Genomic DNA, 983,041 nt, shown 5'->3' on the forward strand with positions numbered 1-983,041 from the left:
AAAAGCATTAGCTCAAGCTTCTGCAAGATCTATCACTCAGTGAAATTACCAAAGGGCTAGCACCTAACATTCCAGCAGATCAATGGGTACTGCAGTCACAAGAATCAAGTGTACTCAAGCAAGGAGCCACGGGTGGCGCTGCTAGTGATTGAATGTCAATAACCAACCCTGTGGAAAAGGCTAGCGACATTCAATCTCTTCCGAGCGCACAATTTATGAATCTTCCCGAAAGGAGAGTATTTTAAAAAAGGTACATTCATACAAGTTGATCATACTCAACAACTGATGTCTCTTCAGGTTGCTGAAGAACCAGTGACAAGTCAAGTATCTCCACCAATGTCATCACTTACATACCAAGGATCTCCACCAATGCCATCATTTACAACTCAAGGTCCTACACCTATGGCACCAGTTCATGTTCTGTATGCTCTATTCACAACAAGTCAACCAGTCACAAGCCATGGTGGACAAGACAATATATTATCACTTATGGCAAAACAAAAGAAATTTCTGCTGTTAGCGCAGCAACAAGGTTTATATGGTTTACCTAAGAATGAAATTCCAGTTTTTAATGGAGATCTATTGCAATATCTGATGTTCATGAAATCCTTTGAACATTACATTGAAAGTAATACGAAAAACGCTAAATTTGTTTGTTTTACCTGGAACAGTATACTGGAGGACAGGTGAAGGAGTTAGTCAAAAGTTGCCAATATATGAATCCAGACCAAGGTTTTAAAAGGGCCATTGAGCTTGAAAAACAGGAATAAAGCAGTAAGAGACATCATCCAAACCTTAGAATTACCAAATTCAACTGAAAATTGCAAGAGGACCTGGAGGCCAAGGAAGACCTCCACAGCTGATGTCAGAAGAATTCTCATAATGAAGAAAAATCCCAAACACCTGACTGACAGATCAGAAGCACTCTTCACAAGCCAAGTACAGATGTGTCAATGACTACTATCCCCAGGATACTTAATGAACAGAAATATAGAGGCCACTCTGCAAGATGCAAACCACTAGTTAGCCACAGAAATGAACAATCAAGATTACAGTTTGCCAAGTATTTAAAAGAGACTGCAGAATTTGGAAAAAGATCTTATATTATATTAGAGTGTTGGCAAAAGCAATGTTTGAGCCTTAAAGGAACTGCCCAAGATCCAAAGCATACTATCTCATGTGTGAAACATGGTGGTGGGGGTGTTAGGCCTGGGCATATATGGTGGCTGCCACAGGTACTGAACACTTGATGATGCAACCACTGATGGCAGTACCAAAATGAATTCTGAAGTATACAGAAACATCTTATCTGTTAAAATGTGAGCAAATGCTTCTAGTCATTGGACAATGCTTCATCCTACAGCAAGACAATGATCGCAAACATGCTGCTAAGCAACAAAGGATTTTTCAAAGCTAAAAACTGGAAAATTCTTGAATGCCCAAGTCAGTCATCCAATCTAGATCCAATCAAGCATGCCTTCCATATGCTGAACAAGCCCCTGAAACAAGCAGGAGCTGAAAATGGCTGCAGTATATGCCTGGCAGAGCATCACCAGAGAAGATGCTCAGTACCTGGTGATGGCCATGAATCACAGACTTCAAGCAGTCAATTCATTTCAAATCAATAAAGGGATATCCAACATGACATATATACATAACATTGCTATTTCCCAAATATTATAGCTCTGAAATGAGGGCACTATGCATATAAAGTGCTGTAATTTCTACAGAGTCCAACCAAAATTAACCCAAATATCTGGAATGTGCACATTAATTACATGAATGTTTTGATTACAAGTTTAAAATTGAGGAGCACAGGGCAAGTTAAGGAATAAAATATCTTTGTCCCAAGCATTATGAAGGGTATTGTACATTTTAAGAACTTCTTTCTATAAACTCTTGGGTCCTATTCAATCTTCTTCCAATGCACAATGGACAAAGGCATCTACACAAAATGCTGGAGTAATTCAGTTGCTCCAATTTTCCAGTATTTGCAAACTTCTTGTTTACAAAAAAAATTCATCGGTTCCATCTACAAGCATAATAAACCATCTTTCTACATTAATCACTCATCAGTCACAAGCCCCCTTCAGTGAATCAATCTTGTTTATCTACAAATCAATGACATGTAAGAGGTATTATTTACAAGCTTATCATTTGCACAAGGTTAACATCTTGTTGATTTGCATTCTGTCACATGAAATCACTGAAATAAGTCCCAGATGAGAAATAACATCAACCTTCTGTAAATAGTTCAGCAATCAATGGATAAATTAGTTATGGTGAATTATTCCGCACACATAATCTTGACCAGATGAGTCGTTTCAATGCTGCAACATTGTAACACTGCAATGAAGTGCAGTGACTTGTAAACAGTTCATTTGTTCACAGAAATTCTTAACAAACAAAAGTGTAGTAAAAACCAGTTGATCTGTTTGAGTGATGTTAATTACAGAAAAACTCTTCACGTTTATCTATTGTAGTTCACTAGAATCACGAGATCTTTGAAAATGCAGCATTTTCTCAACTAATCTGCTACGGTGACGTGAATGCACAATTTCTTCTTTCAAGGCAAATGCACTAGGAATTGAGCCATAATTGACAGAAATATTTAGCAGTTATCTAAAAGACAGCAGATTAAACATACTGTAATTCTTACAAGCATTTGAGTATCTGAAAGCAAAATATACCCAAGAATATTGTGTGGATGTTAAAGGGACAGTTTCAGGTTTTGTTTCACAATCACAATAATAACTAAAAGTAGAAATTCATCAGCGATAAAATGAAAAGTTGAACCACATGAGAAAATGGTCTATTGCAAATCGGTCTACCAACATGGTAAATAGCAGTACCAACATGGTAATTATTAGTACCACTCAGGCACTGTCAGATGATGACACAAGCTTTGGCTTAATGAATAATGTAGAGAGTTGAAACACGTTCACTGTTTCATTCTTTTCTATTGTGTCTAGTTTGCTGTTTCAACCCTAATCTAGATTAATTTCTTTAGTCACAAGTAACAGGTTCTAATCAAACAATAAAGTACCTGTTCTGGACAAGTCCAAGAGTTAAAATGGAGTAAACAATTAAGAGGAAATCATACCATATTAAACATTTGTTTTCTAATATAGTTTTTCATAAAATTAAAGACACTTCTTTTACATATTTGTTCTTCTTTGAAGATTAATTGCAGGATAACATTGTAAAACAGCATGGATTATAAATGCTGTACACTATATTCAACATTATAACCTATTACTTTTCAATATTTGACGAGTTCCATTATCTATCAAATTGAGCATGGGAGGGATAGAGTCAATGCTCATTCGATTCAAGATTTCAGGAATTTTCATAGACCAACAAAGGTGGTTCACAGAAGGACAACAAAGATTCCTGCAACATGAAAGAAGTTCAGAAATTCTGATAATGTTCTCAAAGTTAGTTAAACAAGAAAATTTGCAGATGTTGGGGTTGAGTGTAATACACAAATATGCTGGAGAAACAGCATCCACACAAAGTAAAAGAAAACTAATGTTTTGAGCCTGAACCATTCATTTGGCATCAGGAAAAACGTTGACGCCTGAAAATAATTTTTTTGGGGGGCGGGGGGAGGAGAGAGAGGAGGGTTAGGAGAAGGAGCAAAGTGTCTGAAAGTGTCTGCAAATAAAAGTGGAAACTTAAATGATGAAAGAGGAAAATTTGCAGTGATGAAAATTTAGATGCCTGCAGAATGATTGCAATCTTACATACAAAATGAAGCAGGAATCATCTTAAATTATTGGAAACATCTTCGAGAAGTAAAATATTCAAATGTAAAATTTTTAGCAATTCTTTTATTATTTATATTGTATGTTATACTTTTCTTCTGCAACAGCTTTGTCTCAAAAATCAAATTCTTAAGATTCTTTCTGATAAGATTCTTTATCATCCATATGTATATTTGCCAGAGTTAAAGAAATAATGTATTCAGAATTAATACCACTTAGCTATAACCCTTGAAAATCTATAATCAGCAATTACAGCACCTTCAGAACAAATCTACAACAGTCTCCAACTTTAGCTGGATCTGAAACAGAAGAATATTTTCGAATTTGTGATTCAACTCCCAATGATTGAGCTAGTTGCAAGGCATTTGAATCATCACTTATAATTGTCCCAAGAGCCACCAAAAGTCTGAAAATAGCTTCATAATCTTGGAGGACTTCTATGGCTGCACTTATAACCGATAAACAATTTGCTTTACCTTCAATATCATTTCCTGCATGCAGATTTACTGCATAGTTTAATATTAAAGTGGACAGTGCTATGTGAACATTCTTGTTGCTGGCTGATCTCATTTCAATTGCTTTGGAGAGTACTGCTTCCCTCAAGGACATCATGAGCTTTGAACCATGCGTTTGGTTTGCAAAACAGTTGCAGACTGTTCGGAGGACAAGTATTTGATTAGCCGGTTTTCCCTGTAGATTGATTTTGTTTAAGAGGTAGTTGCTGAACTGTTTGCTGTAGTGTTCACTGCAGAAATGTTCATTTACTGCGGGATGCCTTATAGCCAGACGAAGAACATCCAATACAGGAAATACTATATCTACGCGAGGAAAGAGATAAAAACAAGTTAAAATTACATCATTAATATTTCATAAATCTTTGGAAAAACTTTTAGTCCTGACTAATTTAATCGTAATGTTGCTATAAAATTAATTACACTTCTACAAATACTTCTCCTAATTTTCCACCATATCAATACATAAAAATCCGAACTCCCAGCTTAAATATGAAAGATCATTGACTGAAATGTTCCACTTTTCTTCAGAAAAATCACCTGACTTCTCATTTTAAGATTTCTAGAAAGTGCCAAATCTTTATTTTTGCATACTAATTCTTGTCACGACAAATTATTTTTCAGAACATTAATGCTTTGCAACTAGAAATATCAGGAGTTAAGAGTGTTCAAACAGACTGATGCAAAAAAATGATATAGTTCAGTCAAACTTGCTTGACTGGAAAATGCAATATCTAGCAAAACAGCAGCATCTGAAGCAAAAGTTTCATAAATGCAAACTTCTTAAGATAAAAATAAAAATGGCTGCCTCTTCACTATGATATAGCAGAATTTTTACCAATTATAACACAGGACAATGCCATCAGTCTTATTCCTCCTCATCTTCCTGCAGTTTTGCAACTTGATCCAACTTACATACCTTTTCAACTCACTTTTGTCACTTAACTCCATTTAGTGTTGATTTACATTAGCTAATTAACCTGTCAGCATACCTAGATGTGGGAGGAAATTAGAAGACCCAATGGAAAACCTCGTGGTCACTGAGATTGCAAGCTCCACACAAATAGCACTAACATTTGTACCACGATTTTGTCCTTTAAAAAAATGACATTATTGGCCCCTATCATACTGAAAATTTGATGGTGTACTACAGCTACAAATAAAAGAGAGCAATCTTTTCTGGGACTAAATGCCATGCTCCAATAAAAACCAAGTCATTGTCAGAATCAGAAATTCTTCCTATCTGCCTGTAAATGAAAGCATATTCTTTGTCATTCAGAATAAACTTACAGCAATCTTACAGCCAAATATTAGGCCTATACCACTTAAGAAAATCTATTTACAAATGGAAGATAATGTTTTAAACCGGGGTTGAACAATCCACATGAACTAAAAAGCTACAGTCTATCTCTTTCCTTTTCTGAGAATGGGCTTTTTACTGAACACACAATGAGTCTCGTGATTTGGTTGGTTCCTTTAGTCCTCAAAGTTGGTGCTGATTTTCAATGGAAATTATTTTTGAGATTTTAATTATTTTGCAATTTATATGTACAATATTTTGATTTATATGTAGATTTCTGTTTGTTTTGATTACTGATTGCTGCACATTTAGAAATCATGCCATTAAAAACAAGTTTGGATACTTTGGCTAGTTCAAACTGCAATTCAGAGGTGGAAGATAAGGTTTTAATGACCTGATATTTTAAAGGTTTAGAAGGATGGCAGATTTGAAGATAACATCAAGGGTAGAAACTTGAATGTTGATATGGACCCTTTTCTCAATATAACAACACATTAAGGAGACTTTGTGTACTAGTATTAACTTTCTTTCTCTAATCTTCAGTCAGAAAATTGGATCCCCCTGCAATCTGGTTGCAAGAGAAGAATTGATTATTTTCAGATCTACCCTATTGTAAGAGCTGACAGAATCAATGCAAGAACTTTATTTAAACAGTAACAGAATTCAAAATGTTTCTAAAAGAAATGGTAAATATGATTGTGGACAAAAAAAGCATCTTTTCTGCATTGTAATTTTATTCCACTCTTGCATTTCCACTCCCACATTCTTTCCAAGATCAATACCCACATCTACATGTGTAATAGTTGAATTGCGTGGACCAATTTTTAGGGTAAAATTTAGGGAGTGGACTATTACATGCTTACTACTTTTGACTGCATAGTTTGGGGTGTTGTGAGCTCCGATGCACAGTGGGTAGCAAGTGTCCGTGCTCAAGACTTCGGAAGCTTAGATGGGCAAGAAGTCAGCTGGGACTAGGCGCCAATCTGTGTATGGGGCATCAGGAACTCAAATAGGCAGGTGAGTGACTGGGACCTAGGCGAGAGTCCACGTTCGGGGCGTCAGGAGCTCCAGAGGGCAGGCAGCTGGGGCTAAAAGTAGGAAGGTCAACTTTAACATGGGAGATATGAAAAATATCAGATTTTGGGGCCAAATATAGGGAGGTAAACTTTTACACAGTATTGATTATCACACACATATATAAAGTCCTCTCCCAAAAGTTGTTTAATAGCCAGTGATATATTAACAAATATCAAATGCAATTCTTTCAAAAGTTCTTAAGAGATACTAATCCTCTCATTCTTACACAAGCATTTATAAGCAGAAATCAAAATTAATATACCAAAGTAACGTTATTAGATCAGAGAAGTGAATAATAAAATTGCAAAGTCTCAGTAATTAAACATCAATATGAATAAAATTTATGGCAACATATACATTTAAATCCAGTCCTTGATAATAAAACCCCATCCTCATCTGACAAATTATTTTAACAGCTGGTAGAAGCTAACTAGAAAAACCAAAGCCATCTCCATAAAGTAAATAAAATTTGCTTCCCTGTCACAGAAAAAAATGCTACTGATAAATATCAAACAAGCATCTTCTCTGAAGCAATAAAATGAAATGACATATTTCTTGTCACAAAATGTTTTACTTTAGAGGTCTTCTTGAAAATGTAAATCATAAACACAATTTCTAAAGATTTAGATTTATCTTTTCACTTTCCGTTATTCAAGTGTCATAAATATATTTGGACTATTTTAAGAACAGGTTAAGTTCATTTGTGTCATTTGTATACCTTCAGGCCACTGTGCAGCTTTCCATAAAGTGTCCAATTGTTGTGATGTGGGTGTCTCCAGCATAAAAGGACGAGATACAACAGAAAGAAACTTCTCAAGCATTTTGAGATCATCTTCAGACAATTTTTGTTCAGCAGATATAGTCTCATTCAGTTCCTTTAACTTGCCTGCATTAATAATTTAAGAAACAACCATTATTTGTAAAATCAACTTTAAAAGAATTAACCCATGGCAATGTGCAGCAACATGAAAAATATTAACACAATGTTTCCCAAAACTTTGGGAATAATGTATTTGCTTATCAAATGAAAAAGGCTTAAAAAGGTTGTTTTAATAAAAACAGAAAAAGGTCACTTACTTATTATCTGAATTGCATTTGCTTGATCAAAAGTAACAGGGTCTTTTTTGGGAAAGTAAGGATTACTGATGGGTGTAATGGGTGCTCGTCCATCAGCAGAAACATAAGCATTTCCTCCTGTGAACAATAAAATTTTTAAAATGTAAAAGTAGCTTTCATATATTAAGAATATTGCATTATCATTTTGTGACTGAGTAACAGATACAATGAATAATCCACAGAATTAGCAAATTCAAGGATTCCAGCAGACATGCAATGATTTTTAAAATTATTTATCTCAAGATAACAATTCTAAAAATCTCAGGTTAACTTTAAAGACTTAATAGAACCCTTTCCAAAATTCCAAGAGTCAGAGAATAATTTGCCTTCAGTGCCAGATCACTTTGATCCATTGCCTACAGCTTGAACTCACCTGCCAAATTATTTCTTTACAGTAATTTTAAGTTCTTGTAAAATATATCAAATTTTTGTTAGGTCATAAAACCTATTTTTTTTCATACAAGTCATTTACAATATGGAGGAAAAAAATCCCATGCTTTCTCAAACTTTACCTGTAAAAGGGTCACCACCCGCAGAAGGTGCAAGGCTAGATGTTACAGAGCCAGGTACATAACGACCAGATCCTTGAATAACAATAAAACAATAAATTTCTTCTTAGCATCAAAATGCATAACATTAAAAGTACATGATACAATCTCAGCAGCATTGGATAAAGAGGATATTCCCAAGATTTTTTAAAATATATTTTCCAAGAAGGAGGACTACTTCAGTGAATGGGTCTGACAAAATAGATCACAAATCAAGCACAAAGGTTCACTGTACCAACTACATCTAAACCTGGGACTTTAATTCGCACCCAATCTCATTTATATTTATTTTATAGTTAATCCAAGTGGCCTAAACAAATGACAAAGAATGCAGATTCACCAAACTAACTGGAATTAGCGGTGTTACAAAGGTCCAGGGTCAAAGCAGAATTACTGGGATTCATTATCCAAACTGTCCCTATGCATGGATGGTCTGAAGAAAAATTTTGTCCTAAAAATTTAAGATGAGCAAGATGAAAAGTGAGAATCCAAACAAGGACATTCACTCCCATGCCAATTACATTATGGGTGATCTTTATCACCAGCTCACATCACCGATTTTACCTCAATATTTCTTAACACACATTGTTAAACAACTTAGAAATTCATGATTTCAAATGAACGAGCATTTCAGTTTTACTAAGTTTTAGATTTCAATACCCTTTACAGAATAACATGCATCTCCAATCAGTTCAACTTTAAGATCATGTCGTTTTGTACTGATTTTGCACAGCAAATTAAATTGGATATGAAAAATTATGGGATTTAAAGGATATGATTAGAATAAACCTACAGAAATAAACTCAAGCAATTTTCTGAAATAAAAAGAAATTTTTGGATACAGAAGGGCATTAGTATTTATTCAACTTCAAAGAGAACGGATAAATATTCGATACATTTTCCAGAGGACTTTAATAAAACAGTAATGGTGGAAATAAATTGTTGTTTAACATAATTAAAGCAGAACTTTCTACTGTAATTGACCATTGCTATAGTATGATGGATAAATAAAGTCCAAATTAGGTTTCATAAATACATTGATTTTAGGGAATTCTGAAGATTATTTGTCAGTTATAAAATTTTATAAAACCACTTGAATTGCATCTCAAATGTATAAATTGAAAAAGATAAACAATACCTGTAAAAGGATCCACTTCATTTGTGCCCTCAGTTCCCAATCCAGCGCCTGGTATATAACGACCCGAACCTGTAAAATGTCAAAATATTATGAAAGATCAAGTTTTCCTCACTTGATTACAACAAAGAACTCAGACATTCTGTGATCAAGATCAATTGCGACAAAACTGGGTTTAGGGTATAAAGAAATTCATTGGTTTTGCACTGTCAAAAATCAACAATAAATCCTTGTACAAATGTTACACAAAAATAAATGTTATCCGGGGAGTGCCACGTGATGACGTGGCATTAGACTGATAATTCCTGCTCTTCTCAAAAAAGTTGAGAAAAAGTGATAAAAAGATTATAAATGTTACAGAAAATATATGAAAGAACTGTCTGAAGACACATGAAAGACATCATCAATGCCACCAAAGAAGGATACAGGACTTATTTTTGTACAAGAAAGAGAGGCCTACCTCAAGAAAGAATCCTGGAGCTGTCTGTAAGGTAACATCCAAAGGAGAGCAGCCAGTAGCCGGGGAAACCTTGGACACTGCTGCACAAGGTCTCCCCTGACAACGGCCATCGCCATCAGGTGAAGAAGTGACTGCGCATGTGCGAGGAGTCGCACAGAGCACAAAAAAATGGAAGAAATTTAAAAAAAAGATTCCAGACACTCACAGCTCCAGTGATCAAGAAGAAGATCTGGAAAAGCAAAGGAAAGAGCAACAACGACCTACAATCAGGAAAAAAAGTAGAAAAAGGTGAAGAGGTTCTTTATCTTCTGGTGAATTAAAGCAAATATTAGATTTTTTTTCAACAATCCATGGAAGGGTTAACTGATGAAGTAAGGAAGAATGGTGATAATATGGAAAGATTAGTCCAACAGGTGGACACTAGATTTGAAATATGGAATGGAAATTCTTAAAGATCAAATGAAGAAAGCACAGCAGAAGCAGCTGCTAAGCATGATCAGTTAATGCAAAAGACAGACATTTTGTAAAATTTTAGTGGACGGAAGAATATCAAAATTGTTGGACTTAAAGAAGGGGATGAGGGTCAAGTCTCGAAAAAATTTATACAATGGTGAATTTCAGAATATTTGGGTCAGGCTGCATTTCAAGGTGATTTGGAGATAGAATGAGCCCATACCTCAGCCTGACTTAAACCTCAGCCTGCCCAAAGGTCGCGTCCAACACTTATCAGATTCCTTCGATATGAAGTAAGAGAGAAGATATTGGAGATGGCAGTGAAACAAGCTAAAGATTTATAATGGAAATAAGGATTTTTTTTTTTAAAACCAGATATAAGTTTTGATTTGTTGAAAAAGAGAAAGGAGTTTAATCTGGTTAAAGATGTACTGTGGAAAAAAAAGGCTATGCCTTTGTTTTGAGATATCCAGCTCTTTTGAAAGTATTCGTCCCGGGAGGTGTTAGGTCTGCTTTGTTCATGAATGAGTGAGACAAACACCAGGCTGAGTCGAAATCAGGGTTCTTTGTTCTTTATTACCGGATTGTAACACTTGCGACTAACCATGTTAGTCGGAGAATGCATTCTGCCGTTATCAGCAAAATGGTGATTTTTTATACCCTTGGATATGTGCTTAGAACATCATCATATCATTACTTGTCCAATGACTAAAACTGTTGCTATCCTTTCCCTGCTAGCTTCCTGCCTCTCAATCCATCAATGTCTCTCTTATCTTGTAAGTACAAGGATGCATTCACATCTTGTTACAGCCCTGCACATTCCCATCTCATGATGTTTTACCTAACAGGAGTACAAGGACACCTCCCCTTCTTGTTACAGCCCTGTACAGGGTAACTCCTTACACATTCCCATCTCATGATGTTTTACCTTACAGAGGGAGGAATAGATTTTTTACTGATCCTAATGAAGCTAAGGTATATGCAGATTCATTGCCTGTTAAAAGATTGCAAATGGTTGTAGACATTGAAATTCATTATATAATTGAGAGGTTTTGCTGTAACTGAAAATACATTGAGTTTTGAGAGAGTTTAAAAAGGGGAGGAAGGTTTAACTTATATTGTGCATGATCCAATATACTGGATAAGATTAATGGATTAAAAGGTCTATTGATAAGTTTATAGTAAGGGATGGTATGATGTTTTGAGTGAGTTAGTGGGGAATGTGATGCTGATTACTATGCTATCATGGGCACTAATGCGACCAGTTTTGCATCCCATACAGATCAAGGTGATAGTGACGCTTTTAACATCACACATCTCTGGGTGTTTTTTTTATATATATAAAAACACATCTTTCTCCTTTTTTCTTCCTTTCTTATCTTTTGTTTAGTTCTTAGCCTGGACTGTTTATAAATGTTAAGATATTATATGGGGAAGGTTGAATTGGATGGGGAGATGGAGGGATACAGGTTTTAATTATGATGTCTAATGGCAGGGAAATCGTTATTTATTAGTATTAATATTAATGGAATTCAGAATACAATAAAGAGAAAAAGGTTATTGAATTATATGGGGGAAAAAAACTAATGTAGATGTGGCTTATATACAAGAAACTCATTTAACAGAAATAGAATATATGAAATTAAAGAGATTGGGTAGGATGGTATTCTCTTCTTCATTTAATTCTAAAGTTAGAGGAGTAGTGATATTAATAAATAAAAGCTTACCAATTGAAATATTGGATATAATGACTGATAAAGTGGGGAGGTATGGGATGATAAATTCCTAAACATATTCTGAATATTTGACCTTGATGAATATACATGCACCGAATGTAGATGATGGAAAATTTATACAAGATGTTTTTATGCAGTTAACAAATGCAAAAAGGAAAATAATATTGGGAGATGACTATTTTTTACCTTTGATTCCAAGTTGGATAGATCAGGAGGAATTATGGTTCAAAATAAGTTGACAAAAGATGTGAAATTTTTTATCAATGAAATGAAACTTGTTGATAGTTGGAGAAAGATGTATCCTGGTTTTAAGGATTATTCATTTTATTCTTATAGGCAAAAGACATATTCCCGCATAGATATGTTTTTAAATCGCCTCTCAACTCGAGTAATGAATATCAGGCAAGGATATTGTCTGACCATTTCACCTTTAGTTATGTCAGTTTTAATGGAGGAGCAGCAAAATATAGGTTACAGATGACAATTTAATGCAGCATTGATGAGAAGGAAAGATTTTTGTGATTTCATAAGCCAACAAATAAAAAGTTTTATGGACCTGAATGAACATTCTGTAACTAATAAGTTTGTGGTATGGGATTATTTGAAGGCTTATTTAATAGGACAAATAATAAGTTTTGCAGATAATGTTAAAAAAGAATATATGTCTGAAGTTAATTCTTTGGAAAATAAAATAATAAAGCTGTAAAAAGAAATGCAAAATCGAGGGAATGATAAACAAAGGAAAATATTGGATTTAAAGACATTGAACCTTAATACAATCCAAACATATAGAGTAGAGAGAGATAGAAGACAAGTCCGACAAAAAAATATTACGAATTAAGAGATAGAGCTCAAAGTTTTAGCATGGCAATTAAAGACTGAACAAGTATTGAGAACAATAGTAGCTGTATAAGAAGATTTGGGTCATCTTACTAACAAAGCACAAGGTATTAATGATGTGTTTATGAAATTCTATAAGAAATTCTATAAATTGGAATCTTTGAAGGATGGGGACAAAATAGAAGAATATTTGTCCAAAATTACTTTACCACAGTTAAGCATAGAAAAGAAGACAGAATTAACAAATCCATTTACAGTTACAGAATATGATATATTGATGTCTTTACCAAACAAGGCTCAAGAGGAGGATGGTTTCTCTCCGGAATTTTATAAAGAATTTAAATAGTTATTAATTCCAATATTTATGGGGTTGTTAGATCAAATGGAAGATCTTTGGGACTTACTCAAGTTGTTTAAAACTGCATTAATAACAGTTATTCCAAAAAAAAAAGGACCCCTTGCTTCCATCTTCATATAGTCCAATTTCATTATTGAATATTGATTACAACATTTTGTCCAATCTAATATCTAATAGATTAGCTAAATGTTTACCTAAATAGATTAATATGAACGAAACACGTTTTATTAAAAATAGATGTTTAAGTTAATAGATATGGCTCAGAAAAGAAAAATACCATCAGTGGCTTAAGCTTTAGATGCAGAAAAGATTAGAATGGGATTATTTATTTAAAGTACTGAAGGCTTTTGGGATTCCGACAAATTTTATAAACTGGATGAAAGCGTTATATAATTCTCCAAAGGCTAAGGTGATTACAAATAGTCAAATAACAAAATCATTTTTGTGGGAAGATCATCTGGACAAGGAAGTCCATTCTCTCCTTTTTTATTTGCATTAGCTACAGAACCTTTAGCTGAGGTGATTAGAAGTGATAATGAGATTGAGGGCTTTATACATGATAAGGAACATAAAATGAGTCTTTTGCAGATTATGTAATATTATATCTTACAAATCCCGAAAGCTCATTATGAAAAGTAAATGATCGATTTGCGAAGTATGGGTTAGTATCAGGTTACAAAGTAAATATTGATAAAAGTGAAGTGATGCCAATGATCGAGACAGACTATGTTCAAGTTAAGAAAAGGACAAAAATTAAATGGCAGATTGGTGCAATTAAATATTTAGGAATTAATGCTGATAAGAATTTAAATAATTTATTTAAATTAAACTGCATACCTTTATTGAGGAAAATTAAAGATTTATTAAAATTGAAAGATTTGACAATTTATTTAACAGGAAGGATTAATTGTGTGAAGATGAATATCTTTCCTAGAATACAATACCTTTTTCAATCTTTACCAATTTTTGTACCAATAATGTTTTTTCAGGATTTAAATAAAAATGTATTAAGATTTATTTGGAGAGATAAAATAGCTCGGATGGCATTGGAAAAATTAACATGGAAATTTGATCAAGGGGGACTTCGATTGCCTAATTTTAAAAATTATTATAAAGCAGCTCATTTTAGATTTTTGTCTTCTTGTTATCAGACCGATGAAAAGATTGCATGGGTGCAAATTGAAATGAGTAAAATAGGACAAAGTAATTCTGAACACATTTTATATAAATGGACTGAGCGGTTATTAAAAGAAAAATCAGATCCACCAATTTTGAAGCATATACTTAAAGTATGGAATGCAGAACATGTAGAAAGAGGAGTGAAGAATTATCAGTTGGCTAAAATAATATTAAACCAAAAACCTTTAATTCCTTTTAAAGTTAATAATAGTTATTTCGATGTTTGGAATAACTGGAATTTAAAAAAAGGACTTTTGATCAATTGAAAGATTAGTATCACATAATACTATTTTTTCTTATCATCAACTTAAATCATATTTAAAAAGAAAATTAGGGAGGAATTTTAAATTACCAGAACAAAGTCCATCTGAATAGATATGTTTATTGAAAGATTTATTACTAACATGTATATTAAATTACAAGAGACTATTCACAGAAAGGATTTATTCAAATACAAATTCAGGTGGGAAAATGATTTAACTATACAGATTCAAGAAGTATGGTCAAAATTACACTATGAAAGTATAACTAATACAATTAATGTTAGATATCAAATGGTCCAATTTAATTTTTTACATCAATTTCACATCATTTGTACTCCATACAAATTGCATGCACTTCGTTTGAATTTTTCAGATTAATGCTTTAAATGTAATAAAGTATGATCTTTCCTGCATGCCACGTGGTAATGTGAAAAGATATTGGGACGGGTTTTGAAGATGCAAATTTTGAAGGATCCCAGAGTATTTTTATTGGGAGATATTTCCCAATTAAGTTAGATATTTATCAAAAGAAGTTTTTATGTGCAGCTATAGCAACAAAGAAATCTATAGCTGTAACATAGCAATCTGGTGATATTGTGGGGTTGAGTAGACGGTGAACAGAATTATTAAATTGTATACATTAGAGAGAATAATGTATAATTTAAGAAATCAACCAGAAAAATGTTAAGATTTAGAAACCCTACATGGATTTTATTGCTACAACTTTACCAGCAGCATCCACCTGCCCTAATTAGTTATAGCTTAAGATTGTTATGTAAACTGCAATTAATTAAAGATATAGGTTTATTAGACAGGCTTTTCTTTTTTTCCCAACTTTTTGGAGAGGGAGGGTGGGAGAAAATACATAAAAACTATTACTTTTGTGTTGTAGTTTTTATTATTTTTATGTTATGGATACTTTATGTTTTGATGCAAATGGAAAATAAAATGTTAAAAGTTAAAAAATAAATGGTATCCATTTATAAATGGAAATAAATATTTCCATCAGATGAGCCATCAGTAAACAGAAATTACAGATTTAAGATACAAGTTGCAGAGGCAAGAGGAGAATATTCTTTTTCTACATAGAATAAATTGATTTAATCTGAAATGCACTCTGACAAGATGGTAAAGCAAATCAAATAATAATATTCAAAATGAAATCATATTCAAATACACTAGAGAAAAATGCACAGGGATATAGAACCATATAACTACAGAACACTACAGCTCAGAAACAGGCCCCTTTTAGTCTGTGCCAGACCATTTCTTTATTTATATAAATTGAGCCCTCATTCACCACCTCAGCTAGCAGCTTGTTCCACTTTCTGTGTGAAGAAGTTCCCCCTAAACTTCTCCCCTTTCACTCTTAACCCATGTCCTCTAGTTTGTATCTCACCTATCATCAGTAGAAAAAAGCCTTCCTACATTTACTCTATCTATACGCTTTAATTTTAAATACCTCTATCTAATCTCCCCTCATTCTTCTACACTTCTGGGAATAAAGTCCTAACCTGTTTAACTTTTCCCTGTAACTCAGTTCCCAAAGTCTGGGCAACATCCTACTCAGTCTTCTCTGCACTCTTTCCATCTTATTCACATCTTTCCTTTAGTTTGGTGACCAAAACTGCACATTATACTCCAAATTTATCCTCGCCAATGTCTTATACAACTTTAGCAAAACATCCCAACTCCTATACTCAGTACTTTGATTTATGAAGGCCAATATGCCAAAAGCTCTCTTCACAACCTTGTCTACTTATGACACCACTTTCAGGGAATTATGTATCTGTATTCCCAGATCCCTTTGTTTCTCTGCACTCCTCAATGCCCTACCATTCACCATGTTGGTCCTTTCTTGGTTTGTCCTTCTAAAGTGCAACACTTCACACTTTTCTGCATTAAATTCCATCTGCCATTTTTCAGCCCACTTTTCCAGCTGGTCCAGATCCCTCTCCAACCTTTGAAAACCTTCTTCACTGTCCAGACTACCTCCAATTTTAGTGTCATCTGCAAATTTGTTGATCTAATTTAACACATTATAATCCAAATCAGTGATATAGATGGCAAACAATGGTCTCAACACTGACCCCTGAGGTACACCACTAGTCATAGGCCTCCAGTGTAAGAAGCAATCATCCCACACTACTCTCTGGCTTCTCCCGCCAGCCACTGTCGATATCAGTTCACTACTTTACCATGAATACTTAGTGTCTGAACCTTCCTGACTAACATCCATTGTGGACCACATCAAACACTTTACTGAAATCCATGTAGCAAAAAGATTGGTGTAAAGGTTAAAATGAATTAAAGTTATTTGCAAACATATATTTGCAAGAAATCAAGCAGGTAGAATATTGTTTACAAATTCTTTGCATGTCTCTATAGTGACAGTCTTTAGCCAAGGTCCTTTTTTTTTGTGTTTAATACATTAAAAAAAAACATTAGTTTTCAATTTGCTTTTGTGCTGTGTCGAACCAGGGCAATGTAGGCTATCAAGAGAATTTATTTGACCGTGTACTTTTGAAAGTACTAATGTATTAATATTTTATTGTCTCTTAATTAACAATTTTAAGAATGGTTTAATAGTTAAAATAATCAGTGAAAAATTCAATGCACTTTTGATGGACTTTTCATTAATAAGTCAAAACGACAACACCTGCATGATGCTCCAGCAATTATAAAGGGAAATTTATTTAGTGAAATAAACTCATTTGTCAAATAAATTTAGGCTTTTGTCTTGTTAGTCAATAGAAGACGGATCTTTAAGCTAGACAATTTAGTCAAATGAATTGTTAGTCAATAGTAGATGGAATAGAAGACGCTGAAGTTGGAAATTGGATTTGTAAGAGAAAACTGGATCAATTGGATTAGAACACAGTTTGGTGCATTTGATCTGCGTGTCCTACAAGGACTGTTTTGGTTATGGAGAAATTGTTATGCACTTTTGATTTCTGAGTGTGATAAACAATGAATGAAGAAAACAGCAGCCACAGCTGCTAAGGAGCTATATGTTGAGAAGATGAACAATACAGAACTTATTGATGAATTGCAAAGGTGGCAATCAGATATGAAGGGAAACAAAGCAGCTCTTCAAGCAAGACTAAAGGAGGATATAGAAAAGGAAAAGAATACAGCTGTTAGGGATAGACATCTCACAAAATTACTGTAAAAACCATTAACAGAATTTGAGACTGACCTCTCAATTGTGGCTGAACCTATAACCACAAAATGGCAGAGTGAAGGAAGAACAATCCAAAATGTAGACATGGTCAGAGATTAAAGCATAGCATTTAATAGGACCTAGCAGAAGTGTATCAAATACTTCCAGCAGGAGGAGTTCTAGAGCAGGCTCCAGAGTTACAAGTACTGTATCTATGTGTTTAAAGATTCAAGCAGTCGTAGAAGCTTTTAAAAGAGGAAAAGGCAATGCTTCAGTTGAAATTGGACTTGGAAAACAAGGAGGAGCTGATAAGAATGAGACAGGTGCAGCGACAACAAGGAACTACAGAAGGTACAGCAACAGAAAAGGAGGAGCTACAGGAGGAGCAGCGATGGAGAGAGGAAGAACTACAGGAGTAGAAGCGATGGAACGAGGAGGAGCTACAGGAGGAGCAGCGATGGAGCGAGGAGGAGCTACAGGAGGAGCAGCGATGGAGCGAGGAGGAGCTACAGGAGGAGCAGCGATGGAGCGAGGAGGAGCTACAGGAGGAGCAGCGATGGAGCGAGGAGGAGCTACAGGAGGAGCAGCGATGGAGCGAGGAGGAGCTACAGGAGGAGCAGCGATGGAGCGAGGAGGAGCTACAGGAGGAGCAGCGATGGAGCGAGGAGGAGCTACAGGAGGAGCAGCGATGGAGCGAGGAGGAGCTACAGGAGGAGCAGCGATGGAGCGAGGAGGAGCTACAGGAGGAGCAGCGATGGAGCGAGGAGGAGCTACAGGAGGAGCAGCGATGGAGCGAGGAGGAGCTACAGGAGGAGCAGCGATGGAGCGAGGAGGAGCTACAGGAGGAGCAGCGATGGAGCGAGGAGGTGCTACAGGAGGAGCAGCGATGGAGCGAGGAGGAGCTACAGGAGGAGCAGCGATGGAGCGAGGAGGAGCTACAGGAGGAGCAGCGATGGAGCGAGGAGGAGCTACAGGAGGAGCAGCGATGGAGCGAGGAGGACCTACAGGAGGAGCAGCGATGGAGCGAGGAGGAGCTACAGGAGGAGCAGCGATGGAGCGAGGAGGAGCTACAGGAGGAGCAGCGATGGAGCGAGGAGGAACTACAGGAGGAGCAGCGATGGAGCGAGGAAGAACTACAGGAGTAGCAGCGATGGAGAGAGGAGGAGCTACAGGAGGAGCTACAGGAGGAGCAGCGATGGAGAGAGGAGGAGCAGTGATGGAGAGAGGAGGAGCAGCGATGGAGAGAGGAGGAGCAGCGATGGAGAGAGGAGGAGCAGCGATGGAGAGAGGAGGAGCAGCGATGGAGAGAGGAGGAGCAGCGATGGAGAGAGGAGGAGCAGCGATGGAGAGAGGAGGAGCAGCGATGGAGAGAGGAGGAGCAGCGATGGAGAGAGGAGGAGCAGCGATGGAGAGAGGAGGAGCAGCGATGGAGAGAGGAGGAGCAGCGATGGAGAGAGGAGGAGCAGCGATGGAGAGAGGAGGAGCAGCGATGGAGAGAGGAGCAGCAGCGATGGAGAGAGGAGGAGCAGCGATGGAGAGAGGAGGAGCAGCGATGGAGAGAGGAGGAGGAGCAATGGAGAGAGGAGGAGCTACAGGAGGAGCAGCGTTGGAGAGAGGAGGAGCTACAGGAGGAGCTACAGGAGGAGCAGCGATGGAGAGAGGAGGAGCAGTGATGGAGAGAGGAGGAGCAGCGATGGAGAGAGGAGGAGCAGCGATGGAGAGAGGAGGAGCAGCGATGGAGAGAGGAGGAGCAGCGATGGAGAGAGGAGGAGCAGCGATGGAGAGAGGAGGAGCAGCGATGGAGAGAGGAGGAGCAGCGATGGAGAGAGGAGGAGCAGCGATGGAGAGAGGAGGAGCAGCGATGGAGAGAGGAGGAGCAGCGATGGAGAGAGGAGGAGCAGCGATGGAGAGAGGAGGAGCAGCGATGGAGAGAGGAGGAGCAGCGATGGAGAGAGGAGGAGCAGCGATGGAGAGAGGAGCAGCAGCGATGGAGAGAGGAGGAGCAGCGATGGAGAGAGGAGGAGCAGCGATGGAGAGAGGAGGAGGAGCAATGGAGAGAGGAGGAGCTACAGGAGGAGCAGCGATGGAGAGAGGAGGAGCAGCGATGGAGAGAGGAGGAGCAGCGATGGAGAGAGGAGGAGCAGCGATGGAGAGAGGAGGAGCAGCGATGGAGAGAGGAGGAGCAGCGATGGAGAGAGGAGGAGCAGCGATGGAGAGAGGAGCAGCAGCGATGGAGAGAGGAGGAGCAGCGATGGAGAGAGGAGGAGCAGCGATGGAGAGAGGAGGAGGAGCAATGGAGAGAGGAGGAGCTACAGGAGGAGCAGCGTTGGAGAGAGGAGGAGCTACAGGAGGAGCAGCGATGGAGAGAGGAGGAGCTACAGGAGGAGCAGCTCAGAATGTAGCAAAAGGAGCTAAAAAAGCAAGAAGCAACTGGAACGAGAAAAAAATTGCTGTGAATGAGGCCAGGCGACAGGCACTAGAAGGCTCAGTGGCATTTCGTGCTCGAAGTAAATTATCAAAAGCATCAAGTTTTGATGAAGGACTTCAGAAAAACAAACTATTAATTACCAAAGCTGAGCCAGTGTGACAGCCACAGTGCAGGCTTGGTCCCTTATATAGGCAGGTCAATACACAGAGCTGAGCCAGTGACAGAATCACAAGAAGGGCTTAGTCAAGGACAAAGCAGATTAAGACACCATGCTAAGCCAGTGCTATAATCACAAGATGAGCTTGCTCTTGGACCAGGCAGGTTAAGACACTGGGCTGAGCCAGCACTGAAGATGTGAGATGTGCAAGATCCCAAATTAAATGGGTAGATCCAAGGAGCCAGAGATCAAAGCCTAATGATGGCCACATAGGACAACGAGCAAAATGCCAGTCATACCAAGCGCTTCCAGGAAGTATTAGAAACCCGGGTGGACAAAGTAACGTACCCCTAGGGATGACAAGATGAGATAGCTGCATCATTAACATACTTTCTTTTCTCTGCCTAAGAGATTTCATATTTTTATGCTGACCTCCCCTTGAATTCTATTTGTTTATAAAAAGATTTGAATGCATTTTTGAAAATAAGCGTCAAAGCCAGGATTGTTTATATTTTTTGCAGCAGTACATGAAGGGACCACCACAAGAACTCAAAGAGCTGGCAACATATGAATCCTGAAGTAGGATTCAAACAGGGTAAGTGGTTACTAGAGAAGCATTTTGGTGACAAGTATAAAACTTCTAGTGCTTATTTACAGAAGGCTCTTCCATGGTCGTTAATAAGACCAGAAGACATGAATGGTTTACAAGCTTACACCCTCTTTTTAAGAGGAGTTTGGTATCTTTGAGAGCTTAATATAACTCAGAATATGGTAAACATTGTGTATAAATTACCCAACCAGATGAGAGAATTATGGAGAAATCAAGTTGTTGAATAGCAAAGAAGAGATAATGTGACAGCTACTTTTAAGGATTTGGTGGAATTCATTAAAGGACAAATAAATGTTGTCACAGATCCAGTGTATGAAATTAAAGTTACTCAAACAGTGAGTAAAGAAGTTGAAATGTCCAAATCGTATCCTCAAGCAAAATTGAAAAGTACATTTGTCACCTCCCTAATAGTTACGTTTAAAGAAATTAAGGAAACTGAAAGTTCGCCTGTTGTGAAGAAATGTTTGTTATGTAATGATAAGTCCGATTTGGAAAAGTGCACAAATAGAAATATATGAAGAAAATCGCCTTATTGAAGGAAAATTAAGGGTCTTTTCACTGTCTGCGAAGGACACATCAGCAAAACTTGCAAAAAGTGACTCATCTGTGATACATGTAATCAAGAGAAGATCAGAGAGCAGTTGACAAAAATGGAGAATTAGTTATAAATAGAATTTGTAAAACCAAGCAGAAGAATAACTGCTAAAGAAATGAACACAGTAATCAAAGAAAGGAATTAAGTCTTTTCAAGATGCATACAGTTAAGAGGAGATTCATTTTTTGAAAGAGAACAAGTCATTGCTTCATGACACAGGACAACTGACCATGGAAAACAATCAAGGTACATTTTTGACGACTCAGTTAATAAATGTAGAGAGAATACAACCATAGAAGCTACAGCACAGAAAACAGGCCATTTAGCCCTCAAGCCTGTGCCAACCACTATTTTGTAAGACCCACTGACCTGCTCCTACTCCATAACCCTCCAGATGTCTCCCATCCATGTATTTATCCAACCTATTTTTAAAACTCAAGATTCAGCCAACATTCACCACATCAGATGGGAGCCCATTCCACACTCTCACCACTGAGTGAAGTACGTTCCCCCAATGCTCCCCTTTATTCCCATAGTGTCCCCCTTTAATCTTAAAACTATGAATCTAATTAAAAAAAACTTCAAGATAAAATGTCAGAAAATGAGAGCAAATTGAAAGTTGTAAAATTGGATCCAGAATTACAAAGGACAATAGAAGCCAGAGTGGCTATTGATCAAATTGAGGAATCAATGTAGTTTGAGTCCTTCCTTTTCTACAACAAAACGCAGAAGAAAAAGAGATAGAAGACGTGTCTTGTGCCCGCAAGGAAGTGAATACCTTGTAAACTAAAAATGGCTTTATGAACAGACAGATTACGAAAATCTGTCTTTTACAAGAAGCAGAAAGCTTTAATGATTGACTTTCACTTTCTTTTGAAAATTTACCCAATGTATTACTGTTTGATTTTATTTTCTTTGTAGTGGTAATTAATTTTAGATGTAATAATTAGGGGCTGGTATTGTAAGGGTTAAAATGACTTGCAAACACATATTTGAAAGAAATCCAGGAGCTAGAATATTATTTATAAATTCTTTGAGTGTCTCTATAACAACCTTTAGCCAAGGTATTTTCTCTGTGTTTAATATAAACAAGGTTCATTCTGAATTTGCTTTTGTACTGTGTAGAACTAGGGTTGTCCTGAAAATTTATTTCACCATATACTTTTGAAAGTATTAACATATTAATATTTTATTGTCCATTTATTAGTCTAAATTGGTTTAATTATTTAATAGTTCAAATAATCAGTGAAAAACTCAATGCTACTTTAGAACAGACTTTTCATTGATGAGTTAAAACAATGTCTGCATGTTGCTCAAGCTATTATCACAAGATAAAGGAGCAGAAGTAAGCCATTTGGCCTATCAAGTCTGATTATAAAGGGAAATAGTCTCAATAATTGGTTAAACACAACGTACTATGCACAAAACCACATTGACTATTCCTAATCAGTTTATGGCTATCCAAATAATTGTATATCCGATCTCTTATGGCCAATAATTTCCAGGATTACTTTTGGAGTCTTTTTTAAACATAAGCTACCCTCCAATTTCAACACTAGCATCCCTCAAGGTCTGAGGGAATATCTTGTCAGCCCCTGGGTATTTATCAACCCTTATTTGCACTTCTTCCTCTTTAATCTGTACAGGTTCCATTACCTCACTGCTTGTTTTCCTTACATCCCACAATATCAGTTTTCTGAGTGAATACTGATGAAAAAGCATTTAAGATCTCCCCCATTTCTTTTGACTCCATACAAAACCAACCACTTTAATCTTCAAGGGGACCAATTTTATCCCTTACTACCCCTTTACTCTTAATATACCTACAGATACCCTTAGGATTTTCCTTCACATTGCCACAGCAACCTCATATCTTCTTTCAGCCTTCCTGATCTTTCTTGAGGTTTTTCTTGCATTTTAAAAAAAATTTTGCTCAAGTACCTCATTTTCCCTCAACATATATACCTGCTATAGACCTCTCTCATCTGAGCCAGAACCCCAATATCCCTTGAAAACCAAAGTTCCTTATATCTTCTATCCTTGCCTTTGATCCTGGCAGGAATATACAAACTCTGTATTCTCAAAATTTCACCTTTGAAGGTCCTCCACTTACCTTGCACATCCTTGCCTGAAAACAACGTATCCCAATCCATGCATTCTAGATGCTTTCTCATTTCCTCAAAATTAGCCAGTCTCCAATAACCCAAGGTCCAGACCTACCCTTCTCCATAATTAACTTGAAACTAATGTAATTCATGGTTGCCTCCTGTGTTAGCTCCAGAAGAGGTCCTCTGATACAAGGTCAATCAGGACCACAAAGGCACTAACCCTCTGCAACTTGTCCCATCAATGTCGACAGCAACAAGGTCCCTCAGCTTCTTTCCTAAAATCCAGAATAAGTTCCTTGGTCTTACTGATGTTGAGAGCAAGATTCTTGTTCTGGCACCACCCAACCAGACTCTTGATCTCTATCCTGCATTCAACTGATTAATTCCAGTTATTTGGCCAACTATGATGGAGTTGACAGCCAATTTATAGATTGTATTGATGCCAAACTTGTCTATGCTGTTCTAAGTGTAAAGGGAATAGAAGAGGGGACAAAGCATGCAGCCTGGAATAGCCTGTGCTTATGGTCAGCACGGAAGAAGCAACAGCACCAATCAGCTGATTTGGGTCTGCCGATAAGGAAGGGAAGTAATTGTGATTATTAAAGCATGGATTTAAGGTAATAGAGGAATGATTTTTATCTTGGATATTCAAGCGGTAGAATAAATTTGGAAATTTATAGAAGAAACCACATGAGGCATATAATGTTGGTGGGAGTTGCCAATGGGACAGCACACAGTGATAGGCACAATATAAATGGGTAAACAAAAGATCATATAATAGTAATGAGAGATTTCAGTCTACTTGGAGATTGATGAAACTACAAGCAATAATTATGTGCTTGACACATTCATAGAGTGCATAACAGAGAGTTTTCAAGATCTGCATTTTAAGAACTCAAAGGAATAAATCTGGTATTGCATGATGAAAAAGTTTTTTTTAAACGAAGTCCTGACATTTAAGGGATTGTTAAGAGACTGTGATCATAACACAATTAAACTTTACATAAAATTAGAAAATAATTTAGTTCCGTTGAAACCATGGTTTAAACCTTGATCAAGATGCCTCTATCTTTTTATAGATATAAAAAGGAGAAAACACAGCAACAAAAAAAAAAAGATAATAACAAAATGGCAAATAATTTCAAAAAATGCTTGTGTGTTGCCCGTCATCATAAAAGGCATAGTAAACCTATGAGAAATAATGCAAAGCTATGGACTCGTGAATACATTAGTTAAAAGAAAAATTAGCATGAAGCGAAAGGCAATAAGACTCCAGGATCTGATAGTCTACACACTATATTTTGAATAGTGTTGCCATTGAGATGCACAAGTTGTCATCTTCACTTTTTCATATACTGAAATGATTCCCACAGGCTGAAAAATAGCAAATACAAGCCTACAATTTAAGTAAGGACAAGGAGAGAAAACAGGGAACTAAAGACATTGGTAAGGAAAATGCTGGAATTTATTATTGTGATAGGAGGTCAGATCTTAATATGGGCTTAAACAGGAAAGTGTGAAGAAGCTGGGATTGTCGTGCAAAACACAAAAGGCTTGGAGAAACTCAGGTCATACAGCATCTATGAAGTACAGGATAACCAACTTTTGAGGCCTGACCCTTTCCTCAAGGTGTGAGCAAAAAAGCAGGCCAGTGTCTGAATAAAAAAGCTGGCGTGAAGAGAGGAGGGAGGAGCACTGCTTAACAGGCAAGAGATCAAAGGTGAGAGGGTAGAAGAGAGGGGGTGCAGAATTGGTGGTAAGACAGAGGAATAGGGAAAGATAGAGATTCAGTGGAGAGATTTAATGGAAACAGGAGAACTCGGTTAATGCCTTCTTGTTAGAGACCGCCCAGCCATAATATTGTCATTCCTCCAATGGGGAGATCTCTGTTAATGCAGTGGACAAAACAAAGGTGCAAAATGCAATGATCTCCCAGTCTTCGTCAGTCTCTCCAATGTAGAGATGACCATGATAGGAGCACCAGATGGAGTAAATGACAAATACTGATTCACAAGTATTGCTTCACTTGGAAAGACTGTTTGGGTCCAAATGTAGCATTTCTTGCTGTCACAGGAGTAGGTACTAAAAGGGCGATCGTGGAAAGGGATGAGTGGACAATAAGGTTGAGGGAGCAGTCCCGACAGAAAGCAGAGAGCAAGATGAGATCATGTTGTCGATGATAAAATCATGTAGGTGGCAGAACTTGTGGAGGATATATTGGCTGATGGGATGGCAGGTGAGGACAAGGGGAATCCTGTCCTTGATGTGTCTCAAGGAAGAGGGGCCAAGGAAGATTTGCAGGAAATAGAGGAGACAAAGGTAAAGGGCTGCTTTGATGGCAGTGGAGGGGAAGCCATGTTTGTAGAAGGAGGACATCATAGATGTTCTGGAAAGGAAGACATCATCCTGGGAGGAGATGCAATGGAGCAGAGGAATTGAGAGAAAGGAGACAGGGTGTATATTCAAATTGGCTGTGGGAGTTGGTAGGTTTGTAGAAAATATCTGTAGAGTTGGATCTTGAGATGAAGGCAGAGAGATTGAGAAAGGGGAGTGGGAGATGGATCAAGTGAATTTGAGGTTGGAGTGAAAGTTATTGTTTAATATATTTGCTACAAGCAGCAAGGATATTAATTTTGCCTAACAATATTTCATGGCCCCTCATTGCCCTCCTACTTTCTTTTTAAAAGTATCCCAACACAATCAATATTCATGAAGGGCCTCACCGGTTTTCAATACTTAAATTACCTTCCAAATTCTTTTTTTTCCAGTCCTCTTTATCAAACCCTCAATATTGCTTGATATCCAGATAAGCTGGACTTGATTTCCTCACCTCTCACCTTTAAGGCAACATATTTGGCACAAATACTTAATATTTTGCTTTTAAAATAATATTTTTTTGTAAATTTACCCACAAATGGCAGCTCCCAGTCTTCCTTTGCCTGATTTGGTCTACTGTTGTTGATATTGGTCATCAATTCAGGGTCTTAATTTCTGCACCCCCATTATCATTTTTCATACCTTGAAACTAAAAGTAATGGGCTATGTACCAAAATGCTAACGCCCGACTTCATTCCCTTGTCCAAGACTGCCCCTTCTCTCGTCGAGCTTTCTGCTTAGTGGCTCAAAAAGCTCTCCTGGATGTGTTTTTTTTTCCTTTAAATATTCTGCCCCCCTTAAGCCTTTCATTTAAAGGCAATCAGAGTCAATGTTTGGAAAATTAAAATCACATACTCCAACCTTATTGCTCTAAAATCAGTGATTTTCCTGCATAAGTGCTCTTCTATCTCTGGATGTCTGTTGGAAGCCAATAGCACAAACCCAGCAAAGTAATCACCACTTTTTTTATGCTGAAGCTTCACCCACATGGACTAATGTGAAAAGGTTTCATTACTATAGTAATGGTCTCTTTATCAATGTGACAATGCCTGCCCTCTTCTGCTTTCTTCTTCATCATGCCTGATTTCTATATTTTGGAATGCTCTAGTGCCAACACAATGCCTCTTCTAACCAAATCTCTGTGGTTGAAACATACACAATATTAATAGAATATTTATATTGCTTCAGCCAGATGGTCAATTTGCAAAGGCCAAATGCAGGAATATTATATTATACACCTTATATTTAAAGTATAAAGAAGTTTTGAACTGGCATGTGGGTTCATGTGCAGAAGCGACAAAATTAATTAAAGTTTTGGATATCCAAATCTATTGTTGCATTGTCATTGGATTCTAAATGGAGCATGAGCTCGTTGAGATTACCTAGCAGTTATGCCACGTAATCTTCTCAAAGCTCCTGCGCCATAGAACTTTACAGCACAAGCCCTTCAGCCCACAATGTTGTGACGACCTATATAAACCTACTCAACAATCTAAACCTTCCCTATCTCACACCTATAACTCTCTATTTTTTCTGAAGCCATGTGCCTATCTAAGAGCCCTATTCAAGATTCCAATACCACCTCGCCAATGCATTCCAGGCACCCATTACTCTGTGTAAAAATACTCATCCCGACAACTCGCTTAAACTTTCCTCCCTTCACTTTACGCAGATGTCTTCTGTTATTTGCTACTGTCACATAGAAAAAGGGTCCTGGCTGTCCATCCTATCTCTGCCTCTCAATCCCATAGACCTTTATTAACTCACCTCTTATCCTCCTCTCCAGAGAAAATCCCTAGGTCTGTTAATCTTGCCTCAGAAGAGACGTTCTCCGAACCAGGCAACATCCTGGTGAATCTCCACTATCAGGTCATACACAGCATAGGATTGGCAGACCAATTAATTTTTATGAATATTAATACTACCAACTTGAACAGCAGTACTTGGGTGGAACGGTTCACATAGTTGTTAGCACAAGGATGTTAAAGAGCCAGCAACTGGGTTTCAAATCCTGTGCTGTCTGCAAGAGCTTGTACGTTCTCCCTGTAAATGCATGGGTTCCCTCTAGGTGTTTTGGTTTCCTCCCACATACTTAGGGAAATATGCTGATTGCTTATATGCTTGTAATTGAGCAGTGTGGCCCATGGGCCAGAAAAGCCTGTTACTCCAAATTTTAAAAACCAACACCAACCGAGGGCAGACATAGAAAACTATAAGTTAAAAACATACTGTGACAATTTTGCAATTAGAATAAAAGTCAATAGTTCCAAGAACTTTTCCCCCAGGCAACAAGAACAATCCATTAACATTTTAATATAAAAATCTATTAACTTTTCTTCTACCAAATTTGTAAAATTCAGAAAGCATTTATTCAGTTTTCAAGACTATCCAACAGTTTACTGCAACTTTTTAAAATAAATATTTAAAACTATTTGGAAGCTTACAATCATTCTGGTGAACTTTTAAAATATAGCAGTTCAATATACGAGCCCTGCATTGGGCAAGTACACTAAAAGGATTTGGTCCCTGTCACAATGTTTCCCCTCAAAAGCATTACTGTAGTTGTGAGATTTGGTCAAAAGTTTTCAGTGCTGATTCTGAAAGCAAGTTATACCCTTTGCATCTAATTCTGTAAGCAAGTATGCATGTATACCATATGCATAACTTTCAACACATTAACCCACTAACCTGTGAAGGGATCCGAGAACCCAGTGCCTGTTGATCCTAATGTATGCCCTTTTGTATTCTCAACAATGAAATTCGCAACCTGATCTAGGAACATTGGATTCAGGTCATTCTTTTGCAAGAAATTGTGCGCAACAAGCCATGGATCTTCAGTAACATTATATGGCAGTTTCATTGAAGGTCCGCTCTCATTAATATCTATGGTAAATACATAATCAAACTCCTAAATTGGGAAGAAAAACATTCTTAGCTTTTAATGTCATTTAAGATTCAAGATTAGTCACCTTAAACATAATTACACATACATTGACTGTTTTATGGAAAAAGACAGAATATCCAGAGCAATCAATCAGGAAACATCCATAGAAAAAAGGACAGCCAACATATTGGGTCATGTTCCTTTTTCGGTCTTGACTCAAAAACAGTGACTGTTCTTTTCTCTCCATTAATGCTACCCAAGTCACCATCTCCCTCCAGCTTCTTATTCTTTGCTCAAGATTCTAGCATTTGCAGCTGTTGTTTCAGAAAATATCTATTTTGATATTGAACACAACAGATGACACATTAAACGGTCCAACATTAAAGCTTAAGGTAAATAATAGAGAAGATAAAGCATTCAGAATACAATATGTATGTGTTCCATCATTTTAGTCCAGGCAACATGGTACTTGTACAATTAAATGGCACTCAGAGGTGTGGACCTATGTGGATACAACAAGAATACTTGGAAGCAGGATAGGTTAAGAAGAAATACAATTGTTCAGTCACAAAGGATTAGGTTTTCCAGAAATATGCTTATTGAATATTTTATTTATGCATTGGGGAGGGGGAAGAGATAGATTTGGCAAAGAACTCATGATGGATTGCAACTAATAAATCATTATATGATTATCAGAGCCTACACTTGAATGATCCAGAAACCAAATAAAATAGAGATGGCAAAGATTATCTTGATTTCCATTAATATCCTTTCTAACATGCAAAAACCATTCATTTGAAAATATCTATAAACTAATTTATATTATATTCTATACTAAAGGAGACTATTTTGGATCAAGCGCATTAGATGCCGTTCCTTAATTATAAAACATACTTTGCCTTCATAAAGAACTTTGCCTGAGGTCCTCTGAGTTCCTCCTGATGAGCCAACCACATCACCAATCTTTATCCACCGCTGATCAACACTACTCCATTGATAAGCTTGAACAGTATCTCCAACCCTGATAAGTCGTGTTTGACCTTCCTTTGTGCCTGAAATAAAAATCAAATTCAAATACTGAATACTGTGGCCAAAGCAGAATCAGAATTTGTCATGAACAAGTCATGAAATTCAGTGTTTTGTGGCAGCACCATAGTGCACATGTTCATATAACCATTTTACATTACTATTAAAAAAAAAGTAAAATTAATAATGCACAAAAAGTAAGGCAGTATATATGGTTCATTCAGGAATCAGATGGCAGCGGGGAACAAGCTGTCTTTGTGCTCGTCTTTCGGCTCCTGTACCTCCTTCCCAATGGTAGCAGAGTGAAGAGAGCATGACCTGGGTGTTGTGGGTCTTTGAGGAGAGAGGCTGCTTTTTTAAGACACCACCTCTTGTAAATATCCTCAATGCAGTGAAGTCTGGTGCCTGTGATGTTGCAGGTCAAGTTAACAAGCCTCTGTAGTTTATTATTTTCCTGAGAGTTGGTGCCTCCAAACCAGTGATACAACCAGCAAGAATGCTTTCCACAGTACACCTGTAGAAGTTTGAGTTTTCAGTGATACACTGTACCTCCTCAAGCACCTCACAAAGTATAGCCTCCGACGGGCCATCTTGGTGATTGCATCAACATGAAGGCTCAGGACAGATCCTTAGAGATGTTGACACTCAGGAATTTGAAGTTCTTGATCCTCTCCACTAATGAGTCCTCCATGAGGGTTGGGTTGAGATTCCCAGACTTCCCCCTGAAGTCCACAACCATCTCCTTGGTTTTGTTGACATTGAGTGCAAGGGTATTGTTGTTACACCATTCAATAAGCTGATCTATCTCCCTCCTATACACTTCCTCATTGCAGTTTGTGATTTTGCCAACAATTGTGGTGTCATCCGCAAACTTGTAGATAGCATTGGAATTGTGCCTGGCCACACAGTCATGGGTGTATAACAAGTAGAGCAGTGGGCTAAGCACACATCCTTGGGGTGCCCCCGAGTTGATAATCAGTGAGGTGGAGACTTGGTTTCCAATTGGTCTGACTGTGGTCTTCAAATGAAAAAGTCAAGGATCCAGTTGCAGAGTGGGGTACAGAGGTCTAGAATTTGTAGCTTCTTGACCAGCACTGAAGGAATAACTGCATTGAAGGCCAGCTGTAGCTCATGAAAAGCAGCCATATGCATAAATTGCTGTTTTCGAGGTGATCCAGAACTGTGTGGAGAGCCAGCGATATTTGCATCTGCTGTGGAGCGATTGTGACGAACTGATGTCACAGGTTGAAAAATTTTAGAAAAATCTCCAAGTTGAATTTTGAGTTTTTGGTGTTGGAGTCACTCTGTTTGGATTGTGTTTTGGTGAGAATTAAACATTATTTCATGCTTAAAATGCCTTCCGTTCTTGTTGTTTAAGCACTGTTACAAGTGATTTGCTGTTGCTACTGGGCTGCTTTCAGTTATCTGAAAATACTGTTTATCCAAAATAGGCCCAGTCCCAACCATTTTGGATAATTGGAGTTGTACTGTATCTTATTCTAGGTTTGTCCCCAATTTGAAGTTTTTGTTTAAAAAGTTCTCTTTCAAAGCACAGATATGTTAAAACCATAATTTGTGTCATAAAACTGGTGGGCTGGGAAGCCTGTTGAAGTCTTGATTTTCTTTAGAATTAAAGATATTTGTTCACATTGAAAACAAACACAAACATAAACATTACTCTTTCATTATGTTCGAAATTCATTGTAATTCACAAACAATGAGATAGTGTTTCTTATTTTGTCATAAAAAATAACTTTGATTGATGAACGTATCAATCTCTCCAATAGGTATAAGAATTATGCAACTTTGACCAGTTTAAAGTACATCCATATGATTAAACTGCCAATAATCTAATTTTAATACAGTCAGAAAGCACTGTCTATTGATATATACAGTTTATTTCAAGCTATTATAGATATATTTTTTAAAAAGATGGTATGGAAGAATGATTATGGTTTTTCCTGTCATCCCAATGATCACATGACAAAGGCATCCAGGTCTAACAAGACCGTATTTGAGAGTATAGTTGTTTTACCAAAGCTAAATAACTAGAGATATCCACAAAAGTAGAAGGATTAACGTGATTCCTCAAGTTAGAATATTATCCAACAAGGAGAGATTATGTTGAATAGACATGCGTTTTCAGGAGTTTAAAAATATGATGAAATATATTAATTATTTAAGATTCTTGGAGCTATTCTCAGGGTAGATGTTAAAAGGATATTTTGCTGAGCTGACAGGACAACTAGGTTGAAATTATCACCATAATGATTTAGCAATTTAAGGCATATTATTTTCCTAAATCATTGGGACTCTCCCGTTTATTCAAGATTAGAATCAATTCATTTTAGACATGAAGTGAATTACACAAGAAGAAAGACGGCACAGTGGAATAGAGGTCGATCTGCCGTAAAATATTGAAATTGCTGAGCTAGCTCAAAGGAACAATAGCACTCCTCCATTTCTCACTTTTTTTTTTAAACAAAAACAGTAAACCCCTGATATCCAGAATTCAAGCAACCAGCAAAAAAAAGGAAAATAAACAGATTTAAAGAAAAAGGAATAAAATAACAGGTTAAAAAAAATGCAAGTTTAAAATTGTAAATGTTCTCTGAAGTGACAAACTTTTGGTGAAGATGGGAGCAAATATTCAGCCAGCAGAGTGACTTGGTTGTTCTTTGCTTCCAGCAGCTGTTTGAATAAAGTTGTGTGAAACAGCAAATGGTGTCACCCAGAATGAAGAGCTGGTTGATGTCGCTCGCTGATGGGGTGACTCTCTTAAGGAGTCTCCTCATCCTTGCTTAGTAAGAGTCGCCCTGTAAACTTTATCTGTAAACTTGGGGGAGGGAGGATTAATTATCTAATTATTGTTCATCTTTTAGGTGGTTCAATGGAGGGGGAGGAACCTACAGTTGCATCAATGGTTAAATGTTCTTAAAGAATGGGACTGGAAATAAAATTAAATGCTTTAAGATTTACATATTACATAGAAACATAGAAGATAGGAGCAGGAGTAGGTCATTCGACCCTTCGAGCCTGCTCCGCCATTCAACGAGATCATGGCTGATCTTAAAGTTCAGTACCCCATCCCCGCCTTCTCTCCGTAACCTTTAATACCCTTATACTGAAGAAATAGATCTAATTCCCTCTTAAATATATTTAATGAACCTGCCTCTACTGCCCTCTGTGGCAATGAATTCCACAGATTCACCACCTTCTGGGTAAAGAAATTCCTCCTCATCTCGGTCCTAAATGGTTTGCCTATTATCCTCAAACCATGGCCCCGGGTTCTGGATTTTCCCATCATTGCAAATATCCCATCTGCATTCATTCTGTCCAGTCCTGCCAGAATTTTATATGTCTCTATGAGATCCCCTCTCAATCTTCTAAACTCCAGCGAGTACAATCCCAATTTGCGCAATCTTTCCTCATAAGTCATTCCTGCCATTCCAGGTATCAGCCTGGTGAATCGCCTTTGCACTCCCTCCATTGCAAGAACATCCTTTCTCAGATAAGGTGACCAAAACTGCACACAATACTCCAGGTGGGGTCTCACCAAGGCCCTGTACAGCTGCAGTAAGGTATCCTTGTTCCTATACTCAAACCCTCTTGATATGAAGGCCAACATACCATTTGCCCTTTTAACCACCTGCTGTACCTGCATGCTCGCCTTCAGAGACTGATGTACAAGTACCCCTAGGTCTCTCTGCACTTTCCCATCTCTTAATCTATTGCCATCCAAATAGTAATCTGCCCTCCAGTTTGTGTTACCAAAGTGGATAACCTCACATTTATCCACACTGTAGTGCATTTGCCATGCATCTGCCCAGGCCCTCAATTTATCCAAATCACACTGGAGCTTCCTGACCCCCTCTTCCATGCACACAACCCCTCCTAGCTTAGTGTCATCTGCAAATTTGGAGATATTACATCCAATCCCCTCATCCAGATCATTAATGTAAATTGTGAACAGCTGGGGTCCCAGTACAGATCCCTGTGGCACCCCACTGGTCACCGCCTGCCACTCAGAAAACAAGCCATTTATCCCAACTCTCTGTCTTCTACCTGCCAGCCAGTTCTCAATCTACATCAATACTTTGCCCCCAATCCCTTGAGCCTTGATTTTGGAAGCCAGTCATTTATGTGGGACCTTATCAAAGGCCTTTTGGAAGTCCAGGTACACCACATCCACTGGCTATCCCCCATCTATTTTACCTGTCACCATCTCAAAGAATTCCAATAGATTTGTCAAGCACGATTTACCTTTTGTAAATCCATGTTGACTCCGTCCGATCCCTTCTCTGCTCGTCATATGCTCCGCTATTACATCCTTAATAACGGATTCCATTATTTTGCCCACTACTGATGTAAGGCTCACCGGCCTATAATTTCCCCGCTTTTTCTCTACCCCCCTTTTAAATAGTGGGGTAACATTAGCTACCCTCCAATCCATGGGTACTGATCCTGAGTCTATCGAGTTCTGGAAAATAATTCTTAAAGCATCTTATTCATGCAAGTAAAGTGTGTTTGGTGTAAGTACAGTACAGTATTTTTGTCTTTTAACCTGTTTATTCTTAATGCAGGTATATTAGTTATGTAATGAAAGAACAAGTCTCCAGGAACTGGAAAATACACTTATCCAGCATCTACCAATCTTCAGAGGTGCTGGATACTAGAGGTTTTACTGTATTTCAGTCCCTCTGTAGTACTACACTTCAAAGAAAAATAGTTTTAATGATATAAAGAATTCTTAAAGGTTACAAGATAAAAAAAAAGTTAATTGTTGATGACAATACGTCTGGTTTTGAACGAGGCAAAGACAAAATGCAAATACAGTTCTATAAAGGCATCCACATTATAATGTTATACAATTTACACAACAAACAGTAAGGTGAAATCATATAACAATTACAGCACTGAAACAGGCCATCATGGCCCTTCTAGTCCACACTGAAGCAAGTACTCTCCTCTCATCCCACCTACCTGCACCTTGCCCATAACTCTCCATTCCCCTCCCATCCATATACCTATCCAATTTTTCCTTAAATGACAAAATGAACCCTGCCGTCACTACTGTATGGAAGCTCATTCCATACAGCCACCACTCTCTGAGTGAAGAAGTTCCTCCTCAAGTTACTTCTAAACTTTTGCCCCTTAACTCATGACCTCTTGTTTCAATTTCTCCTACCCTCAATGGAAAAACCTATCTACATCAACTCTATCTTTCTCCCTCATAATCTTAAATACCTCTATCAAATCCCCCCTCAACCTTCTACGCTCCAAGGAATAAAGACCTAATATGCTCATTCTTTCTTTGTAATCTAGATTCTGAAACTCAGGTAGCATTTTCGTAAATCTTCTCTTCACTCTCCCTACCTTGTTGATATCCTTCTATAATTCGGTGACCAGAATTGCACACAATATTGCAAATTTGGCCTCACTAATGCCTTGAGCAGTCTCAACATCACTTCCCAACTCCTGTATTCATTCTATGCTTTGATTTATTAAGGCCAGCATACTAAAAGCCTTCTTCACCCTATCCACATGAGATTCTACCTTCAGGGAATGATGAACCATTACTCCTAGATATTTCTGCTCCACTGCATTCTTCAATGTACTCCCATTTACTACGCATGTCCGGTTTTGATTATTTCTTCCAAAATGGAAGCACTTCACACTTCTCAGCATTAAACTTTATCTGCAATCTTTAGCCTACTCTTCTAAGCAGTCCAAATCATTTGGCAATTTTTTGAAATCTTCTTCATTATCCACAATTCCACCTATTTTAGTATCATCCGCATATTTACTAATTCAATTTGCCACCCCATCATCCAGATCAAACAGCTTCCATGCTGGAGTGCTCAGACACAAAATGCACATGTGGAAGTCTGGAATATTCTGATGTGCTCAGTATAGCTGGTCTGCAGAAACCTTTGGAATTACCAGCTAGCTGTAAGTGCATTCTGGGCTACTAAATTTGTAAGCCTGTTTTGCCTTTAATAAGGATAATTGTATTTTTTTTTTCCACAATTTGTTGCACTCGAGTAAATGTAGTAACTAACTGGAATACATTCGGAAATAGAAAATACAAAGATCATTCAATAGCTTAATTCAGTGAATTTTTCTCAGCAAGGAAAATGTACAGTTTCACCTCAAAATATTGCAAAGAAATAAGCACTTGTACAATATACATTTTTTTTTGATTCTGTAGATAAAAATATTAAACAAAATCAAATTATTTTAGCATTCATAAAACAGACTTCAAATTTTAACCAAATTCAAAAAGAAATAACATCACGTACCAGGTTCATTCAGGTGTTCTTTTCCTGGAAGTTCATTGATATTTATATCTCCCAAATTACCAGTCTTGAGGTCAATAATTGTGCTGGACAACTCATTCTCAAAAGTCTGAATCTCTTCTGCAGAGGCTGTCCTATCTTCAGCTTCTGTAAATACTCTTATTACACCATCGCTGCAATGAAGTTCATCACCATATCAAAGAAACACAAATGAAACACAAATGAACAGTTAAACCTAGCATAATTTTAATTCTGATGCCACACCATACAAGGAGATATAACAGCTTGCAACCATCAAGCTTCATCAAAAGGCACATTTTAATGCATCTTAAAGCAAGGAGCAAGAAATAGAATTACATAGGTTTGAGCATTAAGAGTTTTGAGAAGGTCTTTGCTACCAGTGGAACAAAATTCAGAACTGGAAAGAGTTCAGCTGCAGAGATGTCACATTGTTGTGGAAGAGGGGGGAGGTTAGAAAGATAGCAAGCTGGCTGGTTGCATCACTGCCTGGTTGCATCACTGCCTGGTATGGAAGTGCCAACATTCAGGACAAGAAACAAGACTCCAGAAGGCAGCCTGCAACATCGCAGGCCAAAAACCACTCCATCAAGGACATCTACAAGAGGTAGTGTCTTAAGGATCTATCCTCAAGGATCCCCACCACCCAAACCATGCCTTCACTCTACAAGAGCCTAAAGATGAGCACTCAAAAGACAGCTTCTTCCCTGCTGTCATGAGATTCCTGAAAGATCAATGAACCAAAAACATTGCCTTACTTTGACTTTTCATGCACTATTTTTATTCATTGTATGGTAGTTTATATGAATGTTTGCACTGTGATGCTGCCACAATATAACAAATGTCATGACTTGTTCATGACAATAAATTTTGATCCTGAATATATCAAAAGAATAATAAATTTGAAACTGAGGTCATTGTAACTCAGTAACAGTAGAAAGTTCATACAAATTTGGATTTGTGCAAGAATTCATCCAGATGAACTCATCTCAACTGTTCTAATAGAATATAGTATACATAGATGATTGATAAATCTTTAAATCATTACAAAAATTATGTGTACACAAATAAAAGGGTTGGGCAAACATATTTCTTTTAAGATGTAGACATTCGCATCCAAAAATGCAGAAGGCCAAGGAATTTTCTGCTGTCCACATATCAGTGATTAAGTAACCATTTTACAAGTTCTGGCATTGTAATTGTCATCCAAGTTTATGTTTAAATTTTATTACTTAAATTGCTGCTTTCTGACTTTAAGAAACGGAACATTTTTATAATTTCAGGGTTCAAGTCCATAACTGTATGCAATTATATGTACAAAATTAATATTACAACAGGTGTAAATGTAAGTCAACAATGTAGATTTATTTATCTTGGCATATCACTCAGAACTCAGGAATAGGTGTTCCTGGAACAAGTGTAACAGTGCCAACCACATTTAAAAAAATTATCCCATAATAAGAGTAAGGCTGAACTAGAAGTCTGCAGATGCTGGAGAGAACAAGAATAATACACAAAAATGGAAGAGAAACTCAGCAGGTGGAAAGTAATAGGCCATATCGAGAACCAGGTTGCGGATTCAGCCCTCAATGAAACAGTAAAAGAAACTCAATTGGCACATGGCTTGTCGTGGAATGAGTCACTGAAATGATGTGCAGCAGTGGCCTTTGAGAGTTTAGCATGGGCTAAAAGTAGTGCAGCCACTCAGCATTGAGGCAGAGTTGACAGCTGTCCCCTGGATGACTATGCATGTACTATTAGGAGGACTGACAATGCTGTAGGATTTCCTTCCTTTCGTTTTGCTGCACACCACTCAATAACCTTGAGACTTCTCTCTGGTAACAAGGATATTTCTATTATTTACTCAATGATCTTTTTGCTTAGCACGTGTTCATCAGTAAATCAACAAGTTCAGATCCCGAAAAGAATCTACTAAATTCGTAGTACATTCATTGCAAACAATTAGTCAGAAACTTTACCTTGAACCCACAACAATATCACCATTATCCATGACACAGCAGGACCAAATAGACTGAGCTGGAAGCCTAATAGTTTGAGTGCATTCTCCATCCTTCCAGATCCTCAAAGATTGATCCTCCCCAGTGGTAACAAAATCTAAAAAGGAGACCAATACACAATATTGAGAAAAAAGTACAAATTGGAGCGAATAGACAAAGAAACTGACTTGATTACCCAAAGATGTAAAGCATTATTTTAGGGAAATTTTCCACTTTGATGGAATGAAAATACAAACCTAATAATGTAAACTTGCTCTAGTTAAATGTCATATTTTATCTCAAGTGGAATTCCCTGCTGTACTGAAGTTAAAATAAGATTTCTCTGCTACAATTAATTGTTTGACCCTTTTAAACATTTCATTACCACACTGACCTGTTCATGATAAACAATCTCACTTCCTCTCCCAATAATGAAAAAAAATTCAATGTAGGCCATGCTAAAGAATAGTGGAGCATCTAGTTTGAGTCATTGCATGTTTACTATGATGTGCCATGTATTCTTAATCAGAGCAATTTTGTGTTTTTTTTACATCAGTTCACTGTTTTACCATGAGATACTATTACCACAACAGCTAAAGGAAACAAGATCCTTTCAAAAATTGGAAGGAAGAATTAATGATGGGGAATGTCAAATGGCAAAGTTGTATTTTTTGGTAGTCTACAGAGCATTAGGGGTGAGGAAATTCTCCCTTAACCAAGGCCTGGATGAAGCTTCCCTGATGAAATGTAATGACTGACTACAGAGGTTAACACTGTAAAATATCATGTTTAAAAAAAGTTTCAGAATATAGCAGCTGCTCCATCAGGATTACTGGTGAAGACTATATGTTAAGGAGGAAAAGGGAGTCAAGGTCCTTAATATAAAAAAAAACTGCAGATAATTAGAGGATATTAGCTTAACATCCATAATTGGGGAATCTATGAAGCAATCATCAAGAGACATCTGGATAAAAATGGTTCCATCAGGCAAATGCAGCATGAATTCAGAAAGGGCAGATCATGTTTACCTAATTTACTGGAGTTCTTCAAGGATGTGCCATAACAAGCACATGGGTTAAAGGGGAATAGATTGAAGTGGTAGACCTGGATTTTCCCAAAGTGTTCATTAATATACAGCATAAACTGCATAATGCAAGGATGCATAGAATGGATTGGCATGCATAGAGGACTGGTTAACCAATAGAAGATAAAAAGCTGGAAATAAATGGCTGTTTCTCTGCTGGGCAAAGGATTGTATTATGCATGATTTGGAGGAAGTATTATATGGTCCACCTTTGATGATGATACCAAATTGAGTAGAAAAGAAAATTTTGTAGAGGACAGAGTCTAAACAAGATATAGATAGGTTAAGTGAATGGGCAAGGGTCTAGCAGATGAAATACAATGTTGGTAAATGTGAGACCATGCGAGGTCACTTTGGAAGGAAAAAATAGTAAAGGTGAAGGTTCCATTAATGTCATGTAATTCTACATTTAGAATTTAACTTTGTCTTCTTTAAGGAAGTCAGAGTCACCACCTTGAAAATCTATTATTTAAATTGTGAAAAATTGCAGCATATTATTGTGCAGAGCACTTGGGAGTGCTTGTACATGTATAAAAATGTGTGCAGATAATTTAGAAGGAAGAGGGGATGTTAGCCTTCAATGCTGGAAGAATTGAATTGAAAGGCTGGTAGACTCTGCAGAACTATACGGTATACTGGTGAGGCTATGCCGTGAGTAATGTGTGTAATTTTGGTCTCCATAATTGAGAAAGGAAATTCTGTCTTTGGAGGTGATACTGAGGACAATCACCAGATTTACCCCATAATTCAGGTTATTTTACAAGAGATAAAATAGCCTAAGACAATAGTCATTGGTGTTTAGATGAATGATGGAATAGGTTCTAGAAACAAAATTTTGAAAGGAATAGATAAAACCAAGGAGATTTCATCCACTGGCAGATGGGACCAGAACTATAAGACATGGCATCAAGAGTTGAGAAGAAAATTTAAGACAGATGAGGAGGAACTACTTCTTCCAGAGATCACTGTATCTGTTGAGTTCCCTACCCAAGGAATTAGCATCCAAGACACAGATGAATAATTTTTGTATACCAAGGAAATTAATGGTTCTGGATAATTGGCTATTAAGTGGAGCAGAGTCCATGGCCAGATCAACCATGATCTTATTGAATGCTGGAGTAGACTCAATGGGCTAGATGACCTACTGCTGCACTTACTTCTTATGTTAAGGTCTATCCATGATCAATTTTATGTTTTTCTTCCTCATGAAACCACTGTAACAAATAATGTATATTCTTGGATTATCACTACCAAGTCAGCGCTACTAGTGGAAAGAGTATTCACAAATTTTTTTTAAAACTTTCGCAAGTTTGGTTAAGAGGTTTAAGATCATCATATTACTTTGGTATTTACTTTTCCTGTCCAGTTCTCAAGATTTGCATCAACAATGGCATTAGCACGGCTTTTCTCCTGCACCTTGGTCATTAGGAGCTACACGTAAACACTATTTTAAAAAGTGCTTGGCTCACACTTGAGACCACAGTCACGTACTACAAACCCCCAGCTCTGGTCCATAGCAGTCTTGTGACTGCAGATGCCCATGACTGATTTTTTTGGCACCTCCAGAAAATATTTCAAGTAACACCCTGGGTCAGCCTTATGAGTACACAGAACAAGAGATTAAAAAGTCAGTGGACAATCTGAATGTGAAAAGCACACCACAAAAAATTAACCAGAGAAAGTAAGTTATAATGTTGTCAGGAAATGCATGCCCTACAAGACTGGATTAAACACATACAATAGAAGACATTTCCAATGATATTTATAGACAGATTAACCACATAAAACAAAATCATTTACTTCATGTAAAAATAATGCAGAGTTCTTAGACACAGGTAAATTTGGCGTGAGAACTGGGGGTGATTGATGTGGTTTTTAATCACTTGCTTAATTCTCACAATTTTTTTTTCTCTGCCTACAAACTGGGCCAACTTATTCTAAACACCAACTCTGAGTGAGCTATCATTCTTCATAGAATGTGTCCAAATTCCACAATACATCTACTAAATCTCATTTTGTCTCTCCAATAATGTGAGGGGATTGAGAATATTCTTGTTTATCATTGTTCTCTTAGCATAATCATCAACTGTTCTTTAAAAATGCTTTAAACCTAAAAAATTTGCTTTTTGAATTAATAAACCACTTCAAGTTAATAAAACTTGATGGCACAATTTACCAAAATTATTTTTTAAGATATAGAACAGTGGTTCTCACATACCACTTTAACTATTCCCAATGCATAGGTGCTCTATGATTAGTAAAGGATTGCTTAAGGTGGTATGTGGGTGGAAAGAAAATGTTTGAAAACCACTGTTTTAATCATCCCAAATTGACTCGTTATGTGCAGGGTTTCATAACTCCAAAGGAAATGAGCCAATGACAATTTTTCTCAAGCAAAATATTTCAGTAACAATTAGGTCTAGAGCAGTGATTCTCAACCTTCCCTTCCCACTCACGTACCACCAAAGGCAATCCCTTACTAATCAGAGCACCGATAGCATACGGATTACTTCAAGTGGTATGTGAGTGGAGAGAAAAAGGTTGAGAACCCCTGGTTATAAACAGCATGGTAAAGGCCCATCCAGCTGATTAGCCCAATTACACCAAACTAATCTACAATCCCTGAACATTTTGAACGGTGGGAGGAAACTGGAGCACCTGGAGAAAACCTACGCAGACACAGGGAGAATGTACAAACTCCTTACCGACAGTGCCAGATTCGAACCTCAGTTGCTGGCGCTATAAGTGTTGTGTTAACCATTATGCTAACTGTGCCACCCACATGTCAAATTATTCTTAAGGCTGTTAAGAATATTTATTTAAATGACATTTCCAAAATGAAATATATATTAAAAATAGCAAATAAAAAGAACAATCCTAATCAAGGTAACTGAATCTACAATCTGAATTATTTTGCTCTGATGGTATAAGATTTATATTTAAACGATTCTGTCTTCAGAAGTATTGTAACTTCTTCTTTTCTTCTTTGGCTTGGCTTCGCGGACGAAGATTTATGGAGGGGGTAAAAAGTCCACGTCAGCTGCAGGCTCGTTTGTGGCTGACAAGTCCGATGCGGGACAGGCAGACACGATTGCAGCGGTTGCAAGGGAAAATTGGTTGGTTGGGGTTGGGTGTTGGGTTTTTCCTCCTTTGCCTTTTGTCAGTGAGGTGGGCTCTGCGGTCTTCTTCAAAGGAGGTTGCTGCCCGCCAAACTCTGAGGCGCCAAGATGCACGGTTTGAGGCGTTATCAGCCCACTGGCGGTGGTCAATGTGGCAGGCACCAAGAGATTTCTTTAGGCAGTCCTTGTACCTTTTCTTTGGTGCACCTCTGTCACGGTGGCCAGTGGAGAGCTCGCCATATAACATGATCTTGGGAAGGCGATGGTCCTCCATTCTGGAGACGTGACCCATCCAGCGCAGCTGGATCTTCAGCAGCGTGGACTCGATGCTGTCGACCTCTGCCATCTCGAGTACTTCGACGTTAGGGGTGTAAGCGCTCCAATGGATGTTGAGGATGGAGCGGAGACAACACTGGTGGAAGCGTTCTAGGAGCCGTAGGTGGTGCCAGTAGAGGACCCATGATTCGGAGCCGAACAGGAGTGTGGGTATGACAACGGCTCTGTATACGCTTATCTTTGTGAGGTTTTTCAGTTGGTTGTTTTTCCAGACTCTTTTGTGTAGTCTTCCAAAGGCGCTATTTGCCTTGGCGAGTCTGTTGTCTATCTCATTGTCGATCCTTGCATCTGATGAAATGGTGCAGCCGAGATAGGTAAACTGGTTGACCGTTTTGAGTTTTGTGTGCCCGATGGAGATGTAACTTAACATTGAACAAAATAAGGATGCCCAAAACTCCAAGATAATCCAAAAGACAAACACCTTAATACAATTCCATCTAATCAGATTTAGCACTTAAGTGTCAGCACTTAAAGTTGTATAACATGCTTCCTGATTCTTGCAACCCAACTCTTAAAATTAAGTACATAAAATATATGAATAAAGACATCAATGAACAAGAAAAATATTTACCTTTTCCATTTGGTAAGACTGATAAGCTGTAGATATAATTTGTATGTCCATAATAAATGTGCAAACATTGCCCAGTGATTTGCCATCGTCGAATAGTGGCATCATTACTGCAAGATAGGAACTCTAATTCACTCAAAATGGCCAGTCCTCTAACACAGTCGTTATGACCTAAAAAAGGCCAAAGTTAATATAAAAAATAAAACTGCAAAATGGCTTTCATCAATTGTCACTTAAAGAACAATTTAGTTTCATGAGAAGCTATTTACCTGATCCAATGAGTGAGGCATAAATGTACAATGAGGAAAAACGACTCCTCAAATAAAAGGTTTAACAGTAGGTTTGGTTTCAAAGTACATTTTATTAGTTAGAATAAAAGAATATGGAAAACAAAATTAGTAATTTAACTCAACCAATTCATCCCCCTCATTCACCCTGATCTAAACCCCCAACCCAAAATACAGATACCCCTTGAGGTGATGGAGTAGAGAATATTCATGTAAAAGAGATTAAAAAGATCATGCTGGATTTTTAAAGTGACAAGTGACAAAGGAAACTTCAAATTTGAGCTGCTATTTTCTGGGACAATTTGGCTCAGGAAGCACATGGTGATTGGTAAATGCTATCAACAAATATCAAAGGACAAAGTTACTTCAGGTGTAAGTATAGGTTTAAAACAGTCCAGGACAAAAAATAAAATGAAAGAAACGTGGATAGAAAGGCCAATTAAGAAAAAGTTGGTGAGGAAAACCTTGGCAAGATATTTCTACCTGATTTGTAGTACTGGATATGAAAGATATGAAAAGATAGATGAGAATTTTTAAAATCACAGAATTGTTCAACTAGGAATCACTACACAAAGCTGGGCGATTTCAGCTTCTCGTTAATAAAAAAAAAATCCCAATACATTTATCGGAATCAAATAAGTATTTGTACAGGAAAGTATTGATGTAAAGTTCCTTCATGATCTATCTGAATTGGCTAGTAGGTTCAAGGGGTCAGCCAGCTCCTTGTTCTATTTCTTAAGTAGAGACAGTCTTGAAGTGATATAGCACACAACAGGGCCTTCAGTCCTCCAAATCCATGACCAACCACCACCCATGATACAAACTTTTTAATTATTGAATTTTATTGATCACTATTTTGAATATTAAACTGAATATTAAGCTGCAAATATCTCAATATTTGCACAACTTAAAATGTTTTTAAGGTCACTAATAGATATGTCTTGGACCTTCTCTTTTTAAAAATGAGATTATTTGACAATATGTTTTTTTCTTCACAACCCTATTCTCTTGCCTTTTTCCCTATAACCTTTGATGCACATTAAATAAACCTAATATGGCTGTTGGGTATAACCGCGCCCTCTGATGGACATCATGATGCCTACTCGGACTTGTTAATCACTACCAAAAACATATCCCTATGCAGCCCGCTGAACCAATTACTTAAGAAAGATCAAGCATGGTATTGGAACACAGAAATTAAAAAACTAAAAACACAGTTGATCAACTAAAGGACATATTAACGTCAACAAATCAGGTGCTGATCCACTATGACCCAAGTAAAAAAGTTACACTAGCCATGGATGCTTCACCAGTGGGACTAGGAACGGTACTATCCCAAATCACCGAAAAAGGTGAGCAACCAGTAGTGTAAGTTTCGCAAACGTTAAACACAAGCGAACACAATTACACCCATCTAGAAAAAGGATTGGCAACAATTTTTAGCATTAAAAATATTCCACCAATATCTTTATGGAAGAAAATTCACCCTGATCACAGACAATAAGCCTCTTAGTTTAATCCTGGGGCCACACAAAGGTATTAGCTGCAGTCAGAATTCAAAGATGGTCCATGCTATAATGGCATATAACTATGATATAAAATGTAAACCAGGAGCACTTAACAGTCATGCAGATGCCTCATCACCCGAGACAGAACAAGGAGAAGAAATTATTAAATGGACAGTAGAGGCAGCAGCCGTCAACCAAGAACAACTTCAACAACTGCCCATTACAGCCCAGATCATTGGAAAGGAAACCCAAAAAGAGGCAACATATACTTCACCCTTAATGGGTGGCCCGAATATGAAGTCATCTCAGAAGATCTAAAACCTTAACACACACTGCCATAAACCATCAGTCAAAGAAATATGTTTACTATAGGGTACTCATACAATTATTCCAGCCAAATGGCAAACTACCATGTTATCAGGGCTGTATCACAACCATCCGGGAATGGTACGAATGAAGGCATTGGCCCGATGCATATCTGGTGGCCCTCCATAGACAAAGACATTGAAACAAGAGAATGCAAAATATGTCAGTCAATGCAGCCAAAAGTGCCGCAAGCCAAAGCAAACCCATGGAAATGGCCATCCAAACCCTGGCATCGGATGCATGTAGACTTCACTGGACCATCTATGGGTGAGACTTTACTAATAGTTGTGGACGTAGACTCCAAATGGCCAGTAGTTTCACAGCTGAAAAAACACCAAAGCAGATCCCACAATTGATTGTCTAAAAGCTATCTTTGCCACTTAGGATTGCCTCATGTATTAGTTACGGACAATCAGTCTCAACTTATATCAGAACATTATTAAAAATTTATGTGTGACAACAATATCAGACATATTTTGTCCGCACCCTATCACTTGGGTACTAATGGGGAGACAGAACATTTTGTACAGGTACACGATCCTTTATCCGACATCTAAAATCCGGAAAGTTCCAAAATCCGGCGGTCGGGGGAGGTGGCCGAGGGACCGGCGGTCGGGGGAGGTGGCCGAGGGACCGGCGGTCGGGGGAGGTGGCCGAGGGACCGGCGGTCGGGGGAGGTGGCCGAGGGACCGGCGGTCGGGGGAGGTGGCCGAGGGACCGGCGGTCGGGGGAGGTGGCCGAGGGACCGGCGGTCGGGGGAGGTGGCCGAGGGACCGGCGGTCGGGGGAGGTGGCCGAGGGACCGGCGGTCGGGGGAGGTGGCCGAGGGACCGGCGGTCGGGGGAGGTGGCCGAGGGACCGGCGGTCGGGGGAGGTGGCCGAGGGACCGGCGGTCGGGGGAGGTGGCCGAGGGACCGGCGGTCGGGGGAGGTGGCCGAGGGACCGGCGGTCGGGGGAGGTGGCCGAGGGACCGGCGGTCGGGGGAGACTGCTGGGCAGCCTGGGGACCTGCCGTGGCCTGACCCAACCATCCCACCCCTCAGGCTGAGTGGGGAGGGGCAGAGACAGTCATAGAGCTGAGGAGTCCAATAATTGAGACACGTAGCCAAGAATGCAACGAAGACGGGCAGTTGTCGCCGAAGGGTCAGCGAAGGCGGGCAGTCGCCGTCGACTCGACTTCCGGCTCAATTAACTACAGGTCCTGAGGAAAGACCAAGTCAGTCCAAAAAAAGAAAGACCACCTGAATGCTTTAAGGACTATATGCACTGTATACTATTAAATATTTTCCCTTTTATAATTACTCATGAGATGTATTCTAATTTTCACTTGTAGTCCTGGGCCCAATGTAATCTTATTAGTTTGAAGGGGCCCAGTCAGCATTTATCACAAGGTAGGGGAAAGATTGTTGGGTATAAACCCACACACGTCATGATGTCATCCTTCCATGTAACCTTGTGTGTCAGTAGCCATGTTAGTCTAATAGAAGTAAAAGGATGAGAAAGCATTAAGTCTCCGAGTCTTAATTGTGTGAGTGCATACATAGCAATGGCCTCTACAAATGCCACAGATTCAGTACCCTTTGAATAAGGAAATGCCTCCCCATTTCTGTTCTAAAGTGTCACTCTTTTATTTCAAAGCATTTGTCTCTGGTCCTAGACTCTTCCATTACTTGAAACAGACTCCACAGTTTCTCTCTAGTCCTTTGAATATTCAATTTGTTTCATTGAGATACCACCCACCCCTCCCCCACAACCAAAATTCCAGAAAACACAGCAAATCAGACACTTCTCATACTTTAACCCTCTCATCCCCTGAATCATTCTTGTAAATCTCCCTTGGATCCTCTCCAATACCAGCTCATCCTTCCCAAAACTTTACTACTGTATCATTCTCTATGACAACCTTTAAAGAATCCTGCACTCAGATGATTACACCCAACATCTTTAAATACTATCCATTTCCAACAAATTTGTTTTGCTTGCCTTTGCTCTGCCCTTACTCTCACTTGGAAAAGTCTTCTGTTCTACAAATATAATGCACTGTACTTCAATGCACTTTATGACATGAATTGTTCTGGTATTTGGAGCATCCAATGTGCTTTGGACAATTGTCTCTGAATACACTGATTCAGAGACAAGCATTACAATTAATCTTTTTTCTAAGGATATTCAGCATGGTTACAGGACATTTCAGTCCACAAGTCCATGCTGCCCAATTTACACCCCCAGTACATTTCGATCAGTGGGAGGAAAACAGAGCCCCCTGGGGGAAACCCACTCAGATATGGGGCGAACATACAAACTTCTTACAGGCAGTGTGGAATTCGAACCCTGGTCCAGATCGCTAGTGCTGTAAAGGCGTTGCACTAACCACTACGCCAACTCTGCCACCTTATCCAAGAAATTTAGTTCAGAGACCAGATGCTTAAAAAGACATCATCCTTTGTAATAATATTTTTATAACAACTATTTTCTTATACATCTTTAAATGCATTTCACATATGGAAGAGTCTGCCATATCACCCATAACTATCATGTCCGAGATCAGTTAATTTCTTAGATACTCTATGAATCCCAAAACAAAGCAAATTTCCCAAATCCCACCAGCACACCACCACCCCCCTCCCCCCCCACCCCACCAATGCCATTTTGAAGGGAAGAGTCATTATCTCAAATTTCAGAATTATACAATTCTGTTAACATGTTCGAAATGCACATTATGGTGATAAAATCACAAACTTACCCGTAAATGTTCGCTCACATCGACCAGCCTTCCACATCTTGATTGATTTGTCAGCAGATCCTGTCAGCATGAAACCCTGTTCAGGCAGTATCTTTACTGCCCATACAGCTGCAGTATGGCCCTAAAAGCAAAATATACTTTAAATAATATTAAAGCATGAGAATTCAACATATAATATATTGTAAATTATTAACAAAGAGAAAAGATATACCTGTAAAGTCATCAAACATTTCTCATTCAACCAGACTTTAGAGGTTGTATCCCAAGATCCACTGAGTAAAGTACCAAATTTTCCAGATGACAGGCTGCAAACTGAAGAGAAATACATGCATTTATGTGAAGCATGTGGAACTTTTAGTCTAATTTTTTGAATAAACCATTAGCATCCACAAATATTTTTACTTTGTTCTTGCAGACACCAGATTCTGTTTCAAGTTGTTATTTGGGCTGAATTCTGCACTCATAACCCAAACCCTAATCTTAATGCACGCGAGTTCTAACAGTAAGTCAAGATCTGGTCCATAGCTGCTGTTCAGCAAATTTCAGATCAGAATAAAGATGATCAAAATTCTGGCATTCATTTACGAAAAAAATCTTTTCAAAATAGAGAAAAAGCCAATTCATCGAAGCTGGTATGTTAAAATGGTCAGCACTTAAAAACTCACAAATCAGGAAACAAAAACAAAGCGAGAAATCGGAAATAGAAATAGAAAAATCTCAAAACCTCCCGATCACATCACTCCCGAGGATAAAGAGAAAAACTTCATTTTTCCAGCTTTAATCAGAACTGAGAAAAAAAAAATCCAGTCCACAACTTACTTAAAATTAGAAAGAGAATAAAATATGTGAGGAGGAACAGCACAAAAGATACATTTTTTTAAACTTCACAGTTCTGATGAAAGCTCATCAGTTGAAATGTTAACTGTTTCTCTGATCCTATCTCAAGTATGTCTTGTACTTTCCCAAATATTCCTTTTATTTCCAAAATTCATTATCAGATAAAGTTTGGAACAGTTTTATAAATTACCAGAGGCCAACTTGACTTAATGCAACAACTTTGCATTATCAAAAAAATTATGGGTCAAAGCAAATCCTATAGACTTGAATACAATTTAAATTATTACTTTAATGTCACACCATGGTTCAGGTGAGTTGAAAAAGTGGGGAGTTCCCTGAGAAAGTTGATCTTGCTGCTGGCTGTACATGAGCACTAAGCAAAACCTGGTTGCCACATGTATATTTAACAATTGTGACTTATTTCGTGAAACAAATCAGCTGTGTAATCGTGGATTGACTTGCACAGTACATGCTCGTTTATAAGCCTAATTTTGTTGACCATTTTATATATTTAGGGGGTTGACTATTACATAGATGTTACTTTTGACCACGGTAAGTATCTCCATCGTCAAAGACAGCACAAGTTTGATGGGCAAGCAGCCGGGATCAAGAGGGAAGTCTATGATCGAGGCAGCAGGAGCTCAGATGAGTGGGCAGTTAGGGCCAAAGTCGGAGTCTGCATTCGAGATATTGGGAGTTCCGACCCCTGGGCAGCCGGGGGGGGTGGGGGGAAAGAGATGAGAGACTAGGGTTGACTTTTACATGCGATTTATGGAAAATACCAGATTTTTTGGCCAAACATAGGGGCTTTGACATGGTATTGACTTTTGCACGAGTACATGGTAGATGTGAATCAAGATATTTTTTCCCTTTAAATTTCATGTGTCCTTCTCTTCTGATTCCTTCTCCAAGTCTGGAGCTATTGATTACTGAGGTACCAATAAATTTAAAAAGGCAATACAATACCATTTAACAGATTAACTCTGAGGCCTATACTCTGTTATCTGCTCCATCAAGCCTGCTCCAACATTCAATAAGATCATGGTTGATGTGGCCGTGGACACACCTGTTCCCCATAAACCTCAATTACCATATTCTTCAAAATTCTGTGCCTTAAATACATTTAAAGAGGCAGGCAGCACCCCCCCCCCCCATTCCCCCCCCCCCCCATTTCCCCCCCCCCTCCCGCCGCTTCATTGGACAGAGAATTCCCCTGATTCACCATTCTCTGGGGGGGAATGGTAGTTTAGCCTCATTCTACACTTGAAAACTATTCTGCCAAAACTTAAGGCTATGCACTTCCAACCCACCCCCTCATCCAACTAAACTCCAAAGAATATAGTTCCAGCTCAATGAATGTCTCCTCTTCCCATCTACTTCTAAAGGGCATCAATCATCCCAGTGTCCAAGAACAGCAGAGCGAGCTGCCTCAACAACAACTGCCCGGTGGCACTCTACTGTGATGAAATACTTTGAGAGATTGATCATGGACAGAATTAACACACACCCAAGTAAAGGGCTGGACCCACTGCAAATTGCCTACTGGCACAGAAGACAAAATATCACAGGCTCTCCACTTGGTTCTGGAAGCTGAGACTACAGCAACTCATACATACAACTGCTCTTCATAGACAACAGCTCAACCTTCAACACCATTATTCCCTCAGTGATGGTCTACAAGCTCCAAACCCTGGGCCTCTGCAACTGGATCCTTGTCTTCCTCATTGAAAGATAACAGTCAATACAAATTGGAAGCAATATCTCCTCAGTGACAATCAACAAGGGCACACTTCAAGGATGCATACTTAGCCCACTGCTGCATGCACTCTCCATCCATGACTCTGAGGCATTGCACAATTCAAACACTATATCCAAATTGGCCAATAACATTACAGTTGTCAGGAGAATTACAGATGGCAATGAGGAAGCATACAGGAGGATGAAGATCAGCTAGTGGAGTCACAACAACAATCTTGCACTCAACGTTAGCAAAACCAAGGAGATGATTGTGGACTTCAGGAGGAAATCAGGAGAAGACGAACCAGTCCTTACAGTAGAGAGGGTCAAGAACTTCAATTATAGGTGTCAACATCTGAGGATCTGTCCTGAAGTCACCATATTGATGCAATCACGAAGAAGGCTCAACAGCTGCTACACTTTGTAAGAAGTTTGAAGAGATTCAGTATGTCACTGAAGACTCTTGAAAACCTCTACAGATGTACCAGGAAGAGCATTGTAGCTTGTTGCATCACTGTTTGGTACAGAAGTGTCAATACTAAGGACAACAAAAATTTCCAGAGGGACATTAACTCTGCTTGCAACATCACAGGCACCAGTCTTCACTTCATCAAGGACATATATGAGAGGCAGCATCTTAAGAAAGCAGCCTCTATCCTCAAGGACCTCCACCACCCAGGCCACACCCTCTTCACTCTTGCTACCATTGGGATAAAGGTACAAGAGCCTGAAGTCAAGCACTCAGTGGCACAATGACAGCTTCTTCCCCTCTGCCAGATTCCTGAATGAACAATGAACCTAGACACTACCTCAATTAGTCTTTTTTTTTGTGCATTACTTTTATCTATTTTGTAAAGTGGTTGATATAAATGTTTGCTCTATGATGCTGCCGCAAAACAATGAATTTTATGACGTTCTCGACAAGAAATTCTGATTCTCTTCATTTCCACAGTTGAACTTCCTTCATATTACCTTCAAAGCCAATATAGTCTTTCTGAAGTAAGGAGACAAATACTGTATCCAGTATGTCAGGTGTGGCCTCACCAGTACTCTGTATATTTACAGCACTCTCATAAATTCAATCCCTCCAGCAACGAAGTTCTATGCTCCATTTGCTTTCTTGATTACATGCTGCACTGCTTTAGTGCAGCAATTTTGGAGCAGAGGTACAGTGCATAATGTATATAACATTAAACTCAGAATCAGAACTTATTGCCATGAACAAGTCACAAAATTCAGTGTTTTGTGGCAACATCACAGTGCAAATATTCACATTAACAGAACTATATATATATAAATAAAAATAATAGTGCATGAAAAGTAAGACAGTGTCTTTGATTTCTTTAAGCAGTCCTTGTACCTCTTCTTTGGTGCACCTCTGTCTCGGTGGCCAGTGGAGAGCTCGTCATATAACACGATCTTGGAAAGGCGATGGTCCTCCATTCTGGAGACGTGACCCACCCAGCGCAGTTGGGTCTTCAGCAGCATGGATTCGATGCTTGCGGACTCTGCCAACTCGAGTACTTCGACGTTGGTGATGAAGTCATTCCAATGAATGTTGAGGATGGAGTGGAGACAGCGCTGATGGAAGCGTTCTAGGAGCCGTAGGTGATGCCGGTAGAGGACCCATGATTCGGAGTCGAACAGGAGCGTAGGTATGACAATGGCTCTGTACACGCTCATCTTTGTGTGTTTCTTCAGGTGGTTGTTTTTCCAGACTCTTTTGTGTTTAATGAAATAGCCTCAACCCTTTCCGTGGGCAGAAAATTCCAGATTCATTACTCTCTGGGAAAGTTTTTCCTCATCTCAGTCTTAAATCTACTCCCCTGAATCTTGAGGCCATGTCCCCTAGTTCTGGCCTCACCTACCAGTGAAAACAATTTTCCTGCCTCTACCTTATCTGTCCCTTTCATAATTTAATATGTTTCTATAAGAAACCCTCTCATTCTTCTGAATTCGAGGGAGTATAATCTCAAACAACTTAGTCTCTCCTTATAGCTCAACCCCTCATCTCCAAGATCAACCTGGTGAACCTCCTCTGGACTGCCTCTAACCCCAGTATATCTTTCCTCAAGGATGGTGACCAAAACTGCACACAGTACTCAAGGTGTGGCCTCACCAGTACCTTGTACAGTTGTAGTATGGCCTCTGTGCTCTTGAATTCAATTCCTCTAGTGATGAAGGCCAACATTCCATTTGCCTTCCTAATTACCTCTTGCACCTGCAACCAAACTTTTGGCAATTTGCAAGCACTCCCAAGTCCTTCTGCACAACAGCATGTTGCAGTTTTTCACCTTTTAAATAATAATTTGCTCTTCTATTTTTCTTGCCAAAGTGAGTAACTTCACATTTACTAAAATTGTTCTCCATCTGCCAGTCCTTTGCCCACTCACCCAACTTAACTATATCCTCCTGCCTCTCCACACGCTGTTCAGTTTGCTTTTCCACTTAATTTAGTATCATCTGCAAACATGGCTACACTACACTCTGTCCCCTCTTCCAAATCATCAATGTAAATGGTGACAGCTGTGGGCCCACCATTGACCACTACAGCACTGTCTGCCAATCAGAAAAACACCTCTCCTGTACGCTTCGTCATTGCCGTTTGTGATTCTGCTGACAACTGTGGTGTTATCGGAAAACTTGTAGATAGCATTGGAATTATGCCTGGCCACACAGTTCTGGGTGTATGATGAATACAGCAGTGAGCTCGGCACAAATCCTTGGGGTGCACCTGAGTTGATAAAAAGTGAGGAGGAGGCATTACTTCCAATTTGTACTGACTGTGGTCTTCTGATGACAATGTCAAGGATCCAGTTGCAGAGTGGGGTACAGAGGCCCAGAGTTTGTAGCTTCTTGACCAGCACTGAAGGAATAATAGTATTGAAGGCTGAGCTGAAGTCAATGAAGATCAATGTATAAGTTGCTGAGTGGAGTGATTATGATGACAGGCAAATTGCAGTGGGTCTAGATCTTTGCTTAGGTTTGTGTTAATTCTGGCCATGACCAGCCTCTCAAACCATTTCATAGCAGTAGATGTTAGTGCTACTGGGTGATAGTCATTGAGGCAGCTCACTCTGCTCTTCTTGGGCACCGGGATGATTGATGTCCTTTTGAAGCAGGTGGGAACCTCTGAATGCAGCAATGAAAGGTTAAAAATGTCCGTGAACACTCCAGCTAGTTGGTTGGTACAGATTTTCAATACCTTGCCTGATGGTTTGCAAGGGTTCACCTTCTTGAATTATGTTCTAACATCATCCTTAGAGACAGATATCACAGGGTCCTCAGCCTTTGCAGGAATTCTAGCAGTTCATATTCATTGATTTAAGTACATCAAATGCACTTTCCAATTTATTGAAATTTTCCTTTAATGGTTAATTACTAAATATCCTATTAACTTATTTCAGCATTTTTTTTGCATTCTAAGACATTGTGGATAAATTCCTTAAACTGTAAACTGCTGCCAAGCAACCACTGTATATTGAAAACAATTCCAAATGGGCCTTTAATGAATATCCCTCAGATTCAATGATAACGCAAACAGTAAATGTTTCAACACAAGAATTTTTTAAATTGCCACAGAGCACCTCCAAATTGCTGCAAGTGAGCATTGCTCAGACTCATGTTAAGTGCAGAGATTAGCAAGATCATTGATAACTGAGCACAAGTCATTCCAATAGCCAAGATTAAAAATCAAATTTCTTGGTTCCATTATTCAGTATCTTCAAACAGAAAGCATGCACATGAATTAGGACAAAGTATAATGCATTGATTTCTGCAGTTGAACAGTGTACCAACATTCACTATTGACAACTCAGTTAATGACTCCTGGGTCAACATGCCTATGGGGATATGGTAAGAATCTTAGAAAAATGGAATAAGATAAATATCAAATTAGCATAGATTGCCTTCAGTTTTAATCACCCTTTCTATGGGTTTCTTTTACATGCTAAAAAGTAACAACTGATGTTCAGGCAGTAAAACTGCTGAATTTTGGTTCTTACCAACAATTTAACTTCAAAGTAATAAATCAATATATCAAAACTAGGCTCATTTTAACAGCAGCATTAAATATCATTATTTAAGGCATCTTTAACTTGAATCATGAAATTACCTATCAAAAAGCTAGCTTCAAAAGACCATGAAATAATACACAATTTAAAATGATAAACCAAATATTGAAAATAATTACCTTACCTGTATTTTTATGACCTTTTAAAATGTATAGTGGTGCTGGGCTATCCAATGTAAAAACACAAATGTTATGGTCATTCCCTCCTGTTGCAATCAGTCCTCGGGGATACGTGTCATTAGGTGCAATGATACACACACAGGACACAAAATTTGAATGCCCATTCATACAGTGCATCTCCGTAAAACCCCTGTTGAGCCTGAAATAGAAGTTATTCAATTACAAATGAAATAATATTTTAGATGGCTTTTTAAAGTAAAAAATTCAAAATGTTGCCATTTTTTATACCTGGGTAGACTTTCAGAAAGGATAGTAACAATAGTACCCGAGAAATAAAAACATATGTCCACAATCTGATTTGGACTGCAAGTTTCAAAGAGAGTTGATTACTTTTCCGATCATTAAAATGGGAAGCCTATCAATAGAGGTTTGGAAAATTCAGAAGACACAGTTTTCAATCGGAATAAATACAGTGCCCCATTCATGCCTCTTGAAACATGGAATCAGATTCCATTAATTAGAAAAATGTAATGAATAGAGATTGAATGGATCCACCATTCAATAAGATCATTGCTGATCTGGCTGCGGTCTCAGATACACCTTCCTGCCTTTTAACTGTTATCCTCAAATCCCCGGCTATGCAAAATTCTGTCTGTGTCTTAAATATATTTAATAAGTCAGACTCTACAGTTTCCTTATGTAGAGAATTCCATAAATTCACCACTTTCTGGGAAAAGCAATCCCTCCTCTTCTCTATCCCAAATCTACTCCACAGTATCTTGGGGCAAGGTCTCCTTGTTCTATTCTCACCTAACAGTGGAAACAACTTTCCTGTTTCTATCTTGTCTAGCTCTTTCATAATTTGACAGTTGTAAATATCCCCTCTCAATTTTCTGAATTCCTGCTGGTATCATCACTGGTAAATCCTCCTCATCTCCACACTCAACTGGGTGAATCCAAAACTAGTATATTCTTTCAAGAGAACTGAAAGTAGAACTCAAGCTCCAGCTTAACCTGTACCCTGTAGTTTTGCTGCAGAACCTCCCTGCTCTTAAATCCTTCTAGCAATGATTTGCCTCCATTGATGGAGGCTATTGAAACATTAACAATTAGTTCAGCACATAATTAACAAACATTGCTATATTTTGAAAGAATAGTTGAAAACAATCCAGGTCATAAACAAGTTCAACAAAAAGAAATAATAAGATCAGACAAAGCAAGATAAAAATCAAATGAAGCATTCACAACTAAATACTATGTAGGTGTGTAGGTTCCCAGACAGTATCAAACAAAAACCACCTTTTCACCTAAACAGAAGCTGCTTTATTTTCACCCTCATTCTCAAACAGGAAGTTGAAATCATCAAGCTCCACAGCAATGGAAGCAGGCCCTTTGGCCCATCTTGTCCTTGCTGACCAAGCTCATTTCAAATGTCTGCATTCAACCCACATTCCTCTAAACCAGTGGTTTCCAAACTTTTTCTTTCCACTCACATACCATTTTATGTATCCCTTACTAATCAGAGCACCAATAGCATAGGGATTACTTAAAGTGGTATATGTGGAAAGAAAAAGATTGAAAACGATTGCTCTAAACCGTTCTATTCATGTACCTGTCCAAATTCCTTCTGAATGTCACAACTGTCCTCACTTTTAATACTTCCTTTAGCAGGTCATTTCCATACACAAACCACCCACTGTGCAAAGAAGGTATGCACAAGTCAAAATGGCATAAACTGAAATTCAAGCTGGCTTCTTCTGATTCCCTTAGTTTATGTAACTGATTTAATCAAATAATTAATGGCTAAGCATCCAAGCAGTCTGACAAGTTTTAAAATTAATTTCAGGTTTCACAGTTAAAAATGTAAAAATCAAATAACAGTTTTGTTAGCTAGACACATATACCTTCCTTCTGTGTAGTTATTTGAGAAATGTGTCCACGAGTCTATATACTGATTTCACTTTTTATTCTTCTGGCCAAATATAATACTACATTTCAGGGATCTATTCCACTGCCAGGCTATACCTTTTGATACCAACCTTATCTTGCTTACAGTTCACCAAGTTTTCCAGTTTTAATTCATTTTCAATTTGTGCTCTGCATACCCAAGATCAAGCTATTAATATACATTAATATTAGCTTGGAATGGCTTTGTTTTAAGACAACAGAAACTGCAGAGTGGTAAATGCAGCTAGAGCCAACATGAAAATCAACAACCCCTCCATCAGCTTTCTAAACTTCATAGTCTCCACAGATCCAATAAAATATTTAAGACTCTAACCTCCAGATTCAAGAACAGTTTCTTTCTTTATGTTATGACTCCTGAATGGATCTCACATTCTCTCTGTTCCCTGCAGTATATTTTTGTACTTTCTCCATACCCTGTAGTATCTATTGTTACATTACCCTCTGAATATATTTATTGATTTATTTATTTGTCATTATTGCACTGGTTGTTGATCGAATTAGATTGCCTGGATGGTACACAACACAACTCTTCTTACAGTACTGTGGTGCATGTGACAAATAAATAAAGAAAACAATGATTCAAGCACTGATCCCAGGACAGAGAACTTCTTGAAAAAGGGTCACGACCCAAGGCATTAACCATTTCACCTGTGGATACTAATTGATCCTCTGATACCAAGGTTTGACTTGGTGGATGTAGTGACAATCAATTCCAGTTGGAACCAAGAGTCACAGCCTCAAAAAATAAGGAATTTACAATTTAGGATTGAAACGAAAGTTTTCTTCACCCACAGGTTAATAAATTTTTGGAATTCTCTACCTAAGGGGGCAATGGACACTCAAATCAAAAACCAATAATATTCTGAAAATGAATGTAATCAACAGACAATAAAGCAAAGTGTATACTGCAAGGTAAAATATCAGTCATGATCTTATTGAAAAGCAGAACTGGCCCAAGGGCCTCATGACCTACTCCCATTTCTAACGTTCTACAGGAAAGGACAGATTTTTGGAGATTGCTTTGAAAGCGAAATATATTTCCAACAACGTTATACTATAAAAAGCATTTGGAAAACAAAGGGCCAGCTTGGTAACTAAGGCTAAACCTGCTCCCTCCTTTGCTCATCTTGTCAAGTCATCAGAGACAATGGCGGGACCTCGCACAACACGCCTCTCCACTAATACATTCCTTACCCGTTGGGAACCCATACCCGTGCAGTACGGTCTCTCGACACCGACACGAAGGCTCCAACCGGAAACAAAGTAGCCGCCAGTCCCCTAACGTCCATTTCGTGGCCAACTAAGGAACAGCTGAGCCTGAAGCCCGATGACGCCATGTCGGCCGCGAAACTCCCTCGGCCCGATAGCAGCGCCATTGCATTCTGGGGAAGGAAGGCGATCAAAACTTATTCTTTTTTAAATTAAAAAAAAAATCTTCCGCTGGAATTAAATTATTAAATTATTTGTACGTTTATACATTTTTTTTCATAAAAAATACACCGTCCATTATCAACGTTGAAAGGGACGGACAGAGGTGTCGCTATGGTAACCGACATCAAAGGGTAACGGGACCGGGCCACACCGAGATGATCATTTAATACCGGCTTGGAAAGAAATTAACAGGTTGAAGAGGAAAGTTAAGTCAGGAGCACTGAACGAAGGGAATAACTTCGTTCGCCTGAGCTGAGCCGGCCGGAGAAGCAGACATTTCTGGGAGAAGAAAACTGGGCGCCTTTGGCTTCCGCAACGACACCTAGAGGAACGGATGACCAAGTGCAGCAACAGGCGTCTCGGTCCCGATCCCGCTGCCGAATGAGACAGGTCAGTGGAGGGGCCCCAATACGGTGACCAGCAGAGCCTCAAATGCACAAAAGTCCGTCGCGCCCAGCATTGTAATCATCAACTATTGCACGATGAGCAGGGGAGCAACTGCATTGAAAGTGGAAGAGTTGATGTTTTCAGCAAGAGAGGTGTTTTGAAATGGGAGTTCTTGGGTGCTCTTTTCGCTGGTGTTTGCACAACCTCATTGGGGACGCTAAGATGATCACATCTCCAAATAATTTGATCCATCTCGTTTATTCCAATAATGTGAAGGACACTAATGAAACGAAGCGTTTATTTTCTTTCCCACTTGTTGAAGTTGTCTCATTTTCATGAAGTTTTGATGGCATCAAGCGTGATTTATTCACAGAATCACCAAGGAAACCCGACGTTCCCTTGATGCTCCAAGCTGTTGGTCTGCAAACAGCATCTTTAGTTTCATAACCAGACACTGCAATTAATTTGTGGTTTCCTTTTATTGTTCGTGCAGACTGGTGAATCTGTAAAATGCCTCAAAAGGTTCTCAAATGCGTAATTCAACTTGAAATCCACGCGGTAAGACGTTTCTTGTGAACTCTTTACAGTTTTAAAAATATTAGAGCTGCACGTTTAGTGGGCGGATTTTGTAAAATTGAAATCTCAGCGCGCACCCAAAACTATCCAACTGAGTTGACTGTATTCGAACTCTTTTAAAATAACCTCTTGCCAGCATTACTAACTTCCAGAAAATCCCGGTTGACAATCATGCCCTTTTTTTCGCTCGATGGCTGTTTCGCTGAATTGTTTTTATATTGTGTAATTATTAACAATCCCGTGTGTTCATGTTGACCATTGGTTCATATTCATGTTACTTGCAATTTACACTTGAGTGGAGAAAATAGAGCCTGTGAAATTTCCATTTTTTTTCCCAAATTCTCGAGAAATGCAAGAACAAATTATTTAACTAGTATGACAGAACTCAATTTAATCATCACTTATAAAAGTACATTAAATATGGGGTGAAACACGAAATTCTGCAGACGCTGTGATTGAAGTAAAATACAGAAATGCTGGGTCACAGGTCTCACATCGTCCATACTATGTAAGGATATATTACCGATGTTTAGTCCTTAGCTTTTCAAGGTATGGGAAGAAGCCGGCAGCGCTGAATAAAAGAAATAGCGGGCGGGGAGTGGATTACAAATCAACAGATAAATGGATATGGAAAAGAGGCCAGGAGAGAGGAAAGGTGAGAATTGACAAGAGCTGAGGAAAAGGGGGTAGCAACTGTTCCTGAACCTGCTGGTTTGGTCTTGAGGTACCTGTACCTCTTTCCTGATGGCAGCAGCAAGAACCAAGCATGTGCTGGGTGGTGTGGATCCTTGAGGAGTGCTACTGCTCTCCAACAGCAGATATTCTTGATAGTGGGAGAGTTTTGCCTGTGATGTCCTGGGCGGAGTCCACTTCCTTTAGTTGTTGTCAACCAACTAGCTGGAGTGTTCATGGTCATTTTCAATTAGAAGTTTCCACTGCTTCAAAAGGGGATCAATCATATTGGTGCCCAAGAGGAGCAGAGTGAGCTGTCTCAATGACTGTCGCCCACTGTGATAAAATACTTTGAGAGGTTATTCATAGCTAGAATTAACTGGACCCACTGCAAATCGCCTTCCATCACAGTTGTTCACGGGCTCTCATCTCAGCTCTGGATCACCTAGACGAGAGCAACACACAAATCAGGCTCCTTTTCATTGACTTATAGCTCAACTTTCAACACCATTATGCCCTCAGTTCTGATCAACAAACTCCAAAGCCTAAGCCTCTGTAATCCTTAACTTCCTCATTGGAAGACCAGTCAGTATGAATTAGAAACAACATCTCCTCCTCACCGACAATCAATACAGACACACTTCAAGAATGTGTGCTTAGCCCATTGCTATACTTACTCTACACCCATGTCTGTGCGGTTAGGCACAATTTGAACACCATCTACAAATTTGCCGATGACCCCATGGTCGACAGCAGAATTACAGATGGCAATGAGGAAGCATGCAGGAGGGATATAGATTAGCTTGTTGAGTGGTGTCATGACAACAACCTTGCTCTCAACATTAGCAAAACTAAGAAATGATTATGGACTTCAGTAGAGGAAAATCAAAAGAACACAAACCAGTACTCAGTGAGAGGTCAGCAGCAGTGGAAAGGGTTAAGAACTTCAATTTCCTGGGTGTCAACATCTTTGAAGATCTCTACTGTGGCCTCCATGTCAATCTAATCATGAAGGCTCACCAGCAGCTATACTTCTTGAGGAGTTTGAGGAGATGTGGTAGGTCATCAAAGACTCTTGTGAATTTCTACAGGTATACAGTGGACAGCATTCTGACTGGTGGCACCACTTTCTGAAATGGAGGTCCCAATGCACAGGACAGGAAAAAAAAACTACAAAGAGTTGTGAACTTGGCCATCTACATGAGGCAATGTTTTAAGAAAGCAGCCTCTCTCTTAAAGGAATCTCACTACCCAGGCCATGCCCTCTTATCATGGCTACCATCAAGAAGGAGGTACAGGAGCCTGAAGATGAACACCCAGGTCAAAAACAGCTTCTTCCACTCAGCCATCAGACCTCCACAAGAATATATGATACAGGAGCAAAAATAGACTACTCAGCCTATCAAGTCTTCCCTGCCATTCAATCTTTAGCTGATTTATTTTCCCATTCAGCCCCACTGCCCGGCCTTCCTCCCATAACCTTTGATGCTTTGGCTAAACAAGAACCTATCAAATATCTCCTAATTACACCCAATGACCTGACCTCCATAACTGCCTGTGAAAATAATTTCCATAGATATACTACCCTCTGGCTGAAGAAATTCCTTAGCATCTCTTTTCTAAGTGAATGACATTTAATCCTGAAATTGTGTCCTCTTGTCCTGGATTCTCCTACCATGGGAAAAAAAAGTTTTCAATGAGATTCCCCTCTTCATTCCCCTAAATTTCAGAATTTCTGAATGGACAATGAACTAGACAGTACCTCACTTTCTCTTCTCTTTGCACTCATTTATTTTTAAATGTAATTTATTTGCACCTGTGTGCTGCCACAAAACATTGAATATCATTACATGTTTATGACAATAAATTCTGATTCTACAGAAATAGTCCTTACAAGTTTAGTAATTTTAGAAAAGCATCTATTTAATGACACTCACATGCAAAAAATAAATCATTTTGCATAATTAGTAGAGGCAAATTTGGCCACAATTTGTACTTTGGTCTCTGGTAAAACCAAGAATTGATATTCTAAGCCCCAACATGACAAACATGAGTGCATTAACAAAAAGATATATATAACTGAATGCCTGTAACTCCATCAATCCCCATCCTGCGATTGTGTGGCTGGGAATGACCATAGCATCATCTACAAATTTGCCAACGATTCTACGTTAGTGGGCTGTATAAAGAAAGGTGATGAGTCAATGTACAGGAATGAGATTGAAAACTTGGCTGAATGGGGCACCAACAACAACCTTGCACTCAGTGTTACAAAAACTAAGGAGCTGATTGTTGACTTTAGGAAGGGAAAGCCAAAGGTATACAATCCAGATTGGGGGATCAGAGGCAGAGCAGATGAGCAAATTTAAGTTCTTTGTAGTTACCATCTCAGAGGATCTTTTCTGAACCCAACACAATAATGGTATCATGAAGAAAGCACATCAGTGCCTCTGTTTTCTCAGGAATTTGTGGAGGTTTGGTATGACACCAGAAACCCTGGCAAATTTCAACAAGGTGTGGTGGAAAGTACGCTAACTGGCTGCATCAGGTAGTGAAGCATCACAGACGCTTATTGTGTTCTTTCCTTTTAGGATATAATGGCTTTCAATCTCTGCCGTAGCTGGCGAATATTTGACTCTGTGTCCAGCTTCCCTCGGAATTGTATCTTTGCTGCTAAGATTGCCTTTCATAGGTCATACCTGGACTTCCAGTATAGATCTAGATCACTGGCCTTAAACACCTTCAAACTTATTCTCAGCAGCATACAAATGTTTTTATATGTCCACAGCAACTGGTTGGGGTACTCATGGTCTGTGAACATGGGCACGCACTCATCCGCTTAGGTCATGATGAAGTTCATATTGACAGCTGTGGCATATTCATTCAAGTATGTGGGATGAGTCCTTGAATATGGTTCAGTCCACCAATTCAAAGCAGTCCTGCAAGCGCTCTTCCTGCCTCCCTAATCAGATGCTGTTTAGAGTCAAAGGTGGTTGATCTTGCAAAGCCTGATTCTGTAACATCTGATAACAAGGTGTATCTAAGCATGAAAAGCACTAAATATCCGTAGCAAATTTCCAAAGCTAATGCTACCATGGTAAGCAGGATTTTACTCTAAAGAGTAATGCATATGAATAAAGTAATATCTTATTAGACTTAATATACTAAATAAGTTTTTATTCCCTATGAATTCAGGTAACTTGTCCAGGTGTGATATTGCCAAGAAAAAATGATGTGTACCTCAGTATTTGTATCCTTGGTCAGCATTGGAAAACAAAATGTTTTATTCCAGTTTTTCCTTTGCTTATTCATGAAAAACTGCAATTTGAAAAGGTGAGTTGAATGATAATTTGATTTCGTGTAATCTCTGCCAACATTTTAAACATTTGAATGTAAATTTTAAAGCTTATTTTTAAATGACCAAAACTGTGATTCTGGTTAAGAAATTTTATTTGAAAGGGGTTCATCTGATTTAAGACCAAGTGGTGCTATGTGTTAATGGGTCAGAGGGAATAGAAATAGGGAATGATGGGACAGCATGTGAAAAGTGTTGAGGGAGATAGGACAGGGGAAGGGAAGAAAAGTTGTGACAGAAACTGGAAAATTAGAGAGAAACATTGAAAGGGAGGCACAAGAGAAGATGAAATGTGGAGGGAAGATATGGAGAGGGTGAAGGAAAAACATGTAATGTAAGGAATATATCAAAGAAGGGTGGAAAGGGAAGTAGCTAATGCAGTTCTGATGAGAAGCTATGAACCTCAATTGAAGTTCGCTTGATTGCCTGTAGGAGTCAGTTGCTTCATTCAGTTCTCCTGAAGCAGACTCCTCAACATTGGGGAGACTGGATGCAGATGAGGAGATCACTTTGTTAAGCACCTTCGCTCTGCTTACTGCAACAGCAAGGATCTTCTAGTAGCCAACCACTTCAGTTCCATTACCCATTGCCACACTGACGTGTCTGTTTGTAGATTTGTGTACTGCCAAGTTGAAGTCTCCTGCAAATTAGAGGAGTAGCACATGTCTAGACTGGGTCCAACCAGATGGTGTCAATATAGACTTCTCCAATTAAATCTTTTTCACTCTTTCTCACACTCACTCACCTGCCTGCTCTCTCTGTCTTGTGTGCTTGCTCTTTCTCTCCCTCTCTCTCACTAATTCAGCTCACTAAAGACATTTCATGTCTCCTTCCTAATGCCTTCAATTGCCATAAAATTTTAGCACAGGAGAATTTCTTACTATATTAAAGTATGCATGTAGGGGCCAAAAATTAGTAATTTAAAACCATTGAATGTTACAGCACAGAAAAATAGGCCATTCAACCATTCTGGTCTGTGCCAACCAATTAAACTAGCTAGCTACTCTCATTCCATAACCCTCCAGACCACTCCTATCCATGAATTTATCCAATTTATTTTTAAAACTCAAGATTGAATCTGCATTCACTCCATCAGATGGCAGCTCATTCCACACTCCTACTGCTCTCCTAGTGAAAATCATTCCCCTAATGTTCTCCTTATACCTCTCTCCTTTCGGCCTAAAGCCATGACCTCTTGTATTTTTCTTCCCCAATCTAAGTGGAAACATCTGACTCACATCTACTCTGTCCATACCCCTCATAATCTTATAAACCTCTGTCAAGCCTCCCCTCATCATCCTTCTTTCTTCCAAGGGGTATAGTCCTAACTTGTTTAATCTTTCCCGGTAACTCAACTCCTGAAGTCCCAGCAACATCTTATTAAATCTTCTCTGCACTCTTTCAATCTTATTTATATCCTTCCTGCTGCTGGGCGACCAGAACTGCACACAATATTTTAAGTGTGGTTTCAACAATGACTTGAATAACTTCAACATAACATCCCAACTTCTATACTCAATACTTTGATTTATAAAGGTTAAGATGTCAAATGCTTTCTTTAAAACCCTGTCCACATGCGACATCACCTCAGGGAACAATGTATATGTATTCCCAGATCTCTTTGCTCCTCTGCAATCCTCAAATGCCTACCACTTACATCCGACCCTGATTCGCTCTTCCAAAGTGCAATACCTCACACTTATCTGCATTAAATTCCATCAGTCATTTACTGATCAAATTTCCCAGCTGGTCCAGATCCCTCTGCAAGCTTTGGAAATCTTCCTGACGATCCACTAAACCTCCTATCTTTGTGTCATCAGCAAACTTGCTGATCCAATTCACTACGTTATCATCTATGTCATTTATATAGATAACAAAAAATAATGGTCCCAACACAGATACCTGAGGCACACCACTCAACACAGTCCTCCAGTCTGAGAAGCAACAATCCACTCTTTGTTTTCTTCCACCAAGCCAATTTCAAATCCAATTTGCAACCTCTCCATGTATACCTAGTGTCATAACCAACCTCTCATGTGGAACCTTGTCAAAGGCCTTACTAAAGCCTATATAAACAACATCCACCACCTTTCCTTCATCGACCTTCTTGGTAACTTCCTCAAAAAGCTCGACAAGATTTGTTAAACCTACCATGCATAAATCTATGCTGATTGTCTTAGTCAGCTGATGATGGTCCAAATTTCTATATATCCTATCTCTCAGAAATCCTTTAAATAATTTACATACTACTGACGTTAGGCTCACTCTTTACTCTTGGAGCCCTTCTGAAACAGGAGGGCAACATGAGCTATTCTCCAATCCTCCATCACCTCCCCTGTGACTAAGGGCATTTTGAATATATCTGCCAGGGGCCCTGCAATTTCAGCACTTGTCTCCCTCAAGTTGTGGGGGAATATCATATCTGGTCCAGGGGATTTGTCTACCTTTATTCATTGCAAGGCAGCAAGCACATCCTTCTCCTTAAACTCCATATGTTCCATGACACTTCTACTTGTTTTCCTTCCATCCTTATTCACACTGCCAGTTTCCTGCGTAAATACCGATACAAAAAAAATGTTCAGGATCTCCCCCATTTCACGAGGCTCCACACATAGTTAACCACTCTCATTTTCTAGGGGTCCAATTTTGTCCCTTATTATCCTTTTACTTTTAGTATACTTGTAGAAATCCTTTGGATTTTCCTTCACATTATCTGCTAAAGCACCTTCATGTCTTGTTTTTGCCTTCCTAATTTCCTTCTTAAGCAATCTCTTATATTTTCTACTCTGCAAGTTGCTCATTTGCTCCTGTTGCGTATACCGCATATTTAGTCCCCTCTTTTTCTTAACCAGCTCTCCAATATCACTTGAAAACAAAGGTTCCCTATTTCTGTTAACTTTGCCCTTATTCCTGGTAATAATCTCTGCACTCTCAAAATTTTGTCCTTGAAGGCCTTCCACCTGCTGGATGCATCCTTGCCAGAAAATAACTTATTCCAATTGACTTCCTAGATCCTTTCTCATTTCCTCAAAATTGGCCTTTCTCCAACTAAGAAACTCATTAGGTCAACTTCCTTCTAGGTTCCCATGAGCGCCGAAGATATCTGCAGGTTCATTTGGCTTTCCGTGTCCACCTTTGTCTTTGCACGCATGAATGAGTTCCAGGAGCATGTGCTGTGAGTTAGTATGTTGGAGTGCCATTGGGAGCATGCGCGGTGCATTTGTGTATTGGAGTGCCATTTGGAGCAGGCGCAGGAGTGTATGAGGCAAATTGGGAGCTTTAGATAATATATTGTAAAAATGTGGCAACATAGAGAAGGGTGAATGAAACTCTCATAACTTTCGTTGACCATCTTAATAAATGTTGCTCTGTATTTGTGGAGCTTTAATGCAGATGTTATTTATAGTGTGACAGAGTATATAGAGTCTATAGATATGTTTTGGGGAGATAAATTGGGAAAGGTTTGTTAGAGTAAGTCACATGCAAACACTTTAAAACAGATCTTATTTAAAATACTGGAACTCTGCCCCATGCTAGACATATCAGGGCCTCAGAGCTTTTGCAAGAGCTTTGAAGAGTGCTCATGAGACTTCACTAATGGACTGTTGTTTACAAAAGGCAAGAGATGAAAGATCTTGACTGAGCCACAGACAGTCTGAAGGAGAATTTGTTGTTCTAAGGTTGTGTGGTTTTGCAAGCAGAGAGAGTCAAACAGGCTTTCTCTCAGAGAGAGAGAGAGAGAGAGAGACACACACACACACACACACACACACACACACACACACACACACACACACACACACACACACACACACACACACACACACACACACACACACACACACACACACACACAGACAGAAATCAGTTCTACAGTGTTACAGCCAGCAGAAGTAGATGGTACTAGAACAGGACAAGCTGACAAACTTATGGAAAGCCCATTTGTAAGACTGCTTGGTCAAAGCCCTTATGGTTCATGCAAGAGGTGAGGACTGGTTGTCTAACGTTTCACTTGGAATAAGAGAAACAAAAAGGAACTCTGTGGTGACCTGAAAGAAAGAGAATCCTGAGGGGGCAGGTTTCATCAACAAGACACAAAAGGAACAACAAATCTCTCTCTGATCACTGACAAGAACCTTCCAGAGCAGTAACCATTTACCTTTCAAGCACCAAACACTGCTGAACCTTATAAATGTTAAATTGTGTGCACATATAAGAATTGCCTGCAACCAGTGAACTTGGAGGAATGAGAAGTGAGATTGGACTGTGAACCAAATAACATTTCTGAACATACACACACACATTACACATGTGTGCTTAGAATTAGAAGGGGGTTAAGTTAGGTTAAAATAAGTCAATAGTGATAAGTTAAAGTTTGGTTCTATTTTCATGTTTAAAGATAATTAAAAGCAACTTTTGTTTAAGTAACCATTTGTCTTGGTGAATATCCATTGCTACTGGGTTTATGGGTCCTCTGGGCTCTTAACAATAGTCATTTCACTGAATGTAAAGGAAAATAGTTACCAGCTTATGTGTTAAATAAAGGCTTTAAATACATCTGGATTTGAATTGGAAATAATTGAAACCTGTTATAAAAAGTGTCTCATCTAGCCTTCAAAGTGACTGTATATTTAGTCAATGATAATTTATCGCTTGGAACAAAAAAAAATTGAAGGTTAGAAATTAGAAAAGAAACAATGTGCTTTGGATTGATTTTGAAAATTATATGATGGGCTTCTTGGAAAAGCCTCGAGTTGGGGGAAGTTTGTAATCCATATCCATCGACCATGAGTATCGGCCAGAGAGGGATTTAAAGCTCACAGCAAAGTGTCTTATCACATTGGTGAAGCTATTTCTTGAAAATCAGCAATCTTGTTGACAGATTTCTACGGTGGAAACACGTTTGTTAAAAACAGCATGTTACAGCCATTAGAAGCAGTAGGCTTAAGTTTGAGGGCTCCTGTGTGATTTGTAGAAAGTTTGAACACCAGTTGGATTTTGCTGCTGCTAGTCCATTGGGGACTGTTGATTTGGCTTCTGTTGTGTGTGCTTGAAGTACGGAGGAACAAGATGAGTAAAAATGGCTGCAACATCTGCTGACTTTGCTGTTAAGGAGCAACATATTAAAGACATGAAGGTTGCAGATCTTAGAAAGAACTGAGCCAATGGAAACTAGATACAAGTGGAAATAAAAGTTTCCTCATGGCAAGACTGAATCTGGCAAGGGAAGAAGCTGAGGGAAGTCGATGGGAATTAAAACATTGCAAAACCATTGCAGAAGACAACAACTAAATATGAAGAGAAGGTGGAAATGGCTGAAGATGGGTCACCAAAAGTTAATGAAGAGCAGTTTGAAGATGCGTCATCAAAAGATGATGAACAAGAGGCTGAAATACAATTTGAATTGGAGAAATTAGAGAAAAAGGTAAGTAAGAAGATGACATATGATCTGCAGGATGTAATAAAATCAAGTGATTGTGTGACAAATGTTTAAAAAAAGAGAAGCAAATGAAGTTCTTCTGGTTCAAGTTCCAGAGCTTCTAGTACAACATCAACACATTTCAAAGAGCTGAAAAGGCTGCTATTGATGCAAAACAAGAATGGCTTGAGGATAAATATGCCTTAGAAGAACCAGAGGAAGTGCAGGTGGAGCAGCTACAAATAGAGAAGGGACAGCTACTGAAAGAAGAGGAGCAGCAAAGGAACCAGCTAAAGAAACAGCTAAGGAGACAGAAGGAGCATATAGAATTGAGAAAAGGAAATGTCGTTGTTGATTCCTGGATGAATGTACTGGAAGGTTCAGAAGTATCTGATGCTAGAAGTAGATTACCTAAAGTATATGATGGTATGAAATCATATTTTAAGAAAAAGCCACAGGAAATGAATCAATTATTAAGACAGATATCTTAGTACTTCGGGTACAAGACATGCATATACAAGGACAAATCCTTCCAGAGTGTGCTGTAGCCTAGTTACATGTACCAGTGGTAACATCCGCTGATAGAGCTGCAGCTTGGGTTCAGTCAAATGTATTCTTTGGTATTCGAGACAAGCATCAGAAATATGGGTGAACCTAGACGTGATGTTTTCAGATGCATTACCTTCTACAAGAGGCGGAGAAGAGAGCAATGAACTATCATCCTTGAGAAGAAACAATGAAATTTCTGCATCATTGATCCAGCTACAGTCTCTATCTTCTTTGTCCAAGAAAGAAATTTGAGATTTTGATGGAGATCGACTTCAGTACCAAGCATTCATGAGATCTTTTAGACACAATATTGAAAACCAATGCCAAGACTCTGAAAATTATCTTTATTATTTGGAAATGTTCGCAGAAGGACAGCCAAAGAAACTTAAAGAATTGTCTTAGGGTGACTTATTTTTTTTGTTTATTATGATCTTGTATATGTTGATTAAACAAAATATTCAAAAAATTGTCAACATATGTCCTCAGAAAGAGGATTCAACAAAGCTAAGTCTTTACTAGAGAAGTGTTTTGGCAACAAGCATCGAATTGCTTTACGCAACTTAAACTTAATTATCTCCCTTTGTTCTGGAAATTGAGGAGGACTCTGCCCATAACACTGGTGGGCAGAGTTAACTATCAGAATGAAGGTGATGAAGAGACCCCAGTATCGTTTTCAGTTGTTACCCATTTCATTGCCACGGGGTTTCTCTAAGATGCTTGGTGAATGAGTCGGAAGTTTCCTGTGGAAAGGTAGGGTGGCTAGAATGTCTATGGAAAAGTTGACATGAGATCACAATTGGCGGGGGGGGGAAGAGGTTAACATTACCAAATTTAAAAAAAAAGTTATTGGCCATTCCCCCCCACCTTCCTTGGCACAAATTTGACTAGATGCAATGGATGAAAAGATGGTACGAAAATTTGAATACCAATGGGACACCAAATTCATTTCAAGGAAAACAGATGACCTCATACTAAAGCACATACTCCAGATATAGTAAAAAAATAAATCAATGTATTGGATTGGAAGGTGGGGAAATCTAAAACACCTTTGCCCAAGAACAAATGGGTACAATTGACTCTGGGTAATAAGATCCTGGATACCTGGAACCAGAAGGGGATCAGGTGTATCAAGGACTGTTACAAACAAAGGGAGCTTGTGTCATTCGAGCAGTTGAGAAACAAATATGGTCTTTCTAATAGAACATTCTCCTGCTATCTGCAAATAAGATCTTTTTTGAGGGAAAAATTAGGACCATCTATGATCATGTCTAGTAATGTGGAGATTCTAATTTGACAAAGGAATTTATTTCCTTAAGGTGTGTGAATTTATTTCTCAAATGTATTACATATTCAAAAGTGAAGACCCGAAGCCAGGCTTCCACAGGTCATGGGAGAGATGGGAATCGGACTTGGGCACAACAATCAATAAAGAGTATTGGCAAGATCTGTGTCTGGATAATGTGACTGGTCATTAACGCCAGATACAGGTTGGTGCAATATAACCTTTTGCACCAGCTGTACCTCACAACACAAAAATTACATAAATCAAAGCTGAAAATTTCAAAAATGTGTGGTGTGAAGATTGGAATCTTTGTCCACTCTACCAGGGCTATGTACAAAGGTGAGACCCTTCTGGGAAGAACTGGGGGACATTTTGAAAAAAAAAATACAAAAGTGGATTTTGTACAAGATCTGGAGTTGTACCTTTTGGGAGATATTGGAAATGAGAGTTTTAGGCTGTCCAAATATCAAATTCAGTTTGTGAAGGTCACCTTGGTAGTAGGCAGGAAGTCTGAATCCCAATTAAATACCACACGATAGAATATGGAAATGCAGAATTGCATTCCTTTGGAGAAAATGACTTACAATCCAAGGGGGAAAGTGTGGCAGCCATATCTGAAATATATGGCACGTAAATTGACTATCTCCTTCTCCCTGTGAAATATGGATATTATAAAAACCTGTCTTAGTAGGGAAAGGATCGGAGTTAAGGAAATGGAACATGGCACAGGCAATGTGCGTGTTTTCTTTTAGCCCTTTTTAGTTTGTTTTATTTTAATTTGGTTTTTCTTTTAGTTTTTTAAAATTTTTCACTTAGATTATTTAGTTAATTAGGTTGTTCCTTTTTTTAGGTTTTTGGTGGGGGCTCTAAACCCCACTTGTATTTACTTGTATTTGTATAATCAATATGTTTGTGTGTTTGGTGGCAGGGGGTGGGGGGACAAAACACAGACAGTGTAAGTTCTATAAATGTGGAAAAAGATTGTATTGATTGTTGAAATTAGTTTGAGTCTGTAAAAAGTCAAAATAAAATATTCAGCAAAAGCATTAAAAAGAAACAAAAAGATAAAGTAACTAAGGAAAAGAAGAGTTGACCTACTGATAAGAGTTGTTTGTTCTGTAAAGGTGGAAATCTGTTTACGATTGGAAAAGAAGGAACACAAAGAGAAAATCACTTTTAAAGGAAAATTGAATATGTTTTGGCTGTCTATAGGGCACATCAGTGAAAACTGCAAGATGTGACTTAGTTGTAACATGCAATTTTAAGCATCCTAAAATACTGCATATTCATCAAAGGATCAAAGAATTGGAAAAGGAGCAAACAGAAACAAAAGAAATGTCAGAAAACTTATTGCCTTGGTTCAGACAAATGGTCTTACTGGGGCTGGTGTGGATAACTGCAAACTCTAGATAATGCCTGTACAAGTCAAGAGCAAGAATGGGAATGCACTAATATGCACATGCATTTCTTGACCCAGACAGTACTGCATCTTGTTGCACGTTGGGACTGATGAACAAACTTAATCTTCAAGGAAGAAAGTCAAAGATTATGTTGAAAACCATGGGACAAGAAAAAAGTCATTGAAACCAGAGGTTGCTGGATTGCATGACAAAGATTTTTGTGACTTTCTAATTTTATACATTAATAAGACTATGCCTGTGCTCAAAGGAAATATTCCACCTCAGAATGATAACCATCAGTTGTCTAATCTGTGGATGATTCATCTTCCTGAAGTTAATTCTGAGGTAGAGATGCTGATTGGTTCTGATGTATCAAAGGCTTTGGAACCACTAGATGTAATACAAAGTAGGGGAGATAGACCTTGTGCTGTTAAAACTAGGCTTGGACCTTTAGGAGGAAATAATAATCTTGGTCAGGAAGAGTTAGAGACAAGTGTCAACCGGATTTCGGTTGTGAAATTTGATGAGTTGTGGGAACAACAAAAGACTGTATATAAGAAATTCATTTCTGAAGAAAACAGATCAATGTGAAAATAAGTCAAAGGCATTTAAAACAATAATGAAATAATTATTTTCATTAGGAATGGATGAAAATGAATTATTAGAAGATGTTGCAAATACTGCTGCAGATTATTCCTGTGTAATTGAATCAGAGGCAAGACTAAAACAAAAGACAGAACAAATTGGAAAGTAGCTTTTGTAGCTCAGAAGTTAAAGCAGACAAAGTCAATGGAAAAAATATCGCAACGTGCTTCAAAACTGGCAAACACAGAAAATTGCATTGATGGAATAAAGGAGCATGTGATTGACCATTTGGTGCAACTGCATTCAGGGAAAAAAATGTTGAAAAAAGTCTTGGAAATATTAGATAATCACAAAAACGGTGAACAGAAAGTCTTTAACTTTGTACTTGGGAACATAACTGGATTTCAAAAGGATATGAATGAATCCAATGATTATTTAGTTTCAAAAGTGATTAAGGGAAAGATCCAAATAGAGGTTGATAAGAATAAAGATTTAATTGTAAATAAAATTTGCAAGGTCAGAAAGTGAAAGAAAAGAATAACTGCTGAAGAAATTAATATAGTTACTGAGGAAAGTGATTCAGCATTATCAAAATGTAAAAGGTTGGAGGAAGAGAATTTTTTGAAAGAGAACAAGTCATTGGTTAATGTAACGGTTAAAACCTTGTGTTTTTTTAACTTCTTAGTTAATTTTGTGCCTCTTTAAGAGACTATTGTTTGTAGTGTTACCATAGTGACTAATGGCTTGCTCATTAATTGACGTGAAGGAAGCGTGAATATGAGAATTTTTTCTTTAAATACCTTTTCTGTGCATCTCTTTAAAGTTTGAGATTTATATACGTTTTGGTACGAGGACTGCCTAAAGAAATCTCTTGGGGCCTGCCACATTGACCACCGCCAGTGGGCTGATATCGCCTCAAACCGTACATCTTGGCGCCTCACAGTTCGGCGGGCAGCAACCTCCTTTGAAGAAGACCGCAGAGCCTACCTCACTGACAAAAGACAAAGGAGGAAAAACCCAACACCCAACCCCAACCAACCAATTTTCCCCTGCAACCACTGCAACCGTGTCTGCCTGTCCCGCATCGGACTTGTCAGCCACAATCGAGCCTGCAGCTGACATGGACATTTTACCCCCTCCATAAATCTTCGTCCGCGAAGCCAAGCCAAAGAAGAAGATATCTCAATCATACAGTAAATGCTTTGTTATTCATCGTTATGAAAGTCTTAAAGTGAAGCTATGTAAAAAAAATATTTATCGGTTTTATCAACGAATTAAAGCTACATAAGATAGCAGTCACAGTTTGATTTGTTGGATTAAAGAGATCAAAATTCAGAATATCGTAGCTCATGCTTTTGGAAGATGATGCTTGACGTCCTGTTTTGTGGAAACTGCCAAAATGTTTGGCCTGGAAGTCAGCCTGAAGAAAACTGAGGTCCTCCATCAGCCAGCTCCCCACCATGACTACCAGCCCCCCCACATCTCCATCGGGCACACAAAACTCAAAACGGTCAACCAGTTTACCTATCTCGGCTGTACCATTTGATCAGATGCAAGGATCGACAACGAGATAGACAACAGACACGCCAAGGCAAATAGCACCTTTGGAAGACTACACAAAAGAGTCTGGAAAAACAACCAACTGAAAAACCTCACAAAGATAAGCATTTACAGAGCTGTTGTCATACCCACACTCCTGTTCGGCTCCGAATCATGGGTCCTCTACCAGCATCACCTACGGCTCCTAGAACGCTTCCACCAGCGTTGTCTCCGCTCCATCCTCAACATTCATTGGAGCGACTTCATCCCTAACATTGAAGTACTCGAGATGGCAGAGGCCGACAGCATCGAGTCCACGCTGCTGAAGATCCAGCTGCGCTGGGTGGGTCACATCTCCAGAATGGAGGACCATCGCCTTCCCAAGATCGTGTTATATGGCGAGCTCTCCACTGGCCACCGTGTCAGAGGTGCACCAAAGAAGAGGTACAAGGACTGCCTAAAGAAATCTCTTGGTGCCTGCCACATTGACCACCGCCAGTGGGCTGATATCGCCTCAAACCGTACATCTTGGCGCCTCACAGTTCGGCGAGCAGCAACTTCCTTTGAAGAAGACTGCAGAGCCCACCTCACTGACAAAAGACAAAGGAGGAAAACCCAACACCCTACCCCAACCAACCAATTTACCGCTGCAACCGTGTCTGCCTGTCCCACATCGGACTTGTCAGCCACAAACGAGCCTGCAGCTGACGTGGACATTTACCCCCTCCATAAATCTTCGTCCGCGAAGCCAAGCCAAAGATATTAGAATAAGGAAAGTATCGCCTATAGTTAATAACACAAAACAATTGACGACAGAAAACAAAAAAGAATGAAACTTGAAGGATCAGTTGCTAATAATGCAAAAAAAAAAGAAATTGCATTTTAGCAATGGGACAAACCAGATGAAGAAATAGTGTCATCTGAATCTTATTTATGACCAACTGCAGAAAAGGAAGAAAAGGATGAGCAAATCTTTTGCAGGGAAAATTAAAGAGACTTGCTCATTGAAATCGAGAGAATCAAATAAATTTTCAAAATTTTGTGTTAAGAGTTTGAATTCTTCCTATGAGAACCAGAATGGTGAAGAAAGGAAGAAAGCTAAATGACATGCTGAAAAAGTACCTCGTGTTAACCTTAAGTGGAAAGCTGTGTCTCTTTTGTCTGAGGAAGATTTGAAAGTTATTGGTCGACGTTTTAACTTAGTTTCTGGAGACAAAGGAACAAACTGAGTTTATTTTGTTGTTTGTATACTACACAGGTTACAGACTTTAATAATCCACAGTAGAGTGGTAGTGATCAATCACTTTCAAGGCTAGTTGCTGGTAACCTTTGGCCTTATGAAAAAAGAAGAAAGAAAATCTGTATAAAGCTTGAATTTTATGCTATTGTTTTGTTGCATAATTATTATTTAAGATATTATGTCTAATTATAATAATTAATGGCCTGTTCTGTAAGGGCCAAAAAGGAGTAATTTGTTTACTTGTTAGGTCAGCGTCTCATTGGTTCCCATAAGCATTGGAGGCCTCTGTGGGTTGGTTTGGCTTTCGATGGGCATCTTTGTTCTTGTGCTTGAGTTCCAGGAGCATGCCCAATGAGTTAGTATTTTAGAGTGCTGGCTGTAGCATGTGCGTTGCGTTGGAGCATACGCAGAAGTGTATGATGTGAATCGGGAGCTTCAGATAGTATATTATGAAAACATGGTATCGTAGAGAAGGGCAAGTGAAGCGCTCATAACTTCCATTGACTGTCTCAGTAAATGTTGCTCTGTATTCACGAAGCTTTAATGCAGATGTTATTTATAGTCATTTCATCGAATGTTAAAGAAAGTAGTTACCAGTTTACATGTTAAATAAATAATTTGAATACATCTGGCTTTTTATTGGACATAATTGAAGCATGTCACAAACAAGTGTCTCATCTAGCCTTCAAGTGACTATTTATTGGATTGAAGTTGCTGTATAATGCAGGCAAATTAGGATCAAGAGTTGGCTATTCGGCCTTTCAAGTTTGATTTGCCATTTTACAAGATCTTGGCTGATCTGTTTGTAACCTCAGCTGTCCATTCCTGTTAATCCTCTCTTTCTACCTCTTTCTTAAAAGTATTCACAAAATCTCTATGGTGGAACCATAGTTCCATTTAATAAAATGGGCTCAAATGTCTTTGCTAGGTGAGGGGCGTGGCAAGATGGCGTAAAGTCTAGACGTGTAATCTCAACCTCTCTGGCCAGACTTTTAAGAACCCGTTTTTAACTCTTTGTTTTCAGGTTTAAATTTTTTAAAACTTAGTTTAAAGTATCAAGGAATTGTTATGGCCATTAATGGTAAAAAGATTAAACCTCAAGTACAGAAGAAACTACATTTTCGGAGTGTTGAAGATTTAGAGCCTAAACAATCCGCTACAACTTCAGGTTTGCTTTCTTTCAAGCCTAAACCACAGAGATTGCCTGTGGGAGCTGAAAAATGACTACTACTCACCAGGAGAAGGACATCGCTGGAATTACCCGTCCTCAGGAGGAAGGTGCGTGTGCCCCCGATGTGGATCCTGATCCTGGCAGCCTGCTGACTTTAACGGAGGGGGCACGCAAGAAGACGACTCCATTGCTTGAAATACCCCAGGATATACTCCAATCTGAATATTTTGGTCTTTTTTGTGAGTTTTTGAAGCAACAATGGGTTGCGGGGGGAGAACAGCATCGGCCCCCTGAGGAAGTCGGGGTGCCGTCGCTGGGAGCCCAGACCCGCAGTAAAACTGTTAAACTGCCTGTTGTTGAAATGCAGCAGGAGCTGCAGTTACCTGGTTCTGCCACTAAGCAAGAGAAAGCAGGGCTGAGCTTTTCTGAATTACAATGTAAACAGCTAAGCCTTATCATTCAGCCTATGTTGAATGAAATGTCTCAGAGGCTCAATTTGGAACTGGATACAGTTAAAATACGTGTGGAAACATTTTGTGAGGATTTTAAACAATTTCAGGCTTTTTTTTTGAAATGTCAATAACAAGTGGCTTCTAATACAGACAAAGTGTTGGAGGTGGAAAAGTCCGTTAAAGAATTGCGAGAACGTGAGAGGGAGTTAGAAAGGAAAGTAGATTATTTGGAGAATCAAAGTAGAAGGAATAATGTGAAGATTGTTGGTTTGCCAGAAGGTATGGATGAACAAGATCCTCTTCGTTTTTTTACCAAATGGATTCCACAAATACTGGGGCAGGAATTTTTCTCTGGAGGTCTGGTATTGGAAAGAGCTCATAGAGCCTTAAGAAGAAGACCTCTGCCTGGTCAACCACCGAGACCCGTCATAATTCGATGTTTGAATTATTTGGACAGAGAAATGATACTTCGTTTAGCAATGCAAAATGCGAGACAACGACAAGCTCCGTTAATGATTCAGAATAGTAGAGTTTTTTTTCTATCCTGATTTGAGTCAAGAGGTTATTCAGCGTTGGCGTCGATTTAATCCAGTTAAAGAAGTTTTGTGGCATAAAGGTTATAAGTCTACTTTTCGCTATCTGGCAGTGTTGAAGGTGTTTTGTAGAGACTTTCAATCTCGGTTTTTTGAGAATGAGTGTAAAGCAATGAGTTTTGCTGACTCGTTGCCAGACGTAAGAGGACAAAGACGTAGCCCACCATTGTCTCCTAAAGAAAAATCTGGTTGTTCTGGAAATGGAAGTGTGATAGTACAGACCTATCACCAATGTATATAGTTACAGTATCTAGAGTGTAATGACTGTGCTTACAGCGATTGGCTGAGAGCTTAGCCACGCCTACTGTCTGGGCCTTAAAGGGTTGTGTCCCTAGCCAGGTCGGATCATTCCGGACTGGTCGGCCACCTGTGAAGAGCTCCTGTCTTTTGCTAATAAAAGCCTTGGTTTGGATCAACAAGTCTTTGGTTCTTTCGACGAGCTCTACAGGAAGAAACGGTTGAAATGGGAATGGAAAGAGTCTGTTTCCTTGAAATGGGGTCGCTGAGTCTGGAATTTCTTGGATGAATAGAAGAACTTTTTTATTTTTATTTTCTTTTTTATGTCATTATGATATCTTGTTGTTATTCTTTGTTTGGCTGGGGAGGGAGAAATTTGCTCTATGTTCTACTAGTCATCAGCCACTGGTGGGTGATCCACACCAACTTTTGTTTAGGGATTACTACCTTTTGGTAGATTCTTTGGGTGGGGGGGGGTTTCTTTTTATCTATTTTTATTTTCATTTTATTTAGACTTTGATTTGTGGTTTCTTTTTCTCCTATTGGAGGGCCTATTTACATTGATCGGAGTCTTTATATATTGATATTATTAGTTTTTATTAATATTAGTGGATATGTCAAAGTTGAAATTTGCTACTTTTAATGTTCGGGGTTTAAACAATCCGATTAAGTGTATTTTTATCACGTTTGATCTTTAGTAAAACGTGTTCGGTAGAGATATGATTTTACCTGAAATTATTACATTTGAGACTTTTGGCATAATGAGATGAAATATTGTTTAATAATGGAAAAAATACATATGTTTCGCAGATAACTATAGTTTTTTTATTAATAGGTGGTTGTTATATTCAGAATATTTACATTTTGATTTATATTGACTAGATTTTAATATGTATGCTTTACTTTTCTTTTTTTCCTTTTTTCTTTATGGCTCTCCTTAGGAGAGTTGGCTGAAGGGGGGGGGGGGTTCTTTCCTTTTTTTTTAAATATATATATAAAATATAACATTCATGCTTTGTTTATTGTTATATATGTTACTTATTATCTCTATTTTGAATGAATAAATAAAGTTTAAAAAAAATACCAGTGATGCCCAGTTCTGTACAAGAAGAAATATCCTATCAAAATTTTCCATTATCTTATTTGAAACATACAGGTTATTCCTACTTTTCTAATCTCCATACCTTTATAATACTGATCCCAGGTATTATCTGAGTAGACCTTCTCTGAACATCCAACCAATTTATATCCTTTCCTATGAAGATCAGTACTGTACACAATACACCAGGTCTTTGAGAAACTGATTTACTGGGAAAGGTTAAGCAGATTAGGACTTTATTCCCTGGACCATAGGGGAAATTAGATTGAAATATACAAAATTATGAGGGGTATAGATAGAGGAAATGTAAGCAGGCTTTTTTCCATTGAGATTAGAAGAGATACAAGCCAGAGGACATGGGTAAAGAGTGAAAGGGGAACATTAGAGGGAACTTCACACACAGAGTGGTGAGAGTGTAGGACAAGCTGCCATCTGAAGTGGTGGATGTGGGCTCAATTTTATCATTTAAGAAAAATTTGAACAGGTGCATTGATGGGAAGTGTATGAAGTAATATGGATTGGGTGCAGGTCCATGGGACTAGTCTAGTGGTTCTCAACCTTTGATTTTCCAATCACATGCTGCCTTGACATCCTATGCCACAGGTGCTCTGTAGTTGGTGAGGATTGCTTGGAGTGATAGGTGAGTGGAAAGAAGGAAGTTGAGAACAACTGGATTTGGCAAAATAGAAGTTTGGCACAGACTAGAAGGGCCAAAGAGTCTGTTTTCTGTGATGCAAAATTCTATGGTTCTTATCTCTGCATCTCTCCACGACTCTCCACATCTCTTCCTTGGCTCTCCTTTTCACTTTTGCTTTCTCTATTCCTCTCCGTTTCCCCCTTTCCACCCCTCCGCACTTTGCCAGAGTTTCCGATATCATACCAAACCTCCACAAATGCTTGAGGAAGTAGAGTTGCTGACAGGCAATGTTCAAGAAAGATTTGGAGGGATACGTGTATAGGATCTGTTTAGAGGATATGGATCAAACAGAGGAACGTGGAACTAATTTGGGTGGGACATTTTGGTCAGTGTGGGTAAAGTGGGCATTTTTTTACATTGTGTAACTCTGACTCTACATTCCTTTCAATAGGTATTTGGGAAAGATATCATTGATCCTGCTGATGTCACTGCGTACTTAGAATGTATGTATAAAAATCAATTATTCTTTCATAATAGGTAAATATTTTTTTCTGTCAAAGTGTTAGTTAATCATTATTGTTGGCTCACTACTGAACATTAGAAATTGATATCTTAATTTCATTAAGATCTATGGAAAACTTTGATTTGTTGTTTTCTCTGCAAAGATGAAGTTGGATTAAGACTGAACTGGTAACTCATTTTGAAATAATTATGGCACTCTTCACTTTAAATGATGAGATTTAAATCTATTTCAAGCCTTTAAGGTGTCATAGAACAATCCCTGAAACAGAGTTGGAATCATAATATATAACATACTCTTCTTTGGCTTGGCTTCGCGGACGAAGATTTATGGAGGGGGTAAAAAGTCCACGTCTGCTGCAGGCTCGTTTGTGGCTGACAAGTCCGATGCGGGACAGGCAGACACGGTTGCAGCGGTGCTCTAGTCAATGCCAACAATGTACTGGCTTACTGCTGCATTCTCATTTGAATTATTTCCATATTCGAACAGCAGTAATTGTGTTGTTAGTTGGCTGAGCACTCGACAGGGTCCAAAAATGTGAGCAGCAGGCTCCAATTGAAACTACCATGCAATGTATAAAGAAGATTTGTATTTTCACTGGAGCAAGTCTGCCAATTATGAAGAAAAAGAATATGACCTGGAATAGTGTGGAGAATAGCTTAACTTGGAAGGGAACTGATGTTAAGAAGTTCAAATGCTGCACTGATTGATTTGTGTTTTTTTTCAACTTTAAGATTTTATAACATGAATAACATATAGGATTACATTAAAAAAATTTAAGAATAAAATTACAATACAATAAATAAACTATACCCTTCCCAATAATTATTACACATTAATAACCCAACTCAAATTAGTCCAACCCCCCCTTTCCCCCCCAAAATAAAGAGTGAAGAATTAATAAAGTTAATAATATATGTGAGAAAAAAAACCCACACAAAAAAAACCAAAAACATAACCGATTAAAATACTAACAAAAAGAAAAGTAATTAATACTAAGATATCAGACTTAAAAAACATTTTTAAATCAAACTTAAAAGGATATATTTAACAAACGGAGTTAAGATGAAACATATATTTAACTCAAACTTAATATAAAAAATTAGTAAAGTTAGTAACATTATCTATCAAAAATTCTTAAACAATAATCAATTCCTAAAAAAAAATTGTAGCATGAAAAAAAGATGAAAAAAAAACTTTCTCTATAGAGATAAACCTTCACCAAATATTAACTAACTTCACATCTATCATCATATTAGTCACATAAAACACCATCTTAAAACAAAATTCAAACCTCATTAAGCATTGTACAATTCAATTTTAGTACTCTTCCACCATTTTTCCCTTTTACTCTTTAATAGTTATCCAATAAAAGCTCCAATACCACATTTAAATATCCCCAATCATTATGTTAAAATTCAGATATCCGAATAATAAAAACACATCTACAATGAAATCTATATCTTCAACAAATGGAGCATAAACCACAAACAAAATTCAAGCCTCATTAAGAATTGTACAATTCAATTTATAACTTTCACCATTATTCCCTTCGTTCTATAACTAAAATAGCAAAATAATATACACCAGAATTACCACTCCTTTCACCTTAAAGTTAAAGAAAAAATATTAAAAAAAACTTATCCATCCCATTCACATTTAAATTTCAGATATTCCTTATCTACTGAATAAACTTTACAAACAAAAACACATCAATTTTTAGTTTTTTAAACAATCAAATACTTTCTTATGCTTTTTAAACAAAAAAAACACCCTTCACTCTTTAATCTAATAATACAAAAAAAAACGGGTAGGAGGTTAAAAATACTCTCTCCCGTCTAAACCGCGCAATGCGGTAACTCCCAAAAAAAAATGGGTGTGAGATAACTCACACGTAGCAGATGACTTTCAGGAAATAGTGCCTATCCAGTTCTCTCCCCCAACTCTCACTACATCTTAAACTAACATCATCATTATTTAATATCCCTTTTTTAAAAAAAAACATTAGAAAAAAAAAAGAACAACTCTTCTTTTAATCAGCTCCAACTGCCGAGTCACCATTACAACCATTCCTTCTTGGAGCACGGCTCTTTTCTTCCATCTCTTGTCTCCTTAGAGATCGCGGCGGACTATGTCTCTGTTGAAACTGAGTAATTGGCAGCTCTTGAGCAAATGCTATAGCTTCCTTTGGAGAATCAAAGAACTTTGGTTGGCAACCATCTTGAAAAACCTTCAAAACAGCTGGATATCTAAAGGTTGCCTTGTAACCTTTCTTCCACAACAACTCTTTAGCAGGATTGAATTCCCGTCGTTGGAACATAACTTCTTGACTCAAATCTGCATAGAAGAAAACTCGATTATTTTGAATCATCAAGGGTGATTTTCTCTGTTGTGCATTTCTAATAGCCACTCATAAAATTATTTCTCTGTCGTAATAATTCAAGCAACGAACCAAAACAGGTCTTGGACTTTGACCTGAAATAGGTCTTCTACGCAAGGCTCTGTGAGCACGTTCCAGAGTTATACCTTCCGGGAAATGTTCTTGACCCAACACCTGTGGAATCCATTCAGTAAAAAATTTTCTTGGGTCTGGTCCCTCCATACCTTCTGGCAAACCAATAATCTTTATATTGTTCCGTCTGGATTGGTTTTCCAAATAATCAATCTTTTTCACCAAATTTTTATTTTGAGTTTGTAAGTCTTCGACCATTTTGGTCACATCAAAAACTTGATCCCGTATTTCGTCTATATCTTCTTCACACGAATTAAATTTATCTCTCACTTCAAGCTTAAAAGCTCCAAACTCAGCCATCTGTTGAGAATGTATTTTCACCAAAGTATTAAACCTAGTACCAAGTTCAGTCATAATCTTGAATAATCCCTGCATTGTATAAGATAATTTAGATTCAAGATTCACAAAAATCTTTTCAATTGGAAGAGATTTTGGCTCAACAGATTCCTGCTTCTTCTCCAAAGGACCTTCTATTCCTTCCTTCATTCTGGTTGCCTTCCTAGTAGTATGACTGCGTGTGGAAACTCCAGCCACAGCCTCTCCAGCAATGACTGGAGGACGCTGGCCGGGGTTTTCCCCAGTCCATAATATATTAAATTCTCCCAGTACATCAAGTTGTATAGGTTCTTGTATCTCAAAAGATGCAGTTTGCAGCACCACCTCTACAGTTGACAAATGCCTTTGAGTAACTCTTTGTTCTAAAGGCTGTTTGGCGCTGAGTCCTGGTGTCTTTCCTGTAGGTAGGCTCCAAAACTTGAACTTTTTTGATGATCTGTTGTCGGTTTTTTTTTTGCTCTTTTCCACCAATTGTACCATCACAGCGCTGAAATTATCTAAACTTTTAAAGAATTTTAACGGGCATTTCTAGACAAAACAATAAGATAGAGCTAGGAGAGGACTGGAAGGCACGTCTGATCCTTACGCCATCTTGCCACGCCCCCCACTGATTGATTTGTACTGAAAAATGGAAACAATGGGGTAAGAAGCCTCATAGCCCAAAAGGAAGTAATACTTTTATAGATCTCAGTGTCTGGCGGTTGATGAAGAGAACCGGCTACATGCAGCATAAAAGTATACTAGCCTCACACTAGGTGAGTGAATGCATCCTTAAAACCATTTCTTGCCAACTGCTTAAAGAGTATCAGCCACTGTTTTGCTTCTCTCTCTCCATCACTTACAATCAGTCTCTTATCAATTAGAGATGACAAGAATGTTGTGAGAAAGAAGAGGTGACAGGAGTGGAGCCTACCCAAATGAGATTCCAGTCCTAAGCTTGATAATGAATGGTGGCAATTCTATTAAATGTGAGTGCCCAATGATATGTGCATCTCTAAGCCATGTTAACCAATATCCTGAACAACATCCCAATGGAGGATTGCCTGGAATATGGTGCCATTCCATATTCATCTTCATGCAAATTGAACCATCAGTTCAAGAGTGATTTTTAAATTTAAATTTTCTATTTAAATTTAGACAGACAGCACGGTAACAGGCTATTTCGGCCTGAGTCTGTGCAGCCAAATTTACACCCAATTTTGAACGGTGGGAGAAAACCAGAGCACCTGGGGGGATACCCAGGCAGACACGGGGACAATGTACAAACTCCTTACAGACAGAGCGGGATTCTAACCCTGGTACAGAATGCTGGCGCTGTAAAAGTTTTACGCTAACTGCTATGACGACCATACCCTGTGAGTGGAAACACCAAGCTGGAGTGACACAGTTTAACATGGAATTCTTCTGCTGAAGAATTCTACTCTAGAATTTATCAATTTTCATGTACGTAGATAATAATGGAAGAAATGGAACTTGTACATAAGAATTCCTCGGCCGAATTACAATATAAATAAGAAAAGTGGCTTTGTTAGTTTTGCATTTATTGAAAGAAAAATTGATACAATTTGTTCATTTTTAGTTAACATATTTATTTACATGAATACCAAAACTTTGCTAATGATACCTTATTTAATTTCAGGTGACAGTACAAAATTTGAATTAATACAGTTCACTCCTTCAGGTATTATCATTCTTTGAAGTACAGCTAATTTTTTTGCAAAAGCAGATGCTGTTTGTTCAAATCTCAATTCCTTGTACATGATAATGGCAGCGGGACATTTATTTTGCATATATTTCTGGTCTACTTGTTACTTGTTCTAACATTGTTTACTTATGTAATGAGGAAATTGCATTCTTCTTAAATATATTTTTCTATATCTTTATGCCAAAAAGTGGAACTGTTTATTTCTGCAACATATTCAAAGAAATCAGAAACATAAGCTTTCCAGTACTGTACACTTGTTGAATTTGTCTTTTACTAGGGCTGTATACAAATTCCCTTCAGTTATAATTATAGCATTAATTGTAAAAAAATGAAAGTTCAGTATAATGCTTGAATTTCAGTGTACTGCTTGTTCACCTTCTTTCCGGATTGTCAATATTAGTCAATTTTAGTTTAATCCTTGTTCATCTTCTTCCAGTCTGAAAAGTGTAACAATTAATGGTTTTTCGACTGCAGGCATGTAATGGCACAATCAAGGAATTTTGCTGCTACACAGGCAGTCTAAAAAGGAATGTACAGGAATTTTGAGTCAATTCCTGCACCGCCATTTATCCTGCAGGATCCCTACAATTTTTTGGAGGAAGCCTGCAGTGTAAATTGTACCAGAAAAATTTGTTGTCAGTCATGCCCTCTACTGCACATCCAACCACTGGGACTATTGCACTCAGGTACTTGCAGTCAAAGTGTGAGCGACCATATGGGCAGTAATTATGTTAATTTTTTCAGCGAATTTTTTTTTTTCCCTGACACTGCAGTCAAAAAAAATTAGTGTTTGTGCTAGAAATTTTCCCATGATTATATTTTGGGCACTGTGGTGCAAGTCATTCCTGCATGTTCTCTTGCTGTCTGAATGTCCATGTTGGTCACTTTCTAACTGTACTATACCATAATTCAAAGAGCATAAAATTATAGTCTTGTATCCAAGAGGATTTGCCTATGCAATTTTGCTCTGTAACCTTCTAATTCAGATGAAAGATTTTCTTAGCATTTTATTTTTAGAAACCAGTTTAAAGCTATGTCTTTCTCCCTTTGTTCACTCCTCTGTGTTGACAAACTGAGCAAAGAGGAATGTCAGACAGGCAGAAAGTACATAACAAGGTACTTTCCAGTAGAGCTTTAAAATTTAAGAGATTTATTCAAGGCCATATCCATGCCCTTTGATATTCTCTCTCATATTCTTGTTACTTGTGTCCACACTGTTTTAGAGGACACAGGCTCCTGATGTAACCATAGAAAGTTGCTGTAGTGCATCATGTGGATCAGACTTTCCATAGCCATACTCTAGTAGTTAAGGAGATGGATATTGGGTCTAATCATGAGACACCAGTCAGGTGAACTTCATTATCCTACTAGGCACCTCATCTTCTTAATCTTTATGTTGCTGCATGTTTCCAAAGAAGTGAGGAATATTCCATCATAATTCTGACTTAAATATTGTAACTAGTATGGAGGCACTATAGAAAAGAAATGTATCAAGCATCACAGATTTTCCACTATCCTGCCTCCCTTGAAGCCGTGATGGGCCGGTTCTGTCTGTCCAGCTGTCACCTACAATGTAAGCCATTCTTCATGATGCATTCATTGGCTGTACTGTCAGTGAGGTTTTGGGTGAAAATGTTCTTGCTGGAACCTATATGCCACATGTGCTACCTATTTTTTGCCAGCCATGTCCTGGATGTTAGTCGGGTATAATCGGGATTCTGCCTTGGCCTAATTTATTGCAAAAAGACGTGAGTGAAGCTCCACCTTGTCGTCAAGCACCCCTGCTCTTGATGTAGTGGCTGATGATGGCTGACTTTCAGAGAATGATTTTGAAGAATTTCATGCAGTGATGGTTTTAGTCCTCGATTTCCAACAAAGGCCAACCTTTCTCCATCAGAATGGCTACAGACATTGGATCTTTCCAAATATCTGAAATCTATTGGAAATGCCCTTCCGATTCTAATAATGTCAAGCACATTTACTCTGATCATTTCAGGTCTTGCACTCGTATCTGGATTCTATTAAGTCAGCTGTTCTACTAAAGCTCAAATTGAGCGAATATGAGCATGACCAGTTTATGGCATGACTGATGACACTTAAACACATTAAGTCTGGATTAAGCTCCCCTTTAAAGTTGAAAAAATATTGTAATGCAGGAGAACTATCAAGCAAAAGGTAAAACTCACCTGTGTTAAGCATTAGAAGTGGCTCAAAAAGGTTGATTAGGGAAACTCCTTAAAAAGGAGAGAGGTTTTCAGCAGTTGGAGCTAAAGATATGGCAACTAACACCAGAGTGATTAGATTTTCAGTGCAGAATTGCAACACTTGGAGATTTTGAAATGATTGGGGTCACAAAAGAGGAGAGTTAAACAGGAAAGTCTGCAGATGCTGTGATTGCAGTGCAATACACAAAAAATGCTTGATAAACTCAGCAGGTCAACTAACATCTATAGGAAGGAAATGGTAACCAACATTTCAGGCCTGAGGTCTTTGTCAAGGTATGAGCACAAAGCAAACAGGTAAGTGAATAAAATGGTGAGGGTATTCAGTGTGCTACACCCTTCTCCCTTTCACTTCTCAGCATTTTTTCTCTTCTATACTCCCATGCTCCCACCCATATCCTCCTATGACCTCTTACCTGTTAGTATGCCCCTCCTGCTCCTCTCCTCCCCTCAGCTTTATCTTCAGGTGCCTGCCTGCATTTTTCTCTTACCTTGATGAAGGGCTCAGGCCCAAAACATTGGTTACCTTCTGCTTCCTATGGATGCTTCATGACCTGCTGAGTTTCTTCAGCTCAATTGCACAAAAAAAGAGAGGATGAGGAAATTAACTTGGATATTGGAAATCTGAAATAAAAACAAAACATGATAGAATAATATAATGGGTCAGGTAATCTGTGAAGCAAGGAATGGCATTAAAATTTCAGGTAAATGGGCTTTCATTTCAATTGCTAAAAGCTAGGGATAACAGGTTATAAGCTGAAGGAAAACTGAAGAGTGTAAATGTAAAGTATGTAGCAGGCCAAATCGCCGCAGAACGTGGCTGGTCCAAGATGGCATAGGCACCCCTTCACTGCCGAGAAGGAGCCCGTGCCTAGTGCCACGTGCAGGCTAAGGAACCCTCCATTTCTGTGTAGCAGCCCGCCGGCCACAGAGTGACATCACGACATGATGACGTCACTTCCGGAAGCCAGCAGGTATGTTTCTGGAAGTAGCCAGGCCAGCGCGGAGATGCAATTAATTCAAATCAATAAAGTCATTCTTTGGTTCATCCTCATGCAATGTGGATGTCCCTTTACTTGGTAGAGCTGCTGCAGCAGTCGCTACAGTGGTGACCACGACAGTTCCAGCATTTTGGAACCAGCATTGATCACACGAGAATGCAACAATCGGCTGAATCCACAGTCGCAGGCCTGCAATCAACGTGGTGGGAATACATCTTCCACCGTTCTGGGCAAGCCAGCCCAGGAACTTGCTACAGCTGGCTGAGTCACAGTTCTACATCAGGGGAATTGTTTCAGAGGACACCATGTTCTGGCAGTGCCCTGGATGCCACAGCTGCCAAAGTAAACTTCTTCATAGAAAGTCCACTGATGGAAAGAAAGTGCGAGTAATTCTGACGTTTCCTCCTTGACACCCTAGACCTCAGCTGGCACAGGCATGCTAGTAGAATCCTCAACATGCAGGGCCTGGGCGACAGAAACCCCTCTGATGCACGAGATGGTGGCCTTGGCAGACGGGCATACAGACTGTTTCCTGTTTGGGGCCCTATTCCTCTCAAAGCTACCAGTACACATATCCTCAGTGGTTTTGGACATGGATTTCAGCACCCTGCACCTCGTAGCCAAGGAGGCAGACTGGCTGTTCTGCACTCCACAGCAGAACTCCCTCAACGTGCAAACAGTCTACGCAATCGTCGCCGCCACCCTGTCCAGTCCACCAGAAACACCAGCGGTAGCTGCGGCACAGCGGCAAGACAAAGGGCATGCAGAGAAGAACAGCAAGTACTGTTTCTACCACCGCTGATGGGGCAGGAACACCCAGTGGTGCACCCCCACCCCACCCCATGCTCGTACCTCACTGCCAAAACCAACATAGTGATTGGAAAAGGGCAGGCCAGCTGCCAATAGTGGCTTCGGGAGTTGACATAAAGAAAGCCCTACTCTATCTCGGAGACCAGAGGAACTTTCTCGTCGACGTGGGCATGGAGATTAGCCTCATCCCGCCCATGTACTTTGAGGCGAGACCCAACACCAAAGGCTTTCCCCTGCAAGTGGTCAACGGGTACTGCATTCCCAGCTAAAGGATCTGCCTGATCACCATTCATGTTGCAGACACTCTTTTCCAGTGGGAGTGCACCATCACGGCTGTGGGACAGGCAGTATTTGGAATGGATTTCCTCCAGGCTTACGAACTGCTGATAGACATGACCAGATGCCAGTTAGTAAATGCCACAACTTTCCAGTATTTCCTCCTCACCCTGTGGAGTCGTTCTTTCCTGCCATTGGGAATCCACGCCCTGGACCAAGATGAGTACGCCTCCCTACTGGCCAAATACCTAGCTTTATTAGCACAGAACGTCCATGACTCCAAGCTGCCACATGGCGTGGAGCATCACATAGAGACCGCCGGCCCCTCATGCATGGACGAACCCAGCACCTCCCACCAGACAAGCTCCAATGAAGTCCAAGTTCACCACCATGGAGGATTTGGGGATTGTCTGTCGTTCCAACAGCCCATGAGCCTCCCCACTCCACATGGTGCAAAAGAGCTCCAGTGGTTGGTGTCCGTGTGGTGACTACTGACATCTAAACAAGGCGAAGATCCCAGATAGGTGCCCCATCCCACACGTCCAGGATTTGACCACGAGGCTGCAGGGTATTCTCCAAGGTGGACTTGTAAAGGGATACCACCAAATCCCGGTACACCCCAGCAACATCCAGAAGGTGGCCATCATCACACCCTTCAAATTTCTAAGAATGCCTTTCGGACTCAAAAATGCAACCCAAACATTCCAGCAGTTAATGGACGTGGTCGGCAGGGATCTGCAACTTCATCTTCATTTATTTAGACAAAATTGTCATCGTCAGCCCCAATGCCAGTACTCACAGGACGCACCTCATCCGCCTCTTCGACAGACTGAAGCAGTTCGAGCTCACCGTGAACCCGGCCAAGTGCCAGTTCGGCCTGCAAACAATAGACTTCCTGGAGCATCGCATCACCCCAGAGGACGCCACGCCACTACCCAACAAGGTGGAGGCCATCCAGAACTTCCCTAAGCTGAGAACAACCAAAGGACTACAGGAGATTCTAGGCATGGTCAACTTCTACCATCACTTCCTCCTGGGAGCAGCCACCTTCATGCAGCCCCTGTTCGGCCTCGTCAAACTCAGCGACAAGATGTTGCAATGGACACCGGAGGCCACGGAGGCTTTCCACGCCACCAAGTCAGCACTGGCAAAGGCCATGGTACTGGCATACCAGATCCCACCTCCCCCTAGCCCTCACAATGGATGCCTCAGACAGAGCAGTGGACGTGGTGCTAGAGCAATGGTGCAAACACCAGAGCTCAAATACAGCGTGTTCGACTGCGAACTACTGGCCTTGTACCTGGTGATAAGGCACTTCCACTACATGCTAGATGGGACAATGTTCACCACCTACTCAGACCACAAACCGTTGACCTACATCCTGAGCATGGTCTCGGACCAGTGGTCGGCAAGACAACAATGGCATCTCTCTTACATATCAGAATTCACCACGGATATCCGGCACATTGTTGGCAAGGCCTGCTGTCACCACAACCTGTGGAGGGCTCGATGTCACTCAGCTCGCCAAAGACCAGAGGGAGGACGCAGACGTCCAGGCGTACTAGATAGCCATCACCAGCCTGAAGATCAGAGATTTCTGCCCCACAGCAGGAGAACCGACCCTGCAGTACAACATCTACACCGGGTCCCCAAGGCCGATCCTACCCACAACCTGGCAATGGTGGGTTTTCAACCAGATCCATGGCTTATTGCACCCCTCCATAAGGTCCACAGTTCACCTGCTCTCGGACAAGTTCGTGTGGCATGGACTCCACCGAGTCGTTACCTTGTGAGCTCAAACCTGCTTACAGTGTCAGTGCACAAAGCCCCTCTACAGGCTATCGAGCTGGCGCCACGCAGGTTCAAACATGTCTACGTCAACATCGTTGGCCGCCTCCCAGTGAGCCAAAGTATGAGGTACCTATTCACGACCGTCGACAGGTTCATCCACTGGCCAGAGGCAATACCCATGGCTGCGTGTGACACAGAGACATGCGCCCGGCTTTCCTTGCCACCTTGGTCACACGTTTCGGAGACCCACATCACATCGGACCGAGGAACGCAGTTCACCTCCTCCTTCTGGTCCAACCTGGCAAAATTCTGCAGCAGCCAGGTCCACCATACGATGGTCTACCATCCCCAAGCAAATGGACTGGTTGAAAGGTTCCACCACTACCTGAAGGACGCGTTGAAAGCCCAACTGGCTTGGAGCTCCCGTGGGTACTGTTCGGGATCCGCACGACACTGAAGGAGGACCTGCTAGCATCGTCAACAGACGTTTTGTACAGCGCACCCCTCTCCATTCCTGGGGACCTACATTTCAACCCCACTCCCAGCCCACAGACCAGCAAGTTAGAGCTCCTGCACAGGCTGAGAAAGCAAGTGGGCAGACAACCTCCCTCCGCCACCCTCCAGACACGGCTTGCCACCCAGCCACATTCCAGCAGATCTGCAGTCCACCCATTACATTTTCATATGCAGAGGACAGCAAGGGACCCCCCGCTACGGTGCCCGTATGAAGGCCCTTTCAAGGTACTGCAGAGAGCCAGCGTGGTGTTCACATTGGACATTGGTGGCCAACAGGTCAGATTCACAGTCGACCGCCTCAAAGTCACGCATCTGGAGTCTGACTTGCCGGCTCTGGATCCCTGGTTCAAACACAGAGGTAGACCACCCAAAGACTATAAGTCAGACCGCTCAGAGAGCAATGGCGATTCTTGGGGGGGGGGAGCGGTGGTGTAGCAGGCTGAACGTCTGCGTGAGTAACTGGCCAAATCACCGCAACATGTGGTCGGTCCAAGATGGCATGGGTTCCTCTTCACTGCTGAGAAGGAGCCCGCACCTAGTGCCATGTATGGGCTAAGGAATCCTCTACTACAGTGTAGCAGCCAGCTCGCCGGAGAGTTATACCATGTACAATGACGTCACTTCCAGAAGCCGGTGCGTACGTAACGGAAAGTGGCAGGCCAGGACAAAGATATGGCGAATTGAAACCTGTAAATTCATTCTTTAGTTCACTGTGTGGATGTCTCTTTACTCGGTAGTGCTGCCATAGCAGTCACTAAAAGTAGCTGCTTGAGTGGAAGGTGAAAGATGGATCAAGTGACAAAGAATGAAAGTACACAAAACTGATATGGGAGCAATAATCAATGTATAAACGTTAATGAGAATAACAGAATCACTATCTGAAATGACCAAAGGAAAATGCTGTGATCTATAAATCTAAAACAAAAACAGAGAATGCTGAAAAGTCCATTATCTAACATTGAATTCAGTGGACCATATCATAATAGACCCAGCCTTTGCCTCAGTTATTCCCCTCCTTTAGCCTTCCTGGTCATTCTTGCCTTTACCAGCTACCTGGTTCCGAACATCCCACCAATGTTGCTGTTACAACTCTTTGTGACAGAAATGAAGATCCCACCCTCAAGGCAAATTAGGAGCTGGTGCAATCAATCCCCTTCTTTCTAAATGTTTCTGATAATGAGAGACACTTAAGAACAATTAAAGACAAATGTTTACAAGATTAAAAATCTTAAAATTACATTAAGATTTTGAATGTCTCAAACAATGTTGATTAAGCTAAATATTTCAAAAAGAAGAACACTCCACTTCATATTGAAGTTCGATTACCCCAATTCACATGGCCTTGTTCAGCCATGGGTGATGGAATACGAGAGGCCAGAAAGAACATGTTTCGGGTCCCTCAGTTTGGTAGTTGTCGAATAACCTTGAATTGATGATGAATCCTGGCCAGAATAAGAGATCTGGTGTACTAGCTTCTGACTTTTGAACTTATTCTTACATTTCACAACATGCTCACACAGACACTGAAACCAACAGGCAGACTACGGAACTATTGGATTGCTTATAGAGTGATCTGGCCCATAGTTGAATTGGAAAATAGTGTCTGATATACCCAGTCCAACAATTAGTTGCTGTTCATTAGTTTTCAGACAATTGTTTGTTGTCTATATCAATGATCTGGATGATGTGATAAATTGTATTAACAAATTTGCTGATGACCCTAAGATTGGCAGCATTGTGGACAGTGAAAAAGACTTTCATAGCTTGCAGAGGGATCCGGACCAACTGGAAAAATGGGACAGAAAATGGCAGATGGAATTTAATGCAGACAAGTGTGAGGTGTTGCATTTTGGAAGGACAATCCAAAGTGGAACATGTATCATAAATGTTAGGGCACTGAGGAGTGCAGAGGAACAAAGGGATCTGGGAATACAGATAAGTAATTTACTAAAAGTGGCATCACAGGTAGACAGGGTTGTAAAGAAAGCTTTTGGCATCTTGGCCTTCATAAATCAAAGTATTGAGTACAGGAGTTGTGATGTTATGGTGAGGTTGTATAAGATATTGGTGAGGCCAAATAAGGTTCTTTCCACTGAGATTAGGAGAGATAAATACGAGAGGACATGATTAAAGGGGAAAGGTTTAGGGGGAACATTATGGGGAACTTCTTCACTCAGAGAATGGTGGGAATGTGGTGCGAGCTGCCATCTGATGTGATAAATGTGGGCTCATTCTTGAGTTTTAAGAATAAATTGGCTGGATACATGGATGGGAGAGTTCTGGAGGGTTATGGAATGGGTGCCGGTCAATAGGTTTAACTGAATGATATTTTGGCAGACTAGATAGGCTGAATGGCCTGGTTCGTTATTCTTACATTGCTCTTCATGGTAAAATTGTAGAAAGCTAAGGGCAGAAAGATCAGAATGGATTTGGGATGTAGAAGAAAATAAGTAGTGACCAGGGGTTATCTTCACAGAGGTGTTCTGTGAACCAGTCATGACATTTGTATTTGATGTTTCCAATGCGGACTGCACTTTGAACATCTTCTCATCATTCAGTTTTTGTTATTAAACTTTTGGGATTGTAATTTGCCAAAAATCACCATTTCTTCTGACACGACAAACTGGTTTATTGACTTAAATTTGAGAACTCAGCATTTTCCTTACAATCGTGACCTTAGACCAGGGGTGTCAAACTCAAATTCACGGAGGGCCAAAATTTAAAAATTGGACTAAGTCGAGGGCCGAACTAAATATTGATTGAAAATTTTCAACAACATCTGCATGTTTTCTCTTCTTTCAACATATGTAATGTTAAACTTTTTCTTATTAAAATAAATGTTTAATAATAGTTTGGATAAACTCTTTCCAGAAGCATTAACAAATGAGAAATAAAATATTCATTAAATAATATTTCTCTATAGAGGATTTGTCAAATGTTGCTAGTGTGCTGTCGAATAGTAAAATCTGAGGGCTATTGAGAATGTGGGAGAATAACATGATTCCTGAAACAATCAAATGGGTGACTAATTGTGGGCACGAACTCTAGCAGGGTTATTTGCCATGCCCTTTTTCCATTGGTATAGATATCCTTTGATTTACACACTTTTTAAGTTTTATGCCTAATGAGCTTGTATCCAGGTGCAGGACCATTTTTAACCAGGAATATATTTATCATTGTGACATGAAACTATTGGAAGATCGTTTTATCCTGAGATTAAAGTTCATAATCCTTACTCAGGCCTGTGTGCGGGAGGGCGGGGTTTGCGGGCGATCGGGTTGGACAACGACAGTGCAGGGGCATCGGCTCCCGCTGCAGGGCGGCATCTCGGCGGATCAGCGGCCCCGTCACCGTGAGTCGCGGGTCGGCCTGCAGCAGGGAGGGGGAGTGGGCAACGGTCCTGGCGAGGTCAGGCCCGAGGCCTCCGGTTCCGGGCGCTGGGAAGCGGCCTTGGCTTCCCCTGACACCAGCCAGGCCCCAAAACCAGAGTCCATGGTGAGACCCTGCAACGTAAACAGAGGAGGTGGGGGCGATTAGCGGGCTGACGCCAATGCATTCTGGGATTTGTTGTTTTACTGTGCATGTGCTATACTGGCGCGGCGGCCAGTGGGCCACCTCTAATACATTTTTTAAATGATCTTGCGGGCCAAATATAATTATATTGCAGGCCAAATTTGGCCCGCGGGCCAGAGTTTGACATGTGTGCCTTAGACCTTTGATGATGGCCTAAAATTTTCAGGTTACAATTTTTCTTGCTGAATTTCTTGAACTATGTTAGATACCAAATTAGAAATTTAGATTTATAATATTATTTCTGAATCAAATCTAGATGTGCTGTCTGAAATGTATAGCAACTTGTAACAGAAATAATTTTGCCATGCCCCTTTTTGTCATTAAACATCAATTTGCATCAGCAACAATTGGGAATTTGGAGAATTGTTACTTATGATTTGAACTACTTGCTAATCATCCTTCCAAATTGGAGAATTAATGACTACTTTGTATCTGAGATGCAGCCAAGCCAAAAAAGCATTGCTAACCTAAATTAGAAACAATTTATAAAAGAAACAATCACCACAGTTAATAAAATAGTTATTTCTTTCATCACCTATTACAGTTGCAAATAGTGCTGTATTGAGCACGACTGACACTGAACACAAAAGCTTTGGCTTATTTTAGGGGTACCTTTTATAAGGCCATACAATGCTGTGCACGTAAAGAACATTGGATATATCATTGATATCCATTCTTTGATACCAATAAATGGAAAATGGATCTTATTTTCATCTATCATCTATAATTTAAATCTGCCTCGGCATCTGCAATTATGTTAGACATACTCTCTTTTCCTGTAATCAAATTTTGTTCGGGTTGTGTTTTTTTTTCTACTTGTGGCCATTTTCAATTGTTGATCAGCAAACTTTTCAGATTTTTTTTAACCCTCATGAATATTTTCTGTTTCCCAAAATATCCAGTTGTAGCAACTGTGTTGCAGTGCTCAATGAAGATCGAGAAAATGATCAGACATAGTCGAGTCAAAGTTCAGAAAAAGCCGTTTACTCAGTCACGCCCAGCTTTTAAAAGCACTGCATGTTCCAAATCACATCATCGTATTGTGACATCATAACATCACTTGGAACCTCCCGAGCCTGTTCAATTAAGCCTCCGGTGAGCCACTATGTGCCCCCCGGAAGAACCAGGAATAGGAGGTTAAACCTCTGGTGCCATTACTGTCCACCGCTCTTGAGCGGTCATCCGCTCCTTCGTTTTGGGGGTCATGGCAAGGTCGAGATGAGTGGGCTTTAGTCGGTCAATTGTAAATGTCTCTGGATGCTCCCCAATGTACAGTACACAAGTTTTACAATTGTTTCATAGCACTCTAAAGGGGCAACCCCTCTGTAAGGGTGGCCCATGTGCACCTCTATGCACAAACACAAACTCACAGTCCCGGAGCTGCTTTGAGATGAAGGGTGTCTTTGTTCCATGCCTTGACGTGGGAACTGGGGCCAATTTTCCAAGCCACTCCTGCGGATCTGCCCAAGACTTCAGTCACTGGCACCTCCTGTCTGCATGCTGCAGGCACGAATTCCCCAGGTACAATGGCAGGGCTTCATAAACCAACTCTGCCAATGAAGAGTTGAGATTCTCCTTGGGTATCAAGGATCCAGGGCAGCTCGTCTACCCAATCATGTTCCTGGAGGCGGGCCATCAGTGCAGCCTTCATGTGCATATGGAACCGCTCCACCAGGCCTTTCAACTGCGGGTGGTAGGCTGTCGTGTGGTGGAGCTGCATTCCCAGCAGTCATGACAAAACGTCCCAGTGTTCAGAGGTAAACTGTGAGCCTCTGTCGGAGGTGACATGTGTGGGTAGGCCAAACTGAGATACTCAGGCAGAAATAAAAGCTTTGGCACATGAATTGGTTGATGAGTCCATCAAAGAAACTGCCTCCGACCACCTAGTGAATCTGTTGATGATAGTTAACAAATACCTAAACCCTCGTGATCCCAGAAGCGGGCTGACAATGTTGACATCCAAATGGTCAAATCTGAACTATGGTGGCTGGAAAAGCTGAAAAGGCGCCTTCAGGTGCCCTTGCACTTTTACAGATTGGCAGTTCGTGCTCATCTGTGCCCAGTATGTGACCTGCTTTTTGAGTCCATGCCACTACAAACTTGTCAGCTATCAGGCAGACCGTCGCTCGAATGGAGGGGTGGGACAGTCCATGAATAGCATTGAAAATGTAATGTCTCCATGCAGCAGGGATGATAGGGTGCGTCTGACCTGTGAAAACGTCGCACAGGAGAGTGGTGAGGAAGTAAAGGGTTAAAAGTATCTCAGATGTATGCAAGTAAGGGACAAGTCAGCACAAAGACGGTGCTTGAGCAATGTCTGATAAGAGGCTGCCAGTTGCAATCCTACGTGTATGTTCAAGTTTTGTATTGGCTTAACTATATCTTGATAAACTTTGAATGGACCAATGTGAAAATGCCTCTGTAAAAAAGAGAATAAAAAGGACTGTTCTGGTATGTTCGGGGGGGGCTCTCTCCTTGTTGACTCCAGAGAGATCTCTCTGTAGTAGTGACAAGTAGAAGCTGCCATTTCTGCTGCAGAATAAATTAGTCTGACCAGGATGAAAGTTTGGGTATCGTCATTTCGTGTGCTCCACCGACTGAACTGGAGTCTACAGTGGTACCTTGCAGCCCAAAGGCTGCAGCCTTGAGTTGCAGGCTCGTATCAGCAATTCTATAATCCAGAGTTAGTCGACCTGGCGCTGAGCTTTGTTGAGTGCCATGTAGACTACACCTGGAGAGAAGGCACATCCTGATTGAAGGAAGGAGATGTGTTTAATCCTGGTTGAAAACTCAGATACACAAGATAGGTGGTGTTCCTGGCAAGAGGACCATGGATCTGATGCCTTCATGAAGGCAAGTGTCAGCAATTTGTGGTCAGTAAAAAACCGTGAAGTCCCTGCCTTCCAAAAATAATAGCGGAAGTGTCTGACTGCCAGCAGTTCCCGAGTGAATGTGCTATATTTTATTTCCAAAGGGAGCAGGTGCTTACTAAAAACTGCCAGAGGCTTCCATTGTTCCAAGACCCCGCCTATTGCCACGTCAGACATGTCTATCGTCAAGGCAATTTGTTCAGCCATTTGTGGATGGACCAGCATTGTTGCCTTTAATAAGGTGTTTTTGGTCTGCTGGAATGCTCCTGTTGTCTCCTTTGTCCACTCGAGTTCTTTGGCATCGCTGGATATGAGATTGAAGAGGGGTTTCATAATATGAGCTGCAGAGGGTAGAAAGTGACGTTAAAAGTTGACCATCCCCACAAATTCCTGGAGTCCTTTGATGGTATCAGGCCTTGGGATTTTGAGGATGGCTTCCACCTTGTTAGGCAATAGAATGACACCCCATCTGATGTCCCAAGAACTAGATAGAGGACTGCCTGAGTTTGGGTTCACAACCAGCCCAAACTCCTGTAGGAGGCGGCAGAGTAAATGCAGATGCTGTAGGTGCTCTTTGTGGGAATGGCATCCAAGTATACGAAAAGGAAGTCCATAGCACACCCCACTGCATCCATCAGTCGCTGGAATGTTTGTGCAGCATTTTTGAGCCAAAAAGGCATACTCAAAAATTCCAAGAGGCTAAATGATGTTGTGATGGCAGTCTAGGGCACATCCTCTGGGTTTACAAGTATTTGATGGTACCCATGCACCAAGTCAGTTTTAGAAAATACCCTAATCCCTTGAAGATTAGTTGTAAAGTCCTGTATATGGGGCACAGGGTAATTGTCTGCATTGGTAGCATAGTAGAGATCCCTGTAATCCCTGCAAGGTTGGCAGCCTTCCATGGCTTTGGGCACCATATTTAGTGGGGAAGCACATGGACCATCAGACCAGCGTATGATTCCAAGTTCCTTCATTTTATGTAACCCTTGTTTTGCAAGCCATACTGTTGGGCGTCGGGTTCGGGTATGTATAGAAGATCCTTGGGTGAGGATGTGGTGTGTGACACCATGTTTGGGTGTAACAGTAGAGAATTGGGGAGTGACAATGTCTGGAAACTCTGCAAGAAGTTTGGTAAATTTGTTGTTTGAGTACTCCATGGTCTCTAGGTGCAGGATGGTTAGTTTGGCTTTTCGAAGACAGAAAGTCTGGAATGTCATGTTCACCAACCACCGTGCTTTTAAGTCCACCATCAGTAAGTGGCCTTTGAGGAAATCGGCACCCAGCAACAGCCAGGACACAGCAGCAAGAATGAATTTCCATGTGTAATGGATAAATATTGAGAGAATTTGGTAAGATTAGTGGATTACATACGTACACACATTTTAAAACAGATCTTATTTGAAAGACTGAAGAATTCATACTCAGTAACTTTGCAGGATCTTTGGAGACTTCGATGCACATTTCACAAGTAGGTGCTAATTGAAATGATGTCATAAAATGAATGACCATTGTTTTGAGGAGACATACTGGCTGTTTAAAAAATACTTAGTGTGCTCAGAAATGTCACCCCTGGGTTTTGTTTATCTAAGACAACAGCTTGACCAAGGAGAAGAACTCCTGTTGTTTGCTGAAGAAGGTGGGGGTTTTGCAAATGAGAGAGTCAAATAGGCTTTCTGGCAGTCTCATTTGGAGAGAGAGGGAGAGAAGACGAGCCCTCTCAGCTAGTGTGTGTGACACTGAAAGAGTCTAAACAGTGCAAGCCAGGAAGAACTGGTTGGAAAAAGAAAGTTCCAGAGCAGTGGATGGCTGGAAGTGCTATCTAACTGATGTTTCTCTTGGAATAAGTGGAACAGAAAGGAACTCTGTGGTAGCCTGAAGAAAGAGGTTACCATCTGGAAAACCCTGATGGGGCAAGTTTCATCAGTGAGACCTGAATGGTGGTATCTCAGTTGTGGAAATCCTGGAACAACATATCTCTCTCTGCAAACCCTACAAGAACCTTCCTGAGCAGTAAACATTTACTTTTTGAGCACCAACACCAGGTGAACTTCATACGTGTTAAATTCTGTGCACAGTATAAGAATTGCCTGCATCCAGAGAATTTGGAAGAAGGAGAAGTGAGATTGAACTGTGAACCAAATAACTTTTCTTAAATTTGCACACACATTACATACACATGTGCTTAGAATTAGAAGGGGGTTAAGTTGGGTTAGTTAAGTATAGAGATAAGTTAAGGTTCGATTCTGTTTTCATGTTTAAAGTTGATTAAAAACAACTTTTGTTTTAAAAACTACTTGTCTTGGTGAATATCTATTGCTGCTGGGTTTTGGGGTCCTTTGGGCTCGTAACACATGTGAACTTAGTGTCACCAAATTTCAGGGGTATAGTCTGTGTGCTGTATTTACAAATCAAACTCCTATTCACCACAGTGAACGCCGGACCTGAGCTCCTGGTACAGATGTCAAAGCCCGAAGGTGGAAGGACACTAACCTCCACATCCGTGTCGACTAGTAATTTGTGCTGGGAGAGTTCAACCCTGACGTAGAGAAGTCTGTTACAGTGGCCAGCTGCCATAGGCATTGTCTCAGAGTCATGCTTGTCCAGGGGGACGTCCACCCTTGTCGCCGATAGTTGAGGAGCCTGGGCCTTTGGGTGTGATACAGCATTAATTTCTGTGGGGCTTGCACCTTGATGTTATGTGTGCCACAGAATGTCTGCATGGGCAGCCACTGATTGAGGGTTATCAAAGTCTTCATCGGTCAACATGAGGCAAATGTCTTTTGGCATATGCTCTTAAAAACAACTGCTCGAAGAACAAGCTAAGGCCAGTGGCCAGCTGCCACTGCCAGTGCCTGGCCATCAATATGGAGGAGCCATGCACTTGCTCACATCGTGAGGGACTGTAAATCTGGAGAAGGAGGTGTTTTATGGCTTTGTACTTGCCAAAAGCTGGTGGATCCTGATGGAAATCCATTACTCGACTGGCTGTGTCCTGGTCGAGGATGCTTACCACATGATAGTTCTTAGTGGTGTCCACTTCTATCTTGCGAATGTGGAACTGTGCCTCAGCCTACCCAAACCAAACTTCAGGTTGGGTGATCCAAAGGTAGGCAGTTTGAGCGAAACTGCTGCATTGCCCATATTAGGTCCAAAATGTAGCAACTGTATCACAGTGTGAAATGAAGAACAAGAAAATTATCAGATGTAATAGAATTGAAGTTCAGTAAAAGTCATTTACTCAAACAGTTACACGCAGCTTTTGAAAACCCCGCGCATTACAAATGACGTCATCATATTGTGATGTCATGACATCGCTTGGCACCTCCTGAGCCAGTTCAATTAAGCCTTCAGTGAGCCGCTACGTAGTCGTAGTGATCAATTATTTACAATTAGTTATGTATGACCTCTCATGAGCTTAAATTGATGGTTTACTGGTTTAAACTGTTTACAGCCTTGATCAATTTGTGCACCAGCAATAATACTAATAAATATATCCTAATATCTAGTTTTGTAATGTTGTTGAATAACAATGAATAAATTGTCTGTTGTTGAATAACAATGAGTTTTCATGTACAATCTAGATGTTTCAAATTGAATACAAACAGTTAACAAAATATGTTTAGGCAAATAGCAAGGAAGGCTACGTCAGGCAGATTTCTGTTTCTGACCATGCAGTTACATTACATTAGCAAAGTTTTTATTTCAGTATGATAGATATTGACATTTTTAAGACTTTGCTTGCATAATTTAATAAAGCAAGAATTAATGATATGCCATTTGAACAGTTATTTGCAAAAGATGACAGAAATAAATTTGCCAATTGCAGTAAAAAATCTAACTGTGTTTTCATTCTCTGGTTGTAGCGAATGAAACATTAGCAAATTATGAAGATAATACGAGGAATTTCTTATTCCCTGAGCCAAAGTTAACTCCTTCATACCCTGGAGTGGATAGAGAAGTGCTGATGAAACGACGTTCAACAGCTTTTGTAAGACATTTTCATTTGACGGAAATAAAGAAGTATAGTTTTGTTTATAATTGTTTCCAAGTATGATAAATCTTTGGCATTTATAATAAAAATAATTTGGCATAGATACCAATATTGAAGCAAGGACAATTAACGTGTTAGTTTATTCATTCCTCTCCCCACCGATCAGACTTGTGTTGTAAAAGCTGCACTGCTCTTTTAATTATCCATTGAAAGGATCCCCCAGTGAATAAAAAGTGCATCCAGTTTTGGAAGACTTATTTTTAAATACTCTGTTATTTCAGACTTTGTTTCCACATTTATTGTCCTTGCTAGTGTAGGATTGACTCTGGGACTATCCAAGCATCATCTCTCAGCTGATCATAACACTGCAAATATAAGGTTAAGAAAAACTATCCCATAATGTGATATATGCTTTATACAGTATGTCATAAAGCAGCTGTATCAGACCTCTCATTTGCTTCCAGATGTTTAACATATGGCAATGATTGTTAAAGGTATAGAATATTCATTGGAACGTAGACAGTTGAGTGGAGATTTGATAGAGGTGTTTAAAAATTATGAAGGGAATAGATAGCTGGACTAGATGCAAGTAAACTCTTCCCCCTGAGAGCAGGGGAGGTTGAAACAAGAGGACACAAGTTGAGGGTAAGGGGGCAAAATTTTAGGAGAAACATTAGAGGATGTTTCTTCACTCGGAGAGTGGTGGCTGAATGGAATAATCTTCCGGAGGAAATAGTTGAGGTCGAGTCAATTCTTTCTTTTAAGAGGAAGCTGAATATATACATGGATAAGAGGGGGATGGAGGGTAATGGGCAGAGAATAGGCGGGGGGATCTAGTGGAGTTGTTTGAGTGAACCGGCATGGATTTGAAGGGCCAAGATGGCCTGTTTCCATGCCATAAACTGTTAAATGGTTATATAATTTGAATATAAAGCAATATCATGAAAAGAATTTTAAAATGGAAAATGCTGGAAAATATATCCTATCAAATTGTAACTGAGCAGTGAGAAAGAGATCTTCGGATGAAAGATTATTAACATGAAAATGTAGCGACTGCTACACAGAATGAAACACACCACAGCCACGTTGGATGTTTCAAATGAACTGTTTATTCAAACTTCACACGTACCCTTTAAGGGCAGCATGAGCTCTGCCACTGCATCGGCGGTGACATCACCATGCTCGCCCGAAGCATGCACCCTGGCCTAAGCCACGAGGCATGGAGGTTTCCCAACGGCACCATTTTTTCATGGCTGCCCCACTGCCGCGGCAGTAAAAGCGGGGCTAGTTCGCCACAAGGATGTGTGCTGCCACAGAACCCCCCCCCTCCCAGAACTGGGTTTCACGTCTCATCACCTGGGCGGCCGACCTCGTCGTTTCGGCCAGGCCTTCACTTACGGCTGGCTAAGGTCTAGGTGTGCCGCCTTGAGTCTGTTGACTGTGAATAGCTCCCCCTTGCCCCCGCTGTCCAGGGTGAATGTCTTGCCTAAGTGTTGCATTTGTAGGGGACTTTGTAGGGGCTTCACCAGACAAAAACAAAATCAGCCGTGGCCAGCTCTTTGGGGATGCAGGATGGGTGACTGCCATGGTGAGTCGGTGGTGGGGACACGAGTGAAGCGAGCTTTCCCCGCAAGTCTGCCAACAAGGTCTGACTCTCAGTCGCTGAACCAATGCTCGGGCCGATGAACTCCCCGGGTAGTGACTGTGGTGTGCCGTAGAGCAACTCCATGGAAGATACCTGTAGGTCTTCTGAGCCATTCTGATGTCGAGCAGGACCCGGGACAATTCATCCATCCAATTGGGGCCAGTGAGGCGAGCCATGATGGCTGACTTTATGTGTCGGTGGAAGCACTCCACTAGACCGTTGGCTTGGGGATGGTATGCTGTGGTGTGATGGAGCTTGATCCCCAAGAGATTTGCCAGCTGTTTCCAGAGAGCGGATGTGAACTGGGCACCCCTGTCGCTCGTCATGTGTGCCAGGACTCTGAACCTGGCGATCTAGTGGGCAAGTAGGTTCCTGGCGGAAATGTCTCTCAGAGGGATGGCTTCCAGCCACCTCGTTGCGTGGTGGACCACTGTCAACAAATAGCAGGCATCCCTGGACACCGGCAGGCGGCTCACGATGTCGATGTGTATGTGTTCAAACGTCTTGGTTGTGGAGTCAAACTGCTGTCCCAGGGCCTTTACATGGCTCTGGTCTTTGGAGGTCTGACACTGCATGCAGTTTCTTGCCATCTGGGCTACCTCTTTCTTCAGGCCATGCCACACGAACCATTCCACCACGATGCGAACTGAGATCTTGACTGAAGGGTGAGCCAAGTCATGGATCATGCTGAAGGCCTGCAGTCTCCATTGCGGTGGGACTACCGGGCATGGTGAGCTGGTGGAGACATCTCAGAGTAGCGTGTCGGGGCTGTCCGGCAGTTTGAGGTCCTGGAGCTGGAGGCCCGTGTTGGTGTGACACACAGAAAGCTTGTGTGTCTGCATCCTCCTTCTGCGCCTGTGCGAGCTAGGCATAGTCAAGGCCGGGGGCAAGGCTGTGGGTGATGGGCCTTGAGAGCACATCTGCAACGACATTATCCTTACCCGCTCTGTGTTGGATGTCGGTGGTGAACTCCAATACGTAGGATAGATGCCGCTGTTGGCATCTTTGACATTGCGAGGGCCTGAGTGAGCAGTTTGTGGTCGGTGAAAATGGTGAATAGCCTGCCGTCCAGGAAGTACTGGAAGTGTCTGATGCTCAGGTACAAGGCCAGGAGTTCCCAGTCGAAGGCACTGTATTTCAGTTCCAGGGGGCGAAGGTGCCTGCTGAAGAAGGCAAGCAGGTGCCAGTGGCCCTTGACTGATTGCTCCAGGACGGCCATGGCTGAAGCGTCCACCGAAAGTGAAGTGTGGGCGTCTGACTGCGGGTGGCACTCACCAAGGCGTCTCTCATTGCTATGAAAGCATTCTCGGCCTCTTCTGTCTATTCCAAGGTTTTGTTTGTTGTGGCTATCAGTGCAAACAACAGCCGCATGATGCCAGCCACACCCGAGATGAAACGGTGGTTAAAGTTGACCATGCCGGCGAACTCCTGTAGACCTTTGAGGGCATCAGGCTTCGGGAACTGGCATACGGCTGAGACCTTTTCAGGTCCCGTGGCGGCCTGAAATCTATCTATTTATCGAGATAGATAAACACAAAGTCCAAATCTCTGCCCACTACGTCCATCAGTTGTTGAAATGTCTGGGCTGTGTTTTTAAGGCCGAAGGGCATCCGCAGGAACTCGAATAGACCAAACGGGGTGATGATCGCAGTCTTGCGAGGACGGAGATGTGGTGGTAACCCCGTAGTCCCCAACATGGGCGCCAAATCCCGTAAGCCTTCGGGACCATGTGGAGGGGCGAAACCTAAGTGGTATCCAATCTGCGGATGATCCCCAGCTCCTGAAGTCAGAACTCCTCCTTTGCCAGTTGCAGCTTCTCAGGGGCAACCGCCTGGTTTTGGCGTCGAAATGTGGGGGAAGACTCCATGTTGGGGCATGGTGGAAGTAAACTGGGGCTGCAGGATGGAGGGGAACTCGTCGAGCATGCAAGAATACTCGCCCTTGGAGGTATTGATGGAATCTATTCTTGGGCCGCACGCGTCTGTCAAGCCAAGTCGGATGGATTGGACGGTGTGGGCATGTACCAACCACTTGCCTTTGATGTCCACCAACAAGCTGTGTACCTGGAGGAAATTGGCTCCTAGTAGCACTGTGCCCATAGAGGCCAGTACGAATTTCCAGTGGAACTTATCCTTGCAGATCTGGATCTGTGCGCTGCATGTGCCGAAAGTCTTGATGGAGGATCCGTTGGCTGCCTGTAGGGTTGGGTCCCATACACGGGTGCAGGTCTTGAGGGCAGTCGGGGGGGAGCATGCTCAGTTCTGCTCTGCTGTCTATCAGGAAACGATGACCACTGGACTTATTGATCACATGCAGAAGACTGCGTGGCCAGCTGCCACAGCCATTAACAGCAGCTGGCCGGGTCGTTTCCCTGGAACGAACAGGGCTGCCTGCACTTGTGGGCTTGGGCCCCCCAGCGTTGATGGTATATACACCAGGTGGGGTGACGTTTGTGGTTGGGGGGGGGGCGCTTGCCCGCTCTGGGCGGGTGACCTGGCTGAGGGTGGCCTCGTTTAATCGCTTGGTCCACCAGAGGACGTCTGCACAGGCTGAGACTCTGCGTGGATCTGAGAAGTCCTCATCTGCCAGCAGGAGTTGGATGTCCTCAGGCATTTATTTGAGGAAAGCCTGTTTGAACATCAAGCAGGGTCTGTGGCCCTCTGCTACCGCAAGCAGTTCATCCATGAGGGAAGATGGGGTCTGTCACCCAAACCATCCAGGTGTAGGAGCCTGGTGGCTTGCTTCTGAGAGCGAGGTATTTACCCTTCCTCTGGTGGGTTGTGGATGAGATTGTCCACCCTGGCTGCGGTTTCTTCATCGAATGCGCTCACAACGTGGTACAACATCGTGGCATCTGATGTGATGTGTCAGAGGCGAAACTGTGCTTCCGCCTGCCTGAACCAAGTGGTTGGGTGATGTGTCCAGAAGGGGGGGGGAGGGAAGTTTCACCGCGTTGATTACTCCAAATCTATATCGGGAGGCCAAAAAGACGTCTGGACTTGCTGGGGTCACCAATGTAGCAATTGCTACACAGAATGAAACACACCACTACCACGTAAGAAGTTTCAAACGAACTGTTTATTCAAACTTCGCATGCACCCTTTAAGGGCGGCGTGAGCTCTGCCCCAGCGTTGTTCACCTGAGGCGCGCTCCCTGGCCTAAGCCCAGTGGTGCCATTTTCTCGCGGCTGCCCTGCTTCGCCACGAGGATGTGCGCCACCACAAAAAGTTATTTTTGTTTCTCTCTCACTCCAGATTATTTTCAGCATTTTCTGTTTTTTTTTTAATCTTTGTATTTCAATTCTATTAAGTTAATTCTGCCCATGACTTGCCAAAAAAATTAATCTGAAAATTGTAAGAATTGTGAATATATTTCTGACATGCATTCTTTAGAGCCTCACCTGTTGCAAAGCTGAGTTTTACTATTTGTATATCAAAACATATTTCCAAAACAGTTAAGTATATTAGATTATTATTTCAACATTTCAATCTATATTTCAGCTAATTTCACCAAAACTGGAATTTTCTACTACAACAACAATTACAGAGTTTTCTCCGAGAACTGCAAAGAAAATTACCTCTACTTTATGCCTGGTAAGTACTTCATGTAAATCAGTGGTTTTCAAACTGCCCTCCTAAACTCACATTCCACCTTAAGCAATCCCTAAGCCATAGGTGCTCTATGATCAGTATGGGATTGCTTAAGGTGGTATGTGAGTGGAAAGGGAAGGTTAAGAACCACTGCCCTGAACCCAATTGTTACTGAAATATTTTGCTTGAGAAAAATTGGAGTTATGAAACCATGCACATAATGAGTCAATTAGGTACGATTAAAATAGTGGCTTTCAAGCATTTTCTTTCCACTCACATACCACCTTAAGCAATCCCTACCAATCACAGAGCAACTATGACATTGCTTAAGGAGGAATGTGAGTTGGAGGGGGAAGTTTGAAACTCACTGTTCAGTTTTCAGAGGCTCTTCATTATACAGTGTTCATCATTAAAGCTTTAAAACCATCTGATTTCATTGTAAAGTTAAACTGAAAATTTGATTTATTTAATTATGTACGATTTGATCCTCATGGTTTGTAGTATCCACAGTAGCTTGATTTTATAATGCCAGAAATAACTAAATAATCTGTGAAATGCAATATATTTATTTATCTTGCAATTTTGTCAGACATGGTAATATACTCACATTTGGGAGGGGTTATGTTCCTGGTGAATTACCATATCACAGTTTTCCAAGGTATGAAACCCCTTTTCTCATTATATCCTATATTATAAGTGGAGATGTCTTTCTCTCTTGTTAAGCTCTTTGATCAGCGATGGCCAAGTATCCAACTGCTGTTATTTAATAGCTGAGGTCAACTTTAGACTCAAGGTATGGACAAAACTCCTGTGAAAGAAGCAAACATTTTATAATTTTTAGTCACTCGATAACTTGGCACAATAAGATTTAGATTTGACCTCACCATCTCAAATGAGTTGGTAGTCACAGTCAAATCCTTCCTGTGCCACATTCACTCCAGTCAGAGGGTTTGTGAGGACAGCACTACTCCGCTCCTCATGTGCCAGGCATTTTTTTTTTTCCTGATGCACCAAAATCATGGATTAGGAATGGGTTTAAGCAGTGAGGATATGAAGGAAAGGCATGATGTTTGAGGGTCATCGTTTGTGGGGAAAATGTAGAAGGTGTTCAGGCGGGGTAATGGGTAAAAGCCATATGACTTAATACAATTGGAGAAAAGGCAGAGGATTTGTTTAAGGAACTTGTTGCAGCTACTGTACCTAAATTTTTTATTCATGCAAGGAATATGGGATTTGTAGTCAGAATCAACATTTAATTGTCCATCCCTAATTGCCCTTGAGAAAGTTGTGGAATGTGAACATGTTATACACTGAGGAAACTTAAGACTATTTTATGCTAGAGCATGAACACTAACACTGTAAGAGCCACATCATACTTGAGAGTGGTGCATGTGTGGTGAGACACACTGTATCAATATGCAACCCAGTAGCTGAATGTGAGTAAAGAAATGTGCTGTTAAAGTTATAAGCCTTTCTAGTGTTTATTAAGACCTCTGATGGCACAACCCGGACACAGGGTGGTGGCAGCTGTGGGATAGATCAAAACCCAAACCATAAACACGGAGAGAAGGAAACCATTATCTGATTACCAGTGTGGAGAAGAAAATGGCCACAGCAGCAGCATCACACCCAGTAAGGGACTGGGAAGCCAATTACATCATAGAAGCTTTCAAAAAGTTCAAGCAGAAGGTCAACCTGACGTTCAAAAGAGGAAAAGGTTAGTTACATCCTTCTTTGGACAGGAGAGCGAGAACTAGACCTGTTTAATAGCTGAGAGCTGGCTGAAGAGGAAGAAAATAACGCAGAAAGGATATATGAAAAATTTTCCTCTCATGGAACCGTAATCCAACCATAGAATATGAGTTCCAGGGATTAAAACAAGAGCCTAATGAGTCAGTAGATAATTTCCTCACAAGGCTAAGGAATATTGCAGAAAAATGCAAGTTCAAAGATATAGAGGAGAGAATAGTCGACCAACTAATCTGGGGAAGCGCTCATCCCGAAGAGCAGAAAGCTTTCATGAGAAAAGATAGCTTGAAACCAGCAGATGCAGTAGACACAGCTAGGGCCTTTGAGGCCACTAAGAGGCAAATGCAATCCCTCTCCATGCAGGCCAACAAGCAGCACAGTGACAGAAGGGTCGATGCCATAAAGCGCACACAAAGAAACCCGCAGACATCTGAGAACTGTATGAGGTGTGGCAGACTACACCTTTTGATGACAGCAAGAAATGGCCCGTGTATGGTTTGAAGTGTAGGACTTGTGGGAAGGTCATTCAGTGGGAAAAGATGTGTAAGTCTGGCACAAAAAGAGAGAGAAAACAAGAATACAGAAGGAAAGTACATCATGTTGAGGGAAGCAACAGCAGTGACGCTAGACGTTGAAACAATACTCCTCCACGAGACATCCAAGAAAGGGAAGGATGGAAAAAGTGAATTGCGCACCACAATCCAAGTGAAAAGAAATCGTAAACAAACTGACAATATTCAACTTGAAAATAAAGTTGGACACTGGATCACAAAGCAACGAAGAAATGGAAGAAAAATGAGTGATAGTGAAAGTGGTTGAGCCAACCGGCTGGGTGAATTCCATTGTAATAAAGGAAAAACCGAATGGCCACCTGAGGATATGTCTGGATCCCAAAGACATTAACCAAGCAATCAAAAGAGGTCACTATCCAACACCAAAACTGGAAGACATCACTTCTGAACTAGTGGAATCCAAAATCTTTAACAAGCTGGTTGCAGAGAATGAATATTGGAGCGTGAAGTTGGACAAAGAATCGGCACTGCTCACACCATTTGGCTGGTACAAGTTCCTGCGACTACCTTTTGGCCTAAAGGTGAGCCAAGATGTCTTCCAGCAAAAGATAGATGAGACCTACAGGAGATGCAAGGGTGCTGTCAGCATTGCAGACGACATCTAGGTCTCTGGTGGAGACAAGAAAACTCACTATCTTCACCTACACGAAGCCATGGAGAGAACAAGAGGCACCGCCATCAAACTCAATGCCAACTAATGCATCATTAAGGAGAAGGAATGCCATTCTTTGGAATAGTTTACACACCTGAAGGGGTCAGGCCAAGCCCAGAGAAGGTAATAGCCATTGCTGAAATGGAACAGCCAAAGTACATAAAGGAACTAAGAAGCTTCCTTGGCCTGGTCCAATATATGAGTTCCTTCACCCCACACATGTCAGACCACACAGCCAACCTCAGAGAGTTGCTGAAAGAGGATATGGTCACCATCGCATCAACAAAATTTTGACAAGTTTAAGGAATTAGTCTGCAGAGAAATAGAACTGAGCTACTACGACAGAAAAAAAAAAGCTGTCACATTACAAGTAGGTGCTTCCATCAGAGGACTTGGAGCAGCATTGGTGCAGGAAGGAAAACCAATAGCCTTTGCCTCAAAAGCCCTGACGGCAGCAGAGACCCAATAGGCCAATGTTGAAAGGGAACTGTTGGCAGTCGTATATGGATGCAAAAAATTCCACAAATTCCTTAATGGGAGACAGTTTGTGATAGAGAATGATCCTCGCCCGCTGGAACACATCCAGAAAGAGAACCTCAGCAAGGCATCAGCCAGATTACAGAGGCTACTCCTCCCACACCTATGTTATGACTTCACCTTGAAGTACAGGCCAGGGAAGAAAATGGTGCTCACCGATGCCTTGTCACATCTTTCCCCAAACAAAAAATACAAAATGAAAAACATGGAGATCAAGGTACATCACCTCGTCAGTTTGACCAGTAACAAACTAAACCTGATTAAAGAAGAAACCGCTAAGGAAGAGGTGCTGCAGCTGCTCTTGCAACAGGAGATACTGAGATGGCCAGAAAGGATAAAGCAGGTACAGCCTACAATATGTCAGTATTGGTCTGTCAGGGACGACATATCCCTGGAGAATGGTGTACTGCTGGCAGGGTCTCGGCTAATAATAACAGAGACAATTCAAAAAGAAATTCTCCAGAAAATACACCAAAGCCACATGGGAATGGAGAAATGTAAACTCAGGACAAAGACAGCAGTTTACTGTTCAGGCATGCATAAGGACATTGAAAAAATAGTGGCTACATGTCCAGCATGCCAAAAATACACAAGGAAGAGATGATATCCGCAGAAATACCCACCAGGACTTGGCACACTTTGGGAGCAGACCTATTCACAGAAAACCAAGAATGGTATCTCATTGTGTCCTGCTACTACTCCAAATTCCCCTTCATTAGGAAAGTGAAGGACCTGAGAGCACCAACCATCACTGCTGCAGTACGAACGCTTTTCACGGAACAAGAGATACCCGAACAAATGATATGTGAGACATGGCTTCAAGGGGACCAAGGCTGGGAGGTTAACATTCATGGATTTTCAATATTCAGGAGGGACAGACAGAAAGGAAAAGGAGGTAGGGTAGCATTGTTGGTTCGAGAGGAGTTGAAAGCAATAGGAAGGAAGGATGTTAGCTTGAATGATGTGGAATCAATATGGGTAGAGCTGAAAAATGCTAGGGGGCAAAAGACATTAGTGGGAATTGTATATAGACCACCTACCAATATTAGAGAGGTTGGGGATGGCATTATAAAGGAAATTGTAAATGCGTGCAACAAAGGCAAGGCAGTTATAATTGGTGACTTTAATCTCCATATAGACTGGATGAATCAAATTGGTAAGGGTACTGATGAGGATGATTTCTTAGAAGGTATACGGGATAATTTTCTAACCCAGTATGTTGAAGAACCAACAAGCGAACAGGCCATTCTAGACTGGGTTCTGAGTAATGAGGAAGGGTTAGTTAATAATCTTGTTGTCCGAAGCCCTTTGGGCAAGAGTGACCACAATATGGTGGAATTTTACATTAGGATGGAAAGTGACAGGTTTAATTCTGTAATTTAGGTTCTAAACTTAAAGAAGGGTGACTTTGAGGGTATGAGACGCAAATTGATTAAGTTAGATTGGCAAATGTTACTTAAAGGATTAACTGTAGAAAGGCAATGGCAAGCATTTAAGGATCACCTGGATGAAATACAGCATTTGTTCATCCCGGTTTGGAAAAAGAATAACTCAAGGAGGGTAGTACATCCTTGGATAACAAGGGAAATCAGGGAGAGTATCAAGTATAAAGAGGAAGTGTATAGACTAGCCAGGAAAGACAGAATACCAGAGGATTGGGAGAAATTCAGAGTTCTACTGAGGAAGACAAAGGGATTAATCAGGAAAGGCAAAAGAGATTATGAGAGAAAGTTGGCAGGGAACATAAAAAAATGACTGCAAAGTTTTTATAGATATGTAAAGAGAAAGAGACTAGTAAAGACAAATGTGGGTCCCTTGCAGTCAGAAACAGGTGAATTGGTAATGGGGAACAAGGACATGGCAGACCAATTAAATAACTACTTTAGTTCCGTCTTCACTAGGGAAAATATGAATAATCTTCAGGAAATAATAGGGGACCATGGGGCTAATGTGATGCAAGGACTGGGGAAAATATGTGTAAGTTATGAAAATATGTGTAAATTGAAGGGATTAAAGGCAGACAAGCCCCCAGGGCCAGATGGTCTGCATCCCAGAGTGCTAAAGGAAGTAGCCCATGAAATAGTGGATGCATTGTTGATAATTTTTCAAAACTCTTTAGATTCTGGAGTAGTTCCTGAGGACTGGAGGGTGGCTAATGTAACTCCACTTTTTAAAAAGGGAGGGAAAAAGAAATCAGGGAATTATAGACCAGTTAGCTTGACATCAGTAGTGGGGAAAATGCTAGAGTCAGTTATTAAAGATGTGATTGCGGCACATCTAGAAAGTGGTGAATTCATTGGTCAGAGCCAACATGGATTTATGAAGGGAAAATCGTGTTTGACTAATCTTATTGAATTTTTTGAAGATATAACTAGTAGAGTGGATAGGGGAGAACCAGTAGATGTGGTTTACCTAGATTTTCAGAAGGCTTTTGATAAGGTCCCACACAGGAGATTACTATACAAACTTAAGGCACACAGTATAGGGGATATGGTATTGAGGTGGATAGAGAATTGGTTGACAGATAGGAAGCAAAGAATAGGAATAAACGGGTACTTTTCAGAATGGCAGTCAGTTACTAGTGGGGTACCACAAGGCTCAGTTCTAGGACCCCAGTTATTTACGATATATATTAATGACTTAGATGAGCCTGTCCCGCATCGGACTTGTCAGCCACAAATGAGCCTGCAGCTGACGTGGACATTACCCCTCCATAAATCTTCGTCCGCGAAGCCAAGCCAAAGAAGAAAAAAAAAGATGAGGATGGCAGTCTCTTCAATCTGAGGCGCCTGCAAGCTCACATCAAGACACAAGAGCAACTTGTCCGTGAACTACTCTTTGCAGACGATGCCGCTTTAGTTGCCCATTCAGAGCCAGCTCTTCAGCGCTTGATGTCCTGTTTTGCGGAAACTGCCAAAATGTTTGGCCTGGAAGTCAGCCTGAAGAAAACTGAGGTCCTCCATCAACCAGCTCCCCACCATGACTACCAGCCTCCCCACATCTCCATCGGGCACACAAAACTCAAAACGGTCAACCAGTTTACCTATCTCGGCCGCACCATTTCATCGGATGCAAGGATCGACAACGAGAAAGACAACAGACACGCCAAGGCAAATAGCGCCTTTGGAAGACTACACAAAAGAGTCTGGAAAAACAACCAACTGAAAAACCTCACAAAGATTAGCGTATACAGAGTCGTTGTCATACTCACACTCCTGTTCGGCTCCGAATCATGGGTCCTACGGCTCCTAGAACGCTTCCATCAGCGTTGTCTCCGCTCCATCCTCAACATTCATTGGAGCGACTTCATCCCTAACATCAAAGTACTCGAGATGGCAGAGGCCGACAGCATCGAATCCACGCTGCTGAAGATCCAACTGCGCTGGGTAGGTCACGTCTCCAGAATGGAGGACCATCGCCTTCCCAAGATCGTGTTATATGGTGAGCTCTCCACTGGCCACCGTGACAGAGGTGCACCAAAGAAGAGGTACAAGGACTGCCTAAAGAAATCTCTTGGTGCCTGCCACATTGACCACTGCCAGTGGGCTGATATCGCCTCAAACCGTGCATCTTGGCGCCTCACAGTTCGGCGGGCAGCAACCTCCTTTGAAGAAGACCGCAGAGCCCACCTCACTGACAAAAAAACAAAGGAGGAAAAACCCAACACCCAACCCCAACCAACCAATTTTCCCTTGCAACCGTGTCTGCCTGTCCCGCATCGGACTTGTCAGCCACAAACGAGCCTGCAGCTGACGTGGACATTACCCCTCCATAAATCTTCGTCTGAGAAGCCAAGCCAAAGAAGAAAGAGATGAGGAAATAGAAAACAGCCTTTCCAAGTTTGCAGTCGACACAAAGCTGGGTGGGATCGTAAGCTGTGTAGAGGCTGTTTAGAGTGTGCAGGGTGACTTGGACAGGTTGGGTGAGTGGGCAAATGCATGGCAGATGCAATATAATGTGGATAAATGTGTGGTTATCCACTTTGGAGAAAAGAATGGAAGGGCTGAGTACTATCTTAATGGTATCCAATTAGGAAAAGGGGAGATGCAAAGAGACCTGGGTGTCGCTGTGCATCAGTCATTAAAAGTGGGCAGGCAGGTGCAGCAAGCAGTAAAAAAGGCAAATGGTATGTTGGCGTTCATATCAAGAGAATTCGGGTTCAGGAGCAGAGAGGTATTGATGCAGCTGTATAGGGCCTTGGTGAGACCTCACCTGGAGTATTGTGTTCAGTTTTGGTTTCCTTATCTGAGGAAGGACATCATTGCCATGGAGAGAGTGCAGAAAAGGTTGACCAGATTGATACCAGGGATGGTGGGACTTGCATATGAAGAAAGGCTAGAACAACTGGGCTTGTACTAGCTGGAGTTTAGACGATTAAGAGGAGATTTAATAGAAACGTTCAAAATTCTTGAGGGATTTGACAGGCTAGATGCAGGAAGATTGTTCCCATTGTTGAGCAAGTCTAGAACTAGGGGTCACAGTTTAAGGATAAAGGGGAAGTCCTTTAGGACTGAGATGAGGAAGAATTTTTTCACTCAGAGGGTGGTGAATTTATGGAATTCTCTGCCACAGGAAGTGATTGAGGCCGGTTCCATAGTTATATTTAAGAGAGAGTTAGATTTAGTACTTGTGACTAGGGGGATCAGGGGGTAAAGAGAGAGAGCTGGAACAGGGTACTGAATGGATGATCAGCCATGATCAAAATGAATGGCGGTGTAGGCTTGAAGGGCCAAATGGCCTACTCCTACACCTATTTTCTATGTTTCTATGTGACAATGGGACCCAATTCACATCGCATAAATTCAGAGAAATAGCTGAAGAATATGGGTTCATCATCAAGGCCCATTGAGAGGCATTCACAGACAATTAAACACACTCTCACAAAGTGTTGAGAAACCAAGGAAGACCCTTACCTTGCTCTTCTATCACTGCGAGCAATAACCTGACATGATGTCCCCGGCAGAGCTTCTGAATGGCAGAAAATACAAGACAACCCTGCCAAGCAAAATCCATCCACCAGACGACCAAGAGGAAATAAGAATAAAGTTGACTAACATACAAGAGGGAAGTCGTCAACATTATAACAAACATACATTTCCAGAATTCTTCACAGGCCAGCATGTGGATGTTGAAGAGCCAGTGACAAAAACCTGGAGTCCAGCAAAGACTGTTAGAAAAGCTGAGATGCCAAGGTCATATATCATTAAGACAAAATCTGACAGGCAACTGAGACAAAACAGGACCCACATTCACCCAACATCAGATCTGACACCAAAAGCATGAGAAACATTAGCAGATTCTGAAATTCCAACAACTTATGAGGGAACGCGAGGTGAAACCCCAACCAACAACACCACAACGACTGCACAGCCAGCAGCAGGACCACAGAATCAAATAGTTGCAACAAGGTCTACGAGATGGAGAAGCAACATCCTACCACCAATGCGATTCTGCTGAAAAGAATATAGAACCACAAAAGTGTAAATAGAATAGTTGATTCTTAATTGCAATTGCAGATAAAGAAGCAGTAACGATTTATTTTTAAGAAATTTTAATAAATTTTTAAAAATTTTAATTTTTTTTTAAAGAAGGAGAAATGTTACATACTGAGGAATCCTGTGACTATTTTATGCTAGAGCATAAACACTGTAAGACCCACATCACACTTGAGAGTGGTGCATGCGTGGTAATACACATTGTATCAATACATGACCTAGAAGCTGAATGTGAGTAAAGAAATGTGATATTAAACTTACAAGCCTTTCTAGTGTTTATTAAGACCTCCAATGGTACAATCCAGACACAACAGAGCATATCCACAATGATGAAGGGAAGGAGTTCCAGGACTTTGACCCAGTGATGATGAAGGAACAGGTCATGAAGAAAAAATTGCACTGCTGCCATAATGACAGCACTGCTGCTGATGCGGATCTGGGGAGAGCAGGGAGTGGAGACTCAGCACTCCCCCCAGAAGAATCCAAAGGCCCAGTCCTACTGCTGACGGCTCTGCATACGCTTTCAATGGCCTGTTAATGGAGTTGATGGTATTATTTTAAATCCCAAAATGGTGAAACCTGTGTTCTCAATGACTTCAAGGGGTTGCAAACTCTAGGGAAGTAGCAGACTGGCTCAAGGCTCTAGTGACGGAGAACATAGCTCTTTCCCCTCCTTGAGTAAGAGAAGCAAAGGAGTCAACTCCAGGGGTGGTGACCATGGTGGTGGATCTGTGAAGAGCTCAGAGGCTGAAGGACACACACGGACAGCATGCTGTTGGTGATTTGCAGGCGAGGAACCCACGCAGGCTGTGGGCTGGTGGCGAATTAAGGTCCAAGGGCTTGCACTGAGCTGTGAGCTGCTAGGGACTAGCTTACTCAACCAGGTATTGAAACTGGCATTTGAGAGGGTGCTGAGGGCAATAAGGACTCCCAAAGGGATCTGGGTGCTGAGGCTTCAACATCTTGTTGGAGGTTTGGATCGAGGCTGGGGTTGCAAGTGGGTTTGAACTGAGCTGGAGTTGTGTGTTGCTGCAAAGGTCGCAGGAATGCTGGAGGCAAATCCACGAACACTCAGTGAAAAGACTCTTTTGCTTTTCTTTCTCTGACTGCAAAGTGTGTCGGTCCAAGTTAATAGCAGACTAAAAGCAATTTTGTGCATTTCTGTTTCATTACATGACAATAAATAGCATCTGATCTGAGAGAAATTTCAAAATCAGGATTGTGTGTGGCTTGGAGAGAAACTTCCCTTTGGTGGTGTTCCCATGCTTCTCTCTCAATGCAAAGCAATAGAGAAAATGCCTCACAGATGAGGAGTGTTGTAGTGCTGCATTTTGAGATGCCTGTTCACATTTCCTCTGCTGGGGAAGGTGTGGCACAGCATGAATTTGGCTGTGACTGAAATTCAGTCACCACAGTGACATCATGCCCATCATCCCACAATATTGGGTGACTAAAAATTGTCAACATTTGTTGTTTATTTCATATTTTATGTTCATTTATTTTTCCCTACATGGATCATTAAGACAGAATTTTATTCTGGATCTCAAATTTTGGAAAATGATTTGTGAATTCCATATGGGCAAGTTTACTGCATCTATGTGAACTTGTGGCTTTGATACATCAATGTTTCAGAGGATATTAAAGCCCAAGAAGATAAAACATTTAAAAAAAAATCTATCTTCTAAAACCTCAGCATCATTTTGTCCAAACTAGGGTGGCACGATTAGCATAGCGGTTAATGCAATGCTGTTACAGCGCCAGTGATTGGGACCAGGGTTCGAATCCCATGCTATCTGTAAGGAGTTGTACATTCTCCCCGTATCTGCATGTGTTTTCTCCAGGGGCTTCAGTTTCATCCCACCCGTCAAAATGTGGGGTTGTAGGTAAATTGGGTCTAATTGGGCGGCATGGGCTTGTGAGCCGAAAGGGCCTGTTACCATGCTGTACATCTAAATTTAAAATATTTACCTTTTTAACACAGTCGGAAAGTGGAAGAAAAGAGAATCAAATTAGAAGACCAAGGTGCGCAAAATCATTTAACCTGACAGGAAGATCATCCACTGAAAGAAAGTCTGAAAAGGAACCCAAGAGGTCACTAATACCAAGCATGTCAAGGTACCTTCCTCCTTACTGTAGGAGGTGTTTACTCGAGCTTTGTCAAGATGATGTGCAGCATCGATCACCACTGAAGTCAGAGTCCATTTCCAGACGGTCTTTTATGACCCAAACTGTAAGTATTTTGGAAGTGACCCTTTGAAATATTTTCATAAAATTCAGTAAAACATGTACTGTATTAATATTATCATTTATGTTGTAATTTTGCAGCTTTGCCTCAACATGAAACCAATACTTCCTTAAATTTCTTTACAGAATAATCTCTTGGGGAAAACAATAATCCACATTGTAAAGGTTGATTAATAGGCGACATCACGCATCATCCAGTCCATCACCTTTCCAGCAGCTGCAACACCCTTGCAACACCAAGGGTTCTCTTTGATCCCACAGGTTAAGATGATCAGAAACAGTTTGCAAGTTAGACTCTGCTCAGGAGGCCAGATCCGAAAGCCACAGCCCTGACGACCTTTGCATATTTCCTTATAACATGTATAGATAGAAATTATGAAGCCTGAAGCTGTCAGAGTAGTTCTATCAAACCCATTTCCCACATCTTTCCCTGCAGCCCATTTCATCTCACAGGCCTCAATTCTCCCAACAGCCACTTCGACAAGGGGTAATTTAAAATTGTCAATTAACCTAACCAACAAAGGATACCAACTACTGTTTGTGAAGAAAAATAGATCTAGATGGTCTTGATATAGGATTTGAAGCTCGCCTCATATGCAGTGAGAGAACAGATAAGGATAGGATATGGAATAACATTAAACTTTTTCAGCATCTTTTGTTTATATTAGTGTGACAGAAGGAAGTCGGAGAAGAATGCTTCATCACTATTAGGTACATCATTTGATAAAAACACAAGAACCAGACCGAGAACTGCATCTCCAACCAGATTCAATTGTGGTAAGATTTTATTGGCTATGTGCATTTTAGACACTGCCTTGTGCAATAGAATTTCTGGCCTGCACTTTGTATAATTCCACCAATGTTTTCATTGTGCATCTTACTGATGTAGATGATTGGTGTTCTTCAGTATCTTAATACACCAGTAGAGCTATTCTGTTTCATTCTTTCCCTACTTGTTTGAAGGGCCTAAAGCCTGCAGCATCCAGTCTGAGTGCCTTGTCTGATGAGTACGTGAATATTTCGCAAATTGTAGTTTACCAACTCTATAATCGTTTATTGCAAACTCAGGAAAAATGCTTAATTCTTCCAGTCCACATCCCTTGTTCTGCTGAAACTCTTGTGACTTCAAAAACTATATTATCCTATGTTCACTTAAGACATAGAAGCAGAAATAGGCTATTTAGGCCATCGAGTCTGCCCTGCCATTCATTCATGAGCTCATCCATTTTCCCACTCAGCCCCACTGTCTGGACTTCTCCCCGTAACCTTGGATGCCCTGGCTAATCAAAAATCTATCAATCTCTGTCTTAAAGACACCCAATGGCCTAGCCTCCACAACCGCATGTGGCAACAAATTTCACAGATTTACCACCCTTTGGCTTCATTGGCTTCTAAATGTCTTTATAGTATCCAACAGGTATGTCCATTCTACTCCCCAGTAAATTAAATTTAAATGCTTCCATCAATACCATTAGATCATGATTTTTTTTCATACCTTCTCAACTTTTACATCTATTTTTCTTCTTTCTAAACTTTCCCATCTTGATAACATTTTAACTTTCACTGAATTCTTCCTCAGAATCTACCTTTTTGACCAAGTATTCAGTTCTTTGCATTACCTTGCACTTTTTTTTAGCTTGAAAAATGTTCATTAGGTCAAACAGCCTGCTTGTATGATGCATGGAAATATGGGAATTGAGTCAGCCTGTGGGCATAGCCTTGCTTTTCACTGTTTTATTTTTCATTTATATTATCATCCTCTAATTGTCCACATTTAAACATTGACCACTAAACTCAAAGACCTATGCCCTTGGCAATCCTAGCCTCACCAGGGCTCAGTTATTATCGAGCTCCATCATTGGGTTGGAAACTCTGTAGTCATTATTCCAATCCATGTCTTTTGGACCTGTGTTAACTCTAACTTTGGATGCATAATATCTTCTATGACACAATGTCAAAATATCACTACAATCTCCTTTCTTCAATCATCAGTTCTCTTCTGCTCTTCCTGCTCTCTGTCAATGACCTATGACCTTATCAATGCTGTACCTGCTCTCAATTCTTTAAAGTATTTAGAAGGGCAATAAAAATCTGAAAATTCAAGAATTGCAAAATACATGCATACCTTTTTTTTTGCAGAGTACATTAAAATTAGAGTGTTTTCTAGGGTGGATTACACAGTTCTGAAAATTTGATTGGACATTTGCTGCCATTAACACTTGTGCTGAAGATATGTCAAGTATAGATTCTTAATTTTCCATCTTCCTGTCCAGTCTTTGTAGAAAAAAAGCAGTTGACTTGGTCCAGAATCACACTTGTAATTGAGTGATTTGATTCTCTGAAATTATGATATATGAGTTGTCATTTCATTACATAAATTGGGCCTCCATTAGCAGGTCCCATTCTTTGAGTTATTATCTGACCCACTTCATTTGAGAATCAATCTGCTTGCCATCTATCACACTCAGTCCCTCCCCTCCCCCCTAAAATAATACCTTGATCTCTAGACCTAAATTCCTGCAATGACTATTGATTTCCATCAGATCATCAACCTTTGACATCAATGTAACACATGATTGCTAATTGCCCCATCTTCTCTCCATTGAACCTTTAACCAGCAACTGTTGGCCCTAACACCACTGATCATAGGCATCTAAGGGAATATTTCCCCCTTCTGCATCATCCTCCACTCCCTGGCTCCAGCTTTAGCTGAAGACTTCACATTTTCCCTCATTGGTCTGCTTAGACTTGGCACAGGTAAAAATGGCCTTACCCACATATAAGGCTAATTCTGTGGTGTCTGATGTTTTTATAGACACCAATGAATTATGAAGTCAAAATCTTTTGGTGGTCTTACATTCCTTCCAGGTAGTTAGAAGTATGTTTAAGTATATTAACACTTCTTGCCTAAAGTAATTGATCCAAAAAGTTTTCACCTACGCTGATTTCTGCTCCACATTCATCTGTGTCTTGAATCACTGGTAAACTTCGGTGAAAATATATAATCAGCATAAATCCAGGTATAGATATCTGGAAGATTACGGGCTCCCATTTCAATATTTTGCAATCAGGTAGCATTCTGATAATAGTCATAGCCCAGTTGAACTTAGAAATTGAAATTCTTTGTTTTAGAAATAAAGATGAGTATAATTGACTCCCTTACCAGTTGTCTATGGATCAGGTGAATGGGCATAATTTGATACCCCTGAAAATTGCATGGAATTTTAAAATCCAAACAATATGATAGATGCATTGTAAGTCTTCATAGAACTAAAAGTTTGGTAATAATGACCAAACTTCATATGGGAAGGATGATAATTAATTCACATGCATTGAAAGGAAACAGGTTTCCTTTCAATGAATTTCAGTTCTAAATTCTAGAATATGTTTCTAATTATATGATTGACATAATTAGCATTCTTTCTAGTTTTAATATGGGAGCATTTCATACTATCGAAAGTAATTGATGTTAATGCGTAAAATAAATAAATATTTGGAAGGAACTCCAATGGAATTAGTTTCTAGAGAATATGTTGGTCTTCTTTGATATTTTATCACATAGAAGTCAGAAAACAGAAAAGGTTTTAGATAGACTGTCAAAACAATATTTTCTCATTAAGGGTTCAGTTACCTTTATGCGCACCTCATTTTTTTAAATTACTTTATCTAGATGTTTGCTTAACAAGATGTGGTACAGATAAGGTAAGAAAAATTTAAACTTGTACTATAAATGTCCAGTATGGATCTATAACTCAATGTACTTTCTACCTACCAGGAAATTCCATATTGTGTAAAAGTATGGAAAAGTCCAATACCAACATGTGTGTGGCTGAAATGTATGATAAAGAGACTTTTCAGTGGTTACCACAGTAGGTGTTATGCTGGGGTCTTATTTCAAGATTTTGTAGCAACCATAGTTGTTCCTTGCAGATGTACTTGTACTGGACCCATTAACCTCTAGGTTTCATCATTGGAATTATACCTTCAGTCCTCTTATGGATATACTGTTCCATAGTCTCCCACAGCAGCAATGTGGAACAGTTGCCTGATGCACTTGAATGCCATATAGACATGATTGTGCACCTAGACCAAGAGGGAGGGGGGCCTAAGGTCCTCTTTGCCACTCTTGGGATCCTGTGCATTGACTTCTGATCCATTTCTCTGTAGCCAGCCAGGACGTTCTCAAAGGAGCTCCTAAGAGAAGTTGACATAATGGTGGCCGGTAGCCTTGCCCATTTCAGTCTTCTCAGGAAGTGCAGTCACTGTTGCGCCCTCCTGACAAATGAGGAGATGTTAAGTATCCACGATAGGTCACTAGTTACGTAAACTCTCGGAACTTGGTGCTCTTCACTGCAGAGTTATTGATGTGTAGTGGAGAGTGATTATTCCTGGTCCTCCAAGTCCACAATTATCTCCTTCATTGTTTGGTTTGCAACAACACCATGCACTGCACTATCTCAGTGGAAAGACATAATTTTGGCTTGCATATTTTTAACACTTATTCGTGATAATAAAGAAATGACACTTTTTTTAGAAGTAACCTAGTCTTCATATAAAATTGGAGTTGTTATTGTGTCCATGCAATAATTTCAGGAAGACAGGTTACCAAAGCTGAAATTAACATCGCTAAGGAAGATAATTGTTCTATACACATGGTAAATATCAGTGACAAAACTGCACTTAAACCATCCTTGATGTGGTTGAGAAGGTTGTAATGAACAAGCTTATTGAGCACTTACAATCCTATTTGTTAGCTTGCTGGCTCCAGGATTTTCACTAGTGAAATGATTCCAAGCCATGCCTACTAAAACCACGATTGGGAGAACCATTCTATATGATTCCTGTCTCAGCTAATATGTTTCTACGAGCCACACATTATATGTCAAAGAGCCGCATGTGGCTCGCGAGCTATGGTTTTGCACTCCTGACATATTCCATCGCTCAACAAGTATCCATTGAAGTGTCAGAATGTACTGAATGTTGATTTTGTGTTGTTTGCACTCATCAAAAACTTCTGGGGCAGGTTCTTGTAGCTCATCAGTAAGGAACATCCCTAACAAGCTTGACTTGGTCATGACAACCTGCAAATTCAAAAGGGGTGTGGGACCACAAAGGAGAAGGAGAGTAGATAGAAGAATATTTCAACTGGACTTTTGGGGTTTACAGTGATTGTTCATAAATGATCTTTTATATAAAGCTGTAAAATTGTAAACTTGACATCATTGCGTGAAGAGAAGTTCCCTCCATTGACATAAATATCAGTTGTGTTTATTCTTCAGTGTGTATAACATAGGCTGCCTTCACACCCTTTTGTCCTCCTCAAGATGGTGATTTCCTCTTCCTCGTTCTTTTAGAATTCAAACTTGCCTAAGGAAGAAAATGTCCATAATTAAGTCCTTGGACATGTTGATATCAAGAAGGAGTTGTTGTTAGATCTCTTGTAAAGCATTGAAGCGGACAAGTCCACAAATCTTGGTGGAATCTATCCCATGTTATTGAAAGAGGCAAAGCAGGAGATCATTGAGGCCTTGAAAGAGATCTTTGTTTTATTTTTAGCCAGAGGCAAAGTCCCAGATGACTGGGAAATATTGTTTTCCCTTTTATTTCATAAGACTAATAGTGGTAATCCACCAAATGGTAGTGATCCTTATACCAGTGGTAAGGAAATTATTAGCGAAGATTCTTGGGGGAAGGATCTACTTCCATCTGGAAAAACATGGACATGTTAGGGATAGTCAATATAGCTTTGTGTGGAGAAGGTCCTGTCTTATAACTTGATTGAGTTTCTTGAGAAAGTGACAAAACTGATATATGGGTGTTAGGGTAATGGATGTTATCTACATTAATCTCAGTCAAACAGTCAACCAGGTCCTTCACGGCAAGCTGATTCAAAAGCTTAATCCACATGGAATCTACAAAGGCTTGGTTGATTGGATGCCAAATTGATTTGGCATTGGTAATGGTGAAGGGATGTTATTTTGACTGGACATCTGTGACCAGAGGTGGTCTGTGAGTATCTATGCAGGGACTGTCGGTTTGCAATGTGGATACATTAGTTGGGACTGATTAATAATTTGCAACTAGCACAAATATCCTGAAGTCGGGTGACCAAAACTGCACATAAAACTCCAAATTTGGTCTCACCGATGTCTTATACAACTTTTTCATAAAACTTCTGTACTCAATAATTTGATTTATGAAGGCCAATGTGCCAAAAGCTCTCTTTACAACCCTATTACACCTGTGATGCCACTTTCAGGGAATTATCTATTTGTATTCCAAGATCCTTCTTTTCTACCGCACTCCTCAGTGCCCTACCATTTACCCTGTATGTCCTTTCGTGGTTTATACTGTATTTCTAAAGTGCAACACCTCACACTTGTCTGCATTAAATTCCATCTGCCATTTTTCAACCCATTTTTCCAGCTGTCCAGATCCCTCTGCAAGATTTGAAAACATTCTTCACTGTCCACAATACCTCCAATCTTTTAGTGTCATCTGCAAACTTGCTGATCCAATTTACCACATTATTATACAAATCACTGATATGGATGACAATGATCCCAGCACTGATCCCTGAGGCACACCACTAGTCACAGGCCTCCAGTCTGAGAAGCAATCATCACCACTATTCTCTGGCTTCTCCTGTCCAGCCACTGTCGAATCCTGTTCACTACTTCATGAATACCTAGCATCTGAACCTTTCTGACTAACCTCCTGTAATAAAGAAGCTGCAGCCACCACAGGGTGACACTGCTGCACTCTTATTCGGAGGATACATTGCACGTCAATCAAGGTCAAGACTCACCCCAAGCCATCAAATATTGGCTGCAGAACAATAAAGAACCATGTGCCCCTTTGACCTCTCATGGCACACAAGAATCATCTATCGCACTGGGTTGAGGTGACTCCTGAGGTTAATTAGCTAGAGCTATGTCCATACTGGTCAAGGGGTAGGGATATATAGTATCACCTTGATTCAGTCTGTTGATTGTATTTACCCAGTTTTTGTTGGTTTCTCTCTCGTTATCTTGTGTATATTCCCCCTTGCATATTGTGTATCTGTTTTATAGCATTTCGATCCTGTTGCCCCATTTGTATCCCCAAAATAAATGTGTGCTTTGTACCTCGACTTTGGTCTGGTTCTTAAGCTATGGGATCCACACAAACCCTTACAATAATAGGTGCTGCGAGCAGGGTCTCATGGGTCTTAGCTGAACACAGGTGTGGGGAAATGTTCTAGAACAGGGGCAAAAAAACCAAGTGCAGGCACAGAGGATAAGATTCCTGGGTGGACCGACGACAGGGATTCGTGAGTCTAGCCAGCAAGCTAGCAGACCCTTGAACTGGTCTGAGCAACTGGACCCTCATGGCGAGCAAATGGGGCACCACGCTGTAGCCCTCCTTAAGAAGTCGGGTTCCCCAAGGCAGAGGAGTCAGAGGAGTGCTTACTGGTTGCTGAAGTCACTGCTAAGGCGCCACGTAGGGATTGTCAATCAGCTGGTGGGAAAGCTGCAGATCGTCTCTAACCAAAAGGACAGGGAAACAGAAGCCCTGGGGCAGGGGGCACTTCTTGCTGCCCAAAGCAGAGCAAGCGACCTGGAGACCCGAGGCAAGGAAGTCACTTGCCAACTGGTGCAACTCCAGCAGGTGCAGGCAGCTCATCGGTCTGGTTGGCGACCAGACCTAATCAAAATTAGAGCCTTGGATGGAGAATGGGGACATTTGGATGGAAAGTGATGAGGAAAGGACACCTGGGTGATCAGGGACCCGCCACAACTCTTCCATTCCCCCCTTTTGCTGAGTCTTTATAAGCCCGACCTGTTACCACATGGTCCCAGGTCCTCTGTAGAAAGGAACTGAGTGATGAGGAGATAGCTTAGGGGAGGGGGGGGGGGAGTGGGCACACTAGGGACCACTTGGAGACTGCAGAGACCTGGGATTCAATACTGCCCTCTCCCATCAGGAGGCCAGCGCTCTGGGGAACCTCTCCGAATCTCACTTTCAATAATGCCCTGCGGCACCACCAGAGGGGATCCGCAGCCATACAGTTTTGGTATCCCACCCGCTGAAGTGGAACCTCCACGGAAAGCCACACTGGACCACAGTAGGGGAGGGTATCCAGGTCATCAGGGAATTGGCCCTAATCAATGGGATTTACGAGGGTGCAATTGACCAAAATTTTATTGAAACTACAAGGGTGACCGGCGCACTCGTGGGGCACCTCGTAACCACCGCAGCCCTCTACCTCATCTGTGGTCTTGCCCCTCATCGCACTGGCTAATGGGAAGACTGTGCGGAATGCCATCACCCTCCTGGAAGGGCTAGAATACATGCAGTGGGGGGCACCCACCCAGAGTCCTTGCCTTTGAGACCTGTCAAACCTGTTTCCTTATTCACAGCACTTCCCATGAGGGACTTTGCCAAAGGCCTTAATAAACTCCATGTAGACAGCATCCACAGCCTTTCCTTCGCCAACATTCCTGGTAACCTCCTTGAAAAACTATAAGATTAGTTAAACATGGCCTACGACTGACCAACAAAGCCATGTTGACTATCCCTAATCAGTCCATGGCTATCCAAATAATTGTATATTCGATCTTTTAGAACACTTTAGCAGTGTACCAAATGTTAGGGGAACCATTTATCTGGTAATTTAATTTTAAAGCTTCATTCTCAAATGAAATAATCTTGTATTTTTCTGAATTCTAGAGTTCAAGTTTCAGAGAACCGATTAGTTGGGAAGAACTCTCTAGAGACACTAATGAACTTGTTAGTTATCCACTGAATTCATCTATTCGAGATAATACAAATGATCATTCCTCACCTTCTTTGTGTCTTCAGAGAAAACCATCCAGCCATATCAACAGGTAATGATTGCAATTGAAACTGCATAATATTTTTTTTCGATCAGAAAGAGTTCCATGGATTAAGAACCTAAAATGTAATATCCTTGCACAAATAAAGATAGAAAATTCTGGTCATACCTCGTAAGTCATTTGTGGAAAGTGAAATCAGCATGAACCAAAAGTGGCTACTTGCTGATCTGCTGAACATCTATGGCATTTTCTGATTTAATTTCAGATGGTTAACTGCCAGAGCCTTGTTGCTTTTCAACATCCAAACACAGATTATTTCATAGCTTCCTCATTTATACAACATCAAGTAACATTACATTTTACGGAAGGAAAGAAAGAATATGAAATTCACCATTAGAATGAATGAATGGCAATGGTGTTGCAATATTTCAATTCAGTTCCTAAAACAGCTGTTGCTGAATGAGTCCCCACCAAATCATTCAGGGTTTTCCTTAATCGAATGCCCTGGGTGAACAATGAAATCCAGAACATGCTGAGAGCCAGATTGCAGGCATTTAATCCAGAGATCGAGACCCCTACACAAGGATCAGGTGTGGCCTATGAAAGCCATCTTTCAGTTGAAATGGAAATGATGAAGGACCTCCGACACCTCTGGCAGGGCCTAAATAACCTTACCTGCTATAAAACCAAATTCTCAGCAATAGCAGACAGAAAAGCTTTAATCACTGATGAAATGAATGCCTTCTATGCCTGATTTAACCACCAAAACAAGGAAAATCCACTGCATACCCCCATGTCCTTCACTATCACTGAAATGGATTGGAGGTCTACAGGTCCATAAGAGCAACAGAGAGGATCACTGGAGTCTCCCTCCTTACCCCCCCCCCCCCCCCCACCAAGCCCCAAATAATCTACTAAGATTGTTGTCAAAAGAGGATGCACAAAATCATTCAGGATCCCTTCTACCCTGCACAGAACATTTTTTAGCTCCTCCCATTGGAGAAGAGATACAGGAGTATCAGAGCCACTACCACCAGGCTGAGGAACAGTTTCTTCCCACGAGTAGTGAGAATGCTAAACAACCGAAGAAAATGCTCTCATTAGCCATCTGATATTCTCATGTATACAAAACTATATTTATTTATTCATTGGTATAGATGAAATACTTGTTCTGTATAGGTATTGTTTTTATTTATATGTGTATGTCTGATTGTGTGTCTGCATGTTTTGCACCAAGGACCAGAGAACGATGTTTTGTTGGGTTGTACTTGTACAATCAGATGACAATGAACTTGACTATTAGGGGAGGAAATCCAAAGAAAGAATCCATTTGGGCTAGAGTACCTGGCTGACTACTAGAAATCTATGCAGACCAACTTGCCAATTTAGTCACGGATACCTTCAGCATCTCACTCCATTAGGGTGATTCCCACCTATTTCAAATGGGTCTCGATCAAACCTGTGCCCAAGAAGACCTGCCTAAATGACTACCAACCAGTGGCACTCACATCCACAGTGATGAAGTGTTTTGAGAGGCTGCTGTTGAAGCATATCATCTCCTGTCTGAGCAGAGATGTGGATCCATTCCAATTTGCCTTGGGCAGTAGCAGGTCTATGGCAGTTGACATCTCACTGATTCTGTACAAAGCCCTGAAGCACCTGGTCAGCAAAGATCCATGCATCAGGATGCTTTTTATCAACTACAGTTCGTCATCCCTCAAAACTATTCAACAAATTCCATGACCTGAGCTGGATTTCCTCACTTCAAGACCACAATCAGTGAGGATTGGTAAGAACATCTATCTCGTCCACAATCTCCATCAGTACCAGAGCACTGCTGAACTGCATTCTTAGCCCTCTACTCTACTTGTTTTACACCTATGCCTGCGTGGCTCAGTACAACAATAACACCATCTACGAATTTGCTGACAATACCCTGGTAGTGGTTTGTGTGTATATATATATATATATATATATATATATATATAAAAGGCCGATGAGTCAGCATACAGGGGAGAGATTGAAAACTTGGCCGAATGGTGCATTATCAACAACATTGCACTCAAAACGGAAATGATTATGGGGTGTTGGAGGGGAAAACCAGAGGTATACGATCCAGAAATCATTGGTGAATAAGAAGTGGAGAGGGTGAGTAAACTTAAATTCCTGGGAGTCACTATTTTGTAGGGCCTTTCCTGGACACAAAACACGAATTTTGTGGTAAAGAAACATGATAACACCTCTACTTCCTCATGAGTTTAAGGAGGTTTGTTATAACATCAAAAACTTTGGCAAACCTCTACAGATGTGTTGTGGAAAGTGTGGCTGCATCATGGCCTGGTATGGTGTCACCAATACCTCTGAGCAGTAAGCCCTGCAAAAGGTAGTAGACACAGCCCAGTACATCACAGGCAAAACCATCCCCACCATCGAGAAAATCTACATGGAACGTTGCCATCATGAAGCAGCACCAATGACATGCTCTGTTGTTGCTGCTGCCATCTGGAAAGAGGAACAGGTGCTACAGACTTGTTACACCAGGTTCAGGAATAGTTGTTACTTCTTCTTCTTTGGCTTGGCTTCGCGGACGAAGATTTATGGAGGGGGTAAAAAGACCACGTCAGCTGCAGGCTCGTTTGTGGCTGACAAATCCGATGCGGGACAGGCAGACACGGTTGCAGCGGCTGCAGGGGAAAATTGGTTCGTTGGGGTTGGGTGTTGGGTTTTTCCTCCTTTGCCTTTTGTCAGTGAGGTAGGCTCTGCGGTCTTCTTCAAAGGAGGTTGCTGCCCGCCAAACTGTGAGGCGCCAAGATGCACGGTTTGAGGCGTTATCAGCCCACTGGCGGTGGTCAATGTGGCAGGCACCAAGAGATTTCTTTAGGCAGTCCTTGTACCTTTTCTTTGGTGCACCTCTGTCACGGTGGCCAGTGGAGAGCTCGCCATATAACACGATCTTGGGAAGGCGATGGTCCTCCATTCTGGAGACGTGACCCATCCAGCGCAGCTGGATCTTCAGCAGCGTGGACTCGATGCTGTCGACCTCTGCCATCTCGAGTACTTCGACGTTAGGGATGTAAGCGCTCCAATGGATGTTGAGGATGGAGCGGAGACAACGCTGGTGGAAGCGTTCTAGGAGCCGTAGGTGGTGCCGGTAGAGGACCCATGATTCGGAGCCGAACAGGAGTGTGGGTATGACAACGGCTATGTATACGCTTATCTTTGTGAGGTTTTTCAGTTGGTTGTTTTTCCAGACTCTTTTGTGTAGTCTTCCAAAGGCGCTATTTGCCTTGGCGAGTCTGTTGTCTATCTCATTGTCGATGTTACTACTCCACTATCAGATTAAACAGCAGACTCAATCAGAGACTTGTTTTACTTTGCACATTATTTATTATTGCATATTTCTGTATGGGACAGTCAATTTGTTTGCACTCCTTTCTTTGTTTACATATCACACTTTTGTATACCTATCCTTTCTTGAGTACTGTTTTTAACATGGCCATCAAGTAGAAATTCTACCTGGCCCAGGGTTGTATGTAATGTCATGTAGGTACTCTGACAATAAATGTTAACTTGAAAGAAAATAGAGAGTTGAGTTTGGGTGAGTTTCCAGACATTTTGACCAGTTCCATCATGAGAAAAAGGGAAATGGGTGCTAGATTTGAAGACCATAGGTTGTGCAAGAGCATGAGGATGTGGTATAGGCAGATACAATACTTAGGTCATTTGGACATGTACTTGGAAAGGAAAGGAATGGAGAGATATGGACCCAATTAAGAAAATGGGATTAGCATGTAGAGCATCACCATTGGAATGAGAAAGGTAGTCTATGATTTTGCTCCCACACCAACCTTGACTACACTTCTTCACACCTTGTTTCCATTCCTTTCTCAATTCCTCTGTCTCCATTCTATCTGCTCCCAGGACAAGGTCTTCCATGCCAGACCATTAGAGAGAACCTCCTTCAAACATCATCATCTCAGCCCTCACCTATATATCCTCCAATACCTGCACATCCGCCCTGACCCCCTATGCCCCAAAGCACAACAAAGACAGGATTCCCCTTGTCCTCACTCCACCAGCCTCTGCATCCAGCATATCATCCTCCATCATTTCTGTCACCTTCTATGTGAACTTGACATATACCCCTCTCCACCTTCTGCAAGAACCATTCTATTCATGACTCTGTCATCCACTCCTCCCTCTCCACCAATTATGCCCTTGCCACCTACCCTATGACCACAAAGGATACACCACTTTTGCCCTCATTTCCTCCCTCACCTTCATTCAGGGCCCCAAAAAGTCCTTCCAAGTGAAGCAACACCACTTGTGAATCTGCGGGGGTCATCTACAGCATCTGGTGGTCCCATTGTGGTTTCCTCCACATCAGAGAGACTGGAAGGAGACTGGGAAATTGCTTCATTGAGCACCTCAACAATAGCTTGCATGTCCCAGTCGTCACCCATTTCATTTCCCCACCCCATTCCCTTGCTGACATATCTGTCCATGGTTTCATGCACTGCCAGGCTGAGACTGCCCACAAACTGGAGGAACAACTATTAATCTATTAATCTATCTTGATACCTTCCAACTAGACCTCACCTTCCAACTAGACCTCTCCTTCCACAGAACCAAAATCAATTCTCACCTTTCCTCTCTCCTGTCCTTCCATACCTAATTCAGCTTTTGCCTCTTGCTCTGTACTCCAACCCCTCCCATTCTTCAATTTTTCCCCAGCCTTTAATACGTGTCTGCCTTTTTTTTTTACTAATACCTTGAGGAAGGGCTCAGGCCCAAAATGGTGGTAATATATCTTTACCTCCCATGGATGCTGCAAGATTGACTTTCCTCCACCATCTCTATGTTTCAACTACAATCACTGCACCTGCAGACTTTTTTTTCCTCACATGATTCATTGAGTTGCATGGCTATATGAGATTTCAGAAAAAAGGCAACAGCAAGTTATGAAAGTATTGAGAATCAATGGTAGGCCAAGACAGGGAGCTAATATAGTTGAATGAGAATATTTTGATAGGTGAGAGCATCTTGACAAAGGCAGAATAATCCACCGAAATTTTGAATTATTTTGGATTGTTACAAGAAGGAATATTGAAGGCCGTCACAGAAAATAAAAATAAAGGTTTTCATTGCTTGTTTTCATTTGAAATTAGTCAGGACATCAGAAGAGAATGGAGAAAAGTTTATCTCCCTACCACTTCACTCCACATCCTAAATTTTCTTTTCTCCCTTCCCTGCAGTGAACAATACTAGTGGTACCATTTTTCATGTAAATAGTGGAGTATTGAGCTGCTGTGATGGCACAAAGAACTCAGACCCCACTCCACTTGCATGTCAAACTAACCTTTGGGAATGGGGAACAGAATTGAAATGCTTTCTTCATTGTACCATGAGGCCAGATACAAACTGGATGAATAGCATCAAATATTCCGAGATTCCACAATTGGCCTACGACCCAGTGATTTCCAGTTTTTGGTAGCCCCTATGTCCAGTATTTCTTTCCCACTCTCACCAGTCCATCTAGGTTCCCTCTTCCTTTGTTTGGCTGCTCCATTGCCCAAACCTGTAACCCAGGTTTGTCACCAACTCCATCTAATACCATATCTCCATCAGCTCTATCTTTCCCCTGGGTTTCTTCTCCTGTGACCAACACTTTCTATCCCCTCCCCCATTCGGCTCCATCTCTTCATCATCCCTCCCTTATCTGGTCTCACATCACCTTCCAGCCTATGTGTCTATCTTCTCCCTCACTTCCTCATATCTGGATCTATCCAACTATTTTTTTCCTTGTCTACTTCCAGCAATAAACGACCCTCAGTCTTTAAACTTAAGTTCAAGTAATAAGTTCTGGCATGCAACATTAGCAATACTGAGGGGGAAGACATTGATAAATATTACCAAGAAGGCTTCTAGCTTTCTGAGAATGGGGTTTCTCTCCAATAGCAAAAATGAAATCTATGTATTAAAACTGAAGAATCCCAGGAGCTGACTTATCATTTTCCCTTTGGTCTTTGTGGTCCAAAAGCTATCAGTCTTAAGTGAGGGTGCATGTCTTAAAAATGATACTGACTGTCTTTTTGTGCACATCAAAAATAATCAAATACTCTGGCTCCATTTGAACAGATATGAAAGCAGAAAGTTGCTTATCTGACCTATTATTATAATGTCTCAACAGCAATGCTATGGTCTCTGTAACCACATGACTCAGCACATTTTGCTTCCTGCATACTTGCTTTTCAAATCACTTTGTTTCCATCTTCAGAAACTTTCAACTGAAAGTGCCACAAGGTCCTCAATGTAATCCTTCATTGAAAACCAATTTAGAATCAGCTTTAATGTTATGAACATGTGTCATCAAATCTGTTGTTTTGCGGGAGCAGTATCCTGCCGAACAAGGTGCAAAAATTACTCTTAATTATAGCTTGTGCAATTCTTTTCGATCTATTGTTGAATGTTATTGTCATAGAACCATAACAGAATTTTAAAATGAGTCAGGATAGAAACTCTCAACCTTGTGACATAAAATTAAATATATGCTAAGATAGCTATAAGCCAGAATTTTCTTTTAACATTTCTTTGAGATAATCTTTTCAACTCTCTTTTGAGTCTCTTTCTCCACCTCATTCTCTGCATGAATTAGTCAGTCAACGTGCTGCTTTACTGAATCTGTAGGAATTTTGGATTTTAATAATTTGTTGGCTTTGTCCTACATTTAAGCAGGGATACCAGAATGTTGTCTAAACTTGAGCATTGCTGCACTAATTCTTGCCATCTTTGAGATCTTCAGGTTGCTTTTAAAGAAAGCTATCAGATATTCCTGATTACTAGTTCAAGTTGATGGAAAAATTAGGATTTTAAGAAATAGTAATCTCCACTTTCAGAACATCTAGTCTGTGTCTTATCAGTTTTGTTGAGTGGAAACTCAGAAAGGAATGTGCGTAATTAACATTTGATGTTAATTAGGCACGTTAAAATTCTTTTAATGTGATCAGCCGATTTCAACTGGGGATATCCACTCAAACCTGAGAAAATATACATCAGATCTTGGTTCCAATTGGCTATAATTTTCTGCCTATGCCCATTACAATACATAAATGCAAACTTATTGAGACTACCACAATATTTGACTTTTTATGCTCACTGAATATCATGAAGGAGAATATCAGATTCCTTTTGACAAAAGGCAAAGGAGGAAACACCCAACCCCAACCAACCAATTTTCCCCTGCAACCGCTGCAACCGTGTCTGCCTGTCCCGCATCGGACTTGTCAGCCACAAACGAGCCTGCAGCTGACGTGGACTTTTTACCCCCTCCATAAATCTTCGTCCGCGAAGCCAAGCCAAAGAAGAAGAATTTGAATGACACTTGGATTTTCAAGAACTGATTTGAATTCCAAATATGGACTAATTCAAATTGTAAGAGTTGTATAATAATGTAAAGTGGTATAATACACAATGCAAGGTACTCCATTTGCCACTATCCTTGACAGCTTAGTTAGCTCCAGACGGGTTAACAGTGGAAGAAACTGAAGATTAGAAAAGAAATTGGATGAGATCCTACTTTTCTTTTTTTTTTCCATTTTGGTTTGTTCTTGACATAATTTCTGCTTAATATAATGATAGTGTCAAAGTTTATGCATCAACATTTCACTACAACTTAGTTCATTTGAAATAGATGATGGGATAACAAAGACAAGCTAAATGTGCTTAATTGTAGGTCAGTTCCAAAAAATATATTCTTAGAGGAATTCTCCATGCACATCAATTAAGCTGCATCTTATTGCAATTTGTACATTTGGTTTTCCAGTATATTTAATACACATGAATTAGTATTATATAGTTACTAATCTTTCCTCTTATTTCTGGTTCAAGTTCTCATTAGGCCAGCTTTTTACTCTGGGGAAACTAGAACTGAACAAATGTAAAAATTGCCAAGAAAATATATTTTTCATTCTATGACATGATATTATTTCCTTTATCTTGATAACTGAGAGGAAGACCATTGAAGATAAAGTTCTCTAGAAACGTCATCTTTTTTCTGTTTGTTTGTTAAAATAGGTATTACTTCGATCCAGTCAGCCATCCCGCATGGGATAGAATCCATGAAAGAGTACAAAATCTTCTGGCTAATATTGATGCACAGGAAAAGGCCTCCGCAGTAAGCATTTTTGGTTAGCTATCAAACTTTTTTTTTAAATTAACTATATTCATATTCTGAATCAAGAATAATGTATAGTAATTCTAGAGTAAAACATTTATCAAAGTACAGTATACAAATCTATGTTTATGACATAAAAAAGTCATGAATTAGTTCTCTCCTTTAATATCCATGATATTTAATTTTTAAATTTATTGAATATTTTTGTCAAATAGATTATTTAAAATAGAAATATTACTATTAGTGCTAGAAGATATTTTGCAATATATCACTTGATAATTAGAAGGAATCAGTTGGACGCAATATCTTTTTGGTGCAGGGTGCTAATTATTTTTAAATTGATTTGACCCTTAGAAAAATGTTAGTTTCACCTGTACATGATAAGGCACGCAGGACAAAAATACAACAAATGCTACGAAAGTCAGGTATGCCACTAATTATGTATTTAATTCTATGTGTGATTTTTGAATGTAGAAGTTGAGAATAAAAATGTAAGCTATAATATTAAAGCATGATAAATTTCAGGCTGTAATTGCTCGAAAGATACCTTAACAATGATATCAAAACAACATTAATAAAGTGAGATATCTTAACAATGATATCAAAATAACATTAATAAAGTGAGATATTTTAACAATGGCATCAAAACAGCTGAAATGTTTATAGTACACAGAAATTAAATAGTTGTATAAAGAATTAGAGCTTTAAGAATATAATTATTAGGAATAAGAATAATGCGAATAATGGTCACAGAAAACCATCAACAGGTTATATGCTCAGGAACAATTTTTTAAAAATTAGTTGTGTAGCAAACTATTGCCAGTAGGTGGCAATGTTTGTCACAGAAAAGATTTGGCAGGAAACTACAGAAAGATTTAGTGAAATGAAAGTAATAATAGATTTTTTTGTTTAAATGCAAGGAGTTTTTGAAAATTGCAGGGAAAAATAATCTGGCATTATCAATAGAACTTGTATGAATTTGATAAGGAAATAGAAGCAAAAGATCTAGTCTTTCGCATCCATCATTCTTAATGATGGAACAGACTATTGTCTCCATTTTAATCTCAGCCATGATGTTAAGATCTTCATTAACGGAATAGCATTTTTAATACTGTATCTATTAATACACAGGATAACAGTAGTAAAAGGATACTAATACTGATCAAAGCTTTTGACAGTGTGTCCTTTTGCCCTTAAGAATCACATTTACATGGTCAAGTCCCTCACATTTAATGCCTTCAAAATCATCATTTATCAGAAATTAACTGGACCACCACATAAGAATGGAAAGAAAAAAGCAGGTCAGAGGCTGGGTACCATTCAATTCCCCAAGAGCCTCTCCAGCATTTGAACAGCAGAAGCCAACTGTGTTAGGGGAGTACATTGGACTGAATTAATCCAGTTTCAGTATCACTCAAACTCAACATTCATCAGGACGAAGCAGGTACTTCATGATACCTAATTTTTCATTCTGAAAGATGATTGATCTGAAACCTTATCTCTGTTTCTTACTCTACCTGGCCTTTAAATACAGATTACCCTTGTGTTATGGCAGGAGGAAGTGGGGATTATTTGAGTTTCTTGGAGACCTCTATTTCAATTTTCCATTCAACCATTAAACATTCTTTGGCTTGGCTTCGTGGACGAAGATTTATGGAGGGGTATGTCCACGTCTGCTGCAGGCTCGTTGGTGACTGACAAGTTCGATGCGGGACAGGCAGACACGGTTGCAGCAGTTGCAAGGAAAAATTGGTTGGTTGGGGTTGGGTGTTGGGTTTTTCCTCCTTTGTCTTTTGTCAGTGAGGTGGGCTCTGCAGTCTTCTTCAAAGGAGGTTGCTGCCCGCCGAACTGTGAGGCGCCAAGATGCACGGTTGGAGGCAAGATCAGCCCACTGGCGGTGGTCAATGTGGCAGGCACCAAGAGATTTCTTTAGGCAGTCCTTGTACCTCTTCTTTGGTGCACCTCTGTCTCGGTGGCCAGTGGAGAGCTCGCCATAGAGCACGATCTTGGGAAGGCGATGGTCCTCCATTCTGGAGACGTGACCCACCCAGCGCAGATGGGTCTTCAGCAGCATGGATTCGATGCTTGCGGACTCTGCCAGCTCAAGTACTTCGATGTTGGTGATGAAGTCATTCCAATGAATGTTGAGGATGGACCGGAGACAGTGCTGATGGAAACGTTCTAGAAGCCGTAGGTGATGCCGGTAGAGGACCCATGATTCGGAGCCGAACAGGAGCGTGGGTATGACAACAGCTCTGTACACACTGATCTTTGTGTGTTTCTTCAGGTGGTTGTTTTTCCAGACTCTTTTGTGTAGTCTTCCAAAGGCACTATTTGCCTTGGCGAGTCTGTTGTCTATCTCTTTGTCGATCCTTGCATCAGATGAAATGGTGCAGCCAAGGTAGATAAACTGGTTGACTGTTTTGAGTTTTGTGTGCCCGATGGAGATGTGGGGGGGCTGGTGGTCATAGTGGGGAGCTGGCTGATGGAGGACCTCAGTTTTCTTCAGGCTGACTTCCAGGCCAAACATTTTGGTAGTTTCCGCAAAACAGGACATCATGTGCTGAAGAGCTGGCTCTGAATGGGCAACTAAAACAGCATCATCTGCAAAGAGTAGTTCACGGACAAGTTGCTCTTGTGTCTTGGTGTGAGCTTGCATGCGCCTCAGATTGAAGAGACTGCCATCCGTGCGGTACCGGATGTAAACACCATCTTCATTGTTGAGGTCTTTATTGGCTTGTTTCAGCATCATGTTGAAGAAGATAGTAAAGAGGGTTGGTGCGAGGATGCAGCCTTGCTTCACGCCGTTGTCAATGGAGAAGGGTTCGGAGAGCTCATTGCTGTATCTGACCCGACTTTGTTGGTTTTCATGCAGTTGGATAACCATGTTGAGGAACTTGGGGGGGCATCCGAGGCACTCTAGTATTTGCCAAAGCCCTTTCCTGCTCACGGTGTCAAAGGCTTTGGTGAGGTCAACAAAGGTGATGTAGAGCACAGAAAAAAGACCCTTTGGCCTTCTAGTCTCATTGACCTGCACCAATCGATAGCAGTTCATTTCTCTCCCATCCATGCACTTGTCCAAATTTTTCTTAAATGTGAAAATTGACCCTGCATTCACCACTTCAGCTGGCAACTCTTCCCACACTTCCACCACTCTCTGTGTGAAGAAATACCCCCTCATGTTCCCCTAAATTTTTCCTCTTTCACTCTGAACCCATGTCTTCTGGATTATATCTCATCTAACCTTAGGGGAACCATTCAACTTGCATTTTCTCTCTCTATTACACTCATAATTTGTACACCTCTATCAAATTTCCCCACATTCTTCTACACTCCAGGGAATAAAGTCCTAAACTGTTTAACCTTTCCCTGTAACTCAGATCCTGAAGTCCTGGTAACATCCTAATAAATCTTCTCTGCACTCTTTCAATCTTGTTGATATCCTTTCTGTGGTTAGGTGATCAAAGCTGCGTACAATGCTCCAAATTTGGCCTCAGCAATGTTTTGTACAACTTGACCGTAACATCCCATCTCCTATACTGATTACTTTGATTTATGAAGGCCAATATGCCAAAAGCTCTCTTTATAACTCTATCCATCTATGATGCTACTTACAGGGAATTATGTATATGTATTCCCAGATCTCTCTGTTTACTGCACTTTTCAGTGCCCTACCATTTACTGTGTATGTCCTACCATGGTTTGTCCTTCCAAAGTGCAACACCTTACACTTGTCTGCATTAAATTCCATCTGACATTTTTCAACCCATTTTTCCAGCTAGTCCAGATCCTTCTGTAAACTTTGACAGCCTTTCTCGCTATCCACAACACCTTTAAACTTTGTATCATCTACAAACCTGTTGATCCCATTTACCACGTAATCATCTGGATCATTGATTTTGATGACAAGCAACAATAGTTCCAGCACTGATCCCCGACACACAGGCCTCCAGTCTGAGAACCATTCATTCACTACCACTCTCTGGCTTCTCCCGTATAGCCAATGTCGAATTCAGTTTAGTATCTCACCATGAATACCGAACATCTGAGCCTTCCTGACTAACATCCCATGTGGAGCCTTGTCAAAAGCCTTAAAATCCATGTAGACAACATCCACAGCCTTTCCTTCATCAACATGCCTGGTAACCTCCTCAAAAAACTCTATAAGATGATTAAACACCCCCTACCACGCACAAAGCCATGTTGACTAACCATAGTCAATCCCTGGCTGTCCAAATGCTTTTATATCCAATTTCTTAGGACACCTTCCAATAATTTACCTACTACTGACTTTAGGCTCACTGGCCTTAATTTTCGAGCCTTTTTTAAACAACAGAACAGCCCCTCACCTGCAGCTAAGGACATTTAAAATATTTCTGCCAGGCCCTATGCAATTTCTTCACTAGCCTCCCTCAAGGTCAGTCCCTAGGGCTTTATCCTTCCTTATTTCCTTTGTCAGCAAGCACCTTCTCCTTTGATCTGTACAGGTTTCATGACATCACTGCTTGTTTTTCTTATTTCCCTAGACTATGTGCCAGTTTGCTGAGTAAATACTGATGCAATAAACGTTTAAGATCTCTCCCATCCTTTCTGGCACATACATAGCCAACCACTCTGATCATTAAGGTGTAAAGATTCACACTTTCTATGTGTGAAGCCACATCATTTGCACGTACATCAAGAAGTACAGGTTGAAAAAAAGTATCATATTTATATATTTGTTTTTAAACATTTTTCTCATAAATTCTGTGACAGCCAAGTTTATTCCATATCACCAATCTTTGGATAGTGATTTGGGAATTCTGTAAGAGAGAATGTGGATTCTCATGTATTTTTAGTATTGTCTATTTTCACTTCAGATTTCCAACAACTTTGGTATGTTTACTTAAAATCATTAAATGCAGAATATGAGTGAATAAAATAAATTTTCAAAATATTTTGAAGGGTGGCGCACAATGCTAGAACAGCACCAGTGAACCAAATGCTAATCCAGTGCTGTCTGTAAGGAGTTTGTTCATTCTCTGCATGTCTGTGTGGGATTCCTCCCACCTTTCCAAACAAACACAGATTGTAGGTTAATTGGTGCCCATTATTGTGCTGTGTATCCAATTTGAAATTAAGATAACATTTTTCTTGTCCACCATTCTTCTCAAGTGCTAGCTTATCCTGAATTCAGATGTTCAAAACTTGTCCTTTGCCATCCTTGTTGGATTCTCATGACTCGTATTTGAGATTCTCATTCTTGAATGTTGTTCACCTATTGGGTTGTTTCCTTTATTATAACCTCATACTGAAGAACAATTCTTTATTAGCTTGTACAAGGATACTTTCAATTGCCTTTATCCAAAATTCTGTTATTCCTTCTTTAACTACCTCCACCTCCTCATTCTTAATTTGATATTCTTAGCTGTTTGGCTAAAATTTTGGATGTTTTACTTGACATCTTCTATTCTTCAGTATCTCTTCTTTTGGTTATGACACCTTCAAATATTTGAACTTAATTTTCTTTGTCAAAAATATAAATAAAATTTTATAACTAAATATCAGGCTGTCATGTATCATCATCAATAATTGGCTTTGTTTCCATTAAACTGGCTCAGAGGCAGTTTGCAGATTAAGGATAATTTGCCACTGTTTTGTGGATTCTTATATGGTGGAAGACTTTGTTAGATTCTGAAGATATGGAATAGATTGTTGAGTTATTTAGAGTGTGATGCTCCCTTTCAGTTGACTGAATGCAGCCCTTGTGTGTGTCCATCTTGGGAACTTGATAAGCTCAGCACCTCCCTAGTTGCTGCATCTCCATTGAAACCAGTCATAGGCCAGGAATTCCTCTGAGCCAGCCAAGACATTGCTTTGATAATGCGATAATGAGAAGGTACATGATTCCTCTCTGCGTGAAAATTGGTGCTGTTATATTACTAGAGTTAGGCATGTGAAATGCGTATATGCTAGCCCATGAGAACTGTTTAAACACCAGCAGAGCCTCAGTGCTATCATTTAGATCTGGGAGATGATACTGACATTGGTTCATTTATCCTATCACTGAATTTGGACAATTTTGCAGAGACTGCATTGATGGTTTTTGGTCAAAGGCTATTCAAGTTCATTTATCATCTTATGAAACAGTGTTGTCCAGCCAATGGTTCAAAAACAATGCATAAAGACATAATCCTTATATAAACAAGCAATACATGCGCACAGAACCTAAAACAGGCATGAAATTCTGTGTTTTGCTGCAGCATCATAGAGCAAGTGTGCATATTATAACAAAAAAAAATTAAAAATAGTGCATGAAAAGTACGGTACTGTCTATGGTTCATTGATTATTTAGGAACCTGATGGCAGTGGAAGAAGCTGTTCTTGTGCCATTGAGTGCTCATCTTTAGGCTCCTATACTTTTCCCTGATGGTAGCAGAGTGAAGAGGGCATGACCTGGGTGGTGGGGGTCTTTGAAATAGAGGCTGCTTTCTTAAGACACCGCCTCATGTAGATGTCCTCGATGGAGTGGTCTGGTGCACGTGATGTTGCAGGCTGAGTTAACAACCCTCTGGAGTTTATTCTTGTCCTGAGAGTTGGTGCCTCCATTACCAGGCAGTAATGCAACCAGCCAGAGTGCTCTCCACGGTACACCTATAAAATTTTACAAGAATCGTTGGTGACATACTGAATCTCCTCAGACAGCTTACAAAGTATAGCTGCTGGCGAGCCTACTTTGTGATTGCATCAACATGGAGGATCCAGGATAGATTCCAGAGAATTTGAAGTTCTTGATCCTCTCCACTACTGAGCCCTCGATGAGGATTGGGTCGTGTTCCCTTGACTTCCTCCTGAAGTCCACAATCATCCGCTTGGTTTTGATGACGTTGAGCACAAGGTTGTTGGCATTACACCATTCAACGAGTTGATCTATCTCCCTCCTGTACTCCATTGCCATTGTGATTCTTCCGACAACTGTGGTGCCATTGACAAACTTGTAGATGGCATTGGAATTGCACCTGGCCATACAGTCATGAGTGTATAATGAGTAGAGCTATGGGCTAAGCATACATCCTTGGGGTGCAACTGTGATGATCAGTGAGGAGGAGACATTGTTTCCAATTCGTACTGACTGGTCTTCCGATGAGAAAGTCAAGGATCTAGTTACAGAGGGGGATACAGAGTCCGAGAGTTTGTGTACATATGGTAAAAATATATATTATCAATATATAGGAGAGTCATGAGAGTTCTTTAGTAGTCATTTAGCAGTCTCTGTCTGTGGGAAGAAGCTGTTCCTTAGCCTGGTAGTTCTGGCTCTAATACTTGTGTATATCTTTCCCGACCGAAGTAGCTGTAAGATGCTGTGTTCGGGTGGTAGGGTCCCTTGTAGATTTTGTGAGCTCTCTTTAAACAACAATCCTGGTAAATTACATCCTTGGAGGGAAGGAGTAATCCCTCTGCCACTTTTATGGTCCTGTGGATTGACCTCCACTCTGATGCTTTATAACAGTGGTTCTCAACCTTTTTCTTTCCACTCACATACCACTTGAAGTAATCCATATGCTGCTCTGTGATTAGTAAGGGATTGCTTAAGGTGGTATGTGAGTGGGAAGGGAAGGTTGAGAATCACTGCTTTTGACCTAATTGTTAGTGAAATATTTTGCTTGAGAAAAATTGTCATTGGCCCATTTCCTTTGGAGTTATGAAACCGTGCCAAAATGAGTCAATTTGGTGAAATTAAAACAGTGATTTTCATACTTTTTCCTTCCACCCACATATCACCTTGAGCAAACCCTTACTAATTATAGAGCACCTATGGCATAGGGATTACTTAAAGTGGTATGTGAGTAGGAAGAAAAAGGTTGAATATTATTGCTTTACCACACTGATGCAGCCACCCAGGATGCTTTCGATAGAGCTTCTGTAGAAAGTTGGCAGGATGGTAGTATGTAGCCTCGCCCACCTCAGTCGTCTCAGGAAATGCATTCACTGTTGCGCCTTCCTCACAAGTGAGAACATGTTATATGTCCAGGATAGGTCGATTCTTAATTGCCTTTGAGGAACGTGGTGCTCTCCACCCTCACCAAAACCAAGCTATTAATGTGAAGAGGAGGGTGGTCATCTCGTGTCTCCCATTTCTCAACAGGGGCCACAGCACGTTTATGGGTGGCGGGGGGTGGGGGGGGGGGGGGAAGAGGGTGGAGGCACAGACTGAAATAATAAAATAACTTTTATGTTTCTTATGTGGTCAGCAGGAGAAAATAGTAAGGAAGAAACCATTGAAATTTGACTGTTTCCACAGATGGCCAATAAACTGCAAGCAGTCATAAAGGTTCCATAGCCAAAAAAAGAAGGCTAACTTAGAGTAAGGCCCTACCTCCTGTACACATTGCATTATTTGTTCAGGGGAGGGGGATATCATACCAAGGCAAGCACTTGTTGGCCATTTGTAGAGATCCATTATTAGTGAACCACACTAGAGGAGTTAATGTCATGTAGAGGCAGATAGGAATGGCAATTTTTTTAACTGAAAGATACAAAGAGAGTAACAGCTATTGATGCTGGATAAAGTCACTCTCTTACAGAACACACTTCCGCATTCATAACACAACCACTTAAACATTACATTTATTGCTGGACAGAATTACATCAATCCTTAATTTAGTTCCGCTTTGTCTGGAGAAAACAATTTCCACTGAAACTCTTTTACCATTAAAGACCTCATATAGATTCTCCTCAATCTTCTAAGCTAAAGAGTTTTCAATCAAGTTTTCACAACTTTCTCAGAATCCACCTGAAATTCAATTAGTATTTTATTTTTTTACTTTTAAATTATTTGCATGCTACCAATGAAGAACTACATGGTTAGCTGATTCCTTGTTTAACATGCACATTTTGAGGATAGCATTTTGAGGATAGCATTAGAAGAAGTAGATTACACATCTATACATGGCTGAATGTATAGAAACATTAAGTTGAGCAAACAAAATATGCAATTCTGGCTGGAATCATTTTTCATGGTAAACTTATCCAATGGAGGATGTTGACAGCAATAGAATTCCAACACAAGGTTCTCCCAGGTCAAATAATCATACCTTTATTTTTTTTTAAAAAGAGTCAAAAAGGTCCAATGCTAAAAAAAACAGGTACAGTGCCACACAAATTATCCAAAATCCTTAGTTATCCAACATTTTTTTGTCCCAGAAGTGACATCTGTTTGGCTTCGAATTTTTTTTGGACAATTGAAGATTTCAGCCAAATCAGAAATCCTAATTTATCTGAAAAATTTTGAAGATGAAATGACGTCATTTCGCCTCTGAAAAAAATTTGGATAAATGAGGATATCTGAAACAATCAGAAATCCTCAGTTATCCGAAATTTCTTCTGAGCCAAATTGACATCACAGCTTGAAAAACTTTTGGAGTTTTTTGGAGACCTCTGAGTAGAATTTTGAGCTTTTGGTGTTATTTTGTTCAGGTTGGTTTTTTTTGGTGAAATTATCATGCTTAAAAAGCCTTTCCTTTTTTGTTGTTGTTTAAACACTGTTGCATGTGATCAGAATCAGGATTTATTGTCATGAACGAGTCATGAAATTCGGTGTTTTCCGGCAGCGTCACAGAGTAAACATTCATATTATAACCATCTTACAATATTACTATAAAAAATAAAATAATAATAATATTAATAATAGGGCACGAAAAGAAAAGTAAGGCCATGTCTTTGGTTCATTGATTATTCAGGAAGAATAATTCAGAGGAGAAGAAGCTGTCCTTGTGCCGCTGAGTGCTCATCTTTAGGCTCTTTTTCCTTGATGGTAGAAGAGTGAAGAGGGCATGGCCTTGATCGTGGGGTCTTTTGAGGATAGAGGCTGTTTTTTTAAGACACCGCCTCATGTAGATGTCCTCAATGGAGTGAAGTCTGGTGCCTGTGATGTCACAGGATGAGTTAACAGCCCTCTGGAGTTTATGCTTGTTCTGAGAGTTGGTACCTCTATACCAGGCGGTGATGCAACTAGCCAGAGTGCTATCCATGGTACACCTGTAAAAGTTTACAAGAGTCTTCGGTGACATATCAAACCATGTCAGACACCTCACAAAGTATTGTATCAATATGGAGGCTTCAGACAGATCCCCAGAGCTGTTGACACCCAGAAATTTGAAATTCTTGACCCTCTCCACTCCTGAGCCCTTAATGAAGATTGAGTCATGTTCACCTGACTTCCTCCTGAAGTCCATAATCATCTTCTTGGTTTTGCTGACATTAAGCACAAGGTTGTTGTCATTACACCATTCAATCTCCCTCGTGTACGCTTCCTCGTTGACGCTTGTGATTCTGCCGACAACTGTGGTGTCATCAGCCAACTTGTAGATGGCATTGGAATTGTGCCTGGGCACACAGTCATGGGTGTATAATAAGTGAGCTAAGCTCGCATCCTTGGGGTGTGCCTGTGTTGATAATCAGTGAGGAGGAGATGTTGTTTCCAATTTGTACTGACTGTGATCTTCCAATGAGAAAGTCAAGGAACCAGTTGCAGAGTGGGATACAGTGGCCTAGAGTTTGTAGCTTTTTGACCGGCACTGAGAGAATAATGGAATTGATGGCCGAGCTATAGTCTATGAAGAGCAGCTGATTTGCTGTTGGTACTGAGCTGCTTTTAAAAAATGACCAGTTATCCAAAAACATCATTTATCCAAAATGGGCCCAGTCCCGACATTTCGGATAATTGGAGTTGTACTGTATAACTAACAATTATTTCTTTAAAAATTCAACCACCCTGATGGTTTTTGTGCTCAATGTGAATGATTCAGATCAGTTTGCTATGAAATCACCCATAGATGGTAGCATTTTGCTTCCTTTATGCCATCACATAATACAGACGAGGAAACTTGTTGTTCTGCATTTATTCATGAGATAGAGCTGATATCTATAAAGTATGATGTTTTGGGCAGATGTGATATGTTTTATTTTGAGATTGAACCAGAACCACAAATGAAACCTGTCATGTGCTATTTAAGTTTGTTTTGAAAGCTACGTTCTTTCTGTCGGTCTTGTACAAAAATAGGGTCATCTGCTTGAGTTTAGGAGTTATTTATTATGCTTCACTTATTTGTTATATAGCATTAAGATCTGACTTCACAATATCCAGATGTGCTCTGACACATCTCCCTGTTAGAAACGCTATATCATACTCTAATGGTATAAATTTATGCATAGAGTTATACAACACAGAAACAAGCTCTTCAATTCATCTTATCCATACCGACCAAGATGCCTAGCCACACTAACTCAATATGATGGCATTTGGCCCATATGCTTCTTTTCTGCAACCCCTCTACCTTACCTTCTCGAACCTCACACTATGCTCCAAGTGTGGTCAACAACTAGTATAGTCAACAACAACATAGTGTCCCAGCTCCTACACTTAGTACAGGACATTGGTGAAATCTCACTTAAGGTATTGTATATGTTACAGAAATATGTTATATATATTTTATCATAAAGATTAATAATATTTCTTAGTAAAGTTACTGGGTGGGTTGGACACAGAAAGACACATCACACATTCATGTTAGCATATAACAAAGCTCTTCCAGAGATAGTGTCTAATAGTTCAAAGTCAAGCAGAAGCCATCAAATCCTTATCATTGTTCAGTTAAAAGCCATAAAGCTAGAAGGATTGTTCCATAGAAATACTGAAGACAATGAATGTTTGCTGGAGAAACACCTGTGTAAGCAGAAAGTAATTTGCTCCATGTCCTGTGGAGACAAGTCAGAGACCACTGCCATGAGTTGTGTTTTTAAACTTTAGAGCCGGTAGTGATGTCATATCATGTAATTGGGACATTTCAAAAAGGCATCTTTAATATTGAAATATGTTTCATCTGAAGTCAGAGATGCAGAAACCTTCAATGAGAGAGGTACTGTTGTGCATTCTCCCTTTGACAGGGAAGGAATGCAGAACCAGTGGTTTCAAAGGAAAGGGCCACTTTGACTGTCTCTTTTTCAAGAGAGGACAGTTCTGCATGTCCATTTGTAATGGTCACCATTTAACCCTTACCTGGGTTTGTGAAATCATTGTGGAAATCACAAATCGTTCAACCTCCATACAAGAGAGGGGAAATTGAAAAAAAAGTAACTGTATGAAGAAATATTTCTCTGAAAGCAAATCTACAAGTATTTGTGAGTTTGAGAACTTTTGAACAACAGTTTAAAGACTGAGTTTCAACATAAAACATTTCTAAGACTGAACTTTAAATTTGAATTATCTCTTCAGAATTGTGCCTAGTTTGGGATCTCCCCGCCCCCACCAGACACACACACATACACACACACACACACACACACACACACACACACACACACACACACACACACACACACACACACACACACACACACAGAGAGACACACACACACACACAGAGACACACACACACACACACACAGAGACACACACACACACACACACACACAGAGACACACACACACACACACAGACAGACAGACAGACAGACAGACACACACACACACACCACGGTTAGAGTTCAGTAAGATTTTATATTATTTAAAAGTTATTAATAAAAATTATTGTTTTGAATATACCATTGAGTTGGTGAATTTCTATTGCTGCTTGTCTATGTCGTAACATGTGCAACTTTGGTCACCCAGCTGCATGAAAACTATCATTAAGTTGGAAAAGTGGAGAAAAGAATCACAAGAATGTTGCTGGGACTGGAATACTTAAATTATTAGGAGAGATGGAATTGGCTGAAATTTTTCACCTTGGAGTTTAGGAGATTGAAGGGACATAAGAGAGATATATCTAAATTATGAGGACCATAGATAAGGTCATAGAGTAGGTGAATCTAAAACTAGAGGGTGAGAGGGGAATGATTTAAAGAGGATCTGAGGGACACCTTCTTTGCACAGAAGGTGGTGGTTATAAGGAATGAGTTGCCAGAGGGTGATAAAAATGAGGACAATTGTTGCATTCAAAAACCATTTAGAGAAGTTCATTTAGATAGGATAGTATTTAGAGGTATATGCGCAAATGCAGACAAATGGGACTAGCTTGATCAGAATAGGCAAGATGTGCTGAAAGGCCTATGTGTTGTAGAACTTTATGACTGACCAAAGGTAGAGTCCACGAGTATGTAAATGGAGTTGGTTGCCACATCTTCTAAAGAAAGTATTGGCTCCATAGTCTGCAAACATTGTACCATGTCAGTGCTGGATATTCAATTCTCCCAATGATTCAGCTCAGGTGTTCGTGCGAATTTCTTAATGCACCAAGCATTTCATTGCCATACTCATCAACTTTAATCTGTAGATTGCACTATCAAAATTCCCATCTGAGTTTTCTGCATCAGAACTAGTGGACAACTTTGCCTTCTAAGTTGACACCTGTCCTTTTAACTTGTCCAAGCAGATCCTGACCTAGAAATTGTCACCTAGAGTGTGCATATTGGCATATCTGAAATAATGACAGTAACTGTTGAAGGAAGACATGAATATCCTTTTATTGTCCCTGTATAAATCTACCTGATTGGAATGCTGGCTATCTGAAATGAAAATGATATGAATATAAGATTGATAAATGGAGGAAATAAAGGTGTACGATTTCATTCTGTACAGCTTGTAAATCAGAAGAGGTAGGAGACATTGAATTTCTGAATTTCAGTGCCATCACCTTCAATGCTTCCCATGCAGGTCAGAATCAGGATTTATTGTCATGAACAAGTCATTAAATTTGGTGTTTTGCGCAGCGTCATAATGCAAACATTCATATTATAACCAGCTTACAATATTGCTATATATTTTAAATAACAAAAACAGGGCATGAAAAGTAAGGCAGTGTCTTTGGTTCATTGATTATTCAGGATTCTGATGGCAGCGGGGAAGAAGCTGTCCTTGTTCCAATGAGTGCTTGTCCTTAGGCTCCTGTACCTTTTCCCCGATGGTAGCAGAATAAAGAGAGCATGGCCGGGGTGGTGGGGGTCTTTGAAATAGAGGCTGCTTTTTGAAGACACTGCCTCATGTAGATGTCCTCGATGGAGTGAAGTCTGTTGCCTGTGATGTCGCAGGCCAAGTCATCAAACCCCTGGAGTTTATTCTTGTCCTGAGAGTTGGTGCCTCCATACCAGACAGTGATGCAACCATCCAGAATGTCCTCCATGGTACACCTGTAGAACTTTTCGTGGCCTCAATAAAAATAAGGAGCAGACTTCTCCATGCTTGTTAAGGGACACAAGCGAGCTTTTCCCCTACTGATTCAATACTGCTACATGTTATGCAGTACCACATTGTTTAGTAAGAGAGAATTAGGTATGTCAGTGAGTGTTCTGCAATATATTTGGAACCCTTAATTAGAGATCAGTGAAAGGTACTGATAAAAGGGGTCTTCAACCTGAAATAGAATCATAGCATCAATCAGTGTGGAAACAGACCCTTTGGTTTACATGCCATCCAAAATGTCCCATTCACACTATTTTCATCTGCCAGCATTTGACCCATTTCCCTCTAAACTAATCCTGCCCATGTGTCTCTCTGAAATTTTCTTAAACATTGCAATGGTGCCTGTCTCACCCACCCCTGGCAGCCCATTTCATACACTATCACCCTCTGTGTAAAAAAAAAGTTACCCCTCACCTATGTCCTCCAGTTACCAATCAGATTCCCCTCCCCAATTTGGCAACATCTTTCCTATAGCATGGTATTCAAAATCCATGGTATTCAATGCCCTCAATGTGAGCTCACCAACATATTGAACAAGTGCAACATGACTTCAAAGCTTCTATGATCACTGCTCTGACTGAAGAAAGCCCATGTTCCAAAAGCCCTTTGATCATCCTATCTATCTGTCAGAGCACTTTCAAGGTATTATGTACAGTAGAAGCCTGAAAATCTAGACTGCTTGGGGATTGGGTCATTTCAGCTTTTCCGGATTCTTGGGCAGTACTTTTAAAATTCAAATTTAAGGAGGAATAAAGAAGTGATGATAGTTTATTCATTAGCAAATACAGCATGCTTCATTTAGCAAAATGAGCAGTCTTAAAAAACAATAAAGTTAACAAGTCTGGTCGATTGTTGCCACTGTGCATCTGCGGCGCTTACACATGCATGCATACAAAAGCCCACTAAATTTAAAATGTTTGAGAGTTTTTGAAAAATCCAGCATCTGGATTTTTGGACCTCTACTGTACCTGCACTCCTAGATCACTCTGCTCTACAATACTCCCCAAATCCCAACATTTACTGTGTAGGTCTTACCCATGTTAGACTTCCCAAATGCAACACTTCATATTTTGCTGCATTAAACTCCATCAACCCTAAATTCTGCCCATTTGCCCAGCCGATCACGATCCTAGACTGGTTTCTCTTTCCTCATATGCTGCTTGACTGATTGAGTCTTTACGGCATTACTGGTTTGGATAACTTGCTTGTAGCTTTGACCACTCATAAGAATTCATTGAACTCTTGCTGCATTTCCTTTATGTCTACATTCCTGCCAATGACCTCCATTTTCTGAGGCTATTTAGACTCCCTTATGAGCAAGTCATGTTCTCAATCTACTCAAATGAATTCTATTTGTCAACAACATGACTGTTTCTCAGACAATCAAAATAGTCAACATTTTCTAATTCTTTATTACATCCTTTGCTTTTTTAAAAAAAATATATTTTTCACACTGTGAATCATGTCGACCAAAATATGTACAAATGTTTCTCATTAAATTTAGTGACCTTTTCTCCCTTTTTTCCCCCTTTCCCTCCCTCCTCTCTACCCAATCCCCCAAAACCCATTAGTATTCAACATATACAATACAATAAAACCATAAATCAATATCTTCACACAAAGGAAAATAAACAAGAAAAATGTGTCATCTATTTTTTACATACTGAATCTAATCGTTTTGTCTTCTTATCATTTTCATTTTAGGGGACGGAGGTCCTAGGCATGCTCTCTCTGATATGTTCCATTTATGGTTCCCAAATTTGTTCAAACCTTGTGACTTTGTTTTTTAAATTATATGTTATTTTTTCCAATGGAATACATTTCCATGTACCATTCCTGTATACTCATGCTCTCTTCCATCTTCCAAATTGATCTTATACATTTTTTTGCTACTGGTAAGGCTATCATAATGATTTTTTTTTTGTGCTTTGTCCAATTTAAGGCCTAATTCTTTACTTTTTATGTTATTTAAAAGAAATATCTCTGTTTTTTTAGGTATGCTATTTTTTATAATTTTATTTAGTATCTGATTTAGTTCTTCCCAAAACGTATTCACCTTCGCACGTGTCCAAGTTGCATGTAATGTTGTTCCCATTTCCTTCCCACAGCAAAAGCAGGAATGTAGACATAAAGGCAATACAGCAAGAGTTCAATGAATATTCCTTCTCTCTTGGGTGCTGCCTCCTCCATGTAATGTTGAGTCCCATTTTTTTAATTTTTGAGGAGTAATATATACCTGTGTAACCAATTATACTGTATCATGCGATACAGTATTCTTCATAGTTCCAGAACATAACTTTTCCCATACTTCATTTTTTATCTTTATGTTTAAATCCTTTTCCCACTTCTGCTTAGGTTTATAGTTTATTTCATCATTCTCCTTATTTTGCAGCTTAATGTACATGTTCATTATAAATCTTTTAATTATCATTGTGTCTGTAATCGCATATTCAAAGTTGCTTCCTTCAGGTAATCTCAAGTTGTTTCCCAATTTATCCTTTAAGTAAGTTTTCAATTGATGATATGCAAACATTATACCATGAGTTATTCCATATTTGTACTTCAACTGTTCAAACGTTAATAAATTATTTCCCAAAAACAATTTTCTATTCTTTTGACTCCTTTTCTCTCCCATTCTCTAAAGGAAAGGTTATCTATTGTAAAAAGAATTAGCGGATTTTGCGTCAATAATAATTTTGGTATTTGGTAATTCGTTTTTTTTTTCATTCTAAGTGGATCGTCTTCCATGTATTAAGTAAATGATGCAATACTGGTGAGTTTTTATATTGCACCAGTTTATCATCCCATTTATAAAGTATATGTTCCAGTACCTTCTCGCCTATTTTTATCTAGTTCTATCTTAGACCAGTCTGGTTAAAATCTGATAAATACCTCAATTGGGTGGCTCTATAATAATTTCTAAAATTTGGTAACTGCAAACCACCTTGATTATACCTCTCTGTTAATTTATCTAACACTACCCTTGGTTTCTTCCCTTTCCACAAGAATTTCCTTATTGTTCTCTTTAGTTCATTAAAAAAAATTCTGTTAAGGGAATTGGAAACGTTTGAAATAAGTATTGTATCCTTGGGAACACGTTCATTTTAATGCAGTTCACCCTATCAATGTTAACGGCAGTTCTTTCCAATGTTCTAAGTCTTCCTGCAATTTCTTTATTAGTGGCTGATAATTTAGTTTGTACAAGTGGCTTAAACCTGATTCCTAGGTATTGGATTGCTTGTGCTTGCCATTTAAATGGTGATTCTTTTTTAAATTCTGTATAATCTGCATTACTCATTGGCATCACTTCACTTTTATTTGCATTTATCTTGTACCCCGATATTTCTCCATATTCCTTCAATTTCTTATGTAATTCTTTTATTGATATCTCGTGTTCTGTTAAGTATACTATAATGTCGTCTGCAAATAAGCTAATTTTATACTCCTTCTCCTTTATTTTTATCCCTTTTATTTTATTTTCTATTCTTATCAGTTCTGCCAAAGGTTATATTGCTAAGGCGAACAATGAGGGGGTTAATGGACATCCCTGCCTAGTTGACTTACTTATTTTAAATTGGTTTAATACATATCCATTTACTGTCACCTTCACCAATGGTCCATTATATAATGCTTTAATCCAATTAATATATTTTTTCTGGTAGGTTGAACCTCTGTAAAACTTTGAATAAATAATTCCATTTTACCCTGTCAAAGGCTTTTTCTGTGTCTAAAGCAACAGCCACTGTTGGGATCTTATTTCCTTGAACTGCATGAATTAAATTAATAAATTTACAGAAATTATCCGCTGTTTGTCTTTTCTTAATAAATCCAATTCGATCTTGTTTTACTATTTTAGGTACACAATCAGTAAATCTATTTTCTAATAATTTCACTATTATCTTACAGTCTGTGTTAAGTAGAGATATTGGTCTATATGATGCTGGTGTTAATGGATCCTTCCCCTTCTTTGGTATTACTGTAATTATTGCTGTCTTACATGAATCTGGCAAGTTTTGTGTTTCTTCTATCTGGTTCATTACTTCCAGGAGAGGAGGAATTAATAACTCTTTAAATATTTTATAAAATTCTATTGAAAATCCATCCTCTCCTGGTGTTTTATTGTTTGGCAGCTTTTTTAATATATCTTGTACTTCCTCTATTTCAAATAGTTTTATTAGTTTGTTTTGTTCCTCTTCTTGCAATTTTGGCAGTTCAATTTTAGCTAAAAATTCCTCTATTTTGTCATCTTTTCCCTTGTTCTCAGTTTGGTATAATTGTTCATAAAATTCCTTAAAATTTTCATTAATCTCTTTTGGGTTATGGAATTTGTTTGTCCTTTTTCCTTGATGCCAATATCGTTCTTTTAGCTTGTTCTGTTTTAAGTTGCCAGGCTAATATTTCATCCGTTTTTTTCTCACAGTTCGTAATACTTTTACTTTGTTTTCATTATGTTCTTCTCCACCTTATACATTTGTGATGTTTCGTATTTTATTTTTTTGTTCCCCAATTCTCTCCTTACTATTATATCATCCCTTTTTACTAATTCCTTTTCTGTACTTACCATCTCCCTTTCCAACTGCTCTATTTCCCGATTGTAGTCCTTTTTCATCTTAGTCACATGACTTATTATCTGTCCTCTAATGAAGGCTTTCATTGCATCCCATGATATAAATTTGTCTTTCACTGATCCTGTGTTTATTTCAAAATATGTTTTAATTTGGCGTTCAATAAACTCCCTAAATTCCTGCCTTTTAAGTAGCATGGAGTTTAACCTCAATCTATATGTTCTTGATGGGATGTCCTCCAGTTCTATTGCTAATAATAGGGGTGAATGATCTGATAGTAGTCTAGCTTTATACTCAGTTTTCCTAACTCTCCCTTGCATATGGGCTGACAATAAAAAACATATCAATCCTTGAGTAAGTTTTGTGCCTACTCGAATAATATGAATATTCCTTCTCTCTTGGGTGCTGCCTCCTCCATATATCCATAAGTTTAATTTCCTGCATTGATTTAACCATAAATTTGGCTACTTTATTTTTATTACTGGTCTTTTGTCCAGTTTTATCCAACATTGGGTCCAAATTAAGGTTAAAATCTCCTCCTATCAATATATTTCCTTGTGTGTCTGCAATCTTCAAAAAAATAACCTGCATAAACTTTTAATCCTCCACTTTAGGTGCATATATATTTAGCAATTCCAAAATTCTAAGTATATCTGACATTTTATCATTACATACCTCCCTGCCGGATCTATTATTTCTTCCTCTATTTTAATTGGTACATTTTTGTTAAATAGTATAGCTACACCTCTAGCTTTTGAATTATAAGATGCTGCCGCTACATGTCCTACCCAGTCTCTCTTTAATTTGTTATGTTCCGCTTCAATTAGATGTGTTTCCTGCACAAATGCTATATCTATTTTTTCCTTCTTCAATAAATTTAGTAGCTTCTTCCTTTTGATTTGGTTATATATTCCATTAATGTTTATAGTCATATAGTTCAACATGGCCATCTTAAATCTCCGTTTTTGATGTACCTGTTGTTTCGGAGCTAATGCTCTGTGAGCCCTTTCTATTTCCATTTATTTCTGTATTTCTGTTGTTCCTAGGACCTTTGGGATCCATCCTTTTATAAATTCCTTCATGTCTGTGCTCTCTTCACCCTTCTTCAGGCCCACTATTTTTATGTTGTTTCGTCTACTATAATTTTCCAACATATCAATTTCCTGAGATAACAACTTTTGCGTCTCTTTAATTTTTTTTGTCACTTTCTTCCAATTTTTCTGTCATTTACTTCCATTTGTACAGCCGTTTCCCACTCTTCCACATTCCTTTTCCCTATTTCTGTCATTACCAGTTCTAACCTTTGCATTTTATCTTCTGTTCTTTTCATTTTCCTTTTAATTGTATTAAATTCTAATGATAACCATTCTTTTAATGACCTAATTTGTTCTTCAAAATTTTTTTTATCTATATTCTGTCCATCAGTTTTTCCTTTTGTGCTCTGTGAAGATCTTGGTCTTCTTCTTCTGAGTCTGTACCTTTGTTTGTGTCTTCTTCTCTTCTTTGTATCTGTGTCTCTTCTGTTTTTCCTGTGGATCTGCTTGCATCTCTTTGTTGGGCCTCTTCTTGCTGGGCCTTTTGTTGCTGGTCCTCCCCTCTTGGGCTACTCCTCTGTTGTGCCTCCTGCCGTTGCTCTTCTTGCCGGTCGTCTCTCCGTCTCTCTCCCATGTTGCTCCCTTCTCTGCTGCCTTTCACATCCTCCAGCTGAGCACCCTGGTGTCGGGCGTCCCTCAGCTGTTCACGCTGCAGCTTCCAGCTCCTCTGCTGAGCCCCCCTCCCACTGGTGTCCTCTTTTTCCCTTATTTCCGTTGGTTGCGCAGTGCGCACTTTTGTTTGGCTCCGAGAGCCATTTTTGAAGTCCACTGGCAGATGAGTCGCAACTCTACAGGGCAGGCACTGACCTTGGGGGTCGGTCGCTCTTCGCCACCATAGCGTCCTGTTCCTTCGTGCAGGTAAGGCCTTCTTCTTTCTTCGGTGATTTTTCTACTTCTTTTATTCCAATTGTTTTTATTTTCTCCTTCTTGAATGCCATCCCTTTTCTCTTCTCTGTAACTTTATCTTCTATTTCTTATATTTTATCTTTGTTGTGCTTTGTCTTTTTCTAACTTTTTTCCTGTTTTCCTGGAGAGGGCTGGCTTTCCCATCCGGCCACTACTCCATCACGTGACTTCAATCCATCCTTTACTTTTTGATACAAGATCATAATGGTTCCAATATTCCAATCTTTTTAGAATCTACTGATCATAAGCTAGGATTGAAAAGGCCAAATTATAACTGGTTTTTCTTCTGTTGTTTTTGGTCTTGGTGTTCAATTATGGACTCTGTGATGACAACAGATGACCTCTTGAGATAAAAGTTATATATATGTTTTGAACTGTGCCTTCTAATTGAATTTTCTTTGTGGATTTTGCATACTGATGATGGTATTCATCTACAACAACTGCAATTTTATGTCTAGCCTGCATATCAAATTAATAAATAACTAATCCAGAAAGAAATTGACATTCATCATAAAATAGCCATTTTACTGTACAATCTTTATGGCCTTTTAATTTTTTTGCTGTTCAAATGTTCTTTAAATCCCTACATATTATCTGTTTTCTTCCATTAAAGTTAATGGGGAACTTTTTTAATGCAAGTTGTGTAAATTAGTTTACATTTATTTAAAAAAACACAATTTAATTATTTTAACAGCACGTCATTCACAAACTACTACAAACAAGAGCTTCCCGGATACAATTGGTGCTTCAACACATGGACAAATAAAGCAAGCACAAATTTGTCAACAGCGTGTAATGTATACTTACCTTATCTGCTACTATTTAACGTACTGAGACTGCTGTTGGTACTATTTTGTAGTATACTGATGCACCAGATTTGAATAACTGGTTTGACTTACATCATATGAATTTTTCAACAATTGTTTGGTTAGCTTCATTAAGTAAGTTGGATTAAGACATTAATTGCATCAATGTAGAATTTTAGAAATTGTAATTTAATGCTACACTACACCATTATCGGTGAAAATTCCTGATGGTTTCTTGTCCTCAAGAGGCCTATTTGCTGATTAATATTAGTTGGCTGAAGACAACATACTAAAATCTGCAGGAGATTGTTAGCTCAGCACTGTTGAAGGGCCATTCAATACATAATCCTTTGCAACTAAATGATTTGATATTTAATGTTCCAACTTTAATGCATAGATTTTTAGGTGGCTCTCCTTAAAACAAGGGCATGCATTCTATGCTTATTTATGGACTGTCAGACGAAGAATGGGATGGGTAGCTCATTTAATTCGCATCAGTACGAAGAGCCAAGAATATCTCTTCACTAGTCCTGAAGTAATTTATAGCATCTGCAGTTAGCTGAAAGGCTGACTGCCCAATTTTCTCTTGTCTCAATCTTAGTTTGTTCTGAATATTGTGCTACAAGACAGAATATTAAGACTATAACAACATTTGCAGTACTGATTAGATTAATTTATTTTGTCCTATTTTTCAATAACATATGGGTGATTACAGGATTGTATTTTCTAATTATTTAATGGATGTTTTGTTGCATTTTAGAAATTTAAACATCTTCCAGACCCTAGTAGAATTAAGGGCAAAAGTTAATTCACTGTGTTTGGTATGGTATTTCATTTGGCAGCAGACACAGAAGGATATTGAGGCCCTGGAACCAATAAGTCCCAGTTCTGAATCATTAATGTTGTATTGGTCCTCATGTGGCCCAATATATTAGCATCATGGTTTGCTGTTTTTTAATAATTACGGGACTTTGGAAATGAGGTCTTCTGCATGAATTATGATAAATTCTTTTGAGGTGCCTGAATATTGTGCAAAATTAAAAATTAAATTAGTTTTATTTACTCATTTTTCTGTGTACAAGAACAAGAGAAAATTAAAGTGATTCCTAATTTATAAAAGGTTACTAAACTAATAATCTAAGATTTATAGTGATTTTGTTCATAGAATCAACCATTATTTGAAATGTGAACAAGAGAATCTGTATGACTACACGAGATCACAGTGACAAAAGTCTCTTTTTTTTATTGCTGATAGCTCAAAATGTTACATTCATAAGGGATCATTGGTTTTTGATGTGGGTGCCTGTCTCAATCAGGGGTAGCAATTTGAAAGGCTCGTCTTAAATTAACAATCTCATAATAAGATCACGTACTAAATATGGATATCAGGAAGAACAGCTGGATACTAAAAGGAAATAGATTCCTGTTATAGCCAGGTGGTTTGAGACTAGTTGCTGGAGATTAGCTGAACAGTTTCAGACCAAGTGAAGCAGTACAAAACAAGGAAAGGGCACAGTGATGTCTATGGAAAAGTAAATCTTTGATTTCCATTTGCCTGGTTCTAGAATGGACTGCAGAAACTTTGACCTATTATTTTCTATGGTTTTTGGTTTGGTGCGGACTAGAAGGGCCTAATGGCCTGTTTCCGTGCTGTAATTGTTATGTTAAATATGTTATGTTTTTTTTTATGACCGGTACATGGATTGGAGGGGTATGGAGGGATATGGTCCAGTTGCAGGTCAGTGGGACTATGCAGAATAATTTGGCACATACTAGAAGGGCCTTTTTCCATGCTTTGGTATTCTCACAGGCTCAGATTTTTTTTTAAATCAGCCAGGCCAGAGTAATATTATCAAATTAAAGAAGACATCCATCATCTTAAAAATTAAGAACAGAACGAACAGGTATAGGAGTAGACTAGTTAACCCATCATCCTGATCAAACCTGATGTAACCTTATCCACACTCTTCTTATACCCTTTAACTACCTTGTGGTACAAATGATGGTCATTCTCCACCTCCACAGCTCTAAAGGATAGAGAAATCCAAAAATTCATTATCCTCTGAGAAAGGAAATTCCTCCTCTTTTCTGTCTTAAATAAATTATCCATTATTTTGAAGCTATATCCCCAGTTCTAGATAATGATGAGAGAAAAAAAATCCTCACTGTATCCTATCTCTCAGTATTTTATGTTTTAATAAATTTACTTGTCATTCCTCTAAAATCTGAGCCCAGCTTCTCAGTCTTTTTTTCATACATCAATTCCTTCATCCTAAGAATCAACCTGGTATACCTCTAGTTCTCCTTGTGCCTTGCCACTTGATATTCAAAATTGGAATTGTTCAAATTGGGACTAAAAGTGCAAAAATCAGTTTCCTGCTTTAATTTTATCTCAACGTGGGACATAGATCAGTACAGTACAGGAAAAGACTCTTCGGAAACTCAGCAGACACACAGCAATCTTTGTGGCAAAGATACATAACTAACATTTTTGGCCTGAGCCCTTCATCAAAGTATGCCTGATGATTGTGACAAGCACTATGCCAAATTGAACTAAATCTCTTCTGCCTGCATATCATACTACCCCTTCATTCTCTCCCTATTCAGTCTCAAATCCCACCTTCATATCTGCTTTCACATCTGCTTCCACTACTGCAACTTGTTCCAGGTACCTACTACTACTTCTCTCTCTCTCTCTCTCTCTCTCTCTCTCTCTCTCTCTCTCTCTGTCAGAAAAAGGCTTGCCCACACATCTCCTTTAAAATTTACCTCTCTCACTTTCAATACATGTACTTTATTCTCCTTCCGTGGTGATAGCCAGGTGAAACAATTTGTTTAAACTCTTCATGATGATTTTATTTAAGAAGTACCAAAGTTATGATATTGCAGTGAACTGGCTGGCTCCTCCCTTGGCTCCACCCTCACCTACCCCAATATAAACCCTGGTTTTACTGCCTTACCTCAGATCAACCTGAGGATTAATTTATCTACTGGCCATTGATTGTCAGCTATTAAAAGTGTGTTTGTACTCCTCACTTGTCTCTCAGCTTCTTCAGGTGCATTCTCCACTAAGAATGCGCCTGAAGAAGCAGAAGCTGCCCTTTGAATTGCCGTTCAGGTGGCAGCGCTGAAAATCGTATAGGTGCAATCAGGAGAAGGTTCCTACAAAGGTTGAGGGCAAGAAGGCAGCAGTTAGCGGTTGAAAGGCGTGCGGAACATAAGTGCCACAGACAAATGCGAATGCTGCTGGTCAGTCAATTAGCTATGGTGACAGATCAGTCTCTCTGGAGGTTGAACCGATCCCAGGTCGCTGAGTTCTGGAGTAATGTCCTCACCAAATTTGATGATGCTGAGTGGAGGAGACACTTTCGTATGTCGCGTGGCACCTTTCACTTCGTGCTGGAACTCTTAGAACCTCACCTGAAGCCGCCTAGACCAGACTTACAGCGACCATTGGAGCCTGGTCTTCGATTAGCTATGGCCTTGTGGTGATACGCCACCCCTTGTGAGAATCGATCCATCAGTACCATCTTTGGAATAGGTATCAGCACTGTGTGCATGGTGGTGCAGGAGGTGACTGCCACCTTGAGGAAGTTCCTCAGTAAACGTTTCATCTCCATGGCAAGTGGAACTCGTCTCCAGGAGACCATTGACGGCTTTGCGCAAAGGGGATACCCAATGTGTGCTGATGCCATTGATGGGTCACACATTCCCATTATCACCTCCAGCATGGATGCTACAGCCTACTACAATCGCAAAGGATGGCATTCGGTGGTTCTGCAAGTGGTGGTCGACCACAGATTCTGGTGAGTTAAGCCTCTATTGATCTTTATCACATCACATCTCAAATTACTATAACTTCACTGTGCTTTCCATTCATGTTACAACTTCTCAAATGTGGTTGTGGGGTGGCCGGGCCGCATGTATGATGCCCGAGTGCTTGCCAACTCTCCTCTGTATAGAAAGGCAGAGGACCAGGGCGGATACCTCTTCCCACGTGACGTGAGTGTTCACCCTTCAAAGCTCCATGTTTCAATATGTTATGCGTGCTTGTTGTGTCAACTTTCAGGTGCATGAATTAACTACATTTCTGCATTGTTGTGCCTGCAGGTATCCAAGGATGTTGATGGAGTGGATGTTCCAGCACATCTTGTGGGTGATGTGGCATACCCCCTACAAAACTGGCTGATAAAGGGGTTCACACAGCACTGAGTACTGGATCCGGATCAGCAAAGATTTAATTCTGCAAGGATAGTGGTGGAACATGTGTTTGGCAGTTGAAAAGTTCGCTGGCGGTGCCTGTCCAAGCATCTAGATATCTCTACCACTTTAGTCCCAGATGTTGTGTTTGCCTGCTGTGTACTGCACAATATATGTGAGATTAACAAGGAAGACTTCCCTTCAGAGTGGACATTGGTTGAAGCAGATGGTCCCGCACCTAATAGCACAGATTGTGCTGATCAGCAGGGCCATGAGCACCAGGCCATCCATTCTGCCATTATGTCCATCCTGTGAGAGAATGTCCCTGCTATCCAGCTCCCTATTTTCCACAACGTGTTCCCCCCTCCACCTCCCCACCCAATGTGGCGACATGAGCCTGCTGCCTAGCATGTTATGTGTTCTCGCGAAGGAATGGATGCACATAAATGAAACATGAGATTTGTGTGCTTGTTAAAAATTTAATAAAAAAACGTTCTTTGAGAAATCATACTGCTTCATAAATATCTGAGGTAGATATCGTAACGTAACCATTTCACATCATGCTTAAACTTGAAGTAAACCATGGAATGGACAAATAACAGTGCAAATCCACTCCACACTTGAACACCACAGAACAAACAGTAAACAGAAGAAACACAACCACCCGGCCACATAACATCTCACTGCTGAGGGTTTCCATCCTTAAAATGTCGCACAGAACATTGCACTTATGAGGGGCTTCATGAACAACAAAGTGAACAGTGAGTTAGCAGCATTAAGGATGTTTAGTCCGACACAAACCTCATTCCAGCATTGAGAGGAACGAGTTGGAGGGGGGGGGGGGGTAATGAGGAACCTGTCCCGGAACCCAGCATCTCAGTCATGCCAAAGCGTCCACTATCGTGATGCACTGGCATGGAATGAAATGGCATGCTGGATGGAGGGGCCAGGTACATGAGATGAGGCTGACCATATGACTATGGGGATGGGGAGGTCTCCATTAGCGTGACCAATCTGTTGAAAATGACTGATTGTCTGTCCATTGTGGCCCTCAGTGCTGTAGGGAAGCTGCAAACTCAGACATCGACTGGGCATGCTTCTCCACTTCGGAGCAGCACATTGCTTCCTTGTCCTCCCTCAGATCGGCGAGCATGGCTCTCATGATCCAGCGGCTCTTCTGCACGCTGGCGGTCTCTGTCCTCCCTGTCAAGTGCCAACATCATCGCCTGCAGCTCCTTCGCAAGAACCTGACCCCTGGTCAGTCGCTGGCGCTTGCATCTGGGACCAGAGGCTGTGGGTGGAAATAGGAAAAGTGCATCAGCATTGGGCTAAGGTGCTTCTCCATAAACCTCAATGCCACTGTACCTGTGTTCTCTGTTGAGAGTGCCACTTCGCCACTTCCAGGGACAGTGACCTCTGCGCTGCTTCTCTCGGGGGCATCCAAATCCTCAGCGGTGGCCTCCTCTTCCGGGACCGGCATGTTTCCTGCATCATTGCTGCTGGGTGAACCCTGAGATACCTCTGAGATGACCTCTGGGGAATCAGGGCTCTCCAGAGCGCTGGCTACATTCAAGGGAGTAGCTGAGCAGCTAGCCCCGCAGAGAGTGTGCACTGGTCAAAGTACTGACACTCCTTGCACCCGTTGCCACTTCTCCTATTGTGATCCAGGACTGCGTGGAATTTCTTCCTCATGTTCTTCAGCTTTACGACCACCTGGTTTTTACTGCGGATGTGCCCTTGTGCTGCGAGCACTCCAGACAGCTGCTCAAATGTGGGACCATCCCACACTGTCCCAGTGAGCTCCCTTTCCTGGGATTCCTGAGTCAGATGGTCTTGAAGCAGTCTTACCCTCTTCACCAGACCAGTTACAAGCCTTTTTTGGAGCCATTGTTCAAATACATTTTCCTGCATTGCTGAAACAAATCGACTGTATCTACTAGCCTGCCTGCACAATGTGCTTCAAGATTCGCGCCAGGAGTCTCAAGTTGACGACGTCACTGCTACGTCAGCAGCCCACACCTTCAACAGCCACTTTCAGCCAGCTGCACTCTGATGGCTGGGGGGAGCCACTGTTCTGTGATGATTATCCCTCTCGGAGGAGGGTTACCAAGCTCGCCTCGCAGGTGCCTCCTGCGCGTTCATGTGGCCTCCCCACAGCCGCATATTGCCAAAATATGCGGCTTTACAAGCGGGGCAATTGGCCACCTGAAAGTGCCTTCTGAGTGCATTCAGTCACGTTAGAGGAATTTAATGTTTTAGGTCGACAAAGGAAACCAAGAAATTGAAAAAAAAAAGGGAAAGTGAAATGCTGGTGTAAACTGCTGGGAAAAATACAAACCGGCTATAAAATCCTTCATCGACATGTAGTAAGGAAACAATTAGTAGAAGTTAATATTGATCCATCAAAAAGTGAGACAGAAAAAACTACATTGAGGAATATGTAAAAGGCAGTAAATTTAAATCATTTATACCTATCTTCCACAGATGTAGAAATCCTGTCAATAATGGAGTTTAACAAGTCTAGAGCAATTAAGGCACCAAACTATATTAGCTTTGGTTAAAATAAATTATATTGGAGAAGTGAATTGAACTTAGTTGATAAAATACTCAGGACCTGAAGACCTTCAGTCCCAGGTTTTGAAATAAGTGGCAGTGGGGATAGCAGATGGACTAGTTATCAATTACCAAAATTCCACAGGTTCTAGAATGATTGAAGCATATTGGTAGGAAATCTAGCCCCACTATCATAGGATCCAATAGGTGAGATCCATAGAAGGGAAAATGCTAAAATGTACTTTGAAGAAACTTGGTGCTTGAAAAGAAAGAGATTACATTAATTTATGAAAGGAAAATTATGTTTGACAAGTCTGTTGAAATTGTAACTCTGTTGGAGTTGTGTTCTTATCCTTGTCTCCTTAGTCTAGTTATTAATGGACCCCAGTACTCATTCCGTGGCACTTCACTTGGTCATAATCTACTCATACTGGTATTTCCAGGTTTTTTTAAAGATACAATGTTTGGTGGCTGTGGGAATACTTAAGGGGATATACCCAGGGTAAATGAATGGACAAGGAGATGATGCTAAAATATATCGAAAAAAATGTGAAGTCATCCATTTTAATAGAAAAACAGATTCGTTTTTGAATGTTGAAGGATTCAAATGTTAGTATACAAATCACTGAAAGTTACCATGTACAATACTTACAGTAAGCAATGAAATAAACAATAAATACGCCAGCCTTTAGTGTGAGAAGATTTGACCACAAGAGTGAATACACTTTACCATAGTTGTGTAGGATCCTGATGAGGCCACACTGGGATATTGTGTACTATACTAGTAGGTCTCCATTTAGAATGAAAGATAAATGTAATAAAGGGAGTGAAATGAAGGTTCAACAATTTTATTTCTGGGAAGGTAGAAGGGATGGGGGAAATTGTCTTGTGAGTAGGATAAATATAGACATATACCTGCAGGAATTCAGAAGATGAACTCATTTAAACAAACAATTTTAACAATATTTACCAATGCCATGACTAGAGCATGTGTCACAGTCTCAAAGTAAAGAGTTGATCACTGAGGAAGGAGATGAGAACAAAAAAATTACAAAAGGGCAAATTAATGTTTGGATTTTTGTTTCAAAGGGAACTTTGGAGATTCAGTTAATGAGTATATTCAAGACCGTGATCAATAAATTTTAGATATTGAGCCAAGGAGGAAAATGTGGTTACCACGGGAAAGTGGTGCTGAGCTAATAGATCATCTGTGATTTTAATGAATGTTAGAAGAAGCAAAATCCTGGATAGTCTACAGTTGTTTCCATTTCTGATGTTGGGTAAATAGTGTATCTGAAACAAATCAACCAAGTAGGTGATAACAATAATAATGTATTATTGTTGAATTCTTCCACAGAATAGTTTCGTAATGCATCTTTTTCATTATTTTGGAGATAATATTCAAATGTATTCAGCTTGTCTGGCTGCTGCTGCTCTCCATCAGTATGGTTCTCTACCAACCCATTAAGACCATATTCAAATTAATCAGGACTTGCCAATAGATTCTCTGGTACCTAAGTTTGTTTAATTTGGCCCTTTTTTTTTGTATGTGGAGGCAATTAAAGAACTTTATTTCATGATTTGACATTGCACCCCTAATTTTAAACTAACACACTTTTTGAGGGCAGTCCAGTGTGAAGTTGATTTGTGTGTCATATGATTTTCAGTTCCATTAAAGTCAATGAAGCATAAAATCAGTGTGTAAGTCAGACAACTGTCCAAGTATGCCCAGGTTAAAAAGAAAATTAGAACTAAAGGCTGTGGAGAAAATGCCATAATTTTTCCCAATTACTTGATTACAAGATTGAACTTCATAGATTGGCCTATTCAACAAGAAAAATCAAGTGCAAGGTGCTAGAAACACATAAAATATTTTCAAATTCGCTAACCTTGCATAATACAGTGTTGTCAGCTGTTTGCCCTGCATGTCTGCGTTGTTCACTTAATCAGTCCCAGAAAGCCATGCATAACAAACCTGAATCACTTTTGATATTTTTACTGTATTTCTTTGGAATTGTTTTAACTCCTGAGCTATATAAATCAAGACATATATATTGAAGAAAAAATGGCACCTAGCCAAAATAAGTTAAAAAAAATCATCTGCTTCACAAATAAACTTTGATTATTTTTATATTATAAAAATTACACCCAAGTTTCTCCATAAGATATTGGATTGTGCAGCAGTATGATACACCATTTAATTTCCATGAAAAGATCATTTAAAAAGGAATAGGAAGGACATTGCAAGTTTATGGAAGTCATTTTCACAAAGCTTTGTGTCCTCTGTTCATCTGTCAGGCCCAAGCATGGGAGAGCTTGGATATTTCCAAAGGCATAAAACAAGAGACCTTGTACATTAGGAAATCACGTGTGATTATTGGACCAGCAATGCAAAGGCAGGTTTGTAAGGTTTGCTTCAGCATTAAGATCAGGGGTACAGCTTGTGCCGGTCTTTAGGTCTGGAATTCAGCATTCATAAAAGTTTTTAAATTAAATACTCACCCTTCAGATATGCCTACTTTCCTTATCCCACCATCCACCCCAACCACCAATTTGTAGCCAGTCTTTATTCCCTCTAAAAGGCAATGTGGTAAACCACTGTAATGTATAATTATCTGGTCAAGCATGCCTATTGGCCAGTTGTACTTGTGGCCCCTCCCCATAGGCTCCTGTATAAAGGTGGCTGTTCCACAGCCCACTGCAGCTCAGTGCAGGACAACCAAACAATAAGGATGTGCGATGTTCTCAGGTGAATTGAAGCCTATTGGTTTCTCCGCAATAGTCTCCTGAGTGGTTGATGGTGCATTAGGAATTTAAAGACTTTTTTCTTTATCATAGTCCATGAATCTTCTTCCCTAATCATTAATTCCTTACTACCTACTTATTTCCTGACTGTGACACCACAACTGACTCTTTGAACTCTCTTCCATCATCGACTCACCCCATGTAAACTCAGATTTTGCTGAAGTGCTTTTCTTTTACAATACTGTACTGATGTTTTAGTTTCTGGATCATTTGACCCTAACGTATTTCCTAATTTGTCAACAAAACTTTCAATAATTCATCATTGTTTATGGCCCAATTTAATTTCCTTTTGAACTCTTCAAAAGCTATTTTCAGCGGCATTCTTCCCACTGAACTCTTAAGTTTAATATTTATTCTGTGGATTTGAATTCACAATTCTAGCTGATACTTCAGTGCAGTACTATTGGAGATGCCATGTTTTGAGGGCAAATCCTTAAACCCAGGCTCTATCTGCTCCAAACAGAAATGTAGATCCTATCTTTTTTTCTTTGGCTTGGCTTCGCGGACGAAGATTTATGGAGGGGGTAAAAAGTCCACGTCAGCTGCAGGCTGTATTGCTATGTAAAAGGGAAATTTGGTGTTATCCCTACTATCCTAGACAATATTTATCCCTCACATGAACACAGACCTGGTTGTACCGCATTACTGTTTTATGGGCATTTGCTGACATTATTTGGTACTTGCATTTCCATATCTGTGCGTTGAATTTGTGGGTGAAATTTCACATTTCCTTTTGCCGATGAATCTTTTCAGAGAATTTACAGTAAGGAGTTTCTTGATGTAATCTGTGCATGGCAATTAATTCAGATAAGGCAATGGCCTGGTCTAGGAGTTTATAGGAGAGAAAGCCTCGGGGTAAGAAGTAGAGACATTTTTTTTTTACACAGACGCAATTTCCTGGAACACAGTCTGTGTAAAAAGATCAGAATGGGAATAATAACTCATTCCCATTCTGATATTTTACCTTCTCGACCTCTAGTAAATTTCCATGGACATTTACAGCCCAAAGTTAACTGCTGGCATTCTGTGAACAATGGACTAATGAATAGCAAGTATCGTCTCTTAAATTACCAAACTTCCAGTATGCTGTCTAAACTCGCGTAAGGAAACAGAGATTTTGAATTTTGGTAATTCGTGTGTGAACAACCAATGCTGAGATCTCGAACATTCTTCAGACTGGTAAAATCACGCAAATTCTATCTAAAAAAAAATTAATTAGGTCAGAAAGGTGAGGATCTAGGTTGAAGGTCAGTTGTAAGGTTCAATGATGAGGGAGTGTGAGTGGGACCTTTTGTGATCATTGTTAGGAGGTGAGTATCAGTAATTAAGTTTTTCTGTTGATGTTAGAGCAATGAAATGGTTGAATTACAGATCACTGCTGGTGTGGAAAGAGGAATAAAGCAAGGGTCATGGGCATGGTAGGGAAAGGTGATGGAAATGCATGCTACAGGTGATGAGAATCCAGCTGAGAGCCAGGTCATGATATCAGGAATTTACAAACCACATAAAAAGTCCCACATTTTCATTAATGTCTTACAATTCATAGAAATTAGGTTGGATAGCACATGAAAATGTGGCATTTCATGGACTATTTTGATGGGATGCAAGTGTGGTATTCTGAGGGTATGAAGAATCTTGCGTCAAAGAATGATTTATTTATACCATTTTGTAATGATTAAAATAATACAAAAAAATGCAGATTTGACAGTTGTATTTTCTATACTGTTTGCCTCACTTTCTCAAATAATAGCATTTTGCAATGTTTTTCATATATCCCTCGTGTTGTATAAGAATAGCATTACTTAAGGCTAACCCTGCATTTCCTTAATGTTGCTATTTTGGGGAAGCAACATACTGTTTTGTACAAAAGCAGAAAAGATTTTTAATAAACTTGCTATTTGGGATAATTAAAATTTTTCACCTGTCGGACAAACCAAATGAATAGACAATGTCACTATTTTTAAAAAAACATTAATTGTTAATTTTACATCAGTTTATTCTTTACTTTGAATTATTAATTATTTAAAGTGATGTAACTTATTTTATCAATCAGCATTGATCTGTATGAAGATATAATAACTTGTACACATTAACAAAACAAATGTTCACATGTAAAGTGCCACTGATGAATTTTTTTTAGACAATATTCTTTTTTGAGGAGGTTCCATTTTCTCCATTTTATGAAATTGAAGATTATTCATTTATTATTTTAAATAGATTTGGTTTGGCTATCCAAAATGAATCTTTATGAATTAAAGTAAAGAAATAACAATGGTTTATTGTAAGTAAATTACAGATTTATGGAAAGGGGATTGTAGATATCGAAGATAGATTTAGTCACAAGGGTTTTATAAGCCTCAAAATTACTGACAAATATACTTAGATAGAGAAAACAAATATGACAAATGAATATTTTTGGCATCGTGTTTTGTCATCCATTTCACAATCCGTCATTCGGAAACGACCCATTGAATGCAATTCAGATGAATAAATAAAAACTGTGCCAAACAGTAGAGTTTCAAGAAATTAATAGGAAAATTAGATCAAGTTGGAAATAAATTAATATTAGAACAAATAAAAACACCAAATCTGGATAAATACAAAAAAAAGGAAAGCTTATCAATAGGAATATTGCAAAATTAGAGAGTAAATTACCAAAAGGATATGAAGAATAAAAAAATGAAAACCAAAATACTGCAAATCATAGAAAATACACACCAGCTAGGCCAACACCTGTGGAAAGAGAAACAGTGAATGTTCAGGTCAGGGATGATTCATCAGAACTGAGAAAGAGAGAAATTAAGTTATTTTTCTGGAGGAGTATCTAAATTTCAAGATTCTTTATTGTCCTAATGAAGCAGATGTAATATTATATTTATAAAATTATATTTAGTCTGCCATAAGGCAGCAAGGATTGACTATCAGCAGAAATTGGCCAGCACCTCTTACAGACAGAGAAAGAAAAGAAAAAGAGAGTCCCTTCAGAGTCTCCAGTGCCCTGCAGCACCGCAGACTTCAGTCCAAATCATCAGCTCCCAGAGCTCCAAATCAAAACTTTTAATGTGATGGGGGAGCTTTCAACACCTGCGGCCCCTCAGGAACCTCTCACATCCCAGGTCCGATACCTAGAATCCTATCAGTAAGTCTCAAGGCAGTCTACAGTAGTCTTCAGCCTGGTGTGAGTCCTTTGACCAAAAGTCACCAGTAGCCCACATCCTGCATGCTTCCTCATTCCAATCACCAACAGCCCCCCCCCGCCCATGTGTTCTTAAATGGCAGAGCCCCTCACCATGGCCTGCCATGGTTACCGTCCTTGGGCTCATCTCCTCTACTTCTCCTTCTCAACGTGCCAGTGCCAGTACAGGCGCTGCCATCTTGCGTCCAGACCAGAGTCGCAAAAATAAAACACTTTCAGTTCCTTTAGCAGGTGGTATAAAGCCTGTACAGAGCTGTCAGTAGGTGTACTGGGCAGTAGGACCCCACGGGGGTATGCTGTTCCTCCATTCCCCACTCTTCGTGGGTCTGCACCAGCACCAGCGCTGCCATGTTTTTTGGTTAGATTAAGGGAATGTAGCTCATGGGATGAATTAATAAAATTTAGGAATAGCAGTTAGGTTTAGATTATGCCCTTTTGTCTGTGAATCATGTGAATCATGTTGCTGTAAGCAAGGCTGTGTGACATGTCCAGTAGGAAATTAGGAAAAGAAAAGCAAAACCAAATTGATGGTAAGCTTCTAACAAGAGTTGTTGGAAATCTAAAATAATAATTAAAAAACAATGATGGAAACAGCGGGTTGGACTGCATCTGTGGGGTAGGGTGGGAGGGAGAAAAACAGTTAATGCTTCAGGTCAAAGGGATGGAAATACTGAGAAAATCATTTAGTTCTGAAGCAAGGTTCCAATGCAAAACATCAGCCATCCATTTCCCTCCATGGATTCTGCCTGACCCACTGAATTCCTCTAGCATTTTGTCTTTAGCTTTATATTATAAATGGTCACTTTTGCTACAGATGAACTTAAGTTAGCTGAAATTGTTGAATTCCATATAGAGCAATGTGCCCAGATGGGAGATGAATTAACATTGGACCTTCCTTGGATATGCTCAGAAGGCTAGAAACAAAGGCCAGAGAGGGATGGAGAGTTAAAGAGATAGGAACTGGAAAAGCTGTCTTCTGGGCTGGATTTATCAGCCACAGTATCTGGTTTCACCTATATGAAAAAGACTCCATTGTGAGTACCAATGCAGAAGCAAATGATATATTGTAAAACTATCAGACATGACAAACAAGTTCCGTATTTAAAGAAAGATGATATTTAAGAAGTTGGTTTCATTGTTTAAGAACAAAGGAGCAAATTTATGTCTGGAGCCAAAGAAAGTTAGGAAAGTACCAGATATATATTTTGATCAGTCTTCTCCAGGGAGAAGGATTTGGAGGTTAGTGAGATCAGTGAGACATATGGTGATATTGTCAGGCATGTTGATTTCAAGAAGGAGGAGGTGTTCGGCTTTTGAAGAATATTAATGTGGAGAGACCTCCAGGGACTGGTGGAAGATATCCCAGGTTATTCAGAGGGGTAAGAGAGAAGTTTGCTTCGGCTTTGACAAAGATCTTTGATTCCTCTTTAGCCAGAGATGAGGGTCAAGGGGACTGGAAAATAATTCACAAACAATCTGTTGGAAGGCTTCAGCAAGTCAAGCAGCATCAGTTGGACAAAAAGAAGTTAATATTTCAAACTGATACTCTTCATTGAGATTCCTTGATGAAGGATTCTGGCCTGAAACATTGACCATTCTTTTTCTCCCAATGATGTTGCTCAACCCATCAAGTTCCTCCAGCAGATTGTTGGTCTAGATTCCAGCATCTTCCGTCTTCTATATGTCTGGAGGAGAGTCACCAATGGTGTTCTTCTGTTTATGAAGGGAAATAAGGATAAACCAGCAAATTATAGACCATTGAAACTTATATCTGTGGTCAGGAAATTATTGGAAAAGCTTCTTAGAGATAATATCAACCCACATCTGGAAAAGCATTGACCTATTAGAGATGGTCCAATTTGCTTTAAGTGGGGGAAGTAATCTCATGCAAACTTTATTGTTTTTTGAAGAGGTGACAAAGGTGATTGATTATGGTAGGGAAGTAGATGTTGCAAATGTGGACTTTCGTAACGCTTTTGACATTGTTGCTCTTGGTAGGATTATCCATATGATTAAGGAATATAAGGATTCAAGGAGAATTGGTGATTAAGGAAGATAAGGATTCAAGGAGAATTGGTGGAATGGATTCAGAATTGATGGCCTTAGAAGACAGGGGGTAGTGGTAGAGGGGTAGTATTCTGATTGGAGGCCTATGACCAGTGACACGAAAAATGAAAAAGTTATCAAAAGATCAGATGGAAATGTGGAAAAAACAAAAAGGCAGATGGAGTATAACCTGGAAAACTGTGAGCTGATACATTTTTGAAGGTCAAATTTAACAGGAAGGTGTATAATTAAAGGTAGGAGCCTTTGGAACATCAAAATACAGAGGGATCTTGGGATACAAATGTATAGCTGCTTGAAAGTGGTTGTATAAATAGATGGAGTGATATGATACTTGCTTTCATCGGATGACCTGTTGAGCATGAAAGTTGACAAGTAATGTGCAGCTGAATAAAGTTTTGATGGGACCACAATTTGAGTCTAGTATGCATTCCTGGTCATTATGGGGGCTTCAGAGTGGGTTCAGAAGAGGTTCACCAGGTTGTTCACTAGATGAGAAAATATTAGCTATTTATATTCTTCTGAAAAAGAATCTGTGTTGTATGTGAAGTCATATATGTACTCTGACAATAAATTTCAAAGAGAGATTAGACAAACTTGAATTGGTTTCTCTGGAGCATTGGCAAAATCTGATAGAATCATATATTCATAGATAGGGTGTAAAGGTTCAGGATGAAAGGCAAAAGTTCAAAGAATATATATGAGGCAGTTTTTTTTTCCCTAGAGATTGATAGGTGCCTGGAAGACACAATAGCAGATACAATAGCAACATTTACAAGGCATTTAGACAGATACATGAACAGGCAAAGGATGACAGTGGATGGAGTGGTGGGGTTTATATAGACCAGATACAGGACGATGGAATTGGTTTAAATTGGCATCATGGTTGGCATCGACCACATGGGCCAAAGGGCCTGTTTCTGTGCTGTACTATCAGGTTCTACTATCAGCTCACAGCTGAGCTCTGTCCCTGCTGCTGCCATCTGAAAGGAGGTATAGGTGCCACTAAACTCGTACCACTAGGTTCAGGAAAAGTTGCTACCCCTCCACCATCAGACTCCTCAACAACAAACTCAGAGACTCATTTAAGAATTCTTACTTTGCACATTATTTTTAAAAATTCAATAATAAATATTTGACAGTCAGTTTGTTAACATTTCTTTCTTGTTTATATAGTATTTCTCTTTTGTATATGTATTGTTATGTACCAGACAGCAGCAATAAAAATTAGCCCAGATGATGTTATATTTAAAATAATATTTTAAATTGGTAATCAACAATTATATTACACCTAATCTAATTTAACTAACTTATCTAAACTTAACTAAATGTATATACAATTACCTAACTTTATCTCTAACTATATGCAAATATATTGGTGTGTGTGGAATACCCCAAGCCACTACAGCTTAAGGCTCAATTCTCAGAAGGCAGTTCAAAGTTCAGTTTCAGAAATTCAATGATGGATTTGAAATTGATGCGACACGCAGGCTTTAAGATGATTAAGATGCACAGGCCTTAGAATGGTGAGGCATGCAGACTTTAGAATAAATTTATCAGTTCTTGAAGTGACTGTCAGAGTCTGGGGTGACAGAACATTGATTACTCATGGCACTCTTGTAGAGGAGCTTCAGAGAATTTTTTTTAAGACGAATTCCTTCTTCTGCAATTAGAATCCTTTTTGTGGGTCAGTCAAAGTAGAGTGCAATATTTCTTCTGCAACTTTAAAACCATTTTCGTGGGTCATTCGAAGTAGATGCAGTATTTCTTCTGCAGCTTTATAACCCTTTTAAAACCCAGTCGAAGTGGTCTCTCATCCCTCTATATTAACAGGAGGAACTCTGATAATTTGTCTATAACCACACAATGAGGCTAAGTAGGTTTCTCAATCCCACAAGAGGTTAAAGCACTCATTACTCTTGTGCTGCTTCCTTAAAATGGCCACCTCAGCAAAATTTGCACCTCCTTTCACTAAGTTAGTCACATGCTCTCTGCACCTGGCTTCTCCAGGGCTTCTGTGTTGACTGCAGATGTATCCAGTAAAAGGAACATGATGTTCAAAGCTGGCTGCTAGTTTCACAGTCACTTCAAATCGTGTTGGCACTTTGTTAAATCTGTTCTCTTAAATGGACAGTCCCACACTATAAAATGAACTGAAAAATGAGAGGATGTCACAGGATCTTTTCTTGAGTATAGTTTATTGCACAATTAAGTAGAAATTCTGCCTGGCCCACTGGAAAGATAATCTGTGTTGTATGTGAAGTCATATATGTACTCTGACAATAAATTTCAACTTTGGAATTGGAAATGTAATTGAGCATTGTGCAATCATTAGTGGACATTCCCACTTTTAACCTTATTATGAAGGTAAGATCATTGATGAAGCAGCTAAAATTTGTTTGGCCTAAGGCAATGTCCTGATAATGATAGAATGGTGAGAAATTCTGTTGTGCAGTGTAATGCTTCTGTGTTCTATACAGCATTAAAAAAAAATTATAACACTTAATCATAGCTGTAGTTTATTTAATAATGCCAATATCTATGGAGACCACTGGGTACAGTCACATCCAATAACATCCTAGTGGAACCATTTTTTTCCTAATCCATATTGAGATGGTTACTAAGAAGGCAGGTGATGAGGGGAAGGCTGTGAATGATCCAATGCTGGTGGTTCAACCCACACTTTTGAAATTTGAGGATGACATATCGGATATACTCATAATTGTGGTTTTTTGGGTGTCAAATTTGGGGGAGGCCAGCTTTTACACAGGTCAAACCTTTGACCATGCTAAGTACCTGTGTCGTTCAAGGTGTTGGGAGCTTGGCCGAGGCGAAGTTCCATGGTTGGGACCTCAAATGGGCGAGCGGCCAAAGTGAGGGTTCGTAGTCGGGGCGTCAGAGCTCTGATGGACGGGCAGCCGGGGTGAGGATCCACAGTCATAGCATCAGGAGCTATATATATATTTTAAAAATATATATATTTTTTTATATATAAAATATGTGTATCTATATATATCTATATCCATATAGATACAGATATATATAAAAATGCAAGGAGCACATTGACGCATGGAACTAAGATATTGCAGCCATCAGTGAAACTTGGTTGCAGGATGGGCATGATTGGCAGCTAAATATTCCAGGGATAAAAGGTGGAGGAGTTGCATTGCTTGTGAGAGAAAACATTACAGTAGTGCTGTGGTGGTGACAGGGCTTGTCCAGTGAGGTTATTTGGGTGGAAGTGAGGAATGGAAAAGAAATAAAAACACTAATGGGAGTATATTATAGACTCCCTAATGGACAAAGGGATTTAGAGGAGAAAATTTGTAAGGAGATAGCATATGTGTGTAATAAACATCAGGTGGTGATTATAGGAGTTTTAACTTTCCACACATTGACTGGGACACCATATTGTAAAAGGGCTGGATAGGTTGGAGTTTGTCAAATGTGGTCAGGAAAATTTTCTAAATCAATACATAGAAGAACCGACTAGAAAGGGCCAGTATTAGATCTCCTATTAGAGAATGAGATGTGGCAGAGGTTTGTGTTGGGGAACACTTTGGGTCTAGTGATCATAATACCATTAGTTTTAGCTTAATAATGGAGAAGAATAGAGCTGGGCTGAAGGTTGAGATTCTTGATTGAAATAAGGCAAATTTCAAAAACATACAAAAGGATTTAGAGGAGGTGGATTTAGATAATTTATTTTCAGGGAAGGATGTAACTGATAAATGGAGGATGTTCAAAGGGGACATTTTGAGAGTACAGAGTCAGTATATCCCTGTGAAGATTAAAGGAAAGATTAGAAAAATATAGGGAGTCTTGGTTTTTAAAGGATATTGGGAACATGGTTCAGAGGAAGAGGGATGTGTAGACCAGGTATAGAGAGCTGGAAATAGATGAGGTGCTTGAGGAACATGAGTGGAAAAAAAACCTTAAGAAAGAAATTAGAAAATCTAAAAGGAGATATGAGGCTGCTTTGGCAGGCATGGTAAAAATAAATAAATCCAAAGGGTTTTCTAAAGGTACATTAAAAGTAAAAGAATGACAAGAGATAAAATTAGGCCCCTTGAGAATCAGAGGGGTAGGCTATATGAGAAGTTAGAAGAGATGGGGGAAATTTTAAATGTTTTTTTTTCTTCAGTATTCACTAAAGAAAAGAATAATGAGCCAAGTGAAGTGAGGAAATCTGGTAGTGAGGACATAGATAATGTCCAGATTAATGAGGAGGTAGTATTGGCTATTTTAAAGAGAATAAATTGGGTAAATCTCCAGGTCCTGACAAGATAATCCCTAGAACTCTGCGGGAGGTTAGTGTACAAATAGTGGGGGTTTGACAGAAATGTTTAGTGTCACTAGCCATGGGGGAGGTGCTGGAAGCTTGGAGGGTGGCTCATGTTGTTCCGCTGTTTAAAAATGACTCCAAAGTAAACCTGGTAATTATAGCCTGTGAGTTTGGCATCAGTGATGGGTAAATTATTGGAGATTGTTGTTAGAGATGGTATACAGAATTATTTGGAAAGACAGGGATTGATTAGGAGTAGTCACCACAGTTTTGTATGTGGTAGATCATGTTTAACAAATCTTGTAAAGTTTTTTGAGATGGTTACTAAGAAGGCAGGTGATGCGGGGAAGGCTGTGAATGTTGTTTATATGTACTTTAGTAAGGACTTTGACAAGGTTCCGCAAAAGAGGTTGATTAGGAAGGTTTAACAATGGATAGATGGGAGATGCCAGAGAGTAGTGATGGAAAATTGTTTGTCAAATTGGAGGCCAGACACAAGTGGAGTGCCTCAGGGATCAGTACTGGATCCATTGTTGTTTGTCATATGATCTAGAATACAGGGTAGTAAATTGGATAAGTAAGTATGCAGATGATACGAAGATTGGTAGTGCTGTGGACAGTGAAGAAGGTTATCAAAGCTTGCAGTGCAATATAGGACAGTAAGAAGAGTGGGCTGAAAGATGGCAGATGGAGTTTAATACTGATAAATGTGAGGTGCTCCATTTTGATAGGACTAATCAGCAAAGATCATATATGTTAATAGTAAGCAATTGAGGAGTGCAGTAGAATAAAGGGATTTGGGAATTCTGGTACAAAATTCTCTGAAAGTTGAGTCACGTGTAGATAGGGCCTGCAAGCTCACACCAAGACACAAGAGAAACTTGTCCGTGAACTACTCTTTGCAGACGATGCCGCTTTAGTTGCCCATTCAGAGCCAGCTCTTCAGCGCTTGACGTCCTGCTTTGCGGAAACTGCCAAAATGTTTGGCCTGGAAGTCAGCCTGAAGAAAACTGAGGTCCTCCATCAGCCAGCTCCCCACCATGACTACCAGCCCCCCCACATCTCCATCGGGCACACAAAACTCAAAACGGTCAACCAGTTTACCTATCTCGGCTGCACCATTTCATCAGATGCAAGGATCAACAATGAGATGGACAACAGACTCGCCAAGGCAAATAGCGCCTTTGGAAGACTACACAAAAGAGTCTGGAAAAACAACCAACTGAAAAACCTCACAAAGATAAGCGTATACAGAGCCGTTGTCATACCCACACTCCTGTTCGGCTCCGAATCATGGGTCCTCTACCGGCATCACCTACGGCTCCTAGAACGCTTCCACCAGCGTTGTCTCCGCTCCATCCTCAACATCCATTGGAGCGCTTTCATCCCTAACGTCGAAGTACTCGAGATGGCAGAGGTCGACAGCGTCGAGTCCACGCTGCTGAAGATCCAGCTGCGCTGGGTGGGTCACGTCTCCAGAATGGAGGACCATCGCCTTCCCAAGATCGTGTTATATGGCGAGCTCTCCACTGGCCACCGTGACAGAGGTGCACCAAAGAAAAGGTACAAGGACTGCCTAAAGAAATCTCTTGGTGCCTGCCACATTGACCACCGCCAGTGGGCTGATATCGCCTCAAACCGTGCATCTTGGCGCCTCACAGTTTGGCGGGCAGCAACCCCCTTTGAAGAAGACCGCAGAGCCCACCTCACTGACAAAAGGCAAAGGAGGAAAAACCCAACACCCAACCCCAACGAACCAATTTTCCCCTGCAACTGCTGCAACCGTGTCTGCCTGTCCCGCATCGGACTTGTCAGACACAAACGAGCCTGCAGCTGACGTGGACTTTTTACCCCCTCCATAAATCTTTGTCCGCGAAGCCAAGCCAAAGAAAAGAAAAGTAAGGACTTTAACAAGGTTCCGCAAAAGAGGTTGATTAGGAACATTTAACAATGGATAGATGGGAGATGCCAGAGAGTAGTGATGGAAAATTGTTTGTCAAATTGGAGGCCAGACACAAGTGGAGTGCCTCAGGGATCAGTACTGGATCCATTGTTGTTTGTCATATGATCTAGAATACAGGGTAGTAAATTGGATAAGTAAGTATGCAGATGATACGAAGATTGGTAGTGCTGTGGACAGTGAAGAATGTTATCAAAGCTTGCAGTGCAATATAGGACAGTAAGAAGAGTGGGCTGAAAGATGGCAGATGGAGTTTAATACTGATAAATGTGAGGTGCTCCATTTTGATAGGACTAATCAGCAAAGATCATTTATGTTAATAGTAAGCAATTGAGGAGTGCAGTAGAATAAAGGGATTTGGGAATTCTGGTACAAAGTTCTCTGAAAGTTGAGTCACGTGTAGATAGGGTGGTGAAGAAAGCATTTGGAGTATTGGCCTTCATAAATCAGAGTATTGAATACAGGAGTCGGAATATCATGTTGAAGTTGTAATAGGCATTAGTGAGGCCAAATTTGGAATATTGTGTGCAGTTTTGGTCGCCAAATTATAGGAGAGATATAAACAGACTAGAAAGAGTGTAGAGGATATTTAGAAGAATGTTACCTGGATTTCAGGGTTTGAGTTACAGGGAATGGTTGAGCAGGCTGGGACTTTATTCCCTGGAGTGTAGAAGGTTAAGGGGTGATTTGATAGAGGTATTTATAATTATGAGAGGGACAGATAGAGTCAATGTGCACGGACTTTTTCCATTGAGAGTAGGGGAGATTCAAACAAGAGGACATGGATTGAGATTTAAGGGGGAAAAGTTTAGGGGAAACATGAGGGAGTATTCTTTCACTCAGAGGGTTGTGCGAGTGTAGAATGAGCTTCTGGCCGAAGTGGTAGATGCGGGTTCTATTTTAATATTTAAGGAAAAGTTGGATAGGTATATGGATGAGAGAGGTGTGGAGGGTTATGGGTGGGTCAATGGGACTAGGTGGGAGAAGATGTTCAGCATGTTTCTGTGCTGTAAATGTTATATGGTTATACCCAGATATTAGACTTAAATTTATGCTGTCTTGAATGCTGTTAGGTCTGCTTTGTTCATGAATGAGTGAGACAAACACCAGGCTGAGTCGAAATCAGGGTTCTTTGTTCTTTATTACCGGATTGTAACACTTGCGACTAAACATGTTAGTCGGAGAATGCATTCTGCCGTTATCAGCAAAATGGTGATTTTTTATACCTTTGGATACATGCTTAGAACATCATCATATCATTACTTGTCCAATGACTAAAACTGTTGCTATCCTTTCCCTGCTAGCTTCCTGCCTCTCAATCCATCAATGTCTCTCTTATCTTGTAAGTACAAGGATGCATTTACATCTTGTTACAGCCCTGTACATTCCCATCTCATGATGTTTTACCTAACAGGAGTACAAGGACACCTCCCCTTCTTGTTACTGCCCTGTACAGGGTAACTCCCTACACATTCCCATCTCATGATGTTTTACCTTACAATGCTGATGCCCAATTAGATCTGCAACAAATTGTGAAGTAGATCAAAATGATGAAGAAAGCAGGATTATAGTGGCTTATACATTGAAACATGCAGTTAGTTCCTAGTGGAACCAGACTCATTAGAACACAGCTTTTGGTAATCGGATGCACACCAAGGTGAGAAGGGCAGCAGCCTTAAAAGCACACTCCTGATGATAGATAGACATAAGGAACACACACTATGACTGCCATGGAGTAGACACAGTGGAGAAGAGAGGAGCTTCAAATTTAATTAAAGATACATGTAAGTCATTATCAGTGGGATAGATGACAGGAAGGAGATTGTGTGTAGCAACTGGCCCAGGGCACGAGCAAGGGCCACCCTCGGAAGAGCGTAGCAGGAAGTGGCTCCAACTGTTTTCTTCAGCTGTGAGAGTATCCATTTATTTAAGCAATGCAGGGAAATTTCATGCCTTCAGAAGATAGAGTCAAGGTGAGCTGCAGACAACTGAATGCAGTTGGAACAATCTGTTTCACTATTAGATCAGGAAGTTATTTATTCATGAAAGAGCCTGTGAAGGACTTTTTAATTGTGATTTGTTCTCTCTAGACCAATTATCAATAAACTATATTGATATAAAGGATTGTACTGTGGAGATGGTCACTTGGACTGTATTGTGATTTATGATTTTAGCAGATTTTATAAAACGTGTCTCTGTGAAGAAATCCCAAATGGTTGATATTGTAGTGGCTGAGCAACCGCGCTGGTAGATGGACCAAATTGCCAACCCAGTTGGCCGACTCAAGATGGCATGGGTTCCCCTTCACTCCTGATGAGAAGCCCATGGTTGATGCCACATGTTGCCCAGGGAACTCACGCTTCCAGGTGGCGCACTGCCAGCCAAGGAGTGACGGCGTGACGGCTGATGTCACTTCCGGAAGCCAGCACTCATGTCATTGTAAGTGGGTGTTCCTCTACACACAGCATGAGAAATTCAAATAATAAAGTCAGTTATTGGTTCACCCTCGCACCGTGTGGATACTACAATGGTGACCCCAATGGTTCCAACGTTTTTGGAACCCTCATCGAAAGCAACAGGATGCAGAATACTGCTACCACTACAGATGCAATTGCTGCGACCAATGTTGTGGGCGTGCATTTACTGCTCTTCTGGACAAACCAGCCCAGGAACTGGATGCAACTGACCGAGTCACAGTTACACATTAGAGGCATTGTCTCAGAGTACACCAAATTCTGGCACATCGTCAGCACCCTGGACGCTGCCCCGCAGCCAAAGTAAGTTCCTTTGTGGAAAACCCTCCCATGGAGTATAAGTACGAGCAATTCTGGTGTTTCCTCCTCAATTCCCTGGAACTCAGCCGGCATGAGCACACCGTTTTCATCCTAAATATGCAGGGCCTTAGCGATAGGAACCCCTCCAAGCTCATGCATGAAATGATGGCTCTGTTGGACAGACACACAGACTGTTTCCTTTTCAAGGCTCTCTTCCTTTCCAAGCTGCCGGTACACATCTCCTTGGCAGTTTCCAACATGGATTTTAGCGCCTTACACCTGGTAGCCAAGGAAGCAGACAGACTTTTCCACACCCCACACCAGAGTTCCATCCACGTGTAGGACGTCTACACCGTTGGCTCCGCCACCTCAACAACCCCGCTGGGACCCCAGCAGTGGCTGCGGCACAACCACAACGTGATGGGCGCCCAGAGAAACAAAATGAATACTGTTTCTACCACCGCTGATGGAGCCGAAATGCCTGGCAGTGCACCCCCCCACACCCCACCTCCGTGCTCCAACCCCACTGCCAAACCAAACATGGTGAAGAAAATAGGCAGGCGGCCGCCATTAGTGGCCTCGGCAGTCGGCGCACTTAAAGGCCTACTCTACCTCGGACAAATGAACAAAGAGGGACTTCCTAGTCAGCATGGGCGCAGAGATAAGCCTCATCCCACCGATGTATTTCGACACCGAATGCAACCCCAAGGGCCTCCCACTGCAAACAGCTCCTCCATCCCGAGCTATGGCCTGGTCACAATCCACACAGCGGACACAGTTTTCCAGTGGAAATGCACAATCGTGGCCGTGGGACAGACAATCGTGGCCGTGGGACAGACCCTACTCAGAGCAGACTTCCTCTGGGCACATGAACTTTTGGTGGACGTGACAAGATGCAAGTTGGTGAATGCCACCACTTTTCAATCGTTCCCCCTCACCCTGTGGACAGCGCCCTTTTCTGCCGTTAGAAATCTATGCCCTGAACTGAGATGAGTATGCCCGCCTACTGACCAAGTACCCAGCCCTACTAACAACTAATTTCCACAATGCCAAGCCACCACATGGTGTGGAGCACCATATCGAGACTGCTGGGCCTCCAGTGCATGTACAGGCCCAGCACCTCCCACAAGACAAACTCCAACAAGCCAAGGCTGAGTACGCCACCAAGGAGGAGCTAGGGATTGTCTACCATTCAAACAGCCCCTGGGCCTCCCCACTCCACATGGTACGGAAGAGCTCCAGTGGTTGGTGCCCAAGCAGCGACTGTAGGCTGAACGATGCTACTGTCCCAGACAGGTACCCTATCCACGTGTCCAGGACTTCGCCACAAGACTCCAAGGCTGCCGAATTTCCAAGGTAAACCTTGTCAAAGGATACCACCAAATCCCAGTGCATCTCAATGTCATCCCAAAAACGGCCATCATCACACCCTTCGTCCTTTTCGAGTTCCTACGGATGCCCTTCGATCTGAAGAATGTAGCCCAAACATTCCAGTGACTGATGGACATGGTCGGTAGGGAACTTGACTTCATCTTTGTCTACCTGGACGACATCCTCATCGCCAGTCCTGACACCAGTACACTCAGGATGCACCTGACCCACCTTTTTAACAGGCTGCAGCAGTTCAGACTCATAGTGAACTCAGCCAAATGCCAGTTTGGACAAGAGCCAATAGACTTCCTGGGACACCGCATCACCCCAGAGGGAGCCATGCCACTGCCGGACAAAGTAGAGGTCATCCAAAACTTTCCCAAGCTGAGCATGACCAAAGGCCTGCAGGAGTTCCTCTGGATGGTAAACTTCTATCATCGCTTCCTGCCAGGAGTGGCCACCTTCATGCAACCCCTGTTCGACTGGAATGAGACTAATATGGTATTAACTTTCTGGAAGAGAACAATGCAGGCGTGAGTCCGTTGCTGAAGATACTGCCATGGAATTTCACATCCCTTGGAAAATCTGAGCCTGCAAATTCCTTGTTCATCAGAGAACTGTTGGTAGGCAGTGTGATCTCTGAGGACTCTGTGAGATCCCCATGCCTTTGCCTCCTGCCCCAGCCTACTTTGTGAGAGATCTTTTATTGCCATAATAACACCTGGATGACTGAGAGTAGTGCCATTACTGAAGCATTCATTGATTACGTGGGCAGCTAAACGATGGATAAAGCACTCCAAATGAGTTTAGTCACTCTCTGTGAATATTGAGAAGATTTTAATGGCCCAGTAGTCAGTTTTGAGGCTTTACCATTAAATATCCCATCATATCAGCTAAGTATCCCTTTAAGTACAGAATAAAAGACAAGGTAACTGCTCAATGACAGACAACACCCTACAACTCTCCTATTTACGTTAATGTCAGCAGAAAAGGGTGTCTGCAAAGTGATGCATGAAAGATAATAATAAAAAATTCAAAACTACAACATGAATTTCAAACGTACAACATGAATTTTGCACAGAAGTGTGCAGACCAATTTCCAATATAATTACATCTAGAAATGATCAGTAGTGCAGTCTAATCCAGTTAAATTAGTTTTATATACATTTTAATATAATTAATCTAATTTTAGGCTAATATATTTAAAATGCAAGAACAGCTCAAAAGGTGTATTATATCACCCAATTTTAAAATTATTTAAAAAGTAATACAAATGCTTTGTTTTTGTAATAATTTTTGCTACAAACATCAATAACCAGCCAAATGAAATCACAAAGAATTTGCAGAATAATTGTAATTCTGTTCCTGAATTAGGTAAAACACATATGGACATTATAGCAGTGCAGCAAATGGAGTCGCTGTCTCACAGGACCCAACCCCCACCCCCAGACCTAGGTTTGATCCTGACCTCAAGTGCTGCCTGTGGAGGGTTTGCACAGTTTCTTTGTGAAAAATCGGATTTTTTTTGGGGGGGTGGGGGGGCGAGAAGTCCAGCCATGTCTGTTCCACTGCGTCTGTCTCAGAGACACCAAACAATAGAGAGTCCTTTAAATTCAGTTCATAAAGATCAAGATCATTTGATTGGCCTGAAAGATATGAAAGCTGAAAACCAGGATGAGTAAAAAAAAAAATTAAGGGATATGGGGAGAAGGCAGGTAGGTGGAGTTAGGTCATAAATTAGATCAGCCATGATCGTATTGAATGGCGGAGCAGGCTCGATGGGCCATTTTTGGCCTACTCCTGTTCTCACTTCCTATGTTCCTAACTCTAAATTATCTCTGGCTACTCTGCATTCCTCCAACATGCCGAACATGTTTAGGTTGTCATGTTTCCTGGTCACTGTTTGTCAGTGAGTTGTTTAATTTGGGTCAGGGGCACAATTCATAGGAATGTGGGGAGAATAAAAAATGGGATTAACGGAGGGTGGTTGATGGTCGGTTCGGACTCAGTTGACTGAAGGATCTGTTTCAGAGGTGTATTACTCTGTGATTACAGAGGCAGGCAACCTTTTAACCATGTGTGAGCAGGATGGTGTGTTGAATAACAGGCCGCACTGATGCTACCATAAATTAAATACTGAAACACAGACATATGTAATTTAAGTTTTCGATTGTCTCTGCTTGAAGTATGTAATGTACAATGTATGAACATAACTGATGATAATTTATCAAAAAACAATCCACAGGAAAATGTTCAAGGAACAAGATCAACCATATTCCTTCCAAAAAACTAGGCTGATGCATTTTAGGTCAAGGAAGGCATCTTCAAATCTAGAAATGCACCAAAAATCATGAGTTACTCATTAAAATGATACAATGACACCAGAAACCATGGATGACTGCAGAGGTGCATGTGCTGTTGAAGAGCTGTGACTCTGAGGCGATAAGGCAGTCTTGGCCAATGCAAGAGCCAAGCTGTCCAAGGCCATCATACTAACTATTTCTGTGCAGAGGAAGCCCTCAGTGTCCTGTCTTAATGACTACCGTCCTGCTGCACTCATCTCCTCTGTCATGAAGTGCTTCAGAAGGCTAGTCATGGAGCAGATCAAGACTCAGCTGCCCCCCCCCCCCACCTCACTGGACTGCCTGCAGTTTGCGTACTGTCCCAACCAACCTACAGATGATGCCATTGCCACCATACTCCACCTAGCCCTCACCCACCTGGAAAATAAAGACTCGTATGTTCAAATGCTGTTCATAGACTTCAGTTCAACATTCAACACAATCATACCACAGCACCTGATGCGGAAGCTGAACCTGTTGGACCTCAACACCTTCCTCTATACCTGGATCCTAGACTACCCAACTGGAAGATCTCAGTTAGTCTAGATCAGAAACAGCTTGTCCAACACCATCACACTGAATACAGGCCCCCCCCCCCCCCAGGACTGTGTACTCAGTCCACTGCTGTTTGCCCTGCTGACCCATGACTGTGCAGCAAGACACAGCTCTAACCACATTATCAAGTTCGCTGACAACATGACCGCGGTAGGGCTCATCAACAAGAATGATATGTCAGCTTACAGAGAGGAGGTACAATCGCTAACGGATTGGTGCAGAGACAACAACCTACACCTGAACATCAACAAATCAAAGGAAATTGTGGTTGACCAGGAGAGCCGGGGGGAGGGGGGGGAAATCACTCTCCACTGATCATTGACTGTTCCACCGTCAAAGTATTCAAGAGCATCAAATTCGTTGGCATGCCCCTGGTGAAGAATCTCTCCTGGTCCCCTAACATCAGATCCATTGCCAAGAAGGCCCAACAATGCGTTTACTTCCTGTAGAGGTTGAGGAAAGCCATTATCCACCCTCTTTACATTCTACAGGGATGCATTGAGAGCATCCTATGTAACCGCTTGGTTCAGGAACTGCACTATCCAGAACGCACGTCCCTGCAGCAGATAGTAAAAACTGCTGAGGGGATTATTGGGGTCTCTCTCCCTGCCATGATGGACATTTATTACGGCCGCTGTTTGCGGAAAGCCATAAACCTTGTGAAAGATTCCACACACCCATCTGCAATCTATTCTCCCTCCTGACATCCTGGAAGAGGTACCAAAATGTTCAGGCCCTCATGACCAGATTATGAAACAGCTTTCTCCCCCAAGCCGTGAGGCTTCTGAACTCTGGCGGTACACTGGGCTAGCACATGTAATATGATATTTATAAGTGATATGCTATTTATAAAAAAAGTTTCTGATGTAATTTATCCATCTAAATAACCAGTTCCACGGTCCAGAGAAGCGCGATCTTGTTTTTCACTGCAGACTACAATGTGTATGGTATGAATGACAAATAAACATGGCTTGACATGACAATTTAAAAATACATAAAAGTCAAAAGGAGTAAAATGAGTCACAATGAAAGCAAAATAACTAACCCCAAAACAGACAGCAGCTCAATCAGTGGGAAACTTGATGTTGTTCGTTATTTGAAAGCATTTTGATATTGGGTGACATAGTTGTTGATGTCAATAGCAAGACATCACCTCAAGGAGTTGTGCCATCAATTGTACTACAAACGACTTAGCAAGAGTGATAAAATCATCCCTTGCTGAATATAATATTTCAGACAGATATTTGGAGGCTGCAAACTTGGTTCCTTTAAAATAGTTCAGGAGTTTTAAAATAATTAGTAACAATTATTTTTGTTGCAAAACTGTGAGACATGTAAACTTATTGAATACAGCTTCTTGAATCTTTCTCAGCAGAAGCTATTGTGTATTCCTCTCAACTTCTGACTTTGATCCAGATCTCCTCTTTTATTTAATTTTTGAACTATGATTGTGTGAGGTAAATTCCATTTCTGAGTGAACAAAATTTGCTTTGTGCTAAATGAGTTTTATTTGCAGCCGGAGTCATATGAAGGAACATTGTAATGTCACATAAATGGACATCTGGCTTTAAGCCTTTTTGAGCTGCTCAGAGGAGCGAGGGGGGAGCAGGGAGAGGGGGCGGCTCAAGAGCAGGGAGAGGGGAAGCTCAGGGAAGAGGGGGTTGGGTGGCAGTGGCTTGGAGGAGGGGAAGGGGTGCTTTGGGTTAGCCCTGGTGGTCGCCTGGCTCCACATTCACCAGTGGGTGAGTGGCCTGGGACCAAGAGCGGGACTTATGGCTACTGATGCACAGCTTGTCTCAGGCCCATCTTGAGTCAAAAGCATGTTCCCAGGAGCGCCAGAGTAAGTTATTTTTCCAGGGCAGAAAGTGATGTGGTTGATGATCAATTCCTGGTTATAACGATATGGAGAGACTTCAGTGAACATTCCACAGAAACACAGTAATTTCGTTGCCCAGTTCACAACCCTGAAGGAACAGGTAACATTTGTATAGTCACAAAGTATTTCCTTTGCTGAGGTATGTTTAATCCACATGCACAGTCCTTGGAGCCCCTGATGAGAAGGGCTGACAGTTTTAGCGCAGCGGCCGGTGTATGTTGGAGCAGCTAAGGGTGACTGGGTGAGCGCATTGAGTTGCAAGCCCATGGGCCATAGGTTGCCCACCCCTGCTCTATAATTTTTCACCTCTTTGACAATAGATCAATTTTATTTACATAAAGTTTCTAGCATGATGAATTAGCCTGTGCATTTTACAGATTGAAGAATAACATTTGAGTCACCTGAATAGAATTATTACACATGGATTTGTTCACACATATGTGAAACCACAAGATGGATATTTAATTACATAGGATGCTTTTTATGTGCTAAAATGTCCCTGGTTGTGAATAATTTTTATTGGCATATTAGAGTGCATCTTATGCAACATGAGATTTAGAATCTATTTTTCTTTCATCCCTGGAGCATTCAAAATATTATAGGATCATAATCATAGAGTTTTACAGAACGGAAATAGGCCCTTCATCTGAACTGATTCATGCAGATCAAATTATCCAATTTTCCTGCATTTTGCCCATATCTCTCTAAATCTTTCCAATCTGTTTACTATGTTTTTTGGGAATTGCAATTGTTTCTGCCTCTACCACTTCCTCTGGCAGTTCATTCCTCAGACCTACCACCCTCTGGTGGAAAGGATGCTCTTTAAGTCCCTTTTAAATTTTTCTCCTCTTTTGTTAAATCTATTGCCTATAGTTGGACACATGCCTACCCTGGGGGAAATAAAAACATGTCTATATACCTTATCTATGCCTCATATGATGTGATTAGATCTCTAGAAGGTCAACACTCAACCTATTATATTCCAGGGAGAAGAGGTCATGTCCTACACCTTCTACTAGGGCTGCATGGTTAGTATAGCAGTTAGCACAATGCTATTGCAGCACCAGTGACCTGGGTTCGAATCTGGTGCTGTCTGTAAGGAGTCTGCATGAGTTTCCTCTGAGTAGTCCTGTTTCCTCCCTGCTTTCAAAATATGGAGGGGTTGTAAGTCAATTAGGGTATTGGGTTGGCAAAGACACATGGGCCAGAAGGGCCTGTTAGTGTGTGTGTGTGTGTGTGTGTGTGTGTGTGTGTGTGTGTGTGTGTTTAAAAACTCAAGCATTCCAATTCCAGCAACAACCTCATGATTCTTTTCTGCACGTTTTCCAGTTTTAATGCATACTTCCTATAATTGGACAAACACAATGATACTCAATATTCCAAATGTGGTCTCACCAACATCTTTTAGAGTGGTAACATGACATTTAAATTCTTGTACTCTATGCACTGACCAAAAAAGGCCTGTATGTCAAATGCTTTTATCACCATTCTGCCTACCTATGTTGTCACTTTCAGGGAATGATGTATCTGTATGCCAAGATCTCACTGTTCCACAACACCTTCCAAGGTTAGGTTAGGGTCCTATCACTTACTGTGCAAGTCCTTCCCTTATTTGACTTACCATAATGCATCACCTCACAATTACCTGAGTTAAATTCTACATGCCATTCCATGGCCTAGTTCTCCAGTTAATCTTCTAGATTCTTTTCGTATAGCAGTTAACGCAGAACTATTACAGTGCCAGCAATCCTGGTTCATATCTGCTGTTGTCTGTAAGGAGTTTGTACATTCTCCCCATGTCTGCCTGTGTTAATTGAATATGACAAGGGACTAGGTTGAATTTATCATGTCTGTGTGAAATGAGACAGGAAATGGAGAGACAATGATGGGGGGCGGGAGGGAAGAAGGGGGTGGGGATCTTTTTAACAACACCCAGGGAGGTCAATATTAATGCCATCTGGTTGGAGGGCTCCTAGTTGGAAGATGAGGTCTTACTCAGGCAGCACATGAGACCATGGACAGACATGTTGGCAAGGGACTGGGATGGAGAATTGAAATGGGTGGCCACTGGGGGAGATCCACGCTATTGTGGGAGACTGAGCCAAGGTGCTCAACAAAGCGATCTACCAGTCTGCGTCCAATCTCTCTGATGTAGAGGAGGCCACAGTGGGAGCACCAGATGTAGTAGATGACCCCTGTAGATTCACAATTTAAATGTTGCTTCACTTGGAAGGACTGTTTGGGGCCCCAAATGGTGCTGAGGAAGGAGGTGTTGGTGCGAGTGGAGCATCTCCTGTGGTCACAGGGGTAGGTCCCAAGGAGATGATTGGTGGGGAGGGAGGAGTGGACAAGGGAGTCATGGAGGGAGTGGTCTCTGTGGAAGGCAGAAAGGGGAATGTGTCTTATAGTGGGATCACAGTAGGTGGTGGAAATGGCGGAGGAAGATGTGTTAAATTCGGAGGCTGGTGGGGTGGTAGGTGAGGACAAGGAAATCCTGTGTTTGTTGCATTAGGGGATGGAGGGGGCTAGGGCAGATGTGCAGGTAATGGAGATATACGGGTGAGTGCCGAGTTGATGGTGGTAGAGGGAAAGCAATGTTGTTTGAAGAAGGAGGGCATTTCTGATAATCTGGCATGGAAGTTCTCATCCTGGGTGCAGATGCAATGGATACCGAGGAATTGAGAGAATAGAATGGAATCCTCACAGGGGACAAGATGGGAAATGGAGTAGTGGTGGGAGTTGATGGGTTTATAGAAGATGTCTGTCGGGAGTATTCTGTGGAAAGGGGACTGAGCCCCTGATTTCACAAAGAATTTCTACCAAATATAAATCAAGGTTTTGCACTCTCTCCTCAAACTTCTTAGCCCCAATGTAGCCCCAAATGAGAGAGAATTACTTAAGTGAGCAATTTGTAATATATTCCATGTGATGTGCCTGCCATGGTTGAGCAGCTGCATGTTGAGGCTGTGTGGCACGTGTTCAAGTGTTGGAACAGAAGTAGAGTATGAGTGTCAGGGCACATCGCCATAAAGTAGAAATGGTAGGAATGGTAATTATTGAGTGTTGTTGGGTGAGTAATGGAACTGAGATAAGTGAGCAATGCTCAGGTGTCATGATGGAGTTGTTAGAGGCTGAAGTATTTTCTTACGCTAATGATGGTTACCATATGCAAGGTCATTAAACAGCTTGTGGCATTGGGATGAGGATCTCATGTGACATCCACCTCCAACTTTCACCCACTCTCATGCAGCTTTAACTTTGAGAGTATCCTGATAACCAAAGATAGAGATTAAAACAATCCAACCCAAGCAAAGAATATTAAACACTGAACAGATGCTGTCAATAGAAACAGAAATGTAATCAGAGGAGCCCAGCTACTCTTAACCTACTTTTTCAGATGCTCCTTTAACTCAATTGACTGGTTTTGATTTTGCAACCCTCCATCATGATGAATGACACAGTGGTGCATCAGGTCATTCTCCAGCTGTGCACTGCAGGGACCTGATCATGACCCTGACTTTGTGTGCTGTTTTTCTAGAGTTTGCTTATTCTCCTCTTGACCCCATGAGTTGTGTCAGGGTACTCTGGTTTCCTTCTGTGACCCAAAGACATACTCATAGGTTGGTTGACTATTGTCCTGAATATAGGAGGAGGGTAGGAGAGAATTGAAAGATATTTGAGAGATAATAGGTTAAAGGGAAATAAAGATAAAGGTGACATGAGAATGTGCTAGAAGTTAACATGGACTCATAAGATGCAATGACCTTCCTTCTGTGTCATATAAAATATGAAATATTAAAAATTATGGTAGGTTGCTCATAACCTATTTTTTTTCCCTCCTGCCTTAGTATTAGTGTGACATTTGTAATGTTATAATTTATAATTTAAAGACAATCATTGAATCCTAAGTGCTTTGGAAAATTGCCTTGAGTTTATCTGAAATGTCTGTCTACTTTAGTTAAACATCTAAGGGGAAAAGCCATTACATTTGAGGTGCAGCAGTTAGTGCACCACCTTTACAGTGTCAGCGATTGGGATCAGGGTTCAAATCCCATGCTGTCCATAAGAACATTCTCCCCCTGTCTGCGTTGGTTTTCCTCAGGGGCTCTAAGTTTCCTCCCACCATTGGAAATGTACCAGGGGTGTTGGTTAATTGGGTGTAAATTGGGCAGCATGGACTTGTGTGGTGTATGTCTAAATTTTTAAAAAATCAAAAGCCTTAAGATTTTTAGAATTATTTGTACCATTGGTATTTTGTCCTCTTAATCTTTTTTTTAAAAAAACAGATACAAAGTACTGATTTAACAAGTCTACCATTATTACAATGTTTTATGTATTTGTGATTAATTGACCTACAGGCCTCTACTATTCATTTTTGCTGAACATAATCAATAAATCCTTTGCTATTAGATCATAAATCCCTTGTGAAATTTTTCTTCATACTTTGTGTTTTTACTTTGCATCTTGTTACTTCCCTTGTTGATACTTTTATAGCTTCTTTGGTCTGCAGGATTTCTTAAAACTGTTTGCAGAACCATGGGGAGTCTTTATATGGACCCATACAGTATTTGCATAGAATGGATAAGTAAAGTGCTACAGGCTGCCATAATTTTTTTTATCCTGATATACAGTATAACCATTGTATTCACAGGACTATGGCATGCTTACATGGAACTGATATATCATATCATGAACAAATAAATTGCCTGTGTATGTTAGTGCCAATTCCAACATGTTAAGAACTGGCTTCTTAATTTAACATATCCTCACCATTTATGTGCTGCCAAAATATTTGTAAGTTATACTTTTAAACAGTTAACTCATCTGCAGATTTATTTTCTAAGACTTGCTTGAAGGCACTTTGGAATACCTCCAGCCATGAAAATAAATTTGTCTCAAAGAAATCCTCTGAATCTGTAGCAAATCTGTAAAATACAATCCTTGGACCTGTGATGCTGGAATCATCCTCATAATTGGATTGTCCAGCATGAATTTATTTTCACTGATATGGTGGTTACAGTAAGTTAGATTCTGTCTGGTGAGATTGGAGGCTTAAGGGGCAACTGTCCCTTGAATTTCAAGTCTCTTTTCTTCCTCCATCCCGACCATCTATGATGCCAGTGAAAACTTTAGGAAGTTTCCAAGTTTAATTGACTACCAGCCTTAATAAAAGGCGAGTAACAATTGGACTAATTGAATTGTGGTTGCTCTCTGATTGTTTTTTTCTATTGCTACTGATGCTGTCTTGCCCATTTATTTGCCTGCTCAGAACATGCAAGTAAACATACAAATGTACAAATTATGAGCAGGAGTAAATTATTTTGCTCCTCAAGTCTATATCCATTTAATAAAGTTTACTTAATTGTAAACTCAGCTACACCTGTCACATTATTGCTTATCAAATATCCACCCATTTCTGCCTACATAATATTCAAAGACTCCACAAATTTCACCATGTTGTCTTCTGAACTTGCTTTTGTTCAGGACATTTTAAAAAATTGACTTTATCAGTTGTAACAGTCTGTACCTTTAGTAAAGGCTGAACTAGATTTCAAGTCTTTTGCACAATTGCTGACAGGAAGATGCCCAGAAATTTGGTGGCCTGAAGATGTTATAAATTGATCAGACCTTGTATTCATCCCTGATTTTATTAACATAGCTTTTCTGTTGTGCCCCTGTACAGAACTCTTGGTTTATTTCCAAGCCTTGAAATCACAATGTTTCCTTGCAATGAGCAAAGACATTGAATGCAAGACATTGGTTTAGTACATTATAATCTTTTCAAATCATACATTGACTAAATCTGCTTCAACAATGTTTAATTGCAGAAAATATACAATTCTACCCACCATCTATATAAAGTAATTTGATTTAACGTGTTTTGTTTTGTTACCATTAAGATTCCCAGAGGGTGGTAAAGCAGTAAAATTTGTTTCCTCAAGTGGTTGTGGAAGCCAGGTTATTGGGTGTATTTAAGGCAGACATCGATAGGTTTTTGATTAGCTAGGGCATCAAATATTATGGAGAGAAGGCTGGGCAATGGAGCTGAGTGAGAAAATGAATCAGCTCATGATTATACGGTGGGGCAGACTCAATGGGCTGAATAGCCCATTTCTGCTCCAATGTCTTGTGGTCTTATATAAAGTTTTCCAAAGATCCCATGGAATAATTCCATTGGGAGACTCAGAATGTCATAAATTCTACAGTGGAAGCCATGGAAGATTTTTCAGAGATATGATATTGGGAAGAGAAGGAGATACACAGGAGAGGGGTAAAGCTGGAGATCTGAGGATCATGCATCAATGCAGTTACATTTTCCCTACATGAAAGATGAAAACCATACCAGTCTTCTCTACAAACATATGCAATATAAATGAAACCCCCTAACTTAGAATAAGATCGTTCCATTCTACAACATCACAGCATCTCTGCCTAAGATATGGTCAGTTCCTTCAGGAAATGGAAGCTCGTATTTCTCTTCATCATCTGAATCACTCACTTTACATCAAAATATTAGTCCTATTTTTTCTTGATTTACAAATTGCAAACTTCATTACCTTTACAGGCATTGTCAACATTCATAAGAATCCCTGGGCAATGTACATCTTGCCGAAAATCTATATACCAAATATTTTCCAGGAATGGGTTATCCAAGCTGCGGACCCTGCTATAATAATGCATTCATCTTTTCTGTCTGGGTGCCCAGCCAACTACATGAGTGAGCCAATCATAGGATTTGGGCCTGGGTCTTTGATAAATGTGGAACAAATTTTCCAGAACTTTATAACCTCCTCAAATTATACAAGTATTCAGGGCTGGTGCCAAGACTATTTTGCGCCTTCGGGGGTGGGGGTGGGGGGGGGTGGTATGACCGGCTGAAGCAGTGGGTGCAATACTTGTTGGGATGTTAATCATGTGCCATACTACTTCCTCCCTCCAGACTAACATGCATGCTTATAGTGTGTTAGTCAGAACCGCGTCATTCATGATGTCGAGGTGCCGGAGCTGTTGGAATCTCTCTTCAACAGTGTCCCTCTAATGTCTGCATCTTAGACAGCTGACTAGTTGGCCTAATGGTAGCGCTGGCCCTGCAAGTATTCATAAAGAGGATATTTTTGTTTCTGTGACATCTTTTTCCATAAAAGGCCATGCAATACTAGGGGTCATGAAACCATCACTAACCAATTCAATGCAGGTTTTTAGAGAAGCTTCTTTCTGAGAGGGAGATCAGAACATTAACACCTTCTATCACATGAACATTTGTTGTAACAACAACAAATACATTCAATGTTTGAATGGAATAAAAAGATATGATAATAGATGGAATTAAGAAACTGGCTTACAGAGAGGCTTGATAAACCTAATTACCTGTTCCTGTGCTATAAATTCAATTCAAATGCCTTCCTGTAAACTGTAAAATCATAGCACACTTTCACTTAGAGGTCTTTGCATCCCTTCTTGAAAATTATGATAACTCTTCAGTTAAAAGGTCCCTGCTGTCAAAATGTGTATTACACAAATGAAGTATAGGCCTTTGGCATTACTGTCACTGGTAATTCATTTTGTTTTTCTTTAATTTCAAACTAATTACATTGTCAACACAAGAGGCACACAGGAGACTGCAGATGCCAGAATATGAAGCAAAAAGCAATGTACTGAAGGAACTCCTCAGGTTGAGCAGCATCAAAGGGGGGAAAAAAGAATTGTTGATGTTTTGGGATAGAATCCTTCATCAAGATGACTAATTAAACTGTCAGCCTGCCCAAAGATGATTGAATAGAATTACTATCTGAAATAAATATACTGATGTCAAAACTGAATCTGTAGACATCTGGAGATAAATGGTTTGGAACTTTTAGATATTTTACTAGTTGCCACTCTGGCAGATTATTTTTCATTGCAAAAAAATCTTCAGACCGTCCATTTATCTTCTTATGGGATCAGTAGTTGACATGTTCTTGAGTGGGACCACCTGAATTTCCCAATATACCTTATTTAGATCTTAAAACCAGAGCTTGCTGGCTCAAAAGATTGACATTCAGAAATATTTTAAAAAGCATCACAAATGAAACAAACAATTAAGAATAAATGATGTTTCATCTTATCAAAAAATGAATGCAAATATATTAAAGTAATTAATGCATACAAACAAAGAAAGAATTAATTCATTTCTAAAATGTACAAAACTGTCAGACAAAAATCTGGTAAAAAATGTAAATATGTATAAAAAAGCCATCTGTGTGTGAAATTATTGACTTAGTCATTGCACATATGTAGATGGAGGTCTTTTTTCAATAAAAAAAACAAGATATAGAAATATCCTCCATGGTCTCTTTTTTTTTGTCCCAACTGCATTCACTGTTGAGAGTTTCTGATGGCTTTAAACCATTTCTGCTGATTGTTTCCAAATTACAAGTACCGCTGATTACTTTAATATGACATCTTTTTCATACTCATGAGCAATTATTTCAAATGTCCTTCAATGCTAAGTATAGTCTGCTCAGGATAACTATATGGGTTAAAGCCCTGCAGTAAAATTCCTATTTACTCCTCATTTTGTGGAAGATTTGAAGATGGAGCAAAAACTGTTCAGAATAGTTATTCCCATGAAATTCCAATGGTGGCTGCAAGCTTGTAAATAATCAAAATCACCATTTTGTTCATGTAAAGCTTTGTAAACAATGGTACCTCTGAATCAAATGTATATGCAAACAATTCCAGATAATGCTTCTCAATTTCTTGCAGTTTTGTTATATTGTTATATTAAATACTGTTATATTTTCTTTACTTTTTTTCAAAAATACAATATTATTATTTATTACTCACAAAAGATCACAAGATCAAAAGAAAATTCCAATTTTGCACATGTAAAATGCATTTAAACAAGTTTATTTTAGAAGCTTCTGCAATGACATCATAATAACTTCGATAAGACGTTACATGTTTGAGGATAATTTATTAAAATGCGTTGAAATACATCATTTTCAAAGAATTTATGTACAAGGTAAGAGAGGGAGGAGGGTTTAACTGTCCACAGACAGAGCTGTGGAGCAGTTAAAAGGGGTGAATTCCATTTCCTGCCAACATTACTGCTTAATTACAATTTTAATGATATAGGTTTTTCATGGAAGATGAAAATGTATCTGGAACCTAATAAATACCAAGTTCCATTTCATTCCTTAACTTAGAGTCAGAAAGATTATGGCTAGTTTGATTGGATGGAATCCTAAACTAGCTTTACCAGAGATAGATGGAGTGCACATCACCCACCCTAGGTAAAGCTACTCTCCAGAACCCAAGTTAACCCAGGATATGGGGAAAAGGCAGGTAGGTCATCAGATCAGCCCATGATCTTATTGAATAGTGGAACAGGCTTGATCGGCCAGATGGCCTATTCCTGCTCCTATCTTATGTTCTTAACCAACAGCCTACACACCCTACGAAACATTAATAACACCCACCTTCTGCCAACACCCACATTTTGCCAGTGAGCAGCCTGTACACCATTTCACACCCTTCCCCAATACACACTCCTTTCAGATGGTGCTTCTCACTAAGAACTAAGAGCTTCCTAAGCTTGCCACTTGTTTTATATTAAGTCATCCAAGATAGCAGTGTGTGTGGCAAATAGCTCAAATACCCATGTTCTAGTGAGAATATATCAGCCAATAATGCTTCTTCCAATTCTGGAAAACTAATTCTTGGATAAAAACACAATTACATATTACCGTGCCATCTATCTATAATCTAATAATTCACTCATGTTCACTGCCGTCTACTTGCACAATGACCAGTGAAGGGAGGTAAAGGTTTGAACCAGCAGTCCTCTGTTGTCATACAGATAACATAATTTCAAAGAGTATTGAAGAAAATCTGGGAGGGAAGAATAAGTAATAATAAAAAGCAGTTAGGAAAGTGTTCAATCACCAATAATCTGACAATTAAATACAAAGAGCTATCTATCTTGTACTTAAATGATAAGTGATTAATTACTGAAAACTGGAAGAACACCTTTGTTAATATAATGTCCAAGATCTGCTAAATGGAATCTTCAAAAAAAACAATCATGGGACAGTAACATAGCACACAAGAGCAAAGAACTACTGCTGGAATATGCAAGGTAATGTTCCATGTTGGTTGTCACAACCCAATTGCAAAATTCAAATGCCAACAGGAGAAAGCTTGAAATGCATTGCCAGTGCTTTTTCATGGGAGTGATCAAACTAAAGATCTCCAAGCAAAGGCTGCTCAAGAAAGTGAAGGTGACACAATTGAGGCCCTCTTTGGCCCATAACAATCTGAATTCAGGGGAGGGTGTTCCTTGCTGAGACTTTACTTGCTGGCCAGCACTATACCACATGGCTCATTTTCTTGTCCTCTCTCACTGATGAACCAACAGGCTGCCAACCAATGACATTCAATCAAATCTAAATCCAAATTTTGCAGGGCGGATCCGTTTGATCTGCAAGCTGTTCAGATATGGGGCCTCGACTGGAAATGCTGACAATTTTTCCCACACGTATCGGGGGTGTAGGTTAATAGGGTGTAAATTTGGCGGCATGGCCTCATGAGCCAAAATAGCCTGTTACCATGCTGTATTGTATAAATTTTAACTTGAAACAGAGGTTTCTCAACCCACTGAGTTCCTCCAAAGGTTTGCTTTTTGCTCCAGATGCCAGTCTCTTAAGTCTCCATTTTACTATTCCACTGCAAAGTCTCTTCAAGGTATCGGGAAATACAAAAAGTGCAGATGATGTATCAGCCTGCTGACTTTGAAGACGTTTCCTTCCTCTCTTTAATGGGAGTTCAGTGAGACCCTTTCTCACTGGTCTCCTGTTCAACTGCATACTTACTACAGCTTGCTTCTTTAACCACATCTCCTTCCTCAGTACTTGTCCTCACCACCATCTTGTCTCACATGTCATTAGCTCTGCTTCCAGGCCTCCCAGTTTGGTCCCAGCCAGGTTCTCGGGTACATATATTTAATTCAGATCTCTCAATGATTCTCCACCCTCTCCCCCTCCCCTCCCCCCCTCCCCATCATGTGTGCCATGCATCACCACCTTCTGGCCCTGTTTCTTTCTCTGCTACAGCTGCTGGGTTCACTTTACCAAATGTGTCAGGACCTGATATCATCTTTGTCAACCACTGGATTCATTAGTTAAAGCAGCTGCTCTTTGTGTTCATGACCTCCACAGAGGATCAGGAATGCCCCCAATTCCAGGCTCATGTCAATCCAAGGGAGTTTCCCTGATTTCCCGCCTAAATCCAGACACCCAAAGCTCCATACTCACTCTCCCTTCAACTTCAGCACCTGAAATTATATAGGTCGTACTTTACCCTCCCACCTAACCCAAGGGTCCTAACTCCTCACAGCCTTTCTTCTTTGCCACAATTCTCACCATTGGTCCCACCCTCCTCTGACTTTGTAACACACCCCAGCCCCAATACCATTCCTCCCCCTTTCTCCTCCCCACTTTTCCCTCATTTGATTCTTTCCACATCAAATTGATGTCACAATATCAACTGCTTCAACTTCTTCACTCCCATCACTCACTCTAACCTCACCCTATCCAAATGCACAGCACTCCACTCACTTTGCACTAATCCCAACCGGACAGTGCACAGAGACAAGGGCACTGTAGTCTGGCAGGCTGACCTCTTCCTTGCAGAGGCCAGAGAACAGCTCTTGGATACCATCTCATACCTGCCATGTCCCCATCAATGAATAACAAGCCACTGTCTACCATACTGCCACAGCTCTCATCACATCAGCAGATCTTGCCTCCACAGTGCTCAATATGATAGTGTCTCTCTTCTATCTCTTACTCAAGGAGCATAAATAGTATTATTGAGGTAGGTCCATTGTTTCTGGCTGCTTGTGCCCCACTGAACTTATCTCCTCAACCCTTGACTCTATCCTTGCTTTGCCCCTTCCCACATACCTTGCATGCCCTCCACCATTGTGAAAATGTCGTCATACAGGGTCTCAATCCAAAATATCAACAATGCTTTCCCTCAATGCCATTTCCCCACCTCCCCCACCCTGTTGCTGCTTGACCCACTGGCCTCTTCCTGCAGTGTGTTTTATGCTCCATATTCCAGCATAGCTCTCTCTGTGTCTGCAAATGGCTTCAGTTTTTGATTGCACGTCAAATCTCTTGGCCTCAGGAACAGAATGAATTCTATCAACATTTAGTTGGACAGTTGCTTCAGAGCTTTTATGTCATGATCTCAGCAGTTTGGTGTCAATGAATTTTTTGATTAAGTTTGTTTTGGTTCTGAGTGACATTCAGAATTGTTTTCATGTTTAAAGAAAACCTTTTTGACAGCATTTAAGCATGTTGAGCCTTTTGCTTCCATCATTAACCAATTTTTGATTTTTTTTTTCCTTCTTGGATCCTGTCTATATCACGAAAGTCAAAAAATAATCCTTTTTTTTCTTTTAACCATAACCATATAACCATTTACGGAGCGGAATTTGTCATAATACTTTGGAGTTTGGTGATAAATCCCAAGTATTAAAATGTCTGATTCATTAACTAGAAATCTGCAATAGGCAATACAGTATATAAATGAAAATGAAATCTGACATTGTGCTCAGGATTATTTAATATAACTGCTACATTTCTTATGAAACCCATATGACTGATCAAATTACAGGAATAAATATAAAGCAAAAATGTTTCAGCCTGAAGCAATGGTAATGTTTTATGCAAGAATATCAATCTATTTCAAATGTGTATAAACAAAAAACTCAACTCAAATGCAAATTGTAAAGGATGTGAGGATGGGGGATAATAGAACTTAAAAGAATGCAAACAATTTTTGAAATCTAAAGAAAATACTGTGGAAACTGGGAGTACGTTATTAAAACAGAACAAGGTCGAAATTCTCAGCAGGTCAAGTAGTTTGAAGAAGTAAAATGGAGTTAACAGCTTGGATTTTGCTGAAAGGAGCCCTGTTTGTAGTTGCTTGTGACATTCCTCACAGCCTGGTTGAGAAGGTGCTGTAACCAGATGGTAAGACCATGTGTGACACATGGGTCTCGGCCAACTTTATTGGGTTATAGGGGCATTTCAAAACAAGTCACAACCACATCTGGTGACCTTACGTTGATGGCAAAGCCCCATTCTCGCCTTGCTGTCTTGTCAAAAACGATAGAAACATTTTATTAAAATGAAATGAGACATTATTTATGAATTATTTTTCAAAAATACAGAAACCTCAAAGAAATTTAACAAGGACCTATTTAATAGAAAAAGATTTAATGAAAATATAATTAATTAATTATATCTCACAAAAAATTTTTCTCACGATCAAGAAATGGGAATTCAAATGAATGAGTTCCTATGCCACGCACTACGTGGTTAGTGTGGCAGTTAGCATAATCCTATCACAGTGCCAGCGACCTGAGTCGAAACTGCCACAGCCTATAAGGAGTGTGTGCACGTGGATTCCTCAGGGTTTCCTCGCACATTCCAAAAAAATTATTCCAGTGTTAATCAGTAAAATTGTTGCATTTGAGCAGTAAAATTGTTGCATTTGAACAGTGTGGGCCGGATGGGACTGTCACTGTGTTGTATTTCTAAATTAAAGAAAAATCTCTTGACTACATTAGAAAGGTTGGATAATAAGTTTATATTTGGCCACTGGAGCCAAATTGTTTGAAGAGTAACAGCTAGTGCTTGTACACTGGACATTCAATTCCAATTAAGTCAATAACAATGAACAAATGTAACCAGTTGCTGATACTTCCGCACGTTCACATGCTGGAAGGCTGCTCTGACAATAGCAGCAATGTTCATGGGTGTGACATTGCTTGTGGTAGTGATGTCGATGTCACTCCTCTACATGAAGCGAGCATATAACATGTTTAACTCATCATGGAGTGTTGTGCTATTGCATTCTGTGCTGCTTGGCTTTGCTTTATTCTTGGTGATAGCATGCATGCCTTGCCATTGTCGGCATCTATCCATGATGTCCTCTTGGAACTTTATCTTGCTGCAGTACCATCTCTTGGTTTCTCTGATTGACTTGTCAGATTATATTTGGATTTCTTGTAGCTGGCCAGGTTTCCTGAATGGAATGCCTTTAACCTGGCCTTCAATGGTAAGTCAACTTCCCAGTTCATGCATGGGTTACATTTGGGGAATACTTTTAGAGTTTTCTTGGTCACATATTTTTCATCACACTTAGTGATGAAGTAAATTTCTTCTTTCCTTCTTTTAAACAGATTAAAACAGCAATGGGCTGTGGTATTAGAAATTGCCCTGCACTTTATACTACATGTTTAGTGGTGTTCTGTGCTTTTTAAAAAAAAAATTGACAGTACTATCATTAATTGTAGCCAATTAAATCAGGATGTGTAGACATTTTAATTAAAGACTATGTCATGTCACTGTACAGTTAAAATATCTGCAAAGTTTAATTCAGATTGGCATTGGCATCTGAGTATAATTACAGTTCCATAATGGGTATAGAGGAAGACAGTGCAAAAGGTCCTCTTTGCACTGTTTTTTTCCCTCCCTGCATTCCCAGCCTTGATGAAGGGCTTCAACGGGAAATGTCAACCATTCTTTTTCTCCCACTGATGCTGCTTGACCCACTGGGTTCCTCCTGCACACAAAAAGGGTTCCCATCAAACTTCCAAACCACACAGTTTTATCACAAGGAAATCAAAGCTGTGCATGTTATTCTACAGAACCAATACAGACGGCACCATTTTGAATTTACCGATTTTATCCTGGAATTTGCATACTGGCTCATACTAAAGTCAGGAATTGTATGCCTAAGGACCTTACTTCACTGCATTTTGAAATACTGCAATCATGGTTTTCTCAGACATCAAATGTTGATTTTTTTTTGTTCTTTGAAACTTCACAGCTGCCTGTAATGGCTAATTCAGCAATGGAATGGAATGGCTAATATAGCAAATCAAGGGTTGAGACAATTATCATGAACTAATGCACATAGTTATGAATTCTTATCTGAGCCAACAATTATGATTGCCACCCAACACTGATTCTTGCAATCTAATATTTCTTTTATATAGAACAAAAAAAATTATTTCATAAAATCATCATTCTGAGTTCTGTTGGGGCCAACAACTGACTTGCAACAGTTATCCTTTGGTTTCCTACTCCATGCATTTAGACTGGAGATTTAACATATCTTGATCGCAAGCTTATGGAGAAATAATTTGCAGTTGGTCATCAGTGTTCAATGGTCAATATATACTATATGTTCAAAAGCTTATCTTAATGCATTTGTTGTTTGTGGGAATAAATTCATGGATTCATTCAAATTCACAGCTTTGCCAGTGCAATCTCTGTGATGTCTCAATCATAAATTGTCATTCTTATTCAGTCAAAACTGTGACGTTTCTGTGACAGCAACAGAATCTGATTTATCTACATCAAATGCCCCATTGACATACGCTTCTTTTATCTTCATTTCTTCTTTCTCCGAAGCAGGTGTTTCCAAAGCAAAGGGGTTCACTATGTCCATTCCACTTGAGAGATCCATCTGTTGTAGTTCCTTTCTAGACAGTTTCTCGACAATTCCAGCTCCAAAAGAATCTCCAAGTACATTCACCATTGTTCGAAATCGATCCCTGAGGAAGCCAATGTAAAAGTTACGGATTGTAAGCAGAGTATCTCTCTGAGTACACAGTGAAGTACATCCACCAATGGTTAGAAAAATTTGACTTTTCCATATGCTTTATCCAATATGATTCACCAATTCTACATCACCAGTTGCTTCTATTAATGGGCTAGAAATTCTTTAATACATAAAATCATATGTTGAAAGGACACAGTTTAGAGGTCTCATGGCAATTTTTATTGAAGCCTTAGTGGATCATTATATTCTTGGGAAGGAGTGTGTACGTGGATTGCACATTGTCCACAAATAGTTGTGTGCAATAGAACTGACAATCCTTGGACTCAAGTTAATTGGCCCAAAGTTCCACAGAAAGCATAATCTTGTCTCTCCAATCACCAAGGGTGTAGGAAACCTCTTTGGGGTAGATTTTCTGTTTAGTGGCCGAGGATGTGAATGAAGATAGAGGTATATTCTAAGCCACCAATTCTTTTGGACTTGCATAAAGTTCATGAATACAAATTTATAATAGAAGTCATTCATTCTCTCTTTCTAAAAGCTAGGAATTTTATTAATATTCTTGTAAAAAGGCAACTTTGAGACAAACCAAATGTTTGTGTTTTAACTCACATCAGGGATGAACTTATCAGTTCATCTCCAGCTGCAGCACTAAATGGTGGCAGCTCATCACATTCCAATTCCAAATTTGGTTCTGTGGATTTAATTGGGGAAGAGGGGCTGCAATTAGCCAACTGAACTATTAATCTGATTGCTTGCTTATTGCAGCACAGGAGGACATCCGGCTCATGGGCCAGCTCCCAGCAGAACAATTGCATCTGTCCTTATCACCTCTGTTCTTTATGTCAGTAACTTCTCTCTTCCCCTTTGATTATTTCACTATTCAGCAATATGAAAAGGAAAGTTACAGTCACCAGTAACAAGTTAACCTCCAAAACATCTGGGGGAGACTGAGAGGAAATCAAAACACCCAATAGAAACCCACATAGTCACAGAGAAAATGCACATACTCCATGTAGATGGCAACCAAGGTCAAGTCGAACCCCAGGTCCCTGGAGCTATGAGCCAGCACCATGAATTGCTGTGTGACTACCTCTTTTCATGTGGCTGTCTAGTTATCATAATTAAATCCCCAGCTGAAGAAACCTGAGCCTGACTTTCATTCTACTTGCCATAATGTGCCTTGCAATTTTACATTGCTGATCCCAATCATTAAATAATTAAACATGTAGAACCATCAGTTTAGCTTTGCATCTGATAATTACCATGTTTCCCTGAAATTAACTTGGTTTGAAGCTCCATTAACTATGATTCATCTCATGTAGAAATAGGTGAAAACATAAAAACGTTTTGGTTTGACATGCGACAACCTTTGGTTGTCTCTGAAATGTTTGCATCATGAAGTGTATCTTTCTCCTCTGCACCTGCTTTAGCAGAGTTGCTAGACTCTGTAAGCATGTATACAACCCCTACACGTGCATTTGGAGTAGTGATTAAAGTGAAGATTGTTGGAAATGGAAAGAGCATGGTACATTGATATGAATCACAGTGTGACCTTGGGGAAGGCATTTCTGGGTGAAGAATGCCACATCCGATCAGCAGAGGATTGGTAGTGCGCCTGATTGATTCAGCTGATTGCCATGACTGTCATGCTTTAGGAATGTTTAACAAAGCATCTGAAAGGCCTGAACATTGTCCAAGGTCAGTGATGAAAATGCCATAATCTTGAGTCACAGTCCACCTCCCTCAGTGAAGCTCAGCTCAGGAAATGTAGTAAGCCAAATGTAATTAGACCATATTCCTGACACTTCTCTTTTTAGAATTTTAACTGCCTCCATTTCAGGGGACAAGTTATAAAGTAACATTCACTGCAAGGCCACTGACTCCCACAGTTACCCTGTCAAAACCTCCTCATCCCCTTCTCGCAGTCTCTCCGCCTCTGATGCATCTGCCCTCAAGGTGAGGACTACCATTCCAGGACATCTGAAATGTCTAACTTCTTCAAGCAACGTGACCACTCTTCTGTGGCCAATTGGGCCACCTCCTGCATTTCCTCTGTCTCTCTATTTGCATGCCATTTTAACTCTCCTTCCCACTCCCACACCGACCTCTCTGTTGTTGGCTTCCTCCACCACCAGCATGAGGCCCAATGCAAACTAGAAGAAAAACACCTTGTATTTCACCTGGACATTATACAGCCCAATGGCATAAACATAGAATTTTCTCATTTCAGGTAATGAACCTCTCTCATTCTGTACACCCTATGCTCTCCCTTTTATGCCACATTTCCAGAACACCCACACCCAGCTGTCCACCCATTCTCATTCCCCTTCATTTTTGATTCTTTCCTCCATCCACCCCCTCTCTCTACTTATTCTTCTGCTTTGTCCTTTTCCCTCCCCCTCCCTTCGGTTCCATTGGTCTCCCCTTATACCACCATTGTCACCTTGTCCACATCATTCTCCAGTCTTCGAGCCAACCACTCCTCCAAGTATGAATCATCTTCCTCCACCTGACCCCTTTGTTTTTCTTACCTCTTTCTCCCTTTGGCAGCTTCCAATCTACTGTCTTTGCCGATTATACAGGTATTTCACCTCTGCCTGATTGGTCAATTCGGATTGTGTCTCCCCTCCCACCCTGTCCTCTTTCCACTGCTCCTCTACTAACTTTCCTCAGTCCTGATTAAATGTTTTAACTTGAAACCATTCTTTTTCCTTCACTGTTGCTGTTTGACCTGCTAAGTTCCTCCAGCAAATTGTGTTTGGGTGAGGAAATGTAGTGTCAGGTGCTAAAGAATTTTTCTAGATGGCACCTTACAGAGGTGACTCTTTGCACGCTGTTCCAATGGGAATTATCAAATATTTCTGATCAGAACTGTTAAAACACAACCCCAAATCAAACTTACCTGTGAATAAGGATGTCTTAAGATCAGTAGCAGACCTCACAATTGGCAGAAACGGCAGATTCCGTCGGACCACCTCACCTTTAAACAGCTGACGCTCAGGCAAGATAAACAGCCAGCAAATGGCCCATTTCAACTCTGTGGGAGTTGCAAGCAGTAGACGCTCAGTCCATTTAAACATCTCAGGAGATTTAAAGAGCCAGTGCATTGACCACTTAAGCACAACAGGAGTTACCAGCAGCTGACCCACGGGCCATTTAAAGAAGACCCAACAACGTGGATGCAGAGGGAGGTTACAAGTGAAGCTAAGACATTGGGCCCTGAGGTTTCCATTCTTTACCATCCTCCTGGCCAACATTAAATCCTCAGAAAACAAATATGATGAACTCCAAAAAAGATTAAAACATCAGAGAAATGTGCTTCACAGAAACATGGTTAAACAAGGATTCAGCATTACAGCCCAAGTGCTACACCCTCCACCTCATTGACCAGACACCAGCATCAGGAAAAACCAGGGAAGGTGACATTTGTGTTATCATCAATTCATCATGGTGCACCAACATGAGAGTTATGTTCCAGTCCTGCTCCCCCGACCTGGAACATCTGGAGATCAAGTGCCACCCATTCTACCTGACGAGGGAGTTCACCGCCATCATCCTGGCTGCAGTGTGCTTTCCGCCACAGGCTAACATTAGTCTGACACTGGAGGGTCTGAGCACTGTGATTAGCAGCCATGAGACCCCACATCCTGATGCCTTCCTGATCATTGTAGGGGACTTCAATTAGGCCAACTTGAAGAAGACTCTTAATGTACTACCACCAACAAGTCACATGTGAGACCAGAGGAGTCACTGCTACACCTCCATGAAGTATGCCTACTAAGACATACCATGACCATATTTCACCAAGTCTGATTACCTAGTTGTACTTCTACTCCCAACATACAAGCAAATACTGAAGACCACAGCACCATTGGTGAAGACAGCAAAAGTATGGTCAAGGGAGGTGGAGGAGTCTACAGGACTGCTTTGAATTGGTGGATTGGAACATATTCAATAACTCATCCTTAGACTTGAATTAACATGCAAGAGATGTCACTGACTTCATCAAGACCTGCGTGGATAAGTGTGTGCCCACACGCGCAGAAAAGGTGTTCCCCAACCAGTAACCCTGGATGAATCAGGAAATTTGCAACCTGCTGAGGGTGTGATCAAGGGCAGTTAAGGCCAGGGATCCTCTTCAAGAAGTCCAAGTATGACCTGCGTAAAGTTATCTCTGCAACATAGTGGTAATTTCGGCAGAAGCTAGAGACAGAGATAGATACACACTAACTATGCCAAGGAGTGTAGGCCATTATAGTCTACAAAGCAATGGTGAACACCATAGATGGCTGTAGTGCTTCATTACCCACTGAGTGAACATCTTCTGTGCCCGCTTTGAGGAGAACCCTGCAAAGGCTGAGGACTCTGTAATATCTGTCTTTGAGGACAATGTCAGAACATCATTCAAGAGTGTGAACCCTCACAAGGCACCAGACACTGAAGACGTACCTGGCAGGGTACAGAAAAGCTCTGTCTTCAGCAATGAGAGGTTAAAAATATCTGTGAACACTCTGGCTAGTTGGTTGGCAGAGATTTTCTGAGATTCCCACCTGCTTCAAAAGGGAATCAATCATCCTGGAACCCAAGAAGAGTAGTGTGAGCTGCCTCAACAACTATCGCCCAGTAGCACTAACTTCTACTGTGATTAAATACTTTGAGAGTTTGGACATGGCCAAAATTAACGTAATAGGACTCAACCCACTGCAATTCACCTTTTGTCACAATCGTTCCACAGCAGACACAATATCACTGGTTCTCCACTCAGCTCTGGATCACCTCGAAAATAGGACCACATACATATGGCTGTACCTCATAGACTGCAGCTCACACTTCAATATCAACAAGTTCAAAACCCTGGGCCTCTGCACTCTCCTCTGCAGCTCAATCATGACTTCCTCATCGGAAGACCACAGTAAGTATGAATTGGAAGCAATGTCTACTACTCATTGACTACAATACAGGCACGCCTCACAGATCATGCTTAACCCACTGCTCTACTCACTATACCCCCATGACTGTGTAGCCAGGCACAATTGCTGATGACACCACATTGTTGGCAGAATCATAAATGTCAATGAGGAAGGGTACAGAAAGGAGATAGATTGCTTCATTGAATGGTGTCACAACAACAACCTTGCACTCAATGTCAGCAAAATCAAGGAGATGATTTTAGATTTAGGAGGAAGTCAGGAGAAGATGGACCACTCCTCATCAAGGGCTCAGTAATGGAGAGGGTCAAGAACTTCAAATTTCTGGGTGTCAACATATCTGAGGGTCTGTCCTTGAGCCTCCATGTTGATACAAACATGAAGAAGTCTCACCAGTAACTATACTTTGTGAGGTGTTTAAGGAGATTCAATTTTTCACTGAAGACTTCTGAAAATTTATACCAGTGTACCGTGGAGAGCATTCTGACTGGATGCATTGCTGTCTGGTACAGAGTTGCCAACGCTCAAGTGAAAGGTCCAGAGTGACATCACAGGCACCAATCTTCACTCCATCATGGACATCTACAAGAAGCGGTGTCTTAAGAAAGTAGCCTCTATCTTCAGAGATCCCCAAGTCCCAGGCCATGCCCTCTTCACTCTGCTGCCATTGGGATAAAGGTACAGGAGCCTAAAGATGAGCACTGAGCTGTACAAGAACAGCTTCTTCCCTGCTGCTATCTGATTCCTGATTGATCAATGAACCAAAGATACTTCGTGTGCACTATTTTTATTTATTTTTGAAAGGTGGTTTATATGAACGTTTGCACTGTGACGCTGCCGCAAAACAATGAATTTCGTGACAATACTATCTTATTTTGATTCTAATTCTGCAAGGAGAAAGCATCCCTTCGAGGAAGCTTTAATCACATTCTTGAATCACTTGATTTTTTTTCATGCTAGACTCAGACTATGGTCTCTCTTTTGGCTGCCTGGTATGGGTTATGCAAATGATGTGGCCTGCCCCACAAGCTGAATGAGAAATGAGAATCTCTATATCAGGGTGTGCCTTGGAAGAGGACACTAACAATGATTTACTTTTCCTTTCATTGAGTGTAGAGAATTTCAGAAGAATGAGTGGGGATCTTGTAAAATTATGAAAGAATATATAGGATAGAGGCAGGGATGTTGTTTCCACTGGTCGTTAAGACGAGAACTGGGTTACATCACCTCAAGATTTGATGCAGATGAGGAGGAACTGCTTTTCCCAGAGAGTAGTGAATCTGGAATTCCCTGCCCAAGGAAGCAGTAGAGGCAGGCACACAGGTACATAGAGCTGAGTCCAGTGCCAGATGACCCATGATCTTATTGAATGGTAGACTAAGATCAATGGACCAGATGGCCTAATCCTGCTCTTATGTGTTATGTTCTTATTTTGCAAAGTCTTGAATGATAGAACACTTCTTACATTAGTGAAGAATTGCACTGGTGTAATCCTTCCATTCATTTTCTTAACCTTTATTCTAAGAAGAAGGTCATGTTTATTACCTTCAGCTCTTGTTTTCATATAAACAGAAGGTTTAGAGAAGGGATGATGTTGATGCCAAGGAACAATTGGATAGTTTTGTTTCTTTAAAATTGACTGTGACACTGATGATGAAGAGGAGCAGAATAATGAAGACCACCCACACAACCTTCTTCCTGTTTTATTCATTCCAATCCTTCAATATCACCAAAGTTCATCTCAGCCCCAGAAACTAGTTTAAATATGTTCATTCGGAGACAATAACAATTTGTGGGACAATGTAACACGGAACATGAATGACCCATGGGAGTTCTCATTGGATGAAAATGTGCCATATTCTGAATGGAGACTAAATAGTAGCCTTGATCTAAATCTCTTGAGAATTTACCTAAATGAATTTCAAGCATCACACTTTATGCAGAAACTGAACTTAGCATCCAAGGATTTGCTGCAACTGACCGGAGTCTGGCATGATGATGGACAAGCTCTCTATCCACAGTCGGGATCAAGCTACTGCTAGAAGGTGGCCAGCTCCTGAAATATGAGCAACCAATCCTCTTAAATTGGCTCCAAGAGTAAAGTTAGAAGACGTAGCGGACTAGAGAAAAGAAAGACACGTGCAAACCATTCAAGAGATGCACAGTGCAAGTAAAGATTTTGTATTGACTAGGACGTCATTTGGATTTAAAATTTATCAAGTACAACAAGCACTGGCTTTGAGCTTTATAATTTATAATAATTAAAGCTATAGAGCCTATCAAATCAAGTAGTATTAATTGGCATTATGATGTAAAAGGATATTGTGTTGACATATTATTATTTTCCTCTATTAGGAAGTAGAGTAAAGAGATAAGACTCTGACTATATAACGCAGGAACAATGTCTTCAGTAATGTGGGGCATTTTGGTATCCCTTGATCAAACTCAGCAGACTCTGAATGTACAGTATGTCATTGACATTTTCCTCGACTAATTTCAGCTTCAGTAATGCTTGAACTATTTATCCTTTGATGACATGGTCAAGTCCTAACAATCTCCAAATATGTACCCCATGCAATGCCTGATTTAGAACAATATCATTCCTTTTAAAACTTGATAGCACTCAATAACCAATTGTGCCCAAGATGGCGCCTTGACAACTACTGTGAGGGGTTGCAGACAGCATACCCATGCAGGGCTTCAGAAATGGGGAGAACTCCTCGCCCACCCTCATTGAGAAGGAGAAGCAGAGGAGAAGTCCCAACATGACAGTCACCACAGAAGCGGAGGAGTGAGGGGCCTCAGTGGCTGGAGCCACACAGGCTCCAGGCAACTTGCAGGCAGGGGACTCGTATGGACTGCAGGCTGCTGGAGACTGGCTTATGGAAACCAGATATTGGAGCCAGGATTTGAGAGGGAATTGAGGGCAAGAAGGGCTTTGGGTGCTGGTGGCATCCTGATCATGTTGGAGGCTTGGATCTGGAGCTTAGCTTGTCAATGATTTGAACTGAAGTCTGTGCAGTTGCAGAGGCTGCAAAGGCGCTGGATGTGAAGCCTCAGACATAAGGCTTTTTCAGTTGCATTCTACGCTAAGAATGCGCCTGAAGAAGCAGAAGCGGCCCTTTAAATTGCCATTCAGGTGGCAGCGTTTAAAGCGCAACGCTGGCCACCTGAAGGACACAGCTGCACAGGATGCGGCTCTGAACACACTCCGTCTCCTGCCCAGTGTCAGCTGTGATCAGAAGCCTGACCCTTTAACATCCGCTTTCAGCCAGCTGCATTCAGGTGACTGGGGGAGTCACTGAGCTGAGCTGATTATCCCTCTCGGAAGAGGGTTATGTAGTTCGTCTCAAGAGCACCTCCTGCACATTCAGGTGGCCTCAAAACAGCCGCATATTGCCTAAACATGCGGCTTTACATGCAAGGCAATTGGCCACCTGAAAGTGCCTACTCAGTGACTTTGAAGGTACTTTTTTTTTGCTTTTCTTTCTCCTTTTGTTAGGGGTACCAGGATCTTTTCCTAGCAGACAAAAGATAAAGCACAGTAAGACATTAATAATATATTATTGTGACAATAAAAGGAACCTTGAACCTTGTGGGGATAGGGATCTTGCTGTTACACAAGGTGCTGTTTAAAGAGGGTGTTAAAAGTAGTTAATTAACTGTTAATTATTAACAAACAATGTTAATTGTTAGAACTGGTCCTGGAGCAGTCAGGTTTTGAAAAATGAATATATTCTGACAGCCTTCCAGTCTGTTTCAAATTGACAGTCTGGTACATGGAAGATATTTACAGAGGAAACGGAAGCCTAGTATCTGAGGAGATGTGTGGGAACCTGCATAGCACCAAGGGCATCGTTAAGGGATCCTGGGCCTAGGAGAAACTTTGTCAAACTGGATGGTGTTAAATAGTTGCTGCTTTTCCATGATATCAAAAGTTGTGGATTCCTCAGCAAGTGCCAGTTACCTAAGGGGTGCATGGGACACAAATTTAGAAGATGGGCAAAAATCTTCATAATCTGGAATTTAATGCTCTTTTGCATAGTGAACTCTAACTTGCTTCTGTGTTGTAATTATTCCATGATTCTGACAGTAATAATGATACAAAAAGTAACATGCATACCCATCAGATACAATTCCTAATTGCCCTTTCAGAATTATAAGGATTTTCGGGTGCTCCGCCACTTACAGAAGCCAATCCACAGCAATAATCAGCGTGACGTCGTTCGCAGGCAATCCAACAGCAGTGAGAACAATCACCATGGTGACCATTCCAGCCTGAGGTACTCCAGCTGCTCCTATACTAGCTGCTGTGGCTGTGATGCTAGAAATGATCAGACATAAATGTAAAAAGTACCATTGAAAACCATTGTGAGCATGCTTTCTGGCATTTAATCAGAATATTTCTAAAACCCTGATAAGCAGTGTCCATGATTAGCACGTACCTTCAAAGTGGGTAATTATATACACTGATGAAGCCCAGAAAATTCCTAATTTCAATCAGTAAGGAGAAATACTGTAATGTTGCAATATGCTGAACATAGATTATGGAGAACTTGCAATTTTCAATGTTGCCTTCCATTCGTCCCAGAATTTCCACACAAAAAAAAATGTGAATAATAGATTATGATCATGGCTTCATTTATATTTGATCACAAGTTTGGAAGTTCATCAGCGTTCCCATTCCAGCCCATTAAAAAGAATGGCCATTTTTAAAAAATGGATTTGGAATGTGTGGACTGGGATAAATTGTTTTATGGGAAGGATGTAGAAGGAAAATGGAGGGCATTCAAAGGTGAAATTTTAAGGGTATAGAGATGGTATATTCCTATTAGGATGAGAGGAAAGGTTAAAAGTTTTAGGAAGCCTTGGTTTTCAAGGGTTATTGGAAATATGGTTCAAAAGTACAGACAGCTTGAAATAAATGAGGTGTTAGAGGAATATAAAGAATGTAAAAAGACTCTTAAGAAGGAAATTAGAAAGGCTAAGAGGAAATAGGAGGTTGCTTTGGTGAAAATAAATCCAAAGGGTTTCAACAGATATATTAGGAGCAAAAGGAAAGTGAGGGATAAAATTGATCCCCTAGACCAGGGGTGTCAAACTCAAATTCACGGAGGGCCAAAATTAAAAACTTGGACTAAGTCGAGGGCCGAACTAAATGTTTATTGAAAATTTTCAACAACATCTGCATGTTTTCTCTTCTTTCAATATATGTAATGTTAAACTTTAGGATATAACTTTAGGGGGATAATGTTACAGGTCAGGAGTAGGTAGCTCAAGTTCACCCTTTGCTTGACCTGAGGGAAACATATTTGGTCCCTGTGGAGATGTAGTCAGCATTCACAGGCTGTGTCCATTTTGGCCTGCATCAGGACTCAGTATTTCCTGCTCACTCCTCAGGCTCTAGGCCTCTATTCACCCTCGACCCACCATCCCTCTACCTGACCAGTCCTTTACCCAACCTCTACTCACCCCTCACTCCCCTCTACTGCCTCTCTCCTCAACCTGTTCCTCCCTCTACCCATCTCTCACCCTCTAATCACCCCTCCCCTACTCACCCTGCCCCTCCCCTTTTACCTCTTCCCTATCCACCCCTCCTTCTACTCATCCCTCCCTCTAACTGCCCCTCGCACCACCATAACTTCCCCTGCCCATTACTCCTCACCTACACCCTCTGCCCACCCCTGCTTACCCACCCACTCAAGCCCAGCGTGCTGCCGATCAGCCTTTGCGGACAGCCACCATCTCTCTCTTCACGTGCAGGGCCGAACCAGCCGTCCCTGGGGTCCGCCCGGGTGCAAGTGCTGAAGGCCGTGGCGACCGGGAGAAGTGCGCTCACGCTGTGGAAGGGCCGTCCGGTGCCAGTTGCGCAGGGCTCGCGCTGCCCGGGGGCCGTGCGCAGCCTGCCATGCCCGTCGCACCAACAGGAAATCACAGGCGCTCGCCCATCCGCCGCACCGCTCGACAGGTGGGAGAAGTGACTGGTTGTGCGGGGAACCTTCCAACTGGCTTGCCGGCTGATGACATCGACAGACTTCTCGTGTTACAATTTCTCGTGTTACAATGGGGAAGGATGTGCAATGAAGGGGGAGGATGGTGGGGGTGACATTACCAAAAAACAGCATCGGCTCTCGCTGCAGGGTGGGCCACCTCTAATACATTTTTGAAATGATCTTGCGGGCCAAATATAATTATATCGCGGGCCAAATTTGGCCCGTGGGCCAGAGTTTGACATGGATGCCCTAGAGGATGAAAGTGGACAGTTATGTTTGGAGCTAAAGGAGATGGGGGGGATTTTGAACAGTTTTTTTTTCCAGTATTTACTAAGGAGAAGGATATTGATCTGTGCAAAGTAAGGGAAATAAGTTGGGAAGTTATGGAAACGATGAAGATTAAAGAAGAGGAAGTACCAGCACCTTTAAGGAAAATAAAGGTGGATAAGTCTCCAGGCCCTGACAAGATATTCCCTAGGCCCCAGAGGAAGGTTAGTGTAGAAATAGTAGCGGCTTTAACAGAGATATTTAAAATGTCATTTGTAACAGGAATGGTGTTGGAGGATCGGAGGGTAGCTCATGTAGTTCCATTGTTTAAAAAATATGCTAAGAGTAAATCTAGTAATTATTGGCCTGTAAGTTTGACATCAGTGGTGGGTAAGTTCATGGAAAATATTTTTAGAGGTGGTAGACATAAATATTTGGATAGGCAGGCTTTGATTAGGAACAGCCAACATGGATTTGTGAGGGGAAGATTGTGTTTGACAAACCTTATTGAATTTTCTGAGGAGACTATTTGGAAAGTTGATGAGGGCAAGACAGTGAACGTTGTACATGTGGACTTTAGTAAGGCCTTCGATAAGGTTCCTCAGGGAAGGTTCATTAGGAAGGTTCAATCATTAGGTATTAACATTGAAGTAGTAAATTGGATTCAAGATAGTTAAATGGGAAATGCAAGAGAAGAGGTAGATAACTGTCAGATTGGAAGATGGTGACTAGTGGTGTGCCTCAGGATACAGTATTAGGTCCATTTCTGTTTGTCATATACATTAATGATCTAAATGATGGGGTGGTAAATTGGATTAGTAAGTATGCAGATGATACAAAGATAGATGGAGATGTGGATAGTGAAGAAGGGTTTCAAAACTTGCTGAGGGATTTAGGCCAGTTAGAAGAGTGGACTGAAAGATGGCAGATGGAGTTTAATGCAGATAAGTGTGAGATATTAAATTTTGGTAGAGCTAATCAAAATAGAACATATATGATGAATGGTAGGGCATTGAAGTGTACAGTAGAACAGTGGGATCTAGGAATAATAGTACATAGTTCCCTGAAGGTGAAATCGCATGTGGATAGTATGGTGAAGAAAGCTTATTGATGGGCTTTATAAATCAGAGCACTGAGTATAGGAGCTGGGATGTTATGTTAAAATTGTACAAGGCATTGGTGAGGCCAAACCTGGAGTGTTGTGTACAGTTTTGATCACCAAAGTATAGGAAAGATATCAACAAATTGGAGAGAGTGCAGAGATTTACTGGAATAATACCAGGATTACAGGGTCTAATTTATAGGGAAAGTTGAAATAAGCTAATTCTTTATTCTTTGGACCGTAGAAGGTTGAGAGGGGATTTGATTGAGGTATTTAAAATTATTAGGGGTATAGAGTTGACATGGAGAGGCTTTTTCCTTTAAGAAAGGGAGAGATACAAATGAGAGGACATGACCTGAGAGTTAGGGCCAAAAGTTTAGGGGCAAAGGTTTATAGGCAACATGAGGGGACACGGCTTTACACAGAGGTGGTGGGTGTGTGCAACGAGCTTCCAGATGAAGTGGTGGAGGTAGGCTCAATATTAGCATTTAAGTAGAAGTTGGATATGTATATGGACTGGAAAGGAATGGAGGGTTATGAGTTGAGTGTAGGTCAGTGGGATTAGATGGGAGAAAGTGTTCAGCATGGACTAGAAGGGCCAAGTTGGGCTGTTTCTATGCTGTAATTGTTATATGATTATATATGATTATTGGGTTGTGCTCAAGCATAAGTGACCTCCTTCATTAGGTAAAGGAATAAAAATACCTCTGTTATAATTCTGATGTTCTTTAATGTACTTGGAGTAGTGAGCAGTTTCTTTCATTGGATAGGCTAATAAACCAAATTGATACATTTTAGATATGTTTACTATTTAAGAGCAGAGTTCAGTCATGGAAGCAATAAAATTGGGAAATATTTCAAATAAGAACTGATTCATAATGAAACCAAACAACCTGTCCTCCCTCCCCTTCATAGATTCTGTATATATTTACTGCTGTCTTGGAAAAGTGGCCAATATGTTAAAAGACTCATCCCATCCCGGCCACATTCTCTTCACCCTTCTCCAATCGGAGAGTAGGTTCACAACTGTGAGATCACATTCTACCAGATTCAAGGCCATTTTCTTTCCTGCCACTTCCCTGAATAAAACTCATACTAGTGAAATTATGTTATCTTTGTTATGTGTACTAACTGATCTCGCTCTGTAACTCTGCACTCTGTGCTATGTTTTACTTGCTGTTCTATATATGGAATGTCCAGCTAGAATGCTGACCAAACAAACTTTCCCACTACATCTTACTACATGTGACAATAATTTGAACTAGAACCTCCAGTGGCACTCAGGGAAAGTCAAGAGTGGCACAAGAGTTATACTGTTTCTCTGGTTGCTTAATTCCAATTTTTTCTGCCATATTGCCCAGGGTCTTCAGAAGGATAGCCCAGATCCCTGCCTGATTACAGGTAGGATCATCAGTAAATTATGGAAAACAGGATAATATGATGTAGTAGAAAATGTATGGTCCTGAATTAAGCTATTCAGCTCCTAGTGTCAGTACTGGTCAAAAGATAGCTGCCAAACCAAATCCAGCCTCCAGCGTCACCTTGAAATAAGTGCAAGAAGATTTCTTACATTTTGATTGAAGCCTGAGAAAGAGATCACACCTGATAGTAACAATCTGCCCTGCATCCAATGGGTAGTCATTCAGCTGAGCGATAAATATAGCAGCAACTGCTTCATATAGAGCTGTTCCATCCATGTTTATGGTGGCTCCCACTGGCAGCACAAATCTGGTGATCCTTTTGTCCACTTTATTCTTTTCCTCTGCACATCGGAAAGTCACTGGTAAAGTTGCTGAGCTGTACATGAAAATGAGTATTTTTGTAACTGTAAAAAAAAACACTTGGGCATTCTTATATCATCTCTTGCTCTGTGGTAAGTATGTAGTTCATAAGTTAAATGGATCAAGTAACTACAGAGCTAGAGTTCCCCTAGTCCTTACCTTTCACCTCTGAAAGTTTGACTCTGAAAGTCTCTGCATCCAGCATATCATCCTTTATCATTTCCATCAGTTGCAATGTGATCCCATCATTAGAATATCTTCCCCTCCCCACCTATTCCTGCATTCTGCAAGGCCCACTCTCTCTGTGATTCCCTAGTCTAATTATCCTTTTTCATCCACCCCTCCCTGGCCCCGGCACTTCTCCTCCAACCGTACAAGGTGCAACACATTTTCTTCCTACCATCCCGAGATCTAACCAGTCTTTCCATTTGAGTCATAGATTTATGTTCACATCCTGAATCCTCATTAAAAGCATTTGGTGCTTGTGATGTGGCCTCCTCTACATTGCAAGAATAACTGCATACTTAGTGATCATTTTGCAATCTATGTTCTGTCCACAATAGCCATCCTGAACCCCCAGCAGGATGCCACTTCAATTCTCTTTCCCATTCCCATCCCAAACAATTCATCTCAGCCTTCTCCACTGCCAGGATGAGGTCTAATAAAAAATAGAATAACCATAAGACCATAAGATGTAAGAGCAGAAATAGGCCATTCCATCATGAGCTGATCCATTCTCTTTCTCAACCCCACTCCAATGGCTTATCCCTGACTATTCTGATGCCTACCCTGATGTGACCTGACCTCCACAGCTGCCCATGGCACCAAATTCCAGAGGTTCACCACTCTCTGGCTAAAGAAATTCTTCAGCCATACAATCCTGAAGTTGTGCCCTCTGGGCACCCTACAATCCTGAATTTTAAATTTAGACATATAGCACAATAACAGGCCATTTTGGCCCATAAGCCCATGCCACCCAATAACATCCAATTAACCTACAAAAGGTGGGAGGAAACTAGAGCTCCCGGGGAAAACTCACACAGACACAGGGAGAATGTACAAACTCTTTACAGTCAGCATGGGATTTCAACCCTGGTCCCGATTATTACTGGCGCTGTAACAGTGTTGTGCTAACCATGGTGCCAAAAGTTGTGCCATCTTGTCCTTAACTCCTCTAGTATGGGAAACAACTTTGTTACATCTACTCTGTCCAAGCATTTCTACATTCAAAATACTTCTATGAGGTCTCCCCTCATTTTTTTGAACTCAATGTAGTTCAGTCCAAGAGCCAACAAATGCTCCTCATATGCTAATCCCTTCATTCCAGGAATCATTCTTGTAACTCTTCACTGAACCCTCTCCAATGGCAAATTATCCTTTCTTAAATAAGGAGCCCAAAACTGTAGCCTGTACTCCAAGTGAGGCCTCACCAGTGCCTTATAAAAACTCAAGATCACATCCTTGATCCTATATCCTATTTCTCAAGATATGAATGCCAACAATGCATTTCCCTTCTTCACCACTGACTCATCCTGGAGATTATCATAGGATATTCAGTATGAGGACTACCAAGTCCCTTTGCACCTCTGAATTTTGATTTTTTTTCCCATCCAATAATAGTCTACCCTTTTATTCTTTCTACCAAAGTGCATGAGCATAGACTTTCCAAATTTATATTTAATTTGCCACTTTTGTACCTATTCTCCTAATCTATCCAAGACTCTCTGCAGCCACCTATCCTTCCACCTATCTTTGTTTCATCTGCAAACTTAGCCACAAAGTCATTTATTCTGCAATCCAAATCATTATCTTACAACATAAAAAAGAAGTGGCCCCAATACTGACCTCTGTGGTACACCACTGGTAACCGATAGCCAACCAGAATAGGATCCCTTTATTCACACTCTCTGAAGCAGCCTCATGTTCAGCATCTTCTCAAAGATCTTTTTGAAAATCCAAATATACAACATCCACTCCATGTCCTTTGTCTAGCCGGCTTGTGATTTCCTCAAAAAATTGCAACAGGTGTGTCAGACAAGATTTTCCCTGAAGGAAACCATGCTGACTTTGGCCTATCTAATCATGCACCTCCAGGAACTCCACAATCTCATCCTTTACAATCACTGATGTGAAGCTAACACCTCTTATGTTCAATATGACTCCACCTGGGCAGTCTACAATCCAATCTTATCAACAGTGAATTTTACAAATTCAGGTAACCTTTACCTTCTGTTTCCCATTCTTCTCTCCTTCCAATCTATTTCCATCCTCCAGTCGTGTTCCATCTACCCATACATTTTATTCAATGTGTGCCATCCTCCATCTGTTCCATGTGCCCTCCATCTTTCCTTTAATTACTATTTTCCTTTCACATGAGATTCTAGTACTTGCAACCTTTGTATCTACATATATCGCACTCCTCCTACATCTTCAACCTGTCTACATCTACCTGGATCAAATCTCATTTGAGATCCTCCAGCAATTTGTTTTTCGCTCCAGATGCCAGTCTCAAAGTTTCTTGCATTTTTAATCTCAACTTGCATTTAGGTTAGTGAAGGAACGTCTAATCACAAAAAAATTTCAATCAAGTGTTTTGAATTTCAGTTAGTTTTATTGGGAAGACCTCAAATTATGTTTACGTAATGGAAGAATATATTGATTCTGTTCAGGCACTATAACTTACAACTTAAATTATTCATGAAGTAGTCATTCTGGTTGTAATCAATTCTTAAAATCTGCCCAGTTACCTGGAGGAAATCATCACCGACGTCAGTAACGCCTCAGCCATCCCACCAATAAATGTGAAGGGATTTTTCCGTACCACAACAAAGTAGATCATGGGCAGGGTGATAATACCATGGATGGCTAATCTAGAAAACAAGAATGTACATTCATGGTGTTAATGGAGACATTTTTTTCATAACAATGTTTTAAAAATATTTATTCTTCATCCTCGCGGGTAGTTTTTCCAGTATTGCTTTGGGAGTTTAAACTAGATTTGCAAGGAGAGGGGAACCAGAGTATTAAAGTAGATAGTAAGGAAAATATCACAGCTATGCATAGACAGGATAGCTGTGAGGACTCATTTACAGGAACAGGAAGGGCATGAGCATGCCAATAGGGTTGTATTACAGACCACCCAATAGTCCAAGAGAATTGAAGCAGCAAATCTGTCGGGAGATAGCAGACTGGTGTAAGAAACAGAAAGTTGTGATAATAGGAAATTTTAACTTTCCACACATAGACAGAGACTCTCATATGGTAAAAAGGACTGCATGGGTTGGAGTTTGTCACATGTGTACAGGAAAGTTTTCTACATCAATATGTAGAGATACCAACAAGATGCAATACTTGATCTTTTAGGGAACCTGGTAGGTCAGGGGGCAGAAGTATGTGTAGATGAGCATTTTGGGTCCAGTGACCATAATATCATAATTTCATGTTAATTATGGAGGAGGATAGGTCTGGTGCTTGAGTTGAGGTTCTGAATTGGAGAAAGGCCAATTTTGAGAATAAAAGGATGGATCTCAGAAGAGTCAATTGGAATAAGTTATTTTCTGGCAAGGATGCATCCAGCAAGTGGAAAGCCTTCAAGGATGACATTATGAGAGAGCAGAGATTGCATGTTCCTATCAGGAATAAGGGCAAAGTTAACAGACATAGGGAACCTTGGTTTTCAAGGGATATTGGAGAGCTGGTTAAGAAAAAGAAAGGGCTATATATACGGTATAGGCAACAAGGAGCAAATGAGCTAATTGCAAAGTATATAAAATGTAAGAGAATGCTTAGGGAAATTAAGAAGGCAAAAAGAAGACATGAACGTGCTTTGGCAGATCATGTGAAGGAAAATCCAAAAGGTTTCTATAAGTATATGAAAAGTAAGGGACAAAATTGGACCTCTATAAAATGAGAGTAGTCAACTATGTGTGGATTCTCATGAAATGGGGTAAATCTTAAAACAATTTTTTTTTGCATCGGTATTTATTTCAGGAAACTGGCATAGTGAATAAGAATGGAAGGGAAACAAATAGAAGTGTCATGGAACATATGGAGTTTAAGGAGAAGGAGGTGCTTGCTGCCTTGCAACGAATAAAGGTAGACAAATCCCCTGGACCAAATAGGATATTCCCCCACACCTTGAGAGAAACAAGTGCTGAATATATCTTGATGAATAAATTCAAAACATCCTTAGTAAATGGGGGAGATCCTGGAGGATTAGAGGGTGGCTCAAATTGTCCCGCTGTTTAAGGATTCCAAGAGTAAACCAGTAGTATTTAAATTATTTGAATGATTTCTGAGAGATAGGATATATAGATATTTGGACCATCATCAGCTGATTAAGGACAGTTGGCATGGATATGTGCACAGTAGGTCATGTTTAACAAATCTTGTAGAGTTTTTGAGGAAGTTACCAAGACAATTAATGAGGGAAAGGCTATGGATGTTGTCTATATGGACTTTAGTAAGGCCTTTGACAATGTTCCACAGGAGAGGCTGGTTCAAAAGGTTAGGAAACTAGGGTGCATAGAGAAGTTAAAAACTGGATTTGAAATTGGCTTGGTGGAAGAAAACAAAAAGTGGTACTGGATGGTTGCTTCTCAGACTAGAGGTCTGTGTCGAGTGGTGTGTGCCTCATGGTTCTGTTTTGGGACCATTATTGTTTATTTATATAAAGGACGTAGATGATAATGTGGTGAATTGGATCAGTAAGTTTTCCAATGACACAAAGAAAGGAGGCGTCGTGGACTGAGGAAGATTTTCAAAGCTTGCAGAGGGAACTGGACCAGCTGGGAAATTGGGCCAGTAAATGGGTGATGGAATTTAATGCAGATAAGAATGAGGTGTTGCACTTTGGAAGAGCGAATCAGGGTAGGACGTACACAGTAAGTGGTAGGCCATTAAGGAATGCAGAGGAACAAAGAGATCTGGGAATACATTGTTCCCTCAAGGTGGTGTCTCATGTGGACAGGGTTGTAAAGAAAGCATTTGGCATCTTAGCCTTTCTAAATCAAAGTATTGAGTATAGAAGTTGGGATATTATGTTGAGGTTATTCAAGTCATTGTTGCAACCACACTTAGAATATTGTGTGCAGTTCTGGTCGCCGAGCAGCAATAAAGATAAAAATAAGATTGAAAGAGTGCAGAGAAGATTTACTAAGATGTTGCAGGGTCTTCAGGAGTTCAGTTACCGGGAAAGATTAAACAGGTTAGGACTATACTCCTTGGAAGAAAGAAGGATGAAGACATGACAGAGATTATGAGGGGTATGGACAGAGTAGATGTGAGTAGGATATTTCCACTTAGATTGGGGGAGATAAATACGAGAGGTCAGAGCTTTAGGCTGAAAGGAGAGAGGTATAAGGGGAACATTAGGGAAAGGTTTTTCACTCCAAGAGTGGTGGGAGTGTGGAATGAGCTGCCATCTGATATAGTGAATGCAGATTCAATCTTGAGTTTTAAAAATAAATTGGATAAATTCATCAATAGGAGTGGTCTGCAGGGTTATGGAATGAGAGCAGTTCAGTGGGACTAGTTAGTTTTATTGGTCGGCCCAGACCAGAATGGTTGAATGGCCTGTTTTTCTGTACTGTAATGTTCTATGGTTCTGAAACAATGATTTGGAATTTAGAAGCCTTGAGCATATCGAAATAGAAGGGGAGGTATACATCGTTCCAAAGCGAAAAAGGGTGGGAGATAAAAAAGAATAACCTTAGCTATTACCATGTTTTCTTGGAACTCTTTTCAAAATAGAAAGAGCATAAGCTACCTGAATGTTTCCCATATGCTGGATCAGTCAGGAAAGGCTGATTTAAGAGAGAAGAGGGAAAGAGGACAGCAGAGAATGGTGGAAATACAATGATTTCTTAAAGATATTCACCTGAAAGATCAAATTGCCTATCACTCCATTGTTGTTCCTTACAAGAGAATCTTATCAACAACCTGATTTCTAATATAGTCAGAAGTAGTGTAGTTGGTGTGCATGTTACAGACTTACAGAATTTTGTTTCGGGTGCTCCATGTACAAGATGGATGAAGGTAAGGTCACTGCGGACCTGGGCATTGGTGGCAGAAATCATGCAATGGACATTCTAACCTCCGTTGCCTAAAGTTCCAATGTGAAAACACACATTAACCAATATTAGTTAATGGAAGAGTCTGGCTTTACCTAGTCTGTATGATGCCCGGTCTTTGCTCTGTACACATTGCCACACTTGAAAACAAATCTTTCAAGAGCAGAATAGCCAGCTGATTTCACAATCCTGCTCCACACTTTAATAAGATCATGGCTGGCCTGACTGAAACCTCAGCTTTGCTTTCGTTTCTATAGTAACCACTCACCTATTTGGATATTACATGTCTGTATAATTCTAAATCAAAGATTCTACTGTCAATATCCTTAGAATTGTTTTATAGTGCAGCCATTCACGACTTGGGGACATCCTCATCCGTTGTGAAATGTTCAGAACAACCTTTCCAAATTTTTTCATTACCTTATTACTATACATTCCTTAAGCTCCAACAATATGGTGACTTGCTGAAGCTACAAATCTCAGCGAGTTTAATGTTATATTTGATTTTCCAGAGTAATTTATAAGTAAAAACATAGCAGCAACAAGCAATTTAAATTTGGAATCGGACATTTTGGTGCCACAGTTTGGTGCCGGATATTTTGCCGCTCACATTTATTATAATTTAAATTAAATATAGAGAATATATATATTAATGAATATTAAGTGTGATGAATATACAGTCACGTTCCCGCACTTCCTTCTTACCGTGGTCCCACCCCCGAGCTCCCCTCTCCCCACCATCCCACCCCTTCACCCCCTCACTCACCCTGCGGTCGCATCCACTATGCACTCCCCTCCCTCTCCCCGAACTCCACTCCCTCTCCCCGCACTCCCCTCCCTCAACTCCACTCCCTCTCCCCGCACTCCCCTCCCTCAACTCCCCTCCCTATCCCCACACTCCCATCTACCCCGCACTCCCCTCCCTCTCCCCGCAGTCACAGCCACTGTGAACTCCCCTCCCTCTCCCCACACTCCCATCCACCCTGCACTCCCCTCCCTCTCCCCGAACTCCACTCCCTCTCCCTGCACTCCCCTCCCTCAACTCCCCTCCCTCTCCCCTCACTCCCATCTACCCCGCACTCCCCTCCCTCTCCCCGCAGTCGCAGCCACCGTGAACTCCCCTCCCTCTCCCTGCAGTCGCAGCCACCACGAACTCCCCTCCCTCTCTCTGCACTCCCATCCACCCCGCACTCCACTCCCTCTCCCCACACTCCCATCTACCCCGCACTCCCCTCCATCTCTCCGCACTCTCATCCACCCCGCACTCCCCTCACTCTCCCTGCACTCCCATCCACCCTGCACTCACCTCCCTCTCCCCACACTCCCATTCACCCCACAATCCCCTCCGTCTCCCCACGGTCACATCCACCCCACACTGCCCCTCCCCGCAATCGCATCCACCCTGCACTCCCTCTCCCCACAGTGGCATCCACCCCACACTCCCCTCCCTCTCCACGCAGTCACATCCCTCTAACTCTTTCTTTGGCTTGGCTTCGCGGACGAAGATTTATGGAGGGGGTAAAAGTCCACGTCAGCTGCAGGCTCGTTTGTGGCTGACAAGTCCGATGCGGGACAGGCAGACACGGTTGCAGCGGAAAATTGGTTGGTTGGGGTTGGGTGTTGGGTTTTTCCTCCTTTGCCTTTTGTCAGTGAGGTGGGCTCTGCGGTCTTCTTCCAAGGAGGTTGCTGCCCGCCAAACTGTGAGGCGCCAAGATGCACGGTTTGAGGCGTTATCAGCCCACTGGCGGTGGTCAATGTGGCAGGCACCAAGAGATTTCTTTAGGCAGTCCTTGTACCTTTTCTTTGGTGCACCTCTGTCACGGTGGCCAGTGGAGAGCTCGCCATATAACACGATCATGGGAAGGCGATGGTCCTCCATTCTGGAGACGTGACCCATCCAGCGCAGCTGGATCTTCAGCAGCGTGGACTCGATGCTGTCGACCTCTGCCATCTCGAGTACTTCGATGTTAGGGATGAAAGCGCTCCTATGGATGTTGAGGATGGAGCGGAGACAACGCTGGTGGAAGCGTTCTAGGAGCCGTAGGTGGTGCCAGTAGAGGACCCATAATTCGGAGCCGAACAGGATTGTGGGTATGACAACGGCTCTGTATACGCTTATCTTTGTGAGGTTTTTCAGTTGGTTGTTTTTCCAGACTCTTTTGTGTAGTCTTCCAAAGGCGCTATTTGCCTTGGCGAGTCTGTTGTCTATCTCATTGTCGATCCTTGCATCTGATGAAATGGTGCAGCCGAGATAGGTAAACTGGTTGACCGTTTTGAGTTTTGTGTGCCCGATGGAGATGTGGGGGGGCTGGTAGTCATGGTGGGGAGCTGGCTGATGGAGGACCTCAGTTTTCTTCAGGCTGACTTCCAGGCCAAACATTTTGGCAGTTTCCGCAAAGCAGGACGTCAAGCGCTGAAGAGCTGACTCTGAATGGGCAACTAAAGCGGCATCGTCTGCAAAGAGTAGTTCACGGACAAGTTTCTCTTGTGTCTTGGTGTGAGCTTGCAGGCGCCTCAGATTGAAGAGACTGCCATCCGTGCGGTACCGGATGTAAACAGCGTCTTCATTGTTGGGGTCTTTCATGGCTTGGTTCAGCATCATGCTGAAGAGGATTGAAAAGAGGGTTGGTGCGAGAACACAGCCTTGCTTCACGCCATTGTTAATGGAGAAGGGTTCAGAGAGCTCATTGCTGTATCTGACCCGACCTTGTTGGTTTTCGTGCAGTTGGATAATCATGTTGAGGAACTTTGGGGGACATCCGATGCGCTCTAGTATTTGCCAAAGCCCTTTCCTGCTCACGGTGTCGAAGGCTTTGGTGAGGTCAACAAAGGTGATGTAGAGTCCTTTGTTTTGTTCTCTGCACTTTTCTTGGAGCTGTCTGAGGGCAAAGACCATGTCAGTAGTTCCTCTGTTTGCGCGAAAGCCGCACTGTGATTCTGGGAGAATATTCTCGGCGACACTAGGTATTATTCTATTTAGTAGAATCCTAGCGAAGATTTTGCCTGCAATGGAGAGCAACGTGATTCCCCTGTAGTTTGAGCAGTCTGATTTCTCGCCTTTGTTTTCTCAAACTTGTTTTCCACTCACATACCACTTTAAGTATTCCCTATGGCATAAGTGCTCTGTGATTGACTAAGGTGGTATGTGCATGGAAAGAAAAAGTTTGAAAACCACTGTTTCAATCATATCTAATTGTTTCATAACTCCAAAGGGAATGGGCCAGTGACAATTTTTCTCAACCAAAATATTTCAGTAAAAATTGTGTCTAGAAAAGTGATTCTCAACCTTCCCTTCCCACTCACATACCACCTTATGCAATCCCTTACTAATCACAGAGCACCTAGACATGGGGATTACTTAAAGTGGTACAGTGGGTGCCAAAATGTCCAAGACCCATTTAAATGTCCCCTCTATTGGGAGTGATTGATATAGAACAGATGACCAAGGCTGCATCAAAGAAATTCATTTAAAGAGCATCTTGACGAAATAATGTGATGTGGAGAGGTATAAGGGATGGAATTTCTGAGATTAGGGCCTGGGTACCTAAAATTATGATGCAAGATGGTGATGTTTTTAAAGTCGAGTTAAAATAGAAAATATTGGATATATTCAATAGTGGCGCTTAGCGCAATCCTATTAAAGTGCAAGCAACCCAGGTTAAGATCCTGGGTTTCCTCCAGGTGCTCTAGTTTTCTCCCACCCTTCAAAATGTAACAAGGTTGGAGGTTAATGGGGTATTTGGGGAGCATGGGCTTGTGGGCCAGAAGGACTGTACGTCTAAATTTAAATGTAAAAAATAAGTAGAATTTGCTTTTCAGATGGATGACCTTTCATCAGAACAATTAAAAAAAGCATCAACAATTTTTTTAAAGTGGCTGAAAGCAGGTAAGGAGAGACAGCGGAAATGCCTGTATCTCCCAGCTGAAGATCAACTTTCTCCAGGTGACAGAGGATGATGAAATCATGTCAGTCAGACAGAGCTGATCCATCTGGAGAGGTGTAAATATGGAGAAATAAATGAGCATGATCAGTAAAGGGAACAAAAATTGCTGATGTTGGCAGATGCAAATCATATCAATTGTCAGAAATCAAAAATAAAAGAGCATTATGCAAATATTTCCCCGCTTTAGACTTTACACTGTCACTTTAGAGACAGGAAAACTGAGATAATGTTATAGATGAATTTTCTTACATCAGAGCTAGCCAGTTCCAACACAGACATGAAAGACGGGCTATCTGAATTTTGTATCGACTCCCATGGCATCAACATGCCAAATAAAAAATGTTATTCCTCACGTTTATATTAGTCTTTTCTGGAACTTGTACTTCAATGACAGGGAGATCAGCATGGGAGTCAAAGTCAGTGTCAATGCCACCCATCAAGTAAAGGTTCAAATATTTAAATTTTATTTTGATTGTTTAGGTAATAATAAATGAATAATTTTAGATATACAGCACTGTAACAGGGCAATTTGGCCAACGAGCTTGTGCGCCCAGTTACACCCAATTGAACTATAGTCCTCCAGTACATTCTGAACAGTGGGAGGAAACTGGAGACTCAGGGAAAACCCATGCAGACATGGGGAGAATGTACAAACTCTTCACAGACAGCGCGGGATTCAATCCCTGGTCCCGATCGCTGGCACTGTAATAGCATTGCACTAACCTCAATAAGGTAATATACATGATATAGTTCAACTTTAAAGAAATAGAGTCATCATGAACATTGCTCAGTGCCCCTAACAAGAAGATTCAAGATTCAATTTATGATCATAGTAATAAGGCAGACAGATTTGCCACCAGCAGGAATTGCCTAACTGCCTCTTACAGACTTATAATCAGAGCGGGAGAAGCAAAAGAGAGTCCTCGCAGTCACAGAATGTCCATAGATTTGCCTCCAGTGCTTCTGCAACCTCTGCAGCCACTCAGAGTTTAGCCCAAACCACTGGCAACCTGAACTCCAGATCCAAACCTCTGACACAGTCAGGAACCCTTCAGTACCCTCAGCACCTCCTTGCATCCCGGTTCTGAAACCTGGTACCCCTCCAGCCAGTCTATAGCCTGGTGCAAGTCTCCCATCACCAGTCTCCATCAGACCACAGCTTCCACAAGTTCCTTGCCTCGAGTCACTAGTAGCCCACTGGATGCACTGGTCCCTCAGCCACAGAACCCCCCTCACTGGCCCTCTGCCTTGGTCACTGTCCCCACGGGTGGTCTCCTCTGCTTCTCCTTCTCAGATGGTGTGTGATCTTCCCGTCCTCTGGTGCCCTGCTCCAGTCTGGAGCCCCTCGTAACTGCTGCCAATGGCAGCTGTGAAATTTTAACTAAAATCACCGTTGGGTCCCTCAATAGGCCATTCAAAGACCGTGCGAGTCGACAGCAGTCGAATGGGCAACTTCATTCATGGGAGCACTGCATCTCCGCTCTCTCTCTCACAGGTCCACACCAGCGACAGTGCTGCCGCTACAGTGGCTCTGGTAGTACCACCATCTTGCAAAGAAGTGAAAGAGAAGCAAAAGAGAGTCCCATCAGAGTTAGTGAGTGTCCTTGCATTCTCCTCCAGCACTGGCGCAGCTTCTGCAGGTGCACGGTCTCCAATTCAAATCACTGGCAACCCAAGCTTCAGATCCAAACCTGAAGGCTTCCCGATATGATCAGGAAGCTTTCTTGCCCTCAGCAACCTCTCGAATACTGGTTCTGTTACCTCGTTCCCATGAGTCAGTTTACAGCTAGCCACAGTGTGTGTGAATCATTCAACCACAATTCGTCAATAGCCTGCACCCTGAGTGGGTCCTTTGATCGCAAGTCACCGACAGCCCCGTAACAGGTATGGGTCCTTCAGCCACTGAGCCCTTTCCTCATCCACTGCCCATGGTCATCTTCCTATAGCATCACTCCCATGCTTCTCCTTCTTGGGTGTGGTGGGGTGTTCTCCCTGTTTCTGCACCGTTCTATTGCTCCCCTGGATTCTGCAACCCCTCATGGTACGCTGCCCAGTAGTCTTGGATACAAGCTTCCATATTTTCAGGATTTTAAAAGAAACACCGTCAGCTCCTTTAACAAGCCGTTTAAAGACTGTATGGAGTCTTCAGGATTAGTACCTGGTGGTAAAACCCTGTGGAGCAGCACTGTATCTCCGCTGCCCACTATCCTGTCCGCACCAGCAGCAGTGCTACTGTTTGAGCAGCTTTATATACTTTGGTGTTTCAATTGCTCATATAAATGCTTCTTATCTGCATCCACCACCCACTTAAGCCCTGCTTTATAGGTTTCAAACACTATATAAATTAAAAGTATTCTTCTTCAATCCTCCTTTAAATCCCTTAATCTATCACCTTAATTCAGATCAGGAGAGATGTTTCTCACAAAATACCTGTAATTTTTTTTTAATGCCCTAACAATGGTAACCCTACCATTAGGTTTAGATTTAACATGGAACTTAACAGAGCAACTTGTTACCTAAAGTTCAAGAACTTCAATTGCGATCCAGCTCTACCATATGACCAACCTTCAATTTTTTTTTAATCTGAAAAAATTCAATAAATAGAATACTTTCTTTAAATTTGATTCAATAATTTCCAAAAGCATTTTAAAGAACCATGATACATACCCACTCAGTACTGTAGCCATATAAAGCCCAAGTCTACGGAAAATTTCCCAGTCATCCACTTCCATTACTTTCGCAGCAATGAGGAATAATATGCCAATTGGCATGTACCTGAAACAAGAGGAAAAGTAATTGGAAAAGTCATTTCAACCCAATTTTGGAACATTTGCATATCTTGAAAAAGTTATTTGATAAGTACTTATTTTCATTTATTTTGTTAGCCAATAAATATTCAACTGAATCAGGCAAGTTTCACATTGAATAAGGCCAAAATTGTTTGTGACTAGAAATGATATAAATTCCTCTTAAGCTTGACTTAATATATGCATCACAGCAACTAACTCCTTGAAGTCTTTATTCAGACATTAAATGGCATTTGTTTCCATTTTAATTCTTACACAATGATTGACAGTACATTTTCACTGTTCAAATGTAGTTTGACTGAGAATTTGATCCCAAAACCCTGGAGGCTCTTCAACAGGAGGGTGTCTTTTACTGACTTGCATAGTCAAGAGTGGGCATATCAATGAGAATTCTTTCCCCATGATTCTGGAGCCTAGTTCGACCCTTACTCAAGAGAGGTGTCTCTCATATAAGGAGAAGAATTTAATTAATCAGTGGAAAAAGCCAATAGGGTGATAGCATTGAAGCCTCTTTCTCTTTGTACTGGAAAGATTGTGTGAAGATATGCAGAAACTAATTTTAGTGCAACATCCTACTCACCACATGATGATCTGCACTATTTTCATGGTGGCTTCATTCAATGCATCAAAAAAGTCCAGCAGAATTTTGCCTTTTTCTCCCATTTGTCCAATGACAATCCCAAATACTAGGCAGAAGACAATAAGGCCCAGCACATTGATTCCATCAGAGTATATGCCAATCACTTTGTAGTCCTTGGTTTTATTCTGTTAAGATTTTTAATATGGTTTAAATTAAACATATTTAATTTATACTCCTTATCGACATTTGATAAATATTCCAATAAACAACACATGGAAAAAGCCAGCTGCTGAAGGAACTCAGCAGATCAAGCCACATCTGTGAGGGAAAAGATGATTGACATTTCAGGTTGATGATCTGCATCCCTCCATGTATGTTATTCAACCCATTGTTCCTCCAGCAGTTTGCTTTTTTGACCCAGATTGTAGCATCACTCAAGTCTCCAAAATTGGCACGTTTAGTAACTTGCTGTTTCACTTGTATGTTGTAATGTGATCGATAGTACTCAGAGAATTGTATGGAGCATAAGCACACTTTTATTAGCTTTCAATTAACAGCCAGTATCTACAATGGTCTTCAGGTAATTTGGTCAGGCTGATGGGGACTGTGATAGTACAGATTCTATCACCAATTATGTACAGATGGTCGTGTAGGATGACTGTGATTGGCTGAGAGTGTAGCCACACCTACTGGCAGGTCTTAAAGGATTGCTCCTAGCCACACCAGGTCATTCTGGACTGGTCGACTTACTTGTGATATTCTCCAGTCTTTTAGTTAATAAAAGCCTTGGTTTGGATCAACAAGTCTTTGGTTCTTTCGACGCGCATTACAGGGACAGAGCCATGAGGAGGGCCAGTTGTCTAATCTACCCACAGACAGTGAATTCCAGTTCACTGCTTTCACCCCTTCCATCAGAAGAGAGCCTGTGGGTGAAAACTGAGACCCATGTTCAGCAAGACAAGCTTTTTCAATTATCTACAAGTTGAGTGTGTTTGGTGGGGGGCTGGTTATTCTGCTAAAGTGCCTTAAAACTGGTGGACTTTGCTCCTCCAGAACTTCCTGTGCCTCCTGTGGATCTTGGATATTGGGACTCAGGGGTTCAGGATCTGATGGTTGCGTGGTTGGAACCATGTCGTCTGGAACTCTGCGTGGGACATTTGGAAGTTCCAGGCCTATTGTGGGCATTGGGAACTCAGTTCCTGAAGGTGCCAGGTCTCTGATCAAGACGGTGTCCTCTCTGCCATCCTTCAGATTGTGTCCGCAAATGGTGAAGTGGTTGAGATAGGGGAAGGTAGCCCTTAACTCGTACTTATCTACCATTTCATCCATCTGCCTCTGGAAGACCGAGACCCCGTTTGTAATACCAAAAGGAACCCTCTGGAATTGATAAAGCCATCCATCTGCCTTGAATGCTGTCAGCAGCTGGTGATGCGCAGCTTTCAGGTCAATAGTTGAATACACCTGGTACTGTGCAATTTCATTCACCATGTCCAAGATTTGGGGGAGGGGGTATCCATCCAGGAGTGTGAAGCGATTAATAGTTTGGCTATAGTCAATCACTAGCCTGGGCTTTTCTCCCCCTCTCATAACCACCACCTGGGCTCTCCATGGGCTGTTGCTAGGTTCAACATTTTTTCTTTAAACAGCTGTAATAAATTCTCGGTCCCCTGCACTGTATCACCTGCTCTTTGTGGCTATCAGCCTACAGTTGGGGGTTAGGTTCTGAAACATGGGATAGGGGTCAATATTTAGCGTGGAGAGACCGGATGTAGTGTTGGGCTTTTGGGGTCTTCTGTTCTGCACCGTAATTGGGGGGAGTGGACCTGAGTACTCCATGCTCTAGGCCCAACCACACAGAAGCACACAAATCCTCCAATACATACAATCAGAACTTACAAAATTTCCCCCCTTGTATAGTTAAACGTACTGTACAATACCCCTAAATAGTTGCAGAATACAATTGTGATGGTAGATAAAGAGGGTAGTCCATTGGGTAAACCTTTAAGTTGTACTGCTGAGCAGTTGCAGAGTTTATAAAGTTCTCAGTTGAGCCAGTGTCTATTAAGCAATCTGTCAGATGACTGTTTACCCTCACCTCCATCGTCAAGTTGGTCAGCTGATGGGGTTTTGCCTAGTAGAGGACAACTGATTTCTCCCTGTCAACGTCATCTTGATCCGAGGGCTGGGAAGATGACGTCGACCACGAGGAGCGGAAAGATGGCCACCGTTCCCATCGTTGCTTCACTTCTGGGTTTCCTCGATGCTTCACTTCCTTTAGCGGTTCCCACCATGAGGCACAGCAAGATGGTGGCAGTAAACAGCATGGAGAGGCAGGGACCCATACTTCTGGGCTTGAGCACGGTGCATATGACTGTTTGGGTGTTGCACATGTGTTCACCTTCCTGGGGTTCCCCTTGGCCCGACAGACTTTTGCCCATTGTCCTCTCTTACCACATCCTGAACACACAGAATCCTTTGTAGGGAATCTGGCACGGGGGTGTTTGGCCTGTCCACAGAAGTAGCATCCCTGGTTGTGTGTGGCCACGGTAGTCGGTACCAGGGATTGGTACAGGCCTGGTCTTCCAAGAAGGCACTGCTTTTGTTGGAGAGGTCATCTGTTCCCAGTTGGACCTGTTCAAGAGATTTTGCCAGATCTAGGTCCTTCTTCCCCAACTCTAGCAGACACTGCCTCATGTACCTCGATCTCACTCCTGCCACAAGTTTATTTCAGATTTGCTCTTCTTCTCTCACCTGGGCTGAGACGACTTTGTAGTGGAACTTTCTCGTCAGTATCCATAGTTTCAAAACATAGTCATCCAGCGATTCACCTGGTCATTGCCGACATTGAGAGAATTGGTTTCTCACCAGCATATCGTTCTGAGACCTCATCCAGTGGGGCTTCAGCCTTTCGATGGTCATCTCATTCGTCGCACAGTCCTTGGTGACTGCATATCCTTTGGGACTGACTCAGGAGAAGAGGGCCGATCTCCGGTGGCTGTTGGAGTGGAAGACTTCTTGGGTGGCCGTTAGGTAAGACAAGAAGCACTCCAACAAGTAGGCAAATTCTTTTGAGGACCCTGGGGCCAGAGGGTCGACCTGGAACATGCCTGGCTTCAATAGGGTTTCCTTCCCGTTTCAAAATGTAAGCTAATAAAATTGTAACATGATTGATAGTACTCTGAGACTTGTGAGGAGAACAAATGCACTTTTATTAGCTTACAGTTAACGGCCAGTATCTACAATGGTCTTCAGGTAAAGAAACACTCCCAAACCTGCAGACTCTTTTTACATGTAAATATTACCATGGTTCACAGGAATCAGCCACACCTCTTGAAACTCAGGTAGAAGTACCTGTGTAAACTAGAACCATAGAAAACTGCAGCACAGAAAACATGTATCTATCCAATTTATTCTTAAGACTTAAGAGTGAGCCCACATTTACCACATCAGATGACAGCTCGTGACAAACTCCCACCACATTCTGAGTGAAGATGTTCCCCATATGTTCCCCCTAAACCTTTCACCCTAAAGCCATGTCCTCTCTCCCATTCTAAGTGGAAAGAGCCACCTTGCATTTACTCTGTCTATACCCCTCATAATTTTGTAAACTTCTCTCAAATCTCCCTTCATTCATCTTCACTCTAAGGAATAAAGTCCTAACCTGTTTAATCTTTCCCCATAACTCAACTCCTGAAGACCCAGCCACATTCTAGTATATCTTCTCTGCACTCTTTTGATCTTGCTGATATCCCTCCTGTAGTTTGTTGACTAGAACTGTACGCAATAATCCAAATTTGGCCTCACCAATGTCTTATACAACCTCACCATAACATCTCAACTCCTGTACTCAATACCTTGATTTATGATGGCCAAGATGCCTAAAAAGCTTCCTTTACAACCTGTGACACTACTTTCAGGGAATTAGATATCTCTATTCCCAGATCCCTTTGTTCCTCCGCATTCCTCGGTGCCCTAACATTTACTATATGTCCTAACTTGGTGACTGCTTCCAAAATCCAACACCTCACACTTGTCTGCGTTAAATTTCAACTGCCATTTTCTGGCCCATTTTCCAGTTAGTCCAGATCCCTTGGCAAGCTTTGAAAGCCTTCCTCACTGTCCACACCACCTCCAATCTTAGTGTTATCAGCAAACTTGCTGATCCAATTTCCCACATTATCATCCAGGTCATTGATAGAGACAACAAACAACAATGGTTCCAGCACCGATCCCTGAGGCACACCACTAATCACAGGCCTCCAGTCTGAGAAGCAATCACTCACAACCACTCTCTGTCTTCTCCCATTCAGCCAATTTCAATCTATTTTACAATCTCTCCATGGGATACCTAGTGTCTGAAACATTTGAACTAACCTCCCATGTGGGACCTTATTAAAGTCCATGTAGACATGTCCTTCATCTACTTTCTTAGTAACCTCCTCAAAAAACTCCATAAGATTCATTAAACATAACCTACCCCACACAAAGTCATCCTGACTACCCTTAATCAGCCCTTCACTATCCAAATACTTGTATATCCTATCTCTCAGAAAACCCTCCAATAATTTACCCACTACTGACGTCAGGCTCACCAGAATATAATTTCCTGGTTTACTTTTGGACCCTTTTTTAAACAATGGGACAACATAAGCTACCTTCCAATCCTCCGGCATTTTGCCTGTGGCTAAGGTCATTTTAAATATTTCTGCCAGGACCCCTGTAATTTCTACATTAATCTCCCTCAAAATCCAAGGGAATATCAGGTCAGGCCTGGTGGATTTATCTACCTTTATTCCTTTTAATGCAGAAAGCACCTCCTCCTCTTTAATCTCTGAATGTTACATGCCACTTCTGATTGCTTCCCTTCCTTCTTTATACACCATGCCAGTTTCCTGAGTAAATACTGAAGGGAAAAAACTGTTTAAGATCTCCCCCATCTCATTAGGCTCAACACATAGGTAACCTCTTTGATCTTTTAGCATATCAATTTTTTCACTTAGTGTCCTTTTAACCTTAACATACTTGTAGAAATGTTTAATGCAAAGATTTGTAACACTCTCTTAAACCAGCACTTACCACCATTCCCAATGAATATGAGTGAGCCATAACTGGAGAAGGTGTTAGGATAGAATCCAGTTGGCTAAAATAGATTGGCAAATGGTACTTAAAGAACTAATGGTAGAATTGCAATGGCAATCATTTAAGGATAGCTTGGAGCAAGTACAACAGATGTACATCCCAGTTTGTAAAAAGAATAAATCAAGGAGGATAGTGCATCCGTGGCTAACAAAGGAAATCTCAGGGAGAGTATTAAATCCAAAGAACCACCATATATATATTAGCCAAAAAAAAATAATATTCCTGATGATTGGGAGAAATTCAGGGTTCTGCAGAGGAGGACAGAAGGATTAATGAGGAAAGGTGAAAGGGATTATGAGAGGCAGCTGACAGGGAACATAAAAAATGACTAAAAGCTTTTATAGATATGTTACGAAAAAGAGGTTGGTTAAGACAAATGTGGGTCCATTGCGGACTGAAACGAGTGAGTTAATCATGGGGAACAAGGGTATGGCAGGCTGATTGAATGACTAGTTCTGTCTTCACCAAGGAAGACATAACTAATCTTCAGGAAATTGTTGTGGATCAGGGATCTAATGTGAAGGAGGGAATAAAGGAAATAATTGTAAGTCGAGAGGCTGTATTAGTTAAATTGCAGGGATTAAAGGCAAATAAATCCCCAGGGCGGAAAGTGCTGAAGGAAGTAGCCCAGGAAATAGTGGATACATTAGTGATAATTTTTCAAATCTCCTTAGATACTGGATTAGTTCTTGAGAACTGCAGGGTGGCCAACATAACCCCACTCTTTAATAAGAAGGGAGGGAGAGAGAAACTGGGAAATTACAGACCAGTTAGCCTGACATGGGTAGTAGGGAAGGTGCTAGAATCAGTTATTAAAGATGCAATCGCAGTACATTTGGAAAGTAGTGGTACCATCGGACGGAGTCAGCATGGTTTTATGAAGGGAAAATCATGTCTGATGAATCTAATAGAGTTTTTTGAGGATGTAACCAGTAGAGTAGATAGGGAGGAATCAGTGGATGTGGTATGTATATCTAGACTTTAGTAAGGCATTTGATAAGGTACTGCACAGAAGACTAGCGTACAAACTTGAAAAACACGGTATAGGAGGTGTGGTATTAAGGTTGATAGAGAATTGGTTGATGGACAGGAAGCAAAGAGTAGATATAAATGGGTTCTTTTTGGAATGGCAGCCAGTGATTAGTGGGGTACTGCAGGACTCTGTGCTGGGGCCACAGTTGTTTACAATATATATCAACAACTTAGATATGGGAATAGATAACAATATCTCAAAATTTGCAGACGACACAAAGTTGGGTAGTGGGGTTAGCTGTGTAAAGGATGCTAGGGGGGTGCTGAGTGATTTGGACAAATTAGGCGAGTGAGCCAAGACGTGGCAGATGCAATATAATGTGGATAAATGTGAGGTTATCCGCTTTGGAGGTAAGAACAAGAAAGAGGACTATTATCTAAATGGTATCTTGTTAGGAAAAGGGAAGATGCAGAAAGGCTTGGGTGTTGCTGTGCATCAGTCACTGAAAGTGGGCGTTCAGGTGCAGCAGGTGGTGAGGAAGGTGAATGGTATGTTGGCATTCATAGCAAGTGGATTTGAGTACAGGAGTAGGGAGATCCTGCTGCAGCTGTACAGGGCCGTGGGGAGACCACACCTGGAGTACTGCGTGCAGTTTTGGTCGCCTTATCTGAGGAAGGACATTCTCGCCATGGAGGGGGTGCAGAGAAGGTTCACTAGACTGATACTAAGGATGGAAGGACTTGAATATGAAGAAAGGTTGGATAGACTAGGCTTGTATTCTCTGGAATTTAGAAGATTGAGGGTGGATCTTATAGACTAGATGCAGGAAGGTTGTTTCCAAGGCTGGGAAAAACTAGAACCAGGGGTCACAGTTTAAGGATAAGGGGAAGTTTTTTAGGACTAAGATGAGGAAAAATTTCTTCTCTCAGAGAGTGGTGGATCTGTGGAATTCTTTGCCACAGGAAGTAGTCCTTGTCAATATTTAAGAGTAGGTTACATTTGACCCTTGTGGATAAGGGGATCAGGGGTATGGGGAGAAGGCAGGATCTGGGTACTGATCAGCCATGATCATATTGAATGGTGAGGTAGGCTTGAAGGGCCAAATGGCCTACTCTTGCCCTGATTTTCTATGTTTCTATGATTATTTGGCTAGTATTTAAACATTATATTTCACTTTGCAAATCATTGGTGATCTGATTACATTGAAAATGGATCTGTTTCTTCATTCTTTCATGCTATGGAATGGTGTTAGAACCATAGAATATTACAGCACATACACAGGCCCTTCAACCCTTCGAGCCTGTGCTGAACCAATTTTTTTTTAGCAGTCCCACTAACCTGCACCTGACTGTGGAACTCCATTACTATTGCATCCATGTACATGTTCAATTATTCTATGTTAAAATTTAGCCCACATTCACCACTTCAACTGGCAACTCATTCCACACTCCCACCACTTTCCATGTTAAGGGATTCCCCCTCATGTTACCCTTAAACTTTTCCCAATCCACCCTTAACCTTGGTCCTCTGATTTGTACCTCACCTACACTCAATGAAAAAGCCTACCTACATTTATATTCTCTATCCCCCCTCATAATTTTAAATATCTCTAACAAATCTCCCCTCATTTTTCTATGTTCCAGGGAATAAAGGCCCGTAACTCAGTTCCTGAAGACTGGGCAACATCCTAGTGTGGTGCAACATCCTAGTGTGGTGCGTTATCGAACAGAAGTAAAAACACAAAACATAAATTCTGTTCTATAGGCTTTATTCAACATAAACTTCCACAGAGCCGGCTGTGGGAATGCTGTTGCAAGCTCTGAGACTGTTTTTGAAGGGCCGGATCTGGCTTATATCCAGGAGGGTGATTGACAGCCAACTGGGTGGGGCTTGGTCCATTCAGGTCGGCTGATTGACAGCTGGCCCGGTGTTGCCTTGTCCCCCGTGCTCTTCTGCAGGTACAGTGGTTGCCCCCTGCAGTAGGCTGGTGGTGTACCAGCACACCAAGTCAATCTTCTCTGCACTCATTTTATCTTATTGATGTCTTTCCTGTAGGTAAGTGACCAAAACTGCACACAATACTCCGAATTTGGCCTCACCGTTATCTTTTACAACTTTACCATAACATCCCAACTCAATACTTTGATTTATGAAGGCCAATATGACAAAAGCTCTCTTCACAGCCCTATCCAACTGTGACACCACTTTCAGGGAATTATGTATCTGTATTCCCAGATACCTCCATTCTACTGCACCCCTCAATACCCTACCATTTATCGTGTTTGTCCTTTCTTGATTTATCCTTCCAAAATACAACATCTCATACTTGTCTGCATTAAATTCCATCTGCCATTTTTCAGCTCATTTTTCCAGCTGGTTCAGATCCCTCTGCAAGCTTTGAAAACCTTCTTTGATGCCCACAATGCCTCCAAACTTAGTGTCATCTGCAAACTTGTTGATCCAATTTCCCACATTATCATCTAGATCATTGATATAGATGACAAACAACAATGGTCCCAGCACTGATCCCTGAGACACACCACTAGTCACAAGCCTCCAGTCTGAGAAGCAATCAGCCACCACTAGTCTCTGAGTTCTCCTGTCCAGCTATTGTCGAATCCAGTTTACTACTTCATCATGAATATTGAACGTCTGAACCTTCCTAATTAACCTCCCATATGGGATCTTATCAAAGGCCTTACAAAGGTTTATGTAGACAACATTCACAGCCTTTGCTTCATCAACTTTTCTGGTAAACTCCTCTATAAAATTGGTTAAATATGACCTACCACTCAAAGCCATGTTGACTTTCCCTAATCAGTCCTTGAGTGTCCAAATAATTGTAAATCCAAACTCTTAGAACACCTTCCAATAATTTACGTACTACTGACATTAGGATCACTGGCCTATAATTTCCAGGGTTACTTTTGGAGTCTTTTTTAAACAATGTAATGTTGTGAGTTACCCTCCAATCCTCTGGCTCTACGCCCGTGGCTAAGGACATTTTAAATATTTCTGCCCGAGCCTCTGTAATTTCTACACTAGCCTCCCTCAACATCCGAGGGAATTACCTTGTCAGGCTTTGGAGATTTATCCACCCTTATTTGCTTTAAGACAGCAAACACTTCCTCCTCTTTAATCTGGATGTTTTATGACCTTCTTTGATGCCCACAATGCCTCCAAACTTAGTGTCATCTGCAAACTTGTTGATCCAATTTCCCACATTATCATCTAGATCATTGATATAGATGACAAACAACAATGGTCCCAGCACTGATCCCTGAGACACACCACTAGTCACAAGCCTCCAGTCTGAGAAGCAATCAGCCACCACTAGTCTCTGGGTTTTGCTTCCCACGACTCTATGACTGTTTCCTGAGTAAATACTGATTTAAAAAAAAAACATTTAAGATCTCCTTCATATAAAGCCAACCACTCAAGGAGGCCTATTTTGTCCTTTACTATCCCTTTGCTCTTAATCTACCTGTAAAATCCCTTAGGATTTTCCTTCACATTGTCAAAGAAACCTCGTGTCTTCTTTTAGCCTTATTGATTTCTTCCTTGAGGATTTCCTTGCATTAGTTTAATACTCAAGTACCTTATTTGCTCCATGTTACCTATACCTGTTATACACCTTCCTCTTTTTCCGAACCAGGTCCCCAATATCCCTCAAAAACCAAGGTTCTCTATGCCTGCTAACTTTGCCTTTAATCCTGATATGAATGTACAAACTCTGTACTCTCAACATTTCACCTTTGTATGTCCTCCACTTACCTTGCACATCCTTGCCTGAAAACAACTTACCCCAATCCGTGCATTCTAGATCCTTTCTCATTTTCACGAATTTTCCAAATTAGAATCTCAAACCAAGGTCTCGACCTATCCTTCTCCATAATTAACTTGAAACTAATGGCATTATGATCACTGGAGCCAAAATGTTCCCCTACACAAACTTCTGACACCCGTCCTGTTTCATTCGCTCATAGGAGATTCAGTACAGCATTGCCCTCTCTAATTGGTATCTCTATATATTGATTTTACTTCAATTCATTGCAGTTGAAGTATACTCAAAGATATTGACAAGATAAAACTATTCAGCAAGTTATACAGCCACAGTGATGAGCAAAAAATAGTTACCTCATTCATTTGTGTGGTCATTATGACAGTAACTGTTACCCCAGTGGTAATGTTGGCATTGGATACAGGTTCAATTTCTTGTCGTTTGCTTTTATACTGGAAATAAAAAAAGAAAAGTAAATCACACACAACTTGGTTTTGACATGTCAAGTCAGATCATGACTTTATACATACTGTAAATAATGAGGAAAGCAATTTATTTCAGTTTTTGCTCTATCCTTCAAATGTCAATGGAACAAATACAAAACAATTTGTGAGACAATAATAGGTTATAGGCTCAAATTTTCACCTGCTGGGGTAATGCCTCTCCCTTGCAGTTAGCTTTATAAGTCATGTGAAGGGATTTTAAATGGCCAAAATCTCGTACTTAGCAGCACTGAAATTATAGAAATACCGCGTAAAATCATAAGAACATGAGAAATCAGAGAATGGGTTTATTAGATGATGCAGTGGAAGAGCTACCTTAAGGTTAAAGCACCGAATTAACATTGTTATGGCAGATTACAAAGAACCCATACCTGTTCTGGAAAGAATTACGTTCTATTCACTTGTTCTGATACTTTCAATGAGAATCACAACTATATCACAATTAAATTGATGGAAAAAAGTATTTAATGATTTATGGATGACCTAAAATGGCACCAGGTTCACTCAAGGAAATGCCATTTGTTGAAATGCAGCAACACCATTGAGCACACTTATGGGAAGACCATTAAAATGACAAGTTTCTCTTGCGCCACTTTAATAACGTCAAGGAATGTGTAACAATTGTTCTGAGGTAAATTTCCACACTCTTTTCTTGCATGAAGGCAAAATGTTTGTGTTCACTGATGAGTTTAGAAACACAAAATGTTATAGATTAATTATTACTTAGTTTTATTGATGTCTAATGGTGCAAATTTATTAGTTAGGACTTGACATTTAAGGTGATTTTGTCGGGCATAACAGATAATTAAATGAATGCAACATTACTTGGATTGCCTGTCTTTTTATATTCCTAAAATATTATTTATGACATTGTTTACAAAATCCAGCAAGATTTTGTCATTAATTATTTTTATGATGTCTTCAATTGCAGTTTTCAACTGAAGGTTTACAAAAGTTAATCCCTTATTATGCAACTGGCTGATTCTGATTGCTTTGAAGTACCTACAAGAGAAAATAGATAAGTAGTTACCTGTTGGAAGCTGGCCTGGACTAGGTTTTCTGGGAATGCATTTCTATGCAAAACAAAAACATACACAATTATAAGATTATTTTCATGGGATGTGTGCTCCTGAACAGAAGCACTCGGTTGACTGCCCCTGCAAAGTTTATGTATATTCAGAATTCGCAGAATCATAAGGTGACAGTGCGCTCCAAAGGATGCTTTTCTCAATGACACAGAAAGGAAAAAAAATGTGTGTGAAGCAGGGGAAAATTAGATTACATAGCTTGGCACATAATCATAGGTTGAAGGGCCTGTACAGTATTGTAATATACTATGATCTAAAACATACTGTAGCACGGATTCCTTTAAAAAAAGTTTGCCCTCCTACTCTGGCACTTCACAGACAAAAATGTACTTTTGAATAGTTGGAATTTTGGAAACGTAAGAATAAATTTTACGCACAGTGATCTACTTTTCAGCAAATTACTAATGATCATGACCAGGGGTGGGCAACCCATGGCCTGTGGGCTGGATCTAAATTTATCCGACCCAATGTGCAGCTGCCCCTCGCCCCCCCCTTGGTGTGAGGCTTCCCCTCCCCTCGGTGCATGGCTCCCACCCTCGGTGTCCAGTTCCCCTGCTGTCTGTGCGCGACACTTCCGCTCTCAGTGCGCTGTCCCCTGCTTTGTGCATTGGAGGCCCTCACTCTGTGCGCAGCTCCCCCACTCTCTGTTCCTTGGCGGCCCTCCCGCCCTCTGCTCAAGACTCTCCCACTCCCCTCTGTGTATAAGATCCCACCTCTACCCTCTGCATGAGACTCCCTCAGCCCTCTGCTCTAGACTCTCTGTGTAATTCTCAATCCTGTCATAGTGACATTATCCCACTGTCAGGGAGAGCCTTCTCCTCTGTGTGAGACCACTCTTTTCTATGAGAATCCACATCTCTCTCTCAGCAACACCACCTCTTTCAGTAAAGCTTTTTCAACTTATCTATGTGTGGTACCTCTCTCTCTCTCGCTCTCTCTCGCTCTCTCTCTCTCGCTCGCTTTCGCTCTCTCTCGCTCGCTCTCGCTCGCTCTCTCTCTCTCTCGCTCTCTCTCGCTCTCTCTCGCTCTCTCTCGCTCTCTCTCGCTCTCTCTCGCTCTCTCTCGCTCTCTCTCGCTCTCTCTCGCTCTCTCGCTCTCTCGCTCTCTCGCTCTCTCGCTCTCTCTCTCTCTCTCTCTCTCTCACACACTCACTTCCTGTTTATTTATCATCTGCCTCTCTGTGTTGGAGTGACCTTCTCCTATGCAGGTTGCTTAACCGGGCTGAAGAGTCCTGCCTCCCCTTTTAGGTCGAACCATTTCTGGAGATCTACGACCGCTCTCCCCAGTTATGGAGTGGTGCTCCCTGGAATCGGCCTGCATGCGTTTACTCCTGCTGCGGCCGAGTAAAGGGGATGCAGCATTGGTTGAGGATCAGAAAGAAAAGTTCTAGTAGAAAATTTTTTAAGACTGGAGAGAACTCTGCAATGGAGTTCATAGTTGTTAGTGTTTAGACTAGAGTGGAAAGAGACTGGTCGTGTTATGTAAACATAGTATTGTGCTTGTTCTCATTGACCGCTCCCGGCCCGGGGCTCGGCTGCCAACGGTCGGGCTGTGCGGGCTGCCGGGGTTTGCCTGGCGATGGCGGCCTGTGTTCGGTGCTCGGGCAGCGGTGCGGGCAGGCCCGGTCTCGGCTGGCTGTCTCTCCCCGCGATGCGGCCGTTACCTTAGGCGGACTCAGGCAGGATCTCGGGCCCCCCGGGTGGCAGCGGGTCCTCGGGACTCCGGCGACGGCAGCATCAGGACTTCAGGCCCCCCGGGCGGCAGCAGGACCTCGGGGCTCCAGCGGCAGTAGCAACAGGACCTCGGGCCTCTGGCGGCGGCAGCAAAGGCGAGAATTCAGACTGCTCAAACTACGGGGGAATCACACTGCTCTCCATTGCAGGCAAAATCTTCGCTAGGATTCTCCTTAATAGACTAATACCTAGTGTCGCCGAATATGTCCTCCCAGAATCACAGTGTGGCTTTCGCGCAAACAGAGGAACTACTGACATGTTCTTTGCCCTCAGACAGCTCCAAGAAAAGTGCAGAGAACAAAACAAAGGACTCTACATCACCTTTGTTGACCTCACCAAAGCCTTTGACACTGTGAGCAGGAAAGGGCTTTGGCAAATACTAGAGCACCTCGGATGCCCCCCCAAGTTCCTCAACATGGTTATCCAACTGCACAAAAAACCAACAAGGTCGGGTCAGATACAGCAATGAGCTCTCCGAACCCTTCTCCATTGACAACGGCGTGAAGCAAGGCTACGTCCTCGCACCAACCCTCTTTACTATCTCCTTCAGCATGATGCTAAAACAAGCCAATAAAGACCTCAACAATGAAGACAGTGTTTACATCCGGTACCGCACGGATGGCAATCTCTTCAATCTGAGACGCCTGCAAGCTCACACCAAGTCACAAGAGCAACTTGTCCGTGAACTACTCTTTGCAGATGATGCCGCTTTAGTTGCCCATTCAGAGCCAGCTCTCAAGTGCATGACGTCCTGTTTTGCGGAAACTGCCAAAATGTTTGGCCTGGAAGTCAGCCTGAAGAAAACTGAGGTCCTCCATCAGCCAGCTCCCCACCATGACCACCAGCCCCCCCACATCTCCATTGGGCACACTGAACTCAAAACGGTCAACCAGTTTACCTAACTCGGCTGCACCATTTCATCTGATGCAAAGATCGACAAAGAGATAGACAACAGACTCGCCAAGGCAAATAGCGCCTTTGGAAGACTACACAAAAGAGTCTGGAAAAACAACCACCTGAAGAAACACACAAAGATCAGCGTGTACAGAGCCATTGTCATACCCACGCTCCTGTTCGGCTCCAAATCATGGGTCTTCTACTGACATCACCTACGGCTCCTAGAACGCTTCCATCAGCGCTGTCTCCGCTCCATCCTCAACATTCATTGGAATGACTTCATCACCAACATCGAAGTACTCGAGCTGGCAGAGTCTGCAAGCATCGAATCCATGCTGCTGAAGACCCAACTGAACTGGGTGGGTCACGTCTCCAGAATGGAGGACCATCGCCTTCACAAGATCGTGTTATATGGCGAGCTCTCCACTGGCCACCGAGACAGAGGTGCACCAAAGAAGAGGTACAAGGACTGCTTAAAGAAATCTCTTGGTGCCTGCCACATTGACCACCGCCAGTGGGCTGATCTCGCCTCCAACCGTGCATCTTGGCGCCTCACAGTTCGGCAGGCAGCAACCTCCTTTGAAGAAGACCGCAGAGCCCACCTCACTGACAAAAGACAAAGGAGGAAAAACCCAACACCCAACCCCAACCCACCGATTTTCCCTTGCAACCGTGCCTGCCTGTCCCGCATCGGACTTGTCAGTCACCAACGAGCCTGCAGCAGACATACCCCTCCATAAATCTTCGTCCGCGAAGCCAAGCTAAAGAACTCTGTGTTGGACTTCGTCTCAGGGTATTACACTTCCTCTCCCTGAGTTGGACTCAATCCCCCTCTTTGTGTGTGGCTCCCCCTACCTGTGTGTAAATCCCCTCTCTCACTTTCACTTCCTCTCTCTGTGTGTGACTCAGCCACTCTCTATGACATCTCCCTCTCTCTCTGCGTGAGAGCCCCCTCTCTTTGCGTGAGGCTCACCTTTACTTTGTGTGACATTCCCCCTCTCCACTGTGACATTCTTCCCCTCTCACTGCAGTCTGTTTTGGGTTAGTTATGCTTGGTTTGAACTGAGCTAATGGAGCAATTTGACTTGAATACTACTGATTTTCTAACACAAAATACAACTACTGGCACTTTTCACACAATCAATTGAAGACGAATTTCCATATGAATGTGCGCAATGTTACCTAATATGTTAAAAATATTGTAGCAAGAAAATACTGTCCATTGATAAAGTAGGGAAATAAATCAGGGGAAGAGAAGGTAGTCAGAAAACCAAGAGTCACTTGACTAAAAATATAGCCTGAAATTTACTGAGAAATTTTAATTCAACAAGAATTCAAGAAGGCTTGTGTATCAGAAGGATTAAAAAAAAGCAACAAAATAGGATGAACATTTTCAGCGTTAATTAAGAGGAAAACTTGAAACTTACCACCCTCTGAAGAAAATTATCCTCATATCTATTCTAAAGGGATGTTCTTTTATTCTGAGGTTGTGCCCTCTGGTCCTTGACTCTCCCAATACTAGAAACATCTTCAGCACATGGATATATTTATTCCTTTTATTATTTGATATGTTTGGATGAGATTCTCTCCTCATCATTCTAAACTCCAGCAACTACAGATTAATGGTAGGTAACTTGGCATAGAGCTTCAAGGATAAGTGATTAGTCTTCATGATGCATGGGATTTCAGTAATGCAAACATCATTTGACACTTATCAATCCAAGCCTGAATATTGCCTTACTGCTTCCTTTAGTGAAGAATTTCAAAGGATATAAACACTGTGCAATTTCAAGGTGCTTGTAAATAAGGCATGAATATTAATTTTAGGCAATATATTTGGAGACAACTGATTACAAATGGCACGTCCCATGTGAATGACTAACCTAAGGAGATCTAACAAGGCATCTACTGTCGTGACTTCAGGGGTGCTCCCACTTCTGTCAATTTCTTCAGCTTTTTGAGAGACACCAGGTTTGATGGTCATCACCAACACAATTCCTTGTAAGAAACAGATAAATTATTTGCTTGTGTAACATGCCATTGAAAATACATTTAAACTTTGTTCTGTAGAGATATATTTAGCAAATGAACTTTTGAATGAATGAAGTTGATTAAGACATTTCCGTCTGTTAATTCTACTGTGTTGATATAACAAAAACAAATGCCTTTCTAAAATAATCCCATTTCCCTGCACTTATCCCATATCCCCCTCTACCTTTTGTATCCATATACTAGTCCTAATGTCTGTTAAATGTTGTAATTGTGTCCATCTCTACCACTTCCTCTGGCAGCTCATTCCATAGAGCCATCACTATATCTGCCTCACAGGTCCCATTTAAATCTTTTTCCAGTCCCCTTAAGTGGAGGAGGTGGAGAGGGTGAGCAAATTTAAGTACTTGGGAGTCCCTATCTCAGAGAATCGTTCATGGACCCAACACACCAATGGCATCATGATGAATGCACCTCTACTTCCTCAGGGGTATGTGGAGGTTTGGTAAGACATAGGATTCCCTGGCAAATTTCTGCCGATGTCTAGTGGAGAGCGTGATTACATCATGGTCTGGTATGGGAACCCCAATACCCCTGAGTGGAAAGCCCTGAAAAAGGTAGTGGACACAGCACATAACAGGCAAAACCCTCCTCAGCATTGAGAACATCTAAGGGGAACGCTGGCATCAGCGAGCAACAGCAATCATCACGGATTCACACCACCTAGCCCATGCTCTGTTCTCACTGCTACTATCAAGAAAGAGATATAGGTGCCAAAAGACTAGCACTACCAGATTCAGGAACAGCTGCTACCCTCCACCATCAGACTCCTCAACAATAAATACAATCAGGGACTTATTTGACTCTTAATTTGCACTTTATTGTTTGTTTTTTTTTCCTCTGTATTTCACAGTTTGTTTACATTTCTTTATTTGTTTAAATGTGTACATTGAGTACAGTTTATTTTTGCACTACCAATAAGGGTTGTATGTGATCTCATGTATGTACTCTGACAATAAATCTGAAATCTAAAAATATGCTCTCTGGCTTCAGATTTCCCTCCCCCTGGGAAAAAAAGACTGTGATGATCTACCCTGTCAGTGTCCCTCAGGATTTTATATGGTCACCCCTCAGCCTCCTTTCCTCCAGTGAATACAGTCTTGGCCTATCCATTTTCTCCTTCAGTCCAGTACAGTTTGCGGTTCAAATGTAATGGGGCTTATGTGATACAATTGTACAAACCCGACCATCTACATGCACAGCTCCATGTACCATGTGTATATCTTCACTGGAGGGGCAGGATCCAACTACTGCTGATCTTCCACATTATTGTTTTGAAATGTGGTTTTAAGATAGGATGAATTTTAAAGCTTAACTTTTTGCATATCATTTCCCAAATGTTTATAATCATTATCCAAAGTGAAAGGTTAGCATTTTATTCTTCATGAACTTTAAAAGTGAAGTTGCGAGAAATGTTAGCATATACATAATATTGTATAGCACATATTACCTAGAATTACAGCAATAATGGTGGTTGAAAAATAATACACCACTGCCCGCACTCCAACTTTCCCTGAGACATCTGAATCCAAAGTAGCGACTCCTGTGAAAAATAATTTGGGAAGCTGGTTAGCACTATGTTTTCATTAAAGCTGCAGGGTAGATCATTTCAATTAATTACTTGCTGAATTAAAATATGTAAAGACAAACCTGTTGTCTACCTCTCTGCTGCAATGCTTTCAATAATATTGAAAAAAATGATTCATTTAATACATAACATTGGTTAATTTTTTTCAAAAGATTTGTGTCCTGAAAAACAAAATTGGGATTATGGTAGACAACTTCTATCTGAACACAAAGATAATTTCAGACTTGCTGTATTACATTGGAAGATGGAGAAACAGTAAATTAACTTTTATTGAATTTCGCATGATAAATTACATCATGATGCCGACACATTGTGTTAGTTCAACTGACTTAAATATGTTTTGCTGCTGCTTTTCATTTGTACTCAGCATCTGATGCCTCTCTTGTTAGTGTCCAACCATAGGCAGCCAGTATTGATGGATTCCAGTTGCCCTGTTAACCCTTTTTCATGGGCGCAATATACTAGTGAAGCCATTCACCATGTTCGTCATCAACTGCACCAAGATCACCAAGGAATAAAACAACCATGTGGACCAACTTGATCTCTTTTCCCCTTGTGACAATCCCTGAGCTCCATTCCAGATTACAAGCCACAGGCAATGCTGGAATACCAATTGTGAGGAATCCGATCCAGGTTGTGACTTCTGGGTGACACTGGAGAACCAGTTGTAAGATGAATGCCGGTAAAGGGTGAGGGTAATGTGGCATACATCTGGTAGAGACTGCAGCATCTCACCCATTAAAATTGTAACTAGATATGTGTTGCACTGCTATTCAGTGTGTTGTGCCTGCTTGTTATGGAGGGAGTGGCGGGTAGCATTGTTTAATCTTCACTTAACAATTGGCAGTTGCAATTATTGGTGATTTATCGGGAGTTGCGATTATCAGCCATTAACCAGCATCCATTGTTCATGACTTGTGAATTATTGCTTTGTATATGTGGGAGTGTATTCCCCCATGTGTAAATAAAGGCTATTGTTTACTAATAACAAGTGTCCAGGACACTTTAAACTTGTTTTCACCATCATAAACTATGAACACTGTTTTTGAACATGGGTGAGGTGGGGATGGGGGCAGGCGTTGTGGGGTGTGAGGTTGCTAATCAAAGATAGGCAAACAGAAAATTGCATTTGTTCCCATTATCAAATTCTCATACATTGAAGTAAAATAATTTTTCAATATCAGTCTTCCTGACTCCAGTGATTTCTTTCAATAAAATAACTCATGAAGATTACCTACCTGTAATCATACTGGAAACAATTAGAGGTAAAATAATCAACTTTAGCATTCGCATTAAGATCTCTCCAGGAAACCCAAAGTAGAATTTGTCCAAGTTTGATAAAATGACAAACTCCCTCACCAGAACTCCTGTCACAATACCTGGAACATAAAACATTATTAAGCCAAGAGAACAATATTAGACAGTTGTATCATTTCTGGAAATGTAAGATCTGTTATATATTGGGACTTCTGATCATTTGTGGGGGTGTACTGCACTTATTTTGATCTTAACTGGCACTGAAGTGCTGCAATATGAAACAAATTAAGTTTGCTAATCAAAATGCAAAGAAACTTAAATACTAGAATCATTATTGCTTGAAATAGTCAGTATATCCAGCAGCTCCAAGAGAGATAGAGAGAGAGAGAGAGAGAGAGAGAGAGAGAGAGAAAGAGAGAGTCTTCCCAAACATTTCAGCTTGAATCAAATAAGAAATTAAACAGTTTTCATTTGACCAAAATGATAGCCAAACAAAATTAATTAACAGTGTACAGAGACTAAATATGATTATACAGAAACCAGGAAGGTGATTTAAAACAGACTGCTCAAGAATGAAACCTGCGGTGAAACTTAGGCATCAATCATAGAAAAGGTTCTCTCTGATAGGTTGATTTTACATACTAACAACACAAGCACTAAAGCTACTTTGGAGATTTAAAAAATACAAAAAGTATCTTGAATATCTCAAATTTCCCTAAGATAGATTGCACAAGTACACAGGCACACATACAAAAGATGCAGTATTCAGTTTAAGTCACAAGGAAAGTTGATTGTTAGGTCCCTGGATTTGTTTATTGTTATAATTAAATATTGATCTGCAGAGGCAGACTTCATAAAACAAGAGAGTTAGGATAGAATGCTCTCCTTGAGGAAGGGCTCAGGCCAGAAACAATGGGTAATATATCTTTAACTCCTATGGATGCTGCCAGACCCCCGAGTTCCTCCAGCATCTTTGTATTTTTACTCCCCTATTGTGCATGCTAAGTGTGTCATTGGAGCTAAATTTCAGAAGCAGAGTTCATTTGGTTGACTTTAGACATTCACCTCTTGTGTTGTCATATCAATACACAAATGTGTTGGAAACTCAGCAGGCCATACAGCAACCAAAGGAAGTAAAAGATAACCACGTTTTGGGCTTGAGCCCTTCATCACGAATTAGTTGAGCTTTCAATCCTGTGAACTGTCCCAGTTTTGCTTCACAGATTACCTGAGTAGCTGAGATAGCAGTTAATGGCATGTTGTAATAAAACATAATATAAAACCAAACAACCTCCCGCTGATCTAAAATCAACTTGATGCAGATGGATTCAGAAGATAAATCAGTAATTAAGGTGAAACAATAAAATAAATGAACAATTAATATGCAAAAGGCACAGAATGCTTCCAAACAAATCACTGTCATGGGAAATATTTAAATTGCCAAATATTTTCAGACTGAACTGAAAGCACTAGTTTAAGTTTAGGGTTCCTCACCATTCAGAAAGAATGACACTCAAAAAAGAATAGCTAAATGCAAACACCTTTTCGGCCCCTTTTTACTGAGGCCCGCTGAAATGACTGAAAAGTCAGGAGGTAACTCAGTCTAAATGCCAATTGGATCTTCCAGCTAATTCAGGAAAACCGAATGGAGCACATGCCCCCTAGCCTTGTCCTGCAGGTAAACAATTTTATGTCAAGGATTCCAGAAATGGCCATTTTCAGTTCCCCCTTTCTCCATGATGTTCAGGGCACCCCATCCCCAAGTTCTTGTCCCATCTGCATGCTGATTGCAATTCGTCAGGATTTAATATTGGTAGTCAACAAGAAATTTGCGCATGCTTGAAAACTGGAACAACACACAAAGTGGTGGAGGAGCTCAGCAGGTCAGGCAGCAACCATGGGAAGCAATAGACAGTCGAGGTTTTGGGCCAAAAACCCTTCACCAGAAATCAGCAACCTGACAAGGGGTTTTGGCCCAAAACGCAGACTTTCTATTGCTTTCCACAGATGCTGCCTGACCTGCTGAGATCCTCCAGCACTTTATGTGTTGCTTTAAAACTGGGAGGTTGCACTGAAGCTCATTTCACACTTTCAGTTTCACGGTCAATTTGAAGTAAAAGTTGTCTGTTGAAGAGCGACTGTCAATCCTGAAAAATTCCACGCCCACCTCTCTCTGCTACCGATGATGATGATCTTGGTTCATTCTGTTATTTGATTCAGAACATGCCTGCCAATAATATTAATAATTCTTCCCTATCTCATTGCTGAGCAATTTTGTCCTTTATTGAAGTAAAATAGACACTTTAGCCCGCTCTCATCCAAAGAAAATGCAGTGAATGTTTGTGGTTTATGTATAACTAAAAATCAATGCCTGAAACTATCCTTTCACCTCCTTGGAATTATTCCAAGTCTCAGGAGATGAAAGCTGATTTATAAAAAAGACAAGAGCAGGATGTCTGGCAACAGATTACACATTGTTTCAATGGAAACCATATGTTAATCAGTCCAAATATCGATACTCAAGAGCCACAGAACCCACACATTCAATGGCATCCTCATCAGTTTAACTTAGAGATAGTGTCAAACAAAACCAAAGGTCCATATTTCTCTGACAATACTTTTCAACTTAACTATTGTTAATCCATAACAAGTTGCCTTTATCAAAATAACCAATGGTTCAGTTCTTGTGTAATTTGTTGAATATGCATTTTGGACCAAACATCAATTCAACTTCAAATATAATCAAAAAAATTCCCATTGACGGACAGGACAAGAACAAGAGGACATAAAATGCAAGAACAAGCACTAAAAACATACGTTTTTGCACTTCATCATTTCTTGCACAAATGATTTTGAAGGGTTTGGAATCTGGAATAATTTGTCAGGATTGGGGATGGTAAGATCGACTCCATTGTCGTGTTCAAAAGGTTACTGGATCAGAAAAAATGCAGACCTCTGAACAAAGGGCAGGTAATGGGATTGGCTGGGTAGATAAGCAGATTTACAAAGAAATGAACATTGTTTTTTTGCTTAACTGAGATTGTAACAATCATTACCAGTTGTTGGCTTGTGATAAGAAGAATAAGCAATGATTTTTAAATAATGCAATTTTTGATGCAATTTTGCTATATGAATTCACTTTGTAGGAATATTTAATGTTATTATAATTTAGACTTACAGCATGGTAACAGCCCTTTCAGCCCATGAGCCTGTGCTCCCCAATTACACCCAATTGACCAACAACACCTGATAGGTTTTGAAGGGTTGGAGGAAACAGGAGCACCTGGAGATAACCCACGCAGATACAGGGAGAGCGTACAAACTCCTTACAGACAGCGTGGGATTCAAACCTGGGTCCTGATTGCTGTAATAATGTTGTGCTAACCGTGGTATATCGCGCTAACCACTGCGCTTGAGATATTTTCATCCAATATCATACTGGACCGGAAGAAACCAACACTTCTTCATCTTTTGGTTAAGACTACACTCTGGGGGGCGTGGCAAGATGGCGTAGGGAACAGACGTGCCTTCCAGACCTCTCCTGAGGTCTCCTAAGTGCCCGTTAAAGTTCTTTTAAAAGTTTATAAATAATAAGAGGTGTTGGATTAGTGCCTAATGGTTTATATGCAAAAAAAAAGGTAAAAGAAAATATCAACAGACTGTTAAAAAACTACATTTTCTGAAATTGTCTGAGCCTACTTGTTTACAAGAAGCCAGGTCTCAACGTAGAATGGATCCAGAGGAGGACGTGCAGAGTTCGGCATTGAAGCTTTGTTTTAAGCCGGTGAGGCTCTCTGAAGGTCGCACTCAACAGCTTTCAGAACAAGGGGCTGGACGGGTGTTTTGCACGGTGGCCACTGCAGGTGTTGTTGCTGAGGCTTTAACAGTTGAATCAGCTGGGGCGCCACCAGCTGGAGAGTTAAAGAGTTGTCATTCGACTGCTATAGTGGTGACGCTGCAAAATGCATCTTCAATTACAACGGTTTTTTCAAACATCGATTCAGTGAAGATGATGAAAGAGATTTGGCTTAAAGATAACCCTGATCTTCTGTCTCCTGGCATTGCTGGGGGGACTTTGAGGGGATTTTTATACGAAGTCAAACTGCTAGAAAAGATACTAAATTAAGGGAAGGGACAGAAGATCCCGTGGTCTCTAAGGAACAGCAAGACCCCATTATGCCTGAATCTACTTCTGTTGAAATGTTTGTTAAGGATCTTGAAGATAAGAAATATTCTGTATCGAGTCACTTAGCTAATTTTGTGAACCTGTTTATTTCCAAGATTAATGCGATGGCGGAAGTCATTAATGGAGCTTTTAAGCTTGAAACCATTGAAAGATTTGAAATGTGTGATCAAGGTTTAGTCGATGCACAGGATCAACTGCAAGATGAAAATAGAATCATTGAAACATTGCAGATCCAAAATAAAAATTTAGCAAAAAAGGTTGATTATTTGGAGAATCAATCTAGACGGAACAACGTGAAAATTGTTGGTTTGCCAGAAGGCATGGAAGGACCACATCCAAGAAAATTTTTTACTGAATCGATTCCACGAGTGTTAGGACAGGATAAATTCCCTGAAGGTTTAATACTGGAACGTGCTTATAGAGTTTTAAGAAGAAAATCTTTTTCAGGACAGAAATCCAAGATCTGTTTTGATCCGTTGTTTAAACTATTGTGACAGAGAGACAATTTTACGTACGGCTATTAGAAATGCCCAACAAAATAGATCTCCTTTGATGGTTCAGAATAATCCTGTTTTCTTCTATCAAGATTTGAGTCAAGAAATTATGTTTCAACGACACGAATTTAATTCTGGGAAAGAACGGTTGTGGAAAAAAAGACATAAGGGAACATTCAGGTATTCTGCAGTACTGAAGATTTTTTAGGATGGAAATTAGCCAAAGTTCTTTGACAATCCTAAAGAGGTTATGGACTTTGCTCAGTCTCTACCAATCATGCAGTTTCAGGAACGATGTAGTCCTTCAAGGTCTCCAAAGAGAGTAGAGATATAAGGTGGGATCCAGTTTTTTAAAAGAAATGGAAGCAATGGTGACCGAAGTGGTAACGTTGATTTAAAAAAATAAATCTTTATCTTTTTTTTGAGAAGAGTTTAAATAGTTTAAATAATGATGATAGTTTAATGAAATAGGAGTTGGGAGAGAGAACTGGGTGGGTACTAGTTTCCAGAAGTCATCAGCTACCTGTGAGTTATCTCACACCCAATATTTTGGGGGAGTTACCGCTTTGAGCGGTTTAAACAGGAGGAGGTAGTTGTGACCTCCGACCTGTTTTTTTTTCTTTTTAATTTTTGGGTTAAGAAGCGAAGGTTTTTTTATTATTTTTTTTTAAATAAATAATTTTTTTTAAACTCTTTTTGTTTTCTGATTGTAATTGAGAGGGAATTAGGAGGTTTTTTTTCTCTCCTTTTTTTCTCTTTTTTTGGGTTTTTTTTCTCTTTTCTTTCTTTTTTAAGAGGATGATGTCACAGAAGATAATAAGTCAAAAATTGAGGATGTTGAATTAGATGAAGAGGAAGATGAGGGGAAAGGTGATAAGAAGAAAAAGAAGAAAATTAAGTACAAATACATTGAGGGAGAAGAGTTTAATAAAATTGTTAATTTCGATAGAGAATTTTGAAGATGTTATAAATGAAGAATATGGAGAATTTTATAAGAGTTTGAAATTTTTTTTTCTTTTTTTATATAAGGGGAAGGGAAGGGAATAAAAAGTTTATCTGATTGTTTTTCTAAGGGATGTTTTTGTTCTCTCGATGAATTATAAAGGAAACTTGATATTAATGGAAATTCTGTATTATTAATTATGATTTTTTTTGAATAACAGATATGTGGTTGATATATGATTTTAATATTTGAACTTAGTTTTAAAGTGGATTTCACTTGTTAAATACATGTATTATGTTTGATTTAAATATATGTTTAAGGGTATTATTTTAGTATTGATATTTTTTTTTGTTGTTTGTAATTTTTTTTGTTGTTAAGTTTTATCCTTTTTTTGTAAGTGGGGTTTTTTCTATTTTATTTACAATATTGTTAATTAATTCTTCACTCTTTATTTTGGGGGGAGGGTTGTACTAATTTTAAATTAGATGATTAATGTTGTGTTATAATTATTGGGGGGGTTAATTTGTGTAGTTTAATGATGTAGTATTCTAATTTTTATTATCTTATTTTTTATTATTTCTTTAAATGTAATTTTTATTTTATTCATGTCATAAAATTTTAAATAAAGTTTAAAAAAAAAGACTACACTCTCAGCTCAAGTTTTAAAATTCAAATATATTCTTCAACTTTCATTGAATAACTTCAAATTCAGCATTGCTATATTCAGAAAACATTCTACATTTGGATTTTGATATACTTTTATCTCTACATTTGACCATCTACAATTTGTTATATCACTAAATGAATCATAAATATCCAGTGTGAATGTCGCATTCTGCGCAGTTAGATTTTATTGTTTACAGCTGTCCTTGTCATATCTATTATGAAATAACTTGCGGTGAGCACACAATAATAAAGTACTCACTCATGAATTTATCTTTTCCATTATTTTATTTTCTGCAATTAACCATGCCAAAATTTAATTAAAACTGTTCCTCTTTAACCAAGATATCATTTCAATCTGGAGTTTTATAGTTGACTTTTTTTTCCGTCGAAAGCAACAGGACTGTTATCTTTAGCACAAATTCACCACATTATTACATGATGCTACCTTGTATTTTAAATTTAATTCCGCTGCATACATTAAGATGTAAAAATTGCAGGGGGGCATGGCAAAATGGTGTAGAAGAAAGACATGTATTACACCTCTCCCCAGCTGGATCATTAAATACCCGGTTTTTAAATAGCATAAAAGTGGTTAAAAATAAAATTTACAGTTATTTAAATAACAGTGCTTTATGATGGCATCCAATGTGAAAAGATTTATACCTCAGCTTCAGAAAAAACTACCATATAAAAGTGCGGAAGAATTGAGGCCTACCTGCATAGCTGAATCCACGGAGATGTCGCTGGGAGTCTCCAAGCCTCAGAGGACTCCAGCCCGTTCAAGTCTGACTCCGGCGCCAATCCTGCATCCACAAGATGGCACCGGCACATCGGTGAGCTCGGCCATTGCCGACCCGTGTTCATGTGAAGCCGCACGCGCGGGTGGCACAGCCGATAATGGGACCCGTGAACTAGCAACCTCACTGGGCGGCCCAGTGGCGTGCAGTGTAGCATCAGAGGATGCTCCTGCGCGTCCAATGGCTTTGCCTGGCCTGCATGGGGCATCATGGGTCCAAGAGCTGCTGGAGAAAGTTTGGGCTGTGGGGGAGCCCGAATGCCAGCGTCCCGAAGAGGTCGGGGTGCCAGCGTTGGGTGTCGACTTGCAGCCGTTCAGCCAAGGGACCCTCGATGACTGGGGAAGAAGAGGAACTTACCTTATTGGAATTCGTCCAGGAGGAGGAGCTTGCAGTTAAAGAAGGTGGATCTCAAAAAGTGGAAGTGGAATCTGGACTGGATTCAGTGTTTACTGTTTTGGAAGCGATTGCTTGTCAAATGCATAATAAGTGAAAACAAATATCAACTCAAATGAATCAAGGATTAATGGAGATGAAAATAAAAATGAATACCTTGTGTGATAAAATGTCAACTGTGAAGCAGGAAATTACTGTAGTTAAAAGTGATATTAATAAATGTATAAAATCAGTTGATACTGTGCAAGATAATTTTAAGAAAATTGAAACAGCTTTCTCTGAGTGTCAAACTCAGGTAGAACGTAATAGAGAAAAAATGGAAAAAGTGGAAGGTTCTTTTGTAGATTGGGGGATTCAGAAAAGAGATTTAATGAAGAAGATTGATTCGTTGGAAAGTCAAAGCCGAAGGAATAATGTGAAAATAGTTGGTCTCCCAGAGGACATTGAAGGTGCTGACCCTATAAAAAATTTTAAGCACTGGGTTCCAGAGGTGCTGGGTAAAGAGCTTTTCCCTGAAGGTTTGGAATTGGATAGGGCTTACAGAGCACTGAGAAGAAAACCACATCCAGGACAAACAATGAGAGCAGTCTTGATTCGTTGTTTAAAATATCAAGATCAAGAAATTATTTTATGTATGGCAGTGCAGAACGCAAGGAAGATTCGATCTTCATTAATGGTTCAAAAAAATAGTGTTTTTTTTAATGCTGATTTGAGTCAAGAGGTTATTAGAAGACAACGAGAATTCAATACAGCCAAAGATGTTTTGTGGCAAAAAGGCTACAAGTTTGCTTTTCATTATCCTGAAATTTTGAAGGTTTTCTATGGAAATTTTCAATCTCAATTTTTTGAGAATGTTCATGATGCTTTGGATTTTGCTAATTCTTTGCCGGAATTGTAAAGAAATGAGCATTCTCCTCCGTTGTCTCCTAAGAGGAGGGTAAATGGAAATGGGAAAAAAAGATGTCAAATTTTCACCTAATTAGATATGGGTACTTTTCACAGTCTATCGCAGCGTCATGCAGACGTATGTGAGGGGATCGTAGAGATTGAAGGAGACACAGAGGTTTAGATCCTTTTACGATGAATGTGTTGTGAAATTAAAGAATTTCTTCTGGGTGTACATGATCAAGTCTCTCCATTCCCTGCATATTCATGCATCCATCATGAAACCTCTTAAATACTTGTATTGTGTCTGCTTCCACCACTACTACAGGCAGCCTGTTCCAGATACCTACCTTAAGAAGTATATGGACAAGCTGACGAGAGGAGAGGCTACACTGGATCTACTACTGTGTAATAAGGCTGGTCAAGTGACATACCTCTCGGAGGGGAAGCGTTTTGGTGACAATTCCCTCATCTTGAACAATGATAGGAGTAAACAAAATGGTAAAGTGTTTAATTGGGGAAGGGGTCATCATGATAGGATTAGGCAGGAAATGGGAAGAGTAAATTGGGAACAGATGTTCTCTGGGAATAGCACAGAAGTAACACAGAGGATGTTCATGAATACTTGTGTGGTGTTCTGGGTAGATATGCCCACTGAAGCATGGAAAAGATAGTGGGATCAGGGAACCAAGTTGATTAAAGATGTGAGACAGCTACAAGAGGAAGAAGGAAGCATACGTAAAATTTAGGAAGCAAAAATCAGAAAGGGCTGGATCTTCTTAAAAACATTTGGTTGGATATTTTTGGGACGGGATGGGATTATTCAAGGTTACTACAGGAAGTGAGTGAAGAGATTGCTGTCAGTCCCCTTGTTTAAAAAAAGTAATCAGGAGTCTCCTGCGAATTATAGACCAAGTTCAAGTTTCTTATCATCTGATTGTGCAAGTATAGTCCGACGAAACAACTTTCTCTGGTCTTCAGTCCCAAAATATGCAAACACTCAATGAGACATATCACATAGACAAGCAATACATATTCAGTACATGCATACATAAATAACAACTGTTTAATAAATAGAAGAGTCTCAGAGGGTTAGTATGATCAGTTCATTCAGTCTATCAGCAGCATTAACTGCCCATGGGAAGAGATTGTTTCTCAACCTCGTGGTTTTAGCTCTGATACTCCTGTATCTCTTTCCCAATGGGAGTAGTTGAAAGATGCTGTGTGCAGGGTGGCAGGGGTTTTCGAGGAAGATCATGTCTGTGGTGGGGAGGGAAGCGCCTCTGCTGCCTTCATGTCTTGTGGATTGACTTCCATTCCAATGCTCTCCAACAAACAAACCGCACTACCATGCAGCTGGCCATGACACTGTCAATAGAGGTTCTGTAGAAAGTTGGCAGCATGGTGGCTGATAGCCTTTCCCACCTCAGTCTTCTCAGGAAGTGCAGTCATTGTTGTACCTTCCTGACAAGTGAAGAGATATTGTGTGTCCAGGATAGGTCACTTGTTAAGTGGAGTCCAAGGAACTTAGTACTCTACTCTATCCACTACTGAGATATTAATGTGTAGTGGAGGGCTATTCCTAATCCTCCTGAATCAAATGATCATCTCATTCGTCTTGCCCACATTGAGACTCAGGTTGTTATTCTCGCACCATTTCATGAGATTTTCCACCTCTTCTCCATAGTGCAACTCATCATTGTTGCTGATGAGGCCAACTACTGATGACTCTACTGGAGCACGATCTAGTGTTGCAGTCGTGGGGCAGTAGTGTGAATAGGAGCAGTCAGAGCACACAGCTCTGAGGTAATCCTGTGCTCAGAGTGATGGTACTCGACGTTCTGCTACCGACCTGGTGTTATCTTTCCATTGGAAAATCCAGAGACCAGTTACAGAGAGGGCTGCCAGCAGAGGCAGCTTCTCCATTAGCCTCTGGGCAATGATCATATTGAATGCTGAGTTAAATTCAATGAACAGAAGAGTGGCATTCAAGGTGTCTTTCTCGAGGTAGGTGAGGACAGAGTGGAGGGACAAGGTTATCATATCATCAGTGGAACAGTTTCTTCTACAGGCACATCGAATTAGGTCTAGTGTCTCTGGGAGGTGTGCTTTGATGTGTTCCATTACTAGATGTTTGAAGAATTTTATAATGGTGGAGGTCGGTGCCATGAGGCAGTAGTCATTGAGGGCCTCTGGTACCAGGATGATAGCTGGTATCTTGAAATCCATGACATTGATGGACTGTTGCAGTGAGGTCTGTGAAGACCCCCATCAGTTCATCTGTGCCATCCTTCAATACCGAACCAAGTATGTTGTCTGTTCCTGCTGACTTGTGTGGGATCACCTTGGATAGGATTCTCCTCACCTCAACTACATCTAAGAAGTGAGCCTTACATTAGTGGTGGGCTATCTATTTGAGAGGATTCTTTGGGATAGGATTCATGAGAATTTAGAGAAATATAATCTTCTCAGGAATAGTCAACATGGCTTTTGAGGGGAAGGCTATGCCTCATGAGCTTAATTGTGGTTTTTGAGGAAATGACAAATGAAATTTGTTGACACTCCTATCTGAGGATGTCTTTTGGAATTTCCTCAGATCCAGAAGTGTTCCATAGGATAATGGAGCACATTATAGAAGGCATAAATGGGGTACGGTTGTATATAGATTACTTGATCCTATGTGGATCCACATAAGAACAACACAATGAGAGGCTCATCAAAGTGCTACAATGCATCCAAAAGTATGGATTAAAGTTAAACAGAGAAAAACGTCAGTTTGGTGTGAAGGAAATCACCTTTCTGAGAGATACACTGTCAGAGGCAGGTTTGGAGCCAGACAAGGGTATGGTGAAAGCAATTCTAGAGATGCCCAGACCCACTGACAAAAAAGGCATATTGAAAGTGCTGGAAATGATTGATTTCATTGGTAAATTCATAGCAAACCTGTCTTCCAAAACAATGTACTGAAGGAAGTTGTCACAGGACAAATGTGAATTCAAGTGGACAGACAACCACAGGGATGACTGAAGACCACTAATTACAAAACCAGTGCTTTTGATGTTCTTTAACCCATCCGGAGGACAAAAATATCTATGGACACTTCAAAAGACAGAATAGGTGTCATACGACCTCAGGCTGTAGGAGAAGATTGGAGGCCAGTAGTATACGCATCTGGGATGATGACAATATCTGAATTTTGATATGCACAGATTGAGAAGAGTGTTTAGGTCTGGTCTACAGACTTGAGAAATTCCACAGTTATGTGTACGGTCTACCAACATTTGTGGCAGACAGACCACAAGCCATTAATAACCATAATCAAGAAAAAATTCAGTGAGATGTTGCCTGTGAATCCAAAGACTGATTATGAAGCTACAAAGTTATGACTTCGAATTGGTATACACGCCAGGGAAACTTATTGTGTTAGCTGATGCATTATCCAAGGCTACAACACAGAATGAAGCACACAATGAGAGTTCCACAGAGACAGATGTGAATCTCCACGTGAACCTGATCACTGAATATCTTCCTGTGTCTGACATGAAATCCAAGCAGATCACAGTTGAAACAGAAAAGGACACATCAAGAACCTGAATGAAAGATGGCCTGGAGGTGAATGTCAGCCACACTACAACATCAGAGCTGAGCTGAGTGTTGTCAATGGGCTTCTGCTTAGACAGAGCAGAATTGTTATTCCTCAATCACTGCAACAAGATGCTGAAAAGGACATCTTGGAATGGGAAAATGCAAGAGGAAGGCCAGAACTGCTATTTATTGGCCAAGGATAAACGCTGACATTGACAAGATGGATTCAAGCTGTAAGACTCGTTTGAAACATCAGGAGAAGGAACCCATGACCATAACTGACTTACCAGCAGAACCATGGCAGAAAATAGGAATGATCTGTTCCACATGGATGGAAAAATTACTTGCTGGTAATTGACTATCTACCAAACTATCCAGAGATTGTGTTGCTTCCTAACATGTTTGCTGCTGTGTGATCAAATATATGAAGTTGATCCTTGCAAGACATGGAATTCCTCAAATTGTCTACATTTGCAATAGACCATGCTAAAGCTGTAGAGAATTTCAGAACTTTGCAAAAGAGTATGATTTTTGACATGTGACTTCAAGTCCTCTGCATCCACTGTCAAACGGTAAAGCAGAAGAATGAGTTCACATACTTAAACAGTTGCTTAAGAAGGCATAAGACAGTGGCTCAGATCCTTATCTAGCTCTATTAAGTTACAGAGCTTCACCACTTCAACATGGCATGTCACTGGCTGTGATTCTGATGAGATGTAGACTACACACCACACTTCCCTACTCTGCAGCCCCAATCAAAAGCAGAGATGTTGTAGATGTCAAACAGAAACAAAAATGTCTGTAATGGAGACAAAAAAAAAACTATGACAAGTCAGCAAAAACCTTAGGGCCACTGGCACAACATGACCTAGTGAGACTCAGAGATTCCAACACTTGGAATGAAAAGACTACTGTTCTGGAGAAAGTAAATCCAAGATTCTGCATTGTCAAACAGAGGATTGTCAAATACTGAGGAGGAATCAAAAGAGCCTGTTGAAAACACAAGGGACACTGTAGGAACTGAAAAATGCAGAGGATCCAGCCTGCACAACAGCAGAGGCAACATTACCAGTGCTAGAAAGTAGTGGACCAGCAGAGCTGATCCAACCACTTATGTTAAGAAGATCCACATGCTTTATCAAAGCACCTGACAGACTGAATCTCTAAAAGAAAAATAACTGGTCTCTTAAAAAGTGATGCCTGTGTTTACATTTGTGTTGAACTGTAAATTGAAATACTGTATAAGTGTGTCATATTGCTTGATTAAACATCTCAAGGAAAGGGATGTAATGATAGGGTGCAATGATAATCCTGACCACTAGAGGAAGTCGGAGATGAGTTTGTTGCAGCTAGGGGTGGATTCAAAATGGTCATGAATGGTCATGAGTACTGGAGCTAATAAAATATAGTTGTTTTAAAAGAACCAAGTTTCTTTATTATAATAAAAGAAACGTCACAAAGGTAACATGCCAAACACCTTCTTCCCCATCCTGTTTCCCTATGTCACCATTTCCATGGAATTACCTATGCACCTTCACTCTTGGATCTTTCTGTTCTACAACCCAATCACTGACCATCCAAGTCCTGCCCTGGTTTAACTTAGCACAAGCACCAAGTCAGAGAACACCCATTATTTAATCTGAGCTCCATCACTTTCTAATCTTTCAGGATAAATCAATATGTGGCAAAAGAAACTGGTCAGTATTCCCTGGATAATGAAATCTGCAAAATCCTATCTTATTTTTAGAGCAGAGTTATTCATTCTTTGAAAAGTTCTGAGGTTATGAAGGACGTTAGTTTTTTTGATTTAATACAATCAGCAAGATAACAGTACACTTTTGACTCATAAGAGTTCTTAATTACATAATCTGTAACTTAATTCAGTACAAAGGATCACAGCAAGTAATAAATATGTAAATCCTGATCCATAATTCGAATGTAATAAACATGCACAATCATCCATTGCTAAGGGCAGACAAATTTATGAAACTAAAGCAAATGGATGCAGATCACTAATTGATGAGGAAGCAGGCAAGGAGGCCGAAAGACTTGCATACGTTTCAGCTTCTCTCAATGATTGTTTTGATTGGTATCATTTTGTAGAGTGATGGGTGATTTAATATCAATTATGATAATCGTACAATAATGAATGATCAGCGGTTCTTCAAGAATGGGTTTTTCTTCCCATTTCTGCAGATGTAATTCAAATAAAATTTGAGTGAATTTTTTTTAGCACTATCCACTGATAAGCATTATGGAAAACCTTTTGACAGCTGTCAATTTGCATTGTAAAATATATATTTTTGAAATTTTAGACAATATTTTACAAAGACTTTACCCAGAAGATGGCTGGAAAATGGAACTTGTATCCACATGATGTACTTGACGCAAGTGGAGTGGTAGTTGGTTAATCAAGTTACTGAACAAATAGTAGAAAATTTTTGGGAAGATACAAGTATTTTATTGGGACAAGTTATGAAGATCTGAAAGACCCAAAAATATTTTTGTTAGGCCAATATTTCTGATGTAAAATGAGATATTTTTCAGAGGAAGTTTTTAAGTGTAGCAGTAGCAAAGAAATGTATGGCCATAATGTGGAAACTAGACAATAATGTGGGGTTGAATAGATGGCAAATGGAATTTTAAAAACTGTATACCGTTAGAGAAAATAGCGAATAATTTACAGAATCAATCTGAAAAATTTTATAAGATTTGGAAACCTTATGTGGACTTTATTGGTAAGAGTTAATCTGCGGCGTCCGCTGCTCCCACCCCAACTCACCCTAGTCAATTTAAGGTCTAAGAATATATTTGTAAATTTGAAATTTATTAATCAATGAAGAATATATGATTAATTCTTTCTTTTTTGGGGAGGGAGGGGGAGGGTAGGGGAGAAAATATAAATATAAAATTATGCATTCTTGCATCTTTTTTTATTCTGTATGATTATGGATAAGTACTGTGTTATTGATGCAAATGTAAAATAAAATTTTCAAAAAAAATTACTGAACATATTTAAATTATATTCTAAAAGGTTTGATAAAGTAGTGTAGATTTATAAAGATCAGAAACATCAACATAGACAGTTAAGCCATAAATGACTTCTGTTATTATATGAATGTGATATTTTGTCATTTAGGATGACATTTCAATGCAAAACTGAAGGGATGATATCTCTGGGATCAGCTATCTTTCAGAAAAGATGTAAAACTGAGGCCCCATCTTCCTCAAAAATGCTTTGAAACAAATGAGAATAGTTGATGAGATTTCCCTGTCTTTTGGACATCATGAAATCTCAAAACGAATGTGTGGAAAACAGATTATCATGACCTGCTTTTGGATCTTATCACACACACCGGTTTACTTATTGCAATTGCACAGTATTCAAGGTAAGTTTACTTTGTTTGATGAAAAAAGCTTGCATATATGTCTTTGGTCACAAAAAAATGCCATGTAATGATATCTTAAAATAAAATTATTTTTTCACAGCTCTTTTAATTGCCCATTCATTCATTTTGTATGACAACTTGATGGGGCATTGTCCTTTTAAACTTTTTATACTTGTTACTTCATTAATTCAAGCTACTTGATGCATCAGACATCTAGTTTTTGTGGCCACATAGATTGAGAAACCAAATCTGCTAAAGATGGACCATCCCCTTCTTTTTTTTACCTATTCAAGCAGTGAAAGTTAGGACATAGATAATGAGATAATGGAGTCTCACTGTCTAACTCTCTAAATGAATAGTTACAGATGGAAAGCACAGACCTAGAATAATTGAGTATCCAGGTCTGCTGAAGAAAAAGAAATGTGTGCCATAGGGCCCATTATCTTCAAGCAATTTCTCAATATATTAGGCTGTGCTCCAGGGAACCACAGGTGGAATTGACACTCTGCAAACAGCCATAGTCATCTCAATGCACATTATATATTGGGCTTCCCACTGGGGTTCTATGACATGATTATAAACAACCATGGGGTCATGCAAATATGCCTTCCACTTAGCAACAGGTAAGTCTAAGTCCTGCATATTAGTAACTGGATGACTAACCAAGAACAGGATGAATCATTTATTCACAATGGAACCCATATCCAGATGGTAACTAGTGTGCGGACTTGTGAGTCACTTAACCAATGCCCATCTAATCCCAGAAAGCTGGGAAGTACAGTCTGGCAGAGCAGTATCTGAGCTTGCAAACAAGCAGCTAAGCCCTTCTGGCCCAAACCTCCAGAGCTTGTTGACCATCACCTTTCAAGAACATTTTGTAGCACTAAAACAGTGAAGTGAGGATTTATGACCAGGCATCAGAACTCAACATGTGAATGACCAATCTTAACCATTTTGCACGAGTCCATGAATCAATAACATTTACAAATCTTAAAACACAGAAGGATGACATTTGGAAAAAAAAAACTGAACATGTTTGTTTATAAAAAGGACCAGATTGTCCTTTGAAAGTTGCCCTCGATTATTTGCTGCCTTTTGCATGATAGATTTCACGGAGTTCAACTCAGAAACAGGGCTTTTGGCTTGTTCATACTGATTCAGATGACTATCCATGCTAATCCCATTTTCTTGCATTTGTCCCATATCCTTCTATTCCTTTCCTTTCTACATACCTTCGCAAATGTGTTTTTTTAAATCTCTGCCATTGTAACCACCTCAATGACCTCCACTTCAGCTTGTTCCGTATACCCACCACCCTCTTTGGAATAAAATGCCCCTCAGATCTTCTTTAAATATCTACCTTATCACCTGAAACCAATGTTTCTCAGCCTCCCCTTCTCTTGGAAAAAGACTTGGACTATCTTTATCAATTTATGCCCTCATAATTTTATAAACCTCTATAAGTTTTAACACCACAACCTCTTGCACTCCAGTTACAACAATCCCACTCTATCCAAGCTCTCCTTGTAACAAAAGCTCTTCATTCCAAGCGACTTCCTAGTACTTCTGAGTGAATCTCTTTTGCATTCTTCTAGCTCTGCCACATCTTTTTCACAGTGTGGTGAACAGAACTGCGCACGATATTCTAAGTGTGGCTAATCAATGTCTTGTACATCTGCCACATGTACCCAACTATATTACTCAATATTCCTGCCTATCAAGTCAAGCAAGTTAAACACCACTTCACTACCCTATCCACCTGTGTTGCTATTTTCAGAGAGCTATGAATTGTATCCCAAGTTCCCTCTGTGCATCATGGATTCTAAGGTCCCTGCCATTTATTGTAGGTTAACAAGAAGTTTGCAGGTGCTGGAGAATGAGAACAATATACTGAGAACAAAAGCGCTGGAGGATATCAGCAGGTTCTGCAGCGTCCATCGAAAGCAAAAGGCCCAAAATACACTACCTCACACTTGTCTGGATTAAATTCCATCTCCTGCCCCTTCACCAGCTTTCTAGCTGATCCATGTCCCACTGTATCCTTAGGCAAACATCATTAACATCTTCTCCCTTTTTATCCAGATAGTCCTCACTGAGTGTCAGACTATGTTTTGCCAAGTAGAACTTCATGCAGAGCAGAGCTGGCCTGACAGGAATGTACAGCTCACCAAGACATTTTGTCAGATGGCAATTTTCTGCATTTGGTTGAATCATTAGTCTCTCTGATCCATTGAAATAGGGAAACAGCATCTGGAAAGGTCAACTCTGCCTCATCACCTTTAACTATAATCATTTTGTCCACAACAGTCTTTCCCTAGATAAACCAAGAAGTTACTGAAGGGACGCTCTGTTGTGGACTAAAGGTTGGTTTAAAATTCTAACTGTAGCTCTTTGATAAATGTACTCCAATTTCCATTTTGATATTGATAGAATATATCCAATGTATTTTGCAGTGATGCAGCTGAAGACATTAAGTATGTAGGACAACAGTCTTGTTAGGAGGCCTGGTCCAATGTCACGATTCATGCAATTTGTACCAGATAAATAAGACTATCCAGAAATGAATTACCCCACTGTGGCTTCAAGTGGCCTGACCATCCTTTAGGCTGGAGGAAGGAGAGATCCCGGGAAAGGGGCTTGATGGGTGGCTTAATTATGTGGAAAGGTGGATCTTCAACCACTCAGCCTGAAGATTTGTGCCTGGAGCATCTTCTGGACATCCATCCAATGAAGGAAACCCCCCTCTTCAAATGACCTCTCATTTGATTTGGACAGAGTGTGTGAAGCACATTCTGCCCAGCTGATCTAAAAATAACTTCTAGAATTCCTGATTGTCAAGGAGCCTATTAGCACTCTACTGCCTGACTAAAGGGACTACTTCTGCAATATTGCATTAGCCTGGGGAATCATTATCATGTCCACAATTATAATGGAAATGGTGGGTCAGCACCCATCATTTTTAAGTGCTATTGTCACATTTCTGCTAGGCAGAAGCTTCAACACTCAACCCAATCCAGCTAATTACAACCATACACTTCTTGCTGGCTGAATTGCACGAAGCCTCCAGATGAGAATAAATTATGTCCAAAATCATTCCTCAGCTATTGAAAGAAACTCATATATAACTGAATTTATTTCCTGTAAATGAAAAGATTGAAAGAGTATGACCCAATGCTCTTGAAATGCTGAAATGCATAAAGGATGCAAAAGGGATAAAGGATCATTGATTTGACTGTGAAGCAATGATTTAAAAATACAAGCCTTGAAGGAGCCTAGAAAAAAAAATGCTTATCATTTCACTTAACACAATTGAGCCTAGCTACTACTAAAGTAGCTAATTTTTAAAAAAAAACTTATTTAATATTTGATTGTGAAAGGGGTTCCTGTTTGAGAGGATCAAGCGCAATATTCCCTATGGGTTCTGACCCAACAAAGTTACATAGAGGTGTGCTGCCAATGGGTCAGAGACAAGTGGAAAAGTGGTTAAGTGTGACAGCTACTAAATTTCATAATATTGCTTTGCCTTTCATTGATATGTTAATTCATCATTACTTTGTAATTATTTTAACCACAATTTAACCTTTATAATTCCAAAATTTGTTGTCCCCTTAGTCAATGAAAATTTCACAATAAAATGAAGTTCAATGGTAACAATGGTAATGTGTGCTTAATGTGTCTGAGAAGTAGATCCAGTGATTCAATTTATAAATAAAACTGGCTTGGTGATCAACTCTGATGTGTCCAATAGTACAGTTTCTCTGAGGGCGCGATACTTTTATGGGCAGCTGTTGCCTCGGAGTTCCACCCATCAGATTCGATTGTGACCTTGCTAGAGAGTTTATACCATAGAACCATGGAACATTAAAGCACAGAAACAGACTCCTTCAGCCCCTCTAGACTGTGCCAAACCATTTTTCTGCCTAGTCCCACTGTTCTGAACCCAGTCCACAGCCCTCCATATCCCTCCTGTCCAAATTTTACTTAAATGTTAAAATTGAGCCTGCATTCACCAGTTCAGCTGGCAGCATGTTCCACACTCTCACCACTTTCTGTTTGAAGAAGTTCCCCCTTATGTTCCCCCTCAAGCTTTCTCCTTTCACCCTTAACCCATCCCCTCTGGTTACTGGCAAATTTCTACAGAGGTGTGGTGGAAAGTGTGCTGATCAGCTACATCATGGTATGGGAACACCAATACCCATGAGCCCTAAAAGGTAGAGGACACAGCAAAATCCTCCCCACTATTGAGTAATCTACCTGGAACGCTGCCGTCGGAGCGCAGAAGCAATCATCAAAGATTCACAGCACCCAGCACATGCTCTGTTCTTGCTGCTGTCATCAGGAAAGAGGTATAGGTGCCACAAGACTTGGACCAGCAGGTTCAGGAACATCTGCTACCCCTCCATCATAAGATTACTCAACGACAAACTCAATCAGAGACTTATTTAAGGACTCTTACTTGTGCATTCTATTGATTGCTTTTGTTATCTCTGCATTGCACGGTCAGTTTGTTTACATTTCTTTGATTTGTATCCATGTTTCAGCAGTCTACATTTTGTGTTTTGCTCTATCAATTAGTGGGAATTCTGCTGTGCCTGCAGGAAAAAGGAATCTCAGGGTTGTATGTGATGATATGTATGTGCTCTGACAACAATTCTGAAATCTGAATTGCATTAAGTCAGCTAGAGTTAAACAAAGAACAATTAAAACCCTTGATTTATGCCAATTCAATTCGGGCAAGTATATGTGCAATGGATAAAGTTGCAGGTGCATGCATCCTGCAACCATCATTAATGTTTTAGAGATAGAGGCAAATGCAAATTATACAATTATTTCTGAAGTGCCACCTCAAAACCAAGTAAATTTAAACATCCCAAAGTAGATTTGCTTGGATTTTAATGAAAGAAAGAAATGAATGGGGCAAATAATCTCCATGATTTGCACTTATCTTTCAAGACAACCTAAGTGAATCTTGGTAAAAAATGGAAAAATATTAATAAATGGATACAAACGACTTCCATGAGATGACTTGTGACAAAAGCTTTTATTGAATAATTAACTGATTTAGAATATAACTTTACCCTCCAGCAGTGTGAGTGCAATTCGTGATGCAAAATATAAATTGCACAAAAGCAAAAATATTTTATTAGGCAGCTCACATAATGAGTCTCTGATTTTTTTTGTGTGTATTTATGCTGAAAATGTTCACCTGTTTTTCACTTTTGGCCTTAACTGACTTGTTTTGAATTTCATTTGCCTTTTTATTCAGTTTTTTTTTATGCTTTAGCTATAAAAAGAAACATTTAAATCTTGTTGGATTTTTGTATTACTAAAGCTTGTATTCTCTCAGTTAGTTAAAAATTATTCAAATTGTAAACAGTATTATCTGTGGAGGAATGGTCAATTTTTGTTTAATTGATTTTCATGTCAAACTTGATATAAATTTACTTTTTTTTGGCAAGAATCACTCAGAAGGGTTGATATACAAGTGAGATCAATGCTCAGTGGAATTTAAATCTTCTACATCAGTTTTCACCATATCACTTCTAATAGTAGCAGAAAGACATTCAGTTAGATTGAGAAACAGTATGAATTGATTTATTTAAATATAATATGCTCTTGGCATTGAAGGACACAGAATTTGCAAAAGCAAGCAATTTATTACTTAAGCTTTCATTCATAGGTGCAAGGCAACATGAATTTAGAGCAAATAAATCCTGCCCAGTTTGCTTTTTAAAGGTCATGTTGGAGTAACGCAAAATTTAAGAATATGATGAGGGAGTGAGATTTTGCATTAGTCAATGGGGTTTAAATTGATGTCTTCAAATGGCCACAATGATTAACTAGCCTCCACTAACTTTATTTCAGACCAAATGCCAATACCATACTGACTAATGAGTGCAGCCTTGGCTAACATACTGCTAAGTGGCTGCATGCTACAGCAATGACCAATATCAAATTTAACCGTCATCATCCAGCATCCTCAAAAGGAGAGGTTCTGTGGAGGAGATCAAGGATCCCAGATGGTATGTTGCCTCCCTGGTGCCAGGGTCCAAGATATCTCAGATGGAGTTCATGGCATTCTCAGGAAGATGGGTAACCAGCCAGATGTTGTGGTCCATGTAGGGACCAATGTGTGGGTAGGAAGGGTGAGGAGGTCCTGCAAGTTCAGGGAGTTAGATGTGAGGTTGAAGGATAGGGCCTCCAAGGTAGTGATCACGGGATTGCTACCCATGCCACGTGCTGGTGAGATTAGAAAATGCAGCTTTACACATGACTGAAGAGATGGTGTAGGAGGGAGGGCTTCGGGTTTCTGGATCATTGGGCTCTCTTCCAGGGAAGATGGGACCTGTTCCGATGGGATGATTTGTATCTGAACTGGAAGGTGACTAATAACCTTATGGAAAGGTTTGCCAGTACTGCTCCAGTGGGTTTAAACTAGATTTGTAGAGAGAAGGAACCAGAGTGCCAGAGCAGAGAGAGGAGTGGAGGAGGGAAAAGATGATGTTAAAATTGCATGTACTGTTAGAAGTCAATGGGTGGAAGTGTTCTCAGGTGCATCTATTTCAATGCAATGAGTATTGTAGGAAAGGCAGACAAGCTTAGACTGTGGATTGGCACACGGAATTATGACATTGTGGCCATCAGTGAAACTTGGTTGCAGGAGGGGCAGGACTGCCAGCTCATTGTTCTGGGTTTCCATTGCCTTAGATAGGATAGAACGTGGGGGTGGGGGGTGGGGGATGAAAGGGGAAGGAGTGGCTTTGCTTATTAGAGAAAATATCACAGCTGTGCTCAGGCAGGACAGACCAGAGGGCTCGTCTACTGAGGTATGGATGGAGCTGAGGAAAAGTAAAGGTTTGACCACACTCATGGGGTTGTATTATAGACTGCCCAATAGTCAGTGAGAATTTGAAGAGCAAATAGAGAGATAGCAGACAGCTGCAGGAAACATAAAGTTGTGAAAGTAGGAGAGGTTAACTTTCAACATATTGACTGTGACTCCGATACTTTAAAAGGACTGGATGGCCTGGAATATGTCAAATGTTTTCAGGAATGTTTTCTCAATCAATATATAGAGATAGAACTAGAGAGGGTGCAATACTGGATCTCATATTAGAAATCGAAACAGGACAGGTGACAGAAATATGTGTAGGGGAATATTTTGGGTCCAGTGATCATAATGCCATTAGTTTCAAGTTAGTTATGGAGAAAGATCGATCTGGGCCTGGGGTTGAGATTTTAAATTGGAGAAAGGTCAATTTAGAGGAAGTAAGAAAGGATCTAGAATGCATGCATAAAGATAGATTGTTTTCTGGCAAGGATGTGCGAGATAAGTGGAGGACTTTAAAAGGTGAAATTTTGAGATTACAGAGTTTGTATCTTCCTGTCAGGATCAAAGGCAAGGTTAGAAGGTATAGGTAATCTTGATTTTCAAGGAATATTGGGGATCTGCTTCAGAAGAAGACAGGTGTATAGCAGGTATAGGTTACATGGAGCAAATGAGGTACTTGAGTATAAAAAATGCAAAGTAAGGCTAAAAGAAAACATGAGGTTGCCTTGGCAGACAATATGATGGAAAGTCTTCAGGTTTTTACAGGTATATTAAGAGCAAAAAGGAGAGAAAGGGACAAAATTAGTTCCCTTGAAGATCAGAGTGGTTGGCTTTGTATGGAGCCAAAAGAGATCATAAATGGTTTTTTTTCTTCAGCATTCACTTAGGAAATGGGCACAGAGTTGAGGGAAATAAGGAAAATAAGCAATGTGGTCATGAAACCTATGCAGATTAAACAGGAGGAAGTGCTTCCTGTATTAAAGCAAATAAAGGTGGATAAACCCCAGGGCCTGGCAAGATATTCCCTCAGACCTTGAGGGTGACTAGTACAGAAATTGCAGGGTCTCTGGCAGAAATATTTAAAATTACCTTAGCCACGTCTGTGGTGCCAGAGGATTGGAAGGTAGCTCATGTTGTTCCATTGTTTAAAAAATGCTCCAGAAGTAATCCTGGAAATTACAGACTGTTGAGCCTAATGTCAATGGTAGGTAAATTATTTGAAGGCGTTCTAAAAGATCAGATCTACAATTATTTGGATAGCCAGAAATTGATTGGGGTAATCAGCATGGCTTTGTGCACGGTAGGTCGAGTTTAACCAAACTTGTTGAGTTTTTTGAGGAGGTTACAAAGAAAATTGACAAAGGAAAGGAGGTGGATATTGTCTACATGGACCTTAGTAAAGCTTTTGACAAGGTCCCACATAGGAGGTTAGACAGGAAGGTTCAGACACTAGGTATTCATGGTGAAGAAGTGAACTGGATTTGACAATGGCTGGATGGGAGAAGCCAGAGAGTAGTAGTCGATGATTGCTTCTCCGATTGGAGGCCTGTGACTCATGGTATGCCTCAGGGATCGGTACTTGTACTATTCTTATTTGTCACCTATATCAATGATCTGGATGACAATGTGGTAAGTTGGATCAGCATATTTGCAGATGACACTAAGATTGGACGTATTGTGGACAGTGAAGAAAGTTTTCAAAGCTTGCAGAGAGATCTGGACCAGCTGGTAAAATGGGCTGAAAAATGGTAGATGGAATTTAATGCAGACAATTGTGAGGTGTTGCATTTTGGAAGGACAAACCAAGAAAGGACGTACATGGCAAATGTTAGGGCACTGAAGAGTGTGGTAGAACAGAAGGATCTGGGAATACAGATACAAGTGGGCTCACTGGTGGATCAGGTTGTAAAGAGAGCTTTTGGCATTTTGGCCTTCATAAATCAAAGAATTGAGTACAAAGTATTGAGGACTAGTGAAGTTATTTTAAAATTGTATAAGACATTAGTGAGGCAAAATTTAGAGTATTGTGTAAATTATAAATCACAAAAATCTGTAGACACTGTGGTTGAAGTAAAAATGCAAAATGCTGAAGAAGCTCAGCAAGTCAAAGATGGTCCTTTATGTACCAAAGGCATCTTCCTGGATCTCTCTGTCTCCTTCATGGGAGACAAGCTTTCCACCAACATATATTGCAAACCCTCCAACTCCCACCACTACCTTGACTACACTTCCTCACACCCTGTCCCCTGCAAGGATTCTAAATTTCTAAGGAGAAATAGATTCTATTCCCTTATCTCAATTTCTCCATTCCTGCTGCATCCGTTTCCAAGACGAGGTCTTTGAGTCCAGATCTTCTGAAATGTCTGCCACCTTCCACAAATGTGGCTTCTCTGCCACCACCATCGACTCAGCCCTCACCTGAATCTCCTCCATTTCCCGCTCACCTACCCTGGCCCCCTCTGCCCCCAGACACAACAAACATAGAAACCCCTCATTCTCACCAACCACCCCACCAGTCTCTGCATCCAACATATTATGCAGCAGAATTTCCGGCACTTACTACAGGATCCCACCACCTGACACATTTTTCCTTCTCCTCCCCCCTCGGCCTTCTGCGGGGACCTCGTGCACTCATCCATCCCCACCCATCACCCTCCTCCCTGGCACCTTCTCTGCCCACAGGAGGTGCAACCCTTGCATTCACACCTCCTCCTTCACCACGTTCTGAGCTCCAAACAGGCCTTTCAAATGAAGCAACACTTCACTTGTACACTAACAAGACTTATTTACTGCATCCGGTGCTCCCTTTGTGGCATTCTCAACATCAGAGAGACCAGTCACAGATTGGGAAATCGCTTTATTGAGTCTCTCCTCTCCATCCGCAACAACAGCAACCTCCCAGTAGCCAACCATTTCAATTCGGAGTCAGACTTGTATGTCTGTCCATGGCCTTATGTATTATCCCACCCAGATCACCCACAGGTTGGAGGAACAACACCTTATTTTCCATCCAGGCAATTAGTCAGATGGCATTAATGACTTCTCTACTTTCTGCTAAACTTGATCACTTTTTCTTTCCCCTCCCCTTTCCTGTCTTTCCAGTTCTCCTCTCCCTTCCCCTTATCTATCCAGCCATCTCTCATTCCCCCCCCTCATTGCTGCTGTTCCCTCCCTCCTTTCTTCACCTATTATCTCCTGCCTTTGCCACCCCTCTCTCCTCTACCTTTTTGATGGCTGCCGACATTCTCCATACCTTGATGAAGGGCTCAAGCCCTAAACATCGGTTATGTGTTTTTAACTTTGCTAACTTTCCCCCTGCAGTCGCTGCAACCGTGTCTGCCTGTCCCGCATCGGACTTGTCAGCCACAAACGAGCCTGCAGCTGACGTGGACTTTTTACCCCCTCCATAAATCTTCGTCCGCGAAGCCAAGCCAAAGAAGGATAAAGGATACTGTTTGACCTGCTGAGGTTTTCCAGAATTTTATGTTTTTACTTGAAGTATTGTGTTCAGTTTTGGTCACCTAACTACAGGAAAGATATCAATAAGATAGAAAGAGTGCAGAGAAGATTTATGAGGATATTGCTGGACTTCAGGAATTGAGTTACAGGGAAAGGTTAGGATTTTATTCTCTGGAACGGAGAAGAATAAGGGCAGATTTGATAGAAGTATTTAAAATTTTGAGGATAGACAGAGTAAATGCAGATAGGCTTTTTCCATTGAGTGGAGATGAGATACAAACCAGAGGACATGGATTAAAGGTGAAAGGGGAAAAGTTTGGAGGAACATGAAGGGGAAATTTACACAGTGAGTAGTTGGAGTGTGGAATGAGTTTCTAGCTGAAGTAGTAAATGCAGGCTCAATTTTAACATTTATTAAGAATTTGGACAGGTACATGGATGGGAGAGGTATGGATGGCTATGGGCTGGGTGCAGGTCAGTGGGACTAGAAAAAAAAATGATTCAGCACAGATTAGAGGGGATGAGGTGGCCTGTTTCTGTGCTGTAATTGTTCTTTGGTTCTAGGTGTGATATATCTGCAGCAGTTGACAGATTTTAATTAGGGTGCCGTTATTCAAGTTCCAATGTTTCACATACTGATTCTCACTGACATTTGGAAGAAGAGTTCCCACAGAGGGCAAATATTGCCTCTTCTTCTCTAAGCAGCCTGACACGTTGCATGATTTTTGAAAATTCTCCCAAACAAAACAAACACTAACTGACCCATCCATGTGTGAGATCAACTTGTTATTGATCAAGTATAGATTTCAGAACAAATTATTTCAGCTCACCTCCTGTACACATCAGTAGTTTTAAAATGAGACTGCAAAATCCAATAAATGTTTGTGCAATTTATAGCAACTATGAGGAAAACTGATAATCATTGTGAAGAGTGAAGGGATGTGCTTTTCTTGCTGCTCAGCACATGGCCATTTGTGTAAGGGCAAGGAAATGGCATTTGAGCACTAAAATCAATATGGAGCTCTGTGTCCAATCTGCAGAAGGCAACCACTAATTTCAACCTTACTTCTCTGAATGCTTCTGCGCACATATTAATGACTTGCCAATGTAATGAGATGCTCAGTGGATCATGTGGCATCCATGAGACTCGATCAACAATCCAGACACAAAATGCTGACAGACTATTTTCTACCTCTGTTTTCTCAAGGTTCCACCATATGCATTTTTTTGTGTTTCCCTCACAAAATTGTTATCTCTGCTATATTTCTAGCTGCAAGTACTCACACAACCATTTGGTGATATTCTGGTTTGAAAATGGCCTGGATCTGATTAAAATAAAGTACAAATCATGGACAAAATTCAGCACCCACAATGGGGAAAAAAAAACATAAATGCATTAATAATTATCCTTTTTGATTGGTATTTCTGTCATATTGGTAATACTAACCAGAGGATAACTTTATGAAGTCTCTTTTAAACAAGATCCAACTATTCTTTTCATTGTAACTTTCATTTTACTATTATTCTAAATCAATTGGTTTCAGTGCTGCTTGGGGATTGATGAGCCGAATGGTGCATCTAAAGTATACCTATTGGGCCAGCTGGGATTAGAACCATAGAACATTAGTGGCACAAAAACTGGCTCCTTTAGCCCTTCTAGTCTGTCTGGAACCTTTTTTTTGGTCTAGTCCCACTGACCTGCACCCAATCCATAGCCCTCCATACTTCTCCCATCTATGTACCTGTCCAAATTATTCTTAAATGTTAAAATTGAGAGAATGGAGAACAACAAGTTCCTTGGAGTTCACTTAAAAAGTGACCTATCATGGACACTCAACATCTCCTCACTACTCAGGAAGGCGCAACAGTGACTGCACTTTCTGAGAAGACTGAAGTGGGCAAGGCTACCTGCCACCATTATGAAATCCTTCCATAGGAACTCTGTCGAGAGTGTCCTGTCCAGCTGCATTACAGTGTGGTACAGTTGCTTCAGAAAAAAGGATCGGAGGTCAATCCATAGGACCACAGAATGGCAGAGAGGATCAGTGGAGTCTTCCTACCACTCCCCCTCCCCCCCACCGATCAACATGATCTACCAGGATCATTGCCTGAAGAGGGCATTCAAAATCATTCAGAACCCTTTCCACAGTTGGGGAAGAGACGCAGGAGTATCAGAGCCAGCACCACCAGTCTGTGGAACAGTTTCTTCCCACAGGCAGTAAGAATGTTGAACAGCCAAAGGAACTGTTCACACTAATCATCTGAGATTCTCATTGTACAAAACAAAATTTATTTATTTATTTTAATCGCTATAATAACGTGTCCTGAATATGTATTATTTGTCTGTATTTGTGTTATGTCTGTTTGTGTGTCAGCATGTTTTTGCACTGAGGACTGGAGAACACTGTTTCATCAAGTTGTACAGTGAGATGACAATAAACTTGTCTTGAAGTTTGGGCAAAATCCTAGTAAATCTTCTCTTCACTCTTTCTATCTTATAGATATATTTCCTGCACTTAGGTGACCAAAACTGCACACAATAATCCAAATATGGCCTCAACTATGTCTTATACATTAGGGTTTACCATAACATTCCAACTTCTATACTCAGTACTTTGATTTATGAAGGCTAAAAATACAAAAGTTCTCTTTTCCAGGAGTCACAGGCCTCCAGTCTGAGAACCAATCATCCACAACTATTCGCTGCCTTCTCCTGTCCAGCCATCGTTGAATCCAGTTTACTACTTCATCATGAATATTTAGCATCTGAACCTTCCTGACTAACATTCCAAGTGGGACAATGCAAAGGCCTTATGAAGGTCCATGCATACAAATCCAGTCTTTTCTTCATCAACTTTTCTGGTATCCTCCTTGAAAAACTCAACAAAATTAGTTAAATGAGACCTAACATGCTCAAAGCCATGTTCACTATCTGTGATGATAGTGATCATGGTTGCAATGCAACTAGCAATGCCTTACCATTTGATTATACTTGGCTGACACAGAGGAGACACACAGTATGTTGGACCTGTAATGGAGACTTGCAGCCTCATGGCCTGACTCATGGTGCTGTTTACAACAACTTTAAAGTAAAGAACCTTTTCCTTCATCCATGTGTTGTCTAAGAACTCACACATACCATATGAAATATGGTGTCAGAAGTGAGATGAAGGAAATTAGAAGGAAATACTTTAAAAGGTAAAAAGCTAAAGTCAGTAACTGATCAGTGAAGAAAAGATTACACAGTGAAACATGGAAGGATTATATCAGTGAAACTTCAACTGAGGGGTAATGTGGCTGAAAATTGGAACAGATTGAAACAGCATTTTAGATTGTATTTAGTGGCAGTCAAAGCTAATGAGGAAAGTGATAAAGTGAAAACATCAGATTTCTTGCATGTCGTGGGTGATAAAGCCCAGGAGGTGTATAATAACTTCACATTTGCTGCTGAAGGAAACAAAATGAAACTGGAAAAAAAACAATTATGGAACAGTTTGAGACATGCTGCATACCTAAACGTAATGTGACGTTTGAGAGGCACAGATTTTTCACTTGTATACCGAAAACAGAAGTATTGATCAATATGTGACTGAATTGAGAAACAGAAGCAAAATGTGTAAATTTGGTGGACTGACCAACTCACTGATAAAAGACAGACTTGTGTGTGGTATTCCAGATAATAGTCTAAGGGAAAGACTGCTAAGAGAGCAAAAGCTAGACCTGGAAAATGCCATAGCACTCAGTAGGGCTACAGAAACTGTGAAAATGCAGGCAAAAGAGCTGTTCAGTGAATGCAGTGAGCAAGAACAGATATAAACCGTTTTAAAAAAAGCACGCCAAAGTGGAAAGTGAGGCATGGCTAGCAAAAAAATGAAAGGGACAATCAGGAACCATGTCATCGATGCGGTAAACAACACCTACCAAAAAAATGTGCAGCAAATGATGCAACAAAAGCAACCATTATGCCCTCTGTTATAGGAACCAAGAGCAACAAAGCAAGGTTCATGCAGTAGATAAAAGGGAGATAGAGGAATTCTATGTAGATGTTGTGACTGAAAACATGAAAGAAAACAGAGACTGGATATTGAGATTAAAAGTGAATGACATATACATTTCAGTTAAATTAGATACTGGAGCACAAATTAATGTAATATCAGAGACTAATTTTAAGAAGATTAGACCCAGACCAATAGTGCATGGAACAAAAGTGAAAGTGACAGGATATTCAGGTAACGATATACCAGTGCACGGAGAATGCATGGTCAAAGTGAAACACGTGGACAAAGTGCCCATGCGAGTATTCATCGTGGTACCAAAGGATGTAAAGTCCATATTAGGTTTAACAGCCAGTGTGAAACTGAACCTGGTAAAAAGAGTCCTCATGGTGAAAAGTGAAGGAGAGACAGTTGATGATGAACTCATGAAAGAGTACAATGACCTATTTCAGGGTCTAGGCTGCCTTCCAGGAGAACACATGATCAGAGTGGATAAATGTGCCATTGATAATACATCATGCAGAAAAGTTCCATTTGCGCTTCAAAAGCAACTAAAATCAGAGTTGGACAGGATGGAAAGCCTGAATGTGATTCAAAAGATAGATGAGCCAACGGAGTGGGTGAGTTCACTCATTGATGTGGATAAAAAGAATGGAAAGCTTAGAATTTGCTTGAATCCAAGAGATCTAAACAGCAATAAAGAGAGAATACTTTAAGCTTCTGATATGTGAAGAAATCATGTCACATTTTGCATATGCAAAGTTTTTCCGCAAGTTAGATGCATCATCAGGATTTTGGCAGTTGAAATTGGATGAAGCAAGTTCAAGACTGCATTTTCAATAGTCCATTTGGCAGATACAGATTCCTAAGGTTACCATTCATAATTGCCTCATCTCCTAAAGTGTATCACAAAACTATCTATATGGTCTACAAGCACCTGGACAGAGTTGATTCCTCAATGGATGACATTGTAGTATGGGGAATCATGAGAATGGAGCATGATGAGAAACTAAGGAAAGTGCTGGAAGCAACAGGAAAAGCAAACCTGAAGCTGAATAGATAGAAATGCCAGCTCGGGGTGACAGAACTCACATTTGTAGGAGATATTATTGGCAGTGAGGGCATCAGACCAGATACTAGAAAGGTGTCTGCCATTGGGAAAATGCCAAGGCCACAATGCAAAAAGGACATACAGAGGTTTAATGGAATGGTCAACTATATGGGTAAATTCATATCCAACCTCTCAGAAAAGATGGCTCCATTGAGAAGATGAACAGAAAAGAACATTGAATGGGAGTGGGATCATGACCATGAAAAGTCATGGAGGGAACTAAAGAAACTGGTCACAGAGGAACCAGTTCTGAGGTTTACGACCCAGTGAGACCCATCAAGATATCATCAGACACATCATATAGTGGGGTCAGTGCAGTTATTCTGCAAAAATATAATAACTGGCATCCCATTGCGTATGCATCAGGCTCAATGACAGATGTGGAGACGCGAAACGCTCAAATTGAAAAGGAGCTGCTCAGCATCACATACACCTGTGAAAGATTTGATCATTTTGTGTCAGGACAAGCAATCAGTGTAGAGACTGGCCATAAGCCCTTGATTGCATTGTTTCAAAAGCCATTAAATGAATGTCTACTTAGAATACAAAGAATGATGATTAGGTTGCAATGCTATACACTGAATGTGGCATACACTGGGTAAGCTAATGTATACAGCAGACATGTTGTCTAGAGCTGTTGACGCGAGAGAGCCTGGAAACACCAAAATGGATGAAGATGTGAATGTCTTCATGCACAGCCCATATCAAATGCAAAGATGCAAGTTCTGACACAAGTGAGAAAAAAAAACATCTTAGATGGATGGCCCAACATGAAGCAGGACTGCTCACCTGATGTTTCAGAGTACTGGAACTGCAGGGTGGAACTATCAGTGGTTGAAGACATCATCTACAAAGGAAGCAAAATCCTTATCCCAAAGAGTCTGAGAAAAGAGATGCTAAAAAGCATCCATGGAGGACATCTTGGAATCGACAAATGTAAGAAAAGAGCACGAGAGATGATGTACTGGCCAAGAATCAACAATGATATAACAAGTGAAATGTCAAACTGTACAATATGCAAGAAATATCAAGCAAGCAATCCTGCAGAACTACTAAAGCCACACCCAGTACTATACAGACCTTACCAGAAGGTAGGCGCTGACCTATTCAAATGTCAAGGGAAGGACTATCTTGTAGTCACAGACTATTACTCCCTGTATCCAGAGGAGTATAAACTGAACACCACCACTACAGATGCTGTAATAACAGGTATGATAGCCATATTCTCCAGACATGGCAATGGCAAGCGAGGTCTTCACAGACAATGGACCCCAGTTTTGCAATTTAAAGTTGCGACAATTTGCCAAAGAGTTGGACTTTGTACACACCATGTCAAGTCCTCATTTTCCACAGTCCAATGGTCTAGTGGAAAAATCAGTACAGACAGTGAGAAGACTGATGAACAAGGCAAAATACAGTGGAACACACTTCAAACAGAGCATGCTAGTATATTGCACAATGCTGCTCGAATGTGTTATGCCACCAACACAACTCCTTATGGGATGCAGGCTAAGATCAAACCTACCCATTCAGGAGAACCTCCTAAAAACAAAAGAGGGAGAAAGTGAGGAAGTTCAAAGAACAACAGAAAGAAAAGTAAAAGTATTACTTTGACAGAGGAACAAAAAACCTACTGGAACTCCACACTGGTGACCAAGTAAAGCTGCAAGACTAAAAAAATTTATGGACTCAGAAGGGAAATGTCCTTAGTGAAGTCCATCCAAGATCATACACCATTCAGACAGATGAAGGTGCTGTTTTGAGAAGAAATCATCAAGATCTTCAAATGGGACCAGACACAGTAGATGGAAAGATGGATACTGTTGAACATCTGAGAAGACATCATCTGAGGCAACAATCAATCAGGAGATCGTCAAGACATGTGAATCCTCCTAAGAGACTCATTGAGCAAATTTAAAGACTCCTGCTATAGAATGAAGTAGTTCTATCTTATTCACTCTTCAAGTTTTAGTGCATGTAAATGTGAACACACAAAACAAGTTTAAAAAATGTTAACCATGTTGATAATAATGAAAATGTAAGTTCTTGGTGTTAAAGTTAAAATTGCAGAGTTATACAAAGAAAATACGTTAGTTGAAAGTAAGATACTTTTATTTTAAGAAAGGGAGATGTAATGATAATGATTATGGTTGCAAGGCAACTAATGTGGTGGTACAACACAGGCCTACTGCAGGGGGAAACTTCTGTACCTGCAGGAGTGTAAGGCGACAGGACAACACCTGGCTGGCTGTCAATCAGTTGGCCTGAAGGGATCAAGCCCCACCCGGTCGGGTGTCAATCACTCTCCGGGATATAAGCCTGCACCGACCGGCCTCCCGAAGCTCACTCAAAGTTACTGCAGCTACAGCCAGCCTGGCTCTGTGGAAGTCTTTGTGGATTAAAGCCTGATGTACAGTCTTTACCTTGCGTGTGTCTGATTCTGGCTAACAGCGGAGCACAATTTAATCCACAAAATTTTCCCACAGCTGCCATGGAAAAACTCCTGAGCGCAGGGAGCCTCGAAGTCGACCCACACCACCCGGAAGCCCAGACATGACCACCCCTGCGGACCCCTCCACTTGCGCGTGCTGGGCAGCGCCATTGTCCCCGAGATGACTTCCGCCTTCCCCGACTTCGACGGTGCAATATCTGACCCCGCCAGCGACTGTTGCAGCGTGTGCCCCAAGCACGTGCACCAGCCCCCGCCCTCGCCAGCACCGCTTGCTGAGAACTACAGTAACGTCACTTCCAGCTCATGGTGTGACATCACTTCCGGGTGGCATAATGACATCACTGCCACTGGCTGTGATGACATCACTTCCCCCAGCGCAATGGATACGGCTGGGGAAGAAGGTCCCCATGTGCTGCTGCCATCTTGGGCCAGGCAGCGGCCAACACGGAGGGCCTCTGATGACGTTGAGAACGATGTGGTCAACATGGGGATGACCAGGCCGCCTTACCGATGCTCCCCACTCCTCCAGGTGCCATTGGCTGCCACACACCACACCCAGCAACTGACATCGACGTGGTCAACATAGGCGATGTCTAGGCCACCCTACCGATGCTCCCCATGCCTCTGGATGCCATCAGGTACCGCACGTCGCACCCCGCGACCGACATCAACATGGTCACATGGGCGATGACCAGGCCGCCCTACCGACACTCCCCATGTCTCCGGAAGCCATAAACCGCTGCACACAGCCGGAGAGCAGTGACTCTGACTCTGGGACGGTCCTGGCCGCCTCGACGCTGACCAGGGACATCTCTCATGACCTCGGGCACTCGAAGATGGACATGCAGGTCAACGGGCAGGTAGTGAAGTGCCTGTTCGACAGTGGCAGCACCGAGAGCTTCATTCACCTGAGCGTGGCCCACTCCCTGAGATTAAAGGTCCACCCCACCACCTGCTCGATTGCCCTCGCCGTCAAGGATAAGACTGTTGGTACCCTCGGGCACTGCTTGGCGGATATAACTATGGGAGGGGAGACTTACACAGGGTTTAGGCTCCTGGTCATTTCCAAACTCTGCACCCCAATCCTCCTGGGCCTAGATTTCCAGTGTCACCCTTGCCTTCGGGGGACCCAACCTCCACTCACATTACACAGAACGCCAACCTACCAGCCCCGGCCAACCTGTGGCCTCTCCACACTACGCATCACCCCACCAGTGCTCTTCCCACATCTTGCGTTAGGCTGCAAGCCGATCACCACCAGAAATAGGTGCTATTGCACCGCAAACAGAGACTTCATCAAGGTGGGAGTGCAGCGACTCCTGGCGGAAGGTGTCATAGAGCCCAATAACAGCTCTTGGAAAGCCAAGTCCTGGTGGTCAAAGGAGGAAATAAGCTGAGGATGGTCGTGGATTACAGCCAGACAATTAACAGGTATATCCAGCTGGATGCCTACACCCTGCTGAGGATCACCGACATGGTCAACGAGATAGCCCACTACTAGGTTTTCCCCACGATTGACCTGAAGTCGGCGTATCACCAAATCCCCATCCACCCGAAGGACAAGCCCTTCACTGCCTTTGAGGTGGATGGGCATCTGTACCAGTTATGCTGAGTTTCCTTTGGGGTCACGAACAGGGTCTCTGTTTTCCAGCGAGAGATGGATCGCATGGTAGACCGGCACAAGCTAAAGGCGACATTCCCGTATCTGGATAACGTCACTATCTGCGGCTGTGACCAGCAGGACCTGGAAAAATTCCTCCAGATGGCCAGGGAGCTGAAACTCACTTACAACAAGAAGTGTGTGTTTAGCACCACCCGCCTCACCATCCTGGTGTACATCTTGGCCCATGGAGTCGTCGGCCCAGATCCAGAAAGGATGCGCCCATTAATGAAGTTACCCCTCCCCTCCACACTAAAAGCCCTCCACAGGTGACTTGGCCTGTTCTCTTATTACTCGCAGTGGGTCCCTTGCTTCTCGGACAAGGTCCGCCCACTGGCCCAAGCTACAACTTTTCTCCTCCCACCTGAGGCGCAGGCAGGCTTCATCCGCATCAGGCAAGACATCGCGGATGCCACGATGCAGGCTGTGGACAAGTGAACAAGTGTAGCATAGTGAAGAAGGTAGATGAGCTTAGAGCATGTACAGATACTTGGTGTCATGATATTGTGGCAATTAGTGAGACCTGGCTACAGGAGGGGCAGGACTGGAAACTTAATATTCCAGGATACATTTGTTTTAGATGTGATAGATCAGGGGGTAAAAAAGTGGGAGGAGTTGCTCTGCTTGTTAAGGAGGACATTATTGTCGTGAGGTGGCAGGATGGTCTGGAGGGATCGTCCAATGAGGCTGTTTGGGTGGAATTGAGGGGTGAAGGAGGCATAAGGCTGCTAATAGGGGTGTATTACAGACCACCAAATGCACCAAGAAAATTAGAGGAACAAATTTGTAGGGAGATAACGTATATGTGTGAGAATCATAAGGTAGTGACCATGGGAGATTTTAACTTCCCTCACATTGATTGGGATACCCATACAGTTAGAGGGCTGGATGGGCTAGAGTTCGTTAAATGTGTTCAAGATTGTTTTCTAAATCAATTTGTAGAAGAACCGACTCAGGACGGTGTAATACTGGATCTCCTGTTAGGGAACGAGCTAGGTCAGGTATCGGACATTCATGTTGGGGAACAAATTGGGTCTAGTGATCATAACTCTGTAGGTTTTAGGGTAGCTTTAGGGAAGAGCAAGGAGGGGCCTAAAGTTGAGGTTCTGGATTGGAGAAGAGCAAATGTCGAAGGAATAAGAAGGGATTTGGGGAGTATTGAGTGGGACAGGATATTATCAGGTAAGGATGTAAATGAAAAATGGAGGATATTCAAAAAATAAATTTTGAGGGTACAGAGTAGATATGTCCCAGTGAGGATCAAAGGAAAGGCTGGAAGTCATAGGGAGGCTTGGTTTTCGAGGAATATTGGAAATTTGGTTTGGAGAAAAAGGGAGGTGTACAAGAGGTATAAAGAGCAGGGAGCTGAGAATTTGAAGGAGGACTATAAGGAGTGTAGAAGGAATGTTAAGAAAGAAATTAGAAAGGCCAAAAAAAGGCACGAAGAGGCTTTGGCAGACAGAGTAAAACAAATCCAAAGGGTTTCTATAGGTACATTAAAAGTAAAAGATTAGTGAGGGATAAAATTGGACCCCTTGCAGATAGCGAGGGTAGGCTGCGTGAGAATTCAGAGGAAATGGGGGAAATTTTGAATGATTTCTTTGCCTCGGTATTCACTAGGGAAAAAAATTATTGAACCAGTTGAAGTAAAGAAAAATAGTGGGGAGGTCATGAAGCATATAAGGATAACCGAGGAGGTAGTGATGGCTGTGTGGAAAAGATAAAGGTGGATAAATCTCCAGGACCGGACAAAATATTCCCAAGGACACTCAGGGAGGCTTGTGGACAGATAGTGGGGCTATTAACAGAGATATTTAGGATGTCACTGGCCATGGGGGTAGTGCCAAAGGATTTGAGGGTGGTGCATGTGGTTCTGCTGTTTAAGAAAGAGTCCAAATGTAAACCTGGGATTTAAAGGCCTGTGAGTCTGACGTTTGTGGTGGGCAACTTGATGGAAAGTGTTCTGAGGGATAGTATTTACAAATATTTGGAGGTATAGGGATTGATAGGGAGTAATCAGCATGGTTTTGTCAGGGGTAGATCATGCTTGACAAAACTGATTGAGTTTTTCGAAGGGGTTACAAAAATGGTTGATGAAAGGAAAGCTGTGGATGTTGTCTCTTTAGACTTTAGTAAAGCTTTTGACAAAGTTCCCCACAGGAGGTTAGGAAAAAAGGTAGGTATAAATTAGGTATAAATAAGGAGGTAGTGAAATGGATTCAGCAATGGTTGGATGGGAGATGTCAGAGTGTAGTGGTAGAAAATTGTTTGTCCAATTGGAGGCCGGTGACTAGTGGAGTTCCTCAGGGATCGGTCCTGGGTCCACTATTGTTTGTTATATATATTAAAGATCTGAAAGTAGGGGTGGAGAATTGGATAAGCAAGTTTGTGGATGATACAAAGATTGGTGGTGTTGTGGACAGTGAGGAAGATTACCGTAGATTAAAAGGTGATTTAGGAAGGCTGGAGGTGTGGGCTGAGAAATGGCTGATGGAATTTAATACAGATAAGTGTGAGGTGTTACATTTTGGAAAGGCAAATCTAAATAGGTCATATACATTAAATGGTAGGCTATTGAGATGTGCAGAGCAACAAAGGGATTTAGGAGTTGTGGTAAATAGTACCCTCAGGGCTGATACTCAGGTAGATGGTGTGGTGAAGAAGGCATTTGGAATGTTGGCCTTCATAAATCGGAGTATTGAATTCAAGAGTAGGGAGGTTATGATGAAATTGTACAAGGCATTGGTGAGGCCAAATTTGGAGTACTGTGTACAGTTGTGGTCACCAAATTATAGGAAAGATATAAACAAAATAGAGAGAGTGCAGAGAAGGTTCACGAGAACGTTGACAGGATTTCAAGGATTGAGTTACAGGGAAAGGTTGTGCAGACTGGAGCTGTTTTCTCTGGAGCGTAGAAGATTGAGGGGGGACTTGATAGAGGTGTTTAAGATTTTAAAAGGGACAGACAGAGTAAATGTGGATAGGCTTTTTCAATTAAGAGTGGGGGAGATTCAAACTAGAGGGCATGGTTTAAGATTGAAGGGGAAAATTATTTAGGGAACATGAGGAGAAATTTCTTTATGCAAAGGGTGGTAGGGATGTGGAATGAGCTTCTGGCAGATCATTGGTTACATTTAAGGAAAGACTGGATAGTTACATGGAGAGGAGAGGACTGGAGGGGTATGGACCGGGTGCTGGTCAATGGGACTAGGAGGGTGGGGATTTGTTACAGCATGGACTAGTAGGGCCGAACTGGCCTGTTCTGTGCTGTAAGTGGTTATATATGGTTATATATGGGTGATGACTCCCCCTTCCAGCTGGAGAGCGATGCCTCCGAGGTGGCCCTCGCTGCTAACTTCAACCCAAGGGGGGGGGGGGGGGGGGCGCTCCGTCTCTTTCTTCTCCAGGACCCTCCATGGCTCTGAACTAGGGCACTCCACCATTGAAAAGGAGGCCCAGGTGATTGTGGAAGCGGTGCCACTACCTGGCCGGCAGGAGGTTCACCCTCCTCACAGACCAGCGGCCCGTGGTGTTCATGTTTAACACTACCCACATGAGCAAGATCAATAACGACAAGACCCTGTGCTTTAGCATCGAGCTGGCAACCTACAGCTACAAACTTACTGCCCTGGGAAGATTAATGACTCCCCCGATGTCCTCTCTCACACCTGCGCGTCTATGCACGACGACAGGTTGCAGGCATTGCATGAGTCCCTCTGCCATCCGGGTGTAACCAGGTTGTACCATTTCATTAAGTCCCAAAACCTTCTGTACACCATCAGGGACATGACCGAGGCCCGTCGGGTCTGTGTGGAGTGTAAACCCCGCTTCTTCCGCCTGTCCCAGGCCCATGTTGTAAAGGCATGGACTTCAAAGGGCCCCTACCTTCCACAACCGAAACGTCTACTTCCTCACAGTAGTGGATGAGTATTCACGCTTCCCTTTCGCTATCCCTTGCCCAGACATTTCCACGGCCACCAGCATCAGGGCCCTGGGGCAGATTTTCACCATGTTTGGCTACCCCACCTTCATCCACAGCGACTAGGGGGTCTAGTTTCATGAGTGACGAGCTGCGCCAGTACCTGATGGTGAGGGGCATCGCACGATGAGCTTTAATCCGAGAGGCAATGGGCAAGTGGAATGTGAGAATGGGGTGGTCTGGAAGGCAGTCCTCCTGGCTTTCAGGTCGAAAAGGTGGGCCATTGAGTACTGGCAGGATGCCCTGCCCAAGATGCTCCATGCCATTCGGTCACTGCTGTGCATGGCTACCAATGAGACCCCTCACAAATGTCTGTTCTCATTCCCAAGGAGGTCGGCAACTGGAATATCCCTCCCAGCATGGCTCACGTCCCTGGGTCCAGTGGTCCTTCGAAAGCACGTACGGACACAGAAGGCCAAAGCCCTGGTCGAGCAGGTCTTCCTCATACATGCAAACCATAACTACGCCTACGTTAGGTTCGGCAGAGGCAGGGAGGACACCGTCTCAACCAGGGAACTGGCACCAGCAGGAGCACCCACCACACCACGCCACCCTCCAGCCCAGGACGATGTTCTCCGGGCATACATCGCCGTCCCCAGGCAGCTATGGGGCACACAGGACCTCCTTAACCACCAGGGACCCACCAGCCTTGGGAGACGAACTCCCCCCCCACCCATCCAATACGACCCTCATACGTCGATCCTGGCCCCCCTGACCACCCCTCTGCGCGGCACCACACCAGCCACACAGACCCCTGCCGCCAGCCCCCCCACTTACTCTCTGACCAGTGAGCAGGAGCCAGTCCTACGACGGTCACATAGACCCTGACGGCCGGCAGATCGTCTCAACCTGTAAATATTGTATGTATAGTGGGTGCGATTCCTTGTTACTGCCCCCCCGGGACAATTTTAAAGAAGGGGTGAATGTGGTGGTACACCACCGGCCTACTGCAGGGGGAAACCTCTGTACCTGCAGGAGTGTAAGGGGACAGGACAACACCTGGCCAGCTGTCAATCAGTTGGCCTGAAGGGATCAAGCCCCACCTGGTCAGTTGTCAATCACCCTCCGGGATACAAGCCTACGCCGGCCTCCCGAAGCTCACTCAGAGTTACTGCAGCTATCGCCAGCCTGGCTCTGAGCAAGTCTTTGTGGATTAAAGCCTGTGTGTGTCTGATTCTGGCTAACAGCGCACCACAACTAGCAATGCCTTACTGTTTGATTATACTTGACTTCTACCAGGGGCTGACACAGAGCAGGAGACACAAAGTAGGCAGAGCTGTAATTGAGACTTGGAGCCTCATGGCCTACCTCATGGTGCTGTTTACAACAACTTTAAAGTAAATAACCTTTTTCTTCATCCATGTGTTGTATTAGGACTCACTCATATGAACACAACATGAAACACTATCTTTAATCAGTTTCTGGGTATACAAATATTTTTAAATCTGATCTCTTAGAACACCTTCAAATAATTTACCTTCTACTGATATCAGGCTCACTGGGCTTTAGTTTCAAGTTAGTTTGGAGCCTTTTTTAAACAACAGAACCTCCAATCCTCCAGCAGCACACCCATGGCTAAGGACATTTTTAATATTTCTGCCAGACTCCTTGCAATTTCTACACTAGCCTCCCTCAATATCTTGTCAGGCCCAAGGGATTTTGCCACCTTATTTGCTTTAAGACAGCAAACACTTCCTCCTCTTTAATCTGTATAGCTTCCATGACCTCACTGCTAGTTTTCCTTACTTCCCATGACTCTGTACCCATTTCTGAGTGAATACTAATGAAAAAAATACATTTAAGATCTCTCCCATCTCTTTGGCCTCCATACTAAACCAACAACTCTGATCTTCAAGGTGACCAATTTTGTCCTTTACTATCCTTTTGCTCTGAACATATCTGTGGAAGCCCTTAGGACTTTCCTTCACATTGACTACCAAAGCAATCTCATGTCTTTTAACCTTCCTGATTTCTTTCTTGAGGTTTTTCTTGCATTTTGTACTCCTCAAGTACAGTACCTCATTTGTCTCATATTGCCTCTGCTTGCTATACCCGTCTCTTCTTTCAAGCCAGATCCCCAATATCCCTCAAAAGACAAGGTTCCCTATACCTTCTAATCTTGCCTTCTAAACATGCAAACTCTGACAAACAAAATTTCACCTTTGAAGCTCCTCCACTTACCTTGCACATCCTTGCCTGAATACAACTTATCCCAATTGCACACATTTTGGATCCTTTCTCATTTCCTCCAAATGAGCCTTTCTCCAATTTAGAATCTCAACCCGAGGTCCAGACCTATCCTTCTCCATAATTAACTTGAAACTAATGGCATTATAATCACTGAACTCAAAATGTTCTCTTACACATACTTCTGTCTTGTTCCCTAATATGAGATCCAGTATTGCATTCTCTCTAGTTGGTACTGTGACAAAGTATATAGATATGATTATGGGAGATAAATTGGGGAAGGGTTTTGGTGTAGGTCACATACAAACACATTAAAACAGATCTTATTTAAAATACTGGAGCTCTGCTAATGCTAGATATATCTGCCCCACAGCCTTTGCAAGAGCTTTGGAGAGTGCCCAAGAGACTTCACTAATGGATTGTTGTTTACAAAAAGGCAACAGATGAAAGATGAAAGCCACAGATTGTCTGGAGCTGTTCTAAGAGGGTCATTTGGTTTTGCAAGCAGGGAGAGTCAAACAGGCTTTCTCTCAGAGAGAGGGAGAGAGAGAGAGGGAGAGAGAGAGAGGGAGAGAGAGAGAGGGAGAGAGAGAGAGGGAGAGAGAGAGAGAGAGGGAGAGAGAGAGAGACGGATATCACTTTTACAGTGTACAGCCAGCAACAGCAGCTGGGACTGGAATAGGTCAAGCTGGCAAGCTTGTGGAAACCCCATTCAGAAGATGGGTTGTAAGTGCTTTGTTCAGCCTGGTCAAAGCCCTTGTGGTTCATACAAGAGGAGAAGACTGTCTGTCTGATGTTTCACTTGGAATAAGAGAAACAAAAACTCTGTGATGACCTGAAAGAAAGAGGTTATAATCTGGAGAACCCTGAAGGGGCAAGTTTTGTCAGCAAGACACTGAAGTGGCTGATGGAAGTACATCATTTGTGGATGTCCTGGAACAACAAATCTCTCTCTGAAAACCGACAAGAACTTCCTGAGCGGTAACCATTTACCTTCCAATCACCAAAGCCTGTGAACTTTATAAATGTTAAATTCTGTGCACAGTATAAGAATTGCCTGCAATCAGTGAATTTGGAGGAATGAGAAATGAGATTGGACAGTGAACCAAAGAACATTTCTGAATTTACACACACATTACATACACGTACGCTTAGAATTGGAAGAGGGTTAAGTTAGGTTAGTTAAGTCAATAGTGATAAGTTAAAGTGTGATTCTGTTTTTATGTTTAAAGATAATTAAAAGCAACTTTTGTTTAAGTAACCATTTGTCTTGGCGAATATCTATTGCTGCTGGGTTTATGGTCTTCTAGGCTCATAACAGTACTTCTATATATTGATTTACAAAACTTTCCTGAACACATTTCACAAACTCAAAGTCATCCAGCCCTATTCTGTGCATAATCACTGAATCTACTTTCTACCCACCCACAGTTCCTAAGCAGAGAGGTGAACAAGCTGACTCTGCACTCAGCTGGCATTCAACGTAGTTGGTCATGCTCATCCACTCTCAAATATTGGAGAACAGATTGTACAGTTTGTAAATATCCTTGATTGAAGCATTTATAAACTAAATATATCCAGATCATTAAAAAAATAAACATTAAAGAACAAAGTTAATTAAAACATGAATATTTAAATATAATAAAGTAAAAGGAGTAAAACATTTACCTCTCCTTATCTTTTCCCAGAGCAGGGAAAATCACAATGAAGTAAATGGGTTTGCTAATATTATGTCAGCCTTCTCTGTTATGTCTCAGGCCAGCAGGAAGACCACCTGCTGGTCTCTTCTGTCATTTGAGCTCCAGAGTGGGCAGTTACATAAGTCAGCATCTAAATTTCTGGATGTCTTGGTTTCCTGCGTTAAGCCGCACTTGCCTAGAAATCTGAGTCTAATAGTGGACTGTTTCATGCACACTGCTAGCTATCAGTCAGCATAATTGAGCCCAATTACACTAGCAAGGATGTTCACAACATTATTTTTGATGGTACACAATTTCTTTTTTACTCGATTCTGCAATCACGTTTCATCATCTGGACTGAAATGAAGTGAACACCAACCATTTAAACAAAATACTTGTTGATTCAAGTCAAAACACCATCTCATCACTGCTACTCCAAACAATACTGTGGGTGGGATTTATATCTCTATTCAAGGTGGTTACTTAAGGGACATCTCTTCTGATTTTCATTGCTTATTATCCACATTATGCGAACAAAGCCTTTTCACAGACAATAACCAGATCCATTCTAATAAAAGGAATCACAGATAAGACTTCTATCTGAAGAAACATAAATCATTAGGTTCACCTTAACAGGCATCAAATAACCTACCAATTGAGACAAATGCATCTTTTGGCATCATAATTATCATGATGTAATAACCATGTGATCATTGAATATGATGTATTAACCATGTGATCATGATGTAATAACCATGTGATCATGATGTGATAACCATGTGATCATTGAATATCTGTGATACTTTGGTTTAGGACTTCTGAGTTAGCGACATGATAACGAAATTGAAAATTATGTTTTCTCCCATTGACGTTCTAAATTCTAATCATTCTCATATTCTCCTGTTGAATTTTCAACAAGGCTACAGGAGGATCAATTTGTTTGGTGGATAAAGAGATAATAATCTTGTTCATATCATGAAAAATATAATGCATAACTTTTTTCAAGTAGCTGACTATGACAAAATATAACAGAATGAATTAATGCAGAAAATAGTAGATGCATAAATAATTCCCAAATCAAATTCCCCTTATTTATTGCAGGGAAGCAAAATCTACCTATACAGGTCTGACTGAGCTGAACTGAGAGAATCAATTGATGAATAATCCTGCTTCTCAATGTGGTCCTTGAAATGGAATTCATCTTAAAAATAATTAAACAAACCACTAAAATATTTATAGAGGTTTTTTTTGTCATGTTTATAATATGCAACCAGTCAATAGGTCTGCAAAAATAACTAATTTGTAATGTAATAAAACAGAATAAAGAATATTTAATGGCATTGATAATTGTGAACAAAGTTCATAGTTATAATCAATGAATCAGCTATTTCTGATTTGCTATTAGAACCATCAAACACTACTCACAGAAAACAGCCCATTCGGCCTCTCTAGTTTGTACCAACTTCTGGTGAAATGCTGAACTGTATTATATTCCTGATTACCTGGTTCCGCCACATCCTGTGACAGTACCTGTGGCCCCTCTCTCCTTTGATCTTGTATAAAGCCTCTAACACCTTGACCCTTCCCCAGAAAGCCCAGGTCATGGCACAGGATGAGGTCCCTGTCCATTGTGAATAAAAGCCTGAAGATCAGTGACTCAGTCTCAACCTCTCGAGTTATTTACTGTGTGTCAATTTTATTCACAATTTTTGTGTTTTTATCACTAAGAATGGACCAACTCCTGAAACCCGTCAAGCTGGAGATAAACCTACAGTCGCCCGATGCCTCAGACAGCTTCGAACTCTGGCTATGCTGTTTCAAGGTCTTCCTTCAAAACTCAGCCACCATCATGGCCATTGATGCAAACAGACTGCATCTTCTCTTCTCCTGGGACAGACCCCGAGTGTTCCCAATGATGTGGAAGCAATGGATATACTCAAGGAGAAAGATAATGAAGTATACATCAGACATATGCTGGCCAACCGCAGACAGCGAATGGGAAAATCGGGCAATGAGTTCCTCCAGGCCCTGCGAGGACTTGCCCGGGCATACAACTTCCAGGCAGTATTGGCTGCCCAAGATACAAAGGACATGATCCGGGACGTGAATGTTGCAGACATCAGGTCTGACTACATGCACCAGAGGTTGCTCAGAGTAAGTTAGACTTCAAAGGGGTAATAGATCTTGCAAAGTCACTGGAGATTGCCCTCCACAATGCAGAAGGCCCACACATGGGTCATCATCCTGGGATGCTGGTCTACAGGCCACTGGTCTGCTACTGTGCCCAATTAATGACCCCACCACAGCCGCTGTCTCCCGGGGTACCTGAAGTGCTACCGTGGCCAGGCAAACAAAAAACCTGAAAATGCAACCCAGCAAGAGATGCAACATGCTCCAAGTGCAGGAAGAAGAGCCACTACGTGATTGTATGCTGATCACACTCCAACCCCAGTGCCGCCATGTTCGCAGCATGGCATCCACCATCTTGGATGCAAGGATCTTCCAGAGACGACCATGCCGTAACATGGGGGCCACCATCTTGGAAACCACTGACTTCCAGGGAGACCCATGCTGTCACATGGATGCCGCCATCATGCCCCTTGATGGAGACTCAGCGTGGATCAGACCACGAACTGACCATGTCTTCAGTGGTGCTCGACCAGAACAGCCCATATCAACTTGCCTGCTCCATGATGGACATCTCCATCAATGACCAGGTGACTAAATGCCTTTTTGATAGCAGGAGCACCAAGAGTTTTATTCATCCTGACACTGTCCAATGTTACTACCTTGAGGCTAAACTGGTCACCTACAAAGTCCCTCTAGCTTTAAAGCCTCACTCTGCAGAAATCCACAGTTATACTATGGTAATGCTGACTGTGCAGGACACAACATATAGAGGCTTTAAGCTCCTCATTATGCCACAGGTCTGCGCACAGGTAATGTTAGAGCTAGACTTCCAGTGCTACTTAAAGAGTGTCAGCCCCCTTCCACCACTCATGGTCGGCAACCCACAGTTCCTTAACAGGCCTCTTTGTTCCCCCCCACCCGCACCCCCCACTTGCCCAATCGATGCGTGGTCTCTTTACTCTCCGCATCAACCCCCTGCCACTGTTCGCCCATCTTACCCACAACTATAAGCCAGTCACTACAAAAAGCAGGTGATACAGTGAGGAGGACAGGGTGTTTATAAAGATAGAGGTACAACAACTCCTGGACAAGGGGATTTTCAAGGCCAGCACCAGCCCCTAGAGAGTCCAAGTAGTGGTGTTCAAGGGCAGGACGTAACGCAGAATGATGATTGACTATAGTCAAACCATTAATTGCTACACACAGCTGGATGCATACCCTTCCCTCGCATTTCAAATATGGTTAACCAAAGCGCCCAGTATCGTGTGTTCTCCTTGAAAGACCTAAAATTCGACTATCACCAACTCTCCATCTGCCCTGAGGACCATCACTACAGAGTTTTCGAGCCGGATGGCCGCCTCTACCACTTCCTCATGGTCCCCTTGAGTGTCACCAATGGTATTTCCGTCTTCCAACTGGATACGGACCAGATGGTAGATCAAAACAACCTGTACGCCACCTTCCCATATCTTGAAAATATCACTGTTGTCTCTGTGTTACTTGGGAGGCTTTTTAAATAACTTAGAGATACAAGATTCAAATAACAGAAGAGATTTTACTAATTGATGTCTTCCACCATCTCAGGAAACTGTTCACACACACTCCTATACATATGCATACGCACCAGTTACTATAGTGAGAAGGTATATTCTTACACAATTACAAAATAGTTCACATTATCCTGATTATATCACATCCTTCCTTCTCAAGATAAATAAAAATGTAGTGTTCTTTATCACTTTCTTTCAGTGCAACTGAAGTAACTGAATTTGTACACTAGTTTATTTACACAACTATTTTTAAATAGTTCTTATCAATATTGCACTGGTGGCAGTATGTTCCTTCGCCATCTTGTGGCTTTGGCTGCAACCATTGGGCTCTGTGTTGCTGATACATGTGTAGGTGATGTGACTTGTTGTGCTTCACCTGACAACTGCTGTGTTGATGTTTCAGTATTAGTGGTTGTGGTCTCTTCACTTGATACCTCACTTGATATCGGTGTTGCAGGCTTTGCTGGTGTTAAAGGTTTCTGCTTCATCACATCTTGTGTCGGCCGGATGTGAATTCTGTTCCTCCTCAGCTGATTGCCAGAGTCTGTCTCGAAAATGTATGATCTTAGTGTCTCATCTTCTCTGATGATCTTTGGTGGGGTCCATGTTTTCAACATCGGCTCTTGAATATGCACATGCTGCCCTCTGAAGAGTTCTGGCAATGTTTGTGTTCATTTGTTATAATGCTGATATTCTTCTTGCATGTCAGCCAGTCTTCTGGTCTCCTCCTGGCCTTTTGGAGGGTGTATTTTGCTTGGCAGAGTTGTTTTTTATCTCCTGGCATTTAGAATTTCTGCCGTGGACTTCATGTCAACACTTAAAGGTGTTGCTTATTATGATAGAAGAGCTAGGTCTGGGTCTTCTTTTGTTTTGCGACACTTAACTAGTGTGTGTTTCACAATTTGCACTTGTCTTTCAATGAACCCTTGACCTTTGGGGTAGTATGGGGATAATGTAGAGATAACAAACCCATACTCTGCAGCCAGCTTTCTGAATTTTTGTGACATGAACTGTGTTCCATTGTCATATATTACTTGCTTGGGTATTCCTTGTTCAACAAGGAGTGCTCTCATTTCTGAGGTGATAGCTGATCCTCTCAGGTCTTTCACCCTTTTGACAAATGGAAACTTTGAGTAGTAACAGGCTACTATTAAATACCACTCTTGATTCTCGGTGAACAAGTCTGCTCCCACTGTGTACCATGGCCTGGCAGGTACTTCTGTGGAAATCATTTCCTCTTTTTGTTTTGTGTTTCTGTATTTTGGCCAATTTTACATGTAGCCACCATATTTTCAATGTCTTTGTATATACCGGTCCAGAACACAGCTGACTTTGCTCTGAGTTTGCATTTGTCCATTCCTATGTGACCTTCATGTATTTTCTGGAGATTCTCTTTCTTCATTGTTTCAGGTCTTGATCCAGTCAGCAGAGCACCATTCTCCAACGATATGTCATCTCTGATAGACCAATATTGACGAATTGAAGGCTGTGTCTGCTTTATCCTCTCTGGTCATCCTTGATTTACTTGTTGAGAAAGTATTTGCAACACATCATCCTTACTGGTTTCTCTGATGTGGCTTTACACTGACGAGATGATGTATCTTGATCCCCATGTCTTCCATTTCATTGTTTTCCATTCAGAGAAAGTCATGACAAGGTATCAGCAAGCACCGTCTCTTTGCCTGGTATGTAAATTAAGTTAAAGTCATAGCATTGTAGTTATAGGAGTAATCTCTGCAGTCGAGTTGGTGCCTTGTTTAGGTTCTTTCTCTGGATGTGATCCAGTGGGCGATGATCACTTTTGATTATAAACTTCCTTACATACAGAAACTTGTGAAACATTTTGCATCCGTATACGACCGCCAACAGCTCTCTCTCACTCTCCCTCTCTTGTTATTGGCATATCAGGTCTCTGCTGTTGTTAGTGCTTTTGAGACAAAAACTATTGGTTTTCCTTCTTGTACTAATGCTGCACCAAGCCCTCTGTTAGATGCATCTACTTGCAGTGAGGGGTTTTTCTCTATCATAGTATCTCAACTCCACTTCTCTGCATATTAATTTTTTTTTGAGATGGTCAAAATTTCACTGAAATACCACGTCTTCCTTCAGCAACTCTCTGATTTTTGCTGTGTGGTCTGACATATGTGGTATGAAGAAACTTGTGTATTGGACCAAGCCAAGGAAACTTCTGAGTCCCTTTTTATCCTTTGGGTCCTCCATCTCGGCAGTGGTTTTAATCTTCTCTGGGCTTGGCTTTATCCCATCTGGAGTGTGCACCATTCTGAAGAATTGGCATTCCTTCTCTTTTATAATGCATTTGTCTGCATTAAGTTTAATTCCAGCTTCTCTTGTTCTCTCCATGGCCTCATATAGACGAAGATCATGAGCTTTGCCATCTCTGCCAAAAACCTGGATATCATCCGTGATGGCAACAGCACCTCTACACCCTCTGTAGGTCTCATTGATGTTCTGTTGGAACACGTCCTGGCTCACCTTTAGACCAAAAGGTAGTCTCAGGAACTTGTAACAACCAAATGGAGTATTGAACGTTGCTGAGGTTTTGATTCCTCATCTAGTTTCACATTCAACTATCCATTTTTAGCATCTAGCCTGCTAAATATTTTGGATCCTGTTAGTTCCACTGTGATACCTTCTAGTGTCAGTGTTGGGTAGTGACCCCTTTTTTGTTGCTTTATTTAAGACCAGACATATTCTCATGCAGTCATTTGCTTTTTCTTTGACCACTATGGAATTAACCCAGTCAGTCGGCTCAGTCACTTTGGCTATGACTTTCATCCTTTCCATGTCCTTTAGTTCTTGCTCCAGCTTCTTCTGAAACTCTCGTGGTACTTTCCTTGGAGCATGAACGACTGGTTTACAGTTTGGATCCATGGCGATGTGATATTCAAAGTCTCCAAAGCATCCAACTGAATCATCAAAGCATTCCAGATACATGAGCTCAGCCTTGTTTGTGAATGGAGGTTGGTTCTCCAAAGGAATGTCTATGTTGATCTTTTAGGATATCTTCTTCATCTGGATCTCATAATTGACAGAGATCAATTGCAACTCCCGGCAGCTATCCAGACATAGAATTGCTGGTCCATCTGTGTCGACCGTGTAGAATGTACAGAGGATGTTCTTTTCCTTATGGCAGCCATTGATCTTAGCTCTCCCTAGCTTCTTGATCGTGGGTCCACCATAGGCCATTAATGTGACATTTGCTGTTTCTAATGTTCCGTCTTTTGGATATTCTTTTATTATGTTCTCTGGGAACATCTGGTTGTAGAGCCTGAGTGCTTTGAGATCCAGTATCCAGCTTCACCTTTAGGTTAAATATCATAGACTTGTTTTGGATTATCCTCTGTATTTGGATCCTTGTGTGCAACTCACTTCCTTCCTTCATCTCACCCGACATCTTGTGAAGGTGTATGGATTCTATGTCTAGTATCTGGGTGTTAGAGTTCTCATTGTTGTTTCCCTGTATGTGGTGGATCTTCTTGTCTTTTTTCTTCACTGGTATTATTGTTTTCTTCATACCAGATTTGCACATCTTCACCCAGTGGTTTGCTTTACCACAGTATTTGTTTCGGACATCGAAGGGGTGTTGTCTGCCACACTTCCTGCACATCTTGGGGGTTTGCACTTTTCTGATTGTGTTCTTTATAGCATCAACCCTTCCTTCTCTTTGCTGTGGGTGGGTCTGCACAGATAAAGATTTCATTTGCGTCCTTGTGACTTCGAAAGCTCTGGCTGTGTCTATAGCTTCAGCTAGTTTCAACCTATCCTTCCCTATAAGAGACTTCTGCACTTCAGGATGGACACTCCCGCATATTAGTTGATCAACTAATCATTCCTCTGTATCCTTAAATCTATATTTTGCTGTAACAATTTTTAGTCTAGTGAGAAAGTTATCAAAATTTTCATCACTCTCTTGCATTAAACCTTGAAATTCATAGCGTTTAATTCTATGATTAGACCTGGGTTCAAGGTGAGGAGCAAACTTTACAAATATTTGCTCTGGATCATTTTTTTCCACCTCTGTAAGCTCCCAGCTATTAAGTGTCAAGGCTTCACTCCCCTGTCCAGAGACATATATAATTGACCTTCTCCTCTGCTGTTGCATTTTTAAAATAGCTTTTGAAAGCTAAATTGCACTTCTGCTGAAACTTTTTAAAGAATTTAACAATGTCTTCAGCCTCCCAGTCTATCACTGGGTGAACTGCTATTGCTCCAGCTATTTTTTTCAGTAATTTTTCTTCTCTTCTTCCTCTTCGTATTTCAGTGACTTACAATCAATTGTATGGCTTTATTCTTGTTCTCTTATACCACTGCCACCATGTTATGTCTCTGTGTTTCTTAGGAGGCTTCTTAAATAACTTAGAGATGCAAGATTCAAATAATAGAAGAGATTTTACTTACTCATGTCTTTCATCATCTCAGGAAACTGCTCACACATGCATACACGGTAGTGCACTATAGTTACTACAGTGAGAAGGATGTATTCTTACGCAGTTACAAAACAGATCACATTTTCCTGACTATATAACAGTCACAATCTGTGGCCATAACCTGCAAGACCATGATGTGAACCTCCAGAAATTTCTTCCCACCACCAAATGCCTGAATCTGACTTACAATAAGAATAAGTGTATTTTCTGCACTACCTGACTAGCGATCCTTGGCCGTGTCATGGAGTATGGGGTCTTTGGCCCCAACTCTGACTGCATGCGGCCTCTGCTAGACCTCCCCTTTCCCCACAGCCTCAAGGCCCTGAAAAATGTGCCTGGGGTTCTTTTCTTATTACACCCCGTGGGTTTCAAATTATGTAGATAAAGCCTGCCCCCTTATCAGGTCCACCTCCTTCCACCTTACAAATGAAGTACAGGCAGCCTTCTGCCGTATAAAGGAGGACATCGCGAAAGCCACAACGGTGGATGAATCTGCCACCTTCCAGGTGGAGAGCGATGCATCTGATTTTGCCCTGGCCACCACCCTTAATCAGGCAGGCCGCCCTGTTGCCTTCTTCCCCTGCACCCTCCAGGGCCCTGAAGTCCGATACTCCTCTATAGAAAAGGAGGCTCAGGCGATAGTTGAGGCAGTACAGTACTGGAGGCACAATCTGGCCAGCAGACATTTTATCCTGCTCACGGACCAATGGACTGTGACATTCATGTTCAACAATAAATAGCGGGTTAAGATAAAGAATGATAAAATCTTGAGGTGGAGGATCAAGCTCTCCACCTACAACTACACCATCCTGTATTGGCCAGGGAAGCTGAATGAGCCTTCAGATGTCCTGTCAGAGGTCCCTCTGCCACCCCAGTGCCATGAGATTTTTTTCAGTTTATCAAATCTCAAAATCTGCCATACTCCATTGGGGATGTCAGAGACATGACTAGGGACAGCAGGGTCTGGGCGGAGTGCCAGCTGCACTTCTACCAACCAGACAAGGTACACTTGATAAAAGCCATGTGCCCCTTTGAGCACCTGAGCATGGACTTCAAGGGCCCTCTTCCCTCCACCAACAGCAAATATACTTCCTCACAGTTATTGACAAGTATTCAACCCTCCTGGCTGATATCTCCAGGGGCTGGTCCTACTATGAAAACACGTGAGGGTCCATAAAACCAACCCCCTGGTTGAAAGGGTTCAGCTCCTCCACATGAACCCCAAAAACACATATGTAGCCTACCTGAATGGGCACGAGGAAATGGTCTCCATCCAGGACCTCACGTATGTGGGAACCCCCGAGGAGCACACCCACCAAACAGCACCCTCCCCTCCTTCCATGGACACGCAATATGTACCGTTGCACCATCCCCCCCACTCCAGTCACTCCGGCTGAGCTGTCATGCCCCCAGCTGGCCAACACAGCACTGGAGGGTCAGGACAAGACACCAGCCCTAGCCATAACCCCACACCAGACCAGCTTCATCTGTAATACTTTGTGTCCCACATCACCCAACCAGACAATAAAAAGAAAACAAGGGGTGAATTTGGTGAAATACTGAACTGCTGTATTCCTGATTATCTGGTTCCGCTCCATCCTGTGCCTGTACCTGCAGCCCCTCCCCTTTTTGACCTTGTATAAAGCCTTCAATACTCTGGCCCTGCTCCAGAAAGCCTGAATCACAGCACAGGATGAGGTCCTTGTCCATTGTGAATAAACACCTGTAGATCAGTGACTTTGTCTCAGCCTCTCGAGTTATTTACTGTGAGTCACGACCATCATCTCACTTGTCCCACTGACCTGCTCCCATTCCTTAACCCTCCAGACCTCTCTCATCGATGTATCTCTCCAATTTATTCTTAAAACACAAGATTGAGCCTGCAACCACCACATCAGATGGCAGCTTATTCCAGATTCCCACCTCTCTGTGAGTGAAGAACCTCCCCCTAATGTTGCCCCTAAACCTTTCCCCTTTCAGCTTAAATCTATGACCTCTCATATTTATCTCACCCAATCTGTGGAAAAAGCCTACTCATATCCATTCTGTCTATACCTCTCATAATCTTGGAGCGTAGAAAAATGAAGGGAGATTTGATAGAGGATTACAAGATTATGAGAGGTATAGAATGAAGGAATAAAGTCCTAACCTGTTTAATCTTTCCATGTAACTCAACTCCTGAAGACCTGGCAACATCCTAGTAAATCTTCTCTGCATTCTTTTAATCTTATTGATATCCTTCCTATAGTTAGACAACCAGAACTGCACACAATATTCCAAATTTGGCCTCGCCAATGTCTTAAATAACTTCAACATAACATCCCAACTCTTATACTCAAATACTTTGATTTATAAAGGGCAAAATACCAAAAGTTTTCTTTATAACCCTGCCCAAAAGTGATGCCACCTTCACGGAACAATGTTTCTGTATTCTCAGATCTCTCTGCTCCACCACACTCCTCAGTGCTCTACCATTTACTGTTTATGTCCTACCTTGGTTTGCCCTTCCAAAATTTATCACCTCAAACTTGTCTGCATTAAACTCCTTCTGCCATTTTTTGTCCCATTATCTCAGTTGGTCCAGATCCCTCTGCAAGCTTCTAAAATATTTCTCGCTGTCCACAATGCCTCCTATCTTTGTGTCATCAGCAAACTTGCTGATCCGATTTACCACATTATCATCCAGATATATACAACAAAAAACAAAGGTCCCAACGCAGATCCCAGAAGCACACCATTAGTCAAGGCCTCCAGTCCACTACATCTCTCTGCTTTGTGCCATACAGGTAATTACAAATCTATTTATTAAATTACATTTGTTGTAGCATGTCTAATAATTTCTGAAGCAATAACTGTGATGAGTTGCCCTTTAGAAAACTGATATTACTTATAGTTTTCAATCACAACATGATCTTAGACTTTATTTCAAAATAATATTTTAATTGTTATGTTTAATATTATCCTAAGCTTATATTTGCAGTAGCTTCAAAAGTTGCTTTGTATTTTTGTAACTCTGGAAACTGCAATGGGTTTATGTATCCAAAGACAGGTTGCTTTGAAATGAGCTATTTTGCATTATAATCCAAGAAAAATAAATGAATAACATTTTTGTGAGGCTTTATTTTGATGACATCAAATTATCCCAAAGGCTTCTACACTCATTTGCACACTTTTGACATGTACTCATTGCTACAGTGAATGGATAGTTAACAATTCAAGAAATCAGGCATTTATTTAATGGAGTGAAAACACTTCTGTTTATAACTCTGTCATATCAAATTTATATTGAAACATAAGTCCATTATCAACCAAAGCAGAAGTGCCAGTGTAATTAACTAAGCCAGGATGACTTTTCCAAATTGTAATTTAATATGTCATTTCACATTAATCATCAATAGTTAATTTTTCAGTTAGTAGAATGTTTACCTTGTGAATTCTCAAACAAACCATTTCTTCAGCTGCTCTGAAGATCAAAAGCTTGGTTATAATTTAATCCCTTCCATCTCTCATTGGAATGACAGACTAGTTTCCCTTATAAAAGAATGTGTTCATCTGAATACCAGGAGCAAGGGCAACGTCAAGGGATTTGTAATATTGCTGAGAAATATTGATACAGTCCTAACATGTAGTCGACTCAATGAACAAAGATCAATATAAAAAGAATTTGCTTTGCAGATTTTATTATTTTTTTGAGCTTGCATAACTTTTATAGATAGTTTGAAAGCATGCACTCTGGCCATTAGGCCAATTTGTCAAGGTCAACCGTGCTATTACCCAAGTTAGGCGCATTTGCCTATATTTGGCTTCTCTCCCCCTAAACCTTTCCTATCCATGCACGTGTCTAAAAATGTCTTTTCAATATTACAAATGTAGCTGTCTTTATCACTTCCTCTGGTAGCCCCAAACGTGTATAATCCAGTGATCATTGGGTGGAGAGGGTGAGCAAACTTAAGTTCTTGGGAGTCACTATCTCAGAGGATCTTTCCTGGACTCAACGCACCAATGGCATCATGAAAAAAACACATCAGCACCTCTACTTCCTCAGGAGTTTACAGAGGTTTGGTATGACATCAGAAACCCTGGCAAATTTCTACAGAGGTGTGGTGGAAAATATGGTGACTGGCGGCATCATGGACTGGTATAGGAACATCAATAACCCTGAGCATAAAGCCCTGCAAAAGATAGTGGACACAGCAGGCAAAACCCACATCTACAGGGAACGCTGTAGACGGCGAGCAGCAGCAATCATCAAAGACCCACATCACCCAGCACATGCTCTGCTCTCACTGCTGTCCTCAGGAAAGAAGTCTCAATGCCACAAGACTTGCACCACCAGGATCAGGAATATCTCCTACCCCTCCACCATCAGACTCATTTAAGGACTCTTACTTGTGCACTTTATTATTTTCTTTTTGCTCTCTCTGTATTGCACAGTCAGCTTGTTTGCATTCATTGTCTGTTTACAGTTCTTTGTTTGTTTATATGTTTTATACTGTGTAAAGTTAATTTTTTGCACTACCATTTAGTGGTAATTCTGCTGCACCCGCAGGAAAAAGGAATTTCAGGGTTGTATGTGATGTCATGTATGTATTCTGACAATAAATCGGAAATTTTAAATCTGAATCTGAGCTTGTTCCAGATACTTATCACCTGAGTGTGAAAAGGATGCCCCTCACATCCATTTTAAATCTTTCCTCTCTAACCTTAAATCGATGTCCCTTGATTTTAGACACCCCCAACCCCTCATCTCATATCATACAAGAAAACATTTGACCCTGCAGATCAATACCAGGAAGTGAATATCAATGAATTTATTATCAATCCTTAATTGTCCAAAACCAAGGAGGTAACTCAGGGTCAATCTCATTAATATCAGATGAACCAAATGAGGTATAGGCCACAGATATTTTTTTCCGTGAAGGACAGTTATGGCCAACATGTTGTAAAGGATTTTTACAATATGTTGGCATTTATTCCTGAGTTGGCTTTCTTTTTCAAATTTAATTATTTTACTTTAAATATCCCAGCTGCAACCATGTCTCTGTGCCAGTGATTTAGGGTACTGACGACCAGCCTAGTAATGCAGCCATTATGCTACTATGATATTGTGGACACTAATTAGTGGATAAATATTTCTCAACTTAATAGCAGGCAAATCCAACTGACAAGTTGCATCGATGTTTTTGCAACGTGCACCTGGATATGTTAATTGTTAGTGGCTATATTTATTCTTCATTTTGCATTTTATTTTAATTTCATTTCTTAGATTCTTTTCCATTAATTCCAAAGGTAGAGGCAGAAGAGATTTTGTACTGGGCATGCATTGCATCAAATTTATCTGAATAATGTTCAGAAATTTGTCCCTATTTTAACTACTGCAGTTTGGTTGCAGGTTTAACTTTGATATACTTAGAGAAAAACAGGGTAGATATTAATATTTGGACAGACAATGAGTAGAAGATGACTTACATGACATCTTATAAGTATATAAGAAATAAAATATATATCATCATATTGGGAATAGATGTTCAATGATGACATCTATGACAAATGAAATATTGGCTTTCATTGCTAGAGGGATTGAATTTAGGTGCAGGGCGGTTATGCTGAAACTGAGCAAGGTACTGGTGAGGCAGCATCTGCATGCAATCGTACAGTTCTGGTCTCCTTATGTGTGGAAGGATGTATTGGCTTTGGAGGCGGTGCAGAGGAGGTTCACCAGGTTGTTTCCAGTCATGAGGGGGTTAGCCTATGGGGAGAGATTAAGTCATCTGGGACTGACTCACTGGAATTTAGAAGAATGAGAGGGGATTTTATAGAAACATATAAAATTAAGACAGAGGTAGGTAAGTTATTTCCATTGGTGGGGGAGTCAAGAATTTGGAGACATAGACAAGATTCAGGGTACTAGATTTAGGAGGGAGATGAGGAGGAATTGCTTTTCCCAGAGGGTGGTGTGTCTGTATTAATTCGCTGCCCATTAAAGCAATGGCGGCTACTTCATTAAATAAATATATTTAAGACAAGGTTGGATAGATTTTTATATTTTCTTCTTTGGCTTGGCTTCGCAGACGAAGATTTATGGAGGGGTATGTCCACGTCTGCTGCAGGCTCGTTGGTGACTGACATGTCCAATGCGGGACAGGCAGGCACAGTAGCAGCGGTTGCAAGGGAAAATTGGTTGGTTGGGGTTGGGTGTTGGGTTTTTCCTCCTTTACCTTTTGTCAGTGAGGTGCGCTCTGCCGTCTTCTTCAAAGGAGGTTGCTGCCCGCCGAACTGTGAGGCACCAAGATGCATGGTTGGAGGCGATATCAGCCCACTGGCGGTGGTCAATGTGGCAGGCACCAAGAGATTTCTTTAAGCAGTCCTTGTACCTCTTCTTTGGTGCACCTTTGTCTCAGTGGCCAGTGGAGAGCTCGCCATAGAACATGATCTTGGGAAGGCGATGGTCCTCCATTCTGGAGACGTGACCCACCCAGCGCAGTTGGGTCTTCAGCAGCATGGTATCGATGCTTGCGGACTTTGCCAGCTCGAGTACTTCGATGTTGGTGATGAAGTCATTCCAATGAATGTTGAGGATGGAGCAGAGACAGCGCTGATGGAAGTGTACTAGGAGCCGTAGGTGATGCCGGTAGAGGACCCATGATTCGGAGCCGAACAGGAGCGTGGGTATGACAACGGCTCTGTACACGCTGATCTTTGTGTGTTTCTTCAGTTGTTTGTTTTTCCAGACTCTTGTGTAGTCTTCCAAAGGCGCTATTTGTCTTGGCAAGTCTGTTGTCTATCTCTTTGTCGATCCTTGCATCAGATGAAATGGTGCAGCCGAGGTAGGTAAACTGGTTGACCGTTTTGAGTTCAGTGTGCCCGATGGAGATGTGGGGGGGGCTGGTGGTCATGGTAGGGAGCTGAATTAAGGGATATGGGGAAAAGCAGATGGGTGGAGATGAGCCTATCATCAGAATGGTGGAGCAGGCTTGACAGGTCAGATGGCCTAGTCCTGCTCCTATTTCTTGTATTCTAATGTTGTTATCTATTCAGGTTAAATTACAAATTAAGAATGAAATTGGTTAATTTTCTATTTCCAATTATTTAGTTGTCTTAAATTTGCAACTACTAAGATATATTATGCAAGCAGTCATTGCATGGGCCATCACATGTCAATCCATTTGCTTCTTAGAAGTGGGCTGGGGTCAGTATCCATCATCTTTTTCCAGATGTACAGTATATCATGTTACAATAAAGAAAGAGAAACAAAAGTGATATTGGCTGCCATTCTTTGATTGCAAAGCTTTGTCTATAACAGTGGTTCTCAACCTTTTTCTTTCCACTCACATATCACTTTAAGTAATCCTTGTGCCATCGGTGCTATGTGATTAGTAAGGGATTGCTTAAGGTGGGATGTGAGTGGGAAGGGAAGTTTGAGAATCATTGCTCTAGACCCAATTATTGACTGAAATATTTTGCTTGAGAAAAATTGTCATTGGCCCATTTCCTTTGGAGTTATAAAATTGTACACATAACGAGTCAATTAAGTACAATTAAAACAGTGGTTTTCAACCTTTTTCTTTCCACCCATATCCCACCTTAGGCAATCTCTTACTAATCACAGAGCACCTATGGCATAGGGAATACAGTGCAGAGCAAAGAGGGGAGTTAGAGTAATCTGCTGAAGTTTTATACTGCCATTTCTGGAGTGTTTTTGGTAAATGTTGCAGAAGTAACAAGAATTCAGATAACAGAAACAAAACCTTACAGATGCTGAAAATACGAAGTAAAAGTAAAATGTTGGTAATGGTCAGTTGGTCAGGGAGTATTTTGGAAAACTGAAATACTCGAGTGAAGCTTTCGGCAGCTAGCTTGGTCCTCGCTGTTGCCCCAATAACAACCTTCCACCTCCCCCCACGCCCCCCACCCTCCCATCCCAGACTTCCGCGCTTCACCTCCACTCCAGGCTGTGCTATTGTAGCCATGCAGTTGTCAATGACCTTGAGGCCTTGTTGTTGAGGCCATTCTGCAAAACAGAATAACAACTCAGCTTCAGACTGCATAAACTTGTGACCCACCCATGGCCATCCTTGATGTCGCCTTGCAGCTTTTGCTGTTGGAGATCTTTTCTGTTGCTTCAATTGTCTCTGCTGCCTTACATTCAAGTACGACAATTAGAAGCAACTAGAAAAAAATGGGAACATGTAAAAAAAATCAATTAAAGCATTGATCTTAATTGACATAAATACAATTGAAATAAAAGTGTGCATTCACTACTTATCTTATTGGTAATGTTTGATGATCTAATTCTAAATGTTTGATGCATCGTGTCTGTCTGGCTTAAAGCTGAGGAATCAGACATGAAGTGCATCCTGCACCTTAGCTCAGGGACATTAAGGTACATCAGATGACTTAATTGTGAATTTAGGGACATATGTAGGACAGTTGTGGTGACATGGCCACTACCTCAAGCTGACAGTTCTATAGGGTCTCACCAGCTGGCTATCAGCAGATTACATCCTCCTTTGTCTCTCCACAATTGGAGCCAAGCAGACCAAGACATTTCCAGACATATTTGCTCGTATTTAACAATTTTTAATAACTTGGCTAAACATGCAGGCAGTATTTCATCTTTGCTTTAGGAACTTGTCTATCCTTACAGGCTTTGGTTCTTTTATTTCAAAGTTTATTGCTCCAAATTCATCAGAGAGTAGGCAATTTGGAACAACAAAACAAACTCTATGTTTCTTCCTGCAAAACTTGTCTCTAAGTATCACTGTGAAACAGCATAGGGTGAATGATCAGTGGCAACCCATATACCAGTCATAATTCATTTTTGTTGAGATGAAATATGGGCCATATACAAAATTTAAATCTCTCTCATGATCAGAGATAACAGACTTGACTGGCTCTTTTACATACATAATATATATAGATACAGCCACTAGTTGCAGATATACAGGTACAAAGCAACATCTAGCAATCAGAAGACATGGAGCTATGGTTATCTACAGGTAATATGGGATCTTTTATTGAAAGGAGGTGATGACTGGGAGTTTAGAGATCATTATTGATTTTGCAGGAACTGTTCCAAATTAATTTTATAAAATCACATTATGAGAAAAAAATTTATAGGCATTATTTAAAAAATCTAGAAAAAAGAGTTGTTATATTTATGATATTTCAAGATGAAAAGAAACAACTTTATTTATAGATAAAATTATAATTTAGTTAAATAACAAAGACCTGCAGCTTTTAAATAAATCTAGTAGGATATAATTTACTGCATCACTTAATACACATCACATTTGTCAACTATATTATTCCTGTGGGAACATTGAATACATTTGCAAAGTCAATACTCTCTCTACTCTCTCACTGTCTCTCTTATACACACACACACACACACACACACAGACACACACACACCCTTGACAGTAATGTTTCTTTGCCCAACAGCCTAATAGTGGATATTATCAAAACATAAAGAGGGGTGTCCAGCACTTAGATTCATTCATCCAAAACTGCACTCGTCTCTCAAAGTGATATTTTAGCTTATTTTTTTTAAAGATTCTCTGTCCTCTAGTTTGCAAATTGATTCCAAATACTTGAGAGCATTTCAATTCAAACCACTTCTGAAAACCTCCTAGCAATCGCCAAGCCATCAGTCTGGTAAAAGATTGTTTGGTCATCTTCTGTGAATATTAATTGAATAAAATATAACCTAACAAATTAAATGAACAGAAAAAAAGATTAAATAGCGAGAATAAAATTGCAAGACACCAACTCAGATGATGTGACTATTCACTCTTCCTGCCCCAGCCATATTTAATTCCAGTGATACACATTGCTATCAGGTATTTGTTATGATGTAGGTTTACAAAGGATTGGGATTCCTAGATAATGGTATCTTGCATAATTTGTCAAGCCAATCATTTTAAGCATGCAAACTCAATCAGCTGTGCTGTTAGGTGTTAATATTATCACAGAGCTATTTGCACTAAAAGATCTTGAATATTATGATTCTTCCTTTAAAAAGAAATAACCAGTGCACATGAACAAAGTATTCAGGAGACTACACATGCAATGCTTACCTAATACTACAGCGAGAATTGTACTCATGAGCAACCAGTTCTTCCTCAAAACAGCTTTAAAATCACATCCTTTCTTGGATTTCTTCCCCATGTTTGTTGATAATTAGAATTCAAAGGAACAAATTAAAAATACACACATGCACACACACTCTCTCAAAGACAGTGCAGAATTCAGTGTGAAATCCTGCTGCCTTTACTCCTCTGCACTGTATTCCGTCACTGCAGTCACAGTTGTAACCAAGCACCACCCCCTTTGAATGCAGAGAGAGGAACCTAACAATGGCTACCTCTGAACATAAAATCACATTTTTAAAAGACCCTCTCCATCATTCCCACCAATTATGGTAAAATCAACTCCACCAGTTCCTGGAGTATAATTCCTTGAGGATTTTACATGATAAATTGTGAAATAAAAACCCTTTTATATACAACAGGCCTTCTGAAAAAGAGTAATCTTTTAACCTGAATGTTTGCAATTTACAAGCTCTGGCAGAAGCATTTGCACATGATTAATATTAGATACATTTCAGGTGATATTAATGACTAGAAAGAGTGACGTTGATCACATAGGCACTAAACTAAATCCAGGCAGTGCACATTAACCTAAACTTGAATCTCACTCAAAAGTAATGCCTGTTCACATATCTGCTTCTGTTAAAAACTGTTTTGTTCTGCTCTCCTGCACAAAAAATCCAACAGTTCTGAATTGTATGAGTAAACAGGATATTTCTATAAATACCCAACACCTACAAAAGCTTTTGTGCAAAACTATTTATAAAAATTACGCGTAAGTGATCGAGAAAAGCAGCAAATCACACACCTATGGGAAGCAAAGGCTACCTGCATTTTGCTCAGACTTTGACAAAGGGCTCAGGTCAGAGTGTTGGTTACTCTTTACTTCCTGTAGATGTTGAATTTCTTGAGCACTTTTGAGTATTGCATTACAATCCTTGCATCGGTAGACTTTACTGTTTAACATTTATAAAAAGTATACTTGGCCATTGATGAACAGATACTTTGAACCAGGGAATCACCACTTTGAAAGTGGCCTTCTACCAAAATACAAGTCAGAAAGCAATCTGATGTTGACACATACTTCAACAGCAATAGAAATAAAGTGCACTACATTCTTCCCAGAAAATGTACAACTTTGAGCCTTCAGACTTAAATGTACTTGCACCAATTGGAAAGGTGTATAAACATAGAGTGAGAATTCTACAGCGTATAAAGGGCTTTTATAGCTCAACTTGTTCATGCCATCCATCCTATTTATTTGTGTTCAACCCATACTCCTCTTAACCTTTCCTCTTTTTTAAATTTTTAAAAATTTTTCACACTATGAACCATACTGACCAAAATACACACAAACATTTCCCACTTGAATATGCACAGTGTCATTTTCTCCCCATTTTCCCCCCTCCCTTCCCTCCCTCCTTCACCCCCCCCCCTCTCACCCACTCAACGTTCAACCTATATGATACATTAAATCCATTAAACAATGTCATCACATAATGAAAATAAACAAGAAATTTGTGTCTTCTACTTTTACATACTGGGTCAGTTCATTTCATCTTCTTCTCCTTCTGTCATTTTAGGCGGTGGAGGTCCGCGGTAGGACTTCTCTGTTGTGTTCCATGTACGGGTCCCAAATTTGTTCGAATACTGTGATGTTATTTCTTAAATTATATGTTATTTTTTTCCAATGGAATACATTTATTCATTTCTATGTACCATTGCTGTATTCTCAGGCTATCTTCTAATTTCCAGGTTGACATAATACATTTTTTTGCTACAGCTAAGGCTATCATAATAAATCTTTTTTGTGCTCCATCCAAATCGAGTCCAAGTTCTTTACTTCTTATATTACTTAGAAGAAAGATCTCTGGATTTTTTGGTATGTTGCTTTTTGTGATTTTATTTAATACCTGGTTTAGATCTTCCCAAAACTTTTCCTCTTGATGTCCCTGCCTTTTGAACATTACAATTGCCCACACAATTACCACTTTTTCTTTGGCTTGGCTTTGCGGACGAAGATTTATGGAGGGGTAATGTCCACGTCATCTGCAGGCTCATTTGTGGCTGACAAGTCCGATGCGGGACAGGCAGACACGGTTGCAGCGGTTGCAAGGGAAAATTGGTTGGTTGGGGTTGGGTGTTGGGTTTTTCCTCCTTTGTCTTTTGTCAGTGAGGTGGGCTCTACAGTCTTCTTCAAAGGAGGATGCTGCCTGCTGAACTGTGAGGTGCCAAGATGCACGGTTTGAGGCGATATCAGCCCACTGGCGGTGGTCAATGTGGCAGGCACCAAGAGATTTCTTTAGGCAGTCCTTGTACCTCTACTATGTCAACACTTTCCATTCACCCAGCACCCTCTGAGTGAAGAAGGTCCCTTTTAAATCTTTCCCCTTTTCATCATAAATCTATGTTTCCTAGTTTTAGATTTCCCTTCCTGAGAAAAAGGCTTCCACTATTTGTCTTATTTTTACCCCTCATTATTTTATAAACCACTATAAGATGTCGATTCTGCTGCCTGTCACCCAGAGAGAATAATACCCCTTATCCAGACTCTGTTTGTAATTCAAGTTTGCCAATCCCAGTAACAAATAGTCTCAGACTAGTGGCAAGATTGTCAGGCAAAACTCGTTGATGGAAGTATTATAATACTATGATAGAGACTCATACCCATTCTATGCCCTGAGTCATTCATCTGCAAAGCTTGCTTGTCATTTTAATACCTTCACTGTAGTGACCTGCCATCTAATTATGAAAATTATGATAATGATTTTATTGTTATATACACTGTACAATGTATATATGCAACAAAGTTCTTACTTTCTGCTGCTGAACAGCTACTTTGTAATAAAAGGTAACTGTAAAAACAACTAAAATAACCATAGAACCATATAACAATTACATCACGGAAACTGGCCTTCTCCACCCTCTAGTCCATACCAAACCAAGTACTCTCCTCCAGTCCCACCTACCTGCACCTTGCTTATAACCCTCCATTCCCCTCCCATCCATATACCTATCCAATTTTTTCTTAAATGACAAAATGGGCCCTGCCATCACTACTTCTCCCAGAAGCTCATTCCATACAGCCCATACTCTCTGAATGAAGAAGTTCCCCCTCATGTTACTTCTAAACTTTTGCCCCTTAACTCTTAACTCATGACGTCTTGTTTCAATCTCTCCTATCTTCAAGGGAAAAAGCCTATCTGTCTATCCCCCTCATAATCTTAAATACCTCTATCAAATCCCCCCCTTAACTTTCTACGCTCCAAGGAATAACGACCTAATCTGCTCAATATTTCTTTGTAATCTCAATTCTGAAACTCAGGTAACATTTTCATAAATTATCTCTGCAATCTCTCTACCTTGTTGATATCCTTTCTATAATTTGGTGTCCATAACTCCACACGGTATTCCAAATTTGGCCTCACCAATGCCTTGAACAGTCTCAACATCATCTCCCAACTCCAGTATTCTATGTTTTGATTTATAAAGGCCAGCATACCAAAAGCCTTCTTCACCACCCTATCCACATGAGATTCTATCTTCAGGGAACGATGAACCATTACTCCTAGATCTTTCTGCTCCACTGTATTCCTCAATGTCCTCCCATTCACTACGCATGTCCGGTTTTGATTATTCCTTCCAAAATGAAGCACTTCACACTTCTCAGCATTAAACTTTATCTGCAATCTTTAGCCCACTCTTCTAAACAGTCCAAATCTTTTTACAATCTTTGAAAATCTTTTTCATTATCCACAATTCCATCTATTTTAGTGTCATCCTCATATTTACTTATCCCATTTATCACCCCATCATCCAGATTATTGATGTAAATGACAAACAGCAGGGGACCCAATACAGAACCCTGAGGCACACCACTTGTTACCTGCCTCCAGCATAACAGTTATCCACTGCAACTCTCTGGCATCTCCCTTCCAGCTACAGTTGAATCCATTTGACTACCTCAAAATTAAGACCTAGTGCTTGAACCTTCCTAACTAACCTTCCATGCGGAACCTTATTGAAGGCCTTATTGAAGTCCATTGCTTTCCCCTCATCAACATTCCCAGTCACCTCTTCAAAAAATTCAACAAGATTGGTCAAACATGACCTTCCATGTACGAACCCGTGTTGAGTGTTCATGATCAAACCATGTCTCTCCAGATACTTATATATATATTATCTCTAAGAACGCTTTCCATGAACTTACCTACCATAGACATCAGACTTACAGGCCTATAATTGCTAGGCTTGCTACTTGAATCCTTTTATACAAAGGACCACATTAGCAATATGCCAATCCTCTGGCACTATACCCATTTCTAATGACATTTGAAAAATCACTGTTAGAGGTGCGGCTATTTCCTCATTAACTCTTCTCAAGGAAAACCCCATGGGACCTGGACACTTATCCACCTTTATATGCTTCCTCTTTCTTAATCACTACATTTTCCATAATTACTCTATTTGCTTCCTTTACCCCGTACAATTCAATATCCTTCTCCTTAGTGAATACTGAAGAAAATAACTTGTTCAAAATCTCCCCTATCTCATTTGGTTCCACACACAATTGTCAGCTCTGATTCTCTACGGGACTAATTTTATCCCTCACTCTCCTTTTGCTATTAACATATTTATAGAAACAATTGGATTTATTTTTAACCTGTTTGCTAAAGCCACCTTGTACTTTCTTTTAGCTTTTCTTATTTCTTTAAGATTCTTTTTATATTCAATGTATTCTCCATGCATCTCCTTTATTCCTTATTTCTTATATTTTATGAACCAAGTTTCAAATATCCCTTGAAAACCATGGCTCTCTCAAACTTTTGACTCTGCCTTTTATCCTGACAGGAACATAAATATTTTTTACCTTCAAAATCTCACCTTTAAAAGACCTCCATTTCTCTACTACATCCTTCCCATAAAACAAATTGTCCCAATCCATTCCTCGTAAATCCATTTGCATCTCCTCAAATCTAGCTTTTCTCCACTCAAAAACCTCAATCTTAGGTCCTGACCTATCCCATTCCATAATTACAGTGAAGCTAATAACACTATGATCACTGGACCCAAAGTGCTCCCCAACACATATCTCTGTCACCTGACCTATCTCATTCTCCAATAGTAGATCTAACACTGCTATAAAAAAACTATCCTGCACACATTTTACAAATTCCAATCCATCCAGCCCTTTCACAGAATGGGTTTCCCAATCTATATTTGGAAGATTAAAACCTCCCACTATCACATCCCTGTGCTTGTTACAAATATCTGCTATCTCCCTACAAATTTCCTCCTCTAGTTCTCATTCCCCAATAGGTGGTCTATAATACACCCCTATAAGTATGACTACCCCTTTTCCATTCCTCAATTCCACCCATACAGCCTCCCTAGATGAGCCCTCTATCTATCCTGCCTGAGCATTACTGTAATATTTTCCCTGAAAAGCAATGCTACACCACCCATTCTTACCCCTCCAATTCTATCACACCTAAAGCAACAAAATCCAGGAATATTCAGCTGCCAATCACATCCCTTCTACCAAGTGTCTATCCACACCTTCATCTCGTCCACTTTCTTTAAAATGCGCCTACCATTAAAGTCTATGCATTTCAGAGATTTCCCACTACTTGTTCTCTGTTTGTCCCTATCTTTACAAACAACTCCATTATGTTCTTTTTCTATCATCTCCCCTCCATCTTCGTGTAAAGTATCTTTCTTCTCTATCACTTGCCTATCCACCCCCCAAACTTTGTTGATAAACTTTCTCTGTTTGCAATCTATCCTTCTCCTTGCTGTTCTCCTTTGCTTGGTTCCCTCCCCTCAACCATTCTAGCCTTAGCTAATGTCCCTGCCAGGATCCTGGTCCCCCTGGGATTCAAGTGCAACTGTCCATTCTGTACAGGTCCCACTTCCCCCCAAAAAAGAATCCCTGCCCCTTGCTCCATCCCTTCAACCATGCATTCAACCTCCACCTCACTGCCACGTGGCACAGGCAGTAATCCCACGATTAATCCCTTCATGGTCCTTCTTTTCAGCTCTCTACCTAACTCTCTCTACTCACTTTTCAGGACCTCTTCACTCTTCCTCCCTACATCATTGGTACCTACATGTACCATGACCTCTGGTTCATCTCCCTCCCACTTTAGGATATTTTGGACATGAGCAGCAACATCCTGGAACCCGGCACCAGGAAGGCAAATCACCATCCAGTTCTCCTTACTATGTCCACAGAATCCCCTATCTGTCCTCCTAACTATTGAATCCCTTCCTCTTTCTTTCCTTGCCCTTCTGAGCCACAGGGGCAGACCCCATGCCAGAGGTACAGCCACTGTTGCTTTCCCCAGCTAGGCTGTCCCTCCCAAAAGTACTCAAAGAGGAGTACCTATTGTTGAGGGTTACAGCCACGGGGGTCCTCTTTAGCACCCTACTCTTCCCCTTCCCTCTCCTAACTGTGACCCACTTATCCTCCTCCCATAGCTCTGGTGTGACCACCTAGATGTAACTCTTATCTATGATTTCCTCATTTTCCCTGAGATGGGATACAATTGAATTAAAAAGAGACAATATATAGAAAAAGTAGGTAGATAATAAATATTCACTGTTATACTAGTGCAAAAAAAGTGACTGCAAACTGCAGACAATAATTTTGTGCTGTCAGAGAAGCACCTTATCAATGTGTAACAAAGGAAGTCCTTTTGAAGCAGGTGGGGACTTCTTACCACTGTAATGAGAAGTTGAAGATGTCATTTAAACTTCAGCCAATTTTAAGAATATGGCCAGGTATACCATCCGATACTTTTCAAGGATTAAGCATTCTCAAGGTTCTGTTCGTGTCAGCCTCGGAAACTGGAAGCACAAGGTCGCCAGCAGCTATGGAGGGTCGTGAGGGTTCAAAGTGAGTATGGAAGGCATGAGCTCATCCAGGAGAAATGTATCACTGTTAATGAGACTGCCTTGTAGCATAAAAGTTATCGTGAACTTCAAACAAATGCCACATGAATATTATTGGCAAAGTTATTATTGGCAATTAACCTTGCATGTCTCTTTTTAGCAATGATGGACACAACAAAGTCCATGGCACCAGACAACATCCCATTTCTAGCATTGAATAGCTGCAGTCCAGAACCAACTGCACCCCCTGCTAAGTCGTTAAAGTCCAGTTATAATTCTGGCATTTACAAGACAGTGCAGAAAATTGTTAAGGTATATTTTGTGCACAAAAATGAGGAAAATTAAATCTCTGCTCCAAATGATCAACAAGTAATGGAAACTGCCAGTTTGCTCTGCGATCACGTGACATCTACTAGCCAATAATTAACTCACTGAAGCCCAGTTTGGTGTTCGCCGGGGCTTCTCAGATCCAAACCACAACTGTGTCAACCAAAGTGCTCAGTTCCAAAATTAAAGTGAGAATGATTGTCATTGGCAACAAGGCAGCAGCATGTAACTTGGGCATTCTGGCAAAAATGATCTGGTTGGCATCATAGGATGTGATGGATGGAGATGAATCGTCCCAGCTCCAGGACTTCGTTACAGGCATTCCTTCGATCATTTTTCCAGGCCAATCACATTTGACTGCTTCATTAATGACTTTCTTTCCATCATAAAGTGAGAAGTGTTGACACTTGATGATTGCACAATATTCAATTCCATTCACTGCTCCCCAGCAAATCAGCCCGTGCCTGCATTGAGCAAGATGCAGACTTTGTTGATCTTTCAGTTCATGGAGAGGTTGGTGCAGGAATGCTGCTGACTGGCACATTCCAGGCTGTAAGAGTACATGTTGAGGGACACACTGAGGCTTGGTGCAGCCAATGCAAGAGTACAGTATAGAGTCCTACCATTAGCAGGCATTGAGGGGCTGAGACTGAGGTGAAGCCCCTCAAACAACAGAGGGGCAAGTAACACAGTGAATGCTATTGAAAATAAATTAATTTAACAATGTACAGTGATGGAAAGTTATGGATATGAAACTAAGGGTGGGAAGAGGCTTTGAATGGTTGTCTTTGTAAATAATTTATTGTGAATATAATCTATTTTTGGTATAAAAATGCAGATAAAATATACGCATGGGAGGATAAATGGCGTAAAATTTGTGCCATGCACTGACCATCTCCAGAGATACAAACCATCAACGTTTAACAGCATTACCATTGCTGAAACCCCACCATCAAAGCCCTACAGGTTATCATCAATTAGTAACTCTACTAGCCACATAAGTACCTTGGATACAAAAGCAGGTTAGAGACCAAGCATCCTGTGGCTAATGATTTACCTCATGGACACTCTAAAACATTTCAGAGTTAAAAGTGCGAGGGAATACTCTCTACCTGTCTGGATGAATGTTGCATCGATAAGCTCAACACCATGTCGGAAAAAGCAGTTTGCTTGATTGGTATCCTTTCATTCCCTTCACCACCAGCATCAAGTGGCTGTTGAACTTCTATTGAGAAATTGCATTGCAATTACATGCCAAAGCCAATGTTCACTACCAAAGGACAAGGGCAGCAAATGCAAGGGGATATCATGAACGCAATCCTAACTTGGAAATATATCACTGATTCTTCATCAGAACAGAGTCTCAGTCCTGGAATTCCCCGCACAATTAAACTGTGGGAGTATCTTCACCAGAACATTGCAGTGATTCAAGAAAGCAGCTCAATTGTACCTCCCTGAGCTAATCTTGCTAACAACATTGAGATCTTAAAAATTATTTCAGGGCACTATAATATTTTGGACATAGTAATGGTACAACAACAAATCATGCAGCAGACCCACGAGCAAGGTAAAGAAGACCCAACTATGTGGACATGGGGGTGGGGCGTGGTGGTGGCTATGTGCCAAGCTGATACATCGGAACCTGAGGCTTCCGCTCCACTATCCACCTGGCCAATGTACAGTCCTTGGAGAACAAACTTAATGAACTGCAAGCCAGACTTCAACATCATAGAGACATAAATAATACCCTTTTTTTTTGTTATTATCAATTACAGGCTTATCTGAGAGATAAACTGGGTCCAGCAATGTCATTACTGAAAGGTGGTGATGTAGAAATACTGATATATGGTAGATATATTAAGATATTAATTTCAGCTATGTATACTTTATTGGAGAAGGAAATTATTAAACAGGGGATACATAAGTCCAGACAGCATTGGCAGAGAGATTTAAATGTTAATATTGATAAAATAAATTGGTCAGAGTTGTGTCAGGACAGTATAACAAATACCATAAATGTTAGACATAGTTCAATAAATTTTTTTACGTCAGTTAAATCTTACTCCACAAAAGTCAAATAAATTGAAATCAGATTTATCTGATCAGAGCTTTAGATGTGGTCAATGTAGCGCACCGAATGAATCAAAGACTTGTAGACTCAAACCAAGGCTTTTATTACGAAAAGACTGGAGTGTGATACATCAAGGTCGACCAGTCCAGACTGACTTGAGTCTGATTAGGTGCAGCACTTTATGACCTGTCCAGTAGGTGTGGCTATGGCTCTCAGCCAATCATTAGTACTATATACAAATATATACAGAGGTGATAGGATCCCATACTATCACAGTCAGGAGGTAGATACATTCTACTTGGTCTTGCTCCAAAGTGAGACACTTTTGGTCAAATTTGGCCCTTTATTTAGAATAGGCTATGGGAATTAAATTTCCACAAACTCCAATGTTATTTTTCTTAGGTAATGTTGAGGGGATAAGATTGAAACTGAAACTATCTATACATCAAAAACAATTTTTAAAGATTGCTTTAGCAGTAACAATAAAATATATAGCAGCGACATGGAAATCAGATACCCACTTGGAATGCAGAAATGCATAGCTGTGTTCCTTTGGAGAAGATCACTTATAATTTGAGAAATAAGTATGATGTATCTTTGAAAATTTGGTGCCTGCACATAAGAATCGAGGGAATTAATATAGAGACCTTTTCTATGAACCTCCTTGAAATATTAAAAGTGATAACGATTAATTCTCCATGGTAAGGGGGAAATTGCGGCAACCAGGTTCCTATTCTACTTTCTTACTCTTTCTTAGGTTTTCTACTTATTTAATTTCTCTTTTTTCTATTTCTATTGGGGTTAGTTTAGTGGGCGGAGAGAGTTGGGGAAGTTGGGGTTTATATCATCATGTAATAGATTTGATATTAATATTTAATTGTTATATTTTGTACTTGGATATTATTACATGTATGGAAAATTTTAAATAACATTAAAAAAAAACAAGGAACATTACAGCACAGTGCCAACCTATAACACTGGACAATGAAGATTTTGCTTCCTCAACATATTAAGGGCTGTTGATCATAAAAATCACACTGCCTTAGTTTTTGTCCACTAGTATTGTTAATATTATTTTATTTTTTATAGTAATGTCATATGATGCTTATAATATGTATCTTTGCACTATGATGCTGTCGGCAAACATCAAATTTCATGTCAATAAATCCTGATTCTGATTCTGAGATGTTTCTCTACACTTCAAAGTTCATTTTGCTACCGCTACCAGCAGTTACATCATCAATGAAGATAAGTGCGGCAGCCATACATACCCAGGTCGTAACACCCCCATCACTATTTCACAGATGAGGTGCTTTGCTTTGGATCTTGGATTGTTCCTTTACGCCCCCCCACACTTTGCTCTTGCCATCCCTCTGATACAGGTTAATCTTGGTCTCAGCTCTCCACAAGCCTCTTTTCCAGAATTCTGTAGGCACTTGGGGATTTTGCTTCATTATTCTGTCATCAGCAGTGGAAATCTTCCTTGGAATACCAATCCCTTTGTGTTACTGAGCTCACCAGTACTCTCTTTCTTCTTAAAGATTTTCCAAACAGTTGAATTTAGTAATCCTAAAGATTTTGGGCAGTCTCTTATTATTTTATACTTGTGTTTCAATCTCATAATGGCTTCTTTAACTCTCATTGGCACAACTCTGGTCCTCATGTCAAAAAATGGTAACTACAGACTCCAGAGGTGATCAAACACTTAGAAGCAAGCCTAGCTCTCTTATACCCTCACCAATAAATCAACTAATCATACCTGTGAAGCCAAATGTCCCAAACATTATGGTGCCCTGAAATGAGGGGACTATGAATAAAAAGTGCTATAATTTTGACATGGTCAAACCAAAATTTATACAAATAACCTTGAATAAACTGTGAAATGAGCACTTTAATCTCTTGTGAATTTTTTGATTATAAATTTAAAACTGTGGAGCACAGGAGAAAATAAACAAAAAAAAAGTCTTTGTACCAAATGGTATGGAGGTCGCTGTACATTATGTATTTTTATCCTTTTAAAAAGGATGGGCATCGCAGTTAGTGTAGCAGTCAGCGCAACAACATCTGGGTTCGCATTTGTACATTCCTCCCATGTGTGTGTGAGTTTCCTCCGGGTGCTCCAATTTCTTCCCAACCTTCAAAACCGTACGGGGATTATAGATTAATTGGGTGCAATTGGGCGGTTCAGGCACATGGGTTGGAAGGGCCTATTACTGTCCTGTATATCTAAATTAATGTTTTATTTGTACATATTGGTCAAATCATATGCCCAAATAGGTGAAAGAAGACGAAAGTTAAACATGATTTGTTGGCATTAACCATGGCTGGACTGTTACTTTTGGAGTAAATGGTCTAATTCTGTGATTCTCTGGCTCCAATAATGTAATGTGCCCATTCATAAGCTTGCGAGAATTGCTTCTGATTGCCCTGAAACATCCGAGGAATCTGAAATTTCCACCATGAACTTGTAGAATTCAGGTGAGATTCAGACAGGTTAAAATTGAAGCTTGTCTCCACTCGGGCATTGGATGCTTCATTATAGAGTTCAAAGAGAATTTGCAAGACTTTGAGTTTTGCGAATAAGGATGCTGTCTGCTTTTAAGATCAGTTTGAGATAATAAAAGTATTTATGCAGGGAAAAATGTGACGTTACAGATGTGAACTATATGTGCATTCAAAATGAAGGAGAAAGGGAAAGTTTAAAGGAGACATGTGGGGGAAAAAATTGTTAACACATATTCAAAATAATAAAAGGAAAAGAAAATATGGATGGGTGGTTCCTCCTCTCCCCAACCCCATCCCGCCTCCACACGCACGCGCACACACACTCAAATTCTTAAAGGGCACTACTTTACAGGAGGTCCCGTAAATAGATTTTACATGAAGGAATAGATTCTTCTAATTGGTGCACTCTGTTCCTCTAGAGCATAGAATTAATTCAAACACCACTCCCCCCCCCCCCCCGCACCCAATACAGATTTAACAAACACATGTTTGCACCTGGTCACTCACTCACTCCTCCTCCTTCTTTGGAAATTAAAGTGAACTTGCAAGTTAACCTCATGAAACATTTTAACACACACAAACCATTCATGATTCAAACCTGCCTGAAAATAACAAGGATTAAATATTTAACAAAGTAGTTTAAAATGTAATTATACATAACTTATGAAGTTTTTTAAACTTTAAAGTTAAACAAGAAGAATGCTCAAAGTTATTGGTCATGGACAAGCAGACATTGAAACACCACATTCCAATAAAAACCTCAACATTTAAGATTTCTCAAATTCCAGTCATCTTAATTATGTTAATTATCTTCTTTGGCTTGGCTTCGCGGACGAAGATTTATGGAGGGGGTAAAAAGTCCACGTCAGCTGCAGGCTCGTTTGTGGCTGACAAGTCCGATGCGGGACAGGCAGACACGATTGCAGCGGTTGCAGGGGAAAATTGGTTGGTTGGGGTTGGGTGTTGGGTTTTTCCTCCTTTGCCTTTTGTCAGTGAGGTAGGCTCTGCGGTCTTCTTCAAAGGAGGTTGCTGCCCGCCAAACTGTGAGGCGCCAAGATGCACGGTTTGAGGCGATATCAGCCCACTGGCGGTGGTCAATGTGGCAGGCACCAAGAGATTTCTTTAGGCAGTCCTTGTACCTTTTCTTTGGTGCACCTCTGTCACGGTGGCCAGTGGAGAGCTCGCCATATAACACGATCTTGGGAAGGCGATGGTCCTCCATTCTGGAGACGTGACCCATCCAGCGCAGCTGGATCTTCAGCAGCGTGGACTCGATGCTGTCGACCTCTGCCATCTCGAGTACTTCGACGTTAGGGATGTAAGCGCTCCAATGGATGTTGAGGATGGAGCGGAGACAACGCTGGTGGAAGCGTTCTAGGAGCCGTAGGTGGTGCCGGTAGAGGACCCATGATTCGGAGCCGAACAGGAGTGTGGGTATGACAACGGCTCTGTATACGCTTATCTTTGTGAGGTTTTTCAGTTGGTTGTTTTTCCAGACTCTTTTGTGTAGTCTTCCAAAGGCGCTATTTGCCTTGGCGAGTCTGTTGTCTATCTCATTGTCGATCCTTGCATCTGATGAAATGGTGCAGCCGAGATAGGTAAACTGGTTGACCGTTTTGAGTTTTGTGTGCCCGATGGAGATGTGGGGGGGCTGGTAATCATGGTGGGGAGCTGGCTGATGGAGGACCTCAGTTTTCTTCAGGCTGACTTCCAGGCCAAACATTTTGGCAGTTTCCGCAAAGCAGGACGTCAAGCGCTGAAGAGCTGGCTCTGAATGGGCAACTAAAGCGGCATCGTCTGCAAAGAGTAGTTCACGGACAAGTTTCTCTTGTGTCTTGGTGTGAGCTTGCAGGCGCCTCAGATTGAAGAGACTGCCATCCGTGCGGTACCGGATGTAAACATCGTCTTCATTGTTGGGGTCTTTCATGGCTTGGTTCAGCATCATGCTGAAGAAGATTGAAAAGAGGGTTGGTGCCAGAACACAGCCTTGCTTCACACCATTGTTAATGGAGAAGGGTTCAGAGAGCTCATTGCTGTATCTGACCCGACCTTGTTGGTTTTCGTGCAGTTGGATAATCATGTTGAGGAACTTTGGGGGACATCCGATGCGCTCTAGTATTTGCCAAAGCCCTTTCCTGCTCACGGTGTCGAAGGCTTTGGTGAGGTCAACAAAGGTGATGTAGAGTCCTTTGTTTTGTTCTCTGCATTTTTCTTGGAGCTGTCTGAGGGCAAAGACCATGTCAGTAGTTCCTCTGTTTGCGCGAAAGCCGCACTGTGATTCTGGGAGAATATTCTCGGCGACACTAGGTATTATTCTATTTAGTAGAATCCTAGCGAAGATTTTGCCTGCAATGGAGAGCAACGTGATTCCCCTGTAGTTTGAGCAGTCTGATTTCTCGCCTTTGTTTTTGTACAGGGTGATGATGGTGGCATCACGAAGATCCTGAGGCAGTTTACCTTGGTCCCAACAAAGCTTGAAAAACTCATGCAGTTTGGCATGCAGAGTTTTGCCGCCAGCCTTCCAGACTTCTGGGGGGATTCCATCCATACCTGCTGCTTTGCCACTTTTCAGTTGTTCGATTGCCTTATATGTCTCATCCAGGGTGGGAACCTCATCCAGCTCTAGCCTTAGGGGCTGTTGAGGGAGCTGGAGCAGGGCGGAATCTTGGACTGAGCGGTTGGCACTGAAAAGAGATTGGAAGTGTTCTGACCATCGGTTGAGGATGGAGATCTCGTCGCTGAGGAGGACTTTGCCGTCTGAGCTGCGCAGCGGGCTTTGGACTTGGGGTGAGGGGCCGTACACAGCCTTTAGAGCCTCGTAGAAACCCCTGAAGTCGCCAATGTCCACGCTGAGCTGGGTTCGTTTGGCGAGGCTAGTCCACCACTCATTTTGGATCTCCCGGAGTTTGCGCTGAAGATGGCTGCATGCGCGACGGAAGGCTTGTTTCTTCTCTGGACAGGACGGCTTTGTAAGGTGAGCCTGGTGGGCAGCTCGCTTCTTTGCCAGCAGCTCCTGTATTTCCTGGCTGTTTTCGTCAAACCAGTCTTTGTTTTTCCTGGAGGAGAAGCCCAGTACCTCTTCAGTGGATTGCAGTATGGTAGTCTTCAACTGATCCCAGAGGGTTTCGTCGAGCTTTGCTTTGAGGTTTGCCTGGAAGTTTCCTCTCGCTTCGTCTGACTGCAGGTTTCCAACATTGAACCTCTTTCTGGGGGCTTTATTGTTCCTGGGCTTTGGTTTGAAGTGAAGGTTGAGCTTGCAGCGAACCAGCCGGTGGTCAGTGTGGCATTCCGCGCTAGGCATGAACCTGGTGTGGAGCACATCTCGTTTGTCACTTTCTCGCACCAGGATGTAGTCCAGGAGGTGCCAGTGTTTGGATCGGGGATGCATCCAGGTGGTCTTAAGGCTGTCCCTCTGCTGAAAAAGGGTGTTTGTAATGACAAGCCGCTGTTCTGCGCAGAGCTCCAACAGGAGGCGCCCATTGTCGTTGCACTTGCCGACGCCATGCTTGCCCAGGATTCCTGGCCAGGTTTCTGAGTCTTTGCCGACACGAGCGTTGAAGTCGCCCAGGATGACAACCTTGTCGGCTGTAGGGGTGCGTTGGATGAGGTTGCGCAGGTCAGTGTAGAACTTGTCCTTTTCTGCTGGTTCCGCCTGGAGGGTTGGAGCATAGACACTGATGAGGGTGATGTGATGCTTGTTCTGAAGGGGGAGTCGCATGGACATGATTCGGTCCGAGAGGCCTGTCGGAAGGTTTTCGAGTTTGGAGGCAATGAAGCTCTTGACCATGAAGCCTACACCAGATAGGCGTCGTTCATCCGAAGGCTTGCCAGACCAGTAGAGTGTGTAGCCCGCGCCGCGTTCTTGGAGGCTGCCTACATCTGCCAGGCGGACTTCACTGAGAGCGGCTATGTCGATGTCAAGTCTGAGGCGTTCATGTGCAATGAGGGCAGACCGACGTTCAGGTCGGTGGCTGTCAGCCTTGTCTAGCATGGTTCTGATGTACCAGCATGCTAGCTTGAGTTTGTGAGCATCTTTTGAGGGGGAAGGCGTGGAGGGAGAGGACGTGGAGGGGAAGGACGTGGAGGGGAAGGACGTGGAGGGGGAGGACGTGGAGGGGGAGGACGTGGAGGGGGAGGACGTGGAGGGGGAGGATGTGGAGGGGGAGGACGTGGAGGGGGAGGACGTGGAGGGGGAGGACGTGGACCTGTCCTCGGGCCTGCGCAAAGGAGCTTTTAGGTGGAGTGCAGTGCGCGCAGTACTCGCCCCACCCTTTACACCCATGGTTCGTGTGCCGTGGCCAAGCAAGCTGGGACGTGGCAGCGAGGTCCTTGGGTCGTAGGTTTTATATCGGAGTGGCCTTCTCCTATGAAGGTTTCTTACCCGGGCTGGAGGGGCCTGCCTCCCCTCCTAGGTCGGTCCATACTGCCCGGACCGGGGCCGAGGCCGCCGCAGCTCACCCTGTGCCTGGACTGGGGCCGCCGCCTCCCACTCTCTGCCCGGATCGGGGCCTCCCCCTGCCCCACTCGACCGAGGCCGGGGCCGCCGTCTCCCCCTTGCTCCTGCCCGGATCGAGGCCGCCGCCGTCTACCCTTCGCCCGGACCCGGCCTCTTATTGTCTTGTGTAATATGCACCACTTTTGACCAACTAAAACTTGTTCTTCCAGGACCTTCTTTTATTCCAGGTACTTGCTTCCCTTTATGTGTGGGAAATGTTTGAATGGATGTGTATGATTCCTCTTCTAAATGAATCAAATCTATTCTTGTTTTGTTTGTGTTAGGCCCACACGGGACCTAACTCCAGACATAATCCATACACATCAAAATGGTTCAAATTCCTGCTGATCTGATGATGAGGACTGCTGTACTTCTTGAGTTATGTTGTCTGTTCTGTGGATGGTGTTTGCTGACCTGACCAATCCATGTAATTTCTCCCTTACCTGATCAATGATAGCCCCTGACTTACTCAGTGTATCTATCCCCAGCCAGTACCTTTTTTGTTTGAGCACATTCAGACCTTCCCTGAAAGCTCCACTCTTCCGCAGCCCCCTACCCCCCTCCCCCCTCCCTTCCCCCTCCCTCCCCCCTCTCCCCTCCCTCCCCCTCTCCCTTCCCCCCCCTCCCCCCTCACCTCCTCCCCTCCCCCCCTCCCCTCCCCTCCTTTAATTTTGGAGGTGGCTGTGGAGATGTCTGGGCACGGGATGACGAAGGGAAAATGGGAGTACTCGTCTACGAGTGCGAGGAAATAGACGTTCCATTCTGTGGAAGGCAAAGGGCCCTTGAAGTCTAAGCATTTGAAGGGCCGGGTGGCCTTTACGATGTGGGCCTGGAGCGGGTGTAAGAAGTGGGGCTTGCATTCTGCGCGGACCTGGTATGCCTCAGTCATGGTCCTGACATCCTGGACAGTGTATAGTAGGTTTCGGGACTTGATGAAATGATAAATGCGAGTGACACCCGGGTGGCAGAGGGACTTGTGCAGGGCCTGTAGCTGGTCATCGTGGAGCGACGTTCAGGTCCGGGAGAGGGCATCAGGGGAGACGTTAAACTTCCCCGGTCAGTACTGGATGTAGTAGCTGTACATTGCTAGCTCGACTATCCAGCACAAGATCTTATCGTTCTTGATCTTGCCTTTGTGGCTGGTGTTAAACATGAAAGCCACTGCATGCTGGTCTGTATCGGGAGGAATTTAGTGGGTTACATACATGCACACATTTTAAAACAGATCTTTTTTTGAAATACTGAAGAATTCATATTCAGGAACATTGCAAAAACTATGGAGAATGCTATGCACATTTTACAAGTAGGTGCTAATTGAAATGACGTCATGAAATGAATAGATCTTTGCTTGGAGGAGACAAACCAGCTGTTTAAAAGTTCCTACAGTGTGCTCACAGAAAGGTCACTCCTGGGTTTTGTTTATTTAAGACAACAGCTTGACCAAGAGAAGAGAACTCCTGTGGTTTGCTGAAGAAGTTGGTTTTTGCAAGTGAGAGAGTCACATGGGCTTCCTAGCAGTTGGAGAGAGAGAGAGAGAGAGAGAGAGAGAGAGAGAGAGAAAAACAAGTTCAACAGGCTCTCTCAGCTAGTGTGTGTGACACTGAAAGCAGCTGAACAGTGCAAGCCAGGAAGCTTGTTGAAACAGAAAGCTCCAGAGAGGCGGATGGCTGGAAGTGCTATCTGTCTGATGTTTCTCTTGGAATAAGTGGAACAGAAAGGAACTCTGTAGTAGCCTGAAAGAAAGAGGTTATCATCTGGAGAACCCTGATGGGGCAAGTTTCATCAGTGAGACTTTGAGGTGACTAGTGATTATACCTCAGTTGTGGAAATCCTGGAACAACAAATCTCTCTCTGTAAACCCTAGAAGAACCTTCCTGAGTAGTAAACATTTACTTTTCGAGCATCAAAGTCTGGTGAACTTTATACATGTTAAATTCTGTGCACAGTATAAGAATTGCCTGCATCCAGAAAACATGGAAGAAGGAGAAGTGAGATTGAACTGTGAACCAAATAACTTTTCTTAAATACACATACACCATGCAGGTGCACTTAAATTAGAAGGGGATTAATTTGGGTTAGGTATGTATAGAGATAAGTTAAAGTTTGATTCTGTTTTCATGTTTCAAGTTAATTAAAAACAACTTTTGTTTAAATAACTACTTGTCTTGGTGAATGTCTATTGCTGCTGGGTTTTGTGGTCCTTTGAGCTCGTAACAGGTCGGTGAGGAGGATGAATCTCCTGCCAGCCAGGTAGTGGTGCCAGTGGCAGACCGCTTCCACGATCACTTGGGCCTCCTTTTCAATGGTGGAGTGCCCTAGTTCAGAACCATGGAGGGTCCTGAAGAAGAAGGTGACAGGGTGCCCCTCCTGGTTAAGGGTAGAGGCGAGGGCCACATTGGAGGCATCATTCTCCATCTGGAAGGGGGGGACCTCATCCATGGCATGCATCATGGCATCCATGATGTTCTGGCTGATGCGCATGGAGGTTGTCTACACCTCAGGTGGGAGGGGAAAGTTGGTGGCCTGGGCCAGTGGGCGAGCCTTGCTGAAAAATGGGGACTGTGAGTAGTACAAGAAGAGGCCAAAGCACCTGCGGAGGGCCTTGAGTGTGTGGGGGAAGGGTAGCTCCATTAATGGGTGCACCATTCTGGATTTGGGCCGATGACACCATGTGCAATGATGTACCCTAGGATAGTGAGGCGGGTGGTGCTGGGCACACGCTTCTCTTTATTGTACATGATGTTCAGCTCCTCGGCCGTCCGGAGAAATCTCTCCAGGTTGGCATTGTGGTCCTGCTGGTTGTGCCCACAGATGGTGACATTATCCAGGTACGGGAAGGTCACCTTTAATTTTTGTAACGGTCTGCCATGCAATCAATCTCCCTCTGGAAGACAGAGTCCCCATTTGTGACACCAAATGGAACCTGGCGGAAGTGGCAGAGGCACCCGTCTGCCTCGAAGGCAGTGTAGGGCATGTCCTGTGGGTGGATGGGGAGTTGGTGATAGGCCGACTTCAGGTCAGTAGTGCAGAAAACCCTGTAGCGGGCTATCTCGTTGACCATCTCGGCTATCCTCAGTAAGGGTAGGCATCCAGCTGGGTGTACCAGTTGTAATCTATAACCATCCTCGGCTTACTGTCCACTTTGACCGCCAAGACTTGGGGTCTCCACAGTCTGTTGTTGGGTTCTACGACATTTTCCGCCAGAAGCTGCTGCACCTCTGCCTTGATAAAGTCTCTGTTGGCTGTGCAATAGAGCCTACTTCTGGTGGCTATTGGCTTGCAGTCTGGCGTGAGGTGTGTGTAGAGGCTGGGAATGGGGCGATGCGCAGTGTGGAGAGGCCACAGTTTGGCCAGGGCTGGTTGGATGGCGTGCTGTGGAGTGTGAGTGGGGGTAGGGGCCCCCTGAAGGCAAGGCTGATGCTCTGCAGATGGCATTGACAGTCTAAGCCCAGGAGGACCGGGGCACAGAGTTTGGGCATAGGAAGTTGGAACAGGGGTAAGCCAAAAATGGCCCATCGAGCCTGCTCCGCCATTCAATACGATCATGGCTGATCTAATTTTTGACCTAACTCATGACCAGGAGCCTGAACTCGGTGTATATTGCACCCCCCACCCCCACAGTCAGATCGGCAAAGCAGCGCCCGAGGGTGTTAATGGTTTGGTCCTGGGTGGCGAAGGCGATAGAGAAGGTAGTGGGGTGGATTTTGAGTTTCAGTGAGCGGGCCATGTTCATGTGAATGAAGCTTTTGGTGCTGCCACTGTTGAATAGGCAATTTGTTACCTGCCCATTAATCTCGATGTCCATTATTGAGTGCCTGAGGCCGTGAGGGATGTCTCTGGACAGTGTGGTGGCCGCTAGGACTATTTTGGGGTCCAGGTCACAGTTCCCTGATGGTGGAGGCGAGTTGCAGCTGGTGTCATCCTCTACAGCCATTGGGTGCATTGAGAGAGGTGAGTGTTGGCCGGTGGCGTTCTTCATAGGCGTGGGTTGTGATGGGTGGTGATTGGTGGCATCCGCAGGCATGGGGTGTGTCGGGAGGGCCCGTGTTGACCACGTTGTCATCATTATCATCGGTTCTGGTGAGGTCGGCAGTGTAGGCCTGAGGGGCCTCGAGTGGCTGTGGAGCCTGCGCCCACCCAGCCCAAGATGGTGGTGCCACATGGGGATGTGTGGCGGTGGCATGGCTGGCCTTCTTCTTTCATTGTACTAGTCACGCCAGAGGAAGTGACGTTGTTGTGGACGGCGGAAATGATGTCACTCCATGAAGCAGAAGTAACGTCATTGTAGTCCACGGATGTGGCATCTTAGCGGGGTAGAGCTGGCGAGGCCCATGACTGGTCTGGACGCATTGGGAGCACACAGCGAAGTAGGGCTGCCAAGGCTGGGGAGGCTAGAAGTAGCTGCGGGGGCAATGGCATCGCCCCTCAATTGCACCGCCCCTCAATTGCACGTAGCCATGACCGGGAGGGAGGGGTGTTGGTTGTAGAGGGCCACTGAGCTGCTGGGAGGCTTAGAAAGGCATACCTTAGCATAGTGGCTTTTCTTGCCGCATTTCGAGCAGGATTGGTTCCTAGCTGGCCAGTTTCATCGTGACCGCCGTTCCAACCCACATTGAGACCCACAGTACTTACAAGGGCTTGGGGCGCCCGCTGCGACGATGCTCTCGTCCACCAGCTTGTTTTGGGCCATGGCCACGGCCACCTGCGGGAGTCTGGATTCGAAAGCTTCTGTGTGTAGGACTGCTGCCTCCAGGGCTCAGATTACCTCTGCAGTTTTAGCAGGGAGTAAATATTGTCTCTAATAGCTTCTGCCTGATGGCTCGCAAGTGCAGACCTTGGACTCAAGCGTCCCTGATCAGCCTTTCAGCTTCTTTCTCAGTCACCCTGGGTTCAGTCATGCATGGCCGGGCCAACTCACGCAGGGGTCTCAGGTAGGACTCGGCTGTCTCTCCGGGCTGCCGGGCACAAATGTTTAGGTACCTGGCGAAGACCATGTTCGTTGGGGGTTTATACATGGTCTCCAAGGTGTTTATCGCCTCCGGGTACTCGGTGCAGTCTTTGAGGGCCTGGAAGGCTCAAGAACCCAGCTTTGAACATAGCAGGATGAGATTTTTCCTGTTGGAGTCTAGGACATCAGCGTGTGTTTCGATGATTCAAAGTATGCTTGCACTTTCGGGTGACGTGGGTCGACTTCGAGGGTTCTGGCGCTTAGGAGCTTCTCCATAGCAGCTTAAATTTTAAGTAGAATAAATTGTGATGCACTGTAGTGACAGTAAACAGACACAAGATTCGGAAGACTGAACAACAGGCTTTATTCTACTTAAAGTCTTCTGCTGTAGTTAGCTGCAACTCAGTGTGACTGTCCTAGAGCGGCCAGATGTGGCTTATATCCCGGCGGATGATTGCCAGCCGACCGGGTGGGGCTTGATCCATTTAGGTCGGTTGATTGACAGTCGGCCAGGTGTGGTCTGTCCTCCAGTGATCTTCCTGCAGGTACAAAGGTCGCCCCCTGCAGTAGGCTACAGGGGACAACCTGTACAACTGTGGCTGGGCCACGGTTGGAGGTGCTGTCCACAGGAAGAAGGTATGAAGTCTCCCAATAAAACAGTCTGAAAACACAGCAGAATCTTACCTGCTACTGCTGACTGAATTATGGAACGAGTGAGGACAATAAACAAGTCAGACAGACAATTGGGAATGCCTCCCAATGCCAACACAAGTCACCCCTAAATGTACACAAGATCTTTATTTGGAGAGGGCGCAGTAATTGTGGTTTATTACATGATTTTAATAGGAAAACACTTGAGGGAGAAATTCTACATAGAAATCCCTGTTAGGATGGAACCGACTGAGGCTCAAAACCCCAGCATCCCCAGTAAGCCCTTGAAACTGATTACCTGTAATCTAGAATCCTTTCAGCATTGGGGAGAAAAAGAGGATTTGGTCTCAACTCTTGGAGTTGTGTGTGATAATGCAGAGCTTTGTCATAAGATAGAAGAAATTATTGAATTCCAACTGATGCACCCGAAAGAGTTATATGTTTGGGTTAAAATCAAATGCTGAAGAAGTATATGGGCCTGGGGGTGTGGGATAGTACTTAGCTAGAGTGCCAGTAATATTCAACCCTTAAGCTGCTGAGATTACCAGCCACTCAAAGAGAATATTCTGGAATATTCTCCAAATGTGGTGGTGAATGAGCCACGCAGAGACTGCTGCTGTAGAAAGAAAAGGTTTTTATTCAGCACAACTAGCCAACAGTAAATCACAAAAATCTATAGACTCTGTGGATGAAATAAAAACACAAAATGCTGGAGAAGCTCAGCAGGTCAAACAGTGTCCTTTATGGACCAAAGGTAAAGATACAGAACCGACATTTGGGCTTGAGCCCTTCATCAAGATATGAGAGAATGCAGGTAGGCATCCGAACAAAAAGGTAGGGGGAAGGGAGAGATAGCAAAGGCAGGAGTTGCTAGGTGGAGGAAGGAGGGAGGGGACAGCAGCAGTGAGGGGTAAGAGGTGGGGAAGGGGGAAGGGAGGGAAAGACCAGAAAGGGAGAAGGGAAAGAAAAGGCGAGCAAGTTTAGAAGAAAAAAGAGAAGTCAATGTTAATGCCATCTGGCTGGACAGTGCCCAGACTGAAAATAAAGTGTGGTTCCTCCAATCTGTGGGTTGTCAGGGTGGGATAGTACACAAAGCCATGGACAAACACGTGAGTCTGGGACTGTGACAACTTCATCCACTTCACGGCCAAATTCCACCCTGATCTCAAACTCATCTGGTCCATCTTCGTTAACACTCTCCCCTTCCTGGATCTCTCTATCTCCATCTTGGGAGACAAGCTTTCCACTGACATATACTACAAACCACTGACACCCTCAGCTACCTTGACTACACTTCTTCACAAAGCAAGGATTTCTTCCCCTTCTCTCTCTTTCTCCACCTCTGCCACATCTGTTCTCAAGATGAGGTCTTCCAGTCCAGATCTTCTGAAATGTCTACCTTCTTCCATAACATGTCTTCCCCTCCACCACTATCACCCACATCTCCTCAATTTCCAACTCATCTGCCCTGACCCCATCTGCCTCCAGACATAACAAACATAGAAACCCCCTCATCCACCTCACCTACCACCCCAACAGCCTCCGCATCCAACACATTATCCACCAGAATTTCTGGCACTTACTACAGGATCCCACCACCAGACACATTTTTCCTTTTCCCCTCTCAGTCTTCCACAGGGACCGCTCCCTCTGTGATTCTCTCACGCACTTATCCCTCCCCACCTATCGCCCCCTCCCACTGGCTCCTTACCCTGTGACCAAAGGAGGTGCAACACTTGAATCCACACCTCCTTCCTCACCACGGTCTGAGCTCCAAACAGGCTTTTCAAGTGAAGCAACACTTCATTTGTATATCCAGAGGACTTACTTACTGCATCCAGTGTTCCCTTTGTGGCATTCTCTACATCGGAGAAATCGGTTGCAGATTGGGAGATCGCTTCGCTGATCACCTCCTCTCCATCTACAACAACAGCGACCTCCCAGTAGCCAATCATTTCAATTCTCAGTCACACTTCCGTGTTCACATGTCTGTCCATGGCCTTGTGTACTATCCCACCCAGACCACTTGCAGATTGGAGAAACAACACCTTATTTTCAGTCTGGGCACTCTCCAGCCAAATGGCATTAACATTGACATCTCTGCTTTCTGCTAAACTTGTTCTCCTTTTTCCCCCTCCCACTTTCCTGTCTTTTCAGTTCTCCCTCCCTTCCCCCTTATCCCTCCTTCCCCTCACTGCCTTTGCTACCCTTCCTCCCTACCTTTTGTTCTCCCAAACCTAGATGAAGGCCTCAAGCACAAAAGGTTGGTTATGAATTTTTACCTTTGCTACATAAGGAACACTGTTTGACCTGCTGAGTTTCTCCAGCATTGTGTGTTTTCACAAGAAGACAAAATTCTGATGAATCTATATCTCTTGGAGAAGCTCCATGGAAACTGAAGTACAGTCAGATTTTATCCTTCTTAAACATAAAAATGACAAGACCAATTGAGTATAGTTTCAATGTTTGTAATTACCTTCTTAACTTCAACATTTTGCGTGTAGTCATGTAACCTGGCAGAATTACATTTTTTATATTGAGAGCGCATCTCAACAGAGAGGACACTTTTGTTGATTCAAATACTGATGAAATGATCAATTGGGTTCTGAGTACCAAATTCCAGACGCTCAAGATATAGTGTTCTTACAGTGTTGAGAGATGGCTCTTTGGATATACATACAGCCAGAATATATTAATTGACTGAAAAAGTTTTTACTGTATGTTGAATGACAAGGATAAATCTTTATCTGTATGTTAATACAGGAGATGGCCAAATTATACCTTCCCTGGTATTGTCCTGGCAGTTTCAATGAGAAAAGATTAACATTAGCATTCATTTATTGTCTTTCCCTGCATAGTTGCAATGGTACTGTGTCAGATCATCCCACACCCAATGGCTGTTTTCAATTATCTTAAAGTATTGATGAGAGCCAGATCACAGGTATTGGTCAGGAGACGCAGAACACGACACAAGGAGTAAGTACGACCTACGGAAAGCCACTTTGTGGGTAAAGTGGAGGTTCTGGATCAGAATGGAAACAATGAAGAATACCCGAGAGCTGTGACAGGGCCGAAGTGACATAACCTGCTACGATACCAAATCCGGTGCAATAGGAGACAGCAAAGCTTCACTCCCAGATGAGTTCAGTGCCTTTTTACACATGATTTAACCACAAGAACAAGGAAGATGGATCTCAAGATTAATTGTGATGTCATGTATGTACTCTGACAATAAATTTGAACTTTGAATGTAATATTGCTTAAAATAATATTGCACAATTGCTAATAGGAGAAATTGTCAATTTCCAAAGCATATCTTCTAAAGTGGCCTCTCACAGTGAAACAGCAGCCTGTGATCTTTGCAGATATTGGTATTTGATTAATGCTGAAAAGTTACAGGGAAGAGTTTTATTTTGAAGACTACTTTGTATTAACTGATTCAACCTATTGTATAACTGCAGAAATTTGTCCCATGCCTAATGGTCCCAAACATGGACTTCTCAGAATTTCACAAGAATGCAACACATTCAATTCTAGAATTGCTGTGTTTAGCAGAATGTGCCAGTTAGTTCATGCATGAAAAGGTTGGCAGGTGCACAGAATTGATCAACTAATCACCGTTAACTCTGCAGCCAAGTGGAAAATGGAAAGTTGCAAATTCAAAATACATATTATGAGGATTGCAATTAAACACCACATCTCAGCTACACCAATCTGAATAGGAATGTGCTAACCATACAGCACTGGGTTTCGTGCAGTCACTTAGATAAGAATTAATTTACAGGCTACTGCCCTTAAACTCTAAGGAGCAAAGACAGTCAATCGACAGGAACAAAGAAAGATGCTCTATCCAACGATTAATAAAGATCTGGAATGAAATTGAGTAGTTAATTAAAGTGAAAATGGATATTGATAGCTTGGAAGGATTCTGATTCCATTGTGAATTAGACAAGGAAGGTATTTCACGTCACTGTATTTCAAAATGTTCCACTTCAGATGTCTGGAACTGTTTGTACCTTTCAAGCGAGTGGTATTTCAGTTTAAGCAACACTGTAGAGGTTACTTTTTGACTTTGTACTCCTGGTTGGGGTGTGTACTTGTTAGGAATTAATTCTGGAGTTTGTTCCTTGAAGCCTGGTTTGTCAATGAAAAATTATTTCTATTGCTTGAACTATTTACTGATTAAAATGATCCTGACAAGTCTACAGAGAATTGTTAATTCGACCAGGGCCATCACTGGCATCAGTCTGCACTCCATTGACAACAGTGTCCTAAGAAAGAAGCCTCTATCCTCAATGACCCTCAACACCCAGGCCATGCCCTCTTCACACGGCTACTACCGGGAAGGAGGTACAGGAGCTTGAAGGTGAACATCCATGGGCACAAGACAGCTCTTTCCCCTCTGCCATCAGACTCTGAATGGACAAGGAACCATAGATGCTGCCTCACTTTCTCTCATTTTTGCATTTATTGATTAATTTTTAAATGTAACTTTAAAGCAATGTTTGCCCTGTGATGCTACTGTAAAACGACGAATTATGTGACATGTTCATGACAATAAATCTGATCCTAATTCAGCATTACATGGATGTTCTCTTCCACACAAGCTGCTAAATGTGGCCCCCATGGTGTAGTCATCTCTCAAAACATCAACACCCCCACCACCAAGAAACAAATATCCACAGAATAAGTCTATGAAATTAGAACATCAGTGACTTTTTCTTCAAGAATTCACTTCATACATAAGGTCTGGTTCATGTTAGGGATTATATGGATATAGGAGCCATTTATAGTCTTTATAAGCATGTCCTAAGGTATATTAAAAAAAAAACTGATCACTTTTGAAGTTTAAAAGTAACAAACCTTACTGTCCCCAGAGTGCAGCTGCAGTCTCACAGCTGATGGGTGAGTTGGGGGGGAGGGGGAGGGATGTGGCAGATGTGAATACTCAGGTTCATATGCATCAAAGGTAAAATGGTTGATTATGGGAAATCTAGGTTAAGATATTTTGCACCATTGAATTGATATGAAAGAAACTTTCAGACCACATTTAATTTTGTCACATAGCACTTCAAACATGGTCATAGCTATTTGCTCTATCAACAAATGGAAAACTTGTGAACCCAAAATCAACCATTGCAACACTTCTATGTGTCTGGATTCTCTGCGTTCAGAAGCTTTTAGATTATCCACGTGAATTACTTGGTCCTCCAAAATGTGCAGCGGCCTCTTTGGTTAGGCCAATCTGTTGGAATACTGTGGTCACCTTATTACTGAAGGACATGGAGCCTTAGGAAAGTATTTCGAAGAGGTTTACCTGGTTTAGAAGGTATAAGTGATGGGCAAAGGTTGGATTGTTTTCTCTTCAGCATAGGAGGCTGAAGGATGACCTGACAGAAATCACAAGAGGCAACAGGAGTAAATAGAATTGGAACTAATATTTTTTGCACCTTGTGAAATGTCAGCATCTTATCAGTCAAAGGTAACTGATTTGGAGCATCACTGACTATAACAGGTCTAGAGTTTGGGCATGCAATGGAATTCCTTCTGTGAGAGATGGGAAAACTGATCTAAAATTATAAACATGAAGGAAACTAAAATTCATACATCAGTTAATGGCTGTAACCAGTACAAACAGGATGAGCTTGGGAATTAGGATGCAGGAAAGCAGAGTCAGCACGATTAACATAAGAATCTTCTAGTCTTTGTGACAAGATCAATCCACCATAAGAATAAGATAAGGAGCGGTAAGGAACAATAGAATGTAGGAAGTTGCGTAGTCTGGATAGACAGAAGTGCCAAGTTCTACATATCTAATTAGTTAACCTTACACAGATTTACAAAGTTATACATATTAAATTAGCCAACCCTAGACAGGATGAGCCAACTCTACATACCAAGAGACTGTAGCTCCGAGAATCAGGAAGGTGTGAATAAGGACAATAACATGAAGGGACACCGACAGGATACCCCCTGGTCCTCCAAGTATACTGAAACTGCACGTAGGCAGGAAGGATTGCCTCTGCCAAACCCATCCAGGGGGCAGAAGAATGTAAGGGGGAGGGTATTCTGATACTGAAATTTACTGTATAAAAGTTGGGTGAGCCCCAGTGTATGTGTGTATTCCCAGGGTAAGGGGAAGCACCCAACTTTGCATTGTTGCAATAAATGTTCTTTGTTCTCAATTTTTGTCTCGAGCAATTTCTTTAAAGGTAATTCTGTTTCTAACACTTCCATTGACCTGTTTGGAATCGTGGTGGTCGAGGATGCGGAACAGGTGACAGATAACGTTATTGTCGGAAGCAACAAGGATTTGGTGCTGCTGCCTGGTCCTGTCAACCAACTTGCAACTTCTACAGATGGCAGCCAGGAAATGACCAGGCCCAGCAGTAGAGGCAACTGCTGCCCATGGGCACATCACCCACCATATTTTCCTCAAAGACCATCTCTTTGGAGTTCAATTTCTTGTCGATTCCAGAACAGAGATTTCAGGGATCCCTCCAACCATGGAAGAACGTATACACCCCAATATATCATGTGTTCTTTCATCCATGAATGATTCATATGGCCAGAGGTTATTCACGTTGGATTTCGGTCTCAAGAAACCTTTTAATTGGTTTTCATGGTTGCAAATGTGGCAAATTCCATTTTAGCAGCAGATTTCTTGTCACATTTTTCTTTGTTTGTGGATTTGAAATATTGCTGTGTTGTGGACTGCAGCTCTTGTATGAAAGTGAGCAGCATCTGTCATCCCTCCAATGTCGTCAGCCACCTGACGAGCCTTCAACCTGGCTCTTGCCCTTTCCAAGCCTTGCTCAAGTGTTTCCCTCACCAAGTGACCTCATTGTATCATCATACAGATGTTAAAAATAGAATAACCCACCACCATATAGAGACTGGGAGTCTTCTGGTGGTAATGTGGGCTCATAGATTACCAGACAGTCTTTAAATCATGAAATTGGAATTCGGCCACACCCACAGATCTGGCAGCTGCTGGGCTTCATCGCTGCATATGGTTCTAAAAAAAAGATCTCCTGGGAATTGTCGGCCTTGTGGTGATTATCTTGCCCTGAATAATTCTACTGTGCCTGAACAATACAACATTCCCAATTTACAAGACTTCGCCTCAAACCTCCACAGCAAACATGTATTTGTGACAATAGATCTAGTATGTGTTTACTATCAGATTCCAGTTGAGCCTTCTGCTATCACAAAGATGGCAGTAATTACCCCTTTCGGCACATTTGGGTTTCTGTGAATGCCATTCAGTCTACAGAATGCAACTCAGATATTCCAGTGGTTTATGGACCACGTACTTGCTGCCCTCAATTTTATATTTGTTTACATCAATGTTATTTCTGGTCGCAAGAGTGGGTAAAGAGGAGAACAAGTGCTACCTTATCTCATTGTTTCAGAGGCTTGATGAGTTTGAGATTGTGATCAACACCCTGAAGTCTCCAGGCATACAAAATCCAAGCTGGGGGATTTTATTGCTCTGGATTCCCATTTCCAGCACATGCACCTAGACTTGGTCGGCCCGCTTACCCCGTCTCAGGGATATACTTATTGGCTCACATGTGAAGACCGGACTACCAGCTAGCAAGAGGCCATGCCTATCCCTGGCATCTCTGCAGAGACAGTCGTTAGGGCTTTTGGATTCCATCTTTCGGTGTTCCGGTCACTATTACACGGATCGAGGGTTTCAGTTTGAGCCAACATTGTTCTGAGCTCTCACTGATCCTCTGGGCATTACCCGTATTTGTACTACAATTCCCACCCATAGGCCAATGGCGTCATTGAGTGTTTCCATCGACAATTAAAGGCAGCATTAATAGCAGGTGGTGATGCGTCTACGTGGAGCCAACATTTGCCCATGGTTCTCCTTGATGTGCGTACTGCTGTTAAGGCAGATCATGAATGTTCAGCGGCAGAACTAAAACATGGCACTATGTTAATCTTTCCAGGCGAGTTTGTGAATCCAAGTCCAAGCACATCACTCTATGATCTGGCTAGTCATGATAATCATCTTTGTGAAAACATGAGATTACTCCAAACTACCCCTACTACTCCTACACCTGCAGTGTATGTGCTGAATGATTTGCAATGCTGTACTTAGGTGTTCCTCTGGCACAAAGCTGTTTGCAAACCACTTCAGCCCATTTATGATGGTCCTTTTCAGCTCTTACGACACCACCCAAAGACTTTTGTGATTAATAGGAACGGGAAAGCTGTCATGCTTTCCATCGACAGGTTGACGTCGGCATATGTGTATCACCTGTCTTGCACTATCGTACAAGGTCGGGCCAAACTATCAGCCCTCCAGACCGTTACATAGAGGACCATTCCAATCGGTCACCTCCTTGCATGGCTCGGAGGCTGATTGGGGGGAGGATGGTTGCCACCGTCGCGTACTTACCTTCATCAGGAATGGTGCCGGTTGCCACTGATGATGTAAGCAAAGCAACACATGGGTAATAGTATGTGTATAAAGTGCCTGTAAATGGGTGATGGGTCTTAGACGCAGGAGGAGGAGAGTGAGAGCATCAGGATCAACTGTGTTGTGGTGAGCCAATGAGAAGATCAAAGGAGTTTAGCTGGGTGGTATTTGGGAGTTGAAGAATGCAATGTTGTGTCTAGTGAATAATAAAGAAAATTGACTTCATGGTGTGGTGAAGGAAACGTGAGCATATTCTTTTTTTGTTTTTAAGCTGTGGTAAATCAGTGTTGTTACTTTTACAATTTTGTCTTTGGTACTCGGAGGAAAATAAAGTACTTTGAGGAAACCCAAGTGATTGCAAGCTCCGCACAGACAGCACTGAGGTCAGGCTAAAGCCCAGGTGCCTGGAGGCATGAGAGAGGAGAGTTCACTCCTGCAGCACATTGCCACTTAAACTTGTTTCCTTCTTTTCAGTTTGACTTATACATGGTGCACAATATTGAAACAAGTAGGTGAGATCAAACATGGTTATATGAGAGAGCTCCATAAATTACTTTGTGATGACAGAATGGTTAAGCAGATTTCATCAGACTGAATTTAATACAATGAGTTTGTGAGGGCGTTGGGATACTGAAGGACTCAGGCAGTTAAGTTAAAGTCATCACAATGTTGAAGAAATCTGATCGGATCAAGTTTTCAGAAATAAGAATTGCTTCTAATTTGTCAACTACTATGAATTTTCCTGCCGTCTTTAAGAAAATTGTTAGAACTTCCATAAGTTGCTGAATCATAGATGAAGAGGAAATGGAAAAGGATACAAAAAGGTGTGTTCTTGCTTTTGAATTCATAATTCTTGTTCATTATGATCTAGTGAACTCATTACTTCCATCCTGTAGTTTGTTACGCCAGGTAATATTTCAGATAACCTGTTCACATTTGTCTATGTGATCATATGTATACTTCTGTGCTGTTTGGTGTATAAGTGGCTGGCCCGCCCTCTGATGACTTGATCCCCTTTAACCCCTCCCCCTGTGACCTGGCCATAAATGTTGACCTCCCTACCCACTTCCATTCATTCGAGCATATTGTGCTAGGCCATCAGAAATCTAATGTTTATTAAAGCCTATCATTCCTCACTCAGTCTTTGGAGTCATTGATAGTTCATATCAATTTAATACACATTAATTTTCCACATGGGATGAGCTGCTGAGACCAGACAGACTCAAAATCGATCCACAGAGGCCCAGAACTGCCGAACGATATGAGCAGTGGATCGCCTCCTTTATAACTTCGTTGAAGTCGGAGTGGGCCTGGTGGACACTTACGAGAAGAAACTCAAGGTTTTGCAAGATAGAGTTGGCCACCAGGCATACCTAGCGATCCAGAACTTCATGACCTACCCGGAGGCCATGGCAGAGCTCTGCAGCCTCTACCAAACCCGGATGAACGAAGTGTACTCACGGTACCAGCTGGCCTCAAGGAGACAGCAATCCACTGAGTCAATGGACGAGTTCCTCTGAGCACTGTATGACCTGGGGAGAGACTGCTGGGGCACTGCTACAGCCCCCCATGCCCATAGCCCAGTGTGTGAAGGAGCTGGTCCAAGATGCCTGCATGGTTGGAGTGAGGTCTGACAATATTCATCAGCGACTGCTCAAGGAGGACAAGCTGCCCATGAAGAGAGCCTTCCAGCTTTCCAGGACCCTTGACTTGGCCCAACGCAACACTGATGAGATCGCCGATAAGAACGGGGCATTCACGTGAGGACCATGGGCGCCTCCATGTTAGGACCCGGTATCACAGACGGCCTTCACAATAGTGAGCCACGATCCCACTGTTGCTGCTGCCGGGATCGGACATCCGAGATGTCACTTCTGGGCCTTGACTTCCAGAGGCAATGACGATGGCATTCAGAGGACCACAACCCCCGACTCACAACCCCCACCCCTCAGGATCCAGCCCTCGCCTGCGACCTCTCCACCCTCCGCATATCACCTCCATCACTATTCAAGAACGTGACCCCGGACCACAGGCTCATCAAGACGAAAAGCAGGTGCTATCGCGCCGAGGACCAGGCATTTATAAAGTCTGAGGTGCAAGTGACTCCTGGAAGAGGGGATCATAGTTCCCAGTTCGAACCCGTGGAGAGCACAAGTCATGGTGGTCAGGGATGGGAGCAAACTCTGTATGGTGATCAATTATAGCTAGATGTTTACCCCCTCCCCTTGATAGCCAATATGGTCAATAAAATAGTCCAGTACAAAGTGTACTCCACAATTGACCTGAAGTCGGTATACCACTTCGTCTTCCTTCACCCGGGGGACTGCAAATACACTGCCTTTGAAGCAGATGACAGATTCTATCATTTCATCAGGGTGCCCTTTGGAGTCACCAACAGGGTCTCAGTGTTCCAAAGGGAGATGGATCAGATGGTAGACAGGCATAAACTGACACCAACATTCCCTGCCTTGACAATGTCACCTTCTACGGCCATGACCAGCAGGACCATGACGCAAACCTGGCAAAATTTCTCCACACAGCCATGTCCCTGAATATGACTTATAACAAGGAGAAGTGTGTGTTTAGTACCACTCACCTGGCCCTCCTTGGATGCGTCATGGCACACGGTGTCATTGCCCCCAACCCCAAATGCATGTGTCTCCTTATGGAGCTCCCAATACCACACAACCTCAAGGTGCTGAAACGGTGCCTGTGGATCTTTTCTTACTATGTCCAATGGGTCCTCAATTTTACCAATGAGCCCTACCCCTTAGTAAGGTCCACAAGCTTCCCCTTATTGGCAGAAGCCCTGGCAGCATTCAACTAAATCAAAGGAGACATTGCTAAAGCCATGGATGAATACATTCCAATCCAGGTGGAGAGCGATGCCTCTGACTTTGCACTGGTTGCCACTCTCAACCAGGTGGGCAGGCCAATAGTATTTTTTTCCCACACCCTCAAAGGCCCCAAGACACGGCACTCCTCAGTCAAGAAGGAGGCACAGACAATCGATGAGGCCATGCGCCATTGGCATCACTACCTGGCTGGGAAAAGATTTAACCTGCTGACGGACCAAAGAGCCGTCACCTTCATGTTCAACACAAAACTGTGGGGTAAAATCAAGAACGATAAAATCCTGAGGTGGGGAATCGAGGTCTCCACCTATAACTATGATATCCTGTACCAGCCAGGCAAAGTCAACGATCCCCAGACGTGTGCCAGCCCACATTTCAACCACCTCCAGTCCCTCCACAATGACCTTTGTCACCCTGGAGTCATGAGGTTGTTCCACTTCATAAAAGCCCAGAACCTCCCATCTGGTCTCTGACCAGATACTGTCCAGTCTGCGCGGAATGTAAACTACAGTTCTTCAGGCCATGCGCTCCTTCGAACGACTGAGTGTTGATTTCAAGGGACCCTTACCCTCAACCATTAAGAATGTCTATTTCCTTAACGTCATAGACTAGTTCTCCAGATTCCAATTTGCCATCCCCCTGTCCCGACATGTCCTCTCCCATAGTTGTCAGGGCACTCTGCAGCATATTCACCCTGTTCAGGTACCCGGATTATATCCATAGTGATCGGGGGTCCTCGTTCATGAGTGACAAGCTGCGGCAGTACCTGTTGGCTAGAGGCATAGCCATTAGAAGGACCACGAGCTATAACCCAAGGGGAAACGGTCAGGAGGAACAAGAAAACGCCACCGTTTGGAAGGCGATCCTCCTGGCCCTTAAGTCAAAAGGCCTAGTGGTATCTCACTGGGAAGAAGTTCTCCATGCCATCCGATCCCTCCTATGCACTGCTACAAATATGACTCCACATGAACACATGTTTTCCTTACCCAGGAGGTCAGTGACCGGAACCACTCTGCCACTCTAGTTCTCATCTCCAGGACCCATCTGTCTTGGGTAAACTTGTACCTCTCACTTTGTTCGTTTTAGATTGGTCACAGTGTTTGAACTACCGAAAGAAAATAGACGCACTCACCGAGATCAGATTATACAAATGTTTATTACAAATTCAAAAGCTGATTTCACACTACAATATGCAAGCCCTTCCCAACTATACTTATCAACGCTTGGACTGGTCCCAACTGCCGAAGCGAGGCAACGACTGCACACTTGTAGTAGGCTGTCAGGGTGCCGGTAGCAGCTTCTCCACTTCCCCTGACCGGGACGTTGGCTGGACTCCAGAAGTTCTTCTTCTTCTTGCTGAGAGATGTTGCCACCTCTCGGAGAGTCTCTCACTTCAGCAGCGGGACCATGGCTTATATTACCCAAAAACTGCTTACCCAAGCACCTATTCCCAGCACAGCAAGAAAGATAAGCAAGCAAGCTAGCATGTTAGGCTATTAACGAATAACATAATTTTCAGCTTATCACTTTGAATACAATGGTTTATTTTGCATCAAGGCTAGGCCTCTGACAGTCTGTGACCAAAACAAGCAGGAAGATTAAATGTTCTCGGTACACAGATGTCCTTTCGTCAGATAACTGCATCTCTGGCCCCTCGGTGGAATTTTGCTTATGTCTGCTGATTCTAAAAACAAGTAGATTCTCAGCCTTGCAGAACCCAAAGCTGCAAGTTAAAAAAAAGGTTCTCAGCTCTGCAGAACCAAGAACTGGAAATTAAGAAAAAACAGGTTAAAAAATAGGTTAGAATCTTCCATTACATTCCACCCCTTGGTCACAGGCTGTCAGACACGAGACTTGACAAGCATTTGAGTACAAAAAGAGCGTAAAAGCGAAATCAAAACTACAATAATCACAAAAACAAGCAATAAAGCGAGCAACCAACGGAGAATATTGTGGCCCAACCCCCCAAATGTACCAGCTAACCATGAAAAAGGATTCCAACCAAGACTCAAACTATCCTTGTTGGTCACAATACCCAGACGCTGGAGATCACGAACAGACTTCGAGACATGCTGAATAATAACAGAAATATTAGTGGTTACATTAGGAACATACGAGCAACATTCAGAACCGACAATGGCACACGTGCCACCCTGTTTTGCTAACAGAAAATCCAAGGCCATACGATTCTGTAAAGCCACTGTCCTAACGGCAGAGAGGTCATCATTAAGGTTACTAAGGCCCTGATTTACAGACAAAAGAGCAAAGGATGTCTCATTGGCAATAGAGTTCATCAGATCATATAATTTGTGAACCTCTAGGGAAATGTGAATATCGCCATAACCTGGCATCAAGGTGCCAAGGACAATCTCGGCACCTGAAAGGTGACGTTTATGCCGAAGGACAGTGAACCTATGCATAAGCGAGGGATAGTCCTGTAAACGGGAAATATGGTGCAGGTAGGGGACGGCATATGCTAAATAGCAGCAACCACCCCAGGTAAGGGGCAGCCAGGCATAGGCGCGAGACCCACAAACCCAATAAGTCCCGTTCACAGGGGGCTTGGAAATGAAAAGGGAATATGTCAGACAATCACTGAATCCCAGTGAATCGGCAGGTTTGGCAGGGAATTTACAAAAACAGACAGAGCCCTTCACATATTGGGAAACAATAAAATAGGGGGTTGTGATATTATGAGAGGAGGTAGAAATATGCCATCCTCGGAAAATACCCAAAATATCACTCAGATTAAAGAAACGAGCCTCCTCAGGCACAGGCTGATCAACATCAATGTAAACTCTGCCTTTAGAGGGATCAAAATATTTCCAGGCAGCAACTTCCTTTCGGGTGAAAGGAATGGGGATCATGGGAATGCCTGTACCAGTATGCAAAGGGCCTATAGTACAAACCCAACAATCAGAAATATTTAATCGGTAAGCGTATGCATAGGAAACATGGAGAAAGGAATTGTCAGACAAATCTGAAGGAATGTTTGATGGCGAGGTAGACCACCAATCCTCCACAGAACTGGAATCCTTCTGCCACTTAGCAACAGGTGGAGCAGAGTTATTACAAGATACAAAGCGAGTACAAAAACGACCATCACAGAAGTAGGGGGTGACCCCTTCAGTTGGTCCATCTACAAACAAAATATAAGAACCGACACTGGCAATAACATATCTATATAAGCTGCACTTGAGGCGGGTGACCGAGGACTTCCTTGATGTAATGCACCAGACCGTGTCTCCCACGGACAATGCCCTCGGAACGTCCTCGTTATTACAAATCCAATTGTTGGCACCAAAGCAGTTGTTAAGCCAGATCACCAGGAGTGTAAAACGGAGAACCTGGAACAAAGAAGCCTGACACATGTCACTCATGATACCGTAAGCGTTCAGTGTTTAAACAGACTAAATCATCCTGTCCATCAATAGCTACCCATCCAGTGTTACCCTGGGCAGGTGTCACTATTTCTCCGTTTACAGGAGGGCCACTACCTGGTGGTGCCACCCATACCTTTTGTCCGGCATTCTCTAGTTCAGGAGTGGGGGGTAATGATTTTTTTCCTCTGGAATAGGCTGTAGTTCAGAGGCGTGAAGAAGTCGGTGGAAAGGTGTACCTCCTTTTAAAGGGCAATGATTTAAATTGTCGACTGCTTGCCGTAGCACGTGACACCACCCCTTCAGCTTCCCAGTGGTGTTAACAAACTAATTTGTTCCTTCAGTAAGCCATTCATTCATTCAACTAACCCAGCAGCCTGTGGGTAATAAGGAATATGGTGAACCCATAAGATACCATTGTCATTTGCCCAATCACAGATTGCTTTCCCAGAGAAGTGCGAGTCATTATCAGACTGAATCTCCTCTGGAACATCATAACGAGAAATTAAATGATTTAGTCCTTGGATAGTACTAGCTTGGTCAGCCGTCTTGGTGGGAAAGGCAAAAACCAGGCCCAAAAAGGTGTCAACCATTACTAGGACGTAACATTTACCCATACAGTCTGGCATGGGGCCTATGTAATCAATTTGCCAAACCTCAGCTGGGTGAGCACCCCGTTTTATTCAGCCATGAGGACCAGGAGGAACGACATGGGACTTCACAAGTTGACATTCTGGGCATGTACGCACAACCATGCGGACATCATCCTGATGTACGGGTAAAGCATGTGTACGGGCCCACATAGCTGATCCCTTCTCCCCCAAATGACCACTCTGTTCATGTGCCCATTGAGCCAGGGGGACGGTATCAGCACAGCTGATAGTGGCAAGCTGATCTGCAACTGCATTATGTTGTGCCATGTTAGTCGCCACATTAGTATGGGCATCAACGTGATACACAGTTATCTCACAGTGGTGGGAAGCATCCCACAACAGCTGACACAGTTCTTTGCCCCACACTGGGTGGTCATGTATCATCCAGTCATTCTTTCGCCAATCAGGCATCCATACCACAAATCCATTAGCCACAGCCCAGGAATCAGTAAACAGGCGAAGAGGGTGATCATGGGGATCTAGTGGTAAAGTGACTGCCTTCAACTCAGCATACTGACTGGAGCCACCATCCCCCTCCTCTGATAAGTGAGTTCCTGACTTGGGATGGTAAGCCACTGCCTTCCACTTTTGCTTTCCTTGCACCCACCGGCTGCTACCATCAGTAAACCAGGCATCCTCTTGTTCTGCTGAAGTGAGCAAATCATAAGCTTTACCCCTCTGAACTGGTGAAGGGTAACTGGATAACTGGGACCTTTTTTGGGGGAGATGTGACCTGTACAGTAAGGACGGGTTACACTTAAATCCCAGGGGGACCAGAATCCTGGCAGAGGTATTTGCTAGGGGTACTCAGGATCCTTTAAACTAGAATGGTTGGGGGGAGGGAACAAAATAGTACAGAGCAGTAAGGAGAAGGTTAGAATGCAAACAAAGAAAGTTTGTAGTAAGTATTTGAATATGGATGGGCAGGTGATAGAGAAGGGAAATGCTCTGGAAGAAGATGAAGGGCAATTGGCAGGAAAAGTAAATAATGTTGTTCTTAAAGATGAGGGAAAACAGGGATTAAAAATTGGGAAAAATTGGGAAATCTCTGAAATTCATATATTTTAATGCCAGGAGTATTGTAAAAAAGGTGGATGAGCTGAAGGTGTGGATTGATACTTGGAAGTATGATGTGGTAGCGATTAGTGAGACATGGTTGCAGGAGGGATGTGATTGGCAACTGAATATCCCTGGGTTTCGTTGTTTTAGGTGTGATAGAGTCGGAGGGCCAAGAGGAGGTGGGGTTGCATTGCTTGTCAGGGAAAATATTACAGCGGTGCCTAGGAAGGATAGATTAGAGGGCACATCCACGGAGGCTATTTGGGTGGAACTGAGGAGTAGGAAAGGAGAGGTTACACTTGTAGGGGTGTATTATAGACCACCCGGAGGGGACCGAGACCTAGAGGAGCAAATCTGTAGGGAGATAGTAGATATTTGTGATAAACACAGGGTTGTAATTATGGGAGATTTTAATTTTCCACATATAGATTGGGAAACACATTCTGTGAAAGGACTGGATGGGTTAGAGTTTGTGAAATGTGTGCAAGATAGTTTTTTACAACAATATGTAGAGGTGCCGACCAGAGAAGGAGCAGTGTTAGATCTACTGTTGGCAAATGGGATGGGTCAAGTGACGGAGGTTAGTGTTGGCGAGCACTTCGGGTCCAGTGATCATAATGCCATCAGCTTCAATGTCATTATGGAAAGAGAGAAATCAGGGCCAAGGATTGAGGTTTTTGATTGGGGAAAAGCTAGATTTGAGAAGATGCGAAAGGACTTGCAGGGTGTGCATTGGGACAATTTGTTTTATGGGCAGGATGTAGTAGAGAGATGGAAGTCTTTTAAAGATCAGATTTTGAGAGTGCAAAAGCTTTATGTTCCTGTTAGGTTAAAAGGAGGGGCAAAAGGTTTGAGAGAGCCGTGGTTTTCAAGGAATATTGGAAACTTGGTTCGAAGAAAAAGGGAGGCGTACATTAGATATAAGAAGCATGGAGTTAAGGAGATGTTTGAAAGATACATTGAATGTAAGAGGAATCTTAAGAGAGGAATTAGGAAAGCTAAAAGAAGGTACGAGAAAACTATGGCAAGCAGGGTGAAAACTAATCCAAAAGAGTTCTACAAATATGTTAATGGTAAGAGGAAAGCTGGAGACAAAATTGGTCCCTTAGAAAATCAGAGCGGAAAACTGTGTGTGGAGCCTAGAGAAATGAGGGAGATATTGAACAGTTTCTTTTCTTCGGTATTCACTAAAGAGAAGGATATTGGGAGATGTGAGATAAAAAAAGCAAATTGGGTAAATATGGGGAATATAGAGATTACAAAAGGTGTAGTTTTAAGGCTTTTGAAGAATATAAAGGTGGATAAGTCTCCGGGACCAGACGGGATCTTCCCCAGGACATTGAGAGAAGTGAAGGAGGAAATAGCAGAGGCTCTGGCGGTAATTTTCCAAATGTCATTAGATATGGGGATAGTGCCGGAGGATTGGCGCTTTGCGCATGTGGTTCCGTTATTTAAAAAGGGTTCAAGGAGGAAGCCTGGCAACTATCGGCCTGTAAGTTTGACGTCTGTGGTAGGTAAATTAATGGAGAAAATTCTTAGAGATAGTACTTATAAACATCTGGATAGACAGGGTCTGATCAGGAGCACTCAACATGGATTTGTGGGAGGAAGGTCATGTTTGACCAATCTGATTGAATTTTTTGAAGAGGTGACTAGGAATGTGGATGAGGGTAGCGCAGTGGATGTTGTCTATATGGACTTCAGTAAGGCCTTTGATAAGGTACCACATGGAAGGTTAGTTAGGAAGGTGCAGTCTTTAGGTATAAATTTTAAGATAGTCAAATGGATTGAACATTGGCTGAAAGGGAGAGGCCAGAGAGTGGTAGTGGATAATTGTCTGTCAGGTTGGAGGCCGGTAACCAGTGGTATGCCTCAAGGATCTGTATTGGGCCCATTGTTGTTTGTTATATACATTAATGATCTAGATGATGGGGTGGTGAATTGGATTAGTAAATATGCAGACGATACTAAGATAGGTGGAATAGTGGATAATGAAGAAGGTTTTCAAGGATTGCAGAGGGATTTGGGCTGCTTAGAAAAGTGGGCTGAAAAATGGCAGATGGAATTTAATGCTGATAAGTGTGAGGTGCTTCATTTTGGTAAGAAGAATCAGAATAGGACCTATGTGGTAAATGGGAGAGCATTGAGGAATACAGAAGAGCAGAAAGATTTAGGAGTAACGGTACATTGTTCCCTGAAGGTAGAAACTCACGTGAATAGGGTGGTGAAGAAGGCTTTTAGTATGCTGGCCTTTATCAATCATTGCATGGAATATAGGAGTTGGGAGGTGATGTTGAGATTGTATAAGACGTTGGTGCGGCCTAATTTGGAGTTCTGTGTGCAGTTCTGGTCGCCTAATTATAGGAAGGATATAAATAGAGTGGAGAGAGTGCAGAGAAGGTTTACCAGAATGTTGCCTGGGTTTAAGCATCTAGAGTATAGGGAGAGATTGGACAGATTAGGTCTTTATTCTTTGGAGCGTAGAAGGTTGAGAGGGGATTTGATAGAAGTATTTAAGATTATGAAAGGGATAGACAGAGTGGATGTGGATAGACTATTTCCGTTAAGAGGAGGAAAGATTAAAACAAGAGGACATGAGTTAAGAATTAAGGGGCAGAGGTTTAGAGGTAACATGAGGGGGAACTTCTTTACTCAGAGAGTGGTAGTTGTGTGGAATGATCTTCCGGGAGAAATAGTGGCAGCGGAGTCAATTGTATTATTTAAGAAAAGGTTGGACAGGTATATGGATGAGAAGAAGATGGAGGGTTATGAGCATTGTGCAGGGAGGTGGGACTAGAGAGGGGTGTTTGGTTCGGTGCGGACTAGAAGGGCCTAATGGCCTGTTTCCGTGCTGTAATTGTTATGTTATGTTATGTTATGAATATCTCTTCATCAGGGCTCCCCCCATGCATCCATAGCCTCAAACGCCCTGCATACAAGGCAGAGGCCAGGGCCTGTTGACGAATTACTGCTATACCCTCCTCTTGGGTTCTCCAATTGTTCTGCAAATGTAAATCCCAATCTATTGGTGATGGGTATACTCGTAGCAGGGCATCCCCTAGAGTGGCAAGTAAGTAATCCATCTCTCTCCCTCTACCCCGCAGCTCAGCAGTGACCCGGATATCAGTAGTCAATGTTCCTAATCCCAACAATTCCTCAGGGGTTAAATATACATTACCCCCTCCTTGCTCCCAAACACGCAGGAGCCAGGCTGCCAGAGTTTCTCCCGCCTTTTGCCTATATCGATCTCCAATGGCAGCCAGCTCTTTTACAGAGAAGTCACGGATCATTGATTGCTCTTGACCTCTGCTCCCACTTTGGCCCACAGGGCCCTCCACCCAGTCTAGGGGAGGAGGTCAAGGCCAACCTGTAGAGGGAGTAGGCCATAGAGCATAAGCAGGGGTTTGGGTATTTTTCCCTGGGTCCACGTGGGAGACCGGGGTATCTATCCCTTCAATCTCTTCCCTTACATCATCCCCCCTTCTGTCTGTTTGGGAAATCTGCTGCCTTATGGGTTGGGCATGAACAGCAGGTGGAGAGGGCAGTATGTTAGGCACATGCTGAGGAGAATCTGCATCATTACCATTGTCATTCCAGATATTCCCATCCCAATCCTCAATTACATCAGGATCGTCACCATTCATTATCATGGCACGAATACAATATGGATCAGGTTCTACTCCATGGCTTTCCTTATCTGCACAGAGCTGCTGCCGGAGTTTAATATTACGGCAGATCGTTTGGACACGCTTATCTTCCAATTCTTTGGCTCTGTCCTGACTGGTATGAACAATCTCGCTCATTATGGAACAGCGTTGTCGCATGGCTTCTAGCTCCTCCTCTAGTTGCTCTCTCTTGTGCTGGGATTCTACTTCTCTTTGAACTGATTCTGCTTCACGCTGAACGGAGTGGCGTAAGGCTGTGGCCAGCAACCAAAAACCATCCGTCAGCGTCCCCATTTTATCAGGAAATTTTCTTTCTCGAAGGAGAGTGGCATCCCGCTCTCCCAGAGGTGCACTTGATGGGTCTAACTTCTCATCCCAACTAATGGGTGGTCCCAACAAAGACAGGGTATTGGCCAACATGCCAAACTCATCATCTTTGGAAGTCCATCCAGGAATCAAGAACTGCTCAGGGCTCACCTCTTTCTTTCGGCGAAACATCTTGAAACCAACCCTGCTCGCAGCGCCAATTGTCTTGGGTAAACTTGTACCTCTCACTTTGTTCGTTTTAGATTGGTCACAGTGTTTGAACTACCGAAAGAAAATAGACACACACACCGAGAGCAGATCGATTATACAAATGTTTATTACAAATTCAAATGTTGATTTCACACTACAATATGCAAGCCCTTCCCAACTATACTTATCAACGCTTGGACTGGTCCCAACTGCCGAAGCGAGGCAATGACTGCACACTTGTAGTAGGTTGTCAGGGCGCCAGTAGCAGCTTCTCCACCTCCCCAGACCGGGACATTGACTGGACTCTACAAGTTCTTCTTCTTGCTGAGAGATGTTGCCACCGCTCGGAGAGTCTCTCACTTCAGCAGCGGGACCATGGCTTATATTACCCAAAAACTGCTTACCCAAGCACCTATTCCCAGCACAGCAAGAAAGATAAGCAAGCAAGCTACCATGCTAAGCTATTAACGAATAACATAATTTTCAGCTTATCACTTTGAATACAATGGTTTATTTTGCATCAAGGCTAGGCCTCTGACAGTCTGTGACCAAAACAAGCTGGAAGATTAAATGTTCTCGGTACACAGATGTTCTTTCTTCAGATAACAGCATCTCTGGCCCCTCGGTGGAATTTTGCTTATTCGAAAAACAATTAGGTTCTCAGCCTTGCAGAACTCAAAGCTGCAAGTTTAAAAAAAAAGATTCTCAGCTCTGCTGGAAATTAAGAAAAAACAGGTTAAAAAATAGGTTAGAATCTTCCATTACACCATCCTGCTGAGGAAACACACGAGACGCCATAAGACCGACCCATTGGTGGAAGAGGTGCAGCTCCTGCACATTAGCCTGCAATAGGCTTACGTCCAGTACCACGACAGCCATGAGGACATAGTCCCTGTACGGGACCTGGCACACGCCAGAGATACCCACCCACCCCCGGCCCCGGCCACCACATTAACACCCATTGTCCTCTACAGGGACTTAATGCAGGCTGGCAACACCCCACCCCGGGCCTGGTCCCTGGTCCCTCACCCAGCTGAGCCAACCACCACGACCACCCCCAAAGACAACCAAACCCCACCCCCTATGGCGAAAGCCTTGCCTCAAGACACCTGACCAGCAATGGAGCCGGCCAGTACGCCACTGGCAGAGCTGCACAGGTCACAGAGACAGAAGAAGCCACCTGACCGGCTGAACCTCTAGGACTGTGTTTTGTTTTTTAAAGAGGAAGTGAATATGATGATATGTATATTCTGTTGCTGCTCTGTGTACATGTGGATGGCCTGCCCACTGATGACTCGATTCCCTGTAACCTCTCCCCCATGACCTGGGTTGACCTCCCTATCCCCTTCCATTAATTCGAGCAAATGGAGTTGGGCCAGCCGAAATCTATCGCTCCTCACTCAGTCTTCGGAATCATTGATAGTGCGTATCAGTCTACAAACTGAAATTCCAAAATGGTCAGCATAATCAGAAAGTGAATGCATGGCGTAAAATATTCATTGGTACATCACCATGTGAGATATGTAAGGTAAAACATCATGAGATGGGAATGTGTAAGGAGTTACCCTGTGCGGGGCTGTAACAAGATGTGAATGCATCCTTGTACTTACAAGATAAGAGAGACATTGATGGATTGAGAGGCAGGAAGCTAGCAGGGAAAGGATAGCAACAGTTTTAGTCATTGGACAAGTAATGATATGATGATGTTCTAAGCACGTATCCAAGGGTATAAAAAATCACCATTTTGCTGATAACGGCAGAATGCATTCTCCGACTAACATTGTTAGTCGCAAGTGTTACAATCCGGTAATAAAGAACAAAGAACCCTGATTTCGACTCAGTCTGGTGTTTGTCTCACTCATTCATGAACAAAGCAGACCTAACAGATACCAGTACTTAATTAGATTTTTTCGCTATAGGATGATGCCAGGCATCACCCAACAGCTTGCCACGATGACAAAATGTGACTGAATTTCTCATGGGTCTATGTACTCATCCAGCACAGAATGGAGGGGGAATGCCAGAATTACACATTCTTGCAATAATACGTTAATCTCCCAGATAAACAAGAAAATATATAATGCTTGGGTCTAATTGTGGTGGTACACCACCGCAGGGGGCAACGTCTGTACTTGCAGGAGTGTAAAGGGGACAGGACTACACCTGGCTGGCTGTCAATTCATCGACCTGAATGGATCCAGCCCCACCCAGTTGGGTGTCAATCACCCTCCGGGATATAAGCCTGCGCTGGCCTCCAAATTCTTTCTTAGAGTTACTGCAGCTTCAGCCAGCCTGGCTCTGTGGAAGTCTTTGTGGATTAAAGCCTGCTGTACAGTCTTTACCTTGTGTGTGTCTGATTCTATCTAACAGCGCACCACACTAGTGCAGTACACAAAAGTGCTGGATAAACTCAGCATGTCACACACTATCCATAAAAAGTAAAAGGGATATTTCAGGCATGAGCCCTTCTTCAGGAGTTCTGAAAATCAATCAGATACCTGATTAAAAAGGTGGATGGAGGTGAGGGAAAGGGGGAGGAGAAGCAGGAAGAACACAGGCAAACAAATAAGAGGAAATAGGTGGATGCAGGTAGGAAGCTAGAAGAGGAAGTAGTCAAGAAGATGGGAAGAGGGAAGTGTTATGGGAAAATGCATGTGACATCATAAAAGCAGTGACATTCATATTGCATGCTCAGTTAGATGCCATCTTGATCAGAATAAGAAGTGTTTCTCACGTGTGAGGCGATTCTTTAAGAGAAATACACAACAGAATTGGCGACGAGGATCAAAACAAAATATTCTACACTCAGGATGACAGAATCTATGGGATTTCAAGTAAAGAGGACATCAGAGGTGAGAATTTTGTGGCAAAAACATCGATCAGCACAACTGGACAAAAGCACATGTTCATCAGCAGTGAAAAAAGGAAGAAATTTGAGAAGAAGACAACAAAAGAGTGAGAATAAACAGCACTGGCATAGCAGATTTACTTTGTTATTAAATAATGTAGTGAAAATGGCAGAAAGATGCTTTGGGGAGTATAGAGAAACTGAAGACTGGTATGATTCTGCAGATAGGTTCAATATGTATTCCATGAAGTGCCCTGCAATAAAAAAAGACAGTTTTAACCGAAGTGGGAAGCTGAACATATGGTCTGATCAAGACTCTTTTGGCACCAGTGAAACAAAATACTAAGTCTTATAAAAAGTTACATAACCTTGTTGGAGATCATCTATTCCCAAAACCAATAGCAATCACTGAAAGATACAAATTCTAAAGCAGAAAGCCAAAGGCTGGCGAAACATTTAGCCAATGTTTGCCAAATGGCGTAAGCTGTCCGAGCCATGGAGTTTTGGTAACTTCTTGGATGAGGCTTTGAGAGACAGATCAGTGATCGGCTTGGCAGACCGTTATGCCCAACAAAGATTGTTGAGTTCAAAAAAATTTGGACATCAGGTCCACCTATGAGATAGCATTGAGTTTAAATGGCCAATCATAACATACAGGGGCAGCACATGGTGAAGAGAATGGACTGACGAGACTGCTTCTGCTGTGGGAGAAATAACCACAGCCCTGATAACCGTTACTACGAAAGGCTAAGTGTTAGTTATGTGACAACATGGAACACATCAAGTCAAAGCATCCAAGACAGAAAGAGAGAAAAAGAGGGCCACAGAAGGAAGAAAAACCAGAAATTGAACTATATTAAAAAAATCTTCCAAAGTTAAAAACCTCATGGAAAATGACAAAAATTCTAGCAGTGAGCCAGAGAACCAAAGTGACCCTGAGAATGACATGTATGGGCACTAATGTATATCGTATTGTATTTGATCGCAGGTCAGAAATTCTTGTTTGTATTAACAATGAACTGGTCCACGTGGAAAACTCAACACAGGAGCTTCTGTATCATTAATGCCAAAAGATCTGAAAGAATAACTACTGCCCAAACTTAAAATGAAATAGTCCAACATTGTGTTAAAGATGATTACAGGAGAGAAAGTTAAAGTGCTAGGGAAGTGTAAAGTGGATATCGAGTATAAGGGACAGTCAGAGAAAGGGTTACCTCTCCACATGGTAGATTCAAAGGGACCCGCCTTGATTGGAAGGGATTGATTGGTGCACATTCAACAATTGGTACGATGAAGAGTTTTTTACTATTGATGATTTTAAAAAATCAAAGCTGCAACAGGTGCTTCAGAAGTACCAGGCAGTATTGGAGACAGTGTTTGAGGGAGACCAGGTCAAATTGCAAGTGAACCCAGAAGCAAAACCTAAATTCTTTAGGCCAAGGCCAGTACCTTTTGCTATCAAAAAGGGAATTGAAACTGAACTCAATAGATTAGAAGGTGAAGGAATAATCGAGAAACTTCAGATTGGGCAGTTCCTATTGTACCAGTCAGAAACCCAGTGCTGAAATACAAATTTGTGGGATTATAAGGTCATAATTAACCAAGCCCTGCAAGACCCCAAACATCCAATGCAGAGACCAGAGGAATTATTTTCAAGCTCTGAATGGTGGGAAAAAGTTCACAAAATTAAACTTAATACAATTCAAATTGGATCCTGAATCAACTCTCACCTGGATTGTTCACTTATACCAGGATGCCGTATGGAATATCATTAGCTCCAGGGATGTTTCAAGCTGTTATACACAAACTATTGCAAGGACTGAATGTTGGATGTTACCTAGACGACATCATCATTATGGGTTGTGAAGACGCAGACCATCTAGGAAACGCAGAAAACACCCTAACCAGGTTAGAATAAATTGAAGTTTGACTGCGTCAAGGCAAGTGTATATTTATGGTACCCTCAGTAATGTATTTGGGATTTACGATTGTCAGTGAAGAATTCAGGAAGGTTGCAGCTGGCACTGAAGCTGTTCACAGTGCACCCTGACAAAAGCTGAGTTGCTTTTGTTTATTTTTAATGCTTCCCTTTAGGGATCTGTTGTGGGAGGGGGAGGGGTGGGTTTGTTTTACTGTTTTATTATTAGACTACTTATTCTGTAAAAGTCTGTTTATTCTTATTGAAAAAATACTAAATAAAGTTTTTTTTTTAAAATTGAGCTGAGTTGCAATTGTTCTTAGACTTGGTTAATCAGTATTGAAAGCACATCCCTAACATGTCAACTCTGTGCAACCCGCTCAACCAATTGTTGAAAAAACACCAGAAAAGGTGTTGGAAGGCTGAACCCAACAAAGCTTTTAATCGCTTGAAGAAACTGCTGACCTCAAGGGATAATGTTCTCATTCACTACTACCCAGACAAGGAAGTGACCCGGGTTGTTGATGTTTAGGTGCAGTATTATTACAAGTCAATGAAAAAGGCGAACAACCAGTTGCATACACTTCCCACTCTCTAATGGCCTGTGAATGAAACTATGTGCAACTGGAGAAGGAAGAATTGGCCATAATATCTGGTCTCAAGCGATTCAATATAACAGTTTATGGCATGGAAAAAGGCCATCTCGGACCTTCAAGACCACGACGGTTCACTCAAACATCTCCGCTGGATCCACCCGCCTATTCTCCGCCCATAACCCTCCAACCCCCTCCTATCCATGTATTTATCCAGCCTCCTTTTAAATAAAAGAATTGACTCTGCCTCAACTATTTCCTCCGGAAGATTATTCCATTCAGCCACTACTCTCTGAGTGAAGAAGCATCTTCTAATGTTTCTCTTAAAATTTTGCCCCCTTACCCTCAACTTGTGTCCTCTTGTTCCAACCTCTCCTGTTCTCAGGGGGAAGAGTCTACTTGCATCTCATCTATCTATTCCCTTCATAATATTAAACACCTCTATCAAATCCCCTCTCGATTGTTTATGTTCCAATGAATAAGGTCCTAATCACTTCAATCTTTCTCTGTACTCTAGGTATTTTAAGCCAGGCAACATCCTTGTAAATCTTCTCTGCACCCTCTCCACCTTATCTATATCCTTCCTATAATTTGGAGATCCGAACTGAACACAATACTCCAAACCTGGCCTCATCAACGCCTTAAACAGTCGCAGCATCACTTCCCAGCTCCTATACTCTATGCTATGATTTGTGAAGGCTAACATAACAAATGCCTTCTTAACCACCCTGTCAACATGGGAATCCACTTTCAAGGAATGCTGCACCATAATTCCAAGATCTCTTTGTTCTTGTGCATTCCCCAATGTCCTCCCCTTTACTACAAATGTCCTATTTTGATTATTTTTACCAAAATGAAGCACCTCTCATTTCTCTACATAAAATTCCTTCTGCCATCTTTCAGCCCAACTCTCCAGGCAAATCAAATCCCTCTGCAATCACTGAAAACCTTTCTCGCTATCCACCACTCCCCCTATTTTCATATCATCTGTGTATTTACTTACCCAGTTAACCACCCCATCATTCAAATCCTTAATATAAATTATGAACAACAGGGGACCTTGCATCGATCCTTGAGGCACACCGCTCATCACAGGCTTCAATCCTGACAGATAGTTGTCCACCATGACCCTCTGCTGTCTATCCTCCAGCCACCTCTGAACCCATCTTACTATTTCTATATTAATCCCTAGTGACTGAACCTTCCTTACTAACCTTTCATGTGGAACTTCATCAAAAGCTTTGCTAAAATCCAGATAGACTACATCAACTGCCCTACCTTCACCAATCTTCCTTGTCACTTCTTCAAAAAACTTAACAAGGTCCGTCAAACATGACTTCCCCTTCACAAACCCAAGCTGGGTGCTCCTGATCAATCCCTGCTTATCTAGATATTTTTACACACCATCTCTAAGAATACCCTCCATAACTTTCCCTACCACCGAAGTCAAGCTTACAGGCCTATAATTACCTAGCCGACACCTCGTGCCTTTTTTAAACAATGGAACTACATTTGCAACCCTCCAATCCCACGGCACCACACCCTCTTCCAGTGATCATTGAAAAATCACTGACAGTGCCTCCGCTATTTACTCCTGACCTCCCTTAACCTCCTGGGGAAAATCCCATCAGGACCAGGAGACATCCACTTTTACTGACCCTAGAAGCTCCAAAACCCTCTCTTTACTAATCCCTATCTTTTCCATAACTAAGCCATTTGCCTCAATTATCTCACATTGTCCAATGTCGTTTTCCTTCGTGAACACAGATGAGAAAAAAATTGTTTAATATCTCTCCCATCTGATATGGTTCCTTGCACAGTTCACCACTCTCATTTTCCAGCGGTCCTATTCTATCCTTAACACTCCTTTAATATTATCTGTAAAAACCCTTAGGATTCACCTTTACCTTATCAGCCACTGACACCTCATACCTTCTTTTTGCCTTTCTAATTTCCTTCTTAAGGTTTTTTTCTTCAATCTATGTAATAATCATGCATCATCTATTTTTTACTTCTTAAATTTAGTAAATGCTCCCCTCTTATCATGAACCAACTTCCTTATTTTTCCGGAAAACCATAGTTCCCTTAAGCTTTTGGCCTTGTCTTCCAATCTGACTGGCATGTAAAAATCCTATACTCGCAATATCTCTTCTTTAAATACCCTCCAAATCTCCTCTACATCCTTTCCAGAAAAAAAATCAGCCCATATAATTTTCTGCAAATCCCTTCTCATTTCTTCAAATCTAGCCTTCCCCCACTTGAAGACCTTTAACCTCAGACCTGACCTATCCCTTTCCATATTTAAGTTGAAGCTAATGGACCCATAATCACTGGATCCAAAGTTCTCACCAACACACACTTCCGTCACCTGCCCTATTCCGTTCCCTAACAATAGATCTAACACTGCCTCCCCTCTAGTAGGCACCTCAACATACTGCTGTAAAAAGCAATCCCGAACACATTGTACAAAGTGTAAGCCATCCTGTCCTCTCACTGATCATGTTTCCCAATCAATGTTAGGAAAATTGAAATCCCCAACTATCACAACCTTATTTCTACAACACATCTCATCTATTTCCCTGCACATTTGCTCTTCCAGTTCCCTATTCTCCTTTCGCGGCCTATAATATACCCCTATATTTGTAGCCTCACCTTTCTTATTTTTTAGTTCAACCCACAGAGCCTTGCACGATGAGTCCTCCAGTCTATCTTGCCTCAGCACCATTGTAATATCTTCCCTGACAAGCAACGCCACCCTCCCCCTCATACCCCGCCAATTCTGTCACGTCTAAAGCAGCAAAATCTCAGAATATTTAGTCCAGTCACAACCTTCCTTCAACCATGTCCCACAAATTGCTATCACATCATATACCACATATCAATCCACATCATTAGTTCATCCACCTTGTTTACCACACTCCTTGTATTGAAATAAATGCATCACAGAGATCTTCCACATTTAACTTTCAGTCTCTCACCCTCTCTACAATTGTTACTATGGCCACTATTTATTACCTGCTGCTGTTCCACCTCCAGATTGTGTGAAAAAGCCTTTTTTCTTTGCTTCAAGACTCTGTTCTTGCTATCCTCCCTGACATGAACCCTTGTCCCCAAACCTACTAGTTTAAAGCCCTAGCAAATGCCCCTGCCAGGAGACTGGTACCTCTGGGATTTAGATGTAACCCATCCTTACAGTATAGGCCCCATCTCCCCCAGAAATGGTCCCAATGGTCCAAGAACTTAAAACCATCTTTTACTCCACCCCTTCAGCCACACATGCAGTTTCCATCTGACTCTATTTTTGCCCTCACTATCGTGTGGCACAGGAAGTAATCTGGAGATTACACCCTTGGTGGTCCTTCTTCTGAGCTCCCTGCCTAACTCCTTATATTCATTTTGCAGGACCATTTCTTCCTTCCTACCAATGTCGTTGGTACCGACAACCACCAATACCTACATGGTAGGAACTTCACCTTAGTGGCAGACAATAAACCACTAAGTTTGATCTTAGGCCCCAAAAAAGGCATTCATGTGTTAGCGGCGGAAAGAATTCAAAGATGGGCGATGAAGCTTGTGGCGTTTGATTAGAACAGAACAGGCTGAAGGAAATATTAACTGGACTGTGGAAGCTACAACCATAAACCAGGAACAACTGTGCCACTTGCCCATTAAAGCTAAGGTTATTGGCAAAGAGGTACAAAAAGAGGCCACACTGTCGAAGATTCTGTGCTTCACCTTGAATGGGTGGCTCAAGGCCAACAGAATTACCCCAGATTTGAAAGCTTTTTATATGTAACAAAACAAAATATCGATTGAAGAGGATTGCCCATTCCCAAGAAATGGCAGGAGACCTTGCTAAAGAAACTCCACACCAATTATCCAGGAATGATCTGAATGAAGGTGCTGGCATGCATGCATGTCTGATGGCCAGCGATTGACATAGATATTGAACAGATGGTTCAGAGATGCCACATATGCCAAGAAATACAATCAAAAGCACCCATGCAGAAGCTAACCCATGGAAATGGCCATCATAATCATGGCATCCAATTCATATTGATTTCACTTGTCCACTTATGAGGGAAAACTTTCTGATCATTGTTGATGCACACTCCAAATGGCCCATTGTGTGGCAAATGCAGTCAACAACAATGGAAAAGGTAATGGAGAGACTACGAGGTGTGTTGGCAGGTTATGGATTATCCATAAAACTGGATCTCAGTTTATACCAGACGCTTTCAAGCAGTTCCTGTGAAACAACAATGTGCAGCATATATTTCTGCACCCTACCATCCGAGTACGAATGGAGAAGCTGAGCATTTCATGCAGACTTTTAAAAGGGTGATGAAAGCAAAGAAGTCATTAAAAACATCATGGAGTCATAACATTGCAGAATTTCTGTTATCAGACAAAAGAACACCACCCTCCACTACAAAGCACATGCCGGCAGAACTGGTGGTTGGCCTCAATTTGAGAACATGACTTGCTGAAGAGCACCCAAACATCGGACTTCATATTCAGCAGTCAAGAAAGCCAACAAGATCTCTGGAAATCGGAGAACAAGTTTTAGTAAGAGGTTACAGGGAGAATAAAGAAACATCGATGAGAGGCATGCTTCTGAAGAAACAAAGTCCTTGTTCATATTCGGTACTAGTGGGTGACAAGATATGAAAACAACTTATCGACCAGTTAAGAGCAATCGAGGACCCCATTTCCCATTCCGATTTTGGATGATCCCCCTGACGTTCCGCTTTTGGCACAACCAGACTGTGCTGCCACTTGGATAGCCCCAGTACCAGTCACTGAGACACCATCATTGATGGCTGCACAAGGGCAAGATGCCGGCCAAGCACTAGACTCACAGCCAGCAGTGTCAGCCAGCGAGAAGTTATCGGCTCCAAAAAAGTCAAAAAGTCGTACTCCTGTTCTGTGTTCTTCATTCCCAAGAAGATCCAAGAGAAACCCACCAGTACAGCTCAAAGATTATGTGCAGTGACTTAAAAACAGTTAATCCATTTTCAAGGTAGAATGTGTGTTATCTATAATTACAATTATTAATTGAAGTTATGCTTAAGTTCTCTGTGGAGTTTTCAATTGCTAACATATTTAAGTTAAACTCCATATTTATTTACAAAGAAACACAATTTTTTTGAGAGGAAGAGTGTTATGGGAATGCACATGTGCTTGTAACGTCATAAAATAATTTATATTCATATTGCGTGTTCAATCTTGATCAGAATAAAGAGTGCTTGCTGTTTCTCTTGTGTGAGGCGATTCTTTAAGATAAATAAATGATAGGCAGAGAACTAAGTAAATTAGTTCTCACACAGAAGTAAGAAAAGTGGATGAGGAGCAAGACATAGGGAGTCAGAGGAATGAGGGAAAGAGAGAGACCGGTGGTGGGTGGGTCAGGGGTAATGGAAATTGGAGAAGTCGCTATTGATGCCATTTGTTGGAGACCGCCAAGAGAGAATATAAGGTATTTGTAGCACGATCAATGGCCCACTCACAGGCATGAAGTAAGAGCCAAAGGCTTTATTGATCTAAAGATCCAAGCATGCCTCAGCATGCTGCTGGCTCAAGTCCAAGGGCAGGTGTGAGGGAGGAGACTAGGCCTCTCGGCCTTTATTACGGGTCTTAAGGGGAGGTGCTACGGGTTCTGCAGGCGGGCCATCCTGCCCAGCTCAGTGAGGAATGTGCTCTCAATACCATGTTCCACCACAGTGTTGTTCCTCCAATTTGCAGGTGACCTCAACTTGACAGTACATGAGACCATGGACAGACATGTTAATGTGGTAATGGGGTGTAGAATTAAAGTGACCACTAGGAAGTCATTGCTGTTGCAGTGGACAGAGTGACAAACTCCCTGACTGCATCTCATCTCCCCCGTGTAGAGGAGGCCACATCAGGAGCACCGGATGCAGTAGATGACCCCTACAGATTCACAAGTGAAGTGTTGCCTCACTTGGAAGGACTGTTTGGGTCGTGAATAGTGGTGAAGGAGGAGGTGTCAGTACAAGTGTAGACCTTCCTGCGGTCACAGGAGTAGGTACTGAGGAGGCAATCTGTGGGAAGGAATGAGTAGTCAAGACAGTAGCAGAGGGAGCAATCACTATGGGAAGCCAAGTGGGAAGGGGAGAAGGTGTGTCTGGATGGATATGTCAGAATCCACTTGGATTTGGAGAAACAAGAGGGCAATGTTATCATGTGCCTCAAGCAGAAGGAAAACTATGATACAAAAACTTATGATCACCGCATTGAAACATCTTGTCCTGCACTGGTAATAGACCCTTCCCCCTGTCCCCGTCTTCCCACGAAAGAATATGGATGTTGAGACCCACAATAATCCCATTGAACCAATTTTATTTGCGCTTCATATGTTAGGCAGTCACTAAAACTGATATAGTAAGTAATTTAATAAAATATTAATGTAAATAATGGAACGATTTCAGTGTGTATAAAAAACTGCCGATTGAGAAAACAACTTTGGATGAGTTACTGCAATCTACTGGTTGTTTTCAGTGCCATCTGTTTGCATTGAGGAACGAAACCAGCATATACTTGATTTTTTTTTGAAAGAAGGGATGTTAATTTTGCTATTTATTTGTAACATTAGATTATTTTTTTGCATGCATTACACTAAAATGAAGAGAGAAGAGATGTGATAACTTGATGATAAGCTTTGGATACCCTGGGAACCTTATGTTGCAATCATATCTTTATCAAGACCCCATTACAAGTTGGCTACACATAAAAATGGCTTCTTACACAGAATTCCACTCATTTCAACGAGTGTGTGGTATTTTTTTTTCAATGTCTGAATACATACCACAGGTTTATATTGAGACATACAAGTTAAAAAGAAAACACTTTCTTGTCTTGATGAAGGATTCGGACCCAAAATGTCAACCATTCCCACTGATGATGCTAAACCTGCAGAGTTCCCCAAGCAGATCGTTTTTTGCTCCAGGACCCAGCATCTGCACTTTCTCAAGTGTCTCCAAGATTGTATTTATTTTAAGTGTGAAGGTTTGTTCAAATATATGGTGCTAAACTGAAGATGAGTAATAGCAAAATCTGCAACAGCTTATTGATAGTGACCAGCATCAAACCACACAAGATAGAAACATAGAAACATAGAAGATAGGAGCAGGAGTAGGTCATTCGGCCCTTCTAGCCTGCTCCGCCATTCAATGAGATCATGGCTGATCTTAAAGTTCAGTACCCCATCCCTGCCTTCTCTCCGTAACCCCTAATTCCCTTATACTGAAGAAATATATCTAATTCCCTCTTAAATATATTCAATGAACCTGCCTCTACTGCGCTCTGTGGCAATGAATTCCACAGATTCACCACCCTCTGGGTAAAGAAATTTCTCCTCATCTCGGTCCTAAATGGTTTGCCTATTATCCTCGAACCTTGGCCCCGGGTTCTAGACTCCCCCACCATTGGAAACATCCCTTCCGCATCCATTCTGTCCAGTCCTGCCAGAATTTTATGTCTCTATGAGATCCCCTCTCAATCTTCTAAACTCCAGCGAGTACAATCCCAATTTGCGCAATCTTTCCTCATAAGTCATTCCTGCCATTCCAGGAATCAGCCTGGTGAATCGCCTTTGCACTCCCTCCATTGCAAGAACATCCTTCCTCAGATAAGGTGACCAAAACTGCACACAATACTCCAAGTGTGGTCTCACCAAGGCTCTGTACAGCTGCAGTAAGGTATCCTTATTCCTATACTCAAACTCTCTTGATGTGAAGGCCAACATACCATTTGCCTTTTTAACCGCCTGCTGTACCTGCATGCTCACCTTCAGTGACTGATGCACAAGAACCCCTAGGTCTCTCTGCACTTCCCCAACTCCCAATCTATTGCCATTCAAATAGTAATCTGCCCTCCGGTTTATATTACCAAAGTGGAGAACCTCACATTTATCCACATTGTAGTGCATTTGCCAAGCATCTGCCCAGACCCCCAATTTATCCAAATCACACTGGAGCTTCCTGACCCCCTCTTCCGTGCACACAACCCCTCCTAGCTTAGTGTCTTCTGCAAATTTGGAGATATTACATCCAATCCCCTCATCCAGATCATTAATGTAAATTGTGAACAGCTGGGGTCCCAGTACAGATCCCTGTGGCACCCCACTGGTCACCGCCTGCCACTCAGAAAATGAGCCGTTTATCCCAACTCTCTGTCTTCTATCTGCCAGCCAGTTCTCAATCCAGATCAATACCTTTCCCCCAATCCCATGAGCCTTGATTTTGCACGCCAGTCATTTATGTGGGACCTTATCGAAGGCCTTTTGGAAATCCAGGTACACCACATCCACTGGCTCTCCCCCATCTATTTTACCTGTCACCATCTCAAAGAATTCCAATAGATTTGTCAAGCATGATTTACCTTTTGTAAATCCATGTTGACTCTGTCCGATCCCTTCTCTGCTAGTCATATGCTCCGCTATTACATCCTTAATAATGGATTCCATCATTTTGCCCACTACTGATGTAAGGCTCACCGGCCTATAATTCCCCGCTTTTTCTCCACCCCCCTTTTTAACATTAGCTACCCTCCAATCCATGGGTACTGATCCTGAGTCTATCGAGATATGGAAAATAATTCTTAAAGCATCTGCTATCTGAATGTCCATTTCCATAAGTACCCTAGGATATAGATTATCAGGCCCTTGGGATTTATCAGCCTTCAATTTCCCCAAGACCATGTCCTTAGAGATACTGATTTCTTTCAGCTCCTCCCTTGCATTAGTTTCTGTGTTTCCCAACATCCTTGGGAGGTTATTTGTATCCTCTCTTGTGAAAACAGAACTAAAGTAAGAATTTAATTGGTCTGCCATTTCCTTATTCCCCATTATATATTCCCCTGATTCTGACTGCAAGGGACCTACTCTGGATTTCACCAATCTTTTCCTCTTGACATATCTATAAAAGTTTTTGCAGTTGGATTTTATGTTTGCCTCAAGCTTACTTGCGTAATTTATTTTTGCCCTCCTGATTAATCCCTTTGTTCTCCTTTGCTACATCTTGAACTGTTCCCAGTCTTCGGATTTGGTACTTTTTTTGGCCAATTGATATGCTCTCTCTATGGACCTAATGCTGTCTCTAATTTCCCTTGTTTTCCACGGTTGAGTCACCTTTTTTGGTTTATTTTTATGCCAAACTGGTATAAACGATTTCTGCAATTCTTCCATTAGATCTTTGAATGCTTTCTATTGTCTATCCACCGTCAACCCCCCCCCCCCCCATAAAAACCCCCCAATCAATCTTACACAACTCCTGTCTCATACCATCTTAATTCCCTTTATTTAAATTCAGGACCTTAGTCTCGGTTTTAATTTCTTCACTCTCCATGTCGAGTGAGAATTCGATCATATTGTGATCACTCCTACCCAAAGGGCCTCGTACAACAAGATTGCTGGTTAGCCCCTTTTCATTACATAATACCCAGTCTAAAATGGCCTGCTCCCGAGTTGGTTCCTCGACATATTGGTCTAGATAACCTTCCCGTAAACATTCAAGGAATTCCTCCTCCTCAATATTTTTACTAATTTGGCTAGTCCAATCTATATGTAAATTAAAGTCTCCCATGATGACAGCTGTTCCCTGATTGCACACTTCTCTAATTTCTGTTTTTATGTCTTCCCTCGCCTCTACATTAGTATTTGAAGGCCTATATACCACCCCCACTAACATTTTCCACCCCTTTCTATTCCTCAGTTCTACAGAGTGCAGGTAAAATGCTAGTTTTAATAGACTTATACATGTAGCTAGGCCTTGCCTCTGTGCAAGCTGAGGCCAGAATGAAGGGGGATGGGCTGCAACCGGTTTAAATATACAAGGCTGAGCTACCTGCTGACCTAGTGGTGTAATAACATACAACCACATTGAACCTGCCTTAAAAAAAAATTTGGCCTCGCCCCCCCCCCACTCTTTTCTCTTTTCATGAGTTCACAAGTCCAGTATCTGACGAGGTTTCCTTCTCCTTCAGGACCTTCGGGGTGGAGGGGCAGGGAGGTGGAGGATATAAGGGCCGGAGGGTCCTGACATTGGGCAGGGGTATGTTGCGGGGGTGTAGGACTTCCAGTCGTTTGCAGGGTGGGAGTATGCTGAGGGGGAGGTGTAGGGCTTTCCATCCACGTGCTGGTTGTTGGGGGTGCGTTGCTCGGCGGGGCTCTATGGGTGGCATGATGATCGTCCATCGCTCTTCATGGTGCTCCTTAGGTGTCTGCAGCTTTCCCACGTCATCCATGGTTCCTTCCTGCTGGTCTGTAGGGGCTTTGGCCCTCCTGCGTCGTCCACACATTCGGCTGGTGCGAGGTCCCTGGTGGCCACCGAGTCTCCCTGTCGCGATGTATGCGTAGTGGGGGTTCACATGCCTCACTTCCACTGGCTCCACCAGAGGGTCCGACCTGTGGTGCCTGCAGTGCTTCCGGAGGAGCATTGATTCTGGTGTCATCAACCATCTAGGCAGCACAGTGCCTGTCGCTGCTTTTCTCGAGAAAGAAAACATATGGTCATTGGGTGTCGTATTAGTGGCAGTACGCAACAGCAAGCGTATGGAGTGCAAGGCTTGCTGTTGTGTACTTGCCTCCTTGCCACTGGTAGGTCCTTTGCCTTTAGGGTCAGTAGGGCCATTTTCCAGATAGTGGCGTTTTCCCTTTCTACCTGTCCATTCCCCCTGGGGTTATAGTTTGTGGTGTGACTGGTGGCGATGCCCCTATCTTTCAGGTACTGCTGGTTGGTAAAACTGTGGTTTGCACTCCACGCAAATGGGGCAGCCCCTGCTTACCGTCCTTACCTCCTCTACCAAGAATGGGAGGTTTTGGACCCTTATGAAGTGGAACAGTCTAGTGACTCCTGGGTGGCCCAGCTCATTGTCCAAGCTCTGCAGCTGGGACATATGGTTAAGGGCCGCACAGGTGCTTCTGGACAGTGTTTCTGGGGGGCTCATTGAGCCTCCCTGGATGGTATAGAATGTCGTAACTATACGTAGACAATTCTATCCTCTAGCGCAAGATTTTATCATTTTTTTATCTTCCCCCTTTTCTGGTAATTAAACATAAAGCCACAGATCATTGGTCCGTGACGAGGGTGAAGCGTTTACAGGCCAGATAGTGTCTCCAGTGCCTTACTGCTTCCACAATGGCTTGAACCTCCTTCTCCATCGTCTTACCTCAGACCCCTGCAGGGTCCATGAGAAAAAAGCCACTGGTCACCCCTCCTGGTTCAGAGTGGCAGCCAACATCATGTCTGAGGCATTAGTCTCTACCTGAAAAGGGATTGTCTCATCTATGGATTGCAGGGTTGCTTTTGCAATCAGATCCCTAATCTCCTTGAAGGCTTTGATAGCTGTTGGGCTGAGAGGAAAAGTTGAGGCTTTTATGAGTGGGCGGGTCCTGTCGGCCTAGTTGGAGACCCACTGTGTGTAATATGCGAAAAGCCCCAAACATCTCTTTAATGTTTTCTGTGAGTGTGGAATTGGGAGGTTTAGAAACGGGTGCATGTGGGCTGATTTCCCTGTTCTGCACCAAATAGCCCAAGATGGCCAGTTTCCTAGTGCTGAAGACTCATTTATCCATATTATACATTAGATTATGTTCTTTTGCTGCCTGAAAAAAACGTTGAAAGTTAATGTCATGGTCAGTTTGTGAGTGGCCGCAAATCGTAACATTGTCCAGGTATGGGAACACCGTCTGAAGATGGTACTCGCCTACTATGTGATCCATCTCCCGCTGGAACAGGGACACCCTGTTGGTGATGCCAAATGGGAGGCGGAGGAACTGATGCAGCCTGCCATCTGCCTCGAACACTGTGTATATGCGGTCGCACTCTCTAATGGGCAACTGGTTGTTCGCTCCCTTGAGATCAATGGTAGAGACACTTTGTCCTGAGCAATGCTGTTTACCATGTCCGCAATACGTGGTAGCGGGTAGGCATCCAGCTCTGTAAATTTATTGATCGTCTGACTGTAATCCACAACCATGCACCACTTCTCCCCAGACTTCACTAGAACAACGTGCTCTCCAGGGGCTGGAGCTCTTCTCTATAATGCCCTCCTGCAGGCATCTGCAGACTTCTGCTCTAATGAACTCCTGTCTTTCGGGCTGTACCTCCTGCTCTTGGTGGCCACTGGGGTGCAGTTGGGAGTGAGGTGTGTGAATAATTGGGGTGGGGTTTCTATATTCAGGGCCGTCAGTTTACAGTGCCGTCTATTCTTAAGGAGCAGTGGGGTGGGTGGCCCATTGTGTCCTATCGTGATGCTTTTCAGCTGGCACTGGAAGTCCAGCCCCAGCAGTACTGGTGCACAGAGGCGCAGGTGCACTAGTAACTTAAACTCCTCATACTCCGTACCCTGTATCTCCAGTATGACCCTGCAGAAATGTTTTTACCTTAGTTATGTGTCTGTTAGACGCTAATAAAATCTGGTGGTCACTCGGGTATGTGTTTAGAGCAAGGCATTCTACCAGCCTTTGGTCTATGAAACTCTCTGTACTCCCACTATCCATCAAACAATTTACTGTGGAGCCGTTAATTTTAATACTAACAGTAGCGTCCCATAAATTGTGTGGACTCGCCTGATTCAAACGCAGTGAGGCCAGCATGGCATGTCCTCCATTCTGGTAGTAGTCTGCATCCTGGTCGTAGTAGCACTCTGTATCGTATTCATTCCCCGGTCGCAATGTTCTCTGTCCTTTTCCTAAGATGGCCAATAACACATGGCACTCTGCTTCTGCCTGCCTGAGGAGGAAGGAGAAGAGCTTTCCCGCCTCTCATTTGCATGAGAGAGGGCTTTGGCGGGAGCCTTGAGGCTTCTACAGACTTTCGCATAATGCCCTCTCTTTCCACACCACGAACAGTCCTTCTCCCTAGCCGGGCAGTGAGCTCTGACATGCTTTAGCTGCCCGCAAAAAGGCCACTTGGGGCGCTCTAGTGAGACTGCTGCCGCTATGTGCTGTCCTTGATCACTCATATATCTCTCCTTGTGAGGGGCTAACAAGTCCAGCACTGAGTACTCTTCTAGTTCTCTCCTAAAGTCCTCCAGAGCCTTCACAATAGTTTCTGCCGCTTCAGGCCTAACTATCCCCTTTACCAGCAGCCTTTGTCTTATTTCCGTCGATCTGACACCAGCTACGATTCTGTCCCTTACCAGGTCATCCGCATACTCTTGGGCTGAAACTGCTTTAAAAGTACAGGCCCTCGCTAAGTCTTTCAGCGCAAGTATAAAGTCTCTAACAGACTCCCCTGCCTGTTGCGACCTGGTCATGTCGATGGCTAGAGTGTAGCTCCCTGTGCCCTCTATTATAATGTCTCTGCAGAGTGCTCATCGCCTCTTGGTATGACTTAGCGTCTTATATGAGCGAGTACGGGCGATTCCCCAGCTGGGCTAACAATAGCATTAGCATCTCCTCTTCTGACACTCCTTCCACCTCCGTGTAATTTTAAAAACACCTCTGCCATCGGCTGAAGTGCATGCTCGCCCCGGGGGTTCTGGGTTCCAGCTCCAGCCTGTCGGGCCTCAGTACTTGGCTAAACTTTAGCCTCTGGTTCGGTGGCTGGGGGGGGGCGCATACTGATCCTGATGCCTCTCCCACGTGGCCACCCGGTCCTGCGGAAGTGCAGGCCCCCTCAGGGGAATCGGGGATGATTGGGGGTGACTCTGGGGTAGTACTCCATCCCCGCAGTCCTGCCGATAAATCGAGATCAGAAGGGCGACTTGCCGTACACCCTCCACTCGTGCTTGGCGCAATCCTTTGTTGTAAACCAGGAACCCCATGGACTGCACAGCCAGTCTCGGTCCTGGCAAATTAGTTAAAAGGTAAGGCTCTTGGCCACTCATTACCTGCTCTGGGATACTTCTGCCCCTCTCATAGTCCACGATGATGACTGGGTGAGTCCCTCGCTCTCCCGCAATACCAATCCCGCAGCTCTCCGTCCAATCCATTTCTAGCTGCACATGCATGGGGCCTGTCTCCGTTTCTGGGTCCCTGGATCAGGTCTCAGCTGAGTCGGGAGCATGGGCGAGGGCAGGTGGAGCATCCATTCTTGATATATGTTAGTCTATTAAATTGATGCCATCTAGCATCAAACCACATGAGACAGAGTGCAGGTAAAACGCTAGTTTTAATAGACTAATATATACAGTTAAGCATTGCCTCTGTGCAAGCCTAGGCCAGAATGAAGGAGGATGAGCTGCAACCGGTTTATATAAGCAAGGTCACCAGGTGAGCCACCTGGTGACCTTTTCTTTTCTTTCTTTGACTTGGCTTCGCGGACGAAGATTTATGGGGGGGTAATGTCCACATCAGCTGCAGGCTCGTTTGTGGCTGACAAGTCCGATGCGGGACAGGCAGACACGGTTGCAGCGGTTGCAAGGGAAAATTGGTTGGTTGGGGTTGGGTGTTGGGTTTTTCCTCCTTTGTCTTTTATCAGTGAGGTGGGCTCTGCGGTCTTCTTCAAAGGAGGTTGCTGCCCGCCGAACTGTGAGGCGCCAAGATGCACGGTTTGAGGCGATATCAGCCCACTGGCGATGGTCAATGTGGCAGGCACCAAGAGCTTTCTTTAGGCAGTCCTTGTACCTCTTCTTTGGTGCACCTCTGTATCGGTGGCCAGTGGAGAGCTCACCATATAACATGATCTTGGGAAGGTGATGGTTCTCCATTCTGGAGATGTGACCTACCCAGTGCAGTTGGATCTTCAGCAGCGTGGATTCGATGATGTCAGCCTCTGCCATCTCGAGTACTTCGATGTTGGAGATGAAGTCGCTCCAATAAATGTTGAGGAAGGAGCAGAGACAACGCTGGTGGAAGCGTTCTAGGAGCCGTAGGTGATGCCGGTAAAGGACCCATTATTCGGAGTCGAACAGGAGTGTGGGTATGACAACGGCTCTGTATACGCTTATCTTTGTGAGGTTTTTCAGTTGGTTGTTTTTCCAGACTCTTTTGCGTAGTCTTCCAAAGGCGCTATTTGTCTTGGCGAGTCTGTTGTCTATCTCGTTGTCGATCCTTGCATCCGATGAAATGGTGCAGCCGAGGTAGGTAAACTGGTTGACCGTTTTGAGTTTTGTGTGCCCGATGGAGATGTGGGGGGGCTGGTAGTCATGGTGGGGAGCTGGCTGATGGAGGACCTCAGTTTTCTTCAGGCTGATTTCCAGGCCAAATATTTTGGCAGTTTCCGCAAAACAGGATGTCAAGCGCTAAAGAGCTGGCTCTGAATGGGCAACTAAAGCGGCATCGTCTGCAAAGAGTAGTTCACGGACAAGTTGCTCTAGTGGTCACGGACAAGTTGGTCTATTGGTGTAATAACATACCACTACACTTATTAAAATGAGCTGAATAAATATCTTAAGTAGAAATGTACTAAAGTGTATCAGGAAAGATCATAGGAATGGATTTAAGGTGAAAGCTCATTTAGAGAGTGTATAGATGTATATATGTGCTGTATGGGCCGGCCCCTGAACCTCCCAGATATCCCCATAAAGGCTGTTAAGCACAAAGGCCCCCCCCCCGCCCCCCAGTACCTGCCTTGGAACCAGGCCAACAGCATGCAAGTTGTGCTGACACTTTAAGGTGATTAAAGCCTATTAATCATGACTCTCTGTCTGATTGTGAGTGATTGGTAGTATAATTTAATTTCCTTAATTTTAGACCTTGGACAAGGTAGTACAGACAGATAAATTAGACACCGATCCTAAGGATTTGGAGGCCTCGATTAAATTCGACCTTACCTTAATGCATTCATGAGGCACAACAATGTGCAGAATGAGGAAGTGCTCTTCGCTCAGATCAGCCACCAGATTTTCCAAGCTATGAGACTACTACTTACTCTGAAGGGATGGTGTTCCTGAAGAAGCAGTACCAGGCCCCGACGAACGTCATATATGCAAGATTCCTCTTGTGGAGCCGAAAACAAGCACCAGGTAAGGCAATTGACAAGTATATGAGGGCACTGTGACAGCTGGGGCGAACCTGCGACTGCCAAGAAGTCTCTGCAGCTGCCCACGTTGAAGGCCTAATTCGGAACATATGCATGGCTGGGTTCAGCTCTGACTACATCAGACAGAGACTCCTAGAAAAGGGCAATCAGAGCCTACAGGAAGTAATGGACTTAGCTAAATTGCTGGAGACAGCACAAAAAAACGTGGAAGCATTTTCTTTGGGCAATGCGGCTGCTGTATGGGGACAAAGGTGCCGCCATCTTGGGATGTGGGGTCCCACATCACTGCTGCTGCCATTGAGCACCAGAAGTGCTACTTCTGCAGGCATGGGAAGCACCTCCATAAAAGCTGCCCAGCTCAAAGAGCCACATGCTCTGCTTGCGAGAAGAAAGGGCACTACGCGTAATTGTTTAGGTCCAAATTTTTCCCCAGCAGCACCGTGTGTGGCCAACAGTCGCTGCCATCTTGGACGGCCCCATTTCTGGCTTCACCTCAGGTGTCGCTTCTGGTCACTGAGGATGGATTGACAGAGCCCTGGAGATGACAAGCCAGGGTGGCATCACTTCTGGCTCCACTTTTGACAGCAAGGGGCAGCACCACGTACACGACATGTGGGCAGCCATTTTGGCGAGTGCCCCCGAACCAACAGAGTAGTGACTAGATGCTTGCCTCCATTGTCCTCCACATGACATCAACTGGCCAAAGCCATGATGAACGTCAAGATAAACAGCAACCCTACAAACTGTTTATTTGACACGATGCACCGAGAGCTTCATCCACCGAGCTACTGTACAGCAATACCCCCTTGTTGTAACCCCGATACAATATAAGGTCTCCTTGGCCTCCAAATCCCACTCAGCCAAAATCAGTGGCTGCTGCACTGTGACACTGATGGTGTGGGGCACGGAGTACAGGAACTTTAAACTCCTGATCATCCAGCAGCTCTGCGCGCCAGTCATACTGGGACTGGATCCACATGCAGTTCAACAGCCCACACCCACCCCTCACAGTCTGCAACATCAAACTCCTGTGCCGGCTGACCTCCCCTGAACTTGACCTGTGGCCTCTACTCTCCGGGTGCCTCCACCACACCCATTCAAAAACCTCACCCCTACTGCAAGCCAGTAGCCACTAAGAGCAGACGGTACAGCCTTGGGGGTCAGAGCATTCAATAAAGCAGAGGTCAAATGGCCCCTAGCGGAAGCTGTCATGGAACCCAGCACCAACCCATGGAGAGCCAAAGTAATGGTAGTAAAGAGTAGAGAGATACAACAGCTAGTCATTGACTGCAATCAGACCATAAACCACTTCACCCTGCTGGATGCCTACCCTGCATTGTCGACATGGTCAACAAGATTGCCCAGTCCCCAGTTCTGGGTTTTCTTGACCATTGACCCCCAAGTTGATTTACCACCAACTACCAATCTGCCCGGAGGACAGCCCATACATTGCCTTTGATGCAGATGGCTGTCTCTACCGCTCCCTCCGTGTCCCTTTTGGAGTCACAAACAGGGTCTCTGTCTTCCAGAGGGAAATGGACCACATAATTGATGACTATGGACTCAAGGCCACATTCCCCATGCCTGGACAATGTGACCATCTGCGGCCATGACCAACAGGACTGTAATGCCAACCTCCACAATTTTCTCCAGGCGGCCAAAAGCCTCAATCTGACATTTAATTAAAAGAAGTGCATCTTTAGCATTTCACAGCTGGCCATCCTGGGGTGTGTGGTGGAGTATGGCATCATTGGACCAGACACGGACCACATGCGCCCCCTGTTGGAACTCCCATTACCCCAGACCATCAAGGCCCTGATAAGGTGTTTGTGCTTCTTTTTCTATTATGCCGAATGGGTCCCCAAATATGTTGACAAAACCCACACCCTGGTGAAATCAGACACTTCCCCCTGTCGGCAGAAGTTCAAATGGCGTTCACATGCATCAAGGGAGACATCGCCAAGGTGGTGATGCATGATGTAGATGAATCCATCCACTTCAGGGTGGAGAGTGATGCATCCAACTTCGCCTTGGCCACCACGCTCAACCAGATGGGCAGGCCCATTGCATTTTTTTCCAGAACCCTCCAGGACCCTGAGCTCCGGCACTCATCCGTCATGAAGGAGGCCCAGGCTATAGTGGAAGCTGTGTGCCATTGGAGGCACTACCTAGTGGAAAACTGTTCACCCTGCTGACTGACCGCATGCAGTCGCTTTTATGTTTAACAACAAACACTGGGGAAAATTTTAAAACTATAAGATTCTGAGTTGGAGAATGGAACTGTCCACCTACAACTACAAAATGTTGTACTGGGCTAGGAAGCTCAATGAGCCTCCCGATGCCCTGTCCCAGGGAAAATGCACCAACACGCAGCTGGATCATCTCCAAGTCCTCCACAACAACCTCTGCCACCCCGGAGTCACCAGGCTCTACCACTTTGTTTGAGACCCCAACCTCCCCTACTCAGTTGAAGACATCAGGGACTTGACACACAACTATCCGGTCTGTACTGATTGTAAACCCCAGTTCTATCAGCCGGACAAAACCCACCTTGTCAAAGCCACCTGCTTCTTCAAGTGATTGAGCATAGACTTTAAGGAGCTCTCCCATCCACCAACAGGAAGGTATACTTCCTCAACATCGTGGATGAATCCTTTCACTTCCCCTTCTCCATCCCCTGCCCAGATATGACCACTGCCATGATCTGAAAAGCGCTACATGGCATCTTCATTCTGTTCGGATACCCCTGCTATATCCGTAGCCACTGGGGGCTCTCCTTTAGGAGCGAGGAGCTGCACCAAGGGCATAGCCTCAAGCAGGACCATAGGCTACAATACCCTGGGGGAATGGGCAGATAGAGAGGGAAAATGCTACCATTTGGAGACTGGTCCTCTTAGCTCTTAAATCAAGAGGATTACTCAGTTCCCGATGGCAAGATGCCCTCCCCGACGTGCTCTTTGCTACCAGTCCCTTCTGGTATGGCCACAAATGCAACACTGCATGAAAGGCTCTTTTCCTTCCCCAGGAAATCAGCATCCAGAACTACACTACCATCTTGGCTGACGAACCCTGGGCCGGTACAGCACCGAAAGCTCATCGGACACCACAAAACTGACCCTCTGGTTGAGAAGGTCCACCTCCTCCATGCCAACCCCCAATACACCTATGTGGCGTATCAGGATGGTCGACAGGACACTGTCTCCATCTAGGACTTGGCACATGCAGGAGACCAGCCAATCCTCTCCCCCTGTAACCCCAACCAACCGGCCCAACTATTGGTGCCCAAATTCATGCCCCAAACTCCAACTGACCAAACAGCATCTCCTCAGCCACTGGAGGTGCCACCTGTTGCACAAGACACCACCCAGGAACTGATATCTGTGCCATAGCAGACCTTGCGACAGTTACAGCAACATACAAGACCACCGGACAGGCTGAATCTGTAAGAGACTTTGAAGCATCGCGAAGCTGCAATGAACACTGCAGAATTTTTTTGAAAAGGAGGGGTTAATGTAGTGCTACCATTATGTGTATAGATGTATATATGTGCTGTATGGGCTGGCCCGCTCTCTGAACCTGTGAGTCCTCCCTTCCAGATACCCCCATAAAGGCTGTCATGCCCAAACCCCTCCCTCAGTACCTGCCTTGGAACCGGGCCAGCAACATGCAAGCTGTGCTGACATTTTAAGGTGATCAGAGCCTGTTAATCAGAGTTCTTCTGTCTGATTGTGGTTGATTGGTAGAATAGAGAGCCCATGTGGTAGTAATTGAGCAAAGGACCCTTCAGTACTGCAAAAAGCTCAACTGAAGACCAATGTTACTCTTATAGAAAGGCAACTTATTCCCATCCGTTTTCAGGAGTAAAGTCAGGAAATGAGGGTAAGAGCTTGAATATTTGATTCATTATGTGATAGTTACGTTGGAACTGGATCAATTAATGAATGTTGATTCTAATGAAATTTTGTGTTGGGTGCCTATTTGTCTATTGTTTAAATATTGGGAATCAAACATATACCTGACTCAAGGACCCAAATACCACATGAACTCTATGAATGCCTGTTTGCGCCACTCATCAGCCCGTCTGACCTATGCATTTTAAAGGGACCAGTGTCACCCTGTTCCTCATATCTTACACATGACATATCATCATTTGATTACCTCTGCATGTTCTTTATGATAATATCACTAAAAATTCTCTTCTCCTTAAGGAGAACTCACTCATATCAGCACCAGGAGGTTGCCACTGATCCCACCAGCACATTCTCTCTCCTGGAAGAAGCATTGCTGGTCTGATGAGAACCGTGAAGGTCATAGGTATAGGGTTTTCTCTTTATTTCCACATCATAGTCTCCACGTCACAAACTGCTGATGCTTTTTCTTGCCTCAAAATGCTGAATGGACAACACCAGTGCAGCCAAATTGGGTCTTCATGCTCCAGCTAACACCCTCATTTAACCTTGTACACCCGAACACACATTCAGCAGTCCGTCGACTTGAAGAGATCATTTAAGTGGTGCAGTGGTTAGCATTATCGCCTCACGGCCCCAGTGATCTGGGTTCGATCCTGACCTCTTGATTCTGTCTGTGTGGACCTTGCACATACATTGTCCTGGCAATGGCATTGGTTTGCCCTATATGCTTCATTTCTTCCCATGTCACAAAGTGCTGGCATGTTAATTGGTCATTGATATAGGTGAGTGGTAGGATAATCAGGGTGGAGCTGATGGCATGTGTGAGAGAACAGTAAATAAGAAACTAATTTATCTGAGTCAATACGACATATCAAATAGTCTCCTTTTACATTGTATGAAAATATAATTTTTTTAAAACTTGGCTGTTTAGTGGTGGATAGATTCCATACCACGGTTGCTTTGATTTTACATGTTTGACCCTTTATTGCAGAAAGCGATGGAGGAAAGAAATTGTCACTGGGCAACATGAGCCTGCTTCACCTTTTAGTGAGTTCATGGCTATCTGATTACAACTTCAATTCTACATTCCAATATTTTTCTGAGTCGTACTTCTCTAATCCAAGGAAAACATAGCTGATCTTTTCTGATTCTTGATCCCAGGCAGCATCCTGGTGAATTTCCTATGCACTCTCTCTAGTGCAATCACATCTTACCTGGAACTGTGCATGTTACTCCAACTGTGCCCTAACTAATGTTGGATCATTGCAGTGAACTGAGATTCACTGGTGGTGTGTTGTACTGATGGCTGGCTCCGTTCCCATCTACCCATCCATAACCCTAGTTTCCCGCCTAAACTCTGAGACCTTTTGAAGACCACTTTAAGACTTTACCCTCCATTACATACTAATAAAAATGTATGTTTTCTTTCCAGTCATGAGAGATTTTATTTGCGCTATAACCATAACCTCCGTGCTCTTATATTCTATGCCCAGCCAATAAAGACATGTGTCCCATTTGTCGTTTTAATTACTTTATCTACCAACATTGTAATTGCAGGGATCATTGGGCTTGTACACTATGTCCCTCTGTTGTTCAGTACTTCTTACTTTCGCACCATTCAACGTGTACTGTATACCCTAACCTTAATAATATGCCCTCAGGTGTTTAAGGATGAAATTTATCTGCCATTTCTCTGCCCACTTTATCAACTGGTCAATTTTGACATCAAAAATTTTTCTCTTCTCTATCAACAGTTATAACAGTATTCCTGTAACCTGCAAACTTATCAATCATGCCTCCTATATTCACATCAGATCATTAATATTTATTTTATAAAACAAACTGTGAGCATCTCAACACAGGCCTCTGTACAGTAATGCATTACTGATAATAGGCTTCTAATTGCAAAATAACTTTTGATCATCAACCCTTTATCATGAAGCTAATATTGAATGATGAGAAGGGAGCTGTGTTAAGTGTGAGAATACTGCATATTTCAGTTTCAAACTGGTCACTCAAATAATAATAAGAGTTGTGTTCTTTTTCAAAATCGAAGATTCAGTCATGTTTTACCATGAATTGCTACTACCTGAGATAATGCACCACCGTTAGCCTGAAAATTATGGGGGGAGGGAGATTGTTAATAGTTGTAACTCCTGAGGTTAACAGGATGATTGTTATGGTGTGCTTGTGAGCTTTACACTACTGCTCAGTGCGTAAGGATGTGGCAGGTCACTCGAATATTATAAACATATCAGAAATGTTAGGCATTTTAATGTTAGAGAAAGAAGTGGAATGATGGGGAATGCTGCTTTGAGCAGTGTATAAGACTGATGTGACAGTCTGTCTTTGAAGATGCCATCCCTGACTATTTTGAAATAGTGTACTATTTAAAGCTTGGGCCACCCATGCACAGGAGGGCAGGCTACCATTTCACTTCAAGTCAGTGGTTGGCCCTGGACTTTAATTGGGCAGATCAAACTTGCCCATGTTTCCCAACTCGGACATACTTATCCCCACCAATTAGCTACTACAATTAATCTGAGTGTGTTAACTCAGCACAATGAGGTGAATAGAAAGAAACTGTTATCACAAAGGCATTTACAAAAGTTCAGCCTCACAGAATGAACATGATCAAAATGAAGATGCAAAGCTGGATCACATCAGCTGGAATCAGTCCCCAAATGTAGACTGGCCCTTGAAGTTAGAAATCATGTGGCTAGAGTCTGCCTGCCAATGAATTTGGCAGCTCCCCACTCAGAGGAAAAACAGCTCATTCTCGTTTTGCAAATTTTCTGATGTCATAGACTTAAGAATGGATTCTAGCATTGTGTCAACAGCTGATATAACACTGACAGGCCTAGCTCTTTCTCTCCTTCCTCTCTTGAATCGTGATCTTTCATTTGGTTTCTTCAGATCTGTAAGGACTCTTCCAGAACCTAGGGAACATTGGAAGATTATCACAAAAACATTATCTGTCCAAACACCTCCATTAGGCAAGCTAGCTGGGCCTAGGGTCATGTCAGTTATTAGTTCAATTAATTTCTCCAGTATTTAATATTCCTAATATTTAATGAGCAAATCTACACCTTCTATCCTTCATTTGCCATATTGATTCTACATCTTTCTGCTTCTTTTGGAGATATAGAAAATGATCAGATTAAACTTTACAGCTCTCCGAGCCTGCTCTACCATTCAACACAACCACATCTGTATCCTGTCTCTCCCTCTTTCCCATAGTCCTTGAACCTTTTTTCATTCTGAAAAATGTTTACTTCATTCTTTAACGTATTTAACAATTTGGCCTCCAATCCTATCTATTTTAAAACCACCAGTTTCACTGTTGAATAGATTTGTTTTACTGAAGGTATTTTTTTTTTAAACTTTGTCGTTTGTTTTCGGGTTGTATATTTGATTTATTGTCAGACTACATGCATCACATACAACCCCGAGATTCTTTTTTCCTGGAGCAAGGCAGAATTACCACTAATAGGTAGTGCAAACAAAATGACTTGATGTACACATGTAAACAAATCAAGAAATATAAACAAACTGTGCAATACGGAGAGAAATAAAATCAATAAAGTACAAAAATAAGAGCCCTTAAATGAGTCCCTGATTGAGTTTGTTGTGGAGGAGTCTGATGGTGGAGGAGTAGAAGCTGTTCTTGAACCTGACAGTGTGAGTCTGGTGGCACCTGTAACTCTTTCCTGATGATAGCAATGAGAACAGAGTGTGTGTTGGGTGATGTGGATCCTTAATGATGCTGCTGCTCTCTGACAGCAGAGTACCCTGTAGATTTTCTTGCTGTTGGGGAGGGTTTTGCCTGGGATGTTCTGGATTGTGTCCACTACCTCTTACAGGGCTTTCTGCTCAGGGGTTTTGGTGTCCTCCTATCAGATTGTGGAGCACACTTTCCACCACCCCTCTGGAGAAATTTTCCCAGGTTGCCCACATCATACCAAACCACTGCAAACTCCTGAGGAAGTAGTCTTCATGATGCTCTTAATGTGTTGGATCTAGGAAAGATCCTCTGAGATAGTGACTCCCAAGAACTTCTCCATCTCTGATCCACGAATGATCACTGAATCATATGCATCTGGTTTTCCCTTCCTGAAGTTCACAATTAGCTCCTTGTTTTTGGTGACATTGAGTGTGAGGTGGTTGTTGGTGTGCCATTCAGTCAAAATTTAAATCTCCCTCTTGTATGCTGACTCATCGCCTCTTTTTGTACAACCCGCTACTGTGGTATCATCAGTGAATTTGTAGATGGTGTTTTCGAACTGGGCCACACAGTCATTGGTGTATATCAGGTAGAGCAGGGGGCTAAGAATGCAGTCCTGTGGTGCTTCAGTACTGATGGAGACTGTGGAGGAGATGCTCATACCAATCTCAGATTGTGATCTGAGATGAGGAAATCCAAGATCCAATTACACAGTGGGGTGTTTAATCTTTAGTCTAGGAGTTTGCTGATCAAATTTTAGGGAATGACTGTATTAAATTTAGACATGCAGCACGGTAACAGGGCATTTCAGCTCACGAGCCCATGTCACCAAATTATACCTGATTGACCTACACCCCCATTACATTGTTGAACGGTGGGAAGAAACTGGAGACCCACACAGACACAGAGAAAATGTACAAACTCCTTACAGATAGCATGGGATTCAAACTCCAGTCCTGATCGCTGGTGCTGTAACAGCATCCGCCACAGACCTGTTGCTATGTAGGCGAATTGGGACAGATACATGTTGCTGTTCAGACAAGATCTGACCAACCTTTCAAAGCACTTAAACACTGTTGATGTGAATGCCACTGGTTGATACTCACTTAGTAAGGTTACCACACTCTTCTTGAGTACTGATACGATTGATGCCTGTTAGAAACCTGTTGATACTATACCATGCCAGAGTGAGATTTTAAAGATATTAGTGAATTCATTGGCATGTTTTTCTTTTCAAGATTTCTGTATCTGCATAAAAATGCTTTTGTTCAAGCTTTCATTTGAATCAGACAAGAGGAAATATTTGACCGCTTTCTTGTTTTTGATTGTTAAATCTTCTCATGTGTATTCCAATACTTTATCAGCATTGTTAAGAGTATTAATAAATACAGATTACTAATATGAAAATAGCTCTTTTTACCTTTTACCTGATTTTTCCATTTTACAGCGGAGCACCCACAAATATACATTTCAGCTAAATTAAATGCACATTTTCAATTTGATGTCTTAGCCTTATTATTTTTATTTTCTACTGACTATCCCCAGATTACAAATGACTGACTTGTATGAATAACCTCTCATAATATTATTACATTAAAAAATTCAGTGCATCTATGCACATTTGTTCCTAAGGGTTTTTTAATTTAATTCCCTCTTTACACTTTCAGCAATTGTTCTTTTAAATGTCACTCATTTAAGTATAGTGGATGTATGTTAACAACATTGAGTGATTTTTTTTGTGTAAGTTTCAACATGATAAAATCAAAAAGGTCTGTAAATAGATAATTGGTTTGTTATCCAAAGATGGCCTGTATCCTGTTTCATTATGTAGCCACATGCTGTGGTGGTTGTCTGCCCCCTTGCGTTTTTCTTAAGCAAATACATAGATTAATATGTCTGAGGATAAGAAAACCGGTAACTATGGTTGCGACAGATCCATTTTGTCTCCCTGAATGACACACAGAAATTTGAGACACAAAACTCCCCACGATATTTAGACAGGAACGGGAGCAGGTCATCGTTTACTTGGAATAAATCTTCCAACAGAAAATGCTGGTATTATCTTGTGATACCCAAGTGTTCAAGAAACTCAGTAGGTCATGAATGGTGAGACCCTTCCAGTGCACAAACCCAGGTCATAAATGTTACATACTACCCATTAAAATTATAACTTGAAGAATGAGAGGGGAATCTCATAGAAACATTTTGAATAATGAATGGATTGGTGAATGTAAATAAGATGTTTCCCCGTTGGGTGATTCCAGGACAAGAGAGCACAGTCTTAGTATTAAAAAGTACCAATTTACAACAGATGAGGAGAAATTTCTTTAGCCAGAGGGTAGTGGAATTCATTGCCACATGCAGCTGTGGAGACGGCTATCATCATGAGAGGAGTATAAAGGGGAAATTGATAGGTATCATGGAGCAGACTTGATGGGCCAAATGGCCTGCTTCTGTTCCTTTTTTGTGATCTTGTTAAGCAATATTCCCACTTTTCCTGACTGTTGAAATTGAAATAAATCTTTGATATTTGCAAATATTTAAAAGTTATTAAAGTAATCCATTAAATGCTTTAAAAGTTCAAACATAAAACACATGAAATATATTGTTTAATGAAAAATTATGTAATTTGCATCTGCCTTGCATTTGATGCTCATAATCATTTTGCTCAGTTGAAAAGAATGGAGTCATAGTACCATACAGCATGAAAATATGCCCTTTGGCCCACCATGTCAATGCTGACCAGTGGGCACCCATTCACATTAATCCCACCTTCCAGCACTGGGCCAGTAGACTTTGGTGCCGAGATGCTTAAAATACTTGTTGAGAAACTTCTTAAATCCTTTCAGTGATACTGTTTCCATCTCTCTCCCAGACAGTGTATTCTAAATACTGCCTTCAGGAGAGTGAATCTGAGGAAAGCATCCAGCCCGGATGGAGTACCTGGCTGAGTATTAAAGATCTGTGCTGATTAACTTACCAAGGTGTTCACAGATATCTACAATATCTCACTCCAGCACGGTGTGGTACAATGATACCGGTGCTCAAGAAGAGTGCAGTAACCTGCCTTAATGAATATTGACCAGTGGCATTTGCATCAACAGAGATGAAGCATATTATCTCCCGTCTGAACAGTGACATGGATCCATTCCAGTTCACCTATCCTAGAAACATGTCTATGGCAGATGCCATCTCACTGGCTCTACACAAAGCCCTGGAACACCTGGACAGCAAAGATACATACATCAGGATACTTTTTATCGACAGAAGTTTGGCATTTAACATCATCCCCTGAAAACTGATCAGCAAACTCCAAGACCTGGGAGTGAACACCCCACTGTGTAATTGGATCGTGGATTTCCTCACCTCCAGACCTCAATCAGTGAGGATTGGTAAGAACTTACCCTCCACAATTTCCATCAGTACTGGAGCACCACAGGGCTTTGCCACTGCTCTATTTACGTTACACCTATGACTGTATGGCTTGGTGTGACAACAACACCATATATAAATTTGCTAACAATATCATGGATGGGGATGTGTCAGCATACAGGATGGAGATTGAAAACTTGGCTGAATAGTGCACCAGTAACAACCTTGCACTCAATGTCACCAAAACTAAGGAGCTGATTGTTGACTTTAGGAAAGGAAAGCCAGAGGTTTACAATCCAGTGGTCATTGGAGGATCAGAAATGGAGAGGGTGAACAAATTTAGGTTCTTGGGAGTGACCATCTCAGAGGATCTTTCCTAGTCCCAACACACCAATGGCATCATGAAGAAAGCACATCAGCACTTCTATTTCCTCAGGAGTGTGTAGAGGTTTGATATGACACCAGAAACCCTGGCAAATTTCTACAGAGGTGTGGTGGAAATTGTGCTGACTGGCTGCATCATGGTCTGGTATGGGAACACCAATATTTCTGAGTGTAAAGCCCTCTAAAAGGTAGTGGACACAGCCCAGGACATCACAGGCAAAACCCTCCCCACTATTGAGTACATATCCAGGAAGCACTGCCGTCGGAGGACAATAGCAATCAGCAAAGACCCACACCACCCAGCACACACTCTGTTCTCATTGCTGCCATCAGGAAAGGGGTGTAGGTGCCACAAGACTTACACCACCAGGTTCAGGAACAGCTGCTACCCCTCCACCATCAGAATCCTCAGTGACAATCAATCGGAGACTCATTTAAGGACGCTTACTTGTGCACTTCATTGATTTTCTTTTTGTTCTCTCTGTATTGAAGTTTGTTATCTGTTTGCATTTTTTAATTTGTTTACATATTTACACTGTACAGTTTTTTTTGCACTACCAATTAGTGGTAATTCTGCCGCACCCACAGGAAAAAGGAATCTCAGGGATATATGTGATGTCATGTATGTACTCTTACAATAAATCTAAAATCTCTGGGTAAAAAGGATATCCTCTAAACCTCTTGCCCCTTGACCTAAAACTATGCCCTGTCATTTTATTTATTCATAGTAAAGAGAGTGTGTTCCTGCTGTCTACCTTCTCTCCACCTCTCATAATTGTAAATACTCTCTCTTATTCTCTCTCTTAACCTCCTCCATACCAGGTCCAGTCCCTCCAATCTCTCATCATAACTGAAGTAATCCATCCCAGGCAACATTCTGGTGAATCTCCTCTGCACCTTCTCCAGTGCCATCACATCCTTTGCATAGCATGTTGACCAGACCTTCACCAGGTACTCCAGTTGAGGTCAGACCAAAGTTTTATAAAGTTGGAGCATAACCAATTGTATTCAATGCCCCAAGGAATGAAGCTCAATATCCCTTATGCTTTTATAACCATGTGCTGCTACCTTCAAACATTTTTAGATGTGCAAAAAAGACCCTCTGTTCCTTAATATTCCCTAGGACCCCACCAATTATCATGAATATCCTAGCCTCATCAGAAACTCACAAAATACATCACCTCAAAATGATCGGGTTTAAACCCCCATCTACCATTTCACCAACACATCAAAGTCACCCTGTAGCCTAAGGCTGCCCTCTATTCTTACCAATAACTCCACCAATCTTCCTTTCTTCTCTGAACTTGCTGATTATATCTCCTCTTTTCACATTCCAAGCAATTCACATGCATAACAAATAGCCAAGGTCTACTAGTCACAGGCATCCCTCTATCCTCAGCCGCTGTCTCCTAATGCTAATCCAGTTTTAGATCCAGTTTACCAACATGCTGTGAGCCCTTATCTTTTGGATCAATCTTCCATGTTGGACCATGTCAAATGTCTTACTGAAATTCATGTTAACTACTCTTTGCAGACGATGCCGCTTTAGTTGCCCATTCAGAGCCAGCTCTTCAGCGCTTGACGTCCTGCTTTGCGGAAACTGCCAAAATGTTTGGCCTGGAAGTCAGCCTGAAGAAAACTGAGGTCCTCCATCAGTCAGCTCCCCACCATGACTACCAGCCCCCCCACATCTCCATCGGGCACAAAAAACTCAAAACGGTCAACCAGTTTACCTATCTCGGCTGCACCATTTCATCAGATGCAAGGATCGACAATGAGATAGACAACAGACTCACCAAGGCAAATAGCGCCTTTGGAAGACTACACAAAAGAGTCTGGAAAAACAACCAACTGAAAAACCTCGCAAAGATAAGCGTATACAGAGCCGTTGTCATACCCACACTCCTGTTCGGCTCCGAATCATGGGTCCTCTACCGGCATCACGTACGGCTCCTAGAACGCTTCCACCAGCGTTGTCTCCGCTCCATCCTCAACATCCATTGGAGCGCTTTCATCCCTAACGTCGAAGTACTCGAGATGGCAGAGGTCGACAGCATCGAGTCCACGCTGCTGAAGATCCAGCTGCGCTGGGTGGGTCACATCTCCAGAATGGAGGACCATCGCCTTCCCAAGATCGTGTTATATGGCGAGCTCTCCACTGGCCACCGTGACAGAGGTGCACCAAAGAAAAGGTACAAGGACTGCCTAAAGAAATCTCTTGGCGCCTGCCACATTGACCACCGCCAGTGGGCTGATATCGCCTCAAACCATGCATCTTGGCGCCTCACAGTTTGGCGGGCAGCAACCTCCTTTGAAGAAGACCGCAGAGCCCACCTCACTGACAAAAGGCAAAGGAAGAAAAACCCAACACCCAACCCCAACCAACCAATTTTCCCCTGCAACCGTGTCTGCCTGTCCCGCATCGGACTTGTCAGCCACAAACGAGCCTGCAGCTGACGTGGACTTTTACCCCCTCCATAAATCTTCGTCCGCGAAACCAAGCCAAAGAAAGAAGACATCAACCATGCTTCCATTATCAAATTGGTCAGGCAGGATCTGCCATTGACAAAGTCAAGTTATGTATCTCTGATTAGTCCCTGTCTTTCCAAATGATCATTAACCCTATTCTCAGAATTTCCAACATCTTCCCTACCACTCACAGGTATGCAATTATTAGTCTTTTCACTGCTGCCCTTTTTTTTAAAAAAAAAAGCTACCATATTTACTATCCTGCAGTCATGGGATACCTCATTTGTGTCCAATGAAAATATAAAAATCTTAGCCAGAGTCACTGCAATCTCTTCCCTTAGCAGCCTGCACTACATATCATCCAGCTCTGGGATTTATTTACCTCCATACCTGCTAAGGCATACCATACTTCTTTATTTATGGAGACTTTCACTTGAAATACAGCTTCCCCTTCACTGAATCCTTCAACAACAAAGTCTGTTTCCTTCATGAATACAGATGAAAATTATTTATTTAGAATCTTTCTCTACCTTCTGGCTCATCCACTGATTGCCTCTATTATCCCTGGTGAATCCTGCTCTTTCCCTGGTTATTCTTTTGCCCTTGTATACTTAATAGGATGCCTTCAGATTTACCCTAATCCAGCTTACTTGTATCTCATGACCCCTCTTCCATCAACCTCCATTAGTAAAACTACAGTAAAATCCCCATTATCTGCAATTCAAGAAACCGGCAGCCTCAAGCAACAGATAAAATAGTGCAGAAAATAAATAGATGGAAAATAAGGAAGTTTAACATTGGTCCCGTATTTCGCACTCCTCCCCTGCTGCCCCCACCCCCACCCCACCACCCAGCCAATTCATGCAACATGTAGTCTCAAGCAGCCAGAAAATTCACTTACCTGACATCTACCAATCCCCATAGGTGCCAGATACTGGAGATCTTGCTGTATTTCAGATATAATTTGGTTAGATTCAGTAAGCAGCTTTTCCTGCATTTCTGCTGGGAAACTGCAGAGGATTAGTGCTATATTAGTGGATTTCATGAATGTCAAAGCTCCATAGAATGACAGTAATGGGGACTTCTCTAGAAGTTCAGGATTTCTCTGTTCGCAAACACTCACACAGGAGTACCAATTTTTCTGACAAATTGGTGAGGTTATTATTTTTGTCATTGGGCTTTAACTTTCTAAATGTCACACAGGTTGACATAGGAATAGGTGTTACAATCCCTGACATTTCAGTATTGGTAAGATTGATCTTCTCTCATTAGGTTAGTATGGTCAGTTGCTTCAATTACAATAATGGAGGATTGACCACTAGGGAATGTTATCCAGTATCGGACACATCTTCATTTGTATTCCCTGGTATAATTGGGTGTTTTAACCTTTTAAATACAAGACACCCTCTGCCAAAGAGGGCCAACCACAGGCTGATCAGACCTGAGTGTGTCCCATATCAGTTTCTTCTAGTGGTCATTTAGAACCCAGATAAAATCTCTCCTTTTTAACCAGAGCCAATAACTGCTCCTTTCAGCTGAGTCGGAGAGAGATTTAATTGCCTTTTTGACGGCCTGCTCTAAGATTCCAACTTCCCTCAGATTTTTGGACATGGATTTGGCAACAAATCCTCTACAACCAACTTCAACCGGGTGCACCCACACTTTCCAGTCTCGCTCTTCTGCAGCAAGATTAGTATAGAATAGGGTCTTCCATCCTTGTGCCTCATGCATGGTTCTCTCCCAAGGAACCATCAGCTCAATAATGAAGACAATCTACTGAGAGCTGGACCAGAGGCCCAGATCTGGTCTTGGGTCGGTATAAACCAAGCCCCAAAAATATGGAGAAGTCAGGTTTAATGCTAGAAGTGGTATTTTAAACTCTTCCTGTAAGTATAATTTAATTAGCAATTAAATTACATTACTTTAAAAATCCTTGGGAGTTCTTTAAAATATTGAGCTGAAATGAATACAAATATGATCATCGATGATTTTATAATTGTTAGAACTACACCTTCAGGCAGTTAAAATATGTCCTCAGAACATGACTAATGTAATATTTACTATAAGCTACAATTAGTTTGAACAATAGAAGGTGGATTTTTTTAACATAACTATTTTCTTTGGCTTGGCTTCGCGGACGAAGATTTATGGAGGGGGTAAAAAGTCCACGTCAGCTGCAGGCTCGTTTGTGGCTGACAAGTCCGATGCGGGACAGGCAGACACGGTTGCAGCGGTTGCAGGGGAAAATTGGTTGGTTGGGGTTGGGTGTTGGGTTTTTCCTCCTTTGTCTTTTGTCAGTGAGGTGGGCTCTGCGGTCTTCTTCAAAGGAGGTTGCTGCCCGCCAAACTGTGAGGCGCCAAGATGCACGGTTTGAGGCGTTATCTGACAACTGGCGGTGGTCAATGTGGCAGGCACCAAGAGATTTCTTTAGGCAGTCCTTGTACCTTTTCTTTGATGCACCTCTGTCACGGTGGCCAGTGGAGAGCTCGCCATATAACACGATCTTGGGAAGGCGATGGTCCTCCATTCTGGAGACGTGACCCATCCAGCGCAGCTGGATCTTCAGCAGCGTGGACTCGATGCTGTCGACCTCTGCCATCTCGAGTACTTCGACGTTAGGGATGAAAGTGCTCCAATGGATGTTGAAGATGGAGCGGAGACAACGCTGGTGGAAGCGTTCTAGGAGCCGTAGGTGGTGCCGGTAGAGGACCCATGATTCGGAGCCGAACAGGAGTGTGGGTATGACAACGGCTCTGTATACGCTTATCTTTGTGAGGTTTTTCAGTTGGTTGTTTTTCCAGACTCTTTTGTGTAGTCTTCCAAAGGCGCTATTTGCCTTGGCGAGTCTGTTGTCTATCTCATTGTCGATCCTTGCATCTGATGAAATGGTGCAGCCGAGATAGGTAAACTGGTTGACCGTTTTGAGTTTTGTGTGCCCGATGGAGATGTGGGGGGGCTGGTAGTCATGGTGGGGAGCTGGCTGATGGAGGACCTCAGTTTTCTTCAGGCTGACTTCCAGGCCAAACATTTTGGCAGTTTCCGCAAAGCAGGACGTCAAGCGCTGAAGAGCTGGCTCTGAATGGGCAACTAAAGCGGCATCGTCTGCAAAGAGTAGTTCACGGACAAGTTTCTCTTGTGTCTTGGTGTGAGCTTGCAGGCGCCTCAGATTGAAGAGACTGCCATCCGTGCGGTACCGGATGTAAACAGCGTCTTCATTGTTGGGGTCTTTCATGGCTTGGTTCAGCATCATGCTGAAGAAGATTGAAAAGAGGGTTGGTGCGAGAACACAGCCTTGCTTCACGCCATTGTTAATGGAGAAGGGTTCAGAGAGCTCATTGCTGTATCTGACCCGGCCTTGTTGGTTTTCGTGCAGTTGGATAATCATGTTGAGGAACTATAAAATCACAGAATAATAGTTGGCTGTATTCCCTTATTCTAACAGTTAAGCATTTTGCTTGTTTAAGGGAGATCATATAGTATGTCTAAAATTATCCAGCCTAAGAGAATATGATGGTTTATTGTTTTAATAAAAACAAGAATCTGTTGTTCCTATGACAATGAAAAATGCATCAAGAATCCGGTGACTATTATGTTATGATCATTTTTGTTGATGTCACTTTAAGTTCTTTGAAAAATAAGTCTGTTCTCACAGCAAAGAATTGCTGGAGGACCAGGGGTGGTGGGAATACCTAAGATTGGAAAAATGTTGATGTTCATGCCGTTTATTTTAAACCTGTCCAAGAGGAATATGGTGTGTTGTTCCTCAAGTTTGAGTTTGACAGTGGATAAGGCCGAGAACAGATACATCTTTGTCACAGTTTGCTCATGTCCCTGTTATAAAGCACCATCTGGTGGTTCAGGAAATAAAGCATTTGAAAACTCATTCCAATGTGACTACTGCATACTTTTTCTCCTTGTGTAATAGCTTTATTTGGGGCCAGAAATGAACCAACTCTACTTGTCACACTTTTCCTCTGTTGTATTTCTTGCTAATAATTCTGACCTATATCTTTTCATTTCCCAATCAAGGAACAATTATGCCCTATTCATGAATATTGGAAATATGATACAGTGAGCACAAAAATTTCAAACTATTGCATCAATCTCTGAGAATTAAATAAGAAAAAATGATTAATTTTACAAGAATATCCCCAACACCAAAGGATGCCAGATCAACATATAACACCAAAGTGATTTCAAACAGTTTTGTGTTGCCTGGAGAAGTCGCCTCAAATAGGCTTAGTACATACTAATGAGGACATAATTACAATCTAGCTTTAATTATACCTTTGATGCTCTGATGTTTTTGGGATCGTTAAACAATACAGTGCATCCTTCAGTAGTTTCACATTTAGATTTAATTTTAGAAATGCAAAACCAGTAGAAAACAGGATAGTTGGCAGTTTGTCGAATCTGTCCACAGCAGTGGTTAATAGTTACCAGTCAGGCAGCTGTGGGGGATTGTCTGAACAGAAAATAAGTGCAGCAAGTAGGATCCAAGTCAAAAATTATAATTTTTGTTTCCCTTGTAAAAGGGTATTGGAGTAAACTCTCAGAGAACAGAAGGAAGAAACCTCTGGTTTTACTCACCTGGGGTGTTTTTTTTTAACCGTTTTTAACATTTTTTTTTCATTCACAGCACAAAAAGGGTGACTCTACTGATCAATTTCCTTGGGAAAGTTTTAAGACTCAGGAACAGGATTTGTAAGAAGCTGGAGGGAAGCTTGGAGAAGAGTGAAAAGTAATGGGATGATGGAAAGGCAAGGGACAAGAATGAAACAAAAAGGAAGTTGGGTTGATTACCTTTTGGGCTATCACTCGAGGTGAAATGGTGACCTATTTGTTCCATGTTACTGCACATGGTGTGGGCTTTGCAAGAGGCACAAACTCAGATCAGCGGATGGCTTTGTAAAATTCCTCCATTCACTCGGAAAACACAAACTGGAGCTCGACCCCCACTTACTGCCACCTCTTTTTCCTCAATCTCCAACCATGTTCCAGTAAACCTCAATGAACATCCTTCAATTACACATAAAGCTTTCTAGATTCAACAATAGATATCAGTAATTTCATTTACTGTGCTCCTTTTCTGCTGTTGGTTCAGGATGGAACCATTAGCCAACAGCATGGTGGAGATCAGCACATTCTATCCATCTTTTTGCTGATGGATTACCTCATTACTATGAGATGAATGAATGAAAATGCTGAGATAATAAAGCAGTTCCATTTTGTATTTGAGCTCTCAGCTTTATGACAACTGTCTTACATATCCAGTACTTCAGAAAAAGTTTCAACTGTTTTATATAACCAAAGAATAAACTTCCTACTTTAGTTTTTTTCTCTCACATCATTTATATATGCTTCTGTTTTATTTTTTGGTAAAATTAAAAGCAGCTCATCACTTATCAGGCAAGCCATATCTTGATGATGCATCCACATGGACCTGGAGCACATCCATCAATTTCCTCGTTATCAGTTCCCCTTTAAATGTAATTTTGCTGTATTCTTCCCTCCAGTCCAGCCACTGATGAGTAAAAATGTAGAGTCCAGTGGAAGTAAAGATTTGCATCCAATATTTTGGGCTTGCAAGGGTTGGATATCTTTGCCTTCCATGGATGCTGTGAGACCTACTGAGATCCCGCCGCCCCCCCTCCAGCATTTTTGTGTTTTTCTACAATCACAGTGCACTCCAGCCAGTGACTGTGGATCTCCAACAGCAATTCACTGAGTGAAGATGCCCCCATAATGTTCTTTTGCTAAGAAATCAGTGTTTGGGTGAGTGACTTGTTGTCCTTGTCCTTCCTGGTGGTAGATCCCATAGGTTTGATGAATGACTGCAATGCAGGATGTGGATACTATAGCTTCAATTGGTAACTTAATGGAGTTGATAATAGACCCATTAAAGAAAGTAAGTAATTTTGCACAATCATGCAAATCATATCGCATTCACATTCATATAATTTCATTTCATTGCTACTTGAGGGATAATAGCGGAAAGTGGTGAGGAAAATCAACTCTGAGTTTGCCTTATTCATAAATCAATAAAAAAGTGCTTGTTCATAAGAATGGAGAAGTAGTTTTCAGTTCAAATTAATTTTGGGCAAAAATGACACAGAAGTGCACTGCATGTTGTACTTTAAAAGTCAAGAGTTTGTTCTAAAGCATGCAATGGCCCTAGCATTGCCTTTTTAAAAGTCACTGGCAATCTTCTGCTTAGTTTTTTGGAGTTTTCCTAAGCTACCTTTGAATGTCACCCAGATATAAACAATGGTGTTGCCATGGATGCACTTCAACAGGACTGGCTGTGCAAATGTAGTGAACAAACATGCTCCAACAGCCATCAAACAACCTCAGCACTAAAGCAAAACGGAAGCACGGCCAAGTGGCTGGAAACAGCAGCCCTAATTAAAACTCATCTCATCTCCTCCCCTGTCCCTTCTCCAGTGTGTAGTTACTAATAATTGGTTCTGTGGATTAGAGTGACGGAGTGCTAACAAAACACTGAAGATCCATTGACAGTTATTAAACTCCGGTAAATCAAATTATAGTGTGAAACCAAAAGAGATGTGGAATTACATTTTAAGCAGACAGATAAAAAAGTATTTTTAAACAAATACAAGCATTTAAAGTCATCAATGCATTTTCTCTTCATTCTTCATTTGTACTGTAGTTTTGACTCTGATGGATTCCAACTATATGCATGCTGCTTGGATGCACAATGAAAGATTAGAATGGAGTCTGATGAATGCCTTTATATATGAAAACTTGACACCTTCAAACCTTCTGACTTAATTAATAGTGCGCATGAAAGCAGAGTTTTGATGGTGCAGTAGAATGAAACTGTCTCCTCCAGGAAACGGTAGAATGCCATGCAACTCTGCCTTAGATTGGGACTCGTCTCTCATGCTTCCCTTGTACCTATATATTGCTGTAAAATGTAAACCATCTTGGGTGAAAGAAGTTAATACATTTATGCTTAAAGCATTGGCCTGAAATGACTGGTAAGAATTGGTTTAGGTATTTGGGGTTAACTTGACAGGACTAGATAAACACATTCTGGAAGCTGTATGGAGGTTTATACTGTGCTTGTTCAACCGAGAGTCAACAGAAGAGTTTCTGAAAGAAGATCAACATCAAAGCTCTCAAGGAGCTCACAAAACTGGCTCTTCTCAGACAGCCCATCACAAAAAGACCTGTCAACTGAGAGCTTACATAAACTAATGGGCTTCCCTGAAATACGCTGCTGGACTCTTGATTTCTCAACTAAGAGGAACCACGACTGATTTTATGAGAATGACCAAGAGTTCAATGAACTAATTAATTTTTAAAAATGCATTCCTGGATCAGAAGTTTCATCCTTCAAGAAAAAAGAAACAGTTCTTTGGGCATAGAAGCTCGAGGTCTTTCGTAAAACTCAAGACCTATAGTGACCCAACCTCACCTACTTCTGAAATATAGAAGAGGCTGGGCTTTACACTCAACATTCTTCATCACACTGCTCTCCAACAAGAAAGGTTCATGGCAAGACCCTGAGACACAAGTATTGATGATGAAATTCACCATCAGTACAGCCTTTGTTTAATTAAGGAACTGGGTACTTGAAGATCAATAATTTTGGCCAGGAAAAAACTAGTGATCTACCTTGCACCAGTAATTTCTTCCTTTCACTCTGCTTTTGAGACCTGGACTATCTACAGCACTTCACCTTGCTGGATAAGTACCAAAAAGAGTCTCCAAAAACCATACTAAATTCATTAGAAGGCTAATCATAAGAAATAGGAGCAAGAGTAGGTGATCCAGCCCATCGAGTCTGGTCTGCCAGTCAACGGAATCATGGCTGATCTGATGATAGGCTCATCTCCATCTACTTGCCTATTCCCCTAGCCCTTAATTCCTCTATTTTGTAAAGATCTATCCAACCATGTCTTTTATTTTTTTTAATATCCTCTCCTAGGACATCATCCCTAATTTTGAGATCCTAGTTAAACTTATATATAGATGGTGGGATGCCTATATGCATTGATTAGAGAGGGATCTTGGGATGCAAGTACATAGCTCTGTGAAAGTGATACAGGTCATGTGTTGGCAAATGGGATTAGTTAGATTGGCATTATGTTTGGCCCAGATATGATGGCTGAAGGCACTGTTCCTGTCAATGTTCTATGCAGTCATCTATGCTAGGTAGGCTTACGTTTACATGCCTGACACCACACATCTGATACAAGCAGAAAAGCTGCAGATACTGAAATCCTGAGCAGACAATTGCTGGAGGAACTCAACAGGTTATACAGCATCGATGGGTAGAAGACTTCAGTCAAGGTTTCAAGCCAGAACCCTTTATCAACACTTGGATTTGATAAAAGGTTCTGACTGGAAACATTGACTGACCTGATACATGCACTCTAATATCTGCTATCTCAGATTTTGAAAAGATTTAAGTATATGAGCAAAGCTTCCTTGAAGAAATGTAACATCCTGATTGACTTTTGGAAATCTCTATTCCATGATTGCCCAAAGTGGAGAAGGATTGGCTGAGAGCAAAGAAAGATTCTGCATAAATGGTGGAAGGAGAAGACCACCTCTCAAACAGCTTCCCAAATGATTCATCAGCCATTATCTCTCCTGTGTGTTTGTGTCTATGATTCCCTTATTTATTACCCTTGTATTTTAAACAACTGGGGTAAGAGGAAGTCATCAGTCATCCTCAATATCAAGGGGCTGCCCAAAAATAAGACATTGAACACAGTGAAGGCCAAAAAATAATTTGGGCTGCCCATTGATCATCATGAACTCAGCATTAAATCAAAACTTCTTTTGCCTTTGATACCTTCAGCACATCACCAAAAGGGCAAATTTTCTGAACGGCTTGCAACAATTAAAGTAATTGTGTGCTGGTTGAAGCCAACCCCTATTTCTTGAACCCCTATTTCTGCAGGAACAAGTGATGGGAGTCATTTTACAGCTTGTGGATTAGACCACAGCAGATGGTAAGTTCCTTGTTTTCTGAACACACTCGAGGAACACTTTGAAGATGAGATGAGAGACCCTCTGTTCCAAGAAACACAACATATGACCTACAGACCACAGCTAATCCATAGGATGCTTTCATCTGCCCTACCTCCTCTCGCAAAGGGTGGAAAATCTCTGGAATTCTCAACCCATAAAGCTTGGAGAGGGAAGATCACTGGAGGTAAATGAGGTAGAAACATTTTTGTAAGTTCATGGAATTCAATCAAATTGAAGTTTGCAACAAACAAAAATTTCAGACCTAGGGCAGATCACCCATGATAATATTAAATGGCAGAATAGGTTTGTGGGCCAGATGACCTATTTCTGCACCTATTGTCCTGCGCTGTATGTCTTGGTGAGCAGGAACCCACAAGTGTTCCCAGGCATGTATTGCTTCATCGACAAAGAGAGTGGAAACACTTCGCTGGAGCAGCAAGAGACGCAAAGGGACATAGATGACAGTTACACACGTGCATGCATATTGATATTTTGTTTTGACATATTTGGTCATTTAAGTAGAGTCAAGATGCTGACTTGGTGCTGGCTTTTCTTTTTTTTTCTTTGGCTTGGCTTCGCGGACGAAAATTTATGGAGGGGGTAAATGTCCACGTCAGCTGCAGGCTCGTTTGTGGCTGACAAGTCCGATGCGGGACAGGCAGACACGGTTGCAGCGGTTGCAGGGGAAAATTGGTGGGTTGGGTGTTGGGTTTTTCCTCCTTTGTCTTTTGTCAGTGAGGTGGGCTCTGCGGTCTTCTTCAAAGGAGGTTGCTGCCCGCCGAACTGTGAGGCGCCAAGATGCACGGTTTGAGGCGATATCAGCCCACTGGCGGTGGTCAATGTGGCAGGCACCAAGAGATTTCTTTAGGCAGTCCTTGTACCTCTTCTTTGGTGCACCTCTGTCACGGTGGCCAGTGGAGAGTTCGCCATATAACATGATCTTGGGAAGGCAATGGTCCTCCATTCTGGAGACGTGACCCACCCAGCGCAGCTGGATCTTCAGCAGTGTGGACTTGATGCTGTCGGCCTCTGCCATCTCGAGTATTTCGATGTTAGGGATGAAGGCGCTCCAATGAATGTTGAGGATGGAGCAGAGACAACGCTGGTGGAAGCGTTCTAGGAGCTGTAGGTGATGCCGGTAGAGGACCCATGATTCGGAGCCGAACAGGAGTGTGGGTATGACAACGGCTCTGTATACGCTTATCTTTGTGAGGTTTTTCAGTTGGTTGTTTTTCCAGACTCTTTTGTGTAGTCTTCCAAAGGCGCTATTTGCCTTGGCGAGTCTGTTGTCTATCTTGTTGTCGATCCTTGCATCTGATGAAATGGTGCAGCCAAGATAAGTACACTGGTTGACCGTTTTGAGTTTTGTGTGCCCGATGGAGATGTGGGGGGGGCTGGTAGTCATGGTGGGGAGCTGGCTGATGGAGGACCTCCGTTTTCTTCAGGCTGACTTCCAGGCCAAACATTTTGGCAGTTTCCGCAAAACAGGACGTCAAGCGCTGAAGAGCTGGCTCTGAATGGGCAACTAAAGCGGCATCGTCTGCAAAGAGTAGTTCACGGACAAGTTGCTCTTGTGTCTTGGTGTGAGCTTGCAGGCGCCTCAGATTGAAGAGACTGCCATCTGTGCGGTACTGGATGTAAACAGAGTCTTCATTGTTGAGGTCTTTCATGGCTTTGTTCAGCATCATGCTGAATCATGGTCAAATAGACTCTGTTTAATCAGACCATGATTTGAATAAGCACATTCCACAGCAGAAGGAAATTAAGATGGGAACTGATGTGGAATGTTTTTATTCAAATCACCATCTTAATATTAAACTGCAAGTCTGCAGGCACTGTGATTGAAATAAAAACACAATACTGGAGAAACTCAGCAGGTCAAACAATGTCCTTTATAGCAAAGATGAAGATACATCATCAATATTTTGGGCTTGAGCCCTTCGAGTTGTCCTTTCACTGTCTTATCAGTTGTTTTCTGACTTGCTGATTTCTAGCCAGCAAGTTGGCTCTGAATGTTGCTCATCCATTCATTTTCCTCCCAATGTCTTTCTCTTCCTCTTTTTTTTTGCCTCCTGTGCACTTCCTCCTGTTTTGCATTTAGTGATCAGAGTACCCAAAATTGCATAGCTCGAACCTGAACAGTTGTCTATACAATACAGGTTATACAATTCTTGATCCGCTGTGCAGTGTAATATAAACCTCCTCCACAGCTCAGATGGCAAAGGCGTTGCTTGTGATGCCCAATGCTTTGGCTATGATGGTTGGTTAATGTACATGCTTATTTTATGTGCATGAATTGGACCTTGGAGTTAAAGGAATCATTTCACTGCTATTCTGTTGGGAGACAGAGCAGAATTCTTCTGGCTTGAAGCAGGGAGTATCTGTGGGCTTTCTAATACCCCAGTGATTTGCAAACCACAGGCTGTTACAGATATTCTTTGCTCCAACCAAAGTGTAAAAAGTATTAAATATTTTCATTGATGATGTGGTTCTTTCCCTGCTATGTGGCCAAGATCGAGGTTTTATTTGAGGCATTCAGGTCCAATGTATTGAAGAAGAGTATTCTGTCACATATACTAGAACTGTTTTCTGAGGTAAAATGCATATCCTCTTCCCCTTCCCCATTAGAATAATTTTCTGTATTGTACCATTGCATCATCCTTTCTATTGAACTACATTTGAAGAAAGGTAAATAAAGAACTGAGCACGTTAACAGAATTATTTTGCTGACGTTTTGAAGTGGGTACTACCTTCTGCTGCAGTACTGCCTATAGACTTCCCAAATTGCCATGAAGTCTGGAAAGAAAGCCATGTCAACCAATACTTTTGAAGATCGATCAATCAAAAACAGGCTTAAATGGGGTAAGGGGTCCTTCCAGTTGATGAACAATTGTTCATGTGTGTTGTGCTCTAGCTGCATTGTTGAAGTCCAATTTGGTAATCTCATTATCAGTAATCTACACTGATTAATGTCACAAGGTCTCTTCTCCATATACTTCTAGCACATATCCTAAGTTGCTGCATATGATAGTTTCGGTTCCAATATGGCAACAGTGTGACTTGTCCTACAAAAATTGTCATTGTGGCTAACCTTTGAGGTCGAAGAAAATGGACTTTGTTCCTTTGATCCGCAGTGAATGTGTATTCGGTTAACGTGCACTTGATGTTGCACTCCAAGAAGCAACTAACTAATTCCAATGGCACGGAAACCAAGATGATTGGAGCTGATGGATTTGTTGCAGCCTTCATTCGCTTTCACAACCGTTGAGATCGGAGTAAGTTTGTCGGCCTCTTCCACTGTTGAGGATTTGGATTGTTCTTTATCAGGGACCACACCCTCAATTTTATCACCATGGGTGACCCTACTAGGAGAATAGCTCCAGATGGCATCACCCTCGGGATCACAGGACCACCAGCTTCTCCAACACAACAAGGTGTCAATCCACAGAGAAGCCTACCAAACTATTGTATGCCTTGCAAACTATATTGGAACCAAATCAACTCCTTCACTAATCAAATAGATACTGAATAGTTGAGTTTGCTATGTTTGATTTAAAACAGTAGGATATGAACATATCTTAGCCAATGATAAACCCACCTGTTCATTCATGTGGAGGGAAATCCATTCCAACCGCACAACATGACTGCAGACTGAATTCTGTATAATCCCAAATAACAATGGCTAGGGCAGAATAGAACTTCACTTGGGCTGAGAAGGTTCTGAATATTGAAATCCTATTTGCGCCACTTTTGATCAATGCCTCAGCAAACCTGAAACTGGTTTACACTACTGTTTTTTTTAAAACTTTATTTAAAATTTTATGACATGAATAAAATAAAAATTACATTTAAAGAAATAATAAAAAATAGAATACTACATCATTAAACTACACAAATGAACCCCCCCCCCAATAATTATAACACAACATTAATCATCTAATTTAAAATTAGTCAACCCTCCCCCCCAAAATAAAGAGTGAAGAATTAATTAACAATGTTGTAAATAAAATAGAAAAAACCCCACTTACAAAAAAAGGATAAAACTTAACAACAACAAAAATTACTAACAACAAAAAAAATCAATACTAAAATAATACCCTTAAACATATATTTAAATCAAACATAATACATGTATTTAACAAATGAAATCCACTTTAAAACTAAGTTCAAATATTAAAATCATATATCAACCACACATCTGTTATACAAAAAAATCATAATTAATAGTACATAAATACAGAATTTCTATTAATACCAAGTTTCCTTTATAATTCATCGAGAGAACAAAAACATCCCTTAGAAAAACAATCAGATAAACTTTTTATTCCCTTCCCCTCCCCTTATATAAAAAAAGAAAAAAAAAGTTCAAACTCTTATAAAATTCTCCATATTCTTCATTTACAACATCTTCAAAATTCTCCATCGAAATTAACTTAATTTTATTAAACTCTTCTCCCTCAATGTATTTGTACTTAATTTTCTTCTTTTTCTTCTTATCACCTTTCCCCTCATCTTCCTCTTCATCTAATTCAACATCCTCAATTTTTGACTTATTATCTTCTGTGATATCATCCTCTTAAAAAAGAAAGAAAAAAGAGAAAAAAAAAACCCAAAAAAGAGGAAAACTGGTTTACACTACTGTATAATATTAGTGCATATATATGTGTGTAATTGCATAATTCTACTTTACTATTGGGTGATACGGTTAGTGCAACACACTTTCAGCACCGGTGGAAAAGGGTTGAAATCCGGCTCTGCCTGTAACGAGAATGTTCTCCCCGTGTTTGCGCAGGTTTCCTCCCACATTCCAAAGATATTCAGGTTGGCCAGTTAATTCATCACATTGGGTGTATTTGAGTGGCATGGACTCGTGGGCTGGAAGGGCTTGACACTGGATTTTAAACAAATTGTGAATTCAAATTAGATTTTTCACAATATCGGTACAGTACCCTGATTCAGATAACCCAAAAAGACCCCAAATCCTAAACCTTTGAGTGCCCACAACACCGAGCCCTGTGGTACCCCACTCGTCACATCCTGCCATCCTGAAAATGACCCGTTTATCCCAACCCTTTGTTTCCTATTTCTTAACCAATTTTCTATCCATGTCAGCACCTTACCCCCAATACCATGCTCCTTGATCTTGCCTACTAGTCTCCTGTGCTGGACCTTATCAAAGGTTTTCTGGAAGTACACCACATCCACTGGCTCTCCCAAGTCCACCCTCTGTCACATCTTTGAAAAATTCCAGAATGTTAGTCAAGCATGATTTTCCCTTAAGGAATCCATGGTGACTATCACTGATACTATTATTTCTGCCTAAGTGTTCTGCTATTTCTCCTTTTATGATAGATCCAACATCTTCCCTACCACTGACGTCAGGCTGTCTGGTCTATAATTTCCTGTTTTCTCTCTCCCTCCCTTCTTAAAAGGTGGCACTACATCAGCCACACTCCAATCCACAGGCACCTCCCCCGAATCTATAGAACTTTGGAAAATGTCAACCAGTGCCTCCACAATTTCCAGAGCAACCTCTCTAAGCACCCTGGGATGCAGCCCATCAGGCCCTGGGGACTTATTAGCCTCAGTTCTAACAATTTATCCACAATCACCTGCTTCTGGATCTGGATATCCATCAGATTCTCCATTTCACCAAGTCCCTAGATAATGAATGACCTCTACCCCCTATCTGACCATAACCTGCATCTTCCTTGGTGAAGACAGATGAAAAGTATCTGTTCAATTCCTCAGCCATCTCCTCTTTTCCAGTAATAATTTCACCTTTTTCCATTTTTAATGGCCCAATTTTGGTCCTATCCAATTTCTTTCTCTTTACATAACTAAAAAAGCTTTGGTTATCACCTTTTATATTACGGGTACTTGCCAATTTACTCTCATACTTCATTTTCCCCTCCCGTATGTCTTTCTTAGTTTCCCTCTTTTTTGAAGGTTTCCCAGTCCTATAACCAATCTGCTTTGCTATCTTATACTTACTTCCTTTTGACTTGATACTGCACTTGATTTAATTTGTCAGCCATGTACTTTCCAGCCAGTGTTAGGTCAGCGCGATAGAGGATGTAGCCCTTGGGCTGCAGCGTCATGTCTGGAATGTCCATGTTTCTATAAATCATGTCAGGCAGCTACTCCCTGATGTCTCTCTGATGTTGAAGTGTGGCAGGTTTCCAAAAGGAGTTAAGCATGAAAGATCCCATATAATGTCCAAAATAATGCATTGCAGCGGCGACTCACACTGACAGGAATAGTCGAATATTCCCATTTATAGAACTTTTTATTTTAAAAAAATCACGAACAAAAAAACAAACATAAAATCAAATTTACCCAACAACATCAATGTCCTAAGATTGCTGATGGAATCTATAATTAACAGTTTTCTATCAAGAGACACCATTAAACAGCTTGTGCAAGTACAACAACACCGCGGGAGTTTTAAACAGCCAGAGAATGGACCATTTAAATTTCATGGGATTCGCAGACAGCAGATGCTCAGCACATTTAAACATCGCAGAGGATTTAAAGGGATAGCACACAGACAATTTAAACTCCATACGAGAAGCAGACCCACGGGCCAGGTAAAGAAAGACCAACCACATGGACGTAGAGGGGGTCTACAGGTCAAGCTGAGATGATGGTACCTGAAGCTTCTACTCCCTACTATTCTCCTGGCCAATGTACAGTCCCCAGAGAATAAACTTGATGAACCCCAAGCTACATTTTAACATGGCTAAACATGACATTCCAGACACAGCGCTGCAACCCAAGGGCTACATCCTCCATCACGCTAACCAAAAACTGGCATCTGGAAAAAACCAGGGGAGTTGGAGTTTGTGTTTATCATCAATTCATTGTGGTACACAGATATGATAGTCATGTCCCAGTCCTGCTCCCCTGACCTGGAACATCTGATGATCAAGTGTCACCCATTATACCTGTCAAAGGAGTTCATTGCCATCATCTTGGTCGCAGTGTACATTCCGCCCCAGGCAATCGTCAGGCTGGCACTGGAGGGGCTGAGCACTGTGATAAACAGCTATAAGACAGCACATTCTGATGCATTCCCGATCATTGTGGGAGACTTCAATCAGGCCAGTCTGAAGAAGTCTCTGACAAACTACCACAAACACGTCACATGTGAGACCAGGGAAACCAACACGCTCGACCACTGCTACACCACCATGAACAATGCATACCGAGCCATATGATGACAGCACTTTGGAATGTCTGATCACCTGGCTCCCAGCTCCCAGCGAACAATCAGACTAAAGAGCACAACACCTGTGGTGAAGGCAGCAAAAAATATGGTCAAGGGAGGCGGATGAACATCTGCAAGACTCCTTTGAATCAGTGGATTGGAAGATAAACAAGAACTCATCCATAACTTTTCCCATGTTTCCTTTTTTATCTTTATGTTTAAATCTTTTTCCCACTTTTCTTTGGGTTTCTAGATTATTTCATCATTTCCCTTCTCTTGCAGCTTGATGTACATGTTTGTTATAAATCTTTTTGTTATCGTTGTTTCTGTAATCACATATTCAAAGCTGCTTCCTTCTGGTAACCTCAATCTGCTTCCCAATTTGTCCTTTAAGTAGGCTTTCAGTTGATGGTATGCGAACATTGTACCATGAGCTATTCCATATTTGTACTTCATTTGTTCAAATGTTAATAAATTATTTCCCAAAAAACAATTTTCTATTTTTTTAAATTCCTTTTCTCTCCCATGAAGAATATAATAAACACGAGGTTATGCATGATACAGTATAATTGGTTACACAGGTTATATATCACACCCCAAAAGTTTAAAAAAAAATGGGATCCAACATTATCAGACAGATGTTTTCGCTGTAAGAAGGAAATGGGAACAACAGTACGTGCAATTTGGGCACGTGAGAAAGTGAAAAAGTTTTGGGAAGATCTAACTCATGTATTAAATAAAATCACAAAAAGCAACATACCAAAAAATCCAGAGATCTTTCTTCTAAGTAATATAAGAAGTAAAGAATTTGGCCTCAAACTGGATGAAGTGCAAAAAAGATTTATTACGATAGCCTTACCTGCAGCAAAAAAATGTATAATGTCAACTTGGAAATCAGAAGAGAGCCTGAGAGTACAGCAATGGTACATGGAAATGAATAAATGTATTCCATTGGAAAAAATAACATATAATTTAAAAAATAAAGTCACATGATTTGAACAAATTTTGGAACCGTACATGGAACATGTACATGGAACCTCGGATCTCCACCTCCTAAAATGATAAGAAGACAAAATGACTTGATCCAGTGTGTAAAAGTAGATGACACATTTTTCTTATTTTCATTGTGTGATGACATTGTTTGATGGTTTTATTGTATTGTATATGTTGAACGTTTAATGGGTTTGGAGGCGGGTGGGAAGGGGGGGAGAGAAGGTAGGGGGGGAAAAGGGGGGAAAATGCCACTGTGTATATTTAAGAGAAAAATGTTTGTATCTATTTTGATTGATATGGTTCACAGAGTGAAAAATTTTTAAAAATTTTAAAAAAGAACTCATCCATCGACTTGAATGAATATGCAACAGGTGTCACCAACTTTATCAAGTCCTGCATGGATGAGTGTGTGCCCAAGTGCAAATACAAAGTATTCCCCAACCAGAAGCCCTGGATGAATCAGAGAATTCGCAACCTGCTGAGGGTGAGATCAAGGCCGGAGATTGGGATATTTACACGAAGTTCAGGCACAACATGCATAAGGCCATCTCTGAAGTAAAGTGATAATTCTGGAGGAAGCTAGAGACGGAGACAGATAAATACCAGCTATGGCAAGGAGTGCAAGACCATTACAACCCACAAAGTGAGGGTGAACACTATAGATGGCTATGATGCTTCACCACCCAATTTGCTGAACACCTTCTATGCCTGTTTTGAGAAGAACTAAACAATGCTTATTGTAATCCCTGAAAAGCCTGAAGACCCTGTGATATCTGTCCCTGAGGATGACGTCAGAACATCCTTGACTTTCTCATCAGAAGACCACAATCAGTACGAATTGGAAACAATGTCTCCTCCTCACTGATAATCATACAGGCATACTCCAGGCATCTGTGCTTAGCTCACTGCTCTACTCGTTATACATCCATGACTGTGTGGTCAGGCACATATCCAATGCCATCTACAAGTTTGCCGATGTCACCACAGTTGTTGGCAGAATCACAAATGGCAAGGTGGAAGCATACAGGAAGGAGATAGATCAGCTCATTCAATGGTGTACCAACAACAACAGCCTTGATCTCAATGTCAGAAAAACCAAGGAGATGTTTGTGGACTTCCGGAGGAAGTCAATGAAACAAAACCCAGTCCTTATTGAGGGGTCAGTGGTGGAGAGGGTCAAGAACTTCAAATTCCTGGGTGTCAACATCTCAGAGGATCTATCCTGGAGTCTCCATGTTGATGAAATCACAAAGAAGGTTCACCAGCGGCTATACTTTGTGAGGTATCTGAAGAGATTTGGTGTGTCACTGAATGGAGGTGCCAACTCTCAGGTCAAGAATAAACTCCAGAGGAGTCATGTGATGGAGTAGTGGCCGGTAGGAGAATACCAGCCCTCTCTAGAAAAGAAGGAAAAAAGTAAAGAAAAAGCAAAGCCACAGACACACAAACCACAACAAATAAAAAAATAAAGGTGTGGAAGAAATGGCACCAAGGAAAGAAAAGCCAAAAACAACGGGAAGAAAAGAAGGAAAGACGTTGGAAGAGAAAGGTGAAGGCCTTACCTGTACGAAGAAGCAGGGACCAGCTGTAGAAAGAGGAGCCCACTCCCTGAGGTCAGTGGAAACCCCAAAGGGTCACGACCCACCGAACGCAAGACTACAAGGGTGGCTCACGGAGCCAAACAGAGATGCGTGATGCGCACGACAAAGACAACACCGACGGGAGGGGGACCAGCTGAGAAAGACCCGACAGCAGGGCTCCCAGTGTTAGGTAAAAACATCATGAGCTGGGAATGTAGAAGGAGTCACCCAGTGCTGGGCCGTAACAAGATGCAGTTGTGACCTTTTACTTTCAAGATAAGAGTGGGGATGACAAATTGATGTGCAGGAAGCTAGCAGAGAAGGATAGCAACAGTTTATTCATTGGACAATGTAATGGTATGATAATTTACTAAGTACGTATCCTAAGGTATAAAAAAACACCACTTGCTGATAACGGCCTTCTCCAACTAACACTGTTAGTTGCAAGTGTTACAATCTGGCAATAAAGAACAAAGAACCTTGATTTCAACTCAGTCTGGTGTTTGACTCACTCATTCATGAACAAAACAGACCTAACACCAGCGGGAAGATATAGAAAATAATGGGAACGGGAGGGAGGAGAATGAAAAAAGGAAATTAGAGACTCAGCAGATGACCAGCCCAGAGGAAGAGGACCAACATCAAGACACCATTAATTTAAAAAAATGCCCAGCAAATTGAGATAAACAGCCCAACAAAAAAGTCAGAAGAGACACAGATACAAGGAAGAGAGGTAGAGGACACAGGTCCTGGAATGGACATAGGGGAAGAGGAGGGACAGCATCAAGCTCTGTACAGAGAAATGGAAGATGAAGGGAATGGACAGTACATGGATTAAAAAAATTCAAGAATATATGGAAGCATTAAAAGAATGGTTAACATGAGAATTTAGTGAAATAAAAAGAAGAATAAAAGGTACAGAAGAAAAAGTGAGTAGATTAGAGATGATAATGACAGAAATAGGGAAAAGAGTAGACAAGATGGAAGAACGAGAAACAGCCGTAGAAATGGAAGTGGACGACTTAAAAAGGAAACTGGAAGAATCTGATAAAAAAAGTTAAAGAAACACAGGAGTTGTTAGCTCAGAAGATGGATATAATGGAAAACTGTAATAGGAGAAACAATATAAAGATAGTGGGCCTTAAGGAAGATGAAGAAGGTAAAGATATGAAAGAATTTATAAAAGAATGGATCCCCAGGGTCCTAGGAATGCCAGAATTACAGGAAGGAATGGAAATGGAAAGGGCACACAGAACATTAGCCCCTAAACCACAGCCACAACAAAAACCAAGATCCATTCTAGTAAAATTCCTGAGATATACGACAAGAGAAAATATATTGGAGAAGGCAATGAAAAAAAATGAGAGAAGACAAAAAGCCACTGGAATACAAAGGTCAAAATTTTTTTTTTCTATACAGACATAAGTTTGGAGCTCCTGAAGAAGAGGAAGGAGTTTAATGCAGAAAAATCGATCCTATGGAAGAAAGGCTATAAATTTATGTTAAGATATCCAGTGGTGCTTAAAATAGTTATCCCGGGGCAGCAAAGCAGATTGTTCTCGGATCCGGAGAAAGCACGAGAATTTGCAGAACGCCTTCAAAACAGACAGAGAGATGAAGAGATGTAACAAGAACAAGAATGACGACAAACTTCATATAAAGAAGAAAAATAATGCACAAGTAAGAACTAAGAAGGGGAAGAAAGGGAATTAAGAGGGTGAGCTTTGTTATATGTGAAGATAAAAGTCTTTTCTGCAGGGGGCTGGGTGGAGAGAATAACAGTCACTGCAAAATCAGTTGACGCTTGTGAGTGGGTTCGCAATCCAAATGGAGAGGGGAGATGTGGTTGCCCGGCAAGGGACAAGGGGCAACTCGGAGAGGGGGGGGACATTTGGGGTTAAGGGAATTTTAGATGTGGGAATAGTGGAAATATTTTATGTTTTAGAAGTATTGTCTTACAGTGTGTTTAAAAAAAAAACAGAAATGGATAAGGAGGAAAGGTGGTGATGAGGAAGCGGAAATTAAAGGTAAACAAAGTATGAAATGGCCATGTTGAACTATATGACTATAAATATTAATGGATTACATAACCAAATCAAAAGGAAGAGGCTGTTAAATTTACTGAAGAAAGAAAAAATTGATATAGCATTTGTACAGGGAACACATCTAACAGAAGTGGAACACAAGAAATTAAGGAGAGACTGGGTAGGGCACGTAACGGCAGCATCATATAACTCAAAAGCCAGAGGAGTAGCTATATTAATCAATAAAAATGTACCATTCAAAATAGAGGAGGAAATAATAGACCCAGCAGGGAGGTCTGTCAGATATATTCAGAATTTTGGAATTTGCTCAATGTATATGTAGCTAATGAAGAGGATCAAAAATTTATGCAAGGTATCTTTTTGAAGATTGCAGATACACAGGGGAATATACTGATAGGAGGGGACTTTAACCTTAATTTGGACTCAAAGATGGATAAAACTGGAAAAAAGACTAGCAGAAAGAACAAAGTAACCAAATTTATCGTTCAATCGATGCAGGAAATGCAACTTTTGGATATATGGAGGAGACAACACCCAAAGGAGAAGGAATACTCATATTATTCGGGTAGACATAAAACATACTTAAGGATAGACCTTTTCCTTTTGTCTGTCCACATCCAAGGGAGAGTTAGGAAAATTGAATATAAAGCTAGATTGTTATCAGATCACTCACCCCTGTTATTAGCAATAGAGCTGGAGGACATCCACCGAGAACGTATAGATGGAGATTAAACTCCATGCTACTTAAAAGACAGGATTTTAGAGAATTAATTGAGTGACAAATTAAAATGTACTTTGAAATAAATACGGAATCAGTGAAAGATAAATTTATACTAATGGGATGCAATGAAAGCGTTCATCAGAGGGCAGATAATAAGTTATGTAACTAAGATGAAGAAGGACTACAATCGGGAAATAGAACAGCTGGAAAGGAAAATAGCAAGTACAGAAAAAGAATTAGCAATAAGGGAAGATACAATAAAAAGAAGAGAATTGGCGGACAAAAAAATAAAATATGAAACACTACAAACATACAAGGTGGAGAAGTCAAAATGAAGACAAAACAGAAGTGTTATGAGCCAGGAGAAAAAACGCACAAAATAATAGCTTGGCAGCTTAAGACAGAACAAACTAAAAGAACAGTATTAGCATCAAGGAAAAAGGACAAACAAATTACATATAACCCAACAGAGATCAATGAAAACTTCAAGGAATTCTATGAGCAACTATATCGAACTGAGAACGAAGGGAAAGAAGACAAAATAGATGAATTTTTAGCTAAAATTGAACTACTGAAATTGCAAGAAGAGGAGCAAAATAAATTAATAAAACCATTTGAATTAGAGAAAATACAGGATATATTAAAAAAACTACTGTACAATAAAATGCCGGAAGAGGATGGACTCCCAATATAATTCTATAAAACATTGAAAGACTTATTAATTCCTCCTCTCCTGGAATTAATGAACCAGATTGAAGAAACACAAAACATGCCAAATTCATGCAAAACAGCAATAATTACAGTAATACCAAAGACGGGGAAAGATCCACCAACACCAGCATTGTATAGACCAATATCTCTATTTAACACAGATTATAAGATAATAGCTAAACTATTAGCAAACAGATTGGCCGACTGTGTACCAAAAATAGTAAAACTAGATCAAACTGGATTTATTAAGAAAAGATGAACAACGGACAATATCTGTAAGTTCATTAACTTAATCCATGCAGTACAAGGAAACAAAACGCCAACATTGGCAGTTGCCTTAGATGCAGAGGAAGCCTTTGAGAGAGTAGAATGGAATTATTTATTCAAAGTACTACAGAGGTTCAACCTACCAGAGAAATATATTAATTGGATTAAAGCTTTATATAAGGGACCATTGGCGAAGGTGACAATAAATGGATATATATCAAGCCAATTTAAATTAAGCAGATCAACTAGGCAGGGTTGTCCACTATCTCCCTCACTGTTCACGTTAGCTATAAAACCACTGGCAGAACTGATAAGAACAGAAAATAAAATGAGGGATAAAAATAAAAGAGAAGGAATATAAAATCAGTCTATTTGCAAATGACATCATAGTATACTTAACAGAACCAGAAATATCAATAAAAGAATTACATAAGAAATTGAAGGAATATGGAGAAGTATCGGGGTACAAGATCAACACAAATAAAAGTGAAGCAATAATGAATAATGCGGATTTCACAAAGTTTAAGAAAGAATCACCATTTAGATGGCAAACACAAGCAATTTGATACTGAGGTATACAACCAGATAATAATCTCAGCCATCTATACAAACTAAATTATCAGCCATTAATGAAGAAATTACAAGACGACTTAGAACATTGGAAAGACTTACCACTAACACTGATAGGAAGGGTAAATTGTATTAAAATGAATATCTTCCCAAGGATACAATACCTATTTCAATCATTACCAATTCACCTAACAGAGAAATTCTTCAAGGAGCTAAAGAAAATAATAATGAAATTCTTATGGAAAGGGGGGAAACCGAGGATAGCGCTAGATAAATTAACAGAATGGTACAAACAAGGGGGATTACAGCTACCAAACTTAAAGAATTATTATAGAACAGCACAATTAAGATACCTATCAGATTTTTATCAAACAATGGAAAAACCAGATTGGACCAGATTAGAGCTAGATAAAATAGAGGAGAAGGTACCTGAACATATACTATACAAGTGGGATGAAAAGCTGGTGCAACATAGGAATTCACCAGTACTGCACCGTCTGCTCAACATTTGGAAGAAGATTCACATAGAAAGGAATAAAATGAATTATCAACTACCAAAACTAATATGGATGCAAAATCAACTAATCCCTTTCACAATAGATAACCTTTCCTTTAGAGAATGGGAGAGAATAGAAAATTGTTTTTTGGGAAATAAATTATTATCTTTTGAACAAATGAAGGACAAATATGGAATAACTCATGGTACAATGTTTGCATACCATCACCTGAAAGCCTACTCAAAGGATAAATTGGGAAACAGACTGAGATTACGAGAAGGAAGCAATTTTGAATATGTGATTACAGACACAATGATAATTAAAAGATTTATAACAAACATGTACATCAAGCTGCAAGAGAAAGAGAACGAGGAAACAAGCTGTAAACCCAAACAAAAATGGGAACATGATCTAAACATAAAGTTAAAGAATGAAACATGGGAAAAGCTATGCTCCAGAACTATGAGAAATACAATAAACATGAGGTTACGCATGATACAATATAATTGGTTACACAGGCTATACACCATGCCCCAAAAGTTAAATAAATGGGACCCAACAGTATCAGACAGATGTTTTTGTTGTAAGAAGGAAACAGGAACAACAGTACATGTAATTTGGGCATGTGAGAAAGTGGAAAAGTTTTGGGAAGATCTAAACCAGGTATTAAATAAAATCACAAAAAACAACATACCAAAAAATCCAAAGATCTTTCTTCTAAGTAATATAAGAACTTGGACTCGATTTGGATGGAGCACAAAAAAGATTTATGATAGCCTTAGCTGTAGCAAAAAAAATGTATTATGTCAACCTGGAAATTAGAAGATAGCCTGAGAATACACCAATGGTAGATAGAAATTAATAAATGTATTCCATTGGAAAAAATAACATATAATTTAAGAAATAACATCACAGTATTCAAACAAATTTGGGAACTGTACATGGAACACAACAGCGAAGTCCTACCGCGGACCTCCACTGCCTAAAATGACAGAAGGAAAAGAAGACGAAATGAACTGACCCAGTATGTAAAAGTAGAAGACACAAATTTCTTGTTTATTTTCATTGAGTGATGACATTGTTTAATGGGTTTAATGGATCATATAGGTTGAACGTTGAGTGAGTGGGGGGGGGGGGGCGGGGGTAAAGGAGGGAGGGAAGGGAGGGGGGAAAAAGGGGAGAAAATGACTGTGTATATTCAAGTGGGAAATGTTTGTGTGTATTTTGGTCAGTATGGTTCATAGTGTGAAAAATAAATTTTTTTTTAAAAAAGAATAAACTCCAGAGGGTTGTTAACTTGGCTTGTGACATCACAGGTACTGGACTTCACTCCTTTGAGGACATCTACATGAGACGGTGTCTTAAAAAAGCAGTGTATATTTCAAAGTCCCCCATCACCCAGGCCATGCCCTTTTCACTTTGCTACCATTTGGAGAAAGTAAAGGACCCTAGAGGCGAACACTTAACGGCACAAGGACAGCTTCTTCCCCGCTGCCATCAGATTCCTGATTACTTTTTGTGCACTATTATGTTAATTTTTTCAGGGTAATGTCATAAGATGGTTATAATATGAACATCTGCACTATTGACGCTGCCACAAAACACTCAATTTCATAACTTGTTCATGACAATAAATTCTGAGGAGGACATCATATGATGCCATGAGAGACAACACACAATCTCACAACTCCCGGGGGATTTAATTTAAAAAAAGTACCCAATTAGAAAAGTTTTATAAATAAAAAACCATTAATGCAGGTATAAAGTCATTAACTACTTTTCAACTATGTCACCTAAGAAAGAAAAAGCTTCTACATCAATAAGTGCTGAAGATGAGATAAAAGAAAAAAGCCAGGTCTACCTTGCCTCTGAAGCAGGCCACTGAGTTACCTTCAGGATCCACTGGTGAAGATACAGGTGAGGAAATGTACTCCGGAGCCATCCTAGCATCATGTCACAAAAATGGCGCTGGCGAAAGACCTAGAAGTGCTTCGTGCATGCACTTGAAGTTGCGCGTGCATGGTGCAGCTGAACACCAAGCTACGAAAAAATAATCCAGCGAATCTTAAAGGGACGGTCCAGCCTGTCAGTTTCAGAACAAGAAGGTGATGCTAGCCCAGTAGAAGAAGGTTGAGAAGACTCTGAAAATGAACAAGATGTATCAAGTTCAGAAGTTGAACAAACAGGAAGCAAGAAAAATGTTTCTAAGAAAGAAGTAAGCAAGATTGAATAAGAAATTTGAATTTCAAATTAAACCTAATACAACTTTGGAAAATAATTTCAAGTTATTAAAGTCTCAGAGGAATTAAAACAAGTTAAAAAAAGGTTTGACAGAAAATAGATAAAGTTTTCAATATGATGGATAATACACAGAGAATGGATACTTTGGAAAATAAAGTTGAAAATTTTCTATATCATGTCCAACGTATTGAAGAAAGATCCAATGTATATAAAGATTCGAGGACCGGTTTCATTTCAATGAATGAGAAACTGATGGATAAAGTGGACACTTTGGAAAATTTTAGTAGAAGGAACAATGTCAAGATCGTGGGATTATCTGAAGGCAAAGAAGGATTTAATGTGATTCGATTTTTCAAGAGTGGATTCCAAAGATATTTGGAGAAGAACATTTTGAAGATGAGATTTTAATTCAATGAGCCCTTAGAGCTTTAAGACCCAAGGCATTTCCAAAGCACAGACTTTTATCTATCTGAGTTGGATTTTTGAATCATCAGAGAGAGCCTTCTGGGTTTGGCCATGAAAAGGACTAAGGAAGATGGTCCATTGTTTTATGAAGGAGATAAAATTTTCTTTTATCCAGATTTGTATATCAATTCAACAATGTGTACAGTGATTCCACAATGTGTACACCGATGTCTATAGTAGATCAGTAAAGAATACTTCACTACATTGGAGACCCCAACAGTCCAAATGATATTTGGACCCCAATGTGGAACATTTTTCTTTGATGCATGCTCTGGCTCTAAAACTGCCAACATTTTGGACTTCACAACCACATGTATGATTTGACCAAGCAGAAGCTCAATTCCATTTGAGGCAGATAACATCTGACTCCACATGGTACTACGATGTAGTAAGCGTGCTGGGTCAAGAGATGGCATACAGAGTTTCTGATTTTCTGCAGCAGCGTCCAGAGGAGGGCGTGTATGACGCTCAAGAGTCTGCTCATCTATACCTCTGACCTCACGATGTGAGCTTGGATAGCTTGGGAGACAGGACCCTTTCCACGCTTATGAATAAAATTCTGGCACTAGCAGGTCATAGGCCCTGCCTCATGTTCAAGCAAGATTTCTTGGAGCAATTGCCAGAAGGTATCCACATGCTGCTGACCGATGAGGATTTCAGTGACCCACAGAGAGCTGCGACACGTGCAAACATTCTATGGTGGGCTAAGCAATAAAGCATGACATCTGCAGGACAGGTCACCAGATCCCGCTAATAGTAGCAGGACCATGCAGCTCCAACATCAGACAGGCAGCGGGGCCGATCAAACCTGTTGTCAGACCACCAGTTGGCCAGGAGACAACAGGTCGAAGGTAGCACCCATTGGTGTTTCTACCATCAATGATGGGGTGCAGAAGCTCACTGCTACTGAGCTCCCTGTGCATTTCAGGGAAAATGCCGGGGCCAGCTGTTGCTAAATGGCGGCTTGTCATCGAGACAGTCTTTTATACGTCTGTGGTAGACATTCCAGCCAGCATTTCTTGGTGGATACAGGGGCTGAGATCAGCGTGCTTTCCCCCACCCTTCAGGGCATGACACATGGAACAGAAAACATGGGCCATCATTGAAAACCACAAACTGGTGCACTATCCAGACATTCAACATGTGTAGGATCCCATTCCTGTTTGGCGATACTAAGTTCACGTGGACGTTTACATTTGCTGCTATCGCACAACTGCTACTGGGGCTGATTTTCTCAGAGCACATGGCCTGTTGTTTAATCTAGAAGGACAAAGGCTCGTTCATACCTACACTTTCTAAACCTTCGCTCTTGGTGAGACCAAGCTACCAGCCCGGAATTTAGACTCCATTACTCTTTTGGAAATTGAATTTGCCACGTTATTGGCAGAATTCCTGGCTATAATTACACTGCAATTCACATTGGTAATGCCAAAACATGAGGTACATAACCACATATCAACCAAAGAGCCACCACTGCCTACCTGAGCTTTCAGGCTCCCTCCAGATAAATTTCGTCTGGCCAAAGAGTTTGAAAGGATGGAGGACATGGGTATTGTACAGTGGTCTGATAGCTCCTGGGCCTCACTGCTCCACATGGTACCCAAGGCCACAGGCAGATGAAGACCTTGTAATGATTACCACAGGTTGAACAAGGTTATCGCACCGGATCATAACTGGTACCGCATTTACAGAACTTTCCATCCAACCTGCAGGGAGACTGCATCTTTTCCAAGGTGGACCTGGTCCTGGTCCATCTGGATGACATTCGAAGATTGGAATTATTATGCCCTTTGGCCTTTTTGAATTCAGAAAGAATCCTTTTGGGTTCAAATGCTGTGCAGACTTTCCAATGTTTAATGGACAGAGTGGGATGTGAACTTGTTTTACCTTCATATACCTTGATGATATACTTATCGCTAGCCCCAGTCATCAGGAACATCTCTCCCACCTGCACAAGCTTTTCACTTGTTGGAATGAACTTGGGCTGATCATCAAGTGACACCAAGTGTCAATTTGGGTTAGATACCATCGACTTTCTGGGGCATAGAATCGACAAACTCAGAGCAAAACCACTATTGGCAAAGGTTGAGGAGATCTGGGCATTCACTAAGCCCAGCACAGTTAAAGGCCTTCAGGAGTTCATTGGAATGGTGAACTTTAATCACCAGTTTCTACCACCAGCAGCTCTCATCATGTGTCCCATCTTTACCCTGGTGTCAGGCAAGGCATGTCACTTGGGACGAAGGATCGTTTGCAGCATTTTAGAACACCAAGGAAGCACTGGCTAATGTTGCATTGCTAGTCCACCCAAGAAATTATGTCCCGACAGCTCTGACAGTGGATGTGTCCAAAAGAGCAGTATATCGATGGGAATTGGAAACCATTGGCTTTCTTTAGTGAGCACCTAAGACCATCAGAACTCGAGTACAGTGTTTTTGATCGAGAATTGTTGGCACTGTACCTAGCTATCAGACATTTCAGGTACTTTCTAGAAGGTAGGTATTTCACAGCTTTTATGGACCACAAGCTGCTTACATTTGCCTTCACTAAGGTATTAGATCCATTTTGGCTTGTCAACAGAGACATCTATCGTATATTTCTGAGTTCACGAAGGCTATTGAACACATCTCAGGAAAGGCCAACATAGTGGCAGATGCGCTGCCTTGCCCAGCCATACAATCTGTGCAGACTTCAGCCCAAGGGGTGGACTATGCTGCACTCATGAAAACACAGCAGGCAGATGCAGAAATTCTGTGTTGTGGAACAGGAGACTTAAACCTGCAGCTGGAAGAAATTCCAGTAGGCCCGGGGGAGCTCAAACTCCTGTGTGATGTATCCATAGGTCATCCTCACCCAATCGGTCCGGTGGCCTGGAGGTGGCAGGTACTTTTTTTTTTGAAACTTTATTTATTAATTTTAACATATGAAGAAAGTAAGTAATTCACGTACAGAAAAAAATACAAAATAAAGTAATACAAGTACAAAGTAACATAGTTAATACAATACCAATCTCGGCATCTCCCCCTAACAACTAAAAACTAAGACTAAAGAAAAACTATTTTTAACCCCTAAACCCCCCCTCCCCACTCCCACGATAAAGAGTGAAGAATTAATACTATTAGTATAATTTAAAAAAAATAAAAAATATATATCTTAAAAAAAAGAACAATATATATTTAAAAAATATTAAGTAAGTATTAATTATTAATCCAAAAAAAATTTATTATATAAGAATATATATGAAAAAACAAAAACAAGAAGAACTTAAACCAAAAAAACAACTAATAATAAAAAAACTAAAAAAAAGAAAACACATATATATAGAAAAAATATATAATAAAAAATAGATTTTTAAAGAAAAAAAATGATTAATTCAAACTTATTTAAATTGTATTTAATCAATAAATGGGGTCGACTTTAACTCATAAAAAGACATCTTATCTTGTATAGAAAAAGATATTCTTTCCATAACCAAACAAAACTTCATCTCTGAATACCACCTATCTAAAGACAATACATTTCTATTCTTCCAAGTAATCGCTATACATTTCTTGGCCACTGCCAAGAGATCTGGTAATTATCTAATTCTAAATCAATCAACGGTTGCATATTCCCTAATAAAAATATATCAGGGTCTAATACAATATGAAGATTATATAGATTATTAAATACAGATTGAATACCTTTCCAAAATTGTTGTAACCGATCACACAACCAAACAGCATGTAAAAAAGTACCAGAAACCTGATCACAATGAAAACAAAGATCTGACTTACTAAAACCAATTTTTTTAAATTTTTCGGGTGTTAAATATAATTCTTTTTTTCTTTTTTTAAATTTTTTATTTTTCACACCATAAACCACATTAACCATGATACATACTTTTTCCTTTTCAAATATATACAGTCCCATTTTCTCCCCCCCACTCCCTCCTCCCATCCCACCCTCACTACCTCCCCCCTCCTGTCCATTTAAAGTACAAAATCTAGGATACATTAAACCAGTCAAACAATGTTGTCATTCAATAAAAATAAACAAGAAATTCCACTGAGTCAATTCTTTTCATTTCCTTCTCCTTTCGTTAATTTAGGTAGTGATTGTCCCCGGTAGGTTTTCGCTATTGTGTTTCATGTAAGGCTCCCATATTTGCTCAAATATTTCAATATTATTTCTTAAACTATATGTTATTTTTTCTAATGGAATACATTTATTCATTTCTATATACCATTGTTGTATTTTCAAATTATCTTCCGATTTCCAGGTTGATATAATACATTTTTTTGCTATGGCTAGAGCTATCTTAACAAATCTTTTTTGTGCATCCTCCAAATCAATTCCAAATTCTTTGTTTTTTATGTTACTTAGGAGGAAGATCTCTGGATTCTTTGGTATATTGTTTTCTGTTATTTTATTTAATATTTGGTTTAGATCTTCCCAAAATTTTTCTACTTTCTCACATGTCCAGATTGCATGAATTGTTGTTCCCATTTCTTTTTTACATCGAAAACATCTATCAGATACTGTTGGGTCCCATTTATTTAACTTTTGAGGTGTAATGTATAGCCTGTGTATCCAGTTATATTGTATCATACGTAACCTCGTATTTATTGAATTTCTCATCGTTCCAGAACATAACTTCTCCCATGTTTCCTTTTTTATCTTTATATTTAAATCTTGTTCCCATTTTTGTTTAGTTTTACCATTTGTTTCCTCATTCTCCTTTTCTTGCAGTTTAATATACATATTTGTTATAAATCTTTTGATTATCATTGTATCTGTAATCACATATTCAAAGTTACTTCCCTCTGGTAAACTCAGACTGCTTCCTAATTTGTCCTTCAAGTAGGATCTCAATTGGTAATATGCCAGCACTGTATCTTGAGTTATATTGTATTTATCTTTCATTTGTTCAAAGGATAATAATCTATTTCCTGAAAAACAATTTTCTATTCTTTTGATCCCTTTTTTCTCCCATTCTCTAAAGGAAAGGTTATCTATTGTAAAAGGGAGTAACTTGTTTTGCATCAAAATTAGTTTTGGTAATTGATAATTTGTTTTATTTCTTTCTACATGAATCTTCTTCCAAATATTGAGTAGATGATGTAATACTGGAGAACCTCCATGTTGTACCAATTTTTCATCCCATTTATATAATATGTGTTCAGGTATCTTTTCCCCTATTTTATCTAATTCTAACCTAGTCCAATCTGGCTTTTCCCTGGTTTGATAAAAATCTGATAGGTATCTTAATTGTGCGGCTCTATAATAATTTTTAAAGTTTGGCAGTTGTAAGCCTCCTTGTTTATACCATTCTGCTAATTTATCTAGTGCTATCCTCGGTTTCCCCCCTTTCCATAAAAAATTCCTTATTATTTTCTTTAACTCTTTGAAGAATTTCTCTGTCAGGTGTATTGGCAATGCCTGAAATAGGTATAATATCCTTGGAAAAATGTTCATTTTAATACAGTTTATCCTTCCTATTAGTGTTAGTGGTAAATCTTTCCAATGCTCTAAATCGTCCTGTAATTTTTTCATTAGTGCATAATAATTGAGTTTATATAGTTGGCTGAGATTTTTATTTATTTGTATACCTAGGTATCTTATTGCTTGCATTTGCCATCTGAATGGCGATTCCTTCTTAAATTTTGAGAAATCCGCATTATTCATAGGCATTGCTTCACTTTTATTTACGTTAATCTTATAACCCGACACTTCTCCATATTCCTTCAATTTCTTATATAATTCTTTTATTGATAGTTCTGGTTCTGTTAAGTATACTATAACATCATCCGCAAATAAACTGATTTTATATTCCTTGTCTTTTATTTTTATCCCTTTTATATTATTTTCTGTTCTTATCAATTCTGCTAGTGGTTCTATAGCTAACGCGAACAATAAAGGTGATAGTGGGCATCCCTGCCGTGTTGACCTGCTTAAGTTAAATTGCTTTGATATATATCCATTTACTGTCACTTTCGCCAATGGTCCCTTATATAATGCTTTAATCCAAGTAATATACTTCTCTGGTAAACTGAATTTTTGCAATACTTTGAATAAATAATTCCATTCAACTCTGTCAAAGGCCTTCTCTGCGTCTAAAGCAACTGCTACTGTTGGCGCTTTACTCCCTTCTACTGCATGAATTAAGTTAATAAATTTACAAATATTGTCTGTTGTGCGTCTTTTTTAAATAAATCCAGTTTGGTCTAGATTTACCATTTTCGGTACATACTCTGCTAATCTGTTTGCTAATAGTTTAGCTATTATCTTATAATCTGTGTTAAGTAAAGATATTGGTCTATATGATGCTGGTGCGAGTGGATCTTTCCCTTCCTTTAGTATTACTGTAATTATTGCTGTTTTACATGAATCTGGTAAGCTTTGTGTTTTATCAATCTGGTTGATTACTTCCAGGATGGGTGGAATTAATAAATCTTTAAATGTTTTATAGAATTCTATTGGGAATCCATCCTCTCCTGGTGTCTTATAATTTGGTAATTTTTTTATTATCTCTTGTATTTCTACTATTCCAAATGTTTCTGTTAATTTATTTTGTTCCTCTATTTGTAGTTTTGGTAGTTCAATTTTAGTTAGAAATTCATCTATTTTCCCTTCTTTCCCTTCGTTTTCAGTTTGGTATAATTGTTCATAGAATTCTCTAAAGTTTTCCTTGATCTCCTTTGGATTATATGTGATTTGTTTGTCTTTTTTCCTTGATGCCAATACCATTTTCTTAGCTTGTTCTGTCTTAAGCTGCCATGCAAGAATTTTGTGCGTTTTTTCCCCTAGTTCATAATATTTCTGTTTTGTCTTCATTATATTCTTCTCCACCTTATATGTTTGTAGTGTTTCATATTTTATTTTTTTTATCTGCCAATTCTCTTCTTTTAATTGTATCTTCCTTCATTGCTAATTCTTTTTCTATATTTACTATTTCCCTTTCCAACTGCTCTGTTTCCTGATTATAGTCCTTCTTCATCTTGGTTACATAATTTATTATTTGCCCTCTAATGATGCTTTCATTGCATCCCATAGTATAAACTTATCTTTCAATGAATTCTCTAAAATCCTGCCTTTTGAGTAACATGGAGTTTAATCTCCATCTATACATTCTTGCAGGGATGTCCTCTAACTTTACTGTCAATATTAAGGGTGAATAGTCCGATAATATTCTAGCTTTATATTCTGTTTTTCTTACTCTATCTTGCATACGAGCTGATAACATAAATAGGTCTATTCTTGAGTATGTTTTATGTCTAGCCGAGTAATATGAATATTCCTTTTCCTTTGGGTGTTGTTTCCTCCATATATCCAAAAGTTGCATTTCTTCCATCGATTTAATTATAAATTTGGTTACTTTGTTCTTTCTGTTAATTTTTTTCCCAGTTTTGTCCATATTTGAATCCAAATTCAGGTTGAAATCCCCTCCTATTAATATGTTCCCTTGCGTATCTGCTATCTTCAAAAAAATATCTTGCATAAACTTTTGATCTTCTTCGTTAGGTGAATATACATTGAGTAGATTCCAAAACTCCGAATATATCTGACATTTTATCATTACCTATCTCCCTGCTGGATCTATTATTTCCTCTTCTATTTTAATTGGCACATTTATACTAATTAATATAGCTACTCCTCTTGCTTTTGAATTATACGACGCTGCTGTTACGTGTCTTACCCAATCTCTCTTTAATTTCTTGTGCTCCAATTCAGTTAAATGTGTTTCTTGCACAAATGCTATATCAATTTTTTCTTTTTTCAGTAAATTTAGCAGTTTCTTCCTTTTAATTTGGTTATGTATTCCATTAATATTTAAAGTCATATAGTTCAGCGTAGCCATTTTATACTTTGTTTATCTTCCCTTTCCGTTTCTCCATCATTACCTTTCCTTCTTATCCATTTCTGCTTTCTTGTTTTGAACACTTTATAAGACAACATTTCTAAAACATCAAACATTTTCCCTATTCTCCTATTTAAAACTTCTTCAACCCCAATCTCCCCTCCCCCTCCTGAATTGTCCTTTATCCCTTGTCGGACAACCACATCTTCCCTCTTCATTTGGATTTGCGAATTCACTCGCAAACGTCAGCTGATTTTGCAGTGACCGTAACGCCTCCCCACCCAGCCCCCCCCCACAGAAAAGATTTGAATTTTCATATGTAACAAAGGTCACTCTTTTAATTCCCTCCTTATTCCCTCTATTCCATTTCCCTCCCTTATTAATTCTTGTCTATACTCTATATATTTTCCTCTAAATACGGATACATTCATGTATGCACACTATATATATTTACACACATACATATAGATCATGGTCATTTTTACTCTTATTACATGTCTTCATCTCTCTGCTTGTTTTGTAGTTGTTCTGCAAATTTCCTTGCTTCCTCTGGATCCGAGAATAGTCTGTTTTGTTGCCCTTGAATAATTATTTTAAGTACCGCTGGGTACCTTAACATAAATTTATATCCTTTTTTCCATAAGATCGTTTTTGCTGTATTGAACTCCTTCCTCTTCTTCAGAAGTTCAAAACTTATGTCTGGATAGAAAAATTTTTTTTGACTTTTATATTCCAGTGGCTTTTTGTCCTCTCTTACTTTCTTCATTGCTTTCTCCAATATATTTTCTCTTGTGGTATATCTTAACAATTTTACAAAAATGGATCTTGGTTTTTGCTGCGGTTGTGGTTTCGGGGCTAAAGTTCTATGTGCCCTCTCTATTTCCATTTCTTCCTGTAATTCTGGTCTTCCCAGGACCCTGGGGATCCAATCTTTTATAAATTCTCTCATATTCTTGCCTTCTTCATCTTCCTTAAGGCCCACTATCTTTATATTATTTCTTCTATTATAGTTTTCTATCATATCTATCTTCTGAGCTAACAGCTCCTGTGCTTCTTTAGCTTTTTTATTAGATTCTTCCAATTTCTTTTTTAAGTCTTTTACTTCCATATCTACAAATGTTTCTCGTTTTTCCATATTTTCTACTCTTTTTGCCAATTCTGATATGGCCACTTCCATTTTATTCATTCTTTCTTCTGCATTCTTAATTCTTCTTTTTATCTCATTAAATTCTTGTAATTGCCATTCTTTCACTGATTCCATATATTCTTTAAAAAAAGATACATCCATTGTCTTGCTTTTCTCTTCTTCTTCCACTTCTTTCTGTTCTTCTTCTTCTTCTTCTTCCTCTGGGTTGACCATCTGTTGTTTTCTTGTTTTCTTTTTACCCTCTTCTTTCTTGTTGTCATTATTGTCTGTGTTCTGCACCTGCTGCTGTGCTGCAGGTGTCTCTCTCAGCTGTGGAGATCGACTCCGCAGCTGTTCCCCCCTCCAGTCAGTGTGTTTTTTTTCATGCGCATCACGCATTCGCGACTCCTCGCGCATGCGCGGTTGCGCACTTTTACTCGGCTCTGCGAGCCATTTTTGTAGTCCCGAGCCCGGGACCTCCACTGACCTGAGGGAGCGGGCTTCTCTCTCTGCGGCGGGCCTCTTCGGACAGGTAAGGCCTTCACCTTCTTCTTCCGACGTCTTTCCTTCTTCCTTTCTTCCCATTGTTTTTGGATTTTCTTTCTTCGCTGCCATTTTATTCACACTTTTACTTTCACTTTGTTTTGGTTTTTAAGTTTGTGCCTTTGTTTTTTCTCTATCTTTTTTTAACTTTTCTGGAGAGGGCTGGAGTTCCCCTACCGGCCACTACTCCATCACGTGACTCCCTTGGGTGTTAAATATAATTGATGTATAAAACTATAATTAATCATCGCCAATCTAGCATTAATCAATTTTCGAACACTACTACGGCAGATTTCAGACCAATCTTCTTCAGTTATTGTTAAACCTAAATCTTTTTCCCATTTCATTTTATCTTTATCCCAATCTATTTTACTTTCACTTTCAAACAAAATACGATACAAACCTGATATATAACCCTTTTTTGGAAATGAGAGCACATATTTCTCCAAATCAGTTTCAGACAGTAAATTCATTTGACGACCGCATACCTGTTTTAGAAAAGATCTTAACTGATAATACACAAATATAGAATAACCACTGATATCAAATCTCTTTTGCAATTCTACAAAAGAACAAAAATGACCTAAAAAACAGTCAGATAAATTATGTATTCCTTTCTCCTCCCATTGTTTCAAAATAGTATTAGATACCGTGAAAGGAACAAGTTGATTATTATATAATGGTAATCTTCCTGACCACTTATTTTTCAATCCCATTTTATGTAATTTATTTGTCCATAAATTCATTAAATGTTTCAATATTGGTACATCATAAGCTCGTAACAAATTTTTATTCCATCGAAATAAAAATTCATTCAAAATTTTTTCAGAAATAACTGCCAATTCTATCTGTGCCAAACTAGGCATATCTTGTGTGGTCATTAATGCGCTAAGAAATCTAAATTGAGCTGCTTCATAATAAAATTGAAAGTTAGGTAGCCGTAACCCTCCAAATTGAAAATTCCACATCAATTTTTTCAACGCCACCCTAGGAAATTTTCCTTTCCTCAAAAAATCCCTAATTACTTTATATAAATCCTTAAAAAATCTTTTTTGTAAACAACAAGGAATTGATTGAAATAAATATTGTATACGTGGAAAAATATTCATTTTTATAGTATTAATTCTTTCTAATAAACCCAAAGGTAAATCTTTCCATTTAACTAAATCTGCCTTAGTCTTCTTCATTAAAGGAAGATAATTAAGTGAATATAAATTTTGGTAGTCAGTATTAACATTAATTCCCAAATATTTAATTTGTTTCGTCCACTTCAAATTCATAATATTTCTAAACATTGAATAATCATCTTTACTAATTGATAAAATTTCACTTTTAGTCCAATTAACCATAACCAGATAATTGACCATAAATCTCTAAGGAATCTTGAAGTGCTGGCAGAGAAACATCAAGATCCACCAAATACAGCAAAACGTCATCTGCAAATAAATTTATTTTATCATCTTCATTCAAGACTCTCATACCTTTGATACTATCATTCTGACGTATTAATTGTGCTAGAGGTTCAATAACTAAAGCAAACAAGGCGGGTGATAATGGACATCCTTGTCTAGTAGATCTTGTTAAATTAAAGGATTCTGAAAGCAAACCATTAGTAACAACTCTAGCTTTTGGACCATTATACAGAGCCCTAATCATACCAATAAATGAGAGACCAAACGAAAACTTTTCAAGTACTTTAAATAAAATCTTCCATTCTACTCTATCGAATGCCTTTTCTGCATCCAATGAAACCACCATTGGATAATTCTTCTGAGATTTAGATCTATTTATCAAAGTAATTAATCGTAGAATATTATCCGAAGCATACCTATTTTTTATAAAACCTGTCTGATCATGATGTATTATCTTTGGTAAATACTGAGCCAACCTATTAGCCATAACTTTAGCCACTATTTTATAGTCTACATTTAACAAAGATATAGGACTGTAAGAAGCTACCTGTAAGGGATCTTTATCTTTTTTTGGTATAACTGTAATTATAGCATTAGAACAGGACTCAGGTAATTGAAAAGTATCATAAAGTTGTTGTATTACATTCTTAAATAAGGAAGATATATCAACATAAAAAGTCTTGTAAAACTCAATAGAAAAACCATCTCCACCAGGCGCTTTTCCATTTGGCATATCTTTTATAGCCATTTCAATTTCACTATCTGTAAAAGGTTTATCTAACTCTTGTGTCTTCTTGAGATAACTGTGGTAAATTAATATTTTTCAAAAAAGAGTCTATTGCATCTTCTTTTATCTCTTTACATTCAGTCAAATAAAGTTTTTTGTAAAAATTACAAAATTCATCATTAATTTCTTTTTGACTAAAAGTAATACCCGATTTATTTCTAATAGCTGGTATAATCCTAGATAACTGTTCTTTTTTTAATTGCTAAGCTAATACTTTATGAGCTTTCTCACCCCATTCATAAAATTTATTTTTTGAACGATTCAACAGACATTCAAATCGATATGACTGTAACTTATTATACTTCAACTTTAAATTATTTAATTGGATCTTTTGGAATTCAGTAGCTTTCTTTTGAAATTCTTTTTCACAGATTGTTATTTTCTTCTCCAAATCCTCAGTTTCTCTAACTCTCTCTTTCTTCAGTTTGGATGCATAACTGATAATTTGACCTCGTAAAAAAGCTTTCATTGCGTCCCACAAAACAAACTGATCAGAAACAGAGTGAACATTATTAGCAATGAAATCCTCAATTTGTTTTCTCAAATAAACAATAAATTCTGGCTTTTGTAGTAACATAGTATTAAATCTCCATCTTAAGGTATGTTGTGTAACTTGAGAACTTTGACATTCCAGTAATAACAATGAATGGTCCGAGACTAACCTTGCCTTATAATCCACAGATATAACCTTATCCTGTAAATGTGCCGAAATTAAAAAATAATCAAGTCTTGAAAAAGAATTATGTCGAGAAGAATAAAAAGAAAAGTCTTTTTGTGTAGGATTAAATCTACGCCAAATATCAACTAAATTCAAATCTTTCATCATATTAGCCATATGTATTGCCATCTTAGATTTCTTAATTACCTTTGGATAACGGTTCTAATACCATTTTTAAATCCCCCCAATCATCACATTGGAATTAGCTTGTCCCAATAATAAAGATATTTCTGTAATATAAGCAGTGTCTTCAACATTTGGAGCATAAACATCATTCAATGTCCAGGCTTCATTAGAGATCATACAATTCAACTTAAGTAGTCTTCCTCCATTTTTCTCCTTGTCTTGCAATTGAAACGGTAAATTCTTATGTACCAAAACCGCAACTCCTTTTGCCTTTGAATTAAATGAAGAATAGAAGACTTGTCCAACCCAGTCCCGCTTAAGTTTCAAATGTTCTTTATCTGTCAAATGAGTTTCCTGTAAAAAGGCCACATCTACTTTAATTTTTTTTAAATAAGCAAGTACTTTCTTACGCTTTATAGGATTATTCAAACCCTGAACATTAAGAGAAGCAAATTTAAATTTCGACATGTCTTACAACAGTTAGAAAAAAAAACCCAACTCTTACCCCTTACCCTCTCTTAATACGATCAAAAAAAAGAAAAAAGAATTAAAAAAAATAAAAAAAAATTTCTTTATTATTATTTAAACCAAAAAAAACCCCTTCACTCTTTAATCTAATAATACAAAAAAAAAGAAAAAAAAACGGGTAGAAGGTTAAAAATACCCGCTCCCGTCTAAACCGCGCAATGCGGTAACTCCCAAAAAAAAATGGGTGTGAGATAACTCACACGTAGCAGATGACTTTCAGAAAATAGTGCCTATCCAGTTCTCTCCCCCAACTCTCACGTCATCTTAAACTAACATCATCATTATTTAATATCCCTTTTTTAAAAAAAAAATTAGAAAAAAAAGGACAACTCTTCTTTTAATCAGCTCCAACTGCCGAGTCACCATTACGACCATTCCTTCTTGGAGCACGGCTCTTTTCTTCCATCTCTTGTCTCCTTGGAGATCATGGCAGACTATATCTCTGTTGAAACTGAGTAATTGGCAGCTCTTGAGCAAATGCTATAGCTTCCTTTGAAGAATCAAAGAACTTTGGTTGGTAACCATCTTGAAAAACCTTCAAAACAGCTGGATATCTAAAGGTTGCCTTATAACCTTTCTTCCACAACAACTCTTTAGCAGGGTTGAATTCCCGTCGTTGGAACATAACCTCTTGACTCAAATCCGCATAGAATAAAACTCGATTATTTTGAATCATCAAGGGTGATTTTCTCTGTTGTGCATTTCTAATAGCCACTCGTAAAATTATTTCTCTGTCATAATAATTCAAGCAACGAACCAAAACAGGTCTTGGACTTTGACCTGAAATAGGTCTTCTACGCAAAGCTCTGTGAGCACGTTCCAGTATTATACCTTCCGGGAAATGTTTTTGACCCAGCACCTGCGGAATCCATTCAGTAAAAAATTTTCTTGGGTCTGGTCCCTCCATACCTTCCGGCAAACCAATAATCTTTATATTGTTCCGTCTGGATTGGTTTTCCAAATAATCAATCTTTTTCACCAAATTTTTATTTTGAGTTTGTAAGTCTTCAACCATTTTGGTCACATCAAGAACTTGATCCCGTATTTCGTCTATATCTTTTTCACACGAATTAAACTAATAGCTTAAAAGCTCCAAACTCAGCCATCTGTTGAAAATGTATTTTCACCAGGGTATTAAACCTAGTGCCAAGTTCAGTCATAATCTTGGATAATCCCTGCATTGTATAAGATAATTTAGATTAAAGATTCACAAGAATCTTTTCAATTGGAAGAGATTCTGGCTCAACAGATTCCTGCTTCTTCTGCATAACCAAAGGATCTTCTGTTCCTTCCTTTATTCTGGTTGCCTTCCTTGTAGTATGACTACGTGTGGAAACCCCAGCCACAGCCTCTCCAGCTGTGACTGGAGGACGATGGCCGGGGTTTTCCCCAGTCCATAATGTATTAAGTTCTCCCAGTACATCAAGTTGTATAGGTTCTTCTATCTCAAGAGGTGCAGTTTGCAGCGCCACCACTACAGTTGACAGATGCCTTTCCCCAGCCGGTGTTTCAGCTGGTAATACTTCAGCTGATGATACTACAAGTGGTTCATTCATAACATTACCGTCAGATGCTACTGCGCATGTGCGAACCTGAGTAACTCTTTGTTCTAAAGGCTGTTTGGCGCCCTCTTTAGGGGGCTCTACCGATGTAACATAGAGCTCTGCATCCGAACACTGTACCTCTCTCTTGGGATCCATTTCACGCTGAGTCCCAGTGTCTTTTCTACAGGTAGGCTCCAAAACTTGAACTTTTGGAAAATGTAGTTTTTTGATGATTTGTTGTCGTTTTTTTTTTGCTTTTTTTCACCAATTGTACCATCAGAAGTTAAATTAACAGCACTGAAGTTTTAAAGAATTTTATCGGGCATTTCTAGACAAAACAATAAGATAGAGTCAGGAGAGGACTGGAAGGTATGTCTGATCCTTACGCCATCTTGCCACGCCCTGGCGAGGTGGCAGGTACTTGACATAGTGCATGGGTTGGCACATCCATAGATCATTACGACTGTCCGGATGGTAGCTCACAGATTTATGTAGGATGGCCTTTGAAAACAGGTCAGCAATTGGGTGAAGATTTGCACTTGTTGCCATACATCCAAACTCCAGCCACACACAGAAGCCCCACTACAATCTTTTGAGCCGATGTAGCGGAGGTTTGACCACATACATGTGGACTATAGTGCATTGGGCCATGTGGTGACCAGAGATGGTTCCACTGGCAGATATGACTACCGACTCCTGTGCCGGGGCCCTCATTTCCAACTGGATAGCACATTTCAGTCTGCCAGCACACATACGTCTTACAGAGGAGCCTAATTCACGTCAAGCCTTTGGTTGGCAATGGCCACCCTGTTTGGAACCAAGTTGCACTACACAGCTGCATACCACCCACAATCCAACAGACTAGTAGAAAGATTCCTCAGGCATTTGAAATCAGCCTTCATTGTACATCTGCCATGGGTATTCTTGGGCATACGAGCAGCACCTAAGGATGGTATAGGTGCCTCATTGGCAGAGCAGATCTACAGCACACCCATGATGATTCCAGAATTCCTGCAGCGGTCCTAAGCCAACTCTGCGAGAACCTCGATTCTCTATTGCCCATCTCAACCTGGTCAGGCCAGGTCCCAAATACCCCAGAACATGCAAGACTGCAAGTACATTTTCATACAGAAAGGAGCACACAGAGCACCATTCCAGCATCCTTATGAGGGTCCCTTTGAGATACTAAGACACAATGGTTTGATGTACATTTTGGACATTGGAGGTAAAGAAGAAGCTTTTGCAATTGATTGGCTCAAGCCTGCCCATCTGTTTCTGGATCGACCAGTCATGGTTCAGGTGCCTCGCCCAAACAAAAAAAAACAGACTTTGGGGAGTCTGCAGTGGAATTGCCAGTTCTGGAGGGGAGGGGGGGAGTCATGTGGTGACCCACTTACCAGCAAGTGAACCAGCTCCCAAAATGGCAGATGTGCTGTGGAAAGTGTAAGAAATTGACCTGCATCCAACATAGGTTTTTAATCTGAGCTGATGACATCACTTCTTGTCCATGTGACAGAATCAATGATGTATACAAGCCCAGCATGCAAGCTTGGAGGTGTCAGTCTTGCACTAGACTCTCGGTGTAATCATCAACTCAACAAAGTGTACAGCAATTCCACAATGTGTACACCGACATCTGTCGTAGCTCAGTATAGAATACTTTGCTGCCACGTTGTGAAAATTTATGATGAACCAATTGAACAACTAGAGCAGTGAGCATTCATAATGGAAAGAGAAATCATGTCAGTTTATAAAATCAGAGAGACTTCTAAGACAAAAAACATTGTTAATGAGGCAGATGACTCTCGAGGAAACATTGGAAAAGGTCATCCAGGAGAATTTCTAGTATTTGTGCTGCATTTATTTTCTTTTGTAAGCAGAGATCAAGTGTTTTGGGGAATAAGTATAAACATTATTTCATGTGAATTTTCCACTTGTCGGCACTCAAAAAGCCTGCTGTTGTTTGTTGTTGCTGTTTAATAGCTGATACAGGAATTCTGCTGATGTTACTGTGCTGCTTAGTGATGTGTGTTTACACATTGTTCCAAAATCTGAAAAGAATCTGAACACTAAAATTCTGGTCCCAGGCATTCAGATATGGGATACTTGATCTTTATCTTAGATGATCGTTGTCTGGAGTAAGAACATTTTATAAGCCATTAAGGATATTAATCATGGGCAATTCAGTTATTGTATCAAAATGGTGGCTTAGATTATACTAGGCAGGAGAATTAAAAACTAGAGAGCATAGGTTTTTAATTTTAATTTTTTTTTAAATTAGGCATATGGCATGGTAACAAGCCCTTTCGGCTCAGGAGCCCATGCTACCCAATTGACCTATACCCCTGGTACATTTTGAAGGGTGGCATAAAACCAGAGTCCCTGGGGGAAAACCACACTGACACTGGGAGAATGTACAAACTCCTTACAGATAGCATGGGATTGAAACCCCTGTCCCGATCGCTGGCGCTGTAACAGTGTTGCCTTTACTGGTATGCTGTGCTGGGGAGAAGGGAAGGAAATGTTTAAACATGAAGAGTAACTTCTTCATACTGAGGGAGGTGTGTGAATGGAGCTAGTGGCCAAAGGAAGTGGTAGACCAAGGAACAATTGTGACATTTAGACAGATACATGGATAGGAAAGATTTAGTGGGATATGAGGCTAAATGCAAGCAAGTATGACTCGTTTGGTCAGTACAGAAAAGCTGGGCCAAAGGGAGTATGGATGTCATTATGTCAGAAGCCCACTAAACTTATTTTTAATTGTAGTAATCTATCAAGAGTGTATACCAGTATTAATCTTGGATTGTTGCAGGGTTGCTCGTCATAAAGAAACCAAGCCAATCAGCAATATGTCAACCTTAGTTTCACAAATGACAAAGTAAATAGAAACTGAAGCAGGAATGAATGCGACATCAAAATGAACAAGGAAGTTTCTGCAACTAAATGGTGAATAAACCCACTGTGGAATAATTTACAAGAACTTCTTGTTATAAGTTCACTTCAAACTGACAAGCTTATGTTAAACAAATTATTCAAAAGTTAAAAATTATTAGAATTCCCAGACACCTGTGCATTCCCTCCCATCTGATAAAGTCTGTCTGTGACTTACTTTCCCAGATGACTAAGGTACATTATATATCTGATGAACAATTTGAGCAAATGGAATGTTTTAATTTTCAATTGAGCAAAAATGCAGTATCATTTTTCAGTTTGCATCTGTTCATCTTGTCCCAATGTCCTTATCAAGGTACATTATTGAACTGTATGGAGGTGATAATTGTTCAAATCAAATACATTATGCCTATATGCTCCATTAAAACAGGGCCCAGTTGAATAAAGTATGTTACCATTGATCATATGGTACCATAGAACATGCTTGTAAAATTATAAAATAACTTTTAAAGTGGAACCATCTTAAAGATCAACCTTAGAATTTACAGTTTTTATACATATATCTACATGTTTGAATTATGTTGCAAAAATTAACTTACTAATATTGAACAAAATCAAGTAAACCATATTTCAAGAACAAAATTTAAAAAATTACCATGAGCACTTAGCAGGTCAGACAGTATCAGTGAATAGAGAAATAATCAAAACTTCACCTTTCATCAGAAATATACTTCAGATTTCAGAAGTATTTCAAATTCACTTTAAATTGAATTAATGTGTTTATTGTCATATGTACCATGAATCAGTGAAAAACATTGTTTTCTATGCTATTCAGTCAGGTCCGCCAAACACCTGTAGCAGGGGAAAACAAGAGTTGTTAAAATCAGTACAAGATCATCATCATTTCATTAATAAGAGGTCAAATGAATCCAGCATGGAATAAATTGTCCTTTAATCTGCTGGTGTGTTTTTTAAATCCATGCATCTTCTGCCCAATGGAAGAGAAAGAGGGGAAAAGATTTGGGTGAGATGTGCCTTTTAATGTATTGGCTGCTTTCCTAAGATAGTGGAAAGCGTAAATGGAGCAGTTAAAGAGGAGGTTGGTTGACCTAATGGCCTGAGCTGCATTTAAAATTCTGCAATTACTCTCCCCAAGAGTAATTCCTGTACCAAGCTGTCATGCATCTTGGAGGAACATTTCTATTGTGCATCTCTAAAAGTTGGAAAAAGACATTGATCTGCCATGCATCATTATAATAAATTGCACATTTTATTCTTATGGGTTCTGTGATGTGAATTTTTCAGTTGAAATCTTCAAGAGTGAGAGCTAATTGATCCCTTCTTTGTGATTCCTCCTGAAAGGGAAGAAAGGGGAAAATGAGTACTGACCAAATCACTTCACTAATTCTATTTTCTTCTCAATATCATGTTGAGATGAATAGTATTTGCATAATAAGAAAATTAAAAGATAGAGGCTATGGATGTAATGCAAGGAATGGAATAGAGTAGAGGGTACATCAGGTGGAGGGGGTTTTGAGGCCTGATGAGCCTGTTTCTGTGGTCTATGACTCTAGGACTATTAAGTAGTGCATTTCCTGATATTGGGATATTTCAAAAATTTGCACTCATTGAGACTAATGTCATAAATGCAGCAACCAATTTGTGCACAGCATTTCCCTAGACTCCAGTGTGATAAGTCATAGTAAGATCAACTGTAATTATCTTGATTGAATAATAAATATTGGCAGGAACTTCAAAATAGTGCAGGGAACTTGTATAATGGAGTCGTAACTGAAATTTTACCTTTCAATCCTATAATTTGATTCCATTTATACCATACATACAGCAAATGTTTCAATACTGGCAGTTTTATACTCCTATAAAAGCAGTGGGTTCTACTTGTATATAAAGTGATGTATATTTCCTGAATCTGGTCCATCTCTACCTTGGCCACATCGGAGGTTGATCAGTATCAAACAATCTATTTATAAACTTTAATTGTGCTGCTTCATAATAATTCTGAAAATGTGGTTATTGGAGACCACCTAAGTCATACCTCCATGTCAACTTTTACATAGAAACTCTAGACAACTTACATTTCCATTAAAAAAAATGAACTGCTTTATTTAATTCCTTAAAACATTTTCCCGGTATAGCACTCAGAATGAATTGAAATAAATACTGAATACGGGATATATATTCATTTTTATACAATTTACTCATCCAGTCAATGTTAATGGTAACTCCTTCCATCTTTTTTAAAATCAAATTTAATCTTATTTAATAAAGGCAAATAGTTTAAGGTGTATAGATTTTTATATTCTTTATCTACTATTACACCTATTAGACCATTTAAACTTCGTAAGCTGTGTACAATCTGAATAGTCTTCATCCGATATTGGTAATATCTCACTTTTATCCCAATTTACATTATAATCCAAAATTATCCCGTATTGTTCCAACAAATTTTGTAGTGATTCTAAAGAACTTTTAGGATAAGACAAATATATCAACACATCATCTGCAAACAGATTAATTTTATACTCTTGCCCACCAATTGTAATTCCCTTATTATTAATTTCTTGCCTAATTGCTTGGGCCAAATACAAATAAGGCTGGTGACAGCAGACAGCCCTGTCTAGTTAATCTGAACAAATTAAATACCAGCGAAATCTGCCCATTCATCACCACCCAAGCGGAATGATTAGTATATAATGCCTTAACCCAACCTGTAAAGAGTGGTCCAAATTTAAATCTTTCTAACACCTTAAATCAAAAATTCCACTCCACACGATTGAAGGCCTTTTCCACAACTAGCGCAAGTATCATTGGTTGGTTGAGTTGCTGACTTGAAGCATTAATGAGTGTAATTAATTTATTAATATTATCAGCTGAATACCTATTCTTGATAAATCCTGCTTGATCCACATTTACTAGTTTCGGTAAGAAATTAGCCAATCTGTTTGCTAATACCTTAGAGAGAAATTTGGTATATCACAAAACACTTTATTTGCTTCTTATCAAGTGCGAGATTTATTGTTAGAATGTTTTGGTAGAGAGTTAGTATTATCTGGTCAAATGAAATTTGAGAAATTAATTGTTGATAAGGGGTAAAAGGGACTTGTTTCAGAAATGTACCTGTTACTACAGGAAAAGATGACAAAGATGGATATATTTAAAACAAAAGATAAATGGGAGAAGGACATATCTATTCCTATATCCATAGAGGAGTGGTCTGATATGTGTCTTGACAGTGTTACAAAGTTAATTAATGTAAAATATAGTTTGTTTAACTATAACTTTTTGCATCAGTTATATTTAACTCCTGAAAAATTGAAAAAATATTGATTTAGTAGGCTAGATTTGTTTTCAGTGTGATGAACAGACAGGTACTTTCTTATACTCAGTATGGGAATGTACAAATGTTAAGCGCTTTTGGGAAAAAAATAATTAATTTTTTGTGAGATTTATTCAGAATATGTTGACCCATGGGTATGTTTAGTGGGATATATGAATACAATCACGACAGGTTTACGACTAGAGAAACCTCAAATTGCATTTATACGTCTAGGATTGGCAGTAGCTAGAAAATGTATAGCTGTCATTTGGAAACATGATGTTGAACTGAGTATACAAAGATGGCATAACGAAATTCAATCATGTATTTATTTGGAAAAGATCATGTATAATGTGCAGAATAATTATTTTTTTTTGTTAAAATGTGGAGTTTGTATTTGGAATGTATGGGTTTAGATGTTAAGTAAAAGTTTTATTTGTGATGAAAGATGTAAAAAGATGGCACACCATACAGCAACCTGTTTTAACCTGGTATTATTGTGGTTTTTAAATAAAAATCTCCAAAGGGGAGAGGATTGTAGGGGGTGGGATATGTAGCCGGGGTGGGGGGGGAGGGAGGGTAATAGGAGGTAGTTTTAGATTATATTTTGTATTTTTTTGGTTTTGTAAAATTCTTAAATAAAATTTTCAAAAAAAAAAAGTCCAGGGAATTAATCCCCAAAAAACGCAAACTGTTGCAGGAACTCTGTGGATTAGGCAGCATCCATGGAGGGAAATGGACAATTGATGTTTTATATCAAAACCATGCTTTAGGATGTTACATGTATGTTCAACTCAGAGTCCTAATCCTGTATCTGAAAGATGGTACATCCAACCGTGCAGCATTTCCTCAATATTCATTTGTGAATGTTATCATAAATATTGTGCCTCAGAATAGACACCAGAATCAAGAGGGTGTTGAGACAGCAGAACTGTCAAATGACCCATATCCAAACTGAACTCAAGTTCCCTGAGCAGACCAGATCAGCTTGGACAAAGAAATAGTGTACTGACATAGCCAATTTAATGCACCCATCAAGACAGTCACATTGGTCTCAGCAGATGGCTGGAGTCTGAAACATTGCCTGAGGAGGTGGAGGAGACAGACACTCTTTCAACATTAAAAAGCATCAAGGCAAGTATATGAATCATCAAGGCACAGAAGGCTACAGATGTAATACAGGCAAGCAGCATGGGTGCAATGGGCAGTATGGCCACATGGCCTATTTCTGTGTTGTATGGTAAACATATTTTTCTCAATAATTGTCTTTAATTTTATGCCAAAATTCATTTGAACTTGGATAAAGTGTGTGAGTAATACAGGGTTCAGCCAGCTTTGGCTTCAATACAGTAGTTTCTAAGGTTTGGCATAAACAAAATGATTGGCAAAAATATCTGTACTTGCAAATATTCATATTCTTATGATCTTATCAACCTAACAACTTTATCACCTTGTAATTAGTAGAAACTTGGGCAATTTTACACTTTAAATTAATATATTAAAGGAATATTCAATAACAATGTAGATCAGGGGTCTCAAGGTTGCAGCCCACGGGCCAACTGCGGCCCTCGGGATGATAGTTTGTGGCCCGCCTTAATATGAAAGTTTAATGATAGTGCGGCCCGCGAGTTTGATATGATTGGCACTTTTCAGTGTTGTGTGCGGAGCTGAACGAACCTACCAATCATGGTGGGGTATATTGCTCTCGGGGACGGGACATTGGCTGGGCTTATTACGAATATAAGCATATTTGTGTGCATTTTCTATTTGTCATTATATGCACGCGGCACATGCGCAATTTCCGCGGCCGCTCCCGCTTCACGCGCTTCAACGTCCAGTCTGAACCCGGAAGTTGTTGCTCAGCGGGACAGAAAAGGCGGAAAAGACGCATCGGCTAAACACTGAAACTTCAACGCAACATTGACACCAAGTGGAATTATATATATTATACAGCCCCAAACATGTCTTTTTCAAAGCCTGCAGTGAAGAGAAAGGTTGGTGATGAGCACAGACAATTTCAGGAAAAGTGGAAAGTGCAATATTTCTTTGTTGAGCACAGGGGTATCCCAACGTGTCTTATTTGCACAGAGAAAGTTGCAGTGCACAAAGAATACAATTTGAAACGTCATTACACAGCTAGACATGCTGAGGAGTATGCAAAATACCAAGGAAATGAGAGAGCCAACTGGGTTGCTAATCTTAAAACATGTCTAGTGAGGCAATAAGATTTCTTTAAGAAAGCAACCAAAGAGAATGATGCAGCAGTCAAAGCTAGCTACGTGGTTAGTGAGATGATTGTTAAAGCAGGAAAGCCATTCACAGAAGGTGAATTTGTCAAAAAGTGCATATTACAGGCTGCAAGTATTGTCTGTCCAGAAAAGAAAGGTCAGTTTAGCAACATCAGCCTTTCTGCCAACACCGTGGCAGAGCGCATTTCTGACCTGTCAAGTGACGTTTATGATCAACTGTGTGAGAAAGCAAAATGTTTCAGTGTATACTCAGTCGCTTTTGATGAGACCACAGACATCACCGACACTGCCCAGCTCGCCACCTATGTTCGTGGTGTTGATGACAATTTTGAAGTCTCAGAGGAGTTGCTCACAGTAATTCCAATGCATGGCCAGACCACCGCACAGGAGATATTTTACCAGCTGTGTGATGCCATTGAGAATGCCGGTTTGCCATGGAAGAGGTTTGTTGGAATTACAACCGATGGAGCGCCATCAATGACAGGGAGGAAAAATGGACTGGTGGCACTTGTTAAAAAAAAACTGGAAGAGGAGAGTGTGGAGGAGGCCATTGCTCTGCACTGCATTATCCATCAGCAGGCTCTTTGCAGCAAATGCCTGAAGTTTGACAATTTGATGTCTGTCGTTGTGAAATGCATCAACCAAATCAGATCCAGGAGCTTAAAGCACAGAAATTTCTGTGCTTTTTTAGAGGAAATGGAGTCAGATTATGGGGATGTGCTCTACTTCACCGAGGTACGTTGGCTCAGCAGGGGAAACATATTGAAGAGGTTTTTTGAGTTGAGAGCGGAAGTAAAAGCCTTCATGGAGAAAGATGGGGTTGCTGTTCCTGTGCTAAGTGATCTAAAAGCTCATGGATTTAGCTTTTCTTGTTGATATTACACATGAGCTTAATGTACTGAACAAGAAGTTACAAGGCCAGGGGCAACTTGTCAGTGCTGCCTATGACAACGTGAGAGCATTCTCTGCGAAACTTATGTTATGGAAACCCCAGCTTTTTCAGACAAACCTTTGCCATTTCCCAGCATGCAAGGCACTCATGGATTCAGGCACACCATTCAGTGGTGAGAAGTATGTGGATGTCATTTTGAAGCTACAGGAGGAATTTGATCACAGATTTGCAGACTTCAAGATGCACAGAGCCACATTTCAAATTTTTCCGGACTCCTTCTCCTTTGATGTGCAAGATGCCCCTCCTGTGCTTCAAATGGAGCTCATTGACCTGCAGTGCAACTCTGAACTCAAAACCAAGTTCAGGGAGGTGAGTGGAAAAGTAGACAAGCTTGGGCAATTTTTGAGAGAATTATCCCCCAGCTTCCCTGAGCTTTCCGGAATGTTCAAGTGGACCATGTGTCTTTTTGGGAGCACCTACTTGTGCGAGAAGCTCTTCTCTACCTTGAACTTCAATAAGTCCAAGTTCAGGTCCAGACTTACTGACGAGCATCTTCAAGCCCTACTGAGGGTCTCAACTGCCTCCTCTCTTAAGCCAAATGTGGCTCGGCTATGCGAGAGGAAGCGCTGCCAGATCTCTAGCAGTAAGTAGGCAGAAGAAGACATGTTCATAACAGTTTTTGTTCAATGTTCCATTCATGTTCAGAAAGTTAAAGGTTAAAGAACTGTTAATACAGACATTTGAATCTGAATAATAATAATTACATTTCTCCAGTCAGCAACTATATGTGGTTTCTTCAGTCTTCTATATCTGCTGTATTATTATTACTTTCATTTTATTTATTTATTTCTGATTGATTTTATTTTTTTTCTTATGAATTGTTAATTTATTTATTTTTTTCATCTTATTTTGTGTTAAAAAATAAAAAATAAAGACATTTGATAACATTGGAATGTTTTTGTAAGAGCTTTTCTTATAGAAAACCTGATGCAGCCCAGCCTCACCCAGACTCTACCTCCAGCGGTCCCCGGGTAAATTGAGTTTGAGACCCCTGATGTAGATTATTGCTATCAAATAACATTTGTTTCTCCATTGCAGTTATTTTCAACTAATTCAAAGACTGTGCAATGAAAGATATAAAAGTAAAATACTTTAGATACTGTAAACCTGAAATAAAAATGGAAACTGATGGAAATATTTAATTGGTCAGGCAGCAAATGCAGTGGGAAAATAGGGCAGCAGTAATAATGGAATGCAGATGGCCTTCAACTTATTTACACAAAAAAGGTCAGTAAAGATCCAGTTAAAGTTAGTCAGGTGAAGAGATTTAAAAAAAAAAGATTTGGTTCAATGATACACTGTTTTCATTTTGGTTTAATTACACTCTGGCTAGAGGTAGGAAGAGTGACAATTAGACTGTTGCTAAGGTGTGTGAGTTAAAATACTTTGTCACAGTCTTAACCATTTACGGAGCGGAAACAGGCCACGTCGGCCTTTCGAGTCCACATCGGTTCACTGGAACAACTCCACTAGCTCAAACCTCCCACTCACCGCCAATAACCCTCCAACCCTCTCACCTCCATGTACACATCCAACCTTCTCTTAAATGCAATTATCTCATTCGGAAGTTCTTCATTCCATTCTGCCACTACTCGCTGAGTGAAAAAGCCACCTCTAATATTTCACCTAAAGTGTTGCCCCCTTACCCTTTTACTCATCCCTTACCCTTTTACTCATCCCTTACCCTTAACTCATCCCTTACCCTTAACTCATCCCTTACCCTTAACTCATCCCTTACCCTTAACTCATCCCTTACCCTTAACTCATCCCTTACCCTTAACTCATCCCTTATCCTTAACTCATCCCTTACCCTTAACTCAACCCTTACCCTTAACTCATGGGTTCTTGTTCCTTATCTAACAGAACTTCAAAGGAAAATTATGATTACAATTTCTGTGAAACACTTAGTGGAATTAAAATGATCAGATCAAAGAATGATTTAGATTTTTTTTTCCTTTTTCATTATAGTATCACACATTCAACAAATAACTTAATAAAGAGTTATAAACTGAAGAAATTATAAAATGATAGGATATTCAAGTTAAAAAATAATTAAATATTAATATTTTTCTTTCAATCTGGTGCACAGCATGAATTTGCCTACCACAAACATATCCTCGTATTCAGTATTTATTTCAATCCATTCCGAGTTCTATATGGAAATTTTTTAAAGGAATTAAATAAGTTACAGAAGCTCAATGCTTCTCAGTTATTTTATTATGAAATTTATTCCCAACTGCTTCACACCATTGCATCAGCTCTGATCAACATATCAAATTTTAGCATTAAAAATTGCAAGCTTTTCCCAAGAACATTGGAATACAAGAAGTGATAAAATGACAAATATTGGTGAACGGGATTAAAAAAATATTGGTCAAGATGATAGATTAAGGAGTGTATTAAATGAATGAAAAGGAACAGTAAAGATTTGGAAGGGGGGATAGTGAATGCAGGGTGGATTTCAGAGTGTGAACGCAGAAAGGACGGTCGGTGATTAAATTAAGGAGAGGCCAGAGCCCAGGATTAATGCATCATATATATGGGGACTCGCAGAGATAAAAAGAGCTAAGATTGTGAAGGGGGATGAAAGATAAAAATTTCAGAATTGAGTGATTGTTGACGACCAAGATGAGATTTAAAGGGTGAAAGGCACTTGAAGTGAATGAAGACATAGGCAGCAGAGTTTTAGTTAACCTCAGTATATCAAAGAAACAAACAAGGAAGGTGTGGTGCTACCACTCTGTGGAGAGATGTAGATATGTGCTGAATGGGCTGAGCTGCCCCCTGAACCTGTGACTCCACCCTCCCAGATATTCCCATAAAGGCTGTTATCCCCAAACCCCTCCCTCAGTACCAGCCTTGGAACCGGGCCAGCAACATGCAAGCTGTGCTGACACTTTAAGGTGATTAAAACCTATTAATCATGATTCTCTGTCTGATTGCAGTTGATTGTCAATGTAAAACCACAAAAGTGTTGGGGAAATTCAGCAAATCTTGCACCATCCATGGGAAGTAAAGATATATAACCAATCAGCCCTTCTTCAAGGTATGATCAAAAAAACAGGCAGGTATCTGAATAAAATGGGCTGGGGGAGGGGGGGGAATGGCAGGAGAAGTGTATGGGCCAATAGACAAAAGGGGATAATAAAGCATGGATAAGAGATCAGGAGGAGAAGAAGAGTGAGAATTGATCAGGGGAGGGGGCTGCTCTGTGAATACAGAGCTGGAGCAAAGGAGTCAGAGGGAGAGAGTGAAAGAGATAGAGCTAGTGGAAAGGAGAAATAGGGATGGAGACAGAGAGAGATGTGCGTGGGGAAAAGCCTAATGGAAACTGGAGAAATTGATGTTAATGCCATCTGATTGGAAGGTGCTGAGACAGAATATGACACGTTGTTCCTCCATTTTGCAGGTGGTCTCAGTCTGGCAGTAAATGAGACCATGGCCAGACATGTCGGTATAGGATGGGGGCGGGGAATTGAAATGTGTCACTACCGTGAAATCCCTGCTATTGCAGCAGACAGAGCAAAGGTGCTCAACGAAGTGATCTTACGGCCTTCGTCCAGTCTCCCTGATGTAGAGGAGACCACTATGGGAGCAACAAAGGCTGTTAATGTCGAGTTTAGAGGTAACTAAGGAATGGATGAGGATTTCAGCAACAGATAAGCAAAGGAAGATTCATAGCACAGACATGTCAGCTGAAGTATTTCTTTGGATCAAAATAAAACTGTGATTCATGTGTATAGATATGATTATTTATCAATTAAGTCTGTATTGAATCACGTCCATCTCATGATACTTCACAAATAGTGAAACATTTAAAGCTGATTGAGTTGGATCAAGGAGCTTCTCTGCGGTATTTGATGAGGGACACAAAATGAACACACTGTATAGACATCATCAGGAAGAGAATGCAAGAAGTTTTTACAGGTACCCCTTATCATAAATTCTTTCTTTTCTTTGGCTTGGCTTCGCGGACGAAGATTTATGGAGGGGTATGTCCACGTCAGCTGCAGGCTCGTTTGTGGCTGACAAGTCCGATGCGGGACAGGCAGACACAGTTGCAGCGGTTGCAAGGGAAAATGGGTTGGTTGGGGTTGGGTGTTGAGTTTTTCCTCCTTTGTCTTTTGTCAGTGAGGTGGGCTCTGCGGTCTTCTTCCAAGGAGGTTGCTGCCCGCTGAACTGTGAGGCGCCAAGATGCACGGTTTGAGGCGATATCAGCCCACTGGCGGTGGTCAATGTGGCAGGCACCAAGAGATTTCTTTAGGCAGTCCTTGTACCTCTTCTTTGGTGCACCTCTGTCTCGGTGGCCAGTGGAGAGCTCGCCATATAACACGATCTTGGGAAGGCAATGGTCCTCCATTCTGGAGACGTGACCTACCCAGCGCAGTTGGATCTTCAGCAGTGTGGATTCGATGCTGTCGGCCTCTGCCATCTCGAGTACTTCGATGTTGGTGATGAAGTTGCTCCAATGAATGTTGAGGATGGAGCGGAGATAATGCTGGTGGAAGCGTTCGAGGAGCCGTAGGTGATGCCGGTAGAGGACTCATGATTCGGAGCCAAACAGGAGTGTGGGTTTGACAATGGCTCTGTATACGCTAATCTTTGTGAGGTTTTTCAGTTGGTTGTTTTTCCAGACTCTTGTGTAGTCTTCCAAAGGCGCTATTTGCCTTGGTGAGTCTGTTGTCTATCTCGTTGTCGATCCTTGCATCCGATGAAATGGTGCAGTCGAGATAGTTAAACTGGTTGACCGTTTTGAGTTTTGTGTGCCCAATGGAGATGGGGGGGGGTGGTGGCTGGTAGTCATGGTGGGGAGCTGGCTGATGGAGGACCTCAGTTTTCTTCAGGCTGACTTCCAGGCCAAACATTTTGGCATAAATAGGATTACAAGAATTCACAAACTAGTTATGGTCAGTGGCATTAGCTACATTTGTTTTTAAAGTGCTGGCATGCTGCCTTTCAAGTTTTATTGCCTCCTCAGCCCACTGCCCTATTTCATCAGATCCATATCATCTCAACATCTTAAAATTTCTTCAGTGAGATTATGAACTTGTGAGAGATGAGTAAAACTGATATAAAAATATGAATATGAGGAAACTAATATAGATATATGGGTAAATGAATAAAGCCAGTATGAACAGGATAAGAAATGGATATTAAAATGTAGGAAGCAGAGTCAGTCTGAGTAAGATAAGAATCTTCGCCTTTAGACAGAATCAGCAAGTTCACCGTATGAATGAGATAAGGATAGACAATAGATAATAGAATGTAGGAAGAGTCTGAATAAGATAAGCGTCTTCTAGCCCTAGATAGAATTAGCAGGTTTTGCATATGTAATTAGTAAGCCCTAGACAGTATTAGCAAGTTCTACATATTAAGAGGTTGTAGGCCTGAGGGTCGGGAAGGTGTAAATTAGAACAAAGACAGGTTTGTGAATAAGGACAATGAGGATAATGACATGATGAGACACCAACAGGATACCCCCCTGGTCCTCCAAGTTCACAGAAACAGCACGTAGGCAGGCAGGATTGCCTAATGCCAAACCTATCCAGGAGGCAGAAGAATGTAAGGGGGAGGGTATTCCTATACTGAAATCAACTGTATAAAAGTTGGGTGAGCCCCAGTGTATGCGTGTATTCCCAGGGTAAGGGGAAGCACCCAACTTTGCATTGTTGTATAATAAATGTTCTTTGTTCTCAATTTTTGTCTCGAGCAATTTCTGTGAAGGTACTTCTGTTTCTAACAAATGGGGGCTCGTCCGGGATCCCACTCCCTCCACTGACAGAGTGCCCGATGACGGGGGTAGGTGCACCTCAGCTGATTCAGCTGGACTCACGGACGAAGGATGACTGGTCAGTGGATGAAGCGAGTGATATCCTAGAAGAGGCATTGAGAACAAACAACGAGAGGATGTTAAGGAAGCGCGCTTGAACTAGCTACTGGATCTCGGTAAGAGAAATTTTACTTACCTGTTAGTATGGGAGGTGTGAGTAGTAAGGAAGAGAGTCCTAGTGAAGGATGGGAGGATCAGATAACCAAGCAAAGTCCGTTAGGATTAATGTTATCTGATTGGGGTGCAGGGAGAACCCGTGGGAAAGACAAACTGACCATGGTCAGGTATTGTTGTTTGGAATGGGTTAAAAGTCCGATTAAAGGGAGTTCAGTATATTGGCCAAAGCTCGGATCCGAGGATGACTGGATGTGTCAAGCATTGAACATCTGGCTCTATCAAAACCAAAGAGATAATCCTGAGAGCAGGGAATATGCAGCCTGCTGGCTCAGGGGATCGTTTGATCAACTGGTTTTGAATGAAAAGGAATGCAATGACAAGAAAGATAAGGAACCTTTTGCCTGAAACACAAGGATGGGATGTGTTACATTCCCTTCCTCCACCTTATGTTCCTCCTATGCCTGCTCCTATCTTTACCCCCCCCTCCTATGCTCTACCCTTCTGCACCTTCCCCTCCTCCCCCACAGCTAGAGAAATGATGACCCGTTCACAAAGTACTCGATTACCACCTCTATTGACAAGAGAGAGAGGCGACTTTAATTCAGAACAGTGTGAAAGGGCAGAACCCTTTGATTCATTTCCCAGAGAGCAGGAACCTAGACATAATAAGCCAGAAACTAACTGGATGAGACCTCTGCGGGAAGTTCCCGTGGGAGAGGGTCTCGGTTTCGTAAATGTGCCCCTGACCAGTACAGAAGTGCGTAATTTTAAGAGAGAAATGATCTCCCTGATAGAATATCCTCAAGGATGTGCTGAACAATTAGATCAATTTTTGGGACCAAATACATATACCTGGGATGAGTTAACATCTATCTTTAAAACACTGTTTACTTTGGATCAGCGTGGAATGATTCGCCAGGCAGGGATTAGAGTCTGGGATAGGAAACACCAAGGGGGACCAGAGGCGATACCTGAAGAAGCTAAATTTCCCCCGGCGAAACCAAATTGGGATAAGAATACTAATGATGGTCGCGCATTAATGGAAGAATATAGGATTAATTTGATAAAAGGAATCAAGGAATCTGTCCCAAAGGGACAGAATTTTAAGAAAGCATTTGAGGTTCCCCAAGGTCCTGAGGAGACCCCCTCTGCATTTCTGAATAGATTGCAGATGGCCATACAGCAATATGAGGGTCTGGACATAGAATCCCCAGCAGGTGAACAACTAGTATTAACGGGTTTCGTTACAAACTCAGCCCCAGACATTAGAACGAAATTACAGAAGACTGAGAATTGGCATGAGCAAGAATAACCCAGCTTCTACAGATCGCACAAAGAGCATTTGTACAGAGGTCTGAGGATAAGCAGAAAGGAAAGGCTAAGATTTTGATGCAGGCAGTCAAGGGAGTCATGGAGGAACAACAAGGAAAGGGTAGGGACTGTGTGCCAGCTCCTGGACGTTGGGAGGAGAGCCAGGGGTGGGGAAGTTGGGACCAGAGTAGATGGAGGAGTAGAGGAGGATTCTGGGGACGACGACCATTCCCGGGACCCTGTAGAGACCCAGGTAGAAATGGGAAACAGGAGCATTAGTTTGTTATCATTGTAAAAAGGAGGGACACTTTAAGAAAGAATGCCCAATGCGAGCCAGGAAAACACGATCCTATGCCCTGATGGAAGCAGATTATGAATAGGGGAGTCACGGTTCTCAGTCAATACACAGCGTGGGGCTGCACGGAGAACCATTGGTAAATTTAAGCATAGGACCCCACAGTGTCAAGATGGTATTTTTAGTAGATTCTGGGGCAGCCTGGTCTAGTATTTTACAACCACCCGAGGGTGTTAGGATAGAAGGGACAGTGATAGTTTCGGGAGTAGGAGGAAGAGACTTTACAGTCCCTGTATTAAGAGATGTGAGAATTCAAATGGGTGAAAAGATAATCACAGAAGATCTTCTACTAGTTCCCCAAGCTGGAGTTTGTTTGTTAGGACGAGATTTACAGGACCAATTGGCCATCGGCACCAGACCACAGGAATCAGGTATCGGTGTTCAATTGTACGTATTAAGCGAGGAAGATCGAGAACTAATAAATCCTGGAGTATGGGCAGAAAGAGGCAATAGAGGAGTGTTAGATATTCCTCCCCTGCAAGTTACTTTAAAAGATTCTGAACAAGTAATTAGGCGAAAACAGTATCCAATTCCTATAGCTGGCTGAAAGGGGCTGCAGCCAGTAATTGACCAGTTGGTGAAAGATGGGATACTCGAACCTTGTATGTCACCTTTTAATATCTCAATTTTACCTGTCCAAAAACCAGACGGTACCTATCGATTAATGCAGGACTTGAGGGAGCTCAACAAAATTATTCTCACCTGTCACCCGGTTGTACCTAATCCCTATACAATAATGGGTAAAATCGATCCCCATAGTAAATGGTTTAGTGTGATTGACCTCAAAGATGCTTTCTGGACCTGTCCATTAGCAACAGAGAGCAGAGACATGTTTGCCTTTGAATGGGAAAATCCTTTTACTGGATGTAAGAATCAATACCGGTGGACTGTCCTTCCCCAGGGCTTTACAGAATCACCAAATTTATTCGGTCAGGTCTTAGAACAAATACTAGATGAGGCTCCTCGGAGAGAGAATTGTCAGTTGATACAATATATTGATGATTTGTTAATTACGGGAAAAACGTACAAATTAGCTAAACAGTATACTATTGAACTTTTGAATTTTCTGGAAATAAGGGTGAGCGAATCCAAATTACAATTTGTTCAATCAGAAGTTAAATACTTAGGTCATCTGGTAAGTTAGAGAACTAGGAAAATAAGTCCAGAAAGGATACGTGGTATTCTACAGATTCCCCCTCCCAAGAATGCCCAAGAACTTAGGAAATTCCTTGGTTTAGTGGGATACTGTAGAATCTGGATTGAAAATTATTCTAGCCTGGTCAGATTTCTCTATGATAAACTCACGATTCTAGGGGGTGAAGCTGTTGTCTGGACAGAGGAAGAGATTAAAGATTTTAACTTGGTGAAACAGAGCCTTATTAGTGCCCCAGTGTTGGCATTACCCGACTTAAATAAGTCATTTGACCTATATACCAATGCCAAAGGAGGTGTAGCCACCGGAGTACTAACACAAGAGAGGGCAGGCTATAGACAGCCAGTTGCTTTTCTGTCAAAAGTTTTAGACCCCGTTTGTCGTGGTTGGCCAGAATGTGTGCAAGCCATCGCAGCCACTGGTATTTTAGTTGAGGAAGGACGAAAGATTACGTTTGGTGCCCCGATGATGGTTCACACCCCTCACACAATCCGCAATATTCTCTTACAACATGCTGGAAGGTGGCTCACAGACTCTAGAATTTTAAAATATGAAGCGATCCTAATGGATAGGGATGATTTGAACATGATTACGAATAAAGAACACAATCCAGCAGCTTTCTTGGTTTCTCCAAATTCTGACAATACCATAAATGAATTAGAGCATGTATGTTTAGAGGTAATAGATTTACAGACCAAAATTAGAGAGGATTTAAGTGATGAGCCTTTACAGGAGGGTGAAAGGTGGTTTATTGATGGATCTTCCCGTTGCATTGATGGCACTCGCTATAGCGGGTATAGTGTAGTGGATGGGAAAGAAGGAGTGGTGATTGAAGCTGGTCGCCTCCCTGGTCATTGGTCAGCACAATCTTGTGAATTGTATGCCCTCTGTAGAGCACTCCAGGGTCTAGAGAACAAGGTGGGCACTATCTACACAGACTCAAAATATGCTTTTGGTGTAGTGCACACCTTTGGGAAGATCTGGAAAGAACGGGGAATGATAACTGGAAAAGGACAAAAGTTGATCCATGAAAACTTAATTGTCCAATCCCTGGTTGCTCTTACACTACCTGAGGAAATAGCTGTAGTACATGTACGAAGCCATCAAAGTAGTGACAGTCCTGAAGCCCAGGGGAACAGACAGGCAGATGCAGCTGCCAAACAGGCTGCACTAGCAGAGAAAATAGACATGCAGCTGTTACTGCCCACCCCACTAGAGGTTAAAAAGACTCCCATCTTTTCACGGGAAGAGGAGGTTTCTATGAAATACCAGGGAATGCGTCAAACTGCCGATAGGTTGTGGTGGACGGCAGAAGGACGTCAAGTTCTGAACAAAGCCTTGGCTCGGCAAATTTTTGATCATATACACCAACAGACACACTGGGGAACACAGGCACTTGTGGATACATTTGTACGGTCCTTTTATTGCTCAGGCATATACAATAGCCAAACAAAGTACTCGGGGTTGCCCGAGTAATGCCTGGCGGTCGCGATTATAGCAGTACGCCCGTTTCAACGGATACAAATTGACTTTACAGAATTACCTAAGATAGGAATTTACAAATACCTCCTGGTGATGGTAGATCATTTCACACGATGGGTTGAGGCTTTCCCGACCCTTAATGATCGTGCCAGTACCGTTATCAGGATACTAATGGAATCTGTGATTCCATGATATGGTATGATTCAAACCATTGACTCGGATCGAGGTACACATTTTACCTCTCAGGTACTCCAGGATGTATGCAAAAGACTGGGAATAGACTGGCAGCTATATACCCCATGGCACCCCCAGAGCTCAGGCCATGTTGAACGAATGAATCAAACCTTGAAAAATCAGCTCACTCGACTTCATGAGGAAGCTGGCCTCTCCTGGATTAAATGTTTACCCTTAGCTCTAATTAGAACTCGCACAGCCAGCTACTGAACCACAGACTAACGATATCGATAATCTACCCTCCACCTGGCGTGCTGTCCTTCATCCTTCTGATCTGAAAGTTACACTACGCCGGGAAAAAGTGCTGTATTGTTTACTTGTTGGTTCCCTGTTTTTGGGACATCCCTAAATTACTCACGATATATTAAGTCCTCTTGGAATAGGGGCAGCAGAGGTGACAATTATTTACCTTTAGAATGTAGACAGGGCATAGATATAACGTATAGTCATAGTGGGGTATGGGTTAACATGGGATTCCAACAAGGACCATGGGAACTGAACGGCTTTAGAGGAGTAGATTTAATTTGTATTTTAGCCTTCGCAGGTATTAAAAAGAGGAGTTTTAAAGGGATAGCACAAAGCAGATGGTGGGACAAAGACAGACAGAATGTTAGTCAGGATTGTGCATGTAGCAGAGATAGAGTTAATACATATGCTAATGTACACAGACAAGCTTGGACTCACAGAATGATACTTATGCTAATGTTAGCAGACAAGCTGCAACTCACAGGTTAAATGATAAGAAACAACCCTCCCCAACTTGGTCTCTTGTCAAACATCCTTTGGGTCCCTCAGACATTCGGACTCTGGCTTTACCTTACTCTTAATTTAGTCTATGTGTGATCTGAGTCCAGCGTGTTCTTTGAATGAAGTGATAGGAGAAAGTATTCGGTTCAACAGTCAGTTTATTACACAGCACAAGAATAAAACTTAACAGAGCTCTGGGTCAGTCGTTAGTTCATAGGTCACCTGCACAGTGAGCTATTCCCCAAGTCTGACCCCTATTGTCCAGTTGGCTCAGTTTATATAGATCAACCTTATCATACAGAACAAAAGTTGTCTTCCTTTGCTAGATCTTTTTGCATAAGGGTTATCACAAGTCATCTCCTGTTTTGCAGATATCTGGGGTGTAGCACTCCCATCTTAATCCTCCAAGCCAGACTATCCTGTTGATTGGATCAGAAATTAATTCATCCCCAGATATTTCTAATCACCATTCTGTCCCTGTCTGGCCAATTTCTGCTGTTCTCTTTAACACCTCCTCATGCCTTAATCTTCCTCCTAGACTGGTTTTCCATTCCCTTTGTTTCTTGCAGGCCATTCTTTGTTCTGGTCTGGCCTGTGTCTCCTGTGCTACTCACCACCTCCTTCAGTTTGGGCATTCCTCCTAAATCGTTTTATGCGTTTCCTCTCCCTGTATTTGGGAGCAGACAATTTTGCTCGGCCAACTTTGCTCCATGCTGTGATTGCCACTTAATCACATTCCTCTTTTTCCCTGAACCATGCAGTAAATATAAACTTATTAATTAATCATTTCTTTCATAATGTTTTAACCCCTAGATTCCAACAGGAGTTCCAGTTGTAAACGACGTAAGCTACTACAGAACACTAAAGCTGCTTGGCATTTAAATCATTTAATCAGACTCCAGGCAGCCTTGGACATCATCACCGAACAGATAGCAATGGCCCTGAATTTAGGGGCTGAAGAAAAACGACAGATACAAGCCACAGTTCAACAAAACCGCCTGGCTCTCGATTACTCGTTGGCTGCTGAAGGCAGCGTTTGTGAAAGACTGGTTAAGGACAATGCTCACAACGGTCAGGCGGTTAAAGACACTTCTTCAGGAGTTCGAAAATCTTCCCATGCCCAGGTTCAGACTTGGCAACCTTGGTCCGGGGTGGGATGGACTAGATTTTTTATTGGTAACTGGAGTCTGATACCCACAGCCCTTATAGCAGCTGGACTCGCTATTCTGACCATTATGGTGCTCCCCTGCCTAAAGACTTGTGTGCAGTATTTAATTCATCGAACTCCTCATCAGATCACTATAACCCAAAGGATGTATGTTTCCCTAATTCTGTCTAATGATGCTGAGACTGCAGTTCGTTTACTGACCAGCTGGGAAAAAGACCAAGTTTGCAAGTAATACATTTCAGTTGAGAGATCAGTAATACTGATCTTTAAAAGAAAAGTGAGGATTGTAAGAGATCAGTAACACTGATCATTGTGAGAGATCAGTATCGCTGATCTAAAAGAAAAGTGAGGATTGTGAGAGATGAGTAAAACTGATATAAAAATATGAAGATGAGGAAACTAATATAGATATATGGGTAAATGAATAAAGCCAGTATGAACAGGATAAGAAATGGATATTAGAATGTAGGAAGCAGAGTCAGTCTGAGTAAGTATGAATGAGATAAGGATAGACAATAGATAATAGAAGTAGGAAGTAGAGTTAGTCTGAATAAGATAAGGGTCTTCTAGCCCTAGAAGGTTTTGCATATGTAATTAGTAAGCCCTAGACAGTATTAGCAAGTTCTACATATGAAGAGTTGTAGCCCTGAGGGTCGGGAAGGTGTAAATTAGAATAAAGACAGAATAAGGACAATGAGGATAATGACATGAGACACCGACAGGATACCCCCTGGTCCTCCAAGTTCACAGAAATAGCACGTAGGCTGGCAGGATTGCCTAATGCCAAACCTATCCAGGAGGCAGAAGAATGTAAGTGGAGGGTATTCCTATACTGAATTCAACTGTATAAAAGTTGGGTGAGCCCCAGTGTATGTGTGTATTCCCAGGGTAAGGGGAAGCACCCAACTTTGCATTGTTGTATAATAAATGTTCTTTGTTCTCAATTTTTGTCTCGAGCAATTTCTGTGAAGGTACTTCTGTTTCTAACAAACTCAAACGTAGTATTTGCATCCTTGACCCAGCATTAACTTAATTAATGCTGCGCTATAGTGTCCAGCACAGTTTATCTTCCTGGTCAGCACTTCCTAAGTTTATCTTCCGCACAGTTTCATGCATTTAAGAGTTAATTTGGCCTATGATTTGGCTTGAGGCAGATGATGGCCCCAAGTACATGGAATGAAGTTGAAGGATCAGTGTTAAAAAAAAATCACATGAAAATATGATTATTGTTGAGGGAATGATGTAAATCAGATTTACAAATCAAGAACTGCTTGTCAAAAGTAGTAGAGAATACAATGTGAATAAGTCGCAAGCAACATGTATAAATGCACCAAAAGGTCGAGAGATGTTCATATCCTCCAAAATGTATCGGCTTTTTAACTGAGAACAAAAAGTTAGAAACCCATCAACAAATAAGTAAGGAAGGGCACAAGAAGTGACAAAATAAAGTAATTTTTTAATTCTCCAATTAACTTCCTCCAATTAATGCCATGATTTGGATCACACGAGTGATGTTTCAAATCAATCCAGCACCAACAGGTCATTTCGGCCCAAAGAGTCCGGGCCGCTGAAGTTCCGCCTCATTAACTCACGAGGAAACCGAAGTCCCCCGAGAGAAAACCCACCCACGAACCTTCCAGCAGCGCGGGATTCGAACCCAAGTCCCTATCGCTGAAGTCGAAGGCGTTGCACTAACCGCTACGTCAACCCTGCCGGTTGATCAGTTGATGATGTTTTCGGGGTTGTTCGTTGAACAGAGGAATGAAATGAGCACCTATGTTAATGGTCAACAATAATTACCATTCGAAGATTTTGCACGGGTGCATAGCCTGCTCCTGTTCCAACCTAACTGAGGGTGAGTTTTCACGAGAAGTTCATCCGTATTACTATTGGTGTCTGAGCTACAGCATAGGTGAGAATTTTCATTTGGCGTGGTGATCTGTGGGTTGTGGTCACCAAGTGAGCCTGACATTCCTGGTTACAATGGCTAAATAAGACGAGGGGGCAGCTTTTGAATTCCAAAAATTGTTATTAAAATTGACTTCCGATTAGATACATGCACACGTGGCCAACAGATGAATGACACATATTCAAGTGTTGGAATATTTTAATAGTATTTTACTTGTCATAAACAACGCCGTGGGTAATAGAAAGGCAAGCTCGTTGCATTATGCCCCTTAACTCGTTTATCGCTTCGTCCTTGCAATAAATTGTTAGGGACTTGAAAAGGTAGTTACTTTAAATTGCAAAGCCAATTATTTACAGCTCTCATGAATTTACACACGCCCAGCCCGAATATATTGGCATTAGTAATTCATACCTTTAGAATGCTTTTATAATCGATCGTTGTTAAGCGGAATAAGGTTTCTCATGGATTCGCCGTGTGGACGTGCAGATATTAGTGGTCATTCAAACCTGTTAATCGAAGTACACAGAGATTAAAGGACAATTTAAAGGAAACAGTGAGGTCACTGTCGCGCCAAACTCCGCGGCAGCATGTGGGAGAACAGACTTGTTAAATTCTTGCAGCGAATTACTATTGCAGCGCCCAAGTCTTCGGTTGAATGAGTTTCCACAAATCGGTGACCAATTACCCGCCCCTGCTTTCGAGTTGAGTTGTGCACAGATCCACACTCCAGTCACTGGCATAGATATCTTACGGTCGTAGTATAACACCAAGCATAAAACATATAGCAGTGAGTGATCCCAAAAAGAACAGGGGGAAAAAAAAAGTCGTAGGACCCCTCCCCCTTGGCGAAAAACAAAGAGAAAGGAAATGCTTCTGTACGGTCAGAGTGAGATCTGCTGGGAAAACTCAGTAGCGACATGGGACCTGCCTCATCTTTGAACGGCGAGTAAGTTCTCTGCGAAACATTCTCGATCATGAAGGAGTTTCTGGCGTGTTGTGCGGATCACTTAACTATCCGGTAAGTAGCTCTTTATTTGAACAGGATGGGGAAAAAAAAAGCCATGACAGCATTTTTACGGTGATCTGTGTGCAAACAACTGCAGGAGCCAGCGCGAATGCTTGCGAATAGATGCGAACTGTCAGATAGACAATGGAATCAGGAATTATTACTAGGTTATCTCGGGAGTGCTGTGCATCCAAAACGCGAGTAAACGGAGGGAGCAAGCAACACTCGATGATCAGAACATGCTTCAGTTTAGTTAGACATTTATGTGGGATGTCTAACTATTATGTTGCAATATCCCTCCTTGAATCTGTACAACTGATGTGAAACTACAGTACAAGGAACTCCAATGTCTCACCCTTTCTCGCAGGGTGGACGTTTTGGCTGCCAAACAATTTTTCAGGAAATATTGTTTTGCGGCTACACATTTATGACAGGTGGACTTCTGGGGCTGGAGTGACAAACAGGGCTGGGTGAGTCCAAAGCCAATGACTTCTTTTCCGGTGGACCAGAAGGACTGCGACATGCAGGGGTTATTCACAATTTCGTCGCGATGATGCATTGGTGAAGTTAATTAGTGACGGGGATAAAACCCAATATCCGAAACTTGGTGTGCAGGTCAAATTTGCTCCTTTGACTGCTTTCCTGAGCATTCATGGAGACCAGGTACATAAAATGTTCCTAATTTTACGCCAAATCGCAAAAAAAAAGATTGCAGGTAATTTAGGGCAAGCTCTGCGCGGTCTTTGGATGCTCTGAAGAACCCTTGGTGGGCTCCAATTAAAGGCGTATTTATGCATGGTCCCATGCTCATTTGTCAGACCGCCTGTCACCCTGTGTGATGGTGCCTATTGCACATCTGTTTGTATCTGCTACTTAAACTTATTTTAAAATATTGCATTTTACTTGTTACACCGACATTGAAAGAAACCTAACCTCAACTACAGCTGGAAATCAATTTGACACGGACAAGGTCATTTGACTCGTCTCCCGGGCCGTTCAATCCACTGCAGCGCCGGCAGGCACTGAGCGCTGGCTCACGCCGCCAGGTGCACCGGCTGTTGCTCGGGGCGCACATCACCACTTCCCGCCTTGAATCGCAAGTCTGACAGCTTTTAATATTTAAAAAAACACACACACACACACACACAATCACGCCCAAGCGTTGTTCTTTTTCCCTCCTACTTTGGGGTCATTCGAACGTTTTGAAAATGTGTCGATTTGGAAAACGAAATAGGAGGCGTAAACGTTCCCGACTGGGAACTTGGAGCTTTTGATCGCTGGGAATGTTTTGTGTTGCTTTTATGGGAACAACTCCCGTCACTCTGGGCTCCGAGGTCCCAAACATTAACCATCTCTCAACAGCACAAGTCGAGGTGAACAGCGTCCAGTATATCCTAGTGCTCCAGGAGATTTTTTTCTTCTCATGCTCGACGGAGAGTCCTGCCGGGTGCCCGTTCCCCAACCTCCGTCCAGCACCAACTGGCCGCCTACCATGTGCAAAGGGCCAGGGAACTGAACCCCGCGCCGCCCCTTGTTTCCTTTTCTCTGCGAAACGCTGAGAGCCCATTGGTTCCAGCTCGCCAGATTGCCATTTCACCTGTCAGCCGGGCCCGGGGACTCGAGCACTTCCTTTTGCTTTTCCTTCTCCCTCCTTTTAAAACATCGAATGGTTATTTTGCCACACCACAGCCGATCGGACAGTGTGCAATTTCTTACGGTTTGATTTAAACAACCCTGGCAGAAATACTCACATCTGAAACTTCTGGCGCCCCCAAACCGGACAGCATCCCCGTGCGATATTCGGCGGATGATTTCCAATTGCCAAACAGTGACCCGCCTAAATAGTCTACAGTCACACATATTGCCTGTAGGGGTGAAATACTTGTAAAATAAAGGAGATTCGTTTAGAAAGATGGAAACACACACAAATTAAGATAGGTTGTAACGTATACAACGATGTCTGGTGTCTCTAATTTGTAGTTCCAATTCATTTCACCTAGCAAATAATTTTGGACCATCTTATTTTCCTGCTTGCCCTGCGAATTCTAATGCTGTGGTCCTCATGGACAGTTGTGTGTTGCTCGCCCCTCAACAAACGCTGACGATTGAGATTACAAGAGAGGCGCTTTGAGGGATGATTTCGATACCAAGATTCATGACATCTCTCCGAAGTCGCCTCCAGCGCTGCTGCACCATTTCCACGACTTCATATTTGTTGAAGAGTAAAATAATAATTTTTTTAAAAAGCTGTGAATGCTGATAATCTGAAATCAAATAGGAAATGCTCAGCATTCCGGGTCAATGACTTTGCATCAAATCCGCGCTGATCAAAGATCATCGACCTGAACTTGTAGTTTGCATATACTGCTTGGATTATTGATGCTTGCCAACATTTTCTGTTTATTTTCCCGCATCTCTGAAATTGCTTCAATGTCCCCGTTTGCCCAAAAGGGCAAGTGTAGATTTGACATTTGGATTCTGTTGGTGTCTTTAAAACGTGCGAAGAAATTATGACTTAATACTATCGGCGCCACGAATAATACATATTTGGTTATGTGTTTCAGTTTTGACTACAATACTTAATGTAGACAGGATAAATTTTCCGTTACTGCAGAAAATGCCAATCAAATCGTTTAGCACGTTCAGGGTAAATTTTATTTGGGCAAAAATTTAAGTTCATAACATCAAAGGAAAGCAACTTGACACGGACCAGTTGTTAGGGAGTCCAACATTTATATTTAACTCTCATCTCTGATTTCATAATGATGCATCTTATTTATTAAATAAATGTTTGTTTTAAATCAGTGCATATTTGTTTATTTGACAGGACTTTCTGTGACATATGGATAATTTATTGAACTCTCAATAATTCATGTCGGATTGACCAATTCCGTGGATAATTTAAGCACCTTTTTTTTTGCTAACGTTGCGACATTAACATGGATGGAAGACCATGCAATATCAACCACCGGAGAACGGGTACTCCTCAGGGATCAGCCTTAATCAATGGACAACAGATCCCCCCCATCAGAATTCAGGCAGAAACTCCATGCTCGTCATCAAACAGTGCCACACCGAGTCCTGCGGCTGGAATGCTTGCAAACAATATGCACAGGAAACTGTCGGTGAATGGCTGTCAACATCCCACCGCGACTCCTCTGAACACCAACATACCCGAAAATGCCATCCATTTGCCCGCTTTAAGTCCGAGAAGGCAAGTCGTATCCAAACATACTTTCCAAGTACCGCCGCCACCGCCGAATCATTCAACAGCCCTTCCCTCCAAACCAAAATCCGTGGAATTTGGAGGCATTTTTTTGAACAGCAGCGTAAAAGGTAAAGTCTTTTAAAATCCACTATGGTTTTTTTAATCTTATGAGTGTCTATGTGTGGATTAATATTAAATAATAATTTAGTTAATACGTTCTTAGCGTTCAAAACTAAATGCAGCTCCATATATTTTTGTCTACAAAGAGTATATTATTTTGATCTTTGGAAAAAAAAGGATATTGGAATAAGTACCTGAGTTGACCTGTCCTGATCCATTGCCTTAAGCATGCCTTTGCATGTCGCTGGTGAAGTCTGCCAAGAAGCTAAACTATGCTTGGTTAAATACTAAGTGATCCGTTCTAATGGAACTGCCAGCTTTTTTTTGACCTTTTTGCATGGTAACTGTTGCATAGGACTCCTGCCGCACAAGCAGAGAATCAATACCAGGCTTTCTAAACAAGTCTTATTATAAAGCATACTGATCTATTATTCTCAAGTATTGAACCGCAAAATATCGCCACAAGTTACCAGCTCATTAATTGTTCAGTACAATTCAAATCTGCCTGCAAAATATATCCTGGCTCTTTTTAGCTGTTGCAACAGTAGTAAAAAGTTTTTTTTTAAAAGCATCTATTAGAACTAAATAATCCATGGATATCATTTCAAGAAAGTAAACAACCATTGGTGTTCTAGTTGAAGCTATAAAATGTTGCCGGCAATAGGACATCACCTGAAGATGTTGGTTCTCTTAGTTACTTGGCACGTTAACTGGGCTTCTCCTCACTGTGACAAATTTGACTTGAGAGCTCAAATTAAGCGTTTGTGTAATTATCAGCCACATGTTGTAAACAGTACATTTTACAAATAAGGTAACTATACAGTACATGTTTCGTACCTGTTAAATAATAGTGCAGAAAAGGCATTTCAGCAATCTTTGCTTTTGAAACTATGAGACGATTCTAAACCAACCATGAGGATTTATATTATTATTTAGCACTGCTTTTTGTGCTTTGCAGTTAAGTTACCATTCACAATTTTGTGAAGGCAATGACATCATGGAATAGTTGCAAGCAGTCCCTTGTTTCTGGTCTTCGGGAAAAGAGCTGGAAATCATATCAGTTAAATTCTTTCATTCATATTTCCCAGAATTCACAGATAATAATTTAACTTAATTAATTTGGTTTACTTTTTCCACCTTTGATGTTTCACAACAGGTAATTCTAAGAAGACATATCTTAGTTTATTGTTAGAATTTGATGATGATTTTGGACAGATAAAACACCAGTTTCTAATCCATAATGCCATTGAGCCCTAAAGAATTCTGGAGATTTGGGAACAAAGTTGCATGAATTTTATATTTTGAAAAGAATGTATCGTTAATTGTCACAAAGTTCATTAGAGCCAGATAAATGTTTGTTAAAATAATGCATTTCATAACAAAGTACAAGCTTGATACTCTGCCAAGACAAATGTTAGAGCGTTTAAAAAAAAAAATTAAAATACAAATTTCATAATTAAGGTTTCCAAAAAAACTATGATTGGAGTGAATAATGTGCTGGAACATCATAACAATAAGAATTCTGACATTTCTGTCCAACTAGATCTTTAATTTTCCTCCGATTACACATTCTGGCCTTTCTGATTTGTTGCTTCCGGAGCTTACAGGACTTCAGAGATTTGAGATCTCTGTAACATTTTAGCATCTAATGGTTATTACCACTGTTTTCTCTTGAATATTATCTTTATGCGAGCTGTAACTTTTATTTTTGGAATGTAACTTATTACAAACTTTGGGCTGGATCATCTTGAACCAGGCCCACTCTTTGGACTTGCTGCCTACAATACCTGCTCACCAGCAATTTATGAATATGGAAGAACAAACAGTTTGACAAGGCCACGATAACTCCAAGGCTGCTTCTTGAGTCCTCCAGACAGTGAATCATATATATAGTAAGCCATGTAGATGGCAAGGAATGTAGTCAAACATTATCCTTTATTCTTTGATTTGTCTTTCATGACTGACCTGAAACTTAGTTTCTCTCAGCAAAAACTTTATTTCACCAACCCTTCTCTAAATGAAGATGGGTAAACAAGGAAAGCTGTTAAACTAATGTTAGAATAATTATTTTATTATTCTGTGATCTATTTTCATGTAATCTTTTAGATTATTGTAGAAAATATGTATGATTGCACATTTGGTTTTATGTATATTTAACAGTATTTCTTTGGCTTGGCTTGGCTTCGCGGACGAAGATTTATGGAGGGGGTAAAAGTCCACGTCAGCTGCAGGCTCGTTTGTGGCTGACCAGTCTGATGCGGGACAGGCAGACACGGTTGCAGTGGCTGCAGGGGAAAATTGGTTGGTTGGGGTTGGGTGTTGGGTTTTTCCTCCTTTGCCTTTTGTCAGTGAGGTGGGCTCTGCGGTCTTCTTCAAAGGAGGTTGCTGCCCGCCAAATTGTGAGGTGCCAAGATGCACGGTTTGAGGCGATATCAGCCCACTGGCGGTGGTCAATGTGGCAGGCACCAAGAGATTTCTTTAGGCAGTCCTTGTACCTTTTCTTTGGTGCACCTCTGTCACGGTGGCCAGTGGAGAGCTCGTAACAGTATTATACTCTTCATACATAAGTTGCCAAACAATATTAATATATATGAACATGAAGAGGCATGGAATTTATACTGAAACTCTTGTGTTGAAATCTCAACACAGAAAATTCTGCCAACATATCCTTCTCCATGATGCACTTTCAGCCACTGATGTATTAAAGGGACTACAATGTTGCAAAATAGATGCTGTAAAATCCTTTAAATTTTGTGCAGACAATCCAGCAAAGTAGTGCTTTGGTCAGAGGAAGAAAGAAGTTGGAGAACTAACACTATCAAACAGTGACAGAGATTTTCACCCCCACCCCTCCTCTAACTGCTGAAATAGAGCAGCACTGACATTCTGCCAGTTCCTCTATTGACACTATTTTACCTGGAGCTTTGTGGTGGGTAATCCATGTTATAACTGAATGGAGAATTAGTTTTATTGATCTAACCAAAGAAAGCTTCATAAAATTCATTTCATACATTTTAACATCCATCATATAATGTTACATATTTGTGAGTCTTGCCACAGAAATTAGATTAGCAATGTGAGGACAGAAATCAATGCTACCAAAATCAGATTGTAATGTGACCTCTTGATTACAGTAACCAATTCTGCTTGTGTTGATACATATTCAAAAGCTATTTTCAATCCAAATTTTATTAGAACTGCCTGTTTATATTGCAATGTTATTCTGAAGAACCTATTTAAAGAGAATTCTAGTTTCAGTAATGTAAAAAAACATTAAAACTGGAAATTAACTGTAAAAACATAATTTGTAAGACCAGTCAGCAACTTTATTTTTCCACAGCTTTTATCTCTGTTTAACATTGAAACTTTAATGGAATTCTTGAGGTTTTTTTGCGTAATTGGCCCTTGCTACTTTTTTTCTATTATAAACTTTCTTATAAAAGTAATTCTACATAGCTAAAGAAAGGTTTATACTTAATTATAGTTGAAAAATCATCTCACTAAATGTGGTACACTAAATATTTCAACTGTCATAAATAATCTGATGAAAAGTACAATAATTTAATGTACTTTGTAATTTCTTAACAGCCTTAAAATTATGTTCAAATTTAAATATAGCATATTATGGACAACTTTTAACCAAACAACTTAACTGGTTAGTAATTTCATTTGTGAAAAGGAAACAATCTTGCCTACGTAGTTGTATCACATTATATGTCCGATTGTAAATGTGGTCTAACTTTTTTTTGTTTTTTAAAAAAACCTTGTTTCATGAACAAAGTTGCCACTATTTTCTCAGGACTACATGTGCAATAATCTAGGCCTCCTTATTGTCATCAATATTCTGAAAATTCATTATAAAAGCTCCTATGCTATTCCCTCAATAAACATCCTTCCTTCCATTCCATCTAAACATCTCAGATAAGCATAATATATGGTGGTAGGTCTCAGCAATAATTCCAACCTTCTTCCACTATGTTTCTGTATACAGTATTTCTATGTTCTATGTTTCTAATACATATTTCTATTTATTATATATCTGCTATATTTCTCATACTGCTGCACCACAGAATTTTCAAGTTCAACTTCCATACTGGTGCTGAATGCACGTAGCATAGCCTCCCTAGAATGCAGAAAAGGCAATACTTTTTCGTTCATTCATACCCCACTTTTTACTTGAGTCAATAAATTCCATTTCCAAACCAGTTTTTCACCATCATGTTTCCTACATTTTGTTCACAAATAGTGGAAAATGATACCTCATGCATTATTTGGGGGGGTGATTCTTAATTATGAATATACTGTGGTGCTCTGCACAGCTGGAGAAAGCACAGTCACCACACCAAAGGTTGTTAATGACTGTTTATTCGAATTCAGCACGCGCCCCTTTAAGGGCAGTGTGGGCTCAGCCACCACGTGCTCGGTGATGTCATAATCGCTGCCCAGGGTTTGTGCTGGAAGAGAGGCTGGACTCAGGGAGAATCCCTGATGATGCCATCTTCCCATGGCTGCCCTGCCACGTGGTGATACACGCGGGGCCGGTTCGTCATGAGAATCTGCGCCACCACGATACCTTAAAATAATACTTTTTTTTTTCATTAATATGTAAATCATTTCAGCTGGAAACAAGGTTTAAAAAAAGCTCCAAGTTTGAACTGACTGAATAAATGCATTAAAAATATTTATACTAATTTATATTATAATAGGCAATGTAGTGTAATTCACCTGTCATTGTCATGACAGGACTGAATGACAAGTCTTAACAGCTGCAGGAAATTTTCCCTGTTAACTATTTACCCACTTTTGCCTGCACTACTTTGTGTATAAGTGGACAGAATCATAGCTAATACTGCACTAGTCAGTTTACATAAGCACAAATATTTAACTTCCAGTGAGGGATAAAGTTATTTATTCTGTGAGCATAAATCCAACTTTTATGGTCTTTGGTGATATTTCCCCTCAATAAAAAGAATAGCATTGATAACGTCCAGTTCAAAGATTGGAAATTTTACTTTAAATACTTTAAGTATCAATGTAGGCTATGATATATTACTGAATTTCTTTGATTCTAATAAAATAGATTCATAACTTACACCCATGAATAGGGGTCAAGAAACTTAATGCTACATGTAACTGAATGATTACATCAGACGAGGAGGTCAGAGAAGTAACAATTCTTTTGAAGGACTTCACATTTTGTCTATGACTGTTTCAGTTATTATACTAAAATTTCACTCAATTTTTTTATAATATCCTTGTGTTATTTCAAATGTTCTTTATCTCTTCTTCATGTTGCTGACCAATCTTTTATGTTTGAAGATAAAAAGATCTAAAGATGTTTTATCTTTTCTCTGAAGGTAGCAATGTGAATATGACACTTTCCTTCACAACTTCAAAAAAAATCTTACTAACCTCTGCATTTAATTTTGACATTTAATTTCTGATCTCCTATCCAAGTATCTTCCATATCTGACTCCACATTTAATTTAATAAATTAATATATTCTGAATTTATCATCTCTCTTTATTGCGATAAATCCTATATATCTGATCATACTGGTATTGATAATATTTTGAAGAAATTTCTATTCTTCCTGTTGATAATTCCAATTACTTTAGTCAAGGAAATATTTAATGATTACTATAAATTAAAATATGCTGAATTGAAATATTTAGTAATCTTACATATACTCAAAGTATTTTATGTTTGCTTTTACTAGGTTTGGCTGCAGTTGTCAAATTGGTATTGTGCTTGTGTTGGGCTCATAATATTTTTCAGAAGCATATTAAAATGATGCAATAACAGGTTCCACCAGTTTTCTCCTTTACATACTTACTCCTAATCCAGATAGTGAAGTACATCAACTATTAATCAACATCACCAAATTAGCAAAGTACCTTCAGAGCCTTGTACATTTCTATCAGTAATTTCTTTACATATGTATTATTCACCTAAGATATCTTACTGCAAACCTACTGATGTTCTCAAGGTTTGGAGAATCTCCAGTGTCTAAACTAGACGGTAATAAAACACCGGAATACTGGAGGAGCTCAGCCATTCTTTCAACGTCCATAGGAGTCAAAGATGTATTGCCAACGCTTTTAGCCTGAGCTCTTCTTCAAGGCATGTAATTGTGCTTATTCCTTGAAGAAGGGTTCAGGCCTGAAATGTATCGTTGTCTCCTATGGACACCAAAAGACTAGTTGATTTCCTCTAGCATTTTAGTGTGTTTTTACTACAATCACAGCATCTGCTGACTTCTGTGTTTCACTCTCCACTAAACCAGATGGGTTGCAATGTCTGTTCAGTGGAAGTCTGGATTAGTTCATGTTTGTTTTGCTCTCCAAATGCAGTAATAGATTGATTATTTCAGTCAGCAGTTTCATAAACACAGGATAGCAAAGCAAAGGACAATCGTTATTTCATCTACAGCTCATCATAAAAGCGCAAAATGTTTCTTCTTTATTTAATGATTGCTCTGCTTCTGGATTGGCAAGCAAATTTCTTTTGAATTTCAATTGCTGGTACACCAGATTCCACAAATGGCATTAAATTAATGACCACTATTTGTCAAACTATGGGCTCACCTCAGACAGAATCACAGTGTAAACTGGGGTCAAGCAAAGCTGTGTCATTGCTTGGATCTTCTTTGTCTTTGCTGCAGTACTACATCTCATTTTTAATAATCATCCAGTGAGTTAAACAAAACGAATCATTCACTGTCATCATCTCTGGTGCAAAACCAAAATCATGGAAGTTCAGCATTCAGATGTGCCTATATATCTGCACAATTGTAGAATGAACTCCAAATCATAGTTGGTCACAAAGCACATGGTCCTGACACTAAACGTCTGGAAGACAACAATCTTCCATCAGATGCATGGCAATGCCCCCTGGTTATCAGAGTCTACAATTAGTGTGATTCATTTTCTACATGTCAGGAATAATCCTTCAGCAAAAATGAAAATTAACTCCAACTCTAGTTCAATGCACTACAAACCTTGGTCAAAGCCTTTAATCATGCTTTTCTCTTGAAAACCCTGCCCATTTTCCACCAGCATGTAACCTGCTGTACCAGAGGTCCTAGCACACTCCATCAATGTTACACGAAGATAAGAAAGGCCTACCCTTCTTTTCTGAGACTGAATTTTGGCAAGCCAGATCACCTGGCTGTGCTCCTTCTGCCTTTATAAACATTGTGCCTAAAAAGAGAGGTTCCGGAGATCAGAACAGCTAGAAGGTGGTCGCAGGAGGCTGAAGAATGGTTCAGGACTTCCTCGATTCGGTGAAATGGGCAATGTGCAAGGAATCAATTGAAGGTCTGTACGTTCACACCAAGGCTGTCACTTTATCAAAACAGCTATGGGTGATTGTATCCCCACTGAATGGTTCAGAGTTTTCTCCAACCAGAATCCCTAGATGAACAATGACATCCAGAACCTACTGAGAGCTAGATCATAGGCACTTAAATCTGGAGATCCAGATCATGACAGAAAGAGCAGGTATGACCTATGGAAAGTCACCTCCCAAACAAACTGGAGTTTCTGGATGAAAAATGAAAACCATGAGGGATACCAGACAGCTGTGGGAGGGCCTAAATTACAGAACAAAATTGGTGTAGTAGGAGATGGCACAGCCTCACATCCTGATGAACTCAATGCCTTCTACACCCGATTTGACCATGATTACAAGAAGGAACCACCACCCTGCAACCCCATGTCCCCATATGATCCTTTTGGTCCGTATCCAAGGATGACATGCAAGTTGCCTTCAGAGGAGTGAAACTGAGGAAAGCATCTGGTCCAGATGGAGTACCCAGCTGAATATTAAAACTCTGTGCTGACCAGCTTACCAATGTATTCACTGGTAACTTCAACATCTCACTCTGGCAGAGCGTGGTACCCACATATTTCAAACATGTGTCAATCGTACCAGTGCCAAGAAGAATGTGGTAACCTGCCTAAATGACCATCAACCAGTGGCACCCACATCAATAGTGATGAAGTGTTTTGAAAGGCTGGACTTGAAGTATATGAGCTCCTGTCTGAGCAGAGACATGGATCTGTTCCAATTCACCTATTATAGTAACAGGTCTACAGCTCTACACAAAGCCATGGAACACCTGGACAGTAAAGATGCATTCATCAGGATGTTCTTTATCGACCACAGTTCAGCATTTAACACTTCTCAAAACTGATCAGCAAACTCCAAGACCTGGGTCTCAACACCCCACTGTGTAATTGTGTAATTGAATCATGGATGTCCTCACTTCCAAACCATAATCAGTGAGGATTGGTAAGAACATCTCCTCCACAATCTCTATCAGTACCAAAGCACCACAAGGCTGGGTTCTTAGCCCCCTGCTCTGCTCGCTTTACACCTACGACTATGTGGCTCAGTACAACAATAACACCATCTATACATTTGCTGATGATCCCACAGTAGGGGGCTGTATAAAAAGGGACAATGAGTCAGCCTACAGGAGTGAGATGAAAAACTTGGCTGAATTGTGCACCACCAACAACCTTGCATTCAATGTCACCAAAACCAAGGAGATGATTGTTGACTTCAAGAAGGGAAAACCAGAGGTGTAAGATCCAATGATCATTGGGGGAATCAGATATGGAGAGGGTAAGCAAATTTAAATGTTTGAAAGTCAATATCTCGGAGGATTTTTCCTGGACCTAACACACTAATGGCATCGCGAAGAAAGCACACCAATGCCTCTATTTCCTCAGGAATTTGCGGAGGTTTGGAATGATGTCAGAGACCCTGGCAAACTTCTACTGATGTGTGGTGGAAAGTGTGCTGACGGGCAGCATCACGGTCTAGTTTGGGGACACCAATACCCCCGAGCATAAAGCCGTACAAAAGGTAGTGGACTCATCCACTATTACATCCATTGGATGTAATATCTCCAAATTTGCAGATGACACTAAGCTAGGAGGGATTGTGTGCACGGAAGAGGGGGTCAGGAAGCTCCAGTGTGATTTGGATAAATTGAGGGACTGGGCAGATACATGGCAAATGCACTACAATGTGGATAAATGTGAGGTTATCCACTTTGGTAATACAAACCGGAGGGCAGATTACTATTTGAATGGCAATAGATTGAGAGATGGGGAAGTGCAGAGAGACCTAGGGGTACTTGTACACCAGTCTCTGAAGGCGAGCATGCAGGTACAGCAGGCGGTTAAAAAGGCAAATGGTATGTTGGCCTTCATATCAAGAGGGTTTGAGTATAGGAACAAGGATAAATTACTGCAGCTGTACAGGGCCTTGGTGAGACCCCACCTGGAGTATTGTGTGCAGTTTTGGTCACCTTATCCAAGGAAGGATGTTCTTGCAATGGAGGGAATGCAGAGGCGATTCACCAGGCTGATACCTGGAATGGCAGGAATGACTTATGAGGAAAGATTGTGCAAATTGGGATTGTACTCGCTGGAGTTTAGAAGATTGAGAGGGGATCTCATAAAAACATATAAAATTCTGGCAGGACTGGACAGAATGGATGCAGATGGGATGTTTCCAAGGATGGGAAAATCCAGAACCTGGGGCCATGGTTTGAGGATAATAGGCAAACCATTTAGGACCGAGATGAGGAGGAATTTCTTTACCCAGAGGGTGGTGAATCTGTGGAATTCATTGCCACAGAGGGCAGTAGAGGCAGGTTCATTAAATATATTTAAGAGGAATTCTTCAGTATAAGGGTATTAAAGGTTATGGAGAGAAGGCAGGGATGGGGTACTGAACTTTAAGATCAGCCATGATCTCGTTGAATGGTGGAGCAGGCTCGAAGGGTCAAATGACCTATCTTCTATGTTTCATCCCAAGACATCATAGGCAAACCCCTCCTCACCATCGAGAACATCTACAGGCAACACTGCTGTCAGAGAGCAGCAACAATCATCAAGGATTCACACCACCCTGTACATGCTCTTTTCTCACTTCTACCATCAGGAAAGAGGTACAGGTTCAGGAACATCTGCTACTCCTCCACTATCAGATTCCTCAACAACCAACTCAACCAGAGACTCGTTTAAGGACTCTTATTTTTGCACTTTATTGTTTGTATTTTTCTGCTCTCTGTGTGCATAGTTGCTTACATTTACTTATTTGCTTTCAAGTGAACATTGTGTACAGTTTTTGTTTTGCACTATCAATAAGCAGTAATTCTACCTGGCCAAAAGGAAAAAGAATCTCAGGCACTTCTACATGTGATGTCATGTATTTACTCCGACAATAAAATCTGAAATCTAATATCTGATCTGAAATCTAATCAGAGACTACAATTAGTGTGATTCATTTTATATACCTCGGGAACAATCCTTCAGCAAAAATGAAAATTAACTCCACCTCTAGTTCATGATGCAGGCTTTGTCCAACTGAGGAAAAGGATGTTTGAAAAGGGTGCCCTTCTGCTCACTTCAGTGTTATGGGAATCTGTGGTGCACTGAGGTAGCAGCAAGCAAGTACAAAACTCAAAAGACTACAACAGGCTTTATTCCAGTAAAAATCTGAACACCAGTTCAAGCCTTGGTGGCTCCCTGTGTGACTGGCTCAGGTTTATATTCAGGTTGGCTGATTGACAACTGGCCAAGTGGAGTCCTGCTGTAGGCTGGTGGTCATATCACCACAGCATCATATACAAACTATGCAATACAGAGAGAACAAAAGAAAATCAATGTGCTCAAGTAAGAGTCCTTAAATGGGTTTCTGAGTTCGTTGCTGAGGATTCTGATGGTGGAGGGATAGCAGCTGTTCCTGAACGTGGTGTGAGTCTTGTGGCATCTATACCTCTTTCCTGAGGGCAGCAGTGAGAGCAGAGCATGTGCTGGGTGATGTGGGTCTTTGTTGATTGCTGCTGCTCTCCGATGGCATCATTCACTGTCGAGTTACACCCTCTCCCTATCACCTCTGCTTTTTACTTCTACCCTCCCACCTGCATCCCCCTACGACCTCTTGCCTGTTAGCCTGTGCTCCTCCCCTCTCCCCTCTTGCCCCCTACGACCTCTTGCCTGTTGGCCTGTGTTCCTCCCTTCTCCCCTCTTCCCCCCTTCTCCCCAATTTTTATTTAGGCATCTGTCTGGTTTTGTGTCTACTTTGATAAAGGGCTCAGGCCTGAAATGTTGGTTCCCTTTTGCTTCTGTTTTCTTGAATATTTTATTGTTGTTTTTCCATAATTATACATATCAAAATTTTACATTTTCAAAACATAAATAACTTTTTCTTACAAAACAAATCACCGTATAAATCAATACACTGTCAGGGCTTACGTTTGGGTCTTAAAAAATAAAGTTTTCATTCGGGAGGACACATATCTTTATGTTAGTATTGTAGAGGCTACTATGGTAGATGCTACTAAATAAAGGCAAACACACACAAAGGTAGTCAACTCAAAACTGGTTTACTGCAGACATACACAGACCTTTTATTTCCTGCCTGTTAATGAGCTCGTTAATGAACAGCTACTGATCCACAGGACCAGCAGGCTAAATCTATGAGCCATTACCGCCCTGCCCCTTTAGGCAGGGGCTTCATCTGATCCACTTGCTGTACTTTGGTGCCCAGCATTGCTAGCCCACTGTGTGTCAGGTAAGTTTGTGAACTGATGGTGGGGGTTCGCAATACAGTATCACCTTTTTTAAATTTGGTCCCCTATATAATCCAGATATGGTTGCCATATTTTTTATAAATGTGTCATATTTGTTCTTCAGATTGTATGTGATTTCCCCCCACCCCCCATAGGTATACAACTGTTCATATCCATCTTCCATCATGCTATCTATAGAGGGGAGTCAAATTTCCAAGGAATTGCAATACATTTCTTAGTCACAACTAAATGAAATTTGGAATTTAATTAATTTATTACTTAGTTCAATAAAATTTCCTAGAAGATAAAGCTTTGGATTATCTGAAAAGGCCACCCCTGTTATCCTTGTTAGTATTTCACTAATACTCTGCCAGAAAGTCTCACCTTCACATATGACCATGTAGCATGGACAAACGTTCCTATTTCTATTCCACATCTAAAACATATCTCTGACATTTCTGATTTTGATTTATGTAATTTCTGTGGTATGAGATATAATTAGTATAAAAAATTATATTGTACTAATTTGTATCTTGTATTTGTAATTGAAGTCATGCTATCCAAACACCAATCAGATAGCATCTTTCCATTATTGCAACTCCTAAATCCAACTTCCATCCTCTCTCGATCTGTAAACCTGGTTTTTCACTTCCATTTTGGAGAGCAAAGTACATCTTAGATATAAATTTAGATGTGTTCCACAGCAAATCATTAGTTCCATCTCACTAATTTCAGGTGGGGCCAAGTTTGGTCTCCATCTTAAGAACAATCTTGACTGGAGAAAGCAAAATAATGTCTCATCAGCTACTCCGTACTTATTTCTTAATTGTTCAAAAGACAAGAGATCCTTCCATATAACAATCATCAACATATCTTATTCCTTTGGCATTCATAAATTCAATATTTAGTCCCCAGATTCTTAGACAGTAGTACATTTTTACATAATGGTGTCCTCAGTGGTATACCTGCTTTGTTCCCAATACATTCATTTATTTCTTGCCATATTCTAATCATGTGTATTAATATAGGATTATCCATTTTATTGGATTATTGACTTATAAATAAAGTCTTACACTGTTTCCTCTTTTATTGAATTCAGTCCCATTCAAATCCGTGAGGGGGGACTGTTTATCTTCAAAGATTTCTGTAAGTCCTTTGCAAGGCCACACCCCTCCCTTTTGCTTCTTAAAGATGTTGAATTTCTTCAGGATTTTTATTTAGTGCACTAGCAAGGTAATCTATGCCTTGATTTTAAAATTCTCCTTGCTGCTCAGTATTTCCACTGTCTATTTTTTTATCCATCTTAATTTTTGGAAGCTCTATAGTGTCATAAAATATTTGCCTTCCTCCAATTCTAGCTTCTTGAACCTTTCCAATTTTAATCAACCCATCACTGGTGGCCAAGACCCAAAGTTCTGGAAATCTTTCTCTCAATCCCTCTGGCATTTTACCACTTTTTTTCTCTTTTAGTATATTTCAGAATATTATTTCCCATAATTTAAACATTTTTTTTTCTGCATCACAATCCCTATCAGCAACATGCATCCCTTTCAGAGCAACTTTAGAAAAATTGGATCTCTCCAAGCTATAATGATGCATAACCAAAATCAATACTTTTTCTCAAGCTTCTATTGAGCTTCATTGGGAGAATGCCAAGCTTCAAGAACAGAAATCACATGAGGGTGCAAGCATGAACTGAAATAACAAAATATCAGATACCTCAACTTCTTAATTTGGACTGAATGGAAATATTCCACAAAACAGTTATCCAATTGCCACAAGGTCTTCTCTCTGTAGAGGAGTTCTCTCAAAATGAGTAGTAAATAACATTTTGGAGTCAATGTAGAGTTCAGCAATTTAGAGTACAGTCATGTGCCGCATAACGTCTGTTTGGGCAACGTCTGACCACATATACATCCGTATATGGCTATAATAGAGTTCATAAATTTTGATCAGAGAATGGGATGTAGCAATGTAATAGGACATAGTGAATGCAACAGCTTCCCACACTCAACACATTTACCTCATGCCTCTTGTATACAAAGTGATTGCACTGCAAATATATAATGGACAGTTCTTTCTTTGGCTTGGCTTCGCGGACAAAGATTTATGGAGGGGTATGTCCACGTCTGCTACAGGCTCGTTAGTGACTGACAAGTCCGATGCGGGACAGGCAGGCATGGTTGCAGCGGTTGCAGGGGAAAATTGGTTGGTTGGGGTTGGGTGTTGGGTTTTTCCTCCTTTGTCTTTTGTCAGTGAGGTGGGCTCTGCGGTCTTCTTCAAAGGAGGTTATATATATGCTAAAATACATGTTTCTTGATGGTCATAATAAACACCTATGTTACTGGCTTATGTATGGAATGTACATAGAATGTTTCTATCATTATTTTAATGTGAACGTTACCTACTTATAAAATAAAAGTTTACCGTATAACAGTGTAAGTGTTGACTAGTAGGCAGCAGCATCCAATCTCGTGTATTGTGCATCTCTTAAGTGTTGTACCCTTATCTTTCTGTTTAATTTTCTTTTGAAAATATTATAAGTCAATAGAGGTACACTACAGTATCCCATATAGCCTTGCTATATATATATATGGTTTTCACATAACATCCAAAATGCATCGTGGACGTTAAGCGATCACTCCTTTTTTTCCCCTCTGAGAATAGAAGGTGATAGTTCAGCTGGTCTGAATTCCAGCTCCTTTGAACTCATCTTGGTGGGTTTTTTTTGGTTTACACCCCCTTTTTAAATTTCATCATATTTTTGTCCTTCAATCCTCTTCTGCCTTTCAAGCTTTTACATATTGTATATATCATTTTGCTCTTTCTTTTCTTTGTTCTTGCCAAAAATTTGTCACCTCCTTGATTTTTTTTTCCAATTCCGATGGTGGGGTCTAAAATGATTACTCACCATCTTTATTCACAGATACTGTTAGATCTGTTGAATATATCCAACATGTTCGATTCCTAGTTTCCACTTCCAGCTGCTGCTACATTTTGTACTAGTGCAGTAAGAGTTATCCAACAATTGGGCAGCAAATTAACATACACGAGGACTTCCATGATTCTCTAGAATTCAGTTATAAAGATTGCAGCAAAAGGTGAGATTGTTTTGGACGTTAGGTGTTTACATTTTCATTCTTATGTGTAATGTGGTTAGATATACCTCCTTCATGACATAAAAATAAAGTATGAATTCCTGTAATATAGAGTCCATTAACCTACACACAGTAACTTGACCTTTTAGAAGTGGGATTTTGCATCATGCTTGGACCTGGGTTCCATTAAACTTTATGTCATACATGGCACAGCTCAGTTGAAGATATTCTTGTCGGAACTAAAGGGGTTAAGACTCATTACGGCATAAAATCCAGGTTGAAACTTCAATACAATACTGAATTAGAGATGCATTGTCAGGAGGCACATTTTACAGACCACAGAGCTCAACTAAATTTACAGAGGAATTGCTGGTTTTAATGAATGTACTGAGACCAATTGTTCTCAATAATGAATGCAAATGTTTAAAAAAATTATAAAAAGCTATTTTATAAATTGCAACCAATGTTCCTGATATCATTCAATCAAATTGGTTGAGGACATTTTATACTTAAATTTTAATGGTGGTTTCTTTATATTTTACCCATCAGCATGACCCTTACACAAAGGATCTTGTATTTGATATTTCTGGCAAAGTAAAGCTCTGTAACTGTCAATGAGTCACAAGTTCTTTGTTTTTCCTCCAGATGGAAGAACTTTGGTGGGGTTCATAATAATCATGATCAGTCTTGAATTTCTTGAGAGCTTTTCCTTGCACAATTGGAAATGTGTCAACTTTGTTCTGCAGCCTTTTCACTGGAGTCCTGAATTCAACCTCAGGGGTCTTAAGATGATAGGAAATGTGTGTACATATTTTGTTGAGATTAACCCCCAAAATTTGTGCTTTTAATTGGTATATGGCTATTAACAGAACATTCATGGCAAAATGCCTGGATGACAACTACCATTGCCAGTGATAATGAAAGCATTTAATCTCAGCTTCAAGTTATGAAAATATACACTGTCCAACCAAATTTTGACTGTGTATTTTATGAGTCTGCATGCAACATTTCCAGCATTTCATGGTGATATTTTTCCATGTCATATTTTATGTTATCATAGGACACATTAAATCAATTTCTTCAATTGGGTAGCTTTATTTTCTGAACCCAACATTGATTGCTGTATTGCATCAGCAATCGAAACTAATGTTTCTTCTAATGAGCAACTTAATTAGTTTTGGGACACAAACATTTTAACCAAAAATAAATATAATTTGTGAAATTAAGTTTTGAATGAAATGTGGCTAAATCTGTTGTTTAAGGCATTTACTAAGGCCTGATGATTCCACAAAATGTGAATTTGCATCAAATGACTCTCACGGAAACCAAACCATTTAAAATGGCCGTATACCCCCATGAAAATGCCAACAGCCATTTATATACTTTTGTGCAGCAATTCTGGAATTCTTCTACCTGTTCCACTTTGGTCGATTTTTCTTTGTCTTGCTCCTCACTATTTTGTATTTGTTTATCATGTCAACTTTTGTTTTCTGATATTTATTATTTCATTCATTGAATTATCTGTCTTTCTCCACCACTATTTAAAGATCATCTATTTTCTTGTCCTCTCCCCTTGTCTTTTTACTGACTCTGTTTCTTGTAAAAAGAAAATTGCCTCTCAATTCTAATGGAGGCTAACCAAATTATTTTTTCCTTTCTCCACAGCTTCTACTGACCAGTTGAGTGTCAGTATACTCTGTTAATTATACATTGCTGATCAATGAAAATGGCTCTTTCATATGATGCAAGTTTGTTCCATATACTCTAGGAAGTAGATGCCTTAATGATAGTTGATGATTGTGTGACTGTTTACTGCTGTGTTAGACTATTTTATTGATGAACTGTCTAAGTCAAATTGTAGCCTTGAATTTCTTTTTCGATAAGGAAAATATGTCAATGGTTTAAACCAAATATGTCATGTGTGAGGATGTATCCCTTCCAGAGTATCAGTGATTACTGATATACAGAAGAAATAGAAATTCTTACTTGTGCAATGCTACGGATGATTATCATGGAACAGTATAGCATAGACATAGGAATTTCACCCCATCTCGTCCTTTTCAAACTTCTTATTCCTCCTTTTTCCGTTGTCCTGCAGTCAGACCATGGCCCTCCACCCCCCCCACCCCACCCATCCTTGTACCTGTCTCTTAAACTTACATCCACAGCCTCTCCTGGTAGCTCATTTCATACTCTAATCACCCTTTGAGTGCAGAAGTTGCCCCTTAATCTTTCCCTTAAATATTTCACCTTTCACCCTTAATCCATGTCCTCGAGTTCTTGTCTCTCCCAATTTCAGTGGACAAAGTGTGGTTGCATTTACCCTGTTGGATACCTCTCATCATTTTATACAAGCCTATCGTATCTATCATTTTTCAGGGAATAAAGTCGTAACCTACTCAAACTTTCCCAATAACTCAGCTCTTCAAGTCTTGGCAACATCCCTGTAATTTTCTTTCCATTTTTTCAGTCTTGTTAATATCTTTCCTGCAGGTAAGTGACCAAAATTGCACACAATACTCCAAGTTTGGCCTTACAATTTGGCATTACAACTTCAACATAGCATCCTAATTCCTGTATGTTGGTTTATGAAAGTCAATGACCCAAAAGCTTTATTTATGACCCTATCTACCTATGACACCACTTTCAATGAATTACGTATCTGTATTCCTCAATCCCTCTGTACTGCCAAACCCCATCGTTTATCATGCAAGACCTATCCAGGTTTGACTTTCAAAAGTGCAACACCTCACACTTCTCCACATTAAATTCCATCTGCTATTTTACAGCCCAGTTTTCCAGCTGGTCCAGATCACACAACAAACTTTGAAAGCCTTCCTCACTGTCCGCTACACCCCCAATCTGTGTCATCTCCAAATTTGCTAACCCAGTTTACCACATTATCATCCAGACTGTTGATTTAGATAACTACAGTTGACCCAACACCTGTTCCTGAGGCATACCACTAGTCACAGGCTTCCAGTCAGAGAAGCAATCATCTACTACCGCTCTCCAGTATCTTCCACAAAGTAACTGTCAAATCTAATTTACTAACTCATCCTGGATGCCAAGCATCTGAATTTTTTGACCAAACTCCAATGAGAGACCTTGTCAAAAACCTCACTAAAGTCCATGCAGACAAAATCCACAGCCTTACCTTTATCAACTTTCCTGGTACCCTTCTAGATAAACTCCATTAGAGTGGTTTGACATGACCTACTATGCACAAAGTCCCATTGACTATCCCTGAAGAAACCCTGTCTATCCAAATATTTGTATGTCCGGACTCTAAGTTCCAACAACTTACTCACTGCTGATGTTTGGTTCACTGGCCTACAGTTTCACAGATTATTCTTAGAACCTTTCTTAAACATTAGAACAAAATTAACTATCCTCCAGTAAGTTCACACCACATCTGCAGCTAAAGATGTTTATAAAACCTCTGCAAGGGCCACCACAATTTCTGTCCAGGCCTCCTTTAAGGTCTGGGGGAATATTTTGTCAGGCCCTGGGGATTTATCCACCCTTATTTGCCTCAAGACAACAAGCACCTCATTATTTGCAGTCTGTGGAGTACTGTGTGACAGTGGCAGGCTTCAAAGGTAGGCCAGACCAGAGAGGGGGAAGGAGATGGGGAGGGGAGGAAGCCAGAACAGAAGGGGAGGGAGACCAGAACAGATGGGAAAGCCAGAATAGAGGGGAGGGGAGGAGGGGGAGGCCAGAACAGGGGGGGAGGGGAGGAGGGGGAGGTGAGAACAGGGGGGTGGAGATGAGCCAGTTGACATGTGCTTATGATTTTGAGGGGTCCTACTTCCCATGGTAGGAGGTGGGGGGAAAGAAGGACCTTTTACAATATCCATATTCTTTACTAAGGCAAAGGGGGATCCTTGGCAAAAAATATTGAGATTTTAAAGAAGATTCATAAAAGATTAATACAGATAAAATATAGATAATAATCCAAGTAACTGAAACCAATTTTTATTTATTTCTATGTATCTTGTTGTGGTGGCCACACACAGAGATAAAAAATATGCAGTATCTTTTCCCACTTTTCTCATGACCGCCACAACACTGGCCATGCACGAGCATTGCACGAGAACGAGTGATCGTGTCTGCCTTGCTATTGAGTAGTAGCTTGATAAAGCCTGTCTTCCCCATCTTTGTGCTCATATATTTGTTGTGATGTGTAATTGGTTTATAAATAGATATCTGCATTGAGCCTGCGCAGCACCCACACACACTCACCACACAACATATTGCTTATGTACTACCAATCAACCACAATCAGGCAGACAATTGTGGTTAATAGGCTTTAATCTCCTTAAAGTGTCTGCACAGCTTGCATGTTACTGGCCCGGTTCCAAGGCAGGTACTGAGGGAGAGGGAGGGGTTTGGGCGTGAAAGCCTTTATGGGGATATCTGGGAGGGAGGACTCACAGGTTCAGGGGGTGGGCCAGCCCATATAGCACATGTATACATCTATACACATAATGGTAGCACCAAATTCACCCTTCCTTTTTAAACAAAGTCCGGCAGGGGGCTGTGGTTTTAGTGTTCATTGCAGTTCCAAAGTCCCTTACAGGGGACCATCACACGAACTGCTGTGGCATAGCTGTGATTTCCCAGATGGTGTCTTGCACAATAGGCAGTGCTTTCGGTGGCTGAGGGGGTATTGGTACGGTGGTGCTGCTTGGGTCAGTTGGAGTTTGGGGCTGGTTGGTCGGGGTCACCGGGGGAGCAGATTGGCCAGACGGTCGAGGGGTTTCCTGCATGCACCAGGTTCCAGATGGAGATGGTGTTCTGTAGAAGATCCTGATACTCCACATAGGCATATTGGGGTTTGCCGTGGCGGAGGTGGAACTTCTTGACCAGAGGGTCAGTTTTGTGGTGTCTGATGTGCCTTTGGAGCAGCACCGGCCCAGGGATCGTCAGCCAGGGCAGCAGTGTAGTTCCAAATGCTGACTTCCTGGGGAAGGAAAAGAGTCTTTCATGCAGTATTGCATTCATGGTCATACAGAGAATGGACCTGGAGCATGTCGAGGAGGGCATCTTACCAACGGGAGGTGGGCAGTCCTCTCGAATTAACAGCTAAGAGAACCGGCCTCCAAATGATGGCATTTTCCCTCTCGACCTGTCTGTTCCTCCAGGGGTTATAGCCCATGGCCCTGCTCATGGCTATGCCCTTGGCCAACAGGTACTGGTGCAGCTCCTCCCTTATAAAGGAGGATCCCTGGTCACTATGGATATATCAGGGGTAACTGAATAGAGCAAAGATGCCTTTATGACAGTGGCCATGGCAAATGGGAAGTGGAACTATTTGTCCATGATGTTCAGGAAGCGTACATTCCTGTTGATAGATAGGAGGGGTCTATACTCAGTTGCTCGAAGGGCTAGGTGGCTTTGACAAGGTGGGTTTTGTCCGGTTGATAGAACTGGGGTTTACACGGCGCAGACTGGGTCAACTCCATGATGTCTTTGACCGAGTAGTGGAGGTTGTGGGCTCTAACAAAGGAAGCCTGGTAGAGCCTGGTGACTCTGGGGTGGCAAAGGTTGTTGTGGAAAACTTGGAGATTATCCACCTGTAAATTGGTGCATGTTCCTTGGGACAGGACATCGGGCAGCTCGTTGAGCTTCCTAGCCCAGTACAAGATCTTAGGTTTGTAGGTGGACAGTTCAATTCTTCACCACAGGATCTTGTCATTCTTAATTTTTCCCCGCTGTTTGTTGTTAAACATAAAAGCAACTGCACATTTGACAATCAGCAGGGTGAATGGTTTTCCGGCCAGGTAGTCCCTCCAATAGTGCACAGCTTCCACTATGGCTTGGGCCTCTTTCTCGATGGCTGAGTGCCTGAACTCAGGGCCCTGGAGGGTTCTGGAAAAGAATGCCATAGGCCTTCTCATCTGGTTAAGCGTGGCAGCTAAGGTGAAGTTGAATGCATCACTCTCCACTTGGAAGGGTGTGCAGAGTTGCCTTGGTGATGTCACCCTTGATGCGTGTGAATGCTGTTTGGACTTCTGCCCCAGGGGAAAATGGCCAATTTCACCAGTGCATGGATTTTGTCTGCGTAATTTGGGACCCACTGGGCATAATAGGAAAAGAAGTCCAAGCACCTTTTCAGGCCCTTGAGAGTTTGAGGTAATGGGAGTTCCAACAAGGGGTCATGTGGTCCGGGTCTGGCCCAATGACATAATTCTCCACCACACAACCCAGGATAGCCAGCTGTGAAGTGCTAAAGATGCACTTCTTTTGGTTATAGGTCAGATTGAAGCTTTTGGCTGCCTGGAGAAACTTGTGGAGGTTGGTGTCATGGTCCTGCTGGTCATGGCCACAGATGGTCACGTTGTCCAGGTAGGGAAATGTGGCCTTGAGTCCATAGACATCAACTATGCAGTCCATCTCCCTCTGGAAGACCGAAACTCCATTAATGACTCCGAAAAGGACATGGAGGAAGTGGTTGAAGCAGCCATTCACCTCAAAAGCAGTGTATGGGCTGTCCTCCATCCTAACTGGTAGTTGGTGATAAGCCAACTTGAGGTCGATGGTCGAGAAAACCCGGAACTGAGCGATCTCGTTGACCATTTCGATGATGCAGGGAAGTGGGTAGGCGTCCAGAAGAATGATGTGGTTTATGGTCTGACTGTTGTCAATGACCAGACATTGTTTCTCTCTGTTCTTTACCACCACCACTTGGGCTCTCCATGGGCTGGTGCTGAATTCTATCACTCCTTCCACTAAGAGATGTTTTACCTCCACTTTAATGAAGGCTCTGTCCACGGGGCTGTACCGTCTGATCCTAGTGGCTACCAGCTTTCAGTCGGGGGTGAGGATCTTGAGCAGGGGCAGTGAAGGGATCCTGAGAGTAGAGACGCCACAGGTCATGTTCGGTGGGGGGGGGGGTCGGCTGGTTGGTGTCGTAGACTGTGAGGGGCAGGTGGGTGCCGTTGACTGCATGTGGATGCTCTGTAGCTGGCACTGGAAGTGCAGTATCAGTATGACTGGTGCACAGAGGTGTGGCATGATCAGGAGTTTAAAGTTCCTGTACTCGGTGCCCCGCACCATCAGTGTCACAGTGCAGCAGCTGCTGATCTCGGTGGAGTAAGATTGAGAGGGCAGGGAGACTTTACATTGCGTCGGATTTACAGCAAGGGAGTATTGCTGTACAGTATCCAGGTGGAGGAAGCTCTTGGTGCTTCCAGTGTCAAATAAACAATTCGTAGGATGGCTTTTTACCTTGACGTTCATCATGGCTTTGGTCAGTTGCTGCAGGCTGTCTTGGTGGAGGACAATGGAGGTGGGAATGTGGTTGCTGTCTGAGTCACTGCTGTGTTGGTTTGGGGGTGCATGCAGTGCTGTCCTGTGCCACTGGAAATGGCTGGAAGTGGTGCCCTCCTGGCTTGTGGTCCCCAGGGCTCCATTGATCCTTCCTCGGCCACTGGAAGTGATGTCTGTGGTGGAGCTGGAACTGGGGTGGTTCAAGATGGCTATGGCTGTCGGCTGTGCGCGGCATTGTGGGGAAGTTTGGGACCTATACAGTTTCACATTATGCCCTTTCTTCCCACAAGTGGTGCATGTGTCACTTTGGACTGGGCAGTTTTTAAAGGGATGCCCTCCATGGCTGCAGAAATAGCACTTCTGGCGCTTGATAACAGCAGCAGTGACATGGGACTCCACATCCCAAGATGGCAGTGCCCATGTCCCCCACGCAATGGCCGCATTACCTGAGGAGAATGCTTTGGTGATTCCCTGTGCTGTCTCCAGTGATTTAGACAGGTCCACTACCTCCTGAAGGCTCCGATCGCCCTTCTCTAGTTGCCTCTGTCTGATGTAACCAGAGATGAACCCAGCCATGCATATTCCCCATATTAGGCCTTCAATGTGGGCAGCCGCAGAGACTTCTCAGCAGTCACAGGCTCGCCACAGTGCCCACATGTATTCATTGATCGACTCACCTGGTGCTTGTTTTCAGCTGCCCAGGAGGAATCATGTGAATATGGCGCTCGTCGGGGCTGGTACTGCTTCTGCAGGAACTCTATCACTTCAAAGTTAGCAAAGTATTTTTTTTAAAATTTTAAATGTACAATGTATAACCCCCATCCTCATCCCTCAAACCCAACCCCAAAAACCCCAGAAAAAGAAAAAAAGAAAATACAGTAAACCACCATGGATCAAAGCAACACCACCACAACGAGTGTCAGGGAATTCAAAATTTTAAACCCATATAGTTCAAATAGGGGCTCCACACTTCAGAAAAAATATATACTCAGCATGTAAATTATGTTATTTTTTCCAAAGGAATACATGACCTTAATTCCAAATGCCACCTCTGCAAACCCAAATCAATCTCATTTTTCCAAGTAATAGCTATACATTTCCTTACTACAGCCATTGCCAATCTTAGAAATGCAATTTGATACTTAGCCAATCTCAAAATCAAACTCAACCTTTTAACAGTACCTAATAAAAACAATGTTGGGTCCATTGGTAATTGAATCTTTAAAACTCAAAATTCCTTAAGCCGTCTCCAAAAATGTTTAACCTTATCACATAACCAAGTTGAATATAAAAAAAACCTACTTCTTTAAAACATATATCTGAAGAACTTAAATTATATTTCTTTAATTTCTGAGGAGTTGAGTACAATTGATCCAAAAAATTATAATGAACTAACAATTAGCAAAGTCTTTTATCACTTGTAAAACCCAGTGTCCAACTTAAGCAAAGAGTACTTCCCTCTTGTCTTCAAATTTAGTCAAGGCCTTTGGGGTCAGTGTCTAATTTATCAGCCTGTACTACCTTGTCCATGGTCTAAAATTATGGTGATTAAATTGTACTACCCATCAATCACAATCAGACAGACAATTGTGATTAATAGGCTTTAATCACCTTAAAATGACAGCACAGCTTGCATGTCGCTGGCCTGGTTCCAAGGCAGGTACTGAAGGAGGGGTTTGGGTGTAACATTCTTTATGAGGATATCTGGGAGGCAGGAGTCACAGGTTCAGGGCATCTGTACACATAGTGGTAGCACCACAGCTTTATTAGATTTCAGGAAACTTGGCTTTGACAGCAGATAAATGGTATCACTTCGAATAGTCAGACCTGTGAGTAGTTTTAATGCTTGTTGATATAAGATGAGCTTAGAGCATGGACAGATACTTGGGGTCATGATATTGTGGTAATTAATGAGACCTGGCTAAAAGAGGGGCAGGACTGGCAACTTAACGTTCCAAGATACATTTGTTTTAGATGTGATAGATCAGGGGGTAAAAAAAGGGGGAGGAGTTGCTCTGCTTGTTAAGGAAGACATTACTGCCGTGAGGTGGCAAGATAGTCTGGAGGGATCGTCCAGAGAGGCTGTTTGGGTGGAATTGAGGGGTGAAGGAGACATGAGGGTGCTAATAGGGTTGTATTACAGACCACCAAATGGGTCAAGAAAACTAGAGGAACAAATGTGTAGAGAAATAATGTATATGTGTGAGAATCATAAGGTAGTGATCATGGGAGATTTTAACTTCCCTCACATTGATTGGGATACCCATACAGTTAGAGGGCTGGATGGGCTAGAGTTCGTTAAATGTGTTCAAGATTGTTTTCTGAATCAATTATTAGAAGAACCGACTCTGGACAGTGTAATACTGGATCTCCTGTTAGGGTATGTTGGAGATCCAATTGGGTCTAGTGATCATAATTCTGTTAGTTTTAAGGTAGTTTTAGGGAAGAGCAAGGAGGGGCCTAAAGTTGAGGTTCTGGATTGGAGAAGAGCAAATTTCGAAGGAATAAGAAGGGATTTGGGGAGTATTGAATGGGACAGGATAACTGATTGAGTTTTTTGAGGGGGTTACAAAAAAGGTTGATGAAGGGAAAGCTGTGGATGTTGTCTCTTTAGACTTTAGTAAAGCTTTTGACAAAGTTCCCCACACGAGGTTAGGAAAAAAGGTGGAGGCATTAGGTATAAATGAGGAGGTAGTGAAATGGATTCAGCAATGGTTGGATGGGAGGTGTCAGAGAGTAGTGGTAGAAAATTGTTTGTCCAATTGGAGGCCGGTGACTAGTGGAGTTCCTCAGGGATCGGTCCTCAGTCCACCATTGTTTGTTATATATATTAATGATCTGGAAGTAGGGGTGGAGAATTGGATAAGCAAGTTTGCGGATGATACAAAGATTGGTGGTGTTGTGGACAGTGAGGAAGATTACCGTAGATTAAAAGGTGATTTAGGAAGGCTGGAGGTGTGGGCTGAGAAATGGCTGATGGAATTTAATACAGATAAGTGTGAGGTGTTACATTTTGGAAAGGCAAATCTAAATAGGTCATATGCATTAAATGGTAGGCTATTGAGATGTGCAGAGCAACAAAGGGATTTAGGAGTGATGGTAAATAGTACCCTCAAGGCTGATACTCAGGTAGATGGTGTGGTGAAGAAGGCATTTTGAATGTGGCCTTCATAAATCAGAGTATTGAATTTAAGAGTAGGGAGGTTATGATGAAATTGTAGAAGCCATTAATTGGTGAGGCCAAATTTGGAGTACTGTGTACAGTTTTGGTCACCAAATTATAGGAAAGATATAAACAAAATAGAGAGAGTGCAGAGAAGGTTCACAAGAATGTTGACAGGATTTCAGGGTCTGAGTTACAGGGAAAGGTTGTGCAGACTGGGGCTTTTTTCTCTGGAGCGTAGAAGATTGAGAGGGGACTTGATAGAGGTGTTTAAGATTTTAAAAGGGACAGATAGAGTAAATGTGGATAGGCTTTTTCAATTAAGAGTGGGGGAGATTCAAACTAGAGGGCATGGTTTAAGATTGAAGGGGGAAAATTATAAGGGGAACATGAGGGGAAATTTCTTTACGCAAAGGGTGGTAGGGATGTGGAATGAGCTTTCGACAGACGTGGTCGAGGCGGGATCATTGGTTACATTTAAGGAAAGACTGGATAGTTACATGGATAGGAGAGGACTGGAGGGGTATGGACCGGGTGCTGGTCAGTGGGACAAGGAGAGTGGCGATTTGTTATGGCATGGACTAGTAGGGCCGAACTGGCCTGTTATGTGCTGTAAGTGGTTATATGGTTATATGGTTAAGATACATTATTATGTTTTAAATTAATTGTTTCATTATTAGTTTTATTTTTTGTGCTGTCCTTTGATTTTTATACACTCTTGTTTTAATCTTTTGTTAACTGTTAATGCAAAATACTTTTCATGCTCATATTTTATATTATGTTAAATATAATAGAACTGCAAAGTTTGTGAAAATCTTCTAGGTCAGTAATTTTACCTTGTTCTTTCATGCAATTTAAAGTAAATTTAGCAGTTTCAAGTTTTGTGCTTTCATTTTTACTACAAAACATCTGTTTTTGAAAATTGAAGTTGGCAAAATTTTTTTTGGGGGTGGTACCTGCCTTGGAACCAGGCCTTGCCTAGGGTGCAAAATAGTCTGGCACTGGCCCTGATAGGAGGTTTGAGCCTCCAAATGTATTTCTCCATTGTTGCAGAACCAGTGATCAAACCCTTAATCAAGGTGCTTTAAATATTCTGCAATTCTTTTAAAAAAAATATACTGCATTTAGTTTAATATGCCTGTAATAAAGGAACGTAATTATTCCATAATTAAAAGGCATTTCTGTTTTGCCTCTGGACAATCTGTGTGGAACATCTTAAAATATCAGTGACTGAAACCTTAACTGTTTCCCTCTCTATTGATGCTGCCTAACCTATTGAGTAGATCTGGAATTTTCCTCTCCAATTACATTAGGAATGAGTTTGTTTATTTTTTTTCCCTATTGTATGTTTAAAAATAAAGAGATGCATTGTATTGACCCATTTTGTACATGAAATGAACTGTCCCTTATCTTTAATTCTGGGATTTTACATACCACTGTTGGAGCAGTATGAACCCAATGATCTAATTGACTTAGAAGATGACAGAATTAGAGATGGAATCTCTTAATGCACACATTCAAATAATCTGCCCCGCCTATGTATGATGGGTCCAGTTATTTCTTATTCAGAATTTGCTGAGTCATAACATTTTATAGTCTGCCAACTGGTGCAGGCTTGTCCCATTTGCCTGTATTTGGCCCATATTCCTGTAAACCTTTCCTATACACGTACCTGCCAAAGTGTCTTTTGAACATTACAATTCTCCACACTTCTACCGGTCCTCTGGCAGCTCGTTTCATATACCCACTATCTTCTGTATGAAGAAGATAACCTTTAGGTCCCTTTTACATTTTTCAACTGTAACCTTAAATCTCTGCTTTCTTGTTTTAGATTCTCCTACTATGAGAGAATGGCTATCACTATTTACCTTATCTATGTCTCTTGTGATTTTATAAACCTGCATAAGTAACCCCTGCAGCCCCCAGCCTCCTGTACTCCAGGGAGAAAACTTGAGCCTACCTATCTTAGTAATGTTCTTGTGATTGTTTTTTTTTTTGTTTCACCTTTTCAGATTAATAATATCTTTCCTACAGTTTGGTGACCAAAATTGCATAAAAGTCTAAGTGTGGCTCACCAAATTCTTGTACAGGTGTGATATCATGACCCTTGCTCCTGCACTCACTGCCCTAACCAACATAGGTAATTGTGCCAAATGCACCCTTCACCACTTTGTGTAGCATGTCACTGTCATGGAACAATGTACCTGTATCCCTAAGTCTCTCTGTCTACAAATGTCTGCAATGTCCTGCATTCACAATGTAAGTCTTGCCCTGCCAAAGTGCAACACCTCATACATGTACAAGTAAATTCCATTTCCCATTCCTTGGCTCATTGTCTCAGTTCATCAAGACCCTGATATACTAATCAGTAAATGAACTGGAACCCTGAGTTGGCAAGCCAATTAAAAAAAAAGTTAATCAAGGATTTTATTTTTTTCCTCTGAGAACTGGATATAATAATTAATGGAAATTCAAGTCAAATACATCTCTGTAGATTTTGTGCCTTTTACCTTTTTGTGGGTACTATTTAAGTAGTCAAGCTTAGACACCCTGAACCATTAGTTAATTAAATATGATAGATTTACTCAGCCTTGGCCTCTGTTAACTATAAATATTCATTCCTGGCACTAGTCCCAAGAAATAATTATAACATGATCCAGATTCAGTTATAAAATACCAAGTATTTTTGGATTTGCATCTCTTTAGTCTTTCCTAATCTTTTCTTCCCGCACCTGTGTTAAACAAATCATATGGCTAGAAACCCATCCAATACCATGTTTGTAGATCATAAAGGAGTTCGACGTGCGGGAAACCAGACAAGAAACAATATAACCAATCTGTTTTATGAATTTATTTAATTAGAGGGAAGATTATAAACATATGTGTTGTCTGAAGTTGAAGCTTATTAAAATATAAATTTGAGGGGATGGGAAAAACTTATATAAAGCACAAAGGCAAATTGTGGAAATTTGAAAGAATGCATTTAGTATGAATGAACTGTACATTTGACTTATACAGTGCACACTTTCCAAAAGCAAGTGTGCAATACATTTTACAATGTCAGGTTTTTTTTAGGAATTACAAACTGGATTTGATCAGATTTTTGGTTGAGATGGATGTGACTTGATCCCAATCTGTAGGACAAGAAGAGCAGAACAATGTGTAACAAAGAGTCAACACATCAGTTTATATTCTGACTAGCTGCTGGTCCTGCAGCTGGTGTTACAGATCTTTAGAACAACAAAGAAATGTCAACTTATAAAATGGACTTCAAGAGCAAAGGTGACTTGAGACTCTCACATTTCCATTATTCCCAACCAGCTGTAGAATCTATATTTTGATAATACTTGGGAATGACTGGTTAAAGTGACATTAATTTAACCAATGGTTATTGAGAAGGGGCAAATGAAAAGGGAAATGCGTTAAGTTGGTCCTAGGACACTGTTCATTTTCAGAATACATGCTTAACAATGTAATTCAATTTGTCTGAGCATTTTGTCACTGCCTAATAACAAACTGTCGGTAACTGTAGAAATCCTGTTCAGTGAATTCCTGATCCATATTTCACTGGTTAGAATACAAATTAGCTGCTGTATCTTTGATTTTGTTCCTTTCAATTATTATGCATTATTTGTACCACAAATTAGAGGCAGGTGCAAGTGTACCATTGGCTTAAAAAAAGCAAGCAAATACTTTGAATAGGAAGGAAATACTTGGATTGCAAGTGAAGGTGTGTTTGTGGTGATATATACAGTACTCGTCATAATTTTTGGGACAAATACATTTTTTACTTTATTTGCCCTTGTGCTCTGCAGTTTTAAATTTGTAATCAAATAATTCACATCTGATTAAAGTGCACATTCCAGATTTTGTTCAAGGTTATTTGTATTCATTTTGGTTTGACCATCTAGAAATTACAGTACTTTTTATACATAGTCCCCTCATTTCAGGGCACCATAATATTTGGGACATAACAATGTTATGTACATATATTAATGTTTAGTACTTTGTTGCATATCCCTTGTATGCAATGGCTGCTTGAAGTCTATGATTCACAGACATGGCCAAGTGCTGAGTATCTTCTCTGGTGATGCTCTGCCAGGCCTCTACTGCAGCCATCTTTCAGCTCCTGCCTGTTTTGGAGACTTTCCCGCTTAGGTTTTCCCTTCAACATATCGAAGACGTGCTCAATTGGATTTAGATTGGGTGACTGACTAGGCCATTCAAGAATATTCCAGTTTTTAGCTCTGAAAAATTCCTTTCTTGCTATAGCAGGATGTTTGGAATAATTGCCTTGCAGTAGGATGAAGTACCATCCAATTAGTTTGGAGGCATTTGCTCGAACTTGAGCAGAAAAGATATTTCTACTGCCATCAGCAGTTACATCATCAATGAAAATAAGTACCTGCGTCAGCCATACCACCACCACCACAACGTTTCACAGATTAGGTGGTAAGCTTTAGATTTTGGGCAGTTCTTTTACGTCTCCACACTTTGCTCTTGCCATCACTCTGATACAGAGTGGTCTCATCTGTCCACAAGACCCAGAATTATGCAGGGTCTTTTAAATACTTCTTTTCAAACTGTAATTTGGCCACCTTGATTCTGCAGCTAACTAATGGATTGTATCTTGCCTCTGTATTTGTGTTCATGAAGTCTTCTCAATGATTTTGGGCAGTCATTGACACATCCAGAACTGCCCCATGAAGAGCATTTCTGATATGTCGGGCAGGAATTTGAGTGTTGTTCTTCATTATGATGAGAATTCTTCTGTCATCAGCAGTGGAGATCATCCTTGGCCTAATAGTCTCTGCAATTATGCTCACCAGTATGCTCTTTCTTAATGATGATCCAAACAGTGGCGTACCTAGGGAAAGTAGTGCCTATGGCAAGCACTGAAATTGCGCCCCCATTAAAACTTAATACTGTCCTTCAACCCTTCACCCCACAACCATCTCTCACCACTGCCACGTCATCCACTTTGTCTTCCCTACCTGTCTTCTGTTACAAGCTCAGAGGACTCCAAACCCAGCGGCAATAGATATTCACCAAGACAAATGGTAACTTAAACAAAAGTTGCTTTTAATTATCTTTAAACATGAAAACAGAATTACACTTTAACTTTATCACTATTGACTAAACTAATCTAACTTAACACCTTTCTAATTCTAAGCGCATGTGTATGTAATGTGTGTGTAAGTTCAGAAAAGTTCTTTGATTCATTGTCCAATCTCACTTCTCATTCCTCCAAGTTTACTGGTTGCAGGCAATGCTTATACTGTGCACAGAATTTAACAATTATAAAGTTTATCAGGCTTTGGTGCTTGAAAGGTAAATGGTTACTGCTCAGGAAGGTTCTTGTCGGTTTTCAGAGAGAGATTTGTTGTTTGCTGGATACCCACAACTGATTCCTTTTTAATCAGCCACTTCAGTGTCTTGCCAAAGAAACTTAACCCATCAGGGTTTTCCAGATGATAACCTCTTTCTTTCAGGTCACCACAGAGTTCCTTTTTGTTTCACTTATTTCCAATGAAACATTAGACAGCCAGTCCTCTCCTCTTGCATGAACCGCAAGGACTGAACTAAGCACTCACAACCTGTCTTCCAAATGGGGTTTCCACAAGCTTGTCAGCTTGTCCTGTTCCAGTCCCAGCTGCTGCTGACTGTAAAACTGCCAAATTGCATTTCCCCCTCTCTCTCTATCTCTCCCGCTTCCTCTCTCTCACAGAGAGAAAACATGTTTTACTCACTCAGCTTGCAAAACCACATGACCCACCTAGAACAGAAAGTTCCACTCCAGACAGTCTGCAGCTCCCACAAGTTTTTCCATCTGTTGCCTTTTTGTAAACAACAATCCATTAGTGAAGTCTCTTGGGCACTCTCCAAAGCTTTTGCGAATGCTCTGGGGCTGACATGTCTAGCATGATCAGAGCTCCAGTATTTGAAATAAGATCTGTTTTAAAGTGTTTGTATGTGACTTACACCAAAAACCTGCCCCAATTTATCTCCCAAAAACATATCTATATACAATACAGACACAACATAATCTGGCTGACCTTTGGTTTCACAACCTGAGGTGCCCCGAGGAATGGGAGCGAGCCCACTGCCCACCTACCTTGTTACTGCTCTTCTGAGACACACTGTCAGCCTGCTTGAGCTCAGCTGCCAGGACTTGGTCAGGATTGGATAGCTGCTTGGTGCACTGCTCCTGCTTGGAGACACCGTGCATGTATTCCTCCTTGCACTGCAGCCGCACTCACCTCAGCAACTTATCTGTCTCCCTGTCCACTACCAGCAGCCGGTAAGGCCACTTCCACCTGCTGGATGAACTGACCAATCTTGTCCTTCTCACTGTGCAAATGGAAGCCGTAGCCATCGGTGCCCTGGCTGATGACACAGAGGCCTGAGCTGGTAATCTGAGCGGCCCACGCACTCTCTGGTGATCCTGGCCAAACTGCTGGAAACTCTCCGAAGGCAAAACATCCCGACGCGTTCACGCTCATGGACACACGCAGCTAACTGACATCTCATTCCTCTAATCAGTCCATGTTCCCCTGACATGATCACTGGGTAATTCCTCCAGTAGGCCAACCAGCAGAAAGCAAGGGAAAGATGACTGCCCCTCCCCTCATTAATATTTATAGGTTGAGGAGCCACAAAAGCAGCTCAGGAGTTTGATATTGGCGAGGGGGGGGGGGGGGGCGGGCAAGGTGAGGACACTGGCGCCCCTCTTCAAGAGCCCTGGCTGCCACACCTAGAAATGCCTATGGTTCCAAACTGTTGATTTTGATAATCTCAAGGTTTGGCCAGTGCTCCTTACTCTTTGTAGTGCTCCTTACTCTTTGTTGTGTTGAGAAAGGCATCAGATTCAGTGGGTTCACAGAGTTACATGTCTGGACACACGGGTTTGCAATCACACGTAGCTTTTATTATCACACAACAATTTACAGGAAAGTGTGGGAACATTACAGGAATTAAACACATGCACACAATTTATAAAGAAATATGGGAACTGTTACAGGACTAAAGCACATATGCACAATTTATAGTTGATCATGGGAAAATGCTACACCATACACAATTTATAATTCACACCGCAGTGCCGACAATCGCGCTCTATTAGCAGGGGTAATACATACCTTTCCTGGATCTCTGGTCATTGGGAGGCAGCCCTGGTACAACCTAGAGGGGTATACACACACTCTTGTTGGCAAGTGAGGCTCTCCTATGAGTATCGATCTATAGCAGTTTAAACTATAGTGATACTATGGCTCAGCTTCAGTGCAGTGCATACCTTACCTGCAACCCTTCCAAGTGATGTCAACACAAGCAAACATCGCATGGAGTGGTGTCCAGGGCTATCACCATGGGTAGAGAGTGTTCTCTATTCTGGTGCTAAATAGAGGACTCTAGTCAATAGTGATGTTAAGTGATTTGAATTATCCACTGACAAGGTGTGCACTAATTAGTGGCTGTCAGGGAATGTAATTAGTAGCCAGAGTCCAGGTGATGTGACTTCTGAATACATTTTCATCAGGGAGGGGATACATGACCACCTGCAATGCATACATTCCAGACTGGAAGGGAGGCCACATTTCCTCCACATTCAACACTCTTTTATTCATGTTTTTCAACCTCAAAATTGTTTGATTGACTTTCATTGGCACAGCTCTTGTCCTCATGTTGATAAATAGTAATTACAGACTCCCAAGGTGATCAAAAGCATAGAAGAAAGCCTAACTTTCTTATACATGTACCAATGAAGTTTTTAACCAGACCTGAGTAATCACATATGTGAAGCGAAGTCCCAAACATTATGGTGCCCTGAAATGGATAAACTTTGTGTAAATAGTGCTGTAACTTCTACATGGTCAACCCAAAATACTATATCCATATAATGTTGAATAAAATCTGAAATGTGCATCTTGATCACTTAAGAATATTGTTTGATTACAAACTGAGAACTGTGGATCACAGGGACAAATAAGGGATAAAAAGTGTCTTTGACCCAAACCTTTTGGAGGGTACTGTATGCATGCGTGTGTGTATATGTGTAATTATTTATATAGATGTATATTTATATGTGAAATTGTGCATATAAGAATGTATGCTTAGTTGTGCAGGGGAAGATGGAAGGAAGTTGATGAGTGTAAGGGAAACTACTGCACTGTATGAATGTCATTCACGTAGTCTACATACAATTTCTCTGTAATACTTAACATAAATGAGGATCATCAGTGTCCAATAAAGTATTCCATTGGACTTTGCAACAATTAATTACTACTAAAAATCAATGTCTTTTTATGCACACACAAACCATCTTTCAATACAGCAAGGTCCCACATGAGAACATTAAAAAACTATTTTATAGATGGTGAGGAACGGAGAGAGAGAGAGAGAGAGGAGAAGAGAGGAGAGAGAAGAGAGGAGAGAGAGGAGAGAAGAGAGGAGAGAAGAGAGGAGAGAAGAGAGGAGAGAGAGAGGAGAGAGAGGGGAGAGAGAGGGGAGAGAGAGGGGAGAGAGAGGGGAGAGAGAGGGGAGAGAGAGGGGAGAGAGAGGGGAGAGAGAGGGGAGAGAGAGGGGGGAGAGAGGGGGGAGAGAGGGGGGAGAGAGGGGGGAGAGAGGGGGGAGAGGAGAGGGGGGAGAGGAGAGGGGGGAGAGGAGAGGGGGGGAGAGGAGAGGGGGGAGAGGAGAGGGGGGAGAGGAGAGGGGGGAGAGGAGAGGGGGGAGAGGGGAGGGGGGAGAGGGGAGGGGGGAGAGGGGAGGGGGAGAGGGGAGGGGGGAGAGGGGAGGGGGGAGAGGGGAGGGGGGAGAGGGGAGGGGGGAGAGGGGAGGGGGGAGAGGGGAGGGGGGAGAGGGGAGGGGGGAGAGGGGAGGGGGGAGAGGGGAGGGGGGAGAGGGGAGGGGGGAGAGGGGAGGGGGGAGAGGAGAGGGGGGAGCGGAGAGGGGGGAGCGGAGAGGGGGGAGAGGAGAGGGGGGAGAGGAGAGGGGAGGGGGGGAGGAGAGAGGGGGGGAGGAGAGAGGGGGGGAGGAGAGAGGGGGGGAGGAGAGAGGGGGGGCGGAGAGAGGGGGGGCGGAGAGAGGGGGGGCGGAGAGAGGGGGGGCGGAGAGAGGGGGGGCGGAGAGAGGGGGGGCGGAGAGAGGGGGGGCGGAGAGAGGGGGGGCGGAGAGAGGGGGGGCGGAGAGAGGGGGGCGGAGAGAGGGGGGCGGAGAGAGGGGGGGCGGAGAGAGGGGGGGCGGAGGGAGGGGGGGCGGAGAGAGGGGGGGCGGAGAGAGGGGGGCGGAGAGAGGGGGGGCGGAGAGAGGGGGGGCGGAGAGAGGGGGGGCGGAGAGAGGGGGGGCGGAGAGAGGGGGGGCGGAGAGAGGGGGGGCGGAGAGAGGGGGGCGGAGAGAGGGGGGCGGAGAGAGGGGGGGCGGAGAGAGGGGGGGCGGAGAGAGGGGGGGCGGAGAGAGGGGGGGCGGAGAGAGGGGGGGGCGGAGAGAGGGGGGGCGGAGAGAGGGGGGGCGGAGAGAGGGGGGGCGGAGAGAGGGGGGGCGGAGAGAGGGGGGGCGGAGAGAGGGGGGCGGAGAGAGGGGGGGCGGAGAGAGGGGGGGCGGAGAGAGGGGGGGCGGAGAGAGGGGGGGCGGAGAGAGGGGGGGCGGAGAGAGGGGGGGCGGAGAGAGGGGGGGCGGAGAGAGGGGGGGCGGAGAGAGGGGGGGCGGAGAGAGGGGGGGCGGAGAGACAGACAGACAGACCTCCAACTCATCTTCAAAAAGTACTGATGTATTATTCTACTTCACTGCCTTGTTTACAAGCAGTTGGGTTCTCAGTTAATTTGTCATCTGATGAATGTATTGTCAATAAAATTCCTCCAGAACTTTTGTAAAAAAAGAAAAAGTGGGTGAACGTGTGAGTCCAGCAGACGATGAAGTGTAAGAGAGGTTGTGGCAGGTTGCGGTGAATGAGGTCCGATGCTGTGATGGCAAGAGTGAGGATTGGCAGGTATCTTCACATGGAGGTGAGGGTGGTCCATGGCGTTCAGCAACAGAAGCAGAGAGAGTAACAGTATAGGTACCCAAGATCCTTAGGGGGACGTCTAGAAACAAAGCAAGGAACTGCAGGGCACAAGGTTAGCACACGGTTAGCGTAGCAATTAGAGCAACACTGTTACAGCACTAGTGATTGTGTCTTGGGTTCGAATCCCGCGCTGTCTGTAAGGAGTTTGTGCATTGGTTTTCACCGGGGCTCCATTTTTCTTCCACTGTTTGAAACATTCCAAGGTTGTAGGTCAATTGAGTGTAATTGGGCAGCACTGGTTCATGGGTCTGATACCGTGCTGAATGTCTAAATTTTAATTTAAAAAAAAATTAAAGTGATGGTGGAAGCAATTGCTCAGCAAAAGGAGGTGTAAAGTGCTCCTTCCATCCAATAGCCTACAGATCACCCTTGGGAAAGATGTAGTACCTCTTTAGCCTCCCAATCAGGGTAATGTGAAGCCATGAATTGCAGATGATGGATGGTTTTTACTTTTAAAATATTTTTATTAATTTGATAGAGGTGAATATTACATGTACATATGGTTTGGATATTAATTATATTAGCTTTAATATAATGCAATACAGAATATGAATCACATATAATTTATACATTGTCTTATATATTTCTCGAAAAAAAGTGAAATATCCTGATGAGTATTTCACCTCATTCTAATATTGTGATTATCTAAAAAGACCAATCTCTTCTAGTTGTAGAAAAATAAACAAAAATAAGAACAAAAGAAAAAAAAAGGAAGAAAAATACTGATCTAACCTCTCTCACTAAACACAGTCACCAGAAAATAAATTGTAAAAAATTGAGTATCGGCTCTCAGACATTGGATAGAAAACCCCCAGAGCACCCTTTCCTCAGTAATCAAATTATGATAATAGTCCATGAATGGTTCCTTATCTTGTCAAATCAACCTTGATCTCTTTAAAATTATAGCTAATTTTCTCCAAACTCAAGCAAGATATAATATCCTGTAACCATTGCATACAAGTTGGTGCTATGCTCTCTTTCCATCTTTCAAAATTGCTTGACTGGCCATCAATAAGTAAAAGATACTATTCTTTTTTTAGTTGAATTCAAGGAAATTCTCTCTTCTGGAGAATAACTAAACAAAGCAATAAAGGGATATGATTGTAAAGGTTAAAACCTTGTGTTTTTGATTTTTAGTTGATTTTGTGCCTGTCTCTTTGAGAGAACTATTGTTTGTAGTGACTGTGATGTAATATCCACCCAGGCTAACCACTTGCTTCTTTTTCTACAAAATGTGAAGGAGCGTGAGCATGAGAAATTTTTCTTTGAGTCTTTGTATCTCTAAGTATTTTTATCTCTATATATCTTTGTATTTTTATAACAGTTTTTAGCTGTTTTTGTTATGACAACTTTTAAGTAATTATAGTCTAAAGGACTATCTTTATACAGTAAATGCTTTGTTATGAAAGTTCTGTGGTGAAGCTGTGCAAAATGTTTATCTATTCTATCAAGGAATTAAAACTACATAAAGAAACCACAACAGAGTTTGATTTATTGGATTAAAGAGATCTAAATTTGGGATATTGCAGTTCATCCTCTGGAAGATGAAATTAGGATGTTAGAATAAGGAAAGTGTCATCCACAATGATTTTTATTTGATCATAATAATCTGTGATAGAGTTTTAAAGAATTGTTCCCAATATTCTTGTAGATCTGGACACTCCCAAAACATATGAATCAGAGAAGCCTCAAAAATTTTACATTTGTCAAATAAAGCTGTAATGGGGTGAGGTTGAATAGTAACTGAGAAAATACAGGAAAATACATTAAAATTTTCCTTCCAATAGTGATCTAATGCTGAACAGGACGAAAACATATAAAATAAGTCATCTGTCACAGAAAGGGTTGTTGGTAGGAAAAATCTTCGCTAATTTTGGATAAATGTGCTCTATGTACTATCTTGATTTAAATAGTGAATGATGTGCAAAAATGGAAGAGCAATGGACCAATTTTAAACACTTGGTTCAAATATCCTTAGAAAAAAATGTTTGTAAGTCACTCTCCCAAGCACTCTTAATTTATTCATAGAAATGCAATGTATTTTAGAAATTAATCCATAAATGAATCATATTAAACTCTTTTGACAAGAATTTAACTGAAAAAATAAGTCAATACAATTACTATCAAGAGAGAACGGAAAAATAGTAACTTGGTTTCTCAGAATAATCTGTAAATATCTTTAAAAAAAGGAAATTAAGGAGATTAAATTAAAGCTTTATTTGGTATGGTGATACAGAACAGTCATTTATCAGTATCAAATTCCCATATGATAGCTTTTGCCACTTTACTGGGTAGAAGATGTATTTTGCTAAGATGGAAGGACTCTATCCCTCCCTGTTATGCTCAATAGATGACCCAAACCTTATCATGCTTGAACCTCGAGAAGATTAGATATGAAGTTTGTAGTCTCTTCCTGAACTTACTTATTTACATATAAGACAATTCACCAACTGTTACTGTTACCCATTTAGTGGTTTAAAGCTTCCAGCGGCTTTTTCTCTTTTTTTTAGTTTGGGGGGAGGTATAGATTTAGGATTAGTTACTTATATTTTTTTAGTTTTTGTTCTGTGGGAACAAAAGATATAATATTGAATTCTGCCTGTTTGTTTATCATTAGTTGCGATGCTCTTTTTAAATCTAGGATACATTGTAATTACTCTGTTCCTGTACAGCATATTTTTCTTACACTTTTGGTTGTGTATATATTAAAAAAAAATTGCATTTGTCACATAGCAGATCAACATCAGGATAAAATACAAGATAATCTAACTTTGGACATATGTATTCTATGTTCCACATTAAATTGTAATGGACAATGTTGTGCACAGAATGAAGTATTATTAATCACGTGAAACCATGGATTGCAGATGGTAGATGATTTTTACTAGCAGATTCTACAAATTTGAATTTATGGTTGTAAAACTAAAAACGCTGGGCAGATGAATCTGCTGATCAATGGTCAAGGTTACGCGTCCAATATGGACACTGAAACTGAAGAAGGCAATGGGAAAAACACTTCAGTAGTTTTCCCTTGTATAATCATGAACTCAATATCAAGTACAATCTCAGCTCAAAGAAAGAGCCTTCACTGAAGGACAACAGGGGAGGCAACAACTACAATTCGGAGGGTCAGAGATCTTGACAGATGGAAAGACATGTATGCCCATGCCAGAAAGCAAGGCACCTGAATAAATGGAATCAAGTAGCTAGGAATGACACATGGCTGTGGAGCTAGTCTGGTTGTTCACATAGTCATGGAGCTTGAGAGCAGCAGGGATTGAGAAGGGGAGCAGTGAGAAAGACTCTCACAGAATCCCTTTGAAGTGAGAGGGAGAACTTCAGGGTAGACGTTCCTCCAAGAGCCTTCACAGTGAAGATGGTGAATGGAGTTTAACTATAAAGTCTGCAGTCACTGTAATTATAGTACGATACACATGCAAGCGCCTTCCTGCTTTTTGCTCATACAGTGAAGGACCCAGGCCTGAAATGTTGGTTACTCTTCACTTCCTATAGATGCTGCGTGATCCTTTGTGTTTCTCCAGTATTTTGTGTTGGAAGACTTTCCTGTTTAACTCCAGCACTTTTATGTATTGTTTCGTTTCTCCAGCACCTGTTGACAGCTCGTTTAACTGCAATTACTCAGCAATGCAACCTGTTTAAGTATTGGATTATAGCCTGAATTTATGTTTTTGCATCACACAAAAGTGCTGGGGAAACTCAGCAGGTTACGCAGGTCTATAGGAAGCAAAGGGATATAACCATTTTTTTTTTTTCTGGCCTGAGCCCTTCATCAAGGTATAAGAAAAATGCAGGCAAACACCTGAATAAAAAGGTGGGAGGGAGAAGAGAAGGTCCACAAGTCAACAGGCAAGAGATCATAGGTGGAGATGAGTGGGAGGGGAGAGAGAAAAAAAGCTAAGGTAGGGGAAGAGTGGTGGCTCTTTGCATCGAGATGGAATTGGGTGGGAGCAAAAGGAATGGAATCAAAGGGATAAGGAAAGAGAAAGAGAGAAGAGGGGGAAAACTAGAAAAGTCAATGTGAATACTATCTGGTTGGAGAGTGTCCACAATAGACAATAGACAATAGGAGCTGGAGTAGGCCATTTGGCCCGTCGGGCCAGCACTGCCATTTTAGATCATGGCTGATCATTTCCATCAGTACCCCTTTCCAGCTTTATCCCCATAACCCTTAACTCCGTTACCCACAAGAGTCTTATCTAATTCTCTTTTGAACATAGTCAGTGAATCCGCCTCTACCACCCTCTGTGGCAGAGCATTCCACAGATTCACACTTCTCTGGGTAAAAAAATGCTTTCTCATCTCTGTCCTAAAGGGCCTACCCTGTATTCTTAAACTATGCCCTCTAGTCCTCGTCTCCCCCATCATTGGGAACAAGTAATCAGACTTCACCTTGTCTATCCCCCTTATGATTTTGTATACCTCAATCATGTCCCCCCTCATCCTTCTAAACTCCAATGGATACAAGTCCAGTTTTTCTAGCCTTGCTGCATATGACAACCCTGCCATCCCTGGAACTAACCTTGTAAATCTGCGCTGCACGCCCTCTATAGCTAGTATGTCCTTCCTCAAGTTTGGAGACCAGAACTGGACGCAATAGAGAGAATATTAAAGGTTGCTCCCTCAAATTTGTAGGCAGCCTCAGTTTGGAGGCCATGGACAGTAATAAGGGTGCGGAATTTAAAATGAATGGCCAATGGGAGGTCTCTACTATTGAAGCAGATAGAGAGCAAAGGTGCTCAATGAAGCAAACTCCCAGTCTGCGTCCAGTCTCTTTAAAGGAGATGATGGTGAGGTAGGTAACCCCATGCACATTCACAAATGACAGTTTGGAGCCTGAATAGCAGTGAGCGTCGACAGATTTTCCTCTTTAAATCTGAATGTTTTTGCTTGGAAATTAGTTTTGCCGATTTAGCCAAATTGGCACTTGCTCTGAATATGTGCATACCGTTGTATTTTGATAACAAAGATGAGATACTCACACCTGCTACCTATACACTTTTCAGCTGAAGTTGCTGGCTGGCCATGGCGAATGGTTCACTCTTGATCACTAAGGCCAAGATGAACAATCCTGTGGCATTGTTTACTTATGGTAGTGCACTGTTTCATTGAGAAGACTTTTTTTTTAAGTACGGTCATGATTATTAATCCCTAGTTGTCAGAATGTTCTCATGTTTAACTTGATGATAAATTAACTCAAATGTATCAATTCAATTTACATGAATGCATTCCTACTTAACCGATCCATTTTATATATGCTGCAGGTGTACTTTGCATTCCATTTTAATGATTCATGAAACAGGAAGAAGGAATAAACGCTTAGAGTTAAACTATCCAATTCATTAACTGTAAAAAAAAAAGCATTGAACAGCGTTCAACGTAATTCATGCTGTGGAAAATTGACGAGAACTAACCAGCAGCACAGCTTCCTCGAACTATGTAGGGCCGCTAATGATTGGCATTACAAGGAATTACCTTGAGGAAATTAGCTAAACAAGGGAATTTATGCTGATGTAACATGCATCTACTTGAATAATGCTGAGAATTTTTTTTTCTTTCAAATAAATGGATTTATGGGGTTTAATTATGATTATCATAGATTATATCTTTTTTAGATACTATATTAAGGTATAATGCGGTTTGTTACAATATTATTTAACTGATCTATACACAATAATTTTAACAAATAATCAGATTTTAACAATTAGGGATGAAATTTCTAAAAATTGTCATATTGTGAATTTACTTTAATTATGTGTTATGTATATGTTAGCAAATTGCTTCACTGTATTAATAACTTGTATGTGGATTATTATGTTAGACTCAATAAAAAAAATATTGGAAACTGCAAGAAAGGCTGCCCTTTGAAATTAGAATTATCATGAACCAAGAAGGAGGGAGGCAGATTGGTTTATAATAATGATTATGTAAAACAAGTAAGATGAAGTGTGTCTCACTTTTGCTCTATCAATATAAATTACAGCAGAATTTCAATTCTAGGACTTGAGTCATCTGATACTTCCCAAACATAACCACGATAACTTTTTAATTCTTTACCTCACTGAATAAAATCAGTCTTTTTAAAAATAAAAATGGATTAAAATAATGAAACCCAGCAACAGAATATCGAATGTCTTGGGAAATCAGTTTCATTTTTGCTGTCTATATTGATAAGATTTAAAACTATTTTTAAGTGGCTTTATGAGAAACCTTTTGGCCAATTGGACTATATTTCAAAATGCCAGCACTTTGCAATCATTCAGACACTTTTTGAATTAAATCACCTGAGAGACAAAGATAACAATATTTGTGGTTATCAATGAATTAACAATTGGTCGCCACTGGGCAACTGGTTGCACGCGCTGGTTTTAAATCAACATGATGAATAATCATTATTTAAGAGCCACTAAATGAAGTTGTCAACATTCAGCACTGATGCTGGAAAGGGTATTATGTCATGCAGGAATGTATAGGTTAGAATAGAATGGCTTTGGGGAACCATGTCCATTGATTGAATTGATAAATTTGAACTCTGTCAGAAACTGGATGCACTTGAAGCAATTTATTTACTTAAGCCCAAAATTAGATCAGTGATGTCCATTGCAACTAGCTAATATGCATACAAGTGAAATAATATGCTTTATCATCATTCTATTCAATGGTGTCTGGGATTTGCCATGTTAATCCTCATAAATATCTGTTGTGGCTCAAGATGTTCCTTTACCAGGATGTTTTATCCTGAGATTTTGTAATTCTACTCGTTGACCACCAAGTGGTGTTGTGGAATATAATTCCAAAGTTTCACCTGATTTTATTTCATTTCTTTATATTCCATTGAGATTATTGATGTCAAAACTAAGGATATGGATAGCATAATGTATATGATTGCACAGTAATTTTTTGGAAGTTTTTAGTTTATTTTACTTGAATTTCTCATTCTGGTGCAAATGATTAGGAAGCAGCGAGATATTTTCCCCCCATAACATTCAAGGGAGCTCTTAGTCAATATGTGTACATATGCATGAACAAGTTATACTGACACTGGTGCAATACACAAATATGCCATAGAAACTCAGCAGGTCATGCAGCATCTCTAAGAAATAGAGGGTAACCAGTGTTATTGGCCTGATCCCTTCATCGAGATGTAAGCAGAAATCTGGCAGGTGCCTAAATAAAAAGGTTTGGGGTGGAAAGGGCAGAGGAATTAAGCCCAACATGTAAGAGGCCATAGGTGGATAAAGGTAGGCGGATAGAAGAGAAAAAAAGTCTGAGAAGTGATAGGGGGAGGGGTTAGCTCTTTGAATGGAAGGAAGGAGAGGGGCGCTGAGGAAAAGGAGAGAGAGTTTGGGGTGGCATTTAACAGAAACTGGATAAGTTAATGTTAATGCCTTCTGGTTGGAGAGTAACCAGATGGAATATTAGATGTTGTTCCTCCAATATACTGGTAGCCTTCCTTTGACAGTGCCTGAGGCCGTGGATCAACATGTCAGTGTGATATATGTGGAATTAAAATATTTGGCCACTGTGAGGTCATTGTTATTGCAGCAGACAGAACAAAAGTGCTCCACATCAACTCAGTCCTTACTGGAATCTCCTTTATTTCCCTCAACTTCCCACAAATGCAATCAGAAGTGGACTCCCCTTGTGCTCACCTACCACACCACAAGCCTCTACATCTAACATATTTTCCACAATTTCTGCCATCTACAACATGAACCCATCACTATCTTCCCCTCTCCTGCCCTCTCTACTTTCCTCAGGGACTGCTCCTTCCAGGACTCCTAGACCACTCATTCCTTCCTACTAATTGCCTGGTCAGTAGCTACTCACATGACTGCAAGAAATGCTACACTTGGAAGCACACTTCCAACCTCACCACCAATCAGGGCCCAAAACAGTCCTTCCAAGTGAAACGACACTTCACTTGTAAATCTGCAAAGGTCATTTCCTGCATCTGGTGCTCCTGTGGTGTCTTCCGCTACATCAGAGAGACTGGATGCAGACTGGAAGATTGTATTATTGAGCGCCTTCCCACTGTCCGTTGCAATAACAGGGACCTTCTAGTGGCCAATCATTTCAATTCCACACCGACATGTCTTTCAATGAACTCGTGCAAATTGAAGAAACAACATCTAATTTTTGGACTGAATGTTCTCCGTGCAGATGACATTAAAACTGACCTCCAGTTTCTATTAATCCACCTCCTGAGTCTCCCCCTTTTCCTATTCCTCTGTGTCCTTTCCTCCAGCTCCCAACCCCCTACCTTTCCCTCTCAATTCAGAGAGCTACCCCCTCCTGCTATCACTTCTCAGCTTTTTTTCTCTTTGACCCTCCCACCTGTATCCACCTATTTCATCTTACCTGTTAGCCTGAACCCCTTGCCCTTCCCCTCTCCTCTCCTTTCCTTCCCTCCCTTCTCCCCCCACCACCTTATTCTGGTGCCTGTCTGATTTTTGTTTCTCATAACTTGACAAAGAGCGCAGATCAGAAATGTTGGTTACCCTTTACTTCCTGTCGTGGTTGTATGACTTGCTGAGTTTCTACAGCACTTTTATATATTGTACTACAATCAGAGCATCTGATCTGGCACTGTAATACCATTGCACTAACCAATTATTTGAAGATTTTTTTTAAAAAGCTATTCCTTTGGGCATTTGTGCCATTTTAATGATAAACACTGCATAGAAAAATCAGAAGAAGGACAGAGATCATGGCTGTATTTACTGAAATTTTTTTCTGTTTGCTATTTGGTGTGAAAATAGCTTTCTTGAAACGTCCAAAACTCAATTAGAAGTGTCATCAGTGTGAGGCCAATAGTCAGGTGCGAAGTATGAGAAATGTTGATTTTAAAAAGATCACAACACAGGTTGTACACACGGTCCAAATGTCTTTCAATAATCACAGATGAAAACAAAAAAAAAGATTTAATTTAAAAAAAATCATAAAACCACTTTGGATAGTTTTTAAATATTTCTATCAAGTGTTCAAAAGCCTTTGACAACTGGGATACTATCTAACATCATGGGTCTTTTCGAGATACAATGGCTAGTTGCCTTTCAGAGCACGCTCTGCCTTATAGGCATTGGATCAAATCAGTAACTAAGAGAAATCTGTTAACCCATTGGAATGTACATTTCTTTCAAAATTAGACCAAAAGTAATTGCTGGGCCAGAATGACATTTTTTGTGGGAACTAGAAATGATTTAAGAGGCAGAATATCTATTTGTAGTTTAGTTATTGACCACTTTCCAAAATAATGTTTATTTACTGAAATATTTTCTCAGTTATTCTATTGAAATGATTATATCCAACTTGATTGTTTTCAAAATTCCATGCAAACCTTTCAAAAAAAGGGAACAAATATCAGTGAATGGCCTTTGCCACCTTCACTGCATAAGTTGTTGACAAGTCTGAAAGAAAGTTCAGGGGAAACAAATTGTCTATGTTTTGGATTGAAAGCTTTCATCAAGACGGTTCATGGAGAGGAGAGATAGCCAGTATGAGAGGGTGGGGTGAGACAGGAGCCAGTAGGTGTATGATGAAACCGAGAGGGATGAAGGCTGATGAACAGGGGCAGGAAGTGAGGAGTAGAGTTGAGAAACAAAGGCAAATGATTGATCGGTGACAGACAAATTTGTATCTTGCAGATACAAATAATCAATGCCGATGCGGCTTTCAGGTTTGTGAAGCCTCCACATGCTCCCACATGATATAGTTGTGACGCATGAATTGCACTTGCATTTCTTCGGAATACTTTATTTATTTTGTTAAAAAATATTGGAGAGTAGGTAACTTATCCCATCTTTGTACTCACATTGTGATTTCATGACTCTTAATCTACACAACTCATTGACTTCCCCTGATTTTGTTTCATCAGAATTGGAATTTACTGTCAGGAACATGTCATGAAATTTGTTGTTTTGTGGCAGCATTACAGTGTAAAAATCAATAAATAGTGCAAGAAAATAGAAGAAAGTGAGGTAGTGGGTCATTATCCATTCAGAAATCTGATGGAAGAGGGGAAGAAGCTGTCCTTGTGGCACTGGGTCTTTGTCTTCAGGCTCCTGTATCTTTTTCCTGATAGTAGCAGTGTGAGAGGGCATGGCCTGGGCAGTGGGGGTCCTTGAGGTTAGAGGCTGCTTTCTGAAGACACCACCTCTTGTAGATGCCCTCGATGAAGTGAAGACTGGTACCCATGATGTCGTTGGCCGAGTTAACAACTCTCTGGAGATCCTTCCAGTTCTGTGCATTGGCATATCCATTCCAGAGAGTAATGTATCCAGACAGAATGCTCTCTCATCTGTAAAAATTTTCAAGAGTCTTTGGTGATATACCAAATCTCCTCAAACTCCTCATAATTCATAGCCCTTAACAAGCCTTCTTTGTTATTGCATTGACATGAAGAACCTAGGACAGATCCTCAAAGATGTTGATACCCAGGAATTTGTATTTCTTGACCCTCTCCACTGCTGATACCTTGATGATGACTAGGTTGTGCGCTCCTGCACCTGATTTTCTCCTAAAGTCTAGAATCAGCTCCTTGGTTTTTCTAATGTTGAGTACAAGATTGTTGTTGTGACACCACTGAACTATCTGATCTATCTCCCTCCTGTACTCTTCCACATTGCCATCTATGATTTTGCTGATGACCATTGTGTCATTGGCAAATTTATAGAAGGTATTTAAATTGTGCCTGGCCACACAGTCATGGGTGTAAAGTGAGTAGAGAAGTGGCTAAGCATGCATCCTTGAGGTGTACATGTGTTGATTGTCAGTGAGGAAGAGACATTGTTTCCACTTTTTTAGTTGTATTATTAGCATAAATACGCTGACATTTATTAGTCTTGATTTGTCTCCCACTGTTCAGGGGCCTGAACATAGTGTGCCCAATACTTGATGCTCTTCAGGGGAATTTAAAGGTTTTTTTTTTGCAAGTAGAGTTTCTTTATCTCAGTATTTCTTTTGTACATAATTAAAATATCTTTTGAGAATAATTAATGTGGGGGAAAATAAATTGACAGAGTTTGAACAAAATCTATCATGTGAGCAATACATTAGAACAGTGGTTTTCAAACGTTTTCTTTCCACTCACATAATCCCTATGCCATAGGTGCTCTGTGATTAGTAAGCGATTGCTTAAGATGGTATGTGAGTGGAAAGAAAATAGTTTGAAAAACAACTGTTTTAATCATAACTAATTGACTCGTTATGTGCACAGTTTCATAACTCCAAAGGAAATGGGCCAATGACCATTTTTCTCAAGCAAAATATTTCAGTAACAACTGGGTCTAGAGAAGTGGGTCTCAATCTTTTTTCCCCCACTCATATACCACCTATACCTAATAGCCCAAATACACCTGGGATTTCTGATGTCAGAAGCTAGGCAGACACACGACTGATCAGTACTTGGAGGAGATACTGCCCAGGAATACCAGATGCTGTAGTTTTCTGTGAGGGGTGCTGGACAAGTGGCGACTCTCTGTCTGCCTTACGGTAGACAAAAATTAAAGAATTTCAAATATGAAACATTCTAAATGTAGCATTATGTGACAATAATAGAACCTTTACCTTAGGTAATCCCTTACTAATCACAGAGCACCTATGGCATAGGGGTTACTTAAGGTGGTATGTGAGTGGAAAGAAAAAGTTTGAAAACCACTGCATCAGAACATTACAGTACCGTATAGGCCCTTTGGCCCTTCATGTTGTGCCGACCTATAATCTTGCCAAAAAGGAAATGCTAAAATCAGATTTGCTATAAAAGATGTAAAGAATAACTTCTGTAAGATGTGGGGTCTTGTTTGTGGATTTTTATCATAACTTGAATAGTTAAGATGTTTGGATGCTCCAGCAATGTGCTGTCTGTTTCCTGGCTGATGTAATTTGATTTCCATGCATCCTTTTTTTTCAATAACCTTGTTTAGAGGTATGGATTTGGATTAGATTTATGTTTTTTTCCTTGATTTATAATTGATAATTGTTCTGTTTAATTGAGAATTGTAAATATAGTTTATGTATTATGAAGGTGAAAACAAGAATAATGATTTGGAAATTCCTTCCCTTATTTATAATAAGAGAAATTTTATAATTTCCTTGAAAAGTTATTATTTCTTCCTCTGTTTCTTTTTTCCCCTTTATTGGGGTTGTTTTTTTAAAATTATTGAATTGATATGCTATTAAGAATGTTGTTTTGAGTTTTGAACTTGTTCTTTAACATAACATAACAATTACAGCACGGAAACAGGCCATTAGGCCCTTCTAGTCCGCACTGAACCAAACACCCCTTTCTAGTCCCACCTCCCTGCACAATGCCCATAACCCTCCATCTTCTTCTCATCCATATACCTGTCCAACCTTTTCTTAAATAATACAATTGACTCCGCCGCCACTATTTCTCCCGGAAGATCATTCCACACAGCTACCACTCTCTGAGTAAAGAAGTTCCCCCTCATGTTACCTCTAAACCTCTGCCCCTTAATTCTTAACTCATGTCCTCTTGTTTTAAACTTTCCTCCTCTTAACGGAAATAGTCTATCCACATCCATTCTGTCTATCCCTTTCATAATCTTAAATACTTCTATCAAATCCCCTCTCAACCTTCTACGCTCCAAAGAATAAAGACCCAATCTGTCCAATCTCTCCCCATACTCCAGATGCTTAAACCCAGGCAACATTCTGGTAAACCTTCTCTGCACTCTCTCCACTCTGTTTATATCCTTCCTATAATTAGGCGACCAGAACTGCACACAGAACTCCAAATTAGGCCGCACCAACGTCTTATACAATCTCAACATCACCTCCCAAGAATATTTCTTATATGGAGATGTTTAATTGTTAATGCTTTAAATAAGATTTAAAATTATTTTAAAAAGAAAGAATTATGGATATAAGTTTTAATTTATACAGAATGTTTCATTTGTTCTGCATAACAGCTTATATCAATTTATCAAATTGCAATTTTTTATACTCTGTTTGTATAATTTTTTTAATTAAAATCAATAAAAAATATTTTAAAAAGTATTCCATGCAATGCTGAGCCATAATTAAAGATTGGTAAATTCTTGGCATAATTCTTATTATTTTTGTAGTTGTTGATGCTAATTACAAAGTCTAGTGTCTTGCACTCTTTTTAACCACTTTACCCCTGTTACCTTCAGATTTCTCAATTTATATCCTTAATCTGCACTACTTGGAGTTCCAGCAAAGGAATTCCATTTAAATTTTACTTTATCTTCGTATTACTTCTCTAAAAGCAAATCACTTCATACTTGGTTCTTTGAAAATGGATCAAAAGTAAGAACATATTATTCTTTAAGTGCCAAGCAGGTCAGGCACGTTTGTGGAAAGACACAACTAATGGTTAAGACTGATCACCATCCAAAATTGCATTGATGTTAATTATTATTTAAATAAAAAAAAACTGAGAAAAGACCGCTGGTAAAATATCTTAAAATTCAAAGGTATAACATATATAAGACTGCTATGTGTTTGCTCATTGGATCAAAGGATTGCTGATTTTGCAATGGCTGCAAATTTCAGAATTGTACAACAATTACCAAGAATGGGTAATTTACTTGAAAACGTTTGAGCAATAAAGTTGATCTCTGAGAGGCCCCACTGCATACTTCAGTCAGAAAAGGACTACCGATGTTGCCTTTTCCCCAGTAGCCAGTTACTTCTTCAATTATCACTCTTTAACATGCTTCTGCTTTCTGAATATGTTTAGATATGATATTTCATTCATATGCTTTCTGAATATCAGTATATTCAACGTGAATTTTTTCAAATGCAATGAAACTAATATCAGGGTGATTTTATTCTGTGCAATTTCATTTTGGTTCTAGTTCTAACTAATACTCAAGGCTTACAATATAACAGTGGGCAGCACGGTTAGTGTAGCGGTTAGCACAGTGCTATTACAATGCCAGTGATCCAAGTCTGCCTGTAAGGACTTTGAATGTTTTCCCCATGACTTGCATGAATTTTCACTGAATGCTCTGGTTTCTGACCACCATCAAAAACGTGAATGTTTCTTGGTTAATTGCACGTCATTGGGGACATTGGTTCCAATGGCTGGAATTGACTTCTTCTGTAATGCAAATAAATGTAAAAACCACTAAATTTTACTCATGCTGAGTTCAGATTACTTGGGAGAAAATGTTGAGTTTGTAGGATGACTACCAAAATCAGAAATTGATTTTTTTTTCAGCCTGTGGGAGAGTGGTGGTAAAATAAGGACTATTGGACATTGTGTGCTGCTTTCCTCTTGGAATGGCATCTTTGGTCTGGATGTATTGCCTCAGAGTTAGAAGACTGTGGATTCAAATCACAGACTCTTCTGCACAAAAGGCTATGCTGGATCTCCTGCGCAACATTTATGGAGTGTTGTGCTTTCAGAGATGTTGTCCAGAAAGAGAATCATCTCTTTTCTCAAGTGAATGTAATAGATAACATCTCCTATTTCAGTGAAGAGCAAAGGAGCTACCTCGAGTTTCCTGGATTAAAATAATACTCAGTCATTTTCGTATTGCTATCTGTGCAGGTTTGCTGTGTTCGAATTAGTAGCCACATTTCCTATGTGACTTGCAGGATGTGGTACAAGTTCAAACTTTTGGAAAGCAGCTTACTGAATAACCAAATTGATAAAAGATAAATGTGACTGAACTTAAATGGCATTTAACTAGTTTTAATATTTTAAAGTTTTTCACTGCCCTTATGGTTCCAGTTTAAAAAGGAGACAAGGGTTAAATAGTTGGGAATAGGGACTGAATGAGGTTAATGTAATGACTGGTCTACAATGTGAATGAATTTCTCTAATCCCTTCTACACGGATGCTGACCAGTTGCCCATTTGAATGGTCTGCTTTTATTTCTGGCAACAGCCCATCTCCTCTCAGAACCTTTCTTGGTTGGCAGCTCACAGTTGGCATCCCCCTAAGGTTTTATTTTGCAATATCAATTGTCTGACCAGAGGGTGGTTATTTTAAAGACTACATTTTCTGTGGTTTGATGTTTTCATGTGAGTCAACAGTTCTCAGAACATAATGATACACACAAGACTACAGATGCTGGAATATGGAGTAAAAAACAATCTGCTGGAGGAACTCAATAGGTTGAGCAACATCAGTGGGAGAAAAAGAAAGGATGAAGTTTTAGGTCTGAACCCTTCGTCAAAACCAAGTGTTTGGAGGGGAGATGGCCAGAAATATGACACTGTGGGAGGTGTTGTACTGTTACGAGCCCAGAGGACCCCAAATCCCAGCAGCAATAGATATTCACCAAGACAAATGGTTACTTAAACAAAAGTTGCTTATAATTATCTTTAAACATGAAACGGAATCACACTTAAACTTATCACTATTGACTTAACTAACCTAACTTAACCCCCTTCTAATTCTAAGTGCACATGTATGTAATGTGTGTGTAAGTTCAGAAAAGTTCTTTGGTTCACAGTCAAATCTCACTTCACCTTCCTCCAAGTTCACTGGTTGCAGGGAATTCATATATTGTGCACAGAATTTAACATTTATAAAGTTCACCAGGCTTTGGGGCTTGAGAAAGATAAATGGTTACCACTCAGGAATGTTCTTGTTGGTTTTTAGAAAGAGAATTGTTGTTCCTGAACATTTATAACTGATGTATTTCCATCAGTCACTTCAGTGTCTTGCCGAAGAAACCTGCCCCATCAGGGTTCTCCAGATGATAACCTCTTTCTTTCAGGTCACCACAGAGTGCCTTTTTGTTTCTCTTATTCCAAGTGAAACATTAGACAGCCAGTCCTCTCCTCTCCTCTCTTTCATGGACCACAAGGGCTTTGACCAGGCTGAACTAAGCACTCACAACCTGTCTTACAAAATGGGGTTTTTCACAAGCTTGCCAGCTTGTCCTGTTCTAGTTCCAGTTGCTGCTGCTGACTGTAGAACTGATCTCTGTGTCTCTCTCTCTCTCTCTCTCTCTCTCTCTCTCTCTCTCACACACACAGAAACAGCTTGTTTGACTCTCTCTGCTTGCAAAACCACCTGACCCTCTTAGACAAACAGAACGTGGCTCCGACAAGTTCTTTCACCTTTTGAAGACAACAATCCATTAGTGAAGTCTATTGGGGACTCTCCAAAGCTTTTGCAAAGGCCCTGAGGCCCCGACATGTCTAGCATTAGCAAAGCTCCAATATTTTAAATGAGATCTGTTTTAAAGTGTTTGTATGTGATCTACACTAACAAACCCTGCTCCAATTTATCTCTCAAAAACGTATCGATATTCTGTCACAGTACGATGAGCAATTAATCATGTTGGGACTAGATGGGCCTTGGAAAAAGCAAGAAACAAAGAAAACATAGTTCCATCATTGTCTCCTTTCAAGGGATAGCCTTTAAATGTTCTCTGATGTTGCTTCTCTTCGGAACACTAAGTTACTGCCCAGTATTGCATCAATTTGGGACCATTTTGTTGGCTTTCGTTGCATATATCTGGTGCATTGGGAATGCAGAAAGAATCAACAATGAGTTTATAATCTTTGCTGTGCCACTTTTTTTGCCAGTGCCTTTCAGTTTAGGAAGAGGCTGCATTCAAACAGGCAATCCATCACACTCCATCAATCGCTGAGCCAAACTTCCAGGTTTTTTTTAGTACACTTCCTTTGGTAAAAAGGAACATAGATTTCATTAATTTAGTGCATGATGTATAATTAAAATGTTTCAACAGTCCAACCTGCTCCAATGTGTAGAGTGCAGTGCAAAAGCAAAAAAGAGAAGGCTTGAGAAATCTGAAATAAAAATTTTTAAATGCTGAAAATTCACTGTATCTCAGCCATCGTTAGGGGAAAAAATAATGTTGGTAACATTTCAAGTGTAGGACAATTCATCAGAATCAGAAAGGATTACAAGGTACCAAGACATAAATGGGAATCCGGTTTATTGTCATGAACATGTGCCACAGAATTTGTTGTTTAGCAGCAGCACTAATTGTGCATTCTTTGGCTTGGCTTCGCGGACGAAGATTTATGGAGGGGGTAAAAAGTCCACGTCAGCTGCAGGCTCGTTTGTGGCTGACAAGTCCGATGCGGGACAGGCAGACACGATTGCAGCGGTTGCAGGGGAAAATTGGTTGGTTGGGGTTGGATGTTGGGTTTTTCCTCCTTTGCCTTTTGTCAGTGAGGTAGGCTCTGCGGTCTTCTTCAAAGGAGGTTGCTGCCCGCCAAACTGTGAGGCGCCAAGATGCACGGTTTGAGGCGATATCAGCCCACTGGCGGTGGTCAATGTGGCAGGCACCAAGAGATTTCTTTAGGCAGTCCTTGTACCTTTTCTTTGGTGCACCTCTGTCACGGTGGCCAGTGGAGAGCTCGCCATATAACGCGATCTTGGGAAGGCGATGGTCCTCCATTCTGGAGACGTGACCCATCCAGCGCAGCTGGATCTTCAGCAGCGTGGACTCGATGCTGTCGACCTCTGCCATCTCGAGTACTTCGACGTTAGGGATGTAAGCGCTCCAATGGATGTTGAGGATGGAGCGGAGACAACGCTGGTGGAAGCGTTCTAGGAGCCGTAGGTGGTGCCGGTAGAGGACCCATGATTCGGAGCCGAACAGGAGTGTGGGTATGACAACGGCTCTGTATACGCTTATCTTTGTGAGGTTTTTCAGTTGGTTGTTTTTCCAGACTCTTTTGTGCATTACGGATGCAAAAATTGATATGTTACATTTTCACCAAAACACTATTTTAAAATGAGTAAATTAGTGCAAAAAAAATTGAAAAAAAAAAGTGAGGTAGTGTCTGTGGTTCATTGTCTATTCAGAAATCTGATGGTGGAGGGGAAGGAGCTGTTTTTGTAACATTGGGCATTCATCTTCAGGCTCCTGTATCTCCTTTGATGTCAGCATCTTCCTGGGTGGTGAGGATCCTTGATGAAGGAGGGTGCTCTCTTGAGAGACTGCCTCTTATAGATGTCCTTAATGGAGTAAACACTCATGCCAATGATGGTGCTGGCCGAGCTCACAAGCCTCTTTACATAGACTGTAAATCCACCTCCATACCAGACGGTGATGCAACCAGTCAAAATGCTGTCCATAGGACACCAGTAGAAATTTTCAAGAGTCTTTAGTAACATATCAAATCTCCTCAAGCTCCTCAGAAAATATAAGTGCTGGGAAACCTTTTTTCTTCATGATTGCGGCAACCTGATGGTTCCAGAATAGATCTTCAGAGATGTTGACACTCAGGAATTTGAAGTTTTTTTTTACCCTCTCTACTGTTGAACCCTCAATGAAGACTGATTAGTGTTCTCTTGGATTTCCCTTCCTGAAGTCAACTATCATCTCCTTAGTTTTGCTAATATTGAGTGCAAGATTGTTGTTGTGACACCACTCACCTAGCTGATCTATCTCAAATTCTATACGCTTCCTCATTGCCATCTGTGATTCTGCCGGCTACTGTGATGCCATTGGCAAATTTGTAGATGGTATTTGAATTGTATATAACCACACAGTTATGGGTGTAGAGTGAGTCGAGCAATGGGCTAAGCACACAACTCTGAGGTGTGCCTGTGTTGATTGTCAGTAATGTTGTTATCGATTTGTACTGACTATAGCCTTCTGCTGAGGAAGTCAAGGATCCAGTTGCAGACTGAGGTGCAGAGGCCTAGGTTTTTTGAAGCTTGCTGACCAGTACTGGGGGCTTGATGGTGGTGAGTGCTGAGCTGTAATTAATGAAAAGCAGCCTGATGTATGTGTTGCTATTATCCAAGAGAGTTCGTTTGGTGAGGCTCGTCCACCACTCATTTTGTATCTCCCGGAGTTTGCGCTGAAGATGGCTGCATACGCGACAGAAGGCTTGTTTCTTCTCTGGCCAGGACGGATTTGTTAGGTGAGCCTGGTGGGCAGCTCGCTTCTTTGCCAGCAGCTCCTGGATTTCCTGGCTGTTTTTGTCGAACCAGTCCTTGTTTAGATTAGCATATACAGAGCCGTTGTCATACCCACACTCCTGTTCGGCTCCAAATCATGGGTCCTCTACCGGCATCACCTACGGCTCCTAGAACGCTTCCATCAGCGTTGTCTCCGCTCCATCCTCAACATTCATTGGAGCGACTTCATCCCTAACATCGAAGTACTCGAGATGGCAGAGGCCGACAGCATCGAATCCACGCTGCTGAAGATCCAGCTGCGCTGGGTAGGTCACGTCTCCAGAATGGAGGACCATCGCCTTCCCAAGATCGTGTTATATGGCGAGCTCTCCACTGGCCACCGTGACAGAGGTGCACCAAAGAAGAGGTACAAGGACTGCCTAAAGAAATCTCTTGGTGCCTGCCACATTGACCACCGCCAGTGGGCTGATATCGCCTCAAACCGTGCATCTTGGCGCCTCACAGTTCAGCGGGCAGCAACCTTCTTTGAAGAAGACCGCAGAGCCCACCTCACTGACAAAAGACAAAGGAGGAAAAACCCAACACCCAACCCCAACTAACCAATTTTCCCCTGCAACAGCTGCAACCGTGTCTGCCTGTCCCACATCAGACCTGTCAGCCACAAACGAGCCTGCAGCTGACATGGACATTTACCCCTCCATAAATCTTCGTCTGCGAAGCCAAGCCAAAGAAGAATCCAAGAGAGCCAGTGAGATTATCTGCTGTGAAATGGCTGCGGCAATAACTGAATTACAATGGGTTCAGGTCTTTAATTCTGCCCATGACTCACCTCAAAGCATTTCATTACAGTAGATGTGAGTGCTCCAGGGCAATAATCATTGAGGTAGCTCCCTCTTGGTTTCTGGTATGATTGATGCCCTTTTGAAGCAGGTGGGAACCTTCGACTACAGCAGTGCATTAAATGAAAATGTTTGTGAATACTCCAGCTAGTTGATTTGCATAGATTTTCAGAACCCTGCCAACTATGCCATCAGAGCCTGATGCCTTGCGAGAGTTCACACTCTTCTGTAGATTGTACCTGGTCTTCCCGTAGAGTCTGGATCACCATTGTTAAATGACATCAAGCTTGCCCTCAGCTGGTTGCAAATCCTTTGATTCATCCATAGCTTTTGGTTGGGGAACTCACAGTGTGGACGAGTGGGCACACATTCATCCACACAGATCCTGATGAAGTTGGTGACAGATGTGGCATATTCAGTCAAATTTGGTGATGAATCCTAGAAGATGGTCCAGTCACTGATTCAAAGGTATCCTGCATGCACACCTCTGCCTATCTTGGCTATACATTCACGTCTTCACCACTGATGCTGTCGTTCCCAGTCTCTGATTGTGCACTAGGAGTAGTACAGCCAGGTTGTACTACAGGCTTGCTGAAGTGTAGGTTTTGAATTGCTTGGTAGGTGTTCTTGATGGTGGTGTAACAGTAGTCGAATATGTTGGCTCTTCTGGTTGCACAGGCAATATGTTGGTGATAGTTTCTTAGACTTTGTCAGGCTGACCTGGTTGAAGTCCCCTATATGAAGAGTAAAAGGAAAGGTTTGTGATAGGATTATATGGCAAAGATGGTAATTAATTAAGGGAATGATTATGTAAGAAAAACAAGGTCATAATTCAAGGTCAAGCTGATTATCATCTGATGACATACAATCAGTTGAAATCTTGCTCAAGTCATGGTGCATATGTATGCACACCTAATGGGGCAACTAATGATGAGTTTACAGGAGAGACAAATGGTAATAGCAGAATTTTTTTTGTAATTGATGGACTTTGTATAGGGTCCAGATGTCTGTAAAATGCTTTGTTGAAATATTAAATACTATTTCCTTGAGCTTATGTTGAGTCTAATTGGAATAGTATAGCAAACTAAGGACAGCAAGGCAAACCGTATAACCTCAAAACCAGCTCAGTGTCATGCTTATGCATAGAATTGTTTCTAAATATGATATTGGTTTCCCCAGAAGATTCTGTATCATGAATTGTGAACCGAACTATATTGCTAGTTTAGCTGAACAGTCTGGTTGTAATGTAAAATCTTATGAATAAAGAACAAGCTTGTATACATGAGATTTGCGAACAAGCTAAGTTATCATGGTTATTCTGAGATGCACTCGGAGTGTTCATTCATTCTCAGTGCACAAAATTTTGACATTTTCCCTCCCTACCCACAGCTTTGTGAATTGTTCCTTTGGCTGCAAAATTTGTCAAACTGCAGCCTTTGATCATGTATGTAATTCATTGCCACAGTCCTCAGATTTTTTTAAAAAATGTAGTTTACATGCTGCCAGAGCTGTTAAGGTTCAATATTTTCTGAGAAAAATGTCTGAAAATTCATTTATGGAAAGGGAGTTTTAAATTTCTTTATAAAATTCATGGTCTACTTTTACAACTAACAGTATTGCACAAAGATTTTCATGATTGTTTGCAGATACCTATGCAATTAAATACCCTATATCTGAAGAAAATTGGCTGCAAAATTTGTCAAGCTGCAGCCTTTGATCATGCACAGCGCAACAATGGCTTCAGAAGGGATACATTTTAGAGTGCAAGGTCAGCAGGTTCACAGTTCACTTGGTTCAGTTTTTATTGACCCAATTTGCACTCCTCTTCAACACCTAAATATCAGAAATTGCAGTGTTTACAGTGATAATCCAGTATGGGCAGGAAGATGCGAGAAAAATTTGTCAAGAATCCCCCAAATTACTAATCTAACTGCAAAAACATAATTTTCAGCATCTTAAAATGTATGAATAATCTTTCTTGACAAAATATGTCAATCAACTTGAACCTACAATCTTTGCAGTGTAAAAGAATGAGGTGGTATAATTGAAACAGAAGATCCTGAGGTGGATGAATAGGATATTTGCTGGGAGGGCATTTCTTTTGATTGGAGACGCTAGAGCTAGGGAACATTGAAAAGGCCCTCTCTGCCCCTATGGTCTCCCTCCTCCATAATAATCATTATATATGTTGCTCCTGTCTGGCTTTCATGGAGAGTGTACCTTCACAGATTGCTGTGCAGTGACTTATTGAAAGTATGTTCTGTTGAACAAGATCCTAATGGTAACAGCGCAGATCCCATTTTCGTGCTTGATTATTGGAGTAACTCCAGCACAAATTCCAATGTATTTTAGGCCAATTTCATATTTTTTTAGGAGGAGGATTCAGTTGCCATGAAGATTTTCAAATAATTTTCTAATTCTTTTCTGGAAGTGCCAATCCCTGTGATTTTAATGGCCCCAATCCCTCAACCTCCATGGTTTTAATGGCCCCAATCTGTCAACCTCCGTGGCTTCAATTAGAAAATTGTCCTGAGCAAAATGAAGCTATTGGGAACCACGTCGGACAGACCATTAATCCAACTCTGACACGACCATCACATTTGCAAACCAGGCCAGCAAAGAATGCTGCCCTTTCCAGAGAAGTTTGCATCCCAAGAAGTAATAGAAAGAAACAAAATACCTTTTTTTAAATTAAAGTTGAAAATTGTAATCAAGATTTTATAACTAAAATGAATATACTGCCTTCTCTTTAATTTGGATGAACAGCTTATCCATTTGTGGGACTTTTTGAACATGATCTGAATTTGGCAGTTGATGGAATAAGCAAAGCTTCCCTCTTTTCCACTAGACCCACATCCTCCCATTGGTCCCTTATTTTACATGCTGTAAAAAGGGTGATGGTTGAAAATTGGCCCTCTTACCTCTGTTTGAGGAGAAATTTGCTAAACTTGTCTTGCACTCATTTGGTTATGTATGTACATGTATAAAAGTCTTTACCACTTGTGATTTGTTTTCTTTTGATTTTATGCAGGCAAAATATCACCCTGTGCATGACCAGATATCAGGGGCAATTTGTATATCTGGAAACTGACAGCAAATTAATCTTTTTCTTAGCCATAGTTTTATTGTAACTATTTCACCAAGTGAAACATGTAAGTAAAAATGTCACTTCTAATGGCTAAGTTCACTGAATCTTTGCCAGTAACTGACCAATTTTATCCTCTTTGTCTGCTGAAGACCCCCACTGACTCATTATTTGGGATTGCATCTCATTAAACAGGGAGCATCTTAAGGCATACACAAATCTTCACAGAAATTTTTCTCTTCCAAATCGATTTCAATAAATTAATTTATGGCAAAACAAGGATAACATAAATAGTTATTTTTGTCAGAATAGGATAGTGTTGCACAAAAAATAATGTAACTTGACATAGAAATTTTGCTTCCTATGAATTAATATAAAATCTCATCCTTTTTTTTGTGATGTTAATACAAAGCTACATTTTTTAAGTTTCTTCACAACTTTTGAAGCTGGCAAAAGCTAATTTAATAGATTAGCATAGGAGCCCAATGATCAGAGATGAGCTTTTGTCCAGAGGCTGTCAATCTCAGTCTGTGGTCAGACTTCTATTGACTCAAGTTTGAATGAGGTTGTAGCATGGCAGTTAAGTTTTCTTTACCTATTAGTGCATTCTACAATACATTTCATCTCTGTGTAGTGGTTTGCCATGTTTTTATAAAATACATCTTTCCCATAAGATGCATTAGGGAGAATAGCAATCAAAATGAACCTGTATAAGGTTCTTTCTCTGGCTGCCCAGCTGGTTTTACTGGAAACATATATTTTAAAAAATCATATAACTTCCTGTCAAAGAAAGTGTGACCATGAGTCTCCAAAAGAGCCCAAAGGGCTTAGGTAAAGTCCCAATATACCAACTTTAGTGGATAAAGAAAACAAATTTTGCAATGTTTGGAATTCCATCATCCTACCTGAAATTTACTTTGTACTTGGCATAAGCCACTGGGCAATTTGATTGGTGGATTGCAATTAATGCTTCTCACTGAGATGGTCGACCCATAGCTGTATTTTACATCAAGCATGACAGCTGAGCCCCCTGCTCTACTCACCTTACATCTACGACTATGTAGCTTGGTATGACAACACCATCTACAAATTTGCTGACAATACCATGGTAGTGGGTTGTATGCAGGATGGAGATTGAAAACTTGTCTGAATGGTGCACCAACTACAACCTTATTTATTGACAACCAATGTTATCAAAACTAGGAACTGATTGTTGACTTCAGGAAAGGAAAGTCAGAGGTATACAATCCAGTGATCATTGGGGGATCAGAGATGGAGAGTGTGAGCAAATTTAGGTTCTTGGGAGTCACTATCTCCAACAATCTTTCCTGGACCCAACACACCAATGGCATCATGAAGAAAGCACGTCAGCAACTCTCCTTCCTCAGGAGTTTGTGGAGGTTTGGGCAAATTTCTACAGAAGTGTGGTGGAAAGTGTGCTGACTGGTTGCATCATGATCTGGTATTGGAACACTAATACCCCTGAGAGTAAAGCCCTCCAAAAGGTAGTGGACATAGCCCAGGAGATCATAGGCAAAACTCTCCCCACTATTGAGTACATCTACAGGAGAGCAGCAGCAATCATCAAAGACCCACACCACCCAGCACATGCTCTGTTCTCACTGCTGCCATCAGGAAAGAGGTATAGGTGCCACAAGTCTCATACCACCAGGTTCAGGAACAGCTGCTTCCCCTCCACCATCAGATTCCTCAGCACCAAACTCAGAGACTCATTTAAGGACTCTTACTTGTTCACTTTATTTTCTTTTATTCTCCCTGTATTGAACAGTCAGTTTGTTCGCATTCATTATCTGTTTACAGTTCTTTTACTTGTTTACATGTTCATGCTGTGTACAGTTTGTAGTTTTGCACTACCAATTAATGGTAATTCTGCTGTGGCCACAGGAAAAAAGAATCTCACAGTTGTATGTGATTTCGTGTATGCACTCTGACAATAAATCTGAAAATAATTTTCAGTACTCTTTTGAAATTTAAACAAAGTATTTTAGCTATTAATATTTCTCATGGTGATTTATGGGGCCATAATAGATGGGAAAGACTGCTTTAGCTGGGACTTTTCTCAGGGCAAGATAAGACTAATAGGACACCTAACAAGAGGCCTTTCAATTATGAAAGGATTCCATAGGGTGTATAGAGATGGAGAAAATAAGCCTCTAATATTTGGAAATACATTAATAAAATTAGTATCTTTTTGAAACTAGCATTACTCTGGGAACATAACATCACAATGAACAGGTTTACAATTCTCTGAAGCAATTTTGATTTCAATATTCAAAGAGCAGTTTTCACATTTCTAATCAGAAGCCATGCTCTCGTATTGCACAATGTGGTAAAGTTTGAGTGATATGGTAAATAGGCACAAGAGGGAAAACAATGGAAGTGCACAACATTTCACAGCGAGGCTATACTTACAATATGATCCACTTGCAAAAGTCTTCACAAGAAAGCTATTTTAACAATACATCAACAGGTACTGAATCTTTAATTTATGATTAAAAGACACTGCCTCTCAGAGGCTCCACAACATCGCTTTAACACTTTTCTCGCTGCTCTTCCCTTTTCACTCCACTTCCATTCACTCATTGCAATACTCTTTGCCCCTCTCCTCCTGCCTCACTGTTTGCTTACTGCTCACTTGTTGGTTCATTTGGTATTCCCTCCACTTTACTCTTCATACATCAGTGTGGTGCACTGAGGTAGCAGCAAGCAAGCACAAAACTCAAAAGACTGTACAACAGGCTTTATTCAGGTAAAAGTCTGAACACTAGTTCATCCTTTAGTGGCTCCCATGTGACTGGCTCAGGAGAGGCCAGCTCAGGTCTATATTCGGGTCGGCTGATTGACAGCCGACCAGGTGGAGTCAGCCCTTAGGTGGTGTTCGTGCAGGTACAGAGATCGCCCCCTGCAGTAGGCTGGTGGTTGTATCACCACAATCACTTCTCCTATGTTCTACTTCCTTGCTGCTCTGCACTTTAACCAATACCCAATTAATATAATAGCCACTTGATACACCATTCTACTTCGCCTTGCTATGCCCAACAGATCTGCACACCTGTGTTATATAATGAGAACATTATGCCAGCTGCTTACCAATGCAATACTCCTAGATACAGAGCAAGATATAGATCTGGATATGGGTGTAAAAGATTGGATTAGACTTCATTGTTTTTGGATCCCTATAACACTTGTCTCAGGCTTAGAATATGAAAGAGTTATCTGTAGAGATATGACATACTCTAGTTATCATATTCCAAAATTGTCCAGATTCTGGAATTGTTTCTATGGATTTGAGGATGTCAAATGTAACCCCACTATTCAAGAAAAAAAGAAAGGGAGGAAAGTGAACAATTGATCTGTTAGCATTCATCTACAGGGAAAAGGCTGCCAACTATAAAGAAGAATATATTGGAAGAACACCTTGCAAAGAATAATGGGGTTGAGCAGAGCCAGGGTGGATTTATGGAATGAATAAATTGGAATGAATTCTTTTCTAATCTAATGGCATTCTTTGGAAATATAATTACTGCAATAAATAAGAGAGAAGCATTGAATGTGGTGTATATGGACTTCGGAAGAATTTCAATTAAGTTGGAGGCCAGTCAACAAGCTCAAATCACATTTGAGGTAATTTACTGGGATGGATTGAAATTTTGATTATTGAATAGAAAGCAAAGAATGGAGATAAAGAGATCTTCCACAGATTGGCAAGCTATGATTCATGGAGTTTCTGCAAAAATAGCATCAGTACTTGAATGACCAGATATTCACTGGATATTTCCATGATTTTTCGAGAATTTTCAAATTTGTTGATTAATCCAAACTAGATGGGACTATAAGTGTTTAGAAAGATGTAAAGAGGGTTAATAGAGATATAGACAAGTGATGTGTGGAAACATAATGGATAGAAACTGTGGGATTATTAATTTAGGTGCACAAAGCAGAAAAGCAGTGTATTTTTTAAATGATGAGAGATTGAATAATGCTGATGTTTAAACTACATTGTGTCAAATGCCAACATGCAGATACTGCAGGTGATTAAGAGAGCATGTGGTTTGTCAACCTTTACAACAAACAAATTTGAATACAGGAGTAAGGATGTCTTTTTGCACTTGTATAGGACTTTGTGAGACTGCATCTAGTGTATTTGAAATAGGATGTACTTGCCAAGGTAAGAGTTTGGCAAAGATTAATTGTTTCTGCAATGGTAGGTTTATCTATGTAAGGAAACTCTGACTATGTTATCTAAGATTTAAAAGAAGGAAAATGACACATAAAACAAAAAATATCTTACAGGGCTTGAGGTCGAGCATGAATGATGCTTCTCTGGTTTGGGAGTCTAGAATCAAGGATCATAGGTGAGGAGAAATATCTTCATTCAAAGGCTCGTAATTCTTTGGAATTTTGTTCTTTGGACTGGTGCAGAGACTCACTTATTTATTGTTAATTCAAGATAGAGACGAACATATTTGTGGATACTAAGGGATTCGAGGGATAGGAAGATGGTCCCTAAAAATGGCATTGAGGTAGATCAACCATGATTGTGATAAATTGCATCACTGGCTTGAAGAGCCAGGAAAGCCATTCCTACTCCCATTTCTTGTGCGCACCTCATGAAGCAGAGCTAGGATAGCCCTGGAAACCAAGCAGTGGAATGACCAGTCCTGCCTTGAAACTTTAGCCTTGGTCTTTGCAGTGTTTATCCTGATGATATTGTCAGCAACCTATTCCAATGCATTAGGATGTCCCCAGGTTCATTTGGGGCCTCTTCAAATCTATAGCCAGGACTGTTGGCATGAAATTGATGAACTTGGGCTTGTAGCCCCAAAACACTGATTCTCTTCTAGAGAATAGAGCTACATGCAATACAGTGAAAGTTCATGTGGAATGTTAACCCCAGCTGTGAGAAGTTTGAGGAGTATTCTGAGATTTCTATGTACAGCAAAATCCCTGTTATCTGGAATTTGAAAAACTGGCAAAACAACACAAAAAATAAATGGATAAAAAATACGGAAGTTTAAAATTGGTGTGCCTCGCTGTTAGTTCTCCATTCACATAACATGCAGTCTCAAGCAACTGAAAAACTTGCTTATCCGGCATTTACAAATCCCCATAGGTGCTGGATAGCCGGGGTGGTACTGTATTATGCAAGTTGTACAACACACGATTGGAATCAAAGAAAGAAACAAACAGAACCCCAAAAAGAGGATGTTATACTTTAAAATAATTCTGAAAAAAAATCAAACACAAATTCACTATGCTCATGAAAAAAATTCCCCATACTATTGTTTCTGTCCCCTCAGAGAACATTTCATTCACCACCCACTGCCAAACATGCACTTTCTATATCTTTGGTTGCCAATGGAACCCGCAATCCATTCAGCAATCATTTTTATTTATTCATAAAGGTTTGAAACTTTCAAAAGGTCTTTTAGCTAGTCAGAGCTCAGCTGAGGCTTTACAGGCATGTAAAAGGGCAGAATTACCAGGCATTCTGCCAGACACACCCCTTGAGTCGAGCAAAATTTCATGCACTTTCCACCCATCAGAATATCCTGACCTTTTCTTCATGAGCTGGAATTCTGGCAGAACTAGTTTTTACTCAATTTCTGGCCACAGTCCAAGAGTTAAGCTGAAAAAGCATCCAACAATTATTTCTGCCACTTAATTATGGCACAAAAAATCTGTTTAGCTTTTGCAAAAAAAGTAGCAGAATAGATTCAAGAGACATCTATTTTCAATTACACGTATAATGATTCATTGAGATCACACAATCATTGTGGTTGAAATCCAAATATAATTAAAACAGCTTTTTTTTTTGCTTTTATTTAACATATGTACTGTGTTAAGTGCAAAATATTAGGAGTGTAGATGTTGGGAAGTACTTCTTGACTTTATTCTGCCATCTGCTATCCAGATGAATTGAACATTGGCTTTATTTATCCACTTTTGGTACTGCACCTACAAGTCCCAGAGTTCTGATGAATTTGTCCACTTCAAATGCTTTGATATTCAATGTTCAGAAATAATATTGTGTCTCATACATAGAATTTGCAAAAGAACATTAAGCCTCTTTTCTTTAATATTTTAGTCCTTTTGAGAAAAGATGTGTTTTAATTGACAGTTCATTTTTTTTAATCTGCAAAAGTTCCTACATTACACAGGGCCTTGACAGACCAGACATAGAAGATTTCATACAATTTTGCTTTCATTTATCTAAAAACTTGCTGCAGTGAAGATTTACCAGACATTTTTCCAGTGATGGTGTGTCTGCCATTCAAAAACATTCCCTGTAGTGAGAAGAATGAAAGGAGATTTAATTGAAACTCCTAAAATTCAGATTTAAGATTTTACTGTCAGAGTACATTCATGACATCACATACAAGTCTGAGATTCTTTTTTGCAGGCCAGGCAGAATTAACACTAATTAATTGGTCATGCAAAAAAAAAACTCTACACAGCATATACATGTAAATAAATAAAGGACTGTAAATAGATAACACATGTAAACAAACTGCAATATAGAGAGAATTAAAAAAAAAACCAATAAAGTGCACAAGAGTCCTTCAATGAGTCCCTGATTGAGTTTGTTGTTGAGGAGTCTGATGGAGGAGGGTAGCAGCTGTCCTTGAACCTGGTGGTCTGAGTCTTGTGGCACCTACATTTTTTTCCTGATGTTAGCAGAACAGACTATGTGCTGGGTGGTGTGGCTGCTGCTCTCTGATAGTAACGTTCCCTGTAGATGTTCTCAATAGAGGGGAGGGTTTTGGCAGTGCCCACTACCTTCTCGCAAGGTTTTACACTCAGGGGTATTGGTGTTCCCATATCAGACTGAGATGCAACCGGTCAACACTCATTCCACCACACATCTGTAGAAATTTTCCAGGGTTTCTGGTGTCATACCAAACATCAGCAAACTCCTGAGGAAGTAGAGGTGCCTTTAGTGGAAAGATCCTCCAAGATGGGGATTCCCAAGAACTTAAATTTGCTCACCCTCTCCACCTCTGATTCCCCAATGATCACTGGATTATTTATCTCTGGCTTTCCCTTTCTTAACTCAACAATCAGCTCCTTAGTTTTGGTGACATTGAGTGCAAGGTTGTTGTTGGTGCACCATTTACCCAAATTTTCAATCTCCCATCTGTACGCTGACTCATCACCTTTCTTTATACAAGCCACTACTGTGGTATCGCCCGCAAATTTGTAGATGGTGTTATTGCCATACCAAGCCACGCAGTTGTAGGTGTAATGTGAGTGGAGCAGGGGCCTTAGAACACTGTCCTTTTGTGCTCCGGTGCTGATGGAGATTGTGGAGGAGATGTTCTTCCCGATCCTCACTGGTTGTGGACTGGAAGTGAGGTCATCCATTATCCAATTACACAGTGGGGTGTTGAGTCCCATGCCTTGGAGTTTACTGATCAGTTTTGAGGGGATGATGGTGTTAAAGTTCTTAGAGGGGTTGATTAGATGAAACAGGAAAGATGTTTCCCCACTTAGGAGCCACAGACTCGAACTCATTTCTCAACCATGACCCTCTTTGATCTGACCATATCTGACCATACCATGTGGTCAGTCACCTTTCCTCTGAGACTATTTTCTTTCCCCCACCTTCTGTTTAAATAATACAATAATAGAGCACTTGCAATTTCTAACTTCAAAGCAGTTCTGATATTAAAATGGTTTTGGAAAATAAGACCAATCCTTAATTTTAATATCTTTTTAAAAATATTTGGATATACTAAATATCCTATAATTATGTCGACAATTAATTCCTACCAATAGGAACTTTTTCTTGAGTTTTACTATTTAGGCTCTCTTTCACCTTTGGTATTTTCTCCATGTCCTCCAATTTATTTAACATCTACCAGATCATTATTGTCCTTCCTGGATTCTTTTTTAATGAGTACCCATTTTCTGTTCCTGTTAAGATATTTATGAAGACATAAAATGTGATGGTATTTTTTTCAATTATTTGTTGATTGTGTTTTCTTTATAATGCAAATGGTTGTCTTGTAGGACAACCGGGGGTGGAAAAAAACATGTATGAATTCAGTTCCCTTGATGATACTTAGTGTAGCACAATGGACTGGATAATCCAACTTGCCACTTTCCAGCTTTTTTTTCCACATGCTCATGCCATAATGTATGCCCTTGCATCACCCATTGCTGGCCTTGCTGAGCTCCTGAATGAAGATATCACAATGTCTGCTGGAGGACTATGGACCAATCCTAGGGCATGGTGATGACCTTACTTATTTTGGTTGCCTAACTTGAAAATCTCAGATGCTCACAGATGAGTTGCTTTTTAGGCACTGGAGTGATTAAGAAATTGCCCTCCATCCTTTAGGGATACTGCAAAGACTTTTGAATCATAATCAGAATTTATTGTCATGAACATGTCATGAAATTCATGACATCACAGTGCAAGTATTGCTTATATATTATAGTTCAAAATAAATGGATAATACAAGAAAATAGGAGAAAGTGAGGTAGTGTCTGTGGTTCATAGTCTATTCAGAAGTCTGATGGCAGAGGGGAAGAAGCTACTTTTGTGCTGTAGCATGCTAGTCTTCAGGCATGGTGGTGAGGGTCTTTAAAGATAAAGGCTGCTTTCTTAAGACATCATCTCTTGTAGATGTCCTCGATGGAATGAAGGCTGATGTCCATGATGGGGTGATGGCTGAGTTCACAATTCTCTGTTTTTTTTTTTCCTGCCTTGTGCATTGGATCCTCCAGTCCAGACAGTGATGCAACCAGTCAGAATACTCTCCATGAACTACCTGTGGAAATTTGCAAGAGTCTTTGGTGACATACCAAATCTCCTCAAACTCTTCGTGAATATAGTGCTGGGCAAGCCTTCTTCATGATCGCCACAGGACAGATGTTGACACCCAGAAACTTGAAGTTCTTAACCATTTCCATTGCTAAGCCACTGGTGAGGACTGGTTTGTGTTCTCCTGGAATCCACCTTTTGAAGTCCACAATCAGCTGCTTGGTTTTGCTGATGTTGAGTGCAAGGTTGTTGTGATGCCACTCAGCTAGCTGATTTAGTACGATTCCTTATTGCCGTCTGTGATTTGCTACAGCCATCAGCAATTTTGTAGATGGCATTTAAATTGTGCCTAGTCACACAGTCATGGGTGTAGAGTAAGTAGAGGAGTGAGCTAAGCACATATCTTTGAGGTGCACCTGTGTGGATTTCAATGAGGAGGAGACGTTTTACCTGTGGGGCTGCAGAGACTCAGGTTTTGTGTCAATCATTTGTGAGGAAAGGGTCATTCAGAAAACTTGGAGCATTCAAATGCCATTTATGTCTTCATTTAGTTCTCCCTCCCCACCCCCATTTCATACTGAGTTAGAGATCTCTCACAATTCAATAAATCAGTGTTCTAAAAAATCTCAGATCTCCTCAGTCATGAGCACAAAGGCTAGAAGCTGAGCTTCATAGGGACAATAGGGGCATAGTGATAGGCTGAGGGATCAGCTTGAATGGTGCATGGGGTGGTCAGAATGAATGGTCAATGTCATGGACATCCATCAAAGTGCCTACTTCTTGCCAATATACACATAATTTATGTGTTTCTATACTTATTCCGCAATCTAACCACCTGATTATTATTTATATGGCAAGCGATTCAAGATTAACTTTATTGTCATGCAATAAAACAGTGTCATATTATATGAAATTGCTTTTGCCTGCTCTAAGACAGACAGATTTGCTATTGGCAAAAATTACCTTAAGCGCCTCTTGCGGTCAGAGAAAGAGAAGCAAAGGAAAGTCTCCCCAGAGTCACTGAGTGCCTATTGATTGACCTCCAGCACTTTTGTGTCCAATGTAAACTATTGGCAACCCAAACTCCAAATCCGAACCTCCAACACTGTCAGGAATCCTTTGTCACCCCTTCACATCATGGTTCCAACGCCTGGTACTCCTTCAGCCAGTTTTGAGCCAGTGTCAAACTGTCTGCAGCTCGGCGTGGCCCACAGCCTCTATGGGTTTCTCACCTCGAGTTGCCAGCAGCCTGCCATATGCATTGGTCTTTCAGCCACAGAGCCCCCTCACTGGTCTGCCACCGTGAATGCCGTCCCATGGGATATCTCCTCTGCTTCTCCTTCTCAAACTGGAGGTGATCTCCCCATTTTCTAATGCCCCGTGCCAGTCCCCTGCTCCCCTGGAGTCTGCAACCCTTTGTGGTTGCTGTCAATCAGAGGCGCTGCCATCTTGGATGCTTCTTCCATGCAGAAGGACTTGGGAGTTCTTGAGCATGAATCACAAAAGGATGGTTTGCAGGTGCAGCAGAAAGGCAAATAGAATGTTGGCTTTCATTGTTACATCCTCAAAAAACTCTATTAGATTAGTCAGACATGATTTTCCCTTCACAAAACCATGCTGACTCTGTGCGATGATACCACTACTTACAAATGTACTACAATTGCATCTTTAATAACCGATTCTAGCACCTTCCCAACTACCGATGTCAGGCTAACTTGTCTGTAGTTTCCCGATTTTTCTCTCTCCCTCCCTTCTTAAAGAGTGGGGTTATGTTGGCCACCCTCCAATTCTCAGGAACTAATCCATTATCCAAAAGGTTTGAAACATTATCACCAACGCATCCACTATTTCTTGGGCTATTTCCTTCAGGACTCTCGGATGCAGGCTATCCGGCCCCAGGGATTTATCCGCCTTTAATCCCTGCAATTTAACTAATACAACTTCTCAACTTATAATTATTTCCTTTAGTCCCTCCGTCACAATAGATCCCCGATCCTCAATAATTTCCTATAGATTAGTTATGTTTTCCTTGGTGAAGACAGAACTAAAATAGTCATTCAAACCAGTCTGCCATACCCTTGTTCCCCATGATCAACTCACCCATTTCTGTCTGCAATGGACCCACATTTGTCTTAACTAACCTCTTTCTCTTAATGTAACTATAAAAGCTTTTAGAGTCATTTTTTTAATGTTCCCCACCAGCTTCCTCTCATAATCCCTTTTGTCTTTCCTAATTAATCCTTTTGTCCTCCTCTGCAGAACTCTGAATTTCTCCCAATCATCAGGGATATTATTATTATTGGCTAATTTGTAAGCTCCTTCTTTGGATTTGACACTCTCTTGATCTCCCTTCTTAGCCACAAATGTGCTACACTCCTTGATTTATTCTTCGTACAAACTGGGATGTACATTTTCTGCACTTGCTCCAAGCTATTCTTAAACGATTGCCATTGCATTTCTACCATTAGTCCTTTAAGTACCATTGGCCAATCTATTTGAGCTAATTCACATCTCATACCATCAAAGTTACCCCTCTTCCAGTTCAAAACCTTTGTATCCATATCAACTCTGTGTTTCTGTTTCTACCTGTGGTGGTAAGGTCAATGGTGAGATCTCTGACAAAGAACAATTCAACCAAGTCCTCAATAGTGGAAAAGGCAGATGAACTTACTTTGAACTTAATGGATGTAAAGGTGAACAAAGGCTGAAACACATCCATCATCTCCAATCGTCATGGTTTCCATGCCATTGGAATTAGTTGGTCAATTCGTGAAGTATTGTGTAATTCTTGGAGTGCAACATCAAGTACACGTTAAACAAATACATGCACAGGATTCTTCCTGTGTGGATCAACAGAACAAAGGCCATCATCCTTGACTAAGAGCGATAGCCACGAGATTCCCTCTTCAGGACCTCATCCCTATTTTATCTATGTCATTGGTCCTGACTTGGACCACAACATCTAGCATCTCACCCTTTACCTCCAGAATGTTGTGAACTTAATCAGAGACGTCCCTGACCCTGGCACCTGGGAGGCAACCTACCATCCAGGAGCCTTGGTCTCATTCACAAAATGTACTATCTCCTCTCCTAATGAATAAGTTCTCAATTAACATAGCTCTCCTCTTCTTCTTCCCTTTCCTTCTGAGCTGAGGGGCTACCCACTGTGCCTGAGACATGATCATCACAACTGGTCCCCGGTAGATTGACCCTTCCCAACAGTATTCAAACAAGTATACTTGTTGAGGGGAATGGCCATAGGGGTGCTCTGCACTGTCTGCCTATTCCCCTTCCCTCTTTTAATGGTCACCTGTGTCCTGACTTTTAAAGGTGACTGTCTCCCTGTAGTTCCTCTCTACTACTGCCTCCCAATTGATCCAGTGTGCATCCAGCTCCCTAACTCAGTCTCCCAAGAGCTGCAGCTGGATGCACTTCTTGCAGGTGCAGTCATTAGGACAATTGTGCTGTCCCTGATTTCCCACACCCTGCAATCAGAAAATTCTACTACCTTTGCTGCTGTCTCCATTAACTCTTCCTAATTTAAATTCAAAGATCTTGCCTTACTGGAATCAACCTTGTCCTCAGCCTGTGTTTACCAAAGCCTCATGAGCCTCTAAGTCCCACTCCTACCTTGAGCCACTCACATACTGGCTGTTGTCTTTTCAAAGCCTTTCTTTTGAGTGCTTCATGTCCGATTAAAAATGGAGAAATCAAATGCTGTGACCACATCTGGATGTGGGGGTGGGGTTTCAAGGAGGGAGGCTTCAGAAGATAACAACATTGCTGGCAGGCAGAGGGGATTAGTTAATGGGCATGGTCGGCCTGTGAATGTTTTTTTTTAACTTTATTTATTTAAAGAATATTTAATAGTAATACAAAATACATTCCATGAAGAAAAGTTTATATGAATATATATATATTTAAAAAAAACAAAAAAAGGGAAAAAAAAGAGAAAAAAAAAATCAAATCCCCACCCCCTCCCACCCCATCAGCCAGCTCTCTTAAGGAGAGCTAAAAATATATAAACAGAAACTAAAAGTATATAATAAATCAAAATATATCTAAATGCATATATTCCAAATATGGTAACCACTTATTAACAAAAGAAGAATAGTTGTGTCATGTAGATTATATGTAATTTTTTCCATAACAATACAAGCTTTCAATTCATTATCCCATCACATTATATTAATCACTATAATATCTTCCCATGTCCTTGCTACACATTTTCGAGCTGCAGACAATGCTAAATATATAAATGCAATTTGAAATTTATCCAACTCTAATCCCCTTAAAGAAATCACATAACTCATTAAAAAAAATAGATGGTTCGAATGGTAACTTAAAATTATATAATGTTTCCAAAATTAACTTAACTTCATCCCATAATGCTTGTACATGCACACAAGACCAAACAGCATGTAAAAAAGTTCCAGTACATACACCACATCTAAAACAAGAATCCGGATAACTAAAATCATATTTTTTCAATTTCTCTGGGGTTAAATACAACTGATGTAACAAGTTATAATTAACCATTCCATACCGCACATTCGTCAATTTAGTAACACTATCATGACACATATCTGCCCAGTAGTCTTCAGGAAAAACAAAAGCTAAATCATTTTCCCATTTAAGCTTAGACTTCTCCCATTCCGGCTTATCCATATTGTCTTGTAATACTTGGTGCATAAAAGAAATATAACCCCTTTTTGGTATAGAAGATATCGAAGACTTGAATTCCGTCAATACAGGTGAAATCATCTCTCTACCATACATATTTTTCACCAAAGAAAAATAAACAAATAAAGAATTTTCAGCAATATCAAAATGCTCTTCCAATTAATTGAAAGAAAGAAAATGTCCTTCGACAAAACATTCCTGTAATGTTTACCCTTAGAATCCCAACTCTTTAAATCACTATTAAACATTGAAAAAGAAATAAGATGATTATTATATAATGGAGTTAACATTGACAATTTACCTTTTGATATTAAAATCTTATTTTTTTAATCCATAGTTTTAATAGATGTTTTAATATCAGCATATTATATTCCCTCAACAAATTTACATTACATCGAAATATAAATTGATACACCTTGACTTCAGAAATACAGGCCATCTCAACTTTAGCCCAACTCGGGAGATGGTCCAAATCCATCAATCTACTAATAAATTTCAACTGGGCTGCTTCATAATAATTTTGAAAATGAGGTAATTGAAACCCACCTAGCACATATTTCCAAGTAAGTTTATTTAATGCTACCCATGGTAGTTTACCTTTCCATAAAAATTTTCTCGTAACTTTATGTAAATCCTGAAAGAAACTCTTTGAAAGAGAACACGATATTGATTGAAATAAATATTGAATACAAGGAAAAATATTCATCTTAATACAATTAACTCGACCAATTGAAGTTAACGGAAGATCTTTCCACTTAATTAAATCTGCTTTAATCTTTTTTAATAATGGATGGAATATAATTTAACTTATATAAAGATTGATACTCAGTATTTACAATTATTCCTAAATATTTAATTTAATCAGACCATTTCAGTTTTATAATATTTTTATACTCTGAATAATCTCCATCTCCGATTGGCAAAATTTCACTCTTATCCCAGTTAACTTTATATCCAGATAATGTTCCATATTGTAATAAACATTCCTGTAAATGTGGTAATGATTGTTCTGGGTTTGATAAATATATCAAAACATCATCTGCAAACAAATTAAATTATATTCTTCATCCATAACTCTCAGCCCTCTTATCTGTTCATTCTGTCTTATTGTTTGAGCTAACAGTTCAATGCAAACAGAGCTGGTGACTATGGATAACCTTGTCGAGTTGAACGCGTCAATTTAAACGATGGTGAAACTTGACCATTTTTCACCACCATAGCTGTCGGGTTTGTATATAAAGCTTTAGCCCAACCAATTTTTAAAAAAAGGGCAAAATTTAAACTTCTCCAATACTTTAAATAAAAAATCCCATTCAACCCTATCAAATGCTTTTTCCACTTCAAATGCAACCACCGTTGGATGGTTGGGCTGCTGTCGATATGCATTGACCAATAAATCGAAGAATATTTTCTGAAGCATTTCTATTTTTAATAAAACCTGTTTGATCAAAATGTATCAAATTTAGGTAATACTTAGCAAGTCAATTTGCTAACACTTTTGCTATTATTTTATAATCGACATTCAATAAAGAAATAGATCTACACGAAGACACTTTCAACAGGTTTCTATCTTTTATCGGGATTACAGTAATTAAAGCACTAGAGCAAGATTCTGGTAACTCATACTGTTCAGTCACTTGTTGCAATACCTACCCAAACACAGAAGATAAATCTTCATAAAATGTTTTATAAAATTCCACCCAAAAACCATCATCGACTGGTGACTTCCCATTGGGCATTTCCAACATAGCCACCTTAATCTCTAATTCTGTAAATGGAGCTTCCAGATCCATAACATCCTCCTCTTCTAATGCTGATAACGTTAACTTAGATAAATAAGAATCAATAGAACCACTATCCTGTTTCCCCTCAGAAGTATATAATTTTTTTATAAAATGAATAAAACTGGTCATTAATTTCCTGAGGTTTATAGGTAACTATTGAATTTTCACAGCATTAATAATCCGTGAAATCTATTCCTTCTTTAACTGCCATGCAAGTACCTTATGTGCCCTCTCATCCAACTCATAATAACGCTGCTTAGATCGATTAATTAAACATTCAAATTGAAAAGTCTACAATGTATTATAACACAATTTCAATTTAGTCAAAGCCACTCTTTCATCTTCTGTCACTTCCTTCTGAAATTCCTTCTCCAATTCATCAATTTGCTTTTCTAATTCAAAGCTTTATGCTATATACTGCTTCTTAACTCGAGTGGTATAACTAATTATCTGTCCTCTTAAATAAACTTTGAACACATCCCATAGGACAAAATGACTTTTTACTGAATTAACATTTTCAGACAAAAAAAAAGTAATATGTTCTTTAACAAAAATAACGAACTTTGGTTTTTTCAACAAGATGGTGTTAAATCTTCATCTATAAGATGAACGTACCACTTCTGAACTTACATAAGAAAAAAATAATACAAAATGATCTGATATAACACTGCTTTTGTATTCTTCCTGTAATACCCTTCCTTGTAAATATGTGGATACTAAAAAAAAATATAATTTAGAAAATTAATCATGTCGAGACGAATAAAAAGAAAAATCCTTCTTTGTAGGATTAACTCTTCTCCAAATATCCACCAAATTTAAATCCTCAATTTGTATTGCCATCTTTGATTTCGTTATACTTTTTGGGGATCTATCCAACAAAGGATACAAAACAAAATTAAAATCTCCCCCAACTAAAATATTTTCATTAGCTTGATTTAATAACAAAAAAGCATCTGAAATGAAACACTCATCATCCACGTTAGATGCATAAACATTAAGCAAAGTCCAAGATTCAGTAAAAATTTTTACAATTCACCCTTAAAACTCTTCCAGCATTCCCTTCTATAGTTTGCAATTCAAAAGGCAAATTATTATGAATTAAAATTGCTACACCCCTTGCCTTAGAATTAAATGAAGAAAAAAATAACACATGCCCAACCCAATCTCTCTTCAATTTCAAATGTTATTTTTAAGTCAAATGTGTTTCTTGTAAAAAGGCAATATCAATTTTTATTTTCCTTATATAAGCCAAAACTCGCTTTCGCTTAATTGGATTATTTAACCCCTGAACATGACAAGTTGGAAATTTCAAATTAGAAATCCTGATAAACGAACAAGATAATCACTTACTGAAAAATATTGCTCCCCTTCTAGTAACTTAAAACCACTCTCCCTCCCCTAAATTTTTTTTTAATAGAAAGTATATTTTAAAAAAATTATCCCCCCATAAACACTACCCAAAGATAGTAACACCCTAAAAAACTGGGTGTGGTAAACCCCACTAGTGGCAGATGATTATCAAAGATTTCAGTGCTATCCACCCCCCCAGCCAGAAATATTTCATTCACATTAATACAATTCAATACTGTAAATATATTCAACCCAATGACTCCATTCCCAATGATTGTTCTGGATCTTCAATGTCAATAAGACTTTGTGTTAAAACCTCTTTCTTTCCATTTTTTCAATTTTTCCCATTCTCCCCATTCTGCCCATTTCTATTTCCATTTCCCTTCTTTTTAGGCGACGGTGGCAAAACTCTTCCATGTCCTCGTAAATCCGGTAATGAATTAGCAAAAATGAATGCATTTTGATCATTCTCAAAAAATTGGATTGAAAGTTGCCATAAAAAAACTTTTAACACAGCAGGATATCGAAAAGCAAATTTATAACCCTTCCACCACAGTACTTCTTTAGCCGAATTAAATTCCTGTTGTCGCCTAATAATTTCTTGACTCAAATCTGCTTAAAAAAATACTCTGTTATTTTGACTCATCATTGGAGATTAACTTTGTCGCCTTCTGTCCCGCCAACCGTAATATCATTTCTCTGTCTTGTAGTTCAGGCACCGAACTAAGACCGCTCATGGTGGTTGTTCTGGTAAGTTTCTTTTGTAACGCTCTATGTGCCCTCTCCAATACTAAACCTTCCGGAAAAAAAACTCTTTGCCCAACACTTCGGTAATCCAACACTTGAAAAATTTTATTGGATCAGATCCTTCAACGTCTTCTGGAAGACCCACAATTTTCAGATTGTTTCTCCGACTTTGATTTTCCAATGAATCAATTTTTTTCAGTAAGTTTTTCTTCTGGATTCCCCAATCCACAAACAAATCTTCCACTTTCTCTATTTTTTTCCTTATTACATACAACTTGAATTTTACATTCAGAAAAGGCTGTTTCAATTTAAAAGAAAATTTTCTTGCACAGTGTCCACTGATTTAATACATTTACTGACATCCATCTTAACTGTAGATATATCTTCAGACATATTAGATATATCTTCAGACATATTAGATATTTTAGTTGTCATATCCAAAAATCCTTGAGTCATTTGTTTAGACATATTGTCCATATGATAGGAAATCCCTTCCAAGACTGTACAAACAGACTCCATTCCAGATTCCAGTTCCACATCTTGAGGCCTACCTTCTCTAGACTCCACCTCCAATTGTTCCGGTGAACTGCACGTTAAAGGTAAGTCCTCCTCTTCTTCCAACGTTGTTGGGCCCTTCCCGGTGAGGCTATGAGTCTGCACACCCGACGGTGGCATCCTGTTTACGTCGGGACGCTGTGACTTGGGCACCTCCATAGCCCACATGTGGTCCAGTAATGCCCGACAAGGCCAGGGACCATGCAGAGGCTCTTCCAACGCCATTCTGCGCATACCCGGCTCACCCGACAGCAGCCCGGGCTCAAGGGCTTTTCTCTCAGCTGGGTCGCCCGCGCATCTGACATCTCAAACGCGTGAATCAACTCCGGCCGAGCTCGTCAGCATGCCGGTGCCATTCTTGTGGAGACAAGGTCGGCGCCGATGTAATACTCAGCTTGGCAGGAGTTATCTGTGCCTTGGACGTTCCAAATGACAATTCCGTGGCTTCAGCTGGACAGATAGGCCTCAATTCTTCAGCACTTTTAAAAGGTAATTTCTTCTGTAATTGAGCTTTTGTTTTTTTAACATTAGTCGCCATTGTGACCCACTAATGTTCCCAAAAATATGGATACAACTTTTATTCACTTTGATAAACTTTAAAGACGGGTGCTTAAAAAACTGGCTGAGGAGGGATGGGATCGCACATCTGCCCTCTACGCCATCTTGCCACGCCCCCCATGGCCTGTGAATGTTGGTGGATGGTTGTAATTGATTAGTAAGTGTGATGGATGAAATTTGCAGGCAACTGTCAATAGCTTGATGGGTGGAGGAGAAGGGGTGAGGTAGGGTCAGAGTGGAATTTTTTTTGAGAGGTAGGGAGAAAGTAATGAGATACAAAGGTGTCAAAAGAGAGCCAAGGGCCTCTGTTTAATAGCAATTCACTTAAATCAAGTTTCTAGTGTATACAAAGGATCAATTAAGAAGGTGGTTTTTTCTGTAATGTAAGAGAAAACATCAAAGAATATTTGAACCTCTTTTTTTAATGAATGGTACTGTTGCCTCATAGCTGACCTATCTGTAGAGTTTGTGTGTTCTCTATTTCTTCTGGTGCTTTGATTCTCTGCCCCATCCCATTCAGGCATCTTCAAATCTTTGCTGTTCATTACTCTTGGGTGGAAAGTTAAGACAGATTCCCTGTTGAAACGATCAATATAAAATTGTGATCCATCCCATTTATTTAATCAAACTCCTGTTACATATATAAAGGACACACTTGTTCCCTTGCTGTTATTGTAAAAACATGTTAAAGTAGAAGTACATGTCAAGTGATATTAATTACATGCCCATTCTTTTTTCATGATTTATTTTGATTTCTGATCGTTTAGCTATAAAGGAATACAAGTCTGAATTACTGATTCATTGCTAGTGTTAAACCTGTCTTACCATCTCTTGACCTTTGCACCACAATTAAATCTTTATCTAATCTGGCAATGCAATATGCACTGAAGTTGATTAAATTTCAGCTGGGCATGTTGTGATTTGCATGTGACTGTTTTGGAGCCAGACAATTGTATTGTTGAGGATCCAAGAGCAATAGTTGGCAAACTGATTATCTTGTGACTGGGCTGACACGTAGATAAGGAAAAGCCATTTCTAATTTATATTGTCAAAATTGATTAACATTTGTAAAGATGATTGTTCAATCCATTTTAACTGACCAGAGGACAGCCATTTTTCAGTTTTATTTTCAGTATTTGAAACTTCAAGTTCTCGGAACAACAAAGTGAGTAAAATGAAAGTATTCATTACCTTCCAGATCTTTAAATAGAAAACAAAATCAGATTTGCTTTCCTTATATCTAAAAGAAGCTATTCCATTCATGGGCTAATTTCTGATCTTGAACAGCATCAGCAAAATATATGCTTCAAAGAAAGAATAGTTGTGGTTAAGATGTCAGGGCTCTTAAATAAGTTTTGGTGTGAAACTGAAGCAGGGGGCAGGAATTAGTATAGTCTTTATGGGGACTGACTCATTCACAGTTAACTTAATCCCATCTCTTTTTCTCAGTGGCTTTGTACTGCCCTTTGGAAGGTATATAGAACCTCTTTAAGTTGAAGAAATTGAGTTTTTGTCAGTGCTACAAAAGGAGTGGAAAATTCCAATTAATTAGCACGCCTTGTACTAATGAAAGTATAAAACTGAAAAGAGAAATGCCTTCAGGTCTGATGAGAGTATGCAAGTAGGAATAATGTAGGCTTTTAAATATTTGTGGCTATTTGTATAATTTTCCCAGGGTTTGCCTCCTGTCACCAAGATTGAAAAGAAGAAATTGTCAAATGGATGGTTTTGTTTAAGTCATGATAAAATAACATTTCTTTTTTTTTTCAAATTGATAAGTAAAATAGTTCAAATTAGTGTTGGTAATGTCATTATGTGAAAATGCAGCCAATTCACAGTATATATTTTCTTTTCATCAATAAATATTTTATTTAAATTTGAATTTTGCTTTGGCAGACCCACAACCAAAACACAATGGCTGTTTACCATGCCTCGTTTCTGAATGAATTTCCTAGCCTCAGCATCTTTGCTTTAGTTCTAAAGACACAAAGGAAAGAGCTTATATTAAAATTGTGTGGGACCTTAGGCTGGATATTTTGTATGAATTTAGACAGCCCTTTAAATGAAGGCTGTAAAAACAGCAGAGATGGTAGTGAACTAACTCACTAGTCTGTTACAAGGGTGTTACCATGGGTTGTTGTGACGGAAGAGCTGAATTTAGGACTTTTGTATTGTATGAAAGATGAGACCTAATGAAAGCCATCACATTTGTGAAGGTTTTTTTTTAAATAAAAGAATAAAGTCCATAACAAAAGGAATATAATTCCGATAGCGACAACTAAAGGGAAGATTGGGTAAAAAAATAGGTTGGCTGGAAGGTGGGATCTATTAATGATCAATCCTTTATTACTGTACCTGAATGTGAACTAAGACTTAAAAAGGCTCACTTCATTTGAAGCGAGTTCTGCTGAGGCATTTTAGAGATAAAAATAGAAAAAAATACCTTTCACAGCTTGGGAATATTCTTCCTGTCCATCTCTTGATCTGGAAAAGCCAGTGCAAGAGCACACAACTCTCCCCTCCTTATTCTGATTCTTAATTGGATAGAACCCACCTCCAGTGTTCATTTAGCACCCCCAACTCTATTTGAAATCAGGCCCATATTCTGTTCCATTGAACCATTAGGAATATGTAACTTTACAAATCCTCTAGATAAAATCCATTCTTATCAGAACTTGAAACTTCATTATATTTTTCATGTTCTTAGATCAAGTTCTAATTATTTGAGTTACATTCTAAAACTGACTAAAGTTAATTTTAAATTCAGCATTGAACTTTCTTAGACTCTTGGGTTACACAAGTGTGTGTTGGTTAAAATTGATTTTCTGTGTTGAAAAAAGAGAGTAATAATAATATTTTAATTTGTGAATGCTTGCGGTAGTAATTGATTTTATTTTTGAACTTTGAAGCTTAATTTGTGTAAATGTTATCTGAGACAAATATCAAGAACCTCTGCTGGCAAAGGAAAATAAAATTATCCCAACTGGAAACGTTTTCTCTAATATTTATTTTTACTTAATGACCCATAAAACTTTTAAACAAACCATGAAAATAATGGTTAAGCTCATTAACTGACCATGAACACACTGATGGCACATCAGCAATTTACATGGAACCAGTGCTCTGCTAACAGTCAGTTATGCTCTCTGCCAAAATCTAAGCTTTCACAATTTTAAAGAAAGCTTGTTTAAGCAGCCTTTTACTTGAAATATACATTAGGCCCAGCAACAAACATCCAAATAGACACACTGCTCCAAGATTTATCATGGGAAGTGATTGCCAGGCAGACAGGAAAAGATTCATGCAGCATTCCCACTAACTTTTATGATGCTCTGGCCCATAACCTCTTCAAGTGAAGATACTTTCAGTGGTGGGAGAGTCCAGGTAGGAGCAGATGGTGCAGCCTCACGAAAAAAGGATATGCCTTTAGAACAGAGATGAGGAGAAATTTCTTCAGCTAGAGCAGGGAGTCTCCAAAGTGGTCAATATTGACGATCCAAGGAGTCAATAAATGCCAGGGGGTCGAAGGGGGGGGCGGGTCAATTAAACTTTTGTGGTCGAAAGCAGGGACGTGTCTATGGAAAAAAATGCCTATGGCAGGGGTGGCTAACCTCTCGCGAGAGCTGGCCTTGGTGGTCGCCATGTTGTATTTGGCTTCCACCACAATAAGGAGAGAAGGACTGATGGAGCGGAGAAGAAAGAGGAATATGTCCAACAAACCGCCACCACATCATGCCCCCCTCCACCCCGGTCTGGTGCTGCTACCACCCTCCCCTCCCCTGTCTAGTGCCAGCACTACCGCCCTGGGATTCCATGCCTCGGGGTTGATGAAGATCTAAAACGTTCGGGGACCCCTGAGCTAGAGCATGGTGAATCTGTGGAATTTGTTGCCAGGTCATTTTATATATTTAATAGTGAGGTTGATAGGTTCTTAATGAATAAAGGTATGGCAGTGGTTCTCAACCTTTTTCTTGCCACTCACATACCACTTTAAGTATTCCCTATGCCATTAGTTCTCTGTGATTTGTAAGGGATTGCTTGAAGTGGTATGTGGGTGGAAAGAAAAAGTTTGTAAACCACTGTTTCAATCGTACCTAAATGACTCATTATGTGCACATTTTCATAACGCTGAACGAATTGTGCCAATGACAATTTTTCTCAAGCAATGTATTTCAGTATCAGTTGGGTCTAGAGCAGTGATTCTTAACCATCCCTTCCCACTCACATACCACCTTAAGCAATCCCTTACGAATCACAGATAACCAATGACATAGGATTACTTAAAGTGGTATGTGAGTGGAAAGAGAAAGGTTGAGAACCATTGGGTTATGGGGAGAATGCAGGAGAATAGGGTTGAGTTGAAAAATACGTCACCCATGTTTGGAATGGCAGAGCAGACTTGAAGGTTGAATTCTGCTCCTGCATCTTGTCACCTGATTCAGAATGGTATTGAGTATCTCAAGATCATAATTAGGAAGCACACAGACATTTTATGTGCAAAGGAATTAATTGACCAAGTGACAAACTACACATCTGCCTGTCCCATTAACCACCACTTTCCAGCGTGTGGCAGAATTTGCATTTCACACAGACCTAATCGGTCACTTCAGAACTGACGAATTTGGAATGGAATCATCCCTGATGCAGAGTCTGCCTCTGGAGAGAAAATATTGGTTGCAAGGGACAACTATTTTGTGCACAGTTTTTTCCTTCTTGACTAGAAAATTACCTTATGATTTCATAGATAAACCCTTTATCATTCTTGATTATTCTTCCAAGCAAAATAAAATCCCATCACAATTTGAGTGATTGTAAATGGGATCTTGATGTTCGGCAGGGACCAGTGGGCCGAAGAGACAGAGACAGAGGAAATCCCACTTTGTTTGACTAAGGAAAAAAATGAGCGATTCATTGTGTGTGGCAGTGATTTACAATGGTTTGGTTTATCTTCACACCTTCTAATTAATTGGTTACTTTTACTATTGGTCTTTGAATCTTTATTGTCAACTTCTAGCCATTTTACTTTGGGTTAATCAGTTGCAAATATGATCAATATCAGGCACAAAGTCATATTTAGCATTAGCAAATGCCACATTACAGTGTCTGACACAGAGAACAGTAAGTGCCACTCCAAGGATTTAAGCATACAGTTTAAGGAGGCACTTGAGAGACAGCTGCTCTCTCAGGTGATATTGCTGGGCGCATGGCACATGGTAGCAAATTCCAGGATTCTACAAACTGGAGCATAGAAGCCAGGATGGCTAGCTGTCACAAAACCATTAGTGCAGAGCATGGTTAGAGCTTTACTTTCCATCCACCGCAGTTCAGTTATTAACTGCATCTTGCAGTGCCTTGTGGAAGGGTTAGCGTAGCAAAGGAAGCAAGACCATGGCTGATGAATGGACACAGAAAATTTGGTGAGACTGTGAGGAGCAGGCTGTAATTAATTAATGCAATGTGGACTTTAAAGCAGAGGCCCAAATGCTTCAACAAAATTATGGATAAGATCCACTTGCATAATTATAAACACGGAGGGCCTTTGGCATCCTTTCTAAGTTTATCTACCCATCACAATTAAATTAATTTAGGAACATAGGAACATCGGAAGTAGGAACAGGAGTAGGCCAAAAATGGCCCATCGAGCCTGCTCCGCCATTCAATATAATCATGGCTGATCTAATTTATGACCCAACTCCACCTACCTGCCTTCTCCCCATATCCCCTAATTCCTCTATCATGTAAAAAATTTGAAACCAGTGATCAGTATGAAGAGAAATACTGAGCATTCAAAGAATGTTTCATTACATTGTAATTCCAAAAGCCTCCTCCTTGTTTGACTGAGAAATGAAAAGCAGGCCAACACCACATTTTAATGTTATAATCCAATCAAGTAATGTGCTTATATCAATAGTACATTCATGAGGCTGGATTTTTCTCTTTGTTTAACCTTGATTATTTTGAAGAAGCTAATACAAGAAGCCAAAGCCTAAGCCTATTTTCTTTTTGAAAATACTACCATTGGTACATTTCAGAGATTTCACCTATTTGCTTACTTTATTTATAGTTAGTGGAGTCAGTACTGGAAAACTGTTTCTGGTAAGCAACCTTGGGTCTTAACTCCACCTATCCTGCCCTCCCCTCAGACTGGAATCATGGCCTAACAACCAAACTGAATTGATCTTTGGCAAGTGATCCTGGTCCAGCACCCTTGTCCACCAATTATTCTCTGGTACTCGTCAAATCCCTACCCTTCCAGTTCATAAGAATGCCCAATCCCCTCTCCCTACTCGACCCTGGAATTAACCTGATTTGCTTCCTGTATTCTAAAATAACAAAGCATAAAAGAACAAGTTTGGTTAGCATAAAACATGTTTCCTGGCAGATTATGTTTTGTGCCTCATGTTTTACTAAACTTTCCAGTGAAGAACTCTGAAACTACATGACAGCACTGGCATTTTTGGCATCATCTGGGTTATACATAAATAGATATCATTCATTTTCTTGGCAAATTTGTCAGGGTTTGAAATGGAAGTTAGTAAGTTTGCTGATGACATAAAGGTTAGGGGTATTGTGGATAGTGTGAAGGCCTGTCAGAGGTTACAGTGGGACATGGATAAGATGCAAAACTGGGCTGAGAAGTGTCAGATGGAGTTCAACCCAGATAAGTGTGAAGTGGTTCATTTTTGTAGGTTAAATATGATGGCACAATATAGTATTAATTGTAAGACTCTTAGCATTGTGGAGGATCAGAGGGATCGTGCGGTCTGAGTTCATACGACGCTGAAACCATATGCACAGGTTGACTCTGTGGTTAAGACGGCATATGGCGTATTGGCCTTCATTAATTGTGGAATTGAATTTAGGAGCCAAGAGGTAATGTTGCAGCTACATAGGACCCTGGTCAGACCTTACTTGGAGTACTGTAGCCAGATCTGGTCATCTTACTACAGGAAGGATATGGAAGCCATAAAAAGGATGCAGAGGAGATTTACAAGGATGTTGCCTTAATAAAGCAGGTTTTCTCCTTGGAGAGACAGAAGATGAAAAGTGACCTGATAGAGGTGAATAGCATGATGAGAGGCATTGAACATGTGGATAGTCTGAGGTTTTTTTCCCAAAGCTGAAATTTTTGCCACAAGAAGACACAGATTTGAGGTGCTGGGGAGTAGGTACAGAGGAGATGTCAGGGTGAAGTATTTTTTTGTGTTTTCTTTGTATAACACAGAGAGTGGTGAGTGCGTGGAATGGGCTGCCAGCAATGGTGGTAGAGGCAGATACAATAGGGCCTTTTAAGAGACTTTTGAATGGGAACATGGAGCTGAGAAAAATAGAGGGCTATGGGGAAGTCTAGTAATTTCTAAGGTAGGGACATGTTTTGGCACAACTTTGTGAGCCAAAGTGCCTGTATTGTGCTGTAGGTTTTCTATGTTCTATATTTCTATTTAAAAAAAAAAGTAACACTATCCTGATTCAATTATCAGCCACTCTTTCCTTCACATTCATGTGAAACCACATTGGTTTCCTGTTTCCCCTTATAGTCAGAAGAGATCAAATAGTCGTTTTCAATGTCTTACAGACAGTTCCTAATTATTCCATCATTTTTTCAACTATTTGGAAATATTAAGCTGTTATTTGCTCAAGATATTTTGTCAAATGTTTCCTTTCATTGTGTTTTATAAAGGGACCAAGACATAAAATAATGCTCCAAGGCATGAGACAAAGGCCAAATAACTAATAAATTAAAATAATTATTGTTCATCGATTTTCCACTAATCAATTAGGCACATTGGTCCATTGATATCTATGGATTTCTTCTCTTCAAATGTGGAGGAACAATTAGGGACAATTCACTTTTTTTTAAATAGTAAGTGTTCTTTGTTGATACAAAAGCCAATAACACAGGTAACAATTGTTTTTTCAAAAGGTTTGCTTCCTGAAAAAAATAGGGATTGTGATAGACAACTTCAAGCTGAACACAAAGATAATTTCAGATTTTCTGTATCATGTAGGAAGTCGGAGAAATTAACTTTTATTGAATTTAGCACGTTTAATTGCATAATAATGCTGACATCAGCTCCCCTAAAAATGTTTTGCCACTGATTTTCATTTGTATTCAGGTCTGATGCCTCTCGTTTCAGTGTCCAACAATAGTCAGCCAACATTGATGGATTCCAGTTGCCCTGGTACAAACCTTTCACTATGTTCAGCACTGACTGCACCAAGACCAGCGGGGAAGTCCATGTGTGAATGCAGAAAATTAATTTTCAATGACATCATGGTTTTGTATGCTTGAAGTAGACTTAAAGAATGACAGGAAATCACAAAAAAAAGTGTATCAAAAAAAGTACATGATAGGAAAACTTTAAGGGAATTTTCATGATCAGCAGCCCAAAATCCATAAAGTGTTCAGGAAGAAAAATCTTAATTGTCCAATGTAATCTGTTGGATGTTTACACTGAAGCTGGAAAGTGTCCAGGAGGTGTTTGATTTAACTTCTAGCTTCCTTGTTTTAAGCTACCAGTTGATGATTTGTGTCAAATCCTAATTTTATATAGAAAAATATATTTTAATTTTGTTATAACTTGCCAAAAGCAAAACATTCTGGCATATGGTGCACTGCTGTATTTAATTGAACTGCTAATTTGTGTTAGTAGCACAGTATTTGCAACTGGTATAATTAATTATAATGGGAAAATTCACTCCTTTCCCTATTTATGTAAAAAAAATGAAACAGATAGTTGTAAGTGGTCTCATGTAGTTGCCTCCAAATTCTGGCATTGTAAGAACTAGAGAAGTAAATGTCATTAATAAATTCCATAAAACAAATTAGGGATTTTTTTTCTTGGAGGAATTAAAACTTGGAATCACATCAAATAATTGAAGTGAATGTCATTGATGCCTCTAATAGTCTCTTCTCTTTGGCTTGGCTTCGCGGACGAAGATTTATGGAGGGGTAAATGTCCACGTCAGCTGCAGGCTTGTTTGTGGCTGACAAGTCCAATGCGGGTCAGGCAAACACGGTTATACAGCCTTATGATAAAGGGATAGAAGTATATTTTAGTGGATTTAGGTAAAGGTGAATAGGAGGAGACTTGTGTGGAAGATTAAAGAAACATTCTGAGGCAGTTAAGATGAATGTTTTTTTTTCTACATCGCAAAATCAATTCACCATGTTCCCCAAGACAAGTACTTTTCCTCCATTATCCAACCACCCTTGTCTCCTGCTGCTGACTATTTATTTGTAGCCATTTTTTCTCTTCCATACATGCAGATACTTCAAGAATCCATACATTAATCTATCTTTGGTCTCTTCCTCATCGACAAAGTGAATTTTGGCAATAACATGCACAATCATGAGATCCACTAACCACAAATAATGTACACAGTTCCAAATTTTAAGGACTTCTCCACTGTCTTTATGTTTATTCCTTTTTGTTTCACATAATGTGAGAAATTTTAAAAAAACATTGAGCATTATTTTGATGTTGAACTGAAACTGGCGATCATCTGGAAGAAATAAATGTGTCCAATTTGCTGTATTCTACAGAGATAAAAGGTAATATAGCCCATTCAAGTTGAAGGACAACTAATGACCAAGCATGTTGGTATAAATTTGTGCATTTCATTCTGTGATTTGTGTCAGATGCTTTACCTTTAACCTTTACTTCACATTCTACGACCCTGCTATGACTGAAACAAATCAGCTGGAAATGGGATTTGCTTAAATAACAGTGTGTCCAAACAATGCAAATAATAGATTAATATAATTAGGGATTTAATTTGAAGACAGAAGCATTTCAATCAACTTTCCCTATGTCATCTGGTTGCTTTGATTAATGATTAGCAACAAATGTCCATCTGTTCCATGTTTTTATTCAATGAACTGCAAAGAACTTCAAAGTTTATCAGAGGTACTCATTTGAGCATTTTAATACAACTGAAAAGACAGTAAATATTTTATCAAATAATTTGGTACATCCTATGTTGAGTGGAAAATGAGGATATTTTCAATTCAACCTTCCATTTTAAAGCAGAAATCTTGGTTGTTGATGCAACTTAAATTGAGATTGAGCAACAAAAGATCATTTAGATTTGCATCCAAGATTTCACACTTAACAAACCACAAAATTAGAATGTTCCTTTTGGCTTCCAGGTAAGGTCTGTAACAATAACAAAAAAAACATACAATGCTCTCCAAGTGTGTGGACATTTGAAATCCCTCCTCTCATTTAGTGGTAAAGACCATGTTTTTTTTAAATTTGCTACTCCAGTGCAAATCTGTGGAATGTTTTAATGGTGGTTCCTATTCAGTCCATGCTGCCAATTTACATTTAGAGCAGCATATTACAGGCTCCACTTCTTCTTTGGCTTGGCTTCGCGGACGAAGATTAATGGAGGGGTAATGTCCACGTCAGCTGCAGGCTCGTTTGTGGTTGACAAGTCCGATGAGGGACAGGCAGACACGGTTGCAGTGGTTGCAAGGGAAAATTGGTGGGTTGGGTGTTGGGTTTTTCCTCCTTTGTCTTTTGTCAGTGAGGTGGGCTCTGCAGTCTTCTTCAAAGGAGGTTGCTGCCCACCGAACTGTGAGGTGCCAAGATGCACGGTTTGAGGCGATATTAGCCCACTGGCGGTGGTCAATGTGGCAGGCACCAAGAGATTTCTTTAGGCAGTCCTTGTACCTCTTCTTTGGTGCACCTCTGTCACAGTGGCCAGTGGAGAGCTCGCCATATAACACGATCTTGGGAAGGCGATGGTCTTCCATTCTGGAGACGTGACCTACCCAGCGCAGTTGGATCTTCAGCAGCGTGGATTCGATGCTGTCGGCCTCTGCAATCTCGAGTACTTCGACATTGGGGATGAAAGCGCTCCAATGAATGTTGAGGATGGAGCGGAGACAACGCTGGTAGAAGCGTTCTAGGAGCCATAGGTGATGCTGGTAGAGGACCCATGATTCAGAGCCGAACAGGAGTGTGGGTATGACAACAGCTCTGTATACACTAATCTTTGTGAGGTTTTTCAGTTGGTTGTTTTTCCAAACTCTTTTGTGTAGTCTTCCAAAGGCGCTATTTGCCTTGGCGAGTCTGTTGCCTATCTCGTTGTCGATCCTTGCATCCGATGAAATGGTGCAGCCGAGATAGGTAAACTGGTTGACCATTTTGAGTTTTGTGTGCCTGATGGAGATGTGGGGGGGGGTGGGGCTGGTAGTCATGGTGGGGAGCTGGCTGATGGAGGACCTCAGTTTTCTTCAGGCCGACTTCCAGGCCAAACATTTTGGCAGTTTCCGCAAAACAGGACGTCAAGCACTGAAGAACTGGCTCTGAATGGGCAACTAAAGCGGCATCGTCTGCAAAGAGTAGTTCACGGACAAGTTGCTCTTGTGTCTTGGTGTGAGCTTGCAGGCGCCTCAGATTGAAGAGACTGCCATCCGTGCGGTACCGGATGTAAACAGCGTCTTCATTGTTGAGGTCTTTCATGGCTTGTTTCAGCATCATGCTGAAGAAGATTGAAAAGAGGGTTGGTGCGAGAATGCAGCCGTGCTTCACGCCATTGTTAATGGAGAAGGGTTCAGAGAGCTCATTGCTGTATCTGACCCGACTACTATTAAGGACACTCCCCTTGAGTATAACTGTGTATGCACCTATTGTCTTTCATTATTGTACAATGAGTTTCTGTTAATAAAAGCCATGATTATTGTTTGACCACATCGTCTTTGTCTACTTCAAATGGCACTTCAATATCCTACTTGTGAGCTCTTAAAAATTGCAATCGGTTTGTAAGGCACAAATTTCCTTTAAGGACTATGCTGACTTGGGCCTATTTTGTCATGCACCTCCAGGTCCTCCGTAACCTCATCCTTGACAATCAACACACAACAGCTTCCAATCACCGACGTTAGGCTAGTAGGTCAATAGTTTCCTTTCTGCTGCCTCGCTCCCTTCTGAAAGAGCGGAATGACATTCATGATCTTCCAGTTCACCAGAACCATGCCAGAATCCTTTGATTTTTCAAAGATCGTTACCAATGACTCCACAATCTCTACAGCTAGCTCCTTCAAAGCCCAAGGGTGCATCCCATCTGTTCCAAAAGACATTTATCCTTAGACCATATAGCTTCCCAAGTACTTTTTCTCTTGTGATCTTGACCTCACTCATTTCTTTTCTAAGAGAGCCTTGATAGTCCGGTATCCTTCTAATACCTTCCACAGTGAAGACTGATTCAAAATATTCATTCAATTCCTCTGTCATCTCCTTATCTCCCATTACAATTTCTTCAGCATCATTTTCTATTGGATCTATGTCTACTTTGGTTACTCTTTTACTCTTTATATATTTAACAAAGCTTTTAGAATCCTTTATGATATTACTTGCTAACCTCCTTTCATATTCATCTTTTCCTTCCTGATCACCTTCTTAGTGTTTTCTCTCAATTTTTAAAAGTTTTCCAGTCCTCTATCTTCCCACTAATTTTTGTTTCCTGGTCTGCCCTCTCTTTTGCATTTACTTCAGCTTTAATTTCCCTTGTCAACCACAATTGTCTCATTTTTCTATTCACACTTTTCTTTCTGTTTGGGATGTGCCTGTCTTGCACTTTCCTCATTTCTCGCAGAAACTCCAGCCATTGCTGCTCTGTGGCCTTTCCCATGAGTGTCCTTTTTCAATCAACTTTGGCCAGTTCCTCTCTCATGTGACTGTAATTTCCTTTACTCCATTAAAATACTGACGCATCGGTCTTTAGCCTCTCCTTTTGAAATTTTAAAGTGAACTCAATCATATTGTGATCACTGCCTCCTAAGTGTTCTTTTTATCTTAAGCTCTCTGATCACCTCTGGTCCATTATGCAGCACCCAATCCGGAACAGCCGATCCCTTGGTGGGTTCATCAACAAGCTGCTCCAAAAAGCCATCCTGTAGGTATTCTACAAACTCCCTCCTGGGATCCCATACCGACCTGACTTTCCCAATCTACTTTCATGTTAAAATCCCCCACGATTATCGTAACACTGTCCTTCTGACATGCCTTATCTATTTCCAGTTGTATTTTGTAATCCATATCCCGGCTGCTGTTTGGGGGAATGTATTTAATTGCCCATAATGTCATTTTACCTTTATCATTCCTTAATTTAACCCATAAGAACTCTACCTCTTCTGATCCTATGTCCCTTCCTTGCAATGATTGAAGATTGTTGCTTACCAGCAGAGCCACGCCACCCTCCCTACCAACCTGCCTATCTTTGGGATACATTGTGTTATCTTGGACATTCAACTCCCATTGGCATCCTTCCTTTAGCTACGATTCAGTAAAGGCACAGCATTGTACCCTCCAACCCATAGCTGTACTGCAAGATCATCCACCTTGTTTCTAATGCTGCATACATTTAAGTATAATATATACAGACCAGTGTTTGAATGTCTATATCATCCCTCCAACTACTATTTTGTCTCATTGTCTGCCTGTCATCCTTCCTGCACACTGTCTTTGGTTTACTGCTGTTTCCCCTTCTTCAGCCCCAGCACTCTGGTTTCTATCCTCCTGCCAAATTAGTTTAATCTCTTCCTAACAGCTATATTAAACCTGCTGGCCAGGATATTGGTTCCCTTTGAATTCAGGTGTAACCCATCCTTTTTGTATAGGTCACACTTTCCCCCAAAAGAGATTCTAATGATCCACGAATTGGAAGCCCTGCACCAATTTCTCTGCCTGATCTCACTACTTTTTGCCATCACTAGCATGTGGCACAGGCAGCAATGCTGAGATTACCCACCCTGGAGGTCCTGCTTCTCAGCTTCCTCCCTAATTCCTTCTTCAGGAACTATTGACTTATCTTACATATAGCGGTATGCAATAGTTTGGCCATCCCGTCAAAATTTCTGTTACTATGAATAGTTAAGTGAGTAGAAGATGAATTGATCTCCAAAAATCATAAAGTTAAATATGACACATTCTTTTCAACATTTTAAGCAAGATTAGTATATTATTTTTGTTTTGTACAATTTTGGAGTGACAAAAAGGAAAGGAGCAGACAAAAAGGACAAAAAGGAAAGAGGAAACAGTAAAAACACAATGCTGGAGAAACTCATGAGGTCAAACAATGTGCTTTTTGCAGCAAAGCTGAAGAAATATAACAACAGTTTCAGGCTTGAGCCCTTCATCAAAGTATGAAAAATTTTGGCAGGCGCCTGAACAAAATGGTGGAATAGGGGAGGGACAGGTGGAGGGACCCAAACCCACAGGTAGGAAGTAATAGATAGATAAGGGAGGGAGGGTACACCAACAACCAGGAGGAGGAGGGATTGATCTATGAATGAAGAGGGAAAGGGGTGGAGAGCTGGAGGAAAGAAGTCAAAGTGAAAGGCAAGGGAGGGAGAATGGAAAGTAGGCTAGCAGAAACTGGAAAAGTCAATCAATGCCATCCAATTGGAGAGTGCCCAGATGGAAAATCAAGTGTTGTTCCTCCAATTTACAGGTAGTCTTGATATATGAGCATGAGAGTGGAGCATAGAATTAATGCAATTGGCCACTGGGAGATTCCTGACACTGATGCCATCAGAGTGAAAGTGCCCAATCCCAGACTGCGCCCAGTCTCTCTGATGTAGAGAAAGTAGCAAAGGGAGCATCGGGTGCAGTAGATACCTCTCACAGATACACGTCAAGTGTTGCTTCACTTGAAAGGACAGTTTGCACCCCCAAATGGTGGTGAGGGAGAAGGTGTGGGCTGCTGATATTTTTTCATAGCTTGATGAAGGGCTCAAGCCCAAATCATTGGTTATATATCTTTATCTTTGCTGCATAAGGTACACGGTTTGAGCTGTTGAGTTTCTCCAGCATTGCATTTTTGCTTCAACCACTGTGTCTGCAGACCTTCATGTTTTACTTCTGTAGGAATAAAGGGATCCTATTGTGATTGGCTACTGATTACCAGTGGTGTTCTGCAGGGGTTGGTGGATGTATATAAATGATTTGGATTATGGAGTAGATGGTTTTGTGGTTAAATTTGTAGATGATACTAAAATAATTGGTAGGGGAGGTGGTGTGGAGGATACTAAAAGGATGCAGAGAGACTTGAATAGATTAGGAAAATGGGCAAAGAAGGTTTTGGAAAGTGTATGGCAGACTATTAGTTAGATGGGGAGAAAATTAAAAATTCCAAGGTGCAAAGGGAATTGGGAGTCCTTGTGGAGAACACTCTAAATGTTGAGTCGGTGATGAAGAAGGTGAACACAATATTGGTATTCATTCTGGAGCAATATAAGAGCAAGGATGGAATGCTGTGACTCTATAAAGAACTGCTGAGACCTCACTTGGGTGCTTTATTTGAGAAAAGATGTGCTGGTGTTGGAGAGGGTACAGAGAAGATTTACTAGAACGATACCAGGAATGAAAAGGTTAGCACATGAAGAATTATTGTCGGCTCTTGGACTGTACTCATTGGGGTTTAGGAGGATGAGGGGGTCTTCATAGAGGTATTACGAGTGCTGAAAGGCCTGGATAGAATAGATGTGGCAAGGATGCTGACCATGGTAGGGGATTCTAGGACAAGAGGGCAAAACCTCAGGATAAAAGGGCATCATTTTAAAACCAAGATGTGGAAAAATTTATTTAGTCAAATGGTTGTGAGTCTATGGAATTTGTTGCCACAGGCAGCTGTGGAAGCAAGGTTATTGGATGTATTTAAGGCAGAGATTAGCAGGTATTTGATTAGTCAGAGCATCAAGGGTCATGGGGAGAAAGACGGAGAGTGAAGCTGAATGGGTGGATGGATCTGCTCATAGTTAGAATGGTGGAGTACACTCGATGGGCCAATGGGCCTACTTCTGCTCCTATATCATGTGATCCATCAACCCACAACCCATGTCTAATAAAATCCAGAAGGCTCCAGCAGAGAAATGTTTGGATGCTCCACGTTGGCAGATACAAATCCAACCATGATGTCCAGAGATCTCACTTTCCTTTGCCAGATACACAGAAGATACTCAAATATCATTATACTCTGTTGAGACCTCAGATCATTGCCAAACCAGCTCTGTAATGTCCAAACACAGAAGAGGGTGCTTCAAGATCCAGGACTCTACTCTCAGCAAGTTGCAAGGTCTTCTAATGTTCCAAATTAAATGTGGATAAAAGGGTCCTTCGAGTTTGAATTTCCTGTTTTCTTCAGGATGAACACACAAGCACTTCTTCACCTGCTTGGATGGTTCTTCAATGGTTTACAAGTTACCCTTGTGAATTCCCTGGGTCCAGTTACTCCAATTGCCTTTGCCTGACTTTGATGAAAATTAAATGAAATTTCCCAGGAGATATCAAAATAAACAAGATTGTAGTTTTATTAGGAGGAAGACAATATGAGTCCCTTAAAACTTACAAATGAAACTGGAAAAATGCAGCATATTGAATGATTAATTTGCATGAGTATTCTCAGTAGAAGAAAAGAATAACATCCTGAGAAAACTAATAATAGAGCAGCCAGTGCAGAAGAATAAAACACCCTGAAGATGTGTTGTGGGAGCAACTGACCTCCTCCACTAATCCTGGATTTAGCATTGATATCATAGTTATTCGAAATTACCTAAACTGAGTGGAAAGATGCATATTGTATTCTGCCCTTTGGCTCATTGCCAACCACATCTGCCAACCTTCATTTAAAAAGGTAAACATAGAACATTACAGCACAGCACAAGCCATTCAGCCCATGAATATTTACTCAAAAAAACTCAACCTTCCTCATAACCCTCTATTTTTCCTTCATCCTTGTGCATTTCTGTCATTTAAATATTCCTATTGTAGCAGCCTCCACCACCACCCCTGGAAACACATTCCAGACACCCACCACTCTGTATTTAGGAAAAAAAATATCTCTAATATTTTCCCTAAAACTTCCTTCTGTCACTTTGTATTTGCTATACTTGTCCCAGGAAAATGCTTTTGGCTGTCCACCCTATCTATAATTCTTATAATCATGTAGACCTCTATTAAGTCACCTCTCATCGTTCTTTGATCCAAAGAGAAAAGCCTTTGCTCTGCTAACATTCATGAGATACATTCACCAATCTGAGCAACATCCTGGTAAATCTGTATTCATTTTGGATTCCCCTACTTCAAACCTAACTTCTACATTTTTTAAAGGGTTAATTTTAGGCCAATTCACAGAAATTTAAAGCGGTCATTTTTAAATCCTGTTCAGAATTTTCTTTATGCTATTAATTTTGTCGTTTTTTTTCCACCATTTTAAATGGCTCTTAAGTACTTGCTGCAGCCAAACAGGTATGTAACATACATCAACTGCAATGGTAAACTTTTAATTAAAAGGACAGATAAAGAGATAATCAAAGGACAGATAAATATTCATATTTGCAGTTAGCACAAGAAGGAAAAATTACATTTCATTTGTGCTGACAGATCTTTTGATGGTCCTGGGATTGTTAACAGTTATGGTTGGAGGACAGGTTCTTGAGTCTGAAGGCTGATGGATCAAAACTATTCTGGACATCACGCTTATCTACCTTCTATTGAAGAGAACAGTGACAAGTGAATATGACCAAGGTGATGAGGTCCTTTATGGTATTGGCAGCCCTCTTAGATCAATGCTGAGTGTAGGTTCTTTCAATGGAAGGGAGATTGAAGTCTGCGATGATTGTGGCTATGTTTGTCACATACTGCAGCCTTCTATGCTCTTGGGGACATATGTTTCCAAAACAGGCTGTGATGCAACCAGTCACTATACTTTCCACAGTACACCTATAGAAATTCAATAGAGCATCCGATTACATGCTAAATCTCATCAGACTTCATAAAACTAGAGACATTAGTATACTTTCTTCATAGTTGCCTCAATGTGCTGGCTCCAGGAGAGGTACTTCGATATGTAAACTCTCAGCAACTTGGTACTAACCCTTCCCCCAGCCATCTTGTCAATGAAGACAGGCCCATGGTCCCTTTGTTTCCCCTTTAAAGCTCACAATAAGATCATTGGTCTTGGTGATGTTGTGAGCCAGATTGTTGTTTTGGCTCTGCACAACTAGATACTCCTAATATATCTGATATTCTGTCTCATGATTTCCTGTTATTTAGCCAATAATGGTGATGCCATCAGTAAATTACAGATTGCTTTGGAGATTAAGTTGGCTATGCAATTGTGAGGGTGAGGGAAAAAAAGAGCATGGTATTAAGAACAAAACCTTGAGATATCCCTCTGCAGATGGTCATTGAGAAGGAGGTGATTTTGCCAATTCATACTGATTGAGGTTTGACTTTCCAATATGCAACCATGGAATGGAACAGTAAGCAATTTGATTGATTGCGCGCTTTCAATTCCCTGGCATCACAGGAGATGTACAGATGGCCTTTTGGAAGCATCTTATGATTGTATTTAGGATGGTATTAAGAACCACAAGGTGATGCAATGGGAGAACATTTTTTGGTGTGCAAAGAAATGAAAAAATGAAATGACTTTCCAAAAAGCATCATTTCACACTTATCCAGATTGAACTCCACCTTTAATACCCAATTTGGCATCCTGACTATGTCTTGTTGTAACCTATGACAACCTTCTATATTATCAACAAACTTTCAAGTAGCTCTATTCTTGTAATCCTATTCTTTTTTGTATTATATTGTTTGCCTTTCCTTTCCTTGCTGTTCTTTCCAAAACAGAGTAACATCTATTATAAAATTGCAGGTGCCATGTTTTTGGTCATAGAACGTTACTGCACAGTGCAGGCCCTTCAGCTCTCCATGTTGTGCCAATCTATATATTGCTTAAAAAAATGTTTTTAACCCACCCAGCCCCATAAGCCTCCATTTTCCTTCCACCCATGTGGATTTAAGAGTCTCTTAAACCCATCTCATGTTTCAGCCTCTACCACCATCGCTGGCAAGGCATTCCAGGCACCCACCACTCACTGTGGAAAAAAAACTTACCCCTGATGTCTCCCTTAAACTTCCCTCCATTCACTTTGTACACATCCTCTGGTGTTTGCTCTTGCTGTCCTGGGGAACAGGCATAGCTGTCCAACTTATCTGTGCTTCTCATAATCTTTGTTGACCTCTATGAAATCTCCTCTCATCCTTCTACACTCCAAAGAGAAACGTCCCAGTTCTGTTAACCTTGCCTCATAAGACTTATTTTCCAATCCAGATAACATCCTGGAAAATCTCTGCACCCTCTCCATACCTTCAACATCGTTTCAGAACTAAACACAAAGTGTGGTCTCACCAGAGATTTGTAGAGTTGCAACATGACCTCTCTACTCCCTGAACTAAATCCCCCTATTAATGAAGCTCAGCATCCCATAGGCCTTCTTAACTATCCTATTAACCTGTGCTGTGTCCTTGAGGGATGTATGGATTTAGATCCCAAGGTCTCTCTGTTCATCCACTCTTAAGTAACCATCCATTAACCCTGTACTCAGCCTCTGGTTTGTCCTTCCAAAATGCATCATCTCACACTTATCCAGATTGAACTATATCTGCCACTTCTTTCCCCAACTCTGCATCTTGTATCTATCCTCTTGTAACCTTCAACAACCTTCAGCTCCATCCTCAACTCCTACAAACTTCGTATAATCAGCAAACTTACTGACCCATCCTTCCACCTCTTCATCCAGGTCATTTATAAAATCACGAAGAGCAGGGGTTGCAGAACAGATCCTGGCAGTACTCCACTAATCACTGACCTCCAGGAAGAATACGGTCCTTCCACTACTACTCTCTGATTTTTATCTGCAAGCCAATTTTTTAACCACGCAGCCAAAGTTCCAATGATCTCATGCCTCATGACTTTCTGAATGAGTCTCTTTGCTTTGCTAAAATCTATGCAGACCACATCTACCACCCTACCCTCATCAATTTCTTTTGTTACTTCCTCAAAAAACTCAATTAGGCTCATGAGGCATGAGCTTTCCTTCACAAAGCCATGCGGACTGTCCTTGAGTAGACTGTACCTCTACTAATGCTCATAGTATAGCCGACTGCTACAAAGAAATACACACACTCGTAGTGTGGGAGGCTAAGCTCTGAGATTTATTGATGCTAGAAAGGCTCCTTTTATATAGTTGGGGTTCCCACCATTTGTTTGATTGACTGACATCAGTCACATGAATAACAATAGTGGGTGGGAACATTCTTGCATGTGAATACCCTTCTTCCCCAGCCTGCTATTGATCTGTTAGCTGGGCAGCTTTCAACTGCGGCAGTTCGCTGTGTTAAGGGTCGTGCTACAGTGTGTTATGTTGCTGTTTACTACAGCGAGCGCTGGGTGATGTGCAGGCTCGACCTTCGCAGGCCGCCACAATAGATCCTGTCCTTAAGAAACTTCTCCAATAGTTTGCCACCACTGACGTAAGGCTCACCGGTCTATAATTCCCAGGAATCCCCCTATTACTTTTATTAATAAGGGGACCACATTTGCTATTCTTCAATCCTCCAATAGCTCCCCTGTGGCCAAAGAGGACTCAAAGATCATAGGTACTGCTCCAGTTATTTCTTTCCTCACTTCCCACAGTAACCTGGGATATATCATGTCCCCCCCAAAGACATCAATCTTGATGTTTTTAAGAAGATCCAACACCTTTTTTTCCTTAACCTCCATATTTTCCAGCACACAAGCCTGTTCAATTCCAACCTCACCCTGACCAAGGACTTTTTTTATTGTGAATACTGAAGCAAAGTATTAATTTAGGACCTCCCCAACCTCCTCTGCTTCCAGACACATGTTGCCTCCTTAATCCTTTTGCGGCCCCATCTTCATTCTCATCATCCTTCTGTACTTCACATACACATAGAACCCCTTGGGGTTCTCCTTAATCCTACAACCCAAGGCCTTCTCATGCTCCTTTTGAGCTCTCCCAAGTCCTTTCTGGCTAGCATATACTTCTCATAAACTTCCTGTTTCCTATATATAATGTATGCTTCTTTCTTCCTCTTGACAAGCTGCCTCACCTGCTTTATTAACCACAGTACCCTTTTCCTACCATCTTTTCCCTGTCCCAATGGGTCAAACCTGTCCTGAACCCAACACAAGAGATCCCAAAGCTTCCTCCATATTAGTTCTGCGCTTTCACCCTTGAACATCTGTTTCCAATTTAATCTCTCTATTTAATTTTATTCCATCACAATAAGGCATTTCCCAATTAAACACTTTCCCATTTTGTCTACTTTTATTCTTATCCATAGCTATGCTAAAGCTCAGGGAATTGTGGTCACTCTCTCCAAAATGCTATCCCACCAAGAGGTCTGACACCTGACCAGGTTCATTATCCAGAACTAGATCCAGTATGGCCGTTCCTCTCATCGGTTGATCCATATACCATCTCAGGAATCCTTCTTAAACACACCTGACAAATTCAGCCCCATCTATCCATCTTGCAGACAGGATGTGCCAGTCAATATTAGGGAAGTTCAAATCTCACATAATTACAACCTGGTATTTCCTGCATCATTCGAAAATCTGCCTACTTATCTGCTCTTCAGTGTCCTGAAGGCTATGTGGGGGCCTATAGATTATGCTAGTACAGTGATCGCTCCCTTCCTATTTCTGATTTATTCCAGCACTGTCTCAGTGGACACTCCCTCTGCAGCCTCCTCATTTTTAATAGCCTTGATACTATCCATGGCCACTAATGCTACTTCCCCCCCCCCCCCCACCCCCTCTTACTTCCCATCCTATTAAAACATTTTATCCCTGGTACCTGCATCAGCTAATCCTGACCTTCCTCCAGCCAAGTATCTGTGACGGCCACGACATCGGAGTATTTTACTTACCATCTTTCTCCCTATTTACATAATATTGCAAACATTGACATTATCTTCTATCTCTCTTTGTATTATCATATATAAAAAAGGGCAGTTTTCTTAATATTGAACTCTGTGAAATATTTCTGTAAATTTTCCTTCACTCAGATTGGGTAACAATTGGGAATAATTGCATTATATATGTGTACTGTGTTTGTTTGTATATGGATTACTGTATAAATGTGGAAAGAGAAAAGCAGCAGAGCATCTAAGGATTCAGACATAGAGTAGAACCATGACAATCTTATATATTCCTAGGGACCAGGATGTTCATATAGATCCTCAAAAACAAATTTAAACAGCTAAGTTGAATTTAGTGCATTAAGATTAAATTGCACGGCAAAGCCCATGGAAGAGATTTGAATTATGCTGCAATGAAACTTCAAGAGACAGGACTAACTCTGCCCCAGAAATTATTGTTTCATTGAATGTCTTGGCCAGTGGCCCACTGCAGGCTCCTTCTGGCATTAGGCAAATAATTGATGCTTTGCTTGCCAGTTCACCCAAGTTCATAATGTTTGAAATTGGAGTATTGCAAGTAAGTATGTGTACCATGAATTTTAATTGGATTACAGGGTCTGCATGACATTTTGGAACAGTTTTCATTCATACTATGAGCACCTCTCATCAACCAACATCACCACATTCACTTTAAAAACTGCACTTCCTTAACATGAACCTTTTTCTTGCATCAGTGACTAAAATTTAGAGTACTGCCATGATTCATTTATCCATCAAGGAGCGATCTAATGTACCTCAATTATTTTATTCAATTGCATCTTTAATACTCCTGTGGTGAGGGAAAGCAGAAATCTTATGTTTGCACTGGCTTGCTTTTTCATTTGATCTGTTTCTTTTTTTTCTTATAATTCCTTACTTCCACTTCATCTGGGAATAAATGAATTAAAATGCCAGAACTTCTGGTTAGCCTGCTGTTTCCTTTTTTTTGTGCACATATTGGGTTTTCATCTGAGTATGTATAAATAAGAAAAATATTAATTGCAAACAATAGCATTTATTCTATTCAAAACTTACTTTTGCACCAACATTACAGCACAGAAAAAGGGCACTTTAGCCCTTCCAGTCTGTGCTGAACCATTTTTCAGCCTAGTCTCACTGACCTGCACCCAGTTCAGAGCCCTCCATACCTCTCCCAAGCTTATTCCTGTCCAAATTCTTTATAAATGTTAAAATTGAGCCTGCATTCACCACTTCGGCTAGTGAAGGTCCCTCTGCACACTTTGAAAACCTCCTTCGCTGTCCACAATACTCTATCCCGAAACGTTTCCCCTTTCACTCTTAACCCATGTCCTCCAGTTTGTGTCTCACCAACCCTCAGAGGGAAAAAAATCTACATTTTTTCTGTCTATCCCCCTCATAATTTTAAATACCTCTATCAATTCTTCCCCCATTCTTCTATGCTCCAGGGAATAAAGTCCTAACCTGTTTAACCTTTCCCTGTAACTCAATTCCTGAAATCCAGGCAACATTTTCTCTGCACTCTTTCTATCTTATTGACATCTTTCCTGCACTTACATTACCAAAACTACACACAATACTCCAAATTTAGCCTCACCAATGTCTTACACAACTTCAACATAACATTTCAATCCCTATAATTTGATTTATGAAGGCCAATATGAAAAACGCTTTCTTTACAACCCTTCCATCTGTATGCCACTTTCAGGGAATCATGTATCTGTATTCCCAGATCACTGTTGTACCGCATTCCTCAGTTCCCTTCCATTTACTGTGTATGTCCCACTTAAATAAAGCTTATCTTCAAAAAGCTATAAGAAATGGTGGATTGGCTATTCCTAATTTTAATTTTATTATTAGGCAGTCAATATATATAATTTGCTTATTTTGTTAGAGTTTGATAATCACTTGACCTCCTTTCATGGGTAGAAATGGAACTGAATTTTACTAAAAGTACTTCTATGTTGGCAATTTTATCCTCTTCTTTATAAAGCTACCTGATAATCTGAAAACTAGGCATAGTTTGAGAATATGGACATAATTTGTTTTTTTTTGGATTTCAGAGTTTTTCTCTTGCCAGCCCTATTATATCTAATCATCTTTTTCAACCTTCTTTGCAAGATACTATCTTTCATGACTGGCATAGATTGGGTATTAAATGTTTTAAAGACCCTTTTATTCAAAATAATTTTGTTTCCTTTGAACACCTGATGGTAAAATGTAACTTACCAATCACTCAGTTTTTAGATATTCAAGTTAGACATTCTGTTCAATCTCAGATCCCTGAATTTTCACGATTTTCCTGAGACAAACATCCTTGATATACTTTTTGATTTACAACTTTCTCATAAAGGTTTAATATCTCTAATTTATAATAATTTGCTTGATTTTAAGGATCGGCTCGTTAATTAAAATCAAGAATGATTGGGTACAGGATTTGAATCTTTCATTCTCAGTTGAGGTGTGAGACTCTATTTGTAATCTGATTAATATGACCTTTTAGTGCACGACACTGTTGCAATTTAAAGTGGTCCATAGAGTACATATGTCTAAAGTTAAATTGTCTAGTTTTTAATTCAGATTTAAATCCTCTGTGAGACAATTGGTGATGCTTCTTGGTTCATAAGTTTAGGACTTTCCATAATTTAGAAAAAAATTTGGAAAGATATCCTTCAAACATTATCAGTGATTTTCAAGTTCAAATTAGAACCTTGCTTTTTAATTGCTCTATTTGGATCATTTCAAGATGATGATGTTTTACTGACTCCAAGTGAAAACCAAATTTTAGCTATTCCCTCATTGATAGCCAGATGTGCAATTTTGATTAAATGGAAAGATAACACTTTATCTACACACATACACACACAATGGATAAGTGATATTATGTCTTGTTTAGAAAGAAATAGATATGCCATTAAAGAGTCAAATATTAACTTCCAAAAGATGTAGGGCCCATTTATGGACCATTATCATAACCTAAAGAATTAGTGTTGTTCTGAAGCTTTGGTGCTGTGCTGTCTATCTCCAGATTGTTGCTCAGACATCAGGAACTGAGTTACAGGGAAAGGTTAAGCAGATTAGGACTTTATTCCCTGGAGCATAGAAGAATGAGGGTGGTTTGATAGAGGTATTTAAAATAATGAGGGGGATAGACAAGAGTAAATAGGCTTTTTTCACTGAGGGTAGGTGAGATATAAACCAGAGGACATGGGTTAAGAGTGAAAGGGGAAAGGTTTAGGGGGAATTTCTTCACACAGAGTGGTGGGGCGTGGAACAAGCTTCCAGCTGAGGTGGTGAATGCATGCTCAATTTTAACATTTTAACATGGATGGGAGATGTCTGGAGGGCTATAAACAGGGACAAGGCAAAAAAAAAATGGTTCAGTACAGATTAGAGGGGTTGAAGAGGTTTGTTTCTGTGCTGTAATGTTCTATGATTTTATATTTGTTTTTCTATAACAAATGCTTTAACTAATGGGACACATATCCCATAAAATAACATCTTGCATTTTTGATTTGCTTCCAACTTTCTTTTAATTTTCCATAATTTTTTCTTTCATTTTTGATTTGTATCATTTTTGGTTGTATAAGTTAATACAACTGTTTAAAACAATCAGGGAAATAAATTAACAAGATTTCAACCAAAGGTGCCATAAACAATTATAGGCACACTTTTGCACAACTACTTATGACACAAAAAAAATGTTTAATCTCTTTAGTCAATTTTACTTTACTTGCAGAGTCGGAAATGTTTTTCCTGAAGGATTTGTCATTCAAAATTAGTAGAATTAGCAAATTTTTTTTCTCTATTTGCTGTGCCAGTGCATCTCAGAATCAAATCAGATTTTAACATTAAATTTATTTTTTTTTTAACTTGTTTCATCCCTTTATAAATTACATTGGTAAATACTGCATTTGATGATGGCCAAAAATTATTTAGTTTGTCACAGTTCATGCTTCTCTCCAGCATGTACAAGTTATATTGTTCCCAGGAGATCACATGGAGTGCAAAGGGAGAAATTATCCATAAACCAACCCAGTTCAGAATCAAAAGTGTTGTTCTCAAATTCAATGAAAGCTAACTAATGAAGACAAGAACTGTTAATGGCATACAATTAGAGTAACACCAAAACGTTAAATGCATCCTTTTACTAAAATGGTTCAAATGGGAATCAGATAAGGCAGAGAAAAGCAACTTAGAAGAGCCTGAATGAAGAGTTATATGAGCCATTTCTGTGATTGAAAAGCATATCCATGTTTATCCTATAATTTCAAATGTCAATACCACACAGTAAATAAACTTGAAATCATTGGAAATAGTGGGGTTAATGTTGCAGTTGTGCTATAGCCAAAAATTTGTGCTGTGCATCAGGGTTCAGTGCTGGGCCTGTTGCTGATGGTCAACCACATCAATTATTTAGATGAAAATGTTCATGGCATGAATAGTAAGCTTGTGGATGATTTTAAAGTGTCTGATATTGTACATAGCGAAGCTGGTTGTCAAAGATTGCAACAGGATCTTGATTGACTGGACAGGTGAGCAGAGGAATGGTTGATGGTATTTAATATAGAGAAATGTGAAGTGTTGCATTTTGGGAGGTTTAACCTAGGTTGGACACAATCTATGATGGTGTGTAGTAGAGCAGAGGGATCTTGGAGCTACAGATACATGGTAACTTGAAAATGCAGTCATGGGTAGAAAGGGTGGTCAAAAGGCTCCAGCACTTTGGCCTTCATCTGTTTGAGTATTGAAGTTGGGAGTTCATGTTGCAGTGGTATAAAGCATTGATGAGGCCTCATTTGGAGTATTGTTTTCAGTTTTTGTCACCATGCTATAGGAAAGATGTCATCACTCTGAAGAGGGTGCAGAGGAGATTAATGAAGATGTTGCCAAGACTCAGGGGGAGGTTGAGCAGGCTGGAGCTGGGAGTGCAGGGAGTTGAGGGGTGATCTCATAGAAGTGTCCAAAATCATGAGTAGAATCGATCGGGTGAATGTAGGGAGTCTTTTTCCCATAGTTAGAGAATCAGTAAGCAGAGGGCATACAGTGCACTCCATAATGTTTGCGACAAAAACACTTTTTTCCTTTATTTTCCCCTGTACTCCACCATTGTACATTTATAATTAAACAATTCACATTTATTTAAGTGAAAATTCCAGGTTTTATTCAAGATTATTTTGATTTGACCATGTAGAAATTACAGCACATTTATACATAGTCCCCTCATTTCAGGGCATTTGTGCAGATATAAGAGAGTTAGCCTTGCTTCAAAGCTTTGGAGTCTGTAGTTACCATTTTTCAACATGAGGACCAGAGTTGTGTCAAAAAAAGACAAAGAAGGCATTGTGAGGCTGAAAACCAAGAATAAAACAATAAGAGACATCATCCAAACCTTAGGATTATCAAAATCAACAGTTTGGAACATCATTAAGAAGAAACCGTGTACTGGTGAGATCAGTAATCATAAAGGGACTGATATTCCAAGGAAGACTGCCTCTGCTCATGTCAGAAAAAAATCTCATAATCATGAAGAAAATCCCCAAACATATGTCCGACAGATCAGAAACATTCTTCGGGAGGCAAGTGTGGATATGTCAATGACTACTGTCATCAGAAGACTTCGTGAAACAGAAACACTGCAAGATGCCAAGCCACAGTAAGGATGGCCAGATTACAATTTGCCAAGGAGTATTTAAGAGGCTGCAAAATTCTGGAAAAGGGTCTTGTGGATAGTTGACCAAGATTAAACTGTATCAGAGTAAAGGTAAGAGCAAAGTGTGGAGATGTAAAGAACTGCCCAAGATCCAAAGCTTATTACCTTTGCATCATTTTATAAATATTTTTATTGATTTTTATATACATAAACATGCATATATGATACATTTACAGAATGCACAATAATAATGATAAGTTCCATAGCTCAACAAATTGTATAAAGGCATTTAAAGCACATTCATAATATATAAAACATAGACAAATCTAATAATTTTAACATGGATGGACATATTTCATAATCCCATCCCTTTACCATCAATGCATGGCTAGAGAAAAAAATGTAAATCATTCATGGAGTTAAATAACAAAGTAATAAAGTTTAGGATTTCTATTATGTCCAAAGGTTGCAGAAACATTTCAAGAATGGTCCCCACAACATTTGATATTTGAATTACCAATTGAATAACAAATCTTTTCTTGGTTTAAACAGAACATAATGTCCCTTAACCACTGAGTATGGGTAGCCAGGGTAGCATCCTTCCATCTAAACAAAATTGCATGCCTAGCTAAGGAAGAGGCAAAAGATAGAACTCAATATTTGATTGGAGTTAAAAGCACCTCATCCTCTCCAGTTGTACCGAAAAGAGCAACCAAAGAATTTGGCTTAAGATTTAAATTATGGATTAAGGATAAAGGATAAAGTTTGAAACATATTCTCCAATATCCTTCAAGACTAGGGCATGTCCAAAGCCTATGGATTAGAAAACCCTCTTCCCTCTTACAATATCACAGTAAGGGTCTACATCTGGATAAATACGAGATAATTTCACTTTAGATATATGAGCACTATGTACAACTTTAAAGTTGTGGTATTAGCCAACTTAAAAATTGAATTCCAAACCTCATCTGATATTGAAAGGTTTAAATCCTGTTCCTAGGTCTTTTTAACTTTAACCGAGGGAGCGATTCTTAAACCTACCAAGATCAATAAATAATGGATATTAGACCTTGACGAGAAGGTTGTAACCTAAAAAAAAACATATTAATAATGTTTGCATCATGTGCTCTAAGAAAATTAGGTATATGAGATTGAAGAAAATGTCTGATTTGCAAATACCTGAAAAGATTGAATATTTGGTAAGTTGAACTTTTCAGAAAGCTATTCAAATGATGTGAAACTATTGACAATAAAAAGATTTTTGGAATGATCAAGACCCAATCTGTACCATTCATGTAAAGAAATTTGAAAAAGATGATTGGACAGAATAGGACTTGAGAGAGAAAAGCCATGAAATCCAAAATGTTTTCCAAACTGCACCCAGACTCTGAATCTGCCTGCCCACGGGATTGTCAATTAGTTTGTTTAAAGAAAAAGGAAGTGAGGATCCAAGAAGTGCTGAGATGGAAAAGTTCTTAGCAGAATTTAGCTCCATTGCCACCTCGGCCGGAACGGATTGATTTTGACAAAAACTTAAGAAGTTTAATGTTCACTGCAATTTCCAGAATACTTTCAACCTTGCAGAGCCACACTTTGGGCTCACCAAGCTGCTGGACCCTGAAGATGTCAGTGTTGACCACTCTGATGAAAAGTCGATAATGACCTACCTGGTGACATACTACCATTACATCTCCAAGATGAAGGCCTTGACTGTGGAAGGAAAACTTATCGGGAAGGTTCTTTACTATGCAATTGAGACTGAAAAAATTATTGGTTCACTAGATTATGAAAATTTAACCAAATCATAAGGCTACGTATATTGACCACCCAATAATAAAATCTGAAATTGGGTGATGCCATACCTCCTTTAATTTTGGATTTTTGAAGAAGAACTTTATTTAGATGAGGGTGTTTACCCTTCCATATATAAGATGATATAGCCGAATCAAGTGAGTAAAAAAAAATGACTTGGGAATGAAAATAGATTGAAAATGTATAAAAATTTTAGAAAAGTATTCATTTTAATAGAATTAATACGATCAACCAAAGATATAGACTGGGTGACCATCACATTAGCGACTGTTTCACATGTTTTAATAAAGCGAGGAAATTTTATTTAAAAAAAAAAGGTACTTATGATGCTTTGTAATTGTAATGCCAAGATAGGTAAATAGCCCTTACAATCTTAAAAGGGAGATGAGTGTACGCTGACATTGAAACGTTCAAAGGGAAAAGTTCACTTTATGCAAATTTAATCTATATCCTGAAAACTGACCAACTTTAGAAAGTAGTGTTGGCATGGAGGGCAAGAAAGTGTCAGGAAAATGTCAGCTGCGTAAAGGGAAACTTTATGTTCGATTCCATTCTTACAAATTCCTGAAATATCCTCACACTTGTTAATGGCTCTATGGCCAAAACAAAAAGTAATGGATTTAAAGGACACCCTTCACGGATTCCTCATTTGAGATTAAAAGGCTGTGATGGTTGAAAATTAGTATGATTTGAAGGCGTAGTGCATAAATAAAGTAATTTAATCCATGCAATAAAACATTGGCCAAAAATGAATTTTTCTAAGATCGCAAATAAATTTCTCCATTCCACCCAATTAAATGCTTTCTCGGCATCTAAAGATAGAATACATTCAATCCTTCTTTGATTCACTGGATTTGATTATCTTGTCATAAATATGGCAAGGAAAACAACCTCTTATAAATAAGTCATCATCAAAAGACGAAAAGGAATGGGGGATTATCAATACCAAACTTTAGATTCTATTATTGGGTGGCCAATATATGTAATTTACTCTTATTGTTACATTTTGATAAGTTAGCTGGGTAGAAATAGAATTGAATTTTTCTAAAAATACATCTGTGTTGGCTATTTTAAGTTCATTTTTATCTTTTAGTTTCTCGAAGTTGACTTAAAAGCCAATAATGAGGCATAAATTGATGAACTGGACAAAATTTAGGAAATATTTTGATTATCATAGTTTTTCTCTTGTCATTCCTATTGTAACTCATCATCTTTTCCAACTCTCTTTGTTAGATACAGGTTTTAAGGAATTGTAGAGATTAGGCATTAAAAGTTTTTTAAAACTTTTTATTTGAAATAATTTTTCTTCTTTTGAACTGACATAAAAAAAATAATCTTTCTAATTGACTTTAAAAATATATTTACAAATTATGCATGGTCTTCAGTCCAAATTTTCTGATTTCCCTCAAATTTCTGAAGTGAATATTCTTGATGTTTTTTTATTTGCAATTTTCCCAAGGAGGATTAATATCAAATATTTATAATAATTTAATGGATTTAATAATGGCTTCAATAGCCAGGATTAAGAACGACTGGGAGTGTGATTTGAATAGAACATTCTAGGACGAGGACTGGGACACAATTCTTAATTTAATCAATGAGTCTTCATTTTGTGCATGATATTGTTTGTTGTAATTTAAGGTGGTGCACAGAATAAATATAAAGTTAAATTATCTCATTTTTATCCTAATATTGAGCCATTATGTGATGTGTAAAATTTTAGAAGCTTCATTGATTCAAATGTTTTGGGAGTGTCCAAACTTAGAATATTTTTGGAAAGATTTTTTCCAAACTTTTTCAACAATTCTTGAGACTAAATTAGAGCTGTGCCCTTTGATTGCTTCATTTGTTTTTTTCTCCAGAAGAGGATATATCTCTATCCTCAACCCAGGAGAATCCTAGCTTTTGCTTCATTGATAGTTAGAAGAGCAATTTTGATGAAGTGGGAAGATAATGCTTCAGCTACTCGCATTCAGTGGTTACATGATATCATGTCTTATTTATGTTTGGAAAATATCAGATATAATATTAAAAATGCAAGGTCTAAATTTGATAAGATGTGGGGTCCATTCATGGATTATTACCATAATCTGAGGATTTAAGTAGTGTGGATGCTCCAGGGATTTCCTGTCTGTATCTGGGAGCTGTTATTTGATTCATATTTACAATATATACAGTATCCTTGTTTAGAGGTGGGTGTAGATTAGTAGGAATTAAACAATTCATTTTTATTATTAAAACAAATAAGTAAAGAAGTGTTTACCTACAGATTATGGATCATATCACAGAACAACATGATCACATCAGAGAAGTATTAAACGTCTTATGTTTTTTTTAATGGCTCTTATGGAATAATAAATTGAATTTAATATATATTATTTATATAATTTTTGTATTCATTATTTTTTGACATAGTACAAGTTATGATTTAATTGTTTAATTATTATAATTATAGAATTTGATGTCCTGAATGAAATAAGTTATGTAATAATTTATGTTTCTAATTTACAATTGATATGTGATATCTATATGATATGATTTGATTTATGTTATTATTAGTATACCTTATGCAAAGGGTTTTTTATTAAATATTTAAGAAAAGAACACATTCATGAAGCACACTGGGAGGAGAGTACAAAATATCAAATAAGTGATGTGTATTAAAGTAAGAATAACAGTTTTTAATAAAACCAATCTGATCTTCAGAAACAATTTATTGTAGAATATTCTCCAATCTACAGGCCAATATATTCACCAAGATATTAACATCAAGATTTAATAAAGAAATCTGCCTGTAGGAGGAAACAATTAATAAGCAAAAACACTTATTTTTTTTCCCTTTTAACTGATTGGTTCAAGCAATTTACATTCCAACTAAGGAAATCAATAGAATTATCAATATTTCAAAATTAAAACTAAGTTAATTAACACAATTAATAGCCAAACTCCAGGTGTTAGCCTTGTGATTAAAAATTAACACTAATAAATCCATATCAACCTTAAGAAAATAAACTTCCTCCCTTCATCCCCTCCCTCAAATCAAAAACTAGATGGCTGCTGAAGATTTCAATAATATGCTCTAAAAATACAACCATTCTTAGCCCAAATAAATCTTCCTGTAGGATTTGTTATCTCTTGCTCCAATATTGTTGTTATTGTAATTATGGTCAATACTTCTCAGCAGTCAACATCAGTGGATCATCATTCGGCAAATATAGGTACTCCCCGATTTGCATCCATCTACACATATGATTGAATTTAAATATATAAGAAAAAATATAAAATTTACATGGTTTATGTTGTAATTGACAAAGTATAACATAGATACAGGCCACATGAGAGCCAAAATGTGCAAACTGACCTTGTTAGTCGACGTCCCAGGTTCTGTAGGCTGGGTGCAGCCATCTTGATTCCAGTGCTTTGTGTGAGTCTTCAATTAGCGTATGTGCGTTGGGTTCATGTATTGGAGTTCGGTTGGCATGTGCAAGAGTTAAGGTGCAAATTCAATAGTGTTAGGCAACTTAAAGGTGAAAGCAATGTTTTCATCATTTTCAAGGAGGGTAAGTATAAGAGAAGAAGAGTTCATTTGTCTTGGATTGGTGCAGAGCCAAAAACCTGTACCTGAACATTAATAAAACAAAAGAAATCATTGTTGACTTCAGGAGGGCCCAGGGGAATCACTCTCTGCTGGCCATTGACGGCTCTACCGTTGAGGTCATCAAGAGTATCTAGTTCCTTGGTGTATACTTGGTGAAGAATCTCACCTGGTCACTTAACACCAGGTCCTTAGTGAAGAAAGCCCAGCAGCACCTCTGCTTCCTGCGAAAGCTGAGGAAAGTTCATCGTCCACCCTCCATACTCACTACATTCTACAGAGGATGTATTGAGACCATTCTGAGCAAATGCTTCACTGTCTTATATAGGGAAGTTGCACCACCTCAGACTGTAAGACCCTGCATAGGATAGTGAAGTCAGCAGTAAACATCATTGGGGGCTCTCTTCATACCATAACGGACATCTACAACACATGATGCACATGGAAACCAATAAAGGACTTCACATGCCCCTCATGTAAACTTTACTCCCTTCTGCCATCTGGGATGAGGTACCATAGCACTCGGGTTCTTATGTCCGGATTGAGCAATAGTTTTTTTCCCCCAAAACCATGAGGCTCCTGAATTCCCAGAAAATATGTGGATAGTGTACCGTGGAGTTTTATTGTAAATGTTTTAATATTTTAACTTCTCTTTTAACATATTTATGTAAATCTGCTCCATGGTCCTGGAGAAATGCTATCTCATCTTCACTTTGCAATGCATGGCATGAACAACAAATAAAGGTGACTTGACTTGAGATGGTTAGATTTGGACCACAAGGTGAATCAAGATTTATAGGGAATAATCAGGAAAGTAGAGTTGAGGCCTAAGGTAAATTGGCCATGATTTTGTCGAATGGCAGGATAGTCTTCATGACTGAAATAGTATGGGCTATTTGTGCTCCAGTTTTTTATATGTTGTATTCACTTCTGGAGACAACACTTGACATATTTTGGCATCTAAAATGCTAACTGAACTCAGCCATCAGGGTTTTCCAGTGGACAAAGCATTCGCGAAGTTTTTTTTCTGAACATTTTAAAAAGGTTTTGTTGAAATTGCTGCATAAACCTAACATTTATTTTTTTGTACTTTAGGGAATCCTGTGTTTGGACCACAATGCAAAGCAATTGGGAAAGGCACCAGCAACAATCTAGTTGTTACAAGCTGTCCCATGACAGTCCAGAGAACTGGGCTTCTACCAAGCCAGGCAATTATCCCCAGCAACCACCCTAATCGGGCAATATGTCATCAGATGAACCCAAACATTCCTTCTACAAATGCAAGGTCTTGTAATATTCTTTACATTTTTAATTCATTTATTTATTTGACCTTTTCATTCCCAATTCAAACCCTGAACTTGATAATATATCTAGTTTTTAAAAAAATTCAAGGGAGATCCAGATTTCTGGGAAAGATGGATTGATTGATTAATCTAACTGAATAAAAGTTGATACGAGAAGATGAAGATGTTGCATTTTATATACCTGTATTAAAGGTGTATTGTAGTAAATCAGGCTGGTGTGGCCTGGACCCTTGGTTTGTTGGGGAGAAATTTAATAAAGTTCTCATTGTTTTAAAGACCTGCCCAAAGAGTGGGAAAACTAATAGTCCTTCCTTAATTTTGGCCATCTGATTTAAATTGTTCTTATACAAAAATTAGTCATTGTTTATAATTTTATTCTTTCATAATTGTTCACCCAACCTAAAATGAGTAGTATTGGAACATACTTATTTTATAAAAGCACAAGTGACTATTTGTATTGCATTTAAATTTCTTTTTTTTTTGGTTATCTCATCACTGTACTTGCTTAATCTTAAATTTCTAGCATTTGGAGCAAAACCATTTTTTTTTTTCCAAAGCCCTTTCCCTTCAATACAAGCACAGCAGATAATCATGTTCAGTACAGATATGACAGAGGTTCTCAACCTTTTTCTTTCCACTCACCATTTTAAGTAATCCATATGACATCAGTGCTCTGTGATTAGTAAGGGATTGCTTAAGGTGGTATGTGAGTGGGAAGAAAAAGGTTGAGAACCATTGAGTTATGACATTGGGCATTCCAGAAATATGTTGGAATCAGAAAAGGACCAAGTTCTTACAAATGTTCACTTCAAGTGCATCACAACTAACCATTCATTCATTTCACATGATTCAAATCTTGAGGGGGTGTCAGGAGTAGTCAAAGTGTGCTTTGGTCCATTGCTTAAATTTTAGAAGAGACAACATGTAGAATGGAACTCATCTAATTTTGATGGAACAGAGTGACCAAGGGAATGTTTATGCATATCCCAGATAAAATCATCTTCCTCAGTTGTGGACCACACAATTTCATTTGTGGGTAATTTAAGTGCACAACTGTAAGGCAACCTGAGGCTACAGAGGAGGAGGAGGAGAGAGAGGGAGGAAGGAGGAGGACAAGGGGAAGGAGGAGGAGGACAAGGGGAAGGAGGAGGAGGACAAGGGGAAGGAGGAGGAGGACAAGGGGAAGGAGGAGGAGGACAAGGGGAAGGAGGAGGAGGAGGACAAGGGGAAGGAGGAGGAGGAGGACAAGGGGAAGGAGGAGGAGGAGGACAAGGGGAAGGAGGAGGAGGAGGACAAGGGGAAGGAGGAGGAGGAGGACAAGGGGAAGGAGGAGGAGGAGGACAAGGGGAAGGAGGAGGAGGAGGACAAGGGGAAGGAGGAGGAGGAGGACAAGGGGAAGGAGGAGGAGGAGGACAAGGGGAAGGAGGAGGAGGAGGACAAGGGGAAGGAGGAGGAGGAGGACAAGGGGAAGGAGGAGGAGGAGGACAAGGGGAAGGAGGAGGAGGAGGACAAGGGGAAGGAGGAGGAGGAGGACAAGGGGAAGGAGGAGGAGGAGGACAAGGGGAAGGAGGAGGAGGAGGACAAGGGGAAGGAGGAGGAGGAGGACAAGGGGAAGGAGGAGGAGGAGGACAAGGGGAAGGAGGAGGAGGAGGACAAGGGGAAGGAGGAGGAGGAGGACAAGGGGAAGGAGGAGGAGGAGGACAAGGGGAAGGAGGAGGAGGAGGACAAGGGGAAGGAGGAGGAGGAGGACAAGGGGAAGGAGGAGGAGGAGGACAAGGGGAAGGAGGAGGAGGAGGACAAGGGGAAGGAGGAGGAGGAGGACAAGGGGAAGGAGGAGGAGGAGGACAAGGGGAAGGAGGAGGAGGAGGACAAGGGGAAGGAGGAGGAGGAGGACAAGGGGAAGGAGGAGGAGGAGGACAAGGGGAAGGAGGAGGAGGAGGACAAGGGGAAGGAGGAGGAGGAGGACAAGGGGAAGGAGGAGGAGGAGGAGGACAAGGGGAAGGAGGAGGAGGAGGAGGACAAGGGGAAGGAGGAGGAGGAGGAGGACAAGGGGAAGGAGGAGGAGGAGGAGGACAAGGGGAAGGAGGAGGAGGAGGAGGACAAGGGGAAGGAGGAGGAGGAGGAGGACAAGGGGAAGGAGGAGGAGGAGGAGGACAAGGGGAAGGAGGAGGAGGAGGAGGACAAGGGGAAGGAGGAGGAGGAGGAGGACAAGGGGAAGGAGGAGGAGGAGGAGGACAAGGGGAAGGAGGAGGAGGAGGAGGACAAGGGGAAGGAGGAGGAGGAGGAGGACAAGGGGAAGGAGGAGGAGGAGGAGGACAAGGGGAAGGAGGAGGAGGAGGAGGACAAGGGGAAGGAGGAGGAGGAGGAGGACAAGGGGAAGGAGGAGGAGGAGGAGGACAAGGGGAAGGAGGAGGAGGAGGAGGACAAGGGGAAGGAGGAGGAGGAGGAGGACAAGGGGAAGGAGGAGGAGGAGGAGGACAAGGGGAAGGAGGAGGAGGAGGAGGACAAGGGGAAGGAGGAGGAGGAGGAGGACAAGGGGAAGGAGGAGGAGGAGGAGGACAAGGGGAAGGAGGAGGAGGAGGAGGACAAGGGGAAGGAGGAGGAGGAGGAGGACAAGGGGAAGGAGGAGGAGGAGGAGGACAAGGGGAAGGAGGAGGAGGAGGAGGACAAGGGGAAGGAGGAGGAGGAGGAGGACAAGGGGAAGGAGGAGGAGGAGGAGGACAAGGGGAAGGAGGAGGAGGAGGAGGACAAGGGGAAGGAGGAGGAGGAGGAGGACAAGGGGAAGGAGGAGGAGGAGGAGGACAAGGGGAAGGAGGAGGAGGAGGAGGACAAGGGGAAGGAGGAGGAGGAGGAGGACAAGGGGAAGGAGGAGGAGGAGGAGGACAAGGGGAAGGAGGAGGAGGAGGAGGACAAGGGGAAGGAGGAGGAGGAGGAGGACAAGGGGAAGGAGGAGGAGGAGGAGGACAAGGGGAAGGAGGAGGAGGAGGAGGACAAGGGGAAGGAGGAGGAGGAGGAGGACAAGGGGAAGGAGGAGGAGGAGGAGGACAAGGGGAAGGAGGAGGAGGAGGAGGACAAGGGGAAGGAGGAGGAGGAGGAGGACAAGGGGAAGGAGGAGGAGGAGGAGGACAAGGGGAAGGAGGAGGAGGAGGAGGACAAGGGGAAGGAGGAGGAGGAGGAGGACAAGGGGAAGGAGGAGGAGGAGGAGGACAAGGGGAAGGAGGAGGAGGAGGAGGACAAGGGGAAGGAGGAGGAGGAGGAGGACAAGGGGAAGGAGGAGGAGGAGGAGGACAAGGGGAAGGAGGAGGAGGAGGAGGACAAGGGGAAGGAGGAGGAGGAGGAGGACAAGGGGAAGGAGGAGGAGGAGGAGGACAAGGGGAAGGAGGAGGAGGAGGAGGACAAGGGGAAGGAGGAGGAGGAGGAGGACAAGGGGAAGGAGGAGGAGGAGGAGGACAAGGGGAAGGAGGAGGAGGAGGAGGACAAGGGGAAGGAGGAGGAGGAGGAGGACAAGGGGAAGGAGGAGGAGGAGGAGGACAAGGGGAAGGAGGAGGAGGAGGACAAGGGGAAGGAGGGAGCAAGAGAAGAAGGAAAGGGGAGGAGGGGGATGGAGGAGGAGAAGGGGAGGAAGGAAGGGGAGGAGGGGGATGGAGGAGGAGAAGGGGAGGAAGGAAGGGGAGGAGGGGGATGGAGGAGGAGAAGGGGAGGAAGGAAGGGGAGGAGGGGGATGGAGGAGGAGAAGGGGAGGAAGGAAGGGGAGGAGGGGGATGGAGGAGGGGGAGGGAAGGGGAGGAAGGAAGGGGAGGAGGGGGATGGAGGAGGGGGAGGGAAGGGGAGGAAGGAAGGGGAGGAAGGAAGGGGAGGAAGGAAGGGGAGGAAGGAAGGGGAGGAGGGGGATGGAGGAGGAGGGAAGGGGAGGAAGGAAGGGGAGGAGGGGGATGGAGGAGGAGGAAAGGGGAGGAAGGAAGGGGAGGAGGGGGATGGAGGAGGAGGAAAGGGGAGGAAGGAAGGGGAGGAGGGGGATGGAGGAGGAGGGAAGGGGAGGAGAAGGGGAAGGAGGAGGAGGGAAGTGGAGTGGGAAAGAGAAGGAGGAGAGGAAGGGGAGGAGGAGGAAAGGAAGGAGGGGAATAAACAGGAAAAGGAAAAGAAGATGGAGGAGGAGGAGATGGAGGAGGAGGAGGAGATGGAGGAGGAGGAGGAGATGGTGGAGGAGGAGGAGATGGAGGAGGAGGAGGAGATGGAGGAGGAGATGGAGGAGGAGATGGAGGAGGAGATGGAGGAGGAGATGGAGGAGGAGGAGGAGGAGGAGATGGAGGAGGAGGAGGAGGAGGAGATGGAGGAGGAGGAGGAGATGGAGGAGGAGGAGGAGGAGATGGAGGAGGAGGAGGAGATGGAGGAGGAGGAGGAGGAGATGGAGGAGGAGGAGGAGATGGAGGAGGAGGAGGAGGAGATGGAGGAGGAGGAGGAGGAGATGGAGGAGGAGGAGGAGGAGATGGAGGAGGAGGAGGAGGAGGAGGAGATGGAGGAGGAGGAGGAGGAGATGGAGGAGGAGGAGGAGGAGATGGGAGGAGCAGGAGAGGGGGGAGCAGGAGAAATAGTTGCAGGTAATCAGTAACCAGGGTTGTTTCTGGGATTGAATTGCTTTCCATTCTATTTTCATCTGCCTCGTGGCATGTGAGGTTGGTCCATCTTGAGGACACCAGCTTGTCAACATGGACCTGGTGTGAGGCAAACTGTAAAGTATCCTAGGTCTGAATCTGAGAAAAAGCAAATCAGTAAAATACAACTTTTAGATGCCTCTCACTTTCACCCTTAATCATTAAAAACCAATTTGTGAAGTAATTGTATAGTTTATTTTTTGGGGGAAATATTATGTATCCATCTACTTTAATTTGTAGTTATTCTGCTGACACACATAAAGCTTTCCTACTATTTATTCTACTTTCAAATCTATTATAAGTTACTTGCACAAAATTATATTGTTTGTAAGTGACACTTCAAGATAGTTTGAAACAGGTACTTTAAATCCCTCACAATTCTTAACTTGTTTAATTAGAAGCACACTGACATGCTTTCATAATGGCTGCATTTGTTAGAGAAGATTGTAATGTCATTGAAGAGAGGCAAATGCCATTTTGATTTAAAAAGCTCACAATGCTGTAGTGAGGCAAGAGACCATTTCTGTTATACCCAGAAATGAGCCATAAATTTGGGGTTCAGGTAGAACTCTGTAGGTCAGAAGCCTCCATGGTTAGTTAATGTTTTGGATCTGGACAGCCTATAAATCTGGAGAATTTAGTTTACACAATAACTTAGTTACTGTATTTTTAGTACATGTGCTTTTTGAGTTGCTGTTCACAGAGACAGGTGACAAGATCAACCAACAAAACCTTCTATTGAAAATAGTCAATACTCAATTGACGTATGAGTCTCAAACAATCCATCAAAAGTCTTTACCCTGTGGTGTACTATCCTTAGAGGCACACTAGGATATAAGTGTACTACATTATCAAACAAAAGTAGTCAAAAACCTTCCAAATTTTCCTGTATGGACCAACAGTAAAACCTTTGCTTTGTAAATGATGAAAAATAACTGGATTACAATATTCTTTTATTTTCTCAGTTCACTACAACTATTTGAATTATTGTAAATTATGTTTAAAATATGATTTGGATTTATCTCAGTGCGGAGAAACGGCATTTGATATCCTGACTCGCCTCCTTTATTTTGAGGGAAACTTGCCGAATGAGACTAAGCCTAGAACGAGCCCACCAGAGTCAAAAAGAAACATGAACTGAATAGTGCATAACCTCGCTGCACAGATTATAATACTGTGCGTTGTGAGGAAACTATGAGTCAATTAGACAACTTGATTATGTAAGTATAACATTAGATGGTAATCTTTGTATGTCACAAATCATCCAGGCTTTCTTTCCCATGACTCCAGCCTGAAATCATCAATGCATCTGATTTCAAAGGAGAATCTGAACTGAATTTGCAATACAAACGATTTAACATTTTTGGCATATTTAGCAATCATTTACAGCTCAGCAATACTGATGAAATTTTAATTTTTAACAATGTTAACAATTTCTATTTTGAAGCCAAAATAAATAAAATAATCTGTATTAAAATATGCTCATTGTTCTTTTAAGCTGAGTCTCTCATAATTTATACAAGTTCATAGGCTGGTCATAAAATAACCTTGAGGACAAAACCTCAAAAGCTTAATTGTTTTCTTCCTCCCCCACCTCATCCCCTCTCTTCACTAAGATTATCCATTAACAGAGTTGAAGCAAGTGGTTATATCACGATCAAAAACAAAACTTAAAATTTATGTACCTTGAAGTTATTTAGCAGTAAAAAACAAAAGAAAGATATTGTTTTAGCTGTCTCTATGGCACTTGCAATTCTTATCATAACTGATCACTTAATTAATCCATGCAGGAATTTCAGGAATTTCTATGGTAAGGATATTTGGTTATAGATAAACATGCTCAAGGGCAAAATGTGGACAAACTGCCTTGCATCATTTGTGAATATTATTCTTTGACTATATAAAAAATGCACTTGGTATGTCTGTGGTTAACTGCCGACAGACCATGGAAAAAAAAAACTTTTTGCAAGTATTAGTTCTACACTTCATCCTAATTTCAAGGTTAGAAGGCCTGAAGCAGAACTTTAATTTCTAGTTTGCACTTTAAAAATATTGAGCTTGAAATGCAACCATGCTCAAATATGAATGTTTAGTTCATGCTTTTAAAGATCCCATTATTATAATTTAATGACGAGGATTTAACAACATTGAAGGCCCCTTATTTTTCCACTTTCAATCATTGTACATCAAACATAAGTAATTTCAGGTGTTTTAAGCATGAGTTGAAATTAAACTCTTCTTCTTCATGCCCTAATTAATGTCATACCGACACCCTTTGAAGGAGAGTGATCACTAAAATCAACCACTGCTGCATGCCATCACACAGCTTGAGTGTACAAGTGAAAAAGATGACTTGAACATAGTGTAACCACCCTTTTATTGATACTAAATCTGATGGCTAGCTAGAGGTGGAGAGAAGGCTTTGTTTTAATGCCTCGTGTTGGAAGATGACAAGGAGTAAAGTGAAGAAACAGAGGGAGGAAATTATCAGAAAGGTAAAGGTCTGAAGTTCTATGACCAAAGAAAGTTTAATAGCTTTGCATGTGGAAGTTACCAAAACAATGACAAATCCTATCAGCCTGTACTAAACTATCATTCAGTACTCACTTGCATATCTCAGCAATCTAAAACACTTCTGTAATGATAGAATGCTCGTGATCCTCCTGACCACTAGAGGGAGTCAGAGACTAGTTTGTTGCAGATTTGATTGGATTCAAGATGGATGTCTCCACACAGTCCTGAGTGAGTTCTTTAGCTAATAAAGTATAGTTGTTTTACAATAAAATAAACATTACATGGTATCAGGAGTGTGCATGGTACCAGGAGTGAAAGAAACACCAGGAGTATGGATGGAACCAGGAGTGAAAGAACACCAGGAGTGTGCATTGTACCAGGAGTGTGCAAAGTAAGAACCAGTCAAGAGCAACAGAGAAATGGGAAGTGTGATGGTTCCTGATGCTGTAAATTGGACTGGAAATGTCGACCACGAGTCACGGTTGTTCAAACAGAGATTCATGCTGTACCTGCAAGTCATTGGAGTTAATAGCAAACCTGATGCACAGAAGATTGCACTGCTCCTTACCATGATGGGACCTCAAGCACTAGAGGTTTTTAACATATTTGTTTTTGCCAAGGCAGCTGACAAGGGCAAGTTTGACAACATTATCGAGATGTTTGATGAACACTGTTCACCAAAGGAAAATGAAACATTTGAGAGGCACGTGTTTTAGTCGCACATGCAGCAGCAGGGAGAGAGCTTTGATACTTGAAATTAAAAGCAAGAACATGTAATTTTGGATTGCTACAAAATTCAATAATCTTGCTGCAAGAGACAGAGCTTACCTTAGCTGAAGCTATGAATGTATGCCATGCAAGTGAATTAGCTCTGCAGCATGTGAAAAGTTCAGTGAGAGTTCAAAAGCCAGTGAAGAAGAAGGCATAGGCACAGTCACACATAAACAAAACACAAGATATAAGAAACAACAAAAAGATGGAGAGACATTAAAGTGCAAACAATGTGGCACTCAACATGCACCAAAACAATACCTTCCCTATGGAAAAGTCCGTAATAAGTGGAAAGGGCGGAATCACTATGCAAAACAATGTTTTTCCAAAGGGAAACAAAACAGAAGTGAAAGTGTGCATACTGTACACACTATAGAAGAAATTGCTCTCAGTGATTCGCTCTTTGTTGACATGGTAGTGCAGGAAGATTATAAACCAACAGACACTGAACAGCCAAGCATGAACAGAGTTGAGCAGGATAAGTGGACTGTGCCATTGCATACAAACGGAACAAGTATTCCTTTCAATCTGGTCATATCGCAAAGGTCAATTTGATCTGTGAGCGCGACATCAGGGCAATGAAGATAAAGTCATATATCCATGCAAATCCTGTACAACTCAAAGCCTACAATGGACAGAGCATTGACATGAAAGGTACATGTAAACTAAAGGTGACAGTTAAAGATAACAGCACCACTTCAGGTTCGTAGTAGTCCCAGATGGACATGAATCACTGCTTGCTGACAAAGCATGTAAAACCTTAAACCACATTAACAGCGCCAATGCAGGGAACAGCGTAAAGGAAATTACTGGATCAATTTCCAGACATCTTCAAGGGGTTTGGAGTTCTACCATTCAACTATAAGGTACAGTTAAAGGAGGATGCACAGCCAGTAGTGCATACCCGAGGTGGGTTCCAGCACCACTAAAAGAAAAGCTCATGCGGGAACCTGACCAAATTACGTCACTAGGGGCCATAAAGAGAGTGGAGGAGCCCACAGAATGGATGAATTCAATGGTGTGTGTCAAAAAAGAAAAATGGTGTCCTAAGCATGTTCATGAACCCAAAAGGCTTGAATGCCAATATAAAGAGGGAACATTATGAGATTCCAACCAGGGATGAAATTACAGTGCAAAGTTTTTCACTGAAACAAATGCATCCCAGAGCTTCTGGCAAATAAAACTGAATGAAGATAGCACAAAATACTGTACACTTAATACAATGTTTGGCCGATACTCCTTCCTTTTGGAATTTCCCCAGCTCCAGAAGTGTTCCACAGGACAATGAAGCACATCATAGAAGGCATAAATGAGGTACATGAGTAAGTTGTTGACATAATCCTATAGAGATCCATAAAAGAACAAAACAACAAGAGGCTCATCAATGTGCTGCAATGCATCCAGAAGTATGGATTAACGTTAAACAGAGAAAAATGTCAGTTTGCTGTGAAGGAAATCACTTTTCTGGGAGATAAACTTTGAGAGGCAGGTGTGGAGCCAGACAAGAGCAAGGTAAAAGTAATTTTAGAGATGCCCAGACCCACTGACAAAAAAAAGGCATGTTGAGAATGCTGGCAAAGATCAATTTCATTGGTAAATTCCTACCAAACCTGTTTTCCAATACAATGTACCTAAGGAAGTTGTTACAGAACAAATGTGAATTCAAGTGGATGAACAACCAGAAGAAAGAATGGGGACAAATGAGGGCCATTCGAACTACAGAACCAGTACATTTGACATTTTGTGACACATCCAGAAGGATGAAAATATCTACAGATACTTCAAAAGATGAAATAGGTGTAATACTACTACTACAGTGGGAGAAGTTTGGAAGCCAGTAGCATATCCATCAGTGATGATGACCACATCTGAATGTCAATATATACTGACCAAGAAAGAGTGTCTAGGTTTGGTCTATGTATCAAGAAATTCCACAGTTATGCGTATTGTCTATAAACATTTGTGGCAAAGACAAATCACAAGCCTTTAATAGTGATAATCAAGAAAATTATCTGAATTGTTGCCAAGAATCCACTGATGATGAAGCTACAATGTTATGACTGAATCGGTGAATTTGATTGATGAATTTGAAATGAAATGGTAGCGTGGGTACAGCCCGCAGCGACTACTCTAGATTGCAGTTGCTGGTGCCATACACAATTTTTAATTTTATGAAATTGGACTTTGAGTCTTGTATTCCATGTGGAAAGCACTGAACAGAAGCCGTTATGTGCCAATGCTGCAAAGTTGTGGAAGACCCGTCCACTGAAGAACGGAACTTCAGGCAAGGCCTAGAGGAGGAGATCAAGTCGCTTTGTGCTGATGTGATCTGGCGACTTTTCAGACTCATCTGGTCAATACCAGGGGTGTTCACTGCCAGAGGTCAAAAGGAGAGGATAGAGTGGCATCTGGTTGTGACTAGAGCTGTGGAGGTGTGTCATGTTTGGAGGTCTAGAAATGCATTGCCCTGGGCCTCACAGCAAGTTTGGAGTCTTGATGATGCATGGTCTTGGGCCTCATGGCGGATGGTGCTGGAGCTATTGAGAGCTTTGTGAACTATGACTGTAAGGCTGCCTGTTTCCCCTAAAGCTGGTGGACCTTTAACATCATGTCCTAAAGAGGACAGTAACCCGACCTGGGATGGTTGCGTGGCTAGCAGCCCGCAGCAGCCCCTCAGAATTGGGCAACATTCTTCTCCACATGAACTGGCAGACAATTTTAACATCTAGTTTGCAACTAGTCTTTACTTGTGCCATTATCTAATCTCTAATTAATTGTATGTAGTACAGTTTGTTAAGCAGCTTTTATAAAATTACTGTGATATTGGGAACGCTGTATCATTTTAATTCCATGGCATTTGGTGTTAAAGCAACAATAAAGGCTAACTGACAGACTGACGGACACCATGGAAACTTATTTGTGTTAGCAGGGCAATGATGCTTTGGGAAGCACATAATGAGAGTTCCACAGAGACAGATGTGAATCACCACATGAGACTGATCACTGAATCTCTTCCTGTATCTGATGTGAAATCCAAGCAGATCTGAGCTGAAATAGAAAAGGACACAGTTCTACAGAAGGTCATCAAGAATCTGAATGAAGGATGGCTGAGAGGTGAATGTCAGTCATACTACATCAGAGCTGAGTTGAGTGTTGTCAATGGGCTTCTGCTCAGGTAGAGCAGAATTGTCATTCCTCAATCACTGAGACAAGAGATGATGAAAAGGGTGCATGAGGGGGATCTTGGAATTGAAAAATGTAAGAGGAGGGCCAGAACTGCTGTTTATTGGCCAGGGATAAATGATGACATGGACAAAATGGATTTAAGCTGTGAGACCTATTTGAAACATCACGCAAAACAGGCAAAGGAACCCATGATAATAATTGACAAATCAGTAGAACCATGGCAGAAAGTTGGGACTGATCAGTTCCACATGGATGGAAAGAATTACTTGCTGGTTATTATCTAATGTGTCCACTGCTTGTGTGATCAAATATAAGAAATCGATCTTTGCAAGACATGGAATTCCTCAAATTGTCTACAGTGACAATGGACCATGGTACTGTTGCAGAGAATTCCAGAACTTTGCCGAAGAGTATAATTTTCGACATGTGACTTCAAGTCCTCTGCATTATCTTCTTAAAATTTTAGTTTTTTTATATATTTTTTTTGTATTTTTTTTTTCTTTGGGTAGGTAGTGAGGGTTTTGGGGAGGGGGTGGGAGGGTGTATTAGTTTTTTTTCCTTTCCAGTTTTTTCATTCTTTCTTTATATAAAATTAACATGCATTTAATCATTTTATTGATATATAAAAGCTGTATTTATGCATGTGCTTATTATAAATAAAATATTCCAAAAAAAGCAAACACAAGACAGAGGCTCAATCCTCTATTTAGTTACAGAGCTTCACCACTTGAACATAGCATGTCACCGGCTGAGCTTCTGATGGGACGTCAACTATGCACCACCCTTCCCTACTCTCCAGACTCAAATGAGAAAGAGATGTTGAGGATGTCAAACAGAAACAAAAGCATCTACAATAGAAACAAAAAAAAACTATGACAAATCAGCAAGAAGCTTACGGCCACTGGCACAGCATGACACAGTGAGACTCAGAGATTTCAACACTTGGGTCAAAGGGGTTATTGTTCTGAAGGAAGTAAATTCAAGACCCTACACTGTCAGAATAGAGGACGGTCAAATACTGGGGACGAATTGAAAGAGCCTGCTGAAAATGCAAGAGACACTTCAGGAACAGATAAATGCAGAAGATCCAGCCTGCACAGCAACAGAGGAAATACCACCAGTGCTAAACAATAGTGGACAGGCTGATCCGACACAAGTACCTGTGTTCAGAATATCCACATGTGTTATCAAAGCACCTGGCAGACTGAATCTTTAAAGGAAAAGAAGTGCACAATTGAAAAGTTTGTGCTGCTGATGTTTGTGTTAAATGTTAAGTATTGGGCTGTCATTTTGTTAGATTAAACATCTCAAGGAAAGGGGATGTAATGATAGAATGCTCGTAATCCTCCTGATCTCTAGAGGGAGTAAGAAATGAGTTTATGGCAGCTGGGGGTGGATTCAAGATGGACAGTCCTGAGTGAGTTATTTTGCTAATATAGTTGTTTAAAAGGGCTCGTTTCTTTATTACAATAAAAGAAACATCACAACTTCAAACAATTCTGCCAGACGCAGAAATTACAATAGATTCACTGACACAAATCTCCATTCAAGGGAAAGTTCCACAAGATTGCAAATTGAAGTAGCAGCCCTAATATCTCTGCACGCTCTGCTAATTTGAATGTGCATGCTGCTGGTGAGATATTGACAGTCAACTGTTTAGGTTCATAAGAATTGAGAATGCTAATGCGCTCATATTTAATTTGCTTGCTCACTTCTTACTGCTACACCGCATTACATTACCTGCTCTTGATCTACATCAACTTACATTTAACATGATTCCAGCAGTGGAGCTATCACACACAGACTCAGAAGAAGCATACACCATAGCTGTGTATCTGCCAGCCCAAGCTGTCAGCTGTGAATCTTACACTCAAAGAAAAGTTTGCAGAGGGAATGTACATACGGTGCCCTCCATAATGTTTGGGAGAAAGACGCTCTTTTCATTCATTTGCCCCTGTGCTCTACAATTTTAAATTTGTTATCAAACTATTCACATATAATTGAAGTGCACATTCCTGATTTTATGTAAAGTTATTTGCATACATTTTGGTTTGACCATGTAGAAATTGCAGCACTTTTTATACACAGTCCTCTTGTTTCAGGGCACCATAATATTTGGGCAATTGGGCTTCACAGGTGTTTGTGATTATTCAAGCATGTTTAATTGCTTCATTAGTGCAGAGTGAGGCTTGTTTCTGAGCTTTGGAGTCTATATTTGCTGTTTTTCAACATGAGGACCAGAGTTGTGCCAATGTAAGTCAAAGAAGCGCTATGAATCTGAAAAACAAGAATAAAGCAGTAAGAGACACCACCCAAATCTTAGGATTACCAAAATCAACTGCATAAAATATCATTAATAAGAAACAGTGTACTAGTGAGCTCAGTAATCACAAAGGGACTATCCTCAGGAGGCAAGTATGGATATGTCAATCACTACTCTCCACAGAAGACTTCATGAAAATAAATACAGAGGCTACACTGCAAGATGCAAACACGAGTTCGCCACCAAAAGGATGACCAGTTGACAGTTTGCCAAGAAATATTGAAAGGAGTCTGCAGAATTTAAAAAAAAAGCCTTGTGAACAGATAAGATGGCAAGAGTGAAGTGTGGAGTTGTAAAGGAAGTGCCCAAGATCCAAAGCATTCCACTTCTGCCATGGTTTGCATCTTGTAGCATAGTCCCTGTATTTCTGTTCATTTCTGTGGATAATAGTTCACACCTTGACCACACATGCCCCCTGAAAAATGTTTTTGATCTGTCAATCAAACATTTGAGAATTTTTCTTTTATGATGAGAATTCTTCTCTCATCAGCAGTGGAGGTTTTCCTTGGAATACCAGTCCCTTTGTGATTACTGAGCTCACCAGTACGCTTTTTTTTCTTAATGATGTTCCATACAGTTGATTTTGGTAATCCTACTGTTTTGATCTTGTTTTTCAGCCTCATAATGGCTTCTTTGACTTTCATTGGCACAACTTTGGTCCTCATATGGAAAAATGGCAACTACACACTCTAAAGGTGATCCAAAGCTTAGAAACTAGCCTTTCACTCTTATACCTGCATCAATGAAGTAATTGAACATACCAGAGTAGTCACAAAAACCTGTGAAGCCAATTCACCTAAATATTATGGTGCCCTGAAATAAGGGAACTATGTATAAAAAGTGCTGTAATTTCGACATGGTCAAACCAAAATGTACACAAATACCCTTGAATAAAATCTGGGTTGTCCACGTTAATCACATGAATTGTTTGATAACAAATTTTAAAATGTGGAGCACAGGGTCAAATAAAGGAAAAATGTGTCTTTGTCCCAAACTTTATGGAGGGCACTGTATATCAAGAAGAGTGAAATTGAGCACCACACAGAAGAAAGGATGGGGGGGGGGGATATTCGTGGAATACATTGTGTGACAGATTATGTTATATTTTACATTGTATATATATATATATATATATGTTTTAAAGGAGATAAATTGTGACAATTTTGTTTAGTTTAGGTCACATACAGATACAAACACTTCAAAACAGATTTCATTTAAAATGCTCAAGCTAGGCAGTCCAGGCTCCATGTACCTTTGCAAAAACTTTGAAGAATGCCTATAAGGACTTCACAAGTAGGTGTTAATTGGACATGCTGTGGAGTAATGGATTATTTTTTGGAAAGCAACAGATGAATAGACTTGGAAGATTAGGTCCAGAGCCACAGTCTGTTTGAGTACAGTTGGCTGTTCTAAGAGGGTCATGTGGTTTTCTCTCAGAGAGAGAGAGAATTCAGTTCTACAGTTCAGCAGCAGCAGCTGGAACTGGAACAGGACAAGCTGGGAAGCTTGTGAAAAAAAAAACAACATTTTGAAGAAGGTTGTGAGTTCTTAGTTCAGCCTGGTCAAAGCCCTAGTGGTCCATACAAGTGATGGCTGGCTGCATAATGTTTCACTTGAAATAAGGAAAACAAAAATGAACTGTATGGTGACCTGAAAGAAAGAGGTTATCATTGGGAAAACCCTGATGGGGCAAGTTTCTTCAGCACGACGCTGATGTGGCTGATTGAAAGGGATCAGTTGTGGGTGTCCAATGAGCAACAATTCTCTGAAAACTGACAAGGACCTTCCTGAGTGGTAACCATTTGCTTTTCAAGCATCAAAGCCTGGTGAAACTCATAAATATTAAATTCTGCGCACAGTATTAGAATTTCCTAATACCAGTGAACTTGGAGGAATAAGCAGTGAGATTGGACTGTGAATCAAATAACTTTTCTGGACTTATTACACACATTACATACACGTGCACTTAGAAGGAGGTTAAGTTAGGTTGTTAATAGTAATAAGTTAAAGTGTGATCCTGTTTTCATGTTTAAAGATAATTAAAAGCAACTTTTGTTTAAGTAACCATTTGTCTTGGTGAATTTCTATTGCTGCTGGGTTTTGGGCTCATAACAATCTGCCTCAGAGAAATTAATTAAAGAATAGTACGAGATAGTTCACACATGAAGTTTTAAAAAGAGGCTTGATAGGCTGGGACTTTTCTCCCTAGAGCAAAGGAGGCTAAAGGATGACCTTATAAAAGGGTGCCTTTTTCACACAGTTTATGATAGGCATGAGGAACAAGCTACAAGAGGAAGTGACAGCAGTGGGTAAATTTATCATTGCAATCACCAGTTCACTGAAGAAGACTTCATTTTGTCTTTCTGAATAAAAAAAAACAGGAGATAGTATCTTTACGTGCATTCTTTTGTCTTGTTCTATAATTCCATCCCCTTTTTGGGAATGTCATATTGGAATGATTACATACACACTAACAATGTTGCTATAGTTTGATTTTGATGGCGGACAGTATAGAGTTGGATTTACCTTCCTATCACGTAGGCTTGTGTATTAATTAACTTTTCATTAATTTCATTTTAAAAACCGATTGGAAGTATTGTTTAATTGATGTATATGAAAGCTTTTATTGTCTAATTGTTAAATCATAGATTGCACCATTTAGGTGATGTGTGACATGCCACCAAACTAATTGTTGGAAAAGGACTGTGTAGCTTCAGAAATACATTGTGACAGAAGCAAAAATTATAAATCATGATAAAAAGAAACAGGTACCATGTTTGTGTCATTTTGCCCAGCTCTAGCGATACATTTGCTTGAAATTTAAATTGATAGATCTGATCTGGTTTTCAGTATGGACAAATCTTGCTGTTTTGCCATCTGTCTTAGTCCTTGTGCAAATCTAGATGATGACACACAATACAAAGGTTAAGCTTTATGCTTACTTCAAAGAAACTGAACTTGCTCTATTTTAAGAAACTTGAGCTTCCAGGCTGTAACAATTAGGCACCTTTCCACTGAAAAGTAAATTGTATAATTAGGTTGGATTGGGCAACTTCAGAGCATTATTTTTCTTTGAAACAGAATATTTCAAGTGGCAACTGATATTTTGTTATTTGAGGAAAGGAATTGTGACACTTGGGTTTTATTTTCATTGTCTATTTCTTTTTTACCTTTTAATTTAGATCGATTACTTCAGGTGAATCACTCGGCTCAACTGCAATAAGTCTAATAGAAAGCGAGTCGACCTTAAATGTGAAGCAAGAGTGGCCACATGGTTACCCAAACCTTCCATCACTTCCACCCAACCAAGGTTCCCAAAATGGCAGTGAACTAGGAGATGTGCTGAGTATCCCACCTGGAACTGCCATGTCAAGTAACAGCACCTCAAATTCTTTACCTTCTTACCTGTTTGGAAATGAAAATAGCTCACACAATTCTGCCCGATCTAATTCTGCTCGATCAAGAAAAAGAGGACTTTCCACCTCCCCCTTTTCAGATGGAGTTGGAATCGATCTCATTATTCGTACATCTCCAACATCATTAGTAGCATACATCAATGGATCCAGAAGCTCCCCGGCTAATGTCTCCCCTCAGCCTGAAGTGTGTGGGCATTTTCTGGGGGTGCGAGGTAGTTGCATCCCTCAAGCCTACAATGCAACTAGTAAAGAACGAAACCTTTTTACTCTTGCTGACCTTGAAGCCAGCAATGGTGTGTATCAGAGAATGCAGCAGTTGGAGCACTCTTCATTGCACCCTATGGTGATGAACAGCATGGTTATTCAACAGGGTATTTCGGTGATTGGTAATCAGCAGTATGATGCATTTAAAAATGAACAACAGGATGAATTCTCCTCAAGCATGGAAATACCTGCACTTCCCCAGGGCCCTCCGCCACCATATCATGCTCACCGGCATCTCATGACCCATACCCATGGGCAACTATCACCACAAGGGGCACAGCTGGATGAGGATGGCGAGCCATCAAGAATTAATGGAAAAAACTGTTGCCGATGGATAGACTGCAGTGCAATGTATGATGAGCAGGAGGAGCTTGTACGTCACATTGAAAAGGCACACATAGACCAACGTAAAGGAGAAGACTTTACTTGCTTCTGGGCTGGTTGCCCACGCAGATACAAGCCATTTAATGCTCGCTATAAACTGTTAATCCACATGAGAGTCCATTCAGGAGAAAAGCCAAACAAGTGTACGGTAAGTGCAAAACAGTATTTTGAATGGTGATTTGCTTGTAAGCCAACTATTCTCTTGCCATGAAGCATCAAGTTATAATAGGCTGCTAATTATATCAGACGTTTATCATTCTTAGCTTAGCTCACTGACAAAATTACTTCTAAATGGTATGGTATCATGCTTTGTTTTGCCTACAAATTACAAAAGAATTCCATAGAAGTAAATTACTGGATATTTCCAAGGCACTACACATTTTTTTTAAATTTCACCAACAGATAACTTTTGTTAGTATGTAACTGCAATGATGTCAAACCTGAATGTTTATTTTTATTAACTTCAATACTTATACATGAGGTAGTTACTAAATACAGAAAACACTTTTTATTTCTTAAATATAAAAGGGGAACAACATGATTGAACTTTTAAAAGCAAAGCAGGACACTAGTGCTACATGAATAAAGCACAATGCCATGGAGCAATAAAATTTGTTTTTTTAATTTTTCTGACATTATTGAATCCCATATTTGAACCTTTGTAAAGAGGCAATAATCTGAAACTAGGTATTTTCACACAGAAATGAAAGATGGTGAGTGAAAAGTTAGAAAAATAATATCCAAAATAACTTTATTTAACAGAAAATAATGAAGGATTTGCTTAAAGGTGATCCCCTCTTGATTACAATTCATAGAGGAGGAGTGTCTACGTTGTTTGCATTAAAGGTGATCTGCAAAAAATACTCCCAGCGAGGGAAAATACTCATCCAGAGGACATCTCAATAAATAGACAATCAAGGATTAGTTCATCAGTTCACTGGACTTTTCAGAGTTGTGTTTGATTCCACAATAATTCCAAAGTTTCACACGTATGAAATATGATAGGAGCGTGAGAGTTAAAGCATTGACTGTTTAGGCCACTGTTGTCATTACTGAAGAAATTAGTCAAAAGATCCTTTTTTTTTAAGGTTTATGAGAAACAGCAGATTTGAATCTATTGAAAATTAAGTTTAAAGAAATCACTTTGATTAGTCAGTTGTAAGTTACTGAAACAAAGAATTTAAGAGGATGGAGTATCAGAAGAAAACAGCCACAGGGAAGAGTTGAAAGCCAAGATGTAAAGATGGAAGCACTCTTACAACACAGTTTGAGGTAAACAAATCGTCCAGGTTGTATAATGAAAAAAAAAAGTCAGAAGTACTGGCTGAGAAATCACTACATACTATTTTTTTTACTGTAGCTACATTTTTCCATTATATTGGAATATTCTGTGTATAGGTGATAAGAAAACATAAATTATTTCCATAAGTGGTCAGAGCTGAGAGTTGCAAGGAATTGTCAAGTTTGGCCATAAATGTTTGAACAGCACAGTAATTCAGCCGATCAAGTTAGTAATCAAAATTTAAAGTGATAAATGCTGATAAACAGATAAGGGGAGAGTTTCAGTAGAATTAACATATCTTGTCATTGATTTGCACACTGCCACCTCCATAAAATGTGATCCATAGATTATGAAGAGAATGATAATGAGTTGATTGTTATAAGCATAACTGTGATGTGCACATGCACTGAGATTATTACTTGATGCAGCCAAAACAGGTACTTTGTAAAAGAAAAGCTCCAGTAAGAGTATACATTAAGTTACTGTACCAAGAGAGATTGTAAGTATAAAGAACAGATAGATTGTACAGTTTTAGACCTACAGTCATGCAAGAAAAAAGTGGTGTTTCAACAGGAGGTCTTCTTTTCAGTTGGAATAACTTATGATTAGAGTAGTAAGAGGAGATTCAAGAGCCTGTTAGCCATAGGGGAAAAAAAAACTGTCATTGGATCTTGAGGTCTTCTGTTCCTTCTTGCCAAATGTAGCAATGAGAAGAGGTTGATGACGAGGCTGATGGGGGTCTTTTGTGATGTTTACCTTTTTGATGACTTCATTGGATGGCAGGTTGGAGCCTGCGATGGGCTTAGCTATGTTTTTTTCTGCAGCCTTCTGCATTCGTGGGCACTCAAGCGACCAAACCAGAATGTGATGCAACCAGTCAGTATACGTTCCACAGTACTCCTGTTGAAGTTTGATAGAGTATTCTGTGACCTGCCAAATCTCCTCAGAAAGTAGAGGCCTGGGTGGTAGCCACAACTTCAAGTTTTGCCTTGATATGCTGACCTCAGGAGAGGTTGTCCAATATATGGACACTCAGGAGCTTGAAATTCCAACCCTCTCTGTCTCCATCTCATGAATGCAGAAAGGTACATGATCCTTAGCTGACCCACCATAAAATCAACAGTAAGTTCTGCATCTTATTGATATTGCAAGCAAGGTTCAGTCAATAACGATGTTTTCAAATATATAGATTGTGGTGAAGTTGAATTTGTCTTTGCAGTCATGAGTGTACAGGGGATAGGGACTATGCACAAACACGCTTAAGGTGCCCTTATGGACAGTCAGCAAATAGGAGATGATGTTTCCAATCCGCACTGATTACAGTCTGCTGATGTAGAAGTTGAGCATCAAGTTGCAGAAGGAATAACAGAGTCCTAGATCCCTCAGCTTGATCACTATTTTACTCATGGATATGTAGAAAATATAGTAATTTGAAATTAAGTTTCCACTAGATTTCCCATCAGGTTAAACAGTCTTTTACATGTGTTCTTTAGCCTGTCATGCAGAAGGTGCAGTGGACCAAGGTACTATTTATTGCTCAAGAATGTTGGCACTGTAATCAGTTTACTCCACATTTTCTTTTTATTCCCCTTTGATTAGTAAAGGATGAAAAATGCAAATTCCATACATATTTTCTGAACCGTCAATCGTTATCTAGCCAACACAGTATTTATTTGATATTATTCCAGCATAGCAATGAATTACTTCCTTTGAAAGCTCGTATTACCAGAAGTGGGATGTATGCATATGTGCTGAATGCATTGGTCAGGAAATCAACTTGTATTCTCTGACATCAGGCATTTGAGACTTAGTTCAGTGAATCTTGTGTCTTTGTTACCCTGAACAAATCACATAGACAGACTAATATAGAATTACCTAAAAACTTTAGAGGAACATTCTTTAACATGACTGAAGCTGAAAGGAGTTATGAACACTAGGAAGAAGGGGAAATTTCTTACTTATAACCTGTTAACCTGCTTATTGATTGTCAGAAAGGTTTTCACCTGAAAAACCAAGATTCCAACTTTATCATTCATCTGATTCATCCATGGATTTAAGAATTCAGTTCTGGAAGAGAACTGAGAGTAACTATCCTTGGCAACTGGGTGATTTTCAACTGAGTCTGGTAGAAAGTATTTTTTTTTCAATAAGTTTTCTGTCAGTCAAAGGAGGATGTTAATGATTCTAGGAAACCAAGCATTATGAACCCTTCAACAAAGTTTCAGAGGTTCCTTGCAACACTAGATTAGACCTAACCCACTCCAAATATTTCATTGTGACTTTCCGATATAAAACGCTGATGTTGGAAATCTGATGTGCACTTTGAAACTCTAATAATCTGGCACTCTTGGGATTTTGATAGAGCCAGATCAGCAGATATTCCAGACCATTGGATATCACTCTTAATAATACCCAAACCTTCTCTTTTATCTTACCCTTGTTACAAGTTATACTAATATCGTAAATATTGTAGTGAACTTCATGTATTTAAAAGAAGTGGGGAACATGTAAGCACTTTGGACTCCAGTTCCACGAGAAAACCTCTTCATATTCGTGACTCTTAATGTATCAGACCCCAACCTCTGCTCCAAACCCATATCCTGGCCCCTGCCACACTCCCCACAGGATTGTTGAGCAATTGGATGATGGATTATCAAAGACCTCCTGTATATTGGAAATGCATTGCAAATCAGGAAATATTATTTGGAAAAAGAAAAAAGTTAATATTTCAGATCAATGACTTTTGATCAAGACTAGCTTTGATGAAATGTCATCAACTTGAAATGACAACTCTTTTTGCCTTTCTTTAGTTGCTGCCTGATTGCTGAGTGTTTCTAAGGTTTTCTGATTAATTTACTGAATTACCTTCCCGCTATTGTAAAGATTGCAAAATATTCAGTTCCATTTCTAGTTTTATCAGAAGGTAAAGAACTTCATAAAGACATGTGTAAGACTTGCACTGTGCATTTGTGGCAAGCACTGTTGACACTTCGAGATACTTATTTCATAGCATTTTTTATGAGACAATTTAAACATTTCCCCTCCTATTCAGTTATTTTACTGTTACTCAGTCTCTCATCTTCAATATTCTGAATACATATTTAGATGAACAAGAATACATGCCAAGGTTGTGAATCGTACATTCTGTGATGCACGATCAATTGTACAAACACAAGTTATCGAAACTATTGGCTTTTATTTGCAAGAGATGGACAACATCCCTGTGTCGGTCGCTCACATTGACCCGGACTCGAACTGGGGGCAGACTTGTGGCATGATAGCCTTTATGGGGAAGAAAGGGGAGGAGTCATGAACCGGCCAGTGACAGCAGGGTCAACCAGGAAAGGTCATGTAATTTAAATATAACGAGTATATACAATAGTGGTTTCACCACATTCTGCATGTCACATCTCATGCCACCTCAAAGTCTCATTACCACAGATAAAACAGAATTCTCTCTACTGCATTGAATTTCATGAATCATAACATAAATCAGAATATGGTTTTCTAGAACAGTTATTGTGTTCCAAAACATTCAATCTCTCCACCGTCGTTATGCCCCAGCTGCAGTGTAACCTCTTTAAAGGTGATACTACTGCAACTCATCAAGGATTCACATAGCACTTCCCATATCAATGCTCCTTACTACCTCAATGAGCATAATAACCTAGTCACATTGCAGTCTCACACTATCTTTGTTTGGATAAATATTACCATTCATTTGTAGTACTGAGCCAAAAATCCTCAGCTCCTCATCAAGTCATACTGTGCGAACACCTTCAACTGTAATAAATCTAAATGTTTAGAACAGTTATGTACAGTCAAAAAATATATTATGAGCGGTGAAGCTCAATTTAAATAATGCATATGAAAATTCTCAAACTGCTTCGCCTCATGACCCAGAATAAGGTTGTTACACTAGGACAATGCTTAAAATATTTCAAATAGCTTAGCATTGTGGGCAAAAAACATTAGATTGTACGTCCTCAAGTTTGTTTTCTGTTACATAATAACTATCACATGAATGGAGATTTCATCTCATTTATCTTGCTTAGAACTGAAACCTAGATATCTGACAGCCAAAGACAACATCTTATCCATTTGCCATCCAGTCATCCTTTGGTATGTTGTGACTGGCATAAGAATGAAATAACACTAAAATTCTTTGAAATGACTTGTCATATTTTAGCTCTTTGGTTATCCTTAATGTATCAGGTTTTGGTAATACATCATAGCCAGAAGTAACATTTGTTCATGATTTGAATTAGAACGGAATTCCTCTAAGTACATTTTACCAGTCATAAGAACCACATTTGGTAAATCTGAATGCAATCTAATGTTTATCCAGATGGATAGAATTATATTTCTGCTTTTTTTAATATTGTATTACTCTCTTCATTGAAACATGAGGCTTTTTAAAGTAGCTATCCACGATGGCAACCAATAAAATGCAGGTCCAGAAAATGGTATTTCACAGTCTGAATTCAATTTACAATGAGATTTCACATTGGTGTATTAGGACTACATCCAGTCTCTTGCCAAAATGAAACTTTTTCACTTGCTCTTCCAAAAAAAAACCCAAACCCTAAAAAGTCCTCAAAGTCTGAATCATATTTAGAGACCAAATGAGGTTTTCTTTGATTAAATTGTTGAAATTAAGTGCTATCATTTTAAATAAACATGATGAATCATAACATCTCTACTACTGGAAACTGAAAACAAAATGCATGCTTTTTTTTTAATAACATCTGGGGAAGTTTAGCCATGTCTGAGAAGAAACATTTTTGAGCTATTGGCATGTATCCCATGAGGCATCTGGTATATCAAACTCTTAACAGGTATGATGGAACTATGATCTTCAGAAATCTTTGAGTGACATTTGCTGGAAGGATAGGGAAGTGAAAAAGGGAAACAGAGGGGAGAAATCCTCTCCAGATGTCCCACTGGCAGCAGTCAATAAGAATCCCTGCCAGAAACTATTTTACTTCTGAAAGCACAATTTAAGATCTGTCGTTCAGTAATTTTAATACAGCTTCCCATGAGATAGCATGTGATCTGGCATACCTGAGCAACTGGCCTTGTGTTATGCTATTCTTTCTCTTCAAAATCAAAAACAGATTGTACATATTTTAGAAAGAGCAGTTTCCCTATGTTGAAGAAATATTCATTGTATCAGAATCAACAAATAGATTTTAAGGAGACACTGATGGTTAAAAAAAATAAATCCAAAGGGCAGAATTTCATCGGGATTTTTGGCACCATTTTATACAATGGCAATCATTGTTTAATTGGTCAGTAGGCTGAATCTCTGATGGCTTGTTTATCAGGCAGCCAAATCAATGCTGCCTGTTTTGTGTAACTGTTGGGGACGAATTTGTCTCCCTGAATATTTCTCAACCCTAGCAATTTTTTGTAGAGAGCTGCCATGACCGCTAGACTTCATGTTCATTTGGAGAAATGGGAGTCTGCAGATGTTGGAATCTGGAGCAAAAGTCGGTCTGCTAGAGGAACTCAGCAGGCCGAGCAGCCACAGCGGGAGAAAAGGAATGGGTAATTTTTCAGGTCAGAACCTTTCATCAATTTTTGATGTAGGATTCCAAGCCAAAACACCAACAATAAAATTGAAATTGTTCCATCAGACAGAGGCAAGCATGGATACTGGAAGGTCAAGTTATGTTATGTTTAGCAAATTCAATGAATTCTTTGAGGATATAACAAGTGCAGTGGATAGAGGGGAACAGATGGATGTCGAATACCTGGATTTCCAGAAGGCATTTAATAATGTGCCACATAAAGGACTCATACATGAAATAAGCATGCGTGGAGCTAGGGCTAAAAATCAGCATTGATATAGACTTGGTTAACCTATAGAAGGCATAAAATTTGGATAAACAGATGTTTATCTGGTTGAGAATCAGTGATGAGCGGAGTGTCATAGAGGTCAGATTTTGATCTTTGACTGTTCACTATAAACATCAATGATTTACTGATGGCACTAAATTGAGTGGGAAAGCAAATTGTGTAGAGGATACGGAGAATGAACTGATGAACTGTGATGGTGAGAACATGTTTGGCGCATCAGAGAAGTAACGAGTCTGAACTCTCACACACACACACACACACACACACACACACACACACACACACACACACACACACACACACACACACACACACACACACACACACACACACACACACACACTACATGCATGCACCAACCATAACAGCACACACCCGACAATGGTCTCTTCAGCATCACCTACAATGTGCTATCTGGAGTTGAGCTAGGGTTTGTTGCTCAGGGAAAAGAGAGCTGCTCTGCGTGTTGGACTTCATTCAGCAGCCAACTGGAGGGCCAGCTCAGGTATTCCCAAAATAAGTAAGGTGATTAAGGGAGCCAATGGTATGGTGTGAACTATTGAAGGAGCTAATAGGAAGGTGTGTGCTCACCTCTAGGTGAGCTAAGCCTTGATTGGCAGGTGAAATAACCTCTGACTAGGTTCCAGCCAGAGGGATCACATACCCCTCCTCGTTTCATTCCACCCCTTGTAAGTTACAACATTCCATTAATCCATTCAAGAGTAAGAAAAGCTCCTGCGAATGTTTTACAAATTGCCATACACATCACAGCACACAAATCTCATTTATTATGAGGCTGATGATAACGAACCAGTGAACAACGGTGGCCCATCTTCTTTCCTGTGCCGCAAATGGCCACCATCTTCCCCAGGAGGTATCGTGTTCAAGCTACTGGTCCATAGCCTTTTTAATTTTGTTTACTGATTCTCTGACATATTCGGCTAAGTGAGTGATATTTCTGCATTGGTCAGAACTCTTTAAGTTATCCAATGCAGGTGCCACTCTTGGCTGCCAGCAGATTGTCGAGGGCCAACCAATTTCATAGGGATACCAAATGGACAGCCATCAGTTCGGCTGCTATCCAAGACAGGGTGCCCTCTGTGTGTCTCAATACAATGTGCCCATCACAGTGGTCATACATATCACCTCCCGGAATAGTTGGGCAGTGCCATATTGGGGAAAGGCAACCATCAAAAACCTTTATGCCTCAGTGATTTCACTTTTGTCCCGGTGTACGTGCTAGGCTGAGTGCTCCCTGAGATCATTGAGGTGGAGCATGTACAGTATGACGTACTTGGATAGCAACAGCTGTACCATCTCATGGGGAACCAGGGGTAGGCCCAGCGGGTGCATACCTATTGCATATCGTTCAATGTCCAAAGAGCACCCACCTTTACAGGACTGTCAGCTGTGGACATTATTGCACCTGGGAGCCGATTTTGCTCGCACTCACTATGCCCTACTGACTGGTTGAACCAGTTCTGGTTATTCTGCTTCTTTATCCTGATGTGCAGTTGCGGGGGTTACTCTGAGAGTCAAGAGTTTATTATTAGCCAAATTGTTTGCAGGAAAATACCAGCTTGGTTGTACCCTCAGAGGTCTTAATAAACACTAAGAAAAGTTTGTAAGTTTAGAAGCACAAATCTTTACTCACATCAGTGCTGGTCATGTATGGTACACTGTCACACTGAGCATGCTCACCACTCAAGTGTGATGCTGCTCTTATGGTCTTGCAGTGTTCATGCTCCAGAATAAAATAGTTCCAGGTTTCCTCTGTATATAACATCCTTCCTTCTTAAAAAAAATTTAAAAGGTTTATTAAAATTTAAAATTTCTTAAAAATAAATTGTTACTGCTTCGTTACCTGCACTTGCCATTAAGAATTAATTAATTATTCTAATTACACATTTGTAATTTACATATTCTTTTCAGTAGGATGTTGATTCTCCACCTCGTAGACCTTGTTGCGTCTGTTTGGTTTGGTGACATTAGTACAGTTGTGGGTGGTGGTGTTGTTTGCCTCGGTTCTCCTGTTGCTACTGTTCAGTTGTTACGGTGTTGTCGGTTGGGGTTTCTACTCGCTTCCCCTCACCAGTTGTTGGAAATATAGAAGCTGCTGGTGTTTCTGTCACTTTACGTGTCAGATCCAGGGTTGGGCGAATGTGGGTCCTGTTTCATCTCAGCTGCCTGCCAGATTCTGTCTCAATGATGTATGACCTTGGCGTCTCAGCTTCTCTAACAATCTTTGCCGGACTCCAGCTTTTTATCACTGGCTCTTGAACATGCGCATGTTGCCCTCGGAAGAGTTCTGGTAATGTTTGTGCATGCTTATTATAATGTTGACGACTTTCCTCTTGTACGTTAATCAACTTTCTTCTTGTTTCCTCTTGGTCGTCTAGTGGATGAATTTTGCTTGGCAGGGTTGTCTTGTACTTCCTGCCATTCAGAAGTTCTGCTGGGGACATCATGTTGGCCCTCAAAGGCGTGGCTCGCAGTGACAGAAGGACGAGACAGGGATCTTCCTTTGTCTCTCGACACTTTGTGAGAATGTGTTTAATTGTCTGTACATGCCTCTCAATGAATCCATGGTGTTTTGGGTAATGTGGTGATGAAGTAGTGATGGTGAACCCATATTCTGCTGCCATTTCTCTGAATTCATGCGATGTGAATTGGGTCCCAATGTCACATGTCTCTTGTTTGAGTATTCCCTGTTCTGTGAAGAGTGCACATACTGCAGCAGTGATGGTTAGTGCTTCCAAGTCCTTCACTTTCCTGATGAAGGGGAATTTGGAATAGGAGCAGGACACAATCAGATACCATTCTTGGTTTTCTGTGAACAGGTCTGCTCCTACTGTGTGCCATGGCCTGGTGGGTATTTCTGCAGGTATCATCTCTTCCTTTTGTTGTATATTTCTGGAATACCAGAAATGTCACCACCATGTTTTCGATGTCCTTATACACGCCTAAACTGCTGACTTTGCTCGATTCCCATGTAGCCTTGGTGTATATTCTGGAGAATTTATTTTTTCATTCTCTCTGGTATTATCAGCCGAGACCCTGCCAGCAGTACACCATTCTCCAGGGATATGTCGTCTCTGACAGACCAATACTGACGTATTGTAGGCTTTACCTGCTTTATCCTTTCTAGCCATCCCTGTATCGCCTGTTGGGAGAAGTAGCTGCAGCTCTTCATTCTTTGCAGTTTCTTCTTTAATCAGGTCTAATTTGTTATTGGTTACCCTGATGAGGTGATGTATCTTGATTTCCATGTCTTTCATTTCGTATTTTTCATTTGGGGAAAGATGTGACAAAGCATCAGCGAGCACCATTTCCTTCCCTGGCCTATACTTCAAGGTAAAGTCATAACATTGGAGCCGGAGGAGTAGCCTCTGTAGTCTGGCTGGTGCCTTGCTGAGTTTCTTTTTCTGGATGTGTTCCAGCGGGCGATGATTACTCTCTACCACGAACTGTATTTATGTCAAATTTTTTTGCATCCATATACGACTGCCAACAGCTCCCTTTCAATATTGGAATATTTGGTCTCTGCTGTTGTCAGGGCTTTTAAAGCAAAGGCTTTCCTTCTTGCACCAATACTTCCCCAAGGCCTCTACTTGTAATGTGACAGGCTTTTTTTCTGTCATAGTCGCTCAGTTCTATTTCTCTGCAGACCACTTCCTTAAGCTTATCAAAATCTCGCTGATGTGATGGTGACCACTGAAACTCCACATCCTCCTTCAGAAACTCTCTGAGGTTGACTCTGTGGTCTGACATGTGTGGGGTGAAGGAACTCATATATTGGACAAGGCCGATGAAGCTTCTCAGTTCCTTTATGTCCTTTGGGTGTTCCGTTTCAGCAATCTCTGTTACCTTCTCTGGGCTTGGCCTGACTCCTTCAGGTGTGTAAACCATTCCGAAGAGCTGGCACTCCTCCACCTTGATGATGCATTTGTCTGCATTGAGTTTGATGCCGGCCCCTCTTGTTCTCTCCATGACCTCATGTAGGTGGAGATCATGGGTTTTTCCAACTCTGCCAAAGGTCTGGATGTCATCTGCAATGCCGACAGCGCCCTTGCATCCCCTGTAGGTCTCATCTATCTTTTGCTGGAAGATGTCTTGGCTCACGTTTAGGCCAAAAGGTAGGTGCAGGAACTTGTACTGGCCGAATGGTGTGCTGAAAGTTGTTAGCAGTGTTGATTCTTCATCCAGCTTCACATTCCAATACCAATTCTCGGCATCTAGCATACTGAAGATTTTGGATCCTGCTATTTCAGAAGTGATGTCTTTCAGCATTGGTATTGGATAGTGCCCTCTTTTGATTGCTTGGTTTAAGTCTTTGGGCTCCAGATATATTCTTAGGCGGCCATTCGGTTTTTATTTTACTACTCTAGAATTTACCCAGTCAGTTGGCTCAACTACTTTTGCTATTACTCGTGTTTCCTCCATTTCTTCCAGCTCCTGCTTTAGCCTTTGTTTCAGCTCTATTGGCACCTTCCGTGGAGCATGGATTATTGGTTTGTATTTTGGGTCTATAGTAACGTGGTATTCAAAGTTCCCAAAGCACCCAGCTGTGTCATCAAAGCATTCAGGGTACATGTCCATGAGCTCGGCCTTATTTGTGATCGGAGGGTGTTGCTCAAGCGGGGTGTCGCTATTGATCCTCTTGGACATTTTCTTCTCCCTGATCTCATTGCTTACAGAGATTAGCTGTAATTTCTGACAACTATTCAGGCCAAGGATTGCTGGTCCGTCGGCGTCAACCACAAAGAATGTGCATATGATGCTCTTTCCTTTATGTTTGCCTTTTATTTGGACTTTTCCTAGTTGTTTAATCACGGGGCCACCATAGGCTGTGAGCGTGACATTTACGGCTTCAAGTGTGCTTTCCTCTGGGTACCCATTTTTCATGTGCTCGGAGAACATCTGGTGGTACAGTCTAAGTGGGAGAACGTTGCTTTGTGATCCTGTATCCAACTTTACTTTGAAGTTGAATATTGTTGGTTTGTTTCCAATCTTTATTTTTACTTGGATAGTGGTGTGTAATTTATTTTGTTTTCACTTCCATTTCTTGGACGTTCCATGGAGGAGTATTGTTACGATGCCGAGCGTCAGTGAATTGGAGTCACTGCTTTCACTTCCCTCAACGTGGTGTACTTTCCTTCTGTATTCTTGGTTTCTCTCTTTTTTCGTGTCAGATTTACACATCTTTTCCCAGTGACTGACCTTCCCACAGGTCGTGCACTTCAAACCATACGCGAGGCATTTCTTGCGGTCACCGAAGGGGTGTATTCTGCCGCTCCTCCTGCGGTTCTTGGATGTCTGTGACTTTCTCTGCATGCGCTTTATGGCATCTACCCTTCTATCTCTGTGCTGCATGTTGGCCTGCACAGAGAGGGATTGCATTTGCCTCCTAGTGGCCTCGAAGGTCCTAGCTGCATCTACGGCATCTGCTAGTTTTAAGCTGTCTTTTCCTATGAGAGCTTTCTGTACTTCAGTATGAACGCTTCCCCAAATTAGTTGGTCTACTATTCTTTCCTCTATTTCTTTGAACATGCATTTTGCTGCAATGTTCTTTAGCATTGTAAGGAAATTATCTACTGACTCATCAAGCTCTTGTTTTAATCTCTGGAATTCATATTGCTTTATTCTATGGTTGGAGTTCTGTTCCAGACAAGAGGAAAATTTTTCAAATATCGTTTCTGGGTTATTTTCTTCCTCTTCAGCCAGCGCCCAGCTAATAAACAGGTCCAGTCCTCGCTCCCCCGTCCAAAGAAAGATGTAACTAACCTTTTCCTCTGGTGTGATTCCATTGAGGAAACTTTTGAATGCCAGGTTGCAATTCTGCTTGAACTTTTTAAAAGCCTCTATGATGTCATCAGCTTCGTGACTGGGTGTAATGTTGCTGCTGTGGCCATTTTCTTCTCCAGCTCTGGTAGTCAGGTAATGGTGCTTTTTCTTTGTTTCCTTCTCTTCGTGTTTATTTTCATTTATAGGGATTCTTTTTCCTATATGATGTGGGTTTCTATCAATCCCACCATTGCCACCAAGTTATGCCCACAGTTTTACCCTCAGGGGTCTTAATAAACACTAAGAAAAGCTTGTAAGTTTAGAAGTACAAATCTTTACTCACATCAGTACTGGTCATGTATTGGTACACTGTCACACTGAGCATGCTCACCACTCAAGTGTGATGTGGCTCTTACAGTCTTGCAATGTTCATGCTCCAGCATAAAATAGTCCCAAGTTTCCTCTGTGTATAACACCAGCCATTGAAACACTCACCCCATTGAGGTACAGTGTTGGTAAATCTGAAGTTAACTACTTTGGACAGAAATATAGAAGATCAAATTTCCGTGAAAGATGCCAGCATACTGTAGTGCAGTGGGATTTGGGAGTGCTTATGCATGAATCACAAATGGTTGTTTTAGAGGTGCAACAGGTAATCAAAATGCCACAAAGAATATTGGCCTTCATTGCTAGAGGGATTAAATTTAATGGCAGGGAAGCTCTTCTGCAACTGAGCAGGGTAGTGGTGAGGCCACACTTGGAGTACTGCCTGCAGTATTTGTCTCTTTGCTTGAGAAAAGATGTACTAGATTTGGCAGCAGTACAGTGGAGGTTCAGCTGATTGATTTTGGAGATGAGAGGTTGGGAGATATCTTTAGACATGCATACGGCATGGTAAACAGGTCCTTCTGGCCCACGAGCCAGCACTGCTTAATTATGCCCAATTAACCTACCACCCCCGGACATTTTTGAAGGGTGGGAGGAAACTGGAGCACCTGGAGGAAACCCACGCAGACATGGGGAGAACTTGCAAAATCCTTACAGATAGCATGGGATTGGAACCCAGGTTGTTGGTGCTGTAACAGCGTTGCGCTAACCGCTATGCTAATCATGTTGCCCATCATTGCCTGGGACAATAATTGCAAGGATTTAGAAGAATGAGAGGGGATCTAATAGAAACATATTAAATTATGAAAGGAATAGCTAAGATGGAGGCTTGAGAGTTGTTTCCACTCGTTGGTGAAAGTGGAGCCAGGGGACAAATCCTCAAGATTCAGGGGATTTGAATACAATACAGAGATGAAGGGGAACTGCTTTTCTCAGGGAATAGTGAAGCTATGGAATTCTCTGCCCATGGAAGCAGTGAAGGCTGTTAATTAAACATATTAAAAACACAATTAGATAGGTTTTTGCATTGTAGGGAAATTAAAGATAGGTAAATGGAGCTGAGACCACGGTGTAGCATGAATAAAAGCTCTCACGACTGCAGGAAGAACAAAAGCTTTTATTAACTTATAACTGCTGAGACCACGGTGTAGTACAAATAAAAGCTCTCACGACTGCAGGAAGAACAAACGCTTTTATTAACATAACTATGGGAAGGGTTTCACAGAAGTCTTCAGAAGGGTTCTAGGTTTAGGCAGGTGACCAAGGTTATATGTGAGCAGATGGGGGAGAAGCCAGCCATCAACACAACACACAACCAGTGAATCCCAGTTTATTGCATTCCTGCCTTCCTGCAGAATTTAGGGTCTGTGAATGAAGACAGAAAACATAGGTTCAGAAACAAATGGTTGAAAATGTACAATTATTTACAAATTTACAGATTTAAGTGATCTGAGAGTCGATATCCTGGTGGAGCACCTTAGCACCGGGGGGCCTTGGACACCTTAGGTCTCCTGGTCCCCTTGTGAGGGAGGAGAGGTGGGCTAGATCACTGGCTCAATGGTGGAGGGGGATGCAGTTTCCTCCCGAACTGGATTCCCTGAGACCATGACTGGGGGTGGCTTGCAAGGCACTTGAGGCAACAGACCCTCTGTTCTGGCGGGTGCCAGGTCCCTGATGGAGCTGGTGTCCTCCCTGCCATCCGGGTACTCTATATAGGCGTACGTGGGATTGGCATGGAGCAGTTTCACCCTTTCCAACAGGGACTTTGTCTTGCTTCTCCTCAAGTGCTTCCTGAGAAAGACTGGACCAAGAGTGGTGAGCCAGGATGGGAGTGTAGTTCCTGATGTCGAATTTCTTTTGAAATTGAATAGGAGCTTGTGAGAAGTAGCGTTGGTCATGTTACACAGTAGTGACTGGATGGAATGGAGCGCCATAGGGAGGAATTCCTGCCAGCATGAGTCTGGAAGGCCTTTTGACTTCAGGGCCAGCTTGACAGCCTTCCAGTCCATGGCGTTCTCCTTTTCAACCTGTCTGATCTCCCAAGGGTTGTATCAAGTAGTCCTGCTGGTTGCAATGTCCCTTGCCAGCAGGTACTGATGTAACTCATCACTCATAAAGAATGAGCTCCAGTTGCTATGACTATAGCTAGGATACCCAAACAGGGCAATGGAATCTAGGGCCTTTATGACTGACAAAGTGGATGTGTCTGGACACGGAATGGCGAATGGAAAGCAGGAGTACTCATCAATGATAGAGAGCAAGAAAGTGTTCCCGTTCGTGGAGGGGAGAGGTCCCTTAAAATCAATACTGAGCCATTCGAAGGGCCTGGATGACTTGATCAGGTGTGCCTTTGCAGGGCGGTAGAAGTACGCTTGCACTCCGCAGAGACCTGGCAAGACCTGGTCATTTCCCTGACAGATTGCGCACCTTGCAGATTGCGCGCCTTGACAAAATGACCCATGCAGGTAATCACTGGATGGCAGAGCTCATTATGCAGAAACCACATTTCGCCGGTGTGTGCAGAGGCACAGCTTCCTTTGGATAAGGCATCCAGAGAGTCATTAAGGGCTTCTGGCCAATAGGCGATGTCATAATTGTAGGTGGAGAGCTCGATCCTCCATCAAGAAATCTTGTCATTCTTGATTTTGCCCCTCTTGACATCATTAAACATGAATGTGACAGAGCGCTGGTCAGTGAGGAATGTAAATGGTCAGGTGGTGTCTCCAGTGCCTTACGGCTTCTACAATGGCTTGAGCCTCCTTTTCCACAAGTGCGTTCCGGAGCTTGTGGCCTTGTGTCCGAGAAAAAATGCAACCTGTCTGCCTGGTTGTGGGTAGTGGCCAGGGCTACATCTGAAACATCGCTTTCCACATGGAAAGGTACATTCTCATCCACTGCATGCATGGCGGCTTTTGCAATGTAGTTCTGGAGGTAGTTAAAAGTCATTTGGGCTTCAGCTGAGAGGGGGAAATTAGTGGATTTTAAGAAAGGGTAAACCTTATCAGCGTATTGAGGGATCCACTGGGCGTAATATGAGAAAAACACCAGGCAACTCCTCAAAGCCTTTGTGGTCTTGGGAATGGAGAGCTCTAACAGGGGGCGCATCCTATCAGGATTGAGGCCAATGATGTCATTCTCCACCACGTAGCCAAGGATAGCCAGGTGTTTAGCTCTGAACATGCACTTATCAGAGTTTTAAGTGAGATTCAGGGTTTTTGCCACGTGGAGAAAGCTCTGGAGGTTGGTGTCATGATCTTCCAAGGTATGGCCACAGATGGTGACATTATCGAGGTAGGGGAAGGTAGTCTTCAACCCACACATCGACCATTCTGTCTATCTGCCTCTGGAAGATAGAAACCCTATTAGTGATGCCAAAGGGACCTCTGTGGAATTGATAGAGATGACCGTTAGCCTCTAATGTTGTATATTGATGGTCCTTGGAATGGATTGGCAGCTGGTGATAAGCAGCTTTCAGGTCGATGGTCAAATAGACCCAATACTGCACATTATCATTCACCATATCTGAAATTTGAGGGAGGGGGTATGTATTCAGGAGTGTGTACCGATTAATAGTTTGGCTACAGTCAATTACTAGTCTGGACTTATTTTCCCCTTTTACCACTACCACTGGTCCTCTCCACGGGCTGGTGCTAGGTTCGATGATACCTTCGGCGAGCAGACATTATATCTCACACTTTATAAAATCTTGGTCTGCTGTGCTGTACCTCCTGCTCTTGGTAGCAATAGGTTTGAAATCCGAGGACAGATTCGGGAAGAGAGGTGGGGGGGGGGTGTCAATATTCAGTTTGGAGAGGCTGCATGTGGGTTCTGATTTTAGGAGCCCTCCATTCCGAACGGTTACAGGGGGAGAGGACCAAAATACTCTAAGGTCACGCTTTTAAAGTGATGCAGGATGTCTAGACTCAACAGCACTGGAGCACACAATTCATCAAGTATATACAGGTGAAATTTACAGAATTCCCACTCCCCCCTTCAAACGACAGATGTACTATACAATGTTGTTGAATATTCATAGAATGCGAATGAAATGCAAGGAATATGGGATAATTGGAAGGATACATCTTTAGGTTGTACTCTTGCACAATCCGTGAGTCAATGAAGCTTTCAGTCAAGCCTGTGTCGATTAGACATTAAGTGGAATGTCCATATACCTTCAGTCACTATGGAGTTGCAGACCTGGTGAGGTCTGTCCTGATCTAGGACCCTGGAGACTCCATACTCCTCACTTGAATGGCCCCTACTGTCTGGGTTGCCCTGCATGGGTAAGATGGCGTTGACCTCATGGTGCAGCAATATAGATGCCCTGCTCTGACGATAATGGCCCCGTTTGAATTTGGGTTATGGCAAGATGGCTTTTCGTGCTGTTTCCTCACTGCCACCCTTCGTTGGCATGTAGCACAACAAGTGGGCTCGGGTGAATTCGGGGCAGACAGTTTGGGGCTGGAATCAGATCTAGGAATGGTGCAGCCTGTGGACTTCTGCGTGCTTCCTCTCACATGGCAAACCCTCGCCCAATGCTCTTTCTTGCCATAGCTGGAACACACTGAGTCTTTAGCTGGGCAATGAGATCAGGGGTGCTGGATCTTGCCGCAGAAAAAAACACTCCCTAGCACAGGAGCGCTCCCTAGCACGGGAAGCGGCAGCCATTAGGACTGGGGTTGTGGGAGCAACCAGTCCTTGGACGGGGTCACCTGGGTGAGCAAACTCGCTGGCTTTGAGGTCATCGTTCTTGAGTTTGGCCTGTTCCAACGATTTGGCCAGTTCAATGTGACTAGCCAGGTTCTTCTTTCTCGACTCGAGCAGTCACTGCCTCATGTATCTCGAGTGGACCCCGCGACTCGGGTGTCCTGGATCTGTTCTTCCTCATGAACTTGGCCCATAGCTACTTCGTACCTGCACTTTTTGGCAAGCCTCCACAGATCCAGCAGGTAGTCATCGATGGTCTCTCCTGGCCATTGGTGATGTAGAGTGAGTTGGTGCCTCATTTTGTGACTTCAAATACTGAGCCATCAATGCATCGATGGCAGCATCATATGTAGTGAAGTCCCTGATGACTGCATACCCTTACAATCCTACCCTCGAAATAAGTGTGGACCTCGAGTTCATCAGTGTGGAAGACATCTGGTCACATTCAGGTCGGCCTGGAAGCAGTCTAGCCAGTATGTGAACTCCTCAGCTGCGTCAGGGGACAGAGGGTCTATCAGCTGCATACCGGGCTTGATTAGCACTTTCATCATTTAGGGAATAAGCTAATAAAAGTGTAGCGTGAATAAAAGCTCTCACGACTGGAGGGAGAACAAACGCTTTTATTAGCTTATACTTATGGGTAGGGTTTGACAGTAGTCTTTGGAAGGGTTCTGGGTTTAGACATAAAACCAGGGTTATATGTGAATAGATGGGGGCAGAGCCAGCCATTAGCACAACACACTACCAGTGAATCCCTGTTCACGGTACACGGCCAGATCACCATGATCTTATTAAATGGCAGAGCAGGCTCAAATGTCCAGATGACCTTCTACTGCTTCTATTTCTTAAGTTCTTATCCAATTTTTGTGTCTCCTTGAATCTCATTGGGGCTCCATTTCCCATGCAGCCATTAAACTCAATAGGCTCATTTCCCTTGCACACTTTATACTCACTGGGGCTCAATTTCTGCCCTCCTGATAAACTGACATGGGTCCTGTGTCTTGTGCTCCCTTTAAGCACATCATGTTTACTAGAAAAAGTATTCTAATACTTGTATTGACTTTTTATTTTTAAAAAGTGAATTCAAAATTCATTGAGTATTATTAATAGAAGTAATGTACAAAAAACTAATGTACTTGTCTCACACTGCTAAAGTGCTGAGGGGTGCCGGAGGTCACCAGAGTTCTAGGGTCTAAGAAAAATAAAATGAATGAATGGAGTCATAGTTTTAAACACTTCTATTGAATTGTTAACAGAAATTATAAAAGTATGATTCAAAACTATTAATAACATTTAAAATAATAGAACAGAAATGTAAACATATCCTGGGTAAACTGGTAAATGATTTCAGGGGAAATAAAGTTTAGTTTGACGCAGAAAAGAAAGTATTTAGCCAATCATTATGTCACATTTCACAGGATGATTATGTCATTCTCACAGCAACATAAACCACCTGTCATGTACTTACTTCTTCATCTACTTTCTGATTATGAATAAACTTCATCATTCTTTGTACACTTTCTTGGATGCATTTGCCTTACTTTTATATTTCTTTTGTTCACATGCTAATAAGGTTCAGTTAGCACGTTCATGACAGCATCGGAGTTTAAGTTGGAGTGTTTTAAAATACTTTGCATAATAGTGCTGAACTTTAATAAAGTCCATGCAGTTGCCAACATGTTGAAATCTGCTCCAATTTGTTAAATTCTGCATGTGACTCCAGCAGATTCAGCTAGCTGCCTGCAACCCACTCAGGTCAAGCTGTTTTTGGTTGCTATAACTGAATAGTCAGTTTATACAAATCTTGTTTCATATCTTTCACCTCATCACAATGCCTAAAGATTTCCGGAGCGTCCTGAAACAGACTTGGGAAACTTGCGTGTTCTCAGCCAAAGATGCCAATGTTCACGAACTTATAGCTGCTTTCCCACCAACTGGAGGCAAGGATTTATTTATTAGAAGGTTTGCTGAAAAATTATTTCATTCAAGAAGTTAAGTTTTTGTACTTTAAAGATTCTGTCCATCAGGTCAGAATGGAGTCACTTGTGCTGCCTTGGATTGAATCAAATATGACAACCCTGACTACCAGAGGAAAACAAGACAATTGTATTTGCGGTCGGCAGTAATTCCTGCTGCGACCAACAGAAGAATTTATCTCCTTGAAGATGATATCTATGGACAGAGATAAAGAGAAAATGATGAGATTCTCTGAATTTTAGAGGCTTAAGATGCCATCAAAGGTGCCATGAAAGATTAGGTCATCTTTGTTCTGAACCCAAAACAAATAATAGCAGAACTCATTGAATCAAGCAGCATCTGTGGAAAGGAAAGCAAGTTAGTAGTTTGGATCAGGGGCCCTTCCTCAGAACTGGTTGGACCTGTTGACCACTGGTGTCAAATTTACCATCATGGTCAACATTATCAACTTCTAAGCCTTTCTTGATTGACAAACACCTAGCCAAGATCTCCCAAATATTACGAGCCCCGAGGACTCACAAACTAGCAGCAACAGAAATTCACCAAGACTATGGCAACTTAAACAAAACTGGTTTCATTTTCTTACCACAGAATAATAAGATCAATATTTAACTTATCACTATTAAGTTACTTACCTTAACCCCTCCTACTTCTAAACGCACGTGCGCTTGTGCGTGCACGGGTGGGCGTGTTTATGTTTTTTCAAGATGTTTTTTCCACTGTTCAGTCATTACTATTCACTTCTCCAAGTTCACTGGTATCAGGCAGTTTTCAGTATTGTGCACAGAATTAAACAGTCATTGCATTCAACAGGCTCTGGTGCCTTAACTAAGTTCTTACCAGTTAGGAAGGTCTTTGGTGGGTGCAGAGAGATGTTCTTTGATCATTGTTGGACACACAAACTGATTTCCTTCAATCATCAATCAAAGTGTCTTTCTGAAGAAATGTGCCTTCTTCCAGGTTACTGCAAAGAGTTCTTCTTTTCCCCTATTTCAGGGAAAATACAACAACCAGCCACTACAGAGATTTCGAATAGTCTGAACGCGAAAACTAAAACACATCTTGAAATAGGGTCTTTACAAGGCTTTTCAATTTGCCAGCCTTTCTCTGACTGCAGTAACTTTTTATCTCCCCCCCCCCACTCTCTCTCCCCCCTTTTTGTTTCAGTTTCAATTTTTGTCTCGTTTTTGTTTCTGTAATGTGATGTTTGCTTATGAAGAGAGACTTAAACTACCTAATCTTATTCCCCCTTTTTAAACATATATTTTATTAACATTTCATTACACAAGCAACTACATAAAATTGGAATGGACAGCAATTGATTGATTGGTGGTTTGGACATTTTACCAGGAACTGCTTTGTGATATAAAAAAGATATTAAAAATTCAAATTTACTAGTGGCCATATCCTACACAACTCGTTCTAGTCTATTGAATGAAGGAGCTGTACCAATGTCCAGACCTGCATGATATGAGATATTTATTGCATTTTCCCCACCATTAGTGTGAAGAAATTGCCTCAACTTTACCCACCCTTGGTGGGTAGTCCAAAGTCAAAATGCATTCAGGGAAAAACACACATATTGCCTGCAACATCAGGATTTTTGTGCTGTTGCCGAAATACTGGAGTTGCTGAGAGTTGTGTTGTGAAATGCTGTCAGTTACATGGCTAGATGTCAAGAGTTCTCAGAGAGATCTGAACTCTTGAAGCAGCCGAATCCTCAAAGCAAACAATTTTATGTTGCAATCCCTCTTCTCTTCTCAAGAGGAACAAAAAAATGACAAAGACAAGAACAATCAAAATCAAAGTGTCAACATTTTTACAAACCAAATTAAAATCATACAATTTGGACTAATCATCTTTAACAAAATTTCAGTACAATTTGCTGTCCCACTACTTCAACATCCTGCTCCAAAATGGCTGAAGCATACAGGTTGAAGGGACACTTCAATTTGAATGTGAGTTTATTGTCATAAACATTCAATGAGCATATGGACTAAAATTCTTGCATGCTGCAGCCGAACAGGATCGTAAGATATGCCATTTATAAGAGTAAAAATGAAATTGCCACAAGATGCCAAGATAATAAATATCAAACACTAGATAAATAAGTGATCACAGTTACAGTGAGACCAAGGTGATGTTACAGTAATTCAGATAAATCTGTTGGTTGTCTCCAGTTGATGGTTAAGGTTTGGGTTTTATGGGGAGTTTCAATTACCTGAAATCCTTTGGATAAAAACTGTCCTTGAACCTGGAGGTACTGAACCTCCGGCTTCTGTACTGTCTGCTTGAAGGGAGCAGTGAGAAGAGACTGTGACCAGTGTGATGGGAGTCCTCAATGCTGCTGGCTTCCCTCCATGAAAGAAGACATTAAGAAACTCTGAATTTAATTTTTAATAAATTTTTCACACTATGAATCATATTGACCAAAATACATATAAACATTTCCCTCTTGAATATACAGTGTCATTTTCTCCCCTTTTTCCCCCCCTCCCTTCCCTCCCTCCTTCCCACCCCCCTCTCCACCCACTAAACATTCAACATATACGATACATTAAACCCATTAAACAATGTCATCACACAATGAAAATAAACAAGAAAATTGCGTCACTACTTTTACACACTGGGTCAGTTCATTGCGTCTTCTTCTCATTCTGTCATTTTAGGCGGTGGAGGTCCACGGTAGGACTTCTCTGTTGTATTCCATGTACGGTTCCCAAATTTGTATCTCTTAAATTATATGTTATTTTTCCCAATGGAATACATTTATTCATTTCTATTTACCATTGCTGTATTCTCAGGCCATCTTCTGATTTCCAGGTTGACATTACACATTTTTTTTTTGCGACAGCTAAGGCTATCATAATAAATCATTTTTGTGCTTCATCCAAATCGAGGCCAATTTATTTATTTTCTTATATTACTTAGAAGAAAGACCTCTGGATTTTTTGGTATGTTGCTTTTTGTGATTGATCCAGCTTTGGACAGAAACATCACACCACAAGGATGGTAAAAGACTGATAAACTCTGTCAGAGGTAATAAACTCTCCAAAATGCTGGAGGAACTCAGCCGGTCTTTTCAGGATCTAAAGGAAACAAAGATATATAGCTGATGTTTCGGGCCTGAACCCTTCTTCAAGGAAAAAGCAGAAAAGGCAGAAGCTGGATATAACAGAAAGTCTCAAAATTCACACAATGGGGGAGGAATCCAGACCAACAAAAGGTGTTAATTGAATATGATAAGGAAACATATGAGAACTTATCATGTCTGTGCAAAGGAGACAGGGAAAGGAGAGAAAACAGGGGGGAAAATGGGGTGGAGTTTTAACAAAAGCCAGAGAAGCTGATATTAATGCCATCCAGTTGGAGGGGGTCCAGTCCAAAGATGAGGTGTTGTTCCTCCAATTTCCAGGTGGTCTCAGTCTGGCAGTGCATGAAACCATGGACACACATGTCAGCAAAGGAATGAGATGGAGAATTGAAATGGGTGGCCACTGGGAGTTCCACACTATTGTGGCAGACAGAACCGAGTTGCTCAATAAAGTGATCTGCCAGTCTGCATCCATTCTCTGATGTAGAGGAGACCACAACAGGAGCACCAGATGCAGTAGATGACTCTCTGCTGATTCACAAGTGAAATGTTGCTTCACTTGGAAGGACAGTTTGGGACCCGAATGGTGCTGAGGGAGGGAGGTATGGGCACAAGTAGAGCATTTCCTGTGGTTACAGGGGTAGGTCCCAAGGGGACGATCAGTGGGGAGGGAGGAGAGGATGAGAAAGGCAGGCAGTAAGGGGAGGAGAAGGAAATATGTGCCTGGTGGTGGGATCATGTAGTAGGTGGCAGAGAGGATGAAGGAGGATGTGTTGGATGTGTGCGTTGACAGCCTCGCCAGCTGCCCTATGACAGCTCCACTGGCCAACCTGTGAAATATAACTGCACTGATATTAAAACTACCAGATTGATGCATGCACACAAGCACTAATGTCACTAACGATACCCAGTTCAGCGGCAGCCCGTTCACAATGTAATCGGGTCAACTCGGTCGGGCTCTGATACAACTCTCTACCAAGTATCAGAGTCTGGTTCATTTTTACTTCCCTGCCCAGATGGGAGCATTCACACTGGCAGGTGACCTACTAAATGCCCACTAAATTGCCCGATTCAACCCATATTCAGTGGTAATGTGAAAGGGGCTAATTGCAAAGCTGAATGTATTTCACTTATTCTTAAAGTAAAGTTAACTTGACTGTGCGCCATGATGTCAGAGGCATAATTATGTCACCAGGTTTCTTGGACACCAACTCCCACTCTCCTAAGACCAGAAATGCCAAAACAATTAGTAATTTTAACTAAATTTAATTAACAGTGTAAACCACTCTATTTTTTTTGCCCCCTTTGCCTTTTGGATTCATTGAAATTAATAGACTCTTTGTTTTGTAAGTTCCCACTCTGAAGCATTCACTGATGAAGCACATTTGGGAAATCTCTAATGAAGAGCTGACAGTGAGTTCAGGAGTTCCATGCTCAGCCAAGTGTTGGGGAAGTTCCTGAGCTTGTTGATACTTATGTGGAGAAAGACATGAAACTGCTGGCATTTCCCTGGACATTCTGGATTGTTTTATCACACCATCTGCAGGAAGGTATCACTGAAGCAAGTCACAGCTTTAGTCATTGAAACCATCTTTGCATACTCCCCACTTTTTCCAAGTCATGTATTTGGAATCTCCAATGAGACAATGCCACGGAAGTCTATATCATACCCTTCATCACCAATGTCTTAATAGAAAGTTACAATGAGGCAGCTGGATTAAAACAAACTCTGCAGATTCACACCACTTGCTTCTGGGTTTCACTATGAAATTGGGTTTACATCAGTAGAAACATTTGCTTCCAACGTATAAAGTTGTTAAATTCGGGTCAGACTCAGAAACAGTAGTTAATATTTTTGTAAGATCATTATGAATTATACCTTCCATCAAAAAGTTATTGAAAATAATTGCTTCACAATAAGCCTTTCTTAAAAAAAATTGTTTGCCGAGGGAAGGCTGATATTTGTATCATGCATTTTACAATACCACAAAAGTCGCAACCAACAGTATAATAATTTTGAAGTGTTGTCACTATTTAATATACCGAGTGGAGGATATAATTGAATTACAATAATCCCTCAGAAACTAAAGTAAATAATCTATTGATTTGTTGGAAAAATACTTAAATATTCATTTTTATGCATATGCTGTAGTATTTTGTCAATGTAGTTTATTTCTGAATTGTAGTAATGATGTTTTTTTTCTTTCTTTGGCTTGGCTTCGCGGACGAAGATTTATGGAGGGGGTAAAAAGTCCACGTCAGCTGCAGGCTCGTTTGTGGCTGACCAGTCCGATGCGGGACAGGCAGACACGATTGCAGTGGTTGCAAGGGAAAATTGGTTGGTTGGGGTTGGGTGTTGGGTTTTTCCTCCTTTGCCTTTTGTCAGTGAGGTGGGCTCTGCGGTCTTCTTCAAAGGAGGCTGCTGCCCGCCAAACTGTGAGGCGCCAAGATGCACGGTTTGAGGCGTTATCAGCCCACTGGCGGTGGTCAATGTGGCAGGCACCAAGAGATTTCTTTAGGCAGTCCTTGTACCTTTTCTTTGGTGCACCTCTGTCACGGTGGCCAGTGGAGAGCTCGCCATATAATACGATCTTGGGAAGGCGATGGTCCTCCATTCTGGAGTAATGATGTTAGTGAATAGCTATATGTACATGATTATGTTCTCATTTCCATTACTGTCAAACCACAAGCCAACAAAATTGTCCATAGAATGAAACGAAGTAGTAACAGACATAGTGGAAAAATTAAAGACAGTGATCAGTGTTATTTGTTATATATGTATATAGATGATAGGCTGCAGATATTTTTACCCTTAATTACGCAGCCTCACTTATGAAACTGTTCAACATGTAAATAAAATCCTCAGGGAACATGCCATCAAAGGAGTGAAATTACCAGCTAAAGATAATTTAATCACTGAAGATCAAATAACAGAGGTTACCATTAGACAGCCTGCCATGAACTACTTTGATATTGTTACGGAGTCCAGAGGACCCCAAAAATCAGCATCAATAGATATGCACCACAACACAGGGTTGCTTAAACAAAAGTAGTTTTTAATTATATTTGAACAAGAAAACAAAATTGAACTTTAACTTATTACTTAACCTATTTACTTAACCTACCTAACTACTTAATTCCCCCCCTCCCCCCCTAACACTAAGCATAGGTTTGTGTAATGTATATTTAAGATTAGAAAAGTTCTTTGGATCACAGTCCAATCTCACTGGTTGCAGGCAATTCTTGTACAGTGCACAGAAGTCAGCATTAACAAAGTTCACCAGTCTCTGGTGCTTAACAGGCAAATGGTTACCACTCAAGAGGGTTCTTGCCAGTTTTCAGAGAGAGAGATTCCCTTTCCAGGTCATCCGCAACTGATTCCTTCTCAATCAGTCTTGCTGACGAAACTTGCCCCCTTCAGAGTTCTCCAGATGATCCTCTTTCTTTCAGGTCACCTTTCACACTGCCAGTCTTCTCCATTGACCAGGCAGCCTTACAAAGTTTGCAAGTTTTGTCCTTCTGGAAAAGTAGAAAAGTCACTGGAGAAGAAAGAAGGCGGTCTTACCTGCAAGAAGGAACAAGGCGTTGTGGTGGCGAGGAGCACCCGACCCTCGAGGTCAGTGCCTGCCCTGTGGAGTCGCCACTCACCAGCCAGTGGACCTCAAAAATAGCTCTTGGAGCCAAACAAAATTGCGCAATTGTGCAATAAAAGGAGAAAGAGGACACCAGCAGGAGGGGGGCTCAGCAGAGGAGCAGTTGCCACAGAGCGAACAGCTGAGGGATGCCTGACACCAGGGCACTCAGCTGGAGGACGAGGAAGGCAGCAGAAGAGGGAGCAATAAAACAGACATGGGAGATAGACGGAGGGATGACCAACAAGAAGATCAACGTCAGGAAGCACAATAGACAAGCAGCCCTGGAGGGGAGGACCAGCAACAAGAGGCCCAGAAAGAAGAGGCCTGACAAAAAGATACAAGCAGCTCATCAGGAAAAACAGAAGAGACACAGACACAAAGAAGAGAAGAAGACACAAACACAGGTACAAACACAGAAGAAGAGGAAGAAGAAGACCAAGATCTTCACAGAGAAATAGAAGGTAAAAACTGATGGACAAAGAGAAATAAAAGGTAAAACTGATGAACAGAATATAGATAAAGTTTTTTTTTTGAAGAACAAATGAGATCACTAAAAGAATGGTTATCATTAGAAATTAATGCAATTAAAAGGAAAATGAAAAGAACAGAAGATAAAATGCAAATTCTAAAACTGGTAATGACAGAAATAGGGAAAAGAGTAGAGAATGTGGAAGAGTGGGAAACGGCTGTAGAAATGGAAGTAAATGACTGAAGAGAAAAATTGGAAGAAAGTGACAAAAAAATTAAAGAGACACAACGGTTGTTATCTCAGAAAATTTATATGTTGGAAAATTATAGTAGGCGAAACAACATAAAAATAGAGGGCCTGAAGGAGGGTGAAGAAGGCACAGACATGAAGGAATTTATAAAAGGATGGATCCCGAAGGTCCTGGGAATGACAGAAAAGCAGGAAGAAATGGAAATAGAAAAGGGACACAGAGCATTAGCTTCGAAACCACAGGCACATCAAAAACCAAGATCCATCTTAGTAAAATTTTTGAGATACACGACAAGAGAAAATATACTGGAACGGGCAAGGAATAAAGTTAGAGAAGATAATAAGCCATTGGAATACAAGGGTCAAAAAATATTTTTTTACCCAGACATAAGTTTTGAACTCTTAAAGAGGAGGAAGGAGTTTAATACAGCGAAATTGATTTTATGGAAAAAAGGTTACAAATTCATGTTAAGACATCCAGCTGTGCTTAAAATATTTATACCTAGGAAGCAAAACAGACTGTTTTCGGATCCAGAGAAAGCGCAAGAATTCGCAGAATCTTTGCAGGACAGGAGAAGAGCTGAAGAGATGTAACAAGAATGAAGAATGGTGATAAAGTATATATAAAGATATAAAAACAATGTATATGTAAAGAACTAAAGAAGAAAAAGAGAAGGGAAGGAAGGGAGGGAAAAAAAGAGAGAGGTTTGTTATATGTGTTTTTTAAAAAAGTGTTTTCTGGAGAGTGCTGGGTAGAGGGGGAATAACCGTAACTGCAAAATCAGTTGACGCTGCAAACAAGATTGCAATCCAAATGAAAAGGGGAGTTGTGGTTGCCCGGCAAGGGATATGCTACTCAGAGAGGGGGGGTACTTTTGGGGTTAAGGTATTAGTGGATGTGGGAACTGCGGGGGTACTTTATGTCTTAAATATGTTGTCGTACATTAAGTATAATTAGAGAAAACTAAGAGATGAAAATGGGGAAAAGGGGGATGGAGGTGGCGAAGAGGTGTATATAAGATATAAGATGGCCATGTTATTGTTCACTATGTGACTATAAACATTAATGGAATACATAACCAAATTAAAAGGAAGAGGCTACTAAATTTATTGAAGAAGGAAAAAATAGATATAGCATTTGTGCAGGAAATGCATCTAACTGAAACTGAACATAACAAACTAAAGAGAGACTGGGTAGGACATCTAACGGCAGCATCCTATAATTCAAAAGCTAGTGGTGTAGCCATACTAGTTAACAAAAATGTACCAATTAAAATAGAGGAGGAAATAATAGATCCGACAGGGAGGTATGCAATGATAAAGTGTCAGATATACTCAGAATTTGGAATTTGCTCAATATATATGCACCTAACGAGGAGGATCAAAAGTTTATGCAGGATATTTTTTTGAAGATTCCAGACACACAAGGAAAGATATTGATAGGAGGGGATTCTAACCTTAATTTGGACCCAATGTTGGATAAAACTGGACAAAAGACAAGTAAAAAGAATAAATTAGCCAAATTTATGGTTATATCAATGCAGGAAATGAAATTTATGGATATATGGAGGAGGCAACTCCCAAGAGAGAAGGAATTTTCATATTATTTGAGTAGGCACAAAACTTACTCAAGGATTGATATGTTTTTGTTGTCAGCCCATATTCAAGGGAGAGTTCGGAAAACTGAGTATAAAACTAGACTACTATCAGATCATTCACCCCTATTATTAGCAAAAGAACTGGAGGACATCCCACCAAGAACATATAGATTGAGGTTAATCTCCATGCTACTTAAAAGACAGGAATTTAGGGAGTTTATTGAACGCCAAATTAAAACATATTTTGAAATAAACACAGGATCAGTGAAAGACAAATTTATATTATGGGATGCAATGAAAGCCTTCATTAGAGGGCAGATAATAAGTTATGTGAATAAGATGAAAAAGGATTACAATCGGGAAATAGAGCAGTTGGAAAGGGAGATAGTAAGTATAGAAAAGGAAGTAGTAAAAAGGGATGATATAATGAAAAGGAGAGAATTGGTGGACAAAAAAATTAAATACAAAACATTACAAATGTAGGTGGAGAAGAACATAATGAAAACAAAGCAAAAGTATTATGAACTGGGAGAAAAAAACACACAAAATATTAGCCTGGCAACTTAAAACAGAACAAGCTAAAAGAACGATACTGGCATTAAGGAAAAAGGACAATAAAATTACATATAATCCAATAGAGATTAATAAAAATTTTAAGGAATTTTATGAACAATTGTATCAAACTGAGAACGAGAGGAAAGATGATAAAATAGAGGAATTTTTAGCTAAAATTGAACTGCCGAAATTGCAAGGAGAGGAACAAAACAAACTAATAAAACCATTTGAAATAGAGGAAGTTCAGAATATATTAAAAAATCTGCCGAACAATAAAATACCAGGAGAGGACAGATTTCCAATAGAATTTTATAAAACATTTAAAGAGTTATTAATTCCTCCTCTCCTGGAAGTAATGAACCAGATAGAAAAAACACAAAATTTGCCAGATTCATGTAAGACAGCAATAATTACAGTAATACCAAAGACGGGGAAGGATCCATTAACACCAGCATCATATAGACCAATATCTCTACTTTACTCAGACTATAAGATAATAGCAAAATTATTAGCAAACAGATTGGCCGATTGTGTACCTAAAATAGTAAATCAAGATCAAACTGGATTTATTAAGAGAAGACGAACAGCGGACAGTGTCTGTAAACTTATTAGTCTAATCCACACAGTTCAAGGAAATAAGAAACCAACAATGGCTGTTGCTCTAGATGCAGAAAAAGCCTTCGACAGAGTAGAGTGGAACTACTTATTTAAAGTATTACAGAAGTTCAATCTATCAGAAAAATATATAAATTGGATTAAAGCATTGTATAATGGACCATTAGCGAAGGTAGCAGTAAATGGATATGTATCGAGTCACTTTAAATTAAGTAGGTCAACTAGACAGGAATGTCTACTATCCCCCTCATTGTTCGCCTTAGCAATAGAACCTTTGGCAGAACTGATAAGAATAGAAAATAAAATAAAAGGGATAAAAATATAGGAGAAGGAGTATAAAATCAGCTTATTTGCAGATGACATCATAGTATACCTAACAGAACCAGAGGTATCAGTAAAAGAATTACATAAGAAATTGAAGGAATATGGAGAAATATCGGGGTACAAGATCAATGCAAATAAAAGTGAAGTGATGACAATGAGTAACGCAAACTATACAGAATTTTAAAAAGTATCACCATTTAAATGGCAAGCACAAGAAATCTGATACCTAGAGATCAGGTTAGATAATAACTTAAGCCAGTTGTACAAACTAAATTATCAGCCACTAATAAAGAAATTGCAGGAAAACTTAGAACATTGGAAAGAATTACCGCTAACGTTGATAGGGAGAGTAAACTGCATTAAAATGAATGTGTTCCCAGGATACAATACTTATTTCAAACGTTACCAATTCCTTTAACAGAAAAATTCTTTAATGAACTAAAGAGAATGATAAGGAAATTCTTGTGGAAAGGGAGGAAATCAAGGGTAGCATTAGATAAATTAGCAGAGAGGTATAATCAAGGTGGTTTGCAGTTAACAAATTTTAGAAATTATTATAGAGCCACACAATTAAGGTATTTATCAGATTTTTACCAGACAAGGGAAAAACCAGACTGGACTAAGATAGAACTAGATAAAATAGGGGAAAAAGTACTGGAACATATACTTTATGTGGGATGAAGAGCTGGTGCAATATAAAAACCCACCAGTACTGCATCATTTACTTAATACATGGAAGAAGATCCACTTAGAAAGGAAAAAAATGAATAACCAAATACCAAAATTATTATTGACGCAAAATTCGCTTATCCCTTTTACAACAGACAACCTTTCCTTTAGAGAATGTGAGAGAAAAGGAATCAAAAGAATCAAAAATTGTTTTTTGGGAAATAATTTATTAACATTTGAACAGTTGAAATATAAATATGGAATAACTCATGGTACAATGTTTGCATATCATCACTTGAAAGCTTATTTAAAGGATAAATTGGGAAACAGCTTGAGATTACCTGAAGGAAGCAGCCTTGAATACGTGATTACAGACACAAAGATAATTAAAAGATTTATAACCAACATGTACATTAAGCTGCAAGATAAGGAAAATGAAATAAACTATAAACCTAAGCAGAAGTGGGAAAAGGATCTAACATAAAGATAAAAAATGAAGTATGGGAAAAGTTATGTTCTGGAACTATGAAGAATACAATAAACACAAGATTACACATGATACAGTATAATTGGTTACACAGGGTATATATTACTCCTCAAAAATTAAATAAATGGGATTCAACATTATCGGATAGAGGTTTTTGCTGTCAGAAGGAAATGGGAACAACATTACATGAAACTTGGGCATGTACAAAAGTGAATACGTTTTGGGAAGAAATAAATCAGATACTAAATAAAATTACAAAAAATAACATACCAAAAAAAACAGAGATATTTCTTTTAAGTAACATAAGAAGTAGAGAATTGGGACTCAAACTGGATAAAGTGCAAAAAAAATTCATTATGATAGCCATAACGATAGCAAAAAAAATGTATAATGTCAACTTAGAAAATGGAAGAGAGCATGAGTATTCAGCAATGGTACATGGAAATTAATAAATGTATTCCATTGGAAAAAATAACATAATTTAAAATAATAAAGTCACAATGTTTGAACAAATTTGGGAACCATACATGGAACATATCAGAGAACTTGCCTATGACCTCCATCCCCTAAAATGAGAATCAAAATGATAAGAAGACAAAATGACTAGATTCAGTGTGTAATAAATAGATGGCACATTTTTCTTGTTTATTTTCCTTTGTGAGAAGATATTGTTTTATGATTTTATTTTATTGTATATGTTAAATATTTATGGGTTTTGGAGGGGGGTGGCTAGAGGGAAAGGGGCGAAAGAAAGGGGAGGAAAGACCACTGTGTAAGTTTAATGAGAAACATTTGTACATATTTTGGATGATATGGTTCATAGTGTGAAAAATAAAAAATAATTAAAAGGGAATTTGTAAATGAATCTTCATACATCTTTGCTAAATATGAAGTTATAGCTGAACTATTTTCCATCATATAACTATAAACCCTTGTTGGTTCCTTTTGTCAAAATATTCTGAGAGACAGAAAAAGGAGAAATGACTTCTTTCTCCTCGAGGAAACAACTTCCCAGATTCTATCCCATATTTTCCCTCATCACAAATTTGAATATTGCGATTTATCAAATTTCAGTTGGGAATCCAGATTATGCTGCAATTTATCTACTTTGTCAATTTAATTTCAGACAAAACACAATTAGATTTGCCCTTCACAATTTTCCCTTCATAGGAATGATAACACTTTTTTCAAACTAAGCATCAGACAAAAGTGGAGCACAAATGTAAATGCAAAAGACACAGATTATTAAATTTAAAAAAGAACAATGAGTGTACGAGCACTTGATCTGAATACCTGTAGTATTCGTAACAAAGTCAATAGACTTGAGGCACAAATCAGTACAAGAGGCCATTTCAGACACATGGTTGTAGGATGGAGATGATTGTAAATGCAATATTTAAGGTTAATTCTGAAAGGTAGACAGGAAAGTAAGTGAGGTAATGCTCTTAATCAGGAATGATATGAGGGCAACAGTAAGAGGTGATATCAGATCTCAGGAGCAGAATGTTGAATCTATCTGGGTAGTGTTTAGGAATAGTAAGGGAAAAAAAATCACTGGTGGGAGTAGTCTTTTGGCAACCAAATAATAACATTACAGTGGCACAGGCAATAAACAAAGAAATATATGAGACAAGAATGAAATGACAGCTGTCATGAGAGATTTTAATTGCACATAGATTGAGTGAATCAAATTGATCATAGCAAGCTTGAAGAGGAATTCATGGAATGCATCCATGATAGCTTTCTTGAACATGATATAATAAAACCTCTTCAAGGGATATGCCATCTTAGATCTGAGGCAGGTAAAATTAATGATCTTACAGTTAGGGACCCTCTTTGAAAGAATGTTCACAGTATGATTAAATTTCTGATAAAAATGGAGAGTGTGATAGTTTGATCTAAAATGGTTTTACCTAAATGGGGGAGACTACAATGGGAAGAGGGAGCAGTTAACTAGCATAGACAGGAAACACACAGTTGAGAAACTGTAGGAGACTTTAAAAAGATTTTTCACAGGGCTCAACAAAAGTATATTCCAGTTAAAAACAAAGACAGGAAGGATAGTGAGAGCTACCTTTGGATAACTAAGATCAGATGTAATGTAATAACCCTTCTCCATTAACAATGGCGTGAAGCAAGGCTGTGTTCTCACACCAACCCTCTTTTCAATCTTCTTCAGCATGATGCTGAACCAAGCCATGAAAGACCTCAACAATGAAGACGCTGTTTACATCCGGTACCGCACGGATGGCAGTCTCTTCAATCTGAGGTGCCTGCAAGCTCACACCAAGACACAAGAGAAACTTGTCTGTGAACTACTCTTTGCAGACGATGCCGCTTTAGTTGCCCATTCAGAGCCAGCTCTTCAGCGCTTGACGTCCGGTTTTGCGGAAACTGCCAAAATGTTTGGCCTGGAAGTCAGCCTGAAGAAAACTGAGGTCCTCCATCAGCCAGCTCCCCACCATGACTACCAGCCCCCCCACATCTCCATCGGGCACACAAAACTCAAAACGGTCAACCAGTTTACCTATCTCGGCTGCACCATTTCATCAGATGCAAGGATCGACAACGAGATAGACAACAGACTCGCCAAGGCAAATAGCGCCTTTGGAAGACTACACAAAAGAGTCTGGAAAAACAACCAAATGAAAAACCTCACAAAGATAAGCGTATACAGAGCAGTTGTCATACCCACACTCCTGTTCGGCTCCGAATCATGGGTCCTCTACCGGCATCACCTATGGCTCCTAGAACGCTTCCACCAGCGTTGTCTCCGCTCCATCCTCAACATTCATTGGAGCGCTTTCATCCCTAACGTCGAAGTACTCGAGATGGCAGAGGTCGACAGCATCGAGTCCACGCTGCTGAAGATCCAGCTGCGCTGGGTAGGTCACGTCTCCAGAATGGAGGACCATCGCCTTCCCAAGATCGTGTTATATGGCGAGCTCTCCACTGGCCACCGTGGCAGAGGTGCACCAAAGAAGAGGTACAAGGACTGCCTAAAGAAATCTCTTGGTGCCTGCCACATTGACCACTGCCAGTGGGCTGATATCGCCTCAAACCGTGCATCTTGGCACCTCACAGTTCGGCAGGCAGCAACCTCAGAGACCGCAGAGCCCACCTCACTGACAAAAGGCAAAGGAGGAAAAACCCAACACCCAACCCCAACCAACCAATTTTCCCCTGCAACCGCTGCAACCGTGTCTGCCTGTCCCGCATCGGACTTGTCAGCCACAAATGAGCCTGCAGCTGACGTGGACATTTACCCCCTCCATAAATCTTTGTCCGCGAAGCCAAGCCAAAGTATAATGTTGTATGAAATTGCCTTTAGTCTGCATAAGGCAGACAAAGATTTGTTATTAGCATTAACACCCCTTATAGTCAGATAAGACATCAAATTAAAAGCTCATGCATACAAAGTTGACAACAGGAGTGGAAAACTGAAAGATGGGGAAAACTTTGAAAAGCAACAAAGAACCACTAAGCAAACAATAAAGAAAGGGAAACAGATTATGAAAGTGGCACAAAATAGAAAAATTGATAGAAACAGTTTTTATAATCATATAAAGAAGTGAATTAGGGTGGCTGAAGAGAACCCATGTCCCTTGGAAGATAAAAATGACAAACATTATTCTGCAGGTGCAACAGGTAATGAAAAAAGAAAATAGAAAGAGGGATTGAAATTAAGAGCAGGGAACTGCAATTGTACAGGATTCTGGAAAGGCCGCATCATACAATTCTGGTCTCCTTACTTAAGGAAGGAAGTACTCGATTTATAAGTAGGGCAGTGCAGGTTCTCCAGGTTGTATCCAGGGTTGAGGGGGTTAGCTTATGAGGAGAATTTGAGTCACCTGGGACTATATTCTCTGTAATTTCAGAAGAATGAGAGTAGATCTTATGGAAAAAATATAAGATTATGAAAGGGATAAACAAGATTGTTATTTTCCATGGCTGGTGAAAATAAAACTAGGATACATAAGATGAAGTTTTGCAGGAGGAGATTTAACACTGACATGGGGAGGAACTACTTTTTCCAGAGAGTAGTGAATCTGTGGAATTCTCTCCCCAAGGAAGCAGTAGAAACTTCCTCATTAAATATATTTAAGAAACAAGTTGATAATTTTTTGCACAGTGGGGAATGTAAAGATTGTGGGGAAAAGGTAGGCAGGTGATGCAGAATCCACAGATCACTGGGGCAGCATGGTTGGTGTAGTGGTTAGTACAGCAACTTTACAGTGTCAGCAATTAAGGTTCAAATCCCATGCTGTCTGTAAGGAGTTTGTATGTTCTCCCTGTGTCTGTATAGGTTTGCCTCGGGGATGTAGGTTAATTGGGTGTAAATTGGGTGGCATGGACTCGTAGGCCAAAACACCCAGTTACCATGCTGTATATCCAAATGTAAATTTTAAATTTTAAAAATCAGCTATGATCTCATTAAATGGTGGAGGAGGTTTAATGGGCCAGATGGCCCACTCCTGCTTCTTCCTATATTTTTATGTTCTTTTCAAAGGAAAATTATTATGTATTTAATGAAGTGAAACGTATTTTGCTTGCCTTTCAAATAATTTTCTATATATTCCAGAAAAATACATTTATAAACATGAATTCAATTGAAACTCAGATGAAATTCTTTGTTGGTCTTGTTTTTTTTTAAAACAGTGCATGCCAAATATATCTCTGTTCATCTATGTCAAGATGCAATTTTGGTTCCAGTTTGTGAGATATTGCATGTTGTGAGTGCCTCTCTGACCAGTGGCACTCATATTCACAGTGATGAAGTGGTTTGAGAGGCTGGTGTTGAAGTAAGTCACATTGGATCCATTCTAATTTATCTACTGCAGTAACAAGTCTACAGCAAATGCCATCTCACTGGCTCTTCACAAAAACCCTGGAATATCTTAACAGCAAAGATCAGGATCCTCTTTATTGATTACTTTGATGACATTCAACACCATCATCCCCTCAAAACTAATCAGCAAACTCCCAAGACCTGGGCCTCAATACCACACTGTCTAATTGGATTGTGGATTTCTTCACCTCCAGACTTCAATTAGTGAGCATTGGAAAAAAAAATCTCCTCCACAATTTCCAACAGCATTGGAGAACCACAGGACTGCATGCTTAGTCCCCTGTTCTATTCGCTTTATACTGATGGCTCAGTACAACAACATTATTTACATATTTGCTGAGGACACAGTAGTGGACTATATTAAAAGGAGCGATGAGCCAGCATACAGGAGGGAGATTGAAAACTTGGCCTAATGGTGCACTAACAACAGACTTACACTCAATGTCCACAAAAGCAAGGAGATGTTAGAGACTTTAGGAAGGGAAAACCATAAGTGTACAATCCAGTGATCATTTGGGGATCAGAGGTGGAGAAGGTGAGCAAGTTTAAATTCCTGTGAGTCACTATATCAGAGGAACTTTCCTGAACCCAACACCCAAATATCATCATGAAAAAAGAACATCAGTACCTCTACTTCCTCAAGAGTTTGTGCAAGTTTAGTATGGTAATCAGAAACCTTGGCAAACTCCCCCCACCATCAAGAAAATCAACATGGAACACTGCTGTTGGAAAGCAACAGCAATGATCAAATATCCAGAGCACCCAGGACATGCTCTGTACTTGCTGCTGCCACTAGGAAACAGGTATAGGTGACACAAGACTTGTAACACCAGGTTCAGAAGCAGTTGCTGCTCCTCCATTAGACTCCTAAACAACAGACACAATCAGGGACACATTTAAGGACTCTGACTTGGTACATTATTTATTACTGAATATTTGTTTCTGTATTGCACAGTCAGTTTGTTTACATGCATTTATTTGTTTACAGTTCTCTCTTTTGTATATGTATCTTTTTTTTCTTGAGTACAGTTTACAGTTACTGATAAGTAGAAATTATCTCAGGATTGTATGTGATGTCATGTATGTTATTCTGACAATAAAATTTAACTTTGACTTTGACTTCAAGTTAATGACCTTAAGCAAAGTTAGAAACTGGACTGATTTCCCAACTTCATTCCACAGTAAATGGGAAAGAATGAATTTTGAATTTTCAATTTAGATTTGATATTTAATAGATGAATTATCATGTTCGGTGCCATGAAGAAGGAAAAAAAGCCTGAAGTCCAGTCCCTCCAGGTCCAAGAAACGTTTATTTCCAGTGGCTATCAGGTTCTTGAACCTCCAATTGCTACCATAATCATAAATTATTGCTAGTTCATAAAATGCTAGTTTTTTCATGTACATGAGGATATTGATTTTACTACCATTCATATTTATTATCTCTTCCTATATAGGGATAATTTGATTGATACTATGTTAGTTTTTTTTTATACAAAGTATCTGTTTAACTGCAGTGAGAAGAATGTCAGTGCATATGTATATTGTTCTTATGTGAATGACACTAAATTTATTTTCAATATTGCTGCACCACTCAAGTTTTCTTTTCAATATTAAGTTTATTCTGGTAGATATTAGTATAATGATCAAAACATTTCTGAAATATTGTTGATTTTTAACAGGAGTGGGAAGAAGTTAGTGTTCAGTTTAACAAAGGAATTTCATTCATTCCATCATGTTAAGCATGTGTCCATATTAGTAAAACCACAATGCTGGAGCAACTCAGCAGGTCAAACAGTGTCTTTTGTATAGAAAAGTTAAAAATACATAACCGACATTTCGGGCTTGAGCCCTTCATCAAGGTATGGAAAACATATTGGCAGGCGTCCAAATCTTTTACATGTGTCAATATTACTCTTTTTGCCAATTGGCTACTTTCCTTTATGAATACATAATGTTCCAATGTGTATTCATTCTTCATTTTTATTATAGTACACAAAATACAATGAATAAAATGATCAGAAAATGTTTTAAACTTTAAGATTGTAATGTCATTACTTCTGCTTGTCATATCAAATCTTGGTCAACTCATTTTGTTTTAAGAGTGTATTTTACAAAGTACACTCTACTAGTATGCTTTGATCATTGTAATAGAATGACACTGATTCCAATCAGGTGTGTTCTACGTGATGGACTGAGGAGAATGGTACTGTTGATTTTTTTTTAATTACTGATTTTCTTGGATTTGCAGTCGTTTTGGTTGCTGGGAATGAAAGTCTCCTCTGTTGTGACCTAACTGACTCAGTTGCACTTGTCTAAACATGTTCCAGGTATTTGTTTAATGGTAATTTGACCAACAGACGTCACATGATTTTTCTTAATAATTGGTACTACTCTTTGTTCAGCAAAGCATGAACATCATGCATAATTTATTGAAGTCAAAGAAAGTGCATTTAATGTGCCTCTTATGACATCATGTTGTGAAATTCTATTGTCTGTTTTCCTGAGAAAGCTTTATCCAAAATTAATTTTGATATTTATTTAGGAACACTTAAAGGACATATTGTGATTTATTTATAATTATTATTTCAGAGAGTAGAAAATACTTGGCTTAACCATCAAAGTTGCCATGTTTCTGAGGTGTTCTGCAGAAATTCTGAGTCATGTCAGTACTCTTTGGCAGCTTAATTCAATCTTACTGTAATATAGACTAACTGGTCTTCTAGACTGCCATTTCCACAACTAGGCATCCACATGAGATAGTTGGAATTGTGATTGAGAGAGATGACATCATGAAGGATACCACATGCTGTTCATGAGCCATGGTTCAATAGACATCTCTGATGGCATCCTTCTCTCTATGAATCCTTTAAAGATCTCAGATCCTATTTTAATTGTTTTTGCAAATTAGATCCATATGGCATGAAATGCTCTTCTTTTAACCCACTGATCTGAAGGTATGCCTCTGGGTAGCAGATTATTGGATGCAGCAAACTGGTCTTTGTTATGTCAAAATTGGTGATATGCATGGTTTCTGGCAAACTGTCAAAAGAGTATCTGCTGGAAAGCTTATGGAGAAAGGCAATAAAAAGCATACATTTCAAGGAGCTAAAACCAGATCTTTTTTTGAGCAAACATACAGCAGCTCTTTATCATCAGTTTGAAATATTGCAAAATTAACAACACAATGACCAAGAGAGACATGTATTAAATCAATGTTACATCAGGTCCAGAAAGAGGAATATAAAGAGGGACATAGAAATTGGATTAAAAGAGGAAAAAAATGTCTTCTTATTCCTTGAAACAATTTGGATCTGGAGTACTGAGGCTTTGTACCTTTCAGTGTTACTATTCAATTACGGCAGTCAGGAAAACATCATATTGTCAAAGGATATTTTAAGGAGTGATGGTGTCTTTTGGTTGTGATTTGATCACTATGGAAAGGCATCAGTTTAAGGCAGATAGTAAAATGCTGACTTATGGTAGAATGATACAACTAGGAGAAAAACATTTGGATGTCTGAATTTAACTTCACACCTTTGCCTTACTTGGCGCTCTTGAATCTACATGAAATTATCAGCGAGGACTATTGGCCTCCCCATTTCAAGAGTTGAGCCTAATTATGGACAAGTTACAATAACAGAAAAAAATCTATGAAATTAAAACATGCCATTTAAAAAAAAAATCATTATTGACAATTCTTACTTAATCTTAAGAAAAACTGTGCTTGCAGTTATATTAAATTAATCTCTAGGGCTGTAGATGGGGCTTTAAACTGGTTGAAGTGTGGGTGCCAAGTACGGATAGTGCTAAATGGAATGATAGCACAGGTTATTGAAGTCTCCAGAATTTAAAAAAAAAGGATAGAGAGTTTATAAAAGGATAAGATGTTAAACTTGGACAAGTCAGCATGTGTTTCCTTCAGAAGAGATCTTGAAAAATCTGTTGCATTTCTTTGAGGAAATAATGAGCAGGACAGACAGAGGGAAGTCAGTGGAAGTGTTATTTGGAATTTATGGAGACCTTTGGTGCCACTCATAAGGCTGCTAAAAAAGATAGGAGTATATGGCAAAGGCACTAACATGAATAAAAGATTGGCTGACTGGCAGAAGGCAAAGAGTACGAATAAATGGGTCCTTTTGTTGCTGTCTTCTGGTGACTTGTGGTATTATGCAGGGGTCACAGTTAGGTCTGCTACATTTCACATTGTCTGTAAATGATTTAGATGATTAAATTGATAATTTTGTGGCAGGTGATATGAAGAAATGGGTAGAGCCAAGTGTGATGGATTATATCATATTTTATGTTGTATATAGATATGTTTTTGAAGGAGATAGATTGTGGAGGTAGTGTAGGTTATAAACAAACACAAACACTTCACACAACAGTTCTCATTTAAAATGCCAGAGCTCTGCTCAAGCCAGACAGTCCAGGCTCTGAGTGCCTTTGCAAAAACTTTGAAGAATGCCTATAGCGACTTCACAAGTAGGTGTTAATTGGATATAGTGTGGAGCAATGGATTATTTTTCTGAAAACAACAGATGAATGGATTCAGAAGTTTGGGTCCAGTTCCATAATCTGTCTGGTTGCAGAGCGAGAGAGAGAAAACTTGTTTTTGCAGTCATGGCAAGCCATACAAGAAGAAATGGCTGGCTAGAGTGTTTCACCTGAAATAAGGGAAACAAAAGGAACTCTGTGGTGACCTGCAAAAGAAGAGGTTATCATTTGGAAAACCCTGATGGGGCAAGTTTCTTCGGTAAGACACTGAAGTGGCTGATCGGAGGGTATCAGTTTGTGTGTGTCCAGCGAGCAAAAAGTCTCTCTCTGAAAGCAACAAGAACTCTCCTGACTGGTAGCCAATTAACTTTAAACACCAGAGCTTGGTGAAAATTCATAAATGTTAAATTCTGTACACAGTGTAAGAATTTCCTGATACCGGTGAACTTGGAGGAGAGAGAAGTTAAATTGGACTGAGAATCAAATAACTTCTCTGAACTTATACACATTACATACATATGTGCTTAGAATTAGAAGGGAGTTAAATTAGGTTAAGTTATTAGTAATAAGTTAAAGTTTGGTCCTATTTTTATCAATAAAGAAAATTAAAAATGACTTTTGTTGAAGTATCTATTTGTCTTGGTGAATTTCTATTGCTGCTGGGTTTTGGGTTCTTCTGGGCCCATTATGACAAGCAAGCAGGGAATGTATGGTCATGCACTTTAGTAGAAGGAATCACTGTTTTCTAAATGGGGAGAAAATACAGAAAGCGACAGTCCAGAGGAACTTCGGAGCCCAAGTTCAGGCTTACCAAAATGTTAACTTGCAGGTTAGGTCGATAAATAAAAAAAGATGATGCAATGTTACATTCATTTCGAGAGGACTAGAATATAAAAGCAAGAATATAATGCTGAGGCATTATATAAGGTGCTGGTCAATCAAATTTGGAGTATTGTGAGGAATTGTGGGCCCCATATCTAAGGATGTGGTGGCATTAGAGAGTCCGGAGGAAGTTTATGAGAATGATCCTGGGGGTGAGAGGATTAACACATGAGGTGTGTTTGCTGGGTCTGGGCCTGTATTCAATAGAGTTTAGAAGGATGAGAGAGGGCTCAGTGAAGCAAACTGAATATTGAAAGGGCTGTGAAGGGTGAATATGGAGTAGATGCTTTCAGCTCAGAATCAGAATTTCTGAATCAGAATTTATTGTCATGAACGTGTCATGAAGTTCATTGTTTTATGGCAGCGTCACAGTGCAAGCATTTATATAAAAAACCACCTTACAGAATAATTAAAAATAGTAAAAGAAAAAGTGAAAGTCAAATTAAGGCAGTGTCTGTGGTTCATTGTTCATCCAGGATTCTTATGACAGGGGGGGAAGAAGCTGACCTTGTGCCACTCACCTTCAGGCTCCTGTGCCTTTTTCCCCAATGGTAGCAGAGCAAAGAGGGCATGGACTGGGTGGTGGGGGTCCTTGAGGATACATGCTGCTTTCTTAAGACACCGCCTCTTGTCAATGTCCTCGATGGAGTGAAGTCTGGCGCCCGTGATATTGCAGACCAAGTTAACAATCCTCTGAAGTATTTTCTTCTCCTGAGTATTGGCACCTCCGTACCAGATAGTGATTCAACTTGCCAGTCTGTTCACTGTGATACACCGGTAGTTTTCTAGAGTCTTCGGTGGCATACTGAATCTCCTCACAAAATAGAGCCGCTGGCGAGCCTTCTTTGTGACTGTATCGACCTGGAGTCCCCAGGACAGATCCTTGGAGATGCTGACACCCAGGAATTTGTTCTTGACCCTTTCCTCTGCTGACCCCTCGATGAAGACTGTTCATGCTCACCTGATTTCCTCCTGAAGTCCACAATCATCTCCTTGGTTTTACTAATGTTATGTGCAAAGTTGTTGTTGTGACATCTCTGAACAAACTAATCTATTTCTCTCCTGTCTACTACCTCATTGTCATCTGAGATTCTGCTGACAACCATGATGTCATCAGCAAATTTGTGGATAGCATTGGAATTGTGCTTAGCCACACAGTCAAGAGTTAGTAGACCAGTGTGTCTGTGTTGATCGTCAATGAGGAGGAGACGTTTCCAATTTGTACTGACTGCAGCCTTTGATGAGGAAGTCAATGATCCAGTGGCAGAGGGGGGTGCAGAGGCCCAGAGTTGGAGCTTCTTGTCCAGCACTGAGGGAATAATGGTGTTGAAGTCTGAGTAGTAGTCGATGAAAAGCAGCCATATATCTGAGTTGCTGTTTTCTAGGTTGTTGGAGACTCCAGACCTAGAGGCCACAGCCTCAGAATAAAAGTACATCCCTTTAGAACAGAGACAAGAAATTTCTTTAGTCAGAGGGTGTTGAATCTCTGGAATTCGATGCCTCAGATGGCTTTGAAGGCCAAGTCATTCGGTAGATTTAAAGTGGAGGTTGATAGATTCTTGATTATTAAGGGTGTCAAAGAATAAGGGGAAGAAACAGGAAAATAGGATTGAAAAGAAAAAAATACACCAGCCATGATTTGAATAGCGGAGCAGACTTGATTCAAAAGGCCTTATTCTGCTCCTATCTCTGATGGTTTACGTAAAGTATCTTTGTTAGTATTTTAATTTGATAATTACAAACAACAGAACTGGTAAAGTGCACAAAACAATGTTGCAGCTTAAATTGCAAGTCATCGTCACTTTCAATGACGATTGTGGTTTTGGTATTAATGAAAGTTATTGGAACTGCTTGGTATTTACATAATATACAGAAGTCAGAGTGCAGCCACTTGTGTCTGCTTTGCTTTTCAGTGAGATTGTGGCAGTTCTTTTACCTCGGTGTCACTTAACTCACCCTGATTTCCTCAACACCTTAAAATGCATTCTTCTCAATCTTGAACATGCTAAAGAATTAAGATTCTAGCCTCTCTAGTTGTAAGTTCTGCAAATTCACTCCCTCTGGGTGAAAATTTCTTTTCATCTCAGTCATGAATGCCTGACTTCTTATTTTGGTCTGTGACCCATAGCCAGGAAAAAAAAATCTGCATCGACCTCAGTCAAGTAAGGATTTCAAAAGTTATATTTCCTCCATGTGTATTGTCCAATACTTTCACACGTCCCTTGTAAAAAAAAAATCTCTGATTCATTTTGGCTGTGGCTTCAGAAATATTTCAACACAAGGAACAACATTTTCCGTAAACATTTAACCAACCTGTTTGCCAGCACATACTGGAGTGACAGTTTAAGTTAGTGACCCAGGAAATAGATGTTGCTATGATACAGCATTCTACTATTCTTCATAGGATTATTCATGCATTAATGATGCTTTTCACTTTCCTTAAAGGAAACATTAGCTTTCTTTTATTTCTGTTCTTTGCCATCTAAAGTTACAATGCTATTCATTCTAGCAGATGTCAGGAAGACTATATAGTTTGTATGTAGTTGATCTTATCTTGAATGCTTAAGAACAAATGTAAAATAAGAAAATATCTTAACACTGACATTGTTAGCTCCTACTGATAAACTGGAAAATAAGTGTGTGGCATTACAGCTAAAATTAAATATCTAGTTCCAACAAGTATTGTTGAATGGATTTATGTAGGACTGTAGTAAAATATCTGAAATCCTTGTAAATGGTCAAGCAAAAATAAATTGATAATCTGTAGGAGAGCCTGGATATTCATTTCTTAAAAGAACCAACTTGGGTTTTAAAATCAAGCTGCCATGAAATGGCAGTTCATCCATGTACTGCATATGCATTTTTTTCAGTTCAATTGAAGAGCTGTGGGTATCACTGGCATTGCCAGCAGTTTGGGAAGGCCTGCATAAGCAGTGGAGGGAACACACAAGTTCACAAACTACTCACTCAGCTCTCCTGTCGGCTTCATCGTGCCTCATCTATGGAAGGGTCTGTGGTCTCCACATTGCCCATCTTTGCCACCTCAGAACCCACAAAACTGAAGTGAAAAGAAGTCGTATTCAGTCCTGAGTGATGAAATATTAACCTTAGTTTTTTTCTCGAGAAGCTGGTGAGCTGCTATTTTAAAAGAATGCAAGCCATGTCATGAAAGATCTCCGACAGGAGTTCCAGAAGTTAGACATGCTCTTGTAGATATATTATTGATATGTGTGGTCCAAGTAAGTTTCTTGTCAGCAGTGGTCCCAGAATGTTGAAGGTGGATAACTCTGTTTTGGGTTTGCATTGAGTATCAAACAACAATTTGTGCATTATAAATCTGAAATGGCTGATTATCTGAAGTTGTTGGATCAAGCGATGTCTAGAAGGGTGTAATGTGCTGAGACAAAGGATGTGCTGCTGTTCCTTGAACCTATGTGATAGCTTGATGGAGCAGTGTAGGAGGACAAAGACAGAGATGTCAAAGTAAGATGAAGAAATATAATGATAAGTAATGAAAATATCAAAGGCATTCCTGTAGAGGTGCAATCTGTATGATTTCCTTAGTTGTGAATACAAAAAAACTAGTATAACTGGCAGGATTGGTTCATTGGAGCAATGGAATTTGTTTAGAAAGACAAAAGAGGATTGAGTCTTGGGATCATTTTTCAGTTGGGTTTTCCAATAATTTTTTCACATTCCAGTTTGTTCTGGCTCCTGTTTGGTTTGCTTTATCAGTATATGTTGCTTCCATGAAATTTTGATCCTAGTGTTCATGTTTACACATGCACTGCCATTAGAATATAAAATTAGGCCTAAGAGAATTTGTGGATATCATTCATGATTGTCCAATAATCATACTTGTGTATGTCACCCTCAATGTGAATGAGTATGGTCAGTGGCTGTACTTTCACAATTCTGCTAATTCCAAGTTCTATCAGGCCAGAATGTTGTTGTGGAGCAAAGACCATCGATGAGCTCCTCAACATGGTCATGTGATGCAAGCAGATGTGGCAGGTTTGCACCATTCGGTTTTAAAGATTTAAAATCACAGAAATTGATGGCAACTTGCAGTGAACTGGGATTCACTGGTGGGATTTTGTGCTGATGGCTGGCCCACCTCCTGGCTCCTCCCCCATCTGCCCACATAGAACCCTGGTATCCCGCCTAAACCCAGAACCCTTCTAAAGACTACTGTTGAACTCTACCCTTAGTTATAAGCTAATAAAAGTGTTTGTTCTCCCTCCAGTCGTGAGAGCTTTTATTCACACTACAGTTTTATTAGTGTATTCCCTAATTGATTGAAGCGCTACTCAAGCCAGGGATGCTACTGATAGACCCTCTGTCCCCCAACACATCTGAGGAGTTCACATACTGGCTAGACTGCTTCCAGGCCTACCTGAATGTGACCAGAGACGTCTTCCACACCGATGAACTCAGGAGGTCTGCACTCATTTCGAGGGTAGGAACAAAAGGGTATGCCGTCATCAGGGACTGCACTACATATGAAGGTGCCATCAAGGCACTGAAGGCTCGGTACCTGAAGTCACAAAATGAGGTTCTAGTGAGGCACCGACTTGCTTTACATCATCAACGGCCAGGAGAGGCCATCGATGACTACCTGATGGATTTGTGGACTCTTGCCAAGAAGTGCAGGTACAAAGTGGCTACAGGCTGCATTAGTGAGGAAGAACAGATCCAGGAAACTCTAATCATGGGGGTCCACTCGAGGTACATGAGGCAGTGACTGCCCGAGTCGGGAAAGAAGGATCTAGCTAGTTATGTTGAAATGCCAAATCGTTGGAACAGGCCAAGCTCGAGAATGACGACCTCAAAGCCAATGAGCTTGCCCACCCAGATGAGCCCTTCCAAGGACCAGCTGCTCCTGCTACCTCTATCCCTGCCCTAATGGCTGCCACTTCCCGGGCAAAGGACTGTATTTTTTTGTGACAAGAGCCAGCATCCCTGGTCTCATTGACCGGCAAAAGACTCAGTGTGTTCCAGCTGTGTCAAGAAAGGACATTGGGCGAGAGGAAGCCCAAGGAAGTCCGCAGCCTGCACCACTCCTGGATCCGATTCCAACTCCAAGCTGTTGGCCCTGAATTGCTATGCAAAACACCAACAGAGGGTGGCAGTGAGGAAACGGTACGAAAAGGCTCAGCGGCCATCTTGCTGTGACGAGAATTCAAACTTGGCGCCATCATCGATGGAGGAAGAAGGAGGGCAGCCATATTGCCATGTCACAAGGTCGACACCATCTTGCCCACTCGGTGCAACCCAGGATGATGGGGGCTACTTGAGTGAGGAACATGGAGTCTCTGGGGACCTAACCTCGATAGTCCTAGATCAGGACAGACCTCACCAGCTCAGCAACTCTATAGTGACTGTAAAGGTAAACAAACATTCTACTAAATGCCTAATTGACACGGGCTCTACTGAAAACTTCATAGACTCACGGACTATGCAAGAGTACAACCTAAAGATGTATCCTTCTAATTACCGCATATTTCTCGCATCTCAATCGCATTCTACATGTGTTCAAAAACATTGTATCGTATATCTGTCATTTGAAAAGGGGGTAATTCTGTAAATTTTGCTTGTATATTCTTGACGAATTGTGTGCTCCGGTGTTGTTGGGTCTGGACATACTGTGTCACTTTAAAAGTGTGACCTTGGTGTATTCTGGTCCCCTCCCCCTGTAACAGTTCAGATCAGAGGGCCCCTAAAATCAGAACCCACATGCAACCTCTCCACACTGAATATCGACCCACCCACCTCTCTTCCCGAATCTGTCCTCAGACTGCAAACCTTTTGCTACCAAGAGCAGGAGGTACAGTACAGCAGACCGAGATTTGATAAAGTTTGAGACACAATGTCTGCTCGAGGAAGGTATCATCGAACCTAGCACCAGCCCATGGAGAGTGCAAAAGGTAGTGGTAAAAGGGGAAAACAAGTCCAGGCTAGTAATTGACTATAGCCAAACTATTATATAATCTTTGTCACCTGATGAACTGCTCACTCAAGTGAGTGCAACTATCCCTTAATCAACTTTAGTGAACAGGCCTTTTCCTTGAGGTCCCCTTTTCTCCTACTCCTGGTTCCTCCGACAGATTATACTGTTTTTTTTTTCTGTCTTGTCATCTTTCTCTTTGTCATTCTGCGCTTCTGGTAAAATGGTCATGAGAGCTCTAGTGTCTGGATACATGAGCTCTCTGTGAAGCTTGAATTCAACACATACTCAATTCAATGGAAAGTTATATAGACTGGTAAAGCTTCCAAAAGAATAAGGAAGAGATCAAGTTACAAATTGCTCCAATCAACACTGAATAAATCAATCAGTCAATAATCCTGCAAGTATCATAATTGATGATTCCTTTTAATGATCAAGTGAAGTTTATGGAATCCTTGCTAATTAATGGTCGATTGTGCTGTGGATCATGTTAGCTGTGAAATTGATTATTAATTATGCACTGAGGTAACACAATCTGCCCACCATATTGATATTCATCAACCTAACTGCCCTTGCCAATAAGGCAGAGATTTCAAATTATGCTACAAAATTGCTCATATTAACAACATGATATCAGTACATCCCCCCCAAAAAAAATTGCAGTACTGAAATTCATTGGGAAAGTGAAAGCTGTAGGAAGATGAATCAACATTGATCATGGTTATGACTGGTTTTGTTTATATCTGGAGAAGGCCAATAAGCAGGTGGATGCATCGCTCCCCTGTACATTTTAATAATGATCATCAAAATGGGTTATTCTCAGGTCATATGACAAAGTAATATACAGAGTCTCCCCTCCCCCCCAACTAGATATTCCACTTCCTTTATCTCTCCACCCCCCTTTCCTGCGGTGTCCCCCCCCTCCCCCCGTGTCCCCCCCCACCTACCTATCATCTCCCATCCCCCCGTGTCCCCCCCCACCTACCTATCATCTCCCATCCTCACCCCTTCCCACCTTTCCCCTTTTGTTCGGACATCTCTCGTGTTCTCCCACACCTTGATGAAGGGCCCCAGCCCGAAACGTTGGAGATGTATCTTCACCTTTGCTACCTAAAGGCACTGTCTGACCTGCTGAGTTTCTCCAGCATTTGTGTGTTTTTTCACAGCCACAGTGTTAACAGAATCCTGTGTTTTACCAATGTAGAGTCTAATGCACACGTATTCAAGGTGTCTCAACTCAACTTACTTTTACAGTAGAAATGGTCATGTTTAATACTGTACCATGTTCATGCTTCCAGTCAAAGAGGCTTGTGTTATTAGGATTAGGGCAGCAGTAGACCATTGTTAACCTGCACAAACATTTCCTTATGCTCAAATTCAAATAATTTGTTTGTCAACAGTATTGAATGGAAGAACAAATAGCATTCATGAATACATGGGTATGCATTATCATTCGCAATTTAAAATGGTAAAAAAAAACTGAATTAGAAAAATATATGATTAATTTATGACATGATATTTGCTTCCTGGCAGATTAATAATTGTTGTCTTTGGCTAAAATCACCTTAATAAGTGGTGACACAATAAAGTCATTCCAATTTTGTAAAATAATGTGAAGAGAGTAGAGAGCCATTAGTCAGACAGTTCTTTATTGATCATCCAAGATTTAATTCATGAAAGTTGTGAAAGGATAAAATATTTTAACTTGTAAAAACAATCATGTTACATTATCATCTGTCACCCATTAAGATAGCAGTTTAGTTAATTTTATTGTGTACAAAAAGCATGCCAAAAATATTGGGATATGGCACTGTTAATAAGAGGCCTGGAAAGCTGCTTTTTCTCTCATCAATTATGAAGAAGAAAAATTTCACCCAAAAGAATTTCAGTTTTGAAACGTAACTTGGGGCCTCTTGTTGTTATGTAATCTGATACAGTCCATTTGACCCCGATCACCATTGCGCATTTCCCAAAAGGCAAAATTTAGGATTTAAATAGATTGGTTACGTCAAATTTATTGTCATCTGTCTGTACAAGTACAACCAATGAAGCAGCATTCTCTGGTCCTCGGTGCAAAAACATGCAGACATACATCCAGACATAACACATGTGCAGACAAACAATACATATGCAGGACAAGTATTCAACTATATAAATAAATAAATACATCTTGTTTCATGAATACGAGAGTCTCAGATGGTTAGCCTGAGCAGTCCCTTTGGTTGTTCAGCATTCTCATTGCTCGTGGGAAGATGCTTTTCTTCAACCTGCTTGTACTGGCTCTGATCCTCAATTAATGGGATTGGAGACCACAGTCAACTGCACTCCACACAATTCTTCTCTTTCAGTGAGGTTTTTGTGCAATCTAGCTGGTGGAGTAGGAAGTGTTGAAGCAACTGAAAGGTTGCAGGGAGACCTGGACAACTTAGGAGAGTGGGCAAAGAAATGGTAGATGAGATACAATGTTAAGAAATGTATGGGTGTACATTTTGGAGGAGGAAATAAACAAGCAAATTATTATTTGGATGGGGGAGAAAATTCAAAATTTGGAAGTGCAAAGGGACTTCAGGATCTTCATGCAGAATAATCTAAATGTTAACCACCAGGTGTGGATCAACAGTAAAGAAAGCTAATGCTATGTTGGCATTAATTTCAAGAGGAATAGTGTATAAAAATAAAGAGGTGTTGATGAGGTTCCATGGGGCACTGGTGAGACCTCATTTACAGTGCTGTGTGCAGTTTTTGGACCCTTATCTTAGAAGGGAATGTACAGAGATTTACCAGGATGATTCCTGGAATGCAAGGACTAATATATGAGAAACATTTAGCAGCTCTTGGACTGTGTTCACTGGAATATAGAAGAATGAGAGGGGATCTCAAAGACATTTCGAATGCTGAAAGGATTGGACAGAGTAGATGAGAATACAGTGTCTCCTTTGGTCAGTGAATCCAGGACAAGAGGGCACAGTCTTAGAATTTTTATGAGCCCAGGACTCCAGCAGCAATAGAAATTCACCATCAATGGTTACTTCAACAAAAGTTGCTTTTAATTTTCTTTAAATATAAAAACAAGATCAAACTTTAACTTATTGCTATTAACTTAACTTAACCCCCTTCTAATTCTAAATGCACGTGTATGTAATGTGTATATGTTCAGGAAAGTTCTTTGTTTCACAGTCCAGTCATTCACTTTTTACTTCTCCAAGTTCACTGGTATCAGGCAATTCTTATACTGTGCACAGAATTGAACATTTATGAATTTTCACCAGGCTCTGGTACTTAAAATTGAATGGTTACCACTCAGGAAGGTTCCTGTTGGTTTCAGAGAGAGATTTGTTGCTCGTTGGACACATACAAACTGATTTCCTCCAGTCACTTCAGTGTCTTGCCGAAGAAACTTGCCCCATCATGGGTTTTCCAAATGATAACCTCTTCTTCCAGGTCACCACAGAGTTCCCCTTGTTTCTCTTCTTTCAGGAGAAATATTCTAGCCTGCCATTTCCTCTTGTGAAAACAACAAAGGCTGAACTCAGAACTCACAACCCACCTTCAAAATGGGGTTTTCAACCAGCCTGCCAGCTTTCCATGTTGCAGCTTCAATTGCCACTGTAGAACTGATTTCTCTCTCTCTCTCTCTCTCTCTCTCTCTCTCTCAGAGAAGAATCCTGTTTGATCTTTCCTCTCTCTGCTTGTAAAAAAACAGAACCCCTCCCAAGGCTCCAAACCCAATCCTTGAAAGATATTTATCAGCACTTGAGCCCGGACTTTTCCATTTGTACCTGCTTTTGAAATTATTTCCAAAGCAGTTCCATTGTCTCTGCAAAGTCACAGAGCCTGAATGTCTGGCTTCAGCAAAGCTCTTGAATTTTAAATGAGATGTGAAGTGTAAAAATTTGTTGGTGAAATGACCTACATTAAACCCCCACAATCTATCTCTTTTAAAAACATATTTATATATAATAAAATATATAATATAACCCATATCCGAATTAAAAGATTCCATATAAAACAGATGAGGAGAAATTTCTTTAGTCAGAGGGTCATGGATTTGTGGAATTTGCTGCAACACACAACTGTGGAGGTCAGACCATTGAGGGAGCTTAAGGGGGAGATTGATAGGTATCTAATTAGTCAGGGTATCAAGGTATATGGGCAAAAGGCCAGAACATGGAACTAGATGTGAGAACAGTTTATAGCTCAGGGTGGATTTGTGGAGAAGACTTGATGGGCCGAATGACCCACTTCTGTTCCTTTATCTCATGATCTTGTGAATTCTTCAGTATATGCAATTGCATATTGAGGTAGCTGTTGGCTGGCTGCATTTTTCACAGCTTGTATCATCATCCTGGAAAATGATCAACTTTGGGAATGATTTCCTGGATTGCAACTGAATAGAAATAAATGTAGAACAAGCATATTGACAGTAATTCCTTATGCAATGTGATTAGTTACTTATAAAGAACTCAGGTCTATTTGATGCAGTAATTCTCAGCTTTTACCAGCAAATAAATTTTTATGCTTCATGTTGTTCTTCTGCAAATTAAATCCAGCTCCTAAAATGGCTTTTTCTTTAATCACCAAGGAGATAGCTTTGTTTTCTCCTTCCCGCAGTGCATTCTGAGTTGGGTGATGAGTGTTGTAATTGGCATGTTCTCTGAAGACAAACATCACAAGTTTCTACAGAAATCTCTGCTGGCTTTCATTAAAAATGTGAAACTTTTCTGACTAATGGTTATTGTCGTGCAGGCTCAGGAGTGCCTTATACCACAAGTCAATTTAAATTCAATGAAGTTGGGAGAGTAATCAGTTCTCATTAGTCAGACCATCTTAAAATTCCAACTTTTCAAAAAAATCTGGAAAAATGCTGTTTAATTTGGCTCAAACAATGTCATCAGAAAAAAAAAAGAAATAAATGACCTCTCAACGTTTCAGAAGCTTTTAGGCTGACACGTGCAGGGAATGGAAGTGCGTGGATCACGTGAACACAGAAGAAATTTAGTTTAATCTGACACAATGTTGGGTGCAGATATCATGGACCACAGGACCTGTTCTCAGTTCCAATAGCAGTTTTTTAATGTTAAGTTTAATAATTAGTAGGTCAACAATACATGGATTTCAATAAACAGGAGAACAGATTATTTTTATAACTAGAACTTGAAACCCACCTGATGCCAGCTTGAAAATATATTAGAGAGGCATAGAGAATATTGGAGTTTGGTTTCAGATTTACTGAAGAGCTTAGGACGGTCGTTACAACATGGAAGTGGTGACCTGTTCAATTTCAATATTTGCGGCCCCTGATGACTGATGCCCATTTCTGTAGAAGCAAAGTCTAGTGTCTGAGTGGAAGCTGCAATCCAAGCTCACATTGGCAAATACAATGTTCTTAGAAGTAATGAAAATATTAAAACATGTCAGTAATCGTTCCTTCAAGAGAGATTGCATAAAACTAAGGGACAATGTCTGAAGTGAATCTAGCCCTTAGGTCAGCATGAGTGAGTTTCATCCTCACATCAGATCTTTCCTGACCAGAGGCTGCAGTTCAGTAGCCATTGATTTGGAGAGCAGGGTTCACCCGAATTAATGCAAGCAGAATAACGTGAGTGAAGGAATTAACATCACTGAAGATTGATAGATCCACAGGACTAGATGATTATTATCATAGAAGTTTAAAGGAAATAGCTGAGAATATTGCAGATACCCTGATTGTAATCAAAGTTCATTCAATTCAGGAACTGTTCTTTAAAATTAGGGGATTGAGTATGTCAATCCCTTATTTAAGAAAGGTACAAAAAGAAAACCAGGCAATTATAGATCAGTTACCCTAACATCTGTTGTCAGGAAATTGTTTGAGTCTATAATTAAGAATAGAATAATTTAATACCTTGAAAGGTTTGAGCTAATCTGAAAGAACCAGCATGGATTTGTAAAATGTGGTTTATATAAAGTTAAAGCATGAAATTGAAGGCAAACGAAAGGCTTGGTTAGAACAACTGGCTAAGCAGCAACAGGTGGAAAGTAAGGATAATGGGCAGGTTCATGAAATAGCAAGAGTGACCAATGATCTTGTCTGAGGAAGGAATTGAGTTGAGATTTCAATCCCTCCAGGTCATTTTAATGAGAAACTTATATTAAAGGTTATGCGGAGATGGCAGATGAACGGGGCTGAGTGGGAGAGCAGATCAGCTCAAGGTGGACTGGCAGAGCAGACTCGATGGGATGAATGGCCTACTTCCATTCTTATATCTTATGGTGTTGTAGAATGGAGCAGGCTGTAATCTATCCAAATTTGCTGATGACACAATGATAAGCAGCACATTAGGAAAGAAGACAGGAACAGAGTACTGGTTCTATTAATAAAATTCCTGTAACATCTCCAAATGGATTTTCATGGTGGCAAATCTTTGGTCATCCACTTTGGAGCCTCAAAGAATGGAACCATAATATTTTATTAATGAGGAAATGCATGGAAACATGGGCATTCAAAAAGATATAGGTATCCATGTACATAGAACAAGACAAAAAGGTTCACTAGTTTGAAGCTAAACATATTCTGCTGGATAAACTCTGCCGGTCAAGCAGCATCAGTGGGAGAAAAGGAATGGATGATGTTTCATGCCAAAATCCTTTGTCAAGGCTGGGGTTGTGGAGAAGAGAAGCTAGAGTTGGTAGGAGTGGGATTATTGAACCAGGCAGAGGTGAAATATGATGAGCAGAGACAGCAGATACCAAAGAAAGGGAGAAAGAGGCAAGACAAACAAAAGGGCCAGGATAAGCACAGAGGGTGGAAGATTAAGCATAACCTTGTCTATTCAAACAAGGCCTATCTTTTCTCTTGGGTAGACATTATTTAAAAATCAGAAATTGTGGAGTTATTATTAGTGAAAATATCAATGCCTATCCCAGTTTCTTAAAACATTATTTATTCAATATAACATTATTGTTTGTCAAAGCAAATTGGCTGCAGTGATTTCATATGATCTAATTTTATAAAACAACTGCAGAATGTCTTAAAATATGTTTATTTCCCTTAATTCATGTTCCTTTTGCCAGCTCTCATGCTCCTATTTGGTTTTCCCTGAATAGCTGGAAGCAGGTTTGGTAGATGCTATTTTGCAAATGAGGAGGCTTTGGTAAATTGTGAAGGATGAAAGTGAGAAGACTATATTCTGACTACGAGATTTTACCACATGTGGCAATAGCCTGAGTTGGCAGAGCGGCAGTGGTGGAATCAGGAATGCTCATGGTCTGTGAACTCTAATAAAAACAAAAAATGCTGGAAACCACAACAGAGTTAATGCTTCTGACATAGGGTCTCAAACACTAACATATTAACTATGTTTCTTATTACACAGATACCCCTTGACCTGTTGAGTATTCCCAGCATTTAATGTTTTTATTTCAGATTTCCAGTATTTTATTTCAATTTCATTCTGTGATCTGTACTTCTGATTATCCAAGAGGGCATATTCCTAACGATGAAGTCATCAGATTATGGATGATAGGGGTGTGCAATGAAAGAAGGATTAAATAGAAGCATGCCCTCATCTTCAATGTACTCCATGCCACTTCTGGTTAAGGAAGCCAATAATGGGTGGCAGTCTCAGCTCCAGAATATCTGTGTTCTAAGAGATCAGATAGACAATTATTTGGATACTCAGGGTCAAATTAGGGAGAGTCAACGTGGCTTTGTGCATGATAGGTCATGTTTAACTAATCTTATAGAACTTTTCAGGGAGCTACTGGGAAAGTTGACAAAGGAAAGGCTGTGAATGTTGTCTACATGGACTTTAGTAAGGCCTTTGACAAATTCTCACATGGGAGGTAAGTCAGGAGGGTTCAGACACTCTGTATTCATGGTGAAGTAGTAAACTGGATTCAACAATAGCTGGATGGGAGAAGCCAGAGTATAATGGTAGATGATTGCTTCTCAGACTGGCGGCCTGTGACTAGTGGTGTGCCTCAGGGATCAGTGCTGGAATCATTGTCATCTATATCAGTGATCTGTATGATAATGTGGTAAATTGGATCAGCAAGTTTGCAGATGACACTAAAAGATTGGAGGTATTGTGGACAGTGAAGAAGGTTTTCAAAGCTTGCAGGGGGATCTGGACCAACTGGAGAAAAATGGCAGATAGAATTTAATGCAGACATGTGTGAGATGTTGCATTTTGGAAGAACAAACAAAGAAAGGACATACACGGTAAATGGTAGGGCACTGAGGAGTGTGGTAGATCAGAGGAATCTGGGAATACAGATACATAATTCTCTGAAAGCAGTGTCACAGGTAGATAAGGTTGTAAAGAAATGTTTTGGCATATTGGCTTCCATAAATTAAAGTATTGAATATGGGAGTTGGGATGTTATGGTAAAGTTGTATTAGGCATCAGGGAGGCCAAATTTTGGAGTGTTGTGTGCAGTTTTGGTCATCTAACGACAGTAAAGATATCAATAAGGTAGAAGGAGTGCAGGGATGATTTACTAGGATGTTACCCAGATTTCAAGAATCGAGTTACAGAGAAAGATTAAGCAGTTTAGGACTTATTACCTGGAGAGTAGAAAAATGAGGGGAGATTTGATAGAGTTATTTAAAATTATGAGGGGATAGACAATAAATATAGTTAGGCTTTTTCCACTGATGGTAGGTGAGGTACAAACCAGAGGACATGGGCTAAGGGTGAAAGGAGAAGAGTTTAGGGTGAATATGAGGGGAGGTACTTCTTCACAGAGAGAGTGGTGGGAATGTGGAACGAGCTACCAGCTGAAGTGCCGAATGTGGGCTCAGTTTTAATATTTAGGAGGAATTTGGGCAGGTGCATGGATGGGAGAGGTATGGAAGGCTATGGACTGAGTGCAGGTCAGTGGGACCAGGCAGGAAGGGCTGAAGGAGCCTGTTTCTGTGCTGTAATATTCTATGGTTCCATCATTCTATTATGTAAATGGTAATGATAATTACTTCATTCTCATTGTACAATGTACATATGCACTGAAATTTTTACTTGCTGCAGCTGAACAAGCACCTTTTTTTTAAAAGGATAATCAACCATATTATTAAAATAATTAAATTTAAATTGATAATAAATACAAAGGATATTCACAGTTACCATTGTGTAAGAAAATAGTGCAGACAGTCCTTTCTCGGTGTCAGTGTAAACCAGATGGCCAGCTCCTTATTTAATGTTCTTGAAAGTATTTAGAAAAATAAATGAAGGGTCAAAGACAAGGATGTTAAGTTATTGCAAGTGAATTGAGAGAGATTTCTTTGCAGAAATAAATGATATTGCAGCATTGAAAATCTGTAAAAGATGATGGATACAGAAAAAACAAGAATTTATAGTTTTTTTGTAGTTATTAATACATTTCAAATCATGGCTGTGGCTTTTCTATATGTCAAAGATTTTGCAGCCATTTTGGGGGTGGGACATGTTCTCTGTCCTGATTTTCCCAACATGACAATATTTTGTCAGGCAGCACCCACTGCCTTTCAGAATCCAGACTTAACTTTCAGCATCTTCAAAATCAGTACTCATTAAGTTACTCAGCCAAGTTCCGCACTTCCAAGAGTACATTTTCTTTCCACTCTCAACAATGTGGCGTATGCCATAAGATTTTGTTTTCCTTTTCCAATATGACTTTCCACCTTTTAAGCTACCCAGGGAATTCTGGGCTTAATTTCCCCATCTTTCTTTCTCCTGTGAATATACCGAAACTGTAACTGAATGCTTTAATCTTAAAAAGCTCCAATTGTTGAATTACAGTTTTGAATCCAATCTGCCAATGCTGGACCTGTTCTCATCCATTGATATTGGTCCTTCTCCAATTGACTATTTATCCCTTGGAGCTGATTATATAGTTTTCCATAGCTATTTCAAATTTTAAAATAAATCATATGATAATTGGATTCTAGATTTAGGCCCAATATCCTACATGAGGGTAAGCTCCTCATTCTCAGAACCCCTACGGAAGCATTGATCATTGTTTGTCTTATGAGCACATTATACTGTGTAGCTGAGATGTCTCTTACTGATTTGATGCACAGGTCACAGTTCAGACACACACATTGCCATGATGTAGAAAATAAACTGGCATGTAACTGAAAAGTACCATATTTGGTGGCATATAAGACTATAAGACCTATGGGCATATATGATCCCCTCCATTTCAGCAGGGAATAAATATTAAGATTTTTTTTATTGTATTTACAGGTAAGCTTTTAATATTATTGAAATATGTAGCTACAGATTAGCAGAAAAAAATACTCGGACAAACTATGCAACTTGGACAACAGGCAAAATCTTTTTAATAATAATACTGCTGTAATTTACAAGGGAAGAAAAAGCAGCTTAGCTATAGAAGAAAACATTTTATAAAAACAAATTGCCGCTGTTGGTCCCCGCGCTGGTCCCGCTGCCCTCCTATCCCCTGGTGGTCAGCTGTCATTCCCCGCATTGGTCCCGTTGCCCCACTCTCTCCTGGCAGCCAGATGTCATTCCCTGCGCTGCTCCCACTGCCATGGTGTCTGTGGAGGGGGGGACGAAGCAGGCCAGTGGGATCAATGAGGGACTGACAGTGGGCTGCCAGGAGAGTCTCCCGACTGCCTGCCCCCAGCCCCCAACGATAGATGTTAGTACGCGTGTGAGCCACACAGCGATTATAATCACTTTCGACATTACTCATCATTATCATCATAACTTCAACTTCACATAAAGATTCCATGGGGTATTTTTGAGTCATTTTTTGGGGAAAAAAGTGGGTCTTATATGCCGTAAAATACAGTACATTCAATACTTGAATACAGATTTTCCTGGTGCATAATGTCTTCAGTCAGTGGGATTGAAAGATACCCTGATTCATGCTTGGATTAACATTGAATTACATCCCTTGGGCTGGACATGATTGATTCTGCTGTTAAAAAAAAAACAAAATTCTGGAGGAACTCAACAGGTCAGGTAACATCTGTTGATGCACAAGCTTGGACAAATTTTCATGTTGAGACCCTACCTCAGGGCTGAGGGTGTAGAGGGAGATGGTCAGTTTAAAGAGGTTGGGCGGTGGGTGAGGGAGGCAGGAACTACCAAGAGATCCAGGTGTGGCACTTGGATCCGGGTGAGGGGGAAGGCGGTGATGGCAACAGATGCTGGGAGATGAAGAGTGGTATCCACAAAGGGGTGCAGACCATGGAATCTGATAAGAAAGGAAAGCAATGGGTGGAACCAGATAAGGGAGAATGGTGGGCAGATGGGAATAATAGGGGGATGGAATAGGGTTGTGTGTGAATGATAGACAGAACCATTTGGTGAAGGAAAAAAGAAATTTGTTAATAGTAGGCTGAGGGGTGGGTAGGAGGTGGGGGTGTGTGTTGAAAAGAAGGGTATGTGAGAGGGAGCCTGGGTGGATCAGAATCTGGGGGAGAAAGGAACTGAGGGGTGCAGGTTATTAGAAATTGGAAAATTCAATATTCAGCACATTGGATTAAAGAATTCCCAGGCAGAATATAATATGTAGCTCCTCCAGTTTGCATTTGGTCTCATTCCGGCAGTAGAGGATGCCAAGGACAAACAGGTTGGTGTGAGAATGGGATTGAGAGATAAAATAGCTTGCAGCTGGGAGTTCCAAGTGACCACTGAGAATAAAGCATATGTGCTTGGCCAGGCAATTATCTAGTCTGAGGTTGTATTTTTCTGGGCCTATCTAATCTTTCCTTGTAACTCAAGCCCTCCAATCATTGTTTTGTAATTTAGATACCATCTCTCCCCTGAGAAAAAGGGAAAGCCAATCACTGAATCACAGAAGATGGGACTACAGGTATCGACAAAATAAGCAACAAAAATATGGTTCTCAACTTTCCTAGAGTTAGGGCAGCATGTTTAGCGTAGAAGTTAGCACTACGCTGTAACAATGCCAGCGATCGAGACGGGGGTTTGAATCCTGCGTTGTCTTTAAGGAGTTCTCCGCTTGACTCCTGTTTCCTCCCACTATTCAAAATGTACTGCGAGCTGTAGGTTAATTGGATGTAATTGAGTGGCACAGACTCATGGGCCGAAATGGCCTGTAAACATGCTGTATGTCTAATTTTTTTTTTTAATTTTTAAAATTAAACTTTAATTTTGTCAGTGTGCGGTTTAATAATGTATCCAAATTGACAAAGGTGAGCATGGTGGCACATTCATCTATACCCTATTGTACATCTGCTTTCAAATCCCTCAATCTGTGCTGTTGGAACCATGGGAATCTGACTGTTTAATTCAAAGAAAGCATCTCAGCAGTTGCAGATAAGTGTTGACACAATGTGATTTCAATAGGATTTCCCAGTGCTCTGAACGTCAGTGAACCATAAGTCAATTTTCCCAATATCTTGTCCAACCATTTCACCAGTTTCTTTTTGTCAGTGAAATGCCTCACATCCCTACCCATCTAGTCACCACTGGGAATCAGCCTCATCTTCATGTAGTACAGTATTTGTCCCTCAGAATCACCATTCATACCTCTTTCTATACATGCAACACTTAAATTTTTCTCACTCTTTAGAAATCTCTATATATACTGTATATCACACGAAAAGAAAGCACAGAAAAGGGAGAGACCAAAATGAAGAGACAACTCCCAGCCATCAGCCAATTGAAGTAGTTGTTGCAGATGTTACCAATATAATCTAACAGAAAATTTTAAGATGAGGAGGGGATGATAACTTCTCTGGAAACTGGTGGCAAAGTTCTACTTCATGAAAACAACATTTAATGTTCACATTAAGTGTGTGCATGACATCACAAACAACCCTGAGATTCTTTTTCCTGCAGGCCAGGCAGAATTTTGACATGTAAACTGTACTCAAAGAGAGAAGATACATAGACAAAAGATAGAAATGTAAACAAACTATGCAATACAGGAAAATAAATTCAGTAATAAATAATGTGCAAAGTAAGAGAACTTATAATGAGTCTATTGTTTAGGAGTCTGATGGTGGAGGGGTGACAACTGTTCCTGTTCTTGAACCAAGTGGTATGAGTCTTGTGGCACCTATTCTTCTTTCCTGATGACAGCAGTGAGAACAGAGCATGTCCTGAGTGCTGCAGAGCATTGTTGATTGTTGCTGCTCTCCGAAGGCAGCATTCTCGATGGTGAGGAGAATTTTGCCTGTGATGTACTAGGCTGTGGCCAGTTACTGGGCTTTCTGCTCAGAGATATTGATGCCTCTACACCAGGCCACGGTGCAGCCAGTCAGCACAACTTCCATGACACACCTGTAGAATTTTTGCCAAGGTTTTTGATCTTATACCAAGCTTCTGAAAACTTGTGAGTGAGTTGAGGCGCTGACATGCTTTCTTTGTGATTACATTAGTATGTTGGGCCAAGGAATGATCTTCCAAGGTAGTGACTCCTGAATTCAAATTTGCTCACCCTCTCCACCTCTGATCCTATAATGATCACTGGATTGTAGACCTCTGGTTTTCCCTTCCTAAAATCCACAATCATCTCCTCGGTTTTGGTAACATTAGTGAGAGTTTGTTGTTAGTACACCATTTACCCAAGTCTTCACTCTCCCTCCTATATGCTCAATCATTACCCATTTTTTATAGAGCCCACTCTTGTGGTAACATCAGCAAATTTGTAAATGGTGTTGCTCAGTATGACAGCAACAGGTGTAAATCACTTTGCAAGCGTACTTGGCACTCCTCCATGAGGTCCTACTGGCAAGACCACCTGCCAACAGCTCTGTGCAGGCTTTAAACAGCCTGTAAAAGGAGCCAACATTGTCTTATTTAAAATCCTGTGATCGCTGGTTCTGGTCCCAAGATAGTGGTATGCATTCTGCAGCAGACTCATGTAGCTCCAGACTCTGGGGGAGGAGCAAGCCTGGCACTGCTCACCAGTAATGGGGAGAACATCCCCATTGAGAAGGAGAAGCAGAGAGGATGACCCAAAAGAGAGTGACAAAAATGGTGGACCAGCAAGGAGCTACACACGCACAAGCAGCGAGCTGTTGGCAACCAGTGGTGAGGAACCCACACAAGCTGCAGGCTGCTGGCAACTTGAGGCCAAAAGACTCACATCAGGCTGCAGGCTGCTAGAGACTGGCTCATGAGAATTAGGTATCCGATCCTGGATTCCAGAGGATACTGAGGGGAAAAATGGCTCACAAAAGGCCCTGAGTGCTGAAGGCTTCATCGTCGTGCCGGAGGCTTGGATCTGGGCTCAGGTTGCCAATGGTTTGAACTGAATTGGAGTTCTGTGAAGCTGCAGAGAATGTGGGAACGCTGAAGGTTGATCCACTCATTGACTCTGGGGATCTCTCTTTGGTTTCTCTTTCTCTGTAAGGGGTGCCAGACAATGCTAATAACAGACTAAAGGCAATTTTGTGTAACATTACATTTCTGTTTTATTACATAACAATAAATAGTATCTGATCTGATCCGATCTTGGTCAAAAAGAAGTAATATACTTTCTAAGAAGTCTGAGGAGGTTTAGTATGTTGTTGCATACACTGTCAAACTTCAGCAGGAGCACTGAGGAAAGTATACTGACTGGTCGCAGCACATCATGCTTTGATCATTTGAATGCAGAAGGCTGCAGATGGTAGCAAACATAGCCAGGTTGATCACAGACATCTATGTGAGATGCTGTCTTCAAGAATGCAGCCAATATCATAAAGAGCTCCCATCACCCTTGTCAACCACTTTATATTTCTACCTTCAGGTGGAAAATACAGACACCTGAGGACCAGCATCTCGAGTTTCAAGAGCAGTTTCTTTCCAACAGCTCTCAGCTCTTGAATCTCCCCTTGTTCTACTAATTTGTGGACTGCTGTGACTCAAAATAGACTGTCTGCACTATTGTAATGGCACTTTTTTCTTGCACTAGGTTAACTGTGAATATTTATTATCTGACGATCTTATGTATTTATTGTCACTTTTTGATTTAATTTAATGTATATTTTTGTAGTTGTTTATTTTACCTTTACACAAATCTGTTCGGCTGTTCAGTTCTGTTCAGTTGCAGCAAGAATGAATTTTGGTGCAAATGTGCATTGTACAATATATGTGACAATAACCCTTTTATCCTCATTAATGGTTTATTACTTATATAATGATAATCTTAACCAATCTCATTTCACGCTTTTCACTTCACATAAGAGAGTCACTGAGAAACAGCTGCAATTGTGGGAGGTAGATGTAAACTTTTTTTTAAAAGAATCCAGTTGTTCTGAATACATCCTAACTGTACTTATGCAAAGCATACACAAGCAAAGATGCTCTTGTTTTGGAGGACCTTGGAAGTGTATTGGGTTTGTGCATAGATCCTATTTGGTCAACAATACTTGCTCTACAATGTAAGCTTGGGTTATGTGCTCACCTGTAGAAACTGGCTTGAATCCATGAACAAATGACCCATGTGAGAGTTTCACTGAGTGAAAGCTACTCTGCTTACTTCCTTTCATAAAACGTACCGGCTGGGCTGCAGAGGTCTGCACGTTCATGGGAGTTAGGTGGCTGTTGATTTAATTTGCCACTGAAACTTGCTGCTAGTGTGTAGATTGTGTGGTATGATCTGGGAGCAGCTGATGAGAACGTAGAGAGAATGAGGGTAGGATTAATCTAAATGGGCATTTCAGTATCAGAACCAGAATTTATTGTCATGAACATCTCACCAAATCTGTTGTTTTGTGGCAGCATTACAGTACAAATATTGCTATAAATTACATTTAAAATGAATAAATTAGTGCAAAAGAAGAGAAAGTGAGGCATTGTCTGTGGTTCATTTTCCATTCAAAAATCTGATGGCAGAGAGGAAGAAGTTGTCCTTATGCTACTGAGTGTAAGCTACTTCCTTTTAAGACACTGCCTCTTGAAGACTGACACCTGCGATGGCACTGGCTGTGTTCACAACTCTTGTAGATTTTTCCTGTCCTGTCATTGGCACCTCCATATTAAGCAGTGATGCTCTCAACTATACACCTGTAGAAATTTGCAAGAATCTTTGGTAACATACCAATCTCCTCAATCTCTTCATGAATTATAGCCACTGGTGAGCCTTTTTCATGATTACATCAACATAGAGGCCCCAGGACAGGACATCTGAGATATTGACACCCAGGAATTTGAGATTCTTAACTTTTTCCACTGCTGACCTCTCGATGAGGACTAAATCATGTTCTCCTGATTTCCCCTCCAAAAGTCTACAATTAGCTCCTTAGTTTTGTAACACTGAGTGCAATGCTGTTGTTGTGACACCACTCGACTAGCCCCAAACCCCACAAACTGACTGAAAGGAACCATCATCATCCTATGGGATGGAGAGCCAGAAGAATAAGACTCAACTAGCTGATCTTTCTCCCTCATTGGTGTCTGTGATTCTGCCGACAACTGTGGTGTCATTGGCTAATTTGTAGATGGCATTTGAATTGGGTCTAGCCGGGCGATCATGGGTACAGAGCAAGTAGAGCAGTGGGCCAAATTATTTCTGTTGCCCTGTAACTTTCTATGATGCTGTAACTTCTACTAACTATAAAAATTTGAGTGATGCAAGGTATGACAGAATGCTTTTCATAGCAAACACCTTTGCATAAAGCTGTGCCTGAAAATGGTTTAGAGGGAGGGAACAAACAGATCAAAGGAAAATGATACATTGCCACCAAAGTCGAAATGGCTACTGGTGCATCTAGTGTTTTAAACAGTGCGATTTAATACGATGCCTAAAACAGATTTCCTTTAAGGCACCAAGCTGACATAATGAGAAGAACTCATTCAGACTTAATTTGTAAACCACAAATGAGGTGTAATTTTTATGGAATAAAACCAAAAGTCTAAAAGTTGAGTGGTGTGCTTATTTACAAATTATTTTTGCTTCCCAGTAAATTTAAACATTATATATTTTTCACTTTACCCTAAATGAGAAAATTTCAATACATTTTAAAGGGAATTAAAAAAATGAAGTCTGCAACCAGCTATTGTATTTTGTGTATAGTTCAGCCACCTCCAACTGAACTGTCTCATTCTCTGAAGCTATGTGAATTATGGCCCTACATCATATCCCTATCCAACTCCAGTTATTTGCATTTGGTGGGGTGGCAGATGTAAATGCTCATTGTGGAAAGAGGGAAAAGCAACTCCTTCCTTAACTGATGGGGGCAAAGTTAAAGTAGTCTCATATAGTATTTGGTTACTGAACAGCACAACAGTTGTCCACAATTAAACATAAATTTGTAGTTCATTGGTTAATTCAGTATTTTGTTTTATCATGATTTGGCGGTGATTTCACAACAATCTAATTTTTACTGAGTGTTACTCCTTACATCAATACACAGTATATGCAATTTGTAGTGTCAATTTATATTGTCTGTTATAAGAGCCCTTTGAGCCAAAAGTTCTTTTCTTGTTTCATCCTTATTTATGAGCAACATTTTCTGCCAGTGTTCTGAATTAAGTTACCCATATTGTGTTGAAAGTAATTTGCAAATATTGAATGATATTGGAAGCAAGTTGATACCATTTGTTTCTTTGCAAGTATTGCATTCTTGGAAATATGACATCAGTGCTCCTAACATATGGACTATTGCCTTGCAATGCAACATATGCAAAATGTGGAATCAGCCAAATAATTAAGAGGAAAAGAATCCACCAGAATAAATGTCATATTAGGCCTGAGATACAAAACCACATTGAAAAGGAAAACAGGCAGCTTGAAAAAAAAAACAGAAAAAAATCTTTCTGATCACCTTACATATTCAATGCTATTCCACAAGCTCATTGTAGTACATATAATTCCATTTTACCTATCGCATGAGATTGTTTCTGCTTGAACTGGATACAGCAACAGTTTTTGCTTAAAAGAATACAAAAAATTTGTATCCACCCACACGAAAAAAAGCAAAAAAAAACCCACCTGCTGATAACTAACAGATGTGGTCTCAAATAACTTACAATTGTTACCATGGTTCTCCAAAACTGTTTTAATAGGTACACATTGTCAATTAGCAAAATTTCTTTCATCTTATAAAAACTTGCCTAAGAATCATGAGACATAATTAAAACAGTTATTCATTATTCTTGCTTGCTCAAAAGTTCTATGAAATGTAGTGGAGAAACTACAGATGAAGACTCTCATTCTATTACCATTGCAGTCCCTGTAATGAAAGCGGGTGCTTGGTGATGGAATTATATTGCTTCAATATATTGGACTTCAAAATGCACTGAGGTGGCTTTTTACTGTTTTTGTGTGTATTATTTCTCATTTTCTTCTGTCTAAAAAACTTTGGTTTATGACATTCTATGGTTTCTTTACTTGAAACAACATTCTACCAATACTTTATTCAGATAGATTTTTTTTCATATAAAAGGAGATGGAAGTTTGTTTTAATATCATTGATTTTCGGGATCTGGGCCTCACAGGCAAGTCCAGCATTTATTGCTCATCCTTTATTTCCCTTAAGAAGGTGTGGTAAGGAAATTCTTGAATTTTTGCTATCCTCTAGTGAAGGTATAGCTATGGTGCTTTTGGTGGATGTTCCAAGAATTAAACCCAGTGATAAGGAGTGACCAGCATCATCTCACTCACTTGGAGGGGATCCTGAAGAATGTGATGTTCCCATACATCGACAACCAACATTCTTGGAGGTAGAGCATGCATGTTTGATATTGTAGTCATGTGCTGGCATCAAGAACGTTTAAGTCATGAAAAAGTAAAGGTTACCAGAAGGTTGACTGAAATTCCTATCTCAAGGCACTATCAAACAAACTGTAAATTAGAAAGGAAATCTTGAAATGTTTATTTAAAAGGCATGTTTTGTTTGGGCCATGCTATCTGACAATGTAACAACCGATTGCATGAATAATAACATGAGCGCAGTGTTTCAAGCTCTGTCCTCAATGATAGTGGTAATATTCTAATGTTAGTTGGCATATTAATGGAAATATTCATCAACAATATTTAGACTCCTGATAAAACTTTTAAAAGACATCATCAAATCCTAATTGTTGTCAAAATGGTTGGACCTGAAATGCTTTCATATTGTACAAACAGGACACAACAAAAGGTTGTGTTAAATCAAATTGTGGTGGGTATGATTTTGGATAATAAGGAAGTGAATGAGAAAGGAGCATCTGCAATGAAGTGTTTAAGTTTTGGAAGGAACACTTGTTAAGAAGTCAAGAGGTAGAATATTTTTCTACATTTGGATCCATGGTATTTCCTTATCCACTGCTCTAATATTTTTCTTAGATATGAGAAACTGGCTTGAAACTCTCTTCTGTGATAGTATGGATCTCAGAAGGAAGCCAAGATGGATTATTTATTTGGTACTTGCGGCTGATTGTGGTCATGAATGTTTCAACCTTTTATTTAGCACTTACATGCTAAGCCCTTTTGTCTGGAGTCTGGAAAAACAACCAACTGAAAAACCTCACAAAGATAAGCATATACAGAGCCGTTGTCATACCCACACTCCTGTTCGGCTCCGAATCATGGGTCCTCTACCGGCATCACCTACGGCTCCTAGAACGCTTCCACCAGCGTTGTCTCCGCTCCATCCTCAACATCCATTGGAGCGCTTTCATCCCTAACGTCGAAGTACTCGAGATGGCAGAGGTCGACAGCATCGAGTCCACGCTGCTGAAGATCCAGCTGCGCTGGGTGGGTCACGTCTCCAGAATGGAGGACCATCGCCTTCCCAAGATCATGTTATATGGCGAGCTCTCCACTGGCCACCGTGACAGAGGTGCACCAAAGAAGAGGTACAAGGACTGCCTAAAGAAATCTCTTGGTGCCTGCCACATTGACCACCGCCAGTGGGCTGATATCGCCTCAAACCGTGCATCTTGGCGCCTCACAGTTTGGCGGGCAGCAACCTCCTTTGAAGAAGACCGCAGAGCCCACCTCACTGACAAAAGGCAAAGGAGGAAAAACCCAACACCCAACCCCAACCAACCAATTTTCCCCTGCAACCGCTGCAACCGTGTCTGCCTGTCCCGCATCGGACTTGTCAGCCACAAACGAACCTGCAGCTGACGTGGACTTTTACCCCCTCCATAAATCATCGTCCGCGAAGCCAAGCCAAAGACAAGACATGCTAAGCCCAATCATTATTCAAGATAGGGATGTTCTTGAAACTTACTTTTTCAATAACTCTTTAACTTTCCACCAATGTTAATGACTATATTATATATATGTGTCTATGTATTGATAATCCTTTGGTTCAAAGAAGACAGATTGATGAATAGTTCATCTGTGGACACCAAAGTGACTTTGCAGTCCCAGTTTGGAAGTGCAAAGTCTAGCGTAATGATGGTTCCTTTCAGTCAGTTTGTGGGGTTTGATATATCCATCCTGGAGTGGCTGTACAGCCTGATCCTTGACAGGAACTGCTTGCCACATACTTGGCAGGTGAGGCCTGGAGGAGCAGGAGGAGCAGAAGCTCTGTTGTGGTGCTTCCTGTGCCTTTCATCTGCTGCCTCTTTGAGCTTGTTCTCAACAGTGTTCACACCTTTCTGATAGCATCTCTCCACCGTGAGCCGTCATGAGCCAGGTCCTCCCATGTTGATGGGGCAATGTGAGCTTTCTTGAGGCTCCTGTGCAGAACAGCCTTGTACTGTAGTCGCTGGCCTCCTCATTTTTGGGTACCACCGGACATTGGCCATACAAGTTGTCCCTGGGCAGTCTTCTATCAGGCATTCTGACATGTTCTGCCCAGCACAGTTGGGCTGACATCACTAAGGTTGAAACTGCTGGCCTTCTGGCTTGAGAAAAGACCTTGATATTGGAGACCTTGTCTTACCAGGTAATCTTCATTAGAGAACGTAGTGACGCTGCTGCAGTTGCTCAAGCTGACGTAAGTGACTCTGATATGGGCACCACATTCTCACATCTATATAGCAAGGCTGATATGACAATGGCCCTGTACACCTTGCACTTGGTGGCCAACCTGATGTTCTTTTTTTTTCGAAATTTATTTATAGTATCTCCATACATTCATTTCAAATTGACGTAGTATAATATTACATAATAGATACTAAATAATTTTCAAATTTTCACCCCCCCCCCCACCTCCCCTAACCCCTTAGGAAACCACCTTGTGGTGGTTAATTCCCAAAAACCCAAATGGGTGTGGTATAAACCTCAAGTGGCATATGACTTTCAGGAGCAGAAGTACCACCCCCTTCCCCCCCCCCCCCCCCACCACCAGGCAGACAAAATACACGTATAAACCGAAAAATCATCATTTCTTATATCCATAAAACCCCGGTCCATCAATTTAACCAATCTTATTCATAAACTCTTTTTTTTTTTTGAAAATCCAAACTTAATATTAAATTTTGCACCCTTTCCACCCTCCCAACACTGAGTTAAACATTGTTTACAATCAATAAAAGCTTTTTTTTAAATTTTTTTTTCAAGTCTTCCTGAATTTCATCCACTGAATTAAAACACCTCTGAACATCCCAGTTCAACACCGAATCTTCCATTCTTCTCAGTCTCAAGTTGAATTTGTAGCTTACTTTCAAAAAAAGTTTTTTCAAATCTTTTAAAATTTTCTTGAACATAATTCCTTCGGTCTTGATCTTCTAAAGCATCAATGTTATTCATAAGTTCTTTCTTCTATGTTTCCCAATTTAATATCAAATTTTCCACTTTATCAATCTTCTCAATGTTAAGTTGAAATTATTGTTTATTTTCAAGAAAAACTTATTCTAAATTTTTAACTCTTCTTGGACATTGCTCCTTCAACTTTAATTTTATAAATCATCAATCTTGTTCATAGTTTCTTTCTACTGAGTTTCCAAATTTAATAAAGTTTCTGTTTTTTTCCAATTTTCTCAATATTAAACTGATCTTGTTGTTTAGTTTAAAAAAAACCTTTTCAAAACTATTAAAATCTGTTTGCAATGTATGCATACTCACAGATAATAAATTCACTCTTCCAATATTCCATCCAAAAAAAAAATCACTGATAAACCTTATTGCAGGTCAAGGAGTTCCATATATATGTTTATCTTCAGAAAATATTTCAAATATTTCAAATCAACATTCGTCGCCATCTTTCAAAAAGGAGTCCGAAATCAACTTTAATAAGTTCTGTTCTTGAGAAAATTCCAGCACCAACTCCGGCTCTGTCTGGGCAAATAGGTCAAATTTCTTCCAAAGTCAAAGAATGTAGTTTTGTTCTGTATTTATAGATAATAAATTCATCCTTCCGATATTCCATCCAAAAAAAATCACTAATAAACTTTAATGTTATCTGGATTTTTAAAACTCATGGGCAACCAATGCCAATTACTGCAATTTATCTTCATAAAACATTTCAAATCAATATTCATCACCATCTTTCAGAGAGGTGTCCAAGGCCAGCTTATCCGACAGTCCAATTAATGAGCTCCGTTCTTAAGAAAATTCCAGCCTTGACTCCGTGGTTCTGTCTGGGCAAGTAGGCCGAGTTTCTTCCAAAGTCGGAGAGTGTAGTTTTGTTCTGTATTTGAACTCTATTTTCCTTAATCTTTGTTGCCATTTTAAACATCTTTCAGAGGGGTGTCCAAGGCCAGCTTATCCGACAGTCCAATTAATGAGCTCCGTTCTTAAGAAAATTCCAGCCTTGACTCCGTGGTTCTGTCTGGGCAAGTAGGCCGAGTTTCTTCCAAAGTCGGAGAGTGTAGTTTTGTTCTGTATTTGAACTCTATTTTCCTTAATCTTTGTTGCCATTTTAAATTAAAAACAATTGATAAACAAAACAAAGACTTTTAACAGAAAAGAAATATTCTTAAAACGGGTATTTATATAACTGCCTGGGGGAGACCGGGAAGGCACGTCCGCTCCCTACGCCATCTTGCCACGCCCCCCGCCAACCTGATGTTCTATGACAAAACCCATTTTTTCAGCTGACCAAAGGCAAAGCAGGACTTTCTGGTTTTTGACACAATCTCTACATCTTGAGAAGCTGAGGATGTTATTGCTCTACCCAGGTAGAAAAACTTATTGACAGCATTGAGATGAATGTCATCAATGAGGACATTTGGTTTTTTTGCAGCTTGAGCCAGGGGCCGGTTTGGAAGAAAACTTTTGTCTTTTTCAAGCTGATTGTCAATCCAAAGCTCTTAGCAGCACTGGCAAAGTGACTGGTGATCTCCTGTAGGTCATTGAGAAAGTGGGCAACCGGTGCACAGTCATCAGCAAACTGTAGTTTGGGTACCTCAATGTCCCTGACTTTTGTTTTTGCTCTCAGTCTTACGAGGTTGAGGAGCCACCATCAGCCCTCATTTGTACACACACACACACACACACACACACACACACACACACACACACACACACACACACACACACACACACACACACACACATTCTGTAGAGCGCGTCGAAAGAACCGAAGACTTGTTGATCCAAACCAAAGCTCTTATTAACCAAAAGACTGGAGCATATCACAAGTAGGTCGACCAGTCCAGAATGACCTGGTCTGGCTAGGAGCTGCCAGTAGGAGTGACTACACTCTCAGCCAATCACAGTCATCCTACACTACAATCTGTACATATACGCATTGGTGATAGAATCTGTACTATCACATTCACCCCTTCTTTGAGAACTGACCCCAGGGTGGATGGAGGTTAAGGGCTGTACCGGTCAGGGGGCCTGACCATCCAGCGTGACCGCCGTGGTGCCAGGATTGGGGTTGCCGGAGTCGTGTCGCCGGCAGGCCCGTAGGGTGTGGCCACTGATTTGTTCAATTCCCCAACGGCATTGTCAACAGTCTGGCCTGAGCTGGTTGGGTGGTGCTGGTCCCTCTGTTCAAGCACATGACCTGGGGGAGAAGGAATAGGGGGAGGTTGGGTTAAAGGCACTGCTGCGCCTGATCCGGCTTGGGCTAGGTCCCTTACCGAGACTGTGTCCTCCCGCTTGTCCAGGTACTCAACGTAGGCATAATGCGGGTTCGCATGGAGCAGAGTCGCTCGGTCAACCAAGGGGTCATTCTTTGAGTACCGGACGTGGCGTCGTAAGAGGACCGGACCGGGAACTGGTATGGTCATACCTGACTCGGATTTTCTTGGGAAAGAGAACATCCTTTCATGGGGGGTGGCATTGGTCGCGGTGCATAGGAGGGAGCGGATGGAGTGTAGGGCACTAGTGAGCACATCCTGCCAGCGGCGGTGGCAGGTCCCTGGTCGGTAGTGGCAATGGCGGGTCCCTGGTCGGACGTTGCTTCTTGAGGTAGGGTGAACGTCATTACAGCGAGGGTGGGTTGTATCTTCCATGCTCGGTGTCTGCCCCGTGACATCAGGCGCTGCCGTGCAGTGGGGTCCTCACTCTCATTGGATGAGAGCTCTGAGGAATAAGTGTTTGAAATGGAGAGTGGCGATTGGGCTTCACACAAGGCACTGAGTTTGATGGTGGCCATTTTGGAGTGACAGACTACAGCAAAGTGGCCATTTTTAAGGCTCTTCTGGCACCTGGCTTTTCTTGCCGGGCACTGGGACCTGTTGTGCTTGTTCCTCCTGCAGATATAACACTTTGGGGTTGCATCGGGCAGCATAGCGGCAGTAGTAGGGTAGAGGGAGGGCACCCTACTCACATCAGAGTGTGGGGTCCAGCTCCGAGAGTACTGCCTCCATCGTCTCTGCAGTCTGGATCACGTCCTCTAGGTTTTCTCCCCCGTGCTCTAGCAGTCACTGCCTCACCTCATTCGATCAAACCCCGGCCACATAGGCATCCCGAATGAGATCGTCTGTGGTCTCCGCAGCAGTTCTGTCTGTGCGGGCATAGTCCCTGCCCATTGCCCTTAGTGCCTGAATATAAGCTCTACAGGACTCACTGGGCTGTTGCCTCCTTGAAGCAAGTTTGTACCGAGCATGGACCCTGTCAACTGGTCGCTCGTAGAGCCCTTTCAGCAACTTCATAGCTGCGGCATAAGTGGTCACGTCCTGGATGCTCTGGTAGACACTCAGGGACAACATAGTCATCAATATTAGTAGTCAATGGCTGTCCTCTATCATGACCGGGTCAGAGAGCTGTAAGTATGTTTCAAAGCATCTCACCCAGTGCTTAAAGTCATTCGAGGTTGTAGCTGACTGTGGGTCGATGTCGAGGGATTCCAGCCGTAGCATACGCTCCATCCCTTCAAAACCTTTTAGTTAATAAAATTGTAGAGTGCATCGAAAGAACCAAAGACTTGTTGATCCAAACTAAGGCTTTTATTAACTAAAAGACTGGAGCATATCACAAGTAGATCAAATATGTCCAGAATGACCTGGTCTGGCTAGGATCAATCCTTTAAGACTTGCCAGTAGGTGTGGCTACACTCTCAGCCAATCACAGTCATCCTACACTACAATCTGTACATATACACATTGGTGATAGAACTGTACTATCACACACTCACACTCTGAAAGTTCATGATTCCTGGCTGTGACTTCCTGATGGAACAAGTTCATGTTCACGTGAAGTATTTACTGACTGAATTTTCAGGAAATCTTTGACAGAAACTTTTACTTTACAAAACATGCCACGCCATTTAATGTGCAAATCTTCTTAATAGCCTTTCAAAGCGGATTTTTCACAATGGATATTAAATTAAAAATTTTGAATTTGAAAACAGATTTTGATGGATAACATTTATGTCGTCAGAATCAGAAACAAAGGTTAGCAATGATTATATGAAAAGGTGCATTGCCATAAGCAGTATAATTTTTTTCTCTTATTGAGGTTGCTTGGTGATCAATTATCTCTCTTTTATTTGAAGGAATGGTGTGTATTCCATTCAAGAAATTACTTGTGACTGTATAGAAAATAATGTTGAAACTGTAGAGATGAGGATATCAACTGATAAAGAAAATACTGGAAATATAAACATCCTAGAATTAAGTACTTGAGAAGATTGCTTGAAGAGCTTTTAGAACAATTCATGAAACATGTGAGGGCTAAAATTACTTCCTTGTCAGTAGTGTTAAATATCTTGTACTGCATATCAGCATGGTGCACTTGGCAATTGATTGTGTGGCAGTCATTGGAATGAATTTTGGAGGTAAATGTAAGCTCGCTGACATTGGCTTCTCATGCTTTTAACGTTGCCCAACAAAGTGCATTACTATACAGCTCAATCTAGGCTCAAACAGCTAGTACATGTTTGCAAAAGGAGCATCAGCTGCAAGTATTTCCTTAAGGCAAACATTTTTTTCACTGATCATATTGGATATTGTGGTGATACCCAAGCAATTCTTTGCATTTATAATATTTTCTAGTTCACTCAAATAGTTTTATTATGCCTCTATATTGAAAGGAGATATTTGCATAGAGCCACATTTTTGTACTCATCTCTGAAATTAATTTAATCTATTTAGCAGGTTCAACATAATATTTTAGCTCCCTTGTTGCAATGTCATTTACAGCATTCAAGCTGCAAACACTACCTCATATTTCATTCAGCATGATCAGTGGTGTTGGACAACATTTGATATAATCTAATAAAACATTTGTTGACATTGTAGTGTATTATCCCGACCCATTTCAAAGTCAGTGTACAGTATTCAACTACAATTTGCCTAGTTAAATTTAGTTGAAGGAATAGAGATCTGGTGGTTTAAGAATCCTTTGCCCACACCTCAAAAATTAATCAGCAATGAAATTCAAAGAAAGGCCAAAAACTTTGAACATATTTGTTGCCTTTCCGAGCCTATGCTGGTGGATAGAGAAAAGCAGAATAAATATGATTTTCTGGGGAAAAAAAATTCATCCGTTTATGATCACATCACTGTGCTGCAGAAAAATGTATGGTGGCATATGACAGATGGAGCAGATGCTTATGTGGCCATCCCTGAAAATTGTGGTGAATAGCTTGAATGAGAATGTATTATTCTCCATTCAAATGGCAGAATGTGAAGAGGTTAGCTCAAAGTGAAAGGTCAGTACATTTTGTTTCTTAGTGAGGTTACTCAAAGTATCTTGAGGTCTTAAGATAGCATTTAATAAGTTGCATTAGGAGCATTATAAACCACAAAGGAGGAGGTTACAAGCAAATATAGATCTACAGTGTAATTGAGCAAACTTTTAGTGAATAGAGGACAATATAGGGAAGTGATGTCATTCACTTTGTACCACAGAAAGATGAACAGTGATTTTTTTTTTTAAGTTGGGAAAGGCTAGATGCCACAGAGGAGGGAAAGGTTTGAGGCACCCATGTACGTGGGCCAAAACCCATGAATGTGTTCTGAACATGAGCAAAGGGCCAATGGAGTGCAGGCTCCTTTATTCATTACTTCCTTACTTTATTCTCAAATAATAACTCACAAATGTAGTGATCCCTGAGAAGACTTTATAATGTTCAATTTTGAGGACTATACCTCAAGAAAAATATTGATAATGGATGGACGCCATATTCACCAGGATGATAGGGTTTAAAACAATTAAATTATGAGACCAACATGGGTTATATTTTCTTGACTTTGAAAAGTTTGCGTTGATCGAAAAGGTGAATACCCACGCAAACATGATGGCCCCAAAGGTTTCTTTTAAAGTAATAAATGTCCTGAAGTATCAAATAACTTTTTTTTAATGGGACCTATGAGACATCATCATAAAACACAAAAACTGGCCTTTCACCACAACCCGTGTATACTGACCAAAATGTATTTCTATGCTAATCCTATTTTTCTGCATTTGGCCCATATCCTTCTATCCTTTCCTCTTCAAATGTTTTTTTTTTTGGTCACTGTGATTGTACCTACATCTGGCAGCTTGTTCCATATATCAACTATTCTTCATGCGAAAAACATGCCTATATTCCTTTAAGTGTTTCCCTTTTCACCCTAAAATTATATCTTCTGTTTTTAATATCTCCTACCCTTAAAAAATGACCGTGCCTTTCTATCCCATCTATACCCCTCATAGTTTACAAACTTTTACGAAGTCACCCTCAGCATCCTGTACACCAATAAGAAAAATACCAGCCTATTCAATCTTTCTTTGAAAATAAATCTCTCTTTTCTGGACAACATCCTGATGAATTTGTTTTGTATTCTTTTAGCCCTGCCACATGCTCTCTATAGTGCGGTGTCCAGAACTGCACACAATAGTCTAAGTATTGGCCTAAACAGCATTGTATGCACCTGCAACACGATGTTCTAAATATTATACTCAATATTCTTGCCTATGAAGGCAATCAATCTAAATGCCTTCTTCATAACCCTATCTTCCAGTGATGCAATTTTCAAGGAGCTATGAACTTGCACGCCAAGGTCCCCCTATACATCAAAGCTTCAATGATCATTGGCATTTACTGGATATGTCTGGCCCAAAATGCATTACCTCAAGCTTACTTATATTAAATTCAATCTGCTGCCATTCTGCTCAACCTTCCAGTTGTTCAAGAGCAAGAGAACCATTGGAACTTACCGAAGATAGCAGTGAGAAGAGGTTGTGACCAGGCTGATGAGAACCTTTATTATGTTTGCTACCTTATTAAGGATGTCTTCAATGAATGGGAGTTTTGAACACATGATGGACCTGGCTATGTTTCCTACTTTCTGCAGCTCTCTAATTTCATGGACACTTTACTTACCAAACCATCCTGTGATGCTACCAAATAGTATGTAATTTATGCAGCATATTTCCTATTGGGTGAAACAAGTTAGCATTACTAACTGCGATACATCTGTTCTGGAAAGCTCAATATCTTCTGTGCTCGGTTCGAAAGGGAAAACAGTGATGCTCCCTCACAAGCCCCCGCAGCCCTCAGCAACTAAATTTTCAAGTCAGGATAGTGTGTTCCTTGGAAAGCAAATTTCAGGTAATGGTGATTTCATGCTTTTGCTGCTCTTATCCTTTGAACTGGTAGAGGGCATGGTTTTGAAAGGTGCTGTTGAAGGAATCAATGTGTAGATGGTAGATGTCATCCTGTAAATGATACATATTGATTGGTTGTGCCTCATAACAGGTGGCTGTGCCTCATGTCTGTGGAATTTGGGGCAAAACTTTTAACCCTGATTAATATGTGTATCTCCCTTAAATATATAAAAAATGACACAAAATGAATTTTAAAAATTAAGATACAGATCAGTTGATTGAACAGATTGATAGAATAGGTTTTAAGGACTTGATAGCTTGCTTTCCTCATGACATATATGAAGCTAGTTTATCTTTTCCAATTTTAAAAAATGATTTGTTAGATGTTCATTTAATTGATGAGGATACCTTCACTTTTGTGTGTAAGTGAATTCCATTTTCATTGCTCTAAGTTGATTCCTTCCATGTTAAAATTAGCTTTGTTATGCGCAATTAGAACATAACAGGAAGTATGGATTTTATTTCCACATGAAATTAAATTAAATATTTAAATGTTATTTACAGCATAGTGCCACCCAATTATATATCACTGAGCCATTTAAAATCAAGCCGCCTAATAAAGCCAAATTAACCTGCAACCCTGTCCATTTTGAAGGGTGGGAGGAAACCAGAGCACTCAGAGGAAAACCACGCAAACACAGGAGAATGTACAAACTCCTTGCAGACCGTGCCAGATTTGAACCCAGGTTATTGGCGCTATAATAGCACCATGCTAACCACTGCACTAATCACACCATCTCAAAGAATTTTCTTTAACAAGACCATTTGTTTAAGAGGTTTCTGTGAGCTTCAAATGATAAGTTAATTTTTTATAACAGGCATTTCGGAAACCATGTTTGCCAGATATAACTCACAAGTTGAAGAGCTCCTAGCTTGAATTTGCTGAATTTATGGCACTAATGAAAATATAGATTCCGGAAATTAAACCAGATGTTCTAGCTACTATTTAGCCTTTCTTCAGCTGGTGAGTTAACTTTGTTTCTGACACACCTAATAAAACTGAGGCTTACCCCATTAGATTATATTTATCCTTCATATTAAATTTATTTAACAGTACCTACAGTGCATTAATATACATTCTCCAACAGTGCCAAATTAAGGCATCTTGAATAAATCTCATACACCTGTGTTACATAGATCCTGACAGATTTTCTAATTGGTAACAGGTTGATTTGTGGATTTAGAACAATATTTCTCTAGGGACAAGGCCTTTAATAGGGATGGTACTGAACACTGATGCAAAACTTCTTTGTGACAAATATATCAGAAGTTAAAGACAAAAAAAAGATTGTAATGTCATGATCCCAGAATTACAATTCCTCTATCAAAAATAATGTCCATGGTATTCATTTTCATAAAACTTGCAGAAGCCTAAGCCACGTACAGGTACACAATCCTTTATCCGGGACCCTTGGGGGACAGTGTGTTCCGAATTTTGGATTTTTCCAGATTTCAGAAAGCCAGATTTAAGCCACTTGAATTGTCCTGCCGTATCCACCCCCACCCACTTCCGGTGGCACTGCAGCCTCCCCCCCCACCCCACCTCGCGTGCCCGACTCGCGCTGCCGGTCTCTCACCCATCTGACACGCACTGCCGGTCTGCCCCTCTCACCCACCCGACACGCACTGCCAGTCTCTCAGCCGCCCGACTACTCACGCTGACAGTCTCTCGCCCGACTCGCACTGACGGTCTCTGGCCCGTCCGATTCACACTGCTGGTCTCTCACCTGCCCTTCATGTGCTGCCAGTCTGCCCCCCTCACCTGCCCGACTCGCGCTGTTGGTCTGTGCCCTTCGCCCGCCCGACTCGCGCTGCCTGTCTTCCCCCTCGCCCGCCTGACTCGCACTGCTGGTCTGCCCCCCTCACCCGCCCGACTCGCGCTGCTGGTCTCTTCCCCCACTTTCCAGATTTTGGAGCTTTCCAGATTTTAGATGTCCAGAGAAAGGATTGTGCACCTGGTATTAGGGTTAAAGTTTTTGTTTATATATATTTTGTGAATTTTCAGCAGCAATTTATTCAAATTTTTTAAAATCCAAAAATGAAATTATTAATGGCTGCAAGAGGTACTCAGGCTGTAATTAAAAATCATGGTAATTTCAAAATCATAATTACAAACATTACAGTGATTTTAACCTCCATCTGATTCGTATAAAATATGTGTTCGATTGAAACCACTTCTGTACATTCTTTCAGTTTTATAAATGGCTGTGGTGATATTACTGGTCTCTTGATTTAACAATATTTGCCTCACTGCTTGATACCGATGAGCTGATATCACCAAAGACTTAATTATTGCCATGTAATTATTGTTGATAAATTGAACAATAAATTTATAAATAAAGTGCAGTCAGTATTGTGAAGTCAAGTTTCAAGACCATTTTGTTAGATAAGAAATAAATGCATTTTTCTTTTGTCATTTGTTGTTTGCAACTGTGTTTCATTTTCATTAATATACCCAAACTTCACAATCCTTTGTATGAGCTTGGTGATGGGATTTCTGAACTAGGTAAATATTAATCTTGTTCTACATTTACTTAATGATCAAAATGATTATTATTGTGCTTGATGGTTTCTGAAGCATTGTGGATATATTGTTGGTATCTGTTTGTGATTTCCATAGATTTCATTGAACTGAGAAGCATCCACAAGACTTATATTTGTGAATTATGTGACATGTTTCCACACTCGCTCGCAGGTTACAAAATACAGTACAAATTTACATTTGTAATTCAGTTGATTTCATAGTTCTTTTTTGGCCTTTTATTACTTTTCTAATCTTATTTTCAATCTCCCTCAAAAGGTAAGTAATAATAGTCCATTTAATGAAAGGCCTAAAAATGAAATGGAGACTCTATAAACATTATAACAAAGCCGTACCTAGGTTAGAAATATTTTCACCTATGTGATTTCTCCAAAAACATTTACAGATCACTCAACAAACACTGGTGCTTTGAAAATCAAGATTCCTTTATTATCATGTCATAGTACACAAAGGAAAGAATCGCCATTAATGTTGCCTGGTGCTCTTTACAGTAAGAGCGAAAGAGAGGCCCTTCAGAACTCACGTGGCCTCTGCAGCTGCACTGTCTCACGTTCAATTCGTCGGCAACCCAACCTCCAGATCAAGACCACTGACATGATCAGGAAGCCTTCAGCATCTGAGCCCCTTTGGGAGCCATTCTTGCCCTCAGCCCTCTCTCAAAACCCAGTTCTGATACCTGGTTCCCGTGAGCTGGTCTCCAGCAGGCTGCAACCCATGCAGGTCCCCCGACCACAAGTCACCCGCAGCATGTGTGGGTCCCTCAGCTGCTGAACCCCTCGCTGGTTTGCTGCTGTGATTACCATCCTGTAGGGTCATCTGTTCTGCTTCCCCTTCGCAATAGGGATTGGGGGGGGGGGGGGCAGTGTTCTTCCCATTTCTATGCCCTACGCCAGTGTGCTGCTCCCCGGAGGCTGCAACCTGTCATGGTTTCCGCTGGGCATAAGCATCGATATCTTAGGCACAGACCCTGCAGTTGTAGGATTTTACTGACAAAAAAAATCTTTTAAATTTTCTGAACTAGTTTATTCAAAGTTTTTCTATACAGATAGGTGAAATAAGCCATGTAAGCCAAAAGTTCTCTTTTTTGATAATGGTTCCATATCCATGGTGATGAATAATAAACTACAGACTACGATTTTTGTGACTGACATTTTCCAAAATAACATAAGTGTGAGGATGAAGAAATGCTGAATTTTCACAGTACAGCAAAAAGCCGATCAGAATTTTTACTTTCTCTTTTTCCCAGCAAGCTTGAAATTAATGCACGGAACTGCCAAAGTCGTTGATGGTACCCAGAAATGTAGAATATCAGTGACAGTTGGTTTTTCAATGGACATAATTTTTTTTCAACTTCTCGTCAGTCGGAGGTGGAAGCAAGGCTGAACTGGAAAGTTTGCTTCAGAATTAAGACAAACATGTTCATATCAAGGAAAGAGGAACAGTGGAATAGTTCATTCCTCTCAACATTAACTGCTTCTTTGTCCTTAGTAAGTTCTTAACATACCATGGAAACAATCCTTGGGTATCTGGGCTGAAGAATCCATGCATGTCACGGTTAGGTATCATGTCCTTTTCCACAGACCCTATTGTTTGAGTCACAGGTTGCCTGCTGGTTCTTGGCCTTCAGGTGAGTGTAGAGCTATTAGTTTTCCCAGGAAGTATGGCAGAGTTTCCCATCCAGTATTTAATTGAATTAGCTACTGGATTTCTTGATCATTCTCATCAAACTGTTTTGACTCTTTTCTGGTGGCGAAGCCAAGAATTTTCTCGCAGATCATAATTTCAGTGGATGACTGTGCCAATGACAATAATCTCAGGAGAAGACTATATCCCATTCATCTCCATCTTGACTGTGCTGTACTATGGTTTTTTACAAAGGGTCCCTAACAAATAGAATTTCAGAAATGACTGAGTCAAGACAGATGGTGTCGCCATTCCAAAACTCTCTCGGTCTTTCTTATCATAAGGCTGGATTTCATCCCAAACAAGTTGCCAGATGAAGTAGACTACTCACTGGAACAAATAAAAGAAAATGGTCCAAATCTTGTCACCTCCATTCCAGAACCAAGGTCTCCCTAACCTCTGTCATGGAGAGGCACTACAGGTATGACACTTGCATATACAGAGATTCAAAGGCTGAGGTCCAAGTCATCAGTGGGCTCCTTCACTAAATCATATGAAAGAGTGGGCCTTATACTTAATATATACAAATCAAAGGGCAGCTCCCAATCTCCCCCTACTGTAATAACACCACACTCTCACAATAACTTCCTACATCTCAGGAGTCTTACCTGAGAAGCAAAGGTACAGTTACGTCTATAGAAAAAAACGATGAAAGATCAAGGCCTCTAACCCAACAAAAAGTTCATAGTCTACTGGGCAAGTGTAAGATCTGATCTCTGTGTTCATCAAACTTGGAGAATGTTCCAGTGAGCAATTTTGCTCTGTCCATTGCAGTAACAGGAAACACCCAGTGGCCAATCATTTTAATTCCACACACTATTTCTGTACCAACATGTCTATCCATGGCCTCATGCACTGCAAAACTGATGGTACCCGCAAATTGGAGGAAAAGCACATAATATTTTGTGCACTCTCCAATCAGACGGCATTAACATTGACTTCTCTGGTTTCCATTGAACCTTTCCCTCGATTCTCTCTTTTTCCTTGTCCCTCAGTCTCCTTTCCTCCAGCTGCCCACCTCTTCCTTCTCCATTCAGAACTACCCTCTCCCCATCATCTCAGCTTTTTTCCCTTTTACCTTCCCACCCATGACTACTTACCTGTCAGCCTGTACTTCTCCCCTGCTCCTTCCTCTCCTTCCCCATTTTATTCAGACAGCTGCCTGCTTTCTGCTCATACATTGATGACAGGCTCAGGCTCGAAACATTGGTTCCCCTTTACTTCCTACAGATGCTGCATGACTTGTTGAGTTTCTCCAGCACTTTTGTGTATTGCACGACAATGACAGCATCTGCAGACTTTCCTGTTTATCCCCATATATAATGCAGTTTTTTTTTTTGTTTTTTGACATATATCCTAGTCCCCTCATCAATGTGGTGATGAGGGGACGGAGGACTCTCAGGTTCAGGGGGTGCACCCACCCATAAAGCACATGCATACATCTATACACATAGTGATAGCACCACACATGGTTTGTTACCTCATGCAATAATGCATAGACAATGTCAAGGTATTGCTCACATCATCAAATGTCTCCTAAAAAGTTTAGTCACTGGAAATAACAATTTTTTGGCCTGTTTGAAGGTTAGAGTTGTTGCTGAAGTTCAAGTAAGAAACAGTAAATGATTTCTATGAAAAACAATGAATTGTTATTAAAAGTTTCACTTTCTTATCCTATTAAAACTTTTCTTTTCTGGTACCTTGCAAATCAAATGTGCTCTCTCTCAGGTCCAAGAGGTGTATTGAAATCTGTGAGTGCAACAGCCCAGAATTCAGTACCAAATATTTTAACATTCTCCATACTACCTCTTGAAAATAAATCCTTTAAAATGCACTCTATGAACAAATGGTGTTCTTCATGCTGTCTAACACTGTGATCAGCTACATGAAATGGAGGGAGGGTATTAGTTGGGGCCTGGACTCCAAATTGGCTTCAATCAACTTACTGATCAATACCATGCTGTTTGCTCACCTTGCTTCCAGCTGACTAATTGCCAAGTTATTGTCTGGTGCAAAAACAAAACCAGTTCTCACTTTCCCTCTTCTGTCCATGTGCCTGTTGGCTTGTGGTCCTCCCCCTGCTACTTTTCCCTCCTCCCCTAGCCGTTATATTCAAGTGGCTGGGTGCTTTTTAATCTTACCTTGAAGTAGGGTTCAGACTCGAACTGTTGATTGTACGTTTTTGCCTCCTTTCGTTGCTGCATGACCTGCTGAGTTCCTCCACTTTTGTGTTTTCATTTTAAATTGTTAAAAATTTACACATGCAGCACAGTAACAGGCCCTTCCAGCCCACAAGCCCATGCTTCCTAAATACCCCAATTAACCTAAAGGTGGGATGAAACCGGAGCGCCAGAACAAATCCTATGCAGACACAAGGAGAACGCACAAACTTCTTACAGACAGCACTGGATCCAAACCCGGGTCACTGGCGCTGTAATAGCATTGCTGTTTCGCTAATTGTATCCCCCTTATTTTACTACAATCACAGTATCTGCAAACTTCTGTCTTTCACTCCAAGTGCAGGCAGATATTTTGTTTCTGTCAGGCTTTCTTAACATTAATTTTACGGCTTTATTATTTCAACTATCTTTCCTAGACTGTGTCCACTAGAGAAATTATATTAGTTACAAAAGTGTAACATTAGTTCTCTTAACATGTGGATGGAGTAATCAAAAAATAGGTTATTAAAATATCTATAATTTCATAGACATGTCACACTAATTACACATCACAAATTGTGGCACATTTATTAAAAAGGCTTAGGTACCAGTCTGATAGTATGGATCCTCTCTAAGGCTATGTAAGTTTGTTTAGCAGTAACTGCCAAGGTGCAAAAATTGATTTTAATAAATTCCAAAGTAAGAGAAGCATGATAAAATTTTCCTAACTCCATTCAATGATATATATTGATCCAAGCTGACAGCAAAACATGGGAAAAGCACACAAACCTGTGGGAAACTCCTTTTTGTAATCAAGACAATTAATGGAAAAAAAAACTCAAAACTTGTCAGCCGAATATTATCAGAGGATAAAGTGAGGCCTTCCTGTCATTTTGATCAAATAGTCAATTCTTTTATGCAGTTAATTGATGAATTGGGATGTTGTTTTAATGCACTGTATCACAAGTGTTTGTGGCATTACTAGCCCAGGCAGTCATTTCTGCTGGTTGAGTCTGCAATAGCATACAATCGAGACCAAAGGCAAAAAAGGAAGTTAAATTCATTATGGTGGTTCCATCAAGGCAGGAAACAAGCAGAGCGACCCTGTTAGCATAATGGTTAGTGCTATTATGGCGCCAGCAACCAGGGTTTAAATCCAATGCTGTCTGTAAAGAATTTGTATGCTCTCCCCATGACCATAGTAGTTTATTTCAAGTCTGTATTTCTACCAATTTACAATGAAATTTCATTGATTATTGAGAATCTATCCAACCCTGCTTTAAAAAGATTCAAAGGCTCTACTTTCAAAACCCTTTAAAAAAGAGAATTCCAAACACTCACAACCCTCTGAAAGAAAAAAAATCATCTGTTCAAATGGACAAACCCTTATTTCCAAACAGTAACCCTTGGTTCTAGGTGATGCTGCTGGTGCCTGCTGTAAGAGCAGTGATGCTACTGATGAAGGCCTGGGGGTGGACAGTGAAGACAGTGCTCCTCCACAGGGTCGCACTGCCTGACTGTGATGTCAGTAGTCCCATACAGCCATTAAACTGCCTATTTAAACTGCTGATGGTTTTTTTTTAAAAAAAGCATCTTGAAACCACAGAGCTCCGTGCCTACATCCACGCTTGGCAGTAGACTATGAGTGGTTGTAGATTCTATGAGGAGGCAGGGCAACTAAAGTGGGAGAACAACCCTCCCTGAGAAGAAAAAGCCTGGAAGATGACCCTACCAGAAAGTTGACCGTGGCAACAGTACATCGAGGGGGACAGTGTCTGAAGAACCCCCACAGATTGCAGCCTGCTGGGACTGGCTTGTGGAAACCAGGTATCAAGAGGGGATTCTAGAGGGTGTCAAGGGCACCAAAGGGGCACTAGTGTTGAAAGCCTCCTGATTGAATCAGAGATTTAGAACTGGAAACTCAGGTTTTCTGATAGATTGAACAAGAGGCTGTCCAGCTGCAGAGGTTGCAAGAGCACTGGAGGCAAATCCACGGACTTCTCTTCCTCATTGTTGGGGATGCTGAGCTTGTGGCGTCTCTGTTGTTTGTCTTAAGCGCAAGCAAAAGTTGACAAATTTTGTTTTTTAGTCCATGACAATAAAGGAATCAAAAATCTTCTAAACTCCAGGAGATCCATGCTCAGCTTATCCAACCTTTTCTCATATCACAGTCTATTTATTCTACTATGAGGAGAAGGCAGGAGAATTGGGTTGAGAGGAAAAGTATATCAGCCATGACTCAAATGCCAGAGCATTCTTGAGGGGCCAAATGGCCTAATTATGCTCCTGCATTTCACGTTCTCACATGCTGGTTTTTTTCCCAATATGTTAGCAACCTTCGTGAAGTGAAAGGATTGATACAATACACAGTAATCCAAAAATGATCTCAACAATAGTAAAAGTGCAATGTGGTAGAAACTCAGCAGGTCACACAGCGTACTTTTTTATAGCAAAGAAAAAGATACATAACCAACGTTTCAGGTCTGAGCCCTTCATCAAAGTTTTCACTGCAATCATTGCTTCTGTAGACTGATGTGTTTCACTTCCCCTATGATCTCAAAAATGCCTTTTGACAATCTTCAATCTACTTATTTTACCAATTACATCAAATTTTAAAATATGTTTATCAATATGAGAATGACTAACAAAACTGCAGGAATACAAACAGAAGTTAATCCGGGATTTTAGATACAAGCGATGAGTTGGATATTTAGGAGGTTAAAAATTATTGGATTGCTCAATTATTGATATATCTCCCGGATTACACAAGAGAACATCTTTAGATTCTTCCATCAGCTCAGTCTTGGCATAGTACCTGACATCCCATTGATTTCGATAGGGTTGTTATGCACTGACTTAGTACCTGAGATCCCACTGATTTCAATAGGGTTGTTAGGCACTAACTTAGTACCTGAGATCCCACTGATTTCAATAGGATTGTTAGGCACTGACTTAGTACCTGAGATCCCACTGATTTCAATAGGGTTGTTAGGCACTAACTTAGTACCTGAGATCCCACTGATTTCAATAGGATTGTTAGGCACTGACTTAGTACCTGAGATCCCACTGATTTCAATAGGGTTGTTAGGCACTGACTTAGTACCTGAGATCCCACTGATTTCAATAGGGTTGTTAGGCACTGACTTAGTACCTGAGATCCCACTGATTTCAATAGGATTGTTAGGCACTGACTTAGTACCTGAGATCCCACTGATTTCAATAGGATTGTTAGGCACTGACTTAGTACCTGAGATCCCACTGATTTCAATAGGGTTGTTAGGCACTAACTTAGTACCTGAGATCCCAATGATTTCAATAGGATTGTTAGGCACTAACTTAGTACCTGAAATCCCACTGATTTCAATAGGATTGTTAGGCACTAACTTAGTACCTGAGATCCCACTGATTTCAATAGGATTGTTAGGCACTGACTTAGTACCTGAGATCCCACTGATTTCAATAGGGTTGTTAGGCACTAACTTAGTACCTGAGATCCCAATGATTTCAATAGGGTTGTTAGGCACTAACTTAGTACCTGAGATCCCACTGATTTCAATAGGGTTGTTAGGCACTGACTTAGTACCTGAGATCCCACTGATTTCAATAGGGTTGTTAGGCACTAACTTAGTACCTGAAATCCCACTGATTTCAATAGGATTGTTAGGCACTGACTTAGTACCTGAGATCCCACTGATTTCAATAGGATTGTTAGGCACTAACTTAGTACCTGAGATCCCACTGATTTCAATAGGGTTGTTAGGCACTAACTTAGTACCTGAGATCCCACTGATTTCAATAGGATTGTTAGGCACTGACTTAGTACCTGAGATCACACTGATTTCAATAGGGTTGTTAGGTACTAACTTAGTACCTGAGATCCCACTGATTTCAATAGGGTTGTTAGGCACTGACTTAGTACCTGAGATCCCACTGATTTCAATAGGGTTGTTAGGCACTGACTTAGTACCTGAGATCCCACTGATTTCAATAGGGTTGTTAGGCACTGACTTAGTACCTGAGATCCCACTGATTTCAATAGGATTGTTAGGCACTGACTTAGTACCAGAGATCCCACTGATTTCAATAGGGTTGTTAGGCACTAACTTAGTACCTGAGATCCCACTGATTTCAATAGGGTTGTTAGGCACTAACTTAGTACCTGAGATCCCACTGATTTCAATAGGGTTGTTAGGCACTGACTTAGTACCTGAGATCCCACTGATTTCAATAGGATTGTTAGGCACTAACTTAGTACCTGAGATCCCACTGATTTCAATAGGGTTGTTAGGCACTAACTTAGTACCTGAGATACCACTGATTTCAATAGGGTTGTTAGGCACTGACTTAGTACCTGAGATCCCACTGATTTCAATAGGGTTGTTAGGCACTGACTTAGTACCTGAGATCCCACTGATTTCAATAGGGTTGTTAGGCACTGACTTAGTACCTGAGATCCCACTGATTTCAATAGGGTTGTTAGGCACTGACTTAGTACCTGAGATCCCACTGATTTCAATAGGGTTGTTAGGCACTGACTTAGTACCTGAGATCCCACTGATTTCAATAGGGTTGTTAGGCACTGACTTAGTACCTGAGATCCCACTGATTTCAATAGGGTTGTTAGGCACTGACTTAGTACCTGAGATCCCACTGATTTCAATAGGGTTGTTAGGCACTGACTTAGTACCTGAGATCCCACTGATTTCAATAGGGTTGTTAGGCACTGACTTAGTACCTGAGATCCCACTGATTTCAATAGGATTGTTAGGCACTAACTTAGTACCTGAGATCCCACTGATTTCAATAGGGTTGTTAGGCACTAACTTAGTACCTGAGATCCCACTGATTTCAATAGGGTTGTTAGGCACTGACAGTACCTGAGATCCCACTGATTTCAATAGGGTTGTTAGGCACTGACTTAGTACCTGAGATCCCACTGATTTCAATAGGGTTGTTAGGCACTGACTTAGTACCTGAGATCCCACTGATTTCAATAGGGTTGTTAGGCACTGACTTAGTACCTGAGATCCCACTGATTTCAATAGGGTTGTTAGGCACTGACTTAGTACCTGAGATCCCACTGATTTCAATAGGGTTGTTAGGCACTGACTTAGTACCTGAGATCCCACTGATTTCAATAGGGTTGTTAGGCACTGACTTAGTACCTGAGATCCCACTGATTTCAATAGGGTTGTTAGGCACTAACTTAGTACCTGAGATCCCACTGATTTCAATAGGGTTGTTAGGCAATGACTTAGTACCTGAGATCCCACTGATTTCAATAGGATTTTTAGGCACTGACTTAGTACCTGAGATCCCACTGATTTCAATAGGATTGTTAGGCACTGACTTAGTACCTGAGATCCCACTGATTTCAATAGGGTTGTTAGGCACTCACTTAGTACCTGAGATCCCACTGATTTCAATAGGGTTGTTAGGCACTGACTTAGTACCTGAGATCCCACTGATTTCAATAGGATTGTTAGGCACTGACTTAGTACCTGAGATCCCACTGATTTCAATAGGGTTGTTAGGCACTGACTTAGTACCTGAGATCCCACTGATTTCAATAGGATTGTTGGGCACTCACTTAGTACCTGAGATCCCACTGATTTCAATAGGGTTGTTAGGCACTGACTTAGTACCTGAGATCCCACTGATTTCAATAGGGTTGTTAGGCACTGACTTAGTACCTGAGATCCCACTGATTTCAATAGGGTTGTTAGGCACTGACTTAGTACCTGAGATCCCACTGATTTCAATAGGGTTGTTAGGCACTGACTTAGTACCTGAGATCCCACTGATTTCAATAGGATTGTTAGGCACTGACTTAGTACCTGAGATCCCACTGATTTCAATAGGGTTGTTAGGCACTGACTTAGTACCTGAGATCCCACTGATTTCAATAGGGTTGTTAGGCACTGACTTAGTACCTGAGATCCCACTGATTTCAATAGGGTTGTTAGGCTCTGACTTAGTACCTGAGATCCCACTGATTTCAATAGGGTTGTTAGGCACTGACTTAGTACCTGAGATCCCACTGATTTCAATAGGATTGTTAGGCACTGACTTAGTACCTGAGATCCCACTGATTTCAATAGGATTGTTAGACACTGACTTAGTACCTGAGATCCCACTGATTTCAATAGGGTTGTTAGGCACTAACTTAGTACCTGAGATCCCACTGATTTCAATAGGATTGTTAGGCACTAACTTAGAATACAAAGTAGAAGGCAATTATTTTTTAAAAACAAAATCACGGTGTGATTTTAACTATTACTTCTTAGTATTTAATGTGTTTCTAATTAACTTTACATTTAATACTGTGAAAATAATTCTATTTTCAGCTAGTTACTTATATTTGAGTTCAAATGCTCTTTATTTCACTTTTAATAACTTTTAAAGATCTATTGATATTGGAAGCACTTAAAAACTCAAAAAAAAAATCAGTGGTAACTGCGGCAGAGACAGAGTTTTGCCAGTGACTTCTGTTGGTAGTTTCCACTGATGTTTTTCAGGCAGGATCTCTGCATTGCACTCTCACCCCAAATTATGATCACCATTCTAACCTTTGCCGCAAGACTCGAGGTTAACTGGCTCAAGTAAGTGTAAGTATTCAGACCTTGCATGTCACAATTCCAAGCAGGAAAGCTAGTTTGGCGTGATTGCCCATTATAAGTTGATTTATTTTTAGGTAAAGCAATGACAGCTATTAAACATTTGGCAATATTTCTGAGACATGCATCTTTTATTGCACCCTAATTTGTAAAAGCAAGTTAGTTAGTGATGATGCAGCATGCTAGAACATAAATGTCTATTGCAGAATGATGAGAGATAGCCTGCATCAGTAATTTTTCTATACAAGTTCCCAATTTTATTCATAATATTTACCAGAGAGAAACCTGAAAGGAGTTAGTTTATAATCCAGGAATTAGGACTACGTATTTCAAAGGTTTGGAGCCTTCCTCTGAACATCTAAGAAATAAAAGGCAAATTTATTGAAGATATTGTGAGTTATTTTAGATATAAATCCACAGATTTCCAGAGAACAGATGTTCCTCTACTTATGAAGGTTCCACTTAGGATTTTTCAAAGTTTCGATGATACAATAGTGATATGCATTCGGTAGAATCAGTACTTTGAATTTTGAATTTCGATCTGTTCCCGCGCTTACGTTATGTGGCATGATAATCTCTCTCCCGACGGCGGGCGATGGCAGCAAGCTGCAGCATCCACTCAACCATGCTCTCAGTCTCTGTATTGATCACACAAACAAGTGTAAACAACTGCAAGTGTAAACAACCAATACTGTATTGAAAGCATGTTTTAATTTTGAGTTTTCAGATCCAATCATGTCGACTAACGCCTATGTGTGTCTCCTGCTTTGTTTTAGATATTTTAGGCTCTGGTAAGTGGACTGAGCACTGGATTAGCCAAGGCTGAACAAAAATCCCATCAGTAATCAATATATTACATGAGATATTCAACACTTTATTATAAAATAAGCTTTGCATTGGAAGATTTTGCCCAACTGTAGGCTATAGTAAGTTTTCTGAGTACATTTAAGTACTATGATGTTTGGTAGGTGTAGTATTCTTTTTCAACTTACAAATTTTCCACATATGATGGGTTTATCAGGACATGACCCATTGTAAGTCAAGGAGCATGTATACTTGATCATCAATGTGTCATCTGTCATTAGAATCCAAGTACATGAGAAAGTAGACTGTATGCTATTAAAAATGTTCAAAATGTACCGGGTGTCAATTCACTGACAAAAGGCAAAGGAGGAAAAACCCAACACCCAACCCCAACCAACCAATTTTCCCCTGCAACCACTGCAACCGTGTCTGCCTGCCCCGCATCGGACTTGTCAGCCACCAACGAGCCTGCAGCTGACGTGGACATTTTACCCCCTCCATAAATCTTCGTCCACGAAGCCAAGCCAAAGAAGAAGAATTGGGCGGCACAAACCCGTGGGCTGAAATGGCCTGTTACCCTGCTGTATGTCTAATTTTTTCAAAAATTAAATATTAAAATTGTTTAGAATCTAATTTTTCCTATAATTGGGCAGGACTTCAAACAAAATTTAATCTGCTAGATTTCTGAATATCAACTGATAAAACCTAGATCTTACAAAATCCACTAAATTAAAATGTTAAAATCGTGAGCTTGCTTTAACCAATATGAGGACTAACCCCCCCCTTTTTTTAAAAAAAAACCATTGATTTTGAAAAATTGCTTCAGTTGTAAATCCCAAAATTAAGTAGATAACTTTACAACCATGCCACTGCTATGAAATTGTTAAAATGTGTGTACATAATATATAATTAGTTCCATGCACAACATCAATTAATGAATCTGGTTTATTAAAGCCATACTTGAATTTCACATTTTCCATTATATTTCAATGACTAACTCATACTTCCCACTGATTATTTTCCAATAAAAATGTGTGCCTCTGAAGAAACATCTTGCTAAAATATGTTCAGGCATTTTAATGAATAAAAAAGAAAGTGAATAATGAAAACTGACCAAATAAAATACTTAATCCTGATTTTACTTCTCTGTTTACTGTTTAGCATAATAAGATCTAACAGTCAATGAAAAGCACAACATAGTTTCTAATTTTTCTGGTTGTTACACTTAATTTCAAACACCCAAGGCAAAAACAAATCAAATACTTTATCCTGCATCTTATCACATTGTTACAGAGGTTTTAAGTCTAATATGGGGTTTATGAGTATCATACTGTATACTTGGAAAACAGTGAGCTCTGTAATTGCAGATTCATTGCTTTCAGAAATTTGGATTATGTCAAGAAATAGACATTTTACCATCTATTAATATCAATCATATTTGTATCTTTCCACGTATTAGCAATACATTTTTTTGCTACGGATAAAGCTAAATATATAAAAGCAAGCTGAAACTTATTTAATCCCAAACCTTTCAGAGGTTGCAAACTACCCAATAAAAATACTGTTGGATCTAAAACTATTTTAATCTTATACAAATATTCTAAAAATGATTGAATTTTCTTCCAAAAAGATTGTATATAATGAGATGAAATATTGTTTAATAATGGAAAAAATTACATATGTTTCACATGATCATTATAATTTTTTTTATTAATAAGTGGCTGTTATACTCGGAATATTTACATTTCAATTTATATTGATTAGATTTTAATATGTATATTTAACTTTTTTTAATATCCTTTCTTTTTTCTTTTTTTATGGCTCTCCAAAGGAGAGTGAGCTGAAGGGGGGATTTTTTTTTCTTGATTTTTTTTTCTATATATAAAAAAATGTTCATGTTTAATTGCTGTATATATCATATATCATTTGTTTTTTGAACGAATAAATGAAGTTAAAAAAAAAGAAATACACATTTTCATCTCACTCTAGTAATTACCATTTGGCATTGTTGAGAAGGTGGTTATAAATTAAGTGCTGCACAAAGGTGTACTTTAAGCATTTAATGGAGGGAAGTCTTGCTGGATATTGTCAGCAGTTCAGAAGAGAATCAATCAATGATATTTATCTTCTCAGCCTTCCCTACAACCTCACATCCAGGAACGTGCATGTTTCTGCAACTGTAGATATTAGATGCAGTTACAATGAGTGATAATGAGTGTGTCCAAATTACCAATTCTTACTAATTCAGTAGAAGTTAAAGATATTTTTGGCCCCATGGCAGATGGTGATTTGTCCATTCAATCGTTCAGCATGCCAATGTCTAATCTGCTTCCCTGAGAGAGAAGTGTCCAATCTTTTTTGCTACATTATCTAATTTATTGTGGATCTGACATGGAGGAAATTAAGAAGAACAAAGTTTTGGTTGATGATTTCTGATGGCAGAAGTTTTATGCTGTGACTGTTCGATTATTTGTTTCCTGAGTATAAAATTGCTGGGATTAAACAGAATTGTTTAGTTTAATTAATGCCTAAATATGCACACCACATGGTTTTCTAACTAGTTTTTGCTGAATTGAGGCATTTCCCTCATTCATCAATTTTTAATTGTAAAGTTATCCATGCTGAGGAAGCACTGCAGCAGAGAGCTCACCAACATTGGCAGAACTTACTGATGGCCCTCATAATAGAATTGCACATGGACAATGTTACAAACTAATAAAAGCTTATTAGAACTAACAAAGGAACAGCAATGGAAAATTCATCAGACAATGGTAAATTCAAAATAATAGTTTTTATTAATAACATAACATTTATTATCTATCTCTAAATTTAACCCCACTAGGCACAATTGTAAATGTGTGTGTGTGTATTAATGTCCAAAACCATCTTGATGGTGTAAACTTGATTCTGAAAAAGTCGCTTTTAAAAGTCACGTTTCAGGATCCTTTTAAAACGCTGTACCAAAGTAATTATGAAGCACTTTTAAACATTATATTTTCAGATTTCTTTCAACTCACAATTCTCTTGATGAGCTGTCTTTCAAAGAGATATTCTTCAAACAGGAGTGACCATCTTCTCGGCACAAATGAGAAGTGATCTTACTTATTAAAAGCCATTTATATTGTATCTCCTTGAATAGGATAATACAAGTCTTGCCTTTCCAGGAGGTCAAGTTTTCTTCTTCTTCAGGTTTCTTCTTGAGAGTCACAGAGTTTCCTTCCATGATGAGGATGCACTCTTTATTTTCAAAAGAGCAGTCAGAAAGTGGTCTCTCTTTTGAAATCCACTTTTTTCTGCATTCCCCTTTAATTAGGAGTAACACACAGTGATACCTATTCCGGTTACTGTAATTCAATCTTGTCTTTCACATGTTTCTAACTCGTGTGTGTCACAAGGTCTTGACTTCTGAACTGATCCACAAATGTCTGAATTTGATAATATAGTTCTCCAAATCATGTGACATTTACATCATCAATGAGGTCAGTCTCAATTCTTGAAATCCTCAACAGTTTTAGTTTCATTACTGCAAAACCTTGCCTTTTCCAAAACCACTCAATATCCATAATACCCTTTAACCTCATCTCTGTTCCAAGAAGTTCAAGTGGTTTTATGATGCCATAAAGTCTAATAAACCTGTTTTTGTTTAAACAGATGGCCTCCCTCAGCAGTTTTTCTTGAATTCTTCAATACTATAATTTTTAATAAAGCAAACACTCCATTGTTCTTGAATAATTAACACCCACTTCAGTTCCATTAGCTCTGTCTTTCTAGAGACTACAACTCCAAAAGATTACCTCACTGCTGAATGCACTGTATGGTTGTGTGTAACCCTGGACCAGCCCACAATTCCTTCACTGGAAATACTCTTAACTCTATAACTTACTTTAAAATATTTTTAATATGAAATATAGCTTAACATTACCACTGATCCATTACAACTGCTCACTTATTTTTCTGGATCCCCTTATCAATTTGCCAACTGATCTAAAGCAAAGAGGGTTTGCATATCATAACACCTTCAGGTGTATACAGTAGAGGGCAGAACCAGTCCTACTCATGACAACTCAAACAAACTACGACAGACAGCTATGCCATGCCCCCCAACTTTTCCAGCATCCAAGTCAATGAATACTTCTAAATGTGAAAATGTGGAAAAAAATATTAAATCACTTGCCAGCACAAAGCAAAGTCTATTCATTTCAAAATCATTGCAATTTTTATTATATTTACTTTCCTCCCTCACAGTGCTTGGAGAATTATAGGAAATTCTTGCTCCTATGTTGGATTTCATGTAATGGAATGTCAGAGTACAGCTAGGGAAATGCTGACGTAGCTCAAAATTTCAAGCATGACACTGCTACGCTCATGTGGCTGTTCAAATTTCTTAACATGTACTTTGGTGCGTTCCATATGAAACTAGGAGTATTTCACACCCTAATAATATCACTGATTTAAAACTATGTTCCATGATCATTGTTTGGAGACAGAAAATTTATAACACTATCATTAGAAAAGAAAACTTTGCCCTTATTTTATTGTAATCTACAATTGTGATCTAGATATTTCAATATTACTGGTAAAGGATATCAGAACCAAAGAATCATTGATAGAAGAATAAAGAAAGACCCTGCTGAGGAGCTACTTCAGAGTGGCACCATATCCTCTCTTTATTTTCACTGACAAAACATTATATCCTATTTAAAAGGATATTTATGCTAGAAATATGTCAGAAATAGTGGATACTAAACCTCTGAACGTCATGATGCGCATAAAACCTTTCCAGCAACTTAAAGCTCAACTTTAAGCATAACATTGCTCATAAATACAACTAACTTCACAATCTCAGACTTCAATTTTCAGGAAAAGCTCATTCACAACAAAAGTGACCCATACATTTAACACCTCGAGCTAGTCATGAGGCTTATAATATGGTTTTTGTGGGTTTTTTTTTTCTTTTTGGAGAGTACTGTGAAAAGAAACTGTGACTTGTGATTTTACTTTCTCAGACTTCAGTATTCGGTATTCAGGCTTTCAAAATTTTGAATTTATTATTCCAACATTCATTAGCAAGATTTAGGGTAATCATAGAGTTAGTTAGTATTCTAAACATTAAAATATAATATATATTTAAAACTGAAGATTATAAATTAATTCAATTAGTAAATCAATACTATTCTCGTATCAATTACTTAAAAAATACTGTATGTGTTCAGTCTTTATAGACTGGAGTAGTGATGGTACAAAGCATGAAGAAAAGGAAACATCAAGCTTAACAAAAAATGTTTTCTTCTTTGAAGAGATTTGGAGCCTGTGGTTTTTGCTCATTGCAGAGGTACAGAACTCTATTTCCGGAATAAGAGTAAATATCAAGAATTGGATATCAAAGATCAATGGAGCTATGGATTTGCTGAATAGCATTTCCTCTTGGTGCCCACAGATATGGTGTATCAAATTCAACAAGAGCTCCATACATTTCTAAAAAAATGTACTGAGTTATTTATTTGAATTTCTAAAAAGATTTTGGCAAATTTTGTGTGAGCCGTGTTTAATTCAGTTACATGTATGGATATCAAAGGTTGAATGTAGAAATTGATTAAAAGTTATTAAAATGTAAACTGATAGGATCAGCAGGAGAAATTGTAAATGACATTTTACAGGGATTATTCATTAAGCAGGATTTTCTCAATATTTTCTGACCAATTTCATGTGGATTTGGCGTGGGCAGAGATGTATATTATTGCTGTTCAGTTTTGGTCTGACAAAAGCAAAGGATTTAAAAGTTAAAAGTTCAGAAATTCTCCAACATTTTGTAATTTTGAAAATTGTTAACAGCTATTTCACTCCCTGAAGCGAGCTCCCCATTTCAAAGTGGGAACCCAGCCAGTGGTTCACTAAAATATGATAATGATACATGAATAAGAAATTCATCTGGGTCAGACAAACTCAAAGTCCACCATACTTGTATGTTTCTCACAAAAATGATGAGGGTTGCACTTCTGTTATCTAATTTACATTATTGACCTGGATATCTAATCAAAAAATGATTGTCAAATCTGCTGGCAAAAAAGGAGAAAACATAATGTAACAAAGTAATCAGGCCAACATTTGTGAAATGGAGCCTAATAGCTAAATGCAAACTTTCCAAAATGTCAAAAAGGTTCATATCAGATAATGACACCTGATGAATGAATGGTAACATTGTTAGTTATTTTTTCTTTGAAATTAAGCTTATATTTTAAATAAAATGAAGATTCACATTTTACAGATGCATGGTAAAGTTATAATAGGAAGTGATTTGAGTCTGCTCTAATGGCAGCTGCCAGCCTTTCTTTTTTGTTTATTCATAAAAAGAAAATGAAGGACAATCATGGACTGACTTAAAGTTACACCAACTTCTTAATTTCTTTTGCTCTTTCTATGTGTCTGATACACAAGACTTGTAAGATTTTTAACTATGTACATTTGGTCTGGGATCTCCATGGACAACTCATGCAGAAAAATACCTTGTATCACTTGTAAAGGAGTCTTTAACTTTTAAAGGGAATCTGCATACAAAATTTCCAGCTCTTTCAGGCTTGCACTGGGAACCCATCTGAGGCAAAACCCATTTAATTACTGCAATGACACAATATCCCTTTAAACCCACCTCATTTGAATACATGGTTGCAGCCCTCATAACCGTTCATCACTGCTCCTAACCTTTGCCAATCCCATCTTCCAGCCCTTGGCCTGTAGTCTTATATGCGTTACAATTTAAGTGCTTATATAGATACTGCTTCAATTCTTTCAAATTCTGAAACCACTACTCTGTCAGTGCATTCCAAGTTCCCCCAAATGGGTAGAGCATGGAAACAAACTCCGTGGTCTGATTTCAGCCAGATGCTTCCATTCTCTGATTACCACTTACATCTTTGCCACTTGGTTCTTGCCTCATATCCTCCGCATGTAAACTATATTTAGTACTAAAAAACATCTTGGGCCTCATGAATTCCTGAAATTCCTAGTACCAAGCCTCGGAACAAACTTTTCTGTTCTAGTTTTTTAAAATTTTCATCTACAGAGGCAACATTCAATTTCTACCCTGTTTTTCACAATACTATAATCTTCTGCAGTCCATGTGACAACTGTCTGAGTTGATATTTAAATAGAATGTTTATTTAATATTAAAGTTTTCCAAAAATGCTCATACCTTTCCCCCTTTGCATTTTAATACTTTTATGATAACGACATTGAGATATATCAGCATATGTTGGAGTGGAGCGTGGAGGATGCTGATCCTGTCTGAAAATCAAAGTTGAGTTGAGCAGAACAAAAATCCTCTGCACCTGGATTTACTGCAATTCATATTTACTTATCTGTCAAAAATGATCAACTCTGATGTTTTGCTTGTGCCAAATTTCTTTTGCAGGATAGGCAAGAACACTTAACATACCTTGATCTCACTGATAAATCATGAAATCTTTTTTAAGTAAAATCTACTTCACCTGAAATGAAGGCATAGAAATAGAGTAAATAGGAGCAGGAGGATTCCATTTTGGCCTTTGCAACCTTTCAACACATTGAATAAGTGAGTAGCATTATTATGCTGCTGGTAGAGCCACTATCTCACAGCTTCAGAGAACTGGGTTTAATATCCGAACCTCCAGTCCTGTCTGTGTGGAATTTGCAGGTTCTCCCTGTGGACCCATGGGTTTTCTCAAGATGCTCCAGGTTCCTCTCACACCCCAAAGCTGTGCAGGTGTGAAGGCTAATTCACCATTATAAAGTGTTCCGTGTGTTGGGGAGTGAAAGAATCAGGTGGGAGGTGAGGAGAATGTGGGAAAATAAAATAGATTAATCTAAAATGGGTGATTGATTGTTGGTGCAGATTCACTGGGCCAAAGGGCCTGTTTTGGTACTGTGTCTCTCTATGACTTTATTACTTTAAATATGTATTGAAGTAATCTAAGCTGCTATATATCAAATGGCAAGGTATAAAATCTCATCTGATTGAAATATGTTTTGCAAAGCATTTTTAATATGTGGGAGGTGGGTTAGTGACAAGCACAGCATCTGTCAATACTGCAAGCTACAGGATGGTTGATAGCATTAGTGCAGCCAGTGGAACAAATCCATTTTCAGGTTGTAAGCTAAGAAAACCACTGACCATTCCTCAACCCTACAAACAATATTTTTGCACAATATACAGTATCAGCTCATTTGAGATCAGTAGATTTATCTTATTTTGATAATTAGCACCAAAAAAATATTAGAACATTATAGAATGAATTGAAAATTTAATACAGCCAGTTTGTGGTAATTGAGATATTCATAAATGAAACAGACATCAGGAGTTAGTGGATAGCCTGTTGCATCATGTAGTATATGTTGGCATTATAGTATGTGGATCAAGGAATGAGTCATAATGGTCTCACTGAAGCAGCAATTATTTGTAGTGACTTCTATCTCAAGGTAGTAAATGATATAATATAATGATCATCAAACTTAAGCCACTTCCTCATGCCCTGTGGAGGGATGGGTTTGTTACACACATAAATTAGATGAGATGGTAAAGCTTTGGCAAGGATCTGTAATATTTGTGGAAGCAAAGCATGTTTTTGATGAACACTGAATGACAGCATCCAGGGTTTGCTGGGCTATTTGACCCCTACCAGAGATAGGCTCAATGAAATTTGACATTTCTTTTGGATGAACTATAATATTTTCATCTTGCTTGAATAATTACACTTTGCCAACAGATTTCAGTTATCAAGTAACAATGTGCTACATGCCATATAACTGCTCTCAACAGTATATTCAATGCTATGGGTTGTGAAATGTTAACCTAAAAATTTAAAAAGATCATTTTAGAGCACTTTCATCCATTTTACTAAAAATCTGTTCAATATTTTTGTTGAAGAGGCAAATTAATTGCTAGATTTCATCTGTGTGAAATCCATTTTCATGGGATAAGTTTGATGTAAGGTAACAAGATCATTATTTATAGATTTAATTCTTATCAAGTAGTAAAGTCTCCCCACAATGTTTCAAGAATCTATAATCATGACAAAATTGACACCAAGATGCAGAGGCTTGGTGATTCACATGCTTGATCAATAGAAGAACAGACATGTTCTAAGTTGAAAGGTGAAGGAGTGTGCAGAGGGAACTGTACACTATCATACCTTGTCTGGGTCCTGAGGTATACAGTTCCTTCAAGGAACATAGAGTCTAAATGGTGAGCCCCATCAAGAACTGAAGAACAAAGGGATCTTGATATACATTCTCAAGGATACCAAAAGCAGTAGTACAGAGGTTAAGAATGTATGTTGTGTAAATAGCAAGGGCATGTTGTGACAGAGTATATAGATATCTTCTTTCTTTGGCTTGGCTTCGCGGACAAAGATTTATGGAGGGGGTAAATGTCCACGTCAGCTGCAGGCTCGTTTGTGGCTGACAAATCCGATGCGGGACAGGCAGGCACGGTTGCAGCGGTTGCAGGGGAAAATTGGTTGGTTGGGTGTTGAGTTTTTCCTCCTTTGCCTTTTGTAAGTGAGGTGGGCTTCTTCAAAGGAGGTTGCTGCCCGCCGAACTGTGAGGCGCCAAGATGCACGGTTTGAGGCGAGATCAGCCCACTGGCGGGGGTCAATGGGGCAGGCACCAAGAGATTTCTTTAGGCAGTCCTTGTACCTCTTCTTTGGTGCACCTCTGTCACGGTGGCCAGTGGAGAGCTCGCCATATAACACGATCTTGGGAAGGCGATGGTCCTCCATTCTGGAGATGTGACCCACCCAGCACAGCTGGATCTTCAGCAGCGTGGACTCGATGCTGTCGACCTCTGCCATCTCGAGTACTTCGACGTTAGGGATGAAAGCGCTCCAATGAATGTTGAGGATGGAGCGGAGACAACGCTGGTGGAAGCGTTCTAGGAGCCGTAGGTGATGCCAGTAGAGGACCCATGATTCGGAGCCGAACAGGAGTGTGGGTATGACAACGGCTCTGTATACGCTTATCTTTGTGAGGTTTTTCAGTTGGTTCTTTTTCCAGACTCTTTTGTGTAGTCTTCCAATATATATAGATAAGCTTCTGGGAGATAAATTGAGAAAGATTTGTTAGAGTAGGTCACATGAAAACACTTTAAAACAGATTTTATTTTAAATACTGGAGACATAGTGGCATCTCCCATCTTTTTGCAAGAGCTTTGAAGAGTGCTCAAGAGACATCACTAATGGATTATTGTTTACCAAGGGAACAGATGAAAGAGCAGGCTAGAGCTGCTGCTGTCTGAAAGGAGAATTGTTAGAGGATCATGTGGTTTTGAAAGCAGAGAGAGTCAAATAGGCTTTCTCTTAGAGTGTGTGTGTGTGTGTGTGTATGTGTGTGTGTGTGTGTGTGTGTGTGTGTGTGTGTGTGTGTGTGTGAGAGAGAGAGACACACACGCACACACACACACACACACACACACACACACACACACACACACACACACACACACACACACACACACACACACACACACACATCACTTGACAGTGTCAGCCAGCAGAGGTGGCTGGGACAATCTGGCAAGCTTTTGGAAGACAGCCTGGTCGAAGCCTTTGTGGTTCATGCAAGAGGAGAGGACTGGCTATCTAATGTTTCACTTGGAATAAGAGAAACAAAAAGGAACTCTGTGGTGACCTGAAAGAAAGAGGTTATCATCTGGTAAACCCTGATGGGGCAAGTTTCATCAGCAAGACACTGAGGTGACTGATGGAAGTACATCAGTTGTGGATGTCCTGGAAAAACACATCACTCTCTGAAAACCAACAAGAACCTTCCTGAGCGGTAACCAATTACCTTTCGAACACCAAAGCCTGGTGAACTTTATGTATGCTAAATTCTGTGCACAGTATAAAAATTGCCTGCAACCAGTGAACTTGGAGGAATGAGAAGTGAGATTGGACTATGAACCAAAGAACTTTTCTGAACTTATACACACATTACATACATGTGCGCTTAGAATTAGAAGGGGGTTAAGTTAAGTTAATAATAGATAAGTTAAAGTTTGATTCTATTTTCATGTTTAAAGACAATTAAAAGCAAATTTTGTTTAAGTAACCATTTGTCTTGATGAATATCTATTGCTGTTGGGTTTTGGAGTCCTTTGGGCTCATAACAATGTCTTCTTTGGCTTGGCTTCGCGGACGAAGATTTATGGAGGGGGTAAAAAGTCCACGTCAGCTGCAGGCTCGTTTGTGGCTGACAAGTCCGATGCGGGACAGGCAGACACGATTCCAGTGGTTGCAAGGGAAAATTGGATGGTTGGGGTTGGGTGTTGGGTTTTTCCTCCTTTGCCTTTTGTCAGTGAGGTGGGTTCTGCGGTCTTCTTCAAAGGAGGTTGCTGCCCGCCAAACTGTGAGGCGCCAAGATGCACGGTTTGAGGCGTTATCAGCCCACTGGCGGTGGTCAATGTGGCAGGCACCAAGAGATTTCTTTAGGCAGTCCTTGTACCTTTTCTTTGGTGCACCTCTGTCACGGTGGCCAGTGGAGAGCTCGCCATATAACACGATCTTGGGAAGGCGATGGTCCTCCATTCTGGAGACGTGACCCACCCAGCGCAGCTGGATCTTCAGCAGCGTGGACTCGATGCTGTCGACCTCTGCCATCTCGAGTACTTCGACGTTAGGGATGAAAGCGCTCCAATGGATGTTGAGGATGGAGCGGAGACAACGCTGGTGGAAGCGTTCTAGGAGCCGTAGGTGGTGCCGGTAGAGGACCCATGATTCGGAGCCGAACAGGAGTGTGGGTATGACAACGGCTCTGTATACGCTTATCTTTGTGAGGTTTTTCAGTTGGTTGTTTTTCCAGACTCTTTTGTGTAGTCTTCCAAAGGCGCTATTTGCCTTGGCGAGTCTGTTGTCTATCTCATTGTCGATCCTTGCATCTGATGAAATGGTGCAGCCGAGATAGGTAAACTGGTTGACCGTTTTGAGTTTTGTGTGCCCGATGGAGATGTGGGGGGGCTGGTAGTCATGGTGGGGAGCTGGCTGATGGAGGACCTCAGTTTTCTTCAGGCTGACTTCCAGGCCACACATTTTGGCAGTTTCCGCAAAGCAGGACGTCAAGCGCTGAAGAGCTGGCTCTGAATGGGCAACTAAAGCGGCATCATCTGCAAAGAGTAGTTCACGGACAAGTTTCTCTTGTGTCTTGGTGTGAGCTTGCAGGCGCCTCAGATTGAAGAGACTGCCATCCGTGCGGTACCGGATGTAAACAGCGTCTTCATTGTTGGGGTCTTTCATGGCTTGGTTCAGCATCATGCTGAAGAAGATTGAAAAGAGGGTTGGTGCGAGAACACAGCCTTGCTTCACGCCATTGTTAATGGAGAAGGGTTCAGAGAGCTCATTGCTGTATCTGACCCGACCTTGTTGGTTTTCGTGCAGTTGGATAATCATGTTGAGGAACTTTGGGGGACATCCGATGCGCTCTAGTATTTGCCAAAGCCCTTTCCTGGCAAGCATGGCGTCGGCAAGTGCAACGACAATGGGCGCCTCCTGTTGGAGCTCTGCGCAGAACAGCGACTTGTCATTACAAACACCCTTTTTCAGCAGAGGGACAGCCTTAAGACCACCTGGATGCATCCCCGATCCAAACACTGGCACCTCCTGTACTACATCCTGGTGCGAGAAAGTGACAAACAAGATGTGCTCCACACCAGGGTCATGCCTAGCGCGGAATGCCACACTGACCACCGGCTGGTTCGCTGCAAGCTCAACCTTCACTTCAAGCCAAAGCCCAGGAACAATAAAGCCCCCAGAAAGAGGTTCAATGTTGGAAACCTGCAGTCAGACGAAGCGAGAGGAAACTTCCAGGCAAACCTCAAAGCAAAGCTCGACGTTGCAACCCGCCTCACGGACCCGTCCCCTGAAACCCTCTGGGATCAGTTGAAGACTACCATACTGCAATCCACTGAAGAGGTACTGGGCTTCTCCTCCAGGAAAAACAAGGACTGGTTTGACGAAAACAGCCAGGAAATCCAGGAGCTGCTGGCAAAGAAGCGAGCTGCCCACCAGGCTCACCTTACAAAGCCGTCCTGTCCAGAGAAGAAACAAGCCTTCCATCGCGCATGCAGCCATCTTCAGCGCAAACTCCGGGAGATCCAAAATGAGTGGTGGACTAGCCTCGCCAAACGAACACAGCTCAGCGCGGACATTGGCGACTTCAGGGGTTTCTACGAGGCTCTAAAGGCTGTGTACGGCCCCTCACCCCAAGTCCAAAGCCCGCTGCGCAGCTCAGACGGCAAAGTCCTCCTCAGCGACAAGATCTCCATCCTCAACCGATGGTCAGAACACTTCCAATCTCTTTTCAGTGCCAACCGCTCAGTCCAAGATTCCGCCCTGCTCCAGCTCCCTCAACAGCCCCTAAGGCTAGAGCTGGATGAGGTTCCCACCCTGGATGAGACATATAAGGCAATCGAACAACTGAAAAGTGGCAAAGCAGCAGGTATGGATGGAATCCCCCCAGAAGTCTGGAAGGCTGGCGGCAAAACTCTGCATGCCAAACTGCATGAGTTTTTCAGGCTTTGTTGGGACCAAGGTAAACTGCCTCAGGATCTTCGTGATGCCACCATCATCACCCTGTACAAAAACAAAGACGAGAAATCAGACTGCTCAAACTACAGGGGAATCACGTTGCTCTCCATTGCAGGCAAAATCTTCGCTAGGATTCTACTAAATAGAATAATACCTAGTGTCGCCGAGAATATTCTCCCAGAATCACAGTGCGGCTTTCGCGCAAACAGAGGAACCACTGACATGGTCTTTGCCCTCAGACAGCTCCAAGAAAAGTGCAGAGAACAAAACAATGGACTCTACATCATAACAATGTATTGACAATATAAAACACTGATTAGGCCACAATTAGTTCTGTCTGCAATCCTGCTTGCCACTCAATAGGATGTATGTGATTGCACTGGAGAGTGTGGTTCTGGTCCACACCTCTATCACCCCAGGTTTGATCCTGACTATGGGTCCTAATTGTGTGGAATTTTCTCATTTCTTGTTTTCTTGACCTTGTGCTTTTTTGTGTGCTTTGGAGTCATCCCACATATAAAATCTCAAGTGGCTCTGTAAGTTACCCCAAAATGAAGATGGCATATGCATCAGGGTAGAGTTCATTATGCTCTGAGAGACAATGTGTTGTAGGGAAATAAATGAGGGAATAGTTCTGTTGGAAATGCTGTGGGACTTGCATGGAATTGATTGGCATGGTAGCTTCCTTTTGTTGTAAGCAATATAAAAATGAGACTCACATGGGTGTTATCTGGATGGAACAAGTAAACTTTCAGGAGAGATTGGAAAGGACAGGGTTTTTTTTGTCCTTTTCAGCAGAAAAATTTGAATGATGAGTGTAAATATGTGAGATATAGTTTGTGATAAACTTGTTCTATGGCCGAAATGTCAATCACTAGCAGGCATAAGTTCAAAAGTCAGGGCTTTAGAAGAGACTCAAGGGAGAATCGTCCGCAGAGGGAGGAAACGATGGAAGCATTTTAAAAGCAATAGGGCTGACTGGTAGATAGTGGGATTTGTTTAAATAGATAAGTGGACATTCTGAGACAAAAGCATCCAAAAGCTTGACAACCAATGATGCAATAAAGAAAATTTAGGATTTCCAATATTTTGATCACCACTGCAAGCATCTTAAAAACAATTTTGGATTCATGTCGCTAATTAATCAAGTTTTAAAATCAGTTTTGACATTGTTCTAAAGAAGCAATAGAATACTTCTCCATTTTGCCTCTATGAGAATTGGGATTTGGGGATTTATATATATATAAACATATATTATGACCTAGACCAGCAGCAATAGAAATTCACCAAGACCATCTGTACCTTTTGTACCTTCTAAACAATAATTCTCATTAATAAATATTAACTTCTTATTTAACTCTAAACTTAACCCCACTATGTATGTGTGTGTCTGTGTGTGGGAGTGTGTGTGTGGGGGGGGGGGGGGGGGACGAACCCAAAACCTTACAGTTCAAGCATAATTCTGAAGAGAGGATTTAAAACTTCAATCTCTGAAATCTTTTTTTGTTGAAACTCAGAATCTTTAAAACTGCCATTCAAAAGTTCTTAAATCACAAATTCTTATCGCAGATTTGTTTTTAGAGGGATATTTCTTCATAAGAATGACTTGCATGGAGGTTTCGGAATCGGCATTTCACACGATAATTTCACAAATCCAAGCAAGGGTTAAATAAAGTAACCATTGAAAATGGACATGGCAGAACAGCCCTCTTTTGACAAAGGTACAGTGAAGTGGCTCTTCATTGCCACTGATTTTGTGTATCTCCTATGATAAGGAGAACACCACAAAAGGACCTCTGTCACTGAAGATGTCTGTACTTCTCTCACTTCAGATGAAACTGGGCAATATTAAAGATGTCTCTTGAAATGGCATAATCATGGGAAATGACATCAATCCTGGTTCTGTTTGAAGTCTCATCTCTTCCAAAAGTATGAGTTGATGTTTCCAATTTGTCTGCTCAGGTCACAAGCAAATGACTTTGTGTGTATGTACACAGATCATTGAAGCAAAAGCTAGCTTGTTTGAAGAGATGCCATCTCTTAGCAAACACCATTGTGTTTAATTTCAATAAAGAATTCTGACTTTTATGGTAGTTTATACAGCTTCCCCTGAACAATGAATGAACAGACATTTTATCTCCAAAAGACATGCCATCTGTCATCTCAATGTGTTACGTGGGTCTTTCCTCTGTTTTGAAACCCACAAATAACTTTACTAAAATAATATATTTTATAACTAAAGATTAATAATAACACATTTCCATCACAATACAGTGTGTGTATATATATATATATATTTCTTTTCTTTCTTTGGCTTGGCTTCGCGGACGAAGATTTATGGAGGGGGTAAAAGTCCACGTCAGCTGCAGGCTCGATTGTGGCTGACAAGTCCAATGCGGGACAGGCAGACACAGTTGCAGCGGAAAATTGGTTGGTTGGGGTTGGGTTGGATATCACACATGCACTGTCTTCTTCTTCTTTGGCTTGGCTTCGCGGACGAAGATTTATGGAGGGGGTAAAAAGTCCACGTCAGCTGCAGGCTCGTTTGTGGCTGACAAGTCCGATGCGGGACAGGCAGACACGATTGCAGCGGTTGCAGGGGAAAATTTGTTGGTTGGGGTTGGGTGTTGGGTTTTTCCTCCTTTGCCTTTTGTCAGTGAGGTGGGCTCTGCGGTCTTCTTCAAAGGAGGTTGCTGCCCGCCAAACTGTGAGGCGCCAAGATGCACGGTTTGAGGCGTTATCAGCCCACTGGCGGTGGTCAATGTGGCAGGCACCAAGAGATTTCTTTAGGCAGTCCTTGTACCTCTTCTTTGGTGCACCTCTGTCACGGTGGCCAGTGGAGAGCTCGCCATATAACACGATCTTGGGAAGGCGATGGTCCTCCATTCTGGAGACGTGACCCATCCAGCGCAGCTGGATCTTCAGCAGCGTGGACTCGATGTATATGTATATGTATATGCTAAACAACTTTGACATTAACGTCCATGTCCTGAAAATGAATAAATAAAATGTATTATATTTTATTAGATCTCATTAATCATGCTACTATTAACAATTGTCCCCAATGGGCTAAGGCAGCAATCATGCATATTGGTGGCTCTGAAGTCACAAAGAAGCCAAACGAGGCAAGAATGACAGAGTTCTTAACCAAGCCAGACAGACTTATGAGTAGCATTTTGGTAGCTTTATAGTGACCACTTCCAATGCTACTATGATACAGATTTTATTCAATTACTTTGATATAAATTTCTTAGATGCTATGTTAGGATTTTATTTATCAGTCAACCAATTATATAGCCTCTGGACACGAGTTTAATATCTGAATCACTGGGAACAGTAGAACATTTTTATTCCCCCAGATTAAGTGTCATGTAAAGATCTCTGATAAAAGCTTACAAGCCTGAGGTCAAAAGAAAACTATTGTTCCATGTGCAAATTTTGCTTCTTATAAAGAAGGAACATGAATGGAATGTAAATCTCCTGTGGAGTTCAATAAAAAAAATGTATTTGGAAATGTCATATCTTTAAAGTCAACTGTTAAGTTGAGATCTCACTCATATATAATTTATGAAGCAGTCAAAAGCAGATTGTCTCAGGTTATTATTTCATAATAAGAGAATAAAAAATGTCATAAAGTTAAATTGTTAGAGAGTAAATTTAAAGACATTGGTTAAATGTCAGTGTTTGGAATAATGTACCAGTGTAGTCATAGTGATAAACATCTCAGCAGCATTCAAAATAGGGTTGGGTGTTACAATGGCAGAACTGAGATACCAACTGTTTGTGTCTACTGCATTTAAACAGTAATACAAATCCATAAGACACCCGACAGCTCCACCAAACCAAGGCCACCTATAAATTGTAGGAGCAATGCCTAATATTTTGACTGGCCACTCTCCAACTAGATAGCATGGACATTGACTTCTCCGGTTGCTGCTAGACAACTCCCTGTTCTCCCTCTCTTCACCATCCCTCTGTCTCCTTTCCTTCAGCTCTCCACCCCATTCACTCTCCATTCACAGAGCCATCCTCCCTTCCCATTTGCTGTTATGCCCTTCCTCCCTATCCAGCAATGTCCTCTTGCCTGTGGATCTGTGCTCCTTCCCTTGCCACTCCACCCACTATTTTAATCAGGTGATTGCCTACATTTTGCTCATAACTTGATGAAGGTCTCGGGCCCAAAACATTTTTTAATGTATCTTTATCTTTGCTATTTAAAATACATCGTTTGATCTTCTGAGTTTCTCCAGCATTGTATTCTTCCGTTACTTTTAATTTCTTGTTACTATATACTTTCTCTCAGCTCCTTAGGGTATTAACTTATAACTTGGGTAGAGTTCATGTGGAATGTAACCACATTTTGTGTTTTAGCTGAAAACAACATTGTAAAATCTTAACCAGCCAAACACCTCCTTACCCGTTGTCTAAAAACATGCATTTTTAGCCGTACAATCGAAAAGCAAATATCAATTTTGACTTTCACCTTCATTGTCCTCAGGGGCAGAGATCAAATGAGATCAAATACAACAGATCATGGCCTGATTGTTGCCAACTTGTGCCACAGAAAATGAGCTCTCTCTGCTAGTTTAGTGATTTATTTGAAATAAATGAAAGAGAAAGTTTTTTCAGACATTGTACTTTAATTTGATCATAACCCATGATACAATTTCAGGATCTCAAGCCATTTTAATAAAGAGAATCTTTAAAAGATGTCCTATTTGAAGTTAACAGGAGTAATTTGTAAATTTATGCTTCCAGTGAGGAGCTTTATCATTTAGAGCACATTTGTGAAATTATTGTTCATAGTTAGGATTAGTCAGAATTAATGATTTTTGAAGACCTCTCAGTGTTATATTAATTATCTCATTAAAATTAAACCTAAAATTAACCCATGTTTACGTTTTTGGAACACTACAAAATATTTTGCCAGTCAAATGTTCAAATTCTGGCCAAGGATATTTCAGTTTGTCTATAAGAGGTGCTATGCCGATGTCAGGCCTAATGCTTCTTCCAAGCATTATTAGTGTGAACATACCATTCAGTCATGGTTTAACAGAATAATACAGCAGTTAATGCAGTCTTTCTTAGAAGCAATAGCAAAGATAATTGAGGATAATAACTACCCTACTGTTGTCAAGATAAGCGACAAAGAGACATTGAATGGTTTACCATTGTGTAGCCTCATGCACTTCAGTAGATTTTCACAATGAAGTGGGTGACAAAGAATTTTTAGCATCCATTACATTTTTGTGATTGTTCCTCCTGTCTCTGAAAAAAAATTTGAGAAAGCAAAAACACCAGATACTGCTTACAGGTGCTTACCATTTGTGTGAAAGATTTACATGAGGCATTTTATAATTGACATTAAAACAATCCCTTTAATATGATATTATTAATTGTCAGGAATAGTAAGATTATGTTTGTGTAATAACAGATTTCAATTAAATATGAATTACTATTTTGTGCATTTGTCTAGCATCTCCAAATTTCAAATAAAAGTAATCTTAACAGATCTAATCGTAGAACATAATCATCGAAAGATTGTAACATTTGAGGCCAGACCATAAACCAATTGATCTCCAAGATGATAATTTTATCGTTAACCTGTTCAGTGCAGAAAGATATTGAATCTTTCCAAAGATGCGAGGGTTTGTATTAACAAGGAGATAGTTTGCAACATTCTGGAAAAGTTTCATAGGGCAGGCTGGAAGAAAAACTCGCAGTAATGAGAATGAAGTCCTGGCAGTGAAATGAGAAAGGTAGGGACAAGATAGGCAATATGTGAGAGATGGACAGATGTGAAAAAAAGGCCAGGAACAAAAGACAATCTGCCTATGGGAATACCATGAGATAACTGTGCAGGGCATTACTAGCATTAAGTGAAAAAAAGTTGTATAATTGATATACAATTCAAAACTCTGATAGCAGGTAGAGAGATAAATTTTGGTCTCAATATTGTGGGATTTAACTTAACTCTGTAGTTGATTTTTCCAATGAGATGATGTCAATAATGAAGGAAGGGACTGAGGACACTGCTCATGAGTAAATCCAGTATGACCTCCGAGGCAAGGGAGAAACACTGTTGAAAGACCTGGAGTACTGTAGCAATGAGTCAAGCTGGATTTGAGCTCAGGAGGTGCCGACGATAATATTTTAGAGAATAACAGAATGGTGGTTATGACTTCATGGTTTAATAGGACAAGTTAGGAGAAAAAGTAACAACTGATACTAAGTCACCAAACCGTTAATGCCCACATCCAAGATGTATTATCCAACCGCTTCCCATAACACTAGTGCTCAAGTTACATCTACCATTTCCAACTGAATGATGTCTTTACTACAGCAAGTCGACAGAAACTACGCACAATACTTGAAGAGTACTGTACTCATCAATAACGTATATAGCTGCATATTGATGTCAAAGCCTCTGTATTCCTATCCTGTCCAGTTCACCACCATATCTGCCTGAGTTTGCATTTTCAGGGAATTATGCACCTACTCTTAGGTCCCTCTTTTTGACAACACTTTACAGGACTCTACAATTGACTGGACAAGCCTTGCCTTGGTCTGACTTACCAAAGTGCTTCCAACAAGCCAAGGATATACTTAGTCAGCCCCCAAGCACTTATCCAGTACCAACTGCCTGATAATTTATGCAGAAGACAAGATATTGCAACTCATTTGTTTCAGTTTTGTAGCTTTGATGACCTTCTCCACAGTGAAGACTGGTGAGAAATATTTATTTATATCTATGACTCCATACAAACATGTCAATGCTGATCTTTATTGGGACCAAATCTCTCCCCAGCCACCCTTTTAGTTTTGCTGCAGAACTTCTTGGGATTTCCATTTACCCTGCTTGCCAACTCCATTTCCTGTCCTCTTTTCCCCCTTGATTTCCCCTCAGTGACCTTCTGCACTTCTTACACTTACCGAGAGATTTCCTTGATCTGGACTGTCCACATTTGATTCCTTTTTCCTGATCAGAGCCCCAATATCTCTCATCAACCAGGATTCCTTAAACTTTGCAGCTTTACTTTTTACTCTAGCAGTTACAGACTGTCCCTGAATTTTTGCTGTCTTGTCTAGAATTTGTACAGCCTCTCTTAGATTGCATGAGATTCCTCTGGGTGCTGTTGTTTCCTCGTACCTCAAAGCCATGCAGATTGGTAGATTTATTGACCACTGTAAATTCTTCCTCATATGACGTAAGTTATAGAATGGAGAGCTGTTGGGGATAAAATAGGATTAATGTAAATAGATGCTTGATGGTAGACTCGGTTGACCATTGATGCAGTAGAGCTTGTTTCCATACTATATAAGTAATCTGACTTAACCATCACCCCAAAATAGTGATCTTATTGCCTGCTGGATTTGGAACATATCATGTCCAAATTGACTGCTATTTTCTACATGATAACAATACACCTCAAAGTATTGATATAGGATTTTGGAATGTCTCTAGTTTATGAAGACATTGACCTAAATTCAGATTATTTTATTGTTTTGATTTCTTCTGTAAGCTAGTAATCACTGATCATATCTGAGGTGTGATTTTAATATAAATGTGCAAATTCACTGTTTCTATTTTTCTGTGACTATTGATGAAAACAAAATACTTGAGGTTGAAATTTATATTTTAAGATCTATTTAAATTACTCAAGATGCAGCAAAGACAATGTTGATCAATAACATATTTTGTTTCCTGCATACTGCTAAAAATGTTTTGTGCATTCCTGGCTGGTTTAAGAAACAGCTCACACTTAAGTAAATCTTTTTATCACAATTTCTTGGTCTGTCAGGGAAAAGATCATGTTACACTTTAATCTGTGAAACATAAATTTCATTACTTGAAAAGTATTTTTCTGAAAGGTGGAAGGTGATGATTTTTAAGTGTTCACTGTCAGAATCAATTTAGGTTGATTATTAGTTCCCCTTTGATATGTCTTAGTTAACAGTTTAATCAGATGTTGAAAGTACAGTAATAGAGATAATTACAGGTTACCGATGTGTCAAGGGAAAGAATCTTAACTGCTTTGGACACATAAGGCATCCATTTTGACACAGGTGTGGGAAGGCCAGCCACTTTAATTTTGATCAATTAATGAAAGTATCCAGGCTTTCCAAAGTTTAATCACATTCTACAAAGTGAAACCATCTATCATATGTGTCCAACTTAATTAATAAAGAGTAGATGAGCATAAGATTTTCAAATAAGGTTTTGATAAATGGAAAAGAAACAAATATTTCCATGATTTTAACAGGATAATAGAACTTAAAATTATCAGGGTTGCTGGGTGACATGATAAAGTCTTGATAAAGGGCTCAAAACCAAAGCATTAACTGAACATTTCTACTTATGGATGCTTGCTGACCTGCTGAATTCTTCCAGCAGTTCTTTGTTTGCTGGGAGACATGATTATTTCTCTACTTTTACCTCCCAATATCAATCTTGGGTAACTTCAAGGTAGCTGAAAAATGCATTTTATGTATATTAAATAGGAGATGTTCATTCAATCCTTTTCTAACTATAAACAAAAGATTCAAATGTGCATTCTTCATAACAAAACTGTTTAACGCCTTATTGGAACACTCTGTAATCATTGCATTAATAGGAATCATGAGTCCATCCTTCCATGCTCATAAAACCATTGCCCAGAGGAATCCAGATCAATATATGTCAAGAAAGCTGCATAAAAATAGGGGGATAACAGAGTATGTCAACATCTGCTTGAAATAGATGACAGAGATAGTAGGTAGATGAATAAAAATTTATGAAAATTGGGGTATTATGACATCAACAGGACCCCAGTGCAATTTAAAAATTATAGAAAGTTATTCTGCCAATTTTTTTTGTGTGTGTTGGCTCTGCTGACTTTCACCAAAAATCCTTTGAGATCTCTGTGGTAGAAGTTGGATAGTACAAGTAAACATTTTAGAAGCTGTTAAATATTGACAGATTTTTCGTATTCAAATCAATAGCCAAATCGTGCTGGGCTTTGGGAAACAAAGGAAATGAATAGTTTTTGTATGTTATTCATTTCAAATCTGGAGTTACACAGCAGTGAATCATATACAATGAGAGTCAATGTAGTATATGCTTTCAGTATGCCTGAACCTCCATTCTCCAGAATGGAGGACCATCGCCTTCCCAAGATCGTGTTATATGGCGAGCTCTCCACTGGCCACCGTGACAGAGGTGCACCAAAGAAAAGGTACAAGGACTGCCTAAAGAAATCTCTTGGTGCCGGCCACATTGACCACCGCCAGTGGGCTGATAACGCCTCAAACCGTGCATCTTGGCGCCTCACAGTTTGGCGGGCAGCAACCTCCTTTGAAGAAGACCGCAGAGCCCACCTCACTGACAAAAGGCAAAGGAGGAAAAACCCAACACCCAACCCCAACCAACCAATTTTCCCTTGCAACCGCTGCAATCGTGTCTGCCTGTCCCGCATCGGACTTGTCAGCCACAAACGAGCCTGCAGCTGACGTGGACTTTTTACCCCCTCCATAAATCTTCGTCCGCGAAGCCAAGCCAAAGAAAAGATGCCTGAACCAAAATATGGTACAATCACTCAAGAATGTTGGGCAATGAAATTGAATGAATACATTTCTTTATATAGAGGAGAAATCAGTGCTTTCTCCACATTATGTGTAGGTTTTGTAAAATACAAGCATTTCAAAGACATATTTGTTAACTTTTCACATCCATATCTATTTGCATGCATAACAATTGGCAAATCCTTATTTTGCAAACAAAATAATTAATACCATTCATCTTGTTTCTAATAATTTTATTTCCAATAAACAAAGATGTTAACTCCACTTTTACTAAATAACAAATTAACAATTTTTTTTAAAGAGAAATATAAGTGGAAGGTAAATTTCTGTGGAAATCTTGCCACATGCTTGTGTAATTTTCCTGAAATAATGTTATTCTTCATACATTTGAGTGTCTTTATTATTATAGTACTTTTTAAAATCAGAATTTAGTATGCAAGCTGGAAATTTATAAGAGTGGTGAGACCAGCAATGCAGGGGAACAAGGAGCAGGGAATCAGGAGTACTGGTTACCCAAGAGTTTAACTATGTACCTTATTATGAAAGCAATTGGAAAAATGTGATTTCTAGTTTACATTCTAACCTGTAGCTTATTGTGTTAACTAAACCCCCTGATTAAAGCACTAGTCTGTAATAATTTTCAAGACCTTAGAGTTTACTGTATTTAGCATTATTGTTTTTGCCCTCTGCACTTTCTGGTTGGACCTCACTATAATAAAGATTTAAAGCAAAGATTATGTGCAAATTTAGATTGTTGGATATTAAGGGGGCCAGGTCTTTCAATGTCATAATTTTGAGAAGTTTTGATGGAAATGATAGTTCTTTGCCATTTTTTCTTTGTTTATTTGAAAATCAATTGCAGATTCTGGACATCAAAAATAAAGCAAAAACAATTTTGCTGATGTCCAGCAGGTCTGGCAGCATTAGTGTTATCCAGCCAGCTGAGTATATTCTGTTCATGGATTATGGATTCATTCTTGCAATTTCTGAGGATAATGATCTCTTTGCATGAAATGATAAGCAATCAGGAATTTGAAAGTAAAATGTAAATGACAGTCATAGAAAATATGAAGTAAGACATTATTATTATTTTCAATGCAAGTGGTTTAAAATAACAAGTGTAACTGCTACTCTACTGTAATCGTGTCATTTAATCTATTGTCCAATTTTTGTTAAAATTGTTATGACAAATCTGATTACAACTGGTTTGGAATACTGAGCCAGATCGTGCAGAACCTGGCTCACTACCATGGATGGGATTGTCATCCTTTGCTCCTCTATGGCAGCATCTACCAGGGCTAGGTGCCAAGGGCCACTCTTGCTAGTCTATTAGATGACAACTTGGCTCGTTTCGGTGCAGAAATTTTGATCCCAGAATACTACTGATCAACTGTAACAGAAGTCTATAATATTCAAAAGATTATACACCAGAAATGATGATGAAAATTATCCTCCTACACTGAGTTTTTAAATCCAACTAAATACCATGATTTTTTTTGAATTTTTTTATTTATAATTTTTCAAACTCAAACGGTGTCAACAATCCATAATAATCTATAATAAAAAAACCACACTACATTATCCAATTACATACAAGTCTACTTCCACCTCTCCGCATTCCCACTTCCTTTTCACAATTAATACATCCAAAAACACAATGAAATAGACAGTCACCCTAAAGAAAAAAAGGCAGAATAAATTAGCCCTCATCCCTTATTTCTGTAACATTTATCAGCATCCCTTTAACTTCCTGACAAGTTAAGGTCATAAGGATCAAAAAGTAAAACAAAACAATTACACTTTAAAAATTCTTATGAAATAGTAAAAGCAAACTCAAAGAGAAAACTGTAATCATAGGATTCATCAGGACCCCACCGCTGGCCACCAGATCTTTGAATTTTTGTGTCTCAACATGATTAAGATGGATTCCCAACCCCTCCTCTTCCCACCCCTTCCCTAAGAAGATGGCAGATGGGAGTGGACAGAACGACGAAGCACAAGGAACCACACTATATCTTTGCCCCTATATAACAGAAACATTTGCCAAATTTCTGAATACCATGATTGAAGTTTCCACTAACAGTGTTCATTTTTTAACAGTCTTCTCAAGAAGATATGCATAAAAAGCATTTAATGGCCACCAATTATGTGTTCCATCTTTAATTCAATGAAATAGAAAAGCTTTACAAACTTCTTAAAAATAATAGATCACTAGTTGAAATTCTGCCATAAAAGCAAGTACATTCGCTTTCTTTATGGCTATAGCTAAAACATTTAATGTTTCTCACCTACACAGACCTGTTCTTTTCACTTTTCCCATGGAACGTGTCTGACCTGGTGAGTATTTCCAGGATTTAATGTTTGTATTTTAGATTTACAGCATCTTCAGAATTTTGGATTTTCACAGATATAATAGTTGCCCAGTGGTTTCATAAGTTGATGGATAGAACATTTTCTTCTGAAAAATCAGCCAGAAACTTAAACACTCAATTTTTAAAAATTGTCATTTTTTTTCTGCCAATACATCTTACTCATACTAAGGCAGAAGTGTTTCTTCTAAACTAAAATATAAACTTATGTTTAAATCATATGTAATAGTATGATAAAAACAATTTATTTGCTCCTTTATCTTTTGAAAAGTCCCCCAATGGACAAATGGTAGAATAAATTAAGTCTGGCCAATACTGACAATCAGGTTGCTTTCATTCATCATCATGAAGTGCATGGTATTGTAAACAGTGCAATTTAACAACACTTATTTCACAATAGTCGATGATTCATGAAATAGGTATCTATATATGCAAGCAGCAGAGGATGAATTTAATTTGGATATCTTTGATGTTCTATGATCTCCCAGTAAAAAACCTCATTGCAAAATATTTTTCAAAAAATATGCAAAAAAAACATAATTGCATCAGCAAGGTAAAAGTTGCACCTCTTGACTTTCAGGGTGAATTGAACAGAATTGAGCACTTGTAGAAGTTAAGTAAATAAGAATCAAGGGGGAAACTTTCCACTTCTTGAAGTTGCAGTCATACAAAGTAAGGTAGCATTCCCAGTTGGATATCAATGAATTCTGCCTCAGGGAATCACCACAGAGTTATTTTGTTAATGTCCTTCCTGCCATCATGTCTGAAGAATGACAAGAAGAACCCTATCCCTGTATTGTTTAAAGATTTCTCCACTCCAAGCAGAACAGGGATAAGGTTATTTTTCACCCCACCCATATTCATCTGCCAGCAGAAAATAGACCTCACTGCAAGTCATGCCTACTCCATCCAACTCTTTCCATGTTCCACATGGATTGCCCTCTCCATGATTTTCTTCTTTACTTATCCTTCCCCACCCATCTCTCCATGACCCCAGGTACTTTCCCAATAACCACAGGAAACATAATACATGCTCTAATAGTTCCTCCCTCACCATCATCCAGTCCTAAACAGATCTTCCATGTGAGGCAAAGATACATGTGTACCTCCTCTAATCTCTTCTATTGCATTCAGTGCTCCCAATATTGGTGAAACCAAACACTGTTTTTCAGAACATCTACACTCTGTCTACAGTGGCTATCCTGTGCTTTTGGTTGCTTGCCATTTCAATTCCTCTTCCCATTCCCACATCAATCTATCTGTCTTGAGCCTTTTGGAATGCCAGTGGGCACCAACATAAATTAGAGGAACCTCACCTCGTATTCCACCTGGGCAGTTTGCAGCCCAATGGTAATTTCAGGTAATGAGTACACTGTCTATTCTTCGGTACTCCTTCCCCTTTCCACACCTTTTGTCATCTTCTCTACCCCCAACCAGCACTCCCCTCCATCCTTCCTCCCCTGTGGCTCCAGCCCCCTCCACTCTCATCTCCCATTTGATTCTTCTGCTCTCTCCTCCCCACCCCTCAGTTCCATCAGTTCTATCTTTATTCCACAATTCTCACTTCCTCTTGTTTCAGATTCTAGCACTGGCCGCTTGTCTTTTGATCAACCACTCCATCCTGTATGACTCCTCCACCTGTCCCCTTCCTTTTTTCTTTCTTCTCTTTCCCTTTGTCTGGCATCTGCCCATCTTACTGCCTCTGACAACATTTCACCTTGTCCTGGTTCATCAATCCCACAAAGAGCCTTTGTCCCATCCCTCCAACCCTCCCACCTGGTCATCTTTGCAATGGTATCTCTTCCACATATCCTCCCACTAATGCGATTTGACCTGGTGAGTTCCTCTGACTGATTTTGTTTTCCAATGTTTGATGATGATTTTCAGTTACATTATCAATTCTGCAAAATAATGAAGCATTTCTTACCCGCACGAGCAAGAACAGAACATCAGGGAAAAGATAAAGATTGCATTCACATTGCACAAGTATGAGAATAGACCACTTCCAAGTGACCTTCGTGGAAATACAATTTCTACTCAATATTAACATCATGAGCTTTACTGTTGATGAATAAATATTGTTTATGTTTATTTGTTACAAAATACCTAGTACAGTGACAATGGTTCTTCTGCAAGCAGACTGACAGGTTAACTGGCATATAAAAATAAATTATATAGGATTACAGAGCTCCATGCAAGGCAGCATGATAGCCCTGTTATGGGCTCATTCAGCATCCTGATGGATGTGGCAAATAAACTGTCTTGAAGTCTGCTGGTGCATTAGGGTTGAATCTCTTCCCCATTAGAAGGAGGGAGAAGAGAGTGGATCTGTGTGTGTGTGATGTTAGCTGCCTTTCCTCGGCAATAGGAGAGGTAGATAGGAAGGGAAATATGCGTTATGAGCTGAATCACGACCTTGTGAAGCTTCTTCACTGATTTCAAGTCTGTTACTAGAGCAGTTAAAAGTGGCAAACAACTCATCTCTTGATTTCACAAAAATTCCCATCATGTACAAGACATGTTTGGGTAATGGGGAGCGTTCCACTTATTTGAATGAATTCAGCTTGATCAACAACTGATGTGTCACACCTCTGTGGATCCAGGTTTAATCCTGACCTTGGCTGTTATCTGGGTGGAATTGCACATTCTTCCTGTGATGATATAGATGTTACTCAGGTGCTCCGCTTTCCTTCCCCATTCTGAAGACATGCTGGTTGGTAGGTGAATTGATTATTTTAAATTGTTCCATTGCCCCAATTGTAGGTTGATGAATGATAAATGTCAGTGGGGAGGGGAGAATGGCGATAGGGGGAATTGATGGAGATGCAAGGGTGGAAGTATATCAATGTAAATAGGTTTTTGATGGTTGACATGGTCACATTGGACTAACGGGCCTGTATCCATGCTGCATGTCTCTGTGTCTCTGATATTCCAGAATCTTTATAGCATCCAAGACCAAGTCTTGTACATCGAATATCCTAAATATTTGGCTCTGATTGCTGCTAAAAATTGTAGCGAATTGGATAGTCTTCTTTAACTTCACCTTCCAAATCCATTCGTAGCATGATGAAACTAGATAGTTATTCCTTAATTTTTACTGTTTACTGTTCATGTCTTGTACACGATGGGAATTTTTGTGGAATCAAGAGATGAGTTGTTTGCCACAGAATACCTAACTTTTAACTGCTCTAGTAACAGACTTGAAATCAGTGAAGAAGCTTCAGAAGGCCATGATTCAGCTCTGTGAGAGTGTACTTTAATCATAAGGATACCTGCTGCTTAGCAAAGTACGCCACCACCACCACTTTCTCAAGAGCAATTTAGTATGAGCATTGAACGTTCCAACGAAATACACATAACATGAGAAAAAAATGTTTTAATCAATAAATAAGAATGTTAGCAATTCACCATAAATGAACAGCATCCTGTTTCAACAAAAGGTACTATTTTTTCTTTTAATCATTTGAAATGTCACTCTCTCAGGCTGTCTACATTTAAGACATCATGGCATGTGGGAGAACTAAACAGAAATCAAAATGATCAGTCATAACACGGAATTGTAAATAGCCTCCAACATTGAACAGAATGTACACAATAGAGTTTGACTATGGTTCTATCTTTGAAACTCATTAAAACTGCTACATACGGAAAGTGAATTACATTTTAAGACATTTACAAACAACATCAGCAGGATTCAATCCAGCAGTTATTTCATCTTCAAAAGATGCCAGTTGAATAAGACAAGATTCAAGATTCATAACAGTGTCCTATTACATCATTTTCTTTTTGCTTGCTACAAGATAAACAGATTCACCACCAGCAGAAATTGCCTAAGCGCCTCATACTTTCTTGCAGGCAGACTTATAGTCAGACTTACAGTCAGAGAAAGAGAAGCAAAAGAGAGTCCCCTCAGAGTCAATGTAGGTCGATAGATTCGCCTCCAGCACTTCCGCAGCCACCCAGCGTCCAGTCCAAAAACCAAAATTTGCATTTGGCACCATTTGCCTCTGACTTTCAAAGGCATTTTGTGACAACCTCCTCAGGTTCCCCCAGAAGGAACGTATTCTCAGAAGCCAGTCTGTTTTTTTATTTGTGGGAAGTGCTGCAGGGTGGGCTAAGGTAGAGGGGCGAGAGGAAGAAGCTCTGCACACAAACCTGCTGGTTCTACAGAAAGCACACTGGCAGAAGATTAAGCCACTTCCTCTAGTGCTGTGGATGTCAAAATCCTTGAATATTTCTTGAACATTCAGAAACAGTCAAAACAATCAAAACAAAACTCCTTTGTGACTTTTAATACCTGTTCTATATTATTCCTTAAAACCTGCATCTATAACAGAAGGTGGAAAAAAAGTGTTTATCCACAATGGGACTTGCCAGGGAAAAACTAGTACAAACAAAAAAAAATCCTAAATTGATTCCATATTCTTAGTCTATTCTTCATTATCTAATCGTGAATCGGTTTAGAAAAAGATAATGGTAAAGCAGAACCTAAAAGTCCCAACAATGATGTTTTCCCAGAAGAATTCAATTCCATTACTATCCAAGGAGGGTGACTAATTAGTTTATCAACTTTAATAGCCAAAGTATATTAATTGCCCAATAATAAAATCAAAAGTTTGGCAGTGAAAGTCCTCCATCGCTTACTGTTTTCTCAATATAGGTTTTATTTATTTATGGTTGTTTTCCCTGCCATATATAAAAAGAAATAATCAAATCTAATGAATCAAAAAATGATTTGAGAATAAAAAATTGGTAAAACTTGAAAAAGACATTAAAATTTTGATAAAATATTCATTTTAATCGAACTAATGCATCCAATCATTTTAATCGAAAGTGGAGATCATCTAGAAAGTTACACTTTAATCTGATTAAATAATGCTACAAAAGTTTCTTTCATAAGATTTTTATGACTCTCTGTAATTATAATTCCTAAATATTGAAATTGGTCCTTAACTATCTTGAATGGAAAGTTAGAAATAGTTCCCTTTAAAGGTAAGAGTTCACATTTATATAAATTTAACTTATAACCTGAAAATTGTCCAAATTGAACAAGCATATTTAATATATTAGGTATGGAAATCTCCAGTTATTCTCTTAAATTCTCTACACTCTCATAGAGCAGACGCTAGAGGTTCTAACACGATGTCAAAAAGTAAGGGACTTAATAGGCATCCTTGACATGTTCCTCTAAATAGCCTAAACATTTTTGATTGTTGTAAATTAGTATGTAACTCTTTTCTGCTCATAATCTTAAATCTACTCTTGTTTGAAACTGATGACTTGAGTCTTTTGACTTGCATTTGAAATTATTTTGAAATAAATTTTAATTATGTTCCTCTTGTTTCAACCATAGAGGCTGCTTTGGTGCAAAGGAAGATTATTTAAACAGAAGAATAATTTAAATGCAGTTACTACTGTTTTGAAAGATATCATAAACTGGTAGCTTGTTAGTGCAAGGTGACCCAGCAGGCAATATCTATATACACTAGAGTGTTTAGCTGTCTTATTAAGGTTGCCATGACAAAGATCCTTGTATCTGACTGGAACAAATGAATATGACTTCACAAACAGAGTCTGTGCCAAGAAGTTTCCTAAATGTTTTGTACTTTGCATTCAACATCCTCATTTAAAAACATTTAAAAAAAAACAGATGCTAATAAATCTGTTGCATTTGATTATTTATGCAGCTGCTTCTAAATTGGTGATATAAAGTTGCCACATGCTGTTTAATGCAAAGCAAATCATGGAAGGAAGAATATGGCAAACTAATGTTCTCATTCATTCACCATAGTAGGAGGTAATTACTATTGTTTCAGTACCAAAGCCAACAAAAGAATTTGCAATATAAAATAAATATGCAATACAAAATGTGTTCTGGCATTCAACACCAATGCACTGATTTCACAGTGACCAATCTGTAAAGGATTTGGCAGCAGGAGACATTTTGTTACAGATGGAAAAAGTTTAGCTTGTGCATATTTACTCCAAGAATCTGTTGTTATTTAAACTGTAATAGATGAACAGATAGAACAACAATAAATATTAGGAATCCTCTGCCAACTTTTGGACATATTTATTGGAGCATAGACTAATTGTGTTTTTCATCTGCTGGGAAAATGATGTTCAAATTATTGCTGTTATGAGTAAAATGATAAAAACGACTGAACAATTTGTTTTCTTCATTTATTTAAACTACAAAAGCATCTCATTTAGGAATATAGGAAAGTTTAAAGAAAAAAGAAAGAACCAGATTCATTTTTTTGGTTTGTTTTGCAATACAGGAACCAACATAATATCATTATGATGGAATTATGACCATACATAACTTTCATTCATTAGATAATGTAGATCAGAGGTGCCATAAGGAATTATGGGTTTATACTTATCTTTCCCTTCCCAACCAATTTACACTTACTGTGTCATGTTTTAACTTACTCATAAATTACATTCTAAAATTTATTGAAGGAAATTTATCAATTTGCAATGAATAAATCAATACTAAGTGTTTCTATTGCATTTTTTGAGAATCTATTCCAAAGATTATACCATTACTCTCTAAAATATTTACACAATTTTTGATAGGGAATGGTACAGAAGATGTGGAAAAAAAAAGTCCATAGAAGTGAATATGATAGATGGCACAGATCTTGCCAAACATAACGGCAAAATCTGTTTATCATTCTCTGTATCTGTTTCTTGCCCAGCAGCCATTGATGTCAAGAGGTAGCCAGGGTTACGGAGCGGAAACCAGTCATCTCGGCTGGGATGCTTGGGAGTGGTTCCCAGCAATTAGAAATTGGTGGAGGTCGTGCTTGATTGTGGAAGGGAGCAGGTCATGGCTAGAGTTTGATAATCTTTGGAGCTGAAGGGAAAGGGTGTGATCTCCAGAAGGGTAAATGTTGGGAAGATATGAAAGCTTTCTTTAGGGCTCAGAGGGAAACATTGCAGTTCCAAATGACAATAAAGAACTGTCATGTCTTTATTGAGATGAAGATATTCAATTAAAATACAGGTGAAATTAAAGCTCTGCAGGTAGATAACCCTTCTTCCATTTCTCCCTAGGTAACAGTATTGTTTAAGTTAAGTTCCTATTTACATCATGAGATTCTAGGTAAGCTCACCTAGAAAATGAACGAGTTCAAATGAAGACCGCAGGAACTTAACAAAGTATTGCGTAAGTTGATAGGAATTGTGCAGACAGGACAAGAATCCAAAGCAGGACTAAAGCACTATTTAAAAAGAGTAAGTGGATTTGGTGGGGGGGGGCTATTACATCATTTTTTTTTAATTTAAAAAAAAACTTTACAGATCCACTTGCATTTGAACAGGTTCTACAGATTTTTTCGTCCGTTTCTTCGATCATTGTGGGATTGTATTCAAGAGCTGTGGGGTAATGTTCCAGATCTATAAAAGTCTGGTTAGACTTGGTCCACTTTTGCAGTATTGTAAATACACAATGCTGAAGGAACTCAGCAGGGCAAACTCTATATAGCCAAGATAAACATACATAACCAACATTTTGGGCTTGAGTCCTTAATCAAGGTTTCCTACTTTGATAAAGAGTTCAAGCCTGAAATATTGGTTATGATTCTTTATCTTTGCTATATAAAGCAAACTGTTTGACCTGCTGAGTTTCTCCAGCATTGTGTTTTTACTTCAATCACGGTGTCTGTAGACTTTCATGTTTTACTCCTTTGGACTGTTGTGTTCAGTTCAGGTTGTCTCATTACTGGAAGGATGTAGAAGCTTCAAAGAGAGTGAAAAGGAGATTTGCCATGATGTTTTCTGGATCAGAGAATGTTTTATGAAACATTGACCAAGTTAGGACTTTTCTTTTTGGAGTGATGAAGGATAAGAGATGACTTAATAGAGGTAAATAAGATTATGAGGGGCTTAAATAGTGTGAATAGCCAGAACCTTTTTTCCCAGGGTGACAATGGCAAAGACTAAAGGATATCTGTTGGATAAGTGGAGGAAAGTTTGGAGGAGATGTCAGAGGTAAAGGTTTTACACAGAGTGGTGGGTTCCTTGAATGCATTGCTGAGGTGGCGGTGGAAGCTGATATGATCGTGGCATTTCAAAGAGATAGGTAAAAGAAAAATAGAGGGTTTGGGTTGTGGTAGGGAAGGATTAGCTTGTTGTGGAGTAGGTTTACATAGGTCAGCACAATCAAATGGGCTGAAGGGCTTGTATTGTGCTCCTCGCTAGGGCCTCATTTCTGTGAGGGGTGCTTGACATTGTGGCGACTCTCTGTCTTCCTTACAGTGGAGAAAATTAAAGAATTTCACGTGTGCTACATTCTAAATGTAGTATTACGTGACAATAATGAAACCTTTACCTTTATGTTCTAAATCAAATATGGTCAAGAAGCAAACAACAATGACAAGTAAGTATACTTACTTTAGCAAGGGAGGTGTGTATGGATGGATGTTTCCTCCTCTTGTCATCAGTTTGATTCAGTCATTATGACCAAAATTCCAGATAAAGAAAGCTTTACATTATTGACAGATTTGTGATACTTTTTGAGAATATACATTGACCTCCTTTCAGTCACCTTTTCCCATTAGTAGTGAAAACGTTGGCAGCAATAGCTTTGCTGCCCTCCCCAGCCTAAGGAGATTCAGGATTGCTTTCCTCCTATTGTTATTTGAACCTGTGCTGCTTCAGAGAACATTGGTGTCTTTTATGTTTATCTTCATCAGCTTAGACTATTTACATTATTGTCGTTCTCACTGCAGCCAAGATACACTTGTCCCCTTAATCGCACTGGCACACTTTAAGTGGCACCAATTTCTACCTTGGCAAACAGGCATATAGCCAACAAGTAGCATGGTTTGCACTGGCTATATGCCTGACATGTGATAATGACTGGCAGTACTAATTTCACTTGACCCATGTAATGACCATGGGTGCAACTTATGCCATGATCTTTTCAATCTTATGTTACCAATATGCTCAGTAGACACATCTGGGATGACATATCCTTAACTTTTACAGATTTTTTTTATTCCCAACCTGCAATCTGATGGATATAAAAGGTTTCTTTAGGTGAACTCATTCAATATACATTTATATTTTCATTTTCTTCCCTTGTCTATTCGTGCAAACTGCAATTTCTGAGTAAGTTGCTGAAAAGTATCCATACCCAACCACCTATTTAACCGAACATTATTTTGATCTTTTTCATCACCCACCAAATGCCTTGTTTCTGGAGGCATATTTAGATTTGTTGGATGGAACTGAAAAATCTCACATTCAGCTCCAGATTTTTTCAAAATAACTAATTCCAGCTAATAAATCTTCCTGTTGAGTCAATAGTGCATTAGGCATAACCGGTTAATGTTAAAAAAAAAGTATGATTTTTATGAGAAGAGTTGAATTCATATATCCAAGATGTATGATATTCAAGTAAAATAAGAAAATATTATTGACACACCAGTGTGTCTGATAAATTCCCACACACCTAAATCAAATGAAATCCATTTGATTTGCTGTTGATATAGCTTGGTCCAGAGTGAACCAATGCAGTAACTTTGCACAATGGAATCTAGAATTTTGAATGAATGTTGTACCATTCCATCTGCAACAAAATAGTACGGTCATAAAATTAATTGTAGCCTACCAGGTTTATGTAGTACAATCATTGTTGAGAAAACAGCAAAGAAAAGGTAGTGAAAATTAATTAAATTGAAGGTTCCTTGACTAGTAAGCAGTACTTCTCATATTTCAAAATCTTTTTTTTTTAAATTTAATTCTGCAAGTAAGATGATATCTGCAGTAACAACTTTATTGGTCTCATTGCCCATCCTTTGCTGAACAAATTATATGACTTAATACACATGTATTTCCATTACAGAATGTCACATTTAGCTTCTGACATATTTTCACCTTAATTATATTACATTTCTCTTTCTAATGCCATTAATTCATTCAGATTGCTTTACTCCATGGCATTCCACATTCTTCTTTCTTTGCTAAATTTATAATAACCAGCTTACTGTAACTTGAGAGCTAATTCCAATATTTTTTTTTCCTCTCAATTTGATGCTGCTCTGGTCACCACAACTGATAGCAAGAAGATTCCAGCAAAAAAAAGTGCTGTGGCAGCACAGATTGTAAACTACTTCCTCACTTGTGGAAGGATGTACTGCCAGCAAAACAAAAAGTCCTACATGACGACTATGTCATGATGTGATAGAGTCAAATATTATGTGCTTCTATACATGAAGAAGAGTGAGATCTAGCAATATGCACGTGTATAGTTCCTATCTGTCAGATCAGCCACAACATTGGCAAACCCCTGAAAATTTGTTATCAAAGCAAGCTGTTAAGAAGTATAAAATAAATTGAATACAAACCCATTCCTTTCCCAATCTTCAAGTAATCTACTGAAGGTTTGCATGCACAAAGAGGGTTGTAACTTCAGCTGAATATTTGACAGGGGATGTGACAGTTGAGTTTATTCTGCTCCCTCACCACAAGAAATCTGAAAATGCCAATAAATAAACTTTTGCTCAGCATACTCTCTGCAGGAATCCAGCTAAAATTGGTTATTGAATCAGAAGCATTGGAGATGATTCTTTCAGTGTCCCGCAGCACAGTCTCCTTCACAAAACATTATAACACAAATGGACCTGGATTAATGATTTTACAAGGTACTGATTTATTTTGCTCAATTTCATTATCTTGTTGATTGGTAAATGAAACCTATGGTGTTCCAGCATTCAAAAGTATAAAGGAACAAATGAGTGTCCTACTTAAATTTCATTTTTTTTTTTTTTTAATTTTTTATTTTTCACACCATAAATCACAATAGCCATGATATACACTTTTTCTTTTCCACACATTTACAGTGACTTTTTCTCCCTCCCCCCTCCCTCCTCCCAAGCCACCCCCTTAAATTTCATTATTAATATAATTTTTAACCTTACATTTTTTACCTCCTTCAGAGGGGAGTAAAAACACAAAATGCTGGAGAAGCTCAGCAGGTCAAACAGGGTCCTTTATATAGCAAAGGCAAAGATAGAGAACTGACATTTCGGGCTCAAGCCCCTTCATCAGTGGGTTGCTGTCTCTTTGCCTCTGTTGCCATTAACAACCCTGTTTGACCTGCTGAGCTTCTCCAGCATTTTGTGTTTTAACTTCAATCACGGCGTCTACAGAATTTTGTAATTTATCTCCTTCAGAGAGGAAGTACTTCAACTTGTCTCAGAAATAGAGCTAACTTTTTGGGAGCCAGGCATGTGTACAGGAAATTGTTGGCAGAGGATATGAGTGGCACAGTTAGTACAACGGTCAACACTATGCTATTCTTCTTCTTTGGCTTGGCTTCGCGGACGAAGATTTATGGAGGGGGTAAATGTCCACGTCAGCTGCAGGCTCGTTTGTGGCTGACAAGTCCGATGCGGGACAGGCAGACATGGTTGCAGCGGTTGCAGGGGAAAATTGGTGGGTTGGGGTTGGGTGTAGGGTTTTTCCTCCTTTGTCTTTTGTCAGTGAGGCGGGCTCTGCGGTCTTCTTCCAAGGAGGTTGCTGCCTGCCGAACTGTGAGGCGCCAAGATGCACGGTTTGAGGCAATATCAGCCCACTGGCGGTGGTCAATGTGGCAGGCACCAAGAGATTTCTTTAGGCAGTCCTTGTGTCTCTTCTTTGGTGCACCTCTGTCACGGTGGCCAGTGGAGAGCTATTACAGCATCAACAACCCACTGTCTGTAAGGAGTTTGTATGTTCTTCCCACGTTTTCTGTGTGTACACCGATTTCTTCCTTCCCTCCAAAAAATGGATGAAGTTGGTAGGCTAATTGGATGTAATTTGGTGGCGTGGGTTTCACGAGCTAGAAGGGCTTTTTACTATGCTGTTTTGCTAATTTAAAAATTGGAAGAAAAAAGTCACTATGTCATCCTTTTGCAGAGCAGAATAGAGCATTAATGCAAATGAAAGTATTGTGTGTGATCCACAAGGAAATATTCCAGTGTATGCCACTTAAATACAACAGTCCATATCTATGGATAACTGTGCCAATTATACTTTTCCCCCTTGTTACAATTGCCATGCTCACAGACACTAATAGTCCCAGCAGCAGGTCATTCACTTATAGCTTTCTACCAATTATTGTTCTGTTTCTATTTGCTGATCAGTGAAGTCCAAACACTCCTCATTACAATCCCCTAGACCAGTGGTTCTCAACTTTTTTTTCCACTCACATATCACATTAAGTAATCCCTTACTAATCGCAGAGCACCTATGGCACTATAGGTGTTCTGTGGTTAGTCTCTTCTCTTTGGCTTGGCTTCGCGGACGAAGATTTATGGAGGGGGTAAAAAGTTAGTAGGGTATTACTTAAGGCGGCATGGGAGTGGAAAAAATAGACTGAGAACCACTGCCCGAAACCCATTTCTGATTCTGGACTTAATTGCCTTCTTTCTCAATCTCCACAATTATAGAAGGAGTATTAAAAAGATCTTTCTACGTGCAAGGTTAATTAAGTGGCGTACAAACAACACAATATTGAAATTCCTATTGATCACCCCTTTTGTAAAACATTTATGTCGCAGTAGCAATGGTGGTAGCATAATGATTAGATTACTGTACTAGAATCTGCAGGCCTGAGCTATTGATTCAGGGACATGAAATTGAATCCCAACATTGCAGCTGTGGAATCAAAAATCAAGTTATTAATTAAATCTCAGTGAAAACTAAAACCTGAAACTTAAGTGGTCTGTCCCTTCTCAACTTCAACAAGTGCATTATTGAAAGCTTCCTAGATGGATATATCACAGCGTAGTTCAGATGCCCAAGATTGAAAGAAGATGCAGAAGGTGATGAATGAACCTCAGAACATCACCCAAATCTCCCTCCCCTCCATTAACTCTATTTACACTCTCGCTGCCTCAGGCAGGTAACATGCTGAAGGACTCATTCCACCCCAACCACACTCTCTTGTCCCTCCTCCTATTGGGTTCAAGTCTGTAAAATCGCCCGCCAGCACATGCAGTTTCTTCCCTGCAGTCATCGGGTTCCTGATTGAACATCACAATAGTTTTGTCATGCTGTTTTGTGTTCATTGATCTTTTCATTTTACACGACACACTGTAATTTACTCTTGCTCTTCTACTTTATGCATATACTCTCTCTCCACAGGCTCAAGTACCCACCTGCTTCAAGAAGGGCACTGTCACCCTGGTTCCAAAGGAGAATGCAGTGATGAGCCTAAATGGCATCAGGCCAATGCCTTTGAAATCCACCATGATAAAGTGCTTTGAGGGATTGGCCATGGCTCACATTAACTCCATCCCACCAGCCACCCTTGACCCACTCAGGTTACATACTGCCCCAATAGGTCTACAGCAAATTCCATCCATGGCCTTACATTCAGCCCTTGATCACATGGACAACAAGAACACCAACATTATCACTATGACACCACTTTGAATGCAGTAGGTGCCTAGCATCCCATAACTACTTGTCCGTGATCTCTGCACCTTTCTCTGCAATTTGAACCATGACTCTCTAATCTATCCAGGATAAGGATTGGTGATAGCACCTCTTCTTCTGTCATTCTCCTCCCTGGTGCACCTACAAGGCTGTGTATTCAGTCCTCTACTATACTCCCTATATGCCCATGACTGCATAGCCAAGCACAGCATAAGCTCCTTTCATAAATTGACAGATGACACCAACATCATTTTAGGCAAAATATCCAATGACAGTGAAGCAGACTATAGTTGGGTACCAGGATTACAACTTCTTCCTCAGTGTCAGCAAGACCAAAAAGCTGGTTATAGACTTCCAGAGGAGGGGTCCAGCTTATTCACCAATCCACAGCATGGTGCTGAGGTGGAGATAGTAGACAACTTTAAGTTCTTGGGAGTAAACATCTCCAGTGATTTGTACTGGTCTACCTACATCAATGCAATGGCTCAGAAAGTGCACAAAATGCCCTATTTCCTCAGTACCCTGAGGAAATTAAGCATGTCACCAACATCACATAATGGCTTCTACAGGTGCAGCTGCATTATTGTGTGGTAAGGGAGCTGCTCCCTCCAATGTAACAAGAAACTGCAGATGGTTTTGAATGCAGCCATTACAACTCGATCCATGACTCATGATACAGTAGCCAATATTAAAAAACTCATTTCACCCCGGCCGCACTCTCTTCACCCTCTCCCATCAGATTCGAGGACAGTTTCTTTCCTGCCATATTAGACTCATGAATAAACTCCAAAATAGTAAGATTATGCTGTCTTTTCCCTGTAACCACCATAACTTGGCACTTTGTACTGTTCCTTTCTTGTACTGTGTATGAGATTTCTACTGCACTGCTCACAAAAGAACTGTGATCACTTTTCCTTAGTACACGTGACAATAAGAACTAGTATTGACTTACTTCTCACTCATACTCTTCCGGGTGTAGTGTAAACTTAAGTAATGTGACCAATAAGCTGTCAGATCAGAAAAGTCTGGCAGGTTCACTGATGTCCTTCAGAGAAGAAAATATGTCTTTTGGAAAGTAGATCACCTCCAATAAAAGCAAAATAAACAACAAACTATGCAGTGCAAAGACCTCATTTCAGGGGTGTGAAACAGATTCAAGTTAGGGTTACCAAGTACAGGTCAGGTCTCGATGTTGCTTGATTGAATTGCTCTTGTTGACTTGCTATGAAGTAGTTCTGGAATGTTTTAATTGTTATGGCACATAGCCAGTGGTTGCAGTTACTTCTTTTGTTGCAATAAATCTTTAAAGATGAGAGATATCTTAAAACTGAGAGATAAATGTCATGTACAAATTCTCCAAAGTTTAGCTTTTCATTATTCGACTAATGTGGAAATTCATTGCTATTTTTTCTATTTCTAAAGAGGTGCAAACAATAAGCAAGTTTCTAATTTTTTTAATTGGGCCCATTCATAAGACCATAGGACATAGAAGCAGAATTAGGTCATTTGGTCCAACAAGTCCACCCACCATTCAATCATGGCTGTTTTAGTCCGCAAGTCATAGGAGCAGAAATAGGCTATTCAGCCCATTAAGTCTGCCCCTCCATTTAATCATGAGCTGATTCATTTTCCAACTCAGCCCCACTGTCCAGCCTCCTCCCCATGACATTTGATGCCCTGGCCAATCAAGAACCTATTAATCTCCGTCTTAAATACACCCAATGGCCTGCATCCACAACCATCTGAGGCAACAAATTCTACAGATTTACCACTTCTGGATGAAGAAATTCCTCTGCATCTCTATTCTAAGCATACATTTAGAAAGGATTTACTGTCCTTTTCAACATTGTTTTCTGGCCTTTTCCCTGAAATCGTTGATTCCCTTCCTATTCAAGAACCTATCTTCCTCCATTTTAAATATATCCAATGACTTGGCCTTCACTGCCCTCTGTGGCAATGAATTCCATAGATTCACTACCCTCTGGGTAAAATAATTCCTCCTCATCTCTGATCTAAAGGGCTATTTTTCTATTCTGTGGCAGTGCACTGTGGTCCCAAATAGCCCCACCACTTGAAATGTCCAGTCCATGTCCATTCTATGTAGGTCTTCCAGTATTCGATAGGTATTAATGAGATCCTCCTAATTTTTATAAACTCATTCAATAGTAGTTTAACTCCTTTTTGATGTCACCTGCCTTCATTTTGCATTTCTTTATAAAATATACTTTGGTTATTCTTTATCCTCCCTTTGCGTAGGATGGACTGTTCTCTGGCCGAATAAACATTGCATCCACTGAGACAAGAACAAATAAATTCATTCACTAAAGTGTTAGAAAGCTCAGATGTTCATCATGACAGGGATTTAAATATTAGCCCTCAAGTTGGGAGTCCAGTGCCCTACTGCCACAGCTACTGGACTCAGTGACCTTTTTATACGACTTGAAATGTTTTAAGCAAAAGCTATTGAATTTTCCAAATAACAGCACATGTTAAATACTGCAATTGATGGTCATTGTGCAGCTGTTAAACCAAAAGTATTGGACAAGAAGGACAACATCTGCTTCTCCTAAATTCATGTGCTTCCTCAGTATGGGTGGCCTTATAAAGTCACATCTTTCCTTTATTAAACATGCACTACCTCATTTCATATGGCTTTATTATTTTATTTTCTTCAACACATATTGTTTTATAATACTTTTTAACCACATTGTATCTATTTCACTGCCTTTTTTTTAACCTTTAGATGAGTTTAGATTTTCTGAGTATCTAAATCTGCTTTCAATGTTAGTTGATGTACACATTTGAAAAATATATCTTGACATATTTAAATGTGAAGCTAGGAAAAGATTTAGAAATGAAATGCCAAAAAAACTAGGTTGGACAGTGGTTGCATCTGATACTAATGGTGAACAGAGGGAGAAGACATGCAATAAAGGCCAAATGGAAAAGGTGTAGGAAATGTGAATGGACATTGCAGAAATGTGCAATGAGAGCATGAAGATATTTGAAGAAATAGGCCAAAAATTCTTTTCACATCTGGCTTAACAGATGTGTTAATAAGTTACTGTTAAGCCATATGCTTAAAATAGAATTTGACATGAAGCAGTGCATGTGTGACAGAATATAGATATGTTTTTGGGAAATAAATTGGGGCAGGGTTTTTAGTGTAGGTCACATACAAACTCTTTAAAACAGATCTTACTTAAAATACTGGAGCTCTGCTCATGCTAGTCATGTTGGGGCCAACAGTCTTTGCAAAATCTTTGGAGAGTGCCCAAGAGACTTCACCAGTGGATTGTTGTTTACAAAAAGACAACAGATGAAAGAGCTTGTGGGAGCCGCATTCTGTCTGGAGTGGAACTTTCTGTTCTAGGAGGGTCACGTGGTTTTTCAAGCAGAGAGAGTAAAACAGGATTTCTCTCTGTGAGTGAGAGAGAGAGAGAGAGAGAGAGAGAGATCAGTTCTATGCTTTTACAGTCATCAGCAACAACTGGAATTGGAACAGGACAAGCTGGGAAGCTTGTGGAAAACCCTATTTGGAAGATGGGTGGTGAGTGCTTAGTTCAGCCCTTGTGGTTCATGCAAGTTGAGAGGACTGGCTGTATAATGTTTCACTTGGAATAAGAGAAACTAAAAGGCACTCTGTGGTGACCTGAAAGACAGAGGTTGTCATCTGAGGGGCAAGTTTCTTCGGCAAGACACTGAAGTGGCTGATTTTAAAAAGGAATCAGTTGTGGGTGTCAGCAACTGACAAGAACCTTCCTGAGCAGTAACCATTTACCTTTCAAGCACCAAAGCCTGGTCAACTTTATAAATGTCAAATTCTGTGTACAGTATAAGAATTGTCTGCAACCAATGAACTTGGAAGAATGAGAAGTGAGATTGGACTGTAAATCAAATAACTTTTTTGAACTTACACACACATTCCATACACGTGCACTTAGAATTAGAAAGGGGTTCAGTTAGGTTAGTTGAGTCAATAGTGATAAGTTAAAGTCTGATTCTGTTTTCATGTTTAAAGATAATTAAAAGCAACTTTTGATTAAGTCTTGGTGAATATCAATTGCTGATGGGTTTATGGGTGCTCTGGGCTCATAACACATGTGACATACATTTGTTCCAATATTACCCCAAATCTTATGAATTTTGAAATTATTAATTGCGACAAAGGTGTATGTAAATAGGGAACAATCAGTGGAATAGTATTTCCCCACCTCACCTCTATGTTCATAATATGATGAGGTCATGAACATATGTGATAACTCAGAGAAGCACAAAATTCTGCAGATACTGTAACTGTAGTAAAAACCCAGAAATGCTGTAGGAACTTAGCAGATCTTGCAGTGTCTATACGAGGTATCGGGCCTGAGCCATTCTTCAAATATGAGTAAAAAGCAGGCAGGTGCCTGAATTAAAAGGCTGGGGAGAAGGGAAGAAAGGATAAGGGGAAATCAGAGGTAGAGATCAACAGACAAAAGGTGAGAATTGGACATGAATAGGAGGACAGGAGAGGAAAGGTGAGAATTGATAGAGGAGGGGGTGGCTCAGTGAATGTATTCCCTGCCATAGCTGGCACATATCTGTCTCTCTCTCTCCATCTTCTTCTAGAATTGGCAGAGATAGCCTTCTGTAGGTCATACCTGGACTTCTTGTAGCGATCTGGATCTCTGGCCTTGATCGTGCCCTCAGCAGGTTGTGAATCCTCTGATCCATCCAAGGCTTCTGGTTGGGGAACACCCGGCATGTGGAGGTGGACACCCACTCGTCTACACAGGTCTTGATGAAGTTGGTGATACATGTTGGATATTCATTCAAGTCGAAGGATAAGTTCTTGAATATGTTCCAGTCCACTGATTCAAAGCAATCCTGTAGATGCTCCTCCATCTCCCTCAACCATACTTTCGCCATCTTCATTACTGGTACTGTGGTCCTCAGTTTCTGCTTGTATGCCAGGAGTGGAAGTATAGCCAGGTGATCAGACTTGCCAAATGCGGTCATGGTAAGACTTGGTAGGCGTCCTTCATGGTGGTATAGCAGTGGTCAAGTGTGTTAGCCCCTCTGGTCTCATAGGTGACGTGTTGGTGGTAGTTCATTTGAGTCTTCTTCAGTTTGACCTGATTGAAGTCCTCTACTGATGTGGAAATGGTAGAAGTTTCTATGTCATTGGTGTATCAGTGCATAGAAATTGTAAAAAAAAAACAAAATGTTGGAAATACTCAGCATCCTAGACAGCCTTTAAAGGGTAAAAACAGAGTTTCAAAATTCATCAGAACAGATCTAGGTGCCCTCTATTTCAATTACAAAATAACATCATGAGTGCAAATATCTTACAAAGATAAGAAAGAGCAAGAACAGGCCAATCTGCTGCTCAAGCCTTTTCTCCAAACAGATTATGGTTGATCTATAATTTATTTAGATGCTTTGACTCCATATATCTTTTACATGTTTTTAAGATAGGGACTTATTTTTTTAAAAATCAGTGAGTTCAGATGAATTTTCTGTGTGGTGCTAAATGAATGGAAGAAAAGCAACATTATCAATTAAGTTACTTGCAAACTATTTTGATTGTCTATTACCAGATGCAAATAGGATTGTAATTTTTGAAGGTGGTCCAAGTTGCCAGAATTTTCATATTCTTGTTGAAAACTTGAAATGATAGCAATCAAGGTGATATAATCATCAGTTTTAATTTTGTCTTCAGCAGAATTGAAACAATGATAGTTTTCTTAATGATTTGTATGTGGACACAATTAAATGAATTACTAGGCATATTTTGTGGATCAGACAAAAGGGAGACGATTGTAGGATTGTAGGTATTGTTTGCACATTTGAAAATCAAAATGATAATATATGCTATTAAATTAATGAATACAATGTACAGTGTTCAATTAAAAAATCATTCTTAATTCACTTTTTCTGATGCCAAAGTTTTTGATGAATTAGATAGTCTGGTAAATGTCCAGAACTATTGTTGGTTGAGAACAGCTTCACCGGCATATTATATTTCTGCCACATAATTGTAAATCACATTGTTTTTCAATAGACTTTTATATTAAAAGTTTATTCAAAAACAATGTATTATCTTGCTTTTATGAAGAACACTACATAGCTTGCAGATGTTTTCAGATTTTCCTGAGCAACTTGACATATGATTTCCCATTGAGAAATTGAAGAGGCTTCAACAGAATGATTAGAGAAGATGTGATAAATGAAGAAGTAATGATTATAGAATGTCAAGTATTGATTTAAAAACCTCAAACTTATAAGTGGAAAAATAATTTGGAATACTTGTATATGTCCTTGTGTCACCCATTAGTCCACATTACAGCATAAATCATGTTTTAAGGTCATTCATTAACTGTTTCTTTACCTTTCACATTCCATTGAGTTATTCTCAACTCTGTTAAGTATTTGCATGGTCATGTTATACATGTAACATTTCTGAATATTATAAATGAAGTAAGATTTTTTATGGAATAGCCACTGCCAGCTGTAGTATTAATAGTGTTGGTCATTTGTGAAATTTGTATATTAATGTCGTGTGCTTTAGCAAACCATTAATGTTATGTAGCTTCAAATAATCTGCAAATATTAAATAATCAAGGTGATAAGACAATAAAACATAAGAATATATTCAGCATTAATCATTGCTGGATCTCAATAACACTGGCTAGCTAGAGACAAAGCAAAAACAACTTAGAATTCAGACTTAGCAGGCTTTGGCTGTGAATATAGTGAGAAACAGTTGAATTCCAGTTAGCTCAGGTTTGCCAAGTTTTGAGTGGCAATTAGCAAAGCAAGGAAGGAAAAACATGCTGATGCAACAGATTAAGGAATCAATTACATCATTACAAAAGTGGAGGAAGGTTAAGACCAGAAAAAGTATAAATTATTTCCTTTTTATATCCTGAAAAGCTTTTGTTCAGAAAACCCCTCCCAATTCTATCAGTATCTCATGACATCAATAAGAAACGAGAAATGCATGGAAATTATACAGATAGTAAAATAGAACTGAGTCTATCGGGAATTGATGATTGTTTCCAGCAGATTTATTCCATTCCTGAGGTTCTTTCTATCAGCAAACATTTATGAGCATTTTAGGTAAAGAACTTTTTATGAATATTATTACATTAAGTTTTTGTGCACGAGAAATTACTTTTACTTCAGCAGTTTTGAAATTCCCGGATGATCTATGAATATAATGTGTTACAGTTAATCAATTAATCATTTTTTTTCTTGTTGTGCCCAGTAATATTTTGGAGAGCAGATAGATACTTGTTCTGTTACCCCCTAGTTGTAATGGCAAATTAGTTTTGACAATAATTGCTCAATTTAGCTAAAATTCTGGATACATGCAAGTGAGCAAATTAAGCATTGCCATCACCAACAAGTTCCAAAAATTAATCAGAAATATTAATATAATTTAGTAATCACATTTTTAAATTAATTTCCCTCTTATTTTCTTCCTTGACACTTCTATATCAGAGGTTCTGTGTTTATTATTCAAATGATTGGAGCGGTAACTAAATGGAGTTGGAAAGAAGTAGTCAGTGGGCTTGTATGCACTCCAATTCTTTATTGAATCTTCCCGCACTGCGCCTTATAAGGCCACAGATAAGTCCCTCCTTCACACCAGAAATGATGTCATGACATTACCCCCGCACGCATGCGGACCTGATCTAGCCGGCAAAAAAGATGACCCTAGCAGAGCCATCTTGACAAGGCTGCTCCGCTGCCGCGACCATAACACGTGAAGCTGGTTCACCTGCCGTCAGTGATGTGCACCCTCCCCCTCCGCCCCCCCCCCCCCCCAGAATCGGCGATAGTGTCCTGTGTTGGTTTTGCCTTAGGGAGCCTGCCCCTGGCTAGCCATAAGGCAACCTGCTAGCTGAGGTCAAGATGCAAAGGCTTCAGATGGCCAGCTGTGAACAGTTGCTCTCTGCCTCCAATGTCTAATGTGAATGTGCTGTCGTTGCTGCGGACCACCTTGTACAGGCCTTTGTAGGGTCACTGGAGGGGAGCGAGGAAGCAGTGCGCACCTCAGTGAATGAACGCAGTTTTCTTAAAATTTGTGGGCACCGAGATGGGGTGGAAACGTTCCACCAGGCTTTTGAACAGTTGGTTATAGATGCCGGTGTGATGTTGTTTCATGCCGAGGAGGGAGTCGAGTTGTGTCCACAAGGCCAAGGTGAATTTTTCCCCCTGTCCATAGTGATATGGCTCAGAGTCCAGAACCAGGATGTCTAGTACGTGAGCAATGCCCTGGCGCAGTAGTCTGCGTACATGTCTTTGAGGGGGATGTCCTTGGGCCATCTGGTGGCTCGGTCATCTACTATGGGGAGATACCAGGCTTCCTGTGAAATGGCCAGGGGCCTGACGATATCGATGTGGCTGAGTGGTTTGAAATGCTGGACAGGAACTTTTGTGTGTCTGCGGACTTTGAAAACCTAGCAATGTGTGCAATTGCAGGCCCACTCAGCAACCTGTTTGCGTAGGCCATGCCATACAAACCTTGCATGCTGTGGTCTTGATGGATGGGTGCAAGAGGTTGTGGATGGAGTCGAAAACCCATCGTCTCCATGGTCGTGGCTGGCCGTTAGAAACGTCACAGAGCAAGGTGCGGCTACTGTCTGGCAGGGGGAAGTCTTCAAAGTGGAGGCCGGTGATGGCCATGCTAAAAGCCTGGGTGTCCCCGGCATCGTCTTGCGCCAATGCAAGCTTGGAATAGTCTAGGCCTGGTGCCAACGACTGGATGATCAGCCTTGAGAGGGTGTCAGCGATGACATTCTCCTTGCCGGAGAGGTGTTGAATATTGGTGGTGAATTCCAGGATATATGGCAAGTGGCATTACTGGCGGGCTGACCAGGGGTTTGAAAAGGCATAGATGAGGGGTTTTTTGGTCAGTAAGCATGGTGAAAGGCCTGCCTTTGATGAAATAACTAAAGTGCCTAACTGCGAGGTAGAGGGCTAAGAGTTCCCAGTCAAAAGCATTGTATTTTAACTCGGGGTGGGGAGGTGAAAATGGTGGCTGAAGAAAGCCAGTGGCCTCCAATATCTGTCAACCTGCTGTTTGAGTACTCCCACTATCACTGTGCCTGATGTGTCGACTGTCAAGTAGGTGGGATCCATTCTGGGGTGGACTAGCAATATGGTGTGGGCTAAGGCCACCTTGCTCCTTTCAAAAACCATGGCTGCCTCCTCACCAAGTCCTTCTGTTTGGAGGTCATCATGGTGAAGATGGGGTGCATGGTTCGTGCTGTGGCAGGTATAAAGCGGTTGTAAAAATTGTCCAGTTGATGAATTCCTGAAGGGTCTTAAACATGTTGGGCTTTGCGAATTGCCAAATGGCCTTCACCCTCTCGGGCAATGCTGTTGCTCCATCCCTGATGATCCTGTGGCCAAGGAAATCGATCACCTCCTGGCTGAACTGGCACTTTGCTGGGTTGACCGTGAGGCCAAAGTCAGCCAGCTGGGAGTAGAGTTTATGAACATGGGTAACGTGTTCCTGAAAACAAAGTCCAGATCCCCACCCACTGCGCTGCGCTGTGTTTGTAAATCCAAAAGGCATGCGCAGGAACTCAAAGAGTCCAAAAGGCATGATAATGGCCATCTTTCTGATGTCGTCTGGGTGGATGGGGATTTGGTGGTAACCTTGTACCAAGTCGATTTTGGAGAAAACAATCGTGCCGTGGCTGTCAAATCCTGTATGTGAGGGACTGAATAGCAGTCTGGGGTAGTTGAATCGTTGAGGCACCGGTAGTCCCTACAAGGTCGCCAGCCCCCTGTGGCCTTGGGTACCATGTGCAGAGGGGAAGCCCACGGGCTGTTGGTCCTATGGACAATCTCCAGCTCCTCCGTACGTTTGAACTCCTCCTTGGCCTGCTGCAACTTGTCTGGGGAAAGGCATCTGGCGTTCACGTGGAGGGGGGGCCCTGTGTCCCAATGTAGTGCTGCAAACCGTGTCTCGCCATTGTGGATGTGAACTGGGGCCTGAGGATGGAGGGAAATTTGGCCAAAATATGACCGTACTTGTCGGTGGGAGTGGTGACGGTGGCCATTTGCTGATTCTGCGCGCTGGTAGCAGCAAGTTGGATTGTCTGGAACTTCTGGGTATGCACCAGGTGCTTGGCCTTGAGGTCCACGAGTATGCTGTGAGTTCAGAGGAAGTCTGCACTGAGGAGTGGCTTCTCCACCAAGGCTAGAGTCAAATCCCAGTGGAAGGTCACACCGCTGAGGCATACCACCACTCGCCGTGTGTAGAAAGTCTTTATGGCAGTGTTGTTGGCTGCCCACAGGGTGGGCCCACATGGCCATGTTGGGGTCTCTAGTGGTGTCAGTGGAATGATGCTGAGTTCAGCCCCCATATTGACAAGGAACCAGCGACCCATGGTCTTGTCTGACACGTGCCATTAGTGGCGGCTGGCTTGGGCGTTCCCGGAAGCATGCAGGGTTGCTTACATTTACGGGCTACTGCTCCCCAACGCTGGTGGTAGAAAAAACACCACGCCTCTGCTCCCTTTGCTGGCTTATGAAGGCATGGTTGATTCTTGCTTGTTTGGGCTGCAGCTCTATCTGGGGGCATGTCAGCTGATTCATGACGGCTTCGTTCTTCCTCTTGGTGTGCCAGAGGATGTCTGCCTTCGCTACAGCCCTGCGGGGGTCACTGAAATCCACATCCGCTAGCAGCAGCTGGATGTCATCGGGCTTCTGTTCTAAGAATGCCTGCTCAAACATGAGGCAGGATTTATGGCCCTCTTCCAGCATGAGTATTTTGTCCATGAGGGCAGATGTGCATGCGCCTGGCTGCTCTCTGGCATCTGGAGAGCCCATAGATGCTGATGAGCAGCGCCTTCAATGCGGAGTATTTACCTTCCTCCGGTAGGTCTGTATGAGGTGGTCCACTCTGGCTGCAGTTTCTTGGTCCAGGGAGCTGACAACATGGTTGTACTTGGTGGAGTATCCACCAAGTAATCTGCTTTATCTGGAACTGTGCCTCTGCCTGTCCAAACCAAGTGCATGGGTGAAGCGTTCAGGAAGTTGGGAGTTTGAGGGCAACTGCACTGACTCCTGCAGTGTCTATCCTGTTGAGTTCAGATGTGTCTGGACCTGTTGGGGTCACCAATGTAGCAGTAACTAAATGGAGTCGGGAAGAACGAGACCAGTAGTCAATGGGCTCATTTGCACTCCAGTTGTTTATTGAATCTTCCCGTGCTGCGCCTTATAAGGCCACCGGTAAGTACCACCCTTGCACCAGAAACGATATCATGATCGACCCGACCAGCAGAAGAGGCAACCCCAGTGGTGCCATCTTGACGCAGCTGCTCTGCTGCCGCGACCGTAACATGCGAAGCTAGTTTGCCTGACGACAGTGATCTTTTGCAAGAAGGTGAATAAAGACCTTCATTTGTTTATACCTTCCCAGGAGCCAGCAGACTTGATCTGATCTTGAGCAGACAATGAAATACTTTCAGAGGGTCAGGCTGAGAAATGGACAATCAATGTTTCTGGTCAGGATTATTTTTTGAGGCTCGGATGGGAAAGGAAGATATCGAACATCAGAAGTGGGACCAATTAAGAAGTGCAGAAGGGACAGAAGGTAAAAGGATACTAAGCAAAAGAGGATAGGGTTGGAGTGACAGGTTGGGAGAAGAGATCACGGGTTGATTGGATGATTTTGAGGGAAAAGCGAGCAGGTAAAGAACAGATGGAAAGTAGCACCAGGTCAGGGGTTACCTGAAATTAAAATATTCATTGTTGTCAGGTTTGAGGCGACCCAAGCAGAATATGATGTGTTAATCTGTTTTGTCTGCTTCACACACCCAATACACTAATATTCCAACAATGTGGAACAGGATATTTGAATTTTTGTTTCCTTCATAGCCTGAAATCAAAACCCAAATCCAGAACTCCAACACAATGACATTTTTGTATAAAATTGACTTCATTTTTCTTTTCCAAAAGACACGAAGATTTAAAAAGAGCATTGTTTTTTTTTTATTGCATGCAAATGGGAGATTATTATGCATACTCACTGCAGTGCAAAATACTTTGGCAGAGTAGCACATTGAAATGTTAACTTTTCATAAAGAAATGGACATGCATTTGGAAAGGATCAATGTAATGCTTCTTTCATAGCAAGATAAAGTATAAGAACAGTCAGCTCTGGGCAAAGTCAATGATCAATACATGTGACCATTGCACTGTTACTGATCAGTTTACAGCTTGGGGAGATTTCTCTGTCATTATGCTTCTACTTTGTATGGTTGTACGAGTTGACTTGTTAGACTGCTCATGGAAGAATCCTTCTCAGTGTACCGGGTACAATGTAACAATAAACTTGAATTTGAGTTGGTGAAGAAAAAAATAAAAAATCTTACAATAAAATCATTCACGTTATATTGGAGCCTTTACATCCACTGAAAGAGCTGTTCACTAAGTTCCATTCCTCTCCTGTTTCTTTGCGTCTTTCTAATTTTTGCTTTCCCAAGTAATTGCACTTTGCTCAGACTTGTACACCTTCTCTACCATTGCTTTTGATATATCTTCTTATCCTAATTATATTTGAGGTGACTTCAAGCTTCTTCATTTTTGACTCAAGTAGGCTCCAAATGTTGAAATTATCATTTACTATTCTAATATTTTCTTAATATGTTCATCTCTAATTATTATCCTTAAGATTATCAAAATAAGTTTAAAGGATATTCATTAAAATATTCTTTGGCTTGGCTTCGCGGACGAAGATTTATGGAGGGGGTAAAAAGTCCACGTCAGCTGCAGGCTCGTTTGTGGCTGACAAGTCCGATGCGGGACAGGCAGACACGATTGCAGCGGTTGCAAGGGAAAATTGGTTGGTTGGGGTTGGGTGTTGGGTTTTTCCTCCTTTGCCTTTTGTCAGTGAGGTGGGCTCTGCGGTCTTCTTCAAAGGAGGTTGCTGCCCGCCAAACTGTGAGGCGCCAAGATGCACGGTTTGAGGCATTATCAGCCCACTGGCGGTGGTCAATGTGGCAGGCACCAAGAGATTTCTTTAGGCAGTCCTTGTACCTTTTCTTTGGTGCACCTCTGTCACGGTGGCCAGTGGAGAGCTCGCCATATAACACGATCTTGGGAAGGCGATGGTCCTCCATTCTGGAGACGTGACCCATCCAGCTTCTAACATATTTCACCAGTTTCACTGATCTTTCATTTCATGTGAAAATTAAAATTAATGTCAAGCTTCCTTGACTGGGTACCACCCAACTGAAAATTGTTCTGTCAAGAGATTATAAAGATAATAAGAGCAAGTAGACAAGGTTACAAGCAGACAAAATGGGGATGTGTTCAATTGGGAAAGGGCTAATTACAATGGGATGAGGCAAGAACCAGGGCGAGTAAATTAGATACAGATGTTCATGGGAGAAAGCACAGAGGTAATAAAGAGGCTATTTAGGGACCACTTGCACCATGTTCAGGATAGGTTTGTCCCACTGAAAAAAGAGAAAAGATGGTATGAAAAGGGAACTGTGGCCGACAAAACATGTGTGGCAGCTAGTTAAGGGGAAGAAGGATGCATACATTAGATTTAGGAAGCAGGAATCAGGAAGGGCTCATGAGAATTAGATGGTGACCAGGAAGCAACTTAACAAAGGAAGTAGGAGAGCTCAAAGGGAGCATGAGAAGGTCTTGCCAAGTAGGATTAAGGAGAACCTCAAAAATTTCTATGCAAATGTGAAGAACAGAAGGATGATGAGAATGACGGTGGGACCACTTAAGGATAAAGGAGGCAACATGTGTGTGAAGATGGAGGAGGTTGGAGGAGTACTAAATTAATACTTCGCTTCAATATTCACAAGGGAAAAGGATCTTGATCAGAATTGAACAGGCCTGTGCTGGATTATGTTGAGATTAAGGAAGAGGAAGTGTTGGATCTTCCTAAAAATCTTGATAAGTCCCCGGGGCCAGACGCAATATACCCGAATTTGCTGTGTCAGGGAGGGAAGAGATAACTGGGCTTTGGCTGTGATCTCTGAGTTCTATTTGGTCACAGGGAGGTGCTAGAGACTGGAGACTGGAAAATGTAGAGTTGGGCAGAAAAGTGGCAGATGGAGTTCAATTTGGATAACTGTGAAGTGATGAATTTTGAAAGGTCAAACTAGAGGGGTTAACACTGTGGAGGAATAAGGGGACACTGTGGTCCAAATCTATACATCTCTCAGGCTGATAGGATATTTAAGAAAGCCTATGGATTGCTGGGCTTTATTCATAGGGGGAATTAAGTTCAAGAGTTGAGAGGTCATATTGCAGCTCTACAAGAATATTGTGTTCAGTTCTGGTTATAGAAAAGATGTGGAGCTATGGAGAGGCTGCAGAGAAGACTTGCCTCTATTGGAAAATAAGTCTTATAAGGCAAGGTTAGCAGAGCTGAGACTTTCCTCTATCGAATGAAGAATGATAAGAGGACACTTAATAGAGGCATAGATAAGGTGGACAGTGTAGCCTGATCAATAACCGCAAGCAGATATAAAGTGAGAAATTAAAGGCTTTAATAACCTGAAACTTCAGGCACATCTCTACATGCTGCTTGCCCAGATCCAAGCCTAGTATGGAGGGAGGAGACTAGGGCTATCAGCCATTATTGGGAATCTTATGGGAAGGAGTTACAAGGTCGGAGGTAGGCCAGCCTGTACAGTGTAGTGAAGTCACCTCCTGAACTACTGTGATACACCACATTCACTCCTTTTCAGATAAAGTTCAGAAGGATGAAGTGGGTCAGCGTCCCTCGTTATCAGTCATGTAATCTTTAATCGTTCACAGATTCAGATGGTCCAGTGGCTTTATCCACTGCTGTGCTCACTATAGAACTGGTTGCATCATTATCGGCTCCTGCAGGACGGTGATCTCTATGGTGGGCAAAATGTCAGGAGGTTGAACTGTGTTGGTCCAAACAGGTTCCGGGGGGGAGGGGGGGGTGTTTGGGGTTCAGTTCATAGATGTAGGGGGTTGTGGGGACAAAGATACGAGGGGTAGAGGTGGTGGGTTCAAGTGGTCATTTATCTGGACAATACATGGTCGCTGACAAGGGCCTCTGGCTGCACCTCCTCTGCTGTGGCCCCTGTTTGAGCCAGGTCCTGGATGGACACCATATCTTACCCCCCTTCTGGGGGTACTGTATGTGGACATATTGGGGATTTGCATGCAGGAGGTCCACTTTCTTAACCAGCAGATCTGCCTTGTGGGTCCTAATGTGTCTGCAGAGAAGCTCTGGCCCTGGGATCATCAGCCAGACTGGCAGTGTGGTTTCTGACACCGTTCTCCTGAGGAAGAGAACAGTTTCTTATGTGGGATGGCATTTGTAGCAGTACTGAGTAGAGTCCTGGTGGCGATCACTAAAAATTGCCACCCCCATGGATCGCACGTGGTGCAGTCTGGAAGAGACACCGGACCTGATGTCATCCCATGTCATCTTCCTCCTGTTCACATCGTTCTGTTCTCTTTAGCTGCCGGAAGTGATGCCAGAAGTGGGTCAATCCAAGATGGCGAGGCCAGTCGTGGCCCGCATGCAGTGCTGCTGAAGGAAGATTTAGAATGACATACTTTGGCATAGTGCCCCTTCCTCTTGCAGTTCGAGCAGGTCACATTACAGGCCAGCAGTACTTTCACAGGTGCTTGGTCTGACTGCAGTAGTTTCATCTCGTGTGCTCAGTGGCAGCAGCGGCAGTCAGGATCCCCAAGTGCCAAAATGGTGGTACCCCTGCTCCCCACCGGGAAGCTGTGTGACTCACAGAGTACGCCTCCAGTGATTGAGCCATCTGCATGACTTCCTGGAGGACCCGATTGCCCTTCTCCAGGAATCACTCGCAGATGTGGTTCGAACGGAAGCCGGCCACTAATACATTATGGATGAGCTCCTCTTGATAGACCATTGTGATCACATCTACACATCCATAGGCTCATCCCAGCTTCCTCATGGCCCTCACAAATTTGTCAGTGGACTCACCAGGGGCCTGGCATCGGGTGACCAACAGGTAATGAGCGTACATAGGGTTCATGGGAGCAGCATATTGCTGCCGCAGCAGAGCATTACATCTTCATAATTTTGCAGTCCTGTATTATTTGGGAAGCTCGGTGACCCACCGATGAAAAGAGTAGATTGTACTTGTTTACATCTGCGGAGATCTCGTGACATCTCCTGTAGACCTTTTCCTGGGGTTGACCTCCAGCTTCTCCACTCAGATCACCTTGTCTATGGTAAGCACTCAGGTTATTGTATTGTAGCACAATCAATATCTACAAGCAGACATGAAGTGAATGATTAAAGGCTTTAATAACCTGAAACCTCAGGCACGTTTTTACATGCTGCTGGCCCGGGTCCAAGGCCGGTATGGAGGCAGGCAACTAGGGCTATCAGGCTTTATTGGGAATCTTATGGGGAGGAATTACAGGGTCAGAGGCAGGCCAGCCTGTACAGTGTAGTTAGATCACCTCCTGCACTGCCATGTTCCACCAGACAACCATTGCCTTTTTCACAGGGTGGGAATATCAAACACCAGGGGACATTGCTATAAGGTGAAGGGAGGAAAGTTTAGGAGAGACATGAGGGTTAAGTTTTTATACCCAGAGAGTTCTGGGTGACTGGAATGCTTTCCCAGGGATGGTGGCAGAGGCATTTAAGAGACTTAGACAGGCACATGGATGAAATAAAAATATAAGATTATGAGGTAGGAAGGGTTTATACTTTTTTTGGTAGGAATAAATAGGTCGGCACCACATCACGTCTAAATGGTCTGTTCTGTGCTGTAATGTTCTAAATTCCTTAAATAGGCTGCCAGTGATATGAACAATTTTCTGAGGGATTTTGAGATTATGTTTCAAATTTCACCGACTATTTCCAGAACTTACAGAGAAATTTATCTTGATAGTTGTTTAAACCTTTAAATGCTTTTTTTTTGCAATAGATCCTTGAGCTATTATTTCATGGCCCTTGAGGCAAATATTGAACATTATTGCCTGAACAAATGCACCAGGGTCCAGTTATTCCTGAGAAATGTCTATATTCATCCAATTTCTTACCTGACCCTGAATATTTCCTCATTTTTTTCACTCTACCAGTTATAAAAGTGTACAATTGATTTGTTGGTTGTTAAAGTCTGCGAAATAAACAGACGCAACTGACAGTAGATGAAATTTTGCTGACCATGTTACATGTAATTAGAGTGTCGAACACCACAAACAAATGAAATATCTATGGTACTAAGTCCGATAAATTGTATTTCCTGACAAATCAACTGCTTTGGAAATTATGTTTTTTTTACCAGATAGATCATTGAAACATGTTTTGAAAGTGTTTGAAATCTTTTAAAACATAAGTTCACATTAAGTAGCTGAAAGGGGAATCACTTTGTACTTAATTTAAAGAACTGCAATTTTAACAGTAATAGGAATACAAAAACCAAAACAGTTTCATGCTTCCATTTGTTTTCTCTGTATCGCAATAGTTGTTTGAATTTATGAGATTGCTCGTATGGTTGAGAAGTCTTTCGGCATCCAGAACTACCTATTGGGTGTTTTGCTGAGTATGAAAGTCTTGAAAGATGTGACTTTAAGTTGCTGGAAAAAAATCCGATGTATTTTAAATTATTCATATGCTCAACCTTTGATTGTTCTCAATGAAACACTTAAGTGTCAGAGAAAGTGTTTACATTTCCTGTCATTATTAAAAGCTCCTGCGTATTGTTTGCCTCTTTCCAGTATATGTTTGTACAGGCCTGTTTAGTCTAACAAAGACATAATAGTGAAAGTTATTTTTGGGGGGGGGGGGGAAGAGAAGAAAAAGTTGAAGCAATTTCGTTTATCCTTCCATTAATCTTGATGGTCTTAGGTGATTTACCAATTTTCTTAATGTAAGAAAGCTATAGTGATACTATCAGCCCATTTCAATTCTACCAAGTTCCCTCTTACGAGATAAGTATCAGTAAGTTCTCTAAAGATTAACGATACCATTTCTTAAACAAAGATTTTCAAAAGTGATTAAAAATTAAAAAGTATCAGAATAATTGGCCATAATTCAATTTTCTTGATAAACTGAGAAATTTAAAATGGAGATTACAGCAGAACTCAGTTTATTTAATAATTTTCTCATTCTCTTGTGAATGAAATCAGTAAGTGATTCAACTGGCATTTTCTTAATTTCTGCTTTCCATGTTGTCATGAAATCAGAGTCTTTCCCTTCCTACTTACTTTGTTTCTCTTTATCTGGGAGCAGATCAGTAAAACATCTATATTTTCATACTTTTCCAAAATTTCAATACATGACCTCCCTTTGTCACCATAGTTGTTTTTTTAAGAGCTCATTTTAGTGAATACTGAAAAGTTAGTTTCGAAAAGTTGGAATTGAAAATAGGTCCAAATAACGAGAAGTTTAAATATGCCCATCCAAAATTATGGTGAAGCAAGATCTCCAAGACACTAAACTAAACCACTAGATAAACAGGAGGTTCTTGGATATTTCTCCTCACGCATCCTCACCATCCATCTGTAGAAATAAACCTACAAAACTTTTTTCTTTGGCTTGGCTTTGTGGATGAAGATTTATGGAGGGGTAATGTCCACATCAGCTGCAGGCTCGTTTGTGGCTGACAAGTCCGATGCAGGACGGGCAGACACGGTTGCAGCGGTTGCAAGGGAAAATTGGTTGGTTGTGGTTGGGTGTTGGGTTTTTCCTCCTTTGTCTTTTGTCAGTGAGGTGGGCTCTGCGGTCTTCTTCAAAGGAGATTGCTGCCCGCTGAACTGTGAGGCGCCAAGATGCATGATTTGAGGCGATATCAGCCCACTGGTGGTGGTCAATGTGGCAGGCACCAAGAGATTTCTTTAGGTAGTTCTTGTACCTCTTCTTTGGTGCACCTCTGTCACGGTGGCCAGTGGAGAGCTCGCCATATAACACGATCTTGGGAAGGCAATGGTCCTCCATTCTGGAGACGTGACCTACCCAGCGCAGTTGGATCTTCAGCAGCGTGGATTCGATGCTGTCGGCCTCTGCCATCTCGAGTACTTCAATGTTAGGGATGAAGTCGCTCCAATGAATGTTGAGGATGGAGCGGAGACAACGCTGGTGGAAGCGTTCTAGGAGCCGTAGGTGATGCTGGTAGAGGACCCATGATTCGGAGCTGAACAGGAGTGTGGGTATGACAATGGCTCTGTATACGCTAATCTTTGTGAGGTTTTTCAGTTGGTTGTTTTTCCAGACTCTTTTGTGTAGTCTTCCAAAGGCGCTATTTGCCTTGCCGAGTCTGTTGTAACTACACAATTGAAATTTATACATTTTTGAGAGCATTTCAGCCAGTATGCATCCCAATACTTTGTTGCAAAGAAATGTGGGGCTTCAATCTAAATTTACACGTTGATTTAAAGATTATTTTTTACTTATTTTATATAATTATTAGTTCTGACATTAGAAACCTCTCTAATTGGACGTTAGCAAAGTTCCATATTGGTTATGAATTGGCTGTGAAGTACAGGAAGTTATAATTTTGATGTAATTGAGTATTTAAATTCCCTACTGTATATAGATGTAGCTTTCATTATATTTTCTGGCAAGTCAAATTTCTAAAACAGAAATTATATTTTCCCAAACAATTATGTTTTCAAACTAAAAAAGCAAGGAAATACATTAAAAACTTTTTGAAAGAAAATGACTGAAGAAAATGATACTAATAGATGCATTTTATGATTGAAAGTGATTTTTGTTCCTTAGAAAGCTGTCATACACAGTTTAAATGCTGCAGTAAAATGCAAGTATTCAGACTTTTTCAAACAGCTCCTATAAATTAAAAAAACACATCTGTTAACTTCAGTTGCAAATGCTTTAATGAACAATGACATTTATCTGTAAACTGTCCTGTTGTTTCAGCACTTTAAAATATTGAGTTACACATAACCAGTTTCGTATGGTGTTTCCATAGCTTTTGAAGTTTGATATGCCCACCTTTTATCGCATTATCTATTGAATCATTCTGGTCAATATGAAAACTGCACACATGTCAAACCGTTGCAGTGATGCTACCTGACAGCAGAAGCCATTTGGCAGAAAGACAGATGTCTAACATGACCCTTTATCCCAGTTAATTTTTGCTTACGTTACAACGCCACTTCATATTTTATTAGAGTTTAGGAAATATGAAATATAATTTACAATATGAAAACCTAAGTAATAACCTTGACATCAATTTAAAATTTAAGATAATTTACCAGAAGGGAGTTGCACACAATCAAAACTCTTGACTGAGGTTTCTATAATAACTATTTTCAAATAGTTATGGTCCCTGAGCTGAATTAAGTTACATATAGTACATGGTGACACAGCCACTGAAACTTTGCAGTGTTGATTGTCCCTGTTAAAACCAACTCAGGTGCTTCATACAGTGGAGCTTAGTCCTTCAACAAAAACATTTCGTATTGAATGCAATATATTGAACACATTCACAACTGAAATGCTCAAACTCATAACTTTCCTACTTTTATTCAAATTCTGTTGTTTCATTTTCACAATACTTTGTCTTAATTGGTGCAGGTACCAATTTTTATTATGTTGCTTCATTGATACAAGTTTCTTTTGCCTTTATGTGGGCTAAAAAGTTATATTCCTTTTTTTAACGTCCCTTTCTTGTGCCTTGTCCAAAATATTAGACAACCTCTCTGTTCGGAGGCTCAATGGTTCCAAGGCACATTTAGCAGAGAGAAAGCAAAGAGGAGGAATAAAGGGTTCAATGTTAGGTTCAGAAACAGTAACTAATGAGATATATGCTATTCTCAAACTCTTATCAATGAGTTGATCAGAGGAACTGTGTTGTTACAACCTACGAGAATGATTTGATTAGGGGAACTGTGTTGTTCACAAGCAATATCAATGATTTAATCAGAGTAATGTATCCAACTTTGCAGATGATCACAAGCTGGATCGCAGTTTAGAGTGTCAAGTCAAGTTTATTGTCATCAGATTGTACAAGTACAACCCAGCGAAACAGCATTCTCTGGTTCTTGGTGGAAAACACGCAGTCATACAACCAGACATAACTCACATATGGATAAACAATACATATGCAGGTCAAATATTTTATCTATTCAAATTAATAAATAAAAATTGTTTCATGAATATGAGTCTCAGGTGGTTAGTGTGAGCAGTTCTTTTGGTCGTTAGGTGCATTTAAGATTCACCAGGATGGAGAATGGATAGATTGAGTTTGTTTTCCTTGTATTAGAGGAGGCTGAGGGGAATGGGAAGGGGAGTGAATCTGAAAAAGAAATACAAAATTCTGAGGAATCTATTAGATAGATATAAGGAACATTTCCTCATTGCAAATATGTCTAAAGTTAGAGAACGTTGATTTAGGGTGAGGAGTAAGAGGATTTGAGGAAATTGGAGGAGGATTTTTTTCATACAGAATGTGGTGGGATCTGGAACTCGTTACATGAAAGAGTGGTGGTGGTGTGTACTCTCACGACATTCAAGAAGTATCGGGATGAGCATTTGAATCACCAAGGCAGACAGATCTAAGACCAGGTTGTGGTACAGTAAAAGTCCTAAAATATGGACTGCTGGGGATTTGGTCAGTCCTGATTTTTGGATTTTCCAGATTCTCAGGCAGGACTTTTAAAATTCAGATTTAAAGAGGATGAAAGAAGAGATGAACAGGAAAATTTAGATAGTTTATTCATTAGCAAGTACAGCATGCCTCAATTATCAAAGCAAGCGGTTTTTAAGAAAAAGTAAAGTCAACATAATGAAAATGTAAACATTAATTTTTTTCACTACAAAAAAAAGCATGCAATGCTTGAAATCATGTTTAAAAATGAACATTAAAAGAAAAATACAGTATACAAATGAACTTCTTTGTGATAAGATTATCTGTATTAAGCATGGTTGCTTGTTACCACTGTGCATCTGTGGTGCTTATGCATGCACGGGTGCACACACAAAAGTCTGCTAAATTTGAAAAGTTTGAGAGTCCGGATTCCTGGGTGTTCCAGATTTCTGGCATCCAGAATTTTGGACTTTTACTATAGATGGATGAGAGCATATAGGTGATTGATCATCAACATTATTATGGGAAACCAAAGGCTTTGTTTCTGTGCTATATGACTCAGTGAAGGACTTGAGGTAGAGGAATACAGCAAATGTTTGCCAGATGAAGTCTGAGAATGACAGGCTTGTTTTCTGAAGAAAGATAACCACACTACACCTACACTTTTTCATAGAGAGTTTTGGCCTAAAAATTAATCATTCTTTTTCTACCACTGATGTTGCCCTTCCAGTTGATTTCCTCCAACTAGATCCACCTACTCTCTTATCTTTTTAAGAATAAAGAGTGATACCATCAAAACATGCAAAATTATTTTGGGCTGAAATGGGTCGAAGCAGAGATGTTTCGACCTGCTAGATATTGTCTCAGAATAAGTGGTGGCCATAAAGAACGAGATTAGTAGGAAGTTCTTCATCAGAGAGTATAAATCTGTATTTAAGAGGGCTACAGAAATTCATTCTCGATAGATGTTTAAATATTAAATGAATCATGGAATAATTAGGTGAGTGCAGGACAGTAGTTCTGAGGTATAAGGATCATTCATGATTCTTTTGAACGATGTGGGTAAGAGTTGCTGAATGAGCTATTCCTGCTTATATTTTTATCTTTATTTTTTATATATTTTTACTGTTTAACATAATAAGCTTACATAATAAATGTCCATAACATAATGAATCAATAATGATTATATAATAAAATATACATAACTAAATTAATAGTTATTTATATCAATCTGGTAATAAAAATAACATGTGCAATCATGTCAGACCTGTTTATTAAATTGCTGTATTAAAATAATAAAAGAAAAAAAGAAAAAAAACTAAAAGACTAAACTAATCAAGGCTTCTATTTCTTATATACTTGTGTTATTAGCTATTTTTATGATCTCCCAACTTGCACCATCAGTAAACTTGAGCTCATCTGAAATTCGGCTACTTCTATCATAAATCCAACCATATGGGACTTGAATATCACCCATGTGTTCTTTGACCTTTTTCACTTTTCATCCAACTATGATTTGATCTGTAAATCCTTGCTTCCATTTCTCTGATACGCTCACCCTTTCTCATCTCTGTCATCTCCTCCAGCCCCACAATACATCAAGACATGTGCGCCCCTCTGATTCTGGCCTCAGGCACTTCCTGATCTTCGGTCCACCATTGCTTCTTGCCCCCCGTTTCCCATGCTCAGTGTTCCCTCTCACTTTTCCAATCTATTTTCTTGTTTTAAAAAATAAAACAGTGATAGCGATTCCACTGTTTGTAATGTATGTCCAATCAAACTCTTTGAGGCGATTCTGGACATTTACCCTATATCAATCAAATATAATGTTTGATTGGGATAATCTTCTAATCAATTCCATTAACTTGCAAATTAATTAAAGAGAATTAGTTGTTCTTTTGAAAACCACACCATATTAGCCTGGTTCCAGTTTGTCATCCTTCATATCCAATTATTCCAATAGAATGATTTCACACACAATAAGGCTCTTCCTGAGCTGTTTTCAGTATTTTGACTCAGCCCAGTGATCCTGTTTCAGATTATATCACATTTATACTAATGATGTTTATCTTTACTTGGAACAGCTTTGTTTGTAGAAGGGATATTGCATCATGATGTCTGGAGTTAACACTTGAACAGTGATCATGCAGAATAAGAACACAGAGCAGTATGAACCCTTTGCCCCACAATGTTGTGTCGACTTAATTAAATCTTCTCCATCATCAATCTAATCCTCTGCAACTTCACAGCCCGTAACCCTCTATTTTTATTATATTCATGCACCCATCTAAGAGTCATTTAAAATAACTTTACCAAAATTCGTTTTTATTTTATCCCCATGCTCATTTTGATTTATTTGGCTATTGTAGCTTTTTTCATTGTTGTCATTGTATGATATTTTAAAAACATTATTCATCTAATATTTTTTCAAAGATTTTCTTTAACTTGCTGATCCCTTTGTAATTTTTTTTGTATTTCTTTCCATTAATCCATTTAGGCCTTTCTGTTTACTCACTACATGATTTTTGAAAGACACTTTTCAACTTCATCTCAATTTTAATTTTCATTCATCGATTTAAGATCAATGTGTGTTTGGTATTGGGAATCCACATACCTTATACAATACCAGTAAAGTAGTATTGTATGTCTTTTTTGTTTTGACTGCTGAAGTTCAAACACCCATCAGCAATTTAGTCACGAAAGTTCATCAATAAATATTGAAAAATATTTCTAACTCAGAATTAAAGTACAGATTCCATTTTCTACACATTTTTTGTTTTTTTTTAAATTTAAACATGCAGCACAGTAACAGGCCCTTTCAACCCACGAGCCCATGCCACCCAATTAACCAGCAACCCTCGAAACATTTTGAAGGGTGGAAGGAAACTGGAGCTGCCAGAGAAAACCCCCCCACGCAGACATGGGAGAATGTACAAACTCCTTAAAGATTTAAAGATAGCACGGGATTTGAACTCTGGTCCCAAACACTGGCGCTGTAACAGTGTTGCATTTACCACTACACCGACCGTGCCACCTGTTATATAACATACGTAACCGTACATCTTGGCGCCTCACAGTTTGGCGGGCAGCAACCTCCTTTGAAGAAGACCGCAGAGCCCACCTCACTGACAAAAGGCAAAGGAGGAAAAACCCAACACCCAACCCCAACCAACCAATTTTCCCCTGCAGCCGCTGCAACCGTGTCTGCCTGTCCCACATCGGACTGGTCAGCCACAAACAAGCCTGCAGCTGACGTGTACTTTTATCCCCTCCATAAATCTTCGTCCGCGAAGCCAAGCCAAAGAAGAAGAATACAGAAGATGTGTAGGAATGGAATCTGTACCTTAATTGTGAATATCATTATTAACATTATCTGTCAGTAATTTATTGAATTAAATAAATATTTTTCTTTATCTGTTGGTCTTCGGTTTCAGTATGAAACCATAATTTTATGATTCACCAGTAAATCCAATTGTGCATTCGAGCTAAATTTCTTTAGCCAGAAATGCTAAAATTACAGAACTTGAAACCCTATGGAGTATTTGAGCAGAGATAAACTTAAGGAAGGTTTATCTTAAATTAAAGAATGCAAAGGAATAAAGTAGAATAATATATTGGTGGATTCAAATGAAGTAAGGTGGATAAGTTCAAGTAAATTAGTTCTGATATTATTTTGTTGAAGCAAATATTCCATTTCAGTACTGTAACTATATAATGTAAAAATCTTCAATAGAGCTTTCTTCACCAACTGTGATTACAGAGCCTTATTTTAAGGGGAATTCCCATCAAAAATAACATTAAAATTTTGAGTGAACTTGGAGGGTGCAAAATGAAGGGAAAAAGGAGGAGGATCATGAGAGACAAGATTGAAAGACAAGGCCTCAAGAGGTGTCTGGGCACATTGTTTAAGTGATTCCTTTAGAAATAGATTTCCCTGCATCCACCTACCTGCTCACCAGAATCAATATGTCTAATAGGCTGAATATTGATAATCATGTTACACTAAAACTCTCAAAACTTATTTTACTAAAACTCAAAGATGGCTTTGGTCTTCTGATGAGGAAACTAACCCATTTCCATCTCAATCTCTCTCAAGGGGAGAAAATGCTACTGTGTATATTTAAGAGGGAAATGTTTGTATGTATTTTGATTGATATGGTTCACAGTGTGAAACATTTTTTTTAAAACAAAAAAAAAGAAGATAATTGCTCCAAGAAAGCCAAGAAACAATAATACACAAAATCTGAAGGTTGACTCAGTTAACATTTGGTTCATTGAAATTTCTTAAAATTATGTTTATGTCCCTGTCTATTACTTGAAACAATATGTTCTTTATTTTGACTTAGTAGTCTTCAGCATATTTCCAGTGTAATTGTTTTCACTTGTATTGATATTCCTTATTTAATTTTATGCATTTCATAGCATTCACTTTTCTTCAACCACTATTGAATCCCTGATGAGAATTGTTACTCCACCTTAGGAGTGAGCTGTTTTCTTCTACATTCTTCTTCCTAAATATAAAATATTCTTTTGAGTTTGCATTTGTATTTTTAAGGTTTCCATGTTTTTCTGACGACATTTACTTTAGACTTCTCTTCATCCCTGGTTATTACATATTCTCGATCTAAATAAGTTATGGCCCATAAACAGAACAACAGATTTCTGGAGGGGGAGCAAACCATTTTCAGTGCAACAAATAAGGTATTTGACTTCATCTGTTTTTATCATATTATACAAGTAATTCAAAATGGAAATAGGTCATCTTTCTGATATACTGTTTTATGTTTTGCTTATATTATGTTGTTAGCAATGAAATGCATTACATATGGAAACAAAATTAAAAAGCATCTGACGTCATTTAAATTTCAGTGGTTTGTATAATTTCATGAATTTGGATTCCATAATGCGGATGACACTGATTTTGGTGCAATATTATATTTTGTGGTGACAGAGCAGCCTTTGATTAGTTAACAAAGGGGGTTCAAGAGTCTGATAGCCATTGAAAAGAAACATTTATAAGCCTAGAGATGTGGTCTTCAGGCTTCTGTACCTTATACCCAAATCTGCCCAGGGTGATGAGGGTCCTTTATGATGTTGGCTGATTTCTTAAGGCAGAGATCAACGTCCATATATTCAAAGAATGGGACAGAGCCTGTGATGGACTGGGCTATGTTTACTACCTTCTGCAGTCTTTGACACTCAATTTTCCAAACCATTCTGTGATGCCACCAAAATGAATACTTTCCACAGTACACACCTTTGGAATGTTGATAGAATATTTGATGACATGCCAAGTCTCCTCTGACTTCTTTTGAAAGTACAGATGTTGGCATGGCTTCCTCAGAGTTGCTAATGTTTGCTTCTATTGACACCATGGAGTGATGGAGTTGGGATATCATGGTATAGTCACGACGTAAAATTCTAACCTCTCTGCTCAGTAGTGACATCATCTTGATTGCATGAAAAATATACTTTGCTATGAAAATGTTCCTCCTTCAAGTGTCATGTCCGATCCGTAAACAGCACTAAAAGCCAACATTTCTGTTCTTCTACAACAGCAAAGACCTCCCAGTGGTCAACCACTTCAATTCCACACCTCATTGCCGCGCATTGACATGTCTGTCCATAGCCTCATGTATTTTGAAGGCCACCTGTAAACTGGAAGAACAATGCCTTGTATTCTGTTTCGACAGTCTCCAACCAGACATCATCAGCATTGATTTCTCTAATTTCCATTAACACCCTTCCCTGTTCTGTCTCTTTCCCTTATTCTCTATCTTCCTTCCTCTAATTACCCCCCCTTCTCTTCTATCAGAGAGCTAATTCCTTAGCCCTCTTCCCTCTCCACCTATCACTTCTCAGCTTCTTTTTCTTCTATCCTCCCACTTGTATCCACATATTATCTGCTGGCCTGTGTTCTTCCCCTTCTTCTCTCTTTTTCTCTCCCCCCCCCCCATTCTTTTTTAATCAGGTGCCTGCCTGATTGTCAACACTTTCTTTTACTTTCTATGGATTCCGCATGGCCTACTGAGTAATTTCACCATATGTGTGCACTGCACAGGACCCCAGTACCTTTATTACTGTTCTACTCGTACATAGTAGAATGTATGGACCTGAAGAATACTTGTGTACCACTTGTAATCATCTTAAGGTGAAGAAGATATAGACATTTGTGTTTTGTAAGGAAAAGTTTTAAACTTTTTAATCCCAATAAGGAGCCTTGCCACGGGATATGGATATTGATACTTCAAGAATGCACTCCCCTGGATTTTCTGAATATTTAAAATAATGGTTGGAAAATCATGGACCATGCATGCTTGAATTTCTAATATATGGTCTCAGTGGGCAAGGCTCCCCATCAGGAAGACAAAGTCATAAAAGAAGCTCATACACATGCACATTAATAAAGGAGAAACATTGCCAAGGAAATGTCAGAGGAAATTTAAAAGTTCAAGGTCATTTTAAAAATTAGCATTACTTTCCACATTGCTGTAATTAATTGTCATAATAATCTTAATAAATCAGATACCTATCATAAATAAGTATTAGACATCCTAAGATTCAATAGCTTTACTTTTAATAATTTAAAGTCTCAACCGAGCTTAAAATAAGCTTGAAACTCACCGAAAGATGTGTTTTTAATAGGCCAGTTACCATTAAAAAAATGTAAGAAAAAAGTATTTTAAACCAAAATTATCAGAAGATCACTAGATTCACAAATGCATTTCTGAGATTTTTTGATTTTGACTCCTATAAAAAATCATTAATTTTCTGTTGGATTTTAGTGATTTTTTTTTTATACAATCACATTTTGAACTCATTTAAAAATATATCAATAAAGATAACCTTTGTTGTGCAATGCCAGTATCAGACTACTTTCTGTTATCATCCATTTCCTCAAAATATTAATAAAATGCTCACTCTTAGTCTTTAATTTCAATCATTTGAAAAATCAGCATTGTTTCTAATTTCTTGTAATTTTTATTTCTTTAATTTTCTTCCTAAATCTTCCAAATCAGGAAGTGGCATTCTGCAAGAGGCCACTGTGGGTAATATTGTCTAACCTGCTGTGATGCATGTGTGCAAGGAGTAGGATCCTTCCATTACAATTTTTTCATTCTTCCCTTTGGGCAATGCACCTGGTTTCCTAACAATCTAAATATGATTCAGAGATCGCTGAAACTAAAAACTATGAACCAGCATCCAACTATTCTGACAAGCAACATGTAACCTACTTAATATTAGACTCTGTAAGATAGCCGTTTGGCCAATAGGAAAGGTTCAGGGATACACAAAAAAAAACAACATGAATTCATGCTACAAATAAATTCCAGTTACCTTGATTGAGTTTATCAATGTGGGACCTTGTTTTGTTATGAATTTGCATTTTAATTTAATTTGCTTTTTGAATAATTTAATCAAATGTACTTTAGATTATATTTATGCTTAGATTGCATTTAATTGAATTGAACTGCATTCATTTCATCTCTAGTTAAAAGTTGCTGTCAAAGACAGATGTAGAATCTTGTAGACGGCACAAAATAATAAGATGCAGATGCAAATGTAGCGTCTGGCAAAAGTTTCTGCAATAAGGTTGAACGGAATTGCTTGGTACAGGAGCAAGCTGAAATATTAGGTAATGTTATATCAGAAGAATTTTGGGCTAACCTACCTTTTGTGTCAAAACATGGATTATTTGAAAAGTTCCCAAAAAAAGTCATCATTTAAATTTTTTTTTTAACTTCAGTAAATGTAAAGATTTTTGATAGCTAGTTTGGTTTACTTTCAATAAGTCATACCCCGTACAAAGTTCTCAACTGTCATTAGAGCAACTTTTGAAACTTTTGAAACATGACAGTGGATAAGATCATGCCCAAAGAAAATTGTTTATAAATAACACTTTACACATGTTGTAGAATACCTCGGCAAGTAAATATTTTTTTTTAAATGGCTGTTTTAAAGGATATGTGACTAATTTTAAAAAGTTAATTATGATTTTGCTAACATTTAAATACTTTAGATTCCATATTGTGGAAAATTTGATCTCTTTTACATACTGTATATTGAATTATTTATTATGGTCAATCAAGTGAACATATATACTTCCAGTAATTTGGTATTTGGCAATTCAATTTGCTTCCATCCATGTATGTTTTCAGTTTGTTTATTGAGTTGCCAACCTAATCAGATTTGTTTCATGCTGTAAATAGGAACAATGAGCATAAATGTTTGCTTTTATACTTCGTAGTCATGCCACCAAAAATGGAACATTATCAGGATTTAGAAGTGTGGGTTGACTTGAAAGGGTACATAAAAAGGTTTGACCTTGTCATGACATTCAGATTTAATTTTCTAAGCCTCAATTGCATAGCTGTGGCAGGTTTTTTTTTGCCGAAACCATATGGAAGCTACAAAATGGACAATGGGAGAAGTGCTTTTCACAGGCAAAATATTCCTGAAATTTATCTTTCAAGATCATTTTATTTTCAAATAAGTTTGATTTCTCCCCCAATGTACTGCCTGAAAAAAATATCATTTTTCTCATGTCACTCTCAACTGTTTAATTAGCTGTTCAACTTAAAGGAAAGTGAGACTTCCCAGTATTCACACATCACTGAAAGTTCCTGCATCACCTCAACTAAAAGTGTTAAAAAGGAGGAAGCAAAAGGGAAATGAACTATCTTCAAGAATTAGATTTTACATTCATTGACCTAGTTCATCTGCTGAATATATTGGTTCAGTATAATTGATCCATGATAATCTTAATCAATAAGCAGCTTCACACTGAGCTCCAACAATTTGAATGGACTATTCACCACAGACATTTAATGTGACTTTAGAAATATTCTTGCATGATACTGCCATTCCCAAGCATTCTGGACCCACATTTGGCTGCTTTCCATGCTTTTTGAGTCAAAATTTCCTCAAGCACGACTAATATTTGACGGGACTTATTTTACTGGTTTCTTTTGTAAAACATTCTTCATATTAATTAAATTTAATTAATTTTGACAGTCATGATTTGATAAGCATGTAGAATGGAAATATTTGTTTTAGAAATTAATTGTAAAGACAGGGCAAGTAACATTTCACATTCATATTTTCATACTTGGGAATGATTTACAATTTTGCCTCATGGTAGATTATATCTACAGCAGGTGGATTGTTGTGGACAAAACCTAGTTGTTTTTAAATTTAGACATCCAGTATGGTAACAGGCCCTTCTTGCCTATAAGCAAGCCCATGCCACCCAAGTACACCTAATTACCCTACAATCCCTGTTCGTTTTTTGGAGGGTGGCAGGAATCAGAAGCACCCAGCAAAACCCCACACAGACATGGGGAGAAGGTACAAACTCCTCTGAAAAGGTTTAAATAATATATTTAGATTAATAGTATTGAATTCCTGAAGATTAAGATATGGGCTAATTAATGAAGGCATGCTCAAACACCCCTTCTTTTTCAGACAATTGTGTTTTTAATGAAAGCAGTTGAGAAGGGAGGGTGATCATATGAGCTCTGTAATTTTAAAATGCCACCTCACTGTCAAAAGACAAAGGAGGAAAAACCCAACACCCAACCCCAACCCACCAATTTTCCCTTGCAACCGCTGCAACCGTGTCTGCCTGTCCCGCATCGGACTTGTCAGCCACAAACGAGCCTGCAGCTGACGTGGACATTACCCCTCCATAAATCTTCGTCCGCGAAGCCAAGCCAAAGAAAAGAAGTAATAATGTTCTATATGAGCCGTGGAAAAATTAAAATAAAATATTCAAAAAGAAGGTACAGACAACACTGGATTTGAACCCAAGTCGCTGATGCTGTAATAACCATTCTGCTAACTATGCCACCTCTTTATTTCCTCAGTAACTAGTGCTGACATAATTTACCAACTATTCCTTCAGGACTAATTCACAGAATATGGTGTTTATGGTGGGAGTCATTAATAAGCCGGTCTGAAAGGACATGCAGATGCAGTTTTGAAAGAATGGTGATAGCCTTCATTGCCCTTGGCTGTTCACAAATTGTCTTGTTTAGATCCCTGAACCTGGATTGGACATAGCAGCACCTCACAGAATGCAGTATGGTAATGCAAATAATCCCAGAAAAGCTGGTGGGAGACCAGAGACAGTTGTTTTTCCTTTGTTCATTCTGTCTAATATCTATACTCGAGCTTTTCCAAAATATTGAGAAGTACTGTTTTAGCAGATGAGTGAAGATGGACTGGGTTAGTCAGCAGATTATTTGCCTTTCCATGTTTAATATTTTCCTATGTGATTTCATGATCCCTCTCTCCTGATTGAATGGGATATTAGGCCCTTTCAAACTGCTGTGTAAAATGGGGTTAACTGGGCTGCTTGCCCCATTAGCGCCCCAGTTATGTGGCAGTTAGGAAGGGTCTGAACCTGTCAATCCCACTAACCCTGTACGTTTGCGAAGGGTGGGAAGAAACAGGAGCATCCGGAGAAACTCACATGGTAAAGGGGAGAATGCAAAAGCTCCTTACAGACAGTGCTGTATTTGAATCCCTGTTCCAGGCGCTGCAATAGCATTGCGCTAATGGTGCCACCCTGAATTTCTGTGTTTCCTAATTGAATTCTAATCATTTTCAGCTCTCTTTGGGAGTTCAATTTAATTGAGTGACTTGCTGACCCATTTGAGATGAAAAATTAGAGTGAATCTTACTGCTGTGTGTCTGAAGTTAACTAAATGATAATCCACTACTTATGTGATGTTCATTACTAAAATTTGCATTGTATTCATGGGGATATAATTTAAGTTGGTGATATTTGATTGCATTATTCTAAACATTATCTTATTTGCTGCATTTCTTCTCCAGCAACATAACCATTATGGTTACCAAACCAACAAAGAGTTGTCTTTTGAGCTGAGCAACACTTTCTCACTTGTGCTCTGAGTACTGATGCAAACTGATATTTTTGTGCAATGTTACTTGCTCACAACACAATGACCAAGAGGTGATCAGTTTTCATTGATTGAATTTCTGCTGAGATATAAATGACCATGCTACATCTGAATGCTCACTGAATTCAACAGGGAAAACAGGAGTCTGATCTCCTTTCACTAGTTGGTACGTGATAGGTGAGTTGGTGGTGTTTGACGAAAGCTGGCAGTGAATAAGAGTCAAAGTTGCATAGCAAAGAAACTGGTCATTCAAAGGTTCCTTTTATTGTCACGTAATAAAACATTAAAAATGTAATATGCATGATATACTTCAACTTTTGTCTGCCAAAAAGCAGACAAAGAGTCACCATGAATATTGCCTCGAGCCCCTAACAATAGGATAAAGAGAAACAGAGTCCTTTCAGAGTCACTGAGTGTCAGTGGATTAGTCTCCAGTGTTCTGCAGCCTCTACAGTCACACTGACTCCAGTTCAAACTATCGGCAACCAGAGCTCCAAATCCAAACCTCCTTCAGTGCCTGAGGCCCCTTCATGCCCTCAGCCCATTATGTCCATGTAGACATATTTGTGACAAGGATCATATTCTTCTGTGACCTGCCTAATTAATTACCTGTCTAAATATCTCTTAAACATAACAGTTGAATCCAGTTCGACCACTTGCTCTGCCATAATGTTAGATAACTATTCATTAAAAAGTTAACCATATAACCATATAACCACTTACAGCACAGAACAGGCCAGTTCGGCCCTACTAGTCCATGCCGTAACAAATTCCCACCCTCCTAGTCCCACTGACCAGCACCCAGTCCATACCCCTCCAGTCCTCTCCTCTCCATGTAACTATCCAGTCTATCCTTAAATGTAACCAATGATCCCGCCTCGACCACGTCTGTCGGAAGCTCATTCCACATCCCTATCACCCTTTGCGTAAAGAAATTTCCCCTCATGTTCCCCTTATAATTTTCCCCCTTCAATCTTAAACCATGCCCTCTAGTTTGAATCTCCCCCACTCTTAATTGAAAAAGTCTATCCACATTTACTCTCTCTGTCCCTTTTAAAATCTTAAACACCTCTATCAAGTCCCCTCTCAATCTTCTACACTCCGGAGAAAAAAGCCCCAGTCTGCACAACCTTTCCCTGTAACTCAAACCTTGAAATCCTGTCAACATTCTCGTGAACCTTTTCTCTCTATTTTGTTTATATCTTTCCTATAATTTGGTGACCAAAACTGTACACAGTACACCAAATTTGACCTCACCAATGCCTTGTACAATTTCATCATAACCTCCCTACTCTTGAATTCAATACTCCGATTTATGAAGGCCAACATACCAAATGCCTTCTTCACCACACCATCTACCTGAGTATCAACCTTGAGGGTACTATTTACCATCACTCCTAAATCCCTTTGTTGCTCTGCACATCTCAATAGCCTACCATTTAATGCATATGACCTATTTAGATTTGCCTTTCCAAAATGTAACACCTCACACTTATCTGTATTAAATTCCATCAGCCATTTCTCAGCCCACAACTCCAGCCTTCCTAAATCACCTTTTAATCCACAACACCACCAATCTTTGTATCATCCGCAAACTTGCTTATCCAATTCTCCACCCCTACTTCCAGATCGTTAATATATATAACAAACAATAGTGGACCCAGGACCGATCCCTGAGGAACTCCACTCGTCACTGGCCTCCAATTGGACCTGCCATCTCCCATCCAACCATTGCTGAATCCATTTCACTACCTCCTTATTTATACCTAATGCCTCCACCTTTTTTCCTAACCTCCTGTGGGGAACTTTGGCAAAAGCTTTACTAAAGTCTAAACAGGCAACATCCACAGCTTTCCCTTCATCAACCTTTTTTGTAACCCCCTCAGAATGCCATTTGATTTGCTTTAAAATCCTCTCATTTTAAACCAATGTCTGCATTCCCCATACCTCCACCATAGGAAAAAGATTCTGACTATCAACCCTATTCAAATGCCTTACTGTTTTATAGAGTCATCAGGTCTCCTTCCACCTTCATCACTCCATGGAAAGTAAACACAGCATATTAAATCTCTTCTTACAACTAAAGCCCTCCAACAAAATATGCACTGCTTGTTTTCGATTTCAACTCAAAATATGATTGATACAGAAGCCTTCAGGCTTGCTATTTTAAGAATTGTTTGCTGTGTGACAAAATCATCTAGGCCTAGATTATTTTATTGTGACTTTATTTGTAAATGATGTTATTTAATTTTTCTGTACAAATAAAGAATGAAAATCTTTTATTGGTTCTTTTGCTTATGATGCTGGTTTTATCTTTGAGATCAAGCACACGAGCAAAATGTAGGTAATAATATGAAAGATCTTGTGAACATACTTCGGTCAGTTTTCCAATCCTAGTTACCCACCTTATTAATGAAACACATGGGGATTTTCATTAAACATGTGGAATGCTGCATGAATTATATGTATAGAACCCTTAAACTTTATGTGTATGAATTTTAGGTACTCAGAATTCTTAATCTCCATTGAAGTTCACTGCAATGCGTACAGATGCCTTTGCATGAGGCACCATAATCCCAAAGTGTGTGCATTTCACTCATTTCATTCAGTTCTCTGCAAACTGTCTCTAGAATTTACAATAAATATTGTTGTGATCAGAGAGTAGTTAGTTACATGGCATAGTCCAACAAGGGGCATCAACTTTGAAGTGATATATATTGCTCCACCAATATTACACATATTTCTTGTAGGTAATTTCTATCTTCCATAGAAACAATATCCCTATTCATTCAGTGAGGTACAGGTTTAACTTAACCTATCTTAACGGAAACTGTTAAGATTGGTGTAAATGCCAATTTGATATTCATTTTATTGTCTTAAAATATATTGAAAAATCTTCAGATGCATTTTGTTGTATGTTTATTTAGCATCAAATTTTAGCTTGTTATGAAGCTCAGAATGTTTCAAATTAAAGCTTTGGGAACAATACAGTCACTGTAAATAAGGATAATCCTTTTATTTGAGACTGATTAAGAGAGAGCAAGGAAAACAGGAAATGAATGCAGTCAGGAAATTACATTTTATGGGGTTCTGTATGGTTGGAATTTGTATGCAATTGCATAAGTGGGAGTAGAACATACCAGCTTCCAGATAAAATGAAATCGTCAGCATGTAATTTAATTTTTTTCACCTTAACGCAAATAAAATCTTAGCAAAACAGTACAGCATAAATAAAACTATTCATTTAGGATCTGTATTTTTGATTAAGATCATTTCTAACTGACATGAGTCAGTAAAATGAAAATCTATATTGATTTCATATTGGTTCTTCAGGTTATGGCTCATCCTGTGCACATCTTTGTACTTTTTAAACATGGTCAGAGTTTCTACTTTCATTAATTTTTCAGGCAATGAGTTCTTGACACCCATCACTCAATCAATAAAATGTTTTCCTTTTCTCTTCCAATTCTTCTATCAATAAATCTGTGTCCCTCTATTACTGATTTTTTTGTTCACATATACGACATATTTCTGTTTACTCTTTATTGTCTTTAAAATTTTTCTCTACCTCAATTAAATCTCATGTCCATCTCTTTTATACCAATAAAAATAATAACCCCTTGCGAGCCTTATTACATCCAAGTTTCAACACCAAAACCCGTTATTTTCTGGTAAAGAGCAAATTATTAATTTTTTTTTACCAATTTCTCTTTAATAATTTGGTCTATTACTTTCTCGAACAATTTAATTGGTTAAATATTTTATAAAAGTCCACACAAACTATACATACAAATAACTTCATGTTATCTTCTCAAAACAAGTAATTTAACCAATGGAGGGGGGCGGGGGGGGGGGGGGAAAGTTCCTTAATTTTAGGATTTCAGAAATGATAGCCAGTAAGGTTTTAAATTTTGTAAGTTTTAATATAAATGCACTAAATAATCAAATTAAGAAAAAAAGATTCTTATTTTAAAAAAAATGAAAATTTATATCACTTTTTTTTTAACAAGAGACACATCTAACAGAAAGAACATTAGAAATTAAAAAGGGATTGGGGAGGTCAAGTGGCAGCTTCATCATTTAATTCTAAAGGAAGAAGGGTTGCTTTTTTAAAAAATATATTTTATTTACATTGATAGTATCATCCTGGCAGCTCGTATTCAAATTTACATACACTCCATTCTCATTATTGATTACATACACAAGTTTGTGTCTTTTCTAGTCCCCCCTCCACCCCCCCCCCCCCCCCCCATATCTAACACAGGACAGCTCATTCAGACTTTGACCAACCACAAAAAACTTTACACCAGGATAATAAATAATAATTCAGGAACAGGGATTGTTGCTGCTCAGTGGGTGATCAACAGGCCAATATATATTCCTGACTTTCTTTGATCAGGATTAGTGCAAGAGAGAGGACATTTTGATTAATAAGATTTTACCAGTTAAAATTCAATCTTTAGTTGCGGATCCTGCTGGGAGGTTTATTTTGGTACATTGTCAAATTTATTCAGAGATGTGGACTCTTATCATTATTATGCACCAAATGTTGATGGTGACATCTTCATAAGAACATAAGAAATAAGAACAGGCATTGGTCATCCGGCCCATCGATCCTTCTCCACTATTCAATAAGATCAGGCTGATCTGATCATTGACTCAACTCCACCTCCCTGCCTTTTCCTCATATCCTTTAATTCCTTTTTTATGTAAAAATCTGTCAAACTGAACCTTAAATATATTTAATGAAGTAGCCTCAACAACTTTTCTGAGTAGAGAATTCCACAGATTCACTACTCTCTGGGAAAAAGTTTTCCCTCATCTCGGTCTTAAATCTACTCCCCTGAATCTTGAGATTTTGTCCCCTAGTTCTGGTCTCACCTACCAGTGAAAACAATTTTCCTGTCTCTATTTTATCTATCCCTTTCATAATTTTATATATTTCTAGAAAATCTCCTCTCATTCTTCTGAATTCGAGTGAGTATAATCCCAGACGATTTAGTCTCTCCTCATAGGGCAACCCACTCATCTCCAGGATCAACCTGGTGAACCTCCTCTGGACTGCCTCCAAGGCCAGTATATCCTTCCTCAAGTATGGAGACCAGAACTGCACCCAGTACTCCAGGGAATTCCTCTAGCAATGAAGGCAAACATTCCATTTACCTTCCTAATAGCCTGTTGTACCTGCAACCCAATTTTTTTTTTGTGATTCATGCACAAGCACACCCAAGTCCTTCTGCATGGCAGCATGCTGCAGTTTTTCACCATTGAAATAATAATCTGCTCTTACATTTTTTTCCTACTAATGTGGATGACCTCACATTTATTAAAATTGTACTCCATCTGCCAGAACTTTGCCCACTCACCTAACTTAACTATTCTATGCAATTTGCTTTTCCACTAAATTTAGTATCATCCGCAAACTTGGCTACACTACACTTTGTCCCCTCTTCCAAACAAATGTAAATGGTGAACAGCACTGACCTTTGCAGCAACCCACTTACCATGGTCTGCCAATCAGAAAACACCCATTTATCCCGACTCTCTGCCTTCTGTCAGTTAACCAATCTTCAATCCATGCCAATATACTTTCCCTGACTCCATTCATCTATAACTTATTGATGTTTCTTGTGCAGCACCTTATCAAATGCTTTCTGGAAATAAAAATATAAAACATCAATGTGTTCCCCTCTATCTACCTCACTCATTATATCCTCAAAGAACTCCAGCAAGTTTGTCAAATAAGACCTGCCATTTCTGAATCCATGCTGCATCTACCTTATGGAACCCCTTTGTTCTAAATGTCTTGCTAGTTTAAGCTTAATTATAGCTTTTATGCGTTTAGGTGAAGCTCATGAAAAAGTCTTAATTGGAAGAGATTTTAATTTTTGTCTTGATCCAGTGTGAGACAAATCACAAAAATCAGTTAATAGAATTAAATCTGCAAAGATGATTTTGACTTTGATGAAGAATTTGAATTTGATAGATGTTTGGCAAAGGTTAAATCCAAAGGAAAAGGATCATTCCTTTTATTCATCTCAGCACAACTTTTATTTGAGAATAGATATGTTTTTAATGTTGGCATAGTTACAATGATGAGTTACAAATGCAGAGTATAAAGCTAGGATTTTATCCGAACATTCACCATGTTTGATGACATGTTTAGTTTCTGAAAAAGAAAAATCATTTTATAGATGGAGATTTAATCCTACATCATTAAAATGGGTAGAATTTTGTGATTTTATGAGGAAACAAATACAAGAATTTTTAAAAATAAATTATAATTCAGTGGATAATAAATATAACTTATGAAATGCTTTGAAGGCTTATTTATGAGGTCAGAAAATGTCATTAATCTAAAATTAAGAAAGATTATACTAAAGAAGTTGATCAATTGGAAAAGGAAAAGGATTTGCAGAAAAAGGCTTCTGATGAGAAATTGAAAAGTTCAATAACGCAAAAAACTATTATAATATGATTCAAACATAGAACTGAAAAATTAATTGAGAAAACTAAACAAAAGTATTATCAATTGGGAGAAAGAGCTCATGAAGTTGGCGCTTGGCAATTGAAAACTGAATAAATATCTAAAACAATCAGTGTTATTAAGAAGAATTCTAAGATTACTTATAAGACTCAAGAAATAAACAAATTATTTAGGATTTTAATTTTAACTTATATAGATCTCAATCTAATAAGGATGAGGTTAAAATTGAGAACTTTTTTAAAATCTCAAATAATACTTTGAATTATCAAGATCAAAAAGATTTAGATGGTTCATTTAAAGTGACATATTAAGTTCATTGCAAAGTGGTAAGTTATTGGGGGAGGATGGTTTTCTCCTGAATTTTATCAACAATTTAAGGATATTTTAATACATCTTTTATGGAGATTTTAAATAACAAACAGAGGCCCATTCTCTACCGGAATCTATGTCAAATGCAATTATTATCGTTATACCCAAGAAAGATAGCAATCTGTTAAAAACTGAATCTTATAGGGCAATATCTTTGTTAAATGCTGACTATAAAATTATTGCTAAAATTTTGGCAATTAGAGTTGCTATATATCTACCAAATTTAATTCATAAGGATCAAACAGGATTTGTCAAAAGGTGACAATCTGCTGGTAATGATGCTAGATTGATTAGTTTAATATATTAACTCAGAAGAGGAACGATTTATCAGTGGCAGTAGTTTTAGATGCTGAGAAGGGTTTTGATATGTTAGAATGGAACTATTTATTTAAGGTATTTGAAAAATTTGGCTTTGGATCCATGTTTAATTAGGTTAAAACTTCATATAAAAATCCATCTACTAAAGTTATAACTAATGGTTAAATTTCTTCTGCTTTTCAATTAACTAGAGCAAGTAGAAAAGCATGTCCTTTTATTACATTAGTAAAATGGGAATTTCACTGTAAAGCATAGTATGGATAGTATGGACAGGAGAAACTGAATGGTCACAGTTAACATTTAACACAAACACAAGTCACAGCCCAGCGATAATTCAATACATTGGAAAAATTAAGGAAAGGTTCATCACAGTCTATTCCAGAATTCGATACATTTGCAAATACACTAATTTTTAAAGGGAGAACCATTCTAACTACTGGAGAGAACACAGTCTTTTAAAGTAGCTCTTGTGGTCAGCCATTATATGGAATTCAGAGCAAAGCATGCTCTGTGAATGACTGGGCCTTTTCAGTGAATTGACCTGTGCTAGGAGGGTCTTCTTGGGAAGCAAAGTTCTTTATTTTGATTGTGATTAACAGTGCTGGTAGAGGACCCATGATTCGGAGCCGAACAGGAGTGTGGGTATGACAACGGCTAGCATTGTCTCCGCTCCATCCTCAACATTCATTGGAGCGACTTCATCACCAACATCGAAGTACTCGAGATGGCAGAGGCCGACAGCATCAAATCCACGCTGCTGAAGATCCAACTGCGCTGGGTAGGTCACGTCTCCAGAATGGAGGACCATCGCCTTCCCAAGATCATGTTATATGGTGAGCTCTCCACTGGCCACCGAGACAGAGGTGCACCAAAGAAGAGGTACAAGGACTGCCTAAAGAAATCTCTTGGTGCCTGCCACATTGACCACCACCAGTGGGCTGATATCGCCTCCAACTGTGCATCTTGGCACCTCACAGTTCGGCAGGCAGCAACCTCCTTTGAAGAAGACCGCAGAGCCCACCTCACTGACAAAAGACAAAGGAGGAAAAACCCAACACCCAACCCCAACCAACCAATTTTCCCTTGCAACCGCTGCAACCGTATCTGCCTGTCCCGCATCGGACTTGTCAGCCACAAACGAGCCTGCAGCTGACGTGGACATTTCCCCTCCATTAATCTTTGTTCACGAAGCCAAGCCAAATAAAAGATTAACAATGGAGGTCGTTTGGAGGACTGTTTAATTTTAAGTGTGACTAGCAGTGAAGTTTCTTGGATAGACCTGTGCCAGGGTCTTGGAAGCTTTGTGGAAGCCGCCCAGTTCAGGTCTTGCCTACAAAAGGACCAGGAGTATTATGACTACAGCTCATTTGGATGGATATTTCTTCAGAGCCAATGCAAGAAGAATTCGTGAGTCTGTGGCAGCCACAACTCCTGTCTTGCCATCAGTTAAATATTAATTCTGGGCATCAAATTTCAAAGGCCTACGCTTCCACACTGAATTTGAAAGACTGAACTTTGAAGTAAGCTTCTGGATTTTGGCCTGGACTGTAATGGTTTGGGTAATTGACACACACACAAACAGACACACATAAAACTTGGAACTGTCCCAGGGTTAAATTTTTTTGTGTAGAAGTTGGGTTTTCTTTTGAGAAAATAATAAGGTTATACTCGCACAGGATCCGATGTTATTTTTGTTGGATAATATTAAAGTGATGAGACCTAAATTGAGGTTAACTATGTATCAAATTGAATTTTTAAAAGTTGATTTAGCTGTTTCTAAGAAGTGCATAGCCATTACTTGGAAATCGGATACAGATTCAGTAATGAAGAGATGGCATGCTGAACTTTGTAATTGTATTCTACATGAAAAGATACCTCATAATTTATGTAATAGATATCATTTTTTTTGAAAATATTTACAATATATTGGTTTGAAAATTTAATGGACTCTCTAAAGAGCCCCTCCTGTTGGAAATCCCCAGCTCCATTATTAATATTGAAATGTTATGATGCATCCTTGGTTTTCTTGACATTCTCCTGTCTTTCTTTTTCTTATTTGCTTTTTTTCCATCTTTTTTTTCTTGTTCCGAGGAGGAGGGTCAGTGAAAGGGAGGGAAGGGGAGTTATATAAATATTCCACATGTATAATTTTGTCGTTTTATTGAATATATATATACACATTGTTGTGGTTTTTAAATTCTTAAATAAAATATTTTTTTTAAACTCTAAGATATTGCTACACTACAGTAGGAGCTGACATCCAGATTAAATGCTAAATGGAAGCATAAGACTGATTTAAAATTTCCCAAGGCAATTTTTGAAAAAGATCAGGAGGATTCTGAGAAACCATAATCTCTCTAACCAGATTCATGAAAAACTAATTATCTGGCACTTTCTTTCATTTGTCTATGAGCAGCCTTGCTGTGAACAATTTGGCTTGTACATTTCTTTATTACATTGGTGGGAATCCTTCAAAACTACCTCACTGGCTCCTGAAATGCTTTGTGACATACTGACGTTCAGAAAGGTGCTGCATAAAATTCAAGTTTTATTTCCAAAATTGGCCATTCCCGGATCCCAAGCCACCAACGTCATAAAACCTTCTTTTGAAAGGTGTTTACTGAAGATTTATAACCTGTTTATACCATGCTTCATAATCACATTTCACTGAAATTACATCATGTCTTTTGGGGAATATAAAAATAACATTTTTTTTTTATTTCTTCCATTTTCCTCAACCCCTTTGTAAATCAATGTCAGTCAAGTGATCAGTAGGACCTAATTTCTGCTAACAATCAAGAATTTAAACACATGAAAGATTTAATGAACTATTGTCTTGTGAAAAGATTTTCTTAGTTGCACCATTCACTTATCAAGGAGAAAAAATTTGATTTTTACAGAGAACCACCAGGAAAATGCACAAAGTCAGGCTTACTGCAAATTGGGCTTTTGGACCCAAGTTTCAATGAGCTGCAGAAGCAGCAGATCTGACAGCCACTTGCCATGAGATGATGAAGCAAGTGTTTTTTTTTCCCTCAGGTTGGCAAATTGTGGCTAGTGGAGGACCACAGGTATCGTTGTTTGGGCCCCAGCAATTAACATCTCTGGCTGTGCGGTCCAATGTTCCCTAATGCTACAAAACTAGGTGGAAAAGGAAAGAGGTGAAAAGTCATGTGACATAGTGGCAGGGGTGGATAGGTTGGTGGGAACAACAGAGTTGACCAGGGATTTGCAAAGAGAACAGTCCTTGAGATAGTGAAAGATTTAAAAATAAGGACAAAAAAGCTAAATTAAAGTCCAAAAATCTATTGAATTATATCAATAGTTTTACATCCTTGTAAACATTATTAAAATAGAAAAAATCTGAAGTAAAAACATTCTAAAATACTGGCATATCATTTAAACATTTAAATTAGATTAAATACTTGCCTGAACACCTATTATTTACAAAAGAGTCTGCAGCCCCAATGAAATGTATGTAAAAACCATGCTCCGTTGTATAAAGCTAAAGGGCTACAGACAAGTGCAAACCCCTGGTATCCAGCACCTATGGGGATTAGTAGATGCCAAGTAAGTATATTTTCTGGTTGCTTGAAACTTCTTACAATGCCTAACCTACACATCTGCATTAGGAATAAACAGTTTAAAAGACAAAAGACAAAAATACTATACTGAGCAAACTTCACTAGCATGAATATATAAATCTTTAAAAGCATTTTACTTTATTTTCAATCACATTCTTTGAAAACATTTAACTGTTGCTGCATCTACAGGTTCCTCCCTCTACACAGAGCTGACCAAAAGATGAACAACAACATTATAGATAATTAACCCCCCCCCCACCCCACCCCACCCCACCCCAAAACAACTTTATAGATAAGGCCTCTTACCAGGGCAACTCTTCCTAAGCAGGAAAAAGAAAACACTTTAAAAAAAAAAAAGTCACCCCAACAGAGAGTGACATCAATCAGTTCTTCATCTTGAGTGATGCCATTGCTATTTCACACAACTTTATTCAAACAACTGCTACAAGCAAAGCACAACCAAGGCACTCCATTGGCTGAATATTTGCTTCTCTCTTCACAAAGATTTGTGTGTCACTTCAAAGAATATTTACAATTTTAAACTTGTATATTTTACCTATTATTTTAGCTAATCTTATTTTTTTTTTATTTTCCTCAATTATTTTTGCCAGTTGTTTAAATTCTGGATCCCAGGGGTTTTACTGTACATTGAAAAATAGTGCCTTTTTAGTGAAAACTATTGTCTCTTCAATCAATATACAACACAAATTCCTGTTATATAAATATGTGTGTGTATATATACACAAATATACATATTATTTATATTCATACACATATAGTGTGTGTGTGTATAAAATATATATGTATATCTAAATATACACATACACACAAATTGTTCATTTTCAAGATCACCAATTCACTTCTTGAAAGAATCTCATTTCAGTTATTCTCTGTCTATACCAAACAGATTAATTGGCATTGCTTTAACACCACATTGTAAAAGGATACTTAAGCCCTTAATTATCAGAATTAACTTTCTACTGCAAATTAAGCAAGTTATTTAAAAAAAAAACAGCCACTGAGGTCAAGGTTAATTTCTATGAAGAAAATTGGTGTGGCATTCATTCACATTCTGGAGATTTGTTACAGTGATGGTTATCTCAATTCTCCAACTTTCTGGTACATTTTCAAGAAAATTGCATGAATAATTAACAAAAGGTTTCTCCCAACAAAATGTGTGCACTGATTTTAGAAAATCTGATTGGACTGCACATGAAACAAGAATTCTTAGGCATCTTATCTGTCATTTGATTGTATTTATTTAAAGTAAATAAAGTAAATTGATTAATGAGACTGAAGATTGGCTAACTGGGCAAGGAAATGGATTTCAGTGTTGAGAAATGTATGATTGTGCATTTTTGTGGAAGGAGTAAAGCCAGAGATTATTTTCTAAATGGGCAATGTTCTGAAATTGGAGTTGCAGAGAAATGTGATTGTCCACATGCAAAATTTCCTAAAGGTTAACTTGTGTGTAAAGTTGGTGGTAAGGAAGGCAAATGGAATGCTCGTATTAATTTTGAGAGGTGTAGAATATAAAAGCAAGGATTAATGTTGAAACTTGATAAGATGTTAGTCAGATTGCATGTAGTTCGTTTTGGGCTCCTTCTTATTCGAAAGAGTCCAGAGGAGGTTTGTGTGAATGATCCCAGAATGAAGGGGTTATCATATGATGAGTGTTTGATGGCCCTGGAATAGTACTTTCTGGAGTTTAGAAGAATGTGGGGAGATCTCATTGATACCTATTAAATAATATAGAGCCTGGCAAGAGTGAATGTGGGGAGGGTGTTTCCTGTGATGAGAGAGCCTGTGACTACAAGGCACAGCCTCAGGATACAAAAATGTCCCTTTGGAAGAGAGGTAATGAGGAGTTTCTTTACCCAGAGGGTAGCAAATCTAATGAAATTTGTTGTCAAGGATGGCTGTGCAGGCTGGCATCGGCGAAATTTAAAATGGAGGTAGATGGGCTCTTCATTAGGAAAGGAATCAAGGGTACTGCTGGACAACAAGTTGTTTTCAAAAGGTTTCCTTCCAGAGGAAAAAAAAGGATTTTGATAGACAGCTTCCAGCTGAAAACAAAGATAATTTCAGATTTGCTGTATCATGAAGTATGTTGGAGAAACATTCAATTAACTTTTTATTGAATTTAGCATGTCTAATTGCATGATGCTCTCAGATTGACTGCACATGCTTTTGTTTATGCCCAATTGACCTCCAATCCCCAGAATGCTTTGAAGGATGGGAGGAAACTGAAGCCCCTGGGGAAAACCAACACAGACATGGGGAAAACATACAAACCCCTTAGTTAGCATGTAATTTGAACCCTGGTCCAAATTGCTGGCGCTGTAACAATGTTGTGCTAACCACTACTCTGTGCTGCCCAACAAATTTATCGCACAACCAATGTGAGGAGCCCAGGGTTTGTCGTGGTCTTCAATTTTACAACTGAAGGGGAGCTCATAGGCTTTCTTAATAAGTGCAGTCATGCTGTGTCTTTGAGCCTTAAGCGTATACTCACCACAAATGTAACAGCATATATTGCAGTTGTTGAGACATTTCTACTGTACTGATCTTCCCAAAGACAATAAATGTTATTGTTAAAAACACTCACTATGCTATTGCCTAAGAATATGCATTAACATGCATTCAAGAATATGCATTAACATGCATTCAATCTATATTAATGTAATGCACAGCATCTGAATATGTGAAGTGCTTTTATAGCCTGTCTGCAAATACCCTGACTTAAGCATGCCCTGGCCTAAGACAATACCTGCATAGCACCTGCACTGAATGGGTGCCCAGGCATGCTTGGACTGACCAAAACAGATCGCTTTATGGGCAATGTACTAGTAGACTTAAAATATGACAGGAAATCACAAAAAAAAGGTTATATCTAAAAATCAGTATGTGATAGGAAGATATTGCGTTAAGGAAATTTTTGCCAAAAGCCATAAAATATACACAAAAGTGTTCAGGAAGCAAATTCTTTGTTGTCCAATGTAATGGGGAGAAGACAAGAGTATGAAGTTGAAAGGGATAATAAATCACCCATGATAAAATGGTGGGATAAAGTTGATGGGCTGAATGGCCTAATTTCATTTACATGCCTTGTGGTCTAAAGATGATCAATGAGTTATGCAAAGTTATTTCTGATATTTAATATTTTAAAATTATTTTGATATTTTTAATAGTTTTACAAAGTACAATCAAAACAATTAAAACAAACTTGCATATTATGAAAAGTGAGAGAGGTTTTTGAGAAACCTTATGTAAAGTATGTATGTACCTTATGTATCAGTCACTGGATGAACATAGCTCCTCTGCAAATGAATTCAGTGGAGCCAAATCTTCAGAGAAGAGAACAAATGATGCCATGAACATCTTGGAAATAGAGAATGGATGATTTACCATTTTGAAAGAAAATTATTGGTTAAATTTAAAAGAAATGAAGGGTTGAATTTCTACCTTTCCTAACAGAAATTTGTTTTTTCTTCTAACACCAACTTCCCAAATCTTTCTCCACAGTTTGAAGGCTGTTGTAAGGCTTTTTCAAGACTAGAAAACCTCAAGATTCACCTGCGAAGTCATACAGGAGAAAAACCTTACCTATGTCAACACCCAGGGTGCCAAAAAGCTTTTAGCAACTCCAGTGACCGTGCCAAGCATCAGAGAACACATCTAGACACAGTAAGTGCCTAGGTTAAGAAACTAATATGTTACATCATTAAGATGTAAATTATTTGATATTTTATTCTTAATTGTAGCTTTCTAGTTCAAAAAAAATATCATTCTATTTTTCTTGTTTATTTATTCTCTTTCATTGTTATCAACTCCGTTATCTAAAGTTGAGAGATACTGACACTTGTAAAGACCTGAAAAGCTGCATTTATTATATTTATATTTAGTTATGGGCTAATAAATTGTATGTACATAAATGCACTCCTGTGGTGTTTAATAATGCTTAAATATTACTTGGAAAATGTATGACTATATCATGGTGTATTGAATATTTTAGACTTGTTTGCTATTACTAATTATTACAGGGATCTGAAATTGTTCAGAAAAGTACAGGACTATAAACTTGTTAATTTTTGACTTTTCACAAGGGTTAAGTGCAGAATTACATTTTGTCCTTACTGAATAAAGAATAGAATCCCATGAACTCTTCCCTTTGCATCTCAGCTTTGTATTTAATGTGATCATATAAGATTCTATCACTCACTGTTTTGAAAAAAATGGTATTAATGTAAATGTTCAAATTATATATTGAAATAGATTTTTTAAAGCTCACTGTACCCTGTGGTTTATCAGTATAACTGTGGAGTATAAGAATGAGGAAGTGTTGGTGAAATTTATTGAACCACTGGGTTCAGCCACAAATGGAGTGTTGTGTTCAGTTCCGGACAGCACTCTAAGAAGTAGGTGAAGGTTTTGGACAGGTAAAGAGATTTATACAATGATTCCAGGGATGGGGAACTTTAGTTGTGTGGCTAGACTGATCAAACTTGTGTTATTCTACTTCGAACAGGAGAGGTTTCAATAATATCTTATGGGGGCATTTAAAATCATGGTGTGTTGATGGAATGAATAGAGAGTAACTGTTCCCATTAGTTGGAGGAGTTTAGATCAGTGATTCTCAACTTTTTACTTCCACTCACATACCACCTTAAGTATTCCCGATGCCATAGGTGCTCTGTGATTGTAAGGGGTTGCTTCAGGTGGTATGTGGGTGGAAAGAAAAAGTTTGAAAACCACTGTTTTAATCATACCTAATTGACTCGTTATGTGCACAGTTTCATAACTCCAAAGGAAATGGGCCAATGACAATTTCTCTCAAGCAAAATATTTCAGTAACAATTGGGTCTAGAGCAGTGATTCTCATCCTTCCCTTCCTACTCACGTACCATCTTAAGTAATTCCTTACGAATCACAGACATAAGGAATACTTAAGTGGTAGGTGAGTAGAAAGAAAAGGTTGAGAACCACTGGTTTAGATCAAAGGGACCTGGAATCAAAATGATTAACAAAAGGACTAAAAGTAACAGAGGCGAAAATAATTTTACTCGGATACAGCATAACAAGGGAAGCAGACGCCATTGCTGTGTCCAAAATAGACACACCTGAAAGGATGCAGGTATTGCTCTTGTCAGTGTGAGCTTGATTAGTCAAAATAACATATCATGAAAGATAATGCCTATAATCCTTTCAAAGATCTAGGGAAATCAGGTTTATTTGAGACACCAACATCCTCAATATGGAAGTGGTGCATTTTTTGTTCAAAACTTGAGAATTGGTTGCATAACATCCAATATAAAATTTTTTTTTTCATTGATGTTAACCATTCTTGGTCTAAAAATAATGAAGACATGGGGACAGGTATTTTAAAGCTTCTCACCTTACCTTTGTCTTTCAGATCTACATTTAGAACTTGCGTGAACCACTTTCACCACCTCTTGTAAAGTTTTATGCCAATCAGCATAAAATCTCGAGACTCTTGACACACTTGCTTTGATGAAAGAAATATGTCAACAAATTGTAGAAACTCTTAAGTACAAAAAGAGAATTCTATTGTGAAACTGTTGCCGAGTCAATAAAATTAACAGCATGTATAGAATTGATGCTAAAGCAGTCCTTTCATCTTGACCAGTTCCTGTCAGACTTTTCCCTCCATATGATCAAATAGCCAAATCTTACTTAGTCATTTGTTTTAATTTTCTTCATCTTTCTAACCCATCCAGTCTTTAAAACTGATATGGATTCTATATCAGCTACTAACTCTGAAGTTAATTCCAGAGCTTCACAACTTCCTCTTGAAATAAATTTCCATTGCACACCTTTGAAAATATCTTCCACTTAATTTTGTATCCAGGGTCAATGGTAACAGAACAATCAGTTGTCTTAAAAAAAATGTCAGTTCTTTTATGTCACCTTGATTATCCAATAATTATGGTAGTCCAGCACAATATTATGAACAGATGGAGAATCAGTACTCTTATGGGAAAGATGTCAAAACGTTGGAAGGAAGGAAAAGGAAACTTACCAGAATGATACCAAAGATAATGGATCAATTGTGAAGAAATGCAGAAAACTGGTATAGTTCACAAAGTGGAGATGCTAAAGGGGGATTTAATGGGGGTGTTTAAAAATGTACAAGGACTGCCTAAAGAAATCTCTTGGTGCCTGCCACATTGACCACCGCCAGTGGGCTGATATCACCTTAAACCGTGCATCTTGGCGCCTCACAGTTCGGCAGGCAGCAACCTCCTTTGAAGAAGACCGCAGAGCCCACCTCACTGACAAAAGACAAAGGAGGAAAAACCCAACACCCAACCCCAACCAACCAATTTTCCCTTGCAACCGCTGCAACCGTGTCTGCCTGTCCCGCATCGGACTTGTCAGCCACAAATGAGCCTGCAGCTGACGTGGACATTACCCCTCCATTAATCTTCGTCTGCGAAGCCAAACCAAAGAAGAAAAATGTAGAGTATTTGGTATTGTAAATAAGGAGAAACGTTTTTCACTTTCAAAGTGACATTTCTGAGAAAAGACATGTAAAACAATCATTTGCAAACATTTGTTGTGATTTGAAATGCATTGTTTTAAACTAGAGAAAGCAGATACTAAGTGGAGCAGAATGTATTCTTGAAAAGGGCAGACTTTTAAATAGGCATGGCATAGATGGATACTGACCCAATACTAGCAAATAGGATTAGTGTAGATGGGTGAAAAGGTCATCATGGACAATATGAGCCAAGATGACCACTTCTGTGCTATACAGCTGAAATATTGCAGTTCTATAGGATGAGAATGGTTGCACTCAATGTTCCTACAATGAACTGATACAAACCAATTTCTACATAGAACTGCTCTGTTTTCTTAATAAACAAGTATAATTGGACTCATTCAAAGTATCCTTGTGTACCACTTGTCCAGAGTGACTCCTTAAATTGTTACTGTACCAGATGACAATTGTAGTCCTTAAGATGAGCTGAGCAAAATTGTTTGGAAGAAAAACCATTAACATTCTAAACTCTCTATGTGCATCAGTACTAATTTCTTACCTCTGCTTTTGTTTCCTCTTTTCCTAGCAGATTTTATTTGTTTTGTAGTGATCAGATACTGTACATGGACCTTTCTGCTGTTTCTTGAACTGAGATCCTAATGCTTTCTGTTGCTAATTGTTTCTGACTATGCTGCAGTCTCATGGGCTGAAATAATTGTAAGTATATAATTACAATAATTATACAAGTCAGTTTCAAGTTTTGATTGAAAAATAAAAGTCATCAAGATGGTAAAGTTACACTGAACAGAATTTAGTGAATACTCAATGACACATTTGTTTTTGTTGTCTCCTCATTTAGATTAATGGTTAGCATGCACCTACATGAGGTACATTGTTAAACTATCCACAATTGGAAAATGGGTGTCTGTCAGTAACCTTTGACCTCTACTTGAGATCTTGCATACCTGCCTCCAATGTATGTTCTGTCCAGCTGAAGTTCATTAGTCTGATATTAGACTGAAGTACAGTACGACAGAATGCACCTGGCCAGCCATCATTTAGAATTCCCACTTCCAACTAAATGTTGCTGTACTAAAGTTGGTGTCCTGTTTCCTTTTGTTTTAGAAACCATATGCATGTCAGATTCCTGGCTGTTCTAAACGGTATACTGACCCAAGCTCGCTCAGAAAACACGTGAAGGCGCATTCCACAAAAGAGCAGCAGGCTAGAAAGAAGGTGAGTTAATTTATGGAGTTTCAAAAGTTAATTGTAATTCACTGGTAAAATAAAAAGAATGTTGATTCTCTTGCAGGTAAAAGCTAGTTCTTATTTTTTGACAGTGGATGCATGCCCTCAGTCTGTACTTCGTGTTATAAGGAAAGAAGAAATTCCAAATTGATTGAAGTAAACTTATTTTACTTAAATTAGAATATAACCTTAATTTTAAAAATTGCTAATCATAGAAAAAACTTAGCACTAGGAAGATAATTCATTCCACATTTCCAATTCAATGTTACTGAATCCATGAAAAGGAAAAAGAAAATGTCTGTGAAAATCTTACAGATCTGCTTACCTGTGATCATTTAAATAAAAATGCAATTTTTATTGCTGTAATATCACAAATAATTCAAAAATCTAAATCCAACCAGAGGTGTTTTGTACTGAAAGGATACTAATTTCTAGAATGTGGAAAAAAATATTTTGCACAAATTGGTTGGTAATTTCATTTCCTTATGTGGTGAAATCAGACCGACTAAGTTTTGTCCTTCATCTATGAAAGTATTAGTGCTTTGAACTGGTGCTGTGGCGCCATGCAGGTATTCTTTTAAATGGAATGTATCCATGATTTGCATTTCAGTCATGGAGTTTAAAGAACCAGGCCTTTCAGCCATTAAATCACCACCTATTCTAAGCTTTTAGCTGCATATGGCTTGGCGGTTCACATGTTCATCTAGGGATTTATTGTGTGTTGTGAGAATGCCTGCCTCCACTCCCTTCTCGGGTAGATTACAACCACCCCCGAATGAATATATTTGTCCTCAGATCTGTTCTAACCATCTTAGTTTTCATTTTAAACTAGTGCTGTCTGGTTTGAGACAGCTGCAGTAAAGGGAAAATTCATTTACAGTCAACCTTGCTATACACCTCATAATTTTGAACACCTCTATCATGCTCTCTCTCAGCCTCCTCTGTTCCGGGGAAAACAAACCCAACCTACCTGGTTCTTCCTCATTCACTGAAATGTTTCATCTTAAGTAACGTGCAAGTAAATCTCCTCTGCATTCCTATCTTTCCTGATTCACCCCAAAGTTTTAAAGAGATGTGTCGGGACTTCCATTCCCTTAAATTCTATGCCCTGGGTAATGAAGTGCAGTATCCTGTATGTCTTTATTCTTTTATCCGTCTATGCTGATACCTTTAATTGTTCTATGGACATATGCACCAGGGTCCCTTTGTTCTTCAGTATTCCCAAACGACATTCCTGATAAATGTTCCACACTTGTTAGATCACCCAATGTACGTAACCTCATATTTATCAAGATTAACTTTCATTTGCCATTGCTCCATGTAAATTACCAGCTGATTAATGTTGTTCTATCAACAACACAATTTATTTTATTAAATAAGAAAACTTAAATCAAATTTTTATTTGTCATTTATTTCAGTTTGAAAACCATGCAATCAGAATCTCAGTCAGAAGGGCACAAATACATCATCACAAAATCTGAGATAATAAAGAGCAATACACAAAAGTGCTAGAGAAACTCAGCAGTCACACTGCTCTATAGAACACAAAGGGTAACCAACATTACAGGCCAGAGCCCTTTGCCATACCTTGATGCAGGCCTCAAGCCCAAAATGTTGGTTACCCTTTGCTTCTTACAGATGCTCCATAACCTGCTGAGTTTCTCCAGCACTTTTGAGTCTGGAACTACCATCACAGCATCTAGCCTTTCCTGTTTGACAAATTTTGTTGAATTTTTTGAGCAGGTGACTAGGAAGGCCTTCCATAAGGTTCCACATGGAAGGTTGGTAAGGAAGGTTCAGGCATTAGTTATTAATGTTGAGATAGTCAGATGGATTCAACGATGGCTAGAAGATAGATGCCAGAGAGTCACAGTGGAATGGAGGCCGGTGACGAGCAGTGTGCCTCAGGGCTTGGGGTTGGGTCCCTTGTTGTTCATCATTTATGTTAATGATTTGGGTGATGGAGTGGTAAATTGGGTTAGTAAATATGTAGACAATACAAAAATAGGGGGAGTTGTGGATAGTGAAGATGGTTTACGGGGACTATAGAAGGATTTGGACTGCTTAGAAGAGTAGGCTGAAAGGTGGCAGATGGAGTTTAATATCGATGTGTGAAGTCCTTCATTTTGGGAAGAATAATCAAAACAGGACATATGCAGTGAAGGGGAGGGCATTGAGGAATACAGAGGAACAGAGATCTTGGAATAACAGTTCATCATTCTTTGAAAGTGGATTCTCATATAGATAGGGTGATAAAGAAGGCTTCTGGTATGCTGGTCTTTATAAATCAAAGCATAGAATATAGAATCTGGGATGTGATGTTGAGACTGTTTAAGGCATTGGTGAGGCCAAATTTGGAATACAGTGTGCAGTTATGGTCCCCAAATTATAGGAAGATATCAATAAGGTAGAGACGGTGCCTGGATTGCAGTATCTAGAATACAAAAAAAGATTGAGTAGACTGGGTCTTTATTCATTGGAGCGTAAAAGGTTGAGGGGGATTTGATAGAGGTATTTAAAATTATGAGTGGGATAGACTGAGTAGATGTGAATAGGCTCTTCCCCTTGAGGGTAGGTGAGATTGGAATGAGGGGTCATGAGTTAAGGGTTGGGGGCAAGAGTTTAGAAGTAACATGAAAGGAAGCTTCTTCACTCAGAGAGTGGTATGACCTTCTGGAAGAGATGGTTGCAGCAGGGTCACTTTTGTCATTTAAGAGAAGTTGGATGAGTGTATGGATATGAGGGGATTGGAGGGTTATGGACATGGAGCAGGTAGGTAGGACTAGAGGAGTTCACTTAAATCAGAGCAGACTAGAGGGGCTGAGATGGGCTGTTTCTGTACTGTAACTGTTATATGGTTATATGATAATAAAATATTGTTTTATTACTAATTCATAGAAGCATAGAACATTAAAACACAGAAAAACAGACCATTTGACCCTTCCGGTCTGTGCCGACCAATAAAAGTAGCTACTCCTACTGACCTACTCTCATTCCATAACCCTCCAGACCTATTCATGAATTAATCCAATTTATTTTCAAAACTCAAGATTGAATCTGCATTCACTTCATCAGATAACAGTTCCCACCACTCTCTGTGAAAAACTTTCCCCTAATGTTCCCATTATACCTCTCCCCTTTCAGCCTAAACTTTTGACCACTCATATTTATCTCCCCCAATCTAAGTGGAAACATCCCTACTCACATCTACTTTGTCTATACCTCTCATAATCTTATAAACCTCTGTCGAGTCTCCCCTCATTCTTCTTCATTCCAAGGAGTATAGTCCTAACCTGTTTAACCTATCCCAGTAACTCAACTCCTGCAACATCTTAGTAATCTTCTCTGCTCTTCCAAAATACAACACCTCACACTTATCGGCATTAAATTCCATCAACCATTTACTGGCCCAATTTCCCAGCTGGTTCAAATCCTTCTGCAAGCTTTGAAAATCTTCATCAGTCCACGATGCCTCCTATCAGCAAACTTGCTGATCCAATTCACTATGTTATCATCTATGTCATTTATATAGATAATAAATAATAATGGTCCCAACAAAGATCCCTGAGGCACATCACTCAACACAGACCTCCAGTCTGAGAAGCAACCATCCACCACCACTCTCTGTTTTCTTCCACCAAGCCAATTTCAAATCCAGTTTGCATCCTCTCTAGTGTCCTAAAATTGTGAACCAACCTCTCATGTGGAACCTTTTCAAAGGCCTTACTAAAGTCCACATAAACAAATTCACAGTTTTTCCCTCATCAGCCATATTGGTAACTTCCTCAAATAACTCCACAAGATTTGTTAAGCAGGACCTACCATGCATAAATCCATGCTGATTGTCTTTAATCAGCTGATAGTAGTCTATATATCCTATCTTTCAGAAATCCTTCAAAGATTTTACATATTACTGACACCAGACTCATTGGCCTATAATCGCGTTGTTTAATTTTGGAGCCCTTCTGAAACAGCAGGACAAAATGAGCTACTCTCCAATCCTCCGGCACCTCCCCCGTGACTTAGGACATTTTGACTATATCTTCCAGGGGGCCTGCAATTTCAGCACTTGTCTCCCTCAAGGTGTGGGGGAATATTATATCTGGTCCAGGGGATTTGTCTACCTTTATTCGTTGCAAGGCAGAAAGCATCTCCTTCTCCTTAAACTCCATATGTTCCATGACTCTTCTATTTGTTTCCTTTCCATCCTTATTCACTATGTCAGTTTCTTCCATAAATACTGATACAAAAAATTGTTCAAATCTCCCCCATTTCACGAGGCTCCACACATAGGTGACTACACTGATTTTCTAGGATCCAATTTTGTCCCTTTCTATCCTTTTACTTTTAATATATTTGCAGAAACCCGATGGATTTTCCTTCACATTATCTGCCAAAGCACCTTCATGTCTTCTTTTTGTCTTCCGAATTTACTTAAGCATTCTCTTAAATTTTCTATACTCTTCAATTATCTCATTTGCTTCTTGTTGCCTATACCATATCTATAGCCCCCCTCCTTTTCTTAACCAGCTCTCCAATAACTCTTGAAAACCAAGGTTCCCTATGTCTGTTAACTTTGCCCTTATTCCTGGTAGGAACATGCAAAATTTTGTCCTTGAAGGCCTTCCACCTGCTGGATGCATCCTTGCCAGATAATAGCTGATTCCAATGGACTCTTCCTAGATCCTTTCTCATTTCCTCAAAATTGGCCTTTCTCCAAATCAGAACCTCAACTCAAGGACTAGACCTATCCTCCTCCATAATTAACTTGAAACTAATGATATTATGGTCACTGGCCCCAAAATGTTCATCTACACATATTTCTGCCACTTGACCAGCCAGGTTGTCTAAAAGATCAAGTATTGCATCTTGTTGGTATCTCTACATATTGATGTTGAAAATTTTCCTGTACACATTTGACAAACTCCAACCCATTCAGTCCTTTTACCATAGGAGAGTCCCAGTCTATGTGCGGAAAGTTAAAATCTCCTACTATCACAATTTTCTATTTCATATACAGGTCTGCTATCTCCCTACAGATTTCCTGCTCCAATTCTCTTGGATTATTGAGCAGACTATAATACAGCCCTATTAGCGTACTCATGTTCTTCCCATTCCTCATCTCCACACATACAACCTATGTAGACAAGTCCTCAGTGCTATCCTGTTCATCTATGCACAGCTGTGATATTTTCCCTGACTTGCAATGCCATATCTCTTCCTTTCCTCCCTTGCCCTCTATCTTGTCTGAAACAATAGAATCCTGTAATCTTGCCCCACCTGCAACTAAGTCTCACTAATAGCAATAATGTCATAATCCCACGTGGCAAACCTCACTCTAAGCTTATCTGCCTTACTAACAATACTCCTCTCATTGAAATAGATGCATGTGAGACCATTTATTTCCTGAACAACCCTGTCTTTACATGCAGTCCTTGCATAATTCTCATTGTCCTCTACCTTACTATCTGCTCTAACAGTCTGGTTCCCCTCCCCCTGAAAATCTAGTTTAAACCCCCTGAAGCAGCACTAGCAAAGCTACCCACAAGGAATTAGTCCCCCTCAAGTTCAGGTGCAAACTGTCCCACCGGAACAAGTCCTACCTTCCCTGGAAGAGAGCCCAATTATACAGAAACCTGAAGCCCTCTCTCCTACACCATCTCTTTAGCCACGAGTTTAGCTGGATTGTCTTTGCGTTTCTCACTTCACTAGCACATGGCATGGGTAGCAATTCTGAGATTGCAACTCTGGATGTCCTTTCCTTCAACTTTGTTCCAACTCCCTGAACTCTTCTATCAGGACTTCCTCACCTTCCTGCCCACGTCATTAGTCCCTACATGGACTATGACATATGGTTGTTCACCCTCCCTTCTGAGAATCGGGAGCACGCATTCTAAGATGTCACAGACCCTGGCACCAGGGAGGCAACAAACTATCCAGGATAATCGATCTCTCTCACAAAACCTCTTGTCTGTCCCCCTAACTATTGAATCCCCTATCTCGACTGCATTCCTCTCTTCCCTCCTTCCCTTCTGAGCTGAGGGTCCAATCTCGGTGCCAGAGACTCAACCACTACAACTTGTCTCTGGTAAGTCATCCCCACCAACAGTATCAAAAATGATAAAGCTTTTGTTAATGGGAATGGCCACAGGGCTACCCAGCTCTCTCTGCCTCTTCCCCTTGCCTCTTCTAACAGTCACCCAGGGTACTCAACAATTGGAAAAGTGAAAATTCATGAGGTGTCTTGACAGGGTGGATGTGGAGAGGGTGATTCCTTGACCTAGAATCTTGAGCACGTGGTCGCTGTCCACCATTTAAAACAATTATTATGTGATTTTTTTTAAATGTTCCCTCTCATGAGGATTGTGGATCCTTGCAACTTTCTTCTTCAAAAAACCAACAGAAGCAAAATGTATTTTAAGACATATTCTTAATAAGCCAGGAGATGAAAGGTTACCACATGGAACCAAGTTGCATACTCCAGCTCCTCATTTGTATCATAGTATATGTGGTCGTGGTAGTTGAGAGAGGCATAGTTAACACCACTGTTTGGATGATATAATTACCAGTGTGATGTCAAGAGATTTTCCAGTATCTTCTTTGATAAAGAAGGCAAAAGGAGTTGGAGATTTTTCTAGTTTGTAAATTCATGGGAGATGTTTCCATTCTTTTGTCATAATTTTCACCATACCCCATTCATTGTTGCATTATCAATGTTATCCCAAAGGCAATAATGCACTCTAGGTACATCTTGATATTGCACCTCTTCCAAAGTTTCCTGAAGGGTAGGTCATTGCTGCTCAGCCCTGAAATTAGTTATCTTATTACACACAGTAGGCAGTAAAGCTTGATGGCACTCTAATTGGTCATGACAAGGAAATGGTGATATGGGTGGAGTTGGAGACTGACGTGGTCATTCATGCCTACCAGAATCAAGGACTGAAACCAATGGATGGAGTTAGGGTGATTTGATGTACCGTAGTGGCCCGCGGCCTGTGCCTCAGGCCAACACCGGAAATGGCCGTCGAACAATACTGGTCTTGCGACCAGCAAGACCTCTCATGGGCCAAAATGCCCATTTCTGGTGGAATGGTAAAACTGGCCAACCACCGCTGGTGGATTTCAGGGGAAATCTGATGCTGGAACTGACCAGTCGGTGGCCGGCTCGCTCAAGCCACGCTCCTGTGGTGATGTGGCCGAGCTCACTATAAAAGGCAGAGCTGCCCCGAATAAAAATGTTGAATACGCTCTACTGGCGTGCATGTCTTTTTTCCTCTGCAAGTTTCAAGCTACAGTCCAGGAGCTATAACCATGAGCTATAACCTGGCTGTAGCTGTAGCAACTCCGCTACAGTACTGCCTTAACTAGGGACCATGGTTAAGTATGCAGTCAAAGCCAGAGATTGGGAATGCAATTACATGTGTGATCAAAACCAGGGACAGGGAATATGGGTTGGTTTGCAGTTGAGAATTGACAGCCAGAATGACCAGTGTAGCCAGGCGCATGGTTAAGAAAGGAAGGGCTTCTGTGTGTGTCTGTATACAAACAAGTGTTCAAATGTGTAGAGGGTCCCACAAGGGAAAGAGAAACCCTTGATCTTGGGAAATTAGGATGGGCAAGTTGATGAAGTGTTTGTAGAGGAGCTTTTGGAGACCAGTAACTATGATTCTGTTAGGTAAGATAGATATTGGAAAGAGATTGTGTGGAACCAAAAGTTAAAATTCTGATAAGGGTGACTTTGAAGGTATCAGGCAGGATCTAGTTCAAGTTTGTTGGAACAGGTTGCTTGAAGGAAGAGGAATGTTAGGAAAATGGGATGTGTTCAAAGATCTGTTGAAAAGAGTTCAGGAGTTGCATGTTCCTCCAAGTGAATGGTCAGAATTGCAAGTGTAGGAAATCACATTTCCTACCATTTGCACCAATAGCTTCTGTCGCTGATAAATAAGAACATGGTTCCTAAATCCACAGCGCCCTTCTTCCTTGCCTACCTGCAATCATTATTAATTATACCTTCTGCTTTTTGACTCTCCTTAGACATGTGTACACTGCACACAACTGTACCTCTTGTATGCCCATTTCACAGCATGCAGACTTTGCCAGATATTCAACACCAGATAGAATGCCATGCAAATAGATCATATAATCCTTAATGTGGTGGTTCCATCTTTATAGAATGGAGCACATCTGGAAATCACAAGCAAACTAGAGGGAGGACAAACATAGTAACAAATAATTGCCCTATGCAAGAGATCAGATTCACTATTATTGGAGAGATCATTCATGAGACTGTGTCGAACTACAGGGCTGAAATATTCAATTTTCATCGTATGCCCTTACCTAATCATCTTTCTCTATTTCCATTCCCCTCTTTGTCTTTTTTCTGATTTTTAAAAAGTGAAAGATTGTAGCTATGGTTTACAAATATTTTGAGAATTTAGTCGCTCAGCATCGATTTTGCTTCCAGCTAAGAATCGGAATTTTTCATCACCCCTACATGTCACAAGTAGAGCTTATCTTTCTTTAACATTTCAGGTATCTTTGATATAGAACCATAGAATATCACACCACAGAAACAGGCATTTTGGCCCTTCTTTTCTGTACTGAACATTTATTTTGGCCTATTTCCATGACCTGCACCCAATCCACAGCCCTCCATATCCCTCCCATCCATGTACCTGTCTAAATACTTCTTGAGCCTTCATTCACCACTTCAGCTGGAAGCTCATTGCACACTCCCACCATTCTCTGAAGTTCACCATAATGTTCCCCCTAAACCTCCCCTTTCATTCTTAACCCACGTCCTCTGGTTTGTATCTCACCTACCTTCAGTGGAAAAAGCCTACTTCCATTTACTCTTGTCTATACCCCTTACCTGTTTAAATACCTCTATCAAATCTCCCCTCATTCTTCTTCACTCCAGGGAAAAAAAGTCTAACCTGTTTAACCTTTCCCTGTAACTTAGTTCTGGAAGTCTGGGCAACATCCTAGTAAATCTTCTCTGAGCTCTTTCAATTTTACTGATATCTTTCCTGTAGTTAAGTGACCAAAACTGCACACAACAATGTGTTATACAACTTTACCATAACATTCCAACTGCAATATGCAATACTTTGATTTATGAAGGCCAATATGCCAAAAGCTCTCTTTACAACCCTATCTACCTGTGATCACTTTCACTTTCACTTTCAGGAAACTATGTACAGAATCTGTATTCCCAGATCCCTCCGTTCTGCCATTTACCCTGAGTGTCCTTTCTTCGTTTGTCCTTCCAAAATGCAACACCTCACATTTGTCTGCATTAAATTCTATCTGCCATTTTCCAGCTGATCCAAATCACTCTACAAACTTTGAAAATCTTCCTCAATGTCCACAAAGCCTCCCATCTTTGTGTCATCTGTAAACTTTCTGATCCAATTTACCACATTATCATCCAGATCATTGATGAAGATGACAAACAACAATGGTCCCAGCATTGATCCCTGAGGCACACCATTAGTCACAGGCCTCCAGTCTGAGAAGTAATCATCCACCACTACTCTGACTTCTCCTGTCCAGCAATTGTCAAATCCAATTCTCTACTTCACCATGAATATTGAGCATCTGAACCTTCCTAACTAACCTCTCATGTGGGACCATGTCAAGGGCCTTACTAAAGTCCATGTAGACAACATTCACAGACTTTATTTCATCAACTTTCCAGGTAACCTCCTCAAAAAATCTTTTTTTTCAAGATGGCGACGCACAAAGTTGCAGCAGCCACTTCAGCCACTTAAAACAGTGAAAGCCCCAACCACTACATTGTATCTTTGATCGGGAAACTTTCACCAAAGTAAAGGACTTTCAAATTAGTGGATCTCCTCAAAAAACTCTATCAGATTGGTTAAACATGGCCTACAATACACAAAGTCATGTTAACTATCCCTAATCAGTACCTGGCTGTCCAAATACTTGTATATGCAATCCCTTACAACACCTTCCAATTATTTACCTTCTACTGACAACTGCATAATTTCCAGGATTCGTTTTGGAGCCTTTTTTAAACAATGGAACAACATGAGTTATACTCCAATCTTCTGGCACCACACCCATGGCTAAGGACATTTTAAATATTTCTGCCAGAGCCCCTGCAATTTCTACATTAGCCTCCCTCAAAAGGTCCAAGAGAATATCTTGAAAGCCCCTTAATTTATCACCCTTATTTGCTTGGAGACAATAAGCACTTCCTCCATTTTAAACTGTATTGGTTCCATGACCTCACTGCTTTTTTTTTCTAGCTTCCCTTGATTCTGTGCCAGTTTCCTGAGTGAATAATGGTGCATAAAACCCATTTAAGATCTATTCCATCTCTTTTAGCTCCATACATAGCCAATCACTCTTATCTTCAAGGAGACCAATTTTGTCCTTTACTATTCTTTTGCTCTTAATAGACTCTTTGGATTTTCCTTCATATTGTCTCCAAAGAACCTTAGGTCTTCTTTTAGCCTTCCTGATTTCTTTCTTGAGTTTTTTTCTTGCATTTTTTAATGCTCCTCAAGCACCTGATTAGCTCCATGTTGCCTATACATGCATCAAGGGATCAAGACTATTATGGATCACAAGTCAACCTTGCAAATTAAGGACAAAGATGTCTCCCTTCTGGACAGTCTGAACACCTTCTCTGCATGGTTTGATGAGAACAGGATGGTGCCAAAAAAAACCTCATATCCCTCTGATGAATGCCCCCCCCCCCCCCTTCTCCCAATAGCCACAGCCAAGGTGAAAAGAACTCTATCAAGGGAGAATTGACACAAGGCGGTGGAACTAGATCACGAACCTGGTTGGGTACTGAAGGATTTTGCAGATCAATTAACAAGGTCTTCAAGGACATCTTCAACACTCAATGCAGGAGTTCATCATTCCTGTTGGGTTTATGAAGCCACAATCATCCCATTACCCAACAGGCCTCAATGACTACCACTCAATGGTACTGACCTCCACCATTATGAAATGCTTCATGTGTCTGGTGATGTAGCACATTAAATCAAACCTCCCAGGGACACTAGGTCCATTTCAATTCACCTATAGAAGAAACCGTTCCACAGACTTTAGCCTTGTCCCTTCACTCTGTCCTGGCCCACCTGGAGAACAATGCCTCATATTCCAGACTGCTGTTCATTTACTTCAGCTCTACATTTAATACGATCATTCCTCAGAGGCTGGTGGAGAATCTCTCCTCACTGGGAATTAACACCCCTCTCTGTAACTGGATCCTGGACTTCCTAACAGAAAGACCACAATCTGTCCTGGTCAGAAGCAGAATATTGAGCACTGGTGCACCTCAGGGCTGTGTGCTCAACCTGCTCCCACTCATGCTACTGACCCACGACTGCATCGCCAGATTCAGCTCCAACAGTGTCATCAAGTTTGCAGATGACACAACAGTAGTTGGCCTCATCAGCAACAACAATCAGTTGCACCACATATAAGAGGTGGAGAATCTCATGAAATGGTGCAAGAGTAAGAAAACAACTTGAAGAATCTCTTCATGATAAGGAATTGGAAAATGCAAATCATCTTATTTCAACTACAAAGTTTAAAAGAGCTGCCATGCTATCAGAAGAAGAACTGGCAGCTACATCACCCACTGCAGCAGTTGTGGCCAAGATTGTGAAGCCTAGAATGAAGTTCATAGAGTTGTACAATGGATGTGGAAGCCCAAGATAAATTGCTATTGGCAAACAGGAAAATAAGAGAGTGAATAAATATTTGGATGAAATTGTGAAAGATGTGGAGATGAAAGCTTTGCTTCTGAAATGCCAACATGAAGAATTTGAATGAAGTGCTATCAATAACTCAAAAGACTAGAGTTACGGAACTAGAGGCTTTTATTTACAATGAACTTTAAGGTCATCCTGTCCTGTGACCTAGGCTTTCTGGGGAGGGGTTGTGGTGTTGGAGCCTTTATGCAGGGTCAAGAGGGAGGAGCCCCAGGACAGGACGGAGCCAGATTAAAGAGTATACAGCAGTTCACCACAATGAATGTGTGCAAATATTTGTGACAAATCTCTCAGCTAAATTAGAAGATGCCATGAAGGAAATTCGCCATTTACAAAAATGCACCGATGAGGTGAATAAGCATGCTTCATTACTCAACAGGGAGAATCAGAGATACAAAATGCAAGTGTCAGACCATTCACAGCGGAATAGGGTGTTTTTGTTGGAACTAGAAGATGCGAGAGTTCTGCTGACATAAGCAGTTCATCTGAAGTGATTTCTCAGCATCTGATGATCTATTGTAATGTTGAGCAATTACAACAGTAAAATCAAAAGCTACTGGTGACTGTGAACTTGCTAATAAACAGGAAAAGGAAGAGCAGGAAAAAATCCTCTTCATGGATTTCTGAACTTCAGCTGAATCTTGTGGATGCCCTAAATGAACTTGAATGATTTTGTGAAGCCAAAAGTCATCAGATGCAACTGATGGAAATAGACTGACCACGGTGGAAAGAGACTGATATAGGCATAACCCTGTGTTTGTGTTTTTGTTTTTTTATTAAAGGGGAAAGATGTTATGTGTGTAAAATAGAACTACATTTCCCAGGATGCAATGTGTACAGTTGCCAGAAAGAGGAAGTGACATATGCCATGGTAGTCAGTTGGAAATGGGTTGAAGCAGCTCAAGGAAAATAAAGTTGGTGAGGTATTAAACCCACGTAACGTTGTTCTTCTTGAAGAATAAGCATAACACTAAACATCCTAGACTCTCATTTGTACAAAATGATATTTATAGATATGATACTTGTCCTGCATATGTATTATTTGTCTCTGTGTGTGTTATGTCAGGTTGTATTGCTGCATGTTTTTGCACTGAGGACTAGAGAACACTGTTTTGTCAGGTTATACTTGTACAATCAGATGACGATAAACATGACTTGATTTGAGTGATTGAGAACAGTTAGAGAGAGTGAACATAGATAAAAGAATGTAGGCTTGCAAAATGCAGTCAGGCTGGGCATGAGCCAACACCACAGATGGACAATGATATAGACAGAATAATCAAATTACTTGCAGTTATACAATTTGATATTGAGTTCTCTCAGAGTGTATTTGGTGGGTCATAGAACAGTACAGCACAGGGACAGAACTCTCAGCTCATTTCTGCACTGAACATGATGGCCAAATTAAATTAAAACTCAGATGCTTGCATGTTAAACGCATCTCTCTTTTCCCTACATATTAAGGTGACTAGTCTTCTTAAACACTGCTATCCTATCTCCTTCCACCAATACCCCAGGGAGCTCGTTACAGGCACCTGCCACTTTGTGTGAATGAAATTACTCTGCATATCTCCTTTTAAACTTTCAATCTTAGTTGTAAATACATTTCCTCAAGTATGAAACACTTTACCCTCAAAAAAAGATTCTGACTGTCTCAAACAGTGGTTCTCAACCTTTTTCTGTCCACTCACATACCACTTTAAGTAATCCCTATGCCACCGGTGCTCTACCCTACCCTCATGAATCACCTTCATCATTTCCTCAAAAAATCTCATTCATTTTTGAATAACATGACCTGCCCTGCACAAGCCATGCTGACTGTTCTTAATCTGACCATGCCTTTGCAACTATGGGTAAATCATATTCAGAATGATCATTTCCAACAGTTTCCTTCCCAAGATGTTATCCTCACCAGTTTATAAATTCCTGGGTTATCCCTATTCCCTTCTTGAATAGAAGATCAACACTGGATACTCTCCAGTCCTCCAGGACTTTACCTGTTGCTGGTGAGGATATAAAGATCTTCATCAAGGCCCCAGCGAACTCCTCACTTGCCTCTTTCAGTAACCTAAAACAGCCATTCTCAACAGTTTTTTCTATGACCCCCTTAGAATGACGTTCAAAGTTTATGTCTCCCCTTCCCTGTGAAGCAGTCAAGTTTTGAGAATGGCTTGACTAAGTATCATGCCTTGAGGATTTGCCCACCTTGGTGCTCTTCAGAAGACCCAGCAACACCTTTTCATTTTCCTTAAGTATCACTCCAGTAAATCTACAGTGCACTCCCACCAATATTTCCTTTCTGAGGCATGATACCGTCTACTCCTAGTACAGCTGGTGAAATCTGAATCAGAACATTTCCAATTTTATTCCAGTCCTTTGGATATTAATGTCGGAATTGTATTGGCCTTTGGATTATTTCTGGTGCCTATCCATGTCATTTTTGATGATCTGTATCTATTTTTGACCACTATGACCAGGTCTCTGGCACTAAGCATGGGTGTGTGGTGGGAAGTGATGAGGTACCATTGTGAGTAGAACAGACAAGAGATTCTGAGATAAATGCACCCAGATGATGTGTTGCCTCCCTGGTGCCAGGGTACAGGATGTCTTTAGTCAGGTCCAGAACATTCTGAGGGGAGTGGGCAAGTAGGCAGAAGTCTTGGTACATGTTGGTACTAATGATGTAGGTGAGATATATCAGGAGGTCTTGCAGAGAGAATAGAGGGAATTGGGGAGGAAGCAGGACCTCCTGGGTGGTAATCTCATGATCACTGCCTTTGCCATGTGCTAGTGAGGGCAAAAATAGTGAAATCAGGCAGTTAAATGAGTGGGGGAGAAAATGGTGCAGGGAACAGGACTTCAGCTTCTTGGATCATTTGGATCACTTTTGAAGAAGGTGCGACTGTACCAAAAGAAAGAGTTACACCTGAACCCAAAGGGGACCAATATCCTGGTGAGCAAGTTTAATATAGCTCTCATGGAGGGTTTAAACTAATTTGGCAGGGGTATGGGAGCCAGAGTGCTGGGGATGAAGAAAGGGGAAACAGCAGTCAAGCGCAGATAGTGTGCAGCAAGAATAACAGGCTGGCGATGAGACAAAATGGTACCCAAAGGGCCGACAGAGACACAGTGCATTTAAAAACTGGTCTGAAGGTATCATGCTTAAATGCACGCAGCATTGGAAACAAGGTGGATGATCTTGCTGTACAGTTATGGATGGGGGGGTTCCATGTTTTGGCAAAAGTTTAGATTTCTTTGAGAGCTGAATGTCAAAAACTGCATGGTGTATCTGAAGGATAGGCAGGAAGGCAAAGGGAGCGGCTTGGCTCTGCTGGTAAGCAACAATGTTGTATGTGAACAAGGTGAAGCTACAAACTCTACCCACACCCCACCCACCCAACTGGATCCTTGACTTCCTCATTGGAAGACCATAGTCAGCACGAATTGTAAACAATGTCTCCTCCTCACTGATTATCAACACAGGCACACTCCAAGGATGTGTGCTTAGCCCACTGCTCTACCCATTAGAAAACCCATGTGTGGCCAGGCTCAATTCCAATGCTATGTACAAATTTCCTGTTGTCGGCAGAATCACAAATGGCAATGAGGAAGCGTACAAGAGGGAGATAGATCAGCTCTTGCGCCCAACATTAACAATACCAAGGAGATGATTGTGGTCTTCAAGATTAAATTTATTGTCATTGTAATAAAACAGTGTCATATTATATGAAAATGCTTTTGCATGCTGTAAGGCAGACAGATTCGCCATCAGTAGAATTGCCTGAAATGTCTCTTTCAGTAGAGAAATAAAAGCAAAAGAGAGTCCCTCCAGAGTCACTGAGTGTTCATAGATTCACCTCCAGCACTTCTGCAGCCTCTGCAGCCACACAGAGTCCAGTGCAAACCATTGACCACCTGAGCTCCAGATCCAACATGGTCAGGAACCCTTCAGTACCCTCGGCACCCCCTCACATCCTGGTTCCCGTTCAGCCAGCTTCGAGCCAGTCTCCAGCAGTCCACAGCCTCCTTGAGTTCCTCGCCTCGAGTCTTTCAGCTGCAAATTCCCCTCACTAGTCCTCCACCGTGGTCACAGTCCTGTGGATCATCTGCTCTGCTTCTCCTTCTCAGGCGGGGATGGTCTCTCCTTTTCCTGATGGCCTGCTCCAGTTCTCCTCGAGTCTGAAAGTCCTCGTGGCTGCTGCCGATCAGAGGCGCTGCTATTTTAGGCGCAGACCCCATGGTAATGGGATTTTAAATAAAACTGCCATTGGCTCCTTTAACAGGTCGTTCAAAGCTGTGCAGAGCTTTGAAATGTAGTTGACTGGGTGATTGGACCCAATGCTATATCTCCACTTGTCGCTCCCCGCGGGTCGGCACCAGTGGCAACGCTGCCATACAGCGGCTCCAGCAGCACCGCCATTTCTTCAGGAGGAAGTCAGGGAACACAATCCAGTCCTCATCAAGGGTTAAGAACTTCAAATTCCTGGGTGTCAACGTTTCCGAGGATCTGTCCTGGAGCCTCCATCATGAAGAAGGCTCGCCAGCTGCTATACTTTGTGAGGTGTTTGAGGAGATTCGGTATGTCACCGAAGACTCTCAGAAACTTCTACAGGTGTATCATGAAGAACTGGTTGCATCACTGTCTGGTATGGAGGCACCAAATCTCAGGGCAAGAAAAAACTCCAGACGGTTATTAACCCAGCCTGAGACATCACGGGCACCAGACTTCACTCCATTGAGGACATCTACATGAGGTGGTATCTTAAAAAACCAGCCTCTATCCTCAAAAACCCAGGTCATGCCTTCTTCACTCTGCTACCAGTGGGAAAAAAGTACAGGAGCCTTAAGACGTGCATCTGATTCCTGAATAATCAATGAACACAGACACTGACTTACTTTTCGTGAACTATTACTTTTATATTTTTTATATTTATTGTTGTAAGATGTTTTATAATATGTATGTTTGCACTACAATGCTACCGAAATCACCAAATTTCATGACTTGTTCATGACAATAAATTCTGTTTCTGATTCCAAAATCATTGGAAAGAAGGGACGTAGATCAGAAGAGGTAGAATCATTATGGGTTGAGTTAAGAAATAGTAAAGGTAAAAGGACACTTAATGGCAGTTATATGCAGTCCTCCAAACAGCAGCTGGGATGTGGACTACAAAATACAACTAGAAATAGGTAAGGCATGTCAGAAGGACAGCATTACAATAATCATAGGAGGTTTTAACCTGAAAGTTTAAAGTCAGGTCAGTATGGGATTTCAGGAGAAAAAGTTTATGGAATGCCTACAGAATAGTTTTGAGCAACTTGTTGATGAGCCCAACAGGGGATGGGCTGTTCTGGAAAGGATGCTGTGTAATGAACCAGAGATGATTAGAGAGTTTAAGAGTTTAAAGAACCCTTAGGAGGCAGTGATCACAGTATGGTTGAGTTCACTTTGAAATTTGCAAAAGAGAGGCTAAATTCTGATGTGTTTGTATTTCAGTGGAGTAAAGGAAAATTATTCTCACATGAGATAGGAACCATATAACTTTAGAACCATAGAACGTTACTGCCCAGTACAACTGGCTATTTGTCCCAACTGGCCTGTGCTGACCAATAAAAATAACTAGTTCCACTGACCTACTCTCATTCCATAAACCTCCAGACCACTCCTATCCATGAATTTATCCAATTTATTTTTAAACTGGTCAAAGTCAATTGGCAAAGCACGCTAATGGGGAAGGCAGCAGTTTCTGCAAGAAATTACGTAAGTGCAGGGCCGGTACATTGCAAAAAGAAAGAAAATTGTGAATGGAAAAATGAAACAATTATGGCTGACAAGGGAAGTTAAAGCCGAAGTAAAAGCAAAAGAGAGGGCAGACAAGGAAGCAAAAATAAGTGGAAAGATAGAGGACTGGGGAACTTTTCAAAACTAAGAAGGTAATAAGGAAGGAAAAGATGAATTATGGAAGGAAGTTAGCAAATAATATAAAGAAGAATACTAAAAGCACTCTAAGTATATGAAGAGTAAATGAGTGACAAAAGTAGACAAAGGACTGATGGAAATTAACACTGGAGAAATTGTAATGGGAGACAAATAGATGGCAGAGGAACTGAATAAATATTTTGGATCATTCTTCATTGTCCAAGACTTTAGTAGCATACCGGACTCTCATGGCTCTCTGAAAAGAGAAGCGAGATCACGAGAGAACATACTTGGGAAGCTAAATGGTCTAAGGGTAGATAAGTGTTATGGGCCAGATGGAATGTACCCTTGGTTTCTGAAAGAGATAGCTATAGAGATTGTGGAGACATTGATAAAGATCTTCCAGGAATCAATGGATTTTGGCATGGTTCCGGTGGACTGGAGGATCACAAATGTTAAAGAAGGGAGTGGTGCAGAGGAAAGAAAATTATAGACCTATTAGCCTGACCAATGATTGGGAAGCTGTTGGAGTCGATTAGCATGGATGAAGTTACGGAATACCTGGAGGTGCCTGAAATGATAGGCCAAGTCAGCAAGGTATCCTGAAATAAAATCATGCCTGACAAAGCTATTGCAATTTTTTGAAATCATCACAAGTAGGATAGACAGTGAGTGTTGTGCATTTGGACTTTAAAAAGGCCTTTGACAAGGTGCCGCACATAAGGCTGCCAAACAAGATGAGAGCCCATGGAATTACAAGAAGGATACTTGCATGGGTAGAGCATTGGCTGATCAGCAGGAAGTAGAGAGTAGGAATAAAGGGATCCTATTCTGGTTGGCTAACGGTGGCCAGTGGTGTTTTGCAGTGGTCAATGCTGGGGCTGCTTCTTTTTACGTTGTATATAAATTAGTTGGATAATGGAATAAATGACTTTGTGGTTAAATTCGCAGATTATACCAAAATAGGAGGTAGGATAGGTGATGCTGAGGATACAGGAGGCTCAAGTGAGACTTGGATAGATTAGGAGAATAGAAAAAGAAGTGGCTGATGAAGTAAAATGTTGGAAAATGTATGGTCATGCACTTTGGTAGAAGAAATAGACACGTAGGCTATTATTTAGATGGGGGAGAAAATTCAAAATTTTGAGGGCGAGGGGATTTGGGAGTCCTTGTGCAGGATACCCTCAAGTTTAGCGTTCAGGTTCCATCGGTGGTGAAGAAAGTGAATGCAATGTTGCCATTCATTTCTAGAGAAATAGCATATAAGAGCAGGAATGTAATGTTGAGACTCTATAAAGCACTGGTGAGACCTCACTTGGAGAACCGTGTGGTTTTGGGTGTCTTATATGAGAAGAGACGTGCTGGGTTTTGAGAAGGTTCAGAGAAGATTTACTAGAATGATACCAGGAATGAAAGGGTTAGCAAATGAAGAATGTTTGTCGACTCTTGGACTGGACTCACTGGAGTACAGAGGATGAGGGGGAGCTCCTAGAGGCATTTCAAATGCTGAAAGCCCTGGACAGAGTAGAAATGGCAAGGATGTTTCCCATTTTTGGGTAGTCTAGGTCAAGAGGACACAAATTCAGGATAAAAGGGTGTCAATTTAAAAGAATAGAAGCAGAAAATTTTCTTTAGTCCGAGGGTTGTAGGTCTATGGAACTTACTGCCACAGGCGGCTGTGGAAGTGAAATCATTGGGTGCATATAAAGCAGAGGTTGACAGGTATTTGATTTGTCAGGCATCAAGGGTTACAGGGAGAAAGCCAAGGAATGGGGTTGAGTGGGAGGATGGATCAGCTCATAATTAAAATGGCGAAGTAGACTTGATTGGCCAATGGGCCCCCTTCTGCTCCTATATCTTGTGATCATATGACATTGTATACTTTGGTGCCAGAGATTTCTTGAACTTCAATTGTTTTCCTTGAACTTTTGTCACATTTTGACAATTATCTACTCTATACTATTGCCCGTGGTAGAAAAGGTCACATTTGCCTGCACTGAACTCTGTTGTGCACACTATTGTCTGTAATTTAATCAGCTAGATATGTAGTTCTCCTTCCTCTCATCTAAGTTTTTCATAGAATCCATGAATAGCTGCCAGCACACCACAGATCCTTGTAAGAGACAATTAGTCATATCCTGCCAACTTAACTGCCTTTCTGGCATCCACACCAGCTCCTGCTCCTCAGCCAATTTCCCAGATAGGTTAATAATTTGCCTTAATTTCCATGACCTTTAACTTTGGCTTGTAAGGGAATTTATCAAATGCCTCTGGAATTCAATTTAAGCAATATCCACATTAGTCACTTCTTTAAAATTTCTGTTCCATTTCGCATGACACGGTGCTTAGCCACAGCTTCTATGCTAGCTCTCTTCTATTGGCTGATCAGGCATTTAGTGTCTCTCGTCCTTAGTTACAAGAGTCAGGCTATCAAATTAAAAATCCCAATTTTCTCTCTTTGATTTAGGGGCAAGTGCAGTTTCTGAATGGTTCCTGAAAACAAGAAGAACTCTGGCATAAAATAATTTCAACATTCTTGCCTATTTCCTTCAAATTCCTAAAATGGAAACCATGTGGTCCTGGGAAATTCTCACTCTTCAACTCCACCACTGTATTCTGCCATGTCCCCATCTCTGATTAAATGTTTCCCCTAAGTGTCAAACGCCATTACTCAGAATTTTTCATTCAAAAATGAAATCTTCTGAGAATTTTTAAATGTTTTATTAAATTTAGACATACAGAATAGTAAAAGGCCATTTCACCCCATAAGCCCATGCTGCCCAATTACACCCAAATTTCCTGCAACCCCTGGTATGTTTCGAACATTTGGACATTTCATCCACGTACAATGTTTAATTCATGAACAGAAGTTGTAGATATGACATCGTCAAGTCACTCAAAAGCCTCAGGTTGTTGAGCAACAAAAGCCAATGTAAATTGTGCTATTATTCTGTGCATTTGCAGTTTTGAGTAAAATCGAGGTTTAATAACTGGCTATTGGGTCATCTTGGACTAGTGTGCTGTAAAGATTATTCCACCTCTTATGAGCCCAGAGGACCCCAAAATGCAGCAGCAATAGATATTTCCCAAGACAAATGGTTACTTAAACAAAAGTTGCTTTTAATTATCTTTCAACATGAAAACAGAATTACACTTTAACTTTATCACTATTGACTTAACTAATCTAACTTAACACCTTTCTAATTCTAAGCGCACATGTATGTAATGTGTGTGTACATTTAGAGAAGTTCTTTGATTCACAGTTCAATCTCACTTGTCATTCTTCCAAGTTTTACTGGTTGCAGACAATTCTTATACTGTGCACAGAATTTAACATTTATAAAGTTCACCAGGCTTTGGTGCTTGAAAGGTAAATGGTTACCACTCAGGAAGGTTCTTGTTGGTTTTCAGAGAGAGATTTATTGTGCCAGGATACAAACTGATCCCTTCTAATCAGCCACGTCAGTGTCTTACTGAAGAAACTTGCCCCATCAGGGTTCTCCAGATAATAACCTATTTTTTTTTTCAGATCACCACAGAGTTCCTTTTTGTTTCTCTTATTTCAAATGAAAAATTAGGCAGCCAGTCCTCTCCTCTTGCATCAACCACAAAGGTTTTGCCCAGGCTGAACTAAGCATTCACAATCTGTCTTCCAAATGGGTTTTTTTCCACAAGCTTGCCAGCTTGTCCTGTTCTAGTCCCAGCTGCTGCTGCTGACAGTAAAACTGCAGAACTGAATTATGTCTGTCTGTCTCTCTGCCTGCCTGCCTGCCTGTCTGTCTGTCTGTCTGTCTCTCTCTCTCTCACTCTCTCTCTCTCTCTCTCTCAGAGAAAATGCCTCCTTTTCTCTCTCTTCTTGCAAAACCACATGACCCTTTTAGAACTTCAAGTTGGACTCCAGACAGCCTGCAGCTCTGATGAGTTCTTTCATCTGTTCCCTTTTTGTAAACAACAATCCATTAGTGAAGTCTATTGGGCACTCTCCAAAGCTTTTGCAAAGACCCTTGGCGCCAGCCTGTCTAGCATGAGCAGAGCTCCAGTATTTTAAAGAAGATCTATTTTAAAGTATGTGACCTACACTAAAAAATCTGCCCCAATTTATTTCCCAAAAACTTATCTATAATCTGTCACAAATGTTGGAGTGTTGGAGTCTCCAGACACGAGTTGATAACACTCATTGCAACCAAATGGTGGTTCCATGGTTTTCTTTCAGTGACTGAAAACATATCCCATTACAGAAGTAGAGCTGAATATAGAACATTATTTAATGAAGGCTATGACTCTTAACTGCAGTATCTGCTGAAATAACTCAGCTCTGCAGACACCCTTGGAGACAAACACAACGTTACCTCATTCCTTTAAGGAAAAGATATAAACTTACCCAAACCATCAGAATCAGAATCAGGATTTATTGTCATGAACAAGTCATGAAACTGGTGTTTTGCGACGGCATCATACATATCATAACCATCTTACTACATGGCAATAAAAAAATAAAATACTAATAACAATAATCGAGCACAAAAGTAAGGCAGTGTCTTTGGTTCACTGATTATTCAGGAATCTGATGGCAGTGGGGAAGAAGCTGTCCTTGTGCCACTGAGTGCTTGATTTTAGGCTCCTGTACCTTTCCCCCGATTGTAGCAGAGTGAAGAGGGCGTGGACAGGGTGGTGGGGGTCTTTGAGGATGGAGGCTGCTTTTTTTAAGACATGACCTTATGTAGATGTCTTCAATGGAGTGAAGTCTGGTGCCTGTGATGTCGCAGATCGAGTTAACCACCCTCTGGAGTTGATGCCTCCATACCAGGCAATAATGCAACCAGCCAGAATGCTCTCCATGGTACACCTGTACATCTGTAGAAGTTTACGAGAGTCTTTGGTGACATACAGAATCTCCTCAGACACCTCACAAAATATAGCCACAAACCATTCTTTGTGATTGCATCAACATGGAGGTTCCAGGACAGATCCTCAGAGATGTTGACATTCAGGAATTTAAAGCTCTTGACCCTCTCCAGTACTGAGCCCTTGGTGAGGACTGGGTCATGTTCCCAACTTCCTCCTGAAGTCCACAATCATCTCCTTGGTTTTGCTGACGTTGAGTGCAAAGTTGTTGTCATTGCACACCATTTAACGAGTTGATCTATCTCCCTCCTCTCCACTTCCTCATTGCCTTTTGTGATTCTGCCGACAACTATGGTGTCATCAGCAAACTTGTAGATGGCATGAGAATTGTGCCTGGCCACACAGTCGTGGGTGTGTAATGAGTAAAGCAGTGAGCTAAGCACGTATCCTTGCGGTGTGTCTTATTAATGGTCAGTGAGGAGGAGATGTTGTTTCCAATTTGTACTGATTTGATTCCATTGAGAAAGTCAAGGATCCAGTTACAGATGCCTAGAGTTTGTAGGTTCTTGACCAGTAGTGAGGGAATAATGGTATTGAAGGCCAAGCTGTAGTCTATGAAGAGCAGCCATATGAATTGCTATTTTCGAGGTTCTCCAGAACTGAATGGAGAGCCAGTGATATTGCATCGGCCGTGGAGCGACTGTGACGATAGCGAATTGCAGTGTTAGTTGCAGTCATGACCAGCTTCTCAAAGCATTTCATCACAGTAGAATTTAGTGCTACTGTGCAGTAGTCATTGAGGCAGCCCACTCTACTCTTCTTGAGTACCAGGATGATTGATGCCCTTTCGAAGCTAGTATAAAATTCTGACTCCCATAATAAGAGGTTAAAAATGTCTAAGAATTTTTAATTGGCTAGTTGGTTGGCGCAGATTCTCAGTACGACATCAGGGGCTGACACCTTGTGAGGGTTCACGCTCTTGAATGATGTTCTGACATTGCCATCAAAGGCAGATATCATAGGTTCCTCAGCCTTTTCAGGGATTCTAGTATGCACTGTTTAGTTCTTCTTCTCATAGAGGGCATAGAAGGTGTTCAGTTCAGTTCAGTTCACCGGGTGGTGATTGAAGTCCCCCACAATGATCGGGAAGGCATCAGATTGTGCTATCTCATGGCTGTTTATCATAGTGGTCAGTCCCTCCAGTGCCAGCCTAACGTGAGACTGGGGTGGAATGTACACTGCGACCAGGATGATGGCAGTGAACTCCCTTGGCAGGTAGAATGGGCGATACTTGATCGCCAGATGTTCCATGTTGGAGGAGCAGATCTGAGACGTGACCTTCACTTCTGTGCTCCACAATGAATTAATGATGACACCGCCTCCCCTGGTTTTTCCAGTTCAATCAGCACGATGGAGGGTAAAGCCCTTGGGCTACAGCTCCATGTCCAGAAAGTCCGCGTTTAGCCACGTTTCCATAAAGCACATCACGCAGCACTCCCTGATGTCTCTCCGATGTTGAAGTGTGACTTGGAGCTCATCAGTTTTGTTCTCTAAGGACAGTACGTTGGCCAGGAAGACATAGAGCATATGGAATTGGACTAAAAGGTTCAAACATAGAAATGTAGAAAACTACAATTAAATGCAAGTTTAATTGAATAACTGGTTGTCTTGAATTCTGAAATCTCCCAAATGACAATGGTATATATGTTGTCCTGAAATGTCCGCTCAAGGCACCTGCAATTCTGATCTTCCACTGAAACGGTCTATCCTGAAGTTGAAATGTGTGTCACCTCTTCTGGCTCCTCTTCATTTCCCCCACTTGTGCTTTTAGCTAAACTGTATTGTCTTGCCAACACTGTGGTGAAGTAAAAGGATTTTTTTGTAAATAAAATAAAACCATACAAGCTGATGAGCCACGAAGCATTTGAATATCGTCGAGTTTAATTGTTCCCCTTCACTCTGCAGACTGATGGTTCAGCTTCCCCATGGACCCTGAACAGTTTGGGAACATTCAGCTATTTTAGGTTCTTTCGGATGGAGCTTGGAAAAAGAGGAGGGGGTGAGAGATCCTGGATAAACAGAAGGAGAGGGACAGATAACCTGAAATTGGAACATTCAATGTTCAGACCACCCAGGCAGAATATAAGGTGTTCACGTTTGCATTAGGGCTCAGCCTGGCAGTGGAGAAGACCAAGTACAGGCATGTCAGTGTGAGAGTGGAAAGGGGAATTGAAATAACATGCAAGTGGGAGCTCAGGATGACCATTGCACACAGAGCATAGAGGCTCCACACATGGTCCATTAGTCTATATCTACTCTTATTATTGAGGGGAGGCCACATCAAGAGAAATGAATGCAGTAGATAAGGTTAGAGGAGGTGCAAGTGAATCTTTATCTCACCTGACAAGTTGTCAAAGTCCCTCGATGGTGATAAGGGAGGAGGTCGAGGGTTAAGGGAAAGCATAGTTAGGTGCCAATAGGAGTTGGTTGGGAGGGATGGATGAATCAGGAAGTTATGGAGAGAGTTATCTATGCAGAAAGCAGGCAAGGGTGGGGAGGGGAAGATGTGGCTAGTGGTGTAAATGGAAAAAATATCAAAGGAAGAGGTGCTGGATACAAAGATGAAAGATGATGACCAGGGAACCCTGTCTCTCTTCTATCTGAGGGGAGTGTTGCAAGACAGAGCAGAAGTCACAAAATGGAGGAAATTCAAGTGAGGGCTGTGTCTCCAGGTCCTACAAAACATTGCCAGATCCATCACAGGTTCTGACCTCTCATCCATTCCAGACATCTGAGTGAGAAGGCAATCAACATCATAAAGGACCACCATCATCCTGGTCACAACCTTTTCTACTTACTACCTTCAAGTAATGGCACGGAAGCCAAAAGTCTAGCACCTTTTGGTTCAAGAATAGTTTTTCTTCCAACTCTTGAATCTCCCCTTGGAGCACTAAACATAGACCGTTCTGACAGAACAAAAGGATTATTGCAAGTCACCTTTTTGCATTAGAATTACTAGAATGTATTATCTGTCCTATGTATTATCTGACCTTTGTATTTGTTGTCCCTTAATTCTTCACAAGTTCCTGTTTGGGTGCAGCATCAGAATTTTGGTACATATAAAGGGGTGCAGTGCTAATTTTTTAGGTGCCAGAACTCACCAAAAATGGCAACAAGGAGGTTTTGTGAGACATGGCCTTGGTGACCAGCATGTTGTATTTGGCATTGTATAATTGAGAGCAAATAGTAAGACGAGGATGGAGGATGACTGGTCGTGGAAGAAACAGGTTTCTTGTATATCCAGAATAGCGCTCAGCAGGTGGTGGGGGAGCACCCAGAGTGGCTCCATTAGATGCCAGAGTGGCATACCGGTGAGCTCTAGCAGCACTGCATCCCTGTACATGTGTACATTTTATAACAATAAATTCATTATCATTATCATCATAATTTAGTAGGGACTTTCAATCAAGTGCAGTTGCATCATAATCTATCTTACAGATATTTTACTCATCCAGATTAATTTGCCATTCGAATGTCTTGTCATATCTATATTTGACCATTTATTTATAAATGGGTCCCTATACATATCAGTTTACAATGTTATTGCAACACAGAAAATGTCTCTTCTTCTGGATGTATCAGCTCCCAGACATTTGAGCTTTCTATATAATGGTTCTTAGTGTATGCCTTTTTGGTACAATTCGAGAACATTCATTGGAGTTTCATTAGGTATATCCTGTGAATTGTATTGTTCATAGTCGTGTACTGAGATATCACAAAAAGCTTTATTTTGCATACTATCCAGGTAAGACAATTCATACAGCAGGGCAGTGCAATAATTAACAAAAGTGAGAGTTATAGTGAGATAGGCTAGCAGATTTAAGTAAAAGCCTTGTTTTCTTTTCAACTCGCATTACATAAATTTTTTTGTGTAGTTGGTAGGATAGAAGTATGAAAGAAACCAAAATATGATTTCCTTCACAGGGAAGGGGGTCCATAAACTTTGAGCAGAGTCTGGGGGGGGGGGGGAGTGTTGGTGGGGGCCATCACTGAAAAAAGGTTGAGAATGGCTGCTACAGGGTATGGCTTTATTGGATAAAGTGCAGGGTATAGAGAAAAGTGGAGCTAAACAGTAAAGGGTCATCTTATTTTGCAAATGAATGTCCATTCAAGAAACTGTCCTTGAATCTGGAGGTTCATGGTTTCAAGCTCTTTATCCTTCTGCCAACCAGAAAGGAAAAGAAGGTTGTGACCAGAGTGGGCAAGGTCCTTTAATATACTTACAACTTTCCCAAGGTGATGGGAGGTTAGCCCAAAGTTTACAGAGGAGAGGATGGTTTATGTGTTGGTTTGAACTGCATTTACAACTCATTGAAGTTTCTTGCAGTCTTTAACAGAGTAGCTTGCATGCAACAGGATAATTTCTTAGGTGCACCTATAAAAGTTGGGTAAGAATCATTTACAATCTAACTAATTTCCTTGGGCTTCTAAGAAAGTAAAGTCATTCATGTGCTTTCTTGGCTGACAGTGTATAATGCATTGATGTCCTCTGATTGGACTCCATTGTTGCATTCAATTTTGCCCAACTTCAATTTGTGCCCTGTGATGCATACATGCATGCCTTGCCCCTAATCAGGTGTCTGACAGAGTCATCTGGCTCTCTAATTTAGTTTGGTATTGCCTCTTGGTGTTCCTGATGGCCTTGCAGAGGTTATACCTGGATCAGGGCCACCCAACTTGAAAGTATCAGACCTGGACTTCAGTTTGGGGAAGACTCTTTGGCACACATTTTAAGTTTTAGTTGATTATCACATTGTACTTGGTACAGTGAGAAGGGCTCTTTCACAAGCAGTTGAGCCAATCTTCTCTAACATGCGTACAGCCATGCAAAGTAGAACAAGAGCACAATTTCAGGGTATAGTTTTACAGTGAGAAAGGTCAATTAGTACACAGCATGGGAACATTCCCGTGAGCTTTACACAGGAGCTTGTCTACGAGAAAGAAACTGATTTGAAGCCTGCTGGTGCACAATTTCACACTCTTGAACCTTCTTCCTGATAGAAGTAGAAAAGAGGTTGTCTGGAGTGTGATGAATCCTTAAATTTGTTGATTGCCTTTCCTAGGCAATAGGGGGGTGTCGATGGAGTTGATGGAAGTTAGGGAAGTTTATGTGATGTTCTGAATTACATTGCTTCTTCCAATCTTGGGCATAACACTCCTGTACCATGTTGTGATGCATCCAGCTATGATGCTTTTGATGGTGCAGCTGTAAAAGTGGTTTCAGGGACATGGAGGACACAGCAAACTTCAACACATTTTCTAATGAGGTCAATGTTGGCAGTGGCATACTCATTTAGTTTAGCTGCTGAGATTTTGAATGTGGCCCAGTCAACCAACTCAAAGCTTCTGTGTAAGATGTTATCTGCTAGGGAGGGGAGACTTGAAATTGTGGTGTTTCAGTCTCACATACTGACCATTATGTCTTCCTTCCTAAATTGGTGGTTGCAGCGAGACATGTTCACGAGTCCAGGAGCAGTATTAGCAGTTTACAGGCATGCAAACCTTTGCATAATTGAAGAAAATGTAAAAGGTAACATCTGACAATACAAGAATCAAGATCAAAAACTCAACTCTGATCCACTTACCTTTAAGAATTTGAAAGGAAGTATTTCACAAGAATATTCCTTATTCTGGGATGCTCTAAAAGAAAGAATAATTGCCACAAGTTGCCTTCTCTTTTGCACTGACAAACTGCACATTGACTCTGTTAAACACAAGCTTTTTTTGTGTTATTTGACATTTTCAATCATTTTCAGAATCCATTTCTGTCTCCGACAGTACCAATAACTTCTGTAGGAATTAGAAACGCTGGATAGCTTCTGAAGTGTTCTTCGACTATAATACAGATAGAATTGACTATTTTAAGACCTATGAACTCCAACTCCATCAGTATGCAAAGCTTCCAAGACATCATTGTTTTGGTTGAAAACTCAAGTTTCACTTTAGCATGAACTCGCATTCCCCACTAATAAGAAATGAAAAACAAAGAAACAATAAATAGCCTTAAAACTGAATTATGACTTTAATTAAACATGAATACTGGAATGAGGTCAAACAGGCTGACACAAAAATGTGCAATTCATGAAATGAAAATAACCATAAAAATTCCAAGGTGATCAAGACTCAATGAAGCAGTCGTACAGCAGTAGGATTCCAATGGATAAAAGGCCTTGCCTGTCATACCCTGTTAGTCATGGATTTACTTTTATAGTCAGTTTACAAATCCTTTTTTCACCAAAACTTGGCTTAAAAATATCTTAAAATAATTACATTGACCATTATTTACCCTAGTGGCTTGCAGCTCATTCCTAGGATTCAAAGAATTATTGTACAAGAATAGTAGTTAGCCAACAAAATTAGGTTGTCACTTGTGTTTTGTGGAGTTGTCACCAATTATTCTCAAATTACTTCCAAAGTTGTATTCTTGAAGATCGGAATTCACTCTCGAGTGAACCTGACTTGATTCTGTTGCTGCACTGTTGGATAAAGTTTCAAATTAAGTTTGTGAACAGTGAATTAATTAATAAAAATGCATCTTTTCTAATCAATACCTGATCAATACTAAACATCCATAGTTGTGTTTAGTTCTAAACAAACACTTTTTATAGTCTATGAACAACAATTTAATTATTGAAACTATAAATGTGACTATTGGAATTCTTCAGCGACCCCGAAGACCTGTGCATTCAACAGCAATGAATTTAACTCAAACGATTTTGCATATATATGAATGCCAATTTTTTTTTTAAACAGCAGAGCAGAATGAGGATCAGTACCAATTTCTCCTCAACAGCTACTGCAACACCTCAATAAATTAACACATTGCAAAAGTCAACTGCTCCCTTTTTTAATTGATGGATCTTAGAAGTATATTGGATATAAACATAACTCTATGCTATGAAGTTACAGTTTTCCAAAGTATTTTGATTCTGAATGAAATGCTTCTTTGTTGGTAGTGTTCTGCGGGTGGAAAAGGGAGAATAATATCAATTCTGAACCTTTGTTTATTCCTAAAAAACAAAAACATTTTATAATTTTGATACTATTACATTTCATGATCTGTTGTGCAACACTTCCTTTATCATTTACTGAAAAATCCAAAATAATTGTTTTGGATTGATCAAAGAAATTATAGATAATTTAATGCTTGCACAGCTATTTGAAACTATATATTTCTAAATGAGCATTAATTGCTCAGGCTCATGAGCAAATTAGTTTACTGCACATAAGCATCAAATTATCGGTCTAATAATCATAGCCGAAAATGGTAAAACAACTTGTAATCTAGGATTGTCTAATTGCCATTAATGGGACATTAATGACTGGTCAAAATTACGTAAAAGTCTTCAAGTTTTGCTTGATCATTTTCTATTTGCCACTTTTGGAGGTGAATAATTTGAATGTAGAGAAAATCTATTTTGAAGATTCTGGGTTTGTCTTCTCATAAAGGTTTACTATCTACTCTTTATGAGAAATTGTTATGTTTAAAATGAAAAAAGTGTTAAAATTAAAAATGCTTGGGAACAGGGTTTAAATTTGACTATATCAGATGTGGATTGGGACACAAACCTTAAGTTAGTTAATAGTTCTTCGTTATGTGCTTGTCATTGTTTATTACAATTTAGGAGGTTACACAGAGCACATATGTCTTCTTTCTTTTTTAATCTTTTTATTAAGGTTCAGATTAATAAGCATAAGAATGATACAAAGAGATTGGGATTTCATTAACAACGGTTAACAAATACGAACACAGATATCGGGCAACATGTAAACTGAGCCTCCCAATCACTTAAAGGCCAAACATGAAAAAGAATCAAATTTTATTACAAAAATATCCCCCCAACTAAGAAACAATTATTTTGTGGTTAATTTCGCTCCTCTACACTCACAAAAAAAATGTTGAAAAGGATTCAGAAAGGATCAACTTACATCATAGGAAAATGTTGAATTAATGGCCTCCATGTTTATTCAAATTTAACCCAAGGGTTAACAGTGCCACTGATAATGTTTTTCTTAATTTAAACATGCTATAGTTTCGGAAGATGTAATGAAATGAAATGCATTAGGTAGTTTCGGGTCTTTCCATTTGAGTAGAATGGATCTCCTGGTTATTAAAGTAACAAATGCAAACACATGACAAGCTGAAGCAGAAAAGTGGCCAGCGTTCAAAATTGGTAGTCCAAAAAGTACAGTAGTAATATCAAAAATATCTTTCCAATATCTTTTCCGGGAAGAGCAGGACCAAAACATTTGGGTTAAGAAACCACCTCAGAATTACATCTGTCACAGATAGGGTTGATATGGGAGTAAAAACGAGCTAGCTTGTCTTTGGATAAATGGGCCCACTTTAAACTGTTTCAAAGAGTACCGAGCACATTGAAGAAGTGTTAACTAAACACTTTGCTGTTTATTTATGGATTGACATTTACCCCTCCATAAATCTTCATCCGCGAAGCCAAGTCAAAGAAAGAACTGTCTCAATGTCTTTTCAGCAGTTGAATAAGAGTTTATAATTTGCCAGATCACATTTTTTTTCAAATATCTGCAGATTAGGAATGTTTTAAATGTTACTTTATCTACTTTTCAGATACCACATCAGTCTGAAGTTACCAATAAAATTTTACGTTAAAACCCTTTTCAGAAGAGTTTAATAGCAACAATTTATGATTTGATCCTAAAAATACGTCCAGTGATTTCTGACAAAATTAAGAATGAATGGGAAAAAGAACTTCAGATACATTTACCTATAGAGACATGGGAGAGCACACATGTCTAAGGTTAAATTGTCTTGTTTTTACTTTGATATGAGTCCCTGTATGACAGGTCTAAGAGCAGAGAAGCATCAGTAATTCATATGTTCTGCACTTGTCCTAGTCTAGAAAAATACTGGAGGCAGGTTTTCGATATTTTGTCCAAAAATGTTTATAGATTTAACACTGAATTCTTTGGTGGCCCTCTTTGGTACAATGGGAGGGAATGATTCTTCTTTGTCCCCGGTTCAGAGTCGCACTATCTCTTTTGCTTCTCTTTTGGCAAAGAGTGCGAATTTACTTAAATGGAAGAATGCTGCCCTGCCTGCTCATGATCAATGGTTGCATGACATCATGTCTTGTTTGAATAGCTTCATTATTCAGTTAATAATTCAGATTTAAGATTTCAGACCCTGTGGGAGTCATTTCAATGTAATTGGGCTGACTAGTATCTTTTGCATGTTCTTTTTCACATTTTTTTTCTCTCCCTTCATTTTTCCTTTAATGTTAATCTGGTATTTCTTTGAAGTGGGGTATTGAGTTTTTTTCTTTTTGTTTTGTCTCTCCTTTTATTTTTATTTTTTTCTCTTTTATTTTCTTTTTTTCTATTATTAGTTTTCTTTTTTTTTAAAAAACATATATTTGATCTATGAAGATTCTGGGTTTAATTTTTCTTCTTTGTTATTTTAACAGAATTGTTTTAATTATTAGATACAATGGTATTTTAACAGAGTCGTTAACGCAGTTATTGTATATTCACTGGTGACTGCATTAAAATAGAGTGCATGTTGCCAAACTTCTAGGAATAGCACATAAAATAGGAACGATTATATATTTTTCCAGAAAGAGTGCATTCATATTAATCATGGATTATAATTTAAACTGGGCAATAGAGGTAATTACTGCATGTTTAAGCTTTCATCACCAGTTTTAATAGCAACACAAATTTTCCATTTCATTTAAGAAAGAAGATGCCCTTATATTTTTGAAATGGAAGTAATTTGCAGGCTGCTTGGTGCCTGCCACATTGACCACCGCCAGTGGGCTGATAACGCCTCAAACCGTGCATCTTGGCGCCTCACAGTTTGGCGGGCAGCAACCTCCTTTGAAGAAGACCGCAGAGCCCACCTCACTGACAAAAGGCAAAGGAGGAAAAACCCAACACCCAACCCCAACCAACCAATTTTCCCTTGCAACCGCTGCAATCGTGTCTGCCTGTCCCGCATCGGACTTGTCAGCCACAAATGAGCCTGCAGCTGACGTGGACTTTTTACCCCCCTCCATAAATCTTCGTCCGCGAAGCCAAGCCAAAGAAGATACAATCTCACAGGAGCCTAGAAATTGTTTCTTTGTTAATTATTTCATTTAAATCTTATCATTATTTTCTTGTAGGTTTACAACATGTTCTCCTACAGTACTCTGCCTTTATCAAAATTAACATTTGTCTTTCTTTTTTACTGGAGGAAATAGTTAACTCTTTAATCCTGTAGTGAATGAACATTAAAATGAAAGTTCATCACAAGAAAATGATCCTATTATATTTTATTGCTTCCTATGGCTCTTTGTTCCTCATTTCAAACAATGGCTGATAATTGTTACTGCTTGATATATAAAAAAAACATTATGCATTCCATGAGGAAATGACATGAACTTATTGTGCTGTGTCCACATCTGAAGAAAATATTTGAACATTCCTGAAGGTAAATTGAAATATTTTATGAATGTGTAAAGAGGCACGTGAAAAGGCTGAGGGTCACTGATCAGAGCACACGGTATCTTGGATACATTCTGTACAGGAATGCAATGAAGAGTAAGTGTTTAATCCTTAAACCTTAATCCCCCCCCTATTTCCTGTCAGGAATGAAATATAAATCTGGCACCATGGTGTGCAGCAATTTTTACTGAAAAGGATGTTGGCATAAGAGGATTAGTAATGGGCAAGAGTGTTCAAGGAATTTAATCATACAATTTGTTGTAAAACTTTTTGGGCCATGAGTGACCAATTCTTTAGTGTCGCCAAGAAAGAAAAAAAACAACTGAACACACTTTAAAAGGGAACAGAAACTGGATGCAGCTGATAATTAACTAAATGCAATAGTCTTAAAGTTTGTGCAGTACACAATATCAAAAGCATGAAAGATGGCAAATAATGATTATATTTACTTACATTTAGAAGGTTAATGCAGTGGATTGTGCCATGTTAGATCTATTTTTTATTAGTTCAGTAGTCAAGATTAATTTTAAGTCAGATGTAATAGAGGATCAATAACTGTGACATTTAAAAAGAAATGTACATCTAGATTTCACAATTAATCAGCGTGCCCACAACTTGATTCATTGGTCATACTGGGTGCTATGATTAGTCTCGTCAAGCAAAGAAGACATTTCTTTAAAATCATAAAAGCCTAAACAGAGGTGTTGTGCAAAACATTCCCCTGATCTGAGTTTGTCTGTGGGGTGAACATCATATTACGAATATTGCACCCAGTACACTAAATTGAAAGTGCATGTAAATCACAGATTCATCTGGAAGCAGTTTTTGGGTCTCTGGGTGATGAGAAGGGAGGACATAAAAGAGAAGATGTTATGTATCCTGTAGCTCATGAAAAGGTGCCCATGACCTTTTGCTGCTCATTATTTTAATTCCCTTTCCCTGTTCTCTGTTCTTTCCATCAATACCCTTCTAAATTGTTCAAATTAAGCCAAAAATAAGATGGAAAATAAATTGGCAGCCTAAGAACTCCACACTGAATTTAACCATTACAGAATATCAATCTTTCCAGTTTAACATTTCCACCACTCATTTTTCCTTCTCACCACTTTGCTTATATTTCCAATTTCATGTACCTCCATCTGTTTGCATCTCCTCCGGTTGGATTCTTCACTAGCCTTTACCCAGACTTTAAAGCAAGCACCTTCACCTCTTGCATCTTTCAATCTCCCTGGCCTTCAACCCCCTTATAGACTTTATTTTCGTCCTTCATTCCCTTCATGATTTCTGTGCAGCTTAATTTTTTAAAATTTCCAATTACTCTCCTTTCTGATGAACCTGAAATGTTAAGTTGATTTCCCACTCGACATGTGCTCCCTGACCTGCATCCATAGAATTTCATCTTCTGTTAACTGTGTGGACTCCCGATGGATATTATTTTTCAACCAAAATGACATTGAAGGTACAAAATGTGATTTCAAACCTTAATATTAATTTTGGAGCAGTTCAAATTAGAAACACCTGTGAATGATGCTGCCCTAAATCACTTTTATGCACAGAAAACTTTATACATTTTAAGAAATAAAACACAGAATTCTGTGGACACCATGGTTGGAGTAAAAACAGACAATATGGAGAAATTCAGCAAGTCAAAAAGTGTCCTTTATATCGCAAAATCAGAGATACATAACTGACGTTTCAGGCTTGAGCCCTTCATTAAAGTATGAATAAGTTCCATTGACTTAACATAACAACAATTACAGCACGGAAACAGGCCATTAGGCCCTTCTAGTCCGCACCAAACCAAACACTCCTCTCTAGTCCCACCTACCTGCACAATGACCATAACCCTCCACCTTCTTCTCATCCATATACCTGTCCAACCTTTTCTTAAATAATACAATTGACTCCGCCGCCACTATTTCTCCCGGAAGATCATTCCACACGGCTACCACTCTCTGAGTAAAGAAGTTCCCCTTCATGTTACCTCTAAACCTCTGCCCTTTAACTCTTAACTCATGTCCTCTTGTTTTAATCTCTCCTACTCTTAACGGAAATAGTCTGTCCACATCCACTCTGTCTATCCCTTTCATAATCTTAAATACCTCTATCAAATCCCCTCTCAACCTTCTACGCTCCAAAGAATAAAGACCTAATCTGCCCAATCTCTCCCTGTACTCTAGATGCTTAAACCCAGGTAACATTCTGGTAAATCTTCTCTGCACTCTCTCCACTCTGTTTATATCCTTCCTATAATTAGGCGACCAGAACTGCACACAGAACTCTAAATTAGGCCGCACCAACGCCTTATGCAATCTCAACATCACTTCCCAACTCCTATATTCCATGCAATGATTGATAAAGGCCAGCATATTAAAAGCCTTCTTCACCACCCTATTCACATGAGTTTCTACCTTCAGGGAACAATGTACCGTTACACCTAAATCCTTCTGCTCTTCTGTATTCATCAATGCTCTCCCATTTACTACATATGTCCTGTTCTGATTCTTCTTACCAAACTGAAGCACCTCACACTTATCAGCATTAAATTCCATCTGCCATTTTTCAGCCCACTTTTCTAAGCAGCCCAAATCCCTCTGCAATCCTTGAAAACCTTCTTCATTATCCACTATTCCACCTATCTTAGTATTGTCTGCATATTTACTAATCCAATTCACCACCCCATCATCTAGATCATTAATGTATATAACGAACAACAATGGGCCCAATACAGATCCTTGAGGCACACCACTGGTCACCGGCCTCCAACCTGACAGACAATTTTCCACTACCACTCTCTGGCCTCCCCCTTTCAGCCAATGTTCAATCATTTGATTATCTCAAAATTTATACCTAAAGACTGCACCTTTCTAACTAACCTTTCATGTGGTACCTTATCGAAGGCCTTACTGAAGTCCATATAGACAACATCCACCGCGCTACCCTCATCCACATTTACTTTAATTCAATCACAATTCTTGTGAAGATTGGACACAGAATCAATGTCTCATTCAAACAAGATTGCGATCAAGGTATGTGAGGCACATAAACAACAAAGTTTATGTTTGCAATTTATTATTTATAATAAATTTAGTTACATGAGAAAATTATGCTTTTTTTTATAATTGCATCATCTAAATTCCAATATTTTGCAATTTAGGTGCGTAATCCCTATGCCGTCGGTGCTCAGTGATTAGTAAGGAATTGCTTAAGGTGGTATGTGAGTGGGAAGTGAAGGTTAATAACCACTGCTCTAGACCCAATTGTTGCTGAAATATCTTGCTTGAGAAAAATTGTCATTGGCCCATTTACTTTAGGGGTTATGCACATAACATGTCAATTAGGTACAATTAAAACAGTGGGTTTCAAACTTTTTCTTTTCACTCACATACCAATTTAAGCAACCCCTTACTAATCACAGAGCACTTATGGCATAGGAATTGCTTTAGGTGGAATGTGAGTTTATGGGGGAAGTTTGAAAACAACTGGTTTAAACAAATCCAAGCTTTCCTCTCAGCACTACCATGCTAAACTGTTACAAGCACATTTTACTCTCCATGGCACAGAAATTGCAGTGTAATTCATAATATATTAAACGAGCTATTAATGATAATTTCCAAGTTTGTACAACTTAAACAGATCTATATCTCCCCAAAAGTTACAAGCACATTTTACTCTCCATGGCACAGAAATTGCAGTGTAATTCATAATATATTAAAAGAGCTATTAATGATAATTTCCAAGTTTGTACAACTTAAACAGATCTATATCTCCCCAAAATAATAACATAATAAGACATTGTTTTAGTTCCAAATCATTGGGAAACTGACTTCCACTGAATTTAATTGGGAAATAAAAATTGAATCTGCTATTCAAGTGGTATACAAATTAAAATTTGTAAGTTACATTTTTTTTTAATTCTTTAATTGAAAATCTTAACCAAAATATCCATAACATTTCTAAATATAATCACTTAAGTAAAGCAAAATATTTTTTAGAAAGTAACTTGCCTTGACCCTTCCTAATCCAAACCCCTACAATCCTCTTTGAAATAAGTAAGGTTTTGGTTCCTGCATTGTGTAATCTGGAGAAGGGTCCAAGAGGCTATTTCTCAGTAAATACGAGATTCAGTTCAGCTGCCACTCTCCATAATCAGTCCACTAGTGGAGTACAAGTCTGGAGGTTCAGTTTATGATAGTGTTTGTGAAGATACTGTAGAGTGTCAATTCAGATTTAAGAATCAGTGAGTAAGGTCAGTGAAGTCTCTAAAAACTTAACATTATAATTCAGTGCATTTCAATACCAAACCACTGATTTTTAAAAAATATATATAAATAAAGAAATCAAAAGCTCCCTGAAAATTGGAACTGTTTGCATTTATATTTCTCCAAAAAGATAAATGGACCTTTTTTTAATGGAATTTCACTTGCACCAACATATTGATCACTTTACTCTGTATCATTGACTTGCATGAGGAAACTATAGGCCCAGAAGTGTCAGCACTACATACTTGTATCTAGAATTTATCTTTAATTATTTCATAGAAGTATTTCCTGCTGTTAATATTGTCATAGTAAATTAATGCAAGAAATAGGTAGAAGTCCCTTTAAATGTATGACACCTTGCAGGGAAATTGTTGTAATAGTATTGATACATTGTGCTTGACTGTCAACATGATGCAGGATTAAAACAGATTATCAAGTACCTAAGACTCCTCATAATTTTCATATTTCCAAAAGGTAAATAGGAAAAATCAGCAATAAACTATATAAAACATTTGACACTTTTCCTGAGCAGCATGTTCTAATTTATGTCAAGAGGAAGATTATTCTTCTTTCGGGTCCGTCAGTCGTGGTCGACCATGGGTACTGCACCTCTTGTCATCACTGTCAAGTGGCCTCTCCAGGGCGCAAGCCAGGGCTGAGTTGATATGGAGATATGGAGATCTATTTGTGGCCCATGCAGTAGGACCCCCTCTCTCCATGCTAATGACAGATCCAAAGGAATGACGAAGGTCGATTCAGTTTGATGCCAACAGCATTGCAGGAGTTGCCAAGCCTGTGCTGATTACAGCAGTCAGCCGCCTCCAGGACTCCCAACTCTGGATTTTCTCTCAGGGTTTACACCCAAAGCCTTTCCCATGAGCGGGTGTAGCCACAAGGCAGCGGAGGTTTGAAATCGGAGTATTCCCTCTCCTAGATGAGTTAATGGCCTGGAGCAACTGGTTTCAAAGTGCCAGTGGCTTCCCTTTGCTCCTTCTTCTGTCAGTAAGAACAATTCTGCCAGACATAAGAACTATGCCACACGTGAAGGCCAGGAGTTGGACTTGGTTGTTGTCAGAGGCTGTTTGAGATGCACGCCAAGAAGAGCATTTGTGTAGCAGTGGGAGCTCGTCCCCATTACCACCCTTTGCCTATGACAACCTATAGAAACAAAGGGGAAGATTTTTAGTCACAATTATCAGCCACAATAAATGACAACTTCACTTCCAAGATTGAAGTTATCCAATGCAACTGCCCAAGGAGACTTGGAATGAAAACATTCAAAGCCAAGCCTGCTTGCAAATCCTCAAATGTAGCATTTTTTAAAATCTATATTTTGGGCAAAAAACTGATAATTGTAAGCAAACAGCAACAGTAGGAGAGAACAGAATCAGAATTTCAGGTCAAGGATGCTTCAAGTTGCAGAGAGGACAAAGGGTAGAGAAGTGTCAAGTTTATTGTCATCTAATTGTACAAGTACATCCCGACGAAACAGTATCCTCCGGTCCTCAGTACAAAACATGCAGACATACCAACATAACACACATAACAAACAATACATATGCAGGACAAGTATTTCATCTATGCAAATAAATAAATAAATTTTGTTTTGTACTTCTGAGAGTCTTGGATGGTCAACGTGAGGAGTTGCTTTGGTTGAATAGCGTTCTCATTGCCCATGGGAAGAAGCTGTTCCTCTGCCTGATGGCATTGATTTAATACTCCCGTATCTCTTACCTGATGAGAGTTGCTGAAAGATGCTGTGTGCAGGGTAGAAGGGGTCCTCAATGATTTTGCACACTTTCTTCAGATAACGACCCAGGTAGATCACATCGATTTCTCTGCAGCAACCATATGTGAAGCAGCAGGCCAGGACACTCTTGATCGAGTGCCTCCACAGACGTTGCCTGGCCCACTGATTTTATCCATGACCTTGATCTTTTGACCTGGAACATCAGTTCTGTTTCCCACCCCATTGATGTTTCACGACCTGCTGAACGGTTCCAACTCATCTGTTTTTGGTTTAGTGATCCAACATCAGCAGCTATGTGCCCTCTGTCCATTTTGACTGTAACTAATCAGGACAGGATTTCTTAGAATTATTTAAAATTTATAGCATAGATGGAAATCAATCGGCCTATCAAGACCATTCCAGTGAAAAAGATATCTCTGATCTAATTGCACCATAAACCCATGCATGACATGTTTCTTCAAGTACTTTACAAATGTTGATGAGATTTTCTCCTTCTACCTCCCCTCCAGGAAGAAAATTCCACATTGCTACTATCTTATAGGTAAAAACAATTCTCATCTCTACTGCAATCATTTCTCACCATAAATCTAAGGCACCTTGAATTTGATCATTCTGATCAGGGAAATAAGTTCTTCATATTTAATTTTGTATGCTTCAATTAATCTGCCATCCGCCGGCTCTGTTTATCCAACCTTTCCTTGTGGCCAAAATATTTTTGTCTATCAATATCTTTGTGAAACTCCTGTACATTCTCTCCTTTCCAATCATGTCTTTGCAGTAGGAAGATAGATAAGATTAAATAAAGCTGAAGACTGACCTCATACTTCAACACTGTTCAATGTCTTACCTGGTCAGCCTGGTTGTGAAGCATTTGATCTTGATGACCTCCTCAATGCGCTTGCTGATGTAGTCAATCACTGAGCACGGAGTGAATGTTTGTGGGAGGGTGCAAGTTAAAGTTGTCAAAGTATCAGTCATATATTTTTGGCATATATTTATCAAGAACAAATATTTATCAATAAGCAAGGTTTTAGGCATAAACAGTATTTATCAAGGACACGAAAGGTAATTAAAGACAACCCAAACCAAATTAAACTGAATTCTTACTTTCTCTGTAAAACAAGAAGAACTAACATGCATCAAATAGACAGCAGGAAAACTGTAATGAAAGAAACTTTAATAAAAACCTAAAATGCAAATGAATTTCCCTAAATGGATAGAATAAATGTACCATTTTAAAATTGTACACAATTAATTATGCTGGTGAATTACTGGTTTGAATATAATCCAATGCAAGAACGTGATGGATTTCTCCAGTTCTATATTTTGTTTCCTGATGAAGCACAGAGGGAGTGGAGTGACTACTATCCAGAAAGGCCATTTGAGGCTAGGTGGGGCTCTTTACTGTGATGCGTTTCGATGTAATCCACTACTAAGTCCAGATGAGTTTTTAACAGTTTAATGATGAACACAAAGTCTTGTAACAATTTATTACAACGTAGTCCAAATATTCCAAGTAGTAATGTCGATGTGGAAACAATCTATTACGACAACTTCTGTGACAAACTATCTCTAATAATGAATGTTTAACCCGTGATAATGGTCAACAGAAAATATGTGAGCCTCATTCACCCTCCTTGTCTTTATACCACCATATTGTTCAATGTAGGCTAAATAACTGCTCCAACCACGCATAACCCCTGCGCATGAGCCAACTCTCAGTCCGCAGCACATGCACACTGGAAGATACTGAATGCAGTCTCTGGGTCCCGGCATGCTATTGAAGCCTGTAGCCAAAATGACAATGGTAAACAGTGAGCCTTTGGCTCTTACAGGGAGCCTTTTGCATCTTAAACATGAAAATAATGAGGCTTTTGCAGAAACGCATTAAATGGGCAGAGCAATCTGGATTTCAATCCATCAAACTTTTTATAGCATGTCATATTATTTATAGATGTTTGCAAATTTTTAAGCAGTTTTACAGCTTTTGTCATAAAGTAATTAATTGGGCTACCAAAGGTAAATTTGTTAGATTGAGGATTTTTAGATTATTATACATCCTAATCAAAAGCAAAATAGGTTTCTTGAAATTAAAATGTTGCTGTTGGTCTCTGTTTATCTATATCATTATAGACAGTATTGCAAAGATTTTGATTTTCTTGGCCTAATCTCAGATAAAAGCAACTCTTCTGGTTTTTCTTGCCAGTCAGTTTCCAAATATAAATGGTATTTCTAATGCAGGTAAAAAGCTGGAGCGATGAGGAGTTTCTATCATCAGATGTATAAATGAGTCTCTAAGTACTTCCAAAACAAGATTGATTTAACGCGTGGAAGGTTTATTTTGAAACATTTAGAGAGTCAAAAAAATAACGCAATGTCCCACTGCCTCTAAATATTCTGACTCAATGTCAAATCAATACCATTTCAACATGTTCATTTTGCACAAAACATAAGTTACGGTAAATTGCTATTATGTTAAATGCAAAAAATGCAAAAGTTGCAGACTGAGATGTTACTTTCTAAAGCTACATGAAAATGGAATTTAATTAATTGAGTGGATGCCTTATTCTGAACATTGTCAATGATTTTAATTATATTCTGAGCAATACTCAATTAGTGAAGTGGGAAGCATTCCTTCTTACTTCTGGTACTTGGTAACTACTCCAGTGAGAGAAGTGCCACCCTTACACCTTCTCCCTCACCACTATTTGGGGCCACAAATGTCTTTCCAAGTGAAGCAACAGTTTATCTGTGAATCTGTAGTGGTTATTTACTGTTTCCTGTGCTCCCGATGCAACCTCTTCTACATCAGAGAGACTGATGCAAATTGGGAGATCACCTTGTTTTGCATTTTTGCTCTGTATGCTGCTACAGTAAGGACCTCCCAGTGGCCAACTACTTCAGTTCCACATCCCATTGCCTCACTGTCAGTCCACAACTCGTGTACTGCCAGGTTGAGACCACTCGCAAATTCCAAGAACACCTTATATTCTATCTTGGAAGTCTCCAACTAGATAGCATCTTCTCTTCATCCCTCTGTCTCTGTTCTTAAAGCTCTTCATACCCTTCCCATCCTTCTCCTAATATAGTTATCTTTCTTAGCCCTTTGCCCTCTCCCCCATCACTTCAGCTTCTTTCTCTTTCACCCTCCCAGTTGTATCCACCTGTTACCTCTTTGCCTGTGTTTCTTCCCCTTCTCCTCCCCATCCCATTCACCTGCCTCAAAAATTTATCCGGGTTTCTGCCTCATTTTCAGCATTCCTGAAGGACAGCTTAGGACCGAAACTTTGATTACCTTTTACTTTCTATATGCTGCACGACCTGCAGCATTTTTCTGTACTTCATCACACTCCTGATTTGCCCTTTGGGGAAGTCAGCAGTGAGACATTTGTGAGTTAGCCTCTTACTGGAGGCACTATTTATGCTTCACTAATATGTTTCTAGTCAACAGTAGCCCCTGGTTCGTCTATTTTTTGTTGAAGGTGATCATTATCAGATCATGATGTCTCTTATCAGCCCCATGGACTTGCATGATGCTTTATTACTTGAGGATTTGCAAATGGAACTGAACATTGTGCACCATCAGTAAACATCCCATGGGAGGAAGGATATTTATGAAGTAACTGATGATCATTTAGCCAAGAACTATTAGATTGATGTCTTGGGGCTGGGTTGATAGACCTTTACTGAGATGCCACCATCTTCTTTTGTGCAAGGTATTATTCTGACCAGTGGAGAGTTTTACCCTGATTTCCACTGACATTGATTTTGTTTGGACATTGGTCCTAAATTCAGGAAAATAGCCCTTTGATTTCAAAGAGAGCCAATCTCGCGTGGCCTCTGAAGTGATGGAGGCACTAGAGATATTTATTTATTGCACTGCAAAGATGAGCGCACACTAATGATTTAGAGCAGTGGTTTTCAAACTCCCCCCCCCCCCCCCCAACTCACATTCCACCTTAAGCAATCCTATGCCATAAGTGCTGTGTGATGTTTTTTAAGGTGGTATGTGGGCGGAAGGAAAATGTTAGAAAACCATTGTTTTAATCAGGCCTAATTAACTCGTTATGTGCACAGTTTCATAACTCCAAAGGAAATGGGCAATGCCTATTTTTCTCAAGCAAAATATTTCAGTAACAATTGGGTCTAGAGCAGTGGTTCTCAACCATCTCGTCCCACTTACATACCACCTGAAGTAATCCCTTACTAATCACAGAGCACTTATGGCATAGGGATTGCTTCAGGTGGAATGTGAGTTTAGGAGGAAGTTTGAAAACCACTGATTTAGAGCATGATCCTGGTTTGACTATAGAGGACAATGTTGAGGTGACTTCAAAAATACAAGAAAAGTAACCCCTACATACTATGAAAAGTAATCAAGCACCTTCCTGGGTTTCCTATGTTGTTGTACCTTAACAAATTTCAAGTTTGGTGGAAGTAGACATTACCAAACATGGTTTCTAAGATACTTTAAGCATAGGAGATAATGTCTTAGTTCTCAGGTGATCGTGAGAATTTAATATGGACTCAGCTGCCATAATTATTGGTTTTTGCCATCATGAAAAATTATTACTTTTATTGTGACATCACCTACATATGAAGCAAAAAATACTTCCAAACTAATTGATGCAAAGTTTACAAATAAAAAAATTTCAGAAAAGCAATATATCTACAACTGTGCACCATTTTTTAATTTTCCTCATACGCTTTTTTTTTGCAATTTCCAAGAAAAAAATGACATAAGGTTTCATTTACATAACTTGAACTCCATCACCAACCAATGTCAGTTTATGTTTGTGTATGGGATTGTAAAAAAATAAATAAATGCAGTTGTGAAATTACATTTAATTTAGAAAGATCATTTATATCCTTCATTACAAAGTAATTAAAAGAACAGGAGCATTTTTATTGAACCATTTGAGCTGCACAGGGGACGGTAAAATTTATTGGCTTAAAGTTGGAGGAAATAACTTTTTTAGCATGAAACTAATCAGAATCATTTGTACACATAGTCACGTGATAGAATCCACATTTAGAAAGTTTTTTTAAAAATCATATTTACTTCTTTGCTGTTCTAAGGACCCACTTCACATGTATCAAAATAGATTTGCTGTTCATATATTGCTCATAGAGTAGATATAGATGAAAAATAAGCATATAGTGATCATTGTACTTGATAGGGCACAAACTTTAAGATGTCTGAAATCTTCTGGCTGTATCTTTAAATGCAGCTTTAACTATCCTTCAATAGCAACCTTTGTCTTCTTACCACCTAATCCACCCTAAGTTTCCTCCACCTGACTCATTTGTTTTTCATGCCTCTCTCCAACTTTGTCTGGCATCTCTGCCTCTGTCCATCATATTTCACCTCTTCTTTGTTGGCCAATCCTTTGTGGGGCCCCTGCCTCATCCTTCTCAACCTGTTCTCTTTACACTGCTTCTGTACTTACTATCCTTAGTCCTAATGAAGAGTTTGGCTCAAAACATTGACCATTCTTTTTCTCCCCTTTATGCTGCTTGACCCACTATGTTCCTCTAGCAGATTGTGGTTGTCTAAACCTGGTTTATATATTTGGTGACGTGATTTTTAAATTTTGATGATCATTACAGTACTTTATCAATATTTATTTCATGGACAAATAAGAGTAAACAATTTATCGTGAATCTACTTAATTGTTTTATTTTGTTGAGAACATTTTGTGTTTGAGTGCAATCTAGACTGGCAGACATAGTGGAATCATGCCCTTCCACATAATGTTCAGGATGTTGAAAATTAAGGAGAATAATCAGTCCAATCTTCTTGAGAAGTTGATGCTTCTCAATTTGGAACAAGTTAATAATTTCTTAGCTTTCAGGTCTAAATGAGAAATTAGGATCTCTGTTCCCACCAAAAACAATAGAATATGTTATTGGGTCACCATTGCACATTCAGGAACTTTGAGATGGCAGGACCTGTACAAAAGGATTCCCTGAAAATAAATAAATAGATTTAATAATTTGCTGTTCCCAGTTATACAAGAGCATCCATGGGTCGACAATAAATTCTGACTTTGGCAAAGATGCCCACAAACCATTAATTATTTTTTTTAAGCACGGTCAGTGACTTGTTCTATGGGTAAATGCCATTATTCCATCTGTATAGCAGATAGTCTACTTGGTAACTCTACTTAAATTGATGGTTTCAATTGATCTTTTTAATCACAAATCTAAATACCCCTAATTGAATTTGCCCAGACTGACTCAAAAGCCAGGGTGAAAACACAAAAGTCTGCAAGCACTGTGATTGCAGTAAAAACACACCAAAATGCTGGAGAAACTCAGCCAGTCTTTTCAGTGTCCATAGGAGACAATGCTAGCTGGGGTAAGAATCCAGACCAACAAATATGATAAGGGACAAGTTAAGAATTTATCATGTTTGTGCAGAAGGAGATAGAAGGGAGAGATAAAACTGAAGGAAGGTGACAGGAAAAGAAGTGAGGAGGGGTTTAATGAAAGCCACAGAAGTCGATATTAATGCCATCCAGATGGAGGGTTCCCAGTCGGAAGATGAGGTGTTGTTCCTCCAATTTTCAGCTGGTCTAAGTCTGGCAGTGCAAGAGACCATAGACAGACATGTCAACAAGGAATGGGATGGGGAATTGAAATGGGTGGCCACTGGGAGATCCACGCTATTGCGGCAGACAGAGCAAAGGTGCTCAACGAAGCGATCTCCTAGTCTGCAATCTGTCTCTCTGGTGTAGAGGAGATCACAATGGCAGCACCAGATGTAGTAGAAGACCCCTGCAGATTCACAAGTGGAATGTTGCTTCACTTGGAAGGACTGTTGAGGCCCCCAAATCATGCTGAGGGAAGAGGTGTGGGCACAAATGGAGCTTCTCCTGTTGTCACAGGTGTTACTAGACCAGAGGACCACAAAACCCAGCAGCAATAGACATTCACCAAGACAAATTGTTACTTAAACAAAAGTTGTTTTTAATTATCTTTAAACATGAAAACAGAATCACACTTTAACCTATCACTATTGACTTAACTAACCCAACTTAACCCTCTTCTAATTCTAAGCGCATATGTATGTAATGTGCGTGTTTGATTCACAGTCCAATCTCACTTCTCATTCCTCCAAGTTCACTGGTTGCAAGCAATTCTTATACTGTGCACAGAATGTAACATTTATGAAGTTCACCAAGCTTTGTGCTTGAAAGATAAATGGTTACCGATCAGGAAGGTTCTTGTCGGTTTACAGAGTGAGATTCATTGTACAATGACACCCACAACTGATTCCTTTTTGTAAATCAGCCACTTCAGTGTCTTGCCGAAGAAACTTGCCCCCTCAGGATTCTCCAGATGATAACCTCTTTCTTTCAGGTCTCCACAGAGTGCCTTTTTGTTTCTCCTATTTCAAGTAAAACATCAGGCAGCTAGTCCTCTCTTTTTGCATGAACCACAAGGGCTTTGACCAGGCTGAACTAAACACTCACAACCCATCTTCCAAATTGGGTTTTCCACAAGCTTGCCAGCTTGTCCTGTTCCAGTCCCAGTTGCTACTGCTGTCTATAAAACTGTAGAACTGATCTCTGTGTCTCTCTCTCTCTCTATCTCTCTCTCTCTCTCTCTCTCTCTCTCTCTCTCTCTCTCTCAGAGAGAGAAATCCTGTTTTAGTCTCTCTGCTTGCAAAACCACAAGACCCTCCTAGAACAACAAGTTGCACTGCAGACAGAATGTGGCTGTTTCCTTTTTGTGAACAACAATCCATAAGGGAAGTCTCTTGCACATTCTCCAACCTTTTGTCAAAGACTGTTGGCCCCAACATGTCTAGCATGAGGAGAGCTTCAGTATTTTAAATAAAATCTGTTTTTAAGTGTTTTTATGTAATCTACACTAAAATACCTTTCCCAATTTATCTCCCAAAAACATATCCATATTCTATCACACAGGGATAGGTCCCAAGGGGATGATTGGTGGGGAAGGAGAAGTGGACAAAGGAGGCACAGAGGGAGGCAGAGAGGGGAGTATGTGTCTAGTTGTGGGATCACATAGTAGGGGGCAGAAATGGCAGAAGAGTATGCGTTGGATGCATCGGCTGGTGGGATGATAGATGAGGACATAAGGAATCTTGTCCTTGTTGAGCATGGGGGCAGAAGGGCCAGAACAGATGTGCAGGTAATGGAGGATATGCAGATGAATGCCAAGTTGATGGTGGTAGAGGGAAAGCCACATTGTTTGAAGAAGGAGGACATCTCTGATGATCTGGCATAGAAATCCTCATCCTGGGTGCAGATGTGACGGAAACAGAGGAATTGAGAGAATGGACTAGAATCCTTAGAGGGGAAGAGGTGTAGTCGAGGTCGCTGTGAGAATTGGTGGGTTTGTAGAAAGTGTCTGTCAAGAATTTTTCTCCTGAGATGGAGACAGAGACCAAGGAAAGGGGGAATGTTGCTAAAGATAGACTAAGTGAATTTGAGGTCAGGCTGGAAGTTGGAAGCAAAGTGGATGAAATCAGCAAGCTCATCTTGGGTACATGAGGCAGCACCAAAGTAGTCATTGATGTAACAGAGGAAAGGTTGTGGGGCCTTGCCTGTGTAGGCTTGTAGCATGGATTTCTCCATGTAGTCAACCAAAAGGCAGGTGGGTACTCATGACTACACTTTTACCTGGAGAAAGTGGGATGAGGCAAAGGAGAAATTATTGAGGGTGAGGACAAGTTCTGCTAGACAGAGGAGGGTGGAGGTGAAGGGAGACTGGTTGGGTCTATTGTCCAGAAAGAAACAAAGGGCATTGAGGCCTTCAGTATGGGAAATGGAGGTGTATAGGGATTGGATATCCATGGTAAACATGGGGAGATTGAATTCATGGAACTGGAAGTCATGGAGGGTGTGTGAAGTGTCTTGGATGTAGGTGGGGAGGGACTGGACCAGGGGAACAAAAAAGAGTCAAGGTAAGTGGAGAACAATTCAGTGGAGCAGAAGCAGGGAGACACGATTGACCTGCTGGAACAACTGGGTCTGTGGATCTTGGTAGGAGGTAGAAATGGGTGGTATGGGGTTGCGAAAAATAAAGTTGGAGGCGGTACCAGGGAGGTGACCAGAAGTGATAAGTTCAGAGATGGTTCATGATACAGCAGTTTGATGAGTTTTTGTAGGGTCATGTTGGAGGGGTAATTATGAAGTGGTGTTTGAGAATTGGCGTCTGGCTTCTGCCAGATACAGGTTAGTGAGCCAGACCACAATAGTGCCACTCTTATCTGCAGATTTGATGCTGAGGGTTGGATTGGTGCAGAGAGAGTGGAGGGCCAAGCGTTCCGATGGGGTGTGATTGGAATGAGTGAGGGGAGTAATGAGGTAGATACGATTGATGTCACGACAGCATTTGGAAATATAAAGGTCGAAAGCAGACATAAGACTGGAATGAGGTGTCCAAGAGGAGGAAGGTTTAAAGTGGGAGAAGGGATCTGGAGTGGGAGGTAGAGAATAGTAGTCATGGAAATAGGCATAGAGACGGAGCCAATGGAAGAAGAGTTCAGCATCATGGCATGTGCAGAACTTGTTAAGGTGTGGGCAAAGGGGGATAAAGCTGAGGTTTCTGCTGAGGACAGAGTGTTCAGTCTCCAAGAGGGGAAGGTCGGAGGGAATGGTGAAGACCAGGCGGATGTTAGCAGGAGGTTCTGTGAGTTGGAGGGTGCTGGGGAGAGGAGGAGGATCAAAAGCCAAAAGATCATATTAGGCCAATTCAGGTTTGGCCAGTTTATCTCTTTTTAAAACTGGAATTTGAGCACAACTATTTAAAGAATGTTATCCTGACAAATATTCTTTAATTTTGGCCATCTATTTTAGATTCAGTTTGAAATAGTTTGCAGTTTTTGGACTTGTGTTCATTGTAACATGTCAGCACCAAAAATATTATTGCTGTTGCTATTTAGTTTGTTTCCAACAGTTTATTTCAACAGTTAATAAAATTCCCTTATTAAACATGATAAATAAATAGACAGGCAATATCTTTCCAATTCATTTAAAAGAATTTAAGGCCATATGACCATTGGATACATGACATTCCTGGTAAAATTTAATGGTTGATTCTCTAAAACTGATACTTTAATGTTTAAAACTAAATTTATAAAATGCCGATTAGTGTGATTTATGACAATTAAGCTTTTAAGTTTTATTCCCTCTTGCTGCTTTACAGCTGCACTGACATAACAGTTTCAGCGGCTGTCATTTCCAAACAATCAGGATGAGTCTCACGATATTGGATAGAATGTCTTGCCATAGAAGTTCACTCTTGTGAATTGCTTTATGATTACTGAGGAAAAATAAATTGTGCTTTGAACTTACTCAAATTGGCAAGGAGCTCTCAACCACTCTTTAGTGAAATTGTAAATGTGAATATTCATTGTCTGAGAGCTTGTTTGGGAGGTGGGTTAGCATCTTGTTCCTTCCAACTCTGAAATCACACTAAATTGCAGCACGAGTCTTTCTGTGGGCTATAACAAGGTGGGATGCTAAATTTTGACCATCTTAGTAGACAAATGCTTGCCCCTCTAGGCCAAGGAATGATGCTGTATACAAGAGCACACAGTTCAGGAATTTTCAGAATTTTGCAATGTGCTTTGCATTTTGGCGAACAAAATTTGCCTTCAATCAATATGATTGCTCCAGTCAAGCAAAAGCAGTCAGTGTCCTCTTTTCCTTTGGAATATATGGCTGTTAGCTCTAACACACAAATAATTTAAATTATAAAAATGATGTAAATGAGACGAGAACTTAATTATCCATGCAGAAACATCCTCCTTTCCTCATCACATGAACCAATGATACGTTAATTTCCATTGCCATTTATGCCTTCATCAACCAAACCAGATATCCAGGTCATGCTTTGATCAATTTTAAATTTTATTTGAGCTTCTTGACATTAATTCTAAATTTGCCTTTTGTAACTTTTAAACTGTGCCATTATCACCATACCTTTCCATCCTCACTCTTTCACTGTCAAAATCTAGTTTTTAACTCATATTCTCTGTCAGCTTTTTTGCATCATTTGTATTTTATATTCTTTAACAGTAACCATATGTTTATTCAAATGTCTCCAACCTTATTCCCTTCAAAAATGATAGAAGAATTATTTGGCACTTGTTTCTGGCAGTTTCAGAACTTGGCTGCTATATCTCAACCCCAAGAATAGGAAAGAGAAAAAGATTTTCATTTAAATGATCACTTTCCAAAATCAGGAATATTTAAATAGAGAATTAAGCATTTTTTGTAGTCTAGTCATGGTTGAAATGTAGAAAGAATGGCAGCAAATTGTAAGCTCCAACAAATGGTGGGAATAACAGGCAGATCTGTTTTTTCTGATGTGCATTAAGGACTTAGAGTCATAGAAAGATAGAGTATGGAAACAGGTCCTTTGGCCCACCAAGTCAGTTCTGAAAATCGTGTCCATTTACACTAATTTTACATGAATATAATGTTATTGTCCCCACATTCTCATCAAGTTCTCCCAGATTCCACAACTTACCCACATAATGGGGCAATTTCCAATGGCTTTGGAATGTAGGAGGCAACTGGAGCACCTGGAAGAAGACTTCGTAAAGTCTGCCCACGTAGCCTGATTGAGCATTCTCCTCAGAATATCGTCTTTATTACACTGCCCATAGTTCTCCCCATTCATTATCACAACTGCCCTTCCTGTCTTATCTCCACCTCTATCGCACCAGTAGCAACTGTAATCTGGAACATTGATATGATAATCCTGCCCATCCCTCAACAATGTTTCCAGGGTCCCATTTGCCTAGCCATGCCCTCAGTTTACCTGACTTACCTGTTTGGCATCTTGCATTTTTTTTTGAAATGCAGATTAGCTAATCAGAACTTCCCTGCTTCTTATCACACTCCTGTCAATCCTGCCTACTGTCTCACTGCCAATTTCAATTTTTGCTTCAATTTTATCATCTGCCTCTACACAAGTATTTAGGGTGCCATCTATTCCCCCACACCTAACTAACAGGCCTATAGCAATTGTCCCTAGGTTCTCCTCTAGTTCAGTTCCAACCTAACCCTTTTATACAGGTCACTTCTGCACCAAAAGAGATCCAAGAATATGCATACCTCCCTCGGGCACGTACTCCTCGTCTCAGCTGAGCATCAATCTGCATTATTCTCTTCGTTCTATCTTCAACAGCACATGGCACCATGACTAAATCCAGATCCAACTTTATGACTTTCTGCCTAACTCCCTACATGCTCTTTGCCAGATCTCATACATTTATCTATTGATGTAGTTGACAATAACCTTTGGCTGCTCATGCTCTTGCTCAAGAATGTACTGCAAACATTCCAAGACATCCTTGACCCTGGCATGCGGGAGGCAATATGCCATCTTTGATCCTTATTTGCAGTGACAGAACTTCTTGTCTGTCCCCATAAATATTGAGTCTCCTTTCAGTCCCGCTGTCCTTATCTCCACCCTCCCCTGCTGTGCACTGTCCTGCAGACCTAGCTCCTGCTGCTGCTGTCCTTAAAAAGGAAACCAAATTACTTGTTTTAATAATATCTTCAGAAGTTCATTGATGCCAATATTTTCCTCAGCTAAATATTTTGTTGTTCCATTGCTATTATTGTTACATTATTGGTGATATTTCAACAGTGAAGCACAATGGGAACTCATCATCAATTACTTTTTTCCATCAATGGAAGAAATCAGAATCATGCCCAAGCAAATCCAAATAATTACATGAGTGCTTTAGGTTTATTACAGTCCTGTGCAGTTCATTCTGCTATGTGCAGGGTTTATCATTATTCTTTAAGGTCTTGTCATAATTTATTGGAATAGAGGGAACGCTGTTCCATTTTCGGTTAATCCATTACAAGTATGAACTGACTGGCCCTAATATCCTCTGGATAGAAAAGGAGAGATGTAATGTTATTAGAAATGGTTTCACTTTCTAATTTGTTTTCCATATTTGCTGAATATGCAGTAGAAGATACAAAACATGTCTATTACAGTAACCTGAAACCATAATGCAAATATGGCTCCAGGGTGTCACAGCAATTAACATTGTTGCTTGCAACTTTAGGGTTTGGATTTGATCCTGATTTTGGCTACCACATATGAAGAGTGTACATTACCTTGATGACTATGTACCTTTACCCCAGTGCTGAAGGTTTCCTTCCACATTCCAAAAACTTGACAACCATTAATTGGCTACTCTAAATTATTCCCTTACTGTAGGTTAATGGTAACAAAGAATCAAAGTGGAATTGAGAGACAACAGTGGAATGGAATAAGTTGCAAAGACACCGAGATATAAGAGAAGAGGAACAGGGCTAAAAATTATTGCTCCACTGGAAGTCAGCATAAACATCTGTGTCATTGTGAGTATAAGTTGAGAAATGTAGAGAAAAAACAGAGATGCGGGAAGTCTAAAATGAAACAGAAAATACTGAAAATGTTGGCAGCACAGTTAGTGCAACGTTATTGCAATGCCAATGCCCTGGGTTTGAATCGGGGGCTGTCTATAAGGAGTTTGTATGTTCTCCTGTGTCTGCATGGGTTTCCACCAGATGCTCTTGTTTCCTCCCACCTTTCAAAACATTCGGGGGTAATTGGGTGGCATGGGTTTGTGAGCTGGAAGGACCTGATGCCGTGCCATATGCCTAAATTTAAATTAAAAATTTTAAATGAAAATGTAAAGGCCAGCATCTGTACGAAGAGAAACAAAGGAAACCTTTTGGATCTAAGACAATTGCCAGAGTTTACCATCATTTGTTTTTTTTTAACAAAATCATTTATTACTAGAGAATGTCAGCATCAATTGGTCCAGAGACCCCTGAAGTTGTTTCTTCGTTTATTATAATTGTGATGCTCTGTCTTTTATAAATTCTCACCTGATATCTTAGTAAATACAATTTATTTAGATGAACAGTACGGTAACTAATTTATTGGGTGTATTCATGCTAGACACCCTGGAAGTTTTCTTGTGGGTGTCCAAGCTACGTGTTTCACTACTCACCTTTGTATGCACATTATGCCATATTTCTGGAGTAGCAGTACAGTCTTTTCAAAAGTAAATTGCACAGATACTTTATTCCACCCTTATCTGTCATCCATTACTGTCACCAATTACACTTTTGCTTCATTATTCACTATTATTCTCCCTCTCAAATGAGAAAATTAAGATTCATGTTCTGTGTCATGACAACAGCCTGCTTTGTGCCAGTGCAACCAATCCATTTCTTATGCAACTTAATTGGAGTGCTAATTTTAAAGAAGTTTCAGTGAAATATGTTAAGTGAAAATACAGTTCATTCAATGATTAGACATCTCATTTCCCCTTTTACAGAACTTTAAACAATTGTGCTGCTTTTGTTCATGTTGAAAATATATTTGGAAATGGTACCAAAATTGTATTACAGTGAAAAAGAAAACAATAAAACATTTGAACAAATCTCATGATTGAATTTTTATCAAAAGTTCAATCGCTAATCTTGACAGAGTACATTAATGAAAATTTGTTTTGGCTGTTCTGGGTGCATAATGTTCAAATGGCCACCAGAAAGATGTTATGATATCAAACTATGTGCAACCCACAACTGGATATAACTTGTACAAATTTGTTCTGTGACACAAAGCCCATGAGCATGTAAGATTCCTACACCAAGGTAGAACTTTACTGAAATGTTAAGACTTGTTTTGTTGCCATCCTAACCTGCCAGATGACCTAAAGCATCAATTGTTTTCCAAATAGATAAATGTTCCTTTAAAATGTTATCCCTGCTCTCTCTCACAGATCTACTTTCCACCTTCACTGTCTTCCCACTGAAACACCCATCTCACTGCTAATGTTTGAATTTTGAACTTATAACCCTCAATCATACTTTTCCAATCATACCTGACAAAAATATCCAAACTAAATCTGTCCCCTTTCTTTCAGAGTAACTCCTTTCCCCAATTCTCTCTTTACTCTTTGGCTTGGCTTCGCGAACGAAGATTTATGGAGGGGTATGTCCACGTCTGCTGCAGGCTCGTTGGTGACTGACAAGTCCGATGCAGGACAGGCAGGCACGGTTGCAGCAGTTGCAACAGAAAATTGGTTGGTTGGGGTTGAGTGTTGGGTTTTTCCTCCTTTGTCTTTTGTCGGTGAGGTGGGCTCTGCGGTCTTCTTCAAAGGAGGTTGCTGCCCGCCGAACTGTGAGGCACCAAGATGCATGGTTGGAGGCGATATCAGCCCACTGGCGGAGGTCAATGTGGCAGGCACCACTAACCATAATATACTCTCAATCTCTTCTCCTACACCCTACGCGCAAATAAATTTGTAGTCCAAATGAATTCTTCCATTCATTCCAGAAGCGTGGTCCCTCTGTAAAGCAGAATTACTGTTCAAAAAAATCTCACCCAAAAATGGTGTAAATCCCATGCTCGCATTCCTTTAATGTATCTTTTCAGGATCTCTATAGTTTATCACCCTGAATCTTGCAGGTTTTGTGCAGTTCAAAGAGTTAACTTACACAGTGGGAAGTAATGTATTTTAATGAAAAACCTCCAAATCACCTGAAGAAAAAATTTATTACTTTAAGGAAGAAGGGCATCTGTTATGTCTGATTTAGTTTATTGCATGAAGACCTATCATCACTTGCTGAACCACTTTTCTGTCTGCAAGTGAGATGAATAATCATGTTTTTCTACACTTTCAGTTAACATGTCATACTGTCAAAGGAGGTCAAAATTACAAGGATAATTTAAATTGATAATTTTTTTTTCCTTTAAAATTCTGAAATATTTATATTTAAGTCTGTAACCACATTGCATACCTTTTTTAGTTCCTATGTAGAGCATCATAAATTAGTCCTGAATAGTTGACAAGGGATTTGTCTTAGGCCATTTCTTTCAATAATCCAATTGAAGAATATATGCTTCACTGGATTCGCTAAGAAAGTTTTTTTTAACCTATCGGAGATTGTGACATCTCTTGTGAAAGCTTTTAGATTTATTCTTCTCTCATATTGTTTACATTTGTTTGTACAGTTAAGATCCAGTAACGAGCCAGATCAGGATATGCTCAATGACTGCCTCACTATCCAACCACTGCAGCCTGCTGCATCACCACAAGATGCTGTGGATAGCACTCTGGGTCGATCTCCAGGGCCCCCTCATGACATGTATTCAGGTAAGCTTCTAAAAACCTCTGATAATTTGCATGAAATATATTTTAATAATGATGTGTTGTTTTCCTATGAGGTCAGTGAACTATCTCCATCAAATATTGGGATGGAGGATATAAATAATTGCTATTAGATATTTTTCAGCTGAAAAAATCAATTCAACAGCAGTTGCGTTAATTACCGTACCTGGATTCGTGCTCAGTTTATTGACCTGCGTGACTATTCATTTTGTGTTCCATCTCACACACCATAGAAACTTATACAGCTCAAGAATCCATAGTTTACCTGGCTTGTTAGTGAGAATATGATGCACAATTTGCATGCTATTCATGAATTTGTAAGACTTCATGATTTGCTGGTACCTGTGTCTCATTTACCATGGCCATTTTAGGATGCCGCTAATTAAAAAGGAAAAAAAAACAAATGTCAGGTTGTAACCTTTTGGTTGTGATTGTTCTACATTTGCAACACTTTTTTGAAACAAAACTGTGGTTATGTGACAGCACTGTAACATATCCAATACATCACAATTTTATCCACAACTGACAAAAACACTATAAAACAAAACAAAATACGCTTTAAGTTCAAATAAAAAACCCATCAAAATAATTAAGAATAAGCCTGCTTCAATTCTGTAGTGCCTGGCTTTGTCTTCAGTAACCTGTTCTTGTGACCTTACAAGTTGAACCAGCGTCCTGCTTTGGAACAGAAAGTCTGTTGAACTTCCATGGAAAATAAATCAGGTTGCAGGTAACCTTGATCATTTCTGAGCCTTGACAGCTAGGTTGGAAACAGTCGCGTGTCAGTATGAAATGGCTCATCTGCCTGAGTGGTACTGGTAGGAGTTAAGATGAATATATTAATAAGGTATTTCATATATTTCTGGAGGACATTTTGATATCATCTAAACTATTAGCTGTTGTGTGAGCGGAAGAACATATTATTCAGTGGTTGAATGTGCATCGCCGATTTTAACATAATGGCAGCAAACCAATCTGATTTAACCAGCATGAAATGTTGTGAGGCCGGAGGTTTTAATTTCCAAGACCTTAGCTTAGTGATGACAGCCACTACTTTATATCAGCAAAAAACAGCAGACAGAACAATGTTTATTTAAATGATCAGGATGTCAGTAACCTGAAGTAAGGGGCTAAAAACTTTCTGCCAGATTACTGCTGCTCCCTCAAGCCCGGCAGAAAAGGAAGAAGACAATTCTTTGGGCCTTTTACCTCTCAAAATTCTCTTTATCATGGACTATGCAGGCAGCACAAGTTTAAAGATGGTCTTACTGTTTTCCAAAAGTATTTTTTACCCTCCCGCAAGTAATAAGTGCAGCTTTTGAGATCATCAAAACATAAGAAATAGGGGAAGGAGCAGACCATCTGGCCCATTGAGCCTGTTCTGCCTTTCAGTAAGATCATGGCTGTAGTTTCAGGTTCACTTGTTTCCCAGAATGCTTAATTCCGTCTTCGTTTATATTCTAACTGTGTCTAAAATATGTTTATTGGTTTCTTGGGCAGAGAAAATCCACAGATTCACTATTCTCTGGGAAAAGCAGTTCCTCCATATCTGTGTTTTAAATTCACTCCCCAAATGTTGAGGCTTTGTCCCTATAATCTCACATGCCAGTGGAAACAACTTCCCACCTTTTACCTTGGACTATTCTATTCATAGTTTATTTGACTCCATAAGATAAGTGAGGTATAATTTTCATTGTTAACATCCAGACAGAGATAAAATAGCTGCTTTATATTTCGATCACATTGTGTGGTTTGAATCTAGATTTCTTGCTACAGTATTGTGACTTGCCAACTGGCTCATTGTTCCACTAGCTTGGTTCTACAAATGTGATCTGTGGCATTAATAGCAGCCATCCCTCCACAGAATTTATTCTCACCATAGTATGTTCATATTTTGAAAGGATAGACCATTGCACAATGAGAGCTCTTTGCTTGAGATTTGTTTGGACACAGTGCTACATCATAATATAAACCATACTAGCAAATTCTTGAACATTGAACATAGGAGATAAGACTGCATGGCCATAAGACATCAGAGCAGAAATAACCTATTCAGTACATCGAGTCTGCCCCACAATTTAATCATGAGCTGATCCAATTTCCCACTCAGCACCATAACGTTCGATGCCTTAACTAATCAAGAACCTATCAACCTCTCCCTTAAATACACCCAAAGATTGGCCTCCAAAACCACCTGTGGCAACAAATTCCACAGATTCATTCTTTGGCTTGGCTTCGCGGACGAAGATTTATGGAGGGGGTAAAAAGTCCACGTCAGCTGCAGGCTCGTTTGTGGCTGACCAGTCCGATGCGGGACAGGCAGACACGATTGCAGCGGTTGCAAGGGAAAATTGGTTGGTTGGGGTTGGGTGTTGGGTTTTTCCTCCTTTGCCTTTTGTCAGTGAGGTGGGCTCTGCGGTCTTCTTCAAAGGAGGCTGCTGCCCGCCAAACTGTGAGGCGCCAAGATGCACGGTTTGAGGCGTTATCAGCCCACTGGCGGTGGTCAATGTGGCAGGCACCAAGAGATTTCTTTAGGCAGTCCTTGTACCTTTTCTTTGGTGCACCTCTGTCACGGTGGCCAGTGGAGAGCTCGCCATATAATACGATCTTGGGAAGGCGATGGTCCTCCATTCTGGAGACGTGACCCATCCAGCGCAGCTGGATCTTCAGCAGCATGGACTCGATGCTGTCGACCTCTGCCATCTCGAGTACCTCGACGTTAGGGGTGTGAGCGCTCCAATGGATGTTGAGGATGGAGCGGAGACAACGCTGGTTGTCATTACCATCTGATTAAAGTCATTCTTCATCATCTCCGATCTCAGTGAAGTTGTGCTCTCTTGTCCTAGATTCTCCCACCATGGGAAACAACCTTTCTACATCTACCTTGTCCATACCTTTCAACATTCGTAATGTTTCAATGATATTCGCACCCACCACCCACCCCTCCCAAATTCTCCTATATTCCAATGAGTTCAGGCCAAGAACTATCAAGTGTTCCTCTTAATAACTATTTCATTTCATTGTGAACTCCTCTGAACCCTCTCCAACATCAGCACAACCTTTCTTAACTGAGCAACCCAAAACTGCTCACACTGTGCTAAATGAGGTTTTGTCAGTGCCTTATAAAGCCTCAACATCATTCTTATATTCTATTCCTCTCAAAATAAATGCCAGCATTGCATTTGCCTTCCTCACCGCCAACTCAACATGCAAGTTTACCTTCAGGTTATCCTACACGAGGACTCCCAGGCCCCTTTTTATCTGGAAATTTTCACTTTTCTCCCCATTTAGAAAATAGTCTGCCCTTTTTTTTCCTACCAAAGTGCATGACCGTACGCTTTCTGACATTGTACTTCTTTTTGCCATTTCTCCACCCATTCTCCTAATCTGTCTAAGTCCTTCTGCAGCCTCCCTATTTCCTCAACACCACTTGCTTCCCTGCCTTCCTTTGTATCATCTGCAAACTTGGCCACAAAGCCATTCATTCCATAATCCAAATGATAATACAACACAAAAAGAAGTGTCGCCAACAGTGATACCTGTGAAGCTCCACTAGTAACTGACAGCCAGCCTGATTACGATCCCTGTATTCTGACTCATTGCTTCCTGCCAATCAGCCAATGCTCTACCCACACTAATATGTTTACCATTGGCTTTTATCTTGTTAAGTAGCCTCATGTGTGGCACCTTGTCAAAGGCATTCTGAAAATTCAAATACACAACATCCACCGCATCTCCCTTATCCAACCTGCTTGTCACTTCTTCAAATAGGTTTGTCAATCAAGACTATCTCACCATTTTCTGTGAGGAAAATCTTACTTACTACAATCCCACTGTACTTACTCCCAAGCACCTTAAAGCTATGCATCATCATGTCTCCTATTGCAGCCTTGGGAAAAAGCTTCTGGCCATCCACACGAGCAATGCCTCTCATCTTATGCATCTCTATCAGGTCAACCCTGATCCTCTGTTACTCCAAGGAGAAAAGTCCAAATTCACTCAACCTATTCTCTTGAGACATGCTCTACAATCCAGGCAACATGCTTGTAAACTTCCTCTGCACACTTTCTACAGCATTCACATCCTTCCTGTGGTGAGTTGCGGAACTTTAAAAACCACCAAAGGAAAGAAAGATCTTTTCTAATGAAATCAAACAAATCTATGGAGATCAAAGGATATTATACGAAATGATACCAAACCATCTGGTTTGGCAGCTGTACCACCTCGGACCACAAGGCCTTATGAATTCATAATTGGGGGTCTCTCTTCCTACCATGAAGGATACCTACAACACTCGATGCAGGTGAAAGGCAATAAACATTGTGAAGGACTCCACACACCCCTCATTTAAACTGTTCTCCTTTCTGCCATCTGGTAGGAGGTCCTGTAACATTCAGGCCCTTATGTCCAGATTGGGCAACAGTTTTTCCCCCAAGCCATCAAGCTCCTGAATTCCCAGAACATATGTGGAAAGAGCACCATGGGCATTTGCTGTATACATCTTAATATTTTAATGTGTTCAACTTCTATTCTAACTTATATTTATGTAAATATGCTCAGTAGTCCTGGAGAAATGCTATCTCATCTTTACTGTCCAAGAATGGTATGAACAATAAATAAAGGTGACAACTTGACTTGACTTGACTTAAGTGATCTGTTATTTTATTACTATTGTTTTTGGGCTCCAGAAAGGCTAGGAATCACCTTCACAATTCTTCTATGGCATGTAGTCAGGCAAGGCATCAGGCAAAAGAAAATAAATTTTCCCCTTCCATATTTCTTTTAGCCTTCAAGGAAAAGTCAACAGCATCCTGGGCATGGATTAACTAAACATCCTCTTAATTTGAAAAATGGTAATAGAAAGAATTTAAAGGAAATATATACAATTAAAATTAAAAAAATAAAGCTCCTTTTTAATCTACCTTCACTGTAAAATGGACAGTGATAGTTAGAGAAGACTTCAATGCAAGTGTTTGTATTTTAAGTTTTAAGCTGAAGTTTATTGATCACATTGTACCTGATGCAGTGAGAAGTGACAAGTAGTCAACTCTAACATTAATATGGCTGTAAAAAGTAAAAGGGCAAGAGCATGATAATGGAATATAGGTCACAAACAAACAAAAAATCAATTATTAGAAAGCAAGGGCAGCATATGAGTAGTGTGGTGGGGATCATTTAGGAACCGATAGCTGAAAGGAGGAAACTGTCTTTATTCTTGTTGTTGCATGATTTCAAACTCTTGAACCTTCTCTCCAATGGGAGGAGGGAGAACTGGATGTCTCCAAGGTATAATGAGTGCTTATGATGTTGGCTATCTTTCCTGGAGATGTAGCTGGAGTCCTTTTAAAGATAAATGAATTAAGGAAATAAATGATTGAAGAAGAAAAATACAAAAGGCTTGAGAAAAATGACAGGAAAGGAGGAAATGGCCCAAAATTGGTGTTTACTTGTAAATACCCTTTTGAAATATTAAAGAACTAATAACTAATTTACTATTAAAGGATAAATCATTAAAGTGCAATAAAATCAGAGGAATTTCACATTGTTATCAACATCATACATTGAAGTCTTAAATCGAATTACATTTGGTAAAACTTGCTGCAGGTGCACCAGTCACCAGGTAAATACATTTTCTTATGCAGGTAAGAAGATTAATTGAACTTTCCAAGAAACTGCAGTAAACTCAAACTCCTGAGCTCCATTTACCACTAACATTACACCTTCTAACTACTGCAAAGTGCAAAAGAAAATGTATTGCCTTCAATACTCTGGAATTTCTTGCAAGATATTGAAGGCAATCTGAAATATATTCAGCTCAGAATGGGTGAATTCATCCAAGTATTTCTTCTATGACATACCAGACAGTTCCACTGTTTCTTCCTCTTTGGCTTGGCTTCACGGACGAAGATTAATAGAGGGGTAATGACCACGTCAGCTGCAGACTCGTTTGTGGCTGACAAGTCCAATGCAGGACAGGCAGACACGGTTGCAGCGGTTGCAATGGAAAATTGGTTGGTTGGGGTTGGGTGTTGGGTTTTTCTCCTTTGTCTTTTGTCAGTGAGGTGGGCTCTGCAGACTTCTTCAAAGGAGGTTGCTGACCGCCGAACTGTGAGGCACCAAGATGCACGGTTTGAGGCGATATCAGCCCACTGGTGGTGGTCAATGTGGCAGGCACCAAGAGATTTCTTTAGGCAGTCCTTGTACCTCTTCTTTGGTGCACCTCTGTCTCGGTGACCAGTGGAGAGCTCGCCATATAACGATCTTGGGAAGGCGATGGTCCTCCATTCTGGAGACGTGACCTACCCAGCACAGTTGGATCTTCAGCAGCGTGGATTCGATGCTGTCGGCCTATGCCATCTCGAGTACTTCGATGTTGGAGATGAAGTCGCTCCAATGTATGTTGAGGATGGAGCAGAGACAACGCTGGTGGAAGCGTTCTAGGAGCCGTAGGTGATGCCGGTAAAGGATCCATGATTTGGAGCCGTACAGGAGTGTGGGTATGACAACGGCTCTGTATACGCTAATCTTTGTGAGGTTTTTCAGTTGGTTGTTTTTCCAGACTCTTTTGTGTAGTCTTCCAAAGGTGCTATTTGCCTTGACGAGTCTGTTGTCTATCTCGTTGTCGATCCTTGCATCCGATGAAATGGTGCAGCCGAGATAGGTAAACTGGTTGCCCGTTTTGAGTTTTGTGTGCCCGATGGAGATGTGGGGGGGCTGGTAGTCATGGTGGGGAGCTGGCTGATGGAGGACCTCAGTTTTCTTCAGGCTGACTTCCAGGCCAAACATTTTGGCAGTTTCCGCAAAACAGGATGTCAAGCGCTGAAGAGCTGGCTCTGAATGGGCAACTAAAGCGGCATCATCTACAAAGAGTAGTTCACGGACAAGTTGCTCTTGTGTCTTGGTGTGAGCTTGCAGGCGCCTCAGATTGAAGAGACTGCCATCTGTGTGGTACCGGATGTAAACAGCATCTTCATTGTTGAGGTCTTTCATGGCTTGTTTCAGCATCTTGCTGAAGAAGATTGAAAAGAGGGTTGAGCGAGAACGCAGCCTTGCTTCACGCCATTGTTAATGGAGAAGTGTTCAGAGAGCTCATTGCTGTATCTGACCTGACCTTGTTGGTTTTCATGCAGTTGGATAACCATGTTGAGGAACTTTGGGGGGCATCCGAGGCGCTTTAGTATTTGTCAAAGCCCTTTCCTACTCACGATGTCGAAGGCTTTGGTGAGGTCAACAAAGGTAATGTAGAGTCCTTTGTTTTGTTCTCTGCACTTTTCTTGGAGCTGTCTGAGGGCAATGACCATGTCAGTAGTTCCTCTGTTTGCGTGAAAGCCACACTGTGATTCTGTGTCCAAGCCTAGCAATGAACAAAGTAGCTGAGGATTACTGAAGAAGAAAGCTTGCATTGTAGATCTAGCATCCCCTGTTCCCATTCTTTGGCGCACACATTTGTAATGCCTTATTTAAATTTTGAATTCGCCCCTGCCCCCCTTACTCACTTCCACTATTTGTGAAAGTTCATTTCTTTATGTGATACCTTTTTAGGTTCTGGCACTTTTCAGAATACACAAACCAGGACTTTAACACACAAAAAAAAGATAAATTGACATTATTTTTAAAACATTATATATATGCAACAATTTCTGCCATCCTTGCATTTTTTTCAAGCTAAGCACACACAAGTAGCTTCCAATGAAAAGAGTCAGCACTTTACATCAGTGGTATTAATTACACGCATTTTCATTTTTAATGACAAATTCAGCTTTACTGGAAAATTCATTGATCACATCTTAGAGTGGAAAATATTGCCCACTCTCCACCTCCTTTTCCTGAAGTAACAAAAAGATTTCACCAAGAAATTTCCGCTTCCTACCTGACTCTGGACAGTATCAAGTTCAAGTTTACTTGTTATCCGATTGCGCCAGCACAACCCAACGGAATAGCATTCTCCAGTCCGCAGTGCAGAATAGTGCAAAGCACAGGTACAGACATAAGACATGTAAAAATTATGTGTACATATATTAAAATAAATATTATGATGCATGATGCTGAACCAAGCCATGAAAGACCTCAACAATGAAGATGCTGTTAACATCCGGTACCGCACGGATGGCAGTCTCTTCAATCTGAGGCGCCTGCAAGCTCACACCAAGACACAAGAGAAACTTGTCCGTGAACTACTCTTTGCAGACGATGCCGCTTTAGTTCCCCATTCAGAGCCAGCTCTTCAGCACTTGACGTCCTGTTTTGCGGAAACTGCCAAAATGTTTGGCCTGGAAGTCAGCCTGAAGAAAACTGAGGTCCTCCATCAGCCAGCTCCCCACCATGACTACCAGCCCCCCCACATCTCCATCGGGCACACAAAACTCAAAACGGTCAACCAGTTTACCTATCTCGGCTGCACCATTTCATCGGATGCAAGGATCGACAACGAGATAGACAACAGACTCGCCAAGGCAAATAGCACCTTTGGAAGACTACACAAAAGAGTCTGGAAAAACAACCAACTGAAAAACCTCACAAAGATAAGCGTATACAGAGCCGTTGTCATACCCACATTCCTGTTCGGCTCCGAATCATAGGTCCTCTACCGGCATCACCTACGACTCCTAGGACGCTTCCACCAGCGTTGCCTCCGCTCCATCCTCAACATTCATTGGAGCGCTTTCATCCCTAACGTCGAAGTACTCGAGATGGCAGAGGTCGACAGCATCGAGTCCACACTGCTGAAGATCCAGCTGCGCTGGGTGGGTCACGTCTCCAGAATGGAGGACCATCGCCTTCCCAAGATCGTGTTATATGGCGAGCTCTCCACTGGCCACCGTGACAGAGGTGCACCAAAGAAAAGGTACAAGGACTGCCTAAAGAAATCTCTTGGTGCCTGCCACATTGACCACCGCCAGTGGGCTGATATCGCCTCAAACCGTGCATCTTGGTGCCTCACAGTTCGGCGGTCAGCAACCTCCTTTGAAGAAGTCTGCAGAGCCCACCTCACTGACAAAAGGCAAAGGAGGAAAAACCCAACACCCAACCCCAACCAACCAATTTTCTCCTGCAACCGCTGCAACCGTGTCTGTCTGTCCCGCATCGGACTTGTCAGCCACAAACGAGCCTGCAGCTGACGTGGACATTTACCCCCTCCATAAATCTTCGTACACGAAGCCAAGCCAAAGAAGAAGAAGATGACTAAATAGTAGAATCATGGAAAGTTGTTTTAGCAGCCATTCAGGAGTCTCACTGCTCATGGCATGAAGCTGTTCTTTACCTTGGTGGTTCAGGCAGGCACTGATTCTTCTGCACTTTTTTCAAGGTGAAAATATAAGCCACAATTAATGTGCAATAAACTCACTTTTTTTTAATGGCATCATATATTACTTCAATAGGACAAAAGTTCATCTTTAAAACATATTGCAAAGTCGCAGGTAATTTTCATTACTACCATCCATCTTTACCCAAAGTAGCTACATATCCAATAGTTCTGCATCTTCTGCATTAACAAGTTTGATTCTTGACTTATCATGTTAATGACATTTGGTTATGTCTGCAATTCCCTTCATGCTCAGCTCAGTCGTAGTCATAGTGAAGCCGAACGCTGGTGGGAAGAGGACCGATATTTGTGTCACTGAGATAGGTTTTACTTTTTAAAATACTTTTATTGATTTGGTAGAGAGAAATATTATATGTTATCTATTGTCTACATATTAGTTACATTACCTTTATATAATGCAATACAGCATATGAATCATAGATGTACATAATCAAACATTGTCTTGCACATATAATGCACAAATAAGATAGAAACTCCCTTAGGAAAACATGATCTCATATTCAAATATTATGATATATTCATTGTTGGTTATCTAATTGGATGAATCTCTTCTAATTATGAAGGAAAATAGAAATCCCACCCCCCACCACCATTCTAATCCTACCCCTCCCACTAAACACGGTCACCAGTGAATAATATGTAAAAAAAAAATCGAGTTTTGGTTTCCGGACATCAGACAGGAAACCCCCAGAGCTCCCCTGACTATGTATTCAAATTATGAGAGTAGTCCATAAATGGGCCCCATATCTTGTCAAATTTAATCTTGATCTCTTATATCTTGATCTCTGATCTGTTATATCTAATTTTCTCCAAACTCAAGCGAAACATAATATCCTGTACCCATTGCATAAGAGTTTGTGCTAACCTATCTTTCCATTTCATCAAAATTGCTCGTCTGGCCATCAATGAAGTAAAAGCTATTATTCTTTTTTTTTTATTAAGTTCATGGAAATATTCTCCTCTTGAGAATAACCAAACAAAGCAATAAAATGGCAAGTTTCCAATTTAATCCTAAGAATCTTTGATAAAGTTTGGAAGAATTTTTCCCAAAATTCTTTTAGTTTTGGACATTCCCAAAATATATGAATCAGAGAGGCCTCAAATATTTTACATTTATCACATAGTGGATCAACATCAGAATAAAAATGAGATAAGTTAACTTTAGACATATGTATTCTATGTGGCACTTTAAATTATAATAAGCAATGGCTTGCACAGAATGAAGTATTATTAATCAGATCAAGTATGGTATCCCAGTCTTCGTCTGGAATTTAAATCTCGTTCCCATTCATTCTTGACTCCCATACCTGTGCATATTCTTAAATCTATCAAATAGTTGCTATGAGAAAACTTTAAATCAAAAAAATAAATCAAGGATATTGGTTTTGGGAATTCGAGGAAAATGAGAAAGTTTAGACTGAGCAAAATGCCTAATTAGTAAGTGTCTAAAAAAAAATGCCTATTAGGAAGGTTGAATTTAACTGTTAGTTGGAGAAAGGTGTAATCATCTGGGTGAGGATCTATGCTCAAGGATAGATTGCAAAGCCCAATTAATCTTCACTCCATTATCACTCCATGTATGGAAGATCAAAATCCACTTCACAATATTGTCGTGTACAGGTCACTGATTTGTGAGGCATTCTAACCAAACTGTTTTCTGTCACTGAGCTATTTGGGTGAAGGAGGAGAGCCCACATTGCAGAGAACTGTAACTTTAAACGAAACAGAAAAGAGGAGCTCGGTTCAGAAGGGATTATGAAATCTTGAAAAAATGATGGAAAACCATCTTTGAAAACAAATAAATCAGTCTTGATTTTAACCTACTGAAAATTTAGGGAGGTGAAAGGGTGATATTTTCAGAAATAACATGAGATAATTTAGGTACAAAACAAAATTACAATAAAAGGAGTAATGGTTTATGTAATATTATACTAAGTCAATTTGAAATGAATGTATGGAGATACTATAAATAAATTTCAAAAAAAAAAAAGGAGTAATGGGAATTTCTTTACTAAATAGTGAACATTCTTCTGAGTACAACCAAGTGCAAGTGTAGTCTATTTTCAGCAGCTTTGGCAAGGTCTAGGTTCATCATTTGCTTCTCAGATTTGTAAACCACAATTGAGGCAGGACACAAGCAAACAAGGAGAGAGAAAAGAGAAAGCAGAACTGCTTTTCCAAAACATGAAATGTCATATTCCAAGTTACCTAACAAAAAAGAATAATGTAATCTTGTTTTTAACTCTGGTGGAATTTTTCAACATAATTTCAATCCATTATTTTCCTATTACATTAAGTATCATTTGCAAATTATTTTTGATTTGCTTTCCATTTTCCTCAAACAATGCAAACAGCAAAATATTTTAAAGTGACAAACAACAGTTCCAAATTTGACCAAATGAAAATTAATTATGTGAAATGTAATGTCTTATTATGTGCAATTGCTGTTTGGCTTTCTAAGGTGCTTATTTTACCAATATTACCCACATTATCAAGAGGTACAACATTTTGAATACAGGTATGTTGTACAAAGCATCAATTGATCATTCCTTCACCTCAATATGTCCTGAATTTGAGACTTTGACTGTTTATCATAGACTTAGTAATATTCTCGTGAAGAAGGGCTCAGGCCGAAACATCAGTTATTTATCTTTACCACCTATGGATGCTGCAAGACCTGCTGAGATCCTCCAGCCTGAAACATCAGTTATGTACTTCTACCTTTCCTATGTAAAGGACACTGTTTGACCTGCTGAGTTTCTCCAGCAATATGTGTTTTACTTCAATCACGGCGCCTACAGATTTCCATGTTTTACACTTTTACTTTTCTCCAGCATTTCTGTCTTTTCACTACATTCACAGCACTTGCAGACTTTTGTCTTTCACTCTTGGTAATATTCTCAACATGATTATATTTTATTACTTTTTTTAATCACTGCAAAGCCAGTAATGGTTCTGATAAAATAGAAATATATTTTAGCATTGAAGATTCTTCAGTTTTAGATAGATCAAGTAAATCAGTGCTTTAAATGACTTCAGTCCAAATGTATGCCTGAAGGCTTCTCATTGTAATGATAATCAATCAACTTTACAGGCCAGACTTGATGTCTATTCAGTGATTAACATCTGTCCTAAATATGTTTTCTTTTTCTGACTATGCTTTTGTTCAGAAGTTAATTCAATATAAAACAGTTACTTAACTGTAATGATATATGTGGATTGACAGCCTCTGGTGGCGACAACCTAACCTTTCTAAATACTGAGGCATTAGCAAAACCCATTTTAATTTTGCAAGTCCATCTGAGACATCCAGCTGATAAAACCAGTCATAAGATTTGTTAAATGTACAGTGTATTTCTGCACTTATTTCAAGAAAGGAGTGCAGATTGAGGAACTTTCCATGGCTATAAAATATCACTGAAACATCAGTGTAAGTTCCAGCTCAAGACCAAATACTTGTTCAAGAACTGGAAAGTCACAGACTTCACAAATCAAGTGGCATTACAATAGGTAGACCTTGGCTTTGTTTGATAAAAGAAACGTGGGTAATAGTCAGTTTAGAGACTGTTTAATATGACTGCCGATTTTTTTTCCATTAAAGTTTCCATTCTCTCTTAACAAACAGATAATTTCAGTTAAGCTACTTCGTCCAATTTATCGATTGACCAAAGTACAATTTATCTACTGAATATATCTATTTAACTATTGAATTTATCTATTGAATCTATCTAATATACAATATTAGAGAAGCTGAAATCTGAAGAATAAACAAAAATTATTTAAAATATTCAGCTGATCAATGAACAGGCATGGGGGAGAGTACAGAGTTAACTTATTATCAGAACTAGAAAATGTTAAAGATAAAATGAGCTTCTAAGTTACAGGGAAAAGTATGCAAATGGAAGGAAGGAAAAAAGGAAGGTCCATAATTAAGGAAGGTCCAGAAGATGTAAGCAGTCAAATGAAATGATGCTATATAAAGAATAATGGAACTATAAAAGGTGTAAGTGTGAAGAAATCAAGTCAAGTTTATTATCATTTGATTATATAAGTACAACCCAACAAAACAGTGTTCTCCGGTCCTTAATGCAAAATACACAGACATACAATCAGACATAACTCACATACAGACAAACAATACACATGCAGGACTATTTATTTATCCAAATAAATGAATAAATATTGTTTCATGAATATGAGAGACTCAGATGGTTAGTGTGAGCAGTTCTTTTGTTGTTCAACATGCTCACTGCCCATGGGAAGAAGCTGTTCCTCAGCCTGATGGTGTTGGCTCTGATACTCCAGTATCTCTTCCCTGATGGGAACAGCTGAAAGATGCTGTGTGCCAGGTGCAAGGGGTCCTCAATGATTCTGTATACCCTCCATACAACGAATGATCCCAGTAGATCACATTGATGGGGGAAGGGAGACTCCATTGATTCTCTGCCACTCTTAAAGTTCTGTGGAGTGATCTCCAATCCATTTTTCTGCAGTAATTGTACCACACTGTGATGCAATTGGCCAAGGTGCTCTCAATAGAGGTCCTATAACGGTTGACATAATGGTGGTCGGTAGCCTTGCGCGCTTCAGTCTTCTCAGGAAATACAGTTTCATTGCTCCTTCCTGACAAGTGAGATGTTGAGTGTTCACGATAGGTCACTAGTTAAGTGAACTCCAAGGAACTTGGTGCTCTCCACTCTCTCTACCCCAGAATTGTTTATGTGTAGTGGAAGGTGGTCATTCTTGGTCCTCCTGAAGTCTACAATCATCTCCCTTGTCTTGTCCATATTGAGACTCAGGTTGTTACTCTCACATCATTTCACAAAATTTTCCACTTCTTCTCTGTAGTGTGACTCATAGTTGTTGGTGATGAGGCCAAATACTGTCATGTCACCTGCAAATGATGACACTGTTGGAGCTAGATCTGGGAATGCAGTCATGGGTCTGTAGTGTAAGCAGAAGTGGGCTGAGCACACAGCCCTGAGGTGCGCCTGTGCTCAGCAGGTTGGTGCTCAATATTCTGCTACTAACCCAGACAGGCTGTGGTCTTTCCATTAGAAAGACCAGGATCCAGTTACAGTGAGAGGTGTTGAATCCCAGTGAGGACTGCTGCTCCATGAGCCTCCAGGGAATGATCATGTTAAATGTCAAGCCGGTCAATAAACAGCAGCCTGGTATATGAGCCATTATTCTCCAGGTGGGTCAGATAGAGGGAAGTAACAAGGCTATAGTATCATCTGTGGAACGATTTCTTCGATAGGCAAATGGAAATGGATTCAGCATCTCTGGGAGATGTACTTTGATGTATTCCATCACCACATGCTCAAAACCTTTCATAACGGTGAAGGTCAGTGTCAAAAGGCAATTGTCATTGAGGCTTGTTATTTTCACCCTCATGGGTATCAGGAAGATGGTGGCTGTCTGGAATGATGGACAGCTGCAGTGAGGTGTCAAAGATGCCCATGAAGATCTTCATGAATTGGTCTGCGCAGTCCTTCATTACTGACCAGATACAGTGCTCTCCATAATATTTGGGACAAAGACACTTAAGTTATTTTTTGTTAATACTTTTTTAAGTTTTGATATCCACCACTCTAACAGGCCATTTAGATCCACGAGCCCATGCCACCCAATTACACCCAAATGACCTTCAACCCTATTACTGGAGCACCCTGGGAAAACCCATGCAGACACAGGGAGAACATACAAACTCCTTACAGACAGCACGGGATTCGAACCCATGACTTAATCACTGGCACTGTAACAGTGTTGGATTAACCGCTGTACCCCTGTGCTTCACAGTTTTAAATTTGTAATCAAACAATTCACATGTAATTAAAGTGCACATTCCAGATTTTATTCAAGGTTATTTCTACATTTTTAGGTTTGACCATGTAGAAATTACAGCACTTTTTGTACGTAGACCCTGCATTTCAGGGCACTATAATGTTTGGGACATTTGGCTTCACAGGTGTTTGTGATTATTCAGGTATGTTTCATTATTTCATTGGTGAAGCTATAAGAGAGCTAGGCTTGCTTCTAAGTTTTTGATCAGTTTTGGAGTCTATATTTGACATTTTTCAACGTGAGGACCAGAGTTGTACCAATGAAAGTTAAAGAAGCCATTATGAAGCTGAAAAACAAGAATAAAACAGTAAGAGACATCACTCAAACTTAGGATTACCAAAATCAACAGTTTGGAACATCATTAAGAATAAAGAGCATGCTGGTGAGATCAGTAACACAAAGGGGCTGGTATTCCGAGGAAGACCCTCCACTGCTGATGACAAAATTCTCATCATAATGAAGAAAAATCCCCAAACATATGACCAACAGATCACAGACTATCCTCAGGAGGCAGGTGTGGATACGTCAAGTCCACAGAAGACTTCATGTACAGAAATACAGAGGCTACACTGCAAGATGCAAAGCAACAGAAAAGATGGGCAGATTACAGTTTGCCAAGAAGTATTTAAAAGACCCTGCAGAATTCTGGAAAAAAAACTCTTGTGGACAGATGAGACCAAGATTAACCTATATCAGAGTGATGGCAAGAGCAAAATGTGGAGGCATAAAGGATCTATTCAAGCTCCAGAGCATTGTACCCACCAGGGGCATTAGTGAACACCCAATTCAGGGTGTTCTCTCCTCTGTTGGTGAACTTGACATTCTATTGAATCCATGGGAAGACCATTTTCAGGATGATGTGATCAAATCTGACCCTATACTAATGGTCTACCAGGTCTTAATGATCTCTGTTTTCTGAAATGCTTTTAAGAATTTAAGCATGATGTAGGTGTTACAATGTATTTCATGCTCATAAGCAGTTTGTTTGTAGCTTTGTAGATTTTTGTTTATCATTTTTATTGCTATCTCCAAAAAATATCTTTGAGCCAAAGTTATAGCTGGTGTCTTGACTTGTTGGGGAGAGAACATTTTTAGTTTAGTTCTTTTGTTCTGAGAAATGGAATCAGAAAATGTACCAACATTCTTCTATTGACTGTCTAACAGTGTTTTAATGGCTTGTAACAATGTTACCCGAATATTAACAATGTTTAATATCATTTAATAAACATAGGAAACCTCAACTTGACTTTAGTACAAATTTATTTAAATAAGTCATAGACAACAACAACATTCTTTTATCCTCCAAGTGACTATAAAGGAAAGTAGTTACTACATGTGAACTTAAGACATGGGCAGGTATCTTAAAGCTGCCTTTTCAAAATCCTTCAAACTTATTCATGGAATAATCAAACTGATGTCAGCATTCTCTCTCAGGCTAACATTCCCAGCATCCATGGTTCCATTTGGTGAGCCACATTATTTGTGTATCCTTCTCCAGACTTCCAAAACAGTCATCCTATGCTGAGTTTCTTATGGCAAGAGCTTTCAAGGGGAAAGAGGAATTTGTGCAAGATTGTTTTCAAAGTGTCCTTGAAAAAATGTAACTGTCATGTTTTTGAGGTTTAGAAATACACCGCACATGGAGATGTGATGTTTCATTAACTGTTTACTACAAATCTAAAATAGTTCCCCTCAGCACACTGTATATACAAATGATGACATCATTACACTGAGCATAATGACATCATACACACGTAGACGTATATACATAACATTCTTCCCCCCACCCCGCCCCCCCAAAAAATTTAAATGCTTTGTGAAAATAACATACAGGCAGCACTTATACTCAACTATGATAAATACACGGTGCCCCTATACTAATGGTGAGGATTATTTACACTATGAAGTCAGTATGAAATGATAATCCGCCAAGTCACAGTACATAATCTTTCAGTCATTCTGAAGGATGTTTCTCCCTCTTTGATCGCCTCAGGATGGTAGAATCCATTGGAGTATTTTGCAACTTCTCCAGACTCTTTTCCTTTTGGGGTAATACCTAGGTTGGTGGCAAGGATTACAAAGTTTGTGTTTGGCGAACCCCATCCTGACATTGCATAGGACAGTGTTGTTGAACTGGACGTAATGCAGGACTGCTCTTTTGAGTCACAGGACTGTTCGGTTGAGGCAGGGTCTCAGTTCTCGACAATATTTCTGGAGCATTGATAGTGGAATGAGCCCAGGGATTCTTATGTGGATTGTGAGCAGTGGCTGTGGCCATAGGTTCATCCACCACTCCCAAATGGTCGCTGTGCTGTTTCCATATTTTAGTTGCCACCAGTACAGAATAAGAAAAGGGACTTAGTTTTTTTAAGAAAACCCCTCTCACTCATGGCTTCCTACTGTTCTGGTAGTCTCATACCAGTACTGGTTCTCCCACTTCTAGAAATCTGGTGGATTTACTTGGAGATGTGGATTTCTCTATTTGAAGGTCGATGTTCGGGTGTAGTGTGGAAAGTCTTGTTCTTAAGTTACATCCAAACATCAATTCAATCACCGTTCATTTGGTGGAAGAGTGCGGTATCTTTCTACATCCTAACAGGAAATCTGCGATTTGGTGATTTCATGATATATTTAGGAGTTTCTTAGTTTTCATGGCCTTCTTAAAAGTCTGTGCAAAACATTCTGCTTCCCTATTAGTACTTGGGTGGTAGGGTGCTGACAAGATGTGTTGAATACTATTATTGCATAGGAATACCTTAAAAGTCTCTGAAACAAACTGGAGATCATTATTGGAAACCAATTCAATAGGTAATCTATGTAATGCAAATATACTTCGTAGTTTTTCATATGTCTGGTCTGTTGTTGTTTTTCTCATGTGTGATACCACTGGCCATTTAGAATGTGCATTGACAACAATGAGAATGTTTTCTCCCATAAAAGGACCAGCGAAATCAATGTGAATCCTGTGCCATGGTCATGATGGCCATTTCCATGAGTTAGCTTCAGCTTGATGAGCCTTGGGTTGCATTATCTTGACAAATCCCACTTCTTCTTACTGTCTGTTCAAAATCAATGCTTATTGAGGGCCACCAGATACGCATACAGGCCAACACTTTCATCCGAACCATTACTGGGTGGTTGTTGTGGAGCTCTGATAATGTGGCCATCTGCCATTCTGTAGGAATGATTGTCCTGGTACTCCACAATAAACAGCCTTCTTCAACTGATATCTGATTTTAGTTCTTCCGCGATACCTTTGGCCACGGGCCACCTATTTAATGTTAAATATAGGACCTTTGATAGTGTTGCTTCTTTCTGTATTTCTTTGCTGATCGTCTTTGCCATTATGGGTAAGTGGTGAAGTTGCTCTTGATTGATAGCTGTAGTCTCTGGCATCCATTTAATAATCTCACCTTTCTGTTCAGTTTCTGGTAGAGGTCAGCGAGATAGAACATCAGCATGGTTGTTTTGTGATGCTGGTTTATGTTTTCAAATTGTAGTCATATGCGACAAGCAGCATGGTCCACCTTTGAATTGTTGCTGCAGCTAGCACTGGTATCCCCTTTTAGGATCTATAATCAAATTCAGTGGTTTGTTGTCTGTTATTAAGGTAAACCATTTAAGTATTGGTGGAATCGTTTGACACCAAATATTATGGCAAGCCCTTCTTTTTCCAGTTGTGCATAATTGCATTCACAAGTAGTCAAAGACCGGGAGGCATAAGCCACCAGTTGTTCCCCTTTTCCCATTACCTATTGGTTGGGTCATAGTGGACAAGAACATTGTCACTTGATGTTTGTTTGGGTCATAGTTGGCAAGAATATTGTCACTTGATATTAATAGGTCTTTCAAGTGATCTACCATGTTACTAGTCTCTCCATTCCAGCACCATTTCCAATCTTTTTTAACAAACAGTTGAGCATGCTGCACAGCATTGACATATTTAGATCGTGCTTCCAATAATGGTTAACTAAACCCAAGAATGACTGCAATTCTGCTCTGTTTATTGGGTAGGGTGCTCTGTGGACAACTTCAGCACCCACAGTGTCCATTCAGACTCATTCACTGTTAATTGTAAAACCTAGATATGTTATGGAAGGTACCATAAATACACACTTGCCCTAGCATAGGGCATTTGCTTGTTGTGATCGGGATAGGACTTTTTCTAGGTTGGACAGTGTTCAGAGTCGTCTCAACCTGTAATTATAATGTCATCAAGTTAGCATCCTACATTAATTCCATGTAATAATTGCCAGGGCTGCTGACATTCCGTATGGGTATATTTTACATTTACGTTGCATTTTCCAAACACCTTGAGTTTTTTCCCCTGTGACCATTTATAACACTGTGTCAGCCTCTTTAATGATGAGGAAGGGTAGCAGTTGTTGTTTTAAACTTGATGGCATTAGCAAAACTGCTGCCCTATGTCCAATTCTGATTTTCTATCCCTTAATCCGTGAACATACACAAGTCCCACTGTCTTGTCTTCCACTGAGTTGTTTGTTTCAGTGCTGGGGCTTTCATCCTTCTCCTCCACCATTCTTACTCCAGTGAGACACCTTTCATATCTTGGTCCTTTCTTTTTATCCTTTTTATCTTTGCATTTTGTTCTGATGTGCCCTTCTTTATCTCATAGATGACATCTCGATCTTCTGAAATAACAACTATAAGGACAGTGGTTGCTTTTTCCGTAGAGAAAGCTGGGAAAATTTGTCCACCGCTAGTGGTTCACCTTGGAAGAGGTCCACATTATTATCAGCCAACTCAAAGCTGTATCATATGCTGAATGAAGTGTTACCTCTTTTTCACTTAGTAATCGTTCTCTGGCACTGTAGTCTGTTAAGCCCATTACCAATCAGTCTCTTAATGCTTTGTTTAAAAATTCACCAAACTCATAGTGTTGAGATAGTTCACACAATTCAGTCAAAAATTCACTTACTGATTCTCCCATTCTCTGTTTTCTATAATAAAATCTTTGTCTTTCGGCATTAACAGTTTATTTGGGACTTAGATGTTCCCCTATTATATTACACGACTCAGCATAAGTTTTTGTTCCTGGTGTTTCAGGTGCTATTAGAGATTTTATTAGTTGAAATATTTTACTTCCCATTTGGCTTAGAAATAGTGACCATTTTCGATTCAAAGGCACAGTGTCAGTAATATTATGGGCAACACAGTGATGATCATACCAGTTTTTGTCAGAGTCCACAAACTTTCCATACTGTGACTCTACTGTCTTGAAGCTTTGTTCTTTCCTCTTTGTTCTCTGTGCCTGAGCTTGTGTTTCCTTTTTAAATCTTCAATCCATCATCTTGAGCATCCAGGAGGTTCATTTCACTCCCATCCTCATCGCCAATCTGTCATGTATTTGAGGTTTAGAAATGCACTGCACACGGAGACGTGATGCTTCATTCATTGTTTACTACAAATCTAAAATAGTTCCCTGGAGCACACAGTATATATGAGTGATGTCATACACCCACATTCACATGCAGACGTATATACATAACAGTGACATCCTCATCAACTCATGGGAATCCTGGGTCTCTCATTTTTAGTAGTCAATGTGTGCAAAAATCTTATGTCATTTTTTTTTCCTGTGACAAAAGAATGTGCACACTGAATGCTTGTGTAAAAGTAAACTTGAAATTGTTTCAAGATCATTTTGGCACAGCCTATCATGACTAATAAAACAGTAAAACTGTATTGGCATTTTTAATATTATACAAGTATGATTGGATTCTATGAAGTAACCGACTAACTAGTTAACAGAAACAGTTAGCTGAGAGATTACTTTCAATAAGAATAATTATTAATTACTACATTATTTAAGATCACTAACCTTTTGTGTGCAGATTAATTTCCTTGGTGCGCTGGTTGCAAAACGTGTGGGCACACAAACACACACAGCTTAGAGAGAACAATGCCTGCAAGCAATTAAGTAATAAGAAGGCTTCTGGGATAGCTCCAAACAATTTTAGTCCCTTCTTCAGGAGCTCACTGTGTATAAATGGTGGAAAGAGCAAAGCAGTTCCTGCCTCTTCAGTTACATCAAAACACACAGACCTGGAGTGGAAGCAAGGGCCAGCCCAAGAAGAAAAAAAAATCTAATTTTTTTTTAAACTTCATCAAAATATGGATCCAAAAGCTGATCTTCACTGATGACTAATAGTTCTTCAATCACCAAGTTCCTTTTGCATTTGTATCAATCTTTTTTTTCCAATTCTACTCTCGATGTTGAAGAATTTTGCTCCTCAAAAATCCTGTATGAGAGCCTCCGCCAAAAATATAATGGCTTAAATCCTGTGTAACTCTGGATACCTGTCAATGTTCATCAGTTTTTGTGAAAACAAATTCTGTGCTTTTGGGCCAAACCATTGCAGGACAAGGATCAGTGCTCATGCTAACTTTTATTAGAGGAAGAAGCATAATGTTCTTTATGAGGCATTGCACCCAATTAAAAGTCTCTTTTCTGAAGGCTACTTTCTGATGTTTTATGAGCCATGGGTTTACCTTAAGCCAGCATGGTACTTGAAGGGTTACATATAAATCTTATTTTTAAAAAATAGTTAGGAGTAAAAAGACAGTGTTTCAGCAATGTTAATAAACTCGTTTTGTTTTGATTTTGTGGTTTGTAATTTCAAGAAAAATGAATTCCTTGATTGAATTAAGCGAATTGCTTTCTTGAACCTCACTGACAGACATCCCAGAAATGGATACTCATGTTCCTAAAAAAAAAGACCTGATCCTGGAGCCTGATAGGGCTGGAAAATTCATGCATTGGATAGTGGTGCACTATGAAGTCGTGTGGTGCACTAGGATATACAAGAACCCAAAGGCAAATGTCAAAGATTCATTAGTCAATAATATTAAAGTAAAAAAACAGAGACAAGAGATTTAGCCATTATGTGTCTGTGTCTCAAAGATTCATGTCTTGGACTAAATCCCTTTTAGCCGTAACAAAAAAATTCAATTACAATGCTGTGCTTAGCCAAATTCCTAGTTTTAAGAATTTAGCTCATGTTATTAAAATATATTAATTTTCCTTTTTAAAGAAGAAGGTCAGCAGGATATTGATGCTCATTCTTGCAATGTCTGCCATATGAAAGTCCAGCTGGGTGGAGGAAGTGGATTCATCATTTTAATCCCTTCATCATCACAGCATTAATACTGTATAGAATAATGTTATTTCAGACAATAGCCGAATTCTTTTCAGTACTTTGATAGTCCTCATATATTATCCACCAGCAGGATGACTAGACAGAGCCTGTTGGCTGTCTTATGTGCCTGTCAGAGGAACAGGACAAAAGTTGGTTTGCTTCTGACACCAAACTCTTAGCTAATTTAATGGAAAACAATATTGTCTAAATTGATTTCTCCTGCAAATGTTAAAAATTAATTTAGAAATCCATTCTATTAATAGAAGTATGGAACCTATAAGTGCTTTTAAGACCACTAAAATTCCCATTAAAATTGCAAGATGTTCAATTCTGTTTTCAACAATGCCCCTGAAAATAATTTGGAAATACAAAGGGTAAATTGTCCCCCCAACTCTTTTGGTTTTTCCAACAGACACAAGGCTAGAAATGTTACGCCTACTGAAGATCAGCTTAACCTGGAATTTTGCCCTTTTGCACTAATTTCTGGGTGTAGCTGGGAAATTCATCTCATTTTTGGCAGGATTTTTGTTCTGCTTTCATTTCATTTTCATCATTAAACTTCACCATGTCAGTAAAATTCTTGAGCTTTTGAACCTCACTAGACTGGTCTTATTTATTCATAGAATAACCAGGTTTTCCACGTATTATTTTTCCTGAATCCATGCTATTGAAAAGGCCATCGTTCAATTAATTTCCTTAAGCAAATATAGATTTGCTGCAGGAACTTGGCATCCATAGGTGGAAATGGTCAGTCAGCTTTTCTGGTCGGAACCCTTTATCCAGACTGTTGATGCTGCATGACCTGTTGAGTTCCTCCGGCCTCATTGTTTGCTCAAGCCTCCAACATCTGCAGCTTTGTGTCTTCCTATATTAAATTCCTTATTCTCACCAAGATCTTTAACTTGATGTGAATTCAAAAATAATCTCACAAGTTGCCCATGGAAATCACTGCATTGTCCATGGAAGTCACGGTCTCTCTCAGTTTCCTAGTCGCAGGATCACTCCAGGCTATGTCGCTCAGTTTTCTGCGAGCTGCACAACAAAAGAAGACTCACTGCATTTCATCCTGAGGAGCAGAGTCAGCACTGGAATTTGCGTAGCATAAAATGCAGGAATTAATAGTCTTTACTGATGTCCTTACTGAGTCTTCCTGCCTGAAAGACCTTTTTGCAGTTGCAGATGCCCATAAGTCCTGTGCTCAAAGAACATTCTTCTTCTGGGTACTGCTTTGCACCTGCTGTCAAGACTCTTGACCACACCACCCAGCCTGCTCTTATGCCATTCCTATCATTGCAGAATCCATTCATTCAGTAGCATCACTCCATTGTAGACAGAAATATTGTTGCTTGGGTTGTGGCATGAAGTGGCTACAAAGATTGCATCCAGTGTGCTGCTTCATGACAATTGTAAGAATATATTCATATATGCATGTATATGATGTGTGTGGGTGTGTGTGTGCGTGTGCGCACATCCTTTCTGAATTCATGCTGCATCTGCCTGATGGAACCCCTTCGTTCTCACTGATTCGCTATTTCATCCTTAATGACAGCTTCAAGCATTTTCCCGACTACAGACGTTAAGCTAACTGGATGATAGTTACCCATCTTCTGTCTACTGTTTAAAAAGTGGCATGACATTTGCTGTCTTCCAATCTGCCAGGATATGCCCAGAATCCAGAGAATTTTGTAAATGACTACCAATGTATCAACTAGAACTCTTGCCATTTCCTTCAGTACCCTAGGATGCATCCCATCAGGACCCAGGGGATTGGTCTGCCTTCAGTCCCATTAGTTTGCTCATCACTATCTCTTTTTTAACAATTATTTTATTGAGGCTCTCACCTCCTTTTGCATCCCTTTCACCACTCTTGGTCATCCTGGACATGTCTTCAACCGTGAAGACTGACACAAAATATCTGTTCAATGCCTCAGCCATTTTCTCATTACTCAATATCAATTTCTCTTTCTCATCTTCCAAGGGACCCATGTTCACTCTAGCCACCCTCTTCCATTTTATATATTTATAATTTTTTTCTATCTTTTTATATTTTGTGCTAATTTACCTTCATAATCCTTCTTCCCTTTCCTTATTTCTCATTTAGTTTTCTTTTGTTGCCTTTTAAAATTTTCACAATCTTCAGTTTCCCACTACTGTTGGCTACTTTGTACACATGAGCTTTTAATTTATACTTTCCTTTATTTCCTTAGTTAACCAAGGCTGACTCTCCCCTCTCTTACTGCCCTTATTTTTAATGGGAATACATTTTTATTGAGCACTGTGAAAAATCTCGTTGAAAGTCTTGCACTGTTCCTCAACTGTTCTGCCAACTAGCCTGTGCTCCCAGTCCATGCTGACGAATTCCTCGCTCATCCTGTTGTAGTCTCCCCAGTTCAAGCATAAAACACTAGTTTTATATCTAACTATTGGAACCTCCATCTGTATGAGAAATTCAATCATACTATGATCACTTTTTTTAAGAGGGTCCCTAACAATTAGATTGTTAATTTTACCTATCTTATTGCACAATACTAGATCTAAAATAGCATTCTCCCTTCTTGGTTTCTTAACATGCTACTCAAGAAAGCTATCACGGATGCATTCTATGAAGTCATCCTCCAGACTCCCTCGACCAACTTGATTTTTCCAATCACTATGAAAGTTGAAGTCCCCCACAACAACTGCCGTTCTGTTCTTACATGCCTCCGTTATCTCTCGGTTAATGTCCTGTGCCACTGTGTTATTTATATTTGGTGGACGATAGACAAATCCCACCAGTGATTTTTTTTCCCTTTACTATTCTTAATCTCTACCCAGATGGACTCAACATTCTGCTCCTTAGATCTTATATCTTCACTCACTATTGCCCTAATCTTATCCCTAATTAAGAGCACCCACCTCACCACCTTTACCTTCCTGTCTATCTTTTCAACCAACTTGGTAGTCTTGAAAATGTAATTCCTAATCACACCCATCTTGCAACCATGTTTCTGTGATGGCCACTAAATCAAATGCTTGGGTACTGATTTGCACCTCAAGTTCACTAACCTTGTTTCTAATACTACGGGCATTCAGATAAAGTGCCCTTATTCTCATTGTCCTTTCAGAATTAGTGACCTCTGCATCCTTTGCTTTTGACTCTCCTGCCCTCTATTTTTCTTTTTCTCTTTCCTAACTCTATCTTTGGTCTCTGTACCACCTTCCTCATTCTTTCTTTGTAGGTCGCCATCCTCCTGCCCCATTAGTTTAAACCTTCCCCACCAGCGCCAGCAAACAATCTCCCTAGGACATTGATCCCGGCCCTGCCCAGATGCAGACCGTTTGGTTTGTACAGGTCCCATCTGCCCCAGAACCTCTTCTAGTGCCTTAAGAAACTGAAACCCTCTTTCCTGCACCTCTGCTCAAACCATATTATCATTCTAACTATCCTGCTATTTCTACTCTCGTTAGCTTATGGTACCGGTAATAATCCTGAGATTATTACATTTGAGGTCCTACTCCTTAATTTATCTCCCAGCTCCCTAGATTCAGCTTGTAGGACCTCATTCTGCTTTCTTTCTATATCATTGGTACCAATATGAATGAGGACAGCTGGCTGTTCACCTTCCCCTTTCAGAATGTCCTGCAACTGCTCTGAGACAACCCTGACCCTTGCACCCAGGAGGCAACACACCTTCCGGGAGTCCCATTTGTAGCCACAGAAGCTCCTGTCTGTTCCCCTTACTATAGAATCCCCATAACAATTGCTCTATCACTCATTTTACCTCCCTCTTGCACAGAAGAGCAACTCATAGTGCCATGATCTTGGCTACTACTGCCTTCTCCTGATGGGTCATCTCCCCCAACAATATCGAAAGCAGTATATCTGTTTTGGAGGGTAATGACTACCATCCTGTTACTGCTCTTGCTGTTGGTCACCCATTCCCTATCTTTCTCTACTCTCTTAAGCTGCAGGGCTACCCACCACATTCTCCCCATCCCAGATGCTCCAAAGTGAGTCCACGTGCAGCTCCAGTGCCATCATGCATTCTACCAGGAGTTGCAGCTGGACACACTTTCTACACATGTAGTCCTCAGGGACACTATTTATTCAATAGATTCCCAACTAATATTGTTTGATGGTGATGATGCAGTATATAACATTATATAAACCTAAACACCTCCCTCTTCAATTAGATTCTTAACTTCCTGTTGGAGAAACTTCAGGCAGTCCAGATCTGTAACAGCACCTTCAAGACCATTTCACTGAGCACGGGGCCCCCCTGGGCTGCATGCTGAGTCCACTGCTGTTCACTCTACTGACCTATTCTTTTCTTTGGCTTGGCTTCGCGGATGAAGATTTATGGAGGGGTAATGTCCACGTCAGCTGCAGGCTCGTTTGTGGCTGACAAGTCTGATGCGGGACAGGCAGACACGGTTGCAGCGGTGGCAAGGGAAAATTGGTTGGTTGGGGTTGGGTGTTGGGTTTTTCCTCCTTTGTCTTTTGTCAGTGAGGTGGGCTCTGCGGTCTTCTTCAAAGGAGGTTGCTGCCCGCCAAACTGTGAGGCGCCAAGATGCACGGTTTGAGGTGATATCAGCCCACTGGTGGTTAAACACAGCTCAAACCACATCATCAAGTTTACTCATGACAATACTGTGCTGGGCCAGATCAGTAAGAGTAATGAGTCAGCATACAGAGATGAGGTGTAGTCATTTATGGACTGGTGCACAGCCAACAACCTGTACCTGAACGTTAAAAAAATGAAAGTGATAGTTGTCGATTTCAAGAGGGCCCTTGGGACCATGCTCTTCTGACCACTGATGGCTCCACCATTAAGGTTGTCAAGAGTGTCCCAAGTTCCTTGGAGTGCACTTGGCGGAGAATCTTACCTGGTCCTGAATCACAAGCTCCATAGCCAAGAGAGCCCATCAGCACCTTTACTTCCTGCGAAGGCTGAGGTAAGTTCATCTCCCTCCCTCCATCCTCACTACATTCTACTGAGGATGTATTGAGAGCATCCTGCGCAACTGCATCAACACCTGTATCTCCTCGGACTGCAAGAGCCTGCAGAGGATAGTGGAGACAGTGGAAAATATAATTGGGGGCTCGCTTCCTACCATGAAGGTCATCTACAACACTCAATGTTGTCGACTCATATCTATGTAAATATGCTCCATGGTCCTGGATAAACACTATCTCGTCTTTACCGTGCAAGATGATATGACTTGATATTCTTTCACTACAAGGAGTGAGGATATGTTACAATGAACTTCTCTGACAATGTATAACATGTAGTAAACATAATTTCCTCAAATAGTGAAAAAACTGAACAGTTTAAAAATAAGAAATGTTGATATCAAATTAACTACTGTGAAAGGTTATTGGAGTCTAGAATTGGAGTATTTCTTTCCATTAAAAAATTGTTTCTTCAATGTTTCCAAAAATAAGGCGGAGGGGCAGTACTGAGGAGGAAATGGAGAAGCTTCAGAGAAATGAGGAGAATGGGCAAAGTGGCAAATGAAATACAATGTTGGAAAGTGTACATTCATTCACTTCAATAGAAGGAATAAAAAGGGCAGACTATCTTTATATGGAGAAAAAATTCAAGATTTGAAGGTATAAAGAGACTTGAGAGTCTTCATGCAGCATGCCCTAAAATTTAACCTTCAGGTTAGAGTCCTTCTGCTCAGCACCTGATAGTGAAATGCAGTCCCTTCTACCTACCTAGGGAATTTGTAGCCATCCTTATTAACGCAGTCAACATCCCACCTTTGGCTAATGAGGTTGAAGCCACGAAGGAGCTTTACAGTGCCATCTGTGAAGCCCAAACGTTCCACCTGGATGATGCCATGAATGTTCTGGCAACTTCAATCATGCCAACTGAAAACGTTCTTATCACTATTTCAGCAGATACTAGGCAAACTAGATCTGTTCGCATGGAGGTCAGGATGTGGCCGGGGGTGAGGGGAAGGGGGTGGGGTGAAACAGCAGCTATACAAGATGCTTTGAGACTGCAGCTGTGTCAGAGAGGCGGCCACCAACAACAGTCATGTATGCATTGTAGGAGTACCTAAGTTCAGTGTCTGGCTGCATCAGCAAGTGCATTGATGATGTCACTGAGATCAAATGCTTCACAACAAGGGCTAACCAGAAACTATGGTTGGATACCGAGGTCCAGGCCCTTCTCAGAGCTTGTGATGCTGCCTTAAAGACATGGGATAGGATGGCACTAAGATCAGCCGGGGCTGAACTCTCCCATTCCATACTGAATGCAAAGCGGGTGCACGCACAAAAGATCCATAGATAGCTTTGTGACACTGGCAACATGAGGCACATGTGCCAAGGGATCAAGACGATGACAGATCACAAGTCAACCTTGCAAGTTAAAGACAATGACACCACCGTTCCGGACAAATTGAACATCTCCTATGCACGGTTTGATGAGAAGAACAGGATGATACTGAAGAAAGTTTCATATCCCGCTGATGAATGGATCCACTGCATAGCCATGGCCAAGGTGAGGAGAACCCTATCTAAGGTGAACCCACACAAGGCAGTGGGACCAGGCATTATACTTGGTCAGGTTTTGAAGGACCAATTGAATGAAGGTCTTCACAGACATCTTCAACACATCCCTCCAGCAGTCCATCATTCCTGCAGGGTTCAAGACAGCTATCATCATCCCAGTGCCCAAGAAGGCAACAATAGCAGAACTCAATGATTACTGTCCTGTTGCACTGACCCCCACCATTATAAAATGTTTTGAGCGCCTGGTAATAGAATGCATCAAAGTGCACTTCCCAGAGATCCTGGACCCATTTCATTTTGCCTATAAAAGAAACCATTCAACAGATGATGCAATAGCCTTGACCCTTCACCCTATCCTGACCTACCTAGAAAACAATGTTTCATAGACAGGCTGCTGTTCAGCTCGGCATTTAATACAATCTTTCCCCAGAGGTTGGTGGAGAACCTTTACTCGCTGGGACTCAATGCCCCTCTTTGTAACTGGACTTTGGACTTCCTAACGGAAAGACCACAGTCTGTTTGAGTCGGTAGCAGAACGTCGAACACCATCACACTGAGCACAGGCACATCTCAGGACTGTGTGTTCACCTTGCTCCTCATCAGCAACAATGAAGTGTCACACTACAGAGAAGAGGTGGAAAACCTTGTGATATGATGTGAGAGTAACAACTGAGTCTCTATGTGGACAAGACAAAGGAGATGATCATGGAATGAAGGAGGGCCAGAATTGACCACTCTCCACTACACATCAACAACTCTGTAGTAGAGAGAAGAGAGCACCAAGTTACTTGGAGTTCACTTAACCAGTGACCTTTCGTGGACACACAACATCTTCTCACTTGTTAGGAAGGCGCAACAACATCTGTACTTCCTGAGAAGACTGAAGTGAGCAAGCCTACCAGTCACCATTATGTTAATCTTCTACAGAAGCATCCTGGCCAGCTGGATCATAGTGTGACATGATTGGTGCAGAGAAATGGATCGGAGGTCAATCAACAGGAATATAAGAGTGGCAGAGAGGATCACTGGGATGTTCCCCCCCTCCCCATCAACGTGATCTAGCAGGATCATTGTCTGAAGAGGGTGTGGAAAATCATTGAGGATCTCTTCCACCCCCTCACCCCCCACCCCCCCCCACACAGTATTTTTCAGCGGTTCCTGTTGAGAAAGAGATGCAATAGTATCAGAGCCAGCACCACCAGATGGAGGAACAGCTTCTTTCCATGGGCAATGAAAATGTTGAATGACCAAAGGAACTACTCAGACTAACCATCCAAAACTCTCATATTCACAAAACAATAATTATTTATGTGTTTGTATATAAGAATACTTGTCCTGCTTACGTATTGTTTGTCTGTTTATGCATTATGTCCAGTTGTGTGCCTGCGTGTTTTGCACCAACGACCAGAAAACGCTACTTCATCGTACTATTTCATTGTACTTCTGCAATCAGATAACAATAAACTTGTTTGGACTTGGCTTGAGGTTAACTCAGTGGTAAAGAAGGCAAATTGAGTGTTGGCATTCCAAAGGAATAGAATAAAAGAGCAGAGATATAATGCTGAGTCTTTATATGGAACTGGTGAGGCCTCACTTGTGGATGGGGTACAATTTTGGTCTCTTTATTAAAGAAAGGATGTGTTGGCATTGGAGAAGTTTCAGAGAAGATTTACAAGAATGATTCATGGAACGATTCCTGGAATATGAGGAAAATTGGATGACTCTTGAACTGTACTCCTTGGAGTTTAGAAGAATGAGGGGGGAAGCGTTTTGAATATTGAAAGGCCTGGATAGAGTAGTAGGTGTGGCAAAGTTGTTTCCCCATGGTAGGAGAGTCAAGGACAAGAGGGCACAACTTCAGGATTGAAGGACACCCATTTAAAAGAGTAATGCAAAGGAATTTCTTTAGCCAGAAAGTGGTGAGCCTTTGGAACTTGCTGCCACAGGCAGGTCTGAAGCCAAATTGTTTGGATAGCTACTGTATCTGAATAATCAGGGTATCAAAGGTTTTGAGAAGGCAGGGCAGTGGGGCTGAGTGGGAGAATGGATCAGCTTATGATAGAATGGTGGAGGAGACCCAATGGGCCTATTAGCCTACTTTTCACCTAGATTTTTAAATTTAAATTTAGGCAAACAACACAATAACAGGTCCGTGCAGCCCATGAACATGTACCACTCAATTACACCCAATTAACCTACAACCTCTCTACTTTTGAAGGGTTGGTGGAAACTGGAGCATCCATATGAAACCCAGGAAGACACGGGGAGAATGTACAAACTCCTTACAGACAGCACCCAATTTGATCCTGGGTCATGGATGCGATAACAGCATTGCACTAACTGCTACACTGACTGTGCCTCCCAAATCTGTATCTTAGATAAAGATCAATATGCTTTACTGAATAATTCAATGCGACGTTACCACATTGCACAATTTTTTTTATTTCTCTCCTTGCCTAATAATAATTTAAATGATAAGTATTATATACAGTGGAAACTTGGGACTATTTTATGCTGGAGCAAGAGCACTGCAAGACTGCAAGAGCTGCATCACACTCGAGTGGTGAGCATGCTCAGTGAGAGACATTGTAAGAGCCACATTACACTGAGTGGTGAGCCTGCTCGATGCAACGGTGTATTCATACATGACTGGCAGCCTGAGATGAGAGTAAAAGTTTGTGCTGTAAACTAAAAAGCTTCTCTGAGTGTTTATTAAAACCTCCGATGGTACAGCCAAGGACGTAACAATAAATATAAATGGGCCTGATTCTGTATTATTTAACTCTGTAGACCTACAATTTAAAAGGAAAAGAAGATGCATACCTTTTTCAGTTGTTGCAAACACTTACTGGTGCATCTAAATGAGAATCTTCCCTGTTAAAATACATTTGGATAGGCATATAGACAAGAAAGGAGTGGAGGATATGGGCCAAATGCAGTAAAATGGGACTAACCTAGGTAGGCAACTTGATTAGCATGGATGTGTTGGGACAAAAGACCTGTTTCTGGGCTGTATAACTCTATTTTCTATTTATTAAAAACATGATGGACATTCTTTCTGTAGTACAGGGTTCTCAACCTCTTTCTTTCCACTCACATACCACTTTAAGTAATCTCTATGCCATTGATGCTCTGTGATTAGAAAGGGATTGCTTAAATTGGTCTGTGAGTGGGAAGGGAAGGATGAGGATCACTGCTGTAGACCCAATTGTTTCTGAAATATTTTGCTTGAGAAAAATTGTCATTGGCCCATTTCCTTTTGAGTTATGAAACAGTGCACATAATGAGTCAATTAGGTATGATTAAAACAGTGGTTTTCAAACTTTTTCTTTGCACCCACATACCACCTTAAGCAATCCCTGACTAATCACAGAGCACCTATGGCATGGGGAATACTTAAAGTGGCATGTGAATGGAAAGACAAAGATTGAGAACCACTATGCACCAGCTTAAGTATTTCCTGAGAACTGAGGCAAGGTTTGGTAAGGGACAAAATCTACTGCCTGATGTTCAACATTTATTGATTGATTAGACATTAGCAATAAATAAGCTTTCCAATAGAAAGCACAGAAAAAAATTCATGCTGCCTAGACAAAATGTATGATCTGTACTATTATTGTTTAGATGGTTCACACAAACCCAAATAAGTCAAATCTTTGGACTCACAAATATATCTGCCTCTCAAAGTACCACTAATAATCCTGTTGGACAGGAAGCCATCAGGTTCCCTGGATCTGTCTGACTTGCATTTAGTTACCAAGTCTACCACAATACAGTTTCCAAACAAGGCATGTGATTTTCTATTTTAACTTGAAGATAGTCTCACTTCTCTCTATCCCATTTTGTCCACAAATACCACGCATTTTGACAACCAGGAATCCAAGCAGAACTGTTGCTATTCCACTGTATCTATCTTACCAATAGAATATGAAAAACCACTGGAGCAAACAGAGATATTGGCCTGCTGATGTTTGAATTGTTACTCTTACCAGTTGATTTTGGAAGTTCATTGATAATAACTGAGGGACTGGCGGTTGGGGGAGGTGGCCGAGGGACCGGCCGTGGGAGAGGCGGGTGAGGGGCTGGAAGGGGGTGGGCGTGGATACGGCAGGACAATTCGGGTGGGCTTTCAGAAATCCAGAAAAATCTGAAATTCGGAACACACTCCCCCCAAGGGTTCCAGATAAAGGATTGTGTAGTGGGAGGCCTCTCAGCTCCTCAATACTGCTTTGCAACTTACTATGGCTGGTCTAACTGCAATCTCTGCTCCACATTATCAACCACCTAAGGTAATCTTTCACCATATGTTCATCATGTATTCAACTACATCTGTCTTACAAATATACAACAGTTCTTCTTTTCATGTAGAATTTCTATTTATTAAAAACATGATGGACATTCTTTCTGTAGTACAGGGTTCACAACCTTTTTCCTTTCCACTCACATACCACTTTAAGAAATCTCTATGCCATTGATGCTCTGTGATTAGAAAGGGATTGCTTAAATTGGTCTGTGAGTGGGAAGGGAAGGATGAGGATCACTGCTGTAGACCCAATTGTTTCTGAAATATTTTGCTTGAGAAAAATTGTCATTGGCCCATTTCCTTTTGAGTTATAAAACAGTGCACATAATGAGTCAATTAGGTATGATTAAAACAGTGGTTTTCAAACTTTTGAAACATTTGAGGAACTATATACCAAAGATTCACAATCGTCTGAGCGAGAAAAAAATGATTTCATCTTAGTTGGTTGATCTATTTTTTTAAGGAATTCCTAGTTCTAGATTTTCCCAAAATAGGAAATATCCTCTCCACATCCATCCTGTAAAGACTCTTTAGGCTCTTACATGTGTCAATTCATTCCATTTTCACTCTTCTAAACACAAGCAGGTACAAACTTAACCTGTCCAATCTTTCCTTAAGACAGCCCACCATTCCAGGTGTTCCTCTAGTAACCCCTCTCTGCACTGTTTCTAATGCATACATGAAGAACTCTGAAGTTACGAATGTTTACAAATTCGCTGCCAAATTTGAAGAAACAAAAGTAAAAGTTATTTTTAAAACAGAAAATGGTTTGCTGACATTGCCTTGTTAATGGACCTTAATGCAAAGTTGTTTTACTTTCATATCGACATGTAATTGCATTAACTGTATATGGTTTCGATAAGCAATCCTATATTAAAGTTGTGTAAAAAGAGAAAAGAATCTACAATCAGATCCTATAATCTCAAATTCTAATTAATACCACAAGCACTAGCTTCAGATTAATCTAAAAATCTCTGAGACGCACAAGTAATGGTCAGAACTGATAACGATTTTCCGCCGTGTCTAATCAATTGTTCCCCCTGTCAATCAATTTAAGTGTCTGAAGACAAACTTAAAAGCAATGCAGCAGCAATAAAAAAAGAGAAATGTTTGCTAATCTAAGAGATGCAGACAATAAGGATCCCCCCCCCCACCCCCCACCCCAGGCAGCATTTATATCAGCATGTTTGTGCTGCATTTACAAGCATATTTAGTTACTTTTAAATTAATTTATTTTTCATGGTCAGAAGTGACCGGTTACATGATTATGACACACAAAGAATGATTCTTCTATAAATGATGCTTCTAATTTGTAAACATAAATTAATTATTTCTTTGAATTTGTTGGCATTCTACATGAATAGAGACACCATGGAATTTCACGTTCAAGGATTAATACACACATTTCTGCTTTGCAAAATAATTTTTCATAAAAAGAAGAAAGATATTACAATTTAGTAATGTTTCACATTAAGGGTTAGAATGGGTATTTAGTTCAAACATCATTAAAATGTAATTATTGATCTTATTAAATACTTCCTTTCATTTTTTATTCATTTTTCTGCAACCTGTAAATCAGTGGCAAGGCCAGCATTTGTTTGTTGCCCATTCCTAAATCCCCCATGAAAAGATGGTGGTGAGCACGTTGTAAGGTGCTCCACCATGGGTTTGCGTAGGAAGCTGAAGAATTTATAGGTAATATCAGAAATGGAATAATTTTCAAAAGTCAGGATGATGTAGTACTTGGAGAGTAACCTTTTTTTAATGGTATTCCCAGAATGAACTACCCTTCTTATGTGGAAAAGGTTACGTGCTTGCGAGTTGCTGCGATGCTTTGTGCGACGCAAGTGGTCATGGGTAAAAATTGAGACTGGCACTTGGAATCCTGATCAAGGGCTTTGTAAATTAAAACTGAATATCGCTTTGGGTGCAATAATTAAATTACTGGATTAGTAGCCAAGAAGCTATAAATACTCAGCTCAAAGAGAGTTATTGCTTTGAAATGGTTATTCTTTCATAATGGAAGATACTTTACATTTGTTTGTGTCAAAAGTCAGGTGGTAGTCCATAGAGTGACATCTAACTGGAAGTTACAGTTTCATGGGTAGTCCTACAATCAGACTTCAACTGAATAAATTAAGGGAACTGCAGATATTAATCAGTTACAGTGTGCTGCAGCAGATTTAGGAGTGTGTAACCAAGGCTGCACCAAGGCTCACGGGTTAGGAGAATACAGACAATTAGCAGGAATGAGAATTTTGACCAAATTGCTTGCTGCTCTTTTGACCTTCAATAGAACTTGCCCTTAAACTCAATAAAATTGAATGTTAGAAGCAGTCTGCCATAGGCTAATATATGGCCAAGGGAAATTTTTAATTCCTTTTTTCTGTAATTGCCGCAGCTTTGAAATGATATATAACAAAATACCTTACCCTATGCGGTGTACCATAATATCATGTATTTACATTCTAACTTATGTCTGTTTAGACACTGTAATTTGCACCACCATACATGTATATTTAAATATTGGAGCCATTCCAAATTTACTGGTATAATCAACAATTAATGTGGAACAAGGTTGTAAATACAACAGCAAAAATAAAATTGAAAAATTATTAAAAACTGTTCCCATTAAACCACAGCAGCCATGCTGTTGATGTTCTGGGATTTGTTGCAGGTGGACAGTGATAAGACAAAGAATACTTAAGGTGGTGTGTTGATGAAAGAAAGATCGAGAGCCACTGGTCTAGAAAATTGAATATCAACAAATGCTGCTCAAACCCTTGAATTCCTTCAGCAGTTTGTTGTGATTAATATTCTTCATCTAATAACTAGGAACTAAGGACATTAACCATACTAGTGACAGTTATGACAGTTTTATTTACAACTTTTAGAATTTTTCTGAAAGAGAAATTGTGGCATTATTTTCAGAGGTTGGATCTGTTCATTTTTCATACCAAGTCAATTTTGGTTATTCCCCAATGAAGAGAAGCATTATTTTATTTAGCAGTGATCCAGTTTGTGACTGAGAATAATGGCACTGCCATACTGAAGTGATTCAGGAACAATTCAAGGGTGCAGGTGGGAAAAGAAGGTGAAGGAGTGATGCTCCATATGCCTTCACAGGATTGAAAAAAGCTTGAAAAAATTATTTTCTGTATTAAACAATGTTGTATTTTTATGTCTCTATCTTCAGGAATGTTTTCCAGCACACACTCCAGCAGATGTGGAACAGCAACAGCCATAATTTCTTCTTCCCTCCCTCCAAACCATCCATCCCCTGTGCACAATATGCAAGGAAGTCCCCATAACCCTCAGACACAACTACCTTCACTCCCAGTGTTAGAAGAGAGCAACGAAAGGTAAGCATCATTAAATGAAAAAAGCAATTTTTGAGATCCCACTGTTCTGAACACTGTTACTTGGTTTAAGATGGACATGTGTATGCCCAAGTGTGCTAAAAACATGACCTGTCAAAAGATGCATGAACTCTCTGCATATCATTCCTGAAAAGAAGACTATCAAAGATCATTCCTACCTGAAAATCACCTACTCTGTCATCATTCCACATCAATATAGGTCAACAAAATATCTTTCATTCTGACATAGAGATGAACAACATTTCTTCATCAACTAGTGTGCTCCCCAGACAGAGTGGTCCCAGGACTAACTTGAACTAGCTTGCTTTGATAGAGTTCAAATACTGGCAAGTGCTATTCAATCAGTTATCCAACAGGGTGAATTGAATATTCCTTTCCCTTTAACTACCCTGAACAATTACAAATAAACTAGGCTATATGATATCAAATTAACACTTGTGATACTGAGTTTGATGGACCTTTGTCCTTCCTGAACACTCTTGATTGAAAGATTTGAGGCAGGAAACATAGGTTTCCCAGATTAATTTATGTGAACAGCAATGTTACCCTCAGAAGAATGAAGAAATAGAATAGCCTATAATTCTCTGGTCTTTAGGAAATAAAGAAAGGTGATTGGATTGAAACATGGAAGATTATGAAGAGGCTTCACAAGATAGATTCTGAAAGTTGCTTTCCCTTAGCTGAACAATCTGCAACTAGGGAAGCAAGATAAGAAGGTCGTATAATTATAACTGATATCAGTAGAATTTCTTTACCCAAGAAGTCCCAAATCTTTGGAATACTCTGTCCCAGAGATTTATGTGAGCTTATTCATTATATATATTTAAAGCAATATATAAAAACTGCAGTTACCAGACACTATGAATCTAGGGGGATTAAGGGATTGACTGAGAAAGCAAATCTTATGAAGATAGACTTGGTCTGACAAAAGGGATTATCCTGTTGGATAATCGGTTCAATAGCACCACTTATTGCAGAATTAATATCTGGAGTGCACTCAATAGATGGCACAAACTTCAGTTAAGCAGGGATGGAGAGAAAGACCTTCACAGCGTTTGATTGCGTCCCAGTCAAGCAAACTAATGTTGAGCTTTGGAAGAGCTGTTGGAGCTGTGTTCATCCTGGCAAAAGAAGAATGAATGGAAAGGTTTTGCAGCATCAGATTAATGCTGGAAACCTAGCCTCTGACCTGTTCCCATGGTCACAATATTGAGTTGGACTATCTTGTTGAGTTTCTGGTCAATTATGTCTTTCAGGGTGTTGAGATGGAAGGGACTTAATGATTCTTATGGTATTAGAAGTCAAAGAGTAGAGGATTGGACTCCCTCTGAATGAAAATGATTTTGTGGTATAAACTAGACTTGCCATGTATCAATTCCTCCCTAATATTGACTTAATGTTGGGCACATAAGAATGGACTAATACATTTGCTAATAAAATTGTGAATAGAATGTAGAACAGGATGTGTCTACTGGTATTGGTCATTACTTCCCTGAGAAAGAGCTGATTGTTGTCCATTCTATGCCTTTCATAATCTTTTACACCTCTATTTAGTCACCTCTCATCCTCAGGGGTGCAGTGCTGTCAGAGTTCTCCAGAACACCGCTTCAGCACCTCATGGGGCCACTCCAGGCATCCCATGGGGCGGCTCTGGTTTTGGTGAGCTCTGGCTCCTAAAACATTAGCCCTGCACCCCTGCTCATCCTCCATCACTCCAAAGTAAAAAGGGGCCCCAGCTCACAAAGCCTTTCCACACAAGACGTTCTCCAATCTCCTCTGCATTCTCTCAAAAGTTTCCATATTCTTCCTATAATGAGGCAACAAGACCTTCTTTCTGTGAGTAACCTCAATGAATATCAAAATACGGATTAAAAATCAGAAATTGAAACAGAAAGTGCTGTGAATATTCAGCAGATCAGATAGCATCTGTGAAGAACAAAATTAGAAGTGACAGAGCTATTAACCCGAAACATTAACTATGTTTCTCTCTCCACAAATGTTGCCCAATATTCCCAGAATTTTGTGATTATAGTCCACACAGGCATTTGAAACAGCAGCAAATGGTGGCAGCTGGTCAGGCAGGAACTTCATAAATATGCATTTGACTTTATTTTTCAACTTGTAGAACAAGCCTGATTTAATCTTAATCCATAAGAGGGTGTGATTTCTTCATAATATGCTCACAAAACATTTGAATGTACAGATAATCTCTTAAAATGATTGTTTCTCTGACATTCTGATTATGGAGCATATATGTGGTGAAACTAGCTACACAAGGACACCAGATCCTTCCAATTCATATTATTTTGAGAAATTTATCAGGGTGCCTTTGTTTATCTGGGAGATCTTATCAAAAAAATTAGTAGAAATGCAAGTAAAGATCATATCAGATTGAATGCAGAATTAAAATTACTTCTCTGAATTTTAATGAAAGGTCCCTTTGCCACAGTTTCTAATACATTGTCTTTTTTTTTTAATTGGGAGCATTATAATGATGGGCAATGACCTTTCTGCGAGAACCCCAAAATCTCCCGTCTCCCTACATTCCATATCCTGCATCATTATATATTAAATTCCATCCATCATTTAAATTGCTTCCCCAATTCGAATCACACTCACCACAGAAAAAATAAAACCCAAGATTTAGCCCAGTCTGTTATATTCCGGGAGCAATGTTTTGACAATGTTTTATTTGCCTCCTGATACACTGAACTATTAATTCAAATAAAGCAAAATGTGCATTGATTGCCTGAAAGGACATTTTCCTTTTCAGCCCTGCTGAAAATAAACTATATTTTCCTGCATAAACCCAACATTAGGATTTGTAAAGATAATTTAAAAGATGTTTTTATTTTAAATTCTGTTATCATTGATCAGAATCATACAGAGCAAGATACAATTTACTGCCCAGTCTTGATCCATCTAGGCCAGGAGTTTCCAAACTTTTTAGATCATCGACCCCTTCAAGGAATCCTTGATCCCTTCATGGGACACCCAAGGCATGGAATCCTTGGGGTGGTGGCAGCGATGAAGGGGAGGGGGGAAACGGCGCTGGACGAGGGGAGGAGTGGCGGGGTGCTTGACAGGGGTGGCACCGCTGGACAGGGGGTGGTGGCAGCGGTGTTGGACACAGACTTCCTTCTCTGCACCATCAGTCCTTCACTCTCGACATATTAAGAGGCCGAAGCCAAATACAACATGGCAGCCACCAGTTCTCTCTGCACTATTTTCCATTGAAATTCCCCTGCTTTTGACCACAAAAGTTAAATCGACCCCCCCTCCCGCCCACTGGTTATTAATTCCCTTTTGACCCCTAGCATTTATTGACACCTTGGATTGTCCCATCATCCCCAGGGATCGATATTGACCACTTTGGAAACCCCTGATTTAACCTCAAGTGAGCCACTTCAATGGGCAGGCAAAATTTTATGATTTCTTTCATTGATAATAATTGCAACAAATGTTGCTTTCTGATGTCCCCACTGCTCATAGCAGGGCAATTCATTTACAATAACCCTTAGTTGTGTTTAGATTGTTTGGATATATAAAGCATATTGTGTTCCTCAATCTTGTTTTACCTAATGGTCAAGGAAATGACACATTTCCCCAATGTCATTTTTGTGGTCACTTTTTATTTTGAAAGCTGTAAACTACTTGGTCATAATGTTCCAATATTCTGAAAATATGAAACCTTTATCGTTGAATGCAGTCCTCCAAATTTAACACTGCACATGGGAAAGGTATTCATGTCCGAAATAGGAAACATCTTTTATGTAAGGTCAGCTCACATTTCTAATGATGTGCAGTCTGAGTCAAAAACAATCTACTTGTTCATTGGAGCTGTTACAATGAAAACAAAAATATTCATAGCTTACCTTAACCCATTGCCAGCCAAAATGAACATCTGATTGAAAAAAGATTTTAAATGAATAAAAATCTGTCTGTAAAGTTACAACAATCACATAAAATATGATGATAGCTATCGTAAAACCAAGGAATTAACAGCAAAATAGATGGTAACGCTTTAGACTAGAAATTATATCGCGCGAAAACATGCTAAAATGTCATTGCTTCGGGAATCCGTGTTAGTTTGTCCAGGAGCTGATTTCATAAGACATTTGCATACAAAGAATTGTAATACAGACTTATTCATATTCATTATTGCAACAGAGTATAATATCAGGAATTATTTTTGAATTTCAACACCAGCTAAAAGGAATTAGGGTGAATGAACCTCTGAAAGGGAAAGTGTTTACTCTGTTAGACCATTGATAGAAGTATTTGTGCAGCGTGGAAAATTGAGTGAAACTGTGGAAAGACAGAAAAAGCAGTGGACCCATTGCTTCTCAAATGCTAGCCTCATTGTCAAAGAGTGAACTGCAAAAGAAGGTCTGCACACCTGAGGTACCAGGAAAACTTCCAAGATGACAGTCATTGATATTGGGAGGAGATAGCATGGGAGGTACATACTAAAAGTAATGTTCTGAGAAACCAGAATGTGCAGGGTATCCTCACACAAGTGGTTGAGATCAGTGGAAATTGCCTGAAAGGACATTTTCAGCCCATCACATCTACCAACAAATAACATATTACCACTGTCACCATTCCAATAAATCCTACAATGCCCTACCTAACAGCACTCTGTGGGCATTCATCATAAGCTTACCACCAGCTAAAAAAGACAGGTCACCATTATCTTCACTGCCACATGTTACAGTTTTCTCTTCACTGCTACATATTGAAGTCACCTAGACTCCATGCTAAAGGAGTGAAGATTACATCTCCAATTCCTTCAATGCACAGGAACAGGCATAGTGGATGCTTCCATTTGGGTGCATAGACATTCATGAACTGAGCATATATCCTCACTGGCATTATAAAGGGGATGCATGGGTGCAGACTGCACTGGATGACACCATTAGAGGAGATGACACCAAATAACTATAACATTTTTGAGCAGTGTTTCAGCAGAAATGTTTTATTTTTTATAAAACTATAACAGCAAGAACATTTTTCGTAAACCCAGCTTACCTGTATCAATATACAGTGGAACCCCGATTTGATGCGAATTAGGATATAATACAAAGAGTCATTGGACTTGGGCTTTAGGCTGCTGCCAGGAGCGAGTACAGATGCTTAAGACTCGCAGGGACCTGAGGTTGCCGCAAGTAGTGAGGATTTTGGGCTCCCGCGAACAGTGGGGATGTTGGGCTGCTGGGAGCAGCGGGAAACTGAGGCTGCTATGAGCAGTGGGGACATCAGGCTGCTGCAAGCAGCAGGGACCCGGGGCTGCTGCGAGCAGTGGAGACCTGGGGCTGCCATCAGCAGCGGGGATCTGGGGCTGCCATAAGCAGCAGGGAGCTGGGGCTGCCACGAGCAACGAGGACCTTGGGCTGCCGCGAGCAGCAGCGACCTGTGGCTGCCGTGAGGAGCGGGGACCTGGGACTGCCGCAAGCAGCGGGGACAGTCAGGTTACAAAATATTAATTTATGTTTTAATTTCAACTGTATCTACACGATTTATTAAAACCCCAATTTAGCATGACCCTGCTTTTAACACGATGTAATTTTTTGGACCCAAACCATTGGTGTACCTACAAGACTAAAATTTTATGCTAATTTACTTTTTGAACCTTATAATGTGCTCTGGTCAGAGCTGTCATTATTAATTACCCAATTGCAATGATGTTTTGAATCACGTGGTTTCGTCTGCACGCACTACAATACACGCTGCAGTTTCCTTTTACTGCTGATGCTTTTATGGTCGCTACTTTTATCAAATTTTCTGGTGTTTTAGTTACAATATTGTGGTAATTAGTATTTTTGAACTGATATTAATAACATTTTTGAGAATGAAGTAGTAATTAGAGGAAAAGTAGGAGAAAATGTTTTAAAAAGGCTTCTGCTCAGTTACTAATAATGTTAAATTCAACATCATTTTAATATAGTGCTTAAACATTTTTATTTTGAATTTTACTGTTTTCATACCAAATTTTTGCTTTAATCACATGAAACTATGTAAATGTAAATACATATAGGCTGTAATTTAAAGGGGTAATTTTAATTTTGTTAGTAGTTTATCTCACCACTATTGCCATTACATTCAGTGATATACGGGAATTACAATTTACAAGTAACATTTAGTACAAAAACAATATATGTACTAAGGATTCTGTATGGTCTGGTACGGGAGGAGGTTCATGGGGGGGGGCTTGCGGGTGGTGGGTGATAACATGAGTTACAGCACTAGGTGACACCAACCCTAGTGACGCCACTGTGTATCCTTGAAGAGGCCTCGCTGGCAACTTCCTGCTAGGGATGCCTAATTCTTTGGTTCCACTAAAGCAGTGGTTCCCAACCTTTTATTTTCCATTCACATACCACTTTAAGTATTCCCTATGCCATAAGTGTTCTGAGATTAGTAAATGATTGCTTAAGGTGGTATGTGGGTGGAAAGAAAGAGTTTGAAAACCACTGTTTTAATCATTCCAAATTGATTCGTTACGTGCACGGTTTCATAACTCCAAAGAAGATGGGCCAATGACAATTTTTCTCAAGCAAAATTTTTCAGTAATAATTGGGTCTAGAGCAGTGATTCTCAACCTTCCCTTCCTACTCACACACCACCTTAAGCAATCACTTACTAATCACAGAACACTTATGGCATAGGAAATACTTAAAGTGGAATGTGAATGGAAAGTAAAAGGTTGGGAACCACTGCACTAAAGAATCTCTGCGGTTGCTTTGCAGAAAGAACATTACTCCTTCCGTCACTGTTTTCATCAGCATGTCTTGGGCCTATTGACTCCTAGGAGCATTGTCTATTAAGCCCATTATTAAGATCGTTAATCAAAAAGCCCTTTCCTGAAATTGAAGAGTATTTCTCATTTTGTCACTTATCCCTGTACGATTGAACCTCTGAGGCTGAATGTCAGCAGCTGTGAAAACTTGCCATAGATCAATAGTAAATGCTTCATCAAAACTGACACTCGGTTTCACCATTGCATCACTCAGGAAAAAACCTGATTATGGTATTCTGTGAGCTCTCAGCTGTATTTTTGGATTTCACAAACAGAGCTTCAATGATGAGATCATTCTGCTGTGGTCTCAGTGATACTTTAAAAAGGAAGCAAATTAATTTCCAGACTCTAGAGTTGAGAATGCCAAATTGACACTGTCCGTCACTCTGGGATGTCATCAATCATGATAACTCTCAAAGTCTGCACTCCATGAGGCTTTCTACTGAAAGAGAAGGACATAAATTCTCCTTTTCTTGAGTCAATTGTGTTCGCGAACTCTCCTAAGCAGTATGGTTCTCCAAGCTAGAACATATCATTTGTTGCTGTCTGGATTGATCCCAAAGCCAACGAAGTCACAATGACAGCTATTAACATCAACAGGTGACAGCAGGCCAGGCATATGTGCCTAGGCAGATCTTTGCTGGCAGGTTAGGGCCAATCTCTGCTATCACAAGTCATTGAAGAATATTCGTTTTTGCATGTTTTAGTCTTTGATCAGATTAATGTAAAGCTGCTGCAAGAGTTTCCAGAGATATCTCACCTAGAGAGAATCCACCAACATCCCCCCACCCCCCCAATTCATCACCCCCCTCCCTCCCAGTTCATTTTGTTTAGCTTTTCTGCTTTGCCTTTGAATCCTCCCTTGTTGCCCTGGACATGCTGAAGGCTCACTGAGACTATAACTGAATGCTGAATGATCTCAAATGTGTGGCAAAGTTCACTGTGGCTGACTACAAAGAGCTCAGCTCTAACTCCTCAACAAATCTGCAAGTAATTAATGATCTCTGCAAATAACACAGGTGCAGGGCTGGCCCCCAGTGGTCAGAATGATTTCCTGTACAGCAATTCCATTCACATGAATCAATTTCGCAGGCAGGTCTCAATTGTGCATTACACAAGCATTGTCGTCACTTCTGTGCACTCTGGGTCTTTCGTGTTTATAAGAATGATGATGACAAAATGGCATGATTAAAGGTTTTGTTGAATGGAAAATGAATTGTAAGATGCCAATTGTTTTTCAGGATTGATTATATGCCATCATTCAATCCCTCAGCAATTATGAGATATATAATTGAATTTCTCAGTTTAGGTGTTCTACAAATATGGGGCAGATTGTGCAGGCAGGATCTCTTCAATGAAGAGATTGAAGAGATTCTGCCTGCTTGGCTTTACTGACTTCATTGAAAATACAGAATCAGAATTTATTGAAATGAACATGTCATGAAATTTGTTGTTTTGCGGCACAGTGCAAACATTTATGTAAAACCACATTAGAAAATATATAAAAATAGTGCAGAAAAAATCAAAGTAAGGTAGAGTCCATGAATCTGATGGCAGAGGGGAAGAAGCTGTCCTTGTGCCACTGAATGCTCATTTTCAGGCTCCTGTACTGTTTTCCTGATGGTAGCAACCTGGATGGTAGGGCTTCTTGAGGATAGAGGATGCTTTCTTAAGACACTGCCCTAAGACATTATCAAAATGGTGCCTTATATTGTCAACTCTCTGTATGCAGCTCTGACGGGAACTATAACGTATTCCCATCCAGAACTATAAAAAATCAAACCTACAACCACAGAAAAAAAAATCTCAGTTTATCCCAACTGCAGAACTTGAAAACATTAATGTATGTTTCTTCTATCATATCTTCCCTTGGTGCATGGGTGTTGTGTGCAACCTGTAACGTATAAAATTAATCTGAATGCATAGGTTTTTTGCGTTCCTTTAGAGCACACATGTCAAACTCTGGCCCATTGACCAAATTTGGCCCGCGATATAATTATATTTGGCCCGCAAGATCATATCAAAAATGTATTATAGGTGACCCGCTGGCCGCCGCGCCAGTATAGCGCATGCACAGTAACCGCTGTGTCCCAGGGTGAGAGAGAGAGAAAAATCCTGGTCCTTGAAAAGTAGTGGTGGGTGGTTTTATAAACACGCTGTCATGTCCCCCCGCCCACACACCCACCGCAGCGCGGCCTGGTCGGTGTCAGGGGAAGCCAAGGCCGCTTCCCACCGCCCGGAACCCCAGTGGCACAGCGTTTCTTGGAGCTGCAGATTGAGTCGGGATGCCGGAGGGAAGATTGGGGCTCCCTGCCTGGCGATGGGGGCGCCGGCCACCCTGCGCCTTCCCACCGGACCAGCGGCGGGTGCCCGGAGTACACGTGGAGAGCGAGGCTGGTCGGGCAGGTAGGGTGGAACCCCCCGCCAATCTCAGGAGTGGCGTGGACTGGATTCACCTGCTCCTCCACTGCTGACCGGGATCCCACCGCGGTCCTGAGCGCGGAGACTGCCCTGGAAAGGTCCTGGGACACCGGCACGGAAAGAAAAGGGGGTCCGGGAGAAACTCAGCAGGTCAAAGGGGGGTACAAGAGAAACTCAGCAGGTCAAGGGGGAGGGGTCCGGGAGAAACTCAGCAGATCAAGGGGAGTCCGGCAGAAATTCAGCAGGTCAAGGGGGGTCCGGGAGAAATTCAGGGGGGGCCTGACCTCGCCAGGACCGTTGCCCACTCCCCCTCCCTGCTGCAGGCCAACCCGCGACTCACGGTGACGGGGCCGCTGATCCGCCAAGATGCCGCCCTGCAGCGAGAGCCGATGCCCCCGCAGTGTCGTTGTCCAACCCGATCGCCCGCAAACCTCGCCCTCCCGCACACAGGCCTGAGTAAGTATTATGAACTTTAATCTCAGGATAAAACGATCTTCCAATAGTTTCATGTCACAGTGATAAATATATTCCTGGTTAAAAATGGTCCTGCACCTGGATACAAGCTCATTAGGCATAAAACCTGAAAAGTGTGTAAATCAAAGGATATCTGTACCAATGGAAAAAGGGCATGGCAAATAACCCTGCTAGAGTTCATGCCCACAATCAGTCACCCATTTGATTGTTTCAGGAATCATGTTATTCTCCCACTTTCTCAATAGCCCTCAGATTTTATTATTCGACAGCACACTAGCAACATTTGACAAATCCTCTATAGAGAAATATTATTATTGAATATTTTATTTCTCATTTGTTAATGCTTCTGGAAAGAGTTTATCCAAAACTATTATTAAACATTTATTTTAATAAGAAAAAGTTTAACATATGTTGAAAGAAGAGAAAACATGCAGATGTTGTTGAAAATTTTCAATAAATGTTTAGTTCGGCCCTCGACTTAGTCCAAGTTTTTAATTTTGGCCCTCCGTGAATTTGAGTTTGACACCCCTGCTTTAGAGGAAGACACAAGACACAAGAGCAACTTGTCCGTGAACTACTCTTTGCAGACGATGCCGCTTTAGTTGCCCATTCAGAGCCAGCTCTCCAGCGCTTGACGTCCTGTTTCGCGGAAACTGCCAAAATGTTTGGCTTGGAAGTCAGCCTGAAGAAAACTGAGGTCCTCCATCAGCCAGCTCCCCACCATGACTACCAGCCCCCCCACATCTCCATCGGGCACACAAAACTCAAAACGGTCAACCAGTTTACCTTTCTCGGCTGCATCATTTCATCAGATGCAAGGATCAACAACGAGATAGACAACAGACTCGCCAAGGCAAATAGCGCCTTAGGAAGACTACACAAAAGAGTCTGGAAAAACAACCAACTGACAAACCTCACAAAGATTAGCATATACAGAGCTGTTGTCATACCCACACTCCTGTTCGGCTCTGAATCATGGGTCCTCTACCGGCATCACCTATGGCTCCTAGAACGCTTCCACCAGCGTTGTCTCCGCTCCATCCTCAACATTCATTGGAGTGACTTCATCCCTAACATCGAAGTACTCGAGATGACAGAGACCGACAGCATCAAATCCACACTGCTGAAGATCCAACTGCGTTGGGTAGGTCACGTCTCCAGAATGGAGGACCATCGCCTTCCCAAGATCGTGTTATATGGCGAGCTCTCCACTGGCCACCGTGACAGAGGTGCACCAAAGAAGAGGTACAAGGACTGCCTAAAGAAAGCTCTTGGTGCCTGCCCCATTGACCCCTGCCAGTGGGCTGATCTCGCCTCAAACCGTGCATCTTGGCGCCCTCCATGATCTAAAATGGCGGTGCTGGCCCGACGGGCAAAATGGCCTACTCCAGCTCCTATTGTCTATTGTCTATTGTCTATTGTCACAGTTCGGCGGGCAGCAACCTCCTTTGAAGAAGACCGCAGAGCCCACCTCACTGACAAAAGACAAAGGAGGAAAAACCCAACACCCAACCCCAACCAACCAATTTTCCCTTGCAACCGCTGCAACCGTGTCTGCCTGTCCCGCATCGGACTTGTCAGCCACAAACGAGCCTGCAGCTGACGTGGACATTACCCCTCCATAAATATTCGTCCGCGAAGCCAAGCCAAGAAGAGAGGTTACATGATGGTGAGAATGTCCACTACCTCTTGTGCAAAAATCCAAATGCTGGAGGAACTCAGCTGGTCAAGCAGTATCTGTGCAGGATTAGGGACTGTCAATGTGTTGGGTCTGGATCCGGCATCAATTTTGAGTCAAGTCCTGAGGCTGGGTCTCGATCTGAAATGTTGATTTACTCTTTGTCTCCACAGATGCTGCTTGACCTCCAGTAGGTTGTTATTATGCTCCAGATTTCAGCATCTGCAGTCTTCTACCTTTTTGTGCTGTTTTCTGAGACTGTTTGGCTGATGTCTCATAGACCTATTATCTGCTCAAGGAAAGTTTGTTTTTCTACTGCTGTTACATTCCATCTGTAGGGAAAATGGTTTTGAGAACTGCCATAAAGATGTGAATTTCAACCTCTCAATTCTTTTAAACTTGACCTGGCAACATATTAAAAAAGAATTAACAGTCTCTTGCAATTAGAACTCTTGATCTTTAAACAATTCTGCAGTTCATTAGAGTTAATTCCAAGGTGTTGAAGACAATTGCACTGGAGGCAATGCTGAAAATACCTCATGCAATCTTGAAAGCTTTACTGCAAAATTGATGACATGCTATTTTTACTGAGAATAGGTGAAAGGTTAACAAGTTGATATGAGACATACTTGGCTCAATCACTTGGTAGGTACCTTTATCCTGGCAGATCTCACATCTTCCTTGTCTGGAGCCAAATTCTCATGGGGTTAGTAGCTGAATCTATCCTGTTAATTATTATTTTTAGATTTATTTCTCATATTCTTCATGGAAGAGTCCACATAGTCTTTCTTTTGCTTTAAACACTCCTTCAAGGAAAAACAGGTAATTATTCACAATTCTTACTGTCTCGTATATTGCATTAGATACTTATGAATTAGCCTTCTTGATGTTAAAGAAACTAAACATAGATTGGGTACCCTCTCTTCAGAATACTTTTGTTCCATGAGCTTCCTCCTCTCTGGTACTTTAATTCTCCATCCCATTGACTTATCCGTCCATGACTTCCAGTATTAGTCTGAGGTGATCCAATGCATGTTTGAGGAACAGAACCACATCTCTGAAAGATGTAGCTGTTATGTCTCAATATCAAATTCAACAATTTTAGGCAGCTACTTGTCTCTTTGTTTCAGAAATGACCAGTTCTGCTGCAGTATTTCACTGAATAATCTGAATGCTTTTATTCTCTCTCTCTCTCTCTATAGATAGTGTCTGATATGCTGTAAATTCCCAGCACATTGTCCTTTAGTTTTCAAGTTTATTTCACAGTTGAATATCTATCTTGGTATATTTTCTGTCTCCCTCTCACTCCTCCCTCTTCCCCTCCCTGCCTCCCTCTCTCTTTCTCTTTCTTTTCAATGTCCTCTTAATCTATTAACTAGAGAGCGATGTAAATATTGGAATTATGTCTGCCAAAGATGTTCTCTTTCTCCTATCAATTCCTCCCTTCTTTCACTGTCATTTAAAAATAGCAAATGTTTATTCTGTACAGTTTTCAAGCATGATCGCAAAGCTTTCTTTCCACAGATGATGGCTCACTTGCTAAATGTTTCCAGCACTTTCTGTGTTTTTTTCTCAGTTTTAACCAGCGTGGCTTCAAGCACAGAATCTCTGAATTTGGATGGCCAGAAACACTACCCATTTTCTAAAAAATGTGTTCATTACAGTTTTCTTCCTTTTTTTGCTATATAAATTGAATTGGTGTGGCTGGATTAGCATGGTTGCGGTGGGCTAAAGGGCCTAATTCTGTACTGCACATTTCCATGACGTTAAAATAATATTTTTACTCTCCACTTCCAAGTATACCCACTAATTGTGCGAGAAGAGCTTGTCTTAGCCAGGAGACGATGCCAGTGTTTGAATTTCGGGGTGATTGTGTGAAAAAAAATGAAAAAAGATGTCTGAAATAGAAACAAAATCAGTGTTTGTATATTGTTATGTTTTTGATCCTGAACATCTTGAGCCCAGATTCCAAACCTCAGAAAATATGTGCTAACAAAAGCACAACAGTCTGCCGTGCACTTAAGAGTCAATTAGAGAGCAGAAAAATTAGAAGTCCAAGAGTGAAGCAATAAAAATGTTGCTTGCTATTGAAAATAGGGGAAAAAAAACCTTATTTGTATTGGTTTCAATTCAGTACTTTAGCCAGGAGTGCTAACATCTGCTTCATATCAGCAAATGAAATATTCTTTTAGATACTGAAGCAATTACATTTATTGTCACAGAATTAAAGATGCTGACCAGAGATGCAGTGCAAGACAGACTTGGTAGGTTCCTCCTTCCCACCCCAGCAAGGCACTTGGTAATACTGATTCTTTTCCTCAAAGCACACCACCCCTCTCTGTTTGTTTTGTAACAATGAGCATTGTTTATCATTAGGCAGCAACCTCCTTTGAAGAAGACCGCAGAGCCCACCTCACTGACAAAAGGCAAAGGAGGAAAAACCCAACACCCAACCCCAACCAACCAATTTTCCCCTGCAACCGCTGCAACCGTGTCTGCCTGTCCCGCATCGGACTTGTCAGCCACAAACGAGCCTGCAGCTGACATGGACTTTTACCCCCTCCATAAATCTTCGTCCGTGAAGCCAAGCCAAAGAAGATCATTAGGCAATCTATTATGACACAGAGATTGAGAAAGACTAAGAAGGCAAAGAAAAGGGGGAGTGTTGGTGGGGGTTAAATCATAACATTTCAATGTATCTATGCCTGATAAACATTTATCCACCAGGATATTTTCACTTTCTATCCCTATCCGCTGCAAGAATTTGAAATTCATATTGCATCCACTTGGAATGTGAATAGAAAATGGAGAACACATTGGGTGAGATAACACTCAACTTAATCCCCTCCAAAATTTTCATTGCCCCACAGAACCACTTGAGCAGGAGGATCATCATAAGCTCATCAAAATACTTTTTAAGTCTTAATTAAACAGAAAACATTCTTTAGTATACCGCTATATTTCACACAAGATCTGGACTATGGTATAACCTTCTGCTGCATTGCATAAGAGAACAACATTTAAAAACTGGAATTCAAATGCACACAGGGGCAAATATTGAAAGATTTGAATAATTCTTAACTGATCATCCTCATCATGTTGGTGAGCAGTAGGTAAGAATAAGATGGTACATCCTTGGATGGCCTGGTGGCTTTTTGATAGCTCACCACTGTCAAGGACCTTATTAATCATCCCTAAATATTTGCTAATCAGGTACGTATAAAAAAATTGTTGATTTAACTTGATCTAAATTGTAAAACAATTAAAAAGTCACTTTAAATTCTGTATATTAATTTTAAAACAAAATGAAAACTAACTACTTACTTTTGGTATTGCTAGATAGCAAATCCTTTCAAATGAAGAGGGTTGCACTATATAGCAGCCATGTCTGCCTTAAAGTTGATGGGCCAGACACAAAACCATCCCTTCAGCAACTGAGCTCCACCTTTGGACTTGGCAGTGCTGGAATCCAATGCTGTGAATTCTATCTTCCACAGGACAGGCACAGAAATCAGTATAATATTGTTAGCTGGCGATTTTTTTCCAGAAACGCCAGCCGAAGGGAAGTGTGACCAATGTCAATGTCCTTTTGCCAATGCAGCTGGAATTCGTGCAGCACACCTTCCAATTCATTTGAGTTCTGTATGCTAGACAGGAAAGGACAACTCAAGCAATTCACTACTCACTGAGGGTTTCAGTTGATTGAATCCACACAATTTTCTGCTATTAAGAGACAATTTTCTTCTCGCGTTTGAAAAACAAAAAGAGATGCAAAAAATGCATTTATATAGTAACTTTAAAATCTTAAGGAATTTGGAGTTAAGTGCACATTGATTGTTCAAACACTAGCTGATTGGCATTTTACCAGTAGAATAGTCTGATTAATGCAGAAATTCGAATATAGATTGAAAACTGTCTGAAGAACACTTCTTATTACACAAGTAGTACAAATTAATAACGTCACTAATGAAGGAGGTGTTCAATCAATAATTTGTGACAAAAATACAAAAAAATAAAGCATTCTTAGTTCAATGGAAATCACTTGTAATTATTTCAATGGTGCAAAAGGAATGTGCAACGTTAAGTTTGACTATTGATGCTTTGAGTTTTGTCCCTTGAGAAAAGCATCTGAGCCAAATGATTTCCTCTGCCAACCACTGTCAGCATTATAGAAAGATAGCTCTTGAATTGTTTTACAATCCACCTAACCAAGCATTAAGCGCATTGTAAAACACCAGCAGAATTTCATTGCACTCCCTCAATGGCAAAGTTATTTTTTCCTTAGGTAAAGAGACTAAAACTACATACATTAAGTAGTCCAGGTATGGTTTCAGCAAGGCAGTATAGAATTGTGGTAAGACATCCTTTCTCCTGTACTCAAACATTCCTGCAATAAAACTAACATATCAGGTGTCCTCTTAACTGCTTGATGCATTTGCCTATTTGCTTTCTTCAAATCATGTACGTGCAGATTCCTTTGAATATTAGTGATGCACTATCAATAACTCCAAAAGACTGGAAGTTATGTAAAACTGATAGACTTTTATTCACAATAAAATGGAGGCATGTCCATGCTGGTCGACTGTCCTGAACTAGGGAGGCTTTTGTGGAACAGCCACCTTTTTTCAGGGGACTGTTGGAGGGGCCACAGTACAGTCAGCCAATGAGTGTGCCCAGACAGTTAAATGTACAGGCAGTGGTTTACCACAATTAACATTTCCTAATTTAAATTTTGCTCCATCTTTCCACCTGATTTCCCATCACCTAAAATCACTCAATTTGTCTAAATTGGCCCGAAAACTCCACTTGCAACTCACTGTAGCCATCCGCTACAAAGAAACACACACGCACAGTGTGGCAGATTAAGCTCACTCCTTTATTGTGCTTTTATACTGTGGTATTTGCTATTGCAGTCTGAATCTTGCAATCCAGGACGAGAGGAGTGCTTTGGCACAGGACCTGGTGGATGTGTCAGCCAGGGGGATTGCTTCTGGCCACTGGGTGAAGCAATCGACCACTGTAAACAGGCAGTGGAAACCCTGAGAGACTGGCAAGGGTCCCCCTCTGTCAACGTGAATGTGGTCAAACCTGCGTTCTGTTGGTTCGAAAGGCTGTTGGGGGACCTTGGTGTGTCGCTGCACTTTGGCTGTTTGACACTGTGTACACGCCTTGGCCCACCCCCTTGCTTGTTTCTGCAACCCATGCCACATGTACTTGCTGGCCACCAGCTGGACTGTAGTCCTGATGGATGGGTGTGGCAGCCCATGGCTGAGGTCAAAACCCGTTGCCTCCATGTCGTTGGGACAAGAGGTCAAACCTGCCCGGTCGGTGGCCATGTCACACAGGAGGGTGGTAGTACCTGTGCTGACTGGAACATCCTGAAGCCGATGACCTGTGACAGTGGTCCTGTACTGTGGGATCTCGTCGTCCTGCTCCTGTTCCTCTGCCAGTGCTGTGAAGTCCAGACCGTTGACCAGGGAGTTGATGCTGCGTCTTGACAAGGCATCCATGGCCACGTTGTCTTTGCCCAAGATGTGCTGGCCATCTGTGGTGTACTCCAAGATGTAAGACAAATGTCTCTGTTGGTGGGCTGACTAGGGATTGAAGATTTTAGCCAGGGCGAAAGTCAGTGATTTGTGATCTGTGAAAGCCCTTCCCTCAAGAAAGTACCAGAAGTGGTGGATGGCTAAGTACAGCGCCAGCAGCTCTCTATCAAAAGCACTGTAGTTTAGTTCAGGGACCACAGATGTTTGTTGAACAAAGCTAGTGGGTACCAACTTCTGTCTATCTGCTGCTCCAGGACTCTGCCAATCGCTATCCCTGAGGCATCGACTGTGAGGGCCGTGGGTGCATCTGGTCTGGGGTTGGTCAGGAGTGCAGCTTTGGCCAGGGCTTCCTTGGTTTCCACAAATGCAAGGTCCTTCTCCTTGCCGAACATCAGGATGAACAGAAGGCTCATCATTCGGGCAGCAGCTGGAATAAACCTGTGATAAACATTCATTATCCCCACAAACTCCTGCAGATCTTTGGTTGTACTGGGCTTCGGGAAACTGCGGATGGCCTGTACCTTGTCGGGCAGTGGTGTGGCCCCATCCTTTGTAATCCTGTGTCCCAGGAAGTCGATGGTGTTCAGACCAAACTGGCATTTGGCCAAGTTGATGGTGAGGCCAAACTCCTGCAGATGACTACAGAGATTTTGGAGATGCTGAAGGTGTTCCTGTCAGGTCCTGCTTGCCACGAGGATATTGTCAAGGTAGACAAAAGTGCCTTCCAGGTCTCGGCCCACTGCGTCCATCAGTCGCTGGAATATCTGCTGTATTTTTGAGCCTGAATGGCATCCTCAGGAACTTGAACAGTCCAAATGGAGTGATGATGGCCATCTTGGGGAGGTCATCAGGATGCACCGCGATCTGGTGATATCCTCGCACAAGGTCCACTTTTGAGAAATGTTGCCCCGTGCAGGTTTGCCACAAAATCCTGGATGTGTGGGATGGGGTAACGGTCTGGGGTGGTGGCCTCGTAGAGCCAGCAATAGTCGCCACATTGTCTCCAGCCCCTAGTTGCTTTTGGCACTATGTGCAGAAGCAAGGCCATGGGCTGTCTGACCGTCGAACAACACCCAACTCCTCGAGCTTGCAGAACTCCTCCTTAGCCAGTTGGAGCTTCTCTGGGGGAAGTCTTGCCCTTGCGTGGAGAGATGGGCCCTTGGTCAGAATGTGATGTCTGACACTGTGTCACGGCATCTCTGCTGTGAACTGAGGGGAAAGGATTGCCAGGAATCCCGCTAGCACCTTGGAGGACTCATCCTCCGAACTGTGGAAGGAGTCCAGGTGCATTGCCGGAAACCTAGCACCCCTCAGTGCAATAGTCTGGTGGGTCTTGGTGTGGACGAGTAACTTACCCTTAATGCCCACTGGGAGGCTGTGGGCTTGCAGGAAATCTGCTCTGAGGGGTGGTTGTTCCACTGTGGCCAGTGTGAACTCCCACGAGAAGTGACTGCCCCCGAACTGCAGCTCGGCCCTACGAGTGCCATAGGTCTGCATACTGCTGTTGTTGATAGCCCTCAACGTGAGTCTCGCTAGCCTATTCCTAGTATCCCAACCCTGTCGGGGGTATCACACTAACCTCTGCTCCTATATCCACCAGGAAGCGTCTGCCAAACAGGCAGTCCCAGATGTACAGGAGGCTCTCTTGGTGACCAGCCGCTGTGGCCATCAGCAACGACTGGCCTTTCGTTTTCCTAGAACTCGCAGGGGGAGTGGCATCGGCGGGCCTCGGTGCCCCATCTCCGGTGGTAGAAGCCTCATCAGTTGCTGCACTGGCTCCTGCCTCTTGTCTGCTGTTCCTTGCTTGGAACTGCTCTGGTCTGATTGTGGGACTTCTTTACGAGCCCCACAGTAGCCGAGCACTTCTGTTTCTGTTCCACAGAATGTCTATCCGTGCTGCGACTTTCCAGGGGTCATTGAAATCCTCATCCGCCAGGAGCAGTTGGATGTCTTCAGGCATTTGTTCCAGGCACGCCTGCTCGAACATAATGCCAGGCTGCTCATCTCCCAGGAGGGCCAGCATCTTATTGATGAGTGCCCACAGGGATCTGTCTCCAAGCCTGTCCAGGTGGAGCAAATGTGCTCCTCGCTCTCGCTGCAAGAGTCCGAACGTTTTGGTTAATAGATCTTTGAAGGCATTGTAAGTGCCTTCCGATAGTGGCCTGTGCATAAAGTTGGCCACTCTGTCTGGGTGCTGACCGCATGGTAGTACCGAGTGGTCTCTGCTGTGATGCCCCAAATCTGGAACTGAGCCTCCACCTGGTCTAACCACGTGCCGGGTCGAACTGTCCAGAAGGTCGGGAGTTTTACGCCAACTGCACTGACTGCTGCTTCATTCTCCATGTTTAGATTCCTTCGAAACCATCAACATCACCAGTTGTAGCCGACCGCTACAAAGAAACACACACACACACAGTGTGGCAGGTTAAGCTTATTCCTTTATTAGGGCTGGAAAGGCTGCTTTCATACTGTTCAAGTTCCCGCCGTTTTTGCTGAATAACAATAATGGGCGGGAACGTCCATGCATATGAATGCCCTTCTTCCCCAACCTGTTTCTGCTGAGTTAGCTGAGCAGCTTGACCAATGCCAATTTAGTGCTATTGGTCTGATGCTGCCCCAGCTTCTACCCCTGCCGGATCATTGTCCTGGGAGTCGCTTTATCGATCTCTGTCCGCGTCTGCTGCCTTGTGATGTGCCGGCCTGATCTCCGCATATAAATCCAAGTTGTTGTTGTGGAACCTTGTAGATACTTTCTAAATGGCAAGTCATTTATAATTGATTTTACCGTTTCACCCACCACTGTTGTTCGGCTCACTGGCCTGTCATTTTTTTTCCCACATTTTTTTATTTGTCCTCTTACGTATAAAATCCAACTTTATAAATTTCAAGTGCCCGTTTATCTCATAGATGTCCTTATTGATTTACCGACAGGTTTGCAGCCTCAGCTACTTCTCCTCATCACATCAGTCCCAGGAGAGTTGCACCTCCTCCCTTGATGCACAGAAGAACACCACAGCCATCCCAAATACAGCAATTTTCAGGAACACACCTCAAACCTTACCTGCCAATTACAGCCTCTTCAGCACAACCTAGCAGCATCCATGTTCAAGGTAAGGAGAAAATAAAATAAAATAAAATCAAAATCACATGATAAATCTTGCTATGAGTGAATATTTCTGCAGCTACATGATGAAAACTGATGAAAACTTTCCACCTGGAAATTTCTACTGGCAAATCTGTGATTAAAAAAAAACAGTAAATGTTTCAGATTAGCAACCCTTTACTAAATCTGCACTTGATTTTTCTCCATTATAGAGTGTAACTGTTTTTAATCAATTCCAGAAAGAAGAGAAGGAACAAACAGGAAAGGGTCTATTCCACTGGGAAAACATTAGTGGCTGAGATTTCAGTTGGGTAGATCAAGGAATTAAAGTGACAAGTGACCAGAGCTCAAGTTGTCCCTCATAGACTCAAGATTTATCACAGTGCAATCACCCAGTGTGATGCGCTGTGGTGCAGCAAGGAAACACAAAACACGAGGAGACTGAACTAAAGGCTTTAATCAGCTCAAACTCCATACAGACCAGTCTTAATATCTTTCCTGGCTTCATGTGTGCCTAACTGTCCTTTGCTGGCTCCATGTGTTCAACTGATCCTGGGAAGGTCCAACTTGAGTCGATATTGACAGCTGGCCAGGTGGGGCCAGCCTCCCAGGTTGCCTACCTGCAGGTACAGTGGTTTCCCCCTGCAGTAGGCTGGTAGGAGTTCAGCCAGTGTAGTGGTTGTGTCACCACATTCACCCCCTTCTTAAAATGAGTCCCTGGGTGGGGGGGGGTGTCCTTTGGCACTGGGTAGTATTTAGAAGTTAAGGTGATTTGGGGTCATCTGTGCCTCTGAGAACATCACAGGGCTGACTCCTGGTCATTGGTCGGCAGGGATGGGGCTGCCTCAGGGTCAGCTGGGTCTGGGGTAGCCGGTGGTATGGGCAGGAGCATCTGGTAGAGAGAGGGTGTAGGTGTGGGGTGGATCCGCAAGGAGTGGAGCCCTCTAGAGAGGCGGAGGGAGGGGGGGTAGGCTCCCGGGAAATTGTGAGTGGGCCAGGGGTGCCCTGGATGGGAAGGTTGTCACCTGCTAATGCCAGACCCCTGATCGAGACAGTGTCCTCATGTCCATTGGGATACTTGATGTTCCCGGAGATGTCAGCCACATTGGCAAGGAAATTCCAGTTGCTGATTTCCTAGGAAAGGAGAAAAGGTATTCGTGAGGGGTCTGATTGGTAGCCATGCATAAGAGTGGCCATATGGTGTGGAGTGCCTCAGGGAGGGCATCTTACCAGTAGACGACAGACCTCAGGACCAAGAGGAATGCCTTCCAGATTACCCAATTTTCACACTCCACCTGTCTGTTGCCCCTGGGGTTGTAGTTAGTCGTGCGACTAGCTGCAATGTCTCGCACCATCAAGTACTGGTGCAGCTCCTCGATTATGAAGCCGGACCCCCGGTCTCTGTGAATGAAGGCTGGGTATCCGAACATGGTGAAGATCTGCATCTTTTGATTACGGAGGCAGTTGACACGTCGGGGCAAGGGGTGGCGAAGGCCCTTGAACTCAACACTGAGCCGTTCAAAGGGCCAAGTGACCTTGATGATATGGGCCTGTAGTGGGTGGAAGAAGTGTGGTTTGCACTCTGCATAGACTCTGGACGACTCAGTCATGGTCCAGACTTCTTGGACAGTGAAGGGGAAGTTCCAGGACTTAAAATGGTATAGGCACATGATGTCCGGGTGGTAGAGGGTGCCATGCAGTGCTTGCAGTTGTTCAGCCTGCGTGCTGGCACAGGTCTGGGACAGGATATCGGGGGAGTCATTGTACTTCTCTGGCCTATACTAGATGCCGTAGCTGAACGTGGCTAGCTCAATTCTCCAGCACAAGATCTTGTCGTTTTTGATCTTGCCTCTGTGTGTGGTGCTGAACTTGAATGCCACCGTGTGCTGGTCTGTGAGGAGGGTGAACCTCCTGCCTCCCAGGTGGTGGCACCAGTCGCAGACTGCTTCCATGATCACCTAGGCCTCCTTTTCGATGGCGGAGTGTCCAATCTCTCAGCTGTGGAGAAAAAGGACACGGGTCTATCCCCTTGCTTGAGGATTGCAGCGAAGGTGATTCCAGAGGCATCACACTCCACCTGAAAGGGGAATACTTGTCCACAGCATGCATCGTGGAATTGGCAATGTCCAGTCTGATGTGGGTGAAGGCCACTTGCGCCACAAGGGGGAGGAGAAAGGTGGTGGCTTTGATCAGTGGCAAACCTTTTCTGAAAAGTGGGGGACCCACTGGGATGAGTAAGAGAAGAGCCCCCCTGTGGAGGGCCTTGAACATGTGGGGGATGGACTGTTCCATTAGGGGGCGCATGTGTTTGGAGGTTAGGACCGATAACACTGTGTTCCACAATGTACTGCAGGATGGCGAGGTGGGTGGTGCTGAACACACACTTCTCTTTACTGCAAGTGAGGTTCAGCTCCTCAGCTGTCCAGAGAAATATCTCCAGGTTGGCATCGTGATCTTGCTGGTCGTGGCTGCGGATGGCGACATTTTCCAGGTATGGGAAGGTCGCTCTTAGATTGTGCCTGTCGACAATGTGGTCTATCTCCCGCTGAAACACAGAGACTCCATTTGTGACCCCAAAGGGAACCCGGCAGAACTGGTAGAGGCGCCCATCTGCCTCAAAGGCAGTATAAGGTTTATCCCGGGCATGGATGGGGAGCTATTGGTAGGCTGACTTCAAGTCATTCGTGGAGAAGACCCTGTAGTGAGCTATCTTGTAGATCATGTCAGCAATGCGGGGCAGAGGATAGGCGTCCAGCTGTGTCTGGCTAGAGTTGATGACCATCCTCGGTTTGCTTCCCCCTTTTATGACCAGGACCTGGGGTGTCCAGGGCTGATGCTGGACTCTATGATTCCTTCCTCCAGAAGCAATCTCACCTCTGCCTTGATAAAGGTCCTGTCGGCCAGGCAGTAGCACCTGCTCTTGGCAGCTATGGGCTTACAGTCTGGCGTCAGGCAGTTGAAGAGAGATGGAGGGGGGCAGCTGTAGGGTGGAGAGCCCGCAAATGAACTGGGGTTGGTTGCTGGGCTTCGTGTTGTGGATGGTGAGTGGGGGCAGTGGGTCACTGAAGGCAAGGGTGAAGCTGTGGAGGTGGCACTGGAAATCTAGCCCCAGGATGACAGGGGCACTGAGCTTGGGCATGACCAGGAGCCTGAACCTTTGATATGTTCCCCCCACCCCCCCCTGTCAAGTCCACTGAGCAGCACCCGAGTGCCATGATGTAGTGGTACTGGGCCGCAAAGGCAATATAGGAGTTCACTGGGTTTACCTTTAGTTTCAGTGTACGGACCACATTCGAGTGCACAAAGCTCTCAATACTACTGCTATCAAACAGGCATTTTGTTACCTTCTCGGTTGTCAGCAATGTCCATCATTGAGCACCCAAGACCATGGGAAATGTCCTCTGTTGGCACGGAGGACACTAGGACCACCTCGGGGTCTGAGTCGCTGCTCCCCGATGGTTGTTGTGAATAGTGGCCAGCAGGTGCCCTTTGGAGAGTGGGGTGCTGCAGTTGCACAGATGTGCATGTTGACCATGTTGTCTGGTCGGTGATTCAAGCGAGTTGGGGCAGTCCATAATGGTGGCACCCTGGGGACACAGATGGTGGTGCAGTCGGGCAACCCAACCGGAAGTGTGGCCAGAGGTGATGTCATCGGTGTAGGTGGATGTGACGTCTTCGGTGCGGGTGCAAGTCAGGCGATGAAAGATGGTGGCGCCCGCCGTGAGTACACTGCGGCGATGTGGGTGGACAGCCAGACCAGAAGTGACATTGACAGTGTGGGTGAAAATGGTGGGTGGAGTAATGGCGCTACCCAACATTTCCACATGGTAGTGTCCACGGGGGCTCCCGGTTGGTTGTGGAGAGCCATAACACTCCCGGTAGGTCTGGAGAGGCATACCTTAACAAAGTGGCCTTCCTTGCTGCATCAAGAGCAATGTGAGTTCCTTGCTGGGCAGCTCTTTCAGGAGCCCCTGTCCGACCCAAACCGGGACCCGCAGTACTTACAGTGGCAGACTGCGTCAGTGGTGGTAATCATCTTTGCCACGCGGGCCCTTCACCGTCTGCTGTCGTCAGCGTCGACCAGGCTAGAGGTTGGGGGAGTTGAGCATTGAAGGGCTCTACATGGTGAGCTGCAGCTTCTAGGGAGCGGACCACCTTCATGATTCTGATAAGGGAAGCATTATTCTCTTCCAACAGTCTCAGTCAAGTCACCCTTGATTTCAACCCTCGCACGCAGGCATCTCGGACGAGTCGCTCCACTTCCCCTTCAGTCACCCCAGCTTCAATGGTGCCCTCCTGCAGTGCCCCCAAGTAAGTGTCTGCCATCTCACCTGCTGTACCCTGATGCTGAGCAGGTACCGGGCGTAAAGCATGTTCGTTGGGGGCTGGAACATGCCCTCCAGGATGGCCATCGCTGGCTCAAAGCCCGTGCAGTCTCAAATAGCCTGGAAAGTGCAGGTGCCCAATTTGGTGTGAAGTACCATGAGTCTCTTCTGGTTAGTGTTGATGACCTCAGCCTTTGTGTGGATGATCGCATGGATCGCATACTTCCAGATCTCAAAGTATGTTGGACGTCCGGGTTTTGAGGGTCGATATTCAGCCTCTTGGTGGTTAGGAACTTCTCCATGGTCCTTTAAAATTTTGAGCTGATTAAATTGTGATGCGCTGTGATGCAGCAAGCAAACACAAAACACGAGGAGACAGTGCTATAGTCTTTAATCAGCTCAAACTCTGTACACACCAGTCTTAATTTTTGCTGTCTCCATGTGTCCAACTGACCCCAGGAAGGGCCAGCTTGAGTCTTATACACAGGGCGGTGATTGACAGCTAGCCAGGTGAGGCCAGCCTCCCAGGTTGCCTACCTGCAGGTACAGTGATTGCCCCATGCAATAGGCTGGTAGGAGTGTGCCCAGTGTTGTGGTTGTATCACCACACCCAGTCTATATTTAGTCTCCAAAATGTGGATTAGACACATTATGATCAGCAACTACAAAGTACTAAACTGCAAGCAGTACAATTAATTTAATTATTGATTATTTTTGTTATTGTAAAGGAGCATAGAGGCCAAGGAGTACATCTTCTGTGTTGAGGACCCCTCCTAACAGAAAAGGAGGGAATATTCAGTGATTGATAAGTGTGTTTGCACATTACAAAATGAAGGTGTCTTTCAAAATACTGAAGGAAAAGGAGTGGAAAGAATGTGTTTGGTGATGACATTTTATTGGGGAAATGGCAGAAAATTACCCATGTAATGTGAAGACTGAAAGGGTAGAAGATGAGGCAAGGAAAACCTTACCTTTGGAAGGAGAAGAAAAGGTCTCTCACTCTCTCTCTCTCTCTCTCTCTTCCTCTCCCTCCCTTTCCCTCTCTCCCTTCTCCTCTCTCTCCCCCCTTTCCCTCTCCCTCTTTCATTCTCTCCTCCCAACCCAACTCTTGGCTCCCTCTTTTGCCATCCACAAATCCTTGCTCTTCTCTTTCTAACCTTATTCTCTCACTTTGCCTTCCTTTCCCATTCACTTGGAACGATTTTGCCATCCTACCGTGCATGAACTAAGCTCGTTTTCTCTCTTCACTTTTTATTTATTGTTCAGGTGATTTTGGCTGTTAATGCAATTCTTACTCACTTCACATTAAAATTAATTTGCCTTGCATAGGTTTATTACAGGAGTGTATTTGAAAGGAAGGGAATTTCAGTCAGCAAACATAGTTGTCATCCAATATTTGAATGTAATGCATTAACCTGATCTTACACAAAACACTTTTACATTAGCTCTTACCAAAGTCATACTTGTGACTATCTGGATTCTTGCTAATTGTTAAAACAGATGTCCGTTCTTGGACCTTTTATCACCAACTGAGGGATCTCTAACAGTTTAATCCTCTCTCCCATTTACTTTCATTGAGTCCCTCAGATAACAACACTCACCGCTGGTGATAAACATTCTTCCACAACTTCCTTCATATGAAATGTCCTTTTGCAGTACAGTTCTTAAAATGTTGGGTTTTAAATATCATGCAAAGCTTTTAATATTCCAGAGACTCGTTACACTATGAATGAAAAAATGAACCCTTAACCTCATCTCTCTTATCGTAAACCTATGTACTCTAGTTTTGACACATCTGCTGTGCAGAAAAGTTTCTACCCTATATCCTTGATAATTTTGAATACCCTAGTCAGATCTCCCTCAGACACCTTTATTCCAAAGACAATGATCCCATTCACCAGAGCCTTTCTCCATCATATAAATGTTCCATCCCAGACAGCATCTTCGGCACTTCCTCCACCACAATCACATTCTTCCTTTAGCATGGAGAGCACACTGCCTGAGAGAGTTGTGGAGGCAGACACTTATAAAATATAAGTAGTATCTTGATGAGCACTTGAATGGCCAAGACTTGGATGGCTATGGACCAAATCTGGAAAGAAGATAAACATAGTTCAGTAGTCAGCTTGGCCATGTGGGCTGATGGATTTGCTCTCTGGACTAAATGACTCCATGACCCTGTTTAAGTACAGCCTTATCAAGTTACCTCCAACCAAACTGATAGGTGTGCTCAACTATCACTGCTAATACATCATTTTGGGTTACAAACACAACAGACAGAATTTTCCTTTATTGGTTTAATTTAAATTTGGTTTCAATCATGTTCAGATTACATCAGAATTCTCCCCATTAACAGACAGCTGTGAAAACCAAAAATATACTCATGAAAAGTTATTATTACCAATATTAATTAAAACAATATATATTATGTCTCTTTACCTCCTGTTTGCATACAGGCTTTGCCAAACAGATTAACGCCATTACAAATTTAGTCCAGAAAGTATATGTATTAAATATTAATCTGTTAATTTCACTCATATCATATTCAACCTATTGTGGTTTCAGTTACTATTGTATTGTGTGTGCTATAAGATTCCCACAGCTTCACAGCCTATAAACCCAGCTAATAACTTCAATACTAAAGCAGACCAATATTAATCCTTACTTCATGCTGGGAAAGAAAAATATAAATCCCAGTACTTTTAAGATTTAGACCAAGATCTTTAGACCATTTACACTACTATTGTGTATTTAATGAGGCAGCTGAGAACCAAATGAAAATGTAGGGGAAGTTTTTCCCTATCATTCAGCCCTGTTTATCATATATCTAGGTTTAGGTTAGCTCAGGATCAGACAAGGACCCATTATTTGTGTTATCCATTGCCTGCATTATTTCTGGATTTATTATGGTTTATTAATAGCAAACATTCAATCTGACATATTCTCCAAATTTGAAAAGGTTACATGCACTACAAAGGTGTTCATGTGTTCAAAGTGAATGTGTGATGATTTTTGAGAGGTGGTGTAGAATGTTTATTTGCAAAATGAACCTAGTGAGATCTATTTTAAAGCAAGTATTCACAATTTTAATTTAGATGAACAATCTTTAGGCAAACATCTATGCTAAAGTACAGCACAAAAAGGTTGTAATTTCTCTTGTCAAAAAGAGATGAATGGTGCAGCAATGATGCCGAATCTAAATATTTCATTTAGCCAGCCTTCTTGACACATGTCTTGGTGTGACAGATTTTCTCCTGTTTCTTTTTCTTTTATTGACAATGTTAGCTTGAAGTGGTGTCAAAAGTTCAGAAGAAGCAAGGGAGAAGACTGAGAAAGGAAGGATAAAAACATGTCTATTTTAACGAGAGAATTAATGGAAATAGAGTTAAGTTGAGAAAGGGGAAGATTCATTTAAAGGAGGAGATTGGTTGAGGTGAAAGGATGAGAAGATGAGAAAAAGATCAGTCCAGTCTTTCTGGCCAAAAAGAAATGGACTAATAAGAACATAACATCTACGCCCAGCAATTTCCTGACTTTGTCCTGGGAAAACTCCCAGGCAACACCCAAATGTCAATACTTTGATGGTCAATGCAATGTCCTGCTTTTTTCACGATAAGGTATAGATGTCCAATGCAACTTAAAAACAACTTGAGGCATAGCAATGACTGATGGATTCACCTTCATGTTTTTTAACTTAAATTTGAAATACCAAAAACTGACTTAAGAGTTAATGCCATTGTAGAGTGTGTCAAAAGAATCAAGGGCTTGTTGATCCAAACCAAAGTTTTTATTAACTAGAAGACTGGAGCGTATCACATGTAGGTCGACCAGTCCAGAATGACCTTGTCTGGCTAGGAGCAACCTTTTAAGACCTGCCAGTAGGCGTGGCTATGCTCTCAGCCAATCACAGTCATCCTACACTACAATCTGTAAATATACATATTGGTGATAGAATCGGTACTATCACAGCCATAAAGACAATTTACCAAGGAAGTCTGGAATTGGTGCCAAAGAACTGGAGAATGTGTAGCTGAGGTTTACTAAAACGGCTACGTGGATGTTGGATTACTGTACTATGTCCCCATTAGAACAAAATTAATTTAGACAAGATTTTAAAATGTTCAAATTTATAAGTAGGGATTTGATATCAAGAAACTGGTGGCAGATAGGCTTATAACCAGAAGAAACAGATTTGAAATTGAAAAGTCTTAAGATGACTTTTGGAAACTTATAATTTGAAATGGAGAGGAAGTTGATTTAGTGGGAACTTACAGAAGACAAAAGTAATTATAATCCTGTGCTTTTTCTACACTGCAGGACTGTGACAAAAAGGCACAAGAGTATAATTAATTGATGGTTCTATCAGACAACTGTCATTGAACTGTCATGTGATCCTGTAACTCTATAAAATGAAGACCAAAAATTAAAACCTAGAGATTTGGAGATAATGATACCTGAAGAATGTTGAAACTATTTCCCAAATGGTCAAAATTGGAGGTATGGGGTTATAATGTTAATTCATTCACTTTCATTATTAGTCAATGATATAATTTTAAGCACCTGCGTACCTCTTGGACACTGAAAATATAAATAAAAAAAGAAAATTATTATTCTTGCACCCAGAGAGTTCTCAGCTTAGAAGGACAAACCTCTTTCTATGATATATTAGTTTAGAATTGAACATCACCAGTCAGGCATGGGCAGAAATTTTAATTATCTTTAATTATCATGTATGTGCATTAAAAAGGGGGTAATAGTGCTGCTTCATCACTTTTAGTTTATTTCATAATATCAGGTGGCTGTGGGAAGCCAGTTCTAACAGTCACCATCTCCTGCAGTTCACTACCTTGCTGTTCCAGCTTGCCTCGTATGATTTAAAGAGCCGTAGCCATGGTCACTGAACTTTCCTCTCGGTCTGGTACAAAACAATAGTGACATTTATCTATCTCAATGTGCAGTCTTAAACTTGTCAGTTCAGTTTAAATTGGCTGTACCAGGCGAGAGCAGCTTCATGGCCCAAATGCCGTTTAAACAAAGAGCAGTAAACAGTTTCTCTGCTGAAGACTGGATGTCTTGGAAGCCTATGTGAATCTCCAAGTATTAATGCTTAAACAGCAAGCAATCATGAAATTGGTCCAAGACTGACTATCCCATGCACTCCATAAGCTACTCAGTATTGCAACTGTGTTTTCTTCGAACAAAAACAGAGGATGGGTTTTAAATGGGCTATTATGTCATTCCAAAGCCAGCATTTCAGGATTTGTTGGCCTCATCTCACATTTTCATGTAGTATTAATGTGAAGATTTTAATAATATTTCATTACTTTAAATCTGCCATGACTACATGGTTCTTCAGTCTTCACTATCATTTAATGTTGTTTTGCTCTATTTGCAAAAAAAAACTTTGCTGCTCCCATCAACACTTCTCTATTTTGTACTAGTTAGGCATTCACTGTACGGCAACTGATCTTCCATTGATACAAACATTTTGAATTTTAAAGTGATCATTCCAGGAGGTGAAGGGAATACTTTCCATTTCAAATGATGGTTTTGGTATCAAGTTACATTTTTGGCAAGTATTCAATATTTTTCATCCCGTCCATCATTACTCCACCCTCAAAGCAACTAATTTTTCAATTTTAAATGACCAAATATAATTGAGCAGATCAGTGGCAGGCTCAAACATGCTTCCATAAATGGACTCTGCTGGAGGGGCCTACAATTACAGAGAGCATGTGTCATAATTTCAGATGATCTTTTTCGGGGAACTAACTCTTGATACTGAGGAGAGCATGTTCTTACCAAAGGTTGATCAAGAGCAGGAGCAAAAGCAGAAGAAGGCAGAGGAAGTTTACAAGAAGAGTGGAATCATTTGGGGCAATAATTTTCTGATTGGACTGTTGATGAAGGGTTTGAATGCAGCTAATAGCTGTAACTCAAAATCTCCATCCAGCAATAGTCCCACACCTTCAGTAATTGGTTATCACATCCTCTTAGCAGAATTGCTAAAACAAGTCACCATAGATTAAATACAATATTCCAAATCAAAATTAAAACATATCAAATGCATAGAAGCAACATCTAACCACACATGTGAATTCACAGGTATTGGGTATAAGATTTGAAACGTCACATTGCAGTTTTACAATATATTGCTGAGAACACACTCAGAATGCAGACTTTCATGTTTTTCTCAGAATATTGTGTATACTTCTGGTTACCATATGACAAGAAGGGTCTGGTAGCAGTAGAGAAGGAACAGAAAAGATTCACCAGAATGTAGGCTGGAATGAAGGGCTGTAGTTATATGGAAATATTGGATAGACCAGGTTTATTCTCACAAAACATGGGAATATGAGGAATAGCCTTTCAGAGGTTTACACAATTAAGAGGGGGATAGGTAGGATAAATAGTCTGAATTAATTGTAAAGGGCAGTGGACACTAAAACTAAAGGGTGCAGCCTTAAGGTGAGAGGGAAGAAATTCAATGGTGATCTTAAGGATAGTTTTTTTACACAGTGGCGGTTTGGTATCACATTGAAAACCTTAACAAACGTCTACAGGTCTAGTAGAAAGTGTGCTGACTGGCTGTATCAAGGCCTAGTATGTGGGCGCCAATACCTCTGAGCAGAAAGCCCTGACACAGCCCAGTATATCACGGGCAAAACTCTTCCCATCATCGAGAAAATCTACATGGAGCGCTGCTGTCGGAGAGCAACAACAGTCATCAAGAATCCACACCCATCCAGACATGCTCTCTTCTCACTGCTGCCATGAGGAAAGAAACATAGGTGCCACAGGACTCATACCACCAGGTTCAGGAACAGTTGCAACGCCTTCACCATTAAACTCCTAAACAATAAACTCAGCCAAACCCTCATTTCTGGACTCTTACTTTGCACGTTATTTATTATTGAATCTTTAATTTCTGTATTATATAGTCAGTTTCTTTGCTCTTCTTTCTTTGTTTACATTTCTCTCTTTTGTATACGTATAATTTCTTGAGTACAGTTCTTTGCACTACCATGAAGTAGAAATTCTGCCTAGGGACAAGGAATAAAGAATTTCAGGGTTGTATATGATGTCATGTATATAACTCTGACAATAATCTGAATTTTTGAATATTTAGAATAAGCTGCCTGAGAAAGTAGTGGAAGCAAATACTATAACAGCATTTAAAAGACATTTGGACAGGTACTTGAATAGAAAAGAGAAAGAGGAATACAGGCTTCATGCAGGCAGATTAGATTACTCTAGATTGGCATCACAGTGAGAATTAATAAGGTGATTTTAAGGCCTGTTTCTGTACTGTACGTTTTAGTGTTCTTTCAATCACTCATTGCAATTTGTGTATCCTTTACTAGGGATTATCAAAATTAACCCACGTCACATCCTTCACTAATTATATGTTGATCTACATTGTTGAAAAATTACCACGAATTATTAGAAAATGTATTCTAGATTTTTATTTACTGTTATTGGACCATCTACAAATTCCTCCCAAAAGTCTTTTTTTAAATGAAAAGGCCAGTCATTTGGATTATACAGCAAAACTCCCCTTGTAACAGAAAATATGATTGGAATAGTATGCAATTTATATCCAAAAATACTCATCTTAATGTTAATATTTAAATTTATAAAGTAACAATTGGCAAAATTTAAAGATCCATTTTAACTCAACTTGCCAGGAATGATTGGGGTGAACGTAAATTTGAAATAGTAACATTGTAATTGACTAGTTGCCTTTAGTGACATCTTAATTTCCTGATACTCAACTGCATCAATGTGTACTTCTTTAAACAGCAAGAGGCCTCATTAGCATTTTCACAGTGGACTCCAGTGACCACATTTGGATCCAACAGTAAACTTTCTTATTGATCACTGCAATCTGAAATTGCTAATGAACGTTTGTGGTAGACAGGACCATTCTAAGGATACATCTGACTGTGAGATTGTATATTTTGCAGATTTCCATGTGGGTAATGAAGAGCATGAGTGTTTTCCTGGACCCTCATATCTTTAGCTCTTCAGTAAGGTCTTCTTACCACCTCTACCAGTTATGATTAACTCCAGATCTTACCTAACAAACTAACTTATGCCACTGTGAATATTTCCACTGTGATAGCTTCAATTTACTTCAAAATTTCTGAAGCCACCCCTGTTCTCACTATTATGTCAGCACAGAGGCCTTTTCAAAACTTTATATTTAATTAAGGAATATTGTTTACTGACTGTTAGTTGACATCATATACCATTTTCCTCCACTATAGATATACCCATGACAACAAATCCATCTATTATCTTGTCAGTTCCCACGTCACAAGCATTTTCATTTTTCCTCATGTTCCTCTACAATGACATCCCACTCCTGATTCACCCATATTAGTGGATTTACAAATGTTCCTCGATCCTTGATCTTCCCAATGCATCTCTCAGATTTTCCCTTACCCTGGAATTCTATCCCCAATGCTTCCAGATCCAAATAACACATCACTGTTCCCCTTCAGTACTCCTTCCAGAACCAATCTCCTATCAAGCAACTCCAAAAATGCATTGTCAGAACTCAGAATGCTTCACTAATACTTCTATATCTTACCACTGCCTTCTCAATCTGCATTCATTCTAATAATATCCTCCCAGTATCACCACACCCTAACATCCCACCTACCCCCCTCTCCCCCCCCCCCCCACTTCAACAATGCCTTGGGATTGTTATTTCACCTCAGGACATGTATTATTCATTTTCTAGCATAATTTCAGTTCTTGCAAAGTGCATTTGGGAATTTCTGATATTCCTTACATATGACTGACCAACTAGAATCTCCAAAAGACATATTATCATAAATGGAGTTCATCTAATCAGATTCCAAAAGGAGAGCTTCAACACAAGGAGTGTGATCATTGTCCAAAATTAAATATTTACAATTAAAATTAAATTAAATTATGATTGCAACTAATATTTAAATGCAATCATGGATAAATTGAATTATTTATATTTTGTTACATCATACATTTGATGAATTTTGACATGGTCATTTCACAGTATATTTTCTCCATTGGCTGCCTTACTCCTCCATTTTACTTCTCCATTACCATATCATGTATTGAATGCATACCTGCAGGATAATGTCCATTAATTCTTCCTTTTATGCTTTTTTTTTATATTTTGGAGAATGTTCTATTGCATATGGAATTCTTTATCTGAACTTTCTGCTGATACTAAAACATAGCAGATGTTTGGGGTTGTGCCAGTTCAAATGCATCAGTTATTTTATGCAGAATAATCTTGCCATGACAAACATTTCAAAAGTCTCCTTTCAGAATACTGTTGTATTTTAAATTTGCATCTCCAGAATATTTTAATTAAAATAAATGGATATTTTGATAGTTCCATTATTAAATACATTCCCAAGTTAAAACAGAACTTCGTAGACTGGGACATCATGGGACTGATGAGGGAAAAGCACCATCTTATTTGTTTTCCACCAGCATGTTAAATACATTTTACAAAGATGATGAGTTGGTGACTACTAATAGCATTCAATCTTCCTGAATTAGACAAGTAATCCTCCACTCGTGGAAAGTTCTACGAATCATAAGTCAAAGGTTACCAATCCCTCTTAACATATATTGTTTACCATATGTGTCAAATTACAAAGTCCCCAGGCTCAACTCCCCAGCAGCACTGGTTGCCTGATCTCATCCATGATGGCAGCAATGAGCACAAAATACTGATTCCAATAATATAGATTATGGAGAGGAAAAGTGAGCTAGCCTTCCTGGTTCTGCTAATATTCTGCTGAACAAGTCAAGGACATCAGGTGAGAAATTAATTAGCCTTAGCTGTGATGCTTCACCAACACCACTCACCAACATCCCCACCCCACCTCCCACCATGTCTGAGTTGCCATTTAGCAGTCATTTATAATAATTGCACAGACTTGGCAGGATTTTACTGTTATGAAGAGTCACTGATATCCCAGCATTGGTCATTCGCACAGGAATGACCAAAACTGCAAATCTTCGTTTCTCTCCACGATTTTGGACAGCATACTGGCATTCTGCAAACAATGGTTCTCACTCTTAGTGGGATCAGTTGTGCATTTTGATATGTCTTGGGGTAAATTTATTGTTTGCACAGTGGATGACCTTATATTTACACCTTAGCATTAGGGTTAAGGCTATGGTTGGGGTTCAGATTAGGGTTAGGTGTGGGGTTAGTTTTAGGATTAGGCTTAGCGGCCCACAGCAACAGAGAGCAGGCAGCAGAACGCCGGGACAGCACTGTGCAGGAGAGAGCAGGCAACACTAAAAAAAATTACAAATATACTAAGGAAATTATGGAACACAATACACTTTGACCTGAGTTGGTCCTGGAATGCCTGCAGTGTAGCTGCAGACGATCCAGGAAAATGGCAAAGGGTCTAAGAGGAAAAAAGTTGAACTGAAATGGCACCCCCATTCGGGTTCTGAGCTGTTTACACATCATGCATTCCAGGAAAATGGGAATAATTTCCTGGAACACAGCAGCTGTGTGAAAAAACATAACTGGCTAGGCTCATATACCAAGATAGCTTGAAGTACTTTTTGGTTAAAGGCTGATATTGAATTAAGCCCTAACCTTCAGAAGAGCAGGTGATAAAATTGAGGGGAGTGGTGAGAGTCATTATTAATGTGATAAATGCAGTTCTTTTTTGAAATTCTTGGTGAATAGTAAAGTAAAAGTAACTCTTCAGGTTTTTTAAAAAAAAGAGAGAAAATTGCTCCTATTTTGGTCTACAACAGGCATTTCTACACTCTTTTGTCATTCAACTCGCATCTCACGCCCCATTTCAATTTCTAGTTTTGCTTTAGACTACTGAGTTTTGCTGCAGGGTTCAAATCTGTGATTATACCAATGAAATAGATTAACATTAAATAGCCAGAACCAACTTTAAATCTAAGTTGATTTGCCATCCATTCAAATCTGCCTTGTTTGTTTTCTCCTACTTGGGGGCAGAAAAAATTGGAATCTTTCCCTGACAAATTATGTTAAGTTTTATCTCTAACTCCATCTCCATCTCAATCTTCCCTAATTTCCCAGAAGGGAGAATATTTTTGCTTGTTTGAGTGTTTGTTTTATTGAGTTATTTCTGGTTATGGATATACAGAATATTGAAGACAGCTTACCCATCCACAATTCACTGTTTCTCCCTAAAACCCCCACACCCCATTGTAGCTGTAAGCTCAACTGATTGATTTTTGAAACTGATGGTTCACAATTATTTAGTCGTCACCTATGTATTCAATACATTTTTTATTGCAAGCCTCAGGAATATATTATAATAAATATTTTTCTTCAATAAATTATTACTATAAAATATAATTGATATTGGTAAAGGGAACATTACCACTGTTAAGCTTATGTTTTTTTTTGTTAATGTAAAAAAAGAGATGAGTCTCATGAAATGTAAGTGTGTTGAGGAACTGAATGTACTTATTTAAAAGAATGAGGTTCTCAGCAAAACAGATCCAAACATCTTTCTTGACGTACAAATCATCAATTGTTCAGTTTGAGGGATCAGACAATTCAGAGGTCATCCTTATGTCTCTTCAAAGATGACTAATTTTATCTCTGCAGACTAATCACTTTCATGTCCCACTGAAGAATCGTGCTTCAAGGGAATATAGATTTTCACAGAATTGCCCATTTTGCATTTTATCTCTCAAATTCTGGATCACTGGTTTACTAAATTTATGGCCACAAAGCCCTTTTTAGAAATTATGTTCTTTTATAAAGAGCCTTGAGTATGTGACAGATATTTGAACTGTTGGGTACAAAAGGCACAGTTGACAGCTCTCTGGCAGTAATCCCATGCACTTTTAACTGAGTCATTAATACTAAATTTTCTGGCCCATTGATTGTCTTTCTGTCAGATATTCACTGAGGTTATTCAAATTTATTGTTGAAATGGTGGAAATTGGTTACTTGGCACATAAAGCTAAAAATAATATTACAATGGTGGCAGTAAAGAAGTGCAAAATGGTAATGAAGGTTAAGTCATACACAGAACAGCATGTTTCAGTAAATTTGAACTGTTTGTACTGTCAAAAGAGTACATTGAGTTCAGTCATGCTTGGCTTGGCATTGTTGCAGCTTTGACAATAATGGATGGCCATTGAAAACCTGGGCCATCTTCATACAGAAAATTATTGAGAAGTGCCCAGAGAAATGTGGACTTTATAAGCAACTTGTGTAGATAAATTAAAAAGTTTGTCATCTCAGGCACCACAAGTGTGGCAACATTTGGTTGTAGCTGATCAGCCTTGAGAGATCAAGTATCTGTTTTTCAGTGCTATATGTACACCAAATCCAGTTTTTTGACCAAGGATTTTGCTGTTCTGGTTACTCTTGAATTGCTTTTCGCCATTTTTCTTACTGATCTTGACTTCTCCTCTTGTGTGGTGTTTCTCCAAGCAAAGTTTTTTTTGTGCCAGATTTGCTAACAGCTCTGTGTATGGAACTATTGTTTCCCACTGGAAATGTGCCATACAGTCTTCCACAGAACAGTGTGTTGCAAAAAGGGTGCAATGCAATATAATAACTTTTAGATGACCTCTCTGATTATAATGCACATGGACTGTACACCTTCCGGTGAACACTGCATTCAGTTGTCTTCTGAATTTTAACAAAGCTATTGATCTTGTGCTTTAAGAGAATCACCTTGGCTTATTACATCTCCTGCGTCAAGAACTTCAAGGCAGTAGTTCTATCTACCAAACTATAGATCAGGATTTCCCAAGCTTTTCCTTTCCACTCACATACCACCTTAAGTAATCCCTTACTAATCACAGCACCTATGGCATAGGGATTACTTAAAGTGGTATGTGAATGGAAAGAAAAAAGTTTTGTGAAACCCTACTATAGATGAACCTGATGTACTGTTTTGCCTGTACAAACAGTTCAACTTTATTGAAGCAAACAAGTTCTCATTCATAGCCGAAGTTGGACAATTCCTGTACATTACCTGTAGCTTTACCTGCACCCAACCATAACATCTCCTTGAGCTAAGATATTAAATCTCTTCTTTCTTGGTGAAAAATATTTTCAGGTTTGCTAAAGTTTTAATCACTGTATTATTAGATGGTTATGGAAGATCCCATGGCACCATGAAAAGAGCAAGCTCCCCACCCAACATTTATCCTTCAGCCAACATCTCAAAAATTGACTGTTTAAGTTAATGATGATTAAGTCTTGGTATGTGTAAATTGTTTACTTTATTTCTGCAACTGTAGTGGCTGCTACACACAGAAAACACCACTAGACTCAGTGGGACTTCCAGTAGAACTGTTTATTTGAATTTCGCGTGTGCCCCTTTAAGGCCAATGGGAGTTCCGCCCCGCGCAGCGGTGACATCATCACATGGCCTGCGGCGCGAGCAGTAACCTAAGCCACAAGGCAGTGAGCAAGCCCTGATGGCGCCATCTTCTGCAGCTGCCCCACCAGCACAGTGGTACAAACGGGGCCGGTTCGCTCACAGAGATGTGTGCCGCCACACAACCCCCCCCCCCCCCCCCCCAGAACCAGCTTACGCATCCTGCCACTTGGGCTGTTGGCTCCTCCATTTGGGTTGTGCCATCTGCACAGGCTGGCTTAACTCCACGTGGGCCGGCTTTAGCCGGTCGACAGTGAAATGTTCCTCCCTGCCTCCGATGTCCAGAGTAAAGACTTTTCCCAATCGCTGGAGGACTTTGTATGAGCCCTCATACGGGCGCTGCAGGGGGGCTAGGTGCGGGCCTCGGCGGACGAACATGAACTCCGCTGACTCCAGCTCTTTGGGATATTCGCCGGGTGCTTGCCATGGTGGGTTGGCGTTGGGGGTGTTAATAAGGCAAGCTTGCTGCGGAGGTCCACGAATAGCATCAGGGTCTCACCTCGCGGCTCGGCATCTGCTCCAAGAAACTCCCCTGGCAGCGACAGCAGTGTACCGTAGATGAGCTCTGCAGACGAGGCTTGGAGGTCTTCCTTTGGGGCCTTTCGAATGTCAAGCAGGATCGGGCCTCGGGCCTCGTTCTCTCGTGCGGGTCTCAAGGGAGGTCGGGGGCAGCATGCTCAACTCTGCTCTGGTGTCGACCAGGAAACGCCGACCATTGGTCTTGTCCACCATGTGTAGGAGGCTGTTCATGTGGCCAGCTGTCGCAGCCATCAGCGGCTGGCCGCTGGGTTGGCCGCATTTGCGAGCTTGTGCTTCCCAGCATTGGTGATAGAAGCACCAGGTCATCTGGTCCTCTTCGGTCTTTTGTCTGGGGGAAAGCTGTGGTCAGCTGGGTGCAGGGCAGGTAACCTGGTTCATAGTGGCCTAATTTTCTCTCTTCATCCACCACAGTACATCGGCGCAGGCTGCGACCTTCCTGGGGTCTGAGAAGTCCTCCTCCGCTAGCAGAAGATGAATGTCCTCCGGCATTTGTTCGAGGAAGGCTTGCTCAAACATCAGGCAGGGTTTGTGACCTTCTGCCAGTGCGAGCATGTCATCCATCAACGCGGACGGGGCTCTATCCTCCAGGTCATCGAGGTGCATCAGCCTGGCCACGTGCTGCCGACTGGAGACCCCAAAGGTGCTGAGGAGGATGGTTTTGATGGTGATGTACTTACCCTCCTCGGGGAGATCGTGGATCAGGTCATCCGCTCTGGCCGCTGTTTCTTCATTGAGGACACTCACCATGTGGTAGAACATGGTGGAGTCCGAGGTGATCTGCCAAAGTCAAAACTGTGCCTCCCCCTGCCCGAACCACATGCGGGGTCAGTGAGTCCAGAAGGGAGAGACCTTCACTGAGATGGCGCTGATTGTTGATGAGTCCACATTTAGAGACCAGATATCATCTGGGCTCAATGGGGTCACAAATGTAGTGGCTGCTACACACAGAAAACACCACTAGACTTGGTGGGGTTTCCAGTAGAATTGTTTAAGGCCAACAGGAGTTGTGATGTCATCACATGGCCTGGGGCACGAGCAGTGGTCTAAATCACGAGGCAGAGAGCAAGCCCTGACGGCGCAATCTTCTGCAGCTGCCCCACCAACGCGACAGTACAAACGGGGCCAGATCACTCACAGAGATGTGCGCCGCCACATGACTACATTTAAGCACTACTTTATTCTCGGTATGTTGCCTGTTTGTTTGTATCAGTATAATTTACAACCTCTTTCTTTGTGGTATATTATGAATTTCCATTTCATTTAGTGTGAGTTTCATTTTATGGGCTAGTACCGGCTGCAACCATTCACAGCTGTGGAGAGACTGGGTGACAACATCTAGTGAAGCCTATACCAAAGTTGATATCTGGAGGAAGAGAAAAGAAGATTTGTTGCTTTATCCAGGGACACAGATGGTGAGAGAGTCATGTGAGTAGAACATAACTCTCATTTCTTATTGACCACCAGCTATCTCATGGAACCCTATGTAAAATGGACAATTCAGCTGATTTCCCCTATCAGGGGAATTATTGAATCGCAACATGACCACCGTACTGGGTTATGGAGGCATTGTGGAAGTCACACGTTTCGTTTTCCCTACACAAGAAAAAGGGGAGTTGTGACAACCGCTTGTCCAAAAGGATATTTCTCCGCAAGGAACTCAAAAAGGATTTGTGAGTTTTCGGCAGTCCAATCACTCAGTCTCTCCCACCTCCTTTGTGATTACTTCTGTGCATGAGTTGAAAAATTTGTGTCTTGACACAAGATTTCTAAGACTGAACCTTGGAATGACTTTACAGAATTGTGCCTAAGCGGTAATGGTTTGGATATCTCTCTCTCTCTCTCTCTCTCTCACACACACACACACACACACACACACACACACACATTAACTCATTGTTGGGTTTGATTTAGCTATTGTGTTATATTATTAGTAGTTATTAATAAATATATTGTTTTATAAGAAAATAATAACACTGTCTTGGTGAATTTCTATTGCTGCTGGTCTGCGAATAACTGGTAGGATCAATTACATGTCCATGCTTTTAACTCCAACGACCAGGACAGCACTGTCCACATTTGGATGATGTGGTGTTTCAGTAAATGCAACATCATACATGTCAATCACATAATATAGCAAATGGTGAAAATCTAAAATCATGCTTAATCTTATTTGGTAAATCTGGAGTAAAAGATAGAAATGCAGAACACTGCAAAGCAATTTCACCATGAAAAAAATTACAAATCAGCCAAAGTTTGCCAGAGGACAAGATTACCAAGTGCTTCAAGATCAGTGGAGAAAACCTGAAAGTGACAAATAGGATAAAGATTCTTTTGCAGCACATTTCTGCTTCTGAAATTATCAATAGTAGCTGCACTTTGCCCTCTTTCCTACAAACTCTGTTTACTTGTTGTTCATCAGACAATTTATCATACCACTTACAAAATTTGCCAGTTCTTTTCACTTCCAAACTGTAATTAAGAAGGATTTAATAGACATAAATGAAATATTTCAGCATTTTTAAAGGCTGCTTCATATGTAGTTGGTCCAAGCTGTTGATGGTGGCTGACTTGCATAATTCGTATCCTTTCCCTCATTACCGGCATCTCCCTCTCTTTCTTTGATGAGCTTTTAATATCAAACCTTATGTGAGCTTATAGCCAACCTCCTTATTTAACTTGACAAAGCCAAGTTAGAAATGATAAGTCAAAACAGACTATGCAAAATCTATGCAGTTTTATTTTTAATTTGCATTTATTTGGTGTTTGGGCAGAATTTTCCAATGCTACATTCAGCTTCTTTTTATCTGACTTGCATTAAACTTGTGGTTTTAAAATACTAATATATCAAAGAGCTAAAATTTCACCCTTCTCCTTCTTGCAGCTCTTACATAGCACTTGATAGAAACCTTATTGAAATGCACCATTAAAGCCTTGAAGCCAAAGAGTAAAGCAAGTGGGACAAACACAAGTGATCACATTCTTATTAAATCTCAAGCAGTTATAGAGAAGGTGATTAGATATTTTCTACATTAATTCATAATGGGTAGGAATGCCCAACCTAATTATTGGTCTAAAAGGCAAGAGCCTATAGGATACAATGCAAGCTTTGCATCTCAAACTGGCTGGGTAATAAAAGGCAAAGGATGGTGGTAGAAGGTCGCCTTTCTGATTGGAAGTTCATGACAAGGAGCAGTCTTGGGACTTTTAACAATGAAGATATTTACCAACAACTTGCAGATGGTATGATTTGATGTCAACTCTCACCCTGAATTGACTGAAATCCCTTTTCTTATCTTTCACTAAGATTATTTACTGCCACCTCCCTCAACAAATTCAGTTTCTGCCTCTATTGTATCTCAACTACTGATAAAATATTGATCTCATTTTTGTTACCTCTTGTCTTGATATTTTTAATGGTACATGAGCTACATTCAACATTAACTTAATTCAAGATCACTACTGTGACAGCCACTGATAGACAGGCTTAGCTTGCTCACATGTTTTCCAATACAACTGAATGTAAAGAAAAAGATTAGATGAATTCTTCAGACCAAATAATTGACAATAAGAAATAAGATTGAATATCTGCAAAATCAGCAAAGTTATAGCAAGAAAGTATGAGAACTATAATGAAGTTCAACATATGCGTGTGTGTGTGTGTGTGTGTGTGTATATGTGTGTGTACATGTGTGTGTATGTGAGTGTATGTCTGTATGTATGTCTGCACGTGTGTATATGTGTGTGTTTGTGTGTATATGTGTGTGAGTGTGTGTGTATGTGTGTGTGAGTGCATGTGTATATGTGTATGTATGTGTATGTGTGTGTGTATGTGTGTATGTATGTTTGTGTGTGTATGTGTGTATGCACATGTGTGTATGTGTGTGTATGTTTGTGTGTATATGTGTGTGTGAGTGTGTGTGTATGTGTGTGTGAGTGCATGTGTGTATGTGTGTGTATATGTTTGTGTGAGTGCGTGTGTGTATGTGTGTGTATGTGCATGTGTGTATGTGTGTGTGTATATGTGTGTGTGTATGTGTGTGTGTGTGTGTGTGTTCTGAAAAAAAGTTCTGCAATACCACTCGTCACTTTTTCTTGCATTGGTGCTAGAAAATGTCTGCTCATCGGCTCAGCATAAAATTAGATAAAGAACCACCAAAAAACTTTGCAATCTGGATCAAATAAGCTCTCTGGGCTCAACATAACTATAGAATGCATCTTGGTTACCGAGGATTGATAACCCATACATGCACAGGCATAGGAGGGAACAAGGGAACATAGGGATGGTGAGAAAGCTAGATAGCCAAAGATGATTCAGGGACTGATGGGTCATCCAACCCTACACAGCTTTGGAAATTGGATTTTACACAATGCCACAATGATTTGAATAGTTTATTTAAAATAAATAAAATAAAACTATATACAAACCTATTCATATTTTAAAGATTATATGTTAAACAATTTGAATCATACATAATTGAATTTTCACTTCTGCATTTTGTATTTGGTAGCCTAAGTCTTTCATTATCCATTGTCATTTGATCAATAACATGAAAAAAATACATGCTGAAAATATAAAGGGCATTAAAAATAAATACAAATGAATAGGGATTAAAGAGCACACTTAAAAAAAAATGTTCATTTGGCATTGGCAATAATTAAAAGAATCTATTTTCTTCTTTTTGCCCTGGATATGATTTGGATCAAGATTGTATTATTTCCATGTCATTTAGATTTTTTTATTACTCAGTGACAATCAGTTACAAAAGTCACAAAAATAGTTACAAAAGAAAATAATAATAATAATGAGATTCTCAACCTGGTGAATAGGAAGTTGTCAAAGGGTACGAATGTACAGTTTGAGTGCAAGGCTGTGTGAAAGATGTGTTCACTATGCAATTTGATGGGTTGTGCCAGTTGGCTTGACTTTGATAGTTTGCTCTTGTAATAGAACTCAGCTGTAACCTTTCACATAGCAGTCTGCTTCCAGCAAGTGTAACATTTAATTCATTGTAATTTTGTGCTGAACATTGAGAACAGCTGGCTTAGTCATTTATAAAGATATGTTGTCTCTGAAATTGATCAGCACTTTTTTCCCATTCAAACATTCATACAGAGAATGTACTATTTTCAATAAACTTTGTGTAATTGCCCATAATTATGTAATACAATGAATTTTACTTACATTGCAATATTTTTTCTTCATTTAATTTGAACACTGAACAGAGGTTGAAATTGATTTGGTTCAATTTTTTTATGAATGCTCTACATGAAAATGTACTGTATTCTATTTAGTCCATTTTAAATGTTGATTCATTTCCCCTGTTTCATGCCGAGTATGAAACAATGCCAGTTTTTGAATACTGAAAACCAATTTACCGGTTCCACCATTTTGGCAAATCAGTCATGATTCTCCCCACAATTACTAAGAAGCTCTCAGAGGCAATACTTCACAAATTTATAGAATTTGGTCGATGGATTTCATGAATCGCGCAACATGTGAAAGATTATGGAGGTGAAGCAAGCTTTATGCTGACTCAGACCTCCAAGGACCCATGTTTGATCCTGGCCTTGGCTGCATGAAGTTAACATATTCCCCTTGTGTACAGACTGCTCCAGTTTCCTCTCACAACTCAGGATGTGCTGCTGTAAGTTGCCCTACCACATGTAAATGCTAAAGAATCAAAGAGTAGTTGATGGGCATATGAGAGAAAATAATTTGTAGGGCTATGGGGAAATAAGAAGGCAATGTGACAAATGTGATTAATCTGTTGGGAGTGAGTGTGGACCCAAGGTGCCAAATAACCTCCCCTTTGTATTATATTAGGTAAGTAATTTGATAAGCTAATACACATTTATCTAATTCCTTTGTTTATTTTTTACAGGTTATTATGGGCAGTTGCAGACTTTCTATCCACCCCAATATAGTGAAAATTATAGAAATATGCACCAAGTCAGTCCTCACACCATGGTGCCTCCACTTGAAGACTGTCTGTTTCCATCAAATGTGGGACAAGCTGGATTTGATGCCTTCCACAGAGCTTTGTCTGCTCATCCCAGTTTTCCAGGTGAATTTATTTTAATTTACTGATAGAATATGAAAAATAAGTGCTGTTCACAAGTATCAACTATGCAACAAAGAAAAATTCCCCGCTGCTGTAACTGAACATTCATTAATGCTAGAGACATTGTGATTGAATGATCTTCAAGGAAAGACTAGATGCAGGCTTTGACTAATTTAAACTTTTACCTCATGGAAAAAAGAAAATCAAAATGTTAGCCTGGACCATATTATTCATCTCTAAGACATTGATTATTGAAATTGTTTACAGCAAGTCATTAACCCTCTATCAGAGAATAGTAGAACCATATTTTTACACTTATAATGCATGTATTAGATGTATATTTTACAAACTAGGCACCCCCTGTGCGTTATGTGTGTGCATACTCTACGAGGAATTTTTTTTACGTCTGAAAGATTGCGCACAATTAATAGTGGGCATGGGAAAGTCAAACCAGCAATTGATAACAGGCGTGGGAATATAATAGCAAAATTGAAATAACGCGCACAATTTATAGCAGCTGTGGGAAAGATGCGCCAGCAATTTATAGCAAGCATGGGAATGTTATAGCAAGCATGAGACTATGATAGCAGCAATGAAAGAATGGACACAATTTATAGGGCCATGGGAATTCTGAACTTGGAAATATCTCTTTGTACGGAATGATGTGGTATTTCTATAAATAAAACTTCTGGCTAGGGCACTGGACCTTATCAATATTAATTGCCAAAACCCATCCCTGAGGGAGGAGATTAACATATCGACATGCCTATGATTTGAGAGACAACATTAGGATTAAAATCCTGTTTAACTCTGAAGCCATCTCTATTTAATTGATTCCTCTCCAAAGCTTGTTAGTGTGGCAGCAGGATATCATCTATATAATGGGTGATTGACACCTCTGGGGGAAATTGATTAGGTGTTAATTGCAAGAGATTAACTGTGGCAGATACTGGTATGTCTCATGTCCCATTTAAATGTAAATGTATTTTGTCAGTCAGAATTTAGAATACATGTGTGCATTATACAAAATATTTTTACACAATTTATGATTTTCTGTGCATTATATGTGTGTGCACATTGTGTAAGTGAAACTATGGTATATGGAGATAGATGAAAATAATTAAGGCCAGAGAAACTTTCACAGTAATAAACCTGAAATAATCTTTAATACCTATATGGTTTGTTCTTCATTGCTTATTTGAAAATATATACATTTTTCAAAGACATTTTTATAATTTCAGTGATGCAGATATTACTGTGATAATCATACAGTATTTTAAATAGACTGAGGAACATATCTGTTTATGCAGTTACATTTATTGACTATTTAACATCTATTCAGAAAATATTAAAATCATTTTTTAATGTTGTAGAATGTATATTTTTCATGCTACCATATCTGTCAATAACTCAAGTGTAAGAACCTGAAGGGCAAGCTTTTCACTCAAAGTATAGTGGGAATATGGAGCAAGCTGCCAGAGGAAGTTAAAGAATGTTTAGACTGGTACACCAAAAGGACAGGTGTAGAGGCAAATGAGAGGATCTCAGGTTGGCACTTTGGTCAGTATGGATGAGTTGGGCTGAACAGCCTTTTTTCATGCTATGTTATCTCTATAAAAGGTTCTGAGGCTCTAGAAGAAAATTAAGGTGGATAACCCAGGGACTGATGGAATCTAACTATTGAGAGTGGTGAGAAGGAAGAGAGGAGATTATGGGGACCTTGGTAAAGATGACTGTATTTTCTTTAGCCACAGGCATCCTCGCAAAAGACTGGAGAATGGCCGATGTTGTTCCACTGTTTAGGAAGTATAATGAAAACAATGCAGGAAAATATAGGCAGATACACCAAACATTAATAGTAGGGAAAATATTACAGAAGCTTCTTGTGTAGAGAATCTACTCACCTCTCAAAAAGAGCGGAGATATTGTGGCTTCTACAGGAGGGTGGAGATTATGTCCTAAAAATTTGAATGAGTTGTTTTGAGAAGGTGAAAAATATCATTGATGAGGGTAGGGCAACAGATGTTTTAGAAAAAGATTTTAATAAAATTTTCAACAAGATCCCAAAGATTAAAGCACGTATGATTCATGAAGAGGCGGCTTTGTTAGCATAATGCTTAGTGCATGCTATTAAGGTGCTAATGACCCAGGTTTGAATTCAGCACTGTCTGTCAGGAGTTTGTGCATTCTCCATATGTTTGTGTGAGGTTCTTCTGGGTGCTCCAGTTTTCACCCACCTTTCATAACATACAGGGTTGGGGTTCATTGTGGTATTTGAGTGGTCCGGGTTCATGAGCCAGAGGGCTCTGTTATCATGCTATGTGTCTAAATTTAAAATTTAATTTTAAAATATAAATTTAATGAAGACATGGTAGATTGGATTCAATATTGGACTGTCTATAGAACACAGAGGGTAATGATGGTGGTAGCCTGTGATTGGTGGTGTTCTGCAATTGTCAGTGTTGGCATGTATGTTGTTTATGATACACATAACTAGTTTTAACAAAGCTGTTGATATACAAATAAAGAGAGGCTGGAGGGACTCAGCGGGTTAGGTAACATTCCCTGGAGAGAAGTGAATGTTTTGGGTAGACCTGAAAAGTGTTTCCATTTCTCTCCTAGGATGCAGCTTGACCTGCTCAGAATTCCTCTTTCTTTGCTTAGGAATTCTGCCTCTCCAGCTGATTGTGTTTCTCTTCAGTAGATGGGCTAATTGGTAAATTTGATAGTGAGAAAGGTTGTCAAAGGATTCAGCAGTGATTTCTTGTAAATGCAAGCATTGAATGACATATATCATTTGTTCCTTTTTATTCAAAATCTCCATTACTTTCACCATCTGCTAAATTTAAGATGTATGCATTCCTTTTAGTACAAATAGTGTGTTAGCAAAAACCTGTTGATATCCCTGTGGCATTCAGGTGCATAAAGTGGGGGAACAGTCTTTTGACACACTGGGGTTCACAGTATATAGAGTACAAAAGTTGGGACAACACGATTCAGCTGCACAAAACATTGGTGTGCACTTTTAGTTGGGAAAGACATGGATACATTGAAGGAGTGCAGAAGACTATCATCAAGGAATGTTGAAGATTTCCATCAAGATGTTGCCGGGGACTGGACGGGTTGAGTTATAGGGTCAGGTTGGATAGGCTGGGTGGAAAGTCTCATGAAATGGTGTCAGAATAACAACCTGAGTCTCAAGGTGGACAAGACAAAGGAGATGATTGTGGAAATCAGGAGGATCAGGAACAACCACCCTCCACCACACATTATTAGCTCGATAGTGGCGAGAATGGTCCTCAGAGTCCACTTAAGAAGTGATCTATTCTTTCACTTGTCACTGAGGTGCATAAGACTATCGACCGCTATCCTGTCAATTTTCCACAGGAGCTCTAATGAGGGCATCCTGGCTGGCTGCATCACAGTGTACTATGGTTGCTGTAAAGCATCAGATCAGAGGTCAAACTAATAGGACCACAAAAGCAGCTGAGAGGATCATTGGGGTCACCCTCTCCCATCGATTGGATTTACCAGGTTCATTGTTTAAAGAAGACTCACAAAATCAGGGAGAACCCCAACAACCAGCTTCTTCCAGTTACTCCCTTTGGGAAGAATATACAGAAGTATTAGAACCAGAACCACCAGGCTGAAGAACAGCTTCTTCCCACTGGCAGTGAGACTTCTGAATGACTGCTAAAACAACTCTCTGTGACTCTACTCTTGATATGTATTATGTCTGTACACATGTTTTACACTGTTCTGCACCATGGACCAGAGAACACGGTTTCGTTAGGTTGTACTGGTACAGCTGGATGACAAATCAAGTTGAACCTGAATCTGATATCCTTGTTGTCCATGTGTTCCAGGCCTGAGTATAGGGCCAGGGAGATGAGTCGGTAGGCTGGAATGAATGCGTGCCATTGAAGCACGTCATGATGGTGGTTGTCAGAGTCACTGGCCAGTAGTCATCTAGGACTAACACTAAATTCTTCTTAAGCAATAGATGATAGTGGCTTCTTAAAGCATTTAAGTACTTAAGCTTTTTTGCAGAGAGCGTTCCCACCAGCTTGTGCGCACAGGACAGTGACTCCATCTAGGGCAATTGCTTTCTGCAGGTTTGATTTCTGAGAGGTAGATCTTGTATCAACAGGGATGGCCTTGGATGCAGATAGGCTTGAGGTTCAAGAGGTGTGTGCACTGGCTCATAGGCCTCCTGCTTGGAGCAAGCATTGAAAGCATTGAGCTCATCCCACAAAGAGGAAAAATATAATAAAAAAGAAGAGAAAAATAAATAACTGTTCATATTTGGCCAGTAGCACAAAAAAAAGTGGTGTTCCAGTTGTGCAGACAGAGGTTTGGTAGTTTTGGAGTAGTGTTTTGCTAAGTTAAACCAGGAAATGGCTTGCATAATGAATGATAGACCCCTGGGGAGTAATGTAAAACAGAGAGACATATGAGTACAGGTGATGCAGGTAAACAGGTTGGTGAAGAAGATGTTTGGCACACTTCCCTTCATTGGGCAAGGCACTAAGTACAGGAGCTGGGGCCTTTGTGCACAGTTTTGTTCATCCACCAAGAGGAAAGATTACAAATAATATTCACAAGACTGGAGGGCTTGAGATATAAGGAGAGGTTGGCAGGTTGGAATTTTTATCCTAGCAGTGTAGAAGACTGAGTGTAACCTATGGAAGTTAATAAAATCATAAGGACCATAAATAAGGTGAATAGTTATAGTTTTTTCCCCCAGGGAAGAAAAAATCTAACATAATGGGTCATACAATAGATTTTAAGTGAAAGGGGAAATACTTAAAAAGATTCTGAGGGGAACTTTTTCAAAGGTACAGCATGTTGAAGGAGCTGCTGGAGGAAGTGGTGGAGGTGGGTACAGTTTCAACATTTAAAAGTCATGTAGATAGGTAAAAGGATAGGAAAGATCTTGAGAGCAATGGGCCAAATGCAAGCAAGCAGGGCTGGGCAAGGTACACAACTTAGTCAGTTTGGACAAGTTGAGCCATAGGACTGTTTCTTAGATGATAAACTCTTTGACTATCACATATTGCAATTCCTGAAACTCTGAAGTTTCTCTATTATTTACAAAGTTCAAGTTAAGTTTGTGAAGGAAATTGTCCAACCCCAAAGACAATGAAAAAAGCTTTAACTTGTTCCAGACAAAACAGCCAATTACACGCCACCCTTGTGAATCACCCTGACCTTCACTGGAGTCCAACAATTACACAATTCCTGCTCTGTGCAAGGACAGATGAAAACATTTCATCAAAACATTCGCCAAACCAATGAAAAATCCTTAGCCTATAGCACTTAGAAAGGTGAGATTAGTTCTCACTTTGACAGGCAAGGTGAAATTATGTTGCACACATAATTTGCTTTTTAAATGCTGGAGCTCCCACACTTTTTCACTGTGATGGATCAGTAAACCAGCTGTTTACAATTTTTAATGGAAATATTAATGAAGCTATGAATTAGCTATGAATGAGAATGAAGATAGTTCTCAGATCCTTGTATTAACACACCTCCCTTTTGTACTTATTACCTCGGTGTCCCTTTCAGCAAAAATTATGAAAATCAGAATTAAGAAAATCAATATGCCAAACATCTTTTTATGTCCATTTTAAGACTCAACAATATAATTTTTGGCTAATCTCCCTTGTGCCATGTCATTGTCCGTCCTATCAATTGAACACTCTCTCAGTAGTAAAATCATTGCGATTTGCACTCAGGGAATTTGGAGGTGCTGGTATGGGCTTACATTTCCAGCCTTTGATCACACTGACTCTTCATAAGCTTCAGAGGTTTGAGCTGCCTGGCTCAAGAGCAACATCAAGGACATTCTTGCATTGGCTATGTTGGGAATTAACCAAAAATCTTCCCCAAGGTGGGCCATCACATCAACAATTCTAGTAACCCGATGGAGGGAACAATTCTGGAATGCTGCAATGCCCTAAATGCTCCATCGTGTGATTTAGGTCACTTAGGTAGGAATCTGAGCTGAAGCAGTCATATGGTGCGGACCTCCGTTGTCAGATATTCCAAGACTTGCCATGCAGATAGGGAAAAACAAAGGACTGTTTGGTGACAATAGAGGACAACTTGGTGTTGTTGCCACTCCTCCAAAGAAGTGCCTCAACACTGATAGTGATCTTCTGGAGTCCTTATTGCTCAAATAATATGACACCTTCAGAGCCGCTTTGCTAACTGGCACTCATGTTGACAACAGTCTGAGTTTCCACAGTGCATAAATTTACCTGTTTGTTTCTGCCTGTGGTGAAATGGAAACTAAAGTATCAGCCATCAAACTGTCGGCATAAAGCTGGTTATCAGCTTCCTGGAAAGGACTGGCTCCAACTTCTGGTTAAAAATTATATCTGAACACCACCGTAAGAAAAAACCTATTGGCAAATTAATTTAGCAATTCAAGCAATTCCTAAATTACTTTTTTTTTGCTTAATTTTACAATTTGTTTCTATCCATCTTTAAAATTGTTGCATTTGTGGTGGGAATTTGAGAGACTGGGAATAATTAATTCATGTAACCTAAAATGCAACCTTTGCAGCCTTGGGGCTGTGCCAATGCATGAGTAGATATTATTAAAAACATACAAATTTATGCCAGCATTTAAGAAATATCACTGAACTCATACATGCAGCTAAACCAATACCCCAATCCAAAATATTCTCATAGCACTGAATAGCAGTGTGCTGAATCATTTCCAGTTCACTCCCAATACATAGAATTCCACTGTATTTGGATAATTCATGTTTTGTATTCATATTTTGTACACTTCCAGGTAAAATAACTAAACATAGTGTTTCGATACAACTCTTCTTTTGTGTTTATCACCATGAAAACTTATCAGCTGCAATATTCTACATGAAATGCCAGGATATTTTAGTGATCTAATCTGTTTTGCATGAAACATAACCACTTCATTTTCTATTTTGTTTTGGCTCAATTGCTTTTGGATTAAATGGCTTGTGGAACAGAGGTTTGCCAGCTGAATATTTTATATATGAACTCAATGAAAATCTGATGAAGCATAATATTGAACGAAGCAGATCATTTCTTGGAAGGCTAGTTATGCACATGTCAGGATTTAATCGTACCAGAAGAAAATTTGATTTTGGACATTAACCAATAATATTTCTTCAATTATCCCTTCAAGTCTATTCGGAAACCAATCCTGATACATTTATTTCTATTAAACATTGATAATTAAGCAAAGCCTCTTTCAGAAGAGTTATTAATTAATTAATTATCAGGATTTAAGGGTCAAATTTAAATCTAAGAGGGTAATTCTTGGAAATCTGTCCAAAACAGAGAAACAGAACTGTATATTTCAGTAATTGAAGTAAAATTACAATGCTGGAGAAACTCAGCAGGTTACACACTGTACTATATATAGCAAAGGTATAGATATTTGCTTTGGCAAATACTAGAGCGCTTCGGATGCCCCCCCAAGTTCCTCAACATGGTTATCCAACTGCACGACAACCAACAAAGTCGGGTCAGATACAGCAATGAGCTCTCCGAACCCTTCTCCATTAACAATGGCGTGAAGCAAGGCTGCATCCTCGCACCAACCCTCTTCACTATCTTCTTCAGCATGATGCTGAAACAAGCCATGAAAGACCTCAACAATTAAGACGTTGTTTACATCCGGTACCGCACGGATGGCAGTCTCTTCAATCTGAGGCGCCTGCAAGCTCACACCAAGACACAAGAGCAACTTGTCCGTAAACTACTCTTTGCAGATGATGCTGCTTTAGTTGCCCATTCAGAGCCAGCTCTCCAGTGCATGACGTCCTGTTTTGCGGAAACTGCCAAAATGTTTGGCCTGGAAGTCAGCCTGAAGAAAACTGAGGTCCTCCATCAGCCAGCTCCCCACCATGACCACCAGCCCCCCCACATCTCCATCGGGCACACAAAACTCAAAACGGTCAACCAGTTTACCTATCTCGGCTGCACCATTTCATCAGATGCAAGGATCGACAACGAGATAGACAACAGACTCGCCACGGCAAATAGTGCCTTTGGAAGACTACACAAAAGAGTTTGGATAAACAACCACCTGAAGAAACACACAAAGATCAGCGTGTACAGAGCCATTGGCATACCCACTCTCCTGTTCGGCTCCGAATCATGGGTCCTCTACCAGCATCACCTACGGCTCCTAGAACGCTTCCATCAGCGCTGTCTCCACTCCATCCTCAACATTCATTGGAGTGACTTCATCACCAACATTGAAGTACTCGAGCTGGCAGAGTCCACAAGCATCGAATCCACGCTGCTGAAGACCCAACTGCGCTGGGTGGGTCACGTCTCCAGAATGGAGGACCATCGCCTTCCCAAGGTCGTGTTATATGGCGAGCTCTCCACTGGCCACCAAGACAGAGATGCACCAAAGAAGAGGTACAAGGACTCCTTAAAGAAATCTCTTGGTGCCTGCCACATTGACCACCGCCAGTGGGCTGATATCATCTCCAACCGTGCATCTTGGCACCTCACAGTTCGGCAGGCAGCAACTTCCTTTGAAGAAGACCGCAGAGCCCACCTCACTGACAAAAGACAAAGGAGGAAAAACCCAACACCCAACCTCAACCAACCAATTTTCCCTTGCAACCGCTGCAACCGTGCTTGCCTGTCCCACATCGGACTTGTCAGTCACCATCGAGCCTGCAGCAGACATGGACATATCCCTCCATAAATCTTCGTCCGCGAAGCCAAGCCAAAGAAAGAAAGAAAGAAGATACATAATCAACATGTTGGGCTCGAGCCCTTCATCAAAGTATGAACACAATGTAGGCAGGCATCCAAACCAAATGGTGAGGGCGTTGAGAAGCAGTGGGAGGAGAGAAGCCACACAGGCAGGAGGAAACAGGAAGACAAGAGAGGGCAGGCACATCAGCAACAAAGGGAGGGGGGATGGCTCTGTGAATGGAGAGAAGGAAAGAAGACAGAGGAATAGGGAAGAGATGGAGAAGGGAGTGGTCTGGCAGAAACCGGAGAGATCAATTTTAACGCCATCTGGTTGGAGAGTGCCCAGATGGAATATTAGGTGTTGCGCCTCGAATTTATAGTTGGTCTTGGTTTGACAATATGTGAGGCTATGGACAGACATCTCAGCACAGAATGGAAATGGTTGCCCACTGGGAGATCTCTGTCACTGATGCAGATAGAGCGAAGCTGCTCAGCGAAGCGATCTCCCAATCTGCATCCAGTCTCTCTGATATAGTCTAGGTCCAGTCTAGTCTCACCAGATGCAGTAGGTGTGAAGTGTTGCATCTCTTAGTAGTATTGTTTAGGTCCCTCAATGGTGGTGAGAAAGGAGGTGTTGGCACAAGAGCAGCGCTTCCTGCTGCCACAGGTGAAGATGCCAAGGGGGTGATTAATAGGAAGGGATGTGGACAAGGGAGTGACAAAGGGGGAATTCCCTATGGAAGGCAGAGAGGGGAGAGAGGAAGATGCATCTGGTGGTGGGATCGTGTTGTTGCTAGCAGAACTTACAGAGGATAATGTGTTGGATGTGGAGACTGGTAGGGTGAGGACAAGGGGAATCTGTTTTTGTTGTGTCTGGGGGCAGAGGGGGCAAGGGCAGATGAGTGGGAAATGGAGGAGATAAGGGGACTGATTTGATGGTGGTGGAAGCAAAGCCACGTTTTTGGAAGAAGGAAGACATTCCCAAGACATATCTTGGGAAGATACAAGTCAGAGACAGAGAAATTGAGAGAAAGGAATAGAATCCTTATAGAGGACTGGGTGTGAAGAAATGTAGTCAAGAGAGCTGTGGGAGTCGGTCTGTTTGTAAAAAAAATGTCTGTAGAAAGCTTTTCTCCTGAGATGGACACAGAGAAATCATGTAATTAAGCTTACTTATTTGGTTGAAGGTTGCTTTTATCTAAATATCGTGGGCAGCAGAGTTAGTGTAGCAGTTAGCGCAATGCTGTTACAGCGCCAGCTATTGGGACTGGAGTTCGAATCCAGCACTATCTGTAAGAAGTTTGTACATTCTCCCAGTGTCTGTGTGGCTTTTCTCCAGGGGCTACAGTTTCCTCCCACTGTTCAAAATATACCAGGGCTTATAAATCATTTGGGTCTAATTGTGCAGCACAGAATCGTGGGCCAAAATGGCCTGTTACCATGCTGTATGTCTAATTTTTTTTTAACTGTCTTAGGGTCTGAACATGAATGTGCTTTTGAGATGTGCTCAAGTGAAGTTTGTAGCAATGATGTCCTGCTTTCACAAAGTAAACTGTGATCCCCTCGAAGAATAGTTGAATGGAAATGAAAAGGATTATGAACAGTAAATCACAAAGATTGTGTGCCTAGAAATTGAGGTTCTCTTTAGAAAACCATTTTGTTCATGTCACAGCAAACCTCATTGTACCCAAAGCACCAATTAGTATGGAACAATGGTGAGAAGGTTCCTTTCTTGTGCTCCACAGAAACTTTTACATACAGAACTATGATCAGGTGCATGTAGTGGGTCCTTAAAAATGATTTTGGAACTTCTAAATGGATTCTGATATTTTGCATCTAATATAATAATTTCTCTTGTGAGATATTTTTCACAATTAGTTTCCCAGAAAATAATAACTGCGGACCTTTGATCATCTACACTACATTTATTTCAGCTCACTTCATGCTGCAACTGAAAAGTGTTATAAAATAACATAGAAAATCATAATAAAACAAAATATATGAAACAAAATTCTTATTTAATCCTTACATGCTCCCATATGCATGGATGGAAAAATATTGACCACCATTTTGTAAAATGATGGAATATTGGTTGAAATTTATATAAGTGCTGTATGTGTCCTCTTCATTGCCACTGAAAGGCACCCTAATGATCTGTGCTTTCAAGAATGTGGATACATGCCAGGAATTTCCCATCTAGTGAATATCTGATGTTAATCATTTTATCAGATGAAGATTCCTGGTCAAAGTAAGCAAGTTATTTCCAGCATGTAATGTATGTTATTTCCTATTAATGTAACTGCAAGCAACTAGTTACAGTGTAACCAGACAGACATACCAGAGAATTGTCATCACTTTTAAAAGGTATGTAGACCCAGGAGATTCTAAATGGAAATAAATCGGCAAGACAAACTGTCTTTGCTTTCATAACATGGAGGTTTAGTATGAAAGAGTTGGATGCGAAGCTTCACTATGCAAAATTCAGCGTAGTAAATATTTAAGTACCGTATATAAAATGGCAGATGTATGGAAATGTTCAAGCTGCAACAACCTTTCCAACACCCACACACTCTGCAGTAGTAAAACATTAATCTTACTTGGCACCATCTGGTACCATTTTCAATATTTTTATTAACTTTGAAATTTCACATCCAAAAATACAGAGTACATATATGTTAAAAATCAAAAAGATACATTGCACTTAAATCATATCATTTCATCCAAGGTACTCCACATTTTAATCAAATAGATTAAATTTCACATCCAAAAATACAGAGTACATGTATGTTAAAAATCAAAAAATTACATTACACTTAAATCATATCATTTCATCCAAGGTACTCCACATTTTAATCAAATAGATTATATTGTATTAATATTTTATTATAAAAAAAGGAAAATCTAAACCAACTACCAAGAAATTAAAAGCTGTAGGTCCTGTTCCCAGGCTGCTTTTTAAATTTTATCTGAGAGAGTCTCTCTTATTCCCAACAACATATCATAAATGTTAGATATTGAACCATTATTGAAAGTTTGTAAATTAAAAATTGCATCAATTAAATTCTTATCAATCCTCTTAGGAAATGTATGTAATTGAGATAATGAAAAATCTCTAATCTGTAGATAACAAAAAAATGAGTATTTGGTGGACCATATTTAACTGAAAGTTGTTCAAAGGAAATGAGACTCCCCTCAACAAATAAATCTTTAAAACATTTAATACCCAATCTATACCATTCTTTGAAAGTTATATCAATCATGGAAGGTTTAAAGAAATAATTAGAAAATAATAGGACTGGAATGTTTTCTAAATTGTATCCATATACTCTAAGTATGTTTAACCACTGGATTATTAGTTAATTTATTTCAAGAAATAGGAAGTGAGGATCCAAGAAGAGAAATGAGAAAAAAAAAAATTGTAACAGAAGAGACCCATATTGAACAGTTTTCACAGTTAATATGGTATGTTATGTAGGACTGGATGTTAATATCCCTTATTACACTCCTGAGATTTGCTACCTAGACTTTGCGGGGTACCCAAGTGAGTGGTGGCATCTTCTAGGTTATCCAATGGCTGTCCTCCTTCCTCAGTGTTTCACTGATAGACTCATGATACCTCCGGAGGGTTTAGCAGTGAATCCCAGAGTCCCGGCTCACCCCGTAGCTGCCATTCACTCACTTGGGTGCCCAGATGGAATCCTTTCTCCTCATCCAGAGCTACTGACCACTCTTTTCAGCAGCTCTGGAGAGATCTTTAACTGCTTGTCAGTGTATTTTTCCTCACACTCCCAACTCCAAGAGTAGCCTTGATATCGATGTGGCTACAAATCCTCTGCAGCCTACTCAGACCCTTGCCTTCCAGCCACATTGCTGCACATCAGCTCCAGGTTCAGCAGCATACCTCAGTTTCTTGTGCTCATTGCCCTCCTCCACTGCATCCTCCCAGGGCACTGTAAGCTCGATAATGTAAACAAGATGGAGTGAAGCCGACCACAGCACAAGGTCTGGTCTGAGGTCAGTTTCCACAATTTCATTTGGGAAGCAGAGCCTCTGGTCTAAGTCTGCCGCCATCTTCCAATCTCATGCTCTGCCTAGCTGCCTGGAATCTGATCTTGATGTGGAAATTCCAGCTTGATCCTCACCTTCCTGGACAAATGCTGTTAATGGCTAGTGGGATGATGAGGGAGGTAGAGCATTAACATTGTCCGCTGATTTTCCAGCACACAGTAGCACCAGGAGTATCGGCCTTGAATGAGGCTGGTCTTGCAGCCCACCAAAATATGTTTTAGTGTTGCTGAAGTCAGGAAGAGGGAGAACGGCTGAGATTCATGGTAGATGACAAGACGTCGTTTGCAGCCCTGAATGTCTCCATCTCCCACAGCTCTTTCCAGGAGATCTTCCTTTTTTCCATTCCCTCCCACCTCATTCATTGCCCATGCTTTGCCTGAGTGACGGCTTTTGTGTACCTTGCCACTTCCTCCTGCCAATGTATCTCCTCAGTCACAAGCCTACATCTCTCAGACAGAGCAGCCTTGTTCCAGGCTGGTGTACTAGCCCCAAGACCAAGACTGTTCCTCCCTTGCTGCACTTGGCCCACGATATCCCTATGCTTGAGTGCTGCCTTTGCTTGCATAGTGTTTTCTAAAGGAATCTATTTTCTCCCAGTATCCTGGATGATGGTAGCTTGAGCTAGAAAGTGATCACTTGCCTCTGTTACTATCATCTCTATACTTACTTTGGTGCACTTGTACTCCTCTGAAAGACTGAAAATGGGTAGCTCTAGAACTCCTTTGCTGTAGAGCCCTATGCTGCTGAGGCATCTGGGAAGACCAAGCCACTTACTTACATATGAGTTGATCAATCTCTCTCCAGCTTTTTCACACTCGAGACTGGATCTTCAAACAGTGTTAGCGACCACATGAGGCATGGAAAGAGCTTCAACTTGCCAGATAGTGTGGTTCTGTCGATGCTCTTTAAGGCCACTAACAGCATCGGTCCTGAACTGATGTACCTGCCCTGTATCTTTGAAGGATGCATTATACCACTGACTTAAGCTTTTCACTGGTTTCTCGAAGACTGTTGGAATCGTCTCATTGCCCATGTGGAAGCATTGATCTACCAGCTTCCCCTTAACGATGGAGATACTTCTAGAATTGCTCAACCCTGATCTTCTTGATGTTCAACAGGCGTACAATTCAAGAATATAATATTTTGTATATTGACTGCCCAATAATTAAAGCTAAAGTTTGGCAAGGATAAACCTCCATTCTTTGTAAGTTTTTGTAAATGGACTTTATTTAGGCGAGGATGTTTATTCTTCCAAATAAAAGAAGATAATATAGAGTCAATGGAATTTAAAATAAAAGACTTAGGAATAAAAGCAGGCAAAGCCTGAAAAAGGTGTAAAAATGTAGATAATAAATTCATTTTAATAGAGTTGTTTGGACCAACCAACAATAAAGTAAGGGGAGACCAATTTGATAACACCTCTTTCTCTTGTTTGATTAAAGTGAGAACATTTTCTCTGAATAAGTTTCTCATGGTTTTTAGTAATTGTTACCCTAAATAGGTGGACAATGTGGCAGGCACCAAGAGATTTCTTTAGGCAGTCCTTGTACCTTTTCTTTGGTGCACCTCTGTCACGGTGGCCAGTGGAGAGCTCGCCATATAACACGATCTTGGGAAGGCGATGGTCCTCCATTCTGGAGACGTGACCCATCCAGCGCAGCTGGATCTTCAGCAGCGTGGACTCGATGCTGTCGACCTCTGCCATCTCGAGTACTTCGACGTTAGGGGTGTAAGCGCTCCAATGGATGTTGAGGATGGAGCACAGTTTGGCGGGCAGCAACCTCCTTTGAAGAAGACCGCAGAGCCCACCTCACTGACAAAAGGCAAAGGAGGAAAAACCAAACACCCAACCCCAACCAACCAATTTTCCCTTGCAACCGCTGCAATCGTGTCTGCCTGTCCCGCATCGGACTTGTCAGCCACAAACGAGCCTGCAGCTGACGTGGACTTTTTACCCCCTCCATAAATCTTCGTCCGCGAAGCCAAGCCAAAGAAAGAAGACCCTAAATAGGTAAATTGTTTTTTTTTTATTATTTTATAAGGAAGGATAGTATTTATCGGTCCCCAAATTATTCAAAGGGAAAAGTTCACTCTTATGAAAGTTTAACTTGTAAACTGAAAATTGACTGAAAAGAGAAATTAAAGAAAGGATAGAAGGCAATGAAGTCTGAAGATTAGAAATAAAAAGCAATAAATCATCAGCATGAAGAAAAACTTTGTGATCTATTCACTTCCTTAAAATGCCAGTAATATCATTAGATTCTCAAAAAGCAATAGCGAAGGATTCTAAATTCAAGTCAAAAAGCAATGGACTTAAAGGGCATTCTTATCTGGTTCCACGCCGAAGTCTAAATGGTTTAGAAATCTGAAAATTAGAAAGAACACAGGCAAAAGGGGATAAATATAATAACAATCTATAGATTAAAGCCAGTACCAAAATTATTTTTTTCCATATTCTTAAATAAATAATTCCATTCCACCTGATCAAACACCTTATCCACATCCAGAGATATCATACATTCCAAAACCTCCTTAGGAGAGTATATAATATTTAATAAATGGCATATATTAAAATGGGAATACGATTTTTAATAAATCCAGTCTGATCATCAGATTTAATAAGTGGTAAAATATTTTCAAGTCTACAAGCCAAAACTTTAGATAGAATTTTATTGTCAACATTGAGTAAAGAAATTGGCCTATATAAGGAGCATTCGGCTGGATTTTTATTCTTTTTAAAAATTAGCAAGATAGAAGCCTCCTAAAAAGATTGTGGCAACTTGCCAAGTTTGAAAGACTCAGAAAGAACAGAACATAAATAAGGTGCAAGTAATGAGGAAAAAGCCTTATAAAATTCTCCAGGAAATCCATCAGGACCTGGTGACTTCCCAGAGTGTAGTGAATGTACAGCCTCAAGAATTTCTTCATGGGAAATAGGATAATCCTATTGCTTTTGATTATCAGTGGATAATACAGGAATATTCAACTTATCTAAAAAAATATTCATTACGATATTATCTTAGGAGAATTGGATCTGTACAGTTCAGAATAATATTCTTTAAAAGTATCATTTATTTCTAAATGATCATTTGTCATATCACCATTAGCTTGACATTTTTTTTTTAATTTGGCATTTGGCTGCTTAGGCTTTTAATTGATTAGCCACATTGTTTACCAGTTTTATCTCCATGGATCTAAAATTGACTTTTTGCTTTTAAAAGTTGGCTTTCAATTGGATACCTTAAAAGAAGGTCATATTTAGCTTTAATTTCAATACAGGTACACAATCCTTTATCCGGAACCCTTGGGGGTCAGCGTGTTCTGAATTTTGGATTTTTCCGGATTTTGTAAAGCCAGATTTAAGCCCACCCGAATTGTGCGGTCGTATCCACCCCCACCCCTTTCCAGTCACCCTGCCGTCTCCCCAACCCCACCCCCTTGCCCGCCCGACTCACACTGCCGGTCCCTCGCCAGCCTGACTCACACTGCTGGTCTCTCGGCCGCCCGACTCGCGCTGCCTGTCTCCCACCCTCGCCCGCCTGACTCACGCAGCTGGTCTCCACCCCTTGCCCGCCCGACTCATGCTGCCAGTCCCTTGCCCACTTGACTCACACAGTTGGTCTCCCCCCCACCTTCGCCCGCTCGACTCGCACTGCCGGTCTCGGCCGCCTGACTCGTGCTGCCGGTCTCCCCCCCTCGCCTGCCCAACTTGCGCTGACGCCTCTCTCCCCACTTGCTGGATTTTGGAGCTTTCTGGATTTTAGATGTTCGGATAAAGGATCATGTACTTGTACACTGTTTATATAGAGCAGAGCCGACTTTTGATCTAATTACTTCAGTTAGTTAGCTAAGTCAGTTTTCTCTTGATTAGCCTTTTCCTAATACCTGCAGTATAGGAAATGATGTGTCCCCTAATAAAAGCCTTAAAAGCATTCCATACAATGAGACTAGGTCTCTTCCACAGTAATCTTTTTTCAAAACAAAAGAGAGTAATCTGTTCCTCCAAAAACTTTAAAATTTCTTTATCATATAGAAAAGTGGAACTGAAATGCCAATGTCTGTTTATTTGAGGAAGACCAGGAAAAATTAAAGATAGTAACACAGGAGTATGATTTTTGTATTCACAAGGATGAGTTAATGGGATCATTGGGCTGTCAATAAAAAAATAGTCAATCCGTGAATATGTACAATGAACACACAAAAAATGTCAACATTTCCAGTAATGCCAAAATGCTCATTGATGAATTAAAAACATAAGTCAAAGAATATTTTACATTCTACTAAGAGGAAGTTGGGCGTTCAATTTTAGTTCATGGATGGTACCTCCAACATTGCATTCAGTCCCTCCCAAAGGACTATGCTGGAGAGTCAGCCTAAATTGTAAGCATGTTCCTGGAGCAGGATTTAAATCTACAACCTCAGAATTCAGGGTGATCGTGCTATGATTGAGCCTCTAGCAAGACCATAGCTTGGTATCTGGCACTGGTAAAATGTCATTCAATTGTCATGTTCATGATTCATGCTTAGAATTTAGAAACAATCTTCCTAATATTGAATAATCCACATGTTCTTGAGAGAATCACGAATATTAGCAGAATGTGTTCAAAGTGTTGGAGTTCCATAAATTGTTTTTTGTATGATTATTCCAACACAATAATGAACAGAATATGTTCATAACCTAAATGCATATTAGACTTTTGGGGATCATAAATAATCATTGAATTTCTTTTCTCATTGCAAATTTTCTCTTTGAATCATTTTCCTCCTTTTCACTCCTACACAAACGCACAAGAACATAATCAAACAAATAATTGACACAGTGCCAAAGGAGTAGATGATGGGAAAGTCCGTCATTATGATAAATTTTATAGCTCTTAAGAAAAGAAATATGGAGAGACAGAAGAATCAAAATTCATTAATGCTGAAAATGGATACCATGAATGGCATTGCAATTAGTATAACAATATTAGAGCACCAGTGACTTGGGTTCAAATCCTGTGCTGTCTGTAAGGAGTTTATATGTTCTCCCTGTGATTGCATAGGTTTCCAGAGAGCTCATTGCTGTATCTGACCTGACCTTGTTGGTTTTCGTGCAGTTGGATAACCATGTTGAGGAACTTTGGGGGGCATCCGAGGCGCTCTAGTATTTGCCAAAGCCCTTTCCTACTCACGGTGTCGAAGGCTTTGGTGAGGTCAACAAAGGTGATGTAGAGTCCTTTGTTTTGTTCTCTGCACTTTTCTTGGAGCTATCTGAGGGAAAAGACCATGTCAGTAGTTCCTCTGTGCGAAAGCTGCACTGTGATTCTGGGAGAACATTTTCAGCGACACTAGGTATTATTCTATTTAGCAGAATCCTAGCGAAGATTTTGCTTGCAATGGAGAGCAGCGTGATTCCCCTGTAGTTTGAGCAGTCTGATTAACAATGGCGTGAAACAAGGCTGCGTTCTCGCACCAACCCTCTTTTCAATCTTCTTCAGCATGATGCTGAAACAAGCCATGAAAGACCTCAACAATGAAGACGCTGCTTACATCCGGTATCGCACGGATGGCAGTCTCTTCAATCTGAGGCGCCTGCAAGCTCACACCAAGACAAAAGAGCAACTTGTCTGTGAACTACTCTTTGCAGACGATGCCTCTTTAGTTGCCCATTCAGAGCCAGCTCTTCAGCGCTTGACGTCCTGTTTTGCGGAAACTGCCAAAATGTTTGGCCTGGAAGTCAGCCTGAAGAAAACTGAGGTCCTCCATCAGCCAACTCCCCACCATGACTACCAGCCCCCCCCACATCTCTATCGGGCACACAAAACTCAAAACGGTCAACCAGTTTACCTATCTCGGCTGCACCATTTCATCGGATGCAAGGATTGACAGCAAGATAGACAACAGACTCGCCAAGGCAAATAGCGCCTTTGGAAGACTACACAAAAGAGTCTGGAAAAACAACCAACTGAAAAACCTCACAAAGATTAGCGTATACAGAGCCGTTGTCATACCCACACTCCCGTACGGCTCCAAATCATGGATCCTTTACCGGCATCACCTACGGTTCCTAGAACGCTTCCACCAGCGTTGTCTCCGCTCCATCCTCAACATTAATTGGAGCGACTTCATCTCCAACATCGAAGTACTCAAGATGGCAGAGGCCAACAGCATCGAATCCACGCTGCTGAAGATCAAACTGCGCTGGGTAGGTCACGTCTCCAGAATGGAGGACCATCGCCTTCCCAAGATCGTGTTATATGGCGAGCTCTCCATTGGCCACCGAGACAGAGGTGCACCAAAGAAGAGGTACAAGGACTGCCTAAAGAAAGCTCTTAGTGCCTGCCACATTGACCACCGCCTGTGGGCTGATATCGCCTCAAACCGTGCATCTTGGCGCCTCACAGTTCAGCGGGCAGCAACCTCCTTTGAAGAAGACCGCAGAGCCCACCTCACTGACAAAAGACAAAGAAGGAAAAACCCAACACCCAACCCCAACCAACCAATTTTCCCTTGCAACCGCTGCAACCGTGTCTGCCTGTCCTGCATTGGACTTGTCAGCCACAAACAAGCCTGCAGCTGACGTGGACTTTACTCCTCCATAAATCTTCGTCCGCGAAGCCAAGCCAAAGAAAGAAAGGAAAAAGAAGAAAGCATAGGTTTCCTCCAGGTACTCTCATTTCCTCCCATACTCCAAAGATACCCCATGTTCCAAAGATATAAGGGTTAGTAAGTTAATTAGTCACTTGGTGTAAGTGGGTGGAGTGGACTTCTAGGTGGAAAGGACTGTTACCAGGCTGTATCCTCAATTTTTTTTAAAAATGCATGTGCTAAGCATATGTAAAATTGCTGCTTTTATGGCTCTGCAGCACCGTTGAAAGAAACTTTGGAACATCACAAACAATCTGTTAAGGTTGACAATGGCCTACTCTGTGGAGAATGAATTTGTTGTTCTCTCTCAGTGCATGAGTAATTGAGCTCCCACCATAATGTTCTGACATTGTCCTCCCTGATTCCCTTCACCCCAGACCACTGCCACCTATGGTGAGGTGGTATGATCTGAAGCCAGACTGAGTAAGACTAGAACTACCTTTGACTGACCTTTATAGATGGCAGTAACTTCCTTCAATGTCAGTGGAGTTTCTATCCAGATGAACATTCAATTACATATCTTGAACAGCAAAATTTGCTAGCTTGTTACCTAGTATTCAATGACATAATGTCCACTTCCATGTTTTTTTTTAAATGAAAGAATTTTACAATGTGTGTATAATTTCTAAAAGAACTCCTTGTTTTATATTGCGAAACAAATGTATTTTTAATTTGGAAGTACAACATGGTAACAGGCCCTTCCAGATCATGAGTCCACATTGTTCAAATACACCTACGTGGCCAATTAACCTAGTAACCCCATACATCTTTGGTATATGGGAGAAAACTGGGACATCCAGAGGAAACTCATGCAGACATGAAGAGACATACAAGTTCATTACAGATGGTGCCGAATTCATATCTGCATTGCACTAACCACTATGCGAACCGTGGCATCCTAAATTGTTTGTTTGAACCAAGACAACAACCATGTGATTAATAATAATAGAAAAATCTATCTTCTAAAAATGTAAAATAACAAAAATGAAGAAAAACAGATATTAAATGAAATCTCCAAACAATTCTACTACATAGACTCTCCTCTTACGTATTTATGTGGTGTTGGCCTATCTACCTGTTTGCCTTGAATCTTAATTTTCTTATGTCCTCAAATCATTGTTGCATTTTCTAAATCAGTCCTGATGTCTAAAAAGTGTTGCAAATTCTAACCTCTCACTTGCTAATTCCTAAATGAATCAAAGTCTCCATGTGCCTTTGAAGCGTGCTACATAGGAGACCACAGCAATTCTTGCAATATGGATGGCGAAATAGCTCAAGGGTGTGCAGGTGGCTTTTAAAAGTAGCATTTTGCTGTGCTGAATTTCAAATGGAAAGCAATCAAACCAAAGCAAGAGAGCTTTTATTTCTGCTTGTCACGGTTGCCATAAAACCTTGATGGAAACCTTGAGTTGTTCTGATTGACCACATCCACCTAGCAGCTGTCTGTGAAGAGAGAGGCATAGAGACTTGGAAACAGATTTTGGACTCAACTGACAATGAAAAAGAAAAACACACTTTAGTGGAGGATGAGAGAAAAAAGAGAGAGAGAAACACAGGATAGAATGTGAACAAAATTTCTCCAATTACTTGTACAGTATTAGAAAGGACTGGGTTGCACTGTAGAACATTTGAGCACATTACAGGACAACCTATGGAAACCTATTCCAGAATAATCTAATTTTTTCCTACCTCAAACAGGGCAAACCTCAAACCTCTATTTTTCTTACCCCTGGCAACCTATGAATGTCTGTATTATACCAGCTTCAACCACCAATCTGAGCAATATATTCCAGGCACCCACTAATCTCTGAATTAAAAAAAATAACTCTGACATCTCCCCTAAACTTTCTTCCACACACTTTAAACAGATGTTTATTTGCAATGCATTTACTATATATTTGCCATTGTCACCCCAGGGCACATTTCTTTACATACAATATCATGCAAACACATGGGCAAGGCAGGCAATGCCCAGGGCATGTTCAATGTTCCTCCAAGGGCTTTTCCATCACATCTCCCATTTCTGTCTGAGTATTGTTCAGCATACAGCCATTTCTTCTTGGTATAACTGCTGACTATGACCTTGTGCAGATTTTACTCCTAAACTAGCCTGCACTACATTTGGACCACCAGAATCTGAGCAGATGGGTCAAAGTAACTGATACAATAATACATTCTATTTTCTCCTTATATATCCATGTTCACCAGAAGGAACCTGACAAAGTGGGAATATCATATATATCTTAAATAAGAAAGATTCAAGGATATGATTGTGGTAGAGAGAGGGGCATCATTTAAATAAGACTGAAAAGATTGCAAAATGTCAGGATGTGGGATGTGAGAAGACAGATTGGATATAAACATTTCAACGATTTCCAATCTACCATTAGCCTTGCTTCTGTAGCAGCTAAGGCCATGGAGACCAGTAAAGTTTAATCTAACTACAAGTCCTTTTTCCACTGGCTGTGCAATGTCCCAGGATAGGAAGCAGTTTGTGCTATTTCCACTGGGCCACCTTTAACTGGGACACTGACTGCTTTTCCACTGGACACAACTCATCCTGGGAATCGGAGACTCTACCTTTGAATGGAATGGAATGGATGGAAGTTGTGCTGTTTCCACTGGTTTAATCAGCATACCGGCATCAGCTGATGCCAGGGATATGAATAGGGACAGAGGCGTGATTTGATGTCATTTGACGCCAGCGTGCTAATTGTTTTCCTTTTCCACTGGACCCTTGATGGGCACCACCAGTTGCCCCAATAACCACAAAGACAAAGACTGAGAGGAACAATAGGCTTTATTGTACAGAAGACTTGAGCTGGCCCGAATTCAAGCTAGGGAAGTGGAGGGAAGGGAGAGGTGGCTCGATCTTTATGGCCTAGGCCACAGGGGAGGAGTCCAGGGGAGAGTGTCATCAGGGGGTGGGCCAGCCTGTGCCTTTACCAGCCAATGACTATGTACAATCCATATCATTACATTCACCCCTTCATTTTAAACAGAACCCCACCCTCACTTTTTTTTCAGAGGTGGAACTGATGCCAGGAGGTTGCGGGAGTAGACCATTGATTTTGGGCTTGTATAGCGTCCGTAGCTCAGCCATCACCTCGATGTAGGTCGTGCAGCTTCTGATGGCCTGGAAAGCCCTCTGGCCAACTCTTGCTTGTAGAACTTTCAGCATCTTCTCTTCCAAGTCAACCACTCCAGCAGTGGCCTCAAGGAAGTTGTTAAAACAACTGATCCACTGTTCGAAGAGTTCCGATGTAACCGGGTCTTGGGGATCCACCTCAAGCCGATTGGGGCGCAGCAACTTCTCCATTACCGGAGACATTAAAATTTTCTGTACAATAAATTGATGGGCTCTACCAGTTGCCCCAATAACTACAAAGACTGAGGGGAATGATAGGCTTTATTGTACAGAAGACTTGAGCTGGCCCGAATCCAAGCTAGGGAAGTGCAGGGAAGGGAGAGGTGGCTCGACCTTTATGGCCTTGGCCACTGGGGAGAGTGTCATCAGGGAGCGGGCAAGCCCATGCCTTTACCAGCCAATGACTATGTACAATCCACCTCATTACAACCTTTAACCAGTTCATTCCCCGTTAATTCCTGGGACAAGATGCCAATTGAAAAAGGGCTTGTCTGGGACTCAGGTCGTGAAAGGGGTCACATGTTTTAATTTGTTCTTACAGTTCCTGTTTGCCAAAAACATTTGATTGCAAAAGAAAACTAAGAGTGCAAGTGGATGTGTTTTATTTGTGTGTATTAGAGTTGCCCTGGTTGAATAGCAGTGAATCTGTGTAAGGTATGAGGCATGTGGATGATTGTTGGAGTATTAGCAAGTTCGAGAATTCAGTCACCAACACTGCCAGATGGGCAATGGAGACCAGACTAACAAAAGGTGTTAATTGGATGTGATAAGGCACTAGGTAGAATTTATTATATCTGTCTCCACATAGGTAACTACCTAGATTCACAAACCATTCTCCATATTTCCTTAGGACGGTTTTCTCAGTCTGAGAGCTGGGAAGCCTGAGAAAAGTCATTGTGCCCTATTAGATACTATATTTTTCCTCCCAATAAACCCCAACAAACTTGAACAACTTAATTAACTCCCTTAATATTCTCCATTCTAAAGCGAATAATCACAATTTCTCTAACCTCTACGATTAGATGAAAACTATGAGCTACTACAGTAACCAGGTTGCAAATTGGTCAATGCCAAATATACCAGGAAACCTCGAGAAAGAAAGACGAAATGGAAATCCTAACTGAAGAATGGGATAAAGGATATTAGATTGGGCAGACCAAAGAAATACCAAAGTGCTGAGAAAAATGGTGGGTGTTATCAATAATGTCCCAAACAGCAGTGGTAATCCAACACGCAGGGGAAAGTAGAGATGTATGTAACTGATGCAATATAATAATTACAGGGAACCTAAAGTTACATGTAATCTGGGCAAGCCGGAGCAGCAGAATTACTACGAAAGGAGAATTCATGTAATGAATATAATTAAGATGGATTTCTGGATCAGTATATTAAGAAAGCAATGAGGTTACCTTTAATCAAGCATGGTGCAATGACTCAGGATTAATTGATTTAGGGACCAGTGATCACAATGTGATAAAGGTGTAAACACAAATTGTAAAGCGTTTGGTTCAATTTGAAGTTAGGCACTTAAATATGAATAAAGCAAGCTACAGAGCAAAGAGTTTAACTATACTGGATTGGAAAACTGCACAATCTATCATTTCTTTCAATAACAGCTATTGCTCGTCTATTCATAATATTGAACAAATTAATACAGTTTCCATTAAATAAGACACAACCATCCAACAAGAAGAGCAGCTCATCCATGGTCATCAAGGGAGGCCAATAGGATTAAATTGAAGGAAAATAAAAAGTTTTTTTGTTAAGCCTGAGGATTTGTAAATTTTCAGAAGTCATCAAAAGGCAACAAGCATTATTAATAAGGAAAGGAAAGTAGAATATTGGTAAGATAGCGAGAAACATAAAAGCAAACCATGAGATTTTTTTATCGATATGTAAAAAGGAAAAGATTAACCAAAGTCGATGTGCACTCCTGCAGACTAGGGCAGAAGATATTAGATTGGGAACAAAGAAATTGGAGAGATATTAAACAAATATTATGTCTGTCTTCATGCAAGCAGACACAGAAAACCTCCCATGACTAAATAATTTACATTCCTAGGTTTTGAAGGAGATGCGTTTGAAGATAATGCATACATTAATGGTTATCTTCCAAAATTCGATAGATTCTAGAATGGTTCCCACAGATTGGAAAGTAACAAATGTAATCCCACAATTTAAGAGAAGAGAAATAAAATAAGGAATTTTAGGCCCTGACATGAGTAGTAAAGGAAGTGCTGGAATCTATCCTAGTGGTGTGGATCAACAGACAGAAAATAATAGGAATAAGTGAAGCATTTTGTGCTGGGAGGCTGCGGCTAGAGGATGACAAAGGGATGCAGCTGGGACCCCAGTTGTTCCCAATCCATATCAATCATTTGCATGGGGGGGGGGGGGGATTCAAATATTTACATATTCATGTTTGCTGATGATAAGTAGCAATGAGGAGAGTGCAAAATGCTTTCGAGAAAGAAAGGGTGTTAAAAGTGTCTGGGCAAGGACATGGCAGACATATCACAATGTGGAAAATGGCTAGCTCGTCCATTTTGATAGAAAACAATAGAAACATTGATTTTATTTTTAAATACTGAGAGCTTGAAAGGTTTTGATATTCAGAGAGATTTGGGTGTCCTTGTGCATTACAGCACAGAAACAGGCCCCTTCAGCCTTTCTAGTCTGTGCCAAACCATTATCTTTTTGCCAGGTCCCACTGTTCTGCATCCAGCCCATAGCCCTCCATACCTCTCCCATCCATGTACCTGTCCAAATTCTTCTTAAATGTTAAAACTGAGCCCGCATACACCACTTCAGCTGGCCAATCAATCCATACTCCCACCACTCTCTGTATGAAGAGGTTTCCCCCTCATGTTCTCCTAAACTTTTCCACTTTCACTCTTAGTCCTCTAGTTTGTAGCTCACCCACCCTCAGTGGAAAAAGCCGATTTACTCTGTCTATCCCCCTCATAATTTTAAATATCTCTATCAAATCTCCCCTCATTCTTCTACGCTCCAGAGAATAATGTCCTAACATGTTTAACCTTTCCCTATAATTCAATTCATGAATTCCAGGGAACATCCTAGTAAATCTTCTCTGCACTCTTTCTAACTTATTGATATCTTTCCTGTAGTGATAGCCAAAACTGCACACATACTCCAAATTTGGCCTCACCAATATCTTACACAACTTTACCTTAACATCCCAACCCCTATACTCAATACTTTGATCTATGAAGGCCAATATGCCTGAAGCTCTTTCTACAATCCCATCCACCTGTGATGCGACTTTCAAGGAATTATGATCTGTATTCCCTGATCATTCTGTCCTACCACACTTGTCAGTGCCCTTCCATTTACTGTGTGTGGCCTTTCTTGATTTGTCCTTCCAAAATGCAGCACCTCACACTTGGCTGCATTAAATTCCATCAGCCATTTTTCACCCCATTTTTCCAGCTGGTCCAGATCCCACTGCAAGCTTTGAAAACCTTCTTCACTGACGACAATGCCTCCAATCTTAGTGTCATCTTCAAACTTGCTGATCCAATTTACCACTTTATACAGACAACAAACAACCATGGTCCCAGCACCGATCCCTGAGGCACACCACTAGTCATAGCCTCCAGTTTGAGAAGAAATCAGCCACTACTACTTGTTGGCTTCTCCCATTCAGCCATTGTCCAATCCAGTTCACTACTTAACCATGAATACCTAGCATCTGAATCTTCCTGACTAACCTCCCATGTGGGACCTTATCAAAGCCCTTACTAAAGTTCATGTAGACAATATCCACAGCCTTTCCTTCATCTACCTTCTTGGTAACTTTCTCAAAAAAATTCTATGATTTGTTAAACATGACCTACCATGCACAAAGCCATGTTGACTGTCATTAATCAGCTCATGGCTGTCCAAATACATATATATCCCATCTTCCAATAATTTACCTACTACTGATGTCAGGCTCTCTGGCCTATAATTTCCAGGGTACCCTCTGATCCTCTAGTGCCATACCCATGGCGAAGGACATTTTAAATATTTGGCCAGAGCCCCTGAAATTCCTACACCAGCCTCCCTCAAGGTCTGAGGGAATATCTTGCCAGACTCTGCAGATTTATCCACCCTTATTTGCTTTAAAACAGGAAGCACTTCCTCCTCTTTAATCTGTAGTGGTTCCATGATCCTACTGCTTGTTTTCCTTACTTCCGACACTCTATGTCTGTTTCTTGAGTGTACACTGATGAAAAAGGAAAATATTTAAGACCTCTCCCATCTCTTTTGGCTCCATACAAAGCAGACTACTCTGATTTTCAAGGGACAAATTTTGTCCTTTACTATCTTTTTGCTCTTAATATGCCTGTAGAAACCCTTAGGATTTTCCTTCACATTGTCTGCCAAAGCAACTCATGTCTTCTTTTCGCTTCCTGATTTCTTTCTTTCTTTTTTAATTTTTTTTAAATTTTCAATCAACATGAAGTTACAAAACCAACAAAATCAAAGGTATATACAATAAAATACCAAACCTGAACTACATGTTGATATACAAAGAAGGAAGAATCAGCACATTACCCAATGATCAAATCTTGCACTATTATTTATAAATACAAAATTACACCCTCTGCTGATTCTTAAAAAAGTAGGAAAGAGAAAAAAGAAAAGAGAAAAAAATGAGAAAGACCTCCCTACCCCAAAGGAAAAGGGAAAAAAAGAAAAGGAAGAGGTAATCCTCCCGTATAATGTGACAAAATCATGTTTTCCAAAAACATTAATTACATACAGATGATTTATTTCTTGAGGTTTTTCTTGAATTTTTTATATTCAAGAACTTCATGTGCTCCATGTTGCCTATACCTTCTATTTGCCTCTCTTGTCTTCCAAACCATATCCCCAATATCTCGCAAAAACCTCAGTTCCCTATGCCTACTAACATTGCCTTTAATCTTGACAAGGACATACAGACTCTCTACTCTCAAATTTCATTAAAAATTAGCAAGCTAGTATGGAAAGCAAATAAAAAGGCCAAATGGTATGTTTGCTTTTATTGCAAGATGACTTGAGTACAAACATAATGGAAAAAAAAACTAAACTTGATAGAAACACTCAACAGCTGAGATCCATCTTTGAAACATTAACTCTTTCTCTTTCTACGGATGATGCTTGACATAATGAGTGTTTCTGCCTTTTCTATTTTCATTTCAGATTTCTCGAATCTAGAGTATTTTTATTTATTATTTTAATTTTCTTGAGTTCAAGATGTCTTGCTTCAATTGAGGTTCTGGTAAGATTGTCCTCTGAATATTATATATAAGGCTGGTAAGCCTACCTGAGGAAGGATATAGTTGCAATGAGAGAGTAAAGCAAAAGTTCACCAGATTGATTCCTGGGACAGTGGGTTTATTGTCTGAAATGAGATTATGTGGGCTGAGTCTATAATGTCTAGAATTTGGAAGAATGAGAGGCAATCCCATTGAAACGTTCAAAATTCAAATGGGTGACTGCAAAGTTGATGTTATAGTTGAGATATTTAGAAATAGGGTCATAGCTGAGATATTTAGAGCTAGGGTCACAGTCTCAAAATAAGGTTTAGCCATTCAGAACTAAGATGAGAAGTTGATTGTTCACCCCGAGGGTAATGATTTTACTTAATTCTCTATCCAACAGGACTAAAAGAGGTTCCGTTTCTCCGTATATTGAAAGCAGACATAGATAGATATTTCAGTATTAACCCTTTGAACTCCATGTCCCCGTTTTCTGGGACTGGTTTCATACCCAACCACCAGTTAGTTCATACTGGTTTTCATACTGACCCAGTCCTGAGTATATATTATGAAAGATTAAAAATGGCCAGAGTCCAAAAGGTATCAAGGATCATGGGATTGATGCAGTAATGTTGTCATCTAGATTCTAAGCCAATGGTGGAGCAGCAATATTTATGAGCTTGTGTTTCTTCCTGTTCTTGGTATGCTTTCTGCTTAAAGAGTCCACAGGATGGGGGGGCGTGGCAAGATGGCGTAGAGGGCAGACGTGCGATCCCACCCATCCTCAGCCAGTTTTTTAAGCACCCGTCTTTAAACTTTGTCTGTGATTAAAAGTTGTATCTATATTTTTGGGAACATTAGTGGGTCATAATGGCGACTAATGTTAAAAAAACAAAAGTTCAATTACAGAAGAAATTACCTATTAAAAGTGCTGAAGAATTTAGGCCTACCTGTTTAACTGAAGCCACGGAATTGTCGTTTGGAACCTCCAAGGCACAGAGAACTCCTGCCAGGCTGTGTATTACACCAACGCCAACCTTGTCTCTACAAGATGGTGCCAGCATGATGACAAGCTCGTCCAGCGTCGATCGTGCATTTGCGATGTTGGGCACACGGGCGACCCAGCTAAGAGAAGAGCCCTTGAGCCTGGGCTGCCATCAAAAGCCGCCTCTGCTCAGTCCCTGGCCTTGCCAGACATGCGCGGTGCTTCAAGGGTCTGTGAGCTACTGGTCTGCGTGTGGGCTGTGGGGGTCCCAAGCGGCGGCGTCCCGACGTGGTTGGGATGTCGCCGTCGGGTGTGCAGACCCGCAGCCGCACAGGGAAGGGCCGACAATGCTGGAAGAAGAGGAAGACTTACCTTTAACGAGCAGTTCACGGGAACAATTGGAGGTGGAGTCTAGACAAGGTAGGCCTCAAAATGTGGAACTGGAATCTGGAATGGAATCTGTTTGCACAGTCTTGGAAGGGATTGCCTATCAAATGGACAATATGTTTAAACAAATAACTCAAGGATTTCTGGATGTGACAACTAAAATATCTAATATGTCTGAATATATGTCTACAGTTAAGGGGATGTCAATAAATGTATTAAATCAGTGGATACAGTGGAAAAATTTTTTTAAAGCGAAACAGCTTTTTCTGAATGTAAAATTCAAGTTGAACGTAACAAGGAAAAAATAGAGAAAGTGGAAGATTCGTTTGTGGATTGGGGAATCCAGAAGAAAGACTTACTGATAAAAATTGATTCATTATAAAATCAAAGTCAGAGAAACAATGTGAAAATTGTGGGTCTTCCAGAAGACATTGAAGGGTCTGATCCAATAAATTTTTTCGAGAATTGGATTCCCGAGGTGTTGGGCAAAGAGTTTTTTTAATAAGATTTAGTGCTGGAGAGGGCACATAGAGCGTTACGAAAGAAACCGTTACCGGGACAACTGCCATGAGTGGTCTTAGTTCGGTGCCTGAACTATCAAGACAGAGAAATTATATTACGGTTGGCAGGACAGAAGGCGACAAAGTCAATCTCCAATGATGAGTCAAAATAACAGAGTATCTTTTTATGCAGATCTGAGTCAGGAAATTATTAGGCGACGACAGGAGTTTAATTCGGCTAAAGAAGTATTGTGGCGGAAGGGTTATAAATTTACTTTTCGATACCCTGCAGTGTTAAAAATCTTTTATGGTAACTTTCAATCTCAATTTTTTGAGAATGATCATGATGCATTAATTTTTGCTAATTCATTGCCAGATTTATGAGGACATGGAAGAGTTTCGCCACCGTTGCCTAAAAAGAAGGGAAATGGAAATAGAAATGTGCAGAATGGGAAGAATGGGAAAAATGGAAAGAAAGAAGTTTTAACACAAAGTCTTATTGACATTGAAGATCCAGAACAATCATTGGGAATGGAGTCATTGGGTTGAATATATTTACAGTACTGGATTGTATTGATGTGAATGATGTATTTCTGGCTGGGTGGGGTAGATAGCACTGAAATCTTTGATAGTCATCTACCACTAGTGGGGTTTAACACACCCAGTTTTTTAGGGCATTACTACCTTTGGGTAGTTTTTTTGGGGGGATAATTTAAAAAAATATATACTTTCATTTAAAAAAATATTTAGGGAGGGAGAGTGGTATTTTGTAGTAAGTTATTATATTGTTAGTTTGTAAGGATGTCTAATTTGAAATTTGCAACTTTTAATGTTTAGGGGTTAAATAATCAAATTAAGCGAAAGCGAGTTTTGGCTCATATAAAGAAAATGAAAATTGATATTGGCTTTTTACAAGAAACACATTTGACTGAAAAAAGAACATTTGAAATTGAAGAGAGATTGGGTTGGACATGTGTTATTGTTTCTTCATTTAATTCTAAGGCAAGGGGTGTAGCAATTTTAATTCATAAGAATTTGCCTTTTGAATTGCAAACTATGGAAGGGAATGCTGGAATGGTTTTAAGGGTGAATTGTAAAATTTTTTACTGAATCTTGGACTTTGCTTAATGTTTATGCATCTAACGTGGATGATGGGTGTTTTATTTCGGATGCTTTTTTGTTATTAAATCAATCTAATGAAAATATTTCAGTTAGGGGAGATTTTAATTGTGTCTTGGATCCTTTGTTGGATAGATCCCCAAAAAGTATAAAGAAATCAAAGATGGCAATACAAATTGGGGCCTTGATGAAGGATTTAAATTTGGTAGATATTTGGAAAAGAGTTAATCCTACAGAAAAGGATTTTTCTTTTTACTCGTCTCGACATGATTCATTTTCGAGAATAGTTTTGTTTTGTGTCGGTACATTTACAAGGAAGGGTACTATAGGCAAAATATAAAAGCAGGGTTATATCAGATCATTCTTTATTATTTTTTTCTTGCATAATTTCAGGAATGGTACGTTCATCTTATAGATGGAGATTTAACACTGTTGTTGGAAAAACCAGAGTTCGTTACCTTTGTTAAAAAACATTACTTTCTTTTTGTCTGAGAATGCTAATTCAGTAAAAAGTCATTTTGTGTTATGGGATACATTAAAAGCTTATTTAAGAGGACAGATTATTAGCTATACCACTAAATTAAGAAGCAGTATATGGCAGAATGTTTAGAATTAGAAAAGCAAATTGATGAATTGGAGAAGGAATTTCAGAAGGAAATGACAGAAGATTTTTTAAAAAGTGGCTTTGACTAAACTGAAATTGTGTTATAATACGTTGAAGACTTATCAATTTGAATGTTTAATTAATTGATCTAAGCAGCGTTACTATGAGTTGGGTGAGAGGGCACATAAGGTACTTGCATGGCAGTTAAAGAAGGAATAGATTTCACGGATTATTAATGCTCTAAAAAAGAATTCAATAGTTACCTATAAACCTCAGGAAACAGGATAATTGTTTTATTGATTCTTATTTATCTAAGTTAACGTTACCAGCATTAGAAGAGGAGAATGTTATGGATCTGGAAGCTCCGTTTTCCAGAATTAGAGATTAAGGTGGCTATGTTGAAGATGCCCATTGGGAAGTCACCAGGCGACAATGGGTTTTGGGTGGAATTTTATAAAAATTTTTAATGAAGATTTATCTTCAGTGTTTGAGGAGGTATTACAACAAGTAACTGAACAGGACGAGTTACCAGAATCTTGCTCTAGTGCTTTAATTACTGTAATCCCGAAAAAAGTATAGAGACCCTATTTTATTATTGAATGTCGATTATAAAATTATAGCAAAAGTGTTAGCAAATCGACTTGCCAAGTATTTACCTAAATTGATACATGTTGATCAAACAGGTTTTATTAAAAATAGAAATGCTTCAGATAATGTTCTTCTATTGATTAGTCTGGTCAATGCATATCAACAGCAGCCGTGGAAAGCAGCCTTTGATAGGGTCGAATGAGATTTTTTATTTGAAGTATTGGAGAAGTTTAAATTTGGCCCTTTTTTTATTGGTTGGGTTAAAGCTTTATATATGAACCTGATTGCTAGGATGGTGACAAATGGTCAAGTCTCATCATTCTTTAAATTGATGTGTTCAACTCGACAAGGCTGTCCATTGTCACCAGCCCTGTTTGCATTGGCTATTGAAACGTTAGCTCAAACAATAAGACAAAATGAACAGATAAGAAGGATGAGAGTTATGGATGAAGAGTATAAGATTAATTTATTTGCAGATGATGTTTTGATATATTTAACAAACCCAGAATAATCATTGCCACATTTGCAGGAATGTTTATTACAAAATGAAACATTATCTGGATATAAAGTTACCTGAGATAAGAGTGAAATTTTGCCAGTCGGAGAAGGAGACTATTCAGAGTATAAAAACATTATAAAATTGAAATGGTCTGATAAAATTAAATACTTAGGAATAATTGTAAATACTGAGTATCAATCTTTATATAAGTTAAATTATGTTCCTTTATTAAAAACGATTAAAGCAAATTTAATTAAATGGAAAGATCTTCCGTTAACTTTAATTGGTCGAGTTAATTGTATTAAGATAAATATTTTTCCTCATATTCAATATTTATTTCAATCAATACTGTGTTCTCTTTCAAAGGGTTTTTTCATGATTTAAATAAAGTCATAAGAGAATTTTTATGGAAAGGTAAATTACCGGGGAGTAGCATTATATAAACTTACTTGGAAGTATGCATTAGGTGGGTTTCAATTACCTCATTTTCAAAATTATTATGAAGCAGCTCATTTGAAATTTATTAGTAGACTGATGGATTTGGACCAACTCCCAAGTTTGACTAAAGTTGAGTTGGCTTATATTTTTGAAGTCGAGGTGTATCAATTTATATTTTGATGGAATATAAACTTGTTGAGGGAATATAATATGCCAATATTAAAAGATCTATTAAAGCTATGGACTAAAAAAATAAGATTTTAGGATCAAAAGATAAATTATCAATTTTAACTCCACTATATAACAATCAGCTTATTTCTTTTTCAATGTTTAATAGACATTTAAAGAGCTGGGATTCTAAAGGTATAAAACCTTTACAGGATTGTTTTGTAGAAGGACAGTTTCTTTCTTTTAATCAATTGAAAGAGCGTTTTGATATTGCTGAAAATTCTTTATTTGTTTATTATCAACTTCGAGCTTTGGTGAAAAATATGTATGGTAGAGAGATGATTTTACCTGTATTGAAGGCATTCAAGTCTTTGATTTCTTCTATTCCAAAGAGGAGTTATATTTCTGTTATGTACCAAGTATTACAAGACAATATGGATAAACCAGAATGGAAGAAGTCTAAGCTTAAATGGGAAAATGATTTAGCTTTTGTTTTTCCTGAAGAATACTGGGCAGATACGTGTCATGATAGTGTTACTAAATTGATGAATGTGCGGTATGGAATGGTTAATTATAACTTGTTACATCAGTTGTATTTAACCCCAGAGAAATTGAAAAAATAAGGTTTTAGTAATTCAGATTCTTGTTTTAGATGTGGTGTATGTACTGGAACTTTTTTACATGCTGTTTGGTCTTGTGTGCATGTACAACCATTCTGGGATGAAATTAAGTTAATTTTGGAAAAATTAAATAACTTTAAGTTACCATTAGATCCATCTATTTTTTAATGGGTTATATGATTCCTGCCTATCCAGATATGTGTATATACTATCTCCATAACCACCAAAGTCAAACTTACTGGCCGATAATTACTTGCCCTACACCTAATGCCTTTTTTAAACAATAGAACTACATTCGCGACCCTCCAATCCCATGGTACCACTCATTCCGCCAGTGATCTTTGAAAAATCACTGTCAGTGCCCCTGCTATTTGTTCCCTGACCTCCCTTTAAAGTCCTGGGGGAAATCCCAACAGGACCGGGAGACTTATCCACCTTAATTGACCCTAGAAGCTCCAAAACCCTCGCTTTACTAATTCCTTTCCTCTCCATAACTAAGCCCTTTGCCTCTCTTTATCTCATATAGCCCAATGTCCCCTTCCCTCATCCGTATACGGATGAGAAAAAAATTGTTCAATATTTCTCCCATCTCATACGGTTCCTGACATAGTTCAGTAGTCCCATCATGCAGTGGACCTATTCTATCCTTAACCCTCCTTTTACTGTTCACATATCTGTAAAAACCCTTAGGATTCACCTTCGCCTTATTAGCTATGGACACCTCATACCTTCTTTTTGCCTTTCTAATTTCCCTCTGAAGGTTCTTCCTGCAATCTATGCAATCTATCTTGCCTCAGCATTGCTGTAATATCCTCCCTGACAAGTAATGCCACACCTCCCCCTCTTAATCCACCAACTCTATCACATCTAAAGCAGCACTAATAGCCAATCTCCTCAATCCCTTGATTTTTATATTTAGTATAGGCCTCCCTCTTGTCCCAAACCAACTTCTTAATTTCACCAGAAAACCATAGCTTCCTCGAACTTTTAGTCTTCCCTTTTGGCCTGACAGAAATATAAAGATCCTGTACTCTCAAAATCTCACCCCTAAATGCCCTCCAAATTTCCTATACATCCTTTCCGGCAAAAAGATCAGCCCACACAACTCTCTGCAAATCCCTTCTCATTTCTCCAAATCTGGCCTTCCCCCACTTGAAGACCTTCAACTTGGACCCGACCTATCCTTTTCCATCATTAAGCTAAAGCTAATGAATCCGTGATCACTGGATCCGAAGTTTTCTCCAACCTCCGTCACCTGCCCCATTTCATTCCCAAACAACAGATCTAACACTGCTCCCCCTCTAGTGGCCGTCTCAACATATTGCTGCAAAAAGCAATCCTGAACACAATGCATAAATACTAAGCCATCATGCCCTTTTATTGACTGCGTTTCCCAAACTATGTTTGGAAAATTGAAATCCCCAAACCAACACCACCCTATTTCTACTGCACATCTCACCTATTTCCTTGCTCATTTGCTCTTCTAGTTCCTTTTCCCCATTTGGAGGCTTATAATATACCTCCATAATAGTAACCTCACTCTTCTTATTTTTCAGTTCTACCCACACTGCCTCCCTCAATGAGCCCTCCAGTCTATCTTGCCTCAGCACTGCTGTAATATCCTCCCTGACAAGTAATGCCACACCTCCCCCTCTTAATCCACCAACTCTATCACATCTAAAGCAGCACTAATAGCCACAACATCATAATACCATGTGTCAATCCACACCTTTAGCTCATCAGGTTCCTTACTTTGCTCCTCACCTTAAAGTAAATACATCTCAGGGATCTCCTACATCCTATCTTCTGCCTATCCTCCTCTCTACCATTCTCACAATTGTCACTACAAAATATTTTTATTACTTTCTGCTGTTCCTCCCTCAAATTATTTAAACATACCTCTTAGCCTACAAACCCTCTTCCTGCTGACCTGCCTAACTTGAAACCCTGTCCCCAACCATACTAGTTTAAAGCCCCCCCCACCCACGGACAGCCCTAGCAAATGCCCCCGCCAGGAGACTGGTCCCTCTGGGATTAAGATGTAACCCATCATTATGGTATAGGTCCCATCTCCCCTAAAAAAGGTCCAAGAACTTGAAACCCTGTCTCTTACTCCACCCCTTTAGCCACGTGTTTAACCTCCACCTAATTCTATTTCTGCCCTCACTGTCACGTGGCACAGGAAGCAATCCAGAGATTATACCCTTAGCAGTCCTCCTTTAAAGCTCCCCACCCAACTCCCTATACTCATTCTGCAGAACCACTTCCTCTTTCCTTCCAACATCATTGGTACCAACATGTACCACAACCTCAGGCTCCTTACCCTTCCTTTTTAGAATGTTCTGGATGCACATAGTCACATCCCAGACCCTGTTACCAGCGAGGCAAACCACCATCCGGTTTTCCTTATCGCATCCACAAAAACCTCTGTCTGTCCTCGTCACCATTGAATCCCCTATGATTATCGCCCTTTTCCTTTTATCCCTACCTTTCTGGGCCACAGATGTTGACTCCACACCTCTGCCCACCATAATCTGACTATCCCCCTCCTCAGTTCTCAAGGTGGAGTACCGATTTCTGAGGATTTCAGACTCAGGTGCTTGCATATGAACCTGGCCCCTCCCTTTCCTCCTCCTAATGGTAACCCACTGCCCCTCCTCCCGTGGCCCCTGGTGCGATCACCTGCTTGTAGCTCTTGTCTACGATAGCCTCATTCTCCCTAACCAGAGTGAGATCATTGAGCTGCAGCTCAAGTTACTTGACCCGGTCCTTTAGTCCACACTTCCTGTCCATGATGGCCTCACTCTCCCTAATGAGTGAAGTCATCGAGCTGCAGCTCAAGTTCCCTAACTTGGTCCCTTAAACACTGCAGCTCAGCACATTTTGTGCACACATGGATGTACGGGAGACATGAAGACTCCATGACTTCCCACATGTGACAATGAGAGCAGAAAACTGCCATCACGCACATCCTGGCTCCTTCTCCTCACACCTTATTAAGTTAACCGTGAATGTCTTACCTTTAGTCCAGCAAGCTCATCCTCAGCTTCTGCTCGCCTAAGCCTCTCAAGCCAAAGCCTCAAGGACCCACTCCTTCACTGTGCCATTCACTCACTGGGCTGCTCCTCACTGGCCGCTCCTTTGTCTTACCCATTTTTATTGCCCTTGACTAATCAACCCAATGGCCTCTAGTAGCTCCTCCTCCTCTCTGTCGATCGCCCGAGCACTGAATCACCGCCTCCTCCGACTCCTCGCCTGAACCCAGTAAACAAAGTTTTTATACCCTTACCTTCCAATGGCCTCTCGTAGCTTCTCCTCCCCTCTGTGGATCGCCCAAGCACAGAATCTCCACCTCCTCACCCGAACCTTTAGGCCGAAATCTCGGTAAGCAAATTTCATTTTATTTTATTTTTATTATAACAATTGAGTTGAGGCCTGTTTCAAAATTGCCACATATCCTTCCTGGTTACTGTTTCACTCCATTCCCTCATAATTGCCTGTTCTTGACTTAAAATATTCATTGCGAGGCACAAGCAATTTTTTAAACATTTAGATCATTGAAAAGTACTACTCAGAGATATCATTCAGTATTTGGTGACAGACATGGATGGCACCTCTCAGTCACCCTCTCCCCACTCCCCACCATCATATCCTCATTAGGAATAACATCATGGGTGCCCACATCATCAGAAGTACATTTTGAATATCTGCTGAAAAGGGAAAGATGCTGACACCACTCAGCAGGTCAAGGTATAACTGTTGACAGAGGAATGCAGTTAACATTTCGGTTGAAAATCCTTCGTGATAACTGGGAAAGTCGGGCGACAAGTCTGGCCTTGTGATGTACACGGTATCGGAGACACAAGAAACTGCAGGTGCTGGAATTTAGAGCAAAAACAAACTGCTGAAACAGGTTAGGCAGTACCCTTGGAGGGAAATGGACCTACTTCAGGACTAAGGGATGGAAGACAAGCAGTATTAAAGGAGAGAGGGGGAAAGGTCATAAGATTATAGCTGGGTGGAGGAGTGGTGAAGAGTGATGGACAGCTGAAGCCAGGTAGGGGCAGAGTTGGGAGACAGAGGCAGGAAAATGATAGGTGCAAGCAAACAAAGGAGAAAAAATGTACACCATCAGTTGCCTTATTAATTGGTCTGGTATTAATCACATGAAATTGAAATTGGGCCACACACCACCAACTGATGCAATCTTTCATCTGTGTTCCTTGCACCAGGCAGGTTTTCTAGAGAAATGAATCCAGATCTCAAGATCTTTTGCTCTGCCTTTGCTGTGATAGTTTCAACAATTTGAAAGATTGGGAATGGTACGTTAGATGTGGCCCACATTTTGGACTTTGTTGGTACTTCTATATAACAATGATACTTGGAAGTCAGGTTCTTAGGCCTGCACCTATCTGAAGTTTGGACAGTTTGTCATTATTTTGTGGGTGTATTAACATTTTCTTTTGAATCTGCAGCTTATGATTTTCAAGCAACTTCCCCTGGGATTGCTGGTGACTCGGTACGGAATTGTCCTGAAGACAGTGCATTCCTCCAAATTAATGCAATTGATCGTTGCCCAAGTCAGCTTTCTTCCATTTACACAGAGGGTTAAAAGCAGTGTCACAGAGACAAGGAGACAATTCCTCACATTTATTTCCTTCATTTTAAACATTCTTTAATCGTTTGATATTCAATGAAGTTATTCTGGTGAATTCAGATTCTATCAGCCTACCTCTCACAGAGTGAAAGCACACAATTCACATCAACTGGTAGCTGAGAGAAGAAAAGTGGAAGACAAATGCTATGGAAATACTTCTTATGTGTGAAAGAGCCAAGGAATTGAACCACTGATAATTCACCTCTTGCCAAATTACAAACTGCTTCAGAAAAATGAAAGGGAATTCACAATTTATATGATGTTATTTGTGGCGTGTTTTTGCTTTTTAATTAATCTGTGATGTTTCTTCCTCAAAAAATAAACAACAAAAATGTGCTTTCACTAATCTGGTAATCAAACAGAAATTGTGGTATGATGTTTCCACACTAAGTACACAGCAGACGGCAATGTCAAATGTACATCCCCGTCATCCATTTCTTTCCACTGTGGGTGCTAATACATGGGTGAAAGCTCCAACTAAAAGTGATGCAAACAAGATCTTTTTTACAAAATGTGGGAGCATACTACTGAAACAAATATCATTGCATGCGAAGAGAAGCTTCCAGAACAGATACCCTGTGCATTTTAAGAACTTTTTAAATGCTATTTCCTCTTTACATATGTATTACTAAGCTCAGACTATTTTTATACCTATTTTCTAAAATGTCTATTTTTTTCTTCTTTTCAATCATTAGTATGTAAATTTTTATTTATCAGGCAAAATTTTATCAGATCTCAGACAATTTTTTTTTTAATTCAGTGTTTACTTTCTTACCGATGTTTAGCATTAAATGGTCAAGATTTGAGTTAAGTTTAAACTCCTCTTTCTCTAAATTCAAAACTTTGTTGCAAAATGCTTTTATATTTGTTTTATCAAAAACAGAGGAAGAAAATTAAAATAAAATCCCAATTCAAATGCAACATGTTAGTTATGTGCCAGTATTTTATTACACAGAAATATTAACATGACTAAAATTTGATAAATTTACTGGTCCAATATAGATATATTAATCTATGGGCACAGCACTGGCTAGTTAAGATTGCATCTTGCTATAAAATAAATAGCAGTTGAACAATACATACTATTATAACCATATAACCATTTACGGAGCGGAAACAGGCCATGTTGGCCTTTCGAGTCCACACCGGTTCACTGATTTTGTGTGCCTTCTTCAGGCACTGGTCCCGGTAGATCTTCATTCAATAACGATGGACGAATTCAATGCAGGTGGAATCAGATAATAGCAAAATTATGAGCAAAAGATTGGCTGTCTGTGTACCAAAAATAGTAGATTTTTTAAGGTCTCCTGTAGTGGAGAAGTTGCAGCATCCCGAATGGCTAGAAGTAGACCCCCAAGTCCCAGGTGCACCTGAACTCTTCGTGAAAACACAATTCAGCCAACAGGTTCAGCAGATTAAAACTCTTGATGAATTGCCAGAACATTAATCAATTGATGTTGCTTTTATGACCTTTCTATGAATTTTAACTTCTCTACCCTAGGATGAGAACCATGCCCATCCCATTTCAGAGAACAGTTTTTTTTTTAATGGCATTTTTCTCTCCCAGTATTATCTACCTTTTTTTTTTCCTTGATTTTGATTTTGAATTTTCTTTCTTTCTCAGTGTCTCAGATAGGTGGGTTATCTTATTATTCAGAAAGAACGCAGTTTTTCCAGATTCCTTCTCCAGCCATTTCTCCTTTCACTTCCAGAAAGTTAAAATGTAAAGCATTTTCAGATACAGAAAATGGTGCACACAACATTCTCCAAGATGTTCTGTTCCAGCAAAATGTTAGTGTATGATGCAGTGGAAAAGTTTCAGTTGTTTATTTTCAAATTCAATTCCATTGATTGCCCTTTTTAATATGAACATTACCACACAGTACAGGCCCTATATTGTGCTGACATATATATACCCAAAATAAACAACCTCTAAAATAACAAATAATAAATTATCCCTACCTCATAAATCTCTATTTTTCTATCAGCCATGCACCTCTCCTAAATACCCCTAATATTTCAGCCTCCACCGCTATCCCTGACAATGGATTCCAGACACCCACAACTCTGTGTAAAATAAAACTTAACCTTGATATGTCCCCTAAACCTTCCTCTCTTAACTTTGTACAAATACAAAAGTACAAAGATAAAAATAAAAAGGGATAAGAAATCATCACACATCTTACCTGTTGTTAATTCAGAAATCTCAAAATACATGGAGAAAAATTGTCCAAAGTAATGAAATAAATCCAGTTTATTCATAGACGGGATTTGCTTCATTCATTAAATTTATCCTGCATTTGGAATGGTTCTATGCCAAGCTTTTCAACACCCTGAATCAATGTGTTATCTAGAAAAGCAGAACAATATTAAATACATCTTGTGGGGACCTATACATATGAATGATAGCACTATTCTTCTGTATTTTGACCTGTATGTAATGGGTAGCAGCATTCTTCTCACATCCAATAGACACTTAGCAAAGTATTTGTTGTCCATAATCACAATATTTTATGATTTGAAAACATCCATTCAAGACTGTTTTGGAAAGGTGAGCTTGTACTTTTCTGAAATTAGAAGAATTTATTCTTATTATACACTAACCCCAGTTGTACTGGAAAAAAAAATCTTTGAAATCACAATATAGAGTCATAGAATCAAGTATGTATAGAATCAAATCCTTCAAACTGACTCACCTATGCTATCCATTGACGTTTGTAGCACTTATGATCCTACATCAATCCTGTAAAATATTTCCCAGTTCCATTGAAGAAAATATAACCTATGTGAGACAAACTTTTAATTTTAGGAAATTTGGCTGCAAATTAGATTATGTGTGCAATCTGTAGTAGTTTAAATAATATGTGATTATTATTTTTATTCAGAGAATGCAAAGTGTATTTGCAGAAGGATAATATTATTTTTAATTTTCCACATGCCACAAATTTATAACTCATGCATGAGGTGCCCCATATTTACGTGTTTAAAATATTATGCAACAATAATAAGAAAGAATGACATCCTTTCACAACTTGAATCTTAGCAATTTCATTGTTGATTTTAAATTGACATTTTTTTTAATGTTCTAAATTCATGGAGAAGCCCAACAAATTGAATCTGAACATCATGGTTGGCTGAATCTAACACCAGAGTTAAACTGATGAAAACTTTTTGGCATCTCATTGAGGATGCTGCTTCACTCCTTTACACATCAACTTAAACATTTGACTTTTATTAATGCAGTCTGAGAATTGCTCAAGCTTTTAAAATTGAGGACACATTTTGTGAAGGAACCCTATGGCATCACAGCTGTTGGACAGGATGAAAGCTCAAAGTTAAAAATACAATGGTCTTAATATTTATTGCACATTATATTCAGTCCATTATCCTGAACTGTTTTTATTATAAACAAAGAATATTTTTTTCGTGCAATAATTTAAATTTACACTTTGCTTTGAGAAACATTTTAGTACCGCCCAGATCAGGGACAGAGCAGATCAAAATCTCCCACTCATGTCACAGAATAGTATCCTGCACAATTACATCATTTGGCTTTTTTAATATTGTTTGACATAACCTCAAAATAAAGAATTATTTACTTTCCTTAGTTTTCACGTGCTTCTGCAACTTACAGGCATTTGAAATGCCAGTTGGTATCATTAAACTGCTTTAATCTATTTTATCTTCTATTCCATTTTTTTTTTCAGCCTTTCTTGTATCTTTTGGTAAGGATGCTTGCCTTTCAACCAGGTTTCTTAAAACTAACCATCTCTTATACCTGTGATAGAAGAATTATAGATTAGTATCAAAACTGGAAGATGTCATAGCCAAAAACTACAACATATCTAATCTTGATACTATAATGCAAGTTATCCTCCTCAGACGAGATTTTGGCACCTTCTGTTTGAGCCTGGTATGTCCTGGATAGGTTCAGATACTACTTTGGACTACTCTTTCTTCATATTTATGATGAAACGCTGTAGAGCTGTGCTTCCTCTGGATGGCATTGCATTGTCCTCAAAAGCCCGATAATGGTATTTTCCCCAATGAGCATCTTTGATGTTTAAATAAAGCAATATGCACATAACTTGGAGCTTTCTGCATAATATAGTTCTGAAAGCACTTTCAAATAGAAAATGATGTGAAAATATATTATGTTTTTGCATGGTTTAATAGAGCTTGTATATATTTCATTTATCTCCACCTGTAGATTTTTAATTGCAAATTTGATTGTATATTTGGTTGATTTTCTTGCCCAATGCTACATTTACAACATATTGTAAATTATGTTGCTACAACTTAAAATTTAAGTAGGATAGCTTAATCGCTACATCTTCATTAACATCTAATGTAGTCTTATCGTTTATTATAACTTTGATAAATTATGTTTTCATGTTCATATTATTCTTTTTCTTTATATGGTTCATTATTTTGGGCACAGAATAAATCTCAGAACAACCTCTCTGAAATAGTTCAAGATTGAAACTAGATCTCTGTCCGCACTTAAACAACTGAAAAGCACCAATGAATGAAGTATTGAAAAATAAAGTCTTTGTTTTTTTTAACATTTTTACTATAATTACTGAGGACTCGTGCTACTTTCTTTATATAATCAGAAGCAGAAATATACTTTTAAGTCTTTGCTAATGAGGCTTTTTTTATTCTTGGCATAAGTTCCAGGACTGGAATTGATTTGAAATGTAGATTATATTGCTGTGAAATAACTGTCATAAAACTACAGCACCTGGACTGGACCTTTTTTTGCCATTTTTATCCTATGGGAATTTCTCCAAATAAAACTTTTTAAGTGGATTAATGATTAGTTAGGCATTTATTATTTTCTATCAACTATTTTTATTTATCATCAACTTTCTTCACCCAAATCATGATTTAACATTTGCATGATCTTATCATTTTAATTGCAAGCACCCAGATGACAAATTGCCAACAGTTCACATTTTTACACTGGGATCGTATCTGCTTAATATGTCAATGAGCAGAACAAAGATGCTAAGGCATAAGAAGTTTAGCAATGACAACCAGAATCAAATTAAATGTATCTTCAAAGCAGTGGCAAAGATATTCAACATAGGCCAAGAATATTTATTTCAAATATTCCATGAGTTCTACCTTAATATAGATCAGCTAATGCAGCCTTCGAGATAAAATGTAAATGTTTCTCTTCTTGAACTAGAATCAATGGGGATATATGGAAGGCTTTAAATAAAGTTTAAATTGATGTTCCCATCCAAATAATAAATTGTAAATCACAGATCCTTGTATTCTAATTTAGGATTTATCCACCATTAAGACAATAAAGTAATTTTTTTCAAAATGTCAAAGCTCACCAAGATCCAAAATAGAACAAATTAATAATAAAGGAAAATAGGTCTGCTTTTCTCGGACTTCAAGAGCCAGATAAAATAGAAGTTTGTAGTTGCATGTGACCTTCTCACTGCAATTTTGAAACTCTGGCAGAAGATGAAGTAAAATACATGTAACAACCACAAGACAAAGTAAAACGACACATTTGCTCTACAGGAGCAATTTTGTCATTAAAACAAGCTTCATTTTTTTTCCAACTATTATTTTAAACTGCTTTTGAGATAATAAAAAAAATTAAATGTGGCATTGAATTCTGCAGTAATATTAGCTTGTAGTGTTTAATTCAGAAACATTTTGAACACCGAAGTATTCATTTGTGCCAGTTTAATGTTTTATCAGAAATCATGAGAGAGACAGGATTAATTGTTGTAGAAAAAAAATGTTTTTGACCAAGTCCCACACGGTGTTCTGATCCAAAAGTTTGGGTACATGGGATCCAAATTGTGTTGGCAAACTGTATCTAAAGTCGGATTGGTGACAAAAGTTGATGCAATCACAAAGAAAGTTCACTAGCGGCTATAATTTGTGAGGTGTTTGAGGAGATTTGGTATGTCATCAAAGACTCACGAAAACTTCTACCGGTGTTCCGTGGAGAACATTCTGTCTGGTTGGATCACTGTCTGGTATGGAGGAACCAACACTCAGGGCAGGAAAAACTCCAGAAGGTTGTTAACTCGGCCTGTGACGTCACATGCACCAATCTTCACTCCATCGAGGACATCTACAAAAGGTGGTGTCTTAAGAAAGTAGCCTCAAAAGCATTTTTGAAACCTCACTGATTCATATGTTTTGGGAATGTCCTAAATTATGAAGTTATTGACAGAATATTTTTAATTCATTATCAATGATTTTTAAGATTAAATTAGATTCTCACCCTTTAACTACACTGTTTGCTTTTTCATGTGAACCAAGTAATTTTTTATCAGCATTTCAAGAAAAAAATTTTAGCTTTTAGCACGTTGATAGCCAGACAAGCAGTTTTAATGAAATGGAAAGATGAACTCTCACTGACTCATGCACAGTAGTTACACAATGTAATGTCATATTTAAGCTTAGAGAAAATTATGTATAATATTAAAGATAAAAAGTTTCCATTTGACAAGGTATGGAGCTCATTTATAGAATATTATAATTGGCAGTTTTAAATGATTTGGGTGCTCTAGTGTTGATCCGTCCATCTTCTCGAGGTCACGACTTGATCCCTCTTCATATTTTTCTTGTAACATTGATTAGGAGGAGGGGGTAGATTAGGTTCAGTTTTTAGCTTTTTTTCTTTATTTATTTTAGATAAGTGGATTTGTTGGCTTAATTATAATTATCCTGTATAACATCTCTTTTTAGATCTTATTAAAATGCAATTTGTTGTAATAGTATTTTATTGATTTATATGTATGATTACTTTAGCAGATAATCACATTTAATAATAAGGGATAAAATTTAAATTATGGCATACTGTATATTTACTTTAATTTTGTTATTATTTTGCTTTTTTATATATGGATTGTTATGTTAAACTCAATAAAAATGTTTTGAAAAGAGAGAAGAAAGCAGCCTCTATCCTCAAGGACAGTCATCACCCAGGCCATGCCCTCTTTACTCTGCTACCATCAGGAAAAGGTACAGAAGCCTCAAGACGAGCACAAGGACAGCTCTACCTTCAGAGTTCTGAATGAAGAATGAACCACAGCCACAACCTCACTTTTTCTTTTTCTTGCATTACTTTATTTACTTTGAAATGTGGTTTATAGAAATGTTTGCACTGTCATGCTGCCTCAAAGCAACAAATTTCATTATGTTTATGACAATAAATTCTGATCCTGATTTTGATTCTGATGCTGAAAAAGTGGTGGTCGAGGGATGTTTTTCCGATTGCATGTCTGTAACTAATGGTACAAGGATTGGTGCTGGGATGAGATTGTAGGTAGACTGATTCATAAATTTACTAATGAAACAAAAATTAATTGAGTATAGAGCCCAAAGAACATTGGGAAAGGATACCAAGTGACATACTGCAGATCAGTTAGGATGTTGGGCAGAGAGGAGGCAGATGATGCATTTTGGAATGTCATATACTAACAGGACATACTCAGTAAATCCATTGACCTCAGAAGTAAGATGTACAGTCGGTCTTTTGGTAGAAATTCAATTCTCCCTGAAAATGGTGGCACGTGTAAATAAGATATTGAAGAGGGCATCAGGCATGCTTGGCTTTATAGTCTGGGGTATTGAGTATGAGTTGCAGCTGTACTATTATTGATCAGGACACACTTGGAGTATGGTGCAATTCTCATAACCACACAAAGGGAAAAATGTAGCATTAGAAAAAATGCGGAAGAATTTCACTAGATGTTGATGTCAAAGGAGAAATTGGATAAGCTGAGTTTATTCTAACTGATCATAAGAAACTAGTGGGTGACTTTTATCAGATTATGAAGGGCATAGATAAAACAGATAGTCACAGAATTCTTCCAAGGATGAGGCATCTTAAAACTGAGGTGGGGGTGGGGAAAGGAAATAGGTTTAAGGTGCAAGGGGAGAGATCAGGGCGGCAGGTTTTTTACAAGTGTTTACATGAACAACTGCTGGAGGAAGTGATACATTCGGATAAAATTACAGCATTTAAAAGACATTTGGATAGGTATATGGATAGCAAGGGAGTAGAGGGATATCAGCCAAATGCAGATAAGTGCAATTAGCTTCGATAGGCATCAAGGTCAGCATAGGGTTCAATTCTGTTCTGACCACTCTCTAACTCGGTGAATACATTTTAATTCATTAAATACTGCAGATAATTATTTTGACTAATTTTCTTCCCCTCACCATATTATGTACCAATTTTATTCAATCACAAAGGACATTTTAGCCAAAGTCACCATTTACCCGTACAGCACAAAACAAGCCCTTCAGCCAAACATCCGCTGACCAATTTGGCATTCTGAGCCTGTCCCATTTGTGAGCAATTAACCATATCTTTCCTAACCCCTCCTGAATACATAATTGCCGAAATGGCTTTTTTCTACACTGTAGTTGTACCTTCTTCTATAGCTTCCTCTGGCAACTCATTCCTGATATGAAATGGAGTGAAAAAGTTGCTACTTGCATCCTTTCACCTTAAATCTACACTGTCTAGTTCTAGAATCATTTATCCTGGGGGGAGGGGCCACTACAAGCATTCGTTTTATCCATGCCTCTCGTGATTTTACGTACTCTGTGAGATCACCCCTCAACCTCATACAATTTAGGTAATAAAGACCCACTTATCCAGCTTCTCCCTTTAACTCAAGTCCCAATAACATTCCAGTGAATATCTTCCTGTAGTTAGGAGACCAGAAATGTACACATTTCTTCAAGTGTCATCTCACCAATAGCTGTGTTATGATGTCCCAACTTTGTGCTCAATGAAGGCAAGGTTTCTTCACCACCCTGTCCACTTAAGTCACCATTTTCTGTACTCGGAGGTCTCTCTTTTCTGCAACATGTCCATGGCTCTGCCATTTATATAATTAATCCTGCTCTGGTTTGACTTAACAAAGTGCAACATCTCACACTTGTCAGAGTTAAATTTTATTTGCTACTTCTTGTCCCATCTTTCCAACTGATCTTGATCCTGCTGTAAACATTAACATATTTAAATAGCCCTCATCAAAATGTTTCACCATTCCAGGTGTAATGGGCATCGAAAGAACCAAAGACTTGTTGATCCAAACCAGGGCTTTTATTAACTAAAAGACTGGAGCATATCACAAGTAGGTCGACCAGTCCAGAATGACCTGGTCTGGCTAGGAGCAATCCTTTAAGACCTGCCAGTAGGTGTGGCTACACTCTCAGCCAATCACAGTCATCCTACACTACCATCTGTACACATGTACATATACAGATTGGTGATAGAATCTTTACTATCACAAGTAGTAATTCTAGAAAATTTCTTAATAAGTTTATGTTTAGCATCCATTTCTTTTTAACATCCAGTACGAAATATAAGTCTGCTCTCCCTTCCCCACTTCCCTTTGTTTTAACACCGGCAATCTCTGGCCCATTTAACAATGATATACTCGTCTATGACCAGTTGCCCACCCAGCTCATCTCCCTCAACTGCAATTGCTTGTGCAGGTTTGGACATACTAATTGAAAAATGTGTAATTTTTTGAGAAAGGTGATTGTTACACCAACCAAAATTTAGGTCTGTTTTCACTCGAGGGAATCCAAATAATCAGTGCTCACTGTGTTGAACAGGAGACTTTTCCACAAGGTAAAGAACCACTTCTTAACATCTGAAGCCAAATAAAGCTCCATGTTCCCCTGATGAACAAGCCCCTGCATAGCCACAGCTGAGGTGAGGAGAACCCTACCCAAGGTAAACACACACAAGGCAGCAGGAGCAGGTAACATACCTGGTTGGGTACTTAACTGAACGACTGCACAGACCAACTCATGGAGGTCCCTTTTAGGCATCTACAACACCTCATTGCAGCAGTCCATCATCCCTATGGTTTCAAAACAACTATTATCATCCTAGTGCCAAAGAAGGAACAGTAACAGGCCTCAATGACTAGGGCCTTGTGGCACTAACTTCCACCATTATGAAATGCTTTGAGCATCTAGTGATGGAACTCATCAAAGCACACCTCCCAGACACTGAACCCATTTCAATTTGCCTATAGATTAATCTGTTTCACAGATGATACTATAGAATTGTCCCTCCACTCAGTTCTGACCCAGCTGGAGAATGACGCCTCATATGCCAGTTCATCGACTTCAGATCACTATTTAATACAATCATTCCTTAGAAGCTGATGGAGAAGATGCCTACACTCAACACCCCTCTTTATAATTAGATTCTGGACTTCCTAACCACAATATGTCCAGGACAGCAGCAAAACATCGAGCACCGTCACACTGAACACTGGAGCACCTCAGGGTTGTGGGCTCAGGTTGCTCCTCTTCATGCTACCGACTCACAACTGCATTGCCAGATCCAGCCCCAATAGGGTTAACAAGTTTGCAGATGACATGACAGTAATTGGACATCAGCAAAAACAATGAGCCAAAATACAGAGAAAAGGTGGAAAATCTTGTGATATTTTGCAAGAATAACAACCTGAGTCTCAATGTGAACAAAGGAGATGATCATGGTCTTCAGAAGGACCAAGGATAATCATCCTCGACAACACTTTAATAATACGCTAGTGCAGAGAGTAGAGAGCACAAGTTCCTCAGAGTCCTCTTAACAAGTGACCTATCCTAGACACACAACATCTCCTCAGTTGTCAGGAAAGCATAACAATGACAGGTCCGTGATGAACAAGACAACTGGCCACCATCCTGTCAACTTTCTAAAGGAGCTCCATCAAAAACATTCTGGCCAGCTGCATCAAAATGTGGTAAGATGCTGCAGAGAAATGGATTGGAGATCAATCCACAGGACCATAAGAGCAGCAGAGAGAGTCACTGGTGTCCCACTACTCCCCATCGACGTGATCTACTGGGATCATTGTTTGAAAAGTGCTCATAAGATCATGAAGGACCCCTATCACTGCCCGCACAGAGTATCTTTCAGCTGCTCCCATCAGGAAAGAGTTACAGGTGATTCAGAGCCAGAACCATCAGACTGGGAAACAGCTTCTTTCCATGGGCTGTGAGACACCTGAAAAACTGAATGAACTACTTATACTAACCCTCCAAGACTCTACTCTTTGTTAAACAATACTTATTTATTTTTATATTTGTATATACGTACTGCATGTGCATTGTTCGTTTGTGTGTCATGTCTGGTTAAGTGTTAGCATGTTTTTGAACCGAGGACCAGCAAATGCTGTTTCATTGGGTTATGCTTGTACAATCATATGATAATGAACTTGAACGTAGTTTTGGCCTTTTATTTGACTGTGAACCCTGGTCCTTTCTAATCTATTAGGTGGAAATAATCTAGCCATACAGCCACATTCTATTTCCTCACCTTTTAACTCTTGACATAATAGCCCTTAAATCTATACTTCTATCTAGTGTAATATCCTAGATATTTCTTAGTATAACTTCAGACTGGGATTTTAATCTATGGGCACTTCTCTGAATCCTTTTGAAAACCTTATCATACATACTCACATTATTTTGAGCCTAACTAGAGTCTTGTATAAATTAGGCTTCTCCCTCATCTCTCTCTCTCTTTCCCTATCCCTCTGTTCATGTTCTCCTGCTTCTCACCCCTCCATCTCTGTTCAGAGAGCTATCACTTCTCAGCATTTCTCTCTTGTGTCCTCCCACCTATGTCCACCTGTGCTCCTGCCCATTCTTCCTCCCCCCCCCCCCCCATCTTTTTATTCAGACACCTGCCTGCTCTTTACTCATTCCTTGATGAAGGGCTCAGTCTGGAAATATTGATTATATATCTTTGCTTTCTATGAATGCTGTGTGACCTACTGAGTTTCACCAGCACTTTTGTGCATTAAACTACAATCACGGTGTTCACATACTTTCTTGTTTACCTCTTGTATAAATATATAGTTTTTTCAAAAAAATTATCCTGTGTACCACTGCCACTTTTTAATTCCTTTATCAATTTAGTTCCAATATATGCTATGTTGTACTGCATAGGATCTTAGCAGGTAATGCAGAACCTAGAATGCAATGCTATCCATTTCATTTGGAAGTTGAAAGCAAAGAATTTGAACATCCCAGTCTAAGTGTGGTGAATATATGGAATTATTTATCCAGATGAATAGTAGAAGATCTTTTGATTCCCACCTCCATCCCTTTCCCTCTCCATCTGTTTGTCATCCTTCACTTCTCCCTGGTTTATCCATTCTTGGCCCTGGTTAATCTCTCCCTTCCTGACCTCATTACACTGGCTATCTCCTCTCTGCATGCTGTCTTCATTTAGGGTCCTGACCTGAAACATTAACAACCTTTTCTCCCACTGATACTGCTCAACCTGCTGAGTTCATCCAGGAGATTGTTTTATTTAGCTCCATATTTCCAGCATCTGCTGTCTCTTGTGCTTCCAGGATAAATCATTAAAAACAGTTAAAAAGGAGTTAGATTCATTTGTTCATTGGAAGATCATTAAATTGAGGTCTATTGGAAATTGGCACAGAAATGGCACAGCTATAATCTGACTCCTTGAATACTGAGGCAGGTTTGAATGACCTTCTGAATCTACTCTTGCTGCTATTTTCTTTACCATAGCTGGAGAAAGCCACCAGGCCCCTGATGTCTGCTCCACCATGAAAGCAGGTGGGACAGATAGCCTATTCCTGCTTCTATTTTCTTGTGTACCTAATAATGTTTCTAGATAATATATTATCTCCAAATATTGTCATCTTAATGTCAATGCTGGATTATACTCACCATTGGTGGTTATAATCTTAGATGAATTTATGGTTCCATGTGTTTATTGTCAACCTCACTCTCCAGGCCAAGGTTTCCATGCTCCTGTTGAACTTGCTTTTTTCACTTCAAAAAACATCTTTTAAAAAAGTGAATTAAAAGAGTGCTGAGGTAGTAATTGAATTGGCATCTAATAGTCTGGGAGTGCTGCTGGTCCAGCACTCTGAAGTGCCAAGCATGCCAAATTGTCATGGTTTCACTGAAGATGGTTGGCAGTTGAAGTCCAACATTGGTGTGTTTTTTGGAGCGGGAATGAGTGGTTTGATGCAGGGGAAGAAATTAAATGTTGGGAACTGGCAATGATGTGGGGAGGGGGAGTGAGAGTGTCTGATTTGGAAGTAAGACATGGAAATTAAGGAGACCAGGGGCTGATCATGGAGGAGTCAATGCTGTGTGGAGAGGGGTAGGGGTGATTCCAAAGGATGAACATCAAATTGACTTGCCAGGCAGATATGCACTCCAGATAAACATGTTCCAAGTTTCCCTACGAAAGGTGCTATGCACTGGTTATAATGTTAGAAATGTTATCAGGTGACTTATGTTTGGTTAAATTTCTGGAGTAATGTCGTGACCTGGGCCTAAATGGCTATCATCAAATTTGGGACAGGAAATGTTAGCTTTAAGTTGCATAACCTAAAGGGAAATTGAATTTCTAATGTTATGTCTTGGGTTAAAAGTCAATATACTGTAAAGTATCAAAATTTGTTGGCATGGGAAATTAAATAAATTAGTCTAATATGGAAAAATGCAAGCTTCTTTACTTTTTTAGAAGAAAACATACATTATTTTTAAATAGTTGAATAACTGACAAATAAAATAAAATGGGACCATGCAGTTGTGTAAATGCCTTGCTGATTTGCTGTACCTATTAAATCAAAATGAGCATGATTTTTTAAAAAGTACCTTTAACCAATATGGTGCATCCACATCAACAACCACTTATGATGAACATTGTCTTAACAAACCAGTCTAGTCTGAATAATACTAATTGATATGAAATAAAGAATTTCTTGTATTTTTCTTCATTCTGAACTGGAAGAAAACTTGCAGATTCACAGAAAATTCACTTTTACTGCTAAAAGTCAAGCTGAATATTTTTATATTGCTGCTAATGTGTACACTTATAAATTCTGGCAACTGTCCTATAGTTACCTCACTCAGCAAGCATTTAACAAAGGCAGCATTATTGAGTAACAACCAATTATTGGAAAGGAGAGAGGAGGTTGGACAAAGGACACCTGACACATGAAATGTTAATAATTTACTCCCATGTCTTTGATAAGTAGAGACAGATGCTGTGCACAGTAAAGCCCTTAAAGTACCTGAAGTATTTGCTTTTGGTCAAGCTATTTGCATACAGTACTACACTAAAGATTAATAAACATTTAGTTTACACATTTTCATTTTTATTTTTCATACTCAATGAAAAATGGTATTGCAATGATGTGTATTGCATATTCTGCAGTTATTGTACATGTACGACAATAAAGTCATTATTATTGTAGGTTAGTTGCTTCATAAAGTCAAACAAGGTGAAATAATAAGGAGAAATGCCCAATATTGCCTATACATGAGGTAAATTGAATTCAATAAAGTTTTAAAAATATTTAAAACAAAATGATCACAAAATTCATTGTGAAATTGTGTATATGGTATGATGTCCAATTATTGATTTTAAAATCTATGCCTAATATTACCGATTAGTTCAAGTCTATTGATTCATTATGCCTGGTACAGTGAGAGAGTTCTTCTGCAAGTGGTCTAGCATGTTAACTCGAGCATTCATGCAGCTGTGCAAAGAGCGAGGGCAAAAGCAAAGTTACGAACCATAGATGGAGTTAAAAATGATTAATTAATACATTAAGCTCAATGTGACGTTGTGAGATTCATTCAGTAGCTTTGATGACTGTGGGAAAGAAACTGTTTTTAAGCTGTTGATGCATAATTTCACATTTTCTAATCTTCCCAATTGGAGGAGAGAGAAAAGATTGTCTCTGGGGTAGGATGGATCCTTTAGTATGTTAGCTGTCTTAACTAGACAGCAAGAGGTGTAGATGGAATCACTGGGGTATGGTGGGGGGGGGGGGGGATGTGGGAGATAGAGACAGGTTTGCATGACTCTCTGAGCTGAAATTGTCACTTTCTGCAGCTTTTTGAGCAGAGCAGCCCAATACCATGCTATAATGCATCCAATTACTTTCCTTTCACTGGTGCACCTGTACATATTATTGAGGGATGTGGATGACATGCCAAACTTCCAGTCTTCCAAGAAAGTGAAAGCATTAGTGTGCATTTTTGACTATCACATCAATGTGGCTGGTCTAAGTCAGGTCATTACAAGTATTTTCTCCTAAGAACCTGAAACTATCTGTAATCTTCACTTCAGTGCCATGGATGTGGATATAGATGTAGTGTCCACCCCCTCTCCTGAAGTTTATGATCAGCTTCTTTGTCTCACTGGCATTGAGAGAAAGGTTACCTTGGTATCTGCCACAAGACTCCTTTCTGTATTTAATCTTTTTGTTATTTGATATTTAGCTTTGTGATAGTACAGATTCTATCACCAATGTGTATATGTACAGATTGTAGTGTAGGATGACTGTGATTGGCTGAGAGTGTAGCCACACCTACTGGCAGGTCTTAAAGGATTGCTCCTGGCCAGACCAGGTCATTCTGGACTGGTCGACCTACTTGTGATATGCTCCAGTCTTTTAGTTAATAAAAGCCTTGGTTTGGATCAACAAGTTTTTGGTTCTTTCAACGCACTCTACAAGCTTATGATTGAAGTATCATCAGTGAATTAGGAGTAGATGGAGTAGGCCTAATATTTGGCTCCATACATGTAAGTGTAGAAGAAGTATAGTAAAGGTCTGAGTGCAAATCCTTGTAGAGTGCTGGTGTTGAATGTGATTGTGGAAGAGATATTGCTGTCCACCTTGACTGAGAGTGGTCTGTAAGGCAGACAGTCAAGGACTCAGTGCAGAGAGAGTGCTGAGGCTAAGATCCCAAGTTTGGAAATGAGTTTTTTGGAAACTATGTTATTGAAGCTCTAGTTGAGGAACGGAGTCTGACATGGGAGCCGAGCAAAGGGCCAGGAGCTGTGGATGTGTTTAGATGCCCGATAAATTGAAATGGGTCAAGGCTGGCTGGGGATGTTGGAGTTTATGTGAGCTATAACCAGCCTCTCAAAGCACTTCATGCTGGTGAATGTCAGAGCCATAGTCTGTTATTGTGATTTACTTCAGTGCTGGTATGATAGCGGTTTTCATAAAAATGAATGGGAGCATTGGCTGTTAGAAGCAAGAGATTAAAGATATCTGGCAAATGATCTATGCTGGCTCTCAGGACATATCCAGAAACATGTCTCTGCTGGTTGCATTTTCTTTTCATGGGACTCTAGCCTGGTGAGTATTGCTTTTTGGCATTCCTGGTGGGCTTCCACAGCTTGTACCAACCTACCCTTCTATAGCATGTTGACTTCATGGTTCATCCACGGTTTCTGATTGGAGAATAACTGTGTCTTATTGGTCACAATCTTCTACACTCTTGCTGATGGAGTCGGTAATGATAGTGGATTCATTGAGGTTCTTTGTCAACTTGTTAATTACAGGCTAATCTACCAACTCTCAGAAGTTGTGTTGGATGTCACCTGTTCCCTCAGAACATCTTTGAATGGCTTTCACCAGAAGACCCTCCCTCCTCAGTTTCTACTTTTATGTGGGTGGAAGCAGTTCAGCCTGGTGAGCTGAGTTATAGGCATGGGATGGAATGGTCATGTAGCAATAATCAGTGGTGTAAGGGACCCTGGTGTGGTGGGAGATGTGCTCATGGAATTTGGCTTGATTGAATTCCCAGGGATATAATGAATGATGCTTCGTGATACTTCATTTCAAGGTTGTTGTTGAAGGAGGTGAATAATTTGCCTCCTTTCACATTTGATCAGGGTAGTATGTCCATTGCAATTTAGTATAACTGATGTGAATTCTCCATAGGTTTCACATCTGTTCTCAGCACAAATATAGCAAAAAAGAGTAGGAAAATATTGAATAAGATTCTCACATAAATATTCTGACTGTTAAAGATTTTTATTGTTAAATGTTAGGCATCAAATTGATTTCTCTCTAACTCCTTTCTTAAAAAGTGGTGTCATATTAGCAATCCTCCAATTCAAGAGAATTGGAAATTAAACACTAATATCAGCCAGAGATTAGCATAGCAGATAGGGCAATGTTATTACAGCACCATTGACTGAGGTTTGAATCCAGTGCCGTCTGTAAGGAGTTGTACATTCTCACCATATTTATGTAGGTTTCCTCCCACCTTTCAAGAAAAAAGAGGTTGTTGACTAGGGTTGAGGGGAGGGGGCGGGGGGGGGGGTTGCTGTTAACATGCTGTATCTCTAAATTAACATTTTAAGAAATACACATTTTAAGAAAATTAAGTTTAATGCATTCACTATATCTAGGGCCACTTTCCCTCAGCACCTTGGAATCATGCCCTGGGAATTTATTCGTTTTCAATGCCATCAATTTACCTAACACAATTTCACAAGTGAATGGAATTTCCACCAATTCCTCCTCTATGCTTGTCCCTCAGATCCCTGGTACTCCCAGAATGCTTTTGGTATCTTCTTTGGTGAAGATAGAACAAAAGAATTTATTCCATTGGTCTGCCTATTGTTCCCTAATATGAATTCCACTGATCCTGATTGTAAGGTACCCATGTTTATTTTAGCTAGTCTCTTTTACAAAGCTATAGAAGCTTTTGCAATCAGATTTTTGTGTTTTCTGGTCCTCTACTTTTCCCCTTCCAATTAGTCCTTTCTAATTCTACATTTCTTTCAATTCTCTAGTTTTCTGCTTTTTTTAGCCAATTGATAGGCTCCTTTACTTTTAATGCTATCCCTGATTTCCCTTGCCACCCACATTTTTATCTTTATGGCAAATGGATATACAGTGAAAAGCTTTGTTAAACATGCTATCCATGAATGTCAATTCATAATAAAGTGCAGTATAATAAAACCAAAATGCAGGATACAGAGTTACAGTAAAGTCAGAGTGCAGGCTACAGTATTATGAAAAAAGTGCAGGGCATAGAGAAAGCTACAGTTAACAAAAACATGCAGGGACATCATCTTTGACCAATGAGAGGTCCATTTAAGAGTCTGGTAACTGAAAGAAATAAACTGTCCTTGAATCTGTAGGTTTGTATTTTCAAGCACATATACAGTATCTTCTGTCCATTGGAGGGCAGGGGGAGAAGAAGAGTATGACCACTATGATCATTGAACATGTGGATATGTTTTCCACAACATTGGTCACTGTGTAAAGCTTTCTCACTTCAAACATTAAATTTAAAATTAATGTTTTCCAATTTGTCTTAACATGCAAGGTGAACCAATAGTGATTTTTCTCAAGTTGGCAACAGAAGACAAGCAATCAATATATTATTTATTTCCTACCAATAAGATCAAACATTCCAAATTTTTACACCGAGGATCTTTGAAGGCTGATGAGATTTTTTTTAACATCTATTTTCTATTGGTTATAAATCAGATTGCAGTGGTAAAAGGACATTTACATCAATACCTTTTTTTATATTTAATGTAATTGAAGATTAATAATTTCAGACTGAAACATAATAATTTGTAGGTCATTTTGTTTCATCAATATCAACTTGACCTTTCTAAGAGCAAGTATTCATTTTGTCAAATTTCCACATTATCGCACATCAGATTACAACACCCCTTTGTAGCCCTAGATTGTCCCAAGATTGATGATGATTGCACATATCTGAGGCCATTGGGTCTTCACACCAGTACTTGATTAATTGAAACCAGCTATTCTCACAGGGGTCATACGCTGTCCCCATCCCACCCACTCCTCCCCTCCCCGCTCCTCCCCCCCACTCCCCCCCACTCCCAACCTTCACCAGGGGCCACAGCGCTTTTGAGGTTGGGCCACGGATTAAAATTATTTTAAAAATTTTGGTGTAGTCTGCAAGAGAGAAGTGCAGAAGAAATCAACTAAATGACTGCTTCCTCGGGAAAGGGGCTCATAAACTCAAAGAGGCAATAGCCAAAAAAGGATGAAAATGGCTGATCTGAACAGTTGGAATAACATTGTGTACTATAATTTCCAGGCAAATCCATTTATTTAGAGAACTCCTAGAAACTACTTGTAGATATTTTGTAATTTAATTAATCCAGATATCAGGATCACTGAATGATTTAGATAAAGCATTACCTTACTGAAATTAATTGAATGGATGATGGTTGATTTTCAGTATGCTTCCATACTGAATTAATCACTTGTACAAGGAACAATAGGAGTGTTACAAATTTAAAGAATCAATCAATTCATATAAATAATATTTAAAAATTATTTTCAATGTCTACAAAAGGAGTCAAATTGTCTGTGTTCAGTTTGTACTTTGACACATTGCACCCTTGTTTTGAAAATCCTCTGATTTTCTGGTCCAATATAATGCCATAATTTAATTCTACTCATAACAAAGAAATGATTTTATCATTGAATTCAATATGATGGTCCAATTCCCTCTTTATCTCTAAAGTAGTTATTTAATTCAATGCACAAAAGTGCTGAGAAACAGCATCCATAGGAAGAAAAGGTAACCAACATTTTGGACTTTGGCCCTTCATCGGATATAACCAAAAACAGGTGGGTGCCTGAATGAAAAGGAGGGGAGAGGGAGAGAGAAGGGAAGGAAGGAGGAAGGGGAAAGGGGAGCAGCTCAGGAAATAGGTAAGAGTTCATAGGTGGATACAGGTGGGAGGGTAACTCTCTGAATAGAGAGGGAAGGGAGTAGGGAGCTAAAGGAAAGTAGACAGAGGGATGGGAAAGAGAGAGACTCAGGGAGGGGATTAATGGTAATTGGAGAAGTCGATGTTAATGCTGACTGGTTGGAGAGTGCCTAGTCAGAATACAAGGTGTTAGTTCTTCCAATTTGCAGGTAGCCTTGGTTGAGCAGACATGTTGGTGTGAGGAATTGAAATGGTTGGCGTCCAGGATGACCTTAGTTATTTAATTCATTTGGTATTAAATCTCAGCAGACCTCAATAACAGATTATTTAGGAAGAGGTCATCCGTTAAAAACCTATGTCCTGTCTCATAGTTGAAAAGTGATATACAAATGGGAGAGATGAGACCATCTACAGGTTTGTGGTGAATACCTTTGAATTCTAGGTCACCATTTATGGAAATTGGTGGTGGGCCAACCATGGCAACAGAAAGGGTGCTAAACAACAGTCTCAATTAAACATCAAATGAGCACAGCTGCTAAACATGTATGAAGCTCGGGGGAAAAAAGACTTTTGTCAGCAAATCAACCGCTGAGGGTGGTAAGATAAAGAGATAAAGAGATAAAGAGATGGTAAGCAACTGCAAAGTGTAATTTTGGAGGACATCTATGACCAGTATTATTTTTGTAGCTGAAAGTAATACAATTCTGGTCCACTGCTTACTCAATATGTGGATAATGAGGTAATAGCAGGTTTATAATGATGTGAAATCCTGATTTTCATAAGGAAACCTAAAGATAGAACAAGGCATATTTAAGAGAGATTGCACAGCAGACGACCTCAGTTGTAATAGAACTGAATCACAATATTCTTATCAACTGAATGGTAAGATTAGTATCCCTGTTTGAGGTTGTTTTCACCCCATTAATGCGCAGTAAGGATGCTTAAAATTTACACCATAGGATCAACAAAAGGGATGGAGTGAAAGGCAAACAGTGTTCAAACAATCACAAATCCAGATCATGGAATCACAAAATGGAACAGTAAAGAAAAAGCCAATCAGCTCATTGTTGTATGGCTCTCCAGGAACAATCTAACTTGTCCATTTCCTCTGCCCTCTCGATTGTCCTTTCAGGTATTTATCAAACTCAATTTAAACATCTCCACTACTAACCCTGCTAGTGCACTTCAACTCACTGTCACTTGCAATGAGATGTGCACTGTCTTCCTTGATGTGTCAAGATTACACACTGCATTTTGTTAACTTTTTAAATTCTACTTGTTAATAAGGGCTATTAAAATATCTGTATCAATTCAGTTTTCATTCAATATTGATCTGAATTGCATTCTTAAATGTTAAAATAGTCGAGGGACCATTGAAATGTGGGTCTTTTTGGAAAAAGTAGTAATTTAGATGTGCAAAACTTGGACATGGTATTTTTCATACCCTCAGATATAAATTATGACATTTCCAATTACAATAAAAATAAACAAATTACAGTAATAAATAACACTTCCATTATGCACCTTTATGATATTGTCCACAAATTTGTATCTGCTCACATTTACCCTCTCTGCCCCAATTAGTGAAAGGAACTATGGCAAAATCATCCAATTACGTAAATGCCAAATTTGCCCTCAGATTTTTCAAGTATTTCCGAAGAATGGACTTGACAGCAGCCGCACTGCACCAACATCAGAGTATGAAAGTTGCAGAAATGCCTTATTTACAGCAGGGAAATCTTTTGGAACAGCTGGTTTCAATTTTAACATCAAGTGCAGGGCATTCGCTTTTCAATGGAAGAGATGAAAGGATCCAAGGGATTAGTAAAATTGTTTCAATTGCTTCATTTATGAAATGTTTTGAATTTTTTTTGTTATTTTCAACTTTTAATATACTTTTTTTAAAATAGATTGAAGAAGTTCTAATAATTTTAATTCTTTCAGAAGTATTTGAAGTATATGACATGGCAGGCTGGAGCAGGGACATAGGATAGCTTTCTGTCAATGTTGCCATCAATAGCTGAAGTTCATGGAAGGAATCGTTTGGGGCGTTAAGGACAAATTTCTGGCAAAAATGGTCAAACCTCTTTTCCCTTTTCCTTCTGTCTCCTTACCACCCCCCCCCCACCCTTCACCCCCCAGCTCTGCTTTCACAGAGCCAATCACCCCCTCCCCATTCCCCTGTCAATTCTCTCCTTTCCTCTCTCCTGTCCTCCTATCCCTTTTGACTGTTGGTCTGTTTTCCTTCCTTGCTGTTTCTTCCCTTCTCCCCAGCCTTTTTATTTAGGCACTTTTTAATCAAACCTTAAAGAAGGGCTCAGGCCCAAATTGTCATTTATATACCTTTAACTCCTATGGATGTTGCAAGACTAGCTGAGCTCATCCAGCATTTCTGTGTTTTTACTACAATCAAAATCAGAAAACTTTTGTGCTTCACTCCATTCATTGCAAAATCTTGGACCTTGAGGGAGACAAGGGTTGAAATTGCAGGGGCCCTGATGGATATATTCAAAATGTCCATAGCCATGGGAAAGGCTGGAGGATTGGAGAGTAGCTAATGTTGTCCCACTGTTTAAGAAATGCTCCAAAAGTAAACCAGGTAACCATAGGCCAGTGAGCCTGACATTAATAATAGGTAAATTATTGGAAGGAAGTCTGAGAGATAGGAATATAGCTATTTGGACAGCCATGGATTGATTAAGGACAGTCAATGTGGCTTTGTGCATGGTAGCTCATGTTTACCAAATCTTACAAAGTTTTTCGAGGAAGTTACTAAGAAGGTAGATGAAGGAAAGGCTGTCGATGGTATTTAGAAAGATCAAGGTCCCACATGGGAGGTTAGTTCAGAAGGTTCAGACACTAGGTATCCATAGAGAGTTGTAAACTGGATTCGAAATTGCCTGAGTGGAGAAAACAGAGAGTGGTAATGCTAGTGGTAGTGGATAGTTGCTTCTCAAACTGGTGGCCTGTGACGAGTGGTGTGCCTCAGGGATCTGTGTAGGGACCATTGTTGTTTGTTGTCTATATAATGTGGTAAATTGAATCAGCAAGTTTACTGATGACACAAAGATAGGAGGCATAGTGGAGAGTGAGGAAAATTTTCAAAGCTTGCAGAGGGATCTGGACCAACTGGGAGAATGGGACAGTAAATGGATGATGGAGTTTAATGCAGACAAGTGTGAGGTATTGCATTTTGGAAGAGCAAATCAAGGAAGGATGTACACTGTAAATGGTAGGGCACTGAGGAGTGCGGAGGAGCAAAGAGACCTGGGGATGCAGGTACATTGTTCCCTGAAGGTGGCGCCGCAGATGGAGGTAAAAAAAAATTTTTGACATCTTAGCCTTTGTAAATTAAATTATTGAGTATAAGAGTTGAGAAATTATGTTGAAGTTATTTAAGGTATTGGTGAGGCCAAATTTGGAATATTGTGTGAGTTCTGGTTGCCTAGCTACAGGAAGGATATCAATGAGTGACTAAGATGTTGCTGGGTCTTCAGGAGTTGAGTCACAGGGATAGATGAAACAGGTAAGGACTTTATTCCTTGGTGTCATGATAATGAATATGTATGAGATGTATTCACCTGACCAGAAGTCACATGGTATGAGAGAGAGAGAAGAGCGCGAAATGGATGAACAATGAAAACTGGAGAATAAAGACACGGAGATGTTTAACTGGTAAAACCTGCGCTAGTAGTGTTATTAACTTCACATTTCGGGCCACAAATGTGACATTGGCGACGAGGATTAAAACAACAACATTTTGGAACTTCAATGTGATAAGAATTTTGATCTTTGATTCGGTAGCTTTGGGCTGAAAAAAGTTTCCTCATGGCAGGCGCAGAAGCTGACTTTCTAACACTTCGAGGTGTTCCTCATTTTGACCCAATGGGTGATGCAGGCACTGTAAGTGTGAAGTGGAAGGCATGGCTGGAAGAATTTGAAGCCTACGCCGACAGTCGTGGCCTATTTCTCGATAGCGGTACGGTGGAACAAAAAGCGCAGAGGAGGGCGTTACTTCTTTTCACCACAGGACCTGCAGTTCGGGAAACTTTTAAGACACTTTTGAATACAGGAAGGAAGGATGAATTCTGGATGAATACCAGAAAGCGGTCGATGCATTGAATGCACACTATGTAGTGACACCGAATGCTACATTTCAATGCCATTTGTTTTGGAGAACGAAACAAGAAGATGGACAAACAATTGCTCAGTACGTGACGAGATTGCGCCAGCTGGCTGTTGGATGCAATTACATGGCAGCTGATTTGGACAACCAATTATTGGATCAAGTCGTGCAGCACTGCAGATCAGACAAGCTCAGGAGACGTCTACTGGAAAAAGGGAGTGAGTTGAAGCTCACCGATGCTTTAGCCATTGCTGCTGCATTAGAGGCTGTTGAGGGGCAATTTCATACCATGACCCTGAAGGACAACTCAAGCCAGCAAGTTAAGAGGCTCTCGCATCGCCATAACCAGCCAAGATATACGTCGACACATGACGTGGAGTGTTATCGATGTGGAAACAGAGGTCATTTTGGAAAAGACCCATGCTGCCCAGCAAAAGGCAAAGTTTGCAGAAAGTGCGGAGGTAAGGACCACTTTGCAAAGAAGTGCAAAAGCAAGTCCAATGCAGACCAGAAGGGGAAGAGCACAGCTTCCAAAGGCAAAGCTTGGGAGAAAGGAAAGTATCCTGGAAAGAAAGACACTATTCGCCATATAGACGGTGACCCAGAAAGTGACGATGATGATGATAACCAGGATGGACAGAGATATTATCAATTTACATTGAATGATGTACATCATGAGAAGGTCCCAGTGATCATTGGTGGTGTGACAGTTCAGGTCATTGTAGACTCAGGCAGTGACAGTAATGTAATTGATCGACATTTATGGGAGAAATTGAAAAGGAAAAAGATCATCTGTACCTCAAAGAAGTGCTCCAAGAAACTGTATCCATACACAGCAACCCAGCCATTGCAGACCATTGGATGTTTTACTGCAACTGTTGAAGCTGGTGATAAGTACACCGAAGCAGAGTTTGTTGTCATAGACGAGAGGGGAGAACCATTGCTGAGTAGACGCACAGCGCAAGACCTGGCAATACTTCATATTGGAGCTCGTGTCAATTCAGTTCAGTCATACGAGGATATGAAGCAAGAATTCCCCGCAGTCTTCCAAGGAGTAGGAAAGCTGAAAGGTCGACAACTAAAGCTAGTGGTGGACGAAACGGTCAAACCCAAGGCACAACCAATGCGCAGAACTCCGTTCGGACTTCGTGGGAGAGTCGAAGCCAAAATTAAAGAGTTGATCGAGCAAGACATTATTGAACCTGTGGAACATTCGACACAATGGGTCAGCCCAGTAGTGATTGAGCCCAAACCAAATGGTGACATAAGACTGTGTGTTGATATGAGGATGGCCAATGAAGCTATAATTCGAGAACGACACCCTATACCAACAGTGGAGGAAATACTTCAAGAGTTAACTACCAGTAAGATATTCTCAAAAATTGATTTAAAATGGGGCTATCATCAATTAGAGCTGGACCCAGAATCCCGAGACGTAACAACATTTGTGACTCACTGTGGATTGTACCGATACAAGAGACTATCGTTCGGCATTAATGCAGCCTCTGAGATCTACCAGTATGAAATCCATCGAGTGATTCAAGGCATTCCTGGAGTTGCCAACATTTCTGACAACATCATAGTCCATGCACCTACAAAGGAAGAGCATGACAGACAGTTGAGACGTGTACTATCTAGACTACAGGAGGCAGGCCTTGCCGTGAATCGAAACAAGTGCCAGTTCGGTGTGTCAGAAATGGACTTCATGGGACACAGACTTACACGGGAAGGACTAAACCCAGCAGAGGCCAAGGTGAAAGCTATTGCAGATGCACGTGCACCCCAGAACGCAACGGAGGTGAGGAGTTTCCTGGGATTGGTCAAATTTCATCCCTAATTTTGTAACAGTGGTAGAACCACTAAGGAAACTAACCAAGAAAGGTGTACCATTTCATTTTGGATCGGAGCAGAAGAAAGCGTTCACAATGCTGAAGCAAAGTCTGACAGATGCTGATACTCTTGGATATTATGATCCAGCTGCACCAACCAAAGTCATAGCGGATGCTAGTCCCGTTGGTTTAGGAGCCGTGTTGGTCCAGATGCATGATGTAGAACCAAGAATCATTGCCTACGCCAGCAGATCGTTGTCAGATGTGGAAAGAAGATATTCTCAGACAGAGAAAGAAGCACTCGGACTTGTATGGGCCTGTGAGAGGTTCCATGCGTATTTGTACGGCATTAAATTTGAACTCATCACAGATCATGAGCCATTAGAGGTGATCTATGCCGCTAGATCCAAGCCGTGTGCCAGAATAGAGCGATGGGTACTCCGACTCCAACCCTACAAATATAAAGTAGTTCACATTGCCAGGAAAGCAAACATTGCTGATCCGCTGTCCAGATTGGTGAAGGATGGATGCCCACAATCCAAGTCAGAATTGGGGACAGAAGCAGAGAGCTTTGTACGCTTCGTAGCTATTCAGTCGACACTGAAAGCTGTGACCACGAAGGAAGTCGAGAGAGTCCGAACATGACCCAGAACTCATGGAAGTGAGAGAATGTATCCAAAGAGGACAATGGGACAAGTGTACTCACAAGGCTTACATTCCCATTAGAGACAAACTTTGTTGTATCGGACAGTGTGTATTGAGAGGTTGTAGATTGGTGATACCACAGAGGTTGAGACTGAAGATCGTATCCTTAGCTCATGAATGAGACCTAGGCATTGTTGGTACCAAGCAAAACCTCAGGACCAAGGTATGGTGGCCAGGTTGTGATAAAGACGCAGAGAAATTCGTCAAAACTTGCCATGGATGTCAAATCACAAGTAGGAGTAATCCTCCAGAGCCGATCCGGAGTACGCAACTCCCGACAGGACCGTGGATCGACGTAGCCGTTGATTTTCTTGGACCTTTACCGACTGGTGAATCAATCATGGTAGTGATAGATTACTACAGCAGATACTATGAGTACGCTGTGATGAGGTCCACGACCACTGAAAAAACAATACAAGCATTAGCAGAAATCTTCGCAAGATATGGATTGCCTGTTACGCTATACTCTGACAATGGTCCACAATTAATTTCAGAGACATTTGCTGAATACATGAGGACCACAGGTATCCACCATCATAAAGTAACTCCGAAATGGCCGCAAGCCAACGGGGAAGTAGAGAGACAAAATCAGTCCATTGAAAAACGATTACGGATTGCTCACGCAGAAGGACAAAATTGGCGAGAAGCATTGTTATCTTATGTGGCTGTCTATCGGGCAATGCCTCATGCAACCACAGGAAAAAGTCCTGCAGAAGCATTTTTTGGGAGAAAAATCCGCACAAAAATGCCCGAAATAAAGGAAATCTGGGACAACCAGGAGATGAGGGACCACAATGCTGAAAAGAAAGGAGCAGCAAAGCTGTACACAGATTCGAGACGTGGAGCCATGTACTCAGACATCATGCCTGGAGATAATGATCTGGTGAGGCATGAGAATGGTGGTAAGCTAGACACACCTTATTACCATCAACCCTACACTGTCGTATCCAGAAGTGGCAGTATGGTAACAGTCAAGTCTCCGGCTGGAGTCCTGGACAAAAGAAATGTGTCAGGTGTAAAAAGGTACCAGTCCAGAGAGACATCGAGCGAGGTGGTTGAAAGTCCAATACGAGATGCTCAACCTGAGAGACCAGATGATGTTCCTGAGGCGGTTACCAGCATTCCTGATGAAGTGACTAGAGGGCCAGAAGCACCCGAGGCCGTGGCGAGCAGTATTTCCAACGCTGAGAGTGAACAACCGAGTAGCGACGATAGTATTGCAGGAAGGCCGAAACGAGACAGGAAAGCGCCTAAACGATACGAAGACTTTGTGCCGTATTTCTAATTGTGCCCACATTATCACAAAAGGGAAAGTTTGTGATGGTTGGAATGATAAAAGAACATTGGGACAGTGATTTGATCATATATCATAAAGTGCGTGTATAAGTGCTGTATGAAGTACATTTTATTTAGTTGAGTTATTGTATTACAGTTAGTTACGACATGTTCATGTTACATTGTGTGTAGAAGGAGTTTGAACATGTTTGTTTGTTAGACATTGATTGTTGGTTCCGAGGGATATTGATAAGGTGACGGTGTTTACATTTCAACATTAAGGTGTAAAGTTTATTTCTGGTAAAAGGAGGGATGTCATGATAATGAATATGTATGAGATGTATTCACCTGACCGAAAGTCACATGGTATGAGAGAGAGAGAGAAGAGCGCGAAATGGAGGAACAATGAAAACTGGAGAATAAAGACACGGAGATGTTTAACTGGTAAAACCTGCGTTAATAGTGTTATTAACTTCACATTTCGGGCCACAAATGTGGCCCAAAGAATAAGGGGCGATTAGATAGAGGTTTACAAAATTATGAGAGTATAAACAGAGTAAATGCAAATGGTTCTTTCCACTTGGATTGGGAGAGATAAATACAAGAGGGTGAAAGGGGAAAGATTTAGGGGAACATTGGGGGATTTTCTTCACTCAGAGTGATGGAGGCATGGAATGAGCTGTCATCAGATGTGGTAGGTGCAGACTCGATCTTGAGTTGTAAGAATAAATTAGATAGATAGATACATGGATGGGAGAGTTATGGAATGGGGGCAGGTTATTGGGACTAACTGAACAATGGTCGACACAAACTAGTAGGCCAAATGGACTGTTTTCTGTGTTGTACCATTCTATGGATCTATGGATGCCTACCCTGAAGGCATTCTCCTCCTCTCTTTGAAAGGAGTTCCTTGAGAGCTACTCTCACTGCTCCTCCTCTACACTCCCTGGAGCTCTCAAGCTCGATGACCAATGAGCTTACCCAGACTCATTTTCACAGCTAAATGTCCTTCCTGGTTTTTGTCTCTGCTGCCATCTGGTGCCACATGGTTTCCATCTCTGGTTCCAGGCTATCCAGTATGGCCCCCACAAGGATCTTGGGTATCTGCGCTGCATTGACTCCTGCTCTCTTTGCTTTTCTCTCTGTATCCCACAGACCACTCTGACCTCCATGCGCAGATACCAGCGGACCCTCACTTTCTCATTACCACAGCTCCAAACATCACTTGCTACAATCTGCCATGGATCTCTCCTGCACTTCATCCTCCATTGGTTCCACACCTTCAACTGCCAGTTCCACACTTACCTGGTTTCCATCAAGGACAGGGAACTCGCATTCCTGGAGACTGCCGCCTCTGCATCTGCAAAAGTTCCACCCTGGCACCATTGGCCTACAGGACCGAGCATCCATTGCAAACTCTCTCTCTGGCCTCTGCCACCCTCCCCCTAGCCCTTCTGACTTCCTCAATCCTCCACCTCCTGATCCACCTCATCCTCCTCCACCCCACCAACCTCCACCTCATTGACCTCCCTTCCCCCCCCCCCAGCCCCTCCCTGCCTTGTCATTAGCATCTGACCTTCCCCTCCCGGAGATGGATGTCTCGCCTTTGTCCTCCTTTGGCCACAACTCAATGAGTTCCACGCATGCCATAATGTCAAACTCTTCTTCAATCGGCTCTGTCTCTATCTCCAACTCGTATTCTCTACCCTGCATTACAATCCCCTTCTCCTGCCTTGAACTTTCTTCCTCCTCATTCCGGCCTTCTGACTGCCCTGGACCTTCATAATTTTCAACTGCCATTGAGACATCAACCATCCTGACTTCACCACTCCCCTCAATTATTCTAATCTCACCCCCTTGGAACGCCTTTCCCTCCACTTCCCCACACTAATCCCAACCTCACCATGAAACCTACAGACAAAGTGGTGCAGTTGTGGTTTGGTGACTTAATCTCTATCTGGCCGAAGCGAAGTGACAATTCTCAAACACTTCCTCTTACTTACCCCTCCAATAGGACCCCTCTAAAACTTATCAAATCACAGTCTCACGCACTCTCTCTGAACCCACCATTTCCAATCATCTCCCTCGCATGGCCTCCAACCTCATTGTTTCCCATCCCCGCTCTGCCTGGTTCCACCCAAGATCCACCAACTCAATTGTCCCAACAGACCAATCGTTTCCACGTGGTTCTGGCGCACCAAACATATATCCACTTATCTCAACTCCATTTAATCCCCCCGGTCTAGTCCCTCCTGATCTACATCCAGAATACTTCACATTCTCTCCATCACTTCAACAAATTCTGTACACTGAACCCAACTGCCTCATCTTTATCTCCTCATCTATACACTCTATCCCCCATACCAAAGACCTCAAAGCCCTTTGATTCTTTCTCGACTACAAACCAAACCAGTCCCCCTTCACTGCCAGCCTTCTCCAACTGGCTGAACTTGTCCTTACCCTCAATAACTTCTCCTTTGTCTCAGCCCACTTTCTCAAAGTGAAACACGTAGCCATGGGTACCCACATGAGCCCCAGCTATCCCTGCCTTTTTGTTGGCCACGTGGAGAAATCCATGCTACAAACCTACAAAGGCAAGTCTACTCCAGTCGTCCTCCACTATACTGATGACTACCTTAGTTCTGCCTCACCCATGATGAGCTGATGACTTTCATCCCAACCTCAAATTACCAGTTCATCTCTACCAACACTCTCCTCTTCTCAATCACTCTTTCTCCATCTCAGGAGACAAATTTGCAACAGAAATCTTCCACAAACCCATCAACTCCCACACCTCTTCACACCATCTCCCTTGTAAAGATTCCATTCCTTTCTCCCAATTCCTCTGTCTCTATTGCATCTTCTCCCAGGATAAGGTCTTCCATCTGAGATATCCTCCTTCTTCAAAAAAACATGTCTTCCACTCTACCATCAACTTGGCCTTCACCCACGTAATCCTCCATTACCCACACATCTGCTCTGGCCTCCTCCTCCCCCATGCACAACAAGGACAGGATTCCCCTACCATCCTATCAGCCTTTACATCTAACATATTATCTTCTGCCATTTCTCCAACCTACTACATGACCCCACCACCAGAAAAACCTTCCCTTCTCCCCTCTCCATAGGGACTGCTCCCTCCATGATTCCCTTGTCCATGACTCCCTTCCCACCAATCACCCCCTTGGCACCTAGCCCTGTGACCACAGGTGATGCTCCAATTGTACCTACACTTCCTCTCTCACCACCATTTAGGGCCCCAAACAATCGTTCCAAAAGAAACAACACTTCAATTGTGAATCTGCAGGGGTCATCTACTGCACCCATTGTGGTCTCCTCTACATCAGAGAGACTGGATGCTGACTGGGATATTGATTCATTGAGCACCTTGACTCTCTCCTCTGCAATAATGGGGATCGCCCACTATTTCAATTCACCATCCCATTCCCCTTGTTGACATGTCTGTTCAGTCTCATGCATTGCCATACTGAGACAACTGCAGATTGGAGAAACATCACCTCATATTCCATTGGGGAACACACCAAGCAGATGGCATTATTGACTTCTCCAGTTTGTGTTAAACTGCACACCTCGCCCCCATCCATCCCGATGTCCTATTTTCTCTAGCTCTCTCTCTTCCCTTTTCCCTGTCTCCTTTCCCCCAGCTCTGCTTTCACAAAGCCAACCCCCCCTCACCTATCAATTCTCACCTTTTCTGTCTCTCCTTTCTATATCCAATTAATACCTTTTGTCTGTTGATCTTGTGCTCCTCCCCGTGTCCTTTCTTCCCTTCTCCCCAGTTATTTAATTCAGCTGCCTCCTGCTTTTCACTCGTACCTTGAAGAAGGACTCAGGCTCACAATGTCAGTTATATATCTTTACCTCCTATGGACATTTAAGTCCTGCTAAAATCCTCCAGCATTTCTGTTTTTACTACAATCACAACTTTGTAGACTATCATGTTTCAAGCCCAAAATGCCTTCTTCATCTTGTTGGACTGAAGAGCCTTTTCTGTGCTGTATAATCTAGAACAGTTTCTTGAGCAAAATTGAACCCTTTTATATCGCAGCAAATTCTGTTTCCGTTGCAAACCTTTGACTGATTCATAGTGCAAACTCCCTTTGTTTTTTTTTTGTATTTTAGTGTTGAGAACTGACAGGGCATTTGAATTTATTAATGTATTAATTCCTGGTTCATTCTCTGAGTAGTTTATGAAAAATGTTTTGGACTAATTGTTGAGAGAGGTGCCCAGTCACTTGTCCCTTTTGTCAATATTCCAGATGCCTGTTGAGAGTACCATTGTGTTTGGATGTCACATCAGGCAAAACTCCATGGAGAGTCAATGAACAGATGGTGTCATTTGAGGAGGTTGAGTAATTATTTCAATTTTATTTGGTTCCAGTCGTTGCTGGTCAGTCTGCTGACTGACATATGCTACACTAGGAGACTGTAACACTTGCACTGCATTTGTGTAGTCCTTTGATACAATATCAAAGAATTACAGTTTTGTAATGATGTCCCCTGAAGAAGACTGTCCAGGTTTGTACAGGAGTCTTGGTACTATGGCAATTAAAAATTTAATTTAAAAAAAATTAAATTAAATTGAATGATTATTGAGATTTTTGTAAATTGTCTTGGAAAGTGTGAACATAAGAAATGAATGAAAGATTGGATATTTGCTCCGATAAGTCTGCTTAATAATCATGGCTATCAATTCCTGGTTCAAATACTATCAATAATTGAGATACCACAGCTCTCTAGGGTGGAGAATTCAAAATCTTCTCTGTTTTCTGAAGATATGTCTCCTCCTTTCAATTCTAAATGATTTATTTCCCTCTTCATAGTTCTGCACTACTTAACCAGAGGAAACAACCTCTCACTCTCTACCCTGCCCTTAAAGAATTTTCTACCTTTTCAAAGACATCCCATCTTGTTCTTCTAAACACTAACAAATGGAAGTGTAGCTTATTCAATCCTTCCTTAAATATCAGACTCAATATTGCAAAACCAGTCTGCTGGATCTTTGTATACCCTCAACAAGTGTGGAGAAAAAAAATGTATACTGTATTACAGGTCAAGTCTCAGAAGGGCCAATATGCCATTTGCTTGCATGATTGCCTGTTTGCAGGAACTTGTGTACAAGGGCAACAAAAAAAAATCCCTTAAACATTGCTTTCCAGTCTTTCATCAGTTTAAAAAGTACTCTGCGTTTGATTGTTCCACAGAAGAAGATACCTTCACTTTACCACACGTTTTCCATCTGCCACATTGTTACCTATTCAATGAGCTTGTCTCTATCACCTTTTGAAACTTCTTCCACTCTTGTCATCACTCACAATCCCCTTTAGCTTTAGCTCATCAGCAAACTTCAAAATGTTATATTTGGTTTTCAGTGAAATCAGTGATTTAGTTTGTGAAATGCTGGGGCCCAATCTGCCTGGAAGCTATTCTTACTAAAGCCTTCTGAAAATCAAAAAACCTGATATCCTCTTTTTCTCTTTCATCTACTCGACTAGTACACCCTCATAGAATTTCAATAGATTAGTCAAATTTGATTTTCCTTTCATTAAGCTGTTCATCTGTACTTTTAAAGGAACACTCAAACTATTAATATTGTATTCTCTTTAAACATTACTTAGATGCATAGTAATTAAGAATGGCCATGCTGCCGCATATATGCAATTTGCAGTACTGGTATAGACCTGGGAGGAGTTGGGAATGGAGACATGAATTCCAGCACTCCTCTGTGGGTCAACAGTGTTTATTTTTCACCTGGATGAACCCACAGATGTCTGTGTGCAAAATGGTGCTGCCCAAATCATGAGGGTTGATCATAGACAGCAGCGGACCAGTGCAGGATACCAGAGTGGGAGAACAAACACCATCCCACAAAGGAGGAGAAGCCTGGAAGAAGACAGTAGGAGACTAGCAGCAGGCTGGAAGGAGCTGGAAGGACTCACATCAAGCTGTGGCTGCTGGAAACTGACCAGGATTTAAGGCCAGGGTTCATGAGGGTGCCAAAGGCAAACATTAAATTATATGATAAAATTCAAAGTATCACTTTTGTACATTGCAAAACTCAATCCATTCAAGCAACAATATGTGGGACTTTAAATTTGACAAAATGGACTTTAATAATCTGATAGCTTGGTATTTTAATTCATGAATTGAAAACAAAATCTACAAGTTTCTTTTTGAAGGAAGTATTATGGACTGATACACACACACCTGTTCAACTGAGAGTGTGTGTGTGTGTGTGTGTGTGTGTGTGTGTGTGTGTGTGTGTGTGTGTGTGTGTGTGTGTGTGTGTGTGTGTGTGTGTGTGTGTGTGTGTGTGTGTGTGTGTGTGTGTGTGTGTGTGTGTGTGTGTGTGTGTGAGAGACATCAATTCCTAATGCCTGTGTTACATAACTCCCTAATTCTTTTAGACCAATGTTAACATATCTTTGTTCAAATTAAATCCACTTGTGTAAATGTTCAATCTATAAGCCTCATGTGGTTAATAATCTTTTATTTTACTGGTTGAAAATTATCCTCATCAAGATCATAACAAATAGAGAGGAGTCACGTGATGGAGTAGTGGCCGGACGGTGAACTCCAGCCCTCTCCAGAAAAGTCGGGAAAGATGGAGGACCTCAGTTTTCTTCAGGCTGACTTCCAGGCCAAACATTTTGGCAGTTTCCGCAAAACAGGACGTCAAGCGCTGAAGAGCTGGCTCTTCCCGGCAACTAAAGAGGCATCGTCTGCAAAGAGTAGTTCACGGACAAGTTGCTCTTGTGTCTTGGTGTGAGCTTGCAGGCACCTCAGATTGAAGAGACTGCCATCCGTGTGGTACCGGATATAAACAGCGTCTTCATTGTTGAGGTTTTTCATGGCTTGTTTCAGCATCATGCTGAAGAAGATTGAAAAGAGGGTTGGTGCGAGAACGCAGCCTTGCTTCACGCCATTGTTAATGGAGAAGGGTTCAGAGAGCTCATTGCTGTATCTGACCCGACCTTGTTGGTTTTCGAGCAGTTGGATAACCATGTTGAGGAACTTTGGGGGGCTTCCGAGGCACTCTAGTATTTGCCAAAGCCCTTTCCTGCTCACGGTGTCGAACGCTTTGGTGAGGTCAACCAAGGTGATGTAGAGTCCTTTGTTTTGTTCTCTGCACTTTTCTTGGAGCTGTCTGAGGGCAAAGACCATGTAAGTAGTTCCTCTGTTTGCGCGAAAGCCGCACTGTGATTCTGGGAGAATATTCTCGGCGACACTAGGTATTATTCTATTTAGGAGAATCCTAGCGAAGATTTTGCCTGCAATGGAGAGCAGCGTGATTCCCCTGTAGTTTGAGCAGTCTGATTTCCCTGTGCCCGGACCGGGGCCGCCGCCTCCTTCTTTCTGCCCGAACCGGGGCCTCCGCCTGCTTCACTCTGCCGAGGCCGGGGCCGCCGCCTCCCCCTCGCTTCTGCCCGTACCGGGGCCTTCACCGCCTACCTTCTGCTCGGACTAGGGCCGGGGCCGCCGCCTCCTTCTTTCTGCCCGGACCGGGGCCTCCACCTACTTCGCTCTACCGAGGCCGGGGCAACCGCATCCCCCTTGCTTTTGCCCGCTGCCTACCTTCTTCTCAGACTGGGGCCGGGGCCGCCGCCACCTTCCCTGTGCCCGGACCGGGGCCGCTGCCTCCTTCATTCTGCCCAGACCGGGGCCACCGCCTGCTTCACTCTGCCGAGGCCAGGGCCACGGCCTACCCCTCGCTTCTGCTCGGACTGGGGTCTCCGCCTGCCTCACTCTACCGAGGCCGGGGCCGCCGTCTCCCCCTCACTTTTTACATTTTACACCCCCGTTACACAGCAGTAAGAAACGGTGTGACTCGGTTCACCCCATCAGAATCCAACCGGGTCCCTGACCTACCTCAGAGGTAGTTACAGAACCCAATTAAACTTACCTAGGCCATGTACACAGGTGATTTGCGACCAGGTATGGTCCGACCTAGGAGGGGAGGCAGGCCCCTCCAGCCCGGGTAAGAAACTTGCATAGGAGAAGGCCACTCCGATATAAAACCTACGACCCAAGGACCTCGCTGCCACGTCCCAGCTTGCTTGGCCACGGCACACGAACCATTGTGCTTATGAATATGACAAACTCTCATTCTCACCAGGTCTTGTTTAACTGAAGCAGATTCAAATCCTCTTGTAATGAAGTCCAACATATTGCTAGCTTTCCTAATTAGTTTTTAAATCAATATTAACTTTCAGTAATTCATCTACATGAACAACTTGGGACCTTTTCAACCCAATGTCTTTCAATCTCTCAACATTAAAAACACAATATTTCTATGTTGTCCTTAAAGTGCAAAATGTTACACTTTTCCACAATTGTCTTCCACCTGCCAAGTTTTTGCTCATTCACTTAACCTGTCCATATCCCAAAAAGCCACTGGACATCTTGCATTCTTCACTGTCACCCAGTTTTGTATCATGAACAAAAAATAATAGATTAGAAAATTGGCCATTCTCAGTTTTTTTTTTTGGCCATGGCTCCCTTAGGACTCTGCTCAAAGTTTAAGGTCTTCCTGCTCTGTGAGGAAGTCAAGTTTAGTTGTTTCTTGCATACTTCTCTCTTATTGACGACACACAAAAAGTATTTTTTTTTTATTTCTGTCTGTGGCCACTTTTAATTGTCCTGTGACACCCAGGATGGAGCTGGGGGAGGGAATGCCCACTGTTGAGAATGGCTGGATTAGATTATTATATAAATGTTGAAAGATTGTGGCTTACTGATGTGCAGAGGGACTTGAGAGTGTCTCTGCATGAATTGCAAAAAAGTTAGTTTACAGGTGCAACAGGTTAGCAAGAAGGCCAATTGAATGTTGGCCATTGCTGGAGCGATTGAATTTAAAAGCAGGGAGGTTATGTAGCAATTGAACATGGTACTGGTGAGGCAGCACCTGGAGTACAGTACACAGTTCTAAATAAGAATCAGAAACAAAATCAGAATTTATTGTCATGTATAGTAAATAATAGGCATGTTAGCATTTCTATTGCAAATTAAACCAAAAAGCCTGGTTGATCCCTGCTGACAAACTTTATATTACAACAAACATTGCAGAGCCATGGTAATCTTTTGAAGAGTTTGGTGTTTCCTGTCTTTTCCATGTCAGTGAGCAGTCAATATTACTGAGAAATAGAACTTCAGTGACACCTACTGAAAGATATGGAGTACTGCTAAAAATAAAATGCTAAATTGCACTTGACATTATATAATTTATGTTCAGGGTTCATGTTGACAATTTATTTTAAAATGTTACAATATAAAAGTTCTTCAAACAAGAAAAATGAACTGAAGCACTTGAACATATTGACATTAATAAAGAGGATGTATTCACGCTTTTGAAAAGCATGAAGTTTGATAAGTTGCTAGAACCAGACGAAATTTACCCGAGGCCACAGTGGAAAGAGAAGGAGGAAATTGTTGAGCCACTGGTAATGATCTTCACATCATTACTAGGGACCAGAGAAGAACCAGAAGATTGGAGGTTTCCAAATATTAATTCCCTATTCAAGAAAGGGGATCACAGATAACCCAGAAAATTGTAGACTAGTAAGTGTTATTTCAGACATGGGAAAGCTGTTGGAGAAAATCCTGAGAGACAGGACAAGCATTTAGAGAGGCATAATCTGATATAGGATAGACAGCATGACTTTGTTAGGTGAAGGCTGTGTCTCACAAGCCTGATTGAATTATTTCAGGATGTGACCAAGAACATTGCTCAAGATAGAGCAGTAGATGTCATGTACATGGATTTCAGCAAGGTATTTGATAAAGTTCTCCTTGTGAGGCTCATTCAGAAAGCAAGGATACATGGTTTGATGCAATGGCTCTCTTAAGTTATGTCATGTTTAAGTTTAGAAAAAAAAATTAGAAATTGCACTTTTGATATCTCCGTTAAGTTTGAAGAGACATGGAGTCCTTTTGTAAACTATTTTCATATGAGTTCATCTGTATTTTGACTTCACCTTCCAGACGGTTTTGGATTTCTTGTGTTTTTTTTATTGGTGAAGACTAGATAAATGGTTTGTATTGATCTTGTAGTGAACTCTCAGTTTAGACTGCCCAGCTTTTTTTTGGTGTTTTTTTTGTTTATTTTGGTAGGTTAGAAGGGGTTTTAATTTTAAAAAAATCTCTTTTTTGAATATTCCAAATTTAGGAGAAAGGGGCAATATTGTTCAATATGTTATAATGTCATACGTTTCATTATATATTGCAATATATTGATGTTTCTGTTGTTACTATTCTATTCGGTATTCTATTCTCATGAATTATTTACTATAATATGTTTAATAAAAAGATTGAAAAAGAAAGAAAGGGACATGGAATCCAAGGAGGCCTTGCTTTGTAGATACAGAATTGACTTGCCCAGCAAAGACAGAGGGTGACTGTAGAAGGTTCATATTCTGCATGGAAGTTAGTGACCATTTCAGTTCCACAGAGATCTGTTCTTTTGTGATTTTTATAAATGACCTGGATGAGGAAGAAGAACAATGGGTTAGTAAATTTGTAGAAAATACTAAGCTTCATAGTGTTATGGATAGTGTGGAGCGTCAACAGAGTTTACAAATGGATAGTGATAGGATGCAGAGTTGGGCTGAGATCCAGATTGAGTTTAGCCCAGAAAAGTGTTAAGTGGTTCGTTTTTGGTAGGTCAAATCTGAAGGCAGAATACTACATTAATGGGAAGACTCTGAGCAGTGTGGACAAACTGAGAGATGTAGGACACTGAAAGCTGCTATACAGGTTTCTAGTATTGTTAAGAAGGCATATGGTGCATTGACCTTCATTAACTGTGGGATTAAGTCCAAGAGCCATGAGGTAATGTGGCAGCTAGACAAGACTTTTGTTAGACCCACTTGGAATATTGCATTCGTTTCTGGTCACTTCACTTCAGAAAGGATGTGGATGCTATAGAGAGGATGCAGAGGAGATTTACAAAGGTGCTATCTGGATTAGAGAATATGCCTTATGACAGTAGGTTGAGTGAAATTAGTCTTTTTTTCTTGAAGCAATTGAGGATGAGGGGTGACCTGATAGACGTGTACAAGATAATAAAAGGTATTGATCGTGTGGATTGCCAGAAGCTTTTTCCCAGGGGTGAAATGGCTAGCATGAGGGGACATAGTTTTAAGGTGCTTGGAGTAAGTACGGGGATGGGGGGGGGGGGTGGTGGGGGTGGTGGAAGAGGTGCGATTTTCACATAGAGAATGGTCGATGCATTGTCGGCACTGATGGCAATGGTGGTGGAAGGCAGTAACAATAAGACCTTTACTGGCAATAAGGGAACACTGTTTATTTAAGGAAATATTTGTCTAATGTAATATGCACTTCTTTAGTTCCAGCTCCCCTGCCTGTCTCTGGCAAACTCAGCCTGCAACACTCAACATGTGTTATGTGTCAGGTGAGGAGGGAGTGGGGGTGGAGGCAGTCTTGGGGCTGTGGAGACACAGAAGCCAGGCGAACGTCAGATGCCTGCCTTTGGCTTTGTTTGAAATGACATTTGCCTGAAGTTTCAATACGACATCACTGTAACTGCCCGTGGCGGTGACTGGCCGGGACAGAACCGCTCAGGACGGCAATCACTCGGGATGGGGACCGACCCTGTTATATCAAAACCCACGCTGTTCCTAACTGTGTTGTACAAAGTATCCCTGCACTGGCATCAGGCTCACCAGCCTAAAATAACCAGGGTTACTTTTGGAGTCAGTTCTAAACCATGGAACAACTTGAGCTACCCTCCAATCCTATGGCACCACAGCCATGGCAAAGGACATTTTAAATATTTCTTCAAGAGCCCCTGTAATTTCTCCCTCAAGGACTGAGGGAATATCTTGTAAGGTCCTGGGAGTTTATCCACCATATTTGCTTTAAGACAGAAAGTATTTCCTCCTCTTAAATCTGTTCAAGTTCTAAGATGTCATTGTTTCTTTTCCTTACTTCCCATGACTCTGTTCCTGTTTCTTGAGTGAATACTTTTTTTTTAATTAAATCTCCCCCATCTCCAACCACTCTGATCTTCAAGGATACCAAACTTCAAGGATGGTGTCAAGGGAAGAGAGTGAACTCACCCATGTCATAAATCAAAATATTGAGTATGGGAGTTGGGATGTTATGGTGAGGTTATATAAGACATTAGTGAGGCCAAATTTGAAATATTGTGTGCACTTCTGGTCATTAAATTAGAGGAAAGATATCAGTAAGATCAAAAGAGGTTGAGTTACAGGGAAAGATTAAACAGGTTAGGACTTTATTTCTTGGAGCGTAGAAGAATTAAGGATGATTTGATAGAGGTTTATATAATTATGAGGGAATAGACAGAGTAAATGCGAGTAGGCTCTTTCCACTTAGATTGAGAGAGATAAATATGAGAGGACATGGCTTTAGGGTGAAAGATGAAAGGTTAAGGGGATCATTCTTCACTCACACTGTGGTGGAAGTTTGGAACAAGCTGCCATCTGACGTGGTAAATGCGGGCTCTCTCTTACATTTTAATAACAAATTGGATAGATACATGGATGGGAATGGTCTAGAGAGTTATGGAATGGGTGTCCGTTGGACAAGAGGAATGATATTTTGGCATAAATTAGTAGGGCCAAATGGCCTGTGTTCTGTGCTGTAGTTTTCTATGGTTCTATGTGCTGGGTTTCAGACCATAGCTGTACAGGGGCCAGCCCAGATTGGCCCATGTGACCTTAGATGAGGAGGGGATCAATTGGGAGGTGTCTTTATTTGTAGGTAGGTCTGACCTTGTTTGACATGGGGAATTGTCTTTTGACCTGCCTCTTACTGGTGGTCAGGTGACCCTCCAGGCTGCAACAACATGGAAAATATCCTTTATTCTGGTCAGCTTCCTGTCCTACCTGTCGGGTAACCCATTGTGTTACGCCAAGTCACTGGCGCTATAATAGTATTGTGCTAGCCACTATAAGTGCCTTAATTTGTGTGTAGTGAAACCTACTGTAAGAAAGCAGGAGTGATGAGTTGCTTTGCTGATTTGACTAGAGTGTTGCAATGGTGGGAAAGACCCTCTGGAATTTAAATAAAAAGCTGCAAATTATGGAAATCTGAAATATAAACAAGAAATGTAACTGGTCAAGCAGTGTTGGTGAAAGTGAAAGGATTAACATTTCAAATCAAAGTCCCTAAATCAAACAGAGAGAAACAAAGTTAAAATAACAGAGAAGATTGGGGAGAGCAAAGGGAGGAACAAAGGGAATTTTTCTGGAGACCAAAATAATGTGGCTATTAAAGAGTTGTTAAGTTCTTTTATCTGTTGAACAACTGAAAAGTGGCAAAGCAGCAGGTATGGATGGAATCCCCCCAGAGGTCTGGAAGGCTGGTGGCAAAACTCTGCATGCCAAACTGCATGAGTTTTTCAAGCTCTGCTGGGACCAAGGAAAGCTGCCTCAGAACCTTCGTGATGCCATCATCATCACCCTGTACAAAAACAAAGGCGAGAAATCAGACTGCTCAAACTACAGGGGAATCACGTTGCTCTCCATTGCAGGCAAAGTCTTCGCTAGAATTCTCCTAAATAGAATAATACCTAGTGTCGCCAAAAATGTTCTCCCAGAATCATAGTGTGGCTTTCGTGCAAACAGAGGAACTACTGACAAGGTCTTTGCCCTCGAACAGCTCCAAGAAAAGTGCAGAGAACAAAACAAAGGACTCTACATCACCTTTGTTGACCTCACCAAAGCCTTTGACACCGTGGGCAGGAAAGGGCTTTGGCAAATACTAGAGCGCCTCGGATGCCCCCCAAAGTTCCTCAACATGGTTATCCAACTGCACAAAAACCAACAAGGTCAGGTCAGATACAGCAATGAGCTCTCTGAACCCTTCTCCATTAACAATGGCGTGAAGCAAGGCTGCGTTCTCGCACCAACCCTCTTTTCAATCTTCTTCAGCATGATGCTGAAACAAGCCATGAAAAACCTCAACAATGAAGACGCTATTTACATCAGGTACAGCACAGATGGCAGTCTCTTCAATCTGAGGTGCCTGCAAGCTCACACCAAGACACAAGAGAAACTTGTCCGTGAACTACTCTTTGCAGACGATGCCGCTTTAGTTGCCCATTCAGAGCCAGCTCTTCAGCGCTTGACGTCCTGTTTTGCATAAACTGCCAAAATGTTTGGCCTGGAAGTCAACTGAGGTCCTCCATCAGCCAGCTCCCCACCATGACTACCAGCACCCCCCACATCTCCATCGGGCACACTGAACTCAAAACAATCAACCAGTTTACCTATCTCGGCTGCAACATTTCATCAGATGCAAGGATCAACAACAAGATAGACAACAGACTCGCCAAGGCAAATAGCACCTTTGGAAGACTACACAAGAGAGTCTGGAAAAACAATCAACTGAAAAACCTCACAAAGATTAGCGTATACAGAGCCGTTGTCATACCCACACTCCTGTTCGGCTCTGAATCATGCGTCCTCTACCGGCATCACCTACGGCTCCTGGAAAGCTTCCACCAGTGTTGTCTCTGCTCCATCCTCAACATTCATTGGAGCGACCTCATCACCAACATCGAAGTACTCGAGATGTCAGAGGCCAACAGCATCGAATCCACGCTGCTGAAGATCCAACTGCGCTGGGTAGGTCACGTCTCCAGAATGGAGGACCATCGCCTTCCCAAGATCGTGTTATATGGCGAGCTCTCCACTGGCCACCGAGACAGAGGTGCACCAAAGAAGAGGTACAAGGACTGCCTAAAGAAATCTCTTGGTGCCTGCCACATTGACCACCGACAGTGGGCTGATATCACCTCCAACCGTGCATCTTGGCACCTCACAATTCGGCGGGTAGCAACCTCCTTTGAAGAAGACCGCAGAGCCCACCTCACTGACAAAAGACAAAGGAGGAAAAACCCAACACCCAACACCAACCAACCAATTTTCCTTTGCAACCGCTGCAACCATGTCTCCCTGTCCCACATCGGACTTGTCAGCCACAAACGAGCCTGCAGTTGACGTGGACATTACCCCTCCATAAATCTTCGTCCGCGAAGCCATGCCAAAGAAGGAAAGAAGAAGACGTTCTTTTATCTGTTGTAAAGTTTGTCAACTAGCCATATTTTACAAATGAAAAAAAAGCATGGGATTGGAAGCAATAGATAGCAAGGTGAAAAGCAAAAGTGGCAGACAGATAAATCCAGGGCAAAAAATCAAAAAGGGACACTTTTCAACATAATGGTAAAGGGAATAAGAGTGTGCCAAAAGCAAGCCTGAAGGTTTTGTGACTCAATGCAAGGGGCATTCATAATAAGATGGATGAATTGAATGTGGAGATAGCTATTAATGTCTATGATATAGTCAGGATCACAGAGACATGGCTTCAGGGGGACCGAGACTGGGAGCTCAACGTTCAAGGATATTCAATATTAAGGAGGGATTGACTGAAAGGAAAAGGAAGTGGGATAGCATTATTGGTTAGAGAGGAAGTGAATGCAATAGAAAGGAAGGAAATTAGCTTGGGGGATGTGGAATCGATATGGGTAGAGCTGCAAAGCACTAAGGGGAAAAAGACACTAGTGGGAATTATGTACTGTTTTGGAGTCCAGTGGACCCCAAAAACCGGCAGCAATAGATATGCATCACAAAACAGGGTTACTTAAACAAAACTAGTTTTTAATTATAATTGAACAAGAAAACAGAATTAAACTTTAACTTATTACTTAACCTACTTACTTATCCCACCTAACCTACTTAATCCCCCCCCACCATACTAAGCGCAGGTGTGTGTAATGTATATTTAAGATTAGAAAAGTTCTTTGGATCACAGGTTGCAGGCAATTCTTGTTCTGTGCACAGAAGTCAGCATCAACAAAGATCACTAGTCTTTGGTGCTTAACAGGCAAATGGTAACCACTCAGGAGGGTTCTTGTCAGTTTTCAGAGAGAGATTCCCTTCCAGGACATCCACAACTGATTCCTTCTCAATCAGTCTTGCTGACTAAACTTGCCCCTTCAGGGTTCTCCAGATTATACTCTTTCTTTCAGA

At 40.4% G+C, this 983,041-nt stretch overlaps 5 protein-coding genes and 2 long non-coding RNA genes across 19 annotated transcripts; 3 read left to right on the top strand and 4 right to left on the bottom strand.

The window, feature by feature from the left end:
- Positions 1 to 3,813: 3,813 nt before the first annotated feature.
- Positions 3,814 to 58,938, bottom strand: plaa (phospholipase A2-activating protein). 2 transcript variants are annotated; one of them, XM_069927047.1, is made up of 15 exons: positions 58,626 to 58,938; positions 58,343 to 58,530; positions 55,186 to 55,379; positions 48,626 to 48,726; positions 48,415 to 48,535; positions 43,516 to 43,683; positions 38,388 to 38,523; positions 36,394 to 36,563; positions 29,960 to 30,117; positions 28,870 to 29,089; positions 9,459 to 9,527; positions 8,285 to 8,356; positions 7,734 to 7,850; positions 7,375 to 7,542; positions 3,814 to 4,585 (listed from the first exon to the last, which is right to left on the bottom strand). In XM_069927047.1, exons 1-15 carry the CDS (start codon positions 58,653 to 58,655, stop codon positions 4,017 to 4,019), a joined length of 2,481 nt encoding a protein of 826 aa, XP_069783148.1. In that variant the 5' UTR covers positions 58,656 to 58,938; the 3' UTR covers positions 3,814 to 4,016. The 2 variants fall into 2 exon arrangements, with proteins under 2 accessions (XP_069783148.1, XP_069783158.1); XM_069927057.1 differs by lacking the exon at positions 58,626 to 58,938 and having other exon boundaries at positions 58,360 to 58,439.
- LOC138753968 (golgin subfamily A member 6-like protein 6) lies at positions 17,719 to 19,649 on the top strand (the record flags this gene model as incomplete). Its single annotated transcript, XM_069917618.1, is given in 2 exon segments — positions 17,719 to 17,883; positions 18,345 to 19,649. Coding segments are annotated over 2 exon segments (1,470 nt in total), but the record flags the coding sequence as incomplete, so codon positions are not given.
- On the top strand, positions 58,685 to 211,858 carry LOC138758331 (spermatogenesis-associated protein 6-like). 8 transcript variants are annotated; one of them, XM_069927103.1, is made up of 14 exons: positions 58,685 to 58,969; positions 59,460 to 59,524; positions 63,410 to 63,547; positions 80,224 to 80,275; positions 84,780 to 84,821; positions 101,771 to 101,895; positions 107,044 to 107,136; positions 118,120 to 118,368; positions 119,051 to 119,159; positions 122,053 to 122,084; positions 127,095 to 127,252; positions 135,275 to 135,374; positions 135,729 to 135,799; positions 211,648 to 211,858. In XM_069927103.1, exons 2-13 carry the CDS (start codon positions 59,477 to 59,479, stop codon positions 135,753 to 135,755), a joined length of 1,173 nt encoding a protein of 390 aa, XP_069783204.1. In that variant the 5' UTR covers positions 58,685 to 58,969; positions 59,460 to 59,476; the 3' UTR covers positions 135,756 to 135,799; positions 211,648 to 211,858. The 8 variants fall into 8 exon arrangements, with proteins under 8 accessions (XP_069783204.1, XP_069783196.1, XP_069783221.1 ...); XM_069927095.1 differs by lacking the exon at positions 211,648 to 211,858 and adding an exon at positions 156,848 to 156,939; XM_069927120.1 differs by lacking the exons at positions 84,780 to 84,821; positions 211,648 to 211,858 and adding an exon at positions 156,848 to 156,939.
- Positions 200,562 to 293,237, bottom strand: LOC138758317 (excitatory amino acid transporter 3-like). 3 transcript variants are annotated; one of them, XM_069927087.1, is made up of 14 exons: positions 291,727 to 292,383; positions 249,027 to 249,167; positions 247,851 to 247,949; positions 247,651 to 247,743; positions 246,035 to 246,149; positions 241,464 to 241,506; positions 240,287 to 240,382; positions 230,038 to 230,222; positions 229,318 to 229,425; positions 219,383 to 219,505; positions 216,457 to 216,651; positions 211,682 to 211,816; positions 202,380 to 202,556; positions 200,562 to 201,559 (listed from the first exon to the last, which is right to left on the bottom strand). In XM_069927087.1, exons 5-14 carry the CDS (start codon positions 246,133 to 246,135, stop codon positions 201,373 to 201,375), a joined length of 1,350 nt encoding a protein of 449 aa, XP_069783188.1. In that variant the 5' UTR covers positions 246,136 to 246,149; positions 247,651 to 247,743; positions 247,851 to 247,949; positions 249,027 to 249,167; positions 291,727 to 292,383; the 3' UTR covers positions 200,562 to 201,372. The 3 variants fall into 3 exon arrangements, with proteins under 3 accessions (XP_069783188.1, XP_069783179.1, XP_069783170.1); XM_069927078.1 differs by lacking the exons at positions 247,851 to 247,949; positions 291,727 to 292,383 and adding an exon at positions 293,163 to 293,237; XM_069927069.1 differs by lacking the exon at positions 247,851 to 247,949.
- A 138,935-nt stretch (positions 293,238 to 432,172) lies between these two features.
- Positions 432,173 to 456,866, bottom strand: LOC138758391 (uncharacterized). 3 transcript variants are annotated; one of them, XR_011354269.1, is made up of 4 exons: positions 456,779 to 456,866; positions 455,008 to 455,121; positions 452,662 to 452,756; positions 432,173 to 432,761 (listed from the first exon to the last, which is right to left on the bottom strand). It is a non-coding gene; the product is annotated as an uncharacterized lncRNA (long non-coding RNA). The 3 variants fall into 3 exon arrangements; XR_011354270.1 differs by lacking the exon at positions 456,779 to 456,866 and adding an exon at positions 455,253 to 455,519; XR_011354267.1 differs by lacking the exon at positions 456,779 to 456,866 and having other exon boundaries at positions 455,008 to 455,519.
- Positions 456,111 to 940,158, top strand: LOC138758388 (zinc finger protein GLIS3-like). Its single transcript, XM_069927224.1, has 10 exons — positions 456,111 to 456,592; positions 566,953 to 567,142; positions 583,790 to 584,819; positions 760,831 to 760,992; positions 764,933 to 765,043; positions 820,127 to 820,268; positions 856,620 to 856,785; positions 876,653 to 876,831; positions 900,987 to 901,169; positions 939,357 to 940,158. Exons 1-10 carry the CDS (start codon positions 456,196 to 456,198, stop codon positions 939,491 to 939,493), a joined length of 2,697 nt encoding a protein of 898 aa, XP_069783325.1. The 5' UTR covers positions 456,111 to 456,195; the 3' UTR covers positions 939,494 to 940,158.
- On the bottom strand, positions 835,444 to 848,649 carry LOC138758398 (uncharacterized). Its single transcript, XR_011354271.1, has 2 exons — positions 848,317 to 848,649; positions 835,444 to 835,741 (listed from the first exon to the last, which is right to left on the bottom strand). It is a non-coding gene; the product is annotated as an uncharacterized lncRNA (long non-coding RNA).
- Positions 940,159 to 983,041: the final 42,883 nt, after the last annotated feature.

The sequence above is a fragment of the Narcine bancroftii genome, chromosome 1 (assembly GCF_036971445.1).
Source record: "Narcine bancroftii isolate sNarBan1 chromosome 1, sNarBan1.hap1, whole genome shotgun sequence".
In the NCBI taxonomy this organism is placed as follows: Eukaryota; Metazoa; Chordata; class Chondrichthyes; order Torpediniformes; family Narcinidae; genus Narcine; species Narcine bancroftii.

What these genes read in the sequence shown, in the direction of transcription:
- plaa (XM_069927047.1), bottom strand. Translation starts at nt 58,655, where the DNA reads ATGGACGGTGTATTTTTTATGAAAAAAAAT. An exon ending in AGAACACCTGAATGAACCTG is followed by an intron (nt 30,118 to 36,393) that starts GTACGTGATGTT and finishes TTTTTATTTCAG; the next exon opens with GCACAAAGGAAGGTCAAACA. An exon ending in TGAAGTGGATCCTTTTACAG is followed by an intron (nt 8,357 to 9,458) that starts GTATTGTTTATC and finishes TTGTTATTCAAG; the next exon opens with GATCTGGTCGTTATGTACCT.
- LOC138758331 (XM_069927103.1), top strand. Translation starts at nt 59,477, where the DNA reads ATGCCTCAAAAGGTTCTCAAATGCGTAATTCAACTTGAAATCCACGCG. An exon ending in AACGACGTTCAACAGCTTTT is followed by an intron (nt 101,896 to 107,043) that starts GTAAGACATTTT and finishes TCTATATTTCAG; the next exon opens with CTAATTTCACCAAAACTGGA. An exon ending in TCCAACCAGATTCAATTGTG is followed by an intron (nt 119,160 to 122,052) that starts GTAAGATTTTAT and finishes TACTTTATCTAG; the next exon opens with ATGTTTGCTTAACAAGATGT.
- LOC138758317 (XM_069927078.1), bottom strand. Translation starts at nt 249,081, where the DNA reads ATGCGAATGCTAAAGTTGATTATTTTACCTCTAATTGTTTCCAGTATG. An exon ending in GGGCAGATTGTTACTATCAG is followed by an intron (nt 211,817 to 216,456) that starts GTGTGATCTCTT and finishes GATCATTTCTAG; the next exon opens with CATCACAGCCACAGCAGCTA. An exon ending in ATTGCTGTGGATTGGCTTCT is followed by an intron (nt 202,557 to 211,681) that starts GTAAGTGGCGGA and finishes TGGCTTCCTCAG; the next exon opens with GGATCGATTTCGAACAATGG.
- LOC138758388 (XM_069927224.1), top strand. Translation starts at nt 456,196, where the DNA reads ATGGATGGAAGACCATGCAATATCAACCACCGGAGAACGGGTACTCCT. An exon ending in ATTCCTTCTACAAATGCAAG is followed by an intron (nt 567,143 to 583,789) that starts GTCTTGTAATAT and finishes CTTTTAATTTAG; the next exon opens with ATCGATTACTTCAGGTGAAT. An exon ending in AGCAGCAGGCTAGAAAGAAG is followed by an intron (nt 765,044 to 820,126) that starts GTGAGTTAATTT and finishes TTGTTTGTACAG; the next exon opens with TTAAGATCCAGTAACGAGCC.